At 49.0% G+C, this 1,136,191-nt stretch overlaps 3 protein-coding genes and 1 non-coding gene across 8 annotated transcripts; 1 reads left to right on the top strand and 3 right to left on the bottom strand.

The window, feature by feature from the left end:
• Positions 1-82,993: 82,993 nt before the first annotated feature.
• On the bottom strand, positions 82,994-241,108 carry LOC140385862 (NIPA-like protein 2). Of its 2 annotated transcripts, XM_072468462.1 has the most exons (11): positions 240,799-241,107; positions 197,525-197,593; positions 187,874-188,045; positions 137,852-137,911; positions 133,852-133,973; positions 132,504-132,600; positions 128,542-128,677; positions 124,112-124,200; positions 111,200-111,263; positions 110,779-110,873; positions 82,994-84,378 (listed from the first exon to the last, which is right to left on the bottom strand). In XM_072468462.1, exons 1-11 carry the CDS (start codon positions 240,904-240,906, stop codon positions 84,269-84,271), a joined length of 1,122 nt encoding a protein of 373 aa, XP_072324563.1. In that variant the 5' UTR covers positions 240,907-241,107; the 3' UTR covers positions 82,994-84,268. The 2 variants fall into 2 exon arrangements, with proteins under 2 accessions (XP_072324563.1, XP_072324564.1); XM_072468463.1 differs by lacking the exon at positions 197,525-197,593 and having other exon boundaries at positions 240,799-241,108.
• Positions 241,109-274,153: 33,045 nt separating this feature from the next.
• Positions 274,154-274,225, bottom strand: trnac-gca (transfer RNA cysteine (anticodon GCA)). Its single transcript has one exon. It is a non-coding gene; the product is annotated as a tRNA-Cys (tRNA).
• A 68,087-nt stretch (positions 274,226-342,312) lies between these two features.
• Positions 342,313-411,776, top strand: LOC140385861 (delayed-rectifier potassium channel regulatory subunit KCNS2-like). Of its 2 annotated transcripts, none has more exons than XM_072468461.1 (2): positions 342,313-342,573; positions 408,947-411,776. In XM_072468461.1, exon 2 carries the CDS (start codon positions 408,981-408,983, stop codon positions 410,418-410,420), a length of 1,440 nt encoding a protein of 479 aa, XP_072324562.1. In that variant the 5' UTR covers positions 342,313-342,573; positions 408,947-408,980; the 3' UTR covers positions 410,421-411,776. The 2 variants fall into 2 exon arrangements, with proteins under 2 accessions (XP_072324562.1, XP_072324561.1); XM_072468460.1 differs by lacking the exon at positions 342,313-342,573 and adding an exon at positions 344,136-344,369.
• Positions 411,777-473,828: 62,052 nt separating this feature from the next.
• Positions 473,829-1,058,176, bottom strand: stk3 (serine/threonine kinase 3 (STE20 homolog, yeast)). Of its 3 annotated transcripts, XM_072468457.1 has the most exons (12): positions 1,058,001-1,058,169; positions 1,010,876-1,010,985; positions 978,527-978,607; positions 973,866-973,994; positions 958,530-958,644; positions 863,491-863,655; positions 835,540-835,707; positions 701,542-701,679; positions 680,694-680,819; positions 634,806-634,995; positions 590,533-590,708; positions 473,829-479,529 (listed from the first exon to the last, which is right to left on the bottom strand). In XM_072468457.1, the coding sequence occupies exons 2-12, from the start codon at positions 1,010,920-1,010,922 to the stop codon at positions 479,371-479,373; spliced, it is 1,494 nt and encodes a 497-aa protein (XP_072324558.1). In that variant the 5' UTR covers positions 1,010,923-1,010,985; positions 1,058,001-1,058,169; the 3' UTR covers positions 473,829-479,370. The 3 variants fall into 3 exon arrangements, with proteins under 3 accessions (XP_072324558.1, XP_072324560.1, XP_072324559.1); XM_072468459.1 differs by lacking the exon at positions 1,010,876-1,010,985 and having other exon boundaries at positions 1,058,001-1,058,176; XM_072468458.1 differs by lacking the exons at positions 1,010,876-1,010,985; positions 1,058,001-1,058,169 and adding an exon at positions 979,050-979,113.
• Between the last annotated feature and the right edge of the window lie 78,015 nt (positions 1,058,177-1,136,191).

The following is a 1,136,191-nucleotide window of genomic DNA, read 5'->3' as shown; positions in this document are numbered from 1 at the left end:
CTCTGACATCTGTCTTATATCTATCTCCCCTCAATTTAAAGCTATGTCCCCTCGTGCAAGACATCACCATCCGAGGAAAAAGGCTCTCACTGTCCACCCTATCTAATCCTCTGATCATCTTGTAAGCCTCAATTAAGTCACCTCTTGACCTTCTCTCTAACGAAAACAGCCTCCAGTCCCTCAGCCTTTCCTCATAAGATCTTCCCTCCATACCAGGCAACATTCTGGTAAATCTCCTCTGCACCCTTTCCAATGCTTCCACATCCTTCCTATGACGCGGCGACCAGAATTGCACGCAATACTCCAAATGCGGCCGCACCAGAGTTTTGTACAGCTGCAACATGACCTCATGGCTCCGAAACTCAATCCCTCTACCAATAAAAGCTAACACACCGTACGCCTTCTTAACAACCCTCTCAACCTGGGTGGCAACTTTCAGGGATCTATGTACATGGACACCGAGATCTCTCTGCTCACCCACACTGCCAAGAATCTTACCATTAGCCCAGTACTCTGCCTTCCTGTTATTCCTTCCAAAATGAATCACCTCACACTTTTCTGCATTAAACTCCATTTGCCACCTCTCAGCCCAGCGCTGCAGCTTATCTATGTCCCTCTGTAGCTTGTAACATCTTTCCGCACTGTCCACAACTCCACCGACTTTAGTGTCATCTGCAAATTTACTCACCCATCCTTCTACGCCCTCCAGGTCATTTATAAAAATGACAAACAGCAGTGGCCCCAAAACAGATCCTTGTGGTACACCACTAATAACTGGGCTCCAGTCTGAACATTTCCCATCAACCACCACCCTTTTTGTCTTCTTCCAGCTCGCCAATTTCTGATCCAAACTGCTAAATCACCCTGAATCCCATGCCTCCGTATTTTCTGCAGTAGCCTACCGTGGGGAACCTTATAAAACGCATTACTGAAATCCATATACACACATCAACTGCTTTACCCTCTTCCACCTGTTTGGTCACCTTCTCAAAGAACTCAATAAGGTTTGTGAGGCATGACCTACCCTTCACAAAACCGTGTTGACTATCTCTAATCAAATTATTCCTTTCCAGATGATTATACATCCTATCTCTTATAAACCTTTCCAAGATTTTGCCCACAACATAAGTAAGGCTCACTGGTCTATAGTTACCGGGGTTGTCTCTACTCCCCTTCTTGAACAAGGGGACAACATTTGCTATCCTCCAGTCTTCTGGCACTATTCCTGTAGACAAAGATGACTTAAAGATCAAAGCCAAAGGCTCAGCAATCTCCTCCCTAGCTTCCCAGAGAATCCTAGGATAAATTCAATCCGGCCCAGGGGACTTAAATATTTTCAAACTTTCCAGAATTGCTAACACCTCCTTATGAACCTCAAGCCCTTCTAGTCTAGTAGCCTGAATATCAGTATTCTCCTCGACAACATTGTCTTTCTCCTGTGTGAATACTGATGAAAAATATTCATTTAGCACCTCTCCTATCTCCTCGGACTCCAAGCACAACTTCCCACTACTGTCCTTGACTGGCCCTACTCTTACCCTAGTCATTTGTTTATTCCCGGCACATCTATAGAAAGCTTTAGGGTTATCCTTGATCCTACCTGCCAAAGACTTCTCATGTCCCCTCCTGGCTCTTCTTAGCTCTCTCTTTACGTCCTTCCTAGCTAACTTGTAACTCTCGAGCGCCCTAACTGAACCTTCATGTCTCATCTTTACATAAGCCTCCTTCCTCTTGACAAGTTTTTCGACTGCTTTAGTAAACCACGGTTCCCTTGCTCGACCACTTCCTCCCTGCCTGACAGGTAAATACTTATCAAGGCCACGCAGTAGCTGTTCTTTGAACAAGCTCCACATTTCCATTGTGCCCATCCCCTGCAGTTTTCCTCTCCATCCGATGCATCCTAAGTCTTGCCTTCGCATCATAATTGCCTTTCCCCCAGATTTAACTCTTGCCCTGCGGTATATACCTATCCCTTTCCATCACTAAAGTAAACGTAATCGAATTGTGGTCACTATCACCAAAGTGCTCATTACCTCCAAATCATAACACCTCATCCTGGTTCATTACCCAGTACCAACTCCAATATGGCCTTGCCTCTCGTTGGCCTATCTACATACTGTGTCAGGAAACCCTCCTGCACACACTGGACAAAAATAGACCCATCTAAAGTACTCGAACTATAGCGTTTCCAGTCAATATTTGGGAAGTTAAAGTCCCCCATACCAACTACCCTGTTGCTTTCGCTCCTATCCAGAATCATCTGTGCAATCCTTTCCTCTACATCTCTGGAACTTTTCGGAGGCCTATAGAAAACCCCTAACAGGGTGACCTCTCCTTTCCTGTTTCTAACCTCAACCCATACTACCTCAATTGAAGAGGCCTCATCAAACGTCCTTTCTGCCACTGTAATACTGTCCTTGACTAACAATGCCACCCCTCCCCTTTTACCACCTTCCCTGAGCTTACTGAAATATCTAAACCCTGGCACCTGCAACAACCATTCCTGTCCCTACTCTATCCATGTCTCCGAAATGGCCACAACATCGAAGTCCCAGGTACCAATCCATGCTGCAAGTTCACCCACACTATTCCGGATGCTCCTGGCATTGAAGAAGACACACTTTAAACCACCTTCCTGCCTGCCGGTACACTCCTGCAACTTTGAAACCTTACTCATGACCTCACTACTCTCAACTCCTGTATACTGGAGCTACAATTCAGGTTCCCAAGCCCCTGTTGAACTAGTTTAAACCCTCCTGAAGAGCATTAGCAAATCTTCCCCCCCCCCCCCCCCCCCCCCCCAGGATATTGGTACCCCTCTGGTCCAGGTGTAGACCATCCCGTTTGTAGAGGTCCCACCGACCCCAGAATGAGCCACAATTATCCAGAAATCTGAAACCCTCCTGCACCATCCCTGTAGCCACGTGTTCAACTCCTCTCTTTCCCTATTCCTCGTTTCGCTATCACGTGGCACGGGTAACAACCCAGAGATAATAACTCTGTTTGTCCTAGATCTAAGTTTCCACCCTAGCTCCCTGAATGGGATAAGACCATAAGACATAGGAGCAGAAGTAGGTCATTTGATCCATTGAGTCTGCTCCGCCATTCAATGCAATTATGACTGATGTAATTTTGTTTTTATTCATTCATGGGGTGTGGCATCTCTGGCAAAGTCTGAATTTATCTCCCATTCCTAATTTTCCCTGAACTGAGTAGTTTGCTGAGCCATTTAAGAGTCAACCCCATTGGTGTGGACCTGGAATCACATGTAGGCCCGACAGGTTATGGTCATTTCGTTCCCTGTAGGTGGACCAGATGTGTTTTTACAACAATCGTCATTGGTTTCATGGTCATCATTAGACTTTTAATTCCAAATTTTTATGGAATTCAACTTTCACCACCTGCACTGGTGGGATTCGAACGCAGGTCCCCAGAGCATTATCCAGGGTCTTGGATTACTAGTCCAGTGACAATACCACTACACCAGTGCCTCCCCTGAAATAGGATCATTGACAACTCCACTTTGCTGCTTTATACCCATAACACTTGATCCCCTGCAGCAAGAACTGGCCAACATTCAGGTTTGGGATGATAACTGGCAAGGAACAGTGGTGCCACACAAATGACCATCTCCAATAAGAGAATTAAGCCATTTCCCCAGAACACTCAATGACATTAACAGAGGGCAGTAGAGCGGAGCTGCTGATTGGCTGTTGCGGGATAATTTGCATACATCTGGTGCGGTCACTCTAACTTGAAGGTGTACCTGTGCAAGAGTCCCTAGCTGTTCAAGTGAAGACGAGCATCCAGCAGAGGGCAGTAGAGCGGAGCTGCTGATTGGCTGTTGCGGGGAAAATTTGCATATGTCCGGTGCGGTCGCTCGAACTTGAAGGTGTTCCTGTGTAAGAGACCCTAGCTGTTCAAATGAAGACAAGCATCCATCAGAGGGCAGCAGAGCTGCTGATTGACTGTTGCGGGGCAAATTTGCATACATCCGCTGCGGTCACTCGAACTTGAAGGTGTACCTGTGCAAGATACCCTAGCTGTTCAAGTGAAGACAAGCATCCAGCAGAGGGCAGTAGAGTGGAGCTGCAGATTGGCTGTTGTGGGGAAAATTTGCATACGGCTGGTGCGGTCACTCGAACTTAAAGGGGGTTTGTGGAGGAGCTGTTGTCAAGTGACACTTAAACCCGAAACACTTCAATGTTTCCCTCCCTACCCCCTCCTCTAACCAAAATAAAACAACCACTGTAAAGATCAAGAGGAAGGCTTGAGGGCAGGTAGAAGAAGAAACAAGTTGAACCATGACGTCACAGCCTGCACGTAAGGGATTGGCTGGTGACTGGTAAGTAGTTTTTCTTTTTATTTTCCCTCCGCTGTTAGCGTGCGGGGCGCAGAGGTTGCTGAGTGAGTGCTTGCTGAGAAGGGGAGTGAATAACAGGTAAGCTCTTTTTTTTTATCCAGAGGGGATGGCAGGGAAGGTAGTGCAATGTTCCTCCTGCAGAATGTTTGAGGCGAGGGTCGCCATCAGTGTCCCTGCTGATTTCATCTGTGGGAAGTGCACCCATCTCCAGCTCCTCAGAAACCGCATTAGGGAACTGGATGAACTTCGGATCATTCGGGAGGCAGAGGTGGGCATAGATAGAAGCTTCAGGGATGTAGTTACTCCGAAGAATAAAGATAGATGGGTAACGGTGAGAGGGGCTGGGAGGAAGCAGTCAGTACAGGGATCCCCTGTGGTCATTCCCCTTAGTAACAAGTATACCGCTTTGGATACTGTTGGGGGGAGGGGGACTTACCAGAGGTAAGCCATGGGGTACAGGTCTCTGGCACAGAGTCTGTCCCTGCTGCTCAGAAGGGCAGGGGGGAGAGGAGCAGAGCATTAGTCATTGGAGACTCCATAGTTAGTGGGATAGATAGGTGATATTGTGGGAACGAGAGAGACTCGCGGTTGGTGTGTTGCCTCCCAGGTGCCAGTGTCCGTGATGTCTCGGATCGTGTTTTCGGGATCCTTAAGGGGAGGGGGAGCAGCCTCAAGTCGTGGTCCAGATAGGTACCAACGACATAGGTAGGGATAGGGATGTAAGGCAGGAATTCAGGGAGCTAGGGTGGAAACTTAGATCTAGGACAAACAGAGTTATTATCTCTGGGTTGTTACCTGTGCCACGTGCTAGCGAGACGAGGAATAGGGAGAGAGAGGAGTTGAACACTTGGCTACAGGGATGGTGCAGGAGGGAGGGTTTCAGATTTCTGGATAATTGTGGCTCATTCTGGGGTCGGTGGGACCTCTACAAACGGGATGGTCTACACCTGGATCAGAGGGGTACCAATATCCTGGGGGGGAAATTTGCTAATGCTCTTCGGGAGGGTTTAAACTAGTTCAGCAGGGGCTTGGGAACCTGAATTGTAGCTCCAGTATACAGGAGGTTGAGAGTAGTGAGGTCATGAGTAAGGTTTCAAAGTTGCAGGAGTGTACTGGCAGGCAGGAAGGTGGTTTAAAGTGTGTCTTCTTCAATGCCAGGAGCATCCGGAATAAGGTAGGTGAACTTGCGGCATGGGTTGCTACATGGGACTTCGATGTTGTGGCCATTTCGGAGACATGGATAGAGCAGGGACAGGAATGGTTATTGCAGGTTCCGGGGTTTAGGTGTTTTAGGAAGCTCAGAGAAGGAGGCAAAAGAGGGGGAGGTGTGGCGCTGCTAGATGGGGACTCTTCTTCCGAGGTAGTATGGGCTGAGGTTAGAAACAAGAAAGGAGAGGTCACCCTGTTGGGAGTTTTCTATAGGCCTCCAAATAGTTCTAGGGATGTAGAGGAAAGGATGGCGAAGATGATTCTGGATAAGAGCGAAAGTAACAGGGTAGTTATTATGGGAGACTTTAACTTTCCAAATATTGACTGGAAAAGATATAGTTCGAGTACATTAGATGGGTCGTTTTTTGTACAATGTGTGCAGGAGGGTTTCCTGACACAATATGTTGACAGGCCAACAAGAGGAGAGGCCACATTGGATTTGGTTTTGGGTAATGAACCAGGCCAGGTGTTAGATTTGGAGGTAGGTGTGCACTTTGGGGACAGTGACCACAATTCGGTGACGTTTACGTTAGTGATGGAAAGGGATACGTATACCCCGCAGGGCAAGAGTTATAGCTGGGGGAAGGGCAATTATGATGCCATTAGACATGACTTTGGGGGGATAGGTTGGAGAAGTAGGCTGCAAGTGTTGGGCACACTGGATATGTGGAGCTTGTTCAAGGAACAGCTACTGCGTGTTCTTGATAAGTACGTACCGGTCAGGAAGGGAGGAAGGCTTAGAGCGAGGGAACCGTGGTTTACCAAAGAAGTGGAATCTCTTGTTAAGAGTAAGAAGGAGGCCTATGTGAAGATGAGGTGTGAAGTTTCAATTGGGGCGCTTGATAGTTACAAGGTAGTGAGGAAGGATCTAAAGAGAGAGCTAAGACGAGCAAGGAGGGGACATGAGAAGTATTTGGCAGGTAGGATCAAGGAAAACCCAAAAGCTTTCTCTAGGTATGTCAGGAATAAAAGAATGACTAGGGTAAGAGTAGGGCCAGTCAAGGACAGGGATGGGAAGTTGTGTGTGGAGTCTGAAGAGATAGGCAAGATACTAAATGAATATTTTTCGTCAGTATTCACTCAGGAAAAAGAGAATGTTGTGGAGGAGAATGCTGAGACCCAGGCTATTAGAATAGATGGCATTGAGGTACATAGGGAAGAGGTGTTGGCAATTCTGGACAGGCTGAAAATAGATAAGTCCCCGGGGCCTGATGGGATTTATCCTTGGATTCTCTGGGAAGCCAGGGAAGAGATTGCTGGGCCTTTGGCTTTGATTTTTATATCATCATTGGCTACAGGAATAGTGCCAGAGGACTGGAGGATAGCAAATGTGGTCCCTTTGTTCAAGAAGGGGGGTAGAGACAACCCCGGCAACTATAGACCGGTGAGCCTCACATCTGTTGTGGGTAAAGTCTTGGAGGGGATTAGAAGAGACAAGATTTATAATCATCTAGATAGGAATAATATGATCAGGGATAGTCAGCATGGCTTTGTGAAGGGTAGGTCATGCCTCACAAACCTTATCGAGTTCTTTGAGAAGATGACTGAACAGGTAGACGAGGGTTGAGCAGTTGATGTGGTATATATGGATTTCAGTAAAGCGTTTGATAAGGTTCCCCACGGTAGGCTATTGCAGAAAATACGGAGGCTGGGGATTGTGGGTGATTTAGAGATGTGGATCAGACATTGGCTAGCTGAAAGAAGACAGAGGGTGGTGGTTGATGGGAAATGTTCAGAATGGAGTTCGGTTACAAGTGGCGTACCACAAGGATCTGTTCTAGGGCCGTTGCTGTTATTTTTATCAATGACCTAGAGGAGGGCGCAGAAGGGTGGGTGAGTAAATTTGCAGACGACACTAAAGTCGGTGGTGTTGTCGACAGTGTGGAAGGATGTAGCAGGTTACAGAGGGACATAGATAAGCTGCAGAGCTGGGCTGAGAGGTGGCAAATGGAGTTTAATGTAGAGAAGTGTGAGGTGATTCACTTTGGAAGGAATAACAGGAATGCAGAATATTTGGCTAATGGTAAAGTTCTTGGAAGTGTGGATGAGCAGAGGGATCTAGGTGTCCATGTACATAGATCCCTGAAAGTTGCCACTTATGAGGAAAGGCTGATGGACTTGAGGTTGTTTTCGTTAGAGAGAAGAAGGTTAAGAGGAGACTTAATAGAGGCATACAAAATGATCAGAGGGTTAGATAGGGTGGACAGTGAGAGCCTTCTCCCGCGGATGGAAATGGCTAGCACGAGGGGACATAGCCTTAAACTGAGGGGTAATAGATATAGGTCAGAGGTAGGTTCTTTACGCAAAGAGTGGTGAGGCCGTGGAATGCCCTACCTGCAACAGTAGTGAACTCGCCAACATTGAGGGCATTTAAAAGTTTATTGGATAAGCATATGGATGATAATGGCATAGTGTAGGTTAGATGGCTTTTGTTTTTTGACTTCCCATGTCGGTGCAACATCGTGGGCCGAACGGCCTGTACTGCGCTGTATCATTCTATGTTCCATGTTCTATGTTCCTGTTCCTAGTTCTTATGTTATACTACAAACAACAGAGGCCCCAGCACTGATCCCTGTGGCACACCACTGCTCTCAACTTTCCATTCAGAAAAACACCCTTCGACTGCTACCCTCTGACTTCTGTGACTGAGCCGTTCTGTATCCATTTTACCACCTTACCTCTGATCCCGTGTGACTTCACCTTCTATACCAGTCTGCCATGAGGCACCTTGTCAAAGGCTTTACTGAAGTCCACGGAAAAAACATCTACCGCCCTCCCCTCATCAATCACCTTTGTAACTTCAAAAAACTCGATCAAGTTCGTGAGGCACGACCTCCCCTTCACAAAATCATGCTGTCTGTTGCTAATTGGTCCATTTGTTTCTAAATGGGTATAAATCCTGTCTCTGAGAATTCTCTCCAATAATTTACCTACTACCAACGTGAGGCTCACCTGGATTATCCCTGCTACCTTTTTTAAACAGTGGTACCACATTTAGCTATTCTCCAGTCCCCTGGGGCTCACCTGTAGCCAATGAGGATACAAAGATGCCAGTCTAGGCCCCAACAATTTCCTCCCTTGCTTCCCTCAATGTTCTGGGATAAATTCCATCAGGCCCAGGAGACCTATCTACCTTAATGCCTTTTAAAACACCCAATACCTCCTCCTTTTCAATGTCAACATGACCCCGACTGTCCACACACCCTACCCAAGAATCATCTTCCACAAAGTCCTTTTCTTTGGTGAACACTGATGCAAAGCACTCATTTAGTACCTCGCCAATTTCCTCTAGCTCAGCACATAGGTTCCCCTCACTGTCCTTAAGTGGTCCAATCCTTTTCCTGGCTACCCTCTTGTTTTTTTTTTTATATGAATAAAAATCTTTGGGATTCACCTCAATCCTACCTGCCAAGGACTTTTCAAGACCCCTCCTAGCCTTCCTAATTTCCCATTTAAGTACCTTTGTTCTTTCTTTATACTCCTCAAGGGTTTTGACTGTCCGCACCCTTCTAGACAGTACAAAAGTCTCCTTTTTATTTTTGACGAGGTTCAGAGTATTACTCGTTATCCAAGGCTCCCATACTTATCCTTCGTTCTCTCAGGAAAGCGAAATTCCTGAATCCAAATCAACTGTCGTTTGAAAGACTCCCACATGTCCGATGTTAATTTACTCTCCAACAGCCACACCCAATCCAAATTCTTCAATTCCTGCCTAATGTTATCTTAATTTGCCTTTCCCCAGTTTAGCACTTTAATGCAAGGGTTACCCTCATTCCTATCCAAAAGTGCCCTAAAACTTACAGAATTGTGGTCACTACTCCCAAAATGTTCCCCTACTGAAACCTTGACCACCTGTCCAGGTTCATTCCCCAGTACCAGATCCAGTACTGTCCCTTCCCTAGTTGGACTATCCACATATTGCATCAAGAAGGCTTCCTGGATACACCTTACAAACTTTGCCCCATCCAAGCTCCTAGCTCTAAGTGACTCCCAGTCAATATAGGGGAAGTTAAAATCCCCTATCACAACAACCCTATTACTTTTGCACTTCCAAAATCTCTCTCCCTATCTGCTCCTCTATCTCTTGCTAGCAGTTATGGGGCCTGTAATAAACCCCCAACATTGTGATTGCCCCCTTCCTGTTCCTGAGCTCTACCCAGATTGCCTCATTGTGTGAGCCCTCCAAGGTGTCCTCCCGCAGTACGGCTATAATATTCTCCTTAACCAATAGTGCTACTTCCCCTTTTACATCCACCTCTATCTCCTGATGCATCTATATCCTCTAAAGTTCAGCTGCTAATCCTGCTCTTCTTTTAACCACGTTTCTGTGATAGCCACAACATCATAGTTCCAAGAACAAGGAACAATACAGCACTTCGGCCCTCCAAGCCTACGCCGGCCATGGTACCTGCCTAAACTAAAACCGTACGCAATTACGGAGTCCGTATCCTTGTATTCCCACCCTATTCATGTATTTGTCCAGATCAGTGCTTTTCAAACTTTTTTTCCGGGGATCCATTTTTACCAACCTTCAGAACCCATGCCGGTCGACCTTCGTAACCCATGCTGGCCGACATTCACGATCCACCATTTTCTCTTACTATTAATACAAGAGGTGAGCATGCTTGGTTGTCACGATCTCACTCCAACCAGGTTCACAGGAGGAGAGGGCTATGCACATATCGGGTTCAGGATTCAGTCTTAATCTTTGTGAGGACGCAAAGTCCAACCTTGCACATGTAGGTCGTTGTGAAGGACAAAAGCAACAAAATGCTTGTTTTACTCAGCTCTGGATACTCCTCAGATGCTACTCCAGAATGCTTACAGTTTCATTGACTTGTGCCGTGTTTTTAATGTGCTGTCAAAGCTGAGGCACAGAAATTCAGTCAGCTTCATTTGGAGTCAGGCTTCCCAGTCCATTACGACTACTGTTTTCTTCGATGCTGTAGCAGTGTGGGGAACATGTAATAATTTTGGCTTTGCACTCGCAATTGCCAAACTTTCAATGACTTTTGGAAAGCTGCGATTTCTTCGCTGTGCCGAAACCAATCATCACCCTTCCCATGCCATTTGAGGTTTAGTTCATTTAGAATTGAAAAGATGTCTGCAAGGTAAGACTGAGATAGCATCCAAGTTTCATCAGCAAACGAATCAGCCAGAGAGGACAATTTATAGAGGAGAAAAGCATGGATTTCGTACCTCGGTTCGTAAACTCTTGAGTATCTCCCATATCGACTGATCAGTACAGCGGATGAAGTCCACCGTCATTGGGATTGACTGTTCACTGTTTTGAATCAATGCTTTAATATAGTCTAAAGGGTCAGAAAACAACTGATAGCCACCGTTCAGTACACAGAGGACGACGATGTGATGATTTCCCATAGATTTCATTATATTTTGATCTCAGAACAAGAGGGATAAATACTCAGGTTTTTCTTTAGAAAAGCTAATTAAATAGTATAGCAGACACTGGATACAATCTGACACAAAACATCTTTCAAAAGTTTAATTTCAAAGGTTTAATTTAAAGGAATAAAGCATGGAAGGACAGCTCCAAGGCGTGCTTTGCTCCTCTTGCTCCATGTGGCAGACTGGGAACAGTTCCAGTCCCCAGGGTCAGCATGTGTGCAGGAACTATCTCCAGTTACAGCTCCTGGAAGCGCGAGTTTCAGAGCTGGAGCGGCGGCTGGAGACACGGTGGAGCATCCGCGAGTCGGAGAGTATCGTGGATAGCACGTATGGAGAGGTGGTCACACCGCAGGCTCAGACTCCGCAGGCAGGAAGGGAATGGGTGACCTCCAGACAGAGCAAGAGAGCGAGGCAGGTAGTGCAGAGGGGAATGGCTTCTCAGGGGAAAACAGCAACAGCGAAACTCGTGGCACATGGTTGGTTCTGCTGCGGGGGGGGGGGGGGGGTGATAAGTGTGACAGTGCAATAGTTATAGGGGATTCAATTGTAAGGGGAATAGACAGGCGTTTCTGTGGCCGCAAACAAGACTCCAGGATGGTATGTTGCCTCCCTGGTGCTAGGGTCAAGGATGTCTCAGAGCGGGTACAGGACATTCTGGAGGGAGAGGGTGAACAGCCAGTGGTCGTGGTACACATCGTTACAAAGGACATAGGTAAAACATAGGGATGAGGTCCTAAAAGCAGAATACAGGGAGCTCGGAAGGAAGTTAAGAAACCGGACCTCAAAGGTAGTGATCCCAGGATTACTACCGGTGCCACGTGCAAGTCAGAGTAGAAATGACAGGATATATAGGATGAATACGTGGCTGAAGAGATGGTGTTAGGGGGAGGGTTTCAGATTCCTGGGGCATTGGGACCGGTTCTGGGGAAGGTGGGACCTGTACAAACTGGACGGGTTACACCTGGGCAGGACTGGAACTGATGTCCTAGGGGGGCTATTTGCTAGAGCGGTTGGGGAGGGTTTAAATTAATATGCCAGGTGGGTGAGAATCTATGCAAGGAGTCAGAGAAAGAGGGAGCAAGGACAAAAGCAAAAGGTAGAAAAGTGAATAAGAAAAGTGACAGGTGGAGAAACCAGGGACAACATTTAAACAGGGCAGGAGAGAAAAATATTGGGAGCAAGACAAGCATTGTGAAAAAGACAAGCTTAAAGGCTCTGTGCCTTAGCATTTGCAATAAAGTGGATGAACTAATCGCGCAGATAGATATAAATGGGTCTGATATAATTGGGATTATATCCCCTTTGGGGATGAACGACCATAACATGATAGAATGTTTTATCACGGTGGAGAGTGAAGTAGTTGATTCGGAGACTAGGGTGCCGAATCTTAATAAAGGGAACTATGAAGATATGAGGCATGAGTTGGCCTTGATAGATTGGGGAGAGTTACTTAAAGGGATGACAGTGGATAGACAATGGCAAACATTCAAGGAACACATGGGGGAACTACAGCAATTGTTCAATCCTGCCTGGTATGAGAGCAAAGAGGGTAAGAGGGCCAATCCTTGGCTTACAAAGGAAATTGGATAGTATCCGATCCAAGGAAGTAGCATACAGATCGGCCAAGAAAAATAATGGGCGCGATTCTCCGCTCCCGCGCCGGTTGGGAGAATCTCCGGCACGCCATTTTTCCCCACGACGCTGGTCCGATGCCCTCCCGCGATTCACCCAAGTGGCGAAAACGGCCCCGTAGCTACACCTGCTATTCTCCGGCCCGGATGGGCCGAGCGGCCTGCCCAAAACGACGGCTTCCCGCCGGCGCCATCCACACCTGGTTGCTGCCGGCGGAACAGCGCGGGAACGCTGGGGGGATTCTTTCACCGGGGTAAGACTCAAAAGGGGTCTGGCCCGCGATCGGTGCCCACCGATCGGCGGGCTGGCCTCTCTGAAGGAGGACCTCCTTTCCTTCGCGCCCCGCAAGATCCATCCGACATCTTCTTGCGGGGCGGCCTCGGGGAGGACGGCAACCACGCATGCGCGGGTTGGTGCCGGCTGGCGTTGGCCAACCCGCACATGCGCAGGTGATGCCATTTACGTCTTTTACGTGGCGCCAATGCCCGGCGCGCGCTGACGACGTTGCTTTCGCGACACGCCCCCCGAGTTTCTCGCCGCCCCGATCCTAGCCCATTTTCGGGCCCTGAATTGGTCAGGATCGGGGCCGTTTCGCGCCGTCGTGAACCTCGACGGCGTTCACGACGGCGCAGGCACTTAGTCGCGGGAGCGGAGAATCGCGCCCAATAGGTCTGAGGATTGGGAGCAGTTTAGAATTCATCAAAGAAAGGCAAAGGGTTTGATTAAGAAGGGAAAAGTACAGTACGAAAGGAAGCTTGCAGGGAACATAAAGACTGACACTAAGAGTTTCTATAGATATGTGAAGAGAAATGTAGGCCCTCTACAGACATAAACAGGGGAATGCAGAATAAGGGACAAAGAAATGGCTGAGCAATTGGAGACATACTTCGGTTCTGTCTTCACAAAAGAGGACACAAATCACATCCCAGAAATGTTGGAGAATGAAAGGTTTAGTGAGAGGGACTGAGGGAGATCAACATTAGTAGAGAAATGGTGCTGGGAAAACTGATGGGATTGAAGGTGGATAAATCCCCAGGACCTGAGAATCCGCATCCCAGAGTGCTTAAGGAGGTGGCTCTGGAAATAGTGCACACATTACTGGTCATCTTCCGGGATTCTACAGACTCTGGACATGTCCCTGCAGATTGGAGGGTAGCTCACGTCACTCCGATATTCAAAAAGGGAGGTAGAGAGAAAGCAGGGAATTATAGACCAGTAAGCCTAACATCGATAGTGGGGAAAATGCTTGAATCCATTATCAAGGACTTTATAGCGGAACATTTAGAAAGCAGTGGCAGGATCAGTCAGAGTCAGCATGGATTTATGAAGGGAAAATCATGCTTGACAAATCTGCTGGAATTCTTTGAAGATGTAACCAGTACAGTCGACAAGGGGGAGCCAGTCGATGTGGTATATTTGGACTTTCAGAAGGCGTTTGACAAAGTCCCGCATGAGAGATTATTGCGCATGGGATTGGGGGAAATGTATTCAGGTGGATAGAAAACTGGTTGGCAGAGAGAAACAAAGAAACAAAGGGATTAATGGGTCCTTTTCAAATTGGCAGGCAGTAACTAGGGATCGGTGCTGGGCCCCTATCTATTCACAATATATATTCATTATTTGGATGAGGGAACAAAATGTAACATCTCAAAGTTTGCAGATGATACCAAGTTAGGTGGGAGGGTGAATTGTGACGAGGATGCAGAGATCCTACAGCAAGATCTGGACAGATTGGGCGAGTGGGCAAACCAATGGCAGATGCAGTATAATTTGGATAAGTGTGAGGTTGCTCACTTTGGAAGCAAAAACAGGAAGGCAGATTACTACCTGAATGGTTGTAAATTGGGAGAGGGGAGTGTGCAGCGGGACCTGGGTGTCCTTGGGCACCATTCGCTGAAGGTAAGCATGCAGGTGCAGCAGGCGGTAAAGAAGGCTAATGGTATGTTGGCCTTCATTGCGAGAGGTTTCGATTATAGAAGCAGGGATGTGTTGCTGCAATTGTACAGGGCCTTGGTGAGGCCACACCAAGTATTGTGTGCAGTTTTGGTCTCCTTCTCTGAGGAAGGATGTTCTTGCTCTCAAGGGAGTGCAGCGAAGGTTTACCAGACTGATTCCAGGGATGGTGGGATTGTCATATGGGGAGAGATTGACTAGGTTGGGATTGTTCTCGCTGGAGTCCAGAAGAATGAAGAGGGATTTCATAGAGACTTATAAAATTGTAACAGGATTAGACAGGGTAGATGCAGGGAAGATGTTACCAATGATGGGTGTGTCCAGAACCAGGGGTCACAGCCTCAGGATTCAGGGTGAACCATTTCGGACAGAGATAAGGAGACATTTCTTCACAAAGAGTGGTGAACCTGTGGGATTCATTACCACAGGAAGGAGTTGATGCTAAACCTTTGAATATATTCAAGAGGCGGCTGGATATAGCACTAGGGGAGAATGGGATCAAAGGCTATGGGGAGAAAGCAGGATTAGGCTATTGAGTTGGATGATCAGCCATGATCGTGATGAATGGCGGAGCAGGCTCGAAGGGCCAAAAGGCCTCCTCATGCTTCATCTTCCATGTATCTATGTATCCCTTGCCGAAGTTCTGTCCATGATTAAACCATGAGGAATATATACTCTCTCCAGATCATTTGAGTAACTTTTAGGGATGCAAAACAGATCGAGGTCATAGCCTTGTTCATCATTGGTGATCACCACGCAGTCAGCCGCCGCCATGCCTCGTTGCACTTTGACCCCGGGTTCAGGTCCTAATACTCCCGGGCCGCATGCGCACTGATGAGCGGGCACGCATGTGCAGTGCACCCACATTTTTTTAGCTGGTCGTGGCCGCCATGTTTAAAGCCGCTCGCAGCCGGCGTTGTTAAAAGCCGGCTGCTGTGGCTGTTCCGCGTGAATTCCCACGATCGGCAACGCCGCAATGGCTGGCTCCTCGACCCTCCGACACCCGCCCACAACCCACCCGCGGGTCGCAGCCCCTACTTTGAAAATGTCTGATGTCCCTTAAATGCCGCTATCATACCTGCTCCACCACCTCCCCAGGCAGCGCGTTCCATAGATTTACCACCCTCTGTGTAAAAGACTTGCCTCGCACATCTGTTCTAAACTTTTCCCCACGCACTTTAAACCTATGTCCCCTAGTACTTGACTCTCCTACCCTAGGAAAGAGCATCTGACTGTCCACTCTGTCCATGCCATTTTGTAGACCTCTATCAGGTCGCCTCTCAACCTCCGTCGTTCCAGTGAGAACAGACCGAGTTTACCTAACCGCTCCTCATAGCTAATGCCCTCCATACCAGGCAACATCCTAGTAAACCACACCTGTACCCTCTCCAAAGCCTCCACATCATTCTCGTCGCAACTAGGGGCTTTGCACAGTAACTTCACGCTTGTGACAATAAAAGATTATTATTATTATCCTTCTGGTAGTGTGGGAACCAGAATTGTCCACAATATTCCAAATGAGGCCTAATTAAGGTCCTGTACAGCTGCAACGTGACTTGCCAATTTTTATATTCAATGCCCCGACGGATGAAGGCCAGCATGCCGTATGCCTTCTTGACCACCTTATCCACATGTGTTGCCACTTTCAATCATCGGTGGACATGCACGCCCAGATCTCTCTGCCTGTCAGCATTCGCAAGAGTTCTACCATTTATTGTGTAATTCCTACATGCATTGGATCTTTCAAAGTTCAATACCTCACACTTGTCCGGATTAAACGCCAGCTGCCATTTCTCTGCCCAAGACTCCAATCAGTTTATATCCTGCTGTATCCTCTGGCAATCCTCTTCACTATCCGCAACTCCACCAATTATTGTGTGTAGCCCGAACTTACTAATCAGCTCTTTAAGTTCATCTGCCTTACCTGCTATATTTCTGGTGTTACAAGAAATACACTTCAGACACTGCCTTTGAGCAGACAGGATGATATTCTGGTTCTTTTATTTTTGTTCTCTATTTCCCCTTCAGTTATTACATCTTCTAAGCTCATGCTCTGGTTTCCATCCCCCCGCCATACTAGTTTAAATCCTCCCGAGTGACTCTAGCAAACCTCCCAGGGAGGATATTGGTGCCCCTCCAGTTTAGATGCCACCCGTCCTTCTTGTACAGGTCCCACCTGACCCAGAAGAGATCCCAGTGGTCCAGAAATCTAAAATCCTTCTTCATACCCCAATGGTTTAGCCACGTATTTAGCTGCACTAGCCTCCTATTTCTAGCCTCACTGGCACACGGCACAGGGAGTAATCCTGAGATCCTGCTTTTAGCTTACTGCCTAACTCCCTGAACTCTACACAGACAGGAGGCCGTCTAAATATACACCCGTCCGCAGGACCTCATCGCTCTTCCTGCCTATGTCATTAGTACCTATATGTACTACGCCCCCTGGCTGTTCACCCTCCCCTTTCAGAATTCCTTCTGCCCATTCAGAGACATCCCATTCCTGACATTCACTTTTGGGTGGCACGGTCACACAGTGGTTAGCACCGTCGCTTCACACCTCCAGCGTTCCAGGTTCAATCCTGGCTTGGGTCACTGTCTGTGCGGAGTCTGCACGTCCTCCCTGTGTCTGCGTGGGTTTCCTCCGGGAACTCCGGTTTCCTCCCACAGTCCAAAGACGTGCAGGTTAGGTGGATTGGCCATGCTAAGTTGTCCTTAGTGTCCAAAGGGATTGGTTGGGGTTGCTGGGTTACGGATATGGGGTGGAGGTGTGGGCTTAAGTGGGGTGCTTTTTCCAAGGGCTGGTGCAGACTCGATGGACCGAATGGCCTCCTTCTGCATTGTAAATTCTATATCTATGACTATACTCAGCAATAACCTCACGGACACCCGATTTGGATGATAATTACTCCTGAACAATCTGTCCAGTTCTGAACCTTTACAAGTCGGATGACAATTTGCTCAGAAAATATTGTTAGGTTTAAAAATACCTTGTGCCTTTTCTGAAGTTACTGTGAAAATCCCCTAGTCGCCACATTCTGGCACCTGTTCGGGTACACGCAGGGAGAATTCAGAATGTCCAATTCATCTATAACACGTCTTTCGGGACTTGTGGGAAGAAACCGGAGCACCAGGAGGAAACCCACACAGACACGGGGAGAACATGCAGATGCCACACAGTCACCCAAGTGGGAATCGACCCAGATCCTTGGGGCTGTGAAACAACAGAACAAAGTTTTGATTCTCTGTAACAGAGTTTCGATACCTTTTATAGTGGAGTTTGATACTTGTGGTAGTCACCACTGTTTGTATAATAGTTGTATTAGAGGTAATACGGTAAGGTTCCTGTACTACAGGTACGGGGTTAGATCCCTGCCTGCTGGCTCCGCCCAGTAGGTGGAGTATAAATGTGTGTGCACACCGAGCTGCTCCCATTTCTGGCAGCAGCTGCAGAAGGCCACACATCTCTGCTTAATAAAGCCTCGATTACTCTCTAGACTCGTCGTAATTGATAGTGCATCAATACTTTTGTGGTAACTTGGTAGAAGTACAATAAAGGCGATTTGTTGTACAATAATTTGAGAGTTTTGTCCAAAATGTTCGTTGACCTCGTGTCCGAGGAGCAGCAGGTTTGTGTCTCCATAATAAGCAGGTCACATGGGCGTTTGCCTCCGGGCAAAATGAGGCGGAGATCACATGCTCCTTTCCCGTACTCCATTTTATCTTGAAGTAAACAGACAGTTCAAACCTAACCATCTTAGAAAACCTTGCACTCGTAACACTGGCTTTAAAGCAGAAAGCAGTGCGTTGAAAAGGTGAAATAAGCAAAATACTGCGGATGCTGGAATCTGAAACAAGAGCAGAAGACAGTGGAAAGACTCAGCAGGTCGACCAGCATCGAACAGGAGGGACACAGAGTTACCGCTTCGAGTCATGGACCCTGTGTCCAAAGTGGAAAGGTGGTTACGCAGAGTGGCAGAAGGTGGGAAGTGGCATTTCACAAGGATCAGTTTGGTGTTCACAATTTGCATGAACAGTTTGAACTTTGGAATCAAAAACACAGTTTCTCAATTTGTGGATGACATCAAAAGTTGTAGAGGGGTTCGGGGGGGGGGGGGGGGGGGGGGGAAGTCCCAACAAAGTACAGGACATTAATAAACTTGCGGAATGGGGAAATAATTAACAAATGAAGAGTGCAACACAGCTAAATGTGAGGTCGTGCATTCTGGTAAGAAGGATTGTAAGACTAGAACCCGAGGACACAGCCTCAGACTAATGGGACGATCCTTTAAACCAGAGATGAGGAGGAATGTCTTCAGCCACAGGGGGTGGCGAATCTGTGGAACTCTTTGCTGCAGAAGGCTGTGGAGGCCAAATCACTGGGTGTCTTTAAGACAGAGATAGATAGGTTCTTGATTAATAAGGGGATCAGGGGTTATGGGGGGAAGGCAGGAGAATGGGGATGAGAAAATTATCAGCCATGATTGAATGGCGGAGCAGACTTGATGGGCCGAATGGCCTAATTCTGCTCCTATGGGTGTCAATGGCTGGACTAGCATTTATTGCCCATCTTGCTGGTTGGCCAATTCAGAGTCAATCGCACTGCTCTGGGTCTGGAGTCACATATAGGTAATGGCTGGACCAGGTAAGGACACCAGTTTTCCTTCCCTAAAGGGCACTAGTGAGCAAGATGGGTTTTTACAACAATCGACAATGGTTCCATGGTCATCATTAGACTTTTATTTCCAGATTGTATTGGATTCATCTGCCGTTGTGGGATTCGAACTCGGGTCCCTGGGGCATTATCCGGGGTCTTTGGGTTGCTAGGCCAATGACAATACCACTGCCTCACCTGGATATGGGGGGGTCACTTATTGCTTTGAAGGTGCAAGATTAGGTGGAGTGGAGAAGCAAAGGGATCTCGGAGTACAAATACACCAATCATTGAAAGCTCCGCCACAGGTAATCAGGCCATTCAAAAAAAAATCAAGCCAAGCAAATGTGGGTAAAGTTTTTTCACACAATGAGTGGTTCGAGCCTGGAACGCATTGCCTGGTTGTATGATGGAGGCAGGTTCCATTGAGCCATTCAAGAGGGCATGAGATAATAATTTGACTTGAAACAATGTACAGAGTTACAGGGAAAAAACGGGAATAGCACCAAGTCCCGATGCATGTTTGGTGGAGTGGTGCAGACAGATGGGCCGAATGGCCTCCTTTTTAAAATTAATTTAGAGTACCCAATTCATTTTTACCAATTAAGGGGCAATTTAGCGCGGCCAATCCACCCGCCCTGCACATCTTTGGGTTGTGGCGGCGAAACCCACACAAACACGGGGAGAATGTGCAAACTCCACACGGACAGTGACCCAGAGCCGGTATTGAACCTGGGACCTCAGCGCCATGAGGCAGCAGTGCTAACCACTGCGCCACCGTGTTGCCCGTCTGGCCTCCTTCAGCACCGCAACAATTCTGTGATTCACTTTATTTCTAGAGGGTTAGAATTTAAAAGTAGAGGAGTTATGCTAAACCTCTGTCGAACCTTGGTTTAGACTGCCCTTAAAGAGTATTGCCAAAAAAAAAAGAGTATTGCCTGCAGTTCTGTTCACCATATTATTGAAAAGATGTGGAGGTACTGTGGAGAGGATGCAGAAAAGATTTATGGGTATGATGCCCGAAATGTGATGGTATAAATATCAGGAAAGAATTGACAGGGATGATGACGTGACCTGTCACAAGTGAAGTGCCAGACGTTGAGATGAAAGTGAGAGTCACTGGCGATGATTGTGACAGAACGTAAGTAGCAGCTTGTTGAGATTGAGATTTTCTTATTGTGATGTTTCCAATATCCCCTTTCCTCTCAGTGATTGCTCAATGACAACAGTAAGAGGAGGTGGGGCGGGTCTGATTGTGTAGCCAACTCATAAAGCTATAAAGCTCCGAGAGTCAAATGGACCCAAGATGTTAACTCTGCCTTCTCCCCCGACAGATGCTGCCAGACTGGCTGCGTTTTTCCAGCATTCCCTGTTTCTGTGTAATAAACCTCAAACCTGTTCCGACCACTCCACTGCCTTTTCCTTGCTGTCACTTCCACTGGCATCGTCCTGGACATGTCCCGACAGAGTTGGCAACCGTGGGGAGTATTGCATCACACTCCTGTTGTGTACCTTGTGAACAGACATTGGGGCGACAGGAAGTGCTTTACCCGCTGCAGAATTTACAGCCTCTGACCTGCTCTTGTAGCCGCTGTAATCCCAAGGATGTTGATAGAGGGGGATTCCACGATGGCAATACCGTTGAATGTCAAGGGGCAATGGTTAGATTCTCTCTTGTTGGAGATGGTCATTGCCTGGCTCTTGTGTGGCCTGAATGTTACTTGCCGCTTGTCAGCCCAAGCCTGAATGTTGTCCAGGTCTTGCAGTATCTAAAGACTGCTTCAGTATCTGAGGAGTCAGAAATAGTGTTGAGCATTATGTAATCATCAGTGAAGATCCCCACTTCTGATCTTATGAAGGTCACGGATGAAGCAGTTGAAGATGTTTGGGTGTAGGACACTACTCTGAGGAATTCTGTAGTGGCATCTTGTGACTGTGATGATTGGCATCCAAGAACCACATCATCGTCCTTTGTGCTAAGTATGATTCCAACCACTGGTGGGTTTTTCCCAATGTCCGTTAACTTCAATTTTGCGAGTAAAGAAATTTCTCCTCAACTCAGCTCAAATTGACCATCTCCTTATGCTGAGAATGTGAGGCTTAAGTCTAGACTTGCCAGCTGAGGAAAAAAGCCTCTTGGTATCTAGCATGAGAAGCCCTCTAAAAATGGTATACTTTTCAATGAGTTCCCATTCTACTCAATGGCTCCTCATAGGACCCCAGAATACGGAAGGAGGCTAGAGAGGAAATTGCTGAGGCCTTGACAGAAATCTTTGGATCCTCACTGTCTTCAGGTGATGTCCCGGAGGACTGAAGAATAGCCAAAGTTGTTCCTCTGTTTAAGAAGGGTAGCAAGGATAATCCAGGGAACTACAGGCTGGTGAGCCTTACGTCAGTGGTAGGGAAATTACTGGAGAGAATTCTTCGAGACAGGATCTACTCCCATTTGGAAGCAATTGGACGTATTGGTGAGAGGCAGCATGGTTTTGTGAAGGGGAGGTCGTGTCTCACTAACTTGATAGATTTTTCCAAGGAGGGCACAAAGATGATTGATGCAGGTAGGACAGTGGATGTTGTCTATATGGACTTCAGTAAGGCCTTTGACAAGGTCCCTCATGGTAGACTAGTACAAAAGGTGAAGTCACATGGGATCAGGGGTGAGCTGGCAAGGTGGATACAGAACTGGCTAGGTTATAGAAGGCAGAGAGTAGCAATGGAAGGATGCTTTTCTAATTGGAGGGCTGTGACTAGTGGTGTTCTGCAGGGATCAGTGCTGGGACCTTTGCTCTTTGTAGTATATATAAATGTTTTGTAGGAAAATGTAACTGGTCTGATTAGTAAGTTTGTAGATGACACAAAGGTTGGTGGAATTGCGGATAGCGATGAGGACTGTCAGAGGATACAGCAGGATTTAGATAGTTTGGAGACTTGGGCGGAGAGATGGCAGATGGAGTTTAATCCGGACAAATGTGAGATAATGCATTTTGGAAGGTCTAATGCAGGTAGAGAATATACAGTGAATGATAGAACCCTCAAGAGTATTGAAAGTCAGAGAGATCTAGGTGTACAGGTCCACACGTCACTGAAAGGGGCAACACAGGTGGGTGGAGAAGGTAGTCAAGAAGGCATACGGCATGCTTGCCTTCATTGGCCGGGGCATTGAGTATAAGAATTGGCAAGTCATGTTGCAGCTGTATAGAACCTGAGTTAGGCCACACTTGGAGTATAGTGTTCAATTCTGTTTGCCACACTACCAGAAGGATGTGGAGGCTTTAGACAGGGTGCAGAAGATATTTACCAGGATGTTGCCTGGTATGGAGGGCATAAGCTATGAGGAGCAGTTGAATAAACTCGGTTTGTTCTCACTGGAACAATGGAGGTTGAAAGGCGACCTGATAGAGGTCTACAAAATTATGAGGGGCATAGACGGAGTGGATAGTCAGAGGCTTTTCCCCAGGGTAGAGGGGTCAATTACTAGGGGGCATAGGTTTAAGGTGCGAGGGGCAAGGTTTAGAGGAGATGTACCAGGCAAGTGTTTTACACAGCGGGTAGTGGGTGCCTGGAACACGCTACTGGAGGAGGTGGTGGAAGCAGGGACAATAGTGACATTTAAGGGGCATCTTGACAAATACATGAATAGGATGGGAATAGAGGGATACGGACCCAGGAAGTGTAGAAGATTGCAGTTTAGTCGGGCAGCATGGTCGGCACGGGCTTGGAGGGCCGAAGGGCCTGTTCCTGTGCTGTACTTTTCTTTGCTCTTTGTTCTTTGTTCTAGGACAGCCCTCTCATCCAAAAATCAATCCAGTGAACATCTGTTGCACCCCCTCACAGCAAAGCATGTCCATTCTTAGGTATGGCGACTAAAACAGTAAACAGTGTTCCAGGCCTGGTTTCACCTGACTTTTCTACTCCAACCCTTTATAATAAAGGCTTTGACATCCTAATTGATCACGGTACCTGCATGCGATATTGCTATTTTATGTACAAGGGCACCCAAATCCCTCTGCACGCAGACGGTTGATAGTTTCTCGCCATTTTTCAAGGGTGTTTAAGCAGTGAGATCTGCATTGTTATTGGGGAAGGGAACTTCAGTTCAAGTTATTTCTAAGATTGGCAGCTTGGATGACAGATAACCCTGCGGAGAAGTGAGAAATCACCACCTTCTGGATTTCCACGATTAATGCTTCCTGAGCAGTCTGAAAGTGTTGACAATTTTGCCGTCATTACAATCACGTTTGCTTGCGCCCTCCTCAAAATTTCATTTCTCGCAAACCTTTGTATCTTAAGCAAACCTGCATACATTACACCTCCATGTCAGTCATTTGTACAGCAACCTGAGCAGTTCCCTGCCAAAATTACCCAAAACCTGGGGCGGGATCCTCCCTCGCCCGATCCCGAAATCGGGAACGGCAATCGGGCGGCGAATGGCTCCCGACGCCGAATTCGGGGTAGGTGCCGTTTGACGCTGAATCGCGACTCTCCGTCCCCTCCAAATCGGCGTCATGGGGTCGCGCTCCGTACGCAGCCGCAAGCCCGTTGGCGCATCATTAGCCGGCCCAGCCCTGATTCTCCGCCCCTGATGGGCCGAGTTTCCAACGGCGCGCGCCACGTGTGGTCTCAGCGGTCGGTAGCCTGGCGTGGCGGCTGCGGAGAGAGTGAGAGAGAGGGCGTGCGGACAGTGCCCGGCCCCGCCACACCCGGCCAAGAACCGTGCCGCTGGCCGGGGGGCCTTCTGCCAGGGCTGGAGGGAGTGAGGGGGGGTGGCCAGGAGGTGGGCGGGCAGGCGGTCCAGCACGACCGGCACCATTTGTTCCGGCGCCACCGGTGAAGGAGTGGGGTTGTCGGCGTAAGCACGGCTGCAGCTGATCAGCCCTGCGCATGTGCAGCACGGGACCTGGCAATTCTCCAACCGTTTCCTGCTCGTTCTGCGGGTGCTTCACGTGACGCCGGTCGGTGCTAGCCGCTCACCGGAATCGGTGAGGGTTTCCTGACCATTTTCCCGCCGTGAAACGCCATGGATCCTCCCTTGGCGCCGGCACTTGGGCTCAGGAACGGCGAATCCTGCCCTTTCTTGCCAGGTTTTTGGAACTGATTTGTAAATGTGGCCCATTAGAGGGTGCTAGAGCTTCAGTTAATGTGTTCTGTATTCTTCTCCTGCCTCAAAGCAGTCCAGAAGAGGTCAGCCACCTCCGCTCACTCACCCTGGCCCGTGGTCAACCAAATGGGGAAGGGGTTCGTTCAGGAAGATACCCAACACGTCGAGTGACTTCGTCCGGAATGTGCAGAGGCGGAGTTGAGGCATCGGAGAAGGGAGCAAACAACTCACCTGCCCAGCCTTTCATACCACCTGCCCCGCCTGTGGCAGATCACGCATCAGACTTATCGACCATTTCAGAACCCATTGAACCGGAGAGTATGCAAATCATGCTCCATCCCGCGGGACTGCCTCGGAGAATAGATGGCAGTCCGCATGTTACTTCATTGACCGTCAAGCATTTTGGGACGTCTGGGTCGGAGAATCGCCGGGGGCTGGTGTGAATCCCAACCCCGCCAGTTGCCGAATTCTCCGGCACCGGATATTCGGCGGGGGTGGGAATCGCGCCGCGCCGGTTGGCGGCCCCCCCCCCCCCCCCCCCGGCGATTCTCCGGCCCGCGATGGGCCGAAGTCCCGCTGCTGGAATGCCAGTCCCGCCGGCGAGAATCAAACCACCTCTCTTACCGGCGGGACAAGGCGGCGCGGGCGGGCTCCGGGGCCCTGGGGGAGGCGCGGGGCGATCTGGCCTCGGGGGGTGCTCCCACGGTGGCCTGGCCCGCGATCGGGGCCCACCGATCCGCCAGCGGGCCTGTGCCGTGGAGGCACTCTTTTCCTTCCGCCTTCGCCATGGTCTCCACTATGGCGGAAGAGACCCCCCTCCACTGCGCATGTGCGGGGATGCCGTGAGCGGCCGCTGGGGGGGTTGGGAGTGTTGGGGGGGATTGGGGCATCAGGGGCGGTGGTGGTGGGGGGTCAGGGGGGGTTGGGGGGGTCACGGTGCCCAACTATCTACTCGACCCACATGAGCCCCAGGAACCCCCTGGAGCGAAGCCATGGCGTGCTGTCTCCTGAACCAGCAACAAAGTTGTCAATATCTGCATGCCCTGATGATACCCGCCTAATAGTGATGCTTTATCCAAACCCCCCCCAGGACAAGACAGCTCACAACCAGCGTGAGCGCATGAGAACCGGAGGGGGTTCTCCTGCCCTGCACCCCCTAACCGTTCACGAGCAGAGGGCCCTGGACCTCGCTGGGGGATCCGCCACCCGGGAGATCGCGTAATGCCAGGTCGGAGGCGCAGAAGCAAGTGAGAGAACCCAGCATGTCCTCTCCACCCCCAACCCGTCATCGCCCCCTCACACTCTGGCCACTGCACCCCCGATCCCTTCCCCCCCACACTCTGGCAACTGCACCCCCGAACCCATCCCCCCTCACACTCTGGCCACTGCACCCCCGATCCCATCCTCCCTCACACTCTGGCCACTGCACCCCCGATCCCATCCTCCCTCACACTCTGGCCACTGCACCCCCGATCCCATCCCCCCTCACACTCTGGCCACTGCACCCCCGATCCCATCCTCCCTCACACTCTGGCCACTGCACCCCCGATCCCCTCCCCCCCACACTCTGGCCACTGCACCCCCGATCACATCCCCCCTCACACTCTGGCCACGGCACCCTCGATGCCCTCCCCCCTCACACTCTGGCCACTGCACCCCCGATCCCACCCCCCCCTCACACTCTGGCCACTGCACCCCCGATCCCATCCCCCCTCACACTCTGGCCACTGCACCCCGATCCCATCCCCCCTCACACTCTGGCCACTGCACCCCCGATCCCACCCCCCCTCACACTCTGGCCACTGCACACCCGATCCCATCCCCCCTCACACTCCAGCTACTGTACCCCCGATCCCCTCCCCCCTCACACTCCAGCTACTGTACCCCCGATCCCATCCCCCCTCACACTCCAGCTACTGTACCCCCGATCCCCTCCCCCCTCACACTGTGCACCCACCACCACCTTACACCCGGGCCACCGTGTCTAACGAACCCCGAATCTTTATGATCCCCAGGGCCACCCGCCGAACCTTCAGGGACGTCTCCCCCTCACACTCTGGCCACTGCACCCCCGATCCCACCCCCCCTCACACTCTGGCCACTGCACCCCCGATCCCACCCCCCCTCACACTCTGGCCACTGCACCCCCGATCCCACCCCCCCTCACACTCTGGCCACTGCACCCCCGATCCCATCCCCCCTCACACTCTGGCCACTGCATCCCCGATCCCACCCCCCCTCACACTCTGGCCACTGCACCCCCGATCCCACCCCCCCTCACACTCTGGCCACTGCACCCCCGATCCCATCCCCCCTCACACTCTGGCCACTGCATCCCCAATCCCCTCCCCCCTCACACTCTGGCCACTGCACCCCCGATCCCACCCCCCCTCACACTCCGGCCACTGCACCCCCGATCCCACCCCCCCTCACACTCTGGCCACGGCACCCCCGATCCCATCCCCCCTCACACTCTGGCCACTGCACCCCCGATCCCATCCCCCCTCACACTCTGGCCACTGCACCCCCGATTCCACCCCCCCTCACACTCTGGCCACTGCACCCCCGATCCCACCCCCCCTCACACTCTGGCCACGGCACCCCCGATCCCATCCCCCCTCACACTCTGGCCACTGCATCCCCAATCCCCTCCCCCCTCACACTCTGGCCACTGCACCCCCGATCCCATCCCCCCTCACACTCCAGCTACTGTACCCCCGATCCCCTCCCCCCTCACACTGTGCACCCACCACCACCTTACACCCGGGCCACCGTGTCTAACGAACCCCGAATCTTTATGATCCCCAGGGCCACCCGCCGAACCTTCAGGGACGTCTCGCCCAGGAAACAGCGCAACATCGCCCACCGCAACTGCACCCAGAGACGCACGGCAGTGGTTGGCAGTCAGTCGGACAGGAGGGCAGACCTCTCAGTCTGGGACGCAGGACCGGGACACTCAGACCACCGAGACAGACATTAGTGAGGGGCACAGGGTGGACAGTCATGTCGAAGCCCACATCACGGCCACACACCCGCTGGATCCACCTGGAGGTCAAGACGACATGGCGCGCGTGGAGCTTGCGCCGGGCCATGAGGGGGACCAGTCCACACCAGACTTCCTGACGGATGATGACCTCGAGCTTGCGGCACTGAATGAAAAATGAAAATCACTTATTGTCACAAGTAGGCTTCAAATGAAGTTGGTGTGAAAAGCCCCTAGTCGCCACATTCCGGCGCCTGTTCGGGGAGGCTGTTACGGGAATTGAACTGTGCTGCTGGCCTGCCTTGGTCTGCTTTCAAAGCCAGCGATTTAGCCCTGTGCTAAACAGCCGCTGTCTCCCACACTATTCATCATCGCAGAGATACCCACCTCGGTTGGGCAGATAAGTGATGAGGCTCCCGGGTCACGGTCTGGTGCGCACCCCACAGCCGAGCCGGTACAGCAGGTGGAGTTTGGAGCAGCCGAGGGGCTGGACGGTCGGAGGGCGGCCCAGGCCCAGCAAACAGCTGCCACCCAGACGGTTCCCGGGTTCCTGGATGTAATTGACCCACCCGGACAACCGATGCGTGTGGACACCCAGGGACTGAATAACGGGATGAGGGCCATCTTCCAGGACCTGCACACGCAGCTGGAGGAGTCTATCCGCGTCCAGGAGCAGGGAGTGGTGCCGCTCATCGCAGCCACCCAGGCCGACACCGCACGGGTGGCGTCCGCGGCGAAGGTAATGGGTGAAAGGGTTTCGGCCATGGGTCAGGTTCTGCAAGGCGTTGGGCTTCACGTGCACGCGTCGTCCATGGCCCAGGAGCGGGTAGGTCCCTGCTCGGCGCCTGGAAGGAACCGGTCGCATAAACGTTTAGGGCCACCGTCACCCTGACAGAGACTGGTATCGCGTATCCTCCTCCCATTCCACGTGGTGTGAGGTGCGCCACGAGCTGGCATATATGTGCGACCGTCTCCCTGCTGAACCGTAGTCTCCTCCTGCATGTGATGTCTGGTAGGGCCTCGAACGACATTCGGTCACGGTGCACCCGAGGCCTTGCTGGACGCCTGTGGCGCCCTGGCACCACCATCAGTGGATCGTCGTGCTCCATCTGCTCCTCCTCCTCCTCCTGCTCCCCCCAAGCACTTCCTCTGCATTCCTCGCCGTCTGGCGGTCAATGTTCCCCTCGGCATCCCCCTGGACATTCGGGTCATGAGCGCCTGCGGCCTGCGCGTCGGCGACGGGCCACTCCGCGGCCGTCCCCTCTGCTGCACCGGCGACAGCTGCATCTGCAGCCACTGTGGGCCGGCTGACTCTACGCTGCCGGATGGCAAACTCCAACCACGGCAGTGAACGTCGCTGTCCGGTTGGCAAACATGGTGACCTGCAGGAGGGTGGTGGGGGGCAGAGAAACGACATGTTACACGGAGGTTCTTCCAGACCTCGCCAGCCGGGCTGCACGGGATCCCTGTGTGTCCCGGTGGCCTGGTCGCGCTGCAGACACGCAGCCAGCCTAACACCTGGTCACTGTCTGCGCCCAATGATCAGTTCACACCGTACTGCTCACCAGTGTGCCACTCTCCTGTGCCCATCAGCCACACGCACCCTGCGGCCGTGTCCTCGTCACCGTCCTGCCATATCAGGGCGGCTGACATGTGGCATCCGCGGATGGACGATACCATCCACACTCTCCCTCACCCCCCCCCCCCCCCACCTGCACACTCTCCCTCACCCCCCCACCTGCACACTCTCCCTGACCCCCCCTCCCACCTGCACACTCTCCCTCACCCCCCCACCTGCACACTCTCCCTCCCCCCCCACCTGCACATTCTCCCTCACCCCCCCCTCCCACCTGCACAGTCTCCCTCATCCCCCCTCCCACCTGCACACTCTCCCTCACCCCCCCTCCCACCTGCACACTCTCCCTCACCCCCCCACCTGCACTCTCTCCCTCACCCCGCCCCCCTCCCACCTGCACACTCTCCCTCACCCCCCCTCCCACCTGCACACTCTCCCTCACCCCCCCCCCACCTGCACACTCTCCCTCATCCCCCCTCCCACCTGCACACTCTCCCTGACCCCCCCCACCTGCACACTCTCCCTCATCCCCCCTCCCACCTGCACACTCTCCCTCATCCCCCTCCCACCTGCACACTCTCCCTCATCCCCCCTCCCACCTGCACACTCTCCCCCACCCCCCCCACCTGCACACTCTCCCTCACCCCCCCCACCTGCACACTCTCCCTCATCCCCCCTCCCACCTGCACACTCTCCCTCACCCCCCTCCCACCTGCACACTCTCCCTCATCCCCCCAACTGCACACTCTCCCTCACCCCCCCACCTGCACACTCTCCCTCACCCCCCTCCCACCTGCACACTCTCCAACCCCCCCTCCCACCTGCACATTCTCCCTCATCCCCCCTCCCACCTGCACACTCTCCCTCACCGCCCTCCCACCTGCACACTCTCCCTCAACCCCCCTCCCACCTGCACACTCTCCCTCATCCCCCCTCCCACCTGCACACTCTCCCTCACCCCCCTCCCACCTGCACACTCTCCCTCATTCTCCCTCCCACCTGCACACTCTCCCTCACCCCCCTCCCACCTGCACACTCTCCCTCACCCCCCTCCCACCTGCACACTCTCCCTCATCCCCCCTCCCACCTGAACACTCTCCCTCGCCCCCCTCCCACCTGCACACTCTCCCTCATCCCCCCTCCCACCTGCACACTCTCCCTCATCCCCCCTCCCACCTGCACACTCTCCCTCGCCCCCCTCCCACCTGCACACTCTCCCTCATCCCCCCTCCCACCTGCACACTCTCCCTCACCGCCCTCCCACCTGCACACTCTCCCTCATCCCCCCTGCCACCTGCACACTCTCCCTCATTCTCCCTCCCACCTGCACACTCTCCCTCGCCCCCCTCCCACCTGCACACTCTCCCGCATCCCCCCTCCCACCTGCACACTCTCCCTCATCCCCCCTCCCACCTGCACACTCTCCCTCATCCCCCCTCCCACCTGCACACTCTCCCTCGCCCCCCTCCCACCTGCACACTCTCCCGCATCCCCCCTCCCACCTGCACACTCTCCCTCATCCCCCCTCCCACCTGCACACTCTCCCTCACCCCCCTCCCACCTGCACACTCTCCCTCAACCCCCCTCCCACCTGCACACTCTCCCTCATCCCCCTCCCACCTGCACACTCTCCCTCACCCCCCTCCAACCTGCACACTCTCCCTCACCCCCTCCCACCTGCACGCCGCTCTCTCATCCCCCCCTCCCACCTGCACACTCTCCCTCAAATCCCCTCCCACCTGCACACTCTCCCTCATCCCCCCTCCCACCTGCACACTCTCCCTCATCCCCCCTCCCACCTGCACACTCTCCCTCACCCCCCACCTGCACACTCTCCCTGAACCCCCCCCACCTGCACACTCTCCCTCACCCCCCTCCCACCTGCACGCCGCTCTCTCATCCCCCCCTCCCACCTGCACACTCTCCCTCATCCCCCCTCCCACCTGCACACTCTCCCTCATCCCCCCTCCCACCTGCACACTCTCCCTCACCCCCCTCCCACCTGCACACTCTCCCTCATCCCCCCTCCCACCTGCACACTCTCCCTCATCCCCCCTCCCACCTGCACACTCTCCCTCAACCCCGTCCCACCTGCACACACTCCCTCACCCCCCTCCCGCCTGCACACTCTCCCTCATCCCCCCTCCCACCTGCACATTCTCCCTCATCCCCCCTCCCACCTGCACACTCTCCCTCATCCCCCCTCCCACCTGCACACTCTCCCTAACCCCCCTCCCACCTGCACACTCTCCCTCATCCCCCCTCCCACCTGCACACTCTCCCTCACCCCCCTCCCACCTGCACACTCTCCCTCACCCCCTCCCACCTGCACACTCTCCCTCACCCCCCTCCCACCTGCACACTCTCCCTCATCCCCCCTCCCACCTGCACACTCTCCCTCATCACCCCCCCTCCCACCTGCACACTCTCCCTCATCACCCCCCCCACCTGCACACTCTCCCTCACCCCCCCTCCCACCTGCACACTCTCCCTCATCCCCCCTCCCACCTGCACACTCTCCCTCATCCCCCCTCCCACCTGCACATTCTCCCTCACCCCCCTCCCACCTGCATACTCTCCCTCATCCCCCCTCCCACCTGCACACTCTCCCTCATCACCCCCCCACCTGCACACTCTCCCTCATCCCCACTCCCACCTGCACACGCTCCCTCATCCCCCCTCCCACCTGCACACTCTCCCTCACCCCCCTCCCACCTGCACACTCTCCCTCATCCCCCCTCCCACCTGCACACTCTCCCTCATCACCCCCCCACCTGCACACTCTCCCTCACCCCCCTCCCACCTGCACACTCTCCCTCACCCCCCTCCCACAAGCACACTCTCCCTCAGCCCCCCTCCCACCTGCACACTCTCCCTCATCCCCCCTGCCACCTGCACACTCTCCCTCATTCCCCCTCCCACCTGCACACTCTCCCTCACCCCCCTCCCACCTGCACACTCTCCCTCACCCCCCTCCCACCTGCACACTCTCCCTCAACCCCCCTCCCACCTGCACACTCTCCCTCATCCCCCCTCCCACCTGCACACTCTCCCTCACACCCCTCCCACCTGCACACTCTCCCTCACCCCCTCCCACCTGCACGCCGCTCTCTCATCCCCCCTCCCACCTGCACACTCTCCCTCATCCCCCCTCCCACCTGCACACTCTCCCTCACCCCCCTCCCACCTGCACACTCTCCCTCACCCCCCTCCCACCTGCACACTCTCCCTCAACCCCCCTCCCACCTGCACACTCTCCCTCATCCCCCCTCCCACCTGCACACTCTCCCTCACACCCCTCCCACCTGCACACTCTCCCTCACCCCCTCCCACCTGCACGCCGCTCTCTCATCCCCCCTCCCACCTGCACACTCTCCCTCATCCCCCCTCCCACCTGCACACTCTCCCACATCCCCCCTCCCACCTGCACACTCTCCCTCACACCCCTCCCACCTGCACACTCTCCCTCATCCCCCCTCCCACCTGCACACTCTCCCTCATCCCCCCTCCCACCTGCACACTCTCCCTCATCCCCCCTCCCACCTGCACGCTCTCCCTCACCCCCCTCCCACCTGCACACACTCCCTCACCCCCCTCCCACCTGCACACTCTCCCTCAACCCCCCTCCTACCTGCACACTCTCCCTCATCCCCCTCCCACCTGCACACTCTCCCTCACCCCCCTCCCACCTGCACACTCTCCCTCACCCCCTCCCACCTGCACGCCGCTCTCTCATCCCCCCCTCCCACCTGCACACTCTCCCTCATCCCCCCTCCCACCTGCACACTCTCCCTCATCCCCCTCCCACCTGCACACTCTCCCTCACCCCCCACCTGCACACTCTCCCTCAACCCCCCCCACCTGCACACTCTCCCTCACCCCCCTCCCACCTGCACGCCGCTCTCTCATCCCCCCCCTCCCACCTGCACACTCTCCCTCATCCCCCCTCCCACCTGCACACTCTCCCTCATCCCCCCTCCCACCTGCACACTCTCCCTCACCCCCTCCCACCTGCACACTCTCCCTCATCCCCCCTCCCACCTGCACACTCTCCCTCATCCCCCCTCCCACCTGCACACTCTCCCTCAACCCCCTCCCACCTGCACACTCTCCCTCATCCCCTCTCCCACCTGCACACTCTCCCTCATCCCCCCACCCACCTGCACACTCTCCCTCATCCCCCTCCCACCTGCACACACTCCCTCACCCCCCACCTGCACACTCTCCCTCAACCCCCCCCACCTGCACACTCTCCCTCACCCCCCTCCCACCTGCACGCCGCTCTCTCATCCCCCCCCTCCCACCTGCACACTCTCCCTCATCCCCCCTCCCACCTGCACACTCTCCCTCATCCCCCCTCCCACCTGCACACTCTCCCTCACCCCCTCCCACCTGCACACTCTCCCTCATCCCCCCTCCCACCTGCACACTCTCCCTCATCCCCCCTCCCACCTGCACACTCTCCCTCAACCCCCTCCCACCTGCACACTCTCCCTCATCCCCCTCCCACCTGCACACTCTCCCTCATCCCCCCTCCCACCTGCACACTCTCCCTCATCCCCCCTCCCACCTGCACACTCTCCCTCACCCCCTCCCACCTGCACACTCTCCCTCATCCCCCCTCCCACCTGCACACTCTCCCTCACCCCCCTCCCACCTGCACACTCTCCCTCACCCCCTCCCACCTGCACACTCTCCCTCACCCCCCTCCCACCTGCACACTCTCCCTCATCACCCCCCTCCCACCTGCACACTCTCCCTCATCACCCCCCCCACCTGCACACTCTCCCTCACCCCCCCTCCCACCTGCACACTCTCCCTCATCCCCCCTCCCACCTGCACACTCTCCCTCACCCCCCTCCCACCTGCATACTCTCCCTCACCCCCCTCCCACCTGCACACTCTCCATCATCACCCCCTCCCACCTGCACACTCTCCCTCATCCCCCCTCCCACCTGCACACTCTCCCTCACCCCCCCACCTGCACACTCTCCCTCACCCCCTCCCACCTGCACACTCTCCAACCCCCCATCCCACCTGCACACTCTCCCTCATCCCCCCTCCCACCTGCACACTCTCCCTCATCACCCCCCCCACCTGCACACTCTCCCTCACCCCCCTCCCACCTGAACACTCTCCCTCACACCCCCCCCTCCCACCTGCACACTCTCCCTCAACCCCCCTCCCACCTGCACACTCTCCCTCACCCCCCCACCTGCACACTCTCCCTCACCCCCCTCCCACCTGCACACTCTGCCTCACCCCCCTCCCACCTGCACACTCTCCCTCATCCCCCCTCCCACCTGCATACTCTCCCTCATCCCCCCTCCCACCTGCACACTCTCCCTCATCACCCCCTCCCAGCTGCACACTCTCCCTCATCCCCCCTCCCACCTGCACACTCTCCCTCACCCCCCCCACCTGCACACTCTCCAACCCCCCCTCCCACCTGCACACTCTCCCTCACCCCCCCACCTGCACACTCTCCCTCACCCCCCTCCCACCTGCACACTCTCCCTCACCCCCCTCCCACCTGCACACTCTCCCACATCCCCCCTCCCACCTGCACACTCTCCCTCATCCCCCCTCCCACCTGCACACTCTCCCTCATCACCCCCTCCCACCTGCACACTCTCCCTCATCCCCCCTCCCACCTGCACACTCTCCCTCACACCCCGCCCACCTGCACACTCTCCCTCACCCCCTCCCACCTGCACGCCGCTCTCTCATCCCCCCTCCCACCTGCACACTCTCCCTCATCCCCCCTCCCACCTGCACACTCTCCCTCATCCCCCCTCCCACCTGCACACTCTGCCTCACACCCCTCCCACCTGCACACTCTCCCTCATCCCCCTCCCACCTGCACACTCTCCCTCAACCCCCCTCCCACCTGCACACTCTCCCTCATCCCCCCTCCCACCTGCACACTCTCCCTCACCCCCCTCCCACCTGCACACTCTCCCTCACCCCTCCCACCTGCACACTCTCCCTCAACCCCCCTCCCCTGCACACTCTCCCTCAACCCCCCTCCCACCTGCACACTCTCCCTCATCCCCCTCCCACCTGCACACTCTCCCTCACCCCCTCCCACCTGCACACTCTCCCTCGCCCCCTCCCACCTGCACGCCGCTCTCTCATCCCCCCTCCCACCTGCACACTCTCCCTCATCCCCCTCCCACCTGCACACTCTCCCTCATCCCCCTCCCACCTGCACACTCTCCCTCACCCCCCACCTGCACACTCTCCCTCAACCCCCCCCCACCTGCACACTCTCCCTCACCCCCCTCCCACCTGCACGCCACTCTCCCTCATCCCCCCTCCCACCTGCACACTCTCCCTCATCCCCCCTCCCACCTGCACACTCTCCCTCACCCCCCTCCCACCTGCACACTCTCCCTCATCCCCCCTCCCACCTGCACACTCTCCCTCATCCCCCCTCCCACCTGCACACTCTCCCTCAACCCCCTCCCACCTGCACACTCTCCCTCACCCCCTCCCACCTGCACACTCTCCCTCATCCCCCCTCCCATCTGCACACTCTCCCTCATCCCCCCCTCCCACCTGCACACTCTCCCTCATCCCCCCTCCCACCTGCACACTCTCCCTCACCCCCCTCCCACCTGCACACTCTCCCTCATCCCCCCTCCCACCTGCACACTCTCCCTCACCCCCCTCCCACCTGCACACTCTCCCTCACCCCCTCCCACCTGCACACTCTCCCTCACCCCCCTCCCACCTGCACACTCTCCCTCATCACCCCCCCCTCCCACCTGCACACTCTCCCTCATCACCCCCCCCCCCACCTGCACACTCTCCCTCACCCCCCCTCCCACCTGCACACTCTCCCTCATCCCCCCTCCCACCTGCACACTCTCCCTCATCCCCCCTCCCACCTGCACACTCTCCCTCACCCCCCTCCCACCTGCATACTCTCCCTCACCCCCCTGCCACCTGCACACTCTCCATCATCACCCCCCTCCCACCTGCACACTCTCCCTCATCCCCCCTCCCACCTGCACACTCTCCCTCACCTCCCCCCCACCTGCACACTCTCCAACCCCCCCTCCCACCTGCACACTCTCCCTCATCCCCCCTCCCACCTGCACACTCTCCCTCATCACCCCCCCCCACCTGCACACTCTCCCTCATCCCCCTCCCACCTGAACACTCTCCCTCACACCCCCCTCCCACCTGCACACTCTCCCTCATCCCCCCTCCCACCTGCACAGTCTCCCTCACCCCCCTCCCACCTGCACACTCTCCCTCACCCCCCTCCCACCTGCACACTCTCCCTCACCCCCCTCCCACCTGCACACTCTCCCTCATCACCCCCCCTCCCACCTGCACACTCTCCCTCATCACCCCCCCCCACCTGCACACTCTCCCTCATCCCCCCTCCCACCTGCACACTCTCCCTCATCCCCCCTCCCACCTGCACACTCTCCCTCATCCCCCCTCCCACCTGCACACTCTCCCGCACCCCCCTCCCACCTGCATACTCTCCCTCACCCCCCTGCCACCTGCACACTCTCCATCATCACCCCCTCCCACCTGAACACTCTCCCTCATCCCCCCTCCCCCTGCACACTCTCCCTCACCCCCCCCCACCTGCACACTCTCCAACCCCCCCTCCCACCTGCACACTCTCCCTCATCCCCCCTCCCACCTGCACACTCTCCCTCATCACCCCCCCCACCTGCACACTCTCCCTCACCCCCCTCCCACCTGAACACTCTCCCTCACACCCCCCCCTCCCACCTGCACACTCTCCCTCATCCCCCCTCCCACCTGCACACTCTCCCTCACCCCCCCCACCTGCGCACTCTCCCTCACCCCCCTCCCATCTGCACACTCTCCCTCACCCCCCTCCCACCTGCACACTCTCCCTCATCCCCCCTCCCACCTGCACACTCTCTCCTCATCCCCCCTCCCACCTGCACACTCTCCCTCATCACCCCCTCCCACCTGCACACTCTCCCTCATCCCCCCTCCCACCTGCACACTCTCCCTCACCCCCCACCTGCACACTCTCCAACCCCCCTCCCACCTGCACACTCTCCCTCACCCCCCCCACCTGCACACTCTCCCTCACCCCCCTCCCACCTGCACACTCTCCCTCACCCCCCTCCCACCTGCACACTCTCCCTCATCCCCCCTCCCACCTGCACACTCTCCCTCATCCCCCCTCCCACCTGCACACTCTCCCTCACCACCCCCCCCCCCCACCTGCACACTCTCCAACCCCCCCTCCCACCTGCACACTCTCCCTCATCCCCCCTCCCACCTGCACACTCTCCCTCATCCCCCCCTCCCACCTGCACACTCTCCCTCACCCCCCCCCACCTGCACACTCTCCAACCCCCCCTCCCACCTGCACACTCTCCCTCATCCCCCCCTCCCACCTGCACACTCTCCCTCACACCCCCCCCACCTGCACACTCTCCCTCATCCCCCCTCCCACCTGCACACTCTCCCTCATTCCCCCTCCCACCTGCACACTCTCCCTCACCCCCCCCCACCTGCACACTCTCCCTCACCCCCCTCCCACCTGCACACTCTCCCTCACACCCCCCCCCACCTGCACACTCTCCCTCATCCCCCCCTCCCACCTGCACACTCTCTCCCTCACCCCCCCCCCCCCACCTGCACACTCTCCAACCCCCCCCTCCCACCTGCACACTCTCCCTCATCCCCCCCTCCCACCTGCACACTCTCCCTCACCCCCCCCCCCCACCTGCACACTCTCCCTCATCCCCCTCCCACCTGCACACTCTCCCTCATTCCCCCTCCCACCTGCACACTCTCCCTCACCCCCCCCCCACCTGCACACTCTCCCTCACCCCCCTCCCCCTCCCACCTGCACACTCTCCCTCACCCCCCTCCCACCTGCACACTCTCCCTCACCACCCCCTCCCACCTGCACACTCTCCCTCACCCCCCCCCACCTGCACACTCTCCCTCACCCCCCCCCACCTGCACACTCTCCCTCACCCGCCTCCCACCTGCACACTCTCCCTCACCCCCCCCTCCCACCTGCACACTCTCCCCTCACCCCCCTCCCACCTGCACACTCTCCCTCACCCCCCTCCCACCTGCACACTCTCCCTCACCCCCCCTCCCACCTGCACACTCTCCCTCACCCCCCCCACCTGCACACTCTCCCTCATCCCCCCTCCCACCTGCACACTCTCCCTCATCCCCCCTCCCACCTGCACACTCTCCCTCACACCCCCCTCCCACCTGCACACTCTCCCTCACCCCCCTCCCACCTGCACACTCTCCCTCATCCCCCCTCCCACCTGCACACTCTCCCTCATCCCCCCTCCCACCTGCACACTCTCCCTCACCCCCCTCCCACCTGCACACTCTCCCTCATCCCCCCTCCCATCTGCACACTCTCCCTCATCCCCCCTCCCACCTGCACACTCTCCCTCACCCCCCCTCCCACCTGCACACTCTCCCTCATCCCCCCTCCCACCTGCACACTCTCCCTCACCCCCCTCCCACCTGCACACTCTCCCTCACCCCCTCCCACCTGCACACTCTCCCTCACCCCCCTCCCACCTGCACACTCTCCCTCATCACCCCCCCTCCCACCTGCACACTCTCCCTCATCACCCCCCTCCCCCCACCTGCACACTCTCCCTCACCCCCCCCTCCCACCTGCACACTCTCCGTCATCCCCCCCTCCCACCTGCACACTCTCTCTCATCCCCCCTCCCACCTGCACACTCTCCCTCACCCCCCTCCCACCTGCATACTCTCCCTCACCCCCCCTGCCACCTGCACACTCTCCATCATCACCCCCTCCCACCTGCACACTCTCCCTCATCCCCCCTCCCACCTGCACACTCTCCCTCACCCCCCCCCACCTGCACACTCTCCAACCCCCCCTCCCACCTGCACACTCTCCCTCATCCCCCCTCCCACCTGCACACTCTCCCTCATCACCCCCCCCCCCACCTGCACACTCTCCCTCACCCCCCCTCCCACCTGAACACTCTCCCTCACACCCCCCCTCCCACCTGCACACTCTCCCTCATCCCCCCCTCCCACCTGCACACTCTCCCTCACCCCCCCCCACCTGCACACTCTCCCTCACCCCCCTCCCACCTGCACACTCTCCCTCACCCCCCCTCCCACCTGCACACTCTCCCTCATCCCCCCTCCCACCTGCACACTCTCCCTCATCCCCCCCTCCCACCTGCACACTCTCCCTCATCACCCCCTCCCACCTGCACACTCTCCCTCATCCCCCCTCCCACCTGCACACTCTCCCTCACCCCCCCACCTGCACACTCTCCAACCCCCCCTCCCACCTGCACACTCTCCCTCACCCCCCCCACCTGCACACTCTCCCTCACCCCCCTCCCACCTGCACACTCTCCCTCACCCCCCTCCCACCTGCACACTCTCCCTCATCCCCCCTCCCACCTGCACACTCTCCCTCATCCCCCCTCCCACCTGCACACTCTCCCTCACCCCCCCCCCCACCTGCACACTCTCCAACCCCCCCTCCCACCTGCACACTCTCCCTCATCCCCCCTCCCACCTGCACACTCTCCCTCATCCCCCCTCCCACCTGCACACTCTCCCTCACCCCCCCTCCACCTGCACACTCTCCAACCCCCCTCCCACCTGCACACTCTCCCTCATCCCCCCCCTCCCACCTGCACACTCTCCCTCACACCCCCCCCCCACCTGCACACTCTCCCTCATCCCCCCTCCCACCTGCACACTCTCCCTCATTCCCCCTCCCACCTGCACACTCTCCCTCACCCCCCCACCTGCACACTCTCCCTCACCCCCCTCCCACCTGCACACTCTCCCTCACACCCCCCCCACCTGCACACTCTCCCTCATCCCCCCCTCCCACCTGCACACTCTCCCTCACCCCCCCCCCCACCTGCACACTCTCCAACCCCCCCTCCCACCTGCACACTCTCCCTCATCCCCCCCTCCCACCTGCACACTCTCCCTCACACCCCCCCCCACCTGCACACTCTCCCTCATGCCCCCTCCCACCTGCACACTCTCCCTCATTCCCCCTCCCTCCTGCACACTCTCCCTCACCCCCCCCACCTGCACACTCTCCCTCACCCCCCTCCCACCTGCACACTCTCCCTCACCCCCCTCCCACCTGCACACTCTCCCTCACCCCCCTCCCACCTGCACACTCTCCCTCACCCCCCCCACCTGCACACTCTCCCTCACCCCCCCCCACCTGCACACTCTCCCTCACCCCCCTCCCACCTGCACACTCTCCCTCACCCCCCTCCCACCTGCACACTCTCCAACCCCCCCTCCCACCTGCACACTCTCCCTCATCCCCCCCTCCCACCTGCACACTCTCCCTCACACCCCCCCCACCTGCACACTCTCCCTCATCCCCCCTCCCACCTGCACACTCTCCCTCATTCCCCCTCCCACCTGCACACTCTCCCTCACCCCCCCACCTGCACACTCTCCCTCACCCCCCTCCCACCTGCACACTCTCCCTCACACCCCCCCCACCTGCACACTCTCCCTCATCCCCCCCTCCCACCTGCACACTCTCCCTCACCCCCCCCCCCCCACCTGCACACTCTCCAACCCCCCCTCCCACCTGCACACTCTCCCTCATCCCCCCCTCCCACCTGCACACTCTCCCTCACACCCCCCCCACCTGCACACTCTCCCTCATCCCCCCTCCCACCTGCACACTCTCCCTCATTCCCCCTCCCACCTGCACACTCTCCCTCACCCCCCCCACCTGCACACTCTCCCTCACCCCCTCCCACCTGCACACTCTCCCTCACCCCCCTCCCACCTGCACACTCTCCCTCACCCCCCTCCCACCTGCACACTCTCCCTCACCCCCCCCCCACCTGCACACTCTCCCTCACCCCCCCCCCCCACCGGCACACTCTCCCTCACCCCCCTCCCACCTGCACACTCTCCCTCACCCCCCTCCCACCTGCACACTCTCCCTCACCCACCTCCCACCTGCACACTCTCCCTCACCCCCCCCCCCCCACCTGCACACTCTCCCTCATCCCCCCTCCCACCTGCACACTCTCCCTCATCCCCCCTCCCACCTGCACACTCTCCCTCACCCCCCCCCCCCCCCCCCCCCCCCCGTTGGCCGCAGCCTTCTCGGGGAAGCTGCCCCGGTCTCCAGGCCCTGCGGAACAGTCCGCTCACCTCCTCCCTGCTCAGCGTCCGCCAGCACGACTGACTGACGACTTTAAATAGCAGGTGTGAACGGCGACGGCGTGAACTGGGGTCGCGCCGTCGGGACTGGGGCCCATCCGGGCCTGGGAATAGCGGGGGTGGCGGAGAATCGCCATTTTGGGTGTCTCGGGCGATTCTCCGGCCTGCGGCCCGCGGAAATCGACGGGGCCGATCTCGCCGCTTGGGAGAATCGCGGGAGGGCGTCGGACCGGCGTCGCGGGAACATTTGGCGGCCCAGGCGATTCTCCCAACCGGCGCGGGAGTGGAGAATCGTGCCCACTATACCCCAAAGTGCCCTCCCATCAATTATAGTTACCGTTGACTAACGATCTGCGAGTGAAGCACAGATTGGAATGGATTTAATCCTCAAACAAAGTATTAACTGAACCCTAATACCTCATCAAATTACATAATCGTGAGCTGGTTTCCCAGCGAGGCTAGAATCCCCCATTTGACAATATTATGTCTCTCCCCTGAATTGTTGAGCCAGTTTAGGGTTCAATCAGACATTAGTGTTTATACTGAAAAATAACACTCTCTGCTATCACTGCCAGCTTTCAGAAAAAGTATTAAAAGGTCACTCTTAATGGCCTTACGTTTCCTGTTTGACAGCTCATCCAGCTAGAACTGCTTTGTTCTTGCAAGAAACTCTTGACGATCATTTATCCCAGATAAAACAAAGAAATAAGATGAAAATTCTTTCCACTGCGATATTTATTTAATCTGTTATGCAAGGTGCCAGCCTGGCCATTGCACTCAATGGATGTGCAAAGGGACATCATTGAAAAGGGTTGTCATCTACATGATGTCAATTATTTTAAGAAATTGAGAAGTTACACCTGTGCTGTGTCTTTCATGACCTCGGGACATATAGTATAGTCACTATAGTTCCAGATGACCACAGGCTGCTTTCCCCTTTGCGGGGGGGGGAGCTGACTGGTGGTGATTTAACCTGAGGGTCACCACACTTCAGGCGAGGGGCAAGGTTGAGAAGGCGGGGCCTTCATGAATAACCTCAGCCAGTACGGGACTATGAACCCGCGGTGCCAGCCTCGCTCTCCATCCCAAACCAGCTGTCCAGCCAATTGAGCTGAAGCAGCCCCGAGGGCAGATAGCCACCTTACGGATACTTTTCAAGTGAAGCCACCCTTGTGTAATTTGAGAGGCAAGGCAGCCAATTTGCACGCAGCAAGCTCCCATAGACTACAGTGTAATAACTAGATCATTTGCTATTAGATGCTGGTTCAGGAATAAAAGTTGTCCAGGGTAACTTCTTTGAAATGGGGGACGGGGTTCTCCCCTACCCGGCGGAGCGGGCACTCCCGGCGCTGAGGAGTGGCATGAACCACTCCGGCGACGGGCCGCCCGGAAGATGCGGAATCCTCCGCACCTTCAGGGGCTCGGCCAGCGCTGGCGGGATTGGCGCCACGCCAGCTGGCGTCAAAGGGCTTGGCATCGCGCCAACCGGCACCGAAGGGCCTCCACTGGCTGGCGAGTTGGCGCATGCGCGGGAGCGCTAGTGTGTGCTGGTGCCATCCCAGCGCATGCGCAGGGGGCTCGTCTCCGCACCGGCCATGGCGGAGTTCCACAGCAACCGGTGCGGAGGGAAAGAGTGCCCCTCCCCGGCACAAGCCCGCCCGCGGATTGGTGGGCCCCGATCGCGGGCCAGGTCACCGTGGGGGCACCGGAGGCTGCCCGCAGAACCGGGTCCCGCCGGTAAGTATCTGGTCTAATTTACGCCGGTGGGACCGGCCGAAAATGGGCGGCCGCTCGGCCCATCGCGGGCCGGAGAATGCTGCCTGCGGCCGCCGACTGGCGCGGCGCGATGCCCGCCCCCGCCAAAACTCACGGCGCCGGAGAATTCGGCAGCCTGCGGGGGCGGGATTCACACCGCCCCCCGGCGATTCTCTGGCCCGGCGGGGGTGGGGGGGGGGGGTCAGAGAATCCCGCCCGGGATCTTTTCTGAGAGGGCAGAGTAGGCTTTGGTTTGAGGGTTCATCAGAAAGACAGTACCTCTGCCAATGGAGCACTCCGTCAGTGCTGACCCTGGAGTGCGAGCCTACACTTTGTGCTCATGTCTGTGGAACAAGCTCCAACCTCTGGGGCAGGGGTTTTACCAATTGAACCATTGGGTGACACCCTGAAGATGTTGTTGAACGGGAGGGAGTATTATTGTGATAATAACCCAAATGTATGATGCTATTTGTGGAATTCTATTGTAAACTGATGATGATGATCACAGTCTAATTGAAGATCCTTGTGTATACATTCAAATCGGGCTGTTGTCAGGATCCATATCCTCCCCACTGGCCTCTACCCAGTGAACCTGTAGGTGGAGCAGAGAAATCAATGATCCCAAAGGACCACTGGAGACCACGTGGAAATAGAATCACAGAATTGTTAGGCACAGAAAGAGGCCATTCAGCACATCGGGTCTGCACTGTCCCTCCAAACGAGCATCCTGCCTTCTTCCTGACTTCTACAGTGCAGGAGGAGGCCATTCGGCCCATTGAATCTGCACCAATGCTTGGAAGTAGCACTCTACCTAGACCCATGACTCCACCCTAACCCCGTTCAGAGCACCCGGGGGGAAACCCACGCAGACACAGGTAGAAAGTGCAAACTCCATACAGATTGTCACCCGAGGCCGGAATTGAACCCGGGTCCCTGGCGCTGTGAGGCAGCAGTGCTAACCATTGTCCCACCGTGCCAGCCCATCTCTATCACGTCTCCTCTGAGCCACCTTCTTTCCAAGGGAAACAACCTCTCCAATCTGTCCTCAGCATTAAAGCTTCTCATCCCTGGAACCATTCTTATAAACCTCTTCCGCCCTCTCTCCAATGTGTTCACATCCTTCCTGAACTGTACACAGTACTCCAGCTGAGGTCTAACTAGTGTCTCGTATAAGTTCAGCATATTCTCCTTGCTCTCATACTCTATGCCCCTAGTAATAAAGCCCAGGATACTGTTTGCTTTATTAACTGCTCTCTCCACCTGTCCTGCCACCTTCAATGATCGATGCACATACACACCCAGATCCCTCTGCTCCTGCACCCCTTTAAGAATTTTACCCTTTGTTTTATATTGTCCCTCCATGTTCTTCGTATCAAAATGCACCACCTCACAGTCTCCGCATTGAACTTAATCTGCCCCCTGTTTGCCCACTCCACCAACCTGTCTATGTCCTTCTGAAGTTCTGCACTGTCCTCCTCACAGTTTACAATACTTCCACGTTTTGTAGCATCTGCAAGCTTGCAATTGTCCCCCACTTAGAAAGATCTCGATCATTAATATTTATCAGGAAAAGCAAGGGTCCCAATACCGACTCTTGGAGAAGATCCGTGCATCCTCCGGCCTGAAAAATATCCATTGACCATCTGCTTCCTATTAGTCAGCCAATTTTGTATCCACATTGCTACTGTCCCTTTTATTCCATGAGCTCTAACTTTCCTCATAAGTCTGTTGTGTGGCACTGTAACAAATGCCTTCTGATAGTCCATGTACACCACATCAACAGCATTACCCTCATCAGCCCTTTCTGTTACTTCTTCAAAAAACTCCAGCAAGTTAGTTAATCATGATATCCCCTTCAGAAAACCTTGCTGGCTCTTCCTAATCAATCCACATTTGTCCATATGGCTACTCATTCTATCCCGAATAATTGTTTCCGGAATCCTGCCACTGATGTTTAGCTGACTGGTCAGTAATTACTGGGGTTATCCTGACAATCATTTTTGAACAAGAATGTAACATTTGCAATTCTCCAGTCCTCTGACCCCCCCCCCGCCGAGTCTAGAGAAGAGGTGAAGATTATGTCCAGTGCCCCTTAATTTCCATTCTCACTCTCTTCAATATCCTTGGGTGTATTTCATCTGGTCCCGGTGCCTTGTCAACTTTAAGTATCAACAGTCTATTCAACACTTCCTCCTTATCAATTTTGAACTCTTCCAGGGACAGAGTTTCCTCATGAAATGAAAATCACTTATTGTCACAGATGAAGTGACTGTGAAAAGCCCCTAGTCGCCACATTCCGGCGCCTGTTCGGGGAGGCTGGTACGGGAATTGAACCGTGCTGCTGGCCTGCCTTGGTCTGCTTTCAAAGCCAGCGATTTAGCCGTGTGCTAAATCAGCCCCTTATAACCATCGAAACCATGTTCTGGGTAGCATCTACCTCCTTAGTAAAGACAGATGCAAAGTATTTTTCCCCTTTTTTGTCCTAATCGGCCCTAATTCCTCCTTTTACCAGCCTTTTCCTACCTATATGATTAGAAAAGATTTTGGATTCCCCTTTATGTTGGCTGTCAGTTTTTTTTTTCCTAATTCCTCTTTGCTTCTCTAATGAGCTTTTTCATCTCCTCTCTGAACCTTCTGTATTCCTCTTGATTCTCAACTGTATTTTCTACCAGACAGCTGTCGTAAGCACCCGTTTTCTTCCTTAGCTTAATGCTTATCTTCTTTTCCATCCGGGGAGCACTGGATTTGTTTACCCTGCTTTTCCCTTTTAAAGAAATACACCTTGACGGTGCTCAGATCACCTCAATTTTGACGGAAGCCTGGTGCTCAGTCACAGTTTTTACAGTTAACTTTTCATTCGGTCCAAACGGCTCAGCTCTGTTCTTGCCCCATTGAAGTGTTTGTTTACCGATTCATCTTGGTTGGGCAAGGGGTGTGGGGGGGGGGGGGGCATAAGCAGCTCTTCATAGACTATCATAGAATTTACAGTGCAGGAGGAGGCCATTCGGCCCATCGCGTCTGCACCGGCTCTCGGAAAGAGCACCCTACCCAAGGTCGACACCTCCACCCTATCGCCATAACCAAGTAACCCCACCCAACACTAAGGGCAATTTTGGACACTAAGGGCAATTTATCATGGCCAATCCACCTAACCTGCACATCTTTGGACTGTGGGAGGAAACCGGAGCACCCGGAGGAAACCCACGCACACACGGGGAGGACGTGCAGACTCCGCACAGACAGTGACCCAAGCCGGAATCGAACCTGGGACCCTGGAGCTGTGAAGCAATTGTGCTATCCATAATGCTACCGTGCTGCTCTTGACACGCGTTGGTGAATGGCTTCCATATCCTGTGAAAGCTTTCTTCCGTACCACTGATGGTAAATTCTATCTTCTCCAGCCTAAGAACTTCTGCCAGGTCGGACAGCCAGTCTGCAGCCTTAGGTGGTACTGCTGATCGCCAGCCCAGCAGGAGTCTCTGGGGAGAGAACACCAGACGCAGAAAAGGCCTTCGACAGAGTCGAATGGAAGTACCTCCTCGAGGTACTAGAACGGTTTGGGCTAGGAGCGGGGTTCACCGCCTGGGTGAGGCTCTTGTACAACGCTCCCAAAGCGAGCGTCCGAACTAACACCACCAGCTCTAAATACTCCAGCTGCAGAGAGGAACAAGACAGGGCTGCCCCTGTCCCCACTCTTGTTCGCGCTAGCCATCGAACCCCTGGCGATAGCCCTGCGGGACGCGAAAAGCTGGAAGGGAATCCGGAGAGGAGACAGAGAGCACAGAGTCTCACTCTATGCAGATGACCTGGTCCTCTTTGTCTCGAAGCCACAGGAGGGACTGAAGGCAATACTGCAAATGCTGAAAGAGTTTGGAACCTTCTCGGGCTACAAACTTAACCTGGGCCAAAGCGAGGCATTCCCAATGAACCCAAACGGGGAGGGACAGAGCTGGAGGGGCTCCCGTTCAAAACAGGCCAGAACAGATTCCGCTACCTGGGGATCCAGATACCCAGAGACTGGACACAGATCCACAAGTGGAACCTGACCAGCCTGGTGGAGGAAGTAAGAAGAGACCTTCAAAGGTGGGGCTCACTCCCACTCTCCCTGGCGGGGAGAGTGCAGACGATCAAGATGAACGTACTGCCAAAGTTCCTCCTCCTGTTTAGATCCATTCCGAACTTCATCCCCAAGGCCTTTTTCCAAAACAGAGACAGTCTAATCATGGTGTTTGTGTGGAAAGGTAAGAATCCGAGAATTCCCAAACAGACACTGCAAAGAGGGAAAGTTAAAGGGGGCTTGGCTTTACCGAACCTACAATACTACCACTGGGCAGCAACGGCAGAAAGAGTGAGGGGATGGGTACAAGAACCTGACACAGATTGGGTACAAATGGAGGAGGCGTCCTGTAAAGGAACGGCCCTCCGGGCCCTGGCTACAGCAGCATTCCCATCCCCCTCAACAAGATACACAACAAGCCCAGTGGTAGTGGCCACGCTGAGAACGTGGACCCAGCTCAGACAACACTTCGGGATAACCAAAATGTCCCCCATGGCCCCCATCTGCGGCAATCACAGATTCCCCCCAGCCATGCTAGATACCACCTTCAAAAGATGGAAGCAGGACGGGGGCACATTGACGGTCAGGGACTTCTATGTGGGGCACAGACTGGCGACACTGGCTGAACTGACGAGGAAGTTGAAACTAGCAAAAGGACAGGAAATGAGACACCTCCAAATAAGACACTTCCTCTGCAAAGCAACAGTAGGGTACCCCGGGGCCCCAAAAACCACACTACTAGAGGACGTGATAGGCACAAGCAACGAGAAGTGGGAAAATATACGGACAGCTACTGGACAGAGCCCGGACTCCACTGGACGAGATCAGACAAAAATGGGAGGACGAACTGGGGACAGAGGTAGGATGGGGAATCTGGAGCGAAGCACTGAGCAGGGTGAACTCCACCTCCTCCTGCGCAAGGCTAAGCCTAATGCAGCTCAAAGTGGTGCACAGAGCGCACCTGACCAGAACCCAAATGAGCAGGTTCTTCCCGGAGGTGGAGGACAAATGTGAGCGGTGCCAGAGGGGCCCGGCCAACCACACCCACATGTTTTGGGCCTGCCCCAAGCTTGCTGGGTTCTGGACAGCCTTCTCCGAGGCAATGTCCAAGGTTGTGGGGGTGAGGGTGAAGCCATGCCCAATAGTGGCAATCTTCGGGGTATCAGAGCAGCCAGAGTTACTCATGGGGAAGGGGGCCACGCCCTTGCTTTCGTTTCCCTAATCGCACGCCGGAGATTCCTGCTCGGCTGGCGATCGGCAGCACCATCCACAGCTGCAGACTGGCTCGCTGACCTCTCGGAATTTCTCCACCTGGAGAAGATTAAGTACGCCACCCGAGGGTCAGAGGAAGGCTTCCTGGATACTTGGGGGCAGTTTGTCAGTCTGTTCCAAAACTTGTTCGAGGCAGGGTGCGGGGTGGGGGTGGGGGGTGGGGGGTGGGGGGGGGGGGGGGGGGGGGAGGGGGGGGGGATCAGAGACCAATCCGGAGGGCAACAAAATGTACATAAAGTTAGTTAAATGAAGGACCAAATAAACCTCTCTGTAAAATAAAGTAAATTAGCGCGGGCAAGAAAAATGTAATGTATATACACAGCAACTGTTTATAAATATGAGAAAATCCAATAGAATTTTTTTTTTAAAAAAAGCACTGTGGCTTCACAGCGCCAGGTCCCAGGTTTGATTCCCTAGTGGGTCATTGTCTGTGCGGAGTCTGCACGTTCTTCCCGTGTATGCGTGGGTTTCCTCCGGGTGCTCCCGTTTCCTCCCACAGTCCAAAGACGTGCAGGTTAGGTGGATTGGCCATGCTAAATTGCCTTTAGTGTCCATAAAAGGTTAGGAGGGGTTATTGGGTTACGGGGATAGGGTGGAAGTGAGGGCTTAAGCGGGTCGGTGCAGACTCGATGGGCCAAATGGCCTCCTTCTGCACTGTATGTTCTAAGTTCTATGTGGGTGTGGTTGGCCAGGCCACCCTGGCACCATTCACATTTGTCCTCCACCTCTGGGAAGAACCCACTCATGCGTGTTCTTGTTAGGTGTACCCTGTGCACCACCTTTAGTTGCGTTAGGCTCAGCCCTGTGCACATGGTGGTGAACTTTACCCTGTGCAGTGCTTCAATCCAAAGCCCTCCCCTATCTCCCTGCCCCGATCTTCCATCCACTTTTTCTTTGTCTCATCCAGGGGTGAGTGTACCTCTTCGAACAGTTGTCCATACATGTCCACACAGTTCCCCTCCCCTAGGCCACCCGCGTCCTGTAGTCTTTCTCATGGTGAATGTCCTGGTATCTGGGGGTGCGTCGTCCTTTCCTTGTGGAGGAAGTTTTTGACTTGCATGTGCCTCAGGTTGTTCCCTCTCGGCAGCTGAATCTTCTCCATGAGTTCCCCCAGGGTCCCCACTCTACCGTCCATGTACATGTTCATAACCATCAGTGTCCCCTTGGCCTGTCTCCACTTCTTGAAGGAGGCGTCCATTGGTGGGGGATCATTGCAGGTGGGGACCATGGGAAATTCTGGTTAGTCCGAAGTGCTGCCTCATTTGATTCCACATTCAGAGCGTGGCTATTACCACTGGGCTTTTTTGCGTATCTGGCCGGAGATGGGGAGGAACAGGCATGCGGTTGTGGCTAGCGTTTGGAGAGGCGACCCTGTACAGGAACTCTCCTCCATCCTCACCCACTCTGCTCCTGGTTCCTTGACCCATTCCCGCACTCTTTCTGCAATGGCCGCCCAGTGGTAGTACTGGAGGTTTGGGAGGGCCAGGCCTCCCACATTCCTCCTCCTTTGCAGGACTTTCTTTCTAATCATTGGGCTGTTCCCCCCACCCCCGACACACACACACAACCACCATGATTAACTTATCAACTGTGTTGGAAAAGACCTTGGGGATGTAGATCAGGAGGGATCTGAACAGGAGGAGGGAGGGCGGCACATTCATTTTGATTGCCTGTATCCTCCCTGCCAGCGAGAGTGGGAGTGGGTCCCACCTCTGCAGGACCCTTTTAACTTCCTCCACCAGGCTGGTCAGGTTCCACCTGTGGATCTGTGTCCAGTCGTGGGCTATTTGGATCCCCAGGTAGTGGAATTTGGTCTGGGCCAGTTTAAAAGCCAGTCCCCCCCCAGCTCAGCTCCTCCCCCACTGCGGACTCAAATCTATATAAATATCAAGTGTGGCTGAACCAGCGATTGCGGGCAGGTCACATGACAGCACGGTAGCATTGTGGTTAGCACAATTGCTTCACAGCTCCAGGGTCCCAGGTTCGATTCCGGCTTGGGTCACTGTCTGTGCGGAGTCTGCACATCCTCCCCGTGTGTGCGTGGGTTTCCTCCGGGTGCTCCGGTTTCCTCCCACAGTCCAAAAATGTGCAGGTTTGGTGGATTGGCCATGATAAATTGCCATAGTGTCCAAAATTGCCCTTAGTGTTGGGTGGGGTTACTGGGTTATGGGGATGGGGTGGAGGTGTTGACCTTGGGTAGGGTGCTCTTTCCAAGAGCCGGTGCAGACTCGATGGGCTGAATGGCCTCCTTCTGCACTGTAAATTCTATGACCAACAACCCCACCCAGTTCTGCTCTCGCTGAAAGTTCACGCACTCACTCCTGTCTGGTAAAGGGGGTCATTGAGTTGCAGGCAAAAGTGGGATGAAGCCTTGTTATTTTTCTATAAATTTAGAGTACCCAACTATTTTTTATCCAATTAAGGGGCAATCTAGCGTGGCCAATCCACCTAACCTGCCCATCTTTGGGATGTAGGGGTGAAACCCACGCAGCAATGGGGAGAATGTGCAAACTCCACACGGGCAGTGACCCAGGGACGGTTTTCGAATCCGGGTCCTCAGCAGTCCCAGTGCCAGCTACTGCGCCACTGAAGCCTTGTTGATTGACATGGATGACGATGAGGCCACAACGGTAGCACACTGTTTGAAGCCGGCTACATTTGCACAAACTAGGAATGGGGCCCCAACTCGGATGGTCTACGTGATTTAGCTGCATGCAATCTTTATCAAGTTTCTTGGGGCGCACAGAGTATTTTTTAACAGTCAGCTTTTCCATTTACTTATGTCCTGTGATGTCAACGTTTTTTGAAAAATGTCATCGGTGGAAAATGAAACTTCAGAACTCAAACAATCACCCTGCCCATCTTGGCTAAGTTCAGTATTTTGACTTGGCAAAAGATGACAACTATAAAAGATAATGATCTGAATGTAATGAAATAATTGAGAACACATTTGTGAACATGTTTACACAGAATGTAAGATTTTATTTTTTATACGCTTCACAGATGTTCTCAACTTTCATGATTCTTGTATATCTTTTGTCTTTTCAGGTCCCTATCACAACTCCCAATTTTCATCTATGGAGAGTGCAGATTTGCTTTTTTAATATAAATTTAGAGTACCCAGTACATTTTTTTCCAATTAAGGGGCAATTTAGCGGGGCCAATCCACCTATCTGCACATCTCTTGGGTTGTGGGGGTGAGACCCGCGCAGACACGGGGAGAACATGCAAACTCCACACGGACAGTGACCCGGGGCCGGGATCGAACCCGGGTCCTCGGCACCATGAGGCAGCAGTGCTAAGCACTGCACCACCGTGCCGCCCTAGAGTGCAGATTTCGGAGGAAGGGTCAGCTGTTCTATCAATTCCATTGAATGTGTTTCGTGAGGTGACTGATATTCTCTAATTTCCTAGTTCTTTAGCAGATTTAATATCGGTTGGTAGTCCTCCAGCCTCTGAATCGGAAGATTGTGCACCCGAGTCCCACACTGGAGGCCTGAGCACGTCCCAGTGCAGTGAGAGTGCTGCACTGTCAGAGGGGCTGTCTTTCACATGAGACATTAAACCGAGGCCCAGTCTGCCCACTGGACTGGTGGCTAAGGACTCCCCCCCCCCCCGGGCGCTATTTCGAAGAACAGAAGGGGGTGTTCCTCTGGGGCCCTGGGACAATAGCTATCCCTCAATCAACATTCCTGAAACAGCTTATCGAGTCATTTATGTGGGAGCTTTCTCTGTGCAAATTTACTGTCAGGATGTCGCGATTTTACCACAGCGGCTGCATTTTAAAAGGTGCTTTGTTGGTTGCTGAGCACTTTCAGACATCCTGACGTCCGAAATGAAGCAGTAGAAATGGAAGTCTGTTCTTTACAGTCAGAGTTATTGAGCCAAAAGCCCAGTCCTACAGTCAAGGTTACTTTTAACTTCTCTTTTCCTCAGTTCTTTTTGATGGCTGGAGAGCCCCGATTAGAATCTCTGTACATTTAGCTGCTCAATTACAATTCCATTTATTCCCTCGCACAAGGTGAGACGCACATAATTTGTGCGAGGTTTCATTTGACATTATCTGGACAGTTCTGATGGTATTGCATTGGAGGCTTTCATTCAGATCGCTTTTCTGTGCAGTGAATTTCTCATGAAAATCGAGCACAAGATAAACACAAATTGCTGACTTGAGTGAAGAGGAGTTCTTGGTTCAGTCAATAGTCCAGGTTGTGACTGAATTCTTTCCCCCTTGCCCCTTGATCTGTCTTTTGAAGGTTCTTTCCACAAGTCATTCCACGCTCCGGATATTTTGGCGCCTGTTTGGCCTGTTATTCACTGACTCTACGTCACACCATCCTTCCTGGCAGATTATTCTAGGCCTCGTCAAAGGCCGTTTTTTTAAAACCAATGACTAGAAGTTGCACGAAAGTGCTCGGCCAATCCATCGGGCCATAGAAAAAGTTACGGCACAGAAAGAGGCCATTCAGCCCATCGGTGTGATGTTCTTTGTTTGTTTAAATTAATATTATTAAGGTTGGAGTGTTGCTACAAAGAACATGCAGACTTTGTACTAAATCAAAGCCAATTTATTTACACTACGCTATAAACTGTGAATTCTTAAGTTTGCCAAAAAAGCTAAGTATTAGATCAAATAACTAATGTGGTAGTCACTATTAGCTGTATTACATGTATTACGGCACTGCCCGTATAGTACAGGTACATGGGTAAATCCCGGCCTGCTGGCTCCGCCCAGTAGGTGGGGTATAAATGTGTGTGCTCGCCGGTGCTGCATCCATTCTGGTTCCAGCTACAGGAGGCACAACATCTTTGCTCAATAAAGCCTCGATTATTCCACTACTCTCATCTTTGTGGTAATTGATAGTGCATCAATTTATTGAGCAAAGATTTTTTAAAACGATGGATCTCCGCATCAAGCCTGATCGCCTGCAGCTGAGCCCTCAGGCAGCCAACACTACGTCCGCCTTTGACCACTGGCTAGCCTGCTTCGAAAGCTACCTCTGAACATCCGCTGAGGAACCCTCGGACTCGCAGAAGCTCCAAGTCCTCTATACACGGGTGAGCCCTGACATTTTTCCTCTCATCCGGGATGCGGACACTTACTCCGAAGCAATGGAGCTCCTGAAGGGACATTACGTTTGACCAGTAAATCAAGTATACGTCAGGCACCTCCTGGCCATGAGACAGCAACTCCCCGGGACTCTCTGGACGATTTCTGGCGTGCCCTGCACATCCAAGGTAGGAACTGTGACTGCCAGACAGTTTCGGCCGTCCAGCACACCGAACTTTTAATTCAAGATGCTTATGTTACGGGCATGAAGTCTGCGTACGTCCGCCAGCGGCTACTTGGAGGGGGTACGCTTGATCTTGCGGGAACTAGGCAGCTCGCTAATTCGTTAGAAGTGGCCTCCCGTAACGTTCAGTCCTACACCCCCGACCACGCGGCACCCTCGTGGGCATCGTGGGCCCCACCAGCTGCTGACACCAACTCACCGCAAGCCTGCGCCGCGCGGCAGCCAGCCAACTCTGGGGGGCCCAAGTGTTATTTTTGCGGGCAAAACAAACACCCCAGGCAGCGCTGCCCGGCACGGAGCGCGACCTGCAATGGCTGTGGGAAGAAGAGCCAGTTTGTTTCTGTTTGCCAGGCCCGGTTGGTCGCCGCTGTTTCCAGGCCCGGCGTTCCTGCACCCCCCACGTGCGACCCAGGGGCGCTGCCATCTTCCTCACCGCAAGCCACGCGCGGCCCGTGGGTGCCGCCATCTTTGATGTCGCCCGCCACGTGCGCCCTGTGGGCGCCGCCATCTTCGGCACCATTTTGGACGGCGTCTCAGGACCCCTGCTCGTCTGGCCATTCATCGCCTGCCGCTACCTCCACCATCGCTGACCAGCCCGGGACCTCCCAGCATCTGCCGCAGCTCACCTCTATCACCCTGGATCAGTCCCAGCCCCGCAATCTCACGACCGTGACAACGACGGTGAAGATCAATGGGCACGATTCATCCACCCCACCACGGTAAGGCGCTGCTCCCTCCTGGTACACCCAGTCACCCAGAAAATCTTCCTGGCTTCCGGATCCCATTCCGTGGAAATCCGGGGGTACTGCATCGCGACCCTCACCGTCCACAGCGTAGAGTTCAGCAACTTCCGGCTCTACGTCCTCTCCCACCTCTGCGCTGCCCTGTTACTCGGCCTGGACTTTCAGTGCCATCTCCAAAGCCTAACCTCAAAATTCGGCGGACCCCTAACCCCCTCACCGTCTGCAGCCTCACGACTCTTAAGGTCGATCCACCTTCCCTGTTTGCGAACCTCACCCCGGATTGCAAACCCGCCCCCACAAGGAGCAGACGGTACAGCGCCCAGGACAGGACCTTCAGCAGGTTGGAGGTCCAACGACTTCTGCGGGAAGGGGTCATTGAGGCCAGCAACAGCGCCTGGAGAGTTGAAGTGGGAGTAGTAAAGACTGGGGAGAAGCACGGGATGGTTATTGACTACAGCCAGACCATCAACCGGTACACGCAACTCGACGCGTACCCCCTCCCACGCATATCTGACATGGTCAATCAGATTGCACAGCATCGGGTCTTTTCCACAGTGGTCCTGAAGTCCACCTACCACCAGCTCCCCACCCGCCCGGAGGACCGCCAATACACTGCGTTCGAAGCAGATGGCTGCCTCTATCACTTCCTTAGGGTTCCCTTCGGCATCACTAATGGGGTCTCGGTCTTCCAGCGAGAGATGGACCGAATGGTTGACCAGTACGGACTGCGGTCCACCTTCCCGTACCTAGATAATGTCACCTTCTGCGGCGAAGATCAGCAAGATCACGAAGCAAACCTCCAAAAATTCCTCCAGACCGCCAAACTCCTTAATCTCACATACAATAAGGAGAAATGCATGTTCCGCACCAATCGCTTAGCCATCCTTGGCTATGTCGTGGAAAATGGAGTCCTCAGGCCCGACCCCGACCGCATGCACCCCCTCCTGGAACTCCCTCTCCCCCACTGCCCCAAGGCCCTGAAACGATGCCTGGGGTTTTTCTCCTACTATGCCCAGTGGGTCCCTAACTTTGCGGACAAGGCCCACCCACTCATTCAGTCCACAGTTTTTCCCCTGACAGCTGAGGCCCGCCAGGCCTTCAACCTTATCAAGGCAGACATCGCCAAGGCCACGATGCACGTGGTCGACGAGTCCCTCCCCTTTCAGGTGGAGAGCGATGCATCGGACGCAGCTCTGGCCGCCACCCTCAACCAGGCAGGCCCGTGGCCTTCTTCTCCCGTACCCTCCATGCCTCTGAAATTCGGCATTCCTCTGTCGAAAAGGAGGCCCAGGCCATTGTGGAAGCTGTGCGACATTGGAGGCAGGAGATTCACTCTCCTCATTGACCAACGGTCGGTTGCCTTTATGTTTAATAATACACAGCGGGGCAAGATCAAAAATGACAAGGTCTTGAGGTAGAGGATCGAGCTCTCCACCTATAATTATGAGATCTTGTATCGCCCGAGGAAGCTCAATGAGCCCCCTGATAGAATCATAGAATCATAGAAGTTTACAGCATGGAAACAGGCCCTTCGACCCAACCAGTCCATGCCGCCCAGTTTTTACCATTAAGCTAGTCCCAGTTGCCCGCACTTGGCCCATAACCCTCTATACCCATCTTACCCATGTAACTATCTAAATGCTTTTTAAAAGACACAATTGTACCCCCCTCTACTACTACCTCTGGCAGCACATTCCAGACACTCACTCCCCTCTGAGTGAAGAAATTGCCCCTCTGGGCCCTTCTGAATCTCTCCCCTCTCACCTTAAACCTATGCCCTCTAGTTTTAGACTCCCCTACCTTTGGGAAAAGATGTTGACTATCTACTTTATCTATGCCCCTCATTATTTTATAGACCTCTATAAGATCACCCCTAAGCCTCCTACGCTCCAGGGAAAAAAGTCCCAGTCTATCCAGCCTCTCCTTATAACTCAAACCATCAAGTCCCGGTAACATCCTAGTAAATCTTTTCTGCACTCTTTCTAGTTTAATAATATCCTTTCTATAATAGGGTGACCAGAACTGCACACAGTATTCCAAGTGTGGCCGTACCAATGTCTTGTACAACTTCAACAAGACATCCCAACTCCTGTATTCAATGTTCTGACCAATGAAACCAAGCATGCTGAATGCCTTCTTCACCACCCTGTCCACCTGCGACTCCACCTTCAAGGAGCTATGATGCCCTATCCCGCGGTACATGTGCCAGCGCACAAGTGGACCGACTCCGGGCTCTTCACTATGATCTCTGCCACCCGGGGGTCACCCGGTTCTTCCATTTCATCAAGGCCCGCAACCTGCCCTACTCCACTGAGGAGGTCAAGACCGTCACCAGCGACTGCCAGATCTGCGCCGAGTGCAAGCCGCACTTCTAGCGGTCAGATCGAGCGCACCTGGTGAAGGCCTCCCGCCCCTTTGTGCGCCTCAGCATGGACTTCAAAGGGCCCCTCACCTCCACTGACCGCAACATGTACTTTCATTAGAACAGAAGAACAAAGTCTACATTACACTGCATTTATTTCAATGCAAGGGGCCTGACGGGCAAAGCGGATGAACTCAGGGCATGGATGGGCACATGGGACTGGGATATTATAGCTATGACTGAAACATGGCTAAGGGAGGGGCAGGACTGGCAGCTCAATGTTCCAGGGTACAGATGCTATAGAAAGGATAGAACAGGAGGTAAGAGAGGAGGGGGAGTGGAGTTTTTGATTAGGGAGAACATTACGGCAGTACTTAGAGGGGATATATCCGAGGGTTCGCCCACTGAGTCTATATGGGTGGAACTGAAAAATAAGAAGGGAGAGATCACCTTGATAGGACTGTACTACAGGCCCCCAAATAGTCAGCGGGAAATTGAGGAGCAAATATGTAAGGAGATTACAGATAGCTGCAAGAAAAATAGGGTGGTAATAGTAGGGGACTTTAACTTTCCCAACATTGACTGGGACAGCCATAGCATTAGGGGCTTGGATGGAGGGAAATTTGTTTTCAGAGGTAGATTGGGGGAGACTGTTGGCAGGCAAAGGGATGGCTGGTAAATGGGAGGCTTTTAAAAATGTGTTAACCAGGGTGCAGGGTAAGCACATTCCCTTTAGAGTGAAGGGCAAGGCTGGTAGAAGTAGGGATCCCTGGATGACTCGAGATATTGAGACTCTGGTCAAAAAGAAGAAGGAGGCATATGACGTACATAAACAACTGGGATCAAGTGGATCCCTTGAAGAGTATAGAGATTGTCGAAATAGAGTTAAGAGGGAAATCAGGAGGGCAAAAAGGGGACATGAAATTGCTTTGGCAAATAATGCAAAGGAGAATCCAAAGAGATTCTACAGATACATAAAGGGGAAAAGAGTAACTAGGGACAGAGTAGGGCCTCTTAAGGATCAACAAGGACATCTATGTGCAGAGCCACAAGAGTTGGGTGAGATCCTGAATGAATATTTCTCATCGGTATTCACGGTGGAGAAAGGCATGGATGTTAGGAAACTAAGGGAAATAAATAGTGATGTCTTGAGAAGTGTGCATATTACAGAGGAGGAGGTGCTAGAAGTCTTAAAGCGCATCAAGGTAGATAAATCCCCGGGACCTGATGAAATGTATCCCAGGATGTTGTGGGAGGCTAGGGAGGAAATTGCGGGTCCCCTAACAGAGATATTTGAATCATCGGCAGCCACAGGTGAGGTGCCTGACGATTGGAGAGTGGCGAATGTTGTGCCCTTGTTTAAGAAGGGCAGCAGGGGAAAGCCTGGGAACTACAGAACGGTGAGCCTAACGTCTGTAGTAGGTAAGTTGCTAGGAGGTATTCTGAGAGACAGGATCTACAAGCATTTAGAGAGACAAGGACTGATTCGGGGCAGTCAGCATGGCTTTGTGCGTGGAAAATCATGTCTCACAAATTTGATTGAGTTTTTTGAGGGGGTGACCAAGAAGGTAGATGAGGGCAGTGCAGTAGACGTTGTCTACATGGACTTTAGCAAAGCCTTTGACAAGGTACCGCATGGTAGGTTGTTGCAGAAGATTAAAGCTCACGGGATCCAGGGTGAGGGTGCCAATTGGATTCAAAATTGGCTGGACGACAGAAGACAGAGGGTGGTTGTAGAGGGTTGTTTTTCAAACTGGAGGCCTGTGACCAGTGGTGTGCCTCAGGGATCGGTGCTGGGTCCACTGTTATTTGTGATTTATATTAATTATTTGGATGAGAATTTAGGAGGCATGGTTAGTAAGTTTGCAGATGACACCAAGATTGGTGGCACAGTGGATAGTGAAGAAGGTTATCAAGGATTGCAACGGGATCTTGATCAATTAGGCCAGTGGGCCGACGAATGGCAGATGGAGTTTAATTTAGATAAATGTGAGGTGATGCATTTTGTCAGATCGAATCAGGCCAGGACCTACTCAGTTAATGGTATGGTGTTGGGGAGAGTTATAGAACAAAAAGATCTAGGAGTACAGGTTCATAGCTCCTTGAAGGTGGAGTCGCAGGTGGACAGGGTGGTGAAGAAGGCATTCGGCATGCTTGGTTTCATTGGTCAGAACATTGAATACAGGAGTTGGGATGTCTTGTTGAAGTTGTACAAGACATTGGTACGGCCACACTTGGAATACTGTGTGCAGTTCTGGTCACCCTATTATAGAAAGGGTATTATTAAACTAGAAAGAGTGCAGAAAAGATTTACTAGGATGTTACCGGGACTTGATGGTTTGAGTTATAAGGAGAGGCTGGATAGACTGGGACTTTTTTCCCTGGAGCGTAGGAGGCTTAGGGGTGATCTTATAGAGGTCTATAAAATAATGAGGGGCATAGATAAGGTAGATAGTCAACATCTTTTCCCAAAGGTAGGGGAGTCTAAAACTAGAGGGCATAGGTTTAAGGTGAGAGGGGAGAGATTCAGAAGGGCCCAGAGGGGCAATTTCTTCACTCAGAGGGTAGTGAGTGTCTGGAATGTGCTGCCAGAGGTAGTAGTAGAGGCGGGTACAATTGTGTCTTTTAAAAAGCATTTAGATAGTTACATGAGTAAGATGGGTATAGAGGGTTATGGGCCAAGTGCGGGCAACTGGGACTAGCTTAATGGTAAAAACTGGGCGGCATGGACTGGTTGGGCTGAAGGGCCTGTTTCCATGCTGTAAACTTCTATGATTTTATGATTCTATAACATAAGAACTAGGAGCAGGAGTAGGCCATCTGGCCCCTCGAGCCTGCTCCACCATTCAATGAGATCATGGCTGATTTTTTGTGGACTCAGCTCCACTTTCCGGCCCGAACACCATAACCCTTTATCCCTTTATTCTTCAAAAAACTATCTATCTTTATCTTAAAAACATTTAATGAAGGAGCCTCTACTGCTTCACTGGGCAAGGAATTCCATAGATTCACAACCCTTTGGGTGAAGAAGTTCCTCCTAAACTCAGTCCTAAATCTACTTCCCCTTATTTTGAGGCTATGCCCCCTAGTTCTGCTTTCACCCGCCAGTGGAAACAACCTGCCCGCATCTATCCTATCTATTCCCTTCATAATCTTATATGTTTCTATAAGACCCCCCCTCATCCTTCTAAATTCCAACGAGTACAGTCCCAGTCTACTCAACCTCTCCTTGTAATCCAACCCCTTCAGCTCTGGGATTAACCTAGTGAATCTCCTCTGCACACCCTCCAGTGCCAGTACGTCCTTTCTCAAGTAAGGAGACCAAAACTGAACACAATACTCCAGGTGTGGCCTCACTAACACCTTATACAATTGCAGCAGAACCTTCCTAGTCTTAAACTCCATCCCTCTAGCAATGAAGGACAAAATTCCATTTGCCTTCTTAATCACCTGTTGCACCTGAAAACCAACTTTTTGCGACTCATGCACTAGCACACCCAGGTCTCTCTGCACAGCAGCATGTTTTAATATTTTATCATTTAAATAATAATCCTTTTTGCTGTTATTCCTGCCAAAATGGATAACCTCACATTTGTCAACATTGTATTCCATCTGCCAGACCCTAGCCCATTCACTTAGCCTATCCAAATCCCTCTGCAGACTTCCAGTATCCTCTGCACTTTTTGCTTTACCACTTATCTTAGCGTCGTCTGCAAACTTGGACACATTGCCCTTGGTCCCCAACTCCAAATCACCTATGTAAATTGTGAACAGTTGTGGGCCCAACACTGATCCCTGAGGGACACCACTAGCTACTGATTGCCAACCAGAGAAACACCCATTAATCCCCACTCTTTGCTTTCTATTACTTAACCAATCCTCTAACCATGCTACCACTTTCCCCTTAATGCTATGCATCTTTATCTTATGCAAAAACGTGATTGATGAGTACTCCCGGTTCCCTTTCGCCATCCCATGTCCCGATGTGACTTCTGCCACGGTAATTAAAGCCCTGCACAGCCCTCACCACCGATATCCACAGTGCTCGGGGATCCTCTTTCATGAGTGATGAGCTACGTCAGTTCCTGCTCAGCAAGGGCATCGCCTCGAGCAGGACGACCAGCTACAACCCCCAGGGAAACGGGCAGGTGGAGAGGGAGAACGGGACTGTCTGGAAGGCCGTCCTGCTGGCCCTGCGGTCTAAAAACCTCCTGGTCTCCCGCTGGCAGGAGGTCCTCCCCGACACGCTCCACTCCATCCGGTCGCTCTCCTGCACTGCAACCAACAAGACCCCTCACGAACGTGTGCTTGCTTTCCCCAGGAAGTCCACCTCCGGGGTCTCGCTCCCAACATGGCTGACAGTTCCTGGACCCGTCTCCTTCGGAAGCATGTGCGGACCCATGTTGGACCCCTTGGTCGAAAAAGTCCACCTCCTATACGCTAACCCGCAGTACGCCTACGTGGCACACCCCGACGGGCGCCAGGGCACAGTCTCCCTCAGGGACCTGGCACCCGCTGGGTCCCCACCCACAACCCCCGACCTGACTCCGCCCGCCCCCCACCCCCGGCTGCCTCATCCACCCCTGCGCTACTCACCCTCCCTCCAACGAACCTCACCGCAGCCCCCGCCCCAGTAGGATCCGTCCTCCCACTGGTTCCACTCAGGGGTGACGAAGACGAGGACAACTCCTCCCGGAGTCGCAGGTGACCAAGTCGGCGCCCACATCACCACCAGGACAGAGGCGATCGCAGAGGAGGGTCAAGGCCCCCAACAGACTTCACTTGTGATGTTTTCCACCACCCCGCCGGACGTTTTTTTTAACAGGGGGTGAATGTGGTAGTCACCACCAGTTGTATTACATGTATTACGGCACTGCCGTATATTAGAGGTACATGGGTAAATCCCTGCCTGCTGGCTCCGCCCAGTAGGCGGGGTATAAATGTGTGTGCTCGCCGGTGCTGCAGCCATTCTGGTTCCAGCTACAGGAGGCACAACATCTTTGCTCAATAAAGCCTCGATTATTCCCCTACTCTCGTCTTTGTGGTAATTGATAGTGCATCAACTACAATACGCAGAACTACTGAAAAACACGACTGTCTCTAACCCTCTCCACTAACTCATTCCAAGAACATCCAGACCACGTGTGGCACATGAGATGTGCTCTTCCTCCATCTAATGGCTGGATGCTGTAATTACACTGTATTCTACATGATCATTCATATATACAAAGATGATATACTAGATATCATTACAATTGCGGTGGCCAAAAAATAAATGATTGATAACTAGCCGCCGATTCTAATCCCATCTTCCAGCGCCTGGTCCGCAGCCTTGCAGGTTCCAGCACCTCAGCTGCCGATCCAGGTAACCTTTTCTGCTTCCTTGGCATCTGCTCTGCTCAGCTTCTCCTTCTAATGCGACAATTAGAATTGTATGCAACAGAGGAAAGGCTGTTCGGGCCATCATTCTCGTGCTGCTCCTTTTGAGCAAGTTGTCCGATTAGTTGTGGCTCTGCGTCAAAAGGTTGTGGTTCAGCCCAGTCTCGGGGGGGTGGGGTGGGGGGGGGGGGGGGGGGATTCTGGCCCCACCCACCCCAGGGCCGGAAATCCCTGCCCCAGGTCAATGGACGTTTTGCTTGTCCGTCGAATTCTCCATTCCATCCACGACGATTCCTGCAGCAGGCGGGACGGGAATATTTAGGCTTTGGGCCTGAGGACACAAAGTACAGAGAACAACATAGAACATAGAAAATACAGCACAGAACAGGCCCTTCGGCCCACGATGTTGTGCCGAACCTTTGTCCTAGATTAATCATAGATTATCATTGAATTTACAGTGCAGAAGGAGGCCATTCGGCCCCTCGAGTCCGCACCAGCTCTTGGAAAGAGCACCCTGCCCAAACTCAACACCTCCACCCAACACCAAGGGCAATTTGGACATTAAGGGCAATTTATCATTGGCCAATTCACCTAACCCGCACATCTTTGGACTGTGGGAGGAAACCGGAGCACCCGGAGGAAACCCACGCAGACACGGGGAGGACGTGCAGACTCCGCACAGACAATGACCCAAGCCGGAATCGAACCTGGGACCATGGATCTGTGAAGCAATTGTGCTATCCACAATGCTACCGTGCTGCCCTTAAGAACAAATAAATCTACACTATATCATTTTCCCGTAATCCATGTACCTATCCAACAGCTGCTTGAAGGTCCCTAATGTTTCCGACTCAACTACTTCCACAGGCAGTGCATTCCATGCCCCCACTACTCTCTGGGTAAAGAACCTACCTCTGATATCCCTCCTATATCTTCCACCTTTCACCTTAAATTTATGTCCCCTTGTAATGGTGTGTTCCACCTGGGGAAAAAGTCTCTGACTGCCTACTCTATCTATTCCCCTGATCATCTTATAAACCTCTATCAAGTCGCCCCTCATCCTTCTCCGCTCTAATGAGAAAAGGCCTAGCACCCTCAACCTTTCCTCGTAAGACCTACTCTCCATTCCAGGCAACATCCTGGTAAATCTTCTTTGCACCTTTTCCAGAGCTTCCACATCCTTCCTAAAATGAGGCGACCAGAACTGTACACAGTACTCCAAATGTGGCCTTACCAAAGTTTTGTACAGCTGCATCATCACCTCACGGCTCTTAAATTCAATCCCTCTGTTAATGAACGCGAGCACACCATAGGCCTTCTTCACAGCTCTATCCACTTGAGTGGCAACTTTCAAAGATGTATGAACATAGACCCCAAGGTCTCTCTGCTCCTCCACAATGCCAAGAACTCTACCGTTAACCCTGTATTCCGCATTCATATTTGTCCTTCCAAAATGGACAACCTCACACTTTTCAGGGTTAAACTCCATCTGCCACTTCTCAGCCCAGCTCTGCATCCTATCTATGTCTCTTTGCAGCCGACAACAGCCCTCCTTACTATCCACAACTCCACCAATCTTCGTATCGTCTGCAAATTTACTGATCCACCCTTCAACTCCCTCATCCAAGTCATTAATGAAAATCACAAACAGCAGAGGACCCAGTAGTGAAAGTTATGCTATTTTTTTTATTCGTGCATGGGTCAAATTGCCCCTTGAGGGGGGTAAATTAAGTGTCAACCACATTGCTCTGGGTCTGGAGTCACATGGAGGCCTGACCAGGTCAGATTTCCTTCCCTAAAGGACATTAGTGAACCAGCTGGGTTTTTACGACAATCGACAATGGTTTCATGGTCAGCATTCGACATTTAATTCCAGATTTTTATTGAATTGAGTCAGATTCAGAGAGCACAGCCTGAGGAAACAATTGGTAAATGAAGAGCAGTTTGAACTGCTCCATTCCTACGAAGAGACCTTCACAGTTTGCTGTGAAACGGTGGCCAAATTGGCATGGTTCACAGAGGGCGTCCTGGCAAGAGCCATAACGCTCACCTGATGTAAACGTCAGCCAATTCTGCCTCGCGCCATTCATTTTCATTTCAGCCAGCTCTCCTCTGGATCGCTCCTGCCTCCATTTTGCTGTAGGTGCCCTGACACATTCCTTCGTGTCTTCTGGATTCTGCACATTTTATTTAACATCTAAACTATTGTACATGTTCAACTGTGGGTTGACACTATGCTGACTTGACTGGAGACCTGATACTAGCCTAACCAGACTTACTAGCTACCACATGGTGTTTGCACTGGCCAGCTCACTAACTCTGACTGTCCCAGAGGCTGGGTCCCGAGAGAGCTGGAAAACTGGTGCCCTCTGGCTTTATAGTGGTCGTGTCCTGTCTGGTGATTGGCTGCTCTGTTCTGTGTGCTTACTTCGACTTTGAAGCCAACTTCGACTTTGAAGCCAACTTGTTCCTGGAATAGGAAAGGGGGCATTTTAATTTGTCTTTTCTCCTAATTCATTCTTGTGACGCGAGCTTCGCTAGCAAGACCAGCATTTATTGGCATTTCCTAATTGCCCCTTGATGGTGGGCCACCATATGATGTCGGTGCACCCTTAGCACAGTTAGAGATGGAGTTCCAGGATTCTGACAGACACACTGAAGGAACAGGGTTATATTTCCAAATAGGGGGAGATAGACTATAAGACCATAAGACATAGGACATAGGAGCGGAAGTAAGGCCATTCGGCCCATCGAGTCCACTCCACCATTCAATCATGGCTGATTTCAACTCCATTTACCCGCTCTCTCTCCATAGCCCTTAATTCCTCGCGAAATCAAGAATTTATCAACTTCTGTCTTAAAGACACTCAACGTCCCGGCCTCCACCACCCTCTGTGGCAATGAATTCCACAGACCCACCACTCTGGCTGAAGAAATTTCTCCTCATCTCTGTTCTAAAGTGACTCCCTTTTATTCTATGGCTGTACCCCCGGGTCCTAGTCTCCCCTGCTAATGGAAACAACTTCCCTACGTCCACCCTATCTAAGCCATTCATTATCCTGTAGGTTTCTATTAGATCTCCCCTCAACCTCCTAAACTCCAATGAATATAATCCCAGGATCCTCAGACGTTCATCGTATGTTAGGCCTACCATTCCTGGGATCATCCGTGTGAATCTCCGCTGGACCCGCTCCAGTGCCAGTCTGTCCTTCCTCAGATGGTGGTATAGTGTTAATATCATTGGGCTCGGAGATGTTGATGATTCCATGCGCCTGCTGCCCGTGTCTTTCCAGATGATAGAACCAGTAAGAAGTCTTCCAACACCAGGTTAAAGTCCAACAGGTTTGTTTCGAATCACTAGCTTTCGGAGCATAGCTCCTTCACCAGTTGAATGAAGAGGTGGGTTCAACAACCACATATATGGACAAAGTCAATGATGCAAGACAATATATTGAATGCGAGTCTTTGAAGGTAATTAAGTCTTTACAGGTCCAGGCGGAGCGACTGGAGAGAGGGGTAATCCCAGGTTAAAGAGGTGTGAATTGTCTCAAGCCAGGACAGTTGGTAGGATTTCACAAGCCCAGGCCAGATGGTGGGGGGTGAATATAATGCGACATGAATCCAAGGTCCCGGTTGAGGCCGCACTCATGTGTGCGGAACTTGGCTATAAGCTTCTGCTCGGCGATTCTGCGTTGTCGCGCGTCCTGAAGGTCGCCTTGGAGAATGCTTACCCGGAGGTCAGAGGCTGATTGTCCTTGACTGCTGAAGTGGGAGGTGGGGGAGCAGTGGGATGTGAGGAAGACCCTTTTTACTCATTGAAAGGTAATGGCCTGGAACTCGCTACTGATAAGGGGGGCGGACGTTGAGACAATAATGAATGATTTCGACAGGAAATAGAATGGATGTTTGAAGGAAATAAATTTCAGGACGACGAGGATACAGCTGGAGGAAAGGGACTGACTGGATTGCTTTAGAGGGCCAGCATGGATTTGATGGGTGAATGGCCTCCTTCAGTGTTGCAATGCCTCTTTTTAAAAAAAAATATATTTTATTCAAATTTTTCGGCCAAACAAAATAATACAATGGGTTTTCCCTTTTTACAACCATAAAACAATATAAATAACAGTGACCGTTTTAACAAGTAAATAAATAATATATAAACTAAATGGCAACTGCCATAACAAAAATAATAACTCTCCCAGATAATAAAATCAAACAATCCAATATACATAACCAAGTACAAATATCTATACAAAAACACCCCCGAGGACCCGCCCGAGCCCCCCCCCTGGGTTGCTGCTGTTACCTTCCCATTTCCTTTATCGTTCTGCGAGGTAGTTAATGAACGGTTGCCACCGCCTGGTGAACCATTGAGCCGAACCTCTTAGTGCGAACTTTATCCGTTCTAGTTTTATAAACCCTGCCATGTCGTTTATCCAGGTCTCCACGCCCGGGGTTCTGGCTTCCACATAAGCAATATCCTTCGCCGGGCTACTAGGGACGCAAAGGCCAAAACATCAGCCTCTCTCGCCTCCTGCACTCCCGGCTCTTCTGCAACCCCAAATATAGCCAACCCCCACCACCTTCGAAAGCACATTCGCCACCCCCACCCAGAACCCCTGCAGTGCCGGGCATGACCAAAACATGTGGGTGTGGTTTGCTGGGCTTCTCGAGCATCTCCCACACCTATCCTCTACCCTGAAAAATTTACTGAGCCTTGCTCCGGTCATATGCGCCCTGTGCAAAACCTTGAATTGTATCAGGCTTAGCCTGGCGCACGAGGACGACGAATTTACCCTACGTAGGGCATCTGCCCACAGCCCCTCTTCAATCTCTTCCCCCAGCTCTTCTTCCCATTTTCCCTTCAGCTCATCCACCATGATCTCCCCCTCGTCCCTCATTTCCCTGTATATATCCGACACCCTACCATCCCCCACCCATGTCTCTGAGATCACTCTATCCTGAACCTCCTGCATCGGGAGCTGCGGGAATTCCCTCACCTGTTGCCTCGCAAAAGCCCTCAGTTGCATGTACCGAAATGCATTCCCCTGGGGCAACCCGTATTTTTACGTCAGCGCTCCCAGACTCGCAAACGTCCCGTCTACGAACAGATCTCTCAGTTGCACAATCCCAGCTCTCTGCCATGCTCCAAATCCCCCATCTATTCTCCCCGGGACAAACCTATGATTATTTCTTATCGGGGACCGCACCGAGGCTCCCGTCCTTCCCCTATGCCGTCTCCACTGCCCCCAAATTTTCAGTGTTGCCACTACCACTGGACTTGTGGTGTATTTCTTCGGGGAGAACGGCAACGGCGCCGTCGCCAGTGCTTGTAGGCTGGTTCCTTTGCAGGACGCCATCTCCAATCTCTTCCACGCCGCTCCCTCCCCTTCTCCCATCCACTTACACACCATTGAGATATTGGCGGCCCAGTAGTACTCACTTAAGCTATGTAGTGCCAGTCCCCCCCTATCCCTGCTATGCTGCAAAAAACCCCTCCTCACTCTCGGGGTCTTCCCAGCCCACACAAAACTCATGACACTTTTCTCGATTTTCTTGAAAAAAACCTTCGTGACCATCACCGGGAGGCACTGAAACACAAAAAGGAATCTTGGGAGGACTACCATTTTGACCGCCTGCACCCTACCCACCAGTGACAGGGGCACCATGTCCCATCTCTTAAAATCCTCCTCCATCTGTTCCACCAATCGTGTTAGGTTAAGCCTATGTAAGGTTCCCCAACTCCTGGCTATCTGAATCCCTAAGTACCGGAAATCTCTTGTTACCTTCCTCAGCGGTAAATCATCTATTCCCCTGCTCTGCTCCCCCGGATGCACCACAAACAACTCACTCTTCCCCATATTCAATTTGTACCCCGAGAATTCCCCAAACTCCCTGAGTGTCTGCATTATCTCAGGCATCCCCTCCACTGGGTCCGCAACAAACAGCAATAAATCATCTGCATACAATGATACCCGGTGTTCTTCTCCTCCTCTGAGTACTCCCCTCCACTTCCTGGAGCCCCTCAGTGCTATGGCCAGGGGCTCAATTGCCAATGCAAACAGTAACGGAGACAGGAGACACCCCTGCCTCGTCCCTCTATAAAGACAGAAGTAGTCAGACCTCTGCCTATTCGTGGCCACACTCGCCACCGGGGCCCCATATAGCAGCTGTACCTATCCAATAAACCCTTCTCCAAAACCAAATCTCCTCAACACTTCCCACAGATAGTCCCACTCCACTCTGTCGAATGCTTTCTCGGCGTCCATCGCCACCACTATCTCCGCCTCCCCCTCTGGTGGGGGCATCATCATCACCCCTAGCAGCCTCCGTATGTTCGTGTTCAGCTGTCTCCCCTTAACGAACCCAGTTTGATCCTCGTGGACCACCCCCGGGACACAGTCCTCTATCCTCGTCGCCATCACCTTGGCCAGGAGCTTAGCATCTACGTTTAAAAGGGAAATGGGCCTGTAGGACCCACACTGCAGCGGGTCTTTTTTCTTCTTCAAAAGTAGCGATATCGTCGCCTCCAACATAGTCGGGGGCAACTTCCCCCTTTCCCTGGCCTCATTAAAGGTTCTCGTCAAAAGCGGGGCTAATAGGTCCATATATTTCCTATAAAATTCCACCGGGAATCCATCCGGTCCCGGGGCCTTCCCCGCCTGCATGCTCCCAATCCCCTTTACCACCTCCTCCATCTCAATCTGTGCTCCCAGTCCCGCCCTCTCCTGCTCCTCCACCTTCGGGAATTCCAGCTGATCCAGGAAACACATCATTCCCTCCTTCCCTTCCGAGGGCTGAGCCTTATATAGCCTCTCATAGAATGCCTTGAACACCCCGTTCACTCTCTCCGCTCCCCGTTCCATCTCTCCCTCCTCATCTCTCACCCCACCTATCTCCCTCGCCGCTCCCCTCTTCCTCAATTGGTGGGCCAGTAGCCAACTCGCCTTCTCTCCATACTCATACTGTACACCCTGTGCCCTCCTCCACTGTGCCTCTGCCTTACCCGTGGTCAGCAGGTCAAATTCCACATGTAACCTTTGTCTTTCCCTGTACAGTCCCTCCTCCGGAGCCTCTGCATATTGCCTGTCCACCCTCAGAAGTTCTCTCAACAATCGCTCCCTTTCTTTACCCTCTTGCTTCCCTTTATGTGCCCTTATGGATATCAGTTCCCCTCTGACCACCGCCTTCAACACCTCCCAGACCACTCCCACCTGAACCTCTCCGTTGTCATTAAGCTCCAAGTACCTTTCGATACACCCCCTCATCCTTAGACATACCCCCTCATCCGCCAATAAGCCCATATCCATTCTCCAGAGTGGGTGCTGTTCTTTTTCCTCTCCTACCTCCAGGTCTACCCAATGTGGAGCGTGGTCCGAAATGGCTATGGCCGTATACTCCGTCCCTGTCACCTTTGGAATCAGTGCCCTTCCCAAGACAAAAAAGTCTATCCGTGAGTATACCTTGTGAACATGGGAGAAAAATGAGAACTCCTTACTCCTAGGCCTAATAAATCTCCAGGGGTCTACTCCTCCCATCTGCTCCATGAAGTCCTTGAGCACCCTGGCCGCTGCCGGCCTCCTCCCGGTCCTGGACCTCGACCGGTCCAGCCCTGGATCAAGCACCGTATTGAAGTCTCCCCCCATTACCAACTTTCCCGCCTCAAGGTCCGGGATACGCCCCAACATACGCCTCATAAAATTTGCATCATCCCAGTTCGGGGCATATACGTTCACCAGAACCACCGCCTCCCCTTGCAACCTGCCACTCACCATCACATATCTACTCCCACTATCCGCCACTATGGTCTTTGCCTCAAACAGTACCTGTTTCCCCACTAAGATAGCCACCCCCCTATTCTTCGCATCTAAACCCGAATGAAACACCTGCCCCACCCATCCTTTACGTAGTCTGACCTGGTCTATCAGTTTCAGGTGCGTCTCCTGCAACATAACCACATCTGCCTTTAATTTCTTTAGGTGTGCGGGTACCCGTGCCCTTTTAATCGGCCCATTCAGCCCTCTCACGTTCCACGTGATCAGCCGGGTTGGGGGGCTCTTTACCCCCCCCCACTTGTCGACTAGCCATCCCCTTTTTTAACCCAGCTCCTCACCCGGTTCCCACGTACCTGTATATCCCACCGACGGTGCCCCCCGGTCCCGACCACCCCATTCCATAACAGCTCCCCCTTCTCCTTAGCAGCAGCAACCCAGTTAACCCCCCCCCCCCTCCGCTAGATCCCCCTCTAGCGTAGCCACACCCCCCATGTTGCTCCCAGAAGTCAGCAAACTCTGGCTGACCTCAGCTTCCCCCCTTGCCCTCAGCCCCCACTGTGCGAGGCCCCCTCCTTCCTGCGTCCCTGTTCCCGCCATAATTACCATAGCGCGGGAGCAAAGCCCGCGTTTCCCACTCGGCCCCGCCCCTAATGGCGCATTTCCCTTCTCCTTCCCCTTTCCGTCCCACCGGCGCCTTGCTCACCCCCACCGAGTCCCCAACTAAGTTCCCATCCCCATCAATAACTTTCCCTATTTCTCTAGTTACCACCCTCTTTCTGAGCTGCTGTGCAAGCATTCTGCTGGCCTTCTCACCATGCTCGTAAATCGCCCCCTTCGCCTTTCTGAGTTGTTCTACTGCCCTCCCTGTGGTTAACAAACCAAATTCCGCCTGTAGCCTCCGGCATTCCCCTAAAAGCCCTGCCTCTGGAGCCTCCGCATACCTCCTATCAACTCGTAGAATCTCTTTTACCAGTTGGTCCGTTTCTACCCTATCCAACCTGTCCCTGTGGGCCCGGATCGAGATCAGCTCTCCTCTCACCACTGCCTTCAGTGCTTCCCAGACCACTGCTGCTGAGACCTCCCCCGTATCGTTTACCTGCAGGTAGTTCAGCATGCACTTCCTCCGCCTCTCGCACACCGCTTCGTCCACCAATAGCCCTGCATCCAACCTCCATTGCGGGCGCTGCTTGCTATCCATATTAACCTGCATGGTCCAAAACCGTAATCGCCGAATACCCCGTGTCCACCACCCCAGCCAGTAGGGCCCTACCCAGGACAAAGAAATCGATCCGGGAATACACCTTATGTACGTGGGAGTAAAAAGAAAATTCCTTGGCCCTCGGCTGCCTAAATCTCCATGGATCCACCCCTCCCATCTGTTCCTTGAACCCTTTTAACTCCTTTGCCATTGCTGGCACCTTGCCCATTCTCGAGCATGACCGGTCCTGGCCTGGATCAATAACCGTGTTAAAATCCCCTCCCATAATCAGCTAGTGCGAGTCCAGGTCCGGAATCTTCCCTAGCACCCTCTTTATAAAATCCCCGTCAACCCAATTTGGCGCATATACATTGACCAGCACTACCTTCATCCCCTGCAGCTTGCCACTAACCATGATATATCGACCTCCCACAGTCGAGACTATTCTTCCCACCTCAAATGCCACCCGCTTGTTAACCAAGATCGCACCCCTCTAGTCTTTGTATCCAGCCCCAAGTGGAAAACCTGACTGATCCAGCCTTTCCTCAATCTAACCTGGTCCACGACTCTAAGGTGTGTCTCCTGCAGCATTACCACATCCACCTTCAGTGCCCTCAGGTGCGCAAACACACGTGCCCGCTTTACCGACCCATTTAGCCCCCGGATATTCCAGATGATCAGCCAAGCTGGGGGGCGAAGTGCCCCCCCCCCCCCCCCGGCCGATCAGCCATCCCCTTGCTTGGGCCCGCCTCCAGCCCCTGCACCGCACCTTCTCCGGCCCGCCCCATGGAGAACCCCCCCCCCCCCGACCTCCTCAGTGTCCCTCCACCGAAATCCCTCCCTCGTCAGCAGAACCCATCCCCCCTCTCCCCCGCCCCCCCCCCCCCGCCCCCAGTAACACTACTCTAAAACCCAACCCATCCAGTAAACTAAACGTGTACACACACCCCACTGTGCTTCCGTGAGCTAACTCACCCAGCTAGCTCGTTTACATTGGCGGGGGGAGGGGAGAGAGGGAACAATAGGTGGGAGACTTCTTGGTGCCGGGGGCGGGGGCCAACAAGCTGGCTGAGTGATCTAGCTTGTTGGCCCCCGCCCCCGGCACAAAGAAGTCTCCCACCTATTGTTCCCTCTCTCGTCTCCCCCTGCCCATGTAAACAAATTCCCTCATCTAACAATCCCCAAACAAACACCCAACAGCAAGAAAACACAAAGACAAAAGCACCGCACACCGAAACTCAGACAGGCCCGTCTCCAGCCCACAAAAGTGCACATCAATAAAAACAAAAGGGACATTGCCAACATCCACCGAGAAAAATTGACTTTTTCCCCCCCTCCTTTTTTCCCCTTAGACAGAGCCCCAAAACGAACTAATAAAGGAAGGAATAACCAATTCAAAAACAGGAAAACAAAACCCCCAAAACCAAGGGGAAAAAACAAAAACAGAAAAAAGGGCCCCAATATAGGTCAACAAGTTCTCTCAAAATCCGAGAGTTCTCAGACCCCCACCAGTCCTTTTGTTTTAGCAAAGTCCAGCGCCTCATCGGCGACTCAAAATAGTGATGTGGGTCCTCATGCGTGACCCAAAGACGCGCCGGATACAGCAGACCAAACTTCTCCTGCTTCTTAAAGAAAAAAGCCTTGACTTGGTTAAAGCCTGTCCTCTTCCTCGCCACCTCCACGCTCAGGTCCTGGTACACCCGCAGGATGCTGTTGTCCCACTTGCAACTCCGCGTGCGCTTGGCCCACCGAAGAATGCATTCCTTGTCCAGGAACCTGTGGAATCTCACCACCATTGCCCTCGGAGGGTCCCCAGCTCGCGGCTTCCTAGCAAGCGCCCAGTACGCCCTGATAACCTCCAACGGCCGGGGGAATGCCCCCTCCCCCAGCAGCTTTTCGAACATACCCGCTACGTATGCCCCAGCGTCTGCTCCCTCAGCCCCCTCCGGGAGCCGGACGATTCTTAAGTTCTGCCGGCGGGACCGGTTCTCCAGGTCCTCCACCTTCTCCAGGAGCCTTTTCTGCTGTTCCCGAAGCTTCCCCACCTCCAGCTCCACCGCTGTTTGATGCTCCTCCTGTTCAGCCACCGCCTTCTCCACCTTCTGAGTCGCCCGGTCCTGGGCGTCCAGCCTGCTCGCTAGCTGATCAGTTGATTCTTTGATCGGGTCCAAGCATTCCCGCTTCTGCCTGGCAAAATCATCCTGGATGGCCTGCATCGCCGGGTCCACTGGTCGCTGCGCTGCCACCCCAGGGGTCCGGCCCTCGGCCATACTGTCTCCCGTTGCAGCTTCAACACAGCTCGTGGCTAACTTCTTGTTTCTGCCCTTTCGCGCACTTCTGGTCCTTTTCTCCATACACCGATGCGCGGAAACAGTGCCCAATTGCCTCAGCCTTCGAATTTGCCGTTTAAACCCGGGAAAAAGTCCGGGGGAAAGGTCCAAAAGTCCGACCAGAGCGGGAGCCACCAAACGTGCGACTTACTCCTCCATAGCCGCCACCAGAGGTCTGCAATGCCTCTTTTAATCAGCGTCCTTCAATCATCTCTTGTTACTCAACAAACGTTTCAATGCAAAATATTGCAACTTGAGGTAACAGGAGAATTTTGGAATACTTAAATGGCTTGGTTTATTTTGCTGCATTGGTTGGTGATCAGGCTTCGCACGCTGAGTTCAACCTTTAACACATTTGCACCCACTGTGAACAAGCTCTGTACCTCTAACTTGTGCATTCATTATAAAACCACTTTATATTTAAAAATTAGCCAGGAAACTGCTCACAGAGAGATCCAAATTCATTTCCAAATCAGCAGAAATTCTTTTCTCTCAATAGCTCCAGTTGTGTTAATAATTAAGGGTTCCTGTGATTATCTCCAACTCCCATGCAAATTGCGATGGTGCTGTCGGGTCACACAGTTACTCAACAGATCTGCTTAATTTTAAATTATTCTTCTGTTCAGCAGGTGTGGGGTGAAACTTGTACTGTGCTTGTTTTCGAGGTGACGTCTATGGCGTGTAGTCTGCAGTGTGGAGAACGTATTTATCTGCAGAATCCAGAGGTGCAAGTTTCAAGGACAAATGAGGTAGTGCCTCCCACGCTGCCACTTGAAGGACAAAGGCAGCAGATCGTTCCAGGTGATGGAAAACCTTCACCTCCAAGTCACGCACCACCCTGACTTAGACGTACAGTCCTTCACTCCTGCTGGAAAATTATGTCACAATTCCCCCAACTGCTGGTTAATGGCCGGTCGGTCTTCCCGTTGGCAGATAGCGTCAATTTGCATCTCATGAACACTCATTAAAAGAGCTGCCCGCTGGAATCCTGCCAGGCCTGCCAATCTTGTGTCAACCAAAACTCTCTAAAGCAACCCAGTAAATCCCGTTGTTCACTGGATTCTCCACTGTCGGAATGCTCCGTTTTGCAGGCATCCCGGGGGTTTCCCGATGGCGTGGGACTGCCCCACAATGGGAAACCCCATTGACCAGCTGGTGTAATGGAACATTCCGCCAGCATGCTGAACCAGAAACCTGGGGGCGGCGGGACGGAGAAACCAGCACTGTATGTTTTCAAGAAGCAGTTAGATAAAGCACTTGGGGAAAAGGGGATCAAAGGATATGGGGGAAGGTGGGATTAGGCTATTGAGTTAGGTGACCAGCCAAGATCATGATGAATGATGGAACGGGCTTGAAGGGCCGAATGGCCTCCTGCAACTCCTATTTTAATACTAATAATCTTCATCGTCACAAGTAGGCTTACATTAACGCTGCAATCAAGTTACCATGAAAAGCCCCTAGTGGCCACATTCCGCTGCCTGTTCGGGTACACAGAGGGAGAATGCAGAATGCCCAAATTACCTAGCAAATGGGAGGAGGGTCCGGGCAGGGATTGGGGGGGGGGGGGGACAATAGGGTGGGACTGTGGTGTGAGGCAATGCAGACCCGAATTTCACCAGCACAGAATAAGGGTGTGGCTCGCAAGACTTATGCACGCTGCACTCCCCACCTGGCATTTCCAAACCCCTCACATCCTTCGTAGAATCGGGCCAGCTTGTCCATGATTCGTGGTTCCTGGCCCCTCAGAGAGGTCGTGAACCATAAGACTGGATTCGGGAACCTTTTGAAATATATGTTCAAAATGTTTCACCCATCACCCCCATAGCCCTTCCATGCCTCCTCCATTCCAACTCTGTGCCATCTCATGCCACCACCCACCCACATGGTGCCTCGTAGCCCCCATGCCAACTCATTGCCCTTCCGTACCCAGTCACCCAGCACACACAATGTACAGAACCAATGAGTCATACGGTAATAGCACAAATGCAACCCAGCCAATTACCGCCCCATTGCTCCACTCTCGATCATCAGGAAAGTGATGGAAAGGGTGATCAATGATGCAATCAGGCGGCACTTGCTGATCAATAACCTGCTCACAGACGCTCCGTTTTGGCTCTACCAGGGTCACTCGGCTCCTGACCTCATTGCAGCCTTAGCCCAAATGTGGACATAAGAGCTGAACTCAAGAGGTGAGGTGAGGTAAGAGTGACTGCCCTTGACCCCAAGGCGGCAGCTGACCGAGCATCACATCAAGGAGCCCGAGCAAAACTGGTATCAGTGAGAATCGGGGGGAAACTCTCCTCTGGTTGGAGTCATTCCTAGAACAAAGGAAGATGTGCGTGGTTGTTGGAAGTCAATCATCTCAGTCCTGGGACATCACAGCAGGAGTTCCTCAGGGTAGTGTCCTAGATCCAACCATCTTCAGTTGCTTCCCTCCATCACAAGGTGAGATACTGAAGGAGGCTGTGTCCATATGCAGCAAGACCTGCACAATAGTCCTGCCTGGGATGGTAAGCGGCAAGTAACATTCATGCCACACAGGTGCCAGACAATGTCCATCGACAACAAGAGAGAATCTAACCATCCCTTTTTAACAGGGGCTGCTTAGCACAGGGCTAAATCGCTGGCTTTGAAAGCAGGCCAGCAGCACGGTTCAATTCCCGCACCAGCCTCCCCAAACAGATGCCGGAATGTGGCGACTAGGGGCTTTTCACAGTAACTTCATTCGAAACCTACTTGTGACAATAAGCGATTGTCATTTAAGAGCATTACCATTGCTGAATCCCCCACTATCAATATCCGAGGGGTCGCCATTGACCAGAAACTGAACTGGACCAACCATATAAATGCTGTGGCTACAAGAGCAGGTCAGCGACTGGGGTTTTTGCGGAGAGTAAATTTAGAGGTGGGCCTATAAAACTTTATTACAACTGGATAAAAGTCTCAAAGAACTCAGGCGGGCCGTCTTAGCAGCCTGCCTCAGCACTTGGCTGCCCCCAGGATCATTGGGCCCAACTTTATCACACACCTCCTGCCACTGGAGCAAGGGCCGCGACATTTCTAACAAGGCGGGTCTGCCGAGTTGGGAAATTTCTTGGCTGGAGATAGGTGCCTTGGCCACAAACCGACCCTTTAGAGTACGACACACAGTTCTGCTCACCGTAGTGTAAGAAGGGTAGAGAAGCACTGCGGTGTGCAGAGAAGATTTACAAAGCTAGCAGAAATGTGAGAGCAAACGTACCAGGAAAGGACGGTAGCACAGTGGGGAGCACAATTGCTTCACAGCTCCAGGGTCCCAGGTTCGATTCCCGGCTTGGGTCACTGTCTGTGCGGAGTCTGCACGTCCTCCCCGTGTCTGCGTGGGTTTCCTCCGGGTGCTCCGGTTTCCTCCCACAGTCCAAAGATGTGCAGGTTAGGTGGATTGGCCGTGATAAATTGCCCTTAGTGTCCAAAATTGCCCTCAGTGTTGGGTGGGGTGACTGGGCTAGGGTGGAGGCTTGGGCTTGGGTTGGGTGCTCTTTCAAAGAGCCGGTGCAGACTCGATGGGCTGAATGGCCTCCTTCTGCACTGTAAATTCTATGATGACTGTCATGCTGTGTCCCTTTTTGCCGTGAAAACGGTTGAGGGGTGATCTAATACGGATCATTAAAATTCTGAAAGGTTTTGATAGAATGGCTACAGAAAGAATGTTCTTTCTTGCAAGGAAGAGTATAACTAGAGGCCGTCAATATCAGATAATCCCTAAGAAATCCAATTGGGAATTCTCTTTATCCAGAGAGTGGAAAAGATGTGAAACTTACCATCAGAGCGAGTGTTTTTTTGAAATTCTTCAGGGGATGTGGGCGTCGCTGGGCTGGGCCAACATTTACTGTCCATCCCTGTGGTATTATAGGTATTACGGTACCTGATAGGCTGGAGCACCATTGGTGGAAACTGTATGCTTTCTATTGGTCAGGATGTATGGTAGCTCCGCCCTGCTAGGCGGGGTATAAGAGCCCATGCCGCCCCTGCAGCCTTCATTCTGTACCTGAGCTGCTGGGGGAAACATCTAGCCTATTAAAGCCTTCAGTTGGACTACAACCTCGCTTTAGTGGTCATTGATCGTGCATCAATTTAATAAGCTAGTTTTTTTAAGAAGAAAGGATGGAGCTCCGAATCAAGCCGGAGTGTCTGCAACTCAGCCCCCACACGGCGAACTCAACGGCAACCTTCAAGCACTGGCTGGCGTGTTTTAAAGGGTATCTCGGAACGGCCGAAAACGCACCCACGGGAGAGCAGAAACTGCAAGTCCTGCACTCAAGGGTGAGCCCGGAGATTTACACCCATCGAGGAAGCGGAAGACTTTGATGCAGCAATAGAGCTGCTAAAAGGACACTATATTCGTCCGGTAAACCAGGTCTACGCCCGGCACCTGCTTGCAACAAGGCGACAAACCCCTGGGGAATCGCTGGAAGAATTCTACCGTGCGCTCCTGGTGTTGGGGAGAATCTGCGGCTGCCCGCAGGTTTCGGCGAGCGAACATACTGAACTCTTAGTCCGGGACACTTTCGTGGCAGGTATGCTATCCTCACAAATCCGCCAGCGACTGTTAGAAAAAGACACTCTGGGTCTCAGGGAGGCACGGGCCCTTGCAGGCTCCCTGGACGTGGCCTCCAGGAATGCCCGCGCTTACGTTTCTGACCGCGAGGCAGCCCCTGGGCAGCGTGGAACCCCTCCGCGGCCGACCCCGAGACTTCCCCCATCCCCCCACAGGCCTGCGCTGCAAGGTGGCCTGGCAACCCCGAGGGGCCCCGCTGCTACTTTTGCGGGCATGCCAAGCACCCCCGTCCGCGCATCCACCTGAAATGAAATGAAATGAAAATCGCTTGTCACAAGTAGGCTTCAAATGAAGTTACTGTGAAAAGCCCCTAGTCACCACATTCCGGCGCCTGTTCGGGGAGGCTGTTACGGGAATTGAACCGTGCTGCTGGCCTGCCTTGGTCTGCTTTCAAAGCCAGCAATTTAGCCCTGTGCTAAACAGCCCCTAAACAGCACCTGCAAGGGATGCGGCAAAAAGGCCATTTCGTGGGGGTATGTCAGGCCCGTGCGGTTGTCGCGGTCTCCGGCGGCGAATGCGGACCGCAACCACAAACTTCTCCACGGTCCCAGTGCGGCCAGTGGATGCTGCCATCTTCCTATTCCAGGGCCACGTGCGGACCCCGGGCGCCGCCATCTTGTTCCGCGGCCGCCACGTTGGAGGGGTAGGCGCCGCCATTTTGTGCACCCCCAGCCATGTGCAACAATGGGAGCCGGCATCTTGGATGAACCCCCAGGACCCCAGCTCGGCTGACCACGCACTGCCCGAAGAGAACTCTCAACTGCTGCGATTAGCCTCGGTGACCCTGGATCAGTCCCGGCCTCGAACACTCTCAACTGCTACAATGATCGTATTCATCAACGGGCGCGAGACGTCCTGCCTAATCAACCCTGGGAGCACGGAGAGCTTCATACAGCCCAACACGGTAAGGCACTGTTCTCTCCACGTCCACCCCGTTAATCAAAAAATCTCCCTGGCCTCCGGTTCACACTCAGCGGAGATAAAGGGGTTTTGTGTAGCAAACCACACAGTCCAGAGAAGGGACTTCAAAAATTTTCGTCTCTACGTCCTTCCCCACCTCTGCGCGGCTACACTCCTGGGTTTAGACTTCCAGTGTAACCTTCAAAGTCTAACCTTCAAATTCGGCGGCCCGATACCCCCCCTTACTGTCTGTTGCCTCGCGACCCTTAAGGTCGACCCGCCTTCCCTGTTTGCAAACCTCACCCCGGATTGCAAACTCGTTGCCACCAGGAGCAGACGCTACAGTGCCCAGGACCGGATCTTTACTAGGTCAGAGGTCTAAAGGCTACTGAGGGAAGGGGTCATTGAAGCCAGTAACAGCCCCTGGAGAGCTCATCTAGTGGTGGTAAAGTCCGGGGAGAAGCATAGGATGGTTATCGACTACAGTCAGACCATCAACAGGTTTACGCAGCTGGACGCGTACCCTCTCCCCCGCATATCCGACCTGGTGAACAGGATCGCGCATTATAAGGTCTTCTCCACGGTGGATCTCAAGTCCGCCTACCACCAGCTCCCCATCCGCACTAGTGACCGCAAGAACACTGCCTTCGAGGCAGATGGGCGGCTCTACCGTCACCAACGGGGTCTCGGTCTTCCAGCGCGAGATGGACCGAATGGTTGACCAGTACGGTTTACGGGCAACATTCCCGTATCTCGATAATGTCACCATCTGCGGCCACGACCAGCAGGACCACGACACCAACCTCCGAAAATTTCTCCAGACCTCAAAAATCCTTAACCTTACATACAAGGATAAATGCGTGTTTAGCACCGACCGCCTAGCCATCCTTGGCTACGTAGTGCGAAATGGAGTTATAGGCCCCGACCCTGAATGCATGCGCCCCCTTATGGAGTTCCCCCTCCCTCACTGACCCAAGGCCCTGAAGCGCTGCCTAGGGTTTTTCAGCTACTACGCCCAGTGGGTCCCCAACTATGCGGACAAGGCCCGTCCCCTGACCCAATCCACAGCTTTTCCCCTGTGGATAGAGGCCCGCCAGGCCTTCGGCTGCATCAAAACAGACATTGCGTACCCCGACAGCCGACAAGATACGGTCTCCCTACGAGACCTGGCACCCGCCGGAGCCCCACGCACACCCCAGCCACCAGTCCCACCCTCCCCTCCACTGGGGCACCTTACAGAAGGATCGGTCCTTCCGCCGGCCCCGTCTAGGCCCCCCCACCCACCGACGCTCCCCGCAGGCGCTCCCTTCCCAGGTCAACCGTTTTCCCCACCAGCGCCGTCTAGGGGTGCCGAAGCTGCCAGGGAGATCGAAGCCACGCTCCCGGAGTCACAGACGCCCGAGCCTCCACCGGAGTCACCACCGAAGCTCCGACGATCACAGAGGACGACCAGGGCCCCCGATCGACTGATTGCTTCATTTTAAATTGTAAACTGATTGCTCCATTTTAAATTGTAAACCGTAAGCTGTAAATGTAAATCATCAAATGTACATAGCTATCAGAATTGTAAACAGTTCAAAATTTTCATTTCATTTCACTGTACGGAGGTATTATGGTACCTCCATAACTAATTCTACCACGTTGCCATGTTTGTAGAATTAGGCCACCACCCCTGCCGGACTCTTTTTTAACAGGGGGTGAATGTGGTATTATAGGTATTACGGTACCTGATAGGCTGGAGCACCATTGGTGGAAACTGTATGCTTTCTATTGGTTAGGATGTATGGTAACTCCGCCCTGCTAGGCGGGGTATAAGAGCCCGTGCCGCCCCAGCAGCCTTCATTCTGTACCTGAGCTGCTGGGGGAAACATGTAGCTTACTAAAGCCTTCAGTTGGACTACAACCTCGCTTTAGTGGTCATTGATCGTGCATCAATTTAATAAGCTAGTTTTTTTAAGAAGAAAGGATGGAGCTCCGAATCAAGCCGGAGTGCCTACAACTCAGCCCCCACGCGGCGAACTCAGCGGCAACCTTCAAGCATGGCTGGCGTGCTTTAAAGGGTATCTCAGAACGGCCGAAAACGCACCCATGGGAGAGCAGAAACTGCAAGTCCTGCACTCAAGGGTGAGCCCGGAGATTTACACCCTCATCGAGGAAGCGGAAGACTTTGATGCAGCAATAGAGCTGCTAAAAGGACACTATATTCGCCCGGTAAACCAGGTCTACGCCCGGCACCTGCTTGCAACAAGGCGACAAACCCCTGGGGAATCGCTGGAAGAATTCTATCGTGCACTCCTGGTGTTGGGGAGAATCTGCGGCTGCCCGCAGGTTTCGGCGAGCGACCACACAGAACTCTTAGTCCGGGACGCTTTCGTGGCAGGTATGCTATCCTCACAAATCCGCCAGCGACTGTTAGAAAAAGACATTCTGGGTCTCAGGGAGGCACGGGCCCTTGCAGGCTCCCTGGACGTGGCCTCCAGGAATGCCCGCGCTTACGTTTCTGACCGCGCGGCAGCCCCTGGGCAGCGTGGAACCCCTCCGCGGCCGACCCCGAGACTTCCCCCATCCCCCCACAGGCCTGCGCTGCAAGGTGGCCTGGCAACCCCGAGGGGCCCCGCTGCTACTTTTGCGGGCATGCCAAGCACCCCCGTCCGCGCATCCACCTGAAATGAAATGAAATGAAAATCGTTTATTGTCACAAGTAGGCTTCAAATGAAGTTGCTGTGAAAAGCCCCTAGTCGCCACATTCCGGCACCTGTTCGGGGAGGCTGTTACAGGAATTGAACCGTGCTGCTGGCCTGCCTTCAAAGCCAGCGATTTAGCCCTGTGCTAAACAGCCCCTAAACAGCACCTGCAAGGGATGCGGCAAAAAGGACCATTTCGTGGGTGTATGTCGTGGCAATCCCTAATTGCCCTTGAACTGAGTGACTTGCTGGGCCATTTCAGAGAGCATTTATTCGTCAACCACATGACACTGTGGGTCTGGAGTCTCATGTAGACCAGACCAGGTGAAGGTGGCAGATTTCCTCCCCTAAAGGACATTGGTCTTGTGGTGCAGTGGGTAGCCAGAAGCTCTGGGTTCCAGTCCCACCCCAGGACTGGATGGCCAAGGAAGGTGTGTTCATAACACGACCAAAACAAGTTGAATGTCAATCTGCAAATCCTTCCAAACACACCAATGGCCGGTGGTAAGAGTGGGAGAGACTCCTGGTCAGCCAAGCTTGACATGGAGCAGCGTCTCTGAAGCTATAAGCCCCTGGCAACAGGCTCGCGACCTGTTCCAGGAATTACAAGCTATGGAAACAGATGCAAGTCTACCTTAGTGCACTGCTAGGTTTGGAAAGAAAATGGGAATTGTACGTTAGTGAACCAGATGGTTTTTTTTTTACAATCAATGATAGGTTCATGGTACTGAGACTAGCTTTATATTCCGAATTTATTTAAGTGAATTTAAATCCCACAAGATGGTGTGGTGGGATTTGAACCTGTGTCTCCCCCATTAGCCCGGGCCTCTGGATTCACTGGCCCAATGACATTACCATGATACCACCGTCTCCCCAAATGGATTGTGCTGAAGAGGAAGCTGGGTAAGGAGGCAAAAGGATCAAAGGATATGGGGGAAGATGGGATCAGGGTACTAAATTTTATAATCTTTTTATTGTCACAAGTAGACTTACATTAACACTGCAATGAAGTTACTGTGAATTGATGATCAACCATGATCATAATGAATGATGAGCCGGCTCGAAGGGCTGAATGGTTTCCTCCTGCTCTTAAGAGTGAAGGATGATTGGAAGAGGGAAGGATTGTGGAAGAGGTGAAGGGGAAAATGAGGTAATGGGAGCAAGAGTGTGGAGTGGAACATGAGCGTGAGGGTGGAGCGTGGTGGAAGGGAATGGGAAGTGAATTGCTGACAGCAGCAGTATCCGTGCAACTCCTGCACCCCAGTCGCAGTGAGCAGTTTTCCTCCAGACTCCGGTTTACCCCGGCTTTGCTGGGGCTCCTTGATGCCACCATCGGTCAAGTATGCCATTGGTGGCTCATCCCCAGCACCTGCAACCCGAAGCTGGGAGAGGTCAGGAGGACAACAAACAGAAACAACGAGAGTTAAAAGAGAAGTTGCCAAAAGAGAGCCAGCGAGAAGAAGAAATAAGTGAAAAACAGCAACTCTGGGGCATCAGGGCCAAGTCAGGAAGTGACCATCTCTTGACCCACCACTAAAGGTCAACCAGTTTTTTTTTGGGAAGCATTGAGATCGGAATATGTTTTCAACAGGGAATCATTTTATTCATAATGACAGCAGAACTTTAACATTTGAAAGACTCAAATATTAGGTATATTCTTGAAACAAACTAAAATAAATATTCTATCCTGTGGATTAAAATAATAAATGACTGACGTTTGTAAATACAGTACTTGAAGTTGTGGGATCAAGCCCCACTCCAGACTTGTCCACGTTATCTAGACTAGTACATTGCTGGGGAGACCTAGCTGTTCCCTCAGTTAGAAAGAGCCAGGAATACTCCCCTGTCTCCTGGCCTATATTTGTCCCTGCTCCAATACCATGAAAACCTATCCAGTCTCATATCACTGTTTGTTCAATCCTACTGTGCACAAATTAGCTGTCACCCGTTCTACATCACAACGGCGTTGCTCTTCACAAGTACTTCATTGGCTGTGCAGCAGGTCACAGAGTCATTGCGGCACAGGAGGAGGCTATTCGGCCTATCAAGTCCTTACCGGCTCTCTGTTGAGCAATCCAGTCAGCCCCATTCCCCTGCCCCACCCCTGAAATTTTATTTCCCTCAAGTGCACATCCCCTTTCCTTTTGAAATCATTAATCGTCCCCGCTTCCACCCCCCTCGTAGGCAGCGAGGTGTGGGTCACGACCACTCACGGTGTAAAAAAATGTCCTTCCTCACATCGTCCCACATCTCTTGCCCAACCCCTTAAATCTATATTTCGCAGCCCTAGTATTTTGACCTTTAATATGTCCTGAGGTCATTAAGGACACTATACAAATGTGTGGTTCTGTTTCTTCAAATAATCGACATCTAGAATAGATGACATTTTTTCTGATTGATTTTCCTCCCCGCTTCCATCGAATGACCTTCTCCTTAAGTGCATATCACACAACAGGTTGAATAAATAATGGAGAGAATTTTTGTCTCGTTTCTTTGTCGAAACCTTGGAATAAATTTGTGTCCATTTGTCAAGAGTTGTGTGTGAAGATTTGAGTAGTGGAACCTTTTCAGCCCAAAACGGGTTGTCCGTTGTCAAAAAAGGTCATTGAGAGTGACCTTTCAATACAGATGTGTAACAGCTGGCAAGGATAGCAGAGAGTGTTACTTTCCAGTGTAAACGCTGATGTCTGAGTGAACCATAAACTGGCTCAACAATGCAGAGTAGAGACATAATATTGTCCAATGGGGGATTCGAGCCCCAGCTGGAATACAAAATTAAGAATATCTAATTTGATGAAGTGTTAAGGTTCAGTTAATGTTCAGCCGGAGTATTAAACCCAATTTGTGCTTTAATGGTTATTTTGCATCTTCACCCGGAGAGTCATTGGTACGTCCGACATCGTGTACAGTCCCATAAGAATTGACGTTGCTCAGTTCGGGTTGGATTTTCTCTGTGCTTCTTTCCTCTGCCAAAAAATGGAAAAAAATGTGGTTATTTTCTTATCTCAATGGTCCTCTAAAGTGAAGTCAACGTCAAACCCATCATAGCCGCTGATAATGTAGCAGCTCTTCGTAGAGGAACAGGAAGAGGTCACTTGGTCAGTTCTGTCTCCGCCAACTGAAAAACTAGCCACCCCACAGCCTAATCCCATTTTCCAGCAATCGTTCCGGGGCCCTGACGCTAACAGCACTGGAGGTGCATTATCCAGGCACCTTATACATGAGTTGGAGGTTTCCGCCTCTATTACTCTTTCAGGCTCTGAGCTCCAGACATTTACAACCCTCTGATGAAAAAGTCTTTCTTCAGCTCCCCTTTCATCCTTCTACCAATCACTATAAACCTTTGCTGTACAAAACTTTGGTCAGGCCACATTTGGAGTACTGTGTGCAGTTCTGGTCGCCTCATTTTAGGAAGGATGTGGAAGCTTTGGGAAAGGTGCAAAGGAGATTTACCAGGATGTTGCCTGGAATGGAGAGTAGGTCTTACAAGGAAAGGTTGAGGGTGCGAGGCCTTTTCTCATTAGAACGGAGAAGGATGAGGGGCGACTTGATAGAGGTTGATAGAGGTTTGTAAGATGATCAGGGGAATAGATAGAGTAGACAGTCAGAGACTTTTTCCCCGGGTGAAACAAACCATTACAAGGGGACATACATTTAAGGTGAATGGTGGAAGACATAGGGGGGATGTCAGAGGTAGGTTCTTTACCCAGAGAGTAGTGGGGGCATAGAATGCACTGCCTGTGGAAGTAGTTGAGTTGGAAACATTAGGCACCTTCAAGCGGCTATTGGATAGGTACATGGATTACGGTAGAATGATGGGGTGTAGATTAATTTGTTTTTAATTCAGGACAAAAGTTCGGCACAACATCGCGGGCCGAACGGCCTGTTCTATGCTTTATTTTTCTATGTTCTATGTTCTACTCCCACTAATCACTGACCAGTTTTATTTTGTCTTCTACCTCTGATGGGGTCACGGTTTCTTCACCAATTCCCACTACATGCAATCATGAGAAATGTAACATTAGCCATATAAATACTGGGGTTACAAGAGCAGATCAGAGGCTAGGAATCTACAAGGCACAAGCCAGGTGTCTAATGGAAAACTCTCCACTTGCCTCCAACAACACATAAGAAACTCAACACCATCCAAGACACAGCAGCCCACTTGATTGCTCTCCCTTCCACAAACATTCAATCCCACCACCACTGATGCACTGTGGCAGCCGTGTGTACCATCTTCAAGATGCACTGCAGCAACTCACCAAGGTTCCTTAGTCAGCACCTTCCAAAACCCACGACCACTAACATCTAGAAGGACAAGAGCAGCAGATACAAAGGAACACCGCCATCACCTCCCCTCCAACCTACACACCACCTGACTTGGAAAGATATTGCCGTTCCTTAAGTGTCGCTGGGTCAAAATACCGCAATTCCCTCACAGCTCTGTGGGTGTACCTACACCACATGGACCGCAGCAGTTCAAGAGGACAGATCACCGCCACCTTATCAAGGGCAACTAGGGATAGGCAATAAATGCTGCCCTAGCCAGCGACGCTCACATCCCAAAGGTGAAGATTTTAAAATTTCCACTATTTCTACCAGGTTTGGAATGAACTTCCCACGTTGTGATTTGTTCCCTGTGCCATCTGCATTGTCGTTCATGACTATCTCTCTTCAGTTCTGAAGGAGAATCATATGGATTCAAAACAGTGGGCGGGATTTACCGACTAACCCAACGGCGGCGGAGGTGGCCCACCAGCGGGATTTTCGGGTCCCGCCATTGTCAACGGGAAATCTCTCTACAGATGCTGCCAGACCTGCTGAGTTTATCCAGAATTGTGTTTTTAATTTAGAAACACAAGGACAGGTGAATCAGAAATGAAGTTGGTGCGATGACCTACAAGGGTTATTTGAATGTAATGCGACATGAATCCAAGGTCCCGGTTGAGGCCGCACTCATGTGTGCGGAACTTGGCTATAAGTTTCTGCTCGGTGATTCTGCGTTGTCACGCGTCCTGAAGGCCGCCTTGGAGAACGCTTACCCGGAGATCAGAGGCTGAATGCCTTTGACTGCTGAAGTGTTCCTCGACTGGAAGGGAACATTCCTGCCTGGTGATTGTTGCGCGATGTCCGTTCATTCGAATGAAGGCGCCCTTCAGGACCCGCGACAACGCAGAATCGCCGAGCAGAAACTTATAGCCAAGTTCCGCACACATGAGTGCGGCCTCAACCGGGACCTGGGATTCATGTCGCATTACATTCATCCCCCACCATCTGGCCTGCAAAATCCTACCAACTGTCCTGGCTTGACACAATTCACACCTCTTTAACCTGGGGTTACCCCATCTCTGGATCTGTAAAGATTTAATCACCTGCTAATGCTCACATTCCAAGCATTGTCTGGCATCTTTGAATCTGTCTATATATATGTTTCTGGAACATACCTCTTCATTCACCTGAGGAAGGAGCAGCGCTCCGAAAGCTAGTGACATCGAAACAAACCTGTTGGACTTAACCTGGTGTTGTAAAACTTCTCACTGTGCTCACCCCAGTCCAACGCTGGCATCTCCACATCAGGATGAGTGACTTGGAGGGGAACATCCAGGTGATGGTGTTCCCAGTATCTGCTGCCCTTGTCCTCCTAGATGGTAAGGTTGTGGGTTTAGAAGGTGCTATCGAAGGAGGATTGAGTTTAAGAGCCGCGAGGTTTTATAAAACCCTGGTTAGACCACACTTGGAATATTGTGTCCAGTTCTGGTCGCCTCATTATAGGAAGGATGTGGATGCTTTGGAGAGAATGCAGAGGAGATTTACCAGGATGTTGCCTGGACTGGAGGGCATGTCTTATGAAGAAAGGTTGAGGGAGCTAGGGCTTTTCTCACTGGAGCGAAGAAGGATGAGAGGTGACTTGATAGAGGTGTACAAGGTGATGAGAGGCATGGATAGAGTGGATAGCCAGAGACTTTTCCCCAGGGTGGAAATGGCTGTCACGAGGGGACATAATTTTAAGGTAATTGGAGGAAGGTGTAGGGGAGATATCAGAGGTAGGTTCTTTACACAGAGAGTGGTGGGTGCGTGGAATGCACTGCCAGCAGAGGTGGTGGAGTCAGAGTCATTAGGGACATTTAAGTGACTCTTGCTCAGCAGTAAATTGACGGGGTGTAGATTAGGTTGATCTTAGATTAGGATAAATGGTCGGCACAACATCGTGGGCTGAAGGGCCTGTACTGTTCTATGTTTTATGAGTCTTAGCTGCATTGCTTCCTGTAGATGGTACACATTGCAATCATGTGCACTGGTGGTGCGCAGTGAGTACATGAACATTAAGGGGGTAAAATTCCTTTCAGTTCCCATAGTAAACTGACGATAGTGACCATGAAGTCATGGAAACCCATTAATGTGATTCGAATTAATTAGTCACTCATCCATTTGTCTTGATCCTGCAAGGGACTGTCCTTCCCTGGACAACAATTACTTGCTTTGTGCAGGAATGGACAGAAAATGAGCTCAGCAGTGATTAGGGAACTAAGTTCTGTAATGACGTTCTGTGCTACAGCTAAGGCTATCCTGCTTCTTGAAGTTTTCATGCTGCCCTATAGAATGGTGCAATATTTTATTTTATGGGCTTGAACTGCACCCCACCTGTACATATCTTCAAAAGTATGTGAGATCTTCTGGATCTGTAGGACCTGCTGACTGGGTCTCTTTGGGAGGGTTGAGATTTTATACAGTGCGTTGTTGATGTCTTGTCTGTTAATGTCAATGTCATGGATAGGGTTACGGGAATCAGGTGATGTGTATTAATGGTCTTTGAGCGCAGAATAATAGGAGATACTTTTGATTTTTGTGACAGTTCCCTACCAGGGACTTACACCCCGTGTCATTTTTGTTTAACTCATTGATTGTTGTGTTATTATTGAATAGGGGATATTTCCATCACCAGTCGGCTGCAGGGAGTGCAGCATCACCTCCGGGAATGATATTTTAGTTTGATTTCGCAAGTTTCCATCTGAAATTTGATATTATTTGTTGCACTGATGATAATAATAATCTTTATTGTCACAAGTAGGCTGACATTAACGCCAGGGGCTGTCACCCCTCTTTAAGTTTTTATTTTATTGATCATTTATTTTATTCAAAAGGACATATAAATAGGGGTAGCTCCACACCCATGGGCATCGCGATGGTTGGGGTGTACCATCAGCCCCTGGAAATTATACTGCAATGTGATTTTGTAATTTCCTTTGAAGTTTTGATTTTTTTTGTTGCAATGCTCCGTGTCACCCCCATCTCATTAGTGATCTTTTCTTTAGTGCATTGATTTTTTTGGTTCATTAAAAAGAGCATGAATGGACTTCCGGGTGCGGCGATGACCAGCTGAGTCGCACGTTTCGGCAGCTCCCTGTGAAACGGACTTTTGGGCTCTTGATAGGAGCCCCAACGGCAATTTTGACGGCTAAAAACACTGTGCGGTAAACCAGAAGGGAATCCCCCCTGGATACGGATGGAAAAAGGAGGAGAAAGTGGCCAGATTGCAGTGGATCCTTTAGAACAGCGGCAAGGAAGGCAAGCAAAAACCAAGATGGCGTCGGAAGGTGGCAGTTTAACATGGGGCCCTGAACAACAAGAGTTCTTGAAATGCTGTGTGGAAGAGATCAAAAAGGAAATGAAGAAAGAGCTGTTGGCCCCGATACTACAGGCGATCGAACGGCTAAAGGAGGAACAAAAGACCCACGAGCGGGAGCTTCGGGTCGTGAAGGCAAAGGCAGCCGAGAATGAGGACGACATACAGGGCCTGGTGGTGAAGATGGAGACGCAGGAGGCACATCAGAAACGATGTGTGGAAAGGTTGGAGGCACTGGAAAACAACGCAAGGAGGAACAACCTGAGGATTCTTGGTCTTCCTGAAGGTGTGGAGGGAGCGGACGTCGGGGCATATGTGAGCACGATGCTGCACTCGTTAATGGGAGCGGAGGCCCCGGCGGGTCCGTTGGAGGTGGAGGGAGCATACCGAGTGATGGCGCGAGGACCGAGAGCAGGAGAAATTCCCAGAGCCATAGTGGTGAGATTCCTCCGTTTTAAGGATAGAGAAATGGTCCTTAGATGGGCGAAGAAAACTCGGAGCAGTAAATGGGAGAACGCGGTGATCCGCGTTTATCAAGACTGGAGTGCGGAGGTGGCGAGAAGGAGGGCGAGCTTTAATCGGGCCAAGGCGGTGCTTCATAAAAAGAAGATAAAATTTGGAATGCTGCAACCGGCAAGACTGTGGGTCACATATCGAGGGAGGCACCACTACTTTGAGACGGCGGATGAAGCGTGGACTTTTATTGTGGAAGAAAAACTGGAATGAGCGGGTTATTAAAAAGAACGTTCGAACAAAGTGGTGGGGCGAATGTGGGGGGCAAAGAGTGGTTTTATGTACTAATCCTGCGATGTGGTAACTTTTCTCTCTCCCACAGGTGGTGATGGGGGGAGGAGGGGAGGTGGAGGAGATGGGGCGTTGGCCATTGGGGGCGGGGCCAAGGGAGAAGCGCGGGCTTGGTTCCCGCGCTATGATAATCATGGCGGGAATAGAGAAGCAGGAAGGAGGGGGCGTCGCACGGTGCGAGCCGAGGTCACGGGGGGAAGCCGAGGTCAGCCAGAGTTTGCTGACTTCTGGGAGCAACATGGGGGGAGTAATTACGCTAGCGGGGGATCTAGCGGGGGGGGTGGGAGGGGGGGAATTACTGGGTTGCTGCTGCTGGGGAGAGGGGGGAGCTGGTATGGGAGAGGATGGGCGGGGGGGCACCGCCTGGGGGAGATACAGCTGCGTGGGAACCGGGTGAGGAGCTGGAAAAAGGTGATGGCTAATCGACAAGGGGGGGGGGGGGTAGGAAGCCCCCCAACTCGGCTGATCACGTGGAACGTGAGAGGGCTGAACGGGCCGATAAAGAGGGCACGGGTACTCGCACACCTTAAGAAACTTAAGGCAGATGTGGTTATGTTACAGGAAACGCACCTGAAACTGATAGACCAGGTTAGGCTACGCAAAGGATGGGTGGGGCAGGTGTTCCATTCGGGGCTAGATGCGAAAAACAGGGGGGTGGCTATATTAGTGGGGAAGCGGGTAATGTTCGAGGCAAAGACTATAGTGGCGGATAACGGGGGCAGATACGTGATGGTGAGTGGCAAACTACAGGGGGAGACGGTGGTTTTGGTAAACGTATATGCCCCGAACTGGGATGGTGCCAATTTTATGAACATAGAACATAGAACATAGAAAATACAGCACAGAACAGGCCCTTCGGCCCACGATGTTGTGCCGAACCTTTGTCCTAGATTAATCATAGATTATCATTGAATTTACAGTGCAGAAGGAGGCCATTCGGCCCTTTGAGTCTGCACTGGCTCTTGGAAAGAGCACCATACCCAAACTCAACACCTCCACCCAACACCAAGGGCAATTTGGACATTAACGGCGATTTATCATTGGCCAATTCACCTAACCCGCACATCTTTGGACTGTGGGAGGAAACCGGAGCACCCGGAGGAAACCCACGCAGACACGGGGAGGACGTGCAGACTCCGCACAGACAATGACCCAAGCCGGAATCGAACCTGGGACCATGGAGCTGTGAAGCAATTGCGCTATCCACAATGATACCGTGCTGCCCTTAAGAACAAATAAATCTACACTATATCATTTTACCGTCATCCATGTACCTATCCAATAGCTGCTTGAAGGTCCCTAATGTTTCCGACTCAACTACTTCCACAGGCAGTGCATTCCATGCCCCCACTACTCTCTGGGTAAAGAACCTACCTCTGATATCCCTCCTATATCTTCCACCTTTCACCTTAAATTTATGTCCCCTTGTAATGGTGTGTTCCACCCGGGGAAAAAGTCTCTGACTGTCTACTCTATCTATTCCCCTGATCATCTTATAAACCTCTATCAAGTCGCCTCTCATCCTTCTCCGCTCTAATGAGAAAAGGCCTAGCACCCTCAACCTTTCCTCGTAAGACCTACTCTCCATTCCAGGCAACATCCTGGTAAATCTTCTTTGCACCTTTTCCAGAGCTTCCACATCCTTCCTAAAATGAGGCGACCAGAGCTGTACACAGTACTCCAAATGTGGCCTTACCAAAGTTTTGTACAGCTGCATCATCACCTCAAGGCTCTTAAATTCAATCCCTCTGTTAATGAACGCGAGCACACCATAGGCCTTCTTCACAGCTCTATCCACTTGAGTGGCAACTTTCAAAGATGTATGAACATAGACCCCAAGATCTCTCTGCTCCTCCACATTGCCAAGAACTCTACCGTTAACCCTATATTCCGCATTCATATTTGTCCTTCCAAAATGGACAACCTCACACTTTTCAGGGTTAAACTCCATCTGCCACTTCTCAGCCCAGCTCTGCATCCTATCTATGTCTCTTTGCAGCCGACAACAGCCCTCCTTACTATCCACAACTCCACCAATCTTCGTATCGTCTGCAAATTTACTGACCCACCCTTCAACTCCCTCATCCAAGTCATTAATGAAAATCACAAACAGCAGAGGTCCCAGAACTGATCCCTGTGGTACGCCACTGGTAACTGGGATCCAGGCTGAATATTTGCCATCCACCACCACTCTCTGACTTCTATCGGTTAGCCAGTTCGTTATCCAACTGGCCAAATTTCCCACTATCCCATGCCTCCTTACTTTCTGCATAAGCCTACCATGGGGAACTTTATCAAATGCCTTACTAAAATCCATGTACACTACATCCACTGCTTTACCTTCATCCACATGCTTGGTCACCTCCTCAAAGAATTCAATAAGATTTGTAAGGCAAGACCTACCCCTCACAAATCCGTGCTGACTATCCCTAATCAAGCAGTGTCTTTCCAGATGCTCAGAAATCCTATCCTTCAGTACCCTTTCCATTACTTTGCCTACCACCGAAGTAAGACTAACTGGCCTGTAATTCCCAGGGTTATCACTAGTTCCTTTTTTGAACAGGGGCACGACATTCGCCACTCTCCAATCCCCTGGTACCACCCCTGTTGACAGTGAGGACGAAAAGATCATTGCCAATGGCTCTGCAATTTCATCTCTTGCTTCCCATAGAATCCTTCGATATATCCCGTCAGGCCCGGGGGACTTGTCTATCCTCAAGTTTTTCAAAATGCCCAACACATCTTCCTTCCTGACAAGTATTTCCTCGAGCTTACCAATCTGTTTCACACTGTCCTCTCCAACAATATCGCCCCTCTCATTTGTAAATACAGAAGAAAAATACTCATTCAAGACCTCTCCTATCTCTTCAGACTCAATACACAATCTCCCGCTACTGTCCTTGATCGGACCTACCCTCGCTCTAGTCATTCTCATTATATGAGGCGGATGCTAGGACGCATTCCGGACCTAGAGATGGGAAAGCTGATAATGGGGGGAGATTTTAATACGGTGTTGGAACCAGGGCTGGATAGGTCGAAGTCCAGGACTGGAAGGAGGCCGGCAGCAGCCAAGGTACTTAAAGATTTTATGGAGCAGATGGGAGGTGTAGACCCGTGGAGATTTAGCAGACCTAGGAGTAAGGAGTTCTCGTTTTTCTCCTATGTCCATAAAGTCTACTCGCGAATAGACTTTTTTGTGCTGGGTAGGGCATTGATCCTGAAGGTGAGGGGAACGGAGTATACGGCTATAGCCATTTCGGATCACGCTCCACACTGGGTGGACTTGGAGATAGGGGAGGAAACAGGAGGGCGCCCACCCTGGAGAATGGACATGGGACTAATGGCAGATGAGGGGGTGTGTCTAAGGGTGAGGGAGTACATTGAAAAGTACTTGGAACTCAATGATAATGGGGAGGTCCAGGTGGGAGTGGTCTGGGAGGCGTTGAAGGCGGTGGTTAGAGGGGAGCTGATATCAATAAGGGCACATAAAGGGAAGCAGGAGAGTAAGGAACGGGAGCGGTTGCTGCAAGAACTTTTGAGGCTGGACAGACAATATGCGGAAGCACCGGAGGAGGGACTGTACAGGGAAAGGCAAAGGCTACATGTAGAATTTGACTTGCTGACTACAGGCACTGCAGAGGCACAATGGAGGAAGGCACAGGGTGTACAGTACGAATATGGGGAGAAGGCGAGCAGGTTGCTGGCACACCAATTGAGGAAAAGGGGAGCAGCGAGGGAAATAGGGGGAGTGAGGGATGAGGAAGGAGAGATGGAGCGGGGAGCGGAGAGAGTGAATGGAGTGTTCAAGACATTTTATAAAAAATTATATGAAGCTCAACCCCCGGATGGGAGGGAGAGAATGATGGGCTTCTTGGATCGGCTGGAATTTCCCAAGGTGGAAGAGCAGGAAAGGGTGGGACTGGGAGCACAGATCGAGGTAGAAGAAGTGGTGAAAGGAATTAGGAGCATGCAGGCGGGAAAGGCCCCGGGACCGGATGGATTCCCAGTCGAATTCTATAGAAAATATGTGGACTTGCTCGCCCCGGTACTGACGAGGACCTTTAAAGAGGCAAAGGAAAGGGGACAACTGCCTCCGACTATGTCTGAAGCAACGATATCGCTTCTCTTAAAGAAGGAAAAGGACCCGCTACAATGCGGGTCCTATAGACCTATTTCCCTCCTAAATGTAGATGCCAAGGTCCTGGCCAAGGTAATGGCAATGAGAATAGAGGAATGTGTCCCGGGGGTGGTCCACGAGGACCAAACTGGGTTTGTGAAGGGGAGACAGCTGAACACGAATATACGGAGGTTGTTAGGGGTAATGATGATGGCCCCACCAGAGGGAGAAACGGAGATAGTAGTGGCGATGGATGCCGAGAAAGCATTTGATAGAGTGGAGTGGGATTATTTGTGGAAGGTGTTGAGGAGATTTGGTTTTGGAGAGGGGTATGTTAGATGGGTGCAGCTGTTGTATAGGGCCCCAGTGGCGAGCGTGGTCACGAATGGACGGGGATCTGCATATTTTCGGCTCCATAGAGGGACAAGGCAGGGATGCCCTCTGTCCCCATTATTGTTTGCACTGGCGATTGAGCCCCTGGCGATAGCGTTGAGGGGTTCCAAGAAGTGGAGGGGAGTACTTAGGGGAGGAGAAGAACACCGGGTATCTTTGTATGCGGACGATTTGCTACTATACGTGGCGGACCCGGCGGAGGGGATGCCAGAAATAATGCGGATACTTGGGGGGTTTAGGGATTTTTCAGGGTATAAATTGAACATGGGGAAAAGTGAGTTGTTTGTGGTGCATCCAGGGGAGCAGAGTAGAGAAATAGAGGACCTACCGTTGAGGAAGGTAACAAGGGACTTTCGTTACCTGGGGATCCAGATAGCTAAGAATTGGGGCACATTGCATAGGTTAAATTTAACGCGGTTGGTGGAACAGATGGAGGAGGATTTCAAGAGATGGGATATGGTATCCCTGTCACTGGCAGTGAGGGTGCAGGCGGTTAAGATGGTGGTCCTCCCGAGATTCCTCTTTGTGTTTCAGTGCCTCCCGGTGGTGATCACGAAGGCTTTTTTAAAAAGGATTGAAAAGAGCATCATGGGTTTTGTGTGGGCCGGGAAGACCCCGAGAGTGAGGAAGGGATTCTTACAGCGTAGCAGGGATAGGGGGGGGCTGGCACTACCGAGCCTAAGTGAGTATTATTGGGCCGCTAATATTTCAATGGTGAGTAAGTGGATGGGAGAGGAAGAGGGAGCGGCGTGGAAGAGATTAGAGAGGGCGTCCTGTAGGGGGACTAGCCTACAGGCTATGGTGACAGCCCCATTGCCGTTCTCACCGAGGAACTACACCACAAGCCCGGTGGTGGTGGCTACACTGAAGATTTGGGGACAGTGGAGACGGCATAGGGGAAAGACTGGAGCCTTGGGGGGGTCCCCGATAAGAAACAATCATAGGTTTACCCCGGGGGGAATGGATGGGGGATATGGAATGTGGCAAAGAGCAGGAATAACGCAACTGAAAGATCTGTTTGTGGAACGGAAGTTTGCGAGTCTGGAAGCGCTGACCAAGAAATATGGGTTGCCCCAAGGGAATGCATTCAGGTATATGCAACTGAGGGCTTTTGCGAGGCAACAGGTGAGGGAATTCCCGCAGCTCCCGACACAAGAGGTGCAGGACAGAGTGATCTCAAAGACATGGGTGGGGGATGGTAAGGTGTCAGATATATATAGGGAAATGAGGGACGAAGGGGAGACTATGGTAGATGAACTAAAAGGGAAATGGGAAGAAGAGCTGGGGGAGGAGATCGAGGAGGGGCTGTGGGCAGATGCCCTAAGCAGGGTAAACTCGTCGTCCTCGTGTGCCAGGCTAAGCCTGATTCAGTTTAAGGTATTACACAGGGCACATATGACTGGAGCACGGCTCAGTAAATTTTTTTGGGTGGAGGATAGGTGTGCGAGGTGCTCGAGAAGCCCAGCGAATCATACCCATATGTTTTGGTCATGCCCGGCACTACAGGGGTTTTGGATGGGGGTGACAAAGGTGCTTTCAAAAGTAGTAGGAGTCCGGGTCGAACCAAGCTGGGGGTTGGCTATATTTGGGGTTGCACAAGAGCCGGGAGTGCAGGAGGCGAGAGAGGCCGATGTTTTGGCCTTTGCGTCCCTAGTAGCCCGGCGCAGGATATTGCCAATGTGGAAAGAAGCCAAGCCCCCGGGGGTGGAGACCGGGATAAATGACATGGCGGGGTTTATAAAGCTAGAGCGGATTAAGTTCGTCCTTAGGGGGTCGGCTCAAGGGTTCACCAGGCGGTGGCAACCGTTCGTCGGATACCTCGCAGAAAGATAGACGGAATGGGAAAAAGGCAGCAGCAGCAGCCCAGGATCGGGGGGGGGGGGGGGGGGGGGGGAGGAGGAACCAGAAGGACTCTCAGGGTTGTTAATATATACTGTATAGTGTGCATAGGTCGTTGCTACAGATAATTATATATTGGACTGTTAAATTATATTTTTGGAGAGTGTTACCTGTGACAAGGCAGTTGCCAATTAGGGCTAGTTTTCATTTTTGTTATTTATTGTTTATTCATTTTTTGTTTATAAAATAGGTCATTGTTATTTGTGTTGTTATAATATTGTGTAAAGGATGCACAATGTACTGTGTTGGTTGACCAAAAATTTTCAATAAAATATTTAATTAAAAAAAAAGAGCATGAATAGGGGGCCAGTGGGCACCGCGGGGGCTGCGGTGCATCATCGTCCCAGAGACAACATTTAGATTTGATTTTATAAGTTTCCTCTGTTTTGTTTAGGTTACAGTGCCCCACCCGGAGCTATCACCCACCCCTTTGGTTATTTTGTGTTACTGGTCATTTGTTTTTGTTTATTGTTCTTCAAACGAGCAGATCAATAGGCAATATGGGAGGAGGGCCTCCTCATAAGCCTGCTGCTGGGCCTGGCCAAGATGGCCAGCAACAGGTCCAGGCAAAGGGCGGTCAAGGGAGATCACATGACCCAACTGTCAAGTGAAGACATGGGCAGCAGAATTTTGATTTACCTCATGTTTACAGAGGGTGGCATTTGGGAGGCCAGGCGGGAGTGTGTGGTAGTAATCGAGTCCAAATGTGACAAAGGCATGAATGAGGGTTTCAGCAGCAGGTGAACTGAGATAGGAGTGGATTTGAGTTATTTTACGGTGATTTAAATAGGTGGTCTTAGCAATTAAGCGAGAGATGTGACCAGAGGCTCGTCTATGACAGCAGGTTTGTGAACAATCCACTTCCCACTCAAGGCGGTATAAAAGTACTATTAGTGTTTAAAGTATTTATGTGTGACGGTAAAAATGAAAAAAGGCATTAAATTAAAAATCAGAAATAGATTTTACATCAAGGTTTCCCAAAATGCACTGCAGAACCTTGAAATGTGATTAAAAAGTAGATTATTCAAATGGTAATGGGCATTGCAAATTTATTTTTAATACACAAAACATCGGTGAATTGCAATTCAATTGCAAGATTGTTATGCTTTAAACCATCTATTTAATTTCAGATAAAATGGAGGAGCGAAGAGGAACATGTGATGTGTTATGAATTCTGCCTTACAAGCTAATATTGCAACTGTTTCAACAAACTAATGGAATTCTGAGCTCTCAGCCAAGCCTCGTTACATATTCTTGACTGAGATTCCAGAAATCCATTAGACTGTTTGCAACCCAGAGAAAACATTGCTTGATCTGGCTCTTTGATCTCGTCTGTCAATTACACAATATTTATTTACACAAGATAAAGAGGTTACGAATGCTTGCAGTTTCTGCTATTGATACTTTAAATGGTCTGGGATGATTGCCAATTTTACTGGCCTGTAGTAATTTCTTTTTCACTGGGTGATTGTTGTGGTGGCATGGCCCCTTTGAGGGGCGATCAGTCGCTGGCCCCGTGACCCGCCTGTCGCACGTTAGCTTGCGAGCCCTTGCCAATGGGAAGAAATCACAGGGCCCGGAGAACAGGGACCCGGTAGTAGAGTGTAGACCCAAGAGTCAAGGAGTAAAGACATATATTTCAATTGCTGTAAATAGTTTAACCTCGTTGTTTGTTCCAATAAATCATGTTGCTAATTAAGCAGCCTCTTCATTGATACCTCGCGCTATTGCAGCTGTTTATTTTAAATTAATAGTTTCTATTGTCACTAGAGGGTTCATTGGTTCTGCAGAGTGTAAATTGGGTGAATGGGCATGAAAGTGCCAAAGCTTAGCATTGGGGGAATGAAGTGGTATGGATGGTACATGGGGAGTCTGAGGAGGGTGAGGGATGTGAGTGGTGGCATTATACCTGAGACAAAGTCCCACAACACCAAGGTGGGCCTTTTGAACGGCTCGCCCTGGCAGCCGGCCGTCCCTGGTGGCTGCCTCCGAACATTTCCCCAGGTTGGCTGGCCCGGTTCAGCCAGCGCGCATTCCCACCCTCTCCCGCAACTATTAAAGTCCTGTCTTCCCCGTCACTTTTCCCCGAGGCAGGAGGGCCAAGCCAGAGGTATTCCTGATTCCCGCTGCCTGCCTCAAGAGTGAAAAGAAGGGAGGTGAAGCAGAAGAGAAGAGAAAAAGAGAGACAGAGCGAGAGAGACAGAGAGAGAGAGAGAGGTCTCACAGAGACAAAGTCTGCACTGGGATGGCAGAGGAACGAAGAGGCTAGTCCTCTGTGAGCTACCAGGCAGAGTGCGGTAGGGAGGAAGGGTGGCCCATAGTCAAAGCGAAGCACCCTGTGGTGATTTAAAGATTTACCCTGGCGAGGCCAGTGGAAGAAATAACCAGTGTGGGCCCTACCACTGGAAGTCAGTTCCAGAATTCTCAGGGGCCTGAGAGAAAGGAACTTTGATGGCCGCTGGATGAGATGTAAACCCATTGGAAGGTGGGAGTGACTGTGGACTGTTTTCTGTAAAGACTGCAATCCTGGGGAAAGCATGTTGTAAGGTGGACAGTGTGGGCTTATCAGTCATGTCAAAACATTAATAAGTGTTATTACACTTATTACAAAGAGCTTTGGCAAAGAGTCATTGGACTCGAAACGTTAGCTCTTTTCTCTCCCTACAGATGCTGCTGAGATTTTCCAGCATTTTCTCTTTCGTTTCAGATTGCAGCATCCGCAGTAAGTTACTTTTATTAATAAGTGTTATGCTTTCTGTAGTTTAGAGTATTAGATACCTACCAGGTGATGTTTCGTCTTTTTTGTTGTTTTAGCTTTTAGTTTGTTTGCTGCAGTAAAATTATTACAACTTGAAAATGTTGCCGTGCAATCCCTTTAAGTTGGGAATTCACATCTCTTGTTTAAAGTTACTGGTCGCTGCTGGATTGAAACAATTGAGTTGATTTTACTTCTTTGCGTTAAGAAATCTTTGATTTTTTAAATCTGAGGTTATATTGGTGCCAATTTGCAAAAGGTGACGCACTTTTCAGGCTGGACAATGTCCAAAAGGGATCAATGTGCATAAATCTCTTTTCCTTAACAAACTGTAGCTGTTGATATTGAGGGCTCACATTAAGCAGCCACTGCAATTATCAAATAGCAATAAAATACGAAAGGCTGGATTCTCCGGTTTTTGCCCGGAGGAAGTGTCTATTTTTAGAATGAAAAAGTCGGCAGCGCCCCCCCCACTAATGCTCCGCCCTGTGGGGGGGGGAGGAGGGGGGGGGGGCTAGCAGCCGCGCCACGTACAACTCCCGGTATTCCCGACATAAACGACCGGGGAATTGCCGGGCCCGTGGCCACGCATGCACACGGCGACGAGCTACAGCAGTTGCGCTGTACAACTTCAAGTCAGCCACGGCGGACCCGGCTGGCCAAATAGTGTCTCCCTAGACTCCCGCTCACCACCTCCCTCCTGTCCCCCCCCCAGCCATCGCTGAAGCCCCCACCCCCCCCGGCGGCCAGCAGCATGGCATCCGCCCGGCTGTGACGGCGCTGGACACAGTCTGCAGCCGCGGCCTTACGAAAACTCAGACCACGCGCGGCCAGCGAGGTCGGGAACTTGGCCCGTTGGGGGCGGAGCATCGGGGGAGGGCCTCAGAGTGATGCGCTGACGCCCCGAATCGGTCGTAAACGATTTGTTAGGAACGGGATAAGAGACATTCCAATTACATATGAAATTGATGTTAAGTATCCAATAATTGACACTGATATAGAAAGGGGTTGCAGGTGGCACTTGGGGTGATGATAGAGTTTTGAAAGTAGTGCGTTCAAGGAAAAATAAAGGTGTTTGGGAAAGGAGCAGAACTCTTTACTCAACAGCAGCCCTAAACTAACAGGAAACAGCACCCTACATAGACCCACTCCCCCGCCCTATCCCCGTAACCCCACCTAACCTTTTGGACACTAAGGGACAATTTGAAATGGCCAATCCACTTATCCTGCACCTCTTTGGACTGTGGGAGGAAACTGGAGCACCCGGAGGAAAGCCACGCAGACACGGGGATAATGTGCAAACTCCACACGGACTGGGATCGACCCCGGGTCCTTGACTCCGTGAGGCAGCAATGCGAAGCACTGTGACACCGAGCTGCCCCTTCGTTGGAATAGCATTAAGGGGTGGGCCCTTCCGGTATTCTGTGGGGCTCCCGTGATGCTCCGGCTCATCCGGGAGGAATTACCGGCGGTGAGGTTCACTTGTGGTTTTAAAAGTCGGGAATGGGAGAGGAGGTGGGTCACGTTCCCAGAGACGTGGCCATGGGCTGCTGGTTCTGACGCTGGCATGGCTGGCTGTGTGTGGGGGGGGGGGGGGGTCGGCCAGGGCTGATGGGGAGTAGCAGGGGGGTGACCCCGGGCACGGGCTGCCATTGCCGCGGCCTGCAAGGTAGTCACCTTGTTGAGCACCCCACAACCGTGCCACATGCATCCACCCAACCTCTCCCTCCACCCCACCTCAACCCCACCCATAACCAGCCACCACCCCCGGCGGGGCATCATGGGGCCCACCCAAGGGCAATGCCCACGGTAACCCCTACAGGAGGGCGCTGGACTGGTGCCGCATAGTGTACCTCTGCCGTGGTTAGCACCAACCACCGGTACCCGACTGCACAGCTGGGAGCTGGGGCCAAATTCCCCTTGGTGCCAGGGATACGGTGCGGAGGGTGGGGAGGAGGGGGTGGAGGAGGGGGACATGCGGGGATTGGGGCTACAGTGCAGGTTGGGGCCACCGTGCAGCCCATTGGACCTGGCTGGGCACGGGGGGTATGCACCATGCTAACATGTCTGCCCCCTGCAGACAATGGATTTTGGAATCCAACCAGGAATGGTTGGCATCTGCCTCGCCGCCGCAGCCCTGGAGGACGCACTGAGGATGTACGAGCTGGTGCTGTTCGGGGAGGCCCTGCAGTAGCAGAGTCTGTCCCAGAGGAACAGGAGCCAGCCGGTGAGGATGGATAGCCAGCCGCCCAACAGGCCGAGGAGGAGATGGGAAGGCAGAACCTCAGTAGGCCCCATGTGCACCGGCACCACCTGTCATTCGAGGACCTGATGGACCAGGCATGCCGTCGGAGACTCCGGCTGAGCAGGGGAACCGAACAACATATCTGCCAGATTAGGTCGCACCTGGCATCACGGGGGTATGAGGAAAGGACACCCGCTCCCGGTGGTCGTCAAGGTGACGGGTGCCCTGAACCTTTACATGACGGGGTCCTTCCAGGCGCTGAGTGGGGACCCATCCGGGATTTCGCAGACCTCAGCGCACAGGTGCATCCACATCGCCACGGAGGCTCTATATGCCCAGTTGGCACAATATAATCAGCTTCAATGTGGACCGAGTCCGCCAGGAGGCTCGCCGCCATCGCCGGGTACCCAGTTCCAGGGACTGATTGACAGGACGCATGTCCCCCTACGATCGCTGGCGCATGATGGGGTGGTCTTCATAAATCGAAAGGGGTTCCACTCCATGAACGTGTGGCTGATGTGTGACCACGAGATGCCCACCATGCACATCTGCATCCGATACCCGGGCAGCGTGCACGACGCCTTCATCCTGGCGCACTTGACGATTCCTGACACCTTCCAGCTGCTCCCCTGAGTGAAGGGTTGGCTCCTGGGCGACAGTGGTCATGGCTGATGACACCTATCCGGGGGCCACAGACCAACGCAGAGACCCGCAAAAATGATGCCCCGGAGCGCGATCGAGCGGGACAGCGGAGCCTTCAAGATGCGGTTCAGATTCCTGCACTGCACTGGACTCCTCCAACTGCACCGCAGCCTTATAGCTTCTTCCCCAGAGCTACAAGACTCCTCAACGACTGCCCCTCAGACTGATCTGCTCCCTGTAAGAACACTATTCACGACGCCCTATGCTGCTCTTGCTCATGTATTTGTTTTGTTTGGCCCCTTAATCCGCACTGTAACCAATCACTGTTTGTCGATGTACTCTGTTGATTATTCTTTTGACTACTTTGTACGTACTGTGTACGTTCTCTTAGCCGCAGAAAAATACTTTTCACTGCACTTCGGTACATGTGACAATAAATCAAATCAAATCACCTGCAGGCACTGGATGGCTGCTGATACCCCCTCATCTCGCCCCCAGCTCTGTGTCTGCATCTCCAGCATCGATGGGACGGCCCTTGCCAGAAGCCGAGACCCGTCTGGACGGCGGCTAGTCCCTGAGGTCAGGCCACAGTGCAGCCATCCAACCCCTCAGGGGTTCCTCCTTCCACCTGCTGGACCAGGTCAGCTGTGTGGTGCACACCAGATAGTGCCCCGGGGGCCTTTTCACTAACATGCCCAAGGGAGGCGAGTGTTTCTGGGATGGTGGAGGGTGTTGGAGGCAGCCATGATGGGAGGTCGGTGTCGTCCCCAGACTGGTCTCCGGAGGGTCACTGGCTGGCGTTTGGAGGCTCGCGACGCTCCAGTGCCACCTCATCACTGGACATGGGGTTGTGCCGGGGGTGGGGGACACCAGAAGGGTCGGTCTCATCGCCAGGTGATCCTGCAGGACACAAGGCAGGACACCACGATTAGATCGCAGGTTGGGGTGGTGTGGGGGGGGGGAGCTAGGTGCTGGGGTTCGGGAGGTCGGTTGCTGGGGTTGGGGTGGTGTGGTGGGGGTTGGGTTTGGGGTGGTGTGGGAGGGTTGGGTGCTGCGGTTGGGGTGGTGGGGGGAGCTGGGTGCTGGGGTTGGGGGGGGAGCTGGGTGCTGGGGTTGGGGTGGTGGGGGGGGGGAGCTGGGTGCTGGGGTTGGGGTGGAGCAGGGTGCTGGGGTTGGGGTGGGGGGGAGCTGGGTGCTGGGGTTGGGGAGGTTGGTTGCTGGGGTTGGGTTGGTGGGGGGGGGGAGCTGGGTGCTTGGGTTGGGGGGGTGGGGAGGAGCTGGGTGCTGGGGTTGGGGAGGTTGGTTGCTGGGGTTGGGGAGGTGGGGGGGGAGCTGGGTGCTGGGGTTGGGGAGGTTGGTTGCTGGGGTTGGGGAGGTGGGGGGGGAGCTGGGTGCTGGGGTTGGGGGGGGAGCTGGGTGCTGGGGTTGGCGTGGGGGGGGGAGCTAGGTGCTGGGGTTCGGGAGTTCGGTTGCTGGGGTTGGGGTGGTGTGGTGGGGGTTGGGTTTGGGGTGGTGTGGGGGGAGCTGGGTGCTGGGGTTGGGGGGGGAGCTGGGTGCTGGGGCTGGGGTGGCGGGGTGGAGCTGGGTGCTGGGGTTGGGGAGGTTGGTTGCTGGGGTTGGGGAGGTGGGGGGGAGCTGGGTGCTGGGGTTGGGGTGGTGGGGGGGGAGATGGGTGCTGGGGTTGGGGAGGTTGGTTGCTGGGGTTGGGGTGGTGGGGGTGGGGAGCTGGGTGCTGGGTTGGGATGGTGGGGGGGGAGCTGGGTGCTGGGGTTGGGGAGGTTGGTTGCTGGGGTTGGGGAGGTGGGGGGGAGCTGGGTGCTGGAGTTGGGGGGGTGGGGAGGAGCTGGGTGCTGGGGTTGGGGAGGTTGGTTGCTGGGGTTGGGGAGGTGGGGGGGGGAGCTGGGTGCTGGGGTTGGGGGGGGAGCTGGGTGCTGGGGTTGGGGTGGGGGGGGAGCTAGGAGCTGGGGTTCGGGAGTTCGGTTGCTGGGGTTGGGGTGGTGTGGTGGGGGTTGGGTTTGGGGTGGTGTGGGGGGAGCTGGGTGCTGGGGGTGGGGAGGTCGGTTGCTGGGGTTGGGGTGGTGTGGTGGGGGTTGGGTTTGGGGTGGTGTGGGAGGGTTGGGTGCTGGGGTTGGGGTGGTGGGGGAGCTGGGTGCTGGGGTGGGGAGGTTGGTTGCTGGGGTTGGGGTGGTGGGGGGCAGCTAGGTGCTGGGGTTGGGGGGGAGCTGGGTGCTGGGGTTGGGGAGGTTGGTTGCTGGAGTTGGGGTGGTGGGGGGGAGCTGGGTGCTGGGGTTGGGGTGGTGGGGGGGAGCTGGGTGCTGGGTTTGGGGTGGTGGGGGGGGAGCTGGGTGCTGGGATTGGGGAGGTTGGTTGCTGGGGTTGGGGAGGTGGGGGGGGAGCTGGGTGCTGGGGTTGGGGAGGTTGGTTGCTGGGGTTGGGTTGGTGGGGGGGGAAGCTGGGTGCTGGGGTTGGGGTGGTGGGGGGGGAGCTGGGTGCTGGGGTTGGGGAGGTGGGGGGGAGCTGGGTGCTGGGGTTGGGGGGGGAGCTGGGTGCTGGGGTTGGGGTGGTGGGGGGGAGCTGGTTGCTGGGGTTGGGGTGGTGGGGGGGGAGCTGGGTGCTGGGGTTGGGGTGGTGGGTGGGGAGGTCAGTTGCTGGGGTTGGGGTGGTGGGGGGGAGCTGCGTGCTGGGGTTGGGGTGGTGGGTGGGGGGGGTTGGGTGCTGGGGTTGGGGTGGTGTGGGGGGCAGCTGGGTGCTGGGGTTGGGGTGGTGTGGTGGGGGTTGGGTTTGGGGTGGTGTGGGCGGGTTGGGTGCTGGGGTTGGGGTGGTGGGGGGAGCTGGGTGCTGGGGTTGGGGTGGTGGGGGGAGCTGGGTGGTGGGGTTGGGGTGGTGGGTGGGGGGGCTGGGTGCTGGGTTGGGGTGGTGGTGGGGAGCTGGGTGCTGGGGTTGGGGTGGTGGGTGGGGGGGTTGGGTGCTGGGGTTGGGGTGGTGGGGGGGGCAGCTGGCTGCTGGGGTTGGGGTGGTGTGGTGGGGGTTGGGTTTGGGGTGGTGTGGGCGGGTTGGGTGCTGGGGTTGGGGTGGTGGGGGGAGCTGGGTGCTGGGGTTGGGGTGGTGGGGGGGGAGCTGGGTGCTGGTGTTGGGGTGGTGGGGGGGCTGGGTGCTGGGGTTGGGGTGGTGGGGGGAGCTGGGGTTGGGGTGTGGGGGGAGCTGGGTGCTGGGGTTGGGTTGGTGGTGGGGGGCTGGGTGCTGGGGTTGGGGTGGTAGGGGGGGGAACTGGCTGCTGGGGTTGGGGTGGTGGGGGGGAGCTGGGTGCTGGGGTTGGTGTGGTGGGGGGGGAGCTGGGGTTGGGGAGGTCGGTTGCTGGGGTTGCGGTGGTGGGGGGGGAGCTGGGTGTTGGGGTTCGGGAGGTCGGTTGCTGGGGTTGGGGTGGTGGGGGGGGAGCTCGGTGTTGGTGTTGGGGAGGTCGGTTGCTGGGGTTGGGGTGGTGGGGGGGAGCTGGGTGCTGGGGTTGGGGTGGTGGGGGGGGGAGCTGGGTGTTGGGGTTGGGGAGGTTGGTTGCTGGAGTTGGGGTGGTGGGGGGGAGCTGGGTGCTGGGGTTGGGGTTGTGGGGGGGGAGCTGGGTGCTGGGGTTGGGGAGGTCGGTTGCTGGGGTTGGGGTGGTGGGGGGGGAGCTGGGTGCTGGGGTTGGGGTGGTGGGGGGGAGCTGGGTGCTGGGGTTGGGGAGGTTGGTTGCTGGGGTTGGGGAGGTGGGGGGGGAGCTGGGTGCTGGGGTTGGGAAGGTTGGTTTCTGGGGTTCGGTTGGTGGGGGGGGGAGCTGGGTGCTGGGGTTGGGGTGGGGGGTGGAGCTAGGTGCTGGGGTTCAGGAGTTCGGTTGCTGGGGTTGGGGTGGTGTGGTGGGGGTTGGGTTTGGGGTGGTGTGGGGGGAGCTGGGTGCTGGGGGTGGGGAGGTCGGTTGCTGGGGTTGGGGTGGTGTGGTGGGGGTTGGGTTTGGGGTGGTGTGGGAGGGTTGGGTGCTGGGGTTGGGGTGGTGGGGGAGCTGGGTGCTGGGGTGGGGAGGTTGGTTGCTGGGGTTGGGGTGGTGGGGGGGAGCTGGGAGCTGGGGTTGGGGGGGAGCTGGGTGCTGGGGTTGTGGAGGTTGGTTGCTGGAGTTAGGGTAGTGGGGGGGGAGCTGGGTGCTGGGGTTGGGGTGGTGGGGGGGAGCTGGGTGCTGGGTTTGGGGTGGTGGGGGGGGAGCTGGGTGCTGGGATTGGGGAGGTTGGTTGCTGGGGTTGGGGAGGTGTGGGGGGAGCTGGGTGCCGGGGTTGGGGAGGTTGGTTGCTGGGGTTGGGTTGGTGGGGGAGGAAGCTGGGTGCTGGGGTTGGGGAGGTCGGTTGCTGGGGTTGGGGTGGTGTGGTGGGGGTTGGGTTTGGGGTGGTGTGGGGGGAGCTGGGTGCTGGGGGTGGGGAGGTCGGTTGCTGGGGTTGGGGTGGTGGGGGTTGGGTTTGGGTTGGTGTGGGAGGGTTGGGTGCTGGGGTTGGGTTGGTGGGGGAGCTGGGTGCTGGGGTGGGGAGGTTGGTTGCTGGGGTTGGGGTGGTGGGGGGGAGCTGGGTGCTGGGGTTGGGGGGGGAGCTGGGTGCTGGGGTTGGGGAGGTTGGTTGCTGGAGTTGGGGTGGTGGGGGGGGGAGCTGGGTGCTGGGGTTGGGGAGGTTGGGTGCTGGGGTTGGGGTGGTGGGGGGGAGCTGGGTGCTGGGGTTGGGGTGGTGGGGGGGAGCTGGGTGCTGGGATTGGGGAGGTTGGTTGCTGGGGTTGGGGAGGTGGGGGGGGAGCTGGGTGCTGGGGTTGGGGAGGTGGGGGGGGAAGCTGGGTGCTGGGGTTGGGGGGGGAGCTGGGTGCTGGGGTTGGGGTGGTGGGGGGGAGCTGGTTGCTGGGGTTGGGGTGGTGGGGGGGAGCTGGGTGCTGGGGTTGGGGTGGTGGGTGGGGAGGTCAGTTGCTGGGGTTGGGGTGGTGGGGGGGAGCTGCGTGCTGGGGTTGGGGTGGTGGGTGGAGGGGGTTGGGTGCTGGGATTGGGGTGGTGTGGGGGGCAGCTGGGTGCTGGGGTTGGGGTGGTGTGGTGGGGGTTGGGTTTGGGGTGGTGTGGGCGGGTTGGGTGCTGGGGTTGGGGTGGTGGGGGGAGCTGGGTGCTGGGGTTGGGGTGGTGGGGGGAGCTGGGTGCTGGGGTTGGGGTGGTGGGTGGGGGGGCTGGGTGCTGGGTTGGGGTGGTGGTGGGGAGCTGGGTGCTGGGGTTGGGGTGGTGGGTGGGGGGGTTGGGTGCTGGGGTTGGGGTGGTGGGGGGCAGCTGGCTGCTGGGGTTGAGGTGGTGTGGTGGGGGTTGGGTCTGGGGTGGTGTGGGCGGGTTGGGTGCTGGGGTTGGGGTGGTGGGGGGAGCTGGGTGCTGGGGTTGGGGTGGTGGGGGGGGAGCTGGGTGCTGGGGTTGGGGTGGTGGGGGGGCTGGGTGCTGGGGTTGGGGTGGTGGGTGGGGAGCTGGGCGCTGGGGTTGGGGTGGTGGGGGGGGAGCTGGGGTTGGGGAGGTCGGTTGCTGGGGTTGCGGTGGTGGGGGGGGAGCTGGGTGTTGGGGTTGGGGTGGTGGGGGGGTAGCTGGGGTTGGGGAGGTCGGTTGCTGGGGTTGGGGTGGTGGGGGGGGAGCTGGGTGCTGGGGTTGGGGTGGTGGGGGGGGAGCTGGGTGTTGGGGTTGAGGAGGTCGGTTGCTGGAGTTGGGGTGGTGGGGGGAGCTGGGTGTTGGGGTTGGGGAGGTTGGTTGCTGGAGTTGGGGTGGTGGGGGGGAGCTGGGTGCTGGGGTTGGGGTTGTGGGGGGGGAGCTGGGTGCTGGGTGCTGGGGTTGGGGTGGTGGGGGAGCTGGGTGCTGGGGTGGGGAGGTCGGTTGCTGGGGTTGGGGTGGTGGGGGGGGAGCTGGGTGTTGGGGTTGGGGAGGTCGGTTGCTGGGGTTGGGGTGGTGGGGGAGCTGGGTGCTGGGGTTGAGGTGGTGGGGGGGGGAGCTGGGTGTTGGGGTTGGGGTGGTCGGTTGCTGGGGTTGGGGTGGTGGGGGGGGAGCTGGGTGTTGGGGTTGAGGAGGTCGGTTGCTGGGGTTGGGGTGGTGGGGGGGAGCTGGGTGCTGGGGTTGAGGAGGTCGGTTGCTGGAGTTGGGGTGGTGGGGGAGCTGGGTGCTGGGGTTGAGGTGGTGGGGGAGCTGGGTGCTGGGGTTGAGGTGGTGGGGGGGGGAGCTGGGTGCTGGGGTTGGGGTGGTGGGGGGGAGCTGGGTGCTGGGGTTGAGGTGGTGGGGGGGGGAGCTGGGTGCTGGGGTTGGGGTGGTGGGGGGGAGCTGGGTGTTGGGGTTGGGGTTGTGGGGGGGGGGAGCTGGGTGCTGGGGTTGGGGAGGTCGGTTGCTGGGGTTGGGGTGGTGGGGGGAGCTGGGTGCTGGGGTTGGGGTTGTGGGGGGGGGAGCTGGGTGTTGGGGTTGGGGAGGTCGGTTGCTGGGGTTGGGGTGGTGGGGGAGCTGGGTGCTGGGGTTGAGGTGGTGGGGGGGGAGCTGGGTGCTGGGGTTGGGGTGGTGGGGGGGAGCTGGGTGCTGGGGTTGGGGAGCTGGGTGCTGGGGTGGTGGGGGGGAGCTGGGTGCTGGGGTGGTGGGGGGGAGCTGGGTGCTGGGGTTGGGGTGGTGGGGGGGGAGCTGGGTGTTGGGGTTGGGGAGGTCGGTTGCTGGGGTTGGGGTGGTGGGGGAGCTGGGTGCTGGGGTTGAGGTGGTGGGGGGGGAGCTGGGTGCTGGGGTGGTGGGGGGGAGCTGGGTGCTGGGGTGGTGGGGGGGAGCTGGGTGCTGGGGTTGGGGTGGTGGGGGGGGGAGCTGGGTGTTGGGGTTGGGGAGGTCGGTTGCTGGGGTTGCGGTGGTGGGGGCTGTGGTGGGCATCCTGACATGCGTACCACAGTGACACCGTAACTCTGCGGGGGATCACTTGGTTCCCCAATGCCGACCTGCGCCCCGGCATTTGCCCTCTCCCAGGGGCCACCGACCGGGCTCTGTGCCCGTCACTCTGCGACGATGAGGGGCTGCCAGTCCGGCGAGCCCCCTCAGTTTTCTCTGTCTCCCTGCGCTGACGTCTCCTGGCTGGGGGGGGAACAGAAAATGCACAGTCGGAAGCTGGCAGCACAGGGAGCTGGGGGGCTTTGTGAACATGGCCATGGTGGGCGGTACGTCTGCTGGCATGTGGCGCAGGGTAGGGTTTTGGGTGTGTGGGACAGGAGTTGGTGCCAGGGGCATGGTGCCAGCTACTCACCCTGGCCGTCCTGTGGAAGGTGTGCCGCTTCCTGTGACACCGCTGGCCGGTCCTGGCAGCGGGGCCCATGGCGCTCATGACCTCTGTCACCTGCGCCCAGGCCCGGCCCACAGCGGCGGGTGGCCGCCTCCTTCCCACCCCGGGGAACAGAGCGCCGCGCCTCTCCTCCACGGCATCCTGCAGGGCCTCGAGCTCTGCATCTGTAAACCACGGTGCCGCTCTCCGGGGTGCTGTCTAGTCAGCTGGAATCAGGTGTGTTGGGGAGTAGGGTCCTAAAAGGTGGCAACCGGTTGCCAGCCTCCAGAGTGCCAATCCCAACCCCGACAAATTGGACACCGTTTTTCATTGGAATTGCTCTAGTTCCACACGGCTCCGGTGCTAGCCCATTAACGGATCCTGAATTACACGTGCCCAGTACCAATACCTGGTTGTCGAACGCCATTTTGTCCCCGCGTCACCACTTAGTCTCTGAAACAGAGAATCCAGCCCTTGGTTCTTATTATTTTTTCTAAATTTAGAGTACCCAATTATTTTCTTTCCAGTTAAGGGGCAATTTAGCGTGGCCCATCTACCTGCCCTGCACATCTTTGGGTTGTGGGGGTGAGACCCACGCAAACACGGGGAGAATGTGCACACTCCACACGGACAGTGACCCGTGGCTGGGATTGAACCCGGGCCCTCGGCGGCGTGAGGCAGCAGTGCTAACCACTGCGCCACCATGCCGCCCCAACCTTGGTTCTTATTTAATGCGGAGGCTCAGAGTATAAAGGTTACACACTTTACTTCCTGGGTACTTTCTGTTTTAATGCGCTGTTTATTATTCGCTGTAGAGGGAAAGTTGAAAGAAGTTTTTCACTTCCTGAGCTTCTGTTTATTATTTTACACTTTATTCGTTGAAAGTTTCTGCTAAAAGTCTTGCGCTGTATTCCATGGGTGAATGAACTTTCTGTCTGCCGACACTTTTGATTGACCGGCTCCACCCATTCCTAAGCACATGCCAGATCACAAAGTTTCCTGAAATAGGATAGGATTTATGATGAAACTAGAAATTATGCTCAATTTTTGGCAGTTTAGCTACTTGATCCTTTGATCGAGTCAATCAGAAAGAAAAGCTGATTTATCGCTAAGATCTGGAAATAGCCTTGAAAAGTGTTACATCGTGGGACCACGGTGAAGGCATCGAGTTCATGGTGACATACAACTGACAGTGGTGTTTGCGACTCCCTGCTGTGGGATGGGCAATGTTTTTGCCGTGTCGTTTTTGTCTGTTCTTGCGCGGGATGTGGGTGTCGCTGACTGGGCCTCAATTTGTTGTCCATCCCTAATTGGCCCTCGGAAGGTGGTGGTGAGGCGCCTTCTTGAATTGCTGCCACCATGTAGTGTAGGTGCACACAAGCAAGAACCTCCTAGTCAACTTAATCATTATGAATTTTATCGGCTCTCCAAACTAAACAAAAACTGCTAAAATGTAGTTTTCTTTGACTTTTTGCCATATTTCTGAGTCCCACAGGTTGCGTTGCAATTAATCGCCGCCAGTTTTTGTTGTTTCTTCGCCTATATTTTGTAAAATGATCAGAACTGACAAATATAATCACCGCAAAAAAAGTTCATACTTGGAATGATGCCCAAGTCAATATATGGGATTTCGGATGTCTGCTTTACTCTGTTTCTGGCAATCAGGAACACTCCAAGGAATGACAGCATACACCTAGGAATATATCGAAACGAGGCGTTATTGAGGCACCAGAGACAAAACATGCACTCCAGCCGCCCGATAGCATCCTTTTGCACTATTCAATGCGTACGAAACAGCTTTAACTTCACGCGTGAAATCGCTTCTCAGGATTTACTTGGTAGGAGGCACGCCCAGATTTCACAAGGCTGGGATAAAGAAAATGGGAAGCAGAATGTGGGGAACAGGACGGAATTTTGCAGTCCTGGCGCGCGTGCTGGGGGCCGGGCCACAAAATGCCGCCGGTGGGAGGGGTCGGAATGCTCTGCCACTGTTTACCACTGGTTGGTTTAATCACTTACCCAAATAAGAACATAAACACATTAAGTAAGGCAGCACCATGGAACTCCTGATAAAATATCACTCCTGCAGTTATAATAAAAGAAACACAGAGGCAGAGTTAGAATAACACATTCAACCTTCACCCAGTTTTCTCAGTGTCTAAATATTGCTGAAACAGATTTGGTCTCCAAATTGTATTGGAATTTTTAGACAGTAACAGATTGCAGTACTCCATGTCATTCCACTTGTTAAAGTGAGAGAATGTGTTACGAATGATCCTGAAAATAAACATTTGGCAGGAAGATGATACAAAGGCGATACAAAGTAACGGTGGAACTTTATCAGGAGTGCAGGAACAGAGAGACTTGTGGACCTTCATACATAATAATAATAATCTTTATTATTGTCACAAGTAGGCTTACATTAACACCGGGATGAGGTTACTGTGAAAAGCCCCTCGTCGCCACATTCCGGCGCCTGTTCGGGTACACGGAGGGAGAATTCAGAATGTCCAATTTACCTGACAAGCACGTCTTTCGGGACTTGCAGGAGGAAACCGGAGCACCCGGAGGAAACATTCGCAGAGACAGGGGCCGGGATTCTCCCCTACCCGGCAGGGCGGGGGGTCCCGGCGGGATGGAGTGGCGGGAACCACTCCGGCATCAGGCTGCCCCAAGGGGGCGGATTTCTCCGCACCTTTAGGGGCCAAGCCCTCACCTTGAGGGGCTAGGCCCGCGCCGGAGCGGTTGGCGCGCCGCCAGCCGGCGGGAAAGGCCTTTGGCGCCACGCCAATCGGGGCCTAAGGGATTTCGCCGGCCGGCGGAAATCCGTGCATCCGCGGGAGCGTCAGCTGACGCCATCCCCGTGAATGCGCAGGGGGGGGGGTGTCACGTCCGCATCAGCCATCGCGGAGGCTATGGCCGAGGCGGAAGGAAAAGAGTGCCCCCACGGCACAGGCCCGCCCGTGGATCGGTGGGCCCTGATCGCGGGCCAGGCCACCGTGGGGGCGCCCCCCGGGGCCAGATCGCTCCCCCCCAGGACCCTCCGGAGCCCACCCGCGACGCCAGTCCCGCCGGTAAGGTAGGTGGTTTGATTCACGCCAGTGGGCCTGGCATGACAGCCCATCGCAGGCCGGAGAATCGCTGGGGGGCGGGGGGCGGGCCCGCCGACCAGCGCGATTCCCGCCCCCGCTGAACTTTTGGTGCCGGAGAATTCGGCGGCCGGCAGGGGCGGGATTCGCACCGCCCCCGGCGATTCTCCGACCCGGCGGGGGGTCGGAGAATCCCGCCCAGGGAGGGCGTACAGACTCCGCACAGACAGTGACCCAAGCCGGAAATCAAACCCGGGTCCCTGGTGCTGTGAAGCAACAGTGCTAACTACTGTGCTACCGTACCGCCCACATAAACCTTTGAGGAAGCCAGGACAAGGTGAAAAGGTTGTTAAAAATTACACAGGGAATCCTTGACTTTATTAGTACAGGCATGTATCCTTTATACATTATTGGTTAGCCTCAGCTGTGTTGTGTCCAATTCTGGGCACTTCAGAAAGGATGTAAACGGCTCAGAGAGGGCGAGGAGTAGATTAATCAGAATGGTACCAGGGATGGGGGACTCCAATTTCGTGAAGAGACGAGAGACGCTGAGATTATCTTCTCATGGGTAGAAAAGAGGAGATTTGACAGAGGTGTTCAAAATCGTGACAGGTCTAGATCGAGTAAAGAAAGGGAGACCAATTCCAGGGGCAGGATCTCCCAAACCCACGAAGAAGACGGGAAGGAGACGCATGTGAACACCACAACCACCAAGCCCCTCTCCAAGCCTTACACCGCTCTGACTTGGAAATATATCGACCGTTCCTTCACTGTCGCTGCGGCAACATCTTGGAACTCCCTCCCTAACAGCACTGTGGGTGTACCTACACCACGCGGTCTGCAGCGGTTCAAGAAGGGTGTTCACCGCCGCCTTCTCAAGGGCAATTAGGGATGGGTAATAAAAATCCTTGACCACGTCCGATGAATGAATAAATACATTTTTAAAAACTAAGGAAGTGGCCCAGTAACTGGGGAACACCGATGTGAGGCAATCAGCAAAATAACCATCGGCAACATGAGGAAAAACAAAATTGTGCAGCAAGTTATGGCCTCAAAGTGTGGCGAAAGGACATTGAAAAGTAACATTCCAAAGCTGGAGAAACACTGGTAACGGATTAATTGCATTGCCCAATAAAGAACTGCAGAGGGACAATGAACCAAATGATCATTTGGGGATCGAATCATGCTTTGGTTCTATAATATTAGGAACGACGCATGTTGTGATAGTACCTCACATCCAATTGCACTCAGATGAGAACAATACTAGGACTAAATAATTACGTACTTCCCAAGTGCTGGCTGTCAAACAGTATGCTGCTCATGCGCGATGAATAATTAATAACCATAGCAACTAACGATGGTTCCATCAACGCGCATGTTATTTACATGTGACTGCAGCTCTGAGGATGAAGTCAATGATCCATGTTCTTTGTTGCAACAGTGTGTCGGTCACTACAAGACCACAGCACTGCAGCCCTAATTTGGGCAGCACGGTTGCTTCGCAGCTCCAGGGTCCCAGGTTCGATTCCCGGCTTGGATCACTGTCTGTGCGGAGCCTGCACGTTCTCCCCGAGTCTGCGTGGGTTTCCTCCGGGTGCTCCGGTTTCCTCCCACAGTCCAAAGATGTGCAGGATAAGTGGATTGGCCATGATAAATTACCCTCGCTGTCCAAAAAAGGTGAGGTGGGGTTACGGGGATAGGGTGGAGGTGTGGGCTTAAGTAGAGTGCTCTTTCCAAGGGCCGGTGCAGATTCGATGGGCCGAATGGCTCCCTTCTGCACTGTAAATTCTATGAATTCTGCGAATCATATTTCCTTCAACCATGCTAGGAGGTAGAGGATCGCTGCATTTTTGTCATACCAATGAAAGCACTGCTCACAATCATAGAATTATATATCACAGAAGGGAGGCCATTCTGCCCACTGGCCCTGTGACAGTTCTTTGGAAGAGCTGTATAATTATTCTCGCTCCTTTGCTCTTCCCTCATAGCCTTGCACAGCAGTCAAATGAGTTCAGCTGAGGAAACTGAATGCAAACCTGAGAGTTTAGTGAGTTAGTGAGTGGGGGAGTTTAAAATCTAGTCTAGTCTGTAATTAGCAGTAAGAGTCTAGGTGGCTATGTTGCCTGCCCGGTGCCAGGGATTGGGACATCTGCTCAGGGCTGGAAAGGAACTTGCAGTGGGAGACCAACAGACATCGGAGCAGATGTGGGCCATTCGGCCCATCGAGGCTACTCCACCATTTAATGAGATCACGACTAATCTGGAGGAGGAGGATCCAGTTGTGGTCCACAAAGGTACCAAAGACATTGGCAGAACTAGGAAAGGACTTTTGCATTGGGAGTTTGAGAAGCTAGACACTAAATTAAGAAGCAGGAACTCAAATGTTATTAGCTCTGGATTATCAACTGAGCAAACTGACATAGGTTAGATAAAATCTGAGATGTGGCTACGTAGCACAGAGACAGGTGTGGGATAAATGGGTTCCGGCACCAGAACTGGGGAAAGTGCAGGCTGCACCGTTGAGAGGTCTACACCTGAACCATGTTGGGTCCAGTGTTCTTGCAAACCATATAACTAGGGAAGTGGAGAGGGCTTTAAACTAAATAGTGGGGGCAAGGGGTCAAATGTGGAAAGATGTGATAAATCAAAGAATAGAGACAAGGTAAGCGAGGAAAATAGTAAGATGGGAAATGAGTGTCAGAGTAGGGCAGGAAGGGATAGAGAGGAAATAAAATCTAAGAACGCACCAATAATGATAAAACTAAAGGCTTTGAATGCGCATAGTATTCATAACGGCAACACAGTAGTATAGTGGTTAGCACAATTGCTTCACAGCTCCAGGGTCCCAGGTTCGATTCCCGGCTTGGGTCACTGTCTGTGCGGAGTCTGCACGTTCTCCCCGTGTGTGCGTGGGTTTCCTCCGGGTGCTCCGGTTTCCTCCCACGGTCCAAAGATGTGCAGGTTAGGTGGATTGGCCATGCTAAATTGCCCTTGGTGTCCAAAATTGCCCTTAGTGTTGGGTTCGGTTACTGGGTTATGGGGATAGGGTGGAGGTGTGGGCTTGGGTAGGGTGCTCCTTCCAAGAGCCGGTGCAGAATCGATGGGCCGAATGGCCTCCTTCTGCACTGTAACTTCTTTTTAAAAAAAATATATTTATTAAAGTTTTTTAACACAATTTTTCTCCCTTACAAACAATAACCCCCCCACCCTCCTAACAAAAAAAAAAACGAGAAATCACGCAGAGCAAGATATATACATGGCAAAATGATATATTTACACAGCTTTGTACACTGGCCCTCATCCGTACGTGCCAGTTTCCCCAACCCTTCATGTTATCTCTTGCTCATCCACCCTCCCAGACAGACCCCCCTTCCCCCCCCCCCCTCCCAGGACGTCCCCTCCCCCCTCCCCCCCAAGGTTGCTGCTGCTGCTGACCGACCTTCCTCTAACGCTCCGTGAGATAGTCTAGGAACGGTTGCCATCGCCTGTAGAACCCCTGCGCAGACCCTCTCAAGGCGAACTTAATCCTCTCCAACTTTATGAACCCAGCCATATCATTTATCCAGGCCTCCAGGCTGGGGGGCTTCGCCTCCTTCCACATTAGCAAGATCCTTCGCCGGGCTACTAGGGATGCAAAGGCCAGAATGCCGGCCTCTTTCGCCTCCTGCACTCCCGGTTCGTCCACTACTCCAAATATTGCTAGCCCCCAGCTTGGCTTGACCCGGACTTTCACCACCTGAGATATTGCTCCCGCCACTCCTCTCCAGAACCCCTCCAGTGCCGGGCATGACCAAAACATATGGACATGGTTCGCCGGGCTCCCTGAGCACCTTCCACATCTGTCCTCTACCCCAAAGAACCTACTCAACCTTGCCCCCGTCAAGTGCGCTCTGTGGACCACCTTAAATTGTATCAGGCTGAGCCTGGCACACGAGGAGGAGGAATTAACCCTACCTAGGGCACAGACCTTCCTCGATCTCCTCCCCCAGCTCCTCCTCCCATTTACCCTTCAACTCTTCTACCAGCGCTTCCCCCTCTTCTTTCAACTCCTGGTGTATTTCCGACACCTTGCCCTCCCCGACCCATACACCCGAGATCACCCTATCTTGAACTTCTTGTACCGGGAGCAACGGGAATTCCCTCACCTGTCGCCTCACAAAAGCCCTCACCTGCATATATCTAAAGGCATTTCCCGGGGGTAACTCGAACTTCTCCTCCAGTGCCCCTAGGCTCGCAAACGTCCCGTCGATGAACAGGTCCCCCATTCTTCCAATCCCCGCCCGATGCCAGCTCTGGAACCCCCCGTCCATCTTCCCTGGGACAAACCGGTGGTTACCCCTGATCGGGGACCACACCGATGCTCCCATTGCACCCCGGTGCCGTCTCCACTGGCCCCAGATCCTTAGCGTTGCCGCCACCACCGGGCTCGTGGTATACTTTGTCGGCGAGAGCGGCAGCGGTTCCGTCACCAACGCCCCCAGGCTCGTTCCTTTACAGGACGCAATCTCCATCCTCTTCCATGCCGCCCCCTCTCCCTCCATAACCCACTTGCGGATCATCGCCACGTTTGCTGCCCAGTAGTAGCTCCCCAGGTTTGGCAGCGCCAACCCTCATCAGTCCCTACTGCGTTCCAGGAACCCTCTCCTTACCCTCGGGGTCTTATTCGCCCACACAAACCCCATAATACTCCTGCCTACTCTCTTAGAAAAGGCCTTAGTGATCACGATGGGAAGGCACTGAAACACAAACAGAAACCTCGGAAGGACCACCATTTTGACCGACTGCACTCTACCCGCCAGCGAGAGCGGTAACATGTCCCATCTTTTGAAATCCTCCTCCATTTGCTCCACCAACCTCATCAGATTCAGTTTATGTAGGGTCCCCCAACTCCTGGCTATCTGGATCCCCAGATACCGAAAGCTCCCCTCCGCCCTCCTCAGCGGTAGGTCCCATATCACTCTTTCTTGGTCCCCCGCCTGTAATACAAAGAGCTCACTCTTCCCTACATTGAGCTTATAGCCCGAAAACTCCCAAACTCCCTTAGTGTCTGCATGACCTCCACCATCCTCTCCATTGGATCCGCCACGTACAGCAACAGGTCATCCGCATATAGCGACACCCGATGCTCTTCTCCCCCTCGGACCACCCCCTTCCATTTATTAGACTCCCTCAATGACATGGCCAATGGTTCGATCGCCAATGCGAACAACAGGGGGGAGAGGGGGCACCGCTGCCTCGTCCCTCGGTACAGTCGAAAGTACTCCGACCTCCGCCGGTTCGTCACTACACTCGCCATCGGGGCTCTGTAAAGGAGCTTAACCCAATTGATAAACCCTACCCCGAACCCAAACCTACGCAGCACCTCCCAGAGGTACTCCCACTCTACTCGGTCAAAGGCCTTCTCCGCGTCCATAGCTGCCACTATCTCCGCCTCTCCCTCCTCCGATGGCATCATTATCACGTTTAAGAGCCGCCGCACATTGGTGTTTAGTTGCCTGCCCTTTACAAATCCCGTCTGGTCCTCGTGGATTACCCTCGGGACACAGTCCTCGATCCTCGTGGCCAGCACTTTTGCCAGCAACTTTGCATCCACATTGAGGAGCGAGATCGGCCTGTACGATCCACATTGCAGTGGGTCCTTGTCCCGCTTTAGGATCAAATAAATTGTCGCTTCCGACATTGTCGGGGGCAGAGTCCCCTCCTCTCTTGCCTCATTAAAGGTCCTCACCAGTAGCAGGGCCAACAGGTCTGCGTACTTCCTGTAGAACTCCACCGGGAATCCGTCCGGTCCCGGGGCCTTCCCCACCTGCATGCTCCCCAAACCCTTGCTCAGCTCCTCCAACCCAATTGGTGCCCCCAAACCAGCCACCTCTTGCTCCTCCACCCTCGGGAATCTCAGCTGATCTAGGAATCGTCTCATCCCCTCTTCCCCCACTGGGGGCTGGGATCTGTACAGCTCCTCATAAAAGGCCTTGAATACCTCGTTTATTTTTGTTGCACTCCGAACCGTGGCTCCCCTTCCATCTTTGACTCCCCCTATTTCCCTCGCTGCCATCCTCTTACGGAGCTGGTGTGCCAGCCTTTTCCCCATACTCGTAGGTCGCCCCCTGCGCTTTCCTCCACTGTGCCTCCGCCTTCCCTGTGGTCAACAGGTCAAACTCCGTCTGGAGCCGTCGTCTTTCCCCAAGTAATCTTTCCTCCGGGGCCTCTGCGTATCTCCTGTCCACTCTCAAAATCTCCCCCACTAACCTCTCCCTATCCATACCCTTTGTCTTCTCCCTATGAGCTCTGCACTGTAACTTCTATGATTCTATGATAACAAAGTAAATGAATTGATAGAGCACACTGAAGGTAATAAAGAAGATCGAAGAGCCAGTACAGAGATGTGACTGCAGGATGACAAAGATCCGATCCTGAATATTGAGGGATATAAGAAATTCAAGAAGATTAGGAAGCTAGATAAAGGCGGAAGTGTAATCAAGGATAGCATAGACAGAGTGGATTGTCAGAGACTTTTTCCCAGGGTAGAGGGGTCAATTACTAGGGGGCATAGGTTTAAGGTGAGAGGGGCAAGGTTTAGAGTAGATGTACGAGGCATATTTTTTTACACGGAGGGTAGTGGGTGCCTGGAACTCGCTACCGGAGGTGGTGGTGGAAGCAGGGACGATAGTGACATTTAAGGGGCATCTTGACAAATACATGAATAGGATGGGAATAGAGGGATACGGACCCCGGAAGTGTAGAAGATTTTAGTTTAGTCGGACAGCATGGTCGGCACGGGCTTGGAGGGCCGAAGGGCCTGTTCCTGTGCTGTACTTTTCTTTGTTCTTTGTAATAAGGAAATTGCAGATGAGGTGAACAAATATTTTGCTTCAGTCTTCATGAAAGAGTCATAGCTGTCAATCAAGAGTTGGAAGGGAGAGGGGAACTTGGTGAAATTACAATCACTCAGGAAGCAGTGCTGAGTAAACTGATGGAGCTGCGGGCTGACAAGTCTCTGGGTCCTAATGGACTTCATCCTAGGGTCTTCGAAAAGACTGCTACTGAAGTAGTGGATGCATAGGTGTTAATTTTCCAAAATTCACTCGATTCTGGAACGGTTCCTTCAGATTGCAAAGTAGCAAATATGACCCCTCTATTAAAGAAGAAGGGGAGGTAGGAAGCAAGATGTGTAATCTTACCATATATAAGTGTCAGATTCAGACTGAAAGCAGACCACTTTTCTCTCCAGATACTGAGCCTCCTAAAAGATAGAAATGAGTGGGTGTGGTTTACGCAGACACTCCGGTAGGGCGGGGCCTGATAGAGCCGGCACCCAGCTCCCCAAAGATCGGGGCGCAATTGTTAAAGGGCACTTCAGTCAGAACTGAAACTGAACAGCCCCTGGCCCCCACTAGAAGTTTTAGGGGCTCCCCATCAACCACCCTCCATCCCACCATCGCATTTCCCCCCTCACTGCCTGATACCCCCTGGACCTAAAAGACCCCCCCCCCAAACACTGCCCACTTTTCCCCCCAACCACACATTACGCCAATCCCCCCCCTCCCCAAATGGGGCTCCCATGAGGCCACTGCCCTGCAAAGAGGAATGCCCCTCTTTCCCCCCCCCCCCCCCAACCCCCACTGGGGATATACTCACCTTTGTGCTCCCCTCGACTGAATCTCGTTTTGTCAAGCCAGTTGCAAACCATATTCAGTGAGGGGGGATTATGTGGCAGGAAGGTTGTTAATAATATTAAAATGTATTCAAATTTGTTAAAATGAGGTTCTCTCTGGATTTTGTGCCAATATGGCCGTTCTCTCTGATGATGAAGGTGGGCTGAAAATCGTCACCATTAAGTCAGTTCGCTTTATGTCTGTCGTGGGAAGTTATTAGAATCGATCATAAAAGAAGTTATAGCTGAGCACTTAGAAAAATGCAAGGTATTTGGGAAGAGCCAGCATAGTTTTGTGAAGGGGAAATCATGTTTAACCAATTTATTAGAGTTCTTTGAAGGAGTCACATGCGCTGTGGATAAAGGAGAGCCTGTAGATGTACTGTGCTTAGATCTCCAGAAGGTATTCGATAAGGTGTCATGTCAAAGGATATTACAGAAAATAATTGAAATGAAATGAAAATCGCTTATTGTCACAAGTAGGCTTCAAATGAAGTTACTGTGAAAAGCCCCTAGTCGCCACATTCCGGCGCCTGTTCAGGGAGGCTGTTACGGGAAATGCTCATCGTGTGGGGGTAACATCAGCATGGACTGCAGACTGGCTGGCTGGCTGAAAACAGAGTAGGCATCAATGGTTCTTTGTCTAATTGGGCAGGATGTGCCAAGTGAAGTCTTGCAGGGCTCTGTGCTGGAGCCTAAACGTTTTGCAATTTACATCAATGACTTTGATGAAGGAAGTGAAGGCATGCTAGCTACATTTGCAGAAAACACAAAGAGAAGTAGGAAAGTATGTTATGAAGAAGACATAAGGAGTTTGCAGATGGATCTAAATAGGTTGAGTGAGTGGGCAAAAATTTGACAGATGGAGTTTAATGTGGGAAAATGGGAAGTTGTTCACTCTGACAGGAAGGATTAAACAAGAGCATTACGTAGACAGAGAATGAATCATAGAAAGTTAGTATGTACGTACAGCAAATAATCAAGAAAGTTAATGGAATGCTGTCCTTTCTTACAAGAGGAATTTAACATAAAGGTAGAGATAAAAGCAAAATACTGCAGATACTGGAAATCTGAAATAAAACAGAAAATGCTAGAAAAACCCAGCTGCTCTGGCACCATCTGTGGAGAGAGAAGCTGAGTTAACGCTTCAAGTCTGCATGAGTCTTCCTCAGAGTTGAAGAGACATACGGACTCAAATCATTAACTCTGTTTCTCTCTCAGCAGATGCTGCCAGACCTGATGAGTTTTCCCCGCATTGTTTTGTTTTTATCATAAATGTTCGGATGTTGTTCCTCAGTAGTACAGGGCTCGGTGGGACGCCATCTTGAATACCGTGTGACGTTTTGGCCTCCTTATTTAAGGGCGTAAAAGCTTCGGAGGTGGGTTCAGAGGAGGTTTTACGAGATTGATGGCTGGAATGAGCGGGGTTGTCTTAAGAGGAAAGGTTGGACAGACTGGGCTTGTTCCCACTGGAGTTTAGAAGAGTGAGGGGGTGACTCGGTTGTAATATGTAAGATTCCGAACAGTATTGACAAGGTGGACGTGGAAAGGATGTTCCTTCCTGTGGGTAAGTCCAGAACTAGGGGGCACTCTTTTAAAATTAGGAGGTCGCCCTTTTAGGACAGAGCTAAGGAGAATTGTTTTCTGTCAGAGGATTCTATTTTTTAAGCTGGAGGTTTTGTCGGGCAAGGAAATCAAAGGTTATCAGGGGTAGATGGGAATGTGGAACTCAACATAAACAGATCAGCCACGATCTTATTGAATTAAATTCACTCGAGCGAACGAATGGCCCACTTCTGCCTCTAATTTAGCACAGGGCAAAATCGCTGGCTTTGAAAGCAGACCAAGGCAGGCCAGCTTCACGGTTCAATTCCCGTACCAGCCTCCCCGAACAGGCGCCGGAATGTGGCGACTAGGGGCTTTTCACAGTAACTTCATTTGAAGCCTACTTGTGACAATAAGCGATTTTCATTTCATTTTATGTTCGTACGTACATTCACCTCGTGTTTTCCTGGTTCTTTCCCCAAATCTCTGTCCTCTATTAAAAGCCCGTCAGGATTTTGAACACATCAAAGCAAAAACCTCCCCTTAACCTTCTCTGCTCTAAGGAGGACCAACTCCTCATATTTTAAATGAGAAACCCTTCTCTTTCTCCTTCACGTGGCAAGTAGCTGCAGAAGTTCAATTTTATTCAAAATAAATTTAGAGGACCCAATTATTTTTTTTTCCAATTAAGGGGCAATTGAGAGTGGCCAATCTAACTAAACTGCACATCTTTGGGTTGTGGGGGTGAGACCCACGCAGACACGGGGAGAATGTGCAAACTCCACACGGACATTGACCGGGGACAGGGACCGAACCGGGTCCTCAGCGCGCATAAGTTCAATTTATCCTGAATTTTTGTTCCTCTAATTTACAATTCTAGCCGTCATTGCATGCTACGTGACAATCTGAGTGACAATCTTGCTTGGTTTGGTATTTAAACACACATTAGAAATATCTGGTCCTTAAATGCCTGGCAGCTTCCTCATTAGTTGCTGAGGCTATTAATTATTCATTGTGCATGAGTAACATAGTGGCTGACAGAATCTCAGTTTACGCTTGCTGCTGACACAAAGATCAGGCAGGTTCTGAATAACAGAACATGCGAGGCCACAGTGAGTTTTACAAATGAGTTACAGGTACCCTGCGGTGACTTCAAATCCGTAATTTATCCTGAGGGATTGGCATACAGCTAGAAATATGTTCTCATGATAAAGACAGTCTTTTATCCGATTAATGCTTTGCCATCAATTTTGAGTTGTTGTTTTTACGAGGGGGGGGGGGGCACACACACGTCCATTGGAAACTTCAAAACTCAGTTTATAGTGTTCAATTCTGGTCGCCACACTACCAGAAGGCTGTGGAGGCTTTAGAGAGGGTGCAGAAGAGATTTACCAGGATGTTGCCTGGTCTGGAGGGCATTAGCTATGAGGAGCGGTTGAATAAACTTGGTTTGTTCTCACTGGAACGATGGAGGTTGAGGGGCGACCTGATAAGAGGCCTACAAAATTATGAGGGGCATAGACAGAGTGGATAGTCAGAGAGGCTTTTCCCCAGGGTAGAGGGGTCAATTACTAGTGGGCATAGGTTTAAGGTGCGAGGGGCAAGGTGTAGAAGAGATATACGAGGCAAGTTTTTTTACGCAGAGGGTAGTGGGTGCCTGGAACTCACTACCGGAGGAGGTAGTGGAGGCAGGGACGATAGTGACATTTAAGGGGCATCTTGACAAATACATGAATAGGATGGGAATAGAGGGACACGGACCCCGGAAGTGTAGAAGATTTTAGTTTCGACGGGCAGCATGGTCGGCACAGGCTTGGAGGGCCGAAGGGGCCTGTCCTTGTGCTGTACTTTTCTTTGTTCAGTTCATAGATTGTTGTTAGGTTTTTAGTTGACACGATGGGCTGAAGATCCTTTTTCTATGCTGTGAAACTCTATGTTAGGGTATATGGGACCACATAGGGTAAGTGGAGTTCAGATGCAGATCATTCATGCTCTAAGTCAATGGCATAACAGGCTCGAGGGGCCGGGCGCGCCACTCCTGTTCCGATGAGACTGCAATATTTCGGAAATATCACTCAGGGACTGCGGCACGATAGCACGGTGGTTAGCACTGTTGGTTCACAGCGCCAGGGTCCCAGGTTCGACTCCCGGCTTGGGTCACTGTCCGTGCGGAGTCTGCACGTTCTCCCAGTGTCTGCGTGGGTTTCCTCCGGGTGCTCCGGTTTCCTCCCACGAGTCCTGAAAGACGTGCTTGTTAGGTGAATTGGACATTCTGAATTCTCCCTCTGTGTAACCGAACAGGTGCCGGAAGGTGGCGACTAGGGGCTTTTCGCAGTAACTTCATTGCAGTGTTAATGTAAACCTACTTGTAACAATAATAAAGATTATTATTATTATATCTCACAACATGTTTGGAAGAGGCAGGATTGAAATGCATTAGTCCAGCATATGTGTGTGTCAATTTCCTTTTCCTCAGAGGGAGGGGGGGGGGGGTAGGAGGGAGCATTTGAACCAATTTCCTCTCTTAATAAAGTGACGGAAAATATGATTCTGAGGTGGTTGCACCACATCCTCACCCGGCACCAGTCTGGGAGGTTATTTGATTCTCCAGTAGCAGCAGGATTGAGACGTATGTTATCATACCTGCTATGATGGCACTCGTTGTAAAAAAAACAAAGTTGATTGGCACCACCTCTGTAGCATTGTAGAGCCTCATTGCTTCGTTCAAGAATCTGGAAAAAAAAATCATCATTGTAGGCCATGAGTAGCCATCTCTAAATTCAGCCCACGCAATCGAAACACCTTTTCATGCAATGTCTGAGAGCTCTAACGCACAGTAAAGAGGAGCAGACTTTCATTTATGCAACAACCTCCTTTGCAATCAATTAAATATTTTTGAAGTGTAGTCACAGGATTGTATTGTAGGAAATGCAGCAGAAACATTTTATACACAGCAAAGTCCCACCAACAGCACTGAGATAATGTCTGGATAATTCTCTTTTTGTTTAATGGAGAGTTTGGTTGAGAGATGAATATTGGCCTGGAAACCGAGCAGATCTCCCTGTTGTTCCACACAATAGTGTCTGGGACTGCGAGGGTGGCTGGGCCCTCAATTTAATGCCTCAGTTGAACGACAGCACCTATGACCGCGCAGCATTCCCTCACGACTACACCGGAGCATAAGCCTGGATTGCATGTTCAAGGTTCAGAGCGGGTCTTGGGGCCCCCAACCTTCGAAGTCAGAGGTGAGAGTGACACTAAAGCAGTGCAGCATTGTCGGAGGTGCTGCCCTTCAATTGAGGCGTTGCATTGATCTCAAAAACACTTAGTGATTGGGGCTGGAGTTGCAGTACAACCGGGAACATGGGTTATCGTGAGGTTGGGGGGGTGGGGGTTGGGGGGGGGTTGGGGAATGTTACAGAGAAAAGAGGACACTGGTTTAGGCTAACTACACTAAACCATTAATGAACTGATGCTGGAGAAGGTTACAACAATTTGGCCGGAGAGTGATTAGAAAACTAGAAAGGACAGTTTTGACAATGATGTAGGGGGGAGAGATTGGGCCATCCCCTGATGCATCATTTTCCCCAGCGGATGCACAAAGCCGTTTGCCACCAGAGGGATATTCCGGTATTGCCAAAGTCTACCAAACTTTGCGTGGCTGGCCTGCCCTTCTGCCAGAGAAAGGCTAGAAATACCACCCATTGTATTCATAGAATTACATAGGATATACAACACAGAAAGAGGTCATTCAGCCCACTCAGTCTCTACTGCACCACTCAAAGCTCCTCCCACCGTTGCTCATCTAAATCAATCTTCCTAACAGAGTATTCCCTTCTCCCTCTCTTTATCTAGCTTTCCCGTGAATGTATCTGATAGCGAGTTCCACATTCTCACCACTCTCTGGACAAAGAGTTCTTCTGAATTCCCGACTGGATCTCTTGGTGACAACTGTGTGTTGATGGCCTCTGGCTGTGCCCTTTCCCACAAGTGGGAACAGTCTATCTTGCTGCGGTCTTGCGCCCGTGATGGGCGCAAAATCTCGAGAGAGTCGGAAATCTCGCTAGCGAGATCTCAGTTTTGAATTTTCTCCCCCCCCCCCCCTCCTCTCCCCACTCCGGTAAAGTCACGAGGGTCCCGTCCAGGAAGGTCAGGAACCTCATTTCAATAAATTATACTATAATTAGTGGGCTTCCCCATCATGTCCACCCTAACTCTTACCAACTTTTACAGATTCACCATAGAAAGCATCCCGGGGGCTGGTTTAGCACACAGGGCTAAATCGCTGGCTTTGAAAGCAGACCAAGGTAGGCCAGCAGCACGGTTCAATTCCCGTACCAGCCTCCCCGAACAGGCGCCGGAATGTGGCGACTAGGGGCTTTTCACAGTAACTTCATTTGAAGCCTACTTGTGACAATAAGCGATTTTCATTTTCATTTCATTTTCCATCCTATCGGGTTGCATCACAGCAACTGCTCGGCCCAGGACCGCAAGAAACTTCAGAAAGTCTTGAACACCGCCCAGTCCATCACATGAACCTGCCTCCCATCCATTGACTCCCATCTACACCTCCCGCTGCCTGGGGAAAGCGGGCCGAATAATCAAAGACCCCTCCCACCCGGCTTACTCACCCTTCCAACTTCTTCCATCGGGCAGGAGATACAGAAGTCTGAGAACACGCACGAACAGACTCAAAAACAGCTTCTTCCCCGCTGTCACCAGACTCCTAGACGACCCTCTTACGGACTGACTTCATTAACACTACACCCCTGTATGCTTCACCCGATGCCGGTGTTATGTAGTTACATTGTGTACCTTGTGTTGCCCTATTATGTGTTTTCTTTTTATTTTATTTTCGTGCACTTAATGATCTGTTTGAGCTGCTCGCAGAAAAATACTTTTCACTGTACCTCGGTACACGTGACAATAAACAAATCCATACTGCACCCCCTCCACCAGTTGGAATTTCCCCCTCACTGTTGTGACGTTACGCCGGCAAAGTTTACAACTGATTTTGCAAAATATGAACCAGGCAAAGGTAACCAGCTGGGAGCACACAGGTATGTATAGCCCTCTGAGGGAGAGGAACATACTCAGGCAGTACCCTGGTGCTGACCACTGACACACTGGCACTGGCACCTGGCAGGGAATCCTTTGTGAAGTTCCATTGGGGGGTGGTTTTCTCTTATTGATTGAAGGCGGGGGGGGGGGGGGATTCTCCTTATCTGTGGGCGGGCAGGGGGGGGTGGGGGGGAGTGTATTTTTCTTTAAGGGTGCCCCAATCCCTGTAGAGCTGGCATAGAATACAAGAGCGGGGAAGGACTTCTGAGGATGTAGCAGGCTCTGGTCAGACCCCATTTGGAGTACTGTGAGCAGTCTGGCCCCTGTCTAAGGAAGGATGTGCCGGCCTTGGAAAGGGTCCAGCGGAGGTTCACACGAATGATCCCAGGAATTAAGGGCTTGTTGTAAGAGGAACGGTTGGGGACTCTGGGTCTGTACCTGATGGCGTTTAGAAGGATGAGGGGAGATCGCAAGTGAAGCTTACAGAATACTGATTGGCGGGAATAGAGTGAATGTGAAGAAGGTGTTTCCTCTAGTAGGAGAGTCTAGAACCCAGAGGGCACAGCCTCAGACTAAAGGGTCGAACCTTTAACACTGAGTTGAGGAGGGATTTCCTCAGCCAGAGGGTGGTGAATCTTAAGGCTGTGGAGGCCAAATCACTGAGTGTCGTTAAGACAGAGCTAGATAGGTTCTTCATTAATAAGGGGATCAGGGGTTGCAGGAGAATGGGGACGAGAAACAGACCAGCCATGATTGAATGGTGGAGCAGACTTGATGGGCTGAATGGCCTAGTTCTGCTCCTGTGTCTGATGGTTTTACGGCATTGCTGCACACGGGTCTCCTCACCTCAGCCAGCTCTGTGTCCACATAATGTAAAATTCTGCCCACTGAATCCACTTCATCGAAACTTTCATAGATCTCTATTAGCTCACCCCTCAGATTTAATTTTTCCAAGAGAGAATTTCCTGATTTATCGATCCGCATGTTTCAGCCATCATGGGCGACATTCTCCGACCCCCTGCCGTGGGGGCACTCTTTCCCTTCCGCCTCCGCCACGGTCTCCACCATGGCGGAGGCAGAAGAGACTCCCTCCACTGCGCATGCGCGGGAAACTGTCAGCGGCCGCTGACGCTCCCGCGCATGCGCCGCCCGGGGATGTCATTTCCGCGCCAGCTGGCGGGTTACCAAAGGCCGTTTCCGCCAGCTGGCGGGGCGGAAGTTCCTCCCGCGTCGGCCTAGCCCCTCAATGTTGGGGCTCGGCCCCCAAAGATGCGGAGCATTCTGCACCTTTGGGGCGGCGCGATGCCCGTCTGATTGGCGCCGTTTCCGGAGAATTTCGCCCCATGTTTCTGAATCTTCTCAGGACCTCCCACCGGTGGAAGCGACGAAATTCTCCCTTCTGGGTCTTTGCCCCACGTTATTCTGTCCTATCCTAACATGCTCTGGTTGTGTGTGTGTGTGTTTTTTTTATTCTTGAGGTGTGGGCGTTGCTGTCTGAGCCAGCATTTGCTGCCCATCTCTAATTGCCCTTGGACTGCGTGGCAAGTTCACTTAAGAGTCAACCACATTATAATGGAGCAGGAGATAAAAGATGCGATTGGGATGTTGCAGTCGGGGAAGGTGGCAGGGCCGGGTGGGTTTCCGGTGGAATATTATAAAAAAATTCAAGGATACGCTGGCACCCCTGATGGTGGGGACATTTGAGGAGGCAAGAGGGAAGGGGGCTGCAAACCGACCCCCAAGAAACAGGTGAACCTGAGGAAGGAGCAGCGCTCCGAAAACTAGTGATTCGAAACAGACCTGTTGGACTCTAACCTGGTGTTGCAAGATTTCTTACTGTGCTCACCCCAGTCCAACGCCGGCATCTCCGCATCCTGGCTTCCTATATTACAGCAGTGGCTACATTTCTAAAGCACCTCACTGGCTGTCAAGTGCCTTGGGACATCCTGAGATCAGAAAAGGTGCTATTTAAATGCAATTCATTCCTTCCTTCTCAAACTGAAAGCACTTACTGTACTTGGAAAATACAAGAGGCGATCATAATAACAATCATCAGGTAGAATATGGGATACTGGAACTGAAGCTGCCCCTTAATAGAGCTCGTTATCATCCCGGACACGGCCTTGACAGAGATCACGGTTAGCGAGGCTGTAAGAAACACAACAAGGATTATTATACTTCTAAGGCAAAGGTCCAACAGAAACATAGGCACTGGAGTACTGCGTACAGTTTTCGTCACCATACTGAAGGGAGGAGAGGCTTAGAACAAACATAGAACATGCTTGACTTCAAAGGGTGCAAAGAAGGCTCACACTATTGATTTAGCGGGTGAGGGCGTTGTCCTAAGATGAGAGGCTGAATTTAGAGACCGAATTCAGAAGAAAGAGAGGTGATCTCATTGAAAGCACCGCAGCTCAGTGGTTAGCACCGTTGCTTCACAGCTCCAGGGTCCCAGGTTCGATTCCCTGCTGGATCACTGTCTGTGCGGAGTCTGCACGCTCTCCCCGTGTCTGCGTGGGTTTCCCCCGGGTGCTCCGGTTTCCTCCCACAGTTCAAAGATGTGCAGGTTAGGTGGATTGGCCATGCTAAATTGCCCTTAGTGTCCAGAAAGGTTGGGTGGAGTTACGAGGATTGGGTGGAGATGAGGCCTTGGGTAGGGGGCTCTTTCCAAAAGCTGTGCAGACTCGGTGGGCTGAATGGCCTCCTTCCACATTGTAAATTCTATGATTCTATGAAACATGGAAGATTCTGAGAGGGTTTAGCAGGGTAGACGCTCTGTGAGGCCTTGTGCCCTGGGCTGAGAGTCTAGAACCAGGGGGCAGGATCGCAGGATAAGGCCATTTTGGACTGAGGTGAGGAGAAACCTCTTCACTTGGAGGGTGGTGAATCCTTGGATTTGTGAGTGCTAGCTCGCTGCAGAAGAGGACGGGCCAACAGAGCCCGAAGATGAATGACCTCCTTCACGCAGCCAGGGTACGCCTGCCTCCTAATGTCTCCCGCTGCATCCCTTCCCACACTCTTCAACCGCCACGGTGATCTCTCTCCCAGACACTCCACGGATTCCCAACACTTCTCATGGTGCCCACCCATCCCCATGGTGTCCCCCCCACCCACCCCCATGGTCCCCCCCCCCACCCCCATGGTCCACCCCCCCCCCCCCCGCAGTAGATAATCTGTTCTTCACATCTCCACTCCCACCCACCCCCACTCCCCATGGTCCCCGTCAGCAGATAATCTGTTCCTTACATCCCCGCTCCCGCCCACCTCCCCCCTCCCATGCCAGACTTCATCACCATCCAACCTGGCAGGACTCCCGCCTACACTCTCCCCGTCTGTGGCATTGCAGGAGAAACTCGAGCACCGACGGCGAGAGCGGGCACAGCCTGTCAAGAGTCACACCTGAGCTGAGTCGCCGAAAACCTTTTGAGGAGAGAACCCTTGGGTGAGGAGCAGGACCGCACCCGTACAGAGGCTGAGGTGAGGGCAGCGACGAAAGTGAGAACCATCAATACATGCAGCCATGGTGCAAGCCTCACGTGAGTTAACTTTCTCCCATCAGTCAGCCCCTGTGATGCACGAATGCCCTATCGCTTCCCTTCCAGGTCAATCAGTCACCAGCTCAGGGCATCCTCAGAGAAAAGCATCGAGGAGAGGAGCCATCACAGATGTCACCCTCCAACCCTACTGGCTGACATTATTCATCAAGGCCCCGCCTTCCCAACCTTGCCCCTCGCCTGAGGTGTGGTGATCCTCAGGTTAAATCACCACCGGTCAGCTCTCCCCCCTCAAAGGGGAAAGCAGCCTGTGGTCATCTGGGACTATGGCGACGTTATTTATTGTACTCCCAGCGTAGATACACACACCTCAGGGGAACTGACCAGGAGGCAGGCTTCTAGGTCACTGCCTGGGTGAGGCCCTCACAGCTGAAGATCCACAGCAGGCGGAAGAAGGAATGTCCCAGGGAACCGGCACTGGGAGGGGTAGCTGAGCCCCTGGTCATTGACGTACCCCTGGGTCCGGTCGTCCCAGAGCTGCAGAGGCAGAGCCGTGAGCATCAGACCTCTTCTCATCGACTGCAAGGTCGACTGGAGACGGCCCATCGCCTTCCGTCCGAGGAAACGGTGCCGTCACTCCCAAACAAGGAGGCCAACGTGGCAAGGGTGGCATCCGCAGTGGAGACCTTGGCGCCGGACGTGCACTCCATGGCGGGGGTTGCCCGCTCCATGGTCCAGCTCATGACCTCTGTGACTGAGGACATGGGCAGAGTGTGGGCTAGAGTAAAAATCGTTCAATTCATTCCCAGAAATGAAACACAAAATATAAAATCCCTCTTCTGTGTTTGGTATTGAGGTCCCAATTGGAAGGTGTACAATTTACACTGCGTCTCACTAAATTGCACCTCACCCGAATGTGGAAAAGACGGGGCGCCTTGGGTCCCGCGCATGCGCAGTTGGGCCAGCGCCAACCAGCGCATGCACGATGGCCGTCCTCCCCCAGGCCGCCCCGCACAAACATGGCGGATGGATCCAGGCTCGCCGGCGGAAGAAAGGAGGCCGCCGACAGAGAGGCCGGCCCGCCGATCGGTTGGTCCCGATCGCGTACCAGGCCCTGTGGAGGCCCCCCCCCCCCCCCCCACAGGCCCCCCCCCCCCAAGCCTTTGCGACGAGTACCCGCCGACAGCGACCAGGTGTGGACAGCGCCGGCGGGACTAGGCCGTTTACGCGCGGCCGCTCGGCCCATCCGGGCCGGGGAATCGCCGCTTGCCGTTTGCGCCGATTCTCCGAGCGGCCCGGCGCGATTCGCGTGGCGCTGGTTTCGGGGGGGGGGGGGTGGGAGAATCGCGTGCTGGTGTCGGAGCGGCGTGGCGGGGGTCGGGGCGGCGTGGCGCGACTCGCGCGCCGCCCCGGCGAATCTCCCACCCAACGGGGGAGGGGGGAGAATACCGCCCAATGGATGCAGGCTGACACTCCAGTACGGTACTGAGGGAGTGCTGCACTGTCAAAGGTACAGTCTTTTGAATGAGATGTTATTCCGAGGCATTGTCTAACCACTCTGGTGCTTGCCAAATAACCAATGAAAAAGGGCAGAGGAGTTCTCCCCAGTGTCCTGGCCAATACTTACCCCTCAACCAACATCATTAAAAACACATGGCCTGATCATCATCACAGTGTTGTTTGTGGGAGCTTGCTCTGCATAAATTGATTGCCGAGATTCCGAGATTCCACCAGTGGTTGTACTTCAAATGAAAAGTGAAGCACTGTGAAGCAGGTGGGGCGCCCTGAGGTTGTGAATGGCGCTACAGAAATGCAAACCTTGTATTTCTTTCTGCATGGCTATTTTGATCAGCCCGGTGAAAAAGTAACAAAATTATTTTTAAAAATTCAAAGGGACGTATCGGGCGATGTTTCATATCTTGGGAGTTATGCAGAGATGACACTAGTTTCCCGATGTGTAACAGGTCTTATTTACACTGCTTTTAAATGTCAACTTCATCCTATGGCTCTCGCATCCAGCTCTTTCCTTGTTTGCTTTTCTCGGAGGTCCGCCGGACCTGACCAATCAATCACAGTGAACATCAATTATAAACATTCACATAATCAAACACAGAACTGCTGAACCATTGAACACTGCAGGTGGCCAAGCGCAGCGATGTTTCAAGTTAGCATCGTGCTTGTAATCCCCGGCACAGCAAATGTCCAAGCTCAGAGACGCTGCTCAGAGGCGGCGCTGATTGTATGGTTCCGATACGGCAGGAACAGCTTGTCACATACCACGTTGGAACAGTTTTAATGTGCACTTCCTCCTAGGTCGGGAGCAGCTTGGGAATTGCATACTCCTCGTTTCCTTAGTTACGGTCTGCAGTGTGTGGAAACGGGAGGCAGGGAAGGGGGCTGGTCCCATTCAAATGTTGCTTTCCCCCATGTAAGGATGTAAAGATTATTAAATGGCTATTCCCGGACGCATCCGCTCTTACCCAGTAATGAAGACATCAGCAGTAGGATCACTATGTGTTTCATTCCTCTTTTCTTGTAGAGGTACAGAAAAATAACAAACAACGTGATTTCCAACCCCTGTACCAAAGCAGAAACAAGGTGTGGTTATTATGCTGTACAGCTGAAATCCAACACAAACTTAGATCATTTGGCTTGTCTAAAAAAACAAGAACATTCCCTCAGACGCTGGGGCAAAAAGACTCGGTTTAGTGGGGCCATGTCCCGGGCCTAAAATACCTCCGATGCCATATTGGCTCAATCTTTAAAGCAACAAGGCCCCTTAAAAGGAAAGCAAGGGGAGAGTGGACTGGCAGGTCATCGGAACATAGGGATTAGGAGCAGAAGTCGGCAATTCAGCCCTTCGAGCCTGCTCCGCATTCAATCAGATCATCTGATCTCTTCCTGGTCTCAAATCCACCTCCCCACCTGTTGCCCATATCCCTGTAACGTGTTTTTAAATCTGAAATATATCGACCCCCTCTCGAAACCATTTAATGACTCAGACTTCACCGCATTATGAGTCAGTGAGTTCCGCAAATTCATCATCCTCTGCGAGAAGCAGTTCCTCCTCATCTCAGTTTTAAATCTCAAACTATAACCGTGACCTCCCTTTTTAAATAGGGCCATCACATTAGTGTGTTTCCAACCCACTGGGACCGTTCCAGAATTCAGGGAATTTTGAAATATCATAACCAATACTATCTCCGCAGCCACCTTCTGTAAACCCTAGGGTGCATGCCATCAGATCCCGTAGACTTACCTGCCTTTAGTCCCATTCGTTTATTCAAACCTTCTCCTGAATGGTGGCTATTACACCGAGTTCCTCTGCATTAACTGCAGTTCTTGGGGGATTTTTTTGTTATCCTCTACCGTGAAGACAGAGGCAAAATGTTGGTTCAGTGCCTCCGCCATCTCTGCGTTCCCCATTATTACCGTAGTAGTACACTGCCTCCAGGGAAAATCCTAGTCAGCCTCTGACAGTAGGCCTTAATAGGCCTTTAATCAGTTGAGTTGACTACCCACCATGTGTGGACGGATAGTCCAAACCTCCCCCCCACCCCCTGCATCCCCTTCCTGAGGAAAATGGCCGAGGGATGGGATAGAGCTGGGAAACTCAGATGCAGACCGGCAGTAGGAAGTTCCGTGTCCTTCCAGATCAGGACTTTAAAACTTAGCCCATATGGGGCCCAAAGGTCATTAATTTCTATGTCTCTGCTTTAAGTAGATGATCAGACACCAATGCAATAGCGGGTGTAAGACAGACTGGCTTGAATTATATTTTTATTGCTCTGGAAAGCCATAAACACACCTCATTTCGGAGTGCCTTACCAAGTAAACCAGAAACTGCCAACTGACAACATATTTGTGAATTTTGGCGGCTGTGACCTCCTGCTGGACGTTAATAGCAAAGGTCACCAGAAGATATGTCCCCAGTACGGCCAGCGATCCACCTACAGGAAAAGCAAAAAACACAGCAGTTTTATACCAGTCCTGGTTTTGGCCAGAAGCTCACTTCAGAAATACAGTCCGAACGGCATATTTTGTTCCTGAATCACGGCCAAAATGGGCCCAGTCACAATTAATCCTGAAGTTCCCAACGCTCAAAGATTTTCATAGATTTTATAGAATTTACAGTGCAGAAGGAGGCCATTCGGCCCATCGACTCTTGGAAAGAGCACCCTACCCAAGGTCAACACCTCCACCCTATCCCCATAACCCAGTAACCCCACCCAGCACTAAGGGCAATTTGGACACTAAGGGCAATTTATCACGACCAATCCACCTAACCTGCACATCTTTGGACTGTGGGAGGAAACCGGAGCACCCGGAGGAAACCCACGCACACACGGGGAGGATCTTGGGGGGCCGAGCCCTAACCTTGATTTCCGCCCTGCCAGCTGGCGGAAAAGGCCTTTGGTGCCCCGGCAGCTGGCGCGGAAATGACATTGCTGGGCGGCGCATGCGCGGGAGCGTTAGCGGCCGCTCACGGCATCCCCGCGCATGCGCTGTGGGGGGAGTCTCTTCCGCCTCCGCCATGGTGGAGACCGTGGGGGCACCCCCCGAGGCCAGATCGCCACGCGCCCCCCCCCAGGACCCCGGAGCCCGCCCGCGCCGCCTTGTCCCGCCGGTAAGAGAGGTGGTTTAATCCACGCCGACGGGACAGGCATTCCAGCAGCGGGACTTCAGCCCATCCGGGCCGGAGAATCGCAGGGGGGGACCTGCCAACCGGCGCGGCGCGATTCCCGCCCCCGCCAAATCTCCGGTACCGGAGAATTCGGCAACCGGCGGGGGCGGGATTCACGCCAGCCCCCGGCGATGGGTCGGCGAATCTCGCCCAATATGTTGAATCTAGTCTGTTCACATCAAAAAACAGAAACATTTTCAGGCCCCAAAACATCAGAACGAAACACTGTCACGTCAAAAATACATGACTAAGATAAAGTGTACATATGTGCGTGCGTATGTGAGTCCACATGTGAATCCATCTATGTATGTGTGCGCGTGTGTGACTGTGTAAGTGTGTGTGTGTCCATGAATGTGTGTCCATGTGTGCATCTGTGTATGTGTGTGTCTGTGTTTGTGAGTCCATGTGTGTCCGTCCGTGTGTGTGCGTGTCTGAGTCCGTGTGTATGTGTGTGTCATAATCCGGGCCTACCTCCCCAGGCTGAGATGAAGGCCTACCACAAGTGTGGTGATATGCATCACCGTAAATACACAAGGGGTTAATGTAGGTACACTGCGACTGAGTAAACACTAGAGGGAGCACCAGAGACATCATGACACACAGACATTCAACCAATAGGTCAGTAAGACAGGACATGGCCAATGGGCAGTCAAGACACCCAGAGGTGACACTACCACAAGGGGGCTACCCATATAAAAGGACAGGGCACACAGGCTCTTCCTCTTTCCATCGGCGACACTCAGAGACACAGGGGCAGATTAGGAAGCATCACACCCACCGCATGGATGAGAGCAGACTGGTTAGTTAGATTGAGTTGCTATAGGAAGATTAGCAGGAGAGTCGAACTCAAGTCGAGGAATTGTTAACTGTTCACTAAATGTGTTAAACCTATCTCCAAGTCTGAACCCTCCTATGTCAGAGTGTACATCAGGGAAGCAGCTTATGCTGCATGAAGAAGTATAACACAACAAGTACTTCTCTGGGGGGACAGCACAGCAATCTCCAATTGGTTATTCACCATTGCTTCCTCGGGTGACCTGTCACCTCCCAAGTGGCAGGCAGGCAGGAAGCAGTGACAATGACAGTGGGCTGTGGGGGCTGAGCGGAAGAAGGAGGGAAATTTTGATCAGGCAGTGAGGTGGTGGTGGACAGCCCCCTGTCTCAATGGTTCGCCAATTCCCCCAAATCAGGTACGATTACACCCGTGTTAACTCTCTCGCTACCTCATTGTATCAAAATGCAGTTGACAATAAACTATTGCCAATCTCTGCACCTATGATGTATAACTTGGAAAGTGCCACATTGCAGCGATCAGGAAGGGTTTGGAAAAGAGAAGACTTAGTGGAGATCTTTCGAATTAAGGGTGCAGTGGACATGATCAACATGGAAGGAAATTTTTTTCCTGGGGGAGAAGCTAAAACTGGGGATCGTAAATAAAAAGACAGTGACGGAAATGTTCCAGCCGTTCCTGCCAACCAGCTCTTCCTGCCAACAGCGGCTCACCCCTGCGGGTTCCCTGGGACCCGACGGTGACAGTGGCAGGACCAGAAGATGGCGGCACTGGCCAATGAGGGGCCGCCTCCGCGGAGCACACCACGGAGGGGGCAGAAAATCCCACCCAGCGACTAATAAATCCAACAGGAAAACCAGGGGAAATCTCGTCATTCAAAAGAGGGCTTAGGATGTGGAACTTGCTGCCACAAGAGGCAGCAGGGTAGCGCAGTGGTTAGCACAGTTGCTTTACAGCTCCAGGGTACCAGGTTCGATTCCCGGCTTGGCTCACTGGCTGTGTGGAGTCCGCACTTTCTCCCCGTGTCTGCGTGGGTTTCCTCCGGGTGCTCCGGGTTCCTCCCACAAGTCCAAAGATGTGCAGGTTAGGTGGATTGGCCGTGATAAATTGGCCTTTATGTCCAAAAAAAAGGTTAGGTGGGGTTACGGGGATAGGGTGGACACGTGGGCTTAAGTAGGGGGCTCTTTCCAAGAGCCAGTGCAGACTCGATGGGCCGAATGGCCTCCTTCTGCACTGTAAATTCTATTCTATGAATTTACGAATACATTGGAGGCTTTCAGAAGGAAATAAGATGAGTACGTGAGAGAAATGGGAATAGGAAGATATGGCGAAAGGCTGAGATGAGGTGGAAGAAAGCTGGGGCGCGATTCTCCCATCCCGCGGCAGTGTCCACGCCGTCGTAAACGCCGTCGGGTTTTACGACGGCGTGAATGGGCCGTTGCCAGGAGTAATCCTGGCCCCTTCAGGGGACCAGCATGGTGCTGGAGCGCTCCAGCTGCCGATCCCGGCACAACCTGTGCGCCGCGGGATCCGCGCATGCGCAGTGGCCTCCTTCAACGCGCCGGCCCCGATGCAACATCGCGCAGGGCTACAGGGGCCGGCGTGTAGGAAAGGAGGCCCCCAGCCAGTGATGCCGGCCCGCGGATTGGTGGGGCCCGATCGCGGGCCAGGCCACCTCGGAGGTGGTTCAAATCCCATCACGGCAGCTGGCGAAATTTACATTTGATCACTAAATCCGGAGTATAAAGTTAGTCCCAGTAATAGTGACCAGGAAATGACCATCGATTGTTATAAAACCCCATCTGGTTCACCAGTGTCCTTTAGGGAAGGAAATCTGCCACCCTTACCTGGTCTGGCCTAATTGTGACTCCCGACTCACAACAATGTGTGGTTGACTCTTAGCTGGCCCTCTGAAGTGGGCAAGCCACTCAGTTCAAGGGCAATTCGCGATGGGGGCATCAAATGCTGGCCCAGCCAGCAACGCCCACATCATAGGAAAGAAAATAAAGTGGGCTAGTTGGGTCCAATGGCCTGTTTCTGTGACGTATATTCTGTATTGAATTAAAAATACTGCTTCCAATTTGACCACTCAATGGGGCTGCTCAGGAACTCTGCTTGATTATATAAATGTTCTATTTTCAGACCTTGCGCATGGTCTGTCATAGTGTAACCTTTATTTTTATTTTAAACAGCTAATTATTTATTGTGTTTTAAGATAAGGGCCACCCATGGAGTGAGAGAGAGAGAAAGGCCATCCTGACATGTACCAAGGGGTTGCCTGTGGTAATTCAGCATCAATGCTCAGTAATCAGCCAAGTAGCTCAAACTAAAGTATTATGGAAGATATGACTTACCCAAGATATCGGAAGAACGCAGCTTCTCCTTTAGAAACACCACTGAAATGGCTGCACTTGCTATAAATAAATAATAGTTCAGACATTATTATAAGATGCTAACAATTGTCAAAGTTTTGCATTAAAACAGGAAAACTGACAAATCGAAGTTAATGGGTCTGTGAATAACATCTCATATTTGAAATAGAACATAGAACACACAGTGCAGAAGGAGGCCATTCGGCCCATCGAGTCTGCACCGACCCCTTAAGCCCTCACTTCCACCCTATCCCCAATAACCTCTCCTAACCATTTTTGGTCACTAAGGGCAATTTATCATGGCCAATCCACCTAACCTGTACATCTTTGGACTGTGGGAGGAAACCGGAGCACCCGGAGGAAACCCACGCGGACACGGGGAGAACGTGCAGACTCCGCACAGACAGTGACCAAATCCCTGCTGGTGGGGCTGGCAAATCAGAAGCTGCCCCCCCTCCCCCGTGGCGATACGTCGTAGGACCTTCCCCCCGCCCCGCGGCGATACGTCGTAGGACCTGTTGTTTGAAGTTTTGTTTTCTGTGTCCAGGACGATATGGCAGAAGAATTCACCACTGTCGTCAGCGGCTTCAACACTGCTTTTCCCTACCAATATCGGCCTTTGCCGATATCTTGGAAAATCCCAGCCGTAGTTTTGGCATCACTGATGAATAGGATCATACGTCTCCCTTTGTGAATGCAATGAACTGTCTCATTCAGGGAAGGTGTAATAAAATGCATATACTACACCCAATGAACCTTGGGACCCCAGCGATGTCAGCAGTGACTTGTTGATTTTGCGAATGCGGATGTGTTTAGGCAGCAGATGTGCCTGTTTTCACTTCTCCAATACAACTGTGGTCTGCTGGATCCATCCACGGATGGACTCATGTCATCGAAATTGGCAGGCGGAGCTTGGATGGCCTCAGTAGCACGGGGCCTTGGTTTAGTGGTCTCCTTGTAGCTACTGGCAAGGTTGCTGTGACTGGGGATAGGATTCCAAATCATCCCTCAGATTGTTTCAGGATGCTGTAAATTCTCATTAATTCAGTCTTACGTTCAGAACCAGAAATGCAGGATGTTGCCAGGAACGCTGCCTGTCTCATAAATAGGGCTGAACTCGGCTTCCATCGGTCTTCTCTCTTTAACGAGGAGATAATCATGATTGCAGTGCCCTCTCCCATGTTCACTGACTCACTGGACACCGATGTTTCTGTCACAGCTTTGTAAGATTGCACAGTCATTTTGATGCCAATGTCATAAAGCCATTATAATGTATATAAAATATTATTTTATTTGTACTAGTATCGAAGAAGATTTTATTCTTTATTTAAAGCTATTAAATCCACTTTTTGACACACTGATGAGAGTGGGAAATCGTACCTGGGACCCCAGCGCTGTGAAGCCTCAGTGCTAGCCACTTGTGCTAACGTGCTGTCCATATTACTGGAACACTTATTATATTCAGCAACTACTTCGACAGCACTTTCCAAACCCGTGACCACTACCATCTAGAAGGACAAGAGCAGCAGATACCTGGGAACCCCCCCACCTGGAGGTTCCCCTCCATGTCACTCACCATCCTGACTTGGAAATATATCGCCGTTCCTTCTCCGTCACTGGGTCACCTGGAACTCCCTCCCTATCAGCACTGTGGGTGTACCTACATCACATGGACTGCAGCGGTTCAAGAAGGCCGCTCACCACCATCTTCTCAAGGGCAATTAAAGATGGACGATAAATGCTACACTGGCCAGCAATAAATTAATTTGTTAAAATGAGCCTGGATCTCTAGATTACTAACGTTAGAATGTACAGTGCAGAAAGAGGTCATTCAACCCATTGAGGCTGCACTGGCCCTTGTAAAGAGCACCTAACCTAGGCCCACACATCAACCCTATCCCCATGACCCCACTAAAGCTTTTTGGACACTAAGGGCAATTTAGCCTGGCCAATCCACCTAACCTGCATATCTTTGGACTGTGGAAGGAAACCGGAGCACCCGGAGGAAACCCACGCACACACGGGGAGGATGTGCAGACTCTGCACAGACAGTAACCCAAGCCGGAATCGAACCTGGGTCCCTGGAGCTGTGAAGCAACAGTGCTAACCACTGTGCTACCGTGCCGCTCAGAATACCACTACCCCAACATTTCCCCACGCAACCACATGTAGAAGTTACTCTACAGCTCATGAAACTATTGTTATGATCCCAGCTGATGTTAATACTGGACAAGTCAGATCTCAGGGTGGTATGATAGATCCAGGGCCAGATTCCGCGGTTCTGCGACTAAGCGTTGACGCCAATGGAAAGTCCATGAACTTCTCCGACAGGAACATCGGCGCTGCAGCTGCACCGATTCCACGAATCCCGAGAAAAGCGGTGCGGGATTCACCGGGCCCGTGATGGACACTCGCTGGGCTGACAAGCTGCAGCCGCGCTTAAACAACGCCCCCCACCCCCCCCCCCCCCCCCCACACACACACACACTGACCTATACAACCCAGGTGTTGCTATCTTTTAGTGGCTATAAATATGGCGGTTAATAAGGTTGCCTTTCCTAATCCTAATTATGAGTATACTTTCAGAGTCGGCAGGTATCTCTTGATACCGCCACAAGGTTCAACCGAATATCGATCAAAGAGCCAATACACCAGTTATTTAGTTCAAAGTCAATGGTGCTTTATTTACACACAGTATGGTTTACTCATGCACAATAACACTACAGGCTAAACTATGTCTATCACTAACACCTATACTTAACTTCGGGTCCCCGCTTAAGTCAGAGGAACTGTGGCCGTTGTTCGGATCTGAGGCTGTTGGGTTTGAAGAAGTAGCAGGAGTGTAGCTATGGTCGTCTGTCTGGTAGCGAGCGTTGAACCTGAACTTGCTTCTGGTGGTGCAGGTGGAGGGGGTCTCTCCAGTTGAGAGTCGAATCCAAGAGAGCGAACGCATGGCGGGGGTTCCTTCTTATACTCGGGGGGGGGGGGGGGGGGGGGCTTCGCGCGCTTTTAGGCGGGCCTTAAACTTGGTCCCATATCAATTGGGCAGCTTCTCGATCGCCGCCATCGATCTGAGCCAATAAAGGGGAGGGTGTCCTGATGACTGGGCGTGTCCTAAGTGGCCGTTTGCCTTGCTTGGTTTGTATCTTCTTGCTGAGGTAGTGGCGCCGGAATGTCTGGGACGGTGTCGGCTACCTGAGCACTAGTTCTTTTGTTTGTCGGAGATGGGCCATCAATGCGCAAATCGGCCAAGAGTTTCGGTTCTGTCTGCAGTCTGTCTTCTAAACACACATTCAGGCTCTGTGCTTGTTACTTTGCATTGTCCATTTTTCCCTGTATGCTCTGCGAGTGTCCATTTTATATGCTGAAAGTGGCCATCGCAGATGACTACACTGGGCACCAGGTTTATAGCAGGCTATCAGCGGCATGCACGGCTGCCTTGCCGGCTGAGGTAATGGTGTTGCGTACTCGTCCACCCCGACCCCACAGCCCACCTCCTGGCCACCCCCCACTACTCCCCCCGGCCCTGGCAGAACCCCCCCGGCTAGCGACACGACAGTCGGCGAAATATGGCGGCGCTGGACACTGTCCGTACGCCCTCTCTCTCTCTCAGCAACCATCAGGCCAGGCTCACGATGTTTGAGAGCACACGTGGACCGCACCATCGGGAACCCGGGCCATCGGAGGCGGGAAATCGCGGGTGGGCCCCCGAATGACCTGCAAGCGGTGTTTAAACTACGCGCGCCGTGCGTCACATTGTCACTGTTTTCGAGGAGACGGAGCATCGCGATTTGGCGTCAAACCGGCGCCTGCCGCGATTTCGGCATCGGAAGCTATTCTCCGTCCGATCGCACGTCCCGATTTCGGCATCAGCTAACGGAGAATCTGTGACTGAACAGAGTCACAGGAGTCAGTTGATGAAAGTTTAACAATATAATAAAACATTTATTAAACAAGAAACTCTTTCACCCCAACTGCATCTTTACAGATATATATAGATTTGTGAGGATTACGAATCTATATAGTTACAAACTTTATCTCATACTCTAATGTTGACAGCAAGTACAGTCCATGTACCAGTAGGTGACCTGTTGTTGGACACATTACACTCTGAAACCAAGTAACAGATGAAATGAATGAAATGAAAATCGCTTATTGTCACAAGTAGGCTTCAATGAAGCTACTGTGAAAAGCCCCTAGTCGCCACATTCCGGCGCCTGTTCGGGGAGGCTGTTACGGGTTTAATCAAAAAATGCCACCCAAAGCAATTTCTATGGGTTTCTCATCACCTCCTCCCTGTCACAGAAGTTTGGTCTTTTAACTTGGGTTTCCAATCTCGAAGAACTAATCTTGGAATTTCCTCCCAAACTACTCTTTCACTTGGACATCTTCAACAGGGATCCACCTCCAGGGATTCAGTCTCTCCTCCCAAAGTTCCTCTCCCCTGGGTCGCCATGTGCATTCGTGCTTTGCCTTCCACACACACTCTCAGATACTCAGCATCATCAACAGTACATGACTGCTTCACAGACCCCCAGAGTACGGAGTCATCAACCTTTGGCTGTCTCCTCTGATCATCAGACTTCTCGCAAGTCCACTTTATCTTGATCCCGCTCCCCGCAAGCTTTCGCTCTTTAATTCGGAACCTTTTTCCCTGCTCATTACCTCAACACATTGTTCCTGAACTTAAGTGTCTTCCTGGCCATTTTGTCCCACTCCCTGGTTTCTGGGACCTTCTCCTGTTCTTTTGTGAAATCTGCTTTCCGCAGTTCCCTCTCTTTCCAGCTCCGCCTGGCACCTGCTTCCAACTGAACTAAAACTGCTTCCTGTTTCTCCCGGTGTCTGTGTGGGCCCCCTGTTGCTTGGTGTTATGTGCCAGGGTTTAATAAACTCCAAAGTATATTACGGAGTTCACCTGACCTATAACCTTTTGTTGAATTTGGCTAGGATGAGCACAAGAGCCCACCTTTCAGACGTTATTCAACAGACTTCTTAGGCACGTTTAATCAAAAAAATAACAAACTTTATTCTATGAATTTAGTTAACATTTGTGTAAACACACAGCAAGAATTTTTATCAATTACAAACACAAAGACCCCACGCAGCTTCAGTAATCTATGTATAACTCTTAATGAATTCCCCTTTAACTGTTCTAATTCAATAACAAAATCCAAATAAAACCAGAAACCCCTTTTCACAGGCGTGGCCCAGCACATGGCATTCTCACTGGTATAAGACTGTTGTTATTGATACTCTGTTCCCCTTTTCAAACAGCAGATTTGAAATCCTTCCAAAAAGCAATTATCTCTTTTAAGTTACCAAGCAGTCTGGATACAGCTTCTAAAATGAAGATAGAGAGGCAGGCCACCAAAAAACTTTTGTTTTCTGTCTGAGTCCACAGCAGCCAAATGTGAAAGCGAAACCAAAAAAATCCCCCCAGAGCCACAGCCCAGCTCCACCCACACAATGACATAAGACGATAAGACAGAGGAGTGGAAGTAAGGCCATTCGGCCCATCGAGTCCACTCCACCATTCAATCATGGCTGATTTCAACTCCATTTACCCGCTCTCTCTCCATAGCCCTTAATTCCTCGAGAAATCAAGAATTTATCAACTTCTGTCTTAAAGACACTCAACGTCCCGGCCTCCACCGCCCTCTGTGGCAATGAATTCCACAGACCCACCACTCTCTGGCAGAAGAAATTTCTCCTCATCTCTGTTCTAAAGTGACTCCCTTTTATTCTAAGGCCCCCGGGTCCTAGTCTCCCCTGTTAATGGAAACAACTTCCCTACATCCACCCGATCTAAGCCATTCATTATCTTGTAAGTTTCTATTAGATCTCCCCTCAACCTCCTAAACTCCAATGAATATAATCCCAGGATCCTCAGACGTTCATCGTATGTTAGGCCTACCATTCCTGGGATCATCCGTGTGAATCTCCGCTGGACCCACTCCAGTGCCAGTATGTCCTTCCTGAGGTGTGGGGCCCAAAATTGCTCACAGTATTCTAAATGGGGCCTAACAAATGCTTTATAAAGCTTCAGAAGTACATCCCTGCTTTTATATTCCAAGCCTCTTGAGATGAATGACAACATTGCATTCGCTTTCTTAATTACGGACTCAACCTGCAAGTTTACCTTGAGAGAATCCTGGACTAGGACTCCCAAGTCAAAGAACAAAGAACAAAGAAATGTACAGCACAGGAACAGGCCCTTCGGCCCTCCAAGCCCGTGCCGACCATGCTGCCCGACTAAACTACAATCTTCTACACTTCCTGGGTCCGTATCCCTCTATTCCCATCCTATTCATGTATTTGTCAAGGTGCCCCTTAAATGTCACTATCGTCCCTGCTTCCACCACCTCCTCCGGTAGCATGTTCCAGGCACCCACTACCCTCTGCATAAAAAACTTGCCTCGTACATCTGCTCTAAACCCTGCCCCTCTCACCTTAAACCTATGCCCCCTAGTAATTGACCCCTCTACCCTGGGGAAAAACCTCTGACTATCCACTCTGTCTATGCCCCTCATAATTTTGTAGACCTCTATCAGGTCTCCCCTCACCCTCCTTCGTTCCAGTGAGAACAAACCGAGTTTATTCAACCGCTCCTCATAGCTAATGCCCTCCATACCAGGCAACATTCTGGTAAATCTCTTCTGCACCCTCTCTAAAGCCTCCACATCCTTCTGGTAGTGTGGCGACCAGAATTGAACACTATACTCCAAGTGTGGCCTAACTAAGGTTCTATACAGCTGCAACATGACTTGCCAATTCTTATACTCAATGCCACGGCCAATGAAGGCAAGCATGCCGTATGCCTTCTTGACTACCTTCTCCACCTGTGTTGCCCCTTTCAATGACCTGTGGACCTGTACTCCTAGATCTCTTTGACTTTCAATACTCTTGAGGGTTATACCATTCACTGTATATTCCCTACCTGCATTAGACCTTCCAAAATGCATTACCTCACATTTGTCCGGATTAAACTCCATCTGCCATCTCTCCGCCCAAGTCTCCAAACAATCTAAATCCTGCTGTATCCTCCGACAGTCCTCATCGCTATCCGCAATTCCACCATCCTTTGTGTCGTCTGCAAACTTACTAATCAGACCAGTTACATTTTCCTCCAAATCATTTATATATACTATAAAGAGCAAAGGTCCCAGCACTGATCCCTGTGGAACACCACTGGTCACAGCCCTCCAATTAGAAAAGCATCCTTCCATTGCTACTCTCTGCCTTCTATAACCTAGCCAGTTCTGTATCCACCTTGCCAGCTCACCCCTGATCCCATGTGACTTCACCTTTTGTACTAGTCTACCATGAGGGACCTTGTCAAAGGCCTTACTGAAGTCCATATAGACAACATCCACTGCCCTACCTGCATCAATCATCTTAGTGACCTCCTCGAAAAACTCTTTCAAGTTAGTGAGACACGACCTTCCCTTCACAAAACCGTGCTGCATCTCACTAATACGTCCATTTGCTTCCAAATGGGAGTAGATCCTGTCTCGAAGAATTTTCTCCAGTAATTTCCCTACCACTGAAGTAAGGCTCACCGGCCTGTAGTTCCCGGGATTATCCTTGCTACCCTTCTTAAACAGAGGAACCACATTGGCTATTCTCTAGTCCTCCGCGACATCCCCTGAAGACAGCGAGGATCCAAAGATTTCTGTCAAGGCCTCAGCAATTTCCTCTCCAGCCTCCTTCAGTACTCTGGGGTAGATCCCATCAGGCCCTGGGACTTATCTACCTTAATATTTTTTAAGACACCCAACACCTCGTCTTTTTGGATCTCAATGTGACCCAGGCTATCTACACACCTCCAGACTCAACATCTACCAATTTCTTCTCTTTGGTGAATACTGATGCAAAGTATTCATTTAGTACCTCGCCCATTTCCTCTGGCTCCACACATAGATTCCCTTGCCTATCCTTCAGTGGGCCAACCCTTTCCCTGGCTACCCTGTTTCTTTTTATGTACGTGTAAAAAGCCTTGGGATTTTCCTTAACCCTACTTGCCAATGACTTTTCGTGACCCCTTCTAGCCCTCCTGACTCCTTGCTTAAGTTCCTTCCTACTTTCCTTATATTCCACGCAGGCTTCGTCTGTTCCCAGCCTTTTAGCCCTGACAAATGCCTCCTTTTTCTTTTTGACGAGGCCTACAATATCTCTCGTCATCCAAGGTTCCCGAAAATTGCCGTATTTATCCTTCTTCCTCACAGGAACATGCCGGTCCTGAATTCCTTTCAACTGCCACATGAAAGCCTCCCACATGTCAGATGTTGATTTGCCCTCAAACATCCGCCCCCAATCTATGTTCTTCAGTTCCCGCCTAATATTGTTATAATTAGCCTTCCCCCAATTTAGCACATTCATCCTAGGACCACTCTTATCCTTGTCCACCAGTACTTTAAAACTTACTGAATTGTGGTCACTGTTACCGAAATGCTCCCCTACTGAAACATCTACCACCTGGCCGGGCTCATTCCCCAATACCAGGTCCAGTACCGCCCCTTCCCTAGTTGGACTGTCTACATATTGTTTTAAGAAGCCCTCCTGGATGCTCCTTACAAACTCCGCCCCGTCTAAGCCCCTGGCACTAAGTGAGTCCCAGTCAATATTGGGGAAGTTGAAGTCTCCCATCACCACAACCCTGTTGATTTTACTCTTTTCCAAAATCTGTCTATCTATCTGCTCCTCTATCTCCCGCTGGCTGTTGGGAGGCCTGTAGTAAACCCCCAACATTGTGACTGCACCCTTCTTATTCCTGATCTCTACCCATATAGCCTCACTGCCCTCTGAGCTGTCCTCCCGCAGTACAGCTGTGATATTCTCCCGAACCAGTAGCGCAACTCCGCCTCCCCTTTTACATCCCCCTCTATCCCGCCTGAGACATCTTAATCCTGGAACGTTTAGCTGCCAATCCTGCCCTTCCCTCAACCAGGTCTCTGTAATGGCAACAACATCATAGTTCCAAGTACTAATCCAAGCTCTAAGTTCATCTGCCTTACCCGTAATACTTCTTGCATTAAAACATATGCACTTCAGGCCACCAGACCCGCTGTGTTCAGCAACTTCCCCCTGTCTGCTCTGCCTCAGAGCCACACTGTCCCTATTCCCTAGTTCTCCCTCAATGCTCTCACCTTCTGACCTATTGCTCCCGTGCCCACCCCCCTGCCATACTAGTTTAAACCCTCCCGTGTGACACTAGCAAACCTCGCGGCCAGGATATTTATGCCTCTCCGGTTTAGATGCAACCCGTCCTTCTTATGCAGGTCACACCTGCCCCGGAAGAGCTCCCAGTGGTCCAGATAACGGAAACCCTCCCTCCTACACCAGCTGTTTAGCCACGTGTTTAGCTGCTCTATCTTCCTATTTCTAGCCTCACTGGCACGTGGCACAGGGAGTAATCCCGAGATTACAACCCTCGAGGTCCTGTCTTTTAACTTTCTGCCTAGCTCCCTGAACTCCTGCTGCAGGACCTCATGCCCCTTCCTGCCTATGTCGTTAGTACCAATATGTACAACGACCTCTGCCTGTTTGCCCTCCCCCTTCAGGATGCCCTCTACCCGTTCGGAGACATCCTGGACCCTGGCACCAGGGAGGCAACATACCATCCTGGAGTCTCTTTCACGTCCACAGAAGCGCCTATCTGTGCCCCTGACTATAGAGTCCCCTATTACTATTACTCTTCTGCGCTTTGACCCTCCCTTCTGAACATCAGAGCCAGCCGTGGTGCCACTGCTCTGGCTGCTGCTGTTTTTCCCTGATAGGCTACCACCCCGACAGTATCCAAAGGTGTATACCTGTTCGAGAGGGAGACAACCACAGGGGATTCCTGCACTGGCTGCCTGCCCTTTCTGGTGGTCACCCATTTCTCTGCCTGCACCTTGGGTGTGACCACATTTACATAACTGCGATCTATGACGCTTTCCGCCACCTGCATGCTCCTAAGTGCATCCAATTGCTGCTCCAACCGAACCATGCGGTCTGTGAGGAGCTCCAGTTGGGTGCACTTTCTGCAGATGAAGCCATCCGGGACGCTGGAAGCCTCCCGGACCTGCCACATCTCACAGTCAGAGCACTGCACCCCTCTAACTGACATTGCGTCAATTAATTAAAATTAAAATTAAAATTTTTTAAAAATAAAATATTTTAAAAAAAATTTCAAAGTTACTGTTAACTATCTGTTTCCTAGCACTAGATTTCTAATAGAAATGCGAAAGCTAAATATAGTACTCTCCGATCTCTGGCTTAGATATCCCTCTAAATTATAATTAAGTAATTATGTTTAATTAGTTACCAATGCTTAATTTTTTTAATTTAGTGTAGATTCCCAACTAGCCACTCAGGCCACAGCTTTACTGTGATGTCACTTCAGTTTCCCCCCCGACACACACAATTTGAAAAAGGTATAAAGTTAAAAATGAGTAAAAATCACTTACTTACCTTCTTACCCTCTGAGTGTCTTAGATGTTCTCAGGTTCTCTCCCTGACAGAGACTGCTCCTCCTCCTCCGAACGGCTCCCGAAACTAGGCCGCGATCTTTTAAAATCTCCGCTCCGACTCGCAGCTCCCGCGTCAAAGTCCCTTTGCACTTCAGCATTATGAATTTTGTCACCGTTTAGAAAATAGTCCATGCCTCTATTCTTTTTTCCAAAGTGCAAGACCTCGCACTTGCCCACGTTGAATTTCATCAGCCATTTCTTGGACCACTCTCCTAAACTGTCTAAATCTTTCTGAAGCCTCCCCACCTCCTCCATACTACCTGCCCCTCCACCTATCTTTGTATCATCGGCAAACTTAGCCAGAATGCCCTCAGTCCCGTCATCTAGATCGTCAATATATAAAGAGAACAGCTGTGGCCCCAACACTGAACCCTGCGGGACACCACTAGTCACTGGTTGCCATTCCGAAAAAGAACCTTTTATCCCAACTCTCTGCCTTCTGCCTGACAGCCAATCGTCAATCCATGTTAGTACCTTGCCTCGAATACCATGGGCCCTTATTTTACTCAGCAGTCTCCCGTGAGGCACCTTATCAAAGGCCTTTTGGAAGTCAAGATAGATAACATCCATTGGCTCTCCTTGGTCTAACCTATTTGTTATCTCTTCAAAGAACTCTAACAGGTTTGTCAGGCACGACCTCCCCTTACTAAATCCATGCTGACTTGTCCTAATCCGACCCTGTACTTCCAAGAATTTAGAAATCTCATCCTTAACAATGGATTCTAGAATCTTGCCAACAACCGAGGTTAGGCTAATTGGCCTATAATTTTCCATCTTTTTCCTTGTTCCCTTCTTGAACAGGGGGGTTACAACAGCGATTTTCCAATCCTCTGGTACTTTCCCTGACTCCAGTGACTTTTGAAACATCATCACCAACGCATCCACTATTTCTTCAGCTATCTCCTTTAGAACTCTAGGATGTAGCCCATCTGGGCCCGGAGATTTATCAATTTTTAGACCTCTTAGTTTCTCTAGCACTTTCTCCTTTGTGATGGCTACCATATTCAACTCTGTCCCCTGACTCTCCGGAATTGTTGGGACATCACTGAAGCCATGTGATAAGACAAAAACCTTTCTTAAAGGGACCTCCACATGACACTTGGCAACAGCATAGTTTTCCCTATACTACTACCCAACTTGATAACGTAGCTCCCCATTTTATAAGGGTCATAAAACCTCAGGAAAACGCAGGAATACAAACAAAACCACAGACGTACAGGCATCACTCTAATTCAAGAAGGAAAAAACAGTAGAATGGGGAAATAAGAATATTGGTCCGAACTGTTGCTTCCTTCTAGGAAGTGAGACCAAAAACCCAGGTTTCCTCTTTCTTAACATATTAATACAAAATATAAATTAAATCTAAAGCTATAGTTTATTCCTGTCACCCACAGCACAAATGTACCTCACTTAAAACTATCTCTATTTCCTAACACAATTTAATCATCACGTCTACTCCAGTGTTAACTCCACATTGGAGCCTCTAAAGTCTGGTCAACCATGAATCCATAGAATTCCTGCAATGCAGAAGGAGGCCATTCGACCCATTGAATCTGCACTGACCCTCTGAAAGAGCATCCTTCCTGGATCCACTCACCCGCTCTACCCCCGTAACCTCACCTAACCGAAAACATCTTTTGGAGATGTTCTCTAAAGAGATCCTGACTGATGTAAATCTTCTCTCCCTTCACCTACCTTGGCTCCATATCCTGATACCCTTGACGAACAAAAACCTGTCCATCAAAGTTGAAATGATTGATTGAGCTGGCATCTACTGCCGTTTGAGGGAAAGAGTCCAAAGGTGTGCAGGTTAGATGGGGCCATGGCGATATGGCAGGGGATTTTTCAAAGGGTTGGTGCAGACTCAATGGGCCGAAAGGCCTCCTTCTGCATTGTAGGGATTCTTTGATTCTAAAGTAGAGTTCGACAGTTCTACCACCTTTTTTCGTGAAGATGTATTTTCTAACTTTGTTCTTAAACGGTCTGGCTCTGGTTTTATGGTCAACCCTCCTCGTTCTAAACCCCAACTAAATGATTCTTTTCTCAATCAACTCTATCGTAGAGTCATCGCGACATTAGGACACAGAAGGCAATTGTTCAGCCCATCGAGTCTATGCTAGCTCTCTGTAGAGCAACCCAGTCAGTCACATTCCCCCGCTCCATTTACATAACTCAACAACTTTATTTCCCTCGAGTGCGTGTCCAATTTGATCATTGATCATTTCCAGCCGCCCCCCCCCCCCCCCCCCCCCCCATCCCCAACCCCCCTCATAAGCAGCACCTTGCAGGCCATTACCACTGGGGTCTGTCCTTGTGGAGTTTGCACATTCTCCCTGTGTTTGCGTGGGTCTCACCCCCCACAACCCAAAGGTATGCAGGTTAGGTGGACTGGCCACGCTAAATTGCCCCTTAATTGGAAAAAAATATTTGGGTACTCTTAAATTTTTATTATTTTTTTAATACCACTCCCTGGGTAATAAAGTTCTCCCTCATATTCCCCTTGTATCTCTTGTCCAAATCTTATATTTTTGTCCCTTTTGCAAGGGTCCTTCCAGTTGATCCCCTTTTTCCACCTTTCTTTACCTTTGCTGCTATTTTGATCCATGGATGCTTCATGGACATGTGTCTTTAAGTCGAGCAGGGGAAGTGAGGAATTCAAAAGTTACCAAAGAGAGCACTGTGCCAGCCTTCGGACAGCGGAACTCAGACTTTGTGGCACCCGAGAAATCGGTGGGACTCGGTTCGATTGGTTGGCTGGTGGCCAACGAATTGGCCAAAAGGCCATATTCTGCCAGGTAACAAGCAGTGACTGGATCCTGCCCGAGTGGGATGATGTTTTCAAAGAACCAAGGAAAAGCAGTTGAGTCGTGAACACACAGAGGACAGGATCTGCTCTCTCTTTCTCTTGTGTGTTTCTCCAGAAAACCTGAATGAATCTGGTAAAAACATTACAGAGAGAACGCAGGAACCTCGAACAGAAAGCCTAAATTGAAGGAAGGTGTGCTAGAAGATCACCATCTGAAATAAACGCTCTCATCCTTTTCCTCATTATTTTACCCCCTTCTTTTCCCCCCTCTGTGTTTGTCTGTCCTGAGTGCGTGTAGAGGCTGGGGTGGGTTGAAGTGGGGGTTAGGAATGAGATAATAGTTAACCTGTTGTATTTGCTGCATATTTAATAATAGTTATTGTCATTAATAAAATTAATTGTGTTTACATTTACAAACTGAGTGCCTGTAGTTATTGGGCAGCAAAAGACCAAAGATTTCAGGTGTTTTCTAAGAATTATTTATTAATTTCTATTGTGCTGCAACTCCTGGTCAAGTGGGGATGGAATTGATCGCGGACTAGCCCAGGGGGGTCATAATAATAATCGCTTATTGTCACAAGTAGTCTTCAATGAAATTACTATGAAAAGTCCCTAGTCGCCACATTCCGGCGCCTATTCGGGGAGGCTGGTACGGGAATTGAACCCGCGCTGCTGGCCTTGTTCTGCATTACAAGCCAGCTGTTTAGCCCACTGTGCTAAACCATCCCCTGTATCATAACACCTGCATCATCAGTCAATGGAAACAGTTTTCCTTTGTTTCCCTTATTGAAAACTTCCCAATAAAATCCTTTCAGAATACTCAAAAGCCTCAATCAAATTATCCCCTGCCCTTCTATACCCCAGGGAATACACACCTAGTTTATGTCCATCCATCCCATTCTCTTCTCCCACCTAATGCTGCACGAAGATAGACTTACATCAGTTTCCATGGCTAGCTATTCCCGGATCAGGTCGCTAGTCTGTTGCCAGAGGTTCATAGCTTGAGGGGGGCCCCCCTCCACATCAAGCTTGGCTGACCAGGAGTCTCTCCCGCTCTCACCGCCAGCCATTGGTTTTGCAGGTTGACACTCTCAACCTGTTTGGCTGCGTTATGAACGCACCTTCCTCGGCCAACATGTCCTGGGGGCGGGTCTCAGGCCTGGACCTTCTGGCTCGAAGGTAGGGATGCCACCCACTGTGCCACAAACCCCTCCACCTAGCTTATGTAATCTCTCTTTATTATCTAACCCTTGGAGCCTGTTAAACGTCTGGGGAATCTGTGCTACAGTCCTTACCCGGTTAATATATATTTTCTATAGTGTGATGCCCAGGTGAGACCAAACCAGGGCTTAGTAAAATGGTTCTTGCCTGTATTTTCCTTTTTGAGTGTTTATTCAATTATTTCTTTAATGCAACGACTGAGGTACCTAAGCTTGGTACAAAGCTTGGACGTCACGGTAGCACAGTGGTTAGCACTGTTGCTTCACAGCGCCAGGGTCCCAGGTTCGATTCCCAGCTTGTCTGTGCGGAGTGTGCACGTCCTCCCCGTGTGTGCGTGGGTTTCCTCCGGGTGCTCCGGTTTCCTCCCATAGTCCAAAAATGTGCAGGTTAGGTGGATTGGCCGTGCTAAATTGCTCTTAGGTTAGGTGGGGTTACTGATTTACGGGGATAGGGTGGAGGTGCTCTTTCCAAGAGCTGGTGCAAACTCAATGGGCCGAATGGCCTCCTTTTGCACTGTAAATTCTATGATTCTATGAAAAGGGTAATATTGTCAATGGGTTAGTAATCCTGAGGCCCAACTGGCTAATGCTCGAGGCACGTGGGTTCCAATCCCTCAATGGCAGCTGGTGAAAATAATAAACCTGGAATTCAAAACTTGCCTCGTGAATAGAGACTACGACAACTACCATCGATTATTGTAAAAACCTATCGGGTTCACCGATGTCGTGGTCAACAAGTAACTCGAGACCCACAGCAATGTGGTTGATTTGTGAGAGGCTTGAGATGTAAGGGTGAACTCTGCTCAAGTCAAGGGCAATGAGGGGTGTGCTGGCCGTGCCAATGACATCCACAGAATTCCTGCAGTGCAGAAGGAGGTAATTCGACCAATCAAGTCTGCGCTGACTTTCGGAAAGAACACCCCCATCTCATCTAACTTGCACATCTTTGTGGCACAAAAGGACAATCTAGCATGGCCAATCCACCGATCCTTTTAAAAAATTTGTTCATGAGAGGTGAGCGTCGCTCGCTGGGTCAGCATTCATTGCCCATTCCTGAAGAATCAGCCATTCCCTAAAGGCATCAGTGAACCAGATGGGTTTTTCGACAATGATTATCATCAGACTTTCAATTCCAGATGTTTTTTCAGTTTTGATCAAATTCAAATTCCACCATCTGCCATGAAGTGATTCGAAACCCATTCCCGGAGCGTTACCCTGGGTTTCTGCATGACTAGCCCAGTGACATTATCACCACGCCACTGCCTCTCCTGCCGGAGGAAACCGGAGCACCCGGAGAAAACCGGAGCACCCGGAGAAAACCGGAGTATCTGGAGGAAACCGGAGCATCCGGAGGAAACCAGAGCACCGGGAGCAAACCGGAGGAAACCAGAGCACCCGGAGGAACCCAGAGCACCCGGAGGAAACCAGAGCGTCCGGAGGAAACCAGAGCATCCGGAGGAAACCAGAGCACCCGGAGGAAACCAGAGCATCCGGAGGAAACCAGAGCACCCGGAGGAAACCGGAGCACCCGGAGAAAACCGGAGCACCCGGAGAAAACCGGAGTATCTGGAGGAAACCGGAGCATCCGGAGGAAACCAGAGCACCGGGAGCAAACCGGAGGAAACCAGAGCACCCGGAGGAACCCAGAGCACCCGGAGGAAACCAGAGCGTCCGGAGGAAACCAGAGCATCCGGAGGAAACCAGAGCACCCGGAGGAAACCAGAGCATCCGGAGGAAACCAGAGCACCCGGAGGAAACCGGAGCACCCGGAGAAAACCGGAGCACCCGGAGAAAACCGGAGTATCTGGAGGAAACCGGAGCATCCGGAGGAAACCAGAGCACCGGGAGCAAACCGGAGGAAACCAGAGCACCCGGAGGAACCCAGAGCACCCGGAGGAAACCAGAGCGTCCGGAGGAAACCAGAGCACCCGGAGGAAACCAGAGCGTCCGGAGGAAACCAGAGCATCCGGAGGAAACCGGAGCATCTGGAGGAAACCAGAGTACCCGGAGCACCCGGAGGAAACTAGAGCAACCGGAGCAAACCAGAGCATCCGGAGGAAACCGGAGCAGCCGGAGGAAACCAGAGCAGCCGGAGGAAACCGGAGCACCCGGAGAAAACCAGAGCACCCGGAGAAAACCGGAGCACCCGGAGGAAACCGGAGCACCCGGAGGAACCCGGAGCATCCGGAGGAAACCGTAGCAGCCAGAGGAAACCGGAGCACCCAGAGCAAACCAGAGCACCCAGAGGAAACCAGAGCACCCGGAGGAAACCGGAGCATCCGGAGGAAACCAGAGCATCCGGAGGAAACCAGAGCAACCGGAGCAAACCAGAGCATCCAGAGGAAACCGGAGCAGCCGGAGGAAACCGGAGCACCCGGAGGAAACCGGAGCATTCGGAGGAACCCGGAGCATCCGGAGGAAACCGGAGCACCCGGAGGAAACCAGAGCACCGGGAGCAAACCGGAGGAAACCAGAGCACCCGGAGGAACCCAGAGCACCCGGAGGAAACCAGAGCGTCCGGAGGAAACCAGAGCACCCGGAGGAAACCAGAGCGTCCGGAGGAAACCAGAGCATCCGGAGGAAACCGGAGCATCTGGAGGAAACCAGAGTACCCGGAGCACCCGGAGGAAACCAGAGCAACCGGAGCAAACCAGAGCATCCGGAGGAAACCGGAGCAGCCGGAGGAAACCAGAGCAGCCGGAGGAAACCGGAGCACCCGGAGAAAACCGGAGCACCCGGAGAAAACCGGAGCACCCGGAGGAAACCGGAGCACCCGGAGGAACCCGGAGCATCCGGAGGAAACCGTAGCAGCCAGAGGAAACCGGAGCACCCAGAGCAAACCAGAGCACCCAGAGGAAACCAGAGCACCCGGAGGAAACCGGAGCATCCGGAGGAAACCAGAGCATCCGGAGGAAACCAGAGCAACCGGAGCAAACCAGAGCATCCAGAGGAAACCGGAGCACCCGGAGGAAACCGGAGCATTCGGAGGAACCCGGAGCATCCGGAGGAAACCGTAGCAGCCAGAGGAAACCGGAGCACCCGGAGCAAACCAGAGCACCCGGAGGAAACCAGAGCACCCGGAGGAAACCAGAGCATCCGGAGGAAATCAGAGCATCCGGAGGAAACCAGAGCAACCGGAGCAAACCAGAGCATCCGGAGGAAACCGGAGCAGCCGGAGGAAACCAGAGGACCCGTAGCAAACCGGAGCAGCCGGAGGAAACCGGAGCATTGGGAGGAAACTGGAGCACCCGCAGGAAACCGGAGCATCCGGAGGAAACCAGAGTTCCCGGAGGAAACCGGAGCACCCGGAGGAAACCAGAGCGTCCGGAGGAAACCAGAGCACCCGGAGGAAACCAGAGCGTCCGGAGGAAACCAGAGCATCCGGAGGAAACCGGAGCATCTGGAGGAAACCAGAGTACCCGGAGCACCCGGAGGAAACCAGAGCAACCGGAGCAAACCAGAGCATCCGGAGGAAACCGGAGCAGCCGGAGGAAACCAGAGCAGCCGGAGGAAACCGGAGCACCCGGAGAAAACCGGAGCACCCGGAGAAAACCGGAGCACCCGGAGGAAACCGGAGCACCCGGAGGAACCCGGAGCATCCGGAGGAAACCGTAGCAGCCAGAGGAAACCGGAGCACCCAGAGCAAACCAGAGCACCCAGAGGAAACCAGAGCACCCGGAGGAAACCGGAGCATCCGGAGGAAACCAGAGCATCCGGAGGAAACCAGAGCAACCGGAGCAAACCAGAGCATCCAGAGGAAACCGGAGCACCCGGAGGAAACCGGAGCATTCGGAGGAACCCGGAGCATCCGGAGGAAACCGTAGCAGCCAGAGGAAACCGGAGCACCCGGAGCAAACCAGAGCACCCGGAGGAAACCAGAGCACCCGGAGGAAACCAGAGCATCCGGAGGAAATCAGAGCATCCGGAGGAAACCAGAGCAACCGGAGCAAACCAGAGCATCCGGAGGAAACCGGAGCAGCCGGAGGAAACCAGAGGACCCGTAGCAAACCGGAGCAGCCGGAGGAAACCGGAGCATTGGGAGGAAACTGGAGCACCCGCAGGAAACCGGAGCATCCGGAGGAAACCAGAGTTCCCGGAGGAAACCGGAGCACCCGGAGGAAACCAGAGCATCCGGTGGAACCCGAGCATCCGGAGGAAACCGGAGCACCCGGAGGAAACCGGAGCAAACCGGAGCACCCGGAGGGAACCGGAGCACACCAGAGCACCCGGAGGAAACCAGAGCATCCGGAGTAAACCGGAGCACCCGGACAAAACCGGAGCACCCGGAGGAAGCCAGAGCACCTGGGGGAAACCGGAGCATCCGGAGGAAACCAGAGCATCTGGAGGAAACCGGAGCACCCGGAGGAAACCGGGGCATCCGGAGGAAACCAGTGCACCCGGAGGAAATCAGAGCACCAGCAGGAAACCAGAGTACCCGGAGGAAACCGGAGCATCCGGAGGAAACCTGAGTACCTGGAGGAAACCGGAGCACCCGGAGAAACCCAGAGTTCCCGGAGGAAACCGGAGCATCCGGAGGAAACCAGAGTACCCGGAGCAAACTCATGCAGACGCAGGGAGAAAGTGCAAACTCCACACAGGCAGTAACCCAAGTACTAAGCACTGTGCCACCCCATGAAATCATTTTTTTAAAGTCACACGTATTAACACATCCCCCATTCAAACAATCCTTTCCGTGAAAATACTGCCTTTCGTATGCTATGCTATTTGTATGAATTCAAAATGAATATAACTCAGCACAGAGAGAGAGGGGGAATCTTATGGGAACAAGCAACTTGTGTGGAATTAGAATGGGGGAAAAGAGATGCGTTCTGGCTGACTTATAGCAAATCATAATTCTGGCAGCATTAGAAGCCAGAAAGAAAATATTGAAGCCACCTTGCGCGTTACTGTGTGGGCGTTGGAAGGAACTTCCCTGCCTCTTGTGTACGAACAAGCACAAAATGTCACTGTGCAGTTAGACATGAATGAACCTCATGCACAGCTCGAGATGGGAGTTAAAGAGTCATCTGTGTAAAAAAGAAAATGCTGTGCCCCTGACTGAGCAATGCACCCTTAGGAAATGCCACAGAATTATTGTGCTTCTAAAGGGACTATCGTATCCTATGAGCAATATGATACACTGAGGGCGTTGGGTTGAATATCTGCGAACAACTTTGTTTTTATTAACTTTTTATTGGACAGTTAAAGAGGACACGGCTAAGTTTACAGGCCATGCTGAGGTCAGGAGTGAGCCAAACGCGGCCAAGAAATGACAAGGCCAGCTGGTGTGCAGGTTTCCTGGCCCCATTTCGGACGTCGGCCATTTTGAGACCAAGGCAGGGTCAGGGCCTGGGAAGGCCGCCATCTCTGTGAGGCGGAAGGCAATTAAGGCTCTTAACATCCAATTGTTAAAAGGGATTTTCCTGTCGGCTTTCAGCGTCCCAATGTGACAGTGGTCAATTTAACTGCCCGGAGGCGGCCATTCAGCCATGGGAAGCCATGAAGCATTCCAGGCCTGTAGGCCTGGGTGTGGGTGCAGTCCTGTTTAGGGGTTCACGTCTCCAGCAGTATTAACCTGGCTGCTTTTTGTGATTTTAAATTACATTTGTTTTAAAGTACCTTTCTTGTTGAAGCACCCTACCAGCTATTTACCTCACAGTGTAGCCAGGTGCGACTCTGAAGCTGAAAGAACTGTGTTCAGCACTCCACCCTTGAGAACCCACCCACTACCTTAATTTGCTCAGGGAAACTGACTCCATGACAATTAGGGGCTCAACCATGCGAAAATCCTGACATTAATCAGTTTCTCTCCAGGGGCAGGCTTGGGAACTAAAACAGTCTTTTCCATTTCCGAGGCAAAAATTCAGCCTCACATTTGGTACGTCTCTTAAGGAACAATTTTCATTCTTTCGGGGTGGTAGTGAATGTGGCAGAGAAGCAATGCAGGCCTTTTGCAGACTGATATCGTAGCTCCTGAGCCTCATTGGTGAGGCCCCAGGCCTTCCCCACAGGAAGCAGTAGCTTTTCGTCAGGGGGAATAGAACAGGCCCTGCAGGAACTCCCAGGAATCCAATAAATACTTGGGAAAGTATCAAAGTTGGGTGGTGGGCAGGGGAGCCTGGGAGGATCAGAGTTTCTTTGTGGGGGTTGGAGTCCCCCAACCTGTCTTCATAATCTCCTGCAGCCCTTCGAAGATCACTGCGTTCCTTCAATTCTAGTCTCTCTTGCACAATCCCAATTTTATTTGCTCCACCATTGACGGCCACGGTTGCAGCTGCCTAGACCCAAAGCTCTGGAACTCCCACCTCAAAACCCTCCACATTTCTACTTTAGGATGCTCCTGAAAACCTACCTTGTTGACCAAGATTTTGGTGATCAACTGTAATATCTCCCAGTGTGGCTTGATGTTAAGTTTTGTTTGAAAATGTTCCCGTGAGGGGAACAATGTGAAAGGTGCCATATAAATGCAATTTGTTGCCTTTGTTTGCTGTTTGGCATCTCCACTGGGTCCTAGGGCCACACAGTGCCAGTGTACGAACATTGTCTGGCCTGCAATGGAATTGAGGAACGGGAAGAAGTGATTCAGCCCATTGAGTCTGTTCCACCATTCAATCGGATCATGCCTGATCTGTATCTTAACTGTTTTGGAATCTTAAAAAAACAGGCTGCAGCTGTCAGTGATGTTTAAAAAAACCCTGATTTGATTGACAGGCATAAGTAAAAAAATAAACTACCATCTGGGCTACCTGTCTTTATAAAGCTTTTTGTTAACATTTTCTAACAGCCTATTATTAATTTTTGGTTGAGATTCAAAAGCTACAATTATCTCAGCAGGGTGTTTTGAGTTCATAGTTTGAATGACATCTTAAAGGGGCTATAAAGTATTAGCTTACTTTGATGTGGGGTCTGAATGGATGTTTGTTTGTTTTTGTCAGAGATTAACAACTTGAGACGTTTTAAAAGCTTCCAATGGGGTTTATGATTGAGAGCTTTTTGACTATGAAGTGTGTAAGAGTGAGAGCTGCAGTAGATCATTAGAAGTTAGTTTTTTTAATTTATACAAGGTTCCTGAGGTCTGCCCACTTTAGATATGAGGTGTGCGCCTGCAGAGGTGGGATAGAGGGCATAGGGGGTCCCATGGGGGGGTGGGGGGTGGAGACATGGGTTGGCATTGAATTGGCTTGGAGTTAATGAGGGTCCATGGATGATGGGGGAAGGAGGGGGAGGAGGGGAAAGGGCTGGGGGGCCTAACCACTCCTAAAACAATTGGTATGAAGTCCCAGAGAACGAAAAGGCAGACTTCCCACCTTGGCATTGGTCCATCCTACGCTCGGCTTCCACGTCAATCCCACACCTGCCTTCCCACCCCAGAATGAAAATTGCGCAAAGAGGGATATTTTTTAACCGAGGCGATTCCGGCAAGTCAGGAAATTAGGCGCTGGCGGTGGTCAAAATCCATCCCCAAGTTCAGGTGGATTTCTCTCCTCTTTCTGAGCTCCCAAGTTCTCGGCACTTTTCCCGCCTTTCCAGCTTTTCCAGCAGTAACGTTGCTGCATAAAGGGGAAAAGTCTCTTCCCTGCACGTTTAGTTCTTTCTGTCTGACTGTTCACAGTTTGAGCCGCGAGAGTACAGATACCCATTCAGTAACTGGTTGCTTAAAACAGTAATTTTATTAAATCTAAGCCATACACAGCAGTGGAGCTGGGTTGGGAAAAAAAACTGTTTCTTTTTTTAAAATCCCTGGGTAGCCATAGAAACAAGGGACTTATTTGAAGCTTCACAGAGTGATCACGTTGGGTCAACTTGTTCGCTATTGAATTAGTCACTGCCAACCTCACATTTCATGTACGCCTCCACACGGAAGCAAGTTAATCAATACCAGTTATTGAGCTAAATGAGCGACCATCCCTCTTTGGCAATTGTCACCGCCTACAGGAACATAAAACCAATGTTTCCAATTCACTGGATGATTTAAATACTTAGCGTAGGCAATTTTACCACCCTGTAGGGTGGCACGGTGGCGCAGTGGTCGGCACTGCTGCCTCACAGCGTCAGGGACCCGGGTTCAATTTCAGCCTTGGGTCACTGGCTGTGGGGAGTCTGCACGTCCTCCCCGCGTGTGCGTGGGTTTCCTCCGGGTGCTCCGGTTTCCTCCCACAGTCCAAAGATGTACAGGTTAGGTGGGGTTACAGAGACAGGGTGGGAGGAGTGGGCCTTGGTAGGGTGCTCTTTCAGAGGGTCGGTGCAGACTCGATGGGCTGAATGGCCTCCTTCTGCACTGTGGGGATTCTATGGTATGGTAACTGCTAACTCTTTAAAAAAATGTATTGTTTTGAGTGCTCCTTCTCTTTCAATTTTCACCATTTAAATCAATTGGTAGTTGAGCATCACACGAATTGCTGCACCAAAAACTAAAGCTGCATTTATCATAAAATTTACAGTGCAGAAGAAGGAGGCCATTCGGCCCACTGAGTCTGCAACGGCTCTTGGAAAGAGCATCCTACCCAAGGTCAACACCTCCACCCTATCCCCATAACCCAGTAACCCCATCCAACACTAAGGGCAATTTTGGACACTAAGGGCAATTTATCATGGCCAATCCACCTAACCTGCACATCTTTGGACTGTGGGAGGAAACCGGAGCACCCGGAAGAAACCCACGCACACACGGGGAGGATGTGCAGACTCCGCACAGACAGTGACCCAAGCCGGAATCGAACCTGGGACCCTGGAGCTGTGAAGCAATTGTGCTATCCACAATGCTACAGTGCTGCCCATTTAGCAATGCACTAAAACCAAAGGCTGCATCAATTAATGCATCAAAACAGCAAATTGTGGTAGCTGCAGGAGTCAATGCATTGAACGCTGACAGCCGTATTTATCAATGGAGTGATGTGCCTGCAGCTGAATTGAATGACGCCCAATCAAAGTTACCGAAAAGGAAGAGAGGTTGCTGAAGCTTTGCATCTTGCATCCATTAGGACAAACACAAGAATGCCAAATTTCAAACAAAATCCCCAAATAAAATATTGCTGTTAGATGTGATTCTGTGATTGGGCAGCACCTGCTGAACAATCCTGAGCACACTAATTGCTACACTAACAATCCATTTAAGAGAATCAGTCAAGCTCTCAACATGGCTCAATTACGCTTGCGAGGAGTGACGCACATTCATACCTGGGGCCCTCCAAACATGTTCAAGCCTTGCACATTTTTTTGATTATCCAGGAGCTTGGGGAGCCTATAATTCCTTGTTATGTTCCCAATGACAATGCCTAAGCCAATCAGAGTCGACTTTCCAACCAATCAGTACACTACTTCTGTGATATAAATTGTTGTGATCATTTGAAATTTGGTATTCTTGTGGTTGCCCTGATGAGTGCTAGATGAAACGTTTCAACAACATATCTCCCTTTTCAGCAATATTTCAAGTTCTGGAATACCAAGTGCGTGTTTAACACCAGTTTTAACACTAGTGTCGGTCTCAACTTAATTACCCTCAAACTGAATTTGAAATTCAGGCATGCAATGATCACTCTTCCTTAAGGATCCTGTACTACAAGATCATTAATTAATCCCATCTTATTACACAATACCCAAGCTGGGAATCCCAGGTTCGATTCCTTCGACTCTGTGCAGAGTCTGCACGTTCACCCTGTGTCTGTGTGGGTTTCCTCCGGGTGCTGCGGTTTCCTCCCACAAGCCCCAGCCGCAGGAGGTGGGGAGGGTAAACTTGGCAGGAGGCCCAAATGTCGGTCTCACGCGACACTAATTTCCCCAGGTTGTTAGTGTAGCAATTAGTGCACTCAGGATTGTTCAGCGAGTGCTGCCCAATCACAGAATCACATCTAACAGCAAAGTTGTATTTGAGGATTTTGTTTGAAATTTAGCATTCTTGTGTTTGTCCTAATGGATGCAAGATGCAAAGCTTCAGCAACCTCTGTCTCTCTTTTCGGTAACTTTGATTGGGTGTCATTCAATTCAGCTGCAGGCACATCACTCCATTGATAAATACAGCGGTCAGCATTTAATCCCCAGGAATCCTCTGCTGGTGCTTTCTGTGGCAAATCAGGAAACCCGCTGGTGGCCGGTGTGAAACTGAGTTGCATCCCGCTACTGGGGTACAGATGAAGGCCTGACTGGAATCCACCCCCAGGCCTGACTGGAATCCACCCCCCCCCCCCCCCAACGCCCGATTCTCCGTGGTGCCAGTGGGAAAACACGCCTGTCCAGATCACCTCTGGAACAATGTGGCGTGCAAAAGCTGGCACGTACCTGAAGAATGTCCACGGCTGCTTCCAGAGTTCAGGATGGAGGTCGCCAGCGACCCGGGACCCCGGAACACCACAGCAGTGGGTGGGGGAGCATCTACAGAGTCACGGTCCCCTGGACTAGAGTGTGGTCAATTCGAGCCCCATTTGATCTGGAGTCGCAACACAAGTGGAATTGGATGTTATTTAAAAATACCTGAGGACCTTGGCTGGATCCAATAAACTGTAGGCATCAAGTTTGTGAATTCAGCACGCAAATAACCTTATATAATTTAACAGTAATATAATTAACCTGACAAAAATGGAACTACCTAATATGCCTTACCCAACGCCCCCCCCCCCCACCCCCTTTGCAACTCTCCCCAACTCCACGTACCTACACACACACACAAACAACTTAGTGGGAAAGCGTGGTGGAGAGGGAAGAAAAATTATGATAATGTTGTTATGGGCAAGGCATTTTCAGAACCACAAAATGTACCATGGAGTCCAACCAACCTCTGCCTTTAATGGATTTGTTGCTTTTCCGAGCACGCGGCTTTTTCCCTAGGTGTGGGATTACAATTATGGACACGTGGGTTTTTAAACACAAAACACTGTTTATTCCATGAACTCAACTTAACATCTTAAATAAACATTGGATCTCTTAACACCCCTTACTTCAAAGATAACTCAGAAAATATTGCAACAGTAAATAATTCCTTAAAATGATCCTTCAAACTTAACACCTTTAAACAAAATCACATCAGGTTAAAGGCTTCACTATTATAAGTTTAAATCACCCAAATGATCCAGAGATAGTCTTTCATGGCAGAGATGCAGCTCACTGCAAAACACAGACACACACCAGCTCTTTTCAAAACTGAAACTAAAAACCTGCAAAACTAAACTGCAAAATGGCTGACCTGACCTCAGCCCCACCCACTCACTGACATCACTGTTTTCTTAAAGGTACATTGCTTAAACATCAATACCTTAAAAGTACTCTCACATGACACCTCCCCCAAGAAAAAAAAATCAACCATCAACTTCAAGATGGTTTCATTTTTCACTTTTGCACCATCCACTAAGAAATGTACACAGTAAATAAACCTTGTCGTTTTTTTTAAAAAACAACACATGCAAACCGGTATAATAATATAGTCCATGTTTCTTTGTTCTTCTTCCTCCAACCAAAATCCCTCTCGATTGACAATCTCTTTGAACAAAGTCTCTGCACGATCCATCCATTCCAGTACTCCTCGGCATCTCTCTTTAGAATCAGATACTTTAGTTCAATCTGACCACAGAGTCCATTGCAATTCTCCAATTCAGGAACGTTGGTGATCACAACTCTTCAGGCAGTCAAATGCTGAAAGTCAATGTTGAAAGTCCGCTGTCCATTGAAATTTTTTAGGTTTCTTTAGCAAGTCCATCAGTGGAGTAATCACACCACAAATCTTTTGCACAACTGTTTGATCAAAGCCATTCATGCTAAGAAATCACATTATTTCCCTTTGTCTTGAGGGTATTGGAAACTTCGCAAGGAAAGTGATTCGGACTTCTCCAAATTCACTTTCGGCTAGGTTCATCACCAAACCCGCCACCTGAAGTCGATCGAAGAACTCCATATGATGTTTTAAATATTCTGTCCATGTCTGGAAGTTGAAAATAAAAGCAGATTGTCCCACTTTCTCCATGCAATCCTTCAATGGTGGGACAGGATAAGAGCCCGTTCTTGTAACTGCATTCACCTTTCGATAGTCCACACACAACCGCTGGGTACCGTCTGGTTTAGGTACCATCACTATGGGTGACCTCCAATGGCTGCAATCCACTTCAATTATGCCATTTTTCAGCATACTCTCAATCTCTCTGTTAACCTGTACCAATTTTAAAGGATTAAGTCTATATGTTGTTTGATAGGAACAGCATTTCCCACATCTACATCATGTGTAGCCATTTTAGTACTTCCCAATTTATCTCTACAAACTTGCCCATGTGATATCAATAACTCTTTCAGGTCAGTTTGTTTCCCCTCTGGAAGGTAACTTAACAATTCATCCCAATTTTTAAGAACATTCTCATTTTCCAATTTAATTTGAGGTATGTCAAATTCACAGTCATCTGGATTTGGTTCGTCACTTTGAGTTAGAATCATTAAAACCTCCTTTTTCTCTCCTTCCCTTTCAAAGTACCTTTTAAGTATATTCACATGACACACTCGGTGAGTCTTCCTTCTACCTGGTGTTTTTACCACATAATTCACCTCACTTAATTTCCTTTCAATCTGATACGGTCCACAAAACCTAGCTTTTAAAGGCTCCCCTACCACTGGTAACAACACTAAAACTTTATCCCCACTGGCAAAACTACGAACTTTGGATTTCTTGTCCGCTACCCGTTTCATCACATTTTGTGCAACTTTCAAATATTGTCCAACCAATTCACCTGCTCTATTTAATCGTTCACTAAACTTTGACACGTAATCCATAAGAACACAAGAACTAGGAACTGGAGTAGGCCATCTGGCCCCTCGAGCCTGCTCCGCCATTCAATGAGACCATGGCTGATCTTTGTGGACTCAGCTCCACTCTCCGGCCATATCCATATCCCCGAATCCCTTTATTCTTTAGAAAGGTATCTATCTTTTTCTTAAAAACGTTTAAAGAAGGAACCTCAACTGCTTCACTGGGCAAGGAATTCCAGAGAGTCACAACCCTTTGGGTGAAGAAGTTCCTCCAAAACTCGGTCCTAAATCTACTTCCCCTTATTTTGAGGCTATGCCCCCTAGTTCTGCTTTCCCCGACCAGTGGAAACAACCTGCCCGCATCTATCCTATCTATTCCCTTCATAATTTTATATGTTTCAATAAGATCCCCCCGCATCCTTCTAAACTCCAATGAGTATAGTCCCAGTCTACTCAACCTCTCGTCATAATCTAATCCCCTCAACTCTGGGATCAACCTAGTGAATCTCCTCTGCACTCCCTCCAGTGCCAATATGTCCTTTCTCAGGTAAGGAGACCAAAACTGAACACAATACTCCAGATGTGGCCTCACCAACACCTTATACAATTGCAGCATAACCTCCCTAGTCTTGAACTCCGTCCCTCTTGCAATGAAAGACAAAACTCGATTAGCCTTCTTAATCACCTGTTGCACCTGCACACCAACTTTTTGCGACTCGTGCACCAGCACACCCAGGTCCCTCTGCAGAGCAGCATGTTTTAACATCTTACCGTTTAAATAATAATCCATTCTGCTGTTATTCCTCCCAAAATGGACATCCTCACACTTGGCAACATTGAATTCCATCTGCCAGACCCTAGCCCATTCACCTAACCTATCCAAATCCTTCTACAGACTTCCGGTATCCTCTGCACTTTTTGCTTTACCACTCATCTTAGTGTCGTCTGCAAACTTTGCCACATTGCACTTGGTCCCCAACTCCAAATCATCTATGTAAATTGTGAACAACTGCGGGCCCAACACTGATCCTTGAGGGACCCCACGAGTTACAGGTTGCCAACCAGAGAAACACCCATTTATCCCCACTCTCTGCTTTCTGTTAGTTAACCAATCCTCTACCCATGCTACCACTTTACCCTCAATGCCATGCATCTTTAGTTTATGCAGCAACCTTTTGTGTGGCACCTTGTCAAAAGCTTTCTGGAAATCCAGATATACCACATCCATTGGCTCCCCGTTATCTACTGCACTGGTAATGTCCTCAAAAAATTCTACCAAATTAGTCAGACACGACCTACCCTTTATGAACCCATGCTGCGTCTGCCCAATGGGACAATTTCCCTCCAGGTGCCCCGCTATTTCCTCCTTAATGATAGATTCCAGCATTTTCCCTACAACCAAAGTTAAGCTTACCGGCCTATAATTACCCGATTTCTGCCGACTTCCTTTTTTAAACAGTGGTGTCACGTTTGCTACTTTCCAATCCTCTGGGACCACCCCAGAGTCTAGTGAATTTTGATAAATTATCACTAGTGCGTTTACAATTTCCCTAGCCATCTCTTTTAACACTCTAGGATGCATCCCATCAGGGCCAGGAGACTTGTCTACCTTTAGCCCCATTAGCTTGCCCAATACTGCCTCCTTAGTGATTACAATCATCTCAATGTCCTCACCTATCATATCCTTATTTCCATCAGTCACTGGCACGTTATTTGTGTCCTCCACTGTGAAGACTGACCCAAAAAACCTGTTCAGCTCCTCAGCCATTTCCCCGTCTCCTATTATTACATCTCCCTTCTCATCTTCCAAAGGACCAATATTTACCTTAGCCACTCTTTTTTGTCTTATATATTTGTAGAAGCTTTTTCTATCTGCTTTCATGTTCCGAGCACGTTTACTTTCATAGTCTACCGTACTCTTCTTTATAGCTTTTTTAGTAGCTTTCTGTTGTCCCCTAAAGACTTCCCAGTCCTCTAGTCTCCCACTAATTTTTGCCACTTTGTATGTTTTTTCCTTCAATTTGATACTCTCCCTCACCTCCTTAGATATCCACGGTCGATTTTACCCCTTTCTACCGTCTTTCTTTTTTGTCGGTATGAACCTTTCCTGAACACTGTGAAAGATCGCTCGGAAGGTTCTCCACTGTTCCTCAACTGCTTCACCATGAAGTCTTTGCTCCCAGTCTACCTTAGCTAGTTCTTCTCTCATCCCATTGTAATTGCCTTTGTTTAAGCACAACACACTAGTGTTTGATTTTACCTTGTCATCCTCCAACTGTATTTTAAATTCCACCATATTGTGGTCGCTCCTTCCAAGAGGATCCCGAACTATGAGATCATTAATCAATCCTGCCTCATTACACAGGACCAGATCTAGGACCACTTGTTCCCTTGTAGGTTCCATTACATACTGTTCCAGGAAATTATCCCGGACACATTCTACAAACTCCTCCTCAAGGCTGCCTTTACCAACAAGGTTAAACCAATCGACATGCAGATTAAAATCTCCCATGATAACCGCTGTACCATTTCTACATGCATCCGTTATTTCTTTGCTTATTGCCTGCCCTACCATCCTGTTACTATTTGGTGGCCTATAGACTACTCTTTGGTGGCCTATAGACTACTCCTATCAGTGACCTTTTTGCCTTACTATTCCTCATTTCCACCCAAATGATTCAACCTTGTCCTCCATAGCACCAATATCATCCCTTACTATTGCCCGGATGCCATCCTTAAACAACAAAGCTACACCACCGCCCTTACCGTCCATTCTATCCTTTCGTATAGTCTGATACCCTTGGATATTTAACTCCCGGTCGTGACCATCTTTTAACCATGTTTCAGTAATGGCCACTAAATCATAGTCATTCACGATGATTTGCGCCATCAACTCATTCACCTTATTCCGTATACTACGAGCATTCAGGTAAAGTACACTTATGCTGTTTTTTATGTCTTTGTTATGAATCCTAACAACTTGATCAGTAACTTTTCGCAAATTATTTTTCCTCTTACCCTTTCTCCTAATTATCCTTGTCTTTGAACCCATATCTCTACATAATAACCTGTCACGTAACCTGCTGCCTTGCTCTCCATTAACCATTATACTGTCCATAGCTTTACCCTTCCCTTCCCCCCAACTTGCTAGTTTAAAGTCCGTGTGACCAACCTATTTATCCTATTCGCTAGAACACTGGTCCCAGAATGGTTCAGGTGAAGATCGTCCCAACGGTACAGGTCCCTCCTGCTCCAGTACTGATGCCAATGCCCCATGAAATGGAATCCCTCTTTCCCGCACCATAATCCAATTGTGTAATTTCCGATTTCTCACCCACCAATTTTTCCTTAATCAATTTAAGTGGTCCTCTTACCTCATGACCAAAAATTAGTTCAAAAGGACTAAATTTGGTAGACTCATTAGGGGCTTCCCTAATTGCAAACAATACGAATGGGATTCCTTTATCCCAATCCTCTGGCTAATCTTGACAATATGCCCTCAACATTGTCTTTAATGTCTGATGCCACCTTTCTCACGCTCCCTGCGATTCTGGATGGTACGCAGTTGATTTAAATTGTTTTATTTCTAAGCTATCCATAACTTCTTTGAATAACTTTGAAGTAAAATTCATTCCTTGATCCGATTGAATTTCTGTGGGTAGTCCATATCTAGTAAAGAATTTAAGTAACTCCTCCACAATCCTTTTAGCTGTAATATTACGTACTGGAATGGCCTCTGGAAACCGAGTAGACACATCCATTACAGTCAAAAGGTATTGATTCCCACTTTTTGTTTTAGGAAGCGGTCCTACATAATCGATTAGGACCCTTGTAAAAGGTTCCTCAAATGCTGGAATGGATATTAAGGGCGTTGGTTTTATTACTGCTTGAGGTTTCCGTATCACTTGACATGTGTGACATGATTGACAAAATTTAACAACATCTTTATGTAGTCCAGGCCAATAAAAATGTTTCTAGATTTTAGCTTGAGTTTTCCTTATTCCCAAATGACCTCCCACTGGTACCTCATGTGCAACTCGCAACACCTCCTTTCTATACCCACTGGCAATGCTACTTGATGAACTTCTGCCCACTTTTCATCCGCCTGCATATGTACAGGTCTCCATTTTCTCATCAAGACATCATTTTTACGGTACTAACACTCTGGTATACACTCAGATTCCTCTTTCGTATATGCTTTCTGATATATCCGTTTTATTTCTACATCTTTCTGTTGTAACTCTGCCACTTTTCCTGAACTAAAAATATCCACCTCATCCTCCACCTGTTCTTGTTCTTTTTCAACCATCTGATCAAAAATCGTTTCTGATAATTACACTTCAACTTCATCTTCACTCTTTGATTTCTCCTCTTGTCTTAACCTGTAACTTTGCGACCTTGTTACTACACAATCCGGAAGAATCCCAGGATATTCATCCTTCAACACTTCAGTTGGCTGATTTTCCAATGGCTTATCAACCACAGTAGGTATCAATCCACCTGCGATCCAGCACTATCATTACCCCAGATAAACTGTATTCCTGGGCAAGATAGTTTATCTATTACTCCTACTACCACTTCACCACTCTTCACTGGACTTTCCAACCTCACCTTATATAATGGAACGTTACTCCTCTCACCCTGAATTCCACATATTACCACCTTTTCTGGCAACATTCTTCCCAAACTACATAACTGCATAATTCCTCATCTCTTACCATTAAAGATTGACTAGCCCCTGTATCTCTTAAAATTGTGACTTCTTTACCTGCTTTTGTGAGGGCCACGAAGAATCCAGCACGAGTTTTAAGGATACAAAGTAATAACATTTATTTATAATAACAGATATATATATAACAGCAGCAGCAACTTCCCTTGCTGCACACTCCTTCCTGCTGGTTCCAAACTGGCCAGCTTTATTTATACTTCGAGTTTACGAATGGTTTCTCCGCCCCCCCCCTCATTGGGGAAGCTCATACTCCCACAGGATTGTGGGATTGTCATTAGTCCCCAGCCAATGGTAAGCAGGCAGGTTATAACATCCCTCCCCCCGAAGTCCAAGGAATCCACCGAAGACCCTGGCGAAGGAGGGCGTCGGACTCGTTTTGCCGCAGGCCGGACACCATTTGCACGCGGCGCTGGATAAGGCGGCGTGTAACGAGACGGAGACCGGCGCTTCCGTGATGAACGGCGCAACGGTTGTACATCCACGGCCCATGGACCCGAGGATTCCCCCTCTGATGCGTCCTGTGTCTCCATCTCGGAGTCAGAGTCTGCTGCCTCCGTCATGTCAGCGTCTCTATCTCCATTCGGTTCTGTAACGACCTGCGCAGGCTTTGAGTGAGGCACCAGTGGAAGATTGTGAGGACTACCTTCCCTTGTCTCTGGTCTCTGCGGCTGTAAAAATGAGCTCCGGGGGCGGGGAATCTTTCGAGGGGATAGTCTTCTGGACCGAACGTGGTCTACATGTTTGTGCTGGAGACGACCCTGGGCTTGCACCTGGTAAGATATCGGGTCCGTTTGGCGAAAGATTACGCCAGGAACCCACTGGGCACCACCAGCAAAATTCCGAACGAACACTGGGTCACCGGGCGCAAACTGCCGAATCGGCCGATGCCGAGAAAATCCTTGTCCCTGCCGTTCTTGTGTGCGACGTACTTTTGCGCCAGTGTCCGGGAAAACCATACTAAGGCGGGTGCGAAGTCTCCGGCCCATTAGGAGTTCTGCGGGAACTACCCCAGTCACTGCATGGGGGGTGGTCCTATACGTGAACAAAAAGCGAGCCAGTCTCGTGTCCATTGATCCGGAAGACTGCTTCTTTAGGCCTCTTTTGAATGTCTGCACAGCGCGCTCTGCCAACCCATTTGAAGCCGGGTGGTAAGGGGCAGTGCGGATATGGCGGATGCCGTTCACCTTCGTGAACCTCGCAAACTCCTCACTCGTGAATGGAGTGCCGTTATCCGTGACCAGCACCTCGGGGAGGCCATGCGTACTAAAAGACAAACGCATCTTTTCAATTGTTGCGCAGGACGTTGTCCCCTGCATCTTATGCACCTCTAGCCATTTAGACTGGGCGTCGATTAATAGAAGGAACATGGATCCTTGAAAAGGGCCTGCGAAATCTGCATGCAAGCGTGCCCAAGGCCGCCCTGGCCATTCCCAGTGATGTAGGGGCGCGGCCGGCGGAAGCTTCTGATGTTCCTGGCAAATGGAGCAGTTTTGGGCCACCTTCTCAATGTCGGTGTCGAGGCCTGGCCACCAAACATAACTCCGGGCCAACATTTTCATTTTGGTCACACCTGGATGCCCATTGTGCAAGTCTCTTAGTATCAGCACCTGGCCTTTTTCCGGGACAATCGCACGCGTCCCGCACAAGAGGATGCCGTCTTCCACGCTGAATTCTGACAGCTTGGAGGAAAATGCCCGCAACTCGCCTGGGAGCTCTCTATGCTGCCCACCATACAGGACTATGTGCCGAACCTTTGACAGGACTGGCTCCGTCTAGGTCCACTCACGGATCTGTGATGCCGTGACAGGCAAGGTGTCCAGAGAATTTAGGGTTGCAACCACCTCACCGGTCGTGGGGGTCGACATGGGGCTGGTCGATAAAGGCAATCGGCTCAGTGCGTCGGCATTTGCTATCTGCGTTCCTGGTTTGTGCTCCAGAGAATACTTGTATGCAGCAAGCAACAAAGCCCAGCGCTGGATCCGTGCAGAAGCAATGGGCGGTATTGGCTTATCCTCTCTGAAAAGTCCCAGCAGAGGCTTATGATCAGTGACGATAGTGAAATGGCAGCCATACACGTACTGGTGGAAGCGTTTCACCGCAAAAACCACTGCCAGGCCCTCCTTCTCGATCTGCGCGTACTTTTTCTCCGCTGCAGTCAATGTGCGGGAGGCGAAAGCTATCGGTCGCTCGGCCCCATTCTTCATCTTGTGGGACAGGACGGCCCCAATACCATACGGGGATGCATCACATGTGACGCGCAAAGGCTTTCCAGGATCATAGTGGGTTAGTAACCCAGACGACAACAATTGTTGCTTTACCCGCTGGAAAGCGGTTTCTTGCAGCTGACCCCAAACCCAGGTGTGATTTTTCTTTAGCAGAAGGTGCAACGAGGCCAGCGTAGTTGCCAGATTGGGGAGGAACTTCCCGTAATAGTTTACGAGACCGAGAAAAGAACGAAGATGCGAAGTGTCAGCCGGGGCGGGGGCATGTTGAATTGCACGCACCTTCTCTGCGACGGGGTGCAAACCTTCGCGGTCCACCCGATAACCTAGGTAGACTACTTCCTTTGCCTGAAATACGCACTTTGTGCGACGTAAACGGACTCCAGCCTCTGAAAAGTGTCTAAGGACAGCCTCCAGATTTTCCAAATGTTCCTGCTCCGACGCCTGTAATCAAAAAGTCATCTAAGTAGACAGCAACACGTGGTAAACCTCTCAAAATGCCCTCCATAACACTTTGAAAAATAGCGCAGGCAGAGGATACTCCAAAGAGCAACCGTGTATATTCATACAGGCCCCGGTGTGTATTAATCGTTACATATGGTCGGGAGGCAAGGTCCAGCTCCAACTGTAGGTAGGCGTGACTCATATCTAATTTTGTGAAGGAGAGTCCGCCTGCAAGCTTCGCGTAGAGATCCTCTATGCGAGGCATTGGATATTGGTCGAGTCGGGAAGCCGTATTCACTGTAAGTTTATAGTCGCCACACAAGTGAACTGTGGCATCTGGCTTCACTACAGGTACAATTGGTGCTGCCCAGTCAGCAAAATGGATGGGCCTGATAATACCCAAACTCTCCAAACGAGTGAGCTTCCCTTCTACCTTCTCGAGCAAGGCGTAAGGCACCGGGCGTGCCCGGAAATAGCGTGGCGTGGCTCCTGGTTCGACTTGGATACGGGCCCCTTTTATTTTCCCCAAACCAGGCTCTTGAATACGTCTGGGTATCGTCCTAGCACCTCAGTCAACCCTTCAGAAACTGTTTGGAGGATGTGCTGCCATTGCAACCGCAAATGGCGCAACCAGGCCCGACCCAACAGGCTGGGCCCATGGCCGCGCACCACGATAAGGGGGAAATGCCCCTCCTGGCGTCCATAAACAACAGGGGTCATTGTAGTTCCTGCAATGTCCAGTGGTTCCCCCGTGTAGGTGGCCAACCTGGCCTGTGAGTCGGTTAATGTAAGGGTCTGTATACCCTGCTTGATGCGGTCGAATGTCCTCTGGGCGATCACGGAGACCGCTGCGCCAGTGTCCAACTCCATCTCAAGCGGGTGACCATTGACCCCTACTGTCACCTTAATAGGGGCCACACGGGGAGCTGCCACACAATGCAGCTGTAGGCAGTCGTCCTCCGTCTCCACGTCCTCAGGAGTAGTTGCCGCAGGTTCATCCACGTGGAAGGTACGGCCTCTGGGCTGGTCCCAGTTTCGGTCGGAACGACGGCGCCTCTGGCGTCCCCAGGACCGGCGTCCGCGACGGGGTCGGCGCCTACAAGTCTGACACGGACATGGCTCCTCATCCATTGGTTCTGGAGAAGGCTCCCTTCGGGGAGGAATGTCCGACGGCCACTGGCGTCGGTCCGGACGTTGCCTCGCCCAAGGTACCGCAGGAGTGCGGGGAGACGTTTTCGGACGGAAGGGGCTGCGCCCCAAGGCATGCACTTCCATTCCCTGTAGCTCCTGCCCTCCTCGTTCTGCGCTCTCTCGGGACAATTCTATTTGAATGGCCTGTTGAAAAGTCAATGTTGGCTCCGCTAACAACTTTCTCTGGGTGGCCGCATTGTTAATACCGCAAACCAAACGGTCGCGTAACATTTCTGACAAGGTCTCACCATAGTCACAGTACTCCGCAATCCTGCGTAGCCTGGATAGAAAATCGGCAAGGGATTCTACAGGGGTCCTCTCAGCGGTATTAAACCGGTAACGCTGGACTATTGTGGACGGGGTTGTGTTAAAATGTTGCCCCACTATATTCACAAGTTCATCAAACGTTCTGGTGTCCGGCGCAGCTGGGTATGTAAGGCTCCTAATCACCCCAAACGTATGCGGGCCGCAGGCGGTGAGCAATATGACCACCTGGCGCTCGTTTTCCGTGATATTGTTTGCCCGGAAATAGTAACGCATCCGTTGTGCGTACTGGTTCCAGCTTTCCAGCACAGCATCAAAAACATCCAAACATCCGTACAGAGGCATGGTATAATAGAAAACAACTTCCAACCTGTATCCAACAAAAATCCAGGGAGGTGGCTTCAGCAGTGTAGACAGCTATTCACTTTAACCCTCATCGCCAGTTTTGTGAGGGCCACGAAGAATCCAGCACGAGTTTTAAGGATACAAAGTAATAACATTTATTTACAATAACATATATATATATATAACAGCAGCAACTTCCCTTGCTGCACACTCCTTCCTGCTGGTTCCAAACTGGCCAGCTTTATTTATACTTGGAGTTTACTAATGGTTTCTCCACCCCCCTCATTGGGGAAGCTCATACTCCCACAGGATTGTGGGATTGTCATTAGTCCCCAGCCAATGGTAAGCAGGCAGGTTATAACACCTGCTCCTCCTGATACACATGAGTAAACTTTACCCACACAAGTAAATTCTTTAAATACATCTGGCACCTTCTTAACAATTACTTCTTGAACAGGCTGTACAATCATTTGCACCTCCTTCACTTCCCTTGGGCTTTCCTTTACCACTTTAACAAACCCCACTGTCTTATCCTGTGTTACCACATCAGCCTTCCCAGTGCTTTTCTTCAACCACCAACACTATGACTTTACATGGCCTAGTTTATTACAGTGAAAACATTTGAAACTTTTCATTTCTTTTCCACCCTCCTGGATTTCTTTTTTAATCTGAGGTACACTCTCTTTATTGTCTCCCATCAGATCACCGTTACCTTTACCACTTGAGTATTTCTCATGTCCCCAGTTTCTATCCCTCACCGGCTGAAACTGATGTCGGAAACCAATCTTTGATTTATGAACTAATTCATAATCATCTGCCATTTTCGCTGCTAATCTCGCAGCTTTAACCCTCTGTTCTTCCACATGAGTTCTCACTACATCAGGAATTGAATTTTGAAACTCTTCCAAAAGTATAATTTCTCTGAGAGCTTCATACGTTTGGTCTATTTTCAAAGCCTTTATCCACCTATCAAAATTACTCTGTTTGAGCCTTTCAAACTCCATGTATGTTTGACCAAATTCTTTCCTTAAATTTCTAAACCTTTGTCTGTAAGCTTCAGGCACTAGCTCATATGCACTTAAGATGGATTTCTTCACCTCCTCATACGTTCCAGATACCTCCTCCGGTAGTGATGCAAACACTTCACTAGCTCTACCTACCAGCTTTGTTTGAATCAGTAACACCCAAATGTCCTGTGGCCATTTCATTTGTTTAGTTACCTTCTCAAATGAAATGAAAAAGGCTTCCACTTCCTTCTCGTCAAACCTTGGCAATGCTTGGACATATTTAAATGGATCCTCACCACGTCTTCGACTATGACGCTCTGTCTCATTGTCCTCATCCATCTGTATGTTTCCCTTTATGTCTGCCAATTTTAGCTGATTGTCATGTTTCATGGCCATTTTCTGAAGTTCAAACTCCCTCTCTTTATCTTTTTCCCTGATCTGCATCTCCCATTCTTTTTCTTTTTGTTCTGCTAGGGCTATTCTTTCTTTTCTCCTCTCTTCTCTCTCCTTTTCTTTTTCCTCTCTCTCTCTTTCTTTTTCCTCTCTCTCTCTTTCTCTTTCTTTTCCTCTCTCTCTCTCTTTCTCTTTCTTTTTCCTCTCTCTCTCTTTCTTTTTCCTGTCTCTCACTCTCGTATTCCAGCCGCTTTAATTCTTTCTCATGTTCCATTTGTTTAATTTGCAACAGAATTTTTTGCCATTTCCAATGAGTCAAACTCTATCTCAGGCAACTTTAAATGCTGAACCACCGCCATAATTACCTCATCTTTTCGCATTTTATCCCTAGGTGTGGAATTACAATTATGGACACGTGGGTTTTTAAACACAAAACACTGTTTATTCCATGAACTCAACTTGACATCTTAAATAAACATTGGATCTCTTAACACCCCTTACTTCAAAGATAACTCAGAAAATATTGCAACAGTGAATAACTCCTTAAAATGTTCCTTCAAACTTCCAAGAGACTTAACACCTTTAAACAAAATCACATCAGGTTAAAGGCTTCACTATTATAAGTTTAAATCACCCAAATGATCCAGAGATAGTCTTTCATGGCAGAGATGCAGCTCACTGCAAAACACAGACACACACCAGCTCTTTTCAAAACTGAAACTAAAAACCTGCAAAACTAAACTGCAAAATGGCTGACCTGACCTCAGCCCCACCCACTCTCTGACATCACAGTTTTCGTAAAGGTACATTGCTTAAACATCCATGTCTTAAAAGTACTCTCACATGACAATGAAGCAAGTGTAAAATATCTCCAATGCACTATGATGGTTTTCATTTAAAGTCTTTCAGGTTTTCAAGCTTTCACTTTGATGCTTCTTCCTTCTAAGCTTGAAAAGGTTTTCTCTGGCAAGGCTGTCTATTTTCGTTGTAGATTCAAGATCATTTCAACTGTGCAGTAAAAATGTGCCAGGCACTCACTGGTTTTAGAACAATAAAGCAGTCCTTTATTTCAGCACAGAGAGTTCCTCGTTCATGGTCGAATCACTTATGACCAACTCTCTTTGAAGCATCCCACAGGAACCAATCACTGGCTATTGACAGGCAGAATACTGCCCCTGACCAACTTACAGATAGCCAGTTAGCCAACCGAACTGACTTCATCCAAAACTGGTTAAGATACCCTCAGCATGACGAGTCTGTATTCCCCTCTCCAAAACACAACTCCTGGAACACACTGCCCTGACTAACAGGCTGCCTCAGCTTAAGTCCACTGCCTAAAACCGCATTCCCATTGTGAGTCCAAGGACCAAAAGAATAATAAAATAAAAATAAAACAAATGGGAAGAAAGGGAAATCAAAAGGAAGGACTCAAACAACAGTTGGATCTTCCAGCTTCTGTGTCATCGGGGAGGTCCACCCTCCAGCCTCAGAATGTTCCCGCGGGGAGAGCCATCTTCTTTCTTCAACAATGGGTCAACGATATTGGGCATCTTTGAAATATGGCACCCGTAACGATAGGATCTGCGCAAACAAGCCCGCCCCATCACAGAATACAGCGCTAAATCGCCAGATGCATAATTAATAAGGGGGGGGGGAGCAGGTGTTGCATCCGGTTGGCATCTACAGCAGGGAACTCTCGCCGTCCCTGCCCCCGCTCCGGGACTGAGTCACAGTTGGGAGAATTCCACCCACAGTGACTCCCCCTCCAATAGTGTGAGGTGCCCGAAGGCTCCGTCTAGCCATCTTTCTTCAACCTGGTTGGGTTTCCGCTGCCCCCCTGAAGTGGTCCAACCAAGCCACCCCGTTTTAGCGTAACAGACAATAACTAACAGTTCCATCCTGACAATAAACTACTTTTTTCCAAAGAATGGCCAGGCCTACTTTAACCGCCTCTATTTGAGCTGTTTACTCGAGCTAATCCATGCATAAAACAGCAGAATGATGAAAAAAAACATTGTAGATTAGGAAGCAATATGCATACAATCACACTGCTTAAACTCTGCCTTCAGCGCCCAAATTCAATGTCACCATAGCAACCGCCAGAGCAAAGCACTTTCCAATTTAATTTGGAGTTGCAGTTATTAACTCGACAGTTCAATAAAAAAAGTTAATCTTCCCTTCAGGCAATCTAATTGACTCATGCCATCTAGAAACACAAATGGTTACCCTAGTCAGAAAACTGCACACAGTTTAAACCACGGCCCATCCTTCTCCCAGAGTGTTCACTCCTGTCCTGGCCCCGTAACGTCACAGGGAGCATCGACTCGGTGCCAGTTATGTGTTTCGATCACACTTTGCAATAGTTACATCGGGAGAGCTGCAGGAGTAGCTCTGCAGGAAATCCAGCACCGTGTGTGTATGTACACGTGTGTGTGCGCATGCGTGTGTGTATGTACACATGTGTGTGTGTGCAAGTGTGTGTGTACACGTGTGTGTGTGTGTACACGTATATGTGTGCAAGTGTGTGTACATGCGTGTGCATGTACACGTGTGCACACACGTGTGCGTGTGCACGCGTGTGCATGTGAACGTGTGTGTGGGGGTGGGGGGGCAGGGAGATTTGCATTCGTTTGGTAGACTAGAGTTTGTGTTTTGCCAACTCTGAGCGTGATCTAATGGCCACAGTGCGCCCGACTTGCGAGTCGTCGTAATCTGGTTCCTGCCCTCAAACCAGTGCCTCCACCCTCCGGAAGAAGGGCTCAGGGAGAAAGATCGGGAGGGTCTGAAAGACAAACAGGAACCTTGGGAGCACATTCACCTTCACCACCTGCACCCTCCCTGCCAGCGTCAAGTGTAAAGTGTCCCAGCTCTTAAAATCCCCCTTAATCTCCCCCACTAACGCTGTCAAAATCCACCTGTGTATCGTGGCTCACTCTCACGTCAGCTGAATCCCCAAATACCAAAACCTCTCTGTAGCTATCTCAAACAGCAGTGCCCCCAAATTGATAATCCTCAACTCTACTTTCCTGCCTTATCCCCATAACCCTTCATTCCCTTACAGATTCACAATCTGTTTTCTTCTTCCACGATCACTTGCCAAGGAGGATGATTGTCCACCTAACGAATTCCGTGTTACTGGTCATGTGGGTTTCCGTGGCTGGTGAGCCCGATCCTAGAGCCACAGCTTCAATCATTCACTTGGCAGGTGTTTCCGGGAGGTGGGATCAGTCCTTGGATTCGGGATCACCGGTATTCCTTTCTCAGGCTCCTTTTCCGGGCCTCCTCTTGCCCTTGAATAATTGTGTCCCTTCAATCAGGAGGTTCCTCCAAGTAGGTCTCTTCTGAGTAAGGGTCCCCAGGCATTGGCATCTTGTTTGGGAGCCTTCCTTGAACTGGGTGAAGAAGATTTGCTTTGGCAACCGGGTCTCTGACATGGACAACCCAGCGGAGTTGGTTTTGAATGATCATGTTGTTGGTGTTCTTGACTCCTTCAAGGATACTGACATTAGCACGCCTGTCCTCACAGCTGATACAGAGAATCTGTCTCAGACAGTCTTGATGGTACCTCTCCAGGTCCTTGAGGTGGCAACTGTATGTTGTCAAGTTTCTGAACCGTATAGAAGTGTTGGAGGTCAACTGCCTTGTACACGAGGATCTTGGCATCGGAACCATTGTCATGGCCGTCAAAGACTCTCATCCTTAGGCATCCGAAGGAGGCTCTCGCGGATTGAATATGATGTGAGATCTCCGCATCGAGGTCAGCCTTAGATGAGAGGTGGCCCCCCAGGTACAGGAAATGTTCCACATTTGGTAGGATTTCTCCATTGATCTTGATGGAGGGAAAGGCAAGATCTTGCACTGGGGCAGGTTGGTGAAGGACTTGAGTCTTCTTGAGGTTGAGGCCGACACTGATTATTTGGTAAGTTTCTGTGAAGGTGTAAAGCATGGCTTGGAGATTCCCTTCGGAGAGTGTGGGGATGGCGATGTTATCCCACAGGCTGCAGTTCTATGAGCGATGTCAGTGTCGTTCTCTTCTCGGATTTCAACTGGTTGGGGTAGAAACGTTTTCCGTCCATCCTGTTGACGATGTTCACTCCACTGGGAAGCTTGTTCTTGGCAAGATGGAGGATGATGGTGATGAAGATGGAGACAAGGGTGGGGATGATGACACATCCCTGCTCGACTCCAGCACGGTAGCACAGTGGTTAGCACTGTGGCTTCACAGCGCTAGGGTCCCAGGTTCGAATCCCCGCTGGGTCACTGTCTGTGCGGAGTCTGCACATCCTCCCCGTGTCTGCGTGGGTTTCCTCCAGGTGCTCCGGTTTCCTCCCACAGTCCAAAGATGTGCAGGTTAGGTGGATTGGCCATGATAAATTGCTCTTGGTGCCCCAAAAAAGGTTAGGAGGGATTATTGGGTTTCGGGGATAGGGTGGAGGTGAGGGCTTGGGTGGGCCGGTGCAGACTCGATGGGCCCGGTGGCCTCCTTCTGCACTGTATGTTCTATGCCCAGTCTTGTCCTCAAAGGTTTCATCTTATTTCCATCAGTGGGGACTGTCACTGACATCTTGTCTTGGAGGAGTCAGAGGATGTTGATGAATTTCTCTGGACAGCCGGCCTTTGACAGGGTTTTCCGCAGCACTTCCCGATTGGCTGAATCAAAAGCTTTGGTCAGATTGATGATGGCCATGTAGAGTGGTTGGTGTTGCTCCTGGCATTTCTCATGAAGTTGCCGAGCAGTGAAAATCATGTCCAATGTTCCATGGTTTGGTCGGAAGCCATGCTGGATTTCCAGAGGATTTCTTCAGAGACTGGGAGAAGGCGGCTAGCGAGGATTCGGGCGATGATATTCCCGGCGATGGAGAGTAGGGAGATTCCTCGGTAGTTCCCACAGTCCGCTCTGTCTCCTTTCTTGATGATGCCTGCAATGACGTCACCTCTGAAGGTCGGCAGGAATTTCTTCTCTGTCCCAGATTTGCAGCAACAGCTGATGGAGATGACGGGTAATCTCTTCTCCGCCAGGTTTGAAAATCTCCTCTGGAATCCTGCCCATTCCAGCGGTCTTCATGTGTTTAATGGCAGCTTTGACTTTGTCCATGCTTGGCGGGAGTCCAAGATCATCTTCGATTGGGAGTTGAGGAAATCCTTGAGGAAATCCCCCAGCTCCCAATCGAAGATGATCTTTTACTCCCACCAATCTATGAGTGTTTAGAGTTTTTTGAAGCGTTCGCTCCATCGAAGGCCGATGTTTTTTCTGTCTCTCAAGAGGGCTCAGTCCATACTCTGCATCGGTTTGAGACCAAGGGTCCATATATTGCCTTGGTGACACTGAAGAAGCCCAGATGTTGTGCTTGTCAGCGAGGGGCAGGCCCTTACTTTCTCAGTCCCCCATTGGTTTTTGATTTCCCTGCTTCTTCTTTGTACTTCGGTCTTGGCTGATTGGTGAGCTCTCCTCTTTGCCTTTCTGGTTATGTCGTTTTGCCAGGGGCGGAGAGCTTTCCTCTTCTTGACGATGAGGTCTTGGATGGTCTGGTCATTCCCGTCGAACCAGTTTTGGTGTTTCCTGGTCTTGTAGCTGATGGTATCTCCACAGTTCGAGATGATGGCTGTCTTCAGCTCTTTCCAGTTTCCCTCCACTCCATTAGAATAATAATAATCTTTGTTATTGTCACAACTCGGCCTACATTGACGCTGCAATGAAGTTTAGAATGGACACTTTGGAGATTTTGGTGAAGACATCATTGGAGGTTCACGAGCAAGCTTGGCTCTTGAAGCCGCTCAACATTGATCTTTCTTCTGAGCTGTTTCTTCATCTTCCACTACTTCGGGTGGAGTTTGATGGACACAGAGGGAAGATGAGCCGGTAGTCTGTCCAGGAGTCATCTGCACTGGTCATTGCTTTGATGATGGGGGCATCCTTTTGGTCTCGGCATCGGATGACGACAAAGTCGATCATGTGCCAGTGCTTTGATCGTGGATGTTTCCAGGAAGTCTTGAACTTGTTTTCTTGGCGGAACAGTGTGTTACTGATGACAAGCTGCGTTCCACGCATTTGGTGAGCAGGAGAACCCCGTTGGAGTTGCAATTCCCAACTCCTTCCTTTCTGATGGTTCCTTTCCAAATTTTCTTTCCTGTGTTGAAGTCCCCAAGGAGGATTATCTTAATCTTTCTGAGGAACGTGGGAGAGCACGGTGTCCAGGATGGAGTGGAAGCCTTCTTTGAACTTATCATTGGCATCAAGGTTTGGGGAGTACGCACTCACCACTGCTGCCCGCTGGCTCTTGGCAAGTTGTAAGTGGAGGATCATGAAGTGCCATAGAGTCACGCAGCACAGAAACGGCCCTTCGGCCCATCGAGTCTGGTGTCAAAAACAACCACCTATCTATTCTAATCCCATTTCCCAGCACTTTGCCCACAGCCTTGTAAGCCTTGGGATCGCATGTGCGCATCGAAATACTGCTTAAATGCTATGAGGGTCTCTGCCACCACCACCCTTTCAGGCAGCGGGTTCCAGACTCCCACCACCCCCTGGGTAAAAAGTTTATGCCTTTCCAGCCTTAATCCCATAATCCTCACTGATTAAAAATCTGTCTGTCTCAGCCTTGAACATACTTAATGACCCAGCCGTTGCAGCCCATTGTGGTAAAGTAATCCACAGACTCACTCCCCTTAGACAGAAGAAATTCCTCCTCATCTCTGTCTTAAATTGGCGACCCCTTACTCTGAGATTAGGCCCTCTGGTCCTGGACTCTCCCACAAGAGGAAACATCCTCTCAGCATCTACCCTGTCAAACCCCCTGAGAGTCCGATATGTCTCAATAAGGTCGCCTCTCATTCTTCTAAACTCCAATGAGTACAGACCCAACCTACTCAACCTCTCCTCATAAAATCCCTCCCTACCCGGGATCAACCCAGTGAACCTTCTCTGGACTGCCTCCAATGCCTCCAATCTTTCCTTAGATAAGGGAACCAAAACTGGTCACAGCACAAGTTGCCCCGACAGCTTACATTCTTTACCACCTTTAGAACAAAGAACAAAGAAATGTACAGCACAGGAACAGGCCCTTCGGCCCTCCAAGCCCGTGCCGACCATGCTGCCCGACTAAACTACAATCTTCTACACTTCCTGGGTCCGTATCCCTCTATTCCCATCCTATTCATGTATTTGTCAAGATGCCCCTTAAATGTCACTAACGTCCCTGCTTCCACCACCTCCTCCGGTAGCGAGTTCCAGGCACCCACTACCCTCTGTGTAAAAAACTTGCCTCGTACATCTACTCTAAACCTTGCCCCTCTCACCTTAAACCTATGCCCCCTAGTAATTGACCCCTCTACCCCGGGGAAAAGCCTCTGACTATCCACTCTGTCTATGCCCCTCATAATTTTGTAGACCTCTATCAGGTCGCCCCTCAACCTCCTTCGTTCCAGTGAGAACAAACCGAGTTTATTCAACCGCTCCTCATAGCTAATGCCCTCCATACCAGGCAATATTCTGGTAAATGTCTTCTGCACCCTCTCTAAAGCCTCCACATCCTTCTGGTAGTGTGGCGACCAGAATTGAACACTATACTCCAAGTGTGGCCTAACTAAGGTTCTATACAGCTGCAACATGACTTGCCAATTCTTATACTCAATGCCCCGGCCAATGAAGGCAAGCATGCAGTATGCCTTCTTGACTACCTTCTCCACCTGTGTTGCCCCTTTCAGTGACCTGTGGACCTGTACTCCTAGATCTCTCTGACTTTCAATACTCTTGAGGGTTCTACCATTCACTGTATATTCCCTACCTGCATTAGACCTTCCAAAATGCATTACCTCACATTTGTCCGGATTAAACTCCATCTGCCATCTCTCCGCCCAAGTCTCCAAACAATCTAAATCCTGCTGTATCCTCTGACAGTCCTCATCGCTATCCGCAATTCCACCAACCTTTGTGTCGTCTGCAAACTTACTAATCAGACCAGTTACATTTTCCTCCAAATCATTTATATATACTACAAACAGCAAAGTTCCCATCACTGATCCCTGTGGAACACCACTGGTCACAGCCCTCCAATAAGAAAAGCATCCTTTCATTGCTACTCTCTGCCTTCTATGACCTAGCCAGTTCTGTATCCACCTTGCCAGCTCGCCCCTGATCCCGTATGACTTCACCTTTTGTACTAGTCTACCATGAGGGACCTTGTCAAAGGCCTTACTGAAGTCCATATAGACAACATCCACTGCCCTACCTGCATCAATCAACTTTGTGACCTCCTCGAAAAACTCTATCAAGTTAGTGAGACACGACCTCCCCTTCACAAAACCATGCTGCCTCTCACTAATACGTCCATTTGCTTCCAAATGGGAGTAGATCCTGTCTCGAAGAATTCTCTCCAGTAATTTCCCTACCACTGACGTAAGGCTCACCGGCCTGTAGTTCTCTGCATTATCCTTGCTACCCTTCTTAAACAGAGGAACAACATTGGCTATTCTCCAGTCCTCCGGGACATCACCTGAAGACAGTGAGGATCCAAAGATTTCTGTCAAGGCCTCAGCAATTTCCTCTCCAGCCTCCTTCAGTATTCTGGGGTAGATCCCATCAGGCCCTGGGGACTTATCTACCGTAATATTTTTTAAGACACCCAACACCTCGTCTTTTTGGATCTCAATGTGACCCAGGCTATCTACACACCCTTCTCCAGACTCAACATCTACCAATTTCTTCTCTTTGGTGAAACAGAACAAGATGAACATCTTGCCGAGATTCTTTTTCTTACTTCAGTGTCTTCCAGCATTTCTACCCAAGTCATTATTCCGAGGGGTTGAGCGACTTATATCTGGTTTCATATCCGTGGTGGGAAAAACTACGAGGATGGCTGTCCTACAGAGGGATAGACAGAGGGGGGGGGCGGGAGTCTTGCTTTGCCAAATCTGATATTTTATTACTGGACTGTCAACATGGAGAAGCCATGATGTGGAGATGCCGGCGTTGGACTGGGGTGAGCACAGTACGAAGTCTTACAACACCAGGTTAAAGTCCAACAGGTTTGTTTCGATGTCACTAGCTTTCGGAGCGCTGCTCCTTCCTCAGGAAGGAGCAGCGCTCCGAAAGCTAGTGACATCGAAACAAACCTGTTGGACTTTAACCTGGTGTTGTAAGACTTCGTAACATGGAGAAGGTTTTGGGATGGTGGAGTGATCTACCTTGGTGCGGATGGAGTCTGGGTCCTGTAGAGGGTCCAGTTTGATGACGGTGTTGTGATGCTCTTTGCTTTATGGATGAGGATGACTTCCAAGTGTACTGTCTCACAAAGAACATCAGTTTTTAACAAAGCTAATTTATTAACACTACAATTAAATAGATTCAAATTGCTTACTAAGATTTACAAGACTACAGCTAACTAAACTATGATTCTACCTAAAGAGCTTCTGAAAACACAGCTACGCTCTAACCCGCCTAATCACCTACTCCGCAAATCAAGGGTATCATGTGATATACGTGTATGCTCTTGATCACCATCTAGTGGTTGGATGCATTCACATTAAATTGTTAACCCTTCATTTACCATACAATATACATATTGTCACAGGTGTCTCTGCCATTTGCTCTGGCAAAGTACTCGTCAAATCAGATTTTTGTCTCCACTTCAAAATTATGGGGGTAACTCCTTCAGCATTTCAAGTTGGGTCAATGTCAAGGCTGGCCCCGTTTGTGTGAACCACTCGTTCGAGCCGGCAAAGTTAGATGCTGCATTTGGGGGGGGGGGGGGGTGGGTGGAAGGAGAAGGGGCTGGAGAGAGTGAGTGGTTTATTCCTGGAGGGGGGTGGTTTGCCGGGCTGGAGAACCTGAAGGCGAAATTCAGGCTCTCGGACGTGGACTCGTTCAGGTACCTGAGATTTTGTGAGATGGAAGTTTCCGACATTCCGGATGACCCCGCCATCGTCCTTGCTGGAGAGGATCCTTTCCTGTTCGGGGTCGGAAGAGAGTAGTAGTCCGGTTTATATGGGCGGATTTTGGAGGAGGATCTGGTCTTGGTGAAGGGGGTAAAGGCCAAATGTGAGGAGGAGCAGGGGGCTATATTTGAGGGGGAGGTGTAGAATGACTTCGCAGGGGGAACGCCACATCATCCTGTGCGAGGCTGTGCCTGATCCAGCTCATGGTAGTGTTTAAGGCGCACCTTACTAAAGCCAGAATGAGTCGTTTCTTTGTGGGGGTTGAGGGCAGGTGTGAGCGCTGTTTGAGAGGACCTGCTAATCACTCACACACATGTTCTGGTTCTGTTCCACAGCTTGCGGGTTTCGGGGTCTCGTTTCTCCGCACCATGTCAGTGATCTTGTACACTGAGCCGGAGCATTGCCCTCTGGCTGCTACATTTGGGGTTTCGGACCTGCCGGAGATGCGGAGGGGCGGGTGCGGGGGCAGATGTCCTTGCCTTCGCCTCGCTGGTTACTTGGAGGCGAATCCTGTTTGGCTTGGAGGCTGGTGGTGCCACCTAGTGCCTCGGTGTGGCTAAGTGACTTAATAGAATATTTGCACCCCAAGAACATCAAATACACTGTGGGGGGGGGGGGGGGGTCAACTGAAGGGTTCTACAGGAGATGGCAACTGTTTATACTGTACTTCAGTGAATTGGTGACTGTTAGCTGTGTGGGGGTACGGTGCGATGTGGGGGTGGCTTGTTTACTAGATTGTTTCAGTTTACTGTTGTTATTTATTTTGTACTTTTTGTCTTTTTGGTATAAAATGATAAAAGCTTCATAAAAATATATTTTTTAAAGTTGCGATTCTGCGATTAGAAAGCTGAACTTTAAGTGTGCTACTAACGGCCACTAACAACCGATTTTGGAGTATCAGTCAGTCTCACAGTCTGGCTCATTACGCTTGCTGGAAGCTACAAATATTCATCCACGGGACTCCAGGGAATTGCACCTTTTTTGAATTGAACAAAAGCCTGGGGAACGATAGTTCCTTGTGTGGTGATATACATCCCTGTAAGTACACAAAGGGTTAATGTACATACACTACACCTAGCTAGACACTAGAGGGAACACCAGAGACATGACACACAGGCAGTCAACCAATTGGTCAGAAAGATAGGACACGACCAATGGGCAGTCATGATACACACAAAGGTGACACTACCACAGGAGGGCATTACACCAACCCATATGAAAGGACACATCACACATGCTCAGTCTCTTTCCAGTGGAGACACTCAGTGAGTACAGACACAGGGTTGATTGAACATCACATCCACCACGTGGATTGTAGCAGACTGGTTCGTCAGTCTGAGTAGCTATAGCAGGATTAACAGTAGCGTTGAATCCAAGTAGGAGAATTGTTAATAGTTTAATAAACGTGTTAAAGCTATCTCCAAGTCTGAACCTTCCTTTGACAGAGTGCACATCAAGGAAGCAGCTTATGCTACGTCAAGAGCATAACAAAACACCTTGGTGCAGTCTCCATGGCAACGCCTCAATCGGAGGCCACTTGCCAACCAATCAGCATCTTTTCCTCATGCAGTATAAACTGGAACTCCCTTTAAAATTTGGTATTCTTCCATCTCAGCGAATTGTAGAATCTCTACAGTGCAGAAGGAGGCCATTCGGCCCACCAAGTCAGCACCGACACTTCGAAAGAGCACCCTACCTAGCCCCACTTCTTATCCCCGTAACCCCATAATCCCAACTAACCTTTTGAACACTGAGGGAAAATTTAGGGTGACCAATCCACCTAACCTGCGCATCTTTGGACTCACATCTGTCCTGATGAGTGCACGCTGAAAAGCTTTGACAGCATGTCTCTTTCTTTTAATGTAAATTGAGAGTACCCAATTCATTTTTTCCAATTAAGGGGCAATTTAGCGTGGCCAATCCACCTAGCCTGCACATCTGTGGGTTGTGGGGGGGGGGGGGGGGGTCAAAACCCACACAAACACGGGGAGAATGTGACAAACTCCACACGGACAGGGACCCGGAGCCGGGGTCGAACCTGGGACCTCGGCGCCGTGAGGCAGCAGTGCTAACCACTGTGCCACCGTGCTGCCCCTTCAGCATGTCTCTTTACTCAGCAATACCCAAACTCTGTCCTGCCAAGTGACGATTGAAATGGGATTTGTTATATTGAAGGCTGGGACTAGTATGGGGGGGGTATTTAAACAGATCATCCTTACCAATAACAGACACACATCCCAGTGGAGCGACCAGAGTAGCTGGAGCAAAGCCATAGGCTGCAAAGTTTCCCAGCTCACCCATTCCCATCAAAAGGATTCCGCACCACCACAACTTGCTCGTGTAATAGGGCGCTGGGCTTTCTTGGCATAATAGACGGACGTGCGTGTATTTCTGCGATGGAGGAAACAAGAGTTCTGGGATTACTGTCAATAAAACACGTTATTACCATCATCAAGGCACTCCGAGTATAAACACGATTGTCGGTAAATTGAAGACCGTTTCTGTCGTGTTAAAATATACAACTAAAAATGTCACGTCCAGGTGTCCCGATAAAAATCAAAAAGTTGACAAAGTTTTATAATGCAGTTAAACTTCGCAGATCTTCTTCAGGATTCGGGGTACATTTAAAGGTCATATAAACTCCAAATCCCCCCCCACCCATTCCCCCAGACGCATCCACTGCTCTCTGTTTGAAGAAAGAGACCATCGAAAGACAAGGCCCCATTTCACTTGTGCCCTACTTTAATGCAAAATATTTAATGAATCGGCAGAGATTTTGCACCATGTCGATCACAAACAATGAAAATCCCGGTGACGTGTGGAGTTTGACAGAAGCCTCGTATCATAGAATCAGACAGATTCGGACCATAAAACCTGTACTGACAAAATCCCACTTCCCAGCACTTGAACCACAGCCTTGAATGTTTTGGCATTTCAAGTGTTCATTCAAGTATTTTTTAAAGATTGTGACATTTCCTGCCTCAGCTACCCTCCCAGGCTGTGCATTCCAGATTGCCACCACCTTCTGGGTGAAAATGTTTTTCCTCAAATGCCCTCACCTTAAAATTATGCCCCTTGTTATTGACCCTTCAACTTAGGTGAACAGCTGCTCCCTATCTACCCTGTCCATACCCCTCCTAATCTTATACACCTCAATCAGGTCCCCTCTCAGCCTTCTCTGCTCCAGGGGAAACAACCTGAGCTAATCCAGCCTCTCTTCATAACTCAAATGTTCCATCCCAGGCAACGTCCTGGTGAATCTCCTCTGCACCCTCTCCTGTGCAATCACATCCTTCCTATTGCGAGGCAACCTGAACTACACATAGTACTCCAGCTGTGGTCTAACCAAAGTCCTGTACAGCTCCAACTTAACCGTCCTGCTCTGATAATCTGTGCTGATTAAAAGGAAGTGTCCCATTTGCCTTCTTAACTATCCTTTTGTTTTTAAATTTTGAGCACCCAATTATTTTTTATTTCCAATTAAGGGGCAATTTAGCGTGGCCAATCCACCTAACCTGCACATCTTTGGGTTATGGGGGTGAAACCCACGCAGACATGGGGAGAATGTGCAAACTCCACACAGACAGTGACCCTGGGCCGGGATTCGAACCCGGGCCCTCAGCGCCGCAGTCCCAGTGTTAACCACTGCGCCGCATGCCGCCTTTTTCTTAACTATACTGTCAACCTGTCCTCCTGCCTTCAGGCAAGATCTGCGGACAAGCACCCAAGATCCCTCTGAGCTTCCCAGTGTCCTGCCATTTATTGAGTGGCTCAAGAGGGCTCGGATTATTCAAGATATCGTCTTTGTCAGGCTTGGTCATCAGACTAAACCTGATTTATTGGCTTTTGAGGCCCCCTATAAACCTTGTCAAAATTCAGCCCATCATCTTCCTTCTCCAGCCTGTCTCCTGGAGCTGCCTGGACCCAGCTTTATAATAGAAGCCTGATCTGAGGAATTATATCTCCCCGGATTTTGTTTGGAGGAATTCATGAACTCATTGATAAAGCTAAAATGGAGCCTCCCTGCCCACCTCAGCAAGTTCCACTTGATATAATCTGTTGAACACCATGGCCCAAAGTTTTGCTAAATTCACCTGAACTTTTCATGAAGGAACTTTTCTTCATCAGAAGGAAATAATAGCTGCAATAAATATAAACAACGCTGGAATACACGAGGGAGAGGCAGCACGGTAGCATAGTGGTTAGCACAATTGCTTCACAGCTCCAGGGTCCCAGGTTCGATTCACGGCTTGGGTCACTGTCTGTGCGGAGTCTGCACATCCTCCCCGTGTGTGCGTGGGTTTCCTCCGGGTGCTCCGGTTTCCTCCCACAGCCCAAAGATGTGCAGGTTAGGTGGATTGGCCATGCTAAATTGCCCTTAGTGTCCAAAATTGCCCTTAGTGTTGGGTGGGGTTACTGGGTAATGGGGATAGGGTGGGAGTGTGGGCTTGGGTAGGGTGCTCTTTCCAAGAGCCAGTGCAGACTCGATGGGCCGAATGGCCTCCTTCTGCACTGTAAATTCTATGTTTCTATAATGGGCTGGAATTTCATGGGGAAAGCAGGAATGTAGATCCGGAATATTCCCTGCCTCCTTTAATAGAGCCCCAGCTCATCAAATTTTCATTCTGTGGAAGAGGGAGCAGACTGGAGCCTGGCCTGGTGCCTCCAGAGGCAATTTGGAGCTGGCCACGGAGGCAGGTGTGCATCAAGGTGGGCTGATTAGACGGCCGATCTCAGTTCTCTGAAACTTCTTCCCAGTTGTAAGAACTATTAGGTCCTCAAATTCTCACACCAACTCAACCCCCACCCATCCATATCCCATCCATTCCCCCTCAATTCCCCATGCACTCTCCTTATGCCTTCCACTACCCTGCATGGCCCCTTTGCATCATCCATGCCCATTCACCAAGTTTGCACTGTGTATAGAACCAATAAGCCATGCATCACTGGCAAGCTTTGAAATGCTCATGAAAAAATAAACCGGCCATATCAACTTTATAAGTATCCTTTAAACGAGCCCCTGCTCTAACTGCCCTTCATCGTTTCAATAACAGATGTCTTGCCCCATTTCACACATCTTATCTGATAGAGATGTCAATTCATCAAAGCCAACGCTGCCCCTTAAGCAGCCCCCCTGCTGAGCTGATGTCATTATGAGTCTTGGAGCTCAGCCAAGTATTCATAATGAGGCCATCTGGAGAAACCCATTTAATTGGAGCCGAGATCCAGAATTTACTGTGTGGGAAATCATGATTGCAATTCCACAGTACCAGAACATAAGACACAGGAACAGGAGTAGGCCTTTCAGCCCCGTGAGCTCCTTCTGCTATTCAATATGACCATAGTTAATCTTCTATCTCAATTCCATCTTCACACGCAATCCCCGTATCCCTTAATTTCCTTCAGATCCAAAAATCTATTGATCGCACACTTGAATATACCCAATGGGCTGGATTTTACGTGCCCCAGTCGGGCATGTTTTCAGCGGGGGAAGGGCACATAAAATAGGGTGGATGCCCACCCAGCACCTTCACATCCATCACTGAGCTTACCCCCATTGCACGGTAGGTGGGTGGGCGTTGAAATCAGCAGCTCGCTCACCACCCTTAAATGAATAATCATAGTAAGACTTATTTATTCTGGAATTCGCTAATTGCTTTCTAACAAATGCTAATATAGCACTTGTCTTGCGGATGGTTGAATATTTAAATGTACAAGTGTATAATTTAGGGGTTAGTAGCTGGCCCTACCAAAGCAAAACAGTGACACTGAATAGAATGCCACCTGCTCACTGGAAAAAGGGAGCAAATCATTTCTGCGCGTGTTAATAAACAGGAGCTGGAATGCACGAGAATCCAAACTCCATTAGGGCTAGTCATTCGTATAGAGAAAAACAAACGGATGAAACAGGGCTGCACCCATCAGGCAGAGGCACAAACATACAATGTTCTCAGGCTAATCTCCCTGACAAACATTGCCATTCACAAAGTGCCCCACCCATTGACTGATTTATTATGTGCTGTTAGGGAAACTAAGGTAGTTTTAATGGAACTGACGGGGCAGTGGGTGGAACCGCTGCCTCACAGCGCCAGGGAAACGGGTTCAATTCCGGCCTCGGGTGACTTGTCTGTCCGAAGTCTGCACGTTCTCCCCGTGTCTGCGTGGGTTTCCTCCGGGTGCTCCGGTTTCCTCCCACAGTCCAAAGATGTGCAGGTTAGGTGGATTGGCCATGCTAAATTGCCCCTTACTATCCAAAAGGTTAGTCTGTGGGGATATGGTAGGGGCGTTGTCCTAGGTAGGGTGCTCTTTCCAAGGGACGGTGCAGACTCGATGGGCTGAATGGCCTCCTTCTGCTTTGTAGGGATTTTGTGATTTGCATTGCAAAACATTAGAAATAAGGTATAGTTTAAAGTGGGTTTAATTTAATGTTTCTGTGCCTGGAAGGGTAAAACCTCTAGTTAGATTCATGTTGGACAAAGGTGTTTGTATGTGTGGGGGGTGGTTTCAATTCCAATTACAATTCTATTGTGCTAGGGAGGATTTCAGCATGAAGAATAAATCAAAAGCATAAGCAAGTGTAAATTGCTAAGCAACTAGAGGCTCTTTTAAGGGAAGCAAGCTTTTTACGTTTTAGTTTTGTCTGGATATATTGCAGTTGGAGACAGAACATCTCTCTACTCTGCCAGGAGAAGCTGGACGGAACAAGAGAGTTGTAGGGAAGCAGCCTTGCTAAGGAACAAGATACAATCAAGATAATCATGGAATTGGGACAGAAAGAATGTCTAAGATGGCCAGAGTTAAGAGGCCAGAAACGAAGGTATTGTCCAGAAGAATCCAAGGAAGAGTATATAAAGTGTTCTGAATTAAAGAGACATTCGCAGTAATCAGATTTAAAGTCAGACAACAGGCTTCAGAGGTAAATCAAACATTTGATGCCATTTTATTAGGAGTCCGGAAATCGAGAGTTAAAGCAATTGTGAACATTTTGCACAGCAGTAAAATCCTAAAGGGGTGGTGCAAATTCTAGACCGGATTTTCTGTTAAAAGTAGAGCGGAAGCTTTGTTTAAGTGTTATTTGGAAAATCTGGGCAGGATTCTGGAACGCAATCTGCAAAGGGAAAGCGTTTTTGTGAGAGAAGACTTTAAAGCATGTTTTGGGAATGGAGTTTGAAGACTCTCACGTGACAATCAACGTGACAATCACAGTAGCACAGTGGTTAGCACAGTTACTTCACAGCTTCATGGTCCCAGGTTCGATTCCTGGCTTAGGTCACTGTGTGTGCGGAGTCTGCACGCTCTCCCCGTGTCTGCGTGGGTTTCCTCCGGGTCCTCCTGTTTCCTCTCACAGTCCAAAGGTGTGCAGGTTGGGTGGATTGGCCATGCTAAATTGCCCTTTGTGTCCAAAAAAGTTAGGTGGGGTTACTGGGTTACAGGGATAGGGTGGAGGTGTGGCCTTAAGTGGGGTGCTCTTTGTAAGGGCCAGTACAGACTCGATGGACCGAGTGACTTCCTTCTGCCCTGTAAGTTCTATGATTCTATGATCTGGGAGAAATCGACAAACACTAACTTGAGTGCAGAGCAGTGTATGTATTTGACCACAGCTAATCTGTGTGTTTAAAGGGACTTTATGTTAATCTAATAATAACCACTTATTGTCACAAGTAGGCTTCAATGAAGTTACCGTGAAAAGCCCCTAGTCGCCACATTCCGGCGCCTGTTCGGGGAGGCCAATATGGGAATTGAACCCGTGCTGCTGGCTTTGTTCTACATTACCAGCTAGCTGTTTATCCCACTGTGCTAAAACAATGCCCTGAACAGCTTTCATTGCCTGATGAAGGACTGGATTCTTTCAGATTAGTTTTGAATTGGATGTGGGGCTGCATGTTATCCTCTTTGTTTAAAAACGGTTTTGTTTGGGGAAAATTACTCAAAGGGCAGGTTAATAAAAAATAATAAATAATTGCTTATTGTCACAAGTAGGCTTCAATGAAGTTACTGTGAAAAGCCCCTAGTCGCCACATTCCGACACCTGTTCGGGGAGGCTGGGTTTTCCTTGATCCGACCCGCCAAGGACTTCTCATGCCCCCTCCTAGCTCCCCTAAGCCCTTTTTTTTAGCTCATTCCTTGCTACCTTGTAACCCTCAAGCGACCCAACTGAACCTTGTTTTCTCATCCTTACATACTCTTCCTTTTTCCTCTTGACAAGACATTCAACCTCGTTTGTGAACCATGGTTCCCTCACATGGCTATTTCCTTCCTGCCTGACAGGGACATACCTGTCAAGGACACGCAGTATTTGTTCCTTGAACAAGCTCCACTTTTCATTTGTACCTTTCCCTGACAGTTTCTGTTCTCATCTTATGCTCCCTAATTCTTGCCTAATCGCATCATAATGACCGCTCCCCCAATTATAAACCTTGCCCTGCCGTATGGCCCTATCCCTCTCCATTGCAATAGTGAAAGACACCGAATTGTGGTCACTATCTCCAAAGTGCTCTCCCACAAACAAATCTAACACTTGGCCCAGTTCATTACCCAGTACCAAATCCAATGTGCCCCCCCTCTTGTCGGCCTATCCACATATTGTGTCAGGAAACCCTCCTGCACACATTGTACAAAAACCGCCCCATCCGAACTGTTCGACCTACAGAGGTTCCAATCAATATTTGGAAAGTTAAAGTCACCCATGACAACTACCCTGAGACCTCCACACCTATCCATAATCTGTATTGCAATTTCTTCCTCCACATCTCTATTACTATTTGGGGGCCTATAGAAAACTCCTAACAATGTGACCGCTCCTTTCCTATTTCTAACTTCGGCCCATATTACCTCAGTAGGCAGATCCCCTTCGAACTGCCTTTCTGCAGTCGTTAAACTATCCTTGATTAACAATGCTACTCCTCCACCTCTTTTACCACCTTCCATAGTCTTACTGAAACATCTATACCCCGGAACTTCCAACAACCATTCCTGTCCCTGTTCTAACCATGTCTCCGTAATGGCCACAACATCGTAGTCCCAAGTACCAATCCACGCTCCAGGTTCACCTACCTTATTCCGGATGCTCCTTGCATTGAAGTAGACACACTTCAACCCACCTTTCTGTCTGCCGGTACACTCCTGCGACCTTGATACCCTCCTCAGTACCTCACTACTCTCAACACTAGCTTCTGGACTACAGCTCGTTTTCCCAGCCCCCCGACAGATTCGTTTAACCCCCCCCCCGAAGAGCCGTAGCAAATTTCCCTCCCAGGATATTGTGCCTCTCTGGTTCAGGTGCAAAACGTCCTGTCTGTACAGGTCCCACCTTCCCCACAATGTGCTCCAATTATCCACATACCTGAAACCCTCCCTCCTACACCATCCCTGCAGCCACGTGTTAATCTGCACTCTCTCCCTACGAGCCCCAGTGAGACCACATCGGGAGTCCTGTGTACAGTCTTGGTGACCTTACTTGAAAAAGGATACAATTGTGTTGGAGGCAGTTCAGAGAAGCTTCACCCAACTAATTTCGGGGTTGAAGGGCTTACCTTATGAAGAAAGACGTTTTGGCCTATACCCATGGGAGTTTGGTAGAATGAGAGGTGAATGAGACCCTGTGGGATATGGAGTGGATATGGGGCAGATGTTTCCTGTCGTGGGGCTGACTAGAACTAGGAGACACTGTTTATTGGAGTCTCTGTTTTAAGTCTGGGATGAGGAGAATTATTTTCCCTTACAGGGTTGTTACTCTGTGGAATTCCCTTCCCCATGGAGCAGTGGAGGCTGAATTAGGCAGATTTCTGATGGACAAGGGTTAAAGTGGGACCTACATGAAAGTGGAGTTGAGGCCACAATCAGATGGAGGTGGAGCAGGCTTGAAGGGTTGACTGGCTTACCTCTGCTCCCCAATGTTCCTATGCATTTCTGCCCACCCCTCTTTATCTCACAATATCAGCATTTCCTTCTACTTCTTTCTCCCTCATAGTACATAGAATTTACAGTGCAGAAGGGGGCCATTCAGCCCATCAAGTCTGCACCAGCCCTTGGAAAGAGCATCCTACTTAAGCCCACACTTCCACCCTATCCCCATAACCCCACCTAACATTTTTGTTTTTGGACACTAAAGACAATTTAGCATGGCCAATCCACCAGACCTGCACATCTTTGGACTGTGGGAGGAAACCAGAGCACCCGGAGGAAACCCACGCAGACACGGGGAGAACGTGCAGACTCTTCACAGACAGTGACCCAAGCCGGGAATCAAACTTGTGAGCCTGTGAATCGACAGTCCTAACCACTGTGCTACCACGCCACCCATGAATATGGGTTGATTTAGCATCCCTATAAATATCTGGGTGCTATTTGCCTCCATACCCCATGTGGTAGTGAGTTCCACATTCTAAACACTCTCTGATGAAGAGGTTTCCCTTGAATTCCCGATTGGATTTATTAGTGATTATGTTTAGGGCCCCTCGTTTTGGTTTTACCCTCATTTGAAAACATCTCCATCTCTACCCTACTAAACCATTTCATAAACCTAAAATTACAGGGTCAGACCCCCAGCCTGTTCAATTACTACTTCTCGGTATTTTGCACCTTCTTCAGTGTCTCACTCTATCCATTTTATAATATTCCTTCAGCATCAATTAACCAGGCTCAGAAGACAATTGCCTGGGAAGGGGCATCGTCGCTGTCACTGACGGTACAAATAATGAAAGAGGGCTGCCAGAGTTGCATGAGCAATGGACTGGAGCAAAGACTGGGAGGAGGTTGGAGAGGACCATGGAGGGATTTGTAAGTGATGGTGAGAATTCTAAAAGTCAGTGCACTGGGAGATGGCACGTCAACTCAGGTCAGAAAAATGTGGGTGATTGATCGAAAGCAGACGATGACAGAAATTAACTTGGATGCAGAGTTTGGAAGAGTTGAAGTCTGGAGAGCATTATAAAAGCTGGTTGGCTTCCAACAATCTGTCTAAATTAATTAATGCCACGTGGAAGGCATCCAGTTTAAAACTGAACCTTGTAGAACGAGTATTGAAAATTAACAGGCGGGTTTTACATTTTAAGGAACAGTTACTTGGTACGCAGTATGAAAGTCTATCTTTCTCGTGCGACACATTCATTCCCAGAATACTACCTAGGGATAATACACAGACTGCAGAGTTAGATAGTATAGGATTGGAAAGGTAGTGGACGCAGATTCAATAATGACTTTCGAAAGGGAATTGGCCGTTATACTTGAACAGAAAAGATATTGAAGTTTTGTCTTGGATGCTGCAGAAGTTGTAGATTAATCTCCGGGACATTTCTATAGCACAAAGACATCAAAAAAACCATGGGCTGGATTTTCCGCTGTCGGGATTCTCCGTTGCGCCGGTAGCGCACCCGCGCCCGGGGATATTCCGACGGCGTGGGGCTGCCCACAATGGGAAATCCCATTGACCGGCTGGCGGGACGGAGAATCCCGCTGCCGGCAGGGTCGTGCCGCACCAGAAAACGTATGCAGCGGGATGGAGAATCCCGCCCCATTCATTTCCCACTTTCTCTGAGCATTTAAAAAAAATGAATGATTGAAAATGAGGAAAACGGGCTGTTCCACCAATGATTGGTTAATCCAATCCTATTGGTTAGCAAAGAGTCTGCTTCCTTTCCAATTGGCTGTGGGCAGGCCAATGGCAGGAGAGTGGGGGCTCAATCAGGCACGTCATGTGATAAAGTCGCCAGGAACACATCCAGCCAGAGTTGGCAACTTTGCACACAATGCGCTGCTCCCAGCCCCAGTTGGGATCACCAACAGGAGCTTACTGACATGCTCTGCAAAGGGAAGCCAGCAGACAAGTAAATTAAGACCAAACCATTCGAAGACGGAGAACGTTACTGTACCTGTAAATTTAGTGAAATACTGATAAGGATATTTCCAGTTATGGCTAAGATTGTTCCCAAAACATTAGTCTGGAGAAAGAAAAAAAGACATCACAGTAAAAAGAAGAACACATTTCCATAAATCTACATACGGCTAAGGATTAAGCAAATAACCGTGAAGCAGAGAGAGATGTGGTTGATCTGCCCAATCTCTACTCAGCACGAATTGGACTTGGAACAAGACAGTTTGGCTTCTTGAGAAGGTCCTCAAAAGGAAAGTTCTGAGATTTTAAAATCTGCCACCAAACGTTTGCTCTTAAATCAAACGTCTGCTTTTTTTAAATTGTTAAGATGAATGTAACAGAGTCAAGAAACTTTCTCATGCACATTTTGCTATTTACTCGTTCTGGTATTCAGCCTCGGATGAATTGTGGTGGGGGGGGGGGGGTTGGCACTGCGGCCTGTGGAAGAAAACACAGGGGTCAACATGGCTCATGCAAGGCAAGAGAATGGGAGAAGGTGCTTTACCCTTCGCTCAGTAGTTACATTTTCTCTATTTATTACATGGGCAAGTCCCCTTTGCTGATAGAAGTTTGAAATCCCAAACTGTAGCTCCCTACATCTGTGGGTGTACAATGAATGTTCCATGTACATTTTTGAAGCTATTCATTGGCCGATCCATAGTGAAATATGTTGAGGCAATGCGGCAGCTTTGCGGACTGAATATTTAGCCTCCTCCGTCAGGATTCTGGCTTCAGGTCACGTATTAAGTATTTATCACAACCCCCTTTCTGTCTTTAAACTCTGGTGATGTGTCACCCCAGTAACACAAGAAGGAATCAGTTATTCGCTGCACTAACGCCCATTGTTCCACTGGCAATCTCACAACAATAGGCTGCATTGTAGATATTCACAACACACTGCGAGCTCAGAGAAAGATCAGCTGTTCCAAACTACCACAAGCTCCAGCATCTCCCGACACACCCCTCATCATTCAATCCTTCCTTTGCATTAACCGCGCTGCTCTTCATTTGGACCAATTTTTCTGACGATCTGCCTTTCTCTTTCCATTGGGTGGGATTTTCCGCGATGCGGCCGGTGAACAGTGCAAAACAGCGTTGGCATCGGCTAGGACCAGGAGATCCCCCCCTCTCCCCCCCTGCTCCCGGCATGATTTCCGGCAGCAGGGGCAGGGTGCCATTGGCCGGAGGAGGGATCTCCTGGTCCTAGCCGATGCCAACGCCGTTTTGCATTGTTCACCGGCCACATCGCCGGGGGGGGGGGGGGGGGGGGGGGGGGGGGTCGCCATTGGAATGGATTGGAAAATAGGGCCTGGTTTAGCACAGTGGGCTAAGACAGCTGGCTTGTAATGCAGAACAAGACCAGCAGCACGGGTTCAATTCCCGTTCCAGCCTCCCCGAACAGATGCCGGAATGTGGTGACTAGGGGCTTTTCACAGTAACTTCATTGAAGCCTACTTGTGAGAGTAAGCGATTATAATTATTTAATGCAGCATCTTGGGTGCAATTTAGCAGAAATGAAACAGAGTCCCTTGTCGAGTGTGTTTAGCCGGCTGTTTCCCAGCGCTCGCAGTGTCAATGCCCCGCTATATAACAGGAACGACCCGCCAAGGACGCACTTAGACCCATTTCCTGCACTGAGCAGCTCCCCTCGCCAGCGCAAGGAGTGTTTGGGGGACCATTTCTAATTCAAGACTCCCCCAACACAACCCCCGGAACCACCAAAACTCACCCATAACGGGGTCATCGAACCCCCCCCCCCTCCCCCGCACCCCACCTAATAAGGGCAGAGCACCTCCAGGCCCGGTTCCCAGCATGGGCAAAATGCCGCCCTGCCACCACCAGCCTGGCAATGCTTAGGTGCCCAGGTGGCATCAGGGGTGTCGGGTTCCCAACCTGCCCAGGGGCCCCCCAAGTGTCGGTACACCTGGTCCCGGTTTGTTCAGACCAGTGCTAACCATGCTCGCTCGGGGTCTCCGAGCAGCGGGACCCTGCGACATGGGTAACTCTGGCGAGGGCATATCAATGTGTTACAATATGCAGGTTAGCTTGATCTGGATCCCTCCCATTGTGGGTGGGATCCTGATCACGACGTCTCGCTAGATCCCATTAGATCTCACGAGGTGGGACGAGCCGGGTAAATCCTGCGAGAGGCGTCTCGCGAGATTTACCGGGCGCGGCACGCACCTTGATTTCACCCATTGTGCTAAAGATTCGATATTATACGATGGCTTAAGATTCGGTATTATACGATGAACAAAACCATGAAAAGTTTTGAAAGAGCCAACGGGGAGAAACTATTTCTGGTGGCAGATTGAGGTGATTGAGACCGGAGGCCAAATGAGGAAACTTCTTATTTTTTAAACAGGCAATGGAATGCACGTCCTGAAGCATTGTGACATTCAAAAGGGAGCTCCCTTTCAGAGGACACAGATTTAAAGTGATTTGCAAAAGAACCAAAGCGATGGGCGAAAAGATTTTTTAATGTATATATAAACGCAGGAAGTGGCTAGGATCAATGTTCTCTCTGACGACTGCTCGCTTTGTGGAGCCAACCTGTTACTCCGTGCGGCCCCTTTAAGATTGATGCCCGGAGGGCAGCAGGGTGGCGCAGTGGGTTAGCCCTGCAGCCTCACGGCGCTGAGGTCCCAGGTTCGATCCCGGCTCTGGGTCACTGTCCGTGTGGAGTTTGCACATTCTCCCCGTGTCTGCGTGGGTTTCGCGCCCACAACCCAAAAGATGTGCAGGGAAGGTGGATTGGCCACGCTAAAATTGCCCCTTAATTGGAAAAAATGAATTGTGTACTGTAAATTTTTTTAAAGAAGAAAAAAAAAGATTGATGCCCGGCCACACATGTGCGCAGCTCAGAGGGAACGCTGGTTAGGATCTGGAATTCTCTGCTTGAGAATTTCGAGGAGACAGATTAATCGGGCCTTTCAAAAGGGAATCCCGCAGGTACCTGAAGGGAAAATAGTAAGAGGAAAGGGCGGAGGAGGATGCGGTCGAGTAAAGTTGCTCTTGCACAGACCTGATGGGCAGAATGGTCTCTCCTTCTGCGCTGTAATAATGCTGTGGCGGCACGGTGGCACAGTGGTTAGCACTGCTGCCTCACAGCTCCAGGGACCCAGGTTCAATTCCAACCTCGGGTGACTTGCCTGTGCGGAGTCTGCACCTTCTCCCCGTGTCTGCGCGGATTGCCTCCAAAGACGTGCAGGTTAGGGGGATTGGACATTCTAAATTGCCTCTTAGTGTCCAAAAGGTTAGGTCGGGTTACTGGGTTACGGGTGTAGGGTGGGGGCGTGGGCTTAAGTAGGGTCAGTGCGGTCTCGCAGGGCCAATTCAGTACTGTAAGTTCTATGATTCTACAAATTGGTTAAATACTTCACAAGGGAAAATGTGCACGGCTATGTGGCAAGAGGAGTGGGCCAAATTGGGAGAGATGTTTCAAACAGCCAACACAGACACAATGGATCGAATGGCCTCGGTACTATATCATTCTATAATATCTGTTACACCCAGTCAAATTCAAATTGTACATCATCCATGAACCAGTCACATATATTAATAAAATAGGAAGTTAAACTTGGATGTCAAAAAGAAGAAAAAGGGGTTGCGATCCTAGGCTTCGTCTGGCCTTGAGACCTTACGTCTGTCCCAAAGGGAAGAAAGTGATTTACAAGCACCCGCCACTGTAACAAAAGATGTGTCATCACCAGTAACTAGCCTCTAATTGCTCCCACTATGTGCCAATGATGACTACTTTCCCACAGGCAGCATTGAGAGACAAACTGGTTAAGAAAGGATCCACGAACATTGGTGCAGGAAAATACCAGCTGATAGAATCCATAGAATCCCTACAGTGCAAGAGGCTATTTGGCCCATCGAGTCTGCATCGACCGTCTGAAAGAGCACCATACATAAGAACATAAGAACTAGGAGCAGGAGTAGGCCATCTGACCCTTCGAGCCTGCTCCGCCATTCAATGAGATCATGGCTGATCTTTTGTGGACTCAGCTCCACAAAACCGAGGCCCACTCCACACCCTATCCATGTAATCCCATAACCCCACCTAACCCACACATCTTTGGACACTAAAGGGCAATTAAGCATGGCTGATCACCCAACCTGCACTACTTTGGACTGTGCGATGAAGCCGGAGCACCCGGAGGAAACTCATGCAGATAAGGGAAGAATGTGCAAATTCCGCATTCATTGACTACAGCCTTCAACACCATAATCCCAGCTAAACTCATATCAAAGCTCCAAAAACCTAGGACTTGGCTCCTCGCTCTGCAACTGGATCCTTGACTTTCTGATCCATAGACCACAATCAGTAAGGATAAACAACATCTCCTCCACGATAGTCCTCAATACTGGGGCCCCGCAAGGCTGCAGACTTAGCCCCCTACTATACTCCCAATACACACACGATTGCGTGGCAAAATTTGGCTCCAACTCCATCTGCACATTTGCCGATGATCCGACCGTCGTGGGCCGGATCTCAAACAACGATGAACCACAATACAGGAGGGAGATAGAGAAGCTAGTGGAGCGGTGGAACAACAACAATCTATCCCTCAACATCAGCAAAACTAAGGAGCTGGTCATTGACTGGGATTTTGATTTGATTCATTGTCACGTGCACAGAGGTACAGTGAAAAGTATTGTTCTGCGTACAGTCCAGACAGATTGTTCCATACATGCAAAAAAAAAGACATACATAAATATACAATGTAAATACATAGACACAGGCATCGGGTGAAGCATACAGGAGTGTAGTACTGCTCAGTAGAGACGATGTGTGAAGAGATCAGATCAGTCCATAAGAGGGTCATTCAGGAGTCTGGTAACAGCGGGGAAGAAACTGTTCTTGAATCTGTTAGTGTGTAATCTCAGACTTTTGTATCTCCTGCCCGATGGAAAAGATTGGAAGAGTGAGTAAGCCGGGTGGGAGGGGTCTTTGATTATGCTGCCCGCTTTCCCATAGCAGTGGAAGGTGCAGACAGAGTCAATGAATGGGAGGTGGGTTTGTGTGATGGACTAGGCGGTGTTCACGACTCTCTGTAGTTTCTCGGTCTTGGGCCGAGCAGTTGCCATACCAGGTTGTGACGCAGCCCGATAGGATGCTTTCTACTGTGCATCTGTAAAAATTGGTAAGAGTCAATGTGGACATGCCGAATTTCCTTAGTTTCCTGAGGAAGGAAAGGCGCTGTTGTGCTTTCTTGGTCGAAATACACTCCGTATGCTTCACTCGATGTATTTACATTGTGTATCTATCGTATGTCCTATGTTTTTTAATGTATGGAATGAGCTGCTTGGTCTGTACACAGAGCAATACTTTGTACTGTACCTCGGTGCACGTGACAATAAATCTAAATCTAAACCTAATCTAATCGGTCGCCAAGGTCGGAATTGAACCTGGGTCCCTGGCGCTATGAGGCAGCAATGCTAACCGCTGTGCTACCGTGACGCCCAAGATGAGATATTAAACGTACTGCTTATCTGCCCTCTTTGGTGGATGTCAGAGATCCCAGGGCACTGTCTGAAGAAACACAGGGGATTCCTCTCTGGTGTTCTGGTCTATATTTGTCCCTCAACCAATATCACTGAAATAGATCATCTGGACCGTCTTATTGCTCAATGTGGGAGCAGTGCACAAATTGGTTGCCATGTTTCCTATATTACAACAGTGAAAACAATTCAAAAGTACTTCGGTGGTGGTGAAGACCTTTGAGATGTTCTGTGGCCTTGAAAGGTGCTATATAAATGCAAATCTTTAACTATTCAGTTGAAATACTGACAAATATAAATGCATGTACACAAATCTAGAAAATATCATCTCTGGCTGTCTTTTATTCTTAACTCTTTTTAGGACTTTGAAAACTTAGCGTCAGGGTTTGACTGACTATAGGAAACACTCCGAGCTGTACCTGTGGAATAATGGTCAACGCCGTTGACAGATTAAGCCACCCCAGACTGCACAGCTCCTTCACAAAGTCCATCTGATGCACGATCAATGACTACTAAAGCGAGGTTGTAGTCCAACTGAAGGCTTTAATAAGCTCAGGTACAGAAAGAAGGCTGCTGGGGCGGCACGGGCTCTTATACCCCGCCTTGCAGGGCGGAGTAACCATACAGCTTGACCAATGGGAAACATACAATATCTACCAATGGTGTTCCAGCATTACTAGGTACCGTAATACCTCTACACAGTCTACCACACCAACTCAGAGACTTATGATCATTGTCGACACATTGAAGAGCTAAAGTTTCTGACTGTGACTCTCTTCCTGCTGGTTGGGACGAAGTGTAACCAGCTTAGCAATGAGAGTTTGTCACTGTCGGGTGGCCTTGAGGAAGCCGAGGAGAACCAACTCTGACTGGATTCAATCTTGGGGGTTTCATTAATGATTTCCGGCTTCCTACTGCCCAGTCAGAGAATAACAGCACGTAGAAGGAGGCCATTCGGGCCACCATGTTTGTGCCCCGGCTCTTGAAAGAGTTATCCGATTAGTCCCTGTTCTTTCCCCATTTACCTTACAACCCCTGTGGCAGAACTTTAGGAAGCCACCAATAGGACCTGATGGCCAAGTCAACTGGGGAACATCCAACCTGATATTACACCCTGATCCGTGAACCTCTGGTCAAGTGAAGGGACGAATGATAGGTCAATTTACTTCTCGTCTTTTACATTCACCCAGGAGGGCAGACAGGGCCCAGCTTGACATCTCATCTGAAAGACGGCACCTCCGGCAGTGCAGCACTCGCTCAGCGTGGCATTGAAGCGTCAGCTTTGATTTTTGTGCATGAGCCCGTGAGAGTGGGACGTGAAGCCACAAACCTGTGACTCAGAGGTGAGAATACGACCAACCCGAGCCGCAGCTATTCAAAGCTTTTGCGATCGGTCGGAGGCTCGGTAACCAGAGGACAGAGATTTTGGATAATTGTCAAAAGAGCCAGGACATTGTGGTGGTCTGAAAGAGTGGTGGAAGCAGGTTGAACAGGGAAGAGGATCCTCCATGTTCAGGCACCATGGTCCTCAGGAGGACGTTGACGACCATGGACCTCCATTGGATTGGCCCATGAGCACACGTGGCAAATTACTACAGCGGCTGGCCGTTGCCTTCCGCAGTCTCGCTGACCAGAAAACTCTCCAACTCTTACCACCTGACATCAGGTGTACTGGGAAGGTTTACAGACTGATAATCAACCTGCCGGGGTGTGTTATGAATGTACTTTCCACGGCCATCAACTCCTGGAGCGGGACTTGAAGGGATGTTCCCCACTGTGCACAAGATATCCTGAGAAAGGATAAGTACTTAAAAAGAAATTTTCAGAGTTGGGACGGTGTCTTTGCAATGTTCAGTGGATTAACAGCAAGTCTTTATTTGCTACTTGTAACCATATACATCAATACAATAAAGGATAATTGTCCCACTGGGCAGACGCAGCATGGGTTCATAAAGGGCAGGTCGTGCCTAACTAATTTGGAATTCTTTGAGGGCATTACCAGTGCGGTAGACAATGGGGAGCCAATGGATGTGGTATATCTGGATTTCCAGAAAGCTTCTGACAAGGTGCCACACAAAAGGTTGCTGCATAAGATAAAGATGCATATCATTAAGAGTAAAGTATGAGAATGAGAGTATAGAGGTCAGGAGCACAGATTTGACGTCGCAGGAGGGGGCCAGTGTTCAGGTAGGTGGTTTGAAGTGTGTCTACTTCAATGCCAGGAGTATACGAAACAAGGTAGGGGAACTGGCAGCATGGGTTGGTACCTGGGACTTCGATGTTGTGGCCATTTCGGAGACATGGATAGAGCAGGGACAGGAATGGATGTTGCAGGTTCCGGGGTTTAGGTGTTTTAGTAAGCTCAGAGAAGGAGGCAAAAGAGGGGGAGGTGTGGCGCTGCTAGTCAAGAGCAGTATTACGGTGGCGGAGAGGATGCTAGATGGGGACTCTTCTTCCGAGGTAGTATGGGCTGAAGTTAGAAACAGGAAAGGAGAGGTCACCCTGTTGGGAGTTTTTTATAGGCCTCCTAATAGTTCTAGGGATGTAGAGGAAAGGATGGCGAGGATGATTCTGGATATGAGCGAAAGTAACAGGGTAGTTATTATGGGAGACTTTAACTTTCCAAATATTGACTGGAAAAGATATAGTTCGAGTACAATAGATGGGTCGTTTTTTGTACAGTGTGTGCAGGAGGGTTTCCTGAAACAATATGTTGACAGGCCAACAAGAGGCGAGGCCACGTTGGATTTGGTTTTGGGTAATGAACCAGGCCAGGTGTTGGATTTGGAGGTAGGAGAGCACTTTGGGGACAGTGACCACAATTCGGTGACGTTTACGTTAATGATGGAAAGGGATAAGTATACACCGCAGGGCAAGAGTTATAGCTGGGGGAAGGGCAATTATGATGCCATTAGACGTGACTTGGGGGGGATAAGGTGGAGAAGTAGGCTGCAAGTGTTGGGCACACTGGATAAGTGGGGCTTGTTCAAGGATCAGCTACTGCGTGTTCTTGATAAGTATGTACCGGTCAGACAGGGAGGAAGGCGTCGAGCGAGGGAACCGTGGTTTACCAAGGAAGTGGAATCTCTTGTTAAGAGGAAGAAGGAGGCCTATGTGAAGATGAAGTGTGAAGTTTCGGTTGGGGCGATGGATAGTTACAAGGTAGCGAGGAAGGATCTAAAGAGAGAGCTAAGACGAGCAAGGAGGGGACATGAGAAGTATTTGGCAGGAAGGATCAAGGAAAACCCAAAAGCTTTCTATAGGTATGTCAGGAATAAGCGAATGACTAGGGAAAGAGTAGGACCAGTCAAGGACAGGGATGGGAAATTGTGTGTGGAGTCTGAAGAGATAGGCGAGATACTAAATGAATATTTTTCGTCAGTATTCACTCAGGAAAAAGATAATGTTGTGGAGGAGAATGCTGAGCCCCAGGCTAATAGAATAGATGGCATTGAGGTACGTAGGGAAGAGGTGTTGGCAATTCTGGACAGGCTGAAAATAGATAAGTCCCCGGGACCTGATGGGATTTATCCTAGGATTCTCTGGGAGGCCAGGGAAGAGATTGCTGGACCTTTGGCTTTGATTTTTATGTCATCATTGGCTACAGGAATAGTGCCAGAGGACTGGAGGACAGCAAATGTGGTCCCTTTGTTCAAAAAGGGGAGCAGAGACAACCCCGGCAACTATAGACCGGTGAGCCTCACGTCTGTAGTGGGTAAAGTCTTGGAGGGGATTATAAGAGACAAGATTTATAATCATCTAGATAGGAATAATATGATCAGGGATAGTCAGCATGGCTTTGTGAAGTGTAGGTCATGCCTCACAAACCTTATTGAGTTCTTTGAGAAGGTGACTGAACAGGTAGACGAGGGTACATAGAACATAGAACATAGAAAATACAGCACAGAACAGGCCCTTCGGCCCATGATGTTGTGCCGAACCTTTGTCCTAGATTAATCATAGATTATCATTGAATTTACAGTGCAGAAGGAGGCCATTCGGCCCTTTGAGTCTGCACCGGCTCTTGGAAAGAGCACCCTACCCAAACTCAACACCTCCACCCAACACCAAGGGCAATTTGGACATTAAGGGCAATTTATCATTGGCCAATTCACCTAACCTGCACATCTTTGGATTGTGGGAGGAAACCGGAGCACCCGGAGGAAACCCACGCAGACACGGGGAGGACGTGCAGACTCCGCACAGTCAGTGACCCAAGCCGGAATCGAACCTGGGACCCTGGAGCTGTGAAGCAATTGTGCTATCCACAATGCTACCGTGCTGCCCTTGAGAACAAATAAATCTACACTATATCATTTAACCGTAATCCATGTACCTATCCAATAGCTGCTTGAAGGTCCCTAATGTTTCCGACTCAACTACTTCCACAGGCAGTGCATTCCATGCCCCCACTACTCTCTGGGTAAAGAACCTACCTCTGATATCCCTCCTATATCTTCCACCTTTCACCTTAAATTTATGTCCCCTTGTAATGGTTTGTTCCACCCGGGGAAAAAGTCTCTGACTGTCTACTCTATCTATTCCCCTGATCATCTTATAAACCTCTATCAAGTCGCCCCTCATCCTTCTCCGTTCTAATGAGAAAAGGAAGATGTAGAGCAGTTGATGTGGTGTATATGGATTTCAGCAAAGCGTTTGATAAGGTTCCCCACGGTAGGCTATTGCAAAAAATACGGAGGCTGGGGATTGAGGGTGATTTAGAGATGTGGATCAGAAATTGGCTAGCTGAAAGAAGACAGAGGGTGGTGGTTGATGGGAAATGTTCAGAATGGAGTACAGTCACAAGTGGAGTACCACAAGGATCTGTTCTGGGGCCGTTGCTGTTTGTCATTTTTATCAATGACCTAGAGGAAGGCGCAGAAGGGTGGGTGAGTAAATTTGCAGACAATACTAAAGTCGGTGGTGTTGTCGATAGTGTGGAAGGATGTAGCAGGTTACAGAGGGATATAGATAAGCTGCAGAGCTGGGCTGAGAGGTGGCAAATGGAGTTTAATGTAGAGAAGTGTGAGGTGATTCACTTTGGAAGGAATAACAGGAATGCGGAATATTTGGCTAATGGTAAAGTTCTTGAAAGTGTGGATGAGCAGAGGGATCTAGGTGTCCATGTACATAGATCCCTGAAAGTTGCCACCCAGGTTGATAGGGTTGTGAAGAAGGCCTATGGAGTGTTGGCCTTTATTGGTAGAGGGATTGAGTTCCGGAGTCGGGAGGTCATGTTGCAGCTGTACAGAACTCTGGTACGGCCGCATTTGGAGTATTGCGTACAGTTCTGGTCACCGCATTATAGGAAGGACGTGGAGGCTTTGGAGCGGGTGCAGAGGAGATTTACCAGGATGTTGCCTGGTATGGAGGGAAAATCTTATGAGGAAAGGCTGATGGACTTGAGGTTGTTTTCGTTGGAGAGAAGAAGGTTAAGAGGAGACTTAATAGAGGCATACAAAATGATCAGGGGGTTGGATAGGGTGGACAGTGAGAGCCTTCTCCCGCGGATGGATATGGCTGGCACGAGGGGACATAACTTTAAACTGAGGGGTAATAGATATAGGACAGAGGTCAGAGGTAGGTTCTTTACGCAAAGAGTCGTGAGGCCGTGGAATGCCCTACCTGCTACAGTAGTGAACTCGCCAACATTGAGGGCATTTAAAAGTTTATTGGATAAACATATGGATGATAATGGCATAGTGTAGGTTAGATGGCTTTTGTTTCGGTGCAACATCGTGGGCCGAAGGGCCTGTACTGCGCTGTATTGTTCTATGTTCTAAAGTAGTAGCATGGATAGAGGATTGGTTAATTAATAGAAGGCAAAGAGTGGGGATTAATGGGCGTTTCTCTGGTTGGCAATCAGTAGCTAGTGGTATCCCTCAGGGATCAGTGTTGGGGCCCACAATTGTTCACAATTTACATAGATGATTTGGAGTTGGGGACCAAGTGCAATGTGTCCAAGTTTGCAGCCAACACTAAGATGAGTGGTAAAGCAACAAGAGCAGAGGATACCGGAAGTCTGCAGAGGGATTTGGATAGGTTAAGTGAATGGGCTAGGGTCTGGCAGATGGAATACAATGTTGACAAATGTAAGGTTATCCATTTTTGTAGGAATAACAGCAAAAGGGATTATTATTTAAATGATAAAATATTAAAACATGCTGCTGTGCAGAGAGACCTGGGTGTGCTACTGCATGAGTCGCAAAAAGTTGGTTTACAGGTGCAACAGGTGATTAATAAGACAAATGGAGTTGTGTCCTTCATTGCTAGAGGGATGGAGTTTAAGACTGGGGAGGTTATGCTGCAATTGTATAAGGTGTTAGTGAGGCCACGACTGGAGTATTGTGTTCAGTTTTGGTCTCCTTACCTGAGAAAGGACGTACTGGCGCTGGAGGGTGTGCAGAGGAGATTCACTAGGTTAATCCCAGAGCTGAGGGGGTTGGATTACGAGGAGAGGTTGATTAGACTGGGACTGTACTTGTTGGAATTTAGAAGGATGCGGGGGGATCTTATAGAAACATATAAGATTATGAAGGGAATAGATAGGATAGATGCAGGCAGGTTGTTTCCACTGGCGGGTGAAAGCAGAACTAGGGGGCATAGCCTCAAAATAAGGGGAAGTAGATTTAGGACTGAGTTTAGGAGGAACTTCTTCACCCAAAGGGTTGTGAATCTATGGAATTCCTTGCCCAGTGAAGCAGTTGAGGCTCCTTCATTAAATGTTTTTAAGATAAAGATAGATAGTTTTTTGAAGAATAAAGGGATTAAGGGTGATGGTGTTCGGGCCGGAAAATGGAGCTGAGTCCACAAAAGATCAGCCATGATCTCATTGAATGGCGGAGCAGGTTCGAGGGGCCAGATGGCCTACTCCTGGGCTATCACCATCTCTGCTCAATGCCATACTGACCCTCGGCCCGGACCATGCGCTTTCTTACATCAGTGTCTGCGGTACTGTATTCACTCCCACATTGTCGCAACGATCTACCTTGTATGTGATACATCCTTATACTACACGGAGGACAGTGGGGAGAGTGCGAGGGGTAGGGGTTGAAGAGTAGGATTAATTGGACAGTTTTTCCAAAGTGCTAAGATCGGTAAAATGGGCTGAATGGCCTCCTTCTGCTCTGCGTGACTTTATAATTCTGCGATTCTACTTCAGCCAGTCTTTCTGAACGTGTGCGGCAGTCACTCCCAGAGATAAAGCGCCCGGAGAATTCACTGAGCAGCATGTAATGCCATAGATTCTCGCAAATCCTCCGGCTGAAACTCCACACGGAACTAATTAGAATGACTTTCCAGTGGCCTTGCTTGCCGCAAGCAGCTGTCAGATCGTTGAAGCAGGCTGCGCTGCTGCCATCCATCAGCATGGCCCCATTTCCCAGTGACGTTCCCAACACACTGACTGATAGCTGTTGGCTATCCTCTGCCCAGCAGTCGAGGACAGCAGCAGAAGAGGGGATTCCTTATTTGGCAACAAAGGCACATGATTAATCTGTTGATAAGGAGATGAGAAAGCTTGAGGTATCAGTTTTAAATATACTGACACAATACAAGATTACTCCTACACAGACTTTTCAAACCTAATGATACAGCTCCCTGCTGGAATGATGTACAGCTTGAGTTTGTGGCTCTCTGTGCAGGGACACTGGCATGGAGAACAAAAGCAGGCAAGTTGTGCTGAGCCCCATGTCGTATCTGAGTGATTGGTGACCACCAGGTTTGAACTACAGCAAACTATTTATCTGAAGAACTATGTTCATATTCAGACGCGCGGCCGACTTCTACAACTCCAGGATCGATTCTAGCCGGGAAAACTCACGCTCAGCCCCCGGGATCCGCCTGCTAGGGGCCCGATGGGCCGATCAGGTCACATGCCTGTCCGTAACCTCACCCCCTTAAAGGGCCCCGCTACGACACCCCAACAAATTGAGATTCTCCACTCCCGCCGCTTGTCAATGGGATATCCCAGTGATGCCGCCCTACGCCACCGGGAAACCCTGCGGACCGCGGTGGATGCACGGCCGGCGGGAATGTTGAATCCCAACGCGCGGAGAATTCCGGTCACTGTATCCAATTCTGGGCACCACACTTTGGCCAGGATGTCAAGGCCATGGGGAGGGTGCAGAGGAGATGTACTGGGCCAGTACCAGCGCTGTGCTAGAGACTGGGAGAAGCTGGGATTGATCTCCTCAGTGCAGGGAAGGTTAAGGGGAGACTCAATGGAGGCGTTCCAGGTTTTTATTGAATTCAAATTTCACCATCGGCAGTGACGGGATTTGAACCTGAGACCCCCAGAGCATTAGATTTACTAGTCCGGTGACAATACCATAGAATCGTAGAATTTACAGTGCAAAAGGAGGCCATTCGGCCCATCGAGTCTGCACCAGCCCTCGGAAAGAGCACCCTACTTAAGCCCACACTTCCAACTTATCCTCAGAACCCAGTAACCCTACCGAACCTTTTTGGACACTAAGGGCAATTTATCATGGCCAATCCCCCTAAACTGCACAGCTTTGGACTGTGGGAGGAAACCGGAGCACCCGGAGGAAACCCACGCAGACACGGGGAGGATGTGCAGACTCCGCACAGACCGTGACCCAAGCCGGGAATCGAACCTGGGACCCTGGAGCTGTGAAGCAACTGTGCAGACCACTGTGCTACTGTGCCGCCCCCCACTATGGCACTGCCTCTTCTGAAGGGGGAAAAAACGTGCAGAGTAATGGGGAATAGGATTAATCGGAGAGTCTGCTAGCATAGACTTGGTGGGCCAAATGGCCTGCTCCTGTCTGATTATATGATCCTATACGTTCTGACGTTTTGCCAGGTGGTTGGGTGTGGGACCTACAAGGAATAAACATGCTGGGTTATTGTGTGTCGAGGAGAACTCGCTGCTCTCTCTCTGCACTCCCGGTGCAACACAAGGTGAAGCTCTACCCCAGAGAGTTGTGAATGTTGATTATACTTAAGGCTGGGAGGGACAGGGTTTTGTCCCTCAGGGAACTCAGTGATAGGAGGAATGGATAGGAAAGTGGAGGTGAGACAGAGAATCAGTCATGATCATACTGAGGGGCCGAATGGTCCACTCTTGCTCCACTTTCGTCCGTCCTCTTTGGTCTCGATCTACCGGTCTCGGCGCGCCTGGCTCTGTGTCGTGGCGAGGCCATTAAATCTCGCGAGATACGCTCGTTACACCTCGCAAGATCTAACTTGCTCTCGCAACGTGTCACAATCTGGATCCCACCCATTGAGGGCATATTCAAGTGAGTAACGCCTCGGAGACCCCGAGTGGGCGCTGTTTAGCACTCGGTTCTATAAATAAGGACCAGGCATACCGGCACTTGGGAGGGTCCCCCAGGCGATTGGGGGCCCCTGGGGGGGGGGGGGGGTTCAGGATCTAGGCAGGGTTGTACCCTGGCATACCGATGCCACCCAGTCACCATGCCTGGAACCCTGGCAGTGCCACCTGGGCTCCCTGGCACTGCCACCTGGGTGCCATCCTAGCAATCCCAGGTGGCACTGCCAGGCTGGCAGGGACATTTTCAGGCTGGAAGTGCCAAGGTGGCATCTTGCTCGAGCCTGGAGTTGCCCTGCTCTTATGAGATGAGGTGTGGGGGGCTCGAGGACCCCTTATTGGTGGGTTGGGGAGTGTCCGGAGGCCGCAGTGGGGGGGGGGGGGGTTCGGAGATCGGAATGCCAGCTCGTTAGTGCAGGAAATGACCTAAGTGCGACCCTTGGTGCGACGTTCCTCACCGAGGCCCGGAAAAGAATCAGAGTCCCGTTTAATAGCGGGGTCGTTCTCGGTGCTGCAAGCTCCGTGAAACACCCGCTAAATGCGCCCAAAATTAGACTGTTGCTTTTTCCATTAAATCTCCCTCTTTGTCTACACTGTCCAGTTCTGTCATGATTGTGAGCCCTTCTATCAAATCTCCTCTCAACCTTCTCTTCTTCAAGGAGAACAGCCCCATCTTCTCCAACAGACCCACGTAGCTCCAGCTCCTCATCCCTGTAACCATTCTCGTAAATCTTTTTTGCAGCCTCTGTGAAGCCTTCACTTTCTTCCTAAAGTCAATCACATTGGTGAGGGTGTCAAATGTAATGTAGGCCAGATCAGGTAAGGAGGACACACTTCCTTCCCCGAAGAGCTTGACCGAAGCAGATGACTGTTTGCAACAATCTGGTAGCTTGAAGATTACTGACACCAGCACTTAAAACAAAATCCAGATTTATCAAACAAATTTAAATTCCCCAGTTTCCATGGTGGGATTTAAACAATAATAATATTGTCACAAGTAGGCTCACATTGACACTGCAATGATGTTACTGTGAAACTCCCCGAGTCGCCACACTCCGGCGCTTGTTTGGGTGCACGGAGGGAGAATTCAGAATGTCCAATTCACCTAACAAGCACGTCTTTGGGCTGTGGGAGGAAACCGGAGCACCCGGAGGAAACCCACGCAGACACGGGGAGAACGTGCAGACTCCGCACAGACATAATAAAGTCATATTACTTGAGGTCCTTAACCCAGGTGTCTACGTTACTGGTCCTGTTACATTGGGTTGGGCAGCACGGTAGCACAGTGGTTAGCACAATTGCTTACAGAACCAGGGTCCCAGGTTCGATTCCCGGCTTGGGTCACTGTCTGTGTGGAGTCTGCACGTTCTCCCCGTGTGTGCGTGGGTTTCCTCCGGGTGCTCCGGTTTCCTCCCACAGTCCAAAGATATGCAGGTTAGGTGGATTGGCCATGATAAATTGCCCTTTAGTGTCCAAAATTTCCCTTAGTGTTGGGTGGGGTTACTGGGTTATGGGGATAGGGTGGAGGTGTTGACCTTGGGTAGGGTGCTCTTTCCAAGAGCCGGTGCAGACTCGATGGGCCGAATGGCCTCCTTCTGCACTGTAAATTGTATAAGCACGATACTACTCTAGTTCCAGTTACAGAGACAAATATTCTCTGAAGTGGTTGTGACTGTCTTTTCAATCCTTTTTTCTTTAAAGAAAAAACTGTAAGCAAGTTCAAGCATCACCACCTCCCGAGGCTGGCCCATCAGTTACCCTCAGGTTTGCCAAACGTAACTCCATCCACCCACCTTGGTTCCACAACACTTAATACCCTTGCCTCTGGAGGGGAGGGGGGGGGGGGGGGGGGTTGTGGCAGGAAGGAGGGAGGTCTACAAAAAGGCAGCATAACCGTAAAGGGTGACGTGAGGAAGCACTTCTTCACACAAAAGGGAATGAGAGATCTGGAACTCTCTCCCAGAAAGGCTGGCGGGGTGAATTGACATTTTGAACCAGTGAGGGTGTGGAGGGACATTTTAACAAAGATGGATAAATGGCCTGGAAGTACTGATCATCGGAAATCCAACTCAATGGGCGAGTAGGCCCAAGGCCTACTCCTGTTCTTATGTTAAGACAGATATGTGCATTTGCATAGCACCTGTCTTCACCTCAGCATTTTAATGACGCACCGCAGTCACGGTTAGAGTGTCAAATAGGTCAGCGAATAACTTTCACCGTTATGACGACCAGACAATAGTTTTCGCGATTTTGATTGGAATAAATATTGGCTCTTCCTCAAACCGTGTTACTGGCTTTTTCGCACCACCAGACACCAAGCAGGGCTTTGATTTAACATCCCATCTGAAAGGTGGCTCCGCCGATAGTGAAGCACTTCCTCAATCCTGCACCAAAGTGTTAGCCTCGCCCGTCCACTGAAATCTGGGATGTGGGCCACGGGTCTGAGTCGGTCTGCACCCCAACACGCACGGACCCACTTTCTGTGCCGATGCCTATTCCCCGCGTGAAAAGACATCCCTTATGCCAGGCGTATGTACCACCGTCGCGAAGGAACAATTCTGTGCATCCCTGAGCCGAGCACGGACAGCATTGCTTCAAAAGTCTGCCAAGTGATGAGGCATTTTCCCAGCGCCGGGGGCTATTTTGCTCTGTGGGTGGATTCCCTCAGGAATCTCGTTGGCATTTCATTGGCTTCCTGGCTCAGTTTGGATTTCAAGTCAGAGAGTGCAGCTTCCACAGATGTGAGTGCATGAGAGACAGTGAAGGGACGTGTTAGGGAGAAGCAAGAAAGTGGAGCAGATATTGAAATGCAACAGCAGCAAGAAACTAAAAAGTTGCTTTGGCAGCAGGGGGATATGAGAGAAGGCAGGGGTTGTGTGACAGGGACCTTTCCTGGTGACCAGACGTTTCGTCAATTTAGACTTGGTTCTTCTGCATCTTCATTATTAGGGGCAGAGAATAAATCGCACCTCCACTTTTTTTGCAATATTTTCTTATATCTTCGGAGCTGGTTTAGCACAGTGGGCTAAACAGCTGGCTTGCAAGGCAGAACAAGGCCAGCAGCACGGGTTCAATTCCCGTACCAGCCTCCCCGAACAGGCGCCAGAATGTGGCGACTAGGGGCTTTCCACAGTAACTTAATTGAAGCATACTGGTGACAATAAATTATTATTATTATCACATCTACCAAACTCAAGCAATACTTTCCACGTGGAATTATTGAATTTCTTCCCGTTGGACATTGCTCAGCTGGCCTTTTTATGTAAACGCCTTGGGGCGGGATTCTCCGACCCCCCCGGCGGGTCGGAGAGTTGCCAGGAGGCGGCGTAAATCCCGCCCGGCCGCCCCGCGATATTCTCCGGCCCCCCCAAAATCCCGTCGACGTGAATCGCGCCGCGCGCCTCGGAGAATGTCGAGGACCGGCGCGGCGCAACGGGCCGGTCCTCGGCATTCTCCGAGGCCCGCGGCGCGATTCACGTCGACGGGATCTTTGGGGGGCCGCCCCGATTCTCCGGGCCGGATAGGCCGAAGTCCCACCGACAAACCACCTATTTAACGGGGTCAACCAGTCGTGCAGGTTGACGCCGGCCAGCGCGGAGGTCGGGGTCAGCGTGGGGCGGCCGCCGGAGACGGGACGGCACGGCTGCAAGTGGTAGGGGGGGTTGCAGGAGCCGTTGGAATGTGTGTGCCGGGGGCTGGGGGGGGGGGGGGGGTAGGGGCTGGTGGGGAGCAGCTGGGTGGGGGAGATGCACCATTACAAGGGGACATAAATTTAAGGTGAAAGGTGGAAGATATAGGAGGGATATCAGAGGTAGGTTCTTTACCCAGAGAGTAGTGGGGGCATGGAATGCACTGCCTGTGGAAGTAGTTGAGTCGGAAACATTAGGGACCTTCAAGCAGCTATTGGATAGGTACATGGATTACGGTAAAATGATATAGTGTAGATTTATTTGTTCTTAAGGGCAGCACGTAGCATTGTGGATAGCACAATTGCTTCACAGCTCCATGGTCCCAGGTTCGATTCCGGCTTGGGTCACTGTCTGTGCGGAGTCTGCACGTCCTCCCCGTGTCTGCGTGGGTTTCCTCCGGATGCTCCGGTTTCCTCCCACAGTCCAAAGATGTGCGGTGAATTGGCCAATGATAAATTGCCCTTAATGTCCAAATTGCCCTTGGTGTTGGGTGGAGGTGTTAAGTTTGGGTAGGGTGCTCTTTCCAAGAGCCGGTGCAGACTCAAAGGGCTGAATGGCCTCCTTCTGCACTGTAAATTCAATGATAATCTATGATTAATCTAGGACAAAGGTTCGGCACAACATCGTGGGCATGGTGCATGCCGGGGAGTAGGGGGGGAGGTTGGGGAGGGTGTGTGCCGGGGAGGAGGGGGGGTGGGGTTGGGGAGGGTGCGTGCCGGGGAGGAGGGGTAGGGGGGGGGGGTTGGGGAGGGTGCGTGCCGGGGAGAAGGGGGAGAGGGGGGTGGGGTTGGGGAGGGTACGTGACGGGGAGCGGCGGGGGTTGGGGAGTGTGCGTGCCGGGGAGGAGAGGGGGTGGGGGGGGGGGTTGGGGAGGGTGCGTGCCAGGGAATAGGGGGGGGAGGTTGGGGAGGGTGTGTGCCGAGGAGGATGGGGGGTGGGGTTGGGGAGGGTGTGTGCCGGGGAGGAGGGGGGTGAGGTTGGGGGGGGAGGAGGTTTGGGAGGGTGTGTGCCGGGGAGTAGGGGGGGGGGGGGGAGGTGGGGGAGGGTACGTGCCGGGGAGGAAGTGGGGGGGGGGGGCGGGGAGGTTGGGGAGGGTGCGTGCCAGGGAGGGGGGGGGGCGGTTGGGGAGGGTGTGTGCCGGGCAGGAGGGGGGGAGTGAGTTGGGGAGGGTGCATGCCGGGAAGTGGGGGGGAGTTGGGGGTTGGGGAGGGTGCGTGCCGGGGAGAAGGGGGAGAGGGGGGTGGGGTTGGGGATTGTGCATGCCGGGGAGGAGGGGGAGGGAGGGGGTTGGGGAGGGTGTGTGCCGGGGCGGGTACGTGCCGGGGGGGGGGGGGGGGAGGTTGGGGAGGGTGTGTGCCGGGGAGGAGGGAGGGGTGGACATGAGGGGGAGGGGGGGGTAGGTTGGGGAGGGCGCATGCCGGGAAGGGGGGGTGGTTGGGGAGGGTGCGTGCCGGGGAGGAGGGGGTTGGGGAGGGTGCGTGCCGGGGGGGGGGGGGGGGGGGGGGGGTGTTGGGGAGGGTGCGTGCCAGGGAGGGGGGGGGGGGGGGGGTTGGGGTGGGCCGTTGTGGTCTGCTGCGTCCTGCACAACATAGCCCAGCAGAGGGGCGATGTGCTGCAGGCAGAGGAGGGGGAGGGGGGGGGAGCAACAAGACGAGGCGCAGTCCTCCCCGGATAAGGAGGATGGAGGCAATGATCAGGTCAGATGGGCTGGACATGGACGGGTGGCTGCCCACCGTTACCGGCTGGGCCAGCGGGCACGGGAGAGGCAGATAGCCGCCCGGTTCACGGACTAGGGGGGGTGGGTGCGTGGGAATCACCGAGTGTGGGCACAGACCGCACACTACGGCATCAGCCTACCACCCACACCCCAACCACCCAACACCAACCACCCTTGGGAGGAGGGGGGGGGCACACTCACCAGAGGCCGACATTCTATCACCCCTCACACCCCACCCCCGCACGCATCGGACAGAGCACAAAGGTAGCTTCTGTAGGTGTGAAAGTGATTTTAATAACAAACAGTTCATGCACGTGCCCTAGCCCCAGAACTAATCTGTGCCCTGCACCCGTGCCAACTTACTCAGTGTCTAATTGTCTGGCCTTACGGACCCTATGACTACATCTAGGTGGTTCCCCAGACGGTGCAGCAGAGGGACGGAATGGGGGGGGGGGGGGGGGGGGGGGGGGCGAGTCCGAGGTGTCGCGGTGTTCCTGGACCTCCCCTACAGGGAGATCCAAAACGGGCCCCAGCACCTCCTCCTCCCTCGGGGTGCCCGATGGCCCCCGGGTCTCTACATGCGTCGGGGATGCGAATGGACCGAGCACCCAACGCCCCACCCGACACCTGGCGCTGCCAGTCCTGGAGGCCCACCAAGGTATCAACAAGGGTCTGCAGGTTTGCAGCCATGGAGCTCAGGGAGTTGGCCATCCCTGTCTGTGTCTGGGCGACACCGGCTAGCACCTGGGAAATGGCGCCGATGCCCTCAGCGATGGCCTGCTGAGACTGGGCCATTGCCTGCTGGGACTGCGCCATGGCATTGAGCGTCTCTGCGATCTGCTGCTCGCTCTGGCTCATGGCTTCCTGTGAGGGGGCAGCTATGTCCTGGGCCACAGGCGCCGCCTGCACGGAAAGCCCCAGGCCTCGCAAACCGTTCCCCATGTCTGACACCGTCGCACCCATTGCCTCCACCGCGGACGCCACCCGTGCGGTGTCAGCCTGGGTGGCACGCATGACCTGCACCACTCCCTGCTCCTGCACGCGAGTGGACTCCTCCACCTTCGTCTGTCGCAAGCCGCCCGTCACCGCCTTCGGTCGCCCCTTGGTCCGTACCAGCATCAGGTCTATGGGTGGGGTGGTAACTCCAGGAACCCGGGACCCGTCTGGGCGGCAGATGGTTGCCTGCGCCGGGCTGCCCTCCGACCGCCCGGCCCCTCAGCTGCTCCTGTCTCCACCTGCTGTACCGGGACGGCTGTGTTGTGCGCACCAGTTAGTGTCCCAGATGCCTCATCACTAAAGTGCCCAACCGAGGTGAGTGTCTCTGCGATGGTGGAGGGTGTAGGAGATAGCAGTGGCGTAATGGCGTGCACCTCATCCGGCCCGAAGACAAGGGTCCCTTGGAGTGGTGATTTCTGTCCCTCCTTCCGCTGTGTGGGTGTCGTGTGCGTCAGTGCCCTGTGTGTCGGTGTCCTGTGTGTTAGGGTCCTGTGTGTCAGGGTCCTGTGTGTCGGTGTCCTGTGTGTCGGTGTCCTGTGTGTCGGTGTCCTGTGTGTCGGTGTCCTGTGTGTCGGTGTCCTGTGTGTCGGTGTCCTGCGTGTCGGTGTCCTGTGTGTTAGGGTCCTGTGTGTCGGTGTCCTGTGTGGCGGTGTCCTGTGTGTCGGTGTCCTGTGTGTTAGGGTCCTGTGTGTTAGGGTTCTGTGTGTCTGTGTCCTGTGTGGCGCTGTCCTGTGTGTCGGTGTCCTGTGTGTTAGGGTACTGTGTGTCAGTGTCGTGTGTGTTAGTGTCCTGTGTGTCGGTGTCCTGTGTGTCAGGGTCCTGTGTGTCGGTGTCCTGTGTGTCGGTGTCCTGTGTGTCGGTGTCCTGTGTGTCGGTGACCTGTTTTGTTAGGGTCCTGTGTGTCGGTGTCCTGTGTGTCAGTGTCCTGTGTGTCGGTTTCCTGTGTGTCGGTGTCCTGTGTGTCGGTGTCCTGTGTGTCGGTTTCCTGTGTGTCGGTTTCCTGTGTGTCGGTGTCCTGTGTGTCGGTGTCCTGTGTGTCGGTGACCTGTTTTGTTAGGGTCCTGTGTGTCGGTGTCCTGTGTGTCGGTGTCCTGTGTGTTAGGGTCCTGTGTGTCGGTGTCCTGTGTGTCGGTGTCCTGTGTGTCGGTGTCCTGTGTGTTAGGGTCCTGTGTGTTAGGGTCCTGTGTGTTACGGTCCTGTGTGTTAGGGTCCTGTGTGTTAGGGTCCTGTGTGTTAGGGTCCTGTGTGTTAGGGTCCTGTGTGTCTGTGTCCTGTGTGTCAGTGTCATGGGCGTCGGTGTCCTGTGTGTTAGGGTCCTGTGTGTTAGGGTCCTGTGTGTCAGTGTCGTGTGTGTCAGTGTCCTGTGTGTCAGTGTCCTGTGTGTCAGGGTCCTGTGTGTTAGGGTCCTGTGTGTCAGTGTCCTGTTAGGGTCCTGTGTGTCAGTGTCCTGTGCGTCAGTGTCCTGTGCGTCAGTGTCCTGTGTGTCAGTGTTCTGTGTGTCAGTGTTCTGTGTGTCAGTGTCCTGTGTGTCAGTGTCCTGTGTGTCAGTGTCCTGTGTGTCAGTGTCCTGTGTGTCGATGTCCTGTGTGTTAGGGTCCTGTGTGTCAGTGTCCTGTGCGTCAGTGTTCTGTGTGTCAGTGTCCTGTGTGTCGGTGTCCTGTGTGTTAGGGTCCTGTGTGTCAGTGTCCTGTTAGGGTCCTGTGTGTCAGTGTCCTGTGCGTCAGTGTCCTGTGCGTCAGTGTCCTGTGTGTCAGTGTTCTGTGTGTCAGTGTCCTGTGTGTCAGTGTCCTGTGTGTCAGTGTCCTGTGTGTCAGTGTCCTGTGTGTCAGTGTCCTGTGTGTTAGGGTCCTGTGTGTCAGTGTCCTGTGCGTCAGTGTCCTGTGCGTCAGTGTCCTGTGTGTCAGTGTCCTGTGTGTCAGTGTCCTGTGTGTTAGTGTCCTGTGCATCAGTGTCCTGTGTGTCGATGTCCTGTGTGTTAGGGTCCTGTGTGTCAGTGTCCTGTGCGTCAGTGTTCTGTGTGTCAGTGTCCTGTGTGTCAGTGTCCTGTGCGTCAGTGTCCTGTGTGTCAGTGTCCTGTGTGTTAGGGTCCTGTGTGTCAGTGTCCTGTGTGTCAGTGTCGTGTGTGTTAGTGCCCTGTGCGTCAGTGTCCTGTGTGTCAGTGTCCTGTGTGTCAGTGCCCAGTGTGTCAGTGTCCTGTGTGTTAGGGTCCTGTGTGTCAGTGTCGTGTGTGTCAGTGTCGTGTGTGTTAGTGCCCTGTGCGTCAGTGTCCTGTGTGTCAGCATCCTATGTGTCAGTGTCCTGTGTGTCAGTGTCCTGTGTGTCAGTGTCCTGTGTGTCAAGGTCCTGTGTGTTAGGGTCCTGTGTGTCAGTGTCCTGTGTGTTAGGGTCCTGTGCGTCAGTGTCCCGTGTGTCAGTGTCCTGTGTGTCAGTGTCCTGTGTGTTAGGGTCCTGTGTGTCAGTGTCCTGTGTGTTAGTGTCCTGTGCGTCAGTGTCCTGAGTGTTAGTGTCCTGTGCATCAGTGTCCTGTGTGTCGATGTCCTGTGTGTTAGGGTCCTGTGTGTCAGTGTCCTGTGCGTCAGTGTTCTGTGTGTCAGTGTCCTGTGTGTCAGTGTCCTGTGCGTCAGTGTCCTGTGTGTCAGTGTCCTGTGTGTTAGGGTCCTGTGTGTCAGTGTCCTGTGTGTCAGTGTCCTGTGTGTCAGTGTCGTGTGTGTTAGTGCCCTGTGCGTCAGTGTCCTGTGTGTCAGTGTCCTGTGTGTCAGTGTCCTGTGTGTCAGGGTCCTGTGTGTTAGGGTCCTGTGTGTCAGTGTCCTGTGTGTCAGTGTCCTGTGTGTCAGTGTCCTGTGTGTCAGTGTCCTGTGTGTCAGTGTCCTGTGCGTCAGTGTCCTGTGTGTCAGTGTCCTGTGTGTCAGTGTCCTGTGTGTCGGTGTCCTGTGTGTCAGTGTCCTGTGTGTCAGTGTCCTGTGTGTCAGCGTCCTGTGTGTCAGTTTCCTGTGTGTTAGGGTCCTGTGTGTCAGTGTCCTGTGTGTCAGGGTCCTGTGTGTTAGGGTCCTGTGTGTCAGTGTCCTGTGTGTCGGTGTCCTGTGTGTTAGGGTCCTGTGTGTCAGTGTCCTGTGTGTCAGTGTCCTGTGTGTTAGGGTCCTGTGTGTTAGGGTCCTGTGTGTCGGTGTCGTGTGTGTTAGGGTCCTGTGTGTCAGTGTCCTGTGTGTCAGTGTCCTGTGTGTTAGGGTCCTGTGTGTCAGCGTCCTGTGTGTCAGTTTCCTGTGTGTTAGGGTCCTGTGTGTCAGTGTCCTGTGTGTCAGGGTCCTGTGTGTCAGGGTCCTGTGTGTCAGTGTCCTGTGTGTCGGTGTCCTGTGTGTTAGGGTCCTGTGTGTCAGTGTCCTGTGTGTCAGTGTCCTGTGTGTTAGGGTCCTGTGTGTCGGTGTCGTGTGTGTTAGGGTCCTGTGTGTCAGTGTCCTGTGTGTCAGTGTCCTGTGTGTTAGGGTCCTGTGCGTCAGTGTCCTGTGTGTCAGTATCCTGTGTGTTAGGATCCTGCGTGTCAGTGTCCTGTGTGTTAGGGTCCTGTGTGTCAGTGTCCTGTGTGTCAGTGTCCTGTGTGTTAGGATCCTGTGTGTCAGTGTCCTGTGTGTCAGTGTCCTGTGTGTTAGGGTCCTGTGTGTCGGTGTCCTGTGCGTCAGTGTCCTGTGTGTTAGGGTCCTGTGCGTCAGTGTCCTGTGTGTTAGGGTCCTGTGCGTCGGTGTCCTGTGTGTCAGTGTCCTGTGTGTCGGTGTCCTGTGTGTCAGTGTCCTGTGTGTCAGTGTCCTGTGTGTCAGGATCCTGTGTGTCAGGGTCCTGTGCGTCAGTGTCCTGTGCGTCAGTGTCCTGCGCGTCAGTGTCCTGTGTGTTAGGGTCCTGTGTGTCAGTGTCCTGTGTGTCAGTGTCCTGTGTGTCAGTGTCCTGTGTGTTAGGGTCCTGTGTGTCAGTGTCCTGTGCGTCAGTGTCCTGTGTGTCAGTGTCCTGTGTGTCAGTGTCCTGCGTGTCAGTGTCCTGCGTGTCAGTGTCCTGTGTGTTAGGGTCCTGTGTGTTAGGGTCCTGTGTGTTAGGGTCCTGTGTGTTGGTGTCCTGTGTGTCGGTGTCCTGTGTGTCAGTGTCCTGTGTGTCAGTGTCCTGTGTGTCAGTGTCCTGTGTGTCAGTGTCCTGTGTGTTAGGATCCTGTGTGTTAGGGTCCTGTGCGTCAGTGTCCTGTGCGTCAGTGTCCTGTGTGTTAGGGTCCTGTGTGTCAGTGTCATGGGCGTCGGTGTCCTGTGTGTTAGGGTCCTGTGTGTTAGGGTTCTGTGTGTCGGTGTCCTGTGTGTCGGTGTCCTGTGTGTTAGGGTCCTGTGTGTTAGGGTCCTGTGTGTCAGTGTCGTGTGTGTCAGTGTCCTGTGTGTCGGTGTCCAGTGTGTCGGTGTCCAGTGTGTCGGTGTCCTGTGTGTCGGTGTCCTGTGTGTCGGTGTCCTGTGTGTCGGTGTCCTGTGTGTCGGTGTCCTGTGTGTTAGGGTGCTGTGTGTCGGTGTCCTGTGTGTCAGTGTCCTGTGTGTCAGTGTCCTGTGTGTCAGTGTCCTGTGTGTCGGTGTCCTGCGTGTTAAGGTCCTGTGTGTCAGTGTCCTGTTAGGGTCCTGGGTGTCAGTGTCCTGTGCGTCAGTGTCCTGTGTGTCAGTGACCTGTGTGTCAGTGTCCTGTGTGTTAGTGTCCTGTGTGTTAGTGTCCTGTGTGTCAGTGTCCTGTGTGTTAGGGTCCTGTTGTCAGTGTCCTGTGTGTCGGTATCCTGTGTGTTAGGGTCCTGTGTGTCAGTGTCCTGTTAGGGTCCTGTGTGTCAGTGTCCTGTGCGTCAGTGTCCTGTGCGTCAGTGTCCTGTGTGTCAGTGTCCTGTGTGTCAGTGTCCTGTGTGTCAGTGTTCTGTGTGTCAGTGTCCTGTGTGTCAGTGTCCTGTGTGTCAGGGTCCTGTGTGTCAGTGTCCTGTGCGTCAGTGTCCTGTGTGTCAGTGTCCTGTGTGTTAGTGTCCTGTGCATCAGTGTCCTGTGTGTCGATGTCCTGTGTGTTAGGGTCCTGTGTGTCAGTGTCCTGTGCGTCAGTGTTCTGTGTGTCAGTGTCCTGTGTGTCAGTGTCCTGTGCGTCAGTGTCCTGTGTGTCAGTGTCCTGTGTGTTAGGGTCCTGTGTGTCAGTGTCCTGTGTGTCAGTGTCGTGTGTGTTAGTGCACTGTGCGTCAGTGTCCTGTGTGTCAGTGTCCTGTGTGTCAGTGCCCTGTGTGTCAGTGTCCTGTGTGTTAGGGTCCTGTGTGTCAGTGTCGTGTGTGTCAGTGTCGTGTGTGTTAGTGCCCTGTGCGTCAGTGTCCTGTGTGTCAGCATCCTATGTGTCAGTGTCCTGTGTGTCAGTGTCCTGTGTGTCAGTGTCCTGTGTGTCAAGGTCCTGTGTGTCAGCGTCCTGTGTGTCAGTGTCCTGTGTGTTAGGGTCCTGTGCGTCAGTGTCCTGTGTGTCAGTGTCCTGTGTGCCAGTGTCCTGTGTGTTAGGGTCCTGTGTGTCAGTGTCCTGTGTGTTAGTGTCCTGTGCGTCAGTGTCCTGTGTGTTAGTGTCCTGTGCATCAGTGTCCTGTGTGTCGATGTCCTGTGTGTTAGGGTCCTGTGTGTCAGTGTCCTGTGCGTCAGTGTTCTGTGTGTCAGTGTCCTGTGTGTCAGTGTCCTGTGCGTCAGTGTCCTGTGCGTCAGTGTCCTGTGTGTTAGGGTCCTGTGTGTCAGTGTCCTGTGTGTCAGTGTCGTGTGTGTTAGTGCCCTGTGCGTCAGTGTCCTGTGTGTCAGTGTCCTGTGTGTCAGTGTCCTGTGTGTTAGGGTCCTGTGTGTCAGTGTCCTGTGTGTCAGGGTCCTGTGTGTCAGTGTCCTGTGTGTCAGTGCCCTGTGCGTCAGTGTCCTGTGTGTCAGCATCCTATGTGTCAGCGTCCTGTGTGTCAGTGTCCTGTGTGTCAGGGTCCTGTGTGTCAGCGTCCTGTGTGTCAGCGTCCTGTGTGTCAGTTTCCTGTGTGTCAGTTTCCTGTGTGTTAGGGTCCTGTGTGTCAGTGTCCTGTGTGTCAGTGTCCTGTGTGTTAGGGTCCTGTGTGTTAGGGTCCTGTGTGTCAGTGTCCTGTGTGTCGGTGTCCTGTGTGTTAGGGTCCTGTGTGTCAGTGTCCTGTGCGTCAGTGTCCTGTGCGTCAGTATCCTGTGTGTTAGGATCCTGCGTGTCAGTGTCCTGTGTGTTAGGGTCCTGTGTGTCAGTGTCCTGTGTGTCAGTGTTCTGTGTGTTAGGATCCTGTGTGTCAGTGTCCTGTGTGTCAGTGTCCTGTGTGTTAGGGTCCTGTGTGTCGGTGTCCTGTGCGTCAGTGTCCTGTGTGTTAGGGTCCTGTGCGTCAGTGTCCTGTGTGTCGATGTCCTGTGTGTCAGTGTCCTGTGTGTCAGTGTCCTGTGCGTCAGTGTCCTGTGTGTTAGTGTCCTGTGTGTCAGTGTCCTGTGTGTTAGGGTCCTGTTGTCAGTGTCCTGTGTGTCGGTGTCCTGTGTGTTAGGGTCCTGTGTGTCAGTGTCCTGTGCGTCAGTGTCCTGTGCGTCAGTGTCCTGTGCGTCAGTGTCCTGTGCGTCAGTGTCCTGTGCGTCAGTGTCCTGTGCGTCAGTGTCCTGTGCGTCAGTGTCTTGTGGGTCAGTGTCCTGTGGGTCAGTGTCCTGTGTGTCAGTGTCCTGTGTGTCAGTGTCCTGTGTGTTAGGGTCCTGTGTGTTAGGGTCCTGTGTGTCAGTGTCCTGTGCGTCAGTGTCCTGTGCGTCAGTGTCCTGTGTGTCAGTGTCCTGTGTGTCAGTGTCCTGTGTGTCAGTGTCCTGTGTGTTAGTGTCCTGTGTGTCAGTGTCCTGTGTGTTAGTGTCCTGTGCATCAGTGTCCTGTGTGTCGACGTCCTGTGTGTTAGGGTCCTGTGTGTCAGTGTCCTGTGCGTCAGTGTTCTGTGTGTCAGTGTCCTGTGTGTCAGTGTCCTGTGCGTCAGTGTCCTGTGTGTCAGTGTCCTGTGTGTTAGGGTCCTGTGTGTCAGTGTCCTGTGTGTCAGTGTCGTGTGTGTTAGTGCCCTGTGCGTCAGTGTCCTGTGTGTCAGTGTCCTGTGTGTCAGTGCCCTGTGTGTCAGTGTCCTGTGTGTTAGGGTCCTGTGTGTCAGTGTCGTGTGTGTCAGTGTCGTGTGTGTTAGTGCCCTGTGCGTCAGTGTCCTGTGTGTCAGCATCCTATGTGTCAGTGTCCTGTGTGTCAGTGTCCTGTGTGTCAGTGTCCTGTGTGTCAAGGTCCTGTGTGTCAGTGTCCTGTGTGTTAGGGTCCTGTGCGTCAGTGTCCTGTGTGTCAGTGTCCTGTGTGTCAGTGTCCTGTGTGTTAGTGTCCTGTGTGTCAGTGTCCTGTGTGTTAGTGTCCTGTGCATCGGTGTCCTGTGTGTCGATGTCCTGTGTGTTAGGGTCCTGTGTGTCAGTGTCCTGTGCGTCAGTGTTCTGTGTGTCAGTGTCCTGTGTGTCAGTGTCCTGTGCGTCAGTGTCCTGTGCGTCAGTGTCCTGTGTGTCAGTGTCCTGTGTGTTAGGGTCCTGTGTGTCAGTGTCCTGTGTGTCAGTGTCGTGTGTGTTAGTGCCCTGTGCGTCAGTGTCCTGTGTGTCAGTGTCCTGTGTGTCAGTGTCCTGTGTGTCAGTGTCCTGTGTGTCAGTGTCCTGTGTGTCAGTGTCCTGTGTGTTAGTGCCCTGTGCGTCAGTGTCCTGTGTGTCAGCATCCTATGTGTCAGTGTCCTGTGTGTCAGTGTCATGTGAGTTAGGGTCCTGTGTGTCAGTGTCCTGTGTGTCAGGGTCCTGTGTGTTAGGGTCCTGTGCGTCAGTGTCCTGTGTGTCAGTATCCTGTGTGTTAGGATCCTGCGTGTCAGTGTCCTGTGTGTTAGGGTCCTGTGTTTCAGTGTCCTGTGTGTCAGTGTCCTGTGTGTTAGGATCCTGTGTGTCAGTGTCCTGTGTGTCAGTGTCCTGTGTGTTAGGGTCCTGTGTGTTTGGGTCCTGTGTGTCGGTGTCCTGTGCGTCAGGGTCCTGTGTGTTAGGGTCCTGTGCGTCAGTGTCCTGTGTGTTAGGGTCCTGTGCGTCAGTGTCCTGTGTGTCAGTGTCCTGTGTGTCAGTGTCCTGTGTGTCAGGATCCTGTGTGTCAGGGTCCTGTGCGTCAGTGTCCTGTGCGTCAGTGTCCTGCGCGTCAGTGTCCTGTGTGTCAGGGTCCTGTGTGTCAGTGTCCTGTGTGTCAGTGTCCTGTGTGTCAGTGTCCTGTGTGTCAGTGTCCTGTGTGTCAGTGTCCTGTGCGTCAGTGTCCTGTGTGTTAGGGTCCTGTGTGTCGGTGTCCTGTGTGTTAGGATCCTGTGTGTCAGTGTCCTGTGTGTCAGTGTCCTGCGTGTCAGTGTCCTGTGTGTTAGGGTCCTGTGTGTTAGGGTCCTGTGTGTTGGTGTCCTGTGTGTCGGTGTCCTGTGTGTCGGTGTCCTGTGTGTCGGTGTCCTGTGTGTCGGTGTCCTGTGTGTCGGTGTCCTGTGTGTTAGGGTCCTGTGTGTCAGTGTCCTGTGTGTTAGTGTCCTGTGCATCAGTGTCCTGTGTGTCGATGTCCTGTGTGTTAGGGTCCTGTGTGTCAGTGTCCTGTGCGTCAGTGTTCTGTGTGCCAGTGTCCTGTGTGTCAGTGTCCTGTGCGTCAGTGTCCTGTGTGTCAGTGTCCTGTGTGTTAGGGTCCTGTGTGTCAGTGTCCTGTGTGTCAGTGTCGTGTGTGTTAGTGCCCTGTGCGTCAGTGTCCTGTGTGTCAGTGTCCTGTGTGTCAGTGTCCTGTGTGTTAGGGTCCTGTGTGTCAGTGTCGTGTGTGTCAGTGTCGTGTGTGTTAGTGCCCTGTGCGTCAGTGTCCTGTGTGTCAGCATCCTATGTGTCGATGTCCTGTGTGTCAGTGTCCTGTGTGTCAGTGTCCTGTGTGTCAAGGTCCTGTGTGTCAGCGTCCTGTGTGTTAGGGTCCTGTGTGTCAGTGTCCTGTGTGTCAGTGTCCTGTGTGTTAGGGTCCTGTGTGTCAGTGTCCTGTGTGTTAGTGTCCTGTGCGTCAGTGTCCTGTGTGTTAATGTCCTGTGCATCAGTGTCCTGTGTGTCGATGTCCTGTGTGTTAGGGTCCTGTGTGTCAGTGTCCTGTGCGTCAGTGTTCTGTGCGTCAGTGTCCTGTGTGTCAGTGTCCTGTGCGTCAGTGTCCTGTGTGTCAGTGTCCTGTGTGTCAGTGTCCTGTGTGTCAGTGTCCTGTGTGTCAGTGTCGTGTGTGTTAGTGCCCTGTGCGTCAGTGTCCTGTGTGTCAGTGTCCTGTGTGTCAGTGTCCTGTGTGTCAGTGTCCTGTGTGTTAGGGTCCTGTGTGTCAGGGTCCTGTGTGTCAGTGTCCTGTGTGTCAGTGTCCTGTGTGTCAGTGTCCTGTGTGTCAGTGTCCTGTGTGTCAGCATCCTATGTGTCAGTGTCCTGTGTGTCAGGGTCCTGTGTGTCAGGGTCCTGTGTGTCATCGTCCTGTGTGTCATCGTCCTGTGTGTCAGGGTCCTGTGTGTTAGGGTCCTGTGTGTCAGTGTCCTGTGTGTCAGTGTCCTGTGTGTCAGTGTCCTGTGTGTTAGGGTCCTGTGTGTCAGTGTCCTGTGTGTCGGTGTCCTGTGTGTTAGGGTCCTGTGTGTCAGTGTCCTGTGTGTTAGGGTCCTGTGTGTCGGTGTCGTGTGTGTTAGGGTCCTGTGTGTCAGTGTCCTGTGTGTCAGTGTCCTGTGTGTTAGGGTCCTGTGCGTCAGTGTCCTGTGTGTCAGTATCCTGTGTGTTAGGATCCTGCGTGTCAGTGTCCTGTGTGTTAGGGTCCTGTGTGTCAGTGTCCTGTGTGTCAGTGTCCTGTGTGTTAGGATTCTGTGTGTCAGTGTCCTGTGTGTCAGTGTCCTGTGTGTTAGGGTCCTGTGTGTCGGTGTCCTGTGCGTCAGTGTCCTGTGTGTTAGGGTCCTGTGCGTCAGTGTCCTGTGTGTTAGGGTCCTGTGCGTCGGTGTCCTGTGTGTCAGTGTCCTGTGTGTCAGTGTCCTGTGTGTCGGTGTCCTGTGTGTCGGTGTCCTGTGTGTCGGTGTCCTGTGTGTCAGTGTCCTGTGTGTCAGGATCCTGTGTGTCAGGATCCTGTGTGTTAGGGTCCTGTGCGTCAGTGTCCTGTGCGTCAGTGTCCTGCGCGTCAGTGTCCTGCGTGTTAGGGTCCTGTGTGTCAGTGTCCTGTGTGTCAGTGTCCTGTGTGTCAGTGTCCTGTGTGTCAGTGTCCTGTGTGTTAGGGTCCTGTGCGTCAGTGTCCTGTGCGTCAGTGTCCTGTGCGTCAGTGTCCTGTGTGTTAGGGTCCTGTGTGTCGGTGTCCTGTGTGTTAGGATCCTGCGTGTCAGTGTCCTGCGTGTCAGTGTCCTGTGTGTTAGGGTCCTGTGTGTCAGTGTCCTGTGTGTCAGTGTCCTGTGCGTCAGTTTCATGTGCGTCAGTGTCCTGTGCGTCAGTGTCCTGTGCGTCAGTGTCCTGTGCGTCAGTGTCCTGTGCGTCGGTGTCCTGGTCGTCGGTGTCCTGTGTGTGAGTGTCCTGGGCGTCGGTGTCCTGTGCGTCGGTGTCCTGTGCGTCAGTGTCCTGTGTGTCAGTGTCCTGGGCGTCAGTGTCCTGGGCGTCAGGGTCCTGGGCGTCAGGGTCCTGTGCGTCAGGGTCCTGTGCGTCAGGGTCCTGTGCGTCAGGGTCCTGTGCGTCAGGGTCCTGTGTGTCAGGGTCCTGTGTGTCAGGGTCCTGTGTGTCAGTGTCCTGCGTGTCAGTGTCCTGCGTGTCAGTGTCCTGCGTGTTAGGGTCCTGCGTGTCAGTGTCCTGCGTGTTAGGGTCCTGCGTGTTAGGGTCCTGCGTGTTAGGGTCCTGCGTGTCAGTGTCCTGTGTGTCAGTGTCCTGTGCGTCAGTGTCCTGTGCGTCAGTGTCCTGTGCGTCAGTGTCCTGTGTGTTAGGGTCCTGTGTGTCGGTGTCCTGTGTGTCAGGGTCCTGTGTGTCAGTGTCCTGTGTGTTAGCGTCCTGTGTGTCAGTGTCCTGTGTGTTAGGGTCCTGTGTGTCGGTGTCGTGTGTGTTAGGGTCCTGTGTGTCAGTGTCCTGTGTGTCAGTGTCCTGTGTGTTAGGGTCCTGTGTGTCAGTGTCCTGTGTGTCAGTGTCGTGTGTGTTAGTGCCCTGTGCGTCAGTGTCCTGTGTGTCAGTGTCCTGTGTGTCAGTGTCCTGTGTGTTAGGGTCCTGTGTGTCAGTGTCCTGTGTGTCAGTGTCCTGTGTGTCAGTGTCCTGTGTGTCAGTGTCCTGTGCGTCAGTGTCCTGTGTGTTAGGGTCCTGTGTGTCGGTGTCCTGTGTGTTAGGATCCTGTGTGTCAGTGTCCTGCGTGTCAGTGTCCTGCGTGTCAGTGTCCTGCGTGTCAGTGTCCTGCGTGTCAGTGTCCTGCGTGTCAGTGTCCTGTGTGTCAGTGTCCTGTGTGTCAGTGTCCTGTGAGTCGGTGTCCTGTATGTCATGGTCCTGTGTGTCAGTGTCCTGTGTGTCAGTGTCCTGTGTGTCAGTGTCCTGTGTGTCGGTGTCCTGTGTCAGTGTCCTGTGTGTCGGTGTCCTGTGTGTCGGTGTCCTGTGTGTTAGGATCCTGTGTGTCAGTATCCTGTGTGTTAGGGTCCTGTGTGTCGGTGTCCTGTGTGTCAGTGTCCTGTGTGTCGGTGTCCTGTGTGTCGGTGTCATGTGTGTCAGTGTCCTGTGTGTCAGTGTCCTGTGTGTCAGTGTCCTGTGTGTTAGGATCCTGTGTGTTAGGATCCTGTGTGTTAGGGTCCTGTGCGTTAGGGTCCTGTGCATTAGTGTCCTGTGTGTCAGTGTCCTGTGTGTCAGGGTCCTGTGCGTTAGTGTCCTGTGTGTCAGTGTCCTGTGTGTCAGGGTCCTGTGTGTTAGGGTCCTGTGTGTCAGTGTCCTGTGTGTCAGTGTCCTGTGTGTAAGGGTCCTGTGCGTCAGTGTCCTGTGTGTTAGGGTCCTGTGTGTCGGTGTCCTGTGTGTTAGGACCCTGTGTGTCAGTGTCCTGTGTGTCAGTGTCCTGTGTGTCAGTGTCCTGTGTGTCAGTGTCCTGTGAGTCGGTGTCCTGTGTGTCAGGGTCCTGTGTGTCAGTGTCCTGTGTGTTAGGATCCTGTGTGTCAGTGTCCTGTGTGTCGGTGTCCTGTGTGTCGGTGTCCTGTGTGTTAGGATCCTGTGTGTTAGGGTCCTGAGTGTCAGTGTCCTGTGTGTCGGTGTCCTGTGTGTCGGTGTCCTGTGTGTTAGGATTCTGTGTGTCAGTATCCTGTGTGTCAGGGTCCTGTGTGTCGGTGTCCTGTGTGTTAGGATCCTGTGTGTCAGTATCCTGTGTGTCGGTGTCCTGTGTGTGGGTGTCCTGTGTGTTAGGATCCTGTGTGTCAGTATCCTGTGTGTCAGGGTCCTGTGTGTCAGTGTCCTGTGCGTCAGTGTCCTGTGTGTTAGGGTCCTGTGTGTCGGTGTCCTGTGTGTTAGGATCCTGTGTGTCAGTGTCCTGCGTGTCAGTGTCCTGCGTGTCAGTGTCCTGCGTGTCAGTGTCCTGTGTGTCAGTGTCCTGTGTGTCAGTGTCCTGTGAGTCGGTGTCCTGTATGTCATGGTCCTGTGTGTCGGTGTCCTGTGTGTCAGTGTCCTGTGTGTCAGTGTCCTGTGTGTCGGTGTCCTGTGTGTCGGTGTCCTGTGTGTTAGGATCCTGTGTGTCAGTATCCTGTGTGTTAGGGTCCTGTGTGTCGGTGTCCTGTGTGTCAGTGTCCTGTGTGTCGGTGTCCTGTGTGTCGGTGTCCTGTGTGTCAGTGTCCTGTGTGTCAGTGTCCTGTGTGTCAGTGTCCTGTGTGTTAGGATCCTGTGTGTTAGGATCCTGTGTGTTAGGGTCCTGTGCGTTAGGGTCCTGTGCATTAGTGTCCTGTGTGTCAGTGTCCTGTGTGTCAGGGTCCTGTGCGTTAGTGTCCTGTGTGTCAGTGTCCTGTGTGTCAGGGTCCTGTGTGTTAGGGTCCTGTGTGTCAGTGTCCTGTGTGTCAGTGTCCTGTGTGTCAGTGTCCTGTGTGTAAGGGTCCTGTGCGTCAGTGTCCTGTGTGTTAGGGTCCTGTGTGTCGGTGTCCTGTGTGTTAGGATCCTGTGTGTCAGTGTCCTGTGTGTCAGTGTCCTGTGTGTCAGTGTCCTGTGAGTCGGTGTCCTGTGTGTCAGGGTCCTGTGTGTCAGTGTCCTGTGTGTTAGGATCCTGTGTGTCAGTGTCCTGTGTGTCAGTGTCCTGTGTGTCGGTGTCCTGTGTGTTAGGATCCTGTGTGTTAGGGTCCTGAGTGTCGGTGTCCTGTGTGTCAGTGTCCTGTGCGTCAGTGTCCTGTGCGTCAGTGTCCTGTGCGTCAGTGTCCTGTGCATCAGTGTCCTGTTCATCAGTGTCCTGTGCATCAGTGTCCTGTGTGTCGGTGTCCTGTGTGTTAGGATCCTGTGTGTCAGTGTCCTGTGTGTCAGTGTCCTGTGTGTCAGTGTCCTGCGTGTCAGTGTCCTGTGTGTCAGTGCCCTGTGTGTCGGTGTCCTGTGTGTCAGTGTCCTGGGCGTCAGTGTCCTGTGTGTCAGTGTCCTGTGTGTCAGTGTCCTGTGAGTCGGTGTCCTGTGTGTCAGGGTCCTGTGTGTCGGTGTCCTGTGTGTCAGGGTCCTGTGTGTCAGGGTCCTGTGTGTCGGTGTCCTGTGTGTTAGGATCCTGTGTGTCAGTGTCCTGTGTGTCGGTGTCCTGTGTGTCAGGGTCCTGTGTGTCGGTGTCCTGTGTGTTAGGATCCTGTGTGTCAGTGTCCTGTGTGTCAGGGTCCTGTGTGTCAGGGTCCTGTGTGTCGGTGTCCTGTGTGTTAGGATCCTGTGTGTCAGGGTCCTGTGTGTCAGTGTCCTGTGTGTTAGGGTCCTGTGTGTCGGTGTCCTGTGTGTTAGGATCCTGTGTGTTAGGGTCCCGTGCCGCCATGCCGCATCAAGTCCATCCCTCACTGCAATAGGGGAGCATCAGAAGTAAACATTTCTTTCACCACAAATTTTCTGCTTCATTCCTCGAACATTTCCTTCACCCCTCCCATTGAGCAGCGTTGCAGGCGACAGACTTGACAATCTACCTTTTCAACTCAAACTTCAATGTTTCCGCTCTGATTAGTCAGTTAACTTTTCGTGACGCACTGTTCAGCACACGTGTGTCAATATTTCACAGGATCCCAGAACCCCGCAGCACGAAGGTGGCCAATCGGCCCCTCCAGCCTGTGCCAGCTCTCTGGAAGAGTAATCCAATTACTCTTCCCTCATGGAACCTGCAATTCTTTATTTTTTGCAATTTATTCAATTCTAGTTTACAATTTGCTTCCTTCAGGTCGGGCATTCCAGGAGATAAAAAAACTGACTGCATTAAAAAACAACTCCTGTTTTCATTGCCAATTACGTTAAATATTATTTTCCAAATGCTTGTTTAATTCCCTTTAATGTGAGCCGAGTACTATTCAATGCCAGGAACTGTGGGTGGGAAGTTCCTTTCTAAAAGGTGATTGAGAATGTTGGCCCTTGTAAAGTTGCTTTAGTTCAATTATTGACATTGTGTTCTGCCTTCTTCCAGTCGGCATTTGACTTTACTGCAGTGAAGGCCTTTCAGGGATTGTGTGCTTTGAGTCATACACAGCTCTGTTTGAAGAGTTTCTTATCTTTACTGGGTGTGTTTTGCCTCAGCTTCTTTTGGATAGAGCCTGCATTATTGTGAGCAGGCTAAGCTCAGGAATTCCATCCCGAAACCTCCCACTCCTCCTGTTTAGAAGCTCCCTGAAGCTGCTTCGATCAGGTTTTCCTTCCCTCCCCCATCCAACACCCTCTTTATTGAGCTCATCCAAAACTATGCTGCCCTCTGGGACTTCCTCCCTCTGTAAATCACTCTGTATATTTACCTTACTCTCCACTTTAAAACGCTCCTTAAAACCTATCTCTTTGACCGAGCCTGAACATCTCCTCAAGTGGCATGGTTTTGTTCGATAACGCTCCAGTTAAGCGCCTTGGGACATTTTCACTGCCTTACCAGCGCGAGATAATTAATGCAAGCTCTTGTTTGGCGAGTAGTTAAATTTCTTTTTGAATTCTCTCACAGCATGTGGGCGTCGCTGGCTAGGCCAGCATTTATTGCCCATCCCTAATTGCCCCTTGAGAAGGTACTGGTGAGCTGCCTTCTTGAACCGCTGCAGTCCATGTTGTGCAGGTACACCCACAGTGCTGTTAGGGAGGGCGTTCCGGGACAGTGAAGGAACGGCCGATATATTTCCAAGTCAGGATGGTGAGGGGAACTTGCGGGCGGTGGGGTTCCCAGGTACCTGCTGCCCTTGTTGTTTCTTGGTGGGGGATGTCGCAGGGATGGGAGGCGCTGTCGAAGGGGCCTGGGTGAGTTGCTGCAGTGCATCGTGTAAGATGCTACACACAGCTGCCCCTGTGCGCCGTTAGTGGAGGGAGTTGATGTTGAAATTGATTCATACTAAAATGGGCTGCTTGGGGAACACGCGATGTGAGTGCAGGGGCAGTGGTGTTTTCGCTCTGTTCATTTTTGAATCATTTATTTTATCCAGGTGCACATTTCATATTTGCGTTTACCTGCGTCACATGACTTGCACTAAGTCGCTGGATGTTCCTGATTGGTGCTTTGTGAAGAAGAACCGAGATAAATCGTAAAGATCCTCGTTTGTGCGTGGCGGTCGGATTGGGCCGGGCGGCGACGGGGCCCAGCTTCCAGTGGAGCAGAATTCCTGCTCAGCGAGCTCGTGCCTCAGTGCTGCTGCGTGCATCGGGAAGGTGGCCACCATCGGGAACGTTGTCTTGATTGAGGATCTTGGCTCTGAGGAGCAGGTGGTTAGAGCTCACTTTGAAGAATTACGGGGTAGCTTTGGGAGAGCAGCCGAGGTGCATGAGAGAGTCATTGCCCTCGAAGGAGGCACTTTCTCTGGTTGTCGAGACCCTCGCCGCACACTGCGTTATTTATCCTGACGGGCTCGGGAGGTAAGGGTCGGGCAAGGTGCGTCCGTGGGCTCGGTGCCCGGTGAGAGGAAAGCTCCCGGTGGAGTTTGAAAATTGGCTGCCATGTTTTGCTAATCCTGATTTGGCGGCTGGGTGCATCAGATTCGATGGAGCACAGCAAATCCGATCTTCGAGGCCAGGGGCCGTTTGGACCCGTCGATGACAGGTCCCACGTCGTCCTACTCTCGATGCTGGTCATGAGGAGTGCGAGGTGGCCCAGCAGGTCAAGTCGCTCCTCCAGTTGGACGTGGAGCACATGAGCTTCGGAGAGACAGCGCGGTGGAAGCGATGGCACCTCGTGCTTCAATCGATGGAATCCTTGAGAGATCCTGAAGAGTTCTCGCGAACTCTGGTTATCCTTTATTTTCTCGTGCATTTATGGATGGTGTCTTTATCCTGCAATTTATCCTGACGTTCTTCTAAATCTTGGATGTTACGCCTTTGTGATTATGTTGTTTATTATTTAATATTTAACGTTGTCCTTTCTCCTTCAAGTTTGTACAAGGTGTGAGCTGGAGGCGGATATTGTCGATTATCCTGTTCGAGCAAAATCATATTGAGTCGATCATGTGAAGTGTGATCTGAGCACAGTTTTACTCCTTTTTTGTTTGTCCTGTAACCCTTGTGGTTGTGGTAGGAGAGTGCTTTAGTTTTATAACCCCCCCTATCTTGCTTATAAGAAAGACGGGAGAAAGAGTGGAGCTTTTAAAAATGTATTTACAGGATGTGGGTGTCGCTGGTCAGGCCAGCATTTATTGCTCATCCCGCGGCGCCCTTCAGAAGGTGGTGGTGAGCTGCCTTCTTGAACCGCTGCATTCCCTGCGGTGTAGGCACACCCCCTGTGCTGTTAGGGAGGGAGTTCCAGGATTTTGACCCAGCGACAGTGAAGGAGCGGCGATATTTTTCCAAGTCAGGGTGGTGAGTGGGGTTCCAAGGTATCTACCAGGTGGTGGTGGTCGTGGGCTTGGAAGGTGCTGCCTAAGATACCTGGGTGAGTTACTGCATTGCATTTTGTAGATGGCACACACGGCTGCCACTGTTCGTCGGTGGTGGGGGGATTGAATTTCTGTCGAAAGGGGAGCAATCAAAAGGGCAGCTTTGTCCTGGATGGTGTTGAGCTTCTTGAATGTTGTTGGAGCTGCACTCATCCAGGCAAAAGTCAGTATTCCATCACACTCCTGACTTGTGCCTTGTAGGTGGTGGACAGGCTTTGAGGGATCAGGAGGTGAGTTACTCTCCGCAGGATTCCTAGTCTCTGACCTGTCCTGGTAGCCACAGTATTAATATGGCTTGGTCCAGTTCAGTTTCTGGTCAATGGTAACCCCCAGGACATTGATTGTGGGGGGTTCAGCAATGGTAATGCCATTGAATGTCATGGGGCGATGGTTAGATCCTCTCCTGTAGGAGATGATCATTGCCTGGCACTCGTGTGGTGCGAATGTAACTTGCCACTTGTCAGCCCAAGTCTGGATATTGTCCAGGTCTTGCTGCATTTGAATCTGAACTGCTTCATTATCTGAGGAGTAGCGAATGGTGCTGAACATTGTGCAGTCATCCACAAACATCCCCACTTCTGACCTTCTGATGGAAGGGAGGTCATTCCTGAAGCAGCTGAAGATGGTTGGGGCCTAGGACACTACCCTGAGGAACTCCTGCAGTGATGTCCCGGTGCTGAGATGATTAACCTCCAACCACCACAACCATCTTCCTTTGCGGCAGGTATGACTCCTGGAGAGTTTTCCCCCTGATACCCATTGACTCCAGCGTTGCTAGGGCTCCTTGATGCCACACTTGGTCAAATGCCTTGATGTCAATGGCAGTCGCTCTCACCTCACCTCTGGCATTCAGCTCTTTTGTCCATGTTTGAACCAAGGCTGTAATGAGGCGAGGAGCTGAGTGACTCTGACGGAACCCTAACTGAGTGTCCGTGAGCAGGTTATTGCCGAGTAAGTGCCGCTTGATAGCACTGTTGATGACTCCTTCCATCACTTTCCTGTTTTTTGTGCACAGGACATAAACCTGGGCAATTCTCCACATTGCCGGGTAGATGCCAGTGTTGTAGCTGTGCTGGAACAGCTTGGCTAGGGGTGCGGCAAGTTCTGGAGCACAAGTCTTCAGCACTATTGCCGGAATATTGTCAGGGCCATAGCCTCTGCAGTAACCAATACCCTCAGCTGTTTCTTGATATCATGTGGAGCGAATCATATGTGGGCAGCATGGTAGCACAGTGGGGAGCACTGTTGCTTCACAGTTCCAGGGTCACAGGTTTGATTCCCAGGCCCAATTGTTGGGGGTCTTGACGGTTCTTCGTCTTGGGTTGGGGTCCTCCGTAGCTGGAGAGATTATCTTCTTCTTGGTTTAGTGGAGGCAGTGCATTGCCCCAGCTGGAGTGGGTGAGTATGTGTTGGTGCGCTGCGGTCCTGGGTGTATAGTGTCCTGTGTGTCGGGATGTGCTGGACTTGGTCAGGTCCGGTGCTATAGCTAGAATTCTGTTTCCCCTGGGGGCTTAGAGTGTCTCTTTTCGAGGAGGCTTGTTGGGGGCATCCTGGGCGGTTAGGATTTGCTTCTTCGGTGCATGGGGGATGAGCCGAGTTTGATGGATATCCTGTTGTCTCCTTGGGGCGGGGTGGGACGCCTTTCTGGTTGCTCAGCGAGCGCCAGGGAAGCACAGAGCTTGGGTCAAGTCCTGATCCCTTGTTATCCTGTGGGTTTAGTTCTGGTCGTTCCAGCCTTTACCTCCTTTTTCTTCTTCTTCCTCTCTTGGGAGGCTCTGAATGTTTGACCATAATCCGAACATGTTGCTGCCGCTCCAGTATGGAACAATGTTGGTCCTGCACTGGGTCTTAGTTGGGGATTAAGCTGGGTTGTGCGGCACATACGTAACTTCCCTTAGAATTAGTTTTTTTGCGTATTTACTTTAATTTTGTAAGGGTGGGTATGGAGAACCCACGCGTGGCTCCCACATGGGTGCTGATGGGTCCAGTACCTGAGGCGAAGAGGCTTTGGTGGGTCATTGGTGCCTTTGACGTTGCTAGAATTAAGGTGCTGTACGTTGGTGCACACATGGTGCGGAAAATATATCCTGATTTCTCCTGGTAATTGCAGGCTGACGCGGTGTGGCAGGGTGTGTACCATTTTACCATGCTTTCCATGGTCTGATCCTGTTTCTCCCTAGTCTCTGGTGGGGCTGGATAGGTATCTAATTGTGTCGAATGATTGTATCAAGCCAATTGCGATGTTGTTCTCCTATCTCTCTGTACTTAGAACCATAGATTGTAGAATCCCTACAGTGCAGAAGGAGACCATTCGGCCCATCGAGTCTGCACCGACCCTCTGAAAGAGCACCCTACCTGGGCCCACTTCCCGCCCTATCGCCGTAGCCCCATCTACGTGGACATCGTTGGACAGTGGGAGGAAACCGGAGCACCCGGAGGAAACCCACGCAGACACGGGGAGAACGTTGCAAACTCCGCACAGACAGTGACCCGAGGCCGGAATTGAACCCGGGGTCCCTGGCGCAGTACGTTTTCATGACAATTGATGATAGTTTCCTGCTTACCAATCCTGAGATGAGATTTATATTCCGGATGCATGAACTGAATATTAGTTTTGAATATCGGAATAATTAGCATTCCGAGTAACGTTTTCAGGATAGCTGGTTGGGAGATCGATAGACCTGCTACGGCTGTTGAAACTATTTACAGGGATCAGGGAGTCAAGTGCTCTGCAACTGAATGCAGGATTGAATGTTTTTCAGTTCCATTCAACATGGACAACCCAAGTCCCAGGGCATTTGTCTTGATCCATGGATCACTGGTCCAGTGACATTAGCGTGCAAAGGGTGTGGTGAATGGGTACATGCCCATGTTTCATCTGGTACATCAGAGAAATCTGCTAATGTCAAAATTACTGAGTTTACCAATGACCTACTTTAAACAAGCCCCTGGTATTGACTCCATCATTGGTATGGGCGTGTTCAGGTGGGCGTGTTCAGGTGAGTGTTTGTGACACCACCCGTATTGCACTGCGGCTTTCAGAGGTGCCCCCTTTCCGATGGGATGTGAAACTGAAACCTCACATTTGCAATTAGATGTACAAGATGCCACAACACTAATTGGTGGGCAGCCAGTGGCAGGTGGCCGCATGCAGCCAATCAGAGGTCTGAGTGCAGCCCAGGAGGTATTTTGTTGGCCGGTGCCCACGCCTGGGGTCGCCACATTCCGGTGGTTTCCATGCAGGAGACTTTTTTCCCCCCCCCCGAGAGGTATTATTAAGTGATTTGCACGGAAAGCAAGTGAAGCGAGGTGGGTGCTGATTGCTCACAATGGCTGAATTCATCCCTTCTCGAATGCCTCAATTGAACCGGCCTCCTCCACACTCCAGCCAGCACATTCCACACCCCAACCACTCACTGTGTGAAAATGATTCTTCTCACGTCACATTTGCAAATTGCTTTCAATCTGCGTCCTCTCTTTCTCCATCCTTACACAAGCAGCTGCAGTTTCTATTAACAAATGAATGATGAAGCCTTTTCTAAAACTCATTATATTAGAATTTACAGTGCAGAAGGGTGCCATTCGACCCATCGAGTGTGCATCGGCCCTTGCAAAGAGTCCATATCTCATCCTAGCCCCATAACCCAGTAACCCCACCTAATCTTTTTTTGGACACTATGGGTAATTTAGCATGGCGAATCCATGCTAAATCTTTGGGCTTGTGGGAGGAAACTGGTTCACCCAGAGGAAACCCACGCAGACATGGGGAGAATGTGCAGACTCCGCACAGACAGTGACCCAAGCCGGGAATCGAACCTGGGACCCTGGAACTGTGAGACAACAGTGCTAACCGCTGTGCTACTGTGCCGCCCATACAAATTATCCGCCCATACAAATTATCCGCCGCGCATTAAATGTGCTCAATCTTATCCATGGGGTCCTGCTTAGTGTACAAGCCCGATTTCAATCTTGCCGCCTACTGAGATGAAGGGTGTCACTCATGCGGGCCACACAACAGCCTCAGTTGCCCATCACTGATAGGCTAGTTGTCCCTGGTGTCCCGACCAAATATTTATCTCAACCAACACCACTAAACAAAAACGACCTGGAAATGTATCCTGCTGCTGTGTGCAAAATGGGCCCCTTCCCTCCATCACAGCGGAAAGTTACTCATTGGCTGTGAAGCCCTTTGGAACAGCCTGGCGCTATATAAATGCAAATCCCTTCTTCACCCAATGCATTCAGAGAGCTGTTTCATTCGGCAGATCAAGCGATTTCACCCCTTGCATTTGTAAAAGGGATTTAACTGGGGACAGGGAGTTCTCTGACACATTCCATTAACCTTTTGAATTACTGTTGGACACCTTGTCAGCTAAAACCTCGGAACCTCTTCCCCCACTTCCCGGCTCAGAGATTGCTCGGATCTTGACCATTTTAGATTATAATGCGCAGGATAAAAACTGAGGATTTAGAGAGGAGTGGTGATTGGGGGGTCGAATTGATTTATAAAGTTTACATCTGCAGATCAATCACCGGGGAACGTGGAGGCTGCTTCAGTTGGAGCTCAAAGGGGAAAAAAACAATCTCCCAAGTTTTTAAAACAGAGAATGGTGTCGTCACCCAGATTTTTCATTTGCCCAGTGAACGCAATCCTTAAAAGTTTCCCATTCAGCAGCAACAAGTGGGGCAACAAGGGTGTCCTTGTTTTAAAAACACCCTTTCCCTCTCTGCTGACAAACCTGTGGATACATTAATCACTGGAAGGGAAGGTTAAACTCGCCCTGGCCTTCTGAACTTTTCACAGGTAAAATTTAAGCACATGCATCGCTTACTGTTCCCCCAGAGGAGAGAGAGAACTGTATCCAACTCGAAACGTTGTTTCTCCCACTCTCCTCCACTTATAAATGTTACAATTGAAACATATTAACCAGCCCTGGGAACTTGAAGCTGAAGTTGCCCCCTGTTTGGGAGCTTGGCAATGAGTTCCTCCTACCTGGTAGGGGTGCAGGCTGCCCCAGGAAGGTGGCACCGTGCTGTTCTGCTGCTCAGAGATATTGTTGACAAGTGCCTGGATTGGAGCCACTGAGCTGCCTGTGGTCATGGCTCCCTTGCTGGGACCCGGGGCTGCCGCTCCTTCTCCTGTCAGATCCGCGTCTGCCGAGAGCTGGGGAGGCAGAGGCTGTGCTGAATCATTGCTGATCAGCTCCCCCGTCCATTAACACGCCAGCAGAGAGAGAAGGGGCGGGAGGGAGGGAAGAAAGAATAAAGGTTCCCAGTGTGTAAACCACCTCCTCTCACTAACTTTCAGCATCACTGCCCAGAGAACTTCCTGATCGCTGCGGATACTGCAGATGGATGATGAGGTGGAGCCGACAAACTGGGCAAATCAAACAAACCCATTGCTTGTGTAAACTGGCTGGAAACACCTCGACACTTGCTTTAAAGAAATCAGCACAATTAACATTTGGTGTCACAAGGCAAGTGTGATGTCTCTGCCTCACTGAATTTCTTACAGCTGGAGGACTCTCCCCTGAATTCATTTCCATCCACATAGCACGGTAGCATAGTGGGGGACAGCATGGTAGCACAGTGGTTAGCACAATTGCTTCACAGCTCCAGGGTCCCAGGTTTGATTCCCGGCTTGGGTCACTGTCTGTGCGGAGTCTGCACGTTCTCCCCGTGTCTGCGTGGGTTTCCTCCGGGTGCTCCGGTTTCCTCCTACAGTCCAAAGATGTGCAGGTTAGGTGGATTGGCCATGCTAAATTGCCCTTAGTGTCCAAAATTGCCTTTAGTGTTGGGTGGGGTTACTGGGTTATGGGGATAGGGTGGAGGTGTTGACCTTGGGTAGGGTGCTCTTTCCAAGAGCCGGTGCAGACTCGATGGGCCGAATGGCCTCCTTCTGCACTGTAAAATTCTATGAAAGACGTGCAGGTTAGGTGGATTGGCCATGATAAATTGCCCTTAGTGACCAAAAAGTTTAGGAGGGGTTATTGTGTTACGAGGATAGGGTGCAAGTGAGGGCTTAAGTGGGTCGGTGCAGACCCGATGGGCCGAATGGCCTCCTTCTGCACCGTATGTTCTATATTCTATATACCTCCTACAGCTGCAACATTGCAGATTAAATTCAAGGAGTGACTGGAACATGGGATGAATAATGCTTTGGGTTTGCTTTGCTCAGTCTTGCTTGTAGACCTGAATATTTTCCTGCCACCTTTGTAGTATTATCGAAGCAAGGCCCACGACAATTGTTGACGTAAACCTATTTGAAACTATTTCTAAAACCGATGTCTCCTGGCATTCAGAGGTGTGGGATTTTACCTGGACAAAACAAAGAGATCACTCTACAACTTCACCATTGCTGGCCACATATCCAAAAATTAACGTTAATTGGTCCACATGACTCACATCTGCTGTTGAATCAACTATTATGGATTAGTATTTGGCATCTGTTACTTCATTAGTGAATTGGATCCTGAGCCGCTCTGCTATTATAGTGATGAAGCCATCGGAGGTTCTGTGTGCTAAAAAGTTGATCTTCCCTGAGCCACAATGCTAATAACTTTTCAAATGTTCTTTGAGAAGCTCATCAAATTCACTGAGATATTAGAGGGGAGGCACGCTGACACAGTGGTTAGCACTGCTGGCTCACAGCTCCAGGGTCCCGGGTTGACTGGGTCCTTGGGTGACTGAGTTTGCAGACCCGTGTGTCTGCATGGGTTTCCTCCGGGTGCTCCGGTTTCCTCCCACAGCCTAAAGATATGCAAATTAGGGGGATTGGCTTGCACAATTACCCCTAGGTGGGGATAGGGTGTGGGATTGGGCCTAGGTAGGGCGCTCTTTCAGCAGGTCGGTGCAGATTCGATGGGCTGAATGGACTCCTTCTGCACTGTAGGGGTTCTATAATTCTATGATTCAAGGCAAGCTAAAAAATTAACTTTTTGAGTTGACACTGATTACTCATCATGTCCTCCTGGAGGTAGTCAAAGGAAGACATGGGCCGGGATTCTCCAAAAACGCAGTTAAGTGTTGACATCGGCGTAAACACAGGAGTGCTTCACGCCGGCGTCAACGGGCCTCTTGGCCCAGCGGTTCTGTAGCTCACAGGGGGCCAGCATGGCGCCGGAGATCTCTGCGCTGCTACAGCTGCCGTACGCGGCCCTGCACTGCTGGCTGCAGGTCCGCGCTGGCGCCACGCAACATGGCGGAGCCATACAGCGGGCCGGCGCAGAAGAAGGTAGCCCCCCCCCACCACAGATCACGCGCGCCCGCCGATCGGTGGCCCCCAATCGCGGGCCTGGCCGTCGTGGAGGCCCCCCCCCCTGGAGACTGATCCCCCCCCACCAGGACGCCCACCGCAGCCGTAACGCCGAGCTCCCGCCTGATGGAACCATACGTGAATCAAGCTGGTGGGAAATCGGTCAGTCGACCGCGGAGAATCGCCGCAAGGGCCTCTTTTTAACGGCCCCCGACCGGCGGCGCATCAACCGCGCGCGGCTGGCGCTGATCCTCCAGTCGGCGGAGTCGATCGCGGGTCTGAGGCCCCATTCTCTGCCTCCGCACCGAGCGCGATTCCGGCGCGGAGGCTGGGAGAATCCCGGCCATGATGTGTTCCACGTGGCACCGGTACCCGCCTCTCCACAGTCGCTGAATCGGTCCAGGTTCGGCGCCAGCTTTGCTGTCGCGGAAGTCCACGAATTCTGGGTCGGTGTCAACACTTTGTCTCCGAAATGGAGAATCGCGCCCGTGACCTTCTGCTTCTGCCTCTCCCCCTCCTCAACCTGTCACCTCTCATTCAGGCCAGTCTGTTTTCCTGCTCTAAGGGTTGGCGACCAATCAGGCCCTGATGTCGCTCTGCATAATCTGCTCATAGGCTCACTTTGAGCCGATCAGCAAATGCAGAGATGGGTGCCCAGAGAAACTGGCCGACGCACCCCCCCCCCCCCCCCCACCCCTCCCCATTGGTTGTGCCAGGTCTGTGGCCATCTGTGATTGAAGAATAAACCTGAATTTTCCCAGGCTCCGTGCCGAATGGAGTGCTGCCATTCCTGGAATACAATCCTTGTCGTAGCTCAGGGTGACGAGTTGATATTTCTCACACATAGCCGCGCTGTGACCTCACTGTGAGGAGGCAAATTCATTGGCAGCTTGGTGCAACATTTGCCTTGCATAGAGCTAATACTCAAACTGAAGTCTGGTTGGAATTGAGGCGTGCAGGATGTGTCACTGCTTTCACATATGTCATCCTTCAGAAAGAAACTGAGCCAGTTATGCTTAAACAGGATTGTATTCGCTCCCTCTTGCGGAGTGCAACTCCCATTGCTCTCCTGCCCTGATGTTAAGGACAAAGAACAAAGAAATGTACAGCACAGGAATAGGCCCTTCGGCCCTCCAAGCCTGTGCCGACCATGCTGCCTGTCTAAACTACAATCTTCTACACTTCCTGGGTCCGTATCCCTCTATTCCCATCCAATTCATGTATTTGTCAAGATGCCCCTTAAATGTCACAATCGTCCCTGCTTCCACCACCTCCTCCGGTCGCGAGAACCAGGCACCCACTACCCTCTGCGTAAAAAAACTTGCCTTGTACATCTCCTCTAAACCTTGTACATCTCCTCTAAACCTTGCCCCTCACACCTTAAACCTATGCCCCCTAGTAATTGATTCCTCTACCCTGGGAAAAAGTCTCTGACTATCCACTCTGTCTATGCCCCTCATAATTTTGTAGACCTCTATCAGGTCTCCCCTCAACCTCCTTCGTTCCAGTGAGAACAAACCGAGTGTATTCAACCTCTCATGCCGTCTATACCAGGGAACATCCTGGTAAATCTCTTCTGCACCCTCTCTAAAGCCTCCACATCCTTCTGGTAGTGTGGCGACCAGAATTGAACACTATACTCCAAGTGTGGCCTAACTAAGGTTCCAAACAGCTGCAACATGACTTGCCAATTCTTATACTCAATGCCCCGGCCAACGAAGGCAAGCATGCCGTATGCCTTCTTGACTACCTTCTCCACCTGTGTTGCCCCTTTCAGTGACCTGTGGACCTGTACACTAAGATCTCTCTGACTGTCAATACTATTGAGGGTTCTACCATTTACTGTATATTCCCTACCTGCATTAGACCTTCCAAAATGCATTACTTCACATTTGTCCGGATGAAACTCCATCTGTCATCTCTCCGCCCAAGTCTCCAAACAATCTAAATCCTGCTGTATCCTCTGACAGTCCTCATCGCTATCCGCAATTCCACCAACCTTTGTGTCGTCTGCAAACTTACTACTATGAACAGCAAAGATCCCAGCACTGATCCCAGCGGAACACCACTAGTCACAGCCCTCCAACCAGAAAAGCACCCTTCCATTGCTACTCTCTGCCGTCTATGACCTAGCCAGTTCTGTATCCACCTTGCCAGCTCACCTCTGACCTCTGTGTGACTTCAACTTTTGTACCAGTCTGCCATGAGGGAAGTTGTTGTCAGTAAACTGCAGGTGTGCATGGCTACCTGTGATATGTGAAGGTCAAAGCAAATCCAACAAGCTGTTCGATTTCGATCATTCCTGACACTGTGCAAACTTGCTTGACTGAATATGCGCTTTAGGCTCTGTGAAAGCTAATTGGGTGGCACAGTGGTTAGCACTGCTGCCTCACAGCGCAAGGGACCCGGGTTCAACTCCAGCCTTGGGTGACTGTGTGGAGTTTGCATATTTTCCCTGTGCCTCCGTGGGTTTCCTCCGGGTGCTCCGGTTTCCTGCCACAGTCCAAAGATGTGCAGGTTAGATGGGGTTATGGGGACAGGGCAGGGGAGTGAGCATAGGTAGGGTGCTTTTTCAGATGGTCCATGCAGATCGATCGGCTGAATGGCCTCCTTCTGCACAATAGGAATTCTATGGATTCTAGACTTGACTATCCCAATTCGCTCCTGTCCCACCTTCCACATTCTACCCTCTGTGAAATTGAAATCTGCTAAAGCTCTACTCTGCTGCTCCAATATGCCACTCAAAGCCAATTAACTCAGAATTTAGTGTTGGCTTTAATGGGATTTAATGGGAGTGACACATGGCTTTCCCATGTCACCTGAAGGGTGCCCTGTCAAGTCTGCCTGTGGCCTCAAAGGGAAGAGTCTCTCCTTGTCAAGAACCAATATGCCCAATCACGGGACCCGGCATTGGGAAGAGGGGGCCTGTTGAAAGCCACGCCACCCCCCCCCCCCGTAACTTATGAGTCACCCCACCCACCTCTCCCTCTCCGACGCCTCCCCCCCCACCCTCATTCGCCTCTGTCCCGGGAACTGGTGCCAATCCGGGTGCTGGGCATTCCCAGCAGCAGCCACCATTCCTGCAGCAACGGTGGAGAGCTGCTGGCCTCTGACAGGCTGGTAGCCGTCAGGATGGAACTTCCAACCCACTGGGGGGGGGGCTTGATCACGTGACAGGCCCAACGCTGGCCAGTGAAGCGCCTGATGGGCCACAATGTGGTTGACTCTTACCTGCCCCTTCACGGGCAATTAGGGATGGGCGATAAATGCTGGCACAGTCAGCGTCGTCCACGTCCCATGAACGAATAATAATTTTAAAAATCTCCTCTGGCCTCCCCACAGCATCAGCACGGGTTCCTGGCAATTCGCCAACCAGTGGTGGGGGAGGAGGGGAGGGAGGAAGTGTCACTGGGACAAAATCCAGCCGCAAGGCCCGTTCAGCCATCTTCCCTGTGCTCACTGACCTACACTGACCTCCTGGTTAAGCAATGCCTCGGTTTAAAGTTCTCACCCTTGCTTCCAAATCCCACCTTGGTTTCGGCCTTCCCTATCTCTGGGATCTCCTCCAGCCCCACATCCCACCGAGATTTCTGCACTCCTCTCATTCCAGCCGCTGGATTATCCTGAATTTAATCTCCCCACCATTGGTGGCCGAGCCTCCAGTTGTCTAGGCCCAAACATCTGGAATGGGGAGGTAGCGTAATGGTATTCTCACTGGGCGAGTAATGAAGAGATCCAGGGGAATGCTCTGTGGACCCGGGTTCGAATCCCACCAGAGCAGATGGTGAAATCTGAACTCAATAAAACTAAAATCTGGAATTTTCATCAACGATTGCCATAAAAAGCCATCCAGTCCGTGAGGGAAGGAAATTGGTCATTCTTACCTGGTCTTACCTCCACGTGACTCCGAATCCACAGCAATGTGATTGGCTCTTAAACTCCCTCAGGAAGGGGTCATAAACGTGGCTCCAGCGACCCCCTCACAAACACATCAAAAAATAAATTCCCTCCCTAAACCTCTCTGCTTCTATATCAAGCCCCTGATCAAGCCTTTGCTCATCCACCCTTATATACCCTGCGTGTCAAACTGTGTTTCATAATACCTCTGTGAGGTGCCTTGGGATTTGAAAAAATGATTCTAGGGCTGTGAGCACCACTGGGCACATCAGCATTTATTGCCCATCCCTAATTGCCCTTCAGAAGGTGGTGAGCTGCCTTTTACAACTGCGAAAGTCCCTGTGGTGTAGGTACATCCACAGTGCTGTTAGGGAGGGAGTTCCAGGATTTTGACCCAGCGACAGCAAAGGAATGGCGATATATTTCCAAGTCAAGATGGTGAGTGGCTTGGAGAGAAACCTCCAGGTTCTAGATGGTAGCGGGCGTCGGAGGTGCTCTCCCAGGAAGCTTCGTGAGTTCCTGCAGTGCATCTTGCAGATGGTCCACACGGCTGCTATTGTGCATCAGTGGTGGAGGGAGTCAATAGTACTGCAGACTTGTTCTCCAAAATTTGCCGCGCCCCTAGCCAAGCTGTTCCAGTACAGCTACCACACAGGCAGCTACCCGGCAATGTGGAAAATTGAGGATGAGGTGCCAGTCAAGCGGGCAGCTTTGTCCTGGATGTTGTCGAGCCTCTTGAGTGTTGTTGGAGCTGCACTCATCCAGGCAAGTGGAGAGTATTCCATCACACTCCTGACTTGTGCCTTGTAGATGGTGGACAGATTTTGGGGGGGTCAGGGGGTGAGTTACTCACCGCAGGATTCCTAGTCTCTGACCTGGTCCTGTAGTCACACTATTCATATTGCTCGTCCGGTTCAGCTTCTGATGACCCCAGGATGTTGATGGTGGGAGATTCAGCGATGATAATGCCATCCAATGTAAAAGGGTGATGGTTAGATTCTCATTTGTTGGAGATGGCCATTTTGTGGCACTTGTGTGGGGCGAATGTCCACTTGTCAGCCCGAGCCTGGATGTTGTCCAGGTCTTGCTGCATTTGGACATGGACTGCTTCATTATCTGAGGAGTTGTGCATGGTGCTGAACAGTGTACAGTCATCCACAAACATCCCCACTGCTGACCTTATGATGGCAGGAAGGTCAAACATCTCAGTCCTGGGACATCACTGCATGGGATCCTCAGGGGAGTGTCCTAGGCCCGACCATCTTCAGCTACTTCATCAATTACTTTCCTTTGTGCAAGGTATGGTTCCAGCCGGCGGACAGTTTCCCCACTGATTCCCATTGACTCCAGTTTTGTTTGGGCTCCTTGATGCCATACTTGGTCAAATGCTGCCTTGATGTTAAGGAACGTCACTCTCACCTCATCTTGGAGTTCAGCTCTTATGTCCATGTTTGAACCAAGGCCGTGATGAGGTCAGGAGCTGAGTGACCCTGGTGGAACCCAAACTGAGCGTCAGTGAGCAGGTTATTGCTGAGTAAGTGCCGCTTGATAGCACTGTTAGTCACCCCTTCCTTCACATTGCTGATGATGGAGAGTAGACTGATAGGATGGTAATTGGCCGGGTTGGATTTGTCCTGTTTCTTGTGTACAGGACACGCCCGGGCAATTGTCCACATTGCTGGGTAGATGCCAGTGTTGTAGCTGCAGTGGAACAGCTTGGCTGGGGGCTTGGCAAATTCTGAAGCCGGAACAGTGTCAGAGCCCACAGCCTGTGCAGTATCCAGTGCCTTCAGCCATTTCTTGATATCACGTGGGGTGAATCGTATTGGCTGACGACTGACATCTGTGATGCTGGGGACCTCCGGAGGAGACCGCGATGGATCATCCACTCGGCACTTCTGGCTGAAGATTATTGTGAATGCTTCAGCCTTGTCTTTTGCACTGATGTGCTGGGCTCCTCCATCATTGAGGTGGGGATATTTGTGGAACCTCCTTCTCCAGTGAGTTGTTTAACTGTCCACCGCCATTCACAGCTGGATGTGGTAGGACAGCAGAGCTTAGATCTGTTGCGTTGGTTGTGGAATCGCTAAGCTCTGTCTATCACTTGCTGCTTATGCTGTTTGACACACAAGTAGTCCTGTGTTGTAGCTTCACCAGGTTGACATTTTTCGGTATGCTTGATGTTGCTCCTGGCATTCTCTCCTGCACTCTACATTGAGCCAGTGTCGATCCCCTGGCTGGGTGGTAATGGTAGAGTGGGTACATGCCAGGCCATGTGGTTACAGATTGTGGTTGAGTATAATTCTGCTGCTGCTGATGGCCCACAGACCCTCTTGGATGCCCAGTCTTACATACATACATAGATACATAGAAGATAGGAGCAGGAGGAGGCCTTTTGGCCCTTCGAGCCTGCTCCCACATTTATCACGATCGTGGCTGATCATCCAACTCAATAGCCTAATCCTACTTTACCCATAACCTTTGATCCCATTCTCCCCAAGTGCTATATCCAGCCGCCTCTTGAACATATTCAAAGTTTTAGCATCAACTCCTTCCTGTGGTAATGAATTCCACAGGCTCCCCACACTTTGTGTGAAGAAATGTCTCCTTATCTCTGTCCGAAATACCTTGAATCCTCAGGCTGTGACCCCTGGTTCTGGACACACCCACCATTGGGAACATCTTCCCTGCATCTACCCTGTCTAGTGCTGTTAGAATTTTATAAATCTCTATGAGATCCCCCCTCATTCTTCTCAACTCCAGCAGGAACAATCCCAATCTAGTCAATCTCTCCTTATATAACAGTCCCGCCATCCCTGGAATCAGTCTGGTAAACCTTCGCTGCACTCCCTCGAGACCAAGAACATCCTTCCACAGAGAATGAGACCAAAACTGCGCACAATACTTCAAGTGTGGCCTCACCAAGGCCCTGTACAATTGCAGCAACACATCCCTGCTTCTATACTCGAAACCTCTCGCAATGAAGACCAACATACCATTAGCCTTCTTTACCACCTGCTGCACCTGCATGCTTACCTTCAGCGAATGGTGCACAAGGACACCCAGGTCCTGCTGCACACTCCCCTCTCCCAATTTACAACCATTCAGGTAGTAATCTGCCTTCCTGTTTTTGCTTCCTAATAACAACACACTTATCCAAATTATACTGCATCTGCCATTGATTTGCCCACTCGCCCAACCTGTCCAGATCTCGTTGTAGGATCCCTGCATCCTCATCACAATTCACCCTCCCACCTAATTTGGTATCATCTGCAAACTTTGCGATGTTACATTTTGTACCATCATCCAAATCATTAATATATATTGTGAATAGCTGGGGTCCCAGCACTGATCCCTGTGGTACATCACTGGTTACTGCCTGCTAATTTGAAAAGGACCCATTAATCGCTACTCTTTGTTCCCTCTCTGCCAACCAGTTTTCTATCCACCTCAATACATTTCCCCCAATCCCATGCGCTTTAATTTTGCACAATAATCTCATATGCGGGACTTTGTCAAACGCCTTCTGAAAGTCCAAATATACCACATCGACTGGCTCCCCCTTGTCGACTGTACTGGTTACCTCTTCAAAGAATTCCAACAAATTTGTCAAGCATGATTTTCCCTTCATAAATCCATGCTGACTCTGACTGATCCTGCCACTGCTTTCTAAATGTTCCACTATAAAGTCCTTCATAATGGATTCAAGCATTTTCCCCACTGCCGATGTTAGGCTTACTGGTCTATAATTCCCTGCTTTCTCCCTACCTCCCTGTTTGAATATCGGAGTGACGTGAGCTACCCTCCAATCTGCAGGGACAGTTCCAGAGTCTACAGAATCCCGGAAGATGACCACCAATGCATCCACTATTTCCAGAGCCGCCTCCTTAAGCACTCTGGGATGCAGATTCTCAGGCCCTGGGGATTTATCCGCCTTCAATCCCATCAGTTTTCCCAGCACCATTTTTCTACTAATATTGATCTCTCTCAGTTCTTCCCTCTCACTAAACCTTTCATTCTCCAACATTTCTAGGATCTGATTTGTGTCCTCATTTGTGAAGTCAGAACCAAAGTATTTAATTGCTCAGCCATTTCTTTGTCCCTTATTATGCATTCCCCTGTTTATGTCCGTAGGGGGCCTCCATTTCTCTTTACCAATCTCTTTCTCTTCACATATCTGTAGAAACTCTTAGTGCCAGTCTTTATGTTCCCTGCAAGCTTCCTTTCGTACTGTACTTTCCCCTTCTTAATCAATCCTTTCGTCCTTCTTTGCTGAACTCTAAACTGCTCCCAATCCTCAGACCTGTTATTTTTCTTGACCAATCTGTATGCTTCTTCCTTGGATTGGATACTATTTCTAATTTCCTTTGTATTGGCCCTCTTACCCCGTTTGCTTTTGTGCCAGACAGGAATGAACAGTTGCTGTGGTTCCCCCATGCGTTCCTTGAATGTTTGCCATTGTCTATCCACTGTCATCCCTTTAAGTAATTCTCCCCAATCTATCAAGGCCAACTCACACCTCATATCCTCATAGTTCCCTTTATTAAGATTCAGCACCCTAGTCTCCGAATCAACTACTTCACTCTCCATCTTGATAAACAATTCTATCATGTTATGGTCGCTCATCCCCAAGGGGTCTCGTACAGCCAGATTGGCAATGATTCCCTTCTCATTACACAGTACCCAGTCTAAGGTGGCCTGCTCTCTCATTGGTTCCTGCACATATTGGTCAAGAAAACCATCCCGTATACACTCCAGGAATTCCTCCTCTACGGCATTGTGGCTAATTTGATTTGCCCAATCTCTGTGAAGATTAAAATCACCCATGATCACCGATATTCCCTTATTACATGCATCTCTAATTTCTTGTTTAATGCCATTCCCAACCTCACCAGTGCAGTTTGGGGGTCTATATATGACACCCACTAATGTTTTCTGTCCCTTGGTATTTCTCAACTCTGCCCATCCAGATTCCACATTGTCAGAGCCAATATCCTTTCTCACTATTGGGTTAAATTCGTCTCTACCCAGCAGTGCCGCACCACCACCTTTTCTTTTATGCCTGTCCTTCCTAAATACTGAGAACCCTGGGACATTCAGTTCCCATCCCTGGTCACCCTGCAGCCATGTCTCCGTAATCCCAATTATATCAGACCCATTTATATCTATCTGCGCGATTAGTTCATCCCCAGTCTTGAGTTGCTGGATCTGTTCGAAGTCTATCCCATTTAGCATGATAGTACTGCCACACAACACGATGGAGGGTGCCCTCAATGTGAAGACAGGGCTTTGTCTCCACAAGGACTGGGCGGTGGTCACTTCTGCCAATACTGTCATGGACAGATGCGTCTGCAGCAGGCAGGTTGTTGAGGATGAGGTCAAGTATGTTCTGCCCCATTCTTGGCTCCCTCACCACCTGCTGCAGTCCCAGTCTAGCAGCTACGTCCTTTAGGACCCGGCCAGCCCGGTCTGTGGTGGTACTACCGAGCCACTCTGGGTGATGGATATTGAAGTCCCCCACCCAGAAATATTGATTCATCAGTTGATTGGGGGAACAGTATGTGGACATTAGCAGGAGGTATCCTTGCCCAGGTTTGACCTGAAGCCATGAGACACAGTGGAGTCCGGATTTGATGAAGAGAGCTTCCAGGGCAACTCCCTCCCTCCCGTATACCACTGTGCTGCCAACCTCTGCTGGGTCTGTCTTGCCAGCGAAACAGGACATACCCAGGGACGGTGATGGTGGTGTCTGCTACAGTGTCTGTACGGTGTGATTCCGTAAGTGTGTTGTTGTCTGTGAGGCAGCTCTCCCAATCTTCTTAAAGGTGCTAAATAAATATAGGTTGTTGTTGGATCAATTAAAGTCATACTGCTCAATGCAAATTAAAACTTCGGGATTATGATGATTAGTGTGGAACAGATCCACTGCTGATGAGTGCAAAGAATCTCAACATCGTTTGTTCTATAACAAAAGAGGGTAGGCTTGCTCTCGCACATTGAGAGCAGCGTTAGTCTTCATTCTTAAAGGTGGTAGATTTTAATCATTTTTACATTAATATTCAGATCCTGTGCAAGCTCTGTTCTGACTGAACCAGCAGGGGTGGGTCTGGTCGCTGTAGGGGTTCTCCAATATTTCATTGTGAGTCCTATAAATAAAGTAGAGCTTTGCAGGGTTCCAACCATGAGGTGGAATTCAATCACATTCACTGGTTTGATTCAAAACCGTCCCAGTCATTTTGGGTAAACTATCTGCAACTGTGCCCTGGATGATTCAGTTTTGGCTGTGCACAGTTTAGGAGGTGGGCCCATGGAGGGGGCATGGTAAGAATCTCTAATTCTCCCAAGTTTACAGCTATCCATGAAATGGACCTATTCTGGGCCTGCACAGTTTAAGCCTTTGAATAAGCACATTTTAAACAAAAATTGGAAGAATATCCACGGTATCACTAACGTGTATTTGTGACCTTAAAGATTTTGTTTAAAAAAAGCTAATTTCTTCAGTGGACACAAGGAGCTTTAAAAATAGCTGCCAGAAGTCACCTGACCTTTTACAACTGCAATATTTGTCAAGCTTCTCGAAGGCTCCAAGTGGATTTGTGAACAGACTTAACCAGACATAGGAAAACATTTAAAATTCAATGTGCATTTCCACAAGTGTGAATAGAAACTCATTGGCAGTGGTTTCTCTGGAGGTGTGAATAGCTCTTTCTCCATCTCCCCAAACCTGGAAGAATGGGAACCAGTCAAGTTAATGGCTGAGACATTTAGAAGGCTCATTGTCCTCAGCTAAAAGACAATGGATGGGATTATGCCCAGAACTGAGTTAAACCAGTGTTTGTCAAACTTTTTTGCCTGGGACCTATTTTTACCAACTGCCCATCCTTCGCGACTCACGCCATCCTTTGCAACCCACGCATTCCGACCTTTGCGACCCACGCCGTCCGACCTTTGCGACCCACCATTTTCACTTACCTTTAATATGACAGGTGAGCCTGCTGGGTCCTCACGATTGGACTGGATTGGAATTGTTCATTGTCACGTGTGCCGAGATACAGTGAAAATTATTTTTCTGCGAGCAGCTCAACAGATCATTAAGTACATGAGAAGAAAAGGGAAGAAAAGAAAATACATAATAGGGCAACACAACATATACAATGTAACTACATAAGCACTGGCATCGGATGAAGCATACATGTTAATGAGGTCAGTCCATAAGAGGGTCATTTAGGAGTCTGGTGACAGTGGGGAAGAAGCTGTTTTTGAGTCTGTTCGTGAGTGTTCTCAAACTTCTATATCTCCTGCCCGATGGAAGAAGTTGGAAGAGTGAGTAAGCCGGGTGGGAGGGATCTTTGATTATACTGCCCGCTTTCCCCAGGCAGCGGGAGGTGTAGATGGAGTCAATGGATGGGAGGCAGGTTCGTGTGATGGACTGGGCGATGTTCATGACTCTCTAGAGTTTCTTGCGGTCCTGGGCCGAGCAGTTGCCATACCAGGCTGTGATGCAGCCCGATAGGATGCTTTCTATGGTGTATCTGTAAAAGTTGGTAAGGGTTAATGTGAACATGCCGAATTTCCTTAGTTTCCTGAGGAAGTATAGGCGCTGTTGTGCTTTCTTGGTGGTAGCGTCGACGTGGGTGGACCAGGACAGATTTTTGGAGATGTGCACCCCTAGGAATTTGAAACTGCTAACCATCTCCACCTCGGCCCCGTTAGTTTTGCTGGCATTGAGGGAGAGATTGTTGTCGCTACACCACTCCACTAGGTTCTCTATCTCCCGCCTGTATTCGGACTCATCGTTATTCGAGATCCGGCCCACTATGGTCGTATCGTCAGCAAACTTGTAGATGGAGTTGGAACCAAGTTTTGCCACGCAGTCGTGTGTGTACAGGGAGTAGAGTAGGAGGCTAAGTACGCAGTCTTGCGGGGCCCCAGTATTGAGGACTATGTGGAGGAGGTGTTGTTGTTCATTCTTACTGATTGTGGTCTGTTGGTCAGAAAATCGAGGATCCAGTTGCAGAGTGGGGAGCCAAGTCCTAGGTTTTGGAGCTTTGATATGAGCTTGGCTGGGATTATGGTGTTGAAGGCGGAGCTGTAGTCAATAAATAGGAGTCTAATGTAGGAGTCCTTGTTTTCAAGATGCTCTTGGGATGAATGTAGGGCCAGGGAAATGGTGTCTGATGTGGACCGGTTGCAGCGGTATGCGAATTGCAGTGGATCAAGGCATTCTGGGAGTATGGAGGTGATGCGCTTCATGATCAACCTCTCAAAGCACTTCATTACGACTGAAGTCAGGGCCACTGGTCGGTAGTCATTGAGGCACGTTGCCTGGTTCTTCTTTGGTACCGGTATGATGGTGGTCTTCTTGAAGCAGGTGGGGACCTCGGAGTGGAGTAGGGACAGGTTAAAGATGTCCATGAATACCTCTGCCAGTTGGTCCGCGCAGGCTCTGAGTGCACGACCAGGGATCCCGTCTGGGCCCGTCGCCTTTCGAGGGTTCACTTTCAGGAAGGCCAATCTGACTTCGGAAGCTGTGATGGTGGGTATGGGTGAATTATGGGGTCGTGTGTGTACAGGGACCCATAAGAGGGTCGTTTAGGAGTTTGGTAACAGTGGGGAAGAAGCAGTTTTTGAGTCTGTTCGTGCGTGTTCTCAGACTTTTGTATCTCCTGCCCGATGGAAGAACAAAGAACAAAGAAATGTACAGCACAGGAACAGGCCCTTCGGCCCTCCAAGCCCGTGCCGACCATGCTGCCCGACTAAACTACAATCTTCTACACTTTCTCCTGGGTCCGTATCCTTCTATTCCCATCCTATTCATATATTTGTCAAGATGCCCCTTAAATGTCCCTATCGTCCCTGCTTCCACCACCTCCTTCGGTAGCGAGTTCCAGGCACCCACTACCCTCTGCGTAAAAAACTTGCCTCGTACATCTACTCTAAACCTTGCCCCTCTCACCTTAAACCTATGCCCCCTAGTAATTGACCCCTCTACCCTGGGGAAAAGCCTCTGACTATCCACTCTGTCTATGCCCCTCTTAATTTTGTATACCTCTATCAGGTCTCCCCTCAACCTCCTTCGTTCCAGTGAGAACAAACCGAGTTTATTCAACCGCTCCTCATAGCTAATGCCCTCCATACCAGGCAACATTCTGGTAAATCTCTTCTGCACCCTCTCTAAAGCCTCCACATCCTTCTGGTAGTGTGGCGACCAGAATTGAACACTATACTCCAAGTGTGGCCTAACTAAGGTTCTATACAGCTGCAACATGACTTGCCAATTCTTATACTCAATGCCCGGCCAATGAAGGCAAGCATGCCGTATGCCTTCCGAGGTTGGAAGAGTGAGTAAGCCGGGTGGGAGGGGTCTTTGATTATGCTGCCCACTTTCCCCGGGCAGCGGGAGGTGTAGATGGAGTCAATGGATGGGAGGCAGGTTCGTGTGATGGACTGGGCGGTGTTCACGACTCTCTGAAGTTTCTTGCGGTCCTGGGCCGAGCAGTTGGCATACCAGGCTGTGATGCAGCCAGATAGGATGCTTTCTATGGTGCATCTGTAAAAGTTGGTAAGAGTTATTGTGGACATGCCGAATTTCCTTAGTTTCCTGAGGAAGTATAGGCGCTGTTGTGCTTTCTTGGTCGGAACATCGACGTGGGTGGACCAGGGCAGATTGCTGGTTCAATTATCCTGACTTTTCTATTCTATTCACCTGAAAAATATTTCCACCGTTTTATTGAAGGTGTTCAGGATCTCGGTTAATTAAATGTTTCTTTTCACTGGTATCATTTGCAGGGGCCTTTTGTGAATTATCGTCACTCAGCATCAGTTTCTGCGGTTAGAACTCCCCCAGTTGGTACCGGGAGCCTGAATGAGAAGTCGCTTGTAAAAGCTCATTGCTATTCTATAATGCTCCGCTCCTGTTGTGCAGCCAGTCTGCTCCACCTTACCTGAGAGTGATTGGCACTTTGCCTGCTTTATAATTAGTCTGAGAGGGGGGGAAAAAGTAATCTTTTTCAGCCAGGTATGAGTAATGACGGAGCCACAAATCATAGCAGAGTCATAAATGTCAGCACTTGCATAATCTCTAAAAATGTGCTACAAAGAGGCACTGAATGTGATAGCCTCCACTGATGCACGAGTTTATTGTCCAAAGCTGTTTCCCTTTTTGTCCTGCTTCTAGCCTATTTATGGGAGTTTCCTGGACTCAGTCGGTGATTTTTAACACGTTGGCGCAATCAGTTGTGAAACTAGCGCTTACTTTCGCTGAATGTTGGCCCCTGATTCAGAGAGCAGAGGGTTCACCACCCACTGATCCACAGCTTCCCTGTCGGGCTTCTTGTCTGTGCCTCGCCGCGGGGACCAGAGGGAGGAGGGAAGGGCAGAGTCGCCAGGAATTGCCGCAGAATCTGGCTGCCATAGCTTCATTGGGGTTGCCGTGGGAACCTTGGGGAAGAAACGCAGAGGCGGAAGTTGATTGAGGGGATTTTTGAGGAAATTCACCCCCCATAATCTCCAACACAAAACTCCCTCATTCTGTGCCCTTCTGAATAACTTTATGACAAGTTCCCTGGTAATAACCGGCAGCACCAGCCCCCTGCGAAAAGACAAACGGGTGAATTCTCCGTTTCAGCGGCTAAATGTTGAGAATTTGCGGGCGTTTTAAGATGCCAAAATTGGCGCCGAACCCTCATCGATTCCAGGACCGGTGAGGGGCTAGCAGCGGCGGTGGGAGAAACTCCCGGCTCCCGGCTGGAGAATGGCCGGTCTCTGGCCATGCATGCGCACGGCGACGATCTGAAGTAGTCGCGTCGTACACCATGGTGCCGGCCGTGCCCGGAGCTGACCCGCCATCCGCGACCCCACAGGCCACCCACTGGCCACCTCCCGGCCAGAGTACGGATCCCGGCCGAGTGTGACGGGGCTGGACGCAGCCCTCAGCCGCCACGCTGGGATCCCGACCGCTCAGCCCCGATTTGGGGGTCAGAATGGATTCTCCGCCCGATCGCCGATTACGATATCGGTGTCGGGCAACGGAGAAAAGATTTATTGACCCATGTGCAAATTATCTACGTGTAACAACGTGTAAGACCTGTAAAACTCAAAGGAGGGATATTTATTCATAATCCTGTCTCAGTACATGGCGACTAAATTTCATTCTTTAGAAGTCTTAATTCTTTCTGAGCATTGATTTCACACTGGCTGGCTGTTAACTGGCTTGTGATCGCGCTCTGGGGCTGGTCCTGACCAGAAGTGCATTTTGTGCCCTGGCCTGGCAAGAACGTAGGCCCAGCGTGCGAAAGGTTCAGGCCTAAGAAACAGAAAGGGCTGTATCATAGATACATAGATCATCACGATCATGGCTGATCATCCAACTCAATAGCCTAATCCTGCTTTCTCCCCATAGCCTTTGATCCCATTCGCCCCAAGTGCTATATCCAGCCGCCTCTTGAATATATTCAATGTTTTAGCATCAACTCCTTCCTGGGGTAATGAATTCCACAGGCTCACCACTCTTTGGGTGAAGAAATGTCTCCTCATCTCTGTCCGAAATGGTTTACCCTGAATCCTCAGGCTGTGACCCCTGGTGCTGGACACACCCACCATCGAGAAGATGTTAGAATTTTATAAGTCTCTATGAGATCCCCCCTCATTCTTCTGAACTCCAGCGAGAACAATCCCAACCCAGTCAATCTCTCCCCATATGACCGTCCCGCCATCCCTGGAATCAGTCTGGTAAGCCTTCGCTGCACTCCCTCGAGAGCAAGAACATCCTTCCTCAGAGAAGAAGACCAAAACTGCACACAATACTTGGTGTGGCCTCACCAAGGTCCTGTACAATTGCAGCAACACATCCCTCCTTCTGTACTCAAAACCTCTTGCAATGAAGGCCAACATACCATTAGCCTTCTTTACCGCCTGCTGCACCTGCATGCTTACCTTCAGCGAATGGTGCACAAGGACACCCAGGTCCCGCTGCACACTCCCCTCTCCCAATTTACAACCACTCAGGTCGTAATCTGCCTTCCTGTTTTTGCTTCCAAAATGAATATCCTCACACTTATCCAAATTATACTGCATCTGCCATTGATTTGCCCATTCGCACAACCTGTCCAGATCCTGCTGTATGGTACGGGCTGTCTCGACTGACCTGCCACGTACACCAACTTGAGCACCATCAGCCAAGCAGGGGGGCCGTGTTGCCATTCCGCTGAATGCAGTAACCAACCTGGCACTGACTGGAATTCCCACATGGAGCCTCTCCGCACCCCCTATCTCGCTTTCATCCTTTGACGACTCCTTACAATTTACCCTTTTTGACCAACCGTTTGACCACCTGGCCTAATATCGTCTTATGTGGTTCGGTGGCAAATGTTGCTCCTTGGGATACTTCTTTAACAAACAAAGAACAAAGAAATGTACAGCACAGGAACAGGCCCTTCGGCCCTCCAAGCCCGTGCCGACCAATTAAAGACGATTTATTAAATCAGGTTGTTGTTGTTGTTGGACTGCGTAAGTCAGATGGGGTCTTTTTTACTGTGTGTTCTATTGAGTTCTATGTCATTTCATTGTGGGAAGTACTGCTAGATTTTATTATTGTTTGAAGGAGCGTCTGATATAAAATCCAGCCTGCGATCGATGATCCCAGCCCTGTTTCAGTTGTGCTTCCTGTTTCCTGATGGGCCACCCCAGAATATTCTCAGGAAATAATAATAATAATTATAATATATATATATATATATAATAATAGGGGTTGGTTTAGCACAGGGCTAAATCGCTGGCTTTGAAAGCAAACCAAGGCAGGCCAGCAGCGCGGGTTCAATTCCCGTACCAGCCTCCCCGAACAGGTGCCGGAATGTGGCGACTAGGGACTTTTCACAGTAACTTCATTGAAGCCTACTTGTGACAATAAGCAATTATTATGAAAACGAAATGATAATCACTTATTGTCACAAGTAGGCTTCAATGAAGTTACTGTGAAAAGCCCCTAGTCGCCACATTCCGGCGCCTGTTCGGGGAGGCCGGTACGGGAATTGAACCCGCGCTGCTGGCCTTGTTCTGCATTACAAGCCAGCGGTTTAGACCACTGTGCTGAACCAGCCCCTGTGCTAAACCAACCAGAAATAGGCTGCAGGTATCATTCAAATCTGTGCACCGACTACCTCCATGAGAATGCTGCCTTCTGCACCTACTCCATCAACCTCAATAACATGCTCCTGATTAATTCTGGGTGAGATTTGCAAAATTAATTCAGTGAATTTGACAGGAAATAATAAGCCTGTGTAGGGCAATTCACGATTAATGCAAAATGATATTTTATCAGTTTCGGGAAATGGATTGAGTTGCCGTCCGCAGTCAGCAGTTGACTTTGGCAACCGTCAGATTCACTGCAGACTGCATGTCGCTGTGCATTTGATTAGATCCTTTCACGGGCTGTTTGCAATCTGGACTGAACCCCCATCCCCATCCTGAGCCTTGCCAACACCACTTCCGTCCACCTCCATAACATCGCCTGTCTTCTCCAGTGCTCCAGCGGGCATCTGATGGCAAAACCCTTGCCCTTGCCTTTTGTGACCTCCAGACTCCACGATTCTGACACTGCCACGCCCTTGCATTAACGTGAGATCACCCAAAACTCTGCTGCCCAAAGCCTACCTCACACCAGGTCCCGCACAGTGCCCATCCCTGTGGTCAATGATATACACTGTCTCCTGGTCTGATTCTAATCACTGCATCATTCGCAGCCATTCAGCTGCCTGGACCTTGGACCCTGAAATGTCCTCCTTCTCTAACTCTCTCGTTCGCGCTCTCACCTCGCTCCTTGCAGCCTGCCTTCATCTTTGACCGAGCTTTTGTAATGTGCCATGGGACATTTTGCTCTGTTTAAAGGTTCTACATAAATGCAAATCGTTGTTTACCGGTACCAACGGAGGAGGTCTTGTGGCACATTGGGTAGCACCCCAGCTTCTGGGCCAGACGCTCCCGGTTCACGTCCCACTCCAGGGGCGAAATTCTCCCCCAACGGCAGGATGTCCGCCGACTGGCGCCAAAGCCGGCGCCAATCAGACGGGCATCGCGCCGGCCCAAAGGTGCGGAAGGCTCCGCATCTTTGGCGGCCTAGCCCCAACATTGAGGGGCTAGGCCGACGCCGGAGGGATTTCCGCCCCGCCAGCTGGCGGAAATGGCGTTTGTTTCCCCGCCAGCTGGCGCGGAAATGCGGCGCATGCGCGGGAGCGTCAGCGGCCGCTGTCAGTTTCCCAGCGCATGCGCGGGAGCGTCAGCGGCCGCTGTCAGTTTCCCGCGCATGCGCAGTGGGGAGAGTCTCTTCCGCCTCCGCCATGGTGGAGGCCGTAGCGGAGGCGGAAGGGAAAGAGTGCCCCCACGGCACAAGCCCGCCCGCGGATCGGTGGGCCCCGATCGCGGGCCAGGCCACCGTGGGGGCACCCCCCGGGGTCAGATCGCCCCGCGCCCCCCCCCCCCAGGACCCCGGAGCCCGCCCACGCCGCCTGGTCCCGCCGGTAAATACCAGGTTTGATTTACGTCGGCGGGACAGGCAATTCCTGGGCGGGACTTCGGCCCATCCGGGCCGGAGAATCCAGCGGGGGGTCCCGCCAACCGGCGCGGCCGGATTCCCGCCCCCGCCCAATCTCCGGGAGCGGAGACTTCGGCGGGGGCGGGGGCGGGATTCACGGCGGCCAACGGCCATTCTCCGACCCGTCGGGGGGTCGGAGAATGACGCCCCTCAGGACTTTGAACATCCGAGGAAGGTGAGTTCATAATGCATCCGAACAAGTGGATTCTCAACTTGTAAATCCTTCCAAAAGATGCCAATGGCAGACGGTAAGAATGGGATGTGATGGAAAGAAAATAGGAGCCTCTTCCATCACTATTCATAGCTCCAGGCTACAGCACGCATGGAAAAGTGCACGTTGCCATAGCAACTCGGACTCCCTGAGTGATCAGTAACACCACAACAACAAGAATAAACAAGGACTGTGTAGCAGTACTAATTTGGAATACAAGTGGAACATTTCCTCTACCTGGGGAGCCACCTCTCCTCTAAGGCTGACGTCGTATCCAAACCGCGGGCACCGTCTACGGACGCCTAAGGATGCAAGTCTTCGACAACCGCGACATCCGTGCTGGTGCCAAGATCTTTGTGGATAAGGCAGTCGTCTTCCCAACTCTGTACGGCTCAGAAACTTGGACTATGTACAGACGCCACCTCAAGGCTCTGGAGAGGCACCATCAACGCTGTCTGAGATGGATTCTCCGCATCAGCTGGAAGGACAGGTGTGCTAATATCAGTGTCCTTGAACGAGCCAAGAACACCATCATCGAGGCTATGATCATCCAAAACCAACCCCGCTGGGCCGGCCATGTGCCAGAGTCCCCAAGGCAAACCTTCTTCGGCCAGCTCAAGAAAGGCTTCCGATCAAGAGGAGGACTAAAGGAAGAGCTTCAACGACACCCTTACCTCAAGAAGTGCCACATCAGCATCAACCCCTGGGTGACCCTTGCTCAGAAGAGACCTACTTGGCGGAATCTCCCGATTGAAGGGACACAATTCTTCGAGGACGCCCGACAGCAAGGGGAGGCCCAGAAAAGGAGCCTGAGGAAGGAATACCGGCGGTCCCGAGTCCAAGGACTGATCCCACCTCCTCGAAATGCTTGTCAAGTGAATGATTGAAGATGCGGGCCTAGGATCGGGATCATCAGCCAATGCCATCACGACTAGTGAGGAAGTGCAGCTGACAGAAACTAGGCCAAAGACATTTTGAACAATAAGTAAAATGGCCACTGATGCACTAAAAGCTCCACTGAGCTAACTGCTGGGGTAGTGGGGCTGCCTTCCCTGCTCGCAGACTCCACTTCACTGAAAAGAAAATATCCCACCCCAACACTCACACACCTCAGACCGCCACTGGTTCGATGCAGTCAACCCCGCCTGGTGGGGGAATTGACCTGTGGACAACCTGGTAAAATGGCCCTCAATAGGGTGTTTACATCTTCAAATTGGCTGCCCACCACTGTCGGGAAAATTGCTCAATAGTGGCATATGGCCAAGGATCCAATCCTCCACGGCTCCCCTGATTTTCCCCGGTTCCCAACCTTGCCTTTTTATCCCCACCTCATGCGGACCAGTAAAGTTCTCCCCATCAACTCATAGCTGCTTATGGGGGCTTGAGCTGTGCAGATTGGCTGCCATGTTTCCTCTAACAATGGGTTCACTTAAATGCGCTTGGTTAGTGGTAATCCTGACTTTGTGAAAGATGCTATTACAGATGTGTAGTGATATGCATCACTGTAAATTCACAAGGAGTTAATGTAAATACACTACGTCTAAGTAAACACTAGAGGGAGCACCAGAGACATTATGACATGCAGACATACAGCTAATGAACACATAGAGTAGGACACGACCAATGGGCAGTCAGGACACCCAGAGGTGACACTACCACAAGGGGGCATTAAACAACCCATATATAAGGACAAGGCACACATACTCTGTCTCTTTCCACAGACGGCACTTAGAGAGTAGGACAGGGGCAGATCAGAAGCATCACACCCACCACGTGGCTTGGAGCAGACTGGTTAGTTAGACTGAGTTACTATAGCAAGGTTAGCAGGAGAGTCGAACTCATAGAGAACTGTGCTAATGGTTCAATAAATCACACTGAACTTACTTCAAAGTCTGGAGTATCTTTTGGTCAAAGCTGCATTGAGTTGCAGCCTGGGTTATCCCAGAGTACATAACACAACAAGATGCACATTCTTCCTTCGTCTACCACAGAATTGTTACAGTGCAGAAGGAGCCCATTTGGCCCATTGTGTCTGCACCGTCTCTCCAAATGAGCAACATGGCTTTGTGCCATGCCCCTGCCTTTTCCCCGTATCTCTGCTCATCGTTTCTGTTCAAATAATCATCCAATGCCCTCTTGAACGCCTCGATTGAACCAGCCTCCACCACAGTTCCAGACAGCGCATTCCAGACCCTAACCACTCCCTGTGTGAACAGGTTTTTTCTCACATCACGGGTGGGATTCTCTGACCCCCCGCCGGGTCGGAGAACCGCCGGGGGCTGGCATGAATCCCGCCCCCGCCGGTTGCCGAATTCTCCGGCACCGGATATTCGGCGGGGATGGGAATCGCACTGCGCCGGTTGGCGGGCCCCCCCCCCCCCCAGCGATTCTCTGGCCCGGATGGGCCGAAGTCCCGCTGCTGGAATGCCTGTCCCGCCGGCGAGAATCAAACCACCTCTCTTACCGGCGGGACAAGGCGGCGCGGGCGGGCTCCGGGGTCCTGGGGGGGCGCGGGGCGATCTGGCCCCGGGGGGTGCCCCCATGGTGGCCTGGCCCGCGATCGGGGCCCACCGATCCGCGGACGGGCCTGTGCCGGGGGGGCACTCTTTACCTTCCACCTTCGCCATGGTCTCCACTATGGCGGAGGCGGAAGAGACCCCCTCCACTGCGCATGCGCGGGGATGCCGTGAGCGGCCGCTGACGCTCTCCCGCATGCGCCGCACGGCAAAGTCATTTCCGCGCCAGCTGGCGGGGCACCAAAGGCCTTTCCCGCCAGCTGGCGGGGCAGAAATCAGTCCGGCGCGGGCCGAGCCCCTCAAGGTGAGGGCTCGGCCCCTCAAGATGCGGAGAATTCCGCACCTTTGGGGCGGCGCGATGCCGGACTGATTCGCGCCGTTTTTGACGCCGGTCGGCGGACATCGCGCCGATTGCGGAGAATCCCGCCCCACATTTGCTTCTTTTGCGAATCACTTCAAATCCGTTTCCTCACGTTCTCGATCCTTTTACGAGCGGGAAACAGTTTCTCAGGGTCAGTTACGAGGGGCCACAAGTTCAAGGTGAGGGGCAGGAGGTTTGGGGGGTATTTGAGGAAAACCTTTTGTACCCAGCGGGTGGTGACGGCCTGGAACGCTCTGCCTGGGCGGATGGTAGAAGGCAGATTGTCTGACATCCTTTAAAAAGTAACTGGATGAGCGCTTGGCAGGTCTTAACATTCGAGGCTATGGGCCAAATACTGACAAATGGGATCAGGTAGACGGGTCGGGTGTTTTTCCCGTGTCAGTGCAGACTCGATGGGCCGAAAGGCCTCCTGCACTGGTTTATTCTGTGATTCTGTGAGTTGCTTAGTGAAACATGAACTTGGTTAGTTAGCTCTGCAGCAAGTGGGCCACATTCCTTGTTCCCCAGCCATCTGTAGATTAATCTGCACTCATTAAAGCGTACAGCACTACTCATGCTAATTCATCAGTGTTAAATTCCAGCTGCGAAACTGCGCTCGATTTACTGAGTTTCCTCTGGCCTGTGCAGTAAACCATGTCAGCTTCCTATTCTCCACTCCCTTTTTAAATTTCTGCCCATGGACACAACCTTCTCACCCACCCTCTCCGGCTGGGAAAGAATCCGGAATAGAATGCCCTGCATTTCACAAACTAACTTCACACAGCATTCCAAAATAAAGCATTTCGGGAATCGAGGCTCCACTTGCTTTTGCTGGTAATACCTGTGCAGTCCGGGCTGGACCAACCTAAAAGACTTCTTGAGTAGTTTGGTGGGTTAGCCACGCTACATTGCCCCTTAGTGTCCAAAGGTTAGGTGGGGTTACGGGGTTATAGGGATAGGGTGGGGTAGTGGGCCTGGGTGGGGTGCTCTTTCAGGCAGCAGATTGGTTGGAAAGTCAATTCTGATTGGCCAAGGCATTGCCATGGCAATAGGGAATTTGCCATGGCAATAAGGAATTCTCGGCTCCCCAAGCTCTTGGGTAATTCAAAAAGGCGCAAGGCTTGGACATGTTCCTTTTGTTTGCAGAGAATGGCTGCCTGCGTACACTCCAGCAAGTGTAAATGAGCCACGTTGCAACCTTGATTGAGTATCTTAAATTGTTTGTTGGTGTCACTATTAGCGCCCTCAGGATTGTTCAGCAAGTGCTGCCCGTTCACAGAATCGCATCAAACTGCAGGTTCATTCGGGTTTTGCAAGTGCAGGCTGATTGAGTTTGGCCTGCCTGTTGCAAACAACTGAAGGATCATGCTGCTTGATTTGATCAGCCAATCACTGGGGTGTACGACCTACATACCCGGCTTCACAGTGGTTAGCACCGTTGCTTCACAGCTCCAGGGTCCCATGTTCGATTCCCGGCTTGGCTTACTGTCTGGTTACGTTCTCCCTGCGTCTGCATGGGTTTCCTCCGGGTGCTCCGGTTTCCTCCCACAAGTCCTGAAAGACGTGTTGTTAGGTAATTTGGACGATCTGAATTCTCCCTCTGTGTACCTGAACAGGCGCCGGAATGTGGTGACTAGGAGCCTTTCACAGTAACTTCATTGCAGTGTTAATGTAAGTCTACTTGTGACAATAAAGATTATTATTTAACCTGTTGCTCCAATTTTTGAGATATCTGCCTTTCCAGGGTAATTTGAGGAAGACCAGGCATTTATCAGATCTGAATGTGGGGGTCTTTGACCCATTTGCGAGTCTGTGTCATACATAGTGGACAATGGAGAGCCATTGCCCTTCAGTCTACCTTTGATCTGCTCTAACTCTGTGTCAAGCCTGCAAGGTGAGGAATTAACTCGGGCCCGATCTACATGATTGCTGATAAGGCCAGTCTTACAGCACGTGGAGCTATAGGATTCCCAACGAGTACCTTGACTAGTGAAGTCAGGCTTGCAGTAAACCGTACGAGAGAACCCATTCATTGATTTCTGAACCAGCACATCAAGGGAAGGGGGCGCGTGAGACTGCTCCATTTCAAAAGTGATTTTGAGCGCAGGATGGAGTATATAAAGGCGTGGAAGGAAATCCTTGTTCAGGGCTGCAGATTCAAAGATCGTGAAGGTATCATTGACTTTTCAGGCATTTGCACGTGGTAGGCACGTCCCCATGAGGAGGCAAAGATCCAAAGGGGACGAAGAACCTACTATGGACAACCAAGGAAGTTCAGGAGGGTATTGAGTTGAAAGCAGAAACATATAAGTTGGTCAGCAGTGGGTCAGAAGACTGGGAAAGATTCAGAATGCAGCAAAGATGGACTAAAATGTAATCAGGCAGGAGGGCGAGCTAGCGAGAACCATGAAAACAGACAATAAGAGCTTTTTTAAGCACATTAAAAGGACGAGAAAAGTAAAAGAAAGCATTGGCCCCTCAGAGAATGCAACTGGGGAAGTAATGATGGGCAACAAGGAAACAGCAGACATAGGGTCAGAATTAGGCCATTCAGCCCATCGGGTCTCCTCCACCATTCAATCATGGCTGATATGTTTCTCATCCCCATTCTCCTGCCTTCTCCCCATAACCTCTGATTCCCCTTATTAATCAAGAACCTATCCATCTCTGTCTGAAAGACACTCAGTGAATCGGCCTCCGAAGCCTTCTGCGGCAAAGAGTTCCACAGATTCACCACCCCCTGGCTGAAGAAATTCCTCCTCATCTTTGTTTTAAAGGATCGTCCCTTTAATCTGAGACTGTGCCCTCGGGTTCTAGATTTTCCTACAAGTGGAAACATCCTCTCCATGCCCACTCCACCTAGGCCTCTCGGTGTTCTGTAAGTTTCTATGAGATCCCCCCTCATCCTTCTAAACCCCATCGAGTACGGACCCAGAGTCCCCAACTTCATTCCGGGGAACATTCTTGTGAATCTCCTCTGGACCTTCTCCAAGGCCAGCATATCCTTCCTTAGATACGGCGCCCAAAAGAGGTATTTTGCATCAGTCTTTACTGTACAGGATACCACAAGTATCCCAGAAATAATAAAATACATGGGGGAGGAATTAAATACCGTCACCATCACCAGAGAACTAGGTTTAGGCAAACTAATGGGATTAAAGGCTAACCTGTCCCTTGGACTTGATGGTTTGCACCCCAGGATCTTATAGGAGGTAACTACAGAGATCACGGATGCATTGGTAGTCATTTTCCAAACATCCTTGGATTCTAGACCTGTGCCAAAGGATTAATAAACTGCCAATGTGATACCCTTGTTCAAAAGGGAAGGAGTCAATATGCAGGAAACTACAGACCTGTTAGTCTAACATCAGTTATTGGAAAAATATTAGAATCGATTATTAAGGAGAGAATATCTGTGCATTTGGAAAGTCAGAGTCTGATCAAGCAGAGTCAGTTTCATAGGGGGGGGAGAAATCATTTCTGACAAATTTGCTAGAGTGTTTGAGGGGGTATCAGCCAGAGTAGATAGAGGAGGACCAGTCGATGTTGTATATTTAGATTTTCAAAAGGCATTTGATAAAGAGCCACACAAAAGGCAACTGCACAAATAGGAGCTCACGGCATTGGGGGTAATATCCTGGCAGGGATAGAGGATTGGCTAACTAACAGGAAGCAGAGGGTAGCAAGAGGGGCAGTAACCAGTGGACCATAAGACCATAAGACATAGGAGTGGAAGTAAGGCCATTCGGCCCATCGAGTCCACTCCACCATTCAATCATGGCTGATTTCAACTCCATTTACCCGCTCTCTCTCCATAGCCCTTAATCCCTCGAGAAATCAAGAATTTATCAACTTCTGTCTTAAAGACACTCAACGTCCCGGCCTCCACCGCCCTCTGTGGCAATGAATTCCACAGACCAGACAGTGGAGTGCCACAGGGATCAGTGCTGGAACCGCAGTTCATCACAATATATATTAATGATTTGGAGGAAGGAACAGAGTGTACTTTGGCCACATTTGCGGATGATACAAAGCTGGGAGGGTTGATAAGGGTGATAAAAATAGTTTAAAGAGTGATATTGACCGGTTAAGTGAGTGGGCAGAAGAATGATGACTGTGAATCAATGAGGGAAAATATGAGATTGTTCATCTTGGAAGTAAGGATGAGAAGGTGGATTATAATTTAAGTGAAGAGAGACTACAGAAAACTGTGGCACAAAGGGACCTTGGCTTTCTTGTTCATTACACCCAGAAAGTTAGCATACAGGTGCAGAGAGTATTAGGGATCACAAATGGAATGCTGGCTTTTATTTCAAGGGGACAACCTCATATTCATTCAAGTGATACTCATGGCAGAGTGTAAGACTAGAGGGCATTGTCGCATTGTTGCCTAGTGTACATCTGGTAAATGGTTTTGTACCATTTTGAGAAATAGTTTTCAGTGATTTTGAATTAAGTTAGCCACGTATAGAGGAAGGGACATACATATTGAAGTGCTTCTTTTTGCTGATAACCCCATTTAAAGCTGTATTAATAAAAGTGGACCAAGTCATTCCTAAATACATCAAACAACACCTCAAATGGAAACAGAAATGATGGAACAATTATATTCTATCCGCAGCCCAATTTAGATAATTTTGAAGGTTTTATGTTTGTGATTGTAGAAGGGGATCCTGCGAAGCTAGTGTTAATGTGGAACTGGGAAATAGTAGCATCGACAGTATGATGTGAAGAGACACATGTTCTGAGACTAGGGTCAGTTGTGGACTGGACAGAGACATGTGTAGAAGCAAGCATGGAGCTAGCTCATAACTTGGATTTATCCTATGGGTGCGATCGTCCTAATAGGGAACGAAGTCCCCGAGCGAGTGCGTTTAGCCGATACTCGCATTGAACACGGGACCGAAATGGGAAACGCGGGGCCAAGACCGGAGACCGCACATAGCCTCGTTTTTTACTCGCCGGAACTACCCCTTGTAACGAGGTTTACTGCCTCGCTCTAAAATGCAGATTTGCCAAAAAACTGCATTGTGGGCGGGATGATCCTTGCAACATCTCGCGAGATTGCACTGAATCTCGTGAGGCATTGTGAGCCAGGTGGATCCCGGGAGCGGGGTCTCCCGGCTTTCACCGGCCAGGCTGGGCTGCCGCGAGCTGCTTTTACGGCGCAGTGTTGCCGGAACATCGTGCCCTACACAAAGTACATCACGTAAATACATATTCATATTCAGCTACACAAACTCTGAGCCACTTTGTGAGACTTACTGAACATACAACAGCGATTAGGCCGATGAACAAAGAACAAAAGAACAAGGAACAAAGAAAAGTACAGCACAGGAACAGGCCCTTCGGCCCTCCAAGCCCGTGCCAACCATGCTGCCCGACTAAACTACAATCTTCTACACTTCCTGGGTCTGTATCCCTCTATTCCCATCCTATTCATGTATTTGTCAAGATGCCCCTTAAATGTCACTATCGTCCCTGCTTCCACCACCTCCTCCGGCAGCGAGTTCCAGGCACCCACTACCCTCTGTGTAAAAAAACTTGCCTCGTACATTTACTCTAAACCTTGCCCCTCGCACCTTAAACCTATGCCCCCTAGTAATTGACCCCTCTACCCTGGGGAAAAGCCTCTGACTATCCACTCTGTCTATGCCCCTCATAATTTTGTAGACCTCTATCAGGTCGCCCTTCAACCTCTGTCGTTCCGGTGATAACAAACCGAGTTTACTCAACCGCTCCTCATAGCTAATGCCCTCCATACCAGGCAACATCCTGGTAAACCTCTTCTGAACCCTCTCTAAAGCTTCCACATCCTTCTGGTAGTGTGGCGACCAGAATTGAACACTATACTCCAAGTGTGGCCTAACGAAGGTTCTATACAGCTGCAACATGACTTGCCAATTCTTATACTCAATGCCCCGGCCAATGAAGGCAAGCATGCCGTACGCCTTCTTGACTACCTTCTCCACCTGTGTTGCCCCTTTCAGTGACCAAATTTTAGTTTGTGGTTGAACCTAACCAGTGCAATTTCAAAAGCCAAATTTGAAGATGGTGGAAACCTGGGGCGAAATTCTCCCCAAACGGCGCGATGTCCGCCGACTGGTGCCCAAAACGGCGCCAATCAGACGGGCATCGCGCCGCCCCAAAGGTGCGGAATGCTCCGCATCTTTGGGGGCCGAGCCCCAACTTTGAGGGGCTAGGCCGGCGCCGGAGGAATTTCCGCCCCGCCAGCTGGCGCGGAAATGTCGAATCTCTGGTGCCGGAGACTTCTGCAACCGGCGGGGGCGGGATTCACGCCAGCCCCCGGCGATTCTCCGACCCGGCGGGGGGTCGGAGAATGACGCCCCTGAAATGTGAACATAAAGTGCTGGAAATACTCAGCGAGTCTCGCTGTATCTGTGGAGAGAAAAACGGAGTTGATGTCTCACATTAATGGTGCAAGGGAAAGGTCATCAACCAGAAATGTTAATTGTTTCTCTCTCTGCAGATTCTACCTGTCCTGCTGAATACTTCCAACATGTTCTGTCCTTTGCAAGGTGTGCAGAGAGGATTCACTAGGTTAATCCCAGAGTTGAGGGGGTTGGATTACGAGGAGAGGTTGAGTAGACTGGGACTGTACTCGTTGGAATTTAGAAGGATGAGGGGGGATCTTATAGAAACATATAAAATTATGAAGGGAATAGATAGGATAGATGCGGCGAGGTTGTTTCCACTGGCGGGTGAAAGCAGAACTAGGGGGCATAGCCTCAAAATAAGGGGAAGTAGATATAGGACTGAGTTTAGGAGGAACTTCTTCACCCAAAGGGTTGTGAATCTATGGAATTCCCTGCCCAGTGAAGCAGTAGAGGCTCCTTCATTAAATGTTTTCAAGGTAAGGATAGATAGTTTTTTGAAGAATAAAGGAATAAATGGTTATGGTGTACGGGCGGGAAGGTGGAGCTGAGTCCACAAAAGATTGAATCGCGGACCAGGCTTGAAGGGCCAGATGGCCTACTCCTGCTCCTAGTCCTCATGTTCTTATGCTCACGGAATCCACAGTGCAGAAGGAGACCATTCAGCTCATCAAGTCTGCAGTGACCCTCTGAAAGAGCACCCCACCCAGGTCCACTCCCCCATTCACCCCATCCCCGGAACATAACCTGTACTAAGTGGCAATTTAGCGTGGCCAATCCACCTAACCCGCACATCTTTGGACTGCGGGGGGAAACTGGAGCATCCGGAGGAAACCCACGCACACACACGGGGAGAAAGTGCAAGCTCCACACAGACAGTCACCTGAGGACGGAATTGAACCCGGGATCCTGGCGCTGTGAGGCAGCAGTGCTAACCACTGTGCCACCATGCCATAGCTTCCGTCAGAGTATTTTAGGCGCAATTTTCAGATTGTGCTCCGTCTGCAAATTCGACACCTTGAAGCTCCATAAAAGGGTAATTAGGATGTGTCATTTTCGCTTTCTCAAGACTAATTGTTAGTGTTGTCCAGTCACAATTTATAATTATTACACTGGAAGTTAATAGCATTTAGGATTTGGTTGATTGCCTGCAGGAAATCACACTAACAACCTAAGGGTAAGGATTCAATTCATAAACCAGGAATATAAAAGCTAATCTCATAATGGTAACCATGACAACTATCATCAATTGTCATAAATACTGTTCTGTTTCACTGAAATCCTTTAGGGAAGGAAATCCGTTGCTCTTACCCGGTCTGGCCTACATGTGACTCCAGACCCCACAGGAATGTGGTTTTCTCTTAACTGCCCTCTGAGAGGGCCGAGAAAATTTGTGGGCAATTAATCACGTGCTGGTCTGATGACTGGCACCCACATCCCATGGAAGACTCAAAAACATAATAAGAAGAATAATCTTTATTGTCACAAGTAGGCTTACATTAACACTGTAATGAAGTTACTGTGAAAAGCCCCTAGTAGCCACACTCCGGCGCCTGTTCGAGTACACAGAGGGAGAATCCAGAATGTCCAAATTGTGTAACAGCACGTCTTTCAAGGCTTGTGGGCGGAAATCGGAGCACCCAGAGGAAACCCATGCAGACACGGGGAGAACGTGCAGACTTCGCACAGACAATGACCCAAGCCGGGAATCGAACCCGGATCCCCGACGCTGTGAAGCAACAGTGCTACCCACTGTGCTACTGTGCTGCCCATGACACCGTTTCAAAGGTATTTTAGATGTCAGGCATCTGCAGCGACCTGCTTTTGTGTTAGGAAACAACCTGGCTTTGTAGAAAACCCATTGCACACTGGTCCCCCAGCTGTGAGCTCTGACTCGAAGCATTTTCTTCAAATGCAGAGAAACTACCATTGCAGGTACGAGGATGATAAATACCCTTGTGTCAACAGATTAAGAAATGTCAGTCTGCTGTTTGAGATTATGTTGAGTCATCAAGTCCTGAGCAACAAAATTAATTTTCCCACCGAGTTACTTGTTGGAGGAAAACGCAGGTTCATTTCTCCTCTGTTGTTGATGAGATAGTACAAGCTGTCTGTAGATCTTCAGCTGGTAAAATGAGAGATAATAAACTCGATGCATTTTGATTTTAGTCCAAGCGTTGATGTTTTTATTTTTTCCTCATACTGTTGTCAGTACCTATTAATCAATAATTGCACTCTGTATTCGACTCCAACCGTCATAATCCAAGTAGCGTAAAAAAAAACTTTGGGTATCACAGCAGTACCAATGTAGCTAATCGCTGTTGCAATCCAACAATTGGTCCACAGGCCACAAACAATACTCTGGCGGGCAATTGCTTGCAATCTCAGTTCTTAATCAGAGCTTTGTGGGTTCAAAATGCTCTCCACAAACTTGAGCAGATGGCTCTGGCTGACAGCCCAGTATTGAGGGAGTGCTGCACTGGCAGAGGGTCAGTACTGAGGGAGTCCTGCACTGGCAGGGCTGCTGTTTCTCATATGAAACCGAGGGCCCCGTGTCTGCGTGGGTTTCACACCCACAACCCAAAGATGTGCAGGTTGGGTGGATTGGCCACGCTAAATTGCCCCATAATTGGAAAAAAAAATAATTGGGTACTCTAAAAAAAAATTTTAAGATCCTGGAGCACTGCAATCAACATAGAATTTACAGTGAAGAAGGAAGCCATTTGGCCCATCGAGTCTGCACCATCCCTTGGAAAGAGCACCGTACCTAAGCCACCCTATCCCTATAACCCAGTAAACTAAGGGCAATTTAGCATGGCCAATCCACCTAACCGGCACATCTTTGGACTGTGGGAGGAAACCGGAGCACCCGGAGGAAACCCACGCAGACACGGGGAGAACGTGCAGACTCCGCACAGACAGTGACCCAAGCCGGGATTCGAACCTGGGACCCTGGAGCTGTGAAGCAACTGTGCTAACCATTGTGCTACCGTGCCGCCCAAGCATCTCCTTTACGTTCAAGCAGCAAATAATGTCTTAAACTGTTTTCCAGACAATGGCTGCAAGCGTAGTTATTGTAAATATTTTCTAAGTTGTTGCAATGAAGGACACATGATAACCAATCCCAGGGGGCACCTGGATTTGAACCAGAGACCTCTTGATCTGCAGTCAAATGCTCTACCACTGAGCTATACCCCATTGGATAAAAAAATGGGAAAATCTTCCTGGTGTTGCAGCCAACATTGATGACGTACTGACTGCGTCAGACAGAGGCTCGGCTCATTATCACATTGCTGATTGTGGGAGCTTGCTGTGCGTTAATTGGCTGGTGTGTCTCACACATTGACTACGTTCAAAAAGCACTTCACTGGCTGTGCAGCACATTGGGACATCCTGATTTTGTGAAAGGTGCTATAGAAATGCAAACCTTTGTTTCTTCCTAATGGGCCGAGAACGTTTTGTTTATTCATTTACGGGATGTGGGCCTCGCTGGTTAGGCCAACATTTTGTTGCCCACCCCTAGTTGCCCTTCAGAAGGTGGCGAGCTGCCTTCTTGAACCGCTGCAGTCCTGATGTGTAGGTACACCCACAGTGCTGTTAGGGAGGGAGTTCCAGGATTTTGACCCAGCGACAGTCGGACCGAAGGGTGATATATTTACAAGTCATGATGGTGACTTTGAGGGGGACTTCCAGATGGTGGGGTTCCCAGGCTCTGTCCTTCTAGGTGGTAGTGGTCATGGGTTTGGAAGGTGCTTCCGCAGGAACCTTGGTGAGTTACTGCAGTGCATCTTGAAGATGGTACACACGGCTGCCATTGGTTGTCGATGGTGGAGGGATTGAATGTTTGTGGAAGGGGGAGCAATCGAGCGGGCTGCTTTGTCCTGGATGGTGTTGAGCTTCTTGAGTGTAGTTGGAGCTGCACTCATCCAGGCAAGTGGAGAGTATTCCATCACACTCCTGACTTGGGCTTTGTATTGTATTGTTTGGATTGGATTTGTTTATTGCCACATGTACCGAGGTACAGTGAAAAGTATTTTTCTGGGTGCTGCTCAAACAGACCATTTAGTACATGGTAGATTAGTACATTAGTACGTTTGTAGATGATGGACAGACTTTTGGGGATCAGGAGGTGACTTACTCGCTGAAGGAGTCCTAGCCTCTGACCTGCCCTGGTAGCCACAGTGTAAATGTGACTAGCCCAGTTCAGTTTCTGATCAATGGTAACCCCCAGGATGTTGATTGTGGGGGATTCAACGATGGTAATAAGAACATAAGAACATGAGAACTAGGAGCAGGAGTAGGCCATCTGGCCCCTCGAGCCTGCTCCGCCATTCAATGAGATCATGGCTGATCTTTTGTGGACTCAGCTCCACTTTCCGGCCCGAACACCATAACCCTTAATCCCTTTATTCTTCAAAAAACTATCTATCTTTATCTTAAAAACATTTAATGAAGGAGCCTCAACTGCTTCGCTGGGCAAGGAATTCCATAGATTCACAACCCTTTGGGTGAAGAAGTTCCTCCTAAACTCAGTCCTAAATCTACTTCCCCTTATTTTGAGGCTATGCCCCCTAGTTCTGCTTTCACCCGCCAGTGGAAACAACCTGCCCGAATCTATCCTATCTATTACCTTCATAATTTTATATGTTTCTATAAGATCCCCCCTCATCCTTCTAAATTCCAATGAGTACAGTCCCAGTCTATTCAACCTCTCCTCGTAATCCAACCCCTTCAGCTCTGGGATTAACCTAGTGAATCTCCTCTGCACACCCTCCAGTGCCAGTATGTCCTTTCTCAGGTAAGGAGACCAAAACTGAACACAATACTCCAGGCGTGGCCTCACTAACACTTTATACAATTGCAGCATAACCTCCCTAGACTTAAACTCCATCCCTCTAGCAATGAAGGACAAAATTCCATTTGCCTTCTTAATCACCTGTTGCACCTGTAAACCAACTCTTTGCAACTCATTGCCATTGAATGCCATTGAATATCAAGGGGCGATAGTTAGATCCTCTCTTGTAGGAGATGGCCATTGCCTAACACTTGTGTGGCACGAATCTAACTTGCCACTTATCAACCCAAGCCTGAATATTGTCCAGGTCTTGCTGCATGTGGACATGGACTACTTCATTATCTGAGGAGTCGCAAATGGTGTTGAACATTGTGCAGTCATCTGCAAACATCCCCACTTCTAACATTATGATGGAAGGTAGGTCATTGATGGAGCAGCTGAAGCTGGTTGGACCTAGGAACACTCCCCTGAGGAACTCCTGTAGTGATGTCCTGGAGCTGAGATGATTGACCTCCAACCACCACAACCATCTTCCTTTGTGCCAAATATGACTCCAACCAGTGGAGAGTTTCCCCCCTGATTCCCATTGACTCCAGTTACTCGGTCAATGCTGACTTGATGTCAAGGGCATTCACTCACCTCACCTTGGGTCTTTCTCACTGATAATAGGACAACAATCGAAAAGCATTCCTTTGGCCAGAACCAATCTGTACAATAAAGATATCCAAAATTATTGCGAAAGAAAACATTGGAGGGATCAAGGACCGAGGGGCTTTGAATTAAGGTGAGTGGCAGGAGGTAGAGGAGATGTGAGGAAAGTCTTTTTCACCCAGAGGATGGTGAGAGTCTGGAATTCAATGCCTGAAAGGATGTTGGAGGTAGAGACCCTCATATCGATTGGCACGGTAGCACAGTGGTTAGCGCCAGAGACCCGGGTTCGATTCCCGGCTTGGGTCACTGTCTGTGCGGAGTCTGCACGTTCTCCCCGTGTCTGCGTGGGTTTCCTCCGGGTGCTCCGGTTTCCTCCCACAAGTCCCGAAAGTTGTGCTTGTTAGGTGAATTGGACATTCTGAATTCTCCCTCTGTGTACCCGAACAGGCGCCGGAATGTGGCGACTAGGTGATTTTCACAGCAACTTCATTGAAGTGTTAATGTAATTTACTTATAATAATCATTATTAGAGCCACAAATAGGCTTTTTACTCTTTCACCTTCAGACTCCTCAGGTGCTCGAACACGTGACCGTATTACCGGCCCATTCAACCTTGGGTCACTGTCTGTGAGGAGTCTGCACGTTCTCCCCGTGTCTGCGTGGGTTTCCTCCGGGTGCTCCGGTTTCCTCCCACAGTCCAAAGATGTGCAGGTTAGGTGGATTGGCCATGCTAAATTGCCCTTAGCGTCCTAAAAGGTTAGATGGGGTTACTGGGTTACGGGGATAGGGTCGAGTCATGGAGTGGGGTGCTCTTTCCAAGAGCCAGTGCCGACTCGATGGGCCGAATGGCCTCCTTCTGCACTGTAAATTCTATGATTCTATAATTCTATGAACACCCTCATGTTCCACGTGACCAGCCTGGTCAGAGGGTTCCTCGCCCCCTCCCCTGCCGATCAACCATATCCCTCTCTGGGCCAGCCCACGTCACGCGACCCTCCCGGCCCACCCTTGGATGTCCATTGTCATCACTCCTTTTCCAAATGTGCCACCATGGCCATACCTTTGTCAGCAGCCACCCCCCCTCCCCCCAAAACCAAACAACAACCCCATCCCCCTCCCCTACATCTATCTCCTGACAAAGACCCCCCCCCCCTGCTCTCCCGTTAACTAGCCCACCCAGCTAGCACGGCAGCACCTGTCCAAGACCTCCAAAGCCCCTACCCCCCCCGCCCCGATTCTACCCTCCCCTGTCCATGCTCCCCTTCCCCACAAAAAACAGAAAAGGTGCACTCATCCTTGGTATCCCCCCCCCCCCCCCCCCCTCTTTGCCAGTTCTGCTCCAGGTCCTGGTACAATCGCAGCTCGTTCCCCCTCCCAGGTGCACTTCCACGTCTGCCTCGCCCACCGAAGATTCTTCTCCATGTCCAAGTAGCGATGCAACCGCATCACCATCGCCCTTAGCGGTTCGCCCACCTGTGGCCCCCTCATCAGCACCCTGTGCGCTCAATTGACCTCCAGGGGCCGGTCAAATGTCCCCGCCCCCATCAGCTGCGACAACATTTGGGCCACGTAGGTGCCGGCCTTCGAGTCTTCGGGCATCCCCACAATCCTCAGGTTTTGTCTTCTGGAACGATTCTCCAGATCCTTCTTCAGCCTCTCCTGGGTCTCCAGCATCACCCCCACCTCGGCCACCAACCAGGCCAACTGCTCCTCGTGCCCCACCACCGCCTCCTGATCTTTCTGGATCACCCGGCCCTGGGACTCCAGCCTTTGCTCTACTCTTTCAATCCCTGCTTTAACGGCTCCACCCCCTTGGACAGGCTCTCCAGGGACTCCTTCCTCTGCTGGCTGAACGTAGCATTTAAGAATTCCACCAGCTGCTTCGTTGACCACTGGACGGTCATAACAGGCCCTTTACCCTCCGCCATCTTAGCCTGTGGCGCACCATGAAGATTCTCCTACTCCAACAGCTTCTTTCTTCTCAATCCACTCTGGTTCGTGGATCCATCCACCAGCCCCACCACAGGAGTTACACCTCCCGGCACTCCTACATCTCTTTCCATCCAAAACTCAGTCAGGGAGAGGACTGAAAAATCCCACCTTGAGCGGGAGCTACCAAATGTGCAACCGCTCACTCCATGACTGCCACCGGAAGTCCCCGCTTGATAGCATTGTTGATGACCCCCTTCCATCACTGCACCAATGACTGAGAGTAGACTGAGAGCGTGGTAATTAGCCGTGTTGGATTTTTTCCCTGCCTTTTGTGTACAGGACACACCTGAGCAATTTTCCACATTTCCGGATAGATGCCAGTGTTGTAGCTGTACTGGAACAGCTTGGCTAAGGGTGCGGCAAGTTCTGGAGCACAGGTCTTCAGTACTATTGCTTGGATGTTGTTAAGGCCCACAGCCTTTGTAGTATCCTGTGCCTTCAGCCGTTTCTTGATATCACGTGGAGTGAATCGTATCGGCTGAAGACTGACATCTGTGACGCTGGGGACCTCCGGAGGAGACCAAAGTGGATCATCCACTCGGCACGTCAGGCTGAAGATTGTTGCGAATGCCGCAGCCTTGTCTTTAGCACTGATCTGCTGGGCTCCTCCATCATTGAGGATGGGGATATTTGTGGAGCCTCCTCCTCCAGCGAGTTGTTTAATTGTCCACCGCCATTCACGGCTGGATGTGGCAGGGCGACAGAGCTTAGATCTGATGCGTTGATTGTGGGATCGTTTAGCTCTGTCAATTACTGTTTGCCTTGCAAGTTGTCCTATGTTGTTGCTTCACCAGGTCGACACCTCATTTTTAGGTTGCTCCCTGCATTCTCTCCTGCACTCTTCATTGAACCAGGGTTGATCCCCTGGCTGGGTGGTAATGGTAGAGTGGGGGATATGCCAGACCATGAGGTCACAGATTGTGATTAAATACAATTCTGCTGCTGCTGATGGCCCACAGACCCTCATGGATGCCCAGACTTGAGTTGCGAGATCTGTTCGAGGTCTATCCCATTTAGCACCATGGTACTGCCACACAAAAGGATGGTCGGTATCCTCAATGTGAAGACAGGACTTTGTCTCCACAAGGACTGGGCGGTGGTCAGTCCTGCCGATACTGTCCTGGGCAGATGCTTCCGCAGCAGGCAGGTTGGTGAGGATGAGGTCAAGCATGTTTTACCCTCTTGTTGGTTCCCACCCCACCTGTCACAGACCCAGCCTCTCAGCTGTGTCCTTTTGGGCCGGGTCTGTGGTGGTACCACCGGGCCACTTTAGGTGATGAACATTGATTTCCCTCACGCAGAGTCCACTCAGTGCCCTTGCCACCCTCAGTGCTTCCTCCAAGTGGTGTTCAACATGGAGGGGTACTGATTCACCAGATGGTGGACAGAACGTGGTGATCAGGAGGAGGTTTCCTTGTCCATGTTTAACCTGAAGCCACGAGACCTCATGGGATCCGGAGTTGAGGAATCCCAGGGAAACTCCCTCCCGACTGTAAACTGCCGCCTCTGCCGTGCCGGTGGAACGGGACATACCCAGGAATGGCGATAGTGGTGTCTGGGACATTGTCTGTCAGGTATGATTCTGTGAATATGACTATAAGCAGGTCGCAGGCCAAAGCATCTGAGGGCAGCTGGATTCTGAAAGTTGGCCGTGTGCGTAAAAGATGAAGAACTGCGATGGAGTGCAGTTGTCATGGAGATTAAAACCATCCATCCAGTAAGTAGTGTTGCAGTGAGCTTCGTTCAGAAGGAGGCAATTATTTGTGCCATTAGATTTCAGTTGGTGAAGAAAATTATTGCTGCAGGCAATAAATTAACCTTTAAAGAAAAGTGTTTCAATACGCAAAGAAAAATACAATTATTGAAGGGAACAGGGATCAGCTTAAAAACACGAGCTGAAGATGACTTACGCTGGTACTAGGAATGCTAGCAGGGCGTTAGAGAAAGAATAAGGGGCGATTAAAGATGCTAGGGCAAGGCATTTTTCAGTTGTATTAAACGTCGGAAAATGCTCGCTTAGCAGGGTGGTTTAGGCATGAGGGTAAGATGAAGGGTTTTGATAAGAGTAAATGAGGAGAAATCGTTTCCACTGGCAGGGCTGTTGGTAACCATGGGATACAGATTTAAGACATTTAAGCAAGCGAACCACAGGAGAGTTGAGGAGACTTTTTCCAGGCAGCAAGTTGCTGTGATCTGGAACGTGGTGCCTGAAAGGGCGATGGAAGCAGGTTCAGTATTAACTTTGCAAAGAGAATTAGACATATATTTTACTTGATAGTGAAATGTGTGCAGGTCTGTGGGGGAGGGGGGAGCGGGGGGCAGAGGAGGGAACAGACGACTTTTTGGACAGCTATTTCAAAGAGCTAGCATAGGCCCACTGGGCTGAATGGACTCATTTTTGTTTTGCCATTCTAAGGGTGCGAGTGTTGAGCTGAATTTGCATCGATTTTCACGTCTGCAGATGCTGCTGTGGTCCAAGTACACACCAGGCCCACGGGTAAAACCAACTCGCTGGGGAAAGAAAGGAGGCCTTACATTTGCATAGCACTCCTCCAAGTGCTGAAGTATTTTTGGAGCGCCATCACCGTAGATAGTGGGAAGTGATCGGAAAAGAGGTATCGGTGAGGATTGGGGACTTAAAGGGCAGCACGGTAGCATTGTGGATAGCACAATTGCTTCACAGCTCCAGGGTCCCAGGTTCGATTCCGGCTTGGGTCACTGTCTGTGCGGAGTCTGCACATCCTCCCCGTGTCTGCGTGGGTTTCCTCCGGGTGCTCCGGTTTCCTCCCACAGTCCAAAGATGTACAGGTTAGGTGGATTGGCCATGCTAAATTGCCCTTAGTTTCCAAAATTGCCCTTAGTGTTGGGTGGGGCTGCTGGGTTGTGGGGATAGGGTGGAGGTGTTGACCTTGGGTAGGGTGCTCTTTCCAAGAGCCGGTGCAGACTCAATGGGCCGAATGGCCTCCTTCTGCACTGTAAATTCTATGAAAAGCTGAGCAAGCGACTGAACCTAATTCCATTTATTGCAGAGTGTTGAAGGAGGGTGTGAGTGTTGATATGAAAGACAGATTCGATAACTCATCACAGACTCAACAGCTTCCAATGAATCTGAAGGAGAGTCACATCAGCCCTTTAATTAAGAAGAGGATGAAGTCTGACCTCAGCCGCAAGGGAGTCAATGGAAAACCTTATATGGGATGGGATTTAGAATTGCTGGAGAGCACAATGGTTATTATGGATTCGGGAAATGTGGGACCAAACTCACAAAACTGGTTTGGGTTCTTTGAAAAGTATCCAGAAGTATCCAGTCCCTAAAAAGGTTGAGTGGGTTTACTGGGTTACGGGGATGGGGTGGAGGTGTGGGCTTGAGTAGGGTGCTCTTTCCAAGGGCCGGTGCAGACTCGATGGGCCGAATGGCTTCCTTCTGCACTGTAAATTCTAGGTTTACCAGACTGATTCCAGGGATGGCGGGACTGTCATATGAGGAGAGGTAGACTAGGTTGGGATTGTTTTTGCTGAAGAAGTGCAGAAGAATGTGGGGGGATCTCATAGAGATTTATAAAATTCTAACAGGACTAGACAGGGTAGATGCAGGGAAGATGTTCCCAATGATGGGTGTGCCCAGAACCAGGGGTCACAGCCTGAGGATTCAGGGTAAACCATTTCGGACAGAGATAAGGAGACATTTCTTCACCCAAAGAGTGGTGAGCCTGTGGAATTCATTACTACAGGAAGTAGTTGATGCTAAAACATTGAATATATTCAAGAGGCGGCTGGATATAGCACTTGGGGAGAATGGGATCAAAGGCTATGGGGAGAAAGCAGGATTAGGCTATTGAGTTGGATGATCAGCCATGATCGAGATGAATGGCGGAGCAGGCTCGAGGGCTGTCATAATATACACCAGGATATCATGGTGCAGATACACACACACTGATGGACACACAGCAATCAACACACACAACACCACAGCCAATCACCAGTTAGAGCACACTCACTATAAAGACTGGGGGCATCAGAGTTCCCGCTCATTCGGGATGCAGCCTTCTAGAAGGACAGAGCTTACAGCTTACAGCACAGATCCTCACCATGTGCTGAGTGCATAGACTGGTTAGGACAGGCATAGGTCTTTAGTTGAATCTAACATCGTGTTAACCCACAGTGAAAGTATGTTCAACAGTTTCTAACTTAATAAAATAGTGTTGCACTATTTTAAGTGTCGGTGGCCTGTATGTGTTCGACGGATCCAGAGCACCCAACACATCAGGGGCCAAAAGTCGTCCTGCTGCTCATATCTTCTGTGTATATGTAATGGCGGACGAGGACAATCGCCTGGAAGCTACACACCCTGGTTTCCAAAATTATGAAGAAGCCACAGCGAAGGTGTTTCGAAAATCTGATCAGATGGGACAATGCGACAGACACCTCGCTGGATAGGTAACTGGCGGAAACTTTCTGGCAGGTGGTTGTCAGTCATGGAGACGGACCCTTTGGACAACAACCTGTTTGAGCCACCACTATCCACCATTTTCATGAATGATTGTGCTGAGGGAACTAACAGAACACAGAAGCCAGAGAAGGCCCTTCGAGGCTTCTTAAATCTGCAAATGGCATGAAAAGATACACATAGCTATCAGGCGGCAGATGCTTTTTGGAGGAGCTCCAAGAATATTTCAACCAGGCAGGGAACTTGTGGAAGGTAATGGAGCTTGAAATGGAGCCGAACTAACCATTGAAATAACTCATTGAAGGTTGAAAAACTGTGGGATATGAATATCATGAAATATTAGGGAGAGCAGATGGGACTTTAAGGTGACCAATTGTGACTAAATATATTCCTGGAGGTTTCATCACATGACTTGCCCCCCCGCCCCCACCCCGCACCCCCACTAGTCAGCCAACCCATCCATCCTCGGGATGCACCGCCTTCCGACACTAGTTGGAAGGAAAGGACTCATTACCCAATGGGCCTTGGCAGCCTTACCCCACCGCCCAACTCCCGTTTTCAATATTTTTACATGTGAAAAAGAGAAACATTCAAAGAAAATGACCAAAAGGAAAAACGTTTTAATGTCCCAAAGAACAAAGAAAAGTACAGCACAGGAACAGGCCCTTCGGCCCTCCAAGCCTGCGCCGACCATGCTGCCCGTCTGAACTAAAATCTTCTGCACATCCGGGGCCCGTATTCCTCTATTCCTATCCTATTCATGTACTTGTCAAGATGCCCCTTAAACGTCACTATCGTTTAGTTTAAATGTCCTCTTTTATACATCATTTGTACACTGCATTCATCACTCCCTGCATTGTGTCCCAGAATCTTCCGTTTTCCCATTTCTCCCATTGGAAATCTCGAACTGCTCCTCCAATGACTGTAAGGTGGAGGTGTACAGGTTGCCCCCTCCACACAGCCCCCGCCCCCCCCCCCCCCCACCCCGCCCCCATTCAAAAATTGCATAATGTTCCTGAAATGTCGGATTCAATGATGCCAGTCAAGAATGCTATTTTCAGAGTGTGGCCACACCCTCATTGGGTGATTGACAGTCAGACCCATCAATCAGGGCTTGATCCAAATTCAGATCAGAGGACAATATTAAAATTCACCCATGCCCTCTCCCATCAGACGTAAGGTGGATTTTTAAAGATCCGAATATTGCCTAGTTTTCCAATATGTTAAACCAGAATAATCTAGAGTATTCAAAGGCAGCCTCTAGATATTGCCGTGGTATTGCTGTCTTACCGTTCACTCAGGTAATCTGAGTTGCTACGGCAACCTTTATCTTTTTTAATAAACATTTTATTGAGGTATTTTTTGGTTTTATAACAACAACAAAATAAACAATGTACATGAGTCTATAAACATAGTGCAAAAAGCCTGCTTCCTCCCTTACAGGTCCCACTTCCAGGCTACCAGGGATACAAAGGCCAGAACGTCTGCCTCTTTCTCCTTCTGGATTCCCGGGTCTTCCAACACCCTGAAAAAAATTGCCTCCTCCGGACTCGGTGCCACCCTTGTTTTTAACACCGTGGACATGGCATCTGCAAACACCTGCCAGAATTCCCTGAGCTTTGGGCATGTCCAAAACATGTGGACATGGTTCAATGCCCCCCCCCCACCCCCCCCCCCCCCCCCCAGCACACCTTGCACACCTATCTTCTACACCAAAGAACCTGCTCATCCGGGCCACTGTCATGTGAGCCCGGAGATCGACCTTAAACTGTATCAGGCTGAGCCTGGCGCATGTTGTGGATGCGTTGACTCTACTCAACGTGCCCGCCCATAGACCATCCTCTATCTCTCCTCCTAACTCCTCTTCCCACTTGCGCTTCAGCTCCTCAGTCTGCGTGTCCTCTGACCCCATGAGTTCCTGATAGATGCCGGAGACCTTCCCTCTCCCCACCCACACTCTGGAAACTACCCTGTCCTGAATCCCCCTTGGTGGTAGGAGCGGGAAGGTTGAGACCTGCCTATGTAGGAAGTCCCGCACCTGCAGGTACCTGAATTTGTTTGCCCTCGCCAATCCAAATTTCTCCTCCAGCTCCCTCAAGCTAGGAAAGCTCCCTACTATAAACATATCCCCCATCCTCTCAATCCCTGCCCTCTGCCACCTCCGGAACCCCCCATCCATCCTTCCCGGGGCAAACCGGTGATTATTACAGATTGGGGACCAGACCGATGCTCCCTCTGCTCCCACATGTCTCCTCCATTGCCCCCAGACTCTCAGGGCCGCCACCACCATGGGGCTGGTGGAGTACCATGCCGGCGGGAACGGCAGAGGCGCAGTTACCAACACCCCCAGACTGGTGCCCTTGCATGAAGCCGCCTCCATACGCTCCTATGCCGACCCCTCCACCCACCACCCACTTCCTGATCATGGCTCTATTCACCGCCCAATAGTAGTTACTGAAGTTTGGCAGCGCCAGCCCACCCTCTCCCCGGCTCCGCTCAAGCATTACCTTTTTTACTCGCGGGGTCTTGCCTGTCCACACAAAGCCCGTGATAACTTTGTTAATCCGTTTAAAAAAGGGTCGCGGAATAAAGATGGGGAGACACTGGAACACAAACAGGAATCTCGGAAGGACTGCCATCTTCACCGTCTGGACCCTCCCAGCTAGTGACAATGGGAGCGCGTCCCACCTCCGAAAATCGTCCTTCATTTGGTCCACCAGACGGGCCAGATTAAGTTTGTGCAGCCCTCCCCATTCCCACGCAATTTAGATGCCTAGGTACCTAAAGATTCCCCCTACCACTCTAAACAGCAGCTCCCCCAGTCCCCTCCCCTGTCCCCTTATCTGGATCGCAAACATCTCACTTTTCCCCATATTTAGTTTGTACCCCGAAAACCGGCCAAATTCCCCAGAATCCTCATGATTTCTTCCATCCCCTCTACTGGGTCTGATACATATAGGAGCAGGTTATCTGTGTAAAGTGTGATTCTGTGTTCCACTCTACCCCAGACCAACCCCTTCCAGCCCCTTGAGGCTCTCGGGCCAATTGCCAACGGCTCTACAGCTAGCGCGAACAACAGTGGAGAGAGGGGGCATCCCTGTCTCGTCCCCCGACGTAGCCTAAAATAGTCCGATGTTGTCCTATTCATCCGTACGCTTGCCACAGGAGCCTGATACAGCAACCTGACCCAGTCAATAAAGCCCCGCGCAAATCCGAACCGTCCCAGCACCTCCCACAGATAATCCCATTCTACTCGATCAAAAGCCTTTTCTGCATCCATTGAAATGAAAATCGCTTATTGTCACAAGTAGGCTTCAAATGAAGTTACTGTGAAAAGCCCCTAGTCACCACATTCCGGCGCCTGTTTAGGGAGGCTGTTACGGGAATCGAACCGTGCTGCTGGCCTGCCTTGGCCTGCTTTCAAAGCCAGCGATTTAGCCCTGTGCTAAACAGCCCCTGCGACCACTACCTCCACCTCCCTACCTTCTGGAGGCATCATGATCGCATTCAGCAACCTTCTTACATTGGCCACCAACTGCCTTCCCTTAACAAACCCCGTCTGGTCCTCCTCAATCACGTCCGGGACACAGTCTTCAGTTCTAGAGGACAAAATTTTAGCCAGCAGTTTGGTTTATCCCATTCAATAGGGATATCGGCCTGTAGGACACACACTGCTCCGGATCCTAGTCCCGCTTCAGGATCAGCGAGATCGTGGCCTGTGACATCGTCGGGGGAAGCACCCCTCTCTCCCTTGCCTCATTGAATGTCCTCATCAACAGCAGCCCCAATATCCCAGAGAACTTTTTGTAGAACTCCGCTGGGTACCCATCCTGCCCCGGGGCTTTACCCGACTACATGGCCTTCAGTCCCTCCACTATCTCTTCAATCCCGATCGGGGCCCCCAGCCCTTCTACTAGCTCCCCGTCCACCTTCAGAACATTCAGCCCCCCCCTAAGAAGTGCCTGATCCCCTCTGGCCCCGGTGGGGGTCCCGACCCATACAGCCTATTATAAAACTCCTTAAATGCCTTATTTACCCCTGCTGTGTCTCCAACAAGGTTCCCGTCTCCATCCTTTACTTTCCCTATCTCCCTGGCTGCCTCCCTCTTTCTAAGCTGCTGTGCAAGCATTCTGCTGGCCTTCTCTCCATGCTCAGAAATCGCCCCCCTCGCCTTTCCCAGCTGTTCTACCGCCCTTCCTGTGGTCAACAAGCCGAACTCCGCCTGTAGCCTCCGCCGTTCCCTTAGAAGCCCTGCCTCTGGGGTCTCCGCATACCTCCTGTCGACCTGTAGTATCTCCTTAACTAATTGGTCCGTCTCTGCCCTGTCTACCTTCTCCCTCTGGAACATTATCGAGATCAGCTCCCCTCTAACCACCGCCTTCAATGCCTCCCAGACCACCGCTGCCGAAATTCCCCCCGTGTCATTGACCTCCAGGTAATTCTGAATACATTTCCTCACCTGCCCGCACACCTCCTCGTCCGCTAAAAGCCCCATGCCTAACCTCCAGTGCGGGCGCTGGTTTACGGCAACCTTTATATGCATGTTATCATCTGGGGCTATGAACAGAGGAACATAATCACATAGGAACAGGAGTAGGCCATCTAGCCCGTTGAGCCTGCTCCACTATTCAATTAGATGACCATCCATCTCAGTGCCACTTTCCAGCACTAATCCCACATCCTTTGATGTAATTGACATCTGGAAATCTATCGATTTTTGTCTTGAACATGCTCAATGACTGAGCTCCAGGGTAGAGAATTCCTCAGATTCTCCACCCTCTGAGTGAAGAAGTATTTCCTCATTTCAGTCTTAAATGGCCTGTCTGTTATTCTGAGATGACGTCCTCTGGGCAGCACGGTAGCATTGTGGATAGCGCAATTGCTTCACAGCTCCAGGGTCCCAGGTTCGATTCCCGGCTTGGGTCACTGTCTGTGTGGAGTCTGCACATCCTCCCCGTGCGTGCGTGGGTTTCCTCCGGGTGCTCCGGTTTCCTCCCACAGTCCAAAGACGTGCAGGTTAGGTGGATTGGCCATGATAAATTGCCCTTAGTGTCCAAAATTGCCCTTGGTGTTGGGTGGGGTTACTGGGTTATGGGGATAGGGTGGAGGAGTTGACCTTGGGTAGGGTGCTCTTTCCAAGAGCCGGTACAGACTCGATGGGCTGAATGGCCTCCTTCTGCACGGTAAATTCTATGGTGCTAGACACACCAGTCCAGGGAAACCTCCTATCCACATCTACCCTGTCACATCCTGTAAGAATTCTATAAGTCGCAATGAGATCACCTTTCATTCTTCGAAACTCGAGAGAAAAGAGGCCAAGTTACCTCAATCTTCCCTCATAAAACAATCCCTCTATTTCTGGTGAATCTCCGTTGCACTCCCTCTATGGCAAGTATATCATTTCTTACATAAGGGGACCAAAACCATATACAATACTCCAGATGCAGTGAAGCAACAGTGCTAACCACTATTCTACCATGCCACCCACATCCAAATCATTCATATATATTGTGAACATCTGTGGCCCCAGTACTGATCCTTGCGGTATCTCACGAGTCACAGCCTGCCATCTAAGAGTGATGTTTGTTCCTGCTTTCTGTCTGTTGAACAATTCTCAATCCATACCAGTCTGTTTCCCCCAATCCCATGCACTCTAATTTGGTTTAGCAACCTCATGTGATTAGCAACCTCAACCTGATCAAAAACCTCCTGAAAATCCAAATACACCACATCCACTGGTCCTCCTTTATCTGTGCTACAGGCAACATCCTCAAAAAACTACAACAGGTTTGTCAAACATCTTTCCCCCTTTCATATATCCATGTAGTCATGACAGAGGCTCTACATTAACATGGCTGGCCAGAAATCTCTCCCACTCTGAACAACTATCATTGGCGTGGATTTGAAGGATTTTGCAGGTTGACATTCAACCTGTTTGGTCGCGTTATTGACACACCTTCTGAGGTCATCGAGTCCTGTGGTGGGACTTGAACCTGGAGTTTCCATACACCACCCACTGCGCCACAAGACTTCCTCCACATTCGTAAATGCAATGAATCCCCAGTTGGTTTGAAGTATTTTTTTAAAAATCCATGATTACTGATTAAGAATCTGTTAGGTAACCCATATGTAGATCAAAGGAAGAGTATGTTGCATTCAAGGATGTTATTATGTTTGCTGATACTCTGAAGCTTCTAGTTGAGAAATAGCTAAAATCAATCTGACTCATTTCTAAATGATAACTTGCATTCAGCAATTGGGTCGCTTCTATCAATCTGGGTGGGTATCGAGGGATAAGGGCCAAACGCGGGCAAGTGGGACTAGCTTAGTGATAGAAACTGGGCGGCATGGACAAGCTGGGCCGAAGGGCCCGTTTCCATGTTGAAAACATCTATGACTCTATAATCTGATTATTACCTGAAATTTATGGGTGAGATTGATTCAGTGTCACACTTTAAAAACATTTTTTTAAAATTTCTACTCCCTTTTCTCATTTTCTCCCAAATTTACACCCAACAATAAACAATAATCAGTAACTAGCAGAGAGGTGACTTGATAGAGGTGTACAAGCTGATGAGAGGCATGGATAGAGTGGATAGCCAGAGACTTTTCCCCAGGGCGGAAGTGGCTGTCACGAGGGGACATAATTTTAAGGTGATTGGAGGAAGGTATAGGGGAGATGTCAGTAGTCGGTTCTTTACACAGAGAGTGGTGGGTGCGTGGAATGCACTGCCAGCGGAGGTGGTGGAGTCAGGGTCATTAGGGACATTTAAGCGACTCTTGGACAAGCACATGGACAGCAGTAAATTGAAGGGGTGTAGGTTAGGTTGATCTTAGATTAGGATAACTGGTCGGCACAACATTGTGGGCCGAAGGGCCTGTACTGTGCCGTACTGTTCCAAGTTCTATGAATGCAATGTCAATCCCCATATCAATAACAATGATCCCATCCTCCCACCAAACCCCCAAAACATTGGCCCGCATGTTAACACAAACAAACGACAAAAAGGAATCAGGAATCACCCATAGTCACCATTAACACATACAGTCCCCCTTCCCCCATCTCTCCCAAAATTCAGTGTCACATTAATGGATCTGGGACATGTGGTGAATGTATTACTGCTACCATTCACCATTGTAATTGCATTACAATGTATTGTATTATGTTGATGCCCTTGTGGGCTCCGCCTGTGGCTCCGCCCCCTCGGGGAAGGTATATAGAGCTGCAGCCTGTCGGCAGCACTCAGTACAGAGCAGTCGCAGGCAGGCACAGTTCTAGCTGATTGAAACCACAGTTCACTTCAACTCTCCGTCTCGTGTGAATTGACGGTCGCATCAGGACATGACTCAGAGTCAGAGGATTATTGCCAACAGCATTCCGTATTGTTCAGCCTGGATTGGGCTGATGGGCTGCTTCTTGATGAGTTGGTTTGATTGGCTGGGGTGAGCACAGTAAGTAGTCTGACAGCACCAGGTTAAAGTCCAACAGGTTTGTTTCGAATCACTAGCTTTCGGAGGAGAAACGTTTTTATGCAGCGAGAGGTGAGGGTTTGGAATGCACTGCCCGAGGGCACGGTGGAGGCAGGTTCAAGTGAAGGATTCAAAAAGGAATTAGATTGTTACTTGAAAAGGAAGTGTATCACTTCCGGGTGCAGCTATGCAGAGCTAGGTCGCATATTCGGTAGCTCCCGCTTGGAACGGACCTTTGGGCTCTTTTACAGGGCCCCCACTGCATTTGTTTGACATTTCCCGGTGTGGCAGGAAGACTGCAACATTCCCCCGACAGTGTCCCCCAGCAATGTTATGTCTTTTGGCTACCAGACCCGGCAGAAACAGTAAACGATTTGGCTGTAACTGCAGGATAAACAGAGCCTCTTCCAGCATGCAGGCGGGGGAAGGGCAAGCTTAAAGCTGCAAACTGACGTGAGGGCCTTTATCAAAGTTGAATTCTAACAGCAGAGGGAACAACTGTGAAAAGATCTCACCAAGGCCACTGAAGAAGCGGGGACGAGGCTTCCGGTGGCGGCCATGGAGGAGTAGGTCGCGCATTCGGCAGCTCCCGTCTGGAACGGACACTTAGACCTTTTTCAGGAGTTTCCACAGACATTTTGGGGCAGATTGGTGAAGCGAACACTGCCAAAAGGATTCCCCCTCGAGACTTCCGGTTGCGGCTATGCGGAGCTAAGTCGCACATTCGGCGGCTCCCGCAAAAACTGACTTTTGGGCTCTTTTCAGGCCCCCAAGGGCACTTTTGCGACGTTTCCCGGTGTGGGAAGGAGTTAATAATAGCTCCCCATCAGTATATGGCTTTAACTAGGAGCGGGGTGACAAATTTTGGTGGTGGTGGACCAGAGGAAGGGAGGGAAGAAGGACAAAATGGCGGCGGGCGGAGACCAGGCAGCGTGGAGGCAGTGGGTGGAGGAGCAACAGGAGGGAATCCAGCGCTGCCTCAGAGAGATTAAAACGGACCTGCTAGAGCCGATGAAGGCTTCTATTGATAAGCTGCTGGAGACACAGACGGCCCAGGGGGTGGCGATCCGAGAGGCTCGACAAAAGATCTCTGACAATGAGGACGAGATCTTAGTCCTGGCGGTAAAGGTGGAGGCGCACGAGGCGCTCCACAAGAAATGGCAGGAGCGGTTCGAGGAGATGGAGAATCAGTCGAGGCGGAAGAATCTGCGGATTCTGGGCCTCCCGGAGGGGCTGGGGGGGCCGGACGTGGGGGCCTATGTGGTCACCATGTTAAACTCGCTGATGGGAGTGGGGTCCTTCCAGGGGCCCCTGGAGCTGGAAGGGGCCCATAGAGTGTTGGCGAGGAGGCCCAAGGCTAACGAGCCTCCGCGGGCGGTTCCATCGGTTCGTCGATCGGGAGTGTGTGCTCAGGTGGGCCAAGAAGGAGAGGAGCAGCAGGTGGGAGAACGCGGAGGTTCGAATATACCAGGATTGGAGTGCGGAGGTGGCGAAGAGGAGGGCCGGGTCCAATCGAGCGAAGGCGGTGCTGCACAGGAAGGGGGTGAAGTTTGGCATGTTGCAGCCGGCGCGACTGTGGGTTACCTACAAGGACCGGCACCATTATTTTGAGTCTCCGGAGGAGGCGTGGGCCTTTGTTCAGGCCGAGAAGCTGGACGCGGACTGAGGGTCGGGATGGGCGATTGGGGACTGCGGTGGATATGTTCTGCCTATTTTTGGTTCGGGGGGTGGCCTCTGCATTGTTTTGGGTTTCTTTTTCTCTGTGTTTTTCTCTTTCGGGTTGGGGAGTGTGGATGGGGCGGGTTGGGCACTGTTTTGGTTGGTGGCGGGGCCTGGTAGGTGGAGAGCGCGGGATTTTTTTTCCCGCGCCGAAGACTGTGGGGGGGGGGGGACTGGGGCGGGGAAGCGAGGATTGTTTCCCGCGCTTAGAACGGAGGGGGCGAGCCTGTGAATGGGGAGCGGGAGAGGAGGGTGTGCCACACAACGGGAGGAGTCGAAGGGGAGGCGGGAGTGGCCGGGGTCAGCAGGAGTCAGCTGACTTGCGGAAGTGCAATGGGGTGAGTAAACCAGCTAGGATGGGTCCTAGCCGGGGGGGGGGAGATCGAGTTGCTGCTGCTAAGATCAAGGAGGAGCTGGAGCGAGTGGGGTGGGTCCAGATGGGGGTATGCCGCTGTGGGGAACGGGCCGGGTGTGGGGTGCGGGCGCGTGGCTGGCCGAGGAGGGGTCATGGCTAGTCGGCGGGGAGGGGGGCGGGTTGCCCCCTGATCCGGCTGACAACCTGGAATGCAAGGGGACTGAATGGGCCGGTTAAGCGGGCCCGCGTGTTCGCGCACCTGAAGGGGCTCAAGGCGGATGTGGTTATGCTCCAGGAGACACACCTGAAGGTGGCAGACCAGGTAAGACTGAGGAAAGGGTGGGTAGGTCAGGTGTTTCACTCGGGGCTAGATGCCAAAAACCGAGGGGTGGTGATCTTGGTGGGAAAGAAGGTGTTATTCGAGGCGTCGAGCATTGTGGCAGATAATGGCGGTAGGTACATAATGGTAAGTGGTAAGTTGCAGGGAGAGAGGGTGGTACTGGTCAATGTGTATGCTCCGAACTGGGACGATGCGGGTTTTATGCAGCGTATGTTGGGTCGGATCCCAGACTTGGAAGTGGGGGGCCTGATAATGGGGGGAGACTTTAACACAGTGTTGGATCCTGCACTGGATCGCTCCAGGTCTAGGACGGGTAGGAAGCCGGCGGCGGCTAGAGTGTTGAGGGGATTTATGGACCAAATGGGAGGGGTGGACCCTTGGAGATTTGCAAGGCCGGGGGCTAGGGAATTTTCATCCTTCTCACATGTCCATAAGGCTTATTCTCGAATCGACTTTTTCATTTTGAGTAGGGCGCTGATAGCGAGAGTAGAGGATACCGAGTATTCGGCAAAAGCCATTTCGGACCACGCCCCGCATTGGGTGGACTTGGAGATGGGGGAGGAGAGGGACCAGCGCCCGCTGTGGCGCTTGGAGGTGGGGCAGTTGGCGGACGAGGAGGTGAGCGAGCGGGTCCGAGGAAGTATAGAGAGGTACTTGGAGACCAACGACAACTGGGAGGTCCGAGTAGGGATGGTATGTGAGGCACTGAAGGCGGTGGTGTGGGGAGACCTGATCTCCATCAGGGCCCACAAGGAGTGGAGGGAGCGGGGGGGAGAGGGAGAGGCTGGTGGGGGAGATGGTGAGGGTAGACAGGAGGTATGCGGAAGAACCTGAGGAAGGATTGTTGAGGAAGAGGCGCAGCCTCCAGGCTGAATTCGTCCTGGTGACCACCAGGAAGGCGGAGGTGCAGTGGAGGAAGGCCCAGGGGGTGATTTACGAGTATGGGGAAAAGGCAAGCCGGATGCTGGCGCATCAGCTTCGGAAGCGGGACGCAGCGAGGGAGATTGGGGGGGTTAAGGACAGGGGAGGGAGCGTGGTGCGGAGTGGGGTTGGCATCAATGGGGTCTTCAGAGACTTCTACGAGGAATTGTACCGATCCGAACCCCCACGGGAGGAGGGAGGGATGGGCCGCTTCCTGGACCAATTGAGGTTTCCAAAGGTGGAAGAGGGACTGGTGGCGGGACTGGGGGCCCCGATTGGGCTGGAGGAGCTGATCAAAGGGATAGGAAGCATGCAGGCGGGAAGGCACCGGGGCCAGACGGTTTCCCAATCGAGCTCGATAAAAAATATATGGACCTGTTGGGCCCGCTGTTGGTTAGGACCTTCAATGAGGCAAGGGAGGGGGGGGCTTTACCCCCGACGATGTCCCGGGCACTGATCTCCTTGATCCTGAAGCGGGACAAGGATCCCCTGCAATGTGGGTCTTACAGACCGATTTCCTTGCTAAATGTAGATGCCAAGGTGCTGGCGAAGGTCTTAGCCACGAGGATTGAGGATTGTGTGCCGCAGATCATCCATGAAGACCAGACGGGGTTTGTGAAGGGGAGACAGTTGAACGTGAATGTGCGGAGGCTTTTGAACGTTATCATGATGCCGGCGAGGGAGGGGGAGGCGGAAATAGTGGTGGCGATGAACGCTGAGAAAGCCTTCGATAGGGTAGAGTAGGGGTACCTGTGGGAGGTGCTGAAGAGGTTCAGGTTTGGGGAGGGGTTTGTCAGGTGGGTTAGGCTGTTGTATGAGGTCCCGATGGCGAGTGTGGCCACAAATAGGAGGAGGTCCGAGTACTTTCAGTTGCACCGAGGGACGAGACAGGGGTGTCCCCTGTCCCCCCTGCTCTTCGCACTGGCGATTGAACCCCTGGCTATGGCACGGAGAGAGCCGAGGAACTGGAGGGGGTTGGTGCGGGGTGGGGAGGAGCATAGGGTGTCGCTTTATGCGGACGACCTGCTGCTGTATGTGGCGGACCCGGTGGGAGGAATGCCAGAGGTATTGAGGATGCTTAGGGAATTCGGGGACTTTTCGGGGTACAAGCTCAATATGGGGAAGAGCGAGCTGTTCGTAGTTCAGCTAGGGGACCAGGAGAGGGGGATTGGCGAGCTCCCACTAAAAAGGGCGGAAAGGAGTTTCAGATATTTGGGGGTCCAGGTGGCCAGGAGCTGGGGGGCCCTGCATAGGCTTAACTTTACAAGGCTGGTGGAGCAAATGGAGGAGGAGTTCAAGAGGTGGGACGCGTTGCCCCTGTCCCTGGCGGGTAGGGTGCAGTCAATCAAAATGACGGTGCTCCCAAAGTTTTTGTTCCTGTTCCAGTGCCTCCCCGTGTTTATCCCGAAGGCTTTTTTCAGGCGGGTTAACAGGAGTATAATGGGGTTTGTGTGGGCGCGAGGGACTCCGAGGGTGAGAAGGGTGTTCCTGGAGCGGAGTAGAGATAGGGGGGGGGACTGGCGCTGCCCAACCTCTGTGGGTACTACTGGGCCACCAATGCGACAATGGTGCGCAAGTGGGTGATGGAGAGGGAGGGGGTTGCATGGAAGAGGCTGGAGACGGCGTCCTGTGTGGGTACGCGTCTGGGGGCGCTGGCAACGGCGCCGCTGCCGCTCCCTCCAAGGAGGTATACCACGAGCCCGGTGGTGGTGGCGGCCCTCAAAATTTGGGGGCAGTGGAGGCGGCATAGGGGGAAAGTTAGGGCCTCGGCGTGGACCCCATTAAGGTGGAACCACCGGTTCACCCCAGGAAGAACAGGTGGAGGGTTTTCGGGGTGGCGCAGGGCAGGGATACGAAAGTTGGGGGACCTGTTTGTGGACGGGAAGTTCGCGAGCTTGGGTGAGCTGGAGGAGAAGTATGGGCTCCCCCCGGGGAACACCTTCAGGTACTTACAGGTAAGGGCGTTTGCCAGACGGCAGGTGGTGGAATTCCCACGTGTACTGCCACACACAGTACAGGACAGGGTGCTCTCGGGGGGGTGGGTGGGAGTGGGAAAGATCTCGGAAACTTACCAGGTGATGCAGGGGGAGGAGGAGGCCTCGGTGGTGGAGTTCAAAGGTAAGTGGGAGGGTGAGTTGGGAGAGGAGATCGAAGAGGGGACGTGGGCAGATGCCCTAGGGAGGGTGAACTCTTCCTCTTCGTGCGCGAGGCTTAGCCTCATACAGTTTAAGGTGCTGCACAGGGCACACATGACCGGGACAAGGATGAGCCGGTTCTTTGGGGGTGAGGACAGGTGTGTTAGGTGCTCAGGGAGCCCAGCAAATCACACCCATATGTTCTGGGCATGCCCAGCGCTGGAGGTATTTTGGAAGGGCGTAGCGAGGACGGTGTCGAGGGTGGTAGGATCCAGGGTCAAACCGAGCTGGGGGCTCACAATATTTGGGGTGGCAGAGGAGCCGGGAGTGCAGGAGGCAAAAGGGGCCGGAATTCTGGCCTTTGCGTCCCTGGTAGCCCGGCGAAGGATTCCCCTTCAGTGGAAAGATACGAGGCCCCCAAGCGTGGAATCCTGGATCAGCGATATGGCAGGGTTCATTAAATTGGAGAGGGTGAAATTCGCCTTGAGAGGGTCGGTACAAGGGTTCTTTAGGCGGTGGCAACCGTTCTTAGACTTCCTGGCAGAACGATAGACATTGGTCAATGGCAGCAGCAGCTCGGGGGGTGGGGGGTTACTTTATTTTTGTTTATGTTATTTACACTGGAAGGGTCTGAGTGGGTGTATACACCTGTTGTCTTAAGTCAGGGTGTTAATGTTAATTTATTATTTAGGTACAGGGGGGGGGGGTTTGGGGGTTTGGGGGTTGCTTTTTTAGATTGTGTTTTGTACTTAACCCTGTTGGGTTCTTTTTTCTTTCTCATTTTGTTATTGATATTTTATGAAAACCTTTAATAAAAATTATTTTTAAAAAAAGAAAAGGAAGAGTATGCAAGGTGGCAGGGAGAAGGCAAGGGAATGGCACTAGGTGAGCTGCTCATTTGGCGAGCTGGTGCAGTTTGGCCGAATGGCCTCCTTCTATGCTGTAAAAATTAGAATCATAGAATCTCTACAGTGCAGAAGGAGGCCATTTGGCCCGTCGAGTCTGCACCGACCCTCTGAAAGAGGACCCTACCCAGGTCCACACTCCCACCCTATCCCCATAATCCCATAACCCCACCAAACCCTTGGACACAAGCATGGCCAATCCACTTAAGCTGCCCACCTTTGGACTGTGGGAGGAAACCGGAGCACCCGGAGGAAACCCACGCAGACACGGGGAGAACGTGCAGACTCCGCACAGACAGTCACCCGAGGCTGGGGTTGAACCCGGGTCCCTGGAGCTGTGAGAAAGCAGTGCTAACCACTGTGCCACCGTGTCGCCCTTCAAGGAGGTTATGATGAACTTATACAAGACCTCAGTTGGAATATTGTGTACAGTTCTGGGCGCCACACTTTAGGAAGCATGTGAACGCGTGGAGCGAATGAAGACGAGAAGACTGCGTGGCCTGGAGTTTGGTGCAGTGGTTGGAATCTGGAACTCACTGACTGAAAGGTTGATAGAGGCAGGAACCCACACAACATTTAAGAAGCATTTAGATGAGCCCTTGAAATGCCAGATCGTACAAGGCTATGGACCAAGTGCTGGGGAATGGGATGAGAACAGGTAAGTGATTGCTGGTCGGTGCAGACACGATGGACGAAAGGGCCCCTTTCTGTTACTCTGTGAGGTTCAGCTGAGGCATACAGGGGGGCATCAGATGATTACTTGAATTGAAACAATGTGCAGGGGTACGGAGAAAAGGCAGGGGGCGGCACTGAGTCAGGAAACCTGTTTGGGGAGCCAGTACAGACACAATGGGCCAAATGGCCTCCTCTGCATCATTACGATTCTGTGGTTAGAATCGATCGTCATCCATTTTGTTGCCAATCGGCACCGGAGTCGCCAATAATGTTGCCAATTAATAATGATGCTCTTTCGAGTCGCCAGGTATCAAATGATACCACCACAAGGCTTCACATCGATCAAAGGACCACACAACCAGTTAGTCAGTTCAAGTTCAAAGATGGTTTATTTACACACAAGGATTCCTTCGACAAGCAACACAAAACACTACAAGTTAAACTACAACTAACAACTATAATAACCTATACTTAACTTCAGGGCAACCGGCACTACCAGATGGACAATGCCTTTGTCCGGATCTTGCGTGGCTGGGTGGAAGAAGTGGCTCTGTTTCTGCTGGGCTCAACCATCTGGTAGCGATCGCTGGTCTCGAACTTGTCTGTCTGGTCGTTATGCTGCACTGGGGTTGGCATAGGCCAGATCCAAGAGAGACAGAGCACATGGCTGTGTCTCTTCTTATCCCTCTGGGATTTCGCGCTCTTTGGGGCGGTCCTTAACTTGGACCCAATAATTTAACAGGCTTCGATCACTGCCATCGATTTTGGCCAATAAAGAGGCGGGTGCCTTGATGGCTGGGCGTGTCCTTAGCAGTCATTGACCTTGGCGGTTTGGGCTCCCTGAGTAAAGGGAGTGGCGTGGGGACTTAGTCCCCAGAGGGAGAATCCCGGCCCTGACCTTTCAGTCTGCTTTGGAAATGTGCATTTCAAATGAGTATTCCAAGAGAAACTGAAAGTCTCAAGCACAAAGCCTTTGTGTGGGTGGATGGATTGGATTGGATTTGTTTATTGTCACGTGTACCGAGGAACAGTGAAAAGTATTTTTCTGCGAGCAGCTCAACAGATCATCAAGTAAATGAAAAGAAAAGGAAATAAAAGAAAATACAAAATAGGGCAACACAAGGTACACAATGTAACTACATAACACCGGCATCGGGTGAAACATACAGGGGTGTAGTCAGTCCATAAGAGGGACATTTAGGAGTCTGGTAACAGCGGGGAAGAAGCTGTTTTGAGTCTGTTCGTGCGTGTTCTCAGACTTCTGTATCTCCTGCCTGATGGAAGAAGTTGGAAGAGTGAGTAAGCCAGGTGGGAGGGGTCTTTGATCATGCTGCCCACTTTCCCCAGGCAGCGGGAGGTGTAGATGGAGTCAATGGATAGGAGGCAGGTTCGGGTGTCAAGCTGGTGGTAACTCTTTACTGGTTTATGTGTCTGTGAAGATATTGCTGGGTTAAAGGGATTGTTTTAATTGGAAGCATCCTTTGTGTTTATATTAAGATCTTGCCAAACTTTTTGTCTGGTATAATGTATTCACTTGTATCCCTGGACCACTGTCACCAGGCAACACTAAAATATTTTCTACTTTGTGTTTCCTCATAACAATCACTAAACTTTTAACCCATTTCTTTAACATCAGGAGTTGTATTAGTGTATATATACAAACACACTTAAAAGTTGTCATCTGTCCTGTCAGCCAGTCACCAAGGTTCATAAGCAACCTAAATGAAATTGAAACCATTTTACCTTTCTTAACACACAAATATGTATAAATTCAACTTAAAAATTATATTTGTTCAGAACACTTGGAGGGGAACTCGGAGATGGTGGCGTTCTCATCATCTGCTGCCCTTGTCCATCTAGGTGGCAGAGGCCAGGGGTTTGGAAGGTGCTGTCGAAGGAATCTTGGTGAGTTGCTGCAGTACATCTTGTAGATCGTACACCCTGCTACCACCCTGCGCCTATGGTGGAGAGAGTCAATATTTAAGGTGGTGGATGGGATGTCAATCAAGCGGGCGGATGTCTCCTGAATGTTTTGAGCTTCTTGAGTGTTACTGGAGCTGCACTCCATTCAGGCAAGTGGGGAGTGTTCCATCTCACTCCTAACCTGCGCCTTCTAAATCATGATGTGGAGATGCCGGCGTTGGACTGGGGTGAGCACAGTAAGAAGTCTTACAACACCAGGTTAAAGTCCAACAGGTTTGTTTCAAATCACTAGCTTTCGGAGCACTGCTTTAGAGGCTTTAGAGTGGTTTCACAGGTCGGTGCAACATCGAGGGCCGAAGGGCCTGTACTGCGCTGTAATGCTCTATGTTCTATGTTCCTTCCTCAGGTGAATGAAGAGGTAGGTTCCAGAAACGTTTCATTGGACAAAGTCAAAGATGCAAGACGACACTTTGAATGTGAGCATTTGCAGGTAATTAAGTCTTTACAGAGCCAGAGAGAGGAGTAACCCCAGGTTAAAGAGGTGTGAATTGTCTCAAGCCAGGACAGTTGGTAGGGTTTTGCAAGCCCAGGCCAGATGGTGGGGGGGTGAATGTAATGCGACATGAATCCCAGGTCCCGGTTGAAGCCGTACTCATGTGTGCGGAACTTGGCTATAAGTTTCTGCGTTGTCGCACGTCCAGAAGGCTGTCTTCAGGACGCGCGACAATGCAGAATCGCCGAGCAGAAACTTAATTGTAAGACTTCTCACTGTTCTAAATCATGGACAGGCTTTGGGGAGTCAAAAGATGAGTTACTCTCCGTAGAATTCTCTGCCTCTGACCCGCTCTTGTAGTCACAATGTTTATCTGGCTAATCCAGCTAAATGTCTGGCCAATGGTAACCCTGAGGATGATGGTGTGGGGAATTGAGGGATGGTAATGCTGTTTAATGTCAAGGGGGAGATGGTTAGATTCTCTCTTGTTTGTTCGAGGTGGTCAATACCTACCTCAGCCCAAGCTTGAATATTATTTATTGTGAAATGTTTGAACAGCAGACTGATTAACAAATTTCAGCAACAATTTTTGAGGCTATTGTTTCAATTAGTATTCAATAATCAATGAGGTCTATAGGACCCTCTCCTGCAGCAGCCAATTGTACAGGTTTGTGCAGTTGATTGTGGCCGTGTTACCTGAATTTCAGCACGTTTCCTTGAAGAGAATGCGTTCATTTATAAATTATGGGTAGGTATCGTCCGGAGGATTGTGTCAAATTCTGCCACATTTGAAGAATGGCGACGATGCAGAAGTGATTTATTAGAATGGTGCCAGGGCCAGGAGACTTCAATCATGCAAAGCGGCTGGAGAAGCTGGCACCGCTCTCCTTCGAGCAGAGAAGGTTCATGGGAGATGTTCAAGGTTCCTACAATGCGACTGGACAACACTTCATTAGTTGGTCATTGGCTGTGAGGTCCTTTGGGACGCCCAGTGGTCATGAAAGGTGCTATATAAATGCTAATCTTACTTTTTCTCGAACATGAAGAAGGATTTTCAGAGTATATGGGGGTGAAGTTGTTTCCACTGTCAAGAGGGTCAGAACCAGAGGACACTGACTTAAGGCAATTGGCAAAGAAACCAGAGGGAAAATGAAGAGCTTTTTTTTTCACACAGGGAGTTAGGGTGATCAAAAGACCCGCTGCCCGAAAGGGAAGCGGAGTTTGGGCACCAGAGGAACTTTCAAAAGGGAATTGGATCAATGCTTGAAAAGGATAATTTGCAGAATTTGGGGGAAAGGGCAGGGGCAATGAGACCAATTGATCTGCCTCCTTGCCCTGCGTGTGGTGGGGGTCACGGCGCTGTGGGTCAGACGTGCCTTTCGGAAGAGAAGTGAAGAAGAAGCTTCAGCAAAGAAATGAAACCGTTGAAAGTGTCACTGATTCTCAAAGCTTGTTTTCCCTTTATGAGAATTCCACAACAAACACTAATTCCGTCAGGTTCATGGAACTGGTTATAAAGAAGAAAGACAGAGAGATAAGAACTCAAAAAGATCACTTAAACCACTAGAATCTTTGAATCATTTAAACATTTAATATCATATTTTAGTTGGAAGAATTTTCGTCATCAATTCACCAAGCTAAGTGCTAACTGAAACCCATTTGACATCTGGAATATATATGAGGGCAATTCAGTCTACTTATTGAAGTTCCTTCTGCAATGCTTGGCAAGATAAATTGGTAGCTTGGAGACCATGTAACAATCAGGCTTGCAACTAGGCTTGTAATATATTACATGATTTAACAGACTTTTCCAGTTATTCCAAAGGGGAAACACGTTTTCATTGTGAAATGAGATACTTATCTAAAGCTTTGATTCTGATATCGTGGAAGTAATAAATACTTAGTTATCTAAATGGTTGAGTTGAAAACGAGCCATGTCGACCAGGAACATTCCAAGTTTAATCCTCAGATCTGTCCTGAGTTTGCTGATTTAAGGCAGGGAGATTGTACGTCACCTCAGTTAACCCTGTAAGAAGTCTCACAACACCAGCTTAAAGTCCAAAAGGTTTATTTGAAGTCACAAGCTTTCGGAGCGCTGCTCTTTCATCAGGATCTGGACAAATAATTCTAAAGAGAGTTGGGGCAGCACGGTAGCATTGTGGATAGCACAATTGCTTCACAGCTCCAGGGTCCCAGGTTCGATTCCGGCTTGGGTCACTGTCTGTGCGGAGTCGGCACATCCTCCCCGTGTGTGCGTGGGTTTCCTCCGGGTTCTCCGGTTTCCTCCCACAGTCCAAAGATGTGCAGGTTAGGTGGATTGGCCATGATAAATTGCCCTTAGCGTCCAAAATTGCCCTTAGTGTTGGGTGGGGTTACTGGGTTATGGGGATAGGGTGGAGGTGTTGACCTTGGGTAGGGTGCTCTTCCCGAGAGCCGGTGCAGACTCGATGGGCCGAATGGCCTCCTTCTGCACTGTAAATTTTATGATAATCTATGACCAGATACTCGAGGATAAGGGGTGGTGGTTGGACTAAACGTGATTGCTCTCTGAAATGACTGCCCTTCTAAACTGTTAAGTTTCTCCGATTCTAATATCCAGAGGAAAATGTGGTCCTCAGGTAAATAAATTAGGGACTGTCTTTCCACACCTCCACTTCTCTCTTTTTCTATCATTTACATTGTCCGAGGAACAAATCATAGAAACTTACACAACAGAAGGGGGCCATTCAACCTGTCATGTCTGTGCTAGCTCCCTGGAAGATTAGTCATACTTCGTCCTACAGCCTCACTTACTGTCTTTCTGGAATAAATTTCCAGCAATTTTCTAAGTAGACCATTCCAGATCCCAACAACTCTCTGAGTGAAAACATTCCTCCTCAGCTGCCCCTCGAGCTCTTTTGCCAATGATTTTAGGAAAAGATATTTTGATAATTTTAACCTTATCTATTCATCCCAGGAAGAAGCTGTGCAAATTGGAGTCACCGACGCACTGTGGCAGCCGTGTGTACCATCTACAAGATGCACTGCAGTAACTCACCAAGGTTCCTTAGATAGCACCTTCCAAACCCACGACCTTTACCACAGGGAGGACAAGGGCAGACGTTGCAGGGTAACACCACCAACTGCAAGTATAATAATAATAATAATTATAATCTTTAGGCTTACATTAACATTGCAATTAAGTTAATGTGAAAATCTTCCCCTCCAAGCCACACACCATCCCGTCTTGGAATTATATCTCCGTTCCTTCACTGTCCTGGAACTCCTTCCCTAACAGCACTATGGATGTACCTACACCACATGGACAGCAGCCGTAAAAAAAATATTAAATGTCGAAAAGATTGGATGATACAATACTCCTCTACTCCCCCCCCCCGCCTTATGTTAACAGTTATACACAGATTTCAAGATTAATATAGCTACAATGATCTCATTTACACACAAAGTCCCTTTTAAACATACAGGATGACTGTGGTAAGACACACTCCTCTCAGAACCGAAGTGAATGTCATGTGGATTTCCATTCAAAATCCCCAGATGATTCTTATACCCTGAGCCACCTTGTCTCAGGGAACTCCTTCTTCCCCACGAGTGATTTCAAATTCCACTTTCAAAAGTCACACTTTCAAATCTTCTTTTAAATGATGCTTTCCCTCCGTTGCTTCCATCAAGGTTTCACTTAAAGGTTTTACACCTCTCTCTTCAGCTTTCCTTTGTCTTAAAGAATTTTATACAAATTCCGAGGTCCAACCATCGGTTTTCAATTATTTCAAATCATGTCTCCCAAACTGTAGTAATTTTTCACAAATCTTAACATTACTGCAGATATCATTCTGGCCTCTCATGATCCAATGTCTTTTCAACTCTCTTTGACCTTAATGAACAGTAATCTGTTCTGATTCCCAGTTCCCTCTGCCCGTTAACTCTAGATTTATTGGAAACTTCTCTTAATTTCTCTAGTTTCCATGACTAGCTGGACATTACATTTCCAGCATCTGTTCTCTTAACCATTACTCCATAGTATGGCTTTAATTCTAGCAAGGCTGAGAGAGATGTTCCCCCTTTGGATTTTTAAAACCAACTGCTTCTAGCAGAGCTGTGACAGCTGTCTTCTCTCTCACTATCTATCTCCACCTGCAATCAAATTAGCTACACTAAAACATAAAAGCTTCTACATCTTTCAAGGCCCTAGTTGCTAATCAACCATTGCTGATTTACTTATTTTTCATGCCATAGCACTCTCTAAGCACAAAAGAATCATAGTTGGAATTGAAACCAAACTCCACGTGTACAAACATCTTTGGCCAGCATGAATCTACACCTGATTTTATCCTTCCAGGCACAGAAACATTAAATTAAACCCACTTAAAACTATACCCTCTTTTTAATGTTTACCAATACAAATATAAATCTCTTAAAACTACATTTATTTTCCGAACAGATGGCACAAATGTGATGGGCCAAATGCCTTCCTTGTGTGCCCTATACTTCTAAGATGCCATGCTCCACCTCAGTAGACTGGATTGCACATCTGTATAACACAATGTAAAGGAGGTCTTGTGGCACAGTGGGTAACGCCCCTGCCTCTGAACCATGAAGCTCTGGGTTCGAGTTCCATCCCAGGATTTGATGGCTAAGGAAGGCGTATTCAGAACACGGCCAAACAGGGTTTGCAAATCCTTCCAAACACTCCAATGGTTGGCGGTAAGAGCGGGAGAGACTCCTGGTCAGCCAGTGGTGTGGAGCAAGCACATTTACTGCTTCACTTGTGATATCACCAGAACATCGAGGTACACGGAGTTGAAACAGCCATCAATTGATTTCTAATGCATTGAGAAAGTTTTTATTTCCAAACTGGATTTACTTAAAAGTTGCTGGCAGGTATCTTTATCCGAAAGGGCGAAGGAGATTTCAGCTTTTGTGACTCCAGATGGTATATACCAATTCAAAGTTATGCCATTAGGCATGAAAAACGCCCCAGCTACATTTCAACGGTTAACTAACAAAGTTGTTTCAGGATTACCCAATTGTGCGGTATGCAATGTCGATCTGGTAATTTTCAGCCAGACATGGAAAGAACATTTAAAACCTCTGATGGAGTTACTTGATTGACTTCAAGAGGCGGGTTTGGTGGTAAACCTAGCCAAAAGTAAATTTGGAAAAGCCCAAGTCACTTTCTTTGGCCATACAATCGGACAGGGTCGAATGGTCACACGGGATGTGAAACCAATAGTTATTGAGGAGTTTCCGATACCCTCAACACAAAGGGAAATAATGCGATTTCTTGGCAAGAGTGGACTTGATCAAACATTTGCGCAAACTTTTTGTAGCGTGGTTGCTTCACTGATGGACTTGCCGAAGAAAAGTTGAAAATTTCAATGGACAGCCGAGTTTCAACAGGCATTTGACTGCCTGAAAGCTGTGATAACCAATGCTCCTGTGTTGGAGAATACTCTGGTTTAGCACAAGGCTAAATCACTGGCTTTGAAAGCAGACCAAGGCAGGCCAGCAGCACGGTTCAATTCCCGTACCAGCCTCCCTGAACAGGCGCCGGAATGTGGCGACTAGGGGCTTTTCACAGTAACTTCATTTGAAGCCTACTTGTGACAATAACCAATTTTCATTTCATTTCATTTCATCAGATTGAACTAAAGTATCTGACTTTAAGGAGAAATGCCGAGGCGTAGAGAAATGGATGGATCGTGCAGAGACCTTCTTGTTCAAAGAGACTGTCAATCGAGAAGGATTCCAGTTGGAGGAAGAACAAAAAATGGACTATATTATTATACCTGTTTGCGTGTGTTGTTTTTTTGAAACGACTAAATCTATTTACTGTGTGCATTTCTTAAAGGATAGTGAAAAGGTAAAAATGAAACCATCTTGAAGTTGACGGGGTTTTTTTATCTTGGGGGGAGGTGTCATGAGAATGTCACTTTAAGAAATGTTTGTCTGCTCATGTTACTGCAGTGGTGTCAGAGTGTGGGTGGAGCTGGGCTGTCTGTCAGCTTTTAGTTTCACTTTGAGAAAAGCTTGGGTGAGTCTGTGCTTTTTTAGTTTTGCTTTAGTGTTGGAGCTGCAGCCAGCACAGAATGTGTAATGCTGTTCTCTCTGCCATGTAAAGACTATCTCTTGATCATTTGATGAATTCAGAGTTATAACTGTTCTCAGTAGTGAATTTAAACCTGATATGCTTCTGTTAAAAGTTTTTTTTTAAGTCTTATGGATGTTAAAAGGAAAGTTTAAGGATTACTTAGAATGTTGTATTCTTTGGGGGTTGTATTTGAATTGATGGTTGCTAAGATGTTCACTGTATGTTTTAAAAAAGTTAACTTGAGTTCATAGAACAAACATTGTTTTGCTTTAAAAATTACTTTTCGATCTCTGCTGTACCACACCTGTAGAGTGGGCCGTGTGCTCCCCATACCACAATCTATTACACTTTGGGGTTCACTAAGCCATGGCCCATAACACTGTCCGCAACCTATGCACATAGTTGACCACCTCATCCTCCTTCTACACCTCACCATAGTCGTCCAGCTGGGCAGGACTACTCTCATCTGGTTCCAATTCTCATCTCTCTAATTGTATCCAGAGAATGAATCACTTACTGTGCCTTCTTCCTGCTCACATACCGTTACAACTGGTGCTTTCCAAGGGCTGTACCTTGACCCCCTCCTATTACTCACCTACATGCTGCCCCTTGGTGACATGTCCGTGGGCAGAGTTTACTATTCACATATACGTTGAAGACAGCCAGCTCTAACCTCATGCACTATGGTTAACACTGCTGCTTCAAAGGGCCAGGGTCCCAGGTTCGATTCCCAGCTTGGGTCACTGTCTGTGCAGAGTCTCTCCGTGTCTGCGTGGATTTCCTCTGGGTGCTCCGGTTTCCCCCCACAAGTCCCGAAAGACGTGCTTGTTAGGTGAATTGGACATTTGGCCCACTCACTCACCTTGTCCAAATCACGTTGAAACATCTCTGCATCCTTCTTAAACCCGCCCCCCCCCCCCCCCCCCCCCCCCGCCTGCCCGATCACCCAACGAAATAATTAATATCTATTATGAATAGCTGGGGTCCTAGAACTGATTCCTACAAGTCACTGCCTCCCATTTGGAAAAAGACCCATTAATTCCTACTCCTTGTTTCCTGTCTGCTAACCAGTTTCCTGTCCATCTCAGTACACTATCCCCAATCCATGCGCTTTATTTGCACAAGTTAATCTCTTATCTGGGAACTTCTTGAAAGCCTTATGAAAAGGCTGAATAAACCACATCCACTGGCTTCCTCTCATCAACTCCACGAGTTACATCCCTCGAAGAATTCCAGTAGATTTATCAAGCATGATTTCCCCTTTCGTAAATCTATGCTGACTCTGTCCGATCTTGCCACTATTTCCAAGTGCTCTGCTATTAATTCTTTTATAATGGACTCCAGCATTTTCCCCTTACTGCTCTATAATTCCCTGTTTTATCTTATGTATCTTTATAAATAGTAGGGGTTACATTAGCTACCCAGTAATCCGTAAGGACTGTTCCAGAGTCTATAGAATCTTGCAAAAATGACCACCAATGCATCCACTATTTCTAGGGCCACTTCCTTAAGTACCATTAGATATAGATTGTCAGACCGGGGATTTATTGGTCTTCAATCCCCAACATTTCTGGTTATTTGTGTCCTCCTTTGTGAAGACAGAACCACAGTGCACTTAGTTGGTCAGCTATTTCTTTGTCCCCAATGGAACCATGCCCCTGTTTCTGACTGTAAGGGTCTTACATTTGTCTTCACCAATCTTTTTCTCTTCATGTACTTATAGAAACATTTACAGTCAATTTTTATGTTCCCACAAACTAACTCTCATACTCTATTTTCCTCTTCTTAATCAATCACTTTGTCCACCCCTTTGCTGAAATCTAAACTGCTCCCAATCCTCGTGTCTGCTGTTTTTTTCTGTGCAATTTGTATGTCTCTTCCTTGAATCAAATAGAATCTCTAATTTCCCGTGTAAACCATGGTTTGGCCACTTCCCCCTTTTTAAATTAAAAAAAAAATTCTCCTCCTTTTTCACATTTTCTTCCCACATTTACATCCATCAACAATAAACAATAATCAGTAAGATATGTCAATCCCCATAATAACAACGATCCTATCTACCCACCAACCCCAAACCTTACATAAACAAAGGACAAAAAGGAATCAGGGATTACCCGTAGTCACCCTTAATCTTACACAGCTACCCCCCGATTTAAACCGGCCAGCGTGGACGCCCCCGCCCGGGTCCCTTTCCCCTTGCCCGGCCCTAGGAAAGCCCAGAAATCCCCCTTTTAGCACACAAACCCCGCATATCCACCTACACCCCCAAAGAACCCTCATTTTGAGTGAAAGTCCCGTCCCTTCCCTTGTCCAAATATATACCACATTGGCTCCTTTAGTCTCTACACCCCGCGCGCAGTGATACAAAAAGAAGAAAATACAGTCATGAGGTTACATCGGCACATGGCCGTTCCTCAATGTCAGTTCTGCCACAGTCCTTCTGCTTTCGCAAACTCCTCCGCTGTTTCCGCCGTTCCAAAATAAAAGCCCCTGAGCTTGTAAGTCACCCTCAGCTTCGCTGGATATACAATGCCGCACCGCACTTTGCTAATGTACAGTGCCCTCTTCACCTGGTTGAAGGCAGCCCGCCTCCTTGCCAGCTCCACCGTACAGTCCTGGTATACACATATACCAGCTCCAGCCCACTGCACCACCCGCTTCTGCTTGGCCCAGCTCAGGACCTTCTCCTTCACACTGTACCTACGGAAGCACAGAGTCACTGCCCTTGGCGGCTCACTTGCCTTTGGTACAGGCCTCCACGACCGATGAGCCCGATCCAGTTCATATCGGGAGGGATCCTCCCCCTCCCTCAATAGTTTTGCCAGCATCGCGGCAAAATACTCAGTCGGCTTCGGTCCTTCAACTCCTTCGGGCAGCCCCACAATCCTCACATTCTGTCGCCTGGATCTATTTTCCAGGTCTTCCATTTTTCCTCGCAGATCCTTGTTAGTATCCATCACCTTCCGCATCTCTTTCCCCATCGAGGCAAGTTGATCACCGTGCTGCAATAACGTCTCCTCCACTTCCTTCAGCGCCTCCCCTTGCTCTCGCACCTCCGCCACTGCGCTCGCCACCTCCGTCCTCACCGGGGAAACCGCCTCCTCCACCAGCACACTCAAGACCTCCCTCATCTCCTTCCTCACCGTCTCCATGTATTTCGCAATCTGCGCCAACTGCTTTTCAAATTCCGCAGCCATCACCTTGGTTATTTCTTCAGCCGTAAGGAGTGCGGCCTTCCCTGGTGCTCCAGCCTCCATTTTCCTTGGTGACCCCGCGGTGACCTTTCCACTCCCCGACGGACCTTCAGCTGTTTTTTTTTTGGCCGTTTTCTTGCTCACCCTCGACATTTTTCTTTGGGTTTTTTTTTCCTCCTGTGTCTTCACTGTGCCTCCTCCGTGCCGTCTCCCTGCTTGTGCCGCCCCCGTGGACCCAGGGACCGGGCTTAAAGCCCCGAAAATGCCTTTCCCGAACGGGAGCCCTCCATTGTGCGGCTGCCTCCTGCCTGCCGTCACCGGAAGTCGACCCCCGTTTTGTTTTTGTGCCAGACAGGAATGAACAATTGTTGCAATTCACCCATGCATTCTTTGAATGTTTGCCATTGCCTATCTCCCATCAGCCCTTGAAGTAACATTTCCCAATCTATCATAGCCAACTCACGCCTCATACCATCGTAGTTTTTTAAAATTTAGATTCAAGACCCGAGTCTCAGAATCAACAATGTCACTCACCATTTTGATGAAGAATTCCATCACATTATGGTCGCTCATCCCCAAGGGGTCTCGCACAACTAGATTGCCAATTATTCCTTTCCCATTACACAATACCCAGTCTAGAAAGACCTGTTTTCTCATTGGTTCCTCCACATTAAGGTCCAGAAAACCACCCCATAGACACGCTAAGAATTCCTCCTTTACGGTATTGTTACTAATTTGATTTGCCCAAACTATATGCAGATTAAAATCAACCATAATTACAGATGTTCCTTTATCACATGCATCTCTAATTTCCTGTTTGATGTCATCCCTAACATCACCACTAACGTTTGGGGGTATACATACAACCCATACTGACTTTTTATGCGCCTTGGTGTTTCTCAGCTCGACCCATACCCACACGGAGAATCCCGCTGGCCGGTCGGGGCAGAAATGTGCGCAGCGGGGCGGAGATCCCGCCCAATATCTTTACTCACTATTGAATTAATTTCCTCTTTAACAAGCAATGCAACTCCACCACCTTTTCCTTTTTGTCTGTCCTTCCCAAACATTGAATATCTCTGGATGCTCAGTTCCCATCCCTGGTCACCCTGCAGCCACGTCTCCGTAATACTGATTATATCATGCCCGTTTATATCAATTTGCACGATTAATTCATCCACATTATTATGAATGCTCTGTGCACTAAAGCACAAAGCCTTAAGGCTTGTCTTTTGAACATTCCTTGCTCTGTTCCCATTATTTATCACTGTGGCCCTGTTTGATTCTAGCACTTGGTTTTTCTGCCTATCACTTTTTTAATTTCCCTTTCTGTCTTTTGCTGTTATCCTTGTTTGCCCCTCCTCCGACTCCTTGCATAGGTCCCCATCCCCCTGCCATTTTAGTTTAAACGCTCCCCGACCACACTTGCAAATGCACCCCGTGGGACATCAGTTCCGGTCCTGCCCAGGTGTAACCCGTCCAGTTTGTACTGGTCCCACCTTCCCAAGCACCAGTCCCAATGTCCCAGGAATCTGAACCCACCCCATCCCCCACACCATCTCTTCAGCAATGTATTCATTGATATATCCTGCTGCTTCTACTCTGACCAGCATGTGGCACTGATAGTAAACCTGAGATCACTATCTCTGAGGCCCTACTTTTCAACTTATTTCCTCACACCCTATATTCTGCTTTTAGAACCGCATCTTCTTTTTTTTAACCTATGTCATTGGGACCAATGCACACCACGACCACTGGGTGTTCACCCTCCCCCTCCAGAATGTACTGCAGCTGCTCTGAGACATCCTTGACCCCAGCACCACATGGCAGCACACCATCCTGGAGTCTTGTTTACGGCCACAGTAACGCCTATCTATTCCCCTTGCAATTGAAACCCTCACAACTATTGCATTCCCACACTTTTTACTCCTGTGTTCTGCAGAGCAACAAATTTGGCTTTTACTACTTACCCCTGAGAGGCCATTCCCCTCAACCGCGTCCAAAGCGGTGTGGTAGTCTGTGTAGAGGTATTACGGTACCTGGTAATGCTGGAACACCATTGGTAGATATTGTATGCTTCCTATTGGTCAAGCTGTATGGTAGCTCCACCCTGCTAGGTGGGGTATAAGAGCCCGTGCCGCCCCAGCAGCCTTCATTCTGTACCTGAGCTGCTGGGGGAAACATCTAGCTTATTAAAGCCTTCAGTTGGACTACAACCTCGCTTTAGTGGTCATTGATCGTGCATCAATTTAATAAGCTAGATTTAAAAGGATGGAGCTCCGAATCAACTCAGCCCCCACGCGGCGAACTCTGTGGCAATCTTCAAGCACTGTCTGCCGTGTTTTAAAGGATATCTCGGAACGGCCGAAAACACACCCACAGGAGAACAGAAATTGCAAGTCCTGCACTCGAGGGTGAGCCCAGAAATTTACACCCTCATCGAGGACGCGGAAGACTTCAATGCGGCAATAGAGCTGCTAAAAGGACATTATATCCGCCCAGTTAACCAGGTCTACGCCCGACATCTGCTAGAAACGAGGCGACAAATCCCTGGGGAATTGCTGGAAGCTGCCCGCAAGTTTCGACGAGCGACCACACAGAACTCTTGATCCGGGACGCTTTCGTGGCAGGTATGCTGTCTTCCCAGATCCGCCAGTGATTTCTGGAAAAAGACACCCTAGGCCTCAAGGAGGCACGGGCCCTTGCCGGCTCCCTGGATGTGGCCTCCAGAAACGCCCGCCCTTACGTTCCCGACCGCGCGACAGCCCCCTGGGCAGCGTGGAACCCCTCTGCATCTGCGAGACATCCCCCCACAAGCTTGTGCTGCAAGGTGGCCTGGCAATCCCGGGGGGCCCCGCTGCTACTTTTGCGGGCAGGCCAAGCACCCCTGCCAGCACTGCACGACCCGCGCATCCACCTGCAAGGGATGCGGTAAAAAGGGGCATTTCGTGGTGGTATGCCAGGCCCGTGCAGTCGCCGCGGTCTCCGATGGTGAATGCGGACCGCCACCACAAACCTCTCCACGGTCCCCATGCGGCCAGCGGGCACCACCATCTTCCTACTCCAGGGCCACGTGCGGCCCCCGGGCGCCGCCATCTTGTCCCACGGACGCCACGTTCGATGGATGGGCGCCGCCATTTTGTGCAACCCCAGCCATGTGCGACCAATGGGGGCCGCCATCTTGGATGGACTCCCAGACCCCAGCTCGGCTGACCGCACACCGCCCAAAGAGAACACTCAACTGCTGAGATTAGCCTCAATGACCCTGGATCAGTCCCGGCCTCGAACACTCTCAACTGCTACAACAACAGTACTAATCAACGGGCACAAGATGTCCTGCTTAATCGACTCTGGGAGCACGGAGAGTTTCATACACCCCGACACGGTAAGGCGCTGTTCTCTCCTCGTCCACCCCGTTAATCAAAAAATCTCCCTGGCCTCCGGTTCCCACTCAGTAGAGATAAAGGGGTTTTGTGTAGCAAACCTCACAGTCCAGGGAAGGGAGTTTAAAGATTACCGGCTCTACGTCCTTCCCCACCTCTGCGCGGCCACACTCCTAGGTTTAGACTTCCAGTGTAATATCCAAAGTCTAACTTTCAAATTCGGCGGCCCTATACCCCCTCACTGTCTGCGGCCTCGCAACCCTCAAGGTCGATCCGCCTTTCCTGTTTGCGAACCTCACCCCGGATTGCAAACCCGTCGCCACCAGGAGCAGATGGTACAGTGCCCAGGATCGGATCTTTATTAGGTCAGAGGCCCAAAGGCTCCTGAGGGAAGGAGTCATTGAAGCGAGCAACAGTCCCTGGAGAGCTTAAGTAGTGGTGGTAAAGACCGGGGAGAAGCAGAGGATGGTCATCGACTACAGTCAGACCATCAACAGGTTTACGCAGCTGGATGCGTACCCTCTCCCCCGTATAGCCGACCTGGTAAACAGGATCGCGCATTACAAGGTCTTCTCCACGGTGGATCTTAAGTCCGCCTACCACCAGCTCCCCATCCGCACTAGTGACCGCAAATACACTGCCTTTGAGGCAGATGGACGGCTCTATCACTTCTTAAGGATTCCCTTCGGTGTCACTAACGGGGTCTCGGTTTTCCAGCGCGAGATGGACCGAATGGTTGACCGGTACGGTTTACGGGCAACATTCCCGTATCTCGATAATGTCACCATCTGCAGCCACGACCAGCAGGACCACGACACCAACCTCCGAAAATTCCTGCAGACTGCTAAAATCCTTAACCTTACATACAACAAGGACAAATGCGTGTTTAGCACCGACCGCCTAGCCATCCTCGGCTACGTAGTGCGAAATGGAGTTATAGGCCCCGACCCTGAGCGCATGCGCCCCCTCCCTCATTGCTCCAAGGCCCTGAAGCGCTGCCTAGGGTTTTTCAGTTCCTACCCCCAGTCGTCCCCAACTATGCGGACAAGGCCCGTCCCCTGATCCAATCCACAGCTTTTCCCCTGTCGATAGAGGCCTGCCAGGCCTTCAGCCGCATCAAAACGGACATTGCAAAGTGTAGTGCACAAAGACTCCGTGAGACGAATAGAGTGAAGTCGATGAGGCTTTATTAAGTGTGTCTGTTCCCCCGCAGCTCGATAGTAGAATGGCCTGCGGGGGAGGACTCCGGCTTCTTATACTCCGCCTTCAGGGTGGAGCTAGAGGACAACGGCCAACCAGGACCCGGGATCTGTCAGCCAATGACATTAGGGCTTCCAGTCCCACATGACCCCCAGTACATACTACCACATTCACCCCTTGTCAAAAATGAACCCGGCGGGGTGATGCTTCGTATGGTGGTAAGGGTTTACAGGGCTGGTCCTGGGAGGAAAACATTCACATGGCAATACAGTATTGTACAATTTGTCCTGTTTCAACTATTTACAGAAGGTATCAGGAGAAAAGCAAAATGTTCTTGTGAAAAGTCCATATATTGATTTAGATCGACGCCACGAGTCGGTCGGGCGGTCTGGTCGTCCGCGTCGATCGCCTCGGCCCCGGCGGTGGTGGTGGTGCTTGTACTAGTGTTGTCGTCTCCGGGAGCCTTACGGTTTCAGCTCGGGCTTTATTCTTGATCGGGCCTGAGGGGAGGGGAACCGATCCTCCTGGGAAGGGGGCGGTCGCGGGGTGCGGCGGTGGCAGGAAGGGGGGGGGTTGGGTGAATGGTGTCGGGGGGGGGGGGGTGTGTGTTGCCGACGGGCGCCAGATCCCGCAGCGAGACCGTGTCCTGTCGGCCGTCGGGGTACTCCACGTAAGCGTACTGCGGGTTCGCGTGGAGGAGGTGAACCCTTTCGACCAACGGGTCCGCCTTATGTGCCCTCACATGCTTTCGGAGCAAAATGGGTCCTGGGGCCGCCAGCCAGGTCGGCAGCGACGTTCCAGAGGAGGACCTCCTAGGGAAGACAAGGAGACGCTCATGAGGCGTTTGATTAGTGCTCGTACATAATAGCGACCGGATGGAGTGGAGAGCGTCCGGGAGGACCTCCTGCCACCGTGAAACTGGGAGGTCCCTGGACCGTAGGGCCATTAGGACGGTCTTCCAGACCGTGCCGTTCTCCCTCTCTACTTGCCCGTTCCCCCGGGGGTTGTAGCTGGTCGTCCTGCTTGAGGCTATGCCCTTGCTGAGCAGGAACTGGCGCAGCTCGTCACTCATGAAAGGGGACCCCCTGTCGCTGTGGACGTATGCGGGGCAACCGAACAGTGTGAAGATGGTGTTCAGGGCTTTAATGACTGTGGCCGCGGTCATGTCAGAGCAGGGAATGGCGAATGGGAAGCGGGAGTATTCGTCCACCACATTAAGAAAGTATGTGTTGCGGTCGGTGGAGGGGAGGGGCCCTTTGAAATCGAGACTAAGGCGTTCAAAGGGGCGGGAAGCCTTAATCAGGTGCGCACCATCCGGCCTGAAAAAATGCGGTTTGCATTCTGCGCAGATGTGGCAGTCCCTTGTGACTGTACGGACCTCCTCTAAAGAGTATGGGAGATTGCGGGACTTGATAAAGTGGAAAAACCGAGTGACCCCCGGGTGGCAGAGGTCCTCGTGGAGGGTTTGGAGGCGGTTAATTTGTGCGTTGGCACATGTGCCGCGGGATAGGGCATCGGACGGCTCGTTCAGCTTTCCGGGACGATACAAAATCTCGTAGTTGAAGGTGGAGAGCTCGATCCTCCACCTTAAGATCTTGTCGTTTTTGATTTTGCCCCGCAGTGCATTATCGAACATGAAGGCTACCGACCGTTGGTCAGTGAGGAGAGTGAATCTCCTGCCAGCCAGGTAATGCCTCCAATGTCGCACAGCTTCCACTATGGCTTGGGCTTCCTTTTCCACTGAGGAGTGGCGGATTTCTGAGGCGTGGAGGGTCCGGGAGAAAAAGGCAACGGGTCTGCCCGCTTGGTTAAGGGTGGCCGCTAGAGCTATGTCGGAGGCGTCGCTCTCGACCTGGAAGGGGAGGGACTCGTCGATGGCGCGCATCGTGGCCTTTGCGATATCCGCTTTGATGCGGCTGAAGGCCTGGCAAGCCTCTGTCGACAGAGGGAAGGTCGTGGTCTGTATTAGGGGGCAGACCTTGTCTGCGTACTGGGGGACCCACTGGGCGTAGGATGAAAAAAACCCCAGGCAGCGTTTCAGGGCTTTTGGGCAGTGCGGGAGGGGGAATTCCATGAGGGCGCGCATACGTTCGGGGTCGGGGCCTATTATCCCATTGCGCACTACGTAGCCCAGAATGGCTAGCCGATTGGTGCTAAAAACGCACTTGTCCTCGTTGTACGTGAGGTTCAAGGCTTTGGCGGTCTGGAGGAATTTTTGGAGGTTGGCGTCGTGGTCCTGCTGGTCGTGGCCGCAGATGGTTACATTGTCGAGATACGGGAACGTGGCCCGCAACCCATGTTGATCAACCATTCGGTCCATCTCCCGTTGGAAGACCGAGACCCCGTTTGTGACGCCAAATGGGACCCTTAGGAAATGGTATAATCGCCCGTCTGCCTCGAAGGCTGTGTACTTGCGGTCACTTGGGCGGATGGGGAGCTGATGGTAGGCGGACTTGAGGTCCACGGTGGAGAAGACTTTATATTGGGCAATCCGATTGACCATGTCGGATATGTGGGGGAGAGGGTACGAGTCTAGTTGTGTGTACCTGTTGATGGTCTGGCTATAGTCTATGACCATCATTTGTTTCTCCCCTGTCTTCACTACTACCACCTGCGCTCTCCAGGGACTATTGCTGGCCTGGATTATGCCTTCCGAATGAAGGTCCGGTCCTGGGCGCTGTACCGTCTTCTCCTAGTGGCGACGGGTTTGCAATCCGGGGTGAGGTTCGCAAACAAGGACGGGGGTTGCACCTTGAGGGTTGCGGGGCCGCAGATAATGAGTGGGGGTATTGGGCCGCCGAATTTGAACGTAAGGCTCTGTAGATTGCATTGGAAATCTAATCCCAGTAAGGTGGAGGCGCAGAGTTGGGGAAGGACGTTTAGTTTGTAGTTTTTGAACTCCCTCCCCTGCACCGTTAGGGTAACTATGCAGAATCCTTGGATCTGTACGGAGTGGGATCCTGCAGCTAGGGAAATCTTTTGTGCGCTGGGATAGGTGGTCAAGGAACAGCGTCTTACCATGTCGGGGTGGATAAAGCTCTCCGTGCTCCTGGAGTCGACTAGGCATGGTGTCTCGTGGCCGTTTATTAGCACCGTTGTCGTCGTCGTCTGGAGTGTCCGGGGCCGAGCTTGATCGAGCGTAATTGAAGCGAGACGGGGTTGTAGTAGTGGAGTGGGGTCCGTTGTTGCCGTCCAAGATGGCGTCGGGGATGAACAAAATGGCCGCCCCCACACGTCGTACAGGTCTGGGGTGGTCCAAGATGGCGGCGCCCTTCCTCCCCTCGTGGTGGCCGGGACCCAAAATGGCGGCGTCTGCGGGTCGCACATGGTGCGCTGGGGGGGTTGGGGAGCGTTAGGACCGCGCGGGGCTCCCTCATCTCTGGGGACAGCGGTGGTCAGGACCCAAGTTGGTAGCGCCGGCGGGTCAGACGTGGGGCGCGGGGGGGGGGGGGGGGGTTTGGGGGGCGTTAGAGACGCGCAGCACTCCCTCTTCTCCGGGGAGAGTGGTGGTCGGGACCCAAAGTGGAAGCGCCGGCGGGTCATACGTGGGGACGGGGACGGGGGGGGGGGGAACGGTTGGGGAGCGTAAGCGGCTTGCAGGGTTCCCTGTTCTCCCGGGACAGCGGCGACCTCGCGGGACCGGCACACAACCGCGAAATGGCCACTTTTTCCCACAGCTCTTGCAGATTGCTGCGCGGGCCGGGCAGCGCTGCCGGGGGTGTTTCGCCTGGCCGCAGAAATAGCAGCGGGCGCCCCCGGTGCGACTTGGCGTTTGGACCGCGCAAGCCTGTGGGGTGTCCGGGGGGGGGGTGGGTTTGTCGCGACGGGTACGTACGGAGCCCAATGGGCTGCCGCGCGGTCGGGGCCGTAGGCGCGGGTATTACGCGCGGCCACGTCTAGGGAGGCTGCTAGGGCCCGGGCCTCTGAGAGTCCTAACGACTCTCTTTCTAGAAGTCTTTGGCGGATTTGGGAGGAATTCATACCTGCCACAAAAGCATCGCACATTAACATGTCCGTGTGTTCATTTGCGTTCACCGAAGGGCAGCTGCAGGCTCGTCCCAAAATCAGCAGCGCGGCGTAGAATTCGTCCATCGATTCTCCGGGACCTTGCCGTCTCGTCGCGAGCCGGTAGCGAGCGTAGATTTGGTTAACTGGGCGGACATAGAGACTTTTCAGTGCTGCGAACGCCGTCTGGAAATCCTCCGCGTCTTCGATGAGGGAGAAAATCTCCGTGCTCACCCTCGAGTGCAGGACCTGTAGTTTTTGGTCTTCTGTGACCCGGCCGGTGGCCGTTCTGAGGTAGGCCTCGAAACAAGTCTGCCAGTGCTTGAAGGCTGCTGCCGCGTTCACTGCGTGGGGGCTGATCCTCAGGCATTCCGGAATGATCCTGAGCTCCAGAGTCCTTTTTAGACACGCTTAATAAATTTTGGCGCACAAAGACTCCGTGAGACGAATAGAGTGAAGTCAATGAGGCTTTATTAAGCGTGTCTGTTCCCCCGCAGCTCGATAGTAGAATGGCCTGCGGGGGAGGACTCCGGCTTCTTATACTCCGCCTTCAGGGCGGAGCTAGAGGTCAACGGCCAACCAGGACCCGAGATCTGTCAGCCAATGACATTAGGGCTACCAGTCCCACATGACCCCCAATACATACTACCACACAAAGGCCACGATGCATGCCATCGCCAAGTACCTCCCCTTCCAGGTCGAGAGCGACGGGCCTGACGTAGCTCTAGCGGCCACCCTCAACCAAGCGGGCAGATCCGTGGCCTTCTTCTCTCGTACCCTCCATGCTTCCGAAATCTGCCACTCCTCAGTCGAAAAGGAGGCCCAGGCCATAGTAGAAGCTGTGCGACATTGGAGGCATTACCTGGCCGGCAGGAGATTCACTTTCCTCACTGACCAACGGTCGGTTGCTTTCATGTTCGATAATGTGCAGTGGGGCAAGATAAAAAACGATAAGATCTTGCGGTGGAGGATCAAACTCTCCACCGACAACTACGAGATCCTGTATCGCCCCGGGAAGCTAAACGAGCCTCCTGATGCCCTGTCCTGCGGCACATGTGCCACCGCACAAGTGGACCGCCTCCGAGCCCTCCACGAGGACCTCTGCCACCCAGGGGTCACTCGCATTTTCCACTTTATCAAGACCCGCAACCTGCCCTACTCCATCGAGGAGGTCAGGACAGCCACCAGGGACTGCCAAATCTGCGCGGAGTGCAAACCGCACTTCTACCGGCCAGAGAAAGCGCACCTGATAAAGGCTTCCCGTCCCTTTGAACGCCTCAGCATGGGCTTCAAAGGCCCCCTCCCCTCCACCGACCGCAACACGTACTTCCTGAACGTGATTGACGAGTACTCCCGGTTCCCATTCGCCATTCCCTGCCCCGACATAACCGCAACCACCGTCATCAAGGCCCTCCATAGCATCTTTGCACTGTTCGGGTTCCCCGCTTACATACATAATGATAGGGGGTCCTCCTTTATGAGCGATGAACTGCGTCAATTCCTGCTCAGCAAGGGCATCGCCTCGAGCAGGACGACCAGTTACAACCCCCGGGGTAACGGACAGGTAGAGAGGGAGAACGGAACGGTCTGGAAGACCGTCCTACTGGCCCTACGGTCCAGGAATCTCCCAGTCTCCCGCTGGCAGGAAGTCCTCCCAGATGCCCTCCACTCCATCCGGTCACTACTGTGTACCACAACCAATCAAACACCTCACGAACGTCTCCTTGTCTTCCCCAGGAAGTCCTCCTCTGGGACCTCGCTCCCGACCTGGCTGGCAGCTCCTGGACCAATCCTGCTCCGAAAACACGTGCGGGCGCACAAGTCGGACCCGTTGGTCGAGCGGGTCCATCTGCTCCATGCTAACCCCCAGTACGCCTACGTGGCGTACCCCGACGGCCGACAAGATACGGTCTCCCCACGAGACCTGGCGCCCGCCGGAGCCCCACGCACACCCCAGCCACCATTCCCACCCTCCCTCCCACCAAAGAACAAAGAACAAAGAAATGTACAGCACAGGAACAGGCCCTTCGGCCCTCCAAGCCCGTGCCGACCATACTGCCCGACTAAACTACAATCTTCTACACTTCCTGGGTCCGTATCCTTCTATTCCCATCCTATTCATATATTTGTCAAGATGCCCCTTAAATGTCCCTATCGTCCCTGCCTCCACTACCTCCTCCGGTAGTGAGTTCCAGGCACCCACTACCCTCTGCGTAAAAAACTTGCCTCGTACATCTACTCTAAACTTTGCCCCTCTCACCTTAAACCTATGCCCCCTAGTAATTGACCCCTCTACCCTGGGGAAAAGCCTCTGACTATCCACTCTGTCTATGCCCCTCATAATTTTGTATACCTCTATCAGGTCGCCCCTCAACCTCCTTCGTTCCAGTGAGAACAAACCGAGTTTATTCAATCGCTCCTCATAGCTTATGCCCTCCATACCAGGCAACATTCTGGTAAATCTCTTCTGCACCCTCTCTAAAGCCTCCACATCCTTCTGGTAGTGTGGCGACCAGAATTGAACACTATACTCCAAGTGTGGCCTAACTAAGGTTCTATACAGCTGCAACATGACTTGCCAATTCTTATACTCAATGCCCCGGCCAATGAAGGCAAGCATGCCGTATGCCTTCTTGACTACCTTCTCCACCTGTGTAGCCCCTTTCAGTGATCTGTGGACCTGTACTCCTAGATCTCTTTGACTTTCAATACTCTTGAGGGTTCTACCATTCACTGTATATTCCCTACCTGCATTAGCCCTTCCAAAATGCATTACCTCACATTTGTCCAGGTTAAACTCCATCTGCCATCTCTCCGCCCAAGTCTCCAGGCAATCTAAATCCTGCTGTATCCTCAGACAGTCCTCATCGCTATCCGCAATTCCACCAACCTTTGTGTCGTCTGCAAACTTACTAATCAGACCAGTTACATTTTCCTCCAAATCATTTATATATACTACAAAGAGCAAAGGTCCCAGCACTGATCCCTGTGGAACACCACTGGTCACAGCCCTCCAATTAGAAAAGCATCCCTCCATTGCTACCCTCTGCCTTCTATGGCCTAGCCAGTTCTGTATCCAGTGCACCTTACAGGAGGATCGGCCCTCCCGTTGGCCTCGTCTAGGCCCCCCCCCCACCCACCGACGCACCCCGCAGACGCTCTTTTCCCAGGTCAACCGTTTTCCCTACCAGCGCGGTCGAGGGGCGTTGAAGCTGCCACGGAGATCGAAGTCATGCTCCCAGAGTCACAGACGCCCGAGCCTCCACCGGAGTCACCACCGAAGCTTTGACGATCACAGAGGACGACCAGGGCCCTTGATCGACTGATTGTTTCATTTTAAAGTGTATAGCTAATTATGAATAATAGAATTGTAAATAGTTACAAAACGCTGGACGGAGATATTACGATACCTCCATAACTATAATTCTACCACGTTACCATGTTGTAGTATCAGGCCACCACCCCCGCCGGACTCTTTTTTAACAGGGGGTGAATGTGGTAGTCTGTGTAGAGGTATTACGGTACCTGGTCATGCTGGAACACCATTGGTAGATATTGTATGCTTCCTATTGGTCAAGCTGTATGGTAGCTCCGCCCTGCAAGGTGGGGTATAAGAGCCCGTGCTGCCTCAGCAGCCTTCATTCTGTACCTGAGCTGCTGGGGGAAACATCTCGCTTATTAAAGCCTTCAGTTGGGCTACAACCTCGCTTTAGTGGTCATTGATCGTGTATCAAGCGGTGTATCTGTTTTGTAAGGGAATGGCCACAGGAGGTTTCTACACTACCTGCCTTGCCCTTCTGTTCTGCTTGGCGGTCACCTATTCCCTTCCTGGATGTGGAGTATTAGCCTGCAGTGTAAACACCTCACTATATGTGCTATCCACAATACTCTCCCCACCTCGTGGATGCTCCACAGTGTCCCCAGCAGCCACTCCAGCTCTGAAACCCTGGCACTTCCTGCACATATCCTGGTCCCCGGCACTGGAAATGTTCCCAGTTTCCCACATAAAGCAAGAGAAGCACATCATGGGTTTGACCTCTCCTGCCACGATTTACCCCTTTAAAGTATACCTTCTGAAAGATACTTAAAATCAAATATCAATTACTCCAGGACCCTTCATCCCTGGTACTTGTTACTACAGAATGTAGCCTTGCAAACTATAAACTGCAAAATAAAAACAAACTATAAGCGATAAAAGTAGTAAAAACGTACCTGACCGTACTCACCCAATCAGCTGTATTCACTTTTTCCAAAAACACTTTTGAATCCAAACTTCAAGCTAGCACTCAGATTTATAAGGTAAATGGTATGTTGGCCTTCATAGATCATAAGATGTAGGAACAGAAGTAGGCCATTCGCTCCATCAAATTTGGGTCACCATTGAATGAGATCATGGCTGATTTGTCATAATCTTCAACTCCACTTTCCCGCCTTATCCTCATACCCCGGATTCCCTTATTGATGAAAGATCTCTTTAACTCAGCCTTCAACATACTTAATGACGCAGCCTCAGTGCTGCCTCACGGCGCCGAGGACCCGGGTTCGATCCCGGTCTCTGTCCGTGTGGGGTTTGCTCATTCTCCCTGTGTCTGCCTGGGTCTCACCCCCACAACCCAAAGCTGTGCAGGGTAGATGCTAAATTGCCCCTTAAATTGAAAAAAGATATTTAATGACCCGGCCTCTCCAGCTCTCTGTGGTGAAGAATTCCACAGACTCACTCCCCTCAGACAGAAGACATTTCTCCTCGTCTCTGTCTTAAGTGGGTGACCCCTGACTCTGAGATGATGCCCTCTGGTCCTAGACTCTCCCACAAGGGGAAACATCCTCTCAGCATCTACCCTGTCAAGCACCCTCAGTTTCCCAAATATCTCAATGAGGTTGCTTCTCATTGTTCTAAACTCCAATGAGTTCAGGCCCAACCTCTCCTCATAAGAGAATCCCTCCATACCTGGGATCAACCTCGTGAACCTTCTCTGGACTGCCTCCAATTCCAGTATATCTTTCCTCAGATAAGGGGAACAAAACTGTTCACAGCATTCCAGGGGTGGTCTATACGTTGTATAGTTTTAACAAGATTCCCCTTTTTCCTTTGAAATGAAGGCCAACATTCCATTTGCCTTCTATATTAACTGCTGAACTTACATGCTAACCTTATGTGACTCATGCACGACGACCCCCCAAAGCTCTCTGTCCTGCTGTCTTTCTCCATTTAAATATTATTCAGCTCCTTTGTTCTTTCTACCAAAGTGCATAACTTCACATTTTCCTACATTATATTTAATCTGCCAAGTTTTTGCCCACTCACTGAACCTGTCTATATCCCTCTGTAAATTCTTTGTGTTCAGTGCAAGAAAAAATGAGTACAAGAACAAGGATGTCTTACTGCAGCTGTACAGGGTTTTGGTGAGACCACACTATAGTGATATCATGGTTGTGTTGTAATTCACCGACTGATCACTAGGAGTCTCATTAGTATAGAAGTGAATGTTAGAGTTCGGTGACCTCAGACTGTTGAGGGAGCTGAGAGAGATAGTGGTTTGTGCATGTTTATTCTGTTATTCATCTGTTGTTTTGTATATACTTGACCCACAGTTAATGTTAATAAATCGTTCATAGCTTTAGCTACAAGTGTTCTTGCAATATAAATCAGGCCATCCAACAACAACATTACATGGTACCAGGGTTGGATGGTATTAAACACTGAGAAAAAACTATCACATCATTGCTGAAGCCTGCCACTAGGTCCACAGATATTTGAAGATTTTGCAGACTGCAAGAATGAACTACATGGAGTAATTGAAGCCACCAAAGAGTCTCAGATTTCATTGTAATGTGGACAGCAACTGGCGTGTGTTTAAACAGCAATTTAATCTGTTTCTTACTGCAGTAAATTTAGCAGATCCATCAGATTTGCGTAAGGTAGTGTCATGAGAATGTTGCTTTAAGAACTGGTGAGCTGCTCATGTTACTGCAGTGATGTCAGAGTGTGGGTGGAGCTGAGCTGTGGTTCTGCTTTTTAGTTTCACTTGGAGAAAAAGCTTGGGTGCGTCTGGGTTTTCCAGTGAGCTGCAGCTGAAGTTAAACAAAGAGTTGTCCTGTTGATCTCTGCCATCCAAAGACTATCTCTGGATCATTTGGTGAATTCAGAATTATAAATGTTCTCAATAGTGAATGTGAACCTAATGTGCTCCTGTTTAAAGGTTTGTTATGTCTTTTGGATGTGAAAAGGACAGCTTACGGATTACTTAGTGTTGTATGCTTTAGGGGGTTATCTTTGATTTACTGGTTGCTAAGATGTTCACTGTTTGTTTTAGAAAGGTTAACTTGAGTTCATAGAATAAACATTGTTTTGTTTTTAAAATTACTGGTCCAGTTTTGCTGTACCATTCCTGTAGAGTGGGCCGTGTGCTCCCTATACCACAATCTATTAAAAGTTGTGGGTCAGGTGAACTCCATGATACACTTTGGGGTTCTCTAAATCCTGACCCATAACAGTAGTGATGCTCCTAACAGCGGCAGGGCCCAAAGCAATTGTGTTTAATAAGTTTAAATTTGCAAACGAAGAAGATTGTAAAAATTTTAATGAAGTAATTCGAAGACTCGATGAACATTGCATCCCCCGAAAGAATTACATTTATGAATGCAATGTGTTTAGACTATGTTCACAGAAGAGTCCATCGATCATTTCATCGCTGATTTAAAGTTAAAAGCTATAACCTGTTGTTTTCTGCGATGGAATCTCACATGATCCGTTTATAGCTTTAGCTACAAGTGTTCTTGTAATATAAATCAGGCCATCCGACAAGAACATTACACGCGCCTGGAGTATGATGTGCAGTTTTGGTTCTTCACCTAAGGGACGTTATACTTGCAATGAAGGGGGTGCAGCGAATGTTCGCCAGGCTGATTTCGATGGCAGGATTGTCGTACGAGGAGAGATAGAGTTGACCGAGCCTGTAGTCACTGGATCTGATTGAAATATATAAAATTCTGATAGGGCTGGGCAGACTGATTGCAAGGATGTAAGGATGTGGATGTTGTTTCCTCTGACTGGGGGGTGTGGGGGGGGGGGGGGGGGGGGGTGCGGTCCAGGACAAGGGTTCACATTCTCAGGGTACGGGTTAGGCCATTTAGGTGTGAAGAGATTTTTTCACTCAGAGGGTGGTGAATCTGTAGAATTCTCTCCCACAGAAGTGTGTGGAGGCCAGATCACTGAATATATTTAAGAAGGAAATAGATATATTTTTAGACTCTTAAGACATCAATGGGCATGGGGAGAGAGTGGGAGGATGGTGTTGAGACAGAGGATCAACCATGGCCGTATTGAATGATGGACAGACTCAAAGGGTAGAATGACATATTCCTGCTCCTATTTTCTACATTTTACCATGTCACTACTTCAGAAGGTCACATTGTTCATAAGTTTAGTTAATTTATGGGGGGAGGTAGTATATGTTACTGAACAAGTAAGAACTAAGTAACTTCTGGGAAAAGAAATCTGCCATTCTTACCTGGTCTGGCCGACACGTGATTCCAGACTCACAGAAATGGTGTTGGTTATGACTTGAACTGGCAAGCTATTCAGTTGTATTCAAGACGCTTGTCCCAGGGCGATTAGGGATGGGCAATGCATTTTGGCCTCACTAGCGACACTCACATCCTGGGCATGATCTTTTTTTAAAAACTCTCTAGAAAGCAAAGGATCTGGAACTGTCCTTACTTGCAAATTGCCCCTGAGAAATGGCAATTTATCCTAAATGACTTCACTTTAAATTCAAATTGATTCAAAACAAAACATAGAGGGCAAGGTCGATCGGCTGCTCTTAGCCGAGGTGGAAGAGTGAGTTTCAGATGTTGTTGATGAATGTGAGGAGGCCGGAGGAGCAGTCCTGCAGGTACAATGCTGACCTGTTCCTGGCGAACTGCGTGGTGTGCAACAGATGCTTTTCTTCATCCTATTTAACTCAGCCTCCAGAGAATTCAGAGACAATCGCGCCATTTGTCTCTGTCAGATTAAACATCATTTATTCTCCTTTGATTATAAAGCGATTTTGTGTCCGTAAAAAGGGAATGGATCTATCACCTGATACTCATTATAGTTTAAATCTAGATAGAGTTTCCTTTTCATTGTGTGAAACAGCCTCTTGTTGGAAGAAGAAAGCGGATTGGCGATTTAAAAAAAAAAATTTCATAGTATGACACATAGATCTTTCGAAATTCCAAGATTTAATTTTGGATTATTTTGCCTCCATATCTACAAAATGGGACAGGTTCTGCGACGCACGTCGCTGCATGTCCAATTGTTGAGACATGTTTGCAGATGTTTCGCTTTGCAGACATTTTGCCCTGTAACTTGCTGGGAGGGAGAGCAGATAATTGCGCGAGGGGGGGTGGGGGCAGAAATCAGGACATCTGCGCAAAGGAAGGGAGCAACGGGTTGTCCCCTTCACCAATTAGATTAAAGGATGGGAATTTAAAAAGAATGACAGAGAAATAAATTGGATGAATTAGAGTTCAATCAGATACAGGAAAAGAAATAAAGAGAGGAAAGGAATGAATGGGTGAAGAGACAGAGAAGGAGAGATAGAAAGGTAAGGTTTACAAAAATTAAATCTCCCAAAACAATTTATAAGTTGAAGTAATGAGATGCCACGAGAACAGAAAATGCTGAAAGGTCTCAGCCGGCCTGGCAGTGTCTGTGGAAAGAGGACAGAGCTGGCGTTTTGAGTTGGATGACTCTTTGGCAAAGCCTTAATGAGATGTCATACATTTAATTGTTCACTTCCTGGGTCAGAGGGGTTGAATGGCTGTCATCAATAATTATCACCTCATTAAAAGGGCTGTTAGGAATCCGGACCAGACCCCAACTTTTGTTGAGACACTGGACGAGAACTTCAAACAATTTTCCTATTTGTAAAACAGTGAGGAAAGGATACTTCGCCCCAGGAGTGATGACACTGACCACAAGGTATATTTTATGTTAAAACAAACTTTAATTTAAACACAGAATTAACTACATTAACATCAAAGAAAAGCTTTACAGTTAACAATTACACAGTTCTTAAAGGACAAATTTGAACTCACTGTCTACACCTGCCACTAATTCCAATTAAATAACCCAATACAGTTAAAATGCTGCTTACAAATAAAATTAACATAATACTTGCTTAGTTGTGGAGAACCATTCGGACAGAGATCCTTTCAAGAGCAGATCCAGTACACTTCTGCTCAACATGACAGCATTTGGCAAAACTGCTGTTCAACTTAAAATCCTATAACAGAAAACAAAACTACAGACAGTCCTGGCTCCTCCCATTACTTATATCATCTGTATCCCACTAAGTTCCATGACCTGTTTAGCTAGGACTAAATACTACCCCTCATAAATTATCTATGCTCCAAGGAGCCAACCAAAATGTAAACAATGTCCCATTCGCCCTTTATCTATAACCAAGTAAGTGGTTGTAATTAATTATTGTTTCACCCTTTATGACTCTTTAATTACAGCTTTAGTAGACAGTCTGTATGTATTTTAAACCAGGGTTTTCAGCAACATTGCTGCAACTGAAGATAAAATATAACATATGACAATTTCTACATTCATCACAGGGTTCTTAAGCTGTTAATTACTAGACTTAGTTTCTGTGTCCAGTTTAATGGGAAATGTATGTGTTAATGAATTTCGGCGGGAACGGTGCGCAGGGGCCTTCTGGGAGGTGGTGAGTATTTACTTTAAAAACCCTTACCTTTGCAGGAGCAGCCCTTCGAATTTCGGCGGGAGCGGTGCGCAGGGGCCTTCTGGGAGGTGGTGAGTATTTACTTAAAAAACCCTTACCTTTGCAGGAGCAGCCCTTTGAATTTCGGCGGGAGCGGTGCGCAGGGGCCTTCTGGGATTGCTGGGAGGTAAGTCTGTCCTTTAAAAACACTTACCTGGTCCCGTTTTCGGTCCCTCTTTTCTGGTTTTTTTTAATATTTTAGTATTTAAGGCGGGAACAGGAAGTTCGACCCGCGGACTGCTGGGAAGACCCTCACCAATACATTCTGGTGGAGAGGAAACCCGAGACACTACACATGTAGTGTCTCCCACCCGCCCTCCTCCTCTAACCTAATAATAAAACCCATTGGTGAGAGGTAAGTACCATATTTTATTATTAACACTAAGAAGGTAAGTAAGTGATTTTTACTCATTTTTACTTTTGTACCTTTTTCAAATTGTGTGTGTGTCGGGGGGAAACTGAAGTGACATCACAGAAAAGCTGTGGCCTGAGTGGCTGGTTGGGAATCTACACTAAATTTTAAAAAAAATTGAGCATTGGTAACTAATTAAACATAATTACTTAATTATAATTTAGAGGGATATCTAAGCCAGAGATCGGAGAGTACTATATTTAGCTTTCGCATTTCTATTAGAAATCTAGTGCTAGGAAACAGATAGTTAACAGTAACTTTGAAATTTTTTTTTAAATATTCAAAAAAAATGTTAAAAATTTAATTTTAATTTTAATTAATTGATGCAATGTCAGTTAGAGGGGTGCTGTGCTCTGACTGTGAGATGTGGCAGGTCCGGGAGGCTTCCAGCGTCCCGGATGGCTTCATCTGCAGAAAGTGCACCCAACTGGAGCTCCTCACAGACCGCATGGTTTGGTTGGAGCATCAATTGGATGCACTTAGGAGCATGCAGGTGGCGGAAAGCGTCATAGATCGCAGTTATGTAAATGTGGTCACACCCAAGGTGCAGGCAGAGAAATGGGTGACCACCAGAAAGGGCAGGCAGTCAGTGCAGGAATCCCCTGTGGTTGTCCCCCTCTCGAACAGATATACCCCTTTGGATACTGTCGGGGGGGATAGCCTATCAGGGGAAAACAGCAGCAGCCAGAGCAGTGGCACCACGGCTGGCTCTGGTGTTCAGAAGGGAGGGTCAAAGCGCAGAAGAGTAATAGTAATAGGGGACTCTATAGTCAGGGGCACAGATAGGCGCTTCTGTGGACGTGAAAGAGACTCCAGGATGGTATGTTGCCTCCCTGGTGCCAGGGTCCAAGATGTCTCCGAACGGGTAGAGGGCATCCTGAAGGGGGAGGGCAAACAGGCAGAGGTCGTTGTACATATTGGTACTAACGACATAGGCAGGAAGGGGCATGAGGTCCTGCAGCAGAAGTTCAGGGAGCTAGGCAGAAAGTTAAAAGACAGGACCTCGAGGGTTGTAATCTCGGGATTACTCCCTGTGCCACGTGCCAGTGAGGCTAGAAATAGGAAGATAGAGCAGCTAAACACGTGGCTAAACAGCTGGTGTAGGAGGGAGGGTTTCCATTATCTGGACCACTGGGAGCTCTTCCGGGGCAGGTGTGACCTGTATAAGAAGGATGGGTTGCATCTAAACCGGAGAGGCATAAATATCCTGGCCGCGAGGTTTGCTAGTGTCACATGGGAGGGTTTAAACTAGTATGGCAGGGGGGTGGGCACGGGAGCAATAGGTCAGGAGATGAGAGCATTGAGGGAGAACTAGGGAATAGGGACAGTGTGGCTCTGAGGCAGAGCAGACAGGGAGAAGTTGCTGAACACAGCGGGTCTGGTGGCCTGAAGTGCATATGTTTTAATGCAAGAAGTATTACGGGTAAGGCAGATGAACTTAGAGCTTGGATTAGTACTTGGAACTATCATGTTGTTGCCATTACAGAGACCTGGTTGAGGGAAGGGCAGGATTGGCAGCTAAACGTTCCAGGATTTAGATGTTTCAGGCGGGATAGAAGGGGATGTAAAAGGGGAGGCGGAGTTGCGCTACTGGTTCTGGAGAATATCACAGCCCTACTGCGAGAGGACACCTCAGAGGGCAGTGAGGCTATATGGGTAGAGATCAGGAATAAGAAGGGTGCAGTCACAATGTTGGGGGTTTACTACAGGCCTCCCAACAGCCAGCGGGAGATAGAGGAGCAGATAGATAGACAGATTTTGGAAAAGAGTAAAAACAACAGGGTTGTGGTGATGGGAGACTTCAACTTCCCCAATATTGACTGGGACTCACTTAGTGCCAGGGGCTTAGGCGGGGCGGAGTTTGTAAGGAGCATCCAGGAGGGCTTCTTAAAACAATATGTAGACAGTCCAACTAGGGAAGGGGCGGTACTGGACCTGGTATTGGGGAATGAGCCCGGCCAGGTGGTAGATGTTTCAGTAGGGGAGCATTTCGGTAACAGTGACCACAATTCAGTAAGTTTTAAAGTACTGGTGGACAAGGATAAGAGTGGTCCTAGGATGAATGTGCTAAATTGGGGGAAGGCTAATTATAACAATATTAGGCAGGAACTGAAGAACATAGATTGGGGGCGGATGTTTGAGGGCAAATCAACATCTGACATGTGGGAGGCTTTCAAGTGGCAGTTGAAAGGAATTCAGGACCGGCATGTTCCTGTGAGGAAGAAGGATAAATACGGCAATTTTCGGGAACCTTGGATGACGAGAGATATTGTAGGCCTCGTCAAAAAGAAAAAGGAGGCATTTGTCAGGGCTAAAAGGCTGGGAACAGATGAAGCCTGCGTGGAATATAAGGAAAGTAGGAAGGAACTTAAGTAAGGAGTCAGGAGGGCTAGAAGGGGTCACGAAAAGTCATTGGCAAATAGGGTTAAGGAAAATCCCAAGGCTTTTTACACGTACATAAAAAGCAAGAGGGTAGCCAGGGAAAGGGTTGGCCCACTGAAGGATAGGCAAGGGAATCTATGTGTGGAGCCAGAGGAAATGGGCGAGGTACTAAATGAATACTTTGCATCAGTATTCACCAAAGAGAAGAAATTGGTAGATGTTGAGTCTGGAGAAGGGTGTGTAGATAGCATGGGTCACATTGAGATCCAAAAAGACGAGGTGTTGGGTGTCTTAAAAAATATTAAGGTAGATAAGTCCCCAGGGCCTGATGGGATCTACCCCAGAATACTGAGGGAGGCTGGAGAGGAAATTGCTGAGGCCTTGACAGAAATCTTTGGATCCTCGCTGTCTTCAGGGGATGTCCCGGAGGACTGGAGAATAGCCAATGTTGTTCCTCTGTTTAAGAAGGGTAGCAAGGAAAATCCCGGGAACTACAGGCCGGTGAGCCTTACTTCAGTGGTAGGGAAATTACTGGAGAGAATTCTTCGAGACAGGATCTACTCCCATTTGGAAGCAAATGGACGTATTAGTGAGAGGCAGCACGGTTTTGTGAAGGGGAGGTCGTGTCTCACTAACTTGATAGAGTTTTTCGAGGAGGTCACTAAGATGATTGATGCAGGTAGGGCAGTGGATGTTGTCTATATGGACTTCAGTAAGGCCTTTGACAAGGTCCCTCATGGTAGACTAGTACAAAAGGTGAAGTCACACGGGATTAGGGGTGAGCTGGCAAGGTGGATACAGAACTGGCTAGGCCATAGAAGGCAGAGAGTAGCAATGGAAGGATGCTTTTCTCATTGGAGGGCTGTGACCAGTGGTGTTCCACAGGGATCAGTGCTGGGACCTTTGCTCTTTGTAGTATATATAAATGATTTGGAGGAAAATGTAACTGGTCTGATTAGTAAGTTTGGTGGAATTGCGGATAGCGATGAGGACTGTCGGAGGATACAGCAGGATTTAGATTGTTTGGAGACTTGGGCGGAGAGATGGCAGATGGAGTTTAATCCGGACAAATGTGAGGTAATGCATTTTGGAAGGTCTAATGCAGGTAGGGAATATACAGTGAATGGTAGAACCCTCAAGAGTATTGAAAGTCAAAGAGATCTAGGAGTACAGGTCCACAGGTCATTGAAAGGGGCAACACAGGTGGAGAAGGTAGTCAAGAAGGCATACGGCATGCTTGCCTTCATTGGCCGGGGCATTGAGTATAAGAATTGGCAAGTCATGTTGCAGCTGTATAGAACCTTAGTTAGGCCACACTTGGAGTATAGTGTTCAATTCTAGTCGCAACACTACCAGAAGGATGTGGAGGCTTTAGAGAGGGTGCAGAAGAGATTTACCAGAATGTTGCCTGGTATGGAGGGCATAAGCTATGAGGAGCGGTTGAATAAACTCGGTTTGTTCTCATTGGAACGAAGGAGGTTGAGGGGAGACCTGATAGAGGTATACAAAATTATGAGGGGCATAGACAGAGTGGATAGTCAGAGGCTTTTCCCCAGGGTAGAGGGGTCAATTACTAGGGGGCATAGGTTTAAGGTGCGAGGGGCAAGGTTTAGAGTAGATGTACGAGGCAAGTTTTTTACGCAGAGGGTAGTGGGTGCCTGGAACCCGCTACCGGAGGAGGTGGTGGAAGCAGGGACGATCGTGACATTTAAGGGGCATCTTGACAAATACATGAATAGGATGGGAATAGAGGGATACGGACCCAGGAAGTGTAGAAGATTGTAGTTTAGTCGGGCAGCATGGTCAGCACTGGCTTGGAGGGCCGAAGGGCCTGTTCCTGTGCTGTACATTTCTTTGTTCTTTGTAATGCAGTAATCTCCTGTAAATCTTGCAACGCTAATGGCAGAACCAATTTTCCATGTGATGATCAATGTCTCACAATCTTTCACGTCCTTGTCCCAAGTCACTGGCCTGTTTGCGTATTAAGAACAGTGAGCATCACTCAGAGGTTGTTATATTTTTCACAAGAATATGGCCCAATAATTATGTAAATCGGTTCTCTTCACTCTGTTCTCAGTGACACCACTGGGAGGAAATTAAAACTGCTTATTGCCAGAACTGGACCACACAAGCTGATAGGAAAGGTTGATTGGGCAGATGGGACCAAACTATTTGATCAGATGTGACTCGGTTTCACATCTGGACTGGAATATATTGAATAACATGATAGATGTAGGCGGCATGGCTACTTGGTTTCAATAGAACAGGACAGTTTGAAGGTGAAATTCATTTAAACTACATGATTAGGCGGCATTGTAGCTCAGTGGTTAGCACTGTTGCTTCACAGCTCCAGGGTCCCAGGTTCGATTCCCCGCTGGATCACTGTCTGCGCGGAGTCTGCACGTTCTCCCCGTGTCTGCATGGGTTTCCTCCGGGTGCTCCGGTTTCCTCCCACAGTCCAAAGATGTGCAGGTTAGGTGGATTGGCCGTGCTAAATTGCCCCTTAGGTCCAAAAAGAAAGGTTAGGTGGGGGTACTGGGATAGGGTGGAGGTGTGGGCTTAACTAGGGTGCTCTTTCCAAGGGCCAGAGCAGACTTGATGGGCCGAATGGCCTCCTTCTGCACTGTAAATTCTATGATTCTATGACTTGGTTGTGTGACTGGAAAGAGTTAGGTTATAGAACAAGAAGTTATCGATTACCAGGATGGGTTTTCCAATTTCCCACTGTAAACTGAAAGATCAATGAAACTGTAGAGAAATAAAGTAAAAACTGATCGGCCATCTCTATCGCTGGCCCCGGATTTGTGGGGTCTTTCACAGTGACCTATCCGCATTCGGAAAACAGGAAATGCTGGAAAGACTCAGACGGTCTGGCAGCATCTGTGGAGAGAAGAACAAGATAACGTTTCCAAGTCTGTGTGACTCTTCCTCAGAGCTCAATTGAGATGATGAGAACGTTCCCTTTTTTGCCTACACATCGCTGTTAGAAGCCCTATTAAAAGTTACACCTTGCTCAATCAGGCTTTAACTGTTATCTCAATAATAACTGTTAATGAACAGGTCTTATCCTGAAATTTGTTTTTATATTTGTGTAATGTTGTTAAGGGCTCCAATATGAGAAATTAGAACATAGAACATACAGTGCAGAAGGAGGCCATTCAGCCCATTGAGTCTGCACCGAACCAGTTAAGCCCCCATTTCCACCCTATCCCCATAACCCAATAACCCCACCTAACCTTTTATGGTCACTAAGGGCAATCCACCTAACCTGCATGCCTTTGGACTGTGGGAGGAAACCGGAGCACCCGGAGGAAACCCACGCAGACACGGGGAGAACGTGCAGACTCCGCACAGACAGTGACCCAGCAGGGAATCGAACCTGGGACCCTGGCGCTGTGAAGCCACAGTGCTATCTCTTGTGCAACCGTGCTGCCCATATTGAAATCCTGTAACTGATATTGGTATTCTTGTGGTTGGCCTGAAAAGTGGAAGAAAAAAACATTACTAGGATTTTAAAAATATATTTTCAGAACATATCATCCCATATGTATTGCACTATCTTCATTCTTCTTTGTAGAGCTTTTTGAACAGTTGATTTGGTTATTAGTGCTTTCATTTCCTAGTTGGTTGTCTGTGGGAATTCTTTAATGTGATTGGTTGCTGGACAGCTTGATGACATCAGTGATGCACGATCAATGACCACTAAAGCGAGGTTGTAGTCCAACTGAAGGCTTTAATAAGCTAGATGTTTCCCCCAGCAGCTCAGGTACAGAAATAAGGCTGCTGGGGCGGCACGGGCTCTTATACCCCGCCGTTCAGGGCGGAGCTACCATATAGCTTGACCAATAGGAAACATACAATATCTACCAATGGTGTTCCAGCATTACCAAGTACCGTAATACCTCTACACAGACTACCACATTCACCCCCTGTTAAAAAAGAGTCCGGGGGGGGGGGGGTGGTGGCTTGATATTACAACATGGTAACATGGTAGAAATTATAGTTATGGAGGTACCGGAATACCTCCGTACAGCATTTTGTAACTATTTACAGATTCATAATTAATTGTACACTTTAAAATAAAGCAATCAGTCGATCGGGGGCCCTGGTCGTACTCTGTGATCTTCGAAGCTTTGGTGGTGACTCCAGTGGGGGCTCGGGCATCTGTGACTCCGGGAGCGTGGCCTCGATCTCTGTGGCAGCTTCAACACCCCTAGATGGCGCTGGTAGGGAAAACGGTTGACCTGGGAAGGGAGCGTCTGCGGGGTGCGTCGGTGGGTGGGGGGGCCTAGACGGGGCCGGCGGAAGGACCGATCCTCCTGTAAGGTGCACTGGTGGGAGGGAGGGTGGGACTGGAGGCTGGGGTGTGCGTGGGGCTCCGGCGGGCCCCAGGTCTTGTAGGGAGACCATATCTTTTCGGCCGTGGGGGTACTGGGTACCAGTAGGCGTACTGGGGGTTAGCGTGGAGAAGGTGAACCCTCTCGACCAACGGGTCCGACTTGTGCGCCTGCACGTGTTTTTGGAGCAGGATGGGTCCGGGAGCAGCCAGCCAGGTCGGGAGCGAGGAGGTCAGGACTCAGATGAGGACTTCCTGGGGAAGACAAGGAGACGTTCGTGAGGTGTTTGGTTGGTCGTGGTACAAAGCAGTGACCGGATGGAGTGAAGGGCATCCGGGAGGACTTCCTGCCAGCAGGAGACTGGGAGATTCCTGGACCGTAGGGCCTGGAGGGCGGTCTTCCAGACCGTTCCGTTCTCCCTCTCTACCTGTCCGTTACCCAGGAGGTTGTAACTGGTCGTCCTGCTCGAGGCGATGCCCTTGCTGAGCAGGAATTGACGCAGTTTGTCGCTCATAAAGGAGGACCCCCTATCGCTGTGTATGTAAGCGGGGAACTCAAACAGTGCAAAGATGAAATGAAATGAAATGAAAATCGCTTATTGTCACAAGTAGGCTTCAATGAAGTTACTGTGAAAAGCTCCTAGTCCCCATATTCCGGAGCCTGTTCGGGGAGGCTGTTACGGGAATTGAACCGTGCTGCTGGCCTGCCTTGGTCTGCTTTCAAAACCAGCGATTTAGCCTCGTGTGCTAAACAGCCCGGCCTTGATGACGGTGGTTGCGGTCATGTCGGGGCAGGGGATGGCGAATGGGAACCGGGAGTACTCGTCCATCACATTCAGGAAGTACGTGTTGCAGTTGGTGGAGGGGAGGGGGCCTTTGAAGTCCATGCTGAGGCGTTCAAAGGGACAGGAAGCCTTTATCAGGTGCGCTTTCTCTGGCCGGTAGAAGTGCGGTTTGCACTCCGCGCAGATTTTGCAGTCCCTGGTGGCTGTCCTGACCTCCTCGATGGAGTAGGGCGGTTGCGGGTCTTGATAAAGTAGAAAAAGCGAGTGACCCCCGGGTGGCAGAGGTCCTCGTGGAGGGCTCGGAGGCGGTCCACTTGTGCGTTGGCACATGTGCCGCGGGACAGGGCATCAGGAGGCTCGTTTAGCTTCCCGGGACGGTACAAGATCTCGTAGTTGTAGGTGGAGAGTTTGATCCTCCACCGCAAGATTTATCGTTTTTTATCTTGCCCCGCTGTGCATTATCGAACATGAAAGCAACTGATCGTTGGTCCGTGAGGAGAGTGACTCTCCTGCCGGCCAGGTAATGCCTCCAATGTCGCACCGCTTCTACTATGGCCTGGGCCTCCTTTTTGACTGAGGAATGGCGGGTTTCGGAAGCATGGAGGATACGTGAGAAAAAGGCCACGGGCCTGCCTGCTTGGTTGAGGGTGGACGCCAGAGCTACGTCGGATGCATCGCTCTCGACCTGGAAGGGGAGGGATTCGTTGATGGCATGCATCGTGGCCTTTGCAATGTCTGCTTTGATGCAGCTGAAGGCATGGCGGGCCTCTATCAACAGGGGAAAAACTGTGGATTGGATCAGGGGACAGGCCTTGTCGGCATAGTTGGGGACCCACTGGGCATAGTAAGAGAAAAACGCGAGGCAGCGTTTCAGGGCCTTGGGGCAGTGAGGGAGGGGGAACTCCATAAGGGGGCGCATGCGTTCAAGATCGGGGCCTATAACTCCATTTTCATAGAATTTACAGTGCAGAAGGAGGCCATTCGGCCCATCAAGTCTGCACCGGCTCTTGGAAAGAGCACCCTACCCAAGGTCAACACCTCCACCCTATCCTCATAACCTAGTAACCCCACCCAACACTAAGGGCAATTTTGGACACTAAGGGCAATTTAGCAAGGCCAATCCACCTAACCTGCACATCTTTGGACTGTGGGAGGAAACCGGAGCACCCGGAGGAAACCCACGCACACACGGGGAGGATGTGCAGACTCTGCACAGACAGTGACCCAAGCTGGAATCGAACCTGGGACCCTGGAGCTGTGAAGCAATTGTGCTATCCACAATGCTACCGTGCTGCCCGGTGGATTTCACACTACATAGCCGAGGATGGCTAGGCGGTCGGTGCTAAACACGCATTTATCCTTGTTATCTTAAGGTTAAGGATCTTTGAGGTCTGGAGGAATTTTTGGAGGTTGGTGTCGTGGTCCTGCTGGTCGTGGCCGCAGATGGTGACATTATCGAGATATGGGAATGTTGCCCGTAAACCGTACCGGTCAACCATTCAGTCCATTTCGCGCTGGAAGACCGAGACCCCGTTGGTGACACCGAAGGGAACCCTTAAGAAGTGATAGAGCCGCCCATCTGCCTCGAAGGCAGTGTATTTGCGGTCACTAGTGCGGATGGGGAGCTGGTGGTAGGCGGACTTAAGATCCACCGTGGAGAAGACCTTGTATTGCGCGATCATCTTTACCAGGTCAGGTATGCGGGGGAGAGGGTACGCGTCCAGCTGCGTAAACCTGTTGATGGTGTGACTGTAGTCGATGACCATCCTCTGCTTCTCCCCGGTCTTTACCACCACTACTTGAGCTCTCCAGGGACTGTTGCCAACTTCAATGACTCCTTCCCTCAGTAGCCTTTGGACCTCTGACCTAATAAAGACCCGATCCTGGGCACTGTACCGTCTGCTCCTGGTGGCGACGGGTTTGCAATCCAGGGTGAGGTTCGCAAACAGGAAAGGCGGATCGACCTTGAGGGTCGCGAGGCCACAGACAGTGAGGGGGGTATAGGGCGGTGTGCGGTCAGCCGAGCTGGGGTCCTGGGAGTCCATCCAAGATGGCGGCTCCCATTGGTCGCACATGGCTGGGGGTGCACAAAATGGCACTGCCCATCCATCGAACGTGGCGTCCGCAGGACAAGATGGCGGCGCCCGGTGGGCCGCACGTGGCCCTGGAGTAGGAAGATGGCAGCGCCCGCTGGCCACACGGGGACCGTGGAGAGGTTTGTGGTGGCGGTCCGCATTTGCCGCCGGAGACCGCGGCGACCGCACGGGCCTGGCATACCTCCACGAAGTGGCCCTTTTTACCGCATCCCTTGCAGGTGGATGCGCGGGCCGGGCAGCGCTGCTGGGTGTGTTGGCCTGCCCGCAAAAGCAGCAGCGGGGCCCCCCGGGGTTGCCAGGCCGCCTTGCAGCACAAGCTTGTGGGGGGATGGGGGAATGTCTCGGGGTCGGCTGCGGAGGGGTTCCACGCTGCCCAGGGGGCTGCCGCGCGGTCGGGAACGTAAGCGCGGGTGTTTCTGGAGGCCACATCCAGGGAGCCTGCAAGGGCCCGCGCCTCCTTGAGGCCGATGGTGTCTTTTTCCAGCAATCGCTGGCGGATTTGGGAGGACAGCATACCTGCCACGAAAGCGTCCCGGATCAAGATTTCTCTGTGGTCGCTCGCCGAAACTTGCGGGCAGCTGCAGTTTCTCCCCAACTGCAAGAGCGCACGGTAGAATTCTTCCAGCGATTCCCCAGGGATTTGTCGCAGATGTTGGGCGTAGATCTGGTTTACCGGGCGAATATAATGTCCTTTTAGCAGCTCCAGCGCTGCATTGAAGTCGTCTGCTTCCTCGATGAGGGTGCAAATTTCTGGGCTCACCCTCAAGTGCAGGACTTGCAATTTCTGTTCTCCCGTGGGTGTGTTTTCGGCCGTTCCGAGATATCCTTTAAAACACGGCAGCCAGTGCTTAAAGGTTGCCGCTGAGTTTGCCGCGTGGGGGCTGAGTTGCAAACACTCCCGCTTGATTCGGAGCTCCATCCTTTTAAATCTAGCTTATTAAATTGATGCACGATCAATGACCACTAAAGCGAGGTTGTAGTCCAATTGAAGGCTTTAATAAGCGAGATGTTTCCCCCAGCAGCTCAGGCACAGAAAGAAGGCTGCTGGGGCGGCACGGGCTCTTATACCCTGCCTTGCAGGGTGGAGCTACCATACAGCTTGACCAATAGGAAACATACAATATCTACCAATGGTGTTCCAGCATTACTAGGTACCGTAATACCTCTACACAGACTACCACATTCAGATATTTCAGATTACTCAGAATTAGTACATTCCTGCTATAAAGAAAAATTCTAAAGGGACGACCCACCATCCGTGGTTAACTAAATAAGTTAAGGAATGCATCGAACTTAAAGAAAAAGCATATAACTCCGTAAAGATGAGCGATAGGTCAGATGATGGTCAGAATATAAAGAACAGTAGAGAATGACTGAAAGGTTCATCCAGCGTCAGAAATTAGAGTATGAGAGGAAGCTATCTGGGAATGTAAAAACGAATAGCAAGAGTTTCTATCGGTATTTAAACAGGAAAAAAAAAGAAAAGTGAATGTTTGTTTTCTAGAGAGTGACAATGGGATGTTAATAGGAAATGGCAGGTGAAATGAACAAATGTGTTGCTACTGTCTTCACTATAGAGGATACAAGGAACATTCCAGTAATAGCTGTAAATCAGGAGGTGAAGGGGAGCGAGGAACTTGGTGAAATTACCATCATCAGGGAAGCAGTTCTGAGCAATCGGATGGAGATGCAAAGAAGATTCTCTTAAGGTTAACGTACAGGTTCAGTCAGCAGTTAGGAAGCCAAATGCAATGTTAGCATTCATGTCGAGAGGGCTAGAATACAAGACCAGGGATGTATTTCTGAGGCTATATAAGGCTTAATTTGGAGTATGGTGAGCAGTTTTGGGCCCCGTATCTAAGGAAGGATGTGCTGGCCTTGGAAAGGGTCCAGAGGAGGTTCACAAGAATGATCCCTGGAATGAAGAGCTTGTCGTATGAGGAGTAGTTGAGGACTCTGGGTCTGCACTCGTTGGGAGTTTAGAAGGATGAGGGGGAATCTTATTGAAACTTGCAGGATACTGAGCGGCCTGGATAGAGTGGACGTGGAGAGGATGTTTCCACTTGTAGGAAAAACTAGAACCCGAGGCCACAGCCTCAGGCTGAAGGAACGATCCTTTAAAACCGAGATGAGGAGGAATTTCTTCAGCCAGAGGGCGGTGAATCTGTGGAACTCTTTACTGCAGAAGGCTGTGGAGGCCAAATCACTGAGTGTCTTTAAGACAGAGATGGATAGGTCCTTGATTAATGAGAGTATCAGGGGTTATAGGGAGAATGGGGATAAAAAACATATCAGCCATGATCGAATGGTGGAGCAGACTGGATGGGCCGAATGGTCTAATTCCGTTCCTATGTCTTATGGTCTCCGGGTCCTGATGGATTTTATCCAGGGATCTTAAAAGAGTGATTAATGAAATAGATGTATTGGTGTTCTTACGGTTTACAACAATGACCCAGATGAGGGGAGCAAAGGCTTGGTAGCTAAATTTGCAGACGACAGAAAGATAGGTAGGAAAGTATGTTGTGAAGAAGACATATCGAAATTTGCAGATTGATATAGATAGGATGAGTGACTGACAATCATCTTAAATTGGATTGAAATTCTCTTGGTAAGAAGGTTAAGTTGCTGCAGAAAATGTGATTTGTGTAATACGTGTAATTCAAGGATTTAGTGAATAGGTGGAAAATCTGGTTCAGTCTCGGCTGGGGCACTGCGTCCAGGTCTGGGCAGCACGCTTTGGGAAGGATGTTAAGGCATTGGTTAGAGGGCAGGAAAGACTGACGAAAATAGGTCCAGGATTCAGGAGTTCCAGTTATGAAGCCAGATTGGAGAATTTGGGATTGTTCCTCCTTGGAAAAGAGAAGATTTGATTGAGGTATTCAAAATGATGAGGGGTCTGGACAGGGTAGATCGGGAAATACTGTTCCCTTGGTTGAAGGATTGAGAGGGCACAGATTTAAAGTAATTGGTAAAAGATGATGTAATGACTCAGGCCGGGGTTGGATTCTCCGCTGCCGGAATGCTCCGTTTTGCTGGCAGCCCCGGGGGTTTCCCGGCGGCGTGGGGCTGGCGCACAATGGGAAACCCCATTGACTGGCCGGCGTAACGGAGAATCCCGCCGGCAGGGTGAACCAGAAACGTGGCGGGGCAGAGACTCCAGCCCCAGGCCTTTGAGATTGGCCAATTGAATACGAGTTCCCTGATTAGTGGGCCAATCAGGGAACCTTTTTGTATATAACAGGGAGTGTCAGATCCTCTGCACTCCCAGTGCAGACAGCAAGCTGAATGCACATGGTCGTACTGCTGTTGGTTTTGTTAATAAAAGGGATTCTGGTGAAGGACTTCTGCCTTGGTGGACCTATTACGGATTAGCAGCACTGCCTGACAGCGTCAGGGACCCAGGTTCGATTCCGACCTCGGGTAACTGTCTGTGTGGAGCTTGTACATTCTCCCCGTGCCTGTGTGGGTTTCCCCCGGGTGCTCCGGTTTTTTCCCATTCCAAAGATGTGTAGGTTAAGTGGATTGGCCATGGCAAATTGCCCCTTGGGGTGGGGTTACAGGGCAGAGGTGTTAGGTTATTGGGCCTAGTAGGATGGTCTTTCGAAGTGTCAGTGCAGGCTCGATGGGCCGAATGGCCTCTTTCTGCATGGTGGGGATTCTATGATCAAAAGCGACACGAGGAAAAGCTTTTTCACACAGTAAGCGGTCAAGGTCTAGGATGCACTGCCTGAGAGTGTGGTGGAGGCAGGTTCAATCACAAGGGAGTTAGACTTTGAAGAATGTGCAGGGTTTTGGGGAGATTGGAACTAAGTGAATAACGTATTCAGAGAGCTGGTAGAGACATGATGGGCTGAATGACCTGCTTCTGCACAGTAACCATTCTGCGATCATGCAACTTGAGAAATAGGAGTAGTACATCTCCATACACCCACATCCATGCACAAATACACAAACACAGACCTACAGTAAATACACGAACCAACATACATGCCTACATGCAAATATACATACCGACATGCAGGTATGTAGCGACAGGCAAATATACACACACCTGTGTGGTGGTATGTATTAGGTGTAATATGGTACCTGTGAAGCCAAGAGGCTATTGGCTGACAGGTCCCGGGTCCTGGTTGGATCTGCCGACTTCTGGCTCCGCCCTGAAGGCGGAGTATAAGAGCTTGAGTTCTCCCAGCAGCCGCATACTGTAACTGAGCTGCTGGGGAACAAGTCTTGCTTAATAAAGCCTCGATAGACTTCATCACTTCTCGACTTGCGTAAGTCATTGTGCGCTACAATTTATTAAGCAAGACTTGTTCCCCAGCAGCTCAGTTACTGCAAACAAGTATGTACACACAAAACAACTACACACCCATGCCGTCACAAAGCCCACAGTTCTGGTCACTGCATTACAGTAAGGATGAAATCACACCAGAGTGTGCACAGAATGTTGCCAGGAATTGAGTATTTTAGTGATGAAGGAAAGGTAGGATTGGCTGGGGTTTATAGGGGGTACAGGAGGCTGAGGGGGGAATTCACTGAGGGTTGTAAGATTAGGAAGTGTCCAGATAGAGAGCAGTCACCTTTCTGAGCATAGGGGTCAGAGGAACCCAGGGAGCAGAACTTTAAACCCATTGGTGGAAAGAATTAAGAGGGGGAATTATTGAAGGGAGTTATTTTATTTTTCGCACGGGGTGGTCTGGAACTCAGTGGCCCAGACCCGCCTCCCATTCAAAACAACATTTGGAAAATGCATCTGGAGTGCCTCCCACTGGATTGAACTTGGGGGCGTGGCTCCTTCCGGGGCTGGGACAAGGGACGACGGGCTGAATGGTTTATTTCTGTGCCAGGGACATGGCAACGACTAGGGCACTCACTCAGAGATACAGACATTCACCCCGGCGGCACCGAATGGGGGATAAAGTGCTTGCTGCTTTCTGGTCTATTCGGTGTGCAGTGAGTGTGGCAGAGGCTGGGGACAGAGGATTCCAGGCTGCAGCCGGAGATTTAAAGCGTTTCTAGATTGAGACTCGGCGGAAAGTGGAGCTTCCCTGAGCTGCTGCCCCAGGTTCGTGAGTAAAACTGTGAGAAACCTCATCCTGTTCACCAGCCTGAACCCACTGACTGCGAACAGCCCAGATCATCGTCAGCGATGCTCCGTAATTCCAGTTAAATGTGTTTGTGCCGGAAGATGCTCCTCAAGCTCCCGTACCCCCCCCCCCCTCCCAGAGAGACCCCCACCCCCAATATTACTCCCCCAGAGAGACCCCCACCCCCAGTCTCACCCCCACCCCCAATCTCACCCCCCCAGAGAGACCCCCACCCCCAACATCACTCCCACCCCAATCTCACCCCCACCCCCCCCCCAGAGAGACCCCCACCCCCAACATCACTCCCACCCCAATCTCACCCCCACCCCAATCTCACCCCCAACCCCCCCAGAGAGACCCCCACCATCACTCCCACCCCAATCTCACCCCCACCCCAATCTCACCCCACCCCAATCTCAGCCCCCCAGTCTCACCCCCACCCCCAATCACCCCCCCTCCAGAGAGACCCCCACCCCCAATCTCACCCGCCCCCAGAGAGACCCCCACCCCCAATCTCACCGTCACCCCAATCTCACCCCCACCCCCCCAGAGAGACCCCACCCCCAATCTCACCCCCCGTCTCACCCACAAATAGACCCCCACCCCAGTCTCCCTCAACACCCCACCCCCCAGTCACCCCCCCCGAGAGACCCCTCCAGTTTCACCCCCAGAGAGACCCCCACCCCTAATCTCACCACCACCCTAATCTCACCCCCACCCCAATCTCACCCCCACCCCAATCTCACCCCCACCCCAATCTCAACCCCACCCCCAATCTCACCCCTACCCCGCCAGACAGACCCCACCCCCAATCTCGCCCCCCCCAGTCTCAGCCCCAAATAGACCCCCACCCCAGTCTCCCTCAACACCCCACCCCCCAGTCATCCCCCCCCCCGAGAGACCCCTCCAATCTCACCCCCACCCCCAATTTCACCCCCACCCCCCCAGAGAGACCCCCAATCTCACACCCAACTCCAATCTCACCCCCCCAGAGAGACCCCATCACAATCTCACCCCCGCCCCCAATCTCACCCCCACCCCCCCCCAGAGAGATCCCCAATCTCAACCCCAATCTCACACGCCCAGAGAGACCCCCATTCCAATCTCACCCCCCCAGAGAGACCCCCAGCCCAATCTCACCCCCACCCCCAATCTCACTCCCACCCCCCGAGAGACTCCCACCCCCAATCTCCCCCTCCCCCCAGAGAGACCCCCACCCCTCCAGAGAGACCCCCACCTCAGTCTCACCCACCCCAGCCCCTACCCCCCCCCCCAGAGAACCCCACCCCCAACCCCAATCTTACCCCCACCCCCAATCTCAACCCCACCCCCCAGTCTCCCCCCCAGAGAGACTCCCACCCCCAATCTCACCCCCCCCCAGTCCCCCCCCCCCCCCGAGAGACTCCCACCCCCCATCTCACCCCCCCACCCGTTTCACCCACCCCACCCCCAGTCTCCCCCAACTAGCCTCCCAGACTACCCCTCCCCCCACCCCACCCTGTTACCCACCCACACCCCACCCAGACTCCACCACCCACCAGCTCAAACTGCGCGGTGGATCTGAGGCGCTGTGTCAGGTGGGCGGCGAACCCACCCTGGGAGTCGGTCAGAGAGGCTCAGGGGCAGGGAGCCGCGGATACAGAGAGTTACCGAGCGGCCAGCAGAGAGAACCCAACAGGCTGGGAGCTGAGCGAGGGAGCGAACAATAAAGAGGCAGACAGCAGCGGGAGCAGGGAGAGGGAGCAATCCGGCAGGCACAATACTGACCCTGGAGGTACAGCATGTGAATGAGAGGCTGCGAGAGAGACAGAGTGTGACAGAGAAAGGGAATGAGAGAGTTTGGCTCACAGAGAGAGTGGCAGAGAGACTGTGTGAGAGGGAGAAGGAATGAAAGTGTGTGTGAGAGAGTCAATGAGAGAGAAAGCGAGGGGGGGAATGAGATAGAGTTTGGAAGGGAGATAGATAAAATGTGTGTGAGGGAGAGAGGGAATGAGAGAGAGTGGGAGTGAGAGAGAGAATAGAAATAAGAGTGTGTATTTGAGAGAGGGAATGAAAGTGTGTGAGGGAGAGAGGGAATGAGAGATAGCTGCATGTGTGAGAGAGGGCATGAAAGGGTGTGTGAGGGAGAGATGGAATGAGAGAGTGTGTGAGAGTGGAAATGAGAGAAAGAAATGGGGGAGGAATGAGATAGAGTGTGTAAGAGAGAGAGATAAAATGTGTGCGTGTGAGACAGAATGGATGAGAGTGTGTGAGAGGGGAATGAAAGATTGTGTGTATGTGTGACAGGGAATGAGAAAGAGAAGGACTGAGATATGAGTGTGAGAAAGAGGGAATGCGAGAGTGTGTGAGAGAGAGGGAATGAGAGAGACTAAGAAATAAGGAAATGAAAGAGATTGTGTGTGAGGGAGAGAGAGGGAATGAGGGAGAGTGTGATAAAGCACGGGAATGAGAATGTGAGAGTGTGTGTGTGAGAGAGATGGGGAATGAAACAGTCTGTGGGAGAGAGTGTGTGTGAGAGAGAGAATGTGACGGTGTGTGTGAGGGAGCGATGGAATGAGACAGTTTGTGGGATAGCGAATGAGATGGTGTGTGAGGGAGAGAGAGAGAGAATCAGATAGTGAGCATGTGTGAGAGGGAATGAAAGAGTGTGAGAGGGAGAGAGAGGGAATGGGAGGGTGTCTGAGGGAGAGAGAAGAAATGAGAGTGTGTGAGAGAGGGAGTGAAAGAGTGTGAGAGGGAGAGAGAGGGAATGGGAGGGTGTCTGAGGGAGAGAGAATAAATGAGTGTGTGACAGAGGGAATGAGAGTGTATGAGAGAAGGAATGAGAGAGTGTGTGAGGGAGGAGGAATGAGAGTGTATGAGAGAGGGAAGGAGAGAGAGATTGAGAGAGTGGAGTGAGAGAGAGTGGGAGTGAGAGAGAGTGGGAGTGATAGAGAGAGTGAGTGAGAGAGAGAGAGAGAGTGGGAGTGAGAGAGAGTGAGTGTGAGAGAGAGTGGGAGCGAGAGAGAGTGGGAACGAGAGAGTGCGAGCGAGAGAGAGTGGGAGCGAGAGAGAGTGAGAATGGGAGAGAGAGTGGGAGTGAGAGAGAGTGGGAGTGAGAGAGAGTGAGTGGGAGTGAGAGAGAGTGAGTGGGAGTGAGAGAGAGTGGGAGTGAAAGAGATTAGGAGTGAGAGAGTGTGGGAGTGAGAGAGCGTGGGAGTGAGAGAGCGTGGGAGTGAGAGAGCGTGGGAGTGAGAGAGCGTGGGAGTGAAAGAGTGTGGGAGTGAGAGAGTGTGGGAGTGAGAGAGCGTGGGAGTGAGAGAGCGTGGGAGTGAGAGAGCGTGGGAGTGAGAGAGCGTGGGAGTGAGAGAGCGTGGGAGTGAGAGAGTGTGGGAGTGAAAGAGAGATTAGGAGTGAGAGAGTGTGGGAGTGAGAGAGTGGGAGTGAGAGAGTGTGGGAGTGAGAGAGTGTGGGAGTGAAAGAGATTAGGAGTGAGAGAGTGTGGGAGTGAGAGAGCGTGGGAGTGAGAGAGTGTGGGAGTGAAAGAGAGATTAGGAGTGAGAGAGTGTGGGAGTGAGAGAGTGGGAGTGAGAGAGTGTGGGAGTGAGAGAGAGTGGGAGTGAAAGAGATTAGGAGTGAGAGAGTGTGGGAGTGAGAGAGCGTGGGAGTGAGAGAGAGTGGGAGTGAGAGAGTGTGGGAGTGAGAGAGCGTGGGAGTGAGAGAGCGTGGGAGTGAGAGAGATTAGGAGTGAGAGAGTGTGGGAGTGAGAGAGAGTGGGAGTGAAAGAGATTAGGAGTGAGAGAGTGTGGGAGTGAGAGAGTGTGGGAGTGAGAGAGCGTGGGAGTGAGAGAGCGTGGGAGTGAGAGAGAGTGGGAGTGAGAGAGCGTGGGAGTGAGAGAGCGTGGGAGTGAGAGAGCGTGGGAGTGAGAGAGAGTGGGAGTGAGAGAGCGTGGGAGTGAGAGAGCGTGGGAGTGAGAGAGTGTGGGAGTGAAAGAGATTAGGAGTGAGAGAGTGTGGGAGTGAGAGAGCGTGGGAGTGAGAGAGAGTGGGAGTGAGAGAGTGTGGGAGTGAAAGAGAGATTAGGAGTGAGAGAGTGTGGGAGTGAGAGAGCGTGGGAGTGAGAGAGAGTGGGAGTGAGAGAGTGTGGGAGGAGAGAGTGTGGGAGTGAAAGAGAGAGTAGGAGTGAGAGAGAGTGGGAGTGAGAGAGCGTGGGAGTGAGAGAGAGTGGGAGTGAGAGAGAGTGGGAGTGAGAGAGAGTGGGAGTGAGAGAGAGTGGGAGTGAGAGAGTGTGGGAGTGAAAGAGATTAGGAGTGAGAGAGTGTGGGAGTGAGAGAGCGTGGGAGTGGAGAGAGCGTGGAGTGAGAGAGTGTGGGTGTGAGAGAGTGTGGGAGTGAGAGAGTGTGGAGTGAGAAGAGATTAGGAGTGAGAGAGTGTGGGAGTGAGAGAGCGTGGGAGTGAGAGAGCGTGGGAGTGAGAGAGCGTGGGAGTGAGAGAGCGTGGGAGTGAGGAGAGCGTGGGAGTGAGAGAGCGTGGGAGTGAGAGAGCGTGGGAGTGAGAGAGCGTGGGAGTGAGAGAGCGTGGGAGTGAGAGAGCGTGGGAGTGAGAGAGCGTGGAGTGATAGAGCGTTGGGAGTGAGAGAGCGTGGGAGTGAGAGAGTGTGGGAGTGAGAGAGTGTGGGAGTGAGAGAGTGTGGGAGTGAGAGAGCGTGGAGTGAGAGAGTGTGGGATGTGAGAGAGTGTGGGAGTGAGAGAGTGTGGGAGTGAGAGAGTGAGGAGTGAAGAGAGAGTGTGGAGTGAGAGAGCGTGGGAGTGAGAGAGCGTGGGAGTGAGAGAGCGTGGGAGTGAGAGAGCGTGGGAGTGAGAGAGCGTGGGAGTGAGAGAGCGTGGGAGTGAGAGAGCGTGGGAGTGAGAGAGCGTGGGATGTGAGAGAGGCGTGGGAGTGAGAGGAGCGTGGGAGTGAGAGAGCGTGGGAGTGAGAGAGCGTGGGAGTGAGAGAGTGTGGGAGTGAGAGAGTGTGGAGTGAGAGTGTGGGAGTGAGAGAGCGTGGGAGGTGAGAGACTGGGAGTGAGAGAGTGTGGGAGTGAGAGAGTGTGGGAGTGAGAGAGTGTGGGAGTGAAAGAGAGTAGGAGTGAAAGAGAGTGGAGTGAAAGAGAGTGGGAGTGAGAGAGCGTGGGAGTGAGAGAGCGTGGGAGTGAGAGAGCGTGGGAGTGAGAGAGTGTGGGAGTGAGAGAGCGTGGGAGTGAGAGAGTGTGGGAGTGAGAGAGTGAAAGAGAGTAGGAGTGAGAGAGTGTGGGAGTGAAAGAGAGTAGGAGTGAGAGAGTGTGGGAGTGAAAGAGAGTAGGAGTGAAAGAGTGTGGGAGTGAGAGAGTGTGGGAGTGAGAGAGTGTGGGAGTGAAAGAGATTAGGAGTGAGAGAGTGTGGGAGTGAGAGAGAGTGGGAGAGAGAGAGAGTGGGAGTGAGAGAGTGTGGTGAGAGAGAGTAGGAGTGAGAGAGAGTAGGAGTGAGAGAGAGTGGGAGTGAGAGAGAGTGGGAGTGAAAGAGAGTAGGAGTGAGAGAGAGTGTGAGTGAGAGAGTGTGGGAGTGAGAGAGTGTGGGAGTGAAAGAGAGAGTAGGAGTGAGAGAGAGTAGGAGTGAGAGAGAGTGGGAGTGAGAGAGAGTGGGAGTGACAGAGAGTGGGAGTGAGAGAGAGTGGGAGTGAGAGAGTATGGGAATGAGTGTGGGAGCGAGAGAGAGAGTGAGAGCGAGAGAGAGAGTGGGAGCGAGAGAGAGTGAGAGCGAGAGAGAGTGGGAGCGAGAGAGAGTGGGAGCTGAGAGAGAGAGAGTGAGAGCGAGAGAGAGTGGGAGCGAGAGAGAGTGGGAGCGAGAGAGAGAGTGGGAGTGAGAGAGTGGGAGTGAGAGAGGGAATGAGAGTGTGTGTGTGAGAGAGGGAATGAGAGAGTGTGTGTGAGAGAGGGAATGAGAGTGTGTGTGTGAGAGAGGGAATGAGAGTGTGTGAGAGGGAGAGGGAAGGAGGTTGTGTGTGAGAGAGGGAAAGAAAGTGTGTGTGAGAGAGGGATGAGAGTGTGTGTGAGAGAGAGGGAATGAGAGTGCATGTGAGAGAGACGGAATGAAGGAGTGTGTGAGAGAGGAAATGAGAGTGTGCGTGAGAGAGAGAGTGAATGAGAGTGTGTGTGAGAGGGGGAATGAGAGTGTGTGAGAGGGAGAGGGAATGAGAGTGTGTGTGAGAGAGAGGGAATGAGAGTGTAAGTGAGAGGGAATGAGAGTGTGTGTGAGGGAGGGAATGAGAGTGTGTGTGAGGGAGGGAATGAGAGTGTGTGTGAGAGAGACGGAATGAAGGAGTGTGTGAGAGAGGAAATGAGAGTGTGTGTGTGAGAGAGGGAATGAGAGTGTGTGTGAGAGAGGAGAGATGAGTGTGTGTGTGGAGGGAATGAATGATTGTGTGTGAGGGAATGAGAGTGTTGTGAGGGGAATGAGAGTGTGTTGGAGGGAATAGTTTGTGTGAGAGGGAACATGTGTAGTTAGTGTTGAATCAAGTTGTTGAGTAGGAGAGGGAGTTGTGTTGTGTGAGAGACGGACTGAGAGTGTTGTGGGAGAGAATGAGGGTGTGAGAGAGAGAGGGAATGAGAGTGTGTGAGAGAGTGGGAATGAGAGTGTGTGTGAGAGAGGGAATGAGAGTGTGTGTGAGAGTGGGAATGAGGGTGTGTGTGAGAGAGATGGACTGAGAGTGTGTATGTGTGAGAGGGAATGAGAGTGTGTGTGAGAGAGAATGAGAGTGTGTGAGAGGGAGAGGGAATCAGAGTGTGTGAGAGAGGGGGAATAAGAGTGTGTGTGAGAGGGAGGGAAGGAGGTTGTGTGTGAGAGAGGGAATGAGAGTGAGTGTGAGAGAGAGAATGAGAGTGTATGTGAGAGGGAATGAGAGTGTGTGTGAGGGAGGGAATGAGAGTGTGTGTGACGGAGGGAATGAGAGTGTGTGAGAGAGAGGGAATGAGAGTGTGTGTGAGAGTGGGAAGAGAGTGTGTGTGAGAGAGAATGAGAGTGTGTGAGAGGAGAGGGATCAGAGTGTGTGAGAGAGGGGGAATGAGAGTGTGTGTGAGAGAGAGGGAAGGAGGTTGTGTGTGAGAGAGGGAATGAGAGTGAGTGTGAGAGAGAGAATGAGAGTGTATGTGAGAGGGAATGAGAGTGTGTGTGAGGGAGGAATGAGAGTGTGTGTGACGGAGGGGAATGAGAGTGTGTGAAAGAGTGGGAATGAGGTGTGTGTGAGAGAGATGGACTGAGAGTGTGTGAGAGAGGGATTGAGAGTGTGTGTGTGAGAGGGAATGAGAGTGTGTGTTGAGAGGGAGAGGAATGAGAGTGTGTGAGAGAGGGGGAATGAGAGTGTGCGTGAGAGAGAGGGAGGAGGTTGTGTGTGAGAGGGGAAGAGAGTGTGTGTGAGAGAGGGAATGAGAGTGTGGTGTGAGAGAGAGGGAATGAGAGTGTATGTGAGAGGGAATGAGAGTGTGTGTGAGGGAGGGAATGAGAGTGTGTGTGAGGGAGGAATGAGAGTGTGTGTGAGGGAGGAATGAGAGTGTGTGTGAGAGAGGGAATGAGAGTGTGTGTGAGAGAGGGAATGAGAGTGTGTGTGAGAGGGAATGAGAGAGTGTGTGTGTGAGAGTGAATGGGAGTGTGTGTGAGAGAGAGAGGGAATGGGAGTGTGTGTGAGGGAGAGAATGAGAGTGTGTGTGAGAGAGAGGGAATGAGAGTGTGAGAGAGAGGGGAATGAGAGTGTGTGAGAGAGAGGGAATGAGAGTGTGTGTGTGAGGGAATGAGAGAGTGTGTGTGTGAGGGAGGGAATAGGAGTGTGTGTGAGAGAGGGAATGAGAGTGTGTGTGAGAGGGAATGAGAGTGTGTGTGAGGGAGGGAATGAGAGTGTGTGTGTGAGAGAGGAATGAGAGTGTGTGTGAGAGAAATGAGAGTGTGTGTGAGAGAGAGGGAATGAGGAGTGTGTGTGTGAGAGTGAATGGGAGTGTGTGTGAGAGAGAGGGAATGGGAGTGTGTGTGAGGGAGAGAATGAGAGTGTGAGTGAGAGAGAGGGCATGAGAGTGTGTGTCAGAGGGAATGAGAGTGTGTGTGAGGGAGTGAATGAGAGTGTGTGTGAGAGAGGGAATGAGAGTGTGAGAGAGAGAGGGAATGAGAGTGTGTGAGAGAGAGGGAATGAGAGTGTGTGTGTGAGGGAATGAGAGAGGGTGTGTGTGAGGGAGGAATAGGAGTGTGTGTGAGAGAGGAATGAGAGTGTGTGTGAGGGAGGGAATGAGAGTGTGTGTGAGGGAGGGAATGAGAGTGTGTGTGTGAGAGAGGGAATGAGAGTGTGTGTGAGAGGAAATGAGAGTGTGTGTGAGAGAGAGGGAATGAGAGAGTGTGTGAGAGAGGGAATGAGAGAGTGTGTGTGAGAGAGGAATGAGAGTGTGTGTGAGAGAGGGAATGAGAGAGTGTGTGTGAGAGTGGGAATGAGGGTGTGTGTGAGAGAGATGGACTGAGAGTGTGTGAGAGAGGGAATGAGAGTGTGTGTGTGAGAGTGAATGGGAGTGTGTGTGAGAGAGAGAGGGAATGGGAGTGTGTGTGAGGGAGAGAATGAGAGTGTGAGTGAGTGAGAGGGCATGAGAGTGTGTGAGAGAGGGAATGAGAGTGTGTGTGAGAGGAAATGAGAGTGTGTGTGAGAGAGAGGGAATGAGAGAGTGTGTGTGTGAGAGGGAATGGGAGCGTGTGTGAGAGAGAGGGAATGGGAGTGTGTGTGTGAGAATGAGAGTGTGTGCATGAGAGAGGGAATGAGAGTGTGTTAGAGAGAGGGATGAGAGTGTGTGTGTGAGAGGGAATGAGAGTGTGTGTGAGAGAGAGGAAATGAGAGTGTGAGAGAGAGGGAATGCGACTGTGAGAGAGTGAGGGAATGAGTGTGTGAGAGAGAGGTAATGAAGGTGTGAGTGAGAGAGGAAATGAGAATGTGTGTGTGAGAGAGGGAATGAGACTGTGTGTGTGAGAGAGGGAATGAGACTGTGTGTGAGAGAGGGAATGCGACTGTGAGAGACAGGGGGAATGAGAGTGTGTGTGAGAGGAAATGAGAATGTGTGTGTGAGAGAGGGAATGAGTGTGTGTGTGAGGGAGGGAATGAGAGTGTGTGTGAGAGAGGAATGAGTGTGTGTGTGAGGGAGGGAATGAGAGTGTGTGTGAGAGGAAATGAGAATGTGTGTGTGAGAGAGGGAATGAACGTGTGAGTGAGAGAGGGAATGAGAGTGTGCGTGAGAGAGGGAATGAGAGTGTGTGTGAGAGAGGGAATGAGTGTGTGTGTGAGGGAGGGAATGAGAGTGTGTGTGTGTGAGAGAGAGGGAATGAGAGTGTGTGTGTGAGAGGGAATGAGAGTGTGTGTGAGAGCGGGAATGAGAGAGTGTGTGAGGGAGTGAATGAGAGTGTGTGTGTGAGAGGGAATGAGAGAGTGTGTGAGAGAGGGAATGAGAGTGTGTGTGAGAGAAGGAATCAAAGTTTGTGTGAGAGGGAATGAGAGTGTGTGTGTGAGAGGGAATTAGAGTTGATGTGTGAGAGGGAATCAGAGTTGATGTGTGAGAGGGAATGAGAGTGTGTGAGAGAGAGGGAATGAGAGTGTGGGTGTATGAGAGAAAATGTGTGTGTGAGAGAGAGGTTGAATGAGAGTGTATGTGAGAGGGAATGAGAGTGTGTGTGTGTGAGAGAAAATGAGAGTGTGTGAGAGAGAGAGCGAATGAGAGTGAGTGTGAGAGGGGGAATGAGAGTGTGTGAGAGGGGGAATGAGAGTGTGTGAGAGAGTGGGAAGGAGGTTGTGTGTGAGAGAGGGAATGAGGGTGTGTGAGAGAGAGAGAATGAGAGTGTGTGTGTGGGAGAGGGAATGAGTGCGTGTGAGAGAGCGGGGGAATGAGAGTGTGTGTGAGAGAGGGAATGAGAGTGTGTGTGAGAGAGAGGGAATGAGAGTGTGTGTGTGGGAGAGGGAATGAGAGTGCGTGTGAGAGAGGGAATGAGAGTGTGTGTGAGAGAGGGAATGAGAGTGTGTGTGTGAGGGAATGAGAGTGTGTGTGAGAGAGGGAATGAGAGCGTGTGTGAGGGAGGGAATGAGAGTGTGTGTGAGGGAGGGCATGAGAGTGTGTGTGAGAGGGAATGAGAGTGTGTGTGAGGGAGGGAATGAGAGTGTGTGTGTGAGAGAGGGAATGAGAGTGTGTGAGAGGAAATGAGAGTGTGTGTGAGAGAGAGGGAATGAGAGAGTGTGTGTGAGAGAGGGAATGAGAGAGTGTGTGTGAGAGAGGGAATGAGAGTGTGTGTGAGAGAGGGAATGAGAGAGTGTGAGAGAGAGGGAATGAGAGTGTGTGTGAGAGAGGGAATGAGAGAGTGTGTGTGTGAGAGTGAATGGGAGTGTGTGTGAGAGAGAGGGAATGGGAGTGTGTGTGAGGGAGAGAATGAGAGTGTGAGTGAGAGAGAGGGCATGAGAGTGTGTGAGGGAATGAGAGTGTGTGTGAGGGAGTGAATGAGAGTGTGTGTGAGAGAGAGGGAATGAGAGTGTGAGAGAGAGAGGGAATGAGAGTGTGTGAGAGAGAGGGAATGAGAGTGTGTGTGTGAGGGAATGAGAGAGAGTGTGTGTGAGGGAGGGAATAGGAGTGTGTGTGAGAGAGGGAATGAGAGTATGTGTGAGGGAGGGAATGAGAGTGTGTGTGAGGGAGGGAATGAGAGTGTGTGTGTGAGAGAGGGAATGAGAGTGTGTGTGAGAGGAAATGAGAGTGTGTGTGAGAGAGAGGGAATGAGAGAGTGTGTGTGAGAGAGGGAATGAGAGAGTGTGTGTGAGAGAGGGAATGAGAGTGTGTGTGAGAGAGGGAATGAGAGAGTGTGTGTGAGAGTGGGAATGAGGGTGTGTGTGAGAGAGATGGACTGAGAGTGTGTGAGAGAGGGAATGAGAGTGTGTGTGTGAGAGGGAATGAGAGTGTGTGAGAGGGAGAGGGAATGAGAGTGTGTGAGAGAGGGGGAATGAGAGTGTGTGTGAGAGAGAGGGAAGGAGGTTGTGTGTGAGAGAGGGAAAGAGAGTGTGTGTGAGAAAGGGAATGAGAGTGTGTGTGAGAGAGAGGGAATGAGAGTGTATGTGAGAGGGAATGAGAGTGTGTGTGAGGGAGGGAATGAGAGTGTGTGTGAGGGAGGGAATGAGAGTGTGTGTGAGAGAGGGAATGAGAGTGTGTGTGAGAGAGGGAATGAGAGTGTGTGTGTGTGAGAGTGAATGGGAGTGTGTGTGAGAGAGAGGGAATGGGAGTGTGTGTGAGGGAGAGAATGAGAGTGTGAGTGAGAGAGAGGGCATGAGAGTGTGAGAGAGAGAGGGAATGAGAGTGTGTGAGAGAGAGGGAATGAGAGTGTGTGTGTGAGAGAATGAGTGTGTGTGCATGAGAGAGGGAATGAGAGTGTGTTAGAGAGAGGGAATGAGAGTGTGTGTGTGAGAGGGAATGAGAGTGTGTGTGTGAGAGAGAGGAAATGAGAGTGTGAGAGAGAGGGAATGCGACTGTGAGAGAGTGAGGGAATGAGAGTGTGTGAGAGAGAGGTAATGAAGGTGTGAGTGAGAGAGGAAATGAGAATGTGTGTGTGAGAGAGGGAATGAGACTGTGTGTGTGAGAGAGGGAATGAGACTGTGTGTGAGAGAAGGAATGCGACTGTGAGAGACAGGGGGAATGAGAGTGTGTGTGAGAGGAAATGAGAATGTGTGTGTGAGAGAGGGAATGAGTGTGTGTGTGAGGGAGGGAATGAGAGTGTGTGTGAGAGAGGGAATGAGTGTGTGTGTGAGGGAGGGAATGAGAGTGTGTGTGAGAGGAAATGAGAATGTGTGTGTGAGAGAGGGAATGAACGTGTGAGTGAGAGAGGGAATGAGAGTGTGCGTGAGAGAGGGAATGAGAGTGTGTGTGAGAGAGGGAATGAGTGTGTGTGTGAGGGAGGGAATGAGAGTGTGTGTGTGTGAGAGAGAGGGAATGAGAGTGTGTGTGTGAGAGGGAATGAGAGTGTGTGTGAGAGCGGGAATGAGAGAGTGTGTGAGGGAGTGAATGAGAGTGTGTGTGTGAGAGGGAATGAGAGAGTGTGTGTGAGAGGGAATGAGAGAGTGTGTGAGAGAGGGAATGAGAGTGTGTGTGAGAGAGGGAATGAGAGTGTGTGTGAGAGAAGGAATCAAAGTTTGTGTGAGAGGGAATCAGAGTTGATGTGTGAGAGGGAATGAGAGTGTGTGAGAGAGAGAGGGAATGAGAGTGTGTGTGAGAGAGAGAATGAGAATGTGTGTGAGAGAGGGAATGAGTGTGTGTGTGCGAGAGAGGGAATGAGAGTGTGTGAGAGAGACGGAATGAAGGAGTGTGTGAGAGAGGAAATGAGAGTGTGTGTGTGAGAGAGGGAAAGAGAGTATGTGTGAGAGAGGGAATGAGAGTGTGTGTGAGAGAGGGAATGAGAGTGTGTGTGTATGAGAGAAAATGTGTGTGTGAGAGAGAGGTTGAATGAGAGTGTATGTGAGAGGGAATGAGAGTGTGTGTGAGGGAGGGAATGAGAGTGTGTGAGAGAGACGGAATGAAGGAGTGTGTGAGAGAGGAAATGAGAGTGTGTGTGTGAGAGAGGGAATGAGAGTGTGTGTGAGAGAAAATGAGGTGTGTGAGAGAGAGAGCGAATGAGAGTGTGTGTGAGAGGGGGAATGAGAGTGTGTGAGAGGGGGAATGAGAGTGTGTGAGAGAGTGGGAAGGAGGTTGTGTGTGAGAGAGGGAATGAGGGTGTGTGAGAGAGAGAGAATGAGAGTGTGTGTGTGGGAGAGGGAATGAGTGCGTGTGAGAGAGCGGGGGAATGAGAGTGTGTGTGAGAGAGGGAATGAGAGTGTGTGTGAGAGAGAGGGAATGAGAGTGTGTGTGTGGGAGAGGGAATGAGAGTGCGTGTGAGAGAGGGAATGAGAGTGTGTGTGAGAGAGGGAATGAGAGTGTGTGTGTGAGGGAATGAGAGTGTGTGTGAGAGAGGGAATGAGAGCGTGTGTGAGGGAGGGAATGAGAGTGTGTGTGAGGGAGGGAATGAGAGTGTGTGTGAGAGAGGAAATGAGAGTGTGTGTGTGTGTGAGAGGGAATGAGAGTGTGTGAGGGAGTGAATGAGTGTGTGTGTGTGAGAGGGACTGAGAGTGTGTGAGAGGGAATGAGAGTGTGTGTGTGAGAGGGAATGAGAGCGTGTGTGTGTGAGGGAGGGAATAGGAGTGTGTGTGAGAGAGAGGGAATGAGAGAGTGTGTGTGAGAGAGAGGGAATGAGAGAGTGTGTGTGTGAGAGGGAATGAGAGAGTGTGTGTCAGAGAGGGAATGAGAGAGTATGTGTCAGAGAGGGAATGAGAGTGTGTGTGAGAGAGAGAGGGAATGAGAGTGCGTGTGAGAGAGAGGGAATGGGAGTGTGTGTGAGAGAGGGAATAAGAGAGTGTGTGTGTGAGAGGGAATGAGAGAGTGTGTGTGAGAGAGATGGAATGAGAGAGTGTGTGTGAGAGAGATGGAATGAGAGAGTGTGTGTGAGAGAGATGGAATGAGAGTGCGTGTGAGAGAGAGGGAATGGGAGTGTGTGTGAGAGAGGGAATGAGAGTGTGTGTGTGAGAGAGAGGAAATGAGAGTGTGTGAGAGAGGGAATGCGACTGTGAGAGAGAGAGGGAATGAGAGTGTGTGAGAGAGAGGTAATGAACGTGTGAGTGAGAGAGGGAATGAGTGTGCGTGAGAGAGGGAAAGAGAGTGTGTGTGAGGGAGGGAATGAGAGTGTGTGTGTGTGAGGGAGGGAATGAGAGTGTGTGTGAGAGGGAGGGAATGAGAGTGTGTGTGAGAGGGAATGAGAGTGTGTGTGAGGGAGAGAATGAGAGTGTGGGTGAGAGAGAGGGAATGAGAGTGTGTGTGTGAGAGGCAATGAGAGTGTGTGTGAGAGCCCGAATGAGAGTGTGTGTGAGGGAGTGAATGAGAGTGTGTGTGAGAGAGAGGGAATGAGAGTGTGTGTGTGTGAGAGGGAATGAGAGTGCGTGTGAGAGGGAATGAGAGTCTGTGAGAGGGAATGAGAGTGTGTGTGTGAGAGGGAATGAGAGAGTGTGTGTGAGAGAGGGTATGAGAGTGTGTGTGAGAGAGGGAATGAGAGTGTGTGTGAGAGGGAGGGAATGAGAGTGTGTGTGAGAGGGAATGAGAGTGTGTGTGAGGGAGAGAATGAGAGTGTGAGTGAGAGAGAGGGAATGAGAGTGTGTGTGAGAGAGGGAATGAGAGTGTGTGTGTATGAGAGAAAATGTGTGTGTGAGAGAGAGGTTGAATGAGAGTGTATGTGAGAGGGAATGAGAGTGTGTGTGAGGGAGGGAATGAGAGTGTGTGAGAGAGACGGAATGAAGGAGTGTGTGAGAGAGGAAATGAGAGTGTGTGTGTGAGAGAGGGAATGAGAGTGTGTGTGAGAGAGGGAATGAGAGTGTGTGTGAGAGAGGGAATGAGAGTGTGTGTGTGTGAGAGAAAATGAGAGTGTGTGAGAGAGAGAGCGAATGAGAGTGTGTGTGAGAGGGGGAATGAGAGTGTGTGAGAGGGGGAATGAGAGTGTGTGAGAGAGTGGGAAGGAGGTTGTGTGTGAGAGAGGGAATGAGGGTGTGTGAGAGAGAGAGAATGAGAGTGTGTGTGTGGGAGAGGGAATGAGTGCGTGTGAGAGAGCGGGGGAATGAGAGTGTGTGTGAGAGAGGGAATGAGAGTGTGTGTGAGAGAGAGGGAATGAGAGTGTGTGTGTGGGAGAGGGAATGAGAGTGCGTGTGAGAGAGGGAATGAGAGTGTGTGTGAGAGAGGGAATGAGAGTGTGTGTGTGAGGGAATGAGAGTGTGTGTGAGAGAGGGAATGAGAGCGTGTGTGAGGGAGGGAATGAGAGTGTGTGTGAGGGAGGGAATGAGAGTGTGTGTGAGAGAGGAAATGAGAGTGTGTGTGTGTGTGAGAGGGAATGAGAGTGTGTGAGGGAGTGAATGAGTGTGTGTGTGTGAGAGGGACTGAGAGTGTGTGAGAGGGAATGAGAGTGTGTGTGTGAGAGGGAATGAGAGCGTGTGTGTGAGGGAGGGAATAGGAGTGTGTGTGAGAGAGAGGGAATGAGAGAGTGTGTGTGAGAGAGAGGGAATGAGAGAGTGTGTGTGTGAGAGGGAATGAGAGAGTGTGTGTCAGAGAGGGAATGAGAGAGTATGTGTCAGAGAGGGAATGAGAGTGTGTGTGAGAGAGAGAGGGAATGAGAGTGCGTGTGTGAGAGAGGGAATAAGAGAGTGTGTGTGAGAGAGGGAATAAGAGAGTGTGTGTGTGAGAGGGAATGAGAGAGTGTGTGTGAGAGAGATGGAATGAGAGAGTGTGTGTGAGAGAGATGGAATGAGAGAGTGTGTGTGAGAGAGATGGAATGAGAGTGCGTGTGAGAGAGAGGGAATGGGAGTGTGTGTGAGAGAGGGAATGAGAGTGTGTGTGTGAGAGAGAGGAAATGAGAGTGTGTGAGAGAGGGAATGCGACTGTGAGAGAGAGAGGGAATGAGAGTGTGTGAGAGAGAGGTAATGAACGTGTGAGTGAGAGAGGGAATGAGTGTGCGTGAGAGAGGGAAAGAGAGTGTGTGTGAGGGAGGGAATGAGAGTGTGTGTGTGTGAGGGAGGGAATGAGAGTGTGTGTGAGAGGGAGGGAATGAGAGTGTGTGTGAGAGGGAATGAGAGTGTGTGTGAGGGAGAGAATGAGAGTGTGGGTGAGAGAGAGGGAATGAGAGTGTGTGTGTGTGAGAGGGAATGAGAGTGCGTGTGAGAGGGAATGAGAGTCTGTGAGAGGGAATGAGAGTGTGTGTGTGAGAGGGAATGAGAGAGTGTGTGTGAGAGAGGGTATGAGAGTGTGTGTGAGAGAGGGAATGAGAGTGTGTGTGAGAGGGAGGGAATGAGAGTGTGTGTGAGAGGGAATGAGAGTGTGTGTGAGGGAGAGAATGAGAGTGTGAGTGAGAGAGAGGGAATGAGAGTGTGTGTGAGAGAGAGAATGAGAATATGTGAGTGAGAGAGGGAATGAGAGTGTGTGTGAGGGAGGGCATGAGAGTGTGTGTGAGAGGGAATGAGAGTGTGTGTGAGGGAGTGAATGAGAGTGTGTGTGTGAGAGGGACTGAGAGTGTGTGAGAGGGAATGAGAGAGTGTGTGTGTGAGGGAGTGAATAGGAGTGTGTGTGCGAGAGGGAATGAGAGTGTGTGCGAGAGGGAATGAGAGTGTGTGCGAGAGAGAGGGAATGAGAGAGTGTGTGTGTGAGAGAGGGAATGAGAGTGTGTGTGTGAGAGAGAGGGAATGAGAGAGTGTGTGTGTGAGAGGGAATGAGAGTGTGTGTGTGTGAGAGGGAATGAGAGTGTGTGTGAGAGAGAGGGAATGGGAGTGTGTGTGAGAGAGGGAATGAGAGTGTGTGAGAGAGAGAGAGAGAGAGAATGAGAGTGTGTGTGTGGGAGAGGGAATGAGAGTGCGTGTGAGAGAGCGGGGGAATGAGAGTGTGTAAGAGAGAGGGAATGAGAGTGCGTGTGTGGGAGAGGGAATGAGAGTGTGTGTGAGAGAGAGGGAATGAGGGTGTGTGTCAGAGAGGGATTGAGAGTGTGTGTGAGAGAGGTAATGAGAGTGTATGTGAGAGGGAATGAGTGTTTGTGTGAGAGAGGGAATGGGAGCGTGTGTGAGAGAGAGGGAATGGGAGTGTGTGTGAGAGAGAGGGAATGGGAGTGTGCGTGTGAGAGAATGAGAGTGTGTGCATGAGAGAGGGAATGAGAGTGTGTTAGAGAGAGGGAATGATTGTGTGTGTGAGAGGGAATGAGAGTGTGTGTGTGAGAGAGAGGAAATGAGAGTGTGTGAGAGAGGGAATGCGACTGTGAGAGAGAGAGGGAATGAGAGTGTGTGAGAGAGAGGTAATGAAGGTGTGAGTGAGAGAGGAAATGAGAGTGTGCGTGAGAGAGGGAATGAGAGTGTGTGTGAGAGGGAATGAGAATGTGTGTGTGAGAGAGGGAATGAGAGTGTGTGAGAGAGGTAATGAACGTGTGAGTGAGAGAGGGAATGAGAGTGTGTGTGAGAGAGGGAATGAGTGTGTGTGTGAGGGAGGGAATGAGAGTGTGTGTGTGAGAGAGAGGGAATGAGAGTGTGTGTGTGAGAGGGAATGATAGTGTGTGTGAGGGAGTGAATGAGAGTGTGTGAGAGAGAGACGGACTGAGAGTGTGTGTGTGAGAGAGAATGAGTGTGTGAGAGAGAGAGAGGGAATGAGAGTGTGTGTGAGAGAGGGAATGAGAGTGTGTGTGAGAGAGGGAATGAGAGAATGTGTGTGAGAGAGGGAATGAGAGTGTGTGTGCGCGAGAGAGGGAATGAGAGTGTATGTGAGAGGGAATGAGAGTGTGTGTGAGAGAGACGGAATGAAGGAGTGTGTGAGAGAGAGAGAGGGAATGAGAGTGTGTGTGAGAGAGGGAATGAGAGTGTGTGTGTGAGAGAGGGAATGAGAGTGTGTGTGAGAGAGGGAATGAGAGTGTGTGTGTGAGAGAAAATGAGAGTGTGTGAGAGAGAGAGCGAATGAGAGTGTGTGAGAGAGAGAGCGAATGAGAGTGTGTGTGAGAGGGGGAATGAGAGTGTGTGTGAGAGGGGGAATGAGAGTGTGTGAGAGAGTGGGAAGGAGGTTGTGTGTGAGAGAGAGAATGAGGGTGTGTGAGAGAGAGAGAGAATGAGAGTGTGTGTGTGGGAGAGGGAATGAGTGCGTGTGAGAGAGCGGGGGAATGAGAGTGTGTGTGAGAGAGGGAATGAGAGTGTGTGTGAGAGAGAGGGAATGAGAGTGTGTGTGTGAGAGAGGGAATGAGAGTGTGTGTGAGAGAGGGAATGAGAGTGTGTGTGAGAGGGAATGAGAGTGTGTGTGAGAGAGGGAATGAGAGCGTGTGTGAGGGAGAAAATGAGAGCGTGTGTGAGGGAGGAAATGAGAGTGTGTGTGTGAGAGAGGGAATGAGAGTGTGTGTGAGGGAGTGAATGAGTGTGTGTGAGAGAGAGGGAATGAGAGTGTGTGTGAGGGAGTGAATGAGAGTGTGTGTGTGAGAGGGAATGAGAGTGTGTGTGTGAGAGGGAAGGAGAGTCTGTGAGAGGGAATGAGAGAGGTTGTGTGAGAGGGAATGAGAGAGTGTGTGAGAGAGGGAATGAGAGTGTGTGTGAGAGAGGGAATGAGAGTGTGTGTGTGAGAAGGAATCAGAGTTTGTGAGAGAGGGAATGAGAGTGTGTTTGAGAGAGGGAATCAGAGTTGATGTGTGAGAGGGAATGAGAGTGTGTGTGAGAGAGACGGACTGAGAGTGTGTGTGTGATAGAGAATGAGTGTGTGAGAGAGAGAGAGGGAATGAGAGTGTGTGTGAGAGAGAGAATGAGAGTGTGTGTGAGAGAGGGAATGAGAGTGTGTGTGAGAGAGGGAATGAGAGTGTGTGTGAGAGAGGGAATGAGAGTGTGTGTGAGAGAGGGAATGAGAGTGTGTGTGCGCGAGAGAGGGAATGAGAGTGTATGTGAGAGGGAATGAGAGCGTGTGTGAGGGAGGGAATGAGAGTGTGTGTGAGGGAGGGAATGAGAGTGTGTGTGAGAGAGGAAATGAGAGTGTGTGTGTGTGTGAGAGGGAATGAGAGTGTGTGAGGGAGTGAATGAGTGTGTGTGTGTGAGAGGGACTGAGAGTGTGTGAGAGGGAATGAGAGTGTGTGTGTGAGAGGGAATGAGAGCGTGTGTGTGAGGGAGGGAATAGGAGTGTGTGTGAGAGAGAGGGAATGAGAGAGTGTGTGTGAGAGAGAGGGAATGAGAGAGTGTGTGTGTGAGAGGGAATGAGAGAGTGTGTGTCAGAGAGGGAATGAGAGAGTATGTGTCAGAGAGGGAATGAGAGTGTGTGTGAGAGAGAGAGGGAATGAGAGTGCGTGTGTGAGAGAGGGAATAAGAGAGTGTGTGTGAGAGAGGGAATAAGAGAGTGTGTGTGTGAGAGGGAATGAGAGAGTGTGTGTGAGAGAGATGGAATGAGAGAGTGTGTGTGAGAGAGATGGAATGAGAGAGTGTGTGTGAGAGAGATGGAATGAGAGTGCGTGTGAGAGAGAGGGAATGGGAGTGTGTGTGAGAGAGGGAATGAGAGTGTGTGTGTGAGAGAGAGGAAATGAGAGTGTGTGAGAGAGGGAATGCGACTGTGAGAGAGAGAGGGAATGAGAGTGTGTGAGAGAGAGGTAATGAACGTGTGAGTGAGAGAGGGAATGAGTGTGCGTGAGAGAGGGAAAGAGAGTGTGTGTGAGGGAGGGAATGAGAGTGTGTGTGTGTGAGGGAGGGAATGAGAGTGTGTGTGAGAGGGAGGGAATGAGAGTGTGTGTGAGAGGGAATGAGAGTGTGTGTGAGGGAGAGAATGAGAGTGTGGGTGAGAGAGAGGGAATGAGAGTGTGTGTGTGTGAGAGGGAATGAGAGTGCGTGTGAGAGGGAATGAGAGTCTGTGAGAGGGAATGAGAGTGTGTGTGTGAGAGGGAATGAGAGAGTGTGTGTGAGAGAGGGTATGAGAGTGTGTGTGAGAGAGGGAATGAGAGTGTGTGTGAGAGGGAGGGAATGAGAGTGTGTGTGAGAGGGAATGAGAGTGTGTGTGAGGGAGAGAATGAGAGTGTGAGTGAGAGAGAGGGAATGAGAGTGTGTGTGAGAGAGAGAATGAGAATATGTGAGTGAGAGAGGGAATGAGAGTGTGTGTGAGGGAGGGCATGAGAGTGTGAGTGAGAGGGAATGAGAGTGTGTGTGAGGGAGTGAATGAGAGTGTGTGTGTGAGAGGGACTGAGAGTGTGTGAGAGGGAATGAGAGAGTGTGTGTGTGAGGGAGTGAATAGGAGTGTGTGTGCGAGAGGGAATGAGAGTGTGTGCGAGAGGGAATGAGAGTGTGTGCGAGAGAGAGGGAATGAGAGAGTGTGTGTGTGAGAGAGGGAATGAGAGTGTGTGTGTGAGAGAGAGGGAATGAGAGAGTGTGTGTGTGAGAGGGAATGAGAGTGTGTGTGTGTGAGAGGGAATGAGAGTGTGTGTGAGAGAGAGGGAATGGGAGTGTGTGTGAGAGAGGGAATGAGAGTGTGTGAGAGAGAGAGAGAGAGAGAATGAGAGTGTGTGTGTGGGAGAGGGAATGAGAGTGCGTGTGAGAGAGCGGGGGAATGAGAGTGTGTAAGAGAGAGGGAATGAGAGTGCGTGTGTGGGAGAGGGAATGAGAGTGTGTGTGAGAGAGAGGGAATGAGGGTGTGTGTCAGAGAGGGATTGAGAGTGTGTGTGAGAGAGGTAATGAGAGTGTATGTGAGAGGGAATGAGTTTTTGTGTGAGAGAGGGAATGGGAGCGTGTGTGAGAGAGAGGGAATGGGAGTGTGTGTGAGAGAGAGGGAATGGGAGTGTGCGTGTGAGAGAATGAGAGTGTGTGCATGAGAGAGGGAATGAGAGTGTGTTAGAGAGAGGGAATGATTGTGTGTGTGAGAGGGAATGAGAGTGTGTGTGTGAGAGAGAGGAAATGAGAGTGTGTGAGAGAGGGAATGCGACTGTGAGAGAGAGAGGGAATGAGAGTGTGTGAGAGAGAGGTAATGAAGGTGTGAGTGAGAGAGGAAATGAGAGTGTGCGTGAGAGAGGGAATGAGAGTGTGTGTGAGAGGGAATGAGAATGTGTGTGTGAGAGAGGGAATGAGAGTGTGTGAGAGAGGTAATGAACGTGTGAGTGAGAGAGGGAATGAGAGTGTGTGTGAGAGAGGGAATGAGTGTGTGTGTGAGGGAGGGAATGAGAGTGTGTGTGTGAGAGAGAGGGAATGAGAGTGTGTGTGTGAGAGGGAATGAGAGTGTGTGTGAGGGAGTGAATGAGAGTGTGTGAGAGAGAGACGGACTGAGAGTGTGTGTGTGAGAGAGAATGAGTGTGTGAGAGAGAGAGAGGGAATGAGAGTGTGTGTGAGAGAGGGAATGAGAGTGTGTGTGAGAGAGGGAATGAGAGAATGTGTGTGAGAGAGGGAATGAGAGTGTGTGTGCGCGAGAGAGGGAATGAGAGTGTATGTGAGAGGGAATGAGAGTGTGTGTGAGAGAGACGGAATGAAGGAGTGTGTGAGAGAGAGAGAGGGAATGAGAGTGTGTGTGTGAGAGAGGGAATGAGAGTGTGTGTGAGAGAGGGAATGAGAGTGTGTGTGTGAGAGAAAATGAGAGTGTGTGAGAGAGAGAGCGAATGAGAGTGTGTGAGAGAGAGAGCGAATGAGAGTGTGTGTGAGAGGGGGAATGAGAGTGTGTGTGAGAGGGGGAATGAGAGTGTGTGAGAGAGTGGGAAGGAGGTTGTGTGTGAGAGAGAGAATGAGGGTGTGTGAGAGAGAGAGGGAATGAGAGTGTGTGTGTGAGAGAGGGAATGAGAGTGTGTGTGTGAGAGAGGGAATGAGAGTGTGTGTGAGTGAGGGAATGAGAGTGTGTGTGTGAGAGAAAATGAGAGTGTGTGAGAGAGAGAGCGAATGAGAGTGTGTGAGAGAGAGAGCGAATGAGAGTGTGTGTGAGAGGGGGAATGAGAGTGTGTGTGAGAGGGGGAATGAGAGTGTGTGAGAGAGTGGGAAGGAGGTTGTGTGTGAGAGAGAGAATGAGGGTGTGTGAGAGAGAGAGAGAATGAGAGTGTGTGTGTGGGAGAGGGAATGAGTGCGTGTGAGAGAGCGGGGGAATGAGAGTGTGTGTGAGAGAGAGGGAATGAGAGTGTGTGTGTGAGAGAGGGAATGAGAGTGTGTGTGACAGAGGGAATGAGAGTGTGTGTGAGAGGGAATGAGAGTGTGTGTGAGAGAGGGAATGAGAGCGTGTGTGAGGGAGAAAATGAGAGCGTGTGTGAGGGAGGAAATGAGAGTGTGTGTGTGAGAGAGGGAATGAGAGTGTGTGTGAGGGAGTGAATGAGTGTGTGTGAGAGAGAGGGAATGAGAGTGTGTGTGTGAGAGGGAATGAGAGTGTGTGTGTGAGAGGGAAGGAGAGTCTGTGAGAGGGAATGAGAGAGGTTGTGTGAGAGGGAATGAGAGAGTGTGTGAGAGAGGGAATGAGAGTGTGTGTGAGAGAGGGAATGAGAGTGTGTGTGTGAGAAGGAATCAGAGTTTGTGAGAGAGGGAATGAGAGTGTGTTTGAGAGAGGGAATCAGAGTTGATGTGTGAGAGGGAATGAGAGTGTGTGTGAGAGAGACGGACTGAGAGTGTGTGTGTGATAGAGAATGAGTGTGTGAGAGAGAGAGAGGGAATGAGAGTGTGTGTGAGAGAGAGAATGAGAGTGTGTGTGAGAGAGGGAATGAGAGTGTGTGTGAGAGAGGGAATGAGAGTGTGTGTGAGAGAGGGAATGAGAGTGTGTGTGAGAGAGGGAATGAGAGTGTGTGTGCGCGAGAGAGGGAATGAGAGTGTATGTGAGAGGGAATGAGAGTGTGTGTGAGAGAGACGGAATGAAGGAGTGTGTGAGAGAGGGAAAGAGAGTATGTGTGAGAGAGGGAATGAGAGTGTGTGTGAGAGAGGGAATGAGAGTGTGTGTGTATGAGAGAAAAAGAAAGTGTGTGAGAGAGAGGTTGAATGAGAGTGTATGTGAGAGGGAATGAGAGTGTGTGTGTGAGAGAGAGGGAATGAGAGTGTGTGTGTGAGAGAGGGAATGAGAGTGTGTGTGTGAGAGAGGGAATGAGAGTGTGTGTGAGAGAGAGGGAATGAGAGTGTGTGTGAGAGAGGGAATGAGAGTGTGTGTGTGAGAGAGGGAAGGAGGTTGTGTGTGAGAGAGAGAATGAGGGTGTGTGAGAGAGAGAGAGAATGAGAGTGTGTGTGTGGGAGAGGGAATGAGTGCGTGTGTGAGAGAGCGGGGGAATGAGAGTGTGTGTGAGAGAGGGAATGAGAGTGTGTGTGAGAGAGAGGGAATGAGAGTGTGTGTGTGAGAGGGGGAATGAGAGTGTGTGTGTGAGAGGGGGAATGAGAGTGTGTGTGTGAGAGGGAATGTGAGTGTGTGTGAGAGAGGGAATGAGAGTGTGTGTGAGAGGGAATGAGAGCGTGTGTGAGAGAGGGAATGAGAGCGTGTGTGAGGGAGGAAATGAGAGCGTGTGTGAGGGAGGAAATGAGAGTGTGTGTGTGTGAGAGAGGGAATGAGAGTGTGTGTGAGGGAGTGAATGAGTGTGTGTGAGAGAGAGGGAATGAGAGTGTGTGTGTGTCAGAGGGACTGAGAGTGTGTGAGAGGGAATGAGAGCGTGTGTGTGAGAGGGAATGAGAGCGTGTGTGTGTGAGGGAGGGAATAGGAGTGTGTGTGAGAGAGAGGGAATGAGAGTGTGTGTGAGAGAGAGGGAATGAGAGAGTGTGTGTGAGAGAGAGGGAATGAGAGAGTGTGTGTGTGAAAGGGAATGAGAGAGTGTGTGTGAGAGAGGGAATGAGAGTGTGTGTGAGAGAGAGGGAATGAGAGAGTGTGTGTGTGAGAGTGAATGAGAGTGTGTGAGAGAGAGGGAATGGGAGTGTGTGTGAGAGAGGTAATGAGAGAGTGTGTGTGAGAGAGGGAATGAGAGAGTGTGTGTGAGAGAGGGAATGAGTGTGTGTGTGAGAGAGAGGGAATGAGAGAGTGTGTGTGAGAGAGAGTGAATGAGAAAGTGTGTGTGAGAGAGGGAATGAGAGTGCGTGTGAGAGAGAGGGAATGAGAGAGTGTGTGTGAGAGAGGGAATGAGAGAGTGTGTGTGAGAGAGGTAATGAGAGTGTGTGTGAAGACAGGGAATGAGAGTGTGTATGTGAGAGAGAATGAGAGTGTGTGCGTGAGAGGGAATTAGGGTTTGTGTGAGAGAGGGAATTAGTGTGTGTGTGAGAGAGAGGGAATGCGAGTGTGTGTGTGTGAGAGGGGGAATGCGAGTGTGTGTGTGTGAGAGAGGGAATGCGAGTGTGTGTGTGAGAGAGAGGGAATGAGAGAGTGTGTGAGAGAGGGAATGAGAGTGTGTGTGTGAGAGAGAGGGAATGAGATAGTGTGTGTGAGAGAGGGAATGAGAGTGTGTGTGTGAGAGAGAGGGAATGAGAGAGTGTGTGTGAGAGAGAGTGAATGAGAGAGTGTGCGTGTGAGAGGGAATGAGAGTGCGTGTGAGAGAGAGGGAATGGGAGTGTGTGTGAGAGAGGGAATGAGAGAGTGTGTGAGAGAGAGTGAATGAGAGAGTGTGTATGTGAGATAGAATGAGAGTGTGTGCGTGAGAGGGAATTAGGGTTTGTGTGAGAGAGGGAATTAGTGTGTGTGTGTGAGAGAGGGAATGCGAGTGTGTGTGTGTGTGTGAGAGAGAGAGAATGCGAGTGTGTGTGTGTGTGTGTGAGAGAGGGAATGCGAGTGTGTGTGTGTGAGAGAGGGAATGCGAGTGTGTGTGTGCGAGAGAGGGAATGAGAGAGTGTGTGTGATAGAGGGAATGAGAGAGTGTGTGAGAGTGGGAATGAGAGTGTGTGTGTGAGAGAGGGAATGAGAGTGTGTGTGTGAGAGGGGGAATGAGAGTGTGTGTGTGAGAGGGGGAATGAGAGTGTGTGTGTGAGAGGGAATGTGAGTGTGTGTGAGGGAGGGAATGAGAGTGTGTGAGAGAGAGGGAGAGTGTGTGTGAGAGAGAGGGAACGAGAGTGTGTGTGTGAGAGAGGGACTGAAAGTGCATGTGAGAGGTAATGAGATTGTGTGTGTGAGAGAGGGAATGAGAGTGTGATAGAGGGAATGAGAGTGTGTGTGAGAGAGGGAATGAGAGTGTGTGTGAGAGAGGGAATTGTAGTGTGTGAGAGAGAGGGGGAATGAGAGTGTGTGTGAGAGAGAATGAGAGTGTCTGTGAGAGAGGGAATGAGAGTTTGTGTGTGAGAGAGGACATGAGAGTGTGTGTGAGAGAGGGCATGAGAGTGTGTGTGAGAGAGAATGAGAGTGTGTGTGAGAGAGAATGAGAGTGTGTCTGTGAGAGAGGGCATGAGAGTGTGTGTGAGAGAGGGAATGAGAGTCTGTGAGAGGGAAATCAGAGTTTATGTGTGTAGCGCACAAAGACTCCATGAGACGAATAGAATGAAGTCGATGAGGCTTTATTAAGCGGGTCTGTTCCCCCGCAGCTCGATAGTAAACTGGCCTGCGGGGGAAGACTCCGGCTTCTTATACTCCGCCTTCAGGGCGGAGCTTGAGGTCAACGGCCAACCAGGACCCGGGATCTGTCAGCCAATGACATTAGGGCTTCCAGTCCCACATGACCCCCAATACATACTACCACATTCACCCCTTGTCAAAAATGAACCCGGCGGGGTGATGCTTCGTATGGTGGTAAGGGTTTACAGGGCTGGTCCTGGGAGGACAAAACATTCACATGGCAATACAGTATTGGACAATTTCATCCTGTTGCAACTATATACAGAGGGTATAGGAAGAAAAGCAAAATGTTCTTGTGAACAGTCCATATTTGTTTTACATCGACGCCACGAGTCGGTCGGGCGGTCTGGTCGTCCGCGTCGATCGCCTCGGCCCCGGTGGTGGTGGTACTTGTACCAGTGTTGTCGCCTCCAGGAGCCGTACGGTTTCAGCTCGGGTTTGATTCTTGGTCGGTGCTGAGGGGAGGGGGACCGATCCTCCTCGGAAGGGGGCGGTCGCGGGGTGCGGCGGTGGTAGGAAGGGGGGCGGTTGGGTTGATGGTGTCGGGGGGGTGTGCGTGTTGCCGGCAGGCGCCAGATCCCGCAGGGAGACCGTGTCCTGTCGGCCGTCGGGGTACTCCACGTAAGCGTACTGGGGGTTCGCGCGGAGGAGGTGAACCCTTTCGACGAACGGGTCCGCCTTATGTGCCCGCACATGCTTTCGGAGCAAGATGGGTCCTGGGGCCGCCAGCCAGGTCGGCAGCGACGTTCCAGAGGAGGACCTCCTAGGGAAGACAAGGAGACGCTCATGAGGCGTTTGATTAGTGCTCGTACATAATAACGACCGGATGGAATGGAGAGCGTCCGGGAGGACCTCCTGCCACCGTGAAACTGGGAGGTCCCTGGACCGTAGGGCCAGTAGGACGGCCTTCCAGACCGTGCCGTTCTCCCTTTCTACTTGCCCGTTCCCCCGGGGGTTGTAGCTGGTCGTCCTGCTTGAGGCTATGCCCTTGCTGAGCAGGAACTGGCGCAGCTCGTCACTCATGAAAGAGGACCCCCTGTCGCTGTGGACGTATGCGGGGTAACCGAACAGTGTGAAGATGCTGTTCAGGGCTTTAATGACTGTGGCCGCGGTCATGTCAGAACAGGGAATGGCAAAAGGGAAGCGGGAGTATTCGTCCACTACATTAAGAAAATATGTGTTGCGGTCGGTGGAGGGGAGAGGCCCTTTGAAATCCAGACTGAGGCGTTCAAAGGGGCGGGAAGCCTTAATCAGGTGCGCTCCATCTGAAAAAATGCGGCTTGCATTCCGCGCAGATGTGGCAGTCCCTTGTGACTGTACGGACCTCTTCTAAAGGGTATGGGAGATTGCAGGACTTGATGAAGTGGTAAAACCGAGTGACCCCCGGGTGGCAGAGGTCCTCGTGGAGGGTTTGGAGGCGGTTAATTTGTGCGTTGGCACATGTGCCGCGGGATAGGGCATCGGACGGCTCGTTCAGCTTTCCGGGACGATACAAAATCTCATAGTTGAAGGTGGAGAGCTCGATCCTCCACCTTAAGATTTTGTCGTTTTTTATTTTGCCCCGCTGTGCACTATCGAACATGAAGGCTACCGACCGTTGGTCAGTGAGGAGAGTGAATCTCCTGCCGGCCAGGTAATGCCTCCAATGTCGCACAGCTTCCACTATGGCTTGGGCTTCCTTTTCTACTGAAGAGTGGCGGATTTCTGAGGCGTGGAGGGTTCGGGAGAAAAAGGCCACGGGTCTGCCCGCTTGTTTAAGGGTGGCCGCTAGAGCTACGTCGGAGGCGTCGCTCTCGACCTGGAAGGGGAGGGACTCGTCGATGGCGCGCATCGTGGCCTTTGCGATATCTGCTTTGATGCGGCTGAAGGCCTGGCAAGCCTCTGTCGACAAAGGGAAGGTCGTGGTCTGTATTAGGGGGCGGGCCTTGTCTGCGTACTGGGCGTAGTACGAAAAGAAGCCCAAGCAGCGTTTCAGGGCTTTTGGGCAGTGCGGGAGGGGAAATTCCATGAGTGCGCGCATACGTTCGGGGTCGGGGCCTATTATCCCATTGCGCACTACGTAGCCCAGAATGGCTAGCCGGTCGGTGCTAAAAACGCACTTGTCCTCGTTGTACGTGAGGTTCAAGGCTTTGGCGGTCTGGAGGAATTTTTGGAGGTTGGCGTCGTGGTCCTGCTGATCGTGGCCGCAGATGGTTACATTGTCGAGATACGGGAACGTGGCCCGCAACCCATGTTGGTCAACCATTCGGTCCATCTCCCGTTGGAAGACCGAGACCCCGTTTGTGACGCCAAAAGGGACCCGTAGGAAATGGTATAATCGCCCGTCTGCTCGAAGGCTGTGTACTTGCGGTCACTTGGGCGGATGGGGAGCTGATGGTAGGCGGACTTGAGGTCCACGGTGGAGAAGACTTTATATTGGGCAATCCGATTGACCATGTCGGATATCCGGGGGAGAGGGTACGCGTCTAGTTGTGTGTACCTGTTGATGGTCTGGCTATAGTCGATGACCATCCTTTCTTTCTCCCCTGTCTTCACTACTACCACCTGCGCTCTCCAGGGACTATTGCTGGCCTGGATTATGCCCTCCTTTAGTAGCCGCTGGACTTCGGACCAAATGAAGGTCCGGTCCTGGGCGCTGTACCGTCTGCTCCTAGTGGCAACGGGTTTGCAATCCGGGGTGAGGTTCGCAAACAAGGACGGGGGTTGCACCTTGAGGGTAGCGAGGCCGCAGATAGTGAGTGGGGGTATGGGTCCGCCGAATTTGAACGTAAGGCTCTGTAGATTGCATTGGAAATCTAATCCCAGCAAGGTGGGGGCACAAAGTTGGGGAAGGACGTTTAGTTTGTAGTTTTTGAACTCCCTCCCCTGCACCGTTAGGGTAACTATGCAGAATCCCTGGATCTGTACGGAATGGGATCCTGCAGCTAGGCAAATCTTTTGTGCGCTGGGATAGGTGGTTAAGGAACAGCGTCTTACCGTGTCGGGGTGTATAAAGCTTTCCGTGCTCCCGGAGTCGACTAGGCATGGCGTCTCGTGGCCGTTTATTAGTACCGTTGTCGTCGTCGTCTGGAGTGTCCGGGGCCGAGCTTGATCGAGCGTAATCGAAGCGAGCCGTATTTGTAGTAGTGGAGTGGGGTCCGTTGTTGCCGTCCAAGATGGCGTCGGGGATGAACAAAATGGCCGCCCCCATACATCGCACATGGCTGGGGGGTCACAAGATGGCGGCGGGGGTGGACAAAATGGCCGCCCCCATGCGTCGTACAGGTCTGGGGCGGTCCAAGATGGTGGCGCCCCTCCTCCCCTCGTGGTGGCCGGGACCCAAAATGGCGGCGTCTGCGGGTCGCACATGGTGTGCTGGGGGGGCTGGGAAGCGCTAGGACCGCGAGCGCTAGGACCGCGCGGAGCTCCCTCACCGCGAGCGCCAGGACCGCGAGCGCTAGGACCGCGCGGAGCTCCCTCACCGGGGACAGCGGTGGTCGGGGCCCAAGTCGGCGGCGCCGGCGGGTCAGGCGTGGGGCCGCAAGCGCTGGGACCGCGCGGAGCTCCCTCACCGGGGACAGCGGTGGTCGGGGCCCAAGTAGGTGGCGCCGGCGGGTCAGGCGTGTGGTGGGGGTTAGGGTGGCGTTAGGGACGCGGAAAACTCCCTCCTCTCCGTGGAGAGTGTTGGCCGGGACCCAAAGCGGTAGCGCCGGCGGCGGGTCATACATGGGCTGCGGGGAGGGGGGTTGGGGGGCGTAGGCGGCGTGCAGGGCTCCCAGTTCTCCCGGGACCGCGGTGGTCGGGACCCAGAGCGGCTGCGCCTGCGGGTCGTACATGGCGTGCTGGGGGGGTTGGGGCGCGTAGACTGCTCGCAGGGCTCCCTGTTCTCCCGGGACAGCGGCGACCTCGCGGGACCGGCACACAACCGCATAATGGCCCTTTTTCCTGCAGCTTTTGCAGATCGCTGCGCGGGCCGGGCAGCGCTGCCGGGGGTGTTTCGCCTGGCCGCAGAAATAACAGCGGGCGCCCCCGGTGCGACTCGGCGTTTGGACTGCGCAAGCCTGTGGGGGGGGTAGGGGGTTTGGTGTGACGGGTACGTACGGGGCCCAATGGGTTGCCGCGCGGTCGGGGCCGTAGGCGCGGGTATTACGCGCGGCCACATCTGGGGAGGCTGCTAAGGCCCGTGCCTCTGAGAGTCCTAGCGACTCTTTTTCTAGAAGTCTTTGGCGGATTTGGGAGGATTGCATACCTGCCACAAAAGCGTCGTGCATTAACATGTCCGTGTGTTCGTTTGCGTTTACCGACGGGCAGCTGCAGGCTCGTCCCAAAATCAGCAGCGCGGCGTAGAACTCGTCCATCGATTCTCCGGGAGCTTGCCGTCTCGTCGCGAGCGTAGATTTGGTTAACTGGGCGAACGTAGAGACTTTTCAGTGATGCGAAGGCCGTCTGGAAATCATCCGAGTCTTCGATGAGGGAGAAAATCTCCGTGCTCACCCTCGAGTGCAGGACCTGCAGTTTTTGGTCTTCTGAGACTCGGCCGGTGGTCGTTCTGAGGTAGACCTCGAAGCAAGTCTGCCAGTGCTTGAAGGCTGCTGCCGCGTTCACTGCGTGGGGGCTGATCCTCAGGCATTCCGGAATGATCCTGAGCTCCATAGTCCTTTTTAGGCACGCTTAATAAATTGTAGCGCACAAAGACTCCGTGAGACGAATAGAGTGAAGTCGTTGAGGCTTTATTAATCGTGTCTGTTCCCCCGCAGCTCGATAGTAAACTGGCCTGCGGGGGAAGACTCCGGCTTCTTATACTCTGCCTTCAGGGCGGAGCTTGAGGTCAACGGCTAACCAGGACCCGGGATCTGTCAGCCAATGTCATTAGGGCTTCCAGTCCCACATGACCCCCAATACATACTACCACAATGTGTGAGAGGGAATGAGAGAGTGTGTGTGAGAGAGGAAATGAGAGTGTGTGTGTGAGAGAGGGAATGAGAGTGTTTGTGTGTGTGAGAGAGGGAATGAGAGTGTGTGTGTGAGGGAAATCAGAGTTTATGTGTGAGAGGGAATGAGAGAGTGTGTGAGAGAGAGGAAATGAGAGTGTGTGTGAGAGAGGGAATGCGACTGTGAGAGAGAGAGGGAATGAGAGTGTGTGTGAGAGGGAATGAGAATGTGTGTGTGAGAGGGAATGAGAATGTGTGTGTGAGAGAGGGAATGAGAGTGTGTGTGAGAGAGGGAATGAGACTGTGTGAGAGAGGGAACGAGAGTGTGAGAGAGAGGGAACGAGAGTGTGAGAGAGAGAGGTAATGAACGTGTGAGTGAGAGAGTGAATGAGAGTGTGTGTGTGAGAGGGAATGAGAGTCAGTGTGTGGGAGTGAATGAGAGTGTGTGTGAGAGAGGGAATGAGAGTGTGTGTGAGAGAGGGAATGCGACTGTGAGAGAGAGAGGGAATGAGAGTGTGTGTGAGAGGGAATGAGAATGTGTGTGTGAGAGGGAATGAGAATGTGTGTGTGAGAGAGGGAATGAGAGTGTGTGTGAGAGAGGGAATGAGACTGTGTGAGAGAGGGAACGAGAGTGTGAGAGAGAGGGAACGAGAGTGTGAGAGAGAGAGGTAATGAACGTGTGAGTGAGAGAGTGAATGAGAGTGTGTGTGTGAGAGGGAATGAGAGTCAGTGTGTGGGAGTGAATGAGAGTGTGTGTGAGAGAGGGAATGAGAGTGTGTGTGAGAGAGGGAATGAGAGTGTGTGTGAGAGAGGGAATGAGAGTGTGTGTGAGAGAGGGAATGAGAGTGTGTGTGAGAGTGGGAATGAGGGTGTGTGTGAGAGAGATGGACTGAGAGTGTTTTTGTGTGAGAGGGAATGAGAGTGTGTGTGAGAGAGGGAATGAGAGTGTGTGTGTGAGAGAGGTAATGAGAGTGTGTGTGAGAGAGGGAATGAGAGTGTGTGTGTGAGAGAGAATGAGAGTGTGTGAGAGAGAGAGGGCATGAGAATGTGTAAGAGAGGGGGAATGAGAGTGTGTGTGAGAGAGAGGGAAGGAGGTTGTGTGTGAGAGAGGGAATGAGAGTGTGTGCGAGAGAGAGGGAATGAACGTGTGAGTGAGAGAGGGAATGAGAGTGTGCGTGAGAGAGAGGGAATGAACGTGTGAGTGAGAGAGGGAATGAGAGTGTTTGTGTGTGAGGGAGGGAATGAGAGTGTGTGTGAGAGGGAATGAGAGTGTGTGTGAGGGAGTGAATGAGAGTGTGTGAGAGAGAGGGAATGAGAGTGTGTGTGAGGGAATGAATGAGAGTGTGTGTGTGAGAGGGACAGAGAGTGTGTGTGAGAGAGAGAGGGAATGAGAGTGTGTGTGAGAGAGGGAATGAGAGTGTGTGTGAGAGAGGGAATGAGAGTGTGTGTGTGAGAGGGACAGAGAGTGTGTGTGAGAGAGAGAGGGACAGAGAGTGTGTGTGAGAGAGGGAATGAGAGTGTGTGTGAGAGAGGGAATGAGAGTGTGTGTGTGAGAGGGAATGAGAGTGTGTGTGAGAGAGAGAGGGAATGAGAGTGTGTGTGAGAGAGGGAATGAGAGTGTGTGTGAGAGAGGGAATGAGAGTGTGTGTGTGAGAGGGAATCAGAGTTTGTGTGAGAGGGAATCAGAGTTTGTGTGAGAGGGAATGAGGGTGTGTGTGAGAGACGGACTGAGAGTGTGTGTGTGAGAGAGAGAGGGAATGACAGTGTGTGAGAGAGGGAATGAGAGTGTGTGTGTGAGAGAGGGAATGAGAGTGTGCGTGAGAGAGGGAATGAGAGTGTGTGAGAGAGTGGGAATGAGGGTGTGTGTGAGAGGGATGGACTGAGAGTGTTTTTGTGTGAGGGGGAATGAGAGTGTGTGTGAGAGAGAGGGAAGGAGGTTGTGTGTGAGAGAGGGAATGAGAGTGTGTGTGAGGGAGTGAATGAGAGTGTGTGTGAGAGAGAGAATGAGAGTGTGTGTGAGAGAGAGAATGAGAGTGTGTGTGTGAGGGAGGGAATGAGAGTGTGTGTGAGGGAATGAATGAGAGTGTGTGTGAGAGAGAGGGAATGAGAGAGTGTGTGTGAGAGGGAATGAGAGTGTGTGTGAGGGAGTGAATGAGAGTGTGTGTGAGAGAGAGAATGAGAGTGTGTATGCGTGAGAGGGAATGAGAGTGTGTGTGAGAGAGGGAATGAGTGTGTGTGTGAGAGAGGGAATGAGAGTGTGTGTGTGAGAGGGAATGAGAGTCTGTGAGAGGGAATGAGAGTGTGTGTGAGAGAGAGGGAAGGAGGTTGTGTGTGAGAGAGGGCATGAGAGTGTGTGTGAGAGAGGGAATGAGAGTGTGTGAGAGAGGGAATGAACGTGTGAGTGAGAGAGGGAATGAGAGTGTGTGTGAGAGAGGGAATGAGAGTGTGTGAGAGGGAGGGAATGAGAGTGTGTGTGAGGGAGTGAATGAGAGTGTGTGTGTGAGAGAGAATGAGAGTGTGTGAGAGGGAGGGAATGAGAGTGTGTGTGAGAGAGGGAATGAGAGTGTGTGTGAGAGAGGGAATGAGAGTGTGTGAGAGGGAGGGAATGAGAGTGTGTGTGAGAGGGAATGAGAGTGTGTGTGAGGGAGTGAATGAGAGTGTGTGTGTGAGAGAGAATGAGAGTGTGTATGCGTGAGAGGGAATGAGAGTGTGTGTGAGAGAGGGAATGAGTGTGTGTGTGAGAGAGAGGGAATGAGAGTGTGTGTGAGAGAGGGAAGGAGGTTGTGTGTGAGAGAGGGAATGAGAGTGTGTGTGAGAGAGGGAATGAGAGTGTGTGTGAGAGAGAGGGAATGAGAGTGTATGTGAGAGGGAATGAGAGTGTGTGTGAGAGAGGGAATGAGAGTGTGTGTGTGAGAGAGGTAATGAGAGTGTGTGTGAGAGAGGGAATGAGAGTGTGTGTGTGAGAGAGAATGAGAGTGTGTGAGAGAGAGAGGGCATGAGAATGTGTAAGAGAGGGGGAATGAGAGTGTGTGTGAGAGAGAGGGAAGGAGGTTGTGTGTGAGAGAGGGAATGAGAGTGTGTGCGAGAGAGAGGGAATGAACGTGTGAGTGAGAGAGGGAATGAGAGTGTGCGTGAGAGAGAGGGAATGAACGTGTGAGTGAGAGAGGGAATGAGAGTGTTTGTGTGTGAGGGAGGGAATGAGAGTGTGTGTGAGAGGGAATGAGAGTGTGTGTGAGGGAGTGAATGAGAGTGTGTGAGAGAGAGGGAATGAGAGTGTGTGTGAGGGAATGAATGAGAGTGTGTGTGTGAGAGGGACAGAGAGTGTGTGTGAGAGAGAGAGGGAATGAGAGTGTGTGTGAGAGAGGGAATGAGAGTGTGTGTGAGAGAGGGAATGAGAGTGTGTGTGTGAGAGGGACAGAGAGTGTGTGTGAGAGAGAGAGGGAATGAGAGTGTGTGTGAGAGAGGGAATGAGAGTGTGTGTGAGAGAGGGAATGAGAGTGTGTGTGTGAGAGGGAATGAGAGTGTGTGTGAGAGAGAGAGGGAATGAGAGTGTGTGTGAGAGAGGGAATGAGAGTGTGTGTGAGAGAGGGAATGAGAGTGTGTGTGTGAGAGGGAATCAGAGTTTGTGTGAGAGGGAATCAGAGTTTGTGTGAGAGGGAATGAGGGTGTGTGTGAGAGACGGACTGAGAGTGTGTGTGTGAGAGAGAGAGGGAATGACAGTGTGTGAGAGAGGGAATGAGAGTGTGTGTGTGAGAGAGGGAATGAGAGTGTGCGTGAGAGAGGGAATGAGAGTGTGTGAGAGAGTGGGAATGAGGGTGTGTGTGAGAGGGATGGACTGAGAGTGTTTTTGTGTGAGGGGGAATGAGAGTGTGTGTGAGAGAGAGGGAAGGAGGTTGTGTGTGAGAGAGGGAATGAGAGTGTGTGTGAGGGAGTGAATGAGAGTGTGTGTGAGAGAGAGAATGAGAGTGTGTGTGAGAGAGAGAATGAGAGTGTGTGTGTGAGGGAGGGAATGAGAGTGTGTGTGAGGGAATGAATGAGAGTGTGTGTGAGAGAGAGGGAATGAGAGAGTGTGTGTGAGAGGGAATGAGAGTGTGTGTGAGGGAGTGAATGAGAGTGTGTGTGAGAGAGAGAATGAGAGTGTGTATGCGTGAGAGGGAATGAGAGTGTGTGTGAGAGAGGGAATGAGTGTGTGTGTGAGAGAGGGAATGAGAGTGTGTGTGTGAGAGGGAATGAGAGTCTGTGAGAGGGAATGAGAGTGTGTGTGAGAGAGAGGGAAGGAGGTTGTGTGTGAGAGAGGGAATGAGAGTGTGTGTGAGAGAGGGAATGAGAGTGTGTGTGAGAGAGAGGGAATGAACGTGTGAGTGAGAGAGGGAATGAGAGTGTGTGTGAGAGAGGGAATGAGAGTGTGTGAGAGGGAGGGAATGAGAGTGTGTGTGAGGGAGTGAATGAGAGTGTGTGTGTGAGAGAGAATGAGAGTGTGTGAGAGGGAGGGAATGAGAGTGTGTGTGAGAGAGGGAATGAGAGTGTGTGTGAGAGAGGGAATGAGAGTGTGTGAGAGGGAGGGAATGAGAGTGTGTGTGAGAGGGAATGAGAGTGTGTGTGAGGGAGTGAATGAGAGTGTGTGTGTGAGAGAGAATGAGAGTGTGTATGCGTGAGAGGGAATGAGAGTGTGTGTGAGAGAGGGAATGAGTGTGTGTGTGAGAGAGAGGGAATGAGAGTGTGTGTGAGAGAGGGAAGGAGGTTGTGTGTGAGAGAGGGAATGAGAGTGTGTGTGAGAGAGGGAATGAGAGTGTGTGTGAGAGAGAGGGAATGAGAGTGTATGTGAGAGGGAATGAGAGTGTGTGTGAGAGAGGGAATGAGAGTGTGTGTGAGAGAGGGAATGAGAGTGTGTGTGAGGGAGGGAATGAGAGTGTGTGTGTGAGGGAGGGAATGAGAGTGTGTGTGAGAGAGGGAATGAGAGTGTGTGTGAGAGAAAATGAGAGTGTGTGTGAGAGGGGGAATGAGAGTGTGTGAGAGAGTGGGAAGGAGGTTGTGTGTGAGAGAGGGAATGAGGGTGTGTGAGAGAGAGAGAGAGAGAGAATGAGAGTGTGTGTGTGGGAGAGGGAATGAGAGTGCATGAGAGAGAGCGGGGGAATGAGAGTGTGTGTGAGAGAGGGAATGAGAGCGTGTGTGAGAGAGAGAGAGAATGAGAGTGTGTGTGTGGGAGATGGAATGAGAGTGTGTGAGAGAGGGAATGAGAGTGTGTGTGAGTGAGAGGGAATGAGAGTGCGTGTGAGTGAGAGGGAATGAGAGTGTGTGTGCGGGAGAGGGAATGAGAGTGCGTGTGAGAGAGGGAATGAGAGTGCGTGTGAGAGAGAGGGAATGAGAGAGTGTGTGTGAGAGAGAGGGAATGAGAGAGTGTGTGTGTGAGAGGGAATTAGAGAGTGTGTGTGAGAGAGGGAATGAGAGTGTGTGTGCGAGAAAGAGGGAATGAGAGTGTGTGCGAGAAAGAGGGAATGAGAGAGTGTGTATGTGAGAGGGAATGAGAGTGGGTGTGAGAGAGAGGGAATGGGAGTGTGTGTGAGAGAGGGAATGAGAGAGTGTGTGTGAGAGAGGGAATGAGAGAGTGTGTGTGAGAGAGGGAATGAGAGAGTGTGTGTGAGAGAGGGAATGAGAGAGTGTGTGTGAGAGAGGGAATGAGAGTGTGTGTGTGAGAGAGAGGGAATGAGAGAGTGTGTGTGTGAGAGGGAATGAGAGTGTGTGTGAGAGAGAGGGAATGGGAGTGTGTGTGAGAGAGGGAATGAGAGAGTGTGTGTGAGAGAGGCAATGAGAGTGTGTGTGCGAGAGAGGGAATGAGAGGGTACGTGAGAGGGAATGAGAGTGTGTGTGAGGGAGGGAATGAGAGTGTGTGTGAGAGAGACGGAATGAAGGAGTGTGTGAGAGACGGAATGAAGGAGTGTGTGAGAGAGGAAATGAGAGTGTGTGTGTGAGAGAGGGAATGAGAGTGTGTGTGAGAGAGGGAATGAGAGTGTGTGTGTGAGAGAGGGAATGAGAATGTGTGTGTGAGAGAGGGAATGAGAGTGTGTGAGAGAGAGAGCGAATGAGAGTGTGTGTGTGAGAGTGGGAAGGAGGTTGTGTGTGAGAGAGGGAATGAGGGTGTGTGAGAGAGAGAGGGAATGAGGGTGTGTGAGAGAGAGAGAGAATGAGAGTGTGTGTGTGGTAGAGGGAATGAGAGTGCGTGTGAGAGAGCGGGGGAATGAGAGTGTGTGTGAGAGAGAGGGAATGAGAGGGCGTGTGAGAGAGGGAATGAGAGTGCATGTGAGAGAGGGAATGAGAGTGTGTGTGATTGAGAGGGAATGAGAGTGTGTGTCAGAGAGGGAATGAGAGTGTGTGTGAGAGAGGTAATGAGAGTGTATGTGAGACGGAATGAGAGTGTGTGTGTGAGGGAGGGCATGAGAGTGTGTGTGTGAGGGAGGGCATGAGAGTGTGTGAGAGAGGGAGTGCATGAGAGTGTGTGTGAGAGAGAGGGAATGAGAGAGTGTGTGTGTGAGAGGGAATGAGAGAGTGTGTGTGAGAGAGGGAATGAGAGTGTGTGTGAGAGGGAATGAGAGAGTGTGTGTGAGAGAGGGAATGGGAGTATGTGTGAGAGAGGGAATGAGAGTGTGAGAGAGAGAGGAAATGAGTGTGTGTGTGAGAGAGAGGGAATGAGAGTGTGTGAGAGAGAGGAAATGAGTGTGTGTGTGTGTTTGAGAGAGGGAATGAGAGTGTGTGTGTGCGTGAGAGGGAATGAGAGTGTGTGAGAGAGAAGAAATGAGAGTGTGTGTAAGAGAGAGGAAATGAGAGTGTGTGTGAGAGAGTGGGAATGAGACTGTGTGTGAGAGAGGGAATGCTACTGTGTGAGAGAGAGGGAATGAGAGTGTGTGTGAGTGGGAATGAGAATGTGTGTGAGAGGGAATGAGAGTTTGTGTGAGGGAGGGAATGAATGTGTGAGTGAGAGAGGGAATGAGAGTTTGTGTGCGAGAGAGGGAATGAGAGTGTGTGAGAGAGAGGTAATGAGAGTGTGTGTGAAGACAGGGAATGAGAGTGTGTATGTGAGAGAGAATGAGTGTGTGTGTGAGAGGGAATTACGGTTTGTGTGAGAGAGGGATTGAGTGTGTGTGTGAGAGAGGGAATGAGAGAGTGTGTGTGAGAGAGGGAATGAGTGTATGTGTAAGAGAGGAAATGAGAGTGTGTGTGAGAGGGAATCAGAGTTTGTGTGAGAGGGAATGAGAGTGTGTGTGAGAGAGGGAATGAGAGAGTGTGTGTGAGAGAGGGAATGAGAGTGTGTGTGTGAGAGGGAATGTGAGTGTGTGTGAGAGAGGGAATGCGAGTGTGTGTGTGTGCGAGAGGGAATACGAGTGTGTGAGAGAGGGAATGAGAGAGTGTGTGTGAGAGAGGGAATGAGAGAGTGTGTGTGAGAGAGGGAATGAGAGTGTGTGTGAGAGAGGGAAGGAGAGTGTGTGAGAGAGGGAGAGTGTGTGTGTGAGAGGGAATGAGAGTGTGTGAGAGAGAGGAAATGAGAGTGTGTGTGAGAGAGTAAATTAGAGTGTGTGAGAGAGTAAATGAGAGTGTGTGTGAGAGAGAGGGAATGACAGTGTGTGTGTGAGAGAGAGGGAATGAGAGTGTGTGAGAGAGAGGAAATGAGAGTGTCTGTGTGTGAGAGAGGGAATGACAGTGTGTGTGTGAGAGGGAATGAGAGTGTGTGAGAGAGAGGAAATGAGAGTGTGTGTAAGAGAGAGGAAATGAGAGTGTGTGGGAGAGGGAATCAGAGTTTATGTGTGAGAGGGAATGAGAGTGTGTGAGAGAGGGAATGAGAGTGTGTGTGTGAGAGAGAGGGAATGAGAGTGTGTGAGAGAGAGGAAATGAGAGTTTCTGTGTGTGAGAGAGGGAATGACAGTGTGTGTGTGAGAGGGAATGAGAGTGTGTGTGAGGGAGGGAATGAATGTGTGAGTGAGTGAGGGAATGAGAGTGTGCGTGAGAGAGGAAATGAGAGAGTGTGTGTGAGAGAGGCAATGAGAGAATGTGTGTGAGAGAGGGAATGAGAGTGTGTGAGAGAGAGAATGAGAGTGTGTGAGAGAGAGGGAATTAGGGTTTGTGTGAGAGAGGGAATGAGAGTGTGTGTAAGAGAGAGGAAATGAGAGTGTGTGTGCGAGAGGGAATTAGGGTTTGTGTGAGAGAGGGAATGAGACTGTGTGTGAGAGAGGGAATGCGACTGTGTGAGAGAGAGGGAATGAGAGTGTGTGTGAGAGGGAATGAGAGTGTGTGTGAGAGGGAATGAGAATGAGTGTGTGAGGAAGGGAATGAGAGTGTGTGTGAGGGAGGGAATGAATGTGTGAGTGAGAGAGGGAGTGAGAGTGTGCGTGAGAGAGGGAATGAGAGTGTGTATGTGAGAGGGAATGAGAGAGTGTGTGAGAGGGAATCAGAGTTTATGTGTGAGAGGGAATGAGAGCGTGTGTGTGACAGACGGACTGAGAGTGTGTGTGTGAGAGGGAATGAGAGTATGTGAGAGAGAGAGGGAATGAGAGTGTGTGTGAGAGAGAGGGAATGAGAATGTATGTGTGAGAGGGAATGAGAATGTATGTGTGAGAGGGAATGAGAGTGTGTGTGAGAGAGGGAATGAGAGTGTGTGTGAGAGAGAGGGAATGAGAGTGTGTATGTGAGAGGGAATGAGAGAGTGTGTGAGAGGGAATCAGAGTTTATGTGTGAGAGGGAATGAGAGCGTGTGTGTGACAGACGGACTGAGAGTGTGTGTGTGAGAGGGAATGAGAGTATGTGAGAGAGAGAGGGAATGAGAGTGTGTCAGAGAGAGCGAATGAGAGTGTGTGTGTGAGAGGGAATGAGTGTGTGTGTGAGAGTGGGAATGAATTGTGTGTGAGAGTGGGAATGAGAGTGTGTGTGAGAGTGCGAATGAGAGTGTGTGTGTGTGTGAGAGAGGGAATGCAAGTGCGTGAGAGAGGGAATGAGAGTGTGTGTGTGAGAGAGGGAATGAGAGTGTGTGTGAGAGAGGGAGAGTGTGTGAGAGAGAGGGAATGAGAGTGTGTGTGAGAGAGGGAATGAGAGTGTGTGAGAGAGAGGGAATGAGAGTGTGTGTGAGAGAGGGAGAGTGTGTGAGAGAGAGGGAATGAGAGTGTGTGTGTGAAAGAGGTTCTGATAGTGCATGTGAGAGGTAATGAGTTTGTGTGTGTGAGAGAGGGAATGAGAGTGTGAGAGAGGGAATGAGAGTGTTTGAGAGAGAGGGAATGAGAGTGTGTGTGAGAGAGGAAATGAGAGTATGTGTAAGAGAGAGGAAATGAGAGTGTGTGTGAGAGGGAATCAGAGTTTGTGTGAGAGGGAATGAGAGTGTGTGTGTGAGAGAGAGGAAATGAGAGTGTGTGAGAGAGCGGAAATGAGAGTGTGTGTGTGTGAGAGAGGGAATGACAGTGTGTGCGTGAGAGGGAATGAGAGTGTGTGAGAGAGAGGGAATGAGAGTGTGTGTGTGTGAGAGAGAGGAAATGAGACTGTGTGTGAGAGAGGGAATGCTACTGTGTGAGAGAGAGGGAATGAGAGTGTGTGTGAGAGGGAATGAGAATGTGTGTGTGAGAGAGAATGAGTGTGTGTGTGAGAGGGAATTAGGGTTTGTGTGAGAGAGGGATTGAGTGTGTGTGTGTGAGAGAGGGAATGAGAGTGTGTGTGTGTGTGAGAGAGGGAATGAGAGTGTGTGTGTGTGTGTGAGAGAGAGGGAATGCGAGTGTGTGTGTGTGAGAGAGGGAATGCGAGTGTTTGTGTGCGAGAGGGAATGTGAGTGTGTGAGAGAGGGAATGAGAGTGTGTGTGTGAGAGAGGGAATGAGAGTGTGTGTGTGAGAGAGGAAGAGTGTGTGTGTGAGAGGGAATGAGGGTGTGTGTGAGAGAGAGGGAGAGGGTGTGTGAGAGAGGGAATGAGAGTGTGAGAGAGGGAATGAGAGTGTGTGAGAGAGAGGGAATTGTAGTGTGTGAGAGAGAGGGGGAATGAGAGCGTGTGTGAGAGAGGGAATGAGAGTTTGTGTGTGAGAGGGAATGAGAGTGTGTTAGAGAGAGGGAATAAGTGTGTGTGTGTGAGAGAGGGAATGAGGGAGTGTGTGTGAGAGAGGGAATGAGTGTGTGTGAGAGAGAGCGAATGAGAGTGTGTGTGACAGAGAGGGAATGAGAGTGTGTGTGTGAGAGAGGTAATGAGAGTTTGTGTGAGAGAGTAAATTAGAGTGTGTGAGAGAGGAAATGAGAGTTTGTGTGCGAGAGATGGAATGAGAGTGAGTGTGAGAGATGGATTTACAGTGTGTGAGAGGATGTGAGAGTTTGTGTGTGTGAGAGGGAATGAGAGTGTGTGTGAGAGAGGAAATGAGAGTGTGTGTGAGAGAGAGGGAATGAGAGTGTGTGTGTGAGAGAGAGAGAATGAGAGTGTGTGTGTGAGAGAGAGGAAATGAGAGTGTCTGTGTGTGAGAGAGGGAATGACAGTGTGTGTGTGAGAGGGAATGAGAGTGTGTGAGAGAGAGGAAATGAGAGTGTGTGTAAGAGAGAGGAAATGAGAGTGTGTGGGAGAGGGAATCAGAGTTTGTGTGAGAGGGAATGAGAGTGTGTGTGAGAGAGGGAATGAGAGTGTGTGTGTGCGTGAGAGGGAATGAGAGTGTGTGAGAGAGAAGAAATGAGAGTGTGTGTAAGAGAGAGGAAATGAGAGTGAGTGAGAGAGGGAATGCAAGTGCGTGAGAGAGGGAATGAGAGTGTGTGTGTGAGAGAGGGAATGAGAGTGTGTGTGTGAGAGGGAATGTGAGTGTGTGTGAGAGAGGGAATGAGAGTGTGTGAGAGAGAGGGAATGAGAGTGTGTGTGAGAGAGGGAGAGTGTGTGAGAGAGAGGAAATGAGAGTGTGTGAGAGAGCTGAAATGAGAGTGTGTGTGTGTGAGAGAGGGAATGACAGTGTGTGCGTGAGAGGGAATGAGAGTGTGTGAGAGAGAGGGAATGAGAGTGTGTGTGTGTGAGAGAGAGGAAATGAGAGTGTGTGAGAGAGTGGGAATGAGACTGTGTGTGAGAGAGGGAATGCTACTGTGTGAGAGAGAGGGAATGAGAGTGTGTGTGAGAGGGAATGAGAATGTGTGTGTGAGAGAGAATGTGTGTGTGTGTGAGAGGGAATTAGGGTTTGTGTGAGAGAGGGATTGAGTGTGTGTGTGTGAGAGAGGGTATGAGAGTGTGTGTGTGTGTGTGAGAGAGGGAATGAGAGTGTGTGTGTGTGTGTGAGAGAGAGGGAATGCGAGTGTGTGTGTGTGAGAGAGGGAATGCGAGTGTTTGTGTGCGAGAGGGAATGTGAGTGTGTGAGAGAGGGAATGAGAGTGTGTGTGTGAGAGAGGGAATGAGAGTGTGTGTGTGAGAGAGGAAGAGTGTGTGTGTGAGAGGGAATGAGAGTGTGTGTGAGAGAGGAAATGAGAGTGTGTGTGAGAGAGAGGGAATGAGAGTGTGTGTGTGAGAGAGAGAGAATGAGAGTGTGTGTGTGAGAGAGAGGAAATGAGAGTGTCTGTGTGTGAGAGAGGGAATGACAGTGTGTGTGTGAGAGGGAATGAGAGTGTGTGAGAGAGAGGAAATGAGAGTGTGTGTAAGAGAGAGGAAATGAGAGTGTGTGGGAGAGGGAATCAGAGTTTGTGTGAGAGGGAATGAGAGTGTGTGTGAGAGAGGGAATGAGAGTGTGTGTGTGAGAGAGAGGGAATGAGAGTGTGTGAGAGAGGAAATGAGTGTCTGTGTGTGAGAGAGGGAATGACAGTGTGTGTGTGAGAGAGGGAATGAGAGTGTGTGAGAGAGAGGAAATGAGAGTGTGTGAGAGAGAGGAAATGAGAGTGTGTGTGAGAGAAGGAATGAGACTGTGTGTGAGAGAGGGAATGCTACTGTGTGAGAGAGAGGGCATGAGAGTGTGTGTGAGAGGGAATGAGAATGTGTGTGTGAGAGTGAATGAGAGTGTGTGTGAGGGAGGGAATGAATGTGTGAGTGAGAGAGGGAATGAGAGTGTGCGTGAGAGAGGGAATGAGAGAGTGTGTGAGAGAGGCAATGAGAGAATGTGTGTGAGAGAGGGAATGAGAGTGTGTGTGCGAGAGAGGGAATGAGAGTGTGTGAGAGAGAGAATGAGAGTGTGTGTGCGAGAGGGAATTAGGGTTTGTGTGAGAGAGGGATTGAGTGTGTGTGTGTGAGAGAGGGAATGACAGTGTGTGTGTGAGAGAGAGAGAGTGTGTGAGAGAGAGGGAATGAGAGTGTGTGTGAGAGAGGGAATGAGAGTGTGAGTGTGAAATAGAGGGAATGAGAGTGTGTGAGAGAGAGGAAATGAGAGTGTGTGAGAGAGAGAGGAAATGAGAGTGTGTGTGAGAGAGAGGGAATGAGACTGTGTGTGAGAGAGAGGGAATGCGACTGTGTGAGAGAGAGGGAGTGAGAGTGTGCATGAGAGAGGGAATGAGAGTGTGTGTGAGAGAGGGAATGAGAGTGTGTGTGTGTGAGGGAGGGAATGAGAGTGTGTATGAGAGGGAATGAGAGTGTGTGTAAGGGAGTGAATGAGAGTGTGTGTGAGAGAGAGGGAATGAGAATGTATGTGTGAGAGGGAATGAGAGTGTGTGTGAGAGAGGGAATGAGAGTGTGTGTGAGAGGGAATGAGAGTGTGTGTGTGAGAGGGAATGAGAGTGTGTGTGAGAGAGGGAGTGAGAGTGTGTGTGAGGGAGGGAGTGAGAGTGTGTATGTGAGAGGGAATGAGAGAGTGTGTGAGAGGGAATCAGAGTTTGTGTGATAGGGAATGAGAGTGTGTGTGTGAGAGGGAATCAGAGTTTATGTGTGAGAGGGAATGAGAGCGTGTGTGTGACAGACGGACTGAGAGTGTGTGTGTGAGAGGGAATGAGAGTGTGTGTGAGAGAGGGAATGCGAGTGTGTGTGTGTGTGAGAGAGGGAATGCGAGTGTGTGTGTGTGAGAGAGGGAATGCGAGTGTGTGTGTGTGCGAGAGGGGATGCAAGTGCGTGAGAGAGGGAATGAGAGAATGTGTGAGAGAGGGAATGAGAGTGTGTGTGTGAGAGAGGGAATGAGAGTGTGTGTGACAGAGGGAATGAGAGTGTGTGAGAGAGAGGGAATGAGAGTGTGTGTGGTTGAGGGAATGAGAGTGTGTGTGTGAGAGAGGGAATGAGAGTGTGTGTGTGAGAGAGGGAATGAGAGTGTGTGTGTGAGAGGGAATGTGAGTGTGTGTGAGAGAGGGAAGGAGAGTGTGTGAGAGAGGAAGAGTGTGTGTGTGAGAGGGAATGACGGTGTGTGTGAGAGAGGGAGAGGGTGTGTGAGAGAGGGAATGAGAGTGTGTGTGTGAGAGCGCGGGACTGAAAGTGCATGTGAGAGGTAATGAGATTGTGTGTGTGAGAGAGGGAATGAGAGTGTGAGAGAGGGAATGAGAGTGTGTGAGAGAGAGGGAATTGTAGTGTGTGAGAGAGAGGGGGAATGAGAGCGTGTGTGAGAGAGGGAATGAGAGTTTGTGTGTGAGAGGGAATGAGAGTGTGTTAGAGAGAGGGAATAAGTGTGTGTGTGTGAGAGAGGGAATGAGGGAGTGTGTGTGAGAGAGGGAATGAGTGTGTGTGAGAGAGAGCGAATGAGAGTGTGTGTGACAGAGAGGGAATGAGAGTGTGTGTGAGAGATGGATTTACAGTGTGTGAGAGGATGTGAGAGTTTGTGTGTGTGAGAGGGAATGAGAGTGTGTGTGAGAGAGGAAATTAGAGTGTGTGTGAGAGAGAGGGAATGAGAGTGTGTGTGTGAGAGAGAGAGAATGAGAGTGTGTGTGTGAGAGAGAGGAAATGAGAGTGTCTGTGTGTGAGAGAGGGAATGACAGTGTGTGTGTGAGAGAGGGAATGAGAGTGTGTGAGAGAGAGGAAATGAGAGTGTGTGTAAGAGAGAGGAAATGAGAGTGTGTGGGAGAGGGAATCAGAGTTTGTGTGAGAGGGAATGAGAGTGTGTGTGAGAGAGGGAATGAGAGTGTGTGTGTGAGAGAGAGGGAATGAGAGTGTGTGAGAGAGAGGAAATGAGTGTCTGTGTGTGAGAGAGGGAATGACAGTGTGTGTGTGAGAGAGGGAATGAGAGTGTGTGAGAGAGAGGAAATGAGAGTGTGTGTAAGAGAGAGGAAATGAGAGTGTGTGTGAGAGAAGAAATGAGACTGTGTGTGAGAGAGGGAATGCTACTGTGTGAGAGAGAGGGCATGAGAGTGTGTGTGAGAGGGAATGAGAATGTGTGTGTGAGAGTGAATGAGAGTGTGTGTGAGGGAGGGAATGAATGTGTGAGTGAGAGAGGGAATGAGAGTGTGCGTGAGAGAGGGAATGAGAGAGTGTGTGTGAGAGAGGCAATGAGAGAATGTGTGTGAGAGAGGGAATGAGAGTGTGTGTGCGAGAGAGGGAATGAGAGTGTGTGAGAGAGAGAATGAGAGTGTGCGTGCGAGAGGGAATTAGGGTTTGTGTGAGAGAGGGATTGAGTGTGTGTGTGTGAGAGAGGGAATGACAGTGTGTGTGTGAGAGAGAGAGAGTGTGTGAGAGAGAGGGAATGAGAGTGTGTGTGAGAGAGGGAATGAGAGTGTGAGTGTGAAATAGAGGGAATGAGAGTGTGTGAGAGAGAGGAAATGAGAGTGTGTGAGAGAGAGAGGAAATGAGAGTGTGTGTGAGAGAGAGGGAATGAGACGGTGTGTGAGAGAGAGGGAATGCGACTGTGTGAGAGAGAGGGAGTGAGAGTGTGCATGAGAGAGGGAATGAGAGTGTGTGTGAGAGAGGGAATGAGAGTGTGTGTGTGTGAGGGAGGGAATGAGAGTGTGTATGAGAGGGAATGAGAGTGTGTGTAAGGGAGTGAATGAGAGTGTGTGTGAGAGAGAGGGAATGAGAATGTATGTGTGAGAGGGAATGAGAGTGTGTGTGAGAGAGGGAATGAGAGTGTGTGTGAGAGGGAATGAGAGTGTGTGTGTGAGAGGGAATGAGAGTGTGTGTGTGAGAGGGAATGAGAGTGTGTGTGAGAGAGGGAGTGAGAGTGTGTGTGAGAGAGGGAGTGAGAGTGTGCATGTGAGAGGGAATGAGAGAGTGTGTGAGAGGGAATCAGAGTTTGTGTGATAGGGAATGAGAGTGTGTGTGTGAGAGGGAATCAGAGTTTATGTGTGAGAGGGAATGAGAGCGTGTGTGTGACAGACGGACTGAGAGTGTGTGTGTGAGAGGGAATGAGTGTGTGTGTGAAAGTGGGAATGAGAGTGTGTGTGTGTGTGAGAGAGGGAATGCGAGTGTGTGTGTGTGTGAGAGAGGGAATGCGAGTGTGTGTGTGTGAGAGAGGGAATGCGAGTGTGTGTGTGTGCGAGAGGGGATGCAAGTGCGTGAGAGAGGGAATGAGAGCGTGTGTGTGAGAGATGGAATGAGAGAATGTGTGAGAGAGGGAATGAGAGTGTGTGTGTGAGAGAGGGAATGAGAGTGTGTGTGACAGAGGGAATGAGAGTGTGTGAGAGAGAGGGAATGAGAGTGTGTGTGGGAGAGGGAGAGTGTGTGTGAGAGAGGGTATGAGAGTGTGTGTGTGAGAGAGGGACTGAAAGTGCATGTGAGATGTAATGAGTTTGTGTGTGAGAGAGAGGGAATGAGAGTGTTTGTGAGAGAGGGAATGAGAGTGTTTGTGAGAGAGGGAATGAGAGTGTGTGTGAGAGAAGGAATGAGAGTGTGTGTGAGAGAGGGAATGAGAGTGTGTGTGTGTGAGGGAGGGAATGAGAGTGTGTGTGTGTGAGGGAGGGAATGAGAGTGTGTGTGTGAGGGAGGGAATGAGAGTGTGTGTGTGTGAGGGAGGGAATGAGAGTGTGTGTGAGAGAGAGGGAATGAGAATGTGTGTGTGAGAGGGAATGAGAGTGTGTGTGAGAGAGGGAATGAGAGTGTTTGTGAGAGAGAGGGAATGAGAGTGTGTATGTGAGAGGGAATGAGATAGTGTGTGAGAGGGAATCAGAGTTTGTGTGTGAGAGGGAATGAGAGTGTGTGTGTGAGAGACGGACTGAGAGTGTGTGAGAGAGAGAGGGAATGCGAGTGTGTGTGTGAGAGAGGGAATGCGAGTGTGTGTGTGTGTGTGTGAGAGAGGGAATGCGAGTGTGTGTGTGTGTGTGAGAGAGGGAATGCGAGTGTGTGTGTGTGTGTGAGAGAGGGAATGCGAGTGTGTGTGAGAGGGAATGAGAGAGTGTGTGTGAGAGAGGGAATGAGAGAATGTGTGAGAGAGGGAATGAGAGAATGTGTGAGAGAGGGAATGAGAGTGTGTGTGAGAGAGGGAATAAGAGTGTGTGTGAGAGAGGGAATGAGTGTGTGTGTGTGAGAGGGAATGTGAGTGTGTGTGAGAGAGGGAATGTGAGTGTGAGAGAGGGAGAGTGTGTGAGAGAGAGGGAATGAGAGTGTGTGTGTGAGAGAGGGAATGAGAGTGTGTGTGTGAGAGAGGGACTGAAAGTGCATGTGAGAGGTAATGAGTTTGTGTGTGAGAGAGAGGGAATGAGAGTGTGTGTGAGAGAGGGAATTGTAGTGTGTGAGAGAGAGGGGGAATGAGAGTGTGTGTGAGAGCGAGGGAATGAGAGTGTGTGTGAGAGAGGGAATGAGAGTTTGTGTGAGAGAGGGAATGAGGGTGTGTGAGAGAGGAAATGAGACTTGTGTGCGAGAGAGGGAATGAGATTGTGTGTGAGAGATGGATTTAGAATGTGTGAGAGGATGTGAGAGTTTGTGTGTGTGAGAGGGAATGAGAGTGTGTGAGAGAGAGGAAATGAGAGTGTGTGTGAGAGAGAGGGAATGAGACTGTGTGTGAGAGAGGGAATGCGACTGTGTGAGAGAGAGGGAATGAGAGTGTGTGTGAGGGAGGGAATGAATGTGTGAGTGAGAGAGGGAATGAGAGTGTGCGTGAGAGAGGGAATGAGAGTGTGTGTGAGAGAGGGAATGAGAGTGTGTGTGTGTGTGAGGGAGGGAATGAGAGTGTGTGTGTGAGGGAGTGAATGAGAGTGTGTGTGTGAGAGAGAGGGAATGAGAGTGTGTGTGAGAGAGAGGGAATGAGAGTGTGTGTGTGAGAGGGAATGAGAGTGTGTGTGTGAGAGGGAATGAGAGTGTGTGTGTGAGAGGGAATGAGAGTGTGTGTGTGAGAGGGAATGAGAGTGTGTGTGTGAGAGGGAATGAGTGTGTGTGAGAGAGAGGGAATGAGAGTGAGTATGTGAGAGGGAATGAGAGTGTGTATGTGAGAGGGAGTGAGAGAGTGTATGAGAGGGAATCAGAGTTTGTGTGAGAGGGAATGAGAGTGTGTGTGTGAGAGACGGACTGAGAGTGTGTGTGAGAGGGAATGAGAGTGTGTGAGAGAGAGAGGGAATGAGAGTGTGTCAGAGAGAGGGAATGAGTGTGTGTGTGAGAGGGAATCAGAGTTTATGTGTGAGAGGGAATGAGAGTGTGTGTGAGAGAGGAAATGAGAGCGTGTGTAAGAGAGAGGAAATGAGAGTGTGTGTGTGAGAGGGAATCAGAGTTTATGTGTGCGAGGGAATGAGAGTGTGTGTGAGAGAGGGAATGAGACTGTGTGTGTGAGAGAGAGGGAATGAGAATGTGTGAGAGAGAGGAAATGACTGTGTGTGTGTGTGAGAGAGGGAATGACAGTGTGTGTGTGAGAGGGAATGAGAGTGTGTGAGAGAGAGGAAATGAGAGTGTGTGCATGCGGGAGGGAATGAGAGTGTGTGTGTGAGAGAAAATGAGAGTGTGTGAGAGAGAGAGCGAATGAGAGTGTCTGTGAGACAGGGAATGAGAGTGTGTGTGAGAGGGGGAATGAGAGTGTGTGTGAGAGAGTGGGAAGGAGGCTGTGTGTGAGAGAGGGAATGAGGGTGTGTGAGAGAGAGAGAATGAGAGTGTGTGTGTGGGAGAGGGAATGAGAGTGCGTGTGAGAGAGTGGGGGAATGAGAGTGTGTGTGAGAGAGAGGGAAGGAGGTTGTGTGTGAGAGAGGGAATGAGAGTGTGTGTGAGAGAGAGAGGGAATGAGAGTGTGTGTGAGAGAGAGGGAATGAGAGTGTGTGCGTGAGGGAGGGAATGAGAGTGTGTGTGTGAGAGAGAGCGAATGAGAGTGTGTGTGAGAGGGGGAATGAGAGTGTGTGTGAGAGGGGGAATGAGAGTGTGTGTGAGAGGGGGAATGAGAGTGGGTGTGGAGAGAGGAAATGAGAGTGGGTGTGTGGGAGAGGGAATGAGAGTGCGTGTGAGAGAGGGAATGAGAGTGTGTGTGGAGAGAGGAAATGAGAGTGGGTGTGTGGGAGAGGGAATGAGAGTGCGTGTGAGAGAGGGAATGAGAGTGTGTGTGAGAGAGGGAATGAGAGTGTGTGTGAGAGAGGGAATGAGAGTGTGTGTGAGAGAGGGAATGAGAGTGGGTGTGAGAGAGAGGGAATGAGGGTGTGTGTCAGAGAGGGAATGAGAGTGTGTGTGAGAGAGAGGGAATGAGAGTGTATGTGAGAGGGAATGAGAATGTGTGTGAGAGAGGGAATGGGAGTGTGTGTGAGAGAGAGGGAATGGGAGTGTGTGTGTGAGAGGGAACGAGAGTGTGTGTGTGAGAGGGAATGAGAGTGTGTGTGTGAGAGGGAATGAGAGTGTGTGTGAGAGAGAGGGAATGAGAGTGTGTGTGAGAGAGAGGGAATGAGAGTGTGTGTGAGAGAGGGAATGAGAGAGTGTGTGAGAGGGAATCAGAGTTTGTGTGATAGGGAATGAGAGTGTTTGTGAGAGAGGGAATGAGGGTGTGTGTGAGAGAGGGAATTGTAGTGTGTGTGTGAGAGAGGGAATGAGAGTGCATGTGAGAGGTAATGAGTTTGTGTGTCTGAGAGAGGGAATGACAGTGTGAGAGAGGGAATGAGAGTGTTTGTGAGAGAAGGAATGAGAGTGTGTGTGAGAGAGGGAATGAGAGTGTGTGTGTGAGAGGGAATGAGAGTGTGTGTGTGAGAGGGAATGAGAGTGTGTGTGTGAGAGAGAGGGAATGAGTGTGTGTGAGAGAGAGGGAATGAGAGTGTGTATGTGAGAGGGAATCAGAGTTTGTGTGATAGGGAATGAGAGTGTGTGTGTGAGAGGGAATCAGAGTTTATGTGTGAGAGGGAATGAGAGTGTGTGTGTGAGAGGGAATGAGAGTGTGTGTGTGAGAGGGAATGAGAGTGTGTGTGAGAGAGGGAATGAGAGTGTGTGTGTGAGAGGGAATGAGAGTGTGTGAGAGAGAGAGGGAATGAGAGTGTGTCAGAGAGAGGGAATGAGAGTGTGTGTGAGAGAGGGAATGAGAGTGTGTGTGAGAGAGGGAATGAGAGTGTGTGTGAGAGAGGGAATGAGAGTGTGTGTGAGAGAGAGGGAATGAGAGTGTATGTGAGAGGGAATGAGAGTGTGTGTGAGAGAGAGGGAATGAGAGTGTATGTGAGAGGGAATGAGAGTGTGTGTGAGGGAAGGAATGAGAGTGTGTGTGAGAGAGACGGAATGAAGGAATGTGTGAGAGAGGAAATGAGAGTGTGTGTGTGAGAGAGGGAATGAGAGTGTGTGTGAGAGAGGGAATGAGAGTGTCTGTGAGAGAAGGAATGAGAGTGTGTGCATGAGGGAGGGAATGAGAGTGTGTGTGTGAGAGAAAATGAGAGTGTGTGAGAGAGAGAGCGAATGAGAGTGTGCGTGAGACAGGGAATGAGAGTGTGTGTGAGAGGGGGAATGAGAGTGTGTGTGAGAGAGTGGGAAGGAGGCTGTGTGTGAGAGAGGGAATGAGGGTGTGTGAGAGAGAGAGAGAGAATGTGGGTGTATGTGAGAGGGAATGAGAGTGTATGTGAGAGGGAATGAGAGTGTGTGTGGAGAGAGGAAATGAGAGTGGGTGTGTGGGAGAGGGAATGAGAGTGTGTGAGAGAGGGAATGAGAGTGTGTGTGAGAGAGAGGGAATGAGGGTGTGTGTCAGAGAGGGAATGAGAGTGTGTGTGAGAGAGAGGGAATGAGAGTGTATGTGAGAGGGAATGAGAGTGTATGTGAGAGGGAATGGGAGTGTGTGTGAGAGAGAGGGAATGGGAGTGTGTGTGTGAGAGAGGGAATGAGAGTGTGTGTGTGAGAGAGGGAATGAGAGTGTGTGAGAGAGAGGAAATGAGAGTGTGTGCATGCGGGAGGGAATGGGAGTGTGTGTGTGAGAGAAAATGAGAGTGTGTGAGAGAGAGAGCGAATGAGAGTGTCTGTGAGACAGGGAATGAGAGTGTGTGTGAGAGGGGGAATGAGAGTGTGTGTGAGAGAGTGGGAAGGAGGCTGTGTGTGAGAGAGGGAATGAGGGTGTGTGAGAGAGAGAGAATGAGAGTGTGTGTGTGGGAGAGGGAATGAGAGTGCGTGTGAGAGAGTGGGGGAATGAGAGTGTGTGTGAGAGAGAGGGAAGGAGGTTGTGTGTGAGAGAGGGAATGAGAGTGTGTGTGAGAGAGAGAGGGAATGAGAGTGTGTGTGAGAGAGAGGGAATGAGAGTGTGTGCGTGAGGGAGGGAATGAGAGTGTGTGTGTGAGAGAGAGCGAATGAGAGTGTGTGTGAGAGGGGGAATGAGAGTGTGTGTGAGAGGGGGAATGAGAGTGTGTGTGAGAGGGGGAATGAGAGTGGGTGTGGAGAGAGGAAATGAGAGTGGGTGTGTGGGAGAGGGAATGAGAGTGCGTGTGAGAGAGGGAATGAGAGTGTGTGTGGAGAGAGGAAATGAGAGTGGGTGTGTGGGAGAGGGAATGAGAGTGCGTGTGAGAGAGGGAATGAGAGTGTGTGTGAGAGAGGGAATGAGAGTGTGTGTGAGAGAGGGAATGAGAGTGTGTGTGAGAGAGGGAATGAGAGTGGGTGTGAGAGAGAGGGAATGAGGGTGTGTGTCAGAGAGGGAATGAGAGTGTGTGTGAGAGAGAGGGAATGAGAGTGTATGTGAGAGGGAATGAGAATGTGTGTGAGAGAGGGAATGGGAGTGTGTGTGAGAGAGAGGGAATGGGAGTGTGTGTGTGAGAGGGAACGAGAGTGTGTGTGTGAGAGGGAATGAGAGTGTGTGTGTGAGAGGGAATGAGAGTGTGTGTGAGAGAGAGGGAATGAGAGTGTGTGTGAGAGAGAGGGAATGAGAGTGTGTGTGAGAGAGGGAATGAGAGAGTGTGTGAGAGGGAATCAGAGTTTGTGTGATAGGGAATGAGAGTGTTTGTGAGAGAGGGAATGAGGGTGTGTGTGAGAGAGGGAATTGTAGTGTGTGTGTGAGAGAGGGAATGAGAGTGCATGTGAGAGGTAATGAGTTTGTGTGTCTGAGAGAGGGAATGACAGTGTGAGAGAGGGAATGAGAGTGTTTGTGAGAGAAGGAATGAGAGTGTGTGTGAGAGAGGGAATGAGAGTGTGTGTGTGAGAGGGAATGAGAGTGTGTGTGTGAGAGGGAATGAGAGTGTGTGTGTGAGAGAGAGGGAATGAGTGTGTGTGAGAGAGAGGGAATGAGAGTGTGTATGTGAGAGGGAATCAGAGTTTGTGTGATAGGGAATGAGAGTGTGTGTGTGAGAGGGAATCAGAGTTTATGTGTGAGAGGGAATGAGAGTGTGTGTGTGAGAGGGAATGAGAGTGTGTGTGTGAGAGGGAATGAGAGTGTGTGTGAGAGAGGGAATGAGAGTGTGTGTGTGAGAGGGAATGAGAGTGTGTGAGAGAGAGAGGGAATGAGAGTGTGTCAGAGAGAGCGAATGAGAGTGTGTGTGAGAGAGGGAATGAGTGTGTGTGTGAGAGTGGGAATGCGAGTGTGTGTGTGTGAGAGAGAGGGAATGCGAGTGTGTGTGTGTGTGAGAGAGGGAATGCGAGTATGTGTGTGTGTGAGAGAGGGAATGAGAGTGTGTGTGAGAGAGGGAATGAGGGTGTATGTGAGAGAGGGAATGAGGCTGTATGTGAGAGAGGGAATGAGTGTGTGTGAGAGAGAGGGAATGAGAGTGTGTATGTGAGAGGGAATGAGAGTGTGTGTGAGAGGGAATGAGAGTGTGTGTGAGGGAGTGAATGAGAGTGTGTGTGAGAGACAGGGAATGAGAATGTGTGTGTGAGAGGGAATGAGAGTGTGTGTGAGAGAGGGAATGAGAGTGTGTGTGTGAGAGGGAATGAGAGTGTGTGTGTGAGAGGGAATGAGAGTGTGTGTGTGAGAGGGAATGAGTGTGTGTGAGAGAGAGGGAATGAGAGTGTGTATGTGAGAGGGAATGAGAGTGTGTATGTGAGAGGGAATGAGAGAGTGTGTGAGAGGGAATCAGAGTTTGTGTGATAGGGAATGAGAGTGTGTGTGTGAGAGGGATTCAGAGTTTATGTGTGAGAGGGAATGAGAGTGTGTGTGTGAGAGAGGGACTGAGAGTGTGTGTGTGAGAGGGAATGAGAGTGTGTGTGTGAGAGAGGGAATGAGAGTGTGTGTGAGAGAGACGGACTGAGAGTGTGTGTGTGTGTGTGAGAGGGAATGAGTGTGTGTGAGAGAAGGAATGAGTGTGTGTGTGTGTGTGAGAATGAGAGTGTGTTAGAGAGAGGGAATGAGAGTGTGTGAGAGAGGGGGAATGAGAGTGTGTGTGAGAGAGAGGGAAGGAGGTTGTGTGTGAGAGAGGGAATGAGAGTGTGTGTGAGAGAGGGAATGAGAGTGTGTGTGAGAGAGAGGGAATGAGAGTGTATGTGAGAGGGAATGAGAGTGTGTGTGAGAGAGAGGGAATGAGAGTGTATGTGAGAGGGAATGAGAGTGTGTGTGAGGGAAGGAATGAGAGTGTGTGTGAGAGAGACGGAATGAAGGAATGTGTGAGAGAGGAAATGAGAGTGTGTGTGTGAGAGAGGGAATGAGAGTGTGTGTGAGAGAGGGAATGAGAGTGTCTGTGAGAGAAGGAATGAGAGTGTGTGCATGAGGGAGGGAATGAGAGTGTGTGTGTGAGAGAAAATGAGAGTGTGTGAGAGAGAGAGCGAATGAGAGTGTGCGTGAGACAGGGAATGAGAGTGTGTGTGAGAGGGGGAATGAGAGTGTGTGTGAGAGAGTGGGAAGGAGGCTGTGTGTGAGAGAGGGAATGAGGGTGTGTGAGAGAGAGAGAGAGAATGTGGGTGTATGTGAGAGGGAATGAGAGTGTATGTGAGAGGGAATGAGAGTGTGTGTGGAGAGAGGAAATGAGAGTGGGTGTGTGGGAGAGGGAATGAGAGTGTGTGAGAGAGGGAATGAGAGTGTGTGTGAGAGAGAGGGAATGAGGGTGTGTGTCAGAGAGGGAATGAGAGTGTGTGTGAGAGAGAGGGAATGAGAGTGTATGTGAGAGGGAATGAGAGTGTATGTGAGAGGGAATGGGAGTGTGTGTGAGAGAGAGGGAATGGGAGTGTGTGTGTGAGAGAGGGAATGAGAGTGTGTGTGTGAGAGAGGGAATGAGAGTGTGTGTGAGAGAGAGGGAATGAGAGTGTGTGTGTGAGAGGGAATGAGAGTGTGTGTGTGTCGCACCATCGATCACACACGAGGCGAGACGTAGAGAACTTCAATAGAGGCTTTATTGAGCAGACTTGTTCAGACTTGTTCCCCAGCAGCTCAGTCACAGAATGCAGCTGCGGGGAGTAAACTGGGTTCTCATACACCTCCTATCTGGGTGGAGCCCAGTAGGCGGCAGATCCAATCGGGACACAGCTTCTGTCCTCCAATAGCTCCTCGGCATTCATGGTGTACCGTATTACCCCAAATACATACCACCACAGTGTGAGAGAGGGAGTGTGTGCGTGAGAGAGGGAATGAGTGTGTGTGAGAGAGAGAGGGAATGAGAGTGTATGTCAGAGAGGGAATGAGAGTGTGAGAGAGAGAGGGAATGAGAGTGTGTGTGAGAGAGTAGGGAAGGGATGATCGGTGTCGAGGGTGTGTGTGTGTTGCCGGTGGGCGCCAGGTCCCGCAGGGAGACCGTGTCCTGTCGGCCGTCGCTGTACGCCACGTAGGCGTACTGCGGGTTCGCGTGGAGAACGTGAACCCTCTCGACCAACGGGTCCGATTTGTGTGCCCGCACATGTTTCCGGAGCAAGATGGGTCCTGGGGCCGCCAGCCAGGTCGGCAGCGACGTTCCAGAGGAGGACTTCCTGGGGAAAACAAGAAGGCGCTCGTGGGGCGTTTGGTTAGTAGTGGTACACAGCAGCGACCGGATGGAGTGGAGAGCGTCCGGGAGGACCTCCTGTCACCGGGAAACTGGGAGATCCCTGGACCGTAGGGCCAGTAGGACGGTCTTCCAGACTGTGCCGCTCTCCCTCTCTACTTGCCCGTTCCCCCGGGGGTTGTAGGGTTGTAGCTGGTCATCCTGCTCGAGGCTATGCCCTTGCTGAGCAGGAACTGGCGCAGCTCGTCACTCATGAAGGAGGACCCCCTGTCGCTATGGATATACACGGGGCAACCGAACAGTGTGAATATGGTGCCAAGGGCTTTAATGACTGTGGCCGCTGTCATATCGGGGCAGGGGATGGCGAAGGGGACACGAGAGTACACGTCCACCACGTTCAGGAAGTATGCGTTGCGGTCGGTGGAGGGGAGGGGCCCTTTGAAATCCAAACTGAGGCGTTCAAAGGGGCGGGAAGCCTTGATCAGGTGCGCTCTATCCGGCCTGGAAAAGTGCGGTTTGCACTCTGCGCAGATGTGGCAGTTCCTGGTGACAGTACGGACCTCCTCCACAGAGTAGGGGAGGTTGCGGGACTTTACGAAATGGTAGAATCGAGTGACCCCCGGGTGGCAGAGGTCCTCGTGGAGGGCTTGGAGGCGGTCTATTTGTGCATTGGCGCATGTGCCGCGGGATAGGGCATCGGACGGCTCGTTCAGCTTTCCGGGACGATACAAGATCTCATAGTTGAAGGTGGAGAGCTCGATCCAGCACCTTAAGATCTTGTCATTTTAAATTTTGCCCCGCTGTGCATTATCGAACATGAAGGCTACCGACCGTTGGTCGGTGAGGAGAGTGAATCTCCTGCCGGCCAGGTAATGCCTCCAATGTCGCACAGCTTCCACTATGGCTTGGGCTTCCTTTTCCACTGAGGAGTGGCGGATTTCTGAGGCGTAGAGGGTCCGGGAGAAAAAGGCCACGGGTCTGCCCGCTTGGTTAAGGGTGGCCGCTAGAGCTACGTCGGATGCGTCGCTCTCGACCTGGAAGGGGAGGGACTCGTCGATGGCGCACATCGTGGCCTTTGCGATATCCGCTTTGATGCGGCTGAAGGCCTGGCGAGCCTCTGTCGACAGGGGGAAGGTAGTGGACTGTATTAGCGGGCGGGCCTTGTCTGCATACTGGGGGACCCACTGGGCGTAATATGAAAAGAAACCCAGGCAACGTTTCAGGGCTTTGGAGCAGTGGGGGAGGGGGAATTCCATAAGGGGGCGCATGCGTTCGGGGTCGGGGCCTATTATCCCATTGCGCACTACGTATCCTAGGATGGCCAACCGGTTTGTGCTAAAAACGCACTTTTCCTCGTTGTATGTGAGGTTCAGGGCGTTAGCGGTCTGGAGGAACTTTTGGAGGTTGGCGTCGTGGTCCTGCTGATCGTGGCCGCAGATGGTTACGTTGTCGAGATACGGGAACGTGGCCTGCAACCTGTGCTGGTCAACCATTCGGTCCATCTCCCATTGGAAGACCGAGACCCCGTTTGTGACACCAAATGGGACCCTTAGGAAGTGGTATAGACGCCCGTCTGCCTCGAAGGCGGTGTACTTGCGGTCACCTGGGCGGATGGGGAGCTGGTGGTAGGCGGACTTGAGGTCCACGGTGGAGAAGACCTTATACTGAGCAATCCGATTGACCATGTCGGATATGCGGGGGAGAGGGTATGCATCTAGCTGCGTGTACCTGTTGATGGTCTGGCTATAGTCTATGACCATCCTTTGCTTCTCCCCGGTCTTTACTACTACCACCTGGGCTCTCCAGGGACTATTGCTGGCCTGGATTATGCCTTCCTTCAGCAACCGCTGGACTTCAGACCGAATAAATATCCGGTCCTGGGCGCTGTACCGTCTGCTCCTAGTGGTGACGGGTTTGCAATACGGGGTGAGGTTTGCAAACAAGGACGGCGGTTCAACCTTGAGTTGCGAGGCTGCAGATAGTGAGTTGGGTATTGGGCCGCCGAATTGGAATGTTAGGCTCTGCAGGTTCCACTGGAAATCTAATCCCAGTAATGTGGGCACGCAGAGTTGGGGAAGGACGTAGAGCCTGGAGTTCTTAAACTCCCTCCCTTGCACCGTTAGGTTCGCGATGCAGAACCCTTTGATCTCTACGGAGTGGGATCCTGCAGCTAGGGAAATCTTTTGCGTGCTTGGATGGATGGTCAGAAAACAGCGTCTTACCGTGTCGGGGTGGATGAAACTTTCGGTGCTCCCGGAGTCGATCAGGCATGGCGCCTTGTATCCGTTGACCAGCACAGTTGTTGTTGTCGTCTGGAGCGTCCGGGGCCGCGATTGATCCAGTGTCACCGAAGCCACTCGTGTTAGTAGTGTCGCGGCGTCTTCTTCGGACCCCGTGGAGCCGTCGATGCTGGGGTCCTTTGTTGTCAACCAAGATGGTGGTGTCCATGAATCGCACGCGGCCGGGGTGGACAAAATGGCCGCCCCCATGGATCGCACGTGGTCGGGGGTGGACAAAATGGCCACCCCCATGAATCGCACGTGGCTGGGGGGTCACAAGATGGCGGCGCCCATCCCCCCCTCGTGGTGCCCGGAACCCAAAATGGTGGCGCCCGCGGGTCGCACATGGGGCGCTGGGGGGGGGGTTGGGGAGCGTTTGGGATGTGCTGGGCTCGTTCTTCTCCGGGGATCTTCACCCCCGGGACCGGCACACTGCCGCGTAATGGCCCTTCTTGCCGCAGCTTTTACAAATAGCTGCACGGGCCGGGCAGCACTGCCGGGGGTGTTTTGCTTGTCCGCAGAAATAGCAGCGGGCCCCCCCCGGGATGGTCTGGCGCTTTAACCGCGCAAGCTTGCGAGGGGGGGGGGGGGGGAGTTTGTCGCGCCGGGGTCCACGGAGCCCAAGGGGCTGCCGTGCGGTCGGGGCCATAGGCGCGGGCATTTTGCGAGGCCACATCTAGGGAAGCTGCAAGGGCCCGTGCCTCTGAGAGTCCTAGCGACTCTCTTTCTAAAAGTCTTTGGCGGATTTGGGGAGAGTTCATACCTGCCACAAATGCATCGTGAATTAGCAGGTCCGTGTGTTCAGTCGCGTTTACCGGCGGGCAGCTGCAGCCCCGTCCCAAAATTAGCAGCGCGGCGTAGAATTCCTCTAGCGATTCTCCGGGACTTTGCCGTCTCGTCGCGAGTTGGTGGCGCGCGTAAACCTGGTTAACGGGCCGAACGTAGATGCTCTTCAGCAATGCGAACGCCGTCGGGAAATCCTCTGCGTCTTCTATGAGAGGGTAAATTTCCGGGCTTACCCTCGAATGCAGGACCTGCATTTTCTGGTCTTCTGTGATCCGGCCGGGGGCCGTTCGGAGGTAGCCTTCAAAGCATGCTTGCCAGTGTTTAAATACTGCTGCCGAGTTCGCTGCGTGGGGGCTGATCCGCAGGCATTCCGGGGCGATCCGGAGCTCCATAGTCTTTTAAGCTCGCTTAATAAATTGTAGCGCACAATGACTTACGAGAGACAAGAAGTGATGAAGTCGATTCAGGCTTTATTAAGCGATGCTTGTCCCCAGCAGCTCAGCAACAGAATGAAGCTGCGGGGAGAAGCTCGGGTTCTTATACTCCGCCTTCAGGGCGGAACCAGGAGTCGGCAGCCAACCAGGACCCGGGATCTGTCAGCCAATAGCATCACGGCATCACAGTCCCACATGACCCCTAATACATACCACCACAGGAATGAGAGTTTGTGTGAGAGTGTGTGTGAGAGGGGGAATAAGTGTGTGTGAGAGAGAGGGAAGGAGGTTGTGTGTGAGAGAGGGAATGAGGGTGTGTCAGAGAGAGGGAATGAGAGTGTGTGTGTGAGAGAGGGGGAATGAGAGTGTGTGTGAGAGAGGGATTGAGAGTATGTGTGAGAGAGAGGGAATGAGGGTGTGTGTGTGAGAGGGAATGAGAGTGTGTGTGAGAGAGAGGGAATGGGAGTGTGTGTGAGAGAGAGGGAATGAGGGTGTGTGTGTGAGAGGGAATGAGAGTGTGTGTGTCTGAGAGGGAATGAGAGTGTGTGTGAGAGAGGGAATGAGAGTGTGTGAGAGAGGGAATGAGGGTGTGTGTGTGAGAGAGGGAATGAGAGTGTGTGTGAGAGAGGGAATGAGAGTGTGTGTGAGAGAGGGAACGAGAGTGTGTGTGAGAGAGGGAATGGGAGTGTGTGTGAGAGAGGGAATGATAGTGTGTGTGCGAGGGAGAGTGTGATTGTGAGAGAGGGAATGAGAGTGTGTGAGAGAGGGAATGAGGGTGTGTGTGTGAGACGGGGAATGAGAGTGTGTGTGAGAGAGGGAATGAGAGTGTGTGTGAGAGAGGGAATGAGAGTGTGTGTGAGAGAGAGGGAATGAGAGTGTGTGTGAGAGAGAGGGAATGAGAGTGTGTGTGAGAGAGGGAATGAGAGTGTGTGTGAGAGAGGGAATGATAGTGTGTGTGCGAGGGAGAGTGTGATTGTGAGAGAGGGAATGAGAGTGTGTGTGAGAGAGGGATGAGGGTGTGTGAGAGAGAGGGGGCATGAGAGTGTGTGTGTGAGAGAGGGAATGAGAGTGTGTGTGAGAGGGAATGATAGTGTGTGTGCGAGGGAATGAGAGTGTGTGTGAGAGAGGGAATGAGAGTGTGTGTGAGAGAGGGAATGAGGGTGTGCGTGTGAGAGGGGGAATGAGAGTGTGTGTGAGAGAGGGAATGAGAGTGTGTGTGAGAGAGGGAATGAGAGTGTGTGTGAGAGAGATGGAATGAGGGTGTGTGTGAGAGAGAGGGAATGAGAGTGTGTGTGAGAGAGAGGGAATGAGAGTGTGTGTCTGAGCGGGAATGAGAGTGTCTGTGTGAGAGAGTGAATGAGAGTGTGTGCGTGAGAGAGGGAATGAGAGAGTGTGTGAGAGAGGGAATGAGGGTCTGTGTGAGAGAGGGAATGAGAGTGTGTGTGAGAGAGGGAATGAGGGTGTGTGTGAGAGAGAGAATGAGTGTGTGTGAGAGAGGGAATGAGGGTGTGTGTGAGAGAGGGGGAATGAGAGTGTGTGAGAGAGAGAGGGAATGAGTGTGTGTGTGAGAGAGGGAATGAGGGTGTGTGTGTGAGAGAGGGAATGAGAGTGTATGTGAGAGAGGGAATGAGAGTGTGTGTGAGAGAGAGGGAATGAGAGTGTGTGTGAGAGAGAGGGAATGAGAATTTGTGTGAGAGAGAGGGAATGAGGGTGTGTGTGAGAGAGGGAATGAGAGTGTGTGTGTGAGAGAGGGAATGAGAGTGTTTGTGAGAGAGGGAATGAGAGTGTGTGTGTGAGAGAGGGAATGGGAGTGTGTGTGAGAGAGGAAATGATAGTGTGTGTGCGAGGGAGAGTGTGATTGTGAGAGAGGGAATGAGAGTGTGTGTGAGAGAGGGAATGAGGGTGTGTGTGTGAGACGGGGAATGAGAGTGTGTGTGAGAGAGGGAATGAGAGTGTGTGTGTGAGAGAGGGAATGAGAGTGTGTGTGAGAGAGGGAATGATAGTGTGTGTGCGAGGGAATGAGAGTGTGTGTGAGAGAGGGAATGAGAGTGTGTGTGAGAGAGGGAATGAGGGTGTGTGTGTGAGAGGGGGAATGAGAGTGTGTGTGAGAGAGGGAATGAGAGTGTGTGTGAGAGAGGGAATGAGAGTGTGTGTGAGAGAGAGGGAATGAGGGTGTGTGTCAGAGAGAGGGAATGAGAGCGTGTGTGAGAGAGAGGGAATGAGAGTGTGTCTGAGCCGGAATGAGAGTGTGTGTGTGTGAGGGGGAATGAGAGTGTGTGTGAGAGAGTGAATGAGAGTGTGTGTGTGAGAGAGGGAATGAGAGTGTGTGTGAGAGAGGGAATGAGAGTGTGTGTGAGAGAGAGGGAATGAGAATTTGTGTGAGAGAGAGGGAATGAGGGTGTGTGTGATAGAGGGAATGAGGGTGTGTGTGAGAGAGGAGGTGGAGGAGCAGTCTCTGTCAGGGCGAGAACCTGAGAACTTATAAGACACTCAGAGGGTAAGAAGGTAAGTAAGTGATTTTTACTCATTTTTACTTTTATACCTTTTTCAAATTGTGTGTGTCGGGGGGAAACTGAAGTGACATCACAGAAAAGCTGTGGCCTGAGTGGCTGGTTAGGAATATACACTAAATTTAAAAATTAAGCATTGGTAACTAATTAAACATAATTACTTAATTATAATTTAGAGGGATATCTAAGCCAGAGATCGGAGAGTACTATATTTAGCTTTCGCATTTCTATTAGAAATCTAGTGCTAGGAAACAGATAGTTCACAGTAACTTTGAAATTTAAAAAAATATATATTTTTTTTAAATTTTAAATTTTAATTTTAATTAATTGACGCAATGTCAGTTAGAGGGGTGCAGTGCTCTGACTGTGAGATGTGGCAGGTCCGGGAGGCTTCCAGCGTCCCAGATGGCTTCATCTGCAGAAGGTGCACCCAACTGGAGCTCCTCACAGACCGCATGGTTCGGTTGGAGCAGCAATTGGATGCACTTAGGAGCATGCAGGTGGCGGAAAGCGTCATAGATCGCAGTTATGTAAATGTGGTCACGCCCAAGGTGCAGGCAGAGAAATGGGTGACCACCAGAAAGGGCAGGCAGTCAGTGCAGGAATCCCCTGTAGTTGTCCCCCTCTCGAACAGGTTAACCCTTTGGATACTGTCGGGGGGAATAGCCTATCAGGGGAAAACAGCAGCAGCCAGAGCAGTGGCACCACGGCTGGCTCTGGTGTTCAGAAGGGAGGGTCAAAGCGCAGAAGAGTAATAGTAATAGGGGACTCTATAGTCAGGGGCACAGATAGGCGCTTCTGTGGACGTGAAAGAGACTCCAGGATGGTATGTTGCCTCCCTGGTGCCAGGGTCCAGGATGTCTCCGAACCGGTAGAGGGCATCCTGAAGGGGGAGGGCAAACAGGCAGAGGTCGTTGTACATATTGGTACTAACGACATAGGCAGGAAGGGGCATGAGGTCCTGCAGCAGGAGTTCAGGGAGCTAGGCAGAAAGTTAAAAGACAGGACCTCGAGGGTTGTAATCTCGGGATTACTCCCTGTGCCACGTGCCAGTGAGGCTAGAAATAGGAAGATAGAGCAGCTAAACACGTGGCTAAACAGCTGGTGTAGGAGGGAGGGTTTCCGTTATCTGGACCACTGGGAGCTCTTCCGGGGCAGGTGTGACCTGTATAAGAAGGACGGGTTGCATCTAAACCGGAAAGGCATAAATATCCTGGCCGCGAGGTTTGCTAGTGTCACACGGGAGGGTTTAAACTAGTATGGCAGGGGGGTGGGCACGGGAGCAATAGGTCAGAAGGTGAGAGCATTGAGGGAGAACTAGGGAATAGGGACAGTGTGGCTCTGAGGCGGAGCAGACAGGGAGAAGTTGCTGAACACAGCGGGTCTGGTGGCCTGAAGTGCATATGTTTTAATGCAAGAAGTATTACGGATAAGGCAGATGAACTTAGAGCTTGGATTAGTACTTGGAACTATGATGTTGTTGCCATTACAGAGACCTGGTTGAGGGAAGGGCAGGATTGGCAGCTAAACGTTCCAGGATTTAAATGTTTCAGGCGGGATAGAGGGGGATGTAAAAGGGGAGGCGGAGTTGCGCTACTGGTTCGGGAGAATATCACAGCTGTACTGCGCGAGGACACCTCAGAGGGCAGTGAGGCTATATGGGTAGAGATCAGGAATAAGAAGGGTGCAGTCACAATGTTGGGGGTTTACTACAGGCCTCCCAACAGCCAGCGGGAGATAGAGGAGCAGATAGGTAGACAGGTTTTGGAAAAGAGTAAAAACAACAGGGTTGTGGTGATGGGAGACTTCAAGTTCCCCAATATTGGCTGGGACTCACATAGTGCCAGGGGCTTAGACGGGGCGGAGTTTGTAAGGAGCATCCAGGAGGGCTTCTTACAGCAATATGTAGACAGTCCAACTAGGGAAGGGGTGGTACTGGACCTGGTATTGGGGAATGAGCCCGGCCAGGTGGTAGATGTTTCAGTAGGGGAGCATTTCGGTAACAGTGACCACAATTCAGTAAGTTTTAAAGTACTGGTGGACAAGGATAAGAGTGGTCCTAGGATGAATGTGCTAAATTGGGGGAAGGCTAATTATAACAATATTAGGCGGGAACTGAAGAACATAGATTGGGGGCGGATGTTTGAGGGCAAATCAACATCTGACATGTGGGAGGCTTTCAAGTGGCAGTTGAAAGGAATTCAGGACCGGCATGTTCCTGTGAGGAAGAAGGATAAATACGGCAATTTTCGGGAACCTTGGATGACGAGAGATATTGTAGGCCTCGTCAAAAAGAAAAAGGAGGCATTTGTCAGGGCTAAAAGGCTGGGAACAGACGAAGCCTGCGTGGAATATAAGGAAAGTAGGAAGGAACTTAACCAAGGAGTCAGGAGGGCTAGAAGCGGTCACGAAAAGTCATTGGCAAATAGGGTTAAGGAAAATCCCAAGGCTTTTTACACGTACATAAAATGCAAGAGGGTAGCCAGGGAAAGGGTTGGCCCACTGAAGGATAGGCAAGGGAATCTATGTGTGGAGCCAGAGGAAATGGGCAAGGTACTAAATGAATACTTTGCATCAGTATTCACCAAAGAGAAGAAATTGGTAGATGTTGAGTCTGGAGAAGGGTGTGTAGATAGCCTGGGTCACATTGAGATCCAAAAAGATGAGGTGTTGGGTGTCTTAAAAAATATTAAGGTAGATAAATCCCCAGGGCCTGATGGAATCTACCCCAGAATACTGAAGGAGGCTGGAGAGGAAATTGCTGAGGCCTTGACAGAAGTCTTTGGATCCTCGCTGTCTTCCGGGGATGTCCCGGAGGACTGGAGAATAGCCAATGTTGTTCCTCTGTTTAAGAAGGGTAGCAAGGATAATCCCGGGAACTACAGGTCGGTGAGCCTTACTTCAGTGGTAGGGAAATTACTGGAGAGAATTCTTCGAGACAGGATCTACTCCCATTTGGAAGCAAATGGACGTATTAGTGAGAGGCAGCACGGTTTTGTGAAGGGAAGGTCGTGTCTCACTAACTTGATAGAGTTTTTCGAGGAGGTCACAAAGATGATTGATGCAGGTAGGGCAGTGGATGTTGTCTATATGGACTTCAGTAAGGCCTTTGACAAGGTCCCTCATGGTAGACTAGTACAAAAGGTGAAGTCACACGGGATCAGGGGTGAGCTGGCAAGGTGGATACAGAACTGGCTAGGCCATAGAAGGCAGAGAGTAGCAATGGAAGGATGCTTTTCTAATTGGAGGGCTGTGACCAGTGGTGTTCCACAGGGATCAGTGCTGGGACCTTTGCTCTTTGTAGTATATATAAATGATTTGGAGGAAAATGTAACTGGTCTGATTAGTAAGTTTGCAGACGACACAAAGGTTGGTGGAATTGCGGATAGCGATGAGGACTGTCGGAGGATACAGCAGGATTTAGATTGTTTGGAGACTTGGGCGGAGAGATGGCAGATGGAGTTAAATCCGGACAAATGTGAGGTAATGCATTTTGGAAGGTCTAATGCAGGTAGGGAATATACAGTGAATGGTAGAACCCTCAAGAGTATTGAAAGTCAGAGAGATCTAGGAGTACAGGTCCACAGATCACTGAAAGGGGCTACACAGGTGGAGAAGGTAGTCAAGAAGGCATACTGCATGCTTGCCTTCATTGGCCGGGGCATTGAGTATAAGAATTGGCAAGTCATGTTGCAGCTGTATAGAACCTTAGTTAGGCCACACTTGGAGTATAGTGTTCAATTCTGGTCGCCACACTACCAGAAGGATGTGGAGGCTTTAGAGAGGGTGCAGAAGAGATTTACCAGAATGTTGCCTGGTATGGGGGGCATTAGCTATGAGGAGCGGTTGAATAAACTCGGTTTGTTCTCACTGGAACGAAGGAGGTTGAGGGGAGACCTGATAGAGGTATACAAAATTATGAGGGGCATAGACAGAGTGGATAGTCAGAGGCTTTTCCCCAGGGTAGAGGGGTCAATTACTAGGGGGCATAGGTTTAAGGTAAGAGGGGCAAGATTTAGAGTAGATGTACGAGGCAAGTTTTTTACGCAGAGGGTAGTGGGTGCCTGGAACTCGCTACCGGAGGAGGTGGTGGAAGCAGGGACGATAGTGACATTTAAGGGGCATCTTGACAAATACATGAATAGGATGGGAATAGAGGGATACGGACCCAGGAAGTGTAGAAGATTGTAGTTTAGTCGGGCAGCATGGTCGGCACGGGCTTGGAGGGCCGAAGGGCCTGTTCCTGTGCTGTACATTTCTTTGTTCTTTGTTCTTTGAGAGTGTGTGTGAGAGAGAGGGTATGAGAGTGTGTGTGAGAGAGAGGGAATGACGGTGTGTGTGAGAGAGGGAATGAGAGTGTGTGTGAGAGAGAGGGAATGAGGGTGTGTGTGAGAGAGGGAATGAGAGTGTGCGAGAGAGAGGGAATGAGAGTGTGTGTGTGAGAGAGGCAATGAGAGTGTGTGTGAGAGAGGGAATGAGAGTGTGTGTGAGAGAGAGGGAAAGAGTGTGTGTGAGAGAGAGGGAATGAGTGTGTGTGAGAGAGAGGGAATGAGAGTGTGTGTGAGAGAGGGAATGAGAGAGTGTGTGAGAGAGGGAATGAGAGTGTGCGTGGGAGAGGGAATGAGGGTGTGTGTGAGAGAGGGAATGAGAGTGTGTGTGAGAGAGAGGGAATGAGGGTGTGTGTGAGAGAGGGAATGACGGTGTGTGAGAGAGGGAATGAGAGTGTGTGAGAGAGAGGGAATGAGCGTGTGTGTGAGAGAGAGCGAATGAGAGTGTGTGTGAAGGAGTATATGAGGGAGTGAGAGGGCGTATATATATATAGAGAGAGAGGGGGTATTTGTGGGAGAGAGGGGGTTACAGGTGGGAGAGAGAGGGTGCATATGAGAGAGAGGGTGCACATTAGAGAGAGGGGGTATATGTGGGAGAGAGAGGGGGTACAGGTGGGAGACAGAGGGTGTATATGTGTGAGAGGGGGGTATATGAGAGAGAGGGGAGAATGAGAGGGAAATAGAGTGGCAGTGAAACAGAAAGTGTGAGTGTGTGAGTGAGGAAATGGGGGAGTGAGAGAGAGAGGGAATGAGTGAAAGAGAAAGAGCTCCCCTTGGTTTGAACCCGGAGTCTATCACCCCTTCTGGGTGATTTCCCCTTCCCCCAAACGTCCCACCAACTCTCACCCCATCCATCAATTCTTTACCCCTTTCCTGTTGCCCCGGCCTGCCCATCAACAGATGCAGGAAACCCACATCACATCAAAGATTAAAACATCTCTGAGTTATACTGACCCCCCCCCCCGCACTGACCCTCCCCCTGCACTGTCACCCCCCTGCACTGACCCCCCCCCCGCACTGACCCCCACCTGCACTGACCCCCCCCTGCACTGACCCCCCCCCCGCACTGACACCACCCTGCACTGACACCCCCCTGCACTGACCCCCCCTGCACTGACCCCCCCCTGCACTGACCCCCCCCCCGCACTGACACCCCCCTGCACTGACACCCCCCTGCACTGACCCCCCCCTGCACTGACCCCCCCCTGCACTGACCCCCCCTGCACTGACCCCCCCTGCACTGACCCCCCCTGCACTGACCCCCCCTACACTGACCCCCCCTGCACTGACCCCCCTGCACTGACCCCCCCTGCACTGACCCCCCCCGCACTGCCCCCCCTGCACTCACCCCCCCTGCACTGACCCTCCCTGCACTGACCCTCCCTGCACTGACCCCCCCTGCACTGACCCCCCTGCACTGACCCCCCCTCACTGACCCCCCCTGCACTGACCCCCCCTGCACTGACCCCCCCTGCACTGACCCCCCTGCACTGACCCCCCCTGCACTGACCCCCCCTGCACTGACCCCCCCTGCACTGACCCCCCCCTGCACTAACCCCCCTCTGCACTGACCCCCCCCCGCACTGACCCCCCCTGCACTGACCCCCCCGCACTGACCCCCCTCTGCACTGACCCCCCCTGCACTGACCCCCCCTGCACTGACCCCCCCCTGCACTGACCCCCCCCTGCACTGACCCCCCCCTGCACTGACCCCCCCCCCCGCACTGACCCCCCTCTGCACTGATCCCCCCCTGCACTTACCCCCCCCTGCACTGCACCTTCCCCCCTCCACCCCTACACTGCACTCTCCCCCCCAGCCCCCACCCCAGGACAGCACCCCCCATCCCAGGCTGCAAGTGCACACCCCCAGCAGCACCCCCCCCCCATTCCCAACACCCCTGGGTGCACTGCCCCTCAGCCCACCACCCCTCCCAATGGCACCAGTTCTGGTACTATGTTAAATTTGACTGTATTCCTCCTCTATTACAGGGAGGTGCTCTCCGCTCCGGGCCTCGCTCCCAGTATGACTGGTCCAGCGCAAGAGGTTCAATCCGGTGAGCAGGGGGAGGAGGTAATGGGTGATGGTGAGATCAGTGTCAATGTCGGGGGTTTGAAGAGGCGGTTGAGGTACCAAACCCTGTCCAGGTTTCCCGAAACCCGGCTGGCGAAGCTGCTGATGTGCCACACGGCCGAGTCGATCCTCCAGCTCTGCGATGACTATGACGACCGGGAGAAGGAGTTTTACTTCGACAGGAACCCCAGCCTCTTCCCTCACATCCTTAACTTCTACCAGACGGGCAGGCTCCAGGCCGTAGGCAGGCTTTGCATCTTCTCCTTCAGCCAGGAGATCGAGTACTGGGGCATCAGCCAGTTCTCCATCGAGCCCCCCAGCTCCGGGGCCACTTTCCAGGCCGCAGGAGATCAGGACGAGGGTGAGGACACAGCCAGTGACCAGGGCAGCACCACCTCCTCGTTTGACGAGGTCTTAACCTTCTACAAGGATGCCTCAAAGTACGACAGCCAGGTCTTGGGCAACTGCCGGAGACGTCTTTGGTTGATGTCAGAAAACCCAGGTTACAACATTGCGAGTAGATGTTACAGCGCCCTGTCTATCATGATGGTTTTAGGTTCCATTGCCATCATGTGTTTGAACAGTATGGCTGAATTCCAGCTGGTGGACAGTGAGGGGAACAGCAGAGACGATCCCCACTTTGAGACTGCAGAACACTTTTGCATTGCCTGGTTTACTTTCGAGCTCCTGGCCAGATTGCTGGTGTCCCCGAGCTTGAGGCACTTCTTCAAGCGGCCCTTAAACCTCATCGACCTGATGTCCTTTCTGCCTTTTTACTTGACCCTGCTGGTGAACCTGGCCATGGACAGCAGTCCCGCCTTGGTCAACCTGGGCCGCGTGGTGCAGGTGCTCCGGCTGATGAGGATCTTCCGCGTCCTCAAACTGGCTCGCCACTCCACAGGGCTGAGGTCGTTGGGAGCCACCCTGAAGCACAGCTACAGAGAGGTGGGACTGCTCTTGCTGTACCTCTCAGTCGGGGTGTCCGTCTTCTCAGTTGTGGTCTACACCATCGAGAAAGAAGAAAATTCTGGTCTGGCCACGATCCCCTCTTGCTGGTGGTGGGCCACTGTCAGTATGACCACGGTGGGCTACGGGGACGTGGTACCCATTAGTATCGGGGGCAAATTAACAGCCTCTGCCTGCATTCTCGCTGGAATCCTGGTGGTCGTGCTCCCCATCACCCTCATCTTCAACAAATTCTCGCACTTCTACCGGCGTCAGAAGAACCTCGAGAACGCCATGAGGAGCTGTGAATTTGACGAGCGTCTGGCTGAACTACCCTTGCTTAATCTTCGTGACTACTACGCCGGTAGAATGAAGTCGCTGATGGCCAGTCTGAATAACATGAACAGAGGTACACCGAGCGAACACAGTGTGAACTCGGTACATTGAAACACGGCCTGGAGTGTCGAGTGGATTGTAAATATACACAGCACTTCCCAAGATAACAATATCCAGCATAATGAGCAATCACAAATCAAATACTGCATTTAATACACAACCAGAACCAGTACCCTCAGCCCAAACTATTCCCAACAGTAAAGACAGCTGTCATAGACAGTAGCAAAAACCTGCATTTATGTGGCACCTTTAATGAAGTACAACGTTTCACAGGAACGCTATGAGTCAAGCTTTGACTCATATTAAGCCACAAAAGGAGATAATTCGTGGAGAAGAATGAAAACATGGTGAAAAAGAGGGAGGTTTAAAGGATCATCCTAATGGAGGAACGTGAGGCAGAGAGACGGAGAGGTTCAGGGTTTACTTTTGTTCCTACGTTTACCCCTACTGAAACTACTCATTACAATTACAACCCCATTTACTTTTGAGATTCTATTTTCACTCTGCTGTATTGCGACGCAGAAAGTTAGAGGTGATCTGACCACTTCATGCACTGAAAATCACTCCCCAGACAATAATGGAGTACTCATTACAACACATAATTTTATAAATAAGTCTGATGTGACTCATGTACATTCAACATGCCCAAAGAGTAGCTCCCCGCTCTTCTTTCAAATAATGTCGTGGGATCTTCTATGCCCACTCGAGTGAGCTGACAGCACCTTGGTTTGATGTCCCATCCAAAGGACAGCACCGTATTAGGGCCAGAGCAGCAGCCAAGATTGTTGCGCTCGAGTCTCTGGAGTGGGACTTGAACCGGCAACCTCTGACTGGAAGGGCCGAATGGCCTCATCCTGTGCTTTAACCATTCTACGATCCAATGATTCCAAGGGCAAAAGTGCTGCTACCCCACTGAGGCACACTTGGGAAAGGGAATTCTTCACACTGTCATGTTCTAAAATGTACAGCAGAGTCAATGTGTGCTGCTGGAAGTACGCTGTAAAAATGTCTTAACTGCAGAAATGCTTAAAGGACTGCGCTTTAATAGAGAAAAAAAATAACCTTTACTCATTCATCACGAGGAAATCAGCCTCACTCTGTCAAACCGAGGATGGGTTTATTATTACCCATGAAGGCTGTAAATTCTAAACTAATATTTGTCGCTGCTTTTGTTGTGCAGTTTGTTATATTAGTAAGTGTGGAAAAATGTGCATGTCAAACTTTGACCTTTAAACTGCATGAACTGCCTGGAAGGTGTGGTATTGAAAATGCCATCCTTGCTGCTAATATTATATCCAAACGATAGACTACGAATCTTTTGAAACAGCTGTCTAGGACTTTTCACCACACATCACAGACAAATCTGGTCTTCCACAGGAATTGTAATAAAGAATGCAATGATCAAAATCCACGGTGATTCATCTGCCCCTGCTTTTCGTACACTTCTTCTGTTTTGAAGTTAATTCTTGAACAAAAAAGTCAGGCGTATTTAGTTGAGGAGAGGGCTAACTTCCCCTAATGGGGAATATATTTGGTGTTGTTAGAAAGCTGCACAAACTAGAAGGTCACATTCTCCATGTGCGTCCCCAGCTGAACCCAAAAGGCTGTTAATAATGCACACTATAATCAGAAGACGCAAAAACAATTCACTCGAATTACACAAGAAAGGAGAGGTTACATTTATCAGAGGGCAGGCAGGAACATGGAGTTGAGGTCCCAATCAGATCAGCCATGGCCTTATTGAATGGTGGAACAGGCTCGAGCGGCCGAGTGGCCGACTCCTGCTCCTGATTTGTATGTTCGTACCTTCATTCGTAAGTTGGGATTCTTTTATCTAGAAAAGAGAAGACGGAGGATTGACCTAACAGAGGTGTTTAAGATTATGAAAGGTTTGAATAGTTTGGATGTAGAATGCATTTTCCATTTGCAGGCAACACCAGCACTAGGGGACATGAATACACAATTGTCACTGATACATCCAACCGGGAATTCAGGAGAAACTTCTTCACGAAGATAGGGGGTAAGAATGTGGAACTCGCTACCACAACGAGCGCGAGAGGTGGACATATTGCAGTGTTAATGTAAGCCTACTTGTGACAATAAAGATTATTATAAGATTATTATTATAACATGGCTGAATGTCTGAGCAAGCTGGATTAACAGCCAGGAAGCAACAGAAGGATATAGTGATGGGGTCAGACAGAGAAGCGTGGGAGGAGGTTCATGGGGAGTGTTAATGCCAGCCTGGGCTAGCTGGGCCGAATGGCCTGTTTCAATACTGTAAATACTTTGTAAGACCTCTACATTTTGGCGGGAAATCACACCTGGCTTTGACTCAATCATACAATAATAATAATCTTTATTATTATCACAAGTAGGCTTGCATTAACGCTGCAATGAAGTTACTGTGAAAATCCCCTCGTCGCCACATTTTGGCACCTGTCGGGTACACAGAAGGAGAATTCAGAATGTGCAATTTATCTAACAAGCACGTCTTTCGGGACTTGTGGTTGGAAACCGGAGCACCCGGAGGAAACACACACAGACACTGGGAGAACGTGCAGACTCCGCACAGACAGTGACCCAAGCCGGGAATTGAACCCGGGACCCTGGAACTGTGAAGCAACAGTGCTAACCACTGTGCTACTGTGCCACATGTATAAATGTTATAATTAAGAAAGAATGTGATTTTTCCCATAATTCAATACATTCCCAATATTCACTGCCTCGGAACTCACAGAAAGAAACCTCACAAATTGCGGGCCATCATGTTGTTGTGAGAGTGATTAGACTGAAATGGACAAGTTTACTTTGCCTCTCTGAATCAATGGATGGGAGCCGGAGGGTGAGAGCCAGAGGGTCGGTGCAGGCTCGATGGGCCGAATGGCCTCCTTCTGCACTGTCGGGATGCTATGACAGAAAGATGTAATTTTGTTTTCTTCATTCTTTCATGGGATGGCAAGGCCAACATTTATCGTCCATCCCGAACTGCCCTTTAACTGAGCGACTTTGTTAATCAATGTCAAGGGGCAGTTAAGAGTCAACCACATCACATGTCCGGCTTCACCTGTAGGCCAGACCGGGTTAGGGCGGCATAGGAATTTGTGAACCAGATGGGATTTTACAACAATGGTGGCCATTGACGAGACCAGCCTTTCCAATTCCAGATTTGAATAATTGACTTTGTATTCCGCCAAGTGCCATGGTGGGACTTGAACCCCCCACCGCCAGGGTACTATTCTGGGCCTCTGGATTACTAGTCCAGTGATATTACCACCGGGCGACCGCCTCCCTCTTTACACAAAGCCAACAGCCCGTCTCCATCGCAAAGTTTAAATTTCTGCATTTCAGCCCACGTCTGAACCTCGTCTTCCGTTACTTGGACTTAAATGTCAGAGAGAGCCATTAGCATCAGCATTATTTTGACAGAAGTGTTTGGGTTGATATATTTGTCAGTATTTGTGTGCGATCAACTGTCATTCAAAAGAACAGGAAATGTTTGTTTGGATGAAATCAAATGGTAAAAGCAAAAATCACATCAATCATCCCCACGTGTCCTCATCCCCTTTTAAGATAGCGAAATTAAACGGAACACACTTGGGGATATGATATGACGGGCAAACGCAACAATCGCAAGAATGCCTGCGAGCATAATAAAGCAATTATCCATTTTAATAAGATACAGCCCCGGGGACGACCTGACAATCGTTTGGAAAAGTTGGGACATGCTCCACACATGAGCACATTCCTTTTGCAAAAGGCGCTTTTATTCAGACATGCTCCACACATGATAAATTCTCAATGATCTAATTAGGTCACAGCAGCAGATAATGTAATTTTTTTGTAATATTTATCAGTAGCATTAATACGCATGAAAAGCATGTTTTACATATTAATGGAAAGTAAATATTAATATAGAACATAGAACATCTTCTGCTTCCCTTCAGAACAATAATCAGATTCAAATGGTCCATAAAATTTACAGGGCAGGAGCAGGCCATTTGGCCCTCGCTACTGGCCCATGCTGCTGTTTATATTCCCATGAGCCTTCCTCCACCTACCGCAGCGAATAGAAACATCACTTTCTTTCTCCCTCATGCATTTGCCTGGCTCACCCATCTACACTATTAGCCTTCACTGCTTTACATGACAGGTAATTCCACATTCTCACTGGTCCCTGGGTAAAGACGTTCCTCCTGAATTCCCTCTTGGATTAATTAGTGACTATAACTTTTATAGCCCCTAGATGTTGGACTCCTTCACAAGTGGAAACATCAAAGAAGTATGTAGATTAGGCTCACTCGCCAGGTCCTCCAGGGACTGGCACTCTCAAAACGCACTGACCCCCCCCCCCCCCCCCCCACTTAGAATAAATCCTTCTGACTCTGAGGACAGAATTGCTGGGTGTTCCACTAGAAGGTGGGCTGAAGTGTGATTGAGAGACTGTAGCGCGCAATGACTTACGCGAGACGAGAAGTGATGAAGTCGATCTCGGCTTTATTAAGCGAGATTTGTCCCCAGCAGCTCAGCAACAGAATGAGGCTGCGGGGAGAAGCTCGAGCTCTTATACTCCGCCTTCAGGGCGGAGCCAGAAGTCAGCAGATCCAACCAGGACCCGGGACCTGTCAGCCAATAGCCTCTCGGCTTCACAGGTACCACATTACCCCTAATACATACCACCACAGAGACTTTGAGCGTAAACTCGCAGGAGATCTGACAGAAAAAGGCCGCTGACTGGTAAGTTACTGTGTTTCCCAGTGCTGTTTTTGACAACCACAATAACACTTTTATTTCATCCATTGTGAATGTGTTGGATTAACTTGACCATTGTTTTGGGATCATGGTCATGGCAAAGAAGTAGACCATTTGGTCATGCCAGCTCTCTACCAGAGCAACTGAAGTAGACCCACCCCCACAACCTTTCCCCGCACCCCAAAACATTTTGGCTCTTCAGGTGCCTATCCAGTTATCTTTTGAAGCTACAATTTAATGTCTCCGAAATCCCCTCAGGCCTTTCTGATCATCGCCGCTTCCTGAGTAATCGCCTTTTTAAAATGTATTTACGGGATGTGGACGAGGCCAGTCTTTATTGTCCATCCCGAGTTGCCCTTTAGAAGGTGGTGGTGAGCTGCCTTCTTGAACCGCTGCAGTGGTTCGTTAGGGGTGGTGGTAGCATAGTGGTATTGTCACTGAACAATACGGCAGATGGTGGAATTTGAATTCAATAAAAATCTGGAATTAGAAGTTTAATGATGACCATGAAACCATTGTCGATCGTCGGAAAAACCCATCTCGTTCACTAATGTCCTTTCGGGAAGGAAATCTGCCATCCTTACCCGGCCAGACCCACATGTGACTCCAGACCCACAGCAATGTGGTTGACTCTTAACTGCCCCTTAAGGGCAATTAGGAATGGGCAATAAATGCTGGCACATGAACGAATTTTAAAAAATCCCTAAGATGTGGATGCGCCCACTGTGCTGTTAGGGAGGGAGTTCCAGGATTTTGTCCCAGCGACAGTGAAGGAGCGGCGATATATTTCGAAGTCAGTGCGGTGAGTGGCTTGGCTGGGAACCTACAGGTGGTGGGGCTCCCAGGTGTCTTCTGCTCTTGTCCTTCTCGATGGTAGTGGTCGTGGGTGCTGCCTCAGGATACCGTATATCTGTATCCTCTTGAGTATACAGATATATCCCTGAAGAGTTTCTCCTATCTACTCTCTCTTGACCCATCATGATTTTGAACACCTGTATCAAGTCTCCTCTTAACCTACTCTTCCTGAAGGAGCACAACCCAGTTTCTTCAATTTATCCACCCCAAATCATTTATGTACTCTCTGTAATGCCTTCACTCACACTTCTTCTTGCAGCTTCTCCCACTTTACTTGTGGTGACCACACTGCTAGTTCCATCTCCTCTCCTCCTCCTCCTGTCAGTCACCCCTTTTCCATCCAATCCCTGCTGTGTTTAAGTCTCTCACCACCACATTTTTCCATCTGGTCTTCGGCCTTCCTCTTCCTGGCAGTCCCATGTCCATCACTCACCTCACCGCATGTCCTTCCTCTCTCCAAAACAATGACCATGCCTGTATATTCGCTGACCCCCCTAATGTACTGGCTCCTGATTTTGTCCTTGCTCCACACATCCATCTCAGCTTCCACGTCTCCAGTTTGGACCCCGTTGTTGTCCTTCTCGGCTTGATGCTGTGTAAGTTTCTGCAGTGTGTAACAAGGCCACGCTCACCAGCCGGAATCGAACCCGGGTCCCTGGCGCTGTGAGGTAGCAGTGCTAACCACTACCACCAGTTGAAACTGAGCCAGTGTTTTCAAAAGGATCATCATAATCTCCTCGCTGTTATCCTCTCTGTTTCAATCTATAAAGCCCAGGGTCTTGTGTGCCTTTTTCGCTGATTTCTCAGCCTGCCTTCAATGATTTGGGCAGATATACCCGCTATACTCACCCGTCGCTCAGCCAACTTCGTATCCATGCTGCCACTGCCCCTTTATTCACCAGGCTTCAGCTTTGCTGATATATATGGCACTTTATCAAACACATTTTTGAATTGAGGTACTCTACATTAATCGCATTACCCACCATCCGCCCTGTCTGTTACCTCATCAAAAGCTAAATCAGGTTAGTTAAACACGATTTTCCCTTTCAGAAATCTGTGTTGCCGCTCCCTAATTAATTCACCCTTATCTGAATGACTGTTAGTTTTCTTCCAAATTATCGTCTCTAAAAGCTTTCTGACCACAGCGATTAAACTGACTGGTCTGTAGTTGCTGCGTTTACCCTTACACACGTTATTGAATACGGGGCGGGTTAACATTTTAAAATCTCCAGTACCATCACCTTATCCAAAGACGATCGGAAGTTGATAGCCAGTGCTTCCCCAGTTTCAACCCTCATTATCCTTGGATGCATCCCGTCTGGTCCTAGGGACTTATCATGTTTAAACTGTATGTAAAACATGTTTCATATATAATCTTACCTGTTCTATAATAATTATAAACCACAACTATGATTTCTAAAGCGTCTTTGATATGGATAAAATATCTCAAGGCCAAGAATGCCAACTAGAGGTGTTATCGGATTAAAAACATGATGGCTTCAATCCAGAAAGGGAGGCAGCCAACATTTCATCGCACCAACTCACTGTACCCAGAAAATGTGCAGTTACTCCGGAGAGAGATCGCAGGTGCAATTTTACTTCCCTTACCTCCCATTTGCATTCATGAAATGGGACGGTGGCAGGTTTAAAAAGAACAGATGTCTTCTTCTCCTCTCACCCCACCCCTCCACAAACCCCTCCACCCAACCCGTGAAGCTTAATTTACATTTCACCTGATTTCCAAGGGAATTTCCACACTTGGAGTTAGAACCTTAGTGAGGCCACACTTGGAATATAGTGTTCAATTCTGGTCGCCACACTACCAGAAGGATGTGGAGGCTTTAGAGAGGGTGCAGGATGTTGCCTGGTATGGAGGGCATTAGCTATGAGGAGCAGTTGAACAAACTCGGTTTGTTCTCACTGGAACGACAGAGGTTGAGGGGCGACCTGATAGAGGCCTACAAAATTATGAGGGGCATAGACAGAGTGGATAGTCAGAGGCTTTTCCCCAGGGTAGAGGGGTCAATTACTAGGGGGCATAGGTTTAAGGTGCGAGGGGCAAGGTTTAGAGGAGATGTACGAGGCAAGTTTTTTACACAGAGGGTAGTGGGTGCCTGGAACTCGCTGCCAGAGGAGGTGGTGGAAGCAGGGACGATAGTGACATTTAAGGGGCATCTTGACAAATACATGAATAGGATGGGAATAGAGGGATACGGACCCGGGAAGTGTAGAAGATTTCAGTTTAGACGGGCAGTATGGTCGGCATGGGCTTGGAGGGCCGAAGGGCCTGTTCCTGTGCTGTACATTTCTTTGTTCTTTGTTCTTTGGCGGTGTAAGGACCAAAATTCTTGACAGCGAGTGCTCCCAATTGGAACAGGCAGGAACTTTATGAATTGAAATTGGGGATCCTTTTGATGCCGGCAGTATTATTGCATTTTACTGCCAGCCGTCACCTGCTCCTGCCACCAACCAGAAGCAGCAGAAGGTTTAAAACTCTCCTCAGTTGCTCTCAAGTGAAGCTGTGGAGAGTTTTCAAGGGTATTTTCCTTGCAGTAGTTGAGAATTTTTTGCCCTGTTATTGTGAGCGCTCTGAACTGCAGTCCATCCTCTGGCGTGGCGTTTGCCTTTTCATGGATGTACTTCTCATTCCCTGTGAGACGATGAAGGAGCAAACAGAACATCCATTGGAAGAATTGCAAATAGAAGGAGGTGTGCCTAGCGGAAACCTTCCTCTCCTAACCAAGCTTACAAACCCAGAACAACAAGCCCACAGTCCTGAGGAATATTGCTTCAGGAAACTTCGATTCTCCAAGGGAGCAGTGACAGTTATGTCACATCCTTTAACAACACCTGCACCCAACTGGTACAGCGTTGCCTGGTTAAAACCCAGGTCACTAACACCTTGAACACGTTTGCTTCGGTTTAATTCCAGGTTGATCAGTGAATCAGCAGTCCATGGTGTGTTAACCCAAAGAATCCATAGGGTGTACAGTACCGAAGGAGGCCATTCGGCCCATCGAGTCTGCACTGGCCCTTGGAAAGAGCACCCTACTTAAGCCCAGGCTTCCACCCTATCCCCGTAACCCAACCTAACCTTTCGGACACTAAGGGGCTGTGGAGCAACAGTGCTATCCACTGTGCTACCGTGCCACCCGGTGTAACTGCTTTGCAGGCTCTTTCACAAAGACACTGCAACCTTTGCCTTTTTTTCATGGGGTTTCGGCATCACTGGCCAGCCAGCAGTTATTGGCAGGTGGCCCTTATAACCATAGAACTGAGTAGTTTGCCGGGCCATTTCAGAGGGGCAGGTAAGAGTCAAACACCATTGCTGTGGGTCTGGAGTCACATGTAGGCCAGGCCGGGTATGGACGGTAGATTTCCTTCCCCGAAGGGGCATCAGTGAATCAGGTGGGATTTGAACCCATGCCCCCAGATAACCAGACTGAACGTTTGGACGACTAGCCCAGTGACATTACAACTGTACTACCCTCTCCCTAATGAATTACAAAGGGTTTCAGTTGATAAAAATCAAAATATTGTGTGATAACCAGTGGTACATCATTCAGATCTAATTCCTGACAAGGCACTAAAACCAACCACCAAATCCCAAAATATCCCAAGAGCTGTTATTTGCAGCAAATGTTGTGAACTTCAAACCTCACACTCAGGCAGAAATAGTAGCCCATTTAGCAGTATTGATTTGAAGAAGAGTGCACATTAGACATATCCGCCGAAACCCATTTGAACAAGCATTCGAGGTGATCGTAACCTGTCAGAACTGGTTGTTGGCTCAATGTACGTGTTTTAAATGGACAAATGATCACATGGTGTTATGGAACAGAGTCACATCACACGTCACAATGACATTGTTTCAACAATACAAATAAATGATCTCAAAAGTGCCAATGAAGTCAAATTAAGGACAAAATGCTGAGAAGGATAAGAACGAAGATGAAGAAAAAAAGAATGAAATGGAACAACAGGGGGAAGAAAATCAATGGAAATAAAGCAGAATTATAATAATTGGATGTTTAAAACCCAAATTCTCTAATAAATTCAGGAAAGCAAAAGGAAAACTAATCTGGTACTTACAACCATTTTTAAAACAGCAAATAAATACTTTTTTGACCATTATTTGATCACAAGAACATTCAAATTAGGAGTAGGCTATCTATCCCTCAAGCCTGCTCTACCATTCATTAAGATCATGGCTGATCAGATTGTGGCTTTAACTCCATTTTCCTGCCTTCCCCCCCCCCCCCCATTACCCTCGACTCCCTCACCAATCAAAAATCTGTTAAGCCCAGCCTTGAAACAATTCAGTGCCCCAGCCCACACTGCTCTCTTCAAAGATTAACGGCCTTCTGAGAGAAGTTCTTCCTCATCTCCACCCAAAAGGGGAAACTCCTTCAGTTTGAAATTGTGGGCCCCCAGTTCTCGATCCCCCCCCCCCATGAAGGAAACATCCTCACAGCATCTAACCTGTCAAGCCCGAACCGAATCCCATGTGTTCCAGTAATATCACCATTCATTCATCTAGTATTGGCCCAACCTGATCAAACTTCCAAATTCCGTCTAATATCTCCTGCTTTGGCTTCCAGTCCATTTTTGTTCCTTGAAGTACATTGGTAAGGTTTCTTATGAGGTACTATGCAATTAATGGTTTTGTTGTCGTGAGGTAAGCATTTCAAGATCCTATTAAAACAAATTACCGGCATTTCAACTCACATTGCAACAAGTGACTGGGTGGCACAGTGGTTAGCACTGCTGCTTCACAGCGCCAGGGACCCGGGTTCGATTCCCGGCTTGGGTCACTGTCTGTGCGGAGTCTGCACGTTCTCCCCGTGTCCGCGTGGGTTTCCTCCGGGTGCTCCGGTTTCCCCCCACGAGTCCCGAAAAACGTGCTTGTTAGGTGAATTGGACATTCTGAATTCTCCCTCGCTGTACCCGAACAGGCGCCGGAATGTGGCGACAAGGGGATTTTCACAGTAACTTCATTGCAGTGTGAATGTAAGCCCACTTGTGACACTAATAAAGATTATATACCTCAAAGATTCTTCAAAAAGTGCTGTAATAATGTAGCTTCTTCATTCGATGATAATGTTACATGACAGGTAGATAAGGAAAGGTAGTGGCTATTAAATGCTGTAACAAAATTATTGGAGGGATTAAGGATAATGGATGCTTGGAAGAGTGCTGTTGGAACTCATCTATGCACCCAGACAGCGAATGGGAAAACCCTCTACTTTTGGACGGTTTCAGAATGTAGTAGCCAGCACAGAGCTTTGTTTGCTGAAACAATCATTTACTGGCCCTCCACATCTCAACAATGCAAACATTATGTATTGTGCAGGCAGGATGCATTTTATGCATTTTAAGGTGAGCAACATGCTCTCAACACTCGTAAATTGAAGGAAAAGTTCAACGGTACGGTGGTGGTATGTATTAGGGGTAATACGGTACCTGTGAAGCCGAGAGGCTATTGGCTGGTCCCGGGTCCTGGTTGGATCTGCCGCCTGCTGGCCCTGCCCTGAAGGCGGAGTATAAGAGCTCGAGTTCTCCCAGCAGGCGCATTCTGTAACTGAGCTGCTGGGGAACAAGCCTTGCTTAATAAAGCCTCGATTCATTTCATCTCTTCTCGACTTGAGTGAGTAATTGTTGCGCTACAATTTATTAAGCAAGCTTAAAAGACTATGGAGCTCCGGAGTGTCTGCGAATCAGCCCCCATGCAGCAAACTCGGCAGCAGTGTTTAAACACTGGCTAGCATGCTTCGAAGAGTACCTTCGAACGGCCCCCGGCCGGACCACGGAAGATCAGAAAATGTAGGTCCTGCATTCCAGGGTGAGCCCGGAGATCTACTCGCTCATCGAAGACACGGAGAATTTCCCGATGGCGCTCGCCATGCTGAAAGGAGTCTACATTCGGCCCATAAACCAGGTCTACGCACGCCACCAACTCGGGACGAGATGGCAAATCCCCGGAGAATCGCTCGACGAATTCTGCAGCGCACTCTTGATTTTGGAGAGGAACTGCAACTGCCCGTCGGTGAGCGCGGTCGAGCACACGGAGCTGCTAATCAGAGACCCGCTTGTGGCAGGTATGACTTCCTCGCAAATTCGCCAAAGACTGTTAGAGAAAGACTCGTTAGGACTCACAGAGGCACGGGCCCTTGCGGCCCCCCTCGACGTGGCCTCACAAAACGCCCGTGCCTACGGCCCCGACCGCGCGGCAGCCCCCTGGGCTCCGTGGACCCCCATTGCGACCGACTCCCCGGCACACATCCCCCCGCCCCCGCAAGCCTGAGTGGCTAGAGCGCCAGACCCTCCCGGTGGGCCCCGTTGCTATTTTTGCGGGCAGGCGAAACACCCCCGGCAGCGCTGCCCGGCCCGCTCAGCGATTTGTAAAAGCTGCGGCAAAAAGGGGCATCACGCAGCGGTGTGCCAGTCCCAGGGGGTCGCCGCAATCACTGGGGGAGAACGGGCACAGCAGACTCAGCCCCCCCAATGATCCATGTGCGGCCCGCGGGCGCCGCCATTTTGGGTCCCGGACACCACGAGGGGAGGATGGGACCCCCGGCCACGTGCGATTCATGGGGGTGGCCATTTTGTCCACCCCCGACCGCGTGCGATCCATGGACGCCGCCACCTTGGCTGATAGTCAAGGACCCCAGCATAGACGGCTCCACGGGGTCTGAAGAAAACGCTGCGACGCAACAACCACGACTGGCTTCGGTGACCCTGGACCAATCGCGGCCCCGGACGCTCCAGACGGCAACAACAACGGTGCTGATCAACGGGCACGAGACGCATGCTTGATCGACTCTGGGAGCACGGAAAGTTTTATCCACCCAGATACGGTAAGACGCTGTTTTCTTTCCATCCGTCCGAGCACCCAAAAGATTTTCCTGGCAGCGGGGTCCCATTCAGTAGAGATCCAAGGGTTCTGCATCGCGAACCTAACGGTGCAAGGGAGGGAGTTTATAAACTATAGGCTTTACGTCCTCCCCCAACTCTGCGCTCCCACTCTATTGGGGTTAGATTTCCAGTGTAACCTCCAGAGCCTAACGTTCCAATTCGGCGACCCAATACCCCCACTTACTATCTGCAGCCTCGCAACCCTCAAGGTTGAACCGCCTTCCATGTTTGCGAACCTCACCCCGGATTGCAAACCCGTCACCACTAGGAGCAGACGATACAGCGCCCAGGACCGGACGTTTATCCGGGCCCAAGTCCAGCGGCTGCTGAAGGAAGGCATAATCCAGGCCAGCAATAGTCCCTGGAGAGCCCAGGTGGTAGTTGTAAAGACCGGGGAGAAGCAGAGGATGGTCGTAGACTATAGTCAGACCATCAATAGGTACACGCAGCTAGATGCGTACCCTCTCCCCCGCATATCCGACATGGTCAATCGGATTGCACAGTACAAGGCCTTTTCCACCGTGGACCTCAGGTCCGCCTACCACCAGCTCCCCATCCGCCCAGATGACCGCAAGTACACCACCTTCGAGGCAGACGGGCGATTATACCATTTTCTAAGGGTCCCATTTGGCGTCACGAGCGGAGTCTCGGTCTTCCAACGGGAGATGGACCGAATGGTTGACCAGCACGGTTTGCGGGCCACGTTCCCATACCTCGACAACGTAACCATCTGCGGCCATGACCAGCAGGACCATGACGCCAACCTCCGCAAATTCCTCCAGACCGCTAACGCCCTGAACCTCACCTATAATGAGGAAAAATGCGTTTTTAGCATCAACCGTCTGGCCATCCTGGGATACGTAGTGCGCAATGGAGTGATAGGCCCCGACCCCGAACGCATGCGCCCCCTCATGGAATTTCCCCTCCCCCACTGCTCCAAAGCCCTGAAACGCTGCCTGGGCTTCTTTTCGTATTACGCCCAGTGGGTCCCCCAGTACGCAGACAAGGCCCGCCCGCTAATACAGACCACTACCTTCCCCCTGTCGACAGAGGCCCGCCAGGCCTTCAGCCGCATCAAAGCGGATATCGCAAAGGCCACGATGCACGCTATCGACGAGTCCCTCCCCTTCCAGGTCGAGAGCGACGCATCCGACGTAGCTCTGGCGGCCACTCTCAACCAAGCGGGCAGACCAGTGGCCTTTTTCTCCCGGACCCTCCACGCCTCAGAAATCCGCCACTCCTCAGTGGAAAAGGAAGCCCAAGCCATAGTGGAAGCTGTGCGACATTGGAGGCATTACCTGGCCGGCAGGAGATTCACTCTCCTCACTGACCAACGGTCGGTAGCCTTTATGTTCGATAATGCACAGCGGGGCAAAATTAAGAATGACAAGATCTTGAGGTGGAGGATTGAGCTCTCCACCTTCAACTATGAGATCTTGTACCGTCCCGGAAAGCTGAACGAGCCGTCCGATGCCCTATCCCGTGGCACATGTGCCAACGCACAAGTAGACCGCCTCCAAGCCCTCCACGAGGACCTCTGCCACCCGGGGGTCACTCGATTCTACCATTTTGTGAAGTCACGCAACCTCCCCTACTCTGTTGAGGAGGTCCGTACAGTCACCAGGAACTGCCAAATCAGTGCGGAGTGCAAACCGCACTTTTTCAGGCCAGATAGAGCGCACCTGATCAAGGCCTCCCGTCCCTTTGAATGCCTCAGTTTGGATTTCAAAAGCCCCCTCCCCTCCACCGACCGCAACGCATACTTCCTGAACGTGGTGGACGAGTACTCCCGTTTCCCCTTCGCCATCCCCTGCCCCGACATGACAGCGGCCACAGTCATTAAAGCCCTCGGCACCATCTTTACATTGTTCGGTTTCCCCGCATATATCCATAGCGACAGGGGGTCCTCCTTCATGAGTGATGAGCTGCGCCAGTTCCTGCTCAGCAAGGGCATTGCCTCGAGCAGGACGACAAGCTACAACCCCCGGGGGAACGGTCAGGTAGAGAGGGAGAACGGTACGGTCTGGAAGACCGTCCTACTGGCCCTACGGTCCAGGGATCTCCCAGTTTCCCGGTGGCAGGAAGTCCTCCCAGACGCTCTCCACTCCATCCGGTCGCTGTTGTGTACCACCACTAATCAAACGCCTCACGAGCGCCTCCTTGTCTTCCCCAGGAAGTGCTCCTCTGGATCGTCGCTGCCGACCTGGCTGGCGGCCCCAGGACCCATCTTGCTCCGAAAGCATGTGCGGGCGCACAAATCGGACCCGTTGGTCGAGAGGGTTCACCTTCTCCACGCAAACCCCCAGTACGCCTATGTGGCGTACCCCGACGGCCGACAGGACACGGTCTCCCTGCGGGACCTGGCACCCGCCGGAAACACACTCACACTCCTAACACAGATCACCCCCTCCCTACCACCGGCGCACCCCACGACCGCCCCCTTCCCGGGTGGATCGGTCCTCCTCCCTTGCCCGCCCAGGAGTAAAGAAACAGGAACGAACAGCGCAACCCTCCCAGAGACGACAGTGCCCGAGCCAGAACCTGCACCACCACCGGGGCTGAGGCGATCGACTAGGATGACCAGGGCACCCGCTCGACTCGTGGAATCCGCGTGACACCAGAAAAACTTGTAAATAACTCTGACAAAACCTGTACATAATAATCCTGACAGAACTTGTACATAGTTAACGGTTGGGCTAAATGCAGAGCCACTGTTCAAAATTTGTTCCAGGACCAGCCTTTGTAAACCCCTACCACCATGCGAACCACCACCCCGCCGGGTTCTTTTTAACAAGGGGTGAATGTGGTGGTATGTATTAGGGGTAATACGGTACCTGTGAAGCCGAGAGGCTATTGGCTGACAGGTCCCGGGTCCTGGTTGGATCTGCCGCCTTCTGGCTCCGCCCTGAAGGCGCAGTATAAGAGCTCGAGTTCTCCCAGCAGCCGCATTCTGTAACTGAGCTGCTGGGGAACAAGTCTTGCTTAATAAAGCCTCGATTGATTTAATCTCTTCTCGACTTGAGTGAGTAATTGTTGCGCTACAGGTACGACGGTAACAAACAATGCATTATTGAAAGAGTGCAATGGAAAAGAGTGACAAAAATAAAATACTGCAGATGCTGGAAATGTGAATTAACCACAGAAAATGCTGAAAATACGCCGGAGGTCAAGTAGCATCTGTGGAGGGAAAGTTTCAGGTCGATGACGCTTCATCAGAACAGAAGCAGGCCATTCGGCCCATCTGGTCCATGCTGGTGTTCATATTCCATCTCTGGCTGGAATTTTCCAAAACAAAGAGACTGGAATTGAAGTTCGTCAATGGTTCCCTGATGGAACTATTGAGACTCTGGTCAAAAAGAAGAAGGAGGCATATGACGTACATAAGCAACTGGGATCAAGTAGATCCCTTGAAGAGTATAGAGATTGTCGAAATAGAGTTAAGAGGGAAATCAGGAGGGCAAAAAGGGGACATGAAATTGCTTTGGCAAATAATGCAAGGGAGAATCCAAAGAGATTCTACAGATACATAAAGGGGAAAAGAGTAACTAGGGACAGAGTAGGGCCTCTTAAGGATCAACAAGGGCATTTATGTGCAGAGCCACAAGAGTTGGGTGAGATCCTGAATGAATATTTCTCATCGGTATTCACGGTGGAGAAAGGCATGGATGTTAGGAAAATAAGGGAAATAAATAGTGATGTCTTGAGAAGTGTGCATATTACAGAGGAGGAGGTGCTGGAAGTCTTAAAGCGCATCAAGGTAGATAAATCCCCGGGACCTGATGAAATGTATCCCAGGATGTTGTGGGAGGCTAGGGAGGAAATTGCGGGTCCCCTAACCGAGATATTTGAATCATCGGCAGCCACAGGTGAGGTGCCTGAAGATTGGAGAGTGGCGAATGTTGTGCCCTTGTTTAAGAAGGGCAGCAGGGAAAAGCCTGGGAACTACAGACCGGTGAGCCTAACGTCTGTAGTAGGTAAGTTGCTAGAAGGTATTCTGAGAGACAGGATCTACAAGCATTTAGAGAGGCAAGGACTGATTCGGGGCAGTCAGCATGGCTTTGTGCGTGGTAAATCATGTCTCACAAATTTGATTGAGTTTTTTGAGGGAGTGACCAAGAAGGTAGATGAGGGTAGTGCAGTAGACGTTGTCTACATGGACTTTAGCAAAGCCTTTGACAAGGTACCGCATGGTAGGTTGTTGCAGAAGGTTAAAGCTCACGGGATCCAGGGTGAGGTTGCCAATTGGATTCAAAATTGGCTGGACGACAGAAGGCAGAGGGTGGTTGTAGAGGGTTGTTTTTCAAACTGGAGGCCTGTGACCAGTGGTGTGCCTCAGGGATCGGTGCTGGGTCCACTGTTATTTGTGATTTATATTAATGATTTGGATGAGAATTTAGGAGGCATGGTTAGTAAGTTTGCAGATGACACCAAGATTGGTGGCACAGTGGATAGTGAAGAAGGTTATCTAGGATTGCAACGGGATCTTGATCAATTAGGCCAGTGGGCCGACGAATGGCAGATGGAGTTTAATTTAGATAAATGTGAGGTGATGCATTTTGGCAGATCGAATCAGGCCAGGACCTACTCAGTTAATGGTATGGCGTTGGGGAGAGTTATAGAACAAAGAGATCTAGGAGTACAGGTTCATAGCTCCTTGAAGGTGGAGTCGCAGGTGGACAGGGTGGTGAAGAAGGCATTCGGCATGCTTGGTTTCATTGGTCAGAACATTGAATATAGGAGTTGGGACGTCTTGTTGAAGTTGTACAAGACATTGGTACGGCCACACTTGGAATACTGTGTGCAGTTCTGGTCACCCTATTATAGAAAGGATATTATTAAACTAGAAAGAGTGCAGAAAAGATTTACTAGGATGTTGCCGGGACTTGATGGTTTGAGTTATAAGGAGAGGCTGGATAGACTGGGACTTTTTTCCCTGGAGCGTAGGAGGCTTAGGGGTGATCTTATAGAGGTCTATAAAATAATGAGGGGCATAGATAAGGTAGATAGTCAACATCTTTTCCCAAAGGTAGGGGAGTCTAAAACTAGAGGGCATAGGTTTAAGGTGAGAGGGGAGAGATTCAGAAGGGCCCAGAGGGGCAATTTCTTCATTCAGAGGGTAGTGAGTGTCTGGAATGGGCTGCCAGAGGTAGTAGTAGAAGCGGGTACAATTGTGTCTTTCAAAAAGCATTTAGATGGTTACATGGGTAAGATGGGTATAGAGGGTTATGGGCCAAGTGCGGGCAACTGGGACTAGCTTAATGGTAAAAAACTGGGCGGCATGGACTGGTTGGGCCGAAGGGCCTGTTTCCATGCTGTAAACTTCTATGATTCTATGATTCTATGGCTGACACAGAGACCGTTTAGAAGAAGGAATAGGACCAACGAAAAGACTGACGAAACCTGGTGCGTGATTGCTGAACTCTTCCAATGTTTGTTGCATAACAGCATTTTCCTGCTCTGGATTCTGGAGTTAGCACTGCTCAAAACTTAAAGTTCAATGTTGTCCAACGCGAAACTGGACAGAGCTTTTGAGGCACAGAACGCTGAGGTGGGCTGGTTTTGAGGCTCGCCTCGGTTCTGTGGCACCTTGTCCCAGTTGTTTTAGAAGTTGTTAGACTCTCTAGCCATGATCTCTTGCCTGCATCTCTCCCCCACCCTGCCCCCCCCCCCGTTGTGGATGCAGGGAGATCAGAAATAAAACAGAAAATGCTGGAAAAACTCAGCAGATCTGGCAGCATCTGTGGAGGGAACAGAGGTATTGGAATTCTCCCATCCCACCCGGTGGGTTTGGTGGTGAGCAAACATTATGTATTGTGCAGGCAGGATGCATTTTATGCATTTTAAGGTGAGCAACATGCTCTCAACACTCGTAAATTGAAGGAAAAGTTCAACGGTACGGTGGTGGTATGTATTAGGGGTAATACGGTACCTGTGAAGCCGAGAGGCTATTGGCTGGTCCCGGGTCCTGGTTGGATCTGCCGCCTGCTGGCCCTGCCCTGAAGGCGGAGTATAAGAGCTCGAGTTCTCCCAGCAGGCGCATTCTGTAACTGAGCTGCTGGGGAACAAGCCTTGCTTAATAAAGCCTCGATTCATTTCATCTCTTCTCGACTTGAGTGAGTAATTGTTGCGCTACAATTTATTAAGCAAGCTTAAAAGACTATGGAGCTCCGGATCACCCCGGAGTGTCTGCGAATCAGCCCCCATGCAGCAAACTCGGCAGCAGTGTTTAAACACTGGCTAGCATGCTTCGAAGAGTACCTTCGAACGGCCCCCGGCCGGACCACGGAAGATCAGAAAATGCAGGTCCTGCATTCCAGGGTGAGCCCGGAGATCTACACGCTCATCGAAGACACGGAGAATTTCCCGATGGCGCTCGCCATGCTGAAAGGAGTCTACATTCGGCCCATAAACCAGGTCTACGCACGCCACCAACTCGGGACGAGATGGCAAATCCCCGGAGAATCGCTCGACGAATTCTGCAGCGCACTCTTGATTTTGGAGAGGAACTGCAACTGCCCGTCGGTGAGCGCGGTCGAACACACGGAGCTGCTAATCAGAGACCCGCTTGTGGCAGGTATGACTTCCTCGCAAATTCGCCAAAGACTGTTAGAGAAAGACTCGTTAGGACTCACAGAGGCACGGGCCCTTGCGGCCCCCCTCGACGTGGCCTCACAAAACGCCCGTGCCTACGGCCCCGACCGCGCGGCAGCCCCCTGGGCTCCGTGGACCCCCATTGCGACCGACTCCCCGGCACCCCCCCCCCCGCCCCCACAAGCCTGCGTGGCTAGAGCGCCAGACCCTCCCGGTGGGCCCCGTTGCTATTTTTGCGGGCAGGCGAAACACCCCCGGCAGCGCTGCCCGGCCCGCTCAGCGATTTGTAAAAGCTGCGGCAAAAAGGGGCATCACGCAGCGGTGTGCCAGTCCCAGGGGGTCGCCGCAATCACTGGGGGAGAACGGGGACAGCAGACTCAGCCCCCCCAATGATCCATGTGCGGCCCGCGGGCGCCGCCATTTTGGGTCCCGGACACCACGAGGGGAGGATGGGCCCCCGGCCACGTGCGATCCATGGGGGCGGCCATTTTGTCCACCCCCGACCGCGTGCGATCCATGGACGCCGCCACCTTGGCTGATAGTCAAGGACCCCAGCATAGACGGCTCCACGGGGTCTGAAGAAAACGCTGCGACGCAACAACCACGACTGGCTTCGGTGACCCTGGACCAATCGCGGCCCCGGACTCTCCAAACGGCAACAACAATGGTGCTGATCAACGGGCACGAGACGCATGCTTGATCGACTCTGGGAGCACGGAAAGTTTTATCCACCCAGATACGGTAAGACGCTGTTTTCTTTCCATCCGTCCGAGCACCCAAAAGATTTTCCTGGCAGCGGGGTCCCATTCAGTAGAGATCCAAGGGTTCTGCATCGCGAACCTAACGGTGCAAGGGAGGGAGTTTATAAACTATAGGCTTTACGTCCTCCCCCAACTCTGCGCTCCCACTCTATTGGGGTTAGATTTCCAGTGTAACCTCCAGAGCCTAACGTTCCAATTCGGCGACCCAATACCCCCACTTACTATCTGCAGCCTCGCAACCCTCAAGGTTGAACCGCCTTCCATGTTTGCGAACCTCACCCCGGATTGCAAACCCGTCGCCACTAGGAGCAGACGATACAGCGCCCAGGACCGGACGTTTATCCGGGCCCAAGTCCAGCGGCTGCTGAAGGAAGGCATAATCCAGGCTAGCAATAGTCCCTGGAGAGCCCAGGTGGTAGTTGTAAAGACCGGGGAGAAGCAGCGGATGGTCGTAGACTATAGTCAGACCATCAATAGGTACACGCAGCTAGATGCGTACCCTCTCCCCCGCATATCCGACATGGTCAATCGGATTGCACAGTACAAGGCCTTTTCCACCGTGGACCTCAGGTCCGCCTACCACCAGCTCCCCATCCGCCCAGATGACCGCAAGTACACCACCTTCGAGGCAGACGGGCGATTATACCATTTTCTAAGGGTCCCATTTGGCGTCACGAGCGGAGTCTCGGTCTTCCAACGGGAGATGGACCGAATGGTTGACCAGCACAGGTTGCAGGCCACGTTCCCGTACCTCGACAACGTAACCATCTGCAGCCACGATCAGCAGGACCACGACGCCAACCTCCAAAAGTTCCTCCAGACCGCTAACGCCCTGAACCTCACCTATAATGAGGAAAAATGCGTTTTTAGCACCAACCGTCTGGCCATCCTGGGATACGTAGTGCGCAATGGAGTGATAGGCCCCGACCCCGAACGCATGCGCCCCCTCATGGAATTTCCCCTCCCCCACTGCTCCAAAGCCCTGAAACGTTGCCTGGGCTTCTTTTCGTATTACGCCCAGTGGGTCCCCCAGTACGCAGACAAGGCCCGCCCGCTAATACAGACCACTACCTTCCCCCTGTCGACAGAGGCCCGCCAGGCCTTCAGCCGCATCAAAGCGGATATCGCAAAGGTCACGATGCACGCTATCGACGAGTCCCTCCCCTTCCAGGTCGAGAGCGACGCATCCGACGTAGCTCTGGCGGCCACTCTCAACCAAGCGGGCAGACCAGTGGCCTTTTTCTCCCGGACCCTCCACGCCTCAGAAATCCGCCACTCCTCAGTGGAAAAGGAAGCCCAAGCCATAGTGGAAGCTGTGCGACATTGGAGGCATTACCTGGCCGGCAGGAGATTCACTCTCCTCACTGACCAACGGTCGGTAGCCTTTATGTTCGATAATGCACAGCGGGGCAAAATTAAGAATGACAAGATCTTGCGGTGGAGGATCGAACTCTCCACCTATAACTATGAGATCTTGTATCGTCCCGGAAAGCTGAACGAGCCGTCCGATGCCCTATCCCGCGGCACATGTGCCAACGCACAAGTAGACCGCCTCCAAGCCCTCCACGAGGACCTCTGCCACCCGGGGGTCACTCGATTCTACCATTTTGTGAAGTCCCGCAACCTCCCCTACTCTGTTGAGGAGGTCCGTACAGTCACCAGGAACTGCCAAATCAGTGCGGAGTGCAAACCGCACTTTTTCAGGCCAGATAGAGCGCACCTGATCAAGGCCTCCCGTCCCTTTGAATGCCTCAGTTTGGATTTCAAAAGCCCCCTCCCCTCCACCGACCGCAACGCATACTTCCTGAACGTGGTGGACAAGTACTCCCGTTTCCCCTTCGCCATCCCCTGCCCCGACATGACAGTGGCCACAGTCATTAAAGCCCTCGGCACCATCGTTACATTGTTCGGTTTCCCCGCATATATCCATAGCGACAGGGGGTCCTCCTTCATGAGTGACGAGCTGCGCCAGTTCCTGCTCAGCAAGGGCATTGCCTCGAGCAGGACGACCAGCTACAACCCCCGGGGGAACGGTCAGGTAGAGAGGGAGAACGGTACGGTCTGGAAGACCGTCCTACTGGCCCTACGGTCCAGGGATCTCCCAGTTTCCCGGTGGCAGGAAGTCCTCCCGGACGCTCTCCACTCCATCCGGTCGCTGTTGTGTACCACCACTAATCAAACGCCTCACGAGCGCCTCCTTGTCTTCCCCAGGAAGTGCTCCTCCGGAACGTCGCTGCCGACCTGGCTGGCAGCCCCAGGACCCATCTTGCTCCGGAAACATGTGCGGGCGCACAAGTCGGACCCGTTGGTCGAGAGGGTTCACCTTCTCCACGCAAACCCCCAGTACGGCTATGTGGCGTACCCCGACGGCCGACAGGACACGGTCTCCCTGCGGGACCTGGCGCCCGCCGGAAACACACTCACACTCCCAACACCGATCACCCCCTCCCTACCACCGGCGCACCCCACGACCGCACCCTTCCCGGGTGGATCGGTCCTCCTCCCTTGCCCGCCCAGGAGTAAAGAAACAGGAACGAACAGCGCAACCCTCCCAGAGACGACAGTGCCCGAGCCAGCACCTGCACCTCCACCGGGGCTGAGGCGATCGACTAGGATGACCAGGGCACCCGCTCGACTCGTGGAATCCGCGTGACACCAGAAAAACTTGTAAATAACTCTGACAAAACCTGTACATAATAATCCTGACAGAACTTGTACATAGTTAACGGTTGGGCTAAATGCAGAGCCACTGTTCAAAATTTGTTCCAGGACCAGCCTTTGTAAACCCCTACCACCATGCGAACCACCACCCCGCCGGGTTCTTTTTAACAAGGGGTGAATGTGGTGGTATGTATTAGGGGTAATACGGTACCTGTGAAGCCGAGAGGCTATTGGCTGACAGGTCCCGGGTCCTGGTTGGATCTGCCGCCTTCTGGCTCCGCCCTGAAGGCGGAGTATAAGAGCTCGAGTTCTCCCAGCAGCCGCATTCTGTAACTGAGCTGCTGGGGAACAAGTCTTGCTTAATAAAGCCTCGATTGATTTAATCTCTTCTCGACTTGAGTGAGTAATTGTTGCGCTACAGGTACGACGGTAACAAACAATGCATTATTGAAAGAGTGCAATGGAAAAGAGTGACAAAAATAAAATACTGCAGATGCTGGAAATGTGAATTAACCACAGAAAATGCTGAAAATACGCTGGAGGTCAAGTAGCAACTGTGGAGGGAAAGTTTCAGGTCGATGACGCTTCATCAGAACAGAAGCAGGCCATTCGGCCCATCTGGTCCATGCTGGTGTTCATATTCCATCTCTGGCTGGAATTTTCCAAAACAAAGAGACTGGAATTGAAGTTCGTCAATGGTTCCCTGATGGCTGACACAGAGACCGTTTAGAAGAAGGAATAGGACCAACGAAAAGACTGACGAAACCTGGTGCGTGATTGCTGAACTCTTCCAATGTTTGTTGCATAACAGCATTTTCCTGCTCTGGATTCTGGAGTTAGCACTGCTCAAAACTTAAAGTTCAATATTGTCCAACCCCCCCCCCCCCCCCCCCCCCGTTGTGGATGCAGGGAGATCAGAAATAAAACAGAAAATGCTGGAAAAACTCAGCAGATCTGGCAGCATCTGTGGAGGGAACAGAGGTATTGGAATTTTCCCATCCCACCCGGTGGGTTTGGTGGTGAGCCGGCGTGGAGAATCTGGCGGCAGCCAAATATTTAGAAATCCGCTGGCAAAAATCCTGTAGCAATTATTTAAAAAAACATAGTTTGATTAGAGATAGTCAGCATGGCTTTGTGAGGGGCAGGTCATGCCTCACAAGCCTCATTGAATTCTTTGAGGATGTGACGAGACACATTGATGAAGGTCGGGCAGTGGATGTGGTGTATATGGATTTCAGTAAGGCATTTGATAAGGTTCCCCATGGTAGGCTCATTCAGAAAGTTAGGGGGCATGGGACACAGGGAAATGTGGCTGTCTGGATACAGAATTGGCTGGCCGAAAGAAGACAGCGAGTGGTAGTGGATGGAAAGTATTCCGCCCGGAGGTCGCTGACCAGTGGTGTCTCGCAGAGATCTGTTTTGGGACCTCTGCTCGTTGTGGTTTTTATAAATGACGTGAATGAGGAAGTGGTGGGTTAGTAAGTTTGCCAATGACATGAAGGTTGGTGGATAGTGTCGAGGGTTTTTGCACCCCGTTACACCCCTGTTACACCCCACTCTCGGCCCCATCATCAAAAATTGGATGTGAAAAATGGGGGTAGGACTTTTGTATCCGGGTCCTGCCCATCATTTTTAATGACCATAGAGTCTTCTCCACTCTGCAAAAATCCAGTCATTAGTCGACAGTAGCATTTGCAAAGTATGCTTCTTTGAAAGCACATTCCAAGTGAGTCACTGTGACGGGTGAGTCACTGTACTCGGTTGAATCAGAAATGGGCTGGTTATTAATGTCATGCTTCACTTTTAATCAATCTCTAGTTTTCCAACTATTTTAATGCCATGAAAGCATAGTTTATTAAAAGGTCACCTGGTGTGACACTCAGCTTGCAGTCAACCAATGTAGAAATGAACTGATTGAAACCAGTCTGCAAGGGAAGTAAAATGGTTAGATTACTGATAGCGTATGTATCGTCACTGCTGGAGATCTTGTGTGAACTCCAACAGGGTAAGGGACTATTCCGTAAAAGTGGAATGATCTGCAGTTTATTAGTCAAGAAATGCGCCACATCAAGGTGCACAGATACCACAGAAGCTGATGTTCTGTGGGAGGGAGACAAAACTCAGTCAGATCAGTGATGATAAATATGATGCCAATTACTATGCAGACACTGAGCATATTTTAGATGGTGATGTGTATACACAAGTTGATGAATCTTGGTGGATTGGAATTGAAATGAAAATGAAAATCGCTTATTGTCACAAGTAGGCTTCAAATGAAGTTACTGTGAAAAGCCCCTAGTTGCCACATTCCGGCGCCTGTTCGGGGAGGCTGGTACGGGAATTGAAAGTGCTTTAAAACATTTTTACAGCTTTATTTTCACTCTTGTGACCCCTTACTGCTTTTGCCAGATTAATTCACATTATGCAATGCCTCTTGCAAATTATAGTACTTTTGACATTTCCAAACACAAGGCATATTTTTAGTCTATTGCACTTAAAAGGTTTTGATTATGCATGCTGCTGCTTTGAAAATAAGCAGGGGAGGATTATCCATACAGCTGCTACTTAAAACATGTTCAAGCCTCACGGTACTATCCCAGGCCAGATCCCAACATTTGCAAGGATACCGGACAGAAACCCAATATTTTTCAAAATTTGTAAAACGCTGAGGAAAGGGGTGATTCCATGCACATATAGGAATATGGTATCATAAAACAAACATCTTTAGCACAGTATTAAACTAGCTTTCAGAGCACATAAATATAGCTTACAACCAGTTAAATAATGCTTAACAATAAAATGGAACACTTTAACTCCTAACTGTTATCTTCTTTATCTCCAATCAAGCAAAACCCCTCACAGGTCAAAACCCACTTTTAAATAAAGTTAGCAATCACAGGATTACTTGCCAGCCTCTGAATAAAGAATTCCTTGAAAAGACTGCTTGTAGGAGTTCTGGTGGCGTTTGCGAGCGGGTCGGCCGCATCGAGTGGAGCTCCCGCTGGTGGCCACTATTTGCAGCGCTTTCGGGGGTTTCCCCGATTCTTCGCTCTTCCCCCCGATTATTGTTGGCATTTGGGACCGTCCCGGGCATCAAGCGGCGAGGAACCCCGCGTGGGTGCCGGGCGGCTGGTGCTGAGGCATCGGGCCCAGCGCGGGCGGAGGCCGGAGCAGCGGGGGCGGAGACAACGGGGGTCGAGGCGGCAGGCCCGAAGCCAGGTGAGATGTCCCACATCGGGTGGCTCCCGCCTAGAATGTGGTAAGAAGACTGAAGTCCGGTCCCAGGGAAATTCTGGAGTAATACAAAAAAGAAGAGAATGAAGTTTTGAAGAAACTTCGTGAAAGTTTTTTTTCTTCTTTTTTTGAAGGAAGAATTTTTTGTTTTTCTATATAAAAAAAGATTGAAGAAGGAAAGAAGGGTGAAAAAAAAGATAAAATAATAAGCCGTTAAAGGATGTGAAAAGCAGCGTCGAGGAAGGGAGGAAATGCGGGCTAGCCGTTGAATGAGAGGACCAGTAAAAGCACTGACAAGATGGTGGATGCTGGACCGCATGGTGGGGCCGCACTACTTACAGTGGAGAAGATGACCGAGGTGATGGCGGTGGAGCTGGGAAAGCAGTTTGCGAGGCACATGGAGGTTTTGAAGAAGGAGATGGCGGTCGCATTGAGGTCATTGGTGGAGGAGGCAATCGCCCCGGTGAGAGTAGCTGTGGCAAAGACATCGGCCGAGGTGAGAGAGCAGGGCGAGAAGATGAAGGAAGTGGAGGAGACCGTGTCACAGCACAGCGACCAGGTCACCTCGATGGGGGATGAGCTGCGGAGGGTGGTGGAGGTCAACAGAGGACTTCGAGCAAAGCTCGAGGCCTTGGAGAACAGCGCGAGGCGGCACAATCTCAGAATTGTGGGCATGCCCGAAGGGACAGAGGGCCCAAGGCCAACAGAGTACTTCGCTAAGAAGTTGGCGGAGTTGATAGGGGAGGGTTAGAACCCCTCCCGGTATGAGCTGGACCGAGCTCATCAGTCATTAAGGCCGAAGCCCAAAGTGAATGAGCCGCTAAGAGCAGTAATTATCTGCTTCATAAGTACTGCATGAAGGAGAAGGTGTTAAGCTGGGCGAAGCAGAAGTGCGAGGTGCTGTGGGATGGTGCTAGAGTTCGGATCTACCAGGATTTGACGGTGGAGTTGGCAAAAAGACGAGCGGCATTCGGGCACTGTACAAAAAGGGGGTGCGATTTGGTATGGTATACCCGGCGAAGCTGAGGGTGACGTATGATGCCAAAGACTTTTATTTCGAGACAGTGGAGACGTTCATGAGGGCAGAAGGCTTGGGACAGACGTGAGGAGCGGAGCTGGAAGAGAGACTGTGGACTGTGATTGAGGAGTTGGAAAATGTATAAATGCTATAACTTTCTTTTTTACTGACATGCATAGTAATTTACTTCTCTTCACATTGTTACAGAGTTCAAGTTATTGATTGGGTTGATTGGCATTCTGTGTTGCGACGGTTATATCTTAGTTTAGTGAATTGTATGGGTTGGATTGTTGTTTTTGTTTTTTCTTTCTCTGGGACTGGGTGGGAGGGGGCGGTATACCTTGGCGGGGGGAGCCACCCGCGCTAGCTAACTAAAGTCGGCTAGTGAACGGAGGTGAGGTGAGGGGAGGGCTGCGGACATTGGAGCCTGGTTAGCAGGTTTTGATGGGCCTACGAGGCGAGTGAGCGGGGGGGAGGGATTGATGCTGGGAAATATTTTTTCGGGAGGAAATGTAGGGGGGGGGGGGGGGTTTGGGAGGGGGGAAGGGGTTCGATGTTAATAATGGACAGGGGCGGGCCAGGCTCATGGGGCAGGGCCTGGTGGTATGATGATCGTGGATAAGAAGGACAGGACGGGACAGGGGGGGGGGGGGGGGGAGGCTGAGAGACCACCAGTTAGGATAGTCACGTGGAACGTGAGGGGGCTAGGAGGTCCGGTCAGGGGGTCAAGGGTGCTTGCGCATCTTAAAAGTTTGAAGGCCGATGTAGCAATGCTGCAGGAGACTCACCTGAGGGTGAAGGACCAAGTGAGACTTAAAAAGGGCTGGGTTAGTCAGGTGTTTCATTCTGGATTTGATGGAAGGGCTCGAGGGGTAGCGGTAAAGGTCAGCAAAAGAGTACGCTTCCAGATGGAGAAGGTGGTGGGAGATCAGGGGGGTAGGTATGTGATTGTGACAGGGGCACTGGAGGGGAGGTTAGTGGCGCTGTTAAGTGTATACGGTCCTGTGGTAGTCACCACTAAGTAGTATTACATGTATTACGGAAAGGCTGGGCATCACGGTGGCGCAGTGGGTTAGCCTTGCTGACTCACGGCGCCGAGGTCCCAGGTTCGATCCCAGCTCTGGGTCACTGTCCGTGTGGAGTTTGCACATTCTCCCTGTGTTTGCGTGGGTTTCACCCCCACAATCCAAAGATGTGCAGGGTAGGTGACTTGGCCACGCTAAATTGCCCCTTAATTGGAAAAAATGAATTGGGTACTCTAAATTAAAAAAAAAAAGTATTACGGTAAGGACATATATTAGAGGTACATGGGTAAATCCCGGCCTGCTGGCTCCGCCCAGTAGGCGGGGTATAAATGCGTGCGCTCGCCGGTGCTGCAGCCATTCTGGTTCCAGCTACAGGAGGCACAACATCTTGCACAATAAAGCCTCGATTGTTCCACTATTCCCGTCTTTGTGGTAATTGATAGTGCATCAATTTATTGAGCAAAGATTTTTAAAACGATGGATCTCCGCATCAAGCCTGATCGCCTGCAGCTGAGCCCTCAAGCAGCCAACGCTACGTCCACCTTTGACCACTGGCTAGCTTGCTTCAAAAGCTACCTCCGAACATCCGCTGAGGAACCCTCGGACTCGCAGAAGCTCCAAGTCCTTCATTCACGGGTGAGCCCTGACATTTTTCCTCTCATCCGGGATGCGCCCACTTACTCCGAAGCGATGGAGCTCCTGAAGGGACATTACGTTCGGCCAGTCAACCAACTATACGTCAGGCACCTCTTGTCCACGAGTCAGCAACTCCCCGGGGAGTCTCTGGGCGATTTCTGGCATGCCCTGCACATCCTAGGTAGGAACTGTGACTGCCAGGCAGTTTCGGCCGTCCAGCACACCGAACTTTTAATTTGAGACGCTCTCGTTACGGGCATGAGGTCTGCGTACGTCTGCCAGCGGCTACTGGTAGGGGGTACGCTTGATCGTGCGGGGACTAGGCAGCTCGCTAACTCGTGAGAAGTGGCCTCCCGTAACATCCAGGCATACCACCCCCCCCCCTCCGACCGCGCGGCACCCTCGTGGGCATCGTGGGTCCCACCAGCTGCCGACTCCAGCTCACCACAAGCCTGAGCCACGCGGCAGCCAGCCAACCCTGGGGGGCCCAAGTGCTATTTTTGCGGGCAAAACAAACACCCCAGGCAGCCCTGCCCAGTGCGGAGCGCATCCTGCAGTGGGAAGACACTTTGTTTCTGTTTGCCAGGCCCGGTCGGTCGCCGCTGTTTCCAGGCCCGGCGTTCCTACACCCCCCCATGTGCGACCCAGGTGCGCCGCCATTTTCCTCATCGCCAGCCATGTGCGGCCCGTAGGTGCCGCCATCTTCTTCACTGCAAACCACGTGCGGCCCTTGGGTGCCGCCATTTTTGATGCCCCCCCGCCATGTGCGCCCCATGGGTGCCGCCATATTCGCCGCCATTTTGGACGGCATCTCAGGACCCCTGCTCGTCTGGCTGTTCATCGCCTGCCGCTACCTCCACCACCGCTGACCAGCCTGGGGCCTCCTAGCATCTGCCGCAGCTCGCCTCGATCACCCTGGAACAGTCCCGGCGACGGCAACAACTACGGTGAAGACCGATGGGCACGCGACGACCTGCCTTTTTGACTCCGAGAGCACGGAGAGCTTCATTCACCCCACTCCGGTAAGGTGCTGCTCCCTCCCGGTACACCCAGTCACCTAGAAAAATTCCCTGGCCTCTGGATCCCATTCCGTGGGAATCTGGGGGGACTGCATCGCGACCCTCACTGTCCAAGGCGTAGAGTTTAGCAACGTCCGGCTCTACGTCCTCCCCCACCTCTGCGCTGCCCTGCTACTCGGTCTTGATTTTCAATGCCACCTCCAAAGCTTAACCTTAAAATCCGGCGGACCCCTACTCCCCCTCACCATGCGCGGCCTCAGGACCCTTAAGGTCGACCCACCTTTCCTGTTTGCAAACCTCACCCCGGAGTGCTAACCCGTCGCCACCAGGAGCAGACGGTACAGTGCCCAGGACCGGACCTTCAACAGGTCGGTGGTCCAACGGCTTCTGCGGGAAGGGGTCATTGAGGCCAGCAACAGCCCCTGGGGAGCTCAAGTGGAATTAGTAAAGACTGGGGACAAGCACAGGATGGTCATTGACTACAGTCAGACCATCAATCGGTACACGCAACTCGACGCGTACCCCCTCCCATGCATATCTGACTTGGTCAATCAGATTGCACAGCATCGGGTCTTTTCCACAGTGGACCTGAAGTCCGCCTACCACCAGCTCCCCATCCGCCCGGAGGACCACCAATACACTGCGTTCGAAGCAGATGGCTGCCTCTATCACTTCCTTAGGGTTCCCTTCGGCATCACTAATGGGGTCTCGGTCTTCCAACGAGATATGGACCGAATAGTTGACCGGTACGGACTGCAGTCCACCTTCCCGTGCCTAGATAATGTCACCATCTGCGGCGATGATCAGCAGGACCACGACGCAAACCTCAGAAAATTCCTCCAGACCGCCAAACTCCTCAATCTCACGTACAATAAGGAGAAATGCATGTTCCGCACCAATCGCTTAGCCATCCTTGGCTATGTCATGGAAAATGGAGTTCTAGGGCCCAACCCCGACTGGAACTCCCTCTCCCCCACTGCCCCAAGGCCCTGAAACGATGCCTGGGGTTTTTCTCCTATTACACCCAGTGGGTCCCTAATTATGTGGACAAGGCTCGTCCACTCATTCAGTCCACAGTTTTTCCCCTGACAGCTGAGGCCCGCCAGGCCTTCAACCGCATCAAGGCAAACATCGCCAAGGCCACGATGCACGCGGTCGACGAGTCCCTCCCCTTTCAGGTCGAGAGCGATGCATCGGACGTAGCTCTGGCCGCCACCCTCAACCAGGCGGGCAGGCCCGTGGCCTTCTTTTCCCGCACCCTCCATGTCTCCGAAATACGGCACTCCTCTGTCGAAAAGGAGGCCCAGGCCATTGTGGAAGCTGTGAGACATTGGAGGCATTACCTGGCCGGCAGGAGATTCACTCTGCTCACTGATCAACGGTCGGTTGCCTTCATGTTCAATAACACACAGCGGGGCAAGATCAAAAATGACAAGATCTAGAGGTGGAGGATCGAGCTCTCTACCTATAATTACGATATTTTGTATCACCCGGGGAAGCTCCACGAGCCCCCCGATGCCCTATCCCGCGGTACATGTGCCAGCGCACAAGTGGACCGACTCCGGGCTCTTCACTATGACCTCTGCCATCCGGGGGTCACCCGGTTCTTCCATTTCGTCAAGGCCCGCAACCTGCCCTACTCCATCGAGGAGGTCAGGACCGTAGAACATAGAACATAGAACATTACAGCGCAGTACAGGCCCTTCGGCCCTCGATGTTGCGCCGACCTGTGAAACCACTCTAAAGTCCATTTACACTATTCCCTTATCATCCATATGTCTATCCAGTGACCATTTGAATGCCCTTGGTGTTGGCGAGTCCACTACTGTTGCAGGCAGGGCATTCCACGCCCTTACTACTCTCGGAGTAAAGAACCTACCTCTGACATCTGTCCTATATCTATCTCCCCTCAATTTAAAGCTATGTCCCCTCGTGCTAGACATCACCATCCAAGGAAAAAGGCTCTCACTGTCCATCCTATCTAATCCTCTGATCATCTTGTATGCCTCAATTAAGTCACCTCTTAACCTTCTTCTCTCTAACGAAAACAGCCTCAAGTCCCTCAGTCTTTCCTCATAAGGTCTTCCCTCCATACCAGGTAACATTCTGGTAAATCTCCTCTGCACTCTTTCCAATGCTTCCACATCCTTCCTATAATGCGGCGACCAGAATTGTACGCAATACTCTAAATGCAGCCGCACCAGGGTTTTGTACAGCTGCAACATGACCTCATGGCTCCGAAACCCAATCCCTCTACCAATAAAAGCTAACACACCATAAGCCTTCTTAATAACCCTCTCAACCTGGATGGCAACTTTCAGGCATCTATGTACATGGGCACCGAGATCTCTGCTCATCCACACTGCCAAGAATCTTACCATTAGCCCAGTACTCTGTCTCCCTGTTATTCCTTCCAAAATGAATCACCTCACACTTTTCTGCATTAAACTCCATTTGCCACCTCACAGCCCAGCGCTGCAGCTTATCTATGTCTCTCTGTGATGCGCAATCAATTACTCTCAAGACGAAGTGATTCATAACTGAAGGCTTTAATCTGCTAGAACTCTTCCCCAGCAGCTTTGATACAGAAAGTGAAGGCTGCTGGGACGGCACCGGTTCTTATACTCCGCCTCTCAGGGCGGAGCTATGTACAACAGCCAATGGTAGACTCCTGGGTCTAACCAATGGTCATCCACCTCTTAGGTACCGCAATACCTGGTACTACCACATTCACCCCCTGTTAAAAAGAGCCCGGCGGGGGTGGTGGCCAGCGTTAATGGTCGCCCTTCGCATGGTATGACCAGGTATGGAGGTACCGTGATGTTGAGGGAATTTACAAAGTGTTCATAGTGCAGCAATCAGGCGATCGGGTAGCCTGGTCGTCCTTCTGAAGCGTCTTGGCCTCGGCGGTGATTCTGATGAGGGTCCCGGTGGTTGCGACTCTGGGAGCATGATGTTGTCCTCCCTGGCAGCTTCGTCATCCCTAGGCGGCGCTGTTGGGGCAAAAGGTGGACAGGGGGAAAGCGCCTGTAGGGGGCGTTGGTGTGTGTTCGGGCCTAGGCAGGAGCAGCGGGAGTACTGACCCACCAGTCAGGTGCTGCGGGGAGGGTGGGGGTGGGGGCAATGGTTCGGGTGCGTGTGGGGCTCCAGCGGGCGCCAGGTCCCGAAGGGAGACTGTGTCCTGGCGGCCGTCAAGGAACGCTACATCGGCGTACTGGGGGTTGGTGTGCAGCAGGTGGACCCTCTCGACCAACGGGTCCGACTCGTGCGCCCTCACATGTTTCCGAAGCAGGATAGGTCCGGGTGTCGCTAGCCAGGTTGGGAGCGAGATCCCGGAGGAGGACTTCCTGGGGAAAACAAGGAGACGTTCATGAGGTGTCTGATTTGTGGTTGTACAGAGCAGCGACCGGATGGAGTGGAGGGCCACCGGGAGGACTTCCTGCCAGCGGGAGACTGGGAGATTCCTGGACCGTAGGGCCAGCAGGACGGTCTTCCAGACCGTTCCATTCTCCCTCTCTACCTGCCCGTTTCCCCGGGGGTTGTAACTTGTCGTCGTGCTCGAGGCGATGCCCTTGCTGAGCAGGAATTGACGCAGTTCGTCGCTCATAAAGGAGGACCCCCTATCACTGTGAATGTATGCGGGGAACCCGAACAGTGTAAAGATACCCTGGAGGGCCTTGATGACGGTGGTTGTGGTCATGTCGGGGCAGGGGATGGCGAATGGGAACCGGGAGTACTCATCAATCACGTTAAGGAAATACGTGTTGCAGTTGGTGGAGGGCAGGGGGCCTTTGAAATCCATACTGAGGCGTTCAAAGGGACGGGAAGCCTTTATCAGGTGCGCCCTCTCTGGCCGGTAGAAGCGTGGTTTGCACTCCGCACAGATTTGGCAGTCCCTGGTGACTGTCCTGACCTCCTCAATGGAGTAGGGCAGGTTGCGGGTCTTGATTAAATGAAAAAAACGAGTGATCCCCGGGTGGCAGAGGTCCTTGTGGAGGGATCGGAGGCGGTCCACTTGTGCAGTGGCACATGTGCCGCGGAACAGGGCATCAGGAGGCTCGTTCAGCTTCCCCGGACGGTACAAGATCTCATAATTGTAGGTGGAGAGTTCTATCCTCCACCGCAAGATCTTGTCGCTCTTAATCTTGCCCCGCTGTGCATTATCGATCCTGAAGGCAACCGACCGTTGGTCCGTGAGGAGAGTGAATCTCCTGCCGGCCAGGTAATGCCCCCAGTGTCGCACAGCTTCTACTATGGCCTGGGCCTCCTTTTCGACCGAGGAGTGGCGAATTTCGGAATCATGGAGGGTACGGGAGAAGAAAGCCACGGGCCTGCCCGCTTGGTTGAGGGTGGCCGCCAGAGCTACATCGGACGCATCGCTCTCGACCTGGAAGGGGAGGGACTCGTCGATGGCGCGCATCGTGGCCTTTGCAATGTCTGCTTTGATGCGGCTGAAGGCCTGGCGGGCCTCCGTCGACAGAGGGAAGGTTGAGGACTGGATCAGGAGTCAGGCTTTGTCTGCGTAATTGGGGACTCACTGTGCATAATAGCTGAAGAACCCGGGGCAGCGCTTCAGGGCCTTGGGGCAGTGAGGGAGGGGGAACTCCATGAGGGGGCGAATGCGCTCAGGGTCGGGGCCTATGACTCCACTTCGCACTACGTAGCCTAGAATGGCTAGACGGTCGGTGCTAAACACGCATTTATCCTTATTGTGTGTCAGATTAAGGATTTTCGCGGTCTGGAGAAATTTGCGGAGGTTGGTGACGTGGTCCTGCTGGTCATGGCCGCAGATGGTGACGTTATCCAGATACGGGAACGTTGCGTGTAAGCCGTACCGGTCAACCATTCGGCCCATCTCTCGCTGGAAGACCGAGACCCCGTTCGTGACACCGAAGGGAACTCTTAAAAAGTGAAAGAGCCGCCCATCTGCTTCGAAGGCAGTGTACTGGCGGTCACCATTACGGAGGGGTAGCTGGTGGTAGGCAGACTTGAGATCCACCGTGGAGAAAACCTTGTATTGCGCAATCCTGTTCACCAGGTCGGCTATACGGGGGAGAGGGTACGCATCCAGCTGCGTAAACCTGTTGATGGTCTGACTGTAGTCAATGACCATCCTATGTTTCTCCCCGGTCTTTACCACCACTACCTGAGCTCTCCAGGGACTGTTGCTCGCTTCGATGACCCCTTCCCTCAGCAGCCTTTGGACCTCTGACCTGATAAATGTCCGGTCCTGGGCGCTGTACCGTCTGCTCCTGGTGGCGACGGGTTTGCAATCCGGGGTGAGGTTCGCAAACAGGGAAGGCGGGTCGATCTGAAGGGTCGCGAGGCCGCAGACAGTGAGGGGTGGTATAGGGCCGCCGAATTTAAAGGTCAGGCTTTGCAGGTGGCACTGGAAATCCAGCCCAAGGAGGGTGGCTGCACAGAGGTGCGGCAGGACGTACAGGCGGAAATTGCGGAATTCCCTGCCTTGGACAGTGAGGTTCGCGAGGCAGAACCCCTTTATCTCCACCGCGTGTGACCCGGAGGCCAGGGAGATCCTTTGATTTACGGGATGGGTGACAAGAGAACAGCGCCTCACCGTGTCGGGGTGAACAAAGCTTTCCGTGCTCCCAGAATCAATCAAGCAAGACGTCTCGTGGCCATTGATGGAGATCGTCGTTGTAGCTGTTGCAAGCGTCCGGGGCCGACTCTGATCCAGAGTCACCGAGACCAGCTGAAGGAATTGAGGGTTCTGGTCGGGCAGCGTGTAGTCGGCTGTGCTGGGGGCCTGGGGCCCCATCCAAGGTGGCGTCACCCATGGGTCGCACATGGTGTCCGGGCATGAAGAAGATGGAGGCAGCGAGGGACAAAATGGCGGCACCCGTCCAGTGTGGTGTCCGGGGGGCAAAATGGCCACGCCCGAGGGTCGCACGTGGCCTTAGGATAGGGGGTGGCGGTGAGCGCTGGGCGGTCGGGGCCTGAAGGGGGGTTGCCGATTGTCGCTGGAGACCGCGGCCACGGCGCAGGCCTGGCAGACACCCACATAGTGGCTCTTCTTGCCGCAACTTTTGCAGGTGGCGGTGAGGGCCTGCAGCGCGGGCGGGGTGATTCGCCTGCCGCAGAAGAAAGAGCGGGGTCCGGCGGCGTTAGCGGGCCGTCTCGCCGCGCAGGCTTGCGGGGTCAGGGGGAAGTTCTGAGGGGCTGCCGCTGCGGGGTGCCACGCAGCCCAGGGGGCCGCCGCGCGATCGGGTGCAAAGGACAACCTGTTTTTGTAGGCAACGTCCATGGAGCCTGCCAAGGCCCGTGCCTCTGTAAGTCCCAGAGTGTCCCTTTCTAGGAGCTTTCGGCGGATATCGGGGGAGGTCATACCTGCCACGAAAGCTTCACTGATCAAATGTTCCATGTGCTCGCTCCCCGAAACTGGCGGGCAGCCACAGTCTCGGCCCAGCACCAGCAGCGCCCGGTAGAAGTCATCCAACGTTTCCTCGGGGCTTTGCCGCCTAGTCGCCAGGAGGTGACGAGCGTAGACCTGGTTCACAGGGCGGATATAATGTCCTTCTAGCAGCTCGATCGCGGCAGCATAATTCTCCGCCTCCTCGATAAGAGGGTAGATCCCAGGGCTGACCCGTGAGCGTAGGAGATGCATCTTTTGTCCTTCATTGGGGGTGTCGGCGGCCGTGTCGAGGTAGCCCTTAAAGCATGCCAGCCAATGTTTAAAAATAGCAGCAGAGATTTCCGCGTGGGGGCTGAGCTGAAGGCACTCCGGTTTGATACGGAGATGCATCCTTCCAACTGAAGTTGTAGCAGATTAAATTGATGCGCAATCAATTACACTCAAGACAAAGTGATTCATAACTGAAGGCTTTAATCTGCTAGAACTCTTCCCCAGCAGCTTTGATACAGAAAGTGAAGGCTGCTGGGATGGCACCGGTTCTTATACTCCGCCTCTCAGGGCGGAGCTATGTACAACAGCCAATGGTAGACTCCTGGGTCTAACCAATGGTCATCCACCTCTTAGGTACCGCAATACCTGGTACTACCACACTCTGTAACTTGTAACATCCTTCCGCACTGTCCACAACTCCACCGACTTTAGTGTCATCTGCAAATTTACTCACCCATCCTTCTACGCCCTCATCCAGGTCATTTCTCAAAATGACAAACAGCAGCGGCCCCAAAACAGATCCCTGTGGTACACCACTAGTAAATGGACTCCAGTCTGAACATTTCCCATCAACCACCACCCTTTGTCTTCTTCCAGCTAGCCAATTTCTGATCCAAACTGCTAAATCACCCTGACTCCCGTGCCTCCGTATTTTCTGCAGTAGCCTACCGTGGGGAACCTTATCAAACGCTTTACTGAAATCCATATACACCACATCAACTGCTTTACCCTCATCCACCTGTTTGGTCACCTTCTCAAAGAACTCAATAAGGTTTGTGAGGCACGACCTATCCTTCACAAAACCGTGTTGACTATCTCTCATCAAATTATTCCTTTCCAGATGATTATACATCCTATCTCTTATAAACCTTTCCAAGATTTTGCCCACAACAGAAGTAAGGCTCACTGGTCTATAGTTACCGGGGTTGTCTCTACTTCCCTTCTTGAACAAGGGGACAACATTTGCTATCCTCCAGTCTTTTGGCACTATTCCGGTAGACAAAGGTGACTTAAAGATCAAAGCCAAAGGCACAGCAATCTCCTCCCTAGCTTCCCAGAGAATCCTAGGATAAATCCCATCCGGCCCAGGGGACTTATCTATTTTCACACTTTCCAGAATTGCTAACACCTCCTCCTTATGAACCTCAAGCCCTTCTAGTCTAGTAGCCTGAATCTCAGTATTCTCCTCGACAACATTATCTTTTTCCTGTGTGAATACTGACGAAAAATATTAATTTAGCACCTCTCCTTTTTCCTAGGACTCCACGCACAACTTCCCGCTACTGTCCTTGACTGGCCCTACTCTTACCCTCGTCATTCTTTTATTCCTGACATATCTATAGAAAGCTTTAGGGTTATCCTTGATCCTACCTACCAAAGACTTCTCATGTCCCCTCCTGGCTCTTCTTAGCTCTCTCTTTAGGTCCTTCCTAGCTAACTTGTAACTCTCGAGCGCCCTAACTGAACCTTCATGTCTCATCTTTACATAAGCCTCCTTGACAAGTGTTTCGACTGCTTTAGTAAACCACGGTTCCGTTGCTCGACCACTTCCTCCCTGCCTGACAGGTACATACTTATCAAGGACACGCAGTAGCTGTTCCTTGAACAAGCTCCACATTTCCATTGTGCCCATCCCCTGCAGTTTTCCTCTCCATCCGATGCATTCTAAGTCTGGCCTCATCGCATCATAATTGCCTTTCCCCCAGATATAACTCTTGCCGTGCGGTATATACCTATCCCCTTCCATCATCAAAGTAAACGTAATCGAATTGTGGTCACTATCGCCAAAGTGCTCACCTACCTCCAAATCTAACACCTGTCCTGGTTCATTACCCAGTACCGAATCCAAAATGGCCTCGCCTCTCTTTGGCCAGCTACATACTGTGTCAGGAAACCCTCCTGTACACATTGGACAAAAACGGGCCCATCTAAAGTACTCGAACTATAGCATTTCCAGTCAATATTTGGAAAGTTAAAGTCCCCCAAAACAACTAGCCTGTTGCTTTCGCTCCTATCCAGAAGCATCTTTGCAATACTTTCCTCTACATTTCTGGAACTTTTCGGAGGCCTATAGAAAACCCCTAACAGGGTGACCTCTCCTTTCCTGTTTCTAACCTTAGCCCATATTACCTCAGTAGACGAGTCCTCATCAAACATCCTTCTGCCACCGTAATACTGTCCTTGACTAACAATGCCACCCCTCCCCCTCTTTTACCATCTTCCCTGAGCTTACTGAAATATCTAAACCCCGGCACCTGCAACAACCATTCCTGTCCCTGCTCTATCCATGTCTCCAAAATGGCCACAACATCGAAGTCCCATGTAGCAACCCATGCCGCAAGTACACCCAGCTTATTCCGGATGCTCCTGGCATTGAAGAAGACACACTTTAAACCACCTTCCTGCCTGCCGGTATACTCCTGCAACTTTGAAACCTTACTCATGACCTCACTACTCTCAACCTCCTGTATACTGGAGCTACAATTCAGGTTCCCAAGCCCCTGCTTAACTAGTTTAAAACCTCCCTAAGAGCTTTAGCAAATTTCCCCCCCAGGATATTGGTACCCCTTTGGTCCAGGTGCAGACCATCCCGTTTGTACAGGTCCCACCGACCCCAGAATGAGCCCCAATTATCCAGAAATCTGAAACCCTCCCTCCTGCACCATCCCTGTAGCCATGTGTTCAACTGCTCTCTCTCACTATTCCTCGTCTCGCTAGCACGTGGCACGGGTAACAACCCAGAGATAATAACTCTGTTTGTCCTAGATCTAAGTTCCCACCCTAGCTCCCTGAATTCCTGCCTTACATCCCTATCCCTTTTCCTACCTATGTCGTTGGTACCTATGTGGACCACGGACTGGGGCTGCTCCCCCTCCCCCTTAAGGATCCCGAAAACACGATTCAAGACATCACGGACCCTGGCACCTGGGAGGCAACACACCAACCGCGTCTCTCTCGTTCCCACAGAATCTCCTATCTATCCCCCTATCTATGGAGTCTCCAATGACTAATGCTCTGCTCCTCTCCCCCCTGCCCTTCTGAGCAACAGGGACAGACTCTGTGCCAGAGACCTTCACCCCATGGCTTAACCCTGGTAAATCCCCCCCCTCCAACAGTATCCAAAGCGGTATACGTGTTACTAAGGGGAACGGCCACAGGGGATCCCTGTACTGACTGCTTCCTCCCAGTCCCTCTCACCGTCACCCATCTATCTTTATTCTTCGGAGTAACTACATCCCTGAAGCTTCTATCTATGACCACCTCTGCCTCCCGAATGATTCGAAGTTCATCCAGCTCCAGCTCCAGTTCCCTAATGCGGTTTCTGAGGAGCTGGAGATGGGTGCACTTCTCACAGATTAAATCAGCAGGGACACTGATGGCGTCCCTCACCTCAAACATTCTGCAGGAGGAACATTGCACTATCTTCCCTGCCACCCCCTCTGGATAATAAAAGAAAACAAAAGAAAGAGCTTACCTGTTATTCATTCCCCTTCTCACCAAGCACTCACTCAGCAACCTCTGCGCCCCGCACGATTACACCTGAGGGAAAATAAAAGAAAAACTACTTACCAGTCACCAGCCAATCCCTTACCTGCAGGCTGTGACGTCACGGGTCAACATTTTTCTACTTCTACCTGCCCTCGAGCCTTCCTCTTGATCTTTACAGCGGTTGTTTTCTTTTTGGGTTAGAGGAGGGGGTAGGGAGGGAAACACTGAAGAAGTGTTTCGGGTTTAAGTGTCACTTGACAACAGCTCCTCCACAAACCACCTTCAAGTTAGAGTGACCGCACCGGACGTATGCAAATCTTCCCCGCAACAGCCAATCAGCAGCTCCGCTCTACTGCCCTCTGCTGGATGCTTGTCTTCACTTGAACAGCTAGGGTCTCTTGCACGGGTACACTTTCAGGTTAGAGTGACCGCACCGGACGTATGCAAATTTCCCCTGCAACAACCAATCAGCAGCTCCGCTCTACTGCCCTCTGCCCGTCACCAGAGACTGCCAGGTGTGCGTAGAGTGCAAGCCGCACTTCTACTGGCCAGATCGAGCGCACCTGGTGAAGGCCTCCCACCCTTTTGAACGCCTCAGCATGGACTTCAAAGGGCCCCTCCCCTCCATCGACTGCAACACGTACTTCCTGAACGTGATTGACGAGTACTCCCGGTTCCCTTTCGCCATCCCATGCCCCGATATGACTTCTGCCATGGTCATTAAAGCCCTCCACAGTATTTCCACTCTGTTCGGTTTCCCCACCTACATCCACAGTGATCGGGGATCCTCATTTATGAGTGATGAGCTGTGTCAGTTCCTGCTCAGCAAGGGCATCGCCTCGAGCAGGACGACCAGCTACAACCCCTGTGGAAACGGGCAGGTGGAGAGGGAGAACGGGACGGTCTGGAAGGCCGTCCTGCTGGTCCTGCGGTCTAAACATCTTCCAGTCTCCCGCTGGCAGGAGGTCCTCCTCGACGCGCTCCACTCCATCCGATCGCTCCTCTGCACCGCGACTAATGAGACCCCTCACGAACGTGTGTTTGCCTTCCCCAGGAAGTCCACCTCCGGGGTCTCGCTCCCAACATGGCTGACAGTTCCTGGACCCGTCCTCAATCTAACGCATGTGCGGACCCATAAGTCGGACCCCTTGGCCGAAAAAGTCCACCTCCTACATGCAAACCCGCAGTACGCCTACGTGGCACACCCCGACGGGTGCCAGGACACAGTCCCCCTCCGGGACCTGGCACCCGCTGGATCCCCACCCAAGGCCGGTGACCTCACGCCGCCCCCCCCCCCCCGGCTGCCTCATTCACCCCTGCGCCACTCACCCTCCCTCCAGCGAACCTCACCGCTGCCCCCGCCCCAGTAGGATCCGTCCTCCCACTGGTTCCACTCAGGGGTGACGAAGACGAGGACAACACGCTCCCGGAGTCACAGGTGACCAAGTCGGCGCCCACATCACCACCAGGACTGAGGCGATCGCGGAGGAGGGTCAGGCCCCCGACAGACTTAACTTGTCATGTTTTTCCACCAACCCTGCCGGACTCTTTTTTTAACAGGGGGTGAATGTGGTAGTCACCACCAGTTGTATTACATGTATTACGGCACTGCCAGTATATTAGAGGTACATGGGTAAATCCCTGCCTGCTGGCTCCGCCCAGTAGGTGGGGTATAAATGCGTGCGCTCGCCGGTGCTGCAGCCATTCTGGTTCCAACTACAGGAGGCACAACATCTTTGCTCAATAAAGCCTCGATTGTTCCACTACTCTCATCTTTGTGGTAATTGATAGTGCATCAGGTCCCAATTGGGACGATGTGGGATTCGCAAAGAAGGTGTTTAGAGCCATTCCCGACTTGGACACGCACGAACTGATAGTGGGGGGGGACTGGAACTTGGGCAGGAGCCAAGGTTGGACAGGTCATGGCCGCGCTCGCTGGTCCCATCGGGGGGGGGGGGGGGGGGCGGCGGGGGGGCGGGGGGGGCGAAGGCGGTAGCTGGGCTAATGGTGGAAATGGGAGGGGTGGACCCTTGGAGGTATCTGCACCCGAGGGAACGGGAGTACTCGTTTTTCTCAGCAGTCCATGAGGTATACCCGCGGATCAACTTTTTCGTGGTGGGGAAGGCTTTGCTGGCTGGGGTTAAGAGGTCGGAATACTCGGCAATTGCAGTGTCAGATCATGCTCCGCATTGGGTGGATATGGTGCTGGAGAAGGGGGTAGCGCAGAGGCTGAGGTGGAAATTAGATGGGGGACTTTTGGGGGACCAAGAGTTCTGTGACAAAATTGAAAATGTAATTGAGGAATATGTAGGTTTCAACTGTACGGGTCAAGTGTCGAAGGCAGTTGTCTGTGAGGCTCTAAAGGCGGTGGTGAGGGGTGAGGTGATTTCGTTTAAGGCCAGGGTAGACAAAGAGGAGAGGTTGGAGCAGCAGAGGGTAATAGATGAGATGTTGGAGGTAGATAGGAGTTATGCAGCGAAGCTGGAAAGGAGGAAGGAACTACAGGCGAGCTTTGACCGACTATCTACCAGGAAGGCGGTGCGCCAACTGAGACGAGCAAGGGTGCAGTTTACAAACATGAAGATAAGGCGGGGGGGGGGGGGGGGCTTATGTTAGCAGGTCAGCTCTGGAGGGATGCAGCAGTAAGGGAAATTGTTCAGGTGAGGGATAGGGCAGGGAAGTTGGTGGTGGCTCCAGATCTGATCAACAAGGTTTTTGAGGGATTTTATGAGAGGTTGTACAGGTTAGAGCCAACTGGGGGAGACAGGGAGATGCAGGAATTTCTAGATGGGTTGGAGTACCCGAGGTTAGGGGAGGGGGACAGGGCTACATTAGAAGGAGCGATAGTGGAGCAGGAGATAAAAGATGTGATTGGGAGGATGCAGTCAGGGAAGGTGGCAGTGCCGGATGGGTTTCCGGTGGAATATTATAAAAAATTCAAGGATAAGCTGGCAGCCCTGATGGTGGGGATGTTTGAAGAGGCGACAGGGAAGGGGATGTTGCCACAAACTTTGGGGCAGGCATCGATTTCCCTGTTGCTAAAAAAAGATAAGGATCCGACGGTGTGTGTCGTATAGGCCCATATCACTTCTGAATGTGGACGCAAAAGTATTGGCGAAGGTACTGGCGGGTAGGCTGGAGGAGTGCCTCCCGAAGGTGATAGATGAGGATCAGACGGGGTTCGTGAGAGGGAGGCAGCTCTTTTCGAACATTAGGAAGGTATTGAACGTCGTTGTGGCACCGGCAGAGGGGAAGAAAACAGAAGTGGTTGTGGCATTGGACGCTGAGAAGGCGTTTGACCGGGTAGAATGGGGGTACTTGATGGCAGTTCTGGAGCGGTTTGGGATTGGACTGAGGTTTGTGAACTAGGTAAAGCTACGATATAAGGAGCCACGGGCAAGTGTCCGCACAAACAACATCAGCTCGAGATACTTTTCTCTCCACCGTGGGACTAGGCAGTGATGTCCTATGTCCCCCCTGCTGTTTGCACTCGCGATTGAGCCATTGGCCAACGCATTAAGAAGTTCAGGGGTATGGAAAGGAATAGTGCGGGTGGGGATAGAGCATAGGGTGTCCTTATATGCCGATGACTTGCTGTTATACGTGTCGGAACCGAGTGTGTCGATAGGGAGAATATTGGAGCTGCTTCGAGTGTTTGGGTCATTCTCGGGGTACAAACCAAATCTGGACAAGAGTGAGTATTTTGTGGTGTCTCGGCCGGGGTGGGGGGGGGGGGGGGGGGGGTGGGGCAGTGGGGGGGGCTGCCATTCCGTAGGGCAGGGATTCACTTTAGGTAACTGGGGGTGCAGGTTGCCCGGGAGTGGGGGGGCTCCGCAGGTACAACATTTCTAGTTTGGTGGGGAGAGTTAAAGCTGATCTGGCAAGGTGGGATGGTCTCTCTCTGTCACTGGCAGGTCGGATGCAGGCGGTTAAAATGAACGTGTTGCCGCGATTTTTGTTTATTTTTCAATGCCTGCCGATTTTCCTGCCAAAGGCTTTTTTCAGAGAGATTGAGGGAAGGATTACTTTGTTAATATGGGCAGGGAAGGTGGCCAGAGTTATAAAGGTGCTGCTACAGAGGGGAAGGCAGGCTGGGGGTTTCCGAACCTGATGTATTACTACGGGGCGGCGAATGTGGAGAAGGTGTGGAGCTGGGTCAGAGGGGTTGATTCCCAGTGGGTCAGAATGGAGGAGAGTTTGTGCAAGGGGGTCGGGATTGAAAGCGCGAGCAACAGCGCCGCTCCCGATGGCCCCGGGGAAATACTCAGGGAGCCCGGTAGTAATAGCTTCATTGAGAATTTGGAGGCAGTTTCGGCAACACTTCAGGTTGGGGGCAGGGTCAAGGGAAATGCCGATTCGGGGGAACCACAGATTTGAGCCAGGGAGGTGGATGGAAATTTTCGGAAATGGGAGGAGAAGGGGACTAAGATACTAAAAGATTTGTTTCTTAGGGGTCGGTTTGCAGGATTGAAGGAGCTGGAAATGAAGTATGGGTTGGAGCAGGGGGAAATGTTTAGATATATGCAGGTTCGAGATTTTGAAGATACAGAGCTTCCTGGTGGAGCCGGCCTCCACATTGCTGGAGGAGGTCCTGACGACAGGGGGACTGGAGAAGGGGGTGGTGTCAGCGGTTTACGGAGCTATTTTGGAAGAGGAGAAGGGATCAAAGCAAAGTGGGAGGCAGAGCTGGGAGAGGATATGGAGGAGGGGTTCTGGTGTGAGGTGATCTGGAGAGTGAATGCCTCCACCTCGTGCGCGAGGTTGGGGCTGATATAGCTGAAGGTGGTATACAGAGCACACCTCACGAGGGCGAGGATGAGCCGATTCTTTGAAGTAGTAGAAGATGTGTGTGAACGTTGGGGGGGGGGGGGGGGGGGCCCTAATCACGTTCATAAGTTTTGGCCCTGTTCAAAGCTAGAGGATTACTGGAAGGAGGTTTTTAGGGTAATTTCTAAAGTGGTGCACGTGAAACTGGACCCGGGCCCCCAGGAGGCCATATTCGGGGTGTCGGACCAGCCGGGGTTGGAAATGGGTGCGGAGGCAGATGTTGTAGCCTTCGCCTCGTTGATTGCCCGAAGGCGGATCCTGATAGGTTGGAGAGCAACCTCTCCACCCTGTGCCTTGGCGTGGCAGGGGCACCAGCTGGAATTCTTGACTCTTGAGAAGGTTAAGTTTGAACTGAGGGGAAGGATGGAGGGGTTCTACAATTCTTGGGCATTATTCATTATGCACTTTCAAGAACTGGATAACATCGAACATTAGTTGGGGCGTGTGGGTGGGAGGGTTGGGGGGAGGGGGGCTGTGTGTGTTAAAGGCGACTATGGGTGATCCCTAATTCCTTTTTGTCATTTGTTTGTGTGAACATGCGGGCTAATGTTTGGGGTTTGATGGGAGGATGGGATCGTTGTTATTGACATGGGGATTGACATATTTGTTACTGATTATTGTTTATTGTTGGGTGTAAATTTGGGGGAAAATGTGAAAAAGGAGAATAAAAATATTTTGAAATAAAAGACTGCTTGGTGGACGTCCGGTGGCGGGGGGGGGGGGGGGGGGGGGGGGGGGGGCGGGGGGTAGGAGGAAGCCACACGTTGGAGGGATCTCGCCGGTGAATTGATTTTTTGGAGTATTGATGCCCCGTCCCAGGAGCATCTTTAGAGGAAACACGGGTAGGAAAGCAGAGAGATGTCCAAAGCTCAAAGGAAAGCGGCCGTGAAAAAGGGGGCGAATGAAGGCCCGCCGGTGGGTGGAAAGGTTGGCATAGGAACTGGAAGGAAGGCGGAGGCGGGGGCTGCACTGCTCACGGCACAACAGATGACCGAGGCGATGGCCGTAGAATTTGAAAGACAGTTCACAAAGCAGATGGAAGCGATGAGGAAGGAGTTGGGGGCGGTATTGGAAGCGCTGGTGGAGGAGGCGATTGCCCCGGTGAGGGCGGCGGTATCGAGCGCAGCGGCGGAGGTGCGGGAGCAGGGTGAGACTCTGAAGGAAGTGGAAGAGGCATTATCGCAGCACAGTGATCAACTCTCCTCGATGGGGAAGGAGTTGGAGGGTGATAGAGACCAACAAGGGACTGCGAGCCAAAACGGAAGACCTGAAAAACAGATCCAGGCGGCAGAATCTGAGGATCGTGGGTCTGCCCGAAGGGGTGGAAGGCCCGAGGCCGACGGAGTATTTTGCCATGATGTTGGCGGAGCTATTGGGGGAGGGGGAAGATTCTTCTCGATACGAACTGGATTGGGCTCATGGGTCGTGGAGGCCTAAACCAAAGGCGAGTGAGCCCCCAAGAGTGGTGACTGTTTGTTTCCGTAGGTACCGCGTGAAGGAGAAGGTCCTGTGCTGGGCAAAGCAGACGCTGGAGGTGCACTGGGCTGGAGTTGGTATACGCATATACCAGGACTTTACGGTGGAGTTAGCAAGGAGGCGGGCGAGTGAAGACGGCACTGTATAACAGCAAGGTGCGGTGCGGCATAGTGTATCCAGCCAAGCTGCAGGTGACCTACAAATCCAAAGACTTTTATTTTGAGACGGTGGAAGGGGCGGAGGTGTTTGAGAAGGCAGAAGTGCTGTGGCAGAACTGAGAAATTAGACTTAGGACTGGTCTTGTACTGAGGGTAGGGGGTTGGCAGGAGAGTATGTAACTGTATGTCGCTTTATCTTTTCACTGCATGTTGTTGTATGTACTAAATGAGTCAATTCTGTCTATTTGCACAAGGTAGGAGTTGGGGCTTTCCTGTGAAATGATGGTTCTTTGGGGCTTGTGTGTTTATGCTGGGGTTGTGTGTTAAAGAGGATTTCTTTGATTTCCTAGGACCGGGCAGGGGGGGAAGGGGACCCGGGTGGGGGGCTCCACACTGGCTGGAGTAAGCCGGCCAGTGAACAGGAGTGAGGTGGGGGGGTGGGGGGGAAGGGCTGGGGCCATCAGAGCCTGGTAGAACAGGTTTCGATGAGCCTAGCCGTGGTGAAAAGTTGGGGGAAGGGACAGATTCTGGGTGAGGTGTTTTCGAGAGGAAGTGGAGGGGAGGAGTCTGGGGAGGGGTTTGCAATTCGTGGGTGTCATTCATTGTACACTTTTGGGGATTGGATGGCCTTGTATAATAGCAGGGGGGGGGTGGGTGGACGATATGTGTTAATGGTGACCATGGACGATTCCTGATTCCTTTTCTGGGTTTTCTTTATTTGATGATTACGTTGTCATGCGAGCTGTTGTGTGGGGGTTGTTGGGAGGGTGGGATTGTTGTTGTTAATAAGGGATGTGACATTGTATCCGTTACTGTTTACTGTTTATTGGTGAGGTTAAATTTTGAAGAAAATGTGAAAAAGGAGAATAAAAACATTTTTTTAAAAAAGACTGCTTGGAGAGAGAGATCCTGCCAGGAAACAACATGCAGATTCTTGTCTGTGTCAGACTATTGCTTAACCTGACACCCTTTTTCAGAAGTAACTGTTTGGCTCCTAGCCAAAACTGACTAAAACTCAAAACGGGCTGCTTCAACCCTGGCACAGACGTGGCTCCTCCCATTATTCACATTATCTTCATCCCACTCAAATTCCATGTCCTATTTACTTCAGGTTAAACACAATGGGCGTGATTCACAGGCCGCGTCGCACCCCCACGATGCGGCTGGTAGATGCCGGGATCTACCCGGCTCGCCACGCCTCACGAGATTTAACGTGATCGCAAAAAACATTGTGATCTGGTTCATGCCCATTGAGAGGGTGATCGGTATTTGGCAATCTGCATATTAGAGTGAGTAGCTGGTCTCACTCTAATATGCAGCTCACCTGATCTACCCGAGGATCTAACCCCTTTGCCTCGGAGACCGTAAGCCGTTCAGTACTGGTCCCGACAAATGGGGACCAGGTGAAGTGGCACTTGGGGGGTGTCTCCCAGGGGATTGGAGGCCCCCGGGCGGTTGGCCTCAGGGCAGGGTCATAGCCTGACACTGCTGGTGCCACCTGGACACCTTGGTACTTCCAGCCTGGCAGTGCCACCTGGGTGCTGGCTATCCTGGCACTGCCAAGGTGCCCTGGGGCCAGGATGGCATTATGCCCACACCAGGGTTCAGGCCTGGGGAGTGTCCTGCCTGTTTGAGGTTGGGTGTGGCAGGTGGTGGGGGGGGGGGGGGGGGCTGAGGACCCCTTATAGGCGAGTTGGGGCTTTGGTGGCTCTATGGCCATGTCGGGGGATGTGGGGTTCGAAAGACCAGGAAGCCATTTAAAAATGTCATCCCAATTTCCTCCTGCACTGAGGAATTCTGGCGAGCGGAGGTCCTCAGTGCACGAAACGGGACATGTGGCCTTGTCGGGGCGTTTCCCCGCTGAGGCCCCGGGTTGCAACAGAGTCCCGGGCGATAACGTGGCCTTTCCGGCTAAACACTGGGGATTTTCACAGTAACTTCATTGCAGTGTTAATGTGAGCCTACTTGTGACATTAATAAAGATTATTATTATTAGTATTATTAAAACGGGCTCGACGTGGAACTCTGTTGCAATTCGGTTAGATCCCGCCAAATGTCTCTAATTATCTACTCCCCAGAAATCATAACAAGAATCCATTAGGCTTTTGTTTGTAAACATAAGCATGATGTGAAATAACGATGATCTCACTTTTACAACATCTTCATTGCACCATATGCAGCCACAGTGTCCGTATTCCTTTTAGTCAAGGATTTTTAAAAATATATTACTGCAACAGATACATACATACCTAACCCAGGCTTTTAAAACCATTACTGACCCATATAATACAATATATACACCAATTTGTTACATTCATCACAGTACTCTCTGTAAACAGGGGCCAGGATTCTCCCTTCTGGGGACTAAGTTCCCACGCCGGCGGGAAAACCGGCGCCAAGCCCTCGGCGTCAACAGCTCCCGAAAGTGTGGAATTCTCTGCTTTTTCGGGGGCTAGGTGGATGCCAGAGGGGTTGGCGCCGCTCCAGCCGGCGCCGAAGAGACGGCACGAGTTTGCGCATGCGCCGAAGGGCTGGCGTGATCTCGCGCATGCGCGGAACGGCAAGACCAGGAAGACCGCCGTTCAATGTGGGAAGAAGACAAATGACCTCCACTGAGCTGCAAGGGTAAGTTACCACCTCCCTCCTGGCGTCAGTTCCACCTGCCACTCGTCAAATTCCGAAACCCCCCCCAAATCACTGACTGACACATCATACCCTCCCCACATCCAATCTTCATGTTTGTTCCTCAGAACCCCCTGGCACCCGCCTGTGCAGTCCAGTTGCAGTGCCCACAATGCCAGTTGCTATAAACCCCCTGACCCAAGATAGGGGTGGAGTCCCAGAGATTCGAGTCCTTGCCCCCTATGAGGAACTCGCCCTGGATATTGCAGGGTTACCCAAGGAGAGAGCAGTCACCGACAGCGAGGTCAGCCTGCGCCAGGGAGGTGAGGATCCAATGCCCCTCACCCAGGTGACCTGTCTCTAGTGAGTTGATTATCCACGCAAGATTTCCATCTGATGAGGCCGGGTCATCTGAGTCGTAGCGGCATTCCAGTGACTGCGAGGCTAATTGGAGGAGTCCCAGAAGCTGCAGGCACTGGAGATGGTACTGACAATGGGTGGCACCAGGGCCGGCACTGCTAGGGTGGCGATCACAGTGGAAAACCTGGGGCACAATGTCCGCTTCTTGGGTGGTGGTGTCCAAGGCATGGCTCAGTCTGTGACGATCATGGATGAGGGTCTTGACATCGTATCCCCGAAACTGAGAGAAGTGTCCCAGACGCAGGTGGGCATTGCCGAGGCACTCCAGCGCGTGGCCCAGTCACTGAGGAGCATCGCTGAGGGCGTTGAAACCATGGTGTAGACAATGCGGAGCCTCCAGGACTGTTAGTACCAGAAGACGCAGAGGCCTCTGGAGCTCACCCCAGCTTTCCCTCCGCCCCATGGAATCCTGCAGGGCCGTACAGGCCCAGTTAGGGAGGAGGAAGAGCTGGAGGCCAACCGCGGGCCTGCCATTAAGCAGGTGGCAGTGGTCTCCAGTTCTTCCGAATCGGCCCCGCCCGACAGCGGCGCATCTGAAGGGCAGTGGGCAGAACAGGGTAGCGAGGCCACCGGGGTCCCCTGGCTCCAGGCCCTCCAGAGCATGTCCACCAAGGGCATCAAAAGCCACAGGGCGCAGAAGTCAGCAGGCTGCCCCCACCTCTGATGTACATCCTGGGGACTCACCTAGGCGTAGCACTAGACCACGGAACGTTATGAAGAGTAAGAACTGAATGGGCACAGGCGGGTCACTCACACCTCATACATGTGAAGTCTCTCTGTCATGTGAATCTTCACAGCGGGCCTGCCTGTAACCCCACCACCTGTTGCTCTTTGTTCCCCCCATATCTCCCCCGAGCCCTGGGAACAGTGGTCGGTCCACAGTCTCAAGCCCCCGATGCAACCCCGTTCAGAGGATGGGTATGAGCCCGCTGTCAGCAGAGAGACAGGAGTCAGGCTTTAGCAGAAACTGAGGAGCACCAGAGCTTTCCTCACAGCGAGAATCACCACTCTCCTGCCGTGAATAGTGACCCCGCTGACAGTGCCGACACAGGCCCATCACCCTGGAGTGATGTTACACTTTCTTGGAGGGGGGAACAGAGTGGTTTGGGAGGGGGTGATATGGGAGGCAGGGAAGAGGGGGCAGGGGGAGATTGGAAATGGGGGTCAGGGAGGGAAAAAGGGGCAGGGTGGGGATCGGATGGAAGGATGGAAATGGAGGGGGGTGAAGGAAAGGAGGGAGATTGGGAAATGGTGGGGGAGGGGATTGGGGGGAAGGGAGGGAAATGTGGGGAGGGTGTTGCGCTGACGCTTCTCGTCCTCGAAGAATCTAGAGACGATGTGGGACTCCCTGGTCCTCCTCGCATGTCAGAATCTTGCCTCCGCCTGTCCTCCATCCTCTGGCTCGTCCGCCAGCCCCTCCTGGACTGCGTCCTCCTTCGACGAGGCCGCATGTTCCTCCGCCTCCTCCTGCTGTTCCTCCTTAAGTATGCCGCCCCCGCTGTTGTGCCAGATTGTGGAGGGGACAGCAGACCACCACAAAGTGGGAGACCCTCTGGGGGGTGTACTCCAAGGCACCGCCAGAGCGGTCAAGGTATCAGAACTGCATTTTCAGAAGGCCGATGCACCGCTCAATGACAGCGCGGGTGGCAACATGGGCCTCATTAAAATGGATCTCCGCCTCTGCACCGAGGTCATCAGCCATGACCTCTGCGGGTAATTCTTGTTCCCCACGAGCCAATCCGTCATCCTGGGGTGGTCCTCAAAGACACTGGGGATCTCTGAATGCCACAGGATGTAATTGTCAAGCACGCTCCCAGGGTAGCGGGCACACATGTGCATGATTCGGACGTCACACACAATCTGAACATTCAGGGAGTGAAACCCCTTCCTGTTAATATGGGGTGCTTGCTGATGCCCTGGTACTCGCAGGGCGACACGCATGCCATTGACACCCCCTGGACCTGGGGCATCCCATTTCACCCCCCTCCCCCCCCCCCCCACCCCCCCTCCCACAAATACTGGGGCGGGCAGCTCTACTGCCCTAGAGCTGGATGCCAGAAAATGGAAACGGTTGTTCACCTCCTCACTTCCCTTCAGTAGCCAGTGCATCAGCTTCCCGTTTTTGAAAAAGAGATCGAAACAACGCTCGGGTGACTTCCCGCTGTGGAGTCGGGAGGCTGCTGTATTCGACTTCAATCGCGCTGGTGAGATTGAAATGAATGCAAATGAAGGTTAATGATATGCTTGCTATTGTTGGGCGCGGCCCGGAACTCGCCATTGGGAGGGGGGCCATGTGAATCACAAAATGGTTCGCGCCCAGCGCAAATCTAGATTTTGCCCTCTCCCTCTATTCACCCGGTGGACCCTAATCCGCGCCCATTAGCTCTGCAAGTGGCATGGTAGAAATACTGGGCCACAATATTTCCGAGCCATTTAGAGCAGAATGAAGAAAGCCTTGTATTAAATTAAATTTTATGAATTTAAGACATCCCAAAAGTGCTTTGCAGTGAATTAGGTGCTTTTTGAAATGTAGTCACTGCTGTGATGAAGAAAACACAGCGATCAATTTGTGCATGTCAAACCTCCCATCAACAGCAACGGGAGGATGGGGGAATTTTAACATGGGGAGCCGCTTGAATCAGGTGCAGTTGGACGGGTTAAATAGCCACAAAATGGGAACATGTTGAGAAGCTTGATCGAATCTGCTGACTTCCAGATGTTACTCAGATGGGATAGGGTGGGCAGTCAGCACTTTCCCAGGATGTAGGTGGGAAGCTTTGGATTTAAACGTGCTTTGCAGAAAATGCACGCCCAGAAGTGGGTTTACAGCTAGTGTGGCCCTGTGCCCAACTTCATTTGTGCCACTTCCACCCCCCTCCTCCCCCTCAAGCTCCCCCCTCCACCTTACCCCTCCCCACCCATCCTTGCCCCATGGAACACAAAGGTGGAAGCCACAAAAACACAAATTGATCACTATTTTTTCACTTGTAAAAACATGGGCTGGGTTCTCCGTTTTGGAGACTAAGTCCCCACGCCGGTGTGAAAACGGTGGTCTTTTACGCCAGGAAAACTGGCGCAAAACGGCCACCGATTCCCCGTTTTGCTGGGGGCTAGCAGGGAGGCGCGAAGAGTTCGCAGCTCCAGCTGCCGATGCGGCCCTGGGCACTTCCGGTTCCGAGGCCGCGCATGCGCAGGGCGGCGGCCTGCAGCGGCCCCGCCGTGCTCCGTGGGGGGACTCAGCCCGCGGGCCCGGACCGCAAAAGTAGTGCCCCCCTGTGGTAGTATGTATTGGGGGTCATGTGGGACTGGAAGCCCTAATGTCATTGGCTGACAGATCCCGGGTCCTGGTTGGCCGTTGACCTCTAGCTCCGCCCTGAAGGCGGAGTATAAGAAGCCGGAGTCTTCCCCCGCAGGCCAGTTTACTATCGAGCTGCGGGGGAACAGACACGCTTAATAAAGCCTCATCGACTTCACTCTATTCGTCTCACGGAGTCTTTGTGCGCTACAATTTATTAAGCGTGCCTAAAAAGGACGATGGAGCTCAGGATCATTCCGGAATGCCTGAGGATCAGCCCCCACGCAGTGAACGTGGCAGCAGCCTTCAAGCACTGGCAGACTTGCTTCGAGGCCTACCTCAGAACGACCACCGGCCGGGTCACAGAAGACCAAAAACTGCAGGTCCTGCACTCGAGGGTGAGCACGGAGATTTTCTCCCTCATCGAAGACTCGGAGGATTTCCAGACGGCGTTCGCAGCACTGAAAAGTCTCTATGTCCGCCCAGTTAATCAAATCTACGCTCGCTACCAGCTCGCGACGAGACGGCAAGCTCCCGGAGAATCGATGGACGAATTCTACGCCGCGCTGCTGATTTTGGGACGAGCCTGCAGCTGCCCGTCGGTGAACGCAAACGAACACACGGACATGTTAATGCGCGATGCTTTTGTGGCAGGTATGCAATCCTCCCAAATCCGCCAAAGACTTCTAGAAAAAGAGTCGCTAGGACTCTCAGAGGCACGGGCCCTAGCAGCCTCCCCAGACGTGGCCGCGCGTAATACCCGCGCCTACGGCCCCGACCGCGCGGCAACCCATTGTGCCCCGTACGTATCTGTTGCGGCAAACCCCCTACCCCCCCCCCCCCCCCCGGACACCCCACAGGCTTGCGCGGTCCAAACGCCGAGTCGCACCGGGGGCGCCCGCTGTTATTTCTGCGGCCAGGCGAAACACCCCCGACAGCGCTGCCCGGCCCGCGCAGCTATCTGCAAAAGCTGCGGGAAAAAGGGCCATTATGCGGTTGTGTGCCGGGGTCCCGCGAGGTCGCCGCTGTCCCGGGAGCACAGGGAGCCCTGCAAGCAGTTTACGCGCCCCAACCCCCCCAGCACGCCATGTACGACCCGCAGGCGCAGCCGCTCTGGGTCCCGACCACCGCGGTCCCGGGAGAACTGGGAGCTCTGCACGCCGCTTACGCTCCCCAACCCCCCTCCCCGCAGCCCATGTATGACCCGCTGCCGGCGCTACCGCTTTGGGTCCCGGCCAACACTCTCCACGGAGAGGAGGGAGTTTTGCGCGTCCCTAACGCCACCCTAACCCCCACCCTGCGCCCCACGCCTGACCCGCCGGCGCCACCTACTTGGGCCCCGACCACCGCTGTCCCCAGTGAGGGAGCTCTGCGCGGTCCTAGCGCTCGCGGTCCTAGCGCTCGCGGTCCGAGCGCTCCCCAGCCCCCACAGCACACCATGTGCGACCCGCAGACGCCGCCATTTTGGGTCCCGGCCACCACGAGGGGAGGAGGGGCGCTGATGTGCGACCCGCAGACGCCGCCATTTTGGGTCCCGGCCACCACGAGGGGAGGAGGGGCGCCGCCATCTTGGACCGCCCCAGACCTGTATGACGCGTGGGGGCGGCCATTTTGTCCACCCCCGCCGCCATCTTGTGACCCCCCAGCCACGTGCGATGTATGGGGGCGGCCATTTTGTCCATCCCCGACGCCATCTTGGACGGCAACAACGGACCCCACTCCACTACTACAACCACGTCTCGCTTCAATCACGCTCGATCAAGCTCGGCCCCGGACACTCCAGATGACGACGACAACGGTGCTAATAAACGGCCACGAGACGCCATGCCTAGTCGACTCCGGGAGCACGGAGAGCTTTGTACACCCCGAAACGGTAAGACGCTGTTACTTGCCCACCTATCCCAGCGCACAAAAGATTTCCCGAGCTGCAGGATCCCACTCCGTACAGATCCAGGGATTCTGCATAGTTACCCTAACGGTGCAGGGGAGGGAGTTCAAAAACTACAAACTAAACGTCCTTCCCCAACTCTGTGCCCCCACCTTGCTGGGATTAGATTTCCAATGCAATCTACAGAGCCTTACGTTCAAATTCGGCCGCCCAATACCCCCACTCACTATCTGCGGCCTCGCAACCCTCAAGGTGCAACCCCCGTCCTTGTTTGCGAACCTCACCCCGGATTGCAAACCCGTCGCCACTAGGAGCAGACGGTACAGCGCCCAGGACCGGACCTTCATTCGGTCCGAAGTCCAGCGGCTACTAAAGGAGGGCATAATCCACGCCAGCAATAGTCCCTGGAGAGCGCAGGTGGCAGTAGTGAAGACAGGGGAGAAACAAAGGATGGTCATTGACTATAGCCAGACCATCAACAGGTACACACAACTAGACGCGTACCCTCTCCCCCGCATATCCGACATGGTCAACCGGATTGCCCAATATAAAGTCTTCTCCACCGTGGACCTCAAGTCCGCCTACCATCAGCTCCCCATCCGCCCAAGTGACCGCAAGTACACAGCCTTCGAGGCAGACGGGCGATTATACCATTTCCTACGGGTCCCTTTTGGCGTCACAAACGGGGTCTCGGTCTTCCAACGGGAGATGGACCGAATGGTTGATCAACATGGGTTACGGGCCATGTTCCCGTATCTCAACAATGTAACCATCTGCGGCCACGATCAGCAGGACCACGACGCCAACCTCCAAAAATTCCTCCAGACCGCCAAAGCCTTGAACCTCACGTACAACGAGGACAAGTGCGTTTTAGCACCGATCGGCTTGCCATTCTGGGCTACGTAGTGCGCAATGGGATAATAGGCCCCGACCCCGAACGTATGCGTGCACTCATGGAATTTCCCCTCCCGCACTGCCCAAAAGCCCTGAAACGCTGCTTGGGGTTCTTTTCATACTACGCCCAGTGGGTCCCCCAGTACGCAGACAAGGCCCGCCCCCTAATACAGACCACGACCTTCCCTCTGTCGACAGAGGCTTGCCAGGCCTTCAGCCGCATCAAAGCGGATATCGCAAAGGCCACGATGCGCGCCATCGACGAGTCCCTCCCCTTCCAGGTCGAGAGCGACGCCTCCGACGTAGCTCTAGCGGCCACCCTTAACCAAGCGGGCAGACCAGTGGCCTTTTTCTCCCGGACCCTCCAAGCCTCAGAAATCCGCCACTCTTCAGTAGAAAAGGAAGCCCAAGCCATAGTGGAAGCTGTGCGACATTGGAGGCATTACCTGGCCGGCAGGAGATTCACTCTCCTCACCGACCAACGGTCGGTAGCCTTCATGTTCGATAATGCACAGCGGGGAAAAATCAAAAACGACAAGATCCTAAGGTGGAGGATCGAGCTCTCCACCTTCAACTATGAGATTTTGTATCATCCCGGAAAGCTGAACGAGCCGTCCGATGCCCTATCCCGCGGCACATGTGCCAACGCACAAATTAACCGCCTCCAAACCCTCCACGAGGACCTCTGCCACCCGGGGGTCACTCGGTTTTACCACTTCATCAAGTCCTGCAATCTCCCATACTCTTTAGAGGAGGTCCGTACAGTCACAAGGGACTGCCACATCTGCGCGGAATGCAAGCCGCATTTTTTCAGGCCAGATGGAGCGCACCTGATTAAGGCTTCCCGCCCCTTTGAACGCCTCAGTCTCGATTTCAAAGGGCCCCTCCCCTCCACCGACCGCAACGCATATTTTCTTAATGTGGTGGACGAATACTCCCGCTTCCCTTTTGCCATTCCCTGTTCTGACATGACCGCGGCCACAGTCATTAAAGCCCTGAACAGCATCTTCACACTGTTCGGTTACCCCGCTTACGTCCACAGCGACAGGGGGTCCTCTTTCATGAGTGACGAGCTGCGCCAGTTCCTGCTCAGCAAGGGCATAGCCTCAAGCAGGACGACCAGCTACAACCCCCGGGGGAACGGGCAAGTAGAAAGGGAGAACGGCACGGTCTGGAAGGCCGTCCTACTGGCCCTACGGTCCAGGGACCTCCCAGTTTCACGGTGGCAGGAGGTCCTCCCGGACGCTCTCCACTCCATCCGGTCGTTATTATGTACGAGCACTAATCAAACGCCTCATGAGCGTCTCCTTGTTTTCCCTAGGAGGTCCTCCTTTGGAACGTCGCTGCCGACCTGGCTGACGGCCCCAGGACACATCCTGCTCCGAAAGCATGTGCGGGCACATAAGGCGGACCCGTTGGTCGAAAGGGTTCACCTCCTCCACGCGAATCCCCAGTACGCATACGTGGAGTACCCCGACGGCCGACAGGACACGGTCTCCCTGCGGGATCTGGCCCCCGCCGGCAACACGCACACCCCCCCGACACCATCAACCCAACCCCCCCTTTCCTGCCACCACCGCACCCCGCGACCGCCCCCTTCCCAGGAGGATCGGTCCCCCTCCCCTCAGCACCGACCAAGAATAAAGCCCAAGCTGAAACCGTAAGGCTCCTGGAGGCGACAACACCGGTACAAGTACCACCACCACCGGGGCCGAGGCGATCGACACGGCCGACCAGACCAGCCGACCGACTCGTGGCGTCGATCTAAAACTAAATATGGACTTTTCACAAGAACATTTTGCTTTTCTTCCCATACCCTCTGTAAGTAGTTGCAATAGGACAAAATTGTACAATACTGTATTGCCTTGTGAATGTTTTTTTCCTCCCAGGACCAGCCCTGTAAACCCTTACCACTATACGAAGCGTCACCCCGCCGGGTTCATTTTTGACAAGGGGTGAATGTGGTAGTATGTATTGGGGGTCATGTGGGACTGGAAGCCCTAATGTCATTGGCTGACAGATCCCGGGTCCTGGTTGGCCGTTGACCTCTAGCTCCGCCCTGAAGGCAGAGTATAAGAAGCCGGAGTCTTCCCCCGCAGGCCAGTTTACTATCGAGCTGCGGGGGAACAGACATGCTTAATAAAGCCTCATCGACTTCACTCTATTCGTCTCACGGAGTCTTTGTGCGCTACACCCCCCATCGGTCGCCCCCCCTGCCCGCGGATCGGCCCTCCCCGACTGTGGCGGCCCCGGACTGAGTCCGCAACCACGCGAGGTTCCTGGCCGGGTAAGACCATGAGAGTCCCAGGCCGTCGGGAATTCGTCCGGTCGGGGACGGAGCAGTGCGGGCGGGCCTGAGGCCGTGGATATCCGGCTTTTCAGAGGGCGCAGAATACAAAAACCAGCACCACTCCCGTTATTGACGCCAAAACAGATTGTCTGCCCCTTCGCCGAATGCGATTTCTCTTCGAGAGCGGAGAATCCAGCCCCATGTCTTTACGAATAATTATCTTGCTGAAACCCAAGCTTGTCAGAATAATGGTCAAGATGGTTAATAATGTGATGTGAGTTTTGAGGCAAGCAAACATGGAACTTGCTAATGAGCAGTGAGATGGAAAAAATCACTCTGTTACGATCCCATTTTCAAAGCTGTAGCATCTGTATGCGCAGACCACCTGGTGCCACTAATTCTTTTGACTGTCAAGTATTTTCCATTTGCCTGCTCCAAGAGTGATTGCAACACATTCCACCGATGCGTGGAAGCCAAAAAAAAAGGCACACACCTTTTGAACAAAGGCAAAAAAATGTATAGCTCCCTCACAGGATTCAATTGCAGCATTGTAGATTAAATTCAAGTAGTGACTGACACATGGGTGAATAATGCACAGGAGCTTGCATTGTTCCCTCTTGTTTGTAGACCTGAACATATTCCTGCCATATTTACGGCATTATCGAAGCTCTGCCCGTGACAATTTTTGATGTCAAAACCTAAATTTACAATGATTTGCAAAACAGTTGTCTCCAGACATTCAGAGGTGTGGGATTTTAGCTGGACAAAACAAAGAGATCACTCTACAACTTCACCATCACTGGCCACATATCTTAAAACTTACGTTAATTGGTCCACATGACTCACATCTGCTGTTGAATCAACTATTATGGATTAGTATTTGGCATCTTTTACTTCATTAGTGAATTGGTTCCTGAGCCGCTCTGCTATTATAGTGATGAAACCATCGGAGGTTGTGTGTGTTAAAATGTTTGTTGCGCAACAATTACTCACTCAAGTCGAGAAGTGATGAAGTCAATCGAGGCTTTATTAAGCAAGACTTGTTCCCCAGCAGCTCAGTTACAGTATGCGGCTGCTGGGAGACCCGGGCTCTTATACTCCGCCTTTCTGGGCGGAGCCAGCAGACGGCAGATCCAACCAGGACCCGGGACCTGTCAGCCAATAGCTTCTCGGCTTCACAGGTACCGTACTATCCCTAATACATACCACCACAATGTTGATCTTCCCTGAGCCACAATACTGATAACTTTTCAAATGTTCTTTGAGAAGCTCATCAAATTCACTGAGATATTCAAGGCAGCTTATGGCAGGATATGGGGCTGGTTTAGCACACTGGGCTAAATCGCTGGCTTTTAAAGCAGACCAAGGCAGGCCAGCAGCACGGTTCAATTCCCGTAGCAGCCTCCCCGAACAGGCGCCGGAATGTGGCGACTAGGGGCTTTTCACAGTTACTTCATTTGAAGCCTACTTGTGACAATAAGCGATTTTCATTTCATTTCAGGCTAAAAAATGACCCTTTTGATTTGACACTGGTGATTCAACATGTCTTCTTTGAGGTAGTCCCAAAGAAAACAGCAGTTTGGCTGTGGGAACAATGGGTGGGATTTTCTCAGCCCTGGGCCGGGCCGGAGAATCCCCGCGACCGGGCCACGTCACCCCGACGCCGGCACGCGTCGGTGCGGTTGGCCCGGCGCCGGTCACGGGCTGCTCTGCGCGGCCGGTCCACCGATTCTCGGCCCGGGATGAGGCGAGCGGCCGTCGTGGAAACGCTGAGTCCCGACGGCACTGTCCACACCTGCTCCCAGCCGGTGGGAACTCAGCGTGGAAGGGTTGGGTGGTGGCCTGTGGGGGTGGAGGGGGTTCCGGCCCCTGGGGGGCCTCCGAAGCAGCCTGGCCCGCGATCGGGACCCACCGGTCGGCGGGTCGGCCTCTCTGGCTGGGGGACTCATTTCCTATGCGCGGCCGCTGTAGTCCTGCGCCATGTTGCGTTGGGGCCGGCGCGTTGAAGGAAGCCACTGGCAGCTGGAGCGGCGTGAACCGGTCCAGCGCCATGCTGGCCTCCTGTAGGGGCTAGAATTAGTCCTGGGAGCGGCCCGTTCACGCCGTCGTAAAACGCGACGTCGTTTACGATGCCGTGGACACTCTGCTACGGGATGAAAGAATCTCACCCAACACGTCTCAGTACTTTCCTCCAGTAATAACACTCCTTTTCAAACTGAGCCGATAACTCAGAATCAATTCTTCCAGATAATTTACATCTTTAAACGAATGTCCACATAGCCTTAATATGAGCTTTGGAACATTCATGTTCAGCAATATCTGCCAACATTTCGCCAGGTGGAGTACCCATCGACAAATATTTTTTTCCCGTTTACTCGGGTCAGGGAATAATTTGCAAACGTAACAGTCGACTGCCTTAGAGTTTCCTGAAAAAAAATCAACTAATTTCTAATTTCCGTCATCCCATTTCTCTTCCCCCTCAGAAAATGGGACTTATGAAAGCTTCTAACCTGCGTTCGGCCTGCAACGACAAACTCTATCCTAAAACTTTCGACATTACCTATGTTTTCAACTTTATTTAGTGTTGAATGTTCTATCATACCCGGCAAAACATAGTTTGGCCCTAAGACAATGGGCGAAATTCTCCCCCAACGGCGGGATGCCCGCCGACTGGCGCCAAAGCCGGCGCAAATCAGACGGGCATCGCGCCGGCAAAAAGGTGCGGAAGTCTCCGCATCTTTGGCGGCCTAGCCCCAACATTGAGGGGCTAGGCCGACGCCGGAGGGATTTCCGCCCCGCCAGCTGGCGGAAATGGCGTTTGTTGCCCCGCCAGCTGGCGCGGAAATGCGGCGCATGCGCGGGAGCGTCAGCGGCCGCTGTCAGTTTCCCCGCGCATGCGCGGGAGCGTCAGCGGCCGCTGAAAGTTTCCCGCGCATGCGCGGGAGCGTCAGCGGCCGCTGAAAGTTTCCCGCGCATGCGCAGTGGGGCGAGCCTCTTCCGCCTCCGCCATGGTGGAGGCCGTAGCGGAGGCGGAAGGGAAAGAGTGCCCCCACGGCACAGGCCCGCCCGCGGATCGGTGGGCCCCGATCGCGGGCCAGGCCACCGTGGGGGCACCCCCCGGGGTCAGATCGCCCCGCGCCCCCCCCCAGGACCCCGGAGCCCGCCCACGCTGCCTGGTCCCGCCGGTAAATACCAGGTTTGATTTACGTCGGCGGGACAGGCAATTCCTGGGCGGGACTTCGGCCCATCCGGGCCGGAGAATCCAGCGGGGGGTCCCGCCAACCGGCGCGGCTGGATTCCCGCCCCCGCCCAATCTCCGGGAGCGGAGACTTCGGCGGGGGCGGGGGCGGGATTCACGGCGGCCAACGGCCATTCTCCGACCCGGCGGGGGGTCGGAGAATGACGCCCAATGTCTTCAAGGCAGGTTTCTTCCCTCACTTCAGCAGAATCAGCAATATCTTGGAGTTCCATTATCATTTCAGTGTCCACTTGCTCAACCTTTGCAGTCAATGTGGTATCTCCGGAAATCAGCAAGTCTTCAGGTAATTCTGCAAACTGCAAAACAACGATGCAAGAATAGAGAGGCCAGTGGAATTTCTTTATAAAGTAAGAAAGTATTGCACCATTGAAAAGGAAGCCTTAGCATTGCTACTCGCCCTTCAGCATTTTAAAGTATATGTCCGGCATGACAATAAACAAAACTTAAATTATACTGTCCATAATCGCTTGCGTTTATAGAAAGTTTAAAACAGAGAATCCAAGATTATTTCGGCGGAGTTTATTATTCCAACATTTCAATTTTAAAATTGTACACATTCCTGGAAGGAATAATATGATTGCGGATGCTTTGTCAGAATTGGGGGTGGAAGGGAGGTGGGGCTAGGCGAGAATTCCACATCCAGAACACCCCTTGCCATTTTTCAAGGTTTGTGGAGTCTTCCCAACTCAACAAAAAATCTCACAGGGAGGTGTTAGGGAGTTCCAATTTTACAAATGGTTATCCTACAAAATATTTAATTCCAAGAAAGAATAGAGTTGGAGGTCTAGAGGATAACTAATTAGCACTTCTGCCTGGACATAAGGTCCATGTGATTCATGTTAGCACAGAGGTGGTCTTTGAGAGGGGAAGAGTCTATAGGCCATTGTAGTGTCAGCTTATTGCGTTTTCCAAAATACCACTGAACCTGACAGAAATAAGTCAGTCTCCAAGAATCTGAGAGCCACAGAGAGAGCAAGAGGGAGAGAGCGAGGCAGCCAGTCTCCATTGCTCACCATGCAGAATGCAAGTGGGAGTTCACACTCAGATTGAAGAGACCAAGTTCATCAGGGTTTAAACTGGTCTGGAGGATTTGCTTACCTTTGGCTAGAGCGAGAAGTCTCCAGGGTAACCCTCGCCATGAAAGTTACTTCAGGAATTGGATGCTATCCAGCTGGAAAAGTAAGAACAAACCAAGCCATTGGGAGCTGAGAATAGTTTTGGACTGGTTCTTGGAGAATGAAGTGTCCATCTAAGGGACAGAGTAAAATAACTGTAGTGGGGTATTTTTGTTCATCTGAAAAGTAAAATTCTGTCGACCTGTCATGTGGATGTAGCTTTAAGAAATGGGTGTTTATCAAATAGCGGCAGTGACGTCAGTGTGTGGGTGGAGCTGGGCTGTTTTTCTGTCTTTTACTTTGCTTTGAGCTGAAAAGCTGCTTTGTGGCTCTGCTTTTGTTTTTGTTTTCAGTTGGAGAGTTGTATTCAAAGCAAACAGATGTGTAATGATCTCTCTCTACAAGCTAAAGAATGTCTTCAGCTCACTTGATGATTTCAAAGTAATACCTGCTTCTGTAGAGAATTTAATCCGACTGTCTTTGTTAAAAAGGGTTTAACTTATGGATGTTGCTAGGAAAGGTATTAAGGGTTACCTATTGAGTATTGTATCTATGGGGTTACGTGTGTTGATAGTTTATAAGATGTTTACTGTGTGTTTATAAAATGTTAACTGGGTTCATAGAATAAATATTGTTTTGTTTTAAAAATACTTAAGGTCTCTGTTGCTGAACCCCTGGAGAGTGGACGCTTGTGCCCCCATAACCAAAATCTATTAAAGGTCGTGGGTCAGGTATACTTTGATATACTTTGGAGTTTTCTAAACCCTGGCCCATAACAGACCAGAGAGAAAGATTTTGAGTTCGGGAACCACGAGTATTCAAAAGTAATTTTCAGATAGTTTATTAAGAAGTAACAGTTTTGATGTGACGCATTAACTAAATAGGCAAGAAAAATACACAACCCATGACACAATGCAGAAGACAACTGGATGGTTGTCACAGGGTGGGTTAATCTCAGTAGCTTGTGATAGCAAGATCCTTCTCTCTAGTCAAACTGCGAGGGAACTCCCGTCTTCCTTACTCTTTCCCGGTCCATATCTGAACATAGCAGCTGCTGGACGAGGACTGCCCCCTGACAAAGACCGTTGCTTGACGAACACTGGTTTATGTACTTTATTTGGCACCCAAGACGTCAGAGTGGTCACCTTACCCGGCCTCATTCAATACCTTGGCTTGAGGCCACTGGGGTACAAAGGGTGTCAGCAGGTGTTCTGCTATCAGTTCAGGAATGTTTGTAGAGCCAAGAGACCTCACTGCAGGGTCGCAATCTTTGTGACTTTTATCTCTACCTTGTCTTGGTCCCTGACTCTGTGGAATTGTTTATGTTGTTTTTCCCAGAAGAGGATAAGAAATAAATGCTGTGGCAGGTAGTTCCATGAGAGTTCTGCACAATTCTTAAAAATCCACTTATTTCTTCCAAAAGTTTAAAATGCCTCCAAAAAATAGTGTTTAGTCAATGCAATTTTTAGCTTGTTTGTCACAGTAAAGGTTTTAAAACTTGAAATTTTGTTGCATGATCATCCAGTTGGTTACTGGAAAATCAAATATCTTTAAAAATATATCAGTCTCTATGGGGATCGTAACAAAATATAAATATCAATCATAAGACATCTGGCTACTGTTGATATTGATTCATTTTATTGTGACACATTGGAAAGTACACATCATAAAATAAGTTAGTGTCCCATATCAAGGAAATGAACATACAAAATTCAAAGTATTGCATACAACTTCCGGCTGAAAATAACACAAGCATACCCAATGATTTTTTTTTTTTTACATCCAACATTTAGGTTCAGAGAAAGATTGACAACACTACTGATAAATACATTTAAAATTCAAGTCAGTAGCAGTGCTTTATAACTGAGGACAATGGGTTATAACTGTTTATTAGTGAGTTATGAAATTCTCTTGCACATAAGCAGTATAAGTGAAACGCACCATCACCATGGGGAACTAACACGATAAATCGGCAGATGTTGGGAGCAGAAATAGTTTCCCGCATGGACTTGGGGAAACTCTGAACATCTGCATTCATTTGAAGAGCTAACAGACACAAATGTTTAACGTTTATGCCACTTTTCTTTGGACTGTCAGTCATATTCAGTCTGATGAGATCAGGACAGAAATTCATAAGACAGCGGAAGGTAAGTGTGTGGACAGCAGTTAGGTTAGCTACTGCCAGAACAGTACACAATCATAATTACACAGAATCATAGCACAGAAACACAGGACATGCAGCCCAACACGTCCATGTCAGTGTTTATGCTCCACATGAGCCTCATCACAACTTACTTCATCTCATCGTATCAACATATCTGTTTCATCCTTTCTCAAGTATTCTGCCGAAAGAAAGGTCTCTGCAATGTAGTAAAGCCATCAGCACATGCAAAGCACTTGACAGCACACAGCATTGATCGATGTAAAGTTTTATGTCTTACGTCTAAAGCCACATTGACAGTTGTTACAATTGAAAGGTTCATTTCTTTACTGTTGGTGTTAATTATTGAGAAAGTAGCACGTTTCGTCACTTTAAAAAAAAGGAAACAAAAACTACATTCTTAAAAATAAAGTGCAGAACACAGTACTGCAGTATAATCACATGGACAGGCTCGAGTTAACCATAACTCTCAATAAAATAGAAGCGTTCCCATTTTAAAATCATTTTGGATGTGAGATATGCTTAAACAAAATCTTCAAAGGTTTACGTATAACTCAACCTTTCAGGGACTCTACATTTAGCAAACGGTGAAACTATTTTAGCATGGCCATCTCTTATAGTTGACATTGTGATATGGCAAAAGCTATGGGCTGGATTCTCCCAAAATGAGACTATGTCTGCTGCACGCCGGCATAAAAACGGTGGAGATTTACTCCCAAAGTTCCTGCAAAAAAGTTAAACGAATTCTAAGCCCAGCATCTCGCAGCTTTTGCAGCAGATACGGGCTCCCGCACTTCCGGGTCAGAGGGCGCACATGCACACGGCAGCGACCTCCAGCGGCTGCGCCATGCTCCATGGTGGACTCGGACCGCGGAGCCAGAAACCCCCCCCCGATCGACTGCGCACCCAAGCCTGAAACCCCGCACATCTAATCCCCGGCTGCCTATAAGGTCCCCTCTGGTCTCTGATGCGCCCGTCCCCGAGCAGGGCGGCAGCGGACTGAGTCTCCCACGCGAGCATCCCAACCGGCAATAGGTGGTTCGTTCCACGCTGTCGGGAACTTGGCTGGTCGGGAGCGGAGGTTTGCTCAGCAGGCCTCTAGCAATGGGCCCATGGCCGCGCGCCGTACTCCGTGGCGACGCTGATTTTCGGTGCCGGAGAATCGCCGGACCGCCGCCGGGCTCGATTACGGCGTGAAACTGGATTCTCCGCCCCGGGCCGGCCGCGATTACGGCGTCGGGCTGCAGAGAATCCTGCCTTTTATACATGTGGAAGTGGATTGTACTTTTTCCTCAATTGAACCTTCATTACAACAGTTTCTCAACCTTCACATTGTTTTTGTTTGTTTTATTTATCGCTTATTGTCACAGGTAGGCTTCAATGAAGTTACTGTGAAAAGCCCCTCGTTGCCACATTCCGGCGCCTGTTCGGGGAGGCTGGTATGGGAATTGAACCGTGCAGCTGGCCTGCCTTGGTCTGCTTTCAAAGCCAGCGATTTAGCCCTGTGCTAAACCAGCCCCTAACTGCGTTTGTAATAGCGAGAGATACGGGCTGGACTCTCCGCTGGCGGGATTCTCCATTGCACCGGCAGCGTACCAACGCCCAGGGATTTCCCGACGGTGTGGGGCTGCCCACAATAGGAAACCCCGATTGGCCGGCTGAGGGGATGGAGAATCCCGCTGCCGGCGGGTGCGCAGGGCGGAGAATCCCACCCTACATTTTTCAGAGTGTCCTGCCCTGGTGGGTACACTGGCCAATGTGCAAATCACTCTGTTCTCAGGCTGGATATAATTTCACTGAACTCAGTAATTATTGAGTTTAGCACAGGGCTAAAGAGCTGGCTTTTAAAGCAGACCAAGGCAGGCCAGCAGCACGGTTCAATTCCTGTACCAGCATCCCTGAACAGGTGCCGGAATGTGGCGACTAGGGGCTTTTCACAGTAACTTCATTTGAAGCCTACTTGTGACAATAAGCAGTTTTCATTTAATTTCATTTCATTTTCATTATTGTTCTTTAATGCATGACCTTTCCAGAGATTTTCAGCAGCGTCACATTTTATCAGTTCTTCCCAACTTGAAACAAAATCCATTAATCCCCGTAACTTATTGAAAAGGCACTGAAAGGCAACCTACGGCGATCCGTGCAATCAAAGTTTTTAGATGGAAAGAGCTTTAACATTTTAAATTATAATCTGAATAATAATTTTCAAATGGGAATGTATGCAGACTTGATTGACTTTTCGGTGGACACAAACAAAAGCCTTCATCTTTGGCATAGTCAATTCAGTTTTGTCTGTCCAATTTCTAAGAAATCTAGTCTAGTTCCTCTTCTGTCGTGATGCAGCACAATGTTTACATAAGAGTTTTAATCTTCATCTGAAAGCACATCTGAATACAGCACCCAATGCTGCGTGTAGTTGCATAAGAGTTAAGGATTCTAGAGGAGCAGCATGTAAAGTAATCAAAGAGAAATATGCGTCTGGAATAATCAGACTAGTTTAGGAGTGCAGTCCAATGACCAGACCAACCTTAGCTTAAAATCTAAGTGCTCATCATTCTCGCCTTGACTTCCAAAACTCTAGACTGTGAGATATAATTAATTGCAATACAGCACAAATAGATAAATAATCTAACTTCTAGAGCTACTCCCCAAACTAATCTTAGTTGACGATTGATAAATTAATGTCAGCTCACTGTTGTCCAGCTCAAGCATCCAGTGTCAATTTCCCCTTTAACAAAATTAATACATCAGGGTTGTACAAATACTAATATTCTAAGATCATACAATGGCTTGGTAAACCCATTGGGCATTGAGGTGGCAGAGTCCATCTACGGCATTGAATGATCTCGACATGTCCCAGTGGGTGAGGCCTTGCGCTGAATAAATTAACAGCAACGTGTGAAAGGATGAATGAACACTAACTATATTATTTTGAAAATTAAGTAATGGCTATAAATGAGCTTATTTGGACATCCCCCAAACTTCCAAATGGTACAGGGATGGGACTCGATGTTTAGAAGGGGGGTCAATCAAATGTGAAGTTTATATAGGGAACTTGAAGCTGAAAGGAAATTTCATAAAATCTTGTTTACAAATGTCACACCAAATGTTTAAGGCATCAATATTTCGGAAAGTGACTCTTGCAAAATAGCACATATAGAGTGAGAAAAATCAGCAGAGTTTAGTTGAAAAACATTAATGTCTTACGGTTCTGTAGAGCATCTACAACATAGCAAGTTCCTCTTAGGTTAACAAAGTCAATCCAGTCAGTGCATCGACTTACAGCCTGCTGCTATGATGATGAGGCTCCACTTGATATACACACTAAATGTGAGACTAATAAGTTAAGAAATAAACTTTTAAAAAGACATTGAGATTCAATAAAAACAAGAAAATTGGCATCTGCTGATTTCTTCAAGTACTCATGTGCACTTACAAAATTAGTATTTACTTAAAAATAAGACCACCACAATCTTTAACATGCTTGGGTGCTCTGAGAATCTGGTCCTCGTACACTTTAAAGATGGGCAATGAAGCATTCGGTCAAGTCTTGTATGAATCAGTGGCAGTGGTTAATGCAATACCAATTGCTCTGTATTGGTTTAGTGTTAAACTGTTTGTGGGTCAAAGTCTGCGTTTATTAGTAAGCCTGCCCAAATACATTACATCGGGTGTGCACATGATAAGTAAACATTAAAGAGATCTAGCAGGTCCAGCAGAATTAAAATGTTCTTTTCAGCTGTAGTGGATGCAATTACCTGCACTCACATCACAGTGTTCTTGCCAGAAGCAGCCCTGACGCTTTGCTCTAATACAATCAAAGCGAGGTGAATATGTTCGGTAACACGAAGCGTTATCTTTCAACAAGTGGCTTCTCTCCGTACCACAAGAGGTAAACACTGCTGACATTAAGCAAATAGTTGCTCCCAGTGGCATGAGGTGCTGCATGGAAACCTGGTACATTGGCACAGGCAGTTGTGACTGTTTAACCTTCCTGCACAGGTCAGGAATGTCATTTTTATACTGTGGACCTATCCCAAAAGTGGGGCATGTCCCGAGCCTGAAGCTTTAGTCATATTGTGACCTTTGAACAACTGTGCATGTGTGCATCTACACTCAGATACTTCAGAACTGCCATTGATGGTCTAACATTGGAAGGCAGATTACAAAATGGCAGTAGCTTCAGCACATTGTGGAATTACTTGCAACATAAAAGCATAATATTAGAGGTATACATGTTATTTGGCAGAAGTCCAGTTTTTACATGTAAAGGATTATAATTGTGACAAATTGACACACACTCAACAAATCTGTGGTGGATTAAAAAGTTGATCTGGGGAGTCAAAGAATACTACCTAGTTTGTTATTCAGGTTATATTTTAATCTTTTGAGATGTTTACTGGTATTTCTTGATACCCGAGCATGCTCAATCAGCATGGTATGCATCTGGTAGTTTGTGCTGGTCACAATTAATGTGGCATTGCCATCCTTTTTGTATTTGGGGTGCTAATGCAATTGCCTCAGTCAATGATGTGTTGTGTTCCAAACTGATTTGCAATTATTTCCTATAGTTCTAAGCTGTGGGGATGAAAAAAAAAACAAGTAGTGTTAAACAAATGGACATACAGCGCATTGCTATTAAAATTGTTTGCTTCAATGCCTATGGGATCAACTGCAGATCATAATTAACATGATGCTACCAGTGTTTAAGTATTTTTGGTTCATTAATTGTTCTGACAATCAATGCTTCTTCTAAGCTGCGTAGGCGAGTGGCTACGCAACAACCCAAACATTCCGTCACAGGCCGAGTACAAGTCAGTCCCTTTAAAAGTTACCATTCGTGCAAAGAGTAAAGGCCCCGTGCACTTAATCACCCAGGCACTACAAAAAGAAATTAGAGAGTGCATTGCTGACGATATAGATATATTACGACCATGTTACCCAGGGTAGTTTGGGTAGGTTCTGTTGGATGAGAGTTGGATGTCTAATGAATTCAGCTAGAAGTTCTGCTGTCTTCGTTTCTTCGCATCCATGGCATCCAGGATGGGTTGCCGTTTGGCCTGGTATCTTTGGCGCAGATCCTCAATTTCTCGTTCCATCATTGGATCCAGTGCACTCAACCTCATCTGCAACTCTTCGAAACTCAGGTTTTTCAACTGCAAAACAAGAAACGTAATGATGGAAAACAGCATCAATAAACGCAAAATGTGACTTGTACAATGATGAAGTAAATCTTGTAAAGAATAACATAATCTGCTGTCACATTGTGTCATTGGAAGTAAATTGTAACTGAAAAATTCCTGGGAATCAATCAATTCTACAATTCATCTGTGTTTACAAGGCAAATGGAAACCAAGGGCGGGATTCTCCCAACGGGAGTCAAAGTGCCGACGCCGGAGTAAAAACTGGAGTGTTTTACTCCGGCGGCGGCGCCCGTCCCCAGACCCCTATTCTCTCCCCTCCGTGGGGCTAGCAGGGGCGTCGGCGATTTATGGGGGCGGGGCCTCAGCGCGGCGTCAGAGACCCAGCGCCGCATAAAAGCCTTGCGTCCCGCGCATGCGCAGTTGGGCCGTCGCCAACCAGCGCATGCGCAGTGGCCGTCCTCCCCCAGGCCGCCCCGCACAAACATGGCGGATGGATCCAGGCTCGCCGGCGGAAGAAAGGAGGCCGCCGACAGAGAGGCTGGCCTGCCGATCGGTTGGTACTGGAGGCCCCCTCCCCGGGAATGGAGCCCCCTCCCCCCACCCCACAGGCCGCCCCCCAAGCCTTCGCGACGAGTACCCGCCGACAGCGACCAGGTGTGGACGGCGGCGGCGGGACTAGGCCGTTTATGCGCGGCCGCTCGGCCCATCCGGGCCGGGGAATCACCGCTCGTCGTTTGCGGCGATTCTCCAAGTGGCCCAGCGTGATTCGCGCGGCGCTGGTTTCGGTGGGGTGGGAGAATTGCGTGGCGCCCCGGCGATTCTCCCACCCGGCCCGGGGGGGGGGGGGCGGGGGGGGAGGAGAATACCGCCCGTAGTACCTTGGATTTAAAATAACAAAGACCGTTAATTATTCTCTTTTTGCCTTTACAATGAAGCCCTGTTTTGTTCCTCACCACTTCCTGCAATCAATCATCCTCGTGTCCTTCTTATGAAGAGGCTTGCACTGTGCTGTCACTTCATTCAAAGTGATACGCTAATTTCCAGTTAACTGTCAAGAGGCATACCCTACAGAAACTCGATAGCGATGTTGAAATCCAAGGGACCGCAGTCATGATGGGATTTAATCAGAGAGAGCAGATTAACGTTTGAGTTAGATCCTAATGGATAAATGTTGGGTAGCAAAGGGGCCCGCACCCACATGTCTCTTTCTATTCCCAACATTGAGGTAATAGCTTGAGTCCACTGTTTACCATCTCCCTCTAGGGACACCTTCAGCAATGAGAACTCAAGACTCAGCCGGCTGAGAGAGTTATCCAGTTCCACCTAACAGTTCTTCATCAGTAGCCCTATAAGTTGCAACATTTCAAGTTCATAGCTATGTTTTGTTTTAAAATGCAATGTCTACCTTGGTGTTATAATCCCAGCGGAGATCACAGGACAGGAACAATTAGGTTTCCTGTGCCCTCCGCGAATATGAACTTCCCCGGTAATGGGGTGGGGCTTCCCCTTAACAGGAGTAGCCCCTCGAGAATAAAATTCCTGACCCGGGTGCAGGTCGGGGAATGAGACCCTCTGGGGAATGGTGGTGTTTAACTGTAATTAGTAATAAACCTCTCTATGCTTTTCCAAACTACTGTTAATGCGTGGCTGCTTACCTCGGATTTAACACTGGCGATGAGGATTCAGTGGAGCTGCCGTCAGCACCGGTTGCTACGTGCCTAGTGTACCTTGTCTATGCCTCATCAGGCCCACTGGAAGCCATCACCATGCCACACATCGGGAGGTGAAAGCCATTCAATGCAGGTATGGATGACTGGGTCAGTACATCGAGTGGATGCAGTACTTTTTCCGCACTAATTATTGGCGATGAGGGAAAACCTGTTACCTTACTGACAGCTTGTGGGGGCCCAAGTATAGCATTATAAAAAGCCTAACCCAACTGGTCCATCTGGACACCCGCTCATTCGCCTCCCTGGTAACCTTGGTAGGGGAGCACGTCGACCCGAAGCCACCACTGATAGTGCACCATATCTGTTTCCACATGGCCGCCCAGGCCCAAGGTAAAGATATCAGCGAATTCCTGGCTCGCCTCAAGAAACTAACTGAGACCTCTGAGTTTGGCCAAACGCTGGGCAAAACATTAAGCGACCGGTAGTATGTGGGATCCGCGATGTAGCCACGCAAAGAAAACTGCTAGCTGAGGCTCATTAAACCTCCAAAAAGCCATGGGAATTGCAGTATCCAGGGATCGCACTGACCAGGGAGTCCAAGAACTATAGGGGATGGCGGTGCTCAGTTTAGGGCACCAGAACAGACCCCACGCACAGCCCGCTAGGACCGAAGAAGCCGTTCCCCAGCACTGGGGCACCTACAGGCAAGGGGCGCGATGCCGGAATAGGCCCCAGGAACTGACCTGCAGCGGGACACAGGGATCTTGGGCGCAGAAGGTCCCGCGAAGAGCCGTCCACCTGGCATGACCGCCCCACCCACCACATGGAGGAAAATGGCGAACAGTACCAATAACTACATTGTGTAGCGGCCCAACGGATCGTGCCCATCCAAATCTCACTCCAGATGAATGGCCACGCAACCCGCATGGAACTCGATACAGGGGCTGCCATGTCTGACCTTAGCTGCCATGTCTTCAACAGCGTACAATTCAAAATTCATCTGCTCATTCTCCAGGGCAGCACGGTAGCCCAAATGGCTAGCACTGTAGCTTCACAGCGCCAGGGTCCAAGTTTGATTCCCCACTGGGTCACTGTCTGTGCGGAGTCTGCACATTCTCCCCGTGTCTGCATGGGTTTCCTCCGGGTGCTCCGGTTTCCTCCCACAGTCCAAAGACGTGCAGGTTAGGTGGATTGGCCATGATAAATTGCCCTTAGTGTACAAAAAAGGTTGGGGGGGTTATTGGGTTATGGGGATAGAGTGGAAGTGAGGGCTTAAGTGGGTCGGTGCAGACCCGATGGGCCGAATGGCCTCCTTCTGCACTGTATGTTCTATGCTAATCTATGTTAATCTATGATACTAACGCAAGGCTAGAGATCGACATGGGGGAGCCTCTGGCGATTACGGGCACGACCACCGTCCTCGCCAGTCAGCCAATTTACTACTGGTCATTGTACATGGGAGCGGCCCGAGCTTGTTGGGGCACGACTGGCTCCGGCACTTTCGCTTAGACTGGCAGAGGGGTTGCCAAATATGACCATGGCCCCAAAGACATGTTGGCCAGACTTCCAACCATATTCCAGGAAGGTTTGGGGACCATCAGGGGGGGCTGTTGCCCGAATAAGCGTGGACCCCATGGCTGAGCCGTGCTATTTCCACGCCCGCCCCGTTCCATACGTCGTGTGTCCAAAGGTAGATGCGGAGTTGGACCGCATGGAGAATCTGGGAATCATGAGACCGGTACAATTTTCCGAATGGGCGGTGCTGCTCGTACCGGTAATGAAGCTTGACAGGTCGGTGTGCCTCTGCGGTGAATATAAAATGACAGTAAACTGGGTATCATTCTTAGATCATTATCTAGTCCCCAGGAGCGAGAACATATGCCAAGCTCAGTGGTGGACTTACATTCACCAAGCTATACATGAACCATGCATATCTCCAACTGATCCTTGCCCCTGACACCATCAACTCGCACCGGGGGCTCTATGAATATATCCGGCGACCATTCAGGGCCTCCTCAGCGTGTGCAAAGTTTCAGAAGATCATAAAAAACATCTTGCGGGGGTTACCACATGTGGTGGTCTACTTAGACAATGTGTTGATAACCGGTTTGTCCGACCTGGAGCACCTCTGCAACTTGGCAGAAGTGCTACAACGCTTTGCCTGGCATCTGCCTCCGCCGAGAGAAATGTGTCTTCAACGCGGCCGAAGTAGTGTACCTCGGATACCGTATGGACCGCCATAGTCTGCACCCCATGGGGGAGAGGATCCAGGCCATCTGCCCAGCCTCAGTGCCAGGGGGACAAATGGAACTTTGGGTTTCCTGGGGCTGTTTAAATATTATGGAAAGTTCCTCCAGGGATTGGACACGACATAGACTACTAAAGAAAGGACAACTCTGGGTGTGGGGCCCTAAGCAACAAGCAGCATTTGTCAGAGTAAAACAGCAGCTTTCCTCTACAGGACTGCTTACTCACCTTAACCCCTCGAGGACACTCTGACTGACCTGTGACACAACCCTTACGGCGTCAGGGCTGTGCTAGCCCACGTAATGGAAGATGGTTCAGGGCGACTTGTCGTGTTTGCGTCTAGGACATTGGCCAATGCGGTGAAACGGTACGCTCAAGTATAGAAAGAAGGACTGATCGTAGAATTCATCATTAACAAATTCCACGAGTACATCTACGGGTGAAATGCTGAGGAAATCAGAAGCACAAAGGGACTTGGGAATCCTTGTTCACGATTCTCTTAAGGTTAATGTGCAGGTTCAGTCGGCAGTTAGGAAGGCAAATGCAATGTTAGCATTCATTTCGAGAGGGCTAGAATACAAAAGCAGGGATGTACTTCTGAGGCTGTATAAGGCTCTGGTCAGACTCCATTTGGAGTATTGTGAGCAGTTTTAGGCCCCGTATCTAAGGAAGGATGTGCTAGCCTTGGAAAGGGACCAGAGGAGATTCACAAGAATGATCCCTGGAATGAAGAACTTGACATATGAGGAATGGTTGAGGACTCTGGGTCTTACTCGTTGGAGTTTAGAAGGATGAGGGGGGGATCTTATCGAAGCTTACAGGATACTGCGAGGCCTGGATAGAGTGGACAGGGAGAGGATTCCACTTGGAGGAAAAACTACAACCAGAGGACATCACCTCAGACTAAATGGACGATCCTTTAAAACAGAGAGGAGGAATTTCTTCAGCCAGAGGGTGGTGAATCTGTGGAACTTGATGGGCCGAGTGGCCTAATTCTGCTCCTATGTCCTATGGTCTTATGGATCTGACGGACCGCAAGCCCCTTCTGGGGTGCTTCAAAGAGGATTGTGTAATTCCTCCCCTAGTCTCCACCCGTGTCCAGCACTGGATGCTATTACTGGCAGTGTATGATTACATATTGGAATATTGCTGCGAAGCCCACATACCCCATGCTGATGTGTTGAGCCATTTACCGCTGCCCACTAAGCCACCTACTTCCACCATGGCCGATGAGGTCATAGCTGCCCTCCATTTCATGGACTCACTACCAATCATGGTATCCCGCATCTGTGGCTGGGCCCAGACCGACCCACAACTCTCTCGCATCAGGCACGTGGTGGAGTATGGGGTCCAACATCAGGCTCTGCCTGAGGACCTGAAGGCTGACACAGGGAAGATGCAAGAACTGAGCATTGAAGATGGCGTGCTTTTGTGGGGCTCTCGTACTAAGTGTGCGGTGCTCGTACTAAGTGTCCGACACTGGGAGTGTCTAAAATGAAGATGATAGCCCGGAGCTACGTCTGGTGGCCTGGCATTGACGCAGACATCGAACAGGTAGTCCAGCGATGCCCCAATGAAGGTTCACCAACGATTAACTCCAGCAGCCCTGCTCCACCCTTGGGGATAGCGCAGAAGGCCTTGGGCCCGGGTTCATGTCGACTTTGCAGCCTTTTCCAGGGGCCATGTTCCTCGTCTTGGTGGACACTCACTCTAAGTGGCCGGAGATTGTGCGTTCAGGCGACAACTGCCCCAGGCCATTGTGGAAAACCTACGCCAGATTTTCAGTGCACAAAGAATTCCCGCGGTATTGGCGTCTGATAATGTGACGGTGTTTACGTTCGCGGCGTTCGCCTCCACCAACAAGTTTTGACATGTGTGGACTGCTCCCTATCACCCGGGTCCCTGGTGCTGTGAAGCAACAGTGCTAACCACTGTGCTACCATGCTGCCCACGGTTTGATCTAAGTAAGCAGCAACTCTCTTTCTATATATACTACATGTAAATGTCTAAAAACTTGTGAGGAGGTAGCTAAATTAGTGGGCAAGGGCCATTATTATAACCACCTCCCCATGACATTCAATGGTATTATCATCACGGAGTCCTCCACCATCAACATCCTGGGGTTACCAAGAACAAAAAGTTAACTGGACCAGCTAGTGATGAAATACTCTCCATTTGCCTGGATGAATGTAGCTCCACTACACTGAAGTAGCTCAACGTCATCCAGGACAAAGCAGCACTCCATCCATCACCACCATCTTGATAAGGACAATTATCGACAGGCAATAAATGTTGGTTCTAACAGCGACACTGACACCCTGAGAATGAATGAAAAATAGTTCAAGTATCTCCAGCCTCTTCTTCCATCACTTTCCAAAGGTGAATTTGGGCTGGACAATAAATGCGAGCCCTACCAGAGACCTCAACAATCTATGAATTAATCTTTTAAAAGCATTCGAAAATGATTCAGCATCTCAAGCATCTCCTCACATTTATAGTTTCCTCACTCTAGAACATAGAACATAGAACAGTACAGCACAGAACAGGCCCTTCGGCCCTCGATGTTGTGCCGAGCCTTGTCCAAAACCAAGATCAAGCTATCCCACCCCTGTCATTCTGGTGTGCTCCATGTGCCTATCCAATAACCGCTTGAAAGTTTCTAAAGTGTCTGACTCCACTATCACAGCAGGCAGTCCATTCCACACCCTAACCACTCTCTGAGTAAAGAACCTACCTCGGACATCCCTCCTATATCTCCCACCCTGAACCTTATAGTTATGCCCCCTTGTAACAGTTACATCCACCCGAGTAAATAGTCTCTGAAGGTCCGCTCTATCTATCCCCCTCATCATCTTATAAACCTCAAGAAGTCACCTCTCATCCTCCTCCGCTCCAAAGAGAAAAGCCCTAGCTCCCTCAATCTTTCCTCATAAGACCTACCCTCTAAACCAGGCAGCATCCTGGTAAATCTCCTTTGCACCCTTTCCAATGCTTCCACATCCTTCCTATAGTGAGGTGACCAGAACTGCACACAATATTCCAAGTGTGGTCTCAGCAGGGTCATGTCCAGTTGCAGCATAACCCCACGGCTCTTAAACTCAAGCCCCCTGTTAATAAACGCTAACACACTATAGGCCTGCTTCATGGCTCTATCCACTTGAGTGGCAACCTTCAGAGATCTGTGGACATGAACCCCAAGATCTCGCTGTTCCTCTGGCATGACCTGGTGAACCTGCACTGCATTCACTTTATGTCCTTAATATATCATTCAAAACTGTGGCATAATCAATGTATGAACAAATTTATTATCACTTCTTTTCTCTATCACACTCCATCCAAATTTATAAAATTCAAATTTATTAAATACACTTTCCGTTTCCTTTTACCTCACAAAATTTTACTCTAAATCGCATGTTCCAATTATTTTCCCAAAAATCTGTCTGTAAGCACTTCTTGTCAAGTTTACCCACTATAAATTCTGACACCCTATCTACAGAGGTCTACAGAGGTCTGCAGACCTCTCCAGGGTTCTTCAAAATCATGAAGGGTTTGGACGTAGTAAATAAAACTGTTTCCGATGGATGAAGGGTCGACAAGCAAAGGGCACAGGTTTAAGGTGATTGCCAAAAGAACTAGGGGCAACTTGAAGAAAAATAAGTGGCTAGAATTTGGAATACACTGTCCGATGGAGTGGTGAATACAGCTTCAATAGTAGCCTTCAAAGGGGAATTGGATGAATACTTTAAGACAAAAAATATCTGCAGGTATATTGAGAAAGAGGGAGGGGGACTCAATGCGCCAAATGGTCACCCTTTGATCCCCATTATGTAAGTGTGTCACACTGTAATACATTTTCTGTCAATGGTTATACCTCGGTTTTGTTCTCAGGTAGCTGACTTGTACTACATAGAAATTCTTATATTGCAATTCACTATTTCATTGCCCAAACAGCTGCATGAAATAAATCTATGTATAATTTTCAAAATGGTATAGCATCTGTGTGCCCTAGTCTAATTATACCATTTCTGTTGAAGACTACACCTCACTGTCACTCCTTGGGTGCAAAATCACAGAGATCAACTGATTTTTAAACAAATTTTCTCACCTAGAACTTTCCAGATGTTTTACTTTTAAAAGCCACGGGCGTCATTCTCCGACCCCCCGCCGGGTTGGAGAATCGCCGGGGGCTGCCGTGAATCCCGCCCCCGCCGGTTGCCGAAGTCTCGGGCACCGGATATTCGGCGGGGGCGGGAATCGGGCCGCGCCGGTTGGCGGGCCCCCCGCTCGATTCTCCGGCCCGGATGGGCCGAAGTCCCGCCGATAAATTGCCTGTCCCGCCGGCGTAAATTAAAGTACCTATTTACCGGCGGAACAAGGCGGCGTGGTGGGCTCCGGGGTCCTGGGGCGGGCGCGGGGCGATCTGGCCCCGGGGGGTGCCCCCACGGTGGCCTGGCCCGCGATCGGGGCCCACCGATCCGCGGGCGGGCCTGTGCCGTGGGGGCACTCTTTCCCTTCTGCCTCTGCCACGGTCTCCACCATGGCGGAGGCGGAAGAGACTCCCTCCACTGCGCATGCGCGGGAAACTTTCAGCGGCTGCTGACGCTCCCGCGCATGCGCCGCCCCGACATGTCATTTCCGCGCCAGCTGGCGGGGCAACAAAGGCCGTTTCCGCCAGCTGGCGGGGCGGAAATTCCTCCGGCGTCGGCCTAGCCCCTCAATGTTGGGGCTCGGCCCCCAAAGATGCGGAGCATTCCGCACCTTTGGGGCGGCGCGATGCCCGTCTGATTGGCACCGTTTTGGGCGCCAGTCGGCGGACATCGCGCCGTTTCGGGAGAATTTTGCCCCATATTCTTCAGGAAACATGTTTTACACCAGAGCAGAATTTATTGAGCTTAAGAAGCGCAATTAAAACAATGCTGCAATACACAATGAGAACATCTTCCTCAATAATACTGCTAAAAATGCCAATTGTTTTGAATCAGTGCCTTCAATCCTTACATGTTAAGCACTGCGCAATGCAACAATTGAGTTCAAAAGGCAGTTTATTGGCATCATGTAATTATGCAAGGTTTTAACAAAGTAACACACATTAAGCCACTGATAATTTAAATTAGCCTCGATATATGTAGGTCACACTCAGGTTTCCATTATTAATTCTACATAGACATGAAAGTACAGATAAAACACACCCAGGAGCTTATGCATTCAGCTATTTGGTAGCTGAATTTCAGCCGACTATGTAACTCCTTGCTTTGCCAGATCATCATTATTAAACTAACAGCTATGTTCGCACTTAAAAACCTGAAAAATCGCATGAAAGCAAAGGCCGTTTTAAACCTCTTGAACAGAAGCATACGAGTAATGTTTTAACCACAGGTTGCAGTGGATTTACATCTTTCAGCTAATTAATACCTCGGGCACAAATGTGTTGACATCAACTTAAAATAGGCATCAACAAACAATTAGTTTTCCATTTCATTGGGGCTTAGTAAAGGTCAGTGAGGAGTTGTGTGTGGACATTTGTTTCAGCAATACGTTAACAACTTTTCTTGTTATTGGATAAGCAAATAGTTAGAAGGGTGGAGAGGATATCATGGAAGCCTCAAATGTCAGAATCCCTCACAGCATCTTCCTCCCAAAAATGTGAGAAATTCACGATTTTTGAAGTTAGTTTCTATTGCTTATGTGAGCCCAGAACCATGATAAGAGTTCCCCTTGTCCTCAGTTTTCATCCCACCAGCCTCCACACTCAATGGATCATTTCCGTCACCATGAAACACATTTTCCCCTCACCTTCCCCATCAGCATTCCGCAGGGGCTGCTCCCTCTGTGACTCCCTGGTCCATTCCTCCATCTCCCCACATCACCTTCCCTTACAATTATTGAAGGGGTAACATCTGTCCCCCACCGCCTCCTCCTTCCTGAGCATTCATGGCCCAGACACTCCTTTCAGGTGAAGCAATATTTCACTGGCACCTCCTTCCCAATTTGGTGTACTGCAGGGTTTTTCAAACCTTTCCAGCCATGGAACCTTTTTGAATTCCCAAGAGTACTCACCGATCCCATAAGAATTCTTCTTATATTGAAGTATTAAACCACATAAACAATGATGATTGTTGAATAGGTACAAACATACAAAGACACATTTATAAAGATTTTTTTCTATTTCTTATATGTGAACATTCATTGAAATTAAAAACTTTTCTTATTCAACAAATGCTTCCAAGTCTTTTTGTCATTTTCAAGGGGAGGAGCGATTCTGATCTTTTGCTCACAAATTCATTTATTACTGGAAGTTCTGCTGGAGAGTTGGATTCTCCTTTCAGACACGTGTGCGCACACACACACAAAACAATCACATGTACACGCCTCTCACAGGCACATTCACCTCCCTCACACACACACAAAACCTCTCTCAGTCACCTCTCTCACACACATACACATACTCACCTCTCTCTCACACACACAGCCTTCTCTCTCACACACAACCCTCTCTCTCACACACACACAACCTCTCTCACACACACACACCCTCTCTCACACGCATACACACAACACCCTCTCTCACACACACAACCCTCGCTCACACACACACAACACCCTCTCTCACACACACACACAAACACCCTCTCTCACACACACACACACAAACACCCTCTCTCACACACACACAATCCTTGTTCACACATACACAACACCCTCTCTCACACACACAAACACCCTCTCTCACACACACACAACATCCTCTCTCACACACAACACCCTCTCTCACACACAACACCCTCTCTCTCACACACAACACCCTCTCTCACACACACAACACCCTCTCTCACACACACACACACAAACACCCTCTCTCACACACAAACACCCTCTCTCACACACATACAACACCCTCTCTCACACACACACACACAAACACCCTCTCTCACACACAAACACCCTCTCTCACACACATACAACACCCTCTCTCACACACACACACACAAGCACCCTCTCTCACACAAACACCCTCTCTCACACACATACACACAACACCCTCTCTCTCACACACAACACCCTCTCTCACACACACAACACCCTCTCTCACACACACACACACAAACACCCTCTCTCACACACAAACACCCTCTCTCACACACATACAACACCCTCTCTCACACACACATACACACAACCCTCGCTCACACACAACACCCTCTCTCACACACACAAACACCCTCTCTCACACACATACACACAACACCCTCACACACACACAACCCTCTCACACACACAAACACCCTCTCTCACACACACAAAACACCCTCTCTCACACACACACACCCTCTCTCACACACACACACACCCTCTCTCACACACACACACACAACCCTCGCTCACACACACACACACACAACACCCTCTCTCACACGTACAAACACACTCTCACACACACACAACCCTTGCTCACACAGAACCCTCTCTCACACACACACAGAACCCTCTCTCACACACACACACAGAACCCTCTCTCACACACACACACAGAACAAAGAACAAAGAACAAAGAAATGTACAGCACAGGAACAGGCCCTTCGGCCCTCCAAGCCCGTGCCGACCATACTGCCCGACTAAACTACAATCTTCTACACTTCCTGGGTCCGTATCCTTCTATTCCCATCCTATTCATATATTTGTCAAGATGCCCCTTAAATGTCCCTATCGTCCCTGCTTCCACTACCTCCTCCGGTAGTGAGTTCCAGGCACCCACTACCCTCTGCGTAAAAAACTTGCCTCGTACATCTACTCTAAACCTTGCCCCTCTCACCTTAAACCTATGCCCCCTAGTAATTGACCCCTCTACCCTGGGGAAAAGCCTCTGACTATCCACTCTGTCTATGCCCCTCATAATTTTGTATACCTCTATCAGGTCGCCCCTCAACCTCCTTCGTTCCAGTGAGAACAAACCGAGTTTATTCAATCGCTCCTCATAGCTTATGCCCTCCATACCAGGCAACATTCTGGTAAATCTCTTCTGCACCCTCTCTAAAGCCTCCACATCCTTCTGGTAGTGTGGCGACCAGAATTGAACACTATACTCCAAGTGTGGCCTAACTAAGGTTCTATACAGCTGCAACATGACTTGCCAATTCTTATACTCAATGCCCCGGCCAATGAAGGCAAGCATGCCGTATGCCTTCTTGACTACCTTCTCCACCTGTGTTGCCCCTTTCAATGACCTGTGGACCTGTACTCCTAGATCTCTTTGACTTTCAATACTCTTGAGGGTTCTACCATTCACTGTATATTCCCTACCTGCATTAGCCCTTCCAAAATGCATTACCTCACATTTGTCCGGATTAAACTCCATCTGCCATCTCTCCGCCCAAGTCTCCAGACAATCTAAATCCTGCTGTATCCTCAGACAGTCCTCATCGCTATCCGCAATTCCACCAACCTTTGTGTCGTCTGCAAACTTACTAATCAGACCAGTTACATTTTCCTCCAAATCATTTATATATACTACAAAGAGCAAAGGTCCCAGCACTGATCCCTGTGGAACACCACTGGTCACAGCCCTCCAATTAGAAAAGCATCCCTCCATTGCTACCCTCTGCCTTCTATGGCCTAGCCAGTTCTGTATCCACCTTGCCAGTTCACCCCTGATCCCGTGTGACTTCACCTTTTGTACTAGTCTTGCATTAGGGACCTTGTCAAAGGCCTTACTGAAGTCCATATAGACAACATCTACTGCCCTACCTGCATCAATCATCTTAGTGACCTCCTCGAAAAACTCTATCAAGTTAGTGAGACACGACCTCCCCTTCACAAAACCGTGCTGCCTCTCACTAATACGTCCATTTGCTTCCAAATGGGAGTAGATCCTGTCTCGAAGAATTCTCTCCAGTAATTTCCCTACCACTGAAGTAAGGCTCACGGGCCTGTAGTTCCCAGGATTATCCTTGCTACCCTTCTTAAACAGAGGAACAACATTGGCTATTCTCCAGTCCTCCGGGACATCCCCTGAAGACAGCGAGGATCCAAAGAACCCTCTCTCACACACACACACAGAACCCTCTCTCACACACACACAGAACCCTCTCTCACACACAGACACACACACTCAGTTCTCTCACATACACACACAATAATGCCGAGGTGGAGATGGTTGACAGCTTCAAATTCCTAGGTGTGCACATCACCAATAATCTGCCCTGGTCCACCCACGTTGACGCTACGACCAACAAAGCACAACAGCGCCTATACCTCCTCAGGGAACTAACGAAATTCGGCATTTCCACAATGACTCTTACCAACTTTTACAGATGTACCAGAGAAAGCATCCTATCTGACTGCATCACAGCCTGGCATGGCAACTGCTCGGCCCGAGACCGTAATAAACTACAGAGAGTCGTGAACACAGCCCAATTTATCAGGCGAACCCGCCTCCCATCCATTGACTCGATCTATACTTCCCACTGCCTTGGAAAGCAGGCAGCATAATCAAAGTCCCCTCCCACCCGGGTTATTCTCTCTTCCAACTTATTCCATCGGGCAGGAGATAAAAATGTCTGAGAACACGCACTAACAGATTCAAAAACACTTCTTCCCCGCTGTTACCAGACTCCTGGATGACCCTCTTATGGACTGAACTGATCTCTCCACACATCTTCTCTACTGAGTAGTACTACTCTGTATGTTTTGTGAGGGCCACGAAGAATCCAGCATGAGTTTTAAGGATACAAAGAAATAACATTTATTTACAATAACATATATATACAACAGCAGCAGCAACTTCGCTTGCTGCTCACTCCTTCCTGCTGGTTCCAAACTGGCCAACTTTATTTATACAGGGAGTCTGCTAATGATTTCTCCGCCCCCCTCATTGGGGAAGCTCATACTCCCACAGGATTGTGGGATTGTCATTAGTCCCCAGCCAATGGTAAGCAGGCAGGTTATAACAGTATGCTTCACCCGGTGTCTATGTCTATGTATTTAAATTGTGTATCTATTGTATGTCCTATGGTTTTTCATATATTGAAGATCTGTACGCTAAACAATACTTTTCACTGTGCCTCGATACAGGTGACAATAAACCGAAATCCACACAAACACTCACCTCTCTCTCTCTCTCACTTACACACATCTCTCACACACACACTCATCACTCACACACACACACCTCCCTCAAACACACTCACCTCTCTCACACACAGACACAAACACTCGCCTCCCACACACACTCACCTCACTAGCACAGGGCTAAATCGCTGGCTTTGAAAGCAGACCAAGGTAGGCCAGCAGCATGGTTCAATTCCCGTAACAGCATCCCCGAACAGGCGCTGGAATGTGGCGACTAGGGGCTTTTCACAGTAACTTCATTGAAGCCTACTTGTGATAATAAGCGATTTTCATTTCAAACGCACTCACCTCTCACACGCACTCACCTCTATCTTTCACAGTCACCTCTCTCTCTCACACACACTCACCTCTCTCTCTCACACACACTCACCTCTCTCTCCCACACACACTCACCTCTCTCTCTCAAACGCACTCACCTCACATACACACTCATCTCTCACACACTAGACACACACGCTCACCTCTCACACACGCTCACCTCTCACACACACTCACCTCTCTCTCGCACACGCATTCACCTCTATCTTTCACATGCACTCATCTCTCTCTCTCTCGCACAGTCACCTCTCACTCACCTCTCTCACACACATTCACCTCTCTCTCCCTCACACACTCACCCCTCGTGGACACTCACCTCTCATACATCATTCTCGGTCACGTGCACACATTTAACTCTTTCACACACCGTTCTGTCTCTCTCTCACACACATACACACACACACACTGTTCTTTCTCACATACACACATTCAACTCTTTCACACACCATTGTTGATCTTACACACATGCGGCACATGCATGCACACACACACACATATACATACATACACTTCCCCACTGGGCCATCTGTCATTTGCTTTCACTGAGCACTGATCTTTGTTCTCCTATTTTGTCATTTTACCTTTATGCCATTATCGGCACCTTTTCTTGTCCTTCATAGTGCCATTAACACTTCCTTTGTCTTGTGCCCTACACAGCCTTGTTGCAATCTCTCTGAGCTCCCACCTATCCCTGACCTTCTACTTTGCTCCCCCCACAACAGCCCCTCTTATACACATTGCTCCCTCTTTAGCTCTGAAGAAGAGCCACAAGGACTCGAAACGGTAACTCTGTTTCTCTCTCCACAGATGCCGCCAGACCTGCGGAGTTCATTGATTGTCAAATTTTGCCGCAAAATACCAGCCATTTGGATCTGATAGATTGCATGAGTTCTTTTGTTAGCTTTTTGAGTTGATTGTTGAAACTAGTTTCATTTTTTCAAAATCTAATTGTTGCTTTCATTTCAGGCAAAATAATTGTAAAACACAACGTATGCTGGTGAGAGTTGAAAATCCGCAGTATGCCTTCTGTATCCTGGCCACCTGCCAGCTTTTACATTAGCTGCTGCATTAAAATGTTCTATCAGATTATAAACAAATGCTGCAACCTAAATTACAAACTTCAGAATGATCAATTCATGAACTTGGAATGCTGCTTTGTGCAAGAGCTATTATAAATTGTTTATTATAACGGAACACTCAGATGCTCGTCAACAGCATTTTAACCAGATCTGGTGTGACTTGATCTCTTTACATATTACCTCTGACGTTAAATAGGTTAGATCTCTGCAAACAACAATTTTTATTTCTGTAGCGCCATTAATGTAGCAAAGCTGCCCAAAGCGCTTCACAGGAGTGTTACTAAACAATGTTTTATACTGAGCCACATAATGGGATATTAGGACAGTCCAAAGCGAGGTTTTAAAGAGGATCTTAAAAGTGTAGTAGACATGTTGAGAGGATTAAGGAAGGAATTCCAGAGTTTAGGAATTCCAGCTGAAGGCAAATCAGCAATAGTGCATTGAAGGAAATCAGGGGTGCATAGGATCCAGGATTTCTGGAATTCCGAGTCCCTGGAGTACTGTAGAGTTGCAGGAGCGTAATGAATTGGGAAAGGCCTGGTCATGAGAATTTTAAATAGGAGGCTTTGCTGGACCGTGAGCCACAATGTCAGTGGTGGGAAATATGGCAAGTTGGTCTCCTGCCGGGAAGCCAATTGAACACTTCAGTTGCCAATTAAGGGCGGGCAGCTTTCTACCTCTGCAGGCATTTTGCTCACACCAGGAGGTTCTGCCACTGCATGGGTGGACCATCATGTGAAACCTGGCGGCCTCCCTGCGGGCCTCCTTTAAGGACAATCCGTGGCGTAAATGGCTGCTCTTTGGCAACAGCCATGCCAGTACTTAATGACTCCACCCTTCCATGTCCTTTCCTTCCAATACCCAATCGCCAGGGCCTACTTCCAGGCATCCCCAACCAACCTGAATGTTCTTTAAGGATACCCAGTCATTGGTGCTGAGTGGCAACGGCCAGTGGTGCTGCTGAGGAGTCAGCCCTCTGAGTGGAGTGGTTTGCCGCCATCAGTATTTTGCCGATCTGGCTCCCGTAGGGTTCTCCTCCAGCTTTGGGCTTTGGGGCTTCTGCTGGAGCAAGATTTCCTTACACTTGTACTCTAGCCCGTTTAGAATAAAGGCCATTTGCCTTCTTAATTGCTCGTTGTATCTGCATGCTAACTTTGGAATTTCTCGTTAGGAGGACACTCAGCCCTCGTTGAACATCAACACTTAAAATCTTCTCACCATTTCAAAAACTATTCTGCTTTCCTATTCTTTCTATGAAAGCAAAATCATTGTTTTTTGTTTTTTAAATAATTTTTATTAAAGGTTTTCATAAAATATCAATAACAAAATGAAAAAGGAACCCAAAAGGGTTAAGTACAAAACACAGTCCAGAAAAACAGCCCTCCATACCCCCCTCCCCCTGTACATAAATAATAAATTAACATGAACACCCCGACTTAATACAACAAGTATATACACCCCCTCAGATCCTCCAGTGTAAATAACAAAAACAAAAAAAATAAAGTGACCCCCCCCCCGCCCCCCGAGTTGCTGCTGCCATTGACCAGTGTCTACCGCTCTGCCAGGAAGTCTAAGAACGGTTGCCACCGCCTAAAGAACCCTTGTACCGACCCTCTCAGGGCAAATTTCACCCTCTCCAACTTAATAAACACCGCCATATCGCTGATCCAGGATTCCACGCTTGGGAGCCTCGCATCCTTCCACTGAAGAAGAATCCTTCGCCGGGCTACCAGGGACGAAAAGGCCAGAATTCCGGCCCCTTTCGCCTCCTGCACTCCCGGCTCCTCTGCCACCCCAAATATTGCGAGCCCCCAGCCCGGCTTGACCCTGGATCCTACCACCCTCGACACCGTCCTCGCTACGCCCTTCCAAAATTCCTCCAGCGCTTGGCATGCCCAGAACATATGGGTGTGGTTTTCTGGGCTCCCTGAGCACCTAACCCCCCAAAAACCGACTCATCCTTGTCCCGGTCATGTGTGCCCTGTGCAGCACCTTAAACTGTATGAGGCTGAGCCTCGCGCACGATGAGGAAGAGTTCACCCTCTCCAGGGCATCTGCCCACGTCCCTTCCTCAATTTCCTCTCCCAACTCCTCTTCCCACTTACCTCCACCACCGAGGCCTCCTCCTCCTCCTGCATCACCTGGTAAGTTTCCGAGATCCCTCCCCCCCCCCCCCCCCCCCGAGAGCACCCTGTCCTGTACTGTGTGTGGCCGTAGCCGCGGGAATTCCGCCACCTGCCGTCTGGCAAATGCCCTTACCTGTAAGTAACTGAAGGTGTTCCCCGGGGGCAGCCCGTACCTCTCCTCCAGCTCACCCAGTCTCGCGAACTTCCCGTCCACAAACAGGTCCCCCAACTTTCGTATCCCTGTTCTGTGCCACCCCGCAAACCCTACACCTGTTCTTCCCGGGGCGAACCGGTGGTTCCCCCGTAATGGGGTCCCCGCCGAGGCCCCCACTTCACCCCTGTGCCGTCTCCACTGCCCCCAAATTTTGAGGGCAGCCACCACCACCGGGCTCGTGGTATACCTCCTTGGAGGGAGCGGCAGCGGCGCCGTTGCCAGCGCCCCCAGACTCGTACCCACACAAAATGCCATCTCCAGCCTCTTCCATGTTGCCCCCTCCCCCTCCATCACCCACTTGCGCACCATCGTCGCATTGGCAGCCCAGTAGTATGCACAGAGGTTGGGCAGCGCCAGTCCCCCCTATCACTACTCCGCACCAGGAACACCCTTCTCACCCTCGGAGTCCCTCGCGCCCACACAAACCCCATTATCATAGAATTTACAGTGCAGAAAGAGGCCATTTGGCCCATCGAGTCTGCACCGGCTCTTGGAAAGAGCACCCCACCCAAGCCCACACCTCCACCCTATCCCCATAACCCAGTAACCCCGCCCAACACTAAGGGCAATTTTGGACACTAAGGGCAATTTATCATGGCCAATCCACCTAACCTGCACATCTTTGGACTGTGGGAGGAAACCGGAGCACCCGGAGGAAACCCACGCACACACGGGGAGGATGTGCAGACTCCGCACAGACAGTGACCCAAGCCGGAATCAAACCTGGGACCCTGGAGCTGTGAAGCAATTGTGCTATCCACAATGCTACCGTGCTGCCCTGTATTATACTCCTGTTAACCCGCCTGAAAAAAGCCTTCGGGATAAACACGGGGAGGCACTGGAACAGGAACAAAAACCTTGGGAGCACCGTCATTTTGATTGACTGCATCCTACCCGCCAAGGACAGCGGTAACGCGTCCCACCTCTTGAACTCCTCCTCCATTTGCTCCACCAGCTTGTAAAATTAAGCCTATGCAGCTCCTGGCCACCTGGACTCCCAGATACCTGAAGCTCCTCTCCGCCTTTTTAGTGGGAGCTCGCCACTCCCCCTCTCCTGGTCCCCTGGATGAACTACGAACAGCTCGCTCTTCCCCATGTTCAGCTTGTACCCCGAAAAGTCCCCGAATTCCCTAAGAATCCTCATTACCTCCGGCATTCCTCCCGCCGGGTCCGCCACATACAGCAGCAGGTCGTCCGCATAAAGTGACACCCTATGCTCCTCCCCACCACGCACCAACCCCCTCCAGTTCCTTGACTCCCTCAGTGCCATAGCCAGTTGTTCAATCGCCAGTGCGAAGAGCAGGGAGGATAAGGGACTCCCCTGTCTCGTCCCTCGGTGCAATTGAAAGTACTCGGACCCCCTCCTGTTTGTGGCCACACTCGCCATCAGGACCTCATAAAACAGCCTAACCCACCTGACAAACCCATCCCAAAACCCAAACCTCTTCAGCACCTCCCACAGGTACCCCCACTCTACCCTATCGAAGGCTTTCTCAGCGTTCATCGCCACCACTATCTCCGCCTCCCCCTCCCTCGCCGGCATCATGATAACGTTCAAAAGCCTCCGCACATTCGCGTTCAACTGCCTCCCCTTCACAAACCCCGTCTGGTCTTCATGGATGATCTGCGGCACACAATCCTCAATCCTCATGGCTAAGACCTTCGCCAGCACCTTGGCATCTACATTTAGCAAGGAAATCGGTCTGTAAGACCCACACTGCAGGGGATCCTTGTCCCGCTTCAGGATCAAGGAGATCAGTGCCCGGGACACGTCGGGGGCAAGGCCCCCCCCCCTCCCTTGCCTCATTGAAGGTCCTAACTAACAGCGAGCCCAACAGGTCCATATATTTTTTATAGAACTCGACCGGGAAACCGTCCGGCCCCGGTGCCTTCCCCACCTGCATGCTTCCTATCCCTTTGATCAGCTCCTCCAGCCCAATCGGGGCCCCCAATCCCGCCACCAGTCCCTCTTCCACCTTTGGAAACCTCAATTGGTCCAGGAAGCGGCCCATCCCTCCCTCCTCCCGTGGGGGCTCGGATCGGTACAATTCCTCATAGAAGTCCCTAAAGACCCCATTGATGCCAGCTCCACTCCGCACCACACTCCCTCCCCTGTCCTTAACTCCCCCGATCTCCCTAGCTGCGTCCCGCTTCCGAAGCTGATGCGCCAGCATCCGGCTTGCCTTTTCCCCATACTCGTAAATCGCCCCCTGGGCATTCCTCCACTGCACCTCCGCCTTCCTGGTGGTCACCAGGTCGAATTCGGCCTGGAGGCTACGCCTCTTCCTCAACAATCCTTCCTCGGGCTCCTCCGCATACCTCCTGTCTACCCTCACCATCTCCCCCACCAGCCTCAACCTCTCCCCCCGCTCCCTCCGCTCCTTGTGGGCCCTAATGGCGATCAGCTCTCCCCTCACCACCACCTTCAGTGCCTCCCATACCATCCCCACTCGGACCTCCCCGTTGTTGTTGGTCTCCAGGTACCTCTCTATACTTCCACGGACCCGCTCGCTCACCTCCTCGTCCGCCAACAGCCCCACCTCCAAGCGCCACAGCGGGCGCTGGTCCCTCTCCTCCCCCATCTCCAAGTCCACCCAATGCGGGGCGTGGTCCGAAATGGCTCTTGCCAAATACTCAGTATCCTCTACTCTCGCGATCAACGCCCTACTCAAGATGAAAAATTCGATTCGGGAATAAGCCTTATGGACATGTGAGAAGAATGAAAATTCCCTAGCCGCCGGCCTTGCAAATCTCCAAGGGTCCACCCCTCCCATCTGGTCCATAAGCCCCCTCAGCACTCTAGCCACCGTCGGCTTCCTACCCATCCTAGACCTGGAGCAATCCAGTGCCGGGTCCATCACCGTGTTAAAGTCTCCCCCCATTATCAGGCCCCCCACTTCCAAGTCTGGGATCCGACCCAACATACGCCGCATAAAATCCGCATCGTCCCAGTTCGGGGCATACACATTGACCAGTACCACCCTCTCTCCCTGCAACTTACCACTTACCATTATGTACCTGCCGACATTATCTGCCACAATGCTCGACGCCTCAAACGACACCTTCTTTCCCACCAAGATCGCCACCCCTAAATTTTTGGCATCCAGCCCCGAGTGAAACACCTGACCTCCCCACCCTTTCCTCAATCTTTCCTGGTCTGCCACCTTCAGGTGTGTCTCCTCTGAAGCATAACCACATCCGCCTTGAGCCCCTTCAGGTGCGCGAACACGCGGGCCCGTTTAACCGGCCCATTCAGCCCCCTTACATTCCAGGTTATCAGCCAGATCAGGGGGCTACCCGCCCCCCTCCCCCGCCGACTAGCCATGATGCCTCCTCGGCCAGCCACGCGCCCGCACCCCACACCCGGCCCGTTCCCCACAGCGGCATACCCCCGTCTCGACCCCACCCACTCACTCCAGCTCCTCCTTGGCCAGAGTAGCAGCAACTCGATTCCCCCCCCCCCCCCCCCCCCCCCCCCCCCGGGCTAGGACCCAGCCTAGCTGATTTACTCCCCCCATTGCACTTCCGCAAGTCAGCTGACTCCTGCTGACCCCGGCCACTCCCGCCTCTCCTTCGACTCCTCCCATTGTGTGGCACACCCTCCTCTCCCATCCCCATCCATAGGCTCTCCCCCTCCCCCTTCTGTTCTAAGCGTGGGAAACAACCCTCGCTTCCCCGCCCTGGCCCCGCCCCCTCCAGTCTTCAGCGCGGGAAAAAGCCTGCGCTTTCCACCTACCAGGCCCCGCCACCCCTGACGCAGCTCCTTTTACAGGCCCTGTCCCCTCACCCCTAACTCGGGCCTCCCCCTCCCCGGGGGGCCCCATCTCACCTTAAAGAGCCTCCCCCGACCAACCCAACCAAAACAGTGCCCAACCCGCCCCAGCCACCCTCACCAACCCAGAAGAGAAAAAACACAAAGAAAAAGAAACCCGGAGCAATACAAAGGCCCCCCCCTCGAAACAAAAATAAACATAGCATATCAACCGTAGTCCCCAATCGCCCGTCCCGACCCTCAATCTGTGTCCAACTTCTCGGCCTGAACAAAGGCCCACGCCTCCTCCGGAGATTCAAAATAATGGCGCCAGTCCTTGTAGGTAGCCCACAGTCACGCCGGCTGCAACATGCCAAACTTCACCCCCTTCCTGTGCAGCACCGCCTTCGCTCGATTGTACCCGGCCCTCCTCTTCGCCACCTCCGCACTCCAGTCCTGATATATCCGAACCTCCGCGTTCTCCCACCTGCTGCTCCTCTCCTTCTTGGCCCACCTGAGCACACACTCCCGATCGACAAACCGATGGAACCTCACCAGCACCGCCCGCGGAGGCTCGTTAGACTTGGGCTTCCTCGCCAGCACTCTATGGGCCCCTTCCAGCTCCAGGGGCCCATAGGCCCCCACGTCCGGCCCCTCCAGCCCCTCCGGGAGGCCCAGAATCCGCAGATTCTTCCGCCTCGACCGATTCTCCATCTCCTCGAACTGCTCCTGCCATTTCTTGTGGAGCGCCTCGTGCGCCTCCACCTTTACTGCCAGGCCTAAGATCTCGTCCTCATTGTCAGAGATCTTTTGTCGAGCTTCACGGATTGCCACTCCCTGGGCCGTCAGTGTCTCCAGCAGCTTATCGATAGACGCCTTCATCGGCTCTAGCAGGTCCATTTTAACCTCTCTGAAGCAGCGCTGGATACCTTCCTGCTGCTCTTCCGCCCACTTCATCCACGCTGCCTGGTCTCCGCCTGCCACCATTTTGTCCTTCTTCCCTCGCACCTTCTTCGGGTCCACCACCACCTTTTTTGCCGTCCCGCTCCTAGTTGAAGCCATATACTGACGGGGATCTGTTGTAGACTCCTTCCCACATCAGGAAACGTCAAAAAAGTGCCGTTGGGGGCCCTGAAAAGAGCCCAAAAGTCCGTTTTTGCAGGAGCCGCCGAATGTGCGACTTGGCTCCGCATAGCCACAACCGGAAGTCAAAAGCAAAATCATTCTTGATGGTTGCATTTTGGCCTTGATGGAAACTCGGCTGAGGGTTGATGACACCTTTCCCCGATCGGAGACTGCCCCACCTAGCTAAGGAGTTTAAATTGGTCAATTAAGCATCAGAATGATTAATTTTCGAGAAAGATATTGCCAAAACATTGGTCATTTTACTTTCAGCAAAGTGCTGACATTTCAATGGTGATATTGGTAAAGCTATAATTGTGCAATGAAATGGTTTCAAAGCCTACGGGCGCGATCTTTCTAAAAGGGAACAAAGTCCCTGAGCGAGCGCGTTTAGCCGCCTGTTTCCCATCACTCAGATTGCTGAGAAAAACATGGCTATTCAACGCGACTCATGTTGAGGGGCTAGCACCGCGTGGAACACCTGCGGATCGCGTGGAGAACGGTCGGAGAAACGGCGGGTCCCGGACGGCGTATGCGCAGGGCTGACAAGCTGCAGTCGCACACGTCTATGCCCCCACTGGTTGCGCCTGGAAACATGGCGCCGGCCGTGTTGGACTGCGTACCCACCCACCCCGACCCCACAACCCTTCCCCTGGCCAACCCCCACCACTCCCCCGAGCCCCAGCAGAAGCCCCCGGCCAGCAGCACAGATCCCCTCGGAGTGTGGCGGAGCTGTCGGGAACTCAGGCCACGAGGGGCAGAGCATCGTGGGTGGACCAGCTGAAGATGCGCCAACAGCTTTGCGGCTGCATGCTGCGGTCATGCGAGCTAACAGGGTCATGCGTTACAATAAGAGAAACTTTCAGCATGAACCAAAGGACATCAGATTGACAGTAATAACTGTGCTGGGCAGACTGTAACTAGAGTACTGTGCCCAGTTATGATTCCCCTCCATAATGGATGATACCCAGTAGAAAATGTCCAGAGTCCAATATGTAGAAAATGTCCAGAGTAGTGTTACAAGAATGATTCTGAGCGTAAAGAATCTCAGCTATTCAGGTAGGCTCAAGCACCTTGGTCTATTTACTTTCGAGCGATGTTAGAGGTGGGCCTGATAGCGGTCCATAAAATAATTAAAGAGCTGGAGAGCACCACAACTGATTGCCGATTCCAGATTAACAGATGAGGGTGGAATAGAGAACGCAAGAGTAAACTATTTAAGAGAAAGATGTGTCAGGTCTTGAAGATATAAGCAGTTTGAATGGTCCTTTCCCTGCCTGTCAATGCAAGGCTGCAGTGCAACACAAATTGCTCTGTTATCAAAACCTGTGCACCACACAGTCCATGAAATGGCCCAATGTATTTTAGAAACACTGTGGCGTGATTTTCCAACTGCCAATCTGGGTAGTTGGCAAATTACCCAACCTGGGGCGCCCACCGCCATTAGGCTCTTTTACAAATGTGTGGCCGACACTCAGGAGTCACCAGCCGCACCGGTGAGGCCTCAACTGGGCGTTGATTAGTATTGGTCTCCGCTTGGCCACTCCTGGGGTCTCAGAGGCTATTGGAGCCCCCCTGGTTGTCGGGGGCAGGGCAGGGCAGTGCACTGGCACTCCCCCGGCACCTGGACATCCTGGCAATACCAACCTGGTACCCTGGCAGTGCTAAACTGCTGCCTGGGTGTCATTCTGGCAATATCAGGTTGCTGGGGTGTCAGGTTGGCAATGCGCGGGTGGAAGGGGAGTATGAAGGGTGGGGGAGGGAGGGAAGGGGGAGTATGAAGGACTTCATAAAGGTTGGGGGCTGAAAGGGGGGGTCCTGGAAGGGGGTGGTGCCCACATCAACCCGATAGAGGGGTGTGTTCACTTGGGGGGGGGGGTCATGCCCATGCCTGCAAGGGTGACACAGGTAACAAACCTGAAATGTTGGGGGGGACAGGGTTTCGTGAGAGGGAGGAACTGAAGGAAATCTCTATTGGTGCGAAAATAGTACTGGGAAATTGATGGGAGTGAAGGCCGATAAATCCCCAGGTCCTGATAATTTACATCCCAGAGTACGTAAGGAATGGGCCCAGAAATAGTGGATGCATTATTGGCAGCTACCAGCCGGGATTCGATAGACTCTGGAACATTTACCACAGATTGGAGCGGAGCCAATTTAACCCCACAATTTTAGAAGGGAGGTGGAGAGAAATCAGGAAATTATAGACTAGTCAGCCTGAAGTCAGCAGTGGGGAAAATGCAAGCGTGCATTATGAAAGATTTAACAGCAGAGCACTTGGAAAATGGTGGTGGTCCAGAGACAGAATGCCGCATAACCATCCACCCTGGTGGGCATCGAGCCCCCAAGTGAGCATACCCCACTATGGGGTCTCTGAGGGCCCCCCACCTATTGGACTCCCACTTTTTGTAACCCCATTTCAGGCCCTCCCCCTTAACCAATCCAACGTTCATGATGCCCCTTCATCCCCCCATCCTTCATACCTCCACTTTAACAGGCATGGCCCTCCCTCAGGCCCTGCCCCTTGCCACTGCCAGCCTCACACCCAGGCAGTGGCAGTTTAGCGCTGCCACGTTGGCACTGCAGTGTGTCGGGCGCCAGGGAGAGTGCCAGTGCCCTATCCTGTCTCTGATCACCCAGGGGGGCTCCAATGGTCTCTGACACCGAGACGGAGTGGCCATCACGCCTGGTCTCTACTTTTGCTGACAAGTACTAAATCAGTGCCCGGCTGAGGCCTCGCCCTTGCAGCTGGTGACTCCCGTGAGCCGGGAGACTGCAGCCACAAAGCAGCCACGTGTATTTAATGAGCCTACCGCTGGGCCCCGATCGCGGGCCAAACACCATCGGAGCCCCCCCCCCCCCACCCCACCCGAGTGTTCCCACAGAGTTCCCGCCGGCAGCAACCAGGGGTGAACGGCGCCGGCGGGACTCTGTCGTGTCGGTGCGGCCGCTCGGCCTATCCGGGCCGGAGAATCGCCAGCCCCGCCGATTCCAGTGGCCTGCGGCTGGCGCCACGCCAAATGCGCCGGCGCAAATGGCGCCAATTCTCCGCACCTCGGAGAATTGCGCGCCGGCGTCAGTGCATCGTGGCGTGGTTGCTCCGATTCTCCGGCCCAGCGGGGGCTCGGAGAATCGCCCCCTACTCCTCTCACCCTGAATTCCCCATATTACCACCTTTTCTGGCAACATTCTTCCCAAACTATATACCTCCTCATCTCTTACCATTAAAGATTGACTAGCTCCCGTATCTCTTAAAATTGTGACGTCTTTACCTGCTGCTCCTGATACACATGAGTAAACTTTACCCACACAAGTAAATTCTTTAAAGACATCTGGCACCTTCTTATCAATCACCTCTTGATCAGGCTGTACAATCTTTTGTGCCTACTTCGCTTCCCTTGGGCTTTCCTTTACAACTTTAACAAACCCCACTGTCTTACCCTGTTTTACCACATCAGCCTTCCCAGTGCTTTTCTTCAACCACCAACACTATGACTTTACATGGCCTAGTCTATTACAGTGAAAACATTTGAAACTTTTCATGTCTCTTCCACCCTCCTGGGTTTCTTTTTAAATCTGAGGTACACTCTCCCTATTATCTCCCATCAGATCACCTTTACCTTTGCCACTTGAGTATTTCTCATGTCCCCAGTTTCTATCCCTCACCGGCTGAAACTGATGTCGGAAACCAAGCTTTGATTTATGAACTAATTCATAATCATCTGCCATTTTTGCTGCTAATCTCGCGGTTTTAACCCTCTGCTCTTCCACATGAGTTCTCACTACATCAGGAATTGAATTTTTAAACTCCTCCAAAGGCATAATTTCTCTGAGAGCTTCATATGTTTGGTCTATTTTCAAAGCCCTTATCCATCTATCAAAATTACTCTGTTTGAGCCTTTCAAACTCCATGTATGTTTGATCAAATTCTTTCCTTAAATTTCTGAACCTTTGTCTGTAGGCTTCAGGCACTAGTTCATATGCACCTAAGATGGATTTTTTCACCTCCTCATACGTCCCAGATCCCTCCTCCGGTAGTGATGCAAATACTTCACTAGCCCTACCTACCAGCTTTGTTTGAATCAGTAATACCCACATGTCCTGTGGCCATTTCATTTGTTTAGCTACCTTCTCAAATGAAATGAAAAAGGCTTTAACCTCCTTCTCATGTTTCATTTGTTTAATTTGTAACTGAATTTTTGCCATTTCCAATGAGTCAAACTGTATCTCAGGCAACTTTAAATGCTTAGCCACCGCCATAATTACCTCATCATTTCACATTTTGTCAGGTAATGTTAATTGCAATGTTTTTGCCAAATCCATCAGTCTGCTTTTAGTCTCTGTCCGTAAGGTACTGTGTGTGACCGTCTCCACCCCCAAAAACTTCAGAGCCTCGGAAAGAGCCATTGGCCACAACATACTCCCCACTTAAACTAGAATACCACACCTGATAAGCAACCACAATATGCTCACCCCTCACTGTCTTAAAGTTCACTAAGCCAATCCAATAGATAGACTATTATCCCCCTTGAGCCCCCAATTTGTTATGGGCCAGTGTTTAGAGAATCCCAAAGTGTATCATGGAGTTCACCTGACTCACAACTTTTAATAGATTGTGGTATGGGGAGCACACGGCCCACTCTACACGTGTGGTACAGCAGAAATCGAAAAGTATTTTTTAAAGCAAAGCAATGTTTATTCTATGAACTCAAGTTGACCTTTTTAAAACATACAGTGAACATCTTAACAACCATCAATTCAAATACAACCCCCAAAGAATACAACACTAAGTAATCCTTAATACCTTCCCGAACAACATCCAGAAGACAAAAGAAACACCTTTTAACAGAAGCACATTAGGTTTACATTCACTACTGAGAACATTTATAATTCTGAATTCACCAAATGATCAAGAGATAGTCTTTTCATGGCAGAGAAAACAGCAGTACACCTGTTTTGTCTGGCTTCAGCTCCAACACTGGAAACGAAACTAAAACACACTCTCTAGCAGCCTGCTCAAAAACGAAAGTAAAAAGCTGACAGACAACCCAGCTCTACCCACACTCTGACATCACTGATAAACACCCCTTTCTTAAAGGTACATTTTTTAAACACCCATTTCTTAAAGGTACTCTCACATGACAACTGTCTTTCGCATGCAATACACAATGCTTCACAGACTAGCTCAGAATCATGATAGCTTTGTAATTGTTTCATCAGCATCAGAAGCTTAGCTCTTGGCAGCAATGCCACATCTCAGATAGGCATTCTGTTAAGAAAATGCCAAAATTGTCAAGATGTGTCAAATAGTCTGAGCCATGAATAACTTAAAAGACTGCTGCACAATGCATTTAAAGTCAAAACTATTTAAAATCCAGAAAGTATTTGGAAACTTATTAGAAATGCTGAAGAACTAACTTTAGTTACTATGACTTGTTCTGCTTGCTTTCCCTAAAGAGAGACAGTTAATAATAATAATTTTTATTAGTGTTTCTCAGCCATGATTTGCCTCTTTATTAGTGTCACACGTAGGCTTACATTTACACTGCAATGAAGTTATTATGAAAAACCCTAGTCGCCACACTCCGGTGCTTGTTTGGGTACACGGAGGGAGAATTAAGAATGTCCAATTCACCTAACAGCATGTTTTTCAGGGCTTGTGGGAGGAAACCGGAGCACCGGGAGGAAACCCACGCTGACACGGGGAGAACGTGCAGACTCCGCAAAGACAGTGACCCAACCCAGATCCCTGGCGTTGAGAAGCAAAGGTGCTAACCACTGTGCTACCATGCCTCCCTTGTTTGATAGTCTTGATTTATTTTTACTAATGATAGCTGGGGCAGTGGGTTGAAAGACCATTTTAATACTGACATAAAAATATTGAATGATATTGAACACTAAGTAAAGAAGCTACATGTGACTTTACATTCAAAGATAAATCTCTAAGCTTATAACTAATAACATTCTCCCTGGATATATCTGACTTGTTTTTTAAACAGGTATTTCAGACGCATTATTGTATTTACTTGCTTTCAAATTGATAGTGCATTTTTCACTGTTTCTCAGCCATGATCTGCCTCTCAATCACAAGGTTAAGTTGAGTACAAAAATCAAGGCTAACACTGCTAACGAGTGCAGTACTGAGGGAGCATCGCACTGTCCTTCAGATGAGGTGTTAAACCGAGGACCCATCTGCTTTCTTGGGTGGATGTATAAGATCAGAAAGTATTTAACTGGTTGTAAAACACTTCGAGACATCCAATGCTCATGAAAAGCACTGTATAAATGCAAGTCTATCTTTCTTTAAAATGGACCATTTTGCAACTGATCAAGATTGCTCATCAGATTGTCTGTTCATCAATTTTAAAAAGAATGAGCACAACTGGTGTTTTGGCGACAGTTTGCATCTCGAATGTTCTCTTGATCAATTTCAACAAATGAATAAACATTCTGATTGATGATACAATTTGACAGTATTAGATCAACCTGAGCACTGTGCACTCATTCAAACTGTTATATTCTGTGTCGCAGCTTCATGGAATATCAGCATTAGAATTTAATAAAAGCCAATTTGAATGTACAGCAGCGTGAATATTTTAAAATTAGTTTCATAGAGAACGCTTCCCTTGATACAACTTCCTGGCGCCCACAAATTGACACTCCAAAAGAGAGAAAGCCTTAACCTAATTTATCCGCTGGGACACTGATTAATCAAATATCTGAATAGATGTCAGTTCTTTTTATTAGATCTCAGTCTTTTAGAATCAAAATCTTCATCATTACAGAAGAAGCTAAACATCAGTCCCGAGTGATGTCACAAAAGCAAAGAACCTTCTGGTTCCACTACCTGATGCCGTTAATTCAACCAGGCATTGAGTGTCATGCCATTATTGTCAAGTCAGTAGTTAAATCCCAACTTGAATATTATGTGCAGTATGGGTCACTATGATGTAGGAATTACAGTGTGTCCTTGCGATGGTGTGACGGTAGGTGACAAGGATGATCTCAGTGAGCTGGTTTTTCCAAATTCGTAAGTGCATTATCGATTAATATTCCTGATGATCCCATCCAGAAGCATGAACTCATGAAATTAGCCCTTCAAATCTCAGGAGTTTAAGTTATGATGGAAGATGGAAGCTGGAAGCACGGTAGCACAGTGGTTAGCACTGTAGCTTTACAGCGCCAGGGTCCCGGGTTCGATTCCCGGCTTGGGCCACAGTCTGTGCGGAGTCTGCACGTTCTCCCCGTGTCTGCGTGGGTTTCCTCCGGGTGCTCCGGTTTCCTCCCACAAGTCCCGAAAGACGTGGGGCGTCATTCTCCGACCCCCCGCCGGGTCGGAGAATGGTCGTTGGCCGCCGTGAATCCCGCCCCCGCCCCCGCCGAAGTCTCCGCTCCCGGAGATTGGGCGGGGGCGGGAATCCAGCCGCGCCGGTTGGCGGGACCCCCCGCTGGATTCTCCGGCCCGGATGGGCCGAAGTCCCGCCCAGAAACTGCCTGTCCCGCCGACGTAAATCAAACCTGGTATTTACCGGCGGGACCAGGCAGCGTGGGCGGGCTCCGGGGTCCTGGGGGGGGGCGCGGGGCGATCTGACCCCGGGGGGTGCCCCCACGGTGGCCTGGCCCGCGATCGGGGCCCACCGATCCACGGGCGGGCCTGTGCCGTGGGGGCACTCTTTCCCTTCCGCCTCCGCTACGGCCTCCACCATGGCGGAGGCGGAAGAGACTCTCCCCACTGCGCATGCGCGGGAAACTTTCGGCGGCCGCTGACGCTCCCGCGCATGCGCGGGGAAACTGACAGCGGCCGCTGACGCTCCCGCGCATGCGCCGCATTTCCGCGCCAGCTGGCGGGGCAACAAACGCCATTTCCGCCAGCTGGCGGGGCGGAAATCCCTCCGGCGTCGGCCTAGCCCCTCAATGTTGGGGCTAGGCCGCCAAAGATGCGGAGACTTCCGCACCTTTTTGCCGGCGCGATGCCCGTCTGATTTGCGCCGGCTTTGGCGCCAGTCGGCGGGCATCCCGCCGTTGGGGGAGAATTTCGCCCGTGCTGTTATACACAATTTAGACATTCTGAATTCTCTCTCCGTGTACCCGAACAGGCGCTGGAATGTGGCGACTCGGGGATTTTCACAGTAACATCATTGCAGTGTTAATGTAAGCCTACTTGTGACAATAAAGATTATTTTTTAAAAAGACAAAGGAAATCTTTTTTTTGCTTGAGATGAGGAAGGGCAGGATTTTGGAGCAGGCCCATTAACAAGGCATTTTACAGCATGTTGAGCTCATTCAGAGCCCGTTCCTGGGAGGTTTCCAATTTTCAGTGAGACAGCCATGGTTCTGCACCTGTTGGGTTTCAGACCAGCTGTATGGAGGTGAGGATATGTCCTGAAGGTGATGAACGTTTTACGAAGTAAGTATAAATGTTTTTTTTAAGTTTCAAGGGCTTACTTGGAGTTCCATTACAGGTCAGGGGAAAAGCCAGAATGAAGAACTTTACCAGTTCAGGGGGTGTTGTTTGGCCTCCACTTGAGCACCAGGAAGGTAACCTGTACATGAAGGGCAGAGCACCGGCTATCAGGTAGCTACAGGAGAGAGACAAAGGGCATAAAGAAAGGAGACACCCATCCTGGACATAGGATCTACAGGCAGGGACAAAGAGTTCTTAAAGTTAATGTTTAAGAAGCAGTGCTAAAGGAGCCTGCAGCGCTCTACGCAAGTGGTCCCAGAAAACATGTCAGCCGTGAACATCTCAAAGGCAACAGATTCCCTCTGCACCGTTGCTGGATAACATAGCAGAATCACAACTGACGGGACACTGTGGATTCGCTGAGTCTGGTGGTTCCCTGCAATGCTCTCAGACATTGGGAGATGCCATTGAACAGAGAGGTGCCCTTAGTGCATGACGAGTTGTCCTCGTCCTACCAGACTCTGGAAAAAGGACATTCCTCCCCGCCCTCATGTATAGCAGGTCTCTGGCTCCCCTGTGCCATCTGTAAAGCAGGCACTGTCTTTGCAACAACCTCTCTCCCTTAAAATCTTAGTGATGGCTGCCATGAGTTTCTGAAACCTGTCTCCATTTCTGACTGCCTAGCCTTATTTGGACAGGAAGCCCCACTCCAACACAATTAAGGGCTCACCCCCAGGAATATCCAAAGCTTAGTCAGGTTCCCATCAGATGTCAATCTCTGGCACAAAAACAGACACTATTCTGTTTCCCGCCTTGTCATGTCAAGACAACTCAAGAGGAATTTTGACAAAAGGTCATCTATCTGAAATGTTAACTATGTTTCACTCTCCACAGAAGCAGCTAGACATGTTCAGTACTTCGAGAATTCTGTTTTTAGTTTGGAGTTCAAACACCTGCAGTTTTTGTTTTGAGGAGTTTTTCCGAATGTTGAAAAAGATTAATAAGAGTTGAGTGAAATATAAGCTGCAAATATAAAAAAATCTGAATTTAAACAGATCCTGGAAATGCACCGCATGTCCCTAACTATCTGAAAATAGAAAATAACTGGTTAAAATTGGGGATATAGACCCTTTGTCAGAATAGATACAGTTGATCCAAAGAACTGTTCGTTCTCACAAGAGTTTCAAAAACAAAGGGGATGATTACCCTGACCCCCTGAACTTAACCCAGATCATTAGCATGGCTTTGGGGTCTCTCCAGATGCAGGTCCACTCCCCACTGGGATTTCACTTCAAAAAAGAGCGGAGGTGGAAACACGTTCATGGTAGCTTTCAAAATCAGAATTGGATAAGTGCTTAAGGGAGGAGAATTACAGGGATATCAGGAATAGGGGAATGGAACAAACTTGAATTCATCTTCAAAAGAGCCTGCGCATTCCAGATAGCCTGAGCAGCCTTGTTCTGTGCTCTGATATTCGATATTCTGGAACATCGATTATATAAAATTGAGTGCATAATATGTGCAAATAATAATGTGCAAAAATAATGTGATTGGGCCTGAGCAGATCCATATTAACATGTACCCTCAGAATCATTCCAACACATTTTTATGTTGTTTCCAGTTTTGTGTGATTGGCACAATGCACAAAGGTAACAAAAGAGGTTCAAAAAACAATAAGATTTTGTCCCAGCATCTGGGTGTTGAACTCATAAAAAATGCAATTTGTTCTCAATGAAAACCATGAAATATATAAAATTCAAGCAGTTATTTGAATTTATAATTTATGGAATATTGATTCAAAAAGGAAATGGAATCTTTTCGGTCAATATGGAGTGGAGGAAAAAAGGTTTAACCGAAAAGGAAGATGAAATGAGGTTAAATTTAAGACACGGTCAGGATTTTTTCTTTCCACAGAGGGTGATTATAGGAACAGGAGGAGCTCCTTTAATTAGATCATAACTGATCTGTACATCAACTCAATTAACATACCTTTGTTCCCCATATCCCTAGATATCCTTAATGAGCAAACCTCTATCGATTTTAATCATGAAATTTTCAATTAATCTTTAAGAGGGAGAGAGTTCCAATTTCCACCAGCCTTTATATAAAAAAAGCTTCCTGATTTCACTCTTAAAGGGACAAATCTAATTTTAAGATTACGCCATCTTGTTCTGTATTCCATCATTCGAGGAAATTGTTTCTCCCTTCTCTATCCTACATGATCAATTTATCATTTTAAACAGCTTGATTACAATAACCTCTCAACGTCCTAAACTCAAAGGTAACAAGTCCTCCTAATTTACCCCATAAGCTCTGGGGTCATTGTTGTGAATACGCCCTGTTCAAGACTTATCATATCCTTCCTAAAGTTGAATGGTCAAAAATGGAACGCAGTACTCCAGGTGGGGTCTGGACAACTGAAGCATCACTTGCTCACTTTTTGAATTCTGACTAAATGTCGATCAGCGAGACCTCCTGCTGGCATCTCTCAGGGCATTTCCAAAGGTGAAATTGAACTTATGTGTGACGAATGTGATATAAAATAGTTACTTTAGAGATATTAGTTAATGTAATGTAGAAATAAGCCACTTTGATTCTGGCAAGTAGAGACAAAGGATTTTAGACCGCATGGGAAAAAGCAGGAAGAGGTGTGTCCATGAGAGTGATGCTGCATTGATAGGGGCCGGAGAAAGGGATTGGAAGTGAGCCAATCAGAATAGATCAAACAAGTCAGGAGGGACACAGGATGACCTATGGGTGTCGAGTATGTGAAACTTGATGCCATTTGAATGTATGAGTACTGATCTCTTTGTCTGGGACCTTCACTTAGTTCCCGGGGCTGCAGAAAGCAACATGTTATCTGTATCACTGTGGACTAGGTAGCTTGCAAGCTGAATAAAATAACTTCTTTTTACTTGCAAATCCATCTCGACTTTTATTGAGGCCAGACTGACAGATAAAGAAATTTGGGAATCAACATTTGGTGCCGAAAACCGGGATTTCTCAGGGCGATCCTGGTCCAACTGCGAAATCAGAATTAGACTGATTATGAACAGGAGGATGGGGAACGAGGGCCCTCAATGTAGAACTGGAAAATGACCGCGCATTGATTGTTCCCCTCTTCTTATCGTCTGATTAGTCTGGTCACTCGCGGTTGGCACAGAAAGACCGCCTCGACGAAATCACAGGTCAGTCTGGGGATTAGCAATTTAATTGATGGGATTTCATATTGTTGTTTCGGCTTGGGTTAGGATTTTGGGTTGATGTGACATCTCAAATGATGATTCAATTCCAAGTATAAGGGTTCAGAGGCTGATGGGACTTCAGTAATGAAGGTTCAGTCTATTATATGGGTTCAGGGGCTGATGGGACTTCAGTAATGAAGGTTCAGTCTATTATATGGGTTCAGAGGGTTATTGGGACTTCAGTACTGAAGGTTCAGTCCAATATAACTGTTTTTAAAGTTGAGATGGTTCAACTCTATGTGTGAGTGTTTTAAATATATAGTTGATTAAGCTAAAATTGTCTCCTTGGACTGTATTGGCGAAAAACGCAGTTCCGAGGACTAGTTGAGATTGTGGGGAATGCTGCATATTGGTTGAAGCAGAAGTCTCTCAAAGGGTTAACAGCAGCAGGCAAAGTTATAGACAGACAGTGCTTCTCACTCAGGCCTTGAGATAACAGCACCAGTCTGTAGTGTAATCGGATACCTTTCCTTTGAGTCAGTGAACACCAGCAAAGTTACGTTTTGAATTAATTAAAGGAAACCAGTGGGTTTCTCCAGCTCTTTGATAAAAGTTATTATTTTCAAAAGCAATTGATTGAAATTGCCAGAATCTTAAGTTTTACTTACTTGAAATAAGGTTTATCTCATTTTATCTGGAGATTAATAGAAACTTAAAGAAGATCATGGACACCATTTTAAAAAGTGTAAATCTGGAGATGATAGTTGATTTTGCTAATACTTATGTGTATGTAAAAGAAAAAAAACTTGTTAAAAGAAAAATTGTTAAGATAAAGAAATAATTAAGTTGTAAATGCTGTACAAGTTTGTGTTAAGCAAATTGTAAATTTAGTTCTGAGTTGAGATCAGAGCTAAGCTTGCAAGTTGCAGTAATTCAATTTGAATTTTCAAACATTTTTAAGTTTTAAAATAAAAGCGCAAGTAGAGGAAGGACACGGGTCACACAAGAGATGAGCTACGTAGTTCAATGGCTGGCCTTGAATTGACAGAAGAAGAAAAATTCAATCATTTGGAAAAGTCAGTAAAAGTTCCGTCTGCACCCATAGCATGGTCTGCGCTCATTCCAGAACCACCAGAGTACAATAATATATACCCAGTCATTGCTCCCCAGATTTCAAATCTGCCAGAAACTCAAGCCCTTTTGGATGATAGTGTGGGTGATAGTGTGGGTCCTGATTTACCAACTTCACAACCGGAAGAGCAAAAGGAACTCTGTCCCACAAGCCCAGTTAGCTCTAGGACAAGATCTCGGACAGCGAGAGAGGGGCTTGACGCTCACCAGAAACAATTAAGCATATCACCTAAGTCTACCCAAACTAAGGAGAAACCACAAGATTTGGGAACAAAGGAAGCTGAAACAACTTCTTTTGAAGAGAAAGAATTCCCCCTAGTGACAGGGAGAGACGTTGAAGTCTTGGAACAACCAGGGGAAATAGCTAGAGTGCCCCCTGGTGACATTCGGAGACAGTTACCGATTAGGAAGATGCGAAACCACGATGCAGTGACTGTGGGAGTGAACCCCACGATAGACGTTTACTTCCCATGGACACCCAGTGAGATGATGGCTATTATGTCTACAATCCCAGATAGAAAAAATCTCCTGCTGCCTTCATGGATTCCTTGAGAACTACCATCTCAATTTATCAAGCTGATTTAAGGGACCTCTGGGCCCTAGTCCAGCAGATTTTAACCCCAGCGGAGTACCGCAATTATCTTAACCACCTGAATTATGCTAGTCATGCCGCACTTCAGCAGGCCTATGCGTTAGACGACGATAGAAGGACACAGATCTTGAATGCGTTGAATAGCACATTTCAAAGGCCCATAAATCTTTCTGTTATCTTAGACCTAAAACCTAAGAAGACTGAAGAGCCAGAGGAATTTCTGGAGCAGAAGGTAAGCAAGTGATTTTTACTTTTATACCTGTTTTTCAAATTGTGTGTCGGGGGGAAACTGAAGTGACATCACAGAAAAGCTGTGACCTGAGTGGCTGGTTGGGATTCTAACCTAAATTTTTTTGAGTATTTGGGATCTAATTAAACATAATAACTTAATTATAATTTAGAGGATATCTAAGCCAGAGATCGGAGAATATTATAGTTAGCTATCGCATTTCTATTAGAAATCTAGTGCTAGGAAACAGATAGTTGACATTAACTTTGAAATTTAAAAAAAGTATTAAAAAAAAAAAAAAGACAAATTTTAATTTTAATTAATTGACGCAATGTCAGTTAGAGGGGTGCTGTGCTCTGACTGTGAGATGTGGCAGGTCCGGGAGGCTTCCAGTGTCCCGGATGGCTTCATCTGCAGAAAGTGCACCCAACTGCAGCTCCTCACAGACCGCATGGTTCGGTTGGAGCAGCAATTGGATGCACTTAGGAGCATGCAGGTGGCGGAAAGCGTCATAGATCGCAGTTATGTAAGTGTGGTCACACCCAAGGTGCAGGCAGAGAAATGGGTGACCACCAGAAAGGGCAGGCAGTCAGTGCAGGAATCCCCTGTGGTTGTCCCCCTCTCGAACAGATATACCCCTTTGGATACTGTCGGGGGGGATAGCCTATCAGGGGAAAACAGCAGCAGCCAGAGCAGTGGCACCACGGCTGGCTCTGATGTTCAGAAGGGAGGGTCAAAGCGCAGAAGAGTAATAGTTATAGGGGACTCTATAGTCAGGGGCACAGATAGGCGCTTCTGTGGACGTGAAAGAGACTCCAGGATGGTATGTTGCCTCCCTGGTGCCAGGGTCCAGGATGTCTCCGAACGGGTAGAGGGAATCCTGAAGGGGGAGGGCAAACAGGCAGAGGTCGTTGTACATATTGGTACTAACGACATAGGCAGGAAGGGGCATGAGGTCCTGCAGCAGGAGTTCAGGGAGCTAGGCAGAAAGTTAAAAGACAGGACCTCGAGGGTTGTAATCTCGGGATTACTCCCTGTGCCACGTGCCAGTGAGGCTAGAAATAGGAAGATAGAGCAGACAAACACGTGGCTAAACAGCTGGTGTAGGAGGGAGGGTTTCTGTTATCTGGACCACTGGGAGCTCTTCCGGGGCAGGTGTGACCTGTATAAGATGGACGGGTTGCATCTAAACCGGAGAGGCATAAATATCCTGGCCGCGAGGTTTGCTAGTGTCACACGGGAGGGTTTAAACTAGTATGGCAGGGGGGTGGGCACGGGAGCAATAGGTCAGAAGGTGAGAGCATTGAGGGAGAACTAGGGAATAGGGACAGTGTGGCTCTGAGGCAGCGCAGACGGGGAGAAGTTGCTGAACACAGCGGGTCTGGTGGCCTGAAGTGCATATGTTTTAATGCAAGGAGCATTACGGGTAAGGCAGATGAACTTAGAGCTTGGATTACTACTTGGAACTATGATGTTGTTGCCATTACAGAGACCTGGTTGAGGGAAGGGCAGGATTGGCAGCTAAACGTTCCAGGATTTAGATGTTTCAGGCGGGATAGAGGGGGATGTAAAAGGGGAGGCGGAGTTGCGCTACTTGTTCAGGAGAGTATCACAGCTATACAGCGAGAGGACACCTCAGAGGGCAGTGAGGCTATATGGGTAGAGATCAGGAATAAGAAGGGTGCAGTCACAATGTTGGGGGTATACTACAGGCCTCCCAACAGCCAGCGGGAGATAGAGGAGCAGATAGGTAGACAGATTTTGGAAAAGAGTAAAAACAACAGGGTTGTGGTGATGGGAGACTTCAACTTCCCCAATATTGACTGGGACTCACTTAGTGCCAGGGGCTTAGACGGGGCAGAGTTTGTAAGGAGCATCCAGGAGGGCTTCTTAAAACAATATGTAAACAGTCCAACTAGGGAAGGGGCGGTACTGGACCTGGTATTGGGGAATGAGCCCGGCCAGGTGGTAGATGTTTCAGTAGGGGAGCATTTCGGTAACAGTGACCACAATTCAGTAAGTTTTAAAGTACTGGTGGACAAGGATAAGAGTGGTCCGAGGATGAATGTGCTAAATTGGGGGAAGGCTAATTATAACAATATTAGGCGGGAACTGAAGAACATAGATTGGGGGCGGATGTTTGAGGGCAAATCAACATCTGACATGTGGGAGGCTTTCAAGTGTCAGTTGAAAGGAATACAGGACAGGCATGTTCCTGTGAGGAAGAAAGATAAATACGGCAATTTTCGGGAACCTTGGATGACGAGTGATATTGTAGGCCTCGTCAAAAAGAAAAAGGAGGCATTTGTCAGGGCTAAAAGGCTGGGAACAGACGAAGCCTGTGTGGCATATAAGGAAAGTAGGAAGGAACTTAAGCAAGGAGTCAGGAGGGCTAGAAGGGGTCATGAAAAGGCATTGGCAAATAGGGTTAAGGAAAATCCCAAGGCTTTTTACACTTACATAAAAAGTAAGAGGGTAGCCAGGGAAAGGGTTGGCCCACTGAAGGATAGGCAAGGGAATCTATGTGTGGAGCCAGAGGAAATGGGCGAGGTACTAAATGAATACTTTGCATCAGTATTCACCAAAGAGAAGGAATTGGTAGATGTTGAGTCTGGAGAAGGGGGTGTAGATAGCCTGGGTCACATTGTGATCCAAAAAGACGAGGTGTTGGGTGTCTTAAAAAATATTAAGGTAGATAAGTCCCCAGGGCCGGATGGGATCTACCCCAGAATACTGAAGGAGGCTGGAGAGGAAATTGCTGAGGCCTTGACAGAAATCTTTGGATCCTCGCTGTCTTCAGGGGATGTCCCGGAGGACTGGAGAATAGCCAATGTTGTTCCTCTGTTTAAGAAGGGTGGCAGGGATAATCCCGGGAACTACAGGCCGGTGAGCCTTACTTCAGTGGTAGGGAAATTACTGGAGAGAATTCTTCGAGACAGGATCTACTCCCATTTGGAAGCAAATGGACGTATTAGTGAGAGGCAGCACGGTTTTGTGAAGGGGAGGTCGTGTCTCACTAACTTGATAGAGTTTTTCGAGGAGGTCACTAAGATGATTGATGCAGGTAGGGCAGTAGATGTTGTCTATATGGACTTCAGTAAGGCCTTTGACAAGGTCCCTCATGGTAGACTAGTACAAAAGGTGAAGTCACACGGGATCAGGGGTGAACTGGCAAGGTGGATACAGAACTGGCTAGGCCATAGAAGGCAGAGGGTAGCAATGGAGGGATGCTTTTCTAATTGGAGGGCTGTGACCAGTGGTGTTCCACAGGGATCAGTGCTGGGACCTTTGCTCTTTGTAGTATATATAAATGATTTGGAGGAAAATGTAACTGGTCTGATTAGTAAGTTTGCAGACGACACAAAGGTTGGTGGAATTGCGGATAGCGATGAGGACTGTCTGAGGATACAGCAGGATTTAGATTGTCTGGAGACTTGGGCGGAGAGATGGCAGATGGAGTTTAACCTGGACAAATGTGAGGTAATGCATTTTGGAAGGGCTAATGCAGGTAGGGAATATACAGTGAATGGTAGAACCCTCAAGAGTATTGAAAGTCAAAGAGATCTAGGAGTACAGGTCCACAGATCACTGAAAGGGGCTACACAGGTGGAGAAGGTAGTCAAGAAGGCATACGGCATGCTTGCCTTCATTGGCCGGGGCATTGAGTATAAGAATTGGCAAGTCATGTTGCAGCTGTATAGAACCTTAGTTAGGCCACACTTGGAGTATAGTGTTCAATTCTGGTCGCCACACTACCAGAAGGATGTGGAGGCTTTAGAGAGGGTGCAGAAGAGATTTACCAGAATGTTGCCTGGTATGGAGGGCATAAGCTATGAGGAGCGATTGAATAAACTCGGTTTGTTCTCACTGGAACGAAGGAGGTTGAGGGGCGACCTGATAGAGGTATACAAAATTATGAGGGGCATAGACAGAGTGGATAGTCAGAGGCTTTTCCCCAGGGTAGAGGGGTCAATTACTAGGGGGCATAGGTTTAAGGTGAGAGGGGCAAAGTTTAGAGTAGATGTACGAGGCAAGTTTTTTACGCAGAGGGTAGTGGGTGCCTGGAACTCACTACCGGAGGAGGTAGTGGAGGCAGGGACGATAGGGACATTTAAGGGGCATCTTGACAAATATATGAATAGGATGGGAATAGAAGGATACGGACCCAGGAAGTGTAGAAGATTGTAGTTTAGTCGGGCAGTATGGTCGGCACGGGCTTGGAGGGCCGAAGGGCCTGTTCCTGTGCTGTACATTTCTTTGTTCTTTGTTCTTTGTTCTTTGTTTTAATGAAATCTACCGGGGGCAGTCAGGCGATTTGCTGTATCAAAATGGTCAGAATTCCCCTCAATATTGTGCTATGTTAATGCATTGCCTACCACCTTCTGTGGTTACTGCTGTGAAATGTAATAACATGAATTGGACAGAGAACGACCCTTCCCAGATGGCAAGGGCAGTCAGATTTTATTGGAAGGAGGGTGTAGGCCAAGAAGGAGGCTCAGTTACAAAGGTTAAGACTGAGTATGTAATGAAAAAGGATGATCTGCGACCCCAACAAGCGGCAGAAATGGTAGTTTACCAGCAGGAGCCCCAATATAGTGACTTTGGGTGGGTGGATCAGCGAAGAGGAGGATACCAAACCCACCCACAGGGACCCTCACCCCCTTTTTATGGCCCACCGAACGAATCAATAGCTCTACAACCGCAGCCCCCTCTGAGGGGCCATTGGTCTACTGGAAGAAGAGGACGGGGCAGCCATGTCTTCTGTGCAATCAGCACTTAAATTACCATTATCCGACCACACGCAGCAATTGTCAGGGTTCCAAGGACAGGTGTGTGAGTATCCTATTTCTGAACCTGTGACAGTCACTTACGAGAATAAGTCTGCAGAGCATCAGGTTGTAGTGACTACTGGATTGGACTGTAACTTGTTGGCCCGAGATTTACTGTGTATCTTCCAGCTACAGCTAGAATGCGGAGATGAGGGGGTAACGGTTACATCATGGAGGATGAGACAACAGTGCTATATTTCTATCACCCCCCCAGTGGTGGACGTTAGACGTTGAACAGTCACTGCATCACGTTACCCTGGCCTATGACAGAACTGGACGAAACAGGGAGTTGGAGGACAAATACCGGCCATTACTTGAGACCGAATGGCCAGTCAAGGTTACAGCCACAGTCACGGGAAAAGAAGGTACAGCCGATTTTGTTACAATATCACCACATTTATGGCCACAGTCAGCTTCGGTAAGCCCTCATATTACACGTCAGGTCCATGACCAGTACCATGCCAGGGATATGGGGCGAATGGTAAGGAGGGCAGTGGATCATTCGGATCCAACAGACTACGCACTTCAAGTCATGCCGGACGGCACTACCATAAAATATTTTGAGGTCCCTGAAACGATTAACACTCGACTGCAGCATCACAGGGGACATGATGTGTTGGAATATGTCAATCCACAGGTCTGGGCGGAATACCCATCACAAGTGGGAAAGACAAATGTTACACCTATTAAGGTGATGATTAAGGATCATGTAAAGCTACCTTCCATTTGACAATACCCCCTGAAATCTCAAGCTGCTCCATCAATAGATGAATTAATTCAAGAGCTGTTGAAACAGGGTATTTTGGTCCCTTGCCAATCAGAATGTAACACCACCATACTTGCTGTGCCTAAACCAGCCAAACCAGACCAGTACCGATTAGTACAGGATTTACGTTCAATCAATGCCATCGCATAGCCGTTACATGCTCTCACCCTCCAACAGGATATTACGGTGTATAGCTCCCACTCGGTCATCGCACTACTGAGGCAACTGCAGACTCAGCATCTTACCGCAGCTCGTCAGAATAGGTATGAGATATACCTTTTGAACAATCCACGTCTGACATTTAAATACTGTACCACTATCAATCCAGCCTGTTTTCTTAGTGGTCCCCCTGTCCATGAAGACGCACCTGGCCACGACTGTTTAGCCTTGATTCAGGAAACTACCGCAATAAGGGGCGATTTGAGTGACATTTCGTCAGAACAACCTGACATGATTATGTGTGGTCAAATATCCCACCGGGGTTTAGTTAATGACCTACTGCAGGCCCTCCTTATGCCCGCGCAGATTTCCGTTATTAAATGCGCTGCCCACACGAATGGTACAACCCCAGTTGACGTTGGTAATGAACGAGCAGATTGTGCAGCGCGAACAGCCGCGCAAATTCAGCAAGTGATGGTGCCTAAGATGTTAAGTCAGACTAAACGATCTACTATAAATATGTCTGCTTCTGACAAGTCAATGCCAACCATCCAAGACGTCATAAGGTTACAGGAGGACGCTCCTGAGAGTGATAAACAAATGTGGAAACGGTTAGGTTGTACATATGATTCTGTTTCCTCTTTATGGACCACGCCTGCACATCAGACTTGTATGTCTGATGTGCTGGCTTTATGGGTCATTGAATGTGTACACTTTGCAACTCATTGTGGGGCTCGAGGGACTAGTGATTTGTTGCTGGACACTTGGTGGCACCCTAAAATGCAGGGGTTGGCCCAAAGTATCAGTAATCGGTGTTTGATTTGTCAGCAATATAACACCGGAAAAGGTATCCCTTGTGGGATGGGGCAAACCCCGTTGCCCAGTGGTCCCTTTGAGACGCTCCAAATGGATTACATTGAGTTGGAAAGGTGTCAATGTTATAAATATGTTTTGGTCATTGTGGATGTGTTCAGCAGATGGGTCGAGGCGTATCCGACTATCGATAATAAAGCTGCTACTGTGGTTAAAGTCTTGATGAGGGAAATCATTCCCCGGTACGGCATACCAGCTCAGTTAAGTTCTGATAGTGGGCCTCATTTTATTGGACAAATTAACAAGGGGTTTTGCTCCCAGTTGCGCATACGCCAGCAGTTACACTGTGCTTATAGACCGCAGGCGGCCGGGTTGGTTGAGAGACACAATCAGACCCTCAAAACTAAATTGGCTAAATTAAGAGCAGACACGGGACTGACATGGCTTAAGTTGCTCCCCGTTGCCCTCTTCCAGCTGCGGGTTACACCTGCGGGACCGGCCCGGCTCTCTCCCGCCGAGATTCTTTATGGCAGGCCTCTTAGAACTCCCTGGAGCCTGCAGGTTCCCAGACTGGTTCAGTTTCATCAGATGACTGAAGAGATGACCACCTATGTTCTAGCCCTCACGCAAGTGCTCAAGGAACTCCATGGCCAGGTCCGCGCGGCTCACCAGCCATTGCCCCCAGTACCTAGCTCACTTTCAGTCCAGCCCGGTAGTTATGTCATGGTCAAAACTTGGACTAGGAAAGGGTCGGAGCCGCGATGGGACGGGCCCTTCCAAGTTCTCCTTACCACCTCCACAGCAGTTAAAGTGGAGGGGCGAAGTGCTTGGGTCCACCTACATCACTGTAAATTGAGTCCATCTCCACTACTGTAAAAGGTCGGATACTAACCTGCCTCCCTTCTCCAGTGCTATTTTACAGGTGTGGAGCATGATGGAGTGGCTACGCATCGTCTGTCTGATATTTGGCCTCACTTCGCTTGCCGTGTTATTGGCGATGGACATGGAAAAGGGGAATATTATGTATCTGTGTAGCCCCAACCAATCTACAAGGTTACATCACCTCTGCAAAGGTGATGTTCTTCGCTGCCCCCATAAACGAGGACATGGTATCGACTCATGGAAGGTCATCAAAGTTAAGGAGAATGCAGGAGTCATGAAGCAGTTGCACCGGTCCCGGCGATGGGAAGGGAACATTATATGGACATTGCCTTGTTTTTGGAATACATGTAAATTCGATTTTGGATGTGTTAAGAGTGGTGCAATAAAGGTAATATCAGGCTGTCAGAAGAGCGTAGGAAAAGGCTATGAGGAAGTGAAAGGGACTAGAGAGAGGACGGGGCGTATGAGAAGGGAAGTACAGCTAGAACGTAGGTTACCGGGAGATACACTTAAGTTAGTTAAAGGCCAAACTGAGGAAAACCCGGGTAGTAAACCTTGGGAGCCCTCGGGGCAATAACCAAGGAATTGTCTCAGCTACGGTTGTTTGCAATGCAGAACCGGTATGCTCTTGACTATCTTCTGGCCCGTGAGGGTGGGATATGCGCCATAGTGCAGGGCAACTGTATCATGGGAGTTCAGGATAATATCACTAAATTTATGGATCACATACGGGATCACCTGGACAGAATGCAGGATCCTGGCTCTTGGGGTAACTGGGGATTTGGAGGTTGGAAGGACTGGTTGATAAATATGGCCATGTATCTAGTGGTAGCTATCGGCTGCATCTTTGTGGGCCTGGCCATCCTTAAATGTGTGATGGGTAGAATGCGGGGTGCACTGGATCAGATCAACGCCCCCAAAAAATTAACTGTTAAAATCCATGAGGGTGAAGCAGATGAAGGGGGGCTAAGACAGGAATTGGAAATGCAGCGACGGATCTTTTTAGATGAGGAACAGAAGCTATGGATTGGATAGTTCGGTTATCATGGAATGATAAAAGGAGGGAATGACGAATGTGATATAAAATAGTTACTTTAGAGATATTAGTTAATGTAATGTAGAAATAAGCCACTTTGATTCTGGCAAGTAGAGACAAAGGATTTTAGACCTCATGGGAAAAAGCAGGAAGAGGTGTGTCTATGAGAGTGATGCTGCATTGATAGGGGCCGGAGAAAGGGATTGGAAGTGAGCCAATCAGAATAGATCAAACAAGTCAGGAGGGACATAGGATGACCTATGGGTGTCGAGTATGTGAAACTTGATGCCATTTGAATGTATGAGTACTGATCTCTTTGTCTGGGACCTTCACTTAGTTCCCGGGGCTGCAGAAAGCAACATATTATCTGTATCACTGTGGACTAGGTAGCTTGCAAGCTGAATAAAATAACTTCTTTTTACTTGCAAATCCATCTCGACTTTTATTGAGGCCAGACTGACGGATAAAGAAATTTGGGAATCAACATGTGTAGTGGATGAAGAGCAAATGCCAAGAAATCAAAATACAACTATCCCAACAGTTTAAAAATAAGGGACAGTCATTTAATTCATGGTTTCAGAGACGCTTACAGCACAGAATGAGGCCATTCAGCTCATCGAGTCCACACCGGCCAACGAAGATCTGAATACATTAATCCCATTTTTCCACAAGGGGCAACAACCTCTCAGCTTCAACCCTGTCAATCCCCCTGAGAATCCTGTATGTCTCAATAAGGTCACCTCTCATTCTAAACTCCAATGAGTACAGGCCCACACGACTCAACCCCTCCTTATAAGAAAATCCCTCCACACCCAGGATCAATCTAGTGAACTTTTGTGAGGGTCATGAAGGATCCAGCACGAGTTGTAGAGTCAAACAGAAAGTAACTTTATTTACAACGAGATGTACAAAGTACCAGAAGTTCACTATCGGTTCCCTCTCTAGCTGGTACCACACTGGCCAGTTCTATTTAAACAGCTGCACTACTAATGATTGTCTCGCTCCCCCTCATTGGGGGAGTTCATATTCCCCAAGGACCATGGGGTAACCAATTTACCCCAGCCAATAGGATCCGGGCAGGTTATAACATAAATATTCTCTGGACTGCCTCCACTGCCAGTATATCTTTCCTTAGATAAGGGGACCAAAACTGTTCACGGTATTTCAGGTATGATCTAACTAGTGCCTTCAATAGTTTTAGCAAGACTTCCCTATTTTTCTACTCCATTCCGTTTGAAATAACGGCCAACATTCTATTCGCCTTCCCATTACATCATCTGCATTACTGCCTATGGCATAGAGAAGGGTACTGACCTCATAGAATATATTTACAGTGCAGAAGGAGGCCATTCGGCCCATCGGGTCTGCACCGGCCCTTGGAAAGAGCACCCCATCTAAGTCCATTCCTCCACCCCATCTCCGCAACCCAGTAACCCCACCTAACATTTTGGACACCAAGGGGCAATTTAGCATAGCCAATCCACCTAACCTGCACATCTTTGGACTGTGGGAGGAAACCGGAGCACCTGGGGGAAACCCATGCAGACACAGGGTGAAAATGCAAACTCCACACAGACAGTCACCCGAGGTGGGAATTGAACCTGGGTCCCTGGAACTGTGAGGCAGCAGTGCTGACCATTGTGCTACCTGTACACCCCCAAACCTGTTCCAGACTAGTCTTGTCTGCTAGACCCGAAGCTGATCTGTTCGTAATAAAACTAAGATATCATCTCTGGATTTATAGTTAATACTGGAGGCAAGGCTTTACCTTTTGTTGTACATTATACTAATCATGTACAGTACAGGCTTAACGTGAAGCTCTATATCAAACCATCACTCGCCATACTCTGTTGTCATGTGATTTTACAGCACTGATGATGTAGACTATATCATTATATATTTAACATTAACCCTTCATGAATATGTGTCAAAAATACAGAAGCTGTTGACATAGGCCTCGTTGCAATCATTATACGATTTGTGCTGCACAACTGATTTTACAACCTAACATTGTCACAGTGGGATGCATATTAAGCGAACAGTTTTGTTGACAGCTCTAAGTGGGTTACAGAATAGAAATGTTTGTTTTCAGAAGGGATTAAGTACTTAAGTGAAATGTTTATGTTATAACCTGCTGTTACATGTTTATGTTATAATGACAATCCCACAATCCTGTGGGAGTATGAGCTTCCCCAATGAGGGGGGCGGAGAAACCATTAGTAAACTCCATGTATAAATAAAGCTGGCCAGTTTGGAAACAGCAGGAAGGAGTGTGCAGCAAGGGAAGTTGCTGCTGTTTATATGTTATTGTAAATAAATGTTATTACTTTGTATCCTTAAAATGCATGCTGGATTCTTCGTGGCCCTCACAAAAGTTTACTTTCATAAAAGATTAGTTGAAAGAATTTCAATGTACTGAATAAATATAAATGTTGCCACAGTGCCAGAGGACCATAGGTTGCTCTACCTTTGAGAGCTGACTGGTGGTGATTTAACCTGAGGGTCACCACACCTCAGGCAAGGGGCAAAGTTGAGAAGGAGGGGTCTTCATGAATAACCTCAGAATAGAACCCTTGCAGTTAGCATCGCTCTGTGTTATGAACCAGCCACCTAGTCAACTGAACTAACTGACTCCCTTCTTTTAAATAATGTTATCAGTAGACACATAACTTTATTTTTTGTCAGTATGGCTCCAGAAGTTGACCCATGGTAGATACTAGATGGGTTGGCATGGAGGAGCAGAGGGCAAAGATTGGGAGCATGGGATTGATTAAGCGCGAGGTGGCATAGGTTGACATAGATGAGGCGTGGGGAGTGTGTGTGAGGTGAGGGGTGAGGGGTGAGGGTTGTTTTTTGCTTTTTTAGTAGGCCACGAATGAGTCCGAAAACTTGGTTTATTGCAATACAATTATATTTCCAATATACATCAGATCCCAGCTGTGCCTGCTTTGTTGGTTCTACACCTGGCCGACTTTATACAGATCTCAATCATGAATGTCCTCGGGCTCCCCACCCCCTTAGCGGGGGAGCTCGTATTCGGTGAGGCTCACAGGGAGATTGACTGCTCCAACTGGCACGGTGCCACAGTGGTTAGCACTGCTGCCTCACAACACCAGGGACCCAGGTTCAATTCTGGCCTTGGGTGACTGTCTGTGTGGAGTATGTACATTCTCCCCGTGTCTGCATGGGTTTCCTCCGGGTGCTCCGGTTTCCTCTCACTGTCCAAAGATGTGTAGGTTAGGTGGATTGGTCATGATCAATTGCCCCTAAGTGTCCAGGGATGTGTAAGTCATGTTACTGGTACAGGGGGGGGAGTGGATCAGTGCAGACTCGATGGGCTGAATGGCCTTGTTCTGCACTGTAGGGATTCTATGTACGGATTCTATGAACTCCGTAGGTCTCGTGTGGGTTACTGTCACAATCTCAGACTAAAAGGACGATCCTTCAAAACAGAGATGAGGAGGAATTTCTTCAGCCAGAGGGTGGTGAGTCTGTGGAACTCTATGGCGCAGAAGGCTGTGGAGGCCAAATCACTGAGTGTCTTTAAGACAGAGGTAGATAGGTTCTTGATTAATAAGGGGATCAGGGGTTATGGGGAGAAGGCAGGAGAATGGGGATGAGAAAAATATCAGTCATGATTGAATGGCGGAGCAGACTCGATGGGCCAAGTGGCCTAATTCTGCTTCTATGTCTTATGGTCGTATGGTCTTATATAATCCTCAACTCCACTTTCCCACCATATCCCCATAACCTTTGATAAATCGGTCTATCTCAGGTTTGAACATACTTAGCAACCCAACCTTTACAACCCTCTGCGGTAAATGATCCCACAGATTCACTACCTTCTGAGAGAAGAAATTCCTCCTCATCTCTGTCTGAAATTGGTGACCCATCAAGGAACCCTAGCAACATTGAAATCAATGGGAATCACGAGGAATCGTTTCCACATGTTGGAGAGCACCAAAAAGATGGTTGCAGGCAAATCATCTCAGTCCCAGGGCATTGCAGGAGCTCCAGTTTTTGTTCTTGTCCCAACCTCTGCAGCTACTTTACCAGTGACATTCTCGCCATCACAAGATTATAAGTGGGGTGATGATGATTACACAATGTGCAGTACCATTTTTAACTCCTCAGATATCGAAAAAATCTGTGACCGCATGCAGTAAGATTTGGACAACATTCAGTCAAGGGCTGACTCGTGGCAAATATAATAATAATAATATAATATTCTTTATTGTCACAAGTAGGCTTACATTAACACTGCAATGAAGTTACTGTGAAAAGCCCCTCGTCGCCACTCCGGCGCCTGTTCGGGAGGGAGAATTCAGAATGACCAAATTACCTCACATCTTTCGGGACTTGTGGGAGCACCCGGAGGAAACCCACACAAACACGGGGAGAACGTGCGGACTCTGCACAGACAGTGACCCAGCCGAGAATCCAACCTGGGACCCTGGCGCTGTGAAGCAACAGTGCTAACCACTGTGCTACCGCGCCGCCCGTGACTTTCGTATCACTGAATTACCAGGCAATGACAACCAGAGAATTCAACCTTGCATCCCCAACATTCAACGGCATTGCCATCATTGAATCCTCCACCATTAACATCCTGGCAGTTACCATTTGCCAGGAACTGAACTGGACCAGCCACATGAATACTGTGGCATAAGAGCAGGTCAGATGTTGGGAATTCTGCACCAAGTAACTCACCTCCTGACTCCCCGAAGCATTCCACTATCTATAAAGCTCAAGTCAGAGTGTGATGCAATATTGGATAAAAAGCAACTTACTGCGGATGCTGCAATCAGAAACCAAAGGGAAAATGTTGGAAAACCTCAGCAGCATCTGTAAGGAGAGAAAAGAGCTAACGATTCGGGTCCAGATGACCAGTCCAGAGTTCCAGAGTCCAACTTTGACAAAGGGTCATCTGGACTCGAAACATTAGCTCTTTTCTCTCCCTACAGATGCTGCCAGACCTGCTGAATGAAAATCCAACAACACTCAAGAAGCTCGACAGCATCCAGGACAAAACAACCACTTGAACGGTACCCCATCCACCATCTTGAACATTTATTCCATTCACCACCTGCGGATACTGCCTGGAGTGTATACTGTCTACAAAATCCTTTATATTCTACAAGATCCTTTGACAGCACCTTCCAAACCCACAACCTCTTTCGCCTAGAAGAATGAGGACTGCAGGTACATGGGGAACACCACCACCTGAAAGTCATACACATCCTGACCTGGAACTATATCACCGTCCCTTCACTGTCAGAAACATGAAACTTGCTCCCCAACAGCACTGGATATATCCACCCCACATGGGCGGCAGCAGTTTAAGAAGGCAACTCACAACCACTTTCTCAAGGGCTATTAGGGAGGGGAAATAAATAATGGCCTTGCAGTTTCCACAGTACTTCATTGCAGTGTAATGTAAGCCTATTTACAACACTAAGAAAGATTATTAGGTAATTCACACACACATATTTAACTTCCCAAAGTTTCTGTTAGTAAATAAAGCATTTAGTGTAGAACTGAATAATGCAGAGAGTAAAGTTGAATTACTTGATCTCAGATAGTTGGAAGTAAATCAGAAGAGTTATCTTCAAAGCCCTAAGCCAGGGTGAGAGAAAAACTGAGCATTTCAGGCCAGTTACTTATCGATTGATACACCGTTGCTGCAAAATGTATGGTGCATGGATAGGATTTGGACTGGATTCAGTTCTTAGGTCTCGGTAACTGAATTTCCTGTTGTCACTTACTGCTGAGTCTCATTCATCATTGGGCAAAGCATCCAAGGGCGATTGGTATCTCGGAGCTGTGATCCAGCCTCAGGCGAGGGAGAAAATTAAAAGTGTGGAGGAGGAATAATACATCTACATTTTATTTGAGATAGGTAATGCTAGAGATGAGGGGGAGGACTATTAAAGTCCATGAGATTAACATCCTTGTCCACTTGCTATAAATGCTAAGGAAATGACAACTTGCAGGCTTCAGAAGCAGATGACAAGTTGAGAGCATAGCAGCAAGACTACACAGAATGACTTAAACTTTCATCTTTGATCCTTCAGTGCAATGTAACTCTCACTTTACATGTCATGCTCGGTGCTTTTATCTCTGCCTCCAGGCTTTCAAATACAAAGACTCAGTTTTGAACTTTTGAAGCAATTCCCCAAAGTACAAAAAAAGACTAATCGCAAACTTTGAAAATCCTGACAAGTAATGGACCAGTCACTAAAATTAGAATCCTCAGATGTTTAACATTCTGATTCTGTACCTTCAGTCTTATTTCTCCATTCACATTAATTCCCCTGCTCTTTACTGATTGTTCCAGAAATAATGCCATATGTTGAATTTCAGTCATGCCCTCTTCATAACCTACTTATCCCAGGATATCATCCAGTGGAACAACTAATCCAAAAGGAATGATTCTGGCAATGAAATGTGAGGCATTGATGTAGAACTTTGATCACTGAGTTTTAATAATGCCAGGAACGCTAAAGGATGGTCTTTGGCTGAGCTTTTACTGTACAATTTGTGCAATAAAATAGGACTAAAATGTATAGCTGGAGTCTTCATCATTGTCCCAAATGCAACAGAGGTAGTAAAGAGATATCACAGAATTCCTCCAGCACTAATATATGATTGAATTGATTGGCACTACAGAAATGTAACTTTATAGACAATTAAAATACCTTAAATCATGGTTTGTACTGGAAATAGCGTGTTTCTTTCCCTTTGATTTTAAAAATATTTTAAGCTCAATCATTTTTCTAAAATAAATTTAATAGGCAGGTCAAACATTTTGGATTTGCATTTATACATAAAACATCTCAAAATCCTTCAAAGAGCAGAAAGGAAGAACAACACTCACAGGGGGAGAATTAGGGGTGGCAATAGGGTATCATAGAGAAGATAGATTTTTAGATTTTAGAGCTGCAAGCTAAGGCATGGTTGTTAGAAATTATTGTTGCAGGAGCAAGCCTACGAGGGGACCTACGAACAAAAATTAGAATTTGGAAATCAGCAAGTTGAAGAGTAAGAACCTAATGATATTAACAAGAATAACAGAGATAGTTCAGTAGGACATGATGATGGCAGTCCAGTTCTGGATGTCAAACCGCCAAGTGAACTATTAAAGAATGTAGTATGAATATATGATTGAGGGCAGCACAGTAGCATTGTGGATAGCACAATTGCTTCACAGCTCCAGGGTCCCAGGTTCGATTCCGGCTTGGGTCACTGTCTGTGCGGAGTCTGCACATCCTCCCCGTGTGTGCGTGGGTTTCCTCCGGGTGCTCCGGTTTCCTCCCACAGTCCAAAGATGTGCAGGTTAGGTGGATTGGCCATGATAAATTGCCCTTAGTGTCCAAAAATTGCCCTTAATGTTGAGTGGGGTTACTGGGTTATGGGGATAGGGTGGAGGTGTGGATCTTGGGTAGGGTGCTCTTTCCAAGAGCCGGTGCAGACTCGATGGGCTGAATGGCCTCCTTCTGCACTGTAAATTCTATGAAATTCTATGAATAATTGCGTGATAAACTATTCTAAAATATCTCTCCACATGTCAGAAGTGCTATTTAAAAGAACTATTGTTTTAACAATATCTGGATGACACTATTTCTCAGTACCAAATTGGAAGATAAAATACTATAGTGCTTGAGAATGCGTATGTGGTAGTTCACCAATAATTACATCAATACACAGCATTAGCACCAGATTTGTCATCTTGCTTCTGAATTTCTGCAGGAAAGATTGCCCTTAAGATGGCATTCTTTGTGATACTCTCCTTGTGCCATAGATCTAATTCATCACTACAAATTGGTCCTCTCAGTAATACCATGAGTGACGCATCTATAAACTTCGCCCTATTGTTATAAAGTTCATGACTCATTTTCAAAAGTATTCAGGCGTGATACAAAAATCTCACATCTCATATTATGTGTTATTATATTCCTAGTGACAACATATAATTGCAAAAATCTCTCGCGACTCTTTCCTTGTTACCATCTTCATTGCAAAAAAAATCCTAAGTAAGAGATATGAAGTTAGTTATTCCCAATATGTCTCACAGCACCATGACTCGGGATCAATTCTGACCTAGGGTGACTGTCTGTGTGGAGTTTACACTTTCTCCCTGTGACTGCGTGGGTTTACTCCGGGTGCTCCGGTTTCCTCCCACAGTCCAAAGATGTGCAGGTTGGGTGAATTTGCCATGCTAAAATTGCCCCTTAGTGCCCAACGATGTACAGGGTTATGGGGTTACGGGGATAGGGCGGCAAAGTGGGCCTAGTTAGGGTGTTCATTAAGAGGGTCAGTGCAGGCTCGATGGACCGAATGGCCTCCTTCTGCACTGCAGGAATTCTATGGAAATATTTTATAAATTAGAAAAGAGAACAACGCAAAAATATACTTTAGTGAAGTAAATTTATGAGATGAAAGAGGGGCACGGAAGGTAAAGGAAACCTTGTAGAGAGAAGTTACGGGAGGGCAGAAATACTAAATAAGTACTGAAGGGCTTCACACTGCAAATTTTAATGAAATATATATAGATATCCTCGTAATTATTTCAAAAATTAAAAAAAGTGGGCAAATACATTATTAAAATGGTTGAAGCTATGTCTGTCTGTGACCCTCGAATGTAGTAGTATTAAGAAAACCCACACCTCGTTATTTCTGAAGAGATCCTAACAAACCCACTAAGGGCTGCAGAGACCAAATTCAAAGAGAACTATACAAAGGTCATCTGCAGTTCATAACCCAGGTTGACCAACCAGAGTATACTCATCTGCTGGGACAAAGGCCCTGCAACCTTCCTTTTAATTCTACATCGCTGAGACATTCAACCAGCATGGTGACGCATCCATTGTCAAAGACACTACAGAGAGCTGGGAAACATGTGGCATGGGCCTCTAGCTGGTGGAAGCAGCCATATTGCCTTGGAGTACTACAAACTCAGTCTGCCATTTTACTATCTAACGAGCAGCACCACAGAAAAGAAGCTCTGCCCAGATTGAATAGCTGGTCCCATCAACACTGTTTCTACTTCTATACCATCGCCCACAAGACTGATTAATCTCTTCATGCCTACCTCATCATGTGAAGTCAATTCCACTGGAAAAGTGAAATATACAGCATTGGTTTTTAACCTGTGGACCTCTGTGAAGGAACACCCCATTAGACTCTGGACCCACATGGAAAAATGAACGGAATTTTCCCAAAAAATGACTGAGGGTTATTTTAGGCTGTAAACTGGTGAGAATACCGGAAGGCTGTTCCGGCGTCATTCCCTTCGCAATCTACCTACATTTATTTGGAGTTTAGGGAGATTCCTGCCGGGAATGAGAAGCACAGGATCTAAAGACGCCAGCCAGGTTGGCTCCTCTGAGATCAGGGAACCTTTTTAAAGGGTGCCCCAATCGTCAGAAAACCCTACAGCTCCCCCATCTTACTCACCGGCAGCCACCCGCCCACTACACTTACAAGCATCAAGCTCCCCATTACTAGTACCAGCCCCCCTCCCCTGCCCCATCCAAAATGACCGGCACCCCGCTATGGGGTCGCCAAAGGTCCCTCCATTTCAGGTCCCCCTCAATCTTCCCCTTTCATTGCCATGCCCCCTCTCAGTTCACTCATCTGCCCTTCGGCCCTCATTTTCGTTACACGTGCTGCAAATACCTCTATCATGTTGGACAACTACAAAAGCTGAGACTCCTCCATTTCTACCTTCTCGCCCCCCCCCATCCCTACCTCATTCGCAGTCATACCCTCCTGTCCCTGGCTATGGATCAAAGCAAATGAGCCTATCCAAAAGGATGTAACCACCTCCTAGAATAGGTGTTGAGATATCTTTCCTCCTGCCTGATGCGTCACGCTATCTGTCGAATGGCCTCTAACTCAATTACCCTGAGCCAAAGTATATCCAGCTGCAAACACATACTACGAACGTGTTTGCCTCAGATCACACTGGCATCCACAAACGCTCCTATTTGGTAAGGAAAATGGCCTTGAATAGGATTTCCACACATTTAAGAAGCACTTTAATCACATTCAGTTTGCTGGGTAAGGAATAGGATTAGAAATAAAAGATTTACAACACCAAATTTACAAAAAGGTATGAATAATTGCATTTTTAATAGTCACGAACAATGAATTTCACTACACAAACTAAATGTTCAATGAAATGAATATTTACACATTACTGGTTCAATTAACATGCTAATCTTATTTCACACTGATTTATACCTTGTATTAGATGGCAACATGGACTTCCAGAATGTGCTTATTTAGAGTGTATGGCATATAGCAGTTTCTTGTTTTATTAGGTAAGGCTTTAAGGAACTGCTAAATCACATCCAGTATGTAAAGGGGATTAACTAAATATTCAATAGTCAACTATATGTTCAATGGTATCAGGAAAATTTTTGTCCTTTTTTAAAACATATGCACATATAAATTATGATGAAATTTTACGATACACATCTAAAGTTTAGAAGATACCCAACTTAATTCTCCTCTGGACTGTTTATTGTACCAAACCAAGCAAATTAATGGCTACATAGCGAGCCAATCACAAGATTCCAGTATAATCCTGAGTGAGGGCGTTAACTTTTGCTGAACTATACCATCACATTATTAACAATTGAGAAATTATTAAAATTATTATATCGGCACTAAGATCGAGTCATTTGGACTTTGAACATATATAATGACAGCTCATACCCCTGAGCAGTTCTACGGCATTGCTGCATCATTGGAGCTGGCAGATGAAGATTAGGGGATGAATTCTGTGATGGGAGATATGGGGCGGGATTCTCTGGTCTTCGACACGTTCGGCTGGAGAATTCCCATTGGCGCCAAAATTGGGGGCGGTGCCACTTTTGCGATGCTCTGCTCCCTCCAAAGTGCCGCACTCTAGGAGTACACCGCACGCCGCATGGATGGCCTCAGGACGTTACCTGAAGCCCTCCTCCCGATGCTCCGCCCCCGACCGACCGAGATCCCGACGGCGTTGGTCTCACGTGCTATTTTTTATCGGGCACTCGGCGTGGCGACTGCGGACTGAGTCCAGCGCCGCCACAGTCGGGGTAGAGCCGATCCGTGGGCGGGGGGGGGGGGGGGGGGCTTTGGCAGGAGCTGGGGGCACTGGTGGGGGGGTGATCTGGGTATGGCGAACCTGGCCAAAGGGGGGCATAATTTGACAGGCCGGGTCCGAGGGCGTGCCTGCTGGCCCCCCACCAAATGGAGGATCGGTAGCCATTTTGTGCCGATTTTCCGGTCGTAATAATGCCACCGTTCCCACGCCACGTCAGGATATAGTCTCCAAATTGGAGAATCCAGCCCATGTTCTCCCGCCGGAGATGAATCACCTCTAATTTGCACTTGTGCTGGGAGTGAGAATCCAGAATCAATTCAGTATCCCTCGCTATGTAAAAGTATGCAGAAATTGCTGGCTGAGCCATTGCTGGACCTAACAAAGGCCGTCGTGATCTCCCTCTAACGGGACAGTGCAGAGAAGGGAATCTGGGAACTCCAGGGGATGTCAGGGATGGAGGTAAACAGTGTAGAATGCCCCCATTCTGGCACATCCCCTAGGACTGGGATTCCCGGAACCCCGCCCTGGCCTGAACGCCGTCGGGACCAGGCTCGTTGGCCAAGGAACGCTATAGCCAGGTGGGACACCCCACTGGAATCGATGAAGGACTATCCAAGATGATGCGGCACTTATGGCCGTGAAATCGCAGGGATAGGAAACCACATGTCCGCCAGCAAACTCACAGCCCGACCCAAGGGAGACGCCAGCCCAGAGTCCGGACCCTCCACTTAGAACAATCCGATGACAAGGAGTGCATGCAATTGCGTTACATTTCCCCGCCACGAGTTTCCACCATCAGGATTACCGTCCAGGTGAATGGCCACCCGTTAGAGATGGAGCTGGACATGGGGGCCGCAGTTTCGGTAATAGGGAGGCAGACCTTCGAGAGAATCAGGTCTGGGGTTCAACAGTTGGGTTCAGGAACACTGAAGCAAGGCTAGCGACCTACATGGGGAACCCCTATCCATAGTGGCCACAACGATTACCCCAGTTATAAAGTTTTAGGGAAGAACCCAGAAAACGTCCAGAAAGGCCTGGTCAAATTAAGGGGGTCGTGGGCAAAATATATGTGGACCCTGAGGCCTAGCCTAAGTACTTATGGGCCTGCCCAGTCCCCAATGCGCTGCTGGCGAAAATAGAGGAAAACTCAGCTGACAGGAAGACTTTGGTATGGTTTGCTGATTGGGCAGCAGCAGTAGTCCCGGTACCAAAACCTGACAAAACTGTAGGCCTTTGCGATGATTATAAGTTGACCATCAACACGACCTCCGTCTGGACAGATACCCAATGCCGAGAAAACCTATGCACTAAGTTAGCTGGGGTTAATTCCTTTTCCAAGCTTGACATGAGCCACGCCTATCTTCAGTTGGAGCTGGACACCGATTCCTGGCGTTACATAACTATTAATACCCACAGGGGCCTCTACGAATACATGAGTTTCATTGGCTTGCGCAATTTTTCAGTACGTTATGGAGAATATCCGGAGGGGGCTACTATGTGTGGCAGTCTACTCGGACAACGTCCTGGTTGCCAAGCCACGGAAAGGAAGCATCTGAGCAACCTGGAGGAAGTCCTCTGGTGGTTTTCCGAGACAGGCTTCAACCTTAAGAGGAGAAAGTGCATTTCTACGCCAAGGAAGTTACATTCTCGGAGTATCATGTGGATTGGGACAGCCTACACCCGGTAAAGGAGAAGGTGCGGGTGATTACGCAAGCCCCCACTCCGGAAAATGCGGCAAGGCTACGGGCGTTCTTAGGTCTAGTGATCATCCGCACCCGACTGCACGCATTGCTGAAGAAGCACCACGAATGGGCATGGAGAATGCCTCAGGAGGAAACGTTTGCCAGGGTGAAGCAGCAGCTAACGTCATCCGGATTACTGACACATCACGACCCCTCCAATCGTCCCCTCCAATCGTCTTTTGGTGACGTGCGTGCCTCGCTTCACGGAATCAGAGCTGTATTGTCCCAACGTATGGCTGATGGAAGAGAAAGGCCGGTAGCATTCTTGTCAAGGACTTTGACTGCCATGGAGCGCAATTACGCCCAGATATAAAAAGGGCTGGCCTTCGTATTTGTGGTGAAGAAATGTCATCAGTACATGTATGGGCATTGTTTCACCGTTGTGACAGACCCAAGCCATTGCTAGTGTTCTTTTTTTCTTTGTTTAAATTTAGAGTACCCAATTCATTTTTTCCAATTAAGGGGCAATTTAGCATGGCCAATCCACCTAGCCTGCACACCTTTGGGTTGTGGGGGTGAAACCCAACCAAACACGGGGAGAATGTGCAAACTCCACACGGACAGTGACCCGGGGCCGGGATCGAACCTGGGACCTCGGTCCGTGAGGCTGCAGGGTTAACCCACTGCACCACCGTGCTGCCCCGATAGGGTTTTTAAAGAGGACAAGGCGATCCTGCCAATAACTTCCGCCAGGATTCAGTGATAGACCCTGTCGCTATCAGCGTACGAGCGCACCTGCGAGCATCTCTCAGGCCTGCAAATTGCTAACACAGCCGTGTCGAGCAGGCTCCCACTGCTGATGCGCACCCCATCCACACTGAGAGCCACATCTTCTTACACAGGGGGACAGGAAGGGAAGCTGCCCGAAGAACTATAGGCCTTTGAACCAAAATGCAGGAGCTCAGCGTAGAAGATGGCATCCTTCAGTGGGGGGTTCATGTCATGGTCCCACGGGAGAGACTCCATCCTTCAGGATCTGCACAATGGACACTGGGGTGTAGAAAATGAAAATACTGAAATAACTGGACATAGTTATGTGTGGTGGCCAGGCCTGGATGATGCGATTGAACGGCTGGCCTTGGGTACGCCTCGGCGTCCATTCGCTGGACCTTTCCAAGGAACAATATTTTCCCTTGTGGTTATCAGCCATTCCAAATGGTTGGAAGTCCACTGGATGTCATCCATCACGTTGAAGGCTACGGTTGAGAATCAGCGGCTCTCCTTCAGCACCCATGACATTCTAGAGGTACTGGTCACGGACAATGGCACCCACTTCATCAGCGACGAGTTTGAGCAGTTTATGAAGACAAACGGGCTGTAGCACATGGCCCCGTATCAGCCATCCTCGAGCAGACTGGCCAAGCAAGTGGTCCAGACTTTCAAGAGAGGGGTAAGGAATCAGACCATGGGGTCCGTGGAGGCGTGATTAGCAAGATTTCTGTGTAGCCTTCGAACCACGCCACCTGTCACGACCGGCGTAGCACCGGTGGAACTGTTGATGGGCCAGAGGGACAGGACTTGCCTCAGCCTCGCGCTCTCAGATATTGGCGGAAAAGTGCAACGTGGTCAGGACCAGCAAAGGCAAAGCCAAGGCAGGCGGATGCGGACCAGGAGTGTCAAACCAGGGGACACAGTGTACGTTTGAAACCTCGGGCCAGTGCCTGATGGATTCCTGGGAAGGTGGTACAGCAAACTGGACCAGTTTCATACCAGGTGAAGACGCCCAAATGGACGGTGCAGAAGCACTATGAGCACCGCAGGAACAGGGGGCCAGTGATAGGCCAAATCCCACCAGAGGAACCGTCTTCCAGCCACATCGCTCTGACACATGAGGGCCGCGACACCAAGATGCAAGAGGTGGTAGACTCCAACTCGGAGATGGAGACTCAAGTATCTGAGGTTTCCGATGACGACCTGGCCAGGGATCAGTCACTAGAGGTACCTGCTCCCCAGGCGGTCATCGAGGAAACAACGTTTTCCAAAGCGCTATGAACCCCCCGACCCAACCCCGCAGTCACAGGAAGTGCAGCCGAGGGCAAAGAGGAGCAGACATCCTCATGCTTTACCTACCTCAGAGAGACTTACGGGGGGAGGGATGTTATAACCCCCATGAGACACATGGGACGACCAGATTAATCTCCCCCCTGAGCCTCATGGAGTACGAGCTATCCCGCTGAGGGGGCAGAGGGCCATCAGGTAAGTACCGAGCTGCAGAGTGGCCCCGACTGGGACTTGTAAATACGGTACTTCTGGTAATAAACCATTCTTTTGACTCTCCTTTCCGGACTCTTCCTTGACTACTAAAAGTGGCTTGTTCTCTTCTTCACGGGTTGAGTGCGGTCGTCTGGTGGGATAGCCCAGGTGGGTCTGTTTTATTCACTCTTCTTCCCTTTCTTTTCTGCCTCAGGAGGCCCTATGAGCCTGACCATGGTCTGAACATATTGTTGCTGTTGCCGGTTCTCTCTCCCTCTCCTCTCGTTCCAATTGTGGTTCTGCCTTGGGCCTGAATTTGGAGTTTTGTTGCGTTATGTAGCATGTCTGTAACTCCCCATAGAGGTGGGATTTTCATGCTGGAGTTGAGAGTGATGTATGTCGGTGCGTACCCAGTCATGGCGTGGGGAGTTCACCCTGATCTCTTGTGATGATTGTGCGGCGTGAGGGGTGTACGCCATTTTGTAATGCTGTCACGTTCTCATGCTCTAATCCTGTTTCTCCCTCGATCTCTGGTGGGGCGATGAGGCTGTCTAATTTTGTTTAACGATGATACTAAACCAATTGTGACGTTGTTCTCCTGTTTCATATTGTACCCATGTGGGTTAAGCCGGTTTGGTGTTCCCTTCCTTTGCTTTGGGTGCTGTATTATTTGGTAACTTTGTTGCTTTATTTTGTTAGAAAATGTAAGATCTCATTGGCATTGCTCACCAAGCTTCCACCACTGCCCTCTGGCTCTACTCCAAGCAGCCTGGCACCACTCACCAAACCTCACGGCGTACTCCACGGTCACGCCAATTTTCGGGTCCCAGAGAATCGCCGAGCCGGCGCCGGGCCCGATTATGGCGTGAAAGTGGATTCTCCGCCCCCGCATTGGCCACGATTTTGGCGCGGGGCTGCGGAGAATCCAGCCCTATGTGCTGACACCGGCGTGGGAACAGTGGCGTTTTATGCCTGAAAAAACGGCGCAAAAGCTGCACCGACCCTCCGTCTGGTGGGGGTCTAGCAGGCACGCAGCGTTGGGTCCAGCTGCGGATATGGCTGGAGAATTTCCAAGTCCGTGGCTGCGCATGCGCAAGGCGGCAGCCTGCAGCGGCCATACTGTGCAACATGGTGCTGGCCGTGCGCGGACCCAGCCTACCAAATAATGCCCCTCTTTAACCAGGCTCGTCACCCCCGGAACACCCCCCACCAGTGCCCCCCGCCCCCACCAAAGCAACCCCCTGCCCGCGGAACAGCTCCCACCCGACTGTGACGGCGCTGGACAGTCCGCAGCCGCCATGCCGGGTTCCCGGAAAAAAATAGGACACGTGTCCCACGCCATCCAGGACGGAGCATCGGGGGAGGGTCTCAGGTGACGCCCTGAGGCCGTCTCGACAGCGTGCTTCGTACTCTGCCAGCACACCATTTTGGGGGGGCGGAGCATTGCTAAAGCAGCACCGCCCCCTATTTCGCCACCAACGAGGATTCTCCGGCCAATCGCCAAACGCGATTTCAGCGTCAGAGACCGGAGAATCTCGCCCTTTGTGTCTGTCTTCATGGAGGAGGGTACAAAAAAACCTCCTGAAATGTTGGGGAGCCAAGGGACTAGTGGGATTGAGGACCTGAATGAAATTACCATGAGTAAAGAAGTAGTGCAGGAGAAACTAATGGGACAGAAAGCTGATAAATCCCCTGGACCTGACGATCTACATGGCAGAGTGTTGAAAGAGGTGGCTGCAGAGATAGCGGATGCATTGGTGGTCACCTTTCAAAATTCTTTAGATTCTGGAAAGCTGCCTGTGGACATCAAGGTAGAAAATGTAACCCCCACTATTTAAGAAAGGAATAAGGGAGAAAACATGGAACTACTGGGGCGGGATTCTCTGATCCTGGGGCTAAGTGTTGACGCCGTCGTAAGTGCCGGAGCATTTTACGAAGGCGTCGTCTGGCCCCTAGGATCAGCGGTCCTGCGCCACACAGGGGGCCAGCATGGCAATGGAGAGCCTCACGCTGCTCCAGCTGCCGATACGGGTGTCAGAACGGGCGCCGCGGGTCCACGCTACGGCCGGCGCGAGTTCACACATGCGCGTGGGTTGCCTTCTCCGCGACGCTCCGACGCAACATGGCGGAGACCTACAGGGGCCCGGAGCGGCGGAACATATGACCCCACCGGGATAAGCCGGCTGCCGATTGGTAGGCCCCGATCGCGGGCCAGGCCACCATGGAGGCCCCCCTGGGGTTGGATATCACCCTCCCCCCTACCAGGCCGCCCCTGCAACATGAATGCCGAGGTCACGCCGGGTAGGACCATACGAGAACCCGCCAGTTGGACTCGGCCTAACTCGGCGGGCACTTGGCCCATTGAGCGGGGAGAATCACCAGCGGGCAGCCGCGTTGAGTGGCCCCCGACTGGCGCCGCGCCGGATTCTCCGGTAACCGGAGAATCGGCGGACCGGCTTTGGGGCAGCGTCGCATGAATCGTGCCTCCCCCCCCGGCGATTCTCCGACCCGGCCGCCCCCTGGTGATTCTCCCCGCTCAATGGGCCGAGTGCCCGCCGAGTTAGGCCGAGTCCAACTGGCGCGTTCTCGTATGGTCCTACCCGGCGTGACCTCGACGTTCATGTTGCGGGGACGGCCTGAGTTGCTCATCCGTAAATGTCCTTGAGAAAGTGGTGCAGTGCCACCGTCTCAGATTACTGCAGTCGCTGTGGGCTGCTGTTAAGGAGGGAACGGCAGCCCCTTTACCCAGCCATGGTGAAGCGCAGCCGTGGGGAGTGCAATGGAGGGCAACTTACTGATGGTGCTATTCCTATACGTCTGCTGTCCTTCCAGTTGGTAGAGGTAGTGAGTTTGGAAGATGCTTTTGAACAGTGGCAAATGGAATTTAACCCTGAAAAGTGTGAGGTGATGCATTTTAGGAGGACTAACAAGGCCAGAGAATACACTATGGATGGTAAGACATTAGGAAATACAGAGGAACCTTGGGGTGCAAGTTCATAGATCCCTGGAGGCAGCAGGACAGGTAGATAAGGTGGTTGGGACATATGGGGAGATTTCCAGTGGTGGCTATGAGGTGAGCAGTCGCACACAAGGTGGCTCCATTTAAAGGGTGTTTTGTAGGAAGAAAGTGGTGTAGTGTGGCAGAATTAGATCGTCTCTGTCGCGTAATGTCGAAGGAGTATAATACTAGGAATAAATTGGGCAAGGGATCTTCGTCCGATTAGGAAATCTCTCGAGCCTCAGAGGGCGAATAAATGGCGCAGGTCTCTGTGTCATCGTTGCCCCCTCTGTGGACAACCGAGAAGTTGGTGGAATTTGTGATGGGAGAATTCAAGAAACAGCAACAAGCGGTTGCTGATAATTTGATGAAGGAGATTGAGGGGCTTGGTATCTATTCGTGCGACCTTGGACAGGGTTGGATTAGCGGGTGCAAATACAGGAGACAACGATTAAAAAGGTGGAGGAGGCGCTCAAATGATCGGATTGTCTCGTTGGAGAAAGAGATGGTTTTTGGCGGGGAGAAAAAGATGTTCAAGGCCAAATTTAATGCCCTGGAGAACGCTCCAGACGTCAGAATTTAAGGATCATTGGTTTGCCAGAGGGTCTGGAAGGTACAAGCGCCACGGGCTGTGTATTTAAGATGTTTGGGTAGTTTTGGATTGGATTGGATTGGATTTGTTTATTGTCACATGTACCGAGGTACAGTGAAAAGTATTTTTCTGCGAGCAGCTTAACAGATCATTAAATACATGAAAAGGAAATAAAAGAAAATACATAATGGGGCAACACAACATATACAATGTTTGTGGGGGAGGGGATCCTCTTGACCCCTGCTGAGTTGGACTGGGCCCATCGCGGCCGGGAATCACATGAGCGGGAATCACTTGTGGTCTCTACCGGCTGCCCCCTTGGCCCACTGCGTGGTCCACCACGGTCGGTCCATGCTGGTGTAGACCATCCAAGGCCCCCCCCCCCCCCACCCCGCCCCACACAACAATACACTGCCTGACCATGCCTCCTCTGCCAGAACCCCCCCCCTCCCCTGGATCCGTATAAGAGTGGGACCCTCACAGGGACTTCTGCAATATGGGGACCCCCCAAACGGAGATCCCCTGCCTAAAGGGACCCCACACACAGACCCTCCACCCACGGTTTGCACTGGAGTGCTGACTGGGTTGCATTAGAGTGCTGAAGTGAGAGTTTAGTGACTGAGGGATATTAAGGGTCCAGCAGAGGGCAGCAGAGTGGAGCTGCTGATTGGCTGTTGCGGGGGAAATTTGCATACGTCCGTGTGCTCACCCTAACTTAGAGGTGTACCTGAGCAAGAGACCCTAGCTGTTCAAGTGAAGACAAGCATCCAGCAGAGGGCAGTAGAGCGGAGCTGCTGATTGGCTGTTGCAGGGGAAGTTTGCATACGTCCGTGTGCTCACCCTAACTTAGAGGTGTGCCTGCGCAAGAGACCCTAGCTGTTCAAGTAAAGACAAGCATCTAGCAGAGGGCAGTAGAGCTGAGCTGATGATTGGCTGTTGCGGGGGAAATTTGCATACGTCCGTGTGCTCACCCTAACTTGAAGGTGGTTTGTGGAGGAGCTGTTGTCAAGTGACACTTAAACCCGAAACACTTCTTCAGTGTTTCCCTCCCTACCCCCTCCTCTAAGCAAAAAAAAAACCAACCGCTGTAAAGATCAAGAGGAAGGCTCGAGTGCAGGCAGAAGTAAAAAGAAGTTGAACCGTAACGTTACAGCCTGCAGGTAAGTGATTGGCTGGTGACTGGTAAGTCGTTTTTCTTTTATTTTCCCTCAGATGTTATCGTACGGGGCGCAGAGGTTGCTGAGTGAGTGCTTGCGGAGAAGGGGAGTGAATAACAGGTAAGCTCTTTCTTTCTTTTTCTTTTTCGTATCTAGAGGGGATGGCAGGGAAGGTAGTGCAATGTTCCTCCTGCAGAATGTTTGAGGTGAGGGACGCCGACAGTGTCCCTGCTGATTTCATCTGTGGGAAGTGCACCCATCTTCAGCTCCTCAGAAACCGTGTTAGAGAACTGGAGCTGGAGTTCGATGAACTTCGGATCATTCGAGAGGCAGAGGCGGTCATAGATAGAAGCTTCAGGGATGTAGTTACTCCGAAGAATAAAGATAGATGGGTGACGGTGAGAGGCGCTGGGAGGAAGCAGTCAGTACAGGGTTCCCCTGTGGTTGTTCCCCTTAGTAACAGGGATACTGTTGGGGGGGGGGGGGGCTTACCAGGGGTAAGCCATGGGGTGAAGGTCTCTGGAACAGAGTCTGTTCCTGTTGCTCAGAAGGGAAGGGGGAGAGGAGTAGAGCATTAGTCATTGGAGACTCCATAGTTAGGGGGATAGATAGGAGATTCTGTGGGAACGAGAGAAACTCGCGGTTGGTGTGTTGCCTCCCAGGTGCCAGGGTGCGTGATGTCTCGGATCGTGTTTTCGGGATCCTTAAGGGGAGGGGGAGCAGCCCCAAGTCGTGGTCCACATAGGTACCAACGACATAGGTAGGAAAAGGGATAGGGATGGAAGGCAGGAATTCAGGGAGCTAGGGTGGAAACTTAGATCTAGGACAAACAGAGTTATTATCTCTGGGTTGTTACCCGTGCCACGTGTTAGCGAAACGAGGAATAGGAAAAGAGAGGAGTTGAACACGTGGCTACAGGGATGGTGCAGGAGGGAGGGTTTCAGATTTCTGGATATTTGGGGCTCATTCTGGGATCCGTGGGACCTCTACAAACGGGATGGTCTACACCTGAACCAGAGGGGTACCAATATCCTGGGGGGGAAATTTGCTAATGCTCTTCGGGAGGGTTTAAACTAGCTCAGCAGGGGCTTGGGAACCTGAATTGTAGCTCCAGTGTACAGGAGGTTGAGAGTAGTGAGGTCATGAGTAAGGTTTCAAAGTTGCAGGAGTGTACCGGCAGGCAGGAAGGTGGTTTAAAGTGTGTCTTCTTCAATGCCAGGAGCATCCGGAATAAGCTGGGTCAACTTGCGGCATGGGTTGGTACCTGGGACTTCGATGTTGTGGCCATTTCGGAGACAAGGATAGAGCAGGGACAGGAATGGTTGTTGCAGGTGCCGGGGTTTAGATATTTCAGTAAGCTCAGGGAAGGTGGTAAAAGAGGGGGAGGGGTGGCATTGTTAGTCAAGGACAGTATTACGGTGGCAGAAAGGACTTTTGATGAGGACTCGTCTACTGAGGTAGTATGGGCTGAGGTTAGAAACTGGAAAGGAGAGGTAACCCTGTTAGGGGTTTTCTATAGGCCTCCGAAAAGTTCCAGAGATGCAGAGGAAAGGATTGCAAAGATGATTCTGGATAGGAGCGAAAGCAACAGGATAGTTGTTATGGGGGACTTTAACTTCCCAAATATTGACTGGAAACGCTATAGTTCGAGTACTTTAGATGGGTCCGTTTTTGTCCAATGTGTGCAGGAGGGTTTCCTGACACAGTATGTAGCTGGCCAAAGAGAGGCGAGGCCATATTGGATTCGGTACTGGGTAATGAACCAGGACAGGTGTTTTGATTTGGAGGTAGGTGAGCACTTTGGTGACAGTGACCACAATTCGATTACGTTTACTTTAGTGATGGAAAGGGATAGGTATATACCGCAGGGCAAGAGCTATATCTGGGGGAAAGGCAATTATGATGCGATGAGGCAAGACTTAGGATGCATCGGATGGAGAGGAAAGCTGCAGGGGATGGGCACAATGGAAATGTGGCGCTTGTTCAAGGAACAGCTACTGCGTGTCCTTGATAAGTATGTACCTGTCAGGCAGGGAGGAAGTGGTCGAGCAAGGGAACCGTCGTTTAGTAAAGCAGTCGAAACACTTGGCAAGAGGAAGAAGGAGGCTTATGTAAAAATGAGAAATGAAGGTTCAGTTAGGGCGCTCGAGAGTTACAAGTTAGCTAGGAAGAACCTAAAGAGGGAGCTAAGAAGAGCCAGGAGGGGGCATGAGAAATCTTTGGCAGGTAGGATCAAGGATAACCCTAAAGCTTTCTATAGATATGTCAGGAATAAACGAATGACTAGGGTAAGAGTAGGGCCAGTCAAGGACAGTAGTGGGAAGTTGTGCTTGGAGTCCGAGGAGATAGGAGAGGTGCTAAATGAATATCTTTCGTCAGTATTCACACAGGAAAAAGACAATGTTGTCGAGGAGAATACTGAGATTCAGGCTACTAGACTAGAAGGGCTTGAGGTTCATAAGGAGGAGGTGTTAGCAATTCTGGAAAGTGTGAAAATAGATAAGTCCCCTGGGCTGGATGGGATTTATCCTAGGATTCTCTGGGAAGCTAGGGAGGAGATTGCTGAGCCTTTGGCTTTGATCTTTAAGTCATCTTTGTCTCCAGGAATAGTGCCAGAAGACTGGTGGATAGCAAATGTTGTCCCCTTGTTCAAGAAGGGGAGTAGAGACAACCCCGGTAACTATAGACCAGTGAGCCTTACTTCTGTTGTAGGCAAAATCTTGGAAAGGTTTATAAGAGATAGGATGTATAATCATCTGGAAAGGAATAATTTGATGAGAGATAGTCAACACGGTTTTGTGAAGGATAGGTCGTGCCTCACAAACCTTATTGAGTTCTTTGAGAAGGTGACCAAACAGGTGGATGAGGGTAAAGCAGTTGATGTGGTGTATATGGATTTCAGTAAAGCATTTAATAAGGTTCCCCACGGTAGGCTACTGCAGAAAATACGGAGGCATGGGATTCAGCGTGATTTAGCAGTTTGGATCAGAAATTGGCTAGCTGGAAGAAGACAAAGGGTGGTGGTTGATGGGAAATGTTCTGACTGAAATCCAGTTACTAGTGGTGTACCACGAGGATCTGTTTTGGGGCTACTGCTGTTTGTCATTTTTATAAATGACCAGGAGGAGGGCGTAGAAGGATGGGTGAGTAAATTTGCAGATGACACTAAAGTCGGTGGAGTTGTGGACAGTGCGGAAGGATGTTACAAGTTACAGAGGGACATAGATAAACTGCAGTGCTGGGCTGAGAGGTGGCAAATGGAGTTTAATGCAGAAAAGTGTGAGGTGATTCATTTTGGAAGGAATAACAGGAAGACAGAGTACTGGGCTAATGGTAAGATTCTTGGCAGTGTGGATGAGCAGAGAGATCTCGGTGTCCATGTACATAGATCCCGGAAAGTTGCCACCCAGGTTGAGAGGGTTGTTAAGAAGGCGTACGGTGTGTTAGCTTTTATTGGTAGAGGGATTGAGTTTCGGAGCCATGATGCAGCTGTACAAAACTCTGGTGCAGCCGCATTTGGAGTATTGCGTGCAATTCTGGTCACCGCATTATAGGAAGGATGTGGAAGCATTGGAAAGTGTGCAGAGGAGATTTACCAGAATGTTGCCTGGTATGGAGGGAAGATCTTATGAGGAAAGGCTGAGGGACTTGAGGCTGTTTTCATTAGAGAGAAGAAGGTTAAGAGGTGACTTAATTGAGGCATACAAGATGATCAGAGGATTGGATAGGGTGGACAGTGAGAGCCTTCTTCTTCGGAAGGTGATGTCTCGCACGAGGGGACATAGCTTTAAGTTGAGGGGAGATAGATATAAGACAGATGTCAGAGGTAGGTTCTTTACTCAGAGAGTAGTAAGTACATGGAATGCCCTGCCTGCAACAGTAGTGGACTCGCCAACACTAAGGGCATTCAAATGGTCATTGGATAGACATATGGACGATAAGGGAATAGTGTAGATGGGCTTTAGAGTGGTTTCACAGGTCGGCGCAACATTGAGGGCCGAAGGGCCTGTACTGCGCTGTAATGTTCTATGTTCTATTTTTATCTTAAGTCCAGTCTTTCTTTTATTTGGTAAATTAACCTAAAAGCTGCTGTTTGGGTTAGAAGGTGAGTTTTAAACCAGCCTTAAACAGTTTAATCAGGCTCACCTTGCAGTTGCAGCTGCAGCTTGTTAATTAGTTACTTAGATTAAGCCAATTTTCTAAGTTAGTTACTTAGATTAAGCTAGAGTCAGACAATATAAAGGTGAGCTATCTTACAATGCTGACTTTGCTTGTACTAGAGTGCTAAATTTGTGTGCTATAGTGAGAGTTTGGTGACTGAGGGAGTTAGGTGAGGAGGAAGTAAGGTGCTCCTTTCATTTCATTTCCTACATTTCCTCAAAGAGCGTGAAGGGAGCCTGGAGTTTGCAGAGAGTGCAGCTGACTGGGAGCAGGGTCGGAGGGTGGAGTTCCAGTTGGTTTACAGGGCAGCTACATTTTTTGGGGGGCAGCAAGCTATCTTTGTATCATTTAGCAGAATCACCAATTTTAGAGGGTTCACTTGAGAGAATAGCAACAATATATATATTTTTATATAGGGCCTAACGGGTGTTTAATCTTTTTTTCCCCCTTTTAAATCTCTTTGGGAATTCAGATCAGAGGGAATGGAAGCTAGGGCAGTTGCATGCGCCTCCTGTAGGATGTGAGTGGTGATGGATACCACTGGTGTCCCTGCTGACTACACCTGTGGGAAGTGCACCCAACTCCAGCTCCTCAGAGACCATGTTAGGGAACTGGAGCTGGATGAATTTCTGATCATCTGGGAGGCAGAGGGGGTGATAGAGAGGAGTTACAGGATGGTAGCCACACCCAAGATGCAGGACAAGAGTAGCTGGGTTACAGTCAGGGGAAGGAAAACGAACGGGCAGACAGTGCAGGGATCCCTCGTGGCCGTTCCCCTCGAAAACAAGTATACCGTTTTGGATGCTGTTAGGGGCGGGTTGAACTACCGGGGGAAGGCATGGCCAGGTCTCTGGCACTGAGTCTGGCTCTGTGGCTCCGAAGGAAATGGGGGGAGAATAGAAAAGCAATAGTGACAGGAGCCTCAATGGTTAGGGGAACGGATAGGAGATTCTGTGGACGCGAACGAGACTCCCGGAAGGTATGTTGCCTCCCTGGTGCCAGGGTCAGGGATGTCTTGGATCGAATTTACAGGATTCTTAAGTGAAGGGGGGGGGCAACCAGAAGTCGTCGTGCATACAGGCACCAACGACATAGCTAAGAAAAGGGATGAGGATCTAAAAAGTGATTTTAGGGAGTTAGGTTGGAAGCTAAAGTGCAGGACAAGCAGAGTAGAAATCTCAGGTTTGCTACCGGTGCCATGTGCAAGTGAGGCAAGGAACAGAGAGCGAGTGCAGCTGAATACGTGGCTACGGGGCTGGTGCAGGAGGGAAGGCGTCAGATGTGTGGATCATTGGGATACCTTCTGGGGAAGGTGGGACCTGTACATGAAGGACAGATTGCACCTAAACTGGAGGGGCACCAATACCCTGGGTGGGAGGTTTGCTAGAGCACTTCGGGAGGGTTTAAACTAGTTTGGCGGGGGATGGGAACCAGAGGATAGGGTAGCTGTTGAACAGGCAGAAATAGTATGCAGTGAGTCTGTGAGGAAGGACAGACAGTTGATAGGGCAAAGTTGCACTCAGTGAAATGGGTTAAAATGTGTCTGTTTCAATGCAAGGAGTACCAGGAATAAGGGAGATGAACTTAGAGCATGGATCAGTACTTGGAACTATGATATTATGGCCATTATGGAGACATGGATTTCACAGGGGCAGGAATGGTTATTAGATGTTACGGGGAGGGAGGTAAAAGAGGAGGGGGAGTGTCACTGTTAATTAGGGAGCGCATTACACCTGCAGAAAAGGAGGTAGTCGAGGAGGGTTTGGCTACTGAGTCAGTATGGGTGGAAGTCAGAAACCAGAAAGGAGCAGTCACTTTATTGTGAGTTTACTATAGATTCCCCCAAGAGCAGCAGAGAGATGGAGGAACAGAGTGGGCAGCAGATCTTGGAAAGGTGCAGAAATAACAGAGTTGTTGTCATGGGTGACTTCAACTTCCCGAATATTGACTGGAACCTCCTTAGTGCAAATGGTTTGGATGGAGCAGATTTTGTCAGGTGTATACAGGAAGGATTTGTAGATAGGCCGACTAGGGGGGGAGGCCATATTGGATTGGTGCTTGGCAACGAACCAGGCCAGGTGTCAGGTGTCTCGGTGGGAAAGTATTTTGGTGATAGTGACCACAACTCCTTGACCTTTACCATAGTCATGGAGAAGGATAGGAACAGACAGTATGGGAAGGTAGTTAATTGGGGGAGGGGAAATTATACTGCTGTTATACAGGAGCTGAGGAACATAGAGTTGTTCTCGGGGAAGTGCACAACAGTAATGTGGGGATTATTTAAGGAGCACTTGCTGCGAGTGCTGGATAGTTTTGTTCCACTGAGACAAGGAAGGAATGGTAAGGTGAAAAAGCCGTGGGTGACAGGAGAAGTGGAGCTTCAAGTCAAGAGGAAGAAGGAAGCTTGCGTAAGGTTGAGGAAGCAAGGATCTGACTCGGCTCTAGACGGTTACAAGGTAGCCAGGAAGGAACTTAAAAATGGACTTAGGAGAGCTAGAAGGGGGCATGAAAAAGCCCTGGCGGGCAGGATCAGGGAAAACCCCAAGGCGTTCTACACTTATGTGAGAAATAAGAGGATGATCAGAGTGAGAGTAGGGCCGATCAGTGATTGTGGAGGGAACTTGTGTCCAGAGTCTGAGGAGATAGGGGAGGCCCTAAATGAACATTTTGCATTAGTATTCACTAGAAAGAGGGACCTTGGTGCTCATGAGAACAGCGTGATGATTAAGAATGATATTAAGAAGGAGGATATGCTGGAAATTTTGAAAAGCATCAGGACAGATGAGTCCTCTGGGCCTGACGGGATATACCCAAGGTTACTACGGGAAGCGAGGGAGGAGATTGCCGCGCCGTTGGCGATGATCTTTGCGTCCTCACTCTCCACTAGAGTAGTACTGGGTGATTGGAGGGAAGCGAATGTTGTTCCCCTGTTCAAGAAAGGGAGTAGGCAAATCCTTGGGAATTACAGACGAGTCAGTCTCACGCCTGTGGTGAGCAAAATATTGGAAAGGATTCTGAGAGATAGGATTTATGATTATTTAGAAAAATATTGTTTGATTAAAGATAGTCAGCATGGCTTTGTGAGGGGCAGGTCATACCTCACAAGCCTCATTGAATTCTTTGAGGATGTGATGAGATTCATTGATGAAGGTCGGGCAGTGGATGTGGTGTATATAGATTTCAGTAAGGCATTTGATAAGGTTCCTCATGGTAGGCTCATTCAGAAAGTTAGGGGGCATGGGATGCAGGGAAACTTGGCTGTCTGGTGACAGAATTGGCTGGCCGAAAGAAGACAGCGAGTGGTAGTGGATGGGAAATATTCCACCTGGAGGTCGGTGACCAGTGGTGTCCCGCAGGGATCTGTTCTGAGACCTCTGCTCTTTGTGGTTTTTATAAATGACTTGGATGAGGAAGTGGAAGGGTGGTTTAGTAAGTTTGCTGATGACACGAAGGTTGGTGGAGTAGTAAATAGTGTTGAGGACTGTTGCAGGTTATAACAGGACAGTGACAGGATGCAGAGCTGGGCTGAGAAGTGGCAGGTGGAGTTCAACCTGGATAAATGTGAAGTGATTCATTTTGGAAGGTCGAATTTGAATGCTGAATACAGGGTTAAAGGCAGGATTCTTGGAAGTGTGGAGGAACAGAGGGATCTTGGGGTCCATGCACATAGATCCCTCATAGATGCCACACAGGTTGATAGGTTGTTTAGAAGGCATATGCTGTGTTGGCTTTCATTAACAGGGGGATTGAGTTTAAGAGCCGCGAGGTTTTGCTGCAGCTTTATAAAACCCTGGTTAGACCACACTTGGAATATTGTGTCCAGTTCTGGTCGCCTCATTATAGGAAGGATGTGGATGTTTTGGAGAGGGTACAGAGGAGATTTACCAGGATGCTGTCTGGACTGGAGGGCACGTCTTATGAAAAAAGGTTGAGGGAGCTAGGGCTTTTCTCACTGGAGTGAAAAAGGAAGAGAGGTGACTTGATAGAGGTGTACAAGGTGATGAGAGGCATGGATAGAGTGGATAGCTAGAGACTTTTCCCCAGTGCGGAAATGGCTGTCACGAGCGGACATAATTTTAAGGTGATTGGAGGAAGGTATAGGGGAGATGTCAGAGGTAGGTTCTTTACACAGAGAGTGGTGGGTGCACTGCCAGCAGAGGTGGTGGAGTCAGAGTAATTTAAGCGAGTCTTGGACAGGCACATGGACAGCAGTAAATTGAAGGGGTGTAGGTTAGATTAGGATAAATGGTCGGCACAACATTGTGGGCTGAAGAGCCTGTACTGTGCTGGTGTCTATTCCTGATCTCGAAACGCATCAGTTAATTATGGGACACAATTCATTCATGGAGATTTGTCCACTTTTGAGCCCGCCAATATCTCCAGTACCTTATCACTCCCTATGACAATTTGCTCAAGAACCTCACAATCTCTCTCCCCGAGTTCCATAACTACCTCATTCTCCTGGATGAAGACAGATGTGAAATATTTGTTCACCCTCCCAATGTCCTCTGGCTCCGCCCACAGATTTTCCCCATAGTCCTCAATGGGCTCTACTCTTTCCCTGGTTATCCTTTTCCCATTGATATACTTAAAGAATATATTGGGAGTTCCCTACTTTTACCAGTTAGAGCTTTCTCATGTCCCTTCTTTGCTCTCCTAATTGATTTCTTAAGCACCATCCTGCACTTTCTGTACTCCACTAATGCCTCTGCAGACTTGCTCCCCTGATCCTTCTCATAGTACATCGCAAAGGACATCTTGAAGCTTCCTGTCAAATGAGGTAGATTATTTGAGTCATATTTAATTTCAAGAAAATCGCAAAGGACATCTTGAAGCTTCCTGTCAAATGAGGTAGATTATTTGAGTCATATTTAATTTCAAGAAAATATGGCATGCAATATTTAAGACCATACTGTGCTCCACACCAATTGCAGACAGGGCGGCATGGTAGCACAGTGGTTAGCACAGTTGCTTCACAGCTACAAGGTCCCAGGTTCGATTCCCAGATTGGGTCACTGTCTGAGGGGAGTCTGCACGTTTTCCCTGTGTCTGCGTGGATTTCCTCCAGGTGCAGGTTAGGTGGATTGGCCATGCTAAATTGCCCTTAGGTTGGGTGGGGTTGCTGGGTTGCGGGGATGGGGTGGAGGTGTGGGCTCAAGTGGGGTGCTCTTCCCAGGAGCTGGTGCAGACTTGATGGGCTGGGTGGCCTCCTTTTGCACTGTGAATTCTACGAAAAGGCGAATCGAGCTCCAAATGGAAGACAGACACGACAGTTGCAAAGATGGCTGACAATGGAAATTATTCGTGTTTCTTTCTGGTTACAGAGTTGAAATTAAATACTAACTTAAATCTAAGCTTTGACAAAGAGTCATCCAGACTTGAAACATTAGCTCCCTTCTTTGTCCAGAGATCTGTCCGGCCTGCTGGGATGGTCCAGTATTTGCTGTTGCTTGTTTCAGATTCCAGCATCCGCAGTAATTTGCTTTCATGAAATTAAATAGCAGTTGATTTATCAAGCTGCACATGGTAGCCTAAATATCGAAGATGCTATTATGCCGGTGTTCACATGCATGTGGGGGTCATTCAGGACTGAATCCCCCTTGCAATTATGATATGATCATTGCTGGTACGCAGGGATCAACATTTGTCCTCAAAAGTGTTTGTCCTTCAAAGTGGATTTGTCAGGGGGTATTTACTGCCACCATTTAATTCAAACACCAAACTCGCTGTTTATACCATATACTCTTCTTTTACACAAGAATGTGTTCATCTCAGCTCAGGAGAGCAATATTTCACCTAGTTATATAATAGGAGAACACAGAGAAACTTGAATCACCCCTTAACTGTAATAAGGTAGTTAATATTTTGCACCCGCTTTGTGACACTGCTTTTCCTTTCTACAGAATGTAATCTTTTATCTTTTCCTTGCCGCATGTTTTTGATTGTGCTTTGTAACTGGCTGACTGAGCTGAATGAAGATTATATTGAAGTGTCTATGATGGGCATTATTTTCTAAAAGTAATAAAATTCAGGTGTCACGTCATGGGACCCACAACAATAACTTCTGTGTAATTATGGTACCCTTGACATAGAAAATTATTCTAAAGCGCTTCACAAGATTGTAATCAGATAAAATTGACATTAAGTCAAAGTAATAATCAGGAGGGCTGACATTAAGCTTAGTCAGAATTGGATATTAAGGAGTGGTCTGAAAGAGAGGAGAGATGGAGAAGTTTATTTAGGGAGGGAAATCAAAAGGTTGACGGAATGCAAACACAGACATGGAATGATTGGGGTGAATAGCCTGTTTCAGTCTTCTAAATCTCATAAGAACATAAGAACTAGAAACAGGAGTAGGTCATCTGGCCCCTCGAGCCTGCTCCACTATTCAATAAGACCATGGCTGATCTTTTTGTGGACTCAGCTCCACTTACCCACCCGCCCACCATCACCCTTAATTCCTTTACTGTTCAAAAATCTATGTATCTTTGCCTTAAAGACATCCAACGAGGAAGCCTCAGCTGCTCCAATGGGCAGGGAATTCCATAGATTTACAACCCTTTGGGTGAAGACGTTCCTCCTCAACTCAGTCCTAAATATGCTCCCCCTTATTTTGAGGCTGTACCCCTTCGTTCTAGTTTCACCTGCCAGTCGAAACAACCTCCCTGCTTCTATCTTAACTATTCCTATCATAATTTTATATGTTTCTATCAGATCCGCCCTCATTCTTCTAAGTTCCAATGTGTATAATTCCTGTCTACACAGTCTCTCCTCATAAGCCAATCCTCCCAACTCCGGAATCAACCTAGTGAATCTCCAGTGATTGTACATCCTTTCTCAAGTAAGGAGATCAGAACTGTACACAGTCCTCCAGGTGTGGTCTCACCAGGACCCTGTACACCTGCAACCTAACCTCCCTGTTTCTAAACTACAGGCCTTTAGCAATGAAGGACAAAATTCCATTTGCCTTCTTAATTACCTGCTGCATCGGCAAACCATCTTTTTGCGATTCATGCACAAGGACACCCAGGTCGCTCTGCACAGCAGCATGCTGCAATTTTTTACCATTTAAATTATAGTCCATTTTGCTTTATTCCTAACAAAATGGATGACCTCACATTTATCAACATTGTACTCCATCTGCCAGACCCTAGCCCACTCACTTACACTATCTATATCCACCTGCAGACTTTCAGTGTCGTCTGCACACTTTATTCTACCATTCATCTTAGTGTCGTCTGTGAACTTTGACACATTACACTTGGACCCCAACTCCAAATCATCTATGTAATTTGCAAACAATTGGGGTCCCAAAACTGATTCCTGAGGCACACCACTAGCCACTGATCGCCAACCAGAAAAGCACCCATTTATCCCCACTCTTTGTTTTCTGCTAGTTAACCAATCCTCTATCCATGCTAATACATTACCCGTAACGCTGTGCACCCTTATCTTATGCAACAGCCTTTTGACGGCACCTTGTCAAATGCCTTCTGAAAATCCAAAATCACCACATCCCTGTTGTCCACCGCACTCATAATGCCCTCAAAGAATTCCAATAAATTAGTTAAACATGACCTGCCCTTCATGCTGCGTCTGCCCAATGGGACAATTTCTATCCAGATGTCACGCTATTTCTTCCTTGGTGATAGATTCAACCCACCACAGGAGATAAGCTAACCGGCCAATAGTTACCCACTTTTGTCTACCTCCTTTTTTTAAACAGTGGGGTCACATTTACTGTTTTCCAATCTGCCGGAACCCTTCCAGATGTTAGACATTTAGCTGCTGTTGTATAAAGACTCAAAGGTTCTGCTCCTTTTCCACAAACACCTTTAATTTACTTCAACAGACTCTGCACAAAACTCTAACATCACATCAGCTGACACAAAGGCCACCTGAAGCCTCTTTACATATCAGTGTCAATTATTGGATACTTAACATAAATGAGACAACTAATTGGAATGTCTCTTAACCCATTACTTAACAGTCTCCCCTTCCTTGGAGAAAAAAATAATTAGGTGAAAACAAAATTACAAGAAACTCAAAACGCACACGCAATTTCCCCCCTTCTCTTTTTTTTCATTTTTTAGGAAGTAAAAAAAGCAGTCACAGAAACAGGCACCCTTCATTGACAATATCCAAAGGTTTCTGTGAACTAGCCCCTCTTTTTGTAAAACAGTCTGACAATTGATAGCTACTGTCGACCCATTTAATTTTTGCTATTTCCCCTTCTTCATCTGCTTCAAACTTGCGATGTCTATCCTTAACCTTTTTTCATTGACACTTTTTGTAGAGTGCACATTTTTCCACAGGGATTTATTGTCAATGTGACATTCAATAGGTTTTTACCCAAATCCCCTAATCCCAAAATTTCTATCAATATCTGAGATATATAAAAGGCCATATCCACCACCTCTCATAGGCTTAATGTCTCAGCAGCCAAAGTGCTTTTGACCACTCTCCTTGTTTTTCTTTGTTTCCCACGCAAGAGGGCAACATTTACCATTGTTCCCCAAAAGGAAAATTATAAAACCTCCTGCGCATGAAACCCCATCACATAAATTTGCATAGGACACATCACTATGAACTATGGGTTTCAAGTGCCTAAGGTCACCTAAAACAGGGAACCTCAAAACACAGTCCTGCATTTTTAGTTTGACCAATGCTTTATTTGCTCTTATTATGTCTTCCACTTTGGGATCATTCATTTTTGTACTCAACTCTATGACATCAAAACTCACGTCCGGTCTAGTCTGTCTACCTAACCAATTCAATTGCCCAATTAAACTTCACAGTTGCTCTTTTTCCATCTTTGAAACCATTGCGTCTTTTTGTGAAACCCGGCCACGATTAATTGCTATTGGGCTGATGTTTTCCAAATAAGATTGCTGACGTAAAGTTGCCCCTAACTTAGTCTGTCCGATTTCCAGTCCAATATATTTAAATACACCGGAAGCCTGACTTCCAACCCTGAATTCTTTCCTCAAACCAGGGATTACAATAGCTTTGGAATCACTAGTCCCACCCCACAAAAAATCATCGACATGCATCATAAAGATGCCAGAAAGATTTCCTTTATCGTGCCAGTAAAACATTGCCGGATCTGCTTTCAACTGGCAACAGCCTAACTTTAACAAAATGACCTAACCGAAAAGTACCAGACTCTCGATGCATCATTCAATCCACATACACATTTGTTCAACGTCCAGAGTACCCCTTCTGTGTTAGCTGCCTCTTTAGGAGGACGGAGAAAAATGTCTCTCTGGAGCTGATGCCCCTGTAAAAAGGCAGCTTTTACATCTACAGTTTTGCATTCCCCTGCCTTTGTGGCTAATAGAGCCAAGATGATCTTTAAAATAACCTTTGCTGCCGTAGGTGAATCTACCCTTAAATCCTGATCTTCTAAGTTTTCTTCAAATCCCCTTGCCACAAGCCTGGCCGTTGCCTTATAAGTTCCACCTGGAAGAACCTTTTCCATGTAAATCCATCTGTGGGATAGAGCTCTTTGTCCCCTATCCGGTACTTCCGTGTATACCCCAAATTCACTCCAACGATGCAGTTCTTGCTGTTTGGCATCTTTGATAACTTTTTCATCGAATTTATGGGAAGCCATCAAAATCTCACGTGCATGTGTGCTTCTACTCCTATTAATATTCGTAGTCTTACTCATGTACCGAGATCTTGATAAACTACGTCCCCTCTCCCGCCTGGTATCTCGTTCTGTACTGCTACTGCTTGATCTTTCCCTTCTGCTATGGGATATCCTTTCAATAGTTCTCGACCTTTTCCTGCAAACCTGCTCACTCTCCGATGTACTATCTGAACTGGCACTGCGTTTCTGTGCCCTCCATTTTTGAAACTTTGTGTTCCCAATCCATTGTCTTGACTCACTCCCCTGAATGCTGTACATTCAACCAATGTTTATACTTTCCAGTGGCCTTCCCTGCTTTACTAATAAGAGTTGCATCCTTCCATGGACTAGACCCTTCAGGCAAGTATGTCACTTTTGTACCAACTTTGGCAGTTGTCCTTTCGGAAAAATGGCCTGTTCTAGAACTGTTGTGTCCCTCTACAGAAACCCTGTCTATATCAGTTAACTGGTCCTCATAGTTCTGTAACACTTACGTACCAGATGACTCTGGTTCCTCGTCATGTCTGTCTGCTCTGTCTAAATTTGAAAATTTGTAATCTGTGCCCACTATCCTTGACGAATGTACCCTAACAGTTTGATTGCCATGTTGAAAAATAATTGTTTTTCCATCTATGCCTATGATCTTCCCTGGGCCTTTCCATTCATTAAAATTGTCTCTCTTACAGTATACTATGTCTCCTTGCCGAAAAACGGCATCTGATGGCCGTACGTTATGTCTCAAAGCTCTGCGAATTCTTTCAGAGACTTCTGCTTCCAAAAAAGCTTTTCTACTGCTATGTAATACATTTAAATGCTCAGCAAAGGCAGAGCTAATTGTAGTCCCTTCCCAAGCTGGAGGCTGGTCATCTAAAATGGACGGAATTTTAGGATTTCTACCAAACACTAATTGATAGGGACTACAGCCCCAAACCATCTGCAATGAATTCTTTGCATGTACCGCCCATGCTAAAGCTGAATTTAACTTGCAGTTTGGTCTGTCTGCCAAAATTGTCCAGAGCATTTCATCTATTACCGCATGGTTTCTTTCACACACACCATTACTAAATGGGCTTTCCGCAGCCGTATTCATAACTGTGATATTCATATTTTCACACATATCACTAAACTCATCATTAACAAATTCTCCCCCATTGGCTGTTAGGAATTTTGCCGGTGAGCCCAGTCCTGTCCCAATCTATTTTTCCACGATTTGATCCAGAATTACTCTCTTTTCTTTACTTCGTACCATCGTTGATGACTAAATCTGGTAGCTAAATCTACAAAATGCAAAATAAATATATTATTGGCGTCATCCCAGATCTTAAGGTCCATGGCCACAATGTCGTTAAAATCCCTGGCCAAAGGTAGGGTTATTATCGGTCGTGCTGGTGTCCTTCTGTACTTCCTACAAACTTCACAGCGATCAATAACCTGTTCTATCAGTTTAGTATAGTCTTCATCCCTTACCCCTGTATCCTTTAATAATTTTTTCAGCCTCCGAGGAGACAGATGTGCAAATTGCCTATGCAGTTTTAATTACAACAAGCTTTTTATCAGCTAAAGTCCCATTTTCAACTGCCATTAACACATCCTTAACAACTGTACTTGAAATATTATTTGTCAGTAATGGAATACAATAGTGTCCCGACTGTGTAAATTGTAAGTCCCCAGTCTTTCCAAAAATTGTTGCCTTATCCTGTTCCATATCCAGTTTCATTAAACTAATGCAGCAGGGGCATGGGAACCTGGATTGTAGTTTTAGGGTAAGGGAGAATGAGAGTATAGAGGTCAGGAGCACAGATTTGACGTCGCAGGAGGGGGCCAGCGTTCAGGTAGGTGGTTTGAAGTGTGTCTACTTCAATGCCAGGAGTATACGAAACAAGGTAGGGGAACTGGCAGCGTGGGTTGGTACCTGGGACTTCGATGTTGTGGCCATTTCGGAGACATGGATAGAGCAGGGACAGGAATGGATGTTGCAGGTTCCGGGGTTTAGGTGTTTTAGTAAGCTCAGAGAAGGAGGCAAAAGAGGGGGAGGTGTGGCGCTGCTAGTCAAGAGCAGTATTACGGTGGCGGAGAGGATGCTAGATGGGGACTCTTCTTCCGAGGTAGTATTGGCTGAAGTTAGAAACAGGAAAGGAGAGGTCACCCTGTTGGGAGTTTTTTATAGGCCTACTAATAGTTCTAGGGATGTAGAGGAAAGGATGGCGAAGATGATTCTGGATATGAGCGAAAGTAACAGGGTAGTTATTATGGGAGACTTTAACTTTCCAAATATTGACTGGAAAAGATATAGTTCGAGTACAATAGATGGGTCGTTTTTTGTACAGTGTGTGCAGGAGGGTTTCCTGAAACAATATGTTGACAGGCCAACAAGAGGCGAGGCCACGTTGGATTTGGTTTTGGGTAATGAACCAGGCCAGGTGTTGGATTTGGAGGTAGGAGAGCACTTTGGGGACAGTGACCACAATTCGGTGACGTTTACGTTAATGATGGAAAGGGATAAGTATACACCGCAGGGCAAGAGTTATAGCTGGGGGAAGGGCAATTATGATGCCATTAGACGTGACTTGGGGAGGATAAGGTGGAGAAGTAGGCTGCAAGTGTTGGGCACACTGGATAAGTGGGGCTTGTTCAAGGATCAGCTACTGCGTGTTCTTGATAAGTATGTACCGGTCAGACAGGGAGGAAGGCGTCGAGCGAGGGAACCGTGGTTTACCAGGGAAGTGGAATCTCTTGTTAAGAGGAAGAAGGAGGCCTATGTGAAGATGAAGTGTGAAGTTTCGGTTGGGGCGATGGATAGTTACAAGGTAGCGAGGAAGGATCTAAAGAGAGAGCTAAGACGAGCAAGGAGGGGACATGAGAAGTATTTGGCAGGAAGGATCAAGGAAAACCCAAAAGCTTTCTATAGGTATGTCAGGAATAAGCGAATGACTAGGGAAAGAGTAGGACCAGTCAAGGACAGGGATGGGAAATTGTGTGTGGAGTCTGAAGAGATAGGCGAGATACTAAATGAATATTTTTCGTCAGTATTCACTCAGGAAAAAGATAATGTTGTGGAGGAGAATGCTGAGTCCCAGGCTAATAGAATAGATGGCATTGAGGTACGTAGGGAAGAGGTGTTGGCAATTCTGGACAGGCTGAAAATAGATAAGTCCCCGGGACCTGATGGGATTTATCCTAGGATTCTATGGGAGGCCAGGGAAGAGATTGCTGGACCTTTGGCTTTGATTTTTATGTCATCATTGGCTACAGGAATAGTGCCAGAGGACTGGAGGACAGCAAATGTGGTCCCTTTGTTCAAAAAGGGGAGCAGAGACAACCCCGGCAACTATAGACCGGTGAGCCTCACGTCTGTAGTGGGTAAAGTCTTGGAGGGCGTTATAAGGGACAAGATTTATAATCATCTAGATAGGAATGATATGATCAGGGATAGTCAGCATGGCTTTGTGAAGGGTAGGTCATGCCTCACAAACCTTATTGAGTTCTTTGAGAAGGTGACTGAACAGGTAGACGAGGGTAGAGCAGTTGATGTGGTGTATATGGATTTCAGCAAAGCGTTTGATAAGGTGCCCCACGGTAGGCTATTGCAAAAAATACGGAGGCTGGGGATTGAGGGTGATTTAGAGATGTGGATCAGAAATTGGCTAGCTGAAAGAAGACAGAGGGTGGTGGTTGATGGGAAATGTTCAGAATGGAGTACAGTCACAAGTGGAGTACCACAAGGATCTGTTCTGGGGCCGTTGCTGTTTGTCATTTTTATCAATGACCTAGAGGAAGGCACAGAAGGGTGGGTGAGTAAATTTGCAGATGATACTAAAGTCGGTGGTGTTGTCGATAGTGTGGAAGGATGTAGCAGGTTACAGAGGGATATAGATAAGCTGCAGAGCTGGGCTGAGAGGTGGCAAATGGAGTTTAATGTAGAGAAGTGTGAGGTGATTCACTTTGGAAGGAATAACAGGAATGCGGAATATTTGGCTAATGGTAAAGTTCTTGAAAGTGTGGCTGAGCAGAGGGATCTAGGTGTCCATGTACATAGATCCCTGAAAGTTGCCACCCAGGTTGATAGGGTTGTGAAGAAGGCCTATGGAGTGTTGGCCTTTATTGGTAGAGGGATTGAGTTCCGGAGTCGAGAGGTCATGTTGCAGCTGTACAGAACTCTGGTCCGGCCGCATTTGGAGTATTGCGTACAGTTCTGGTCACCGCATTATAGGAAGGACGTGGAGGCTTTGGAGCGGGTGCAGAGGAGATTTACCAGGATGTTGCCTGGTATGGAGGGAAAATCTTATGAGGAAAGGCTGACGGACTTGAGGTTGTTTTCGTTGGAGAGAAGAAGGCTAAGAGGAGACTTAATAGAGGCATACAAAATGATCAGGGGGTTGGATAGGGTGGACAGTGAGAGCCTTCTCCCGCGGATGGATATGGCTGGCACGAGGGGACATAACTTTAAACTGAGGGGTAATAGATATAGGACAGAGGTCAGAGGTAGGTTCTTTACGCAAAGAGTAGTGAGGCCGTGGAATGCCCTACCTGCTACAGTAGTGAACTCGCCAACATTGAGGGCATTTAAAAGTTTATTGGATAAACATATGGATGATAATGGCATAGTGTAGGTTAGATGGCTTTTGTTTCGGTGCAACATCGTGGGCCGAAGGGCCTGTACTGCGCTGTATTGTTCTATGTTCTATGTTCTATGTGTGCTTTCTTCATCGACGGTCTGCTCAGAAGCTTACTTGATACAACATCCGTGCTAATGAAATGATTCACTCCGGCAATATTGCAAGGGATCACCACTCTTTTCAGCGACTTCAGAGTATTATCATCCCCAAACCTGAAACTTGTGGAACTTTCAAATTCCTTAACCTTGTTACGATTTTCAGCATTCAAGGAGTCCGGGTAACATTTTAACCAGTCAATTGTAGATGTGCAGCCACTGTCCAATACAGCACAACTGAAGGATTCTGGAACCAACACCCTCATTACTGGCGTAAGACTGCTTGTTAACAGGACAATGCCTTCTTTCTGGTCACTATCTTTTTCCTCTTCTGACTCTTCCGTGTCATGTGTCGCTTCAAACACTCTATTATAACATGTTGGGCAGTTGAAAGCATAATGGTATTGAGAGTCACATCGAAAACATCGATTTATCTTATCCCGGGCATTTCTGGGGTTCATCTTCCTATTGTACATAGAACATAGGACATAGAACATTACAGCGCAGTACAGGCCCTTCGGCCCTCGATGTTGCGCCGAACTGTGAAACCACTCGAAAGCCCATCTACACTATTCCCTTATCGTCCATATGTCTATCCAATGACCATTTGAATGCCCTTAGTGTTGGCGAGTCCACTACTGTTGCAGGCAGGGCATTCCCTCTGAGTAAAGAACCTACCTCTGATATCTGTCCTATATCTATCTCCCCTCAATTTAAAGCTATGTCCCCTCGTGCTAGACATCACCATCCGAGGAAAAAGGCTCTCACTGTCCACCCTATCTAATCCTCTGATCATCTTGTATGCCTCAATTAAGTCATCTCTTAACCTTCTTCTCTCGAACAAAAACAGCCTCAAGTCCCTCAGCCTTTCCTCATAAGATCTTCCCTCCATACCAGGCAACATTCTGGTAAATCTCCTCTGCACCCTTTCCAATGATTTCACATTCTTCCTATAATGCGGCGACCAGAATTGCACGCAATACTCCAAATGCAGCCGCACCAGAGTTTTGTACAGCTGCAACATGACCTCAAGGCTCCGAAACTCAATCCCTCTACCAATAAAAGCTAACACACCGTAAGCCTTCTTAACAACCCTCTCAACCTGGGTGGCAACTTTCTGGGATCTATGTACATGGACACCGAGATCCCTCTGCTCATCCACACTGCCAAGAATCTTACCATTAGCCCAGTACTCTGTCTTCCTGTTATTCCTTCCAAAATGAATCACCTCACACTTTTCTGCATTAAACTCCATTTGCCACCTCTCAGCCCAGCACTGCAGCTTATCTATGTCCCTCTGTAACTTGTAACATCCTTCCGCACTGTCCACAACTCCACCGACTTTAATGTCATCTGCAAATTTACTCACCCATCCTTCTACGCCCTCCTCCAGGTCATTTATAAAAATGACAAACAGCAGTGGCCCCAAAACAGATCCTTGTGTAGTCCTAGTAACTGGACTCCAGTCTGAACATTTCCCATCAACCACCACCCTTTGTCTTCTTCCAGCTAGCCAATTTCTGATCCAAACTGCTAAATCACCCTGAATCCCATGCCTCCGTATTTTCTGCAGTAGCCTACTGTGGGGAACCTTATCAAATGCTTTACTGAAATCCAGAAACACCACATCAACTGCTTTACCCTCATCCACCTGTTTGGTCACCTTCTCAAAGAACTCAATAAGGTTTGTGAGGCACGACCTACCCTTCACAAAACCGTGTTGACTATCTCTAATCAAATTATTCCTTTCCAGATGATTTTCCATCCTATCTCTTCTGAACCTTTCCAAGATTTTGCCCACAACAGAAGTAAGGCTCACTGGTCTATAGTTACCGGGGTTGTCTCTACTCCCCTTCTTGAACAAGGGGACAACATTTGCTATCCTCCAGTCTTCTGGCACTATTCCTGTAAACAAAGATGACTTAAAGATCAAAGCCAAACTCAGCAATCTCCTCTCTAGCTTACCAGAGAATCCTAGGATAAATCCCATCCGGCCCAGGGGACTTATCTATTTTCACACTTTCCAGAATTGCTAATACCTCCTCCTTATGAACCTCAAGCCCTTCTAGTCTAGTGACCTGAATCTTAGTATTCTCCTCGACAACATTGTCTTTTTCCTGTGTGAATACTGACGAAAAATATTAATTTAGCACCTCTCCTATCTCCTCAGACTCCAAGCACAACTTCCCACTACTGTCCTTGACTGGCCCTACTCTTACCCTAGTCATTTGTTTATTCCTGACATATATATATAGAAAGCTTTAGGGTTATCTCTGATCCTACCTGCCAAAGACTTCTCATGCCCCCTCCTGGCTCTTCTTAGCTCTCTCTTTAGGTCCTTCCTAGCTAACTTGTAATTCTAACTGGGTTTCTGGCTTCATAGTTTCCGGGTCCTTCTATAGTCTTGGAACCTGTTCGTAGCCATGCCATCCTGTTAGTAGTGTGTCTTCCATGTTCTGCTTCATTGCAGACTGACATATTTGTTAAACCAGCACAGGGCTAAATCGTTGGCTTTTAAAGCAGACTAACGCAGGCCAGCAGCCGGTTCAATTCCCATACCAGCCTCCCCGAACAGGCGCCGGAATGTGGCGACTAGGGGCTTTTCACAGTAACTTCATTTGAAGTCTACTTGTGACAATAAGCGATTTTCATTTCATTTTTCATTTTTTCATTTCATTTGGATCATGAGAGCCATCGCCAGAAACATTTTTAAAGCTTCTGTCATCTGATCGAATAAGGTATCCTTATCCGCAAACTGAACTCCTGTCAAAACCAGGAGCCTATCCATGTTGCTGACTCTAGCGCAGTCAAGTAATTTAAAGACCAACACAGGCTGTGGAAATTCCAGGTTGTGTTTCTACAGCCTTTTATATAGTCTGCCAAATTCCATTATATAGTCTTCCATGGAGAATTCCTCTATTTTCTGGAACTTATCAAAATCCGACCATGCTTCATACGCACTTAACAAGTCATCCTTCTTATAAATATTATCCATATAACGTAATAGTTTCCAGACCTTCTTCTGAGTCTGACTCTTCCAATTCGACCTCAGAAAACACTTTGCTTCGGATTTTACTGTCATAAGGTAGAGAAATAGCCAATGAATAAAGAACAAAGAAAAGTACACACAGGAACAGGCCCTTCGGCCCTCTAAGCCTGTGCCGACCATGCTGCCCTGTCTAAACTAAAATCTTCTACACTTCCTGGGTCCGTATCCCTCTATTCCCATCCTATTCATGTATTTGTCAAGATGCCCCTTAAATGTCACTATCGTACCTGCTTCCACCACTTCCTCCGGCAGCGAGATCCAGGCACCCACTACCCTCTGTGTAAAAAAACTTGCCTCGTACATCTCCTCTAAACCTTGTCCCTCGCACCTTAAACCTATGCCCCCTAGTAATTGATCCCTCTACCCTGGAAAAAGCCCCTGACTATCCACTCTGTCTATGCCCCTCATAATTTTGGAGACCTCTATCAGGTCGCCCCTCAACCTCCGTTGTTCCAGTGAGAACAAACCGAGTTTATTCAACCGCTCCTCATAGCTAATGCCCTCCATACCAGGCAACATCCTGGTAAATCTCTTCTGCACTCTCTCTAAAGCCTCCACATCCTTCTGGTAGTGTGGCGACCAGAATTGAACACTATACTCCAAGTGTGGCCTAACTCATGTTCTATACAGCTGCAACATGACTTGCCAATTCTTATACTCAATGCCCCGGCCAATGAAGGCAAGCATGCCGTATGCCTTCTTGACTACCTTCTCCACCTGAAGGTTGCCCCTTTCAGTGACCTGTGGACCTGTACACCTAGATCTCGCTGACTGTCAATACTCCTGAAGGTTCTACCATTCACTGTATATTCCCTACCTGCATTAGACCTTCCAAAATGCATTACCTAACATTTGTCCAGATTAAACTCCATCTGCCATCTCTCCGCCCAAGTCGCCAAACAATCTAAATCCTGCTGTATCCTCTGACAGTCCTCATCGCTATCCGCAATTCCACCAACCTTTTTGTCATCTGCAAACTTACTAATCAGACCAGTTACATTTTCCTCCAAATCATTTATATATATTACGAACAGCAAAGTTCCCAGCACTGATCCCTGCGGAACACCACTAGTCACAGCTCTCCAATCAAAAAAGTACCCTTCCATTGCTACACTCTGCCTTCTATGACCTATCAATCATCTTTGTGACCTCTTCGAAAAACTCTATCAAGTTAGTGAGACACGAACTCCCCTTCACAAAACCGTGCTGCCTCTCGCTAATACGCCCAAATGTTTTCTCTTTTCCAAGGCAGTTAACTTAGTCCACATAACTACTGCACTTCTCCATTGATCATACGATCCCCTTTCAGAAAATAAGGGGGGGTAGTCATATCCGGCCATCTTTATCCTAGGTTCAGCCATATATCTGGGTTTTTTTTTCTCTTCTCAGTCACTCCTTGGTTTGGTCTGGAAAAGTTGTATCTTTCAACCCTTCACATTTGCACAGCAACCGTCCTCTGCTACCATTTGTTAGACGTTTGGCTACTGTTGTAAAAGAGTCAACGGTTCTGCTCCTTTTCCACAAACACCTTTAATTTACTTCAACAGACTCTGCACAAAACTCTAACATCACATCACCTGATGCAAAGGCCATCTGAAGCCTCTTTACACATCAAGTGTCAATTATTGGAAACTTAACATAAATGAGACAACTAATTGGAATGTCTCTTAACCCATTACTTAACACCAGACACTAGCGGATTTTGGAAAATTACCATGAGAACGTTTGCTATTTTCCCCGCCATCTCTTTTAGTATCCTGGGATATATTCCATCAGAGCCAGGAGACTTGTCTACTTTTAGCCCCATTAGCTTGCCCAACACTTCCTCCTTAGTAATAATGATTGTTTTTAGATCCTCACCTGCCATAGCCTCCTTGCCATCAATTATTGGCATGTTATTTGAGTCTTGCACTGTGAAGACCGACACAAAATACCTCTTCAATGCCTCGGCCATTTGCTCATTTCCCATTATTAAATCCCCCTTCTCATCCAATAAAGGACCAATGTTTATCTTCGCCACTCTTTTTCGTTTTATCTGTTTGTAGAAACTTGTTCTATCTGTTTTTATATTCTGAGCTAGTTCACTCTCATAATCTATCTTACCTTTCTTTATAGCTTTTTTGTGGCTTTCTGTTGACATCCAAAGATTACCCAATCCTCTATTTCCCACTAACCTTTGCCACTTTGTATGCATTTTCTTTCAATTTGAAACCCTCCTTTATTTCCTTAGCTATCCATGGCTGATTAGCCCTTTTCCTACAGTCCTCCCTCTTCACTGATGTATACAGCTCAGGGCCTAGACAGCTGATGGCACAGCTGCTAATGATGGAGCTTAAAGGAGCAGGAAATGCAGAAATCTCAGGAAAGCTGAGGTAAGAGAGGGCGAGCATGGTCACAGAGAGATTTGAAGACTCTGATGCAGAATTAAATTGGAGACATTGTGGCACTGGTTGTCAATGTGGCACTTCACTCTTCTTGATATGACAAATACCACTATAGTGTCACTGCTTTAGCATATAACAGAATATAAAAATATTTAACAATTTAAAAAAATCATTTGAGCCATTATCCTCACTCTGCCAGAATTTCAATTTACTTCAAGCATCTTGAACATCCCTAATGTCTTTGATTCTACTACATTTTCTGGCACATTACTAATAATTATCTTCTGAGGGACAAAATGTTTCCCAGGAAGGGTTTTAAATTTATAATTAGGTTAAAATTAAGTATCTTGTTCTACTCGGATGCCAGTGTTGTTATTGGACTAGTAATCCAGAGATCATGGGTAATGCGCTGGGGACCCGGGTTTGAATCACTTCATGGCGCATAGTGGAATTTGAATTCAATAAAAATCTGGAATTAATGATCGAGCGATGACCATGAAATCATTGCCGATGGTTGTAAAAACTCATCCAGGGAGGGAAATCTGCCAACCTTACCTGGTCTGGCCTACATGTGACTCCAAACCCACAGCAATGTAGCTGACTGTAATGCCATCTGAAATGGTCTAGCAAGCCAATCAGATTAAGGGCAATTAGGGACAGCTGATAAATACAGGTCCAGGCAGTGACACACACAGGTCTGATTGATCCAAAATATTCTCAGCTCACCTTTGTAACATTTTATGTGCCTTACTGATATCACACTCTCAACTAGATTGTGAATCTTGATCTTAATTAGTCCTTCCTCATAGCTCATCCCCCTTCATATCAGGGACAATTCCAGTTTCCTCTATACCCATCCCATAAAATCCAAGCCTCTGTTAAAAAAAATAAAAAATCTCTTATTGTCACAAGTAGGCTTCAAATGAAGTTACTGTGAAAAGCCCTTAGTCGCCACATTCCGGCACCTGTTCGGGGAGGCTGGTACAGGAATTGAACCGTGCTGCTGGCCTGCCTTGGTCTGCTTTCCAAGCCAGCGAGTTAGCCCTGTGCTAAACCAGCCCCTAAAACATGGCAACCAAGATGCATTCACCAAGATTCCTTCGACAGCACCTTCCAGACCCCTGATCTCTACCACCTCAAAGAATAGAAGCAGCAGATTCATGGGATCACCACCACCTGCAGGTTCCCCCCAAGTCAACACCGCCTTGACTTGGAGCTATAGCGCCATTCCTTCACTGTCACTAGGTCTCTGTCACAGGTGGGACAGATGGTGGTTGGAGGAGCAGGTGGTTGGGGACGCTTGGCTTCAGCATGCTCGCCGCAATAACATTCGAGGGGTTCAGCTCCTTCCCAGATGCTCTTCCTCCTTCAGGAAATCTTGGGCCAGGGATTCCCAGTGGTTGGTGAGGTAGCTACACTTTTTCAATGTGACTTTGAAGCATTTCCTGTGCCCTCCTGGGGCTCACGTGCTGTGCGCATTCGAAGTGAGGAACAATACATAATAAAACGTCAGTGAAACCTCATGTACTCGTACTTCATTGATTTCCAACGTGTGTTCCAACTTGTTATCCTGTACAAATGTTGCTCATTCTTTTGTTGGCATAGCAACAAGGATCCCAAAGCTATTAGCGTCCATCCATCTATCTCAATTAACAATTTAAATAGTGGTCTTTTAAAATTGATTGCATCATTATCAATATATTCAGAGCAGAATATTTAGACTCCAATGGAACATCAAGAGTTCCAAGGAGATTATAATTTTTTTTGATGTATATGAAATGAAATGAAAATCGCTTATTGTCACAAGTCGGCTTCAAATGAAGTTACTGTGAAAAGCCCCTAGTCGCCACATTTCGGTGCCTGTTCGGGGAGGCTGTTACGGGAATCGAACCGTGCTGCTGGCCTGCCTCGGTCTGCTTTCAAAGCCAGCGATTTAGGCCTGTGCTACCTCCTACCCGCGCCCATACAATAAGTTCCTTTTTGAAGTAAATTGCAGTGCCTGTTGCTAGTGCTCTGAACCCAGGTAATCCGCAACACCAATATCCTAGATTGTTAAAAAAATAGCCAAAAAGCTGCAAATGCTGTTTTTTAATGATATTGAACATCAGCAAGATCCAAGTAATCTTCATCCACCCCAGCACAAACTTTGTTCCGTCCCCAATAATTCCATCCCCTTCCCTGACCACCGTTTCAGGCTGAACCAGACTGTTGGCAACCTCAGTTTCCTATTTGACTCTGAGCGAAGCACCCAATCCTAAATCATCTTCACCACAAAAAGTTTCCACCTCCAAAATATTAATGACCTCCACCTGTCCCAACACATCAAATACTCAAAAGCTCTCCTGGCCAGCCCACAATTTTCCACTCACTAGAAAATTCAGCTCATTCAAAAAGGCAGGACCTTATCCTAAGCTTCATGAACCCCGTTCACTGACCTGCATTGGCTCGCAGTATTTCAACATATCAAATTCAAGATTATTATCCCTGTGTTTAAATCCTTCCATGGCCATGCTCCTCCTTATCTCTGAAACTTTATCCAGATATATAATCTTCTGAGAAACTGAAAAGTTGATTAGAACAAAGAAAGGACAAAGAAAATTACAGCACAGGAACAGGCCCTTCCGCCCTCCCAGCCTGCGCCGATCCAGATCCTTTATCTTAACCTGTCACCTATTTTCCAAGGATCTACTTCCCTCTGTTCCCGCCCGTTCATATATCTGTCTAGATGCATCTTGAATGATTCTATCGGGCTCGCCTCCACCACCTCCGCTGGCAAAGCGTTCTAGGGACCCACCACCCTCTGCGTAAAAAAAATTTCCACGTACATCTCCCTTAAACTTTCCCCCTCACCTTGAAATTGTAATTGACACCCCCACTGTTGGAAAAAGCTTGTTGCTATCCACCCTGTCCATACGTCTCATAATTTTGTAGACCTCAATCAGCTCCCCCCTCAACCTCCGTCTTTCCAACGAAAACAATCCTAATCTACTCAACCTTTCTTCATAGCTAGCACCCTCCATACCAGGCAACATCCCGGTGAACCTCCTCTGCACCCTCTCGAAAGCATCCACATCCTTCTGGTAATGTGGCGACCAGTACTGCACGCAGTATTCCAAATGTGGCCTAACCAAAGTCCTATACAACTGTAACATGACCTGCCGACTCATGTACTCAATACCCCGTCCGATGAAGGCAAGCATGCTGTATGCCTTCTTGACCACTCTATCGACCTGCGTTGCCACCTTCAGGGTACAATGGACCTGAACTCCCAGATTAATCTGGTCTCTCACAGTCAACTTTCAGTCAGTTGTTGCAAAGTTTCATAACATTAAAAAATGGATTACTTTTCCCCTATTTGATGAAGAAGAAAAATGGTTTTTGTCACACTACTGACAGAATGATCAGCGAACTAGTTAGTGAACAATCAGAAAATCTGCTTGATCTTGCAATTAAACTTCTAAAGTAGCTGAACAAAGAACTAACATGACCAACATTCAACCTTTATCTGGTAATGAACTACATAACTGACTTAGTCAGGAAAAAAGGGACATGTCCAGATTAATTACCATGGAGCAAATTCTATTATAACTTAACTATTTAATTTTCCCCTGGACTAAAATATATTTTGAAATGGATGTAAAAGTACGAAATGACCTAAGAAAGATTTTGTAACTAGAAATTTGCACATACAACATTATGGATATATGGAGACAACCAGATCAAAGGTTGGGAAGGGCCATTGCCAAAGGCGGTGAGAAACAATGTGAAAAACATAACATAAGATCTTAAAAATTATGAGCAGGAGTAGGCAATTCAACCCCTTGAGCCTGCTCCACTACTCAATATGATCATAGCTGATTACATCTCGGCCTCCTCCCCACATTCCTGCCCACTCCCTATAACTCTTCACCCTGCTCCTAATTAAAAACCTATCTATCCCCTCCTTAGATTTATTTAGTGTTCCGGCATCCTCTGCACTCTGGGTAGAGAATGCCACAGATTCACGACCCTTTGAGTGATGTAATTCCTCCTCATTTCCGTTTAAAATCTACTAGCCCAGAGCCTAAAACTATGGCTGTTAATGCTAGAATATCTAACAAGGGGAATCATCCACGCTACATTACCCTGCCAATGCCATTTAGCATCTTATATACCTTAATTAGATCTGCTCTTGATCTTCTAAACTCCAGCGAGTAAAGGCCTAAAATGCTCAAACTCTCTCGATAAGATAAGTCCTCATCCCTGGAATCAAACTTCACTGAACTGCCTCAAATGCACAGTATTTATAGCTGGTATTTATTGTGTGCAGTTCTGGTCACCTCACTATAGGAAGGATGTGGAAGCATTGGAAAGGGTGCAAAGGAGATTTACCCTCCTGTAGCTGTTACAAGGGGGCATAACTATAAGGTTCAGGGTGGGAGATATAGGAGGGATGTCCGAGGTAGGTTCTTTACTCAGAGAGTGGTTAGTGTGTGGAATGGACTGCCTACTGTGATAGTGGAGTTGGACACTTTAGGAACTTTCAAGCGGTTATTGGATAGGCACATGGAGCACACCAGAATGACAGGGAGTGCGATCGCTTGATCTTGGTTTCGGACAAGGCTCGGCACAACATCGAGGGCTGAGGAACCTGTTCTGTGCTGTACTGTTCTATGGTCCAATTACATTTCCAGTCAATGGTAAACACCAGGGATGTGGATGGTGGCAATGTGACAATGGTACTGCTGTTGAATGTCAAGGGGAGAATGTCAAAGGTGGTGGGTGGTATATTCTCTCTTGATAGAGGTGGTCATTTCTTGGCACTTGTGAGGCTTAAATGTTACTTTCCACTTATCAGCCTAATGCTGAATGTTTCCAGGTCATGTTGCACAAAGGCACTGACTGATTAATTACCTGAGAAATTGCAAATGGAAATGATCATTGTGCAATCAGAATCAAATATCCCCATTCTGACAATATGATGGAAACAAAGTCATGAATAAAACAGCGGAAGATGATTGGGCTTTGGTATTGCCTTGAGGAACTCCTGCAGTTCCCAGGCTGGGGTGATTGACCTCCATCAACCACAACCATCCTCCTTTTCACAGACTTCAAGCAGTAGAGCTCCATTCCAGTGGGGTGCTTCAGAGTGACAGGGTGGAGTGCTGTGAGGAAATGGAGAAGAGCATTGGTGTGATGACGTAGCCCTGTTTGACCCCAGTTTGCACACATACTGGGTATGTAGTGGTTCCGTTGGTGAGTATCACTGCTTGCATGTCACCATGGAGCAGGCGGAGAATGGTGGCAAAATCCTGCGGGCAGCCGAATTTGCGAAAGATGTTGCACAATCCCTCACGGTTGACATGGTCGAAGGCCTTCGTGAGATCAAAGAAGACTATGTACAGAGGTTGATGCTGCTCCTTGCACTTTTCCTGGATTTATCATGTGCTGAAGATCATGTCCATTGTGCCTCTTGAGGGTGGAAGCCACTCTGAGACTCAGGGAGGACCAGTTACAAGTGAACCAAAAAACGCATGAAATAATTTCTTCAAGGTGATGAAAAAAGCTAACTAGCAGTGACAAAAATGTAATTTTTAATATGTTTCTACCTGATTTGATTTGATTTATTGTCACATGTACCGAAGTACAGTGAAAAGTATTTTACTGCAGCCGAGAAACGTATACAGTACGTACATAGTAGGCACAAGAATAATCAACAGGAAACATTGACAAATGGTACATCGACAAAACAGTGATTGGTTACAGAGCGGAACAAGAACATAGAACATAGGACATAGAACATTACAGCGCAGTACAGGCCCTTCGTCCCTCAATGTTGGGGCCGACCCGTGAAACCACTCGAAAGCCCATCTACACTATTCCCTTATTGTCCATATGTCTATCCAATGACCATTTGAATGCCCTTGGCGTTGGCGAGTCCACTACTGTTGCAAGCAGGGTATTCCACGCCCTTACTACTCTCTGAGTAAAGAACCTACCTCTGACATCTGTCCTATATCTATCTCCCCTCAATTTAAAGCTATGTCCTCTCGTGCTAGACATCACCATCCGAGTTAGAAGGCTCTCACTGTCCACCCTATCCAATCCTCTGATCATCTTGTATGCCTCAATTAAGTCACCTCTTAACCTTCTTCTCTCTAACAAAAACAGCCTCAAGTCCCTCAGCCTTTCCTTATAAGATCTTCCCTCCATACCAGGCAACATTCTGGTAAATCTCCTCTGCACCCTTTCCAATGCTTCCACACCCTTCCTATAATGCGGCGACCAGAATTGCACGCAATACTCCAAATGTGGCCGCACCAGAGTTTTGTACAGCTGCAACATGACCTCATGGCTCCGAAACTCAATTCCTCTACCAATAAAAGCTAACACGCCGTACGCCTTCTTAACAACACTCTCAACCTGGGTGGCAACTTTCAGGGATCTATGTACATGGACACTGAGATCTCTCTGCTCATCCACACTGCCAAGAATCTTACCATTAGCCCAGTACTCTGTCTTCCTGTTATTCCTTCCAAAATGAATCACCTCACACTTTTCTGCATTAAACTCCATTTGCCATCTCTCAGCCCAGCGCTGCAGCTTATCTATATCCCTCTGCAACTTGTAACATCCTTCCGCACTGTCCACAACTCCACCGACTTTAATGTCATCTGCAAATTTACTCACCCATCCTTCTACGCCCTCCTCCAGGTCATTTATAAAAATGACAAAGAGCAGTGGCCCCAAAACAGATCCTTGTGGTACACGACTAGTAACTGGACTCCAGTCTGAACATTTCCCATCAACCACCACCCTTTGTCTTCTTCCAGCTAGCCAATCTCTGATCCAAACTGCTAAATCACCCTGAATTCCATGCCTCTGTATTTTCTGCAGTAGCCTACCGTGGGGAACCTTATCAAACGCTTTACTTAAATCCATATACACCACATCAACTGCTTTACCCTCATCCACCTGTTTGGTCACCTTCTCAAAGAACTCGATAAGGTTTGTGAGGCATGATCTACCCTTCACAAAACCGTGTTGACTATCTCTAATCAAATTATTCCTTTCCAGATGATTAGACATCCTATCTCTTAAAAGGTTTTGCCCACAACAGAAGTAAGGCTCATTGGTCTATAGTTACCAGGGTTGTCTCTACTCCCCTTCTTGAACAAGGGGACAACATTTGCTATCCTCCAGTCTTCTGGCACTATTCCTGTAGACAAAGATGACTTAACGATCAAAGCCAAAGGCTCAGCAATCTCCTCTCTAGCTTACCAGAGAATCCTAGGATAAATCCCATCCGGCCCAGGGGACTTATCTATTTCCACACTTTCCAGAATTGCGAACACCTCCTCCTTATGCACCTCAAGCCCTTCTAGTCTAGTAGCCTGAATCTCAGTATTCTCCTCGACAACATTGTCTTTTTCCTGTGTGAATACTGACGAAAAATATTCATTTAGCACCTCTCCTATCTCCTCGGACTCCAAGCACAACTTCCCACTACTGTCCTTGACTGGCCCTACTCTTACCCTAGTCATTCGTTTGTTCCTGACATATCTATAGAAAGCTTTAGGGTTATCCTTGATCCTACCTGCCAAAGACTTCTCATGTCCCCTCCTGGCTCTTCTTAGCTCTCTCTTTAGGTCCTTCCTAGATAACTTGTAACTCTCGAGCACCCTAACTGAACCTTCATGTCTCATCTTTACATAAGCCTCCTTCCTCCTCTTGACAAGTGTTTCGACTGCTTTAGTAAACCACGGTTCCCTTGCTCGACCACTTCCTCCCTGCCTGTCAGGTACATACTTATCAAGGACACACAGTAGCTGTTCCTTGAACAAGCTCCACATTTCCATTGTGCCCATCCCCTGCAGGCCAAACAAAGCAAACAAAGCGAATACACGAGCAAGAGCAGCATAGGGTGATGTGAATAGTGTTCTTACAGGGAACAGATCAGTCCGAGGGGGAGTCGTTGAAGAGTCTTGTAGGTGTGGGGAAGAAGCTGTTCCTATGTCTGGATGTACGAGACTTCAGACGTCTGTACCTTCTGCCTGATGGAAGGGTCTGGAAAAGGCAATGCATGGGTGGGAGGGGTCTCTGATAATGAAGGGTCTGTCTTCCTGAGGCAGCGAGAGGTGTATACAGAATCAATGTGGGGGTGGCAAGTTTGTGTGATGCATTGGGCTGAGTTCACCACAGTCTGCATTTTCTTGCAATCTTAGACTGAGCAGTTGCCATACCAAGCTGTGATGCAGCTGGATAGGATGCTCTCTATCGCACATCTGTAGACGTTTGTGAGAGTCGATGCAGACATGCCAAATTTCTTTAGCTTCTGCAGGAAGTAGAGGCGTTGTTGGGCTTTCTTGACTGTTGCATCAACGTGAGTGGACCAGGACAGACTGTTGGTGATGGTGACCCGCAGGAACTTACAGCTATCGACCATCTCCACTTCGGAGCCATTGATGCAGACGGGAGTGTGTCGTGCTGCGCTTCCTGAAGTCGATGATCAGTTCCTTGGTCTTTCCAACATTTAGAGAGAGATTGTTTTCGGTACACCATGCAACCAAGTGATTTATCTCCCTCCTGTAGTCTGATTCGTCGCTGTTTGAGATGCGGCCCACCACAGTCGTATCATCCGCAAACGTACAGATTGAGTTGGAGAATTGCACTGCATATTGGGGTAGAATTTCCATTTTGGGCGCAATTGAGAAATATTGTTGGTTAGAATACAGTTCAACATTCTGCTAAACTTTATTTGTATAATCATAAACATGAGACTTTCATTGAACCTGTACAATCCAGCAGTGTGATGAAGGTGATTATTTCTACTATCCCCATTAAAAGTATTCCTTGATGTATTTCAGAACATGCAGTTTTATTAACACAGCTAAAAATGAGATTGTTGCCAAATATAAGCATTTTTAATGAGAATATTCAGTCTTCCTGTGAGTAACCTGATTTAAAGAGAACTGAGAATCACTTCATAAAGTGCTATCTGCAGTTATTTATTAGTTTCACTGGTGTACACAAGGTTCTTCATAAATTAAATGCTTTTTAAATGTGAAAAGACAAAAGGTTTTGCCCAATAATAGACCACAATTTGAATCGGCAGAATTGCTCAATATTGACTTGGGGGTGTGACCAGCGGCAGGGTCTGATGAAGGCAAATTGAATCTTGAACCATCATAAAAGTGCAGAGAGAACATGAATGTAAGTGGCTTTAGGTGTCATTCACTTTGGAAATTCCCTGATATTTGGTGTTCGTTTCACCAATTTCACCTGAATTGCACTGACATAAATAGTGGAAACTTTACTCTGCAGACACATTCCCTCTATGTTGCATGGTCACAGAATAATCGTGAAGCTCCTGCAGGTTATTGGTGAGCACCACATGATAGCACTGTCAGCGTCCCCTTCCAACACCTTATTGATCCGCACAGTTAATTACCATTTTCAAAATAAATTTGTTATAAAATGCAACACTTCTCACTGGCCACAAGTAACTGAAATGAATGCATGTGACCAGTTCTTCTTGGACGGTCCCTCAGGATCGAGGATGACTTGCTTCCACTCCGCGGAGGTTTCTCAATAGTCCGATCCTGGATCCACAGACTCTGCCACAGATTTGGCAGGTGGTGTTTGATGAGTGAGTGGGACTCTCTGAATTCTGTACTCTCTTTCCACTGTTTATCCTTGGCCTGCGTGTGCTCCACCCAGTGACGCATGAGGTGAGTGGCGCCTTCGTGATGCTTCTTCTCCAGTTTGTGCTAAGGTAAGCGATTCCCACGTGTCAATGGGGATGTTGCATTTATTTAGGGAGGCTTTCAGAGTGTCCTTGTGACGTTTCCTCTGCCCTCCTAGTAATCGCTTGCCATTGTGGAGCTCGGAGTAGAGCACTTGTTTCGGGGGTCTTGTGTCGGACAATCCACCCATCGCAGCTGGTCGAGCATAACCAGTGCCTCCATAGGAGGGATATTGGACAGGGAGAGGAATCTCACATTGGTACACCTTTCCTACTAGTGGATTTGGAGGATTTTGTGGAGGCAACGTTGGTGATATCTCTCCAAGGATTTGAGGTGTTTGCTGTACATGGTCCATGTTTCTGATGCATACAGGAGGGTGGGGACCACGGCTGCTCTATAGACCTTGAGCTTTGTGCTGGATTTGAGGTCTAGGTCTTCAAACACTCTGTTCCTCAGGCATCCGAAGACTGCACTGATGCATTGGAGTCGATGCTGAATTTCATCTTCAATGTCTGCTCGCGCTGAGAGAAGGCACCAGAGGTATAGGAAATGATCCACATTGTCCAGGGGCTAACCGTGGATTTTGATGGTCGGGAGGCAGTTTTGTGTGGCAGGAGCAGGCTGATAGAGAACCTTTGTATCCTGGAGGTTTAGTCTGAGGCCCATTCTCAGATCTGCCTCGGTGAATGCATCGACGATGGTTTGTAGCTCGGCCTCTGAGCGTGCGCACACACAGGCGTCTCTACATACTGCAGCTCGTGACAGAGGTCTTGGTTCTGGGCTGGAGGCATCGGAGGTTGAACAGCTTCCCACTTATTTGGCAGGTTAGCTCCACTCCAGCGGGGAGCTTCAGAGTGACGGGTGAAGTGTTGCGAGGAAGATGTTGGCAATAATGTGGTTTTGTACTCAATCCACTCATTAGGTTATGAATATAGAGAAGCTGTATTGAAAAATTATCAGGTGAGAAACACATATTTGTTTTGATTCAGAAGAGAGGTGGTCTATAATACTGAGATACAGTCTATAGTATGTACAGTATACGGGTACAGGTTGTGTTGAGGAAACTGAGAGGCTGCAGAAGGACCCGGAAAGGCTGGGAGAGTGAGAGATGGAATACAATGTGGAAAAGTGTGTTCCTTTGACCAAAATTTCCACCTCCCCTCCATTTTCTATCCCTCCCCTCTATCTCATCTGAAAACCCTGTTATCAGGAATGTTGAGCTGCCATTCCTGTCCCTCTTTAAGCCATTTTTATAAGTTGCATCATACAAGAGAGAGAGAGGTTTCTGGAACAGTCGTGCCAGAGAGTGGTCACTCCACATCGTGATAAGCAGGCAAGGAGGAGCTTAGGGATAGAAGGTGTGGGTGGCCATCCGTTGAAAGGAAAAGAGACAGCAGGTCCGGGAAATCCAGGACTCCTTGGGGTTGTCTAACAGGTATAAAATTTCCGAAGCCTTTGAAGTGAACAACACGATGAGTCGGGGTAGATGATTTGAGGGAAAACCGTAGTACCATGGTGCGTGAGGCTACTCTGAGAAAAGAGAGGGAGGGTGGTAGGCAGATTAGAAAGGTGGTAGTAGTGAGTGACTCAACAGTTCGAGGCATAGACTGTCTAGTTTGTAGCCAAGATTGTAAGTCCTGTTGCCTCCCGGGTGCAAAGTTTCAGGACATAACGGATCGACTGGACAAACCTTTGGAAAGGGAGGTGAACAGCCAGAAGCTGTGGTTCATGTGATAAGTAACAACATAAGAACATAAGAACTAGGAGCAGGAGTAGGCCATCTGGCCCCTCGAGCCTGCTCCGCCATTCAATGAGATCATGGCTGATCTTTTGTGGACTCAACTCCACTTTCCGGCCCGAACACCATAACCCTTAATCCCTTTATTCTTCAAAAAACTATCTATCTTTATCTTAAAAACATTTAATGAAGGAGCCTCTACTACTTCACTGGGCAAGGAATTCCATAGATTCACAACCCTTTGGGTGAAGAAGTTCCTCCTAAACTCAGTCCTAAATCTACTTCCCCTAGTTCTGCTTTCACCCACCAGTGGAAACAACCTGCCCGCATCTATCCTATCTATTGCCTTCATAATTTTATATATTTCTATACGATTCCCCCTCATCCTTCTAAATTCCAACGAGTACAGTCCCAGTCTACTCAACCTCTCCTTGTAATCCAACCCCTTCAGCTCTGTGAATCTCCTCTGCACACCCTCCAGTGCCAGTACGTCCTTTCTCAAGTAAGGAGACCAAAACTGAACACAATACTCCAGGTGTGGCCTCACTAACGCCTTATACAATTGCAGCATAACCTCCCTAGTCTTAAACTCCATCCCTCTAGCAATGAAGGACAAAATTCCATTCACCTTCTTAATCACCTGTTGCACCTGTAAACCAACTTTTTGCGACTCATGCACTAGCACACCCAGGTCTCTCTGCACAGCAGCATATTTTAATATTTTATCATTTAAATAATAATCATAATAATAATATGATAATAATAATAAACATAGGGAGGGACAGCTTGCGAGATTGTGTAGGACCAGTTTCAGGAGTTAGGGAGGAGGTTGAAATGCAGGACCTCCAGGGTAGTAAACTCAGAAATACTACCTGTGCTACGAGTTTCACAATTTAGGCAAAGGCAGATCAGGGAGGTAATTGCGTGGCTTGAGGGATGGTGTTGAAGGGAAGAGTTCAGTTTTTTGGGACATTGGGATCACTTTTTGGAAAGGAGAAAGCTGTTGAGAAGAGGACTTCACCTGAGCTGAAATGATACTACTCCCCTGCTGAGAGGGTAAATAATGGAGTGGGGGTGGATTTAAACTTGTAAGTTTTAGATGTACCAGTGAGGACAAAAGAGAGAAGATGAGGAATAGAGAAAAGGAAGTGGGGGGTGGCTTGAGTGTTGACAGTGAACAAAGAAATGGTCACTCCCCCAAAGGGCAAGAAAGAGAGAAGGGCAGGGTTAAATTGTATGTATGTGAATGCACGTAGTATATAGTGAGCAAAATTGGGGAACTGGAATCAGAAATTGCTCTCGGGGCATATGACATAGTAGCATTGACAGAAACATGGCTCAAGCCAGAATAGGACTGGATACTTAACATCCCGGGTTACAAGGTTTTTAGTAGAAAAAGAGTGGGTAAAAAGGGAGGAGATGTAGCAGCCATGGTCAAAGATAGTCTCATAGCCATTGAACAATATGCAGTTCTTGAATTAGAATCTATATGGTTGGAGGTGAGAAACAGGAAGGAAGCGGTTACCTTGTCGGGTATTTATTATCGAACTCCAAATAGTGGAGAGGAAGTAGAAGAGAGCGTTTGGAGGCAGATTATGGAAATCTGCAGGAAAAGTAGGATTGTGATAGTTGGGGATTTCAATTACACTAAGGTAGACTGCGAGAAGGGTAGAGTGTGGGGCATGGAAGGGAAGAAATTCCTGTGTGTGCAGGAGAACTTTTTAAAACAGTACATTTACAGTCCTACCAAGAAGGACACTGTGTTCGATCTGGTCCTGGGAAATGAGGCAGGCCAGGTGGAAAACGTCAGAGTGGGGCAGCAGTTGGAAAATAGCAATTCTAATAAGATTCAATATTAAGTTGGGAAGGATAAAAATCAGTCACAGATTAAGATCCCAGACTGGAAGAGGGCAAATTTTAGGGAGGAGCCCTCGAATTTTAGGGTTTAGGAAATGTACTTTGGTGGATAAAACAGTGGATGAAAAATTGGGAGACTTTCAAAGGAGAGTTAAATAGGGTGCAAGCTAGGTACAAAAGTCATGAAAAATAAAGTAGGGGTATCCGAAGAGTAACCTGAATGACTAAGGTTATTGAGGAGAAAATAAGGAAGAAAAAAAGAGGCATATGATACATGCCAAAATAATAATAGCAATAGAAATCAGGAAGAGTATCTCAAATGCAGGAGAGAGACTAAGGCTGGAATAAGGAAGGCTAAGAGGAAGCATGAGGAAAGGATGGCAGACTGTGCTAAAACAAATATTAAAATGTTCTTCAACATATTAATGGTAAAAGAATAGTGAAGGATAAAGTGGGGCCCATAAGGGACAATCAGGGTAAACTGCTCATTGAAGCAGATGGTGTGGCAGAGGTACTAAATTAGTACTTTATTTCTGTCTTTACCAAAATAGAAAATGGTGACAATGGCCCAGTTGGAATTGTTCATAATTTTGAACAGCTCAATAAGATCACCTTTTAATCTTCACTGTTCTAAAGAGAACAAGTCCAATTTCTCCAATCTTTCCTTGTATCTAAAATTCCTCATTCCGGATATCGTTCTAGTAAATCTCCTCTGCACTCTCCCCAGGGCTTTAACATTCTTCCTTAAATAAGGGGCGAAATTCTCCCCCAACGGCGGGATGCCCGCCGACTGGCGCCAAAGCCGGCGCAAATCAGACGGGCATCGCGCCGGCAAAAAGGTGCGGAAGTCTCCGCATCTTTGGCGGCCTAGCCCCAACATTGAGGGGCTAGGCCGACGCCGGAGGGATTTCCGCCCCGCCAGCTGGCGGAAATGGCGTTTGTTGCCCCGCCAGCTGGCGCGGAAATGCGGCGCATGCGCGGGAGCGTCAGCGGCCGCTGTCAGTTTCCCCGCGCATGCGCGGGAGCGTCAGCGGCCGCCGAAAGTTTCCCGCGCATGCGCAGTGGGGAGAGTCTCTTCCGCCTCCGCCATGGTGGAGGCCGTAGCGGAGGCGGAAGGGAAAGAGTGCCCCCACGGCACAGGCCCGCCCGCGGATCGGTGGGCCCCGATCGCGGGCCAGGCCACCGTGGGAGCACCCCCCGGGGTCAGATCGCCCCGCGCCCCCCCCCAGGACCCCGGAGCCCGCCCACGCTGCCTGGTCCCGCCGGTAAATACCAGGTTTGATTTACGTCGGCGGGACAGGCAATTCCTGGACGGGACTTCGGCCCATCCGGGCCGGAGAATCCAGCGGGGGGTCCCGCCAACCGGCGCGGCTGGATTCCCGCCCCCGCCCAATCTCCGGGAGCGGAGACTTCGGCAGGGGCGGGGGCGGGATTCACGGCGGCCAACGGCCATTCTCCGACCCGGCGGGGGGTCGGAGAATGACGCCCAAGGTGTCCAGAGCTGAACACAATACTCCAAATGTGGTCTGACCAATGATTTGTAGAGGTGTCGCATCACTTCCTTGCTTTTATACTCTATGCCTCAATTTATAAACCCAAGGATCCTATAAGCCTTCTTAACAACTGTTTCAACTTCCTTGGCTACCTTCAGAGAATTATGCACTCGAACCCCAAGGTCCCTCTGCTCTTGCACTCCACTCAAAGTTTTTTTTAAATGGGCGGCACGGTAGCACAGTGGTTAGCGCTGCTGCTTCGAGCTCCAGGGTCCCAGGTTCGATTCCCGGCTTGGGTCATTGTCTGTGCGGAGTCTGCACATTCTCCCCGTGTCTGCGTGGGTTTCCTCTGGGTGCTCCGGTTTTCTCCCCCAAGTCCCGAAAGACGTGCTGTTAGGTAATTTGCACATTCTGAATTCTCCCTCTGTGTGCCTGAACAGGTGCTGGAATGTGGCGTCTAGGGGGTTTTCACAGTAACTTCATGGCAGTTAGACTACCTATGACGATAAAGATTATTATAACCGTCTGGCTTGTACAGGCCCAACTTCCCCAGAACCCAGTCCCAATACCCCAGGGATCTGAATCCCTCCCTCCTACACCATACCTCCAGCCATGCATTCATCAGCTCTACCCTCCTTTTTAAGCTCAAGAGCATGTGGCGCCGGTAGCAATATGGAGATTGCCACCTTTTGTGAGGGCCACGAAGAGTCCAGCACGAGTTTGTTGAGTCAAACAGAAAGTAACTTCTGTTTACAACAATATTTACTCAGTACCAGTGATTCACTACAGGCTCCCTCTCTAGCAGGTACCATACTGGCCAGCTCTATTTATACAGCTGAAAAGTTAATGATTGCCCCGCCTCTTTATCGGGGGTTCTCATATTCCCCAAGATCCATGGGGTAACCAATCGTCCCTACCCAAAACTGGGTAGGTTACAACACCACCTCTGAGGGACTACCTCGTTCCCTAAAATCTGCTTTCTGGACCTCAGTCCTCTTTCTACCTATTTGTTGGTACCAATGCGAACCTTGATCAATGGCTGTTCACCTTCTCCCACAACAGTGCCCTACAGCCGCCCTGTGATGTCCTCGACTCTGACAGGAGAAAGGCAACAAACTATCTTGGAGTTACGTCTGCAGCCGCAGAAATGCCTGTCTGTTCCCCTTACTATCGAATCCTCTTCCATTCTTCTTCCTTCCCACCCATGATGCCCTAAACTTGGCTCTTGCTGCAGTGAAAGAGCGCGAGGAGAGCGGCGGGGACACAGGATAAAAGAGCGCGAAGAGCGGCGGGGACACAGGATAAAAGAGCGTGAGGAGAGCGGCAGAGACTCAGTGAAAGAGCACGAGGAGAGTGACAGAGACACAGGATAAAAGAGCGCGAGAAGAGCGGCGGGGACACAGGATAAAAGAGCGGTGGGGACACAGGATAAAAGAGCGCGAGGAGAGCGGCGGGGACACAGGATAAAAGAGCGGCGGGGACACAGGATAAAAGAGCGCGAGGAGAGCGGCGGGGACACAGGATAAAAGAGCGGCGGGGACACAGGATAAAAGAGCGCGAGGAGAGCGGCGGGGACACAGGATAAAAGAGCGGCGGGGACACAGGATAAAAGAGCGCGAGGAGAGCGGCGGGGACACAGGATAAAAGAGTGTGAGGAGAGCGGCGGGGACACAGCTGCCCGAGAAGCGGCCTTCAGATTTTCGGCGGGAGCAGTGGCCAGGGGTCTGTCGGGAAGGTAAGTTTACCTCTTTAAAAAGTTACCTTGCAGGAGAAGCGGGCTTCAGATTTTCGGCGCGGGCAGTGGCCAGTGATGTGTCGGGAAGGTAAGTTTACCTCTTTAAAAACTTTAAAAACTTACCTTGAAGAATGACATCACAGAAAAGCAGTGACCTGATTGGCTGGTAAGGAAAGTGCTCCAATTAGCAGTAGCTGGGAGAAATTTAACTCTTCGTGTGTTGGTAAGTATTGTGATTGGTAAGTAAAATCTTTATTCCTTTCACTTATTCATTATTTGATATTATATTTGTAATCAGTTAAGGTAAAGTGTAAAAATGGCAGGAGATCCCAGACCCGTGTTCTGCTCCTCCTGCTCAATGTGGGACTTCAGGGACGCGGCCGATGCCCCTGATCCTTCATGTGTGGGAACTGTGTCCAGCTGCAGCTCCTGTTAGACCGCATGACGGCTCTGGAGCTGCAGATGGACTCACTTTGGAGCATCCGCGATGCTGAGGAGGTCGTGGATAGCACGTTCAGTGAGTTGGTCACACCGCAGATTAGGATTGGTGAGGGAGACAGGGAATGGGTGACCAAAAGGCAGAGAAAGAGCAGGAAGACAGTGCAGGTGTCCCCTGCGGTCATCCCCCTCCAAAACAGGTATACCGTTTTGGATACTGTTGGGGGAGATGACTCACCAGGGGAAGGCAGTAGTAGCCAGGCTCATGGCACCGTGGCTGGCTCTGCTGCACAGAAGGGCGGGAAAAAGACTGCCAGGGCTATAGTCATAGGGGATTCAATCGTAAGGGGAGTAGACAGGCGTTTCTGTGGTCGAAAATAAGACTCCCGAATGGTATGTTGCCTCCCGGGTGCACGGGTCAGGGATGTCTCAGATCGGCTACAGGACATACTGAAGGGGGAGGGTGAACAGCCAGTTGTCGTGGTGCATATAGACACCAACGATATAGGTAAAAAACGGGATGAGGTCCTACAATCAGAATTTGGGGAGTTAGGAGAGAAGTTAAAATGTAGGACCTCAAAGATAGTAATCTCAGGATTGCTACCAGTGCCATGAGACAGTCAGAGGAGAAATTCAATAATAGTCAGAATGAATACGTGGCTTGAGAGATAGTGCAGGAGGGAGGGGTTCAGAGTTTTGGGACATTGGAACCGGTTCTGGGGGCGGTGGGACCATTACAAATTGGATGGACTACACCTGGGCAGGACTGGAACCAATGTCCTAGGGGGTGCTTTTTCTAACACTGTTGGAGAGGTTTTAAACTAATGTGGCAGGGGGATGGGAACCAGATTAAGAAGTTAGAGGTCAGTAAAGAGGCAGCAACTAAAGCCAGTAAGGTATGAGATAATAAACTCAATGTGACTAAAGGGAAGAGTAGACAGGGAAGAGATGATGAACGCAAAGGGACAGGTGGTCTGAGGTGCATTTGTTTTAATGCGAGAAGTGTAGCAGGTAAGGCAGATGAATTTAGGGCTTGGATTATTACCTGGGAATATGATGTTATTGGTATTACAGAGATTTGGTTGAGGGAAGAGCAAGACTGGCAACTAAATATCCCAGGGTATAGATGCTTCAGGAGGGATAGAGAGGGAGGTAAAAGGGGTGGAGGAGTTGCATTTCTGCTAAGAGATGATATCACAGCTGCGATTAAGGAGGGCACGATGGAGGATTCAAGCTGAGGCAATATGGGTAGAGCTAAAAAATAGGAAGGGTGCAGTAACATTGTTGGGACTTTACTACAGGCCTCCCAAAAGCGAGCGTGAAGTAGAGGTACAAATATGGAGACAGATTATAGAAAAATGTAGGAGCAATAGGGTGGTCATGATGGGAGATTTTAACTTCCCCAACATTGAATGGGACTCATGTAGTGTTGGAGGCGTAGATAGAGCAGAATTTGTAAGGAGCAACCCGGAGAGTTTTTTTAGAGCAATATGTAAATAGTCCAACTCGGGAAGGGGCCATACTGGACCTGGTATTGGGGAATGATCCCGGCCAGGTGGTTGAAGTTTCAGTCGGTGATTACTTTGGGAACAGAGATCACAATTCCGTAAGTTTTAGAATACTCATGGACAAAGACGAGAGTGGTCCTAAAGGAAGAGTGCTAAATTGGGGAAAGGCCAAGTATAACAAAATTCGGCAGGAGCAAGGGAATGTGGATTGGGAGCAGCTGTTTAAGAGTAAATCCACATTTGAAATGTGGGAGTCTTTGAAAGAAAGGTTGATTAGAGTGCAGGACAGACATGTCCCTATGAAATATCTTTGGCTAACAGGGTTAAGGAAAATCCCAAAGCCTTTTATTCGTATAAAAGGAGCAAGAGGGTAATTAGAGAAAGGATTGGCCCACTCAAAGACAAAAGAGGGAATTTATGCATGGAGTCAGAGGAACTGGGTGAGATTCTTAATGAATACTTTGCATCGGTATTCACCAAGGAGAGGGACATGACGGATGTTGAGGCTAGGGATGGATGTTTAAATACTCTAGGTCAAGTCGGCATAAGGAAGGGGGAGGTTTTGGGTATTCCAAAAGGCATTAAGGTGGACAAGTCCCCAGGTCCGGATGGGATCTATCCCAGGTTACTGAGGGAAGCGAGGGACGAAATAGCTGGGGCCTTAACAGGTATCTTTGCAGCATCCTTGAGCATGGGTGAGGTCCCCGTAGGAGTGGAGAATTGCTAATATTGTCCCTTTGTTTAAGAAGGGTAGCAGGGATAATCCAGGGAATTACAGACCTGTGAGCTTGACGTCAGTCAACTGTTGGAGAAGATACTGAGGGATAGGATCTATTCACATTTGGAAGAAAATAGACTTATCAGTGATAGGCAGCATGGTTTTGTGCAGGGAAGGTCATGTCTTACAAACCTAATAGAATTCTTTGAGGAAGTTACAAAGTTAATTGATGAGGGAAGGGCTGTAGATGTTATATACATGGACTTCAGTAAGGCGTTTGATAAAGTTTCCCATGGCAGGTTGATGGAAAAAGTGAAGTTGTATGGGGTTCAGGGTGTACTAGCTAGATGGATAAAGAACTGGCTGGGCAACAGGAGACAGAGAGTAGTGGTGGAAGGGAGTGTCTCAAAATGGAGAAAGGTGACTAGTGGTGTCCCACAGGGATCCGTGCTCGGACCACTGTTGTTTGTGATATACATAAATGATCTGGACGAATGTATAGGTGGTCTGATTAGCAAGTTTGCAGAGGATACTAAGATTGGAGGAATTGCAGATAGCGAGGAGGACTGTCAGAGAATACAGCAAAATATAGATAGATTGGAGAGTTGGGCAGAGAAATGGCAGATGGAGTTCAATCCAGGCAAATGCGAGGTGATGCAGTTTGGAAGATCTAATTCAAGAGCGGACTATACGGTCAATGAAAGAGTCCTGGGGAAAATTGATGTACAGAGAGATCTGGGAGTTCAGAACCATTGTACCCTGAAGGTGGCAATGCAGGTCGATAGAGTGGTCAAGAAGGCATACAGTATACTTGCCTTCATCAGACGGGGTATTGAGTACAAGAGTCGGCAGGTCATGTTACAGTTTTATAGGACTTTGGTTAGGCCACATTTGGAATACTGCGTGCAGTACTGGTCGCCACATTATCAGAAGGATGTGGATGTTTTAGAGAGGTTCAACAGGATGTTGCCTGGTATGGAGGGTGCTAGCTATGAAGAAAGGTTGAGTAGATTAGGATTGTTTTCGTTGGAAAGACGGAGATTGAGGGGGGACCTGATTGAGGTCTACAAAATTATGCGAGGCATGGACAGGGTGGATAGCAACAAGCTTTTTCCAAGAATGGGGGTGTCAATTAAAAGGGGTCACGATTTCAAGGTGAGAGGGGGAAAGTTTAAGGGAGATGTGCGTGGAAAGTTTTTTACGCAGAGGGTGGTGTGTGCCTGGAACGCTTTGCCAGCGGAGGTGGTAGAGGCGAGCACGATAGCATCATTTAAGATGCATCTAGACAGATATATGAACGGGCGGGGAGCAGAGGGAAGTAGATCCTTGGAAAATAGGCGAGAGGTTTAGATAAAGGATCTGGATCGGCGCAGGCTGCGAGGGCCGAAGGGCCTGTTCCTGTGCTGTAATTTTCTTTGTTCTTTGTTCTCTGAGGAACCATCGTCCTCACTGGAATCTAAAATAGAAACCGGTTCTTGAGCAAGATAGACTTCCTGGAGGACTGCTGCACTACCTGCCTGGTCCTCCTGATCTTTCTGGTGGTCATCCATTCTCCCTGCTTTCAATCTCCTAATCTGTGGTGTGACCACCTCCCTAAACTTGCTATCTACATAGTCCTCAGGGACACGGATACCGCAGTGACTCCAGCCGCCGCTCAAGTTCTGAAAACTGGTGACACCTCTTGCAAATGTGCTCGTTTAGGCCACATAAAGTGTCAACAACTCACCACATGCCCCTGAATGGGCATTCCACCCGACCAAGCTGTGGTGCCACACCTTTCGCTAACTTATCGAGTATTACTGCAAACTGGAGACGAGAAAGTAAAGTGGACTTACTCATAAATCAGCTCCTTCTCTTGTACCAACTACAGGAGACTGACAAAAAAAGTATCAGATGGAGCACCTCTTTCCCCCTGTGCACGTGAACCCGCATCAATTCCATATTATGCTGACAGTACCCCTTTAATCGTAAAGCCACATTTGAAAACTGTTTGCTTTTATAGGTTATGACAAAAGATTTTACATGTTGCCTTTCAGGGAATTCTAAGTATTTCCCAGCAAATAAATTACTTTTGAAAAGTAGTTACTGCTGCTTTGCTGGCAAGTGTAGCAGCTACAGCAACAGCCACCATAAAACCACTTCACATGAATAATTGATCTGATCACATCTCGACACACTGCACACTTACTTGGCTTACCTACTTTTTAAAATATTGCTTTAAATGTTGAGGAACACGCCTGTGCTAAATTGATGTTAAATCCAGTATGCCAATCTTGGTTGTCATGTTCGTATTTCTGTCCTCGGCCTGCTGCAATGTTCCAGTAAAGCTCAACGCAAGCTGGAGGAACAGTACCTAATTTTCCAGTTTGGCACCTTCACAACCTTCTGGACTCGGTAGAAGAGTTATACGGACTTGAAATGTTAACTCTGCTGTCTCCCCGAAGATGCTTCCAGGCCTGCTGGGCATTCTCTGTTTTTGCTTCTGGACTCAGTGTTGAGTTCAACAACTTCAGACCGTGATTCCCACCCCCAACCCCACCCCGCCATGAGTGCCAGGTTTTAGTGAGTTTTCATGATTCTGACTTCAGCTAGAGCTGATCTTTATTCTGCTATTGAAGTCTACTCTGGACCACTATGCTCCTTTACTCCAACCGTTACCAGTCCCCTTTGTTCCATTTTCTGTTTTTAGTTCAATTGTCCAGCATCAGTTGTTTTGGGTTCAGTTGTCCAGAGTGATATGAACCTCGTAGTGATACTTCATAGAATTTATCATAGAATTTACAGTGCAGAAGGAGGCCATTCGGCCCATCGAGTCTGCACCGGCTCTTGGAAAGAGCACCCTACCCAAGGTCAACACCTCCACCCTATCCCCATAACCCAGTAACCCCACGCAACACTAAGGGCAATTTTGGACACTAAGGGCAATTTATCATGGCCAATCCACCTAACCTGCACATCTTTGGACTGTGGGAGGAAACCGGAGCACCCGGAGAAAACCCACGCACACACGGGGAGGATGTGCAGACTCCGCACAGACAGTGACCCAAGCCGGAATCGAACCTGGGACCCTGGAGCTGTGAAGCAATTGTGCTATTCACAATGCTACCGTGCTGCCCACGTCCTTGCTCTCACTTCCTCTCACGTCCTTATGTCACATCAGCAGAATATATTAAAATGAGGTTATTCTTCTCAACCTTGTCCATCGCCTGAGGTGTGGTGACCCTCAGGTTAAATCGCCACCAGTCAGCTCTCCCCCTCAAAGGGGAAGGCAGCCTATGGTCATCTGGGACTAAGGCAACTTCACCTTACCTTTTACCGATTAAAATGAACATCAAGTAGTGACATTTGACACTGCCTCCCTGTCAGATGGACAATACATAAGATAAATGTATTCAAAATCTCTACTTACAAAGTCAAAGTCTCCATCTTGTGGTACCTTCCAATTATCGGGGAAAGGATTTTTTGATTTGTGGAAAGGCTCCTGCAGATTCTGGTTATAGTTTACCAGAGGGTTGGTGTTTTTCTCCTGTTTGTCAAAATAATCCATAAAGGCTGGTCTTTGCAGCTCTTCTGGAGCGTCATTCCCTACAAGGAAAAAGAAAAATATCATTTCCTTCAAGTGTCCAAGTACAACCTTTATTTACCTTTAACGTAAACAAATAACAGAGAAACAGAAATGCAGAAGTGTTGTTGAATAAAATTTTAACATGAGGGACTAAACAACAGTGATTGCACTTCAAAATAAGTAATGGTCTATGAAATATTTCAGGATTCACAGAATGTACAGAAAACGCCACATAAAGGCAATTACTTCCGTCCAAAATCTGTAAAATCAGGAGAATGCAATGGCCCATTTTATTTTATTTTAGTTGCTATAGGAAAAAATAAACCTGTGAATAACGTTTCTCTCATTCAGCACAATTTATTTTCCGAAAAGTATTTTCTTAGTTGTTCTTTGTCTTCTATGAAATTACATTCTTTAAGCCAAAAATCAACAGAAATGTTGGTAAACAGCCAGCGTATCTCAGAGCGTTTGAAGCTTGAAGTTCTTGACACCCAATCAGAAAAAGATTTGATTTCTGTTACAACCTCTGATAAAGCGAAGGATGAATTGGAACTGAAGACCAGGATGGCTCTGAAATAAAGTGAGTCAGTGCTGACAATGTTACTTCACATTTCCAGTGTCCACAGTATTTTACCTTTGCCCCAGGATGACCCTATACCAGCAACATAGGTTCCTGAGTGGACAGATAACCTGCTCACTCCCTGGTGAGAAAGGATTTTAACCTCTGCTTGGTGTTATTCTTTTACTATCCCCTCCAGACACAAATGACATCTGGGCAGGTCTTTGCATTTCGGGTCGGGATCCTGGGTCAGGGTTAGATGAAGGTGCTGACCCCACACTGCTTCAGGAGCCGTTGTCCAACAAGTGATTTTCACTTCACTGCTGAATTTGTAGCCAGATGATGTGCTCGCCGTTCAATTAAGGATGGAAGGTGGCTTCTCTCAGCTGGAGCGCCATTGGAAGGCCCTCCAGTATGGAGGGAGCTGCAGTCTTTCATTGCAGGTAAGGGAGAGAGAGATAGAAACATAAAATCATAGAAGATAGGAGCATGAGGAGGCCATTCAGCCTTCGAGCCTGCTCCGCCATTCGTCACGATCATGGCTGATCATCCAACTCAATAGACTAACCCAGCTTTCTCCCCAAACCGTTGCTCCCATTCGCCTCAAATGCCACATCTAGCCGCCTCTTGAATGTATTCAATGTATTCAAGAATGCCTCAACTACTTTCTGTGGTAATGAATTCCACAGACTCACCACTCTTTAGGTGAAGGAATGTCTTCGCATCTCAGTCCTAAATAGTCTTCCCCAAATCCTCAGACTGTGACCCCTGGTTCTGGACACACCCACCATCGGAAACATCCTTCCTGCATCCACCCTATCTACTCCTGACAGAATTTTATAAGTCTCCATGAGATCCCCTCTCATTCGTCTGAACTCCAGAAAAAACAACCCTAACCTAGTCAACCTCTCCCGCCATCCCCGGAATCAGCCTGGTAAACTTGCGCTGCACACCCTCAAGAGCAAAAACATCCTTCCTCAGAAAAGGAGACCAAAACTGCAAACAGTCTAGGTGAGGCCCCACCAAGGCCCTGTATAATTTCTGCAACACATCCCTGCTCCTGTATTCACAACCTCTCGCAATGAAAGCCAACATACCATTTGCTTTCTTTATTGCCTGCTGCACCTGCATGCTGACCTTTAGCGACTGGTGCAAAGGATACCCAGGTCCCGCTGCACACTCCCCTCTCCCAATTTACAATCATTCAGATAGTAATCTGCCGTCTTGTTTTTTGCTTCCAAAGTGAATAACCTCACGCTTATCCAAATTATACTGCATCTGCCATTAATTTGCCCACTCACCCAACCTGTCCAGATCATGCTGAAGGACCTCTGCATCCTCATCACAGTTCACCCTCCCATCCAACTTGGTATCATCTGCAAACCTCCAGATATTACACTTTGTACCCTCGTCCAAATCATTAATAAATATTGTGAATGGCAGGGGTCCCAGCACCGATCCCTGTGGCACCCCACTAGTTACTGCCTGCCAATTTGAAAAGGACCTGTTAACTCCTCCTCTTCCTTGGGGCTGGTTTAGCACAGTGGGCTAAACAGCTGGCTTGTAGTGCAGAACAATGCCAGCAGCGCGGGTTCAATTCCTGTACCGGTCTCCCCGAACAGGCGCCGGAATGTGGCGACTAGGGGCTTTTCACAGTAACTTCATTGAAGCCTACTTGTGACAATAAGCGATTATTATTACTAATTATTATTATCTTTGTTTCCTTTCTGCCAACCAGTTTTCTATCGATTTCAATACACTCCTCCCAATCCCATAAGCTTTAATCTTGCACGATAATCTCTTATGCGGGATTTTGTCAAACGCTTTCTGAAAGTCCAAATGTACCACATCGACTGGCTCACCCTTGTCAACTCTGCTAGTTACATCTTCAAAGAATTCCAATAGATTTGTCAAGCATAATTTCCCCTTTATGCTGACTTTGTCTGATCCTGCCACTATTTTCTCAATGCTCTGTTATAAAATCCTTGATAATGGGTTTGAGATTATTCCCCACACCGACGTTAGGCTTACTGGTCTATAATTCCCTGTTTTCTCTCTACCTCCCTTTTTGAATATTGGAGTGATATTAGCTACCCTCCAATCTGCAGGGACTGTTTCAGAGTCTATAGAATCCTGGAAGATGACCACCAATGCATCCACTATTTCCAGAGCCACTTCCTTAAGTACTCTGGGATGTAGATTCTCAGGTCCTGGGGATTTATCAGCCTTCAATCTCATCAATTTTCCCAGCAGCATTTCTCTACTAATATTGATCTCTCTCAATTCTTGCCTCTCCCTAAATCTTTAATTCTCCAACATTTCTGGTATCTGATTTGTGTCCTCTAGAAGGCATTCAGAACCTCCATCTTGAGGCTCCCCTTTCAGTAACTGGAGAATCGTAAATAAAAAATGGCTACAGCTGCCGGGCCACCAGTGTGGGGGGAAATTCTCCTCAGGGCATCGCTGCAGCCACAGCTTTGGTCAAGTAGGTGGGGAGAGTGCTTCCACCCCCACCGCAGTACACTGCCACAAGGGCATCTCCAAATGGCCTTTAGCTCAACTCAGTTGGCTACCCGCTGCTTGCGGGTGGGTAACCCTTCGTGTCTCAATACCGACCTCTGGAAAAATGGCTCAGGGAGGGATGGTGACAGCAAACCAGCGTGGCGACTAGCAGTACAAAACTACATGTCCACCCATCCCTGTTCTTGCCACACGTCAGGGCAAAACCTCTGTCCCCAAATTAACTATCACCTACTAACACTGAAGTAGGCTTACATGCCAGCCCTGTGCTTACTGCCCATGCTAGTGGAAACTGTCATATAGAAAAGACACCAATTTTGGAGCGGGTCCTTTTAGTCTGATTAAAAAGCATTTCTCGAAATTTCTTTCACTGAATGATCTCAAGTAATCTTTTGAAATTGCATACCGTCAGTGAACACTTTATGATCCTCTCAAAGCAAACTTAGACAGGTATGTTATTACAGAAATCCTTTGCGTCTCTACACTGCATATATATCACACTGGAATACAGATGATTTGTATTCATTAACCCTTTGTAAATATTTTCTGGTTTACATACCTAGTCCCATGGCTTGTAAATCATTACGATTTATTTTGAAGTAAATATTGTTTCAGTTCATTGCATTTTCATGGTTCATCATGGTTAAAAGGTCCATTAATGAAGCAAACGCGGCCACACAGAAACATAGAAAATAGGAGCAGGAGGAGGCCATTCGGCCTTTCAAGTCTGCTCCACCAATCATTATAATCATGGCTGATTATCCAGCTCAGTAACCTGTTCTCACTTTCCCGCCTTCGATCTCTTTAGCCCCAAGAACTGCATCTAACTGTTTCTTGAAAACATAGAGGGCACGATCTGTCATCCGCGTTGCGCCTGAAAGGTGGCCCTGCGTGGCCAGTAGATGCTGGGTGATCCCTCTTCGGTGATCTACTTGGCTCGCCACGCCTCGCAAGATCGTGATCTGAATCCTGCCCATGTGGGTGGCGTTGCCATTTTGTAAATCTGCATATTAGAGCAAGCCAGCTAGTCCCATTCTAATATGTAGTCCGCTGATTACCCGAAGCATTGCTATCTAACCCCTTCGCCTCGGAGGCCTCGGGCGAGCGCTGTTCAGTGATGTGCTCCACAAACGGAACCCAGGCAGAACAGCACATGTGGGGGTCTCCCAGGGAATCGGAGGATCCCTTTGGGCAGCCTGGCACCCTGGCAGTGCCAAGGTGCCTGGGTGGCATTTCCAGCCAGCAGGGGTAGTGATAGGCTGACATTTTTCCTGTGTCAGGGATTGGGCCCGGTGGTATCCTGCGCGTGTCATGGGGGGGTGAGAACCCTCTTGTAGGTGAGTTGGGCTATGGGGTGAGGTTCGGGGGTCGCATAAAAATGGCGTCCCGATCTTTTCCTGCACTGAGGAGTTCCGGCGAGTGGAGCTTCTCAGTGAAGGAAATGGGACTAAGTGCGATCTCGGCGGGGCGTCCCCCACTGAGGCCCTGAATTGAAACCAGGTCCTGATAGATAGCATGGTGTTTCTCGGCGCTGCGAGTGCTCATCCCAGCTAACGTGCTCATCACAGCACTCTGCTCCAATCTGGTTAGATCGCACCCACAATGTTTTGGTCTCCACTGCTTTTTGTGGTAGAGAAAGCCACAGGCTCACCACACTCTGGGTGAAGCCATTTCTCCTCATCTCAGTCCTAAATAGTTTGCCCCGTATCCTTAGACTGTGACCCCTAATTTTGGACTCCCCCCGCGATCGGGAAAATCCCTCATGCATTTACTCTGTCCAGTCCCGTTAGAATTTTATAGGTTTCTATGAGATTCCCCCTCATTCTTCAAAACTCTAACAACTATAATCCTATCCAACTCAACCTCTCCTCATACGTCAGTCCCGCCATCCCAGGAATCAGTCTGATTTCACAGAATTTACAGTGCAGAAGGAGGCCATTCGGCCCATCGAGTCTGCACCGGCTCTTGGAAAGAGCACCCTGCCCAAGGTGATAAGCCTTCCCTGCACTCCTTCCATAGCAAGAACATCCTTTCTCAGATATGGAGACCAAAACTGCACACAATATTCCAGGTATGGTCTCATCAAGGACCTGTATAATTGCAGCAAGACATCCCTGCTCCTGTACTCAAATCCTCTCGCTATGAAGACCATCACCATTTGCCTTCTTTATCACCTACTGCACCTGCACCACCATCAAAGTCAGTGCAGAGAAGACAATTAAGTTAGAAGCAGGCTCTGTTCTTATGAATATTCTGTGTGAAAATATGAACATGTGATTTTTAGTTATAGATACTGATGTTAGAATTTTATATTTCTTGAGGAATCAGTAGAATGCAGTTGACCATTGGAGGTTTTCTGTTACCAAAATATTAGTGACAAACTCTAATTCAGTTTAGATTATCTGCGAATGGGTGCAAAACATTAACATGTATGTTGTTACCCGTGCCACGTGATAGTGAGATGAGGAATAGGGAGAGAGAGCATTTAAACACGTGGCTACAGGGATGGTGCAGGCGGGAGGGATTCAGATTTCTGGATAACTGGGGCTCTTTCTGGGGAAGGTGGGACCTCTACAGACAGGATGGTCTACATCTGAACCTGAGGGGCACAAATATCCTGGGGGGGAGATTTGTTAGTGCTCTTTGGGGGGGTTTAAACTAATGCAGCAGGGGCATGGGAACCTGGATTGTAGTTTTAGGGTAAGGGAGAATGAGAGTATAGAGGTCATGAGCACAGATTTGACGTCGCAGGAGGGGGCCAGTGTTCAGGTAGATGGTGTAAAGTGTGTCTACTTCAATGCCAGGAGTATACGAAATAAGGTAGGGGAACTGGCAGCATGGGTTGGTACCTGGGACTTCGATGTTGTGGCCATTTCGGAGACATGGATAGAGCAGGGACAGGAATGGATGTTGCAGGTTCCGGGGTTTAGGTGTTTTAGTAAGCTCAGAGAAGGAGGCAAAAGAGGGGGAGGTGTGGCGCTGCTAGTCAAGAGCAGTATTACGGTGGCGGAGAGGATGCTAGATGGGGACTCTTCTTCCGAGGTAGTATGGGCTGAGGTTAGAAACATGAAAGGAGAGGTCACCCTGTTGGGAGTCTTCTATAGGCCTCCAAATAGTTCTAGGGATGTAGAGGAAAAGATGGCGAGGATGATCCTGGATAAGAGCGAAAGTAACAGGGTAGTTATTATGGGAGACTTTAACTTCCCAAATATTGACTGGAAAAGATATAGTTCGAGTACATTAGATGGGTCGTTTTTTGTACAGTGTGTGCAGGAGGGTTTCCTGACACAATATGTTGACAGGCCAACAAGAGGCGAGGCCACGTTGGATTTGGTTTTGGGTAATGAACCAGGCCAGGTGTTGGATTTGGAGGTAGGAGAGCACTTTGGGGACAGTGACCACAATTCGGTGACGTTTACGTTAATGATGGAAAGGGATAAGTATACACCGCAGGGCAAGAGTTATAGCTGGGGGAAGGGCAATTATGATGCCATTAGACGTGACTTGGGGGGGATAAGGTGGAGAAGTAGGCTGCAAGTGTTGGGCACACTGGATAAGTGGAGCTTGTTCAAGGATCAGCTACTGCGTGTTCTTGATAATTATGTACCGGTCAGGCAGGGAGGAAGGCGTCGAGCGAGGGAACCGTGGTTTACCAAAGAAGTGGAATCGCTTGTTAAGAGGAAGAAGGAGGCCTATGTGAAGATGAGGTGTGAAGTTTCAGTTGGGGCGATGGATAGTTACAAGGTAGCGAGGAAGGATCTAAAGAGAGAGCTAAGATGAGCAAGGAGGGGACATGAGAAGTATTTGGCAGGTAGGATCAAGGAAAACCCAAAGGCTTTCTATAGGTATGTCAGGAATAAGCGAATGACTAGGGAAAGAGTAGTACCAGTCAAGGACAGGGATGGGAAGTTGTGTGTGGAGTCTGAAGAGATAGGCGAGATACTAAATGAATATTTTTCGTCAGTATTCACTCAGGAAAAAGATAATGTTGTGGAGGAGAATGCTGAGACCCAGGCTAATAGAATAGATGGCATTGAGGTACGTAGGGAAGAGGTGTTGGCAATTCTGGACAGGCTGAAAATAGATAAGTCCCCGGGTCCTGATGGGATTTATCCTAGGATTCTCTGGGAGGCCAGGGAAGAGAGTGCTGGACCTTTGGCTTTGATTTTTATGTCATCATTGGCTACAGGAATAGTGCCAGAGGACTGGAGGATCGCAAATGTGGTCCCTTTGTTCAAAAAGGGGAGCAGAGACAACCCCGGCAACTATAGACCGGTGAGCCTCACGTCTGTAGTGGGTAAAGTCTTGGAGGGGATTATAAGAGACAAGATTTATAATCATCTAGATAGGAATAATATGATCAGGGATAGTCAGCATGGCTTTGTGAAGGTTAGGTCATGCCTCACAAACCTTATCGAGTTCTTTGAGAAGGTGACTGAACAGGTAGACGAGGGTAGAGCAGTTGATGTGGTGTATATGGATTTCAGCAAAGCGTTTTATAAGGTTCCCCACGGTAGGCTATTGCAGAAAATACGGAGGCTGGGGATTGCGGGTGATTTAGAGATGTGGATCAGAAATTGGCTAGCTGAAAGAAGACAGAGGGTGGTGGTTGATGGGAAATGTTCAGAATGGAGTTCAGTTACAAGTGGAGTACCACAAGGATCTGTTCTGGGGCCGTTGCTGTTTATCAATGACCTAGAGGAAGGTGCAGAAGGGTGGGTGAGTAAATTTGCAGACGATACTAAAGTCGGTGGTGTTGTCGATAGTGTGGAAGGATGTAGCAGGTTACAGAGGGATATAGATAAGCTGCAGAGCTGGGCTGAGAGGTGGCAAATGGAGTTTAATGTAGAGAAGTGTGAGGTGATTCACTTTGGAAGGAATAACAGGAATGCGGAATATTTGGCTCATGGTAAAGTTCTTGGAAGTGTGGATGAGCAGAGGGATCTAGGTGTCCATGTACATAGATCCCTGAAAGTTGCCACCCAGGTTGATAGGGTTGTGAAGAAGGCCTATGGAGTGTTGGCCTTTATTGGTAGAGGGACTGAGTTCCGGAGTCAGGAGGTCATGTTGCAGCTGTACAGAATTCTGGTACAGCCGCATTTGGAGTATTGCGTACAGTTCTGGTCACCGCATTATAGGAAGGACGTGGAGGCTTTGGAGCGGGTGCAGAGGAGATTTACCAGGATGTTGCCTGGTATGGAGGGAAAATCTTATGAGGAAAGGCTGATTGATGGACTTGAGGTTGTTTTCGTTGGAGAGAAGAAGGTTAAGAGGAGACTTAATAGAGGCATACAAAATGATCAGGGGGTTGGATAGGGTGGACAGTGAGAGCCTTCTCCCGCGGATGGAAATGGCTGGCACGAGGGGACATAACTTTAAACTGAGGGGTAATAGATATAGGACAGAGGTCAGAGGTAGGTTCTTTACGCAAAGAGTAGTGAGGCCGTGGAATGCCCTACCTGCTACAGTAGTGAACTCGCCAACATTGAGGGCATTTAAAAGTTTATTGGATAAACATATGGATGATAATGGCATAGTGTAGGTTAGATGGCTTTTGTTTCGGTGCAACATCGTGGGCCGAAGGGCCTGTACTGCGCTGTATCGTTCTATGTTCTATGTTCTATGAATAAGAAAATGCTGTGTGCTTTATTAGATTAAATCAATTTAATAAAAACAATCACCATAGAGGCAAATAAAAGGTAACACAAGGAATGAATCGAGAACCAAGAAACTTAATAAAATTACCGTTGCAGCATAAATCGACCAACAAATTAATGTATGCAAAAATAATTCATATTCTGCCAGTAAACACAAGTACAAGTCAATGTAATTAGATGAACATTTTCCCTTGAGGTTTAGTTGATCTGTAAAACAAAATACATTCTCAGCGTGTGAGCAATATCGTCATGGCCTCAATCACTGCCAATCCATACTTGATCTGGAGGGAAATCCTCCACAGGGCTGCCAGATAGGCGGGGAGGGGCTCAGAATCTGCATGGAGCAGTACACACTTCGTTCACGGGCCCCAACCACCCTGCTGCCAGGCAACCTTTAGTTTCTGCTGATAATTTGCATCAATTGGTAGCCCTTCCCCCCTCGGTCTCACCTGTGAGAAAATGGGTTGGGCAGGATAGTGTCGGCAAACCTACAGGCAGAACAAAATTACTTGTCCGCCTGCCTGCTTTTGCCCAAAATCAGAACTAAAAATTCTGTCCCTGAATCTGTGAGTGCGGAAGTGAATCTTCTCTTTAGCATGTTGCAGTCTGGGGATAATGGTACTCCCACAGTGATGTCAGGTATAGCATTGATTTCAGACAGCCTAATATTCAAAATGAGATTTCTAACAGCTCATGGGAGACATAACATTTTAAAAAGTTTTTCATATGATCAAGAATGGCTAAAATATGAATTAAATAGGAGGCAAAATACATCATAGAATCTTATAAAGCGGTGAACGATATTAGACCAGTCATTTGCTTTTATATTTGACCATATGGAAGATCTTTAATTGCAGTGAGTGGTAGGACACAGAATTTCCTGAGAGTCAGACTTTGATCAGTTCGTTGAAACTGACGCGGAGAAGGGAAAACATTGTTTGATTGACAATTCAAATATTTTTTATTAGATCTATTTTGTAAATGACATAATTTACACAAGATAGAGAGGTGTGAAATGCTTGTAGTGTGTTATATTTCTTTGTTGCCACAAACATAAAAGGTATGGAGGTGCCCACACTCAGGATTCTTGTAAAACACAATGAGAAGCTATTAAGGGTGGGGCTCATACAATCAAGATGGTGATGTGCTCTCGCTCAAACACCCTGCTTATGTCACTACACATAACCACCAGGAATGTATTCCCATATACATAACATGTACCTTAAAGTCTGGTTGGTTGACACTTTTAAAGGGCTCTAGTAACAGCAGTTTCTGTTAATAAAGTATCAATAGCTGTGTTTTTTAAGCATTTCCACACATGCCATTATTACTATAGCATTCACTGGTCCTGTACAGAGTGTATACTGGGTGAATGGGCATGGAAGTGCTATCAGTTTGCATGCAAGGTATAAGGGTATATGCAGGTAAGGGCGTTTGTTCGGCGGCAGGTGGTGGAGTTCCCACTGTTGCCGCCACGCAGTGTCCAGGACAGGGTGCTGTCGGAGGTGTGGGTTGGAGAGGGGAGGATCTCGGTAACGTATCAGGTGATGCAGGAGGAGGAGGAGGCCTCGGTGGAGGAGCTAACGGGTAAGTGGGAGGAGGAGTTGGGTGAGGAGATTGACGAGGGGACATGGGCGGATGCCCTGGGGAGAGTGAACTCTTCCTCCTCTTGCGCGAGGCTCAGCCTCATACAATTTAAGGTGCTGCACAGGGCTCACATGACTGGGGCAAGGATAAGCCAGTTCTTTGGGTGCGAGGACAGGTGTGTTAGGTGTTCAGGGAGCCCAGCAAACCACACCCACATGTTCTGGGCATGCCCAGCACTGGAGGACTTTTGGAAGGGTTTAGCGAGGACGGTGTCGAAGGTGGTAGGTTCCAGGGTCAAGCCGGGCTGGGGGCTCGCAATATTTGGGGTGGCAGAGGAGCCGGGAGTGCAGGAGGCGAAAGAGGCCGGTATTCTGGCCTTTGCGTCCCTGGTAGCCTGACGAAGGAATCTTCTTCAGTGGAAGGATGCGAGGCCCCCAATGACTGCCTGTGTGGAGTTTGCACATTCTCCCCGTGTCTGCGTGGGTTAACTCCAGGTGCTCCCACAGTCCAAAGATGTGCAGGTTAGGTGGATTGGCCATGCTAAATTTCCCCTTAGCATTCAAACGTTACGGGGGAATGGGCCTCGGCAGGGTGTTCTTTCAGAGGGTCAGTGCAGACTTGATGGGCCTAATGGCCTTGTCGGGATTTTGGGATTCTGTGAGGGGACACAGGTTGACATGGAGATTATGAGAGGTCTTTGAGGGTGGATGGCTATAGTACATGAGTTGGAATGGGGAGCATGAGTAAGGCCTTTTGAAGTTACCTTTCACAATGTTCCCACATCTAAGGCGGGATTCTCCGCCCCGCAGCGCCACATTTCTGCCCCGGCCGGCCGCCGGGATTCTCCGTTACACCGGCCGGTCAATGAGGTTTCCCATTATGGGGCAGCCCCACGTCGTCGGGAAACCCCCGGGCGCCGGCATAACGGAGAATCATGCTGGCGGAGAATCCCTGCCCTAGACTATGATTCATGACTTCTCGGAGGAGTTATGAACCAGAAGACCTTGAGAAACTGGCCTGACTCCATAAAAACTGTTAGGGCTAGGAGATGCATATTCTTGGAATGGACCCTGCCAGGTGAGGAATGCAGGTTGCAGACTCACTGACAGCACCCTTCTCCCAACGAAAATTGGGGAGTGCTGGGAATGGAAGTGGGAGTCCTGGAATTGGGACCTATCCATCATTTTTAAAGGTCTGCACAGGCTCCCCAACTTTGTGAAAATCCGGCCCCATGACTATCTCCTCGATATCAAATAGTAAGATTTTGAGAAAGCAATTTATGGTTTATCGGACGTTTTATTCAATTATGCTCATTCAAATATTGAACAGTATTTTGATGTTTCTTAAGTTGAAAGTTTATACTGAACTCAGAATGGTCGAAAGGTGACCACGGCAGTGTTGTGTTGGGTGTTCTGATGCACAAATTATCCAACACGGCTGTAGGTGGTACAACTCTGTTTTATTGTCTAAGCAATAGTAACAACTAACTGCTGGCTTGGGTACGTGCTTCACCAGCTAACCTGTGGACCCAGGCCTATCACTATCTTAGTGAGGCACTCAGCACATGGTCTGTGTCTGAGTGGCACGCTGTGAGCTCTGTGCTTTGAGCTATCTCCTGGTAGAATGAGCGGGAACTGTGGTGTTCCCTGTTTTATAGTGCGTGTGCTCTCACTGGTGATTGGCTGCGATGTTATGTGTGTGCTGGTTGGTCCAACTGCCTGTCCATCAGTGTGTGTGTGATTGCACCATGATATGCTGATGTGGATATCATGACATCCCCCCCTTTCACAAGGATATGTGCCTACATGCTAATAAATAGAAATGTGTACTGGGTGCATCTGAGTATGTGTGTGCAATATTTACAACATGTACATGAGGCTAAACTATGTACAGAGGAAGGTGTCAAGTGCAACAGAGCAACGAGGTTGTACCAATAACAGAACAAATGTTCCTCTGCGTCAATGTCCCCTCTTTTGGCGCGTACAAGCGCAGGAGGCCTCGGAAAGCACGCGAAATGGCCGCCCTCGTTCGGGCCGCGGGCCGGGAGGAACTCAATCGACTGGACCCGCTCCGCCTCGTAGGACCCGTGCCGTGCCGTTTCGGCCGCCTGGATTTGGGAGTACCGGCTGGTCGTGTTCTCATGGAGGACGCAGGTCTCGATGGCAGTCGCTAGAGTGAGGCGCTTTATTTTAAGGAGCTGCTGGAGTAGGGTGTCCGAGATGACCCCAAAAACTATCTGATCCTGTATCATGGAGTCGGAGGTGGCCTCATAGCCGCAGGACTGCGCGAGGATACGGAGGTGTGTCAAGTAAGATTGGAAAGGCACATCCTTACCCTGCAGGCGCTGCTGGAAGAGTTACCTCTCGAAGCTCTCATTGACTTCCACGCTGAAGTGTTCCTCCGACTTCAGAAGCACCGTCTTATATTTTGTCTTGTCCTCGCCTTCCGCGAATGCCAGGGAGTTATAGATGTGGATGGTGTGTTGCCCCGCCGTGGAGAGGAGGAGGGCGATCTTCCTGATGTCCAATGCATTCTCCTGGTCTGTGGCTTCCAGTTGACGCCAAGATTTCCAGCGATTCGGAGCGGCTGCGGCGGGCTGATATTTTCCATGGAGCAGGATGGCGGATTTCTGAAAGGGTGCAGGTAGGTCTCACAGTCGCTGGTTAGCTTCTACTACTGGTATCATGTTGTGTTGGGTGTTCTGATGCACAAATTATCCAACACGGCTGTAGATGATACAACTCTGTTTTATTGTCTAATCAAAGGTAACAACTAACTGCTGGCTTGGGTACGTGCTTCACCAGCTAACCTGTGGACCCAGCCCTATCACTATCTTAGTGAGGCACTCAGCACATGGTCTATGTCTGAGTGGCGCGCTGTGAGCTCTGTGCTCTGAGCTATCTCCTGGTAGAATGAGCGGGAACTGTGGTATTCCCTGTTTTATAGTGCGTGTGCTCTCACTGGTGATTGGCTGCGATGTTATGTGTGTGCTGGTTGGTCCAACTGCCCGTCCATCAGTGTGTGTGTGATTGCACCATGATATGCTGATGTGGATATCATGACAAGCAGCTCATTGGAAAATGTTCTGTCTGCAGTATCATAGGAGATGGATGAAGTACTGCTGTGCATTGTTAACTGCAGACTGGGAAACATCCCAGTAATAATGACCAATGCTAGGTCAGAGCTACCAAAATCTCTGGAGGCATCATTTACAATGCCATTCTCACTTTTAGCTCCTCTCTTTTCCTACTGCTTCTACTACGTCTATTGGCTGCACTGATGAACAGTTAGATGGCTAATCTGAAGTCCTTCAGCCAGTTGGCAGCCTCCTCATCAGCCTGGTGTAAGGCAGTGAGACGGCCACTGAAGCATAGATCAGGGCACTTGCGATTATAGGCACCATGGTTGCACTTTGTCTCAGTTGTACAGGGGTGAGTCATGGTATCCCCAACGGAATCGGTTGCTGAGGCAGGGTCCGACTCCAGTGCGAAACCTGTTCAGTTTGACCCATTCACCACGCGGGAGGTGAAAAACTGGGATTTTTCTCTTTTCCTCTAAATCTAGGACAGCTATGGCCACGTTCCCTCGGAGGAGTGAGGAGATTTCCAGCTGTGCTCAGCTTCATGCAGATGGTGAGCCTTTTTTATATTCAACGCTGCATCAAATGTGTGAATCTGTCAGTATTTCCAGAGACAGTACATGCCGATGTGCAAATAATGGAGGATTCCACCCATGCCATGAAATTAAATGAAAAATGAAAATTGTTTATTGTCACAAGTAGGCTTCAAATGAAGTTACTGTGAAAAGCCCCTAGTCGCCACATTCCGGCGCCTGTTTGGGGAGGCTGATACGGGAATTGAACTGTGCTGTTGGCCTGCCTTGGTCTACTTTCAAAGCCAGCGATTTAGCCCTGTGCTAAACCAGCCCCTTGTGCTAAACCAGCCCCTTATGGTACCATAATGAATGGTATCATTTCTCCGACATAGTGTCCTCCACTGAGAGACTGGTAACCCTCAAGGAGAAATATATAAAGCAGAGCACAGACCGCTATAGCATGTCTTTATTTAACGTGTAACGTGGTGGATGTGCAAAATGGGCCAGCCAAGCATCTGCCCATTGTCATCCGCTCCAGACAAACACGGGTGTATTTCTTTTTCACTTACACCGCTGCAATTTGGTCTACTGCATTCATTGCTCCCAATGTGGCCTGCTCTACGCAGACGGGATGGTGGCTTTATGGAACACCTTCATTCGGTGCAAGCATGACCTTGACCTTGACCATTTGGCCTGCTGCAATGTTCCAGTGAAGCCCAGCGCAAACTGAAGAAACAGCACCTCATCTCCCAATTCGGCACTTTACAGCCTTCCGGACTCACCATCAAGTTCAACAACTTGAGACTATGCCTTCTCTCGTCAAATCTGATCGCTCCTCCCCTATTAATCCCATTTTTAATTTATTTTTTTATTTTCTTTTGTGTGTCTCAGTGTCCCCCCTCCCCTACAGGGCCTTCAGTCATTTGTTCTTATGTTTTCCTTTATTTTGCCATTAACACATTCTGCTTTTGCCTTTATGCCAGTATCAGCATCTTCTTTCGTCTTTAACACGATGATTAGCACTCCCTTTGTTTTGTGCCCATAACATCTGTCAAATCTCTAAGTTCCCACCCATCTCTGACCTTCTACGCTGCTCCACCCCCTCTTAAACAGTGTAAAATCTGTCACTTTAGCTCTGAAGAAGAGTAATGCGGACTCAAAACATTAACTCTGTTTCCCTCTCCACAGATGCTGTCAGACCTGAGTTTTTCAGCATTTTCTGTTTGATATCAATTATGCAGAATACCCTTGAGCATACATATTACTGGGCCTCCCCAGATTGAGCATCTAAATGTCATCTTCAAAACCTAAGTGATGGCTGCCTTTGCAGTCGTACGGCAATGGTTGTATGTGTCCCCTAACTGTGTGTTGGGGTTGCTTACAGGGGTCAAAAGCCATGTCTTAAGTGGGTACCCCCCACCACCCCTGTCCCCCAGGATCCAGCCAGAAAGGTGTTTGGGTGGGCTGAAGAGTTGAGGCAATTGGGACTGTCCAAGAGTGTAGGGAACTTAGCAGCTTCCTTGAGACCTTGTGCACACCTGCAGTATCCACTTATGGTGACTGCAGACAACTTAAACATTATGTTAGTGCAACTCCTTCCTGTTGACAAAGGTGTCTGGCTACTCTGTGGAAGCCTTAATGACCACATGAGTACAGTGAATGACCCCCCCCTCCCCCACCCCCCGAACCTAGGAAATCCAGCCACAGCTCCCCAAATCCAACTATTATCTTGGCCTGACTGGGTCTGCTTATTTCACCAGTCTCTCTATAACCCCCGAAGTCTGTTCCTATGGTCCTCACTGTTCACTATATTTCCAAGCTTTATATTATCCACCTCCTTTCCCCTGGTTCAGACCACTAATATATCGAAACAACTCTCAGAGCATGAATAACATGTGCAAATCCAAGAAATTGCTTCACCGCAGCTATTTTTCTGGCAGGACAAGTTTGTAAATTCAAAAACACTAAAAATCTATAAAGATCACAAAATCAAGCACTGGACGCTTTCTATTCCTGAATGAAGCTACTGTCTGAAACTAGGAACTTTGCCCAAGTTATGTGGGTCAAAATAATCAGGAATATTTGTGGCATACAATTACAAACAGCTTCATTTCCTATTTGGAGTTTGCAACTGACTAGAATAATTATATTTTTCATTCATTTCCACTAAAAGGGAAATAATACTTCCAAAATGTTTTCAAATCCATCAAGAAAACTTGTGAAACCTACAAACAATTTCTTCTGAAACTGGGAAAATATGAAAACCTTGAAAGTCATCAGGTTTAGGGGTGTGACTTTTGTATCGTCTAGGGAGGGAGGAAGTCCTGTTGGTTGAGTCGTCCTTTACTTTACCGTTTGCTGACTCAGTTCCAATATTTCGACGAAAGTGGCAGAGGCACTGCTTGCCTCCTTCTGATTGCTCCACCACTCTGCATGAAGCAAGCAAAGATTATTGGACTTTTCAGAGCTTGCAAAGTCTATGGTGAGGGCATCACTTACCCTGGAACCGTGAGATAGATTGAAAGATTATCAAGAGTGACATGGGCTATGGATCACAACAGCAATTTAAGGGTGATTCCTGTGTCGTCAATGTAATTGAGACAAAGTTACAAGCAGAACAATTTGGGATTGATGGCCGAGTGATTGTCTGTCCTGAAACACCCAAGAAGGACTTTGGAAACTTGATGAAATTCAGAAAGCATGGCGGGTTATGGTTAAATTTAACCAAGTCAGAAAAGTTTGGTGGATTTTATTATTGCTCTAAAATGCTTGGGTAGACTGAGAACTGTTAGAAAGGACAAAGGACAGATAAGCAAAGTAGAACAAGGTCAGAGATAACACAGCTATCATTGGGCCTTGGGAACAAAGGAAAAACACCAGCCTGTTCACCCAATTAAACAACCATATTAAAACACAGGCTTAAAACGATTTTAGGAGATCAGAGAAGCAATCAAAGAAATCGTCGTGGAAGATAATTAACTCATCAAATTCCAGAACAAACAAATTGATCAATTATGCGTCAAGTCCCCAGCTAAGGTTGGACAGCATCTTTTTCTGGAAAGATGTCTCGTCATTAATAAAGTCATTTTAAATTGTTTAAAGCTATTCTATGGTCCATGCCTGGATAGACTTGCCGCAGATGTTGAACCACCCAGCTCTTCACAAGCTGATTTGTCTGTGACGAATTTAAATTGCTGATCCTTCAGCCCAGTTTCCTCTCAATTCACCTGCCTAGCTCCAGGACAGCAAGGCAAAGCTTCACGACGACAAATCCCTTTCCTCCCATTTCCCCACTGAGACAAGTACACTGAAATGACAAGAGGGCAGAAAGGAAAGGCCTGCAGAAAATATGCAAATTCACCAGCACCAAAATTTTGGATGGGGTCAACTTCGGGCCCACAGGAGGTCAGAAGCACCACCACCTCACCCTGGTAGAGCAATGAGCTGATCGACCCGGTCGAATGTCCTTCAGGGTAGGAAATCTGCCATCCTTACCCGATCTGGCCTACATATGACTACGGATCCACAGCAATGTGGTTCACTCTTAGCTGCCCTCTGAAGTGGCTGAGCAAGCCACTCAGTTTATGGGCAATTAGGGATGAGGAATTAAACTGAGCCAGTCCGTTTAAGGGCAATTAAAGATGAGCAATAAATGCTGACCCAGTCAGCGGCAGCCACATCCCATGAAATAATTTTTTTTTTAAATGTAGTGACAGGTGCACAAATTTGCCGGAAAACCATGTTGACATGTGACACGATTGTAGACAATATTCACAGTAAATCTTTGTAATGAGGTCACTAGCAATAGTGAAAGAAATTACATTACATTTGTTTTTAAATTTCTTTTGAAATGCTAATTATGTCAGTACAGTTTCAAAGATGAAACATCAAATACAAAGGTAAGGAGGTTGTGATCAGCCTTTGTACAACACTGCTTTGGCCTCAACTGTCGTATATTGTGTCCAATTCTGGGCACCGCACTTCAAAATAGACGTGAACGCATTAGGGAGGATACAGAAGAGACTTAGGAAAACTGTTCCAGGATTAGGGACTTTGGTTAAATGGATTGAATAGAGAAGTGGGAGATTTAATGGAGATGTGCAAAATCATGAGGATCTGTTCCCAAGGGTTGAGGATTAGAGGACACCAATTTAACGTGTTTGGCAAAGGAACCAAAGGAGACAGGAGGAGAAACATTTATGCAGTGAGTGGTTATAATCTGGAATTCACTGCCTGAAAAGGAGGTGGAGGTTGATTCAATTGTGGAATTCTAAAGAGAATTGGATAAACGTACAAAGAGAAAAAAGCTTTACAGGCTACAGGGGCAAGAAATGAAATTAACTAAATTGATTTTTCAGATACCCAGCATGGACACAACAGGCCATTCTGTGTGGTAACCTTTTTATCATTACAAAATGACATAATTGCTGCTATTTGCATTACGCTGAGCAAATCAAATGCCCACAAGAGAGCAATCTAGTTTTTAAAAAATTAAGATTTGAATATTGCTGGAAAGGGAGACATGTTGCTGAAGTTTTTCACATTGCACTCATCAGGACAAACGCAAGAATGTCAAACTTCAAATCATGACAACAATTTATACTACAGGAGAAAAAGGTGCTGATTGGATGACAACTTGACTTTGAGGCATTACCATGGAGAAAGGTGGCACGGTGGCACAGTTTAGCAGTGCCAGGGACCCCAGTTCGATTCTGATCTTGGGTGACTTTCTGTGTGGAGCTTGCACTTCCTTCCTGTATCTGCCTGAGTTTTCTCCGGGTCCTCCAGTTTCCTCCCACAGTCCAAAGATATGGAGGTTAGGTGGACTGGCCATGCTAAATTGCCCCTTAGTGTCCAAAAGGTTAGATGGGGTTACTGGGTTACGGGGTTAGGGTGGAGGCGTGGACTTAGGTAGGGTGCTCTTTCCAAGGGTCGGTGCAGACCCGATGGGCCAAATGATCTCCTTCTGCATTGTATGAGTCCGGTGGTGTGGGCACACTAAAGATCTGGAGGCAGTTTAGGCAACATTAAAGTTGGGAGCTAGGTCAGGGGGGGATGCCAATCAGAGGGAATCACTGATTCCAGCCGGGGAGGATGGATGCAAGGTTTCGTGGATGGGAAGAGAGGGGGATTAAAGAAATGAAGGATCTGTTTCTGGGAGGACGATTTGCGAGTTTGGAAGAGTTGTGCGAGAAGATTGGGCTGGTGCGAGACAAAAACTTTAGGTGTATGCAGATGCGGGACTTCCCGACCTTCCCGACTGCGCCTGCCTCCTCATTGCTGGAGGCGCTGCTGTCAGCAGGGGTTTGGAGAGGGGGTTGTCTTGCCGATTTACGGGAGGATCCTGGAGGACGACGGGGTGTCGATGGAGGGGGTTAAGGGGAAGTGGGAGGAAGCGTTTTTTAAATTCATTCATGGGATGTGGGCATCGCAGGCTGTGCAGCATTTATTGTCCATCCCTAATTGCCCTTGAGGGGGCAATTAAGAGTCAACCACATTGCTGTGGGTCTGGAGTCACATTTAAGCCAGGCCAGGTAAGGACGGCAGATTTCCTTCCCTAAAGATTTTGGAGGGTGGTGTTCAGCATCATTTTGGGGTTTTACATGTGAACATGGAGCCTGGTCCCTAGAAGTAATATTCGGGGTGTCGGACCGGCTGGAGCTGTAGGCGGGTGCGGGGGCAAATGTTTTAGCCTTCGCCTAGCTGATTGCTTGTAGGCAGGTCTTGTTGGGGTGGAGGTCAGCTTCTCCACCCTGTGCCGAGTGAATAAAAATACTTTAAAAAATATTGGGACATTTTACATATTGTAATTTATTTAATATTGTGAGTACACTTTTAGAAACTTAGAAAACACACCAATTTGAAGATTCAGGGCGTTTCAATCTGATACTCCCAAATGTGAATAAAAATACAACCGCAATGCTAATAAATAAATGGTTTTCTTATTCAGGGACCTATTATGATCCCAGACTAGACCTCAACAGTGGCTAGGAAACTAAGACCGAAGCCTCAATATTTTAGTTTATTTTTAAGACTGTGCGGAAGAAATGATTCGTTCCAAGAATGATTGTATGTAAAAATAGGGCTTTGGTATTTCTAAAACAAAACTTTATTATGAATATAATATTAAACTTTTTAACTTCATACCCGAAAGGAACGGCTTAAAATTACCCCTTAACACTACTACTCACTTTCCTATTGAACAACACCGTTTTCAACCTATCTTGAATGAGCAGGGCACAGAGTAATACTTGTTTTATAAAATAGGCTTGGCTCCGGTTAAAACATCTTCAGACTCTGGCTGAATATCTTCAAAAAGCTGGCCACCCTGCATGTTTCAGCCTCGTCCTTGCCCCCAGCCAAGACTGCTCTGTTTTACATATTATTTCTCTTTTGTAATTATCCAACTGTGAGGGAATTGTGGACTCCGTTTCAGGCAGATCAGTATTCAGCTCCTCTCTTTCCCAATGCTTTTCCAAATCTAAACTGCCCCTCTGCATTCCTGGGCCCCACCCAGCAATGGCCTCAGCTCCCCAAGCTGAAAAACAAATTATCGCTGCATGTTGAAAAAGCACATTAACTCCCCAGGGACTTCCCCAGTCAAGTCACATTTCTCTGGTCAATTTCACATGCTGTTTCCTAAAAGCAAAACAAAATCCCCTCATGATCTTATATATTCCAATAAGGTCTTCTCTCATCCTTCTAAACTCCAAAGGATACAGGTCCAAGCTGTCCAACATTTCCTCATAAAATAACCAGTTAATAATAATTAATGATCTTTGTTTACTTCAAGCTAAATTGGATATATTCCATAAAGTTTGGGACCCTTATCTTAAAGTTCTGGGCTCCATTTAGTCTAGTTTACTCCTGCAAGGTTTCCCAGAGGTTCTGTGACTCTGTCACCATTATCCTATGAGCCAATAGTGACTTTGTTCTGTTATCCCCTCCATCCTCCTACATGTCCTTTCACTACTTGTGTGGTGGAAGTCACTGGATACAATGAATAATCCAAACCGACTGTTTTGATCATTTTCTTTTTTCTCTCTCCTACAAGTATTTGTTTGAAAATGGTCTTGAAACTAAAGTGACCAATTTTTGAGAGTTTGGTGCGTTATTTGTATAAAATGGAAAAATCTCAATAAAAAAATATATTTCAAAAATAATAATTAATAATCCAGTCACCATAACCCCTGATCGATCTAATATTGGTTCCTGGTGCCCAAACATTAACAATTTAAAATTCCACATGTTTGTGGCTTCTCCCTCCATTTCTTGAACGAGTACTTTTCTTCTTGAACGAGTACTTTTCATCTTGAACGAGTACTTTTCTTCTGTATTTACAAATGAGGGGGGCCCTATTGTTGGAGAGGACAGTGTGAAACAGACTGGTAAGCTCGAGGAAATACTTGTTTGGAAGGAAGATGTGTTGGGCATTTTGAAAAACTTGAGGATAGACAAGTCCCCGGGCCTGACGGCATATATCCAAGGATTCTATGGGAAGCAAGAGATGAAATTGCAGAGCCGTTGGCAATGATCTTTTCGTCCTCACTGTCAACAGGGGTGGTACCAGGGGATTGGAGAGTGGCGAATGTCATGCCCCTGTTCAAAAAAGGGACAAGGGATAACACTGGGAATTACAGGCCAGTTAGTCTTACTTCGGTGGTAAGCAAAGTAATGGAAAGGGTACTGAAGGATAGGATTTCTGAGCATCTGGAAAGACACTGCTTGATTAGGAATAGTCAGCACGGATTTGTGAGGGGTAGGTCTTGCCTTACAAGTCTTACTGAATTCTTTGAGGAGGTGTCCAAGCATGTGGATGAAGGTAAAGCAGTGGCTGTAGTGTACATGGATTTTAGTAAGGCATTTGATCAGGTTCCCCATTGTAGGCTTATGCAGAAAGTAAGGAGGCATGGGATAGTGGGAGATTTGGCCAGTTGGATAACGAACTGGCTAACCGATAGAAGTCAGAGAGTGGTGGTGGATGGCAAATATTCAGCCTGGATCCCAGTTACCAGTGGCGTACCGCAGGGATCAGTTCTGGGTCCTCTGCTGTTTGTGATTTTCATTAATGACTTGGATGAGGGAGTTGAAGGGTGGGTTAGTAAATTTGCAGACGATACGAAGATTGGTGGAGTTGTGTATAGTGAGGAGGGCTGTTGTTGGCTGCAAAGAGACATAGATAGGATGCAGAGCTGGGCTGAGAAGTGGCAGATGGAGTTTAACCCTGAAAAGTGTGAGGTTGTCCATTTTGGGAAGGACAAATATGAATGTGGAATACAGGGTTAACGGTAGAGTTCTAGGCAATGTGGAGGAGCAGAGAGATCTTGGGGTCGATGTTCATACATCTTTGAAAGTTGACACTCAAGTGGATAGAGCTGTGAAGAAGGCCTATGGTGTGCTAGCTTTCATTAACAGAGGGATTGAATTTAAGAGCCGTGAGGTGATCATGCAGCTGTACAAAACTTTGGTAAGACCACATTTGGAGTACTGTGTACAGTTCTGGTCGCCTCATTTTAGGAAGGATGTGGAAGCTTTGGAACAGGTGTAAAGGAGATTTACCAGGATGTTGCCTGGAATGGAGAGTAGGTCTTGCGAGGAATGGTTGAGGGTGCTAGGCCTTTTCTCATTAGAACGGAGAAGGATGAGGGGCGACTTGATAGAGGTTTATAAGATGATCAGGGAAATAGATAGAGTAGACAGTCAGAGACTTTTTCTCTGGGTGGAACAAACCATTACAAGGGGGCATAAATTTAATGTGAATGGTGGAAGATATAGGAGGGATATCAGAGGTAGGTTCTTTACCCAGAGAGTAGTGGGGGCATGGAATGCACTGCCTGTGGAAGTAGTTGAGTCAGAAACATTAGGGACCTTCAAGCAGCTATTGGACAGGTATGGATTACGGTAGAATGATATAGTGCAGATTAATTTGTTCTTAAGGGCAGCACGGCAACATTGTGGACAGCACAATTGCTTCACAGCTTCAGGGTCCCAAGTTCGATTCCGGCATGGGCCACTGTCTGTGCGGAGTCTGATATCCTCCCCGTGTCTGCGTTGGTTTCCTCCGGGTGCTCCGGTTTCCTCTCACAGTCCAAAGATGTGCAGGTTAGGTGGATTGGCCATGATAAATTGCCCTTAGTGTCCAAAATTGCCTTTAGTGTTGGGTGGAGGTGTTGACCTTGGGTAGGGTGCTCTTACCAGGTGTCGGTGCAGGCTTGATGGGCCGAATGGCCTCCTTCTGCACTGTAAATTCTATGATAATCTATGATTAATCTAGGACAAAGGTTCGGCACAACATCGTGGGCCGAAGGACCTGTTCTGTGCTGTATTTTTCTATGTTCTATGTTCTATGTTCTGTGGAACCTCTTCTAAGCTCTACAATTCCCACCTTTTTGCCTGAACTTTCTGCTGCATTGACTATTAATCAATAACTCTGTTTTGCTTCGTTCTCATCAACTGGCAAAGCACTCATCCAGTTGAGAACTCACATAAAAGCCAGTAAGTCACTTTTTCTGCATATTCTTTGCCAGGACGAGCATCAAGACGAAGTGTATTTGCAAGTTAGCCCAAGAGCAACCAGAACAAAAGCAAACAAAGTTTTCTAAATATTAAACATATGGGCGGGATTCTCCGCAATCGGCGCGATGTCCGCCGACCGGCGCCAAAAACGGCGCGAATCAGTCTGGCATCGCGCCGCCCCAAAGGTGCGGAAGTCTCCGCATCTTGAGGGGCCGAGCCCTCACCTTGAGGGGCTAGGCCCGCGCCGGACTGATTTCCACCCCGCCAGCTGACGGGAAAGGCCTTTGGTGCCCCGCCAGCTGGCGCGAAACTGACTTTGCCAGGCGGCACATGCGCGGGAGCGTCAGCGGCCGCTCACGGCATCCCCGCGCATGTGCAGTGGAGGGGGTGTCTTCCGCCTGCGCCATGGTGGAGACCATGGCGAAGGCGGAAGGAAAAAAGTGCCCCCACGGCACAGGCCCGCCCGTGGATCAGTAGGCCCCGATCGCGGGCCAGGCCACCGTGGGGGCACCCCCCGGGGCCAGATCGCCCCGCGCCCCCCCCAGGACCCCGGAGCCTGCCCGCGCCGCCTTGACCCGCCGGCCGCCGGTAAGAGAGGTGGTTTGATTCTTGCCAGCGGGACAGGCATTCCAGCAGCGGGACTTCGGCCCATCCGGGCCAGAGAATCGCCGGGGGGGGGGGGGGGCGCCAATCGGCGCGGCGCGATTCCCGCCCCCGCCGAATATCCGGTGACGGCGAATTCGGCAACCGCCGGGGGCGGGATTCACGCCAGCCCCCGGCGATTCTCCGACCCGGTGGGGGATCGGAGAATCCCGCCCCAGATGTAGATACCAAATTAAGAGACATTGAGCAGTTTGTAAGTTAGTCTGTATTAGTTGATTCCATACCCTGCATATCACTTAGAACAATCAGCATCAATAGAGAAACGATACACAACAAACTATTGGGATTGAAGGCAGACAAGTCCCCAGGGCCTAATGGCCTACATCCTAGGGTTTTAAAGGGAGTGACAGTGGAGAAGGTGGATTCATTGGTTATAATATTCCAAAATTCCCTGGTCACGGGAAAGGTTCCAGTGTATTGGAAAAATGCCAATGTAACACCCTTATTCAAAAAGGGAGGGAGGCAGAATGTAGGATATTACAGATCAGTTAGTTTGACATCTGTTGTAGGGAAATTGTTAGAATCCATTATTAAGGAAGTAATATTAGGACGTTTGGAAAGTCGAAACCCAATCCATCAGGGTCAGCATGGTTTTTTGAAGGGTAAATCGTGTTTGACCAATTTGCTGGAGTTCTTCGAAGATCTAACAAGCCAACTGGACAATGGAGGTCCTGTAGATATAGTGTATCTGGATTTTCATAAGATGATTGAGAAGGTGCCGCACAGAAGGTTAATACACAAGGTAAAGTCCCATGAGATTAGGGCTAATTTATTAGCTTGGATAGAAGACTGGCTGACGGACAGAAGGCAGAGAGTCGAGATAAATAGGTCTTTTTCTGGATGGCAAGATGTAACTAGTGAGGTGCCATAGAGTTTGGTCCTTGGGTCCCAGCTATTTTCAATCCATATTAACGACTTGGATACAGGGATAGAAGGTTCTATAGCCAAATTTGCAGATGACACTAAAATAGGTGGGACAGTAAGGTGCAATGAGGAATAAAAGAACCTTACAAATTGATATAGAAAGATTAGATGAGTGGGCCAAAGTGGCAGATGGGAGTTCAACTTGGATAAGTGTGAGGGCATCCAATTTGGTCGGAAAGATGGAAAGGCAAATTATCAACTAAATAGGGAAAGACTTTGGGGTGCTTCAGTGCAGCGGGATCTGGGTGTCCTTGTGCATGAGTCACAGAAAACTAGCATGCAGGTACAACAGGTAATAAAGAAAGCGAATGGAATGTCATTTATAGCTAAAAGAATAGAGTATAAAGGTAAGGAAGTGGTATTGCAACTGTACAAGGCATTGGTGAGACTGCACCAGGAGTATTGTGCACAGTTTTGGTCCCCTTATTTGAGGAAATATGAAGTGGCATTGGAGGCCGTTCAGGGGAGGTTCACTAGACTGATTCCAGAGATAAGATAGAGGATTGGCTGACTGGCACAAGGCAGAGTGTGGGGATAAAGGGGTCTTTTTCAGGATGGCAGCCGATGACTAGTGGTGTGACTCAGGGGTCGGTGCTGGAGTCACAACTTTTCAAAAATACATTAATGTTCTGGAAGAAGGAACTGAAGGCACTGTTGCTAAGTTTGCAGATGATACAAAGATCTGTAGAGGGACAGGTAGTATTGAGGAACCAGGCGGGCTGCAGAAGGACTTGGACAGGCTAGGAGAGTGGACAAAGAAGTGGCAGATGGAATATAATGTGGAAAGTGTTAGGTTATGCACTTTGGAAGGAGAAATGAAGGCATAGATTATTTTCTAAATGGGAAGATGCTTAGGAAATCAGAAGCACAAAGAGACTTGGGAGTCCTTGTTCACGATTCTCTTAAGGTTAACGTGCTGGTTCGGTCGGCAGTTAGGAAGGCAAATGCAGTGTTACCATGCATGTCGAGAGGGCTAGAATACAAGACCAGGGATGTGCTTCTGAGGCTATATAAGGCTCTGGTCAGACCCCATTTGGAGTATTGTGAGCAGTTCTGGGCACCGTATCTAAGAAAGATGTGCTGGCCTTGGAAAGGGTACAGAGGAGGTTCACAAGAATGATCCCTGGAACGAAGAGCTTGTCGCATGAGGAACAGTTGAGGACTCTGGGTCTGTACTCATTGGAGTTTAGAAGGATGGGGGGGATCTTATTGAAATTTACAGGATACTGCGTGGCCTGGATAGAGAGGACGTGGAGAGGATGTTTCCACTTGTTGGAAAAACTAGAAGCAGAGGACTCAATCTCAGACTAAAGGGACGTCCTTTAAAACAGAGATGAGGAGGAATTTCTTCAGCCAGAGGGTGGTGAATCTGTGGAACACTTTGCCGCAGAAGGCTGTGGAGGCCAAATCACCGAGTGTCTTTAAGACAGAGATAGATAGGTTCTTGATTATTAAGGGGATCAGGGGTTATGGGGAGAAGGCAGGAGAATGGGGATGAGAAAAATATCAGCCATGATTGAATAGCAGAGCAGACTCAATAGGCCGAGTGGCCTAATTCTGCTCCTATGTCTTATGGTCTTATAAGGGGTTTGTCCTATGAAGAGAGATTAAATAGTTTAGGCCTATAATCTCTGGAATTTAGAAGAATGAGGGGACATCAAATTGAGGTATGCAAGATAATAAAAGGTACGAATAAAGTAGACGTGGAGCAGATGATTTCTCTTGTGGGGCATTCTAGAATGAGGTCATAGTCTCAGGATAAGGGGTAGCGAATTTAAAACAGAGATGAGGAGAAATTACTTCTCCCAAAGGGTTGTGAATCTGTGGAATTCACTACCACAGAGTGCAGTGGATGCTGGGACAGTGAGTAAATTTAAGGAGGAGTTTGACAGATTTTGAATTAGTAATGGGTTGAAGGGCTAAGGAGAACGGGCAGGATAGTGGAGTTGAGGTCACGATGAGATCAGCCATGATCATATTGAACAGTAGAGCAGGCTCAAGTAGCTAAATCGCCTACTCCTGCTCCTAGGTCTTAAGTTCTTAGGTTCTAAGAAAGAACTATTCTGTCTAATTTCATTTTTGAGCTCTTGGGCTGTAGCCCAGGAGGTAACAGCACCTCAAGCACAAATCTGGTATTCTTGATTAAGAATGGATTTCTTGATTAATGAGGGGATCAGGGGCTATGGGGAGAAGGCAGGAGAATGGGGATGAGGAACATATCAGCCATGATCGAATGGCGGAGCAGACTTAATGGGCCGAATGGCCTCATTCTACTTCGATATCTTATGATCTTATTGTCTTAAAAAACACAGGTTCTCACAATTATACATTTCCCAACCACAATTTTGGTACATGTGATCTTAATTTAGGTGTTTCTAATACAATGTCTGTTACTTATTTTTGTTCAAGGGTCACCTCCCACCATGCTTAAAAATGTGAAGTTCAGGGTAGCACGGTCGCGTAGTGGTTAGCATTGCTGCCTCACAGCGCCGAGGTCCCAGGTTCAAATTTATAAATTTAGAGTACCCAATTCATTTTTTTTCCAATTAACGGGCAATTTTGTGTGGCCAATCCACCTACATGGATGCTGGGACAGTGAGTAAATTTAAGGAGGAGTTTGACAGATTTTTAATTAGTAATGGGTTGAAGGGTTAAGGAGAACGGGCTGTTACCTCCTGGGCTCAAAAATGAAATTAGACAGAATAGTTCTTTCTTAGAACCTAAAAACTTAAGACCTAGGAGCAGGAGTAGGCGATTTAGCTACTCGAGCCTGCTCTACTGTTGATCATGATCATGGCTGATCTCATCGTGACCTCAACTCCACTATCCTGCCCGTTCTCCTTAACCCTGCAACCCATTACTAATTAAAAATCTGTCAAACGCCTCCTTAAATTTACTCACTGTCCCAGCATCCAATGTGCAGGGTAGGTGGATTGGCCACACAAAATTGCCCGTTAATTGGAAAAAAAATGAATTGGGTACTCTAAATTTATTTTAAAATGTGAAGTTCAATGGAAATATCCAGTGAAAATTAAATGCATCATACAGAAACAAAATATGTCTGGACCAAATGAGTCTAAGTTTAAGAATCTTCCCAATCATTGGATGATAGGAATCTCAATGGCAGAGATGGACAACAAATGCTAGCCTATCTAGCCACGCCAACATCGTGTGACTGAGTTTTTAAAAACGCTGAAATCTATTTCTGAATGAACTCAAACCTTTCACTGCTAAATAATGAACATTTGCAAAACTGAACCCATCGCAAAAACAAACTCTCAAGTTTGGTAAAAAAATATTCCAGCACAAGGTGTCTCAATATATAGTAAATTACACAAATCTTATGGTGAATGAGCTCTCTTTCGAAACAGTGTATTTTGCCTTAAATGTGGTCTGTCCTATCCCAGACCGTAGTTTGGTTTCTACCAAGCCTCCTTTAGTGCAAACACTGGATGGAAGTTTAATCTTGGTGAGCTATTCCCAACAGTGGAATGGGACGTGAGTACCACATCTGCTCTCTTGCTTTTTCCTGGTTGCCATGCAAGTTAAAGTGCTGGCAGTGTACAAGGGGAGACACGTGCGATCACATGGCAGGGAAACATTTCAGTGGTGAAACCTGCTGTCAGCTGACAATGCAGCGGATACAGATTTGCTATAAAACGGTGGGGAGGAGGGGTGGGGAGGGAGGGGGAGGGAGGGGGGGCCCTCTCCATCATGTCATTAACATAAGATTTATTGAGAGAACAAAGGTGGTATGGGTGCCTTTCAGATTTCAATTTCACCCATCAATATTTCACATTACTTTGCAGTTTAACTTAATTCCTGTGTGTATCATTGTAATTTGTTGGAAGATGAGCTTAGTCAGAGAGCCAATGTTCTGGCAAACCTCAAGGTGGGCAGGCACCGATGACTACAAGTTAGTGACATTTCTTTATTGTGGAAGGAATGATGCTGTGTTTTTGTGTTCACTCTTTACTGAATGTTCATGTTCAGTGTCACTCACCGCTCTTTGGATCTGAACTTGCCGGCTCAGCTGGCTCTCCCTTTTGTTATTCTTCACAAAGGACGTTGTCCAAGGTCACTTTCAGCAGGCATAACTGAAATGTTGTAGGTGAACTCAAAGCACAACAAGGACTCTGCCACCTAATACCCCGAGATAGATCCACAAGGGATTAGTCCTGACATCGCCCTTTAGGTCCCTCATTTCCTTACCTTGTCTGTTCCCACCACCCCCCACCACAACCAGCAAGGCAGGCCCTCCTCAATTCACTCTTTCACACCCTCGACACACCCCCGATCCTCCCTCGGTTCCCTCTTTCACTCTTCTGTATCCCTGATTCTACTCTGCACCCCGTCTCAACACTGACTCATCCTTTCCAGTCCCAAGCCTCCAGACAAGCTGCTATTCTCCGGCTCTCCTCCTTTGTGCCATAGAGCAAAACCAGGAAAACTGCTGACTTCAGACACAACTGCACCAAGTTGACTGCGCACCATCTTTAAATGAATGGGTGCCATGATATTCTCATGAAGATAGGAGATAATTACATAGTATTTTAATAAATTGAGTACCCATGATCTGCAAATGTATAACAAGTAAGAACCCGCCAAAGGACGTCGCGTTACCCAACCTGCCATTGACATAATCTCTAAATTTGAACCCGGAGTTGGGAAAGTAAAATCTCAGCTCCTGTCTAATTCAGTCACCCACCTGCCACATTCCCTGCTCTTGCAGGCCCCATAAAATTCCCCCCATAATGTACGGTTTAGGAACACAAAAGAAAAGAGCTCCACAAGATGAACTTTCCAGATGACAAGACATTGCTCTCTGATGATCACTAAAAGGGAGGGATGATTTGATTTTTACTTGTTAATAATCATGTTGCACTAGAGTGAATCTCCAGTGGGTGGCACTCTATCAGCAATGATTAAAGACTTCACGTTTCAGTGTTTGCACAGGTCACTTTTAGTACTTTCTAAAAGAGTAACAATTACTGTATTTAAAGTACAGAATTAATAAGTTTGGTCTTTACTGTGGGAAATGGCCTGCACTGATTTGGAAAAATTATGCACTTTTGCACAAACTGCATCAGTGGAAATGAAATGAAAATCGCTTATTGTCACAAATAGACTTCATTCCCTCGTCGCCACATTCCGGCACCTGTTCGGGGAGGCTGGTACGGGAATTGAACCGTGCTGCCTTGGTCTGCTTTAAAAGCCAACTCTTTAGCCCTGTGCTAAACCAGCCCCTATTAAAGCATTTAGCAAACACCAAACACAAGAGGCCAGACTTTCCAGTTCCTCTCACTTTAACTTCCAAGATTAACCAATATGTATTAATTAATTAGTGCTTACATTAAACGCTGATTGAAAGACCGAGGTCAATAGATCGATCAACCTTTTCAGTCAAATATCATAGCTGCACTACAATATAGCTTCAAAGATTCTACCCAATTTATGGCAGAAAATAACAAATAAGTTGTGTAGGCTGCCACTCTGAAAAGAGAGAAAATAATGGAGCAATCTTCTAATGTGTTACAAAGAACAAAGAACAAAGAAATGTACAGCACAGGAACAGGCCCTTCGGCCCTCCAAGCCCGTGCCGACCATACTGCCCGACTAAACTACAATCTTCTACAATTCCTGGGTCCGTATCCTTCTATTCCCATCCTATTCATATATTTGTCAAGATGCCCCTTAAATGTCCCTATCGTCCCTGCTTCCACTACCTCCTCCGGTAGTGAGTTCCAGGCACCCACTACCCTCTGCGTAAAAAACTTGCCTCGTACATCTACTCTAAACCTTGCCCCTCTCACCTTAAACCTATGCCCCCTAGTAATTGACTCCTCTACCCTGGGGAAAAGCCTCTGACTATCCACTCTGTCTATGCCCCTCATAATTTTGTATACCTCTATCAGGTCGCCCCTCAACCTCCTTCGTTCCAGTGAGAACAAACCGATTTATTCAATCGCTCCTCATATCTTATGCCCTCCATACCAGGCAACATTCTGGTAAATCTCTTCTGCACCCTCTCTAAAGCCTCCACATCCTTCTGGTAGTGTGGCGACCAGAATTGAACACTATACTCCAAGTGTGGCCTAACTAAGGTTCTATACAGCTGCAACATGACTTGCCAATTCTTATACTCAATGCCCCGGCCAATGAAGGCAAGCATGCCGTATGCCTTCTTGACTACCTTCTCCACCTGTGTTGCCCCTTTCAATGACCTGTGGACCTGTACTCCTAGATCTCTTTGACTTTCAATACTCTTGAGGGTTCTACCATTCACTGTGTATTCCCTACCTGCATTAGCCCTTCCAAAATGCATTACCTCACATTTGTCCGGATTAAACTCCATCTGCCATCTCTCCGCCCAAGTCTCCAGACAATCTAAATCCTGCTGTATCCTCAGACAGTCCTCATCGCTATCCGCAATTCCACCAACCTTTGTGTCGTCTGCAAACTTACTAATCAGACCAGTAAACCGCCATTGTCAACGGGATTTCCCGTTGACTGCATCCCTCGTTGCCGGAAAACCAGTGTTCTGAGATGACAAGATGGCGTTCGTTATAGGCTGTTGTTTTTGCTGTTGATGGGACCTTCCTCAATTAAGTTTGTAACTGTCAGAGCTTGGATGTACCGTACAGGACACAATTTCAAAATCTGCGGATGTCAGGAAACTTGGAAATACAGTGCACAGTGAGGAGGCATATTAAGTGATGGAGAACTTAGAAAAGTTGGTGGAATGAGCGAACACACGTAGATGAAATTGGATACAGAGGAGTGTGAAGTAAAACATTTTGGCAGGAATAACAAGGAAAGGCAATGTAAACTGAAGGGTGCAACTCTAAAAGGGGTACAGGAACAGAGAGAGAGAGCTGGGGTACATTTGCACAAAACATTGAGGGTGGCAGGGCTGGTTCGGAAAGTGGTTAAAAAGTGATTAAGGGATCCTGTGCTTTACAAATAGTGGGCGGGATTTACCAGCCATACCCGTCGCGTGTTTTGCGGCGGCGGAGGACCCACCGGTCCCGCCATTGTCAACGGGATTTCCCGTTGACTGCATCCCTCGTTGCCGGAAAACCCGTGCGCCGGCGTGGGACCGCAATTTCTCACCGGCGTGAACAGCTGGTAAATCCCACCCAGTGACATAGAAGACAAAAGCAAGTAAGTTATGATGAATCTTTACAAGATAATGGTCTGGCCCCTACTGGAGTGTTGTGTCTTGAAGGCGTTTCACAAGGTGCAGAAAGGTTTTATGAGAATGGTTCCAGGGAAGAATTACATGGACATGTTGGAGCTGTTGAGGTTGTTCTCCTCAATGAAAATTAAAAGGAGATTTGATGTGTGTTCATGAGGGATCTGGACAGAGTACAGAGCTGTTCCTATTGGCAGAAGGGTTGAGAAACAGAGGGCAAAATAACCAAAGGTATGAGGAAAAAGCTTTTTACACAGCAAGTGGTTAGGATCTGGTGTGCACTGCCTGAGAATGTGGTGGAGGCAGATTCATTTGTGTTTTCAAAAGAGAATAAAAATTGCTGCGACGCAGGGAAAAAAGCACAGGAAGAGGAACTACTAAATTATTCTTGCAGAGTGCTGGTACGGACTTGATAGGCCAAATTATCTCCTTCAATGCTGAAACCATTCTAAGATGCTATGAGATCTAATCAAACATTACATGGCAACCTAAGTTAAACTGCCCAGAATGAATTCTATATCAAAGCAGCAAAGCATGGAAACAACAATCAATATGAAATATATTCTACAGAAATGTTTGAAAGGGAAATACCAGAACTGACAGAATTGGATAAATGATTTTCAGTTACACACCAGCTGCATACCCAAGAGCATCAGTTCATGCCAAAAACGTAAACATTGATAAATATGGTGATCCGCATCCATCACGGGTGTTGCACATGATGGCCGATCCATGTTTCAATCTGCAAGTGTTGGCCCATGATCATTGATGTGTCTGTTCCAAATTATCTTCAATCATCATTGCAGTGATCAAATCACATTTCATACTGAGTATAGGAAGAAGTTGCTTCAGTCAATCATTTGTCCAAAATAGCTGTAAAGGATATACATCTGCTCCACAACAAGAGCAGCAAAAGCTGAAGTTACAAAAAAAGTTAAGTTTGAAAAATGTTTGAAGAAGTTTTACTATCTTGCTGCAACAAGCCCAAAAGAGGACAGCTATTTTATTTGCTGGAAGCACAACATTACATTTGTGCAGCATGTTGGGACATCACAAAAGGCACAAAACAAAATGCACTTCTTAACTGCAACAAAAAGCAAAAATGCTGGAAAAACACAGCAGGCAGTCAGCATCCTTGGAGGGAATAGATAAGTCTATGTTTCTTCAGAACTGAATAATGGCAAAGGGTCCACACCCAAAACATGTCTACAAATCACTGCTGACCTACTGTGTACTTTCACCATTTTCCGTTTTTGTTTCAGTTTCCATTACTGACACAATTGTGGGTCAGATCTTGTTGTCAATGGTGATGCCACAGTGGATTAAAAGTGCACGCTACCTTTTTTTTGAACCGTTGCAGCGAGGACTTCTTGTCCCAAACGAGGGCACTATCCAGGCTTGGCTGATAAGTGGCAAGTTACATTCGCGACACACATGTGCTAGGCAATGTCCATCTCTACCAAGAGATGATGTAACGATCAGCCCTTGAAATTCAATGATATTACCATTGCTAAATCCCCCAGGATCAAAACTGACTCAAAACTGAACTGGACTAGCCATATAAATACTGTGCCTACCAGAGAAGGTCAAAGGCTAAGAATCCTGCGGCGAATAAGTCACCTCCTGGTTCCCCAAAGCCTGTCCACCACCTACAAAGGACAAGTCAGCAGTGTGATGGAATACTGTCCACTTGCCTGGATGAGAGCAGCTCCAACAACATACAAGAAGCTCGACAAAGCAGCCTGCTTGATTACTATCCCTTCCACAAACATTCAAGCCCTCCACCAGCAATGAACAGGGACAGCCATGTGTACCATCTACAAGATGCACTGCAGGAACTCACTAAGGGTCCTTAGGCAACACCATCCAAACCCATGACCACTACCATCTAGAAGGACAAGAGCAACAGATACCTGGGAACCCCACCACCTGGAGGTTCCCCTCCAAGTCATTCACCACCCTGACTTGGAAATACATTGGCCGGTCCCGCCTCCACTGTCGCTGGGGAAAATTCCTGAACTCCCTCCCTAACAGCATTGTGGGTGTACCTACACCTCAGCGACTGCAGGGAGCCCACTGGACATCCATATATCACAAACATACTTTTTAATCAGCGGTTCAAGAAGGTAGCTCACTACCACCTTCCCAAGGGCAACTAGGAGTGGGCAATAGACGTTTAGTCTAGCCTGCAATGCCCGCAACCTATAAATGAATATTTAAAAAATAGAAGCAGGGATCCATGCGGAAGACTGGCGAGGAAAAGGAGGAGTGAGGCCATGTCCCCCCTTGATGTCACCAGCTCAAGTAAGTCCTGTCAAGGTCAGAATGCTTGCAGTGTTATGGTGAGTTTTTAAAAAAAAGATTTTGAGGGTTTAATTTTTAACCACTTCTAATTTTTCAAAGACTATTGTTTCAAAAGAGGTTGGGGGAACGGTGACAATGAGAGGGATGTTAGCTCTTCATGTTAAGATTTTTTTTAGGCCTTCCCAATACAGCTCCTGCTGTTAATCACTGTTAATCCAGGTCTAATGCCTGTTATTAACAGCAGAAGTAATGGAGGTAAATTTCTGGATAGGTTCCGGGCATCAAGCCCAATTATCTATTGCCAAGCCCAGTGTTGGAGACATTCCTGGAGAGACCTGGGCATCATAACTCTGCCAACCGGAAGTTTCAATTTCCTGGTTAAATACCATGGCGCTGCATGGGTCGGAGCCACCTCGGGGTGCTGACGCACAGCAGCAGCGAACATCTCAAATTCTGCCACTGCTGCCGCTGGAAAATCTGGGCCGTTAACATTTTTCTTTAACGTGCACCATTTTCAGCAAAGAAAAAAATCTGAAAAGAAGTAGTGCCATCAATAACAGCTACAACTTACATATATGTGACCCTCTTCACAGTCTCTGTGCTATCAGACTGCTTGCCTTACATTTTGTTGGACAAGTTGCAATTTTCTTCAGTTAAATGATGTGAAGGCTGAAGATAAACTTGCGTATGGAAATATATCATCTTACTATCGCGACCATTGGAACCCATAATAATGTGGCTCAAAACTCATGTCCAAAGAAAGCTAATTTGAGTTCAGAGAAGATAACAGCATATTCTACAAGCTGAAACCTTTCCAAAACAATTTGCTAAGATTTTCTTATGTAAACTACTTTCGTTCTGGATAAAACTACTTGAAGATCCAGCTTTCTTTCACAAGGAGTTATTTGTTATTGTAAAACGTATTGCCAATTAAAAGTCATGGTTTATTTTCCCTCACACAAATTTCCTCCCTACTTTTCCTCAAACATACTGACTATGGTTGGCTCTATGAGTGCCAACCTTCATTAGCAATGTATGTGCCTGCACAGTAATGTTGGCAGGCTGTTTCAAACTCAGAGGAACATGACAGGGAGCCCACTGGGCATCCACATACCCACCAACATACTTTTTAATCAGTGGTCATTGGAATGGCATTAATGGGGAACTTGGTCAATCCTCCACGCCAAACCCCACACATACAGCCGAGAGAAATTGAGGTCTCTGTTTTGAAAGTGATTCTTGGAAATTCTCCCAGTACATTTCACAATTAAATTGTGACCTGGCTGAGACTTTTCCAGAATTAAGTTGGAATGTTCTATTCTTCCTTTTACCTTTTGCCTGGCTATCAATCCAACACCTCCCATTGAAGGCCAAGTGCTAGATCACTACAATGAAATCCAGCTCAGAGCTCTTAAAGAGATGCCAACTCACTGGAACCATACAAATGTGGGGTATTCAATGGCATTGGAGATTGTCAGTTTTATATTAGAAGGTACATGAATGGAGTGCCACTTGTCTATCACCAATGACACTAATAAACTGTCAAAGAGCCCCAAGTGAAATTAGCTTTCTTCTCTTCAAGGCTATAATTTGGCGATGCGTATCACTTGCAATCCTCTGGCCCAGAACCAGTAGAATAAAAACATTGTTAGGAAACATACTCGAAGGACCTCAAATGTCGTAATCTCAGGATTGCCAGCAGTGTGACGTGCTAGACAGAGTAGAAACAGCAGGATATATAGGATGAACACTTAGCTAAAAAGATGGTGTGAGAGGGAATGTTTCAGATTCCAGGGGCATTGGGACCATAGAATCCCTACAGTGCAGAAGGAGGCCATTCGGCCCATCGAGTCTGCAACGACCATTTGAAAAAACACCCTACACCGGCCCAATCCCCGTCCTATCACTCTTTCACCCAGAGAGTGGTGAATCTGTAGAATTCACTACTACAGAAAGTAGTTGAGGCCAACATGTGTAATTTCAAGAAGGAATTAGGTATAGCTATTGGGGCTAAAGGGATCAATGGATATGGGGGGAAGGCGGGATCAGTATACTGAAATTGATGATCAGCCATGATCATAATGAATGGCGGAGCAGGCCCGAAGGGCCGAATGGCCTCCTCATGCTTCTATTTTCTATGTATGTTTCTATGTGACCAATACTGTACACTGTATTCCAGATGTGGGATGGGATTCTCCGACCCCCCGCCAGGTCGGAGAATCCCCAGGGGCTGGCATGAATCCCGCCCTCGCCGGTTGCCAAATTTTCCGGCACCGGATATTCGGCGGGGGTGGGAATCGCGCCGCGCCAGTTGGCGCCCCCCCCCCCCCCCCGCCCCCGCCCCCCGCCGATTCTCCGGCCGCGATGGGCCGCAGTCCCGCTGCTGGAATGCCTGTCCCGCCGGCGAGAATCAAACCACCTCTCTTACCGGCGGGACAGGGCGGCGCGGGCGGGCTCCGGGGTCCTGGGGGGGGGCGCGGGGCGATCTGGCCCCGGGGGGTGCCCCCACGGTGGCCTGGCCCGCGATCGGGGCCCACCGATCCGCGGGCGGGCCTGTGCCATGGGGGCACTCTTTTCCTTCTGCCTTCGCCAGGTCTCCACTATGGCGGAGGCGGAAGAGACCCCCTCCAATGCGCATGCGTGGGGATGCTGTGGGCGGCCTCTGACGCTCCCGCGCATGCGCCGCATGGCAAAGTCATTTCTGCGCCAGCTGGCAGGGCACCAAAGGCCTTTCTCGCCAGCTGGCGGGGCGGAAATCAGTCCGGCGCGGGCCTAGCCCCTCAAGGTGAGGGCTCGGCCGCTCAAGATGCGGAGAATTCCGCACCTTTGGGGCGGCGCGATGCCGGACTGATTCGCGCCGTTTTTGGCACCGGTCGGCAGACATCGCGCCGATACCGGAGAATCCCGCCCCTGGTCTCACCAATGCTCTGAAAACTGAAATGCAACCTTCCTACTTTTGTAATCAATTTCCCTTGTAATAAACATTAACATTCTGTTAGCTTTCTTGATTGCCAGCTCTACCTGCACCCTAGCCTTTGTGATGCATGCAGTAATACTCTGAGATCCCTCTGCATCTCAGAGCTCTGCAATCTTTCAACACTGAGATAAGCTTTTTTATTCTTCTTTTTAAAAAAAAAAATGTTTTTTATTCTCCATTTTCACATTTTCCTTCAAGATTTACACCCCACCCACAAACAGTAAACAGTAACAAATACAAAATCATTCCCCTTAACAATACCAACGACCCCATCCTCCCACCACCCCAAACAACGGCCCACCTTTCAATATATGCATCCAATAAAACAAACCCTCCCACGGTGGAAACAAAAAACAAAGGAGAAAAAGAAAAAGGAGTCTGGGACCGCCCATGGTCACCATTAACCTACAGAGTCCACTCCCCCCCCCCCCCCCCCCCCGACCCCCCCTTTACACTCAACGCCACCCAACCTCTGAAAGAGTACCGTACATGATACCCAAGAGTTGTAACTACCCCCCACCCCCGCTCTCCAACTCCTCCCGTCCACTGCCTCTTGTAAAACTCCTCCCCCCAACCTCGGTTCCTTCCCCCCAACTTTCCACCCCGGCTAGACCACTCGGACCCTGTTCTGCCAGGCTCCAATGGCCGCAGCCCCTCCCCCCACCTCACTCCCGTTCACTGGCCGGCTTAAACCGGCCAGCGTGGAGGCCCCCGCCCGGGTCCCTTTCCCCCTTGCCCGGCCCTAGGAAAGCCCAGAAATCCCCTTTTAGCACACAAACCCCGCATATCCACCTGCACCCCAAAAAGACCTCATTTTGTGTGAAAGTCCCATCACTTCCCTTGTCCAAATATATACAACATTGGCTCCTTTAGCCCATACACCCGCACGCAGTGAAACAAAAAAGCAGAAAATACAGTCATGAGGTTACATCGGCACATGGTCATTTCTCAATTTGTCAGTTCTGCCACAGTCCTTCTGCCTTCGCAAACTCCTCCGCTGCTTCCGCCGTTCCAAAATAAAAGTCTTTGAACTTGTAGGTCACCCTCAGCTTCGCTGGATATACAATGCCACACTGTACCTTGCTAATGTACAGTGCCCTCTTCACCTGGTTGAAGACAGCCCGCCTCCTCGCCAGCTCCACCGTAAAGTCCTGGTATACACATATACCAGCTCCAGCCCACTGCACCAAGCTTCTGCTTGGCCCAGCACAGGACCTTTTCCTTCACATTGTACCTACGGAAGCACAGAGTCACTACCCTTGGCGGCTCACTCGCCTTTGGTACAGGCCTCCACGACCGATGAGCCCGATCCAGTTCATATCGGGAGGGATCCTCCCCCAATAGTTTTGCCAGCATCGCGGCAAAATACTCAGTCGGCTTTGGTCCTTCAACTCCTTCGGGCAGCCCCACGACCCTCAAATTCTGTCGCCTGGATCTGTTTTCCAGGTCTTCCATTTTTCCTCCATCACCTTCCGCATCTCCTTCCCCATCGAGGTAAGTTGATCACCGTGCTGCAATACTGTCTCCTCCACTTCCTTCAGCGCCTCCCCTTGCTCTCGCACCTCCGCCACTGCGCTCGCCACCGCCGTCGTCACTGGGGAAATCGCCTCCTCCACCAGCACACTCAAAACCTCCCTCATCTCCTTCCTCATTGTCTCCATGTATTTTGTAAACTGCCTTTCGAATTCTGCAGCCATTACCTTAGTTATTTCTTCAGCCGTAAGCAATGCGGCCTCCCCTGGTGCTCCAGCCTCCATTTTCCTTGGTGACCTTTCCACTTCCCGAGGGACCTTCAGCTGTTTTTTTTACGGCCGTTTTTTTGCTCACCCTTGACATTTTCTTTACTGTGCCTTCACTGTGCCTCCTCTGTGCCTTCTCCCTGCTTTTGCCGCCTCCGTGGACACTGGGACCGGGCTTAAAGCCCCGAAAATGCCGTTCCCGAATGGGAGCCCTCCATTGTGCGGCTGCCTCCCGCCCGCCGTCACCGGAAGCCAACCAGCTTTTTTATTCTTCATGTTAAAATAGACAATTTCACATTTCCCCACATTACACTCCATTTGCCAAGTCTTTACCCACTCACTTAACATATCTGTATCTTTGTGAAGCCTCCCTATGTCATGTTCACAACTTACTTTCCTACCAATCTATGTGTCATCAGCAAATTTGGCACCGAAACAGTAATATTCTGCACGGAACCTAAGGGGTGGGAATGCTCGTCTCCCCCTTGCTCTTTGCGGAATACAAACTCCCCCGCTAGGGGTGGGGTATTTCAATTTACCCATGTATAAAAGGTCAGACAGTAAGGCACCATCCAGAGAGGAACCCGGTAGGAATCTACTGGGCAGCGTACATATCGTTTGTGCAAATAAAACTTTTTTTCTTATGTTACTCGCTGTGGACTCCCCATGTCTGTATTAAACAAACCTTCACTCTCTTCATCCAAGTCATTTTTATAAATTATAAATGATTGAAGTACCAGCACTGATACCAATACACAGCACTCATTACATCTTGCCAACCTGAAAAATAACCTATTTATGTTGACTCTCTGCTTCCTGTTAGCCAAGCTATCATCGATCCATGTCAATACGGCACCCTCTATACCATGAGCTTTTATTTTCCGCAATAACTTTTGATGTGCCACTTTATCAAATGTCTTCTGGAAATCTAAGTACAGTACATCCACTGGTTCCCCTCTATCCACAGCACACGTTACTTTGTAAAGAAGTCCAATAAGTTAGCTAAACATGATTTCCCTTTCACAAAATCATGTTGACACTGCCTGATTACCTTGAACTTATCCAAGTGCCCTGCTATAGCTTATTTAATGTGGAGATGCTGGCATTGGACTGGGGTGAGCACAGTAAGAAGTCTTACAACACCAGGTTAAAGTCCAACAGGTTTGTTTCAAATGACTAGCTTTCGGAGCACTGCTCCTTCCTCAGGTGAATGAAGAGGTAAGTTCAAGAAACATATAGACAGACAAAGTCAAAGATGCAAGACAATACTTTGAATGCGAGCATTTGTAGGTCATTAAGTCTTTACAGATCCAGAGAGAGGAGTAGCCTAGATAGAGTGGACGTGGAGAGGATGTTCCCACTTGTAGGAAAAATGAACCCGAGGACACAATCTCAGGCTAAAGGGACAATCCTTTAAAACAGAGATGAGGAGGAATTTCTTTAGCCAGAGAGTTCTGAATCTGTGGAACTCTTTGCCGCAGAAGGCTGTGGAGGCCAAATCACTGAGTGTCTTTAAGACAGAGAAAGATAGATTCTTGATTAATAAGGGGATCAGGGGTTATGGGGAGAAGGCAGGAGAAAGGGGGTGAGAACAATATCAGCCATGATTGAATGGTGGAGCAGATTCAATGGGCCGAGTGGCCTAATTCTGCTCCAATGTCTTCTGGTCTTATACGTGTGGACCATCCCAATGGTATAGATCCCACTTTCCAGGTGCTAGTGCCCCACAAACCAGGTCCCACTTCTCCAACACTAGTCTTTGAACAACTCATTCATTTCCCTAATCTGAGTTTCCCAATGCCTTTTTGCAGTGGTTGATAATTCAGAGATTATGACCTTGATGTTCTGCTTAATTTGTTGCCAAACTCCTTAAGACCTCTTACTTTGTCCTGCATATATTGTTGATACCTACATGGACCACGACGGCTGGGTCCTCCCCTTCCCATTGCAAGTTCCTCTCCAGTCCCAAGCAGATGTCCGGAACCCTGTCACTGGGCAGGCACCACAGCTATCTGGACTCACACTCTTTGCTGCAGAGAACAGTGTCAATCCCTCTGACCATACTGCCCCCTATATTCTTAGTTACTTCCTCCGCTTGAATGGCTTCCTGTACCATGGTGCCATGGCCAGTTTGCACATCCAGTCCTGCAGCCCCCACTCTCAAACATAAAAGCTGAAAAAAACCTCATACCTGGACAGTTGCAAAGATCGAGGCTCCAGCACTCCTGCCCTCTGAGTCCTCCTTACCTGCCTCACTTGCAGTGACGCCCTCTTATTCCTGGCCACTGGCCAAGTCAGAAGACCCTATCCTAATGGGTGTGATCACCTCCTGCACTGAAGTGTCCAGAAAACATTCCCCTTCCAGATGTGTCTTCAGCTCGTCCTCCAGCTTAATAACTTTGAGCCGAAGTTCCTGCATCTGCAAACACTTACTGCAGGTGTGTTTGTTCTGGATCACACCAATATCCAGAAGCTCCCACATTCTGCAGTTGCAGCATTTCACCTGCCCTGCCATCTGCAACATGTGCTAATTAATTAATAACTGCTAATTAATTTTATAATACTAAAACCTGTACCTCCCAATCAGTTTTGGCACTGGCCATAAGCTATATAGTACTTACAATACTGAGAAAACTTGCTGTTCCTAAAAATACCAGTTACTGATGGAAATCAAATACTGGTGGCTGGAAAATAGTAGAAGAAAAGAAAGCACCTGTTCCTCACCCTTCACCAAACTCCCCCCTCAGCACACTTCACCTTGTGCAGTAAACCTTATCTAAAACATCTCTTTCTTCAAATGCACCAAATTCCCACTTTGAATCGAATTCCCAAATATACTCACTCGGTCTCTGTCACACTCAGGGAGAAGTCTCTTCCTTCACTGACCGTGAGCCCTTACTAAACGTAAGGAAAAGTTTGGAAGATCAATGCCATCGTCTTTAGGTCCTGTCACAAACTTCATACCCTTACCACCGACTCTATTTCCCTCCTGGTTCTGCCTCTGGGGGAACCACACTGCTCAGAACATCAATGTCCGATTTGATTCCGAGTTAAGCTGCTGACCCTATATCCTCACCACCATCAAAATAGTCTGATACCATCTCATAACATCTCCCAGCTTCAGTCTTGATGATTTGAATGCTCCCAGCTGGGCTCCAATCCCCCACACTCTGTAAAAGTTATCAAAAACTCTGCTGCCCACTCCAATCCTGTACAAAGTTCCGCTCTATCATTTCTATCCTCCCTGACCTGGCAGGCTGGCAGTTTCCCAATGCTGTACATTTCAAGCTACCCCCCTTGCATTTAAAACTCTTAACGGTCTTTCCCATACCTCAGTAACCACATCTGGAATTACAATCCACTTAAACTATCTTTTCATCTGCCATTGGTCTCTTGTACATTTTGCAATCTCTTTGCCCCATTACTTGGTAGCTGGGCCTCCAGTTGCCAGGCTCCACACTCTGGAATTCCCTTCCATAGGTTCCACACTCTGGAATTCCCTTCCATAGGCTCCATACACTGGAATTCCCTTCCATAGGCTCCACACTCTGGAATTCCCTTCCATAGGCTCCATACTCTGGAAATCCCTTCCATAGACTCCACATTGTGAAAATCCCTTCCATAGGCCCACACTCTGGAATTCCCTTCCATAGGCTCCACACTCCGGAATTCCCTTCCATAAGCTCCATACTCTGGAATTCTCCACCATAAGCTCCATACTCTGGAAATCCCTTCCATAGGCTCCAGAGTCTGAAAATCCCTTCCATAGGCTCCACATTCTCAAAATCCCTTCCACAGGCCCACACTCTGGAATTCCCTTCCATAGGCTCCATACTCTGGAACTCCCTTCCATAGGCTCCACACTCTGGAATTCCCTTCCATAGACTCCACACTCTGGAATTCCCTTCCATAGGCCCCACACTCTGGAAAAACCTTCCATAGGCTCCATACTCTGGAATTCCCTTCCATAGCCTCCATACTCTGGAATTCCCTTCCATAGGCTCCACACTCTGGGATTCCCTTCCATAGCCTCCACACTCTGGAATTCCCTTCCATAAGTTCCACACTCTGGAAATCCCTTCCATAGGCTCCATACTCTGGAAATCCCTTCCATGGCCTCCACACTCTAGAATTCCCTTCCATAGGCTCCACACTCTGGAATTCCCTTCCATAGGTTCCACACTCTGGAAATCCCTTCCATAGGCTCCATACTCTGGAAATCCCTTCCATGGCCTCCACACTCTAGAATTCCCTTCCATAGGCTCCACACTCTGGAATTCCTTTCCATAGGCTCCACACTGCAAATCCCTTCCACAGGCTCCACACTCTGGAATTCCCTTCCATAGGCTCCACACTCTGGAATTCCCTTCCATAGGCTCCACACTCTGGAATTCCCTTCCATAGGCTCAAGAGTCTGGAATTCCCTTCCATAGGCTCCACGCTCTGGAATTCCCTTCCATAGGCTCCATGCTCTGGAATTCCCTTCTATAGGCTCCACACTCTGGAATTGCCTTCCATAGGCTCCACACTCTGGATTTCCCTTCCATAGGCTCCACACTCTGGAATTCCCTTCCATAGGCTCCAGAGTCTGGAATTCTCTTCCAGAGGCTCCACCCTCTGGAATTGTCTTCCAAACTTTGCTCACCTCCCTTAGTATTGTCCAGGACCTCTTTAAAACACACCTCTTTACTAAATGTTTGCCCCATCCCTCCAACTATCTTTACCTGTGACTGAGCAACCTGTTTTTTGTCATTCCACCTTTATGAAGTTATTTTTGGGTATTATGAGGTGGGAAAGGAACGAGGTAAATGCAGATTGTTGAAAAGAAATGACAATTCGCAAAATTCCACTTTCTTACTTCAAGGAGATGCATGTTTCTTACTTTTCATTGTTCCATCTTCTTCATCTTCATCGCTGTTAATTACCATGGTCCCCAGGTCTGTCTCTAACATGGTGCTGTTGTGTTCAATCATGGTTTGAGCACCTTCACTCATGGTACTGGTTGCCCTCATGGTGCCTGTGCCCGCATGACTAGTCTTCATCATGGTAAAAGAATCCACCTCATCTTCATCCTGCAGAATGCATAAAACATTAACAACAAGGTTGCCTGGGCTTTCTGGTGGAAGGTCAGCAGAAACTGGGTAGAAATGTATTTTTCTACGAGCTTATCAAAAAGGTAAATCATATTACTTTGCATAAACAGAGCTTTTGTGTGATGTTGCTTTCACACAAATTAGCAGTCATGAAAAAGAAACAAAAATACATGACACTTCTGTTTGTCCCCCAATCAGCAAGAAATTCAGGTGAAAATAGAATCATAACAGAATCGTAGAATGCCTACAGTGCAGAAGGAGGGCATTTGGCCCTACGAGTCTGCACCAACCCTCTGAAAGGGCTTTTTTTGCAGAGGGACCAGTGCGAGGGGTGGGAAGGGGTGGGTGGCGGTTTGTGCTCCCAAATATGGAAAAGGTGTGGCAGTGGTTGGGGGGCGCAGTCAGAATGGGTACAGGTGGCAGAGAACTCCTGTGTGAGAGTGTGCTTAAGGGCCCTGGTGAGAGCCCATTCCCATTCTCCCCGGTTAGGTACACCACTAGCCCGGTCGTGGTGTCTTCCCTCCAGGTATGGAACCATCTGAGGTGGAATTTTGGAGTGTGGAATGTCTGTACTGGCCCCAATACGCAGGATTCATAGATTCATGCCAGCAGGGTTAGTCACGATGTTCAGCAGTTGGCATAGGGAAGGGGGAGAGAGGGTCAGGGATCTGTCCGTGTGAGGGAGGATCGCAAGGCTGGAGGAATTGCAGGAGAAGTACCAGCTGTCGAGGGGAACTGAATTCAGGTACATACAGGTGCAGGAGTGTGTGCAACTCGTTCCCTCAGTGGCTGAGGTATACCATACTGAATAGATTGTTAACTCTGAACGAACGGGTGGGATCGGAAATTTGAGGATATTTATGGGTGGTTGTTGGAAACTGAGAAGGCAGCAGTAGAGGAAAATGGAAGGAGGAGCTGGGGATAGAACGTGGGGGTGTGGATGCATGTGGTGAAGGGGCCTGGAGTCAAATAATGCACGGGTGAATAGGCTAAATATGCTAATTTAAATATGCTCATCTGGCTCACGTCTAGCAAGGGAGTGAACCTGATTATGTCAGGTGCCGCAGTCCGGGAGCATCGCGCTCCATTAAACGCCTGGTGCAAACCCCTACTTGGGGACATGCCAACCTTACGTCATCAATATGAGCAGGAAGTGACGTATCGTGGGAACCGGATGTGATGTAATGTGGGAATTGTACATTGGACTCGGATATGATGTCTAGTCAACACCGGATATGACGCTTAGTCACGCCCTCCTCAATAATTAACAGGGTGGTGGTGGTGAGAGATAGGTCCTGGTCTTCCCCAAGTCCAAAAATGAAATTTTTAGTATTTAAAGCCTTTTATTGTTTCATTTTGGCAGTATGACATTTTTAATGACATTACAATTACAATTAAACTAGTTGGTTTCTTTTTTCATCTGAGGATACACTTTAGGTTCTCCTGAAGTACTTGCTTTGCAAGTAGGTGTTGCAGCTGCTCCGCTTGATCCAGCAGTTTGAAGGTCCATTGATGTGTCCATGTGAGTTATTTCACATTTATCCACCAATTTACCCTTCACTATGGCCGCCGTTCTAGACATTCCCTCGGTATGAGGGAATAAGGGGCGAAATTCTCCGTAATCGACGCGATGTCCGCCGACCGGCGCCAAAAACGGCACAAATCAGTCCGGCATCGCGCCGCCTCAAAGGTGCGGAATCCTCTGCATCTTTAGCGGCCAAGCCCTAACCTTGAGGGGCTAGGCCCGCGCCGGACTGATTTCCGTCCCGCCAGCTGGCGGGAAAGGCCTTTGGTGCCCCGCCAGCTGGCGCGGAAATGACTTTGCCGGGCGGCGCATGCGCGGGAGCGTTAGCGGCCGCTCACGGCATCCCCGCCCATGCGCAGTGCAGGGGGTCTCTTCCGCCTCCGCCATGGTAGAGTGCCCCCACGGCACAGGTCCGCCCGCGGATCGGTGGGCCTCGATCGCGGGCCAGGCCACCGGGGACCCCGGAGCCCGCCTGCGCCACCTTGTCCAGCCGGTAAGAGAGGTGGTTTAATCAACGCCGGCGGGACAGGCATTCCAGCAGCGGGACTTCGGCGCATCCGGGCCTGGTAAATCGCCGGGGGGGGGCCCGCCAACCGGCGCGGCTCGATTCCCGCCCCCGCCAAATCTCCGGTGCCGGAGAATTCGGCAACCGGCGGGGGCGGGATTCACGCCAGCCCCCAGCGATTCTCCGACCCGGCAGGTCAAAACAATGCAACATGTTTCCATTAATCCTCCATCCACTACTTGTGCAACTGACGCAATGCAAGCGGATAATCGCCGTCATTGATAAATAAAAGGCATATTTAACTTCCTTTAGTCCCTTATGAAAACGAGCATTTGTATTCAAAGCCCCAATTCAAATAATTTATAACCACTTGAAATTATCAATCTAACTGTGAATAGACAGGCCCCTAATCCAATGATAGATTGTCCAATCAGTCATGCAGCATGAATCAGGTAATCATAATCCTTCGGATTATGTCAAAATATACAAAATAGGAGTAGGCCATTCGGCCATTCGAACATGCCCCGACAGTCAATATGATCATGGTTGATCCTTCATCCTATTATTCAATAGAATCATAGAATTTACAGTGCAGAAGGAGGCCATTCGGCCCATCGAGTCTGCACCGGCCCTTGGAAAGAGCACCCCACTCAAGCACACACCTCCTCCACCCCATCCCCTTAACCCAGTAACCCCAATTAACCTTTTTGGACACTAAGGGCAATTTAGCCCTATTGTTATATTCCTGCATTCTCCTCATATCCCTTCAGAGTCTGGAAATCTATCTATTTTGTTCTTAAATATGATATGAAAAATTAAATGAAAATCGCTTATTTGAAGTAGGCTTCAAATGAAGTTAGTGAAAAGCCCCTAGTCGCCACATTCCAGCACCTGTTCAGGGAGGCTGGTACTGGAATTGAACCGTGCTGCTGGCCTGCCTTGGTCTCCTTTCAAAGCCAGCGATTTTGTCCTGTGCTAAACTAGCCCCAATATATTTGGTGACTTGGCCTCTACAGCCTTCTGTAGCAGAGCATTCCATCGATTCACCACCCTCCCAGTGAAGAAATTTCTCCTCAACTCAGTCATATGTAGCCTAGTCCGTATCCTGAGACTGGGATCCCTTCCCTTGTTCTAGACCCTTCAGCCAGAGGAAACAACATCCCTGCATCCAGCCTGTCCAGCATTGTCAGAATTGTATATGTTTCAATTAGATCTCATCTCATTCTTCAAAATTCCAGTGAATGTAGGCCCAGAGGCCCAATCTCTCCTCATATCGCAATCTTGCCATCCCAGAAATCAGTCTGGTGAACCTTTGCTGCACTCCCTCTGTGGCAAGTGTATCCTTGCTTTTATTCATTCATGGGATGTGGGCATTGCTGGCTGGGCCAGCATTTATTGCTCCTCCTCCCTAATTGCCCTTGAATTGAGAGACTTGTCAGGCCTTTTCAGGGTGTACTGGAAAGTTAACCACATTGCTATGGATCCATAGTCACATGTAGGCCAGATCAGGTAAGGATGGGAGATTTTGTTCCCTAAAGAACATCAGCAAACCAGCTGGGTTTTTACGACAATCGACAATGGTTCCATGGTTATTATTAAACTTACTGATTTCAAATTGCACCATCCGCCATTAGACTCGAACCTGGGTCCCAGAGAATTACCATGGGTCTTTGGGTTACTAGTCTAATGAAAATGCCGTTATGCCACCACTTCTCCACAACAAATAGCAAGCACTTTTTTTAAAACTCTGCAGTTTTTAAAATTAATATTTAAAAGGCAGAACATATAAATTTCTTGACAGTTCTCCTGACAATTTTAATGGGTTTATATTCTTTTTACACACATTCACGTCTATTTATGGAAATCCCAAAGGGCACATGCCCTCTCTCAAAGTGTACTTTACCTCTCCTAAAGGGTACCCTAACTCTCCAAAGAACTCCGGTTTTATATCTTCTCCTTAGAATCACAGAATCTCCACAGTGCAAAAAGAGGCCATTTGGCCCATCAAGTCTGTACTCCACCTCGGCTTATTCCCCTGTCCTATTCCCATAACCCCACCTATTCTTTAGGCATTAAGGGGCAATTTTAGTATGGTCAATCCACCTAACCTGCACATCTTTGGACCATTTCAGGTCTAAAGTGCACAAGTCACGTTTTGGACATTTCCACTAGCCAAAATCAGACCTGACTGAGGCAGCTGCTCTTCAAAATGTGCAGTCTATGTGAATCACGGTTATATGCATTAGAAGCCACCCCCATTCCTCCCCCCAACTGCAAAAATGGTGGAGGCCAAGTACTGGACCTCCAGATCCAAACCTCCACTGCCATTTTCATTAAGATAGAGAGCCTATCCATCGGCGCAAAGAATTCTGACCATAGAGTTGAGAAATTCATTGATTCTGCATCTGGAGTAAAACACAAAGAATATGAATTCCACTGAGGGGTGCTATCTAGGCATGTCCATTCAAATGAGCAGGCTCCACCTAATGTGATTTAATTCAGGACTATTGTCAACTTGAGCTAGTCTGGGTTGAAATTGCAATGGTCACCTGATTCTTGGCTGCCATCTTGTGAGAATCCAATTTAAAATATAAAAGACAGTTCCAGAAGCTCCGACAGGAACATAGTAAAGTTATGAATAGAATATGCCTTCTCTGGGCATGACAGTAACACACAAAGTCTACTTTCGGAATGAATGTCCGCTGGCTTAGATATTTCTGATCATGATCCATAGAAATGATGTAGTGTTCAATATTGTTGAAAAATATTGGTGTAATCTATGCAAGATGCAGTCAAAATGTTCCACTTAAATCTCAGGAAACCCACATGCCAGAACATCTAATTTAACTGCTTGTGCAATTTGAATCTTTAGTCTAATATTGCACCCCTGGGTAATTCATCATCACGTTCCTCTTCCTCCCTCCGGGGACAAACCTCATCACAATTACCTGCAGGCGTTCTGTAGCAGGAGCTTGGAGTTCTGGAGATCAATTCTGCCCTCTTATGTTTTGACTGCCTTCTGTTGTGTTTGGTCCCTTGTACTTTATAATGAACTCACCAAACACTTTGATCTGTCCAAACCAAGATCCTTTATTGTGTCTCGTGCAGTAGGATGGCAATCTGATATAGAGCACGTTATCAAGGAGTCTTGCTACTCCTCTGGAACTTACACCTTCTGCTGACCTGTTATATGTACGATTTATTATCCTCTATCTCATGTTCTTCTGATGGCCGGATGAGCCTCTCTTTATATACTGGTTCCAGATCACATGACCTTGGTGTTGTGACCACATAGTGTGTCTGCGCCGCCACCTCCTGGTTGGAAGTCCCACACCACCCAACTATGATATGGCCCATAGGCATATCACCACACTTCAGCTATCCAACACACGAAGGCTGAAACTAATTCAAAGTAAGCAAGACAGAAAAGACTCCAAAATATAAATGTAACCATCTGAAAGATGAAAAACAGAAAACTTCAGAGGCAGGTAAAAACAGCGTTACACTCTAAATCTGAAAGAACGTGATGTATTGAGAGACAACAGCCCACCATAAAATGCCTGAACAGGGCATAGCACAGCAATCTACAATCTAACACATGCACAATGATTCAAGCTGTCCAATTTGATAAATCATACAAGTTAATATTTAATTATGTCATGTATGGCGCAATTCAAAATGCTATTTGATCTGGCAAAACAATTAAGGGACAGATACCCCTTCCCCGGTAAAGTTTGCTTCTTTAGCCTTCACCTCTATTGCAATATTCAATATCATATGAAATTCACAGGTGCTTTTATTTTTCAACATTTAAAATTGCAGGGCCTTTAAAATGGACCTTCTTTTTAACGATTTTGATTAATTTTACTCAAAAAACTATTGTTGGTCTACACAGGTTAAATTTAACTAAGTACATAATATTTTTCATTTATCACTGTTCCGTCAACAAATTAAGCAATGTTTATCGTTCTGCAACAAAGTTTCTTCAGCAAAAATTGTTTATAATGTTGGCAAATTACTTTAGCTGAATTATGTTTTAAGATGTATTTTTTTCAAATGTATAAATCAATTCTAAAAGGTCTTAGAAGAAGGCCAACAGAAAAGAACTATAATCAACTGAATGTCTGTGTATGTGTCAAAGTCTTGCATCGGAGAAACTTTCGTAAACAACCCGTGCTACAGTGAAACATTCAACCATCATGCCAGGTCTAAACATTATGAGGGGCATAGACAGAGTGGATAGTCAGAGGCTTTTTCCAGGGTAGAGGGGTCAATTACTAGGGGGTATAGGTTTAAGGTGAAAGGGGCAAGGTTTAGAGGAGATGTACGAGGCAAGTTGTTTACACAGAGGGTAGGTGGGTGCCTGGAACTCGCTACCGGAGGAGGTGGTGGAAGCAGGGACGATAGTGACGTTAAAGGGGCATCTTGACAAATACATGACTAGGATGGGAATAGAGGGATACGGACCGAGGAAGTGTAGAAGATTTTAGTTTAGACGGGCAGCATGGTCGGCACGGGCTTGGAGGGCCGAAGGGCCTGTTGCTGTGCTGTACATTTCTTTGTTCTTTGTTCAGTGCAAAACAATAAACCACTGGGTCATTTCATGGCCAACAATCTTATCCTTCTCCCCCTTTTGAGGCTTGAAATGGTGAGATTTTCCACATAAAACCAAAAACAGAAAATCTACTGAAAATACTGAAAAATCATCTTACACGGTGATTATATTTTCAACTTTACTTATTTCGATCAGAATTATTTGCTTAAAATGGAAGGCAGAGCTGGGTGTTGTTTAGGGGATTATGTTCTTTAACTAAAAGCAGGGATCTATATTCACCAAGAGTTGAAGCTGCAGAATATTTTTCTTTGAAATGAGAAGCTGCCAAACTTGACTTCCAGGATTGGATCAACCAATGAGGGGAGTTTAATCAATTCTCATCGAATCACACGAAGGATACCACTTTGCTTATCATGTTGGTGTCACATATCAAAAGGGCAACCTAATTATTTTTGTTCGCCTTCTCTGTCCCCATTGCCATCTTTTCAACTATACATCCAAGTCTCTTTTGAAAGTCAAAATTGAATTTGTTTCCACTGCTCTTTCAAATAGTCAATACAAAATCAAAAATTTATTGTATTAAAAAAATTCATTTCCCTCCTGGATTTTTTTGTTAATTATTTAAAATCTGTGTCATCTAGTTACCAACCCTATTGCCAATGGAAACAGTTTAGCCCCATCAACTCTACTAAGACCCTTCATAACTTTGAATACGTCTATTAAATCCCTACTTAGTTTTCTGTGCTCTCAGGTGAACAAGCCCAGCTTCTCTAGGCTCTCCACATAACTAATGTCCTCATCTCTGGAGTCATTCTGTTAAATCTCCCCTTCAACCTTAAGGAGATGACACCCTTCTGAAAACGTGGTGCCCAGAATTAGACAGGACACTCCAGCAGAAGCTAATCAGTGATTTATGAAGGTTTAGTATAATGTCCTTGCTTTTGAATTTTGTACCTTAGTTTATGAAGCTAAAGTATCTCGTATGCATTTCTCAACTTCCTCAGCTTTTCACACCCCTTTCGAAGATTTGGATATGAGAATCTCTATGCGGGAGCAGGCTCGAAGAGCTGAATGGACTACTGCTCCTATGTTCATATTTATATGTTCGTACATCACACTCATTTTGCAGATCATGAAAGCTTGTACCCTTTAGTTTATATAGCTTCTCTTCATTGCTCCTTACATTTCTCTTTGTTAAACGTCAACCACATTGCGCCAGCTGATTTCACCAAAGTGTCTCTTCCTGAAGTTTGTTACTGTACTCCTCGCTGTTTACTAAATTTCTGAGTTTTGTGTCACCTGCAAACTTTGAAACTTTGCCTTGCAAATCTACACCCGGATTATTCATACACATCCAAATTAGAAGTGGCCTCAATACTGATCTTTGGGAGACACGAATATACGGTCCACCTGTCTGAAAATCAACTGTACCCCGCTATTCTCTGCAATTTGCCTCTGAGCCAATGTTTTATTCACACAGCTGCTGCTCTCTAATCCCATGGGCTTCAATGTTGTTTATAGGGACTTGCAGAAGACAGCTAATAAGGTTCGACTAAAGGTTCGAGATTCCTGCAGGTCAAATATCCTTTATCCGGACGTCTGGGCACCAAACACACCCAAAACCGCACTTTTTCTGAAAGATTCTGCAGTTTATTTGTGTGTTAATTACACAATGTAATATTGTATTACAGATAAAATTAGTGTTAACAGGTAAGAAGAAAGATGTGTGACAGTTGGCAAATGGAGAGACAACCAAATATTTGTCGACCAAAGTTAGCCTCGGCTTAGGTTATTGTAATGAAAGTAAGCCCAGGCCTATCGTATTTATGATGTGGAGATGCCGGCGTTGGACTGGGGTGAGCACAGTAAGATGTTTTACAACACCAGGTTAAAGTCCAACAGATTTGTTTCGAATCACTAGCTTTCGGAGCACTGCTCCTTCCTCCGTTCATCGCGTGACAATTACCAGGCAAGAATGTTCCCTTCCAATCGGGGAACACTTCAGCAGTCAAGGGCATTCAGCCTCTGATCTCCAGGTAAGCATTCTCTAAGGCGACCTTCAGGACGTGCGACAACGCAGAATCGCCGAGCAGAAACTTATAGCCAAGTTCCGCACACATGAGTACGGCCTCAACCGGGGACTTGGATTCATGTCGCATTACATTCACCCCTCACCATCTGGCCTGGGCTTGTGAAATCCTACCAACTGTCCTGGCTTGAGACAATTCACACCTCTTTAACCTGTGATTATCCCTCTCTCCAGTTGCTCTGTTTGGACCTGGAAAGACTTAACTACCTGCAAAGACTCGCATTCAAAGTATCATCTTGCATCTTTGACTTTGTCTATATATATATATTTCTGGAATCCACCTCTTCATTCACCTGAGGAAGGAGCAGTGCTCCGAAAGCTAGTGATTCGAAACAAACCTGTTGGACTTTAACCTGGTGTTGTAAAACTTCTTACTATCGTATTTATGGTAGACCTGAAAATCAAAAATATCTGAATGCTAAAATGCAATCAACCCCAAAGGTTTTGGATAAAGAATGCTCGACCTCGAGTAATTATGAAAGTGCGTGGAATTAGAGGGACATGGATTGCTAACTGGTTACAGGTCAGCCACAGAGAACAGAGGTGAAGTGAATGAACTCAGAAGAATGGAACACGCAGTGCTTTCCAGGGGCCTAAGCCAAGGCTTCAGCTTTCCACCATATATACTGCCCTGGATGAAGACAGTGAGTGGTGTGCCTAAGCTTGCAGATAGCACTAAGGAGGGACAGCAAGCTGTAGAGGTGGGAGCAGGAAGTTACAAAGACACATAGCCTAACTGAATGGGAAAAACTGGAAGATTGTGTTCAATGTGGGAAAGCATAAGGCGATCCAAGAAATCAAAACAAAATGTCTTCCTAACTGTGAGTGATACCAGTATTATTCAATTTAGTAATATGATATAACTTGACTTCTATTCACGAGTTTAGTCAGCATAAGAGAGAGGTGTTTAAAATAATAAAGGGATTCCATAGAGTAGATGTAGGGAAACTATTTCTTCTATCAGAGGAACCCAGAATGATCTCAATTCAAAGTTAGACCATTCAACATTGATAGTAGATGGCACTTTCTCACATAAAGGGTCTAGCACTCCTGTCCCAGAACTAAACGTTTGTGGATACTGGTTCAATTAAAATCGCAGAGACTGAGTTTCAACAGATTGTTTTTTTTTATTAACATGGGTATCAAGAGATATGGATCCAAGGTAGGAGTGGTGGGGATACATGGAGTTGAATACAGACTAGTCATGATCTAATAGAATAGAAAAACAGGTTTGATGGTCTGAAACACCCACTCCTGGTCCCATGTACTTTAAGTTATTAAACATCGCAACTTTTCTCGCTCAGAAACTTTGTTTAGAATGCACTATTCGCCCTGTAGATTTGAAAAACTGTAAATATTAAATTAACCTTCAGATTAATCTTCAGCTTGGTTATGCCAGAGCTACGCACACTCACTGACCTACATTAGCTCTCAGTTGAACAACAACTTGATTTTTACATTCTCAACTGTGTTTTTAAATCTCTTCATGGGTTCAATCCTCCCAGTCTCCCACAGGCAGCTACATTCTAATTAATCTGCAACGTACCAACTATGCAAGACATACCATAAATGGCATCTACTAAAGATGGTTTGCCATATGTTTGAGCAGTTCATCTGCCCCCTGGCTCCCAAAGCCCAAGAGAACCAGATTGCATTACTGCGCTGAAGTAACTAACTCTAAATAATTTCATTTCTGTGATGATGTTATACTTTGAAATATTTATGAATTCTAGACAAGGACTTGGCTGAACTTACTGTGTCTTCAACATCATCTATAACCTTCAGCCTTAGCAACAATTGATTCCTGACAGTCTCTCTAAAGTAGGTTTAAAACAGGTTAAACTTCATAGTTTAGTCACGGAATGTTTCAGGATCAAGGCCGGGCCACATGAAGTTGTTATGCTTTGTTTGACAAGAAACATATATAAACAAATCCAAAGATCAACACTCATAATTAAATGTGTAAATTAGAAACTGTATTTTACATCAAACTTGCCATTTTCCTAAGAAACAGGTGTTGACCACATGAGAAGAAATTAAATTTACGTCCTGTTATTTGTTCATCATTATGTTGTGGCTTGGACATCATGCTAGATTTTTCACAGAACTCAAATAAAAAAGGACTCAATGTGCTTTCGATATTAATATTATGAGGAGACAAATTTGTGCAAGAATTCTACTCATCGTTTCCTGCATTTTATAATTTATAACTTCTGGCTAGATACATAACAACATGATTTTTTGTGCAGAATTTTCATGCGATGACTTCAAGCTAAAATTAGTGGACATTTACAAATGCATAATAATCAAGGATAGTGAAGTTGTTGAAGGCAAGATTAGCTTTGACAAAGATAACGGAGCTTTCATTTTAAGAAGCGATAGATATAAATAGTGAATTTGTGTCATAATGAAGTTGTGGAAGTCCTGCCTCAGAGAGCTGCCGGTCATCCTGCTCCATAGTTCCATCAGCCCCTACATTACTCGGAGCAAGGACTGGGGACTGGGACTACAAGTAGCCCCTAAATTCTAAGCCCAGAGTCTAGGATCAATTAAGTGTAATGATAATAATCTTTATTATTGTCGGAAGTAGACTTCCATTAACACCGTAATAATGTTACTGTGAAAAGCCCCTAGTCGCCACACTCTGGCGCCTGTTCGGGTAGACAGAGGGAAAATTCAGAATGTCCAATTCACCTAACAGCACGTCTTTCGGGACTTGTGGGAGGAAACCGGAGCACCCGGAGGAAACCCACGCAGACACAGGGAGAACATGCAGACTCCGCACAGACAGTGACCCAAGCCGGGAATCGAACCCGGGTCCCTGGCCTGTGAAGCAACAGTGCTAACCACTGTGCTACCCTCACTGGGGACAGGTGAGGCCCTAGGGAGATGGGCATTTGATAGAGAGGACAGGAGGAAAAGGGAATGCCCATGGGGTCAGAACTGGGAAGGGAGGTGATGCTTCCTTTCCCCACTCCATGTGACCTGCCAAGCTACCCTGCCCCTACCCGGCCCTCAACTCCTCCTTACCAGCCTCAGAATTGAAGCTTGGCAGTAGGTGGCACTTATGTGGCCACTAATTGGCTGCTTGTTGTGTCAGATGGATGTACCTTTAAGAAATGGGTGTTTATCAAATAGCTGCAGTGATGTCAGTGTGTGGGTGAAGCTGGGCTCTGCTATGCTTTTTACTTTCATTTTGAACTGGCAGCTGCAGTGTGTTTAGTTTTGTTTTCAGAGTTGGAGAGCTGCATGTGAACCAAGCAGATATGTGTATTGATCTTTCTCTCTACAAGCTAAAGAATGTCTTCAGCTCATTGATGATTTCAAAGTAATACATGTTTCTGTGGATAATTTAAACCTGCTGTCTTTATTTAAAAAGGGTTTAACTTATGGATGTTGTTTGGGAAGTTATTAAGGGTTATCTATAGAGTACTGTATCTTTTGGGGGGTAGTCAGGGTTGGTAGTTGATAAACTGTTTACTGTGTGTTTAAAAAATGTTAACTGGATTCATAGAATAAACATTGTTTTTGTTTAAAAATACTTTTAGATCGCTGTTGCATCACACCTGTAAAGTGGGCCCTTGTGCTCCCCATAACCAAAATCTATTTAAAGTTGTGGGTCAGGTGAACTCCATGATATACTTTGGGGTGCTCTAAACCCAAGCCCCATAATTGTTGCAACTGTTCAGGAAATGCATGGAGCAATTGTACCACACATGAGACCATATGAGTGACAGACTCTGGGAATATTCTCATGTCTCATTTGATTAAAAGAGGCAAGCCAGTACACAATTGCAAGGTGTGAGCTGGGACTCAGCTGGTTGTGCTCTTGACTTTGAGTTAAGTTAGGCTCAAGCTCAACTCCAGAGACCCGAGTACATAATCTAAGCTGAAAGATGCCATTTTGCTGCTGAGCTGTTAAACCAAGGAGGTATGTAGGTAAAAGCACGTGGAAGCAGTTACTACAGCAGGTCCCAGTATGTGCAAAACCCAGAGCAACTCCTTTCTGGAGGTAGTGTTGGTTTTCTCTAACACCAATAAAGAAAGAAAATGTGCACCCAACAGCTCTTTTTCTAAGATTGCTGCTTTAAAACAATAATTTCATGATTCCTCCTGGAATCCCCTTCACGGGTCCCACTTTTACAGTTTAAGAGGCATGGTCCCTCCAGACAAATCCATGTCCTGGTCTCATTTGCAACCCGTGTGCGTACTGCTGCCAAATTACATTGGGGCCGCAGTAGAAAGACAACGGATTTTCACCTCCCTGATGTGCAGATTAGGTGGATTGGCCATGCTAAAGTTCAACGGATGTGCAGGCTGGTTGGGGCTGCAGGGCCTAGGTGGGCCTAGGTAAGGTGCTCTTTCGGAGGGATGGTGCAGACCCAATGGGCCGAGAGGCCTCTTTCTGTCAGGGTTCTGTGATTCCATGATCACCATGGGTAGTATTCTATACAGATTGTCTATTAATATGCTGCATCTGGTCAACAGTCTTGAGGTATAAACCACAGAATTGAAGAAAAGGCAGAGATTTCATTCATACATTATTTGCGGCTCAGAATAATAGGGTCACCCGTACACTATCCTATCCATCCAGCAAGAAAAATAATATAAGCACCCAAAAAGAATGGGCACGATTTACCGGCAGGACCCAGACTTGCAGAGTTAAGTGAGCTACCAGCCTCACTAAGGGGAACCCAGCCGGGTGCCATTTAGCTCTGGTCCCCACAAACGGGAACCAGGAGAATGGCACTTGGGGAGTCTCCCAGGCGATCGGAGGCCACTGGGTGGTCAGCTTCTGGGCAGGGCAGCACATGCCATTGCTGATGTCACCCTGGCAGGGCCACTGGGCACACTGGCAGTGCCACCTAGGTGCCAAGGTTCCCAGGTGGCATTTTGTCCACGCCGGGGATGAAGCCCTGAGTTTCCCTGCCCATGTGAGGTGGGGTGCATGTGGTTGGAAGACCCCCCCAACAGAATGTGTTGGGGTGTTGGGGGGCTGGTTTAGCACAGGGCCAAATAGCTGGCTTTTAAAGCAGACCAAGGCAGGCCAGCAGCGTGGGTTCGATTCCCGTACCAGCCTCCCCGAACAGGCGCCGGAATGTGGCGACTAGGGGCTTTTCACAGTAACTTAATTTGAAGCCGACTTGTGACAATAAGTGATTTTCATTTCATTTTTTCATTTTTCTACGGCTATCGCTGAGGGGTCAGAGATCGGGGCATCATTTAAAAATTGCGGCCCAATCTCTTCCTACACTGACGAGCAGAGCTCCTCACTGCAGGACATGCAACTGAGTGCAGCCTCCCCCGTTGAGGCTCGAAAGAAAAGAGAGTGCCGTTACATAGCGGAGTCATCCCCAGTGCTTAAGGTGAGAGAGGCAAGGTTTAGAGTAGATGTACGAGGCAAGTTTTTTACGCAGAGGGTAGTGGGTACCTGGAACTCGCTACCGGAGGAGGTAGTGGAAGCAGGGACGATAGGGACATTTAAGGGGCATCTTGACAAATATATGAATAGGATGGGAATAGAAGGATACGGACCCAGGAAGTGTAGAAGATTGTAGTTTAGTCGGGCAGTATGGTCGGCACGGGCTTGGAGGGCCGAAGGGCCTGTTCCTGTGCTGTACTTTTTTCTTTGTTTGTTTGCTTACCCTTCTAATCCCGCCCAGGACTCCTGTTTTTTGATTATATTGTGCCCACATTTTCACCACATGTAAACAAGCAGAATTCCTCTTTTCATATCCTTTCTGTCAAACTAAGATTCTGACCTGGACCAGTTTACATGCAGATTGCTGGAAGTTGATTATTTTCCACAGTTTGCAAATTATCACAATGTATGACTGATTTAGAAAGAAAATCCAGGTTTACTGAGTTTAGCTTTCAATTTTAGTTTATCCCTTTAAATGAACTTCAATGCAAAAATGCGATCAATCCCACCCACACTAACAAACTCAATGAAATGTCTGCCTCGTCACTCAAAATAGCCAACTGAGCTGTCTCCACAAATCAGAAGTGAAAGTAAAATACTCAAACATCTGCTAAGTCACCCTGGTGCTCTAATTGCTGCTGAAATCCTCACTGATCCTCAACTGCTGTTTTGACCTGTCGGTCAATTAGCCTGCTATGCACCAATGGAAATTACAAGGTGACTCAGCCAAGCCAGCGGGAAGTAACGGAACTCAGGTCAACTGAACAAAATGAGCCAATAGTGAACCGGCAGCCTATTTTACACCACGCCCAATTATCTTTCCCATGTAAAATGAGATGTAAAATCGGTCGCTAATTCGTTATCAGCCCAATACTGCTCATGAATAACAAAAAACAAGATGAGTGTCTAATATTCAGACAAAATAAGTAACTAAGTAACAAAAAAAAGGGCTACTCTACATCACTAAAATACTGTGAGTTAATATAACGTTTGCCACTTGGAGACTTGTCCAAAAGGTGATCACAGGTTATTATAAAGAACACAAGCAACTTGAACCAATTGTACTGAATTCTATATCACTAGTTGTTTTACAATCATGCTTGGGTATTTGTCACTTCAACACTCATAGAACTTACTCATGTCTGCAGGAGATGGGTCGCCTGCAGATACAACATTTGTTATTTTATGTTACATTATTATTTTCTGTGATGGTTTCTATTGTGCAATCAATTTATATTTTCTGTTGTTTTGCTTTGAGTGAATCACTTTTGAAGTATTGATCATCAGTTTTATTTCAGTTGAAAATTTTCTGCAATAATGAAACTAGAATTTAAATTCAGACAGCATCTTGAAAATGACACATCGGCACTGGGGCGGCATGGCGGCGCAGTGATTAGCACTGTTGCCTCACAGCGCCAGGGACCTGGGTCCGATTCCGACCCAACTAGAAATTGGCTTTCAGGTTAGCTATAGATGATACAGGTAAAAAAGTTTAATTAAGATCTCATTAAGAGTAATTAACTAAATCATATTAACCATGAGAGTGAAGAAAGCCGAATAGCTGGGAACATTTTGCAAATTGCTTGAGAATTATTAGAGACTAAAGGAACAGTGACGTCAGCTGGCTGAAAGGCCCCATTGTGTGAAAGAACGGGCAGTTCCATTTCTATGGAAACAGCCAGTCTAGAGAGATACTTTCTTAGCAAAAAATGTGTTTGTCCAATAATGTCTGGATGCATTTGTGGATAAGTTGGAAAATTGGCAAGCGACGGAATGGAAAATTCACACCAACTTATTTAAATACATATCTCTCTCAAAATTGACAGACAGACACTTCGGTCGAATTGAGTGAATTAAAAATTAGGTAAAACCCATCAGAGATGTAAAGAAGGCAAGACTTTAAGAAATGAAATGAAAATGAAAATCGCTTATTGTCACAAGTCGGCTTCAAATGAAGTTACTGTGAAAAGCCCCTAGTCGCCACATTCTGGCGCCTGTTCGGGGAGGCTGGTACGGGAATTGAACCGTGCTGCTGGCCTGCCTTGGTCTGCTTTAAAAGCCAGCGATTTAGCCCAGTGTGCTAAACCAGCCCCTAAGATAATAATCTCTTTAAAAATCACTTGTCGGGATGGAATAATCCATTCCAGTATCAATCTATCACTTTCTGAAACCTATTTCTTTGTTGCTTGCTTTTGCTAAATTGCCATTTTTCTTTTGTTTAAATCAATCCTAATTTTGTACTCTGTATCATAATTTGAAGAATTACCACGATTTGTATTTTAAACTCAACCACTGTATTCACTAAAGACAATCAATCTGACCTAAGTTTGTATTGTAACCAAAGTTTACCAGTGGACACTCAAGCTGACAATAAAGTTCAACGAAACTTTGCCAAAAAGCACAGCCTGAATCTCTGTTATTCGGGAACTAAGAAGGGATAACGCATATCCAGTGTTCCGAATAGACACAGAGATCCATCACTGTGCGGAGTCTGCACCTTCTCCCCCTGTCTGTGTGGGTTTCCTCCAGGTGCTCCGGTTCCCTCCCGCAGTCCAAAGATGCGCAGATTAGGTGGATTGGCCTTGCTAAATTGCCCCTTTGTGTCCAGAGATAAGGTGGGGTTGTGGGGATGGGGTAGGGGAGTAAGCTGGACAGGGTGCTCTTTCAGAGGGTTGGTGCAGACTCGATGGGCCGAATGACCTCCTTCTGCACTGTAGGGAATCTATTAAATCACCCATGGAAAGAGGTAAAAACCAGGCTTGTCCATGGCAAGGTGACAAAGTGCCTCACAACGGCAGGGACCCCGGTTCAATTCTAGACTTGGGTGACTGTCTGTGTGGAGTTTACACATTCTCCCCATGTCCGCAGAGGTGGCGGGCTGCTGCGGATTGCCGATCTTGGTGAGGGCGAGGTTTTGGGTGGGTGGGGCAAGTGTGGGGTTTGGGTGGACCTGGCGAGGGTCCAATTTTGGGTAGGCCGTAGAGGAGATGGTACAGTTATGAGTACGAGTGACTGTGAGTGAGAGTGAGTGAGTGAGGTGAGTGAGTGGGGTGAGTGAGTTGAGTGAGGTGGGTGAGTGAGTGAGGTGAGTGAGTGAGTTTGTGTGGGATGGGTGGGGAAGTGAGTGTGTGTGCGAGAGTGTAGAGGGAATGAGTTTGTGTGCAAGGAGAGGGAAAGATTGTGTGGAGAATGAGTGTCTGCCTTATTCTCAGTCTCACTCCCAACACATACACACACACCACGCACAGTGGGTCAAGATGAATGACCCGGAGACTGGGAGTGAGCCGACACAGACACACTGACCCTCTCATTATGAATATCTCTTTTTTAAACTTAATTTATTGCTACAACAATGCTTTACTTCTGCTCAGCAATTGTTTCTTTTCTTCATACCTCAACTTGCTCTTTGAAATTCAATTTGTTGTTGTGCCAAATAATACTAATAATCTTTATTGTCAAGTAGCCTTACATTAGCACTGCAATGAAGTTACTGTGAAAAGGTAGGACAATAATTATCGTTTTGAAAATTGCTCATTGGCTCCGAGTGAGAAAAATTGCAAATGTTCCATTCCGTCCTGTCCGTTCACCACGGCCCCCATGTCCCTCCGTCCCCCCCCCCCCGCCCGCAGCCCCCCACGTTTCCCCCCCGCCCCCCCCAAGTCCCTCCGTTCTCCCGCCCCCTGAGTGAAAAGGTTGGACAAGTCTGCAATAAACACTAAGTAGCGGTTACACAACGAGTTAGGAAAGATATTAAAATGCAAGAGAGTGATTCTGAGCAAGTTTTAAACATGATGCCCAAAGGTCGTGCCCGATGTACAGACTGTAATTTGAGTAAAAACAAGCAGAAGGCACAAGCTAGAATATTTGGTTGCAGAAGGGTGCAGGATTAAGATGGGGCGCGATCTTCCGGCCATGTTACCCTTTTGCTCAAGCAAAGCAAGGCCGGTGACTAGTGGGAGAGGCCAAAAACGAGAACCGCGCCAGGCGTCAAACAGTTTGCGATGCAACCGGCCCGCTCCCGTAGGCGAAATCGGGATCTTGCCGTAGCATGGCAAGAAACCAATTGTCACCACCTAAGCCCAATTTCCATACAATTGAGAGCACCCCCATATCTGGCCTCCTTGATGCACTATCAATTACGACGAGACGACAGTAGAATGTAATCGAGGCTTTATTACACTGAGATGTGTGGCCTCCTACAGCAGCTTACGAAATGGCTGCTGTTCGGAGAGCACACACATTTATACTCCGCCTCCTGGGTGGAGCCAGCAGGCAGGGATCTACTCCCGTACCTGTAATACAGGGGCCTTACCGTAATACCCATATATAAAATACAACAGTGGTGACTACCACACTCCTGTCATTCATCGGCCTCCCCACCAAGTGCTCGCGCTGGTGCCAATGTGTACTCCTTTTGAAAAACGTGAACCTGGCAGAAGGGCTTCTATGAGGAGCCGAGGAGGTGAGTAGCCATCTTTGCTCACAGGCAAAGAGCCCGGGGATGCTGGGCTTGCCATCCCAGTTCTCGGTGGGGGGTAAGGGACTCTCGGCTGGTGGGGTGCTGGTGGGCAACTAGAGGGCAACCACTTGATGCACCATGCCAACCAACCCCTGGATCATTTACTCATTCCAGGGGCAACCCTTGTCCCTGCCCATCTGCCTCACCGACCACCCATAACCCCCATCGACTGCTGAGGCCTCTGGCCGTGCGGCCAAAGGCCATTGATGAATGGGCAATCGTGGTTAAGTGAGAACTTCACACAACCCAAGTGGATTCTCGTGCTCCCGAAACATGTCCATGGTCAGTAGGTGAGTGGGTGCCACGGGGAGGGGGGTTGCCTGGAGAGATGGGCCAAGGATTTGGAGGGAATCCCCCATTGCGGAAGAAAGTGACAGAGACACCATAATGGTTGTGCACAAAGGTGTTTAATGTGTTTTACAATCCCCCACACTCCCGATGGTGCTGCCCTCCCCACCCTCCAGCCCCCTCCCTCTCCCCCTCCCCTGGTGCCCTCAGATCCTCAACGTGCTTGGCCCTCCTTGCTCTACCACTCTGTCTCTGTGTCTCCCCAGGATGCACATCTGAGGTGGAGGCAGCCTGCTGCTTACCTCGCCCTGTGGCCTTCGATGACCCTGGTGGGCGTCCTCTGGGGGAACTGTGGTCGGAGTGCCCCGGCTCACTTGTCGGCGGCAAATGCACAGCTGTGCCACCCTGTCCCATGTGCTGACCTTGAGACGCGGCCTCATCAGAGGGGCGGAACTCTGGGGAAACTGGTTGCCACTGTCACCACTGCATGGGACGGTTCCGGATTGGCACTCAATGTCCCCTCCTCCCAGTCAGTGCCATAGGGCCCTGGGGTTCATCTTGGGACAGAGGGGCAGCTGGTTCGAGCCCCGGCTGCCCCTGCATCATCCTGGCGGCTCATCGATCACCATGGTGTCATTGCTCTCGGTGATGCTCCTCAGTGACTGGGACATGCTCTGAAGCGCCTCAGCCATGCCCATCTGAGACCAGGACATGTGTTGCCAAAGCTCATCAAGGTCAGCCTGATACTGGGTGACATTCTCCAGCGAGTCAGACATCCTGCCGAGACCCTCAGCCATGGCAGTCACTGACTGCGCGATGCCTTGGACACCTTCACTAATGGTGCTGACATCACGCACCAGGCTCTCCGCTGCGGTCGCCACCCAGCAGTGTTGGCCTTAGTGCCACGCATTGCCGGCACCATCTCCTGCACCCCTAGCCTCTGGGACTCCTCCAAGCATCTATGGATCTGCTTGAGTGACGCTGACATCTCCCTCTGAATGTCCCGGCTGCTCCCTATCCTCCCAATCAGCTCCGAGTCCCTCTGTACCACAGGTTCAGCATCAGGCTGGGACCCAGCTGGGTCCTGGGGGTTCCTGTCTCCCCTGATGTGCATCATCAGCGGTGTGGTGCCCATCAGATTTTGCCCCAGAAGCCTGTCCACTAACATTTCCCACCGAGGTGTGTGTATCTGCGCTGTGCCGCGACGAGAATAGTTGCATCCTCCGAGGTGGTCTCCTGGGAGTCAGGAGAGGTGCCGCCTGGGATGGGTCGGCACCATCAGCTGGAGGACCAGCAGGAGAATGGACATGTGGTCAGTGGGAGGAATGGGTCACTCAGTAAGGCAATAACAACACACGTTTGACAGGTTCCCTTGGTGGAACCCGGTGGTTCCTCACTACTGCGGCGTCCGCCAGCCTCCGCGTGGGTAACCGTTCTGTCCTCGGCCACAACTCCAGGGCGCGCTCTTCGAAGGAGGTGAGGATTCTTAAGTCCTGCACCCCAGCTAGTCTGGTTTATGGGAGAGCTTTTCCTGAGGAGACGCTGAGAGGGCATCGATAGCCACATGTGTGGTTCACAGTGATGGGAGTGGGTGTGTGATGGGAAGGTTGAGAGGGGGGTTGGGAGGGTGGTTTGAAGGGGGAGGGGGTGGAGAGAGGGTTGGGGGTCGCATGGGGAGTTGCTCTCTTGGGGGAGGGGGGAGGGGGGGGGTGTTGGTGTTTACTCACTCGTGCTGCTCGGTGCAGGTCGTTGACCTTCTTACAGTACTGAATACCAGTCCTCCTGTTCACGCTCCCTGAGCTCCCAGCTGCCGCCACCTCATCCCAGGCAGCACTAGCTGCCTTGTGGCTGACTCTCCTGGACCTTTGGGGGGAGAGGACATCCCTCCTGTCCTCCACGGCGTAGAGCAGCCTCCCCAGATCTGCGTCCCCGAATCTTGGGGCTAGTCTCCTGGCGGCCATTGTTGCAAGTTGACTGGGGTTGGCTGAGCAAGTGCAGCCTAAGTGCTGCTCGACCTTGTTAGCGGGGGATGGCGAGCACAGTCCTTGCGAATCAGCTGGCGAGGCTTCATTTGCGGCGAGACGCACGTGAGGCCAAGTTAAGTGGACCAATTAACGCTGAATAGCCTCACTGAGCTGAGTGCTGGGATGCACGCGGCATCCGCACTCGCTACCACATTTAGAAAAGTTTCTGGAGAATCGCACCCATGGAGTGAATCCTGTGAAGGTTTGATAATGAGGGCGATGATCTTGAAACCAACGTGTTGGGGCAGGTGGAACCAATGGACATGGGAAAGAGCAGGGTGTCTGGTGATGAATGGCAGACGAAACAGACTTTTAAAAAATTGGATGTAGACGACAGAGTTTTGGATAAGTGAGAATTTGAATAAGGCTGATAAATTCAACAGAGCTTTTGGGAACTGAAGATATTTGTGAGTTTTAGTGGTATTGGGGAAAGTATGGATGGAGGTCAGTTATTATAAAAACCCATCGAGTTCACTGATGCACGTCAGGGAAGGAAATCTGCCATCCTTATCTAGTCTGGCCTCCATGTAACTCCAAGGTTGACTCTCAACTGCTCTCTGATGTAGTCTAGTCAGCCACTTAGTTCAAGGGCAATTAGGGATAGGCAGCAAATGCTGGCCTTGCCAGCGATGCCAATAAAAAGATTTCTATATTCTGACTTTTTCTGTCTCTCCATAGATTCTTTGAGTATTTCTGGCATTTGTTTCTTATTTTGACTTTTGTTTTTAAAGGTAGTTCCTTGAAAGCCACTGGGCGGAAATTTCCCAAAAAGTGACAAAGCGTCAGGTTCTGACTGAAAACTGGCTGTTTCTCCCATGTTGTCACTCTGGCATAGAGAGGCCACACTGAGCCGGCAAACCCAGCTCCAGAGACATCGGGGCACCCTGATCTCAGGTGAAAGCAAAGGCACCCCCCTCCCCCACCACCACCAATTATGATGCCTGTCTAGACTAAAACCTTCTATGTTTCCAGGGTCCCTATCCCTCTATTCCCATCCAATCAGGTTTACGTCCTCGCCACGTCAGCGAGGAGGGCCTGAGAACATCGCGTTCGAAGTTATCGCTGCCGCAAATCCCGTTTCTGGCCTCTCGTGAGAGTTAGCGGCCATTGCGTGGTTTGTGCCCACGGCGAACGGGCTTGTAAAACTGCAGTCACTATCTTCTCAATCGGTAAACACTCATGCTTTTCTTAAAATTGGAAATTAGAGAAAAATTCTAAAATTCTTTTATCTTCTCTTGACGGAACAGCATTATTGCAGAAGAGTTGCGGATGAACATATTTCACTCTGATACTTTGAGACAGAGCTGCCGTTTACTGCATTAGAGATCATTCACTTCAGCTTCAGAGTTATACAGCACTGTTGTGTTGTTTCAGACTTTGTGTCATAGATGGTGTTCCTTATTTTTAGTTGCCCCTGAATTCATTATGTTGGCTCCAGACAACTGGTAAATTCTTGGCTTCCTCGCTGTGTAATTTATTTGGTAGAAATCGCCAAAGTAGATAATGTTCAGTTCATTTAAAGGATTCACGTTAGTAAACATTGGTGGGAGACATGTATTAGCAGGATTGCACCACTTGCCACTTTTTAAGCTATTAAGCTTTATCCCATCCTGCTCGACTACAATGGACTTCAGATTGTACTTTCAAGTGCACAATATAGGCGGAATCTTGTGCAGGCTATGGTGTTCTCAGCATTAGCTGAAGAGTCAACAAGACCCCTGCATCACCTCTTTTTGGGGAGACCTGCCTTATCTTGTGCCACCCAGGCACCTAACAGGCCTTTTCCTGCGTCAAAAACCCCGGGGAGGCTGAGGTCCCAGTCAATCAGAGGCCGGCCACTCTTCTGTACTCAGGAGCGGGGAGGCTGCCCTCGATACGACATGCACCTGAGGCCTTGAATCAAGGAGGGACATAGGCACGGGTGAGCGATGGCAGGAAGGGGGTTGGCAACGAGTACCCTTCTTTCCAAAGCTGTGTCCATTGATCAGGCAAGGCCTCCATTGCTAGCGGGGCATGAAGGCCTTCCATGGGTCTTCCCGCCATGGAGTTCATCAGGGTGGAGCAGGGAAGGGGGGTCTTTACGTGAAGCAGACGCAATAACAACCGCTACAAGGGAGGATCTCAAACTAATTTGCTGAGCTTTTACAGAAAGAATAGATAAACAGGAACAATAAACTTCCACCAGAAAGTTTCATGAGAAACGTAAATAGGCAGATTTGACTTGAAGAACTTGACCTGATGCTCTTGTTGTTCACTGAGAATTCACTATTCCCAGTGCTCTGTACATAAACATATGGCAATGGTTAATTCCATTTTTCCCTCATTATTTTCTTCTGAAAACCTGATTATTATTATGCTTCTTGGCTCCGTCCATAAGGATGGGAGGCATTGAGTAATGAAACTTTTCTTTCTTTCAATATCAATCTGTTATCAGATGTTGTTCAAGCAAAATAAGGCAGACAATGTCAACACACTCCCTCCTTCTACCCCCACCCCACCCCCCCAAGTTCCATCGAGAGATTTATCCGAAAATTCATTAGACCCACCTCACCAAAGCAAAAGAAATGCAAAAAGTCCTGTGGCTTTCAAATTTCAAAGTTACAGGGGTTGGAATTAAGTTTCAACAGATTGAAATATGGGAGAGACCAGGAGCATTTCAACAAATTTATCTTCTTATACTTCACTCCTTAAAAGCTTTTCACAGCGTTAGATTTAACTGAAGACCTTGTTATCATTGAGATTTCTCACTTTTAGGTTCACAGCTTTGGTAGTAATATTTTAATTTCGCTGCTGAAAGAATTCCATAGATGCTCATCTATCACTTAACTGCACCTCCTCACAATAGGGTTTCAACTTCAAGTATGATAAACTTCAGAAGAAGTTTCACATAAATAATAAATGTCTCAGTGCAATAGCTTCAAAACTTGGCAAGCCAATAAAACATTAAAAAGTTGGCAATAGTTGTGTTAGAAATATTTCAGAAGGAAATTATTCCCCAAAGTAGCATTCTTAGTTACTACCCCTATCATTTTTCAAATTTGATCTAAATCTCTGTCCAAGGATTTAGAAACAATAATGAATAATACAAAGATAATTAATCACTGTCTATTTTTCATGTAAGTGTAACTCCCAACAGGGATCCTTTATTCGTACTTGACTATTGGTTGTCATTAACACTAGAGGGCAGCAGAGGATGCAAAAAACGATCAGTGCCACCTGAAGGACTTGCACAAATTACAGGTACTTTTCCACCTGCACTAACACTTGCATAACCTATGCAGTTTTGAATTCTAACTGATAATGTACTCTACCAAGGAAAAGCAGGCTGTTAACTCAAAAGTGCATTGAGAACGTTTGATTGGACCAACTCTTCTCCAAGTGGTGACTGAAATGGCTTCTGCCCTCAAACTTTTACATGCCAAGGATCACATCAGAGGGCACATGACTACGGTAAGACAATGACTACATTGCACAAAGGTACTTCTCCAAACAAACTCCAAGTACCTTATTTTTACATCAGTGCCTGATAATACTTAAGTTATGGATTTAAAACTTCAGCTGTACCTCGTCAATTTTCCTGCCCCTGTGACCATCTGGGATGGCCACTTCCCGATTACAAAATGGACACTTTGCAAAGATTGCAGGGAAAATGGACAATACTAAGAAATCAAGCAGGTGCAAGGTCTGCCTTTTGATTGGAGCCATAGCTCCCAGACAAGACCAATACTGCAAACCATTTCTCTGCGAGTCAGAGCGGAGATTTAAAAAGATCGCGGCCTAGTTTCGGGAGCCGTTCGGAGGAGGAGGAGCAGTCTCTGTCAGGGAGAGAACCTGAGAACATCTAAGACACTCAGAAGGTAAGTAAGTGATTTTTACTCATTTTAACTTTTATTACCTTTTCAAATTGTGTATGTGGCGGGGGGGACGGGGGACGGGGGGGGGGACAAGACAGAAAAGCTGTGACCCGAGTGGCTGGTTGGGAATCTACACTCAATTAAAAAAATTAAGCATTGGTAACTAATTAAACATAATTACTGAATTATAATTTAGAGGGGTACCTAAGCCAGAGATCAGAGAGTATTATATTTAGCTTTCGCATTTATATTAGAAATCTAGTGCTAGGAAACAGATAGTTAACAGTAACTTAAAAAAAATAAAAAATAAAAATTTTTAACTTTTAATTTTACAGTTAGAGGGGTGCAGTGCTCTGACTGTGAGATGTGGCAGGTCCGGGAGGCTTCCAGCGTCGCGGATGGCTTCATCTGCAGAAAGTGCACCCAACTGGAGCTCCTCACAGACCGCATGGTTCGGTTCGAGCAGCAATTGGATGCACTTAGGAGCGAGCATGCAGGTGGTGGAAAGCGTCACAGATCGCAGTTATATAAATGTGGTCACACACCCAAGGTGCACGCAGAGAAATGGGTGACCACCAGAAAGGGCAGGCAGTCAGTGCAGGAATCCCCTGTGGTTGTCCCCATCTCGAACAGGTATACCCCTTTGGATACTGTCGGGGGGGGGGATAGCCTATCAGAGGAAAACAGCAGCAGCCAGAGCAGTGGCACCACGGCTGGCTCTGATGTTCAGAAGGGAGGGTCAAAGCGCAGAAGAGCAATAGTAATAGGGGACTCTATAGTCAGGGGCACAGATAGGGGCTTCTGTGGACGTGAAAGAGACTCCAGGATGATATGTTGCCTCCCTGGTGCCAGGGTCCAGGATGTCTCCGAACGGGTAGAGGGCATCCTGAAGGGGGAGAGCAAACAGGCAGAGGTCGTTGTACATATTGGTACTAACGACATAGGCAGGAAGGGGCATGAGGTCCTGCAGCAGGAGTTCAGGAAGCTAGGCAGAAAGTTAAAAGACAGGACGTCTAGGGTTGTAATCTCGGGATTACTCCCTGTGCCACGTGCCAGTGAGGCTAGAAATAGGAAGATAGAGCAGCTAAACACGTGGCTAAACAGCTGGTGTAGGAGGGAGGGTTTCCGTTATCTGGACCACTGGGAGCTCTTCCGGGGCAGGTGTGACCTATATAAGGACGGGTTGCATCTAAACTGGAGAGGCAGAAATATCCTGGCCGCGAGGTTTGCTAGTGTCACACGGGAGGGTTTAAACTAGTATGGCAGGGGGGTGGGCATGGGAGCAATAGGTCAGAAGGTGAGAGCATTGAGGGAGAACTAGAGAATAGGGACAGTGGGGCTCTGAGGCAGAGCAGACAGGGAGAAGTTGCTGAAAACAGTGGGTCTGGTGGCCTGAAGTGCATATGTTTTAATGCAAGAAGTATTACGGGTAAGGCAGATGAACTTAGAGCTTGGATTAGTACTTGGAATTATGATGTTGTTGCCATTACAGAGACCTGGTTGAGGGAAGGGCAGGATTGGCAGCTAAACGTTCCAGGATTTAGATGTTTCAGGCGGGATAGAGGGGGATGTAAAAGGGGTGGCGGAGTTGCGCTACTGGTTAGGGAGAATATCACAGCTGTACTGCGGGAGGACACCTCAGAGGGCAGTGAGGCTATATGGGTAGAGATCAGGAACAAGAAGGGTGCAGTCACAATGTTGGGGGTTTACTACAGGCCTCCCAACAGCCAGCGGGAGATAGAGAAGCAGATAGGTAGACAGATTTTGGAAAAGAGTAAAAACAACAGGGTTGTGGTGATGGGAGACTTCAACTTCCCCAATATTGACTGGGACTCACTTAGTGCCAGGGGCTTAGACGGGGTGGAGTTTGTAAGGAGCATCCAGGAGGGCTTCTTAAAACAATATGTAGACAGTCCAACTAGGGAAGGGGCGGTACTGGACCTGGTATTGGGGAATGAGCCCGGCCAGGTGGTAGAAGTGTCAGTAGGGGAGCATTTTGGGAAAAGTGACCACAATTCAGTAAGTTTTAAAGTGCTGGTGGACAAGGATAAGAGTGGTCCTAGGATGAATGTGCTAAATTGGGGGAAGGTTAATTATAACAATATTAGGCGGGAACTGAAGAACATAGATTGGGGGCAGATGTTTGAGGGCAAATCAAAATCTGACATGTGGGAGGCTTTCAAGTGTCAGTTGAAAGGAATTCAGGACCGGCATGTTCCTGTGAGGAAGAAGGATAAATACGGCAATTTTCGGGAACCTTGGATAACGAGAGATATTGTAGGCCTCGTCAAAAAGAAAAAGGAGGCATTTGTCAGGGCTAAAAGGCTGGGAACAGACGAAGCCTGTGTGGAATATAAGGAAAGTAGGAAGGAACTTAAGCAAGGAGTCAGGAGGGGTAGAAGGGGTCACGAAAAGTCATTGGCAAATATGGTTAAGGAAAATCCCAAGGCTTTTTACACGGACATAAAAAGCAAGAGGGTAGCCAGGGAAAGGGTTGGCCCACTGAAGGATAGGCAAGGGAATCTATGTGTGGAGCCAGAGGAAATGGGCGAGGTACTAAATGAATACTTTGCATCAGTATTCACCAAAGAGAATAAATTGGTAGATGTTGAATCTGGAGAAGGGTGTGTAGATAGCCTGGGTCACATTGAGATCCAAAAAGACGAGGTGTTGGGTGTCTTAAAAAATATTAAGGTAGATAGGTCCCCAGGGCCTGATGGGATCTACCCCAGAATACTGAAGGAGGCTGGTGAGGAAATTGCTGAGGCCTTGACAGAAATCTTTGGATCCTCACTGTCTTCAGGTGATGTCCCGGAGGACTGGATAATAGCTAATGTTGTTCCTCTGTTTAAGAAGGGTAGCAAGGATAATCCAGGGAACTACAGGCCGGTGAGCCTTACTTCAGTGGTAGGGAAATTACTGGAGATAATTCTTCGAGACAGGATCTACTCCCATTTGGAAGCAAATGGACGTATTAGTGAGAGGCAGCATGGTTTTGTGAAGGGGAGGTTGTGTCTCGCTAACTTGATAGAGTTTTTCGAGGAGGTCACAAAGATGATTGATGCAGGTAGGGCAGTGGATGTTGTCTATATGAACTTCAGAAAGGCCTTTGACACGGTCCTTCATGGTAGACTAGTACAAAAGCTGAAGTCACACGGGATCAGGGGTGAGCTGGCAAGGTGGATACAGAACTGGCTAGGTCATAGAAGGCAGAGAGTAGCAATGGAAGGATGCTTTTCTAATTGGAGGGCTGTGACCAGTGGTGTTCCACAGGGATCAGTGCTGGGACCTTTGCTCTTTGTAGTATATATAAATGATTTGGAGGAAAATGTAACTGGTCTGATTAGTAAGTTTGCAGACGACACAAAGGTTGGTGGAATTGTGGATAGCGATGAGGACTGTCAGAGGATACAGCAGGATTTAGATTGTTTGGAGACTTGGGCGGAGAGATGGCAGATGGAGTTTAATCCGGACAAATGTGAGGTAATGCATTTTGGAAGGTCTAATGCAGGTAGGGAATATACAGTGAATGGTAGAACCCTCAAGAGTATTGAAAGTCAAAGAGATCTAGGAGTACAGGTCCACAGGTCACTGAAAGGGGCAACACAGGTGGAGAAGGTAGTCAAGAAGGCATACGGCATGCTTGCCTTCATTGGCCGGGGCATTGAGTATAAGAATTGGCAAGTCATGTTGCAGCTGTATAGAACCTTAGTTAGGCCACACTTGGAGTATAGTGTTCAATTCTGGTCGCCACACTACCAGAAGGATGTGGAGGCGTTAGAGAGGGTGCAGAAGAGATTTACCAGAATGTTGCCTGGTATGGAGGGCATTAGCTATGAGGAGCGGTTGAATAAACTCGGTTTGTCTCACTGGAACGAAGGAGGTTGAGGGGCGACCTGATAGAAGTCTACAAAATTATGAGGGGCATAGACAGAGTCGATAGTCAGAGGCTTTTCCCCAGGGTAGAAGGGTCAATTACTAGGGGGCATAGGTTTAAGGTGAGAGGGGCAAGGTTTAGAGTAGATGTACGAGGCAAGTTCTGTTACACAGAGGGTAGTGGGTGCCTGGAACTCGCTACCGGAGGAGGTGGTGGAAGCAGGGACGATAGTGACATTTAAGGGGCATCTTGACAAATACATGAATAGGATGGGAATAGAGGGATACGGACCCAGGAAGTGTAGAAGATTGTAGTTTAGTCGGGCAGCATGGTTGGCACGGGCTTGGAGGGCCGAAGGGCCTGTTCCTGTGCTGTACATTTCTTTGTTCTTTGTTATTTCCATACTAATGAGCCATCCGCGGGAACAAAAGGCAACATTTAAGTAAACAATACCAAGACAGACACCCCGGCGCCAGAGACCAGAACAAAGCAGGCCAACGGTCACCTAGGACACGCACAGCAATCAGGGCACCCATCCCTCTGTTGGAGGAAATCGATGAGAACGATTGGGAAATGGCCCAATTAATTGGGGCCAAGTTCAAGGCCCGCTCAAAAGCGTGCAAAGACCCTTTTGGGTATAAGAAGAATCACCCAAGAGAGAATCGCTCTCTTGCGGCCCCGGCTCTCACCAAGGAGAGACCTTCCCAACAGCAACATCAGAACAAGTAAGTCCAAGGTTAACGCACGCTACGAGACAGACGCTCCTAGCTGTTATTCTGTACCAACTCGACCCCAGCAGCCTCAGAAGCGAACAACAGCCATTGTTCCTCTGACTGAGTGGGCGCCCAAAGCTAAGAATAGGCTTTTAGCAGTAGTGATAGTTTAGTTTGTAGAGTTTTATGCATGAGTATATTTGACTGTGTGTGTAAATAAATGAGCATTGAGTTTCAACTTACTAACTGGTGTATCGAGTCTTTGATCAGTATTCGGTTTTGAACCTTGTGGCGGTATCGAAAGATACCTGGCGACTCTAGAGCGAACGTAATTAGATTTAAGGAAGGCGACCATATTGGCCGCCATCTTCAGAGCCAAATTAAGAGAAACACAATTAGCAAAATTTACTGGCGACTCTGCCGTGACTCGACTTAGAAGTGGCCTAACCACTCCAAGAGAACCCAAATGTGAATTGGAATCCAATTTGAAACAGAAAAACCACAAGTGTAAGAACAATACTGATCAAACCTCCGCGATTCGGAAGTGTGTTAATGCATGCGTACTAACAGGGATATAAGGTAAACCTGAGAGATTTTGTGCGTAAAACTGTCGGGAGTTTTGTAGGCTCGGAAATTAGCGTAAGCCGTACCCGTGTTTACATCACCACTTTATCACCCCCTGTTCCAAATTCAGTAGAGAACCCAGATAGAGAAAATGGCAATGAAGGCAATGGAACGCCTTCTGAACCCCCAAGAACTCGAGGTCGCAGCGACCAGTAGAGTAAGACAGTGTCCCGTATGGGAAGAGGAAATCAGAAAGTACCTCAAAGGGAAAGGATGGCCCCTTTGAAGCGAATTCTGCGCGAATGATGAAACAGGTCCCGGGAGTATAGGACATACTTGGTGGGAGAGCCTGTCAGAGATCCACAAGAAGAGCTTAGGGAAAGCTCGCAAGCCGATGGCAATCGTGTCCTGCTTGGCACAATTACGAGGCACAGAGGAGGTCGTTAGGACGCTCCGTAGAGAGATAGAGGAGAGAGACAGAAATAGTGAGGGAGATGTGAGCGAGTTTGAGAAAGAGAATAAAGATTTGAGAGAACAGTTAGCAGCGAGGCACAGAGAGGTGGATGATGCCAAGAGGGCACACCAGTCTTGTCTCGCCCATTTGTGTAGTTTTCAGACCCAATATGATAAGGCCTACCAGGACACGCAACGTGCGGTCTTGGTAAGACAAGAAACCGAGCAACAGGTAGAGAAATTGCAGAAACAGTGCAATGATTTGAAAGCAGCCCTACGAGCGCTCCACACTTCCACGACAGAACAAAGGCAGAGCTCCGTAGATCACACAAGGTGCCGGAAGCAAATTGCAGAATTGCAATCTCTGCTTTTCGTTCAGAATGGTTTTTAAAATACGTTTGGACCCCAATTAGACCAGGAAAACGGCCCCGATTGGCAGGAGTTAAATGAGACTGCCCACAGATACGTACATGGGACATGTACGCAAGAAAAACCCCAAAAGAGAAAAGCACCCCAACCCCCGAACAGGCACCGCAGAGCCGTAGAAGGAAACGCTGATTTCCTGTGTACAACCCCGTTAACCATGACCCAATTACGGGACACGTGTGGAAAAATTACACCGTTCCTTCCCACATCAGACCCCCACCAGTTTTTTGCTAGCGTTAAATAGCAGGCTACCATGTACGGACTGGACGAAAAGGAGCAAGTGAAGCTCACAGTTTTAAGCCTCGACCCTTCAGTCGTGGCAGTCCTTCCCGACCCACAGAATGTAGGAGGAGGCATACTCCAAGAGATGCACACAGCGACCCTAGATGCGATCGGCTATAACAGAGGAGACCCCGTAGAAGGCCTAAACAAGTGTAGGCAAAAGAAGACAGAGCACCCCACAGCGTTTGCTGGACGCTTGTGGATACACTTCACAGCAGTTTTCGGAGAGTTAGCCCACGCCCATTTGTCCCCAGATAACATGGCCAAATGGACTCGCATCCTAGTCTCTCACACGACAGATGCAGGAAAGAGAGCTTGCGCAAATTACGACCCCTCAGACGAGGCCCACAACGAGAAATGAGTTTTGAAGAGATTGTCCCTCGCTTGGGAGCAATCAGTCCAAGGCAAAACCGCATTTGCAAAACCCGAGGAAGAGCAGGCAGACATAAATCCAGTTAAAGCACACCAGAACCCCGCATGGGTAAATGAGGGCAGGAATAGCCGACAACAGCCAAAATCCCAGGAATGTTACAACTGTGGATAATTAGGACATTTTCACGAGAGTGCAACGCGCCCGAAAAGCAGCAGAGAAGCCAACAGACAGGCACCCTAAGTAAGAATAGGGCAAAGCCAATCCAGAGCGTTAGCGCCCGTTCAGAGAACATAGACATGAACGGCCTCGACTGACGGTGTTCGAGCTCCCCAACTTGGGTCTGCGACACCCTTTGGGACAAGTCTGGTAGACTGGTCATAGCAGGCAAAGTTCGGGGACACCCCGTAGAATTTCTTTGGGACACAGGAGGGTCCCGCACCACACTCAATTCCTCCACGATGTTTCAGCGAGACACGTGGCCCACAACAGACACCATCACACTCAGCGGCTTTACAGGTCATTTACAACAAGGACACATCACAGCCCCTGCCGCAATACAAATAGGGAACATCACAACCAAGCACCCCGTAGTTTTGGTTGATCTGCCCCAGACAGCTGAACATATCCTAGGGATCGATTTTATGAGCTCCCACAACCTTTCTTTTGATCCGGTAAACAAGTGTGTTTGGAAAATGGCAAAGGCAGCACGAGCCCCCGCCACGCTCACAGTTGGAGAGTATGAAAACAGGATTAGCTCAGTAGGAGACTTCTGGTTCGACCCTCGAGCCATTAGTGCAGACAAACAGGTTCGGGCAGTCCTGCAGGAACACAAAGCAGCATTTGCACAGCACAAACACAACTGTGGCAAATTGGCTGGCTTTGTGAACATTACAGGTCCTGACCCCAGACCCCAGAAGCAGTATGGATTTCCCCAGGAGGCAGAGGGAGAAATCTCAAAGGTTTGCTGGATCAAGGCGTACTCAGATCAGTAGCCTCCACAAACAACGCACCAATTTGGCCCGTCAGGAAACCCGTTGGATCATGGCGACTGACCATTGATTACCGGGAACCGGACAAAGTAACCCCAGTAGCAGCCCTCACTGTAGCCACGAGTCCCGAGACCATGCTCAAACAGGGACTCCAGTCAAAAAAAAATTCGGTTTTGGACATTAGTAACGGCTTTTGGTCCATTCCATTGGCTAAAGCATGCCAGTACAAATTCGCCTTTACATTCCAGGGACAGCAATATACGTGGACGTGCCTTCCACAAGGCTTCCATAACTCCTCCTCCATTTTCCACCGACAGCTGGCAAATGGACTAGCAAAATTTTCCCGCCCCGATTGTCTGGTCCAGTATGTAGCTGACTTGCTACTACAGACAGACACAAAGGGAGAGCATATTTCGCTTCTCGCCGAACTCCTTGCACTCCTAAAGGAAATTGGATGTAAAGTCAACGCCAAGAAGGCCCAGATTTTGCAGGAAAAACTGATTTGCTTGGGCAGTAATCACACATGGTAAACGCGAGATCGAGCAAAAGAGAATTGACTCGATCGTCAAATTGCCCCTTCCCCACAATGTCTCAGCCCTCCGGTCATTTTTAGGACTGGTTGGCTACTGCCGAAACCATATCGATGGTTTCGCCACAAAAGCAACGCCCCTATCCGACCTTCTCAAGAAAAGCCTTGGGAATGGCTTCCACAGCACACGGATGCCGTGGATGCTTTAAAAAGAGCCCTCAGCACAGCCCCTGCATTACAGGTCCCAGATCCACTCTCCCCGTACACAATCGAAGTTGCAAGCACCGACCGAACCCTTTCGGCCGTACTCCTCCAGGAACGCCATGACCAATTACGCCCCGTGGCATACGCCTCACGCGTGTTTGATCCTGTCGAGCAAGGATTTTCTGCCTGCGAAAGGCACCTGCTTGCAGTTTTTTGGGCAGTACAGAACTTCGCCTACCTTACAGGACTCAACCCCATCACCATTCTCACTGAACACACCCCAACACAGCTATTATTAGACGGTCGACTTAAAGATGGCACAGTCAGCCAAATCCGCGCAGCCCGTTGGACCCTTCTTTTACAGGGATGGGACATTACAGTTAAAAGAACCAAGACCCACACCTTCCGAGCCGATAATTTGCAATATGCAGGAACCCCTCACGAGTGTGAGATCATCACCACAAAACACAACACAGGCCCATTCATACCTAAAACACCTCCCAGAAAAACAGGTAGTACAGCCCAGAAACCCCAGCCCACAGACAGGTGCGTATCCCTGAAGATTTATGTGGATGGCTCCTCCACAGTTTTGAACGGAAAGAGAATTACCGGTTGCGGTATTTATGTAGAGGACGCGCAGGGACGTGACCTAGAAGAGATTTCACTTAAGTTGCCAGGACACTTCAGCTCGCAGGCAGCACAACTGGCAGCAATCGCTTACATTGTAGACCACCCTGACTCGTTTCCGACCCCAGCAGACATCTATCCTGACAGTTTGTATGTCTGTAATAGTTTGACGGAATTCCTACCCCTGTGGGAAACTAGAGGATTTGTTTCCGCAGAGGGAAAGCCCCTACCCTCAGCCTCATTACTCCAACATATCCTAGATATCCTAGCCAAAAATAGGAAATATGGAATAATTAAGGTTCGCAGTCATCACCGTTCTTCCCCCCCTGATAACGTTAAAGCAGACGCCCTAGCGAAGGCAGGTTCCAGGCATGGTTACTTTTGGAACCCCCCCGAGACGAGAGCACCCCAGTACACGCGGTTCAGGTCTCACAGACCAACATTCAGGATCTAGCAAAGGCACAGCAGGAAGGTGAAAAACTCAGGGAAGTTTTAAAAGGAACCTTCCCAGCCCCATATGACAAGTTTAAAAACACAATCACCACACACGACAGTGTGATTCTAAAAGAAGGCATTTATGTAGTTCCTAGCCAGGACAGGAACCAGATTATTTGTCAGTTCCATGGCAATCATGGACACCAAGGCATTGAACCCACCCTAGCCCACCTCAGACCGCTCTGCTGGTGGCCTGATTTAAAAGCCGATGTTACGTACTACATAGAGAATTGCTTGATCTGTGCCCAGAACAATCCGGACAGATATGCATGAAAGGCTCAGCTTAGTCACACCCGCCCCGTTAATGGCCCCTGGACGAATTTGCAGATAGACTACATAGGACCCCTACCACCCTGCAGAAATGGTTATAAGTATGTGTTGCTGGTCATCGACATCTTCATAAAATGGGTGGAAGCTTTCCCATCGAGAACGAATACGGCCAAGACAACAGCTAAAATACTAACACAGCACATCTTTACAAGATGGGGCCCCCCCCACGCAGTAGAGAATCCGATCAAGGCTCCCATTTTACAGGACGCGTAATGAAAAACATCCTCACAATTTTCGGAATCAGGCAAAAATTTCACATAGCATACCACCCCCAGTCAAGAGGCACTGCAGAGAGGATGAACAGAACTCTAAAAGCCACCCTCAGGAAAATGGTACAACAGAACCTGGGATTCAGTTCTCCCATTTGCTTTAATGTTCCTAAGAAACACGGTATCCACGTCCACAGGATACACCCCCCACACTCTCATGACCGGACACCCCATGAAAGGGACAAAGTATTTATTAGGACTGGATTTGGCCAGCCCCGCAGTCACCGCCCTCACGCATGAAAATGCTGTACAGCAGCTTATTGAGAATATAAAGGCAGCCCAGCTCGCAGCAGCTGTGAGACTTGGGACCGGGAAGAAACAAAGCAAGGCTTGTTTCGCCAAAAAGGTACACGCCACCGAGTTTGTAGTAGGGCAGCAAGTGATGCTTTCCCTATACAACCCCAGTTCATTCCTTTCCCCCAAATTTTCTGGACCATACTCCATTTCGGACAAAGTCAGCCCTCGCTATACAAAATCACATATCCCAATGGCAATGGCAATGTGCGTGGTTTCACATAAACCAGCTTAAGGCTTATGGCTCGCAGAACAACCATTCACACCACATCTTGCTCGCAGCAGAAGACAAGCACGCACCGCTCACAAATGACGTATTCCTACCCTCCCCCAGCCAGCCCAGCCCATCCTCAGACACAACTTCAACTCCATCCCCAGAGGCACGACTCCGCCTCTCCCTTCCTTCAACCAGCAGCGACAGCGACAGTGATACCGACAGCAATAAAGATAGCTACAGCACACCACCTTATGATTATACCCCTGCACCAGGCCCCACTCCCAGCGAATCCGAGCATGATTCCAGTGACCCCTTCGAGATCACATACATCAAAGCCCCTGACCCAGACCCACCGCCCGACGATAAATAAATGAGCATTGAGTTTGAACTTACTAACTGGTGTATCGAATCTTTGATCAGTATTCGGTTTTGAACCTTGTGGCAGTATCGAAAGATACCTGGCGACTCTAGAGCGAATGTAATTAAAATTAAGGATGGCGACCATATTGGCCGCCATCTTCAGAGCCAAATTAAGAGAAACACAATTAGCAACACCCCCCCCCTCCTCCTGCCCCCTTCCACCTAATCTCCACGTCACCCCAGTCATGATTATTCAGCTCATAGATCTTTCCTTCAGAAAGGAAGTCTCCTTTTTGTTCAATTAATGGCAGATTTGTCCATTGACATAGTTTACCATTGCAACATTGTAGAATCTAGGTGTGGCAGCAGAGAGGAACCTCCAGCATACAGCAATGACTCCCAATGTGATTTAGAACATTTTTTCCCGGACCCACTTTTGCCAACCAGCCAACGTTCAGGACCCACGCCGGCTGACCTTTGCGTCCCACGCTGGTCGACCTTCACAACACACGCGATGTTCGCTTATCTTTACCATGAAATGGGAGCCTGCCTGGCCCTCACGAGCTCACTTGAATCAGGTTCAAAGGAGGAGAGGGCAATGCACATATCAGGTGCAGACTTCAGGCAGTCTTTGTGACGTCTTCATCTTTATAAAAACGGAAAATCCAACCTTGAATATGTAGGTTGTCGTGAAGGGCAATAGAACAAAATGCTTGTTTTACTCAGCACTGGATACTCTTGGAAAATGTTGCTCCAGAATGCTGACAGCCTCATGAGCTTTTGCCATGTTTTTATTACAGATCATGTACAGCAGTATATTCTTTTAATTTGGAGTCAGCTGTAAGTTAATAACTGACTATGAAGTCTCAACCTCAAAAGATATTTTTCACCCACCACTTCTCTTTAAAATCTGAAACTTCTCCTCTCATTTTCCTTGCATATAACACACATGGGTTTTGCAAAGTTATTTGCATTGCACAATTAACAAAACCATACATCAAGAAATCATCTTTATTCTGCTTTGTTCTCGAGTTAAGTTTCATCTTTGTTGGCTGTTAACTAGAGGCCCTGGAGACTGTACAGAGCTAACACTAGCACTGCTCTGTCCTACCCTGAACTCTCCTGGGCAGTTCTCTCTCCAGTAGATTCTGTTGTGAGATCCTGTCCAGTAGGTACACTGCCTATTTGAGTCTCTGCCATCACTTCTAAGAAAACGTTCCATCTTCAGTCTTCTTGCCAGCAGCTAGAAAATGGAAGCAGCTCTGCTCTGTGATTTGGCGCCAAAAGCACATACATGGAGGGCACTTGATGTCAAGTGTACATGCAGGGCGCATGACCTGCTCTCTGCTGCCGCTTCTGGCTGGAAGACTATACGCAGCCATATTTGTTTTCATTTAAAAGGTGGCAGCGGCCACCATTCTCAATTTAAAAACCGGTAGCGGCCGCTGGGTGCTTCTGCTGTGATCGAAACCACCGGGGGAACGCTATGGCAGATTGCTCTGCGACCCTCCCAACATCAGGACAGTCGATTATTTACTAAGACTCAAAAGGTTACTTGCTGTCAGCATTGGTGTTCTGTCTCTGTTAAGATGAGCACTATATGCATGCAGCATCAAGCTGGGCAATCTACAGTTAATAGTTCTGCTGCTCAGCAAGAAGCAAGTAATCAAACTGGTAATGAGGGAAGGGCTTTAGATGTCATATACATGGACTTCAGTAAGGCGTTTGATAAAGTTTCCCATGGCAGGTTGATGGAAAAAGTGAAGTCGTATGGGGTTCAGGGTGTACTAGCCAGATGGATAAAGAACTGGCTGGGCAACAGGAGACAGAGAGTAGTGGTGGAAGGGAGTGACTCAAAATGGAGAAAGGTGACTAGTGGTGTTCCACAGGGATCCGTACTCGGACCACTGTTGTTTGTGATATACATAAATGATCTGGACCAAGGTATAGGTGGTCTGATTAGCAAGTTTGCAGATGATACTGAGATTGGTGGAGTTGCAGATAGCGAGGAGGACTGTCAGAGAATACAGCAAAATATAGATAGATTAGAGAGTTGGGCAGAGAAATGGCAGATGGAGTTCAATCCAGGCAAATGTGAGGTGATGCATTTTGGAAGATCTAATTCAAGAGCGGACTATACGGTCAATGGAAGAGTCCTGGGGAAAATTGATGTACAGAGAGATCTGGGAATTCAGGTCCATTGTACCCTGAAGGTGGCAACGCAGATTGATAGAGTGGTCAAGAAGGCATACAGCATGCTTGCCTTCATCGGACTGGGTACTGAGTACAAGAGTCGGCAGGTCATGTTACAGTTGTATAGGACTTTGGTTAAGCCACATTTGGAATACTGCATGCAGTTCTGGTCGCCACATTACCAGAAGAATGTGGATGCTTTAGAGTGGGTGCAGAGGAGGTTCACCAGGATGTTGCCTGGTATGGAGGGTGCTAGCTATGAAGAAAGGTTGAGTAGATTGGGATTGTTTTCGTTGGAAAGACGGAGGTTGAGGGGGGACCTGATTGAGGTCTACAAAACTACGAGAGGTATGGACAGGGTGGATAGCAACAAGCTTTTTCCAAGAGTGGGGGTGTCAATTACAAGGGGTCACGATTTCAAGGTGAGAGGGGGAAAGTTTAAGGGAGATGTGCGTGGAAAGTTTTTTACGCAGAGGGTGGTGGGTGCCTGGAATGCTTTGCCAGCAGAGGTGGTAGAGGCAGGCACGATAGCATCATTCAAGATGCATCTAGACAGATATATGAACGGGCGGGGCACAGAGGGAAGTAGATCCTTGGAAAATAGGGGACAGGTTTAGATAAAGGATCTGGATTGGCGCAGGCTGGGAGGGCCGAAGGGCCTGTTCCTGTGCTGTAATTTTCTTTGTTCTTTGTTCGTTGTATGGATAAGAAAGCTGCTCACAATCTGCTGTTCGTAATCACGTCATTGGAGACTTACTTCATTATATCTGGGAATAGCAAGCACTGCACAAAATCTTGCTTCTACCCCGTAGTTCTGGAGCAGGATATAAGTTGTGGGACTGGGAAATATCTCAGGGAGTAATTTTCTGACTTTGCGTATCTGATCAGGAGCCTTTCACACCCAAATTGGAAATTAAAAGGTGAGAAAATAATGTGCAATTCCAACAGCCATGCTCCCAGCCGGAAATGTTCTCATTAATTGCCTCCTGTGTTACAATCATTCTTTGATTATCTGAGTATCTCCTTTGTTAACATTTCAGATTATGTGACGATTCAGCAGAACATACTTCACCTCTACAGAGTTTCAGTTCTGAAAATGTTATTATCTCGCTGGTCTGATAAGAAAATATTTTGCACCACAAGTTATCGTATGTGGTACAAGAGACAAGAGAATGTTAACTTCTCCCTGTCTGGCATGGATTTTTCCCGCGGAAGCAGGAGGCCCCAGATTCAATTCCGGGGATCGCAAATCCATCTGTCGCTAACCTCTCGGAAAGCAGGAATTTCTGGTCAAGGCCTTGATGACCCTAGAGACAGATCTGCCGCCCAATTAGTGGCCATGCATTCAGGAATAGAGGTGGAACATCAGGGCCATATCCTGGCCTGAACAGGAGTGTTTGAGGAGAAAAGTTTCCAAAATTTGAGCTTTCCACATTTCAGGGAGCAGCAGGAGGTCTGGAATCCAGAACCAGGTAGGCTGGTGACACCTTTCAAAGCCTTGCTCAACCTCTACACTGCAACTTCGAACTACATCTTCTCACGCAGGCTTATAACTGATTTTATCCCCACCTCCATTGAGCTACTGTTGATTCCCAACAGCTGCTGAACTGAAAATTGGAAAACGTTTTGGGGATGGGTTCTTAATGTGTCCACAATAATCTAAATTGCCTCATTATTAGGAGTGGGGATGGGGAAGCCTGCTCCCTCCCTGGCCTGAGGAAAATGGTTAAAAGTGGAGGAGGGACTTTTCACCCCACGATGTCACACCCAATTTTGTTCCTGAATACGTCCAGATTCAGGATGGGAAAATCTGGCCTCTGAGTCCTCAGCCTATGTAGGAAGAACTGCATGCATTATCCATGGAACCGAAGCACTCAGTTGTACCTTTGCTTGTTCACAGAATCATAGAATTTACATTGCAGAAGGAGGCCATTCGGTCCATTGAGTTTGCACTGGCCCTTACAAAGAGCACCCTACTGAAGCCCATGTATCTACCCTATCCCCGTAGCCCAGTAACCCCCACTTAACATGTTTTGGAACCTAAGGGCAATTTATCATGGCCAATCTACCTAACCCGCACATCTTTGGGCTGTGGGAGGAAACCGGAGCACCCGGAGGAAACCCACGCAGACACGGGGAGAACGTGCAGACTCCGCACAGACAGTGACCCAGCCGGGAATCAAACCTGGAACCCCGGTGCTGTGAAGCAACTGTGCTAACCACTATGCTACCGTGCTGCCCAGACTGTTCATCAGTCTGGACCAGAGAATTTATCGATGTGCAGTATGGAAGACATAGCTATACTTTACCTCCAAGGAGAAGCTCCACAAGTTAGATTCATAATGTGACATTAGTTGCTGGAAATAGTGTAAAATATTCTTGGCAAACCTCAGTGAAATGAAGCAGTCAACTGCCTGCAGTGTTTTATCCAGCAGCAAAGCTAAAAACTGGCAAGACATGCACATACCAGTCATTAAGATGTGATTCAAGGTCCTCTGGATGGGAGAACAAAGCTAGAACCACTGGCCCACTCATTCGCCTCATTATTTGTTCCTACAAAATGTCAGATTAATTTTATTTGATTTTACATTTCATATACTTAAACGACAATCTAGCAGAAATGTTAGAAACATCATTATAAGGCTATCATGTACAGATTTTGGATTTGACAAGTATGAATTGTTTCACTGGTAATTTTTTTAAAAGTTGGATACTTGTTCAATGAACTTCCAGAAAAAAAATATTTTTGCTAACGATGTACATGTACATTTGATTTAATTTAAAAATTGAGGATGCTGTAAAAATAACTACAGCCTGCTCAAACTACTAATACACCAATGAAGCTGCTGTATTTACAATGGAACAATGCATCTTCATTACATGCTGACGTTAACCATTGTCATTGTTGATTTGGCATGTGTTTGTGGTCACTTAAGATATTGCTTGATAGGTGTATTAATGCACCTATCAAGCAATTAATAAGTTTTAAAACTTATTGTTAAAAAAACCTCAGGTCACTTCCTGTGCCATCTTTAATTTCTAATGGTCAAAAATTGTATCAGCTGTTTTCAATCGCTAAAACTCCACATGTCAATCAGTGCCTGCCAGTAAATTTTCAGTGTTTGTAAAGCATTCCTTGTTTTGTGCTTAAGTATATGCTTGAGCATAGTTTTGCTTCAATCCCTCTGCCTTTCAACAGTGATGTACATGGGTGATACATGGTTTCTCCCCAATTGCATGGACAATAATTCCTGTTGTCTATTTTGGTAATTTTCACATTTGTATCGCTCTTGTTTCATGATCTTTAGCTGTTAATGGAAGCAAAGTGCACTCCCAAAGAAAACCCACAGAACACCTCGATAAAATGGAAATTATAATTCCAGCCCTTTTGAGGGTCCGGTGGTATAAATATTTTAAAATGTTCCTGCAAGCTGCCAGGCAACAGATCAATCCTGTGCAGTTGCTCACACTGCATACTGGAATCAAATCATACTTCAAAACACATAAGGGAAAAAAGCAACCGCATGTAGTAATGCTTAAACTAACATTTAAACTTTGATATTGGAATTAACCTTCTGTCGAACGCTCTGCTTGTAATTTTTCTTAATTTGAACAGCCTGCACAATTACCTCAGCAGAACAGTACAGCTATAAAAACATACCATTTTGTCAGAATGCATTCCCATCTCGTTAGTTACCCATCATCTGTGGAAGGATAATTTCAGGATGCTATAGCTATTCATTTATTAACTGTTCTCAATTAGCTGTTGAGGATATCTTTTAAATGGTTCCACTTTTGGCCACCTATATGGTATGACTGAATTAAAGTTGTTTTACATTTTGAGAAAGTCTCCATTCTGCATGAGTATTTTTTTAAAGAAAAATGCAAGATTAATTTTTGTTTTGTTCATTCATTCTTTCATACATTCATTCATTCAAAGCCACTTTAAAATCCGCACATTTAAAATTGAAGACATATCCACAACAAAAAGCATCTGTCTCAGAGGACTGAGGTCGCACCATTTTTTCACAATGCCATGTTTAACCTCTGCAAATTGAATCATAGCATCAGATTCATGGAATCACCATGAATACATTTCCCCAAAAGCCAATACAGCCGCCTGGTCACCAGGAAAAGGTTTTTTTTTTTTACATGTTCCTCAGTATTACAATTTCAATAACTTCTCATGGGCAGGGTTACCCGCCCCACCAGCCAAAGAGTCGGCAGGGAATGCATCCCCACCAAACACAGCAACTCCACAGAGGAGTGTCAATTAGCTGGAGCCAGGTCTTCAGCCCCTCACTTGAGAAGTCCCACATCAGAGATCTGCCAGCCCATCTGATCGGCTGGCAGCAATGTAGTGCCAGCAGCGCCAGTGACCAGGGCGGGAACGGCAAGTGGAACCAGGATTCTAAGTCCTGGAGACCAGGGGCGAAATTCTCCTACCCGCCCCGCCACATTTCTGCGCCGACCGGCCGGCGGGAGTCTCTGTAACACCGGCCGGTCAATGGGGTTTCCCATTGTGGGACAGCCCCACGCCGTCGGGAAACCCCCAGGCGCCAGCAAAACGGAGACTCCCTCCGGCGGAGAATGACGCCCCTAGTCCCGATAGTATGGGAGTGGGGTCTCACGGCGAGAAGGGGAGTTGAAGCGCAACAGGTTTGGGGAGAGGAGCATCTTGATGGGCAGGCCGAGGGGGGCTGGAGCACCATGGGGTCTTGGGTTTGGGGAGAACGGGCACCTGAGGTGGTATAGAACCCTTGGGGGGGGGGGGTCTCTCCCCTTTCCGGCTCCAGCCAGAGCAGGGTGACTAGTTTCATCCCTGCCACTGAACTGCAAACAACTTCAAAATTGAGGTCAAGTAGGAATGAGTCCTTTCGTAACCAATAGCTGCAAACCTACCAGTAGGAGGCGGCAAAAGTCTAAACAGAACAACTAATTTGGTCCTGGTGGAAAGGTAAAACATTAAAATGCTGTGTAAACATGCAACTTTACTGCTCGAGTCCATTCATTGGTTTAATCATATCATGGCAGGGCCCAAGCGGATTGTCTATGTTTAAATGAAGAGTGAAGAAGGCCATGCTAGGAGCAGCACGAGGCTATAAATAGGGTGTTGTAAGGGCCCTTCCTGTTTATTCCCTCATTTCCCCTTTCTTGTATTTTGCCATTATCATTTTTGATTCATGGGTGGTTAATGGACATGTGCCTGTAAGGTAAGCAGCAGAGCGAATGAGGCATTCAGAAGTTACAGGAGAGAACACCCTGCTATCCTCTGCTAGTTTGAACAAGAGCTTCACACCTTTCGACACCAGAGAGAGAGAGAGATGGGCTGGGAATCGGTTTGATTGATTGGCTGGAGGGCCAATGAATTGGCCCAAAAAGCTGTACTCTGCCCGTCAGCAGGTGGTGATTGGATCCTGTCCCAGTGGAATAATTTACATTGTCCCAATGAGCTTCAGTTTGACTCCTGGACACACAAAGACAAGGAAGTGCTTTCTCTCTCTCTCTCTCTCGAAAGGCTGTGAGTGCTGTATTTCTGAAGCTATAGATAAACTGAATGAACAAATCTACAGGAAAACCATTATAGGCTGCAAACAAAGACCTGGACCTACTCTCTCTCACTCCAGAAAGGCTGTGAGTGCACAGTAACTTCATTGCAGTATTAATGTAAGCCGGCGTGTGACACTAATAAAGATTATTAATATTTCTGAAACTACCAAGGATTGTATGAATCTACAGTAAAAGCCTTGAGCTGAAAGTAAAATTTGAAGAGTAGTAAGATGCTAGGAATCACCATCTGAGACAAACACTCTTTTTCTCTAATACTAATGTGGATTTTTTTACCCCTTTCTTCCTCTCGGTGTTTGTCCGTCTTGTCATAAATAAACAGCAATTGTGTTTAAATGTACAAACCGGGTGACTGTAATTATTGGGCAGCCAAGGATCAAAGACTTTGGATATTTTTCTTTAAATTATTGGTTAATTCACTTGTGTTGTGCCTCCAGATCAAGTGGGACTGAAATTGACTGCACACTGGCCCAGGGAGTCATAACAGTATCACCAAGGTGAAGCTACAACACAGGACTACTTGCATGCCAAACAGCTTAAGCAGCAAGTGATAGACAAATCTAAGCCATTCCAACGGATCAGATCTAAACTCTGTAGTCCTGACACATCCAGTCATTAATGGTGGTGGACAATTAAACAACTCACTGGAGAAGGCGAAGCCTCCAAAAAATATTCCTCTCCTCAATGATGAAGGAGCCCAGCATATCACTTTAAAAGATAAGGCTGGAGCATTTGCAATGACCTCAGCCAGAAGTGCCGAGTAGATGATGCATCTCAGCCTCCTCCAGAGGTTGCTGCATCACGGATGCCAGTCTTCAGCCAATTTGATTCACCCCACATAATATCAAGAGACGGCTGAAGGCACTGGATATTACAACGGCCATGGGCCACATGACAATATTCCAGCAATAGTTCTGAAACTTACCAACAGCCTGGGAGTAACCATTGATCAGAAACTTAACTGGATTAGGCATCTAAATACTGTGGCTACAAAGAGATCAGACGCTCAGAATCCTGCGGCGAATAACTCAACTCCTGACTCCCCAAAGCTAGTCCACCTTCTACAAGGCACTAGTCAGGGACATGATAGAATATTCTCCACTTGTCTGGATGACTGTAGCTCCAACAACACTCAATAAACTTGACACCACCCAGGACAAAGCAGTCCACTTGATTGACACCCCATCCACAAACATTCGCTCCCTCCAGCACAGATGCGCAGTGGCAGCCGTGTGTACTCTCTACAAGATATACTGCAGCAACTCACCAAGGCTCCGTAAGCAGCACATTCCAAACGCACGACCAGTATCATCTAGAAGGACAAGGGCAGCAGACACGTGGGACCACCACCATCTAGAAGCTCCCTTCCGAGCCATTCACCACCCTGACTTGGAAATGTATCAGCTGTTCCTTCACTGTCGCTGGATCAAAATCCTGGAACTCCCTCCCTAACAGCATTGTGGGTGTGCCTACACCTCAGGGACTGGAGCAGTTCAAGAAGGCAGCTCACCACTAACTTCTCAAGGGCAACCAGGGATGGGCAACAAATGATGGCCTAGCCAGCGACATCCACATCCATTAATGAATTTAAAAATGCATGCTTGTTTTGACAATCATTTAATATTTCTAAGCTTTTCATACCACAACTTCATTTTAATTTTTCAAGCTATTTCAAAGCTTTACCGGCAAACTGAAATTCAAAATCCACTGTAAACGTTTCAATTTGCATTTGCAGTCAATTTGATGTCACTGTCTAATAATTCACAGACAGTATGAAATAGAATTTGATTATAAATGAAATTTGTACAAACTGAAGTTGCACACAACTCAAATTGATGCAACATTTGAGGTCATGAGGCTAATGAATGAGCAATTATAAAATGAGATAGAGAGAGAGTCCTGGGCACAAGCTGTTTATCTTCTTGACTCCAGATGACATGGGCTCAAGGAAACCAGAGATGTGCCAAGGAGGAATAAAAGCAATTTTAGCTAAAAGAAATAAACATAATCCTTTTGAATCGGTTCAAATGACAGTTTGAATAAGCTCATCCAAGTCATATCTGCACAAAGGTACTGTGATAAATACATTTAAATCACCAAGATACAGTTAGAACACGTCATTGTCACACTTACTGAGTTCTCATCTTCTTCTTCAAGTTCTCTTTGCAGTTCCTGATGTCTTTTTGCTTTGATTTCCATTGCTTCAGTGATTAAATCTCTCAGAATTGCCACAGATTTTGCATTTTTAATGAAATTGTGCTGTAGCAAGAGAAGGACATGTAACAAACTGGTTAACAAGCACAGTTAACACTCTAGCCTTCCAAGCAATCAGATGAAGTGTATATTGACACAGCACTTGCTATAAATTTTCCTTTGGAAAAGACAAATAATAGTGAATAACAAGCATCCTGTAGCTGACTATTGGCTCAATAAGTAAATACGTTCATACTTATTGCTTTTCACAGGGTTATTTGAAGTGACAGCATGGGTTCTTCAATTGGTTTTACTCTGATCCCTATTACAGGGGTCCCGGGGGAGTGGGCCGGGTCACCCCCGTACTTGGGGGTGGGGTCACCCAAGCAATTCAAGGGTGGGGGTCTGCTGTGCGGTTTGGGGGGTTGAGGTTCAGGGCTGATTTGCAGTACGGGGGTGGGGGCAGGGTGACCGGCCGCGGGGCCTTTCTACCGGGCCAGCTGCTCAAAATGGCGGCCCATGGGAATCTGTGAGGGCCACGAGAATCCAGCACAAGTTTGTAGAGTCAAACAAAATGTAACTTTATTTATTAAACATGTATTCAGGGTCAGTAGTTCAATTCTGGTTCCCTCTCTAGTCAGTACTGTCATAATATACACCAGTATATCATGGTGCAGACATACACACACTGATGGACACACAGCAATCAACACACACAACACCGCAGCCAATCACCAGTTAGAGCACACTCACGATAAAGACAGGGGGCATCAGAGTTCCCGCTCATTCGGGATGCAGACTCTTAGAAGGACAGAGCTTACAGCTTACATCACAGATCCTCACCATGTGCTGAGTGCATAGACTGGTTCGGACAGGCATATCTTTAGTTTAATCTAACATCGTGTTAACCCACAGTGAAAGTATGTTCAACAGTTTCTAACTGAATAAAATAGTGTTGTACTATTTTAAGTGTTGGTGGCCTGTATGTGTTCCACGGATCCAGAGCACCCAACACAACAAGTACCACACTGGCTAGCTCTATTTAAACAGCTGCACTGCTGATCATTGCCCACCCCATCCCACCCTCATTGGGGGAGCTCATATTTCCCAAGGAACATGGGGTAACTAATTTTTCCCAGCCAATAGGATCTGGGCAGGTTAGAACAGAATCACTAGTTTTCCATGCCATGCATAAATTCCAGGACCGGTGAGGGGCGAGCAACGGCGCCAGGTGAAACTCCCGGCTCCCGTGCCGAAAACGGCTGGAGAATGGCCGCGTCCCTGGCCGCACCTGATTCTGGCGACGACCTGCCGCGGTCATGCCATACAACATGGGGCCAGCCATGCGCGGACCTGACTCGCCATCCACGATCCCACAGGCCACCCCTGGACAACCCCCACCAGTTCCCCAGCCCTCGCGGATGCCCCCCCCCCAGCCAGCGGCATGGATCCCAGCTGAGTGTGGTGGCGCTGGCTACAGTCTGCAGCCACCATGCCGGGTGCCCGACCGCTGAGACGACTCGTGTCCCGCTCGGTGGTGAACTCTGCCCATCGGGGGCGGAGCATCACGGGAGGGCCTTCCCATGACACGCCAAAGCCGTTGCAACAGCACGAGGCGCGTAACACAATGACGCCATTTCAGAGGGGGCAGAGGATGGCTGACCGGCGTCGAAGCCCATTCTCTAGCAGATCGCCAATTACGAAATCGGCGTCGGGCAACGGAAAATCCCGCTCATGGATGAGATGTAATTTCCACCCATGGATGAGATGGCTGGCCCATCTCATGCGATCTCATGCTGTTCAGCTCATTACATATACATGTGGAAGGAACACAGCGGGGGTCTTTGCTGTCAAACACTTGCTGCCGTAGGTTGTAGATAGCTGAACTGGTGCAGTGTTGGATCTACATGTGGCCATTTGAGAGAGGTCGCTGCCAATGTATGCGCAATGTTTTTGCTTTATTCTTTCATGGGATGAGAACATTAGTTGCCAATCCCATATTTCCCTTGACCTACGTGGCTTGCTAGGCCTTTTCAGATGGCAATTAAGAGTCAACCACATTGCTATAGGCCAGACGGGTAAGGCTGTGGAATCCATTACCACAGGCAGTAGTTGATGCTAAAACACTGAATATATTCAAGAGGCGGCTGGATATAGCACTTGGGGCGAATGGGATCAAAGGTTAAGGGTAAAGCAGGATCAGGCTATTGAGTTGGATGATCATCCATGATCATGATAAATGGCGGAGCAGGCTCGAAGGGCCAAAAGGCCTCTTCCTGCTCCTATTTTCTATGTAAAGAGGACGGCAGATATCCTTCTCCACAAGGCTAGATGGGTTTTTATGACAATCAACAGGATTTTGTGGTCACCATTGCTGAGTTTAGCTTTCAGTTCCAGATTTAATTACTTGATTTTTTTTAATACCATCAGCTACCGTGGTGAGATTTGAACCCATGTTCCCAGAGCATTAGCCTGGGCCTCTAGATTACTGGTCCAGTGATATGACTACTATGTCACCATCTCCCCCAAAGTGCTCAACATATTCCAGAGTCTTTTGTTCAACACCTAAGGGAGGTGGAATATTTGGCTAACCAGGTATGGGTTGATACCTGAGCTTTGTTCTGGCAACATTCAAGTGCAGGCCATGTTTCTTGTATGCAGAATTAAGAGATCATGAGTGGTTTGCAAATTTGATGCAGAGTGGCTAACAACACTAGTTAGGAAAACAAAGGTAGTTTTAAGAGATTTATATTTGCATTGGTAAACATTAGAAATAAGGTTTAGTTTTAAATATATTTAATTTAATGTTTCTGTGCCTGGAAGGATAAAACCTACAGTTAGATTCATGGACAAAGGTGTTTGTATGTGTGGGAGTTTGTTAAGTTCCAACTGTGATTCTATTGTACTTAGAGAGGGCTACGGATAAAGAATACATAAAAGACATAAACATGTGGGTGATGCTTAGCAACTGGCGCCTTGTAAGGTAGAGAAGCTTTACGTTTTAATTTAACTAATTTGTGGACAGTTGGAGGTATGTAGGGAGATAGAAGCCAGCTCTCACAGCTCTGCTAGAAGCAATTGGTTTAGAAGGCCAGAGAGGGGACATGTCCCTCAGCTTTGCTAGAAGAAAAGCCACACCATGGATCAATGGTTAAGAAAAAATGTACAGAAATGTGAAGTGCAGCTAGTTGAGGAAACTAGAGAAATTAAGAGAAGTGTCCGAGAAGTTTGGAGTGAAGTGAACAGAGACGAAGATATGGTTCAGAAAAATTCAAGGAAGAGTAAACAAAGTGTTCTGAGTTAAAGAGACAATAGGAGTAACCAGATTCATGGTGGGACAGGCTTCAAAGGTGAAACAAACGTCTGATGTTATTTTAATACAGTCTGAGAATCGAAAGTTAAAGCAATTGTGAGTAGTTTGCACAGCAGCCAAGACAAAGAAAATCTTAAAAGGGTTGGTGTAAAATGCTGGATTGGATTCACTGTTAAAAGTAGAGTGGAAGCTTGGGTTAAAAAAGTCATTTGTAAAACGTGGACTGGAATTCATAATGCAAACCCCTAAGGTAAAGCATTATTCAGGGAAGATTTTAAAGCGCGTTTTTGGGAGTGGAGTTTGGAAACTCTCATGTGATCATCATCAAAGGGGAATTTGGAGGAGAAATTCACAGACATTCACTTGGGTTCAGAGAGGAATGTGTCTTACCACAGTCATCTTGTGTTCTTAAGAGGGACTTTTTGTGTTAGTGAGACCATTGTAGCTTAAAATGTACTTTGCAATCTGTGTTAATCTTGAAATCTGTAACTGTGAAGCTAAGTGGGGAAAGTAAAGGAGTATTGTATCATAATCCACTTTTTTCATGTTGAATAATTTTTTAATAATGTGTGCGTAACATAACATTAACCTCTCCCTATTGCTTTTTAATAAGATTTATGGTGCGGTGCACTCCCAGGATTTCCCGTCTCGGCAGTCGGCCACTGAGGTTTCCCATTGTGGGCAGCCCCACGCCATCAGGAATTCCCCGGGCTGCCGGCGCAACGGAGAATTCCGACAGCGGAGAATCCAACCCCATGTCTGTGGTTTCTCTGGAAGGCCTAAACCCACACAGTGTCTCTGGGAGAATTTCCTCAGTCACAGGAAGGCGATTCAGGAGAATGTGTATCAGGATTTTCCCTGTTACAAACAAGATGGAAATATGTCAATAGTTTCCACAGTGTAATTTATCTCCCTTCTTGAATATAGTTACAAATGTTGCATTCATGAAGTCAGGGGAGGGGGGGGGGGGGGGGGGGGGTCGCAAGGGTTCTTATTCCAAATCCTTCAGATAAATGCCCAGAGTTTTCAGTCCACCATCTTTGGACAACTCAACTGGAATAACATGGGGGCCTCAGACTTTGTTGTTTTTCATCTGTTGGATTGTTGCAGCTCTCCAATTGATGGTGGTTCACCCGCGGATTCCACCACAGGGTATTGGGGAATAGCCTGAAGAAAAGTAGCTGACATTGCGGATTCATGGTTGAGGAGTTGTTCAAAATGTTCTCTGCAGCATAGACAACAGGCGTTGTCACTTTTAAGAAGATAAATCCCATCCTGTGAATGATGGAGATTTTGTCCATTTGATCTCAAACTATAGATGACCCTGGTGGCTTTCAAAAGCTTTGCATTTTATGATGATCAGAACGTTGTTGAATCTCTTGGATTTTTTTCTTCCCAACATAGTACTTCATCTTCCATATTTGACTTTAGGCAGCAGCCTTGAGCTGCTCAATTCCAGAATCGTGGAATCAGATGAACTCAGTTGTCCTAGATTCCTGTGCCCAGACCATTGGGTTTGAGTATCATTATCAAGTAATGCTCAAAAATATGTGAATACACAGGGCAGCACAGTAGCACAGTGGTTAGCACTATGGCTTCACAGCACCACTGTCCCAGGTTCGATTCCCGGCTTGGGTCACTGTCTGTGCGGAGGCTGCACGTTCTCCCCGTGTCTGCGTGGGTTTCTTCCGGGTGCTCTGGTTTCCTCCCACAAGTCCCAAAGGACGTGCTGTTAGGTAAATTGGACATTCTGAATTCTCCCTCAGTGTACCTGAACAGGCGCCAGAATGTGGCGACTAGGGACTTTTCACAGTAACTTCATTGCAGTGTTAATGTAAGCCTACTTGTGACGATAAAGATTATTAACTAACTCGGGCTCTGTATAGAAAGGCCTTGTTGGTTAGAAATAAGGATTGATCACTTCTCTTGCTATGCTACATAACCAATCTCGCCTGAGCTGATCACCGAGCAGCAGCAACAGTGGAGAATTCAATGCCTCAGATAATCTTTTATGCTCAGTTGGAAGAAGCAGAGCAATGATCCCGACAGAATAGAAAACAGGAGAAGAACACAAGAGAAACAGGGCAGCACGGTAGCATTGTGGATAGCACAATTGCTTCACAGCTCCAGGGTCCCAGGTTCAATACCAGCTTGGGTCACTGTCTGTGCGGAGTCTGGACATCCTCCCCGTGTGTGCGTGGGTTTCCTCCGGGTGCTCCGGTTTCCTCCCACAGTCCAAAGATGTGCAGGTTAGGTGGATTGGCCGTGATAAATTGCCCTTAGTGTCCAAAATTGCCCTTAGTGTTGGGTGGGGTTACTGGGTTATGGGGATAGGGTGGAGGTGTTGACCTTGGGTACGGTGCTCTTTCCAAGAGCCGGTGCAGACTAGATGGGCCGAATGGCCTCCTTCTGCACTGTAAATTCTATGATATAACAAAATGAGAATTTAAACAAGGGAATCTTTAACCTTGATGCACAATCAATTACACTCAAGACGAAGTGATTCCATAACTGAAGGCTGTAATCTGCTAGAACTTTTTCTCCAGCAGCTTCGATACAGAAAGTGAAGGCTGCTGGGACGGCACCATCTCTTATACCCCGCCTTCAGGCGGAGCTACGTAATACAGCCAATGGTAGACTCCTGGGTATAACCAATGGTCATCAGCCACTCAGGTACCGCAATATCTGGTACTACCACATTCACCCCCTGTTAAAAAGAGCCCGGCGGGGGTGGTGGCCAGCGTTAATAATCGCCTTTAGCATGGTATGACCAGGTATGGAGGTACCGTGATGTCGAGGATATGTACAAAGTGTTCATAGTGCAGCAATCAGTCGATCGGGCGGCCTGGTCATCCTTCTGCAGCGTCTCGGCTTCAGCGGTGATTCTGACGAGGGTCCCGGCGGTTGCGACTCCGGGAGCGTTGTGTCGTCCTCCCTGGCAGCTTCGTCACCCCTAGGCGGCGCTGTAGGGGCAAAAGATTGACAGGGAGGGGGCGCGCTTGTAGGGGGTGTCGGTGGGTGGTCGGGCCTAGGCAGAAGCAGTGGGAGTACTGACCCTCCAGTGAGGTGCTGTAGGGGAGGTGGGGGTGGGGTCAATGATTCGGGTGCGGGTGGGGTTCCGGCGGGCGCCAAGTCCTGAAGGCAGACTGTGTCTTGCTAGCCATCAGGGAACGCCACGTAGGTGTACTGGGTGTTAGCGTGCAGCAGGTGGACCCTCTCGACCAACGGGTCTGACTTGTGCGCCCGCACGTGCTTCCGAAGCAGGATGGGTCCGGGTGTCACTAGCCAGGTTGGGAGCGAGGTCCCGGAGGTGGACTTCCTGGGGGAAACAAGGAGACGTTCATGATGCGTCTGATTTGTGGTTGTACAGAGCAGTGACCGGATGGCGTGGAGGGCTATCGGGAGGAACACTTGCCAGCGGGAGACCGGGAGATTCCTGGACCGTAGGGCCAGAAGAACGGTCTTCCAGACCGTTCCGTTCTCCCCCTCTACCTGACCGTTTCCCCGGGGTTTGTAACTGGTCGTCCTGCTCGAGGCGATGCCCTTGCTGAGCAGGAATTGACGCAGTTCGTCGCTCATAAAGGAGGAGCCCCTATCACTGTGAATGTATGCGGGGAAACCGAACAGTGTAAAGATACCCTGGAGGGCCTTGATGACGGTGGTTGTGGTCATGTCTTGGCAGGGGATGGCGAATGGGAACCGGGAGTACTCGTCAATCACGTTGAGGAAGTACGTGTTGCGGTCGGTGGAGGGGAGGGGGCCTTTGAAGTCCATGCTGAGGCGTTCAAAGGGACGGGAAGCCTTTATCAGGTGCGCCCTCTCAGGCCGGTAGAAGTGCGGTTTGCACTCCGCGCAGATTTGGCAGGCCCTGTTGACTGTCCTGACCTCCTCGATGGAGTAGGGCAGGTTGCGGGTCTTGACGAAATGGAAAAAACGAGTGACCCCCGGGTGGCAGAAGTCCTCGTGGAGGGCTCGGAGGCGGTCCACTTGTGCAGTGGCACAAGTGCCGCGGGACAGGGCATCAGGAGGCTCATTCAGCTTCTCCGGACGGTACAAGATCTCGTAGTTGAAGGTGGAGAGTTCTATCCTCCACCGCAAGATCTTGGCGTTTTTAACCGTTGGTCCGTGAGGAGAGTGAATCTCCTGCCGGCCAGGTAATGCCTCCAATGTCTCATAGCTTCAACTATGGCTTGTGCTTCATTTTCGACCGAGGAGTGGCGAATTTCGGAAGCATGGAGGGTATGGGAGAAGAAAGCCACGGGCCTGCCCGCTTGGTTGAGGGTGGCGGCCAGAGCTACGTCGGACGCATCGCTCTCGACCTGGAAGGGGAGGGACTTGTCGATGGCGCGCATCGTGGCCTTTGCAATGTCTGCTTTGATGCGGCTGAAGGCCTGGCGGGCCTCCGTCGACAGGGGGAAGGTTGAGGACTGGATCAGGGGTCGGGCTTTGTCTGCGTAATTGGGGACCCACTGTGCATAATAGCTGAAGAACCCGAGGCAGCGCTTCAGGGCCTTGGGGCAGTGAGGGAGGGGAACTCCATAAGGGGGCGCATGCGCTCAGGGTCAGGGCCTATAACTCCGCTTCGCACTACGTAGCCTAGAATGGCTAGACGGTCGGTGCTAAACATGCATTAATCCTTATTGTGTGTCAGATTAAGGATTTTCGCGGTCTGGAGGAATTTGCGGAGGTTGGTGTCGTGGTCCTGCTGGTCATGGCCGCAGATGGTGACGTTATCCAGGTACGAGAACATTGCGCGTAAGCCGTACCGGTCAACCATTCAGTCCATCTCTCGCTGGAAGACCGAGACCCCATTAGTGACACCAAAGGGAACCCTTAAAAATTGATAGAGCCGCCCATCTGCTTCGAAGGCAGTGTACTGGCGGTCACTATTACGGAGGGGTAGCTGGTGGTAGGCGGACTTGAGGTCCACCGTGGAGAAGACCTTGTATTGTGCGATCCTGTTTACCAGGTCGACTATACGAGGGAGAGGGTACGCATCTAGCTGCGTAAACCTGTTGATGGTCTGGCTGTAGTCTATGACCATCCTATGCTTCTCCCCGGTCTTTATCACCACTACTTGAGCTCTCCAGGAACTGTTGCTCGTTTCGATGACCCCTTCCCCCAGCAGCCTTTGGACCTCTGACCTGATGAAGGTCCGGTCCTGGGCACTGTACCGTCTGCTCCTGGTGGCGACGGGTTTGCAATCCGGGGTGAGGTTCGCAAACAGGGAAGGCGGGTCAACCTTAAGGGTCGCGAGGCCGCAGACAGTAAGGGACGGTATAGGGCCGCTGAATTTAAAAGTCAGGCTTTGCAAATGGCATTGGAAGTCCAGCCCCAGGAGGGTAGCCGCGCAGAGGTGCGGCAGGACGTACAGGCAGAAATTGTTGAATTTCCTGCCTTGGACAGTGAGGTTCGCTATGCAGAAACCCTGTATCTCCACCAAGTGTGACCCGGAAGCCAGGGAGATCCTTTGATTTACAGGGTGGGTTACAAGTGAACAGCGCCTTACCATGTCGGGGTGAACAAAGCTTTCCGTGCTCCCAGAGTCAATCAGGCATGACGTCTCGTGGCCGTTGATGAGGACAGTCGTTGTAGCCATTGCGAGTGTCCGGGGTCGACTTTGGTCCAGTGTCACTGAGGCCAGATGAAGCAGTTGCGAGTTCTGGTCGGGCAGCGTGTAGCCGGCCAGCGTGTAGCCGGCCGTGCTCGGGGCCTGGGGCCGCATCCAAGATGGCGTCACCCATGGGTCGCACATGGTGTCCGGGGATGAAGAAGATGGCGGCGGCGATGAACAAATGGCGGCGCCCACCCGTCCAGCGTGGAGTCCGGGGGGCAAGATGGCCGCGCCCGTGGGTCGCACGTGGCGCTAGCATAGGGGGGTGGCGGTGAGCGCTGGCCGGTCGGGGCCTGAAGGGAGGGTTGCCGCGGCGGTCCATAGTCGCTGGAGACCGCGGCCATGGCACGGGCCTGGCAGACCCCCACAAAGTGGCCCTTCTTGCCGCACCCTTTACAGGTGGCGGTGCGGGCCGGGCAGCGCGGGCGGGGATGATTTGCCTGCCCACAGAAGAAACAGCGGAGCCCAGCGGCGTCAGCGGGCCGTCTCACCGCGCAGGCGTGCGGGGCCAGGGGGAAGGTCTGAGGGGCTGCCGCTGCGGGGTGCCACGCAGCCCAGGGGGCCGCCGCGCGATTGGGTGCAAAAGACAGCACGTTTTTGTAGGCAACGTCCATGGACCCTGCCAGGGCCCGTGCCTCTGTAAGTCCCAGAGTGTCCCTTTCTAGGAGTCTTCGGTGGATATCGGGGGAGCTCATACCTGCAACGAAAGAATCCCTGATTAAAAGTTCCGTGTGCTCGTTCCCCGAAGCTTGCGGGCAGCCACAGTTTCGGCCCAGCACCAGTAGCGCCCGGTAGAAATCTTCCAACGTTTCCTCGGGGCTTTGCCGCCTAGTTGCAAGCAGGTGACGAGCGTAGACCTGGTTTACAGGGCGGATGTAATGTCCTTCTAGCAGTTCGATAGCGGCAGCATAGTTCTCCACCTCCTCGATAAGGGGGTAGATCCCAGGGCTGACCCGGGAGCGCAGGAGATGCATCTTCTGTGCTTCCGTGGGGGTGTCTATAGCCATGTCGAGGTAGCCCTTAAAGCATGCCAGCCAGTGTTTAAAAATAGCAGCAGAGTTATCCGTGTGGGGGCTGAGCTGGAGGCACTCCGGTTTGATTCGGAGATCCATCCTTCCAACTTAAGTTGCAGCAGATTAAATTGATGCGCAATCAATTACACTCAAGACGAAGTGATTCCATAACTGAAGGTTTTAATCTGGTAGAACCTTTTCCCCAGCAGTTTCGATACAGAAAGTGAAGGCTGCTGGGACGGCACCATCTCTTATACCCCGCCTTCAGGGCGGAGCTACGTAATACAGCCAATGGTAGACTCCTGGGTCTAACCAATGGTCATCAGCCTCTCAGGTACCGCAATACCTGGTACTACCACAAACCTCCAGCCACTACCAAGACCAAAAAAAAGTCAAACATATTTGTCGAAACCAACTATTTTCTAATACACCTGATAGGTAAAAGGTAGCTATTTAGCGTAAATATTGAGCCCTAGTTTTAAATACCCATTTTAAATTAAGGATATCAACACTCATAACCTCAGGTCATTTAAAAAAGACACAAAAGACACAAAAAGCCTGACACACGCATAAGCAGTAGAGATTAAAACAACACTTATATTGGGCAAAGATGAGAAAGCCATTGCGCTAACAAATATAATTTCAAAGACAGTTTGACTCTATACTTGTGCTGTACCATTTATCAGATCAAGGACATTGCAACACCATAGCAACGGCATAGTAATATGAAGGCACCATTGTTCACAATACAGATAACTGCTAAGTCAGCAGAAGACCAGTTTAAGCTGGTCATGATAACAGCACAGAATTGCATTCCATAACATGCACAAGTATTCAGACATGAAACATTTAAAACTAATGTTGCACATTGAAGATTGACAGCTAACTGTAAAATCAAACTCATTTGATTCTAACCCAAACCAATTTGGGTTACACAGGGGTGTAGATAGATGGCTCAAGACTGATATGAGTTCGTATAACCGTGAAGGTCAGTACGGCCATCGTTATTCATGAATCATCTATACTTTGATCTAAACTATTCGCTGTCTCTATACTTTCACTTTTCCACTCTAACTTTGGCTCTGATGTTCAGAAGGGAGGGTCAAAGCGCAGAAGAGCAATAGTAATAGGGGACTCTATAGTCAGGGGCACAGATAGGCGCTTCTGTGGACGTGAAAGAGACTCCAGGATGGTATGTTGCCTCCCTGGTGCCAGGGTCCAGGATGTCTCCGAACGGGTAGAGGGCATCCTGAAGGGGGAGGGCAAACAGGCAGAGGTCGTTGTACATATTGGTACTAACGACATAGGCAGGAAGGGGCATGAGGTCCTGCAGCAGGAGTTCAGGGAGCTAGGCAGAAAGTTAAAAGACAGGATCTCGAGGGTTGTAATCTTGGGATTACTCCCTGTGCCACGTGCCAGTGAGGCTAGAAATAGGAAGATAGAGCAGCTAACCACGTGGCTAAACAGCTGGTGTAGGAGGGAGGGTTTCCGTTATCTGGACCACTGGGAGCTCTTCCGGGGCAGGTGTGACCTATATAAGAAGGACGGGTTGCATCTAAACCGGAGAGGCATAAATATCCTGGCCGCGAGGTTTGCTAGTGTCACACGGGAGGGTTTAAACTAGTATGGCAGGGGGGTGGGCACGGGAGCAATAGGTCAGAAGGTGAGAGCATTGAGGGAGAACTAGAGAATAGGGACAGTGGGGCTCTGAGGCAGAGCAGACAGGGAGAAGTTGCTGAACACAGCGGGGCTGGTGGCCTGAAGTGCATATGTTTTAATGCAAGAAGTATTACAGGTAAGGCAGATGAACTTAGAGCTTGGATTCGTACTTGGAACTATCATGTTGTTGCCATTACAGAGACCTGGTTGAGGGAAGGGCAGGATTGGCAGCTAAACGTTCCAGGATTTAGATGTTTCAGGCGGGATAGAGGGGGATGTAAAAGGGGTGGCAGAGTTGCGCTACTGGTTAGGGAGAATATCACAGCTGTACTGTGAGAGGACACCTCAGAGGGCAGTGAGGCTATACGGGTAGAGATCAGGAATAAGAAGGGTGCAGTCACAATGTTGGGGGTTTACTACAGGCCTCCCAACAGCCAGCGGGAGATAGAGGAGCAGATAGGTAGACAGATTTTGGAAAAGAGTAAAAACAACAGGGTTGTGGTGATGGGAGACTTCAACTTCCCCAATATTGACTGGGACTCACTTAGTGCCAGGGGCTTAGACGGGGCGGAGTTTGTAAGGAGCATCCAGGAGGGCTTCTTGAAACAATATGTGGACAGTCCAACTAGGGAAGGGGCGGTACTGGACCTGGTATTGGGGAATGAGCCCGGCCAGGTGGTAGATGTTTCAGTAGGGGAGCATTTTGGGAACAGTGACCACAATTCAGTAAGTTTTAAAGTGCTGGTGGACAAGGATAAGAGTGGTCCTAGGATGAATGTGCTAAATTGGGGAAGGCGAATTATAACAATATTAGGCGGGAACTGAAGAACATAGATTGGGGGCGGATGTTTGAGGGCAAATCAACATCTGACATGTGGGAGGCTTTTAAGTATCAGTTAAAAGGAATTCAGGACCGGCACGTTCCTGTGAGGAAGAAGGATAAATACGGCAATTTTCGGGAACCTTGGATAACGAGAGATATTGTAGGCCTCGTCAAAAAGAAAAAGGAGGAATTTGTCAGGGCTAAAAGGCTGGGAACAGACGAAGCCTGTGTGGAATATAAGGAAAGTAGGAAGGAACTTAAGCAAGGAGTCAGGGCTAGAAGGGGTCACGAAAAGTCATTGGCAAATAGGGTTAAGGAAAATCCCAAGGCTTTTTACCCGTACATAAAAAGCAAGAGGGTAGCCAGGGAAAGGGTTGGCCCACTGAAGGATAGGCAAGGGAATCTATGTGTGGAGCCAGAAGAAATGGGCGAGGTACTAAATGAATACTTTGCATCAGTATTCACCAAAGAGAAGAAATTGGTAGATGTTGAGTCTGGAGAAGGGTGTGTAGATAGCCTGGGTCACATTGAGATCCAAAAAGACGAGGTGTTGGGTGTCTTAAAAAATATTAAGGTAGATAAGTCCCCAGGGCTTGATGGGATCTACCCCAGAATACTGAAGGAGGCTGGAGAGGAAATTGCTGAGGCCTTGACAGAAATCTTTGGATCCTCACTGTCTTCTGGTGATGTCCCGGAGGACTGGAGAATAGCCAATGTTGTTCCTCTGTTTAAGAAGGGTAGCAAGGATAATCCAGGGAACTACAGGCCGGTGAGCCTTACTTCAGTGGTAGGGAAATTACTGGAGAGAATTCTTCGAGACAGGATCTACTCCCATTTGGAAGCAAATGGACGTATTAGTAAGAGGCAGCATGGTTTTGTGAAGGGGAGGTCGTGTCTCACTAACTTGATAGAGTTTTTCGAGGAGGTTACAAAGATGATTGATGCAGGTAGGGCAGTGGATGTTGTCTATATGGACTTCAGTAAGGCCTTTGACAAGGTCCCTCATGGTAGACTAGTACAAAAGGTGAAGTCACACGGGATCAGGGGTGAGCTGGCAAGATGGATACAGAACTGGCTAGGTCATAGAAGGCAGAGAGTAGCAATGGAAGGATGCTTTTCTAATTGGAGGGATGTGACCAGTGGTGTTCCACAGGGATCAGTGCTGGGACCTTTGCTCTTTGTAGTATATATAAATGATTTGGAGGAAAATGTAACTGGTCTGATTAGTAAGTTTGCAGACGACACAAAGGTTGGTGGAATTGCGGATAGCGAGGAGGACTGTCAGAGGATACAGCAGGATTTAGATTGTTTGGAGATTTGGGCGGAGAGATGGCAGATGGAGTTTAATCTGGACAAATGTGAGGTAATGCATTTTGGAAGGTCTAATGCAGGTAGGGAATATACAGTGAATGGTAGAACCCTCAAGAGTATTGAAAGTCAAAGAGATCTAGGAGTACAGGTCCACAGGTCACTGAAAGGGGCAACACAGGTGGAGAAGGTAGTCAAGAAGGCATACGGCATGCTTGCCTTCATTGGCCGGGGCATTGAGTATAAGAATTGGCAAGTCATGTTGCAGCTGTATAGAACCTTAGTTAGGCCACACTTGGAGTATAGTGTTCAATTCTGGTCGCCACACTACCAGAAGGATGTGGAGGCTTTAGAGAGGGTGCAGAAGAGATTTACCAGAATGTTGCCTGGTATGGAGGGCATTAGCTATGAGGAGCGGTGGAATAAACTTGGTTTGTTCTCACTGGAATGAAGGAGGTTGAGGGGTGACCTGATAGAGGTCTACAAAATTATGAAGGGCATAGACAGAGTGGATAGTCAGAGGCTTTTCCCCGGGGTAGAGGGGTCAATTACTAGGGGGCATAGGTTTAAGGTGAGAGGGGCAAGGTTTAGAGTAGATGTACGAGGCAAGTTTTTTACGCAGAGGGTCGTGGGTGCCTGGAACTCACTACCGGAGGAGGTGGTGGAAGCAGGGACGATAGTGACATTTAAGGGGCATCTTGACAAATACATGAATAGGATGGGAATAGAGGGATACGGACCCAGGAAGTGTAGAAGATTGTAGTTTAGTCGGGCAGCATGGTTGGCACGGGCTTGGAGGGCCGAAGGGCCTGTTCCTGTGCTGTACAGTTCTTTGTTCTTTGTTCTAACTCTTGAAGTAAATGCAAGCTGTTTTGCCTTAAGCAAGAAACTATTTCTGTATTATTTGAAAGTTAAATTGTGTACAAGTTGCTTCTCTTTAAGTCCTTTTTGCTCGCCGGACTTATTAGAGAATAAGATTTAAGTGACTCTCAATTGTAATCAAATAGAGGCAATAAACGATTCTTATTTGCACCCGAGAAGTTTTAACTCAAATTTCTACTGAGTTTTAGTGTTCGCAAGTGCCACTAAATCCGCATGGTAGATCTCTATAATATTTTTCCCAGCACTGTTAGCAGACTTCACGTAAAGTTTTCTAAACTAATAATTACATTTCTACCTTAATTAACCAGGCACGGCAGAAATTAGGTTCTCCAACCCGACTATTGAAAACACACAATGCTCCAAGCTCCTGATGTACTGTCAATGAAACACTTCCAATAATAAAAGGTCTGGAAGTAATTCAAAATGATTTCTATTTAATCAGGGCTCCAACTGAAAGGTTCAAAGGATTGTAATAATTATGTGTAATTAAATAAGCTCAAAACTGAGTATTCCAATATCTTCCACTTCACTTAATGTTATGCACAGATTATTTCGCACAACACCAAATGTCACAATTAATGTGTCATAGCTCATACTGCTGTCATATGTTTTTTCTAGGACTATGTGTACCACAAAACAATGCTACAAATGACACAGCTGACAAGAAGTCAAGAATCCTTATTTCCACATTGCACCAAACTACTTTTTGCTCATCCTAATGCCATTCATGGCGCTCAATACCATCTACCCACCTACATACACAAACTCAGATTTCCTTCTGCTGCTTTAACAATTTCAGATTTTACAACCTTAATCTTTTCACCATGGATGCAAATTCCATCCTTCACCCAAGCAATGTGTATGCTTTCCATTTCTTCATTGAACAGCAGCCTAGCTGGTCCACATACTTTGCCAATATGAACCATTATCACCTTAAACAATTTTTCAGCCCATCGAGTCTGCATTGACCCTCCGAAAGAGCGCCCGACCGAAGTCCACGTCCCTGCCCTATTCCCGGAACCCAGTAACCCCACCTAACCTTTGGACACCAAGGGGCAAGGTCGCATGGCCAATCCACCTAACCTGCACATCTTTGGACAGTGGGAGGAAACTGGAGCACCCGGAGGAAACCCACGCAGACACGGAGAGAATGTGAAAAATTACCAGACCGCCACTGATGGGCTGAATGGGGAAGTAGCAGTCAGTCAGCGAGGTCTCATTCAGGGAGAAGCTGTTATCATTCCTCAGCCAGATTTCCATTATGTCCATGTTGTTGATGCGATCATCCGCAATACGTTCATGGACGGGAAGGGCCTTATTACCATAATGGACATTCTGGATGGAGATGAGTCAAGGGACACTGCGAGCAGAGACCATAGGGTCAGCAGTGGGAGGGGTGAGTTGGACAAGATGGTGATTGGCATGGTTAGTCCCACAAGTGAGTGCAATGGAATATTGATGGACCGAGTGGGATGGGGAAATTGTGGTTGTTGCTGGGTAATGTACCAGTGCTGAATGCTTCAATCAGCCTATTGGAGGATGCCAAGAAAAGCACAGGGGGAAGCTGTAGGCTTATATAACACAGAGTCAATCCAGGGTCAGTGGCAAGAAAGAAGGAACGTTGAGGACTGCTGAGGGTCAGGTAGGCAATCGAAAAAACAAGGGATCTGAGAGTTCAGAAGTGAAAGGAGACATGACACTGGAGGAAAGTCCAGCAGAGAAAAGAAGTTAAAAAGGAGCAAAAGCGAAACTAGACTGATGGGCTCCGGGTTTGGGGCAGCAGCCAAAAAGTGCTTGCAAACAAATTCAGGGAGAGCACAAGTTACATAGATCTAGTTACATAAAAATTATGATGCATAAAATCATGATGGCAAACAGACAATAAGAAATAGATGGTGTTAATAGGAGTGTAGAGTTAACCTTGGAGATTCCACGGTGGAATAATGATTCTTCGAAACGGTGTGAACAGTATGAAGCATCAACATCCTGTTGTCCGAGTTTGGAGACAGGTGAAGTAAGTGAAGTCCAGGATAACGAAGATGATTGACCATCCTGATACAGCACAAAATTTCCAAATGATATTTTCCAAATATTTTGGCTAAATGATCGTTTCAGTACAGGAGGAAAACATTCAGCCTGTTGACGTTGTGCCAGCTCTCTGCAAGAGCAATTTAGCTAGCCCACTCCCCTGCTCTTTCCCCATAGCCCGGCAAATAATTCACTTTCAGAATTTGAACCAATTCTCTTTTCAAAGCCATTACTGCACCTGGCTCCACCACCTTCTCAGGTAGTGCATTCTAGATCACAACCACTTGCTGCATAAAAAAGGTTTTGACTTTGGTCCTTTTGCCAGTCACCTTAAACGTGTGTCCTCGGTTTTATGACCTCTCCGCCAATGGGAATAACCTTCTCATCCTTGTTAAGCCACTTACCAGTGCTCTCCAAATACTCTAACACAAAATAATTCATATCACAATTATATTGGCAACTTCACATAATCCCATAGAGGAGGTCCTCATGGATCATTGAATGCAGTCCATCGGGGTTTACCCTCCCAGAGCCGGACAATTACAATTCATTTGGATTGAATCTAACATAAGATTCACAACAAGCTGTTTAATTCAATCTTCAGAGAATTTTAGACTTTATAGCCCAGATATGTATCAATGCCAAGACATGGAACTTCGTACTCTGATGTCATGCAACTGGAGTGTATAACTCAAGTATTATGCTGGGCGTTTTGGATCATTTTAACTGTCAGTTGCAACAAATCCAAATTTGTGTCTCCATTTGAACAATACTTCAGATTTTATAGAACACAGATCTCTAACGTCACATTCTTAAAGCTTGCATAACTGTTTTCAGGCACCAGGGAGCTGCTCGCTGGTAACAAGAATGTGAAGATAATATGACAATAACATGTTGATTTTTATGACAACAGTCTGCAAAGAAATATAATATTTGGCAAATATGCAAATTCTACTCACCTGTACATCGGCAGGTTTGGCAGGTTTTTATTTTAGTTATAAAGGAGTTTTATTTTAGTTATAAAGGAGTTTAGCAGGATGGTTGTTTCTACTCGTGGGGAAGACGATAAATAGAGTCTCAAATAAAAAATAGTTACTAATACGTCCTGTAAAGAAATCAGTAGGATTTCTTGATCCAGAGATTGGTTAGAAAGTGGAACTTGCTATCAGGTCAAGTTCTTTTGCATTCACTTAAACTGCAAATTTCATTTGCACCCATCTTCTGCAAGCAGTGCCGATTAGATGACCCATCTCAGCCTCCTCCTGAGGTCCCTAGCATTGCAAAAGCCAGTCTTCAGCCAAATCGATTCATCCCAAATGGCTGCAGACACTGGATACAGCAAGCTGCAGGCCCTGATGATGTCAAAGCAGTTATATTTAAGACATGTTCTCCAGAGCTAGCCATGCCCCTAGCCAAGCCACTCCAGTATACCTACAACATAGACAGCCCCCCCCCCCTCCCCCACAATGTCCAGTCCACAAAAAGCAGGGCAAATCTAATATGGTCAATTACTACCACATCAGCCCCCTTACAATCATCAGCAAAGTGATGGAAGGTGCTGTAAACAGTACTATCAAGAAGAACAGACACTGTAATAGCCTGCTCACTGATGCTCAATTTGGGTTCACCCAGGCCATTCGGCTCCAGACCTCATGAAAACGTTGGTCCAAACATGGACAAAGGGTTGGAATCAAGAGGTGAAATAAGAGGGACAACATTTTAATATCAAGGCAGTACTGCTATTTTTTTTTACCACTTGGTACTTGAGCAGGCCATTCGGCCCTTCCAAATTGCTCCCCCATTTATTATCATGACTGATCATCCAACTCTGTAACCTGTTCCCCGCTTTCCCTCCATTTCCTTTGATCCCTTCAACCCTAACAGCGATATCTAACTCCTTCTTGAAAACAAACAATGTTTTGGTCTCAACTGCTTTCTGTGGTAGAGAATTCCATAGGCTCATCACTCTCTGGGGGAAGAAATTTCTCCGCATCTCAGTCCTAAATGGTTTATTCCCATATCCTCAGACTGTGATCCCTGGTTCTGGACTTCCACACCATCGGAACATCCTTCCTGCCTCTACACTGTCTCGTTAGTCCCGTTAGAATTTTAGAGGTTTCCACAAGATTCCCCTTATTCTTGTAAAATTCAGCGAATATAATCCCATCCAACTCAATCTCTCCTAGTATGTCTGTCCCACCATCCCAGGAATCAGCCTGGTAAACCTTTGCTGCTCTTCCTCTATAGCAAGAATATTCTTCCTCATATAAGGAGACCAAAACTGCACACAATATTCCAGGTGTGGTCTCAGCAAGACCCTGTATAATTGCAGCAAGAATTCAGAAATACATCTAAACTGCTCCCAATCCTCAGGTCTGCTGTTCTTTCCTGTCCAACGTGCATGCCTCTTCGTTGGATCTAATACAATCTCTAATTTCCCTTGAAAGCCATGGTTTCGCCTCCTTTCCTGTCTTATTTTTACGCCAGACAGGAATGAACAATTGTCGCAGTTCACCCATGCGCTCTTTGAATGTTTGTCAGTGCCTAACCACCATCATCCCTACCAAATCATCATAGTCTACCTGCGCCTCATACCATCCTAGTTTCCTTTATTAAGATTCAGAACCTTGGTCAACTACATCAACTACATGACTCTCCATCTTGATGAAGAAATCTATCATATTATAGTCACTCATCCCTATGGGGCTGCACGCAACTAGATTGCCAATTATTCCTCTCTCATTGCTTAGGTTAGGGGCGGATCGAGGTTGATGCCTATCCTATGGAATCATGGGTTTGCACCGGGAGGCTAATGCCAGATTTCGGGAAGGGAGATATTCATAAAATTTACAATGCAGGAGGAGGCCATTTGACCCATCAAGTCTACACCAGCCCTCGAAAGAGCACTATGCCTAAGCCCACGCCTCCACCCGAGCGCATAATCCAGTAATCCAACCTAACCTTGGGACACTAAGGGGCAATTCAGCATGGCCAATCCACCTAATCTGCACATCTTTGGACTGTGGGAGGAAATCGGAGCACCCGGAGGAAACCCACGCACACACGGGGAGAATGGGCAAACGCCACACAGTCACCCAAGGCTGGAATTGAACCCGGGTCCCTGGAGCTGTGAGGCAGCAGGGCCAACTACTGTGCCACCTTGCCGCCCTAAACTTAAATTGCCCCTTAGTGTCCAGGGATGTACAGATTAGGTTATGAGGGAGTGGGGCCTGGGTAGGATGCTCTTTCAGAGGGTCAGTGCAGACTCAATGGGCTGAATGGCCTCCTGCAATGTAGGTATTGTATCGTATTGTATTCTATTCTATTCTAAGCTTTGTTTAATTTCTCACTGTTTTTGAGCAGCTTAGACAACCAGCCATTTTTGCTTCAGGAAACTTCACTTGACAGAAGATTCTGAAGATTCATCGAAGTTGAAATCAAGACGGATCAGTCAATATGAAGAAACGTTATGAATCTGGCAGTCAAAAATGCAGAAAGTTGAAGGCGAGGCAAGATGTATCCAGATGCATGGTTAATACACAGGGTTCTTAGAATAGCTGTAGATGTACCCTGTGCGCAAGGTGCTTGCAACTACAGATATCAGCCCATCACAAAGTAGGTCTCCTCAGCTTGACCATGCAACAGTGTGGGAGACCATAAAACGTAGGAGCAAAGGTAGGCTATTCGGTCCATCGGGTCTGCTCTGCCATTATATGATAATCCTCAAATTCCACTTTCCCGCCTTATCCCCATAACCCTTAATTCCCTGACTAATTAAAATTCAATCTATCTCAGCCTTGAACATACTCAACACTCCAGTCTCTCCAGCCCTCTGCAGTAAAGAATTCCACAGGCCACCCCCATATTATAATAACTTGTGTTTGTTAATGAGTTTGTATATATAGGTAGCGTGATCTCAAAGAAATACTGAAAATAACCATCTCAAAATCAAACATGCTAACGGTGGCTGCCTGAATTTATGACGCATGCCCTTTGGTAAGGCCCTGAAAAATAAAATGATCCTTTGTGTCCTCATTTTGTGCTGAAAGCTGCAATTTCTGTTTGAATTCTACATAAATCAGATCTGCAAGATTTATTTTCCTGCATAAAACTAATAATGATTCACTGAAAGCCTTTTTTTGCCAAACCTGCAATAGTTGTGTGGCAGTCGTTCTATGCTCTGGATTCTTCACAAGACACTTCTTGACAAAATCTGTGAACTCATCCGACCAGAGCTCTGGCTTCCGGAATGTTGGTGGTGGGTTGGTGGGAATCATAAAAATAGCCTATTTTTAAAAGAAAAGGAAGGGGGAAAATCAGTTGGACATGGAAATCAGAATCATCTGAGCTTTAGTGCAGTCAAATAAACAAATCCTTTTATTCACCTTCTCTATCTGACAGTAAATCTGATGTACACATTTTTTACCGATCTAGAATTTCTATCAGGAATGAGGTTCAGGAAACTAATCCATCTGCTACCAATGTAGCTATTTCCCATTAAATTTCCTCTGTGCAAACTGAAACTCATTGAGCACTTCATACTTTACTTTATCTATTATTGTTTATCAGTCTCCAGAGAAGCTTTCCATTTTTGACCTGCTTAGCAGAACCAAAGGCACTTCCTGACCAAACAGATAAAACCAACAGACTGCTGTTTAATGGCAGGATTATTTCCCACCTAAATAATTACACTTACTGGATCTCAGCCTTTTGAGAGCACAGTTGCCAAGTCAGCAGTGTCTGTTTCTAAATACAATGGGCCTGAACTTCCGCAGAGTGTGGCATACTCGGATTGCCACTCTGCTTCTAGTTTCTTAGCTGGATATCCAGCCAATCCTTTCTCACGTGACCTCCTGATTCGGGCCGGGCAAGAACTATGTAGGGAAGGGCGGTCCTGCGGCCAGCAGTCCTGGGTTGCAGAGTTGAAGGACCGAGCTGCCTGCAGGTAAGTTGAAAGGTCCAGCCAATTTCAGTAGGTTTGAGAGTTAATTGGGTCGGATTGACAGGAGAGGGATTGGGGTGGGGGTCAAGAATGATCAGGGGAGCGGGTTGTTGGGGGAGGGGGGGGGGGTTAGGTCGGTCAATTAGTTGAGGGGGGAAAACAATCGGGTAGTCAGTGAGGGTATGGTTGTCAGTATTTTTCTCATCCCCAATCTCCTGCCTTCGCCCCATAACCCCTTATTAATCAAGAACCTATCTATCTCTGTCTTAAAGACACTCAGTGATTTGGCCTCCACAGCCTTCTGCGGCAAAGAGTTCCACAGATTCACCACCCTCTGGCTGAAGAAATTCATCCTCATCTCTGTTTAAATACTTTCCCTTTGACCTTGCCTATTCCATCTCCTTCCACTTCGGCAAAAATCATAGATTATGATCATAGAATCCCTACAGTGCAGAAGGAAGTCATTCGGCCCAACGAGTTTGCACCGACCCTTCGAAAGTGCACCCTACTTAGGCGAAATCTCCCGCCCCATCCTCCCAACCTGACACAATCTTTAGACACTTAGGGGCAATTTATCATGGCCAATCCACCTAACCTGCACAATTTGGACTATGGGAGGAAACTGGGGCACCCAGTGTAAACCCACGCAGACACGGGGAGAATGTGCAAACTCCAGACAGTCAGTCAGCCAAGGTTCGAATCGAACCCTGGACCCTGGAGCTGTGAGGCATCAGTGCTAACCACTATGCCACCATGCCGCCCAAAGACTGATCTGAATTTCAGCCTTACCAAATCCTGTTCTACTATTCTGGCACTTCCCTTTATCTCCATCCCTTTAATATCCAGTGACATGAAACACTCCATTTCGATGACAAAAATACTCCTGCATTATCCAAAATCTCAGCTGAAATAACCATGAAAATTGTTTCATCCTTGATTTCACCACCAGATTTCATTCTTCTTACAGTTAACAACTACGGCTTTAGCCTCTTCCTCTGTGAGTCCCCAATGTGAACTCAATGCTGCTGCTAGTTTGAATCAGCTTCAAAAGAAACTAGTGAGCGAAGCAAAGCTCTCCAAGATATCAATGAGATGATTTGAAAGTTTGGGAAAAAATACTCTAAAACTACACTGTTGTTGCAACAAAGAACAATTAAAAAGAGCTTTGTCTAAAAGTGCAACGAGCAAGATGGAGATCATAGTACTACCAATTAGAGCCACAAGAGGTTGCCAAAGCATTGAGAGTTGCTGGCAGCTTCTAGTGGCCAATAACAAGCACTGCAACCAGAAAATGATTGGGTTGTTTTTTTGACAGGATCCAAAGGTTTTGACACCAGGGGCGTCATTCTCCGACCCCCCAGAGGGTCGGAGAATGGCCGTTGGCCGCCGTGAATCCCGCCCCCGCCCCCGCCGAAGTCTCCGAAGGGAGAAAAGTCGGCGGGGCGTTAATGGCGCCGCTGCCGCGGAGAATGTCACGGGTCTGCGCAAGGCAGCCGATTTTCGGCCTGCCGATATTCTCCCTTCCGGATGGGCCGAAGTCCCGTCGACGTGATGACCGTTCACGTCGACGTGAATCAAACCTCCTTTTCATCGGCGTGACCCGGTGCTCCAGGCTCACGCCGACCAGCGAGGAGGTGAGTGACGGCCTGGGGGGTTGGCTCTGGAAATGGCGTGGCCGCAGACTGATTGCGTGAGGAGAGGTGTGTCTCGGCTTGTGTGTGTGTGTGTGTGGCGGGGGGGGGGGGGGGGGGGGGTCCGTGCCGGGTTGGAGGTTGAGGGGGGTTCCGTGCTGGGGTGGAGGTTGGGGAGGGGGTCCGTGCTGGGGTGGAGGTTGGGGGTTGGAGGGGGTCCGTGCCGGGGTGGAGGTTGGGGGTGGGGTCCGTGCTGGGGTGGAGGTTGGGGAGGGGGTCCGTGCTGGGGTGGAGGTTGGGGGGGGTCCGTGCTGGGGTGGAGGTTGGGGGTTGGAGGGGGTCCGTGCTGGGGTGGAGGTTGGGGGTTGGAGGGGGTCTGTGCTGGGGTGGAGGTTGGGGGTTGGAGGGGGTCCGTGCCGGGAGGGGGGTCCGTGCTGGGGTGGAGGTTGGGGAGGGGGTCCGTGCCGAGGAGGGTGATGGGAGGGCAAATGAGTTGGTCCACCTGGCCAGGTGCCAGGCTCCAACAGTTGGACCCATGCGGTCCATGCCACCTGGCTGGGGGGAGGAGGGGATATGGGCAATGATGACATGTCGTCGTTCCCCTCCCCCCCACCAGGCCATCATCCAGCGATGTTGGCCGCCGTGGTGGCAGCCGCTCATGTCTATGTTGCCCTGGATGAGGAGGAGGAGGAGGAGGAGGAGCGTGCCAGAGAGGCGGCGCAGGCTGCCGCAGAGGGGCAGGCGGCAGCCGCCCAGGCTGGAGGGACACCTGACCGACAGGACGAGGAGGGGGAGGAGGACGTCGCGGCCCCACGGCAACGGAGGAACCCGAGGGCGCCCCGTGTGTACCGGCCCCGCCAGTCATACCAGGACCTTACGGACCGGGAATGCAGGAGGAGACTCCGGATGAGCCGGGAAACCGTGGCACACATCTGCCACCTGCTGGCACACCTGTCACCGCGTGGCACTGGCGGGGGACACCCTCTCCCCGTGTCCGTCAAGGTTACGGTGGCCCTGAACTTTTATGCAACGGGGTCATTCCAGGCACCGAGTGGGGACCTGTCCGGCATATCGCAGACATCGGTGCATCCGGGCAGTGACAGATGCCCTTTATGCCATGGCGCACCGCTACATCCGCTTCCCCGTGGACCGGGCCAGCCAAGATGCCCGGGCCGTGGGCTTCTCTGCCGTGGCCGGGTTCCCCACGGTCCAGGGCGCGATCGATGGGATGCACGTCGCCGTGCGGCCACCTGCAGATAACAGGGCCGTGTTCACTAATAGGAAGGGGACCTATTCGATGAACGTACAGGTGGTCTGCGACCACCGCATGATGATCCTGCACGTCTGCGCCCGTCACCCAGGCAATGTACACAACTCATTCGTGTTGTCGCGGTCATCCATCCCCGGCATGTACGAGGGACGCCATCCCCGGCTGAGGGGCTGGTTGCTGGGCGACAGGGGCTACCCATTGCGATCGTGGCTGATGACGCCTAACGGAGGCCACGCAATGAGGCGGAGAACCGCTACAATGATGCCCATGTAGCGACAAGGGGAGTGATCGAGAGGTGCTTTGGCGTGCTGAAGATGCGTTTCAGGTGCCTGGACCACTCTGGGGGCGCCCTCCAGTATCGGTCAGATAGGGTCGGCCGCATCATTGTGGTGTGCTGCGTCCTGCACAACATAGCCCAGCAGAGGGGCGATGTGCCGCAGGCAGAGGAGGGCGGAGTGGAGGAGCAGCAGGAAGAGGCACAGTCCTCCCCAGATGAGGGGGATGGGGGCAATGGTCAGGGCAGACGGGGTAGACACAGGCGGGTGGCTGTCCACCGTTACCGGCTGGCCCAGCGGGCACGGGACAGACTGATAGCCGCCCGCTTCACTGACTAGATGGGCGTGGGAATCGGGTAGTATGGCCACAGACCGCACACCATGGCAACAGCCGACCACCCACACCCCCCACCCATTCACCCACCCAGCACCCTCACCCCCCTCCCCAACCCCACCCACCCCACCCGCATGCACACCACCCCCCCCCCCCATTGCCAATCCACCGGCGGCACAACGGGCCGGGCTCATCCAGTTGCGGGTGGACGCGTGTCTATCGCAGGCCATGGAGGATGATGACAACCCGCCCTGCAATGAGCTCCTGGCTCTACATCGTTGGACTATGTCTGACCCATGGCCACAGTACCACCATCCACCCGGACCATCCCTGCATGCGGCTGTGACACTGCAGCGCACAGTCCCGTCCTCTGCCCGGGGGATGTTGATGGCGGCCCAGGGGGAAGGGGGCAGACTCACCTGGGGCTGAGGTAAGACCACCCCTCACACACACACTTGCGCTCAACGTACATGACACGCCCGCACACTTTGGACAGAGCACAAAGGCAGCTTCGGTAGGTGTAACATTGACTTTAATAACCAAAGGAGTTCATGCACGTGCCCTAGCCCCTAAAACTCATCTGTGCCCTGCACCCGTGCCAACTTACTCAGTGTCTAATTGTTTGGCCTTACGGGCCCTTTGACTACGTCTACGTGGTTCCCCAGACGGTACAGCAGAACTGGAGGTGGACTCCTGTGATTCCTGCCCTCTGACACTGGATCCCTTTGGCGGCCGTTTCCTGGGGCGTCCTGGCCTAGATGGGCCAGGCTGCGGCCCGGGCGACTGGGATGGCGAGCTGCCAGCCTGTCCTGCCCGTTGCCCACCCGATGCACCTGGGACGGAAGGGGGGGAGTCCGAGGTGTCGCGGTGTACCGGGACCTCCCCTACAGAGGGAACCGGGACGGACCACACCACCTCCTCCTCCCTCGGGGTGCCCGATGGCCCCCAGGCCTCTACATGGGTGGGGGATGCGAACGGACTGGCCATCCGACGCCCCCCCGACATCTGGCGCTGCCAGTCCTGGAGACCCGTGCTGGTATCGACAGGGGTCTGCAGGTTTGCAGCCATGGAGCCCAGGATGTTGGCAAACCCTGTCTGTGACAGTGCGACGCCGGCTCGCACATGGCCACTGGCGCCGATGCCCTCAGCGATGGCCTGCTGAGACTGGGCCATGGCCTGCAGAGACTGGGCCATGGCCTGCAGAGACTGGGCTATGGCCTGCTGAGACTGGGCCATGGCCTGCTGAGACTGGGCTATGGCGTTGAGCGCCTCTGCCATCTGGCGCTGACACTGGCTCATGGCCTCCTGTGAGAGGGCAGCCATTTCCTGGGCCACAGACGCCGCCTGCACGGAAGGCCCCAGGCCTCGCAAACCGTTCCCCATGTCTGACACCGTCGCAACCATTGCCTCCACCGCGGACGCCACCCGTGCGGTGTCAGCCTGGGTGGCACGCATGACCGGGACCACTCCCAGCTCCTGGACGCGGGTGGACTCCTCCACCTGCGACCGCAGCCGCCGCAAGCCGCCCGTCACCCTCTTCGCTCGTCTCCGGGTCGGTGGTTGCATCGGATCTATGTGTGGGTGTGGTAACTGCAGGAACCCGGGATCCATCTGGGCGGCAGATGTTCGCTTGGCCTGGGCTGCCCTCCGACCGCCCGGTCCCTCTGCTGCTCCTACCTCCACCTGCTGTACCGGGACGGCTGTGTTGTGCGCACCAGTGAGTGTACCAGACGCCTCATCACTAAAGTGCCCAACCGTGGTGAGTGTTTCTGCGATGGTGGAGGGTGTTGGTGACAGCAGTGGCGTTGTGTCGTGCTCTTCGTCCCACTCTGACGCCATGACACTTTGGGGTGGGGGTTCGTCTCCACCCATCCACTCTGAGTCACTGTCCGGTATTTCGTCTTCCCGGGTAGGGGTGTTCTGGGTAGTGCTGTCCCGGGTAGTGCTGTCCCGGGTAGGGGTGTCCTGGGTAGTGCTGTCCCGGGTAGTGCTGTCCCGGGTAGGGGTGTCCTGGGTAGTGCTGTCCCGGGTAGGGGTGTCCTGGATAGTGGTGTCCTGGGTAGTGGTGTCCTGGGTAGTGGTGTCCTGGCTCGGATGTGACGGGGGCCTGTGGCTGCCCCCCACATCGCTGGGTGGTCGCTCCCGCACGTGACGGGGGTGTCGTCTCCCTGTTGCTCCAGGTCTCTCCGTCTCCCGTGGTGTGCGAGGGGCATCCTGCGGACGTCGCATGCTGGAGGGTCCGGGTCTCTCCGTCTCCCGTGGTGTGCGAGGGGCATCCTGCGGGCGTCGCATGCTGGAGGGTCCGGGTCTCTCCGTCTCCCGTGGTGTGCGAGGGGCATCCTGCGGGCGTCGCATGCTGGAGGGTCCGGGTCTCTCCGTCTCCCGTGGTCTCCGAGGGGCATCCTGCGGGCGTCGCATGCTGGAGGGTCCGGGTCTCTCCGTCTCCTGTGGTCTCCGAGGGGCATCCTGCGGGCGGTGTGCATCTGCGGGGATGGGTGCCTGGACGTTTGGTCCTGCGATACACAATGAAGCATGCATGGTTAGACATCAGGCAGTGATCAGGTGATACGGGGGAGGGGGGATATAGGGGAGGGGGGATATGGGGACGGGCTGTCGGTGGCTCACTTGCTGGTGGGCCCCCGACCTCTGCATCAGCAACCTCCCGGTCCTCAGGTCCGCCAGCCAGTTCCAGGGCCCTTTCCTCGTGTACGGTCAGTGGCCTCTCATCAGCGGGCCCTCCTCCAGTCCTCACATGCTCCCTATTGTTGTGTGCGCGCTTCTCCTGTGGGGGGGGGTGGGGTGGGGGTGGTGGCAGGGGTAAAAGGCAACAGTGTTAGGCAGGTATATGAATGCACGCCATCGGTTGCGCGTGCATTGCAGAGGTTAAGGTTAGGGCTGGATTCACTTGGGGATATGGGGGATATGGGGGAGGAGGGATATGGGGGGGATATGGGGGATATGGGGGAGGGGGGATATGGGGGAGGGGGATATGGGGGAGGGGGGATATGGGGGAGGGGGGATATGGGGGATATGGGGAGGGGGATATGGGGGAGGGGGGATATGGGGGATATGGGGGAGGGGGGATATGGGGGATATGGGGGAGGGGGATATGGGGGAGGGGGGATATGGGGGAGGGGGGATATGGGCGATATTGAGGAGGGGGGTATGGGGGAGGGGGGATATGGGGGATATGGGGGAGGGGGAATATGGGGGATATGGGGAGGGGGAATATGGGGGATATGGGGGAGGGGGGATATGGGGGAGGGGGGATATGGGGGAGGGGGGATATGGGGATATGGGGGAGGGGGGATATGGGGGAGGGGGATATGGGGGAGGGGGATATGGGGAGGGGGGATATGGGGGAGGGGGGTATGGGGGAGGGGGGATATAGGGGAGGGGGGATATGGGGAGGGGGATATGGGGAGGGGGGATATGGGGGATATGGGGGAGGGGGATATGGGGGATATGGGGGAGGGGGGATATGGGGGAGGGGGGGATATGGGGGATATGGGGGTGGGGGAATATGGGGAGGGGGGATATGGCGGAGTGGGGATATGGGGGAGGGGAGGATATGGGGGATATGGGGAAGGGGAATATGGGGGATATGGGGGAGGGGGGTATGGGGAGGGGGGGATATGGGGAGGCTCACCCTGCCTGCTCTGACGAGGTCGTTCACCTTCTTGTGGCACTGGGTGCCTGTCCGTGGTGTCAGGGCCACAGCGGTGACGGCCTCTGCCACTTCCCTCCACAGACGCCGGCTGTGGCGTGGGGCAACTCTGCGGCCGTGCCCGGGATACAGGGCGTCCCTCCTCTGCTCCACCGCGTCCAGGAGCGCCTCCACATCGCGTGACTCGAACCTCGGGGCTGAGCGACGGCCAGCCATCCAGTCGGGTGTTGCGGTCGGGTGTTCCGGTCGATTGGGGGGGAGCTGCGCGGCCTTATGAGCCGTCACGCGTGCAGCGTCATACGCGTTGCACGGCGTGAACCACTGCGCAAGCGCGGATCCCGTTACGTCACTGCTAGCCCATTTCGGGCCGGAGACTATCGTCCCATTTTTATGACGTGACGCAAGTGGGATTTGCGCCGTTTTTTGCGCCGATCGGCGGACTTTCCGCCGATAACGGAGAATTTCGCCCCAGCTTCTCCTCCTAGCTGAAAACAAAAATCCATCCAACCCTCATAAATTAGTTTTATTAAAATGCCTTTTAACATCCCTATGCTTTATTTGTGTACATATCACAGGTCACAGACAAGGCCTCTTGTTCGAAATAATTGTATGAAACCTTTTCAGGAACCATTTGTTGCAAGACTACAGTACGGCGTCTTTATTTCGCCAGCTTGCACATGGAGTAGTTTATAATTATGTTGTGTTTTAGGATGCCACTGGTAAAACACACCCAACTCAGGTCAATAACCAATTCTCACAGGGCATTAGTAGAAGTTTACAAAAGCAATTGATTACATTCCCCGGAGTACAAAAATGGGCAGTGCAGCCACAATATTTTATTAATTGTTTGCTCTCCATTTGAGTCGGAATTCATATTAACTTTATTATGTACACGACAGATAAACCAGTTCCTCTAGAGACGAACATTTTACAGTCGGCGAACTTTGAGCTGCTGTGCTCCACCTTTATCTTCTAGATTATCTTCTCCTTTTCCTATCAGTGTGGTAGTGCCTGCAATAAATATTCGCTTGACAGAGGCCTCTTGACTGTGAAGGACACAATGTAACAGGGTTAACATGATCTTTTAATTTAGGAGTCCGATGGACAACATAAAAAAGAACAAAGTCAAACCTATTGACATACCTGTCCTAAACAGAGCGATTAAGTCAAAAGAAAGTTCAGATAGTCTACCTCCAACGCTATTCTATACTGAGTTGTGAATCACAGCTAAATCAGGGTTGATACTTCCTCAAAATCCACAAACTCCATTCAAACAGTTAACTAAACACATGATAAGCACTGTCATGATAAGAATTCTGTCAATAACTATCAGCATAGGAAGTTTCAATGGGCTTTTCAACACAATGTGAAATTGGCAAGTTACATCCTTTCTTAGCATAAGGTGCACACAAGGATTAACTAACATGATGGTACTCAAATCATCCCCAAATATGGTTACTTGGGCAAAATATTCAACTTTTCTTCATCAAAGGAGCTTACAATTTCCCCAGTCCATCTCCCACTGCTAACCTGGCAGATTTCCTGAAGTTAAATAAGCAAAGTTCTGAATTGAAAGCACCAACAAGTGCTTTTGAGATACAATGACAAATATGCTTATTCAAATTATTATTCATGAGCTGGCTAGTCTGAATCTAGCAAGGTCATCTGTCGCACATCAGTAGTGTGCTCCCATTCTAATTCAGCCAGCAGCAATAAATTGTCCTTCAGCAAGAACTTTCCAACCTATTGTATAAGGCAATTGAATAAAGGTCTTTCAAATAAAGTTCAATGGTACACTATTCATGAGAACAAAGGTGAGTGTTTAGAACTACAGAGGTTTCACTGTTGATGAATGCCAAAGATCCACAGAAACTGGCGGCAACAGAATTCAAGTAATTTTGGGAAAAGGAAAATCCACCCAACAGAGATCACAAAATCTTTGCCGACAGCTTTCAGTGTTGAGTGTTAGCAATCCACCACTAACCATGAAATTGCACCATGCATTATTTGGGGGCATTTCAATCATAAAGCAAAATAAAAGTTGAGTCAAAATACATTTTGAGGAGATAAGGTTGAGGAGTATCAAAGCTCAAAGAGAATCACAAAAAAAAGGACAGGTAAGTATTCACAGATGTCATCATGCAGTTACAGATCTACTAACAATCTCTCTTTTGTAAAATTGCATTCTTCCTTTCCTCCTACAATATACAGGCTTTTGAGCCCAAAGACATTTTGATTTAACTCACTTTCCTTCTTCCCAGAGAAAGCAGAGGCCAGCAAATCCTGAATCTTCTTCCTCTGCAGCAGATTTGGTAGAAACTGCCTTGACATAATGGAGCTTCTGCACTGCACCAATCAATGTTCAATACAGACCTGACCACCAAGGAACACACCATCGTCTCACAAGACAGAGGGCTGTCAAAGAAGACGACTTTTTCTCTGACTCTGTTCAAAATGGTTCCTTCCAGGCCTTTAACTAGGTTCCTCAATGGAAAACCCAAGACCTCAAATTTCAACTGGTCCTGATCTACCACTTTAATATGGTCCAAACGCAATGTTGGATTTCACAGAGAGAGGATTCGAGTACAGGATGTTTTGCTGAAAATATACAGGGCCTTGGTAATAATAACAATAATAATCTTTATTAGTGTCACATGGAGACTTACATTAACACTGCAATGAAGTTACCATGAAAATCCCCTAGTCGCCACACTCCGGCGCTTGTTCGGGTACCCTGAAGGAGAATTTAGAATGTTCAATTCACCTAACAAGCACTCTTTCAGGACTTGTGGGAGGAAACCTACACAGACATGGGGAGAACATGCAGACTCCGCTGTGACTTAAGCCGGGAATCGAGCCTGCACCACTATTCAATATGATCATGGCTGACCATGCAAATTCTGTATCTCACTCCCGTTTTCTCTCCATACCCCTTGATCCCTTTAGACACAAGGACCACGTCCAGCTCCTTCTTGAATATGTCCACCGAACTGGCCCCAGCAGCTTTCTGTGGTAGAGAATTCCACAAGTTCACAACTCTCGGAGAGAAGAAGTTCTTCCTCATCTCAGTCTTAGGCTGTGACACCAAATTCTAGTTCCAATATCGGGAACTTTCTTCTCGCATCTAGCCTGTTCAGTCCCATCAGGATCTTATATATTTCTATGAGATCCCCTCTCATTCTTCTAAACTCCAGTGACTACAAGCCGAGTCGATCCAGTCTTTCTTCATATGTCAGTCCTGCCATCCCAGGAATTAGTCTGGTGAACCTTCGCTGGACAACCTCAACAGCAAGAATGTCCTTCCTCAAACTGGAAGACCAAAACTACACACAATACACAAGGTACATCCTACCTAGGCCCACTCCCCGCCCTATCCCCGTAACCCCACCTAATCTGCACATCTTTGGGCTGTGGGAGCACCCACAGGAGATGATATGAAGGGAGGATCTCATAAAACCTATGAAATTCTAACAGGACTAGACAGGGTAGATGCAAGAAGGATGTTCCCGATGTCGGGGTGTCCAAGGGTCATAGTCTGAAGATACTGGGTAGATCATTTAGGATTGAGATAAGGTAAAATTGCTTCACCCATAGAGTGGTCGGCCTGTGGAATTTGCTACCACAGAAAGCGGTTGAGGCCAAAACGTTTTCAAGAATCAGTTAGATCCAGCACGTGGGGTAAAGGGGCTCAAAGGATATTGGGGGAATATGGGATCAGGCTATTGAGTTGGATGATCAGCCGTGATCATAATGGATGGCAGAGCAGGGTCGAGGGGCTGATTAGCCTCCTCCTACTTCTATTTTCTATGCTTCCGAAGGCCACAAGATATTAGAGGGAACAGGCAAAACCTATCAGCCTACAGAGGGAGCCCAACAGCTACCTTGGTTAAAAGCAAATTACTACGGATGCAAAAACAGAAAATGCTCAGCATCTGTGACAGCATCTGTGGAGAGAGAACGGAACTAACATTTTGAGTCTGGATGACTCATTGTCAAAGCTAGAGAGAACTGAAAATAGGATAACATTTATACTGTTGTTGGGGGTGGAGGGGGGACAGGAGAGAGGAGGAGGAGCAGAGGAGCCGGATAGGGGGCCAGTCATGGACAATAAGACAAAGGGAATGCAAATGATGGTGATAATGACGAAGAAGGGTGCTGATAATGGCACATTAAGAGATCAGAATATGTGCAGCTCTTAGACAATGAGGCCTTGCTGAGTTCTGTACCTACACTGGAGCATTCTCGCATTCCAAGTCTCTGTGAGCGTGGGTATAATTGATGCACCTTCTCCAAAAAAGGTCATTGAGCCCATCAATGTTTAATGTGGTTAGAATTGCTACCATTGCTAGAGGTACCTGCGAGTCCCGCTTAACCAGTGGCACTATCGGAAATCAAAAATACTGACCCCATTATTTACACATATACTCTGAAAATAATGTGCCCAATTTGATCCCCATGTAATAGATGATATATTGGCATTGGAAAATGTTCAAAGGAGAGTTACTCTGAAACAATTCCTTGGCTAAAGAACCTCAGGATTTTAAATTAGCTTGAGGACTGAAACCAGATAGACACACAGCGGAATTCTCCGTTTTTGAGGCTCTTTAAGTTCAGCAGCAGGGGGCACTGGCAGCACCTTCCTCACTGACCAGAATGGCGGGATCCTGCACCAGATTCTATGCTTGGAACCTCATGAATTATGCACAGGCGAGTTCCCTCTGAATCGCCTGGCCGGCATCTGATTTGTCTGTCTGTCATCAGCTGGGGGGTTCGAAGGTCCAGGTGGCATATTTAAACATCAGGCCAGCAGATTCCTATCACTCTCCCCAGCCCACCTGTCTTCACCAGACCGTGCAGGGTGTCAGCACCCCAGAAAGAAAAGGCCAGCAGCCTCAAGAAGAAGTCTGTTCCTCGGTTGAATCACCCTCCCCTGGAGCCCATCACCTGCGAAGCGCCCATGCCCCAATTGGGCCTCTACCCACTGCATCTGCACTCTTCATCCATCCCCTTCCAGTAAACAATGTGGTTTCCCTTTGACCCCCTTGTTTGTGAGAATTTCATTCAGCCTTGTCAGGGTGCAGCTTCATTCCTCTCAGCCTTCCCTCTGCCTTCCATTGCTCGGTTTCTTCACCCGCGTCCTTGCCCCTCTGCCTGACATAGTGAATCCTCCACCTCCCCCTTGTTCTTTGCAAGGCCCTCCTTCCACATTTCCCACCCCTTGAATTCAGGAACCGTTCTCTCCGGGATACCCTGGTCCACTCCTCCATCACCCCCAACACCTCACCCTCTTCCCACGGCACCTTCCCATGCAATCGAAGGTGTAACACCTGCCCCTTTACCTCCTCCCTGCTCACCACCCAAGGGCCTAAACACTATTGTCAAGGCAGCGCTTCACGTGCACCTCCTTCAATTTGGTCTATTGCATTTGTTGCTCCCAATGCGGTCTACTCTATATTGGAGAGACTAAACGCAGACTGGGCGAATACCTTTGGTCCGTCAGCAAGCAGGACCCAGACCTCCCTGTCGCTTGCTATTCCAACTCACAGTCTTGCTCACAGGTCCACATGTCTGTCTTTGGCCTGCTGCAATGTTCCAGTGAAGCCCAGTGCAAACTGGAGGAACAGCACCTCATCTTCCAATGAGACACGTTACAGCCTTCCAGACTTAACATCGAGTTCAACAACTTGAGACTGTGATCTCTCTCCCCCACTTTCACCCCATTTTTATTGCTAATAATTTATTTTCATTTCGCCCATCGATCTATATTTTACTCACCATTGCCCCCCTCCCTCCATCCCACCCCACTTGGGCCAAATGTTCCCTGTTCCTAGTTGCCCTTTGACACACTGCTTACCTTTGTTCTGCCATTAACACATTCTAATCTCTGTATGTGCCATTATCAGCACCCTTCTTAGCCTTAATCACCCCCATTTACGTTTCCCTTGTCTTTCTGTCCATGGCATCTTTGTCAATGTCCACCTATCACAGCCCCACCGCACCGCGCCCCCAACCACGACAGTATAAATCTGACCCTATTTCCAGTTCTCTCCAGCTTTGACAAATAATCTTCCAGACTCAAAACGTTAGCTCCCTTCTCTCTCCACAGATACTGTCAAACCTGCTGAGATTGACCAGTATTTTCTGTTTTTGTGACCTATGTATTTACACTTTGTGTTGTTGTTTACAGATGAGGGAGGAAATGTCATGGGGGACAAGGGAAGGATGATAATTTGTACAAAGTATTTACTATCTTGATTGCCTTATTAAGAACAGTAACCTTACTATTGATGATGATTGGTCTCTTACCAATTACTAACAGGGAATGCCCATTGCATTTGACCCTTAAGAAAATACCCATGGAGTTGCTCCTTGAAATCAATCTGAATGTTGGAGGCACAGGACTGAATTCCATAAAACGACATGACTGGCTGGAATATTTGCATGTCCAGTCTGCAATGTGGCTCTCTGGGACAACATCAGTGCAATTTTCAGCTTGGTTTGAAGTTATAGGGCGGGATTCTCTGAAAACGAGGCTATGTCCCCACGCCGGCAGGAAAACTGGCGGCAACCACTCCGACGTCAACAGCCCCCGAAAGTGAGGAATTCTCCAATTTCCCGGGGGCCAAGTTGACGCCGGAGTGGTTCTCGCAGCTCCAGCCGGCACCAAAGGGCCGCCGCGAGCTTGCACATGCGCGGACCGGCCGGCGTATTTCCGCACATGCGCGTAGGTTCCCATATCCGCGCCGGCCTCCGGGCAATATGGCACAGCCCTACAGAGGCCCAGCGCGGAGGAAAGAAGGCCCCCCCAGGGAACCAGCCCGCCCGCAGATAGGTAGGCCCCGATCGCAGGTCAGGCCACCATGGGGGCCCCCCCGGGGACTGCCCCTGCCGGATCCCATCCCGCGCCCCCCCCCCCCCCCCCCCCCCCCCCCCCCCCCAGGACCGCCCCCGCACACTTACCTGCCAGGTCCCGCCATGCGTGCGGTGAGTAATTCACGTCGGCAGGATTGGCCAAAACATTACAGCTACTCAGCCCATTGGGGCCCAGAGAATTGCCGGGTCAACAGCCCCCGACCGGCGTGGTAGGAATCCCGCCCGCCCCCGAAAAATGCCGCAGGAGAATAGGGCAGCCGGCATCGGGGCGGGATTCGGGCTTCCCCCCAAGGATTCTCCGACCCGGCGGGGGGTCAGAGAAACCCGGCCCCGATCTCAGGCTAACTATTCCACATTGTTCGCTGTCTCTCTCTGTTCTTTCTTGAACAGCAGGGTTACATTTTCTATTTTTCAACTACTATGACTGTTCTAGAATCTAGGGAATTCTGGAAGATCACAGCCAATGCATCATGAGCAGGTATCTCTTTTTGAAACTTGGAATTATAAACCTTCATGTCTGAAGAATTTGTTGGCTTTTAGTCCAATTAATTGCTCTAGTCTTTTTTTGTTGCTATTACTTAATGTTCCTCACTCTCACGAGACATTTGACTTCCCATCATTTCCGCTGTGTTTTATTCCGTATTTGGTGTACTTTCAACAGGGAATCTTGTCTGCTGATTGCATATTTTGAGGTGCTCCAAAAAGTTTGTGTGTATGAGAACTAAGCTGTCAGATGCTTTTAAATAGTTTTATAAATATGGTTGTTCTTTCTGCGAATAAGAAAATTAATTTGTATTTGTCTGCACAGTTGGAGATAACTGCTTTTATTTTGGACACAATCCAACAGATTCTCTGGAACTATTGTTGGTCTGTCAAGTATAAGACTTGGTAATGAGGAAAGGGAATAATCTAAAACCATGCAGCTGACAACAGACAGCGTATGTTATCAGCTGTGACCATTTTGCATCTTACGGACAGAATGCAGCAATAAGAAACAGGTGGCAGGTGATGCAGTAATCACTAATGGCATCAGAAAAGAGGTTGCATGTTTACAGCATCTTTCATGACCTCAGGATATCCCAAAGCACTTTCAGCCAGTGTATTTTTGAAATGTAACCACTGCTGTAATGTAGTAAAACACAGAAATCAATTGGCACACAGCATGTCCGAAACACACTAGAGCACGAATGTAGTCTGTTTTTTAAAGTCAATTTGTCTGAGGGATAAAAATTGGTCAGGACTCCCTGCTCTGTGAAATAGTACTATGGGGTCATTTATATTGACCGAAGAGGGCAGAAGAAGCCTCGGTTTAACCTTGTGCCCAAAAGACAACCCTTCCAAAAATGCAACACTCACTGCACTGGAGTGTTAATGCAGATTTTCCTTCTCAAATCTCTGGAGTAGGACTTCAATCACAACCTTAAACTCAAACATTGCGTGCTAGCTGCAGTACCTCAGTAAGGTTATGATGCTTCCAATGGAGCCTTTTGATTAGGTGAAACAACTGAGAACTGGTGAAGAAAATAAAGATCTTACTGGAAAGAAGGGAGGCTAAGTTAACAAACAGGAACATGTCAATGTAAGTAAACACTGATTTTGTGTGAGCAGCACAGGTACTTTTTGTGGTGAACACATGATGAGAACAGAATTGTAAATGGTAGATTAAGGTTGAGTATTTGGAATTACAGCACACAGCAAGGAACCCCAAAAGTCTTGTGATGAGTGCATAAGGGACATACTATTAAGTAGCCTGTTGTGTGCAAGTGTTGCAGTATATAGCGTGACCCAGAAATACCTGGCAATTTTGTGATAAGCACATGTGGCAAACAGAATCGCATATATGTTAGTGTCTGGAAAGCCTATTTAACTAATTGACATGGTCTAGCAAAATAAATTAAAATACTACGGTGAGATTCTACGCTAGTATTTTTGTTAGTAATGTTCTAACAGGAACAATAGAAAAATAAAGAAGATTGGCATACCATAGTAACTAACGAAAAATAATCACTAAGATACATTGTTTTTGTTACAGTATTTTTGCATAGTCCATTAACCTTGAGCAACCATACACGTAATAAATAAAGATATCCCTGGTTAGAGCACTTTCTACTAATGTGCTTTCGTTTTGGAGTGGTTTTCAGGGGCGTAATTCTCCCGAAACGGCGCGATGTCCGCCGACTGGAGCCCAAAACGGCACCAATCAGACGGGCATCTGCCGCCCCAAAGGTGCGGAATGCTCCTCATCTTTGGGGGCCGAGCCCCAACATTGAGGGGCTAGGCCGACGCCGGAGGAATTTCTGCCCCGCCAGCTGGCGGAAACGGCCTTTGTTGCCCCGCCAGTTGGCGCGGAAATGACATGTCGGGGCGGCGCATGCGCAGGAGCGTCATCGGCCGCTGAAAGTTTCCCGCGCATGCGCAGTGGAGGGAGTCTCTTCCGCCTCCGCCATGGTGGAGACCGTGGCGGAGACGGAAGGGAAAGAGTGCCCCCACGGCACAGGCCCGCCCGCGGATCGGTGGGCCCCGATCGCGGGCCAGGCCACTCTGGGGGCACCCCCCGGGTCAGATCGCCCCGCGCCCCCCCCCAGGACCCCGGAGCCCACCCACGCCGCCTTGTCCAGCCGTTCAAAAGGTGGTTTAATCCACGCCGGCGGGACAGGCAATTTATCGGCGGGAATTCGGCCCATCCGGGCCGGAGAATCCAGCGGGGGGGCCCGCCAACCGGCACGGCCCGATTCCCGCCCCCGCCGAATATCCGGTACCGGAGACTTCGGCAACCGGCGGGGGGTCGGAGAATGACGCCCCATATCAGGAAACCTGACCGAATAGCATGCCCAGCCACAACCACAATTTTTAGTTTTATGCAGTTGGTAAGTTTGTCAATTCTATGTATAATAAAATCTGCATATCTACAACATTTTTTCCGCAACATGGCACGTTTGTGACTCAGATACACCAACTGTTTTGAAAATTAGTTCAATAAGATCAGCATTTTGAAAACCTGCAATTAGCCAAATTCCATGCCAACCTTGGAGGTAGTGACGGTTGTGAAGTAGTAGAATGGAGCGAGAGAACAACAAGAAACATATGCGGCCTAAATGAAAACAACACACAGATGGAGGAAGGAAGAGTAAGGAAAGACAATAGCAAGGGAATAAATGGAATCATAGAACAGGAGTCTGAGAAGTTTAAACATAAAGTGAGATAAAATCCTATTCAAAATAAATTAAAATGTAGGGCGGCACGGTGGCGCAGTGATTAGCACTGCTGCCTACGGCATTGATATGGTTCGATCCCAGCCCTGGGGTCACTGTCTGTGTGGAGTTTGCACATTCTCCCCGTGCCTGCATGGGTATCACCCCCCACAACCCAAAGATGTGCAGGTTAGGTAGATTGGCCACGCTAAATTGCCCCTCAATTGGAAGAAAATAATTGGGTACTCTAAATTTTTTTTTAAATAAGTTAAAATGCACAGGGTATTTATTACCCATAACACAACAGAGCTTCTGGAAGCAACCATGTGTTAGGAGGAACCAGTCACAGTAGGAATTACTGAGACCTGGTTGCAGAAAAATCAGAACTATGAATGAAGCATTGCAGCATTTAACATATTTAGAAGAGATAGGGGGAAAAGGGGAGATGGAGTAGCTGTACCGGATCAACCATGATCTTAGCGAATAATGGAACAAGCTCAAAGAGCCGAATGGGCTACTCCTGCTCTTAAGCCCTATGTTCCTATGTTAGGGATAGAGTAATAGCAGCAAAAAAAAGGGGCACAGTTATCAACAAGACAAAAACTGATTCCATATGCCAAAAGTTAAAGGATAATAAAGGATCAATAATACTAATAGATGTAATCTATGTAAATAGATGCAAGTTTGAACAGTCAGCCAATCCATCAGTGCCATCCGCCACAACAGCCTTGGACACACCCATACCCACTATTACAGCCTGGGAGGTAAGAGCTGTCTTCTTGAAAGTAAAGCAGTGGAACGCGACGGGCCCCGACGGAGTCCCTGGGCGAGCACTCAGAGCCTGCGCTAACCAGCTGGCAAGTGTATTCGCAGATATCTTCAACACCTCACTTCTCCGTCCGAGGTCCCTACCTACTTCAAGAAGACCACCATAATATCAGTACCAAAGAAGAACAAGATAGCCTGCCTCAACGACTACCGACCGGTGGCCCTGATGTCTGTTAACATGAAATATTTCGAGCGGCTAGTCATGAGACGGATCAACGCCAGCCTCCCAGATGGTCTCGATCCATTGCAGCTCGCCTACCGCGGCAACCAATCCACAGCAGATGCTATCTCACTGGTCCTATAATCAACTCTCGAACATCTCGCTAACAAGAATACCTACGTCAGACTGCTGTTCATTGACTACAGCTCCGCCTTCAACATCACGATCCCAACAAGACTAATAACCAAACTCTACAACATTGGACTTGAACCCTCCCTGTGCAGCTAGATCCTGGACGTCCTCAGCAACAAACTGCAATCTGTCAGGATAGGTAACAACACCTCCTCCACAATAGTCCTCAACACCGGGGCCCCGCAAGGATGTGTGCTCAGCCCTCTACTGTACCCCCTGTACACACACGACTGTGTGGCGAGATTAAACTCCAAGTAAATCTATAAGTTTGCAGATAATACGACTGTGGTGGGTCGTATCTCAAACGATGACTAATCAGACTACAGAAGGGAGATAGATCACTTGGTTGCATGGTGTACCGAAAACAACCTTTCTCTAAATGTTGGAAAGACCAAGGAACTGATCATCGACTTCAGGAAGCGTAGCACAACAACGCCCCCCCCCCCCCCCCCCCATCTACATCAATGGCTCCGAAGTAGAGATGGCCGATAGCTTTAAGTTCCTGGGGGTCACCATCATCAACAGTCTGTCCTGGTCCACTCACGTTGATGCAACAGTCAAGAAAGCTCAACAAGTCTCTACTTCCTAAGGAAGCTAAAGAAATTCGGCATGTCTGCATCGACTCTCACAAACGTCTACAGATGTGCGATAGAGAGCATCCTATCCGGTTGCATTACAGCCTGGTATAGCAACTGCTCGGCCCAAGATCGAAAGAAACTGCAGAGTGTGGTGAACTCACCCCAAGGCATCACACAAGTTTGCCATCCTCCCACTGACTCTGTATACACCTCCCGCTGCCTCAGGAAGGCAGACAGCATTATCAGAGACCCCTCTCACCCAGGCTTTGCCCTCCTCCAGACACTTCCATCAGGCAGAAGGTACAGAAGTCTGAAGACCCACACATCCTGACATAGAAACAGCTTCTTCCCCACAGCTAAGAGACTCCTCAACGACTCTTCCTTGGACCGATCTGTTCCCTGTAAGAACACTATTCACGACGCCCTATGCTGCTCTTGTTTGGCCTTGTTCCGCACTGTAACCAATCACTATTTGTTGATGCACCACTGTCAACGTACTCTGTCGATTAATCCTTTGTCTACTATGTACTTACTGTGTATATTCCCTTGGCCGCAGAAAAATACTTTTCACTGTACATGTGACAATAAATATCAATCAATCAATCCATAGACCAGCCAATAGTGCAGAGAAGGCAGAGGAACAAATATACAGACAAATTAAGGAATTGAGTAAAAACAGATGAATTATCATGGTGAATTTCAACTACTCTGATATTACTTGGATAGATGAGGCAGGTAAAGAGGATAACTCGATATGCAAAATGTCCAACAAGGGAAGATTCACTATTGCGTCTTGTAGCGGGTAATGAATCAGAGCAGAAGTAAAAGCTGGGAACTGCTAGCCACTAATCAGCATTGGGATCCTTTCAACTATGCAAGATGATGGGCACATAGCAAACATTCTATTTCAGATAGTGTGTCTTCACATGACATATCTTGGCTGATGGTTGAAGATGCCAATCTTTGAGAAGCAGATTCTGCCATAAGTCCCTCACATGAAGCTATCAGGTGTAGTGGTGGGTTGTTGTTTGTGTTGTTGGCAAGCCACAGTAGCTACTGATCATTGTGGTGGTGCACACTAACCCACAGGGATCACAGAATCAGTATTACTGCGAAGGAAGCCATTCGGTCCATCGTGTCCACCAGCATTCTGAATGAGCAACTCACAACTCACTAAGTGCCATTCTTTCCCCCCCCCCCCAACCATCACCACACACACACACACAATTTTCCCATTAGAACAAAGAACAAAGAACAAAGAAATGTACAGCACACGAACAGGCCCTTCGGCCCTCCAAGCCCGTGTCGACCATGCTGCCCGACTAAACTACAATCTTCTACACTTCCTGGGTCCGTATCCCTCTATTCCCATCCTATTCATGTATTTGTCAAGATGCCCCTTAAATGTCACTATCGTCCCTGCTTCCACCACCTCCTCCGATAGCGAGTTCCAAGCACCCACTACCCTCTGTGTAAAAAACTTGCCTCGTACATCTACTCTAAACCTTGCCCCTCTCACCTTAAATCTATGCCCCCTAGTAATTGCCCCCCCTCCCTGGGAAAAAGCCTCTGACTATCCACTCTGTATATGCCCCTCATAATTTTGTAGACCTCTATCAGGTCTCCCCTCAACCTCCTTCGTTCCAGTGAGAACAAACCGAGTTTATTCAACCGCACATCCTGCACATTCCTCCTTTTCCTCGTAACAGTCAAATTCCCCTTTGCCTTTCAGGCAACTGCCGCAATTGTGATTTTGTCTTGCCAGGATGTACCGATAATACAAGGTTTTGGGGAAAACCTGCTGTCGTCAAACAAAGAACAAAGAACAAAGAAATGTACAGCACAGGAACAGGCCCTTCGGCCCTCCAAGCCCGTGCCGACCATACTGCCCGACTAAACTACAATCTTCTACACTTCCTGGGTCCGTATCCTTCTATTCCCATCCTATTCATATATTTGTCAAGATGCCCCTTAAATGTCCCTATCGTCCCTGCCTCCACTACCTCCTCCGGTAGTGAGTTCCAGGCACCCACTACCCTCTGCGTAAAAAACTTGCCTCGTACATCTACTCTAAACTTTGCCCCTCTCACCTTAAACCTATGCCCCCTAGTAATTGACCCCTCTACCCTGGGGAAAAGCCTCTGACTATCCACTCTGTCTATGCCCCTCATAATTTTGTATACCTCTATCAGGTCGCCCCTCAACCTCCTTCGTTCCAGTGAGAACAAACCGAGTTTATTCAATCGCTCCTCATAGCTTATGCCCTCCATACCAGGCAACATTCTGGTAAATCTCTTCTGCACCCTCTCTAAAGCCTCCACATCCTTCTGGTAGTGTGGCGACCAGAATTGAACACTATACTCCAAGTGTGGCCTAACTAAGGTTCTATACAGTCCATCTGATGTGTTTGTTCCATTACAACGTGCATTGCATGTACAGTTTGATGGCTTCATTTCTGACACAGGGCTGTGTCTTAGCCCCCATTCTGGCATCTTATAATAATAATAATCTTTATTAGTGTCACAAGTAGGCTTACATTAACACTGCAATGAAGTTTCTGTGAAAATCCCCCAGTCTAGGGTGCCTGTTTGGGAGAATTCAGAATGTCCAATTCACCTAACAAGCACCTCTTTCGGGGCTTGTGGGAGGAAACCGGAGCACCCGGAGGAAACCCACGCAGACACGGGGAGAGAGTGCAGACTCCACACAGACAGTGACCCAAGCCGGGAATCGAACTTGGGAACCTGGTGCTGTGAAGCAACAATGCTTCACTGTGCTACTCTGCCACCATGCTCCTGGCCTTTGCCTTCATTGCAGATATAGAAGGAGCCTACTTACATAATAGGTCAGATGGCAAGCTCTAAAATCTATCAAGACCAAAAGTGAAGTCAAAACACATTGTGTTCTGATCAGAGAACTCCTTCATGCTAATGATACTGTGCCCACATAGAAACACAGCTACAGACACATGGGTTGTCTCTTTTGTGCTGTAACTAAGCAATAGTGACCATAATGTTATGCAACACTTTAAGACAATGATAGAATCAGACATAAATACAATGAAACAAATATTAATAGATTGAGAAAAGTTGATTTGAGGAGCTGAGAATAGAACTTGGGAAAATAAAATGAACAACTATATTGGCAAACAAGAATGTAGATCACAGTGGGAAACATTCAAAATGGTGACCAACAGAATGAATGAAAAATATATTCCGTTGAAGAACAACTAAAAACTGGTGAGACCCATGGATGAATAAAGATATGAGAACAACTGAGGGTTAGGAAAGAGTCATACATTAAATACATAGACAGCAGTGAGGTGCATGATAAAAGAGATTATGAAGAGATTAGGAGAGATGTGAAATTAAAATATAAAGGAATATAAAACAAATTTGTAAAATGCACAATCACATCAATAAAAATGGAAGGCTGTGATGGGAATAGAATCATCAAAGGATGGACAGAATAATACAACAGATAATGACAGAGAGATGGTAGAAATATGAAATTATTTTGTTCTGGTATTTTCCCAGGAGATAAAACTGGTAGACATCAAATTCTGAAATGAACAATGATATAATTGCATTTAAAATAGGAATCAAGTGTAACTAATATACTCAAGGAGGATAAAAAGCCCATGTCCAATTGGATTGCATTCACATGTTACAAAATAATTTAAGGAAGAATTAGAGGAATTGCTACACATATTTAACAATGTATTAGAAGAGGGTGCAGTGTTAGAAGACTGGCAGGTAGCGAATGGAATTCCTACATTAAAGAAAGGAGATAGAACATGCCCAGGGAATTATACACAAGTTAGTTTAAAACTGGTGGTAGGAAAAATATTGGAATCCATACGGAAGAATATAAATGGAGAACATCTAGAAACAAAAATCTAATAATGAAGAGTCAGTACAGATTTCAAAAGGGAAAATCTTGCTTGATCAACTTAATTTAATACTTTGAGGAGGTAACAGAGAGAGTAGACAATGGGAATGCAATAGCTGCTATTTATGGAGATGTTCAAAAAACCCTTCAATAAGGTGCCCATAATAGACTAATGGATACGGTTCAGAAGATGTGGAGTCAGAAGACAAGTAGCAGAATAGATTGCTAGCTGGGTTCAAGGCAGAAAAGCAGAGTGGAAGTGAAGGATAGTTATTTAGCGCAGTAAAAGGTGGGGCGTGGTGCTCCACAATAATCAGAGCTGGGACCACTGCTGTTCACAATTTACACAAACTGGACTTTGGAATTAAAACACCATTTCTAAATTTGTGGAGGACACTTAAGATAGTCAATATTGTGGAGGATTGTAATAGATTTCAGGAGGGCATTTAAAATTTGCAGAATGGGCAAAATAAGTACAGCGCGGATTAATGTGATGTAGTACTTTTTGTTAGGAAAAATAGTTGTGTCACTGATGACTTACAAGGTGCAAGACTAGGTGGGATGGAGGAAGCAAAGGGATAATGGATTACAAATAAATATGCACTTAAGGGGAAGTTAGAGTAGTATCTGAGGGAGAAGGGAATGGAGGGTTACAGGATGATCAATTTAAATGAGGAAAGATGGGAAGAGGTTCGTATGGCACATAACCAATGGCATGGCATGTAATCTAATGATAACTAATCACCGCCGGGTGCTTTTTCATTACAGTGTAACCGTACCCACTTAGCCTGCAGTAACCATATATACAGTCACATTTATCACTCACAGGGGTTCCATTCCCGTGAAATCTCCCAGAAGGTGAAATTGTGAATAGTGAACTTGCGCATGTGCCATCTTTGCGCGCGTGCAGCCCACGCTTTCTACTTGGGAAAGATGTGGGAAAGGTGAGGGTTTTACCTTTCTTCTGCTAATTCTCTAGCATGCTTACACTTCTGTGTGTAGTTGAAGTTAAGCAATTTATTGTAATGTCTACTTCACAGCTGTGCGCTAAATCACAGACGAATGAACTCTCAGAGGCAATAACCGCGACTGGATACTCAAACAGATCACACAGGTAAACAAATTTGCAATAACGTGGGTCGCGAACTTGGTAGCACAGTGGTTAGCACTGTTGCTTCACTGCGCCAGGGACCTGGGTTCGATTCCTAGCTTGGGTCACTGTCTGTGCGGAGTCTGCACGTTCTCTCCGTGGCTGCGGGTGGGTTTCCTCCGGGTGCTCTAGTTTCCTCCCATAAGTCCCGAAAGACGTGCTTGTACGGTGAATTGGACATTCTGAATTCTCCATCTGTGTACCTGAACAAGCGCCGGAATGTGGCGACAAGGGGATTTTCACAGTAACTTCATTGCAGTGTTAATGTAAGCCTACTTGTGACACTAATAAAGACGATTATTATTACGTAAACTGACTGTGCAACAAACATCAATTTGCAGACCACTAATTTGTCAAAGTCACAAATAAATAGTTGATAATAAGGGTCAATTAACTTCTCTATATTTAACAGAAAAAGGGAAGTGAGTAGCTGGTGAGTCTTTATTGTTTAAATAGTATGTTTTATTATCTAATAGGTATATAGAAATATTAGGGCAGCTCTAACCACTGGAGTGCACATCTCATCCCACGTGGAAGTGCAGAGGTACTGGCCATAATTTTGCACTTAACCTTGGGCTCAGTGTAGTGTGGGAAGACCAGAGAATTGCAAACAATACACCTGTTTTCAAAATGAATGCAAGGATAAGCCCAGCAACTACAGGACAGTCAGTTTAATTTGTAGAAATAATAATTTGGGACAAAATCAATAGTCACATGGACAAATGCAGGTGAATTAAGAAAAGCCAGCAGGAATTATTTAAGGGAAAATTATGTTTAACTAATGTGCGGGAGCTTTTTGAAGACATAACAAAGAAAATTGATGAAGGAAAAAGGCTCCTTCAATAGCACTTTCCAACCTGTAGCCTCGATCACCTAGATGGACAAGGGCAGCAGATGCATGGGAACAACACTACCAGCAAGTTCCCCTCTAAGCCACACACCATCCTGACTTGGAACTTTATCACCATTCTTTCACTGTTGCTGGATTAAAATCCTTGAACTCCCTTTCACTGGCACTGTGCGGGTACCCACATGCAGCACATGGATGTCAGCGGTTCAGAAGGCTCACCACCACATTCTCAAGGGTAATCAGGAGTGCCAGAGCCACTGATGTCCACATTCCATGAAAGAATGAAAAATGCAGGAACTCCAGGATACCGCCCATCTCCTGGATAACCAACCGGTTGTGCAAGAAATGTCGTCAGCGACAGTAACTCTAGCTCTGGGTTTCAGAGCCTGAACAGCAGCTAGTGTCACTGCAGTCCACAACAATGTTGAGAGCTTTGTAGGTTGCTGTTGGTAGATGTGGTCAACCCCTTAGTTTAATATCATGCAGGCTGCAGGGGAAAGGATGACCACCAGGCAGTTATGAAGAAATAGGCAGGTAATGCAGGAGTCCCCTGTGTGCATTTAATAATAATAATAATCGCTTAATGTCACAAGTAGGCTTCAATTAAGTTACTGTGAAAAGCCCCGAGTCGCCACATTCGGGGAGGCCGGTATGGAAATTGAACCCGCGCTGCTGGCATTGTTCTGCATTACACCGTGCTAAACCAGCCCCTCATTTCACTCTTAAATTCAGTTCTGAATGCTAATGAAAGTGACTGGGGACTGCACCAGAGCCACGTCTATGGTACCATGCTGGCTCAACTGTACGGAGGGGCACACAGGCAACTGGAAGAGCAACAGTGATCAGAGATTCCATAGTTAAGAGAATAGAGAGGGGTTTCTGTGTCCACAGACGTGAATCCGGGATGGAATGTTGCCCCACTGATGCCAGGGTCAGGAAAGTCACAAATGGCTGCAGAGTACGTGAAGAGGGGAGGGTGAAAAGCAAGTAGTCTTGGTCCACATCAGTAGCAATGACATTGACAGAAAGAAGGATGTGATCCTGCAATCAGAATTTAGAGAGCCAGGCAGGATATCAGCAAGAAGCATCTCAAAATAAGTAGTTTCTGCATTACTCCTGGTACCATATGTAAGTGGGTATAGAAATAGGAGGACAGAACTGATAAATGCACGACAGAGATTTGATGCAGGAGGAAGGGCTTTAGATTCTTGAGACACTGGGATCAGTTCTGGGATGGTGGCATCTGTACATACCTGATGTGTTGCATCTGAACAGAGCTGGGTGTGAACCTGATTACGTCGCTGGTGAAGACGATCTCTGATATACCTTCAATTCACCAAGAGGCCAAGAGAGCGAGTGAACATAAGGCTTTATTAGTCGTGAACTCGCCTAGCCAGAGTCGGTTGTGCAGATGAGTGCAACCCGCAGGTGGCCAGGTTATATATGGCTCCGGTGAGGGTGGAGCCAGAGGCAGAGCCCACCGGGGTGACAGTACAGTACCTGGAAACAGCTTGTATCACCACTTCCAGGTCATAGGTTACATTAGATGGATACAATGGTTACAGTGTCATGCATTATGGTGAATACATTCACCACATTCACCCCCTGTTAAAAAATCAAGTCCAGCGGGGGTGACGTGGGGTCATTACATATTAAGTCTCTCTGGAGGCCGGATCGTTCTCTTCGACCTCCTCAGCTCTGGCGGTGCAGTGGGCACGGTTGTTGCAGGTGGTGACTCCAGGGGCGTTGTGTCTGGAGCTGGAGCCTCAGTCCGGCGAGTCGGAGACGGATGGGGTGTGGGGGTAGACAGGGGGGTGGTGGGTGGCGGCGGTGTCGGCGCGGGTCAGTACAGGAGACCCAGGGGGGCGTACGGGGCGCTGGGAGTGGGGTCGGGTAGCGAGGGGGCGCGTTGGCAGGGGAATCAGCTGGTGCCTGGTCTCGTAGGGAGACAGTATCTTGCCGTCCGTCCTGGTGCGCGATGTAGATGTACTGGGGGTTGGCGTGGAGAAGCTGGACCCTCTCGACTAGCGGGTCGGTCTTATGGCTCCTCATGTGCCTCCGGAGAAGGACAGGTCCCGGAGTTGACAGCCAAGATGGAAGCGAGACCCCGGAGATGGACTTCCTGGGGAAGATAAACAAAACGATTGTGAGTGGTTTCGTTCGTGGGTGTGCAGAGGAGATATCTGATGGAGTGGAGGGTGTCGGTGAGGACCTCCTGCCAGCGGGGGATTGGGAGACTTCTAGACCTGAGGGTCAGAAGGACGGCCTTCCATACCGTCGCGTTCTCCCTCTCCACCTGAACGTTTCTCTGCGGGTTATAACTCGTAGTCCTGCACGAGGCGATGCCCTTGCTGAGCAGGTACTGGCGTAGCTCATCGCTCATGAACGAGGTACCCCGGTCGCTGTGGATGAAGGCAGGGAAACCGAACAGTGTGAAGATGCTGTGCAGTGCCTTTATTACAGTGGCCGAGGTCATGTCGGGGCAGGGGACAGCAAAGGGGAAGCGGGAGTACTCATCGATGACGGTGAGGAAATATTTATTACGGTTGGTGGAGGGGAGGGGCCCTTTGAAATCGATACTGAGGCGTTCAAAGGGCCGGGAGGCCTTTACCAGGCAGGCCTTGTCTGGCCGGTAGAAGTGCGGTTTGCACTTGGCAGTCCCTGGTCATTGCCTTGACCTCCTCGATAAACAAGGGCAGATTGCGGGCCTTAATGAAGTGGGTAAGCCGGGTGACCCCCGGGTGACAGAGGTCATTGTGGATAGCCCAAAGTCGGTCATCTTGCGCGCTGATGCATGTGCCACGGGACAGGGGGCTCGTTGAGCTTCCCAGGACAATACTTGATATCGTAATTGAAGGTGGAGAGTTCGATCCTCCACCTCAGGATTTTATCATTTTTTATGTTGCCCCGTTGTGCGTGTCGAACATGAAGGCGACCGACCGCTGGTCGGTGACGAGGGTGAACCTCCTACCGGCTAGGTAGTGTCTCCAGTGCCGCACGGCTTCCACTATGGCTTGTGCTTCCTTCTCAACCGATGAGTGTCGGATTTCGGAAGCGTGGAGGGTCCTAGAGAAGAATGCTACTGGCCTGCCCGCCTGGTTGAGGGTGGCGGCCAGGGTGACGTCTGAGGCATCGCTCTCTACCTGGAAGGGGACAGACTCGTCCACCGCGTGCATTGCGGCCTTGGTGATGTCGGCCTTGATGCGGCTGAAGGCCGAGCGGGCCTCATCCGTCAGAGGGAAACTGGTGGTTTGAATAAGTGAGAGGGCTTTGTCCACATAGTTGGGGACCCACTGGGCGTAGTAGGAGAACAGCCTCAGGCATCGTTTTAGGGCCTTGAGGCTGTGGGGAGGGGGGAGTTCTGTGAGTGGGTGCATACGGTCGGGGTCGGGCCCTAGGACTCCGTTCGCCACGACGTAGCCGGGGATGGCCAGTCGGGTAGTACGGAAGACACACTTTTCTTTGTTGTATGTAAGGTTGAGGGATTGGGCGGCTTGGAGGAACCTCTGAAGGTTGGCATCATGGTCCTGCTGATCATGGCCGCAGATGGTCACGCTGTCCAGGTACGGGTATGTCGCCCGCAAACCGTACTGGTCCACCATTCGGTCCATCGTTCTTTGAAAGACCGAGACCCCATCACTGAAGCCGAAGGGGACTCTGAGGAAGCGGGACAGTCGGCCGGCTGCTTCAAAAGGCAGTGTAGTGGCGCTCTTCCAGGCGGATTGGGAGCTGGTGGTAGGCCGACTTCAGATTCACCGTGGAGAACACACGGTACTGCGCGATCTGGTTGACCATCTCCGCTATGCGGGGGAGGGGGTACGCATCCAGTTGCGTGAACCGGTTAATTGTCTGGCTGTAGTCCACAACCATCCAGTTCTTTCCCCGGTCCGGACAACCACTACTTGCGCTCTCTAGGGGCTGTTGCTGGCCTCTATGATGCCTTCACTCAACAGTCGTTGAACCACCGACTTGATAAATACCATGTCGAGCGAGCAGTACCGCCTGCTCCTGGTGGCAATGGGCTTACAGTCAGGAGTGAGATTCGCAAAGAGTGAAGGGGGGGAGACCTTGAGGGTCGCGAGGCTGCATACTGTGAGGGGGGGCAAGGGTCCGTCGAACTGTAGGGTCAGGCTTCAGTAATTACACTGAAAATCCAATCCGAGCAGTAGGGGGGCGCAGAGGTGAGGGAAGACGTAGGAGGACGTAGAGCTTAAAGCGGGTATACTCCGCGCCCTGCTTCGCGAGATTGGCGATACAGTACCCCCAGATCTGGACCGAATGAGACCCGGAGGCAAGGGAGATTGTTTGTGAGGCGGGGTAGGTGTGGACTCCCTCCACACCTACCCTGCCTTACCATGTCAGGGTGGACAAAGCTCTCCGTGCTCTCGGAGTCGAAGAGGCAGGGGGTCTCGTGCCTGTTGACCCGGACGACCATCATGGAGTTCTTTAACGGTTTCGGCTGCGACTGGTCGAGGGTCACCGCGCCCAACTGCGGGTAGCATGCGTGGACGGTGGAGTCACAAGATGGCATGTGTCACACGTGTCGGACGGGATCGAAGATGGCGACCAAGGTGGCCACCCCCATCAGTCGCACGTGTCGGTCGGTGTTGGGGCCGCGGCCAAGATGGTGGCCCCCAAGATCTGCATAATGCCGATGACACAACTGGAGGGGGCGTTCCGGGCAGGCACGTAGCCACATTGCGGGGTCTGTGGGGCTGCGAGTCCATAGGTCGGGCCTGGTGAGTTTTCGATTTCTGGGCCTTAGGTCAGCCCAGACAGACTCTCACGTCGTGCCTCTTTTTCCCGCAGTCCCTGCACGTCGCTGAGCGGGCTGGGTAACGCTGCCGGGGGTGTTGGCCCTGGCCGCAGAAGTAGCATTGCAATTCTCCAGGCTAGGCTGCGACATATGCGGTCCGATGGGGGCCGCGACGATAGTGTCCACGAGGGGTTCGTCAGGCCCGCGAGGAACGCACTGAGGTTCTGGTAGGCCACCTCTAGCGAGGTAGATAGCTTTACCGTGTCCCGCAGGTTAGAGGTCCCGTTTTCCAGTAGGTGCTGCCTGATATAGTTCAAGTGGACCCCCGCCACGTAGGTGTCCCGAATCTGTGAGTTCATATGCTCCTCCGCCGATAGCTGCAGTTCCTCGCGAGTAGAGTCAGGGTTTCTAGATACTCGTCCAGCAATTCTCCGGCGCGTTGACGGCGAGTAGTGAGGAGGTGTCTAGTGAACACCTCGCTTACGGGCTTCACGAAGTGCGCCTTGAGGGCTGCGACCGCCTCCTCGTACGTGGCCGCTTTCTCAATCATTACCGAGATTCGATGGCTCACCCGAGCGTGGAGGAGTCGCAGTTTGAGGGTCTCCGAGGGAGCCGTTGTGGAGGAGACGATGTAGGCCTCGAAGCATCGAAACCAATGTTCAAATATTTCCTTGGCTTCGGACGCGCGGGAGTCGAGTTCGAGCCTGTCTGCCTTTAGAGCGGCTTCCATGGTGCTGTCGACGACTAATAAATTGATATACCTTCAATTCACCAAGAGACCGAGAGAGCGAGTGAAGGCTTTATTAGTCGTGAACTTGCCTAGCCAGAGTCGGTTGTGCAGATGAGCGCCACCAATCTGGTGGCCAGGTTATATATGGCCCCGGTGAGGGTGGAGCCAGAGGCGGAGCCCCGGTGGGTTACAGTACAGTATCTGGAAGCAGCTTGTATCACCACTTCCAGGTCATAGGTTACATTAGGTGGATACAATGGTTACAGTGTCATGCATTATGGTGAATATATTCACCACAATCTCATTCCGAGATCTCCTCAGCACAAATCCCATCTTGGCCATACAGCAAGGGTTAGTGGCCATAACAAGATTTGTACCTGCAGAGAAAGGGCCCGGCCAATCCACCTCCCACCCCACCCCACCGTCACCCCCCGCCCACCATCCTGGGCATGATAATTACAATTACAATCTGAACGGACTGTTGAGCTAATCCATAATATCTGTTGTACCTGCCACTGACTCTGCAATTTGTAGTTTACATTCAATCACAAATTGTGTGTTAATTCATGTTTAACTGATGTTATTATGAATGTCAACATAGATAGTATTTTGTGTTTATTTTATTTGACTTTTGTAAAGCAAACGTTCTTCTGTTTTAAAGTATGCATTATGTGGCTTCATTCTCTTCATAAATAACTAGGATTTCACGTTTGGCCTACTTAAAAGAAAGGTCTCTACCAAGGTCATAACGAGTTGCAGACAAAGATAACCACACTGGCAATATGATGTTGTGGTGATAACAGAGGTCTGGCTCAAAGAAGGACAGAAGTAAGTACTGAATATTCCTGGATACAAGGAGTTCAGGGAAGATAGGAAAGAAGGAGAAGCAGTATTGATTAAGGCAAACATTGCAGGGCTGGGGAAGGGTTTCCCAGAGGGGTCAAGGATGGAATCTATTTGGCTAAAGATAAGGGACAAAAAAGGTGTATTCAGGTTATTCAGTCTAGTCTGAAAGCCACCAACTAGTGGGAAAGATATAGAGAAACAAATTACAGAGAAGTGTAAGAATTATAGTGTCGCTGAAAAAATACATTTTGTCAAAGCTTTTCATCTTACACTCATCAGGACAATCGTAAGAATACCAATGTCAGGGGAAAACAATGGGCTGAATTCTCCGCCGTCGGGATTCTCCATTTTGCTGGCAGCCCGGGGGTTTCCTGACGGCATGGGGCTGCCCCACAATGGGAAACCCCAATGACCAGCCAGAGAAATGGAGCATCCTGACGGCGGGCTGAACCAGAAATCTGGCACGGCGGGACGGAGAAACACGCCCAACAACTTTATACTGTATGAGAAGGGAGTGCTGACTAGTTGGCAAGTGGACTCTGATTGGGAGAGAGGTTGCCATGGAGAATGGAGTTGGTGGTAACTGATTGTTAACAGTTTGAAAATTCTAACCAGTAGCTTGACTCTGATTGGTCAAGGAATCAACCAGATTCAAGTTACCTGGTTCAAAACCAATCAATTTGCACTCTTTCTCCTTTGATTCCCTTACTGATCAAGAATCTTATCTATCTCAACCTTAAATATACACAAGGACTCTGCCCCCATAGCTCTCTGCAGCAAAGAGTTCCTAAGGCTCACAACCCTCAAGAGAAGAAATTCTTCCTCATCTCGGTCTTAAATGGGCACCCCTTTATCTGAGACAATGCTCTCTGGTTCGAGACTCCCCCAGGACAGGGAACATCCTCTCAGCATTTACCCTGTCAAGCCTCTTAAGAATCCTATATGTTTGAATGAGATCACCACTCATTCTTTAAAATTCCAAAAAGTAGAGCCCAATCTGTTTAAACTTTGCTCACAAGACAATCCCACCATTCTAGGGATCTTCCTAATGAACCTTCTCTGATGATGAAAGAGTAAAACTGAGACTTTAAGTGGAAAACCAATATTGTTTGCAGTACATCCCAGCTTAAATGGGAGTGAATAGCACATCACTTATAATGATGCAGTTGCCCTTCACCAGATAGGCAGCAAGGGATTTGGTGCGAGCTGAATCAAAAGTACATATCATCATGCTGAGGTTATGCTACATTGCAACACTGGTTTAATGAACTAGTACAGAACCCAAATGTGTCAAAAGGAAATGTGTTAAAAGCTGCAAACTTTATTTTTCACTCTGAAAATATCAATCCCTCATGGTGAAGAGACAGCTAGTCATTGCTGAGAAAATGGGAGGATTGAGAAATGTTGACATCACTGAGCTAAATGCTAAATGGGACTTTACAGTCACAAACCTGAATTCCACTGAACAAAAAGCAAATTATCGATTATTTTAGCCGAATCCAATCCCAAATGTCAAATGCGTGAGAGAGAATCAATTGCACACGTTATTACATTTGACAATAACATAGCTGTTGGGCTGGATTCTCCGCAGCCCCGTGCCGAAATCGCGTTTGGCATAGGGGCGGAGAATCAATGGGCGGTATTCTCCCCCCCCCCCTCCGCCCCCCCGCCAGGTGGGAGAATCGCCGGGGCGCTGCGCGAATCGTGCCATGCCGCCCCGACCCCCACACGCGATTCTCCCAGCCCCCTGAAACCAGCGCCGCGCAAATCGTGCCACGCCGCCGCGACCCCCAAACGCGATTCTCCCAACGCCCCCAAAACCAGCGCCGTGCAAATCGCGCCAGGCCGCTCAGGGAATCGCCACAAACAGCAAGCAACGATTCTCTGGCCCGGATGGGCCGAGCGGCCCGCGCGTAAACGGCATACTCCCGCCGGCGCCGTCCACACCTGGTCGCTGTCGGCGGGTCTATTCGCGAAGGCTTGGGGGGCAGCCTGTGGGGGGGCTGAGGGGGGCACCGTTCCCGGGGGGGGGGGCCTCAGGAGTGGCCTGGTATGCGATCGGGGCCAACCGATCGGCGGGCCGTCCTCTCTGACGGCGGGCCTCCTTTCTTCCGCCGGCGAGAATGGATCCATCCACCATGTTTGTGTGGGGTGGCCTGGGGAGGACGGCCGCCGCGCATGCGCTAGTTGCCACCAGCCCAACTGCGCATGCGCGGGACCCAAGGCGGCGCATCTTTTACGCGGCGCTGGGTCTCTGATGCGAGGCCCTGCCCCCGTAAATCGCGCGACGCCCCTGCTAGCCCCACGGAGGGGGGAGAATAGGGGTCTGGGAACGGGCACCAACGCTGGAGTAAAACACTCCGGTTTTTACTCCCTCGTCGGCACTTAGACTCCCGTTGGGAGAATCCCGCCCACTGTCTGCCCGGGTATCGTGCCCGGCGCTGCTCCCACGATTCTCCTCCCCGGATTATGCGGTGTGTCTGAGGGGCCATTAACAGAGGGCCCCCCAGTGATTCTCCAGGCAAAACTGGCCGGATTGCCGGCGGCGTGGTTCTAACCACGTGTCGCCAGTCAGGAACCTCGGGTGGCAGTTGCGGACTCACCGCGCCCACCCTGGTGGGCGGCAAGGGGATCGAGCGCCGGGGGCGGCGGGGGGAGGGGTCTCATGGGCGGACGGGCCAGCGATTGGGCGGCTCAGATCCGTGGGCGTGCGCGATCTCGGGAGGGCCTACAATGGTGATGTCAGTCCGCGGTCCGAGTCCGCCATGGTGCACGGGGCGGCCGCTGCAGGCCACCGCCGTGTGCAATAGCGGACTCCCACCTGGAAGTGCGGGGGCCCGTATCCGCAGCCAGAGCTGCGAGCAGCACTCCGGGGCACTGCCAGTCCCCTGCAGGTAGGAGAACCGCTCTTGACCTTTGTAAGGAAAGTTAAGAGTGGAACGCCAGCATTTTCACGCCGGCGTGGGGACATAGCCTCATTTTTGGAGAATCCAGCCTGTGCACTCAGCTGTCCGTTTAGTTAACTTTTGAATAGAATAGCCCTGGAAAACACATGTTGGGCAGGATTCTCCGTCCCGTCACCCCCGTTTTCTGGTGCAGCGCGCCCCCGTCGGCAGCGGGATTCTCCAGATTGGCAGCCGGTCAATGGGGTTTCCCATTGTGGGCACCCCCACGCCGCCGAGAAATCCACGGGCTTGAGTGCGCTACAGGCAAAACGGAGGATCCCGCCGACGGAGAATCCAGCCCGCTTTGTTTGGCAATAGCGGTTACTCACTTCAGCAAGCTCTACTGCAGAAACTTAAAAATCCATTTAAAACTTACGTTACCCTGGCCACAAGGATCGAAGATTGCATCCCAGGAGTAATAGGGGGGAAGCAGACGGGGTTCGTTAAGGGCGGCACTTGGCGACCAACATTAGGAGGTTGCTTATTGTAATTATGATGCCCCCAGAGGGGCACGAGTTTGAGGTGGTGCTGGCCATGGACGCAGAGAAGGCCTTTGATCGGGTGGAGTGGAATACCTATGGGAGGTCACGGGGCAGTTTGGGTTTGGGCAGGGATTGTGGATTGGGTCCGGTTGCTATACCAGGCACCGGTGGCGAGTGTGTGGACGAATCGGGCAAGATCGGACTACTTCAGGTTACACCAGGAGACGAGACAGGGATGTCCACTTCCCCACTGTTGTTTGCCTTGGCTATAGAGCCGTTGGCATTGGCATTGAGAGCGTCAAGGGTCTGGCAGGGGATAGTACGGGGGGTAGAACACAGGGTCTCGCTCTAAACGGACAATCTGCGTCGGTATATATCGGACCGGCTGAGGGGAATTAGAGGGATTATAAGGATATTAGAGGAATTAGGCCGGTTTTCGGGATACAAATTGAATATGGGTAAGAGTGATGTCTTTGCGATCCAGGCGAGGGGGCAGGAGAAGAGATTGGGTGAGATGCCGTTCTAGGTGGTGGGAGGGAGCTTTCGATATTTGGATATCCAGGTGGCGCGGGAGTGGGAACAGTTACATAAATTGAATTTGGGGCGGCTGGTAGAACAGATGAGGGGGGACTTTCGGAGGTGGGACGGGCTCCCATTGTCATTGGCGGGCGGGTACAGACAGTGAAAATGACGGTCCTCCCAAGGTTTTTGTTTGTTTTCCAGAACCTCCCAACTTTTATCCCCAAGGTGTTCTTCAAAAAGGTGAATGCAGAGATCTCGGGAATTGTTTGGGTGGGTAAAACCCCGCAGGTGAAAAAGGTGTTGCTGGAGTGTGAGCGTGGGGGGGGGGATATTGCGATGGTCAGGAAGTGGGTAATGGGGGAGGGGTCGGTATGGGAGCGGGTGGAGGTGGCATCATGTCAGGACACGGGTTTGGGGGCACTGTTAACTCTGCCGTTCTCACCGGCTCGGTAAACTCCACAAGCCCGGTAGTAGTGGCAGCCCTGAGGGTGTGGGAACAGTGGAGGCAGCAAATGTGGTTCGACTGGGGGCATCGGTGTGGGCACCAATATGTGAAAATCACCGGTTCGCTCGGGGGGTGGGGGGGGGGGGGGGGGGTCGGAGGTCGGACGTGGCAGCGGGCATTGCTCGAGAGGTTTGGGCATCTCTTTATTGATGAGGGTTTCCCGAGCCTGGAGGAGGAGTTTGAGTTGCCGGGGGGGGGGGGATAGGTTCCGGTATCTGCAGGTGAGGGATTTTGTGCGGAGGCAGGTTTCGACCTTTCCGCACCTGCCGCCCCAGGGGCTACAGGACAAGGTGGTGTCGAGAACAGGAGGATGAGGGGGAAGTGAGCCCTGATAGGGGAGGTGAAGAGAAAGTGGGAAGAAGAGCTGGTTGGGGAGTTGGAGGCCGGGTTATGGAAGGAGGCCCTGAGGAGAATTAATGCATTCTTGTCATGTGCCAGGCTCAGCCTGATACAGTTTAAGGTGGTCCACAAGGCACACATGACTGTGGCCCGAATGAGCAGGTTCTTTGAGGAGGTGGAGGATAGGTGTGGCCGCTGTGCAGGGGTCCTGCAAACCATGTCCATATGTTTTGGGCATGTCCGAGGCTATGGGGTTTCTGGCAGGGATTTGCTGACGTCATGTGAGAGGTCTTAGAAATTAGGGTGGTGCCGAGTCCAGAGGTGACAACCTTCGGTGTATCGGAAGACTCACGAGCCCAGGGGGTGAGAGAGGCCAACGTCCTGGCCTTTGCCTCCCTGGTGGCCCGGAGACGGATCTTACTAGGGTGGAGGGACTCGAAGCCCCCGAACTTGTGGGTTGTGGATTAGCAACATGGCGGGGTTTCTCAGACTCGAATAACTTGAGGGGTTTGTTGCAGCCGTTCACCGACTTCTTCCGGGGGTGGGGGGGCATGGGAGAGATGAATAAGGATAGAAGAACCAACGGAGGGGTGGTTGGGGAAGGTGGCATTGTTTGTGTAAGCCATTTTGGCTGGTGTCTGTGCCCGGGGGGGGGTTTGTTGGTTATATTGTTGTGTTCTTGTTTTTGGTGAAATTTGATGTTTAAAATTGTTAAAATTATAAATGCCTCAATAAAATATTTTCGATTAAAAAAAAACTTACTTGTTTTAGGTTATCAAACCTCAACTAAGAGTCGAATAATCTCCATATTCCACTTCAATTGTTGATGTTTATCTTCAAAAATGATGGCTTGAATTTCCAATGACCAATAGTTTGTTTGTTGCACTGGGAGGCTAAAAATCCAATGAAACATTTATACATGCACTTCATTGCCTGCAGGATTATGCAAGACAATTGCTTACAACTGGAAAAAGGACGCTGCAATTTTATCTGTTAAGCTGGTTCCATCACAAGCCTCGCAGTAGATATTAATATTTACTTTTACTGTCAGCACTTCTTTCTTCAAACAGAATAGGTGCCGCAGTCGGAGGGGAGGATTCACAATGACCTAGGTTCCACCTCAAAGAATAACTCTTATCTGCAAAATGTTTGAGGTGGAAGAATTTTAATGTTGTCCAAGATAAATCCTCACTTATAGTCAATCATACGCTGTCAGTGCACTGCACAGTGTTAGCAAACTGAAAGGTAACAATAGGGCAGTTTCACTTAAAATGCTAAGGAACTTGATTCGTTGGACTGCTGTGCTGACCTGAAAGGCAGGGTGCAAAAGCACAAAGCCCGTAGATAAGGTTGTTTGAGCAAACAAAGCCTTCAGATAGGATTATCTGATGGAATGATGTACCACCCGATCTAAGTTCTATTCTGCAATTGGCTCATTATATTGTCAGTCATCCCATAAGTAAGTTCTGAACCAGTTTGGAAGCTGGACTTGTAACCAGATCGTACTCACCCCATGATTAAAGTGCATCAGCTGCGATTTGAAAAATAAACCGGCTTTAATTTTCATTCCCCTTATTATCAGCAACAAATTGGTGGTTAAGTTGATCTTAGATTAGGATAAATGGTTGGCACAACATCGTGGGCTGAAGGGCCTGTTTGTGCTGTATTGTTCTATGTTCTATAACTATTAAAAATGCTGAAAATCTGTATTTTTTTGTCCGACCTCCCCTTTCCAAATTTGAGGTGGCCTTTCCTGGATTCTGAAGACTTTGCCTCATCCTACAATATGCAGCCTCAACCAATCCTATCGTTCGACTGAGGAGCATCAAAGCAGTGGGGCACGACGCATTCATGCATACGGTAATCTACTTATTGGCACAAGTCAACCAGCATTGGACTCCTAGGTCAGTATGATGACGTTATGGAGGCTCATACAAATCAGTCTGAAACAGTACACAGTTTCAGCTACTAAATACCAGATCAGCACTTTCTATGAGCTGGCCAAAAGGAGTATCGGGGTACCAATATGTCATTGGCACTTTAATACAAATTTATCACCAGATTTTGAAGAACATAAGAAATAGGGGCAGGAGTAGGCCATTCAGCCCTTCGAGCCCATTCTGCAATATACGTCAATGCATTTCCCTGCACTATCATAGAATTTACAGTGCAGAAGGAGGCCATTCGGCCCATCGAGTCTGCACTGGCCCTTCCAAAGAGGACCCTACTGAAGCCCACGTATCTACCCTATCCCCGTAACCCAGTAACCGCAACTGAATATTTTTTGGACACTAAGGGCAATTTAGCATGGGCAATTTATCATGGCCAATCCACCTAACCCGCACATCTTTGGGCTATGGGAGGAAACCGGAGCACCCGGAGGAAACCCACGCAGACACGGGGAGAACGTACAAACTCCACCCAGCCGGGAATCGAACCTGGGACCCTGGAGCTGTGAAGCAACTGTGCTAACCACTATGCTACCGTGCTGCTATGGATAGGGAGTCGCTGCTTCCCTTAGTTGAAGGGTCAGTCATGAGAAGACCCTAGCTCAAAGTGAGGGGCAGGAGATTTAAGGGAGATGTGAGGAAAAACGTTTTACCCAGAGGATGGTGACAGTCTGGAATGCACTGCCTCAGAGGGTGGTAGAGGCAGGTTGCCTCACATCCTTTAAAAAGTACCTGGCTGAGCACTTGGCACGTCTTAACATTCAAGGCTATGGGCCAAGTGCTGGAAAATGGGATTAAGTAGATAGGTCAGGTGTTGTTCACATGTCCGTGATGGATCTAAGGGCCTCTTCTTCACTGTGTGATTCTGATTCTGTGATTGTATACCCTTAACCCTTGATGGTTTTAATATGTAGAAATCTATCATTTTAAGTCTTGAACATATTCAACGACTGAGCCTCCAGAGCAACCTGGGGTAGAGAATTCCAAAGGCTTCCCAGCCTCTCAGTGAGTAAATGACTTCTCATCTCAGCACTGCCCCTTATTCCGGCACTGTGATACATGGCTCTATACCATCCCAGCCATGGGAAACATCCTTCCCGCATCTATCTTGTTGAGCCCTGCAAGAAGTTTGTATGTTTGAATGAGATCACTTCATTGTTCCAAACTCATACTTTTAAACTTATATCAGTGACAGCATGATAAATCCTTCCTCAAATGCAGAGAGGCTGCATGTGCAAACAGTAACCTATGCTGGCCCACACTCTTCTTCTTAGGCAGTCCTTGGGAATCGTGGATGACTTGCTACCGCTCTCGTTCGATGGGTTCTAAAATGGCGGATAGGTTGAATGCATGATCTGCGGACTTTGCCATATGTGAGGCAGGAGGTGTTTTAAGGGTTTGGTAGATAGATTGTTTAGTGGCTTGTGCGCTCCCTCCAATGTCTCAACTTCGCCTCTGCACACTCCTGATGATGTCTCTCAATGTGTTCAGTGCCTTCCTGAATTAGCCTTTTCCATTTTGGTTGCTCACAAGTCAGAGTCTCCCAGACATTGTCCAGTATATTTGACCTCTTCAGGGATGCTTTGAGGACATCCCTAAAACACTTTTGCTGTCCTCCTACAACGACAAGGATCCCGAGTAGAGCAGTTGCTTCAAGAGTCTGGTGTTCGGCATATGAAAGATGCAATGTGCCCAGCAGAGCCTTGATGCAAAGCAAGTTGGCTTGAGAAAGAACCTACATAGAAAATAGAAGCACACCTGCCTTTTTTACCACTGGATTTAAAAATCTTGCAAAGGCACCACTGGTGGCATTTCTCCAGTGCTGTGAGGTGCCTGCTCTAGGTTGTGCAAGTCACTGAGCATGGAGGATCATGGGATCATTGCTACACAAAAGCCATCACATTAGTCTCGGGTTTGAGATTCTGGTCCTCAACACTCTTTTCCTCGGCTGACCTGGCACACGAGAGGGAGTGATGAATTTCTTTGTCAAAAAGATTTTCTATTTGGCAAAAGGAGGCAAGGTCCACATTTTTCAGGATTCATTGATCTCAACAGGGAGAGGTGTTTTGCTGTGGGAACTTAGAAGAGGTCCTTAGTTTTCTGGATCTTTAATGAAAGTCCTTACTCATGTCCTTTGGAGAAAGAGGCAACCATAACCTGAAACTTCCCGTACCAGCCTCCCCGAACAGGCGCCGGAATGTGGCGACTAGGGGCTTTTCACAGTAACTTCATTTGAAGCCTACTTGTGACAATAAGCGATTTTCATTTTTCATTTTTTTCCAACTCAGTTTCTGAGTAAGTGCTCACTCAAGCATCATCCACATATTAAACCTCTATGATTGATGTTGGGGTGGTTTGGGTTTGGATTGAAAGTGACATGGGTAAACATTATGAATTTGGTGTCAAATTCAATCTGATCATAATTTATTCTTGCATACAAGCCTGTGTTGAATTTAAGAGAGACCAGAGTGACATTAGTTTGTCAAATTAATGGCAACATCATGCAAATCAATGATCAACTGGATCATATAGCACACTGTTACAATCCCAGTTGCTGTTATAACTGGACGGGAAGATCCCAGAATGGAACCCTGGCTCAAGGAACCATAATTTTTACTTTATTTTAATAAAGTGTGCAGGAACAATCACAGGACTGTTAATTAGGTCAGTGGATAAGCATCTATTTTGCTGTAGTTAAAAAAGGATAAGGACCCGGTGGAGTGTGGGTCGTATCTGCCAATGTCCCTGTCAAATGTGGATACCAAGATTCTGACCAAAGTGTTGGTGCTTAGGTTAGAGTAGTGTCTTTCACAGATGATTGGGGATGATCAGACAGGGTTTGTAAAGGTAGGCAGTTGTCCTCAAATGTGCGATGCTTGTTAAACGTGGTGCTCTTCCCATCAGAAGGGGGAGAACTGAATGTGGAGAAAGCGTTTGATCGAGTAGAGTGGAGTTATTCGTTTGTAGTGTTGTAGTGGTTTGAGATTGGGCCTAAATTTGTGGCGTGGGTCAAATTGTTGTATAAGGAACCAAAGGCGGGTGTTCAGACAAATGGGGTGAACTCAAGATATTTTCAGTTGCATAGGGGGACGAGACAGGGGGTGTCCCATGTCCCCCCCTAATGTTTGTGTTGGCGATAGAGCCCTTGGTCATTGTGCTGAGGTACTCGGATAAGTGGAGGGGGTTAGTGAGCGGGGAGGTGTCCTTTTATGTTGACAACATTTTGTTGTATGTTTCTGACCCGGGTTTCACGGTGGGAGATATAACGGAGCTGCTCAGGCGATTTGGGCCTTTTTTGGGATACAAATTAAATTTGGAGAAGAGCTAGTGCTCTTTGGTTTCCTCTTCGGAGGCGGGAGCTGGCTTGGGGGGATTGCCATTTTGTGTGGCGACGACTCACTTCAGGTACCTGGGGGTGCAGGTGGCTCGGGACTGGGCCCAGCTCCATAAATTTGACGAGCCTGGCGGGTAGGGTTAAGGCATTTTTGTTGAGGTTGATCAGCCTCCCCCTATCATTGGCAGGCCGGGGGAAGGTGGTAAAGATGAATATCTTGCTGTGGTTTTTATTTTTATTCCAGTGTTTACCTTTTTTTGCCAAAGGAGTTTTTTATGGGGTGGAACGGTTGGTTTAGTCATTTGTATGGTTGGGTAAGGTGGCAAGGATTCAGAAGATGGTGCTTCGGAGAAAGCAACAGTCTGGAGGTTTGGCTCTTCCAAAACTGATGTATTACTATTGTCCGGCAAATGTCGAGAAGGTGTGGGGCAGAGTAGAGAGTCGGAGGTGATGTGGGTGAGGATGGAGGCAGGCTCTTGTAGGGGGTTGGGGTTGCGGGTGCTGGCAATGGAACCTCTCCCATTTGGCCGAGGGTAAGTACCCGTGTAGTCTAGTGGTGGTAGCTACACTGAACATATGGAGGCAATTTCACCAGCATTTTTAATTAGGGACAGGATCGATGCTCATGCCGGTTGGAGAGAATCATGTGTTTGAGCCGGCAAGACTGGTTGCTAGGTTTCGTGGGATGAGAGGAATGGGGGGGGCGGGGGGGTAATGGAAATGAAGGACTTATTTTTGAAAGGGGGATTTGCGAGTTTAGAGGAGTTGACGGAGAAGTTTGGGATTACGTGGGGGTGGCCTTTTGGTATGCAGGTTCGGGACTTTGTAAGGAAGGTTTTCCCGACGTTTCCCATGACAACTCCTCGTTATAGGAGTGAAGTTATGACGGCGTTTATGGGAAGATTTTAGAACAGTGTGTGGCGTCGCTGGAGGGGGGTTAAGGCTAAGTGAGAGGAGCTGGTGGTGGCATTGGAGGAGGGGTTGTGGTGTGAGGTGTTGAGGAGGGTGAATGCCTCAACCCCGTGTGCGAGGCTGGGGTCAATACAATTAATTGTGGTGCCTAGGCCGCACCTGATGAGGTTGAGGATGAGCTGGTTGTTTGAGGGGGTGGAGGACACTTGCGAGCAGTATGGGAGAGGTCCGGCCAACCATGTACACATGTTCTGCTCCTGTCCAAAGTTGGAGAAATTCAGGGGTCGATTTTCAGCACCACGTCGGCAATCTTGCACTTGGATTTGGTGCCCAGTCCCCTGGGGGCCATATTCTGGGTGTCGGGCTTTCCGTAGCTATAGACGGGAGCGGGGACATACATTTTAGCCTCCGCCTCGCTAATTGCTCGTGGGCGGGTCCTGTGGGGTGGAGGTCAGCCTCTCGCCCAGTGCCTCAGTATGGTTTGTTTGGAATCACTAGCTTTCGGAACGCTCCGAAAGTTAGTGATTCGAAACAAACCTGTTGGACTTTAACCTGGTGTTGTAAGACTTCTTACTGTTTATTCTTCACATTAAAGAGTTGGTTACCGTCAGCTGTTAGTGGGGCGGGGGAGGGAGGGGGAGGGATGGGGCTATTCTTTAAGTTATTGGGATGTTGGTTGGTAGAGTGGGGGGGGGGGGAGGTTTCTGCTGTTCTTGTTCTTTTGCATTGTTTTGTTTCATGTATAAAATATTAAAATGTTTCAAACCAAATTTTTAAAAATTTAAAAACGAAGCGCCATGTTACTGTATCCGACAATACCTCCATCCTGGCAAAAAATGCTTTGACTGAGAGTCAATTGCACTAATTTTTATACTTAATTTTACAGGGTGTGGGCATTGTAGGCCGAGCCAGCATTTATTGCCCATCCCTAACTACTCTGTAGAAACTGGAATTGAGCGGCTTTCTTGAACCACTGCAGTCCCTGTGGTGTAGACACATATGGTACTGTTAGGAAGGGGGTTTTGGGATTTTGAATCAGGGACAGTGAGGGAACAGCGATATATTTCCAATCAGGAAGGTGGAGGAATCGTCCAAGTGGTGTTGTTCCCATGTGTCTGCTGCCCCCGTCCTTCTAGATTTCAGTGGTTGTGGGTTTTGTAAATGGCTAAAGGAACTTTAGTGAGTTCTTAAAGTGCATGTTACAGATTGAATACATGGCTGCCACTGTTCGTCGGTGTTGGAGGGCATAAATGTTTGTGGAAGGGCAGCTAATCAAGTGTGCTGCTTTGTCCTGGATGGTGTCAAACATCTGGAATGCTGTGGGAGCTGCACTCATCCAGGCAAGTGGAAAGTATTCTATCACGCTCCTGACTTGGGCCTTGTAGGTGGTGGGGAGGCTATGGGGAGTCAGGTCATTCACCACAGGATTCAGAGTCTGTGACCCTCTCGTATCCACAGTATTCATATGACGAGTCCAGTTCAGTTTCTGTCAATGGTAACCCCCAGGATATTGATGGTGAGGGATTCAGCGATGGTAATGCCATTGAATGTGATGGGGCGATGGTGAGATTCTCTCTTTTTGGAGATGGTCATTGCCTGGCACTTATGTGACGCAAATGTTATTTGCCACTTGTCAGCCCAAGCCTGGATATTGTCCAGGTCTTGCTGCATATGGACATGGATTGCTTCATTATCTGAGGAGCCATGAATGGTGTTGAAGGCTGTGCAATTATCAGCGAACAACCGCACTTCTAATCTTATGATGGAAGAAAAGTAATTGATGAGGCTGCTGAAGACGGCTGGGCCTAGGACACTACCCTGAGGAACTTGTGCGGTGATGTCCTAGAACGGAGATGTGCAGACCCGATGGGCTGAATGGCCTCCTTCTGCACTGTAAATTCTATAAAATTCTATGATCCCGAACAATCACAATCACCTTCCTTTGTGCCAGGCATGACTCCAATCAGCAGATATTTTTCTTCTGATTCCCACCGAAGCTTTTGCTCAAGTTCCTTGATGCCACTGTTGGTTAAATACCGCCTTGATGTCAAAGGCAGTCACTTCAACTCACCTTTGCAATTCAGCTCTTTTGTCCATTTTTGAACCATAGCTGTAATGAGGTCAGGAGCTGAGTGACCCTGGATGAACATAAACTGAGCGTCAGTGAGCAGGTTTTGCTAAGCAAGTGCCACTTCCTAGTTGTGTTGATGACCCCCTTCCATTACTTTACTCATGACACATGCGGGCAATTTTCCACATTGCCGGGTCGGTGCCTGTGTTTGTGGCTGTATTAGAACAGCTTGGCTAGGGGCGCAGCAAGTTTTGGAGGATAAGTCTTCAATATTATTGTCAGAGCCCCTGAGCTGGATTCTCCGCAGCCCCGCGCCAAAATCGCGTTTGACGTGGGGGTGGAGAATCCAATTTGCCACCGAAATCGGACCCAGCAATTCTCCGGGCCCTGAAATTCGGCATGTGCACACAGTACTCCGCGCGGCCGGGGGGCCATTGCCAGAGGCCCGCCCAGCGATACTCCGCTCCTGACCATCCGAGTTCCCAACAGCATAGAACTAACATGCTATGGCCAGTCGGGATGCTCGCGTGGCGGCTGCGGACTCAGTCCGCGGCCGCCCTGGTTGGGGGCGGGGGGATCAAACACCGGCTTATGGCCGGCCAGGAGACAGATCGGGCTGGTAGGATCTTCGGGCACGCGGCCGTTCGGGGGGGGGGGGGGGGGGGGGTCTACATCTTGCAGCTACCTCCGCAGTCCGAGTCCGTCGCTGCAGGCCGCCGCCGTGCACATGCGCGGACTCGGAACCAGAAGTGCAGGGTCCCGTATCCACAGCTAGAGCTGCGTGAATTAGTCCGCGTCCCTGCTAGCCCCCTGCAGAGCATTGCATCTTGCATTGGCTCGAACTTTAATCAGGAATCTTCAGAGTGAAACGCCAGCGTTTTTACATAGCCCCATTTTGGGAGAATCCAGCCCCATAGCTTTTGCAGCATCCAGTGCATTGAGCCATTTCATGGTATCATGTGGAGTGAATCCAATTGGCGAGACGGGGCAGGGCGTGAGAAGGGCGGGGTGTGAGAGGGGGTGGGGCATGAGAGGGGCAGGGCACAAGAGGGGCAGGGCACGAGAGGGGCGGGGTGCGAGAGGGATGGACGGGGTGCGAGAGGGGTGTGTAAGAGGGGTGGGGCACGAGAGGAGTGGGGCACGAGAGGAGGGGTTTAACTATTTACAGTTCCAAGGATAATTTTGCATGATGGTGCTCTCGCCATGCAGGCACGCTGCTCACAGAGTTCTAGACTGTTCTCTGACCTTGTGACTACATACATCACACTGTGGGTGGTGTGACTCGTCAATCCCCTGTTAACCCTTGCTCTGCAGAGCACCGTTACATTACAATATATGCAGACATACAATCACAGACGTTGTAACCGGTGTATGCTCAGTGAGAAGGGAAGGTTTGTGAAGGCGGATGGTAACAGATGCGAACGGGGGGAGGGGGGTGAAGGATCAAGGGTGACAAAGGGGAGAGGAATTGATATATTTAGTGGATCACAGGTGATGAGTGGGAAGTTGCTGGGTGTAAGGAGGAGAATAAGATTTGAGTCTCTATTGACACCCCTACGAATGGAAGAAAAATCATTTCTATCCACCCTATCTATGCCCCTCATAATCTTCTATCAGGTCTTCTATCAAATTTCGTTGTTGGAAGGAAAAGAGCCCTAGCCTATCCAATCTTTACTCAAGCTCAGACCCTCCAGCTCAGGCAGCATCCTGCTAAATCTCCTCTGAACACTCTCTGGTACAATCACATCCTTCCTATTATTCTTTCCTATGCAACACAGTTGATGGAAAACTGCAAAACCAGGATGCGGCAAGATAGGGCAAGATTCTCCGATATTGAGGCCAAGCATTCGCGCCGTCGCGTTTCACGACGGCGCGAACAGGGCCCGGGCACGACCTATTCTGGCCCCCACAGGGGGCCAGCACGGCGCTGGAGCAGTTCATGCCGCTCCAGCCTCCTTACGCGGCACCAAATGGACGCCACACCAACCCGCGCATGCGCAGTTGGGGGTAGCTCAATCCTGCGCATGCGCAGTTGGGCCGCGCCATCCTGCGCATGCGCGGTGAACTTCTTACGCGCACCGGCCCCGACCCAACATGGGGACGGTGTTCAGGGGCCGGCCGCGCCAGGAAGTAGGCCGGGGGGGGGTGGTGGGGGAGGCCGGCCCGCCGATCGGTGGGCCCTGGTCGCGGGCCAGACCCCATCGGAGCCCCCCCCCCCCCCCCACCCCGGTGAAGGAGCCACCCTCCCACCCCGGGAGTAGGTCATCCTGGCTGAACCGGAGCATCCTGTTAACGAGATTATGTCTGAATGGCACAAGGCAACTCAAGCGTTGGTGTATCCTCTGAGTCTGCTGCTGCCAGTCTTTTCTTTCAGTCTGTTTAACCCCTAAATTGCCTGTTACATTTGGGACTCCATTTCTGGACCCAAGTTCCTAATATCGTCCCATCATCAGGGAATCTATAGATTCTATGCCCCAGCCTTTACAACTCTCTGGTAAAGAATTCTATAGCTTCACTACCCTCAGAGAAAAAATTCCTCCTCATCTCTGTCTTAAATGGGCAACCCCTTACTCTGAGATTCTGCCCTCTGGTCCTAGACTCTCCCACAAGAGCAAGCATCTTCTCAGCATCTACCCTGTCAAGCCCCCTGAGAATCCTATATGTCTCAATAAGATCACCTCTCAATCTTCTAAACTCCAATGAGTACAGGCCCAATCTACTCAACCTCTCCTCACAAGAAAATCTCTCCACACCCGGAATCAACCTGGTGGACCTTCTCGGGACTGCTTCCAATCCCAACAGCTGAGAAGAGTGCAAGATCAAAAATTTATAAATATCTAATATAGTTATGCCCTTATTCTGGTGTGGTTTTCTCATGCAAATGCTGTGTAAGCACCTTGAAAAGAATCATATGGAGCAACCTGCTCATCATAAATTCTAATTTCCAATCAATTTAATTTATCCGATGGCAAATATATAGTCATAGCCTAATAGTGATGAGATAAGCTGAACTGGTCCAACAGGCCTCTGCATTTGTGGATCTGCCTTGCGAATCAGGCACATGAGAAATTAAGTGATGAGCAAAGACCAACAAAGCTCATGTCTCAAATTATATCACTTGGACACCATTTTGACAGCTTCTTTCATCATTTCCAATCATCAGATTGCAACTTTAAAAACATTTGATGAATATGTTTCCCATCATAGGAAACATAATTACATTCAAGCAAGTTTGGGTTGCCAGAAAATGCAGGCATGCTCATCTATCTGAATCTGAACTACTTTACAGTTGAGGTAAATAAACATTTATAATGGTCCAATTTTATATGCCTGCACATTGTTAAGATATAAACTGTTGCTATCAGTGTAAGAGCCACTGACATTTCTGAGTTAATGAGCGCACATCCAATGCAGACTGTTCAGACTGTCAGCATTATCAGAGTAACAAAAATTTACCCGGCCGATGAACTGAATTGTAACATCAAGCCAAGCAGTGTGTGTGATTTATCAAATGAGTCCCCTGTTGGTTGCTGATTTTGTTGCTCAGAGATTATTGTACCATACGCATTAGCAACATAAAACAAGTGTGCACAGTCCATCTGCCTGAAATTAATCACTTAGCTGCTTTAGTACAGTTAGACTCAAACCCTATTTGGCTATTCACAAAATATTGCAGGTCATCATTTGAGAAACTATTAGTATTGTTATACAGACTGAACAATAGACTTGTGTTTTTTCTGCTCTATGCAGATTAGAATGGAGATTTTCACCTGACACACAGTGGTAGCAAACGACTATTATATTTCATGCACAGTTCAGCCTTTGAGCTTCAATCATTGGTCAACCAAAGTCCAAAGGTGGTGAAAAGTATCCTATTATATGGTGTGTGTAAAATCATCTTTATGCTCAAGGTACACCCTGGCACAGTACTTTTGCAGAGGAAGTTCAAGTGTAGTTAAACATAGGCTTATTTTATCAATAAGGGGGTTGACCTGTTCCACTTATGAATGATCTTATCGGTATTCAGTGCACTTAAAGCCAAGAAGTGTATTAATAGCTGCATTCCACACAATTTTCATAGTTAAATCAAAAGTTACCATTAAAATAATGAATCTCAAACAATTTTGAAGACTTTTGAACAAAAAAGGATTGTGTTGGATTCTGGGCAGTCAGCCAATTGTATCTTGGAAAGAAAAAAGAAAAGATTTGCATTTATATCGAGCTTTTCATGACCTGCAGACATTCCAAAGAACCTTATAGTCAATGAGGTACTTTTGAAGTGGCGTCATTATTGTCACTTAGCTGCTACCTTCAGTTTTGATGCAAAGAACGATATTAAATACAATTTAATGAAGCAGTTCAAACACAAGTCGATTTGACGAAGTGGCACAAGAGCAAAAGATAAGGCCTGCCACTGAGACCATGGCAGCTGTAGCAGTAGATTATGCTGTTGAAGTTGGCAGCATCTGCATAATTTTTGACTCCACTTTTTAAACTTTTAACTGGCTATCCACAGTCAATTTGCTATTTCCAATGTCTGTGCGTGAGCCTGCCATTTTCATAGGATTTACAGTGCAGAAGGAGGCCATTCAGCCCATCGAGTCTGCACTGGCTCTTGGAAAGAGCACCAAGCCCACACCTCCACTCCTTCCCCGTAACCCAGTAACCCCACCCCCATCTAACCTTTTTGAACACTAAGGGCAATTTAGCATGGCCAGTCCACCTAACCTGCATATCTTTGGACTGTGGAAGGAAACCGGAGCACCCGGAGGAAACCCACGCAGACACGGGGAGAATGTGCAGACTCCGCACAGACAGCGACCCAAGCCGGGAATCGAACCTGGGGCCCTGGAGCTGTGAAGCAACTGTGCTAACCACTGTGCTGCCATGTCACCCCATTTTGCTTTACAACATTTCTCTATCTCTCCTTTTCTCTTAACTGTATTAGGGCCTGAAATTGTGCTCCCAGGTTAGTTGTACTGCATGGCCAGTGCCAACTTCCCGAGTTCAGAAGTTCCCTAACTGCCCTGAAATTTATGTTCCAGCTCATAGGTACCTATGTATAATTATGCTGGAGTCATAAATTATTGAGTTTTTTTTGTTCATTACAGGATGTGGGCGTCGCTGGTTAGGTCAACATTTATTGCACATCCCTAGTTGCCCTTCAGAAGGTGGTGGTGAGCTGCCTTCTCGAACCGCTGCAGTCCCTGAGGTGTAGGTACACACACTGTGCTGTTAGGGAGGGAATTCCAGGATATTGCCCAAGCGGCAGTGAAGGAGCAGCGATATATTTCCAAGTCAGGGTGGTGAGTGACTTGGCGGGGAACCTCCAGATGGTGGGGTTCCCAGGTATCTGCTGTTCTTATCCTCCTAGACGGTAGTGGTCGTGGGTTTGGAAGGTGATGTCTAAGGCACCTTGGTGAGTTACTGCAGTTATAAAATAACCATAGGATCCCTACTGTGCAGAAGGAGGCCATTCGGCCCATCAGGACTGCACCAACCCTCCGAAGGAGTACCCCACCCACCCTACCCTATGCAAGCTCTCTAAGGTGCAGTCAGCCCCATTTCCCTGCTCTATCCCGCAGTTTTGCAAGTTTATTCCCATCAAATGGCAATCCAATTTCCTTTTGAAATCCTTGATCATCTCCTTTTACATGATCCATGGAATAGCTAAGTGCGCATGGACACTTGACGATAGTGACCACAATATTACAAGGGTTAAAGCCCAAAATAGGAGAAAAGTACAGATCCAAGAGCACTAGATTGGAATAGTGCTGATTTAGAACAATGGGCAGTGAGCTTATGGAGGTGAAACAGAAAGAGAAATTTTCACACATAGTTCAACCACAGATGTTGTGCGCATGAGATATAAACAGCGTTTGACCAAGCACTTTGAGGACATAATTGGAAAAATCGTGGGATTTGAAATTTGCAGGAATAAGAGGCAATAAAATGGCATTAAAAACCAGCTCGAAAGGATGAAACAGATCAGGAATTAAGGACAGTTTCTCAGAGTGGTGGGAAAAGACATTCAAAGTGCGCTGCAATTGTTTATCTTTCATTTTGGTGATAAAAACAAGTTTCCAAATTAATGTTTTCCTTGTGCTGATAGTAACAAGTAATTTGGAGAGATTGTTGATAGCCTTTGTCATCAGATGCACGACTCCCTGTCAGCTAAAAAGCTTGATAAAACAAAAACATCAAGCAAGAGAGACGGTTTCATTGGAAGACTTTATTGAACTGGATTGTATTTGCAATGTCAATGAAAAATATAATTATCTGTGTGTTGGCGGCATTCTAAGTAAGTTAAAAGAAAAACAGAACAAGATTTCAATATAATGTCATCCAGCAACAAAGAGCGAGATAGTGTGAGTCAGTGTTAAAGGATTGCTATTAATTGCCACAAGCAATTTATTATCCTACACTTCAAATGGAACTCACACCACAAACTCATGATCTTTTTTTGAATATTGAGGAGGAATTGTTCAGAGCCCCTTTTAACAGCTATTGATTAACAATATTTTCTGCGGTCGAGGGTGGATTCAAATTCGCATCCCAGGGAGAGTGTGATGCAAATTCATCAGGTCACTCAATAACAACCTGCATCCAAACCGTTAATGTAGCAAAACAGTGCTTCGTAGAAGCATATTCAAACAGAAGTTGACACAGAGACAAAGGAAGAAATATCAGAGCAGATGACTAAATACTTGGGCAGAGATGGAGATTTCAAGAAGGGTGATAAAGAAAGAGAGAAGGAGAGATAGAGATGCCGCAACCCTTGAAAGTAGGAAGGTCAACATCATGCTAGGTTTCTATTAGCAGGATTATAAACAAGTAGTAATCACATCCTGAAGTGAGATACCTTGTCAGGTATGCAAGATAATGGTGCATGTCCTCGGCCAGAGATTTTTATCTTAACAATGTAAATATTATAAATTGTATATTGTAAATATTAACCTGCATCTGAATTATTTTAAAGACAACACCTGGAACCCTCCTTGACCCTCCTCATCAAGTTATCCAAGAGTACACCTTGTCTGAATTATGAGTAACGTTTTATCAGTATAAAGACAGCATTGTCATCGATCTATTTGTTGGTAGGTAAAAATAATTCCAAGTCAAATTGCTCAAAAATGTTTTGTCAATGGAGAAATGCTGAGGAATACTTTATGAACAACTTGAAATCAGCAGAGAAATCAGTAATATAGTGAGAAATATTTGTATCTGACCACGTTCCCCACAAGAGTAACAGGTTGGTCTCTAAATACTGGTAGCAACCTTTTAATGACCATTACAATTGCTAGTGATTTAATTATTGATTTGTTTACCTATTAACTACAGTAAATTGGTATCTTTGGACCAACAAACTTTGAACATCACTGAAAGTACCATCTGACGCACAGGAATTGTAAAACTACCGTAATTCTAATAAATGCATATGTTTACTCTTGCTTCGTTTTGTTTTGGAACATAAATCCAAGGTTTTTCTCTTGTGTAGATTTGAAGAGCTAAGGTCCATAACAAAGACCAAGATTGAAAGAGGAGGTACTATAAAACAAGCGATTATATAACTCTCTATTCCTTCAACCCAGTAATTCATCTGTTGTTATGATCCGAAACAAAACCTGCACATTTTTGCTTAAATTCCAGTGAGAGAACAATAACCTTTTGTTTAAAGTAAAAAAAGCTTGAGATCCACGACACTTGCCAAGAGGGTAAAACCACAAAAGTCCACAGGTTTTGAGCAGACAAAAATAAACTTTACTTTCCGAGATCAAAAGGATAAACAATTTACAATAGCTACGTATACCAACATTCAGGGTTAATATGAAGTACATGTGAATTAACAGGCAAACTGTGGTCAAACACACCACACTGTACAACAAGTAGCAAAGTAGCAAATGCAACCAAGACAGATTCATTGGATTTATCAGCAGCCCATCCTGACATCAGTGAACACTGCAAGTCAACCAATCTAATTTAAACACTCTCCCTTACGAGGGACACAATTTTTCCACGTTCGAAGATCAAGCCTCTGATTTTCATCAAATTCATTCCAACTTGGGCTGCCTCAACAAATGCACATATCCTGAGGTTTCAATATATTCTCCCAATGCTCCATTCCCCTGGTTTTCCATGTCTGTGCCCCAGCCTCTACTTACTGCCGCAATTTCAACTCTTTAATAACTCGGTAGTTTCCTTGGTCTGGCATGCCCCTGGATTCAACCAAGGTCCAATTTCCCCAACTATACCAAGCTATAAATGGCTCGCAGTACTTCTCCTGAGCCCCCAGCTACATAACCGGCTAGTAGCTACACTTTGCAGCATGGAACCTGCTAACAGCAACACCTTTTCGATATGGCCTTTTCCCCTGTTGTAGAACATTTACCCCCCCCCCCCCCCCACCCCCAGCAAACAAACAGACACATTGAAATTCTAGAACTTTCTTAAGCTCGACCTATCTCTATGAGCCTTCCAGTGCTCACTGAATGTTTGGGCTGCATTTCTTTGCAAACAGTTCAGATACCTGTGTTGTTAACTTTTGGTTGGCTTTTAAATCGTAATTTGCTCTGTTTGTTTAACCTTTGCTCTAGAGTCGCCAGGTATCTTTATGATACCGCCACGAGGTTCAAGTTCAAGTAATGATCAATAACTCAACACACCAATTGGTAAGATTCAAATCAAAGCACATTTATTATGCACAGTAAATCACTACTCATGCATAAACTCTACTTTCTAGGCTATTCCTATCACTAAAAGGCCTATACTGAGCTTCGGACTGACCCACCAGGTCAGGGGAACAAATGGCCTTTCGTTCAGGTCCTGAGTCTGCAGGATTCAAAAGCTGGTATGGACTGGTAGCTAGGAGCGCCTATCTCGTAGTGAGCGTTGACTTGAGACTTAATTGGTTGGAGGCAGCAAGGCAGGTCACTGTCAAGGGTTGGTTCAAGTTGCTGAGTGACCCTGCCAAAGAAGGACGATTTGAACTTGGGGGCTTTACTTTGTAGTCCCCAGGGGCTTCCCGCCCTTCGGGGTGGACCCTGTACCTGGTTCCAAGTGATTGGACTACTTTCCAATCACTTGGATCGATTTCTCCAATGCTGGAGCGGCTCCCTGATCGCTGTGTGGTCCCTAAGTGTCCATTGGCCTTCCTTTGTCTTGGCTCCTGCTGGTGCCGAGGAGTCTGGCTTGGCTTTATTCACCTCAACTGTTGCCATTGTGCCCTGGATTCGCTCATTACTATGCAGATGGCTGCTGTATTACTATGCAGATGGCTGCTAGTTTTAGTGCTGTCTGGTTTCTTACAGGTTCCAATACACATGATTTATGTATTTGCTAGTCTTTGCCTGTGTTGGCTGAATGTCCCTTCAGCCTTTGCGGTTCTCCATTTTAAGTCGGGAAGTGGCCAACCCAGGTGGCTACACCTTATCACCAATTCTCTAGCTAAGTAAGCCCTCCTATGTTTTATGATCTTTGTTTTCTAACTATGACCCACTTAGGGGAGAGGGTGGCATAGCGGTATTGTCACTGGACTAGCAAGCCAGAGACCCAGGGTAATGCTCTGGAGATTCTTGTTCGAATTCCACTACGGCAGATGGTGAAACCTGAATTCAATTAAAATCTGGACTTAAAAGTCTAATGATGAACATGAAACCATTGTCAATTGTCATTAAAAACCCACCTTGTTCACCTATGAAGGAAATCTGCTATCCTTACCCAGTCTGGCTGACATGTGACTCCAAACCCACAGCTATGTGGTTGACATTTAAAATGCAAGCCACTTAGTTCAAGGGCAATTAGGGGTGGGCAATAATGATAGTCCAGCCAGCGATGTCCACATCCCCATAACAAGTTAAAAAAAGTCAATCTGGTGCCAATCTTTTAAGTGTAATTGTCTTCAAGCTGCTTTAATTGCACATATCCTATTTCTGACAGTTAAACTTTAATCTTTCCAAAAGTAAAATTAGCTTACTGATGAACATAGTATTACCATGGGCCGTGAACTAGGTATTTGTAACTATATGTCAGAGAAAGAAGGCAAGGACAAGTGCAAGAAAGAATTAAGTCTCAGCACTCGTCCCTGGGGAACATCATTGGTTATATCCTACTCAGTGGAGAAGGTCCTCTTTATCCCTGCTTTGTCTCCTGTCTCCTATCTCCCTACCGATTACCTACCCATGCCACCAATATTACCTCCAGTCTCATGTGCTTTCACTTTGCTGATGACCTCTTGTTCAAATGCCTTCTTGAAGTCTGTATTGATATCAATGGAGACTCTCCTATCCACAATGTTAGCAACTATACAATAATTCAATGTCAGACATGACATTCCCTTCACAAATCCATACTTGCGACACAAGAGCGCAGTAACTCCGTCTCTAACGGTTGATTAAACTGGAGACACATAAAGCATGCTACAACCACAGAGTTTACTATTTAAGAGCTGTAACAGGGGTTGCTTAATTTGGTAGACAGGCAAATGGTGGGGAAGCAGCAGAGAAACAAATCACATGCTATGCAGGCCATCCACAAAAGGAATCCATAACACAACAGGCAAGCTAGTTTGTAGGCATACTTAAGCAGCAATTACTTCAGTAAAATTATGGTAACTACATTTGTTAACTACCCTGTAACCATAAAAGAGGAAATCTGGAAATTCAGCCAAATTATATCAGTAGCAGAGTGCTGAAGTTGAAGGCCATAGAAAGTTATTATATATAAGATTATTTTTTTTCTCTTTGGAACAACCATTTTATGATCTCTGGCTTTTAAAAAAACATGTATGTAATAAAAATGTTACTTCAGATCAGAAAAAACAGGTATTGCTAATGGTCTGAAAAAGGAATTCAACCTCATGTACTACTGAAATGCAATAAAATTAACAATCCCACACTACTGTAATTCAAAACAGTACAATGTTACAGATTTACGAGACTCTATATTGTTTTATAGTTATTTTACAAGAATTTTACAACAAGCATTAAACTACTCAGTAATGTTATTTGTTTAAATAATCTATAAAAATACAAGAAGGATCACTGACTTTCAGACTGCTAGAAGTGTAGCATTTTTCACACTAAATAATTATTCTTGTCAAATTCTCCAACATAACTAAATAAAACTAGATCATTCACATTGTGAGCACATAGCAGAAGTATATTTCAACTGCACATTTCCAGTCAGCTGATTCACAGCAACACTGGCCACTAGCATTATCTGCACCAGGAAATAAGTTACATTTTAAAGTATGGTTTTAAAAATTCGGGACAGAAAGATTCGCTATAACATGAGGAGGCGGAGGCAGGTCTTTGAGGCCTGTCACAGTATAACTTCACCTTAGCTCGTGATGGACTCTTTGGAAGTGACCAGTAAACTTGCTAAAACAACTCCAGTGAACTTGAAGCTGCAATATCAGCTGGGGTCAGTGAAGTTACTTTGAGGACCTCCCACCAGAACAAGCATACATCCATAGTTTAATTACTTTAAAGGCACTGACTGGGTAAACACAAGTTGTGGTTGAAGATCACAAATGCAAAAGATCTGAACCATGAGGTTCCAGGCTCCTTTAAAACAACAGCTAACATTTCATACCTTTAACGTCATAAAGTATTTACCAATGACTGCCTTCGTGAACAGAGTTAACACATTCAAATTCTACTGAGGATGCCTGAACGTAACAAACCATCACTTGGCCAGGCACTCCAAATCTGCCACTGCTGGATTTCATGCATACCAGCTTTAAGTCACTTAAACCGCAGGATAGTACCATAGTATAAAACTTGATTTTACAGAAAAATGTGAAAATCATCATGTTTTTTTAAGCAGAGAGGAACCAGTATAGTGGTGCTAATTTTCCTTCACAGTTCACTGGAGTCACCGGAGTCAAAACCACTGTTAGATAACTGTTGTCTTGGTGGTTCCGTTTTAAGTGGACTCCCATCTCTAACCATTTGTGAGCATACCCAGACTGCCCAATATCTAATTATATACAATGTAACTTAGGCAAGTAACAATAGGATCCTCGGTTAATCTGAATGGAATATTTGCATATTTCACATGTGTCTTTATGTATGCTCCAATAACCTTTGGTTGGCACACTGGGTCCCTTATGAGATAAGACTAACTTACAAGGCAAGGCTAACTATGAGCAGTTAAGCTGCATGTTTTACAACCAGTAAGTGAATATGCAGTATAAGTTACAACCAAACTTTGCACCCCTCCCTATGAATAACATACCTCACATTCCAAATCACTCTGACTTGGGTTAGTGGGTATACTAATACTTGTTACTGATCAGCCCAGCATTGAAATAAGAATACCAGTTTTACGAAACACTAGTCTTACAGCCATAAGGGACTGGTTTAGCACAGGGCTAAAGAGCTGGCTTTTAAAGCAGACCAAGGCAGGCCAGCAGCACGGTTCAATTCCCGTACCAGCCTCCCTGAACAGGAGCCGGAATGTGGCGACTAGGGGCTTTTCACAGTAACTTCATTTGAAGCCTACATGTGACAATAAGCGATTTTAATTTCATTTCATTTCATTTTCATAAGCTTTTCTTGCCTCATTTTCTTCAGAAAATCCGAACATATCTTCAATCTTTCTCTTTACAGAAAGTAGGGGGCTAAACCGTGACTTTTCTATCACTCGAAGCAGTGACAATCAGTCCAAACTCTTCTGCTCCTCAATGGGCAAAACAGACAAACATGGTTGTCCACTGGTGCCAATTGATGACGATCAACAATGCAAAAATATGTTCCATCTGATACGCTGATTGGTCCAGGGACAAGCAAACTGTTTGATCCTGGCTGCTCATATTTTGCCCATCATATCAACTCTAACCCAAAATACAAAACATTGCGGATGCTGGAAATTTGAAATAAAAACAGAAGATTCTGGAAGTACTCAATAGGTCGAGGAGCATCTGTGAAGAGGGAATCTGAGTTTCCCACAGGCTACGGAACCCCAATGTTGGGTCCAGAATGGCGTCCCAACTCCACACTTGCTGACAGCGATACTAATTGCGCAAACTTGTGGGAGGTGACCTCCTAATTGGCTGTCTCAACTTTTGCCAACCTATTAAGGATGGAGGGCATGTGGACCCCCAATGCTGCACAACAGACAGCCAGCAACTCTGGAGCCTCACTAGCCCCACAGGGAGAGGTGGGCATTTCTGTTGCAAGATCAGACCTCGTCCTCACTAGCCAAAAGAGAAGAGATACATGGAGGGCTCTTGAAGCCATTAAGGAATCAGAATGGAGGGGGAACCCCACCTCAGGTCAATTCACTGATGGGGCCGTGCATTTCATCTTCTCGTCCTTTACATTGGGACATGACCTCTGGAAGGTGGCTTCATTGAGCTGGCAGCCCCGTGACTGGTCTGCCATCAGTAAAATACCATCTCAAAATAGCCCGAAGCCCTTTATAGTTCCCAGCCATTCCGGGAAATTCTGCTATGAGGCGGTAATGCATACACATTTCAGGTATATGGGGCGGGATTCTCTCATCGCGCGGCAGAGTGTCCACGCCATCGTACACAACGGCGTGAACGGGCTGAGCAGAGGACTAATTCTGGTCCCCACAGGGGGCCAGCACGGCACTAATGCCATTCACGCCGCTCCAGCTGTCGATCCCGTTGCGAACTGGGCGCCACGGGATCCACGCTTGCGCAGTGGCGCCGGTGCCTACGTGTGCATGCGCAGTGGCATCCTTCAATGCGCCGGCCCCGACGCAACATGGCACAGGGCTATAGGGACCGGCGTGTAGGAAAGGAGGCCCCCAGCCAGAGAGGTCGGCCCGCCGATCGGTGGGCCCCGATGGCGGGCCAGATCATATCGGAGGCCCCCAGGGGTCGGACACCCCCCCCCCCACAGGCCACAACCCCCCGACGGCTGAGGGCAGGTGTGGACGGCGCCAGCGAGACTCGCCGTTTTTACGACACCCCAGGCCGAGAATCGGCAGGCCGGCTGCGTAGAGCCCCAACCACGAGGGCGCCAATGGCGCCGATTCTCCGCTCTGCGGCGAATCGGGGAGGCGTGGAGCGATTCATGCCGGTTGCGGGGATTCTCCGGCCCGGCCCCGGGCTGAGAGAATCCCGCCCATGACCTTTCATCAGAACTCTAACCTTTGTGTTAGTGTGGCAAAACCCTTATTCAGAACCAAGATCGAAGGAGATGGGGAACAAATGGGCGGCACGGTAGCACAGTGGTTAGCAGTGCTGCCTCACAGCGTCAGGGACCCAGGTTCTATTCGGGCTTGTGCCACTGTCGATGTGGAGTTGTACATTCTCCCAGTGTCTGCGTGGGTTTCCTCCGGGTGCTCCGGTTTCCTCCCACAGTCCAAAAATGTACAGGTTAGGTGGATTGGCCATGATAAACTTGCTTTTAGTGTCCAGGGAAGTGCAGGTTAGATTAAGGGGTTACGAGGATAGGGAGGGGTGGTTGGGGGAGTGGATAGGGTACCCGTTTCGAAGGGTCAGTGCAGACTCGATGGGCCAAATGGCCTCCTTCTGCACCGTACGGATTCTATGATTCTATGAAATAGAAAGAAGAGCAGGCTAGCTGGCATTAAGTGTGTTGTAGGATAAAATCCTGGGATACATCTTACGAGAGTTGTCTGATCCACCTGTCATCTATGCTGGTTCTCTGCCCAATCCGCATACTCTCAAGCGTTTTGTAAATATTGATTCACATGGCTGCATGTTGGGGGGGTGACAGAGTGCTCAAGCTAACAAGTACTTGGAGCAAGCTCAATGGATCAGCTAATCTTGACCCACTAACTATTTTCATATGTTTCTATTCACCTCTCTTTTAAAAGATATTGGGCGCGATCGAACAGCCATGCTGCTCCCGAACAGCAGCTCGCTGTGGCACAGGGTGGCCGTCAGAAGCTGGGAGACCCACTCCCAGGATCTACCCAGTTCGTAATGCCTTGTGAGATCGAATGCGATTTCGCTAGACATTGCGATGTAAATCCCACCCATTGTAGGCGGGATCACTTTTTGGCCAATCTGCATATTAAAGCTTTAATTTGCAGATTCCCGAGGTACCTGAGGCGTTGGGATCTATCCCCTTTGCCATGGAGACCTTGGGCGAGCGGCATTCAGTACTGGTCTCCACAAACAGGGACCAGACGGAACGGCACTCGTGGGGATCTCCCCAGGGATCAGAGGCCCCCAGGTGTATGCCCTTTGGGCAGGTTGATACCAGGTGATACACTGGTGCCACTCAGACACCCTGACAGTGCTAGACTGGCACCTTGGCAATGCCACCGAGGTGCCAAGGTGCACAGATGGCACTGCCAGGGTGCCAAGTGGGCATTTTTGCCCAATGGCAATCAGGCCAGGGGTGCCCTGCCCAGGTGTTGGGGGGAGTGCTGGGGTCTCTTCGGGGGCTCCATTTAAAAATGGCACCCGGATCTCTTGCTACACTGAGCAGTTTCAGCAAGCGGAGCTCCTCAGTGCACAAAACAGGGATAAGTGCGGCCTCGGTCACGTGTACCCACTGAGGCCCCATATCTAACCCAGGTGCCGTTTTATAGTGTTATGTTTCTCGGCGCTGTGAGCACCCGTAATCACGCGGCTAAACATGTTCGCTGTGTTCCCATTTAGTTAAATCGTGTCCATTTGATTCTGTTCCTGCATCTATATCCTGACAACCTACTGCACAAATAAAAATTCTCTAAACTTCCCCCTTGGTCTTTTCGTAATGATGTTTATTTATTCCCTCTCATTACCAATTCTCCAACCAATAGAGTTAATTCGCCCCTATTTACCTCATCAAAACATCTACTTTAGCCAAGTTCCTTTCCGCTTCATCATATTCCCTTTAAAACCATGTGCTATGACTTTATCAACAAGCCACCTTATTCAATTTCAGCTTTGGTTCAGTGTTGAACCATTGCTCGAGTTAAATAGTACGGGTTCAAACCAAACTCAAGAGAGCTCAGCGCATAATCCAGGTTGATATTCCAGTGCCGAGCTGAGGGGATACTGCACTGTTGGAGGTGCTGAATGAGACATCATGCCAAAGTCTCTTTTACCTTTATATAGTGAATATGAATAAAAGTAGAATCAATAAGAAACAGATTTCATATGGTTTCCATACTGCATTTATTTCATTTCATCAAAGAATGAAGAAATATGAGCTGGAAATTTGAAATAAAGGTAGAAAATACTGGAAATGCTCAATGGCCGGGATTCTCCATGCTGGAGTCTAAGTGCTCGCACCTGCAGAGAATCGGGAATGTGTCCCGCTGGCACTAGGGGCGGGATTCTCATGGCTTGGCGATGCAAAAATATGCATATCTTCGAACAATGTCAGTTTCCCTGCTGTCACTGGGTTAGGCCTCCTTTTTGAACGGATGCCCCGATCCCAGTGTCCAGGGACATGCCCCCCTCCCCACAAGGTAAATGTTGACACCCCCCCCCCCCCTCTGACAAGGTAAGCACCCCCGAATCCTCATCAAGCAGGGGCATTCTCTCTCCCCACACCCCCCACTGCCCCCACAGATGCATGAGGATGACTGGACCCCCACCCCCACCCCACCCGACCCTCTCATGCACTCACCTCAACCCACTCCCCTTCAGACCCTACCCCCTAGCATTGCAAATGGTGTGCTGCCCCCTGGCAGCATGGCAATGACACCCTGGCTGTGACTCCTAGTCCAATGCCGGCATCTCTACATCATAAGATAACACTGCCGTAAGTGATCACTGCACAATCTTTGTGAAGACAAAGTTTAGGGTTAACTAGGAGGACACCCTAAATTGTGTATTGTGGCACTTTCCATGGGCTACGTAGGGCAGGTTAATGCAAGATATAGCAACCCAAAACTGGGTATCTGTGAGGTACCACCAGGTATCAACAACTGAATTATATATCACAATGTGTAATATCATGGATCACAACATTTCACACTCCTCTCTTTCCATTACTCCTCCTGTGCTATGTGGGAAATCATGGAAGCTTCAGTTGTCCCTGGTGACCACGTGTGCAGGATGTGTGTCAAACTGCAGCTACTGGCTAGCCACATTTCGGAGTTGGAGCAAAGGATGTATTCACTGTGGAGCATCCGCAATGCTGAGCACCTTATGGATAGCATGTTCAGTGAGGTGGTCACATCGCAGGTGAAGATTGAACAGGCAGAAAGAGGATGAGGGGTCACCAGCCAGAGTAGAGAAAGGCAGCTGGTGCAGGAGTCCTCTGTGGCTATCCCCCTTTCTAACAGATATACCACTTTGGATACAGTTGGGGAGATAGCTGTGCAGGGGAAAGCAGTGGCTGCCAACTTCGTAGCACCATGGGTGGGTTTGCTGCACACAAGTAGAGGAGGAAGAACAGCAGGGCTATAGTAGTAGGGGTAGGGGATTGGATTGTAAGAGGAACAGCCAGGTGTTTCAGCGGCAGGTGGGACAAGGTGGGCAGGTTGCACCTGAACCGAAATGGGACCAGCATCCTTGCAGGGAGTTTGCTCATGCTGTTGGGGAGGGTTTAAACTAACTTGGCAGAGGGGTGGGACCCTGAGAGAGGGTTCAGCAGGGGGAGATACACAGCCAAAATTAGAAGAAACAGCAAGTGAGTCAGGAAGGCTTAGAAGTTGTATGCCTGTATCCATGCAGATTGGCGCCGGAGTGTGGCGACTCTGCAAGCTCTCTCACACAGATCCTCTTCCTACAACTCTTATAACTGTACTAACCTTTTAAAATCTAATTCCAACACTAATACTATCTCTAACCTTTCTCTTTTATGTTATGCTTCACCCGATGCCTGTGTCTGTGTATTTACATTGTGCATTGTATATGCCCTATGGGTTTTTTTCATGTATGGAGTGATCTGTCTGGACTGTACACAGAACAACTCTTTTCACTGTACCTCGGTACATGTGACAATAAAACAAATAAAACGATAAAGTTATGTAGTTTTTTGAAGAATAAAGGAATAAATGGTCATGGTGTTCGGGCAGGACAGTGGAGCTGAGTCCACAAAAGATCAGCCATGATCTCATTGAATGGCGGAGCAGGCTCGAGGGGCCAGATGGCCTACTCCTGCTCCTAGTTCTTATGTTCTTATAAATCCCCAAAAAAAGTTATAGACCAGTTCAGTCACAAGGGAGTTTAGCAAGATTGGATGGTATTTATTTTAATGTAACAAGTTTGATGAACAAGGCACCTAAGTTGAGGGCACAAATGAACACAGGAGGGTGATGTTATTGCTGTCACTGAGACATGGTTGAGAGAGGGGCAGGGGCTGGTTTAGCACAGGGCTAAAGAGCTGGCTTTTAAAGCAGGCCAAGGCTGGCCAGCAGCACGGTTCAATTCCCGTACCAGCCTCCCCGAACAGGCACCGGAATGTGGCGACTAGGGGCTTTTCACAGTAACTTCATTTGAAGCCTACTTGTGACAATAAGCGATTTTCATTTCATTTTCATTTTCAATAGCAGATCAATATTCCAGGATAAAGAATCTTCAGGCAAGACAGGGAAAGGGATAAAAGATGAGGGGTGTGGTAATTTTGATCAGGGAATCAATTACAGCAGTAAGGAGGGCCGACATCTTAGAAGGCTCTTTAACTGAAGCCATATGGGTAGAAATTAACATCCAGAAAGGACCAATCGGATTGCTGGGAGTGTTCTAAAGGCAAACGTCGAGGGCCAGAGAGGTGTATAGAATGTGCAAGAGGGAACTTGAAAAGGTAGGTTGCAGAAAAAGGCATCAGAACTTTGTGGGGCAGTATTCCGAGACAACTTTAAGCCACAAGTCAGATAGGTAATTCTGAGAAAAATTGAGTTTTGAAGCACAGTTCCATAAGGCTGCCTTGTTCTCACGAGGTCAGGCTTGCAAAGACATCATCATCAAGGTTCGCAAAGGGATTTCAGTTGCACCTTGTGTCAGGAACAGGGAAGTACTTGCGTAGCTGTGTTTTCAAACTTTACAGGTGCTCTCTGATGTCATGTTTCACACTGTTTGGCAGCTGCATTTCTAACGTGGCGAACAAAATCTGATAGATTCATAAATAAGTCATAATTTGACTGCTCAAGTCATTTGGCCCACATCCCTATTTTCCTCATCATCGCTTCAATTTTGTCCTGCACTGGAAAAACTGTCACTGATTTTCCCTGAAAACTCAGACTGTGCCCATTTAAGCAATCAATAATATCTGCCATATATGCCAATTTGACAAGCCATTGAAAATCACTGAAGCGCAGTGAGAGTTCAAACTTGGGAGTCAAGTAAAAAAATACTTCATCATCCAACTCGAAAAGACGTATGAGTACCTTTCCTCGGGACAGCCAGTGGACCTCGGTGGCAGAAGTAGCTGATAGTGATCACTGTCCATCTTGTCACATAGAGCTGCAAATATTCGTGAATTCAGTGGACAAACCTTAATAAAATTAACTGTTTCAACCGCTTCCTTCTAAACGGTCATGAGATCAGCAGGCATTTTTCTTTGCAGCTAATGCCTCCCTATAGATGCTGCAGTGAATAGATGTTGCTAGCAGTGCCACTGCTCTTACCCGCATAACAACCCTACTGGGTTTGCTTAACATTGCACAGGTCCCATCTGTGCTAACTCCTAGACATTTTGACCAATCAATTCCATTTTGAATCATGAAAAAGTGTTCAACATGTCAAAAATAGCTTTTGCAATTGAGCATGTGGGCAACAATTTACCTAACAGAAAGTCCTCATGTTTCCCTTCACTGTGTTCATACCTTCCATAGGTGAGCAAGTTTGAAATGTTCCCAATGTCTCTGATTCATCCGGTTGAAGTGCATAAAATAGAATTGCTTGTATTCCCACGATTAGCTGATCACTTACTTTGTGGGCCTTCTCATTGATTCTGCGTTATCTGACAATGAATTTATGCTAATTTGCTTGCCTTAACACCCCCCATCTCCTTTGCCGCTGGCAACATCAACTCCGACCCAATTGTGTGTAGCTTCTGTCTTTGCAATGAGCTGAGCTACCGATAGGCCTCCACCACCGTAGCATTATCACTGCCTGTAGATGTGCATTCCGTAATTTTCTTTCTTCTCTGAATTTCATTGAGCTAGTTTCGATGAGTTTGGATATGTATTTCCCACGTTTAGTCTCAAGTTGACGGCAAAGATTAGTAGGATTTAAGCTTTCATTCAACAGAGCTTCAAAACACAGGACAATAATGGCAATGGTTCGGTTTCTGTGCCTGTCGAAGTAAATCACAGTTCTCAATATTTACTTCTGTATTTTCGCCCCACTTTTTATTTACATTTGTTGTGCTGAGTTTCATTTGCTGATGCCTCACTGGTACTTTGGCTATCTCTTTTCAGAGGTACACGCAATTGTATTTGTTTCCCCACTCACCATCTGCAGTATCCTTACTGACTACCAGTGGCACACAGGCCACAGGTTGGGAACCACTGCTCTATGACTCTATTACGCCAATAGATTAACTCTGAATTGATGTGGAGTGTAAGAGATGCCAGCAGGAGCATCAAGCATACCTCAGAATGATGCATCAACCGAGAGAAGCTCCTTGCAAGGTATGCGGCAGTCGAAATTTACAGATACAGTTTCGTTCGCCATGATACTTCGGCAGTTACCGATCTGCTCAATATTCCCCTTCTCTTCTGTGTAACCGTTATTCATTCCCACGCTGGCCATTCCCCCTGATTTGGCCCCCAATCGCCACTCCCTTAAATCCCAGTAACAGGGACTTTAGTGTTTAAAGCACAGAACTGATTTAGCCATTCCTCATCAGCTCCGGCTGAACCACATAAAGCATCATCAAACCCTGCAATCCTGCCACCAAAACATCTCGATATTCCAGGGTCAGTCTGGAATACAAAGATAATCTCTGGTTTTCTTTTCTCTCCCATCAATCATCTTTTTAAAACCTCCCTCCCTTGCCTTCTTCAGCCCCCCTCATCTCCAACAACAAAAAGAAGGAGCTTATGCACTTTGTCAGGAAGAGTTACTGCGTGTTATGTTCAATGCCTGTTCAGAAGCACTCCACTCTCCCCATAAAGCCCAGTACTGGTTTGGGATGGGCACAGTTCCAAGTTCAGGTCAGTTACTTACATTGTGAATTAAATCTATTTTGTTTTAAAGCTGCATTGTGTGCATCAGATACACGGTGAAACTGCAGCCTCTGGGAATATGAACAATATGCTGTGTCATTTGAAATCCTCAGTATAAAATTAGAAGTTTATTTGACTCATCTCACATTAAATCAATTACCTCAAGATGGCTAATTGATTAATGATGCTGAATGCAAATATGGATGTCAATAGTATCTGCAGTTTTCTGATAATGGTCCATAAGGTGCAGCAACTCAAATGAAGTAATGACTGCTGAAGACATAAAATAATAACATTTGTACAAAGTACTTCAAAAACATTTTCCATATTTCAATGATGTATTATTATATGTTGATCTATGATACGCAAACTTTAACAATAATATACTGAATGTTACTATGCTGCTTAATTGATATTTTCTTTTTGTTGACATCAAGGGTCACGTTAATTTTCAAGTGTTAAAATGGGGTCACATTGGAAAATAGTTTAGGAAGCGGTGATTTAGAATGAAAAATAAATGTTCAATTAAAATTCACAGTCCCAGCAGTCATCTTTTGATTTGCCTCACCGTTATATAAATTACTTTCCAAGATTAGCACTTAAACTGGAAGCTTACATGACTTAGAAGACTGATTGCTAATCATATGGTAAGTGTTAAAATGGCTAGCATGGAAATAAATCACACGCTTGTTGTTTAATCATGGCTCAAAGTAGACTGCCAAAGGTCTCTGCAGAAAAAGCAGTGTGGAAGCATGCTGTTCAATGTTTCAGCAAGAAAATATTTGCACCCATCAAGGCTCTTAATTACATGCCACTGAACGCTGGAAACAGATTAGTCATTGCCAGTCAAGTACAGCTGGGTTCATTTGATGATGATGCCATCATGGTGACAGTTTGACTTACTGAAATGAGGGAAAGACTGAAAACAGCTGAAGAAAAGATTGAAAACAGTATTATATTTGCTTAAAATTAGAAAATAAATTATTGGAAATACAGGAGACACACCCCACGTCTAAAATCATAGTTAATGGCATAGTTCAGACACATAAATTATAAATATTTGCCACAGTACCACAATGAAAGCACAAACAAAGAAATTGTCATCAGTCTCATCATTCAGTTGTCTATAATTAGGAATGCTTCCACCACCCATTCTTGTTTACAGAATTAAAATTATAAAAGCCCGTGGGCAAAGGCAGCACCTGGCACAACATTGAAGTTCTAGGTTTGAAATTCATCGGTACTTAGCTGTAGCTGACATAGAAACGTGGATAACTGGGCATGATCGCTTGATGGTTTAAACACAGCTGCCAGGAGGTTTGTTTTTTTATCTTTCCCTTCACACTTGAATGCATCTAAAGTGGCCACCATTGATTGTAATGCTTATAAACAACATTGTTCTGATTGACAGCTGCTGGCCACTTCAAAAACACTAAGTGCTTTCACTTCCTGTTTTTCTAACTGCAGAAAGCACTTAGCATTGTTGAGAAATGGCACATGAGCAAGGGGCGAACCTCCTTGATCCCCCTCCGGGTCCAGTGCGCCAGGTTAAGTTGTCACTGTATGGTGTCAGGGGCAGTGCACTGTTGGCAATGCTGGGATCAGAGCCACTCTCATGCGTGCGTGCTGTTTGGGGGGAGGGGGCCATTATCCGCATGCTAAGGGTGAGGGTGCCCCTCTTGGATGAGGAGTTGGGAGCGCTCCCCTTGTCAGCAGGGGGGGGGGGGGGGGGTCAACATTTGCATTATGTGGAGGAGGCAGCCCGAGATCAGTAAGCACAGGGAAATCGGCGTGTTTGCCGCTCTGCATAACTTTGCACAGTAAAGGTATGAGAATACCACCTCAGCGAAGCTCCTAGTGCCAGCGAGAGACAGTCCCAATTCTCCACTGGCGGGAGCACTTAGTTTCTGAACCAGAGAATCCTGCCCGGTAACTTTACGCATATTCAAGATGGTTGTGTGCCTGCAACAGCATGCTGTGCTCCAGACTTTGCAGGTACAGAGCAAACACATTGAAGTGATGATCCTATGTATAGACTTTACACATCTGAAATCTCCAAATAGATCAAATTGGCGGCCCGAGTAAGACTAGTGCCACAAAACATACCAAGTCTCCTGCCCCTTGAGCCAAGGCTAAAAGAAAGTCAAGTACACCTACCCCCAGGAGACCACTTTGTCATTGCCCAGCACATTTCTGCACCATCAATACACAAAATAAACAAATTTCCACCCCTTAGTGAGTGTTTTTTTAGAAAATATTTTATTGAGGCATTTATAATTTTAACATTTTAAAGAGAGAGATCCAACACACGCAAGAACCCCACAATAACACACCCAACAACCCCATCCCTAAACTTTAACTACCCATACATTAAATTCCCTGCCCTTATCCGTCCCTTCCATGCCTCCCCTCCCCCCCCCCCCCCCCCCCGCTGATGGTCAATTTTCCTTGAAGGAGTCGATGAATGGTGCCACCTCCAAGCGACCTCCGAGCGCCTTTAGTGAGTTTTGTCAAACTGAAATAGCTTCCTATTCACAATTGTTTCCATTAAGTTACAATTCTTACAAATCAGTTGGACTTCTTTGTTAAAAAGCAGTACTGATATTTTCATTTTTTATTCCACTGTATCTATAATAGTCTCTTAATATTTAAAAATGGAAGGTCTGTGTAACTCTGCAATTCCTACCATCGTCCAACTTCATTGTTGCATCATCTATTCTGTAATACAACTTCTACTTGCTTTGCTTAGGATAATGTAGCTGTTGAATGTAGGAATGTGTCACTCAAGGTAGCTTCTTTGCTACAAGTCCTTACTGGCCCAGGTTTTTCAGACAGGTGCAGTATTTGCACCAATGGATACTTCTCATTATTTATGCTCAGTACTCATCATAATCTCAGGAGGCCTATCAACAAGACGTACCACCTAAATTCAACCAATTGTAGCAACATTATTATAGTTAATAAAAACAGAAAATTCTGAAACAACTCAGCAGGTCTGGATGTTTATGACTCTTTTTGAATTTCAACATAATTTTGCAAAAAAAACTGTTAGCCACTAATGAACTTTAAAGCTAGTGACCAGCTTGAGTTGAAGAATTAAATGCTTCAAACTTGGTTCATTAATTTCCTGTAACCCATAGAAAAAATTGCAGAATTAAGTATTGCATTAATCATACAATTATAAAATAAAATCTAAGCAAGAAAGTTTTTTGAAGCAATTTGTTGAAGCTATCTGTTCAATATTGTGTCAGGAAACCCTCCTGCACGCACTGTACAAAAACTGCCCCATCCGAATCTGTTCAAGGAAGGGGATAGGAATGACCCTCGTAATTATAGGCCAGTTAGTCCACCTTTCCTCATAAGACCTTTCCTCATAAGACCTATCCTGCAAACCAGGCAGCATCCTGGTAAATCTCCTTTGCACACTTTCCAATGCTTCCACATCCTTCCTATAATGAGGTGACCAGAACTTCACACAATACTCCAAATTTGGTCTCACCAGGGTCATGTACAGTTGCAGCATAACCCCGCGGCTCTTAAACTCAAGCCCCCTGTTAATAAACGCTAACACACTATAAGCCTTCTTCACGGCTCTATCCACTTGAGTGGCAACCTTCAGAGATCTGTGGACATGAACCCCAAGATCTCTCTGTTCCTCCACATTCCTCAGAACCCTGCCGTTGACCCTGTAATCCGCATTCAAATTTTCTCTACCAAAATGAATCACCTCGCACTTATCAGGGTTAAATTCCATCTCTTTGCAGCCTACAACAGCCCTCCACCTCATCCACTACTCCACCAATCTTGGTGTCATGAGCAAATTTACTGACCCATCCTTCAGCCCCCTCCTCCAAGTCATTGATAAAAATCACAAATAGCAGAGGACCTAGCACTGATCCCTGTGGTACACCGCTGGTCTCCAGTCTGAAAATTTTCCATCCACCACCATCCTCTGTCTTCTATGTGATAGCCAGTTACTTATCCAATTAGCCAAATTTCCCTCTATCCCACATCTCCTTACTTTCTTCATGAGCCGACCATGGGGAACCTTATCAAACGCCTTATTAAAATCCATGTATACGACATCAACTGCTCTACCTTCATCTACACACTTAGTTACCTCCTCAAAGAATTCAATCAAATTTGTGAGGCAAGACCTACCCGTCATGAATCTGTGTTGACTATCCCAGATTAAGCTGCATCTTTCCAAATGGTCATAAATCCTATCCTTCAGGACCTTTTCCATTATCTTCCCGACCACCGAAGTAAGACTAACTGGCCTATAATTACGAGGGTCATTCCTATTCCCTTTCAGGAAATTAATGAGCCAAGTTTGAAGCATTTAATTCTTATCACAGCATGGAGTCGGACGCTTTAGGAACTTTCAAGCGGTTATTGGGTAGGCACACAGAGCACACCAGAATGACAGGGAGTGGGATAGCTTGATCTTGGTTCGGACAATGCTCGGCACAACATCGAGGGCCGAAGGGCCTCTTCTGTGCTGTACTGTTCTATGTTCTATAAAAGCAAAGACCATTAGATATAGGAGCAGGACTAGGCCATTCAGCCCATCAAGACTGTTCCACCATTCAATCATGGCTGATATGTTCCTCATCCCCATTCTCCTGCCTTCTTCCCATAACTACTGATCCTCTAATTAATCAAGAAATCCCCTTATTAATCAAGAACACCAAGTTTGTGCTTGAGGTGCTGTTACCTACTGAGCTACAGAGCTGGAACGTGGAATTAAGACAGAACAATTCTTTCTTAGAACATAAGGCCCGGGATTCTCCATCCCGTCAACCCTGTTTTCCTACACAGCACACCCTCACTGGCAGCGGGATTCTCCGTTCCCGCAGGCGGCCAATGGATTTCCCATTGTGGGCCACCCCACACCTTCGGGAACCGCACGGGCGTGGGTGCGCTTCCGGCAGGGCGGAGAATCTTGCCGGCGGAGAATCCCGCAGAAGAACTAGGAGCATGAACAGGCAGTTTAGCCTCTCGAGCCTGCTCAACCGTTCAATAGAATCTTAGCTGATTTCATCATGGCCTCAACTCCACCGTCCTGCCCATTCTCTGTAACCCTCCAGCTGATTACTAATTAAAAATCTGTCTAACTCCTCCTTAAATTTATTCACTGACCCAGCATCCACCGCACTCTGGGGTAGCGAATTCCACACATTCACGACCCTTTGGGAAAAGTAGTTTCACATTGTTCACTCCTTTATTATTGAAGTTAGAGCAGAGGTTCCCTGCATTGCTTTATAGGCTTTGATCGCCCTCTCTTCGACAAACTTCAATAAACAGACAATTCAAAGTCAACAAAATATCCTCTAAAGTGTTGTTAAAAAAAAAGTATGGCGCACTTAAATGGTGAGGTAGGCCAAACATCCAGCAACCTTCTTCCACCAAACAAAGACTATCAGTTCCTGAAGCAGCTAAGTTTATGAACCAAAAGCAGAATCAGATTCTTTGATAGAAAAAGCAAACAAAGAACACTTACAGGAGGACACAAAATTCATTAGAACATAGTTCATGGTGATGTTCATGAGAGATGGCAAGAAAGCTCCAAAGAACGAATATAAGAGGAAGTACAAATTATGCACTGAGACCATTTTCCTACATCTTCAGTTTCAGTTTATCAAACAGAACAATCTGTCCAACCCTCTCTCTTTCCTGTATAAGACCAGAGCTATGCAGGGTTCTATTTGTATTACAATTTAGTTAATTCAATGCAGGACACTCAGTTTGTTCTCAATAACATAGACCAGATGACAGTAGTTAACTAAACATATACATATTATTAATGCAAGTTCTGTCTTCTATCTAGTAGGGCATAATGACCCACAGAAAATCAGCAGCTAACTTGTCTTAGCTAGAACACATTGTACTTACTACCTGTCCATTGTTAAGAATTTTCTATATTTTTGATATTTACCAATCTCACCAGCCATCAGCCTTTTTTTACTATATAAACTGGTGGTATGATTTCGTACAATCTTAAAAGGTTGGTATGCATTAATTTAACCATTGGGTCCTGTATGGTTTGTTTATAAATCCTTCAATTGAAAAGATTTAATGCCGCTACATGTTCCAAACTTGCTGAGCATCAACATTATGCCAACATAACCCAACGCAACTAGTTGCCGTCCATTCTGCCAAAGGATGTTCTTCACATTTTTATACAGGACAACAAATTTGAGGAAAGCTTATCAGTTTACTGCTAGTATCTCTTCATTCTTAATTCATTAATTTGGATTTGTTACAATTTTCTTATTGAAGACATTATCTACAACTTAACACACACACAAATGGATCAATAATTGGTTCAGGAAATAGGAGTGGAGAATAAAAAAAACATGCTGTGCTTGGTAGGATGTAATCAATAGTGGTCTCCAGGGATTTGGACAGCTTCTACCTATATAGATATATTAACAACTTGGAAAAAGGAACAGACAGTTACGTATCAAGGTTGTGGTCTGCTCTCATGAATTAGGAGAGATCCGAGCAAGAGGTTTTTGAATGTGTTAAGAGATGTTAGAAGTAAAGTCCAATCAACTGTTAGGTGGTGTCCCAATGCTTATTGATTATGGCTTTGACAGAAAATACAATGTCCTTCAATACAGTGAAAGCTAGAGGTATGTGTCTATTTAATTACCAGAATGGATGAAAATGAATGCAATGCGACATTCATCCCCCACCATCTGGCCTGGGCTTGCAAAATCCTACCAATTGTCCTGGCTTGAGACAATTCACACCTCTTAACCTGGGGTTACCCCTATCTCTGGATCTGTAAAGACTTAATCACCTGCAAATGCTCGCATTCAAAGCATTGTCGTGCATCTTTGACTTTGTCTATATATATGTTTCTGGAACCTACCTCTTAATTCACACGAGGAAGGAGCAGTGCTCCGAAAGCTAGTGATTTGAAACAAACCTGTTGGACTTTAACCTGGTGTTGTAAGACTTCTTACTGTGTTCACCCCAGTCCAATGCCGGCATCTCCACGTCATCCTTATATAAGAAAAGATGTAAATTCATTCGCAGTTCAGATAAGGGTTACTAGACTAATACCAGGAATGGGTGAGTTGTCTTATGAGGAAAGGTTGGACACGTTATGTTTGTATCCACTAGAGTTGAGAATAATAATAGGCGACGTGATCGAAACGTTTAAGATCCTGAGGGATCTTGACAGGGTTAATGCGAGGGGATGTTTCCTCTCATCAGAAAATCTAGATCTAGAGGTCACTGTTTAAAATAAGTGGTCACTCATTTAAGGTGATGAAAAGAAATTTTTCACTCAGAGGGTCATGAGTCTTCTTGAGGAACTCTCTTGCTCAAGGTGGAGTGGAAACAGAATATTTTAGAAACTTGATTAATAAGGAAGTGAAAGGCTATTGGGGTAGGCAGAAATGTGGGGTTGAAGTTACAATCAGATCAGCTACGATCTTATTCAATGGCGGGGCAGGCTCGACGGGCCAAGTGGCCTACAAATCCCTGTATTCATATGCAAGGTGATTAAAAGGACAATGGGATTTGATAAAGTAAATGCAGCAAATCTATTTCCTTCAGCATCCCACAAGTCCAGAACTAAAGATTGGTTATTTGGGAATGAGAACAGAAGTAATTTTTCACACAAAATGGAAATCTTGAAAGTTCTTCCACAAAAGGTTGAGAATCTGGATCAATTGAAATTTTTAATACTTGAGTCATCAGACTTTTATTAGATATAGATATCAATGGAGCTGTGCTGGGTAAAATGGTGCTGTGGTACAGATCAACTATGATCCATTTTGAACGGTGAACAGGCTCCTGATTCTATGTTCCATGTTTAATGGATAACTACTGATGAGTGTATTTAAGTTGTTTTGATGGTGTTTAGCACAGGTTTAACGAAACAAGGCCTAAAAGACTCAATGATCAATGTCATGGGGGTCTTACCAAAAGCCTGGCATGCTCAGCATTATTATGAATTGGAGTCTGTATAAAATGCCATATCAGGTGCAGTAAACAAAGCTGCAATATAATAGAACATCGATTGTGATCTGGAGCCAAGTTCACAATAGATAAGACATGAATCAATAGCTGCTTATTCACAGTAAGATGTGTAACAGAGCGGCAGCTAAAGACAAATTCATTCAGTTCAATTGGTACTTCTCCATGCAATCATGCAAAGAATATGTCATGTTGTCTTACCTGCCTTTAACAAGAGTTCTCCTAGTTACCCTTCAATATTTTTCATCACCACCTCAGTGAATGTCCTAGGAACATAGGAACAGGAGTAGGCCATTCAGTCCCTGTGGGCAGCACGGTAGCATTGTGGATAGCACAATTGCTTCACAGCTCCAGGGTCCCAGGTTCGATTCCAGCTTGGGTCACTGTCTGTGCGGAGTCTGCACTTTCTCCCTGTGTCTGCGTGGGTTTCCTCCGGGTGCTCCGGTTTCCTCCCACAGTCCAAAGATGTGCAGGTTAGGTGGATTGGCCATGCTAAATTGCCCTTAGTGTTCAAAATTGCCCTTAGTGTTGGGTGGGGTTACTGGTTTATGGGGATAGGGTGGAGGTGTTGGCCTTGGGTAGGGTGCTCTTTCCAAGAGCCGGTGCAGACTCGATGGGCCGAATGGCCTCCTTCTGCACTGTAAATTCTATGATAACCTAACTCCATATAGCTGTCTTTGGCCTATTTCCATTAATGTCTTTGTTGAACAAAATCTCTCTCAGATTTAAAATTAACAACTGTTCCAGCTTCACATGCTGTTTGTGGGAGAGAGACTTCCAAACCTCTACCACCCTTTGAGTGAAGTTCTTCCTAACAGCTCTCCAGAATGGTCTGGCCCTAATTTTTAGACTATGCCCCCTAGTTTCAGAATCTCCAATCAGTGGAAAGAATTTATCTTTGTCTACCCTGTCTTTCCCTGTTAATATCTAGAATCCTTCGATCAGAGCATCCCTTCACCTTCTAAATTCTAACAAAAACAGGTCTAATTTGAGTAATCTCCTCTTAACTCAACCCCTGTAATCCAGGTATCATTTTTGTAAACCTACGTTGCACTCCCTCCAAGGCCAAAATATCCTTCATGAGGTGTGGTGCCCAGAACTGCCCAGTGACTCCAAGTGGGGTCTAACCAGGCTTTTGGATAGCTGCAGCATAACCTCTTGTGTCTTTATATTCCAATCCTCTACATAAAGAGGTTGGCATTCCATTAACTTTTTAGATTATTTTCTGTACTTGTTCCTGGCATTTTAAGGACCTATGCACCTGAACCCCCAAGTCTCTTTGTGCTTCCACTGCCCCTAATCTCTGTCCATTTAAAAAGTGCTCTGCTCTATTCTTTTTTGGTTCAAAATGGGTAACCTTACACTTGCTTACATTAAATTCCAATTGCCACAGTTTTTGCCCGTTCATCCAGTCTGTCAATATCTCCTTGCAATTTTATGCTGTCATTTAGGCTGTCTGCAATGCCACCTAACTTTGTATCATTCACAAATCTGGATATATGAATTTCTATGCCATCGTCCAAGTTATTAATGAATAGTGTGAATAATTGAGGCCCCAACACATATCCCTGGGGTACACCACTAGTCACCTCCTGCCAATCTGAGTAATTACCCATTATCTCTCCGCTCTGACACCTGCCACTCAACCAATTTCCTAACCATGTCAATAATTTGCCACAACTCCATGGGATTCCACCTTAGTTAACAGTCTCTTGTGTGGGGCTTTATCAAATGCCTTCTGGAATTCCATATAAATGCCACCCACAGACATAGAGACATTCTCCTGCCCACTACCTTAGTCACCTCTTCCAAAAAGTTAATAAGATTACTCAGGCATAACCTTCCCTTCACAAATTTATGCTGGTTCTCCCTCATTGACCAAACTTTTTCAAGGTGTTCAGTTGAGGGACTTGAGGCTGTTTTCGTTATAGAGAAGAAGGTTAAGAGGTGACTTAATTGAGGCATACAAGATGATCAGAGGATTGGATAGGGTGGACAGTGAGAGCCTTTTTCCTCGGATGGTGATGTCTAGCACGAGGGGACATAGCTTTAAATTGAGGGGAGATAGATATAAGACAGATGTCAGAGGTAGGTTCTTTACTCAGAGAGTAGTAAGGGCGTGGAATGCCCTGCCTGCAACAGTGGTGGACTCGCCAACACTAAGGGCATTCAAATGGTAATTGGATAGACATATGGACGATAAGGGAATAGTGTAGATGGGCTTTAGAGTGGTTTCACAGGTCAGCGCAACATCGAGGGACGAAGGGCCTGTACTGCGCTGTTATGTTCTATAGACTCCAGCAATTTCCCCACCACTAACTGGTCTGTAATTTTCTGGTTTCCCCCATGACATATGCAATTTTCCAATCCAGAGGGACTACTCCTGAATCTAGGGAACTCTGGAAGATTATAGTTCGGGCATCTGCAATGTGCTCCTCTACTTCCTTTATCAGCCTCGGCTGGGATCCGTCAGGTCCTGGGGATTTGTCACTCTTTAGTTCCATTGATTTCCTAGTTACTGATGTTGTACTTACGTTAATTATATTAAGTCCCTGTCCTCTATCGACTCTTAATTTTTTTGGACTTCCGGCAAGTTTTCCTCCTTTTCTAATGTAAATACTGAGGCAAAGTAATTGTTCAACATGTCTGCCATTTCCCCAGAGTCACTGGCAATATCTCCATTTTCAGCTTTTAGTGGGCCTACATTGCTCTTCATCAATTACTTTTCCTTTATATAATTCTAAAATTTCTTTTTATTGATTTTGATGTCCCTTGCAAGTTTCCTTTCACAATCCCATTTAGTAGCTCAGATAAGCTGCTTTGTGACCCTTTGCTGGTCCTTGTACCTAATCCATTCATCTGGATCTGTGCTATGTTTCGCATTTGTGTAAGCCCTTTCTTTTAGTTTTATGTTGTCCCTGACCTCTTTAGCTGTCCATGGCTGGGGTTTTTTTGTGAATTGGAGTCTTTTCCTCTCAGGGGTATATACTTGCTCGGTATCTCATTAAATGTTTCTTAAAATATTCTCCACTGATCTTCAGTCATCTGACCCATTAACAGATCTTCCCAGTTTACCGTGGACAGTCTCTACCTCATCCCGTTAAAGTCAGCCTCACCCAAGTCCAAAATTCTAGTAGCTGAAACATGCTTTTCACTTTCAAACTCTACACTGAATTCGCTCATGTTGTGATCACTGTTTGAAAAATGTCCGTTGGGCTCCTTACTCATAAAAATATATCTCTACCATGTATCTCTATCAGGAAGGCTACTCCACCCCCTCTGCCATATTCTCTGTCCCTCCTGTAAACTTTGTTTTTCTTTCAACCAACCTGTCAACATATAGGTCTTTCCATATCTCCTGCCCCAACAGCAAGTTGGGCTTGGGCCCTGGCCCTTCTGTCATAATGTACACCAGTATATCATGGTGCAGATACACACACACTGATGGACACACAGCGGGACCAATTAACACACATTGCCACAGAGGGCGGTGGAGGCCGGGACGTTGAGTGTCTTTAAGACAGAAGTTGATAAATTCTTGATTTCTCGAGGAATTAAGGGCTATGGAGAGAGAGCAGGTAAATTGAGTTGAAATCAGCCATGATTGAATGGTGGAGTGGACTCGATGGGCCGAATGGCCTTACTTCCGCTCCTATGTCTTATGGTCTTAATGTAACACCGCAGCCAATCACCAGTTAGAGCACACTCACGATAAAGACAGGGGGCATCAGAGTTCCCGCTCATTCGGGATGCAGCCTCCTACAAGGACAGAGCTTTCAGCTTACAGCACAGATCCTCACCATGTGCTGAGTGCATAGACTGGTTCGGACAGGCATAGGTCTTTAGTTGAATCTAACATCGTGTTAACCCACAGTGAAAGTATGTTCAACAGTCTCTAACTTAATAAAATAGTGTTGCACTATTTTAAGTGTTGGTGGCCTGTATGTGTTCCACGGATCCAGAGCACCCAACACATCATGATACCAGGAGTTGAGGGATATTAGAACTTCTTAGACCTACCTGCAAGTGATCTGCCTTCTACCAGCATACAGTCATCTTGCAAAATGGACAGCATCCGCCCGCCGCCGCCGCTCCGCATCACCGGTAACCTCGGGGCCAACTGGAAGATATTCAAACAACGCTTCCAGCTCTACCTTGAAGCCACAGACCGGGAAGATGCCTCAGACACCAGGAAGATCGCTCTCTTCTTATCCACGGCTGGGGAACATGCCATCCACATTTTCAATTTCTCTCACCTTTGCTGATGGTGAAGATAAATCAAAATTCAAACGGTCCTCCTCAAGTTTGACACTCACTGCCATAGAGGTGAATGAAAGTTTTGAGCGCTATGTATTCGAACAGCGTTTGCAGGGTAAGGATGAACCTTTCCAGTCCTTTCTCACCCACCTCCGCATTCTTGCGCAGTCCTGTAATTACGGGCCCACCTCCGACTCCATGATACGTGACCAGATCGTTTTCAGTGTTCAGTCGGACCCCCTACGCCAGCAGCTCCTCAAGGTAAAGCAGCTCACCCTAGCGACTGCCATCGAGACCTGCGTGCTACACGGACACGCCACTAGTCGGTATTCCCACATCCAAGCGGCTGAAACGGTGCGGCAAGGTCCCCACGAGGCAGAACGGGTCCAAGCGATCGAGCAACTCCAGTGCCTCAGCATGGATGAGGACGGCCATTTTGCGCGGTGGCGCAGCGAACGTACTGACGCTACAACGTGCGGCAGCTGTGGCTCCGCCCACTTAAAGCGGCAATACCCTGCCAAATCCCGACAATGCCCGAGATGTGGAAAGCTTGGCCACTATGCTGCTTCATGCAGATCAGCTCGGCCTGCCAATTCGTATCTCTCCGGCCAGCCTCGCAGGGATGTCCAGGCATTCAACCCACAGTCACCAAGTCCGATGCGGACCTACTACCCGATATTGACACCGAGGACCTGAAGGCACCTTTTCGAATCGGTATTGTTACAAAAAACAGGGTGTCCCCGAAGCAAAGAATTCAGCCTCTATCGGTATACAGCATCGATCCAGACGATGAGTGGTGTACCACCCTTACGGTCAACAGGTCCCAAATTCGACTCCGCCTGGACATTGTTGCCTCCGCCAATCTCATTGCGCGGTCTGACCTCCAAAGCCTTTTTTGTCAAACCAGCCATCCTCCCATCAGCCTGCCAGCTATTAGATTATAATGGTAATGCCATTGCTGCCAGCGGCTCGTGCCAGCTCGAAGTGACACACAGGTCACGCAAAGCCATCCTTCCCTTTGAAATCGTGGGCTCCTCGAAAGCCTCCCTGCTTGGTGCGCAGGCATGCAAGCTGTTGAACCTAGTTCAGAGAGTTCACTCTCTCTCTCCTGCTGATGTGTCAGCCTTACAGGACACCGACTTCAGGGCGCAGCTCAACACCATTATCAACCAGTACCGCGAAGTCTTCGAGGGCATGGGCACGCTCCCGTACACCTACAATATTTTATTAAAACCGTATGCCATGCCTGTGGTGCACGCACCTCGCAGGGTCTCAGCACCTGTTAAGGACCGCCTCAAGCAGCAGCTGCAGGACCTCCAGAACCAAGGAGTGATTTCCAAAGTCACGGAACCGACCGACTGGGTCAGTTCCATGGTATGTGTAAAAAAGCCTTCCAGCGAATTGAGAATTTGCATTGATCTCAATGATCTAAATCGCAATATCATGAGGGAGCATTATCCAATTCTCAAGCACGAAGAGCTCACATGTGAGATGGCTCGCGCCAACTCTTCACAAACTCGACACCTCAAAAGGATTCTGGCAAATCCAGCTCTACAAATCCAGCAGGAAACTTTGCAAATTTAATACCCCCTTTGGCAGATATTGTTACAACAGGATGCCGTTCGGGATCATATCTGCATCAGAAGTGTTCCATAGGATTATGGAACAAATGATGGAAGGCATTGAAGGTGTTCTCGTCTATGTCGATGACATAATCATTTGGTCCACCACCCCGCAGGAGCATGTTAGTCGCCTCCAGCGCGTATTCAGACGTGTACATGAGCAGGGCCTCCGCCTCAACAGGGCCAAATGCTCTTTTGGTCAAACGGAACTCAAGTTCCTCAGGGATCACATCTCCCAATTGGGTGTGCAGCCGGATGCGGACAAGGTAGCTGCCATCACAGCTATGAAAATACCAGTGGAAAAGAAGGCGGTCCTCCGATTTCTGGGCATGGTCAATTTTTTAGGGAAATTTATCCCTAACCTCGTCTCTCATACCACGGCTCTCAGGAACCTGGTCAGAAAGACAACAGACTTCCAATGGCTCCCTGCCCACAAGCGCGAATGGAGAGAACTCAAAGCAAAACTGACCACGGCCCCGGTCTTAGCTTTCTTTGATCCAGTACGAAGTCTTACAACACCAGGTTAAAGTCCAACAGGTTTGTTTCGATGTCACTAGCTTTCGGAGCGCTGCTCCTTCCTCAGGTGAATGAAGAGGTATGTTCCAGAAACATATATATAGACAGATTCAAAGATGCCAAACAATGCTTGGAATGCGACCATTAGCAGGTGATTAAATCTTTACAGATCCAGAGATGGGGTAACCCCAGGTTAAAGAGGTGTGAATTGTGTCAAGCCAGGACAGTTGGTAGGATTTCACAGGCCAGATGGCGGGGGATGAATGTAATGCAACATGAATCCCAGGTCCCGGTTGAGGCCGCACTCATGTGTGCGGAACTTGGCTATAAGTCTCTGCTCGGCGATTACCCAGTCTTCAGAACAGTGACCACGACACCACACAACCCTGCCATGGCAATCTCTGCAAGACGTGCCAGATCATCGACATGGATACCACTATTACACGTGAGAACACCACCCACCAGGTACGCGGTACATACTCGTGCGACTCGGCCACCGTTGTCTACCTCATAAGCTGCAGGAAAGGATGTCCCGAAGCGTGGTACATTGACGAGACCATGCAGACGCTGCGACAACGAATGAACAGACATCGCGCAACAATCACCAGGCAGGAATGTTCCCTTCCAGTCGGGGAACACTTCAGCAGTCAAGGGCATTCAGCCTCTGATCTCCGGGTAAGCGTTCTCCAAGGCGGCCTTCAGGACGCGCGACAACGCGGAATCGCCGAGCAGAAACTTATAGCCAAGTTCCGCACACATGAGTGCGGCCTCAACCGGGACCTGGGATTCATGTCGCATTACATTCATCCCTCACCATCTGGCCTGCAAAATCCTACCAACTGTCCTGGCTTGACACAATTCACACCTCTTTAACCTGGGGTTACCCTATCTCTGGATCTGTAAAGATTTAATCACCTGCTAATGGTCGCATTCCAAGCATTGTTTGGCATCTTTGAATCTGTCTATATATGTGTTTCTGGAACATACCTCTTCATTCACCTGAGGAAGGAGCAGCGCTCCGAAAGCTAGTGACATCGAAACAAACCAGTTGGACTTTAACCTGGTGTTGTAAGGCTTCGTACCGTGCTCACCCCAGTCCAACGCCGGCATCTCCACTTCTTTGATCCAGCAAAGGAGATCAAAATTTCAACCGATGCCAGTCAATCCTTCAACGTGAAGAGGCCTCATCATGGGCCCCCATGGAGCTACGCGCAGATAGAAAAGGAGTGCCTGGGCATTCTGACCGGTGTGGTTAAGTTTCATGATTATGTCTACGGACGTCCTCAATTCACCGTCGAGACCGACCATCGCCCGCTGGTCAATATAATACAGAAAGACTTGAACGATATGACGCCTCGCCTCCAGCGTATTCTTCTCAAGCTCCGGCGATATGACTTACAGCTGGTATACACCCCAGGCAAAGATCTCATCATTGCTGACTCTCTCTCCAGGGCAGTCAACACTCCATGTGACCCAGCGGGATTTGTCTGCCAGGTTGACGCCCATGTGGCATTCGCGGCTTCCAATCTACCTGCCACGGATGACTGCCTCGTCCAAATTCGCCGTGAGACGGCGGCTGAACCCTTGCTACAGCGTGTCATGCGCCACCTAACAGACGGGTGGCTCAAGGGCCAATGCCCTCAGTTCTATAATATCAGAGATGATCTGGCGGTAGTAGACGGGGTTCTTCTAAAACTGGACGGCATTGTCATCCCGCATAGCATGCACCAACTTGTCCTGGAACAACTACACGAGGGCCATCTTGGCGTGGAAAAGTGCCGCTGACGGGCCCGAGAGGCAGTGTACTGGCCCGGCATTAATGAGGACATAGCCAACACAGTGCTCAACTGTCCCACTTGTCAGCGCTTCCAGCCGGCCCAACCACGTGAGACCCTGCAACCCCATGAGTTGGTCACGTCACCATGGAACAAGGCGGGCATCGACCTGTTCCACGCGCTGGGTAGAGATTATGTCCTGATCGTGGACTACTATCGAATTACCCGGAGGTGATACGGTTGCACGACATCACCTCGTCTGCCGTCATTTGTGTATGTAAAGAAACCTTTGCTCGACACGGCATCCCGCTCACGGTTATGTCGGACAATGGCCCCTGCTTCGCCAGCCAGGAATGGTCCAACTTTGCCAGGGATACAATTTTGCCCATGTGACATCCAGTCCCCTGTACCTCCAATCCAACGGCAAAGCGGAGAAGGGAGTACATGTAGTCAAACGGCTCCTATGCAATGCTGCCGATTCTGGGTCCGATTTCCACCTTGCCTTGCTGGCCTATCGCTCCGCCCCACTGTCCACTGGCCTGTCGCCAGCCCAGTTACTCATGGGTCGTACCCTGAGGACCACGGTGCAGTCCATCCATGTCCCAGACCTGGACCACGTTCCGGTCCTTCGCCGGATGCAGCTGTCTCGTGCACAGCACAAGGCGGCTCATGACTCCCGTGCAGCTGATCTCCCTGCTATGGCTCCAGATGACAACGTCCGCGTCCATCTTCCAAATGGGTGCTGGTCTGCAACCGCTGTTGTCCTTCAGCAGGTGGCCCCCCGCTCGTTCTTGGTTCGTCTACCGGATGGCTCTATTCTGCGCCACAATCTACGCGCCCTTCGTCTCGTTCCACGCTCGCCACATGATCCTCCACTGTCGTCTCGCCCTCCTGCTGACCCTGCCACGGACTATGCAGAGCTCCCTGTCACTCTGCCTACCCCTGACTCTGATGCAGTCCAGCCCGTTCCTGAACCGGCCGCTCTCGACCCACCCTTGAGGCGGTCAACCAGAATTCGTTGCCCACCTCAGAGACTTAATTTTTGAACTTTGTGGACTTATGGGCGCGATTCTCCACTCCCATGCCGAAGTGGCCGCACCATCGTGAACGCCGTCGAGGTTCACGACGGCGCGGAACGGCCCCGGTCCCGACCGATTCAGGCCCTGACAATGGGCCAGTATCTGGGCCGCGTCATCTACCCGCGCCAGGCCTTGTCGCCCGCGTAAAAGCGGCGCCGCATAAATGACACGGCCGGCGCCGCATAACGGACGTCATCCGCGCATGCGCGGGTTGGCCTGGCCGCTCGGCCCATCCGGGCCTCAGAATCACGGGGGTGCCGGAGAATCGCCATTTTGGGTGTCTCCGGCGATTCTCCAGGCTGCGGCCCGCAAAAGTCGACCGGGCCGTTCCCGCCGCTTGGGCGAATCGCGGGAGGGCGTCGGACCGGCGTCCCCGGAAATTTTGGTGGCCCAGGTGATTCTCCCAACCGGCGTGGGAGTGGAGAATCGCGCCAATAGACTCTCTGAATTGTTTTGTTGCTTTGTTTGATCGTTTCCCTGGTTTGTATATAGTGTTGATCTCGTTATTCTTGTTGCATACTGCTTCTCTGCACCAGGAACCTTCCCATGTAAATAGCTTAGTTCTCATGTATGTAGTCCTGTAAATATGTCTTCGCACTTCCGGGTGCGGCGATGACCAGCTAAGTCGCACGTTTCGGCACCTACCGTTTTAACGGACTTTTGGGCTCTTATCGGGAGCCCCAACGGCAATTTTCGAAGGCTAAACCCACTGTGAGGCGACATAGAAGGGAGTCCCCCCGGATGTGAATGGACAGAAGAGATAATAGTGGCCAAATTGCGGAGGATCCTCTGGAGCAGCGGCAAAGAAGGGAAGTGAGAAGCAAGATGGCGGTGGAGGGAGGCCAGTTGGTATGGGGCCTGGAACAGCAGTAGTTCCTCCGGCGATGTGTGGAGGAGCTCAAGAAGGAGGTGCTGGCGCCGATGCTGCAGGCGATTGAGGAGTTAAAGGAGGCGCAGAAGACCCAAGAGATGGAGCTCCGTGGAGTGAAGGCAAAAGCTGCCGAGAATGAGGACGAGATACAGGGCTTGGTGGTGAAGACGGAGACGCACGAGGCACTACATAAGAGGTGTATGGAGAGACTGGAAGCCATGGAAAATAGCTCGAGCAGGAAGAACTTAAGAATCTTGGGTCTTCCCGAAGGGGCAGAGGGAGCCGACGTTGGGGCGTATGTGAGCACGATGCGTCATACCTTAATGGGAGCTGAGGCCCCGACGGGCCTCCTGGAAGTGGAGGGAGCGTATCGAGTCCTCGTGAGATGGTCCTGAGATGGGCGAAAAAGACACGGAGCAGCAGGTGGGAGAACGCGGTGATCCGCTTGTATCAGGATTGGAGTGCGGAGGTGGCGAGAAGGAGGGCGAGTTTCAATCGGGCCAAGGCGGTGCTCCACAAGAGGAAAGTGAAGTTCGGAATGTTGCAGCCGGCGAGACTGTGGGTTACATACCAGGGTAAACACCACTACTTCGAGACGGCAGAAGAGGCGTGGACATTTATTGAAGAGGAGAAGTTGGACTAGATTGGAGAAAGAGTGTTTGAAATGAAGTAGTGAGGTGCTGGTAAGGGACTGTGAATCAGATGGGGGAAAATCTTCTTTCCCCTCAAAGGGGGGGGACACGAAGAAATGTGGGCGCCGGTGGAGAAGGGGAGGGGGAAGGAGAAGGAGAGAGGGAGCTGCGCCATCAGGGTGGGGCCAATTTCCCGCGCTATGGAAATTGTGGCGGGAAAAGGGGGCGCAGGAAGGAGGGGGCCTCACATAATGGGAGGCTAAGGATAAACGGGGGAAGCCGAGGTCAGCCAGAGTTTGCTGACTTCCGGAAGCAATATGGGGGGAGCAACTAAGCTAGAGAGGGATCTAGCGGGGGGAGGGGGGGGGGGTGTTAATTGGGTTTCTGCTGCTAAGGGGAAGGGGGAGCTGTTACGGGATGGGATGGGAGGGCGCCGTCGGGGGGGGATAAGCGGGTGCGTGGGAACCGGGTGAGGAGCTGGTCTAAAAAAGGGGATGGCTAGTCGACGAGGGGGGGGGGGGGGGGGGGGGGGTAAAGAGCCCCCCAACCCGGTTGATCACGTGGAACGTGAGAGGGTTGAATGGGCCGATTAAGAGGGCAAGGGTACTTGCGCACCTAAAGAAGCTAAAGGCAGACGTGCTCATGCTTCAGGAGACGCACCTGAAACTGGCGGATCAGGTCAGATTAAGAAAAGGATGGGTGGGACAGGTATTCCACTCGGGCTTGGATGCGAAAAATAGAGGGGTGGCAATACTGGTGGGGAAACAGGTATTGTTTGAGGCGAAGACCATAGTGGCGGACAGTGGGGGTAGATACGTGATGGTGAGTGGCAGATTGCAAGGTGTGGTGGTGGTGCTGGTGAATGTATATGCCCCGAACTGGGATGACGTGAACTTTATGAAGCGTATGTTGGGGCGCATCCCGGACCTGGAGATGGGAAAGTTGGTAATGGGGGGGGACTTCAACACGGTGCTGGACCGGTCCAGATCTAGGACCGGGAGGAGGCCGGCAGCGGCCAAGGTGCTTAAGGGCTTTATAGAGCTGATGGGAGGATTGGATCCCTGGAGATTTACTAGGCCAAGGAGTAAAGAGTTTTCCTTCTTCTCCCATGTCCACAAAGTGTACTCCCGGATAGACTTCTTTGTCCTGGGAAGGGCGCTGATCCCGAAGGTGGCAGGAACGGAGTATTCGGCTATAGCCATTTCAGATCATGCCCCACATTGGGTAGATCTGGAAGTAGGAGAGGAAAAGGAACAGCGCCCACTCTGGAGATTAGATATGGGACTGTTGGCGGACGAGGGGGTATGTGTAAGGGTGAGGGGATGTATTGAAAGGTACCTAGAGATTAATGATGACGGAGAGGTCCAGGTGGGAGTGGTCTGGGAGGCGCTGAAGGCGGTGGTTAGAGGGGAGTTGATCTCCATAAGGGCCCATAAGGGGAAACAAGAGGGTAAAGAAAGGGAGAGGTTGTTGAGGGAGATTTTGTGGGTGAATAGGCAATATGCGGAGGCTCCAGATGAAGGGCTATACAGGGAAAGACGGAGATTGCACACGGACTTTGACTTGTTGACCACGGGTAAGGCGGAGGCACAATGGAGGAAGGCACAGGGAGTGCAGTATGAATATGGAGAGAAGGCGAGCCGGCTGTTGGCCCAACAACTTAGGAAGAGGGGGGCGGCGAGAGAGATCGGAGGGGTTAGAGACGAGGAGGGAAAGATGGAATGGGGAGCGGAGAGGGTGAATGGGGTGTTTAAGGTATTTTACGAGAGGCTATATAAGGCTCAACCCCCGGAAGGGAAAGAGGGAATGATGCGTTTCCTAGACCAGCTGGAGTTCCCGAAGGTTGAGGAACAGGAGATGACAGGACTGGGAGCACAGATTGAGGTGGAGGAGGTGGTAAAAGGAATTGGGAACATGCAGGCAGGGAAGGCCCCGGGACCGGATGGGTTTCCGGTGGACTTCTATAGGAAATACGTGGACCTGCTGGCCCCACTTCTGACGAGAACCTTTAATGAGGCTAGGGAAAGGGGGACACTACCCCCGACGATGTCGGAGACAACGATATCGCTGATCCTGAAAAGAGACAAGGACCCGCTGCAGTGCGGGTCATACAGGCCTATTTCCCTCTTGAACGTAGATGCCAAGCTTTTGGCCAAGGTGATGGCGACGAGGATAGAGGACTGTGTCCCTGGGGTGGTGCATGATGATCAAACAGGGTTTGTTAATGGGAGGCAATTGAATACTAATATACGGAGGCTGCTGGGGGTGATGATGATGCCCCCATCGGAGGGGGAGACGGAGATAGTGGTAGCGATGGATGCAGAGAAAGCATTTGATAGAGTGGAGTGGGACTACCTGTGGGAAGTACTGAGGAGATTTGGATTTGGAGAGGGGTTCATTAGATGGGTACAGCTCCTGTACAGGGCCCCGGTAGCAAGTGTGATAACAAATAGGCAACGATCTGACCACTTCCGACTATATCGGGGTACAAGACAGGGATGTCCCCTGTCCCCGTTACTGTTTGCGTTGGCAATTGAGCCACTGGCCATAGCGCTGAGGGGCTCTAGAAAGTGGAGGGGGGTACTTAGAGGAGGAGAAGAGCATCGGGTGTCATTATACGCAGATGATTTGTTGTTGTATGTCGCGGACCCAGTGGAGGGGATGCCTGAGATAATGCAGACACTCAGGGAGTTTGGAGAATTTTCAGGATATAAATTGAATATGGGGAAGAGTGAACTGTTTGTGACGCACCCTGGGGAACAGGGCAGGGGAATAGACGATTTACCGTTGAGAAGGGTAACAAGGGATTTCCGGTATTTAGGGATCCAGGTGGCCAGGAACTGGGGAACCTTGCATAAGCTTAACTTGGCACGACTGGTAGAGCAGATGGAAGAGGACTTTAGGAGGTGGGACATGGCGCCCCTGTCATTGGCGGGCAGGGTGCAGGCGGTTAAAATGGTGGTCCTTCCGAGGTTTCTTTTTGTGTTCCAGTGCCTCCCTGTACTGATTACAAAGGCCTTTTTTAAGAAGGTGGACAAGAGTATTATGAGCTTTGTGTGGGCTGGAAAGACCCCAAGAGTAAAGAGGGGGTTCCTGCAGCGCAGTAGGGACAGAGGGGGACTGGCACTGCCGAGTCTAAGTGATTATTATTGGGCCGCCAACGTGTCAATGATATGTAAGTGGATGAGGGAAGGAGAAGGAGCGGCGTGGAAAAGATTGGATATGGCGTCCTGTAGGGGAACTAGTCTGAAAGCACTGGCGACGGCGCCGTTACCCCGAAAAAATACACCACAAACCCAGTGGTGGTGGCAACTTTGAAAATTTGGGGGCAGTGGAGACAACATGAGGGAGTGACGGGTGCCTCAGTGTGGTCACCGATAAGGAACAACCATAGGTTCGTCCCGGGAAGGATAGATGGGGGATTTAAATCTTGGCAGCGAGTAGGAATTGCGAAATTGAAGGACTTGTTCTTAGACGGGACGTTCGCGAGTCTGGGAGCACTGACAGAAAAATATGGGTTGCCATCTGGGAATGCATTTCGCTATACGCAAGTAAGGGCATTTGTGAGGCAACAGGTGAGGGAATTTCTGCAGCTCCCGGCGCAAGAGATCCAGGACAGAGTGATTTTGGGGGCATGGGTGGGTGATGGTAGGGTGTCAGATATATATAGGGAAATGAGAGACGAGGGGGAGACGATGGTAGAGGAGCTGAAGGAAAAATGGGAGGAGGAGCTGGGGGAAGAGATTGAGGAGGGGCTGTGGGCAGATGCCCTAAGTAGGGTAAACTCTTCGTCCTCTTGTGCCAGCCTCAGCCTGATACAATTCAAGGTTCTACACAGGGCGCATATGACTGGAGCAAGGCTGAGTAGATTTTTTGGAGTGGAGGATAGGTGCGGGAGATGCGCAGGAAGCCCGGCGAACCACACCCACATGTTTTGGTCATGTCCGGTATTGCATGGGTTCTGGGTGGATGTGGCAAAAGTGATTTCAAAGGTGGTGGGGGTCCGGGTCGAACCAGGCTGGGGGTTGGCTATATTTGGGGTTGCAGATGAGCCGGGAGTGCAGGCGGCGAGAGAGGCCGATGTTTTGGCCTTTGCGTCCCTAGTAGCCCGGCGAAGGATTCTACTTATGTGGAAAGAAGCTAAGCCCCCGGGTGTGGAGGCCTGGATCAATGACATGGCAGGGTTCATAAAATTGGAGCGGACAAAGTACGCACTAAGAGGTTCGGCTCAAGGGTTCACCAGGCGGTGGAAACGGTTCCTCGACTATCTCGCAGAGCAATAAGGGAAAATAGGAAAGGTAGCAGCAGCAACCCGGGGGGGGGGGGGGGGGGGGGGGGGGGGCTCATTTGGGTCCTCAGGGGTTTTATGTGTGTGTTTATATGTTAGTTATTTATATTAGATGTTACGAAGTTACTATTTTAGTTACTATTTCTGTTGTTTCTTATTTTGTTGTTGGCAGTTGCCGTTAGTTAGCATATTATTTATTTTTTTTAACAATCAATGTATATATTATTACAAAGTTGTAAAATGGGAAATTTTTGTTTGATCGAAAAACGTTAATAAAATATAGAATTGAATATGTCTTCGCACCCCACACGTAGTTCGGAACAGTCTCACCATACATTATTTATTGCCACACACATACATTCTTTTATAAAAGGGGGGGATGTCATAATATACACCAGTATATAATGGTGCAGATACACACATACTGATGGACACACACAGTGGGAAGCGTAGCTGCTTAGGATATAAAAAAGCACAAAAAGACAGAACTCAGGAGAGGTTACAATAGTCCCCATCCCACAAAATATGACACAGTGTATGGAAAGGCTCAGTAAACCAAGGTCCACCACACTAAGAAAACAAAAAGGGATGTTCATTAGAGAATTAAAGGTGCTATATTTAAGTGCGCGCAGTGTACGGAACAAGGTAGATGAGCTTGTGGCCCAGATTGTGACTGGCAGGTATGATGTGGTAGGCATCACAGAGACATGGTTGCAGCGGGTTCAGGACTGGCATTTAAACATCCAGGGATTCACAACCTATCGAAAAGACAGAGAGGTGGGCAGAGGGGGCGGGGTTGCCTTGTTAATTACGAATGAAATTAAATCAATAGCACTAAACGACATGGGGTCGGATGATGTGGAGTCTGTGTGGGTAGAGTTGAGGAACCACAAAGGCAAAAAAAACATAATGGGAGTTATGTACAGGCCTCCTAACAGTGGTCAGGGCCAGGGGCACAAGATGCACCACGAAATAGAAAGTGCATGTCAGAAAGGCAAGGTCACAGTGATCATGGGGGACTTTAATATGCAGGTGGACTGGGTAAATAATACTGCCAGTGGACCCAAGGAAAGGGAATTCATTGAATGTTTACAGGAAGGCTTTTTGGAACAGCTTGTGATGGAGCCCACGAGGGAACAGACCATTCTGGACTTAGTGTTATGTAATGAGCCAGACTTGATTAAAGATTTTAAAGTAAGGGAGCACTTAGGAGGCAGTGATCATAATATGGTAGAATTCAATCTCCAATTTGAAAGAAAGAAGGTAGAATCAGATGTAAAGGTGTTACAGTTAAATAAAGGTAACTACAGGGGCATGAGGGAGGAACTGACGAAAATCGACTGGGAGCAGACCCTAGTGGGAAAGACAGTAGAACAGCAATGGCAGGAGTTTCTGGGAGTGATTGAGGACACAGTACAGAGGTTCATCCCAAAGAAAAGAAAGGTTATCAGAGGGGGGGATTAGGCAGCCATGGCTGACAAAGGAAGTTAGGGAATGCATCAAAGCAAAAGAGAAAGCCTATAATGTGGCAAAGAGTAGTGGGAAGTCAGAAGATTGGGAAGGCTACAAAAACAAACAGAGGATAACAAAGAGAGAGATAAGGAAAGAGAGGATCAAATTTGAAGGTAGGCTAGCCAGTAACATTAGGAATGATAGTAAAAGTTTCTTTAAATACATTAAAAACAAACGGGAGGCAAAAGTTGACATTGGGCCGCTCCAAAATGACGCTGGTAATTTTGTGATGGGAGACAAGGAAATAGCCGAGGAACTGAATAAGTACTTTGCATCAGTCTTCACAGTAGAAGACATGAGTAATATCCCAACAATTCCGGAGAGTCAGGGGACAGAGTTGAATGTGGTAGCCATCACAAAGGAGAAAGTGCTAGAGAAACTAAGAGGTCTAAAAATTGATAAATCTCCGGGCCCAGGTGGGCTACATCCTAGAGTTCTAAAGGAGATAGCTGAAGAAATAGTGGAGGCGTTGGTGATGATGTTTCAACAGTCACTGGAGTCAGGGAAAGTACCAGAGGATTGGAAAATCGCTGTTGTAACCCCCCTGTTCAAGAAGGGAACAAGGAAAAAGATGGAAAATTATAGGCCAATTAGCCTAACCTCGGTTGTTGGCAAGATTCTAGAATCCATTGTTAAGGATGAGATTTCTAAATTCTTGGAAGTACAGGGTCGGATTAGGACAAGTCAGCATGGATTTAGTATGGGGAGGTCGTGCCTGACAAACCTGTTAGAGTTCTTTGAAGAGATAACAAATAGGTTAGACCAAGGAGAGCCAATGGATGTTATCTATCTTGACTTCCAAAAGGCCTTTGATAAGGTGCCTCACGCGAGACTGCTGAGTAAAATAAGGGCCCATGGTATTCGAGGCACGGTACTAACATGGATTGACGATTGGCTGTCAGGCAGAAGGCAGAGAGTTGGGATAAAAGGTTCTTTTTCGGAATGGCAACCGGTGACGAGTGGTGTCCCGCAGGGTTCAGTGTTGGGGCCACAGCTGTTCTCTTTATATATTAACGATCTAGATGACGGGACGGAGGGCATTCTGGCTAAGTTTGCCGATGATACGAAGTTAGGTGGTGGGGAAGGTAGTATGGAGGAGGTGGGGAGGCTTCAGAAAGATTTAGACAGTTTAGGAGAGTGGTCCAAGAAATGGCTGATGAAATTCAACGTGGGCAAGTGCGAGGTCTTGCACTTTGGAAAAAAGAATAGAGGCGTGGACTATTTTCTAAACGGTGACAAAATTCATAATGCTGAAGTGCAAAGGGACTTGGGAGTCCTAGTCCAGGATTCTCTAAAGGTAAACTTGCAGGTTGAGTCCGTAATTAAGAAAGCAAATGCAATGTTCATTCATCTCAAGAGGCTTGGAATATAAAAGCAGGGATGTACTTCTGAAGCTTTATAAAGCATTAGTTAGGCCCCATTTAGAATACTGTGAGCAATTTTGGGCCCCACACCTCAGGAAGGACATACTGGCACTGAAGCGGGTCCAGCGGAGATTCACACGGATGATCCCAGGAATGGTAGGCCTAACATACGATGAACGTCTGAGGATCCTGGGATTATATTCATTGGAGTTTAGGAGGTTGAGGGGAGATCTAATAGAAACTTACAAGATAATGAATGGCTTAGATAGGGTGGATGTAGGGAAGTTGTTTCCATTAGCAGGGGAGACTAGGACCAGGGGGCACAGCCTTAGAATAAAAGGGAGTCACTTTAGAACAGAGATGAGGAGAAATTTCTTCAGCCAGAGAGTGGTGGGTCTGTGGAATTCATTTCCACAGAGGGCGGTGGAGGCCGGGACGTTGAGTGTCTTTAAGACAGAAGTTGATAAATTCTTGATTTCTCGAGGAATTAAGGGCTATGGAGGGAGAGCGGGTAAATGGAGTTGAAATCAGCCATGATTGAATGGTGGAGTGGACTCGATGGGCCGAATGGCCTTACCTCCACTCCTATGTCTTATGGTCTTATGGACACACTGCAAGACCAATTAACACACACAACACCGCAGCCAATCACCAGTTAGAGCACACGCACTATAAAGACAGGGGGCATCAGAGTTCCCGCTCATTCGGGATGCAGCCTCCTACAAGGACAGAGCTTACAGCTTACCGCACAGATCCTCACCATGTGCTGAGTGCATAGACTGGTTCGGACAGGCATAGGTCTTTAGTTTAATCTAACATCGTGTTAACCCACGGTGAAAGTATGTTCAACAGTTTCTAACTTAATAAAATATTGTTGCACTATTTTAAGTGTTGGTGGCCTGTACGTGTTCCACGGATCCAGAGCACCCAACACATCACCTTCCTTGTCCAGCAGGTGGCCAGAGGAACTGTTAAGTACACATACTTTACTCCATTCTTTTGAAACCAGCTCATGCAAAGCTCAACTTGAAGGAACATTCCAACCATCTTAAAAAGCAACATTAGTAAATTTAAGCAGAGAAACTAACATTATTTATGAGAGACAAAGCACTGACACAGCGCGGGAAGCCACTTATGCAATGTAACTAAAAAGATGACAAAGCAGCTCAATTTCAAGTTGGAAATTTGAGTTTAGAGCCAGAATGCTCCGAGATGACGGAGGTTCGGTGTCATGCTTCAAGCCTGAACTGTGTTTTTTTTTTAAACAGTGTAGAAGGCTAACAAGAGAGGTCAGACAAAGGTCATTGATGTGACAAGAGACAGGGAATTGAGGGCTACAAGGAAAATGTTATCACTTTTTTGATTATGCTATGTGTTCTGCTCAAAGCTGATTTATCTTCCATTGTTATTTCTAACATTAAGGTGATTGATGGTGATGATGAGGAATGGAACACCTTCCATTGTAGTCAGCACAAGTGTCCTGATCAAGCCTGACCAGTTGAGATAGATGAAAAGTCCCACTGTCTGTCTGCTTCCCCAAACACATTGCTGCCCCCGCCCCCCCCCCCCACGGTGGCCTGGCCCGCGATCGGTGCCTACCAATCGGCGGGCGGGCAGGTTCCATGGGGGCCTTCTTTACTCCGCACCGGACCCCTGTAGGGCTCCGCCATATTGCCCAGTGGCCGGCGCGTAGAAGGGAAACCCTGCGCATGCGTGGAAATACGCCGGCCGTCCCGCGTATGTGCGGACATACGCCGGCCATTCCGCGCATTCGCGAGCTCGCGCGGGCTGTTCCACGCCGGCTGGAGCTGCGGGGACCACTCCGGCGTCAACCTAGCCCCCTAGAAAGGGGAGAATTCCTCACTTTCGGGAGCCGTTGACGGCAGAGTGGTTGGCGCCGGTTTTCACGCCGGCATGGAGACATAGCCCCATTATTGGAGAATCCCGCCCATTACCTCAAATGCACCAGGGTAGCATTTTTCACACTTTGGTATGTTTGAGTGGGACAACCAATCAGCATTAAATTAAGACAGTCTTGTAGTACAGCACCAGACCCATCAGGTTTTCAACTGCTTAAACTCATTTCACACTTACCTCTGACAATGGCAGTTAGCAAGCTTCGATCTCCAGAGATGAGAAGCCCTAATGTGCCAGCCAGCAGTTATAAAATTGTTCTTTTTAGTGTTATAATCGCCTTTGACTGGTCCATAATTTCCACTTGACACACTCACAGGGAGATTCTGCAATATTTAATTCTGATCCCAGAAGGTTTAGATCTGCTCGCCAAATCACAAAAACATTGATCTGAGCTAGAGACATGCATTTTCACAGTTGGATTATACAATACACCAGACCCACAGAGCCACATCGATTGATCTCCCCGTGGGACACATAGAAATTGAGCTCCCCTGCTAGTGGGCGGAGTCCTTCCCAGCAGGGGCTTATACATTTGCCCTTTAAAAGCCGGTGCGGACTGGGACTGGCACTTCCGGTACATACGACTGGGACCTGTGAACTGGTCCTTTACTTTATGTTGACAAATTAAATGTTGTTTAATTTACCTTCACAGGTCTGCTGAGCTTTTATACTGGCGACGAGGAAAAAACAGCAGCACTGGTTCTAAACATCCTGAACGCATTGCACGTTCCCCAGCACGGAATACCCCAGCATGGGAGCAAGGTCAGTGGGATTTTGAAAATGTTACTTTTCGGGTGGCTAGAGGCCTTTGACACAAGCGTCGAAGATGGCCCAGTATACTGAACGGATGCGGCATTTCTTCCAGGCAAATGATATTGTTGGAGACGACCGACAGAAGGTGATACTTTTGACCAACTGAGGGGCCCGACATTCAGCGTAATCAAAAGCCTCACCTACCTGGTGACCCAATGCTCAATATCCTTCAACGGACTCATGGAACATCTTGCAAATCGTTACAACCCCAAGCCATCTTTAATAATGCAGGAGTACCAGTTCAACATGGCCAGACGGGCCCCTCGGAAACAGATGACGGAATTTCTGATGTATCTTCGTAAATTGGCGAAACATTGTGACTTCGGTCCATCGCTTGCCGAGATGTTAAGAGATTGTTTGGTGCGTGGAATCAACGATATAGCAAACCAAAAGATGCTATTAGCGGAGCCGGCCTTGGACCTGCAAAGGGCCATAGAACTGTCACTCTCCTGCGAGAATGCGGAAAAGGAGGTCCAGGAGCTCCAGGATTCTGTGGACTATGGTGGCCTATGTTGGGCGGTCCCCGTTCCAAAGAGCGGTGCCCCCAAGGACAGGGCTCACATGACCCAGTCACCAGCAGAACAACATCGTGGTCAGACTCGATGGCCAAGGAGCACCACAGTCCAGTGGGGCATCTCCCTGGAGGACAATGAGGAGTACCCACAACAGTGCTGCAGTTGCGGTTGCAGGATACGCAGGGGTCGAGGCTACCAGAATCGACAGCAAACGACACCCCGAGCCAGGGCCGTGCATTATGCCTGCCCTAGGAGGAAGGCCTGATGTAGCTAAATTTCATCACGGCCCCCAAAGTCACCCCACTTAGGATCAATCTTCAAGTCAACAGTCACCCCCTGAATATGGAAATCGACACAGGAGCTGCTGTCTCTGTTACTGGACCACAGATTTTCCAGAGGCTCCATGTGGGAATCATGCCCCTCGGTTTGAGTGATACCAAGGCCTAGCAGGCAATATATACCAGGGAACTGTTAATCATCATCGGTATCAAAGTGGCCCCAGTCACCCATGGACAACAACCAGTTAGGCTACCACTGGTACTGGTACGAGCACCCGGACCCAGTTTTCTAGGCTGCAATTGGTTACAAAGGCTCCAACTGGACTAGCAACAAATCTTCCAGATGTGTACTGGCGGCCTGTAAGAAGCCTTCGGAAAATATCCAGAAGTTTCCAGGGGCGCCTGGGAAAAATAAAGGAGATCGGAGCAAAGATTTATGTTGGCCCAGAGGCCCAGTCTTCAGGACCTGAATGGTCACATATGCCCTGCTTATAAAAGTAGCTGATGAATTGAGACGGCTAGAGAGCCAGTCGACTTTGCAGAGTGGGCAGCGCCAGTGGTCCCGATGCTGAAACCAGGCAAGTTCTTCCGTACGTGTGCCGATTATAAGATGACAGTAAACAGGATTTTGATTTGATTTGATTTATTATTGTCACATGTATTAGCATGCTATACAAACAATGCATACCGTACATAGGGAAGGAAGGAGAGACTGCAGAATATAATGTTACAATTATAGCAAGGTGTAGAGAAATGATCAACTTCATACGAGGTAGGTCCATTCAAAAGTCTCATGGCAGTAGGGAAGAAGCTGTTCTTGAGTCGGTTGGTACGTGACCTCAAACTTTGGTATCTTTTTCCTGACGGAAGAAGGTGGAAGAGAGTATGTCCGGGGTGCGTGGGGTCCTTAATTATGCTGGCTGCCTTTCCGAGGCAGCGGGAATTGTAGACAGAGTCGATGGAAGGGAGGCTGGTTTGCGTGATGGATTGGGCTACATTCACGACTTTTTGTCATTTCCTGTGGTCTTGGGCAGAGAAGGATCCATACCAAGCTGTGATACAACCAGAAAGAATGTTTTCTATGGTGCATCTGTCGAAGTTGGTGAGGGTCGTAGCTGACATACCAAATTTCCTTAGTCTTCTGAGAAAGTAGAGTCGTTGGTGGGCTTTCTTCACTATGGTGTTGGCATGGGGGGACCAGGACTGGTTGTTGGTGATCTGGACACCTAAAAACTTGAAGCTCTCGACCCTTTCTACTTCGTTCCCATTGATGTAGACAGGGGCATGTTCTCCACTACGCTTCCTGAAGACGATGACAATCTCCTTTGTTTTGTTGACATTGAGGGAGAGATTATTGTTGTTGCACCAGTTCACCAGATTCTCTATCTCATTCCTGTACTCTGTCTCGTCATTGTTTGAAATCCGACCCACTACTGTGGTGTCATCAGCAAATTTGAAAATTGACTTGGAGGGGAATTTGGCCACACAGTCATAGGTGTACAAGGAGTATAGTAGGGGGCTGAGGACACAGTCTTGTGGGGCACCGGTGTTGAGGATGATCGTGGAGGAGGTGTTTTGCCTATCCTTACTGATTGTGGCCTGTGGGTTAGAAAGTTCAGGATCCAGTCGCAGAGGGAGGAGCCGAGAGCAAGGCTACGGAGTTTGGAGATGAGTTTCGTAGGAATCATGGTGTTGAAGGCAGAGCTGTAGTCGATAAATAGGAGTCTGACAATGGTGTCTTTGTTATCTAGGTGTTCCAGGGTCGAGTGCAGGGCCATGGAGATGGCGTCTGCTGTGGACCTGTTGCAGCGGTATGCGAACTGTAGTGGATCAAGGCAATCTGGGAGGCTGGAGTTGATTCGTGCCATCACTAACGTTTTGAAGCACTTCATGATGATGGATGTCAGAGCCACTGGACGATAGTCATTAAGGCACAATGCTTGGCTCTTTTTGGTACAGGGATGATGGTCGTCTTCTTGAAGCAGATAGGGACCTCAGATTGTTGTAAAGAGAGGTTGAAGATGTCTGCGAATACCCCCGCCAGCTGATCCGCGCAAGACTCGAGTGCCCGTCTGGGTACCCAACCGGGCCAGTGGCTTTCCGAGGGTTGACCTTCGAGAAGGCTGCTCTGACGTTCTGCAATGATGATCTCAATTACATGTTCATCCGAGGCTTCTGGGGTGGAGGGCTTGCTCTCGCTGACCTCTTGTTCAAAGCGTGCATAGAATGCATTGAGCTCATCAGGGAGGGGTGGGTTGGAGCCGACGATTTTACATGCCTTCATCTTGTAGCTCGTTATGTCTTGCAGACATTACCATAGTTGGCGGGGGTCCATGTGGCTAGCCTGGGACTCGAGCTTGGTCCGGTACTGTCTTTTGGCATCTTTGATGGATCTCCTTAGATCATATCTGGCTTTCTTGTACAGGTCAGGGTCGCCTGACTTGAATGCCTCAGACCTAGACTTCAGCAAGCAGTAGATATCCCTGTTCATCCATGGTTTCCAGTTGGGAAACATGCGGATTTGTTTCTTTGGCACACAGTCTTCTACACACTTACTGATGAAGTCAGTTACTGTAGTGGCGTACTCGTTCAGACTGGTTGCAGAGTTTTTAAATACTGACCAGTCCACTGACTAAGCAGTCCCGTCGGAGATCATCCGATTCCTCAGACCAACAATGCACAACTTTCTTTGACGGATTCTCCCGCATCAGGTTTTGCTTATAAGCCGGGAGCAGGAGCACAGCCTTGTGGTCAGATTTGCTAAAGTGTGGGCGGGCGAAAGAGCGGTATGCATGTTTGATATTTGTGTAGCAGTGGTCCAGGATGTTTGGGCCTCAGGTTGAACAGGTGACGTGTTGGTGGTAACTTGGTAGTACGCTCTTGAGCTTGGCCTGATTGAAGCCCCCAGCTACAATGAACAAGGCCTCGGGATGTTTCATTTCAAGGTGGTGAATATTTTGTGGTGGTGAATGACCTCCCACTTGGACCGGTACCCCATGCCATACATTGAAGATCTGTATGCAAAGTTGGCCAGGAGGGCACTTTTTCACGAAACGCGACATGAGCCATGCGTACCTCCAGTTGGAATTAGGCGCAACATCACAGCGGTATGTTACCATCAACATCCACAGAGGATTATACGAGTACACCCGGCTTCCCCTTGGGGTGTCATCAGCATGTGCAATCTTTCTCCGGGTAATGGAATACAGTCTCCAAGGGTGGCTGTGTACCTGTACGATATGCTTATTACAGGAGCCACCAAGAAGGAACACCTGGGCAACTTGGAAGAAGTCCTCCGGCGGTTCTCTGACGCAGGGTCTGCCTGAAGAGGTGAACGAGCATTTTTCAGGCGAAAGAGGTCATGTACCTTGGATAAGGACTGGTTGCACCCGGTGGAGGAAAAGGTCCAGGCTACCAGGGGAGCCCCGACACCAGAAAACATAAGAGCTGTGGTTGTTTTGGGGGTTCATAAATTATGGGAGGCTCATCCAGAACCTGGCTACCTTGTTAGCGCCCCAGAAATGGGCATGGAAAGCGCCACAGGCGGAAGCATTCGCCAGAGTGAAATGACAGTTGATGTCATCTAAGCTATTGAAGCACTATAGTCCATCGAAACCACTCATCCTCACATGTGACGCCTCCCCGAATGGTATTGGGACAGTGCTGTCCCACCGGTGGGACGATGGGGCAGAAAGGGCGATAGCATATGCGTCTAGAACCCTGGCCAATACAGAGCGCCGCTACGTACAAATTGAGAAGGACACAGTGAAAACATTTCACCAGTACGTCTATGGGCGTCATTTCACAGTCATCACGGACCATAAAGCCCTAACTTGGCCTCTTTAAAGAAGACAAGATCATTTCTCCAATAGCCTCGGGCAGAATCCAATTCTGGGCACTGCTGTTGACGGCTTATGAGTGCACCTTTAAACATCGTCCAGGAGCACGGATTGCACATGCAGGTGCCCTCGGCCCACTCCCACTGTCTCCGGCAGTGGCAGACAAAGTAGTATCAGCACAGTAGCACAGTGGTTAGCATTGCTGCTTTACAGTGTCAGGGACCCAGGTTCGATTTCCGGCTTGGGTCACCCTCTGTGCGGAATCTGCATGTTCTCCCCGTGTCTGCGTGGGCTTCCCCAGTTTCATAGAATTTACAGTGCAGAAGGAGGCCATTCGGCCCATCGAGTCTGCACCGGCTCTTGGAAAGAGCACCCTACCCAAAGTCCTCACATCCACCCCATCCCCATAACCCAGTAACCCCACCCAACACTAAGGGCAATTTTGGACACTAAGGGCAATTTATCATGGCCAATCCACCTACCCAGCACATCTTTTGACTGTGGGAGGAAACCGGAGCACTCGGAGGAAACCCACGCACACACGGGGAGGATGTGCAGACTCCACACAGACAGTGACCCAAGCCGGGAATCGAACCTGGGACCCTGGAGCTGTGAAGCAATTGTGCTATCCACAATGCTACCATGCTGCCCACTAGCCCTGAAAGACATGCTGCTTAGTGAATTAGACATTCTGATTGTCCCTCAGTGTACCCAAACAGGTGCCGGAGTGTGGTGACTAGGGGATTTTCACAGTAACTTCATTGCAGTGTTAATGTAAGCCTACTTGTGATACTAATAAAGATTATTATTATAACACCACCGCTGTTGCTCCCTCCCCAGCCAATATGTTGCTGAAACCCTCGTCCATGCCTTTGTCACAAACTCGACTGTTTCAATACTCTAGAGGCTAACCTCCCATTCTCCACCCTCCATAAACTCAAGAGGCCAATGGCCAACCCCGCTCCTAATTTGCATCCTGCACTATCTCGCTCACCTCTCACTTTATGGCTCTACAGCACCTCAAATTTAAAATTCTCATTGTGCTTAAATCCCTTCCTCATCTGTGTAATCTCCCACAGCCCTCCAACAACCACCCTCTCCCACCAAACCCCCTGGTACGTTCAGTTCCTTCAACTCTGGCCTCTTCTGTAACCCCGACATGTAAACAGGAATTAACTACAAAATTGTGTTGTAAAAACTGCATTAGTGCAGCAGTTTAACGAGTTGGCGCTATCAAGAAATCTTCATTGCCGTAAGTCAATGCCCAAGATGTTACAGATAAAGATATCAAAATAATTTAATGTTTCTTTATTTAAACTCAGTTTGTTAAACGCATACCAACAGAGAAAATGCAACACATCTTCAGTAAATGTCAACTCGAATCAGAGTTCAGTTTATTTTTTGAATAGGTATAGAATACAACACTTTATTATATCCTGTATAATGTGTCAGAATTTTGAATATATTCAAACACGGTCGAACATTGTAATGCTGAAGCAATGGAGGAAATAAGCGCTGTTTAATTCCACCACTAAAATTGACCCATTCTTAGCAGCATGAAAACAATTTACTGGAAAATCAGTTGCTCTTTAATCCTGTGAAGGTGCGCTACGGTTTTCCCCCAAAAATGAAAAACATGTAAGCTTTATTTCCTCCGTATTCTTTACAACATGATAGAAAAACACAGGACAATGATTCATTAACTAATACTAATAATCGCTTATTGTCACAAGTAGGCTTCAATGAAGCTACTGTGAAAAGCCCCTACATTATCTTTGAGTAATTTTACAATTTTTCCTGAGAACATTTGTTCCCGAGTACTCGTAGGAACTATTAGTCTTATTTAACAATTCTTAACAAAATCACAACACCTACCATTCAGCCACGTGGGGTAAAAACAAAATTAAAATAACATGAAGCTTTTGATTTGCAACGTCATGCAGCATTATTTTGTTGACGTGATCATAAAAGCGTCAATGTGAAGCCGGCAGCCATGAAATATTGAAAGGATGCTGAGGTACAGGCATTTCTCTGCCCTGATCGGGTTTGACATCAGAGTCCAACAACTGCAGACTGATTTATGGAATCCCTGCGCTCAGTCTGCAAGCATGACTCGGTCTCCTGGTCATTTGCCATTTCAATTCACCACCTTACTCACATTTCTGTCCTCAAACTGCTACAATGTTCCAGTGAAGCCCTTCGCAAGCTGGAGGAACAGTACAACATCTTCCAATTAGTCACTTTACAGCCTTCTGGACTCAACATTGAGTTCCACAACTTCAGACAATGATTTCTGTCCTCCATTTTGAATACCACCCCCCCCCCCCTTTCTCCCCACCCCCACCAAGTGCAAGTCTGCATCCTGTTCTCATATTCTTGCTGTCAGACGGTGCAGACCTTAATTCGTCAATTCACACATTCCACCATTTTACTTTCAGACAACAGTGACCTTTATTCTGCTATTAACACCTATTCTGGGCCAATGCTTTGTGCCTTTAATACCATTTCCTTTGCCTTATGTTCCATGAAATCCCGAACCTTCAATTTTGCCCCACATGCAATTTCCCTCTTTTTCAACAGCATAAAATCCATTATATTCCTATCTCTCTTCAGTTCTGAGGAAGAGTTATATTGGACTTGAAACGCCAACTCGTGTTTCTTTCTCCACGATGCCGCAAACCTGCTCAGATATTCCAGCACCTTTTTATTGCATTCGAAAGTAAGTCAAAAAAAGCTTGTGGCTGTAAGACAAGATGCTTCATACAATTAATAATTCCAAACCCAGTGAAATGAGAGTAAGTATTATGATATCAAATGGCAGCACAGTTAGGTAAGTGTGATCTTGGTGTAAATTGCTATTATTATTAAAATGAATAAAAATAGCAATTGCTTTTGTCGCTTTCGGGAGGTAAATGGTTGAAATTTTCACATCAGCAGGAAGTGAACAACAAATGTTCAGGGGAGGGGGAGGCTCCACAAATACACCCAACCTCAGCGATGGGGAACCCCAGAAAATCAGTGTAAAGGACAAGTCTGAAACATTGGTAACTATCTTCTGCCAGCAGTGCCTAGTGAATGACCCATCTCTGCTTTCTCCTGAGGTTGCTAGTATCATAGATCCCGGTCTTCAACCAATTAAAGCAATTCCATTCACTCTACGTAATATCAAGGGCTGAAGACACTGGATACTTTCCAAGGCTACGTGCCCTGCAACATTTGGACAAGAGTATTGAAGACTTGTGTTCCAGGACTAGCCATGACCCTAAACAGGCTTTTCCAGTGTAGCTACAACATTGCTACCCAGTAATATAGAAAATTGCCCAGGTATTTCGTCAGGACAAATGTAATCTGACGAATTACTGCCCAATTAGTGTCCTCTCGATCATCAGCAAAGTGACGCAGGGTGTCGACGCAGGGGCTGGTTTAGCACAGTGGGCCAAACAGCTGGCTTGTAATGCAAAACAAGGCCAGCAGCGCGGGTTCAGTTCCTGTACCGGCCTCCCCGAACAGGCGCCGGAATGTGGCAACTAGGGGATTTTCACAGTAACTTCATTGAAGCCTACTTGTGACAATAACCCATTTTCATTTCATTTTCATTTCAATAGTGGTATCAAGTGGCACTCACTCAGCAATAGCCTGCTCACTGACGCTCAGATTGGGTTCCAGGGTCAATCAGCACTTGACCTCATTGCAACCTTGAAGCACACATGCTGAAAGAGCTGAATTCAAGAGGCGAGGTAAGATTGATTTATCTTTGAAATCAAGGCAGCATTTCACGGGCGTGGCACAAAGGAGTCCAAGTAAAATTGAGGTCAATGGGAATTGGAGGAAAACTTTCCAATGGTTTGACTTGTACCTGGCACAAAGCAAGATGGTTGTGGTCACTCCCTCATACAATCAGAAGTTGGGATGTTCACTGATGAGTGACTCAGCACTCAGACACTGAAGAAGTCCATGTCCAAAGGCAGCAAGAGCTGGACAATATTCAGGCTTTGGTTGATAAATGGCAAGTAACACTCACACCACACAAGTCCCAACAGTCCCAACACAATAGAATCTAAACATCTTCTTTGCCATTCAATGATATTACAATCACTGAATTCCCACATTCAACATCCTGGAATAAACTACTGACCAGAAACTGAACTGAAACAGCCATATAAATATGGTGGCTACAACAGTTCAGATACTGGGAAGTCTGTGGAGCAACTGACCTCCAACTCCCTCCTTCTCCCCAAAGCCTGTCCATCATCTACAAAGCACAAATCCGGAGTGTGATGGAGTAATCTCCACGTACCTAAGCAGCTCCAACAACACTCAAGAAGCTTGATGCCATCCAATACAAAACAGCCCACTTGATTGGCACCCCATGCACCACTTAAACATTGATTCCCTCCACCACCGACGCACATCCTCTGTTGATTTTGCAATCCAGCTCGTGGTCTGTAACATTGCAGGTAGCAGGTGAGGAACGTATCAGCCATGATAGAATGGCGGAGCAGTCTCAATGGGCTGAATGGCCTAATTCTGCTCCTATATCTTATGAACATAGTGTACCATCTACAAGATGCACTGCAGCAACTGCAGCGTGGGTTTCCTCCGTATTCTCTGGTTTCCTCTCACAGTCCACAAAGATGTGCAGGTTAGGTGGATTGGCCATGCTAAATTGCCCCTTAATGTCCAGGGAGGTGCAGTCTAGGTTCTGGGTTACAGGGATAGGGTGGGGCGGACGGGGGAGAGTAAATAGGTAGAGGGGTCATTCAAAGGGTCGGTGCAGACTCATAGGCCAAATGCCATCCTTCTGCACTGTAGGGGTTCTATGACCTCACCAGGGCTCCTTCAACAGCACCTTCCAAACTAATGACCTTTGTAAGCTAGAAGGAGAAGGGCAACAGACGCATGGGAACATCGCCACCTGGAAGTTTATCTCCAAGCCACACACCATCCTGACTTGGAATTACAAAGTCATTCTTTCACCGTCAAAATCTTAAGAGCGCTCTGCTGAACAGCACAGTGGGTGTACCTGTACCTGCAGTACTTGAAATGAAAGGAAATGAAAATCACTTATTGTCACAAGTAGGCTTCAATGAAGTTACTGTGAAAAGCCCTGAGTCGCCACATTCCGGCGCCTGTTCAGGGAGGCTGGCACGGGAATTGAACCGTGCTGCTGGCCTGCTTGGTCTGCTTTAAAAGTCAGCGATTTAGCCCAGTGTGCTAAACCAGCCCCTAAAGAAGGCAGCTCACCACCATCTTCGCAAGGGCAATTAGGGATGGAAAATAAACGCTGGCCTATCCAGCAACATCCACGTCCCATGAAAGAATACATTTTTAAGGAATCATTTAGAATCCTTGGGTTGCTTGGCAAGAAGAAAATGCTCCCATCCCAAGCTTTGCCCGTTATAAATTAATGCACAACATTGTGTAATTTCAGTTTCAAGGTAATTACTTGGGGATTCAACCCATTAAGACCAGTGCAAACAAAGATGACAGAATGTTAGTCTCCTTTCAGTTCATTCTTTACCCTGTTCTCCCTCACACCAAGACGTAACACAGGACTACTTACATGTCAAATAACATAAGCAGCAAGTGATAGTCAGAGCTAAACAATCCCACAACCAACGGATCAGATCGAAGTTCTGCAGTCCTGCCATATCCAACCATGAATGGTGGTGGGCAAGTACATAATTCACTGGAGGAGGTGGCTCCACACATATTCCCATTCTCAATGATGGCGGAGCCCAGCACATATGTGAAAAAGCCAAGGCTGAACCATTCACAATAACCTTCAGCCAGAAGTGCCGACTGGATGATCCATCTCGGTCTCCTCCAGAGTCCCCAGCATCACAAATGTCAGTATTCAGCGAATTCGATTGACCCCACGTGATATCAAGAAATGGCTGAAGGCACTGGATACTGCAAAGGCTATGGGCCCTGACAATATTCCAGCAATAGTACTGAAGACGCTCTCCAGAACCTGCTGCGTCCCGAGCCAAGCTGTTCCAGTATAGCCACAACGCTGGCATCTACACAGCAATGTGGAAAATTGCCCAGGTTTATGTCTTGTCCACAAAAAGCAGGACAAATCCAACCCGGCCAATTACCTCCATATCAGTCTACTCTCTGTCATTAGTGTAGTGATAGATGGCATCATCAACAGTGTTATCAAGCAGCACTTACTCAGCAATAATCTGCTCATTGATGTTCAGTTTAGATTCTGCCAGGGTCACTCAGCTCCTGAACTCAATACAGCCTTGGTTCAAACATGGACAATAGAGCTGAACTCGAGAAGTGAGGCGACAGTGACCGCCCTTGACATCATAGAACATAGAACATAGAACGATACAGCGCAGTACAGGCCCTTCGGCCCACGATGTTGCACCGAAACAAAAGCCATCTAACCTACACTATGCCATTATCATCCATATGTTTATCCAATAAACTTTTAAATGCCCTCAATGTTGGCGAGTTCACTACTGTTGCAGGTAGGGCATTCCACTGCCTCACTACTCTTTGCGTAAAGAACCTTCCTCTGACCTCTGTCCTATATCTATTACCCCTCAGTTTAAAGCTATGTCCCCTCGTGCCAGCCATTTCCATCCGCGGGAGAAGGCTCTCACTGTCCACCCTATCTAACCCCCTGATCATTTTGTATGCCTCTATTAAGTCTCCTCTTAACCTTCCTCTCTCTAACGAAAACAACCTCAAGTCCATCAGCCTTTCCTCATAAGATTTTCCCTCCATACCAGGCAACATCCTGGTAAGTCTCCTCTGCACCCGCTCCAAAGCCTCCACGTCCTTCCTATAATGCGGTGACCAGAACTGTACGCAATACTCCAAATGCGGCCATACCAGAGTTTTGTACAGCTGCAACATGACCTCCTGACTCCGGAACTCAATCCCTCTACCAATAAAGGCCAACACTCCATAGGCCTTCTTCACAACCCTATCAACCTGGGTGGCAACTTTCAGGGATCTATGTACATGGACACCTAGATCCCTCTGCTCATCCACACTTCCAAGAACTTTACCGTTAGCCAAATATTCCGCATTCCTGTTATTCCTTCCAAAGTGAATCACCTCACACTTCTCCAAATTAAACTCCATTTGCCACCTCTCAGCCCAGCTCTGCAGCTTATCTATGTCCCTCTGTAACCTGCTACATCCTTCCACACTGTCGACAACACCACCGACTTTAGTATCGTCTGCAAATTTACTCACCCACCCTTCTGCACCTTCCTCTAGGTCATTGATAAAAATGACAAACAGCAACGGCCCCAGAACAGATCCTTGTGGTACTCCACTTGTAACTGAACTCCATTCTGAACATTTCCCATCAACCACCACCCTCTGTCTTCTTTCAGCTAGCCAATTTCTGATCCACATCTCTAAATCACCCTCAATCCCCAGCCTCCATATTTTCTGCAATAGCCTACCGTGGGGAACCTTATCAAACGCTTTGCTGAAATCAATATGCACCACATCAACTGCTCTACCCTCGTCTACCTGTTCAGTCACCTTCTCAAAGAACTCGATAAGGTTTGTGAGGCATGATCTACCCTTCACAAAGCCATGCTGACTATCCCTGATCATATTATTCCTATCTAGATGATTATAAATCTTGTCTCTTATAATCCCCTCCAAGACTTTACCCACTACAGACATGAGGCTCACCAGTCTATAGTTGCCGGGGTTGTCTCTGCTCCCCTTTTTGAACAAAGGGACCACATTTGCTGTCCTCCAGTCCTCTGGCACTATTCCTGTAGCCAATGATGACATAAAAATCAAAGCCAAAGGTCCAGCAATCTCTTCCCTGGCCTCCCAGAGAATCCTTGGATAAATCCCATCAGGCCCCGGGGACTTATCTATTTTCAGCCTGTCCAGAATTGCCAACACCTCTTCCCTACGTACCTCAATGCCATCTATTCTAATAGCCTGGGTCTCAGCATTCTCCTCCACAACATTCTCTTTTTCCTGAGTGAATACTGACGAAAAATATTCATTTAGTATCTCGCCTATCTCTTCAGACTCCACACACAACTTCCCATCCCTGTCCTTGACTGGTCCTACTCTTTCCCTAGTCATTCGCTTATTCCTGACATACCTATGGAAAGCTTTTGGGTTTTCCTTGATCCTTCCTGCCAAATACTTCTCATGTCCCCTCCTTGCTCGTCTTAGCTTTCTCTTTAGGTCCTTCCTCGCTACCTTGTAACTATCCATCGCCCCAACTGAAACTTCACACCTCATCTTCACATAGGCCTCCTTCTTCCTCTTAACAAGAGATTCCACTTCTTTGGTAAACCACGGTTCCCTCGCTCGACGCCTTCCTCCCTGCCTGACCGGTACATACTTATCAAGAACACGCAGTAGCTGATCCTTGAACAAGCTCCACTTATCCAGTGTGCCCAACACTTGCAGCCTACCTCTCCACCTTATCCCCCCCAAGTCACATCTAATGGCATCACAATTGCCCTTTCCCCAGCTATAACTCTTGCCCTGCGGTGTATACTTATCCCTTTCCATCATTAACGTAAACGTCACCGAATTGTGGTCACTGTCCCCAAAGTGCTCTCCTACCTCCAAATCCAACACCTGGCCTGGTTCATTACCCAAAACCAAATCCAACGTGGCCTCGCCTCTTGTTGGCCTGTCAACATATTGTGTCAAGAAACCCTCCTGCACACACTGTACAAAAAACGACCCATCGAATGTACTCGAACTATATCTTTTCCAGTCAATATTTGGAAAGTTAAAGTCTCCCATAATAACTACCCTATTACTTTCGCTCTTATCCAGGATCATCCTTGCCATCCTTTCCTCTACATCCCTAGAACTATTTGGAGGCCTATAGAAAACTCCCAACAGGGTGACCTCTCCTTTCCTGTTTCTAACCTCAGCCCATACAACCTCGGAAGATGAGTCGCCATCTAGCATCCTCTCCGCCACCGTAATACTGCTCTTGACTAGCAGCGCCACACCTCCCCCTCTTTTGCCTCCTTCTCTGAGCTTACTAAAACACCTAAACCCCGGAACCTGCAACATCCATTCCTGTCCCTGCTCTATCCATGTAGGCATCATTGTATGGCATCAAGGAACCCTGACAAAACTGGAGACAACGGGAATCAGAGGGAAAACACTCCACTGGTTAAAGTCATATCTGGCAGACTTCCGGTGGCGGTTATGAAGGAGCAAGTCGCACATTTGGTGGCTTCCGCTTGGGTCGGATTTTTGGACCTTTCCTCTGATTTTTTTACTGGACTTGATTTGAAATATTGATGACAGAGGCAATTGTGAACTGAATTCCCACATCGGTGCATGGAGAGGAGGACTAGGAGTACTCGCAAAGGCAGAACAGAAGGACAGAGAAGGCTTGGGCTGAAGCTGCAGTGGGAGAAAGCATAGCGGAGGACCGAACCTCTGGCTTATCGACCCAGCGATCAACGGAGCAGTTGTTGCAAGTTATCCAGGAGGGCTTCACCAAGCAGAAGTAGGACTGCTTGGACCCGATTAAAGAGGCAATTTCACGGCTGGAACTTAGATTAGATGCCCAAGATCAGGCGATCCAGAAAGTAGAGAAGGCGCTGGCTGACTAGGAGGAACATCAAACAGCGGTGGAGTTGGAGGTGGGGACGCTAAGAGACCAGCGGAAAAGGCTCCTGGAGAAGGTGGAGGATCAAGAGAACAGGTCCCGTCGGCAGAGCTTGAGGATCGTTGGGCTCCCGGAGGGATCCAAAGGAGCGGTCATTGGGGCATACATAGCGGCCATGTTCGAGAAGCTGCAGGGGAATGGGGCATTCCCCCGACCCTTGGAGGTGGACAGGGCTCACAGAGCGCTCGCGAGGAAGCCGCGAATTGGGAACCCCCCGAGGGCAATGCTGGTGAGATTCCACAGATATCTGGATAAGGAGCGCGTTTTACGGTGGGCCAAGCAGACACGGAGCTGCAAATGGGACAACAGTATCCTGCGGATCTATCAAGACCTGAGTGCGGAGGTGGCGAGGAGAAGAGCGGGGTTTAACCAGATCAGGTCAGCCCTTTTCAAGAAAAAGGTGAAGTTCGGGCTGTTGTATCCAACCCGCCTCTGGGTCACTTACGAGGAACAACATTTGTATTTCGAGTCGCCTGAGGAAGCGCTGGACTTCGCAAAAATGAAAGGACTGGTGTCGGACTGAGAACTTTGAATTTTGCTGGAGCGGTTATTTTTTTTAAGTTTCTTGTTTCTTCGGACGTTATTGGTAATGCCTGCTGTATGGATCTGGGGCCAGCTGCAGAGCTGAAGTGAGGTAAAGTTTACATTTGCACTGTTGGGGGATGGAGGTGTGTTTGTTCAGATGCTGGATCTTTTGCTTGATCTTTTTTTTGTGTTCAACTTGGGTTTTTTTTATCTCTATCGGACAATTGTGTTGGGATTGTTTTTCATTTGAATATGTATAAGCGGGGGGAGGATGTGGAGGGAACAATAGGTGGGAGAATGTCTGGCGCCGGGGCGAGGGCCACCAACCTAGCTGGGTGGGCTAGTTTACGGAAGCCTAGTGGGGGGTGACCAAATGTAAGGCTTATCAAAGGGGTTGATTTATTTTGTGTTGTTACTAGCGGGGGGGGAGGGGGGAAAAAATGTTCTGCTGACGAGGGAGAGAGTTTTGCTGAGGGACAGAGAGGAGGATGGGGGCGGAGGCTGCCTGGGGGCGGGCCGGTGGAAGCATGGGGTGCGGGCTGGCGACTGGCCCAAGGGAGGGGATGGCTGATCGGCGAAGGGAGGGGGGATGAGCCCCCCAACTAGACTGATCATCTGTAATGTAAGTGGGCTCAATGGGCCGGTCAAGAGGGCACGCGTGTTCGCGTATTTGAGAGGACCGATGGCGGACGTGGTAATGCTGCAGGAGACGCACCTTAGACTAGCTGATCAGATTAGATTAAGGAAAGGTTGGGTCGGACAGGTTTTTCACTCAGGACTGGACTCGAAGACCAGAGGGGTCACGATCCTGATCAACAAGCGAGTGGTGTTTGAGGCGGGAAGAATAGTTTCGGATGGGGGAGGCCGGTACATTATGGTCAGTGGGAAATTGGAGGGGGCACAGGTGGTACTAGTAAATGTATACGTGCCAAACTGGGACGATGTGGAATTTATAAAGAGGATGCTGGGAAAGATACCGGACCTGGATTTGCATAAGCTGGTTATGGGAGAGGACTTCAATACAGTTATTGACCCTGGTTTAGACCGGTCAAGCTCAAAGACAGGCAGGGTGCCAGCAATGGCTAAGGAGCTAAGAGGGCTTATGAAGAAGATGGCGGGGGGGGGGGGGGGGGGGGGTGGACCCATGGAGATTTGGGCAGCCAAGAGTAAAGGAGTTCTCCTTCTACTCACACTTGCATAAAGTGTTCTCCCGGACTGATTTTGTTATTTTGAGCAGGGCTCTACTGAAGGGGGTGGTGGACACGGGGTACTCGGCGATCACAATCTCAGATCATGCTCCGCACTGGATTGACCTACAGGTTAGTAAAGACAATAATCAGCGCCCGCACTGGAGGTTAGGCATGGGGCTTTTAGCGGACGAGCAGGTGTGCGGGCGGTTGAGAAAATGTATTCAGAATTACCTGGAGGTCAATGACACGGGGGAAATTTCGGCAGCAGTGGTCTGGGAGGCATTGAAGGCGGTGGTTAGAGGGGAGCTGATCTCAATATGGGCCCATAGGGAGAAGGTAGACAGGACAGAGACGGACCGACTGCTAAAGGAGATACCACAGGTCGACAGGAGGTATGTGGAGACCCCAGAGGCAGGGCTTTTAAGGGAATGGTGGAGGCTACAGGCGGAGTTCAGCTTGTTGACCACAGGAAGGGCGGTGGAGCAGCTGGGAAAGGCGAGGGGGGCGATTTATGAGCATGGAGAGAAGGCCAGCAGAATGCTTGCACAGCAGTTTAGAAAGAGGGACGCAGCCAGGGAGATAGGCAAAGTAAAGGATGGAGACGGGAACCTGGTGGGAGACTCAGCAGGGGAGAACAAGGCGTTTAAGGAGTTTTATAGTAGGCTGTATGGGTCGGAACCTCCACCGGGGCCAGAGGGGATGAGGCACTTCCTAGGGGGGCTGAATTTCCCGAAGGTGGACGGGGAGCTGGTAGAAAGGCTGAGGGCCCCGATCGGGATCGAAGAGATAGTGGAGGGGCTGAAGGCCATCAGTCGGGTAAAGCCCCGGGGCAGGATGGGTACCCAGCGGAGTTCTATAAAACGTTTGCTGGGATATTGGGGCCGCTGTTGATGAGGACATTCAATGAGGCAAGGGAGAGAGGGGTGCTTCCCCTGACGATGTCACAGGCCACGATCTCGCTGATTCTGAAGCGGAATAAGGATCCGGAGCTGTGTGGGTCCTACAGGCCAATATCCCTATTGAATGTGGACGCCAAACTGCTGGCCAAAATCTTGTCCTCTAGGATTGAAGACTGTGTTCCGGACGTGATTGGGGAGGACCTGTTGGGGTTCGTTAAAGGAAGGCAGTTGGTGTCCAATGTAAGAAGGTTGCTAAATGCGATCATGATGCCCCCAGAAGGTAGGGAGGTGGAGGTAGTGGTTGCAATGGACGCAGAGAAGGCTTTTGATCAAGTAGAATGGGAATATCTGTGGGAGGTACTGGGACGGTTCAGATTTGGGCAGGGTTTTATTTACTGGGTCAGGTTGCTGTATCAGGCTCCTGTGGCGAGCGTACAGATGAATAGGATGACATCGGACTATTTTAGGCTACATCGGGGGACGAGACAAGGGTGCCCCCTCTCTCACTGTTGTTCGCGCTAGCTGTAGAGCCGTTGGCAATTGCGCTGAGGGCCTCGAGGGGCTGGAAGGGGTTGGTCCGGGGTGGAGTAGAACAGAGTCTCACTTTACACAGACGACCTGCTCCTATATGTATCGGACCCAGTGGAGGGGATGGAAGAAATCATGAGGATTCTGGGGGAATTTGGCCGGTTTTCGGGGTACAAACTAAATGTGGTGAAAAGTGAGATGTTTGCGATCCAGGGAAGGGGACAGGGGAGGCGACTGGGGGAACTGCCGTTTAGAGTGGTAGGGGGAATTTTTAGGTATCTAGGCATCTAAATTGCGTGGGAATGGGAACGGCTGCACAAACTTAATCTGGCCCGTCTGGTGGACCAAATGAAGGATGATTTTCAGAGGTGGGATGCGCTCCCGTTGTCACTAGCTGGGAGGGTCCAGACGGTGAAGATGACGGTCCTTCCGAGATTCCTGTTTGTGTTCCAGTGCCTCCCCATCTTTATTCCGCAGACCTTTTTTAAACGGATTAACAAAGTTATCACGGGCTTTGTGTGGGCGGGCAAGACCCCGCGAGTAAAAAAGGGAATGCTTGAGCGGAGCCGGGGAGAGGGCGGGCTGGTGCTGCCAAACTTCAGTAACTACTATTGGGCGGCGAATATAGCCATGATCAGGAAGTGGGTGGTGGGTGGAGGGGTCGGCATGGGAGCGTATGGAGGCGGCCTCATGTAAGGGCACCAGTTTGGGGGCATTGATAACGGCGCCTCTGCCGTTCCCATCGGCACAGTACCCCACCAGCCACGTGGTGGTGGCAGCCCTGAGAGTCTGGGGGCAATGGAGGAAGCATGTGGGAGTGGAGGGAGCATCGGTCTGGTCTCCAATCTGTAATAATCACTGGTTTGCCCCGGGAAGGATGGATGGGGGGTTCCGAAGATGGCAGAGGGCAGGAATTGAGAGGATGGGGGATATATTTATAGAGGGGAGCTTTCCAAGCTTGAGGAAGCTGGAGGAGAAATTTGGATTGGCGAGCGGAAACAAATTCAGGTACCTGCAGGTGTGGAACTTCCTACGTAGACAGGTCTCAACCTTCCCGCTCCTACCACCAAGGGGGATTCAGGATAGGGTAGTTTCCAGAGCGTGGGTGGGAGAAGGGAAGGTCTCCGACATCTATAAGGAGCTCATGGGGTCAGAGGACACGCAGACTGAGGAGCTGAAGCGCAAGTGGGAAGAGGAGTTAGGAGAAGAGCTAGAGGATGGTCTCTGGGCGGATGCGTTGAGTGGAGTCAACATATCCACAACATGTGCCAGACCCAGCCTGATACAGTTCAAGGTCGTTCACCGGGCTCACATGACAGTGGCCCGGATGTGCAGGTTCTTTGGTGTAGAAGATAGGTGTGCAAGGTGTGTGGGGGGGGGGGCATCGAACCATGTCCACATGTTTTGGACATGCCCAAAGCTCAGGGGATTTTGACAGGGGTTTGCAGACGTCATGTCCATGGTGTTAAAAACAAGGGTGACACCGAGTCCAGAGGTGGCGATTTTCGGGGTGTCGGAAGATCTGGGAATCCAGAAGGAGAAAGAGGCAGACATTCTGGCCTTTGCTTCCCTGGTAGCCCGGAGACGGATATTATTAGCTTGGACGGACTCAAAGCCCCCAAAGTCAGAGACCTGGCTATCGGACATGGCTAGCTTTCTCTGTTTGGAGAAAATCAAGTTCGCCTTGAGAGGGTCACTGTAAGGGATTGCCCGGAGGTGGCAACCGTTCGTCAACTTCTTTGCAGAAAATTAATCATCAGCAGAAAGGGGGGGGGGGGGGGGGAGGGGGGTTAGTTTAGTTTAGAGTAGGGGGTTAATAAAGGTGGGACCTGTAAGGGAGGAAGCAGGCTTTTTGCACTATGTTTATAGACTTATGTATATTGTTTATTTTGTCATTGTTGTAAAACCAAAAATACCTCAATAAAGTGTTTATTAAAAAAATACCTGGCATACCTGGCACAAAGGAAGATAGTTATGGTTGTTGATTAGTCATTTCAGTCCTAGGAGTTCTTCAGGATAGAGTCCTCAGTCCAATCATCTTCAGCTGCTTCATCAATTACCTCCCTTCCAACATAAGGTCAGTGTGGGCTGCATGGTAGCAGAGTGATTAGCTCTGTTACTTCACAGCGCCAGGGCCCCAGGTTCGATTCCCGGCTTGGGTCACTGTCTGTGCGGACTCTGCATGTTCTCCCTGTGTCTGCGTGGGTTTCTCCGGGTGTTCCGGTTTCCTCCCACAAGTCCCGAAAGACCTGCTTGTTAGGCGAATTGGACATTCTGAATTCTCCCTGTGTATATGAACAGGCGCCGGAGTGTGGCGACTAGGGACTTTTCGCAGTAACTTCATTACAGTGTTAATATAAGCCTACTTGTGACAATAAAGATTATTATATATAGATGTGGGGACGTTCACTGATGATTGCATAATGTTTAGCACCATTCATAACTCTCCAAATACTGAAGCAGTCCACATTAAAATGCAGGACGACCAGGACAATATCCAGGCTTGGGCTGACAAGTGGCAAGTAACATTCAAGCCACACAAGTGCCAGGCAATGACCACCTCCAATAAGAGAGAATCAAGCATCATACCTTGACATTCAGTGGCATTATCATCGATAAATCCCCCACTATCAACATTCATGGGGATTACCATTGACCAGCAACTGAACTGGACTCACCATATAAATACTATGGCTGCAAGAAGAACAGGTCAATGGCTAAGAATACTGCGGCGAGTAACTCACTTCCTGACTCCCCAAACCCTGTCCACCACCTACAACAAACAAGTCAGGAGTGTGATGGAATACTCCCCAGTTGCCTGTATGAGTGCAGTTCCAACAACACTCAAGAAGCTCAATATCATCCAGGTCAAAGCATCCCGCTTGATTGCTCCCCCTTCCACAAACATTCAATCCCTCCACCACCGATATGCAGTAGCAGCCGTGTGTACCTTCCACAAGATGCACTGCAGCAACTCACCAAACCTCCATGGAGCACACCCCTCCAACCCCACGACCACTGCCATCTAGAAGGCCAAGGGCAGCAGATACATAGGAACACTGCCACCTGGAGGTTCCCTTCCAAGTCACTTACCATCCTGACTTGAAAACATATTGGCCGTTCCTTCACTGTCACTGTGTCAATATCCTAAAACTCCCTCCCTAACAGCACTGTGGGTCTACCTGCACCACGGGGACTGCAGCAGTTCAAGAAGGCGGCTCACCACCACCTTCTCAACAGCAATTAGGGATGGGCAACAGATGCAGGCCGAGCCAGCGAAGCCCACATCCCGTAAAAATGATTTTGTTTTTAAAATCTTTGATTTGACCTCGAAAGATGTGGAGTGGTGTTTCAAGCATTTCAGAGACAACCAATGAGTCACTAGCGTAGTCTGTAGCCTATAACTCCAAAATGCATCCGACAAAGCTGCACACAAAGGAGCTCACACTTATGGGATTCAGGATACTTGGAAATTGGCTAATGGATTTAAAACAAAATTTGTTTGAGAAATTATGTTGGTCGGGGAAACAAATGAGTAAATGTTCCAGATTTGTGCTAGAACCAAAATCATCTTTTTATTTAAATACATGCCATGAATTCAGAAACTCATTGCAAAAGAGACAACTTTGCAGATGCTACCCAACTACAAAGGGCAATGAAATCAAAGAAGTCAGTCTTCTTCACACATATATTGACCAAAATTCAAAATAAGTTCCCAGATCTCGCAGCTTATTTTTAGAATTCATTTACAGGATGTGGGCATTGCTGGCTAGACCAACATTTCTTGCCCATCCCCAGTTTACCTTGAGAAGGTAGTGGTGAGCTGCCTTCTTGAACCGCTGGAGACCCGGAGATGTAGGTACACCCACAGTGCTGCTAGGGAGGGTATTCCTGGATTTTGAACCATTGACAGTGAAGGAACAGTGATATATTTCCAAGTCAGGATAGTGAATAACTTGAAGGAATCGCCAGTCGGTGGTGTTCCCAGGTATCTGCTGCCCTTCTCCTCTTGTCCAAAAACCCGAACATTATTTGATAAACAGTTGGTTGCTGTATGAGCTGATTTAAATATCTTTCGGGATTAAATCATTAAGATGCACAAAATTGGTTTCATCACCCGTAATTATCTGGTGGTTTTGTTGAAAGAGCAATTTAATAATCCTTCATGCCTCATACTTGAACTGGTCAAGTTCCCTCTAACATCCTTCCTCCTTGACTAGAGCCAGCCGATGACCTTGTGGCCCATGTTGTTCCTCTGGAGAATCCTCTCCTCCACCACCAAAATTTGTAAAATGATTGGGTGCACGAGACCCATTGCAGATCCACAAAATGAACTGTGTGAAGGAGTCAGGCAATGTCTTGAGAGCCTCTCCTGACATGGTTTTCATTCCGCGAGCATCTGCAGTTGAACAATGAAAATGCATGATCCCTCGCATAGATCACTTCTCCCATCCCAAAATAGGCTCCTTCCTCATCTGTGAGGCGAAGGTTTCCTTGCAGCACCTGATCTATAGGAAGGTAGCAGCTTCTCAGCAGCTACGTCAATGGACTCTAACACTGCAACCCTGCAGCTGGGCCCACTCCACCTCCAGCCCACTCCATTACCCTCAAGCATCCTCCCATCTCCCATAAATGTCCCTAAAATACCCTGCTCCTTCCCCAATAATCCCTCAAGGAGCCAACAATCACCTTTCACCTACCTTCATTTTTCCTCGACTCTCCCGCAGAGAACATTGACCTCCTCCCCCTGAAGCTGGACCTGCCCTGCTTCAAACTCAAGATCCCTTCCCTGCCTATTGATCCGTGGTGTGCAGGTTGTCTCCCTTGGGCATCCAGAATGAGACCACAACAATGGACCCCACCTATAAGCCAGAGTCTGACTCCCTTCTAACACCTCCCCCATTGCTCCCAAACCTGCCAGTGCCTTGCTGTGCTGTCACGAAAGGACCTGAGCACAAGTCCTATCCTTCTGCCAGGCAGGCACAACTGGGCAAATGATTTCTGTGTGTGCTGTCACTATTCTACAATGTGCTTGTAATACAAAAGCCACTAATTCTGGTCTCAAATTCCACGTCTTAGTCATCGACTTCAACGCCTTGGTCAGCAAACTTTCTCAGGCTAAACCAATGTGTGCAACCCCAACATTCTGGCTGAACCTGAGCTGAGCTTCCAACCCCGTATTCTCCACACCTCTGTAAAAACACTTAATTCTGCCCAACTACCACTGAAAACCTCACTTTAAATGTAATTTCTATCATCTACCATTGTTCATGTATGCTTTTGAGTCAATCAAAGCTGAAGGAACGGCAGCACAGTGGCTAACACTGTTGCTTCACAGCTCCAGAGTCCCAGGTTCGATTCCCGGCTTGGATAACATTCTGTGCGGAGTCTGCACATCCTCCCAGTGCCTGGGTGGGTTTCCTCCGGGTGCTCTGGTTTCCTCCCACAGCCCAAAGATGTGCAGGTTAAGTGGATTGGCCATGCTAAATTGCCCTTAGTGTCCAAAAAGGTCATGTGGGGTTACTGGGTTACGGGATAGGGTGGAGGTGTGGGCTTAAGTGGGATGCTCTTTCCAAGGGCTGGTGCAGACTCGATGGACCGAATGGCCTCCTTCTGCAGTGTAATTTCAATGATCTATGAACCAAAAGCTATTTTCAGGCTTCGCACTGTCACTGGAGCCTCACTATATAACTGCATGGTAAGGGCCAACTTACCTTTAACTATAGAACTGCATTTTCATTGGCTTGGTGCAAATTGTAGAATCAAAAGTTATAACTATTTTAAACATTTTTAAGGACTCCTGAACTATTGCACTTAAAATACCTTTCTTCATTCCTCAATGAAACTTCAATATTGGAATAGAAATTTCAGGATTAATGCCAAAAGCTGAACATAAAATATCTATTTAATATTTTTCTGTTTTGAAATGGAAGTCTAACTTGACCCCTCAGCTCTATCGAAAGAACTAAATGACAAAGCAGACTCTTAGTTTTTGCGTTATAAAAATCTTTTTAAGCAGCTATGACATACAAAAAGTAAAACATCATTACCTAATACAATTCACTTTCAAAAAAAGGCGGAACTTCAGTTAAAAATGTTCTATAAATGCAGCTAGAGTAATCTTTCAATTGCTGTATAAATCCTTGCTTACTTTATTGCATGATTAATCAAAATATAGGAAATCCATTCATCAACTCAAATACGTGGTTCAAATTTCCTTTGTAATTGCATCTTGACCAGAAAAGATGAGCTCATACATTTAATTGAAACCTTATTCTGGTGAAAAAAAGGGAAATCACTGTATACTATGTTATCCCAATTAGCATTTCATTAGGGTCATCAAATTGCAAATACTTATGCACTTGGCAGTGTGCTACTTGATTACACAAAAAGATGCAAGAAAATGGCTTTATTCTGTAGAAACAAATCAGTTCAGATGATATTTAACGGTCATAAACATCAAGTGCATAGTCATATTAAAGACAAATAGGGGCACAAAATGTTTATTTTGCAAAAAAAGTTTTTGTTTCTGCAACTTTTTTCCCCTTCATCCACTTCTTCTTTCCTCTCTTTATTTCTCTTTCTGCACCTGTTTTGAGTCGAAAGAACACTACTTCCTTCCCCATCTTTCCTGTTTCTTTTTCAATCCTGCGATCCCCTCAGTGATTAATGTCCCAGATGCCATTTATCAGCTTGTATTTTCAGTAACATGCACAGCAAAAATACTCGAACTGAAGGGCGAGGGGAAAACTCCAACTTAAAGGGTACAGTGCAAGATTCTCCAGTGCAGTTGAATCTGGCCCAATACCTTTTCCTGTTTCGTTGTACCACTCTTCATCAGTTTCACCATTGGTGATGTAGTGGTATCGTCACTGGACTAGTAAACCATACACCCAGAGTAATGCTCCGGGGACCCAGGGTCAAATTCCACCACTGCAGATGGTGAAATTGGAATTCAATAAAAATCTGGAATTATAAAGTCTAATGATGACCATTGTCGATTGTCGTTAAAAAAAAACCATCTGGCTCACTAATGCCCTTTAGGGAAGAAAATCTGTCATCCTTACCTGGTCTGGCTTGCATGTGACTCCAGGCCCAGAGCAATGTGGTTGGCTCTTAACTGCCCCCTCAAGGGCAATTAGGGATGGGCAATAAATGCTGGCACAACCAGCGACGTCCCCGTCCCATGAACGAATAAAAAAAAACAATTAAAAATTGAAGCATCAATAGTAGTGATAAAGGGGGCTTCAATTTTGCTAACGTAGACTGGAGCAAAAAAGTGTAAAGGACAGGGAGTGAATAATTCCTGAAATGTACTGCTGCAGACAAGCGGGGACTTAATTTAAACAGCCCATATTTTGCCTCCCACCACCCATCCGTCAACAGAAAGGCATTTTTGATTTTTGATTTCCCCATTTGTATATTTTGGGAACCACTCAGTTTTGGAGTGATCCACTCCTCCACTAATGGCCCCACAGCAAACTCGAGATAGGGGAAAAACACCGGGTGAGATTATGTTACACACATGTAAAATGCGGAGAGTGGGTGTCACTACATACATTCATACAATAAAGAGGAATAAGGGAAAGTAAGAAGTACAGGAAAAAGCGTAGACAAAATAAGAATTATTTTTTCATGTGAATCCAGAGTCCAGAATGAAAAGTCTAATGGTGTATTCCTTCACAGAAGCTAAACCTGATGCTGGGTAATCCACTTTTCCAGCAACGGTGACTTCCACGATGGGAGAGGTACCTAGAGATTAATTAGTCTTGTAGGAATTGGTACAGAGATTCTGATGTTCCAGTAGAAAACAGTGTAGAAGGGGAGCCAGGTATTCAAAAATCTGGACAAAGCTCCTTCCTGCTGGTGCCTGAGAGATGAAAAATGGCAGTCTGCAAACTTTACTTCACACGGTAAAATTACAGGGAGGGTTTGTCATGTGACATGGGCAGCACGGTAGCAGAGTGGTTTGCACAGTTGCTTCGCAGCTCCAGGGTCCCAGGTTCGATTCCCGGCTGGGTCACTGTCTGTGCGGAGTCTGCACGTTCTCCCCGTGTCTGCGTGGGTTTCCTCCGGGTGCTCCGGTTTCCTCCCACAGTCCAAAGATGTGTGGGTTAGGTGGATTGGCCATGCTAAATTGCCCCTTAGTGTCCAAAAAATGTTAAGTGAGGGTTACGGTGATAGGGTAGATACTTGGGCTTCAGTAGGGTGCTCTTTGTAAGGGACGGTGCAGGCTCGATGGGCTGAATGGCCTCCTTCTGCACTGTAAATTCTATGATTCTATGACATAACTCCTGGGTCTTTGTGCAACTTCTTGGGATTTGATCTTTGCAGTCACAGGCGGAACTAGCGCTATTTCGAGATAACCAGGTTGCTGATGTTTCTGAAGCCAGAAAATCCTTTATAGAGGAGATCTGAGTCCCTGGCAGTACACAGAACTACATTTTATAAACAGTTTGTTTCCAGCCTTACATGGAAGGAAGCACAACTGGATTTTGTTCTGAAAGTGCATCATATTACAATGAAACAGCTTCTGCGAAACAGTGATTACAATGTCATCAGTTTCGAAGGAGCTATGGAAAGGGACAAGAACAAAGGAACGATCAATATGCAAACCAGAAGAGGGCTAATTCAGTGAGTTAGAGAGAGATCTGGCCCAGGTGCATTAGAATCTAGGTCTGGTAGATAAAACAGTAAATGAGAAATGGGAGGCAAGAACATGGGATGGGCAAGAAATGCTCACCAGCGATGCCCACATTTTAAAAATAAAACGTGAAGGAACAGAGTCACAGGACTGCTAATTAGCTTTAAGAACAAGGAAAAAACATTTATTAAATATCAAACATTGGATTATCATACAATACTTCTTTACACCTCATTAGATTAACAAATGTGCAGAGATTTAACGATTAACATGGATTACAAGTAGGGCAACAGGATGACACAGTGGTTAATAATCTTTTTTTTAAATAATCTTTATTGTCACAAGTAGGCTTACATTTACACTGCAATGAAGTTATTGTGAAAAGCCCCTAGTCGCCAAATTCCGGCGCCTGTTTAGGTATATAGAGGGAGAATCCAGAATGACCAATTCACCTATCATCTAGTCTTTCGGGACTTGTGGGAGGAAACCGGAGCACCCGGAGGAAACCCACACAGCCACGGGGAGAACGTGCAGACTCCGCACAGACAGTGACCCAAGACAGGAATGGAACCTGGGACCCTGGCGCTGCGAAGCAACAGTGCTAACCACTGTGCTACCGTGCTGCCCTACTGCTGCCTCACAGTGCCAGGGGCCCAGGTTCGATTCCGGCCTTGGGTGACTATGTGGAGTTTGCACTTTCTCCCGTGTCTGCATGGGTTTCCTCCGGGTGCTCCAATTTCCTCTCACAGTCCAAAGACGCGCAGGTTTGTGGATTGGCCACTCTAAATTGCCCCTTCGTGTCCAAAAGGTTAGGTGGAGTTACGGGAATGGGGTGCTCCTTTGAAGGGTCAGTGCTGACTCGATGGGCCGAATGGCCTCCTTCTGCACTCTAGGGATTCTATGATCTTCAACTACAGTGGTCTCATTAACACAAAGTCTCTTAAGCACACAAGATGATTGTGGTCAAATATACAGACTCCACTCTGCACCCCAAGTGAATGTTTCTGTATGTCTCCTCAGAATTCCCCCAGATAATGATCACATGAGTGCTTCCAAACTCCAGTCCCAAAAAACAAAGGCCAGAATTCTCTAAAATCACGGCTAAGTGTTGATGCCGGCGATTCCGTGGCCCACAGGGGGCCAGCACGACGCCGGAGTGCTGCACACAGCACCGGCGGCGATACGCGGCCCTGCACTGCCAGCTGTGGGTACGTGGGTACACGAATGCGCGCAGCGGCCGCTTCTGCACCAGGCCTGCGCAACATGGTGGAACCACACAGCGGGCCGGCGCGGAAGAAGGTAGGCCCCCCGATCGCGCACGCCCGCCGATCGGCGGCCCCCGATCGCGGGCCTGGCCGTCATGGAGGCCCCCCCGGAGTCTGATACCCCCGCCCCCTCACCAGGATGGCCACCGCGGCCACGGGTCCGAGCTCCCGTCCAGTGGCACCATGTTAGAACCACGCTGGCGGGAACTCGGCCGGTCGACTGCGGAGATTCGCAGCGGGGGCCTCTTTCATCGATCCCCGACCAGCGCCGTGTTGACCGCACGCGCAGCTGGCGGCAATTCTCTAGTTGCCGGAGAATCGCGTCCCGGCGCCGGACCAGGGTAGCGGGCTGTCTCGGCGTCATCTCCGATTCTCCGAGCCGGCGTGGGCTTGGAGAATCCTGGCCTAAATCTTGTCTCAATAATAGTTTTCCTTAGTGGCTTGCATTCAGAAATTCAGACCAGGTTTTCCAAAAGACGCATTTAAACAAAGCTTCCGCTCCACACTTAACAGAGAATCCAGTCCAGTATTTTATACCAACCCCTTTAGCATTTTTGTCTTGACTGCTGTGCAAACGGTTTACAACTGCTATAACTCTCGATTCCCAGACTGTATTATAATGGCATCAAATGTTTCATCTACCTCTGCGCATGTATCTGCTGGGCTAAATTGCCTATTTCTGTGCTTTAAACATGGTGTAAGCAATAACAATCATCTACAACATTCAGTAAACAAGGAAGTAAAGTACATTCATAGAATTCTGGAATTCATCTAGCCATGTTACCAGATAACGCATAAAAGATTCATGTATACATTCACACAATCTGCAAATGATCATTATAGATCACTCTTACCCAATGATTACTCATGTTTTATTTACGAATTGTAAATGCAATCACACCTGGATTTCTAATAAGCTGCATGTGTCTAATAGCTAATTTATTGAACAACACTCATTTGGACAATTTGCTCAAGCAGAGTTTAAAGAGAAGACCTGCGTAATGCAGTAGGTGGAATATATTTGGACTTTCAAAAGCCCTTTGATAAATATCACATGCAGACCCATGACTAAGGTCAGAGAATTGGGGACAAGTAGCAGAATGGATAACAACCAGGCTGTAAAACAAAAACCAGAGAGTAAAGATTAAGTGTAATTAGTCAGACTGACAAAAGATGGGAAGCAGCCTGCCACAATAATCAGTGCTCAGACAACTGTTCATTATTTACATATACAATTTGGATGTATATAGTGACTTCAATGTAGTACGGTTTCGTGTGGCACTTCACAGGGGCGTCATCAAACAAAAATCTGACACCAAACCACAAAAAGGATTATTTAGAGCAAATGATCAAAAAGGTTTGTTCTAAGTTCAATATTTTCACTTTTTCTTTCCAATGTATCATTAAAGTATGCCATTTAAAGCATAAACATTACAAGTAAGTTGGTATTCATTGAAGTAGAAGCATGATCATTCCCAACATGACAATTTTAAAAGCTCAATAAGAGGAAATCACACATCAAGTACGTTGAAAGTTCAAAGAAATATAGAAAGGTCATAATTTAATGTCATGAATACAAAGATCCGGTTTCTAGTCAGCACATTTTCCAACAAAACAAGAAAGTTTGGTTACAATTCCTCTGGTGTCTGGAACATCTTTCATAGCATTACCACAGCTTAAAAAGGTTTGACTGAAATGCCAACATCTAACACACAAACATCTTACACCAATACTGTGTAAACTTTCAGTTTACTCATTATTCTTCAGTAATTTAAGTGGCAAAAAGTACAAGATGTGCAAGTCAAAATTTCAGGGAGAATTACTACAATAATACTTCACTTGCATTCATTTCATGTTGAGATTCAAGCCTTCAAATACAGTCATTCAGTTTTTCTGTGTCTTGAACTTTTGCTGTCTTTAAGGTTTGAACTGGTTCTTAAAATATGCCATATCTGTAGCAATGTCTGACAGTGATGAGAAGTTCAGCTTGTTTTTACTGTATTTGCTATTTCCTGCCTAGTGAACCCCATGTAGATAATGGTTCCACACAAGGGTAAGTGTAGTTAACTGGGAAAACAGCATACTGACAGTTCAGTTCCTTTGTGGATATACCAACATGCCTGGAGCAAAGTACGACACAAGACTATTCCTGTGTGCATTCTGCTGTTGTACAATTTAGCAGCAAAGACCACAAACTTTCAACCAGCTTCAGGAAAAGCATGTGAAGTTAGCCTGGGCTTTCAGGCTTACCTTTGGCAATTAAATATCCAAATTGTGACAAAATTAACATCTCCATGCTTTCTTATGAAGTCAGGTTAAACTGCACAGGAAAAACACTAATTGGAAAAAACTGCAGCTCGGTTATTTAAAAAAATTATTTTCCAACAGCATCAGCCCAACAAATATTGGAAGGTGATGTGAAGCAAATATTACATTTCAAATACTGATGCTGAACTTTTTCAGCCCTTCCCGCCACTGATGGCGACCTCCAGTGGCACTAATCCCCGGCAGCTTCGGGTGCATGACACGCAAAACGCTGCAGACCTCGGTGGGACTGGAAGATACCACCGCCGGCCAATGGCAAGCCACCCGCCATCGGAAAACACGCCGCGGGGGTATGGACAACCCGCCCTGAATTTCAAAAGCACTTGTTGGCACACTGATATTTTATACCCAAGGAAACATGGGCAGGTTTACGGAAGTTTAATTGTGACAGAATGGATTTCCTCTTTTGATATTAGTCAGCAGGGAGGCACGTGGGCAGAAACCTCTCACTTGTTACAGGAGACACAGCATTTTGCAAATATCCAAATGAAACAGCCCAAAATATTGCAACTTGACTTTTGTCCACGATAAACCCTCCAAAAAAGTGTTCTCAGACATAAAACATATCTAGTTACAGTCACAAATTCGATCAAAATCATATCTTAACTGTTACCTTGTGAATTCTGTACATAGCTTTCCAATTTAATCAAGAATAATTGCCACAAATTTACTATGATTTCTAATCGCAACAGTTCCCAAGTTTAAACATTCCAAGAGTTTTCTGCCAGTCAGTCCTACTAATCATTGTGCAATTTCTATGATTTAGACCAAAGTTTTTTCCAAAAACTAGCTTTTACTCTATAAGCATTTATTCTCTTCCTGGCTCAACATGGCAAATCAGTGCACGTGTTAATCTTTTTAGATGATCTCCATGTTTGGCAGGTGTTATTATCCTCACGAGACCTACGCGGATGAATTGATTAGCTTTCCCGTAAGCCTTGTGGAATTCGAGCCTGGGCAGAGAAGTTCCGGCTGGGAACTGGATTGTAACCTGGAAATAGTTTGATTTAACAATAAGCAGTTTGCGCTATCCTCTTGTACCTGACTCTTCAGTAACAACAATATTGGAGACAACGGTAAAGTGGAGCTACAGTCAGCGCTGCTACTTGTTTGGAACACGCCTACTTTCTCTCTTTGCATTGGAATAAGGTTTGCAACATTTCGAATGGGCCAATCTTTGGATGTCTTGATGTGTTTGATTCAGGCTTGGAGGACTGGTCGCAATCCACAGAGCTATCTTTAAGGCTAACGCCGTTGATGGTGACGAGCGATAGGTGGTGATCCTCCGGACCACCTCTGGGGCCCCCATTTTCAGTGTAATAAAAAGTCTGACACACCCCACAGGCCAAGACCTTCGAAGAGCTGATGACATTGGTGGCGAATCATCATCACCCCAAGCCTTCGGTAATAGTACAACGATGCTGTTTCAATACGGCCAAGAGGACTCCAGGGAGTCTGTTACGGAGTTCGTGACGAGATTACGGAAATTGGTGAAATTCTGCGACTATGGAGCCTCACTTCCAGAGATGCTGCAGGACCGACTTGTATGTGGAGTGAACAATATGGTGGCCCAGCGCAAGCTGCTAGCAGAATATCGGACTTTTAAAAGGCCGTGGAAATCTCCCTTTCGTGGGCAGAGAAGAGAGTCCAGAAACTCCAAGGGCCATCTAGGATGGGGATAAACAGCGTGGGACGTTCACCTTCCCGGTGTAGCGCCCCCAGGGCTCCACCTTGGCCCCGAAGGGGCTGTTTAGCACAGGGCTAAATCGCTGGCTTTGAAAGCAGACCAAGGCAGGCCAGCAGCACGGTTCAATTCCCGTAACAGCCTCCCCGAACAGGCGCCGGAAATGTGGCGACTAGGGGCTTTTCACAGTAACTTCATTTGAAGCCTACTTGTGACAATAAGCTATTTTCATTTCATTTCATTACCGAGCCAAGCCCGTGGCGCTAGGACTGTGAAAGCCAGACAGGATTCCTCCCCTGAGTCGGGAGAGGGTGACTCCAGACTCTGCGCCACTTGTGGCCGGAACAGCCGCAAGGACAGAAAGCCCCAGGGCAGCCAACAGACACACCATCCTGTACAAGTCAGATGCCAGCCCTGAACATGGACTTTCCACGTGGACCAAGCGGAGGATGACAACTGTACGCAATTAAATTGTACTACGGCGCTGAGAATTGCATCCATTCGGATCACCATTCGGGTGAATGAGCACACCTTTGAGATGGAGTTGGATGGGAGCTGCTGTTTCGGTCCTTGGGAAACAAACATTCAAGAAAATTAGGACCAGTGTGCAACAGCTGAGCCTGCCTGCGGGACACAGAAGCGTGACTGGCGACTTATACAGGGGAACGACTCACCACATGATCCCCCACTCTCCTCTGGACAGCAATGCATTCGACTGCCATTGGTTATAGTGCAGGACCCTGGACCTAGCGTATTGGGTCACGATTGGCCGCAACTCCTCCGCCTATAGGCGGCACGGTGCCGCAGTGGTTAGCACTGCTGCCTCATGGCTCGGAGGACGTGGGTTCAATCCCGGCCCCGTGTCACTGTCCGTGTGGAGTTTGCACATTCTCCCCGTGTCTGCGTGGGTCTCACTCCCAAAATCCAAAGATGAGCAGTGCAGGTGGATTGGCCATACTAAATTGCCCCGTAATTGGGAAAAAATAATTGCATACTCTAAATTTATATTTTTATAAAACTCCTCCGTGTGGACTGACAGCAGTTCATTTGGATGGGCAGCAGTGGGCTGCATGAGGTTTTAGGAAAGTACCCAGGCATTTTCCAAGCAGGTTTGAGTACAATCAAGGGATCCACAGCCAAAATACAAGTGGACTCTGAAGCACAACCCAAGTATTTCCGAGCCTGTCCGGTTCCCTGTGCACTACTGCCAAAAATTGAGACAGAGATCAACCGATTAGAAGGCCTCGGGATCATCTGGCTGGTACGGTTCACTGTCTGAACGGCACCGGTAATCCTCGTACTTAGGACAGACACAACAGTTTGACTGTACGTTAACTGTGACTAAGGCTTCTCGTTTGGATCGGTATCCAATGTCGCAGATTGAAGATTCGTACGTGGAGTTGGCTGGTAGACATTCATTTACAAAGCTCGACATTAGCCACGCCAAACTCCAGCTGGAGCTGGACCCAGAGTCCAGACGTTATGTGACCATTAACACACACACCGGGCCTTTCAGAGTATACAAGGCTGCCATTTGGAGTATCGGCAGCACATGCTATCTTTCAACGTGTCATGGAAAACATTCTGCGCATCCTGCGAAAATATCGCCATGTGTGACGGTTTAATTGAATGACTTGGTCACCAGAGTCACGGAACGAGAGTATTTTAGCAACCTAGACAAGGTCCTCTGCCGATTTTCTGAAACGGGCGTCTGCCTCACGAGGACGAATTATATATTCCACGCCAAGGAGGTTATCTACTTGGGATATTCCGTGGACCGAGATGGACTGCACCTGGTAGAAGAAGGTACGAGCAATCCGTTGAGCTCCAACTCCAAATAATGCAACTGAACCCCGCTTCTTTTGAGGTCTCATAAATGAATACGGAGGTTCATCCCTGGACTGGTGGCCATACTCACCCCCCCCCCCACCCCCCACCCCACTACAAGCTCTATTGAAAAAGCACCTGGACTAGGCATGGAGAGCACCTCAGGAGGAAGCTTTCACCCAGGTAAAATAAAACAGTTGACGTCATCCGGCCTGTTGACGCATTACAACCTATCCAAATCGTTGTTAGTCACATGCAATGCTTCGCCATATGGCATTGGTGCCATGTTGTCACATCACATGGGTGATGGGAGAGAGTAGCCGATCGGATTGCAGAGCGTAATTGCACTCAAATTGAAAAGGAGGGTTTTGCGGTGATAATGTTCCACCGATATGTATACGGCCTCCATTTCACGATCATGACGTATCACAAGCCATTACCTGAAGACAAGACAGTTCTGCCAATGACGCCCTACTGTTAGTGGCGTACGAATATACATTTGAGCATCGGTCAGGGATGCAGGTGGCGAAAACGGGTGCGTTAAGCAGGCTCCCACTGCCGACACGACCCCCACTCCTCCCAGAGTAGACAAACTCATTGCCACGCTGAATTGCATGGACATTCTGCCAGTCACGACTAGCATACAGGAGTAAAAGCAAAATGACCCCATATTGTCAAATGTACGCCACGTGGTATTGTACGGCGATGAGACCTGAAAACTACCTGACAACTTGTGGCACTTCGCAACCAAGATGTTGGAGCTCAGCATTGAGCTCCTGTGGGGAGCCCGTGTTGTGATCTTGCACCAAGTACGAGACACCATACTGCGGGATCCATACAACAGACACCCGGGTGTCTAGAAAATGAAAATGCTGGTCCATAGCTACATGTGGTGGCCGTGCCTGGATTGGGGGAAGGGGTGGTGGAATGTTGTAACCCTTATGACACCCATCAGTGAGGTAATTGACTACGGATATAAAAGTCCCCAGCTCAGCAGCATCATCCCTAGGCATGATATCAGTGTAATGTGAAACCTGACGTTATCTATAGCTCTGCCTCACCAGCACCTTTATCAACTCCTCCAATGCTTGAATTGTCAACCTGCCTGTCTGACATCCAGCTGCAATTTTCACCAAATTGGAAGACTGATGTCATTGTCTTTGTCTCCACCACAACCGCCATTCCATTGCCAATGATAACATTCTCCTCAATGGTCACAATATGAAGATGACTGGAGCTCTTTTTTATTCTTTTGAGGAAGTGGACATTGCTGGCTAGCCTTGCATTAATTGCCTACGTCTAATTGCCCTTGAGAAGGCTTCTGATGCAATGTATATTCCAGTACAAGAGCTGTCTACTTCCACTTCCATAACATGTTTTAGGGGCCAGTGGCGTAGTGGTATTGTGACTGGACTACTAATCCAGAGACCCAGGGTAATGCTCTGGGGACCCAGGTTCGAATCCCACCAGGGCAAATGGTGGAATTTGAATTCAATTTGAATCTGGAATGCAAAGTCTAATGACGACTATGAAGCCATTGTCAATTGTCATAAAAATCCATCAAGTTCACTAATGCCACTTAGGAAAGGAAATCTGGTCTGGCCTACATGTGACTCCAGACCCAGAGCAATGTGGTAGACTCGGAAATACCCTCAGGGATGGGCAATAAATGCTGGCCCAGCAAGCGATAACCACATCTCACAAATGAATAAACAAATCCGCCCCGACTTATCCCATCTATTCCAGAATCCTTTAAAAAAAAATTTAGAGTACCCAATTCATTTTTTCCAATTAAGGGGCAATTTAGCGTGGCCAATCCACCTATCCTGCACAACATAGAATATCATAGAATTTACAGTGCAGAAGGAGGCCATTCGGCCCATCGAGTCTGCACCAGCTCTTGGGAAGAGCACCCTACCCAAGGTCAACACCTCCACACCATCCCCTTAACCCAGTAACCCCACCCAACACTAAGGGCAATTTTGGACACTAAGGGCAATTTATCGTGGCGAATCCACCTAACATGCACATCTTTGGACTGTGGGAGGAAACCAGAGCACCCGGAGGAAACCCACGCACACACGGGGAGGATGTGCAGACTCCGCACAGACAGTGACCCAAGCCGGAATCGAACCTGGGACCCTAGAGCTGTGAAGCAATTGTGCTATCCACAATGCTACCGTGCTGCCCATCTTTGGTTATGGGGGTGAAACCCACACAAACACGGGGAGAGTGTGTAACCCCACACAGAAAGTGACCCAGGTCAAGGGCTGGGCAGCACGGTAGCATAGTGGCTAGCACTGTGGCTTCACAGCGCCAGGTTCGATTCCCTGCTGGGTCACTGTCTGTGCGGAGTCTGCACGTTCTCCTCCATAGTGGTATGTAATATTACACAGTGGCTGCGTGGGTTTCCTCCGAGTGCTCCGGTTTCCTCCCACAGTCCAAAGACGTGCTGATTAGGTGGACTGGCCATGCTAAATTGCCCTTAGTATCCAAAAAGGTGAGATGGGGTTATTGGGTTAGGGGGATAGGGTGGAAGTGAGGGCTTAAGTGAGCCGGTGCAGACTCGATGGGCCGAATGGCCTCCTTCTGCACTGTATGTTCTATGACCTCAGCGCCGTGAGGCAGCAGTGCTAATCACTGCACCACCGTGCTGCCCTCTCTTACAGAATCCTTATTCCTGCTTTAGTTACAGCTGGACTCAATTCTTCGAATGCTCACCAGGCCAGCCTCCCATCTTCCGCTTGAAATCAATTAAAATTCTACTGCCCATCTCCTAACTTACACTGTGGCCTGCTCACCTTATACCCCTACGCTCACGAGAATATTTTGCAGTCCACTAAACTTAAATTTAAAGTTTTCATCCTCATGTTCAAATCCTGCCATCATTGTAACCTCTTCCAGCCCTGCAACATTTCCAGCACTCTGCAATCCTCCAAGTATGACCTCTCATGCACCCCCACCCTCTTCTCCCTACAATTGGCAGTTACACTCTCAGCTAGGTACGAATCTCTTTAATTCCCTTCTTAAGCCTCTCGATAATGCTTCTGACTCACCTAATTCAAACCTACCCCTTTGATCAAGCTTTAAGAAATTCTCCTCATTTCGCCTTCAGCTCCAATTTTTGTCTGTTTAAATTCCTACTAAACAGTTTTGGAGGTTTTTTTCTGATGAAGGCACTGCACAAATACAAATTTGATTGGACAATGTACAAGTTTAGTGCTTTATAAAAATTGTCATATAAAAAACAAATGGAATACCATGTCCAAAAATGGGTACTCACAACTTAAAAAGAAAATCCAGCCATCTTGTTTCATATTTCTTATGCAAATCTAAAGAAATTCAGAAGGACCACAGGGAAGAATACTTCCTTTCCAATTCAGAAATCAATGGGGGGGATTTTACGTCCCCATTTTCGGAAAGGGGGGATGGTGGAGGCTGCAGAGAATCGAGCGGGAGTCCCAAAACGCATTTTGCCGGCAGGATTCTCCTGCTCAATTGACCCATCCGCTGTCAGTGATATCATGGGGTCCCCACCATGCAATGACAGGAGCCCCATTCTAATCATTTACATATACCTAGCGGGCCTCCCTGCTGTAAAGTAATCACCCGCTGCGCCTGCTGTCACGTCAACGGGGTTTACAACAAGATTTTTAAAACGGGAACTGGCGAACAGAACTCACCGGGGATGCACAGGCTGGGCGGCACAGTGGTTTGCACTGCTACCTCACAGCCCCCCTCCCCCCCCCCCCCCCGTCTGCGTGGGTTTCCTCCAGATACCCTGGTTTTGTCCCACCATCCAAAAATGCAGGTTAGGCGGATTGACCATGCCAAATTGCCCTTTCATGTCACAAAGATGTGCAGGTTCGGTGGGGATATAGAGATAAGGCGGGTGTGTGAGCCTAAGTAGGGTGCTCATTCAGAGGGTCGGTGCAGACTCAGTGGGCTGAATTGCCTCCCCAACTGTAGGGATTCTATGGGTACAGCTGCCTCCGTGCCCCCCAAGGAGGAGGGGATCATGGCTGGGCATTGCTCTCCAGCACTGCCCTCAGGGGATGTGCCGAGGGAGAAGTGCCAGGTGTTCCATATCTATGGGGGGGGGGGGGGGGGGGGGGGGGGTAGATAAATCTGTTTCTGTGGGGGTCTGTGATATTTACTATTTTTTATAACATCTGACCGCTGATCGCACCCACCTCCTTAATTGTTTTTTGACTGTGTGTCAGAAAATAGGGCAAGAAACGCCAGCAGTACAGCTGGCAGGCCACACCACTATTTTCCCACCTGATTGACACAGTCTAAGAATGAGAAAATTCCACCCAATATTTCGAGGAATTATCAATTGTTTTGGGAGGTCTTATGATGTAGTGGTAGTATCCTAAACACTAGGTCAGGAGCTCAAGGTTCAAATTCCACTTCAGGACTTGATAGTCATTGAAAGTGCATTCAGAATGTGGCCAAACAGGTTGCTTAACAATTTGTAAATCCTTCCAATATGTCCAATGACAGACAATAAAGAGCAGGTTAGTTTCCTGGTCAGCTGTACAGCAGAAGGCAACAGTCAAGCATAACCACAGACCAATCCAATGGGAGTTTATGGTTGCAAACACCCTCGACACCTGAAGGAGGAGGAGGATCAATTGTTCTCAGAGGATTCCCAATAAACAGACCACGAGTTACCTTAAATCCAGCAGAATAGTAATCAATACGCCACTTAGTTTAGCCAGGATACAGCAAAGCACAGCAAGAGCCCTGAAAGTGAGCAATAGAGGCTGAGGGGGTAGTGGTCACATGTTAACATTTAGCCACAAATTTAAAACAATGTAGGAAAAATGTTCTGATAAAAGATCATCCGCCTGAAATGTTAAATTTGTTTCCACCGATGCTGCCTGACCTGCTGAGCTTTCCCAGCATTCTTTGTTCTTTCTTTATATTAGAAAAAACACAGCCTTGCATTGACTCCATGCATGCCATGTGCATCTCAAAAGAACTCAAGAAATCTGCATTTTCTTCCCTCAATTAAATTAGCACAACATAACAATTTTTATTTTTTTTAAATTTTACTTTAAAATAGCATGAATATACAATGCTCCAAGCCATGATAAGTTTGCAAATGTTGCTAGCACGAATGGAAGCATCTGCTATTCCAAAGCACTACAAAAAAGACTGACACTTTTATAATGTATCCAGGAGGCACAATAGTTTGTCTGATTACTTGTTAAACACAGTCTGACACAGCACTAGCTATATCCCCACAGCATCAAGCCCAAAATTGGAGATGGCTGCCTCTAGAGGTATATTTTGCACTGCTGCATTCCACAGCCAAGTGAAGAGACAACTGATCATCAGCCTGAAATGGGTCATGGGCAGCACGATGGCACAATGGTTAGCACTGCTGCCTCACAGCGCAAGGGACCCGGGTTCAATTCCTGCCTTGGGTTACTGCCTGTGTGTAGTTTGTACGGTCTCCCAGTGTCTGCGTGGGTTTCCTCCGGTTTCCTCCCACAGTCCAAAGATGTGTGGGTTAGGTGGATTAGCCATGGTAAATTTGCCCCTTAGTGTCCAGGGATGTGCGGGTTAGGTTATGAGGTTACGGCTGGATGGATGGGTGAGTGGACATGGGTAGAGCGTTCTTTCAAAGGGTCGGAGCAGACTCGATGGGCTGAATGGCCTCCTTCTGCACTGTAGTGATTCTATGATTTTATGAAAATGGCAAGTGAAGCAAAGAAACGCCATAAAACTTACAGAACAGAAACATGTTATTCAGGCCTGTGGTCTATTTCAGCATTTAATCCCCAAACAAACCTCTTCACACCGCTCTTCATCTGTGCCAGCATATCCTTCTATTCATTTCCTTTCCACGCACTGATCGGTAGATTTTACACAATATGTAAATTTCCGTCACAAATGAGGTTGTAGTGTACCAACTTTTCTGTGATTGTACAGAATTATGTATCAGGTTTCCCTACCATTATTAAAACCACTACTTCAAGTGTATGTTGCAAAACTGATACTGCTTACATTTATAATTGTAACAATGACCATTGATAAGCTGTCACCTACCCTCATTGGATGAATGTCTGCATAGGGTGGTTTGCCTTCTGCCATTTCAATTGCTGTGATCCCCAAAGACCAGATGTCGGCAACACAATTGTAGCCAATTTCTTGGATTACTTCTGGAGCCATCCAAAAAGGCGTGCCTATCACAGTGTTGCGTTTTGCCATTGTGTCCTGTAAGTCACATCACATTTTCAGCGTTATTATTAATTAACAAAGTACTTAAAATTCTCATTGTATTTTTTAAAACATTTTTTGTGAAAATAATTAAAGATAAAAGAACTGTGCTATAATAATAATAATCTTCATTAGTGTCACAAGTAGGCTTCACTGCAATGATATAGAGGTCACAGCAGATGAAATTTGGCTTCTGCTTTTAAATGTTCGACGAGCCATCTTATTTTATGATGCTACGTAAAAGAAAATACAAATCATGGAATCAAAGAATCCCTACAGTGCAGAAGAAGGCCATAGTCATGTGAGAGTACCTTTAAGAAATGGTTTTTTGTAAAAATAGCTGTAGTGGATGTGCCTTTAAGAAATGGGTATTCATCAGTGATGTCAGAGTGTGGGTGGAGCTGGGCTGTCTGCTTTTACTTTCGCTTTAGGCTATTTGCTACATGGTGTGTTTGGTTTTAGTTTTGGAGAAGCTGCAGTCACAGCAGGATGTGTGTGAAATTCTGCGGGCTGGGCATGTTCATTTGGTGATTTCAAAGTGGTAACTGTTCTCAGTAGAGAAGTTAAACCTGATATCTTTCTGTAAAAAGGGTTCTTTTTGTGTCTTATGGATGTTGCAAGGAAAGATTAAGAGTTACTTATAGTGTACTGTATTCTTTGGGGATTCATTGGTGTTGATAGTTGTTAAGATGTTTACTGTGGGTTTATAAAGTGTTAACTGGTTTCATAAATAAACATTGTTTTAATTTAAAAGTATTGTAGATTTCTGTTGCATCACACCTGCAGAGTAAGCCCGTGTGTTCCCCATAACCACAATCTATTCAAAGTTGTGGGTCAGGTGAACTCCATGATACACTTTGGGGCTCTCGAAACCCTGGCCCATAACAAATTGGAGGCTCATCCTGGATAAAAGTCTATCTATTGGATTGGCTTAGTGAACTTAAAGACAGTGAGGCGTGAGCATATTGTGTTTGCTTTTCAGGTATGGTATTCCAGTTTAAGTAGGGAGTATGTTGTGTACGATGGCTCTTTCCAGAGGCTCTGAGGTTTTTGGGGTGGAGAAGGTCACACGCAGTACCTTACGAACAAAGACTAAAAAAAGGCTTTTAGATTTGGCAAAAACATTGCAGTTAGTGTTACCTGACAGCACAAGAAAAGAGGTTCTTACAGTGCTGGCTGAGCATTTAAAATTGCCTCAGATACAGTCTGACTCATTAGAAATGGCAAAACTTCAGTTACAAATCAAGCAACTTGAATATGAAAAAGAATTAAAGCAGCTTGAATATGAAATGAGAGAAAAGGAGAAAGAAAGGGAGATACAGATCAGAGAAAAAGGAAAGGAGAGAGAAGAAAGAGAAAAAGAATAGCCCTAGCAGAACAAAAAGAAAAAGAGAGAGTTTGAACTTCAGAAAATGGCCATGAAACATGGCAGTCAGGTAAAATTGGCGGACGTAAAGGGAAACGTACAGTCGGAAGATAATGATGAGGATAGTGAGAAAGAGCGTCACAGTCGAAGACTTGGTGGGGATCTATTTAAATATGTCCATGCAGTGCCAAGGTTTGATGAGAAGGAGGTAGAGCCTTTTTCATTTCATTTGAGAAGGTAGCTAAACAAATGAAATGGCCACAGGACATGTGGGTATTACTGATTCAAACAAAGCTGGTAGGTAGGGCTAGTGGAGTTTGCATCACTATCGGAGGAGGTATCTGGGACGTATGAGGAGGTGAAAAATGAAACCATCTTGAATTTGATGGTTTACCTTTTTTTTCTTGGGGGGGAGGTGTCATGTGAGAGTACCTTTAAGAAATGGGTGTTTATAAAAATAGCTGTAGTGATGTGCCTTTAAGAAATGGATGTTTATCAGTGATGTCAGAGTGTGGGTGGAGCTGGGCTGTGTGTCTGCTTTTACTTTCGCTTTAGGCTATTTGCTACAGGGTGTGTTTGGTTTTAGTTTTGGAGAAGCTGCAGTCACGGAAGGATGTGTGTGAATCTCTGCAGGCTGCGGAATGTTCATTTGGTGATTTCAAAGTGGAAACTGTTCTCAGTAGATAAGTTAAACCTGATGGCTTTCTGTAAAAAGGGTTCTTTTTGTGTGTTATGGATGTTGCAAGGAAAGATTAAGACTTACTTATAGAGTACTGTATTCTTTGGGGATTTATTGGTGTTGATAGTTGTTAAGATGTTTACTGTGGGTTTATAAAGTGTTAACTGGTTTCATAAATAAACATTGTTTTAATTTAACAGTAGATTTCTGTTGCATCACACCTGCAGAGTAAGCCCGTGTGTTCCCCATAACCACAATCTATTCAAAGTTGTGGGTCAGGAGAACTCCATGATACACTTTGGGGCTCTCTAAACCCTGGTCCATAACACCATTGAGCCCATCAAGTCTGCACCGACCTTCCGCAAGACCAGCCGACCCATGGCCACTCCCCCATCCACACCGCCCGTAATATCTTTGGACTATGGGAGGAAACCGAAGCACCCGGAGGAAACCCACACAGCCATGGGGAGAATGTACAAACTTCACACAGACAGTTACCCAAGACAGGAATTGAACCCGGGTCCCTGGCACTATGAGGCAGCAGTGCAAACCACTGTGCCATCGTGCTGCCCTAAAACAGTAATGCCACATCAGTCGAATGAGAAGTCAGGTGATTAATTACACTGAAGCCATGCAGAGCTCTGGTCAGAATGTACCTTCAGTGCAAGTCTCATCAGCGAACCCCAGGGGAGACATTCGAAGATTGGAGGTGAGTGAAGGATGGTTCCCGGCAGGTGGAAGAGAGCGCAGTCTGTGTGGCTCTCCCAATTCATTAAATAATTTAATCTATGGACCAGCGTTCCATCAGTCTTCAAGCAACGCTGGTAAGATGCTCTCAGAACCCCTTGCGAGACATTGGCATTGACCTTTTCCACTGTTACCAGTATACCGGAGTAATGGGGAGGGGACCGCTGGAATTACAGCCTCATAGGTTTCTTCTTTAGGTGGGCTACCACACATAATAGCTGATAGAAATCCAATTTCTTGGTAACTACAGAAAGAGCAAGTTTTTTTTAAAGTACCTATAATTTAGCACACCCATCACTTTGTCCATTGGGAACTTTGTCTGTGCTGTTTTACAACAATAACGACGTTAATACCATGAATAAAGGAGAACACCTTAGTCACTGGTTGCAGTGACTGCATAGAATAAAATCAGTTTGTATTAAATCCTATTCCAGGATTTTTATTAGTATTTTGAACATTACTCAGTGAAAGCTTTTAGTTTCTTTTTATTCTTTCAAGGGATGTGGGTGTCAGTGGCTGGGCCAGAATTGCCCAATCCTCGAGAATGTGATAGCGAGATGCCTTCTTAAACCGTTGCAGTGCATCGTGCTGCTGGGAAGGGATTTCCAGGATTTTCATCCCGTGACAATGAAGGAATGGCGATGTAGTTCCAAGCCAGGATGGTGCGTGGCGAAAAGGGGAACTTACAGGTGTTCACAGGAGTCTGCTGCCCTTGTCTTTCTAGGTAGTACAAGTTGGGACTTCCAGTGATGGGGATGTGCTGAGAGTTCACATATCAGGTGGCTACCCTCCAGAATACAGTAAAATAAGCACTTTTGGAGCAGTAGCTCAAGAGGCTGCAGGGAAGCCAGAAGCGGTGGAAAATGTCAGGAGCAGCGAGCGAGCAAGCCGGCGGGCCCACAAGGCAGGGAGTCCCTGGCCACCCTCGAGAGAGAGAGAGAGAGAGAGAGAGAGAGGGAGACCGATGAGAATGGGCTTCTGTCTCCCTGTCTTCCCCCCCCCCCCCCACACACACACACCCCTCCCCCACCCCGCCAAGAGAGACAGAAGACATTCCTAACCGAGGAATTGACCGTGATGAAGGAAGAGATCAAAGTGGAGTTCCAGGTCGCGCTGGCGGAGGCGCTGGCCTCCATGCAGACACCGTTTGATGGAATGGGGAAGAAGCTGGAGGCTCAGGGGAAGACAATCCAAGAGCTCGAAAAGGCATCGACCGACCAGGGCGATAGGATCGTCGTTCTGGAAGCAGAAATAAAAAGGTTGGTGGTGACCCAAGAGAGCTTGAAATGGAAAGTCGAGGATCAGGAGAACCAATCTCAGCGGCAGAATATTCGTATAGTGGGCCTGCCGGAGGGGATCGAGGGCAGAGACCCGACTTACTGTGTAGCCCAGATGCTGGATAACTTGTTCAGACGGGACAACTTTGGGGCAGCACGGTGGCCCAGTGGTTAGCAAAAACTAAGGGACAACTTCCCCAAGCCACCGGAGATCGACAGAGTCCAAAGGTAACTCCAAAAAAGCTCAAAGCCAGGGAGCAACCAAGGGCGATAATCGCTAAATTACACAGGTATCAGGATCGGGAGAGGATTCTGCGGAGGGCTCGGCAGACCAAAGCGTGCAGTTGGGAGGGAAACAGAATACGGGTGTACCAAAATATTGGGGCAGTGCTGGCAAAGCGCAGGGCCGAGTTTAACTGAGCGAAATCAACCCTGTACAAGAACGGTATAAAATTCGGGATGTTATTCACAGCCAGGCTCTGGATGACATTCCAAAACAAAGAACCTTGGGTGGGATTCTCCACTCCCGCGCCGAAGTGCCCACGCCGTCGTGAACGCCGTCGTGATGGCCCCTATCCCGACCGATTCAGGGCCCGATAATGGGCTAGGAGCGAGGCCGCGTCATTTGCACGCGCCAGGCCTCGTCGCCGCGTAAAGGCGGCCCGCATACATGACGCGCCCGGTGCCGCATAACTGGCGTCACCCGCGCATGCGTGGTTGCCGTCCTGTCCGAGTCCGCCCCGCAAGAAGATGGCAGACGGATCTTGCGGGGCGGACCACCCCACATTTGAGGTACCCTCCGGTGCAGGATCCCCCCCTTCCCCCCTCGCAGGCCGCCCCCCAGCGTTCCCGCGCTGTTTCCGACGGCAGCGACCAGGTGTGGACGGCACCGGGGGGAACCCGCCGTTTTGGTCTGGCCGCTCGGGCCATCCGGGCCTGAGAATAGCAGGAGTGCCGGAGAATCGGCATTTTGGGTGTCTCGGGCGATTCTCCGGCATGCGTCGCGCGTAACTCGACGGGACCATTCCCGCCGCTTGGGAGAATCGCGGGAGGGCGTCGGATCGGCGTCGCGGGAAAATTTGGCGGCCCAGGCGATTCTCCCAACCGGCGCGGGAGTGGAGAATCCCGCCCATTATTTTACCACCCCAGCAGAGGCGGACGGGTACGTTCGGGCGAATGGCCTACACAAAAGGCAAACAAAGCAGCGATGAGGAAGACGCAGGGAGAGAAAAAAAAGAAGAAAAAGAAAAGTCATGGACATGAACAATTTTTGCACGTGACGGTACTGCCTCGCTTTGACCACCAACTCACTTAGGGGCTGGTTTAGCACAGGGCTAAAGAGCTGGCTTTTAAAGCAGACTAAGGCAGGCCAGCAGCACAGTTCAATTCCCATACCAGCCTCCTCGAACAGGCGCCGGAATGTGGCGACTCGGGGCTTTTCACAGTAACTTCATTTGAAGCCTACTTGTGACAATAAGCGATTTTCGTTTTCATTTTCAAATTTTTTCATTTCACAGGAAGGGGCGGGGGCAGCGGAGCACAGGAAAGGGTGAAGAGGAGACAGAGGGGACTTAACTGATTGGGCATAAGGAGGGGGAAGGATCAGCCCTCGGAGGGGGGCCACACCACACGGGGAATGCTAGCGCTGGAGGTATGAAAGAGAGAGGAGCCGCGGTGCATCTCCCAGCATGGAGGGGGCGCCTGGCAGTAAAGGGGGGGGACCACAGTGATGGGGTAGAAAAGGGGACAGGTGGGGGAAGGGGGACCATGGGGGAAGCATAAAGATAAGGAAGGGAAGGGCTCTGGACTGGTTTGAGCAGGTCAGGTTCGGGTTGATGGAACATGATGGCACCAAAGCAGCCACTTTGAAGGCTCCCTAAACAAATGGAAACCTCAGCGTGCAGGGGCGCATCCACGTGGCATACCACAGTTGACGGCATGTTGGTTGGTCTCTGGACAAAGGGAAACCCGGAGCGCAGGGGCCCGGCCTGATGGTGAGAACAGCCACCGTGGCCATTTTGGATGGCCCCTACTAAAGGAAAACCCCGGAGTGAAGGGGTGCATTGACCAGGTAACTATCCTGCAGGAAGGGGAGGAACATAACCACCCCCACCGGGATCATCACCTGGAACGTTAGGGGGACTTAATGGCCCAGTGAAAACATCCAGAGTCTTTGCACATCTGGGAAGATTGAAAGTCGGCACAGTCTTCCTCCAAGAGACGTAGCCGAGGGAGAAGGACCGACTGCGGATAAGGAAGGGCTGGGTGGGACCGACCTACCATTCCTGCTCTGGGACAAGGGCTAGGAGGGTAGCCATACTGATGAGTAAGACACCAAAGAGAATTACTGCATCCGTAAGAGGACCAAGGGAGACGGTATGTCATGGTCAGTGGTGTCCTACACGGGGCACTGTTAGCACTGGTAAATGTGTACGCGTCCAACTGGGACGACACGGAATTTATAAATGAAGACCATGCCGGAAATCCACGACATAAATACGCACCAACTGATCACGGGGTGGGATACTTTAACTGTGTACAAGACTCATGAACGGACAGATCAAACCCCAGAACGTGGAAAACAATTCCCAGAACTGGGAATATTCATGGAGCAGATGGGGGCAGTGGACCCATGGTGGTTCCTGCACCCAGGTGAGAAGGAATTTTCGTTCTTTTCACCAGTACATAAGGTCTACACCCACATCGACCCCTTTGTAGTGGGGAAATCGGTGCTTCCAGAAAGAGTCAGGGTGGAATACTCCGCGATCGTAATCTCTGACCACGCTCCACATTACATGGATGTGAGGTTGGAGACAGGCCATGCCCAACGCTCCCCATGGAGTTGGACACAGCTCTCTTTGCCGTCAAGGTCTTCTGCCAGAAAACATCACATTCGTTACGAACAACCGGAATGGGAAAGTCTCACCTTCCACTTTCTGGGAGGCACTGAAGGTAGCCTACAGGGCTCCGGGAGTCAAGGAAGAGAGGGCGACTAGGCAACAACTGATCAATTCTTTCCTGGAGGACAACAGATGGGATTCCGAGACCCTGACCATGGATCTTCTGGTGGAGAGGAAAAAGCTGGAAGTGGACTTTAACCTGCTCTCCACCAGGAAGGCTGTGCACTAACTGCACCAGGCATGGGTAACTTTAGGCACCTGCTGAATCACCAGCTGAGAAAGCAGACAGCCACGAGGGAAACAGCACAGGTGAAGGGCAGCAGAGGCGGAATGGTAACCGAACCAAAGAAGGACAACAAATCATTTGAGGCCTTCTACTGTAATGTCACATCCATGTAATGTGAAGGACTGTACACCTCTGAGCCCCCCAACGGAGACTCGAGGATGAAACAGTTCCTTGATGGACTGGACATACCAGTCGTAGTGGACGACAGACAGAGGGAGCTGGAAGCACCAATAGAACTGGGATAGCATCAACTCCATGCAGGCGGGGAAGGTGCTGGGACCTGATGGGTTCCCAGTGGACTTCTACAAAATATCTGCACAGGCTCGCGCCCCGCAGCTATGGGAGATGTTTGCAGACTCGCTAGCGAGGGGCATCTTGTCTCCAGCGCTAACCATATCGCTGATAACCAAAATGACAAAGACCCAAAGGAATGTGGAACTTACAGACCCATTTCACTGCTCAATGTGGATGCAAAAATACTCGCACTGTGGGAGTATGCTGCCCACAGCTAACTGCGAACATCAGACGGCTGCTGAAGTGAGCAGCACGGTAGCACAGTGGGTAGCACTGTTGCTTCACAGCGCCAAGGTCCCTGGTTCGATTCTCACTTCGGTAACTGTCTGTGTGGAATCTGCATGTTCTCCCAGTGTCTGCGTGGGTTAATTCGGGTGCTTCGGTTTCCTCCCACAAGTCCCAAAAGACATGCTGTTAGGTGAATTGGACATCCTGAATTCACCCTGTGTACCCGAACAGGCGCCGGAATGTGGCGATTGGGGGCTTTTCACAGTAACTTCATTGCAGTGTAAGCTTACTTGTGACAGTAAAGATTATTATTATTACTGACCCCCATCCGGGGAGAAAGCACACGGTGATCGTCTCCCTGGACACAGAAAAGGCCTTCAACAGAGTCGAGTTGAAGTACCACCAGCTTTGAATACTTCCAGTTTGCACAGAGGAACCAGGCAGGGATGCCCACTGTCCCCACTCCTGTTCGCCCTGACAACTGAAACCCTGGCGATCTCCCTGTGAGACGCAAGGTTGGAACTGTATCTGAAGAGGAGGCGGACAGCACAGAGTCTCATACTATGCTGATTGTCTTCATCTCGGATCCACAAAATGGCATGAAAGAAATATTCTGGAAGAGTTTGAGGTCTTCTCAGGCTACAGACTCAACCTGGGCAAAAGTGAGGTTTTCCCGGTGAATCCGAGCGGGGGAGGGGCAGAGCTAGACGGTCTCCAATTTAAAATGGCCAGGAACAAGTTCCACTACCTGGGGATCCAGGTAGCCCACAATTGGACACGGATCCCCAAGTGGAATCTGACGAGTCTGGCGAAGGGAGTAAAAAAGGACCTACAGAGATGGGATGCACTCCCATCCCATGGCAGGGAGATTGCTGACAATCAAAATGAATTGATTGCCAAGGTTCCCCTTCCTGTTTAGATCCATACCGATCTTTATACCCAAGGCATTTTTCCAAAAAATAGACAAAATGAGTATGGCGTTTGTGTGTGTGTGTGTGGGAGGGGGGGGCTTATTTCTATGTAAATACACAATGATCTCTTTCTGTAAACTCTGTAAAAAACGCAAAAATATTAATTAAAATATATTTGCAATATCCGGTGCCTTTAGCAATTTCATCATATTATGTGGAGTGAATCAATTCTGCTGAGAATTGGCATCTGTGATGCTGGGGATATCAGGAGGAGGCTGAGGTTGTTCATCCACTCGACCCTTTGGGCTGAAGATGGTTACAAATGCTTGAGTGCAGCACAAATGGTTACAAATGCAGACGGTGCAGCACCCAGGACAAGACCTTCATTAGGTCCGACGTCCAGCGGCTGCTTAAGGAGGGTATTATCGAGGCCAGCAACAGCCCCTGGAGAGCCCAAGTGGTAGTGGTTAAAACTGGGGAGAAACACAGGATGGTCGTGGACTACAGCCAGACCATCAATCGGTACACGCAGCTCAACACGTACCCCCTCCCACACATATCTGATATGGTCAATCAGGTTGCGCAGTACCGGGTCTTCTCAACATTTGACCTGAAATCTGCCTACCACCAGCTCCCCATCCGGAGGTCGGACCGTCCATACACTGCCTTCGAGGCGGACAGTCGGCTCTATCACTTCCTTAGGGTCCCTTTCGGCGTCACAAACGGGGTCTCGGTCTTCCAAAGGGAAATGGACCGAATGGTCAACCAGTACGGTTTGCGGGCCACTTTTCCGTCCTTAGATAATGTCACCATCTGCGGCCATGACCAGCAAGACCACGATGCCAACCTCGATAAATTTCTCCGCACTGCCACTCTTCTCAACCTGACCTATAACAAAGAGAAGTGTGTGTTCAGCACGACCCGGTTAGCCAGTCTCGGCTATGTAGTCCAAAACGGACGTCTCGGGCCCGACCCCGACCTCATGCGCCCCCTCATGGAACTTCCCCTCCCCCACAGCCCCAAGGCCCTCAAACGCTGCCTGGGGTTCTTTTCCTACTACGCTCAGTGGGTCCCAAACTATGCGGACAAGGCCCGCCCACTCAATCAGTCCACCCAATTCCCCCTTGCGGCCGAAGCACAACATGCTTTCGCCCACATCAGAGCAGACATCGCCAAGGCCGGGGTGCACGCAGTGGACGAGTCACTGCCTTTCCAAGTAGAAAGCGACGCTTCAGACGTCGCCCTTGCCGCCACTCTAAACCAGGCAGGCAGAACCGTGGCCTACCAGTCACAGTCCCGGATGAGTGGAATTAGGGCCCGCCAGAGGTCTTCGATGGACTCACCAGGTAGTTGCAAGTGGGTGGCGAGTACATGCCTGGCGAAGAGCGTGTTCGCCTTCTGCGCGTCGTATTCCTCAAGGAGTTCCAATGCTTTTGTGTAATTCGTGGCGTCTTGGATCAACGGGAACACGCTGGAGCTCAGTCTGGAGTACAGGACGTTTATCTTCTGAGCCTCCGTTGGCTCGGGGTCCGCAGCCTTGATGCAGGCCTCAAAACATGCTAGCCAATGAGTAAAGTCTTTTCTGGCGTCGGGCGAGTGCGGATCCAGCTGCAGGCGATCGGGCTTAATTCTGATCTCCATTCTGTGGAAAATCTGACTGTAATAAATTGATGCACGATCAATTGCACAAAGACTAAAGTTGGGTACAACTGTGGCTTTATTACAGTCAGATGCGAGGCCTCCTGCTGCAGCTGGCGAAATGGCAGGGCACTGGAGGTCATGCATATTTATACAGTTCTCCCTGGGCAGAGCCAGCCGGCAGGAGCTACCGGCGAACCTGTAGTACAGGTCCTACCTTACATCTCCTATTACAGTGGTTCACCACACAGGAGATGGGGGGGGGGGGTCTGCGAATAATCCCAACCTCGGTGATGAGGGAGACCAGCACAACAGTGCAACGGAAAACACTCAAGCATTTGTTTTATTCATTTCTGACTTTTCTGTAGCATTTGGGACAACTGAGAGGCTTAATTGGTCATTTCAGAGAGCAGTTAAGAGTCAACCACTTGATATGGGTCTGGAGCCACATGTCGGCCAGACCTCTTAAGGATAGCAGATTTCCTTCCCCAAAGGACTCAGTGAACCAGAGGTTTACAAATATATCCCACTTTAATTTTTAATCCCTTATCTGTTTCAAAGGTGAGAATATTCTGCAAGATTGTATGCTCAATGTAGCAGCAACGTTAGACATCTTATTTAGTAGTAACAGACCATGAGAGTTGGGTGTAGGAACACCGATATGATGCTTTACATCTGGGTTTTGGCAGAACTTGGGTATGGGTTCTTGAGATTGTCAGCACTACAGTACCTTCTGGTTTTAAAAAGTTTTTTCAAAAGATTTTTGCTTAATAACATGCAAAATTAAATAACCCAATTGTACATAAGGGCAATATGCTCAGAGTTCTAGTACCTGACCTTGTTCACATTAGCATTTTTTAATTTCCCTTTGATTTCTGTCTGATATAGCTATATGACTGCTTATTCTGCTAGCACCTGAAACATCTTTCAAAGTCCCAATTCAATTACTTTGCTTATCACATCTAATCACAAAATTCATAATCATAGAATTTACAGTACAGGAGGCCATTCGGCCCATCGAGCATGTACCGGCCCTTGGACAGAGCACCCTATCCAAGCCCACACCTCCACCCTATCCCCGTAACCCCACCCAACCTTTTTGGACACGAAGGGCAAATTAGCATGGCCAATCCTGCATCCATCAAAAATCTATCGGGTGGTACGGTAGCACAGTGGTTAGCACTGCTGCTTCACGGCGCCAGGGACCCAGGTACGATTCCTGGCTTGGGTCGCTGCCTGTGTGGAGTCTGCATATTCTCCCCGTGTCTGCATGGGTTTCCTCTGGGTGCTCTGGTTTTCCCACAAATCCCAAAAGACGCGCTTGTTAGGTGAATTGAACATTCTGAATTCTCCCTCAGTGTACCCGAACAGGCGCCGGAATGTGGCGACGAGGGGATTTTCACAGTATTTCATTGCAGTGTTAATGTAAGCCTACTTGTGACACTAATAAAGATTATTATTATTAAAATAAACATAAAACACAGAATAGATATAACAGAAGAGATGGAAAGAATTTCCAATTAGACTGTACATCATCACAAATCTAGCACTTTAGGATAATGGGGCCCGCTGTGGAAAGGCCATGTGTTGATTCAGGAGACACATCAGTGATATTTGTACCATTTGCACCCTTTTCTTTATATATTTTTCACTCTCCAGCATTTTTCCTTGTTTGTTGTAGAATCAAGTAAATATGAGGAAAAGGTGCCTTGCCTGCTGGTAAACATCAATCTATTATTCTGGGAAAACTATTCAGCATGTCATTTTATAATAGCAAGAAACAAATTTAGGAAATTTGTCAGTCAGATGTTGTCATTTTGACTGTTCCCAAAGGGCACAAAACCTGCAGTTGGATGCTATTCTGCAATCAGGCAACTTCTGATCCTTTATTACGAGTATATAGACTGCCCCAGTGTAGTCCTGTCATCACTTGCCTGTCCCCACTGCAATAACCATCTGCTTCCAATTGTAATTCATGCAAGGAATTTGCTTCATCTAGATACACCCATGTAGGTGCACAAGGGCAATTTAGATGCACAGCATCTATAATTTTGCAGAGTCCGCAAGTGTTCATATTTGGGTTTTGTTGAAATATGAATTCATGGTACGAGTGTAGTTTTATGTCTTTGCACTGTTAACTACTAAAATGATTAAATAACTTTGAAAGGTTATAATTAAAGGCAAGAACTCCAACAGGCACTTTTGACCCTCTGAATGCAATCTTTTATTTTTGTGCTTATTGAGGTGGAAGATGTTACTGCAATTCTAGTTTGTCAGGAAAACAAAGGTAATTTTAAGATATTTTTATTTGTATGACTGAATAGCAGAAATAAGGTAGAGTTTTAAGTGGGCATAATTTAGTGTTTCTGTGTAAGGCACGGTAAGCCTAAAGTTAGATTTGTGCAAGACAAAGGTGTTTGCATGTGTGAGGGTTTGCTCAGTTCAATCTGTGCTTCTACAATGCTTAGAAAGGGTTATGGTGTGAAAAGTAAACAAACTGCAGAAGCATGAAGTCGTTGCTCAGCAACCAAGGCCACCATTAGGATAGGGAGGCTTTTTCACTAGTTTTTAACTGGAAACATAACAGTTGGAGAGGGAGATGGCAGCTCGAACAGCTCTGCTAGAAGCAGTTGGTTTTAGAAGGCTTAGAAGGGAACATCTCACTCAGTCTTGCTAGAAGAAAAGCCATACCATGGAGTAATGTTCCAGGTGCCGAGATCCAAAGAGCAGCTAGTTAAGGAAATTAAAGAAAGCAAGAAATGATTTTTTTAAGATGTCTGAGATCAAAGTACTAGAACAAAGAACTGCTCAGTAAAAACAGACGGAGCTGAGCAGAAGGCTGAGAAGCCAGAAAGATATCTGAAATGATTATCAGGTTGGTGAGATTTTAATGCAGCCTGTGGAACGGGAGTTGAAATAACTGTGGAAATCGGTGACAGGATCTCGAAGTTTGTGTAAAAGCATTTCAGGCAAAAAAAACATGAAAGGCTAGTGGAAAACCTGGAGTGGATTCCTTATTAAAAGTAGAGCAGAAGCTTTGTTTGTGAGGATAGTTTGGAAAACCTGGCATGAATTATTAATGCAAACGGCTGATGGAAAATATTGTTTGAAAGAAGATTTTAAAGCTCGTCTTTTTGGGGGGGGGAGTGGAGTTTGGAAGCACTCATGTGACGATCATCTGGGAGGAATTGAGAGAGAAGATTACGGAAGATCGATTGACTGGCATCGGTCATTTGGTTTCAGACTGGGGCGCTATCTTTGAAAACTGTATATAACATTTGTGAAGTTAAAGGAGGAGTAAAGGAGAATTGTATTATAATCACACTTTTCATGTTTAGTAAATGTTTTTTTCCTTGTTAAAACTAATTCACAGTCCTGTGACAGTTCCTCCACGTTCTCTGAAAAAATGTAAAAGGTTACAATCTTTTGAGCCATGGTTCCATGTTGGAATCTTCCCATATATGAGTAACACCAACTGGAATCATAACAAGTTTCTGCCCCACCCCACCTCATCTCTCCCATGTCCCTTCAGAGATCATCTCTTGTTCACTTCATCTCCTCACCTTTTGAGCTCAAAACATGCCGCTTTGTTTCCTTTTACATGCTAGTGCATGCTAATTACTTGCCATTCTCTTAGACAGTGCTTCTCTCCTGTTTAAAACCATCAAACCCTCTTCAGTAGATGGTCAAAGAGACATCTGTCCCCCCAGCCATAGACAAATTTCTAACCTCTGGTAGTCTCCACGGTGCTTGAGCATGTCGCTTCCCAGTTTAGTGCTTGTTTCGTTGAAAACCTACTGTTCAAATCACTCCCATCTCACTACATAAAACCAACTCTTGTATAAATAACAAATTATATCCTCTGTGATCATGACTGAGGTATGTTTTCTCTTACCATTTCAGAATTTAATACCATACCATCTTGCTCCATCCTTTTCCTCAGTTTTCAACTCTACAGAACAAAACCTCTCATGGATCCAATGCTGTGCATCTGAACATAATAAATCTATCTAGTACGGCTTCTTTTCTGACCATTGCACTATCACCTCTGGAGAAGGTCTCCAGGACAAGGCCAGAAGCCGCGGACATCTCAGCCACATGCAGGTACAATAGAATAGGCTACCTCCACCTCATCCTCGGGCAAATGGGGAGACCTCAAGTAGGAGTGGGGTGAGTGCAAGGTGACGTGCCTTTAGTTTCACTTCAGGCTCACCTGGCTGACATTTGCTCTGTTTGTGTTTACACCGATTTATGTAATTATAAAGATATTGTTTGATGATATTGCTCAGACTTGTAAGTGTTCACGGATTGTGATGGGAACTGGGAAGGCAGCTAAGGGAGAGGTGGGAAACATTAAGGGGGCCGTGGATTTTTTGTAGATGTCAAGTCTAAGAGGTGGGGCAATGGTGCAAACTCCATGTTCCATGTCCATGGGTGGCACAGGGATTATCCAGTTACGTGCCAGTCAGAGAGCTTGCCCCAGTGATTCAGGTTCAGAATAGGAGAAATGTGAGAGGGCTGGGAGCCATTCAGCTGAAGCATCGATTAACTACTTTGGCTCGTGTGGTCATGGTAGCTGGCTGAGAGCTGTATGTCCTTGAGCGACGACGGTGGTCTCTCTCCAATGCATGGGTGCTGGACTCCTCTGCATCAGCTCATCCTCTTCTTCCTTCCCTCAGGCATCCTCAGAGGAAGAGTGGTGTATCATTCCTTCCTTCCTCATCCAGCTCCAGGCCTCCTTGAATAGATAGCGAAACACACAGCAGATGACCAGTCAAAGCAAAGGAAGCGCATCTTCAAAACGTCCATGGCCTGCTGGGTACAGGCTCCTGTACATAGATGGCTCTGCTTGTAGCAATCCTTATCCCCCAGCAGCTACCCTCAGATCCGGATGTTGGTATGAAGAGTTAAACCACCTGGAACTCTTGAAGGGTGAAGGAATCATGACAGTTTCCCAGGATCCAAATGCAGACTCACAAGATCCTCTCCTTGTGGACACAGACCAGCTGCACTTCCAATGAATGCAATCTTTTTCTGTTGAGGAACCTAGCCCGGATGACTATGTGGATACAATCAATGACCTTCTGGACCTAGGAAAATTAATTGATGGTGGCAAAGGCCAAAGGCCTCTATGCCTGTACAGGCACCACAGTGTCAAAATTGATGCATTAGGCTGCCATCTGAAACAGCCATGATGTGGAGAGGCCGGCGTTGGACTGGGGTGAGCACAGTAAGAAGTCCTACAACACCAGGTTAAAGTCCAACATGTTTGTTTCAAACACTAGCTTTCGGAGCACTGCTCCTTCCTCAGGTGAATGAAGAGGTATGTCCCAGACACATATATATATAGAGAAATTCAAAGATGCAAGACAATGCTTAGAATGCGAGTATTAGCAGGTGATTAAACCTTTACAAATCCAGAGATGGGGTAACCCCAGGTTAAAGAGGTGTGAATTGTCTCAAGGCAGGACAGTTGGTAGGATTTCGCAGGCCAGATGGTGGGGGATGAATGTAATGCGACATGAATCCCAGGTCCCGGTTGAGGCCGCACTCATGTGTGCGGAACTTGGCTATAAGTTTCTGCTCGGCGATTCTGCGTTGTCGCGCGTCCTTAAGGCCGCCTTGGAGAACGCTTACCCGGAGATCAGAGGCTGAATGCCCTTGACTGCTTAAGTGTTCCCCAACTGGAAGGGAACATTCCTGCCTGGTGATTGTCGCGCGATCCGCGATGTCCGTTCATTCGTTGTCGCAGCGTCTGCATGGTCTCGCCAATGTACCACGCTTCGGGACATCCTTTCCTGCAGCAGGCTTGACACAACTCACACCTCTTTAACCTGGGATTACCCATCTCTGGATCTGTAAAGATTTAATCACCTGCTAATGCTCGCATTCTAAGCATTGTCTTGCATTTTTGAATTTGTCTATTTTTATGTTTCTGGAACATACCTCTTCATTCACCTGAGGGAGGAAGGAGCAGTGCTCCGAAAACTAATGTTTGAAACAAACATGCTGGACTTTAACCTGGTGTTGTAAGACTTCTATCTGAAATAGGGCATCTGGGCCTGTTTGATGCCAACTGCGAAATGCCACTTAGGTTCATGATGGACCCCTGGAACAACCTGGGAGCATAAACATTCAGGACAACAATGACCTTGATGGCTGCAGGCAAGGGGCTGCCATAGGGATCATAGAATTTACAGTGCAGAAGGAGGCCATTCGGCCCATCGAGTCTGCACCGGCTCTTGGAAAGGGCACCCTACCCAAGGTCAACACTTCCACCCTATCCCCATAACTCAGTAACCCCACCCAACACTAAGGGCAATTTTGGACACCAAGGGCAATTTATCAGGCCAATCCACCTAACCTGCACATCTTTGGACTGTGGGAGGAAACCGGAGCACCCAGAGGAAACCCACGCACACACGGGGAGGATGTGCAGACTCCGCACAGACAGTGACCCAAGCCGGGAATCGAACCTGGGACCCTGGAGCTGTGAAGCAATTGTGCTATCCACAATGCTACCGTGCTGCCCACGTAGGGATGCTTCCTGTTGATTCCCTTATTTTTGCTGTTGAATGCTTAATGGACACAAATTATTAAGTTAAGCAGAGAGAATGAGGAATTCAATAAGTTGCAATATAGCATTTGGTGCTGCTAGCTTTGGACAGCAGATCCTACACTTTAAAGCACCCGAGAGATTGGGCAAGAGTCTGTTCAATTGGTTGGGACTCTTGGCTGGCGACCAATGAATTGGCCATAAGGCTGTCCCAACCAGGAGGAAACCCACACAGACACAGGGAGAACGTGCAGACTCCACACAGACAGTGACCCAAGCCGGGAATCGAACCTGGGGCCCTGGAGCTGTAAGCAACTGTGCTAGCCACTATGCTACCGTGCCTTCCTTTCTTCTCTCTAGCAGGGTTTGTGAGTTGATGTATTCCTGAATGAGTGGTGTTTAGAGTATTTTGGGTTAATTAACAGATATCGAGGCTCCACTGTATATTTCAAGTTCTTGTTATAAATCAAAGTAGCGTTTAAACTAAAACCTAGTGACTAATTATTGGGCAGCCAGTAGCAAAGATTTTTGGAAATTTTTTGTTGCAACTCCAGGTCAAGGAAGAGGGGGGCTGAAAGGACTGCACCCTAGCCCAGGATGATCCGGTTGAATGACAGAGCAGGCTCGTGAGGCTGGATTGGTTTACTCCAGTTCCCATTTCTTATGGAATTATGGTATTGCATTAAAACAATTGGCATATAATTCTGTAGACATTAAGCCAGAAGACTGGAGTTTTTTTTGTTATAAACCAGACAGCAAGAATCTGCATGTGGATATCAAGAGTGTAATTGAAGTAAACAAATTCCCCCAGGCTCATCCCCCAAGGAGAGAAACAAGGAAATGGCAGCCTTGAATGCAATATTTGTTCAGCCTTTTATACACAAAAACACTAAACATTGCAAACATGGAGACCAAAAGATTCATAGATTTGATGGTCTAAATCCTGCATACTGTTGTAAATTCCAGTCTAAATGGATAGAAGAACTGCAAATGTAACATTTCCAAATGAGCATTCAATTAGTTATTTCACAAGATCCCACGGTGTGGCAATATTAAGCACAGATAGAATTAACAAAAAGTTGGGGAAAATGAGTCATTGGTTGACAACCAATAGTGTAACATGGGTCCAGTGCTGGAGCTTCAGCTATTTCCAATCTACAATGTGTAGCCAACAGGAAAGGAAGTGGAGGGAAGAGTCTGCAAAAGGGATTATGAACAGGTTTGAGTGGACAACAAGGTAGCAGGTGGTATTATATGGATGTGCAAGGTTACTCATAGCATTCAGAATGTTTCTGGAAAAGCATGATAAATATTTATCAGCTGCAACAAGGCAGAATATGCTGCCCTTCACTGCCAAGTGAGCTAGAGTACCATTGTACAGGGCTTGGACAAGGTCACATTGGGGCAGCAATGCATAGTTTTAGGGTTCATACCTAAGGAAGGATATACTCATCTCAGATGCAGTACAAACAATTCCTGGATGAGAAGGTTTTCCTACACTAGGCAGAGTAAATTTGATCTGGAGTTAAGAGAATTGACCTAATTAGAAGGTTTTGGGTGCTGGAAAATCCAGAACATGGGGCAGCCTCATGACAAAGAGCTGAACATAGGACTGAAGGGTTGGGAATTGCTGCCTCAGAACATTATGGCCATTTCATCATTAGAGATAGGGATTGAGAAGATTATTAACCGCAGGAAATCAAGGCATTATGCAGCAAGAAAGAGTTGAGGCAGAAGATGCCATGGTTATAGTGAATGGCAGGCAGGTTTGAAGGGCTAGATGATGTCCTTTTTCTGATTTTTTTTATGGGCGATTGCTTGGGAAATCTGAAGTAGGCTGGTCATTAACAGCTGCACAGCATGGATTTGATTTATTATTGTCACGTATTGGTATACAGTGAAGTATTGTTTCTTGCATGCTATACAGACAACGCATACCATACATGGGGAAGGAAGGACAGACTGCAGAACGTAATATTCCAGTCATAGCCAGGGTTAGAGAAAAAGATCAACTTAATACGAGGTAGGTATTAAACGAGGTAAAGTCTGATGGCAGCAGGGAAGGAGCTGTTCGAGTCAGTTGGTATGTGACCTCAAACCTTCGTATCTTTTTCCTGACGGAAGAAGTGAAAGAGTGTATGTCCGGGTTGCGTGGGGTCCTTAATTATGCTGGGTGCCTTTCCAAGGCAGTGGGAATTGTAGACAGTCAATCGATGAGAGCCTAGTTTGCGTGATGGATTGAGCCTTTTGTAGTTTCCTGTGGTCCTGGGCAGAGCAGGATCCATACCAAACTGTGATACAACCATAAAGAATGTTTTCCATGGTGCATTTGTAAAAGTTGGAGAGAGTCGTAGCTGACATGCCAAATTTCCTTAAGTCTTCTGAGAAAGTAGAGTCGTTGGTGGGCTTCTTAACAATGTCAGCATGGGGGGGGGGGAGAAGAGAAACCAGGACAGGTGGTTGGTGATCTGGACATCTAAAAACCTGAAGCTCTCGACCCTTTCTACTTCATTCCCATTGATATAGGATGGGGCATGTTCTCCACCGTGCCTCCCGAGGTTGATGACAATCTCCTTTGTTGACATTTAGGGAGATATTACTGTGGTTTCACCAGATTCTCTATCTCATTCCTGTACTCTGTCTCATCATTGTTCTAAGATCTGACCCGCTACAGCGGTGTCCATCAGCAAATTTGAAAATAAGAGTTGGAGGGGAATTTGGCCACACAGTCATAGGTGTATAAGGAGTACAGCAAGATGTCTTACAACACCAGGTTAAAGTCCAACAGGTTTGTTTCGATGTCACTAGCTTTCGGAGCGCTGCTCCTTCCTCAGGTGAATGAAGAGGTATATTCCAGTGATTAAATCTTTACAGATCCAGAGATGGGGTAACCCCAGGTTAAAGAGGTGTGAATTGTGTCAAGCCAGGACAGTTGGTAGGATTTCGCAGGCCAGATGGTGGGGGATGAATGTAATGCGACATGAATCCTAGGTCCCGGTTGAGGCCTCACTCATGTGTGCGGAACAACGTATAGTAGGGGACTGAGGACACAGCCTTGTGGGGCACCGGTGTTGAGGAGGATGGTGGAGGTGTTGTTGCCTATCCTTATAGATTGCGGCCTGTGGAGAGCACCCCCCAATTCAGACTCACAAAGTGTATTCAATTCACTGATTGAAATAACAAAAGACAAGAGCAGCTGACGTCAAGGAATGCTTTGTGGGAGTGAATATTTTTCCCAGTCACAAGTCATACTATCGTCTGATAGTTGAAAGGCTGAATTCAGTTATAGCGATCTCAGGATTCAACCATTTGGATCAGGCAAGCACATTTACAAATAGCTTGCAAGTCCATGCTTGCTTTCAGATCAATCAAATATATTAGACTACTCCTGACCGTGTTCAAGGGAACAGGGAACACAGCTTGTCAAATTCTAAAACAGATATGAAAGCTACCTCCCAGACCAGAGTTCTGAAACAATTCCTGACTTGTTTAAACACCAAGCGGTCTTGGGTCAACCTCGATAAATTTAATTTAGAAAAATTTATGCAATACCTATATAGGACATAGGACAGATAGTGAATAGTCCAAAGTAGAGTTGAGGAAGAGCATTTTTTTTTAAGCGCCACGGAACTGTCTCATATGCAAATCAGTTAACAGACAGCCAATCAGTAATGGGTGTCATGATATTCAAACACACACATCATGATGGACACACTAACAGGCAAATCAGAGCACACAACACCACAACCAATCACAGACAAGAACACCAACCACATAAAAAGCACGAGCACGACACCTGGAGGTCGGTAGGTCTGGGGAGAAGGAAACAAGAAAGAGCTGTTGAAACACCACAAGCAGGGAGCCCCCCACGTGCAGAGTGCAAAGACCAAGTTGTAAATAGTGAGTTTAAATAAAGAAGCGTTGTACCATATGCAACTGTGTTGGCTCTTCTGTGTGTTAGAACACCCAACACCACATGGTACAGGAGTGGATCGATACCTGCCTACCAACCTGCCATTCTGGACATGGACCACACCGGCAAACCGCAGCCGATGCAAGTCACGGGGAACCTAGGCACCAACTGGAAGCTCTACAGGCAGCGATTTGACCTGTACATCCGTGCCACCGAAAAACAGAATGTCTCGGATGATTCGAAGATTGCAATGCTCCTCTTCTACGCAGGCCCCCACCCAAACGATGTCTATAATTCACTGGTGTTCGAGGAAGGCGAAAACCAGGCCAAATATGACACGGTCATCCTCAAACTGGACCAGCACTTTCAAACTGAAGTAAACGAAACTTTCGAAAGATACATCTTTCAGCAACGCCTGCAAGGTAAGGAGGAGCTTTTTCAACCCTTTTTGACGCACCTCCGGATTCTAGCGCAGTCCTGCGGTTACGGCACCACCACAGAGTCCATGATCAGGGACCAGATTGTTTTTGGCGTTGCCTCTAGTGGCCTACGCCAGCAGCTTCTTAAAATAAAGAGCCTCACCTTAGCGTCTGCTGTGGAAGCCTGTGTCCTCCATGAAAATGCTGCCTGCCGTTTTGCCCGATTTCAGGCGTCCGAGTTGGCACGGAGGGGGTCCCCAGCCGTCGAATCGGCAAGCCAGGCCGCCCACGACGTTGAACGCATCCAGGCCGTCGATTTCTTCCCGCCCCACGGCCCGGACGACAGCGGCCGCTTCCCGCGCTTTTCGCGGTCTCCCGCGCAGGTGCGCGCCAAGAATAACGGCCACAACGAGGGACGCACTGCGCAGGCGCGCCCACCGCAAGATCGCACTGCGCATGCGCAGTGGCGCAACGAACGCCGTGACGTCATGACGTGCAGCAATTGTGGAGGTCTACACTTAAAAGGGCAATGTCCTGCAAAATACCGACAGTGCAACAGATGTGCCATGATAGGCCACTACGCAGCCCGCTGTCGTGCGGCTCAACCCATGGATCCGGCGCATCCTCGACAACCTCGCACACGAGTCAGGACCGTCCAGCCCACGCATCACGACTTCCAGTTAAGTGATGCAGATGACCAGGATGACTTCCGAGTTGCCGTCATTGATGTCAACAAGGTCAATGCCATCAATCCAGACGATGAGTGGTGTGCCACCCTGACGGTCAACCGATCGCGCGTCGCCTTCCGTCTGGACACCGGCGCATCCGCCAACCTGATTGCTTACTCTGCAGTCCAGGCCATGAAGGTCAAACCACCCATCACACCATCCCGGCTTAAGATGGTTGACTATAACGGGAACGTTATCCCGTCCGTAGGATCTTGCCAGCTACAGGTGACTCACAAGAGGTACACGGCCACACTCCCCTTCGAAGTTGTGGGCTCATCAAAGGACTCGTTACTGGGCGCACAAGCGTGTAAGGTCCTTCACCTGGTACAGCGCATCATGTCTCTCTCTCCAGATGAGATATCCGACTTCCCGGATGCTGAGTTCCACGCGAATCTCCATTCCCTCCTCGCTCACAACCAGGAGGTTTTTGAAGGCATGGGGACATTGCCACACACGTACAAGATTCGACTCAGACCGGACGCCATCCCTGTCGTTCACGCACCTCGCAGGGTTCCTGCGCCTCTCAAAGACCGCCTCAAGGCACAACTGCAGATTCTTCAGGACCAAGGGGTCCTATCCAAGGTCACGGAGCCCACGCCATGGGTCAGCTCCATGGTCTGTGTAAAGAAGCCCTCTGGCGAGCTCCGTATATGTATAGATCCAAAAGATCTGAACAACAACATCATGCGGGAACACTATCCCATCCCAAAACGAGAAGACCTCACCAGCGAGATGGCGCGAGCCAACATATTCACTAAATTGGATGCGTCCAAAGGATTCTGGCAGATCAAACTGGACCCGGCCAGCCGAAGACTATGCACATTCAACACCCCTTTTGGCAGATTCTGCTACAACCGGATGCCATTCGGCATCATTTCGGCATCTGAAGTATTCCACCGCATTATGGAGCAGATGATGGAAGGCATCGAAGGGGTACGTGTATATGTGGACGATATCATCATTTGGTCCACCACTCCGCAGGAACACATGCATCGTCTTCGACGTGTCTTCACCCGCATACGGCAAAATGGCCTGCGTCTCAACCGTGCGAAGTGTGCTTTCGGCCAGACGGAGCTGAAATTCCTCGGGGACCACATCTCAAGGTCCGGGGTCCGTCCCGATGCAGACAAGGTTAGCGCCATCACAGCCATGCCACGACCGGCTGACAAGAAGGCTGTCTTAAGATTCCTGGGCATGGTCAACTTCCTTGGGAAGTTCATTCCCAACCTGGCTTCTCATACAACAAACATGCGCCATCTCGTAAAAAAATCGACGGAATTCAACTGGCACCAGTCGCATCAGCGGGAATGGGAGGAGCTCAAGCACAAACTGGTCACGGCACCAGTGCTGGCCTTCTTTGACACGACTCGCCCTACAAAGATCTCAACAGACGCCAGCCAATCTGGTATTGGAGCGGTACTCCTGCAAAAAGACAGCACGTCATCATGGGCCCCGGTTGCGTATGCCTCACGAGCCATGACCCCTACCGAACAGCGCTACGCGCAAATCGAAAAAGAATGCCTGGGCTTGTTAACTGGACTGGACAAGTTCCACGACTATGTGTATGGCCTGCCACGATTCACGGTCGAAACTGACCACCGCCCCCTGGTCAACATCATTAACAAAGACCTGAACGACATGACTCCTCGCCTCCAGCGCATCTTACTTAAACTCAGGAGGTACGATTTTGAACTGATCTACACTCCGGGGAAGGAACTCATAGTGGCGGACACTCTTTCCCGAGCAGTGAGCACACCACCAGATGCGGAGGGGTTCGTGCGTCAAATTGAGGCACACGTGACTCTGACAGCAGCAAATATGCCAGCTGATGATCCTTGTCTGGCCCACATACGCGCAGAGACGGCGACTGACCCTCTGCTGCAGCGAGTGATGCGCCACATGACGGAAGGGTGGCTAAAAGGGCAGTGCCCCCAGTTTTATAATGTGCGAGATGGTCAAGTCTGCTGTGCTGCACCAGGGTGGGGGGAGAGAAAGAGAGGAGAGAGAGCGAACAACTGTCACACTGCACAGGGGGTATGCCCAACATTGTTGCAATATACCCTATCATGCACAGCAGCATGGCAGTTAGTTCAGGAGAATAAACTAGCATCAGTAATGGAAAGAATGAAACTTGGGTAATTTGTGTAGCATCACAAGGTAACCACGTTCAATGATCTTCCCTCAACCACAAGATCATATTCACAATTCCTAATGCAGCAGTGGCATAGTGGTTTAGCATTGCTGCCTCACGGCACCGAGGACCCAGGTTCAATCCCAGCTCTGGGTCACTGTCCGTGCGGAGCCCGCACATTCTCCCCGTGTTTGCGTGGGTTTCACCCCCACAACCCAATGATGTGCAGAGTCGGTGAATTGGCCACGTTAAATTGCCCCTTATTGGGTACTCAAATATATATATTTTTTTAAAATTCACAATTCCTCCAGTTGTATCAGTGGGTGTATCTAAGCACAGACTGCAGAAGTTCAAAGCTTGTAGCTCACCACCAGCTCACAGGGCAATAAATGCTTGACTTGCCAGCAATGCCCACATTGCATAAAAAAATAAGATGCTCATATCGTAACCAGTGCAGTAAACAGCAAGCGCAAGCTGTTCAGGGAGGGTATACATGCATTACACACGTTAACAGCATCAATTCTGCCAGATTTATGGCATCAGGGAGTGGAAGCAGCATCATGGCTCAGGTATTGCGGGTATTACAGTTCTGCCACACTGCAAATCATATTGGAGGAGTTGTGGCTGAGGAAAGGTGGAGTAAAGATTTAATTGAAATGTATAAAATAATGGAGCCAATCAGGATTTTCCTTTCACAGGAAGTCAGTGGCAGTTGTGTGCAGATGTAAGGTGCACTGCAGATCTCACCAAGGCTCCAGATAACCCTCTAAACCCACAACCTCTACCATCTAGAAGGAAAATCCACTCTATCCAGGCCTCGCAGTATCCTGTAAGTTTCAATAAGATTTCCCTCATCCTTCTAAACTCCAACGAGTACAGACCCAGAGTCCTCAACCATTCCTCATACGAGAAGCTCTTCATTCAAGGGATCATTCTTGTGAATCTCCTCTGGACCCTTTCCAAGGCCAGCACATCCTTCCTTAGATACAGAGCCCCAAATTGCTCACAATACTCCAAATGGGGTCTGACCAGAGCCTTATACAGCCTCAGAAATAGATCACTGGTCTTGTGTTCTAGCCTCTTGACATGAATGCTGAGGGACTCGATGCAGGGGTGAGCAAACTTGCCTGAGGCCCCATATAGGGTTAGAAATTATGCGACGGGATAAATACTCTGCAAGCAAACTTTGTGTTCAAACATCGACAGTACAATTTTATTTTAGAATCAACAGTGTTAAAATAATAGTAGTATAATACCGTGAACAATAAACTTTTAGAAAATTGTGCCATTTGGGGTGGGTCACCACATAGCTCAATTTCTCATGTCACAGATTTTATGAAATGAAAATCGCTTATTGTCACAAATAGGCTTCAAATGAAGTTACTGTGAAAAGCCCCTAGTCACCACATTCCAGTGGCCTGTTCGGGGAGGCTGGTAAGGGAATTGAACAGTGCTGCTGACCTGCTTTGGTCTGCTTTAAAAGCCAGCTATTTAGCCCAATGTGCTAAACCAGCTCCTAGGGCAAGGGGTATATGGGAACATCACTGCCTGGAGTTCTGCTCAAAGCCACACATCATCCCGACTTGACATTTGTCACTATTCCTCGGTCATGGTTTCCTAACAGCACCGTGTACCTGCACCACAAGGACGGCAGCTGTTCCAATGTGGCAGCTCACCACCACCTTTTTCTCATGGGCAATAAATGCTCACCTAGCCAGTGACACCAACATCCCACAAAAGAATAAAATTCAAGAGGTAGATTGTCAGAATGATCGAGGAAGTTGGGGCAATTTCTTTCTACCAAGGCGTTGGGAATTTGAACTCACGATCTAACATTATGTGGTGGTGGCTTGAACTATCTAACATTGGGGGTAGAGAATCTTCAACATGGATCAGTACTAAAAGGGGCAGCATGGTAGCATAGTGGTTAGCACAGTTGCTCCACAGCTCCAGGGTCCCAGTTTCGACTCCCGGCTGGGTCACTGTCTGTGCGGAATCCGCACGTCTTCCGAGTCCGCGTGGGTTCCCTCCGGGTGCTCCAGCCCCCACCCAGTCCAAAGATGTGCGGGTCAGGTGGATCCGCCATGCCAAATCTTGCGACATCAGTAGCTGGATTCTCCATTGTCGGGATTCTCTGTTGCGCCGGCAACCTGGGGATTTCCCGACGGCGTGGGGCTGCCCACAATTGGAAACCCCATTGGCCAGCTGGCGAGACAGAGAATCCCGAAGGCGCACCGCACCAGCAATTCCGCCCAGGTCTCTGTGCACCAGGTCTCCAGTATCACCCTCTGAGAACATGATTTTCAAGTCACACCCAAACCTATTCACGCCCCGAATGGAAATTCAAATCCAGCCCCAGTCTCCATAAACGGACAATTGGAAAAACTGAATCCGGTTTCTCTCCTCTGCCCTTTACGAGGGTGGCACGGGAGCACAGTGGTTAGTCCATTTTCTTCACAGCACCAGGGACCCGGGTTCGATTCCCGGTTTGGGTCACTGTCTGTGCGGAGTCTGCACGTTCTCCCCGTATCTGCGTGGGTATCTTCCGGGTGCTCTGGTTTCCTCCCACAAGTGCCGAAAGACATGCTTGATAGGTGAATTGGACATTCTGAATTCTCCCTCAGTGTACCCGAATAGGCACCGGAATGTGGCGACTAGGGGATTTTCACAGTAACTTATTTGGAATGTGTTAATGTAATCCTACTTGTGACATTAATAAAGAGTAGTAGTATTCAAAGCTCTCTCTGGTGAACATAAAGGTCACATGACACTATTTTGAAGACGAACATACATATTATCCCTGGTGTCCGAGCAAATATCAGTAAAACAAATCATCTGGGCTTTAATACATTGCTGCCCGAAAAAGCTTGCTGCATACTAATTGGTTACCATGTTTCCCACAAGATGGTAGCAACTACACTGTATTGGTTGTAAAGCACATTAGGACGTCTGAAGATCATGAAAGGTGCTAAAGAAATACAAGTCTCTTCTTTCTTTTAGGTCAGTTGACGTTTGTAAGAAAAGACAAGATGATGATATTCCAGATGTGCTCTTCATTGGGTCTACTGTCCTAACAAGGGAGCTATGCTTGAAATATCATTATTGCATCGGTAAATAGAGGAGTCCAGTTTCTGCAACTTTCCGAATATTTCCAGCATTTTTTGTTTATACTTCAGTATGTTCTTTTATACTAAATTGACAATGATTCAGAGAAGAGTAAAAAGGTGACTGGCCTTTCCACTCGTAGACTATAGGTGAATCCAGGCATAACCACAGGAGGTGAAAAAGTACTGTCTGTGATCGACATCTGGATACTCACAGCTGAGCTTCGGGGGGGGGGGGGGGGGGGGGGGGGCACCACATGTTGTATTCCGTTGGTGATGGACAGAATTAGCGCCAATCTTTACTCAGTCTAACATTTATTTAGAGAGTAAAACAGACATCTCTTAACAACTCTAGGATGAGTAAGTGGCCCTTTAAATCTGCAGAAGTGAAAACCCATTTAATGTACTGCACTTACATTTAATTAAAAGCAATTTGCTGAGAAAAGCCATGAGGTAATGTCACAGTGGCCAAGTAAGAGTTCCGCTTGAGGCAGGAATTGAATCATAGTGATTGCATAGAGTAAAGGAAATTTTACTCTGCATCTAACCATGCCATACCTGATTGAGAGCAGCTTTTAAAGTTTAATCCTTTTGGCTACTTACTGTCAGCTGGCCTGCAACACCAAAGTCTGCCAACTTTGCATGCCCCTCTGTATTCAGGAGGATATTTCCAGCTTTGATGTCTCGGTGGATTTTCCTCATGAAGTGTAGGTATTCCAGCCCTTTCAAGGTGGATTTAAGAATTGTTGCTATTTCATCTTCTATTAGCTGTAATCAGAACATATACCAAATGTTAGTTCACAGTATTAAACAACTATAAATAAGTATTTAACCTATTTAACTACATACTGTGAAATACTTAAACCCCCAGTAGGGAAGGAGGGGAATAAAAAAGGAATAATTTATTGCAGTCATGCTCTGGGTATTCCACCTCTGAGAAGCTGGTTAAAGGGGACAGTTGGCAGCATGAAAGCAGGCTTTGCTTGCCCCATTACAATCAGACCCGAGAGAACAAAAGAAAATACATCTACAAAAATACTCTCATGAAATAAAAGGCTAAAAATGAATCTTCCATTTACAAGATTTCAAATATAATTCTGAAACATTTCTTATATAATAATAATCACTTATTGTCACAAGTAGGCTTCAATGAAGTTACTGTGAAAAGCCCCTAGTCGCCACATTCCGGTGCCTGTTCGGGGTGGCTGGTACGGGAATTGAACCCGCGCTGCTGGTCTTGTTCTGCATTACAAGCCAGCTGTTTAGCCCACTGTGCTAAACCAGCCCTTATATTGACTTGCAGTAACATTCAACAGCCATCAAACCCTCATTTAAAAAAAAAGAAAAATACTCTAGAATCCAGTTCTGGGACATGAAGTGGAGAAGGTTTTGGTGGGAGAGTATTTCGGGAAGCAGTTAGACTACTGCAGTTATGGAAATGGATAATAATAATAATCGTTATTAATGTCACAAGTAGGCTTACATTAACACTGCAATGAAGTTAGTGTGAAAAGCCCCCAGTCGCCACATTCCGGCACCTGTTCGGGTATACTGAGGGAGAATTCAGAATGTCAAAATCACCTAACAAGCACGTCTTTCGGGAAACCGGAGCACCCGGAGGAAACCCACGCAGACACGAGGAGAACGTGCAGGCTTCCAATTCTGGAATCAAACTCAGGTCCCTGGCGCTGAGAAGCAACAGTGACAACCACCGTGCCATCGTGCGGCCCAAAAATTTATAATCAAGTGATTAAAATATTTAACTTCAATGAGTTGAAAAGGGATCGGGCGAAGATGGACAGGAATCAAAGAGTGGGAACAAAACAACAACTGAACTATGAAAGATCTTTAAAGAGGAAGTTGTTCAGGAATAGAGGAGATACATTTGAACTTAATCCTCCCTAAGTTCTGCCAGTTTTTATGCTCAGTGCCCCATCCAATGAAGGCAAGCATTCCGTCTGCTTTCTTGACTACCTTGTCCACTTGTGTTGCCATTTTCAAAGATCTGTGGACTGGCACACCCAGATCTCTCTGACTTTCTATATTCCTAATAACATTTACTGTATATTTCCCCTCTATGTTAGACCTACCAAAATGCATTATCTCATACTTGTCTGGGTTAAACACCATTTTCCATTTCTCTGCTAAGTCTCCAACCTATCTATGTCCTACTGTATCCTCTGACAATCCTCAACACTATCTCCCACTCCACCAACCTTGGTGTCATCTGCAAACTTAATCATCAGACAAGCTACATTTTCCTCCAAAGTGTTTATGTATACTAAAAACGAGGCCCCAGCACAGATCCCGGTGGAACACCACTCGTCACAACCTTCCATTCAGAAAAATCTGGGACGTACCCAGAGATGTGATGGTGGTGTCTAGGACATTACCTGTAACTTTTATTTACACTAAGGCTGATGAGTGCCTGGAACACGCTGCCGGGGGAGGTGGTGGAAGCAGATATGATAGTGACATTTAAGAAGCATCTTGATGAATACATGAATAGGATGGGAACAGAAGAATATGGACCCCGGAAGTGCAGAAGGTTTTTGTTAAGGCGGGCATCAAGATCGGCGCAGGCTCTTGTTCTTTGTATGATTCCATTAGTTTGACAATATCAGGTTGTTGCTTGAATTGCTCTCCCAATTTTGCCACAAGCCCCCACATGTTAATAAGGAGGATTTTTCAGGTTGCTATTGTTGTTCCCAGTTCCAACTTTAATACGAGGTGGTCCATCTGGTTTCATTCCCTATTGATATTTTAGAGGTTTCCTACAACTGAGTGGGTTGTTAGGTAAATTTAGAGGGAATTTCAGAGTCAACCTGGTTGGAAGTCCAGAATCAAAGAACACAATTAAAATTAGTGGGACCGAGAAAAGGAGAAATAAGAAACAGGAAGGGCAGCATGGGGCCACAGTGGGTAGCATTGCTGCCTCAGTGCCAGGAGCTCAGGTTCAATTCCGGCCTTGGGTAACTGTGCGGAGTCTGCACATTCTCCCCGTGTCTGCATGGGTTTCCTCCTGGTGCTCCGGTTTCCTCCCACAGTCCAAAGATATGCAATAAATGGATTGGCCATGCTAAATTTCCCCTTAGTGTCTAGGGATCTGCAGGTTAATAATCATAATAATCTTTATTGTCACAAGTAGGCTTACATTGCAATGAAGTTACTGTGAAAAAACCCTAGTCGCCATATTCCGGCGTCTGTTCAGATACACAGCGGGAGAATTCAGAATGTCCAAATTACCAAATTGCATGTCTTTCGGGACTAGTGGGGAGAAACCGGAGCACCCGGAGGAATCCCACACAGACACGGGGAAAACGTGCAGACTCCGCACAGACAGTGACCCAGCCGGAAATTGAACCTGGGACCCTGGCGCTGTGAAGCAACAGTGCGAACCACTGTGCTATCGTGCTACCCATGTAGACTACATCAACTGCACTCCATCCAGCGGACGATTCCTCGCACCTCCCTCCCCCTTGGTTTTGCCAGTGTTAGAAAAACAAAGGTTTTTTTTTTGAAGGAGTTATATTTGTAGTGGTAAACATTAAGCTATAGTTTTAGGTGTGTATAATTTAATGTTTCTGTGCCTGGAAGGGACAGATAGATTCATGCTGGACAAATATGTTTGAGTGTGTGGGGGTCGATTTCAGTTCCAACTGAGATTCTATTGTATTAAGGGGAACTCTGGCATGAAAAATAAATATAGTTGCTGAGTACTAGAGGCCCTTGTAAGGGAAGAAACTTTCCTTTGGTCTTTAGTTTCAGCTGGAAGCTACAGCAGTTGGGGACAGGCAGCTAGGGAGGGAATAGCCCTCTCAGCTTTGTTAAGAAAAGCCATACAATGGTGTAATGATCAAGAAAGCCAGTGCCAGAAATCTAAAGGATAGAATTTAAGGAAACTAGAGAAAGGAAGATGAGTTTCCAGGAAGCCAGAAGTTAAAGGAACAAAGAGGAACTGGGAGAAAAACATGGCACTGTCCATTTCAAGTCACAGAACTGTAAAGGAGCTGGCTAGTGAGAAGTCAAAAAAGTATCTGACGTGGTTCTAAAGTTTGTGATGTCTTGCTACAGTTTATGAGACGTTGACGGAAATAACTGTGGAGCAATCGATGGCTGGATATCAGAATTTATCTGTGGAACAGCAGTGAAGACAAATGAATCCTAAAAGGGGTTGGTGTAAAACTTGGAGTGAATTCACTGGTAGAAGTGAAGTGGGAGCTCTGTTCAGAAAAGTCCTTGGAGTGGATTTCGGAATGCAACCTGCGAATGGAAAGCCTTATTACGAGAGAAAGTTTTAAAGCATATTTTGGAAGTGGAGTTTGAAAACTCTTGTGTGAAAATCATCTGGGGCTATTCTGAGGAGAAATTCACAGACACTAACTTGGTTTCAGAGCAGAGTGTGTATTTGACCACAGCCAATCGATATGCCTTAAAAAAATGGCACTTTATAGGCAGCACAGTGAAACAGTAGATAGCATTGCTGCCTCATTGCGCCAAAGTCCCAGGTTCGATCCCGGCTCTGGTCACTGCCCGTGTGGAGTTTGTACATTCTCCCGTGTTTGCGTGGGTTTCGCCCCACAACCCATAGATGTGCAGGATAGGTGGATTGACCATGCTAAATTGCCCCTTAATTGAAAAAAATGAATTGGGTACTCTAAAAATTTTTATTTTTTTTAATGGTACTTTGTGCGACCATTAGACATGCAGCCCGAAATGTCTTTGTCATCCATATTAATCTTAACATCTGTGTGCATTTTATTAAGTTAACGGGTAAGCAATGGAGTCTTTTATTATAATCCATTTTTTCCATGTTTAATAAATATTTTTTTCTTGTTAAAACTAATTAGCGGTTCTGTGACTCCAGAGGCGGACTTACCACGAAGCACACAGCTCTTTTGTTTATTCATCTGCCTGCCTGCCTGCATGTACCAGCACACCATCAAAAATTCTCATGCTAAATTTGACTAATCATCCTAATTGTTGTTCATGCACCCAATCGCAGCGTGTTAAGATCATTAAGCCTGACCAAAATGTTCCATTCTGGGTAAGGTTTTCGAACAGGTCAGCCAGAGCCAGGGTGAATGTGAGGTTTTATTGATTAATGTGCCTGCCCATCCATGTCAATAGTATCAGATGCCATTTTTGCTGGTGGGGTGAAGCATACAACAAACAAGAGTTTGTTTAAATAGTTGATGGGTTTCTGCATTGGAAGCACACTGGGGGAACAATTCTTTGAAAACTCATTCAATGTTTAACGTGTGCGTTCATTTGGAAGTTGCGCAGGAGCAGCACATCTGAAAGCAAGGAGCCACAGGTTGTTTAGTCCTGCATTAGGTTAGGTTAAACAAAAAAAATGTACAATTTATAAAGCATGAAAAAGACAGAACAGGTCAGACTCCTGGTGGAGCTCCGTAGAACTCATGCAGTTTCAACAAAATTAAAAGCTCTGCACAAATTGTTTTTAATAGCTTAACTGCCTCAATCAGACGTTTGTCAGTGGGCTTCATTTATCGCACTCCCTTGAAAAATATGAGCAGCAATTGGAAGATGTCGAGCGACAGAGCCGACTGGTTCTCCTATTTTCCTGGGCCCATCTCAAACTCCATCTCCACTGGGAACATCGAGGCCACGAGTGACATGTCCTCTGTGAAAGAGTTTAAAAGTGACAGAGATGCTCGTGAGCAATGTTAGTGCTTTACTGCTGTGGCTTTTATAGATCTTTTTCACACCAAAACTGAGATGCATGTGGGTGTTAAAGTGGAGGTGGTGTCGCACTATTAATTAAGGAGTCAGTTATCCCCAGTAAGGATGGATGATATCTTGGTAGGGTCTTCAAATATGGATTTGTGGGGGGTTAGAGCGTAAGAATAATAAAGAGGCAGTCACATTGCTGGGAGTACACTGTTGGCCCCTCCTGTGCATCTGAGTCACTATGGTGCCACTGACCTGGCTCCGGCTTCACTCCCCTGAGGAACCATTGCCATCACCAGTATCCAAAATGGCTACTTCCATACTACCTGGAGCTTCAGTATGTGGATGATATTGGCATTTCCACTCTCTCAGAAGAGAATCTCCAAGCCATGTTTGACACCTCCGCGGATCAAAGAATCGGTCTCAGCCTCAACCTCAAAAGATTCAAGTCCTTTACCAGCCCGCCCCAGGGAAAGATAATAATAATAATTGCTTATTGTCGCAAGTAGGCTTCAATAAGTTACTGTGAAAAGCCCCTTGTCGCCACATTCCGCCGCCTGTTCGGGGAGGCCGGTACGGTAATTGAACCCGCGCTGCTGGTCTTGTTCTGCATTACAAGCCAGCTGTTAAGCCCACTGTTCTAAACCAGGCCCGAGATCAGATCCCTCCTTCCTTCAAGAACAAGAGAAACTCTCCCAAATGTGGAACATTTTCCATACCTGGGGAGCCATCTCTCAGCCAAGGCTGACGTCGATGGAGAAATTCAATCCGGGAAAGCCACCTTCAGATGCCTTCGGACAAAAGTCTTTGGCAACCTCGATATCCGTGCTGACATTAAGATCCTTGTATACCAGGTAGTCATCCTCCCAACTCTTCTATCTGGCCCAGACACTTTGACTACCTACAAACGCCACCTCACGGCCCTGGAGCTGTACCATCAACACCGCCTGAGACAGATTCTCTGCATCAGCTGGGAGGGCAGGTGTACTAAAATCAGTGTCCTTGGAAGGAGCCAAGAGCACCAGCATCGAGGTCATGATCACCCGAAACCAACTCTGCTGGGCCAGCCATGTGCTCAGGGTGTCAGAGTCCTGACTGCCAAAGCAAATCTTCTTTGCACAGCTCACAGAAGGCTTGAGGACAGCAAAAGAAGTGCTTCAAAGACATCCTGAAGGCTTACCTCAAGAAATGCAACACTGATATCAACACCTGGGAGACCCTTGCTCAGAAGAGGAACCCCCTGTTTGAAGGGACTCATTTCTTCGAGGACACCAGACGGCAAGAGGCCCGGAGAAGGAGCCTGAGAAAGGAAGACCGGTGATCTAGAATCCAAGGACCGATCCCACTTCCTGGGGACACCTGCCAAGTGTGCGGCCAAAGACGCACTTTTGAATCAGGATCATCAGTCCTGTAAGGACCCATAGAACCTCTGACCGGTAACATGGAGTATCTTCAGCGAACAATCAGACTGTTAGGGAGTGATCACCAAAGAAAAAAGTTCCAAAATAGAAAACCAAAGAGCATTCCAACCAAGCCCACTCCCAATAAACTATCCAAATAACCGCTGAACCTAACCTACACACATCTTTGGACACTCAGGGGCAATTTAGCACAGTCAATCCACCTAACCTACACACCTTCAGACTGTGGAAGGAAACCAGAGCACCTGGAGGAAATCCAGGCAGACACAGGGAGAAAGTGCAAACTGCACACAGACAGTCACACAAGGTCAGAATCAAACCCGGTCCCCTGGCACTGTGAGGCAGCAGTGCTAACCACTCATGTGAGGTCTCCAAAGCAGTTTCTGTTTTATTTCAGATTTCCAGCATATGCAGTATTTTACTTTTATTTACGAGAATGGGACCAGGTGTGAAGGACTTCAGTAATGTGCGGAGGGTGTTATTCTCCTCAGAGTGCAGAAGGGCAAGGAGAAATTTAATGGAGCTGTTAAAAATCATGCAGCCTTCCTGGGGGTATACATTTCCAAAAGTCTGTCCTGGTCCACCCATGTCGACGCTACCACCAAGAAAGCACAACAGCGCCTACACTTCCTCAGGAAACTAAGGAAATTCGGCATGTCCACATTAACTCTGACCAACTTTTATAGATGCACCATAGAAAGCATCCTATCTGGCTGCATCACAGCCTGGTATGGCAACTGCTCGACCCAAGACCGCAAGAAACTTCAGAGAGGCCTGAACACAGCCCAGTCCATTACACGAACCTGCCTCCCATCCATTGACTCCATCTACACCTCCCGCTACCTGGGGAAAGCGGGTAGCATAATCAAAGACCCCTCCCACCTGGCTTACTCACTCTTCCAACTTCTTCCATCGGGCAGGAGATACAAAAGTCTGAGAACACGCACGAACAGACTTAAAAACAGCTTCTTCCCCGCTGTTACCAGACTCCTAAACGACCCTCTTATGGATTGACCTCATTAACACTACACCCTGCATGCTTCACCCGATGCCGGTGTTTATGTAGTGACATTGTGTACCTTGTGTTGCCCTATTATGTATTTTCTTTTATTCCCTTTTCTTTTTATGTACTTAATGATTTATTGAGCTGCTCGCAGAAAAATACTTTTCACTGTACCTCAGTACAATAAACAAAATCCAATACAATACAAAATCCAATCTAGAGTTAAAAACGAGAAACTGTTTAATTCTATGATTCTCATGGTGTGTGGCTCTCACCACAATTAGATGGAAATTTAATATTTAAAAACTGGAACTGTGCTACAACACGGGGATCAAGTACAATGCTTCAATTTTTAAGTTGGATGTTAGCCTGAACTGTCAAGCCAATTGTCAAGACAACCTCATTTAACAGTGTTACAAAGCCATGTTTTATCAAAATTGACAGTATCTGAGTGAACTGAAACCATGAGAAAAGTCTTTAAAAGCAAAACAGAAGTATTTTTTAAGTGGCCTAAACTGCAGTTCTTAAAATGACCGAGCATTTACATGACTTCCCCTTGCAAATTACAAAACTATCAGAAAGTATATATGATGTTAAAGTACAACAGGTTTGTTTGGAATCACTAGGTTTCGGAGCGTAGCTCCTGATGAAGGAGCTACATTCCGAAAGCTAGTGATTCCAAACAAACCTGTGGACTTTAATCTGGTGTTGTAAGGCTTCTTAAAGTATATGCGCTGCTTGGAAGTAGACTGCCAAAAATATCAACTTAAATGAGTGCGAATGGCCCATCCACTGAACTACTCACGGGCAGCCAGACAGAAATTGTTCATTCAGATGGGTGCAGACCAACAGTTAAACTCATCACTTTGGGCTTCACCAGCCATTTAATCTGATCACTTCAGACAGTGGACCCTGGCTGAGGAAGGTCACCAACCCAGTTCATTCAGACAACTCACCAGAGCAAGCAGTTAGCACACAAACAATGGACTTGGAATGAGGTTTAACAGGTTGCTGTGACCATATTTAATAACTGGCTAGATTGTGAATAGAGGTCTTGTGGTAGCAAGCTGACTGCTTGTTTTATAAAGAAACTGCTTTTCCAGGGTGAGTCAGTCACAAAAAGTAAGTGAGTGAGTGTGCAAAGGTGAGGAGGTCTCTTTCTTTCTCCCAGCCATCATCCAAGTGCGAGACCAACCAAACCCCACAGGCAGCACCTGCAACATAAACCAAATGGATGTTGACTTCAGAGGAAAAGCCAGAGATCATTGGTCAAGACTTTAAATCGTCTCTGCGCAGTTTCCAGGGGAAAGAAAAATCACCCAACAAGGCCTGAAACCGTCCATCTCCTTAATCTACAGTATGATACATAATAATCTTTCTAATAACCTTTATTGTCACAAGTAGGCTTACATTAACACTGCAATGAAGTTACTGTGAAAAGCCCCTAATCGCCACATTCCAGCGCCTGTTCGAGTACACGGAGGGACAATTCAGAATGTCCAAATTGCCTAACATCTTTCGGGACTTGTGGGAGGAAGACGGAGCACCCGGAGGAAATCCACACAGACACGGGGAGAACGTGTAGACTCCGCACAGACAGTGATCCAAGCCGGGAGTCGAGCCTAGGACCCTGGCGCTGTGAAGCAACTGTGCCAACCACTGTGCTACGGTGCTGCCCCGATTTACTTTCATCTGGACACTCTTAAATAATTGAACCTACCCTCCCTCCTTATAACCTAGTTTTTGTGAGTGAAATGTCTTGGGTGCATGTGTGTTAACTGGGGCGTGTTTAGTATGTTTAATTTGTTGGTTATTTGGAAAACAAACACCATTTCTTCTTTTCTTAAAACTTAAAAGAAAACCTGTGTGTGTGTCTTCTACAGACGCAGCACTTAAACAGTTAAACACTCACTGAATTGACAAGCAAATTATTTTTAAAACACGTACTGTGGTCAACCAAGAGGCAGAAAGAGGGGGGAGCCATTCTACCACTTCTAATCTGACCGTTACAAAGAGACACATAAAGATGGACTGGTGCTTATTTCACTTAGGACTGGATCTGAACGTCAGATCAAATAAGTAAGACCATGTTGAGATCCGCAACTTTATTTTGTTCCAATTATATATCCATAACAATAGGTTGAGGGCTATTTATTTGAATCTCTGTTGATGTGATAGCATCAATGTTCCTCATAAATTTTAAAAGAACTATCCGTCCCTGCAAAATGTATGCAAAGAATCAAAATGAATTTGTCAAATGAACAAAGGTTTTTCTGGGTTCCTCCTGGGGCCCAGTAATACAGGTCACTGAACTGGTAAACCACAAATCTAGAGCATTTCCCTGGGATTCCAGGTTTGAATCTTCCCAAGGTAAATGGTTAAATTTGAATTCTGAAATAAACCTCCTCTCAAAAGTTACCAAACTGCACATGCAAAATAATTTTTTTTTAAAGATTCCACTCAACAAATGCCCACACCCACACATAAAAATGCTTTTGTGGTACTGCATCAGCCTCACTATGTACAAGTGAAAAAAAGCACTGCCCACTCATTCTCAAGTTCAACTAAAAGGCAACTAAACACGAGGGACCACAGCTACTATTTGATGTTTGATGTGGTAATCACACAATACCAAGTTGCAATAACTGGACTGTACAACACGACTGGAAGCCAAAATTATAGGAAACAGGAAAAAAAACGATTTTTCAGATTCATTGTAAGATACAACAAGTTCCACATGTAGCCAGATCACTGGAATCAGAAACTGCACATCCTAGCCTAATCATCTACAAACCTCAAAGAACTACAAGACAATATTGCCTCCTATTAAATGACATTTAATTCAACTGTTCAACGTATTTATGGTTCTATGTCTACAGATCACAATTTGAATGGCCATCCTGAAATTTGATGCCTGCAACTTAATAACTATCCTAATCAGAATGTAGCTCATGTTTTGTACAACAATATAGGACATCCACATAAAATTATTTTTTTGAATAAAAGTGCAATGGAGCCCTTTGAGTAAACTATTTCCAAGCTGCATTGTGTTCTTAAGAAAAATAAGTATGCAAAAACATCAAAATTGCTTAAATTAATGAAAATAATTTGGGGGAAATAAGATTGCAGACAATTATGTAGATATTTCATATTATTCTCTCCATTGATTACCATTAACAAACTTATAAAATGAACAAAGCAAATCGCAGAACAATTCCCTAATCAACCAATTTAGCATGAAAATGGAGCATTTCTTTGAGTAACGATGTGGAGGCTTTGGACAGGGTGGAGAGGAGGTGTACCAGGATGTTGCCTTGTCTGGAGGGTGTTAGCTATGCAGAGAGACTAAACAGACTCGGATTGTTTTCATCAGAACGACGGAGGTGAGGGGGTACCCGATCGAGGTCTACAAGATTGTGAGGGGCATGGATAGAGTGGATGGGCAGGCACTTTTTCCCAGAGTGGAGGGGTCAGTCACCAGGGGACATAGGTTTAAGGTCCGTGGGGCAAAGTTTAGAGATGTGCGAGGCAGGTTTTTTACACAAGAGGGTGGTGAGTGCCTGGAACATGTTGCCAGGGGAGGTTGCGGAAGCAGATACATTAACGGCGTTCAAAAGGCATCTTGACAAATACATGGATAGGGTGGGTACAGAGGGATACGGCACAAGGAAGTGCTGAAGGACTTGGCCAAGATTAGTATCATGACCGGTACAGGCTTGGAGGGCCGAAGGGCCTGTCCTGTGCTGTCTTGTTTTTTGTTCTTTGTACTTGAAATGATATATAAAGTATTTAAAATAATTATTTTATTAAATTAAACCCAAATTATTCTTAAGTGTTTTTGCCCACTAATAAGGTGCAGTGTAAGACCAGTGTTTGTGTCTAAATAGATTAGGGACAGACGAGATTAGACTATTCCGTATGAAGCAGAACACATCACAAACAATAAAATCAGATTCCCAAATTATCATAGCAACAAGCATTAATAGCCATGCCACACAGCACTAATGTGGAATTGGCAAAGCGACTGGCTAAACAAAATAAAGGAAACTTCCTCTAATCAAGAATAAATCAATTTCTGCAATACAGTATAAAAAATTCAAAGGCTGATAAGATTATTATTAACATCTGTACAGCATTCCTGCTTTAGCATGTTAAATCACGCATAGCAAAAATGAAAGCAGAGGAAACAACTGACAGGGAATATCATTTCAGATTCCTTCACTAAAATGTGAATTTTATCTACCCAAAACATTTAGCTTCATTTTTGATCAGTCAGATTATTCCCAGCAGGTGAAAGGTTTCAAAAACTTATCCAATTTAAGAAATTATATTGTTGAATGAGAATTGCAATTGCTTTTAAACTGCTGCACATTTGGTGTTTGAACTGTTGTAAGAAATAGGAGCAGGCGTAGGCCACACAGCACCTTGAGACGTCTCCAGCAGTCAATAAGATCATCAACGCCATTTCCCTACCCGATTCCCAAGAAAGTGAGGTAAGTCACACAAAGTTCAGTTCGATGCAGTACTGCTAAACACAATACTTACGTTACTTGGGGAATTTGGTGAATAAAGGAATTTTAAGGGTTGATCTTTTTCTAAAATCTAGACAATTTAACTTCCTTCCAAGATTAAATATTAGTTTCCTTCAGTCCTAATCAGTGATAAACAAGCTGCTTGCTAGTGCCAGCTGTACAGATAGTTAATTGGATGATTAATTAGAATTGGTTCATTAGCCAGTGGGACCGGAATCAGGTAAAAATGCAGGAGGTTGCACAAAATCCAGCTCGACTGAGTCCTGCTAGGCAGCATAGTTACTTAACTCAGGAAATGTATTCATAATAGTAATAATAATAGTAATCTTTATTGTCACAAGTAGGCTTACATTAACACTGCAATGACGTTATTGTGAAAAGCCCCTAATGGCCACATTCCGGCACATATTCGGGTACACTGAGGGAGAATTCAGAATGTCCAATTCACCTAACAGCATGTCTTTCAGGACTTGTGGGAGGAAACCGGAGCACCCGGAGGAAACCCACGCAGACACGGGGAGAACGTGCAGACTCAGCACAGACAGTGACCCTCGATGGGAATCGAACCTGGGACACTGGCGCTATGAAGCGACAGTGCTAACCACTGTGCTACCGTGCCGTCCATTTTTGGTGAGTGAGGGAATTTTATGCAGTGAGGGAAGAGGTGCTTTTCTGGTCTTTTATAGAATAACGATTGGGAATGACAGATGGAACAAGTGACAAGAGGGAACCAGAGACAGGAAGACCAGAGAACTGAATCACTCACTTCTGGGTGAGTGAAAGTCGGGAACTGGAGCAGACTGCAGCACGTGCAAGTTTGAAGGGGGTGTGGGATATCAAACTGTGAAGTAACAGGAAAGCCATGAGTTAATTGGCTGGTATTGTAGCTGTTTCCCTATCTCTAAATTAGATATACCAGTGATATGGATACAAAATTGTGTGAATGACAGAAAATAGAGTAGAGGTTAGTGGTTGTTTGTCCAGTCTGGAGGGAGGTTACTCAAACAACGATGAATCAGACTACAGGAGGGAGATAAATCACTTGGTTGCATGGTATACCGAAAACAATCTCTCTCTAAATGTTGGAAAGACCAAGGAACTGATCATCGACTTCAGGAAGTGTAGCACAACACACACTCCTGTCTGCATCAATGTACCGAAGTGGAGATGGTCGATAGCTAAAGAAATTTGGCATGTCTGCATCGACTTTCACAAAATTCTACATGTGCGATAGAGAGCATCCTATCCGGCTGCATCACAGCCTGGAATGGCAACTGCTCGGTCCAAGACCACAAGAAACTGCAGAGTGCGGTGAACTCAGCCCAACGCATCACACACGCTTGCCACTCCCACATTGATTCTGTATACACCTCCCGCTGCCTCAGGAAGGCAGACAGTATTATCAGAGACCCCTCCCACCCAGGCATTGCCTTTTCCAGACCCATCCATCAGGCAGAAGGTACAGAAGTCTGAAGACTCGCACATCCAGACATAGGAACAGCTTCCTCCCCACAGCTACAAGACTCCTCAACAACTCCCCCTCGGACTGATCGGTTCCCTGAAAGAACACGATTCACAATGCCCTAAGCTGCTCTTGCTCATGTATTTGCTTTGTTTGGCCCCTTGTTGCGCACTGTAACCAATCACTGTTTGTGGATGTACCATTTGTCAATGTTTTCTGTTGATTATTCTTTTGTCTACTATGTACATACTGTGTATGTTCCCTTGGCCGCAGAAAAATACTTCTCACTGTACTTCGGTACATGCGACAATAAATCAAATCAAATCAAATCAGGTTGATAGTGATACAGAAAGTATTGGAAAAGCTCAGCAGGTATGACAGTATCTGTGAAAGAGAAACAGAATTAACGTTTCAACATTGAAGTTAGCACAACACGTTGAGAGAACAGTTAATAAAGCCTACAATGGGGGCATCGAGTAGAAAGGCAAGAAAGTTGTATTAAACCTGTATGAAACACTGGTTTGACGTCAACTGGAATACTATGCCTCGTTCCAGGGCCACACTTGAGAAAGTATTTGAAAGGCTGCAGAAGAGAGAAATGTGAAATAGCTGAAGTTCCTCATCCCTCGAGCCAAGCAAATAAACTAGAGAAGTTGGGGCTGTTCTCCTAGGTGAAAAGAAGGTTGAGAGGAGGTTTTATAGAGATATTTTGTGTAACTGTCTTAATTTCATGATTTAGACATTGTAGGAATATAACTTCTAGCTTTAGGAAAGTGAAACTTGTGAATACAAGGTCATTGAAAGTCTGAAAGTCAGAAGTTGTCAGATCACCCAAAATACCTTCACATAAAAGATCCTTCCACATATTCTGACAAGCTGAGGGTTAGAAGTTTGAGAGCCATAACATGGCAGAAGGGCCCATTTAATTGGGGAACCACTAATGAAAATCTGAGAATTGTCCTCAGTTAGAAAGGTGAATTATTCATGTCATTCCCAGATCAAATAAAGGTTGAAAAGCAACTGGTCAGAAAGGAAAGGTATCTATGAACAAATATCAATATGCTATTCAGATCAAAAGACGGGTTTGGGATGGTAATGTTAATTTGTTTGGATCTCTGTCTGGGAGGGCGGCATTTGGGTTATTTGTGACACAGGCTACGAGAGAAAGCCGTCAGCAGTGTGTGCTTTGAAGCACCTGATACCAGCAGCAAAGGGCTATCAGAAACTAGGGTGTTTTTGATTTTGGAGCCACTGAGCAAGAAAGAACTGAGGCTCATGTTTGAGGAGATGTCCATATTCATGAGGTATTTAAAGAGAATTGGAGAGTCCCCAATTGCTAGTGAAAGGACCCCAAATACCATAGGCGGGATCCTCCAATAATGGGGCAATGTCCCACGCCGGCGTGAAAAGCAGCGGCAACCACTCAGGCGTCAACAGTCCCCGATAATGGGGAATATTCCCCTTCCTAGGGAGCTAAGTCAGCGCCGGCGTGGTCCCAGCAGCTCTGGCTGGCGCGGAACGGCCGGCGTGATTCCGCGCATGCGCGGTGATTCCCTTCTCCGCGCCGGCCCCTGGGCAATATGGCAGAGCCCTACAGGGGCCCGGCGTGTTGGAACATAGGCCCCCATGGAACCAGCCCGCCCGCCGATCGGTAGGCCCCGATCGCGGGCCAGGCCACCGTGGGGGCCCGCCCCTCCCAGGACGGCCCCTGGAGACACACTTTCCAGGTCCCGCCATGTGGGACCCGAGTAACTCATGCCAGCGGGACTCAGCCGAACGCGGCGGCCATTTGGCCCGTCGGGGCCCGGAGAATCGCGGGGGTGGGCGCTTTGAATGGCCCCCGACTGGCATGGCGGGAATCTCGCGGGCGCCCGAGAATCAGCGGGGGAGAATAGGGAAGCTGGCGTCGGGGCACGATTCTCGCGTCCCCCCGGGGATTCTCCGACTCGGCACGGGGTCAGAGAATCCTGGCCGTACCTCAGAGTAGCAGAAACACGGTGGAGAATCTTGGTTCGGTCCCAGAAGTGAATAATCTGCAAGATCATGGGCGTCATTCTCCGACCCCCCGCCGGGTCGGAGAATGGCCGTTGGCCGCCGTGAATCCCGCCCCCGCCGAAGTCTCCGAAGGGAGAAAAGTCGGCGGGGCGTTAATGGCGCCGCTGCCGCGGAGAATGTCACGGGTCTGCGCAAGGCAGCCGATCTTCGGCCTGCCGATATTCTCCCTCCCGGATGGGCCGAAGTCCCGTCGACGTGATGACTGTTCACGTCGACGTGAATCAAACCTCCTTTTCATCGGCGTGACCCGGTGCTCCAGGCTCACGCCGACCAGCGAGGAGGTGAGTGACGGCCTGGGGGGTTGGCTCTGGGCAGGAAATGGCGTGGCCGCAGACTGATTGCGTGAGGAGAGGTGTGTCTCGGCTTGTGTGTGTGTGTGTGCGGCGGGGGGGGGGGGGGTGGTTAGAGTAGGCTGGGCTCCGGGGGAGTGCCGGGAGGGGGTCCGTGCCGGGGTGGAGGTTGGGGGTTGGGGGGGGTCCGTGCCGGGGTGGAGGTTGGGGGTTGGGGGGGGGGTCCGTGCTGGGGTGGAGGTTGGGGAGGGGGTCCGTGCCGGGGTGGAGGTTGGGGGTTGGGGGGGGATCCGTGCTGGGGAGGAGGTTGGGGAGGGGGTCCGTGCCGGGGTGGAGGTTGGGGATTGGGGGGGGGTCCGTGCTGGGGTGGAGGTTGGGGGGGGTCCGTGCCGGGGTGAAGGTTGGGGAGGGGGTCCGTGCCGGGGTGAAGGTTGGGGAGGGGGTCCGTGCCGGGGTGGAGGTTGGGGGTTGGGGGGGGTCCGTGCTGGGGTGGAGGTTGGGGAGGGGGTCCGTGCCGGGGTGGAGGTTGGGGGTTGGGGGGGGGGTCCGTGCTGGGGTGGAGGTTGGGGAGGGGGTCCGTGCCGGGGTGGAGGTTGGGGGTTGGGGGGAGTCCGTGCTGGGGTGGAGGTTGGGGGTTGGGGGGGGGTCCGTGCTGGGGTGGGGGTTGGGGGTGGTCCGTGCTGGGGTGGAGGTTGGGGAGGGGGTCCGTGCCGGGGTGGAGGTTGGGGGTTGGGGGGGGGGGGTCCGTGCTGGGGTGGAGGTTGGGGAGGGGGTCCGTGCCGGGGTGGAGGTTGGGGGTTGGGGGGGGTCCGTGCTGGGGTGGAGGTTGCGGAGGGGGTCCGTGCCGAGGAGGGTGATGGGAGGGCAAATGAGTTGGTCCACCTGGCCAGGTGCCAGCCTCCAACAGTTGGACCCATGCGGTCCATGCCACCTGGCTGGGGGGAGGAGGGGATATGGGCAATGAGGACATGTCGTCGTTCCCCTCCCCCCCCCCACCAGGCCGTCATGTTTTCAGACCATCCAGTGATGTTGGCCGCCGTGGTGGCAGCCGCTCATGTCTATGTTGCCCTGGATGAGGAGGAGGAGGAGGAGCGTGCCAGAGAGGCGGCGCAGGCTGCCGCAGAGGGGCAGGCGGCAGCCGCCCAGGCTGGAGGGACACCTGACCGACAGGACGAGGAGGGGGAGGAGGACGTCGCGGCCCCACGGCAACGGAGGCACCCGAGGGCGCCCCGTGTGTACCGGCCCCGGCAGTCATACCAGGACCTCACGGACCGGGAATGCAGGAGGAGACTCCGGATGAGCCGGGAAACCGTGGCACACATCTGCCACCTGCTGGCACACCTGTCACCGCGTGGCACTGGCGGGGGACACCCTCTCCCCGTGTCCGTCAAGGTTACGGTGGCCCTGAACTTTTATGCAACGGGGTCATTCCAGGCACCGAGTGGGGACCTGTCCGGCATATCGCAGACATTGGTGCATCGGTGCATCCGGGCAGTGACAGATGCCCTTTATGCCATGGCGCACCGCTACATCCGCTTCCCCGTGGACCGGGCCAGCCAAGATGCCCGGGCCGTGGGCTTCTCTGCCGTTGCCGGGTTCCCCATGGTCCAGGGCGCGATCGATGGGATGCACGTCGCCGTGCGGCCACCTGCAGATAACAGGGCCGTATTCACTAATAGGAAGGGGACCTATTCGATGAACATACAGGTGGTCTGCGACCACCGCATGATGATCCTGCACGTCTGCGCCCGTCACCCAGGCAGTGTACACGACTCATTCGTGTTGTCGCGGTCATCCATCCCCGGCATGTACGAGGGACGCCATCCCCGGCTGACGGGCTGGTTGCTGGGCGACAGGGGCTACCCATTGCGATCGTGGCTGATGACGCCTATACGGAGGCCACGCAATGAGGCGGAGAACCGCTACAATGATGCCCATGTAGCGACAAGGGGAGTGATCGAGAGGTGCTTTGGCGTGCTGAAGATGCGTTTCAGGTGCCTGGACCTCTCTGGGGGCGCCCTCCAGTATCGGTCAGATAGGGTCGGCCGCATCATTGTGGTGTGCTGCGTCCTGCACAACATAGCCCAGCAGAGGGGCGATGTGCCGCAGGCAGAGGAGGGCGGAGTGGAGGAGCAGCAGGAAGAGGCCCAGTCCTCCCCAGATGAGGGGGATGGGGGCAATGGTCAGGGCAGACGGGGTAGACACAGGCGGGTGGCTGTCCACCGTTACCGGCTGGCCCAGCGGGCACGGGACAGACTGATAGCCGCCTGCTTCACTGACTAGATGGGCGTGGGAATCGGGTAGTATGGCCACAGACCGCACACCATGGCAACAGCCGACCACCCACACCCCCCACCCATCCACCCACCCAGCACCCTCACCCCCCTCCCCAACCCCACACACCCCACCCGCATGCACACCACCCCCCCCCCCCCCAATTGCCGATCCACCGGCGGCACAACGGGCCGGTCTCACACAGTTGCGGGTGGACGCGTGTCTATCGCAGGCCATGGAGGATGATGACAACCCGCCCTGCGATGAGCTCCTGGCTCTACATCGTTGGACTATGTCTGACCCATGGCCACAGTACCACCATCCACCCGGACCATCCCTGCATGCGGCTGTGACATTGCAGCGCACGGTCCAGTCCTCTGCCGGGGGATGTTGATGGCGGCCCAGGGAGAAGGGGGCAGACTCACCTGGGGCTGAGGTAAGACCACCCGTCACACACACACTTGCGCTCAACGTACATGACACGCCCGCACACTTTGGACAGAGCACAAAGGCAGCTTCGGTAGGTGTAACATTGACTTTAATAACCAAAGGAGTTCATGCACGTGCCCTAGCCCCTAAAACTCATCTGTGCCCTGCACCCGTGCCAACTTACTCAGTGTCTAATTGTTTGGCCTTACGGGCCCTTTGACTACGTCTACGTGGTTCCCCAGACGGTACAGCAGAACTGGAGGTGGACTCCTGTGATTCCTGCCCTCTGACACTGGATCCCTTTGGCGGCCATTTCCTGGGGCGTCCTGGCCTAGATGGGCCAGGCTGCGGCCCGGGCGACTGGGATGGCGAGCTGCCAGCCTGTCCTGCCCGTTGCCCACCCGATGCACCTGGGACGGAAGGGGGGGGGAGTCCGAGGTGTCGCGGTGTACCGGGACCTCCCCTACAGAGGGAACCGGGACGGACCACACCACCTCCTCCTCCCTCGGGGTGCCCGATGGCCCCCAGGCCTCTACATGGGTGGGGGATGCGAACGGACTGGCCATCCGGCGCGCCCCCGACATCTGGCGCTGCCAGTCCTGGAGGCCCGTGCTGGTATCGACAGGGGTCTGCAGGTTTGCAGCCATGGAGCCCAGGGGGTTGTCAAACCCTGTCTGTGACAGTGCGACGCCGGCTCGCACATGGCCACTGGCGCCGATGCCCTCAGCGATGGCCTGCTGAGACTGGGCCATGGCCTGCTGAGACTGGGCCATGGCCTGCAGAGACTGGGCCATGGCCTGCAGAGACTGGGCCATGGCCTGCTGAGACTGGGCTATGGCGTTGAGCGCCTCTGCCATCTGGCGCTGGCACTGGCTCATGGCCTCCTGTGAGAGGGCAGCCATTTCCTGGGCCACAGACGCCGCCTGCACGGAAGGCCCCAGGCCTCGCAAACCGTTCCCCATGTCTGACACCATCGCACCCATTGCCTCCACCGCGGACGCCACCCGTACGGTGTCAGCCTGGGTGGCACGCATGACCGGGACCACTCCCAGCTCCTGGACGCGGGTGGACTCCTCCACCTGCGACCGCAGCCGCCGCAAGCCACCCGTCACCCTATTCGCTCGTCTCCGTGTCGGTGGTTGCATCGGATCTATGTGTGGGTGTGGTAACTGCAGGAACCCGGGATCCATCTGGGCGGCAGATGTTCGCTTGGCCTGGGCTGCCCTCCGACCGCCCGGTCCCTCTGCTGCTCCTACCTCCACCTGCTGTACCGGGACGGCTGTGTTGTGCGCACCAGTGAGTGTACCAGACGCCTCATCACTAAAGTGCCCAACCGTGGTGAGTGTTTCTGCGATGGTGGAGGGTGTTGGTGACAGCAGTGGCGTTGTGTCGTGCTCTTCGTCCCACTCTGACTCCATGGCACTTTGGGGTGGGGGTTCGTCTCCACCCATCCACTCTGAGTCACTGTCCGGTATTTCGTCTTCCCGGGTAGGGGTGTCCCGGGTAGTGCTGTCCCGGGTAGTGCTGTCCCGGGTAGTGCTGTCCCGGGTAGTGCTGTCCCGGGTAGGGCTGTCCTGGGTAGTGCTGTCCCGGGTAGTGGTGTCCCGGGTAGGGGTGTCCTGGATAGTGGTGTCCTGGGTAGTGGTGTCCTGGCTCGGATGTGACGGGGGCCTGTGGCTGCCCCCCTCATCGCTGGGTGGTCGCTCCCGCACGTGACGGGGGTGTCGTCTCCCTGTTGCTCCAGGTCTCTCCGTCTCCCGTGGTGTGCGAGGGGCATCCTGCGGGCGTCGCATGCTGGAGGGTCCGGGTCTCTCCGTCTCCCGTGGTGTGCGAGGGGCATCCTGCGGGCGTCGCATGCTGGAGGGTCCGGGTCTCTCCGTCTCCCGTGGTCTCCGAGGGGCATCCTGCGGGCGTCGCATGCTGGAGGGTCCGGGTCTCTCCGTCTCCCGTGGTCTCCGAGGGGCATCCTGCGGGCGTCGCATGCTGGAGGGTCCTGGTCTCTCCGTCTCCCGTGGTCTCCGAGGGTCATCCTGCGGGCGTCGCATGCTGGAGGGTCCGGGTCTCTCCGTCTCCCGTGGTCTCCGAGGGTCATCCTGCGGGCGTCGCATGCTGGAGGGTGCGGGTCTCTCCGTCTCCTGTGGTCTCCGAGGGGCATCCTGCGGGCGGTGTGCATCTGCGGGGATGGGTGCCTGGACGTTTGGTCCTGCGATACACAATGAAGCATGCATGGTTAGACATCAGGCAGTGATCAGGTGATACGGGGGAGGGGGATATAGGGGAGGGGGGGTATGGGGACGGGCTGTTGGTGGTTCACTTGCTCGTGGGCCCCCGACCTCTGCATCAGCAACCTCCCGGTCCTCAGGTCCGCCAGCCAGTTCCAGGGCCCTTTCCTCGTGTACGGTCAGTGGCCTCTCATCAGCGGGCCCTCCTCCAGTCCTCACATGCTCCCTATTGTTGTGTGCGCGCTTCTCCTGTGGGGGGGGGGGGGGGGGGTGGTGGTGGCAGGGGTAAAAGGCAACAGTGTTAGGCAGGTATATGAATGCACGCCATCGGTTGCGCGTGCATTGCAGAGGTTAAGGTTAGGGCTGGATTCACTTGGGGATATGGGGGATATGGGGGAGGGGGGATATGGGGGATATGGGGGAGGGGGGATATGGGGGAGGGGGATATGGGGGAGGGGGGATATGGGGGATATGGGGAGGGGGGATATGGGGGATATGGGGGAGGGGGGATATGGGGGAGGGGGGATATGGGGGAGGGGAGATATGGGGGATATGGGGAGGGGGGATATGGGGGAGGGGGGATATGGGGGAGGGGGGGATATGGGGGATATGGGGGAGGGGGGGATATGGGGGAGGGGGGATATGGGGAGGCTCACCCTGCCTGCTCTGATGAGGTCGTTCACCTTCTTGTGGCACTGGGTGCCTGTCCGTGGTGTCAGGGCCACAGCGGTGACGGCCTTTGCCACTTCCCTCCACAGACGCCGGCTGTGGCGTGGGGCAACTCTGCGGCCGTGCCCGGGATACAGGGCGTCCCTCCTCTGCTCCACCGCGTCCAGGAGCGCCTCCACATCGCGTGACTCGAACCTCGGGGCTGAGCGACGGCCAGCCATCCAGTCGGGTGTTGCAGTCGGGTGATCTGGTCGGGTGGGGGGGAGCTGCGCGGCCTTATGAGCCGTCACGCCGTGCAGCATCATACGCGTTGCACGGCGTGAACCACTGCGCAAGCGCGGATCCCGTTACGTCGCTGCTAGCCCATTTCAGGCCGGAGACTATCGTCCCATTTTTATGACGTGACGCAAGTGGGATTTGCGCCGTTTTTTGCGCCGATCGGCGGACTTTCCGCCGATAACGGAGAATTTCGCCCCTGAAACATATAGGGGAACTCTTGGATGGAATTAAAGTCAAAATGGAAAATGGTCTGTATAGATTTTCAGGCTTAAGGAATAAGTATTTACAAAATATAGTGTTACGTTTGCAACACAACATTCTGAGTTGGTACACGATCAATTTCAGCCCCACTTGACCGGGAAACACAACATAGGTGAAATTAGATTTAATTTAAAATACCCAAGGTCCTTGGTTGAGCCCAATAAACTACAGTCACCAGATTTGTAACTTAAACAGAAGTAACCTTTTATTATGAACAGTATTCTCATTAAACAGACATGAGAGATTAAGAGAGAGACAACCCACTGGTTGCCAGTTAACCAATCAAATAGACACCCTCCAAACCTGGCTCCCAAGATCCACTCAGTGCCAAGGAGTTTACAAACATGTATTTGTTAAGGAAGAGGAAAGTTTTGCTCCTTTCCAAAATACAAAACCTGGGAACACCATGTCCTGGCAAGCAGGCTAATTAACTTGGAGTCTTCTGCTTAAAGGCACATCCCAATTATGAGTCCATGGACCAAAATGATAAAATAAAAGAAATGGAAACAAAGGAAATAAACACGAAGGACTCTGACATTAGTTCTTGTCCTATTCAACTCTTGTACAGTAAAATGTTTTGTTCAAAACATGACATTGTGTGGCTTAATTCTTCCTTTTGATAACTGGGAGTTAAAATTTATTTTAAAAGTTGATGGTCTCCCTCAAAACCATAAGGGGTCTGGACAGAGTAAATAGGGAAATTTGACCCCATTAGTGGAAGGATCAAAATCCAAAAGGCATAGACTTAAGGTCATTATCATAAACACAGCAATGGCAAACTGAGAAAAAACATTTTCACACACCATGTGGTTATGATCTGGAAGGCACTGCCTGGGAATGTAGTGAAGGCAGTTCAATCAAGATATTCCAAAGGAAATTGGTTAATTATCTGCAAAGGAAAAATGTTCAAGGCTACGGGGAAAGGCAGGGGAATGGAACTAGGTGAAGTGCTTCTTCAGAGAGCTGGTGTAGACTCAACTGGCCGAATTCCCTCCTTCTGTGTTATAACCATTTCATGATAAAGATTCTTCATCTGAATGCATGTTACGTTAATGAGGATGAATTTACAAAACAAATTGAATGAAATGTGTTTTGTTTTATTCTTTCATGATACATTGCCATTGCTAGCAAGGCAACAAACACAATTTGTTCAATTGTCTTTGATTAGTGATGGTGAGCCTCCTTCCTGAACTACTGCAGGAGTGATCTGGGGCAGGTATGATCACAGTACAAAGAACAAAGAACAAAGAAAAGTACAGCACAGGAATAGGCCCTTCGGCCCTCCAAGCCTGCGCCGACCATGCTGCCTGTCTAAACTAAAATCGTTTACACTTCCGGGGTCCGTAATCCTCTATTCCCATCCTATTCATGTATTTGTTAAGATGTCCCTGAAACATCACTATCGTCCCTGCTTCCACCACCTCCTCCGGCAGCGAGTTCCAGGCACCCACTAGCCTCTGTGTAAAAAAACTTGCCTCGCACATCTTCTCTAAACCTTGCCCCTCGCACCTTAAACCTATGCCCCCTAGTAATTGACCCCTCTACCCTGGGAAAAAGTCTCTGACTATCCACTCTGTCTATGCCCCTCATAATTTTGTAGACCTCTATCATGTCGCCCCTCAACCACCTTCGTTCCAGTGAGAACAAACCAAGTTTATTCAACCTCTCCTCATAGCTAATGCCCTCCATACCAGGCAGCATCCTGGTAAATCTCTTCTGCACCCTCTCTGAAGTCTCCACATCCTTCTGGTAGTGTGGCGACCAGAATTGAACATTATACTCCAAGTGTGGCCTAACTGTTTGGAAGTTCCAGAATTTCTATCGAAGGACAGTGAAGGAACTGAGGTATAGCTCCAAGTCGAGATGTGGTTTGATGGGTACTTACAGGTGGTGGTGTTCCCATGTGTCTGCTGCCTTTGTCCTTCTGGGTGGTAGAGGTCACAGGTTTAGACGGTGTTGGTTGAAGGAAGCTTGGCAAGTTGCTACCAGGCATCTTGCACATGGTACACACTGCTGCCACTACGCATCAGTATGGAGGAAGCAAATGTTTAAGGTGGCAGATGGGGGGCTTAGCAAGTTGCTGCTTTGACCCAGGTGATGTCACGTTTCTTGAGTGCTGTGACAGATGCACTCATCTAAGCATCCATCATGCCCCTGACTAATGCTATGCAGATAGTAAACAAGCTTTGAGGAGTTACCTGCCACAAAATTCCTATCCTGTGACCTGCTCTTCTAACCACAGTATGTATAAGGCTGGTCCAGTTCAAGTTTCTGGTTAAGGATGTTAATAGTGGAAGATTCTGCAATGGTAATTGTCATTGAATGTCAAAGGGAGATGGTTAAATTATCTCTTATTATTAGAGACCTGGCACTTAATTTGCAAAGAATATTTGCACCACACATCAGCCCAACCTGAATGTTGTTCAGGTCTTGCTGCTTAGAGATACAGACTGCTTCAGTATCTTATGAGTTGTTAATGGTACGGAGTTTTGCGCAATCATTAGACAACATTCCAATTATAATTTATGATGGACGGAAGGTCATTGATGAAGGAACTGAAGATGTTTGGGCTTGCGACCCTCCCCTGTAATGATGTCCTGGGATTGAGATGATGGCCCACCAAAAAGTAAAAGTATCTTCCTTTGTGCTAGGGCACCTTGATAAGATATAGGAGATGAATTAGGCCATTCGGCCCATTGAGTCTGCTCCACCATTAAATCATGGCGGATCTGTTTCTCATCCCCATTCTCCTGCCTTCTCTCCGTAACCCCTGACTCCTTATTAATCAAGAACCTATCTGTTGGATCCGAGCAGAGTGACCATAAGGAACAAATGTTAGGAGGCAAAAAGGTAAAATCAATGCACAATACTCACTCCACTCCCCAAAGAGATCTCCTACCTCGGCCCACATCCGAGCCGGAGTTTTTATCCCGGCAAGGCTTCTCGTGTTACTGGGATGCCCCGCACCTTAACAGGGAAGTTTATATTCTGCCACGGTCACAGGGGACCTAATAGTCCACAGACCCCGTGACCTCCGGGAGGGTTATAACATTCCTCGGCCCACCCCTCCACCCCAAAGGTCCTGAGCGGCGTACCCCACAGCTCAGAATGTTGTGAAGGGCCCCTGGTCCACTTTCCCTGGGGCAGTTGCTCGAGCACCTTCCGTGCAGGGTCAGGGGCGCGTAGCGCAGGAGGGTCCGTTGCTTCTGAGTTGAGCGCTGAGGCGGTGCTGATTTAGTTGCATTAGCACTTATGCCCTGGCCATGGGAAATTCATGGCAGCTGTGTCTCCATTTTGGAGTCAGAAACTGAGGTCGCTGCATCCATCATCCTCACATCCTGGTGGTCCAGGAGCTATGGAGTCTGTTCCTGCGATAACGGCAGATGAGTCGGGATCTGCAGAACTGGTACATCCAGGAGTGGTTTGGCGAGCGCCTGTATGCGACTGCGGCATTGGTCCGTGTGTCTGTTGGACTTCCAATCCTGCGCCTGTACTGTATAGGAAACCAGTCCCACCTGTTTTAGCATGACGCCCAGGATCCATGCAGCTCCGTCGCCGTAATTCCGGATGTGCACTGCGTCGCCTGGCGAAAAATGTCACCGAGGCATCCGTCTGCCTGAATCCACTTCGAACCAATCCTTCCCACTGTGGATGTTCCTGCCAATGTCCGACAGTACCAAGCTCAATGCGTGCGAAGGTGTCACCCCATGAGTAGCTCTGACCGCGCCACCCCGCCGTGGTGTGCGCTGTGGTTCTACAACAAAAAAGGAAACAGGCCAGAGGCATCTCTAGGGAGCCCGTGGTCTGCTTCCTCATCCCCTGCTTCAAAGTATGGACCGCTCTCTCAGTCAACCTGTTCGAGCGAGACCGGGTGGTACGGTGCGGTGCAGACGTGGCGGATCCAGTTTGTCCTCAAAAAGCTGCCGAATTCAATGCTGATAAACGCTTCCTCGTTGTCAGAAATGCCGTGAACACTGAACGTCTGTCAGAGTTGTTCAATCGTGGCTTTCGAAGTTGTGGGCTGCATGCGGTGGAGATCCATCAACATGGAGTGGGTGTCCACCATGATTAGGAACATCGGCCCTTGGAACAGCCTGGCAAAATCAACATTAAAGCCATTCCCATGGGTGGAGAGGCACCGCCAGCAGAAGCTTCTAGTGCTCCTGCCACAGGCCGCATCGTTGGGCACGCTTCTCTGTCAGCGTCGATGCCTGGCCACCATATGTAGCTGCAGGCCAACATCTTCATCTTTGAGAACCCAGGATGGACATTGTTGAGGTCCTGAAAAATGGGGCCGAGACCCTCCCCAGAGGAGGACGCCATCCTCAACATTGAACTCCGTTATCTTCATTGTGAAAGCCTTTAGGTTGACCGGCAAAGTGCTGTGCTGACCTCCATATAAGATGATATGCCAGACATCGACCAACAATGGATCTGTCTGCATCCATGCCTGGACTAGGGACGTCTGACAGGCAGGAAGCTATGACTTCGCCAGTAGAGGCGAGCCTGGTTTTGAGGGAAAGGCGACTTAATACGTATGCATGAGGGATTCTCGGCATGGAGCGTTGTTCCATCACACATTCATAGGCTATTAACAATAACGCCCAATGCTGAATCTGCGCATGCGACAGGAGGAATCACCCTACTCTCTTTAAACAAACCCAGCAAGGGCTTGTGGTCTATCAGCACCATAAAAGCACGGCCATAGATGTACAAATGCAATTTTGTAAGGCAAAAACCACGGCCAAATCCTCCTTCTCAATCTGGGCATAATTCTGCTCGGCCACGGCGAGTGTCTGAGAGGCAAATGTGATGAGCCGCTCTGTGCAATCATCAATCTTGTGGGCCAAAACCACCCCAACGCCATAAGGTGAGGCGTCGGAGGTCAGTGTCAGTGACTTGGCGGGGTCGAACTAGGTCAGCAACTGTGAGGACAAGAGTTGCTTTTTCACTTCCACAAAAGCTGCCCACTGCGGTAGATGCCATTCCCAAAGTTGTCCCTTCAACAGTCGGTGTAATTGGGCCAGCAGGGTCGCCAGGTTCGGGGTAAATTTCCCGTAATAATATAGGAGTCCTAAAAAAGAATGGGGCTCCGGTGGTTCGTTCGGTACTGGGGCCTGTCGAATCGGCCGTACCTCGTCCTCGACAGGGTAAAGTCCATGGAGGTCCACGCAGTTACCCAGGTATGTAACTTCCTCGGCATGAAACATGCACTTATCCCTGCGGAGCCAAACACCAGCGGCCGCAAATTGTCAGAGAACCTCTAGGTTTCGTACATTTTCCTGGTCCATCGAGCCGGTAATCAAAACATCGTCACAGTAGACCGCAATGCTTGATAAACCCCACAGTATGTTGTCCATGACCCACTGGAATATAGTGTAGGCCGACGATACCCCGAAAGGCAGCCGGGTATACACGTACAACTCGCAGTCCGTATTCATCATCAAAAACTTCCTGGATCCAAGACCAGCTGGAGGTAAGTGTGATTCATACTGTGCTTCGTGAAGCTGCGGCGTCCATTGAACTTCGCACAGACGTCTTCTATGGGAGGGACAAGGTAATGGCCCAAGTGCGAAAACCTGGTTGACTGTCATCTTGTAGTCTCCACAATGGCGTAGTGAGCCATTGGGTTTCAGCACGGGGGAATGGGGTAGGGAGGGGGGAGGGGGGGGTCAGGGGAGGTGGTTTGGGTATTGCTTGTGTAAAAATAAAGAACAAAGAACAAAGAAATGTACAGCACAGGAACAGGCCCTTCGGCCCTCCAAGCCCGTGCCGACCATGCTGCCCGACTAAACTACAATCTTCTACACTTCCTGGGTCCATATCCCTCTATTCCCATCCTATTCATGTATTTGTCAAGATGCCCCTTAAATGTCACTATCGTCCCTGCTTCCACCACCTCCTCCGGTAGCAAGTTCCAGGCACCCACTACCCTCTGTGTAAACAACTTGCCTCGTACATCTACTCTAAACCTTGCCCCTCTCACCTTAAACCTATGCCCCCTAGTAATTGACCCCTCTACCCCGGGGAAAAGCCTCTGACTATCCACTCTGTCTATGCCCCTCATAATTTTGTAGACCTCTATCAGGTCGCCCCTCAAACTCCTTTGTTCCAGTGAGAACAAACCGAGTTTATTCAACCGCTCCTCATAGCTAATGCCCTCCATACCAGGCAACATTCTGGTAAATCTCTTCTGCACCCTCTCTAAAGCCTCCACATCCTTCTGGTAGTGTGGCGATCAGAATTGAACACTATACTCCAAGTGTGGCCTAACTAAGGTTCTATACAGCTGCAACATGACTTGCCAATTCTTATACTCAATGCCCCGGCCAATGAAGGCAAGCATGCCGTATGCCTTCTTGACTACCTTCTCCACCTGTGTTGCCCCTTTCAGTGACCTGTGGACCTGTACTCCTAGATCTCTTTGACTTTCAATACTCTTGAGGGTTCTACCATTCACTGTATATTCCCTACCTGCATTAGACCTTCCAAAATGCATTACCTCACATTTGTCCGGATTAAACGTCATCTGCCATCTCTCCGCCCAAGTCTCCAAACAATCTAAATCCTGCTGTATCCTCTGACAGTCCTCATCGCTATCTGCAATTCCACCAACCTTTGTGTCGTCTGCAAACTTACTAATCAGACCAGTTACATTTTCCTCCAAATCATTTATATATACTACAAACAGCAAATGTCCCAGCACTGATCCCTGTCACAGCCCTCCAATTAGAAAAGCATCCTTCCATTGCTACTCTCTGCCTTCTATGACCTAGCCAGTTCTGTATCCACCTTGCCAGCTCACCCCTGATCCCGTGTGACTTCACCTTTTGTACTAGTCTACCATGAGGGACCTTGTCAAACGTTGAATAAAAATTGTTTCCAAAAAAAAATTGCATTTGCCTTCCTAACTGCCAACTGAATCTGCATGTTAACCTTAAGAGAATCCTGAATTAAGACCCCTAAGTCCCATTATGCTTCAGATTTTCGAAACATTTCCCCATTTAGAAAGTAGTCTATGCCTCTATTCTTCCTACCAAAGTTCATAACGTCACTTTTCCACATTGTATTCCATCTGCCAATTCTTTTGTCCACTCTCCTAGCCTGTCCAAGTTCTTCTGCAGCCTCCTGAACACTACCTGTCCCTCTACATTTCTTTGTATCATCTGCAAACTGCGCACCAATCCCCTTAGTTCCATCCTCCAGATCATCAATGTGTATTGTGAATAGTTGTGGTCCCAACACTGACGCCTGCGGAACACCAGTAGTCACCGGCTGCCATCCTGAAAAAGACCCCTTTACCCACTCTCTGCCTTCTGCCAGTCAGCCAATCCTTTATCCATGCCAATACCTTGCCCCGAACACCATGGGCTCTTATCTTATTTAGCAAATTCCTCGATGACACCTTCTCAAAAGCCTTCTGGAAATCCAAACAGATCGCGTCCACTGGTTCTCGTTGGTCTAACCAGTTGAGATAGCAATGGTTTATGTTGTCATTAGAGAGGTACTCATGGTGAATTCCCTACAAGCTGCTGCTCCTGTCATTGAGGACAGCCTGTTACACAGGATCTTGCTGCGTGGATGGGTGTAGTGTCAATGACCCCCTCATCAGATTCTTCTATTGCCTCAGCTGTTTCATGGCGCCCTTGATAGCTGGACGAGGGCTGGCATCCACTCCATGCATCTCTGCTCCATCAGCAACATGTGTGATCCTTATCACTCTCTCGCGAATGCATGTTAGCCATTGCTCCTGCACTCAAAAGTCGTGCTGCATATGGTTCTCCAGCAGTGTCGACGCTCTCTGAATGAAAGGACATTAGTATAAAAATTTCCGAGCCATGACAGAGCATGTGTGCTGCATGGATCCTCCATTGACTGTTCATAGCTCCACAATGGCTCAGGGATCTCCGACATTCAGGAAGTCATTTGCCTTTGATGTGCCCAATGGAGCATGGCTATCTATTCACAGCTGACTCTGTCTCACTTTCTTACTCCTTGAGACGTTGCTGATGCAGTGCTCCTCCTCCTCCTAATCTTAATTCAGGCCCAACTAAGGTGATTGAAAATTTTCACTGGTGGATGGTGTGAAGATATGATGTGATATTGCAGGTTCCATGAGTTTCCATCCGCTGAGGAGACTAGTAATGTCTGGAGGATCACTCTGCTCTACCTCAGTTGTCGAGCCTGTGGGCAACACAAGAAGATGGTGATGAGAACTTGGGCTACTCGGCCGGCCGGTGATCCAATAAAACCAACCCATTAGATGAGTGGTTGAAAAGGCACATCTTGGATTGGGCAGTTGTTTCCTCCTATGCATTTCACCAAGGGATTGAGCTATCAAACGATCTTGCTCAAGGGCTCCCATCATTGCTGTTGTCCAAGGCCTACCGCAATGGCACCCAAACAAGGGCTTTCCACAGTGTGGAGGGTAAATTATCTAATTTTGTTCCGACTGCCTGATCTTTCTAGCATGCCTTTTGTGCTGAGCTGCCTGTATACAGTCAACTCCCACCATTTGAAAGGGTTCCGTCCCATTAATTCTCAAAGTGTGAAATCGCAAACGGCAAATTTGCATGTGCCCAATGCACGCTTTCTACTTGGGAACAATGCGGGAAAGGTGAGAGTTTAACATTCTAAATCGTGGATGAGTGAGGTTTTTGGGCCGCGAACTACAATTAACATGGGTAAAAAATTAGCGACAGAGGGAGCCGCAAACGATGTGAGATGACTGTATTTTGCTGTTCAAATAAAGCTTCCCAGTTCTTTCTTGTTTATTTTCTCCCAGTCTGTGGCGGACCTGCCACAAGGAGGCCTTGAAATTTAATCTCAACCTTCTTCGTAGTCCATGTCTATGTTTAAGTTGTAAACACATTACTGCTCTCGGAATATTATCATCAGTCATACATGAAATGAAATGAAATGAAAATCGCTTGTCACAAGTAGGCTTCAAATGAAGTTACTGTGAAAAGCCCCTAGTCGCCACATTCCGGCGCCTGTTCGGGGAGGCTGTTACGGGAATTGAACCGTGCTGCTGGCCTGCCTTGGTCTGCTTTCAAAGCCAGCGATTTAGCCCTGTGCTAAACAGCCCCTCTGCATGATCACTCCATCGGAGCTGGGTTCTTATGATGAGAGCTTCAGTTCCAAAAGTTTCTGAAGTACCTCAGTGGTGGGCACTTTGTACTCCCATATGATGCCCATGATCTTCCAAATGCATTCCATGGGGAACCTGTTAGAGTAGGTAGTCCGTGCCCACTGCCATGGTATTAACTGGATTAACTGGATAGGTATTAACACAGCTTTTTACAATCCACGTTTTGTTGTAAGTTAGATAGGGGCTGTTTAGCACAGGGCTAAATCGCTGGCTTTGAAAGCAGACCAACGCAGGCCAGCAGCACGGTTCAATTCCCGTAACAGCCTCCCCGAACAGGCGCCGGAATGTGGCGACTAGGGGCTTTTCACAGTAACTTCATTCGAAGTCTACTTGTGACAATAAGCGATTTTCTTTTCATTTTATTTCATTTCATTTTCAGATACCTTGTTTTATCCACATTCTCTTGCGTGAATGGTCAAAAGCAGAGCTTCCTCTGGCAACTGTTTGCCACTTCACTATCAATTCAGACATTTATGGAGATTGTATTTCTTTTTTTTTTTTAATTTAAATTACCCAATTATTTTTTATTTACAATTAAGGGGCAATTTAGCCTGGCCAATCCACTTGCCCTGCACATCTTTGGGTTGTGGGGGTGAGACCCACACAAACACGGGGAGAATCATAGAATTTACAGTGCAGAAGGAGACCATTCGGCCCATTGAGTCTGCACCGGCCCTGGAAAAGAGCACCCTACCTAAACCCACACTTCTACCCTATCCCAATAATCCCACCTAATCTTTTTTGGACACTAAGGGGCAATTTAGCGGCCTTCCGGTTGCGGCGATGACTAGCTAAGCCGCACGTTTCGGTGGCTCCAGCTCCAACGGACCTTCGGGCTCTTTTAAGAGCCCCAACGGGAAATTTTCGCGCGACGAAATCCGGTGTGGGGTGATTGAATAGGGAGTCCCCCCCCCAACGAAAGAGGAAAATATCGGCGGCGGCGGCTGCAGCGCAAGGAATCCTCGACGAGAGGGACAGAAAGGGAGAAGACACAAGATGGCGGCGGAGAAAGCCCAGGCGGCATGGGGGCCCGAGCAAGATGAATTCTTGAGACGGTGTGTGGAGCTACTAAAGAGGGAGGTGCTGACCCCGATGCTACAGGCAATTGAGGGGCTCAAGGAGGCACAAAGGACCCAGGAGACAGAGCTCCGCGTGGTGGAGCAGAAGGTGACGGATAATGAGGACGAGATCCTGGGCCTGGCGGTCAAAACACAGACGCACGAGGCGCTCCACAAAAAGTGCATTGAAAGGATTGAGGCCCTAGAAAACAGAGCACGAAGGAAGAACCTTCGGAGACTGGGTCTCCCTGAGGGAGTGGAAGGAGCGGATTGCGGGGCTTATGTAAGCACGATGCTAAGCTCGTTGATGGGAGCTGAGGCCCCTGGGGGGCCCTTAGAGGTGGAGGGGGCACATCGGATCCCGGCGAGAAGACCAAAAGCGGGAGAACCACCTAGGGCGACAATGGTGCGATTTCATCGCCTTAAAGATAGAGAAGAGGTCCTGAGATGGGCTAAAAAAAAGTACGGAGTAGCAGATGGGAGAATGCAGTGGTACGGGTGTACCAGGATTGGAGTGCGGAGGTGGCGAGAAGGAGGGCGAGTTTTAACCGAGCCAAGGAGGTGTTACACAAAAAGGTGAAGTTCGGGATGCTGCAGCCGGCACGACTATGGGTCACGTACTAGGAGAGACATCACTATTTTGAAACGGCGGAAGAAGCATGGACCTTTATTAAAGAGGAGAAATTGGATCGGAACTGAGGGACTGATACTGTAGGGAATGTTATTGTCGATGTAAATAGAGAAGTTAATCGGGAAGGGGGGAGACACTAAGAAATGTGGGCGCCGGTGAGGGAGGAAAGAAGGCACATAGGCGGAGAATGAGGAATGGGAGTGGGAGGGGAAAGGGAGCTGCGCCACAAGAGGCGGGTCAGATAAAAGGATGTTCCCGCGCCAGAACAATAATGGCGGGAAGACAGGCGCAAGGCAGATGGGAGTTCCCCACACGGGGGGGTCAAGGAGGGAGCAGGAGTAGCCGGGGTCAGTTGAAGTCAGCTGACTTGCGGAAGTAATATGGGGGGAGCAATCACGCTAGAAGGGGATCTAGCGGGGGGGGGGGGGATAACTGGGTTGCTGCTGCGGAAATCAAAGAGGAAATGGCTAAAGAGTGGGTGGACGGGGATGGAATGCGACGCCTGGAGAGCGAGTGGGAGAGTGGAGGCGGGATACGGGACTGGCCTAGAGAAGGTGATGGCTAGTTGACACGGGAAGGGGGCAGGTAGCCCCCTAGTGAGGCTGATCACGTGGAACGTGAGAGGCCTGAATGGACCGATTAAAAGGGCCCGAGTACTCGCGCACTTGAAAGGACTAAGGGCAGACGTGGCTATGCTCCAGGAGACGCACCTGAAGGTGGCGGACCAAGTTAGGTTAAGGAAAGGATGGGTGGGACAGGTGTTCCACTCAGGACTAGATGCAAAGAATAGAGGGGTGGCCATATTGGTGGGGAAACGGGTAGCATTTGAAGCAAGGAGCACTGTAGCAGATAGCGGAGGTAGATATGTAATGGTGAGTGGCAGGCTGGAGGGAATGGAGATCGTGCTGGTTAATGTGTATGCCCCGAATTGGGACGATGCGGGATTTATGAGACGGATGTTGGGTCGTATACCGGACCTGGAGGTAGGAAACTTGATATTGGGAGGGGACTTCAACACCGTGCTGGACCCAGGGTTAGATAGATCCAGATCGAAGACCGGAAGAAGGCCGGCAGCGGCCAAGGTGCTCAAGGGGTTTATGGACCAAATGGGGGGAGTGGATCCATGGCGATTTCTTAGACCGAGGGCCAGGGAGTTCTCCTTCTTCTCCCATGTCCATAAAGTGTACTCCCGGATAGATTTTTTTGTTCTGGGAAGGTCGTTGATCTCAAGGGTGGAAGAAGCTGAGTATTCAGCCATTGCGGTTTCGGACCATGCCCCACACTGGGTGGACCTGGAACTAGGAGAGGAAAGGGAGCAGCGAACACTCTGGCGATTGGATGTGGGATTGATGGCGGATGAGGGAGTGTGTGGAAGAGTGCGGGGATGCATTGAGAGGTACCTGGAGGCCAATGACGACAGGGAGGTCCGAGTGGGAGTGGTATGGGAAGCACTAAAAGCGGTGGTCAGAGGAGAGCTGATCTCCATTAGGGCCCACAAAGGGAAAACAGAGGCCAAGGAAAGGGAAAGATTACTGGGGGAGATTTTAAGGGTGGACAGGGAATTTGCGGAGACCCCGGAGGAGGGACTGTACAGGGAGAGAAGACGACTCCAGACGGAGTTCGACCTTTTGACCACCAGAAGGGCGGAGGTGCTGTGGAGGAAGGCACAGGGAAGGAGGTATGAATATGGGGAAAAGACTAGTCGCCTGCTGGCCCATCAGCTGCGAAAGAGGACAGCGGCAAGGGAGATAGGGGGAATTAGAGACGAAAAGGGAACTACGGTGCGGAGAGCAGGGAAGATAAACGAGGTGTTCAAGACCTTTTATGAAGGACTGTATAGGTCCCAACTCCCGGAGGGAGAGGAGGGGATGCGGCAGTTCCTGGATCAATTGAGGTTCCCGAGGGTGGAGGAGCAGGAGGTGGAAGGCCTGGGGGCACCGATTGGGGTGGACGAGGTTATTAAGGGGCTGGGGAATATGCAGGCAGGGAAGGCTCCGGGACCAGACGGGTTCCCGGTGGAATTTTATAGAAAGTACGTGGACGTGTTGGCCCCGCTGTTGGTGAGGACGTTTAATGAGGCCAGGGAAGGAGGGACTTTACCCCCGACAATGTCGGAGGCGACGATATCGCTAATTCTGAAGCGGGATAAAGATCCGTTGCAGTGCGGGTCCTATAGACCTATTTCTTTATTGAATGTGGACGCCAAATTGCTGGCAAAGGTACTGGCATCGAGGATAGAGGACTGTGTCCCGGGGGTGGTGCACGAAGACCAGACAGGGTTCGTAAAGGGGAGACAACTGAATGTCAACGTGCGACGACTATTAGGGGTGATAATGATGCCCCCAGTGGAGGGGGAGGCAAAGATAGTGGCGGCAATGGATGCAGAGAAGGCATTTGATGGGGTGGAGTGGGAGTACTTATGGGAGGTGCTAAGGAGGTTTGGGTTCGGGAATGGGTTTATTAGCTGGGTCAAACTCCTTTATGGGGCCCCAACGGCAAGTGTGGTCACTGGTCGGCAAAGATCGGAGAATTTCCGACTATATAGGGGAACAAGACAGGGATGCCCGCTATCTCCATTGTTGTTCGCGTTGGCAATTGAACCCCTGGCCATGGCGTTGAGAGACTCCAGGAAATGGAGAGGGGTGATTAGAGGGGGAGAAGAACACCGAGTGTCACTATACGCAGATTACCTACTGTTGTATGTGACGGACCCAGTGGGGGGGATGACAGAGGTCATGCAGATATTGAGGGAGTTCGGAGATTTCTCGGGATATAGGCTTAACATGGGGAAGAGTGAACTATTCGTGATACACCCTGGGGACCAGAGTAGAGAGATAGAAGGCCTGCCTCTAAGGAAAGTGGAAAGAAACTTCCGATACCTGGGGATTCAGATCGCTAGGAGCTGGGGAACCTTACACAGACTTAATCTGACACGATTGGTAGAACAAATGGAGGAGGATTTCAAGAGGTGGGACATGCAGCCTCTGTCGTTGGCGGGCAGAGTGCAGGCAATTAAGATGATGGTCCTCCCGAGGTTCTTATTTGTATTTCAATGTCTCCCTATACTAATCACTAAGACCTTTTTTAAAAAAATAGACAGGACCATCACGAGCTTCGTGTGGGAAGGGAAAGTCCCGAGGGTAAGAAGGGGGTTCCTACAACGTAGCAGAGACAGAGGTGGATTGGCGCTACCGAATTTGGGCGATTACTATTGGGCCGCCAATGTGGTGATGATTCGTAAATGGATGATGGAGGGTGAGGGAGCGGCGTGGAAAAGACTGGAGAGAAAGTCCTGTAAAGGGACGAGCCTAGAGGCGCTGGTGACGGCGCCGCTACCGCTCTCACCAAAAAGGTTTACCACGAACCCAGTGGTGGCGGCAACATTGAATATTTGGGGACAATGGAGGAGACAGAGAGGTGCGCGGGGAGCCCTAGTGGGGTCCCCAATCAGGAACAACCACAGGTTTGCCCCAGGAAGGATGGATGGAGGATTTCAGAGCTGGCACCAGTTGGGAATTAGGAGGATGGGAGATTTATTTATAGATGGGACGTTTGCGAGCTTGGGAGCATTGGAGGAAAAGTATAAGTTGCCCCGGGGAAACTTCCTTAGATATATGCAGGTGAGGGCGTTCACAAGACAACAGGTGAGGGAATTTCCACTGCTCCCGGCACAGGGGATCCAGGACAGAGTGCTTTCGGGGGGGTGGGTCGGGGAGGGCAAGGTGTCAGAGATATACCGAGAGATGAGGGAAGAGGGGGAGGAGCTGGTGGGCGAGTTAAAAGGAAAGTGGGAAGAAGAGCTAGGGGAGGAGATAGAGGAGGGTATGTGGGCTGATGCCCTAAGCAGGGTAAATTCCTCTTCCTCGTGCGCCAGGCTTAGCCTGATTCAATTCAAGGTGCTACATAGAGCACACATAACGGGAGAAAGATTGAGCAGGTTCTTTGGAGTGGAGGACAAGTGTGGAAGGTGCGGCGGAAGCCCGGCAAACCACACACATATGTTTTGGTCGTGCCCGGCACTGGAGGGGTATTGGAAGGGAGTGACGGGAGTGATCTCGAAGGTGGTGAAGGTCCGGGTCAAACCAGGCTGGGGGCTAGCTTTATTTGGAGTTGCGGATGAGCCGGGAGTGCAGGAGGCGAAAGAGGCCGACGTGGTGGCCTTTGCGTCCCTAGTAGCCCGGCGTAGGATTTTACTCATGTGGAAGGAAGCGAAACCCCCCGGACTGGAGGCCTGGATAAACAATATGGCGGGGTTTATAAAATTGGAGCAGATGAAGTTTGCGCTGAGAGGATCGGCTCAAGGATTCACCAGGCGGTGGCAGCCATTCCTCGACTACCTAGGGGAACGTTAGAGGGAAGACAGATGACCAGCAGCAGCAACCCAGGGGGGGGAGGGGGGGTGGGGGGTGGAAAGTTTTAGTTTATGTTAAAATTATTAGTTTACCATGTTGATTAGCCATTTGTTCACTGTTAAATTTTGTTTTTTGTTATGTTTGATTTGTAAGGGGAAAAAATTGTGATCGAAACATTTTCAATAAAATATATTTTTTAAAAAGGGGCAATTTATCATGGCCAATCCACCTAACCCGCACATCTTTGGACTGTGGGAGGAAACCGGAGCACCCGGAGGAAATCCACGCAAACACGGGGAGAATGTGCAAACTCCACAAGGACAGAGACCCAGGGCCGGGAGATTGTGCAGATTCTGCACAGACAGTGACCCAAGCTGGGAATCGAACCTGGGACCCTGGCGCTGTGAACATAGAACATACAGTGCAGAAGGAGGCCATTTGGCCCATCGAGCCTGCACCGACCCACTTAAGCCCTCACTTCCACCCTAACCCTTCCGAACCTTTTTGAACACTAAGGGCAATTTTGTTTAGCATGGCCAATCCACCTAACCTGCAAGTCTTTGGACTGTGGGAGGAAACCGGAGCACCCGGAGGAAACGCAAGCAGATGCGGGGAGAACGTGCAGACTCCTCACAGACAGTGACCCAGCAGGGAGTCGAACCTGGGACTCTGGCATTGTGAAGTCACGGTGCTAACCACTGTGCTGCCACGCCGCCCTGATGCGTGTTCTCAAACTTTTGTACCTTCTGCCCGATGGAAGAGGTTGGAAGAAAGAATAAACCAGGTGGGAGGGGGTCTTTGATTATGCTGCCCGCTTTCCCAAGGCAGCTGGAGATGTAGGCAGAGTAAATGGATAGGAGGCGGGCTCACATGATAGATTGGCTGTGTTCACGACTTGCCGCAGTTTCTTACGGTCTTGGGCCAAGAAGTTGTCATACCAAGCTGTGATGCAGCCACATAGGATGCTTTATTTGGTACATCTATAGAAATTAATAAGAGTTATTCTGGACATACCGAATTTTCATAATTTCCTGAGAAAATATAGGCGCTGCTGTGCTTTCTTGGTCATCTGTACACCTCGGAATTTGAAGCTGTCCACCATCTCCACCTTGGCACCATGGATAGACAGGGGCATGGACGACATTTCACTTCCTGAAGTCAACGACCAGCTGCTTAATTTTGCTGGCATTGAGGGAGAGATTGTTATTATTACACCAAGCCACTACGTTCTCTATCTCCCTCCTGTACTCTAACTCATCATTCTTTGAGATCTGATCCACTACGGTCGTGTCATCAGCAAATTTGTAGATGGAGTTGGAGTGCATTTTGCCACACAGTATTGTGAGTCTAGTAGGGGGCTAAGTACGCAGCCTTGCGGGACCCCTGTATTGAGGACTGTTGGTGGAGGTGTTGGTGTTTATCCTTACCGATTGCGGTCCGTGGGTCAGGAAGTCGAGGATCCAGTTACAGAGGGAGGAGCTGAGTCCTAGGTTTCGGAGTTTTGATATGAGCTTGGCTGGGATTATGTTGTTGAAGGGGGAGCTGTAGACAATGAACAGGAGTCTGATGTAGGCGTCCTTGTTGTCGAGATGAAATGAAACTAAATGAAAATCGCTTATTGTCACAAGTAGGCTACAATGAAGTTACTGTGAAAAGCCCCTAGTTGCCACATTCCGGCGCCTGTTCGGGGAGGCTGGAACGGGAATTGAACCGTGCTGCTGGCCTGACTTGGTCTGCTTTAAAAGCCAGTTATTTAGCCCAGTGTGCTAAACCAGCCCCTGATGGTTTGATCCAGGAATGAGTGTAGGGCCAGGGAGATGGCATCTGCTGTGGGCCGGTTATGGCAGTAGGTGAAATGCAGTGGATCAAGGCAATCTGGAAGGTTGGAGTTGATGTGTCGCATGACCAACCTCTCAAAGCACTTCATAATAATAGATGTCATATGAAAGATGTAATTGAAGCAGGTGGGAACCTAGAAGCGGAGTAGGGAGAAGTAAAAGATGTCCGTGAACACATCCGCTGGTTGGTCCATGCAGGATCTGAGTGCACGACCAGGGACTCTTTCAGGACCTGTTGCTTTCCATGGGTTCTCTTTTGAGAAGGCCGATAGACTTAGGAAGGTGGGACTTCATTATTTTAGAAGACTATAGATTAAATATTCAAAATAATTGATAGATTTGACTTGTGGACAAGTTATTAAAACTGAATAGGTTAGGGAAGACCAGGAGATCAAGTGTATCTTGCATAAGTAAAGAATTAGGTTAGGTACTTCTTTTCATAAATGTGGTGGTATGTATTAGGGGTAATACGGTACACCACGTGTCGACAGGCTATTGGTGGAGGGATGCCAGGTCCTGATAGGATCTGCCACCTACTGGACTCCACCCAGAAATGCCGGTATAAGAACCCAGCTTTTCCCTCCATTTCCCTCAGCAGCTGCATTCTGTAACCACGCTGCTGGGGATAAAGTTCTGCTTAATAAAGCCTTCAATTGACATTACCTCAACCTGCCTCGCGTCATATTGACGGTGCTACAATTTATTAAGCAGAATTTAAATTGAAGAAAACGACGTGGGAACATGGAGCTCCAAATCACCCCGGAGTGCCTGCGCATAGCACCCCAAGCAGCTAACTCGACATCTATTTTCAAGCACTGGCTGGCATGCTTTGAGGGCTACCTCCGAACGGCGCACCGACAGACGAACAAAAGATGCAGGTCCTCTATTCCAGGGTGAGTCCTGACGTCTACTCCCTTATCGAGGACGAGGACGGTTTCACCGGTGCCATCGCCGCGCTGAAGGATATCTATATCCGGCCCGCCAACAAGGTTTTTGCTCGCTACCAGCTCGCCACACGATGGCAATTTCCGGGGGAATCGCTGGACGAGTTTTATAACGCCCTGCAGATCCTGGGTCAAAACTGCAACTGCCCGGCGGTAACAGCGAGTGAACACACAGAGCTCCTGGTCCGCGATGCGTATGTGGCAGGTTTGGCCTCTTCCCAGATCCGCCAGAGGCTTCTGGAGAAAGAATCTCTGGGACTTACAGAGCTCGGGCCCTGGCGGCATCCCTCGATGTGGCCTCGCGTAACGCCCGCGCCTACGCCCCCGACCGCACTACAGCCCCTTGGGCTCCGTGGACCCCTGCTGCGGTCGACTCTCCGACACCCCCCCCCCACCCCCGCAAACCTGCGCGGCCAAAACACCAGACCAACCGGGGGGGCCCCGCTGCTATTTTTGCAGCCAGCCGAAACACCCTCGGCAGCGCTGCCCGGCCCGCGCGGCTACCTGCAAAAGCTGCGGGAAGAAGGGCCACTACGCGACGGTGTGCAAGTCCCGCAGGGTCGCCGCTATCTCCGGGGAAGAAACGGGACCACAGACCCAGCCCGTCCCAGCGATCCACGTGCGACCAACGTATGCCGCCATTTTGGACCCCGGACGCCACGAGGGAGAGATGGGTGCCGCCATTTTGTCCACCCCCGACCGCGCTCGATCCGTGGATGCCGCCATCTTGGCTGAAGGACCCCGACACAGATGGCCACATACTGCCTGATTATGATGCTCAACTTCAACAACCACGTCTGGCTTCGACGACCCTCGACCAGTCGCGACCCCGGACGCTCCAGACTGCAGCCACTACAGTCCTGGTGAATGGCTACGAGACGCCGTGTCTTATCGACTCTGGGAGCACAGAGAGCTTCATTCATCCGGACACGGTAAGGCGCTGTTCCCTCGTAATTCGGCCAAGCACCCAGAAAATGTTCCTGGCGGCGGGACCCCACTCCGTTCAGATCACGGGGTTCTGCATCGCTAGCCGAACGGTGCAGGGGAGGGAGTTCCGAAATTACCACCTGTATGTCCTCCCCCATCTCTGTGCGCCCACGCTCCTGGGGTTGGACTTCCAATGCAACCTCCAGAGTTTAACATTTAAATTTGGCGGCCCTATACCCCCACTGACTGTCTGCGGTGGCAGCCATTCCTCGACTACCTAGGGGAACGTTAGAGGGAAGACAGATGACCAGCAGCAGCAACCCAGGGGGGGGAGGGGGGGTGGGGGGTGGAAAGTTTTAGTTTATGTTAAAATTATTAGTTTACCATGTTGATTAGCCATTTGTTCACTGTTAAATTTTGTTTTTTGTTATGTTTGATTTGTAAGGGGAAAAAATTGTGATCGAAACATTTTCAATAAAATATATTTTTTAAAAAGGGGCAATTTATCATGGCCAATCCACCTAACCCGCACATCTTTGGACTGTGGGAGGAAACCGGAGCACCCGGAGGAAATCCACGCAAACACGGGGAGAATGTGCAAACTCCACAAGGACAGAGACCCAGGGCCGGGAGATTGTGCAGATTCTGCACAGACAGTGACCCAAGCTGGGAATCGAACCTGGGACCCTGGCGCTGTGAACATAGAACATACAGTGCAGAAGGAGGCCATTTGGCCCATCGAGCCTGCACCGACCCACTTAAGCCCTCACTTCCACCCTAACCCTTCCGAACCTTTTTGAACACTAAGGGCAATTTTGTTTAGCATGGCCAATCCACCTAACCTGCAAGTCTTTGGACTGTGGGAGGAAACCGGAGCACCCGGAGGAAACGCAAGCAGATGCGGGGAGAACGTGCAGACTCCTCACAGACAGTGACCCAGCAGGGAGTCGAACCTGGGACTCTGGCATTGTGAAGTCACGGTGCTAACCACTGTGCTGCCACGCCGCCCTGATGCGTGTTCTCAAACTTTTGTACCTTCTGCCCGATGGAAGAGGTTGGAAGAAAGAATAAACCAGGTGGGAGGGGGTCTTTGATTATGCTGCCCGCTTTCCCAAGGCAGCTGGAGATGTAGGCAGAGTAAATGGATAGGAGGCGGGCTCACATGATAGATTGGCTGTGTTCACGACTTGCCGCAGTTTCTTACGGTCTTGGGCCAAGAAGTTGTCATACCAAGCTGTGATGCAGCCACATAGGATGCTTTATTTGGTACATCTATAGAAATTAATAAGAGTTATTCTGGACATACCGAATTTTCATAATTTCCTGAGAAAATATAGGCGCTGCTGTGCTTTCTTGGTCATCTGTACACCTCGGAATTTGAAGCTGTCCACCATCTCCACCTTGGCACCATGGATAGACAGGGGCATGGACGACATTTCACTTCCTGAAGTCAACGACCAGCTGCTTAATTTTGTTCCCTCGTAATTCGGCCAAGCACCCAGAAAATGTTCCTGGCGGCGGGACCCCACTCCGTTCAGATCACGGGGTTCTGCATCGCTAGCCGAACGGTGCAGGGGAGGGAGTTCCGAAATTACCACCTGTATGTCCTCCCCCATCTCTGTGCGCCCACGCTCCTGGGGTTGGACTTCCAATGCAACCTCCAGAGTTTAACATTTAAATTTGGCGGCCCTATACCCCCACTGACTGTCTGCGGTGGCAGCCATTCCTCGACTACCTAGGGGAACGTTAGAGGGAAGACAGATGACCAGCAGCAGCAACCCAGGGGGGGGAGGGGGGGTGGGGGGTGGAAAGTTTTAGTTTATGTTAAAATTATTAGTTTACCATGTTGATTAGCCATTTGTTCACTGTTAAATTTTGTTTTTTGTTATGTTTGATTTGTAAGGGGAAAAAATTGTGATCGAAACATTTTCAATAAAATATATTTTTTAAAAAGGGGCAATTTATCATGGCCAATCCACCTAACCCGCACATCTTTGGACTGTGGGAGGAAACCGGAGCACCCGGAGGAAATCCACGCAAACACGGGGAGAATGTGCAAACTCCACAAGGACAGAGACCCAGGGCCGGGAGATTGTGCAGATTCTGCACAGACAGTGACCCAAGCTGGGAATCGAACCTGGGACCCTGGCGCTGTGAACATAGAACATACAGTGCAGAAGGAGGCCATTTGGCCCATCGAGCCTGCACCGACCCACTTAAGCCCTCACTTCCACCCTAACCCTTCCGAACCTTTTTGAACACTAAGGGCAATTTTGTTTAGCATGGCCAATCCACCTAACCTGCAAGTCTTTGGACTGTGGGAGGAAACCGGAGCACCCGGAGGAAACGCAAGCAGATGCGGGGAGAACGTGCAGACTCCTCACAGACAGTGACCCAGCAGGGAGTCGAACCTGGGACTCTGGCATTGTGAAGTCACGGTGCTAACCACTGTGCTGCCACGCCGCCCTGATGCGTGTTCTCAAACTTTTGTACCTTCTGCCCGATGGAAGAGGTTGGAAGAAAGAATAAACCAGGTGGGAGGGGGTCTTTGATTATGCTGCCCGCTTTCCCAAGGCAGCTGGAGATGTAGGCAGAGTAAATGGATAGGAGGCGGGCTCACATGATAGATTGGCTGTGTTCACGACTTGCCGCAGTTTCTTACGGTCTTGGGCCAAGAAGTTGTCATACCAAGCTGTGATGCAGCCACATAGGATGCTTTATTTGGTACATCTATAGAAATTAATAAGAGTTATTCTGGACATACCGAATTTTCATAATTTCCTGAGAAAATATAGGCGCTGCTGTGCTTTCTTGGTCATCTGTACACCTCGGAATTTGAAGCTGTCCACCATCTCCACCTTGGCACCATGGATAGACAGGGGCATGGACAACATTTCACTTCCTGAAGTCAACGACCAGCTGCTTAATTTTGCTGGCATTGAGGGAGAGATTGTTATTATTACACCAAGCCACTACGTTCTCTATCTCCCTCCTGTACTCTAACTCATCATTCTTTGAGATCTGATCCACTACGGTCGTGTCATCAGCAAATTTGTAGATGGAGTTGGAGTGCATTTTGCCACACAGTATTGTGAGTCTAGTAGGGGGCTAAGTACGCAGCCTTGCGGGACCCCTGTATTGAGGACTGTTGGTGGAGGTGTTGGTGTTTATCCTTACCGATTGCGGTCCGTGGGTCAGGAAGTCGAGGATCCAGTTACAGAGGGAGGAGCTGAGTCCTAGGTTTCGGAGTTTTGATATGAGCTTGGCTGGGATTATGTTGTTGAAGGGGGAGCTGTAGACAATGAACAGGAGTCTGATGTAGGCGTCCTTGTTGTCGAGATGAAATGAAACTAAATGAAAATCGCTTATTGTCACAAGTAGGCTACAATGAAGTTACTGTGAAAAGCCCCTAGTTGCCACATTCCGGCGCCTGTTCGGGGAGGCTGGAACGGGAATTGAACCGTGCTGCTGGCCTGACTTGGTCTGCTTTAAAAGCCAGTTATTTAGCCCAGTGTGCTAAACCAGCCCCTGATGGTTTGATCCAGGAATGAGTGTAGGGCCAGGGAGATGGCATCTGCTGTGGGCCGGTTATGGCAGTAGGTGAAATGCAGTGGATCAAGGCAATCTGGAAGGTTGGAGTTGATGTGTCGCATGACCAACCTCTCAAAGCACTTCATAATAATAGATGTCATATGAAAGATGTAATTGAAGCAGGTGGGAACCTAGAAGCGGAGTAGGGAGAAGTAAAAGATGTCCGTGAACACATCCGCTGGTTGGTCCATGCAGGATCTGAGTGCACGACCAGGGACTCTTTCAGGACCTGTTGCTTTCCATGGGTTCTCTTTTGAGAAGGCCGATAGACTTAGGAAGGTGGGACTTCATTATTTTAGAAGACTATAGATTAAATATTCAAAATAATTGATAGATTTGACTTGTGGACAAGTTATTAAAACTGAATAGGTTAGGGAAGACCAGGAGATCAAGTGTATCTTGCATAAGTAAAGAATTAGGTTAGGTACTTCTTTTCATAAATGTGGTGGTATGTATTAGGGGTAATACGGTACACCACGTGTCGACAGGCTATTGGTGGAGGGATGCCAGGTCCTGATAGGATCTGCCACCTACTGGACTCCACCCAGAAATGCCGGTATAAGAACCCAGCTTTTCCCTCCATTTCCCTCAGCAGCTGCATTCTGTAACCACGCTGCTGGGGATAAAGTTCTGCTTAATAAAGCCTTCAATTGACATTACCTCAACCTGCCTCGCGTCATATTGACGGTGCTACAATTTATTAAGCAGAATTTAAATTGAAGAAAACGACGTGGGAACATGGAGCTCCAAATCACCCCGGAGTGCCTGCGCATAGCACCCCAAGCAGCTAACTCGACATCTATTTTCAAGCACTGGCTGGCATGCTTTGAGGGCTACCTCCGAACGGCGCACCGACAGACGAACAAAAGATGCAGGTCCTCTATTCCAGGGTGAGTCCTGACGTCTACTCCCTTATCGAGGACGAGGACGGTTTCACCGGTGCCATCGCCGCGCTGAAGGATATCTATATCCGGCCCGCCAACAAGGTTTTTGCTCGCTACCAGCTCGCCACACGATGGCAATTTCCGGGGGAATCGCTGGACGAGTTTTATAACGCCCTGCAGATCCTGGGTCAAAACTGCAACTGCCCGGCGGTAACAGCGAGTGAACACACAGAGCTCCTGGTCCGCGATGCGTATGTGGCAGGTTTGGCCTCTTCCCAGATCCGCCAGAGGCTTCTGGAGAAAGAATCTCTGGGACTTACAGAGCTCGGGCCCTGGCGGCATCCCTCGATGTGGCCTCGCGTAACGCCCGCGCCTACGCCCCCGACCGCACTACAGCCCCTTGGGCTCCGTGGACCCCTGCTGCGGTCGACTCTCCGACACCCCCCCCCCACCCCCGCAAACCTGCGCGGCCAAAACACCAGACCAACCGGGGGGGCCCCGCTGCTATTTTTGCAGCCAGCCGAAACACCCTCGGCAGCGCTGCCCGGCCCGCGCGGCTACCTGCAAAAGCTGCGGGAAGAAGGGCCACTACGCGACGGTGTGCAAGTCCCGCAGGGTCGCCGCTATCTCCGGGGAAGAAACGGGACCACAGACCCAGCCCGTCCCAGCGATCCACGTGCGACCAACGTATGCCGCCATTTTGGACCCCGGACGCCACGAGGGAGAGATGGGTGCCGCCATTTTGTCCACCCCCGACCGCGCTCGATCCGTGGATGCCGCCATCTTGGCTGAAGGACCCCGACACAGATGGCCACATACTGCCTGATTATGATGCTCAACTTCAACAACCACGTCTGGCTTCGACGACCCTCGACCAGTCGCGACCCCGGACGCTCCAGACTGCAGCCACTACAGTCCTGGTGAATGGCTACGAGACGCCGTGTCTTATCGACTCTGGGAGCACAGAGAGCTTCATTCATCCGGACACGGTAAGGCGCTGTTCCCTCGTAATTCGGCCAAGCACCCAGAAAATGTTCCTGGCGGCGGGACCCCACTCCGTTCAGATCACGGGGTTCTGCATCGCTAGCCGAACGGTGCAGGGGAGGGAGTTCCGAAATTACCACCTGTATGTCCTCCCCCATCTCTGTGCGCCCACGCTCCTGGGGTTGGACTTCCAATGCAACCTCCAGAGTTTAACATTTAAATTTGGCGGCCCTATACCCCCACTGACTGTCTGCGGCCTTGCGACCCTCAAGGTTGAACCGCCTTCCTTGTTTGTGAACCTCACCCCGGATTGCAAACCCGTCGACACAAGGAGCAGACGGTACAGCGCCCAGGACCGAGCATTTATCCGGTCCGAAGTCCAGAGGCTGCTGAAGGAAGGCATCATCCAGGCTAGCAACAGTCCCTGGAGATCCCAGGTGGTAGTCGTTAAGACCGGGGAGAAACAGAGGATGGTCATCGACTATAGTCAGACCATCACCCCCCCAATGCCAATCACCACCTCCTCACTCCCGCCAGTTCATCCCGCAGCCACCCCCTTCCCAGGGGGTTTGGTTCTCCTCCCAGACCCGCCCAGGAGTAAGGACACAGGGGACAGCGCTACGCTCCCAGAGTCGACGGGACTCGAGCCAGCGCCATCACCACCACGCCCGATACGATCGGAAAGGATGACCAGGGCGCCCATCCGGCTCATCGAATCACTTTAACTCTCAACGTTTTCAGTTATTGTGTCTTGTTATAGTACACTCAGCTAGATGCGCACCCTCTCCCCCGCATATCCGACATGGTCAATCGGAGTGCACAGTACAAGGTCTTTTCCACCGTGGACCTCAAGTCCGCCTACCACCAGCTCCCCATCCGCCCCGGTGACCGCAACTATACTGCCTTCGAAGCAGACGGGCGGTTATACCACTTTTTAAGGGTTCCATTCGGCGTCACGAACGGAGTCTCGGTCTTCCAACGAGAGATGGACCGAATGGCTGACCAGCACGGTTTACGGGCCACGTTCCTGTATCTCGACAACGTCACCATCTGCGGCCACGACCAGCAGGACCACGACGCCAATCTCCAAAAATTCCTCCAGACCGCTCACGCCCTGAATCTCACTTACAACAAAGAAAAATGCGTGTTCCGCACCGATCGTCTAGCCATCCTGGGCTACGTAGTGCGTAATGGAGTGATAGGCCCTGACCCTGAACGCATGCGCCCACTCATGGAGTTCCCTCTCCCCCACTGAGGCAAAGCCCTGAAACGTTGCCTGGACTTCTTTTCTTATTACGCCCAGTGGGTTCCACAATACGCCGACAAGGCCCGTGCGCTAATCCAGTCCACTACTTTTCCCTTGTCGACAGAGGCATGCCAGGCCTTTAGCCGCATCAAAGCAGATATCGCAAAGGCCACGGTGTGCGCCATCGACGAGTCCCTCCCCTTCCAGGTCGAGAGCGACGCATCGGATGTAGCTCTGGCGGCCACCCTCAACCAAGCAGGCAGACCCGTGGCCTTCTTCTCCCGAACCCTCCACGCTTCAGAAATCCGCCACTCCTCAGTGGAAAAGGAGGCACAAGCAATAGTGGAAGCCGTGCGACACTGGAGGCATTACCTGGCCGGTAGGAGATTCACTCTCCTCACTGACCAACAGTCGGTTGCCTTCATGTTCGATAATGCACAGCGGGGCAAGATCAAGAACGACAAGATCTTGCGGTGGAGGATCGAACTCTCCACCTTCAATTATGAGATATTGTATCGTCCCGGAAAGCTGAACGAGCCATCCGATGCCCTATCTCGCGGCACATGTGCCAATGTATAAGTGGACCGTCTACAAGCCCTCCACGAGGACCTCTGCCACCCGGGGGTCACTCATTTCTACCACTTCCTTAAGGCCCGCAATCTCCCTTACTCCGTAGAGGACGTCCGAACAGTCACCAGAAACTGCCAGATCTGCGCTGAGTGCAAACCGCACTTTTTCAGGCCAGATAGAGCGCACCTGGTTAAGGCCTCTCAACCCTTTGAATGCCTCAGTTTGGATTTCAAAGGCCCCTTCCCCTCCACCGATCGCAACGCGTACTTCCTGAACGTCGTTGACGAATACTCCCGTTTCCCTTTCGCCATCCCCTGCCCCGACATGACAGCGGCCACGGTCCTTAAAGCCCTCGGTACCATTTTTACACTGTTCGGTTTCCCCGACTATATCCATAGCGACAGGGGGTCCTCCTTTATTAGTGACGAACTGCGTCAATTCCTGCTCAGCAGGGGCATAGCCTCGAGCAGGACGAACAGTTACAACCCCCGGGGGAACAGGCAGGTAGAAAGGGAGAATGGAACGGTCTGGAAGGCCGTCCTGCTGGCCCTCCGGTCTAGGAGTCTCCCAATTTCCCGCTGGCAGGAAGTCCTTCCGGATGCCCTTCACTCTATCCGGTCCCTGCTGTGCACCACCACGAATCAAACGCCTCACGAGCGCCTCCTCCTCTTTCCTAGGAAGTCCTCCTCTGGAACGCCACTTCCGACCTGGCTAGCAGCTCCAGGACCCATTCTGCTCCGGAAACATGTGCGGGCGCACAAGTCAGATCCGTTGGTGGAACGGGTGCATCTCCTTCACGCCAACCCGCAATACGCCTATGTGGAGTACCCCGATGGCCGACAGGAAACGGTCTCCATGCGAGATCTGGCGCCCGCCGGAGCTACCCACACCACCCCAACGCCAATCACCACCTCCTCATTCCCGCCAGTTCATCCCGCAGCCACCCCCTTCCCGGGGGGTTCGGTTCTCCTCCCAGACCCGCCCAGGAGTAAGGACACAGGGGACAGCGCTACGCTCCCAGAGTCGACGGGACTCGAGCCAGCGCCATCACCACCACACCCGAGACGATCGGAAAGGACGTCCAGGGCGCCCATCCGACTCATCGAATCACTTTAACTCTCAACGTTTTCAGTTATTGTGTCTTGTTATAATTAGGGCATCATGCCGACCCTGTTTGGCCCGTTGGCCCAGTTTTCAGTTATTGTGTCTTGTTATAGTTATGGCATCATGCCGACCCTGTTTGGCCCGTTGGCCCAGTTGAAGCGATAATTTTGTGTTTTGTTCAAAGTTACGGCACAGTACCGACTCTGTAAACCCCTACCATCATGCGAACCACCATCCCGCCGGGTTTTTTTCAACAAGGGGTGAATGTGGTGGTATGTATTAGGGGTAATGCGGTACACCATGTATCGACAGGAGGATGCCAGGTCCTGATAGGATCTGCCACCTGCTGGACTCCACCCAGAAATGCCTGTATAAGAACCCAGCTTTTCCCTCCATTTCCCTCAGCAGCTGCATTCTGTAACCACGCTGCTGGGGATAAAGTCCTGCTTAATAAAGCCTTCAATTGACATTACCTCAACCTGCCTCACGTCATATTGACGGTGCTACAATAAAGCTGTCAACTTTGGGAACAAGCTGCCAGCACATGGGGCAAGCAAGGTTCATTGCCAGAGTTGAAATGGGAGCTGGCATGTTTCTAGGTGTGGCCAACATAATCTCAAATCCCAGTCACTACATTGTGTAAACAGCGTGTAAACTGTCTGATCATCTTTGGGAGGGGGTAGTGGGATAAGAGAAGGGTTTCCGCAGTTTTTCTTTTGCCCTACTTTATGTTGCCTCCCGTAAGAGACTCCAAAGCTGGTGAAATTGGCAAATAGATGGGGCTGGTCATGTGTCAAAGTCATACAGCATTGACAAGTGCAATGGACCTACTGGCTTATTTCTCCTTATCCTTCATTTTCATGTGTTCATAACCTTGAGTAAGAAAGTTTTGGCTCCAGTCCAGCTTCAGGAATGCAACTAATCTCAGTTTATAGAACACAGCATTGAGGGAGTGCTGCATTCTCAAAAGCCATAGCTGAAATAAAAACAGCAAGTGCTGGAAAAACCTAACTGGTCTGGCAGCATAGGTAGAGAGAGAAAAACAGAGTTCAAGTTTTGGGTCCAACATGATTTTGTTGAAACAATGGCCATATCTGCCGGATTCAGGTGCCATTAAAAATCTCATGACATATTCAACAGCCAGGATTCTTCAGCCAACACAAAAAGAACATATTAGCTGTTCATTCCTCTCATTGTCTGAAAGATTTTGCTGTTATGTAAAATAGATTCTGCAAACATATGTAACATATAAAGTTACAGTGCTTCAAACTAATTTATTGTGTGAAGCGCTTTTGTATAAAGACGTATCTTTCTTATTTATACATTTTAAAGTAGACCTATTCTTTTCAGGGGGTACTGCAGGTTTCTAAAGCACTTTTTAATGATCTTCAGAAACTCATTTGCTCCAATTTTAAAAAATTAATGATGGGATGTGGGCGTCGCTGGCAAGGGCAGATTTACTGCCCATCCTCAGTTGCCCTTCAGAAGGCTGTCTTCTTGAACTGCTGCAGTCCCTGAATGTAGGTACACCCACAGTGCTGTTAGGGAAGGAGTTCCAGGATTTTGACTCAGCTGCAGTGAAGGAAAGGCGATACATTTCCAAGTCAGGATGGTGAGCGAGTTGGAGAGGAGCCTCCAGGTGGTGGGGTTCCCAGGTGTCTGTTACTCTTGTCTTTCTAGATGGTAGTAATCATGGGTTTGGAAGGTCCTGTCGAAGGAACCTTGGTGAATTTCTGCAGTGGACCTTGTAGATTGTACCCCTGCCACTGATTGTCAGTGGTAGAGGGAGTTAATTTTCATGGAAGGGACTGTAATCAAACAGTCTGCTTTGTCCTGGATGGTGTTGAGCTCCGAGAGTCCTGTTCAAACTGATCTCATCCAGTTAAGTGGAGAGTATTCCATTACACTCCTGACTTATACATAGAAACATCAGAATCTTGACAGTGCAGGAGGCCATTTAGAACATAGAACATTACAGCGCAGTACAGGCCCTTCGGCCCTCGATGTTGCGCCAACCTGTGAAACCGCTCTAAGCCCATCTACACTATTCCCTTATCGTCCATATGTCTATCCAATGACCATTTGAATGCCCTTAGTGTTGGCGAGTCCACTACTGTTGCAGGCATGGCATCCCACGCCCCTACTACTCGCAGAGTAAAGTACGTACCTCTGACATCTGTCTTATATCTATCTCCCCTCAATTTAAAGCTATGTCCCCTCGTGCTAAGACATCACCATCCGAGGAAAAAGGCTCTCACTGTCCACCCTATCCAATCCTCTGATCATCTTGTATGCCTCAATCAAGTCACCTCTTAACCTTCTTCTCTCTAACGAAAACAGCCTCAAGTCCCTCAGCCTTTCCTCATAAGATCTTCCCTCCATACCAGGCAACATTCTAGTAAATCTCCTCTGCAGCCCTTTCAATGCTTCCACATCCTTCCTATAATGCGGCGACCAGAATTGCATACAATACTCCAAATGCGGCCGCACCAGAGTTTTGTACAGTTGCAACATGACCTCATGGCTCCGAAACTCAATCCCTCTACCAATAAAAGCTAACACACCGTACGCCTTCTTAACAACCCTCTCAACCTGAGTGACAACTTTCAGGGATCTATGTACATAGACACCGAGATCTCTCTGCTCATCCACACTGCCAAGAATCTTACCATTAGCCCAGTACTCTGTCTTCCTGTTATTCCTTCCAAAATGAATCACCTCACACTTTTCTGCAATAAACTCCATTTGCCACCTCTCAGACCAGCGCTGCAGCTTATCTATGTCCCTCTGTAACTTGTAACATCCTTCCGCACTGTCCACAATTCCACCGACTTTAGTGTCATCTGCAAATTTACTCACCCATCCTTCTACACCCTCCTCCAAGTCATTTATAAAAATGACAAACAGCAGTGGCCCCAAAACAGATCCTTGTGGTACACCACTAGTAACTGGACTCCAGTCTGAACACTTCCCATCAACCACCACCCTTTGTCTTCTTCCAGCTAGCCAATTACTGATCCAAACTGCTAAATCTCCCTGAATCCCATGCCTCCGTATTTTCTGCAGTAGCCTACCATGGGGAAACTTATCAAACGCTTTACTGAAATCCATATACATCACATCAACTGCTTTACCCTCATCCACCTGTTTGGTCACCTTCTCAAAGAACTCAATAAGGTTTGTGAGGCACGACCTACCCGTCACAAAACCGTGTTGACTATCTGTAATCAAATTATTCCTTTCCAGATGATTATACAGCCTATCTCTTATAAACCTTTCCAAGATTTTGCCCACAACAGAAGTAAGGCTCACTGGTCTATAGTTACCGGGGTTGTCTCTACTCCCCTTCTTGAACAAAGGGACAACATTTGCTATCCTCCAGTCTTCTGGCACTATTCCTGTCGACAAAGATGACTTAAAGATCAAAGCCAAAGGCTCAGAAATCTCTTCCCGAGCTTCCCAGAGAATCCTAGGATAAATCCCATCCGGCCCAGGGGACTTATCTATTTTCACACTTTCCAGAATTGTTAACACCTCCTCCTTATGAACCTCAAGCCCTTCTAGTCTAGTAGCCTGAATCTCAGTATTTTCCTCGCCAACATTGTCTTTTTCCCGTGTGAATACTGACGAAAAATATTCATTTAGCACCTCTCCTATCTCCTCGGACTCCAAGCACAACTTCCCACTACTGTCCTTGACTGGCCCTACTCTTACCCGAGTCATTCTTTTATTCCTGACACATCTTTGGCATATCAAGTCTGCTCCGACCCTTGGAAAGAGTACCTTGCCTAGGCCCACACCGCTATCCTATCCCCGTAACCCAGTAACTCCACCTAACCTTTTGGACACTAAGAGGCAATTCAGCATGGCCAATCACCTAACCTGCATATATTTGGATTGTGGAAGGAAACCGGAGCACCCGGAGGAAACCCACGCAGACTCGGGGAGAAAGTGCAAGCTCCACATAGACAGTAATCCAAGGACGGAATTGAACCCGGATCCCTGGCGTTGTGAGGCAGCAGTGATAACCACTGTGCCACCATTCTGCATAGATAGAGAAAATAGAAGCAGGAGGCCATTCGGCCCATCAAGCCTGCTCCGCCATTCATTATGATCATGGTTGATCATCAAGTTCTCTACCCCGATCCCGCCATATCCCTCGATTCCATTAATCCCAAGAGCTGTATCTAATTCCTTCTTGAAATTACACAACATTTTGGCCTCAGCCACTTTGTGTTAATGAATTTCATAGATTCACCACTCTCTCGCTCTGTAGGTGAAAAAAATTTCCTCACCCCAATCCTAAATCCTCGGGCAGCACGGTAGCATAGTGGTTAGCACAATTGCTTCACAGCTCTAGGGACCCAGGTTCGATTCCCGGCTTGGGTTACTGTCTGTGTGGAGTCTGCACGTTCTTTCCGTGTGTGCGTGGGTTTCCTCCGGGTGCTCCGGTTTCCTCCCACAGTCCAAAGATGTGCAGGTTAGGTGGATTGGCCATGCTAAATTGCCCTTAGTGTCCTAAAAGGTTAGATGGGGGTACTGGGTTATGGGGATAGGGTGGGGGTGTGGGCTTGGGTAGGGTGCTCTTTCCAAGAGTCAGTGCAGACTCGATGGGCTGAATGGCCTCCTTCTGCACTGTAAATTCTATGATTCAAAAATTCTATGATTCTAAAAGGTTTACTCCTTATCATCAAATTATGACCCCTAATTCTGGACTTCCCCACCATCGGGGACATTCTTTCTGAATCTACCCTGTCTAATTCTGTTTGAATTTTATAAGTTTCTATGATATCCCCTCTCATTCTTCTAACTCCAAGGAATAAAAGCCTAACCGACCTTGTCTCTCCTCATATGACAGTCCCGCCATCCCAGGAATCAGCCTGGTAAACCTTCACTGCACTCCCTCCAGAGCAAGAACATCCTTCCTCAGATAAGGACACCAAAACTGCACACAATACTCCAGGTGTGGCCTCACCAATTGCCTACACAATTACAGTAAAACATCCTTATTCCTATACTCAAATCCTCTCGCTATGAAGTCCAACATACCATTTGTCTTCTTTACTGCCTGCTCTACCTGCGCGTTGACTTTCAGTGACTGATGCACAAAGAAACCAAGGTCTCACTGAGTGTCCACCTTTCTCAATTTACACCATAATAATCTATCTTCTATTTTTACTACCAAAACGGATAATATCACATTTATCCACATTATACTGCATTTGCCATGCATATGCCCACTCACTCAGCCTGTCCAAATCCTGCTGAAGTATCTCTGCATCCTCCTCACAGCTCACCCTCCCACCCTAACTTTGTATCATATGCAAATTTGGAGATAATACATTTAGTTCCCTCATCCAAATCAGATCTCAAAGTCTTCTCAAAGTCTAAATAAACCACATCCACAGGTTTTCCATGGTCAACTTTATTAGTTACATCTTAAAGAAGTCTGGTAGATTTGTAAAGCATGATTTGCCTTTCATAAATCTATGTTAACTTGCCTGATTATACCACTGCTTTCCAAATGCTGTGCTATGAAATCCTTTCTAATGGACTCTCGCAACCTCCCTACTACCAACATTAGGCTCACTGGTCTATAGTTACCTCTTTTCTCTCTAATCCCTTTTTGAAAAGTGCCTTGGAGTGTCAGGGGTGAGTTACTTGAAGCAGGAGTCTTAACCTCTGGCCTACTCTTGTATCCACAGTATTTACATGGCTAGTCCAGTTCAGTTTCTGGTCCCAGGGTGTTGATATTGGAGGACTCAGCGATGGTAATACTATTGAATGTCAAGGGACAATGGGGATCTCTCTCACTTGTTGGAGATGGTCTTTGCCTTGCATTTATGTGGTACGAATGTTACTTACCACTTGTCAACCTAAACCTGGATATTGTTCAGGATTTTCTGCGTATGGACGTGAACTGCTTTGGTATCTGAGGAGTTGCGAATGGTGTTGTACATGGTGCAGTTATCTGCAAACAACCTTACTTCTGAACTTATGATGGGGTGAAGATGATTATGAAGCAGCTGAAGAAGGTTTAGCTGAGGACACTACCCTGAGGAACTCCTGTAGTGATGTCCTGGAGCTGAGATATTGACCTGCACCCACCGTAACCATCTTCCTTTGTGCCAGGTACGACTCGAACCAGCAGAGAGCATTGCACCTGATTCCCATTGACTCACGTTTTGCTCGGGCTCCTTAATTCCGTACTTGATAAAATACTGCCTTGACATCAAAGGCAGTCATTTTCACCTCACCTCTGGCATTCAGCTCTTTTGTCCATGTTTGAACCAAAGCTGTGAACTTTGGTGAGCCTGTAGAATTCATTACCACAGGAACTAGATGAGACAAAGACATTGAATACATTCAAGAAGCGGATGGATATGGCACGAAGTGAATGGGATAAAGGGTTATGGGGAGAAAGCAGGATTAGGCTATTGAGTTGGACGATCAGCCATGATCGTAACGAATGGCTGAGCAGGCTCGAAGGACCAAAAAGCCTCCTGCTCCTACCTTCTGTTTCTATGTAATGAGGTCACAAGCTAAGTGACCCTGACAGAACCCAAATGCAGCATCCGTTAGCAGTTTGCTGCTGAGTAAGTGCCACTTGATTTCACTGCTGATAGCCCCTTCTATCGCTTTGCTGATGATCGAGAGTAGATGTATGGGGGGTAATTGGTCAGGTTGGGTTGGTTCTGTTTCCACATTGCCGGGTAGATGCCAGTGTTATAGCTGTACTGGGACAACTTGGCTAGGGGTGTGGCAGGTCTTCAGGACTACTGCCAGAATATTGTCAGAGTCCATAACCTTTGCAGTATCCAGTATCGTCAGCCATTTCTTGATATCACATGGAGTGAATAGAATTTGTTGAAGACTGACATCTGGGATGCTGGGGGCCTTCAGAGGAAGCCAAAATGGATCATCCACTCGGTTACTGGATGAAGATTATTGCGAATGCTTCAGCTTTATCTTTTGCGGACTTCTGGTGGCACAATGTGACGGGAAGATGCGCACAAAGTGGGTCATGTTGGAAAGCTGATCTTTTTGCCCTTTTTCCTGGCACCACAGATCTTTTACTTTTCAGAAAATTTTGAATTTAGCAGGAAGCGTTCTCCTCTTTTTGAGATGCCCAAGGGAGGCAGAGTCAAGAAAGATTCGAGCCGAAGCCTGTCAACGGATTCTGAAGCCTCTCAGGATTCAACTGGAAGGTAGCTTCTTTCTCTCTGACAATGCCACTGACTGAGGCTCTCACCAGCATTTTGGCAAGCTAGTTTGATAAACACCAACAAAACGAGCAGGTGATCTTGAAAGATCAATTGAAGAGGCCTTGGGCCCCATTCGTTTGGTTCTTGAAACCACAAATAAGACCGTCAAAGCTCAAGGAGCCACTATTAAGAGCATGGTAGAGTGGGGGATATGCTGGGCCATGAGGTTACAGATTGTGATTTAGTACAATTTTGCTGCTGTTGGTGGCCCACAGCGTGTGATGGATGCCCAGTCTTGAGTTGCCAAATCTGTTTGACGTCTATCCCATTTGGCACGATGATAGTGCGACACAACACGATGCAGGGTATCCTCAATGTGAAGACGGGACTTTGTCTCCACAAGGACTGTGCGGTGGTCACTCCTACCGATACTGTCATGGACAGATGCATCTGCGGCAGGCAGGTTGGTGAGAATGAGGTCAAGTATGTTTTTCCCTCGTTGGTTCCGTCCCCACCTTCCACAGTCCCAGTCTTGCAGTTATGTCCTTTAAGACATGGCCAGCTCGATCTGTGGTCGTACTACCAAGCCACACTTGGTGATGGACATTGAAGTCCCCCACCCAGAGTATATTCTGTTCCCTTGCCACCCTCACTGCTTCCTCCATAGAACATTACAGCGCAGTACAGGCCCTTCGGCCCTCGATGTTGCGCCGACCTGTGAACCCACTCTAAAGCCCACCTACACTATTCCCTTATCGTCCATATGTCTATCCAATGACCATTTGAATACAATTAGTGTTGGCGAGTCCACTACTGTTGCAGGCAGGGCATTCCACACCCTTACTACTCTGACTAAAGAACCTACCTCTGACATCTGTCTTATATCTATCACCTCTCAATTTAAAGCTATGTCCCCTCGTGCTAGACATCACCATCCGAGGAAAAAGGCTCTCACTGTCCACCCTATCTAATCCTCTGATCATCTTGTATGCCTCAATTAAGTCACCACTTAACCTTCGTCTCTCTAACGAAAACAGCCTCAAATCCCTCAGCCTTTCCTCATAAGATCTTCCCTCCATACCAGGCAACATTCTGGTAAATCTCCTCTGCACCCTTTCCAATGCTTCCACATCCTTCCTATAATGCGGCGACCAGAATTGCACGCAATACTCCAAATGCGGCCGCACCAGAGTTTTGTACAGTTGCAACATGACCTCATGGCTCCGAAACTCAATCCCTCTACCAATAAAAGCTAACACACCGTACGCCTTCTTAACAACCCTCTCAACCTGAGTGGCAACTTTCAGGGATCTATGTACATGGACACCGAGATCTCTCTGCTCATCCACACTGCCAAGAATCTTACCATCAGCCCAGTACTCTGTCTTCCTGTTATTCCTTCCAAAATGAATCACCTCCCACTTTTCTGCATTAAACTCCATTTGCCACCTCTCAAACCAGCGCTTCAGCTTATCTATGTCCCTCTGTAACTTGTAACATCCTTCTGCACTGTCCACAACTCCACCGACTTTAGTGTCATCTGCAAATTTACTCACCCATCCTTCTACACTCTCCTCCAGGTCATTTATAAAAATGACAAACAGCAGTGACCCCAAAACAGATCCTTGTGGCATACCACTAGTAACTGGACTCCAGTCTGAACACTTCCCATCAACCACCACCCAAGTTGTGTTCAACATGAAGAAGTACTGATCAACTGAGGGGTTCCATATGTGGTGATCATCAGAAGGATTCCTTGCCCATGTTTGACCTGGTGCCCTGAGACTTCATGGGGTCCAAAGTCGATGTTGAGGGCTCCCAGGGCAACTCCCTACCAACTGTTCCAACTTGAAGGCATCAATTTACTTCTCAACTAGACTGACAGAAAAAGCTAACCATTATTATAAATTATTCATTACATTAGCACTGTGGCAACAGATTCAGATCGAACCAGGCAGCATACAAAATTATTTTATTCTGAATATTTGTGAAGCGAGTTGATGCACCTCAGCGGCATGGTGGCAGTGGTTAGCACTGTTGCCTCTGAGAGCCAGGGACCCAGGTTCAATTCTGGCATTGGGTGACTGTCCAGGGATTTGCAGATTAGTTGGGGTTACAGGATAGGGTAGAGGAGTGGGCCTAGGTAGGGTGCTCTTTCAGAGGGTTGGTGCAGACCCGATGGGCCTAATGGTTCCTCCTTCACTGTAGGGATTCTAGGATTCTATTATACTCTGATTTCTGTCTCTTAAGAATAAGAGGGTCCCGTCATTTCCAAAAATATAAGTTCCTGCAATCACTGCTGCAGAATCCCTCTTGTTGTTTCACACTTCCTTTTTCAAAAGTGGACAACACAGGCATTGTCAGGACCTACATTGTCAAATTTGGGATTCTGACATCACATCAGCCAGTTTTACCCAATCACGATAGCGCCAATTTCAATGTGCTTGTGCACAAGCAGGAGACACACAGCATGTACCCACATCTTCAGAGAACGTTGCACAGGCTTCACAACTAACCGCAGGCAGGTCCGTTCATAGGTGGTGTTCCACAAATTAATTTTGCTTCTGAGAGGTCACAAGTTCAAATCTTACCACAGCAAAGTGTAAATTTGATATAAGTAAATTGAATCTGCTCGTCATCATAAAAACCCAGCAGATTTCCCTGCATTGCTCATGCAACTACAGTTCCAGATGATTTCTAATGCTCTCTCTCCAACTTCTAACCAGCAACACATCCAAGATTCAGTTCAAATTAAGTACAGGAACCTAAATTGCAGTCAGTTTTTTAAATTGCTGATGTACCGAGACTGGATTTAAAATAAAAAAATGTGTACATGATCTGAACTTCAAGGCAGAGTATAAATACAAAACAGATTTTTGTGCAATTCAATTGAATAGGCCGAGCTGTGCTGTGTGGAAAGTACCAATTCTCTTAACTGTCTAGAGATCCTCATGTAGTTGCTCTCAGTGTTGGACCACTCCAGAATGGAGCATTCCTTCCCTTACATTACCACAGCATTCCGGCAACCGGAAGGTCACTCCAGAGCTATCTCTACCTCAGAAACTGCGTGGTGTGCTAAGTTTATTTAAGCTGCTTTTACCTTGATGAAGGGCTCACTATTTCAGACAATGAGGTAAAATTAGTCTGGTTTTTTTTTAATGAAATCAGATGAAGATTCTGATTGGACTCCATTGTGAATTCCTTTTATGTTTTATCTGATAAGTGATCCTCAGACATAAGTTTATGATCTATTTTAAATCTACTTTAAGTGTCACATTAAGCCCACAGTTTCACCTTCAGTGAACGTGACTCCAAACCCACGTAACTTTCATATCAGTACTTCTTACACTGTGAATTACATTTTTGACATTTTTCAACTTTGTGCAAAAAAAGGGAATCATTTCATCTATAAACCGACTTGTGACATAAAAATCCTGTTTGCCTTAACAAAACAATTAAATTGATGAGTTACATCAATAAAATCCACTTCAAAAGATAACTTGGCATTTAAACGTACAACATATGTGCTCTGGGGCTATTTAGGTGCTTCTGACATTTAAAAGATAGCCTTGAATTTACTTGGATTGAGCCAGTGTTTGTGTATACGCCATCAGTGTAGTCTATAGAACATAATGATCACATAGAGTAGTAGAAACATGGAGAAATAAACAATACTATGCAGTGGGCTTCATGTGAACTGGTATCCATTCTTTGACAATTTATTGTCATATCCCTCTAAAAACAAACATGGTGCAAAGACCATTTCATTTATTAATGGCAGTATGCTTACATAGCAGAAGGTCAGTGTTATAGTTGTTTACTAAAAATCTGCTACAACAGCCGAAATCGAATCCCATAGGATATCTCAAAAATGTTATTCAATTCACACATTCTAATTATCAAGACAGATGTCATTTGCAAATACCATTGGATTACATAAGACTCTAAGATCAGATTTTTAAAAAGCTTTCGAAAATGTCCAGACAGAATATTTAATTTAAATTTTCCATGTGAAATTAGATTTCGGGAATGCACAGTACCTCAGTTAAATTTACTCCAGGAATTATTATGGTGCCAGGGGGTTTAATGATAGCTTCAAATATATCAAATACATTTACACAAAATAACTATGTTCCTTTGAGCTGCTTGCAGATTTTTTAAAAAGCTTGCAGATTTTTTTTTTTTAGCAAAGAGGTTTAGTATCTGGGTTTGAAGAATTTTTTTGTACTTTCATAAATCATCACTTTCATAAATCACAATAAATCTATACCATATTCATGCAAGAATTGGTTGCACCAATAAAGTAATCTGCAGAGCTATCACACTTGTCTCTGCTTGCAAGAGATGTAGTGAGGAAAATGCTTCAATTGGTGTGAAACCAGGTCTGACCGACGTTGAATGGAGTGTGCCTGGGAACGTTAGGGTGAAGTTGCCAAAATAATTCTGGAATAGAAGCCATGCCACCGTGACTATTTGGTATCAGAAAATCATGTAAAACAAGATTATAATTCCTCAATGCAAATTCAGCAAAACAACGAGCAGAAGTTTCCTGCGGGTTTTGGGACCTAGATGATTCCCTCAGACTGATCTGTTCCCTGTAAGAACACTATTCACGACGCCCTATGCTGCTCTTGCTCATGTATTTGTTTTGTTTGGCTCTTGTTCCGCACTGTAACCAATCACTGTTTGTCGATGTACTATCTGTCAATGTACTCTGTCGATTATTCTTTTATTGTCTCTTATATACGTACTGTGTATGTTCCCTTGGCCGCAGAAAAATACTTTTAACTGTACCTTGGTACATGTGGCAATCAATCAATCAATCCAACCAAATCGGAGTTCCAAACCACATTTACTGACAGTTGGACCAGCTCAGCAATCTTCCCGGAAGCAGCCTCCCAATTCTAATCCTGATCACCTCCACGTTCACCATCCTATTCATAGCAGTGGGCAAGCTCCCATTGCCATGCGCAGAGGGGGAGAGTTGAGGCAGGCTATAGACCACATGGGTCACTCAATATGGAGGTATAAAATTAAATAAATCATTCTGAGGGCTGAAGGTGGTAGGCTCCTCAGAGCAGAGAGGATACATCTCCAAGTAGATCTTCCATGCTGCGGATGTGGCCTTTCTGCCCACAGCCCTGTCAGTGGGTCATTGGACACTGCCTCAACTGAGCTGGTAGCTTCTACACAGGGCAGGAGGGACTGTTCTGCTGTTGGCAAGGCCACAAAATCACCACCACCACCCCTGGAAGTCCCCATGCACAATTTCCATGGCAATTGCCCTGGAAGTTCAAACGCCCATATCTCATACTGGATTTTCAAAAAATAACCTCGCTATTTTGTATTCAATTCCCCTTGCAATAAACAATAACATTATATTACCTTTCCTAATTACTTGCGGTACCTGTGTACTACCCTTTTGCAATTCATACACGATGATACCCAAATCCTTCTTTACCTCAGAGCTCTACAATCGCTCACCATTTAGATAAAAGGACTCTGTTTTACGCTTTCTTCAAAAATGGACAATTTCCCATTTTCTCACATTGTATTCCATTTCCAGATGTTTGCCCACTCACTTAACCTATCTGTATATTTTTGTAGCCTACTTATGTCCTCTTCACAACTTAACTTTCCCATCTATATTTGTGTCATCAACATATTTGGCACCATCCCTTCAATCCTTTCATCCAAGTCATTTATTTAAATTGGTTCAGACTGTCTAACAGCAATAGTTCCTCAGAAAAGGTTAGAAGAATTTAAGCGATATCTAAGTCCTAAGTAATTATAGTTCGGGGGGGCCCAATCCCATAACTCCTCCCCTCTCACACATCCCTCCCCCAATTACCCCATCCGCCCCCTCCCCCCCACCAACTACCACCCCCACCTCCTGACTATCCTCACCATCCCTTCACGACTGCCCCATTATCCTCCTCATCTCCCCAACTATCCTCCTCACCTCCCCAACTATTCTCATCTTCCCAACTATCCTCCTCATCCTCCCAACTACCCCTGCATCTCTCAATTATCCTCCCCACCACCCAACTAAATAACCCGCACCCCTGTGACCATACTCCATGACCACTGCATTGACTCCCCTGCCCCTGTCCCCCCCACCCCTCAAATCAATGCCTCCCACTTACCTTCTCCCTGGCTGCTCAAGGTAGCTGGACATTTAGACCTAGCAGCTTTATGACAGCTAGTGCTGTAAAGAAGGGGTGTGACTTCCCTACCTTTGACTCAGCTGCCCTCGACACCAGACCGCTGCACTGCACCTTTCTCACCTGGCCTGAGCTGGACGGTTGGGCAAGAAAGCTGTGATTGCATTTCAGGGTGAGTAACTGTGATTGGCACTCCAGGGAAGCTATGTGCGCCCAAGTTCGAGCTTTTACAAGCAGTTTAATTGGTTCCAAATTTAGACATTTAACTTATAGTAGATAACATATATATTTAAAATAAATTTAGAGTATCCAATTCATTTTTTCCAATTAAGGGGCAATTTAGAATGTCCAATTCACCTACCTTGCACATCTTTGGATTGTGAGGGCGAAACTCACGCAAACACGGGGAGAAACTCCACACGGACAGTGACCCAGAGCCAGGATCGAACCTGGGACCTCAGCGCCATGAGGTAGCAGTGCTACTCACTGCACCACCGTGCTGCCGTATATATTTTCTTTTAAAATAGAAAAATGTAAAAGATCAAGGAATGTAAAGTTTCTCATTTACACAAGTTGTATAACAAAATCTCAACATAAGAGGTGTACGTCTTTGCTATTTAAGATGGGATGGAAAGTCATCAAAGTGTTTACAAAATACTAATTTATTTAGTTTTACAAAAAAAATTTCCAGAGCAAACTAAGCTCCAAAATACAGGATGATCTTAATCTTTTATAATCTGCGTTGTGATTAAGATCACCAGTTCAAATCCCAGGATAGGATGACATTTAAACACAACATCTGCTGTGTGCTATTTTACAAACATCGTTTGCCATTTATTTTTACTGCTGGTTTCTCCACTTTGCCCTAAATTTCATCCCAGTAGAATTCCACTATTGCCAGGTCAAAGATATCTTACACACTTTCCCATACTGAACAGAAATATTAGTTTGTGGACAATTTTTCAAAATTGTTGAACAAAAATGACCAAAGTAGCTAAATAAGCTTTGCCAACTCAATGTCTAATCATTCCAGTACAGCATCCAAATATTTTTTTCTAATCTGAAACCAGTATGGATTCATCATTTATTTTTCTCTATTAGTATCCAACATTTCCATTTCCGCTGCCTCCCCATCCCTCCTCCTGACTGATTCTGTGATTTTTGTTCATAGAACAGCAGCATTAACTCAACACAGCTGCTTTCAAACAGATTCATGTCGGAGTTTATTTGTTTTTTAGGCCTTTGTAAAACATGAAGGCATTTTTTTCCTTCCATATTTGACTTTTTGGGACACTGGGCCAGAACTAATTTCAACAGCCATCAGCGAGATTATACCTGCATTTTGCCTATCTGGTCTAGCTTCGAATGAAGTTCATCCATCTAAATTTATCCAAGTGTTTTGTGATCATATTGCTACAAAATAAACCGAATCGTGAATTATCAAATACATAAATTAGCTATAAAAAGGAGGGTAATGCAAGGTATTAATTTTTAAATTTAAAAATACCAATTTCCAATTAAGGGGCAATTTAGTGTGGCCAATCCACCGACCCTGCACATCTTTGGGTTGTGGGGGTGAGACCCATGCAGACAGCGGGAGAATGTGCAAACTCAACACGGACAGTGACCCGGGGCCGGAACTGAACCTGGGTCCTCGCCTCTGTGAGGCAGTAGTGCTAACCACTGCACCCCACGCCACCCCAATGTTTTACTTTCTAAGCTGTAAAGTAAATACCAACGTTGTGTTGTAAGAAATATCAACACCCATTGTGTTAATACAAAAACTTGCAGCATGCAAAATAAAGAATCCAATGCACATTCGAGACACACGATCCATAGACAAGAATTTATGGGAATTAAGCTTTTACTGCAAAAGCTATGTCAGGGTAAACAAAGAATAATGTAAACTATGCCAACCTCTCATGTTTCCAGGTAAAATGAAGCATTAAATCTACTTAAACTACAGCAAAAACCACAAATGAAGGAATTTGTGAAATTACAATAACACTCAGACAATGTATAGTCTATGTTTGTTAGCTATTCAAGGAATATATGTTAAGTGATCAAACGCAAGTAAGAAATCTATTTTGTATTAAGCCCCAAGGTTAAAACTGTGTTGATAGTGGCAATTTTCATGGAGGTTATATACAGCCCATCTTGAGGTTACCACCACTGATTACATTCAATTCTGAATTTACTCACAAATTCATGCTTTGAGATTAATCTATCTATAGCATAGCCAGAATAGGGTACATTTTACTTACCCTAAACACCAGCCTGTTAGGCTCCAGGATCACAACTTGTTCTTTTTGATAAGTTGGCGTGGAGAGTATAAAGGTAATGGAACATTTATGAAGCAATGAAATTGGAAAGATAGAAGGTATAAAAAGGGCAAGTTTAAAGTTAAAAACAGAAGGAAGAGAGGCAGAAGGTTGTGCTCTGACTGTAATATGTTCTACCAGCAAAGCACTGATGGCTGTTGTCTGCGGATATGGACTCATTACACCGTTAAACTAGTAAAGGTGTGACCTTCCCCCATGGTCTAGTATCCACCATGGCCACCATCAAGTCTTGGCACTTCAGGTGGAACATGAATTTTAAGCATTGCAAATTAAAAGAGCTTTAAATTAAATTAAAGGGCTTTATTGATACTCTCTGCTTTGCTGTGTTTTTGAAGTAAGACTGTCGCTGGGTCAAAATTCTGGATCTCCCTCCCTAACAGCACAATTGGTGTTCCTACAGCACATGGACTGCAGCGGTTCAAGAAGGCGGCTCACCACCTGAAGGGCAACTAGGGATGGGCAACAAAAATGCTAGCCTAGCCAGTGATGCCCATGTCCTGTGAAAGGATAAAGAAAAAAGAAAGGGAATGTCTTAATGAAAGGTAGCAATGGTAGGTTATTATTCCTCTTTGTCACTGGCCCTTGAGAAGAGCAGAATATATCTGGATATTGATTTAATTGCTGCCGACCATCGTAGAAACCTACTAACCACACCTCAGAGTAACCATGTTAATGCAACTGTTGTGCATCACAGTCCCTATGTCCAGCAGTCTCACACCATGGGGCTGCTTCATTACATGAATCTATACAAAGCAAATAAGGGTATAAAACTACTTGTTTTCATCTCTGAAGCTTATATGCTTGAGGAGTCTTTTAACAAGTTTTAACAGACACAAAGATTTGAACGGAAATAAATATAGTTTAGACAATATGAATGTATTAAATCTGTGGTCAACCACATATATTTAGAAGTACTTCATTAATGTCACATTTTTAAAAGTACATCAAAAAAAATGTGGAAAATACACTGTGGAATAATGAGATTCAGCTAACTCTTCCATAAAAATTGTTGACATGTTTCTAATTACCCTCCTCATAAACTGGGTGAATGGCAACTGCAGTTTGTAAATTATGCCTCACGTCTGCCATTCTGAAAAACATTGCCTCAGGTAAACCTGTACTGAATAATTCAAGAGGGGTTTCAATGACCATATGGAAGAGCATAGAACCTAACATTCCACACATTTCTCAGTTTCCACTGAGTGTGGAACATTCAATTGCTTTACTGATTATAAATTACCCAGTCTTGAACATACTGAAATGATTTTGCAGAAAAATACATTCAGAATCCTATCTATTAAATTATCTATTCACTCAAACAATCAGCAGGATTCAGCAAAAAAATACAAATTGATTCTCCCAGAGTTCACTGTTCATGAATGATTTAGTGTGTTGAGGCTTGGTGCCAATTTCCATGATCAAGAAATAATACCTTTAAATAAATTTTACATAAATGTTTACAGAAAACCTCTTTGAAACTCCTGCAGTTGAAAGCAATTATATTTCTCAATGGTGCACAATTGATTTTTTATCCCCATTGCAACGTTAGTTTGATTTTGAGATAGCTAGAATAGGAGGGCAGGGATACACTCCTAAATGTTGAATACGGCTTTGGTCAGACCCCATTTGGAGTACTGTGAGCAGTTTTGGGCCCCGTATCTAAGGATGGATGTGCTGGCTTTGGAGGGGGTCCAGAGGAGGTTCAATGGAATGATCCCGGGAATGAAGGCTTTTCATAAGAGGAGCGGTTGAGGACTCTGTGTCTGTACTCGATGGAGTTTGGAAGAATGAGAGATCTCATTGAATCTTACAGAATATTGAGAGGCCTAGATAAAGTGGATGTGGAGAAGATCTTTCCACTAGTAAGAGAGAGTAGAACCCGAGGGCACAGCCTCGAGCTGAAGGGACTATCCTTTAAAACAGAGATGAGGAAGAATATTTTCAGCCAGAGTGGTGAATCTGTGGAACTCCTTGCCGCAGAAGACTGTGGAAGCCAAGTCACTGAGTAGCTTTAAGACAGAGATAGATACGTTCTTGATTAATAAGGGGATCAGGGGTTAGAGGGAGAAGGCTTAAAAGAATATGAGAAACATATCAGCCATGAGCGAATGATGAAGTAGACTTGATGGGCCAAATGGTCTAATTCTGCTCCGATATGGTCTTATGATCTTATTATTGACCACCACGGCATAAACCACCATCATGATGTCAGGAAGGCTACCACCAATGAGTCATTATATGACAGCTTAGTTTTAAACACTCAAGTGCGCGATTCTCCGGCCCGTTACGCTCTTGCTCAAGCAAAACAAGGCCAGTGAATAGCGGGAGAGGCCAAAGACTAGAACCGTGCCAGGCGCCAAACAGTTTACAATGCAACCGGCCCGCTCCTGTAGGTGAAATTGCCGTAGAGTGGCAAGAAACCAGTTATCACCACTTAAGCTCTATTTCCATACAAATAACAAAAGCCACCCCATATCCAAAGGCCTCCTGTCATTCAGAAGCCTCCCCAGCAAGTGCTCCCGCTGGTGCCTATTAGCATTCCTTTTTAAAAACGTGAAACTGGCGGAAGGGCTTCTGTGGGGAGCCGAGGAGGGGAGTAGCCATCTTTGCTCACAGGCAAAGAGATGCGGGGGTGCTGGGCTTGCTGCCTATGTGCTTGGCGATGGGTGGGGACCCTTGGCTGGGGCTGGGTGGTTGGGAGGCGCTGGGGGAGGGGAAACCAGGGGCAACCGCTTGCAGCACCACCATGCCAACCCCTGGATCGTTGTGTACCAGTTCCGGGGGCAACCTGCCCATCTGTCCCAACGACCACCCATAACCACCACTGACTGCCGAGGCCTCTGGCCGTACAGCTGAAGGCGGCATGGTAGCACAGTGCTCAGCACTGTTGCTTCACAGCGCCAGGATCCCACCTTTGATTCCCAGCTTGGGTCACTGTCTGTGCGGAGACTGCTCGTTCTTCCCGTGACTGCGTGGGTTTCCTCCGGGCGTTCTGGTTTTCTCCCACAAGACGAGCTTGTTAGGTGAATTGGACATTCTGAATTCTCCCTCAGTGTATCCGAACAAGCGCCGTAGTGTGGCGACTATGGGATTTTCACAGTAACTTTACTGCAGTGTTTATGTGAGCCCTACTTGTGACACTGATAAAGATTATTATGAGGTTCTTAACAGGGTCAACTCTACCTCCTCCTGTGCTAGGCTCATTTTGATGCAGTTCAAGGTGGCGCACAGAATGCACCTGACCAAGTGCTCATCCCATCCGTCGAAATAGTTAAGAATGGTGAGTTGGACACCCCTTTATGCCCTAACGTGATTTTAAAATGCATTGGTCTTATGCAGGCTGGTAGTGCCTCTGGCCCAAATTATTTTCCAATCGGGTTTTATAAGAAATATACGGAACAACTCACACCTTTGCTGTTAACATAGAACATAGAACAGTACAGCACAATACAGGCCCTTCAGCCCACGATGTTGTGCCGACCATTTATCCTAATCTAAGATCAACCTAACCTACACCCCTTCAATTTACTGCTGTCCATGTGCCTGTCTAATAGTCGCTTAAATGTCCCTAATGACTCTGACTCCACCACCTCTGCTGGCAGTGCATTCCACGCACCCACCACTCTCTGTGTAAAGAACCTACCTCTGACATCTCCCCTACACCTTCCTCCAATCACCTTAAAATTATGTCCCCTCGTGACAGCCATTTCCACCCTGGGGAAAAGTCTCTGGCTATCCACTCTATCCATGCCTCTCATCACCTTGTACACCAATCAAGTCACCTCTCTTCCTTCTTCGCTCCAGTGAGAAAAGCCCTAGCTCCCTCAACCTTTCTTCATAAGACATGCCCTCCAGTCCAGGCAACATCCTGGTAAATCTCCTCTGTACTCTCTCCAAAGCATCCACATCCTTCCTATAATGAGGCGACCAGAACTGGACACAATATTCCAAGTGTGGTCTAACTAGAGTTTTATAAAGCTGCAGCAAAACCTCGCAGCTCTTAAACTCAATCCCCCTGTTAATGAAAGCCAACGCACCATACGCCTTCTTAACAACCCTATCAACCTGGGTGGCAACTTTGAGGGATCTATGTATGTGGACCCCAAGATCCCTCTGTTCCTCCACACTTCCAAGAATCCTGCCTTTAACCCTGTATTCAGCATTCAAATTCGACCTCCCAAAATGAATCACTTCACATTTATCAAGGTTGAACTCCATCTGCCACTTCTCAGCTCTGCATCCTGTCAATGTCCTGTTGTAACCTGCAACAACCCTCAACACTATCTACAACTCCACCAACCTTTGTGTCATCAGCAAACTTACTAACCCACCCACCCTTCCACTTCCTTATCCAAGTCATTTATAAAAACCACAAAGAGCAGAGGTCCCAGAACAGATCCTTGAGGGACACCACTGGTCACCGACCTCCAGGCGGAATACTTTCCATCCACTACCACTCGCTTGTGAGACATGACCTGCCCCAAACAAACCATGCTGACTATCTTTAATCAAACTATGTTTTTCTAAATAAACATAAATCCTATCTCTCAGAATCCTTTCCAATATTTTGCTCACCACAGACATAAGACTGACTGGTCTGCAATTCCCAGGGATTTCCCTATTCCCGTTCTTGAATAGGGGAAAAACATTCACCTCCCTCCTATCATCTGGTACTACTCCAGTGGAGAGTGAGGACGCAAAGATCATCGCCAACGGCGCAGCAATCTCCTCCCTCGCTTCCCGTAGTAACCTTGGGTATACACGTCAGTCCAGGGGACTTATCTATCCTGATGCTTTTCAAAATTTCCAGCACGTCCTCCTTCTTAATGTCAACCTGTTCGAATCTATTAACCTGGTTCACACTGTTCTCATGGGTTACAAGGTCCCTCTCTCTAGTGAATACTGAAGCAAAGTATTCATTTAGGGCCTTCCCCATCTCTTCAGACTCTAGGCACAAGTTCCCTCCACTATCCCTGGTCGGCCCTACTTTCACTCTGATCATCTTCTTCTCAAATAAGTGTAGAATGCCTTGGGGTTTTCCCTAATCCTTCCCGCCAGGGCTGTTTCATGCCCCCTTCTAGCTCTCCTCAGTCCATTTTTGAGTTCCTTCCTGGCTACGTTGTAACCCTCTAGAGCCGAGTCAGATCCTTGCTTCCTCAACCTTACGTAAGCTTCCTTCTTCCTCTTGACGAGAAGCTCCACTTCTCTTGTCATCCAAGGCTCCTCCGCCTTACCATTCCTTCCTCAAAACAATTCAGCACTCGCAGGAAGTGCTCCTTAAACAATCCCCACATTTTTTTGTGCATTTCCCCAACAACAATTGTTCCCACTTTATGCTCCTCAGCTCCTGTCTAATAACAGTATAATTTCCCCTCCCCCCAATTAAATACCTTCCCATACTGTTTGTTCCTATCCCTCTCCATGACTATGGTGAAGGTCAAGGAGTTGTGGTCACTGTCACCGAAATGCGCTCCCACCGAGACATCTGACACCTGGCCTGGTTCGTTGCCGTAAACCAAGTCCAATATGGCCTTCCCCCTAGTCAGCCTATCTGCAAATTGAGTCAGGAATCCTTCCTGTACACACCTGACAAAATCTGCTCCATCCAAACCATTTGTCTAAGGAGGTTCCAGTCAATATCAGAGAAGTTGAAGTCACCCATGACAACAACGCTGTTACTTCTGCACTTTTCCACGATCTGCCACCCAATCTGTTCCTCTATCTCTCTGCTGCTATTGGGGGGTCTATAGAAAACTCCCAATAAAGTGACTGCTCCTTTCTTGTTTCTGACTTCCACCCATACTGACAACCCCTCCTCAACTATCTCCTTTTCTGCAGCTGTGGTGCACTCCCTAATTAACAGTGCCACTCCCCCTCCTCTTTTACCTTCCTCCCTATTCTTCTTAAAACATCGAAATCCCGGAACATCTAACAACCATTCCTGCCCGTGAAATCCATGTCTCCGTAATGGCCTCAACGCCGTAGTTCCAAGTACTGATCCATGCCCTAAGTTCATCTCCCTTATTCCTGACACTCCTTGCATTGAAACAGACACACTAACCCATTTCACTGAGTGCAACTTTGCCCTATTAACTGTCTATCCTTCCTCACAGACTTTCTGCATACTATTTCTGCCTGTTCAAAAGCTACCCTATCCTCTGATCCATAGCGCTGGTTCCCATCCTCCTGCCAAACTAATTTAAACCCTCCCGTAGAGCTCCAGCAAACCTCCCGCCCAGGATACTGGTGCCCCTCCTGTTTAGGTGAAATCCGTCCTTCATGTACAGGTCCCAGCTTCTCCAGAAGATATTCCAATGATCCACATATCTGAAGCCTTCCCTCCTGCACCAGCCCTGTAGCCATACTGAGATTTCTACTTGCTTGTCCTGCTCTTTAGCTTCCAACCTAACTCCCTAAAATCACTTTTTAGATCCTTATCCCTTTTCTTAGCTATGTCTTTGGTGCCTATGTGCACCATGACTTCGGGTTGCTCCCCCTCCCCCTTAAGAATCCTGTAGACTTGATCCGCGACATCCCTGGCCCTGGCACCCGGGAGGCAACATACCTTCTGGGAGTCTCGCTCGCGACCACAGAATCTCCTATTTACTCCCCTAACCATTGAGTCTCCTATCACTATTGCTTTTCTGTTCTCCCCCCTTCCCTTCTGAGCCACAGAGCCAGACTCAGTGCCAGAGACCTGGCCACTAGGGCCTTCCCCCGGGAGGTCAACCCCCCCAACAGCATCCAAAATGGTATACTTGTTTTGAAGGAGAACGGCCACGCGGGATCCCTGCACTGTCTGCCCGTTCGTTTTCTTTCCCCTGACGGTAACCCAGCTACTCTTGTCCTGTACCTTGGGTGTGGCTACCTCCCTGTAACTCTTCTCTATTACCCCGTCTGCCACCCGGATAATCTGAAGTTCATCCAGCTCCAGTTCCCTAACACAATCTCTGAGGAGCTGGAGCTGGGTGCACTTCCCGCAGATATAGTCAGCGGGGACACCGGTGGTATCCCTCACCACCCACATCCTACAGGAGGAGCATGCAACTGGCCTAGCTTCCATCTCCTCTTACCTTACAGAATATAGCTGCCCTGTGGACCAACTGGAACTCAGCCCTCTGACTCTGCTCCCAGTCAGCTGCACTCTCTGTAAACTCCCGGCTCACTTCACGCTCTTTGAGGAAATGTAGGAAATTAAATGAAAGGAGCACCTTACTCCCTCCACACCTAACTCCCTCAGTCACCAAACTCTCCCTATAGCACTCAAATGCACCCAAGTTCAGCACTCCAGTACAAACAAAGTCTGCACTGTAGCTGGATCACCTTTATATTGTGACTCTAGCCTCTGAAAACCGACCTAATCCAATTAACTAATTAACAAGCTCCAGCTGCAAGTAGATACAAGTAGAACCTTGGTTTAAAGCTGATTGAAAATTCACCTACTTCTAAACCAAACAGCAACTTTTAAGTTAATTAACTAAATAAAAGTAGGACTAGACTTTCGATAAAAATGAACCCTTAATATCCCTCAGTCACCAAACTCTCACTATTATACTCAAATGCACCCAAATTCAGCACTCACGGCAAAAACGTTAGGACGGCACAGTAGCACAGTGGTTAGCACTGTTACTTCACAGTGCCAGGATCCCGAGTTTGATTCCTGGCTTGGGTCACTGTATGTGTAAAGTCTGCACATTCTCCCCAGTGTCTGTGTGGGTTTCCTCCCACAAGTCCCGAAAGATGTCCTTGTTAGGTGAATTGGACATTCTGAATTCTCGCTGAGTGTACCCGAATAGGCGCCGGAGTGTGGCGACTAAGGGATTTTCACAGTAACTTCATTGGAGTGTTAATGTAAGCCTACCTATGACACTAATGAAGATTATTATTAGATATGTTCAACGACTTCCTATCCATTGGTTCATTGCCTCCAACCCTTACTCAAGCCTCTATTTCCTTGCTCCTGCCATAATGAAGACACTGTCCGTACTTCTCCGCTAATTCCCCCAGACTGGCAAACCTTCCCTCCAGGAATAAATCTCCCATTACTGCCACCCCTTCTTCTCCCAACATCTAAACCTGTCTAAGCCAATCTAGCCAGTTCAAACATGTGATTATCCCGAATCGGAATCATCTCTGGCCCTGCCATAAAATGCGACCGTAATTGCCTCCATATTTTTAATGTGGCCACCACCAACAGATTCCCTGAAAATTTTCAGGAGCAAACGGCAGCAGAGCCTTCACCAATGCCCACAGCCCTGTCCCCTTACATAACCTAGCATCCATCCTCACCCAGACTGCCTCCTGATCCCCACACCACCCCAACATCTTCTCCACCTATTGATTACATGCTGAAAGTGCAGAAATTAACACATTCTTAGGTTACATAATACGTTCTCGCTGCATAAATCGTAATAGAGCTATTTCAGTAGGAGCAAAATAAATTACAAAGAGCAGAAAAATAAAAAAAACTGTAAAGACACAATAAATGCCAGATATGAATATTTTTCTTAACTTGACCATCATGTTAAAAATAACAAATCCCACAGAGTGATGGTACAAAACTTCATCAACGTCAACCGTAAGGATTGAAGAATAACGAGAAGGTGGAAGTAGGAGTAAAAAGCATAAAGCTACCATTAAACTGCAAAATTGGAGGACCACGTGATGCGGGCACGGGAATAGCAGCTGCTCCACAGGCTCAGGTGCCACTCTTTTTGTAATCCTTTTTTTAGCCTGTTTGCACTTCATATGCTTGCCTAATGCCATGAGTTAATACTACAGTAATATGTCCTCAGATGATTTTTGGGTGAGTATGGAATTCTAAGAAATCTGCTGATAAAAAGAGAGCAGTCGGAAGCAATGGGAGTGGAGTCCTCTTTTTAATATGGTGACCTGATCCTCGAGCAGGCTCTTGACCTGGTGCTTGCGAAGGCGTTGTAAGTGATGACTGCCAATATTAGAGTACTTAATGCCAAACTCGGCTTGTTAACACAGAATTTAAGTGCTCGTGAGACCGAGCTGCAGAATACTAATAAAAGACTTGATGAAACAGAGGAAGGAATCCTGAACGTCGAACATGTTGCTTCCTCTGCGGAAGTTCGCATTCAATCCTTAGAAAACCAGCTGTGTGGTATGCCGGAAATCCTGGAGGATTCGGAGAACCGAGGCCGGAGAAAGAATGCCCGGGTCATTGGTCTGCCAGAATGAGTGGAGGATAAGTGCTGGCTACCACATTTCCTTAAACTGGATGTGAAGGCTGGATGCTTCAAGTTGGAAGGGGTGTACCATAACCTCTCTTTGAGGCCTAGGGACCATCAACATCCCAAGCCATAATTATTCGCTTTCATAACTTCAGAGATTTCCAGAAGGTTCTGGAGGAAGTGAGGCATGGCAGGACCTGGCTCCATGAAGGAGCTAGGATCTCCTTTCTCCAGGACTTCTCGGCGGCGGCACAGCTGAAGACCAGTGGCTTCAATGATGTTAGAAAACAGCTCAAGGTAGCTGGAGTGACTTATGCACAGTAGCACAGTGTTACCACTATTGCTTCACAGCTTCAGGGTCCCAGGTTCGATTCCCGCTTGGGTCACTGTCTGTGCGAAGTCTGCACGTTCTCCCCATGTCTGTGTGTGTTTCCTCCGGGTGCTCCAGTTTCCTCCCACAAGTCCCGAAAGACGAGCTTGTTAGGTGAATTGGACATTCTGAATTCTCCCTTGATGTACCCAAACAGGCACCGCAGTGTGATGACTAGGGAATTTTCACAGTAACTTCATTGCAGTGTTAATGTAAGCCAACTTGTGACACTGATAAAGATTATTATTATTACCCTGCTTTATCCTGCGACCCAGTGGGTAATATCCAACAGCTCAGTTAAGTCTTTCAATAATCCGGCTAGTGCTTTGGCCTTCGTACTGTAGAAGGCTAGACTTGGTATGACAATCTCCAGCTTGATGGAATTTGAATTTTGGACTTTCCCCTTTTTCCCGGAGTTTATTTTGTCTTGTACCCTGTTTATTGAGAGGTGTTAACATTTGAACACTATACTGAAATGTTTTATCCTTCAGAATCCCAGTGACTTTCATTCCTGGCAACTATGCCGCATGCTAATTATCAATCCTTTTCTCTTCTAATTCGTATCTTTATGATGGCAATACTGGTTGTATTGTATCCCTCCTTTAATCATGGTAGAGTTGAGTAGCGCCATTGCTGGGAGGTGGTGGAAGGTTTAGGTCTTCATGAGCGGGTCCAAAATGCGGAAGGACATTTATCTCCCATTCCCTTGTTGGCTCTTTTCTTCTCCTCTCTTTCGAGGGTTATGATTCCTGATGGTAATGATAATAATAATAATCTATATTGTCATAAGTAGGCTTACATTAATACTGCAATGAAGTTACTGTGAAAAGACCCTAGTCGTCACACTCCGGCACCTGTTCGGGTACACGGAGGGAGAATTCAGAATGTCCAATTCACCTACCAAGCACATCTTTCGGGGTTTGTGGGAGGAAACCAGAGAACCCGGAGGAAACCCACGCAGACACTGGGAGAACGTGCAGACTCCACACAGAGAGTGACCCAAGCCAGGAATCGAACCTGGGACTCTGGTGCTGTGAAGCAACAGTGGTAACCACTGTGCTACTGTGTATAAGTCACTCCACTACCTTGAGTTGTTTTCTCCCATCATCGAAGCCACTGGTCGTCAGCTGTGCTGACGCCGAGAAGTCCTGGAGAAAGGAGATCCTCGCCACCTCATGGAGCCAGGTCCTGCCATGCCTCACTTCCTCCAGAACCTTCTGGAAATCTCTGAAGTTATGAAAGCGAATAATTATGGCTTGGGATGTTGATGGTCCCTGGCGCTGTAAAACAACAGTGCTCAACCGCTGGTGTTGCAGGAGGGTTAGCCTTACGGGTCCTCACTTGTCTTGAGGAGTTTCCCCTTAGAACCATTGTGGTCATGATGTTTTTGTATTTTTGTTGTGTCAGCTTTTGTATAATATTTTTTTATTTTTTTATTCTCCTTTTTCACATTTTCTCCCACATTTACACCCATCAACAATAAACAATAATCAGCAAGATATGTCAGTCCCCATAATAACAACGATCCCATCTACCCACCAACCCCCAAACCTCAACCCGCATGTTTACATAAACAAATGGCAAAAAGGAATCAGGGATTACCCGTAGTCACCCTTAATCTACATAGCTCCCCACCCCCCCCCCACCCCCCTCCCCAACCAACGCCGTCCAGCCTCTGAGAGAGTACCGTACATGATACCCCAGAGTTGTAACCCCCCCCCCGCCAAGTCTCCAGCTCCTCCCGTCCACTGCCTCTTGTAAAACTCCTCCTCCCAACCTCGGTTCCTTCCCCCCCAACTTTCCACCCCGGCTAGACCACTCGGACCCGGTTCTGCCAGGCTCCGATGGCCGCAGCCCCTCCCCCCATCTCACTCCTGTTCACTGGCCGGCTTAAACCGGCCAGAGTGGAGGCCCCCTCCAGGGTCCCTTTCCCCCTTGCCCGGCCCTAGGAAAGCCCAAAAATCCCCTTTTAGCACACAAACCCCGCATATCCACCTACACCCCAAAGAGCCCTCATTTCGAGTGAAAGTCCCGTCCCTTCCCTTGTCCAAATATATACCACATTGGCTCCTTTAATCGCTACACCCGCACGCAGTGATACAAAAAAGAAGAAAATACAGTCATGAGGTTACATCGGCACATGGCCGTTCCTCAATTTGTCAGTTCTGCCACAGTCCTTCTGCCTTTGCAAACTCCTCCGCTGCTTCCGCCGTTCCAAAATAAAAGTCCCTGAGCTTATAAGTCACCCTCAGCTTCGCTGGATATACAATGCCGCACCGCACCTTGCTAATGTACAGTGCCCTCTTCACCCGGTTGTAGGCAGCCCGCCTCCTCGCCAGCTCCACCGTAAAGTCCTGGTATACACATATACCAGCTCCAGCCCACTGCACCACCCGTTTCGGCTTGGCCCAGCTCAGGACCTTCTCCTTCACACTGTACCTGCGGAAGCACAGAGTCACTGCCCTCGGCGGCTCACTCGCCTTTGGTACAGGCCTCCATGACCGATGAGCCCGATCCAGTTCATATCGGGAGGGATCCTCCCCCTTCCACAATAGTTCTGCCAGCATCGCGGCAAAATACTCAGTCGGCTTCGGTCCTTCAACTCCTTCGGGCGGCGCCACAATCTTCAAATTCTGTCACCTGGATCTGTTTTCCAGGTCTTCCATTTTTCCTTGCAGATCCTTGTTAGTGTCCATCACCTTCCGCATCTCCTTCCCCATCGAGGCAAGTTGATCACCGTGCTGCAATAACGTCTCCTCCACTTCCTTCAGCGCCTCCCCTTGCTCTCGCACCTCCGCCACTGCGCTCGCCACCGCCGTCGTCACCAGTGAAATCGCCTCCTCCACCAGCACACTCAAAACCTCCCTCATCTCCTTCCTCACCGTCTCCATGCATTTCGCAACCTGCGGCAACTGCTTTTCGAATTCCGCAGCCATCACCTTAGTTATTTCTTCAGCCGTAAGCACTGCGGCCTCCCCTGGTGCTCCAGCCTCCATTTTCTTTGCTGACCCCGCGGTGACCTTTCCACTCCCCAACGGATTTTCAGCCACTTTTTTCACGGCCGTTTTCCTTGGGCTGCTTTTTGACATCCTTCTTCTCTGTGCGCTGTCTTCCGACTTTTACTACCGTCACTGGCCCTAGGACCGAGCGTTACTCCCCGACAATGCCGTTCCCGAACGGGAGCCCTCCAACGGCGGCTGCCTCCCGCCCGCCGTCACCGGAAGTCCCGCTTTTGTATAATATTAACTGAATCCTAGCATGGTACAGATAGGTCTTTTATCTGAGAAAAGAATGTTTTAGAGATATTCTGTTGCCTCTGGTGCAGCTTGAGATGGAGAAGGTGTGTTTTGGTGCACAGCCGAATGTAGTGCGAAGATCCTCTATTTTACTTCTAGTGGGTTGTGCAATGGTGGTAGCTAATTTTAAAACTTTGTTCCTGAAATGTTTAGTGAATTTCTCATCATACCAAAAGAAAAAAGATCCTGGGCTGGATTCTCCTCCGGCGATAGCCCGGGGGTTTCCCGACGGCGTGGGGCTGCCCCACAATTGGAAACCCCATTGACCAGCCGGCTTAACGAGCATTCTGCCGGCGGGGTGAAACAGAAATGTATCACGGCAGAGCGGAGAAACCCGCTACTGTCTTTTCTTAAGGAGAAGGTGGACATAGCTTTGTTACAGACTTATTTGGATGATAAGGAGCACTTAAAGTTAAAGCAGGAATAGATGGAGGTGTTTTTATTTTTGCCTGATTCTTGACTAACAGTAGGGGAGTAGCAATTGTGGTCAATAAAAATGTTCCCTTTAAGGTAGAGAGTTGTGTGAAAGATAAGGCAAGTCGGTATGTGATTATTAAGGGACTTCTGTATGAAGAATTTGTCTCGATAAAGAAAGTGCATGGCCATCCTAATTGCTCCCCTGAGTTTGTTACTAAAGTCTTCATGCACCTTGCAGAGTTGGCTTCGACCAATTCTTTCATGGGCAGGGGCTTTAATTGTCATTTGAATTCCTTGATGGACAAGCTCCTGATAACCAGAAATTCCCCCCACCCAACTAGCAAGGGTGTTAAGATACCAGGTCCTAATTTTTGTTCGGATACCAGGTGAGAAACCCCAAACAATTTGTAATTTGTAAAACTGTGAGGAAAGGATACTTCACCCCAGGAATGATAACTCTGACCAATAAGCATCTTTTATGTGAAAACTAACTTTAATTTAAACACAAAATGTTCTACCTTATCAAAGAAATAGCTTTACAACTAACAATTAAACAGTTCTTACATAAACGGAATAATGTTAACTCACTATCTACACCTGCCACGATATATATTCCTACTAAGCAACCCATTACAGTTCAAAATCCACTTATAAATAAAGTTAGCAATCAGGGTTGCTTGCTGTTCTCTGTGCAGACATCTGGAGAGAGACCCTTTCAGGAACAAACTGCCAAAATTATCATCTATATTCCACTAAGCTGTCCCACGACGTGCTTAGTTAGAACTAAACACCACTCCCTCATAAATTATCTACCAGGGAATCCCCTTTCTATAAACAATGTTTATTAGCCATTTATATGTAAACAAGTAAATGGTTAGAATCAATGATTCCCTCACCTTAATTAAAGCTTTAGTAGGCACACTGCCTGAATGCATCTTAAACCAGGGTTTTTAATAACATTGCTGCCATGAATATAAAATATAGCTAACAATTTCTCACATTCGTATCAGGGGCGTTGGCATCAGTATGTGAGGAGGTTCTCTTCTTCCCCCCCCCCCCACCACCCCCCAACCAATCTAGATCACAGCGTTTTAATGCATCTCTGCTTCAAGATAAATCCTTTACTGCACACTTTAAGAGTTGGAGCTTTTTTAATTCGCCAATTCCCTTTCTGATGTGACCTCCTCTATTTGGTGGGAGGCCTGTAAGGCGTATGCTAAGGGGTTGGATATTGCTTGTACAATGATCAACAGATGTCAAATGTTGGAAAGCCAGCATTAGTTGAAGACTAGGTTGGCCAAAATAAGAACTAGGAACAGGAGTAGGCCATCTGGCCCCTCGAGCCTGCTCCGCCATTTAATGAGATTATGGCTGATCTTTGTGGACTCAGCTCCACTCTCCGGCCCGTACACCATATCCCTGAATCCCTTTATTCTTTAGAAAGGCATCTATCTTTTTCTTAAAAACGTTTAAAGAAGGAGCCTCAACTGCTTCACTGGGCAAGGAATTCCAGAGATTCACAACCCTTTGGGTGAAGAAGTTCCTCCTAAACTCAGTCCTAAAATAGGGGAGGAGTTCAGATGGAATCCTAGCCAGCAGTTGTTGAGGGAGGTTAATGTGGCTCAGGTGGCCCTCGATTCACTACTGACCCAGCAGGCCAAGAGGAGTCTAAAGTTTGCAATGCAAAAATTGTATGAATTTGGGAACAAGGTGAGTAGATACATGACTTTTTACTTATGAGCGCTGATTCTAGAGCTATCCGCTTTGTGCATGATTCTAGGGGTGCAGATTAATTAAAACCAATAGGGCATTTAGAGATTATTCTGCTGTAAATTGGGCCAGTCTGGAGATGTGTTGACACACATGGAGCACTTCTTCTTATTCCTCGAGCTCCCTGTAGTTTCAGAGGATCAACATTTGGTCCCTAATGCTCCTATCTCAAAAGTGAGGTGGCTGTGGCCATTAGAGAGCTTCAGCCAGGCAAAGCCACTGGGATGGACGACTTTGTGTGCACGTTTTACAGGGAATTTAAGGACTTGTTAATTGATCCATTAGTTATGTACTGTCATTCTTCTAAGACAGGTCTGTGGCCACTGACTCTCCCGGAGGCGAACATTTCCCTGATTTTGAAGGCAGACAAGAAACTAGAGGAATGTGCCTGCTTTGAATGTTGATTTGAAAGTGTTGTGTAAGGTGTTGGCGCATTGATTAGAGGGAATTCTCCTAATGATCAGCCGGAAGGACCAGACTGGGTTGGGTTTCTGCTGATAATGTCAGGAGGCTACTGAATGTGATCCAGGGTTTGCAGAAGCAGGCATTGGATGGGTTAGTGATCTCTTGGATGCAGAGAAAGATTTTGATCGGGTGGAGTGGAGTGGAATTATTTCATTTATACGTTGCGGGGATTTGGACTGGGTGAGGAACAAATGTGTCAAGTCGATTCAGATGTTGTATCAAAGGCCTTTGGCAGCAGTGTTCACAAATGGTTATAGGTCTGAGAAATTTGGTCTTCAGAGGGACTAGGCAGGGCTACCCCCTGTCCCCTTTGCTGCTCGCTTTGGCCATAGAGCTTTTAGCAGAGGCTTTAAGGCAGGATCCCTTGATATCTGTGTTGTGCTGCATGTGTGTTGGGGGGATGGGAGGCGGTGGAAGCAGCACAAGATCACACTTTATGCTGACGATGTGCTGCTGTTTGTGTCGAGGCTAGATGTTTCAGTTCCCGCTATCACTGATGTGGCAAATAGATTTAGTGGCTTCTCCGGTTCGGAAGCTGTGCCAGTGGGAAAGATGAGGGGCAAACCACCCGTCTTTGCTCATTTTTCTTTTTGTTGATCTCCATCGGGGATCACTTACCTGAGTGTTGCCTTCCCCCCCCACCCGCCCTCCCCTTTCAGACATCTATATGGGGCCAATTTTCCTTTGTTAATTGCATCTATTAGTTGGGACCTGGCACGTTGGTCCTTCCTGTCAGTATTGTGGCTGTGGGGGATAGCTTTGATTAAGATGAACATGTTGCCTAGATTGCTGTATCCATTGCAGATGTTGCCATTCTTGTTGTCTGCTCGAGTTTTAAAAGGGATTAATGAAATTAATAGCTCGTTTATTTAGAATAAAAATAAGCTTTGTCTAAAGTTCACCAAGCTGCAGCTGCCAGGTTCCAAGGGCGGTCCGGGGGTCCCACATATTAGACTGTATCAATTAGCCACTCAACTTCAATTTATATGGGGCCCTGCCTCCATTTGGTTAATATCCAAGCAGTCCAGTCGACTTCCTCCCTGCAGATTTTGTTATTTTATGGGGCTTTAAGTCGGGTTCTGCTAGGTGCGATAATCCTATTATTATTAATACTCTTAGAGCAGAAGGATGGTCTATCATTAAAAAGGAAGATCTAAGCCTACTTCCGCTCTTTCTCCAATCCAGAGCTACCCTGACTTCCCACCACGTCTTATGGGCCATGGGTTCAATACTTGGAGAAATAGAGGCATTTGTAGGCTGGGAGATATATTCAGTGGTGCTTCCTTGTTATCCTTTGAGCAGCTATGCCAATAATTTTATATTCCATGACTCTCCTTTTTTTACGTATCTGCAACTCAGAGACATTATCCTTCACAAGACAACTTTGCATCTTGACTCTATTTCTTCCCCGGTAGAAAACATCCTGATTTCTGCGCAGCCTAAACAGTTCATTAGCAAGTTTTATAATACCTTCTGCTCCAGACCCTGTGTTAGTACATTGGGGACTTTGCAGACTTGGGAAAGAAATTTGGCAACTAACATTTAGGAGCAGACATGGGGCAGTATATGGGATTATGCTCATAAAATTTTGGTATGCAATAGAATGAAAGAGACACAGTTCAAGACACTGCACCACTTGCATTTTACTCGAGTCTGACACATGGGGATTAATTCTGCTACCTCCTTGATGTGCCTCAAGTGCCTGGCAGTTGAGGGTGATGATATACACTGCTTTTGGACCTGTGTCAAGATTCAATTCTCTTGGTCTGCTGTAGTTAAGGTGCTGGAGAGGATGTGTGACAAAGCCTTACTATTTGATCATTTGCTCCTGATTCAGATAGGAGAATTGTTGGCATTAATAAAAAAGGCTATACAACATCTTAACCTTTGTGGTTTGTAAAAATATCCTCTGCTCCTGGATTAGCGACATGTATCCTTAAATTCAAAATTGGGATAAAATAGACATGGGATGTATCCCTATGGAATTCTTGAAGTCTGTGATCTGTTCTAAGTCAGATACATTCCGTAAAGTGTGGGACCCCATCTCAAATTTATAGGGTCCGCTTTGATTTACCTGCTCCTGCAAGGTTTTCCATGAGCCATATTGCAAGTCGTGATCTTGCTAAATAGAAAGGTGTGCATCTTGATATTGTGATGATTGGAAGGTGTTAGCAATATTTAGAGTACCCAATTATTTTTTTTCCAATTTATGTGGTCAATTTACCTATCCTGCATATCTTTTGGGTTGTGGGGGTGATACCCACGCAAACACAGGGAGAATGTGCAAACTCAACATGGACAGTGACCCGGGGCCGGGATTGAACCCAGGTCCGTGGTACCATGAGACAGCAGTGCTAACCACTGGGAAATTGTGCTGACCAGGAAAATTGGATTATAAATGTAGTGGCCAATTTAAGGGTTAACTGCCTGGGGTTAAAATATTAAAAAGGATTTTGTTTTGATTCTAGGATGAAAACAACAGATGAAATTGATGAAGGAATGTGTTTTTCAGCCTGGGCTATTGCATAGTGGTTTGCCTCGGGAAGTCCTGGGGAGTTATTGTGCTTTTGCAGCCTGCAGAGATCAGGGGCAGAACTCTCTGTCCACAACGCCAAAATCACGAATTGCAAGAGGGTGGAGAATCGCAAGTCAACCGAAAATGCTCTGGCGCCTCAATAGTGGCGTGAATGCAAATTGAACAGTAATGGTTGTTAGCATATCATTAACGGGCCTGACCCGGTATTTTCCGGGATCCCATGCTCCGCCTCCACCTGGCAGGAGGAAGGACTACGCAGTTCACATGTGGTATTTCAAAATTGAGAAACTGAAGCCATGGCCAATGAGGGAGAGAGAGGCGATAAGCCAGTTACCAAAGGCGCAACGATAGGCTGCCAATTGTGCCGCTGGCCGGTGGGATGTCTGCCATGGCAGGGGGAGTGGCAAGAGGGCGACCAGGAGATGGGCCGTGGGGGTCGGGGTGTCCCCCTGGGATTGGAGTAGCCGAGCACGGACCGCCTTTGCCCTGGCCTCAAGGTAGCCATCTCGCTGCGCTCCCCACAGACTGCCCACTGTGGCCCACAAATATGCAGAGCGCCACCGGTAGTATGGGTCCTCCCCCCCCCCCCCCCCCCCCCCAGCATTTTCTGACTGATCCGGTCTATAAATAGACGCACTAGGTCTCAAGAACCATTGTTGTGAATTTATCCTGTCATTCTTAGATCCGCAGAAATGCTTGTTATGTAGTGTACCAGTTGTGCTTTGAAATTTTTGTCTCTGTAAAAAATTATAAAACTCTAATAAAAAATATATTTTGAAATCTGCAAAATTAAGGAAGTATGAAGACGGTTACTGGAATCTCAGTTTTATTTGTCCTTGAAGTTGGAATATACCTTAACTGCAATTTGTAATTTGTGCATAAGTACCGTCCTGTGAATCTGTGAAACCCAGGAACATTTAATTACTGAGTATAAATTATATAAGAACAGGCAACATTTTTTTTTGCACAGAGAAAATGCTTGCGTATGCTATAGGAGGAATAACATTTTATAACAAGGCAATGGAGGGCCTCAAATGCAAAAAGGTTCAGGAACTACACTATATATAGATAGCAATTCAATGCATGACAGTAACATTTTAAAACATAAAACAATCATGGACATCATGTTGAAATTACTGTCGCTCTAATCCCCACAAAAATGGCACAAGATTCTCTTCCTCGTTTTAAACTTCCTCTCCAACCTTCTCCAGTCTTGCAACTCTCCAAGGTGGCTGTGCTCCTCCGATTCTGGCCTCTTGTGCATTCCCACTTTTTATTGCTCCACCATTGGTGTCCATGCTTTCAAATGCCCAGGCCCCCAAGCTCTGGAATTTGCTCTCCAAGCCTCTTCTCTCTCTTCCTTTAAGATGGTCCTTAAAGCTCTTTGAAGAAGCTTTAAATAACTTGGCCTAATTTATCCTGACAGAAAGAAAGCGTGAAAGACTTGCATTTACATGACGCCAGTCACCATTGCAGGAAATCCCAAAGCGCCATACAACATTTTTGAAGAGGAGTCAGCATTGTAGCTGGAAAAACACAGCATTCAATTTGTACACTGCAAGCTTCCACAAGCACCCGTGCGATAATGGCGAGGTGCTTTTTGTGATAGCTGGACGTTTGGATCATGAGGGCCAAGGCATGTCTGCATGCCAGTGGGCCTGCACACCACATGTCAGTGGCCTGCACACCACATATCTGGGGGCCAAACCTCCTCAGAATTTCTCTAAAGCTTTTGTGTGTGACCGCGAAAGACGGAGTTTCTGTGAGGCACCATAAGGAGGCAGAACTGAGGACTTAACAATGGAGAGATTGTACTGACAGGGAGAACCACGTGGCTTTCTTTCTCATGCTGCTGCTAGTCAGAGGTATAGGATGAAGACAAAAATCAAATTAGCACATATTAACTTTCAACACCCACACACTCGGCGCATCACATCACTTGTCCTCGCCAGGCCGCACGTCTGGGCAACATTTATGGAAACCCTGGGCTGCCCAAACATCAGGGCTACCTTCTCCACTTAAGTTAAAGAAAGGCAAGGAACTACACCTGGCACCAGCTTGGATGCAGGAGCTGCTGGAAAGCTAACATATTTGGGGATCCTCTTCAGATTTTCTGTCAGTGTTTCTTTACCCCCTTAGCCTTCAACTCTCCCAAGATGGCCACAAGAGCTATTCACCCCAGGCTGGGAGTTTCGCCATGAAACCGGGATAATTTCCTTGCTCTTCTTTGGAATATATTCAACCAAGAGGGCAGATGGTGCCTCAGTTTAAAGTTTCATCTGAAATACAGCATCTGCGACAGTGTAGTACTCCCTCAATACTGCAGTGCTCAAATTTTGGATGGGGATTTGAACCAAGAACCTCGAGAATCAGAAGCAAGAGAGCTACTCACTGAGCTACAGCTGACAGTTACATGTCTTCGACCTAAATTGTATCTCATAATGCTCCTTTGAAGCTCCCAGAACAATTTACTCTGTTGAATGTCACATGTAGATGCATATACCTTTTGTAGTGCAAAAATAATTTTTGAGATGCAACTGGCAGGCATGACAAGATTCTGTGCAAGTGCAAGGTCTCTTTGTGCAAAACAATCTTTGCCCAATGAACAAACTAGTGCTTGCGACTGTTGGAAGGAAGGGGTAACTCGTATACGCAGTTTTCCAGAATCAATTCAAGAGGTTTGATAAAACTCAGTCTGGAAACTCACCAAGTGAGGAAGCATACCAACAAACTTGTTTGTGGAACTGCGTGTTGATTGTCAAAGTCATCCACCAGTAAGAGTTGTACCAGAGGTTTATTACACCCTTTACTTTAAAGATTTTTTACATTGTATCCTTTAAGACACTAGCTTGGAAGAGTTGCTGAGCGCAAGAGGCATAAGAGAGGGGAGTCAAAGAGGGTGACAGAGCATATCAAAGCACATTATGGACAGCACAGGGGCACAGTGGTTAGCATAGTTGTTTCACAGCTCCAGGTTCGATTCCAGGCTTGGGTCACTGTCTGTGCGGAGTCTGCACGTTCTCCCAGTGTCTGTGTGGGTTTCCTCCGGGTGCTCCGGTTTCCTCCCACAGTCCAAAGATGTGTGGGTTAGGTGGATTGGCCGTGATAAATTGCCCTTAATATCCAAAAAGGTTAGGTGGGGTTACTGGGTTACGGGGATAGGGTGGAGGCATGGGCTTAAGTAGGATCCTCTTTCCAAGGACCGGTGCAGACTCGATGGGCCGAATGGCTTCCTTCTGCACTGTAAATTCTATGATTCCATGATAAGGGGAGGGGTCGGAGGGCGTGAGGTTGTGTAACAAAGTGCGACAGGTGGGTGAGAAAGAGAGACCTGCATTTATGTAGCGCCTTTCACAATACCAAAGTGCTCTATGGCCGAAGTACTTTTTTTTTTTAAACTCATTTTTATTAAAGGTTTTCATAAAATATCAGTAACAAAATGAAAAAGAAACCCAACAGGGTTAAGGACAAAACACAGTCCAGAAAGACAACCCTCCATACCCCCCTCCCCCCCGGTACATAAATAATAAATTAACATTTACACCCCGACTTAATACAACAAGTATATACACTCCCCTCAGACCCTCCAGTGTAAATAACAAAAATAAATAAATAAATAACGTGACCCCCCCCCCCCACACCCAGAGTTGCTGCTGCCATTGACCAGTGTCTAGCGTTCTGCCAGGAAGTCTAAGAACGGTTGCCACCGCCTAAAAAACCCTTGTACCGACCCTCTCAAGGCGAATTTCACCCTCTCCAGCTTAATGAACCCCGCCATATCGTTGATCCAGGATTCCACACTTGGGGGCCTCGCATCCTTCCACTGATGAAAAATCCTTCGCCGGGCTACCAGGGACGCAAAGGCCAGAATACCGGCCTCTTTCGCCTCCTGCACTCCCGGCTCCTCTGCCACCCCAAATATTGCGAGCCCCCAGCCCGGTTTGACCCTGGATCCTACCACCCTCGACACCGTCCTCGCTACGCCCTTCCAAAATTCCTCCAGCGCTGGGCAAGCCCAGAACATATGGGTGTGGTTTGCTGGGCTCCCTGAGCACCTAACACACCTGTCCTCACCCCAAAAAAAACGACTTATCCTTGTCCCGGTCATGTGTGCCCTGTGCAGCACCTTAAAACTGTATGAGGCTGAGCCTCGCGCATGATGAGGAAGAGTTCACCCTCCCCAGGGCATCTGCCGACGTCCCTTCCTCAATTTCCTCCCCCAACTCCTCCTCCCACTTACCTTTTACCTCCACCACCGAGGCATCCTCCTCCTCCTGCATCACCTGGGAGGTTTCCGAAATCTTCCCCACTCCCACCCACCCCCCAAATTTTGAGGGCAGCCACCACCACCGGGCTCGTGGTATACCTCCTTGGAGGGAGCGGCAGCGGCGCCGTTGCCAGCGCCCCCAGACTCGTACCCACACAAGACGCCGTCTCCAGCCTCTTCCATGCAGCCCCCTCCCCCTCCATCACCCACTTGCGCACCATTGTCGCATTGGCGGCCCAGTAGTATCCACAGAGGTTGGGCAGCGCCAGTCCCCCCCTATCTCTTCTCCGCTCCAGAAACACCCTTCTCACCCTCGGAGTCCCTCGCGCCCACACAAACCCCATTATACTCCTGTTAACCCGCCTGAAAAAAGCCTTCGGGATAAACACGGGGAGGCACTGGAACAGGAACAAAAACCTTGGGAGCACCCTCATTTTGATTGACTGCACCCTTCCCGCCAAAGACAGCGGCAACGCGTCCCACCTCTTGAACTACTCCTCCATCTGCTCCACCAGCCTTGTAAAGTTAAGCCTGTGCAGGGTCCCCCAGCTCCTGGCCACCTGGACCCCCAAATACCTAAAGCTCCTCTCCGCCTTTTTTAGTGGGAGCTCGCCAATCCCCCTCTCCTGGTCCCCTGGATGAACTACGAACAACTCTCTCTTCCCCATTTTGAGCTTGTACCCCAAAAAGTCCCCGAATTCCCTAAGAATCCTCATTACCTCCAGCATTCCTCCCACCGGGTCCGCCACATACAGCAGCAGGTCGTCCGCATAAAGTGACACCCTATGCTCCTCCCCACCACGCACCAACCCCCTCCAGTTCCTTGACTCCCTCAGTGCCATAGCCAGGGGTTCAATCGCCAGTGCGAAGAGCAGGGGGGATAAGGGACACCCCTGTCTCGTCCCTCGGTGCAACGAAAGTACTCGGACCTCCTCCTGTTTGTGGACACACTCGCCATCGGGACCTCATACAGCAGCCTAACCCACCTGACAAACCCGTCGCCAAACCCGAACCTCTTCAACACCTCCCACAGATACCCCCACTCTACCCTATCGAAGGCTTTCTCAGCGTCCATCGCCACCACGATCTCCGGCTCCCCCTCCCTCGCCGGCATCATGATAACGTTCAAAAGCCTCCGCACATTCGCGTTCAACTGCCTCCCCTTCACAAACCCCGTCTGGTCTTCATGAATGATCTGCAGCACACAATCCTCAATCCTCGTGGCTAAGACCTTCGCCAGCACCTTGGCATCTATATTTAGCAAGGAGATCGGTCTGTAAGACCCACACTGCAGGGGATCCTTGTCCCGCTTCAGGATCAGTGCCCGGGACATCGTCAGGGGTAAAGCCCCCCCCCCCCTCCCTTGCCTCATTGAAGGTCCTAACTAACAACGGGCCCAACAGGTCCATATATTTTTTATAAAATTCAACCGGGAAACCGTCCGGCCCCGGTGCCTTCCCCGCCTGCATGCTTCCTATCCCTTTGATCAGCTCCTCCAGCCCAATCGGGGCCCCCAATCCCGCCACCAGTCCCTCTTCCACCTTTGGAAACCTCAATTGGTCCAGGAAGCGGCCCATCCCTCCCTCCTCCCGTGGGGGCTCGGATCGGTACAATTCCTCGTAGAAGTCCCTGAAGACCCCATTGATGCCAACCCCACTCCGCTCCACGCTCCCTCCCCTGTCCTTAACTCCCCCAATCTCCCTCGCCGCGTCCCGCTTCCGAAGCTGATGCGCCAGCATCCGGCTTGCCTTTTCCCCATACTCGTAAATCACCCGCTGGGCCTTCCTCCACTGCACCTCCGCCTTCCTGGTGGTCACCAGGTCGAATTCGGCCTGGAGGCTACGCCTCTTCCTCAACAATCCTTCCTCGGGCTCCTCCACATACCTCCTGTCTACCCTCACCATCTCCCCCACCAGCCTCTCCCTCTCCCCCCGCTCCTTGTGGGCCCTAATGGAGATCAGCTCTCCCCTCACCACCGCCTTCAGTGCCTCCCATACCATCCCCACTCGGACCTCCCCGTTGTCGTTGATCTCCAAGTACATCTCTATACTTCCTCGGACCCGCTCGCTCACCTCCTCGTCTGCCAACAGCCCCACCTCCAAGCGCCACAGCGGGCGCTGGTCCCTCTCCTCCCCCATCTCCAAGTCCACCCAATGCGGGGCGTGGTCCGAAATGGCTATTGCCGAATACTCAGTATTTTCTACTCTCGCAATCAGCGCCCTACTCAAGATGAAAAAGTCGATTCTGGAATAAGCCTTATGGACATGTGAGAAGAATGAAAATGTTCTAGCCCCCGGCCTTGCAAATCTCCAAGGGTCCACCCCTCCCATCTGGTCCATAAACCCCCTCAGCACTCTAGCCGCCGCCGGCTTCCTACCCGTCCTAGACCTGGAGCGATCCTGTGCCGGGTCCAGCACCGTCTTAAATTCTCCCCCCATTATCAGGCCCCCCACTTCCAAGTCTGGGATCTGACCCAACATACGCCGCATAAAACCCGCATCGTCCCAGTTCCGGGCATACACATTGACCAGTACCACCCTCTCTCCCTGCAACTTACCACTTACCATTATGTACCTACCGCCATTATCTGCCACAATGCTCGATGCCTCAAACGACACCTACTTTCCAACCAAGATCGCCACCCCTCGATTTTTCGCATCCAGCCCCGCGTGAAACACCTGACCTACCCACCCTTTCCTCAATCTTACCTGGTCTGCCACCTTCAGGTGTGTCTCCTGAAGCATAACCACATCCGCCTTGAGCCCCTTCAGGTGCGCGAACACGCGGGCCCTCTTAACCTGGAATGTAAGGGGACTGAATGGGCCGGTTATCAGCCAGATCAGGGGGCTACCCGCCCCCTTCCCCCGCCGACTAGCCATGACCCCTCCTAGGCCAGCCACGTGCCCGCGCCCCACACCCGGCCCGTTCCCCACAGCGGCATACCCCCGTCTCGACCCCGCCCCCCCCCGCACTCGCTTCAGCTTCTCCTTGACCATAGCAGCAGCAACTCGATCCCCCCCCACCGGGCTAGGACCCATCCTAGCTGACTTACACCCCCCATTGCACTTCTGCAAGTCAGCTGACTCCTGCTGACCCCGGCCACTCCCGCCTCTCCTTCGAGTCCTCCCATTGTGTGGCACACCCTCCTCTCCCGTCCCCATCCATAGGCTCTCCCCCTCCCCCTTCCATTCTAAGCGCGGGAAACAACCCTCGCTTCCCCGCCCTGGCCCCGCCCCCTCCGGTCTTCAGCGCGGGAAAAAGCCCGCGCTTTCCACCTACCAGGCCCCGCCACCTCTGACGCAGCTCCTCTTACAGGCCCGGTCCCCTCACCCCTGACTCGGGCCTCTCCCTCCCCGCGGGGCCCCATCTCACCTCCAAGAGCCCCCCCGACCAACCCAACCAAGACAGTGCCCAACCTACCCCAGCCACCCTCACTCACCCAATAGAGAAAAAACACAAAGAAAAGAACATAAGAACTAGGAGCAGGAGTAGGCCATCTGGCCCCTCGAGCCTGCTCCACCATTCAATGAGATCATGGCTGATCTTTTGTGGACTCAGCTCCACTTGCCGGCCCGAACACCATAACCCTTAATCCCTTTATTCTTAAAAAAACTATCTATCTTTATCTTAAAAACATTTAATGAAGGAGCCTCTACTGCTTCACTGGGCAAGGAATTCCAGAGATTCACAACCCTTTGGGTGAAGAAGTTGGTCCTAAACTCATTCCTATATCTACTTCCCCTTATTTTGAGGCTATGCCCTCTAGTTCTGCCTTCACCCGCCAGTGGAAACAACCTGCCCGCATCGATCCTATCTATTCCCTTCGTAATCTTATATGTTTCTATAAGATCCCCCCTCATCCTTCTAAATTCCAACGAGTACAGTCCCAGTCTACTCAACCTCTCCTTGTAATCCAACCCCTTCAGCTCTGGGATTAACCTAGTGAATCTCCTCTGCACACCCTCCAGTGCCAGTACGTCCTTTCTCAAGTAAGGAGACCAAAACTGAACACAATACTCCAGGTGTGGCCTCACTAACACTTTATACAATTGCAGCAGAACCTCCCTAGTCTTAAACTCCATCCCTCTAGCAATGAAGGACAAAATTCCATTTGCCTTCTTAATCACCTGTTGCACCTGAAAACCAACTTTTTGCGACTCATGCACTAGCACACCCAGGTCTCTCTGCACAGCAGCATGTTTTAATATTTTATCATTTAAATAATAATCCCTTTTGCTGTTATTCCTACCAAAATGGATAACCTCACATTTGTCAACATTGTATTCCATCTGCCAGACCCTAGCCCATTCACTTAGCCTATCCAAATCCCTCTGCAGACTTCCAGTATCCTCTGCACTTTTTGCTTTACCACTTATCTTAGTGTCGTCTGCAAACTTGGACACATTGCCCTTGGTCCCCAACTCCAAATCATCTATGTAAATTGTGAACAGTTGTGGGCCCAACACTGATCCCTGAGGGACACCACTAGCTACTGATTGCCAACCAGAGAAACACCCATTAATCCCCACTCTTTGCTTTCTATTATTTAACCAATCCTCTATCCATGCTCCTACTTTCCCCTTAATGCCATGCATCTTTATCTTATGCAACAACCTTTTATGTGGCACCTTGTCAAAGGCTTTCTGGAAATCCAGATATACCACATCCATTGGCTCCCCGTTATCTACCGCACTGTTAATGTCCTCAAAAAATTCCACTAAATTAGTTAGGCACGACCTGCCCTTTATGAACCCATGCTGCGTCTGTCCAATGGGACAATTTCCATCCAGATGCCTCGCTATTTCTTCCTTGATGATAGATTCCAGCATCTTCCCTACTACCGAAGTTAAGCTCACTGGCCTATAATTACCCGCTTTCTGCCTACCTCCTTTTTTAAACAGTGGTGTCACGTTTGCTAATTTCCAATCCGCCGGGATAATTTAGTAAATTATCACTAGTGCATTTGCAATTTCCCTAGCCATCTCTTTTAGCACTCTGGGATGCATTCCATCAGGTCCAGGAGACTTGTCTACCTTTAGCCCCATTAGCTTGCCCATCACTACCTCCTTGGTGATAACAATCCTCTCAAGGTCCTCACCTGTCATAGCCTCATTTCCATCAGTCACTGGCATGTTATTTGTGTCTTCCACTGTGAAGACCGACCCAAAAAACCTGTTCAGTTCCTCAGCCACTTCCTCATCTCCCATTATTAAATCTCCCATCTCATCCTCTAAAGGACCAATATTTACCTTAGCCACTCTTTTTTGTTTTATATATTTGTAGAAACTTTTACTATCTGTTTTTATATTCTGAGCAAGTTTACTCTCATAATCTATCTTACTCTTCTTTATAGCTTTTTTAGTAGCTTTCTGTTGCCCCCTAAAGATTTCCCAGTCCTCTAGTCTCCCACTGATCTTTGCTACTTTGTATGTTTTTTCCTTCAATTTGATACTCTCCCTTATTTCCTTAAATCCACGGTCGATTTTCCCTCTTTTTACCATCCTTCCTTTTTGTTGGTATAAACCTTTTCTGAGCACTGTGAAAAATCACTTGGAAGGTTCTCCACTGTTCCTCACTGTTTCACGATAAAGTCTTTGCTCCCAGTCTACCTTAGCTAGTTCTTCTCTCATCCCATTGTAATCTCCTTTGTTTAAGCACAAAACACTAGTGCTTGATTTTACCTTCTCACCCTCCATCTGTATTTTAAATTCCACCAAAAGAAACCCGGAGCAATACAAAGGTCCCCCCCTCGAAGCAAAAATAAACATAGCATATCAACCGCAGTCCCCAATTGCCCGTCCTGACCCTCAATCTGTGTCCAACTTCTCGGCCTGAACAAAGGCCCACGCCTCCTCCGGAGATTCAACATAATGGTGCCGGCCTTGTAGGTAACCCAGTCGCGCCGGCTGCAGCATGCCAAACCTCACCCCCTTCCTGTGCAGCACCGCCTTCGCTCGATTGTACCCGGCCCTCCTCTTCGCCACCTCTACACTCTAGTCCTGATATATCCGAACCTCTGCGTTCTCCCACCTGCTGCTCCTCTCCTTCTTGGCCCACCTGAGCACACATTCCTGATCGACGAACCGATGGAACCTCACCAGCACCGCCCGCGGAGGTTCGTTAGCCTTGGGCCTCCTTGCCAGCACTCTATGGGCCTCTTCCAGCTCCAGGGGCCCCTGGAAGGACCCCGCTCCCATCAGCGAGTTCAACATGGTGACCACATAGGCCCCCACTTGCGGCCCCTCCAGCCCCTCCGGGAGGCCCAGAATCCGCAGATTCTTCCGCCTCGACCGATTTTCCATCTCCTCGAACCGTTCCTGCCATTTCTTGTGGAGCGCCTCGTGCGCCTCCACCTTTACCGCCAGGCCTAAGATCTCGTCCTCATTGTCAGAGATCTTTTGTCGAGCCTCGCGAATCGCCACTCCCTGGGCCGTCTGTGTCTCCAGCAGCTTATCAATAGAAGCCTTCATCGGCTCTAGCAGGTCTGTTTAAAACTCTCTGAAGCAGCGCTGGATACCCTCCTGCTGCTCCTCCGCCCACTGCATCCACGCTGCCTGGTCTCCGCCCGCCGCCATTTTTTTCCTTCTTCCCTCGCACTTTCTTCGGGTCCACCACCACCTTTTTTGTCACCCCGCTCCTAGTTGAAGCCATACACTGACGGGGAACTGTTGTAGACTCCTTCCCACACCAGGAAACGTCGAAAAAGTGCCGTTGGGGGCCCTGAAAAGAGCCCAAAAGTCTGTTTATGCGGGAGCCGCCGAATGTTAGCTCCGCATAGCCGCAACCGGACGTCGCCGAAGTACTTTTTGAGGTGCAGTCTCTGTTGTAATTGAAACATGGCACATACAAACAGCAATTTGATATTGACCATATAATTTGCTTTAGTGATATTATTTGAACGATAAATATTGGCCAGGACTCCTGCTTCAAAATAGTGCAGTGAAATCTTTTACATCCACCTCAGTTTAAAATCTCATCCAAAATATAGCATCGCCGACAGTGCAACACTTCCTCAGTTCTGCCGAAGTTTTGTGCTAAGTCTCTGGAGTGGGACTTGAGCCCACCAACGTTCAAATCAGAGGCAAGAGTGCTGCTAACCAAGTTGCAGGTGATACTGAATAACAGACATAACTGAAGCAAAGGAGCTGACGATTATTAATTCAATCAATAAACCCTGAGCAGCCTTCAGCATGTACACATTCTTTAAAATGTTCCACTCCCTTAACCAGAAACAAGACACCATTAAGGCTAAACAAAATCCTTTGTGATAGTTTTTAAAAGAGATCGAAGCGAGGAGAATAAATCAATTTTTGATTTACGAACAAAACCTCCACAAAATATTTGTATTTAACTAATATGTAATGGCAAATATAAATCAGAAGAGGGCACTGTAATATTGAATATTTCTCAAGGCGGTATGAAAAAAACCTAGATTTTTTAAAAACCATCTTGGTCTTGTAATAGCTGTAAATTCTGATTAACTCAAATAAAACAGCAATCATCCGACACACATATCCAGCATGGTGCAAGCGTGTTATTTCAACAGTGGATAGAAAGAATGTTCTTCCATTTCGGAACACGTGATTCAATATACATTAGTCTAAAAATGTAATTTTGCAAAACACACGTTAAAGCAAAAATTTTCACATTTGTCACTAAGGTCGCAACTTCATTCCATGTTCTGCAAAGGAAAAAAGAAACTTCAATTCCAGTTACATTAATAAATTTAGTACACTTACCGTTTTGTTTCGTAGTCGGATAATATCAGACACAGATCCAGCTCCACAATATTCCATAACTATCCAGAGGTCTGTATTTTTAAAATAGCTGCCATAGTAATTCACTACATAAGCACTGGGTGAGGGACGGGGGAGGGGGGGGGAAAAAGCACAAAATAAGTGTTCAAAATCGTAAGTTTTCATCACTTGCACAAATATTCTTGAACTCCCTTTGAGATCAGCCATAGGTAGCTGAGACAGCCAGTCATAGTCCTGTCCCCCCTTCTTGCCTCCCCAACAGCTTTGTCCATAGTACTATTGATCAATTGGACACCACTCCACCCCCGCATTAAAATTCAAATACAAAAGAGCTACACGCTCTGCTATTCAATCTTCTGCACAGGACATTGTCCAGATAACGTCTATAGAAATGCAAAACAGTGCAGATGGTGGAAACATGAAATAGAAACAGAAAATTGTGGAAATGCCCAACAGGTCAGGAAGCGTTTGTTGAGAAAGAAACCGATTTTGGATTCACCTATTGTCAGGACTGGGTGAAGTTAGAGATGTAAATGGTTTCAGGCACGTACATTGGGAAAAGGGGGAGAGGAAGAAACAAAATAAATGGTGCTCTGCAAAGCGGAATTCCAATCTACATTCGGAGCACCGAGCACAGTATACTAAACTCAAAAAACTGCAAATAAATTGGACAGAGTGATTGGGACCTCGGGTAGTGAGGAGGAGGCAGTAGAAGGGCAAATGTTGAATCTCCTGATGACTGAGGAGTGGATCAGGGTCTCCCAGAGGGAACAATACCTTCAGAATGGTGAACGGGGAGGGGAGATAAGTTTGGCTGTGGAGGTGACAGAAGTACCAGAGAACGGGGTGTTGAATGTGCAGGCTGGCGGGGAGGAAGGTGGCAATAATGGTTCTTGGAAAACACATTGAAAATGCAGGTAAGGAAGTTAGATCATCAGAATAGATACAATAACAACCACCCTGGAATATTGTTTAATGTCACAATGGTAGTTCGGGAATTGGTTCAGAGGAAGTAACTTTATATAGAGAACAAAGACTAAGGACACGATTATCCGGAATGATTTATATGTGTTGTAGCGAGCGGGAACTGCCCAGTGAGGCTGGCAATGCTGTTCAGCGTTAATTGGTCCACTTAACGAGGCTCCACGAGCTTCTCGCCACAATTGAAAGCTCACCAACCGATTCGTCGGCACCACGTTCGCCAGCCCTCCGCTAACAAGGCCGAGCAGCACTTAAACTGCACTTGCTCAGCCAACCCCAGCCAGCTCGCAACAATGGCACCGAGGAGACCAGCCCCAAGATTCAGGGATACAGATCTGGGGAGGTTCCTAGTCGCAGTGAAGGCCGGGGGGTATGTCCTGTTTCCCCAAGGGTCCCAGAGGGTCAGTCACAGGGCAGCTAGTGCTGCATTGGATGAGGTGGCGGCAGTTGTGAGTACCAGGAGTGTGACCAGGAGGACTGACCTGCATTGCCGGAATAAGGTCAATGACCCACACCAGTCAGCACGAATAAGTCGACACCAAACACCCCCCCCACGAGACCTTTGCACCCCACATGAGCATCCACCTCACCCAACCCTCTATGCAACACCCAGCCCGTCCTCCATCACCCCCGTCCCTTCAAACCCCCCCCCCCCCCAACACTTCCTTCACACCCACCCTTCCACCACTGTGAACCATGCGTGCGGCGAACAATGCCCTTTTTCTGTCTCCCCTCAGGAAAAGCTGTCACAGAATCGTCAGGAGTGTGTCCAGACTGGTGGTGGCAGAGGACAGGGTGGTCACAAACGCAGAGGACCTGTCAAATGTGAGTTGTTATTGCCTTATTGACTGACCCATCCCTCCCACTGACCACATGCCCATTCTCCCACAGGCCGATCCCAGGTGGCATCCCCTCCAGCCTCCCAGGAGACCACCTTGGAGGGGAGCTCCAAGGAAAACACGATCGAGGAGTCACAGCTGTCATCCCCACCCTCCACCAGCGCAGATACACATACTTTGGTGGGAAATGTTAGTGGACAAGCTGATGCATATCAGGTGGAGGCAGGAGCCCACAGGCGAGACAGCAGTCGGAGGGCTGCTTGATTCCAGGACCCAGCTGGGTCCCAGTCTGGTGCTGAGCCTATAGAAGAGGTAATCCCAGAGAAGATGGAGACGATAGGGAGCGGTCAGGACATTCAGGGGGAGATGTCAGCGCACACCAGTAGATCCATGACCGATTGGAGGAGTCCCAGAGGCAACAGGCCAACACTGCTAGGGTGGTGACCTTAGTGGAAAACCTGGTGCACGACATCGGCACCATTAGTGAAGGTGTCCAAGAAATGGTGCAGTCGGTGACGGCCATGACTGAGGGTCTTGACAGACTGTCCGACTCGCTGGGGATGTCACCCAGTACCAGGCTGACCTTAATGAGGTTCTGCAGGACATGTCCCGCTCTCAAATGGGAATGGCAACGACCATGGCGGAGGGGCTTGACATCATGTCCCTTTTGTAAGCAGCCTCTCGCTTCACAGCTGAAGGCTATTGATAAGAAGGAATTGGCCTGGTTAGTTGTGAGAGCGCTTTGCAGCTACAGGTTGTGTTTACTGCCTGCTCCTGCTGGTGGCTGCAGATGCCTGGAGGCTGCTGATGCTGTTTCTTTCCTTTTCTGTAGCCGGAAAGGACAATTCTTTCCAAGGTACCTGGGTCCTGGAACATTGGGCTCAGGGGGATGTACGAATTCAAAAGTCAATCTGGTTTGAAGCAAGAAGACACAGCAGGACCTGGTGCACAACACTGTTCCAAAGGGCTAACTGCTAACGCCGTTGAAGAAATGCTTTGGCAGATTGATGCTTTTGTTGCTGGTGCGGTGAGTGCTGCATGTAACTGGCACATCACCTCGAGTTAAACACGCTAAAAGTCAAGGATATTCATGCCCTGTGCCCTTCGATACCCTTGCCAGACATCGTCTGGAGGGCCTGGAGCCAGAGGGCCCCAGCCAACTTACCGGTGTCACTGGCGGCGCCATGCTACCCTGTTATGCCCACTGCTCTTGCGATATGCCAGTGTCAGGAGAGGGGAATTCGGAAGAACTGGAGACCGCAGTCGTCTCCTTGGTAACACGCCCCGGGTTGGCCTCCAGGGTTTCCTCCTCCCTGACATTGCCCGTAGGGCCCTGGGTGGTCTCCATGGGACAGAGGGGCAGCTGGAGTGAGTTCCACAGGTCTCAGCGTCATCTGGCTCTGCCCGTCCTGGCAGCTCCCCATTATCTGCGCCATGGTGTTGATACCCTCAACGATGATCCTCAGTGTCTGGACCATGCTCTGGAGTGCCTCGGCAATGTCCACCTGCGTCTGGGACATGCCCCTCATCGACTGGATATGAAATCAAGGCCCTCCGCCATGGTTGTCACGGACCAAGCCATGCCTTGGACATCACCACTCAAGACGCTGACGTCTTGCTCCAAGTTTTGCACTGCGGTCTAGTATGGTTAGCCTCATGCCACGCATTGTCAGCATCATCTCCTGGATCTGTAGCCTTTGGGACGCCGCCAATCGGCTGTGCACTCGCTGGAACGTCTCAGACTTCCCCTCCTGAATCTCACGGCTGTGTCCGAGCGCTGCATCAGCTCTGGGAGAACCTTGTCCAGAGGCTCGGCATCTGCTGGAACTAAGCAGAGCCTTGGGTCCAGCAGATCCCACACACCCGCCCCCCCCTAACTGCTGACTCCCTTGAATGTTCCTGCATCCACCTGATGTGCATCAACAACTGTGTGGTGCTCACCAGATTGTGCCCCAGAAGCTGTTCACTAATGTTGCCCACCGAAGTGTGTATCTTTACGCTGGTGGAAGGTGGTGGTAATAGCTGTGAGGCCTCGATGGTGATCTCTTCAGAGCTCTCCTCCGTGGTAGTATCTTGGGTGGTGAGGGGGGATCATCTTATTGCAGGGGCAGTGGATCCTCACCTCTCTGTGCGCAAGCCAACCTCGGTGTCAGTCACTGCTCTCTCCTTGAACAACCCCATGATTCCGAGGGCCCGTTCCTCATAGCGGGTGAGGACTCAGATCTCTGGTATTCTATTCCTCATCTTGGCCCTTTCCTGCTTATTATAGACTATCTTCTCCTGCGGGGACTAAGTGAGGGCTTTGTAAGCCACGCGTTTGATGGATCATGGGGGCCTACAGCAGATGGCATGTGTGGTACCGCAACTGGACATAAAGGGGTTGTGCCGGTGGGTGCCAGGGGTTGCTGAGGAACAAACATGTAGATGGGATGTCATAGAATTTACAGTGCAGAAGGAGGCCATTCGGCCCATCGGGTCTGCACCGGCTCTTGGAAAGAGCACCCTACCCAAGGTCAACACCGCCACCCTATCCCCATACCCCAATAACCCCACCCAACACTAAGGGCAATTTTGGACACTAAGGGCAATTTATCACGGCCAATCCACCTAACCCGCACATCTTTGGACTGTGGGAGGAAACCAGAACACCCGGAGGAAACCCACGCACACACGGGGAGGATGTGCAGACTCCGCACAGACAGTGACCCAAGCCAGAATCGAACCTGGGACCCTGGAGCTGTGAAGCAATTGTGCTATCCACAAGGCTACCGTGCTGCCCTTGTGGGGACAGTATGAGGTGCAGCCAGTGATTTGTGAGGAAGGGTGTTTGCGAATTTGAGGGGGAAGGTAGAACTGCCAGAAACAGATGGTAGCTTACCCCAGCAGCTCGATGGAGGTCGTTGGTCATCTTCCAACATTGGACGCTGGTCCTCCGCGTCATATACCCTCACTGACAACCACTGCCTCCTAGACAGTATTGGTGGTCCTGCTACTAGCCCTTCAACCTTCTCGGGGGAAGAGGATGCCCATTCGCATCGACGATATTGAGAAGCTTGGCCTGGTCGGCATCACCAAACCAAGGAACAGGTCTGCGCGCTGCCATGCCAGTGTTGACTGGGAGTGAGTGGTGAGGGAGCGCTTAAAAGCAGCTCCCCCTTGTTAGCAGTGAGATGCTGAGGCGAAAGTCTGGCGAGACAACCAGTAATGACGAGAAGCCCATGGCAGCTCATTTCCGACACTAAGTGCCGTTAAATACTGGCCGCAATCTCACCAGCACGGCTGTCGAGAAGCAACCCGCCAATCACATCCAAAATGACACTTACAAATGTTTCCGTTAAATCATGCCCACAGTTTCTAGTTCCTCGTGTTGATTAAAGGAAAGCAAAACAAGAGTCATTTCTTTTAAATGTATTACGACAGGATGGGAATGTTTCAAAATTAGTTTCGAGTAGTTTGAAAACACATTGTAAGGCAATCAGCACATGCAACTTGACATAAATTGATCCATCCATTGTGCAAGTATAATTGTGAGTGCCATAAAAACACAGAATGTAGATCTATCAAAGCGAGCTACTGGTCCACTGCCACTGAAGAATTAAGGTTAGCTTTTTAAAAACTAAATTCTGGTCCCATGTGGCATAGTCATTTGGAACATCCATTTGAGTGGGCAGAATTGCACTGTGTTGCATATTTTTAATGAATGGGACCCATATGTTATTTCAAAAGTAGTGAGGACGAGCCAGAGTGCAGACAGAACTATTTCAATGGGGTCAGTCCCAAAGATCCTTTACCATGTTATCCCAGTGGGACTACTGGCTGACTTCCAGAAGTGGCGGATGCACCTGCCTCCATTACATAATCAACATTTTAAGAAAATGCCTTCAGGTGGATTAAATTGTATAACTTTGGATAATCCTGGCAGACAGATGGCTGAATAATAGTACTGACTAAGGATTTGATTGTGTGAAATACATTCCAGGATGAGACAATATGAAGACAGGAACAGAGTACATGGGAACTAAGTGCCCAACTTCTCATCTGCTCAATAGCATATGTTAGAAATAGTGGAGCTGAGGATATAAAAACCAAGAGAGTACTTGAGCTATACAGCATTTGTAATTGGTTTTGCTTTCCTATGTAAATTAAATCTGCACATCTCTTTGCTTTTAGATCTGTTGGAAAATTTACCTTATATATACACCAAAAGCTCAGAAAGCTTTTCAGTGTTAATTTAAATAGCTTGCACAATGAAGTAATACATGTTTAAGTCTCTGGACTCTTGTGGGGGGTTTGGGGGGGGTGGGAAGAACCCAAATATGGCACTACTTCAAATTAAAACTAAATCTTTCTCCATCACACTGTCAAGGTGTGCATTCCAGATCCTAGCCACTCACTACTTCAAAAGGTTTTTCCTCCTGTCACCACTGGCTTTTTTTGCAAATCTCCTTGACTCAGTGTGCTCTGGTTCTCAACACTTCTGCCACTTTCTCCCTATCTACTCTGCCCAGACCCTCTCGATTTTGAGCACCTCTATCAAATCTCCTCTCAGGCTTTTCTTCCCCAAGCAGAACAGTCCCACCTTAATTAATCAATCCGTGTAACTGAAGTCTTTCTCAGCCTGCCCTGAAACCTTTATTGACATGCAGCCCCAGGTACCCCAGGTATGGGAACACGAAGTGGAGACGACAGGGAATGGGAGCACAGAGTGGTGACAATGGAGGGTAGGGGAGGTGGTGGAATCATGGCATTGTCATTGGACTAGTAATACAGAGACCCAGGGTAATTCGCTGGGGACCCGGGTTCAAATCCCACCATGACAGGTGGAGAAGTTTGAATTCAATAAAGAATCTCGAATTAACGGTCTAATGGTGACCATGAAACCTTTGTCAATTGTTGTAAAAACCCATCTGGTTTACTTATAAGTTACTAAAATGCCAGGAATAAGTGCAAAGAATTACCAAAAAGGCTAATGGAATGCTAGCTTTTAAAGCTAGAAAGCTCAAATATAAAGACATGGGGTTATGCTGCAGCTATATAAAACCCTGGATAGACCCCACTTGGAGTACTGTGAGCAGTTCTGGGCACCACACCTTAGGAAGGATATTTTGGCCTTGGAGGGATTGCAACATAGATTTACATAAATTATACCTGGATTACAGGGTTGAGTTACGAGGAGATTACTCAGATTAGACCTGTTTTTGCTACAGTTTTGAAGGTTATGGGATGATCTGATCGAAGTATTCACAATATTATCAGGGAAAGACAGGGTAGATAAAGATAAACTATTTCCACTGGTTGTAGATTCTGAAACTCGGGGGCATAGTCTAAAAATGTCGATTTCGGCGTGAGAACAGCTGGTGAGTCAGTTTCAGCGGGTGCATTGCGGAAGTGGCTGCTGGGAGGTAAGTCAACCTTTAAAAGCACCTGTCTTTGCAGGGGCAGGCCAGTCGATTTCGGCGTGAGAACAGCTGGTGAGTCAGTTTCAGCGGGAGCATTGCGGAAGTGGTTGCTGGGAGGTAAGTCTGTCCTTTAAAAGCACTTGTCTTTGCAGGGGCAGGCCAGTCGATTTCGGCGGGAGAATCAGCTGGTGAGTCAGTTTCAGCGGGAGCATTGCGGAAGTGGCTGCTGGGAGGTAAGTCAACCTTTAAAAGCACTTGTCTTTGCAGGGGCAGGCCAGTCGATTTCGGCGGGAGAACAGCTGGTGAGTCAGTTTCAGCGGGAGCATTGCGGAAGTGGTTGCTGGGAGGTAAGTCTGTCCTTTAAAAGCACTTGTCTTTGCAGGGGCAGGCCAGTCGATTTCGGCGGGAGAATCAGCTGGTGAGTCAGTTTCAGCGGGAGCATTGCGGAAGTGGCTGCTGGGAGGTAAGTCAACCTTTAAAAGCACTTGTCTTTGCAGGGGCAGGCCAGTCGATTTCGGCGGGAGAATCAGCTGGTGAGTCAGTTTCAGCGGGAACATTGCGGAAGTGGCTGCTGGGAGGTAAGTCAACCTTTAAAAGCACTTGTCTTTGCAGGGGCAGGCCAGTCGATTTCGGCGTGAGAACAGCTGGTGAGTCAGTTTCAGCGGGAGCATTGCAGAAGTGGTTGCTGGGAGGTAAGTCTGTCCTTTAAAAGCACTTGTCTTTGCAGGGGCAGGCCAGTCGATTTCGGCGGGAGAATCAGCTGGTGAGTCAGTTTCAGCGGGAGCATTGCGGAAGTGGCTGCTGGGAGGTAAGTCAACCTTTAAAAGCACTTGTCTTTGCAGGGGCAGGCCAGTCGATTTCGGCGTGAGAACAGCTGGTGAGTCAGTTTCAGCGGGAGCATTGCGGAAGTGGCTGCTGGGAGGTAAGTCAACCTTTAAAAGCACTTGTCTTTGCAGGGGCAGGCCAGTCGATTTCGGCGGGAGTGGAGCTGGCTGGTTAGTCAATTTCAGCAGGAGCTGAGAATTTTTCTTTTTTTTTTAAATTAGTTTTTTTTAGGCGGGAACAGGAAGTCGACCCGCGGACGTCTGGGAAGACCCTCACCAATAAATTCTGGTGGAGAGGAAACCTGAGACACTACACGTGTAGTGTCTCCCACCCGCCCTCCTCCTCTAACCTAATAATAAAACCCATTGGTCTGAGGTAAGTACCATATTTTATTATATTATTATTATTTTTTTATAAAAATTTAATTTAGTTGTTAGCCAGATCTTGGTAGAAAGTAAGACGAATGGCAGGGAAGGGAGTGCAATGTTCCTCCTGCAGGATGTTTGAGGTGAGGGATGCAGTTAGTGTCCCTGCTGATTTTACCTGCAGGAAGTGCTGCCATCTCCAGCTCCTCCAAGACCGAGTTAGGGAACTGGAGCTGGAGTTGGAAGAACTTCGGATCATTCGGGAGGCAGAAGGGGTCATAGATAGCAGCTTCAGGGAATTAGTTACACCAAAGATTGGAGATAGGTGGGTAACTGTAAGAGGGACTGGGAAAAAGCAGTCAGTGCAGGGATCCCCTGCGGTCGTTCCCCTGAGAAACAAGTATACCGCTTTGGATACTTGTGGGGGGGGGGGGGGACTTACCAGGGGTAAGCCATGGGGTACGGGCCTCTGGCACGGAGTCTGTCCCTGTTGCTCAGAAGGGAAGGGGGGAGAGGAGCAGAGCATTAGTAATTGGGGACTCGATAGTCAGGGGCACAGATAGGAGATTTTGTGGGAGCGTGAGAGACTCACGTTTGGTATGTTGCCTTCCAGGTGCAAGGGTACGTGATGTCTCGGATCGTGTTTTCCGGGTCCTTAGGGGGAGGGGGAGCAGCCCCAAGTCGTGGTCCACATTGGCACTAACGACATAGGTAGGAAAGGGGACAAGGCTGTCAGGCAGGCTTTCAGGGAGCTAGGATGGAAGCTCAGAACTAGAACAAACAGAGTTGTTATCTCTGGGTTGTTACCCGTGCCACGTGATAGTGAGATGAGGAATAGGGAGAGAGAGCATTTAAACACGTGGCTACAGGGATGGTGCAGGCGGGAGGGATTCAGATTTCTGGATAACTGGGGCTCTTTCTGGGGAAGGTGGGACCTCTACAGACAGGATGGTCTACATCTGAACCTGAGGGGCACAAATATCCTGGGGGGGAGATTTGTTAGTGCTCTTTGGGGGGGGGTTTAAACTAATGCAGCAGGGGCATGGGAACCTGGATTGTAGTTTTAGGGTAAGGGAGAATGAGAGTATAGAGGTCAGGAGCACAGATTTGACGTCGCAGGAGGGGGCCAGTGTTCAGGTAGGTGGTTTGAAGTGTGTCTACTTCAATGCCAGGAGTATACGAAACAAGGTAGGGGAACTGGCAGCATGGGTTGGTACCTGGGACTTCGATGTTGTGGCCATTTCGGAGACATGGATAGAGCAGGGACAGGAATGGATGTTGCAGGTTCCGGGGTTTAGGTGTTTTAGTAAGCTCAGAGAAGGAGGCAAAAGAGGGGGAGGTGTGGCGCTGCTAGTCAAGAGCAGTATTACGGTGGCGGAGAGGATGCTAGATGGGGACTCTTCTTCCGAGGTAGTATGGGCTGAAGTTAGAAACAGGAAAGGAGAGGTCACCCTGTTGGGAGTTTTCTATAGGCCTCCAAATAGTTCTAGGGATGTAGAGGAAAGGATGGCGAAGATGATTCTGGATATGAGCGAAAGTAACAGGGTAGTTATTATGGGAGACTTTAACTTTCCAAATATTGACTGGAAAAGATATAGTTTGAGTACAATAGATGGGTCGTTTTTTGTACAGTGTGTGCAGGAGGGTTTCCTGAAACAATATGTTGACAGGCCAACAAGAGGCGAGGCCACGTTGGATTTGGTTTTGGGTAATGAACCAGGCCAGGTGTTGGATTTGGAGGTAGGAGAGCACTTTGGGGACAGTGACCACAATTCGGTGACGTTTACGTTAATGATGGAAAGGGATAAGTATACACCGCAGGGCAAGAGTTATAGCTGGGGGAAGGGCAATTATGATGCCATTAGACGTGACTTGGGGGGGATAAGGTGGAGAAGTAGGCTGCAAGTGTTGGGCACACTGGATAAGTGGGGCTTGTTCAAGGATCAGCTACTGCGTGTTCTTGATAAGTATGTACCGGTCAGACAGGGAGGAAGGCGTCGAGCGAGGGAACCGTGGTTTACCAAGGAAGTGGAATCTCTTGTTAAGAGGAAGAAGGAGGCCTATGTGAAGATGAGGTGTGAAGTTTCGGTTGGGGCGATGGATAGTTACAAGGTAGCGAGGAAGGATCTAAAGAGAGAGCTAAGACGAGCAAGGAGGGGACATGAGAAGTATTTTGCAGGAAGGATCAAGGAAAGCCCAAAAGCTTTCTATAGGTATGTCAGGAATAAGCGAATGACTAGGGAAAGAGTAGGACCAGTCATGGACAGGGATGGGAAATTGTGTGTGGAGTCTGAAGAGATAGGCGAGATACTAAATGAATATTTTTCGTCAGTATTCACTCAGGAAAAAGATAATGTTGTGGAGGAGAATGCTGAGCCCCAGGCTAATAGAATAGATGGCATTGAGGTACGTAGGGAAGAGGTGTTGGCAATTCTGGACAGGCTGAAAATAGATAAGTCCCCGGGACCTGATGGGATTTATCCTAGGATTCTCTGGGAGGCCAGGGAAGAGATTGCTGGACCTTTGGCTTTGATTTTTATGTCATCATTGGCTTCAGGAATAGTGCCAGAGGACTGGAGGACAGCAAATGTGGTCCCTTTGTTCAAAAAGGGGAGCAGAGACAACCCCGGCAACTGTAGACCGGTGAGCCTCACGTCTGTAGTGGGTAAAGTCTTGGAGGGGATTATAAGAGACAAGATTTATAATCATCTAGATAGGAATAATATGATCAGGGATAGTCAGCATGGCTTTGTGAAGGGTAGATCATGCCTCACAAACCTTATTGTGTTCTTTGAGAAGGTGACTGAACAGGTAGACGAGGGTAGAGCAGTTGATGTGGTGTATATGGATTTCAGCAAAGCGTTTGATAAGGTTCCCCACGGTAGGCTATTGCAAAAAATACGGAGGCTAGGGATTGAGGGTGATTTAGAGATGTGGATCAGAAATTGGCTAGCTGAAAGAAGACAGAGGGTGGTGGTTGATGGGAAATGTTCAGAATGGAGTACAGTCACAAGTGGAGTACCACAAGGATCTGTTCTGGGGCCGTTGCTGTTTGTCATTTTTATCAATGACCTAGAGGAAGGCGCAGAAGGGTGGGTGAGTAAATTTGCAGACGATACTAAACTCGGTGGTGTTGTCGATAGTGTGGAAGGATGTAGCAGGTAACAGAGGGATATAGATAAGCTGCAGAGCTGGGCTGAGAGGTGGCAAATGGAGTTTAATGTAGAGAAGTGTGAGGTGATTCACTTTGGAAGGAATAACAGGAATGCGGAATATTTGGCTAATGGTAAAGTTCTTGAAAGTGTGGATGAGCAGAGGGATCTAGGTGTCCATGTACATAGATCCCTGAAAGTTGCCACCCAGGTTGATAGGGTTGTGAAGAAGGCCTATGGAGTGTTGGCCTTTATTGGTAGAGGGATTGAGTTCCGGAGTCGGGAGGTCATGTTGCAGCTGTACAGAACTCTGGTACGGCCGCATTTGGAGTATTGCGTACAGTTCTGGTCACCGCATTATAGGAAGGACGTGGAGGCTTTGGAGCGGGTGCAGAGGAGATTTACCAAGATGTTGCCTGGTATGGAGGGAAAATCTTATGAGGAAAGGCTGATGGACTTGAGGTTGTTTTCGTTGGAGAGAAGAAGGTTAAGAGGAGACTTAATAGAGGCATACAAAATGATCAGGGGGTTGGATAGGGTGGACAGTGAGAGCCTTCTCCCGCGGATGGATATGGCTGGCACGAGGGGACATAACTTTAAACTGAGGGGTAATAGATATAGGACAGAGGTCAGAGGTAGGTTCTTTACGCAAAGAGTAGTGAGGCCGTGGAATGCCCTACCTGCTACAGTAGTGAACTCGCCAACATTGAGGGCATTTAAAAGTTTATTAGATAAACATATGGATGATAATGGCATAGTGTAGGTTAGATGGCTTTTGTTTCGGTGCAACATTGTGGGCCGAAGGGCCTGTACTGCGCTGTATTGTTTAAAAAATAAATAAATAAATTAGGACCAGACCGTTCAGGAGAGATGTTATGAAGAACCTCTTCACTCAAAGGGTGGTAGAGGTTTGGAACCCTCCCAGAAATAGCGGTTGAAGCTAGTTCAGTTGTTAATTTTAAATCTGAGATATGAAGCAAAGATATTATTAATAATAATAATCACTTATTGTCACAAGTAGGCTTCAATGAAGTTACTGTGACTAGTCGCCACCTTCCAGCGCCTGTTCAGAAAGGCCGGTGCGGGAATTGAACCCTCGCTGCTGGCCTTGTTCTGCATTACAAGCCAGTTGTTTAGCCCACTGTGCTAAATCAGTCTCTTTATTAAGTGATATGGGCCAAAGGCAGGTATATAGAGTTAGGTCACAGAACAGCCATGATCTCATGGCGGGACAGGCTCGAGGGGCTGAATGGCCCACTCCTGTTCCTATGTTCCTAAATTCTTATGGGAAGGAAAGCGGTCATCCTTGCCTGGTCTGTCTACATACATGCGACTCCAGATCCACAGCAATGTGGTTGACCCTTAAATGCTCTCTGGAAGTTGGAAGTTGAAGGGTAATTCGGGATGGGTAATAAATACTGGCCTAGCCAGCAATGCACACATCCCATGAATTTATTTTTAAAAACATATTGAGGAACAAGTGCTAATTTGGGGGTAAAAGCACCACGAGGAATAAGTGCTAACTTGAGAATATGCCTAGTAATGTCTCTAGTAAGCTTTTCAAGCTGTCATTTTGACTAACAGTAGAATTAGCAAACTGAATTGGAACTTTATAACAGCAAGTTAGTCAAAATCAAACGTAAAATAATGCGGATGCTAAAAATCTGAATTAGGCCCCAAAAAAGCTGGAGAACTGGATCAGGTCAGACAGCATCAGTGGACAGAAAGAGTTAATGTTTCATCAGAACTGAAGACAGCAAATTTAAGAGTTCTTAAAATCAGTGGAAGTGGATAGCGGGCAGGAAGAACAAAGGAAAAAGTCTGTGATGGAGGAGATTAAATAACAAAAGATTTCCTGATGCATTAGCCAAAAAGAGTGGCAACGGATATAGTAAAGAAACTCAAGTTGTGCCCAAATGAGGCATGAACTGCTACATAAAAGCCATCTGAATGCAAGAGAAAGGGATAAAGAAAGAAAGAAGTTGAAGGCCGACCAGCAAAACAAAAAAGGGGTAAATAAACACATAAAACAAAATGGAGACAGAGGTTATGATCTAAAGTCGGTAATGTTGAATGGTGCGTTTGCTGCCAACTCCGTGTTCGCGCAGTTGCACTGGTTTATTCCATGATGACACTATGAGTAGTAGGTAGTGGCCAGGTGCAGGGATGCTGATATCAAACAATTATTCAAGATGGTTGAGCCAGGAATTGGGATGGGAGGCTTCAGGTCCGCCCAGTGGCAGCTACAATTCCGGATTGCAACATCCATATACCACGTTTGCAGCTCCGGGGCTTCTATCCAGTCAGATCATATTCGGGTCCTGAAGTCATTTATCTGATTTCTGAGACAGCAGTGGGCAATCGGGGCTCTGCCTCCAGCGGTTTCTGAACCTCCTGCTCTGAAGCTTCTTCACTTTAACCCGGTCACCAGGAAGCAACCCCGGAGCTGCAAATTCTTGGATATGGAGGCTGTAATTCAGAATTGCAGCCGTCACTGGGATAGATCAGGATCCTCTCTTCCCGATCCCTGGAAATTGCTGCGCCGGGTCTGCCCACCTGCCACAGGGCTCAGAAGCTGGGTGAATGGCTCAGGTTCTGAATAAGATCCACCTGGCACAGTGTCCCCCACAAATGAAGTCATGCGCATGGGTAGATCATGAACAAAGGTCAGCATGGGAGCAAGGTGGGAATTAAAATGACAAGTAACCAGGGGTCATGTACGCAGACTGAATGGCTGTGTTCCGCAAAGCGGTCACCCAGTCTGCATTTAGTCTCCAGAATGTAGATGAGACCACATTGTGAGCAGCAAATATAGTATACTAACTTGAAAAAAGTACAAGTAAATCACTGTTTCACTTGGACGAAGTGTTTTGGGGCCTTGGACAGCGTGAAGAGAGGTGGTAAAAGAGCAGATAGTGCATCTCATATGCTTGCATGAAAAGGTCAAGGATGAAGGAGGAGTAGACCAGGGCACCTCAGGGGAGCAGTCCCTATGGAATGCTGAAAAGGGAGGACAGGTGAAGGTGTGTTCGGTGGTTGCATCACTTTAAAGCTGGCAGAAATGGTGGATGATGATCCATTGTATATGGTGGGGTGGAAGGGGGACTCTATCTGAAGAATATAAATAAGAGCTCTTTTACTGGTCCTCAAGCAAATCTGTTGTATAAATCCTGGATATAAAACCACGGGAGAACAGTGCTAGCATCAAACCAAGCCCCCTGAGCACTTCTGAAGCCTACAAAAAATAACTTTGGAAATGCTTTGAGACTCTCAAGCCACTTAAAATCTCACAAATGGTGGAGCTCTGTGCTTACAAGCAGGGAAATGCAAAGCCATAAGAATTCAAAAAGAGTGCCAGGCAGCAGAAACAAGGCGCTGTCTGCCTGAGACGGATTCTGTAGTTAGTGGTCTCAGACCAGTAGCTACATGATTAAGACTGTTTGATATTTGGCTATTGGCGGAACAGCTTTTAATTGTAGTTCCAAAGAAGTGGACAAAGGCTGTTCAGAGTACCAGTCTCAAAAGGTATCTTAGAAAGAGAAACAGAGAAAGAACAGCAAGCAATCAAAGACAGATGTCCTGAACCCACGTTGCAGCTCTTCCACTTCTATTCAGTGGACTTGATCTAAAAATAGTATGACAGCAGTTATCGCTCATTGAAACATTTACATGCTCACTAAATTATAACACTTGAGGTTAAACATCTGTAAAATGCACTATGCTGTTAAGTGAAATTACCACATTCCACTGCTCATACCTATCACATTGTTGCATTATTGAAATTTCCTTAATAATTTCCTGTAGGTCGGACTCCACTGGAACTTGCTTTATGGCAACAACTTGGCCAGATTCCTTATGGATTGCTTTAAAAACACTGCCATATGATCTGGAAAAAAGAAAGATGTTTTTTTCCAATACATACCAAACAAATACATACTTTAAAGCAAATTTTCAAAAACTTAGTTAATAAAGTGCATCTCCGGGAAGCATGGTGGCGCAGTGGTTAGCACTGCTGCCTCACAGCGCTGAGGACCCGTGTTCGATCCCGGCACCGGATCACGGTCTGTGTGGAATTTGCATTACCCAAGTGGTAACAAACCCACCAAGATTTTCTTTCGGGCTTACAAAACCCAAACTAACACACAAAAATAGTATCCAGGAGGAAATATAATTTTTCTATGGTCCTCATAATGTGGATCCTGACCTCGGAAGAAACATGTGTAAGGTTTGCACCTAACCCGCCAAAATGGGGTTGGGAAGGCAGGGGAAAATCATGGGCGCGATCTAACACAAAGGTTTCTAAATGTCATTTGTGGTTGGTTTTGCTGTCAGTTTCCTGGCTCTGCCAGAGAGTTCCCCATCGCTATCTAACCACACTTAGTCACTTTTGTAGGCCCTGGGGAGTTTCTCATCAGTTTACCCCACACTACAGACATTTAGACAGGCAAGGGCTAATTAGGAAAAGTCAGCATGGCTTTGTAAGGGGAAAGTCATGTCTCACGAATTTGATTGAATTTTTGAAGGGGTAACCAAGAAGGTAGATGAGAGCAGTGCAGTCGACGTTGTCGACATGGACTTTAGCAAGGCCTTTGACAAGGTACCGCATGGTAAGTTGTTTGCAAAAGGTTAAATCTCACCGAATCCCGGGTGAAGTAGCCAATTGGATACTAAAATTGGCATGGCGATCGAAACCAGGTTTATGGTGAGAGGGAAGAGATTCAAAAGAGACCAAAGATGGAATTGTTTCACACAGAGGGTAGTGAGCATCTGGAACGAGGCAGTGGTAGAGGCGGATACAATTTTTTCCTTTAAAAAGCAGTTAGACAGGTACATGGGCAGGGTGGGTATAGAGGGATATGGGCCAAATGCGGGCAAGTGGGACTAGCTTAGTGATAGAAACTGGGCGGCATGGACAAGCTGGGCCGAAGTGTATGTTTCCATGCTGTAGACATCAATGACTCTATAAGAATTATTTTCATCACTGGGGGGCTGAACTCGCTGGACAGACCGGCTCCTCAGAGATCGGGCTGCCATTTTGAAAGGGTGCCTGAACTCAAAGTGGGCTTGTGGGTCCCCACAACCCCATAGGCAATGTCATCCCCCCACACAACTGGGCATTACCCCACAACACTCTTCCCTTCACCCCCCCCCCCCAACACGCTCTCTTACTTGACCCCCCCCTCTTCCAGGACCCCCATCCATCACCACCCCTTCTTAACCCCCCTCCTTTCATGGGCCTTGCCCCCCCCCCCCCCCCCTCGGGCCCCGACCCTTGGCAGTGTCACCCTGTCAGTGCTCCTTCCAGCTTGGAGTTACCACCCAGGCACCTTGGTCCAAGCCAGGCAGTGCCAACATGCCCACATTCCAGCGGGTGGGCCAGGGGCCAACCTGCCCTATCCCTGACCCTCCAGGGGCCTCGGATGGCCGGGGAAACTCTCAAGGGCTTGTTCCATCGGGTCCAAATTTGTGTGGACCAGTACTGAATGTCGCCCATCTGGGGACTCTCACAGGAGGCCAGTAAATGGCGGGAAGCTGATAGATCCCGGATGAGTCTGCCTCAGTAGGTTTAAGCCTACTAAAGCGAGACCGCCTGGTCACGCCCATTGTTATCAGGATCCTGACCTCGAAGCGTACTGGCTGCTGGTAAGCCCACGAGAGGCTCCAGCTGGTATTTACTGGCTGCTCATTTCTCCCGTTCGAGCGCGAAGCAGCCAGCAGACCTCGCACCTTCTGGAAAAAAACAATGTTCAGGCTTCCGCAACCCAACTCACACCTCCTTTGGAAGAAGAAAATCCAGCCCACACAGAATTTGCACCTGTTCCAAGTATTCCAGTGGAGGCAAATGGGCATCACAAAGAATTTAGATGCAAGTTCCAGAGATGTAGAGGAAAGGATTGCAAAGATGATTCTGGATAGGAGCGAAAGTAACAGGGTAGTTGTTATGGGGGACTTTAACTTTCCAAATATTAACTGGAAACGCTATAGTTCGAGCACGTAAGATGGGTCCTTTTTTGTCCAATGTGTGCAGGAGGGTTTCCTGACACAGTATGTAGATAGGCCAACGAGAGGCGAGGCCATATTGGATTGGGTACTGGGAAATTAACCTGGACAGGTGTTAGATTTGGAGGTAGGTGGGCACTTTGGTGATAGTGACCACAATTCAATTACATTTACTTTAGCGATGGAAAAGGATAGGTATATACCGCAGGGCAAGAGTTATAGCTGGGAGAAAGGCAATTATGATGCGATAAGGCAAGACTTAGGATGCGTAGGATGGGGAGGGAAACTGCAGGGGATGTGCACAATTGAAATGTGGAGCTGGTTCAAGGAACAGCTACTGCGTGTCCTTGATAAGTATGTCCCTGTCAGGCAGGGTGGAAGTGGTCGAGCGAGGGAACCATGGTTTACTAAAGTAGTTGAATCACTTGTTAAGAGGAAGAAGGAGGCTTATGTAAAGATGAGACGTGAAGGTTCAGTTAAGGCGCTCGAGAGTTACAAGTTAGCTAGGAAGGACCTAAAGAGAGAGCTAAGAAGAGCCAGGATTGAACATGAGAAGTCTTTGGCAGGTAGGATCAAGGATAACCTTAAAGCGTTCTATAGATATGTCAGGAATAAAAGAATGACTAGGGTAAGAGTGGGGCAGTCAAGGACAGTAGTGGGATGTTGTGCGTGGAGTCCGAGGAGATAGGAGAGGTGCTAAATTAATATTTTTTGTCACTATTCACACAGGAAAAAGACAATGTTGTTGACGTGAATACTGAGATACAGGCTACTAGACTAGAAGGGCTTGAGGTTCTTAAGGAGGAGGTGTTAGCAATTCTGGAAAGTGTGAAAATAGATAAGTCCCCTGGGCCAGATGGGATTTATCCTAGGATTCTATGGGAAGCTAGGGAGGCGATTGCTGAGCCTTTGCCTTTGATCTTTATGTCATCATTGTCTATAGGAATAGTGCCAGAAGACTGGAGGATAGCAAATGTTGTCCCCTTGTTCAAGAAGGGGAGCAGAGACAACTCCGGTAACTATAGACCAGTGAGCCTTACTTCTGTTGTGGGCAAAGTCTTGGAAAGGTTGATAAGAGATAGGATGTACAATCATCTGGAAAGGAATAATTTGATTAGAGATAGTCAACACGGTTTTGTGAAGGGTAGGTTGTGCCTCACAAACCTTATTGAGTTCTTTGAGAAGGTGACCAAACAGGTGGACGAGGGTAAAGCAGTTGATGTGGTGCATATGGATTTCAGTAAAGCGTTTGATAAGGTTCCCCACTGTAGGCTATTGCAGAAAATACAGAGGCATAGGATTCAGGGTGATTTAGCAGTTTGGATCAGAAATTGGCTAGCTGGAAGAAGGCAAAGGGCGGTGGTTGATGGGAAATGTTCAGCCTGGAGTCCAGTTACTAGTGGTGTACCACAAGGATCTGTTTTGGGGCCACGACTGTTTGTCATTTTTATAAATGGGTGAGTAAATTTGCCGATGACACTAAAGTCGGTGGAGTGTTGACAGTGCGGGAGGACGTAACACGTTACAGAGGGACATAGATAAGCTGCAGAGCTGGGCTGAGAGATGGCAAATGGAGTTTAATCCAGAAAAATGTGAGGTAATTCATTTTGGAAGGAATAACAGGAAGACAGAGTACTGGGCAAATGGTAAGATTCTTGGTAGTGTGGCTGAGCAGAGAGATCTTGGTGTCCATGTACATAGATCCCTGAAAGTTGCCACCCAGGTTGAGAGGGTTGTTAAGAAGGTATACGGTGTGTTAGCTTTTATTGGTAGAGGGATTGAATTTCGGAGCCATGAGGTCATGTTGCAGCTGTACAAAACTCTGGTGCGGCCGCATTTGGAGCATCGCATGCAGTTCTGGTCGCCGCATTATAGGAAGGATGTGGAAGCTGAGGGACTTGAGGTTATTTTCTTTAGAAAGAAGAAGGTTAAGAGGTGACTTAGTTGAGGCATACAAGATGATCAGAGGATTAGATAGGGTGGACAGTGAGAGTCTTTTTCCTTGAATGGTGATGTCGAGCACGAGGGGACATAGCTTTAAATTGAGGGGAGATATATATAGGACAGGTGTCAGAGGTAGGTTCTTTACTCAGAGAGTAGTAAGGGCGTGGAATGCCCTGCCTGTAACAGTAGTGGACTCGGCAACATTAAGGGCATTTAAATGGTCATTGGATAAACATATGGATGATAAGGGCTTTAGAGTGGTTTCAAAGGTCGGCGCAACATCGAGGGCCGAAGGGCCTGTGCTGCGCTGTAATGTTCTATGTTCTAGTTTCCATCAGCAATATAATCATGGAAAATACAAACCAAAACCACTTCAAAGTTGTGCAATGATTCCAGTTTCTCGTTGCAGTACGATAGCAAGGGAAGGATCAAGTTCATTCAAAAGGAAACTACCTCAAAAGCTATGCCACTTACCCTTCACCAAGTTTTTCCAATACATCAAAAACCTCTTCAGGCTGTTTAGTGAGGCTGTCTTCACTCAGTTTTTTCAACTTGCTAAATTCAGGGGAAAAAAGGAATTGAAGGTCATAAAGCATGGAATCAGAAAATGCATTCACTCTACTGAGTCTGCTCCATTCATTGCCATGTCCAATAATTCTACCCAAATCACTGAATTGGTCATGAAAAGTTTCTCCTACTTCCAATAGACATGCTTATAACTCCACATCCAAAACGTTATTACATAATATTTGAATGCCATTTGCGAGAGATCATGGGAATGCGGCCTCAGAGCTTTGGTGAAGGCAGGCGATATCACCTGCTGTACGTCTTGATACAGAAAAAGCCCATTCGGCCCAAACATGTCCAACCCAGTGTTTGTGGCTCGCCTGAGCCTCCTCCCAACCCTTCTTCATCTAACCCCATCAAGCTATCCTTCTTTCCCTTGATTCCTCATGTGTTGATCTGGCTTTCAGTTAAATATATCAAAGCGAGTCACCTCAAATGTACTGATGATAGCGTGTTCCACATTTTAATCATTTCCCAGGTAAAGATGTGACCAACCTATATTCATGGCCTCCAGCAATCTTCAAAGCAAATCGACTTCAAGCTGCAAGCTGCAAAATGCAAAATAAAAAGCTGGGGGTGGGGGGATTTTCCAGGCCCGTTCACCGCATGCGCAAACCCAGTTATGGCCGCTAACTCTCGCGAGTGGGCCATAACTGGATTTGCACCAGAGAGATGTCAGAAAGAAACCTCCCCCCCACCCCCCGATCCTCTTTGCTAGTGACATAATCAAGTTCACGCCCAGCGAGGCAGTGAACCTGATTACCATCAATTTGCATGCAATTAAATACTCCAAAATAACTATTCACCAACCCTATATTGTTGAATTACATCTTTTGTTACAGTATGTACATGCGCTACCCTACCTGGGGCCAATAGATTTGGATGTGCAGGTGCAAACACAGATTATTCAGGTCAATAAGGAAGAAAAAAAACTTTTTAAAATCCTCTCCAACTCTCTTGGTCAATTCGAACTAGTCTGGGAGACCTCCTTGATCCTGATTAAATGAAAGAATGGCAATCTCTTGTACGGGATGATCTCCTATAGATGTTCCTATTTCTGATGTTTTTAAAATTATAGAGACCAAGGTCTTTGACCCCAGTTGATTAAACTGGGAATTAATTTTGCAGCCCTTGCCAATGGCTCATTATCACCAACCGTGTCAGGAGACCAAAGCTGAACACAGTTTTGGAAACGGAGGCCTAATCAAGATCCTGTACAAGGACAACATTGTTTATTTTGCTTTCTAGTTAATTATTCTTTAAATACATCGTGCTAACTTTAGATTTAGATTTGTCACGTGTACCGAGGTACAATAAAAGTATCATTCTGCGTACAGTCCAGGCAGATCGCTCCATGCATGAAAACATAGAACATACGATAAATACATGAGATACATAATGAAAATACATGAATATAGACAGCAGGTGAAGTATACAATATATAGTGCTATAGCTGTAGTGAAGATGTGTAGAAAGATCAGTTCAGTCCACAAGATCAGTGACTCTAAGAGGGTCATCCAGGAGTCTGTGGTACATGTTCTCAAACTTTTGTATCTTCTGCCCGATGGAAGAGGTTGGCAGAGAGAATAGCCCAGGTGGGAGGAGTATTTGATTACATTGCCCGTTTTCCCAAGGCAATAGGAGGCGTAGACAGAGTCAATGGATGGGAGGCGGGTTTGTGATGAACTGGGCTGTGTTCACGTCTCTCTGTAGTTTTGTGCGGTCTCGGGCCGAGCAGTTGCCATACCAGGCTGTGATGCAGCCAGGTAGGATGCTTTCTATGGTGCATCTGTAAAAGTTGGTAAGAATCATTGTGGACATGCCGAATTTCCTTAATTTCCTGAGGAAGTATAGGCGCTATTGTGCTTTCTTGATCATAGCGTCGACGTGGGTGGATCAGGTCAGATTGTTGGTGATGTCGACACCGAGGAATTTGAAGCTGTCAACCATCTCCACTTCAGCACCATTGATACACACAGAGAGGTGTTCGACACTTCACTTCCTTAAGTCAATCAGCAGCTTTTTTGTGTTGCTGACTTTGAGGGAGAAATTGTTGTCATTGCCATTGCACCATGCCACTAAGTTCTCGATCTCCCTCCTGTACTCTGACTCATTGTTGTTTGAGATCCGACCCACTACAGTTGTGTCATCAGCAAACTTGTAGATGGAGTCTGATGTAGGTGTCCTTGTTGTTGAGATGTTGTAGATGGAGTCTAACGTAGATGTCCTTGTTGTTGAGATGTTGTAGATGGAGTCTAATGTAGGTGTCCTTGTTGTTATGATGCTCCAGGGATGAGTGTAGGGCTAGGGAAATAGCATCTGCTGTGGACCGGATGTGGCGGTAGGCGAATTGCAGTGGATCAAGGCAATCTGGAAAGTTGAAGTTAATGTGCCCCATGACTAATCTCTCAAAGCACGTCATAAAAGTAGCTATCAGGGCCACTGGGCGATAGTCGTTGAAGTATGTTGCCTGGTTCTTCTTTGGCACCGGTATGATGATGTCTTTTTGAGGCAGGTGGGAACCTTGGAATGGAGTAAGGAGAGGTTAAAGATGTCTGAGAGCATACCTGCCAGTTGGTCCACGCAGGATTTGAGTGCACGACCAGGGTTTCCATCAGGACCCGTTGCTTTCCGTGGGTCCTCTTTCGAAAAGGCCGATCTAACTTCTGAGACTGAGAGGTAGGAATGGGTGTGTCCGAGGCTATTGGGGCAGGTGACATCGGTTTGTTGGCTTCCTGCTCAAAACGAGCACAGACTGCATTGAGTTCATTGGGGAGGGCTGTTCTGTTGCCGGAGATTTTACTTGGCTTTTCTTTGTGGCTCGCTATATTGTTTAAGCCTTGCCACAACCGACGAGAGTTTGTGTCGATAGTCTGGGACTCTAGCTTAGTCTGGTCTTTTCTCTTGGCTTCCCTGATGGCTTTGCAGAGGTCGTACCTAGATTTCTTGTATAGGTCAGGGTCACCCATGTACGCCTCAGGCCTAAACTTCAGTAGGGAGGGATCTGCCGGTTAAACCATGGTTTCCGGTTGGGGAACGCATATACTACTGGCTTAGGGGCTGGTTAGCACACTGGGCTAAACAGCTGGTTTGTAATGCAGAACAAGGCAGCAGCGCGGGTTCAATTCCCGTACCGGCCTCCCCGAACAGGCGCCGGAATGTGGCAACTAGGGGCTTTTCACAGTAACTTCATTGAAGCCTACTTGTGACAATAAGCAATTAATATTATTATTACTACCTTCTTTGGCACGTAGTCCTCGATACACTTGCTGATGAAGTCTGTGATGGTAGTGGCATACTCGTCTAGGTTGGCCGCCGAGTTCTTGAATATGGATCAATCCACTGACTCGAAGAAGTCGCATAGGAGCACTTCCGTTGTCTCGGATCAGCACTTTTGAAACCGGATCCTCCTGCTTAAGTTTCTGCTTGTATGCCAGGAGAAGGAGCATCGTCTAGAAATCGGACTTTCCAAAATGCGGTCGGGGGATGGAGCAGTGGGGACTCTAGATGGTTGTGTAGCAGTTGTCAAGGATGTCAGGGCGCCTGGCGGGACAGGAGATGTGTTGATGGAATTTTGGCAGGTTGGCCTGGTTGAAGTCCCCATCCATGATGAACAAGGCCTCCGGGTGTTCTGTATTATATACTTTAGGTATAGTTTCACAGCATTGGTCATGAACCTTCGGATTGTTGCATGGAAACACTCAGGTCACTTCCTTTCAGTGCTGGTTTTAATTCTTCCTTAATGCTTCTGTTCAAATGATAATAAAAGTCAGTTGAACTGACTGCAAAGCTACCCCCCATCATAGTTATCTTCATCGTAAATCTCTATATTCACAGCTGACTGAATAGTCATCTGGAGAAATGAGACCGTTCATTGCAGACTGCGTCATTCAAATGCTCCTCAGACACAACTCTTGTGCAAAGATATCAAGCTCAAGCCCAAATCATAGGTAAAGACTAGCACCTGAAACTAAAAATTTTCATGAAAGTATTAAAAGCTTTTTAAAACTCAGTTCAAAGGATAAATAATATTTCTGTGATTTTTTAAAAAATCATTTAAACATTTACTGTGGACATTTCACAGTAACTTCATTGCAGTGTTAATGTAGCCTACTTGTGTCAATAATAAAGATTATTATTAGGAATGCCAGTTCTGATAATGGGAACCCAGTGCCCAGGCTGCACAATCAGGAGTACTGAGTTACACAAGCAAAGCTAGAATGTATAACGGGGGAAAAAAGTAGCACAGTTATGTCGACAAAAAGTACATGCTATTTATCCTGAGATTTTATTCCATATCATTTATAATTATAAAGCAAAACCGGCCGTAATTTAAGAAGTAGAGCTTATTAGTGGTTCAGAAGGTCTCGACAATAGAGTAAGGAGCTATCTCACTCACTGATGGGACAGTATAATTTTTGATGTGCTAAGTATACTTGGATTACCATTATATAATTGGGCATAATGTATAATAGGAAAGAAGATATAAAATCATTAGCTTATCTGCAGAAAAGTTCATATGGATTCTCATTATGCTACAAGTTGTGAATTGCTACATTTTAAAAAGTATATTCTTTCCTAAAATTCAATTCAACTTTCAAGCAACATACATTTAAACTCCTAATAATTTAAGCCCTGAAACTAGGCAAATGTATTTTTTTCCTTCGGATGTGAAGGAAATTTACTCTAATCTATATAAATTAATACAATTTGTAAAGTGCCTGAATTTGCATAAATCACTGTCAATTATGTGAAACGAAATTACGGAAAAACTTGGGCGGGATTCTCTGATCCTAAGGCTAAGTGTTGACGCTGTCATAAACACCAGCGCGTTATACGACGGTGTTAATAGGCCCCCAGGAGCAGCGATCCTGAGACCTACCGGAGGCCAGCACGGCACTGGAGCGACCCATGCCGCTCCAACTGCCGATACCGGCATCAAATGGGCGCCGTGGGTCTTCACTGCACATGCGCGCTGTGACCGGCGCGAACGCGCGCATGCACACCGCGTCTGGCACGAATGCGCGCATGCGCGGTAGCCTCCTTCTCCGCGCCGCCCCCGATGCAACATGGCATAGGGCTACAGGGGCCGGCGCGGAGCAAAAGAGGCCCCCACCACGAGAGGCCGGCCCGCCGATCGGTAGGCCCCAATCGCGGGCCAGGCCACGGTGGAGGCCCCCCCCCACCCCCACCCCCCCAGGGTTGGCCCCCGCCCCCCAGGATGGATGCCGAGGTCCCGCCAGGTAAGAACAGATGTGAGCGGCGCCGGCAGGACTCGGGCTTTTTTGGCAGCCACTCAGCCCATCCCGGGCGGAGAATCGCCGGGGGGGGGGGGGGGGGGGCGCCGGCGGCGCTCACTGGAGAATCGATGGTCCAGCGTCGGGGGGCGGCGTCACACGATTCGCGCCCGGCCCGGCGATTCACCGACCCGGCATGGGCTGAGAGAATCCGCCACTTGTATTTCGAAGTGTTTCAAAACAACTTAATCCAAAAGTGTAGACATGATAGACAACTTCCACACAGCAAGATCCTTCAGTGAATCGCTCATTAATCTGTTTTGGTGGTACTGGATGAAGAATATGGGTTTATTTCCCCAGAACACCTGTAGCAACTCCCACCCTTCGAACAGCAGCAAGGGATTTGAACAGTTGGATAGGACCTTGCTTTGTTGTCTCATCTCAAAAAGACACCTCAGAATGCACCACTTCTCCAGTACAAGCACTGAAGTGTCAGCTTGAGTCCTGGAGAGGGGTTTAAGCACACAACTTCCTGATTCAGAAGCGTCAACTATTTTACAGTTGAACTGAAATAAAAATCTGGTATACTGGTTTGCAGCAAGGTTAGTGTATCCTCTTGTACCATATTGCTGTAAGGATATTGTGGGATATGGATTGAAGCTGGTAAAGATAATGTAGGATTAGATCTTTCATAATATCACCGAATGACAGTATGGCTAGAATTTTCAATTCTGGATCAAGAACCTGGACGCCAATTCAGTCCCAATTCCCTGTCATGCCCACCCAGATTTTTAAAGGCCACGTCAACTAATGGCAGTGAGCAGACACTGTCTACTCAAAGGCGGCGGGGTGGGCTCCCAAGGATCAATGGGAGGCCCTTCAGCACTGACATATCAGCAGCCCCGCCAGACAAGATGAGCGCTGCAAATGCAGGTGGCAAAAGTGAAGGTGCCTCAACATGGAGTGGGCCTAGGTCGGGTGCTCTTTCGTAGGGTCAGTTCAGACTCAATAGGCCGAATGGCCTTCTTCTGCACTGGAGGGATTCTATGGATTTTGATATGCAAGCACTTACTGAGAGTGTTGCATTCTTAGGCAAACCCAAAAGTAGAATTTTTAAATCTTTACTAAACAGTCGATCTGTCGGAACATCAATTGTGAAGAAGCATCACATCTGCTTCGAACCACTGCTTACATGATGACTATCCCTTCCGGCTTTCCTTCAGAATAGCTAAGAAAACAGATAAAATGTTCTCACTGGTTCTACTGGAAAGTAATACTCAAATCCCTCAATTAATTATAGAAAACTCAACAGATGGTTTATCCCATGACATGTTACAGGACTTCATTTTTGAACGCTCTCCAGAGGAAAACAGTAATGACATCTTCTCACATGGAACTTGATAGCAAAGGGATAATAAAATAACACAAGATATCTGAATGTTAAAAATTACTTTCCCTTTCCAACCCCAATGTCACACATTTGGATTCATTTACCAAAAACACACTGAAATTGGCCTGGTATAAAAGAATGAAAGCGCTGAATTATTTTGCTCTATTTCATACCCAGTTATTTCTAAATCAAAGGTTGTGGGTTCAATTCCCATTCCAAAGACTTGAACATATAATAATCTTTATTAGTGCCACAAGCAGGCTTACATTACACTGCAAAGAAGTTGCTGTGAAAATACCCTAGTCGCCACATTCCAGCGCTTGTTCGGGTGCATGGAGGGAGAATTCAGAATGTCCAATTCACCTAACAAGCACGTAATTCGGGACTTGTGGGAGGAAACGGGAGCATCCGGAGGAAACCCATGCCGACACGGGGAGAACGTACAGACTCCGTAAAGACAGTGACCCAAGCCGGGAATCGAACCCAGGTCCCTGGAGCTGTGAAGCAAAAGTGCGAACCACTGTACTACCGGGCCGCCCATAAAATTCCAATTCAGGGCAATTTATTGTAGTCAATCACCTGCCCTGCACATCTTTGGGTCATGGGGGTGAGACCCACGCAGACACGGGGAGAATGTGCAAACTCCACACGAAGAGTGACCCAGGGTCGGGAGGCAGCTGTGCAAACCACTGCGCCGCCGTGCCACCCATAGAAGACAGGGCAGCTTGTCAGATAGCGAGGAAAGCCAGCACATGGCTTGAAGATGAAACGCGGGATTGAACCAGGGACCTTTAGATCTTCAGTCTAATGCTCTCCCAACTGAGTTATTTCAGCTGATCCAGGTTGGCACTTCAGTTTAGTACTGAGGATGTGGTGCATTCTCGGGAGGTGCATCTTTCAGTTAATAAGTTAAATCTTAACCACATGGGGACAGAGATCATCACATTACGCTATTTTGAAGAACAGCAGGGTAGTAATCCCTGATGTCCCAGCTAATATTTATCCCTCAACCAACGTTACAAAAAAACTGATATCTGGTCATTGCAATTTGTGAGACCTTGCACTGCACAAACTGACATATTACAACAGTGACACACTTCAAAAGCAATTAACTGACTGTAAGGCACTCTGTGATGTCACGAGGTTATGTAAAGGTGCTAAATAAAATTATTTATTTCAAACTCATGAAGGAATGTGGTGCAAAGAGACAGTGCTGGAGAAAACACTGACATTGAACGAGTGGAGCAGAACACAATACAAAAAAGACATATGAGCATATGAAATGGGACCATTTGGCACCTCAAGCCTGCTCTGCCATTCATTAAGGTCATGACTGACCTGTTTGTCTTTCTAATTCCAAATTCCCATCTATTCCTGATAACATTTGAATCTGTCTATCTTCGCCTTAAAAACATTCAATGACCACACCTCCGCTGTCTTCCCAGACAGAGTTCCAAAGTCCGGGGATTTGATAGAGCAATTGCAAAGAAATGGATACATTTATAGAAATACAAAATGAAACAAAAATAGACATTTTAAAACTTGCAAGAGAAACAGATGGAAGGACAAATAATTGATTGTGAATGAACAGAGATAAATGGGAAGGACAGGAACAGAAAATTGGCTGGAGAACAGCAGTTTCTGATCCAGTGGGATCAGTGTTCAGACGGTTACATACAAATTATATTTTCATGGGACAAGAATGAATAATGCTGTCAAGAGATCGGAGAATATTCTTGTGGATCAAACAGAGTTGGAAGGAATTGAACAACTACAAATTCTTATCAAAGTAACTTTTTATAAGCAAATTTTAAAAATTCCTTTTTTGCATTCAACTAAACTTTTATGATACTGTCATAGCTAATTCACATCGATGTGAACTGTCACCATGACTCAGTCAGGTGAGCAATTGGCCTCCTGAACTGACAAAAGCAAGAAATATAAAACCGCCTGAACGGGGAGTTTCAAAGTCTCAGATCACACAACAGATGCAGTATAACTGCAGCTCAATGTAAAATCACATCTTAAAGCTGCTGTGGACTTGCGAAAAAGGGAGTTCCAATTTCAAAATGGACATCAGTGGGAAGGCCAGCATTTATTGCCCTGGAGAAGATGGTGGTGAGTCTGCATTTTGAACTACTGCATTCATGTGTCGGAAGGTGCTCCTATAGTGGTGTTAAGTCGGGAGTTCCAGGATTTTGACCCAGCGGCAATGAAGGAACAGTAATACATTTCCAAGTCAGGGTGGTGCATGACTTTGAGAGGAGCAGTCAGGTTTTGTTTCTATGCAACTACTGCCTTTCTTCTTCTCGGTGGCAGAGGTTGCTCAATAAAATAAATGTAGAAATGTGTCACAATAGATCAATGTTCAGACATCTTGTCCAGATATCCAGTTACATTATATTTCAGTTCCAATGCCACGCCACCATTCAGAAAATAACATTGGACTTAGCCTCGTACAATAGGACTTAAGCTAAACAAAAGAGTTAGATCCAATAAAAGTGAGTGAAAGGAAATAAATCACATCTTAAGTTAACTTCTAATCTCCCTGGTAAGTCGTGAAAGTATAAGATCCAATAACAGTCTAGCAACAGTCCACAAATTAGACTATTTATTTAATTCAACTGAATTACTGTCATATTGCGGGGCCAAAAAGACATCAGCCAAACACAAGAATGCCAAATTTCAAAGGAGACAACAATTTATTCTGCAGGAGAAAAGGGTGCTGATTGGTTGTCAAGTAGCCTCCGATTGGTCTCTGCATTGTTATGGAGAATGTATTTAGGAGCTATTGTCCCCAAGTTATTGTTTATTTCAAAAAAGATGCAATGCTTGGACATGTTCCTTTTGCCTGCATAGGATAGGTCCCTGTATTTGAATCTAAGTAAAAGTAACGTCGCCATAGTCCCAGATGACCATTGGCTGTTTCCCCCTTTGACAGGGAGAGCTGACTGGTGGTGATTTAACCAGAGGATCACCACACCTCAGATGAGGGGCAAGGTTGAGAAGGCGGGACCTTCATAAATAACCTTAGCCGGTACGGGAATTGGACCCACGTTGTTGGCCTTATTCTGCATCACAAACCAGCTATCCAGCCAACTGAGGTAAACCGGCCCCCGAATCTATGCAGCTAATCTAGCGAGCCCAAGTAAGCCATATTGCAAGCCCAACAATAATTTTGTTGTTAGTGTAGTTCATAGCATATTCGCAATTCCCAATTGTGGAATCACATCTAACGTTAGACATTATGTTCTGAGTTTTGCAAGCATGGACTGGTTTAGTACAGTCAGTACTCTGCCTATTGCGAACAGCCGAAGGTACCTGCTATTAGATATGGTTGGATAGACACTATTTGTTTCTACATAGGCTAACAGATGGCCAACAATCATCAATAAAGCTGTGATTCAACTGAATTTGTTTAAAATTTCAGCATAACCAGAACAAGGAATTTTAAAATTCATCATCGTCTTTTTGGACAGCAAACGTACAGGTGCACATGACCCCAGCACTGTTTGTTTTCCTGGTGGATTTCTGTGAGACCTCAGATATTATGGGCGCGATCTAACGGAAAGGTTTCTAATTGTTATTTATTGTAGGTTTTGCTCGGAGTTCCCCACCACTCTCTAACCACGCAGTCATTTTTTGGGGGTCCTGGGGAGTGTCCCTCCAGGCCAGTCCACACTTAGAATTATTTTCATTACTGGGGAGCTGAATCCGCTGGCCAGACTGCCTTCTCCGAGATCGGGCCGCCATTTTGAAAGGGTGCCTCAATCTCCACGCGAGCCTGTGAGTCCCCCACACCCTCCACCCATGGGCAATGTCACCCCTCACACATATGGACATTACGATACACCCCTCCAAGTGATGACACCCCGCTATGGGGCTGCTGAGGGCCACCCCCTTTTCAGGCCATACCACATCCCCTTTTGGGTTGTCCCCTTCCAGGACTCCCACCCTACACCCCTTTCCAGGACTCCCACCCTTCACCCCCAAACCTTCCAGAGGCCCTTTCATACCTGCCATGCACACCACACCCTTCATACCTTTCATGGACATGGCCCCCCTCAGGCCCTGACCCTTGGTACTGCCACCCCAACACTGCCACCCTGGCAGTGCTCCTGCTGGCTTTGCAGTGCCACCTGGGCACCTTGGCTGTGGCAGGGTGGCAGTGCCAAGGTGCTACATTCCAGGGGATTGGTCAGGGAGCCACCCTGCCCTGACCCTGACCACCCAGTGGCCTCCGATGGCCCAGGAGACCCACCTGGGTGCCGTTCCTCCTGGTTCACGTATGTGTGGACCAGTACTGAACGGCATCCGGCTGGGGGATCCCTGGGAAGGACGTGAGATGCCGGGAGGCAGTTAGATCCCAGGTGAGTATGCTGAGCTAGGTTTAAAACCTAATTAGGCACGAGTGGCCTGGTCACACCATTGTAGCTGGGATCCTCGGGTAGATCTCGCAAGGCATACTGGCTGCCGGAAAGCCCACGGGAGGCTTCTCCCAGCATCTACTGGCCACGTCGTGCTCCCATTCGGCCGGTAGATCGTGCCTTATATCACTGACCCCAAATTTCATTTGTGTAGATGTCATTGGGCCAGGCAGCCTTTACAATGTTGATTCTGCATTTTTGGGGCTTTTCAGGACAGTAAGGGTTAATGTGGGGCTGGGGAAACAGTACTGCCCACATTATGATGGAGAGTGTTACATGGGAATTTCAGGGAGTAGTAATAAGTCTGGTAGATGCTCCCCATCCCAACTGCCGTTGGGTGTCAAAGACAAAAAGAATGGTGCTATTACTGCAAAATAATTTTTTAATATTTTTATTCAAACATTTTCCATTTTATACATACTAAAACACAACACCCCCAATTCCAAACCCCCACAGAGAGAAAAAAAACAAAAGAACCAACCTCCCTAGCTCCCTTCACCCCCCCCCCCCCCCAAGCAACTAACGGTGACCAGTTCTTCGAAGTACAAGATAAACGGCTGTCATCTTCGGTAGGACCTCTCAATTGCTCGCCACACGGTGTTTCTGACTTTCTCGCGCTATAGAAACTCCCATCAAATCTCCCAACCATACTGAGGCACTGGGAGGAGAAGCTGACCTCCATCCCATCAGCAGTCACCTCCGAGCAATCAGTGAGGCTAAAGCCAAGACATTGGCCCCTGTCCCCAGCACCAGAAGGCTGACACCCCAAATACGGCCACTAAGGGTTAGGGCTCCGGTTCAATTTTCAGAATCACTGACATGGTGCTGAAGAAGGAGACCCAGAACCCCACTGGCTTACAACACGACCAGAACATGTGCACATGGTTAGCCAGACCTCTCCCTCAACGCTCACAATTGTACTCCACTCCCGCAAAAAACCTACTTGTCCTGGCCCGAGTCAAATGAGCACTATAAACCGAGTCCTATACACTATTAAGCACACGTCATGGGGCCTCCCGTACCTGCCTGGGCCCAATGTCCTGTCCATACGCTCCCTCCCTCGCATTGTCCTTGTCAGAAGAGGACGGCTGTTCATCCTCCTCCTCCAGCACGTCACCCCTCTGCTGCGAGATGTTGTGGAGGATGCAGCAGGCCACCACAATGTGGGTGACCCTTTCAGCGTCATATTGGGGGGCCCCTCCAGAGCGGTCCAGGCACCAACCACATCTTCAAGAGGCCAAAGCACCACTCAATCACACCCCTGGTCGCTGCTGGATGTCGTTGTAGTGGGTCTCGGCATCGGTCTGTGTCCTCCAGATAGGCGTCATCAGCCACGACCGCAGTGGATAACCTCTGTCGCTCAGGAGTCAACCCCCCAGCCAAGGGGGCATCTTGAACATGTCAGGAAGCGTCGAGGGAACCAGGATGAAGGCATCATGCACACTGCTTGGGTATCGGGCGCAGACGTGCATGATACGCAACTTATGGTCACAAGTCAGCTGCACGTTCATCAAATGAAATCCCTGTTGGTTTGCGTAGAGCAGCCTGTCATCTGCAGGTGCTCTGAAGGGGACATGCATCCCGTTGATCACCCCCTGGACCCGGGGCATCCTGTCTAATAATTAATAATAATAATCTTTATTGTAACAAGTAGGCTCACATTAACACTGCAATGAAGTTACTGCGAAAATCCCCGAGTCGCCACACTCCGGCGCCTGTTCGGGGGCACGGAGGGAGAATTCAGAATATCCAATTCACCTGACAGCACATCTTTCGGGACTTTTGGGAGGAAACTGGAGCACCCGGAGGGAACCCACGCACACACAGGGAGAACGTGCAGACTCCACACAGACAGTGACCCAAGCCAAGAATCGAAACTGGGACCGTGGCGCTGTGAAACAACAGCGCTAACCATTGTGGAACCGTGTCGATGGCGGCGAACCCCGCTGCCCAGCATCCTGGTGGGCTCGGTCCATATTGAAATGGATGTATTGTGTCTATTGGGCATATAGGGTCTCTGTGACGGCACAGATGCACCTGTGCATTGAGGTCTGTGAGATCCCGAACAGGTCCCCACTCAGCGCCTGGAAGGACCCCGTGATGTAAATGTTCAGGTCAACTGTCATTTTGATGGTCACCGGGAACGGCTGTCCTTCGCCATTCCCCCGCGGTGCCAGGTGCGCCATGATCTGGCAGATATGTTGCACTGTCTCCCTGCTCAGCCGGAGTCTTCGATGGCATGCCCGGTCTGGCAAGTTCTTGAACGACAGGCGCAGCCGGTACACACGAGGTCTCATGCGGCACATCTTTGCACTTCCTCCTCCTCCTCTTTGGCCTGTTGGGCAACTGGCTCTCCATTCTGGACGGCTGTCTCCTGTTCCTCTGTGCATACTCTACTGCTGCACACTCCACTACTGCAGCTCGTACGGCTGCAGGGCATCCCCTCAGGGCTGCGGCTACCAGCAAGAAGGCCATCATTGCTAATTGTATTCCAATATCGATTGTCTGCAGGGGGTGAAAGACCGACATGTTAGCATGGCACATATTCCCGTGCCCAAACAGGTTCAACGGGCTACTTGGTACCCCCGGTTGGCACTGTGGGTTCTGCCCCACATGCCCACCCCCCCATTCCTGCACCTATCAATGTCCAGCACCGTGGGGACTCTGGCCAAGGCGCCCGTCCCTGCTGCCAGGAGTACCATTGGCTGGCACTGCCCTTGCCAGCGGTACGCTCCGCGGTCCCCGCCGTAGGGGCTATGGTGGCCATGGTCCTGGAGTGAACCACCTGATGCCCTGCCAGCGGGTGGCAGCCGGATGGGTGGTGGAGGGTATGGCGGAGGGTGGTGGCACCCATACGGCCAGTGGCCCTCTGCAGAACCAGGGACCGAGGTGGGTGGTCAGTTGGGTGTGCAACAAGATGGCCACGATAATGGTGGTCCCTGCCTGGGCACCGCCCAGTCCCGTGGTGGGTTGCCCCGGTCACACGGTCCATTGCAAACTGCGCATGTGTGGCACGTTGCAAACTGCGCATGTGCGACACGCTAGAAACTGCGCATGTGAGACACGCTAGAAACTGAACATGTGACGTCATATCGATGCTCGAAAAACAAGTGCGGATTTTGGAACGTTTTGGTTTTCGGATAAGGGATGCTCAACCTGTATTAATTCCCCAGTCTTATTCTCTGAGGGACCAATGTTCCGTTTAGAAACTTTTTCTTTTCATCTACTTGTAGAAGCCTTTATTGTCTGCTTTTAATATTCCTCTCATTATCCAATTTTCCCCTCTATTAATTTTTTAGTCATCCTTTGCTAATTTCTCAAAGTCTCCCCAAGTCTCTGGGCTACCAGCAATCGTTGCAGCATTGTCAATCTTTTCTCTCAATTTGGCACCATCCATAAACCTCCTCAGTTAGCCACTGATAGTACATCCTTCTTGTCGAGTTTTTTTTTCTTCCTCAATGGAATATAGGTTGCTGAGAATCATGAATTATATCCTTAAATGTCTTCCAATGCTTCTCTACCATCTTACCTTAAAACTATTTTCCCAAACCACTGCAGCCAACTCTGGCTTCACACGATTGCCTTTATTAAAGTTAAACCACTAGTTTCAGACTCTCAAATGGAATATGAAATTCTATCATGTTATGATCACACTGACCTAGATGATCCTTTACAATGTCATTAATTAATCCTGTTTCATTGCACATTATCAGATCTAAAGGGGCTGGTTTAGCACAGTGGGCTAAATAGCTGGCTTGCAATGCAGAACAATGCCAGCAGCGCGGGTTCAATTCTTGTACTGGCCTCCCCGAACAGGCGCTGGAATGAGGCGACTAGGGGCTTTTCACAGTAACTTCATTGAAGCCTACTTGTGACAATAAGTGCTTATGATTAAAATAGTCTGTTTCCCGATTGGTTCCAGGACATATTATTCTCAGAAACTATCCCAAATACACGCCATGAACCCACCTACCCAGGTTACCTTTGCCAAGTTGACATGTCCAATACTACACAAGATAAAATCGCCCATGATTACTGCAGTACCTTTCTTATAGGCCCCATTTGTTGATGGCTACTCTGACCGAGTCTAGTTACTATTAGGGGCCTGGAAATTAAACCCACCAGTGACTTTCTTCCCTTTCTGTTTTTTATCTCCACCTAAACTAATTCTATACCTTGATCTTCTGAACAAAGGTAATTTCTCACTTCAGCACTGATATCATTCTTTATTAACAGTGCTTCGCCACCTCCTTTTCCATTCTTCCAGTCCTTCAAAATACCCTTGGCTATCATACTTATTTATTTCTATTTGTGCTATCAATTCATCTTGTTATTAATGCAGTCAGATAAAGAGCCTTCAATTATGTTATTTTACCAATTTACCCCACTCTGACCTTATTTGCTGATTTACACTCTTACGATTGTACGTTCTGTGCCTTCCTGTCACACTTTGGTTGTTATCTGTATCAGTACCCTACACTATTGCCTTGTACTCTCTCTAACTTTCCAAATCTTTAACTTTCCAAATTTCCAGCTGGCTACCCAATTAACGACCTACATCTGCCTCCAGCAGTGAGCTGGATTATCACCGACTAAGATGGAAAGAAACTACAATTTACTGTTCTAGTTATGTTAAATGCTGAAACTTGACTAGATTTTAGAAAGAGATCCACCTTAAAACTCCTTCACTTACCAAACGTCCATAGTTGAACACTCAGTCTCGCTACATCCTTGTACAATTTACCTCCTCCACCATTGGTAACCGTGTCTTCAGCAGCCTGGGCTTCAAGCTCGGGGGTTCTCTCACTGCACCTCTCTGCCATTCTACCTTCCTCCTTTAAGGCACTTATTAAAACACATCTCTTCCACCAAGCTTTTGGTTATCTGACCTAAAACCTTGTGCCCAATTTTAATTGCTCCATTTTTTTTTAGAAAATATTTTATTGAAGCATTTGTAATTTTCACAATTTAACATGACTGAAATGAAAATGAAAATCGCTTATTGTCACAAGTAGGCTTCAATTAAGTTACTGTGAAAAGCCCCTAGTCGCCACATTCCGGCACCTGTTCGGGGATGCTGGTACGGGAATTGAACCCATGCTGCTGGCCTGCCTTGGTCTGCGTTCAAAGCCAGCGATTCAGCCCTGTGCTAAACAGCCCCAGGTTGACATTTCTAAAACCACGCAGGTCGACGCACAAAATACCCCCTAAATAACAACAAACAATATACCACATACCCCACTTCTCCCGCTCTATCCCCAATTACCCGTATACTAAGTTCCCTGTCCTTATTTAACATTACCATACCTCCAGTTTTCCTCCTCCCCCCCACTTTTTCCCTTTCCCCCCTTACTGCTGACGTTCAGTTTTTGTTAAAGAAATCGATGAATGGCTGCCAACTCCAGGTGAATCCCTGTATTGATCCTCTCAGAGTGAACTTGATTTTCTCCAGACCGAGAAACCCTACCATATCACTGACCCTAATTGCTCCATCATTGATGCACATACATTCAATTGCCTGGGCCCCGAGCTCTGGAATTCCCTCCCTACACTTCCTTTGTAACACTTCTTAAAATCTACCTCTTCCACAAAATAGTTGGCCACCTGACCTAACATCTCCTTATTTGGTTTGGTGTCATACTTTGTTCTATGATGCTCCAGTGAAACACCATGGTCATTTTATTGTGTTAAAACCGCTATATAAATAGGAGATGTTGTTGAAATCTACTTGTTATAATTTCAGCATCTATCATCAACTACAAACCATGTTCCATAACAAAGCATTTGTTTCGGAATAAACTTGCAAAACAACATTTTAACTGCTCCTTCCATGAGTCTAAATTTGCGCAGTGGCATCCTGCTGAGGTTAGACAGTGTAGAATGTCTGGAGGGTATAAACTGTTGGACAAGAATCAAAACAATATATTATTTTAATAAATATGACTTCCTTTCTCAAGCTTGTTCATTCAAATCTAGGATATCTTCATTTTTAGCACAGCTTTTGAAATTAAATTTTATCAAATTTTGCCACTTCACCAATTCCATTTCATCCATGATCTTCATCATCCATATTCCTTCTAAACTTCCCATGCCAGCCAAGACAACTCCAGCCATGCCCACCCCACCCATCACACCCGTCATGGAAACAATCCGTCTCGCCAAGGATTGTTGTTGCATTCACTTTATTGTTCTTTTGGTCTCCACCACCACCACCCGTTAGCACTTTAAAAAAATTAATTCATGGGAAGTGGATGCCACTGGCTGGGTCAACATTTGTTGCCATTTATTGAGTCGGCCATTTTCAAAGGGCATTTAAGAGTCAATGTAGACCAGACGAGGTAAGGAAGGCGGGTTTTTACGACAATCAATTCATGGTCATGCTTAGACTTTTGATTTCAGATTGTATTACATCTGCCATAGTGGGATTCAAACCCAGATCCCCAGAGCATTACCCCTCATCTCTGGGTAATAATAATCTTTATTAGTGTCACAAGTAGGCTTACATTAACTCTGCGATGAAATTATTGTGAAAATCCGGCGCCTGTTCGGATACACTCTGAAGAAGAATTCAGATGGCCCAATTCACCTAACAAGCACGTCTTTTGGGACTTGTGGGAGGAAACCGGAGCACCCGGAGGAAACCTATGCAGACACGGGGAGAACATGCAGACTTCGCACAAACAGTGACCCAAGCCAGGAAGCGAACCTGGGGCCCTGGCGCTGTGAAGCAACAGTGCTAACCACTGTGCTACCGTGCTGCCCACTTTACTAATCCAGTATCAATACTACTCCGCCACCACCTCACTTGTTGCAAGAGCATCACACACTCCAATCTACCGCACATCCCACATGTCATTGCGCACGCCTTTCACCATCCACCATATAAACCCACAAAGTACTCCCCATAAACTGACCAATCAAAACAATCTGGGCAGACAAAAACAACTAATATCACAGAGAACATCTTTAACAAAGTAAAACACCCCAATGCATTTCTGAGGAACATTATAAAATAAAATATGGCAAAATAAGACATCAAAAGGCCCAAAAGTCCAAGAGAAAAATCACAAGACACATAAGAGAATATACAGTCAGATAACCAAAAATTGGTTATGAAGTAGGTTTCAAGAAATATCTTAAAGGAGGAAAGGAAGGTAGAGGGATGGGTGTAGACAGGGAATTACAGAGCTTAGGGCCAAGGCAACTGAATACACAATGGTATCAATGGTTAAATTATTAAAATCAGGAATGCTCAAGAGGCCAGAATTAGATTAATGCAAATATCTCAGAGCCTTGTGGTGTTGAAGGAAATTAAAGAGATAGGAAGGAATGAGGACATGAAGGGATTTCAAAACAGAGTTGAGAATTTTTAAATCAAGACATTGCTTGGTCAGGAGCCAATATAGATCAGCAAGCTCAGGAATGACAGTGAACAAGACTTGGCGCAAGTTAGGACATTGGCAGCAGAGTTTTGAATGAACTGAAGTTTACAAAAGTAGAACATGGGAGAGTAGAGTGCACTGGAATACTGAAGACGATTATTTTGTTCTTTCCTCCCCTTCGACCTCACTCTGCCTCTGACCCCGTTTAAAACCAGTTACATCTGTAACCTTTTCCAGTTATCTCACTCTAGCTCCACCCTACCCCACAGATGTTGCCTGACCAGCTGAGTATTTCTAGCATTTCCTGTTTTAGAAAATAGGAGCAGGAGGAGGCCATTCGGCCCTTCAGGTTTTTACCCCAGTAATATGTTGGGAGATTTCTACAAGCCCAAGTATCTGGATTGCAGACTCAAGCTCAAATAACTGAAGGTGCACAGATAGTTTACATACATATGAACAAGAGCACACCATTGTGCAACGGAAAAGAGATCAAATCTCAATCTGTGGGTTGCACCTCATCATGGTGCAGACGTTTGTGCACTCCTATGATCCTTTGTGTAATGCAGTCAGGAGTTATTTGCTCTTATTTGGACCACGCATGGGCAGCAAGGCCAGGGGGAGGTGCCAGACAAAGTACAGTGGAAAAAGTCTCCAAGTGAAGGGAGACTGTGTATCTCACTGACTACAAAAGGTGGATGAAGGCTGCAGCTGTCAAGATGGTCCTGGCCACTGTGGTTCAATACATCAACTAAATCATCAAACCACCAACCCCATCGAGATCTTGTGGACAATGACAGCCTCCCCAAGGTCCCCATATTAAAACTGGAGAGAACTGGAAATACGGTCAGATTGATAGGTGGAGATTGACAAAAATGTCATGGACAGAAAGACAAAGGGAACGTAAATGGGGGTGATTACGTTGAAGTGGCGTATAAAGAGATTAGAATGTGTAAATGGCAGAACAAAGGTACGTAGTGTGTCAAAGGACAACTAGGAACAAGGAACTGATAGTCCAAGTGGGGTGGGGGGGAAGGAGGGCAGTGGTGAGGGAAAAATAGATCGATGGAAGAAATGAAAATAAATTGATAGAAACAACTTCAGTCTGTGAACTCTCTCCTCCGCCTTCACACCACCCCATTTTCATTTCTTCCTTCGATCTCTTTATACTGTTTATACAACAGTATAAATCTGACCTTATTTCCAGTTCTCTCCAGCTTTGACAAGAGTCATCCAGACTCGAAACGTTAGCTCCCTTCTCTCTCCACAGGTGCTGTCAGACCTGCTGAGATTGTCCAGTGTGTTCTGAGATAGACAGATGTTTAATCAGTAAAGGTTATGGGTATAAGGCAGGAAAGTGAAATTGAAGATTACCAGATCAGTCATGATCTCAGTGAATGGTGCAGCAGACACGCTGGACCAAATGGCCTACTTATAATGGTAAAAGTTTTCAAAATTGCATGAGGAGGTTCGATGAAGTTCATCCAGACAATTTATGTTCATGAAGGGCAACAAAATTACTGTATTTATTTTTTTTAACTCAAATAAATAGGGAATTCAAGCAAAACTTTCACACCAAACCTAATAAACATATGGAACACATTAGCAATGAATGCTGTTGAAGCAACCATAAATGGCTTCAAGGGACCACTAGATACATTTCTAAAGAAATAGATTGTGGGATTTGGAAAGAAGCCAAGAAAGCAGGTCAAGTAAAAAGGAACAGCTTTGTTGGACCAATCATCAGTGCTTATAAAATGTTCTATGTCCCTTTAAGTATGGTGCTAAGTGAAAACATTTTTAACACAAAAAAAAGTTGATGCAACACTGAAAATGAATACGAGGCTGGTGTATTACCACTAACCACGACATGTAATTAATATGCTACAAAAGCAAAGCAGGTGAAATTTGCGAGCACAAGTTTAGTCTAACTAGTAAATCTCTAAAATGAAAACCAAATAGAAGCCAAATCTCACAGATCCTCCAGTATCTGATTTCTCTGTTTTAGATTTACACAATTGCTGAGTAAAATAATCCAACCTGATCTCGGCACACAGTAAAGGCTCCACGGAGAGACTTAGATCTTAGGGATTCCTTAGACAATACCTCTGCACAACACAGAAATAGGAGACAGGTTCCTGATAGTGGTATTTAATACTATTTTATCACAAATTCCATAAAATTATAATAACTAGTTCACAGAAAACAACTGACATCTGCCAGCTATCTAGATTGGCAGCAATCCATGGCATCAGCCAGAGGTTGTTTCATCCTTTAGAGCCGCAGGCAATGGTACTCAATGTGAAACGCACTAAAATTCTATCCTGCAGGTGGTTTATTCTTTGATTCTTTCAACTGTCCAGTATTATCTGGAAAAACAAACACTCTTTTCTCATAACTAATGATTGCTGCATCAATGCCACTAGCCTGAAGTTACTATTAAAGCACGGTCACCAAGTGGTCAGGGCAATATGATACTCAGCAGAACCATTATCTTGATTGCAAACTCACATGATTTTTTACTTAATACAAGAGGAATTACCGAAACCACACAATTCAAACCAAACATCAGACTCCTCTGTTTCTTCCTCTGAACTGTACTCTTTTAATTGTAGCCAACTAATAACCACAACCTACTGGCAGCATCTAAGCTTTTCTCTTCATTCCAAATGAAAAGGGAGGTCACAGAAGACTGAATTAGCCATCACCTGAAAAATTAAGATGACAAATTCTATCCATCTGGAAATTGTGAATTTCCATATAACTTCATCTTTGTGCGCATCTGTTCTGCAGCCTTCATCTACTATATTAATCTAATAAATAATTATCTGGGCTTCTGTCCAACGATATATCCTGTGCTTTATGAAAAACACCCATGTCTCATTCTATTCTCTTATGTTATTGCTTATATAGATGTTGTTTGATAGGGTTTTTTTCCAAACGTCACTCTCTGTTCTGTATGAAAATTAAAGTCAATAGTGACGTGACCTTTTTCCAATATGTACAAAAATTAACAACGGAGCAATTTCACTGTCTGTCACATAATTTGACCTCTTCCTCCACGTCAAGGAAAAGCATCAATAGAAATTTGAACTGTGACTGCAAGAAAATTATTTATGCCGTTTGCAGTTATCTTGCTGCACGAGTGTCCTTCGTTGCAAGGTCTCTTCGGTCTATAAAAAGGTTTCACTTTTATTTCACAGCTGCCACCATTATGAATTTCAGGGAAGAAACAAATTGTTTCTTTGGGCCCGATACTATTTCACATTCTTTACAATTTCACATTCATTACAATTTCCTAAGCGCAGTACTAGATTTTATAAAACTGCAAAATGTGAGTGAATATGTCACCATCTCAAATATTGATAATGGGACGAAATGGCTGAGCAACAATGCACTTGATGAAATATTTTTTTTAAAAATTTATTAGCAAATTGCTGTACCTCCATTTTCTGGAGCTACAGCAGAAATAATAATAATAATCTTTAGTGTCACAAGTAGGCTTACATTAACACTGCAATGAAGTTACTGTGAAAAGCCCCTAGTCGCCACATTCCAGCGCCTGTTTGAAGAGAGAATTCAGAATGTCCAAATTACCTAACAGCACGTCTTTTGGGACTTGTGGGAGGAAACCGGAGCACTCGGAGGAAACCCAAGCAGACACAGGGAGAATGTGACCCAAGCCGGGAATCGAACCTGGGACCCTGGCGCTGTGAAGCAACAGCGCTAACCACTGTGCTTCCATGCCGCCCGAAAGAAATCCCATTGACAATCCATATCCAACTCCGAAACAGATGATACTTTTCCACCAAATAAATGGAAAAGTGTGTTCTAAAATAATTTTAAACTAAGACAGGGAAAAGTAAGCTTTAAGATACTTGCCCATAAAAGTAAACCCCCTATCTCTCTTTGACACATACACTTTTACACATTATTTCAGTTTGAGCATATTGTACATGATACATGTTAGTTTATAAGCCACGGAGTACAAGTATGCATTCTAGTAAAGGGCTACTGTACAAATGAGTAATAACTGAAATGAACATTCAACAGGTCTTCATAGACCTCTGGATTCAAGTATAAATAAAACAGCATGTAAAACCATCTGCAATATAAATGGCTGCCATTGTGGAATGATGTGGCCTAAATCAGAGCTTAAAAACATAGCATCCTGGTCTGGAAATGGTTACTGCATAAGTACTTGTTCGTACAGATGCCAACTCTGCTCTGTAAAAATACTTGAGGCTATGCCTGCTACATGAATGAATGAGTGAATGAATGAGTCAATTAGAATACATAGCTATTCCCTTGATCGTTCAGTAGACCAATCAGCTCCTCAAGTCCCTTCCGCCATTCAATTAGATTCTGGCTGCTCTATATCTCAATGCCATTTACCTTCCTTTTCTCCACATCTCTTCATTTTCTTCACAAAAAAAATCTCCGTTTTGAATTTTTGAAATTCAACAATTCTTTTTTTTTTAAAGTCCTGATTTTCACCATCATTTATGTGAAGTGCTTTCTGACATTACCCTGAACAGCCCACATTATAGGTTAAGATTACTTTCCCCTGCTCTGGACATACCCACCAAAAGAACTAGACTATATCTATCTCTATCTACCCTTTTGGGGACTTTCATCATCTCAAAAGACTTCACTTAGACCAATCATTTAAAGATAAATAAACAGGCTTCTGGTGGCGGCTATGAAGGAGTAAGTCGCACATTTGGTGGCTCCCGCTCGGGTCGGACTTTTGGACCTTTAACCCCAATTTTCTACCGGACTTGAACTGTAAAACTGAAGACAGAGGCAATTGTGGACTGAATTCCCACATCGGTGCATGGACTAGAAGTGCTAGTAAAAGCAGAAACAGAAAGACAGAGAAGGCTTGGGCTAAAGCTGCAGCGGGAGACAGCATGGCGGAGGATCGGACCTCTGGTTTGTCGACTCAGCGGTCAACGGAGCAGCTGATGCAAGTTATTCAGGAAGGCTTTGCTCAGCAGAAACGGGACTGCTTGGACCCGATAAAAGAGTCGATTGAGTGGCTGGAGCTTAGATTGGATGCCCAAGATTGGGCGATCCAGAAGGTGGAGAAGGCGCTGGCTGAGCAGGAGGAACATCAAACTGCGATGGAGTTGGAGGTGGGGATGATGAGAGACTAGCAGAAGAAGCTCCTGGAGAAGGTGGAGGACCTAGAGAAAAGGTCCCGCCAGCAGAACTTGAGAATCGTTGGGCTCCCGGAGGGGTCCGAAGGAGCGGACACTGGGACATACATCGCAGATATGTTTGAGAAGCTGCTGGGGGATAAGGCATTCTCCTGACCCTTGGAGGTGGACAGGACACACAGAGCACTCGCGAGGAAGCCGCAAATGGGAGACCCCCCCCACCCCCCAAGGGCAATGGTGGTGAGATTCCACAGGTACTTGGATAAGGAGCGCATTCTTCAGTGGGCCAAGCAGACACGGAGCTGTAAGCAGGACAATAGTATCCTGCGGGTCTACCAGGACCTGAGTGTGGAGGTAGCCAGGAGAAGAGCAGGCTTCAACCAGATTAGGTCGATCCTTTTTCAGAAAAAGGTGAAGTTCAGACTGTTGTATCCGGCCTGTCTCTGGGTCACGTACAAGGAACAACACATTTATTTAGAGTCGCCTGAGGACGTGCTGGACTTCGTGAAAAGGACTGGTGGTGGACTGAGAACTTTTGAACTTTGCTACAGCGTTCATGTTTCTCTTTGCTTCTCTGTTCTTTAAAAAAAAAAGCTTCTCGTTTTTCGATTTGTGGAAGCTGTTTGCAATGCCTTCTGTATTGATTTGGGACCAGTGGCAGAGCTGAGTGAGTTAAGGTTTTCGTTTGCATTGTTGGGAGATAGAGGTGTGCTTGTTTAGATTTTGGTATCTTTCTGTCGGGCAATTGTGTGGGGATTGTTTGATGTTGGAGTATGTTTGTATGAGCGGGGGGGGGGTGGGGGGGGGGGCAATAGTTGGGAGTGGGAGACTATCTGGCGCTAGGGTTGGGGGTCACCAAGCTAGCTGAGCGGGTTAGCTCACAGAAGCGCAGTGGGGGGGTGCCTGTGTTTGGTTTATCAAAGGGATTAGGTTACAGAGTGTTGTTATTAGGGGGGGGGGGGAGGAGGGGGTAAATGTTCTGCTGACAAGGGAGGGGCTTGGGCCAAGGGACAGAGAGGAGGTTGGGGGTGGAGGCTGCCTGGGGGCGGGCCGGTGGAGGTACGGAGCATGGGCTGAAGGCGGGCCCAAAAAAGGGGATGGCTGATTGGCGAAGGCGGGGGGCAAGGAGCCTCCCAACTAGGCTGATCACCTGGAATGTTTGAGGGTTAAATGAGCCGGTCAAGAGGACACGTGTGTTTGCGCATCTTAGAGGACTGAAGGCGGACGTGGTAATGTTGCAGGAGATGCACCTTAGAGTAACTGACCAGATTAGATTGAGGAAAGGCTGGGTCAGTCAGGTTTTTTACTCGGGACTGGATTCAAAGACTAGAGGGGTTGCGATCCTGATCAATAAGCGGGTGGTGTTTGAGGCGTGTAGAATAGTTTTGGATGTGGGAGGTCGGTACATTATGGTCAGTGGGGAACTGGAGGGGGTGCAGGTGGTATTAGTAAATGTGTATGCGCCAAATTGGGATGATGTGGAGTTTATAAAGAGGATGCTGGGGAAGATACCGGACCTGGACTCGCTGATAGGAGGGGTCTTCAACACAGTTATTGACCCTGGTTTGGACCGGTCAAGCTCGTAAACAGGCAGGGTGCCAGCAATGGCAAAGGAACTAAAAGGGTTCATGGAGCAGATGGGGGGGCTGGATCCATGGAGATTTTGGCAGCCAAGGATGAAGGAGTTCTCCTTCTACTCACACGTGCATAAAGTGTACTCCCGGATCGATTTCTTCATTTTGAGCAGGGCCTTACTGGCAGGGGTGGTGGACACTGGGTACTCGGCGATCACAATCTCAGACCATGCTCCGCACTGGGTTGACCTGCAGGTTAGTAAAAACAAGAACCAGCGCCCGCACTGGAGGTTAGATGTGGGACTTTTGGCTGACGAAGGGGTGCACGAGCGGCTGAGGAAATGTATTCAGAACTACCTGCAGGTCAACGACACGGGGGAAATTTCGGCAGCGATGGTCTGGGAAGCACTGAAAGCGGTGGTCAGAGGGGAGCTGATCTCGATCCGGGCCCATAGGGAGAAGGTGGACAGGGCAGAGACGGACCGACTGGTTAAGGATATACTACAGATCGATAGGAGGTATGCGGAGACCCCAGAGGCAGGGCTTTTAAGGGAACGGCGGAGGCTACAGGCGGAGTTCAGCTTGTTGACCGCAGGAAGGGCGGTGGAGCAGCTGAGAAAGGCGAGGGGGGCGATCTATAAATATGGAGAAACGGCCAGCAGAATGCTTGCACAACAGCTTAGAAAGAGGGAGGTAGCCAGGGAGATAGGGAAAGTAAATGACGGAGATGGGAACCTGGTTGGAGATTCAGCAGGGGTGAATAAGGCGTTCAGGAATTTCTACAGTAGGCTGTATAGGTCGGAACCTCCTACGGGCCAGAGGGGATGAGGCACTTCTTGGAGGGGCTGAATTTCCCAAAGGTGGACAGGGAGCTGATAGAAGAGCTGGGGGCCACGATTGGGTTGGAAGAGATAGCGGAGGGTCTGAAGGCCATGCAGGCGGGTAAAGCCCTGGGGCCGGACGGGTACCCAGTGGAGTTTTATAAAATGTTCTCTGGGACATTGCGGCCGGTGTTGATGAGGATGTTCAATGAGGCAAGGGAAAGAGGGGTGCTGCCACCGACGATGTCACAGGCCATGATTTCGCTGATTCTGAAGCGGGACAAGAACCCGGAGCTGTGTGGGTCCTACAGGCCGATATCCCTGTTGAACATGGATGCCAAACTGCTGGCCAAAGTTTTGTCCTCCAGGATTGAGGATTGTGTTCCGGACGTTATTGGGGAGGACCAGACGGAGTTTGTTAAGGGTAGGCAGTTGGTGGCCAATGTAAGAAGACTGTTAAATGTGATCATGATGCCCCCGGAAGGTAGGGAGGTGGAGGTAGTGATCGCAATGGATGCAGAAAAGGCTTTTGATCGGGTAGAATGCGATTATCCGTGGGAGGTACTGGGACGGCCCGGATTTGCGCGGGGCTTTATTGACTGGTCAGGTTGCTCCATCAGGCTCCTGTGGCAGGTGAATGGACGAGTAGGACATCGGACCATTTTAGACTGCACCGGTGGACAAGACAGGGATGCCCCCTCTCCCCACTGTTGTTCGCACTATCTATAGAGCCGTTGGCAATCGCTCTGGTCCGATGGGGGGTGGAGCACAGAGTCTCGCTCTATGTAGACGACCCATTAGAGGGGATGCAAGAAATCATGAGGATTCTAAGGGAATTTGGCAGGTTTTCGGGGGTATAAGCTAAATATGGGGAAAAGTGAGATGTTTGCGATCCAGGTGAGGGGACAGGAGAGGCGATTGGGGGAGCAGTTGTTTAGATTAGTAGGGGGAAGGTTTAGGTACCTAGGCCTTCAAGTGGCGCGGGAATGGGACCGGCTACATGAATTAAATCTGGCCCGGCTCGTAGATCAAATGAAGGACGATTTTCGGAGATGGGACGCTGTCATTAGCTGGGATGGTGCAGACGGTGAAGATGTCGGTCCTCCCAAGATTCCTGTTCGTGTTTCAATGTCTCCCCATCTTTATTCCGCGGTCCTTTTTTAAACGGGTCAACAAAGTGATCTCTGGCTTTGTTTGGGCGGGCAAGACCCCGCGGGTAAGGAAGGTAATGCTTGAGCGGAGTTGGGGTGAGGGCAGGCTGGCGCTGCCAAATTAAAGTAACTATTACTGGGCGGCGAATACAGCCATGATCAGGAAGTGGGTGGTGGGGGAGGGGTCGGCATGGGAGCGTATGGAAGCAGCTTCATGCAAGGGACCGACAGTTTGGGCGCATTGGTAATTGCGCCTCTGCCGTTCCCGCCGGCACAGTACTCCACCAGCCCCGTGGTGGTGGCGATCCTAAGAGTCTGGGGGCAATGGAGGAGACATGTGGTAGCAGAGGGAGCATCGGTCTGGTCCCCAATCTGTAATAATCACCGGTTTGCCCCGGGAAGTATGGATGGAGGGTTCCAGATATGGCGGAGAGCAGGGATTGAGAGGATGGGGATATGTTTCTAGAGGGGAGCTTTCCGAGTATGAGGGCGTTGGAGGAGAAATTTGGGTTGGCGAGGGGGAACAAATTCAAGTATCTGCAGGTACGGGACTTCCTACGTAAACAGGTGTCAACCTTCTCGCTCCTACCGCTAAGGGGGATTCCAGAGGATGAGTAGGAGAAGGGAGTGTCTCGGACATTTACAAGGAACTTTTGGGGTCAGAGGAGACGCAGACCGAGGAGCTGAAGCGCAAGTGGGAGGAGGAGATGGGAGGAGAGATAGAGGATGGTCTATGGGCGGACGCGTTGAGTCGAGTCAATGCGTCCACAACATGTGCCAGGATCAGCCTGATACAATTTAAGGTCGTTCATCGGGCCCACATGACAGTGGCCTGGATGAGCAGATTCTTTGGTGTGGAAGACAGGTGTGCTAAATGTGCGGGAGGACCAGCGAACCATGTCCACATGTTCTGGGCATTTCCAAAGCTTAGGGGATTTTGGCAGGGGTTTGCAGATGTCATGCCCACGGTTAAAAACAAGGGTGCCGCTGAGTCCAGAGGTGGCGATTTCCGGGGTGTCGGAAGACCCGGGAATCCAGGAGGAGAAAGAGGCAGGCGTTCTGGCCTTTGCGTCCCTGGTAGCCCGGAGACGGATACTATTAGCTTGGAGGGACTCAAAGCCCCCGAAGTCGAAGACCTGGCTACCGGACATGGCTAGCTTTCTCTGTTTGGAGAAAATCAAGTTCGCCTTGAGAGGGTCACTGTTAGGGTTCACCAGGAGGTGGCAACCGTTCGTCAACTTCTTCGCGGAAAATTAATCGTCAGCTAAAGGGGATGGGGGGGGGTGTTAGTTTAGATTAGAGTACGAAGTCTTACAACACCAGGTTAAAGTCCAACAGGTTTGTTTCGATGTCACTAGCTTTCAGAGCGCTGCTCCTTCCTCAGGTGAATGAAGAGGTATGTTCCAGAAACACATATATAGACAAATTCAAAGATGCCAAACAATGCTAGGAATGCGACCATTAGCAGGTGATTAAATCTTTACAGATCCAGAGATGGGGTAACCCCAGGTTAAAGAGGTGTGAATTGCATCAAGCCAGGACAGTTGGTAGGATTTTGCAGGCCAGATGATGGGGGATGAATGTAATGCGACATGAATCCCAGGTCCCGGTTGAGGCCGCACTCATGTGTGCGGAACTTGGCTATAAGTTTCTGCTCGGCGATTCCACGTTGTCGCGCGTCCTGAAGGCCGCCTTGGAGAACGCTTACCCGGAGATCAGAGGCTGAATGCCCTTGACTGCTGAAGTGTTCCCCGACTGGAAGGGAACATTCCTGCCTGGTGATTGTTGCGCGATGTCCGTTCATTCGTTGTCGCAGCGTCTGCATGGTCTCGCCAATGTACCACGCTTCGGGACATCCTTTCCTGCAACGTATGAGGTAGACAACGTTGGCCGAGTCGCACGAGTATGTACCGCGTACCTGGTGGGTGGTGTTCTCACGTGTAATAGTGGTATCCATGTCGATGATCTGGCACGTCTTGCAGAGATTGCCATGGCAGGGTTGTGTGGTGTCGTGGTCACTGTTCTGAAGACTGGGTAGTTTGCTGCAAACAATGGTTCGTTTGAGGTTGCGCGGTTGTTTGAAGGCAAGTAGTGGGGGTGTGGGGATGACCTTGGCAAGATGTTCATCGTCATCAATGACGTGTTGAAGGCTGTGAAGAAGATGACGTAGTTTCTCCACTCCGGGGAAGTACTGGACGACGAAGGGTATTCTGTCGGTTGTGTCCCATGTTTGTCTTCTGAGGAGGTCGGTGTGGTTTTTCGCTGTGGCGCGTTGGAACTGTCGCTCGATGAGTCGAGTGCCATATCCCGTTCGTACGAGGGCATCTTTCAACGTCTGTAGATGTCTGTTACGCTCCTCCTCGTCTGAGCAGATCCTGTGTATACGGAGCGCTTGTCCATAGGGGATGGCTTCTTTAATGTGTTTAGGGTGGAAGCTGGAGAAGTGGAGCATCATGAGGTTATCCGTGGGTTTGCGGTAAAGCGAAGTGCTGAGGTGACCGTCCTTGATGGAGATGAGTGTGTCCAAGAATGCAACTGATTTTGGAGAGTAGTCCATGGTGAGTCTGATGGTTGGATGGAACTTATTAATGTCATCGTGTAATAAGTTCCATCCAACCATCAGACTCACCATGGACTACTCTCCAAAATCAGTTGCATTCTTGGACACACTCATCTCCATCAAGGACGGTCACCTCAGCACTTCGCTTTACCGCAAACCCACGGATAACCTCATGATGCTCCACTTCTCCAGCTTCCACCCTAAACACTTTAAAGAAGCCATCCCCTATGGACAAGCGCTCCGTATACACAGGATCTGCTCAGACGAGGAGGAGCGTAACAGACATCTACAGACGTTGAAAGATGCCCTCGTACGAACGGGATATGGCACTCGACTCATCGAGCGACAGTTCCAACGCGCCACAGCGAAAAACCGCACCGACCTCCTCAGAAGACAAACATGGGACACAACCGACAGAATACCCTTCGTCGTCCAGTACTTCCCCGGAGTGGAGAAACTACGTCATCTTCTTCACAGCCTTCAACACGTCATTGATGACGATGAACATCTTGCCAAGGTCATCCCCACACCCCCACTACTTGCCTTCAAACAACCGCGCAACCTCAAACGAACCATTGTTTGCAGCAAACTACCCAGTCTTCAGAACAGTGACCACGACACCACACAACCCTGCCATGGCAATCTCTGCAAGACGTGCCAGATCATCGACATGGATACCACTATTACACGTGAGAACACCACCCACCAGGTACGCGGTACATACTCGTGCGACTCGGCCAACGTTGTCTACCTCATACGCTGCAGGAAAGGATGTCCCGAAGCGTGGTACATTGGCGAGACCATGCAGACGCTGCGACAACGAATGAACGGACATCGCGCAACAATCACCAGGCAGGAATGTTCCCTTCCAGTCGGGGAACACTTCAGCAGTCAAGGGCATTCAGCCTCTGATCTCCGGGTAAGCGTTCTCCAAGGCGGCCTTCAGGACACGCGACAACGCGGAATCGCCGAGCAGAAACTTATAGCCAAGTTCCGCACACATGAGTGCGGCCTCAACCGGGACCTGGGATTCATGTCGCATTACATTAATCCGCCACCATCTGGCCTGCAAAATCCTACCAACTGTCCTGGCTTGATGCAATTCACACCTCTTTAACCTGGGGTTACCCCATCTCTGGATCTGTAAAGATTTAATCACCTGCTAATGGTCGCATTCCTAGCATTGTTTGGCATCTTTGAATTTGTCTATATATGTGTTTCTGGAACATACCTCTTCATTCACCTGAGGAAGGAGCAGCGCTCTGAAAGCTAGTGACATCGAAACAAACCTGTTGGACTTTAACCTGGTGTTGTAAGACTTCGTACTGTGCTCACCCCAGTCCAACGCCGGCATCTCCACATCAAGTTTAGATTAGAGTAGGGATTTAATAAAGGTGGGACCTGTAAGGGAGGGAGGCGGCTTTTGCACTATGTTTATAGTTTCATGTACATTGTTTATTGTGTTGTTGTTATAATACCAAAAAATAGCTCAATAAAATGTTTATTAAAAAAAAAAGATAAATAAACACGTGCTGGTCTAAATCCTCATAATTTCTCACTTTTAGTCCCAAAATCATTCTTGTGAATTGGCACTGCACCCCCTTCTCGGCAAATCTATCCTTTCCAAGACGCAACGTTCAGAAGTGAACAAAATCTAACCAAAGCTTCTACAAATGTAGCTCATCTCCACCTGTTTGCATTTCAGCCACCAGAAGATAAAAGCTAACACATTCAATTAACCTTTTAATTGTTTTTTGGGACGTATCCACCAGTTCGAAGTGAATTCTGTACACAGACTCCTAAATTTCTCAGTTTCACACTTCTCACTCACTACAAAATATTTGGATATACCCTTCTTTGAATGACTTCACACTTCCCTACAGAGAACTCCATCTGCTGTAGTTTTACCCACTCACTTGAATCTACTAACTGTCCATTTGCAACTCTGTCCATATACACTGCACAGTCTACCAGTTAATTTGGATATATGGCGCTCTATTACTTTAGCCAAGTCATTGATAATCTGTGAAACAGAGGCCCCAGGAGGATATCATCAATATATCTGCTAATAGAAATACACACCCATTATTTGTTATCTATTTCTCCTAAACAATTCTCTCCTCCTCCTTCAGATACCATGCCCTAAAGAGGGTGCTGGCAACCATGAACTTCCATTGAATGTTTCTATGATTATATTCGGCAAAGTACTGCACTGGACTGGGTTTGCTCGTGGCTCCTGCAGCATGGCTGATTAGGAAACTCTCCTGCTTTTTTCTGCCCACCATCAAGCATATTGGAAGCAATTTTAGACTGATAATTAACCTGTTTGGCCACATGATGAGCACACCCTCTGTGGCCATTGAGTCCTAAAGTGGGGCTGAAGACAGACCTTCTGGCCCAGAGGTAGGGATGCTACCACTGCACTACAAGACTCCCAAACCAATTCATTAACAATGTCAAAAGGTTGCCACGAATGCCATATAATTGCATTTACCCTTGCCACGATTGTGCATTTACCCTTGCCACGATTGTACAGAAAATGAGTGAAATCGCACCTGGAATACTTTATGAAGTTTTGGTCTCCTAATCCAAGAAAGGACATACTTGCTCCAGAGGGAAAGCACCAAAAGCTCACTAGACTGGTTCCTGGGACGAGGGGATTGCCCTATGAAGAGAGATTGAGTCTATTACACCTATATTCCCTTAATTTTAGAAGAATGAGAGGTGATCTAATTGAAACATGTAAGGTTCTTAAGGAGCTTGACAGACTTAAATACCCAGAAAAGGAATCTAGAGCAGGGGTCACTATTTCAGAATAAGGGGTCAGTCATTTTAACACTGGGACAAGGAGAAATTTGTTGATGCAAAGGTTGTGATTTGTTTTTAATTTTCTACCCTGTTAAGTGCAGTAACTGAGTATATTCAAGACAGAGGTCATTAGCTGTTTGGGTACAAAGGGAACAAAGAGATATGGGGATAGTGTGGGCCATAGAATCATAAAATTTACAGTGCAGAAGGAGGCCATTCGGCCCATCGAGTCTGCACCGGCTCTTGGAAAGAGCACCCTACCCAAGGTCCACACCTCCACCCTGTCCCCATAACCCAGTAACCCCACCCAACACTAAGGGCAATTCTGGACACTATGGCAATTTATCATGGCCAATCCACCTAACCAGCACATCTTTGGACTGTGGGAGGAAACCGGAGCACCCGGAGGAAATCCAAGCACACACGGGGAGAATGTGCAGACTCTGCACAGACAGTGACCCAAGCCGGGAATCGAACTTGGGACCCTGGAGCTGTGAAGCAATTGTGCTATCCACAATGCTACCGTGCTGCCCGGGTCGGTGGACTCAAGGTAGAAGATCAGCCATGAGCAGATGCAAAGGGTCAAGTACCTACTCCAGCTCCTATTTCTTATGTTATGAGGGACTTTCTAAAATGCCTTCTGAAAACCCATATAAATAACATCCTTTGACATTCTACATTAGTAAAACTGCCCAAAGTTTTGGCACAACAGAGAAACTATTTACTCTCTTGGGAGAGTCCAGACCAGGGTAATGTGACGGGATTAATTAATTATTTTTTTTAAATTTAGAGTACCCAATTCATTTTTTCCAATTAAGGGGCAATTTAGCATGGCAAATCCACCTAGCTTGCACATTTTTGGGTTGTGGGGGCGAAACACACACAAACACGGGGAGAATGTGCAAACTCCACACGGACAGTGACCCAGAGCTGGGATCGAACCTGGGACCTCGGCGCCATGAGGCCGCAGTGCTAACCCACTGCGCCACCGAGCTGCCCGAGACGGGATTAATTAATAATCTCAAAGTAAAGCATCCTAGGTGAATTGCATAGTAGAGTATCATCACACTCAACTTCAGGTTGAGACCTTGGTCTTAATGGGTGTCCCCTTGCTCTGAGATCATACCCTCTGGCCCTGGACTTTCCCACAGGGGGAAACAACCTCTTAGCATCTACCCTGTCAAGCCACCCGAGAACCCTGTATGTCTCAATAGGGTCGCCTCTCATTCTTCTAAACTCCAATGAGTACAGGCCCAACCTACTCAACTTCTCCTCATAAGAAAATTCCTCCACACCCAGGATAAACCTCATGAACCTTCTCTGGACTGCTGCCAATAAGGGGACCAAAACGATTCACAATATTCCAGACATGGTCTAACTTGTGTCTTGTACAGTTTTAGCAAGGCTTCCCTATTTTTGTACTCCATTCCCTTTGAAATAAAGGGCAACGTTCCATTTGCCTTCCCTGTTACCTGCTGAACTTACATGCTAGTTTTTGTGATTTATGCACGTGGGCCCCCAAATAACTCTGAGCTGCAGCTTTCTCCAGTTTCTCTTTGTATAAATAATATTCAGCTCCTTTATTCTTCCTATCAAAGTGCATAACTTCACATTTTCAGAACTGTCAATAAAGATATGTTCCATTGAAAAAGAAAGGCCCGATGAGAAGGACGCATCAACTATGGCTAGCTAAGGAAGTTAAGGATGGCATTAAATTGAAAGAAAAGGCATACAATGATGCATAAAAGTAGGCCAGATGATTGGGAAAATTTCAGCAACCAGAAAAGGATTACTGAAAATATAATAAAGAGGGAGAAATTCGAATGAGGGCAAACAAGCAAGAAATATCAAAACAAAAAGAAAGCGTTTCTACAAATACGAAAAAAGGAAAAGAGCAGTTAAAGTAAACATTAGTCCCTCAGAGGATGAAACTGGAGAATTAGTCATGAGGGGGGAAAAAGAAATGGCAGAGACTTTTAACAAGTACTTTCTATATGTCTTCACAGTATAAGATATGAAAAGCATCTTGAGAACAGTAGAAAATTAAGGGACAAAAGGATGGGAGCAACGTATCACAATCATTGGAGAAAAACTGCTCAGAAAACTAATGGGACTAAAGGTTGATAAGTCCCCTGGAGCTACATCCAGGGTTCTTGAAAATGTGACTGCAGAGATACTGGATGTAATCTTCCAAAATTTCCTGAATTCTGGAAAGGTCCCAGCGGATTGCAAAGTCACAAATGTATCTCCACTATTCAAGCAAGGAGGGACACAGAAAGCAGGAAACTACAGGCCTAATATCAGTCATCGGGAAAATACTGGAATCCATTATAAAGGAAATAGTAGCAAGACATTTAGAAAATCATATTATAATCAACAATATTAATATTATTATTTAATCTCTCAAGCGGGTGGTGAATCTTTGGCTTTCTCTTACCCAGAGAGCTGCAGAAGCTCAATCATTGAGTATGTTCAAGACTGAGATAGATAGATTCCTACATTTTTTTTAATAAATATTTTTATTCTCCTCCTTTTTCACATTTTCTCCCAAATTTACACCCACCAACAATAAACAATAAGCAGTAACAAATACAATGTCAATTCCCAAATCAACAACAATCCTATCCTCCCACCAAACCATCAAACAGCAGACCGCATGTTGACAAAAACAAATAAAAAGGAATCAGCAATCACCCATAGTCATCATTAACACATACAGCCCCCTCCCCACAACCCCAATATTCGATGATATCCAATTCTTGAAGGTGCATAATGAATAACGCCCATGAATTGTAGAACCCCTCCATCCTTCCCCTCAATTCAAACTTAACCTTCTCAAGAGTTAAGAATTCCAACAGTTCCCCCCGCCACGCCAGAGCACAGGTTACTCTCCATCCCAACAGGATCCGCCTTCAGGCGATCAACGAGGCAAAGGCTACAACATCTGCCTACGCACCTGTTTCCAACCCCGGCTGGTCCGACACCCCAAATATTCCCTCCCGAGGGGCCGGGTCCAGTTTCACATGGACCACTTTAGAGATTACCCTAAACACCTCCTTCCTGTAATCCCCCAGCTTGGACAGGACCAAAACACATGAATGTGATTCGCGGGGCCTCCCCCGCAATGTTCACACACACCTTCTACCCCTTCAAAGAATCGGCTCATCCTCGCACTCGTGAGGCGTGCTCTATATACCACTTTTAGCTGTATCAGCCCCAACCTCGTGCACGAGGTGGAGGCGTTCACCCTCCGGAGCACATCACACCAGAACCCCTCCTCCATACCGTCTCCCAACTCTTCCTCCCACTTTCCCTTGATCCCTTCCAGCGGTGCCTTCTCCTCTTCCAAAATAGCCCTGAAAACCACCGACACTACCTCCTTCTCCAGTCCCCCTGTCGTCAGCACCTCCTCCAGCAATGTGGAGGCCGGCTCCACCGGGATGCTCTGTATCTCCTTCCTGGCAAAATCTCGAACCTGCATGACATAAACATTTCCCCCTGCTCCAGCCCATACTTCGCTACTTCAATCCTGCAAACCGACCCCCAAGAAGCAAATCTTTTAGTGTCTTAATCCCCTTCTCCTCCCAGCTCCAAAAATTTCCGTCCCATTTCCCTGGCTCAAGACTGTGGTTCCCCCGAATTGGCATTTCCCTTGACCTTGCCCCCAAGCCGAAGTGCTGTCAAAACTGCCTCCAAATTCTCAATGAAGCAATTACTACCGGACTCCCTGAGTATTTCCCCGGGGCCATTGGAAGCAGCGCTGTTGCTCGCGCCTTCAATCCCGACCCCTTACACAAACTCTCCTCCATTCTGACCCACTGGGAATCAACCCCTCTGACCCAGCTCCGTACCTTCACCACATAAGAACATAAGAACTAGGAGCAGGAGTAGGCCATCTGGCCCCTCAAGCCTGCTCCACCATTCAATGAGATCATGGCTGATCTTTTGTGGAATCAGCTCCACTTTCCGGCCCGAACACCATAAATAACCCTTAATACCTTTATTCTTCAAAAAACTATCTATCTTTATCTTAAAAACATTTAATGAAGGAGCCTCTACTGCTTCACTGGGCAAGGAATTCCATAGATTCACAACCCTTTGGGTGAAGAAGTTCCTCCTAAACTCAGTCCTAAATCTACTTCCCTTATTTTGAGGCTATGCCCCCTAGTTCTGCTTTCACCCGCCAGTGGAAACAACCTGCCTGCATCTATCCTATCTATTCCCTTCATAATCTTATATGTTTCTATAAGATCCCCCTCATCCTTCTAAATTCCCACGAGTACAGTCCCAGTCTACTCAACCTCTCCTCGTAATCCAACCCCTTCAGCTCTGGGATTAACCTAGTGAATCTCCTCTGCACACCCTCCAGAGCCAGTACGTCCTTTCTCAAGTAAGGAGACCAAAACTGAACACAATACTCCAGGTGTGGCCTCACTAACACCTTATACAATTGCTGCATAACCTCCCTAGTCTTAAACTCCATCCCTCTAGCAATGAAGGACAAAATTCCATTTGCCTTCTTAATCACCTGGTGCACCTGTAAACCAACGTTTTGCGACTCATGCACGAGCACACCCAGGTCTCTCTGCACAGCAGCATGTTTTAATATTTTATCATTTAAATAATAATCCCTTTTGCTGTTATTCCAACCAAAATGGAAAACCTCACATTTGTCAACATTGTATTCCATCTGCCAGACCCTAGCCCATTCACTTAGCCTATCCAAATCCCTCTGCAGACCTCCAGTATCCTCTGCACGTTTTGCTTTACCACTTATCTCAGGGTCGTCTACAAACTTGGACACATTGCCCTTGGTCCCCAACTCCAAATCATCTATGTAAATTGTGAACAGTTAGAACATAGAACATAGAACAATACAGCGCAGTACAGGCCCTTCGGCCCACGATGTTGCACCGAAACAAAAGCCATCTAACCTACACTATACCATTATCATCCATATGTTTATCCAATAAACTTTTAAATGCCCTCAATGTTGGCGAGTTCACCACTGTAGCAGGTAGGGCATTCCACGGCCTCACTACTCTTTGCGTAAAGAACCTACCCCTGACCTCTGTCCTATATCTATTACCCCTCAGTTTAAGGCTATGTCCCCTCGTGCTAGCCATTTCCATCCACGGGAGAAGGCTCTCACTGTCCACCCTATCTAACCCTCTGATCATTTTGTATGCCTCTATTAAGTCTCCTCTTAACCTTCTTCTCTCTAACGAAAACAACCTCAAGTCCATCAGCCTTTCCTCATAGGATTTTCCCTCCATACCAGGCAACATCCTGGTAAATCTCCTCTGCACCCGTTCCAAAGCCTCCACGTCCTTCCGATAATGCGGTGACCAGAACTGTACGCAATACTCCAAATGCGGCCGTACCAGAGTTCTGTACAGCTGCAACATGACCTCCTGACTCCGGAACTCAATCCCTCTACCAATAAAGGCCAACACTCCATAGGCCTTCTTCACCACCCTATCAACCTGGGTGGCAACTTTCAGGGATCTATGTACATGGACACCTAGATCCCTCTGCTCATCCACACTTTCAAGAACTTTTCCATTAGCCAAATATTCCACATTCCTGTTTTTCCTTCCAACGTGAATCACCTCACACTTCTCTGCATTAAACTCCATTTGCCACCTCTCAGCCCAGCACTGCAGCTTATCTATATCCCTCTGTAACCTGCTACTTCCTTCCACACTATCGACAACACCACCGATTTTAGTATCGTCTACAAATTTACTCACCCACCCTTCTGCGCCTTCCTCTAGGTCATTGATAAAAATGACAAACAGCAACGGCCCCAGAACAGATCCTTGTGATACTCCACTTGTAACTGAACTCCATTCTGAACATTTCCCATCAACCACCACCCTCTGTCTTCTTTCAGCTAGCCAATTTCTGATCCACATCTCAAAATCACCCTCAATCCCCAGCCTCCGTATTTTCCGCAATAGCCTACCGTTGTGGGCCCAACACTGATCCCTGAGGGACACCACTAGCTACTGATTGCCAACCACAGAAACACCCATGAATCCCCACTCTTTGCTTTATATTAATTAACCAATCCTCTATCCATGCTACTACTTTCCCCTTAATGCCATGCATCTTTATCTTATGCAGCAACCTTTTGTGTGGCACCTTGTCAAAGGCTTTCTGGAAATCCAGATATACCACATCCATTGGCTCCCCGGTATCTACCGCACTATTTTTTTTTTTTTAATAAATATTTTATTGAAAATTTTTGGTCAACCAACACAGTACATTGTGCATCCTTTACACAACATTATAACAATACAGATAATAATGACCTTTTTTATATAAACAAAAAACAACAAATAAATAAATATTAAATAACAAAAATGAAAACTAGCCCTAATTGGCAACTGCCTTGTCACAGGCTATACCCCCCCCACCCACCCACCCCCCCATCCCTCCCCCCCCCCCCCCCCCAAGTCCTGGGCTGCTGCTGCTGCCTTCTTTTTCCCCCCATCTATCTTTCCGCAAGATATTCGACGAACGGTTGCCACCGCCTGGTGAACCCTTGAGCCGACCCCCTTAGGATGAACTTAATCCGCTCTAGCTTTATGAACCCCGCCATATCATTTATCCAGGTCTCCACCCCGGGGGCTTGGCTTCTTTCCACATTAGCAATATCCTGCGCCGGGCTACTAGGGACGCAAAGGCCAAAACATCGGCCTCTCTCGCCTCCTGCACTCCCGGCTCTTGTGCAACCCCAAATATAGCCAACCCCCAGCTTGGTTCGACCCGGACTCCTACTACTTTTGAAAGCGCCTTTGTCACCCCCACCCAAAACCCCTGTAGTGCCGGGCATGACCAAAACATATGGGTATGATTCGCTGGGCTTCTCGAGCACCTCGCACACCTATCCTCCACCCCAAAAAATTTACTGAGCCGTGTTCCAGTCATATGTGCCCTGTGTAATACCTTAAACTGAATCAGGCTTAGCCTGGCGCACGAGGACGACGAGTTTACCCTGTTTAGGGCATCTGCCCACAGCCCCTCCTCGATCTCCTCCCCTAGCTCTTCTTCCCATTTCCCTTTTAGTTCGTCCACCATAGTCTCCCCTTCGTCCCTCATTTCCCTATATATATCCGACACCTTACCATCCCCCACCCATTTCTTTGAGATGACTCTGTCACCTCTTGTGTCGGGAGCTGCGGGAATTCCCTCACCTGTTGCCTCGCAAAAGCCCTCAATTGCATGTACCTGAATGCATTCCCTTGGGGCAACCCATATTTCTCGGTCAGCGCTCCCAGACTTGCGAACTTCCCGTCCACAAATAGATCTTTCAGTTGCGTTATTCCTGCTCTTTGCCACATTCCATATTCCCCATCCATTCCCCCCGGGGCAAACCTATGGTTGTTTCTTATCGGGGACCCCCCCAATGCTCCGGTCTTTCCCCTATGTCGTCTCCACTGTCCCCAAATCTTCAGTGTAGCTACCACCACCGGGCTCGTGGTGTAGTTCCTCGGTGAGAACGGCAATGGGGCTGTCACCATAGCCTGCAGGCTGGTCCCCCTACAGGACGCCCTCTCTAATCTCTTCCACGCCGCTCCCTCCTCCTCTCCCATCCACTTACTCACCATTGAAATATTAGCGGCCCAATAATACTCACTTAGGCTCGGTAATGCCAGCCCCCCCCTATCCCTACTACGCTGTAAGAATCCCTTCCTCACTCTCGGAGTCTTCCCGGCCCAAACAAAACCCATGATGCTCTTTTCTATCCTTTTAAAAAAAGCCTTCGTGATCACCACCGGGAGGCACTGAAACACAAAGAGGAATCTCGGGAGGACCACCATCTTAACCGCCTGCACCCTCCCTGCCATTGACAGTGCTACCATATCCCATCTCTTGAAATCTTCCTCCATCTGTTCCACCAACCGCGTTAAATTTAGCCTGTGCAATGTGCCCCAATTCTTAGCTATCTGGATCCCCAGGTAACGAAAGTCTCTTGTTACCTTCCTCAACGGTAGGTCTTCTATTTCTCTACTCTGCTCCCCTGGATGCACCACAAACAGCTCACTCTTCCCCATGTTCAATTTATACCCTGAAAAATCCCCAAACTCCCCAAGTATCCGCATTATTTCTGGCATCCCCTCCGCCGGATCCGCCACATATAGTAGCAGATCATCCGCATATAAAGATACCCGGTGTTCTTCTCCTCCCCTAAGTATTCCCCTCCATCTCTTGGAACCTCTCAGCGCTATCGCCAGGGGCTCAATCGCCAGTGCAAACAGCAATGGGGACAGAGGACATCCCTGCCTTGTCCCTCTATGGAGCCGAAAATATGCCGATCCCCGTCCATTCGTGACCACACTCGCCACTGGGGCCCTATACAACAGCTGCACCCATCTAACATACCCCTCTCCAAAACCAAATCTCCTCAACACCTCCCACAGATAATCCCATTCCACTCTATCAAATGCTTTCTCGGCATCCATCGCCACTACTATCTCCGTTTCACCCTCTGGTGGGGCCATCATCATTACCCCTAACAGCCTCCGTATATTCGTGTTCAGCTGTCTCCCCTTCACAAACCCAGTTTGGTCCTCGTGAACCACCCCCGGGACACATTCCTCTATTCTCATTGCCATTACCTTGGCCAGGACCTTGGCATCCACATTTAGGAGGGAAATTGGTCTGTAGGACCCGCATTGTAGCGGATCCTTTTCCTTCTTTAAGAGAAGCGATATCGTTGCTTCAGACATAGTCGGGGGCAGTTGTCCCCTTTCCTTTGCCTCGTTAAAGGTCCTCGTCAGTACCGGGGCGAGCAAGTCCAAATACTTTCTGTAAAATTCAACTGGGAATCCGTCCGGTCCCGGGGCCTTTCCCGTCTGCATGTTCCTAATTCCTTTCACCACTTCTTCTACCGTGATCTGTGCTCCCAGTCCCACCCTTTCCTGCTCTTCCACCTTGGGAATTTCCAGCCGATCCAAAAAATCCATCATTCTCTCCCTCCCATCCGGGGGTTGAGCTTCATACAATTTTTTATAAAATGTCTTGAACACTTCATTCACTCTCTCCGCCCCCCGCTCCATCTCTCCTTCCTCATCCCTCACTCCCCCTATTTCCCTCGCTGCTCCCCTTTTCCTCAATTGGTGTGCCAGCAATCTGCTCGCCTTCTCCCCATATTCATACTGTACACCCTGCGCCTTCCTCCATTGTGCCTCTGCAGTGCCTGTAGTCAGCAAGTCAAATTCTACATGTAGCCTTTGACTTTCCCTGTACAGTCCCTCCTCCGGTGCTTCCGCATATTGTCTGTCCACCCTCAAAAGTTCTTGCAGCAACCGCTCCCGTTCCTTACTCTCCTGCTTCCCTTTATGTGCCCTTATTGATATCAGCTCCCCCCTAACCACCGCCTTCAACGCCTCCCAGACCACTCCCACCTGAACCTCCCCATTGTCATTGAGTTCCAAGTACTTTTCAATACATCCCCTCACCCTTAGGCACACCCCCTCATCCGCCATTAGTCCCATGTCCATTCTCCAGGGTGGGCGCCCTCCTGTTTCCTCCCCTATCTCCAAGTCTACCCAGTGTGGGGCATGATCCGAAATGGCTATAGCCGTATATTCCGTTCCCCTCACCTTCGGGATCAATGCCCTACCCAACACAAAAAAGTCTATGCGCGAATAGACTTTATGGACATAGGAGAAAAACGAGAACTCCTTACTCCTAGGTCTACTGAATCTCCACGGGTCCACACCTCCCATCTGCTCCATAAAATCCTTAAGCACCTTGGCTGCTGCCGGCCTCCTACCAGTCCTGGACTTCGACCTATCCAGCCTTGGTTCCAACACCGTGTTAAAGTCTCCCCCCATTATCAGCTTTCCCGTCTCTAGGTCCGGGATGCGTCCTAGCATTCGCCTCATAAAGTTGGCATCATCCCAGTTCGGGGCATACACGTTTACCAAAACCACCATCTCTCCCTGTAATTTGCCACTCACCATCACGTATCTGCCCCCGTTATCCACCACTATAGTCTTTGCCTTGAACATTACCCGCTTCCCCACTAATATAGCCACCCCCCTGTTTTTCGCATCCAGCCCCGAATGGAACACCTGCCCCACCCATCCTTTACGCAGCCTAACCTGGTCTATCAGTTTCAGGTGCGTTTCCTGTAACATAACCACATCTGCTTTAAGTTTCTTAAGGTGTGCGAGTACTCGTGCCCTCTTTATCGGCCCGTTGAGCCCTCTCACGTTCCACGTGATCAGCCGAGTTGGGGGGCTTCCCCCCCCACCCCCCCCCCTTGCCGGTTAGCCATCATCTTTTTCCAGCTTCTCACCCAGTTCCCACGCAGCTGTATCTCCCCCAGGCGGTGCCCCCCCGCCCATCCTCTCCCGTACCCACTCCCCCCTTTCCCCAGCAGCAGCAACCCAGTAATTCCCCCTTCCCACCCCCCCCCGCTAGACTCCCCGCTAGCGTAATTACTCCCCCCATGTTGCTCCCAGAAGTCAGCAAACTCTGGCTGACCTCGGCTTCCCCCCGTGACCACGGCTCGCACCGTGCGACGCCCCCTCCTTCCTGCTTCTCTATTCCCGCCATAATTATCATAGCGCGGGAACCAAGCCCGCGCCTCTCCCTCGGCCCCGCCTCCCATGGCCAACGCCCCATCTCCTCTCCCTCCCCACCTCCCCCCATCACCACCTGTGGGAGAAAGAAAAGTTACCATACCGCAGGATTAGAACATAAAACCCCTCTTCGCCCCCCCCATTCGCCCCACCACTTTGTCCAAACGTTCTTTTTCATAATCCACTCATTCCAGTTTTTCTTCTACAATAAAAGTCCACGCTTCATCCGCCGTCTCAAAGTAGTGGTGCCTCGCTTGATATGTGACCCACAGTCTTGCCGGTTGCAGCATTCCAAATTTTATCTTCCTTTTGTGAAGTACCGCCTTAGCCCGATTAAAGCTCGCCCTCCTTCTCGCCACCTCCGCACTCCAGTCTTGATAAACGCGGATCACCGCGTTCTCCCATTTACTGCACCGAGTTTTCTTCGCCCATCTAAGGACCATTTCTCTATCCTTAAAACGGAGGAATCTCACCACTATGGCTCTGGGAGTTTCTCCTGCTCTCGATCCTCGCACCATAACTCGGTACGCTCCCTCCACCTCCAACGGACCCGTCGGGGCCTCCGCTCCCATTAACGAATGCAGCATCGTGCTCACATATGCCCCGACGTCCGCCCCCTCCACACCTTCAGGAAGGCCAAGAATCCTCAGGTTGTTCCTCCTTGCGTTGTTTTCCAGTGCCTCCAACCTCTCCACACATCGTTTCTGGTGTGCCTCCTGTATCTCCGACTTCACCACCAGGCCCTGTATATCGTTCTCATTCTCGGCTGCTTTCGCCTTCACGACCCGGAGCTCCTGCTCCTGGGTCTTTTGTTCCTCCTTTAGCCCTTCGATCGCCTGTAGTATCGGGGCCAACAACTCTTTCCTTTTTTATCTCCTCCACGCAGCATTTCAAGAACTCTTGTTGTTCAGGGCCCCATATGAAACTGCCACCTTCCGACGCCATCTTGGTTTTTGCTTGCCTTCCTTGCCGTTGTTCCAAAGGATCCGCTGCAATCCGGCCACTTTCCTCTCCTTTTTCCATCCGTGTCTAGGGGGAACTCCCTCCTGGTTTACCGCACGGTGTTTTTAGCCGTTAAAATTGCCGTTGGGGCTCCTATCAAGAGCCCAAAAGTCCGTTTCACAGGGAGCTGCCGAAACGTGCGACTCAGCTGGTCATCGCCGCACCCGGAACTCTACCGCACTATTAATGTCCTCAAAAAATTCCACTAAATTAGTTAGGCACGACCTGCCCTTTATGAACCCATGCTGCGTCAGCCCAATGGAACAATTTCCATCCAGATGCCTCGCTATTTCTTCCTTGATGATAGATTCCAGCATCTTCCCTGCTACCGAAGTTAAGCTCACTGGCCTATAATTACCCACTTTCTGCCTACCTCCTTTTTTAAACAGTGATGTCACGTTTGCTAATTTCCAATCTGCCAGGACCACCCCAGAGTCTAGTGAATTTTGGTAAATTATCACTAGTGCATTTGCAATTTCCCTAGCCATCTCTTTTAGCACTCTGGGATGCATTCCATCAGGTCCAGGAGACTTGTCTACCTTTAGCCCCATTAGCTTGCCCATCACTACCTCCTTGGTGATAACAATCCTCTCAAGGTCCTCACATGTCATAGCCTCATTTCCATCAGTCACTGGCATGTTATTTGTGTCTTCCACTGTGAAGACCGACCCAAAAAACCTGTTCAGTTCCTCAGCCATTTCCTCATCTCCCATTATTAAATCTCCCTTCTCATCCTCTAAAGGACCCATATTTACCTTAGCCACTCTTTTTTGTTTTATATATTTGTAGAAACTTTTACTATCTGTTTTTATATTCTGAGCAAGTTTACTCTCATAATCTATCTTACTCTTCTTTATAGCTTTTTTAGTAGCTTTCTGTTGCCCCCTAAAGATTTCCCAGTCCTCTAGTCTCCCACTGATCTTTGCTACTTTGTATGTTTTTTCCTTCAATTTGATACTCTCCCTTATTTCCTTAGATATCCACGGTCGATTTTCCCTCTTTTTACCGCCCTTCCTTTTTGTTGGTAGAAACCTTTGCTGGGCACTGTGAAAAATCACTTGGAAGGTTCTCCACTGTTCCTCAACTGTTTCACCATAAAGTATTTGCTCCCAGTCTACCTTAGCTAGTTCTTCTCTCATCCCATTGTAATCTCCTTTGTTTCAGCACAAAACACTAGTGCTTGATTTTACCTTCTCGCCCTCCATCTGTATTTTAAATTCCACCATATTGTGATCGCTCCTTCCGAGAGGATCCCTAACTATGAGATCCTGAATCAATCCTGTCTCATTACACAGGACCAGATCTAGGACCGCTTGTTCCCTCGTAGGTTCCATTATATACTGTATCCTGACATTCCTACTCTGACTAGCTCGTGGCACTGGTAGCAATCCAGAGATTACTACCTTTGAGGTCCTACTTTTTAGTTTAACTCCTAACTCCCTAAATTCAGCTTGTAGGACCTCGTCCCGTTTTTTACCTATATCGTTGGTGCCTATGTGCACCACGACAGCTGGCTGTTCACCCTCTCCCCCCAGAATGTCCTGCAGCCGCTCAGAGACATCCTTGACCCTTGCACCAGGGAGGCAACATACCACCCTGGAGTCTCGATTGCGTCCGCAGAACTGCCTGTCTATTCCCCTTACAATTGAGTCCCCTATCACTATAGCCCTGCCATTCTTATTCCTGCCCAGCTGCGCAGCAGAGCCAGCCACGGTGCCATGAACCTGGCTGCTGTTGCCTTCCCCTGGTGAGCCATCTCCCTCAACAATATCCAAAGCGGTATATCTGTTTTGCAGGGAGATGACCGCAGAGGACACCTGCACTACCTTCCTACTCTTGCTCTGTCTTTTGGTCACCCATTTTCTATCTCCATCAGTACCTTTCACCTGCGGTGTGACCAACTCGCTAAACGTGCTATCCACGACGTCCTCAGCATCGCGGATGCTCCAACGTGAGTCCATCCGCAGCTCCAGAGCCGTCAAGTGGTCTAACAGGAGCTGCAACTGGACACACTTCTTGCACGTGAAGGAGCCAGGGACAGTGGACGTGTCCCTGAGCTCCCACATCGCACACGAGGAGCATGACACGGGTCGGAGATCCCCTGCCATGTCTTAAACCTTCAGTTAACTTCGACAATTACAATTTCACCCCCAAAAATTAAATAAATAAATAAACAACGAAGAAAAAATAAATAAATAAATATACCAATGAAAAGAAACAGAAAAACAGAAACATTACTTACCAGTCACTTACCAGGGATAAAAAGTACTTCCTCCCCACCCAGCTTCGAATTCCCACCTAGATTCGAATTTCCAAACTCACTCTTTGCTGTCTCACTCTTGGCTGTGTCTTCTCTGGCTCACTGGGAGAACTCACTGGGAGTGAGTTTACTAGTTGCTCTTTTTAAACTGTCCTGAATTGACTCCCCTCCCCCACCTGCTTTTAGATCAAGGTAGATTTAAGTGACTGACACTTAACTGCCAACCAGTTATTTGAGTGGGTGGGGCAGCCCTTGTTAACCTACACTGCACAATTCTAGCTTAATTTAAACTCCTGAAATTTAAAAGGAGCTACCTTACTGATTTAATTCAATTCCCACCTAGATTCAAACTCCCAAACTCACTCTTGGTTCTGTCTCACTCTGGCTGTGTCTTCTCTGGCTCACTGGGAGAACTCACATTCGCCGCCCAGTAATAATACATCAGGTTCGGAAAACCCAAATCCCCTGCCCGCCTTCCTCTCTGTTGCAGCACCTTTTCAACTCTGGCCGCCATCTCTTTGAAGGTAATCATTCCTTCAATCTCTCTAAAAATGCCTTTGGCAGAAAAATTGGCAGGCATTGGAAAATAAACAGAAATCGCAGCAACACGTTCATTTTAACCGCCTGTTCCCGACCCGCCAGTGACAGAGGGAGACCATCCCACCTTGGCAGATCAGCCTTCACCTTCCCCACCAAACTAGAAATGCTGTATCTACGGTGCCCCCTCCCAATCCCGAGGGACCTGCACCCCCAGCTATCTAAGTGAGTCCCTGCCCTACGGAATGCCAGACCCCCCCCCGCCCCACACACCCACCCCTGCCCCCACACCCGGCCGAGACACCACAAAATATTCACTCTTGTCCAGATTTAATTTGTACCCCGATAAAGACCCAAACACCCAAAGCAGCTCCAATATTCCCCCTATTTACACACTCGGTTCCGGCACTTAGAACAACAAGTCATCGGCATACAAGGACACCCTATGCTCTACCCCCCCCCCCCCCCCCCCCGCACTATCCCTTTCCATACCCCCAAACGTCTTAACGCGTTGGCCAATGGCTCAATCGCGAGTGCAACCTGCAGGGGGGACATAGGACATCCTTGCCTAGTCCCACGGTGGAAGGAAAAGTATCTCGAGCTGATGTTATTTGTGCGGACACTCGCCCTCGACTCCTTATAAAGTAGCTTTACCCGGTCCGCAAATCATGGACCAATCCCAAACCGCTCCAGAACTGCCATCCAGTACCCCCATTCTACCCGGCAAAAGCTTTCTCGACATCCAATGCCACAACCACCTCTGTTTCCTTCCCCTCCGCTGGTGCCATAACCACATTCAATACCCTCCTAATGTTTGTAAAGAGCTGCCCCCCTCTCACAAACCCTATCTGATCGTCACCTATCACTTTCGGGAGGCACTCCTCCAGCCTACCTGCCAGTACCTTCGCCAATATCTTTGCGACCACGTTTAAAAGTGATGGGGCCTATACGACCCACATTCCATCGGATCCTTATCTTTTTTAAGCAACAGGGAAATCGATGCCTGCCCCAAGGTTTGTGGTAACACCCCTTTCCCCATCACCTCCTCAAACATCCCCACCATCAGGAGTGCCAGTTTATTCCTGAATCTTTTCTAATATTCCACCCAAAACCCATCCGGCACTGCCACCTTCTCCGACTGCATCCTCCCAATCGCATCTTTTATCTCCTGCTCCACTATCGCCCATTCTAATGTAGCCCTGGCCCCTCCCCTAACCTCGGGTACTCCAGTCCATCCAAAAATTCCTGCATTTCCTGGTCTCCCCCAGGTGGCTCTGACCTGTACAACCTCTCATAGAATTTCTCAAAGACCTTGTTAATCTGATCCTGAGCCACCACCAACTTCCCTGCCCTGTCCCGCACCTGAACAATTTCCCCTGCTGTGCGCCTTCCTCCGAAGTTGACCTGCTAACAAACATGGAGCCTTCTCTCCATGCTTCGAAACTGTACCGCTGGCTCGTCTCAGTTGGCACACCCCCGTCCTGGTAGATAGTCGGTCAAAGCTCACCTGTAGTTCCTTCCTCTTTTCCAACTTTGCTGAGTCCTCATCTTCTGCATAACTCCTATCTACCTCCAATATCTCATCTATTACCCTCTGCCGCTCTAACCTCTCCTCTTACATATTAAAAACATGAGGAGATACAGGGAGAGTTCAGGTAAATTGTGTTCAAAAGATCAGCCACCATCTCATTGAATGGTGGAGTAGGTTCAAAGGGCTGAACAGCCTCTTAATTTTATGTTTTTATAGCAATTGCGCTGAGATAGCTTCATTCTTTACCTCTGACGAAAAGCCACAGACCTCAAGTGTTAACACTATTTCTTTACATACAGATGCTGCCAGGTCTGCTGAGTATTTTCACATTTCCTGATCAAAAGAGTCCTAACACCTACAGTAATTTTGCTTCAGTTCCAGTCTTTACTTCACAAGGTATAAATTGACACTCTGACCGAGGACTCAAACTGCATTACAGACATCACAGTTTCAGTCAAATAGCCCAAGTTGTAAACTTATACAATAGCCAAACTAATCACTATGAAGGCCTCAGTGAAAAGCCAAGTGTGGCAGCCTGGTGCTGATCAAGGTATTGAGAGCATTCCTGACAAATGCAACAGCTGTCAAAAAGGACACGTGCCCAGATTTACACCTCTTCATCCACTGCAAATACCAAATTCAATACAGCAGCACATAGCTTTGGATTATATTGGCTCACTTCAAGGGTTTTATACATCTCACTGTAGTAAATTCACAATCTTGCCAGAAATCCTTTCTACACAGCCACCTCGTTATAAATGGCTCGTTATTTGAATAATTTTCACAATAAATAGCATGTCTGAATAAGTTTGAAGTGAATACCTTAAAGCTTATTTGCAATAAGTCCTGCACCTGCACAAAACATAATGCCATGACTCTCTCATCTGCAGGCAGAGCAATAAAACTCTCACAAATAATTAAGTTCAAAAAAGAAAATCCCCACATAATCCAAAACTGCTAAGATTTCCTGGGGAGAAGGGGAAAAAAGTTTTTTAAATCCAGGTCAATTTGGGGGGGAAACTGGCAAAATCCTCTCCAACCCACTTTGCTGATCAGAAATCACTCTGGTCCTGAATTTCCTAAAGTACCTACCTTTTCAAGAGGTGAACTTCTTGAAAAGTTCATTAACTTTTCACAGAGGAAACAAAAAATGGGAGAGGCTCTTTTCCAGTTCTGCTCCCACACAAAAAACATCCAGAAACATTGGAAAAGAAAGCATTAGTTGCCACGGTGTAAATTGTAAATGCTACATCACCACCCACCACCACCTATCCCGCCACATCCCCTTCAACCAAAATAATCCAAGACCCTTACCAAAGTCTTTCAATTTATTTTCCTGTAAGCCACAAGGCTAGTTTGGTTAATTTACACAACATAATGCAAGGCTTTCACTTTACCTTTTATTTGTTTGGCTTACTGCAAGAAAAAGATACGTGATAACAAAAGAAAGTTTCTTTGAATCAAACCAGGAACCCACCCTTTCTCAGCTCCATGTTAAAATCACCAAGCAGGACGAAAAAGGCAAGTGGAATGGAATGATGGCCAAATTTGCACAGGGGTAAAAGAAGAGGCACTGTTAAACATAGAGAACAAAAGGGGGGAAATTCAATATGATGATGAAATGGGGGGGGGGGGGGGCACAGTGGTGCTGAGGACCACAGTGGCCTCGGGTCACTGTCCGTGTGGAGTTTGACATATTTCCCCGCGTCTGTGTGCATCTCACCCCCACCACCCAAAGATGTGCTGGGTAAGTGGATTGGCCACGCTAAATTGCGTCTCCATTGGAAAAAAAAGTAATGATAAAATAGTTTGCTTGAATCTAAGCTATCTCCTCTGGTAGGGAATTCCAGAACTAGGGGGCACAGTCTTAAAATTGGACTTAGGTCATTCAAGAGCAAAATCAGAAAGCACTTTATCCACTCAAATCAACTGGCCCAGAAGGTTATGTATGCTGAATCAATTCAATATTTCTTAGGTAATAAAGGATGTGGAACAAAGGTGGGTAAATTGAGTTAACATACATAGTGGTAGGCAGCCTTGCATCTCGTAACAGGGTGGTTTATGTGGAACAAAGGTAGTAATCTCTATGTTAAACATTGCCTGGGTGTACAGGAGCCCCATTCTTGCACGGCAGACTCTGCCTCACTTGCAGCAGATGAAGATGCACAATTTGCTGGTCTCGGTTTCTCTTGGGCTCTCTTGGCCAGCTGAGCTTTTTGTTTCTGGTCACCTCTTTCAATGTCCTTACAAACAGAGTCAGCTTCCAGAGCACACGTTGGTCATCAATCATCTCTCAGAATCAGTGTCATCTTTATAAATCACTTGCAGGTATTCTTGGAGCAGAGGCACGAACGTCCAAGAGGTTGTAACCCACGGCCAAGTTCACCGTGCATGTCTTTGGTTATAAGGTCACAGACTTTATCAGCAAATGTGTAGGGGCTGGTTTAGAACAGTGGGCTAAACAGCTGGCTTGTAATGCAGAACAAGGCCAACAGCGCGGGTTCAATTCCCGTACCGGCCTCCCCGAACAGGCGCCGGAATGTGGCGACTAGGGGCTTTTCACAGTAACTTCATTGAAGCCTACTTGTGACAATAAGCAATTATTATTAGAAAACTGCGTGTCAAAGAAAGAAGTACATACGTTCCCCAACCGAAAACCGTACCTTAATCAGGAGAGTGACTCCCTTCTGAAGGGCAGGTCTGAGGTGTTCAAGTCAGGCAACCCTGAGTTATACAAGAAATCCAGGTACGACCTCCACAAAATCATCAGTGATGCCAAGAGACAGTATCAGACCAAGCCAGAGTCACAGACTAACGACACGGACTCTTGTCGGTTGTGGCATAACGGGCTGCAAAAATAAGCTGAGCAGAATCTCTGGCAGCTGCACACCCTTCCCCGATTAACTCAATGCATTCTATGCTCGGTTCGAGCAGGAAAACATCAAACCCCAACGACTGCCCCAGCAGCAGCAAGAAAAGAATAGGCTAAAGAGTGTTGTTGCCAGGTCTGCCAGAATACATCCCTGGTCACTGTTGCCTCATCATAGCTGACCTCACCCATCATGTTGTCATGGAAAAGGTGAATCACATTTAGCAGCTTCAGTCGGCAACTTTCTCCAACAGCTTAAACAGACGGCCCTGCTCACATGGTCAGTTGCCTTGGTGAGATAGATGATGGCAATATGTGGTGGTGACCTTTGTTCACAGTACATCTCTTGCAGCGGCTGGATTGAGAAGATCATGGCCATTGTAGTTAACATTCAATCATCCAGTATCTAACTAAGCATCAGAACAAACTCAAAAAGAAAAAAATGACCTACTCCTGCTCTGATATTAGGAAATAAATGTAAATTGCAACATGTTGTTTAAAATTAAAAGTAATAATTATACATTACTGGAAAAATGTTGTGTTGTGGAAAAGCAGGGAGATTTACTGGTCCAGGTTCACAATACCTTAAAAGGTTGTTTTTTTTAAATTTAGAGTACCCAATTCATTTTTATCCAATTAAGTGGCAATTTAACATGGCCAATTCACCTACCCCGCACATCTTTGGGTAATGGGGGCGTGACCCACGCAGACACAGGGAGAATGTGTAAACTCTACAGTGACCCAGAGCTGGGATCGAACCCAGGTCCTCAGCGCCGTGAGGCAGCAGTGCTAACCACTGCACCACCGCGCCACCTCATACAATACCTTAAAAGCAGCAGCTCAAGTGGAGAAAGTCCGCAGCCGTCACGCCAGATTCACGAAAATAAATAGCATGAGTGACCCACGCCGTCGGGAACTCGGTCCATCGAGGATGGAGCCTCAGGTGACGTTCCCTGCTGCGTGTGCCATTTGAGGGGGCGGAGCATTGAAAAAGCGGCGCCGCCCCGGATTTCGGTGCAAACGAGGGTTCTCCGGCCAATCGCCGCACGCCCATTGCCTAGCATCCCAATCACACTCTGATGCATGAACACTGTGCTTGAACACTGCAGGAGGCAACACCACACACGCAGCAACCAACATCCAAACACCCAGGGGATGGGACACAGCTCCGGGGACATGCCCACGGCCGGAGGATGGGTGAGTGCCACGGGGAGGGTGGATGCCTGGAGATGAGCCAAGGGTTCAGAGGTCGGGCCGCATTGCAGAAGAAAGTGACAGAGGCGGCATACTATTTGTTGTCAAGGGTTGTTAATGTGACACAGGTGTCCAATAATGTCCACTCTCCCAATGGTGCCGCCCCACTCACTCATCACCCTCCCCACAACCCCCTCCTCCAGTGCCCTCAGTGATCCTCAATGTGCTGAACCTTCCTTGCTCTACCTCTACGTCTAGGTGTATCCCCAGGATGCACATCAAAGGTGGAGGCAGCCAACTGCTTACCATGTACCATGGCCTTCGATGCCTCTAGCGGGCGTCCACTGGGAGCTCTGGGGCCAGAGGGCCCCACAACACATCGATGGCACATGCACAGCTGTGCCGCCCTGTCCCGTGTGCTGACTTTGAGATGCAGCCTCATCAGAGGGGTGGAACTCGGAGAGCCAGTGGCCACCATCCTCACTGCGTGGGACAGGTCCGGATTGGCACCCACGCCTACTCCTCCCACTCAGTGCCCATAAGGCCCTTGGGTTCACCTTGGGACAGAGGGGCTACTGGTTTGAGCCCCGGCTGCCCCTGCAACATCTGGCTCTGCCAGACCTGGCGGCTCACCGATGTCTGCACTGAGGTGCCGACTCCCTTGGTGATGCTCCTCAGTGCTCTGCAGCGCCTCGGCAATGCCCACCTGCTACTGGGACAAGCTCCACAGCGCCTCGGCCATTCCCATCTGAGAGCTGGGCATGTCCTGCAGCACCTCATCAAGCCTGGTACTGAGTAACAACCCCCAGTGAGTCAGACATTCTGCCGAGGCCCTCAGCCATGGCCGTCACCGAATGCATAACAGCTTGGATACCTTCACTCATGCTGCGACGATGGCTGTCCACTGCAGTCGCCATCCGAGTATCGTTGGCCTCGGTGCCCCGCATTGCCAGCGATATCTCCTGTGCCCGTAGCCTCTGGGACTCCTCCAATCAGCTATGGGCCTGCTGGAGTGTTGCTGACATCTCCCTCTGAATGTCCCGGGGGTGGGGGTGTTGGTGTCAACTCGCCCGTGCTGCCGGTGAGCTTTAGCTCAATATGGGGTTGTGATTGACAACTTAATTAAACTGTTAACTTTGCTTGATTGACATGATTGCAATAAATTGTTCTTTTGTGATCTCTTTTGTTATTACAATCCCCGTTGATGTTATACTGGACGGGAAGATCCCTGAATGGGACACAGGCACAAGAGACCGTAACGTTTATCTTTTTATCTGAAAATGTGGAGGAGCAGAGTTACAGGGCCATTAATTAGTTTTAACAAGGGAAAACATTTATTAAACGTGAAAAAATTGGATTATGATATGATACGCCTTGGGGGCTGAATTGGGGGGTATTGCCGTTACGTGTGGTGACTACTCATTTCAGGTACCAGGGAGTGCAGGTGGCACGGGACTGGGCCCAGCTCCATAAATTGAGTTTTACGAGCCTGGTGGGTAGGGCCAAGGCAGATTTGTTGAGGTGGGACAGCCTCCCCTAACATTGGCAGGACGGGTGCAGGCGGTAAACAGGAATATCTTGCCGCGTGTTTTTTTGTTCCAGGGTTACTGGTCGTTTTGCCGAAGGCGCTTTTTTTATAGGGGTGGAATGGTTGATTTTGTCGTTTGTATGGGCGGGTAAGGTGGCAAGGATTCAGAAGACGCTGCTTCAGAGAGAGCGACAGTCGGGGATTTGGCTCTTCCGAATCTGATGTATTACTATTGGACGGCAAACAGCAAGAAGGTGCGGGGCTGGGCTAGGAAACCGGAGGCATTGTGGGTCAGGATGGAGGCAGGCTTTTGTCAGGAGTCAAGGTTACCAGTACTGGCAACGGTGCCACTCCCATTTGCCCCAGGGAAATCCTTGGGTAGTCCGGTGGTGGTAACCATGCTGGATATGGAGGCAATTTCGGCAACATTTTAAGTTGGGGCAGGGTCAAAGTTGATGCCGGTTCGAGAGAATCATGTGTTTGAGGGTGGATGCTAGGTTTTGAGGGTGAGAGGAGTGGTGGGATGGTGGATATGAAGGACTTATTTATGGAAGGGCAGTTTTCGAGTTTGGAGGAGCTGACGGAGAAGTTTGGAATTCCTCGGGGGGCCTTTAGGTCAATGCAGGTGCGGGACTTTGCAAGGAAGGTTTTCCTGATGTTTCCAGTGAAACCTTCCTCCTCGCTGCTTGAAGAGGTGCTTTCGGTGATGGGGTTGGGGAGGGGGGTCATCTCAGAGATTCATGGGAAGATTTTGTAGGAGAATACGGTATTGCTGAAGGGGGTTAAGGCAAAGTGGGAGGAGGAGCTGGCATTGGAAGCGGGATTGTGATGTGAAGTGTTGCAGTGTGTGAATGCCGCAACCTCATGTACGAGGCTAGAGTTAAAACAGTTAAAGGTGGTGCACAGAGTATACCTGATGAGGTAGAGGGTGAGCCAGTTGTTTGAGGGGGTGAAGGATACTTGCGAGCAGTGTGGGAGATGTCCAGCCAACCATGTACATATGTTTGTCCTGCCTGAAGTTGGAGACATTTTGGGGATCGTTTTTCAGCATCATGTCAGCAATCCTGCACTTGGATTTGGAGCCCAGTCCTCTGAGGGAGGCCATATTTGGGGCGTCGGACATGCCGGAGCTGCAGACGGGAGCAAAGGCTTCGCATGGCTGACTGCTCGCAGGTGGGTCCTGTTGGGGTCAGCCTCTCCGCCCAGTGCCTCAGTCTGGCTTGGGGACCTGATGGAGTTCCTGTGTTTGGAGAAGGTCAGATTGACCTTGAGGGGGTGATTGAGGTTCCACAAGAGATGGGGTCTCTTTATTCTTCACTTTAAAGAGTTGGCTACCGTCAGCTGCCAGGTAGAGGGATGGTGGGGGGGGGGGGGGGGGCTATTCTTTGAGTTATTGGGTGTCGATTGGTATAAAATGTTAAAAAAACAAATTTCAATTTTTTTTTAATACAATACGCCTTTTTTCCTCTTACCTTAATAATTCGACGCATTTTAGGATTAACGCACATTACAAAGTACATCTTAATCTACATTGGTCTCATCAACACAAAGTCCCTTTTAAGCACACAAGATAACTGTGAGCAAATACACTCTCCACCATGAACCCGAAGTGAATGTTTGTGGATGTCTCCTCAGAATTTCTCCAGATGATTGTCACATGAAAATTTCCAAATTCCACTCCCCAAATCATGCTTTAAAATCTTCTAGAATAATTATAAAGATTTGACTTGGCAGCTTGCATTCCAAAATCCAGACCAGGTTTTCCAAATGACACTTTTAAACAAAGCTTCCACTCTATTTTTGACAGCATATCTAGTCCAGGGTTTTACACCAACCCCTTTAGGATACCCACAGGTATAGCAGGCAGGAAAGAAGGCAAATGGTTATGTTAGCCTTCATAGCCGAGAATTTGAGCATACAATAGGGATGTTTTACTACAATTGTATAGAGCATTGGTGAGACCACGCCGAGAGTACTATGTGCAGTTTTGGTGTCCTTGCTATAGATGGAGTGCAGCAAAGGTTTACCAGCTGATTCCTGGGATGGTGGAACTGTCATATGGGGATAGACTAAATCGATTGGATTATATTCATTGGAGTTTAGAAGAGTGAGAGGGGAAACTTGTAAAATTCTAACAGGATTAGCAGGGTAGATTCAGAAAGAATGTTCCCGATGGTGGGGGGAGTCCAGAACTAGGGGTCATAGTTTGAGGCTAAGGGGTAAACCTTTTAGGACTACCCCCATTTGGAAGCAAATGGACGTATTAGTGAGAGGCAGCATGGTTTTGTGAAGGGGAGGTCGTGTCTCACTAACTTGATAGAGTTTTTCGAGGAGGTCACAAAGATGATTGATGCAGGTAGGGCAGTGGATGTTGTCTATATGGACTTCAGTAGGGCCTTTGACAAGGTCCCTCATGGTAGACTAGTACAAAAGGTGAAGTCACACGGGATCAGGGGTGAGCTGGCAAGGTGGATACAGAACTGGCTAGGTCATAGAAGGCAGAGAGTAGCAATGGAAGGATGCTTTTCTAATTGGAGGGCTGTGACCAGTGGTGTTCCACAGGGATCAGTGCTGGGACCTTTGCTGTTTGTAGTATATATAAATGATTTGGAGGAAAATGTAACTGGTCTGATTAGTAAGTTTGCAGAAGACATAAAGGTTGGTGGAATTGCGGATAGCGATGAGGACTGTCAGAGTATACAGCAGGATTTAGATTGTTTGGAGACTTGGGCGGAGAGATGGCAGATGGAGTTTAATCCGGACAAATGTGAGGTAAAGCATTTTGGAAGGTCTAATGCAGGTAGGGAATATGTAGTGAATGATAGAACCCTCAAGGGTATTGAAAGTCAGAGAGATCTAGGAGTACAGGTCCACAGGTCACTGAAAGGGGCAACACAGGTGGAGAAGGTAGTCAAGAAGGCATACAGCATGCTTGCCTTCATTAGCCGGGGCATTGAGTATAAGAATTGGCAAGTCATGTTGCAGCTGTATAGAACCTTAGTTAGGCCACACTTGGAGTATAGTGTTCAATTCTGGTCGCCACACTACCAGAAGGATGTGGAGGCTTTAGGGAGGGTGCAGAAGAGATTTACCAGAATGTTGCCTGGTATGGAGGGCATTAGCTATGAGGAGCGGTTGAATAAACTCGGTTTGTTCTCACTGGAATGAAGGAGGTTGAGGGGAGACCTGATAGAGGTCTACAAAATTATGAGGGGCATAGACAGAGTGGATAGTCAGAGGCTTTTCCCCAGGGTAGAGGGGTCAATTACTCGGCGGCATAGGTTTAAGGTGAGAGGGGCAAGGTTTAGAGTAGATGTACGAGGCAAGTTTTTTACACCGAGGGTCGTGGGTGCCTGGAACTCGCTACCGGAGGAGGTGGTGGAAGCAGGGACGATAGTGACATTTAAGGGGCATCTTGACAAATACATGAATAGGATGGGAATAGAGGGATACGGACCCAGGAAGTGTAGAAGATTGTAGTTTAGTCGGACAGCATGGTCGGCACGGGCTTGGAGGGCCGAAGGGCCTGTTCCTGTGCTGTACATTTCTTTGTTCTTTGTCTTTGTTCTTTGACTGAGGTTAGAAGAAATTACTTCACCAGAGAGGGGTGAATCTGGGGAATTCACCACAAAAAGTAGTTAAGGTTATAACATTGCGCTATTTCAAGAAGGAATTAGATATAGCTCTTGGGGCTAAAGGGATCAAGGGATATGGGGGAGGGGGAAGAAGACGGGATTAGGGTATTGAAATTGATGATCAGCCATGCTCATAACGACGGAACAGGCTCAAAGGGCCGAATAGCCTCCTCCTGCTTCTATTTTCTATGCATGTATCTGTCTTGAGTTCTGTATAAACTGTTCGCAATTGCTTTAACTCTCGATTTTCAGACTCTATTAAAATGACATCAAAACATTCCATTTTCCTCTGATGTCTGCTGTCCCACTTTAAATCTAGTTACTACAATTGTCTCTTTAAACATAGAATTTGCAGTGCAGAAAGTGGCCATTCGGCCCATCGAGTCTGCACCGGCTCTTGGAAAGAGCATCCTATTTAAGCCCATGCCTCCACCCTATCTACGTAACCCAGTAACCCCACCTGACCTTTTTTGGGGGACATTAAGGGCAATTTATCATGGCCAATCCACCAAACCTACACAACTTTGGACTGTGGGAGGAAGTCGGAGCACCAGTAGGAAACCCACGCAGACACGGGGAGAACATGCAGATTCTGCACAGACATTGACCCAAGCCGGGAATCGAACCTGGGACCCGGGAGCTGTGAAGCAACTGTGCTAACCACTGTGCTACCCTGTCTCACAACACTGTGTTTACTCTTCCTTGAATTATTCTGAACCACACCCTGGTGGCTGCTCACTTAAATCCAGTCGTCTTAAACATTCCTAATGTCCCAATTCTCTGGTTATCGAGACTGTAATTTGTACATTAGGAAGCCTGCCACTTTGCAGCTTCCATCCCGTCCAGTCTTTCTTCTGGAAGAATTAAGATATGTTCACTCCCAGAGATCCTGTCAACAACTACAAACAAATTAGCAAAACTAAAGCTCATAAGCTTCTCCACCTTACAAGGCCCCAGTTGCTAAGCAAACCCACGTGCTTGTGCATTTTATTTATTCTTCATGCCGCAGCCCTCTCGAAGCATAAGAGAATCACAGGTGGAAATTAACCAACCCCTAAACATGCAAACAGTTTGTCCAGCATGAATCTAACTATACGTTTTACCCTTTCAGCCAGAGAAACATTAAACTAAACCCACTTAAAACAATATCCTATTTCTAATGTTTACCAATACAAGTATAAATCCCTTGGCAATGTTTATTTGGACAAGATTAAGATTGAAGCATTTGAAGCTTGTTATTGATTTGTTAATGGTCTGCCTGATTGACACTTTAAGATGTGAAGGAACCATGTTTTTTCCCTCTAAAAGATTTGAGAATGTGTTTTTTTCCCTCACAGTTCCACACGTTCCATTGTCACTATCAGGCTTATCAGCTACGTGCATGGTACACATTGCGTGAACAGACATGGAAGAGGCATGGACGGTATGAGGGCTATGGAGAGTGGTTGGGAGCATCAGTTGCCACTGACTAGGCTTGGAAGGTGCAAAAGGGTAAGGTGGTGAGGGAAAAAGAAATTAGAGTATGAGGGGAAGCTAGAGAGAAATGTAAAAACGGATAGCAAGAGTTTCTACAAATATTTAAAAAGGAAAAGTGTAAGTAAAGGAGTCCTCCACAGAATGAGAATGGGGAGTTAATAGTAGATAAGGAAATTGCAGATGAGATGAACAAATATGTTGCTTCAGTCTTCATGAAAGAGTCAAAAGCTGTAAATCAAGAGTTGGAAGGGAGAAGGGAACTTGGTGAAATTACAATCACTAGTACTGAGTAAACTGATGGAGCTGCGGACTGACAAGTCTCTAGGTCCCAATGGACATCCTAGGGTCATAGAAAAGACTGATACTGAAGTAGTAGATGCGTTTGTGTTAATTTTCCAAAATTTATTAGATTCTGTAACCATTCCATCAGATTACGAAGGGCGGCATGGTAGCACAGTGGTTAGCACTGTTGCTTCACAGCGCCAGGGTCCCAGGTTCGATCCCCACTCGGGTCAATGTCTGTGCGGAGTCTGCACGTTCTCCCTGTGTCTGCGTGGATTTCCTCCCACTAGTCCCGAAAGACGTGCTGTTAGGTAATTTGGACATTCTGAACTCTCCCTCAGTGTACCCGAACAGGTGCCGGAGTGTGGCGACTAGGGTATTTGCACAGTAACTTCATCGCAGTGCTAATGTAAGCCTACTTGTAAGCCTACTTGTGACAATAATAAAGATTATTATTAGCAAATGTGACCACTCTATTAAAGAAGAAGGGGATACAAAAACCAGGAAAACATAGGCCAGTTAGCTTGACATCTGTCATGGGGAAAGTGCTAGAACTGATCATTTAAGGAGGTTATAGCTGGAGACTTAGAAAAACTCAAGGTAATCCAGAAGGCATTTGACAAGTGCCACATCAAAGATTATTGCGGAAAATAAAAGTGACGGGGGTAACATGGTAACACGGATAGAAGATTGGTTGGCTGATAGTAAACAGAGTATGCAAAAATAAGACATTTCGGATTGGTAGGATGTGACAAGTGGAATCCCGCAGGAGTTTGTGCTGGGAATTCAACTTTTTACAATTTATATCAATGACTTAGATGAGGGGTAAAAAGGCACGGTATTGAAATCTGCAGATGACACATAGGTAGGAAAACATGCTGTAACGGTGACATAGCGAGATTGCAGACGGATATAGGTTGAGTGAGTGGGTATAAATCTGACAGATGGACCACGTGCAAAAATGTGCAGTTGTTCACTTTAGCAGGAAGAATAAAAAGGCAGAATATTACTTAAACGGGGAACATCTGCAGAATTTTGAGGTGCAGAAGGATCCAGGTGTTGTGGTGCATGAGTCAAAACATTACTATGCAGGTACAGCATGTAATTAAGAAGGCTAATAGAATGCTATCCTTTATTACTAGACTAATACCAGGAATGGGCAAGTTTGGAGAGGTTAGGTTTGTATCCACTCGAGTTTAGAAGAGTAAGAGGTGACTTGATCAAAACCTTTAAGATCCTGGAGGGGTATTGACAGGATGAATGTGGAGAGAATGTTTCCAATTGTCAGAGAATACAGAACTAGAGATCACTGTTTAAAAATAAGGGATCGAAGGGCAGCAGGATGGCGCAGTGGTAGCACTGCAGTCTCATGGCGCCGAGGTCCCAGGTTCGATCCCAGCTCCGGGTCACTGTCCGTGTGGAGTTTGCACATTCTCCCCGTGTTTGCGTGGATTTCGCCCCCACAACCCAAAGATATGCAAGGTAGGTGGATTGAACATGTTAAATTGCCCCTTAATTGGAAGAAAATTAATTGGGTACTCTAAAATTTATTTTAAGAAAACAAGTGATCGCTCACGATAAGGAGCCATGTTTTCTCTCAGAGGGTCGTGAGTCTCTGGAACTCTCTTCCTCAACAGGCAGTGGAAGTAGAATCTGAATATTTTTAAGGCAGAGCTAGATAGATTCTTAATCAACAAGGGAGTGAAAGGTTATCGACAGGTAGGCAGGAATGTGGGGTTGAAGTTACATTCAAATTAGCCATGATTTTATTGAATGGCAGATCAGGCTTAAGAGGCAGAGTGGGTCTCCTCCTGCTCCTATGAGTGCGATCTATGTGTCATTCCATGTGGTTTTGGCTGGGGGTTTCTCCCCAGCTCTGCCAGCGCATTCCCACCGCTATCTAACCACTATCATCAAATCGCGCCCGGAGTCACTTTTTTTGGACCCTGGTAGTTTCTCACCGATTTAGCCCACACTTAAATGTTTTTTCATCACCGGGGAGCTGAACTCGATGGCTACACCAGCTCCTGAGAGATTAGGCCACTATTTTGAAAGAATGATCTCAAACTGAGCTTGAGGGTCCCCCACACCACCCCACGAACGGGCAATGTCACTCCCCACACACGTGAGCATTACCCCCAACCCGGAGTCAGGACACCCTGCTATGAGGTTTCCCCCTTTTCTGGTCCCCCCCCGCTCCGCCCCCCCATCCTTTACAGGACACCAGCACTTCTGGTTGCCCCTTCATACCCGCCCTTCCCCCCCGCCCCCCCCCTGACGTTTCATACCCCCTCATCACTCCTTTCATGGGCATGGTCCCCCTCAGAACCTAACTCTGGAAATGCCACCCTGGCACTGCCACCCTAGCAGTGTTCCTGTCAGGGTGTTACCCTGCTCTGTCCCTGACCATTCGTGGACCTCCAATGGCCTGGGAGAGCCCCCCCCCTCTTCTTCCCCAGGTGCCGTTCCGCCTGGTCCACATTTGTGCGGACCAGTACTAATCGGCGCCCGGTTGGGGTCTCCTAGGGGGACCCAATAGGTGTCGGAAGTCGGTTAGGTCCAGCGTCAGCAAGGTTAAGTGGGTTCTTAAACCCACTTAACTGTGCGAGACGGTGTCCTACCCCTTGTGGGCATGACCCAGATCGCAACGTCCCGCGAGATCTGGTTAGATCTCGCGAGGTAACAGCCATCGGCAATCCAGGGGGGACGACTCTCCCAGCATTTACCGACCGTATCCTGCTCCGATTCCAGCGTGTCACGGCTGGTAGATCTACATGTTCGTCGGAATTGAACATAAAATGATGTTATGCTTCAGTTATGCAGGGCTTGGTGAGACGACATCTTGAATATGTGTGTCGTATTATTAATAATAATAATTTTATTGTCACAAGTAGGCTTACATTAACACTGAATGAAGTTACTGTGAAAAGCCCCTAGTCGCCACATTCCGACGCCTGTTCAGGCACACACCACACAGAGGGAGAATTCAGAATGTCTAAATGACCTAACAGCGCGTCTTTCAGGACTTGAGGGAGGAAACCGGAGTACCCGGAGGAAACCCACACAAACACAGGGAGAACATTTGGTCTCCTTATTTAAGGATGTAAATCCATTGGAGGCAGTTCAATGGAGGTTTACTAGATTGATAGCTGGAATGAGCAGGTTGTCTTATGACGATAGGTTGGACAGACAAGGCTTGTTTCCACTGGATTTTAGAAGAATGAGGGGTGACTTGATCCTGAACAGTATCGACATGTTGGATGTGGAAAGGGTGGACTCTTCTGGGCAAGTCCAGAACTAGGGGGCACTGTTTTAAAATTAGTGGGCACCCTTTTAAGGACAGAAATTTGGAACTATGCCTCAGGCAATGGAGGCGGGGTAATTGAATATTTTAAGGTGGAAGTAGATTAACTGCTTCAGGCGATAGAGGCTGGGTAATTGGATATTTTTAAGGCGGAGGTAGATTGACTAAATAAGAATCTAAGGTTTGTGGGGGTAGATAGGAATGACGAATTCAAAACATGAACAGATCAAACATGATCTTATTGAATGATGGAGCAGGCTTGAGAAGCCGAATGGCCTACTACTGCTCCTATTTTGTATGTTCGTACGAAAGGGAATAAAAGGCATTTTGGACTGTTGTTTGTGTGAACAATCAGCAATACAAGAAACCAGAAAAGGCAACATATAGCTTGAAAAGATACAATATTTTTGTGTTTTATTTAATTTTATTGCATTATTTTAATCACAATAGATAGCATATCACTTACTGCCCCTTTAGTTTAATTTTAACAAAGGAACAAGCCGACAAAATTCAGAATAAGTTTGTTATCAAGATGTTTGTTCTTAAAAATTTGCATTGCATCAGGCAAAAATCTCATAAAACTTTACTTTTTTGGGAAAGAGTCCTGCCATACCCTTGCATATCCAATTGCAAATTAAATGTCATCCCTCATAAATGGACACAGAAATAGCCAGGAATTACAACACAGAAGTGGTCCTACATTTTTATCCTCCATTAGAAATCAACAATTTATTCAATCATTCATTCACAGGGGCCCAGTTGATAAGATGGCTAGCGCAATGTTCAGATTAACACCAACAACAGTTTGATTCCAGTTCCAGCTGAGGTAGACTTGGGACATAAGAAACTTCAGAGAGTCATGAACACAGCGCAGTCCATCACGCGAACCCGCCTCCCATCCATTGATTATGTCTACACCTTCCGCTGCCTTGGGAAAACGGACAGCATAATCAAAGACCCCTCCCACCCGGAGTATTCACTCTTCCAACTTCTTCCATCGGGCAGTAGATACAAAAGTCTGAGAACACGCACCAACAGGTTCAAAAACGGCTTCTTCCCCACTGTTACCAGACTCCTGAATGACCCTCTTATGGACTGAACTGATCTCTTCAAATACCTTGGGCGGGATTCTCCCAACGGGAGTCTAAGTGCCGACGCCAGAGTAAAAACCGGAGTGTTTTACTCCGGTGTCAGCGCCCGTTCCCAGACCCCTATTCTCCCCCCACCGTGGGGCTAGCAGGGGCGTCGCGCGATTTATGGGGGCAGGGCCTCGGCACGGCGCAGTTGGGCCGGCGCCAACTAGCGCATGTGCGGTGGCCGTCCTCCCCCAGGTTGCCCCGCACAAACATGGCAGATGGATTCAGGCTCGCCGGCGGAAGGAGGCCCGCCGGCCGATCGGTTGGTCCCAATCGCGTATCTGGCCACTCCGGAGGCCCCCACCCCCCGGGAACAGAGCCACCCTCTCCCCCGCCCCCCCCCCCCCCCCCCCCCCCACAGGCCACCCCCCAAGCGTTCGCGACAAGTACCCGCCGGCAGCGAGCAGGTGTGGACGGTGCCAGCGGGACCAGGCCGTTTACGGGCGGCCGCTCAGCCCATCCGGGCCGGAGAATCGCCGCTCGCCATTTGCGGCGATTCTCTGAGAGGCCCGGCGCGATTCTCGCGGCGCTGGTTTCGGGGGGGTGGGAGAATCGCGTGCGGGGGGTCGAGGCGGCGTGGCATGATTTGCGCGGCGCCCCGGCCATTCTCCCACCCGGCAGGGGGGGTGGGGGGAAATACCGCCTCTTTTCTACTGAGTAGTACTGCTCTCCTGTATGCTTCAACCGATGCCTGTGTCTAATTAATAATAATTTAATCATCTTTATTGTCACAAGTAAGCTTACATCAACACTGCAATGAAGTAGGGCAGCACGGTGGTCCGGTGGTTAGCACTGTTGCCTACGGCGCTGAGGACCCGATTTCGATCCCAGTGATGCGCAATCAATTACTCTCAAGACAAAGTGATTCATAACTGAAGGCTTTAATCTGCTAGAACGCTTCCCCAGCAGCTTTGATACAGAAAGTGAAGGCTGCTGGGACGGCACCGGTTCTTAGCTCCGCCCTGAGAGGCGGAGTATATGTACATCAGCCAATGGTAGACTCCTGGGTCTAACCAATGGTCATCCACCTCTCAGGTACCGCAATACCTGGTACTACCACATCCAGCCCGGGGTAACTGTCTGTGTGGAGTTTGCACTTTCTCCCCTTGTCTGCGTGGGTTTCACCCCCACAACCCAAAGATGTGCAGAGTAGGTGGATTGGCCACACTAAATTGCCCCTTAATCGGAAAAAAATAATTGGGTATTCTAAATTTATTTAAAAAAACAAAAACACTGCAATGAAGCTATTGGGGGAAAAACCCTAATCGCCACATTCCGGCACCTGTTCGGGTACACAGAGGGAGAATTCAGAATGTCCAAATTACTTCACAGCATGTCTTTCAGGACTTGTGGGAGGAAACCGGAGCAGCCGGAGGAAACCCACACAGAAACAGGGAGAACGTGCAGACTCCGCGCAGACAGTGACCGAAGCCAGGAATCGATCCTGGGACCCTGGTGCTGTAAAGCAACAGTGCTAACCACTGTGCAACCATGCCACCGTATTTACATTGCGTATTTATGGACGTTCTATGTTTCTTTCATGTATGCAATGATCTGTTTGGACTGTACGCAGAACAATACTTTTCACTGTACGTCGGTACATGTGACAATTAAACAAATCTGAAAAATGTCCCTCCTCGACCTCCCCAAAAGTGGGAGAATAAGCAGGCAATTCGCCAATGACCTGCCATCATACAGTGCACACATGAATGAATGGCAAACAAGCAGATCACATTTAACCACCATGTTCCCATATTCCTTCATCCATTTATCCAAACTATCTAAATCTTGAACACTGACAGTTTCTGCATCAACCACAAAATGAATTCCACTATATCACCAAACTCAATGAAGTATCTCCTATCTTTACTTCTGAATCTTTGACAAAAATTGTGCATCTGCAACCACTCATTGTTCACACATTAGCAGTCTGCTTCTGTCTACTCTATCCTATTATTTCAACTCATACTGAAATCTGCATTGATCAAAAAACAACAGGCCAATGCATTCATTCCTTATATTTCCTTTCCATATCAGTGACGTAGTGAACAAGCATTGTACTCAATTTCCTTCCTGTAGTGTGGAGCTAAATACTGCATATGACTTAAGATTTTATATCAGATCATTATTTTGGGGCTTTTCTACTCAATATCCCTTTATGATAAAACTTGGAATTCCAATCACTTTTTTATACCTAAGAACGTGAATTACTGCCTTTAAAGCGATGTGAACCTGTACCCCAATCCCTCTGCTCTTCAACAGTAACCTACTTCCAATCAAAACACAGCGGCAATTTTTTAAAAAAATTAAAATGCATTCCTCACACTGTCTTGACAAGATACACCTTGTACAGTATGCCAAAGATATTTTAAAGGCCTTCCATGATTGAAAACAACTATTTGCTCTTTCAGTCAAAAGTTCCAGACCACTTGGATATCTGTGGATGGCCTTCGGGGTAATTAAAGGGAATGTTGCTCAGGCCAGGCACAGCTCTTCAATACTTCCCCCCCCCCTTTCCATTAAAGATGAGTCAAATAACAAAAAAAGTTAGTAATTTAGAAGAAAAGTAATTCTGGGAAGGTACATCATTGCACCATAGAATCAAATTCTCATCAAGGAATTCAAGCCTTAAAGGCTACAAAACACAAGGCTGGAATAAAATGTGGAATATGAATATTCCTTATTTAAAGTTAATTTAATCCAGGAGTGATTTGTTTTTAATTCATTTATGGTACTTCCCATTCCTAATTGCCCTTAAACTTAGTGGCTTGCCAGGCCATTTCAGAGGGCATTTAAGAATCAACCACATCACTGGAGTCACATGTAGTCAAGACCAGGTTGGCAGATTTCCTCCCCTAAAAGGACATTAGTGAACCAGATGGGTATTTACGACAATTGACAATGACTTTTAATTCCAGAATTCTATTCAATTCAAATGTCACCACCTGTCATGGAAAAGGCAAAGGGAATATGTAAAAAACAAAGTATTTGCACAAAGAGCTTGTTTTTAAAAAATTAATTTACAAGATGTGGGTGTCACTGGTTAGGCCAGCATTTATTGCCCATCCCTAGTTGCCCTTCAGAAGGTGCTGGTGAGCTGCCTTCTTGAACCGCTGCAGTCTCGGAGGTGTTGGTACACACACTGTGCTGTTAGGGAGGGAGCTCCAGGACATTGCCCCAGCGAGTGTGCAGGAACATCAATATATTTCCAAGTCAGGGTGGTGTGTGACTTGGAGGGGAACCTGCAGGTGGTGGCGTTCCCACATATCTGCTGCTCTTGTCCTTCTAAATGGTAGTGATCATGGGTTTGTACGGTGCTGTCTAAGGAACCTTGGTTACTGCAGTGCATCTCATAGATGGTACATATATCTCGCCGGTAGTGGAGGGTTCAAATGTCTGTGTGGAAGTTGGGGCAATCAAATTGGCTGCTTTGTTCTGGGTGGCATTGAGCTTCTTAAGTGTTGTTGGAGCTGCACTCATCCAAGGGGGGGGGGGGGGGGGGGTCAGGAAGTGACTTATTCACCGTAGGATGTGGCCCTGGTAGCCACAATATTAATATGGCTAGTCCAATTCAGTTTCTGATCAATGGTAACCCCAGGACGTTGATTGTGGGGGGTTCAGCAATGGTAATGAATGTCATGGGGCGATGGTTAGATCCTCTCTTGTAGGAGATGGTCATTGCCTTGCACTTGTGTGGCGTGGATGTTACTTGCCACTTGTCAACCCAAGCTTGGATATTGTCCAGGTCTTGCTGCATTTGGACATGGACTGCTTCACTATCTTGAGGACTCGTGAATGTTACTGAACATCGTGCTGTTATCTGCGAACATCCCTACTTCTAACCTTATGATGGAAGGGAGGTCTCATTGATGAAGCAGCTGAAGATGGTTGGGTCGAGGGCACTATTTTGGGTTCTTTCCTCTCGAGAGAAGGTAAATCGAAAAGTTTAGCATCACATCGAATCTCAGATGCCATCTGTTCTTGAGCAATGGGAACCGATGTAGGAAGTCAGTGGGGACGGAAACAAAAGGCAGGAAGGGAGAATGTGTAAAGCATGACCAGAGAAAGCAGGGTAGAGAGCAAGGAAAGTCTACATTACACTGCATTTATTTCAATGCAAGGGGCCTGACGGGCAAAGCGGATGAACTCAGGGCATGGATGGGAACATGGGACTGGGATATTATAGCTATGACTGAAACATGGCTAAGGGAGGGGCAGGACTGGCAGCTCAATGTTCCGGGGTACAGATGCTATAGAAAGGATAGAACAGGGGGTAAGAGAGGAGGGGGAGTGGCGTTTTTGATTAGGGAGAACATCACGGCAGTACTTAGAGGGGATATATCCGAGGGTTCGTCCACTGAGTCTATATGGGTGGAACTGAAAAATAAGAAGGGAGAGATCACCTTGATAGGACTGTACTACAGGCCCCCAAATAGTCAGCGGGAAATTGAGGAGCAAATATGTAAGGAGGTTACAGATAGCTGCAAGGATAATAGGGTGGTAGTGGTAGGGGACTTTAACTTTCCCAACATTGACTGGGACAGCCATAGCATTAGGGGCTTGGATGGAGGGAAATTTGTTGAGTGTATTCAGGAGGAATTTCTCATTCGGTATGTGGATGGACCGACTAGAGAGGGGGCAAAACTTGACCTCGTCTTGGGAAATAAGGAAGGGCAAGTGACAGAAGTGTTAGTGAGGGATCACTTTGGGACAAGTGACCATAACTCCATTAGTTTTAAGATAGCTATGGAGAATGATAGGTCTGGCCCAAGAGTTAAAATTCTTAATTGGGGCAAGGCAAATTTTGATGGTATCAGACAGGAACTTTCAGAGGTAGATTGGGGGAGACTGTTGGCAGGCAAAGGTACGGCTGGTAAATGGGAGGCTTTTAAAAATGTGTTAACCAGGGTGCAGGGTAAGCACATTCCCTTTAGAGTGAAGGGCAAGGCTGGTAGAAGTAGGGAACCCTGGATGACTCGAGATATTGAGACTCTGGTCAAAAAGGAGGCATATGACGTACATAAACAACTGGGATCAAGTGGATCCCTTGAAGAGTATAGAGATTGTCGAAATAGAGTTAAGAGGGAAATCAGGAGGGCAAAAAGGGGACATGAAATTGCTTTGACAAATAAGGCAAAGGAGAACCCAAAGAGCTTCTACAGATACATAAAGGGGAAAAGAGTAACTAGGGACAGAGTAGGGCCTCTTAAGGATCAACAAGGACATCTATGTGCAGAGCCACAAGAGTTGGGTGAGATCCTGAATGAATATTTCTCATCGGTATTCACGGTGGAGAAAGGCATGGATGTTAGGAAACTAAGGGAAATAAATAGTGATGTCTTGAGAAGTGTGCATATTGTAAGGTTTTCGGGCAATTCGGCCCTTTTTGGACTGCCCAAGAATAAAACCCAGAGACTGTAAACTGGACACTTTTCAGCCAAAGGAACGTAACCAAATTTCCCAGCAGGCTTGGTCCGCTGAGCTGAGTAGGGGCATAGGTATTTACAACACCCCCCCCCCCCCCCCCCCCCGGAGCTACAAGGAAGAAGGAGCCAGACAACGAAATAGGATTAAACACAGAGACAAAGGGGAATGGTAATGCTGTAAGGGGCCTGCCTGCAAGCAGGACAATGGGATGGTCATAGCCCCATGCAGATGTAAATGACTTTGCCTCCACCAGAGCAGAATCCAATCAACACCCCATCAACATAGCAGCGATCTCCAGAGCAGACGGAAGACTTTGAAAATCTTCACAAGGGAGCTCAACCTCGTTATCTCAAAAAGCAGACTGGAGGCGGACCTAGGGGAGGTACTCCTATCTTGGCAGGTCTGACAGGCTCAAAGGGGGCAGGACCAGCGGGAACTTTAAACCTTATGGATTCAATGCAAAAGGGGCTGGCCGAACACAGGAAAAAGCCAGGTAAAACGGATATAAAAGGGGCTGTGTTTCGATTGAGGGTCTCTTGGCTTGACCTCTCCACCTTTGACTTGACCTCCTGCAGCCTGTGACTGTAAGTACCCTGCAGCAGCTTGCGAAACTCCCTTGACCTTGATAGTGGTTGAGGCTTTGGGGAAGGGGACTTGATTTGTGTTCTGTGTCATTGCTAAAACTGTGTAACAATAAGATTTTACGTTGTGTCCGTTATAGTACTTTCTGAATAGACTTAGTTTGTGTTAGAGTTTAAGATTTTATTATAATTTCTTCTGTTTGATGATTTTGACCTGGGTTTTGCAATAAACCTTGATTTGCTGATAATTGGAGTCGTTTAAATTCTTCAATCTCTCACCAGCGATCTCTGACCAAGTCATTGTTAAGATATTCCTCACTTTAATTCCGGGTTCGAGAATCTAGGGTCATCTTGAACGATTCACTCAGGACAGGCTGCTGGTTAGGTAATAAACAGCAGTGTCCTATTCTCTCTCTTGGGAAAGCTACTCCAGCGAAGTAGGAACTGGGTGGGTGTTGCACCACCGGCAAGAGAGAGAATCACCTGGGCATTGGTGGGGGTCTGGATATCTGTGTGATATAAGCCTCAGGCTTCCGGTTAGGGATAAACGGCAGGCTTGATTCAGTGCTCTCTTCCGTGGAGGTGTCCCAGTGCGGCATCCCCTGGCCTCTGAAGTTTCAGTGCCAGCTGGAGAGAGACACACACAGTACTCAAACCCCAGATATCGGCCCAGTAGTGGAGTAGCAGAGATGGAACCCTCTACAATATTACAGAGGAGGAGGTGCTGGAAGTCTTAAAGCGCATCAAGGTAGATAAATCCCCGGGACCTGATGAAATGTATCCCAGGATGTTGTGGGAGGCTAGGGAGGAAATTGCGGGTCCCCTAACAGAGATATTTGAATCATCGGCAGCCACAGGTGAGGTGCCTGAAGATTGGAGAGTGGCGAATGTTGTGCCCTTGTTTAAGAAGGGCAGCAGGGAAAAGCCTGGGAACTACAGACCGGTGAGCCTAACGAATGTAGTAGGTAAGTTGCTAGAAGGTATTCTGAGAGACAGGATCTACAAGCATTTAGAGGGGCAAGGACTGATTCGGGGCAGTCAGCATGGCTTTGTGCGTGGAAAATCATGTCTCACAAATTTGATTGAGTTTTTTGAGGGAGTGACCAAGGTAGATGAGGGCAGTGCAGTAGACGTTGTCTACATGGACTTTAGCAAAGCCTTTGACAAGGTACCGCATGGTAGGTTGTTGCAAAAGGTTAAAGCTCACGGGATCCAGGGTGAGGTTGCCAATTGGATTCAAAATTGGCTGGACGACAGAAGGCAGAGAGGGTGGTTGTAGAGGGTTGTTTTTCAAACTGGAGGCCTGTGACCAGTGGTGTGCCTCAGGGATCGGTGCTGGGCCCACTGTTATTTGTGATTTATATTAATGATTTGGATGAGAATTTAGGAGGCATGGTTAGTAAGTTTGCAGATGACACCAAGATTGGTGGCACAGTGGATAGTGAAGGTTATCTAGGATTGCAACGGGATCTTGATCAATTAGGCCAGTGGGCCGACGAATGGCAGATGGAGTTTAATTTAGATAAATGTGAGGTGATGCATTTTGGCAGATCGAATCAGGCCAGGACCTACTCAGTTAATGCTATGGCGTTGGGGAAAGTTATAGAACAAAGAGATCTAGGAGTACAGGTTCATAGCTCCATGAAGGTGGAGTCGCAGGTGGACAGGGTGGTGAAGAAGGCATTCGGCATGCTTGGTTTCATTGGTCAGAACATTGAATACAGGAGTTGGGACGTCTTGTTGAAGTTGTACAAGACATTGGTACGGCCACACCTGGAATACTGTGTGCAGTTCTGGTCACCCTATTATAGAAAGGATATTATTAAATTAGAAAGAGTGCAGAAAAGATTTACTAGGATGTTACCGGGACTTAATGGTTTGAGTTATAAGGAGAGGCTGGATAGACTGGGACTTTTTCCCCTGGAGCGTAGGAGGTTTAGGGGTGATCTTATAGAGGTCTATAACATAATGAGGGGCATAGATAAGGTAGATAGTCAACATCTTTTCCCAAAGGTAGGGGAGTCTAAAACTAGAGGGCATAGGTTTAAGGTGAGAGGGGAGAGATTCAGAAGGGCCCAGAGGGGCAGTTTCTTCACTCAGAGGGTAGTGAGTGTCTGGAATGTGCTGCCAGAGGTAGTAGTAGAGGCGGGTACAATTGTGTCTTTTAAAAAGCATTTAGATAGTTACATGGGTAAGATGGGTATAGAGGGTTATGGGCCAATGCGGGCAACTGGGACTAGCTTAATGGTAAAAACTGGCGGCATGGACTGGTTGGGCCGAAGGGCCTGTTTCCATGCTGTAAACTTCTATGATTCTATGATAACTTCACAATTGGTCCATCAAGAAGAAATGCACCTCAACTCCAATAAGTTCACGACTGTTGATATCTATATTGCTCAAAACAAACTGACCCCTCAGTCTGTCACTGAACATTGTAACACTGTCAACTGTTGAGTATGTTTATCCAGGCAGTTCTAAAATGGGATGTACATGGTACCTGTCAGTCCTATTGTTAAGCAAGCTAATATCCTTCAGAAACTGAAACACCATTCCCTCTCAAGTCATTATGTTGAAAGCATTTTAAATCTTTTGTTCTCCCCGTACTGGAATATAGGGCACCAGTGTGCTTGAGCGGAATGACAAAGCAGCAATACAAGGCCAGTCAGAAAAGGGCTTGCAGACTCTTTCTTGGACCTGACTACCAAAGTCGCTCGGATGTTTTATACGATTGGGGCCTGGAGTCACTCAAACTTTGTCATTCTTTCAAGAGATAGCTGACGAACTCCGAATTACAATGCTCATTACCCAGAGAGCTCTCAAAGCAACTGCCAGCCGCAGAACTCAAAACAACTAACTGAATTAAAATGTAAAACAGCAAGATTTATGATATCTCATCTGCTCAATGCATAAACTCTAATGACTGTTCAACTTTAAACCTTGAACTAAAAGGACCCTAAACTAATGATCAATATGTTCTTTTACCCTGCTCTATAATGTTTTGTATTTTTACATTCTACTTGGAAAAATGATCGATTGCAAAACTTACCTCAATTCAACCATTGACCATGGTGATGTAAGTTGATTTTAAATAAATAAACCCATGAGGAATAAATGAATGAAATGAACCTTTAATGATAGGCGAGGGGTGACCTAATAAAGGTCTTAAAAATTAAGAAGGGATTCAATAGGGCAGAAGTAGAGAAGATATTTCCACTTGTGGGGCTATCCAAAATTAGGGTTCATATTGATAGTGAGCAATAAATGTAACAAGGAACTGAAGAGATTTTTTTTCCGGAAAATATTGAACTCACTACCTAGCATATGGGAGTGGATAGGGAAGCAGGATAAGTATGTGAGGGAGAAAAAGATAGAAGGGTGTCCTGATTTGGTACAATGAGATGAGGCTTGTGCAGAACATAATGCAGGTAAAGACCAGTTGGGTTGAATTCCTGCTTTTTCTTATAAATTATATGCAATATACTTTGTATTATTTCAATTTTAAAAATCCACAAAAATGGAAGTAAAACACTCAAACTTTAATACGTGGCAATGTAATTTTAAAAATACTGGAGAAGCAACAATGCTCTATAATTCTCCAAACCCTCCTCGTATTCTTTTCCATTGGTATGAATTATCAACTGAAGTAAATGGTAACTCAGAAGGTTCTCGCTTCAAGGCCCACTCCTGAATCTTAATCGATGCAGGCACTTTCTTACAATGTTGGAGGACTGTATTGTAGGAAGAGTGGAAAATGACAAATATGATACTCCTATTCAAAAGGTGCAAGGACATTCCCAGTAACTACAGGCTGGTCAATTTAACATCAGTGGTGAGCAAGGTTTTAGAAACAACAACCAGAGAGAGAGAAAGAAAATCAATGGATGTTTAAGTTAATCAAGGATAGCCAACACGGATTTCATTGTGTTTTGTTAACCTAATCAAATATTTTGATGCAGTACCAGAGAAGGTTGACAAAGAGACATTATCTTGGATAGTTTGTTGGATGTTGCCCAGATAGATTTTAAGAAACCATATGACAAAGTACCGCATAAAAGATCTGGTTAACAAAATTGATGCTCATGAAAGATGGTTCAGTGTCAACTTGGAATTTATCAAATTCTGAAGAACAGAAATTGAGGATTGGTTCGCTAACTTGAATCAGAGTAGACAAAATGGGTCATTCCCGGGTTGGAAGGATGTAAACAGTGGAGGATCACAGGAATCAGTGCTGCAGCCTCAACTATTTACAATCTACATCAATGACTTGGATGAAGGGACCAAATGTATGATTGATAAATTTGTTAGCGATACAAAGGTATGTCAGAAAATAAGTTGCAAAGAGAACATAAGGGATATCATTAGGTTGAGTGAGTGAGTAGCAGATGGGAGTATTTTGTGGGAAAATGTGAACTTGGACACTTTTGCATGAAGAATAAATAACATTATTTTATTTCATTGGAAAGAGATTGCAAAACTCTTCAGTACCAAGAGATCTGGGTGCTCTGGTACATGAATCACAGAAAGTTGGCATACAGGCAGAGCAAGTTATTAGGAAAACAAATGGAATGTTATTATTCATTGCAAAGAGGAATGGAATATAAAGTAGGGATAAAAGCAAAATACTGCGGATGCTGGAAATCTGAAAGAAAAATAGAAAATGCTGGAAAAACCCAGCAGGTCTGGCAGCATCTGTGGAGAGAGAAACAGAGTTAACATTCCAAGTTTGTATGACAGATCAGAACATTAACTCTCCACAGATACTGCCAGACCTGAGTTTTTCCAGCATTTTCAAGTTTTATAAAAGTACAGGTAATAATAATAATAATCGCTTATTGTCACAAGTAGGCTTCAATGAAGTTACTGTGAAAAGCCTCTAGTCGCCACATTCCGGCGCCTGTTCAGGGAGACCAGTACGGGAATTGAACCCGCGCTGCTGGCATTGTTCAGAATTCAAAACCAGCTGTTTAGCCCACTGTGCTAAACCAGTTCTGCTACAGTTGTATAGGGTATGAGTGAGACCATATCTAGGAGGTACCATCGTTCAGATGAAACATGAAACGAAGGACCTTTCTGGCCTCAAGAGATGAACAAAAGATTCCATTATAAGTTAAAAGGTTGGGGGCTTCTCATAGTCATAAGAGTATTACAGCACAGAATGAGGCCCATTTCCCGCACTTGGTCCATAGCCTTGTATGCTGTGGCATTTCAAGTGCTCAGCTAACTGCTTCTTAAATGCTATGAGGGTTCCCACCTCTACCACCCTTTCAGACAGCGAGTTCCAGATTCCCACCACCCTCTGGCTGAAAAAGTCTTTCCTCAAATCCCCTCTAAATCTTCTGCCCCTGATCTTAAAACTATGCCCCCTGGTTATTGACCCCTCTACTAAGGGGAAAGGTTCCTTCCTATCTATAGTACCTCGGTCTCTCAATTTTGTACACCACGATCAGGTCCCACCTCAGTCTTCTTTGCTCAAAGGAAGCAACCCCAGCCTGACTAGTCTCTCTTCATAGCTGAAACCCTTCAGCCCAGGCAGCATCCTGTTGAATCACCACTGCACCCTCTCTAGTGTAATCACATCCTTCCTAGTATGATGCCAGAACTGCACATAGTACTCCTGCTGTGCATAATGTGTTTTATACAGCTCCGTCATAACCTCCCTGGTATACTCTGTGCCTCAGCTAATAAAGGCAAGTATCCCATATCCCATTCTTAACCACCTTATCTACCTGTCCTGCTTCCTTCAGGGATCTATGGACATGCATTCCAATGTCCCTCTGTACTTCCCAGCATCTTACTATTCATTGTGTATTTCCATGCCTATTTTGCCCTCCCAAAATGCATTATCTCACACTTCTATTGATCCCCAAGTAAACATTTATAAAAAAAATTTAAAGGCTTGCATTTCGACAGTAACTTTAAGGATGTCACAAAACACTTGATAAACAATGGGAGTACTTTTGGTGTATTAGAATCTTGGAAGTGCAGGGTCGGATTAGGACAAGTCAGCATGGATTTAGTAAGGGGAGGTCGTGCCTGACAAACCTGTTAGGGTTCTTTGAAGAGATAACAAATAGGTTAGACCAAGGAGAGCCAATGGATGTTATCTATCTTGACTTCCATAAGGCCTTTGATAAGGTGCCTCACGGGAGACTGCTGAGTAAAATAAGGGCCCATGGTATTCGAGGCAAGGTACTAACATGGATTGACGATTGGCTGTCAGGCAGAAGGCAGAGAGTTGGGATAAAAGGTTCTTCTTCGGAATGGCAACCGGTGACGAGTGGTGTCCCGCAGGGTTCAGTGTTGGGGCCACAGCTGTTCTCTTTATATATATTAACAATCTAGATGACGGGACTGGGGGTATTCTGGCTAAGTTTGCCAATGATACAAAGATAGGTGGAGGGGCAGGTAGTATGGAGGAGGTGGGGAGGCTGCAGAAAGATTTAGACAGTTTAGGAGAGTGGTCCAAGAAATGGCTGATGAAATTCAACGTGGGCAAGTGCGAGGTCTTGCACTTTGGAAAAAAGAATAGAGGCATGGACTATTTTCTAAACGGTGACAAAATTCATAATGCTGAAGTGCAAAGGGACTTGGGAGTCCTAGTCCAGGATTCTCTAAAGGCAAACTTGCAGGTTGAGTCCGTAATTAAGAAAGCAAATGCAATATTGTCATTCATCTCAAGAGGCTTGGTATATAAAACCATTCTGAAGCTTTATAAAGCATTAGTTAGGCCCCATTTAGAATACCGTGAGCAATTTTGGGCCCCACACCTCAGGAAGGACATACTGGCACTGGAGCGGGTCCAGCGGAGATTCACACGGATAATCCCAGGAATGGTAGGCCTAACATACGATGAACGTCTGAGGATCCTGGGATTATATTCATTGGAGTTTAGGAGGTTGAGGGGAGATCTAATAGAAACTTACAAGATAATGAATGGCTTAGATAGGGTGGACGTAGGGAAGTTGTTTCCATTAGCAGGGGAGACTAGGACCCGGGGGCACAGCCTTAGAATAAAAGGGAGTCACTTTAGAACAGAGATGAGGAGAAATTTCTTCAGCCAGAGAGTGGTGGGTCTGTGGAATTCACTGCCACAGAGGGCGGTGGAGGCCGGGACGTTGAGTGTCTTTAAGACAGAAGTTGATAAATTCTTGATTTCTCGAGGAGTTAAGGGCTATGGAGAGAGAGCGGGTAAATGGAGTTGAAATCAGCCATGATTGAATGGTGGAGTGGACTCGATGGGCCAAATGGCCTTACTTCCGCTCCTATGTCTTATGGAAGCCAATGAAAATGTTATTTTATGATAGGTGGAAAGGCTGGGCTTTCCGCTAGAGTTTAGAAGAGTCAGGGGTAACTTGATTGAGGTATATAATGTCACAATCCCCTGGGCTAGTGCGCAGTCAATTTCAGCCAACCTTGACCCAGAGTTGCCACGCAAGTGGAATTAGATGTTATTTTAAAATACCTGAGGACCTTGACTGAGCCCAATAAACTGCAGTTACCACCAGGTTTGTAAATTTAACACAAATAACCTTTTATTATTTAACAGTAATATAATTAAACTCACAAAAATATAAGTAACCACCTAATATCCCTTTCCAACTCGCCCCACTCTATAAACACACACACACAAACAACATAGAGGGAAATGGTAATGGAGAGGGAAGAAAAATGATGATAAAATAGAAAGGATAAAATATCTCCAATGCACTATGATAGTTTTCAATTAACATCTTTCAGGTTTTCAAGCTTACACTTTGATGCTTCTTCCTTCGAAGCTTGAAAAGGTTTTCTCTGGCAAGGCTGTCTATTTTCTTTGTAGATTCAAGATCATTTCAACTGTGCAGTAAAAATGTGCCAGGCACTCACTGGTTTTAGAACAATAAAGCAGTCCTTTATTTCAGCACAGAGAGTTCCTCGTTCATGGTCGAATCACTTCTGACCAACTCTCTTCGAAGCATCCCACAGGAACCAATCACTGATTGTTATCAGCTAGAACACTGTCCCTGGCCAACCCACAGGTTGCCAGCCAGCCAATCAAACTGACTTCATCCAAAGTTGGTCCTTCCCTCAGCACTGATGAGTCTGTGTTCTCCTCTCCAAAATCAAATCCTGGAACACACTGTCTTGACCAGCAGGCTGCCTCAGTATAAGTCCACTGCTTAAAGGGGTGTGGACCAAAAAATAAATAAAACCAAAGAAATGAGAACAAAGGGAAATCAAAAGGAAGAACTGCAGCAATACGATCCTGAACAGTATTGACAAGTTGGACATTGAAAGGATGTTTCCTCTTGTGGGGGAGTCCAGAATTGAGAGACACTGTTTCAAAATTAGGGGTTGCCCTTATAAAACAGAGATGAGAATGGTTTTCTCTCAGGATTGTGCAACTTTAGACCTTTGCCTCCGAAACAGTGGAAGAGGGATCACTGAATATTATTAAGGCAGAGGTAAATAGACCCTTCTTGGGCAAGGGGATCAAAGGCTTTCGGAGGAAGATGGGGTGTGTGGAACTCAACACAAACAGATCAGCCATGATCCTATTTAATGGCAGAACAGGCTCGAGGTGCCAAGCGGCCTATTGATCCCAATTCGTATGCTGCAAAAGGCAATCTACCACAAAAGCAATGTTATAATACCCAGGTAATCCGTGTTAGGGATGTGGTTCAAAAGATAAACGTTGGTCTCAGTCCAGCTAGGGAAAACACATGTTCTTCTTCAGTGGCACAAAATCTTGACATCCTCCTGTGAACGCAGACAGGGATTTGGTTCCACATCTCATCAGAAAGTCTGCACCTGTCAAATCAGGGCTACCTCACTAGAGCACTGAACTGTATGCTTACATGTTTGTACTCAAGCCTCAGGAGCATGACTTGAACACCCTTCCCTCAATGAGCACACCCTCATACAAACTTTTGCCTCACATGTTTAATTTGTGGAACCGCCCTGTGTGAAAATTACCTGCCACATTTACTTCTATTACAACACCTCAAAAGTGTTGTAATAGAGGCCATGAGGTACATTAACATGAATGCAACTTGCTCCTTTTTCTTTGCCCGGATTGTTTAATGCCCTTTGACAAAAAGAGTGTTACCGCGTGTTGCTTCCACATAGTGAACCCATCATGGCACATCCTTAACCCAGGTACCAAAAACATACATAATCCACTCAAATTAATCGACCTAGGCCAAACTCATACTTCCGCAGTCACTAATTTGTTTTAATGCAGATCAACAAGAAACAATTTTGAAAACGAGCTAAAAAAACACACACACCAATGGTCATTTGAATATGGGTGGCAACATGGCACCGTCTAAAAACACTGGAACTTTAAATGCCTTGTTGGACAGATTGCATCAAGGAACCCACAATGCGGGGAGATTGGGAAGGAGGAAAATCCTTGCCGAATTTCCACCTTCTTACTGTGAACACCCAACACATTGCAAAGCTATTTCATACAGGGGATTCCTCAGCCACCCCGCCCCCTTGACATCCCCCAAGGGGGTTGTCAGTACCTTTTTGACGCCGACGGCTCCATGGCTGTGGTGACGCCTTTTAAACGCGCGACGGGTGAGACGGCAGTTGCGACGGTTAAACTTTCAAACCGCCATCGTTCCGGCGGCAGCTGCCAACCACTCGCCCGGCTCGCCCGTGACGTCACGGCACGCGCGCCTCCCGACCAACTCAGACTGCTGATTGAAGCTGCGGCCGCGGAATCGCCCCGCCCCCATCCCCCACCCTGCTCGGCCCCGCCCTCAACCCATCCCATTGGCCCCGGCGCCAGATATCACCCGCGCCGCTGCGCCATCTGTGTGGCCTCGAGCAGCTGTCCATCATCCGACGCGTTTGAGGGAACGGTTGGCTGGACAGATGACGGGCGGTGTCCTCTGTCCTTTAACCGCCCCGCCCCACTGACTCCTATTGGTGATTGAACATGTCCATCATCACGGAGCCCCGCCTTCCCAGTGGCCAATCAGAAAGCAGATAGGATCCTCAATGCCCATTGGCGGATTCATGACAACAACTTCCCCTCTCCCCCATTTCCTTTCTTTAACTCTTTTGTAGGATGGGAGCCTCCCTGGCAAGACCAGCATTTGTTGCCCACCCCTAATTGCCCCTTGAGATGGTGGTATTGAGCCATCTTCTTGAACTGCAGTGGCCCATGTGGTGTAGGTACATCCACTGTGCTGTCAGGAAGGGACTTCCCAGATTTTGACCCAGCGACAGTGAAGGAATGGCCAATATATTTCCAAGTCAAGGTGGTGAATTGTTTGGAGGGGAAGGTCCAAGAGGTGGTGTTCCCGAGTATCCGAAGATGTGCATGTTAGGTGGATTGGCCATGCTAAATTGTCCGTTAGTGTCCAAAGGTTAGGTGGCATTACTGGGATAAGGTGGGCTGTGGGCCTAGGTAGCAAAGTCTTTTGCGGAGTCATTGCAGATGCAGAGGGCCGAATTGCCTAACTCTGCACTGAAGTGATTCTATGATTCTATCTGTGAGTGACTGTTTTCAGTAATTCTTGGCCTTTTAGCTAAGAGCAAGCCTGAAATGCGGGGCAATAGCTGCTCATTGGAGACTCCATAGTTAGAGATAGATAGGAGATTCTGTGGGAACGAGAGAGACTCGCGGTTGGTGTGTTGCCTCCCAGGTGCCAGGGTCCGTGATGTCTTGGTTCGTGTTTTCGGGATCCTTAAGGGGGAGGGGGAGCAGCCCCAAGTCGTGGTCCACATAGGTACCAACGACATAGGTAGGAAAAAGGATAGGGATGTAAGGCAGGAATTCAGGGAGCTAGGGTGGAAACTTAGATCTAGGACAAACAGAGTTATTATCTCTGGGTTGTTACCCGTGCCACGTGCCAGCGAGATGAGGAATAGGGAGAGAGAGGAGTTGAACACGTGGCTACAGGGATGGTGCAGGAGGGAGGGTTTCAGATTTCTGGATAATTGGGGCTCATTCTGGGGTCGGTGGGGCCTCTACAAACGGGATGGTCTACACCTGGACCAGAGGGGTACCAATATCCTGGGGGGGAAATTTGCTAATGCTCTTCGGGAGAGTTTAAACTAGTTCAGCAGGGGCTTGGGAACCTGAATTGTAGCTCCAGTATACAGGAGGTTGAGAGTAGTGAGGTCATGAGTAAGGTTTCAAAGTTGCAGGAGTGTACCGGCAGGCAGGAAGGTGGTTTAAAGTGTGTCTTCTTCAATGCCAGGAGCATCCGGAATAAGGTGGGTGAACTTGCGGCATGGGTTGGTACCTGGGACTTCGATGTTGTGGCCATTTCGGAGACATGGATAGAGCAGGGACAGGAATGGTTGTTGCAGGTGCCAGGGTTTAGATATTTCAGTAAACTCAGGGAAAGTGGTAAAAGAGGGGGAGGGGTGGCATTGTTAGTCAAGGACAGTATTACGGTGGCAGAAAGGACGTCTGATGAGGACTCGTCTACTGAGGTGGTATGGGCTGAGGTTAGAAACAGGAAAGGAGAGGTCACCCTGTTAGGGGTTTTCTATAGGCCTCTGAAAAGCTCCAGAGATATAGAGGAAAGGATTGCAAAGGTGATTCTGGATAGGAGTGAAAGCAACAGGGTAGTTGTTATGGGGGACTTTAACTTTCCAAATATTGACTGAAAACGCTATAGTTCGAGTACTTTAGATGGGTCTGTGTTTGTCCAATGTGTGCAGGAGTGTTTCCTGACACAGTATGTAGATAGGCCAACGAGAGGCGAGGCCATATTGGATTTGGTACTGGGTAATGAACCAGGACAGGTGTTAGATTTGGAGGTAGGCGAGCACTTTTGGTGATAGTGACCACAATTCGATTCCGTTTACTTTAGTGATGGAAAGGGATAGGTATATACCGCAGGGCAAGAGTTATATCTGGGGGAAAGGCAATTATGATGCGATGAGGCAAGACTTAGGATGCATCGGATGGAGAGGAAAACTGCAGGGGATGGGCACAATGGAAATGTGGAGCTTGTTCAAAGAACAGCTACTGCGTGTCCTTGATAAGTATGTACCTGTCAGGCAGGGAGGAAGTGGTCGAGCAAGGGAACCATGGTTTACTAAAGCACTCAAAACACTTGTCAAGAGGAAGAAGGAGGCTTATGTAAAGATGAGACATGAAGGTTCAGTTAGGGCGTTGAGAGTTACAAGTTAGCTAGGAAGGACCTAAAGAGAGAGCTAAGAAGAGCCAGGAGGGGACATGTGAAGTCTTTGGCAGGTAGGATCAAGGATAACCCCAAAGCTTTCTATAGATATGTCAGGAATAAACTAATGACTAGGGTAAGAGTAGAGCCAGTCAAGGACAGTAGTGGGAAGTTGTGCGTGGAGTCCGAGGAGATAGGAGAGGTGCTAAATGAATATTTTTCGTCAGTATTCACACAGGAAAAAGACAGTGTTGTCGAGGAGAATACTGAGATTCAGGCTACTAGACTAGAAGGGCTTGAGGTTCATAAGGAGGAGGTGTTAGCAATTTTGGAAAGTGTGAAAAAAGATAAGTCCCCTGGGCCGGATGGGATTTATCCTAGGATTCTCTGGGAAGCTAGGGAGGAGATTGCTGAGCCTTTGACTTTGATCTTTAAGTCATCTTGGTCTACAGGAATAGTGCCAGAAGACTGGAGGATAGCAAATGTCCCCTTGTTCAAAAAGGGGAGTAGAGACAACCCCGGAAACTATAGACCAGTGAGCCTTACTTCTGTTGTGATAAGAGATAGGATGTATAATCATCTGGAAAGGAATAATTTGATTAGAGATAGTCAACACGGTTTTGTGAAGGGTAGGTCGTGCCTCACAAACCTTATTGAGTTCTTTGAGAAGGTGACCAAACAGATGGATGAGGGTAAAGCAGTAAATGTGGTGTATATGGATTTCAGTAAAGCGTTTGATAAGGTTCCCCACGGTAGGCTACTGCAGAAAATACAGAGGCATGGGATTCAGGGTGATTTAGCAGTTTGGATCAGAAATTGGCTAGCTGGAAGAAGAGAAAGGGTGGTAGTTGATGGGAAATGTTCAGACTGGAGTCCAGTTACTAGTGGTGTACCACAAGGATCTGTTTTGGGGCCACTGCTATTTGTCACATTACAGAGGGACATAGATAAGCTGCAGAGCTGGGCTGAGAGGTGGCAAATGGAGTTTAATACAGAAAAATGTGAGGGAATTCATTTTGGAAGGAATAACAGGAAGACAGAGTACTGGGCAAATGGTAAGATTCTTGGTAGTGTGGATGAGCAGAGAGATCTCGGTGTCCATGTACATAGATCCCTGAAAGTTGCCACCCAGGTTGAGAGGGTTGTTAAGAAGGCGTACAGTGTGTTAGCTTTTATTGGTAGAGGGATTGAGTTTCGGAGCCATGAGGTCATGTTGCAACTCATCCACACTACCAAACTCTGGTGCGGCCGCATTTGGAGTATTGCGTGCAATTCTGGTCGCCGCATTCTAGGAAGGATGTGGAAGCATTGGAAAGAGTGCAGAGGAGATTTACCAGAATGTTGCCTGGTATGGAGGGAAGATCTTATGAGGGAAGGCTGAGGGAATTGAGGCTCTTTTCGTTAGAGAGAAGGTTAAGAGGTGACTTAATTGAGGCATACAAGATGATCAGAGGATTAGATAGGGTGGACCGTGAGAGCCTTTTTCCTCGGATGGTGATGTTTAGCACGAGGGGACATAACTTTAAATTGAGGGGAGATAGACATAGGACAGATGTCAGAGGTAGGTTCTTTACTCAGAGAGTAGTAAGGGCGTGGAATGCCCTGCCTGCAACAGTAGTGGACTCGCCAACACTAAGGGCATTTAAATGGTCATTGGATAGACATATGGATGATAAGGGAATAGTGCAGATGGGCTTTAGAGTGGTTTCACAGGTCGGCGCAACATCGAGGGCCGAAGGGCCTGTACTGCGCTGTAATGTTCTATGTTCTAGGTTCTTGTTAACTTGGTCCGTCTCTTTTTTGAGGACCATAAATTGGATTCAATTTGAAATGGTTTTTGGATCTCTCGCCCTCTCCTGCTTGCTCTATTGTTCTGAAAGCTGTGAGTGCCTGGCACATCCTTTGCTGTGAACCTGAAATAATTTTGAGTCTGCAGAAAAGTTAGACAACCTTGCCAGAGAAAATCATCTCAAGCCTAGAAGGAAGAAGTACCAAAACAAAAGCCTGAACTTGAGAAAGAAATTAACTGCAAGTCATCCCTGTGCTTCAGAGATCCTTATCCTTTCATTTTTATTAATATTTTATTTCCCTCTCTACCACCATTTGCCCTCTGTGTTATTTGTTTGTAGACAATGGAGCCAATTAGGAAGGGGGTAGCGGTTGGGAAAGGGGTAGTCGGTAGTCAGTTACATTTTCTGTCTGTTTAATTATAACACAAGACATAAAAAAGGTTACTTGTGTTAAAGTTACAAACCTAGTGACTGTAATTTATTAGGCTCAACCAAGGACCTCTGGTATTTTAAATAATCTAATTTCACCTGCGTTGCGACTCTGGGTGAAGTGAGGCTGGACTAGGATCTCATGACAAGGAATACATGTTTTTTAAAAAGGAGGGGAACACCCAGGTTTGTCCATGTATCTGCTGTCCTTGTTCTCGGTGACAGGTCACACGTTTGGATTGGATTGGATTTGTTTATTATCACGTGTACCGAGGCACAGTGAAAAGTATTTATCTACGAGCAGCTCAACAGATTATTAAGTACATGGGAAGAAAAGGGAAGAAAAGAAAATACATAATAGGGCAACACAAGGTACACAATGTAACTACATAAGCACCGGCATCGGATGAAGCATACAGGGTGTAGTGTTAATGAGGTCAGTGCATAAGAGGGTCATTTAGGAGTCTGGTGACAGTGGGGAAGAAGCTGTTTTTGAGTCTGTTCGTGAGTGTTCTCAGACTTCTGTATCTCCTGCCCGTTGGAAGAAGTTGGAAAAGTGAGTAAGCCGGGTGGGAGGGGTCTTTGATTATGCTGCCCGCTTTCCCCAGGCAGCGGGAGGTGTAGATGGAGTCAATGGATGGGAGGCAGGTTTGAGTGATGGACTGGGCGGTGTTCACGACTCTCTGAACTTTCTTGCGGTCCTGGGCCAAGCAGTTGCCATACCAGGCTGCGATGCAGCCAGATAGGATGCTTTCTATGGTGCATCTGTAAAGGTTGGTACGGGTTAATGTGGACTTGCCAAATGTCCTTAGTTTCATGAGGAAGTACAGGTGCTATTGTGCTTTCTTGGTGGTAGCGCGACGTGGGTGGACCAGGACAGATTTTTGGAGATGTGCACCCCTAGGAATTTGAAACTGCTAACCATCTCCACCTCGGCCCCGTTGATGCTGACAGGGGTGTGTACAGTACTTTGCTTCCTGAAGTCAATGACCAGCTCTTTAGTTTTGCTGGCATTGAGGGAGAGATTGTTGTCACCGCACCACTCAACTAGGTTCTCTATCTACCTCCTGTATTCTGACTCATCGTTATTCGAGATCTGGCCCACTATGGTTGTATCGTCAGCAAACTTGTAGATGGAGTTGGAACCAAATTTTGCCATGCAGTCGTGTGTGTACAGGGAGTAGAGTAGGGGGCTACGTACGCAGCGTTGTGGGGCCCTGGTATTGAGGACTACTGTGGAGGTGGTGTTGTTGTTCATTTTTAATGATTGTGGTCATGGTCAGAAAATCGAGGGTCCAGTTGCAGAGTGGGGAGCCAAGTCCTAGGTTTTGGACCTTTGATGTGAGTTGGCTGGATTTATGGTGTTGAAGGCGGAGCTGTAGTCAATAAATAGAAGTCTGATGTAGGAGTCCTTGTTATCGAGATGCTCTAGGGATGAGTGTAGGGCCAGGGAAATGGCGTCTGCTGTGGACCGGTTGCGGCTGTATGCAAATTGCAGTGGCTCAAGGCGTTCTGGGAGTATGGAGGTGATGCGCTTCATGATCAACCTCTCGAAGAACTTCATTACGACTGAAGTCAGGGCCACCGGATGGTAGTCATTGAGGCACATTCCCTGGTTCCTCTTGGGCACCGGTATGATGGTGGTTTTCTTGAAGCAGGTGGGGACCACGGAGTGGAGTAGGGACAGGTTAAAGATGTCCGCGAACACCTCTGCCAGCTGGTCCGCGCAGACTCTGAGTGCACGACCAGGGATCCCATCCGGGACCGTCGCCTTCTGAGGGTTCACTTTCAGGAAGGCCGATCTGACTTCGGAAGCTGTGATGGTGGGTATGGGTGAGTTATGGGCTGCTGGGGCACTCAACAGCGGATTGTTGGTTACCTGCTCGAACTGAGCATTGAGTTCATCGGGGAGGGGTGCGCTGCTGCCGGAGATACTGCTCGGCTTCACTTTGTAGCCCGTTATGTTGTTTAGTCCTTGCCACAACTGCCGAGAGTCTGTGACTCTAGCTTGGTTTGATATTCTCTCTTGGCATCTCGGATGGCTTTGCGGAGGTCGTACCTAGATTTCTTGTATAGGTCAGGGTCAAACGCCTCATATCTGTGCTTCAGTAGGGAGTCAATCTCGCGGTTGAGCCATGGTTTCCGGTTGGGGAACGTACGTACTGCTTTCTTTGACACGCAGTCGTCCACTCATTTACTGATGAAGTCTGTGACGGTGGTGGCATACTCATTTAAGTTGGTCGCTGAGTTGTTAAATATGGACCAGCCCACTGTCTCTAAGCAGTCACGTAAGAGCTCTCCTGTTTCCTCGGCCCAGCACTGCACGACCTTCTTAGCTGGATTCTCCCGCTTGAGTTTCTGCTTGTATGCCGGGGGAGGGAGCACCGTCTTATGGTCTGATTTCCCAAAGTGCGGTCGGGGGGGTGGAACGGTAGGCTCCCTTGATTTTTGCGTCGCAGTGGTCAAGAGTGTTGTCGCCCCTGGTGGGACAGGAGATGTGCTGGTGGAATTTTGGCAGTACACTCTTGAGGTTGGCCTTGATGAAGTCTCCGGTCACGATGAACAAGGCCTCCGGGTGTTCTGTTTCGTGGTTGTTTATAACTGTATACAGTTCATCCAGCGCATTCCTCACTTCTGCCTGGGACCCCCAATCAGCAGAAGCCGATGTCATCTTCGCACACTGGCTACGCTGTCTTAGAATCTTTTCACAATTCTGTCACCGTCACCGAGGAACACAAGCTGCGAGTCCTCATCTCCCGGGTGAACCTGCAAATTTTTCTCATCTTCCGGGACGCGACCTCGTTTGATGAAGCCATTAATCTCGTGAAAGGACGGTATGTGAAACAGGTTAACGGACTGTTCGCCAGGCACCTCCTTGCCACGCGGCGTCAGCGCCCTGGAGAGTCGCTGGCAGAATTTCTGCGCGTTTTGCAGTTGCTTGCGGGGTCTGCAACTGCGAGGCGGTGTCGGCTACTAAGCACACCGAACTTCTGATCCGTGACGACTGCCATTATGCGTTGATGTTGAAGGGGGTGCATGTTGAAGGTGGTGGATGGGGAGCTAATCAAGGGGGCTGTTTTGTGCTGGATGTTGTCAAGCTTTAGTTATGATGGAGCTACACTCATTCAGGCAAATGGAAACCCCCCCCGCTGGTGCATGGAGAGGACCAGGAGCGGAGCCGGCAGACGGGCGAACCCAGGGAAGAAGGTCGAGAAGGTCCGGGAGGACAAAATGACGGCCGGAGAAGATCGGGATGTGTGGGCCCAGTGGGCCAAAGAACAGCAGGAGCTCCTTAAAAACTGCTTCATGGAGCTGAAAACGGAGATGCTGGCCTCCATGGAAAGAATTGTGGTGACCCAGAAGACGCAGGAGAAGGAGATCAAGGAGGTGAGGAGGAAGGTGGCGGCGAACGAGGACGAGATCCTGGGCCTGGCGGTGAAAGTGGAGGCACACGAGGCGCTCCGTAAGAGATGGCAGGAGAGGCTGGATGACCTTGAGTGCAGGTCTCGGAGCCACAATCTGCGGATCCTGGGCCTTCCTGGAGGAGCGGAGAGGGCGGACGTGAGCATGTACGTGGCCACAATCCTGGGGACGCTGATGGGCGCGGGGGCCTTCCCGTGGCCCTTGGAGCTGGATGGGGCACACAGGGTTCTCCCCAGAAAACCGAGGGTAAACGAGCCACCGAGGGCGATGGTGATACGGTTTCAGCGCTTGGCAGACTGGGAACGAGTCCTGCGTTGGGCGAAGAAAGAGTGGAGCAGTAAGTGGGAGAATGGCGAGATCCAAAATGACCAGGACCTGGGAGCTGAGCTGGCGAGGAGGCGTGCAGGTTTTAACCGGGCGAAGGCGGTCCTCCACGGTAAAGGGGTGAAGTTTGGGCTCCTGCACCCGGCGAGACTGTGGGTAACATACCAGGACAGGCACCACTATTTTGATACCCCAGACGAGGCGTGGTCGTTCATCAGGCAGGAGGAGCTGGACCTGAACTAAGGGACTGTTGTATGGGGGTGAGATGTGCGGGTGGGGAGGGTCCGAGGGGAGGACGGCCGTTAAAGCATAAGTTTATGGGCATGTCTGCCCAAGTTTGGTTGGGGGTTTTGTTGTTTGTTTTGCTTGTTTTCCAGGTGTTTTGTTTTCCAGGTGTTCGGTGCTAGGGGGCGGGAAACACCCAGGACGGGCTGTCCGGCACACGGGGAGGTCCCAGGTGGCGCTTGCCCCTCTACCCTGTGGGGGAGGGGGTGTAGGGTGGCACGAAGGAGGCAACAATTTAAGGGTTGGTATATAGAGGCGGGAGCGGCCGGGGTCAGCATGGGTGAGCTGACTCACGGAAGCACAATGGGGGGAACACCAGAGCTAAGCGGATGCTTGGCGGGGGGGGTGCGGGGGGTTTGGGGGGGGGGGGGGCTGCTGCTTTGCTGACTGAAGGGAAGCCAGGTGAGGGGTATGGATGGAGAGTCGGGCGGGGGGTGGCCACCGGGGGGAGAGCTGTAGGAGATAGGCGGGAGCACGTGTTTGGCCGAAAAAGGGAGATGGCGAGTCGGCGGGATGGGGGGGTGGTTAACCCACCGACCAGGCTGATCACGTGGAACGTGAGGGGCCGGAATGGGCGGTCAAGCGGTCCCGCATGTTCTCGCGTTTGAAGGGGTTGAAGGCGGACGTGGCCATGTTGCAAGAGACGCGCTTAAAGCTCGCGGACCAGACGAGGCTGAGAAAAGGATGGGTGGGACAGGTGTTTCACTCGGGGTTAGACTCAAAGACCAGAGGAGTGGCCATTTTGGTCAGTAAACGAGTGTCGTTTGAGGCAGGGAGCATCGTGGCGGACAAGGGGGGCAGGTATATAATGGTGAGTGGCAAGCTGCAGGGGGCCCGGATGGTGTTAGTGAATGGAGATGCCCCGAACTGGGACGTTGCAGACTTTATGAGGCGCGTGTTGGGTAGGATCCCGGACTTGGAGTTAAGTCACCTGATTATGGGAGGGGACTTTAATACAGTCTTGGATCCGAGCTTGGATCGTTCCAAGTCCAGGACGGGAAAGAGGCCGGCGGCGTCCAGGATGGGCCAGATGGGGGGTGTGGACCCCTGGAGGTTTACGCGGCCAAGGACGAAGTAGTTTTCCATTTTCTCCCATGTCCATAAAGTCTATTCGCGAATAGACTTCTTTGTATTGAGTAGGGCGTTAATCCCGAGGGTGGAGGGGGTAGAATACTCGGCCATTGCGGTCTCGGACCATGCCCCGCACTGGGTGGACCTGCGACTGGGGGCGGAACGGGGTCAGCGTCCTCTCTGACGACTGGATGTGGGGCTGCTGGCGGACGAAGAGGTGTGCGGGCGGATAAGGAGGAGTATTGAGAATTATGTGGGAGCGAATGACACACAAGAGGTGACGGTGGCAGTGGTTTGGGAGGCTCTGAAGGCGGTCATTAGGGGAGAGTTAATCACCATTCGTTCCCATAGAGAGAAGGAGAGGGCGGAGAGGGAGAGACTGGTGGGAGAGATACTCAGGGTAGATAGTAGGTACGCGGAGGCCCCAGAGGGGGGGCTGTTGAACGAGCGCCGGAAATTACAGGCAGAGTTTGACTTGCTGTCCACGGGGAAGGCAGAGGCGCAGCTGAGGAAGGCGAAGGGGGCAGTTTATGAGTATGGGGAGAAGGCGAGTAGGATGCTGGCGCACCAGCTGCGCAGGAGGGAGGCGACCAGAGAGATTGGGGGAGTGCGGGATAGGGAAGGCAACATGGTGCTGAGCCCAGAGAGGGTCAATGAAGTCTTCAGAGTTCATGGAAGGTTATACGAGTCGGAACCCCCCCGGGGAGGGGGAAGGGATGAGGCGGTTCATGGACCGGTTGAGGTTCCCAAGGGTGGAAGCAGAGCGGGTGGAGGGACTGGGAGCCCCGATTGAGTTGAAGGAGGTACTCAGGGGGCTGGCAGGCATGCAGACGGGCAAGGCCCCGGGCCTGCGCGGCTTCCCCGTAGAAGTTTATAACAAGTTCTCGGAGCTGTTGAGCCCGCTCCTGATGAGAACCTTCAGTGAGGCAAAGGAGAAAGGGATCCTCTCTCCGACAATGTCGCAGGCATTGATCTCGCTCATCCTGAAGAAGGAGAAGGATCCACTTCAGTGTGGGTCCTACAGGCCGATATCGGTCCTGAACGTGGATGCCAAGCTGTTGGCAAAAGTTTGGGCCACCAGAACAGAGGACTGTGTCCCGGGAGTGACTGGGGAGGACCAGACGGGTTTTGTTAAGGGCAGGCAGCTGAACGCGAATGTGAGGAGGCTCCTGAATATTATCATGATGCCCTCGGAGGGGGGGGGGGAGGTGGGGGTGGTGGCTGCGATGGACGCGGAGAAGGCCTTTGACAGGGTGGAGTGAGAGTATCTGTGGGAGGCGCTAGGCAGGTTTGGATTTGGGGAGGGATTTATAGGGTGGGCCAAGCTGCTGTATCAGGCCCATGTAGCGAGTGTGTACACAAACCAGCTAAGGTCTTAATATTTCAGGCTGCACCGGGGGACGAGACGGGTGTCCCCTGTCCCCGTTGCTGTTTGCCCTGGCAATTGAGCCGTTGGCCATTGCGCTCAGGACCTCGGGGGATTGGAGGGGGCTGGTGCACGAAGGGGTGGAGCACCGGGTCTCCCTCTACGCAGATGACCTGCTGTTGTATATTTCGGACCCGTTAGAGGGGATGGGGGAGGTCATGCGGATCCTGGGGGACTTCAGGAGGTTCTCGGGGTATAAGTTGAACATGGGGAAGAGTGAACTGGTCGTGGTCCACGGTAGGGGCCAGGAGGAGAGACTGAGGGAGCTCCCGCCAGGATAGTGGAGAGGAGCTTTCGGTACTTGGGGATACAAGTGGCCAGGAACTGGGATGCCCTGCACAGGCTCAACTTAACCCGGCTAGTGGAGCAGATGGAGGGAGAGTTTAAAAGGTGGGATATGCTCCCGCTTTCCTTGGCGGGACGGGTGCAGACTGTGAAGATGACGGTTCTCCCCAGGTTCCTCTTCGTATTTCAGTGCCTCCCCATTTTCATCCCCAAGTCCTTCTTTAAGCGGATGAATAGGATTGTTACGGGATTTGTGTGGGCGAATAAAACTCCGCGAGTCAAAAAGGGTATTCTTGGAGCGTAGCCGGGGGGGGTGGGGGGGGGGGGGGGGGTGGGGGGGAGCGGAGGGTTGGGGGGGAGACTGGCTCTGCCGAACTTCTGCAGTTATTACTGGGCGGCCAATGTGGCCATGGTCAGGAAATGGATGATGGAGGAGGGGGCGGGGTGGGGGCGGTTGGAGGCGTCGTCGTGTAGAGGCACCAGTCTAGGGGAACTTGTTACGGCTCCGCTGCCGTTCTCGCCGGCACGATACACCACTACTCCAGTGGTGACGGCGGCACTGAGGATCTGGGGGCAGTGGAGGAGACACAGGGTAGAGGAGGGGGCCTCGGTGTGGACCCCGATACGAATAACCACAGATTTGCTCCAGGTAGCTTGAATGGGGGATACCAAGGCTGGTATAGGGCAGGTATTAGGAGGATGGGGGACCTGTTTATAGACGGCGTTTTCCCCAACATGCAGGCGCTGGAGGAGAGGTTCGGCCTGCCCCCGGGGAATGCGTTCAGGTACCTTCAGGTTCGGGACTTCCTTAGAAAACAGGTGGGGACATTCCTGCGGCTGCCCCCACGTAGGATCCAGGATAGGGTGGTGGCTGGCATCTGGGTAGGGGAGGGGAAGGTGTCAGACATATATCAGGAGCTGCAGGAGGTAGAGGAAACCTCAGTGGGGGAGTTGAAGGATAAGTGGGAGGAGCAGCTGGGCGAGGAGCTGGATGAGGGCCTGTGGGCCGATGCCCTGGGCAGGGTGAACTCCTCCTCATCATGTGCCAGGCTCGGATTAATCCAGTTTAAGGTGGTGCATCGGGCGCATATAATGGCGGTAAGAATGAGTAGGTTTTTTGGGGTGGAGGACAGGTGCCCAAGGTGTGCGGGGAGTCCGGCGAATCATGCCCATATATTTTGGGCATGCCCGGCTCTTAAAGGATTCTGGCAGGGGTTTGCAAGGGTGATGTCTAGGGTTTTGGACGCTCGGGTGAAGGCGAGCCCAGCAGTAGCGATATTTGGGGTGGCGGAGGATCCGGGAGTGCAGGAAGCGAAAGAGGCCGAGGTACTGGCCTTTGCCTCCCTGGTAGCCCGGAGACGGATCTTGGTAATGTGGAGGGACTCGAAACCCCCGAGTGTGGAGACCTGGGTTAGCGACATGGCGGGGTTCCTCAGCCTGGAGCGAATAAAGTTTGCCTTGAGAGGGTCCTTGATGGGGTTCTCCCGGCGGTGGCAACCTTTCCTTGACTTTCTAGGGGAGCAGTAAGTGTCAGCAGCAGCAGCATCCTGGGGGGGAGGGGGGGTTTCAGGTGGGTGGGGGGACGTACTGTTGATATAATGTGAGTTGGGCATGGAGATAAAACCCACCTTGTTCTGTTTAACAAAAAAATAAATTCTGTTGTGCAAGTAGTTTCATTGTAAGCTTTGGGTTATGTTTATTGTTATTTTCTATTACTATTTGTATTTCTATTTTTGTTATGTAAAAACGCTCATTGGAAAAACTTTAATAAAACATTTATTTAAAAAATAAATAGGGGACCGCATTGGGGAGTCAGGTGGTGAGGCCACAGCTGGAGCACTGTGCGCAATTCTGGTCCCCACATTATAGGAAGGATGTAATTGCGCTGGAAGGGGTGCAGAGAAAATTCATCAGAATGTTTCCTGGGATGGAACATTTAAGTTACAAAGAGAGGTTGGATAGGCTAGGGTTGTTTTCTCTGGATCAGAAGAAGACTGAGGGGTGACCTAATTGAGGTGTACAAGATCATGAGGGGCATGGACAGGGTGGATATGGAGCAGCTTTCCCTTTGGTTGAAGGGTCAGTCACGAGGGGACACAAGTTCAGAGAGGTGGGAAGATGAGGGGGGATTTGAGTGTTGCTCTTTTTAATGGAATACTATCCCACAAACGTCACCAATAAGGTTGCCAATCGGCACCGGAGTAATGTTGCCAATTAATAATGATGCTCTTTAGAGTCGGCAGGTATCAAATGATACCACCACAAGGCTTCACATCGATCAAAGGACCACACAACCAGTTAGTCAGTTCAAGTTCAAAGATAGTTTATTTACACACAAGGATTACTTTGACATGCAACATAAAACACTATAAGTTAAAATACACCTAACAACTACAATAACCTATACTTAACTTCAGGGCAACCGGCTCTTTGCAGATGAACAAGGCCTTTGTTCGGATCTTGCGTGGCTGGGTGGAAGTAGTGGCTTTGTTTCTGCTGGGCTCATCCGTCTGGTAGCGATCGTTGGTCTTGAACTTGTCTTCTGGTCGTAATGCTGCACTTGGTTTTAGGCGTAGGCCGGGGCCAAGAGAGACCGAGCACATGGTTGTGTCTCTTTTTATCCCTCTGGGGATTTGCGCTCTTTGGGGCAGTCCTTAGCTTTGGACCCAATAATTCGACAGGCTTCGATCACTGCCTTTGATTTTGGCCAATAAAGGGGCGGGTGCCTTGATGGCTGGGCGTGTCCTGAGCAGTCATTGACCTTGGCTGTTTGGGCTTTCTAAGCAAAGGGAGTGGCGCTGATTAGTCTGCATCTGTATCGGTTACCTGAGTACAGTCCTTTTGTTCTGGGGAAATGGGCCATTAGAATGCAAACAAACGGGGGTTTCGATCGCGTCTAGCTATCTGGGTTGGAAATACACACACAAGCTCTGAGTGTGTCTGAGTCCTGGGTTGGCCATAATTCCCATGGTCCTTTGCAGGTGGCCATCTGAGATGGCGACAGGAGGAAAAGCTTTTTTACCCAGAGAGTGGTGATGATCTTGAATGCACTGTCTGGAAGGGTGCTAGAGGGGGGATGCCTCACATCCTTTAAAAAGGACTTGGATGAGATGAAGATGGTTGGGGCTAGAACACTACCCTGAGGATCCCTGCAGTTATATCCTAGGACTGAGATGATTATCCTCCAACAGCCACAACTATTATTTTAATAACTAGCAAACAAGAGTGTTCAAAGATTTTTTAACAAATGCAGTTTTCTTTAATGGCCCCTCTGGTTTTTCAAGGCTATGGGCCAAGTGCTGGCAAATGGCATTAGGTGGGCAGGCCAGGGCCTTTCATGAAGTGGTGCAGACTCGATGGGCCGAAGGGCCTCGTCTGCACTGTAGTATTCTGTGAGTTATTTGCCACAGAATTCCCATCCTCTGGCATGCTCTTGTCGCAGTATTTATATGGCTACTCCATTTCAATTTCTGCTCAACGGTACCCCTAGGATAGTTGATAGTTAGAGATTCTGCAATAGTGATGCCATTGAATGTAAAGAGAAGATGGTTGGATTCTTGTTGGAGATGGTCATTGCCTGAAATTTGTGTGGCACAAATGTTACTTGCCATTATCAGCCAAACCTGGGTGTTGCTCACGTCTTGCTGCATATGGACATGGACTGCTTCAGTCGCTCGGGGCTGGGAAAGGTGATGGACAATTGTGCAATCGTCAGTGAACATCCCCACTTCTGACCTTCAGATCTAAAGGAGGTCATTGATGAAGCAGCTGAGGATGGTTGGGGCTAGAACACTACCCTGAGGATCTCCTGCAGTTATGTACTAGGACTGAGATGATTGACCTCCAACAGCCACAACTATTATCTCAATAACTAGCAAACAAGAGTGTTCAAAGATTTTTTAAAGAACGCAATTTTCTTCAATGGCCCCTCTGGTTTTTCACTGGGTCACTCGCGGAAAAGTCCCGCCGGGGATAATGACCTTAATTTCCTGGACACTGCAGGAAAACCATGTTGTCTTGGCCCTTAAACTCTATATTAAGTAATATCATGTGCTTACAGACCTTGACAGCTTTGAATTTCCTTTATGAGAAACCAAATGGTTGAGTTCTTTGTTTTTTTTTACACCTATTTCACCGAAACAAAATAAGTGATAGCTATTTGCTGGTTTATTCTTCAGCGCAATGTGCCGTGACCAATCAGAGTCAAGCTTCCTGGTTTAAATTTTCAAACAATGCTTGGCCGTTAATTGTCAGTTACCATTAACTACTGCACTCTCCATGGCAATGCCTGTACCAATCACAGTCCACTTGCCAATAATCAACACTCTCTTATACATTATAAAGTTGTTGTTTCCCCTGGCATAGGTATTCTTGCTTGGCTTGATGAGTGCAAGGTGAAAAGCTTCGACAAACGTCTTTTCTCAGCAATACTCAAGTTCTGTACTACCAAACAACTATTGAACACACAAGAAGCTCAACACCATACAGGACAAAGCAGCCTATCGATTAGCATCCCACCCACAAATATTCACTTCCTCCACCTCCAATGCACAGTGTGTACCATCTTCAAGATACACCTTACCAATGCTCCTTAGACAGCACCTTCCAAAACTACGACCATCCAGAAGGGCAAGGACAGCAGATGCATGCGAACACTGACACCTGGATGTTTCCCTTCAAGCCGTAGACCATCCTGACTTAAAAATGTATCCTTGTTGCTTCACTGTCGCTGAGTTAAAATCCTCAAACTCCCTCCCTAACAACACTCTGTGTACCTACACTATCTGAATTGCAGTGGTTCAAGAAATCAACTCACCACCACCTTCTCGAAGGCAAATAGGATTTGGCAATAAATGCAGGCCAAGCCTGTGATGCCCACATCACCTTGAAAGATTTTTTAAAAACATGGACTTGCAAAAGGTGTTTAATAGAGGGCCATATCATATATTTGCCAGTAAAGTTAAAGCCCATAGAATAAAAAGGAAAGTGGCAGCATGGGTGTGAAGTTGGCTGAATGACAGGAAACATATAATATGGTTTCTGATTGAAGGAGGCATGCACTCGTATTCTTCACAAGGACCACTGTTTTTCTTAATATATATCAGTGACGTGGACTGAGGTGTGTGTGCAGGGTAATTTCAAAATTTGCAGATATTGTTAAATGTGGTAGAAAGCAAAAGACATACGTCACGAAACTCTAGGTTAGTGTACAGTCAATTCTATTTCCACATGCTCCGGAGTCACAACACAAGTGAAATAACCAATAATTCCCCAAATCTTTGGCCTGTGGCTGTCGAATAATTACAGTCACCAGGTTTGTAAGTTGAAACATAATTACTGTTTATAACTAGAACAAATATGAAAAAGCAGTGAATACAGCTGCTTAACATCAAACTAATACCCGGCTCCCCTTTTAACTGCCCACCCTCTACTCAAACACACAAGACAGACAAACACAGAGAGATGAAAAGGGGTAAAAAATAATAAGAACTAAGGTCAAAAGATAAGAGTCCTTGCTTCAGATGATGAGTCCTTTAGTGCACTTCCTTCACGTATGAGGGCGGATTAAAGTCTCTGGAATGATCTTATTTGCAGTACAGCAATATATCTTACAGCTTTTCCAAGAGAGGCTTCTGTCTTCACATCAGCCTATTCCTCGAGAAAGTTGTCAGATTCTGGATTCTGCTTACACAGCCTTTTTTGGAGAGAGTTTCAGATTCTCACAGTGACCTTTTTGATGAGCGTTCACAATGGTTAGCACTGCTGCCTCACGGCGCTGCAGACCCGGGTTCAATCCTAGCTCCAGGTCGCTGTCCGTGTGGAGTTTGCACATTCTCCCCGTTTTTGCGTGGGTCTCACCCCGACAACCCAAAGATGTCAGAGTAGGTGGATTGGCCACTCTAAATTGAAAAAAAGAATTGGGTATGTTAAATTTAAAGGTGAAAAAAAGATAACTTAGCCATCGGTGAATGGTTTCTCATGTCTCGCCAGCAGATGGCTAATGTGAAAAGGACCCTCTTTGCTAGCCTTGCCTTTAGCCCCAGAGAGACTGTTGAGCTTTCAAAATTCTGTTTAATTCCCCAACTTTCTTCATCTGAATCAGGCTGTTTAAAGGGAAATGTTCTTGAAAATTTGCGTGTGTTGTCTCGAGATGCTGTTCCAAACTACCTCTTTTACTCAAGGCCACACTCTATTGACAAATGGGACAAATGGTCTTGCCTTTGACATTTGTAAAAAGACATTTGTTTTCCCATTCCTGGTGGAAATGGTATGATTTTGCCCTCTTGGAGATCCCTGGCTCCTCATTCATCATTTCGTCTTCAACCAACTTATTCCACATTTTGGCGCCCGCAAGAATCTTGTTGCCCAAATCCCGTAGATTTTTGGCACGGTTTGGCATGCAATGGGCTGATCCACTCACCATTGTTGCTTCACAGTTACTTCACAGCCCCAGGGTCCCAGGTTCGATTCCCGGCTTGGGTCACTGTCTGTGCGGAGTCTGCACACTCTTCCCGTGTCTGCATGGGTTTCCTCCGGGTGCTCTGGTTTCCTCCCACAGTCCAAAGATGGGCAGGTTAGGTAGATTGGCCACGATAAATTGCCCCTTGTGTCCAAAAAGGTTGGTTGGGGTTTCTGAGTTACGGGGGTAGGGAGGAGGCGTGGGCTTAAGTGGGGTGCTCCTTACAAGGGCCAGTGTAGAGTCAATGGGCCGAATGGCCTCCTATTGCACTGTAAAATCTATGAAATCTGTGAAATCTATGAAATCCTCAGTCTCACAAAAGTTGGTGCGGTTCGGCAAAGAATGAGCTGATTCACTCACCATTATGGTGCAGACCCAAAGCGCCACAAGGCATTCTGCAGGAATGTGGAATTGGGGTTATAATCAGACCAGCCATGATCTCAATGAATGGCAGAGCAGGCTTGAAGGGCCGAGTGGCCTACACCTGCTCCTAATTTGTCTGTTTGTATATATTTTCCAGGGTTGTATAATACATTAACTTGTTTACCTTCTTGCAACCAAATTAATTATATTTCATTATTTAGTACCATTTTACTTTCTTTCTTCTTGTGATGTAACACTGAATCTACTCAGTGTTACATGTAAGCCTGACCAGGCGAGGACTTTTAAAGCAATCTAGCAGGTTTTAGAGTCATTTAATGCAGCGTCTGTCCCCACATGGTACCAGATGTATTGGAATGAGTTTACTAATTTGTTATGAAAGCAAAATATTTTGAATGCTGGAAATCTGAAATAAAAACAGAATACTGGATAAACTCAACAGGTCTGGCAACAACTGTGGAGTAAGAAACAAAGTTAATGTTTTGAATCCCCGCAAAGTTAACGTTTTGAGTAGCACAGTGGTTAGCACAGTTGCTTCACAGCTACAGGGTCCCAGGTTCGATTCCCGGCTTGGGTCGCTGTCTGTGCGGAGTCTGCACGTTCTCCCCATGTCTGCGTGGGTTTCCTCCGGGTGCTCTGGTTTCCTTCCACAGTCCAAAGACGTGCAGGTTAGGTGGATTGGCCATGCTAAATTGCCCCTTGATGTCCAAAAAATGTTAGGTGGGGTTATTGGGTTACGGGGATAGGGTGGAGGCGTGGGCTTGAGTAGGGTTCTCTTTCCAAGGGCTGATGCAGACTCGATGGGCTGAATGGCCTCCTTCAGCACTGTAAATTCTAAGATTCTATGACTCTTCCTCAGAGCTCAATTCTAATTGTTGTGACATGAGTTGAACTATTAACCATTGCAATGGCACCAGTGCCATAAGCACTCTCTCTTTCTCTTTCGATGCCATGCCTCAGGGTGTTGGCGACCATGGACCTCCATGTTCATATTGCTCTGGAGGCCTAGATCATCTTCACTGGTGGCACATTCATCTAATTTGCAAGGCTCTTTCAAAAGATCATTCTTTGTCAACCTCAATCTCTTTGAAATCAATCTTTCCCATCAGCGTCAGACTTTCTAAATCATTAGTTTTTTTTTAATGTATTCCTTTCTCACAGTTACAAAACCAATGCACAATGAAAACACCGCATTCATTTTGTGAATCCAAGAAACTTTGACAGTCTCCTCCTGATCTTGGTCAACGGAGTTACTTTGCTCTCAGGTTTTACGAGCACCGCTTCATCGGTTGTATGATTTGTCCAATATAGCCTTAAATATCACAACTGCAGCCTCAATTTCTTTCTGCATCCCTTCACTGCTATTCAGTCTAAGAGTCACTCCCATATGCTAAAATTGGTGTGACACAGCATTCCAGGATTCTCGGCTGTGTTTTCATGGATTGACATTTTTTCTAAATGCGTCTTTGGCCATTCCAATCCTTCATCTTTTTTCTTGGTTGACCTTTGAGTCCAATGTTGGCGTACTTCCTAGGTAAAGACAATGGAAACGACAACAGCAAGCCCAGCCCTGGAGGCGGGTTTAGCTCAGTTGGCTCCACGGCTGGTTCGTGATGCAGAGCGAGGCCAACAGCGGAGGTACAATTCCCAAATCGGCTGGGGTTATTCATGAAGGCCCCACCTTCTCAACCTCGCCCCCTCTCCTGAGGTGTGATGATCCTCAAGTTAAATCACACCACTCAGGTCTCCCTCTTAAAGGGGAAAGCAGCCTATGGTCATCTGGAACTATGGCAACTTTACATCTGAGGTAACAAACCTTGTCTACCTGTATGATCTTTTGACTCATCGCTGTGATCTTACATTCTGACATGATTTTGTTTTTGGGTCCTAAACATTATGTTTTCACACACCATATGCTCAGACCTTTCTGCTCATTCTCACTCATTACTCTTGTCCAAAATGTTTCCCTTCAGCCAGAAATAAAAACAGCATCATCGGTGCATCTTATATTATTAAGGGCGTAACCTCCCACTAATAAACCAGGTAGGCCTTTAATCTCTATAAGAATATTTTCACAATGCAAAACCGAATAAATCTGGGGAGAAAACACCCCTGTCTGACCCCTCTTTAAATCTTCACAAAATTACTTAGGTCGTTCTCACCTTTGACAGCTGCAGTTTGCTCCCAATAAAGATTTCTTATCACTCTAAGATCCTTGTCAAGAGACTAACATGCTCATCAGTTCTTCATGTTTCACTTTATCAAATTCTTTTCGATATTTCATAGATCATAGAATTTACAGTACAGAAGGAGGCCATTCGGCCCATCGAGTCTGCACCGGCTCTTGGAAAGAGCACCCTACCCAAGGTCAACACCACCACCCTATCCCCATAACCCAGTAACCCCACCCAACACTAAGGGCAATTTTTGGACACTAAGGGCAATTTATCATAGCCAATCCACCTAACCTGCACATCTTTGGACTGTGGGAGGAAACCGGAGCACCCGGAGGAAACCCACGCACACACGGGGAGGATGTACAGACTCCGCACAGACAGTGACCCAAACCGGAATCGAACCTGGGACCCTGGAGCTGTGAAGCAATTGTGCTATCCACAAGCTACCGTGCTGCCCTTATATTGATATAATCAATAAAACACACAAGTACATCTTTTTTATCTCGAGGACTGTTTCTGATCGTATGCGTAACATAAAGATCGCATTTCTTTTCCCTCTATCTCCTTCAAAACCATGCGGAAGAGCTAAAATACCTGACTTTATCTCATTCCTGGCCCTATTCATTGTGGTAATACCAGGTATTGCAGTACCTGAGAGGTGAATGACCATTGGCTAGACCTAGGAGTCTACCATTGGCTAACGTACATAGCCCCGCCCTGAGAGGCAGGGTATAAGAACCCATGCCGTCCCAGCAGCCTTCACTTTCTGTATCGAAGCTGCTGGGTACAGTTCTAGCTGATTAAAGCCGATTAGATATGACTCCCCTTGTCTCGAGAGTTATTGATTGTGCATCATTCATCAATACTCAAAGAAGGATCTTTGTAATGTGGCTCATTTAGGGCAGCACGGCGGCGCAGTGGATAGCACTGCGGCCTCACGGCGCCGAGGTCCCAGGTTCGATCCCGGCTCTGGGTCACTGTACGTGTGGAGTTTGCACATTCTCCCCGTGTTTGCATGGGCTTCGCGCCCACAACCCAAAACATGTGCAGGGTAGGTGGATTGGCCACACTAACTTGCCCCTTAATTGGAAAAAAATGAATGGGGTACACTAAATTTTTAAAAAAAGTTAATGTGGCTTCACAGCTCCAGGGTCCCAGGTTCGATTCCCCGCTGGGTCACTGTCTGTGCGGAGTCTGCACGTTCTCCCCGTGTCTGCATGGGTTTCCTCCGGGTGCTCCGGTTTCCTCCCACAGTCCAAAGACGTGCAGGTTAGGTGGATTGGCCATGATAAATTGCCCTTAGGTTAGGTTAGGAGGGGTTATTGGGTTACGGGGATAGGGTGGAAGTGAGGGCTTAAGTGGGTTGGTGCAGACTCGATGGGCCGAATGGCCTCCTTCTGCACTGTATGTTCTATGTGGCTCATTAGACTTGGAGTTCACAGTCAATTCCTCTGAGTGTTTTCAGGATTCCTAGACATCGAAAGCTCCTTCCATTCTAAACAGCTGCTCTCCCAGTCTCTTCTCCTGCCCTCTTGCCTGGATCGTGAACATCTCGCTTTTCCCCATGTTCAATTTATACCCCGAAAACTTAATAAATTCCCTAAGATCCGCATAATTTTCCCCATCCCCCCTAACGGGTCTGAGATGTACAGGAGCAAGTCATCTGCGTAAAGCGAGACCCGCCCCCCCCCCCCCCCCCCCCCCCCCCCCCCCCCCCGCCGGGGGACACCCTTGTCTTGTCCCTCGGTGTCGTTTAAAATAACCCGACCTCAACTGGTTTGTGCGCACACTTGTTACCGGCGCCTGACAGAGCAACCAAACCCAGTCAAGGAAGCCCTCACCGAACCCAAACCTTCCAGCACCTCCCATAGTGGTTCCACTCCACCCGATCAAAAGCCTTCTCCGCATCCATCGCGACCACTACCTCCATCTCCCCTTCCTCTGAGGGAATCATAATAACATTTAAGAGTTTTCTAACATTGGCCGTGAGTTGCCTACCTTTAACAAATCCTGTCTGGTCTCCCCCTATCACCCCCGGGACACAATCCTCTATCCTTGTGGCCAAAATCTTAGCCATAGACCGCTCCCCTTACCTTCCTCAGTTGTTCCACTGCCTTCCCTGTAGACAACAGCCCCAACTCCACCTGTAACCTCCGCGGCTCCCTCAGTAGCCCCCGGGGCTTCCAAATATCTCCTGTCCACCTGAAGTATCTCCCCAACTAACCTATCCCTCTCAGCTCATTCCACCTTTTCTCCATGGGCCTGTATCAAGATTAATTCCCCTCTGCCTTCAAAACTTCCCACACCTCCCCCGTATCATTTAATTCCAGGTAGTTCTGGATGGACTTCTTCACCCGCCCACAGACGAATAACCCCACACCTAGCCTCCATAGCGGGCATTATCCTCTCTCCATACTAACCCGGAGATCGACCCAATGTGGGGCATGATCCAACAATGCGATTGCCGTGTACTCGGTATCCGGCACCCCCGGTAGTAGAGCCCTGCCCAGAACAAAAAGTCGATCCGAGAGTATACCTTGAGGACATGGGAGAAGAAAGAAAACTCCTTCGCTCTTGGACGTCCAAACCTCCATGAGTCTACTCCCCCATCTGCTCCATAAACCCCTTCAATTCCTTTGCCGCGGCTGGCACCCTCCCTGTCCTGGATTTTAACTGGTCCAATTCTGGATCAACGACTGTGTTGAAATCATCACGTTATGTGACTCTAGATCTGGGATATTACCCAGCACCTGCCTCATAAATTCCACATCATCCCAGTTTGGAGCACACACGTTCACGAGTACTACCCGCATCCCCTCCAGCTTCCCACTCGCCATTATGTACCTGCCCCCCGTGTCTGACACAATTCTCCCTGCCTCAAATGCCACCCATTTCTCAATTAGGATTGCAACCCCCCTGGTCTTCGATTCCAGCCCTGAGTGGAATACCTGGCCACCCCACCCCTTCCTCAATCTAGTCTGATCTGTAACCTTTAGGTGTGCCTCTTGTAACAATGCCACGTCCGCCTTCAGTCCCCTCAAATGCGCGAACATGCGAGCCCATTTGACCGGCCCATTTAGCCCTCTAACATTTGCAAGTAATCAGCCTCCCCCCCCGGACTACCCATCATCCTTTTTAGGCCAGCCTCCAGCTCGCGTCTCCCGCCTTCTCGGTCCCGTCCTCGGGCATCCGCCGTCCCCGACCTCCCATTTGTCCCCTAGTAACAGTTCCTCCCCTGTAAGCAAAGCAGCTCCCCCTCCCTCCCCCCTAGTAACAGCACCAGAAACCCAGATGGGAGGACGAACTGGGGACAGAGGTGGGGTGGGGAATCCGGAGCGAAGCACTGAGCAGGGCCAACTCCACCTCCTCCTGCGCAAGGCTCAGCTTAATGCAGCTCAGAACCCGAATGAGCAGGTTCTTCCCGGAGGCGGAGGACAAATGTGAGCGGTGCCAGAGGGGCCCGGCCAATCACACCCACATGTTTTGGACTTGTCCCAAACTTGCTGAGTTCTGGACAGCCTTCTCCGAGGCAATGTCCAAGGTTGTGGGGGGTGAGGGTGAAGCCGTGCCCGGAACTACACATGGGGAAGAGGGCCGACACCCTCGCTTTCACTTCCCTACTCGCACCGGAGAATCCTGCTCGGCTGGCGATCAGTAGCACCACCCACAACTGCAGACTGGCTCGCTCACCTTTCGGAATTTCTCCACCTGGAGAAGATTAAGGCTCCCTAGATGTAAGGGGGCAGTTCGTCGGACTGTTCCAAAATCTGTTCAAGGCTGCAACGAGGAGTAAGATAAGAAAACAGGAGAGCGTGGAAGAAAAAGAGGAAAGACAAGGGGGAAACAAAGATAGAGGGGGAACCAAAGGAATGCGCAACTTGGTGGGGGGGGGGGGGAGAAAGAGGAAAGGCTGGAAAGTCACAAAAAGGGAACAACGAGCACAAAGCAAACACAGCCGAAGTCGACGGGGGGGGGGGGGGAAGAAAAGAGAGGGAAAGGGGGCAGGGGGAGGCGGGAGGGGGGGGCAGAAGGGATCACAGGCCAAGCCAGAGGACAGCAATACGTACATAAAGTAAATTAAGGGTTGCCCACTAATGTTCAATGTTTACTGTTCTTTTTTTGTTGTTATAAAATGTTACAAATATTTCAATAAAAATATTTAATAAAGAAAGAAACTGGTAAAATGAAAAATCCACAGGTGGTCAAGGCAAAGGAGGTATGATTGGAGATATTAAAGAGATTTTGCCTCACGTTAAAAAGAAATTGTATCAGCATGGAAGACAGATAAGAAAACTTAAATGTTTTCATTGTAATAAAGATGGACACTCAAAGTCGCAGTGCTGGTTTCTTAAGAAAAATACTGTGAAGACAAACTCTTTCAAACAGAATAACCCAGTGGGGTTTATTAAAGGGGCAAACTAAACCATGGTTGCATGTGCAAAAGTGTGTACAGCCTGTTCAGAGGTTGATGCATAAGCAGGTGTAAGATCTTTTAAAAGATTTTATCTGTGAGTGTAAGGATTACTTATGTGTACACGGTGAAGTAAGTGAGGATGTTAACATCTTAAGGGATACAGGAGCAAGTAAATATTTAATGGTGAGAGATAAGGAGATATGTAGTTCAGAAAGAGTATTGCCTGAAAGGGTGGTAATATGTGGGATTAATGGTAAAGTGAGTAGTGTTCCATTATGTAAGGTAAAGTGAAAGAGTTCGATGAAAAGTAATAGAGAAATTACCTTTTTCAGGGGTACAGTTCATCAAGGGTAATTATGTCGCTGCATCACAGGTGGGAATGATGCCTACTGTAGTTGAAAAACCAATGGAAAGTCAAACAACTAAGATAAGAGATCATAAGACATAGGAGCAGAATTAGGCCACTTGGTCCATCGAGTCTGCTCCGCCATTCAATCATGGCTGAGATTTTCTCATTCCCATTCTCCTGCCTTCTCCCTATAACCTCTGATCCACTTATTAATCAAGAACCTATCTATCTCTGTCTTAAAGACACTCAGTGATTTGGCCTCCACAACCTTCTGCAGCAAAGAGTTCCACAGATTCATCACCCTCTGGCTGAAGAAATTCCTCCTCATCTCTGTTTTAAAGGATCGTCCCTTTAGTCTGGGATGGTGTCCTCTGGTTCTAGTTTTTCCTTCACGTGGAAACATCCTCTCCACGACCACTCTAACCAGGCCTCGCAGTATCCTGTAAGTTTCAATAAGATCCCCCCTCATCCTTCTAAACTTCAACAAGTATAGACCCAGAGTCCTCAACTGTTCCTCATAAAACAAGTTCTTCATTCCAGGAATCATTCTTGTAAACCTCCTCTGGACCCTTTCCAAGGCCAGCACATCCTTCCTTAGATACGGGGCCTAAGATTGCTCACAATGCTCCAAATGGGGTTTGACCAGAGCCTTATACAGCCTCAGGAGCACATCCCTCTAGTCCTCTTGACATGAATGCTAACATTGCATTTGCCTTCTTAACTGCCGACTGAACCTGCACGTTAACCTTAAGAGAATTGTGAACAAGGACTCCCAAGTCCCTTTTACGTCAGGAAAAAGATACCAAAGTTTGAGATCACGTACAAACCGACTCAAGAGCAGCTTCTTCCCTACTGCCATCAGACTTTTGAATGGACCTACCTCGTATTAAGTTGATCTTTTCTCTACACCTTGCTATAACTGTAACTTTTCTGCAGTCTCTCCTTCCTTCCCTATGTACGGTATGCATTGTTTGTACAGCATGCAAGATACAATACTTTTCACTGTATACTAATACATATGACAATAATAAATCAAATCAAATCAAATCAAATCTTTGTGCTTCTGATGCATTTCCCCATTTAGAAAATAGTCTATGCCTAAATTCTTCCTTCCAAAGTGCATAACCTCACACTTTTCCACATTGTATTTCATTTGCCACTTCACTGCTCACTCTCTTATCTTGACCATATCCTTCTGCAACCCCCTTGTTTCCTCAATACTACCTGTCCCTCTACAGATCTTTGTGTCATCTGCAAACTTAGCAACAGTGCCTTCAGTTTCTACTTCCAGATCATGAATGTATATTGTGAAAAGTTGTGGTCCCAGCACAGACCCCTGAGGCATACCACTAGTCACCAGCTGCCATCCTGAAAAAGACCCCTTCATCCCCATTCTCTGCCTTCTGCCAGTCAGCCAATCCTCTATTCATGCCAGGATCTTACCCTGAACACCATTGTTATGGGCCAGGGTTTAGAGAACCCCAAAGTGTATCATGGAGTTCACCTGACCCACAACTTTTAATAGATTGTGGTATGGGGAGCACACGGCCCACTCTACAGGTGTGGTACAGCAGAAATGGAAAAGTATTTTTTAAAGCAAAACAATGTTGATTCTATGAACTCAAGTTAACCTTTTTAAAACATACAGTGAACATCTTAGCAACCATTAATTCAAATACAACCCCCAAAGAATACAACACTACGTAATCCTTAAGCTGTCCTTTTAACATCCCTAAGACTTAAAAAATAACTTTAAACAGAAGCACATCAGGTTAAAGTCACTACTGAGAGCAGTTATTAATTTTAAACCACCAAAGGATCGATTTACAGTTTTTAGATTACAGAGAGAAAGACTAATACCCCGTCTGGCTGTGACTGCAGCTATCCAGCTCTGAAAAAGAAACTAAAACATACCCTGCAGCAAACAACCTAAAACAAAAGTAAAAAGCTGACAGACAGCCCAGCTCCAGCCACACTCTGACATCACTGATAAACACCCATTTTTTAAAGGTACATTTCTTAAACACCCATTTCTTAAAGGTACTCTCACATGACACCTCCCCCCAAGAAAAAAAAAAACCATCAACTTCAAGATGATTTCATTTTTCACCTTTTCACTATCCTTTAAGAAATGCACACAGTAAATATACTTTTTCACTTCAAAAAAACAACACACGCAAGCAGGTATAATAATGTAGTCCATTTTTTTTTTGTTCTTCTTCCTCCAACTGGAATCCTCCTCGATTGACATCTCTTTGAACAAGAAGGTCTTTGCACGATCCATCCATTTCTCTATGCCTCGGCATTTCTCTTTAAAGTCAGATACTTTAATTCAATCTGATCACAGAGTCCCTTGTAATTCTCCAACACAGGAGCATTGGTTATCACAGCGTTCAGGTAGTCAAATGCCTGTCAAAAGTCCGCTGTCCACTGAAATTTTTTAAGTTTCTTCAGCAAGTCTATCAGTGGAGCAACCACGCTACAAAGATTTTTCACAAATGTTCGATCAAATCCACTCATGCCAAGAAATCACATTATGTCCCTTCGTGTTGAGGGTATCGGAAACTCCTCAAGGAAAGTAACTTGGGATTTTCCAAATTTACTTTTGGCTAGGTTTATCACCAAACCCGCCTCCTGAAGTCGATCGAATAACTCCATCAGATGTTTTAAATGTTCTTTCCATGTCTGGCTGAAAATTACCAGATCGTCGAAGTATACCACACAATTGGGTAATCCTGAAATGACTTTGTTAGTTAACCGTTGAAATGTGGCTGGGGCGTTTTTCATGCCAAATGGCATAACTTTGAATTGGTATATACCATCTGGAGTCACAAAAACTGAAATTTCCTTCGCCCGTTCGGATAAAGGTACCTGCCAGTAACCTTTAAGTAAATCCAGTTTGGAAATAAAAACTGATTGTCCCACTTTCTCAATGCAATCCTCCAAACGTGGAATAGGATAAGATTCTGTCCTTGTAACTGCATTAACCTTTCTATAGTCCACACACAACCATTGGGTACCGTCCGGTCTTGGTACCATCACTATGGGTGAGCGCCATTGGCTGCAACCTACTTCAATTATGCCATTTTTAAGCATACTCTCAATCCTTTTGTTAACCTGTGCCAATTTTAAAGGGTTAACTCTATGTGGATGTTGTTTGATTGGAACAGCATTTCCCACATCTACATCATGTATAGCCATTTTAGTACTTCCCAATTTATCTCCACAAACTTGCCCATGTGATATCAATAACTCATTCAGGTCAGTTTGTTTTTCCTATGGAAGGTAACTCAACAATTTATCCCAATTTTTAAGAACATTCTCATTTTCCAATTTAATTTGAGGTATGTCAAATTGACAGTCATCTGGATTTGGTTCATCACTTTGAGTTAGAATCATTAAAACCTCCTTTTTCTCTCCTTCCCTTTCAAAGTACCTTGTAAGCATATTCACATGACACACTCGGTGAGTCTTCCTTCTATCTGGTGTTTGTACCACATAATTCACCTCACTTAATTTCCTTTCAATCTGATAAAGTCCACAAAACCTTGCTTTTAAAGGTTCACCTACCACTGGTAACAACACTAAAACTTTATCTCCAATGGCAAAACTACGAACTTTGGATTTCTTGGCCGCTACCCATTTCATCACATTTTGTGCAACTTTTAAATGTTGTCTAGCTATTTTCACCTTCTCTATTTAATTTGACACATAATCCAATAATGTAATTTCCGATTTCTCACTCACCAATTTTTCTTTAATTGATTTAAGTGGTCCTCTTACCTCATGACCAAAAATTAGTTCAAAAGGATTGAATTTGGTTGGTTCATTAGGTGCATCCCTAATTGCAAACAGTACGAATGGAATTCCTTTATCCCAATCCTCTGGATAATCTTTTCAATAAGCCCTCAACATTGTCTTTAACGTCTGATGCCACCTTTCTAACGCTCCCTGTGATTCTGGATGGTACACAGTTGATTTAAATTATTTTATTCCTAAGCTATCCACAACTTCTTTGAATAACTTTGAGGTAAAATTTGATCCTAAATCCGATTCTATTTCTGTGGGTAGTCCATATCGAGTAAAGAATTTAAGTAAGTCCTCCACAATCTCTTTAGTTGTAATATTACGTACTGGAATGGCCTCGGGAAACCTAGTAGACACATCCATTATAGTCAAAAGATATTGATTCCCACTTTTCATTTTAGGAAGCGGTCCTACGCAATCAATTAGGACCCTTGTAAAAGGTTCCTCAAATGCTGGAATGGGTATTAAGGGCACTGGTTTTATCACTGCTTGAGGTTTCCCTGTCACTTGACATGTGTGACATGATTGACAAAATGTAACTACATCTTTATGTAGTCCAGGCCAATAAAAATGTTTCTGGATTTTAGCTTGAGTTTTCCTTATTCCCAAATGACCTCCCACTGGTCATGTGCAACTCGCAACACCTCCTTTCTATACCCTACCGGCAATTGTACTTGATGAACTTCTGCCCACTTTTCATCCGCCTTCATATGTAAATGTCTCCATTTTCTCATCAAGACATCACTTTTACGCTAATAACACTCTGGTATACACTCAGATTCCTCTTCCGTGTTTGCTTTCCGGTTTATTTCTACATCTTTCTGTTGTAACTCCGCCAATTTTCCTGAACTAAAAATATCCACCTCATCCTCCACCTGTTCTTGTTCTTTTTCAACCATCTGATCAAAAATCGTTTCTGATAATTGCACTTCGACTTCATCTTCACTCTTTGATTTCTCCTCTTGTCTTAACCTGTGACTTTGCGACCTTGTTGCTACACAATCCGGAAAAATCCCAGGATATTCGTCCATCAACACTTCAGTTGCCAGATTTCCCACTAGCTTATCAACCACAGTAGGTGCGATTCTGCTATATCATTACCCAAGATAAACTGTATTCCTGGACAAGATAGTTTCTCTATTACTCCTACTACCACTTCACTACTCTTCACTGGACTTTCCAACCTTACCTTATATAATGGAACACTACTCCTCTCACCCTGAGAACATTCTGGCAAAATTCTTCCCAAAGTACATAACTCTTCATCTCTTACCATTAAAGATTGACGAGCTCCCGTATCTCTTAAAATTGTGACTTCTTTACCTGCTGCTCCTGATACACATGAGTAAACTTTACCCACACAAGTAAATTCTTTAAAGAGATCTGGCACCTTCTTATCAATCATCTCTTGATCAGGCTGTACAATCGTTTGCCCCTCCTTTGCTTCACTTAGGCTTTCCTTTACCACTTTAACAAACTCCACTGTCTTATCCTTTGGGCAGCACGGTAGCATTGTGGATAGCACAATTGCTTCACAGCTCCAGGGTCCCAGGTTCGATTCCGTCTTGGGTCACTGTCTGTGCGGAGTCTGCACATCCTCCCCATGTGTGCGTTGGTTTCCTCCGGGTGCTCCGGTTTCCTCCCACAGTCCAAAGATGTGCAGTTTAGGTGGATTGGCCATGATAAATTGCCCTTAGTGACCAAAATTGGCCTTACTGTTGGGTGGGGTTACTGGGTTATGGGGATAGGGTGGAGGTGTTGACCTTGGGTAGGGTGCTCTTTCCAAGAGCCGGTGCAGACGCGATGAGCTGAATGGCCTCCTTCAGCACTGTATATTCTATGATCTATGATCCTGTTTTACCACATCAGCCTTCCCAGTGCTTTTCTTCAACCACCAACTCTGTGACTTTACATGGCCTAGTTTATTACAGTGAAAACATTTGAAACTTTTCATTTCTTTTCCACCCTCCTGGATTTCTTTATTAAACTGAGGTACACTCTCCTTATTATCTCCCATCAGATCACCTTTACCTTTACCACTTGAGTATTTCCCATGTTCCCAGTTTCTATCCCTCACAGGCTGAAACTGATGTCGGAAACCAAACTTTGATTTATGAACTAATTCATAATCATCTGCCATTATTGCGGCTAACCGCGCAATTTTAACCCTCTGCTCTTCCACATAAGTTCTCACTACATCAGGAATTGAATTTTTAAACTCCTCCAAAAGTATAATTTCTCTGAGAGCTTCATACGTTTGGTCTATTTTCAAAGCCCTTATCCATCTATCAAAATTACTCTGTTTGAGCCTTTCAAACCCCATGTATGTTTGACCAAATTCTTTCCTTAAACTTTTAAACCTTTGTCTGTAGGCTTCAGGCACTAGTTCATATGCACCTAAGATGGATTTTTTCACCTCCTCTTATGTCCCAGATACCTCCTCCGGTAGTGATGCAAACACTTCACTAGCCCTACCTACCAGCTTTGTTTGAATCAGTAATACCCACATCTCCTGTGGCCATTTCATTTGTTTAGCTACCTTCTCAAATGAAATGAAAAAGGCTTCCACCTCCTTCTCGTCAAACCTTGGCAATGCTTGGACATATTTAAATAGATCCCCACTAAGCTTTCGACTTTGAAGCTCTTTCTCACTATCCTCATCACTATCCTCCAACTGTACGTTTCCCTTTATGTCTGCCAATTTTAACTGACTGTTATGTTTCATAGCCATTTTCTGAAGTTCAAACTCTCTCTCTTTTTCCTTTTCCTCTCTATCTCTTTCCTTTTCCTCTCTATCTCCTTCTTTGTTTCTTTCTTCTCTCTCCTTTTCTTTTTCCCTGATCTGTATCTCCCTTTATCTTTCTTTTTCTCTCATTGTATATTCAAGTTGCTTTAATTCTTTTTCATGTTCAAGTTGCTTAATCTGCAACTGGATCTTTGCCATTTCTAATGCGTCAGACTGTATCTCAGGCAACTTTAAATGCTTAGCCACCGCCATAATTACCTCATCTTTTCGCATTTTGTCAGGTAATGTTAACTGCAATGGTTTTGCCAAATCTAACATTCTGCTTTTAGTGTCTGTCCATAAGGTACTGCGTGTGACCGTAGCCACCCCAAAAAACCTCTGAGCCTCTGAAAGTGCCATTGTCCTCAACACACTCCCTACTTAAACTAGAATACCACACCTGAAAAGCAAGCACACAATATGCTCACCCCTCACTGTCTCTAAGTTCACTAAGCCGATCCAATAGATAGACTTTTATCCCCCTCGAGCCCACAATTTGTTATGGCCCAGGGTTTAGAGAACCCCAAAGTGTATCATGGAGTTCACCTGACCCACAACGTTTAATAGATTGTGGTATGGGGAGCACGCGGCCCACTCTACAGGTGTGGTACAGCAGAAATGGAAAAGTATTTTTTAAAGCAAAACAATGTTGATTCTAAGAACTCAAGTTAACCTTTTTAAAACATACAGTGAACATCTTAGCAACCATCAATTCAAACACAACCCCCAAAGAATACAACATTATGCAAACCTTAAGCTGTCCTTTTAACATCCATAAAACTTAATAAAGAACTTTAAACAAAAGCACATCAGGTTAAAGTCACTACTGAGAGCAGTTATTAGTTTTAAATCACCAAAGAATCGATTTACAGTTTTTAGATTACAGAGAGAAAGTCTAATATCCCTTCTGGCTGTGACTGCAGCTATCCAGCTCTGGAAACGAAACTAAAACACACCCTGCAGCAAACAGCCTAAAACAAAAGTAAAACGCTGACAGACAGCCCAGCTCCACCCACACTCTGACATCACTGATAAACACTCATTTCTTAAAGGTACTCTCACATGACACCATGGGCTCTTAACTTATTTAACAGTCTCCTATGCGGCACATTGTCAAAGGCCTTCTGGAAATCTAAATAAATCACGTCCACTGGTTCTCCTTTGTCTAACTTCCTTACCTCCTCAAGAACTCTAACAGATTTGTCAGACATGACCTCACGCTGACTCAATCCTATTTTATCATGCACTTCCAAGCACTTTGCGATGTCATCTTTAATAACAGGCTCTAAAATCTTACCAATGACCGAAGTCAGGCTAACCGGCCTATAATTTCCCATCTTCTGCCTCCCTCCCTTCTTAAACATAGATGTTACCCTGGGGTGTTTCCAGATTGTGTGGTAACAAGATCAGAAAGCCACACTTTGAGACTGGAGGAGGAGAAGTCAAGGACTAAAGGTACGGAGTCTGAGATTCAGTTATCAGAAACAATCTTTGACCAAATTGTTGATATTTAAAAAATCAAGAGCAGATGGAGGATGACTCTGGTATCTTTAGTTCAGGAACGTTGGTAGAATTACAACAGAAGGATGCAGAGATAAAGTACATGTATCAGAAAGCATACACAAAAATAGAACCTGGGTGTACACCGGAGTGTTATTAGAAATCATGTATTAATGAGGAAGTGGAGACCTTTAATGAGGAAGTGGATAGTGAGACAGCAAAGAGTGAGTTTGGGAATTTGAATCTAGGTGGGAATTGAATCAAATCAAATCAGTAAGGCAGCTCCTTTTAAATTTCAGGAGTTTAAATTAATTGAAATTAATCTAGAATTGTGCAGTGTAGGTTAACAAGGGCTGCCCCACCCACGCACATAACTGGTTGGCAGTTAAGTGTCAGTCACTTAAATCTACCTTGATCTAAAAGCAGGTGGGGGAGGGGAGTCAATTCAGGACAGTTTAAAAAGAGCAACTTGTATCTCGCTCCCAGTGAGTTCTCCCAGTGAGCCAGAGAAGACACAGCCAGAGTGAGACAGCAAAGAGTGACTTTGGGAATTTGAATCTAGGTGGGAATTCAAAGCTGGGTGGGGAGGAAGTGCTTTTTATCCCTGGTAAGTGACTGGTAAGTAGTTTTTCTGTTTTCTTTTTCTTTTCATTGGTATATTTATTTATTTTTTTCTTCTTTTTGGGGGGAAATTTTAGTTGTTGAAGTTAACCGAAGGTTTAAGACATGGCAGGAGATCTCAGACCCGTGGCATGCTCCTCGTGTGCGATGTGGGAGCTCAGGGACATGTCCACTGTCCCTGGCTCCTTCACATGCAAGAAATGTGTCCAGTTGCAGCTCCTGTTAGACCGCTTGATGGCATTGGAGCTGCGGATTGACTCACTTTGGAGCGTCCGCGATGCTGAGGACCTCGTGGATAGCACGTTTAGCGAGTTGGTCACACCGCAGGTGAAAGGTATTGAGGGAGATTGAAAATGGGTGACCAAATGACAGAGCAAGAGTACGAAGACTGTGCAGGTGCCCCCTGCGGTCATTTCCCTGCAAAACAGATAAACCGCTTTGGATACTGTTGAGGGAGATAGCTCACCAGGGGAAGGCAGCAGCAGCCAGGTTCATGGCACCGTGGCTGGCTCTGCTGCGCAGCTGGGCAGGAAGAAGAATGGCAGGGCTATAGTGATAGGGGACTCAATCGTAAGGGGAGTAGACAGGCGGTTCTGCGGACGCAATCGAGACTCCAGGATTGTATGTTGCCTCCCTGGTGCAAGGGTCAAGGATGTCTTGGAGCGGCTGCAGGACATTCTGGGGGGGGGGGGGGAGGGTGAACAGCCAGCTGTCGTGGTGCACATAGGCATCAACGATATAGGTAAAAAACGGGACGAGGTCCTACAAACTGAATTCAGGGAGTTGGGAGGTAAACTAAAAAGTAGGACCTCAAAGGTAGTAATCTCAGGGTTGCTACCAGTGCCACGAGCTAGTCAGAGTAGGAATGTCAGGATAGATAGGATGAATGTGTGGCTCGAGAGATGGTGCAAGAGGGAGGGATTCAAATTCCTGGGGCATTGGAACCGGTTCTGGGGGCGGTGGGACCAGTACAAACTGGATGGTCTGCACCTGGGCAGGACTGGAACCGATGTCCTAGGGGGGCGGGGGGGGGGGGGTTTGCTAGAGCTGTTGGGGAGAGTTTAAACTAATGAGGTAGGGGGATGGGAACCAATGCAGGAAGTTGGAAGGTAGTAAAACAGGGACAGAATCAAAAGGCAGTAAAGGGGAAAGTGTAAGGCAGAGAAGCCATCATCAAAAATCAAAAAGGGTGACAGTACAAGGTACAGTGACTGAGGGGAGCTCAGTGAATAGGACCAGGAATACTAAACAGAATAAAATGGAAAGTAAAAACATTAATGGTAAGCGACGCGGCAGGTTGTTACATGAAGAAATGGGTTCAACGACAAGGAAAATTAGGAGAAACGTTAAGAGGAAATATAACTTAGGAGAGGTTACTGATCGAGGTGTTAAGATTCAGAACAGAGGTAAAAAAGCCCGCATAAGTGTACTTTACCTGAATGCTCGTAGTATTCGGAATAAGGTAAATGAGTTGATGGCGCAAATCATCGTGAATGACTATGATTTAGTGGCCATTACTGAAACATGGTTAAAGGATGGTCACGACTGGGAGTTAAATATCCGAGGGTATCAAACTATTCGGAAGGACAGAGTGGATGGTAAGGGAGGTGGTGTAGCTCTGTTATTTAAGGATGACATCCGGGCAATAGTAAAGGATGACATCGGTGCTATGGAGGATAAGGTTGAATCCATTTGGGTGGAAATCAGGAATAGTAAGGCGATAAAGGCACTGATCGGAGTAGTCTATAGGCCATCAAATAGTAACATTATGGTGGGGCAGGCAATAAACAAAGAAATAACTGATGCATGTAGAAATGGTACAGCAGTTATCATGGGGGATTTTGATCTACATGTCAATTGGTTTAACCAAGTCGGTCAAGGCAGCCTTGAGGAGGAGTTTATAGAATGTATCCGCGATAGTTTCCCAGAACAGTATGTAATGGAACCTGCGAGGGAACAAGCGGTCCTATATCTGGTCCTGTGTAATGAGACAGGATTGATTCAGGATCTCATAGTTAGGGATCCTCTCGGAAGGAGCGATCACAATATGGTGGAATTTAAAATACAGATGGAGGGTGAGAAGGTAAAATCAAACACTAGTGTTTTGTGCTTAAACAAAGGAGATTACAATGGGATAAGAGAAGAACTAGCTAAGGTAGACTGGGAGCAAAGACTTTATGGTTAAACAGTTGAGGAACAGTGGAGAACCTTCCAAGCGATTTTTCACAGTGCTCAGCAAAGGTTTATACCAACAAAAAGGAAGGACAGTAGAAATTGGGAAAATCGACCGTGGATATCGAAGGAAATAAGGGAGAGTATCAAATTGAAGGAAAAAGCATACAAAGTAACAAAGATTAGTGGGAGACTAGAGGACTGGGAAATCTTTAGGGGGTAACAGAAAGCTCCTAAAAAAGCTATAAAGAAGAATAAGATAGATTACGAGAGTAAACTTGCTCAGAATATAAAAACAGATAGTAAAAGTTTCTACAAATATGTAAAACAAAAAAGAGTGGCTGAGGTAAATATTGGTCCTTTAGAGGATGAGAAGGGAGATTTAATAATGGGAGATGAGGAAATAGCTGAGGAACTGAACAGGTTTTTTGGGTCGGTCTTCACAGTGGAAGACACAAATAACATGCCAGTGACTGATGGAAATGAAGCTATGACAGGTGAGGACCTTGAGAGGATTGTTATCACTAGGGAGGTAGTGATGGGCAAGCTAATGGGGCTAAAGGTAGACAAGTCTCCTGGCCCTGATGGAATGCATCCCAGAGTGCTAAAAGAGATGGCTAGGGAAATTGCAAATGCACTAGTGATAATTTACCAAAATTCACTCGGCTCTGGGGTGGTCCTGGTGGATTGGAAATTAGCAAACGTGACACCACTGTTTAAAAAAGGAGGTAGGCAGAAAGCGGGTAATTATAGGCCAGTGAGCTTAACTTCGGTAGTAGGGAAGATGCTGGAATCTATCATCAACGAAGAAATAGCGAGGCATCTGGATGGAAATTATCCCATTGGGCAGACGCAGCATGGGTTCATAAAGGGCAGGTCGTGCCTAACTAATTTAGTGGAATTTTTTGAGGACATTACCAGTGTGGTAGATAACGGGGAGCCAATGGATGTGGTATATCTGGATTTCCAGAAAGCCTTTGACAAGGTGCCACACAAAAGGTTGCTGCGTAAGATAAAGATGCATGGCATTAAGGGGAAAGTAGTAGCATGGATAGAGGATTGGTTAATTAATAGAAAGCAAAGAGTGGGGATTAATGGGTGTTTCTGTGGTTGGCAATCAGTAGCTAGTGGTGTCCCTCAGGGATCAGTGTAGGGCCCACAATTGTTCACAATTTACATAGATGGTTTGGAGTTGGGGACCAAGGGCAATGTGTCCAAGTTTGCAGACGACACTAAGATGAGTGGTAAAGCAAAAAGTGCAGAGGATACTGGAAGTCTGCAGAGGGATTTGGATAGGCTAAATGAATGGGCCAAGGTCCGGCAGATGGAATACAATGTTGACAAATGTGAGGTTATCCATTTTGGTAGGAATAACAGCAAAAGGGATTATTATTTAAATGATAAAATATTAAAACATGCTGCTGTGCAGAGAGACCTGGGTGTGCTAGTGCATGAGTCGCAAAAAGTTGGTTTACAGGTGCAACAGGTGATTAAGAAGGTGAATGGAATTTTGTCCTTCATTGCTAGAGGGATGGAGTTTAAGACTAGGGAGGTTCTGCTGCAATTGTATAAAGTGTTAATGAGGCCACACCTGGAGTATTGTGTTCAGTTTTGATCTCCTTACTTGAGAAAGGACATACTGGCACTGGAGGGTGTGCAGAGGAGATTCACTAGGTTAATCCCAGAGCTGAAGGGGTTGGATTACGAGGAGAGGTTGAGTAGACTGGGACTGTACTCGTTGGAATTTAGAAGGATGAGGGGGGATCTTATAGATACGTATAAAATTAGGAAGGGAATAGATAGGATAGATGCGGGCAGGTTGTTTCCACTGGCGGGTGAAAGCAGAACTAGGGGGCATAGCCTCAAAATAAGGGGAAGTAGATTTAGGACTGAGTTTAGGAGGAACCTCTTCACCCAAAGGGTTGTGAATCTATGGAATTCCTTGCCCAGTGAAGCAGTAGAGGCTCCTTCATTAAATGTTTTTAAGATAAAGATAGATAGTTTTTGAAGAATAAAGGGATTAAGGGTTATGGTGTTCGGGCCGGAAAGTGGAGCTGAGTCCACAAAAGATCAGCCATGATCTCATTGAATGGTGGAGCAGGCTCGAGGGGCCAGATGGCCTACTCCTGCTCCTAGTTCTTATGTTCTTGTAAAAGACTGACCCAGAAGGGAAAATCGCAGGGGATTGGGGTTAGAGTACTAGATTGGATTGAAGATTGGCTGACTGACAGAAAGCAGAAGTTCCTTCTCTGGCTGGTGAACTGTAACTAACTGGGTGCCGCAGGGATCAGTTCTCGGACCTCAACTGTTTACAATCTATATAAATGATCTGCAATCAGGGACAGAGTGTAACATATACATATTTGCGGATGATACTAAAATAGGTGGGAAAGCAGGCAGTGAAGAGGAGATAAACATTTCACGGGTGGATATAGGTAGGCTCGGAGATTGGGCCAAAATCTGGCAGAAGGAGTTTAATGTGGATGAGTGTAAGGTTATCTATTTTGGATGACAAAATAGAAAGACAAGTTATTATCTAAATGGAAAGTGGATTCAAAATGCAGCTGGGCAGAGGAATCTGGGTGTCTTTGTCTGTGAAAGTCGGTATGCAGATACAGCATGTAAATAAAAAGGCAAATGGCCAGAGCTACACATGGGGATGAGGGCCGATGCCCTCGCTTTCGCTTCCCTCATCGCACGTCGAAGAATCCTGCTCGGCTGGCGATCAGCAGCACCACCCGTAGCTGCAGACTGGAATTTCTCCACCTGAAGAAGATCAAATACACCATCTGAGGGTCGGACGAAGGCTTCCTTAGAGCATGGGGGCAATTTGTTAGCCTGTTCCAGGACCTGTTCGAGGCCACCAATAGCTAGAAAGGAAGAAAATTTAAAACAAATTAGAAGAGGACTGACAGGAATACGTAACCCAGGGAGAGAGGGGGGGGGGGGCGGATGAAAGGAAGGAACCTGAGGGGAATAAAGGGAACAACACAGAGGAAGGAGAGGGGGTGGAAGGCTCCCCCTCCCTACCCACAAGGCAGATGTGGTGGAAAACACAAAGGAAAGAAGGGAGGGAAGGGGGAGAGCGGAAGTAAAGCGGGAGCCCCCCGACCCCCACCGGGCAAACTCGGAGGATATCATGGGGATGGGGGGCTGGGAGAGGGGGGGAGGGAAAGAGGATAGCACACCGAGACAGATGGTTACAAAATGTAAATACATACGAAAGAATCTTACGTACTGTACAGTAACAAACACGAAATGCAACTGCATATAAAATCAAAAATGCCAATCAAAATATTTTTTTTAAAAAGGCAAATGGAATGTGAGTGTTTATTGCAAAAAGACTGGGGTATAAAAATAGAGAAGTGTTTTTGCAATTGTGTAGGGTGTTGGTGGGACCACATCTGGAGTATTGAGGAAGGATGTGGCGGCATTGGAGGCAGTTCAGAGGAGGTTCACCAGATGCATTCCGGGGATGAAGAGGTTGATGTATGAGGAACGATTAAACAGTTTGGGCTTATACTCGCTGGAGTTTAGAAGGATGAGAAGGGATCTGATCGAGGTGTACAAAATACTCAAAGCGATTGATAAAGTAAGTGTAGACCAAATGTTCCCTTGTGTTGCAATCTAGCACAGGAAGTCACGGATATAGTTTGAGAGGCGGTAGATTTAGAACTGAGATGAGGAGGAACTACTTCTCGCAGAGGGTGGTGAATTTGTGGAACTCGCTGCCCCATAGTGCGGTGGAGTCTGAGTCATTAAATGGTTTCAAGAAGGAGATAGATATACTTCTGCTAAAAAACGTTTAAAGGGATATGGGTAATAGGCAGGAAATTGGATTTTTTAAAAATATAAATTGAGAGTACCCAATTCATTTTTTCCAATTAAGGGGCAATTTAGCATGGCCAATCCACCTACCCTGCACATCTTTGGGTTGCGGGGGCGAAACCCACGCAAACACGGGGAGAATGTGCAAACTCCACACGGACATTTACCCACAATCGAACCTGGGACCTCGGTGCCGTGAGGCAGCAGGGCTAACCCACTGCTCCACCGTGCTGCCTAAGGAAGTTGGATTTGAAACCAGGAAGAGACCCAGGCGGGGAATCACACCCGGTTCCCTGATGCTGTCAATCGACAGTGCAAACCACCGTGCTACCATGCCGGCCATTGCTGAGTGATAGATAAAATATTTTGTTGTGAGCACGGGGAATGTAGCTAGCAAACCCTCAGCTGGATTGGAGGTTGTGGTATTGAAAACAGGCTGAGAAGGTACACATAGGCCAGGAACAGAAACTTCCACATGAGGCCCTGGCTGAATTGATACAGGCCTTCTGCAAGAGCACTCAACTGAACACATAAACTCATTATTGCTATATAGACTTTGTGATTACCCACTCACCATTACACAGAAGAACAAGACATGCAATGAATATGTAATGAATTTCCAGACACAGGGGATCAACTTTGAAGCAGGACGAAGGACAGACAAAATAAGCCATCAGACTCCATAATGAGCTGATGGGTGGTCAGACGATTCCTTCAGAGGACAATGGGCCTTGATTAAATTCACCCTGGATCATAGAATCATAGAATTTACAGTGCAGAAGGAGGCCAATTTGGCCCATCGAGTGTGCACCGGCCCTTGGAAAGAGCACCCTATCCAAGCCCACACCTCCACCCTATCCCCACACTTCGACCCTATCCCCGTAACCCCACCTAACCTTTTTTGGACACTAAGGGCAATTTAGCATAGACTATCCTCCTAAGCTGCACATCTTTCGGGACTTGTGGGAGGAAACCGGAGCACCCGGAGGAAACCCACGCAGACTCGGGGAGAACGTGCAGACTCCGCACAGACAGTGACCCAGCCAGGCATCGAACCTGGGACCCTGGAGCTGTGAAGCAACTGTGCTAACCACTGTGCTACCCAATAAACAGGAGTATCCTGTCTTTCCCATTAACAAGTTCATCTCTGGATGGGGCAATGGCCAGTGTGGGTGTACACCTATGACTGAATGCTAGCAGTCCAATATAAAGGAAGGAGCAGCGGAGCAGATCTTCAGTGATAATCTGGAAGTGCCCCAGGCACAACCATTGCAAGAAGAAGGGACCCTAGGTTTCGAGGCCCAGAGAAGATATCCACATCGAGTGATTGTCCTGTCCAGCCTCCTTCACTAAGTGCAGGTAACACCTAGAGCTCAGCTGTGAGTCTGAGTCACACTTTGTTCAGTAAGAGAATTGTGAATAAAATTGTGTTAAACCGTAAACCTGTTTTGTCCTTTGTTCATCTCGCAAATAGCGGCGCCTGAGTTAAACCTTTGATTCATGCACTTGTCGAAGCATCTGAGATTTTACAGATACAACAGAGATGAAAGGAACTTTTGGCAGCTGGGCGTTGGACCAAGTTTCCGGAAAAAGCAAATATATTTAGCAGTGCGATCGACATTCCTGTGCTGGAGAATACATGTGGTGTAATGTGTGAAGAGTGTGATATTTTGATGCACTCTCATAGTTCAAGTAAGGCAGTGAGGATTTAAAAGGTGTTTGGCCTGGAAATTGGGATTAATTTGGCTTTGTGTGCTACTGAGTAAGAGCGTTTCTGTGAGCCGAAGGATTATAATTAAAACATATATTCTGTGGTCTAATAATCAATGCAGAATAACATACTTAATAAAGTTGTCAGTTGAGATATTCAGCTTTTGGGCTATTTTATTATAATCTTTTTGAAAATGATTGTCACAAGTAGGCTTACATTAACACTGCAATGAAGTTACTGTGAAAATCCCCTAGTCGCCACACTCCGGCGCCTGTTCAGATACATGGAGGGTGAATTCAGAATTCAGAATGTCCAATTCACCCAACAAGCAAGTTTATATATTATTTATTTATTTGTTTAAAATTGGCCACTGTTATTTATATTGTTTTATTGTTGTTAAAAAGAAAAACTATGTACTGTTATGTTTGGCCAAAAAATCTTGAATAAAATTTTTTTTTTTTTTAAAAGAAAAAAAAAAGGGACACGGGACAGGAAAATGGGCGAATTTGATTCCAAACCACGTTGAAAGATTTGTTTTGAGCGGGCAGAAAATGTCTCGATTTTATGTTAACAAAAAAATAAGAAAGCTGTGTGTCTTTATTGACTTCTCAATTTAAAACATATTCTCATTGCAACATTGAATGTAGGTTGTATGGAGCCAGTCAATTGAAATTTATCGCCAGATTCACGTGCGAAATAGTGATAATCTCTGTATCACAAATAATAATATAGCACAGTGGTTAGCGCTGTTGCTTCACAGTGCCAGGGTCCGAGGTTCGATTTCGGGCTTGCGTCACTCTCTCTGCGGAGTCTGCATGTTATAAAACTAAATGGCAACTGCCTTATCAAAAATAATTACTCTCCAAAGATACAATCCAACAGTCCAATATACATTACATAAAACAAATGCCTATACATATACAATGACATCCCTGAGAGCCCGCCCTCTTCGATCCCCCAACTCTTCCTCCCATTTCCCTTTCAGCTCATCTATCATGATCTCCCCCTCGTCCCTCATTTCCCTCTATATATCCGACACCCTACCATCCCCCACCCGTGTCTCTGAGATCACTCTATCTTGCACCTCCTGCGTCGGAAGCTGCGGGAATTCCCTCACCTGTTGCCTCGCAAACGCCCTCAGTTGCATATACCTAAACGCATTCCCTTGGGGCAACCCATACTTTTCCGTCAGCGCTCCCAGACTTGCAAACGTCCCATCCAAGAACAGATCTCTCAGTTGTACTACCCCAGCTCTTTGCCATACTCCAAATCCCCCATCCATTCTCCCCGGAACAAACCTATGGTTATTTCTTATCGGGGACCGCACCGAGGCTCCCGTCCCTCCCCTATGCCGTCTCCACTGCCCCCAAATTTTTAATGTTGCCACCACCACCGGGCTTGTAGTGTATTTCTTCGGTGAGAACGGCAACGGTGCCGTCACCATTGCTTGTAGGCTGGTCCCCTTGCAGGACGCCCTCTCCAATCTCTTCCACGCCGCTCCCTCCCCTTCTCCCATCCACTTACACACCATTGAGATATTGGCGGCCCAGTAATAATCGTTTAGGCTTGGTAGTGCCAGCCCCCCCCCCTATCTCTACTACGCTGCAAGAACCCCCTCCTCACTCTCGGGGTCTTCACGGCCCACACAAAACTCATAATACTTTTCTCAATTCTCTTAAAAAAAAGCCTTCGTGACCATCACCGGGAGGCACTGAAACACAAAGAGGAATCTCGGGAGAACCACCATTTTAACCGCCTGCACCCTACCTGCCAGTGACAGGGACACCATGTCCCATCTCTTGAAATCCTCCTCCATCTGTTCCACCAATCGTGTTAAATTAAGCCGGTGTAAGGTTCCCCAATTCTTGGCTATCTGAATCCCCAAGTACCGGAAGTCTCTTGTTACCTTCCTCAGCGGTAAATCCTCTATTTCCCTGCTCTGCTCCCCCGGATGCACCACAAACAACTCACTTTTCCCCATGTTCAATTTATACCCCGAAAAATCCCCAAACTCCCCAAGTATCCGCATTATCTCTGGCATCCCCTCCACCGGGTCCGCAACATACAACAACAAATCATCCGCATACAAAGATACCCGGTGTTCTTCTCCTCCCTTAAACACTCCCCTCCACTTCCTGGAACCCCTCAGTGCTATGGCCAGGGGCTGAATCGCCAGTGCAAACAATCACGGAGACAGGGGACACCCCTGCCTCGTCCCTCTGTGAAGCCGGAAATAATCAGACCCCCGTCCATTCGTGACCACACTCGCCATCGGGGCCCTATACAGCAACTGTACCCATCCGATATACCCATCTCCAAAGCCAAATCTCCTCAGCGCCTCCCACAGATAATCCCACTCCACTCTGTCAAATGCTTTCTCGGCATCCATCGCCACCACTATCTCCGCTTCCCCCTCTGGCGGAGGCATCATCATTACCCCTAGCAACCTCCGTATGTTCGTGTTCAACTGTCTCCCCTTCACAAACCCGGTTTGGTCCTCATGGACCACCCCCGGGACACAGTCCTCTATCCTCGTCGTCATCACCTTGGCCAGAATCTTAGCATCCACGTTTAAAAGGGAAATGGGCCCATAGGACCCGCATTGCAGCGGGTCTTTTTCCTTCTTTAGGAGGAGCGATATCGTTGCCTCTGACATAGTCGGGGGCAGCTGCCCCCTTTCCCTAGCCTCATTAAAGGTTCTCGTCAGAAGCGGGGCCAGCAAGTCCATATACTTCCTATAAAATTCCACCGGGAATCCGTCTGGTCCCGGGGCCTTCCCCGCCTGCATACTCCCAATCCCTTTCACTACCTCCTCCATCTCAATCTGTGCTCCCAGTCCCGCCCTCTCCTGCTCCTCCACCTTAGGGAATTCCAGCTGATCCAGAAAGCACATCATTCTCTCCTTCCCTTCCGGGGGCTGAGCTTTATATAATCTTTCGTAGAATGCCTTGAACACCACATTCACTCTCTCCGCTCCCCGCTCCATCTCTCCCTCCTCATCTGTCACCCCCCCTATCTCCCTCGCTGCTCCCCTCTTCCTCAGTTGGTGGGCCAGCAACCGGCTCGCCTTCTCTCCATATTCGTACTGTACACCCTGTGCCCTCCACCATTGTGCCTCTGCCTTACCCGTAGTCAACAAGTCAAATTCCACATGTAGCCTTTGCCTTTCCCTGTACAGTCCCTCCTCCGGTGCCTCCGCATATTGTCTGTCTACCCTCAAAGGTTCTTTCAGCAAAAGCTCCCTTTCCCTACCCTCCTGCTTTCCTTTATGTGCCCTGATAGATATCAGCTCCCCTCTAACCACTGCCTTCAACGCCTCCCAGACCACTCCCACCTGAACCTCCCATTGTCATTAAGCTCCAAGTACCTTTCAATACACCCCTCACCCTTAAACATAACCCCTCATCCGCCAATAATCCCATGTCCATTCTCCAGGGTGGGTGCTGTTCTTTTTCCTCCCCTATCTCCAGGTCCACCCAATGTGGAGCGTGGTCCGAGATAGCTATGGCCGTGTACTCCATCCCTGTCACCTTCGGGATCAATGCCCTTCCCAAAACAAAAAAGTCTATACCTGAATATACTTTATGGACATGGGAGAAAAACGAGAACTCCTTACTCCTAGGCCTGCTAAATCTCCAGGGGTCTACTCCTCCCATCTGCTCCATGAAGTCCTTGAGCACCCTAGCTGCAGCCGGCCTCCTCCCGGTCCTGGACCTCGATCTGTCCAGCCCTGGGTCCAGCACCGTATTGAAGTCTCCCCCCATTACCAACTTTCCCGCCTCTCGGTCCAGGATATGTCCCAACATACGCCTCATAAAATTTGCATCATCCCAGTTCGGGGCATATACGTTCACTAGAACCACCGCCTCCCCTTGCAATCTACCACTCACCATCATGTATCTACCCCCACTATCCGCCACTATGGTCTTTGCCTCAAACAGTACCCGTTTCCCCACTAATATAGTCACCCCCCTGTTCTTTGCATCTAACCCCGAATGAAACACCTGCCCCACCCATCCGTTGCGTAGTCTGACCTGGTCTATCAGTTTCAAATGCATCTCCTGCAACATAACCACATCTGCCTTTAATTTCTTTAGGTGTGCGAGTACCCATGCCCTTTTAATCGGCCCGTTCAGCCCTCTCACATTCCACGTGATCAGCCGGGTTGGGGGGCTCTTTACACCCCCCCCCCCCTTGTCGACTAGCCATCCCCTTTTTTAATCCAGCTCCTCACCCGGTTCCCACGTACCCGTATCTCCCCCCGACGGCTCCCTCCCGCCTCGACCACCCCACCCCGTACCAGCTCCCCCTTCTCCCCAGCAGCAGCAACCCAGTTAACCATCCCCCCCCCCCCCGCTAGATCCATTTCTAGCATAATTGAACCCCCCATGTTGCTCCCAGAAGTCAGCAAACTCTGGCTGACCTCGGCTTCCCCCGTGACCTCGGCCCCCACTGTGCGAGGCCCCCTCCTTCCTGCTTCCCTGTTCCCGCCATGATTACCATAGCACGGGAACAAAGCCCGTGTTTCCCACTTGGCCCCACCCCTAATGACCGGCGCCCACAGTTCCTCATCCTCCCTCCCCCCCCCCTCCCCCACAACATGGGGAAGAGAGAAAAATTACAGGGTCGCAAGATTAACAACTTGAAAAATCATCCCTTCCCCCTTTTTCCCCCTTCACCCCACGTAATCACCCCACCACTTTGTCCCAAACGTTCTTTTTCTTGCCCGCCTATTCCAGCTTCTCCTCCACAATAAATGTCCACGCCTCTTCTGCCGTCTCAAAGTAGTGGTGCTTCCCTTGGTGTGTGACCCACAATCTTGCCGGCTGCAACATTCCGAATTTGACCTTCCTTTTGTGAAGCACCGCCTTAGCCCGATTAAAACTTGTCCTCCTTCTCACCACCTCCGCACTCCAATCTTGATATACGCGGATCACCGCGTTCTCCCACCTACTGCTCCGAGTTTTCTTCGCCCATCTGAGGACCATCTCTCTGTCATTAGAGCGGAGAAATCTCACCACTATGGCTCGAGGTATTTCTCCAGCCCTCGGTCTTCGCGCCATAACTCGATAAGCTCCGTCCACCTCCAACGGGCCCGTCGGGACCTCCGATCCCATTAACGAGTGAAGCATCGTGCTCACATATGCCCCAACGTCCGCCCCTTCTGCTCCTTCGGGAAGACCAAGAATCCTTAAATTCTTCCTCCTTGCATTATTCTCCAGCACCTCCAGCCTTTCCACACACCTTTTGTGTTGTGCCTCGTGCATCTCTGTCTTCACCACCAGGCCCTGTATTTCGTCTTCATTTTCAGCGGCCTTTGCCTTCACGACCCGAAGCTCCTGCTCCTGGGTCTTTTGCTCCTCCTTTAGTCCTTCAATCGCCTGTAATATCGGGGCCAGCAGCTCCTTCTTCATCTCCTTTTTCAGTTCTTCCCACAGCACCGCAGGAACTCTTGTTGGTCAGGGCCCCATACTAAACGGCCACTTTCCGACGCCATCTTGCTTTGAGCTTGCCTTCCTTGCCGCTGCTCTAGAGGATCCTCCGCAATCCGGCCGCTTTCCTCTCCTTTTTCCATCCGTATCCAGGGGGGATTCCCTTCTAGTTTACCGCACAGTGTTTTTAGCCGTTAAAATTGCCGTTGGGGCTCCTATTAAGAGCCCAAAAGTCCGGGAGCTGCCGAAACGTGCGACTTAGCTGGTCATTGCCGCACCCGGAACCTCCCCTTTTTTTTTTCTGGTGACCATGGTAACCTTCCTACATGATTCATAATAAGTAGACCAGCCTCCAACTTGGCTGTGAAAACTGATATGTGGTTGTTTAAAAGTCCCTGGAAACAGCCATCCACTGTGGGTGTGTTGTTTTTAATATTGTGGGCCTTGCTATCATAATTTACAAATTAATGCAGCATGCGGTTTTGGATTGGACTGATCACAAATATGCATCAATTATTTGTCATGGCCATAAATTTATACAGGGACATTTCGCAAACATGTTCTTTCCACAGAATAATGTGGATTTAGACTGATTGGATGTGTCGGCATGAGCACAAACATGTTTTTTTTTACAATTGAAATAGTATTTTAACGAAAAAGCCGTAGTCTGCCTTAACGGAGACAGTCCATGTTCTGTCGCAGAAGACTGAATTGGGGACTTTGGCTCAATCCTCCAATAGCTGAAGGATGACACTCTAAGGAGCATTGTTCAGACATCTGGCAAATTTTGCTTCAACTAATTTAAATCCAGCCCTCAGCTGGGGAGGAAAAGTGCAAAAAGCTTAAGGAACAACCAAACAACTCAATTTCCCACCCTTCCCCTACACTTTAAAAAAATGCATTTATATAGCGCCTTCTGTTTTACCTATAGCCAATGAACCTACTTCGAGCTGTAGCGGCTGTTGAAATATAAGGGAATGCAGCAGAAATATGGAAAATAGGAGCAAGAGAAGGCCATTCGGCCCTTCATTGTGATCATGGCTAATCATCCAACTCACTAGCCTGATCCCACCTTTCCCCCCATATCCTTTGATCTCCTTCGCCCTCAGTGCTATATCTAACTGCTTCTTGGGAAACATACAATGTTTTGGCTTCAACTACTTTCTGTGGTCGCAAAGTCTACAGGCTCACCACTCTCTGGGTGAAGAAACGTCTCCTCATCTCTGTCCTAAATGGCCTATCCCACATCCTCAGATTGTGACCCCCTGGTTCTGGACACCCCCACCATCGGGAACATCCTTATTGCATCTACCTTGTCAAGTCCTGTTAGACTTTTATAGGTATCTATGAGATCCCCCCTAATTTTTCTGAACTTCAGTGAATACAATCCTAACCGATTCAATCTCTCCTCATGTGTCTGTCCTGCCAACCCAGGAATCAGTCTGGTAAACCTTTGCTGCTCTCCCTCGAGAGCAAGAACATCCTACCTCAAATATGGAACATCCTTCCACAAAACTACACACAGTATTCCAAGTAAGGCCTCACCAAGGCCCTGTATAATTGCAGATAGACATTCCTGCTCCTGTATTCAAATCCTCTTGCAATGAAGGCCAGCATACCATTTGCCTTCTTTACCGCTTGCATGATTACCTTCAATGACTAGTGTACGAGGACACACAGGTCTTGTTGCACATTCCCCTCTCCTAATCTATAGCCATTCAAATAATAGTCTGCCTTCTCATTTTTGCAACCAAAGTGTATAACCTCGCATTTATCCAAATTATACGGCATCTGCCATTCATTTGCCCACTCAACTTGTGAGATATTTTCATATTTAGACATAGATATATTCCAGATACAGACTGGAAAAATCAGACAGGCAAAAGTAGTTATTAGAATGTTTTTGAGATAGTTTCTAAGAACAGCATGTTCTGGGGCCAACCAGAGAGCAGGCTATACTAGACCTGGTATTATGCAATAAGATAGGATTAATTGATGACCTTACAGTGAAGACATCCTTAGGTAGCAGTACGGTAGCACACGTGGCTAGTACTGTGGCTTCACAGCGCCAGGGTCCCAGGTTCGATTCCCTGCTGGGTCACGGTCTGGTCGGAGTCTGCACGTTCTCCCCGTGTCTGCGTGGGTTTCCTCCCACAGTCCAAAGACGTGCAGGTTAGGTGGATTGGCTATGCTAAATTGCCCTCAGTGTCCAAAAAGGTTAGAAGGGGTTATTGAGTTACGGGGATAGGGTGAAAATGAGGGCTTAAGTGAAGGTGCAGACTTGATGGGCAGAATGGCCTCCTTCTGCACTGTATGTTCTATGTTCTAAAACAATCATAATATGATTGAATTGCACATTCTGTTTAAGGGAGAGAAGAGTGGGTCTAAGATTAGTATTTTAAACTTAAAGTAGGATAATTCTGTAGGAATGAAAGCAGAGTGGGCAAAAGTGAACTGGCAAATTAGGTTAAAGGCTAGGTCTATGGAGATGCAGTGGCAAATATTTAAAGGAATATTTCAGAATACACAGAATGGATACATTCCAACAAGAATGAAAACCTCCAAGGGGAGCCATCCACGGTTAAGTAAAGAAAAGTTAAATACAATATAAAACTTAAAGAAAATGCATAAAATTGCACACGGATGGGTGACAGGTCAGAAGATTGGACAGAATATGAAAAACAGCAAAGAATGACAAAAAGATCAATAAGGAGAGACAAATTAAAGTACAAGAGAAAGTTAGCTATAAATGCAAAGATGGTAAGTAAGAGTTTCTGTAGATACTTCAAAAAGAAAAAGAGTAAATAAAATGAGTGTGAAGTCATATAAAGCCAAAGAAGATCTCTTAAATGCACTAAATTTATATTGCTCCTATGTTGGGCAGGCTTCTAGAAACAATTATTTGGGATTGAATTCGCAGGCACATGAAGAAGTAACAGAAGGGGTCAATGAGGGTATCCTGGGCTTTATTAATAGGGGCATAGAGTAAAAGAGCAAGGAGGCTATGCTGAACTTATACAAGACACTAATTAGATCTCAGCTAAAGTATTACGTATAGTTCTGGGCACCACACTGTAGGATGTGAACGGCATTTGAGAGGTTTACAAGAATGGTCCCAGGGATGAGAAACTTCAAGTATGAGGCTTGATTGGAGAGGTTGGAACTGTTGTCCTTGGAGAGAAGAAGGTGAAGAGGAAATTTGATAGAGATGTTGAAAATCATGAGGGGGCTGGACAGAGTGGACAGTGAGAAACTGTACCTGGCTCGTAAAAGAATCAAGAACGAGAGGGCACAGATTTAAGGTGATTTGCAAAAAAAGCAAATGTGATGTGAGAAAAAACGTTTTCACCCGGCGAGTGATTTGGGTCTGGAATGCACTGTCTGGAAACGGGGTGGAGGCTGGTTCAATCGAAGCATTCAAGAGAGTATGAGATGATTACTTCAATAGAAACAATGTGGGAAAAGGCACGAGAATGACACCAAGTCATGATCTCATTTGGAAAACTGGCGCAAACATGGTGGGCTCAATGGCCCCATAACAATTCTGTGGTTCCATGATTTTCCTCCTTGTTGATCACAGCAGACCCCCTGGAGACTAGGCTCTATTTCCTGGAGGGTACAGGGTAGTCTTCGAAGGTTGGCCATCCTCGTGGACGGGGTGATGGGGTCGCTGCCTAAAAAAAGTCAGTCTCAGGTTGCACCATTTAAGTTCCATTGGCACGTTGCCCATGCGTTTTCAGTGAAGACGCGCAGCCCACCTAACTGGAAGGTGGAATTTCCGGCATCCTACCACCCACTTAAAGAATGGACACGCCTCTTAAAGTTAGGCATCATTCCACTCAGTTGAACTGAATCCAACACACCTGAGCAAAACTGGAGTCAATGGGAATCAGGGGGGAAACTCTCCACTGATTAGAGTCATACCTGGCGCAAAGGAAGATGATTGTGGTGGTTGGAGGTCAATCACCTCAACCCCACTGCATGAGTTCCTCAGGATAGCGTCCTAGGCCCAAGCATCGTAAGCTGCTTCATCAATAACCTCCCTCCATCATAAGGTATGGGGTGCAGATGATCATTGATGATTACACAATGCTCCATTGTTGACCATTCCCCAGATACTGAAGCAGTCCCTATGCAGCAAGGCCTGGACAATATCCAGGCTTGTGCTGATAAGTGGAAACAATATACACGCCACACAAGTGCCAGGCAATGACCATCTCCAACATGAGAGAATCAAACCATCGCCCCTCTACATCTAAAAGCATTACCATCGCTGAATCTCCCGCTATCAACTTCCTGGCATTACCATTGACCAGAAACTCAACTGGACCGACCATATAAATATGTTGGTTGCCAAAGCAAGTTAGGGGCTGGAAATTATGAGGTGAGTCACTCACCTGACTACTCAAAACCTGTCCAACGTCTACAAGGCACAAGTCAGGAGGATGATGGAATACCCTCCACTTGCCTGGATGAGTGCAGCTCCAACAACACTCAGTAAACTCAACACTGTCCAAAACAAAGCAAAACGCTTGATTGGCACCCCCATCCCCACCCTTAACCTCCACACCAACACCCAGTGGCAGCTGTGTGTACCATCTACAACACACCAAGGCTCCATTGACAGCACCTTCCAAACTCACGACCTCTACCACCTAGAACGACAAGGGCAGCAGGCACATGGGAAGACCACCGCCTTCAAGTTCCCCTCCAAGCCACACATCATCCTGATTTGGAAATATATCACTTTTCCTCCACTGTCGCTGGATCAAAATCCTGGAAATCCCTCCCTAACAGCACTGTGGGTGTACCTACACCACGCGGACTGCAGCGGTTCAAAAAGATGGCTCACCACGGCATTCTCAAGGGTAATTAAGGATGGCCAATAAATACTGGCCGAGCCAGCGATGTCCACGTCCCGTGAAAGACAAAAAAAACACCTGAAACAATGGTGTAGTCAGAAATGTCTCATGAAAGAATACCTCAATTCTCCAGTACAGATGCTCGTGAAGCAAGTATGGGCATGCAGGCAGGAGCTGCTGCCTTCTGGTGACAGGAAGACTCCCAAACAAACCTTGCGGCAGGCCCAGGGGGAGAACAGTGGCAATGCTTGCACCGTCACCCTCAGTGTGCAAGCCTTGTGCTGGAATCACTGCGAATGCCTGACCATGACAACAAGCACAAAGTCTTCCTCACTCGATCACTCTACACTAGATCTGGCCACAGCACCAACCATCTCTTCCCAGACCCTTTCCATGCACACTTTTGTAACTTGCAGAAGCTGGCGGTTTTGGGTGATATATAATACTCGGCCCACGGCAGTAACTCTCTCCCAATCCAGTCTCTGTTGGGACAACCAGTGTTCAGTGGAGTTCGTCAGGGTCGGGGCCTCTTTATGGCCCAAACCTTGTCCTCCACTAAGTGTAGACCGCCCCTGTCCATCCTGTATCCCAAGTAATTCACCACTCTAACGCGGAACACATGCTTGCTCCACTTTATCCAGGCGTCCACTTGGGAAAACCCCATGAGCAGTTCTTGCAGGTTGTCCATATGCTCCTTCTTGCTGGTGCCCATGATGAGCATGTCATCGAGATAGATGGATACCGGCGGCGATGCTCAGCTAAGCCGCACGTTTCGGCGGCTCCAGCTCCGACGGACTTTCGGGCTCTTTTTGAGAGCCCCAACGGGAATTTTGTTTTGACAAAACCCGGTGTGGGGTGAAGAAATACGGAGTCCCCCCCCCCAGTGTGCATCGGTGGCGGTGGCCAGATCATGGAGGATCCTCGAGGGCAGCGGCAGAGGAGAGAAATGAAGGAAGCAAGATGGCATCGGAGGGAGGCCGGGCGACATGGGGACCGGATCAGGATGAATTCCTCAGAAGGCGTGTGGAGGAGTTAAAAAAGGAGGTGCTGGCCCCGATGTTGCTGGCAATCGATGGGCTCATAGAAACACAAAAGGCCCAGGCGATAGAGCTCCGTGTGGTGAAGGAGAAGGTAACTGAAAATGAGGATGAGATCCTGGGCCTAGAGGTCAAAATGGAGACGCACGAGGCGCTACATAAGAAGTGCATCGAAAGAATTGAAGTCCTGGAAAATAGATCAAGGAGAAAGAACCTCCGGATCCTGGGTCTCCCCGAGGGAGCGGAGGGAGCTGACGGCGGGGCTTACGTGAGCACGATGCTGCATTCGCTAATGGGAGCTGGGGCCCCCTCGGGCCCCTTGGAGGTGGAAGGGGCTCACCGGGTCCCTGCGAGGAGACCAAAGGCTGGAGAACCACCAAGGGCGATGGTCGTGAGATTTCACCGCTTCAATGACAGAGAGGTTGTTTGGAGCTGGGCCAAGAAGGTACGGAGTAGCAGATGGGAGAATGCGGTGATGCGGAGGAGGGCGAGTTTCAATCGAGCCAAGGAGGTGCTGCATAAGAAGAAAGTAAAGTTCGGGATGCTGCAGCCGGCGTGATTATGGGTCACGTACCATGATAGACACTATTATTTTGAAACATCGGAAGAAGCATGGACCTTCATCCAAAAAGAGAAACTGGACCAGAACTGAGGGACTGATGTTGGGGGGGAAACAACAATGTTGATGGATAGAAATGTAAATTGGGGAAAGGGAGGTTCACTGTATCGGGACGGTCTTTGACGGGGGGGACACTGAGAAATGTGGGCGCCGGTGGGGAAAAAAGGGACATAGGTGGGGGATGGGGAATGGGAACGGGGCTGTAGCGGGAGCTGCGCCATAGGGGGCGGGATGGTTCTAGGAAAGCGCGGGTCTTTTCCCGCGCTAGAGAGATGATGGCGGGAAGACAGGGGCAAGGAGGATGGGAGATCCACACACGGGGGGGGGCAAGAAGAGAGCGGGAGAAGCCGGGGTCAGTTGAAGTCAGCTGACTTTCGGAAGCAATATGGGGGGAGTAACTATGCTAGATGGGGATCTAGCGGGGGGGGGGATAACTTAGTTGCTGCTGCTGAGATCGAGAGGGAGCTGGTAAGAGAAGAGGTGGTCGGGGCGGGAATGCGCCGCCTGGGGGACTGGTGGGTGCGCGGGACTTGGACGTGGGACTGGCCCAGAGTGGGTGATGGCTAGTCGACGGGGGGGGGGGGGGGGGGGGGGGTTCCGGCTGATTACGTGGAACGTGAGAGGCCTAAATGGGCCGATTAAGAGGGCCCGAGTGTTTGCGCACTTAAAAGGACTGAAGGCAGACGTGGCCATGCTTCAGGAGACGCATTTGAAGGTGGCGGATCAGTTTAGGTTAAGGAAAGGATGGGTGGGACAGGTGTTCCACTCAGAGCTGAACGCAAGGAATAGAGGGGTGGCTATATTGGTGGGGAAACGGGTGTCGTTCGAGGCTAGGAATATAGTAGTGGACAACGGTGGCCGATATGTGATGGTCAGTGGCAGACTGCAGGGAAAGGAGGTCGTGCTGGTCAACGTATATGCCCCGAACTGGGATGATGCGGGGTTTATGAAGCAGATGCTGGGACGTATCCCGGACCTGGAGGTAGGAAACTTGGTAATGGGGGGGGGATTTCAATACCGTGCTGAACCCAGGGTTAGATAGATCTAGATCCAGGACCGGAAGAAGGCCGGCAGCGGCCAAGGTGCTTAGGGGGTTTATGGACCAAATGGGGGGAGTGGATCCGTGGAGATTTGCTAGGCCACTGGCCAAAGAGTTCTCCTTTTTCTCCCATGTCCATAAGGTATACTCCCGGATAGATTTCTTTGTTTTAGGTAGGTCACTGATTTTGAGGGTGGCAGGAACGGAGTATTCGGCCATAGCCGTTTCAGACATGCCCCGCACTGGGTGGATCTGGAACTAGGAGAGGAAAGGGAACAGCGCCCACTCCTGCGACTGGATGTGGGATGATTGGCGGATGAGGGAGTCTGTGTAAGGGTGCGGTGATGTCTCGAAAGGTACCTGGAGGCCAATGATGATGGGGAGGTCCAAGTGGGGGTAGTATGGGAAGCCTGAAGGCAGTGGTGAGGGGAGAGTTGATCTCCATCAGGGCTTACAAGGGGAAAACAGAGGCCAAAGAGAGGGAGAGATTACTGGGGGAGATTTTGAGTGTGGATAAAAAATATGCGGAGGCCCCGGACGAAGGACTATATAGGGAGAGGTGAAGAGTCCAGACGGAGTTTGACCTGCTGACCACAGGGAAGGCAGAGGCACAGTGGAGGAAGGCACAGGGGATGAGATACGAGTATGGGGAAAAGGCGAGTCGGCTGCTGGCCCACCAGCTTCGTAAGAGGACAGCGGCGAGGGAAATAGGGGGAGTTAGGGATGAAGCGGGAACTACGGTGCGGAGTGTAGGGAAGGTAAATGAGGTGTTTAAGACCTTTTATGAGAGGTTATATAGGTCCCAACCCCCGGAGGGAAAAGAGGGGATGCAGCAGTTTCTGGACCAACTAAGGTTCCCGAAGGTGGAGGAGCAGGAGGTGGAAGGCCTGGGGGCGCCAATTGGGGTGGATGAGGTGACTAAAGGGCTGGGGAACATGCAGGCAGGGAAGGCCCCGGGACCAGACGGGTTCCCGGTGGAATTTTATAGGAAATATGTGGACTTGCTGGCCCCGCTGCTGGCAAGAACCTTTAACGAGGCCAGAGAAGAGGGGACTCTACCCCCGACAATGTCGGAGGCGCCGATATCACTAATCCTGAAGCGAGATAAAGATCCGCTGCAATGCGGGTCTTATAGGCCTATTTCGCTCCTGAATGTGGACGCCAAGTTGCTGGCAAAAGTGCTGACAATGAGGATAGAAGATTGTGTCCCGGGGGTGGTGCACGAAGCCCAGACAGGGTTTGTAAAGGGGAGACAATTGATTGTCAACGTGCGACGGCTATTCGGGGTGATAATGATGCCCCCAGCAGAGGGGGAGGCAGAGATAGTGGCAGCAATGGTTGCAGAGAAGGCATTTGATAGGGTAGAGTGGGATTATTTATGGGAGGTGCTGAGGAGGTTTGGGTTCGGGGAGGGGTTTGTCAGCTGGGTTAAACTGCTCTATGGGGCCCCAGTGGCAAGTGTAGTCACAAATCGGCAAAGATCGGAGTATTTTCGGTTACATAGGGGAACAAGGCAGGGGTGCCCTCTGTCCCCATTACTGTTCGCGCTGGCAATTGAACCACTGGCCATAGCGCTGAGAGACTCTAGGAAATGGAGGGGGGTGGTTAGAGGGGGAGAGGAACACCGAGTGTCACTCTACGCAGATGACCTACTGCTGTATGTGGCGGATCCAGTGGGGGGGATGACAGAGGTTATGCAGATATTGAGGGAGTTTGGAGACTTTTCGGGATATAGGCTTAACATGGGAAAGAGTGAGCTTTCCGTAATACACCCTGGGGGTCAGAGTAGAGGGATAGATGGCCTGCCGCTAAGGAGGGCGGAAAGAAACTTCCGATATTTGGGGATTCAGATAGCCAGGAGCTGGGGAACTTTACACAAACTCAATCTGACTCAGCTGGTGGAGCAAATGGAAGAGGTTTTCAAAAGGTGGGATATGCAGCCGCTGTCACTGGCGGGCAGAGTGCAGGCAATTAAGATGATGGTCCTCCCGAGGTTCCTATTTGTGTTTCAATGTCTCCCCATCTTGATCACTAAGGCCTTTTTTAAGAAAATAGATAGGAGCATCATGAGCTTCGTGTGGGCATGGAAGGCCCCGAGGGTAAGGAGGGGGTTCCTGCAACGTAGCAGGGACAGAGGGGGACTGGCGTTGCTGAATTTAGGCGACTATCACTGGACCGCCAATGTGGCGATGATCCGTAAGTGGATGATAGAGGGAGAGGGAGAGCCGTGGAAGAGGCTGGAGATGGCGTCCTGTAAAGGAACGAGCTTAAAAGCGCTGGTGACGGCGCCGCTACCGCTCTCCCCGAAAAGGTTTACCACGAACCCAGTGGTGGCAGCAACATTAAGTATCTGGGGGCAATGGAGGCGTCAGAAGGGTGTGTTGGGAGCCTCGGTGTGGTCCCCGATCAGGAACAACCATAGGTTTGCCCCAGGAAGGTTGGACGGAGGGTTCCAGAGCTGGGACCGGGCAGGAATTAGGAGAGTGAGAGACTTATTTATAGATGGGACGTTTGCGAGCTTGGGAGCACTAGAGGAAAAGTATGAGCTGCCTCCGGGGAATATCTTTAGGTATATGCAGGTGAGGGCGTTCACAAGACAACAGGTGAGGGAATTTCCACTGCTCCCGACACAGGGGATCCAGGATAGAGTGCTTTCGGGGGTGTGGGTCGGGGAGGGCAAAGTTTCCGAAATATACCGGGAGATGAGAGAAGAGAGAAGAGGGGGAGGAGCTGGTAGAAGAGCTGAAAGGAAAATGGGAAGAAGAGCTCGGGGAGGAGATTGAGGAGGGTTTGTGGGTTGATGCCCTAAGTAGGGTAAATTCCTCTTCCTCGTGTGCCAGGCTTAGCCTGATCCAATTTAAGGTGCTACATAGAGCACATATAACGGGAGCGAGGTTGAGCAGTTTCTTCGGAGTGGAGGACAGGTGCGGGAGGTGCGGGGGAAGCTCGGCGAACCACACACATATGTTTTGGTCGTGTCCAGCACTGGAGGAGTATTGGAGGGGAGTGGCGGGAGTGATCTCGAAGGTGGTGAAGGTCCGGGTCAAGCCAGGCTGGGGGTTAGCTATATTTGGGGTAGCGGATGAGCCGGGAGTGCAGGAGGCGAAAGAGGCCGGTATTGTGACCTTTGCGTCCCTGGTAGCCCGGCGAAGGATTTTACTCATGTGGAAGGAAGCGAAACCCCCCGGCGTGGAGGCCTGGATAAACGATATGGCAGGGTTCATAAAACTGGAACGGATGAAGTTTGCGCTGAGAGGATCGGCTCAGGGGTTCACCAGGCGGTGGCAACCGTTCCTTGACTATCTAGCGGAATGTTAGGGGAAAATAGATAGCCAGCAGCAGCGGCCCAGAAAGAGTGGGGGGGGGGGGAGAGGGAGGGAAGGTGGGGGGGGGGGGGGGGGGGAAGGGGGGGCAACTTGTTTTTGTTCTAGTTGGGGTGGGGGGGGGGAGCACCATTTCTTGTTACTTTGTTAGTTCACTACTTTACTTAAACAATGTTATCTATTAGTTATTGTGTTACCGTTTTTGTTGATTTGTAAGGGGGAAAAATTGTGTTTGAAAACTTTAATAAAATATATATATATTTTTTTTTAAAGAGATAGATGGATACCTTTGGCAGGCCCTGCAAGATGCTTTCCATTACATGCTAGAAAATCGCTGGGGCAGATGAGACCCCAAATGGGAGGTGGGTATATTCAAATAACCCCCTACAGATGTGCATGGTCACAAATTTTCTGGACGCTGGATTTAGCTCCACCTCTAAATGTAAAGTTTTGTAAAAGAACACCCTCCAGCTAGCTTTGTGTACAAATCTCCAACTCCGGGCATCAGGTACCGATCCGGGCATGAAGCTCTGTTTATTGTGAGCTTGTAATCCCCGCAGAGTCGGACAGATTTGTCAGGCTTCATCACCTGCACACGGGTGCAGCCCACTCCACAAGTATTACAGGGCGTATAATCCCCAGATCCTTCACGTGTTGTAGCTCTGCGTCAACCTTGAAAGCAACGCCCCCAGGACAGGCCTCTCCCTAAAGTACCAGGGCCGAGCATGAGGATCCACCTTGGTACAGGCCTTGGCCCCTCTCATCCTGCCCCGACCCTCCTGGAACATTTCGGGGTATTTGCTCATTACGTCATATAGATTCACGGTGGCCATTCGAAAAACCTGCTGCCAGTTGAAACGGAGGACTCACAACCAGTCACGCCACAGCAAATTGGGCCCCGGTCCCCATACCACAACCAGGGAAAACAGGAAAACAGACCAACTGTTACCAGAGTTACAGTGATCCCCACGATGTTCAATCGCTCGTCGGTATAGATCGGCAACCTCGCCTTGGTATCCAATATGTCAGCGGCATTAGCCCTGTGCAAAGCTGTCACAGCACAATGGAGATGGCAGCTCCAGTGTCCATTTCCATCGCTACAAGATGACTATTTATGTGTAATGTGACCCGGATTGGTGTTACCTTCAGGCTGTGACGAGGTTCAACTGCATCAAACAGTCCTCTTCATCCGGAAGGGGGCCACGTGCAAGGCCCAGGCTCACGGTGATCTCGCCGGCTATCTTGGGCGGCGTTCTCTGCAGCAAATCCGGTGGCTCTGGCCATCATCTGACCTCCGACAACACATTTGGCAATGTGGCCAGCTCGTCCCTTCGTCCTTGTGGTGGCTGCCAAGAGCTTGGCCCGGCTGTGGATCTGCCTCCGGGGTCGTACTCTGGGAGGTGATCTGTCCCGACCTGCATTGCTCCGTGATGCAGCGGGAGTTTGAAATGGAGGGGGGCCAAACAATGAACATCGTAGTCCATGGACCCCTGCAACCCCTGCATTACTTGCTCTGTACGATCAGGGGACAGTGACAGCTCGATGGCCCATTCTGAATCTAAGGTGGGCTCTGCCAACAGCTTCCTCTGAGTGGCAGTGCTGTTTATCCCATAAACCAGTCTATCCCTCAACATTTCGGAGAGGAACGGCCGAACTCACAATTCTCTGCCAGTCGCCTAAAGGCGGGTCAAGAAGTCAGTGACCGATTCACCTGGAGACCGCACCGCCAAGTTAAATCTATAGCACTGCATGATAACAGGAGATTCACAGTCACAATATGCAGCTACCAATGTGACCAGCTCGACAAACGATTTGGAGTCTGGTGCCGCTGAGTAGGTGAGACTTTTTATAATTCCACAAGTTGGGGCCCTGCGCACGGTCAGGAGGATGACTCTCTGACGGTCTTCCCCCAAAATACCGTTAGCCTGGAAGAAGTACCTCAGCATACTTGCTCGAGCCTTCAGGCTTGCATGGAAGGCTTCTAGTTTCCCAAACAGTGACATTGTGAACTTTTAGATCCATATGTTTGGGGATGGCAATCGTCCGGGGCAGTTAGTCGGTTCCACAAGCGAGTCCAGAGTCTCCTTTGTCCTCGTCGCCAGTTTAGTAACTTGAGGAAACCAGTGGTAAGGGAACAGGTATTGGCCGATGTACAATACTCTGCCCACGGCAGTACATCTCTCCCAATCCAGTCCTTGGGATAACGAACAACTATGGGCCCTGCTTGGGCCGGCATTTATGTGTAATCTTTAATGAGCTCCAGCTGGGTGGCTTCCGCCCCCTATCTGGGAAGCTCGTACTCCACGAGTCCCCCGGGTAGATTAACAATGTTTTACCCGTGGTCCTCGTGGAGGTTGTGAAACACACCAAATCTGAACTCCACCCCCCCCCCCCACCCCCCACCCCCCCACAGTGCATCCTTCGCCACTGATCACAAAGGAAAACGTCATCAATGTGTGTCAGCTGTACCTCAGTTCTTGTATGTTTGCTTTTGAGTCAGAACGCTGCGGGTTTCAATCTCAGGGCTAAGGTGCAATAGTCAACACTGACACCACAGTGCAGTACTGTAGGAGTGCTGCCCTGTTAGAGGTACAACTTTAAGCTGACATGTTAAAGCGAGGCTGCATCTGTGCTCTCATTTGGATGTATTTTGAAGACCGTTATCCCCGACCTCCTGGCCAATATTTATCTCTCAACTGTTATGAATGCAAGATTTTATATGACTGTTATGCTTTAAACTGTACCTTATATTTAAGTTAAAATGGAGTAATAAAGAGAGTCATGCGATCTCCTCACCTCTGCCTAACAAACCTGTTTGGCTTGGTTACCAGAAGCATGGCGCAAGATGTACACAGCAGAATACGAAGGAAGGAGCAACTGGCTGACAGTTATCAGGCATTTTGTCTGAAAGAGAGAGAAGGGAAGAGGTCTCCCATAGACAAAAGCTGCAGCTGGTTTGGTCAACTGAGAGGGGCGGTTGCAGGTCTTCCCTGAGCACTCAGGCAGAACACGGGAGGGAGGGCAGTTTCTGGTCAAAATGCTGCATCCTGTGGCAATCTAAATACACTGGAAGGTTTGCCCTGGTAAAGCCGGGAGAAGAAATCCCCCCTTCCGGTCTTCCTGCTGAAAGCTGGTTCTGAACTCTCTGAGGGAGAGGACCTGCAGCCATCACAGAACGTCATGACTCAACAAAGTGGGAGATGTAAACCCATTGGAAACTGGAAGTTTCTTTGGTCTGTTTCACACAAAGACTGTGTTAAGTCATCAGTAAGGGTTATCATTTCTGTAATTTAGAGAATTAATTACCTGCAGGTTATGTTTAGTCGCTCTTACTTTCAGCTTGTTTGTTACAGTAAAAGTCTTAAAACTTGAAATCTTGGCATTCAATTCCTTTACGTTGGTCACTGGACAGTCAAACTTGTTGCTTAAAGTTACCAGTCTCTATGGAGATTCTAGCACAATCAACATTACAAAAACAGATAATCGTCATTATCACGTTACTGTTTCTGGGAGCTGGCTGTGCACAAATGACCTAGATTACAGCAGTTAGTGTACTTAATTGGCTGTAAAGTGTCATGAGAAATATTGTACTCATGAAAGAGGCAATATAAATGCAAGCCTTTATTTTGACCTCTAATCTAACAATATCAATTAAATGCACAGTAGCACAGTGGGTTGCCCTGTTGCTTCACAGCTCCAGGGTCCCAAGTTTGATTCCCGGCTTGGGTCACTGTCTGTGCTGAGTCTACACGTTCTCCCTGTGTCTGCGTGGGTTTCCTCCGGGTGCTCTGGTTTCCTCCCACAAGTCCCGAAAGACACGCTGTTAGGTGAATTGGAATTCTGAATTATCCCTCTGTGTTCCCGAACAGGCGTCGGAGTGTGGCGACTAGGGGCTGTTCACAGTGACTTCATTGCAGTGTTAACGTAAGCCTACTTGTGACACTAATAAAGATTATTATTATTATTATTGACTCTTGACATTCTGAGAGATTGGAAGTTTTTAGAACAGTTCTTACTGAAAGCTTAAAGTAATTTTATTCTTACAATTTCAAAACCTTAAAAAATACCCACAAATCAAATATTTCTCTCTCCACAGATATATTTCTCTTTCAGCATTTCCTGACCTTTTTAGATTTCCAGCATCCTTTATTCTAAAGGCGGTTAATGGGTATAATGACTCTGCAATGTATTGAAATTAATTTCAGTGGATATGAGAAGGTCAAGAGATGGTGTGGTTCAATTGTTCTTTAACACCGCATGACAAAAATAATCTGGATAAAAACAAGCTCTGAAAGTGAGAGTGAGCTCACAAACATGAGCAAAACAAAATGAACAATTCTCAAGCAAAACATAAGATTTACTGGACTGCTTCCCGGAAAGAAGGGTTGTCCAATGAGGAAAGGTTGAGCAGGTCAGGCTTATACTCATTGGAATTAAGAAGAATGAGAAGTGACCTTACTGAAACATTGAAGATACTGACGGGCATGACAGGCTAGATGTCGAGAGGATGTTTCCCCTTATGGAGAAAGCTAAACTGGGGGCGCAATTTAGAAATATGGCATCTTTAAGACGGAGGTGATGGGGAAATTCTTCTCTCAGAGGGTTGTTAGGATTTGGAATTCTCTTCCGCAGGGAGAGTGGATGCTGGTTTATTGAATATATTCAAGCCTGAATTAGACAAGATATTTGATTTACAAGAGGGGTCATAAAGTAAAATAATCCTTGATTTTGCAGCAGGAGTGTTCTGCTGAGAAGCATTTACTTGTTTACAAATAGGTGGCTAATGGAATATTGTTTTGATTTGTAGTTCCCTGGGGCATAGATAATTTATGAGAGATATTGAATTTGCTCCTGGCTAACCAGGTGAAGGGGCATCTTGTAGGAGGAGACAGAAGAATGCCTTATGCTTTGGGAACAGATGATGCAATTAAGTGGAGGAGCCAGGTCTGTCTGTGGTTTTAATTTGCCATAGGACTTTAGTCTGCCAAGTAGTGTCTTTCAGTTTGCTCCTGATAGGTTCCCTCCAAGGGCTCTGCACTGAGAAATGCAAGTAAACTAGATTGTTATCTTTATTTATAAATGGTATTTATACATTTGTTATTAAATTATATTGGTTTTCTTAAATGGAAAATCCAGTGGCAGGTGTAGAGAGTACGTTACAGTTTTTCCCTTTACTTAAGAACTGTTGTAACTGTTATCTGAAAAGCTATTTCTTTGTTGCTAATGTGGTTGATTTTGGTTTAAATTAAAGTTCATTTTAACATAAAAGATACCTATTGGTCACTGTTATCACCACTGTGGTGTAGTCCCCTTTCCTCACCAGTTTACAAATTGCAAATAGTTGAGTTCTCACCCGGGATTATAACAATATTGACCTGCACTTCTTTCCTTCGTTAATGACTGGTTGCATTATTTTTTTTTCTTGGTATTGTAAATGAAGCATGCTTCCAAGAATGTGTTGTTTCATCAGGGCTGTAGGTAATGTTGCAAAACGTGATATATCCTGAAGTCTTCATTTCAGTCAATCCTGCATCCTTAACTCACTTTGATCAGTAATCGTATGGAATCTGGAGATCTCTGTACAACAATGGATAACCATTTAAATAACAATTTCTAATGAAGACAGACTGACAGTCCAAACATTTTTATTACACTGCGCAAAAGTAGACAAGTTACAGATTTTTTAAATGCTGAAAAGAATGAATAATATGGGTAAAAGCAAAATATTTAACAAACTATGAGCACATAGCTGGAGTACATTATAGAAGAAGGAAAGAAAACAAAGAATTAACTTACATTTGTACAATGTCTTCTGTGACCACATGCCCAAAGTGTTTTATGGCCAATTCAGCATATTTTTGAAGTATAGTCACTGTGTAATGTTGGAAATGGAGAAGCCAATTTGTGCACAACAAGATCCCAGAAACAGCAATTTGATCATCATCAGATAATCTGTTCTTAGTAATGTCAGTCACCCCTTTGTTACCTCCAGACTTGACTATTAAAATGCACTCCTGGCAAGTCTCCCATCTTCCACCCACAATGATCTTAAACTCATCCAAAACTCTGATCTCTGTCGCCCAATCACTCCTGTGCTCACTGGCCAACATTTGCTCCCAGTTAAGTGGCATCACAATTTAAAAATTCACATCCTTGTTTTCAATTCTTTCCATGGTCTTGCTCTGCCCCATTACTGTAATCTCCTCCAGCACTGTTACCCACCGAGGTAACTGCAATGCTCCAATTCTGACCTCTCAATTTTCATCGCTCCCCCACTGGCAGCTGTACCTTAATCTGACGAGCCCCTAAACTCTAGAATTTCCTCCCAAAACCTCCCCATCTCTGCAAACCTCCTCCCTCCATTAAGACGTGCCTTAAAGCCTACCTGCTGTAACAATTTCTTATCTGGCTCATTGTCAGATTTTGTTTGATAATGTTCCAATGAGATGCCTTGGACTTTTACTATATTAAAAGTGCTACATGAAAATTGTTGTTGTTGGCAAGATATTGGTAAAGGCACAATTAACTTGAAATCAGAAAGAACAGGAGTAATTTTCAATTTTGGCACAAGATGACAACTGAGCTTGACTGCCCACTTTGCAAACTTGGGCAGGACAAACAACAGCAACTAGTATTCAACCATCACTTTTCTCTCTATTCCCAAGGTAAAAACTCTCCCGGTGTTTTATATCCATCTCTAGGCTCATGGATATGTGATAATAAACTCCCAGATAAAACGGTTAAAGCCTTTGAATAGAATGGGCTTAATAAGAAGTCTTACAACACCAGGTTAAAGTCCAAGAGGTTTATTTGGAATGACTAGCTTTTGGAGCATAGCTCCTTCAACAGGTGTTGGAATGTGACTAGTAACTTCATTGCAGTGTAGATGTAAGCCTACTTGTGACAATAGAGGGTTTTTTTTACTTTCCTGGCAAGCCACTCATTTCAAGGCCACATAGTGATAGGCAATAAATGCTGGCCTTGCCAATGATGCCCACATCCCGTGAAATATATTTTGTTTGGAAAGGCTGTAGATGGAACTGCTGATTCTTGTTCTGTGCATTTTGACATTCTTATGAAGTTAGAATTTAGACTTATGTTGGGAGCATTCCATATTATTTCATTACGTTCCGCTTCAAAATTTTCAGCTACCTAGCAAATCTTTTGCATTGCACACATTGACTTGAATCCTCCTTGAGGCATCCTATATTTACATTTTCTTGTTAACATTTATTAAGTGAGTTACAGTTTGAAAAGGCACATAAAATATGAATACCGCTGGAGAAGGGGAGAGCTTTTTTATGGTTGCACATCAGCTTTGGTTATCTCTGTAATTATGGCAAGTCTATTCCCATAATAATTGTAGTGACGTTTCTTTTATAGCAGTGTGCGTTTTACAGCACAGATAATTTCACCTTTAATAACCATCTCATAAATGCCACTGTATCCTGATAGCTCCCTGATTTCAGAAAGTTCACAAAATTTGTTACCTACCTTTGCCCAATCAACCCTTGCCTGTCCCATGAATAGGACTCCTTTTGTTCGACAAAGATACATTTTAAAATAGGGCTGGGGGTAGTCGGGAGGTCACAGAACCATGCATGTGGGTACCAATTGTTTTATTTATTTTTAAGCTTCAGGCAATGTGCAGAAGAAAGTTTATTTTTATTCTGGGAGATGTATCTTTAATGTTATTGGCAGAGATGCTAGTTGAGGTCAACAAGAGAATTGGCAGCAGTTTCAACAAGCTTGTATGGAAATGAATTAACTGTCATTGCATTGTGATGTCCTCATTAAAACTGGCTGACTTGTGTGGCATATTGTATGGAAGCATAGAATTTACAGAATCATAGAATTTACAGTGCAGAAGGAGGCCATTCGGCCCATCGAGTCTGCACCAGCCCTTGGAAAGAGCACCCTACCTAAGCCCACACCTCCACCCTATCCCCGTAACCCCACCTAACGTTTTTTTTTGGACACGAAGAGCAATTTAGCATGGCCAATCCACCTAACCTGCACATCTTTGGACTGTGGGAGGAAACCGGAGCACCCGGAGGAAACCCACGCAGACACGGGGAGAACGTGCACACTCCGCACAGACAGTGACCCAAGCCGGAATCGAACCTGGGACCCTGGAGCTGTGAAGCAACTGTACTAACCACTGTGCTCCCGTGTTACCCTAATTGTAGGATATGATTGTATTTGATTCATATTACAATCGTTTTCAGTGTGACATGAACGTATTCAATGCCAGGGATTGATTACAAATGTCAGGGATTGATTACATGAAGGATATATATGGTGACGTTTCTTCTTTCCCATTTGAATCTCCTCTGGACATATTTACTTGTCCCATCCCATTTCTTTTTGCCTCGCACCGTCGTCCCTTTGTTATTTAATCCCTCCTGCCTTTCGCCCGATCACAGATCTTCCCTTTTGCACTGTTTCCCTTCCGCTCTCCTACTTCCCCTCCACCCGGCTCCCCCTTTCTTGCTGAGAATCTGAGCACTCCCAAGGTTTGATGTCAGCTCACCAAACTGGGATGTCAACATGTGTCTCCCTCCGCAGATGCTGCCAGGCCGACTAAGAATTCCCATCATTCCCTGCTTTTATCTATAAGGTCCTTGTGAGGCGAGATGAACCGAATGATACAAAGTGGTATCCAAATGAGATATTAGTTCAAAGAAAAACACTCCACTTGCAATACAGAGGCATAATTTAGAGTTTCCAACATAGTTGACCGTGTTGAAGATTATTTTGCAAACACATGTTGCCTAAAGGTACAGATAACCTAGAGGCTGAATCATTGCTACTGAATGTATCGAAGTATGAAAGGAGCACGATGTTTGTCACAAATTGTAACAAATAGCGCCCAGAATGAGTAGAGGCCAAGTCCCAGGTATTTCAGCGACAGAGAGGGAAGGAGACATCAGGGAAACATTAATACAGGCCGGAATGAACATCGCAGCGTAGCACGACGGCAAACTGGAGACTAATAAGAAAATAAAGACGTGTTACTGCATGATCGCAGCATGCCACAAAGCGACTCCGACAGCTAACGAAATCATTCTGCAAAGTGCGGTCACTGTCACACAGCGATGCGCAATGTCTGAAATATTCAAGTAGAATCAGAACATCAATAAAATTATCTTTTCGAGCTGACAGATTTATTGGATGGATAAATCCTGACATGGGGGGGGGGGAGGGGGTGCTCGCTGGACGAAAATAGCCTGATGACAATTTATATGTAAGATTCTAACTTATTCCGTGGAATGAATGGGAAGCTAACCCGCAGGAATTTTTGAAATTAGAATAGAATATAGAAGAGTTTACAAAACACCTAATTTCGAAATGTATTGAATAGATCTGTTTTCGCTGAATTTAAAGAGTAAATCCTATTCGGCAGTTCTCCAGCATTGTGGTGCAGGAAGCATCATACACCGATTCAGCCCTGAAGTGTAGACGGACCGAGTTTCTGGAAGTCATATATCGTTTGTCCGTTCATTTGCATGACAGATTGGTTCTATTCCTTGGTTTTTCCAAGGATGCTGTTAGTTGATGCTGTTTGTACTTCAGTTAACTCTACATTTCTCGGCGTCCTTGTTTTGGTGTCTTGTGCGGTACCTCAAATGGATTGATTTTTTTTTAATGTTCCGTTGTTAAATATGTTTCTGATTGGTGTAGTGCTTATATTCCAGCTATTTATTCACAAGTCGTATGGTATAATTTCCAGCTTTCGATTGGGGGCTGTTGGAGATGGGAGATATACAATGTTGTACACTATAATGCGACTGCATTTCAGAATCACTTCATTGGTTGTAGATCGCGTTGGGAAGGGCTGTGATCATGGCAGAACATGTAGAAACTGCAAATCTGCTTTTTAAAAATTCAGTTTGCTGTATTGCTCTGCTGTCACGTTAATTCCAGTCTATTTGCCCTCTCTCTCTATCTGTCGATGAGTTACTTGTCTTGAAATCTCATCCTGAATGCTATTACTTTTGCCTGGTAGTTAGTTTTTACAGCGTCTGCCATGATAATTTAGCCATTTGCTTCTATTGGTATCCTCAGTAACAATAACACAATACTATGCGTGTCTTCAGACAAACTGCGGTTGTAAAATAATGTTCCACGTTGCAAACTGTGTTCTAAATTCTAAACTACGCCTCGCTGTGCCTCCTCTGTGTCTTGTGTTTTTGTTTCCCCTCGAAGTTGACATTTTTTTTGCCTTCCCATGTATTTTGACTGTTTACCCTTGAGCCGCTTTGAGCGCGATCCCAGTGCAAGTTGGAGTTCTTGTCACCTCCCTGGGGTGTGGAGAGGGGAGGGGGGCGCCGGGGTGGGGGGGGGGGGGGGGGGGGGCGCTGTGCGCTGTGTTTTGATTGGTTGTTTATGTGTTGTCATGACACTGCTGTGGAAGTTGCCATTGAGACGGAAAGCAAACTTTGGAGTATTATTCGTGAAAAACAAAACGCGCAGTTCATTCCTCTCAATTAACTGCAATGTAGCTTGATTGTACAATGCTTTCAGCATGTTCAACTTCAGACCTTTAACCTTTAACTCTCTGGGCGTTGCACAATGACATCTTCAACACCAGCTCTTTCGCCAGCAGGAAAATGGAAAGTACCGTTGATTTTACACCCCAGGCCTTTTTCCACCAAAGTCTGGAAACATTCTGAAATCTGAGTCACTCTGTGCCAAACCGCCCGCCCCATCCCCAGTCAAAAAGTAGACCAATTAAAAACTGGGACACTAAAAACTATTTAATACTTTTGGGGGCGTAAATTTAAGGTAAGGGGAGGGGATGTGAGGGGGAACTTTTTCACCCAGAGGGTGGTGGAACTCACTGTCTGAAAGGATGGTGGAGGCAGAGACTAACATTTAAGAAGTACGGTAAAAAGTCTTACAACACCAGGTTAAAGTCCAACAGGTTTGTTTCGATATCACTAGCTTTCGGAGCGCTGCTCCTTCCTCACGTGAATGAAGAGGTATGTTCCAGAAACATATATATAGACAAATTCAAAAGCCGGCATCTCCACATCAAGGCTACCATCGACACCGCAAACTGCCGGCTCAAAGTGGAGAGGATCTCCAGGAAGATCGCGCATATAGACACTGACATTAAGTTTCTACAAAGATGCAAGAAAGCAGAGAGAAAGTACCTCTTCATTCACCTGAGGAAGGAGCAGCGCTCCGAAAGCTAGTGATATCGAAACAAACCTGTTGGACTTTAACCTGGTGTTGTAAGACTTCTTACTGTGCTCACCCCAGTCCACGCCGGCATCTCCGCATCATTTAAGAAGTAGTTAGATGTACACTTGCGATGCCGAGGGCAGACGAGGCCAAGTGTTGGAAAATGGGATTGGATTGGTTCGGGGGTTGTTTTTGACCGGCTCAGGTGGGCCGAAGGGCCTTTTCTGTGCTGTATGGTTCTATGACTCTATAGTTTTGTTATCTCCAAATACCACATTGCCGAGAGCTATTTCTGATTGAGGGGTATAGTGAAACTGCCCAGAAAAGCGAATTCGTCACATTTTTTGTAAAAACGGATTGTCCTTTCTTGCTGGGGCGCAGGATGAAACTTTTCCCCCAAAGATTTGAATGTGAACTTTCCACCTCTCTCTCGCTCCCGCCCACCTTTTGTTTGTGGTTGTAATGGTGAAATTATTTGAAACATTATTTGCAGCTTCCTCCAGTCAGTCAGTGCAGCGAGGGAAGTTCATGTGTTACTGGCTGAAGTTGGGAAAGGATTGATTGGCGTTGGATGGAGCGCTGTGTTCGGGAACAGATTGTTTTCCGAAGTGTCGGCACACGGGGGGCGATTATCTCACTGGTAAATATTTGACACGCTATTTTGCCAAAACAAGCGCCGTGTTGAGAATTGCACGTCAGGGAATGTTGGAGCTCTCGTCAGCAGCCCTCAGGCTGAAATACTTCACTCCAACAAAACCAATTGTTTCATTGAAGTAGCTGGGAAAACGGATTGAAGGAAATGTGAAGGCGGGTATGGAAATTGACCCAAACGGGTTACTAATCCGCCCAATTGTCCTCAAATTCCTGGTCCAACGAAAGGCAGAAACAGAATCTCGCTTGGTCATTTCGTTCGACATTGACGAACGGGCCAGTGCTTATATATATATATATATATACTCCCTGTACCTGTGAAACTGTTATCCCCAGAAGCTATGTGACACACGGGGGTCTACCTAACACGTTCAGAAAACGAAATGAGCATTAAAGCAACCTCAAAAATGCTTGTAATCTGACGGGGTGTGTGGGGGACTGGGGGGGTGGCGTGATGGATACATTCGACAAGTCAGTCTGCATCCGCAGAGGGCAAAATACAAGGTAATTTACATTCATAAAGCGCTGCTAAGGTCGTACAATTTCATTGGGCGCTTCGCAGAAGCGATTAGGAAATTGCGGCTGTAACTCTTCAACAGGACGAATCTACGAGGAAGAGTTACACCTGAAAATCTGAACATGCCTGTTGTCTCCGTAGGGGGTGATATCAGTCTTCCGCTCCCTTTAAAATACAGGCTATAAACCTCAATGATAAACATTGGGGTTATAAACAGATCATCTGGAGGGTGGGTGGGGGTGGATAACATAGCAATAGTCAATTGTCAAGGATTGATTTTAATTCCCTGACAGTTGTTTTGCAAAACATAAGATCGGCCGTTGAAATAAACGCTCTAGTTTCACCTGAATGTCTGCTTCTTGTTTCAATGATGACAAGTTGTATAAAATGAGGCGGCTTTGGAATTGAATGTAGCGAAGCCCCGCTGCAGACTGATGAACGCTCTTCAAAAAAAATCATGCCGCTTTGTTTTTTGTCAATGGCGAGGTCTGCCTGTCCTTTCGCCCCCAAATAACGGCTCCTTCCCTCGCGGTTTCACTTGGTCCTCCCTCGGTTCTCACTGGACCCAAAGTTGCTTCACTCTGGCCGGATGAGACAGGTGTATAAATAAAACAACAACATCAACAGCAACTTGCATTTCTATAGCGGCTTCAAGGCAGCCAAGCCGTCCCAAGGGGACTTCACGTCAACCCAATGTTGACCCCGAACCGGGCGAAGACGATATCAGGGCAGTTTGACTGCAAAAGGTTGGATTCCAGCATCTGCCGCTGTCCCTGCTATTTTAACTAAACCTTTCGGCAGAACGCCGGGGTGTGTTTTATGTCCAAAATCAAAATAATCTCTGAACAAATCGCAGCTGGTCGCTGATATTTCGTTTTCTTTTCATGTCAGGTTGGTGGTTAGCAAGCCCACCAATTATTTATTGTACTAATAAAATTAAGTCCTTTAGTGTTTTTTTGTTTTAAGAGGAGATGAGACACGGAATTCAGTGATAATGTCCCTTTCCCCTCAACACGAGCGAAAAGTAAACTTTCGAAACGAAATAACTTATAAAGCAGCTGTTGCAATGTTTTGCAAACAAACCTCCCTCGGTCTGCCTAATAGGTAATAATAATAATTGTTAGGGCGATTGGAGCAGGAGCTGACTGAAATCGCCGCTTGGCGAGTGTTGACACTTCGTTAGCACCAAGTTTACGGGTCAAATTAAATTATTTACATCTGGATTAAACCCTGGCCCACGCGGGGGAAAAAACGTTCCTTCCATCCGTGAAGGTTAAGAAACGAACACTGCGGTTAATTTAGCCGAAATGCAGCTTTCTGTTCTTGCTGTTGAAACAATAATTTATTGATAAAGGCGGGGTGAGATGTGTTATGGTCAGAATAACAATGCAAGCGATGCTGCAATATTGTTCACCCTTTGCATTGCTCCTAACCTGATGTCCTGATGTATGTTGTTTAAAATTAAAAACTTTTGGAGCAGGCGTACAGTCATTGAGTCCGCAAACATGAAATGGCTAAATTGGGGCAGCACGGTAGCCTTGTGGATAGCACAATTGCTTCACAGCTCCAGGGTCCCAGGTTCGATTTCAGCTTGGGTCACTGTCTGTGCGGAGTCTGCACATCCTCCCCGTGTGTGCGTGGGTTTCCTCCGGGTGCTCCGGTTTCCTACCACAGTCCAAAGGTGTGCAGGTTAGGTGGATTGGCCATGCTAAATTGCCCTTAGTGTCCAAAATTGCCCTTAGTGTTGGGTGGGGTTGCTGGGTTATGGGGATAGGGTGGCGGTGTTGACCTTGGGTAGGGTGCTCTTTCCAAGAGCCGGTGCAGACTCGATGGGCCGAATGGCCTCCTTCTGCACTGTAAATTCTATGATATCCCTGTAAATTCTATGAAATGTTATTTCATCCCAAAAAACCTTAGATAAATTATAAAAATGAGGCTTCGCTGGGAAAACACGTGTTACATTTCGCTCTGGTTTAAATTTGCCCATATTTTTCCTTGTAGATCATTGATTTTCTTAACCTGGCATGCATTAGCCGGTGGAAAATATTAAAGTTAACAACTTTTCTTTTTTGGGGGGAGCGAGTTTATCATTCCCTCCGCCCCGGCCCGCGCTCCCTTTAAGTGCCGCACACTGACCGCTGGGCGGCGCTCCAGGCCGGGTTTGTCAACAGGTCCTGGTTCAACCTGTCAAGGACATTGACTCCGACATTTAACAGGCTTCAGGAGTAATAATGCCAGGAGTAATAATCCCTCGTATCAATAACACTCCGGAACGCCACCTTGTCTTGCAATTGCAGGTTGCAGGTTGGAGCTCTTGAACGGCCTGCCCGTTGCTTTGTGTCATTTCTTGACACAATCTCAGGGTTCAATGCCTCCACTGTGCGCTGGGATTTAGCAAGGAAACCATGGAGATTGAACGTGAGCCCGATGGAGCAAAAACGTTGACTTAAAACACAGCCTTTTGCGGGCACCTGTGGGTGTTGCAAATTGCAGTGGCCCCAGGGCCAATACAATGTATTCCATAAAAGTATCATTCTAACAAATACGCTGTTCAGATATTGAAACATTGGTGCAGCTTAAACGCAGACATTCCCGCTCTCGGAAACATTATGTACATTGAAACATATCCATAAATAGTTTTGGCGTCTCTGGGCGTTCAGGCTATATTTGGGGGATATTAATCTGGCAGAGAGTTCAATCTCTTTGTCTTCAGAGATCGAAATGTTGTTGGCCAGTTTAGGAAGCCTTTCCACTGACTAGGCTTTGGGTGCCGTTTCCACCCTCAGCTTCGATCAATTGCGCCAAGGCGAAGCGTTTGTTGGGACCACGGAAATTAAACCCTTTCGGTTTCGGAGAGGAACTCTGCCCACCTCCTCCAGCCTGGTGGTACTCGGTGTGGTGATGGACACGGGGTGCTAAAGGTTAATCAGCAATCACTCTCACTGTCTTAATACAAAATCACTTCTTCTGACGAACAAAGCTTCGCGGCTGCATTACACCATCTCAAATCCAGTACATTTAGTGGACTGGTTGACTTGGAATCCGTAAGATTTAATTAAATCCCGCGCAAGCAGATGACAGCTGAAAATATTTAAATTAATTCTAAATATTTATATCGACATTTACATCAACCTCCCAATCTGGATACTTTGTTGTCCTCGCGTTATTATATTTTTAAAACTACGAAAATCGTACTTTAAACGACATTGTTTTAAATAATATACATATTATGCAACATGACATTCTAAGTCACAAGCAAATGAACTGCTTGCAGAGATGTGAACTCAAAAGGCCGAGGAGTTTGGCATATCGGTTACTTTTATTAATCTCCAATAGCTGACGCTAAATGAAAATGCATTGAGCTCATAGATGCTGAGGTTAAAATCAAATTTAAGTGAATGCAAATCAGGTTCGGCGTTGGGTGCAATTCATTGAGCTCTTGGTAGGTTAGAGGACTTGATACTGAAATGCTCAGGGGGTCCCTGGCGAAAATCAGCAGTGTCATTGTTGGTTCAATAGCCACACTACCGGGAACATTCATTGGCCACATCTTACGGTTCAAAACAAAACGCCCAACTGGAAGGGAATAAAGCTCAGGTGGGTGCTTGTACGAGGGGTATGGAATATTAAAGGGGCGCCTTGTTTGAGCCCCATTGTCCCAGTCGAATGTCTTTGATAAGCCTTAACTCCAGTGGATATTGCGAACGAAATACTTTCTACCCCGCTGCCAGATCGGTGGGTGTTGCACCCAACTCACAGGGGAGAGTCCTTGATGCCGCAAAGGACATTGATCTAGCAAATGACAGCTATTTGGGCAACGAGAAACGAATAAAGACAACGTCTGGCCGTCGTCGAGGGCGGTTAAAGTGCTGGGGGATATGTCAATTCTCTCTCACTGGGGTGACATGTCAAGTACATGTGAGCGTCAACTTCCATACGCACATATCGCAGTTAATGTTTTCAAGATAGATTTACAGCCTAGGCTTCTCCATGTTCAATCCGCCCAATCGAAAAAACAGGAGCAGCCCAAATACCGGTGTTAAAAAAATACCCGGTCGCTGGACAGAAATACACCATGTGACAGGCTAGTGTCAAAGACTGATATCTTCACCCACCTCACCAGATGCCGCTGTGCTGGGTGAGGTTCCAGTACAGGGCCCCCGCCCCAGTTCGGCAGCCTGGGTGCTCAACATAGAGTAACTTCGTTATGGGGAGGGGGGGGGGGCGGGGGGGTACACTGAGTGAGTGACAACAGGAGTGTGTTTCAAAATGAGATGCCTTCGACTTGCGCCAAGGCAACTTCACTTCGTCAAGAAACCCCGCCGACCAAATGTGACAATACAGCAGAGTGCGACCTTGGATAGAGATCCCGAGACAAACGTTATTCAAGTCACCCATGCACAACTTTAACAGAACGAAACTGGGACATTGGGAAATAAAGGGTTAATAGGTCACCTGAGGAAGCGAGGGTGTAGGAGGTTGGTGGGGGGTGGGGGGGGGGGGGGGGGGGAATAGGATGTTTTCGAATATTTGAGGATTTTGTTTTACCTGAAACAGTCCCATTCACCCGTGCCATTTGAATCGACAAACTCCCCAACGTGACTACACAGATCATTTTCGAATCATCTGTTGGTATAATTTTGCTTTCTTTTAAGAATAACCCAAATCATTGTTATTGGTCCATCAGTTCGGTCCGCTTCGCGATTCGAAACTAAAGTAGTCCTATTTTGTTCCCAAATCAAAGAAATGTATAATATGATCCTTGCAACCACCAAGCGTGTGTTCTGTTGGTCTGTGTAAGCTGCACTGTGTCTTCAGGTAGTGTACATGGGAGGGTAAGAACATTACCGGTACCATTAAGTCGCAATAAGAGAGTTGGTAGGAGCACAAGTCGTGTTTCTAAGGACACAAGATTCAATCTGGGTTTCCCCGCGAGCTCTGTTCAGATATATCGATTGCTTGCAATATTTTATAACCCAACAGAGTCATCAATCAAACATTCGGAGTGTTTTTTAAGAGCAAAATGAACCATTTGGAAATTGGCGAGCAGATTCCAGATTGAATCTTAAAAACTTTTTTTTTTAAGGCGCTTGCTTCAACGTTAAATTGAAATTCAGAAAGTGTTAATCTGTGTCCAGGCACGTTGGACTGGAGTGCGGAACGTTGGGGGAGCCAGACCAGCCAGAAAGATAGCAAATGAATGTTGCTTTTTCTCAGCTGGTAAATTGAACTGAAATCGACAAGAGATGAAAATGTCACTGTGCATATCGGATCGTTCATTCCTGATGGGAAGTCTGGGGTGTGGGGAAGGCTGGAGGATGGTAGAGTGGAGGGGGGGGGGGGTAGAGAGTGGGGGTGGGGGGGGAGAGAGTGATTGGGGGGGGGGGGAAGAGGGGGGGGTTGATGGTGAGGTGAAATTTTAAAACATTGTGACAAATTGTCTCTCCCCTTCTCAGCCCCTAGTGGGCGGAATACCCCCCCCCCCCCCCCCCACACACACACACACACACATACCCCACACCCCGGGTGGGATGGCGGGGACTGATCGCTGCTCCTTGTTTTCCTGTCCTGAAATATTCCAGAAAATAACTGGATTGGTTTATGTGTTAATCCACCCCCCCATCACCCCCCCCCCCCCCCCCCCACCCCCACCCCCGCCCTCTGACATATTTTGATCACCCTTGTTAATTGAGTTGATTCTGTCCTGGCACAGATTTCCCTCCTCCTCCTCCCCCTCCTCCTCACTACCTTTCCTCTCTCCCTATTTACCCCCTCTCCTCCCCTCCCCTCCCCACACTTGTCCTGACCCCGAGGCAAATCGGTGCTTTAAAAAAAAGAACGCCGTCCCTTTAAGGATGTGTTGCTAGCCAAACAGAAAGTAAACACGTCGCAGAGACATTGAACCCATGTCAGGAACCCACTGCTGGAGTTAATCATCCCCCCGGCTGTGCGCAGGCGCTGCGCTCCAGTGAAATGTGATGGAAGCTGGAGGGTTGTGTTCAGAGAGAAATCGGACAGACCGAGAGCCCCGCAAGCCGCCTCCTCAGACCTCCGCACACTCCCCGCCGCTCCTGTAAGGACAAGCCCTTCCGAGCAAGCCCCTCCCGGGCCGACAATGCAGCCGCCCAGCTGGGACAAGCTGGAAAACCTTTGACTTAACCCGGCTGGATATCGCACCCTTGACGCTGTGGATTAAAGAGAAGACCGACTTTCCTCCTAATTGTTGTTTTTTTTTAAGTTCATAGTCTTTGCTCCTTGCTGAGACAGTTGGAAACTTTGGGGATCATCTGTGTCACCGGGTAAGGAGTGCGTGCCTGTGTGTGTGCGTGCTGGAATATTGTATCATTGAAAGGAACCTGGGTCATTTTCTTTGGACACAGTCTTGGGATGGAAATAGCCCCCCCTGGATAGACCAGAAATTCCCAGGACCCCCCCCCCCCCCCCCCCTCTTTGCAATAAATTATAATCCTTCGAGTTTGTAAACGGCGTTTAGAAGGGAGAGGCTACATCGAGATTGAAACATAATTATTCATTTGCACAAATCCAACAGCATTGAAGTGTGTCTGGACTGTGTGTGTATGTGTGGGACAGTCCCATAGCTCTATCCAGGCAGGAATAGGAAATGGGAAGGGATATTTTGCTGAGTTAGTTAGTTAGTCATTTATGACAAAGGCACTGAATTGAGGCTCCCAAGTTATAAGAGTAAATCGGTTCACGTTAACGGGTGCGTGTGAGTGGTTAGGATCACAGGCAGTACAATCCAGGACATGTCAAAGTGGGACACACACCTTGCATGGCACCTCCCTTCTTTTCAAGGTTCCTCTGCCATTTCTGTTGACGAATGATTGTAAGAGTCATTTTGCTACTTTTGTGTTTCAATTGGCAGATGGGCAGCCCCCCCCCCCCCCCACCCCCACTCCGGCGCATCTTTTGAAAGCCCCCGCAGTAACTGGGATGATGGGTGTTCACCCGATTTGAAAGCCGCAGCTAAAATCAGCCCCGTTCCCCGTGTTTGCTTCCATCCCCTGCTTCTGTTATTTTTTAAAAACATTTTGTTTTCCACCTGAAACGATTCAGGATTGGAATCCTCCAGCTAAAATCGATGGGATGGAATTGAAGGTTCCCACTGACTCTCCTCTGATCTGCTGACTCTCTGGATTCGGGCAGTGGGGATCATACAGATAAGGAGGTGGGGGTGAGTGGGTGGGGGGGGGGGGTTATTTGGGTGAAATTACACGGTTGTGACCTCACACTTTGACAATCCCAAGAAGTGGACCAAATCACTGGGTCCTGTGTCCCTGGCCCTATCACCCTCTCAGTCTCTCTCTCTCTCTGGAAGTTTGTTTTTACCAGCCCTCTTGGCTTAATTCGCCAGTCAATCTGACAATAATAGGGGGAACCATCAATTAGAAAGAGGGATGAAGTGATGACCTTCTTTGCTAATTTCCAAAGGGTTGGAGGAGTTGGAGAGTTGACTTGTTGGTGGATAGTCCATGTTCCTGAAAGGTGGGCCGAAGTGTTCTCGTTTAGCCAGATGGCCTTCGGCAGCCGGGACCGATTTTCTGAGCGATTCAGGCCCCAACATAGTTCAGTAAATATTTTGTATTTTGTTTAGCGATTCCTCGTGTTTCAGACTCTCTCTCTCAATGGGGAAGCCAGGG

Source organism: Scyliorhinus torazame, chromosome 11 (assembly GCF_047496885.1).
Source record: "Scyliorhinus torazame isolate Kashiwa2021f chromosome 11, sScyTor2.1, whole genome shotgun sequence".
In the NCBI taxonomy this organism is placed as follows: Eukaryota; Metazoa; Chordata; class Chondrichthyes; order Carcharhiniformes; family Scyliorhinidae; genus Scyliorhinus; species Scyliorhinus torazame.
The sequence above is the reverse complement of the archived record's forward strand: the minus strand, read 5'-3'. Positions and strand labels throughout refer to the sequence as shown.

Coding starts and splice junctions, on each gene's coding strand:
- LOC140385862 (XM_072468462.1), bottom strand. CDS start 240,906: ATGACCACAGGCAGCTCAGTGGCTCCAATCCAGGCACTTGTCAACAAT. Junction 133,974..137,851: donor GCGTTCTTCCGATATCTTGG/GTAAGTCATATC, acceptor CTTTTCCTGTAG/GTGGATCGCTGGCCGTACTG. Junction 84,379..110,778: donor TGACTTGGGCATCATTCCAA/GTATGAACTTTT, acceptor ATTTTTTGGCAG/AGGAAAGAAGCACAGAGAAA.
- LOC140385861 (XM_072468461.1), top strand. CDS start 408,981: ATGACTGGTCCAGCGCAAGAGGTTCAATCCGGTGAGCAGGGGGAGGAG.
- stk3 (XM_072468457.1), bottom strand. CDS start 1,010,922: ATGTCCTTTCTTGGATTAGGAGACCAAAACTTCATAAAGTATTCCAG. Junction 701,680..835,539: donor CAGACATTCATCCAATGAGG/GTAGGTGACAGC, acceptor TTTTAAAAATAG/GCTATTTTTATGATTCCCAC. Junction 680,820..701,541: donor CTGCCACACAACTATTGCAG/GTTTGGCAAAAA, acceptor CTCTTGCTACAG/CACAATTTCATTAAAAATGC.